Below are 1,108,938 nucleotides of genomic sequence, written 5' to 3' on the forward strand. Positions count from 1 at the left end.
CATGCACCCACAACCCTGGGCGGGCTGCCTCAAGGGACTCAGTGCGGCAGTACCTCGTGTTTACACGCCCACTGTGTGCTGCAAAAAGAGCCAGATGCAGCGCCTGACTTCAAGGGTGTCCAGACAGGCTCTGCCGTGGGTAGGGGGCTTTGGTGTCCCTGCGGGGCAGGGGCAGCTGCGAGAGCTGCTTGAAGGGGCGCAGGGTTGGGGTAGGTCCAGTCTGAACCACGTTGAATAAAGGCTATCTGGGCACGGAGACTGTGGGGCCCCGTCGGGCCGGGGGCGCTCACTACACCTGGGCCAGGCCGCCCGAGGCCTTCGGCCTCCAGTGACCCGGAACGGGATGTAGGCCCCGCCCCAGCCTGAGAACCAGGTGCGCTGACCCGCCTGGCCAGCAGGTGGCAGCATTCGCCCAGCGCTGTGGGCAGGGCAGCCCCAGGCCAGGCCCTGGCGACTGGACACGCCCAAACACCACAGACGCGTGGGCGCAGACCAGCTTACTGCACACACGCGCGTGCATTCACCCACAGCCTCACACGCGCCGACGTGGGGCACGCGGACCCACACAAACACCCGCCCCGCCCCACCCCGGGGCACACGGCGGCATGGAGGCTGGAAGGGCGTTGGGAGTTAGGAACCCGGCCCTGGCGGGGTCCCAGGCATGCGTCCAAGGGCCCCTCTTGAGCTCTGGGAGTGACCCCACACGGACATTCCGCAGCCGGGGAAACACCGGCCCACAGCTCCGACGTCCTCGGCACGGGCCCGCGGGCCACTCACCCTATGACTGCAGGCCCCGCGGAGGCCGGCCTGAGGCAGCGGGGCTGGGCAGCGGTGGCACCTTTAGCAACAAGGTCCCGTAAATGGCTGTATTGTTCAACGTACTCCTCCTAGGTCCCAAACCCGACCCCTACAAGCCCTTGGCCCACCAGCTGGGAGGCAGGGTAGGCGAGAAGATGGTGCCTTGGACCAGGTGAGGAGGGGAAGGTGGAGGGCACGGGCCGGGTGACCACCTGCACTCGGTGGGGGATGGCCGGCGGCCTCCAGCGTGAGGCCACGCCCGTCAGCCCCCTTCTCTGCCTGTGCAGTGGGTGGGCAGCCCACAGCCCGTTTCCCGGGAAGCCTGCCCCAGGCCTGGGGTCTGCTGTGGGGCCTGTCGTCCCCTTGGGGCTGTCTGTTCTTCCAGCTCTGGGCCTGGGCACCCAAGCCGCAGCCCCCTTCACATGTGCAATGCCTTCCTCACTAGCCATCTGGGCTGCAGCTGGGGGCCACCCGCCTCCTCCTCGGAGGCCTCGGGCAGAGAGAGGGGGCAGGATGGGCCTTCCCAAGGCCCAGAGGTGGCCGGGCCTGAGCAAACTTCTCTGCCTGCACTGCCAAGACACCCAGGCCAGTTTCTAGGGCCAAGGGAGGAGAGAGGGTGCCACCCGCCAGCGAGTGAGCCCTGGGGGGCAGCAGACCTCAGGCTCACCACCATGCCCCTGGCCCGGGTTCTCCCACCCTCGGCAGCTCCCTCCTGGGGGGACCCTCTGCCCCGCCAACCACCAACCACCTGGCTGCCTCTCTCCCCACTTTGGGTCTTTGCTCTCTGTGGCCTCCCTAACCACTGTTGGAGATGCAGCCCCCGCTGTGCCCCACTCTGCCCTGCTGTATTTATAACCTAATGTCCCCCACAGCCCACTCCTTAATGGTGGTGGTGGTTGGGGCATCCTAGGCTGGTAGTGACCACTGTGTATGCACTGTGTGTGCGGCTGGACCTCGGTGCCTGGAGTGGGGGCTCAATGCCTGTTTGTGGGTGGGAAGCAGGGAGGCGAGGTGGGGGGGGAGGCAGGAGGCACACGGGGAAGTGCGTGTTTCCTATCTAGTGATATAACCCCCGTGACCCTGCTCAGAGATTGGGAAATGTCCAGATAACAGATCCTGTCCACGCCCAGCACTGCCTTGCCCATGGGGTAAATGGGCCATGCTGGGGCAGCCACATGGAAGGGCAGCTCTCGCTGATACCCAGGGACCATCCCAGAGGACCCCAGGTGTGCCAGTACGCTAGTTAGAGATGCTGGTTTCACAGAGGACCCCTGGGACCACAGAGGGAGGGGCTGGTCTGCATGGTCCCAGGCCCCCTCTCTCTGCTGTCTCAGCCGTCTGAGGGATGGGTGGCAGAGGTCAGACGTGGTCACCAGCTGTGAACAAGACTGCCTCCAAAGCCACAGCTGCCACCAGCCGCTGTGGGGGCGCAGAGGCAGCAGCCCACCCACCTGTCCTGCCCACCCCCCAACCCGCAGCTGGGTGCTCCTCCCCTGCCCCTCCCACAGGCAGCCTCCAATTCCTGACTTAATTTATTCTGATATCCTCGCTGACATTTGACCCCCCGCACGGAGTTCTGTGGTGCTGAAGCTCATTATCCTCCCATTGAAAGAGGAAGTTAATTAAACTCTTCACAGAACCAGTGTTGATGAACGTCAGGACTACCCCGCTGGGCTGCCCTGGGGCTCCAGCGGGGAGGGAGCAGCGTGGCCCCTGCAGGGGCCACTGGGTGATCCTGGGCCCCTTCCCTCCAGCACAAGCACTAAGGGCCATTCTGGACAGAGTATGTGGATTCCCTAGGGAGAATCTGGCTCTGCCACTTACCTGCCATGTTGGCAAGTGACTTCACTTCTCTGAGCCTCCGTGTACTTACCTGGCAAATGGGGATTCTAGCAGTGCCTTCTTCAGAGAGCCATTAACGTGCAGTGTGTTCACTGATGTTCCTGCTCAGCACCAGGCCGGGCTCCGAGAAGCCCCCTACTTAGGTGGCTGCTCCTGTGAGGTGAAGGAGCCCTGGGCCCTGCAAGCGGGAGCAAGGAAGACAGGCCCACCCTCATCTGGGAACAATCAAGGGCTTCCCTGAGGACGGAGTGGGCCAGGAAGCTGAGGGGTCGGGGGGAGGGTGCAGCCGGCACCAGGAGCAGCTGGTGCAAAGGCCCTGTGGACACAGGACCCCCGGACACACATACAAGAAGATTCAGAAGAGAAGGAAGTCGTCACAAATGCCTTCAGCCTGCATCAGGGGCAGCTGACTTGACCACAGAGGTAAATGGGCCAAAGTGCGGCAGCCACATGAAGGGACGGGTCTTGCTAACACCCAAGGACGGTCTCCAAGAGGGACCCGGGTATGCTGGGACATGAGAGGGTGTGGCTCATTAGAGATGCTGGTTTCACAGAGGACCCCTGGGGCCAGGAGGAGAGGGGCTTGTCCGCAGGGTCCCAGCAGGGTGGGGATGGCAGTAGTCAGGACGAGGGGTGACAGAAGCTAGGAGCAGGGTGGGGGTGGTGGCAGTGTCTCGGGGGCATCACAGAGCTATAAGGAGGTGAAGTCGTGGACTCTGGGAGGGCAGGGAAGCAGAAAGATGGCTCAGAGTGCAGCCTGGTGTTCAGAGGCCCCTTATCTGGCCTGGCCTCTGGACATGTGCCCCATACTTGGCCTACCCTTCACACCTGCTCTTCACTCTGCCAGAATGCCCTCTCCATCGCTCCTTCCTGAGCGTTCTCTTCATCCTTCAAGGTCTGGACTCAGCTTCTAGAACATTCTGTGACTCCCTTGGTCATAGCCCCACAACCAGTGCAGGGCTTGGCTCATGGCAGGTGCTGCAGTTGGCCCCCTCCACCACCTACAACTGCCTGGCCCTGGGGCAGCCCTCTTGGGGTGGGGCAGCATGGAGTGTGCCCACAGGCTGCCAGCCCACAGGCCAGAGGTCGTGAGCCCAGAACATGGAGCCACCTCCCAGCTCTCCCTCTTCTGAGCTGTAGGGCCACTCGGAACCACAATGTTGCCACCACCACAAAAGCCCTCTGGGTGCTTGAGAGTGCATTTTGTGGCCTGCTCTGCCACTTTCTGCTGGGTGACTGACAGTCATGACCATCGGAGGGGGTCGGGGTGCACAATGACCTGAGGAGAGAATGGGAAATGGCCTAAAGAAAATGCTGATGATGCCAGCGATGAGACTGACAGTGCCCCTAGAGTGGGCGCCTGGGACAGCGCCTTCCTCAGAGCCCTTCCTGGGATGGCCAACCTTAGCACCACCCACCCCAGGAGGCCTCCAGGGAGCCCCAGAGCCCCAGGGGGCAGCTGCCAACAGCTCAGCTCCTGTGAGCAAGAAACAAGCAGGCCATGGTTGGGACAGCCCACCTCTGCACAAGGTCCTTCCCAGCTCCACATCAGGCATTGACAATGTGAGCTGAATGCAGCTGTTTTCTCCACCAATGACTTTTGAATATGAATCCTGGCACTCATGGGCATCCAGGGGCAGGTGGAGATTGGGGGTCACAGTGGGAAGCTTGTGAGGGATGGTGGTGGCTGGGTGCAGCCATCCCATAACTCTGTGCCTCCTCTCCTAGCTGATCAGGGACCTCTGCAAAGCCCCACCCGGATGCCACCTCCTCCAGGCAGCCTTCCATGACTTCCCAGGCAGAAGCAGTCACTCCTGTACCTGCTCCTTCTGACAGCATGCTTTGTTCCTCTTGCCCCAAGAGGCCGCCTCCGCAGGTGTAGTACATGTGCAGGAGAGGTCCTATGGCCATCAGCCCTGGTCATGAGCAAGCAACAGTTTCCTCAACTGTGTGGTGGGGATCATGCCCCCCACAGGGCAGGTCAAGGAGGCAAAGCACAGAAGGAAAAGTGTTTCAGAAACAGCTCCAGCCTGGCTCAGTGTTACCATGGCGTTTCGTGGGCATGTGACCTGTGCGGGGCTTGGGGCTCTGTACTGGGGAAGGCCCCACACCTGGTGGGATGTCCCGCCTTGGCTGTCCAGGAATTCATTTTTGAACAAGGGGCCCCATGTTTCCATTTTGCACTAAGTCCTAGAACATGGTGAGCTGGTCCTAGTCGGCAGTCTGCTTCTGGCCCGCCTCTGCCCCCCGAGTCACTGGGTCACTTGGAGGTGTCCCTCCTCCCACAAGGAACCTCAGTTTTTTCATCTGTACAGGACAAAGAATTGACCGAAGTGACTCCTATCTTCTCACTCTGCATCTAGGCAGACGTCACTAATCACTCATGACTCTATTTCTCCTGCTAACCCTCCGAATCCTCCTCAACACAGATTTCCAACCTGGGTGCCACTTGCTGAGCACGAAGTCTCCATCCCAATTTAGGTGTTGGCCCATGGTCACCTCCGCTAGGAACCCCCCACCCCCACCCAGGTCCTCATCCTGTAAAAAGGACCCTCCTTTGGGAATGGCAGCAAGGCCCGACAGGAAGCCCAGACACCTGGGGCACCTTGTCCAGCTGACAGACATTGTGCTAGCCCTGGGCTGAGAGAACCAGCCAGCTACGGGCCCCCACTCTCCCCAGAGAGGGGGTACAGCACCAGGCAGCTGTAGGAAGGCTGCACCTACTGGCCCTGGGCAGGGAGCAAGAAGAGCTGGAGAGCCACGACCCTGGGCAGGTCTTCTGGCCTCCCAGCCTTGGTGTTTCTCTCTGTCCTGTGGCGGTCCCAGGGTGGACCTGTCTCCTGCCCTGCCAGCCATTCACCTGCTTAGACGGCAGCAGTGGGGCAGGGGGCAGTGCCCAGGCTCTGGAGGTAACCCTTCTCCTCTCCCATGGGGCGGGAGCCCAGGCAATGGACGACTGTCTTCTGGGCAGAGTGCACAGCTCTGAGCCTCCGCACGTGATAGCTGTGATGGGCGCCGTCAGGTGGGTGGGTGGCGGGCCATCTGTACAGGCATACGGAATCGTCTCTGCAAAGGTCTCCCTGTTAGCTCCCGAGCCCTACTAACTCCCTATTTCTTGTGAAAATGGGGGGCTTTGGGGGTAGGGACCAAACCCAGGCCAAGAATAGTAAAATGAAGGCATACAATTCAGCCCGGGGCAACAACCCCTAAGTGCTGTGCGACCTTGAGCATCACTGCAAGTGGGGCGCCCCGGGAGCCCACGAACATATCACAAAGGACAGGAGAGCAGGCTTCCATTTCCAGAGCTGAAACAGAGTTCTGACCCTGGAGACTGGCTTCCTTGTGACCGCTCCAGGTGGGGGGGCCCGCCGAGGGCCCCTCTCCCGGGGTCTCCAGCAGGGGCGCAATGGGGAGGCACGGTGGGTGCATTAGAGCCCCGAGGGGTAACGCCCAGGGGGCTGCTGCAGGGAAACAGGGACAGGCCGCCGGCTTCCGCGCCCGCCTCGATTTACAGTCAGATCCAAGCCCACGGGTGGAGGGCCCGAGGCCCCCCGCTCTCTATTTGGGAGTCACAGCCACCGGAAGCGGCTGACCCCGGTGGTGCTGCAGTCTCAGGCGGAAGCCCCCTTCCGGCCGGAGCCGGCTCCACACCCCTATTCTGGCCCAAGACAATACGGGGAGTCAAGGCCTCGCGCTTCCTGACCCGTCGCTCACTGGCCCCTTCCCTCCGGCGCAGCGGGACGCAGAGCCCCGGCTCTTGGGCGGGACCCAGGCCTCGGGGGCGGAGCCCTGAGGCAGGGAAGGGGAGGAGCCAGGGAGCCGGGGCGGGGCCGGAGCCTCCGTGCCAGAGGCCGAACCAGGTCAGGTCGGGCTTGGGGGCGGAGCTTGCGCCGAGGGGCGAGTCCAGAAAGGCTGGGAGCGCGGCCGGATGCGGTGCTTCGGGGCGGCGGGGCGGGACAGGTCGCCGAGTCCAGCCGGACCTGGGGACAAAGCTGCAGGGCCGGAGCACGCGCCTGTCCAGGAGGCCAGAGGTCCGGCCTGGGCCGGGAGCAGGGCCATCCGGGGCGGGGCCGCGGGGCCGGGGCGGGGCCAGGGAGTCTGGGGACTGGCGTCTCCCTGGGGCGGGGCCGGGGCGGGGCGGCGGGCGGGCCCGGAGGCGCGGCGCCGGAGACGCACAGGCCCCGCCCCCCGCGCCGCCCGCCGCCCGCCGCCCGCCGCCCGCTGCCCGCTGCCCGCCTTGAGCGCCCGGCGGAGACCGCGGGGTCCGCAGCGCTCTGCCCGCGGGTTCCATTGAGAAAAGCCGAACGGCGGCGGCGGTGGCGGCGGCGGCGACTGCGCGGAGCAGAAGAGCCGGCAGCAGCCCGCCGCCCGCCGCCCCCGGCGGTCCGCGCGCCCGAGCGCAGGGCCTTGCCTCCGGCCTCCGCAGCGGCTCCCAGCCGGGCGCTGCGCGCCGGGGGCAGGCCAGGGCGGCCGCGGAGCTCGGGGGCCGGGGACATGAGCCGCTCCGCGGCTCCTCCGCGTCCCCGCCGCCCGCCGCCGCCCGCCAGGGGCTAGAGGCGGCCGCCGGGAGGGCGCGCGGCGCCGGAGACATGTCCAGGAGGAAACAGAGCAACCCCCGGCAGATCAAGCGTGAGTCAAACTTTGCCCGCGGCCGACCCCCGGTCCCCGCGCGTCCGCGACCTTCACCCGCGCTGCGCCCCCCGCGGCGTGCCAAGCGCGCCCTAATCTAATCTTCCCTGGCGGCCGCCCCGCGGCTCCGCTTGGCACCGGGGTCCTCCCGGAGGGGCGTCCTCCGGGAGGCCTGGAAGAGTGGCTGGGGGCGCGGCCCCCTCGGGCCAGCCCCTCTCCCGCACCCCCGAGATGGTGCGGCGATTAGGCGGCCCCGATCTGGGCTCAGATAAAGTTTAAAATATTCCATTCTGCAAGTCCCATCCTGATAAGATCGGTCTGTCGGGACGGGCTGAAATTGTGATCTTATCTTGCGCGGTTGACTCTCCCAGGCCTCGTATCTCGAGGGAGAAAGGGAGAGACCGGGGAGGGAGAGGGGCGCCGGGCGCCGCGTGCAAATGCGCGGCCAAGTGGCGGGACCGGCCCGCGCCCCCCACCGCTCCTGCGGGCCGGAGAGCCGCGTGGCTTGGGGGGAGGGGTCGGCCACTCAGACCCCCGAGCCCTGTTGGGGGGGGGGGTCTCGAACTCGAGTCTTTCCTGCCCGGGGACAGCTTCCCGGAAGTCCGACCGTCCTCATATCGCGGCCGAGGCCGCACTGGCATCAGATGGTGGGCTCGGATGCCCGCCGGCAACCCCCTCCCATCCGAGGCGCTTCCCCAAGTCAGGGAGGGGGTTCCCGGGGACTCGGCCAGGCCCGCCTCTGCTCGCGTCCGAGTTTCTTGCCCGTCTGTCCCACGGGCCATTCCCGGGGGCCGGGGGTCTATACTGCTTATGCTCCGGCTGTAAGAGCGCCCGCACTCTCGGGGCCACTCGGCTGCCGGGGACGCGAGGGAGCCACGCGCGGGAGGCGCCGCTCCCCACCCCACGCCAGTAATAACTTGGCGCCTAGGCGGCCAGGGCGCAGGGCTTCCCCGGGGTCGCAGCTCGCAGGCCGGAGGGGCCGCCCAGGAGGCGGCACGGGGGCCCTGGCCCGCTGCGCAGCCCCAGGCTCCCGGGCACCGCCACCACTGTCCACGTGAGCACCGCCCCCAGGACCCTGTGTGAGCGCGCCTGGGGCAGGGTCCCTCCTGGAAGTCCCAGAGAGGGGAACCGCGAGCATGAATCCGGGTTCCCGTAACCCGACTCCCTCGGTGTGCAAGCGGGACCTGTTTTCCGAAAGTCGCCTTCTGTCAAGTCAACTCAAGTATTAAAACCACCCACAGGTCCCGATCTGCGCCTGGTCTCCGGTTTCTTTTCCGCCTCCTCCCCTGGGCGCCTCTGCTCGCCGTGTTCTCGTGTGTGCGTGTGTGTGTGTGTGTGTGTTTCGGTGTGATGAGAAATGCCGACAGCGCGAGCAGGGACATCGCAGGTGGGAGCTGATCGCCGGCGCCGATAAGGCCCGGAGCGGGGCGAGCCCTCGGGTCGGGCTGGGTCGGCCGAGCGGGGCGCGCTGGGAACAGGGACCGAAGCGCAGGCGGGCGCCCGCCCGGGCCGGGGGGCCGGGGAGAGAGTGGGGCCTGGGAGGCGGGACTGGGCGCCTCCTCCCGCTGGCAGATCTTGGTTTGTTAAGATGCGAGCGCTGATTGTCACCTAGCGGCGGCGCCCGCCCGTCCGCCCTCTGCCCGCGGCTGTGCGTGCGGCCCCGCAGTTGTGCGCCCGCCTAGCCGATCTCACCTGCGACCAGGCCGCGGGGTGCGGGGCAGGAGGCCGAGCGCTTGGGGCCGCCGCCGCCCCCTGCACCCCTCCCAGGCTGGGGCGCAGCTGCCCGCGCCTCTGTGCGCCTTTTGTTCCGCGCGAAGATAGATGTGCCGCGCTGATAAGGCGCGCAACCGATGGCGGCGGCGATAGGCGCTTCCATTTATTAACTTCAAACGTGGGAGCGGGGGAGGGCGAAGAGCGAGCGCGGCCTTGGCCGGCCAGATGGCTAACACGATAGGCCGGGCGGCGCTGGCGGGAAGCGCGGGCCGGAGCCCAGCTCGGGACCCTCGCGCCCCCGGCCCGCCTAGCTTTCCTCCCGCCCCGGTCGATGCGAGCTCGGATAAGCGCCGGGCGGGTCGTCCGGATGGCGATCGCCAAGAGCGATAAGAGGCCTTATCTTTGGCCACCAGGCCCGGCCGGGTTCGAGGCAACAGCAGCGCGGGGGCTACGCGGCCGGGGGGGAGCTGGGGCCTGGGACCCGATAGGGGGCGGGGGCCGGCGTCCGCGCCGGGCGGTCTGGGCGAGTTTTCATCCCAAACACACTCAATTGCCGGGAAGTTGGTCCTCCCCCTGCGGGTGGTACAGTCCGTCAGAAAGCGCAAACTGACTCAGCCGGCCCCGAGCCGGTGGGGAGCAGGACAGCGCGCCCCTGATCCTGTGAGATGGTGTGAGATAGCCAGAGGTGGGGTTTGTCACCTCCACAAGGGGATGGGGTGCTCCCCCCTCGAATCAGGCTTGGGTTGGTGTCCTTCCTGGCAAGTGTTAGGTATAACCTGCTTGGAGTTTTCTTGAGAAAAAAAAAAATTGAGGCTTCCATTGCCAGCCTGTTTTGGGAGGACCTGGTGTGCTGATGTCTTTTTGAGCAGGTCCCCCAAAATCAGGAGGGAAGGTCTGAGCAGACCTAGGTCGATCCACTCTGCCAGCCTTCACTGGACTCTTGCCGTAGGCAAGCGCGGGGTCCCAGCCACTTCCCTGGGGAGACCCGAGGCAGGACTGAGCGCTGGGGGCGGGGCTCCCAAGGAGCAGGGCAGATGCGCGGGCCGGGTGTCAGGCGCTCCCGGAGGAGGAGCCTCCGGGGACAGTGGGCTGTTGGGGGGCAAGGGGAAGGCTGGGGTGCCTGTGGTGCTCGAGAAAGGACCCCTGTGTACGCAGGGGGCTCCAGAGGCCTTGTGTAGGGGGAGGGCCCTGGGGAACCATGGACCCCAGCCAGCAGGTGGAAGTCTGGGGCTCGCCCTGCCCATGCCCTGCCCGTGCCCAGCCCAGCCCAGCAGCCACTCTGTCACAGATGAGGGTGGTGTTCACATGTTCTCAGAGTTTGATTAAACAAATTATTGGTGGCCACAGGATGACTAATTCACTCCAAGCTTCGATGTCACCGTTCTTCAGCCCAGCGCCCACCTGTGGGGTTGGCGGTGTCTTCTGGCGAGGGCCAGTTCCAGGAGAGCCTGGGTTAGGCCCGGAAGGGAAAGGAGATGGTCTCTGCGAGTGTTTGTGAACGGAAGAGGTATTCTCTGAACAACTTTGCACACTCACCTTCTGAGCGTGGGAGGCACCGCCAGCCTGCCTGGCTCCTTGCAGTGCCCACCACCCCACTGTGATGGCAGAGAAGCCAGGAAAAAGGGGCCTTTGGCAATCAGCCACCGTGGCCAGGTTACTTCGCCTTCCACAGCCTCAGTTTCCCGCCTCTGAAACAGGCATGAGAATGTCTGCCATCCAGGGGCCACAGGCACGGAAGTCTTGCCCGCTCTCCACGGCCTCGGCCCCTCCTCTGAGCCCTGGGCGGGTGGGACTGAGCTGCAGGGAGCTAAGGCCTCTCGGAGGCCTAGAGAGCGGGAGGGGCGCACTGCTGGTCCTCAGCCCCTGAACCTGGACCTGTCCCGGGCTCCCATGGGCCTCGAGGTTGGGGTTCCACCCTGGCTGCAGATGGCTCCTGGCTCCCCCTAGTTCCTGGGCCTCAGAGAAGACAGCTCTGCCCCCCTTGGTGGTAATAACCACATTAACAGCAGTTAATATGGAGTCATTCTGCCAGGCCTTGTTTCGCCTAATCGGCCTCTACATCTGGGGAAACTGAAGCAGAAGGGCTGTTCCTCACCCAGGAAGGTGGCAGAGCCAGAGCCGGAAGGCAGGCGGCCTGGCGCCATGCTCAGCCCATCGCGGTGCGGGCCTCACGCGGCTCCCTTGCAGCCGCCCCTCTGCCTGGGCTTTCTCACGCCTCAGTCTCCACACCTGGGAAATGGGCCCTGGGAGCAGCGGCCCCGGGGGTCCTTCCCCAGCCCTGCTGTTGCCAAGTGTCCCGTGGCCTCCGTCCTGGACACCACTGCGCAGGGGCAAGGGCAGTCCCCGGGGAGACCTCACCCGCCCTTCCCGGGCCTGAGCCCCGGCCAGAGCCCCAGCCTCATCCCGCCTGCCCAGCCAGCCCCTCCCCAGGGTCACTGGGAGCCCAGCACGGCACCAGCCCCGCCAGGGATTTAAATGGGTCAGTTAAGGAAGAAAGGAGGAGGGAATGCGATGCCATTAATTGTACCCCTTATCTCCTGTTTCTATGCCAACCAGACGTTCCTAGGGCTTGACGGACTTGTGAATAATACTCCCGGCTGGCCTATCTTCCATCGACAGGCCTCCTCCTGGAGGCAGCTGTTGCCCGCCGATTGGTATCACCAGGCCCAGCCTTGGCCTGGGCCCCTGCCCACCCAGCCACCATACCCTGGATCTTCCTGGGGCTGCCCCAGGGCGCCTGTCCCCATTTCACAGAGGGGGAGACTGAGGCCACAGCTGGGCCTTCCACCGCTCTCGATCAGATAAATGACCTAATGGATACACAGCATGAAATGGACATGGACTCAGATCATGGCTTTGCCACTTACTGGCCATGGGACTATGGGCAAGGCCTGCCCCGTGAGAGCCTCCATTTTCCCATCTGCACGGTGGGCGTAATGATGTTACCAGCCTCTGAGCACAGCTGTGAGAATGGAAGGGAAGCATGTCGTCTGGGCCAGCTGCCACCGTCTGTCCTCCTCAGCATCTTACTGGGCAATCAGTCAGGTCAGATCTGCGGTTTCCAGCTTATCTGGGATGGAGAAATCCTGTCTCCCAAACTCTCTCTCAGAGAGTGAAGCACATACAGGGTCTCACCTGGGAAGCACCCCCCTACCCCACCCCACCCCCTCTGTAGCCCACAGAGCTCACTCTGCCAGCCACTGGTCATGGCTAGCCCTCTTCCTGGCCGGCCTTCCCTCCTGCCCATTCCAGCTCCAGCTTGCCAGGCTGTGCCACCCATGGCATGCTGCCTGCCCTCTCTCTGGGCTGGGGTTTCCTCGTCAGAAGGGAGCAGAGGAGAAGGGGCTGGGAGGGAGGTGTGGACGATGTTCCTTTGTACCCCCCCCAACCCTGAGCTCTGCCTGGGTGTGACCCCAGACTGAGTGGCTGTGGGTCAGGCAGCTGAGTAAGAGGCCCCAAGGTCTCCTGCATCCCTGTGCCCATCTCACTGATGAGGGGCAGGAGGCCTGGAGAGGAAGGGACTTGCCAAAGGTCCCCAGCCAGCAGCTAGCAGGACCAGGAGAGCAGTAGGCCTGTCTCAGCCCAGGGGAGTGGTCCGGGAGGCATGGGGTGTCCGAGGGAAGGCAGACCTCAGGGCCCTGATGGGGCCCAGGCAGCATCGCCTGGTGCCTCCTGCCCATGCCCCAGTTTTCAGATGAGGATGGACATGGATGCCATAAGAAGCAGGGACTTGAGTCCTACCCCAGGGCAAGGAGGAAACGGGGGGCTAGGCTGGGTCTGAGAGGGGCATGGTTTCACTCCCCCACCACCTCAGCAACGTGGACCTGGCGCAGAGACCCCATAGTGAGGCTGATGGACTCAACTCTCTCCCTGTGGCTTCCCGGCTGTGTGGCCCTGGCAGTGTCCCCCTGACCCCCAGTCCTTGCTTTCTTCTGTCGCTGGGTCTGCCGGCGCCCACCCCAGGGGCACTGTGCCTGGGCAGGGCGGGCGCAGCCAATGCAGCAGGACAGCAGGTTTGGAGCGCACCCAGGGGCCTGGCTTGGGGTGGGGACCTGGGCTTTTCGTTGCTGGGTGACATGTTGCTCCCACCCACCCCACTGTCCATGGTGCCGCTGGGTGGGCTGAGGACAGAGACCCCAGGGTTCCATCCCTTCCCTGTCCCCCAGACCAGGGAGCAGTGGCTGTGCACTGCAGGCCTGGGCTGACCTCAGAGGGCGCTGGGCTGCCAGCCAGCCCTTGTCTTCGGCATGGCAGGCCGCTGCTCGGGGGCTGTCACCTGGCAGGAGTCCTGGCCTTGTCGCCACCCTCTGGGCAAGTGACTTCTCTCAGGCCTCTCCCTCCTGGGGTCGTTATGTGGGAAGCAACTGTAAAGTGAGGTCCCAGGGCCGTGACCTCAGTGGACGCAACAGCCCTGTGAGCTGCTGGCTGCATTGCTGATACTTGGCCAGAAACCCCAAGGGGTGGGCATTTCACTCAGAGCCCTGTCTCCCCATTTCCTCCCCTTCTGGTGTTGGTTTTTGAAGGAGGGAATAGTGGGTAGGGATGCCCAGGCTGTACCACACCCTGGCTGGCCCTACTCCTGAGCCCTGTAGGTCCTTTTCCTGCCCAAGGATCTTACCTGCTGCTCTGATCATCCCTATTAGTGAATGACCCACTTTACTGGTGAAAAAACTGAGGCACTGGGCACCTGTGACATGCCTGAGGCCAGACGATGCAGGAGCTGGATCTGTGGACCCCAGAGGTGGGCAGAAGTTCCCCTGTGTAGTGCCCACTTGGCCCCCCAGGACTGCCCCCCTCCTGCTCCCTCCCCCACAGCCCCATGTTTGGGAGAAGGCAGTGGCCCTGCCGGGGCAGGAATGTGGTGCTGACCTTGGGCCAGAGCTGGGTGAGGCAGATAAGCGGGCCCCCCTCCCACCTCCTGTCCCCCTTCCTGGGCTGCCCAGCTGTGCCCTCTCAGAGCCCTGGCTTCCCCGCCTGTGAAAGAGGTGACAAGGTACTGGTGAGCCAAGGCATGGCCGGTGCCCTGGTCCTGGCGCTCCTGGCCCCTTCAGTCCAGTTAGCCAGTGTCTGAGAGCTCCTCCTACCAATTCTGCAGATGCCCGCTGAGGTTGAGGTTCTCAAACCATTTTGTACACAAAGCATTGGACGATCAGAGAGGGTAGGTGGCCACACCAACATCACACAGCACATGAGTGACACGGAAATGAGATAAAGGGAGTGCTGTGCAGGCCCTGCTCCAACTCCCAGGCACCCCCTACTCCCCACAGAACTGGGAGGCATGCTGCTTCCTGGGAAGGAAGGGAGGGCTTCAGTGGGGGGCTCTGAGCGTGGGTGACTCCAGGAGCTTCTGTGTGGGCAGCCACAGGGGAGGACAGGCTAGAATCCTGGGGGCAAGGCTCCCAAACTCTGTGGGTGCGCAGAAGTTACCTTGCCTTCCTGGGCCTAGTCCCCACCTCTGCAAGATGGGGGCGTCATGGGGACAGCAGGCTGGGCTCTGAGGGAGCCCCGGCCTCGTGGGGGTCATCAAGACTTGCTGAGCCTCAGTTTCCCCCCCAAAGTGGGCCAGTGGTGCCAGCCCTGCAGGGGTGGAGGTGCAGCCTGAGCTAGAGCCGGCATGCCATGCCACCTGTGGTTCAGTGGGGGCCCCTCCCACCTCCGCTGTCTCCCCACCTGCTGCCTGTCAGTTCTCCTTGGCATCTGACCCCGAGCTGTCTGCTTTTCCACTCAGCCCTGGGCACTTGTACGTGGCCAGCCCCCTGCCTCAACTTCTCTCTTCTCCACCAAGCCTCCACCCTGCATGGCCCACGCAGGGAGCTCCAGGGCCAGGGGTCCTGGCTTCCTGCGGTGAGGAGACAGGGGAGAGCCACCAAAGGGTCCCCTCGTGGGGACAGGGAGGGCCTGGGGGGGCCTGGAGTCCCCCCTCGGTGGCTCTTGGGGTGGCTCTGCCAGCAGGTGCGAGACCCTCTAAACAGGAGGGGAAAGTGCCGGCTCAGAGTGTGGGCGGCCTCAGGGCCCTGCGTGGCCTCCTCCATCCAGCCGGGTTCTCCGAGGCTCCAGGCTCCTGCCGTCCACCCCGAGCTCGCTGGTCACTGGTCACCCAGCAAGCTTAGCTGAGCATTAACTAAGTCCCTGCCGAGTGCCCTGACTTCCTGACCTGCGCTCACATCCCCCAGCAACCTTTGAGGGGGGCTCAGTGATTAACCCAGTGAATGGAGGAGAAACTGAGGCTTAGAGGGATTCTAGGTCAGCCCCAGGACTGCGCCTCAAGCACCCCCACCCTGGGTGAGGGAGGGGAGGGTGGCCCAGGGGCGGCTTCCAGGGCTAGAGCTCTCGGCTCTCTGCTAGGCCTGGTGACACCAGCGTTTGAGTCCGGGAGACCAAGGCCTTGCTATGGCTCCGGCCAGGCTGTGCTGCCATGCTGTCCTGGCAAGCTGTGTGACCTCGGGTGAGTCCTTTCCCCTTTGTGGGCTGAGGTGGCTGCTGCTCGGCTGTCCAGCTGCAGGAGAGGGACGAGCCTCTGCAGACTGGCACATGCCCAGGGCAGTTCCTGGAGCCCTGGGGGCTGGACGGTGCGGAGGGGAGGTCAGGCAGCATCTCAGATGAAGCCCTCAGGTGCCCATCTTGAGTGGGAGCCCTTGATCCTCAGGGTTGGCACAAGTGGATTTGGGGTCCCCTTCCAACCATGGTGTTCTGGGAGTGGACCTGTCCGCTGGGGTGTCCCGTGCGGGGGCCCCGAGACAAGAGCCCTTCACCGTTTCAAGGGAGCACGAGCTCACCCCCCGCTCCCCAGGCTGCTGAGGGGCTGTGGGCAGGGCCTCAGGCCGGGACCTGCTGGGACCCAGCGTGCCAGGGTGTCCTCACCCTGCTGCTTTTGTTACTGATGTTTCTTGCTTCTGGGAACTGGGGTTTGGAGAAGGCTCCGGCAGGGGTCCCACAGTAGGAGGCAGGGTGCTCCCAGCCAGCCCCACCTGCCGTGCCCCCCACCTCTGGCCCTCTTTCCACTTCATGGGCTTGGAACAGCTCGGGAGGCCTGGGCCCACCCCAGCTCCAGGGGCCCTGAGGGTGCCTCCTGCCTCAGTTTCCCTTCCTGGGCAATATGCCCACAGCCACTCCACCAAAACCAAATCTTTCCCCAGAGAGCAGAGGGACGCCCCGACGCACACACACTGCCATGGCCTTTATGGTCGGCGGCACCCAGGCCTTGGAAGCCCCGGCCAGGCTGGCCATCTCCCTGTCCTTCCCAGCTTTGCCGGCCAGAGTCCAGTCTGCCCCGAACTGTCTCCCGTCCGGGCCTCTGGCGGGCGCAGGTTTCAGCTCCTGTGATAACTCGGAAAGTTGAACTGGCCCCATTACTGCGCCGAGATGGTTGGTGAGATAGGGCCTTGATAATGGGGGAGATACGGCGTCTCCGTGGCCAATGGCCCGGCCTCTCCGCCCATTAACATTCCCCACCAGCATCAGCTCCCGCCGCCTATCTCCTCTATTTCCACTCCTCCCGCAGATAAGAATGGAAATTCTGACTTCATAGCTCACTGATTAAAGTGTCTGGATTTCTTGATAATACACAGATAAATTATGTTTTTGAAAAAGAAGGTAGGGAGGAGGGTGAGGAGGGTGGGGGCTCTGGAGGGGAGCCCTTGGCCGTCTCTCCAGCCTCTCCTGGCCCCGGGCCGGCCATGAACCTCCACACATCTGGCCTGTACAAAGACAGTGTCCGGGGGCCAGGCTGGGGAGGGGAAGGAACAGGCTCCTGAGCAGAGCCGCAGCAGAGGGACCACACTGGGATGGGCAGTGCCCGCTCCGAAGGGGGAAGCCCTCTGGCAGGGAATTCGAGCCGGGGGTCTGGACCTGGCCACCTGCACAATGACTCTTGGGGCGCATCTTTGTGCCTCGGTTTTCTCATCTGTCGGATGGGCCTGGGCTTGTCAAGAGGTTGCAGTGCCCCGAGGGCGGATGTTTTGCCTCGCTGGGTCCCTGCTGTCTCCTGGGCACGGAGAAGAGTATCTGGCTGTACCGTAGGTGCCCAAGAAACCCTGGGGCCAAGCAGAGCCAGTCGTGGGGAAGCGGCTCCCATCCAGCCCCCCACCCTGTCACCAGCCACTCTGCTGCCGCGTGTGGGACTGAGGTGCCATCTCCATGTCTGTCTGCATAAAGCCGCCTTCTTCAGCTGATCCGAGATGCGGTGCTGATGGTGTGATCGTCGCCGATTAGGGCTGGCGTGTGGCTAATCCTCCTGCTGAGGGACGGGTGCGGCAGCCCTGGGAGGGCCAGGTGCCCACAGAGGGACACCTTCCCCGGCAGTGCCGAGGGGAAACCGAGGCCTCGTGGTGCCCCTCCCCCGGGGCAGTGGCCAGGCTGAGCTGCCTCCCCCGCTGCAGAAAGCCTTCCAGAGGGGCTGCCCGGCACTCCCAGCAGGCGCAGAGCAGCTGGCCATTTCTTCCCGCTTTCTGCATTTATTTTTCAAGTGACTCTTAAGAAATGAGACTATCTGTGACCCTTGAGGCAGGAGGCCTGAGTGGGCAGTTAGCAACATTTCTGGGTGGCTCTAGGACCCCCCAGTTATAATAATCCTAATGGCGGCTGTTGTCGGGTAATACCTCCCTTTACTGAGCACTTTCTGTGTGCCAGACCTGGGCCTGGCCTCTGTTGTCCTGAAGAGTCCTCCCCACAGCCCTGGGAGGGGCACCTGTGACCTCATTTCTCCCCGTTGGAGGATCCAGTGCTCAGAGAGGTTGAGTAACTCACCGAAGGTCACACAGCACAGAAGGGAACAGTACAGACTCTGGCTTAGATGGCTGGTCAAAGTCTGGGTCTCCATCCTAGCTGGAGGTTCTGGGGGGTGTTTGCAGCCAAGGGCCTCCCATCTCCCCTAAGGGGCCTGCCCCCTCAGTTTGGGGAGGAAAGGCCCAGGCACAGAAAGGGTTTCTGCTGGGGGCCACAGAGTCCTGTCCAAGGGCAGTCAGTGGAGTGCCTCTACTCCTGCTTATCTTTGGGGGTCAGTTCATCTGACCCCAGAAAATAGGCTCATTTGGTGATAAGTTGGTTTCTTTCTGTCTACTGGGTTTTGTTTTGTTTCACTATTCTAAAGGAAGTCAGCTATTTCCAGTAAAATGGGTGCATATGTGGGGGAGGAGGACAAGAGTAGGACCGGGTAAGCAGGGTTCAAATTCTGGCCCGTGGGGGGTGGCCTGAGCAAGTGACTTCATGTCCCTGAACCTCAGACTCCTCGCCTGGCCACGGGGCATCGTCACGGCCCTGGCCTCGCCAGCCTTTGAGGAATGAGACTGGAGGGAATCGGGTGGGGAGGGCTTCTGGGCCAAGTGCTGCAAGACCCATGTGCTCACGGGGGTGTGTGTGGGGTGCGGGTTGTAAGGCTGGGGCTGCGCCCTGAAGCCCTCATTCCTGCAGCACCCCCTCCACGAACCCCCCCCTCCAAGCTTTCTCCCCGGACTGTTGCTGACAAACAGCTCCAGTTTGCAGAGGCCAGGGCCCATCCTGTCAGAGATGCGAGCGGCTCCAGCACCTTGTCCTCCGGCGTTGGCAGTCTGCTCCTCGGACGACCCTCTGTTTCCACCAGCGCCATTGGGAATGCGGAGGGAGTGGGGGGTCCAGCTGCCCCTGTTGTGGTGGCTGACAGGCACATCCCAGGTCTGAGCCTTGGTTTCCACATCTGTGAAATGGGGCTGAAGAAACTGAGGCCCGCCCTATGGGACCCTGGAGTCGGTGGCTGGCTCTGCTGTCGCCCCTGAGGTCTCCTTGCCTGGTCCCCACCCAGCTGTGCCCCCCCAGGGCTCACAGGCCCTCTCCTGGGAGGAGCTCAGCCCCCAGCCTCTCAGCATCTCTCTGGGCCTCCCTGCCCTCACCCATACAGCAGGGGGCTGCCCCCCTTGAGGTCCTTTTGGCGAGCTGATGGGAGGGCGTCTGCTCCGCAAGGGCAGGTGCGCTGCTGGGGCCCTGCTCCTGGTGGTGACCAACCTCGGACTGGCCCCCCAGCTGCGGGAGTTCCAGGCAGGGCACTGGCTGTGCCGGACTCAGCAGGAGGGAGCCTGAGAGAGGGAGCCCCACCCCTCGGTGTGTCCCCCCAACAAGAAAGAAAGAAAAGGGAGCTGATAGAAAGGCCGACGGGCCTGTGTGGCGGAGGCGCCCTATCGCCTTATCTATCTGCCTGCTCTCTCGGAGCGGTGCTGCTGTTTCCCCTGATCTCACCCACCGAAATGCCAGGAACAAAGGCCCTCGCACACTCACACACACGCCCGCAGCCCCGCAGCCCCGCAGCCCCGCAGCCCAGCAGCCCAGCCCCAAGAAAACGGCGCCCCAGACCGAAGGACGAAAGCCTGGGTTGGGTTCTTAAAATCGTGGTCACCGTCGTCTTCACTTTGCAACGGAAGCCAAAACACAGCCCTCCCTGCGAGAGGCAGCCGAAGAAGTTGCCCCCTCCGGGCCCTCCCTGGAGGGAGGCACCCCGCCTTGGGGCCAGGTCCCAGCAGGGCCGGGCATCCTATCCTGACTGTGTGACCTTGGGTCGGCGTCTTTCCCCCTCTGGGTCAGTAGCTGGGGAAGGGGTGGGGTTTGAGGATCTAACGGGGCTCAGAGGAAAAGGAAGCGCCTGCAGTACAGCCAAAGGCCCCCCCCCTGGCGGCGCCGCAGGCTTGGGGCTCGGTCAGGTCAGCCGGAGCCCAGTACCCCCAGAAGCTGCCCCCGCAGAGCCTGGTCCCCGCCCAGCCCGGCCCCCGAGCAACTTCCCCCCAGGCCCCGCCCCCGCGGCCGGGAACCGGGGCCTAACCTGTGTGCCGGCAGCCAATGGAAACGGAGCATGCAAACGAGCGGGGGTGAGGCTCGGGGATTGGCCGCGCCGCGTGGGGGCGGAGCCTCCTCAGAGGCGCGGGCCCCTCGGGGGAAGCCCTTGCTGTGGGGGCGGCGGCCCCACCAGACCTCGCCCCGGGGGAAGGCGCCCCCGTTCTGGCAGGGCCCGCCCTCGGGGGCTCGGAGGCGCGCACAGGCGGGCCTCTGGATGGCCTCCTGCTGACCCTTAGCACCCAGACCCCCGCAGCCTGCGCCGGGGGGCCGGGACTCGGGCGTTCCTGAGGTCGGCGCCGCCAACTCTGACTCCCAGATGGGAACACCGAGTTCAAAAGCGGGGCGGGGACGACACCAGGCCAGCCAGCTGGCCCTCCTCCCCTGTGTCTGGGGCACCTCCGGACCCTCTGCGTTGCTGTCCCCTGCTCTGCCCTCCCCCGGCTGATGTTTATCCAGAACCTCCTGCCTTCAGGCTGGGACAGGCCCGGGACACCGTCGTGCTCGTCTGCGGAACAAGCTGCCCGGTGGCTGGAGTGGAGGGTCTGGCCTGCCCGCCTCCCGGGGTGGCTTCTGTGCATTCTGGCAACCCTCGTCCGCCCCCAGGGACAGCAGGCTCCCTGGGGTCCCACTCTCACCTGTGGCTATGGTGCATTCCAGAAACTTGGGGTCTTCTGGGTTTACCATTTTCAGAAATTTACGTGCCAGAAGACCGTGTCTGTAGGAAGCACTCAATACTTTGGGACATGCTCATTGTGGTCGAAATCACTTTGCACCCCACCAGATGTCTTGTCAGCAAGGTGGAGCCCAGAGCCCCCCAGTGCCCCCCCACACCTGCAGGCGTAAGCCACGGGCATGGGCGTTTTTAAAAAGTGCAAAGTGGGAACTCAAGGAGGGGTCAGGAGGGAGGGGGTCCTGGCCGAGATGTAAGGGGAGGAAACAATGAGGGGCGGTCAGACTAGAACCAGACTGCCGCCACGTGACCCAAGCTATCCCCCTGCCTCTCTGGGCCTCTGTCCCCACCTCTGTGGGAAGGGGTGATGGTGCCTCCCTGGGAGGCGGTGGTCAGGCCAGAGGAACACGGCGCACAAGAGGGAGAGTCCCTGGGCAGCCCCACCGGGGAGGGGTCTCCTAACACCTCCCGTCACCTCTCTGCAAGGGACCCCCATTCTGACAGCTGTGTCTCCCCCAAATGTGCAGGGCATACAGTAGGTGCTCCATAAATATTCCCTCAGTTGATTTGTAAATCTGCTCCCTGCCCCGGTCCCTGTCCTAGGAGAGCAAAGCAAAAACCCGAGGGAAAAGGAAACTGCAAGAGAAGGTCAGCAAGGGGGCTGCTGTGGGCAGAGCCCCGGGCTTGGCAGCTGTGGCAGCACCGCACACAGCCGCAGGGCTGAGGGTCGTGCTTCGGGGCTGGCTGCCTGGGAATGGGGACGGCAGGCCCCCCTCTGCATGTCCTTACGTGCTTGCGTCTCCATTTTCATCTTGTACTGAGCTCCTCCTGTGAGCAGGGCCTGGTCCGGGACCCCATGACCTCACCAGGGCTTTGCCCCAGCCTCACAGAGCCCCAGGCTGGCAGGAGGATAGAGAAGGAACACAAGAAACAAATCGCTAGTAATGGGGGACCTCAGTGCCACAGTGGGGAGTATGGAGGCCCCTGTAGCTGGAGGACTGGGGTTGGGGAAGGTGGGGTGGCCACCCCGAAGCAGAGACTTTATGAAGAGACAGATGGTGGTGTGTAAGGAGCTCCGGCAGAGGCCACAGCAGAGACGAAAGCCCTGAGCAGGGAATGCACTGTGGCGAGAAGGAGACCTGCACAGGCCGGGCCCAGCTTCTGCAGGTCGCCCCCTTCCTGTGCACCTCCACAGCCTCCCCGCGCCACCGGCGGTCATGATACAGGGTGGGCCAGCCCAGGGGTGGGACAGGGACAAGGGACAGCGTGCCCCCTTTACCCCGTACCAGACTTTTCCTCTCCGCCTACTCTGCCCTGGCTGATGGGCTTCCTGCTGGCCCAGGCTCACCTTGCGTCCTGTCTCAGGCCAGTGGCCAGAGGCTTTGGCTCACAACCCTAATGCCCAGGCCCTGAGATGACCGTCTTTGCGTGGCTTTCATTCGCCCAGAGGGGTCAAGACCTCGGGTTCTGGAGCTACACAGCCTGGGTGCAGATCACAGCACTGCCATTTACCGGGTCTGCTTGGGCTGGTCACTGAAACCCAGAGCCTTGGTCCTCCTCCGTAAGACGGGGACAGGGCCTCTGAGGGTTGTGGAGGCTGCACGCACCCAGTCGGGGGCTCCCTGAGTAGGGGAGGGCTGCTGCCTGCGGGGAGTGGAGCAGGACACCAGCAGGCTTGGTCCCTCCATGGTAGACCAGCCGGGTCAATCCCAATCAGCAGCAGAAGTGTGCCCAGGACCACTCACAGGGCAAGCAGGCTTGTGTAGCCTCCCTCTTGGACTGACCACACCCCCAAGTCAGCCACCAGACAGGGCCAAACCCCAGCGCGAGGTGGCCTCCGTCTCCTCGTCCAGCAAAGGGCCGAAGTAGCCAGAGGGTGGGGAAGGCCACGTCACTGTGCAGGGCTGTGCACGTGGGTGGCAGGGGGTGTCTCTGAGCCGCTGAGGACAGGAACAGCATGCGTGGACGACGGCGCATAGCACTGGGTGGCAGACTTCTTTGTGGGAAAATAACTACAACATAAAATTCACCATCTTCATCATTTGAAGTGTACAAGTCAGTGGTGTCAAGCCCATTCACAAGGTCAGGCAGCCAACTCCATCTGTCTCCGGGGCATTTCCATCATCCCCACAAGTCGCTCCCCAGCCGGGCACCTGTTCTGCTCTGTCTGCAAACTTGAGTCTGGGGTCTCAACTCCAGTTGACAGGCTCAGGGTGGGCAGGCAAGTGGCAGTATTGGAGCCCAAGTGTTGCCCTGCACCAGCATCCCTAACACTGTGGCTCTGGGACCAGTGAGCATGAGGGGTGCACGGGGCCAGCAAGTCCAGGCTCAGGCCCTGCACAGCCACCGCCTCTGTGGGACTAGGAAGCCCCTCCCACCCTCTAGGGGCTTCAGTTTCCCCATCTGCAGTGGGAACAGACTAGATTTGCTTCTTGGGACCTGGCCACACCCAACAGGAAAGGCCAACCCAGAGGACCCAGTGCTCCCTGCACGGCTTCCATGGGGCGCTGAGAAATGGCCCAGGGCAGTGGCCACGAGGCTGACGCTGGAGGCTCCTGGGGCCCGTGTGCCCCTGCCCCTGAGCTGCAGAGGGACAGTGTTGTCTGGAAGAGGGGGTGGTAACTGCCCACCCCAGGCCAGGGCTCCCTGCTGTGAGTGGAATCCTGAAGCCAGGACCCGGCAGGGCCCCGGATGGGCTCCGGAGTTCCCGCCTCCCCTGGGGCGCAGCCCTTCTGTAAAGGGGGTTGACAAGGGACCTCTCAGTGGCTGCTCTGCGGGACCCAGTGCAGTGGCGCCCCTGGGCCTGTCTGTGGACGTGCTGGGCCTCTCTTCCCCGCCCCCCACCTATCAGATGGCAGGCCCTGTCACACCGGAGCCCCATCCCCTAACGGGAAACAATCTGCCTCCATCCATCTGACGTGCAGGCTGTGCGGCGACGGCTCCATTAGCCGCAGCCCCCACTCCCATCTATCAGCCCTTATCAGCTCATCTGCCCAGAGATTCCCTCCCCAGCCTGTGGCACCCCGTTTTCTCGACACCATTCCCCCTTCTCCTCCCAGGCTGCCTTCCTGCTCACCACTCCATGCTGAGGCCGCAGCCGCCCCTGCCACGTGCCTTGGCCTCAGCCACCACCCTCACTCTGCTGTGGCCTTGACCCTTCCACCTCCCCACCGGTCACACGCCGTGGTCTTTGCCACACAGCTCCAAGCGTGATCTTGACAACCCCACGGTCCGCGAGTAGCCCCAGCCGCTCCGCTGCCCCCAGGCCCCCCTCCCCGGGGAGTATTAGTAATCGGTTCTCCGGAGTGAAACAATCTCGTGTAATCTATCAGCAGATATCGGGCCCATCGGAGGCCGGGAGTGGCCGGGCCCAGAGATGGCGCCAAGCTCTAGCGTTGATAAAGTTTCCGAGCTCAGCGATGATGAATGTTGAGTAAGTGCAGGCCAGGCCGATAGGATGTGGACTTGGCAGGCCCACAGCTCCGGCTGAAACCAATCTCTCCCCTATCAGCTGGGCTGGGCTTTCTCAGGCCCCGCTCCTTCTGGCCGCCTCCTCTCTCTCTGCCCAGCCCCTCCCGGGCCCCTGCCCCTGGGGACCAGGGTAGGGGACCAGCCCCTGGCCCAAGAGAGGGGGCAGGCTCAGGGCAGGGGTGGATCCTGAGCAAGGCCAAGGAGGTGGCACTGAGCCGGGCTGCCTGGCGGTAGTGGCCAGCCACAGCCACCGCATGCGGGGACCCTCCCTGTGGTCCAGCGCCCACGTTCTTCTCAGCTCAGCTAACCATGGAACCAATAATAAAACCCTGGCTCGGCCGCTCAGGGCTCCGGTCCCTCTGCATCCCCGCCCCCACTGCCCTCAGCTGCCGCAAGGCCCCCAGCCACCAGACTGTCCCGTTTCCGGGATGTTGCCCTGGCCGTTCCTCCAGCCCAGAGTGTTCTTCCCAGTTCGGGTCACAGCTTTGATATCACCTCCTCCTGGAAGCCCTCACTGGCCACCCACAGGCCTGTCCTCTCCCTTCCTGGTGTCTGAGATATGTCTGGTCCTGTGTGCTCACAGCTGCCCCGGCACCCGGCAGGCACTCAGGAACCTGAAGGAGGAAACCAGGGTGCTGCTGGGAGTGACTGATGTCTGGGGGTGCCTTGGCCTCCTGCAAAGCCCTTTCCCGCGCCCCCCCCACAGCAGCTCTATGAGGCCAGTGGCCAGTACCCATCAGCCAGGTGCGTAACCAAGGTGCAGGAAGGTCTCCGAGGCTCAGAGCCATGTGCCCCAGAACCTGGCTTGGCCCCTGGATGGCTGAGCACAAGGCCTGAGGCTGTGATGGGGCCAGGCAGGGGCTGTTGTGGCCTCTCCCTGCCTCGATTTTCTCATCTGTATGAGGGCATGTGGGGGCTGTATGTACCCAGTAAGGGGCTCCCTGAGTTGGGTTCACAGGGAGAGTTGGGTGTGAGGCAGACAGGAAATCATCACGCAGCTGATGAGGGTTTTGGCAAAGCTCCATAAACTCTGCAGGGCTGTGCACACATGTCTTGAGATTCCGAGCCTGAGGGGGCCACAGCTCCCGGGCCTGGGCCCTGCAGCGAGTAGCCAGCAGAGCCCGGGCCCTGGCCTCAGGGACAGACTGCAGTCACACGGCAGCCGGGGAGTGGACAGCGAAGGAGGGCTCCTCCAAGCCTCAGTCTGTGACAGAGCCAAGAAGGGAACTCAGGCCTGGGGAGGGGAGAGACTAGGCCGCAGACCTGGGCCCGGGCTCCCCCACCTGAGCAGGCCCCCCACCTCTACAAGCAGGGACAGCGGGCGGGTGAGGACGGGGGTGGTTGCAGGAAACATCAGGCACCAGGCAGGGGTCAGAAAGGGGAGCAAGTGGGCCGCCTGTCTTCTGCCCCAGCCGAGGCCTCGGATGGGTTTCTTCCCCATTCCGTGATGCACAGCTGGGGGAACGCTGAGTGGGAGAGTCGTCCCTGGGGTCAGGGTGCAGTGGGGCCCGCGTGGAGGCTACCCTCAGTGTCCTCTCGTTGTTACTGCCCAGCACCAGGCTGAGAGAGGCCCCAAGGCCCCTAAAGATAACCTGTGTGGTGGGTGCCCCCTGGGCTGGCGGCAGGGCCAGGGCGGTTAAGCCCCCCGAGCTCCTCCCGTCGGTGATGGGGCTGGCCACAGGAGGAAGTGGTGGTGGCTGGGGAGAGGGATATGGGTGCGGGACCCCCCCGGGCGTCAGTGCCCTATCTCCCCGCATCTTGTCCCCCCGCCGGGAGCCCCCACACTTGCCCTGGCCCCAGAGACCCCAGGCAGGGCCACCTGGCTTACCTCCCGCTGGCTGCGGGAGGTCTTACACCCCAAATCCCAGGGCTCAGCCCTCGGTCACTACCCACAACAGGCAGGCTCAGGCCCAGGACACCCCTCTGAACCAGACTCCCACAACCCTGCAGCCCTCGCCCCAGCCCCTCTCCTGTGGGGATCCAGGGGGCCGCACTCTACCAGCTCTGAGCCAGGTGGAGAGAGCTGGGGTTGTGGAGGCATCGGCGCATAGGGGTGCAGGGTTTCTGGGTGAATATCACTGGCACATCCCGGCGGGGAGACTGGCACGAACAGTCACTCATCGGGCAGCTGTGTCATTCGAATCCACGCTGACGGCCCGAGGGAGGGAACCAGAGAGAGCTGACTGACTGGGTGGCCAGGCAGGGAGAGACGGTCGCAAGGAGAGGGGCTGAGGCCCCAGGGGTGGTCAGGTGGCCAGCAGGGCTCCCGTTTCTGGCCTGGGAGCACTCTTACAGCGGCCCCCCAGGCATAACGGGGACAAGTCGTCCATGCGAGGGCTGGCCAGCCCTCACCTCCTGCCCCCCCCCCGTCTGTGGGGGACGCCTCATTTGTCTTTGGCCCCAGGTCTCCCATCCACACCTTTGCGGGGAGCTCTGGGCACTGCCAGCCTGGCTGCCAGACCTTGTGGGAGGGAGGGTCAGAGAATGAGTGGAGGGAAGGGGCCCAGGAGAGGGAGGGGGGTGCATTCAAGAGGGGAGCCGAAGGGAGGCCTGGGCTTGGGGCCGCGTGGGAGGCACCGGGTCGGCTGGGGTGCGGACAGGAAAGGTGGTCCCTATAGAGGTCAAGACGCCAACCGACTCCTGTGAAGCCTTTGGAGAAGAGCAAGCGAGGGCTGGGCTGCGGGATGCGTCCGTGCGTGAGTCTGGGCCAGGACCCTGGGTTCTGTTTGGGTTGTGCATGACCGCCCCACCCCCTGTCAATGAACGCCCTTTTAGAAGCTGAATGTATGTGAATTATATCTCAATATCAGTTTGTTGAAAGCCAAGTTAGGTCATAGCAGGTCTTGTTGAGTGCAGGGCTTTTCCCAGAGAGTGTGGGGCCCCTGCTTGGTGCTCCTCTGAGCCCTGGGACTCGCTTCTTGGCGCCCAGAGGAGTTGGGGCAGCCAGCCACCCTCCTCCAGCAGGGCTGCCTTGACCTCCCCAGGCCTGGCCTGAGGGCGCACGACTGGGTGCAGCTCAGGGCCCCGCAGCAGAGGTAGGCAGGTCGGCAGCCCTGTACACAGCCGTGACGGGAGCCGAATGCCTGGGACAGAGGGCCCAGGACTTGTGGTCAGCCTCTCCAGAGGAGTAGGGCACACTCCAGGCCGTCTGGCTGACCCGTGGTGGAGAAGGGGCGGGTCGGACCCCTCTGCCACAGGACCCCCCGGGGAGGGCAGCCCGCACAGAGGTCCTGTTGCTCACTGTCCCCTCTGCGGGGCCGGCTGCTGCTCTAAGGAGCCCAGATGATCTCGCCAGCATCCTCTCTATGGCCGCCCTAGTGTCAGCAGGACTGACCTGGGCTGGGGAGAGCCGCCAGCTGCCTGTGGGCCACAGCCCGGTACTGCAGGGCCCCACGCAGCCCAAGTGGAGGCCCCAGAGACCCTGCTGGGCTGTGCTGGGACCCTCCCTATCTCCATGGCCACTGGCCCAGGCCTTTACCACGGGGACCCCCGCTGGGGGCCGCAGGGGCAGTGAATTCCTTGGGGCTGGCTCCCAGGCGGGACGCTGTCTTCCTCCCAGCAGGCATGAGCCCACCCGCTTCCTTCCAGACCTGGAAGGCTTCACAGGGTGAGCAGGTGTTCTGGCAGGGGGACAGCGCGGGGCTGGGAGGGGGTGGGGAGAGCGGCAGGATTCAGGCTGTCATCGGGGGTGAGGGTGGAGGGGGCAGAGAGGAGCTGGGTGCCCAGAAAGAACTCCCTGGGTGGGCCTGGGGCCCTGGATGGCCACTGCCTGAAGAGAGTGGGGCCTCAGGCTATGTTCACAGGGAGAATTGGGTGTGAGGCAGACAGAAAATCTGGGCTCCACGTGGCACCCTCATGGGCAGCAGGCAGGGCGGTCAGCATCTGGGCCTGGCCACGGGGGCACCTGGAGGCCCTCCCCAAGCTCCAGCCCCTCCCGTGGAGGCATGTACCTCTGCAGAGGGCCCACCCCTGTGGGGCTGCACACTCCCGGGAGCTCTCTTCCTGTTCCTCTATTCTAAGAAGTTCTTAGTTAAATAACTTTCCCCTCGGGCCCAGAGCCTGCCCCGTGCTGCCCTCCTCCCTGCGTGCCCCTTTGCTATCAGGTGCCCTGCTGTGCATGCCCCTGTCACAGGTGGCACACGCCCTACTCCCCAGCCCTGGGACATCTGGGCTGCTGTGCACCAGCCCTGGGTTCTGGGGCGAGGACAGACCCCATACGCTGGGCTCCCTCCTGTCCCCCCAGGCTTGCCCCCCTCCCTCTCAGCCCCGCCCTCCTGCTTCTCTCTGTCCATGTTGCCCTGGGGATCAGCTCAGCGGCCTACTGGAGCTGTGCACATACACAAAGGACAAGCCACTCAGTCCCAGGGGCTTGGGCAGTGCTGGGGGCTGAGCTGGCAGGCCGGTGCTGGGCACAGCTGGGGCCGCAGTCCTCTCGTCCGTCGAACACTAGCTGGATCAGAAACCCTCCGGGAGGGGCTCAGCAGCAGCCAGTCCCATTGCCAGGGCCCAGCAGAGGGGGTGCTCCTCCAGTCATACTGCCCACCATCAAGAGCTCTGTCCACCTGGGGACCTGGGCCCCCTGGCTGGCCGCAGTCCCCAAGTCCATCTGGGCCCCGGCACCCAGGCTCCCACCGCGAGTCCCCCTGGGAGAGCAGGGCTGTCCCACGGCCTCTGTCCCCACTGGGGCCCAAGCTGCCCTACTGCCCGGCTGTGGGAAAGTCTGAATCTGTTGCTATTTTCTCTCTGTTATCAGGGCCTTATCTGGCCACTGTGTGCCACCCAGAGGCCAGGGTCTCTCTCCTGGCAGCACTGTGCCCCCCACCGCCCACCCACTGCCCAGAGCCAGCTGGACAGGAAGCCAGGCCTTCTGTCAGCCTGAGCCTCAGGGGCCCAGAGTGTCTGTCCTTTCTGCCTGCACTGCCCCAGGCCCGGCCCCTCCCCTACAGCCTGTCTGTCCCACCCCAGAGGGGCAGGTATAGCACCTCTTTAGGGAGCTGGAGCAGCCCATGTGTGTGTCCAGCACCCACCGACCTTGCTAAGGTGGCTGAACCCTGACCCTGGACCGTGACATGAGGCTGCTGTCCCCCTCTGCTTTGGGTGAGAGCAGGCTCAGGGAGGCCTGGCCTGCACAAGGCCACCAGCCTTAGTGTCCTGCTGTTCCTCCTGCCTGGAATGCTTTTCCCTGGCCCCAGTTGCAGGCAACCTCCTTCTGTGCCCTTCCAGTCTCCATGCCCCGTCGCCTCCTCCAAGAAGCCTTCCCTGACTGGCACCTCCTCCTCTCCTTCACGGCAACGGCCGCATCTCACTTTTCTTTCCGTATCTTCCACGCTGTGGTGCAGGGCCTGGCACTCGGTGCGCTCAGGAAAGGCTGAGAGCTAATGCATGAGTGGATCAGATTGAGAGCCTCCAGGGAGACCCCCGGGCCTGCGTCCGAACCCAGCGCCAACACAGGAGGATAGCCTGGGCGGGCATTTGACCCGCTTTTCTCCTCTGCAAACTGATGTAGGAAGGACCTTCCCAGGGAGGCATGAACAACCCATGGACCGAGCAGGCAGCGGGGGGCCTCAGGCTAGACCACCCAGTCACCCGGTCAGCACGTGTGCCACCAGCAGAGGCTTCACCTGGGCACCTGACTTCATCCAGAGCTCGCTCCAGGGCACCCAGACTTGCCCCAGGGGCCGCAGCCGGCAGGGCTGTGTCCCCTCCTCCGTGACCAGCTCCAGCCTTCTTTGAAGCCATCATCTAGAAGGACCCCCAGCTGCCTCACCGGCAAAGCTGGTGGGGGGTATAAATCGACCCTGCACAGGGTCAGGGAAGGGAGTTAGCATCATCCCGCCGCGCGGAGCCTGTCTCTGTGATTCGGGTTTAAAGCATGAAAAAAGGAGTTGATGAAATTCCACTATCAGCACCAAGCCAATATGCAAAATATCTCACCCCCAATCAAATAGCTATTATGTTTTCATTTCCATTTCAGCGTCCAGCTTAATGAGCAGGAGCCGGACTGGCACACAAGGTGTCTGCTCGCGGTGATAACTGAGGGGCTCTGGGCAGCGGGGGCCGCGCCCAGCACAGCCTCAGCCGTCAGCACCTGCAGTAGACCCGCGCTGGACCTTGGGCCCTGGCTTCTCCGCCCTGCTGGGCAGTGAGGCTGCGTCTCTGCCACTGTCTCTCCAGGCAGGGTGAGGGGCGGGCTGGGGGAGGTTCCGGCCCTGGCCACCTCCGCCGCTGAGGGCCAGGGGCCGAGCTGTTCACTTTGCGGGGCCTCGGTTTACTCATCTGCAGAGTGGGTGTGAGTGACCTAGGCTTACCTCTTTGGGGTGTTGAGAGGCTCAGAGGAGACTTGCCCGTTATGACTGGCACTGGGTCCCGGCCTCCCCCTGCACCCCACCCTGCCATCCTCCGCTGTTCCCCCCGCCCACTCCTCCATGCACCCTGTTCCCCCCTCCACACACACTTTCCCCAGCACCCCTACACCTCTGGGCTATGGGGTGGGGGTAAAGGGTAAACATTTGTGAAATACTGTTTTTTACGGCAGGGCTTAAGAGTAGCATGCACAGTCCCCATTTCCCATTCCCTGCTGGGCCGAGAGTGGCAGTAATGGCTCATGTTAGTAATAATGGCAGTAATGCCGATGACAGTCTGGTGCACACCTCCTGCGTCCGAGGCCCTAGGTTCAGCTCTATTCAGGTGAACAACATGCTTCGTCCTGCAAGGGTAGCAGTTGTGGTTTCTGAGCACAGGGAGGTAGAGTGACTTGCCTGAGGTCACAGAGCAAGTATACCACCTGCCTGGCCACAAGTTGGCCTGGCATAGCTGTTGGGGTCTCAGGGCAGAGAGGGTCCCACAGGGGTCACGCTGGGGTCTTTCCCAGCACAAGGCACCTGGGGAAACAACAGGCGTCTCGCTGATGCCCCAACCAGTGGAGAGAACTTCCTTCCAGAGCTCAGGCAGGAGGGAGGTGGCACGCTTCTGGGGTGCCAACGCAGGCATGGGGTGGGATTCACCGTGACATGTCCCGTTTTGGACTTGGAGCAATTCGCTACTTGGCATTTGTTTCCCGCATTATCAGAGCAGCTTTAATTGTGCTGGAACTGAATTAGCGGCATTAGAATAAATTGCCGCAGCCAGGCAGCCGCTTTCTTCATGCTCATCTTCATGCCTTTGTTCTCCCATAAATGGATCCGCCACCAGCTCAGGGCCTCCCTGGGTGGCTGAGGCCCCCCTGGGGGACACCCTGAGTCAGGGCTGCCGTCCTTGGGCCGGGTAGGTGTGGGGAGGGCTGTGCCAGCTCTGTGCCAGAGCATCGCCAGCTCCGGTGCATCGGCTCCTGAAGCGGGTGGCTTTGAACCCGTTTTCCAGAGGGGGCAACTGGGCCTGAAGTTCCACGGCCGTTCAGCAGGAGGGACCGTGGCTCCCGGGCATCCCCTTCCAGCTCTGAGTGAGCTGCAGAAGGCACACAGTCTTCCAGAAAGGGGCCGGCCAATAGTCTGACCCCACAGGCCTCTGTGCTGTCACTGAGGCCAGGAGGGCTGCCAGCCTGCTAGCCAAGAGGACTGGCAGTGCCCACTCGGGGCAGCCCCAACCTCTGCTTTCCTGCACTGGGCGTGCCAAGGAAGGTCACTGCAGGTCAGGCCTCCCACCTGTCCCGGAGCCCAGCCTGCCCGTGAAGGCGCACTGGTGGGAACCTGCAAGGCTCTGCCCAGGGCCGCTCCTGTGTCGTCTGAGCCCACCACAGGGTGGTGAGCGCTGCCCACCAGCTCCGAGGTGCCCTGGGGAGCATGGGACTCGCAGATCTGGAGCTAGAATCTGCCCTCTGCCTGGGACCTTCTGTGGCTCCCCAGTGCCCCAGGATCAGGATCCCTCCCTCCTTGGCCTCCACGGCTGGCCTTATCCGCCCTCAGCCTCCATGCAGAGCCCTGACCCCGTCTGCACACAGTCCCCTGAGATCTGCCCACAGCATCTGCCGTGTGGCTGTCCCATTTGCCCGCCTCCCTCTGCACTCCCTTGGCCACTGTTTTGGTGCGGGGTTCCCCACTTGTTCTCTGACGGCCTCCCCCAGCCCCAGCCTGGAAGTCGCCACAGAGTCCAGAGGTCCCAGGTGCCTCTGCGTCTAGAACAGCATGAGGTCAGCTAGAACCTGGAACTCAGAGGTCAGCAGAAGGCAGGCAGGCCATCTGCCCCACCAGGGACGACTTAGTTGCCTCCTTAGCCGGCCGGCGTCCCTTCCACCGACGAGGCCGGCTGAACTGCAAGCCAACGGGATCAGGGTGCCCGCCCGCTCCATGTGAGTCGCTGGACCTTGGAGGTCAGCCTGGAAGCCAGGTCGCGGTGTTCGTTCTGATAGCCTCGCAGGCCTCCCTGGGCCCTGCCATGAGCCGGCGGTGGTGGCCCTGCTGGACATGTCCCTAGCTGGGCAGGCATTTGGGCACCAGAAGCCCCTCCTCAGACCCACCTGTCTCCCTCCATCATCCACCTGCTCATCTTTCACCCCTGCAAAGTCCAGCAAAAGGACCTGGGCGGAGCACCAAGGCAGAGGGCACTAGGGATTTGGTGAGAAGCCCCTGAAATGGCAGGTGGTCCCTCTCTTTTTCTGGGGAGAAGGCACTGGGGTTTCATCAGGGTCCCAGACGGGTCATGACGTAGCACAGGTCAGGAGCCACTGGCCTCCTTGGGGGATTCCCAGGTGAGGCTCCATCTGCTGTGGCTTGGAGTGAGGAGAGATTGGGGGGGTGACACTGAGCAGGGACCCTGGGCGGGTGTCCCAGGCGGCGGCCCCGGCCTGCAGGGGCCCTGAGATGGGGTGGAGAGCAGACAGCCAAGAGCTGCAGGGGGCTGGGCTGGAGCCCCTTCAGGGCCCCACCCTCAGCATCTCCCACCCCTGCAGTGCCCTCTAAGACCCACTGGCCCCCGTGTCCCCAGGGACGAGGTGCTCAGCCATCCCGCACAGCTCAGCCTGCCTCTGTTCCCGTGCCAGCCCCCACGCCCCCTTCTGCTCGCCGGGCACCTCTGACATGTGAGTTTGCACGAGTTGCCATGGCCTCCAGACTTCTCTTCTTGCTCACTTTCCTCAACAGCAAGTGGGCCTGGCTACTGCGGGCTCGGCGGCCTGGGCCCAGAAGGCCCTGCCCCGCTCCTGAGTGAGACAACAGGTCATCTGCCTGATGGTCACAGGTGGGGGCAGGACAGGTGTCTGCAGAGGAGCAGCTTTGTCAAGCAACTGGGGCAGGAAGCCCCAGCACCTCTCTCCCGGCCTAGGGCCCAGGCTGAGATGGGGCCAGAGGGGCGGGTGTGGGAACAGTCAGGAGAGGCGCCTGTTCGAATGGCTGTCTGTCCACTATGCTGGCACCGTCCATCTGACTTTGGGGAGAAGGCTGCTCCCCTGACCTGCACCTGGGTCCACCCTGGAGTGTCCAGGTTCACCGCTCTTCTGGGGGGGCCTGGCATCAGCCACCTGTACTCTCAGTTTGCCTTCTCACCTATAAGGTGGGCTCTGTGGGGCACCGCCTGCCAGAGCATCCAAGGAAGGGTGGGGGCTGGAATCGGGGGCCCAGCCAGGCCCGTGGGACCCCAGCCCCGGAGCCCCGGCTGTAGATAGCTATGTGCTCACTTGTGCCCGTCAGTCATCCATTTGCTTAGCCAGATTTTCTGAGCACTTCCTATGTGCCAGGCATGGAGCCCACCCTCAACAAGCCCCCAAACCTGGGAACCTGAGTGTGGTGGGCTTTTCAGAGAAGGGATCCTGGGCAGCGAGGACAGCTGGGCAGAGGCCCAGGGGAGGTGCACCCTCATGTGCCGGGGCTGTGGGTGCACATCTGGGCTCTGTGAACCCTGGAAGTGCATGTCTGGGACAGGGACGGGGACAGGGACAGGGACAGGGACGGGGATGGGGACAGGGCGAGGGTTGGGGGCGGGCTGCAGCGGTCATGTGACTCCTGGGGGCCTGTGAGGCAGCAGAGCCCGTGGCTGCCCCCATGGCTTGGGCTGGCGGGGAGGGCACGCTGTACCCTGGAGAGATGGAGGGAGGGCCTGGGCCCCTCGTCTGGTGAGTGCAGGTTGGGATGGGGCAGCAGAGATTGCAGGCAGGTAAAGTGGGGTGGGATGTGGGGTATTGTTGAAAGGATTGGGGTTGTACAGGATGGGGTTTGCACATCAAGTCTTGGGGGACCCTGAAGGAGCCCCCACGCTAACAACTGCCTCTCATGCCTCTGACCCTATGGGGTGGCCAAGCCTGTGCCCCTCTGTACTGGGAGGGGCTCAGTAGGCAGGGTGCTGTCACCCCACAGCACCTCAGATTCTCCTCCGGCTGTGCCCACAGGTTCGCTTGGAGAGATGGAGGCTGGAGAAGAGGCCCAGGCTGTGGATGCCCACCTTCCAGAGCAGAAGGCTGCAGCGCCGGAACCCGAGGGCCCTGGGGACCCTGAGCCTCTGAGCCCGGGTGAGCCAGCGGCAGGCACGCCTCAGGCGGGGCGCCTGCACCCTGAGCCGCCCTCGTCCCTTCTGAGGACTCAGTCCCCACACCTGTGAGACGGGCATTGAGCTCCAGGGGCCTGTGGGCCTGACCTCCACCAGGGAGTGGAGGGTGGCCTGCATACACACCCTCAGCGCGAGGGCCTCGGCGGTCCAGCTCCCGGTGGTGCGGACGGGGGGACCAAGGCCCCAGCAAGGATGGTCTAGCCAGGGCTGGACAGGGAGTCATGTGGGCCACTAGGTGATGTCAGGAAAGCCTCAGTTTACCTGCTGTGGAAGGGGGACAGAGAGGTCTTGCCTGGCTGTGCCTACTGAGCACACTCGGGGCTTGGTTCACAGCAGGTCCTCCTGTTGAGGCGTTTTACCCCGGTTTACAGACAAGGGGGTGAGAATAAAGGGGTCGAGTGACCTGCTCAGGCCACACAGCCTGTCAGCCTTGCGGGATCTGCCCAGGTCTGGACCCGGGCTGATTTCCCACCCCAGACACCTAGAACCTCTCCCTGGCTCCCCTGGCAGCAGTTTCCCCGGCTTAGGGGTGGGGGTCAGTGAGGGTACATCTCTCAAGCTGAGAAGAGGACTTAGCGATACCCAATCCCGGGGGCGAGTTAACCAGCCCCAGGAGGCCTCTGGCCAGGTCCCTGGCAGGGCAGCCTCTCAGACCAGCATGCCCCCAGAGAGCCCAGGAGGGGCCTCACTAAGCTGCTGGTGCTGGGGGAGGCCAGCACCCTCACCCCTGCTCCCCAGAAGAGGATGCTGGGAAGGGCCGGGCTCCGCTCCCCTCTCCCCAACCCGGTGCACTGGCCTCCCCACTGGGCTCAGAAAGCCCACCGCGTGCAGAGGCCAGGTCCCCCAGGCCATAGCCCGGCAGGAAGCTGGAGCACAAACCAGCCATTTGGAGTGTGGTGACTGGGAGTGAGGAGAGATTGGGGGGCGTAACACTGAGCAGGGATACTGGGCAGGTGTCCCAGGCAGCGGCCCCAGCCTGCAGGGGTCCTGGGATGGGGTGGAGAGCAGACAGCCAAGAGCTGCAGGGGGCTGGGTTGGAGCCCCTTCAGGGCCCCACCCTCAGCATCTCCCACCCCTGCAGTGCCCTCTAAGACCCACTGGCCCCCATGTCCCCTCCCAGTGGCACCCCACTGGGTCGGCAGGGCCCTCGGGACTGGGGCCGGGGCTCCATCACCCCCGCTCAGCAGCGTTCGCCCACACCCTCCCTGGGGCCCATGCTCCTGCTCTCTCTGAGCCTCGGTTTCCCACCTGCAACTGGGTGCCAGCCCCTCCCGGTGGGCTGGGGAATGCTGAGGGGCCCCCTTATCACTGCTGCCATCGCCATCATGATCAGGTGCTGCACACTAATGGGGCCACCATCTGCCAAAGGGCAAGTGGCTGTTACTGGTGGACTTCGAGCTGGGAGGCTTCCTGGGGAGCCAGGCCCCTTATCTGATCTGGGAGCCAGGGCTGCATGGGAGTGGGGGCAGGGCCCAGGAAGGAGCTGGAAAAAACAGCCAGGGCTGCACCTGGCACAGGCCAGGGTGATAACGCAGCGATGGGCACGATAGACAGCAGGAGCAATATCTGCCTCTCAGGCGGGCCCAGCGCGGCTCCACGCCGTGGCTGGAGCTCAAATGCCAGCCACGTTGATTTATAGCCAAAAATAATAGGACTTTTATACTGTGTGATTGATTTATTTGATGTTAATCACAGTGCTTATCTTGGGTATTAATAATCTGCCGGGTGTGTGACGTCACCAAGGGGGGGCTTTTATGGAAGCCCATCGATTGGGGGCCTCGGTGGTTATCAGGCACAGCAAGGAAGGCAAATATGCCCTTTGGGCTGGAATTGGGTGCAGGGCCTGGTGGAGGGGGCCCTGCTGCCGGCAGAGGAGACTGGGGAGCCCAAGCCCACGCGGTGCCTGCTGGCCTGGGTGTGCCCAGTGGGCCCTCCTGCGCTCTGATTATTAACTGCGGCTGGAATAGCAATTACTATTGCTGCAATTAATGGGAGATGAGGAGTGTTAAAGGCCAAGGGGAAAATTGAGAAGTCTGCCCCCCGCCCGCCAGTTCCGAGCAAGCCTGGGGCACGTGCTCACCCCCCTGGGCCTCAGTGTCCCTCCCAGCCGCAGGGTGGAGTGGGCAGGTGACTCAGTGCCCAGTGGCGTGGCAGGCCTGAGAGTGTTTTCCTCTCTGCAGATGCTACTCCCCCGCCGCCCCCACCGTCCACGTCCCCACGAGGCCCTGAGGGGACACCGGGGCAGGAGTCGGCAAGGAGGCCGGAGGAGGAGGCCAGCAGCTCCTGGAGTGGGCCAGGTAAGAACATCCACGGGCAGGTCTGGGACAGCCACCTCGACGGCTCGGGTGGGAGGGCCCAGGCCTGCCGGCCAGGGAGGTGGGTGGCAACATGCTGGGCCCAGGCCTGTGCCTGTCCCAAAGTGCGGCCAGCCTGTGGGTCCGGCAGTGTAGTGGGAGGGGACACCGAGGCACGCTGATGCTCAGAGCTGGATTCAGGCCCCTGGTGGCAGAGGGAAGTGTTCTCAGGACACCCAGGAGGAGGAACAGGTTGGGGGGGGGCGGTGCAGGGAAGGGCACCCCAGGAGATGGGAACAGCCAGGGCAAAGGCAGGCTGGTGGGTGCGCCTGGACAGCCTTCCTGGCCGGGCTGGGGTCCAGAGCTGGGCAGTGGAGGCCCACCCCGTGTGGGAAAGGACCCAACCCCAGCTCTGGGGCGGCTGTAGCCACGTGCGAGTAGGCACCCAGCTGCTGGGTGCTGGACCTCGAGGGGTGTCCTTGGGGCCGGTTTGTGCGGCCCATCTGGCCCCCATGTGCAGCGGGAGCTCTGGCCCAGAGGCCCTGCCAGATGCGTTCTCCCGTGGCCCTCGTGGCCTGTCCCACCCCTCCGTGAATATAGGAAAGGGTGGGCGTGCCGGTTGTTCCTGATGAACGCCCAGCTCAGCCCAGAGAATGTGGGGAGAGCGTGGGAGGGCTTCCAGGGCTGCCTCTCTGGGCACAGCTTGTCACTGGGGGCCACTGCATGGGAGCTGGGCAGCAAATGGGGGGGTGGTCCATGCTGAGCGGAGGGGCAGACGGAGGCTGCGTGCTTGGGCCAGGCGTGTGGGCGCAGCATCATGAGCACCTGATGGGCACCAGACATAACACTGTGAGCGGGCAGCCCTTCGGGAGCACGCATGCAGGCATGATAATGCCAGTCAGGCTCGTGACCAGCGGAGAGAAAACACGTGGTGAAGGCCTCGCCCTGCTGGGAGGTCAGGGAAGGCTTGCTGGGGCAGATGGGTGCCACAGTCCTCCTCTGGGGGTTCCCCAGAGGCCAAGATTAGAAAGGTGCTAGAGATGGTCTCCTGCCAGGTTCAATTTGGGTGGCATCCCAAGGTGTCAAGGGAAGTGCTGTGATTGATTAGTAATGTCTGCACGGGTGCCTTGCTGTCCTGGTTCCCACAATAGGTGGTAGATCAAGGCCTTGGGAGGAGGGGTGGCCTGCTGGTCACGATCGAGATGGTGCCCCCACACCTGGGGAAACCAAGCCTACTACCAGCCCTGACCACCTGGGTGGGCTGTGGAGCATCCTGGGTAAAGCAGTGCTGGGGTTCCCTTGGCTGCCCCCACCCCACCTCGGGGACCCAATAACAGATGGGGGAGGCCCGTGCCCTGGAAATGTGCCAACAGCATGCCCCCTCCCCCTCCCCACCAAGGAGCCCCTGGCGAGAGACAGGCCGCAGGGCCAGGTGCCCACGAGGCCCTCCCAGCCTAGGCAGACACAGCTGAGCTGCACGCCCACCTGCTCGGTGCCGGGGCCTGTCCACACCCACGGGACAGTGCCGTCGGGCCGGGCAGGGGCCCCGTGGTCAGAAGCTCTGCCTCCCTCAGCTTCCCCAGCTCTAGAATGGGGTGACAGTGAGGAACCCCAGACACCATGGGGTCAGCACTGCCCTTGGCACCACATCCCCCCCATTCCAGGCTTTATCAGAGGAAACTTATTTCTGCAGTGGGAGGCAGGCAAGGGGCACACATGTGCCTGGGGGACCCTGCTTAGCCCTTGCGCAGGCAGGGCGTGGGGCGGCAGCCGCCCAGCGGGGTGACTATGAGGAAGAGAGGACCAGCAGACCTCACACCAGCCCCTCAAGGTGAGCGCAGGGGTGCACCCCACTCTCCAGAGGAGATGTGGGCACCAGTCTGGGAAGTGGCAGAGCTGAGGTGTGGACCTGGCCCCCGTTCAGTCACCCTCCCAGCTGGTCCCATCCAGCCTGCAGCATGAGTTCTGTCACCCCCACTTTCCACATGGAGAAGCAGGGGCCCCAAGAGCTTGAAGCCTGACCCAGGGTGCCCGTGGGGGCTGTGGTTTGGGGCTGGGGTGCACCCGGGAGCTTCCTGCACTATTTGCATCCTTGGGGGCCAGGGAGCTTCCCTATCAGCTCCCACAGATAGGAATTTCTGTGCAGTGGGCAGCGATGGGCTGATAAGTGGCCGCTGGCCAACCGCCGCGGTGGCTGCCCCCTATCAGACCCCGAGCAGGCCACACTTATCAACAACCAGGGAAGCCAGAGAGGCCCAATGGGTTCTTATCTCACAGGGGCCTCCTGGGCCAGTGACGGGGCGGCAGGCTTTGCCGGGGCCTGGCTGGGTCAGTGTTCCCAAGGGCAGTGCCCGGCCCATGACCAGCCAGGGGGACAGTGGTATGCAGCCAGGGCCTTTTCCTGCAAGTCCTGGCCCCCCGTCTCTTCTCCATCCCTCTGAGCTTCACTGCCTGACCCATGTGAGCATCTCTCTCCCCCTGTCTCTCCGTCTGTCTCTCTCTCTCCCTGTCTCTCCTTGTCTCTCTCTCTCTGTCTCTCTGAGTCTGTCTCTAATCTCTGCTTTGCAGTACTCCCCCATCTCCTCTGTGTCTGTCTGGCCCCCTGGTCTGTGAGGCCAGCCTGGGGAGCACCCCCTCTTCCTCTCTGGGGTGAGGAGACTTGGATCCCAGTGCATCCCGTGCTGGGTGGCTTTGGGGGAGAGACTGGGCCAAGCACTGTTTCCCAACTGCCTGCATGGGGTGGGACCCCATCACCGCCCAGAGCCCGGGGCTCGGCTGTGCCTGATGCAGCCCACTCATGGGCCCCACCTTGCTTTTGTGGCCACCCTCTGCTGGCCAGGACCAGGGCACACAGGTCTCCAGGGGACCCCATCCTCCAGGTCAGGCCCATCACCCAGAGGAGGCACTCAGGCTGCAGGGGCCCAGGGCAGGCGGTGCCAGCCTGGCAGAGCAGCCAGGCCTAGGTGCCCCCTTCCACAGCGGCACAGTGGCTGCACGAGGCTTCCCTGCCGCCAGTGGTCGAGGCACCCATGTGGCACCAGGCAGAAGGCTGTCCCCACATCCTGTCAACCCAAGCAGGGCGCTGGATGCGTAAAGGCTTTGAAACACTAGAGTATGGACCATGGGGCACGCAAGTGCCCGTTTTATCCTGCTTCCCTCCTGCCTCTGCCAACACCTGGTGACCCCAGAGCCCCAAAAACAGGCCGAGGAGGTACTCAGGAATATTTATTTTTGTTTTCAAAACTTTCGAGCTTTGTCAGCTGCTGATCAAGTGGGACGCCGTGAGCTGCCTCAAAAGACCACACACCAGCCCTGGAGCCGTACGCCCGGGCTCTGCCGCGCTTTGCCAGGTGGCCGTGGCTGGTGGCTTGACCCTGGGCCTCACCTTCCTCATCGGTGCCGCAGGGCTGCAGAGAGCCATGAGGGGGAGCCACCCAGGCAGCCTGGCTTCTTCTGACGTTGGGCATGTAGGTTCTGTGGGCAAAGCCAGGCCAGGCAGGAAGGCACTGCACCCCACAGCTCGTCCTGAAACAGGGGGACGCCTTCACGCCCTCTCATCTCAGTCCCCACTGCCCAGAGGTCCCCGCTGTGCCTGGAGCAGGGTCCCCTGATGGTCAGGGTCTGGGCGCCCAGCTGGGTTTGAGAAGCCCCAGGGATTCCACCTCCATCCTCTGAGCAGCAGCCAGACAGCAGCTGCCCCCTCGGGTGCGCTGGGGCAGAGCGCTCACGGGGCGGGTGCTGGGGAAAGGACCCCCCCAGCGGGTGTGGAGGGGACACGGGCACCCAGGGAGCCCAGAAGGCACTGGAGGAGGGTGCTGGAGGGAGCAGTGACCCCCGAGAGGGCCCTGCGGGGCCAGGCAGAAGCCGAGAGGGGTTGGGAGAGGAGGACCCTGTGGGGGTACAGCGCTCCAAAGGCCCAGAGGCTGCCGGAGTGCCGGGAGCTGGGTTCTGCCCCCTCGGGGGCAGGGATGGGTAGGGTCCTGGCAGAGGGGGTCCCCTGGGCTGCCTGGGGAAAGTGGAGAAGGGCAGAGCAGCAGACCCCTCCCCTCTGGTCTGCGGGGGGGGGGCGGGGGGGTACGGGCCCTGGGGAAAAGGCACTATGCCAGGGGGTGGGCTCGGGGCTGTAGGGGCCCCGCCCCACCCTCGGCTTGCCTTGACTGCCAGAACTAATTTCAAGGTTGGGGGGGTGGCAGGAAGCCGGGAGGGCTCAGTATCCTTATCTTTGAAATGACCTTGTTTGCTGGAGGGGCTGGCTGTTTAAAATTCTGATATGTAAATGTCCAAGAGCTCTAATCTGTAATCCCCAAAGCAGTGTGGGAGGGCACTGCCTGGGGCTGTCCGGGCACTCGCTGCAGCCCGAAGCTCACCCCTGAGCCCCCCTGCCCACTTCCCTTCCCCACTTAACAACCAGAGGAAGCAGGCCTCAAAGACAGGCTAGCTACACTAGGACTGAGCCCAGGGTCCTGTCCAGGCCTGTCACCCACGCCGGCCCATCTGTGCCTCTGTCGGGTGGCAATCAGTGTGACCTCAGCCTACCAGGCCGGGTCATGAGAAAACAGATGCAGGAGGGTCTGCAGTGAGTGGGGTGGGAGCCTCCTCTGCAGCCAGGCCTGGTGTCAGGTCCCCTCGCCAGGGAGCCTGCCACGGCCTTCTCCTGCCTGAGCAGCCCCCTGGCCAGCAGAGCAAGAGCGTCTGGCAAAGGGGTGCCTGCCCACCCCCTTGTGCCCAGCACAGGTCAGGCATGGACAAGTGAGTCTCTCCATCCAGTCTCCCGTCTGCCGCTGGGAGGCGTGGGGCCACGTGCCATCTGCCGCCGTGCGGAGGGCTTCCCACCCACCACAGGTGCCACGCTCAGCCAGGGGCAAGGAGGAAAAGGCCCCCAAAGGCTCCCCACCAGCTCTGGGGATGTCAAGTGGCCGTGAGGGCAGCCTGGGCCCAAGAAAGAAAGGGGTGCCTAGGGGCGCATTTGTTGTTCAGGGCTAGGGAGCAGGGTCGCCTTCACCCGTAAGTGTCGTGCGACCTGGAATTCTTTCCTGGTGACCATTGCTTACAAAATGAAGTCCAATTGGCCAAACATCTGGTGTCACATCTTCTGTCCCCAGCTCCATCCTGGGCCTTGGAGGCAGATGGGGAGGCCAGCTGTGTCCCCGTAGCACTGTGTGTGGGTCAGAGGGGGACAGCTGGGTAGCCAGGGCCAGGTCAGCACTGTCAGGAGGGCCCCTAGCCTCCCCCTCCCCCAAGCTGAGGCCTAAGGACAAATCGGAATGGTGAGGGTGTTCAGGCAAGGAGCTGGCATGTGCAAAGGTCCTGAGGTTTGGATGGCATGGGCATGGCTAGAGCATTAGCAGCCAGAGTGTGGCTGGGGAGATGCCATGGGGCACAGACAGGGCAGGGTTGCTCCCAGTATCATGGATAATGGGGAGATGCCTCTGATTTCTTGGCTGTCAGATGGAGGACAGAAGGGTTTAAGTGGGGTGTTCGGTCATCTGCTGTGTGGAGAATGAGTCGAGAGAGCCCCCCTGGAGAGCACGAGGAAGGTGGCTGCTGTGAGGGGCCAGAAGGCACAGTCTACCATTCCTGCTTGGGGACTGGGGTCCCCGGGGGCCTGCTGGAGGCTGGGGACCCTCATCCCTGGAATGTGAGCAAGGACGTCAGGCCAGCTCTGGGCCACGTTCGCTGCCTGGAGTCTCTGTGCAGGCCTCAAGGCTTGTCACTGGGCAGCGGCGGCCGAGGCAGGGCAGCCTGTCCCGGTGGACAGCCTGGGAGATGGGCCGATACAGCCCGGCCGCGTCCCCTCCACCAGCTCGGCATGCGTGGGTGGGAAAAATCATCTCAGCTATTTTGTGTTATCGCCGGGCCTGGCACTGCAGCCCAAGAGGCCTATTTGTCTTAGATTAACGGAATGGGGAGGGGCAGGGGAGGGGGTAATGGTGGATGGCAGGGGTCGGCCCGGGGTCGGCTCCAGAGATCAGACCCAGCCGCCAGGTCAGGAGCAACCTTTTCTGTCCCAGCTGTCCCCAGAGGAACACGTTCCCTGGGACCCCCCAGCAGGCCCTACTCCCGCCCTGACCCCACCTCACAGAGGAGCAGACCAAGACCCAGGGAATGGAAGGAAGCCCCACGGAGGGCCGTGGCCCCACAGTCCCCATGCTTCCTTCCCAGGTTTGCCGAGTGCCTGCTGCGGGCCAGGTACATGGCAAGGGCTGGCAGAAACGAGGGACAGTTCCGCCCTCTTGGATGTATGTCATGGGGGTAACATGGCCATAGAGACAAAGAAGTGTGGGGTCTGCAGCCCAGGAGTGGACAAGAGAAGGAGGTGGTTTATTCACTCAACAAACACTCATATATTAAGCACCTGCTTGGTGCCGGCAGAGTCCAGGCAGCCAGAGTCAGAATGTCACGTGTCACGTGTCTAAAATAAAATAAAGATAAGGGAGTGATTCTAAATAGGGCAACCGAGCAGCACCCACATTTGAGTAAAGCCTGGAATAGTGAGGGGAACTGGCTACTACCTGGTGGTGGCACACTGGGCAGAGGGCACAGCAAAGCCTTGAGGCTGGAGTGCGCCTGCTGGTCTGGGCTGGGAGCAGAGCAAGAGGCGAGGGACTGTTGGGCCGGTGGAGGGTTGGGGAGGGTGGCATCCTGTTGGTGGTTTTCTTGGAAACGGACTTCAGCTTGGCACAGTCTTTGGCCACACAGCCGAGGGTGACTGGCTGACAAATGACACCTCGGCTGCCGCCACCCCCAGACCCTGAGGTCTTCCCAGGACACCCAGGCCAGGGTAGGGGCCTGGACCCCTGGCCTGCATCTACCAGGCTCAGGACTGCCCACCTCTCTGAGCAAGGCCCTGCAGGCAGAGCCCCAGAACGGAATGAGATGGGGCTGTGAGCCATGGATGGCCTGGCCCATACGGATGCCACCTGCAGTGTCCAGTGGCACCAGGCCGCACAGCACACGTCCCAGAAAGGCCCTGCACAGAGGCCCTCAACAGTAAGACTTCCCATCCTCTCTAACTCATGGGGAAACTGACACGGGGCAGGCCTGGTTGCTGAGGCCTTCGCCCTGGAGGTGCCAACCTCCAACACCCACATTGGCCCTGGCCACGTAGAAGCTGCCCCTTGGAAGCCTCCACAGGTAGGGGCCCCTATCCCTACTGCAGAAAGGGGCAGGGGCAGCTCTTCAGCAAGATCCACAGGAGCACATCCCCATTCCTTACTTGCCCTTTCATCCGTCGAGCACCCACTGTGCACCAGCCCCTACTGTGCACCAGCCCCTACTGTGCACCAGCCCCTGAGGTACAATGTGAGCCACACTGACCAGCCGCCAGCCCTGGGAGGGGTGCCACAGTAAAGGCACAGTCACTACACAGGGAGAGCAGCCTGAGAGGCCGGGGCGTGCAGCGGGGCTGGGTGAGGGCGCCCACGTCGGGGACTTACACAGAGGTCAGCGGGCAGGGGAGCAGGCCCTGGACACCCTGGGTCAGCAGCCCCACAGGGCACGGCTGGCACAGAGACCCAGCGGAGGACCCGAGGAGCAGGCAGGGAGAGGAGGGCTGGGTGGGGATGTGAGGGCTGGTGGCAGTGACTGTAGGGGTCCCCGCGCGGTCTCGGGAGGCCTGTGAATAGGCTGGAACTTGGAGGCAGACGCTGTGCTCCTGTCTCAGACGCTTGAGCCCAGGCCCAGAGCCCTGCGTCTGCTGCAGCGCCACCACGGGGCAGCTGGGGGGCACTGAGCCACCGCCTGCCTTCCAGGGAGTGGCCCCTTGCCCGCCCTCTCCTGACCCAGCCACGTGGCTCTCGCGAGCTCAGTGGGGGTGGTCACCGCACTGGCGGAGGACCAGCAGGCAGCTGGGGCCCAGGTCCTCGGCTTCGGCTGTCGGCAGCAAGGGGGGCCCAGGCCTGGCCGGCTGCCCCTGCTGCCCGCTGACCTCACCCGCCTTCCGGGAGTGGCTATCTGTGGCCAGGGCAGCCTGTCTTGGCCGACGACGCTAATCAGGCCCAACTTCCTCCTCCGCCCTCCCTCCCAGCTTCCTGACCCCCGGCCCGGGCTGTGTGTTTATGCGCCCGCCTTCACCCTGCCACCACCACCCACACATCAGCGGGGTGCAGGGCCCCCTGCCTCCTGAGCCCAAACCCAGGCTCCCTGCAGCCTGGCTGTGTGGCCTGGGGTGTTTGTCTCCTCCCCCGCAGGACGCCACAGGCACAGCCAGCACAGGGAAGGACGGTGCCGTCCATAGCCCTCTCCCTGTCCTGTTGCTCCTGGCCAATGGGGCTCCCACGACTGGCACCAGGGCAGACGGGGCTTGGGCTGCTCCAGGATGGGGACAGGACATGCAGGCTGCCCGTAGGTGTCAGGAGGGCTTGGCACGGTCCCAGGCAGAGCAGGGCAGCAGGAGGGCAGTGTGTGCAGGTGGTGGCCCTCTCCAGGCATCCCGGGCATGGTGTGGGGCACATCAGGGACACCGTCAGCCATCCTTGCCCTGCGCCAACCGCACAGAGGCAGCATTGCCCTTGTGCGGGGCACTGCATGTTACGGGGACCCCCCTAAGCCCAGGGAGCAGCTCCGTAATCACAACCACTTGACAGATGAGGAGACAGGCTCGGTGGGCTGCCGCGCTCAGACCCCGGGCCCCCACCCCACCATATTAACTCCTTGCTCTCTGGGAGCCCCGCCCCCTGCCACACGTGCTGGGCTCCTTATTTATTTATTTATTATTGCTCTATCTTCTTGCCGCGTTTTTTCCATTAAGGTGGCGTGGATGCAACCGATAAGATCGGTCCCCAGAGATGGGACAAAGGGGCTGCCATCGGCTCGAGGGCTGGTCATATCCTGCCCGAGAGGGCCGAGCGGGCCTGACATGAGGTGCGATGCTATCGCTGGGCCTCATTGTGCCTTGTGACGGGGAGGGGGCCCTTCCTGCTTTGGCCCCCTCCCTGGCCAGCCCAGGACAGACAGCCCCCTCCAGACGGACTTGTCTGTGTCCATCCTTCCTCAGCCTCCACCCACCATGGGCACTGAGCGCCTCGGGCAGGTGGGCTGATGCAGCCATCCCGGTCTCCACGGGGCCCGGCCCAGCGAGCCCACCTGCACCAGCCACTCGGGCTGGCGCCACCCCTGCCCTGATCGGTGCTGCCTGCTCCTGGCTTGACTCAGCAGTTCAGTTTTGAGGAATTTACCACAGAAAAACAATCAGCGTGGACAGGGCTGGGGTGGCAGGGATGGTCACGGAGGCCGTGTTGAAGACAGTAAGCTGTTTATTATTTTCTTTTTGCTGGCCTGCAAAATTTCTGCAAATGATTCTAAGAGAAGCAATTCCACCTGGCTGTCCCCACTGCTCTGCCCCAGTGTACATCTCCTCGTGAGCACGTGGGTGGGTCTGACACACCAACACCAAAGCCCGGTACCAGCAGATCCAGGGTAACGTCGGGACAGCCCCATAACCCCCTGCCACCTTCCCCAGTCCCTGAGCCTTTCCTGATTCTGCCAAAATGGACCTGGCCCCACTCCAGGGCCCAGGGCTGCCACAGCTCCACCCCTGAGGCCCAGGGCCCTTCCTGGGTCCCAGAGGCACATGCTGTCACCTCGTCAGATGAGACGGGGGGGTTGTGGAGGTGGGAGCAGGCACCGGGCTGCCGAGGCACAGACCGGCCATGGGCACCGACTGAACACGGGGCAGACTTCGAGATCTGGGGCCCAGCAGGGGCCCTGAGGGTTCCCGAGCAGGGTGCCGCAGGACGGAGCTGTGTCTGGGTGGGGAGCAGCCTGCGCCCACTTCAGGCCAGAGGCAGGGCTCTCTCTCTGTCCTCCAAGCCTCCTTGCCCCTCTTCCCCAGGTCCCTGCCTGTCACTGTTCCTCCCTGCCGCCCCCTCGAGGGGCATGAAGGACAGAGCACTGGACGGGGGTCAGGGCCTGGGTTCGCACTCAGTCAGCCACCCCACGGTGTGGCCAGGTCTTCTCTGACCTTTGGTCTCCTCGCCTCTGAAGGGGGAGATAACCACCTCCTGTGGCATGGGGCAATTTGAGAAATGAGCGGATCAGCCGTGAAAGCAGGTGTCTGCTGGACCCACACAGCCCAGTGAGCACGCACAGCTATTGTAGGAGGGCAGCTTTAGCAATTCCCAGGGCTCGCCTCCTACTGGGTTGTGCCCCGGGAACCCCGGTGCAGGGGCCCGGGTGCCCTGGTTAGAGCCGTACCCGCCCTAGGCCTCAGCCTCCCCTCCCACATCTCGACGCCTCCTCTGTGGGAGGGTCGGACCAGAGCTGCTCAGTGCCCATAAAGGCGGAACGATTCTAGGCTTAGAGAGGGTCTGAGCACCAGCAGGTACTCGGGGACTGTCACTTTTTCTGGAAGGATCTTTGCCTGCCCTAGGCAGGTGGTGGCGGTAATGTGATATTCTTTGGTGGGCACCTTGCAGGCTGGCGTAGGAGGGACTCACCTGCGGCTGGGGACCTGCACCCTTGCGACCATCAGGCCTCTGCCCAGACCCTTGCCCGCCCTCACACCTGCCATTCTTGCCCATGGACAGGAGAGATGGTCCTGAGAGGGCCAGGGAGCATCGCAGACCCCTCGGCCACAGCCCGGCCCGGCACAGGGAGCAGTGTGGGCTGGCCGGTCCCAGCCGAGGGGCGGCGCATTGAGGCTGGGTGGGAAGGAAGGGCTGTCGGTGGTGTTAGCACCTGGAAAACGGGGGGCAGGGGCCAGGCTCTCAGGCCGATAAAAGCCAGATAAGCTGTTTGCAGAGGAGGCATTTTCTTTACCTTATCACACATCCTGCTTCCAGCCTGCCTGCCAGAACAAGGCAGGGCTGGGGAGGGCCCGGGACCCCCACCCCTATTCTCAGGCCTCAGGGTCTCCCAAGTCCAAAATACCAGGGCCCAGGAGCTGATGGGGTCTCTCCCCACTTCACAGGTGGGAAGACCGAGGCCCAGAAATCCAGGGCGTTTAGCTTTTTGAGAAGACTGGAGAGACCACGAGCCCTCGGGCTTCACGGTGCCCTGGAAGCAGTGGCTCTCAGGCTCCGTGGGCAGAGGAGGCGCCACCCGGGGTGAGGAGCAGGGGAGGGCCTGTCGGAGATCTCCGCACAGGGCCGGGCCGAGCTGTGGGCCCCGCACACAGGCCTCACCACCCACTCTGTGGCTCCGCCTGCCAGTTCAGCTGCTGACAGCTGTGCCTGGAGCGGGCCGTGTCTGGGTGGCACACAGAGCTGCAGCAGCCCCACCAAGACCTCCTGAGACCTGTCTGAGCCGCCCACAGGGTCTCAGTGGGGCACTGATAGGTCCGAGCCTGGCCCAGGCGGCAGCCAAAGCCTCGCTCCATGCCGGCCCCGCAGACCCCACCTCCTTTAGGACCACCCCCCACCGGAACAGGCCCCTGGGCCATCCTGTGGGTCCGGGTGGGGGAGCCGGGCCCCACCCTGTGCTGCAAGCTGTTCCCAGGCAGTCCCAGCTCCGCCATTAGTCGGGGCCAGGGTTCAACCCGATAAAGATGGGCTGTTGTCAGACGATCAATAATCCCCAGCCACAGGGAGAGAAGTTCCCAGGAGCCAGCTGGCAGTGGGGGGGTGCGCCGGGGCTGGGGGCTTCAGCCACAGGCCCCTACCTGCCCGCTCCTCTGGGCTGGCCTGTGGACCATCCACGGTGCACCCAGGCCCAGGGGGCAGCCCGCTGTCACCCTCCCTGCCACCCCCAGTGGGGAGACTGGGGCTCCGTGGGGAGGCTCTAGGCCTTTGTGCGTCTCCCAGGGGTCGGGAGAGGGCGCCTCCTGCCAGGAGGCAGTCACAGAAGCAGACGAGGACACGGGCCTAGTGCCCCTCCCAGGCCCACAGGACCGGCTGCCCCGTCTCCCAGGACTGTGGCCTGTGAGCTGGGCTGGGCTGCCACCGTCCTCAGACAGGTGCTCTCTGGGAACTGTGGGCGGGCGGGGCCTGCAGGACACAGCCGTCGCTGGCCCTGGCCCGAGGGGCTGACATTCTAGCGGAGACTGGGTTAATGAAACACCTCCACCCAAGGTGGGCGCCCAGGCACAGCCGACGTGGGGTGGGGCCGACAGCCCCAGTGGTCGCACGGGGGACTCAGGCACAGTGAGGTCCCAGACAACACGTCCAGGGCACTGTGGCAGCGCTATGCCTGCGCCTCTGGCCGCATGGAGCCGGTCAAGGTGCTGCCCTGCCAGACCCCTCTGCCACCATCTACACCCCCTCATGGTGCGGCCGCTGAGCAGAGCTGGGTGGGAGAGGGGAGCTGGAGCCCCACGCCCTGCCGGGTGGGCGGGCACAAGGCACTGCGCCCACATCTGCTGGACAGAGGCCCGTGGGCTCCAGGCAGACATGGCCCACCTTCCAGGAGAGCTGCAGAGGAGCCGGGCTCTGAGCTCCGGGACCTCTCCAAACCAGCCAGCAGTGCATGGCCCAGAGGAAACTCCTCAGGAAGGAAGGTTCTGGGCTTGAAGCTCTTGGGAAACAACCTCAAATGAGGAGGAAGCCCCCTGAGGGAGGATGCAGGTTCTGCAGCCCCACCTGGGGGGATGGGCACTCTGAGGAGGGGTGCCAGCAGCGTCTGGGCCCCCACAACCAGGCCTGAAGCCAGTGGGGGCCACTCTGGGCAGTGGGCAGAGAAGCTGGACACTCCCCCAGGCGGTGGAGGGCCTGCTGAGGCCTCTTGCGGGGGGCCAGGGGGTCCCTAGGAGTTTCCTCTTCTCTGACTTCCCCATCGGTGACCTGGGCACTGCTCTGGGTCCGTCACATCTCTGGCACTGGGCACTTAATAACATAAAACAACAGAACAACTGGACAGAGGCTAGGCCCTGTGGCCGGACCCCAGAATGGGCGTCTTCTCGGGAGAGGCAGTCGCCATCCTGGGGGCAGCAGCTGGCCCTGGGCGTATATGGGCAGTGGCCCTGCAGGAACCAAAGCCTGGCTCTGCCACGGTGTCCGGCTTCCCCCGCGAGGCCAGAGATGCCAGACTATGTGGAATCTGACTGCGAAGGGCAGTAGCTGGTCCAGTTTCCACACGCATCCTCACCTTCAAGTTCCCCTGCTCCTTTGCCACCTCTCCCAGATTCTGGCCCTCCTGCAGGGGCCTGGGCTCTCTGAGGGGCTCCGTGGGATGCCCAGGCCAGAGGCAGGGTGGAAACCTCACCCCAGGCTCCCGAGAGCCACTAGTCCGCTGAGCCCTCTGTCAGCTTTGCTCCTTAGCAGGGGTGTGTGCGTGGCTCCCTCACTCTTGCCTCACCCAGTGGGAGCTGTACCCCCTTCCTGTGCCACCCGCCCGGCTGTCACATTATTCCTTCCGTCTCGGCCACGCCAACTGCTGCGGGGACTGTTTCCTTCCCCAGTCAGCTCAGTGGCTCCCACTTTGAAATGGGGACAGGACTGCACTTAGGGCCTGGAGAGTCCAACTGCCGGACACACCAGGCTAGCTGTGAGGACATGCTGCCTAGGCCGGGGTCATGCGTCTGAGGCCAGAAGGACGTGGGCTTTACCCTCCCCTGCCACTTGCTGACCACGTAACCTCAGACAATCTCCTCACCTCTCTGAGCTTTGCTCTCCTCGGCTGGCAGAGAGTAGGGGACACAGATCCCACATTCACTCCCAAAGCTTTTTTAGCTGCATTCTCTCAGCACTTTGTCCCTACCGTCCACAGTTGGGACCCTGAGGCCTAAGATGAGGCAGGACCTATCCTAAGGTGCCACGGCCACTGGCAACATCCAGGGCTGGAATCAAGCCCTGCCCCTTTTTGTTCCCTGAGGTGGCGTTCAGGTATGGCTTGATCCAGAGGACTTGCTGGCTGGCTGGAGCCCCAGGGCTCTGGGTTTCCTGTTCCTGGGACCACAGGTCACACAGGCATGTCTGCTTTCTCTGTGCTTTGGATCAGCTCGAAGGATGGCACCAAACCTGCCAGCAGCCAGCTGGGAGGCTGGGGGAAACCAGCCCAATGGGAGAAGCTGCACACAGCTTCCACAGCAGTGCAGACCTGGGGAGAGGCAGCGCCTGGACCTCACTGGTTCCCCCAGGCAAAGCCCCACAGCCTAATTCACGCTCCTGTGCAAAGGTCTTCCTCCTCAGCCCATCCCCAGTCTGGGCCTTGTTGCCCAGACTGTACATGGGGAGCAAACACGGGCCGAGTGGGTGGGGGATGGTCCCAGAAACTGACGGGAACTTGCCCCCCATCCCCCCAGCCACTTCTCCCCAGGCCCAGATCTCCCCACTCCAGCCAGTTCAGGAGGGTCACATACGAGCAGGGCCATGACAGCCACAGAGCAAACCCTCCCCTCCAAGCCCAGAGGCTCCATGACCGCAGGGCAGAAGGGATGGTGACCAACCATAGGCCTTGGGTGTCCAGACAGGCTCCCCAGCCCCCACCCTGGTTGGGCTCTGAACACCCACCTCAAAATACCTGCCCAGGAGATGGCCTTCCATGCCTGCCCATGGTCCCTGCCTGGCGTATCCATGTGACCAGGGCAGCTCCCAAACCCCTAATGTGCCAGGGCCTGGGATGCCCGCCGTCGACTCAGAGGTGAGGTCTGGGGGTCACGTGGTGCCTCCCTGAGCTGCCCTGAAGCCCTGTCACCGCCGAGGAAAGGCCCTGGTGTCATCTGCTTTAGGGGTGCGGAACCCGAGGGGCTGGAAGCCTGGCCAAGGCAGTAGAAGGCCTGCTGCTCAGCGCCAACCCCCACGGCCCCCATGGGCCGTCCTTGAGGGCTCCTGCTGGGTGCCAGGTCCTGCTCTTCACATGCCACAGTCTGTGTTACTTCATCTCGCAATGAGCTGTGAGGCAGGGGCTCCGACCCATATCTCACCCAAGAGGAAACCGAGTTCTGGGAGTTTCCGGCTGGCAGGCGGTGGTGGCAGGATTCTTGGGGCCAGGAGGGGCTATACATCAGCCCCTTAGCAGTTGGGGTAATAGGAGTCAGCCCCCACCACCTCACCTCAAGGCAGCTCAGTCCCAGAAGGGCAGGACCGGGGGCAGTTGCTGAAGCTGAGAAAGGACATTCGGACCCTGGAGGGCAGTGGTCACGTGGAGCACGAGGAGGAGCCACCTAGCCTCCCTGTCCTTTGAGGCCTCGGCTACCACCCAGCTCACAGCTTTCCCGGGCAGGAGGGTGCAGTTGGAGGCCAGACCTGAGAGCCGGTGCTCTTGGGCAAGTCCACCCTCAGCGAGATCAGCAGAGCCCTGATGTTCCAGGCAGGGGGGTGCGGAGGCGCGAGGGGGTCCGAGGGTGCGAGGGCTTGCCACTGTAGGAGGCACCAGGCAGGGGGACAGAGGGGCCACCTGCCCTGCTGGCTGCCACCGGCCCTGATCTGCTGTGTCACCTCGAGAGAGTCCCTAGCCCTCTCTGGGCCTGGTTCCCACCTTGGTGAGGCACGTTTTGGAAGTGCACGGTCTCGGCCACCCAGCCTCCTACCCTGCCCCACTCCGGGCCCTTGCCCGTGGAGACTTCTAGAACCCTGCCAGGGCAGGGCCTGCCCACCCCTGGGGTTTTCCTTCTCTCCCACCTTTTCTCCCCCTTTTCTGTGACTTTTATCAAAGGCAAACAGCATGATCCCGGAGATAGGGCCGCTCTGACAAGCCGAGGCCAGCTGGTCCACGGGAGCCACGGGGCGGGGCCGGGCGGAGCGATGGGCCGATTAGATAGGAGGGTGCTGGCAGCGACCCCAGGGTGGGCGCCCACATGCTGACCCCGGGGCCCACCATCAGGGCGGGGCTCGTGGGGCGCCTGGACTTTGTGCTCTGGAGGCCACCGGCCATGAGCGCAAACAGAGCCTGCCCCTGGGAGGAGGAGCCCGCCCCCAGCTCAGTGCCGCTCCTGCCAACCGCAGCGCTGGCCATCGCTCAGGGAAGGAGCCCGGGGCCCTGGGGGCTCTGGTGAGCCGGCCGGATGGCTGCAGCCTGGATCTTCCGTCAGAAAGGGGCTGGGCTGGGCTGGGCTGAGGGACGGCAGCCCCTGCTGTGTGACCTTGAGCAAGTTGCTCAGCTCTCTGAGCCGCTGCTGTGGGATAGGGAGGGAGAACTGGAACCTCCTCACTGGAGGCCACCGGGGGCTGCAAGGTGTGGGGCAGAGCTGGGGCAGCTCTCCCCAGGACGCCAGGGGCAGGAGGGCAGTGGCCCCGCTGACTGACACGCTGCCTTTACCCTCCCTGCTGCCAGCCCAGCAGGTAAACTGAGGCGCAGCCTGTTGATTCCAAGCCACCTGCTCCACCGGGCTCCCCAGCATGGGTCCTGAGCCTGGCCTGGGGTGGCAACACAGCCCTGCCTCCTTCCTGTCCCCTCAGGACGCCATTTGAGGGTTTTGAGACCTAAATAGACATTTAAACCATATAAATATGCAAAGGCTGAATTTTCTCATCTGGTTCCTCGCAGGTGCTTGGGGTGCGAAATTGAATCCTGGCTCAGTATGTTTGTTCTGGAAATAACATGTGCGGGGTGGGGGGTCAGGGGGGGTTGCTCGAATGAATTGGTCTTTGTCCTGACGCTGGCCTTTGGTGATGGTCTGACCGCCTGGGGGTCTACCCAGGCAGCACAGGGCCTGCCCCTCCCCAGAGGAGATGGGGCGCAGATGGGGAGACCAAGGACAGAGCAGGAGGTCAGCCGGGGCTCAGAAGGGCCGGGAGGGGCCCGCCACCCACCCACCCAGCAACATGCCCCTCCCCTCCTCTCTGCAGCCAGCCCCCTGCCTTAGGAGGCCCCAGCTAGAGCTCGGCTGGGGCTCTGGTCCACACCCGCCTCCATCTCTGTACACTGGGAGAGCTCACTTCAGCGTGGCAGGGAGGAATCCCTGCACACTGTGGTAGGCACTTGGCTAAGGCTTAATAAGTGGGGCCAGGAACTTTGTTAGCATCGTGAGTCCTTGGAGCAGATGGCATTGCCCCCCCCAACAGAGGGGACAGAGGCCAAGGCCGACAGGGCCAGGAGGACCTGGCTGGAGCTGACATCTCTCTGTGCCCATCGCCTAAGCTGCTCTGGACACACCAGTTGCAGGAGGCTGCCACAGAGGACACCTCCGTCTGGAAGCCTACTGTGACTGGCCCACCATCATTACTGCCACTGCCCATGTTTTCCTGGGACCCCCAAAGGCAGAGTCTGTGCCCCCCACCCCAGGTGCCCGCACGGGGTCTGTGACCCAGTGAGCACTGAGCCAGAAGCCCAGAGACCTAGGCTCCCATCCCACCTGCAGCCCAAGCTCAGGTTGTGGCTTGGGGCACAGGTTTCCTGCCGGTGTGCTTGGGAGCTGAGTGTCCTCTGGCTTAATAGAGGCTGTTTAAAAATAGCTCTGTCTTCCTGCCTGTCACTCTCCCTGCCAGCTCCACCCCCAGCCTGGCATCTCTTATCCTTTAGCCCCATGCCCTCCTTCATTTATGCCTTCATTTGTTCTCAGCCTTGAACTGAGCCCTCGTGAAGTATCCAGTCTGCCAGGAGTAGGTGGCCCACCTACTCCCACTTTGCTGATGTGATTTCATTCCTGATTGGGAGAGGGTCTCTGCTAGGTTCAAACTGGGCTTTGTTAATACTGCTGACCCTGTTTCAGCTATGCAAGGGGTTGGGCAGGAACTGTTTGTTAGAAATTGGTTATCTGAGCAGATGGATGTTGAACGTCACCAGGGCCACAATGGACAGTTGCACACGTTGTGCACTGCAAAGAGGCGCTGGGTGAGCCAGGGCTGAGGTCCAGCCGTATTCCCTTCACTGAGCCAGGCACCTGCCATGGCCTTGCATTCACCCATAGGGTGTGCCTTTTCCAATGCACAGCCCCTCAGAAACGGTGCCCCACCCCCAGCCAGGGAGGCTGGTTGTCCTGGTGACCATTGCCTGGCCCCCAGCCAGGTCCCTGGACTCCCCCAGTTTCCCAGGTATTGCCCAGCCCCCAGTAAGCCCTGAGCAGTGGGCTCTGCCCCAGGACATGCGGAACGGCTGCCTTTATCAGGAGCCGGCCCTGTCTCTGGCAGTGCGTGATACCCAGAAAACGGCGTGGCTGCCCTGGGAAACACCAGCCATGCTGTTATCTGGGAGGCTCGGCCTGCTAGCCCAGGGGCTCCGATTAGGCAGTGCAGCCGTTTGCCTGCAGGTGCACGCGTGGGCTGGGTTGGGGGCCCACTGGCCCTGCCCCTCCTCTGGCTCCCCAGGTGACACGGGCCTGCTGCCCCCTCCCCCAGCTCCACTGCGCCCCCAAGTCTGGGTGGGACGCAGCCCACACGTGGGAAGACCTCTGAGTTCCAAGTTCCTCCTGTGGAAAGGCAGACACTGACCTCAGACAGAGGGCATCGTCTCTTAATGGGGAGCCTCGAGCCCAACAAGGCCAGAAACAGGCTCCTTCATGAATGTTCTGGACACTGACGGGAAAATAGGTGAAAACAGAGAGTCCAGACCACTGTCACTGCTTATCTGCGGCCCCAGCAGGAGAGCTGAAGCCCAGAGAGGGGCCCGGGCATCCCTTGCACAGGCCTGAGTGCATGCCAGCCCATGCGGCTTGGGCGTGTCTGCTCGTCCAGCGGGTGTGGGCCATGCGTCAGGACTCTGGACGCCTCCCCCTGGAGCCCGCCCTGAGTGGGAGCAGACAGGGCAGCACACACGCTCAGCCCGCAGTGGGCTTCCCGCCAGCCTCGGGGGCAGAGCCCAGGCCCACCAGGTAGCTGGACAGACAGATGCACAAACGAGCACCCAGTGAGCTTGCCTGCAGGCAGCCTCTTCCTCCCTCACCCATGCCCACCCCGAGGTCCAGCCCCACGGGGAATCAGAAACCCAGGCACACCCAGGACTCGAGGGGCTAGGAGCCCAGGCTGCCATCTAGTGCCATGCAGCCTGGGCTCAGGTCCTGGAGCCCCAGTCCCCACTGCTTGGCCTCGGCTCCCTCAGCTGTACAGGAGGCATAAGGAGATGGCCAGTGCCATAGGGCCCTTTGAGCAGGAATGGGTGACTTTATGCTGGCTGGGCCAACTTCTGTCCCTGGTGATGGGCCCTATTGGGCCAGGGAAGCAGGCAGCCCATGCACAGGGCCCTGGGCAGGACCCGGGCGTCCTGGGTGGGCTGGCGGGGGCTATGGCCCTCGTGGGCGGGCCCCTACCCTGCTCCCCGTGGGGCTGATAAAGGGGCGCCGGCTGCCTTGGCCTCGTCCTGGTCCCCTGCCATCTTATCTGCCCTGGGGAAGACAAGGACCCAGTTAGAACATTTTAGCTGAGCCTCCTGGTGTATTTACACGTTATCTGTGCCATTAGGCCGGCAGTTATCTGATAATCAGGCCCATTAAGGCCACAGCCTGCCTGATTGGGGCTCCAGGAAGTGGGGCTGCCACAGCAGCCCTGCTCAGGAACGGCCAGGACATGTGAGGCCGGTATGGGCCCAAGCAGCCTAGGTGGCACCCACGGCACAAGGTGGCCCAACCTTCCTGGGCAGAGGCCATGTGGCCTAGAGAGGGACCGCCCTCTGAGGGCATGGCCACCACCGGCCCTTTGTCCAGCGAGGACACCGAGGCTTGGGGGTGTTGCGGGGGCGGTCACTTCCAGGCATGTGTCTCTCAGGGCGGCCCTGACAGATCTGCACAACCTTGATGCCTTAAAACATCAGAAATCTGCTCTTGGTTGTGGAGCCAGAAGTCCCAAATCCAGGTGGGGTGGGGCCGCGCTGCTCCTCAGCCTCCAGGGAGGGTCCCCCAGCCTCTCCCAGTTCTGGGGGCCCAGGTGCAGCTTCCCAGCTTTACCCTGCAGTGTCTGTTCCCATCTTCCATCTTCCCCACGTCTTTTTGTCTGTGTGTCTCAGAAGGGTATTTGTCATTGGATTTAAGGCTCACTGGATAATCCAAAATGGTCTTATCTCGAGATCTCAACGTAATTACTTCTATAAAGACACTTTTCCAAAGAAGGACAATTTGTAGGTTCTGGGTGGATGCACCTTTTGGGGGCCACCACTCAACCCACGACAGAAGGTCATGTGGATTGTGCAGTGAGATCAGCCTGAACTCGGAGCCCCGCTGCAGGCCCCGGCCACCCCAGGTCCCGACCCCGTGGGGGTGACTGTCCCAGGGGCTCACAGCAGAGGCCCGTCTGTGCCTGTGGGAGTCCAGCAGCAGATGCCGCTCCCTGCCCTGCCCCAAGGGCCACGCCAGGCCACAGCGGCAGAGCTGGGAGGGCCCCCAGCCACGGCAGGTAGCCGCAGTCCTCGAGCACCCTGCACCCTCAGCTAGAGGCTCCACAAGAGCCAAGGCCCACAGAGCGAGCAGAGGTCCCTCGGGGTGGGCGGGGGTAGCAGCCGGCCTGTCCCTGCCAGAGGTCACCTGGCTCCATCTGTGCACCCGGGCATGGACAGGCCTGCCACTGCCACCAGGGCTGCCGGAGGCACATGGCCCTGGCATGTTAGTGTGTTCCCCCAGCCTCTCCCCCACCTGCTCAAATCCAGCTGCCGGCTCCCCTCATATGAACTGTGTGGCCCCCTGGCCCCTGGGGCAGCCCCTTCTCTGCCCTACAGCCCTGGGGGCTCCTGGGGCATGGGGGCTGCGCAGGTGGGTGGCCCCACACAGGGACGGGCCGGGTGACCCCCACCGCCGGACCTCATGCTTCCGATGTCTCTCCTTGCAGACGAGTTGGAGCTGCAGCTGCAGGACGGGCAGAGGCGTGTGCGGGCTCGACGCAGCCTCGCCGAGGGTCTGTCCTGGGGCCCATTCCGCGGGAGCATCCGGAGCGGAGCCTCGTCCCCCGGGCAGGTGGAAATGGTAAGGAGCCTCGACCCCTGCCAGCTCGCCTGCCAGCTGCAGCCAGGGCACCGTGTGGCCCAGGGCACAGACCCCTTCAGCCCCCAAGCCAGGCCTGAGGTGTTGGGGGAGGGCAGGGAAGAGTTACCTACCTGGGAATGCCAGGAAGGCTTCCTGGAAGAGGTGATGAGGGGACTGTGGGTCCTCAGGTGACACAGGGAGCTTCCTGGTGGGGGTGTCCTTTAAGCAAGCCCATAATGGATGAGTAGAAGTTGGAGAGGTGGCAGAGAAGGGCATTCCAGGGGAGCGGGCAACAAAGAGTCGATCGGTGGGGCTGGACTGGCACCCCCAGTGGCAGGTGAGGTGGTGTTCTGGGCACTTGGGTGTGGCTGCAGCAGACGGTGAGAGGTTGTTTCACTGCTGTCCCTGTGGGTCCTGATGACAGGGAGAGGGTGCCGTCAGGGCCCTCCCGCACTTGCTCATCGCCCTCTGTAACTAAGGAGCCCCACCTGGGACATGTTGCCCAAAGGCAGCATCCTCCCACTGGACGTGAGCACCACGGCCCTCCTCCGTCTCAGGGCTACTGCTGAGCTGCCTTCTGTTTATGGCACGTCAGCCTGGCACCCTCCTGCAGGCTCCTTTAAAAATACATTCCAGTTAAGAAAGAACATCGTTCTATAGGAAACAATAAGCATGGGTAGTGGACTGGGCAGCATGTGGTGTGATGGGGACCAGGAGGGCCTGTGCATGACCCGTGTTCAGAAAATGCCTCCTCGGAGACCAGGCAGCACAAGAGATTGGTCCCCTCAAGCCCAGGCTTAGGCTCCCCAAATGTGCTGGGGCAATCATGGTCTTTTCTGACTCCTGAGGTGGCATTCAGGGGTAGCTTGATCCAGGGTACACGCTGGCTGGCGGGTGCCCTGTGGTGCTGGATCTCCTGGCCCCGAGGCCCCAGGCATGGGCCTGACAGGCCTCTGTGTAGTCAGCAGCAGAGCCAGGCCTGTAGGGATGAGGCTTCCGCTGCACAGAGGCCAAATGCTACCGTGACAACGCTAACCAGCCTGGAGGGCAGAGCCTCCATTTCTCAGATGTGGAAACCAGGGCCCAGCACCTTGGCCTGCAGCAGCATCCGTGGGGCTGCTCAGGAGCCACAGGCAGAATCCCCAGCTTCGGGCCCTCAGACCAGCGCTCACATCCCACCCCCACTCCCGTGTGCAGTAAAACCGGCGCTGTGGGTCATGCCGAGGCAGGTTCCCTGGGCTCGCATCTGCACCTCACAAGGCTGGGAGGCCTCCCAGGGTCTATGGGCTGCCCGCACCACGTATCCCAGCTGAGCAGCCAGGCTCGGAGGGGTGGGCGCTTACACAGGCAGGGGGCTGGCCAGGATCACAGGAGCCCACCTTTGTGGCTGGGCTGTCCCCACAGGGTAGGGTGTGGATCTGGGGTCTGCCTCGTGGCCATTTTGCTGTGTGCCCCCAGGCAGGCTCCTGGAGTCCCTGAGCCTGTTTCTGCAGCCTTTGGACACTTTAGGGGAAACCCTGAGAGCGCTTGAGGCCTGAGCCTTGTAGACCCCACAGAGGAGAGGGTGCTCATCTGAGATGGGGAAGCCGGGGCCTCCCGCCTGCTGCTGATCGAGGCCACAGGGGGTGGCCCAGCAGGCATGATGGCCAGCAGCCCTGAGGGGGGATGAGCCTCCTGTCCTGTGGCCCCGGGCAGGGGGTGGCTCCAGGGTGGGTCTGGCTCCACTGCGGGATGGAGGTGGTGGGGTTGCAGCCGTTTCTGGAGGTGTGCAGGCAGCAGTGACCCTTCAGAGGGCGGGCTGCTGGGTGGGGGCAGCTGGGGGCTGGAAGGGGGGCCAGGTGGGCGAGGAGCTCCGTGACACTGGCCTCTAGACTGACTGGACAACAGCCACGGCTGAGGGCTGGGGTCCTCGGTGTTCTGAGCAGGTCCTGCACCTCCTCTGCTGCCCCTTCGGGGGACAGTCAGCCCCTGGCAAGATGGACAGGCGTGTGCATCTTGTCCACTCATGCACACACACTGCTGAACTGTCCTCACACATGGCCCCACCCTCTGGGGGTACTTGTCCCCATTTTACAGATGAGGAAGCCGATGCTCCAAGAACTTGAGGGACTTGGCCATCAGCAGGGTCAGATAGCAGAGGGAGAGTCGGACGGTCTCTGCCAGCCCCCGGAGCCCCTGCAGACTCCCTAGGTACAGGCTGGGGACTGGACACTGTGCCAGCCCCAGGGTCCCGGCCCATCCCGCCTGGCCCGCCCGCCCTCCCCCCACCCGCCTGCAGACTTCTCTCCAGGATTTTGTCCTCCTTGGGCCTGGGGCGCAGGTCAGCCTGGGGAGACTTGGCGTGCGGTCAGAAAGCCTCTCCAGGCAGAGATAATGTCCGAGGCGCGCCAGAGAGGCCAGGGCCTTGGAGGGAGGAAGGAGCCTCGCCTGCTCTTCCCTGCAGTTTGATCTCCTGCAGAATTAGATCCCTGATTAACCCTTATCTCCCCAGCAGGCGCCGAGTGTCCAGACACACCGTAAAAGATGATTGATTTCTTAAAGATACGTGCGCCTTTCCGATACTTCATTTATTGTCTAAATATTTTTACTAACATTTCAGCGGGCCCCTTGTCGAGCTCAGCTGATGGGTCCCAGTTCTCTCCCCCAGCACCTCCTGCCCCAGTGCGTCCTATCAGCCACGAGGCAGTTTGTCTCTGCTGTTTAGAGGGAGGCGGAGAGGGCGCCATGGGGTATGGTGACCCTTCCCACTGGCTGGGGGGTGCTTGCAGGCAGGAATCAGGTGGTTTCACCCACAGTCCCCACACACGGGACCCTGGGGGCGGGAGCCCCAGGAAGGAAGGACAGCACAGAGCCTGGCCAGGGTTCCACAGTCAGTGCCAGCAGCACCAGTCTGCTTTGTGACCTCCAGCAGGTCCCCCTCTGATCCAGCTTGCCGTCAAATACAGAAGAAATGCTCAGGATGGGTGGGTGGGTGATGATGGGTGTGTGGGATGGAGGGGTGGGTGGGTGGATGGACAGCAGGTGGTGGACGGAGAAGCCACACTGGCAGAGGAGGCCACGCAGACCCGGGTCTGGTCCCGTGCGCACAGTCGCTTCTCGCGCCCTCGGCCCCTTGTTCACCTCTGTGAGACTCAGTGTCTCTCCTGTGAAACAGGTTCTTCACAGGGTCTGGGAGAGACGAAAGGAACAAAGGCAGAAATGCCGTTGCCTCCGGTGAGGGGCACAGACCGAGCTGTGAGGACGACCTGGGGGCCCCGGGCAGAGCCCACCCCGGGCCTGCCACAGTCCAAGCCCTGACCTCCTGTGAACCTGCCCCACAGTGACCTGGGGGAGCCCAGGCAGCTCCCCAACCTTCTGCAGGGCCGCCTAGCTCCCTGGGCCGCCCCACGTGCACCCCAGAACAGGGCCCCCACCGTCCGTCGGTGCTGACCCATGAGATGCATGGCAAGGTTTGGGAACAGCCTCAGATAAAGTTGTCACAACGGATGCGGTGGAGATAGGGTTTCTGATGGTTATCAGCGGGCACAGAATCCAGACACCGGCCTCTTTGTTGGGGGAAACAAGGAGCGTTCTCAGATGCACCCGGAGAATTTAAAGTGGCCCCCGTTATCCCAGCCCTGGGTGGGGCTGGCCTGGAGCCAGGAGGGAGAGACAAACCACCCTGGGGGGCTGCAGGCAGGGCAGAGGGAGGGGCTTCTTGCCGACCCCAGACATGGCCTGTCCAGAGCCAGCTGGACTCAGATGGGGCACCAAGCCTGGCGCTGCCCCTGAAGGGAGGCGGCACACGCATCCATGGTAGTTTTGGCAGAAGGGCCTGGTGGGGGAGCTATAAACAGCAACTTCCAGGCTTGCCTGTTGCCCACGGGCTGAGCAGGGCCAGGAAGGGGGCCCCTGCGCCTTCACCTGAGAAAAGGGCTTCAGTTCCAGGGCTACTCAGAGTTGGGGAGAAAGAAAAAAAGCAGGGAAAAAAAGTAAATCACCAGGCAGCCTGGCGCTGTGTCAGCCCCTCCACAGGGGAAGCAGAGAGTCTGCTACTGACCAACATCCTCAGCTTCCGGGGGGGCAGAGAGGTGGGCTGTGGGCTGTCTCCTGCAGGGTGAGGTGCTGGCTCGGGGCTCACCTGTGGGCACTGCCCCCAGTCTCAGAGGCAGCTGGGCAGGTTGGCACTCCCCCCGGAAGCCAGAGGGTGGGGAGGCCCTCACACCCTCGGGACCATGTGCAGGCATGTGTGGCCCTGCAGACTGACAGGGGGTCTAGAGACGTTGGCCTCCCGGTCTCCAGCCCCGCTGTGGAAGGGGGGGCACTCGTCCCACAGTGCCCCTTCCTCCCACCAGCTCTCACAGACGGCAGTGCCCCCAGCCCGCGTAGGGCAGCCACCATGAGGGCACCCGGTCACCAGCGGGGGGGGGGACATGGCGCCACCGCCTGCGCCCGGACCGTGTGCAGAGTGGGGGGTTCTGCAGCGTCAGCAGAGCCGCGCGAGTGTTTTTATCATGCGCGAACATGCCGCTCCCAAGAGTGATAAGAATTAAACCGACCAGGCGGCTGTCAGTCTGTTTGAGGGTTTAGAAATACTGGGATGAATAATTAGATTTCATATCGTTACTGCCGCGCTCATCAGAGGATCAGGCAGATTAATTTTTTCACCTTCCTCCTCACATTAATATTCATTAGGGACTCGGGGAGGCCCCGGCCTCCCCCTGGCTGCAAGCTGCTGGCCCAGGTCACCTGTGTCTGGGACACAGCAGTCACCAGCCACCTGCCACCGAGCCACCCCACCAGTGCCTCTTTGCCCCCCAACCTGTCTCCAGCCGCAGCCTGGATAGAAACCTCTGAGCCAGCAGGGACCCCGTCAGAATCGCTGGGCATCTGTTACAAGCAGGGTCCTTGGCAGAGATGCTGCCGCAGGGTGACACAGGTCAGCTATTGGCTTGGTGCCCCAGCAACACCAGCCTCCCGAGCCCAGGAACAGGGCCCCTGCCTGCTGTGTCAGGCTGGCCAAGGGGAGGGGAAAAGCTAGGTGGGGGGTCTTCTTCCTGGTCCCTGGGTGGGGGGAACTGAGTTGCAGGGAGATGGGTGTGACCTGCCCTGCATGCAGGTAGCAGGATGAACACCTAGGTCCTGGCCGCACCTCCAAAAGGGCATCACCCACTTGCAGAGACGCCCAGGAGCAGGGGAGGCAGGCATGGTGCAAGGATGGCATATCCTACCTCAGGGCTGGGCTCTCCTGGCCCACAGGCCACGCGGCTGCTCTGTTGGCCAGGGTGCCCCGACCTTGCTGGGTCCCGGAGTCTGTCCCAGGATGGGGATGAGAGGGCAGAGGCGGTCAGAGTCGGGGAGGCCCAGCTCTATGTGGGTCCTGGGCAGCAAGCAAAACCCTGAAAAGTGCTGTGGGCTCAGGCCTGGTTGGGGGTGCCTGGAACCCATCAGAGGATGCCCCACATGCCATCGTCTGCCTGGCTGTCCCACCCTGGTCCACTGCCACTTATGTCCCAGGGGTCCACAAAGCCACCGCCATCCAGGTGGCAGCATTTCCAGCAAGTGACACTGGCTCTTCAGCTAATAGTCCAGCTGTACAAATTTCTGAGCAAAAGGCATTAAGTTGAGCAAAACAGAAAAGTGCCCATGTGGCATGTGCACTGTGCCTTTCCAGGCAGAAAAACCAGCCCGGAGCTGGGGTGCAGCCGTCACCCCAGACCCAGGGCACAGCAGGGCCGCGGTTCTAACACCACCCTGCAGCCCACACAGGTCTGGGTGTCTGGCCAGGGATCCCGGGGCACTGAGGGGGTCTGCAGGTGGCCCTGCCCCGCCCGGCCCCAGGCTGCCAGCCCCTCTGCGGGCTGAGCCCAGAGGACTCCTTCTTCCTGGGTGCGCCAGGGGCAGCTCCAGATGGTGCTGGGGACAGAGCACAGCTGGGTGGGGTGGTGCTGGTGCGAGCCGCCCCTCCCACCCCCATGCCTTGGCGTCCTCCCCTACGAGATGGGTGGCAGCAAGCAAGCTGAACAGGGCCTGACCCCACATGCCCACAGGGGCTCAGCTGCTGGGCCCCGCAGCAGGGGAGGAGCCCCACCACAGGGGAGGACGTGGAGGTCCCTTCTGGGGAGACACCACCCCCTCCCAGCCCATCTCGGCCTCCACCACAGCTCGGTTTGGAGGCCTCTGGGGGCCTGTGCGGGAGAAGCCTGCACCAGCCCAGCCCTTTGCTCCCGGTGGACCGTGCCGGAGAGCCCGGAGGGGAAGGGGAGGCAAAAATGAACTGGGTGCAAATCCCCACTCCGCTGCCAGCTGTGTGACCTTGAGCAAATTGCTTGACCCCTCTGGGCATCTTGTTTCCAAGGGAACCCCTTGTCCGACCATGGAAGGTGGGGACTCCCTGCTGCATCTGGCCACCCTCTGGGCAGGCCCTCAGGCACCCCTGCATGTGCCCCCTGGGGATCCCCGGTGCTCTTCCCTGTCTGAAGGCACCACCGTGTCCTTGCTGACCCCATTCCCTTCCTACCCACCGAGCCAGGCCCTGGCCCTGCTGCTGGAGGACGAGGCCTGCTGGCTGAGGACGCTGCCCCAGGCCCTGACGGAGGCTGAAGCCAGCGCGGAGATCTACAGGAAGGGTTGGTGTCATGGAGCTTCCAGGAGGCGGGGGTCGCTGGCTGTTCCTGGGCTGCCCTTCAAGGGAAAACAGTGGGCTGGGCCGAGGGGCCAGGGAACCCGGCAGCCACACCCCTGCACCCTCATTAAAGCCCAGCTGGGGCCCAACAGTCAGCTGGGGGATGAGGCAGCCGGTCTCAGCCGGCGTGGCTTCTCTTCCTGGGCCCAGGCAAGGACTGCTCCCTGGTGCCACCAGGGATGGCAGAGGGACCCAGGGCCCTGCACCAGCAGGCTCGCTGCAAGAAGAATCAGGAGGGCCAGCTTCCTAGCTGTGGGGCCTGGGCCACGTCCCCTCACCTTCTGGGGCCCTGTTTCTTTGCGAGGCCTGGGGAAGAGCTTGGCCAGGCCCCGGTGCTCACTCAAAGCAGCCCCTGCCTCCTCTATCTCCCCGTACATCCTAGAAGGGGCCCTGCAGGGAGGCCCTGGGAGGGCCAGAGAGCAGGAAAGAGGTCCTCACCCCATTATAGACAAGGAGGCTCCGGTCCAAGGGGTGGATGTGGTGACAGCCACGCGGCAACTTCTACAGCCAAGTGAGGGCCACCCACCACAGCATAGCTACCCAGGAGAGAGGGCTGTGCCCCCTGGTGACAGGAAATCCACCCCATTCCCCTGCAAGGGGCTCTATTTTGCTAGAACATTCTGGGGGTACCTTCCTCACATCCCCTCCTGAGCACATATGGCTCAACGCCCCTGATGGAGGCGGAGCCTGACAGTGGCTCTCATTTCAGGAGAGTCAAAGGTCACTGGGGGCCTCGGGATCCCAGGGTGGGTGCAGAGGGTACCCTGAGCTCAGCATCTAGGGACCTGGGCTTTCCGTCCTGCCCTGCCGTCCACTGCGTGACCGGGGTCAGCACAGCACCTGTGTGCCTCAGGTTCCCCCTCCGTGGGGCAGCCCCTCCTTCCCACCAAGGGATGCTCCAGGGACACTGAGCACAGCCAGAGGAACCAGCGTGCCTGGTGTGGCAGTGAGCGGCCAGCCGTGGATCTGCACACCCAGCAAGGGCAGGGGCTGGCTGGCGCTGCCCGGCCCCCCTTCCCGCTGGCCTGGGCAGCAGGGCTGCAGCCAGCTGAGTCTGCGCAGGCAGGCGAGGGGCCTTGGGGCACTGACATTAGCGTGGCAGCCTCGGCATGGGGCCTTGAGGTGGTCCAGGGCCTCCTGTTGGCCAAGGCTGCCCCCTGCAGGCCACCGCAGGAACAGCCGCACCCCGCGGAGTTGCGGGGGGCTTGGATGGCGCTGGCCACGGTTCCCCAGGCACCCTGAGCGCGTCCCACGCGCCACCCTCTCTGGGAAATGGGCAGCAGTGTGGGCTGCCCTTGAGGCCCTCCTGCTTGGGCACAGGGCAGGGAGGTCCGGGAACCACCCAGTTGCCCCATGGAGGCAGGATGGCTGCCAAGGAAGCCGGAAGTCACAGCTGTGACCCAGGGCTGGCCACTCCCTGCCCTTGGCCCCATCCCCCACTGCCGGCTTCAAAACCTTTATCCGGGTGGGGCGGCCCTGAGGGGTCAGAGGGATGAGGTGGTGGTCTTCCCAGGGTGGCAGTGGTGAGCCGGGCTGCCGGCCCTGCCGTCACGGGTGCCTCACCCTGCAGATGAAGCCCTCTGGTGCAGGCTCACCAAGCCGGTGCCCGCAGGCGGACTGCTGAGCACACTCCTCGTGGCTGAGCCCCACGATGCCCCCCGCCACCCCGCAAAGGAGTCCTCGGAGTCCACGCACCCAGCCCCCACCCACAGCGACATCCAGCTCCTGCCCCAGCAGGCCGGCATGGCGTCCATCCTGGCCACCGCGGTCATCAACAGTGAGTGCCCGGCCACCCAGCCTGGGGCAGCGCCAGTGCAGCCCCACGGGACTGCACGGGGGGCCCAGAGCTCAAGGCCCATAAAGGCCTGTTACCACTGGCATCCAAGCAGAGGAGAGGTGCACCGTGGGGCTCAAAAGTGGGGTTGTAGGAGGGGGACGAGGGGCAGAGGGTTGCCAGCTGCAGCCAGTACATGAGCAAGGGCAGTTGGGCCTGTGAATGCCAACGGGAAGCCTGGAGGGGGCCACCGGGGACAGGGTGGCCATGTGCCCCTGGCTCGAGCACACATGGGGGAGGCCCAGGAGGCAGGCACAGCCTGACCCCGTGCCCTCCCGGGGACAGCAGGGTGGGCGGAGCACATTTCTCAGCCTCGCATTTCCAACAGGCGCCCCGCAGGGAATGTTGAGTGGCAGCCTGGCCCCTGCCCACCAGACACCAGTGCCACCCCCACCTCCCGGCTGTGACTGCCTAAACATCTCTAGACAGGCCGGGCATCCCCCGGGGGCAAAGGCATCACCCTGGTGAGACACCTGGAGTAGAAAGGTTTTCTGCCACCCACTTCCCACCTCAGCGCTCAGCCTCAGGACCCCTCTGAGCCAGCAACAGGGTTCGCCTGCCCCGCAGATACGCTGCTGACACCACACTGAGCCAGTCGGTCAGTCCGGGCACCGAGGTCGCCAAAGTGGGGCCCACCACTCAGAGGCACAGGTGACCTTCTGGCCGGGTGGCCGCAGCCTTGGGCATGGGTACACCCCACCAAGGACGTGGTGACATGGTCAGATGGTGGCAGGGCCTTCGTCAACGGGGGTGCTCAGGAAAGCCACTCACACAGGACGACATGCTCTCCAGGAAGCACCGATGGCTGCGGGGCGAGGCAGCAGGAAGCCCGCAGGGGGCAGATCTCCCCCAGTGGTGCCAGGAAGGGCCTGGGTGTGGTCCCATTGTTTTAAAATCACCCTGGCTGCTAGGTGGTAACAGTAAGGTTGCAAAACTGGCAGAAAAGTGAGCTTTCAGAACAAGTTCAATGTGATGACGGCTTGACAGAGGTGGAGACAGAGGTGGGGCTTCGGCATGTCGTCTGGGTGGACATCCACCCCAGGCAGGCGGGAAGAGCCCGCCACGAGCATGCTGGCCCCAAGATGCCTGTCAGACACTAAAGTGGGACCTCAGAGGCTGGGGGCACGTGTTGGGGCCACACAGGCCCCCAGGGAGAGACGGGACCTGCAGATGCTCCAGTCAGGGGGCAGGAAGAGCCCAGGGCAGTGGGATCCACTGTGTCCTGGCTGTGGCTGGTCTGAGGGCAGAGGAATGCCCACTGAACTGGGCGGCGTGGAGGTCACCGTGACCCTGACCACAGTGGTTGTGCTGAGCGAGCCGGGAGTGAGAAGCAAGCCCCTCAGGCGTGCGGTGCTGGGACCCAGCTGAGGCTGGTGCACTTCTGCAGGGGTGGAAATGACCCGGGGAGAGAGACTCTGGTGACAGTGGGAGGCAGGGGACAAACCACAGATATGAGGTCCACCCCTGGTGCCCACGGGGAGGGGCTGGGCCACTGCCCTGCAGAACGCCAGTGCTGCCAGGGGGAAGAGGGCAGCAGTGAACTAATGGGGTCCTGCCCACATATGGAGGTGTCAGGGGAGAAAGGAGCCTGGGAAAGCCCTTCAGAGACCCAGGGCAGGGAGGTGCATCTGCAGGGAGCCAGAGACTCGCCCTGGGGAGTGGCGCCTGGGCTATGGTCGAGTCCTGGGGACCCAGCCTGCCAGGGCCGCCTCCCACCTCCTGTCTGGGCTGCTCCAGCAGAGGCTGCAGGCACACCCACGTGCTGGGAGGCTTTCCTTCCCTTCATCCTAGGCTTCCACCTCAGTGCCTCGCCCCAAGCTGCCCTGTCCCCAGGGCACTGCCACGGTTGGTGGATGTCTTGTTCACACATCCAGGGCCTGCGGCCTGGGTGCACTGGAAGGGCCTTAAGAACTGGAGCGCATCAGCCATACCGGCTTACTTCTTGAGACTTCTCCACCCTGGGCCTCGGTGTTTCCCAACTATGAGATGGGGGCAATGGTAATACCGGGCATTTATGCAGGTCACCTGGGCTGCACCCACCCAGGACTTGGCCTTTGGTCAGCTCAGAATGGCAGGACCATGACCATCCTCACTAAGATTCAGGGCTGTGGCCGGGGCTCCAGTGGCCATCCAGTGCTGACCGTGCAGACAGAAAAGCAGACCCACCAGTATGCCCGGCGGGTGCCGATTCCAGCTCAGGTCTCGGCTGACAGACAACAGAGCTGCCCTGAGGCCCCTGAGGAAGGGAACTTGGGAAACATATGTAAACACAGAAAGGGATTTGAGCCAGGAAAGCTGCAGGTGCAATGGCATGGAGTGTGGCCACCTCACCAGACAGGTGCCTCAGCTCCTTGGGAGGCAAAGGTGGCAACCTGGAGGCTCCTGGGGTGGAGAAGAACCAGAGACCCGGGACCAGCCTCAGAGGAGCCGCCGGGTGGAACATGTCCCACCTGCAGTCATGGAAACCAGGGGGCACTCTGGTCCCTGAATGAGACGCCCAAAGCCCAGCTCAGGAGTCCAGGCCCCCCAGTTCCACCTAAAGCTCCAGGAACAGAGCAAGCCCTCCCCCGTCCCGAGCCAAGGGGCAGCTGGCCGCAGAGCAGCAGCAGAGACGAACAGACCGTTCCTTGACATTTTGCTATAAAGACACAGAGAACTGGCGAAGCACCCATTACACAGACCCTCGTCAGCTGGCAGGACCACTACTGCAATCCAAACTCCTATAAACTGGAAAGGTAGAGGCAGTCCGTGTGGGGTAAATTTGGTCAGCTCAGCAAACCCCACCATGCAGTCAGGGAAGCACCCGGGTAGGGGGCCCAGGAGAAACAGGGCAGCTCTACCTCCGAGCTCCTGCCCCGCCCGCCCAAGGCTGCGCACAGCCATGCTTACCCCGGGCACTCGGCACATAGTCCCATGCCATGCCTCACCCCTACTTAGTCACACACACAGCCACATCACAGACACCCGCTGTGCCCCTGCAGACGGTCACTAGTGTGTCCACACTCCGGGGGACACCCCTGAGGCCCCAGCATCTTGCAGGGCTCCCTGTTGGGAGGCAGCATGGGGGCTGCCCTGTGGGGTTGCTAGGGCTCCACCCGTGTGGTCCCGTGCATCCTAGAGACCCAGGAGTTTAAAGGGCCAAATGAAAGGGGGGTAGTGACAGGGCAAAGGCCCCAGCCTCCTCACTCCTCAAGGTGGAGGCCAGCAGGGCAGCCAGGGCACAAGCTCATGTTTCCAAGGGGCCCGGGGCTTGCCTGGGCTGCAGGACGCCCCCCTCTAATGCTGGGATGCCCCACTCAGGCTGCGCCCGCCTCTCGACCCACAGAAGACGTCTTCCCCTGCAAGGACTGCGGGATCTGGTACCGGAGTGAGCGGAACCTGCAAGCCCACCTCCTCTACTACTGTGCCAGCCGGCAGAGTGCCGGCTCTCCTGCCGCAGTGGCTGCCGACGAGAAGCCCAAAGAAACCTACCCCAACGAGCGCGTCTGCCCCTTCCCCCAGTGCCGCAAAAGCTGTCCCAGCGCCAGCTCCCTGGAGATCCACATGCGCAGCCACAGCGGTGAGGCCCCAGGACCCCCACCACCCTCTGTAATAGCGTGTGTCCCCACTGGCGCACCCAGCCCCGGGTTGCACACGGTGCCCCAGTGTGCCTACATGGTCAGCCTGCCACATCGCACGGGCTCCCAGAGCACGTGGCCCACCTTAGCCATCTGGACGGCCAGCTGGGCTCCCAGAGCAGGCCCCTCACTCAGCCCTGTGTCCCAGGAGAACGCCCCTTCATGTGTCTGATCTGCCTGTCGGCTTTCACCACCAAGGCCAACTGTGAGCGGCACCTCAAGGTCCACACGGACACTCTGAGTGGTAGGTGGGGGCAGGGAAGTGGGCGGCACAAGGGGTGGGTCTGCAGGGCTATCCCACAGCCCTGATACCACAGCTGGCCCGCAGGTGTCTGCCACAGCTGTGGCTTCATCTCCACCACGAGGGACATTCTCTACAGCCACCTGGTGACCCGCCACATGGTCTGCCAGCCAGGCTCCAAGGCTGACATCTACTCACCAGGGACCGGGCACCCAGCTGCCAAGCTGCCCCCAGGTGAGCCCCTGAGGACTGGGAAGCGAGGGGGCTGGACCACCAGGCAGCAGGGCTGAATTCCACCCTGGCTCTCTACCTCCTCTGCCCAGCCCAGCTCCCCGTTCACATCCCCTCTTACCCCAGGTCTGGCCCAGGCAGGTCCTGCTCCAGCCCCTAAGTGTGGCCCCTGGGGTCTCCCTGCAGACAGTCTGGCCAGCTTCCAGCAGCACACCGCCCTGCCCGGCGCCCTGGCCTCCGCTGACACGGCCCTGGCACCCAACCCATCGCCAGGACTGGACAAGAAGGCCCAGGCAGAGGCCACCAACGGAGAGACCAGAACGGCCGCCCAGAACGGCGGCGGCAGCGAGCCGCCCGCGGCCCCCAGGAGCATCAAGGCAGAGCCTGCGGATGAGCCCGAGCTCGGGCCCGTAGCCCGGTCGCGGACGCCGTCGCCGCGCAGCCCTGGCCCTGCCCGGGTGAAGACGGAGCCGTCCAGCCCCTCTCCAGGGAGCCCTGGAACGGGCGAGCAGGGCGCTCTCTTCCTGCCGCAGCTCCCCGCCGCGCCCCCTGCCTCGGAGATCCTGGCCAAGATGTGCGAGCTGGTGCACGGCCGGCTGCACACGAGCGCGGGGGAGCCGGCCGGCCTCTTCGCGGGCGCCCCCAAGGGTGCCACGTGCTTCGAGTGCGACATCACCTTCAATAACGTCAACAACTTCTACGTGCACAAGCGCCTCTACTGCTCCGGCCGCCGGCCGCCCGACGACGCGCCCCCCGCGCGCAGGCCCAAGGCGCCCCCCGCCCCACCGCGCGCGCCCCCCGCGCCGCCGCCCAAAGAGGCCGACGCGAGCTCGTCGCCGGGGCCCGGGGCGAGCGAGGACGAGGCGGGGCGCGGGGCGGGGGGCGCGACCACGCCGGAGGCCGAGCCGGGCGGCCGGGGCAGCGAGGACAGCCCGAGCCCGAGCAGCGGGGCGGACGAGGATGAGGACCCCCGCCGGACGCTGTGCGAGGCCTGCAACATCCGCTTCAGCCGCCACGAGACCTACACGGTGCACAAGCGCTACTACTGCGCCTCGCGCCACGACCCGCCGCCGCGCCGGCCCGCGCCCGCCGGAACCCCCGGGACGCCCGCGTCCGCCGCGCCACCCGTCCGCACGCGCAGGCGCCGCAAGCTCCACGAGCTGCCCGCGGCCGGGTCCGCCCCGCCCCTGGCGCCAGGCCCCGCCCCGGCCGCGGCTGGGCCCGCCCCCGTGCCCCTCGCGTCAGCGTCTCCGCGGCCCGGAAGCGGAAGCGGCCCCGACGCCGCCGACGGCCCCATCGACTTGAGTAAAAAGCCGCGGCGCCAGGCGCCCGGCCCCGCGCCCCTGCCGGCCCTGGCCGACTACCACGAGTGCACGGCCTGCCGCGTGAGCTTCCACAGCCTCGAGGCCTACCTGGCGCACAAGAAGTTCTCGTGCCCCGCCGCGCCGCGCCACCTGCGCCCCGCCCCCGAGGACGCTCCCGCCGTCGCGTGCCCCTACTGCCCCCCGAACGGCCTGGTCCGCGGCGACCTGGTCGAGCACTTCCGCCTCGCGCACGGCCTGCTGCTGGGAAAGCCTCCGCCGGATGCCCGGACGCCCTCGCCTGCCGCCCCCCGCGACGGCCTCAATGGCCAGGAGCCGCCCTCCGGCGCAGACCACGGCAGCCCATCGCCCGAGGCCGCGCCGCCGCCCCCTTCCCACTCGGACAAGGGCGCGCTGGCCACGGCGCCCCAAGGCAACCACAGGCACTGCCGCCTGTGCAACATCAAGTTCAGCAGCCTGTCCACCTTCATCGCCCACAAGAAGTATTACTGTTCCTCGCACGCGGCCGAGCACGTGAAGTGAGCGCCGCCACACTACAGACCGACCGGCTGCTTCACACCCCGCCGCTCCCGGCAGAGACCGGCTGCTGGGAACCGCACCAAGCACCGGCGCGCAGGGGCGGCGCCCGCTTGGACCCTCGGCACTTAATAAAGAAGTTCAGTTTGATGAGCACAGTAGTGGAGCAGCCTCGTTTTCTGAGCAGAGGGCCCCCGCTAGTTGGGGGCGCACGGGGCGGGAACTTGGGCACTCCGCACACCCAGCACCCAGAGACGCACCTTCACCGTACGCACAGGCCACCGCAGTCCCTAGTGACCAGGCCACCTGCCAGACTCACCGTTAGTGGCCACAGGTCAGTCTGATGCACAGCATAAACTGGTAACCACTCCCTGCCAGCTGCTCTGGACCCACTTGGGCACGGGGAGCAGGCACTGCCCTTCCTGACCCACTGCTTCCTCCAGGATCTTACCAGAACCTCTTTTTTGGCCCCCATGGGAAGGGCTTAATCCTACAGCCTTCCCACCCTGCTCAGTCCTGGAGGCTGGCTGCCACCTGCCTGGTCGCAGACCATTGAGGATTCCAGGCATGGGAGAATCCTGGGGAGGATGAAGCCCAGCCCTGTGCTTGCCAAGATGGGTATGGGGAGGAGAGAGAATGGGCAGCTGATGGCATCAGGGAAGGTAGACAGTGGCAGGACACCACAGCCCACAGCAATCCCTGGGACCAGAGAAGCCAGATCCTGACCTGGGGATAGCACAGCTGCAGTAAGTTTGAGGGACGGGGTTACCCCAAACCCAGCCTGCCTTGCTGGCACTGTGGGGGCTGCATTTGCCCCAGCCAGACCAGGACGATGCTTGGCCAACCCCAGCAAGAGGAGTCCAGCTGTGGTCTTGCCTCTTGGCAGATGGGTGGCTGCAGCACCCTTCTGCTGGTGCTCCTGCTAAAACATGCACCCATCAGTCCTTTTCCAACTTTGCTTGAAGTAGCAGATGTTCTTTCCAAACACAACCTTACCTATCAGGCTATGGTGGATAAAAGTGAACTCTGATCTTTGACCTTTCTCTGCTTCAAAATAACAGGTGTTTTCTGCCACCCGTCCAGAATCACTGACCCCACTCAAGGCAAGTTTCCATCCCACACAGCCCTCTTGGGGTGGCAGGCTAAGGAGCAGCAGCCGGGCAGAAACAGTGCAGCCATGGCCCACCCGTCGTTGCCCATCCAATGCCTGCCCCATCCTGCTTGCCCTGAGCTGGCCCTGTGTACCAGGGCTTGACCAGGCAGGGCCACTGGATGGTCAGGAATTCCACTGCTGGGGGGCAGCCCCAGCATCAGGTGAGGGCTCCAGGGGAGGCTACCTCATACCCACCCCTGATCCTGAAGAGCATCTTGGCCTCTGCCTCCTGGGTTGGGTAACAAACGCACACTCTGCCCCTCCTTTGCCTTGTTCTGCATGAATTTGAATGGGGAGGTAGAGTCCCAGCCTCTGAGACCACTGAATGAAGGCACACGTTATTCTGATGGCCACACATGCTGGTCATAAAAAGTTACACCTAGCACAGAGTGAATTTTAATGTATATAAATAAACTTAAAAAGAAATTTCTAAGAAAGGTGCTGGGAAGCATCAGGTTCCTGGCTTCTAATCAGTAATAGATGCTCAAAGGGGAAAAGCACAACAGAGACTCAGCAGATGGGCAGGCAGCGAGCACCCGTCGGGCCTTGAAAGCCACACCCACCCCCTCACAAATGGCTGTGGGAACAGGGGCTGCACGGAGCCTGTAAATGTGGGGTGGGGGTGTGCTCTGCTCCCATCGCCTCTTCTGAGAGCGCAGCTCAGGAAGCAGAGCTGACCTGTGACTACCGCTCCCCACCTGAACCACTGCCCCCTGCCAAGCCCGGGGGTCCCCCCGGGGCTTGGCTTGGAGCTTCCTGGGCAGCTATGCCTCACTCAGGCCTGCAGCAGAGCCTGGGGAGGGGACTGGGGGCGCTCCCGGGGGGGTTGCGTGCCCTACCCCTCCCATCAGAGAGGGCTCTCCCCCTGCAAACCCGGGTTTCCCACACCCTGCAGACGCCCTCAGGGGCTCTGCCTACTTCTCAGGCCACCCACTACCCTGAGAACCTGCTGCCTGCCTGCCCGGCTGTCCCAGCCACAGCTCTAAGGCAGCTCCCCCTCTCCAGGAAACCATGCTCCCAGATCTCCACGCAGCCGCACCTCCTGTCCCTGTGTCTTCTCCCCACACCAACGCAGACAGCACCATCAACCCTTTGCCCCTCAAGCAGCGACAGGGCTGCCGTCCTCTTCGCACACCTCACTGTCAAGCAACTCATGATTTCGATGACCCCGCCTCGCTGCCTGCCAGCCACCACCTGGCCCCAGGTCTGCGGCTTTGGACTGGCTCTGAACTGCCACCTGCAAACCCATCACTGAGACTGATCGGCTCTGCCACTCGGAGGGGCTGCCGCTCCTCCCAGACCTGGCCACGCCCGGTCCAGTGGACTGGCCACTGCTCTCCAGAGCCGCCGCTGGGGGTGGTTGAGAGCCACATGGCCTCACGTCTGCTTCAGGCCTTCAGGGCTTCCCACCGCCCAGAAGCGGCCCCCGGGCGCTGGTCACCCACCATGCCCTGCAGCACCCAGCTCAGCCTGCCCGGGGAGGGGCTGCCCCTCCTGTCTTGCGGCCCTCCGCTCAGGGACCTTCCTTAACTCTCCACCTCGTCGCCTGGTCATCTCCCCGGTGACGTGCTCACAGGATCTCCCGGCTCCATCTTCCTGTCCCTTTGTCCCTCTCCCACCAGCCTCGCCCCCAGCGACCACTGCCTCCCAGGTGCTTGGGCCACCCACGGCCTGGCGCTGGGGAGGGGCACCAGGGAGTGAGAGGGCCAGCAGCCAAATAGCGAGGCCCTCCCCAACTCAGGCCCCACTGCTGACTGGCCCTGCCCAAAGCCAGCCCTGCCCGTCCACCCCAGGGCTCCTGCTTGCACCCCGCTGTCCCACTGGTCTGTGCCCTTTGCCAGCCGTCCCTCCTCGCTGTGCATCTCCCTGGAGCCAGCTCTGACCAGGTGACGCTGTCGCAGCGTCTCAGCACCCAGAGCACACGGTCCACCTTCAAGGCCACTGTCCACCCCCATCTCCTCCTAACCGGCGGAGCACCCAGGGTCCTGGGCACAGCCCACGCGCGGGTCATTGCCATCCGCGGCCCCGGACAGCCTGGCTCCAGAAATCGCTGCAGGTGGACATTTCTGACACCAGGGGACAGCAGCGACTCATTTATGTGGACGCCTGCCGGGCCGGTGACAGGAGCCTGCCACCTCACCGGGCCGCCCGAGGAGGCAGGAGTGGGACGGGGCTTCAAGGGAGGCTGGGCCAGGCAGGTAGGGACGGAGCGGGGACGTCCCAACCCGGAGGTGGACGTGGGAGAACGCGGAGGGCGCACAGGCTCGCAGGATGGAATCAAGTCCGTCCCACCGAAAGGGGAGGAGCTGCAGCGGTGACGCCCAGTGTGGGCGGGGCGCCGGAGGACGGGGCCTGCGTGGGACACAGCCGCCCTCCGTCTGCGACCCGGGTGCCCCCAGACCCGGCCTGGCCTTGCTGCAGGCCCGCCCCTCACCCGGGCCTCTCTCTCCGCCTGGCAGCTCCCCCACCCGGGCGAGGGCAGCAGAGGTTCTCCGGGCTGCGGCCCCTTTCCCCGAGAGCCCCTCGCCCGCGGAGGGATCATGGAGGAGGCCGTGGAAAATGCACGTTCCAGGGCCTCCCAGACTGAAGAGGGCCGGAGCCAGGGGCTCTGCATTTCGTCAGCCCCCAGCAGATTTTCCTCTGGCGAGTTCGAGAACGACCTGCGGGGCAGGTGCCCCGACCCAGCTGGGGCTTCCTTATGAGCCTGACAGGGGCAGGCGGCGCCCTGCCAAGGGGACTTTGTCAGCCTGGCAGGGACCGGCGGGGAGGGGCCCGGGCCCAGATCTCAGCCCGGGGAGCTGGCGTGGGATGGCGAGACCGTCGCTTCCCCCTCGCGGAGCACATGGTGGGCCAGCCCCGCGTTCCCGATGTGCGGCACCACCCTGCCGCTCCCCAGCCTGCGGAGGGGCCCTCGGAAGCCCAGGCTCTCGCTAGCCCGGGGGGCACGGTGAGCGGCACAGCCCGCGGCCCCCCGCACACGCGCCTGCGCCGAGCGCTGCCGCGGCGTCCCGCCCCCAGGTGCGAAGCCGGCAGAAAGAGCGAGTCTTCCGGAGCCTGCAGCGTCGCTCGCCCTCCCCCTCCGTGCTTCCCCGCGGGGCGGGTCCCCCAACACGTGTTGGACTTCGGCTGTTTCCCCGGCTGACTCTGCCCCAGCTGCCTGTTGTTAGGAGAACTGCCCGGGCTTTCCACCAGGCCCTTGGTTAGTTAACGGCTGGGCCTCGCCGGGGGCAACCCCGGCCCAGTGGGCTACGGGGGAAGGTGCCGAGGGCGCTTGGAAGGAGGGGCGGGGGCTCCCCTTCCTGACAGCTGCGTGCCGCGGGTGCACCGGGACTCCGAGGCCCGACCGTGACCGGGCTTCTCCCCCGGAGGGCATAGCTCCTTGCAAAGGCAAGGCTGGCTGGGTCCATGGTGCCCCTGCCACTGCGCGCCATGGCGCGGTCACCCCGACAGCAGCCCCGTCCGGAGCCCGCAGATCGCCAGCTCCCTGCCCTTAGCCGGGCGGGAAACGGGGCGCGGCGGGCGGGGCAAGAAAGAGCAGGGCCGTTTGCAGCCGGCGGGCATCCAGACCGAACCGCGTCTGCGTCTCTTCGCCGCCGCTCCCCCCACTCTCTGTGGGACCTCCAGGTGTCTTCTGAGTCCGAAGAGCTCAGGGCACGGACCGCAGCGCACGCGCACGCGCACGCGCCCCACCTGCCTGCCGGGGCCCCCGCAGAGGGCTGAACGCTGAACACGGAGGCCCCGCAGGCCCCCTACAGCTGTGTGGATGCTGGTGATCGCAGCGGGCCCAGCGTGGGGGACACCGGCGCCGCGCTAGTCCCGCCTGAGCCAGAGGCAGCCGGAGGCCCTACAGAACCGCGTCTGGACGCCCCAGGGGAGGCTCCGGGAGTCGGCACAGAATCTTAGCCACAGCGCCCAGAGGAAGGGCCCGGCCCGCGAAGGTGCGCGCGCAATGGGGGACTCACGCACAGGTAGCCAGTGTAGGAACAGACGCCAGGCCCTGGGCGGTGCGCTGGGAAACAGACCAAAGCTGGCCCGTCCTGATCCCCAGGACCTGTGAGTGTGTGTCCTCACACGGCAGGGGCGATCAAGGTCGCTAAACCGAAGCGCCTTGATCTGGGGAGCCATTCCAGAGGGCCGAACGTGGGCAGAGGGCTGGCCAGGGCCGCAGAGTAGCCGGCCTCCCGACACGGGGTCGCCTGGGACAAACCCGGCCGTGCTTCCCACCAGCCATGGGCCGGTGCCGCCTCGGAGCACCCGGGGCAGTCCTCTCCCCAAGGATCCCTGCGTGAGCGACTCGCTGGAAGCCACATGTCTGTGATCCCCCTGCGGGCAGGCCTTCGTCCTAGGGCCCCTCGGGGGAGCCGTGAGAGCTCACTCGCCTTCCAAGTGTGGGAAACCCGAAGTAAATGGGGTCGTGATGCTCACATCGGCTGTTCTCAGCCTCTGCTCCAGGGGACCCGAGGGAGCCCCCAAACCCTTTCAGAAGGTCTGCAAGACCCCATTTTGATCCATATTTGCCTGAATGGCACAAAAGCTGAGGCGGGTGTAGTAGGCACCCTTCTCACAGGTCAAGACAATAGCCCCAGCCCATGCCGATCCTCCCCACCCCAATCTCACAGTAAAACGCACACATGAAATAACTAATTTTATTAAATCTCAACCAGTGAGCACAGTTTTCTTAATATTCCGCATGATGGCCTGGAAAATACCCGACTGTTGCCTGAGGAAGAGCCCCAGCTGAGATGCGATGTTTACAAGGAGCACCTTTAATCAGAAGGATGGATGACAAGACCAGGGTCACTCGGACTTGGATGTTAGACAGACGTCTCCAAAAAAAACAATGGTTAGCCTGTCCCTTTGAGAAAAACAAGGGATGGTATTTGTTGCCAGTGTTAAGATAGATGCATTCGAGTGAAAATTGGAACTTTGGGAAGCTTATATCTCTTCACTTGACAGCTCCTCAATATTTAGACTTCTCTGATGAGATCAGTGGAGATACTAATGAATTTGAATTAAATTAAAATTGTCACTCTTTGGAAGCTCTGTGTGACTCAGTGAGCTAACATCTTCTGAATGGCAGATGCAGGACCTCACAGTCATGCGTGGGTAAAAGTCACTCACCCAGAGAAAACAGATGCTGACATTCAGGCACATAAGAGAACAACAGCTGATGACTCTTCAGAAAATGACAGAGTCCAGAAGACAGCGAAATGGCATCACTGCCAGCCCAGAATTCTATCCTTCCAGCAAGGCAGCAAATGAGTCGTTTTAGGATAAACAAAATCAGAACATGAATTTGTCACCAAGTTAGAAGTTCTCCAGGATGAGGGCAAGTGATGTCAGTGGGAACCTGCGTCTGCAGGACGGAAGGAAGCCCACAGAAACAGAAAACCAGTCTCCTTCTCCTTAAGTTTTCTAGAAGTCAGATGCCAAACTAAAACATGACTGCGATGTGTTAGGATTTATTATGTACATAGAGGTGAAACGGTGCATTTCATTGTGTTTAAAAACCCCAACTTAAAAAGCAAACAAGCCCACAGCAGACACTGCCATGAACACAGGAGGCTGCAACCATGTGGGACCTGAAGCTCCCCACAGAGGGTCTGGGTCCTGCAAGGGCCCCCTACACAATGGCCAGGCCATTTGTCTTTGCCTTCTTGTCTCCCACGGATGCTGACCACACACTTTCTGTCCTGAGAGCTTCAGAGAAGCCCACACCTGCAGAGCCATCGTCACCCACCCCTTTCCTGTTCCACAGACAAGAGATGCGCTCAGGTAGGCAACCACATTACCTCGCCAGGAGGAAAAGAAATGTCCTTCCTACCCAGAGGCCCACTGGTGAGATTGTGCCGAGCCACAGCTCTCTGGGAAGGGGCTTTGGTGGTAGTGGACCAACCGCCAAAGGATTGCTGTGTTAAACATTCAGCAGATTGTCCCACGAAAGAGAAAAACAGACCATGTTCAAATTATTGCCCGAGTCGCTGAGTCGCCAGAGCCTTGGGACATTGGCGTGTATTTGAGGAAAGTGGGGGACACCTGTGCGCATGAGAACATAGAGGGTGGAGGGGCAGGTGGAGAGGGGCACCGCTGGGCACAACAGCATGCCTGGGCACTCCGCCCGCGGGGACAGGGCTGGCTGCAGGGCATTCAGGCAGAGGGCCTCAAGGACTGAAGCCACAGGGGCTGGGGGGCCGGAGGAGAGGCAGTCTTGCTCCATATCCTGCCGGGCCCAGGGACAGGCGTCTGCAGGCGCCATCGCCCCTCTGGGCATGCTGGAGGGTGTGGAGCCAGGCCTCAAGACTCCCCGGAAGCAGCCCTCCGCCTCTCCCCACCTCCAGACCCTCTCCACTCAGGGCCCTTCCCCCGGGACACAGGCTGGGGCCTTACGATGGGAATCCCTTCTCTCCCAGTCCTAGGGCCAGAAGTCAGAAATCCAGGGGGACAGGGCCGGGCCCCCTGAGGGCTCTGGGGGAGGGTTTGTTCCAGGCCTCTTCCCAGCACTGCTAGTGGCAGCTGCTCCTCGGACCCCTGGTGCATGGACACGTCACACTGCAGGCTCTGCACGCTCGCTGCTGCTCCCTCTCTGTGTCTCTTACAAGGACCCTCACTGGACTTGGGGCCCACCCTGACCGGGGATGACCTCATCTCAAGACCCTTCTCTTAATCCCATCTGCAAAGTCCCTTATCCCAAATAAGGGCACATCTGAGGCTCCGGGTGGGTGTGAACTGGGGGGGTCCCCGTGCAACCTGACCTTCCCCGAAGGAGAAGGGTCTTCCTGTTTCCGCAGGAGCTTCTGGCTGGTGGCACTGCTGCCCTGACCCCACGGCACGGCCCAGCCATGAGCAGTCCGCTCCCTGGGAGACCCTGCTGCCGACAGCCTACACCCAGACCCGCTCCACCGCACAGCCAGGAAGCAGGGTGCTGATGGACCGGGGCTCAAGGACAGAGCCGCAGGCAGCGACAGGAGCATGCCTGTTCCCCCCGGCCCGACCCTGAGCCCCACCTGCTCCGCCCTGCACCCTGTCACTGTCCCTCTGCCTGGGGTGTCCTTCTGGGATCTCCCCACCTAAACCTGCTTGTTTCTCAGGACACAAGCGCCAGTCCCTGTCTGCTCTGCCTGAACAGGCTGGAGCACTGGCTCCTTCCTTTGAAATGACCTCACTTGGGGACTGAGGTGGGGTGAACTCTTTCTCCCAAAAAGTCACACCATGTCCTGAACCCCAGCACCTGTGGACATGGCCTTATGGGGAAATAGGGTCTTTGCAGATGTGATCGGGTTAAGGTGAGATCAGACTGGATTAGGTAGGCCCTGGTCCAGTCGCCAGAATCCTTAGAAGAGGAAGGACACAGACACAGGGAACTCCACGTGACGGCCAAGGCCACGGCAGCGGGACGTGGCCACAAGCCAAGGGACACCAAGGGCTACCAGCAGCCGCAGAAGCCAGAAGAGGCAAGAAGGACCCTCCCCTGGAGCCCCCAAGGGAGAGTGACCCTGCCCACACCCTGATCCAGAGCTCTAGAAACTCTGTGGTCCTTTCTCACCATTGGGACCTAACTTAATACGATGGACGGTCATTATTTATGTGCAGGTTTTACTTCTGTACCGGACAGAAGCCTCCTTGAAGTCAAAACCTGCATTAATCATTGTCACACCCAAGCTTGGTGCCTCATAGTGGCTGGAGGATGGTGGGTGAGGCTCACCAGGAGACAGCCAGCTGTGCCCCAGGCCTGGAGCATGCCAGTGCTGTCTCCACTCTCCCTGGCTTGGTGGTGGGGCCGGGTAGGCAGTAGATTGGGAAAATGATAGGGCATTATTGCCAAGGTGAAAACACCAGCGTTTCTAGACGCACCTGCCACTCGGTCACTGTGGGTCAAGCTCTCCGACTGTTGCTGGTCATCTTATCACCGACATTAAATGTTTACGGCCCCATCTGGGAAAGGAGCAGGTGTCCAACTGGGTAGCCAGGGGGCCTCTGGTTAGGCCAGAGCATTGTGCCTGTGCCGCTCCTGGGGCCACTGTGACAAATGGCCACTGCTGACACCTGAGGCCGACCTGCCCCTCCACTCAGACCCCACTGGTTTGCCGCCTGCTCCCTCCATTCAAGGCTGGGCAGCTGGGAGCCCCCGCATTCTCCAGCTCCGTGCAAGCCCTTAAAGCCCGGCGCCCCTGCCTCAGATGCTCCCTTGACAACTTGAGGTATTTCCTCCTGGTCACCTCGGGTCTCCCTGAACTTCCCCCCACAGCCCCTCTCCTCCGCTGTGCCTCGCACCGCCCACCCCGTCTCTGCCTCTGAGCCAAGCCCGCCCTCCCCACCTCTGGCTCCCTACCTGCCCCCCCAAACTCCAGAGGCCTCCTTACCTGCTTGCAGGAAGCCGGGGAGACTTGGGACCAGGGGCAGCTGCCCGGCCCATGGGGCTGCCTCTGCTCAGCCTCCCTGCCCTCCAGGTTGGGCAGGGGTAGGGGGTAGGGAGCTCCGGGGCAAGAGTCCCCATGAGCCTGTAGAGGACCTTGGGCACCTACAGAAGAGTGACGGAGAAGGTGACTGAGTCCAACAGCTAGGTGGGCAGGGGGAGGCTGCAGGCTGCCTTGTAGCTGCACACTGAGGTCCACCAGGAAGAGCCAGAGCAGGCAGCAGACGGACGTGGCCCCCCAGAAGCCCACAATGTCCACTTTTGGACCGAGGTGGGGCTGCTGACATCTCTGCCAGAGTCCCCAGTGGCTGAGTGCGTCCTGAGCAGGGAGGACAGGGGGACCAGTGGGAAGCTCAAGGCTCTTGTCCCCTGAGGCCCACTGGGCTCACCATGTCTGCTAGCAGGGGACACCAAGCCCTCAAAGACCTTTGACCTGTGCAAGTCCCGCTGTGGCCCCCAGAGGGAAGGGCTGGAAGAGAAGAGGTTCTGAGGGCACTGCCCACACACTTCACACACAGCACATGCCTGTGCACATGTGCACCCAGGCATGTGCACACACATGTAAGCCACCACCTCCCACACACACACCAATACACAGGAACACAAACACATAAGCACACATACACACAAAGCCACTCACGGACCGAGCTCCACATCGGCATGCACAAACACAGCAGGCCCCAGTACACACTTCTTCATGGACACACACTTGAACTCACCCCACACACACCCTGTGCCCCAAACACACCCATTTGTACGTAATTGCACAGCACAACAGAAGCTCGCTCACACCCACAACACAGGTGTCTGTACTACAAATACAGACCCACGCAGTCCACTCTCACATGCCTGTGTGCACGAGTGCACAGAACACACACTGCCCAGCTGTGCTCACGGACACCTGCACGCAGACCCACACGGGCCCCAGCCTGTCACTCTCCTGAAAATGAGCCTCCCTTTCTGTTCAGCTGAGGGGACAATTGCCCCAGGATCCCAGCATGGCCGCTGTGTGCTGGAGGCCAGCAGCCCCTCCAGATGCACCAAGCCCAGCAGCCATGTTCACCCTGCGCCGCCTCATGGGCTCTGCCCACCTTCACCTCCCCCTCCTCCTCCTGCATACCAGCCTTTCTCCACAGTGACCCCTCCTGTCATTCTCTTCTGCATTTTTATCTTGAAAGGTAATATACACAGAGAAAGGCACACAACATAAATTATGATTGAATGAATAAAGTGACCATGTGGGTGACCATCACCCCTGCCCTCCCTGGGTGAAGGTCCGCCACTTCTGCAGCTTGTATCCCCCTTTATCGCACCTGTGTGCGAGCTTCCTGTAACCAGAACCACACCTAATTGTCTGTGCTGGCACCTCGGCTCAGCCACCACGTTGGGAGACAGCCCGCTGTGTGACTGCAGCTCTCCCCCTCCCACTGCTGTGCGACACCCACCAGGGAACCAGGCTGCCAGGTGTGCCCGTGCGGTGGACTGTGGATGGACTTCTGGATTGTTTCCATTTTCGGCAAATCACAAACAACCCTGCTATGGACATCTGTACCCGAGTTTCAGCTGAGTGGCATTTTCATTGGCTTGGTCCCCAAAATGTGACCTCCAGGATGGGGCTGAGCTCAGGACCACAGAGGTGAGTGCAGAGAGGAGATGGCTGATGGGGAGAAAAGGGTGGCAGAGGACACTGCACACCTGGCAGGCTGCGGCCCCTTGTGCCCCCAGACGTGGTACCCCAGCTCCCCACCAGGGCTGCCTGGAACGGCTGCCCTCACACGGAAGGCTCTACTGGGCCTGGAGGATTGAGGACTTCCCCATCTCTCACCATTGGCTGCTGCTAACCTGGCCCACTCCCAGCTCCACTCGCCTGGATGGCTCTGCCGGGGAATGCAGCTCCTGGAACAGCTCCCGGGCTGCTGTCCTCCCTCGCTGGTGCTGAAACCACCCGCTGCCTGATCCCGCAGCCTTCCAGGAGAAGCTACAGGCACCAGTGTCCTTGGGACAACAGAATCAAACAGTGTGGAATGGTGCCACAAAGCCATCTACACCAAGGCCTTCGTCTCGTGGAAGCAAAGACGGAGGTCCAGAGAGGGAAAGCAGGGTGCCCAAAGTTGCACAGCTAACAATAATAAACAAAATCAGCAGTGAGTGACCCATAGGACTTAGAGGCCACTGTCTACACCCAGGCGCTGGGCCGAGTGTCGTGCATTGACGGAGTCCTCAGTCCATCCGAACGGCACGTGTTACTGTAGCCCTGCCATGGACAAGAAGCAGAGCTGGGCTAGAACCTCCCCCTGCCCTTGCCCCGGGGCAGGGGGCGGGGAGGAGGGCTCTTTCCCTCTAGGACAGGGAACGGCCCCCAGAGCAGCAATCGCCTGCATTGCCGCCCAGCCCCACGCACACAGGGCTTTTCCTCGCCTTGGGTCCTGTGCCAGGAGCTCTTCGTGGACAGAACACAGCCCCACCCTCTCACTGATTCAGGGTGGGGGCCCCTTGCCAAGGCCCACAGCCATCTGGAATAAGTGGGTTCCCAAAACAGAAAAAAACTGAAAAGAAACGTGTGCTCCATTAATTTCTTAGTGAGGCCGAAGGAGCTTCTGGGTAAGGATGATAGAATGTGTATGTGCATGTCCGTGCGCCCACCTGTGTCCTCTCCACGGGGCTGTGAGCAAGTGTGGGAGATAGATGGCATTTGAACACCCAGGAGCCTGAGGCCACCCATGCCTTCCAGCTGCCATCCTTGCAATGAATGACCTGACCATGCGCGGGGCTGACAGGCCCCAGAAGCCAGAGCGCACAACCAGCCCCGCCGGTTCAGGACTGCGGAGCCCAGCACCCAGGGTACCGGGAACACCGGCGTTGGCGCACCCCCTTCTGGCATCGTTAGAGAGCAGCAGAGGCTAACGGGCGGCCGCCCCCTTGGCCAAGTAAGACTCTGGTCCCCCCCAGCGCCACCCGCATCACACCCCCGCCGCTATGCCGCCCCCTCCCACTCCGTCAATAAGATTAGCCTTCCTAAAATGATGCTTCCAGACAGAACCCCTTGTATTGACCCCTGCCCCTGTGTCTAAAGACAATGAAAGCTGGACACACATGTACATACATATTGAGGCATTTGGAGGGCAGCCAATACTGGCAGGACATGTGGACTACGACCTCTGAGCAAAGGGAACCGACAAGGTGACCTCATGTCCACCCTACCGGCTTCCCCCACTAGTGTGGGGGGACGGAAGGCAGCAAACGGCCTTGCTGAGCTGAGGAGACGGGGGCCCTCAAACCAGCTGGGGCTTGAGAGGAACCCCTGGAGTCCTGAGTGCAAACCCCCTCGGGTTGTGGCCAGCCTCTAAGCTGCCCCAGCCAGGGAAAACCACAGAGCCAGTCAAAAGAGCGCATAGGAGGGCAGGAGCTGAGCGACTAGCCACAGCACGGCCCAAGGAGAAACAGGTGTGGCTCAAGCTCATGGTGATGGAGGCCAGGCAGCCAGGGCAGGGGCTTTCCTCTGAGAGCACAGATGGACAGATGGTCGTCTGCCCGGGAGTACGGGCCACACTCTGAGAATAAGACCAGCCCTTGTGAAGCCTAGATGCAAGGTTTAACCGGACCCAGCGTGCCTGTAAGAATAAAGCTTTACCCTCTTTGGCAGTAAAGAATGCCAACCCAGTATTCCCACAATAATGTGCCCACAATGTCCAGCATCAAATAAGAAAGTACAAGGCATGCTATGAAAAGGAACCAAATCACTGAAAACCACGAAGAAAAACAACAGACCTACAGGTGACCCAGATGTGGGAGTTCTCAGATAGGGGCTTTAAAATCACCAACATGCCACTTTCTCCACATTCCTGCCCCGCTCAGGGGCCTCCCATAGCTCCCCCTGGCTCGTTCCTCTTTGGAAGCAACTTTGCACAGTGGAAAGAAAACAGCTCCACCCATGTATAGATGTTGTATATGATGTACCCTTGGGGTTACTATATCACAACTTTCAACAATTACAACATTGTAAATATTGTGCAACATTACAATGGCCTATAAACATTCGGGCCATTTCTGGATTTTTTTCCCTTTGTTCTCTCAGTTATTACTAAAGATCTTCTACCAATATCCTCATTCATGTCTCCTGGTACCCGTGGGCAGGGAGTCCCGGGTCCAGAGGTTCTCACACCCCGCGGAGCGTCAGAATCTCCTGGGGCCCGTTAAACTGCAGGCTGGCAGCCCGGCCACCCGTTTCTGATGCAGCAGTTCTGTCTGGGGTGGGACTGGAGAATGTGCACTTCCAAGAAACCGCAGGCGCTGCTGCAGACCCAGGGACCCCCTGAGAAGGCTGGTCACAGGGTGCTGCTCTAGTGAGGCAACATCATTTCCCAAAGTGGCTGTAGCAGCGACGCTCACCACCCTCATTCAATCCAGACGCTGTGCTCCAGGATTACAGCCATGCAGATCGCCATAGCCCAGGGGTGGCAGCTCCCCTACGCGGGAAGTCCTGGTAATGCAGCCTGGTGGCTTCAGCTGCTCCCGTGGCCCCTGCTGGATGGGACCGTGCCCGTCAGCAGACTGAATGCAGGGGCGGGGGGTGGGGTGGGGAACGTGCCAGTTAGCATCGGACTGGCTGCTAGTGACGTGACCCTTACGACCAGGGCTGGATAAAACAGACGCTTCCATCTCTCTTACACAACAGTCACAGCCAGAGAAACATAATCTGGGACCACCCTTCACGATGTCGCAAAACACCGGGGTTTTGTGGTCTTGTTACCTGGGTGAAATCCCAGCTCCATCTCCCCACTTGTAAAACGGAGATCATGCCAGGGGCTGCCTTCCAGGGACGCCACGAGAGCTCTGGGCTTCGGGAGCCTACAAACACGGTGTCTGCCATCTCGCTGCCCCTTCCTTCCCTCCTGAGATAGGACAGCAGGTGTGAGTAGCCCCACTTTTTGCAGCAGGAGGAGTGAGGCTCAGAGGGACGTGTCTGCATCCTCACACAGTCTCTGGCTCAAAGCACAGTGGCTAAGCCCGTGGTGTTTAGATTCGGGCACGTGGCTTCTAAAGATTCTGATCCCGCCTCAGCCATTTTCTCAGTCTTCCTAAATTCCCCCACGCCCCATACGCACACACTGCAGATGTTGCCAACCCAATGGACTAGCAACTCGGAGTCCCGGGTGATCCCTGCAGGTGCTCGCGGCCCAGATGCAAGACAGACAGGACTCTGGTTGGAGGCCCACCACGGGCAGGCCTGGGGAGGGATTAAAAGTTAGCCGGGTGAAAGGGAAATGGGAATAGTGTTCTGGGAGCAAGGACTGGCAGGCCGGGCTGGCGGGGCCGGGTCCTAAAGAGCGGCTGCGTCCTGCTCACGGCGTTGCGCTTGGTCTGGGAGTGACGCGAGCTGCTGCCGGAGGGGCCTCAGGCCCGGGCAGGGAGGCTGGGACTGACCCGGAATTACAGAGAAGGGGCTGTGGGAGTAGGGGGGAGGATGGGGAGTGAGGGGCAGGGACAGAGCAGGGAGCTGGGCCGGGGCTGGAGCGGTGGCATTAATCCTGGCAGGCGGCGCAGGGGTGCAGAGAAAAGGGAGGACAATTCGAGGTTCATTTAGGAGGTAGAATCTGGACGGAAGTCCTGCCCCCTCCCGCTCTGCCTGCCTCTCAGCCTGCCTCCTCCTCGTCCTCCCACCCTGCATCTGTCCCTCCTCCTGTCCTGCCTTTGCTTCTTTTCCTTTTTAAAGAAATAACTATTTTTTTGAGGTATAATTCATATGCCCTGAAATTCACCCCTTTAAAGGGCCCAATTTAGTGGTTTGTAGTATATTCACAGTTGCACACCCATCCCTGCTACCTAATCCCAGGCATTGTCCTCCCCCCAAAGAAACGGTATGATCAGCAGTCACCCCACTGGTCCCTCCCCGGCCCCTGGTAACCGATGATCTGCTCTCTGGGGATTTGCCTGTTCTGGGTGTTTCATGTTAATGGAACCTATTAGTCTACTTGGTCGGTCACAACCAAACACCACAGACCTGGGGGTGTTTAAACGGCGGCCCCTGATTTCTCACAGCTCTGGAGGCTTGGAGTCCAAGATCAGGGTGCCGGGGGTCAGGTTCTGGTGAGAGCCCTTTCCGGTTGTGACCAGAAGACGCCACCTTTTTGTGTCCTCACCAGGTGGAGATGGGGTATCTCTCTGAGGTCTCTTCTTATAAAGACTTCATTCCATTATAAGACTGAATAGTATCCTTTGTTTATTCATCATCAGCTGATGGGGTGTGTACCTAGGTGCTGCGTTGCCAGGCCGTGTGGTAACTCCCTGTGAATGCTCTCATTTCCTCCCTGGTGCGTTCATTCAGACAACATGGCCAAACATCTATGAGGTCATTCAGCTTTGCTGTGTGCCAGACACTTCTGCTCGTGGGCTGAGAGGTGGGGGGCTGCTCCAAGGAGAGCTCTTCTTCGAGCTTCGGGCAGGTTTTCTTGGAGGAAGACTGTGTGGGAAAGGCCTGCTCACTCAGCATCCCCCAAAGCTTTAGCCAGCCGCTCAACCAGACGTGATATGCAAGGTCCAATGCAAAATGAAATTGTGGGCCCCTAGTTTAAATATGATTACGAACTTTAAGGCGGGTACAGCAGGGCATTCAGCTAAGCTCAGGACCCTTCCAGGTGGGCCCCTCTCCCGCGGAGAGAGCACAGCGCCTCTTCTCCACCCTGGCCTTAGGTAAGCTGGAGACCTGGGGACGCCCTTCTGATCGTGGAAAGGCTGCATTTTGTTAAGTTAATTGCATGTAGTAAAATGCACTGCTGTTTATTCCCACCTGTGGTTAAAATGGTAACATTTCCAGAATATCTCGCCTGGCTTTGGTGCATTTGCATATCTTCAGGGGTGGAGAGAAGTTATCTCCATGTCAGTGGGTAATTACCTGGGCAACTGGGGGCGTGTCTGAACCTGAGAGGTTAAAGGGAGGGGCTTGCTTGGTTGCTTCCTCCGGGAGCAGGGGAGAGAGACGGCGCTGGATTGCAGTTTGCAAACAACGGGTTTTAAACTTTTTTTCTCCCTTTGACTGATTTTGGTTTTTAGAGGTATTTTTGCCCTGGGATTTCCTCTCCCCGGACTTAAACCACCTAAATAGTTAAAAAGTCTAATCTTTGATATTTCAACTCAATATCTCAAAACGATTAATTATTGTAAGGAGCTGATTACGTTTAAGAAAGCGAGAATAGTTTAAAATTTTTAAGCTTCGAAATTTAAACTAAGTATCTCCAAAATGGTTAATTTTGTGTTGAGCTGATTATATATGATAGTGCGGGAGCCCTCTAGTCCTACCTAGGAAATAGTTAAAACTTTATAATTTGACATTTAAACCCAGTATCTCAAAAATGTCTAATTTTGTGTTGGGTGCTTTCGTTCAGTGAGGTGGGAGCTGGGAGCTCTTCCGTCCCTCGGAGGCGTTACCACTAAATTCCTGCTGGGATATCAAACCAGTCAGGGCACAACCCCTGCCTCCCCGCCCGGGACGCGAACGCGCCAAAGAGCGTCACGTGACCGCGCGTCGCGGGAAGCCCTTTGCGCAGCCGTCGTCAGGCGGCAGGCCGCGCACGGGCTCAAAGCCCAAACTGGAGGCGGGGCCTCCGGCGGCGCCTGCGCCTAGGCAGGTTCTGGCGGGCGCGCGCCGCGGGGGCGGGGTCACACGGAGGCGGCCACGCGGAGGCCGGAAGGAAGCGGATAGAGGGCGGAGCGAGCGAGGGAAGCCCGCCGGCCTGCGGGACGACGGTCGCGGCCTGATGACGTCGCACAATGGCCGGCCCCCGCGGGTAGTGGAGCCCGTTTGTTCCGCCCGCGTCGCGCCTCAAGCCGGAGGCTGTGAAGAGCGGAAGGGCCGACGGACGTCTTCCCCGCGCTGCCCCAACCCCAGCGGAGCCGTGGCCCCCTCCCCGCTCTCGCGCTGAGGTAAGCGGTGGCGGCGGCGGGGAGGCCGGGCCGGCTGGGGAGGCCAAGTCGGCCGGGCGGGGAGCGTGGCGGCGGCGCGGGGCCGAGGCCCGGGAGCCTCGCCGCCGCCGCCTCCGGGGAGCGCTCCAGGCTGAGCTCCCGGCCGAAGCGTGGCTCTCGGGGTCCGGGAAGGGGTTGCTGGTGCTGGCGGATCCCGCGTTCCGTCCCGAGTTCTCGTCCGCAGAAACAGAGCCGGCTCGGGGGCCGGGAGCCCTCTCGGAGCCCGAGATCCGCGGCTGCTTCTGCGTCCCGCGGCGGAGTTGACTCTCGTGAAGCTGTCACTTCTCTTCCGGGACATTCGCGTGGCACATGTTTGTCGCCCACAAAGCGGTGGTAGCAGGTTTACCCTCCGGAGGAGGCCAGCCCGGGCTGGGGATGAGCTTTTCGGGAACTTTGAGCTCTCTGGAGGCTCCTGGAACTTGCTCCCTCGGCTTCACAGTGCGCACAGGTTGGACGTGTTGTATTGGCTGTGACCCAGGACGGGCGCCACTCTTAGAAATAAACTTCCTTTCCGCTTTCGTTAGGAGCGTAAGGATGGCGGGTCCGTCGTGTGAATTAACTGCGGCTGTGATGCTGGGAGAACCTAAAGACTTAAGACTTCCAGTCTTGCTCTTGCTAAAACTTAAGTTTTGCTGAATAGTTTATGACAGCTGAGTTTGCTGGGCAGGGCAAAGTCGTTGATCATTTTAAATGAACTCTGTTCAGCAAACTCATTTGCAAGAGTAGGTCAGTCGTCAGATCCATTTGGGGAAAATGGAAGGAGAGGGTGGTTGATGTCTGAAGTACCGTTTGGGAGCATAGCAATGACTCTTATCATTTCTCCTTTGACACTACCCTCCTTGGTATTGCCCGTGGAGCGGTCCTTTCCCAGAGCAGGCGTTGGGATTCTCAAGGTGAGCCTGGACCCAGGCTGATGTCCACTTCCAAGCCCTCGGGGGGAGACTTTGCCTGATAGTTTTACAAACACACTGTGGAGCCCAGCCAGCTCTGGAAGCCAGTCAGATGTATCCCAAAGTCTAGAACTCCTCACTGGTTATAGGTGGGAAGTGCGCAAACATTGTTAAGAAAGTTTTGTGGAATCGTTCCAGAGAGCAAACAGGTAAGCTGTGGCCTTGCTCATGTTTAAAGAGGTTTTTCACTTGTACACAGGTACAAATCATCCAAGGTGAGTGTTTCTTCCCTGAGGAGTTCTGGGTGTTCAAACTTTGTTAGTTTGGGGTTGGTATCTGTCACTAGCTTCTGCAGTCTCTTTTCAGATGTTGTGAATCCATGAAGTTATGGATCAGAATTTTAACTGGATGCACTGTAACTTAGGTATTCAGATAGGGACTGCTCTATTAAAGCCGTTATCCCCAGAAAGGTTATGCTTGTATTTCACTGGTGCTCCTTTGGCAAAACCTCTTAAATTTCTGTTTTGGTAGTAAGTATATAAGCCAGATGGGAAAGTCTCATTCAACAGTCACACCCCATGTTTGATCAAAATCGCCGTAACCTTCCTTGGTTACTCATCTCACATACCCGACCAGGCTCTGAATGGCTTCCTGAAGCTCCTCAAAGTGACACACTGAGAGGAGAAGCATTTATTGCCAAGAGAGCATTCTGCAGGTTCTAAAGGTCACTCACCAGGAGGCTCCCGAAAAGTGCTGTGCTTTGGCAGTGTGCTGGGACCGGTGTGCTGCCTCCCAGAGTGAGTGCGGGGAAGTCCCGGCACAGCCTTCCAGAGATTTGGCACTTACTCAGACTTCTGTCTGGGGCAGCAGGTAGTTTATCAAGTTACAGGATTTTGTCACTCATTCATTCATTTACTCTACGAGCATTTATCAAGTATCATCGGTGAGAAGCAGGATGTAGTGGAGACAGAGTGATGGACGTGTTATTCCATCCCCTGGGCAAACTCGCCATCTTGTGGAACAAAGAGTTAATTCCAAACTTAGCAGGAATCCTTGATCACTGGGTGATTGTGTGAGAACAAATTATTATAAACTGTGAGCCTGGGAGTTGGTGACCAGAGGAACCTCCATCTGATTATCTACACTTAATAGGTGCATGTTTTCCAAGCACCTGACATAGAACATGCACTCAGATATTTGCCAAATTGAATTAATCTCAAAACAGGACACGGCCACCCAGAGAGACAGTTACATGCCCAGAGGAGGGGGCATCTCTGACTGAACACCAGCATCTCTGACTGCCAGTGACACTCATTCTCTTCTGTGCAGCAAGGTGTGACTCAGGTTGCTTCTAATCAACATTCTTTGACTTGTTTTCCTCTGCAATGTATTTGCCTGTGTGCAGCCTCAGATTGTAGAATCCCAAGAGGTTCCATAGGGAAAGGAGCAGTGACTCCTAGGGAAATTGTCCGGGCTTCCTAAGGGTGGCTGTATTTCCCAGTGTGCCTAGGACAGGCCCTCTTCTTCCCTGTTGTAGTTGTTAATGCTCCCTTTCATCTCAAATGGGTCCCAGTTTAGACAGTACATTCCGTGGTAGCTCTGCTATGAAGTACCAGCTGTTTGCTGAGCTCAGGCACACAGAGGTGAGTCTGAGCCCTTCTACTCAGGCACCTCATGGGGGCACAAGGGTCTCCCAACTGTTGCAGACAGTAGTTGCAGGACAGAATGAGACATGTGAATATGTAATAGAATAATGTACAATACCCTTGGGGCATGAGTTCTTAGTCTGGGGACCACGGGTGCACCTCAGGAGCTTTTGAACCCCACGTGAATCGCATAGGCCCAGTTTTCTCTGTGAGAGGAGCCATCCCCTTCGTCAGATCCTCAGGGCCGGCTGAGTTTCCGCCAGGGCTGACTGCCTGACAACAAGCCCTGGGCTGCCCTGCCTTCTGTGGCATCAAGTGTGCTGAGGACCTTTTGTCCTGCCTCCTCTGGTCAGCCCTGAAAACTGCCTTTGAGAGTGAGGAAGTTACCTTTGTGTCCTTGGAATGTAGAAGTTTTTCGTAATTCAAACTGGAGAGCATACGGGTGCAGTAAGTACTTCTTAAAAGTTATTTTCCAGGCCACAGTACTGGTACCAGCCTCACAATTTTAACAAGTCGGCCTTTCCTGTGGTTATCAGTATAAAGATGTACACCTTCGGGAGTTTCTCTTACTGGATTCATGTTTAGTGTAAGTGACAAACTAACATTGACAAGTTTGAAATCATAAAATAATTGACAGGTGTAACAAGTTGGATCTTCGTGTGTCACTTTTTTAAAACAAATAGTCTGTACAAACGATATATTAACTTTTCCATTTATGTGAAAAAAGTGTTTTCAGTTCTGCAGGACTAAGATAGGAGTATAGGCAGATCACAAAACTTCAGAAAGGAAAAATAGCAAAATATACTGGTTAATAGAGGTCTCCAATTTATGCATGGCCTGTGTTGCATGAAAAAGTTTATAAAATCCGTTTGGAACTTGGGTACCATTTTCCTCTGGAAACAATGGCAAAAAATGGGGGTTGGTTCCTAGGTATGTAGCAGAAACTTGTTCCACACGTAGTACAGGGCCCTGTGACTGAGCACATACTCCGGAGGCGGCTGTGTGTTGCAGTCCCGGGATGTCCATGAGGTGGCCTTGTGCCTGGTGTCCTGTGATGGGGGGGCATCACTCGTCAAAAGGCTGGTGTGAGGAAGCCGCCCATGCTGCTGCAGAGTGGCTGTCCTGCCACGGGCACTGGTGGCTGTTGGTTTTATTGCCGAAATTGTCTTAATAGCATAGTCTTGCACTAAGTAGATTCTCAGGTGTTTGTTGAATGAAACAGAATTAAGTACTCCTGAGCACACCAAGAGACCCGAACCGAGCCTAACGGGAGGGATGGGAGCGTGGCTTTTGGATGCTGAAGACCGCTTTTACCCATCTTCATGTGAATGTGCTTCAAGTGTGTGCAGCCTGTGCCAGGCACATCGTTGGGCTTATCTCATCCACTTGTGCAACAGCCTTGTAAAGTAGATACTGATGTCCCATATTTCAGATGAAGAAATTGGGGTCTGGCAATTCACATAATTTTCCCAAGATCCTAAAGCTGGGCAGCAGGAGAGCTGGAGTTCAAGTTCTGCCTCAGAGGCCCACACTGTTTGCACTACCCCATGTGTCCCATAAAGACGCAGCGCACCAGCAGGTCAGCTTCCCCCTTTACCGGCCCACTTGTACCAGTTCAGTATTTGAAATTAGGTACTCTTTCCATTTCTTCCTCTAGGTTTTAATTTCAAATTTGCCAAAATGTAAAAGCAATTTGGTTGGATCTAGTAACAGTGAAACCAAAGTATAAACCAGTTTGTGCTTGGGCTCTAGAAGAGGGCTGGTCTCAGGTTATGAGAGTTTGTGGCTATGAACAAGATAGCATGTTGCAAGGAGAGTAAGTGGCAGGCTTGGGGTATTTTCTGCAGAGTATCAGTTGTGTGATTTTTGAAGGAGTTTGAAGAGACGTTTGATTTTGGGTAACATTGATTGATTTAGTAGATAACCTTGTTTCCAGGATTGATATAGGTGGGGATCAGAACTTCTCAGTTTTCACATGGGGATGTATGCGGCTCAGTCCCAGTTCCTCAGGGGCTACCGGAACTCCTTTAGGCAGCTGGAGAGACGCAGGCCCCTGCTGTTAAGAAGACTTCTTATGTACAGTGTAGTAGGAAGTATACAAAGATAAGCATCAGATGTCATGCACAAAGGAAGATAATAAGTTTTAATATTGCAGGTGAGGGTGCTGGGGGCTGACTGCATGCTGGGAGTGCCCTGCGCCTGCCTGGAGCAGTCGAGAGCATAAGGGGCCTTAGAGGCCGCCCTGCGCGTGACAGCTTTCACCTTGCTTCTTGCCATGGGCTGTAGGACTAATTCAAGAATTCTTTCCAGTAGTCCTACCTCTTGATAGCATAGAGCAGACTGCAAAGTGAATCATTTTCAGAACTGTGGCTTTGAATGGATTGATCGGTTTGTAAATTACTATCATTGCTAAACATCTGGTTTACTTATCCCATGAGGAATTTTAAGTGAGTTGCCTCAATGTGTGTTAACTATAATTTCCATTAATAGCAAAAAGACATTTCTAACTGTAGACTTAGATACCAACCCTTGGAATATGCATCTTTAAACTACACATTCTCTTTTTGAAAGTAGAAGTTAAAAGACATATTTTTAATCTTTAGTTATGTAAGTACATGAAATGCTCATATATTTAAAGTATGCAAATAAATGTGTGTGTGTGTCACCAGATCTTGCCAAGGCACTGAACAGCATGACTATGACATACATTATCTTAAATAAAAACTTTTGTAGAATCTACTGAATATTGAACTCCTCACTATTCCTGTTATTTCAGACTAACTTGGAAGTGACTTGCTGATGTCAACTTGGTAATGGTAAATGTTTGCTAAAAGACTGTTTGGTGTTGGTTTCTTGTGCACACACTCTAACCCCACTTTCCACATTTAATACAAACAGGTGTGTGCTGTCGTTGTGCACTGAGATGGGAAAATCAGAAAATATACAACTTTATAACTAAATCTCCATTAATAAAAATAGAAATGAAATCTAAAATGATAGTCAGTCTTTTTACATAAGAAACCATTTGAATGTGTAAAACGTTACGCAGGGCTCCGTTCCACGACAGAGCGTATCGGGGCTTGAACCCCACCTCTGGGCGGCCGTGGTGGCTCCCATATGCAGGTCCGTGCTGAGGCCTGATGAAGGCCTGCATTTTTAAAGATCATCTTGAGTGATTCTGACAAGGCCGACATAGCCACACTTGATGGGCTTTCGGGAGAGGGGACAAGCCACCACCTGGGTGCCCCTACAGGTGGGCCCAGGCCCTTGAGGGCAACCCCAGAGAAATGGTCAGACATGTGCCTTATGACACTGCTGTCTCATTCCATAATGCACATTTTCTTGAATTTCAAAAGTAATTTATTCTGAAGGGTCCAAAGCTGTCTCTTGTATGTACATCTTACTGCCGACTTTGTGTTGACTGGGTGACTTGTGAGGAGGGGCGTGCTGAGTGTCTGCCTGCTAGGCTGCTACACGTGTGAGCGGGCCCAGCCCAGCCCTGCAGCAGCATCGTGTGTGGTGTCGGCCTGCCGTCCTCCCTGGTGGGACAGCCAGCAGCAGGGGCCTGCGGAGTCGGGTCTGGGATTTGGAGGAGCCGCGTGGGGCCAGGAAAGCCAGTTTGCCAAATGCTGTGAGTCTGTGCTCTCTCTTTTGCAGAACTGTGGGTACTGATGGATGTGGCCGAGAGCCCTGAACGGGACCCTCGCTCTCCAGAGGACGAAGAGGAGGAGCAGCAGGGGCTCTCGGACGATGACATCCTGAGGGAAAGTGGGTCTGATCAGGATTCAGATGGAGCTGGGGGGAGGGCTTCTGACTTGGAAGATGAGGAAAATGCTGCCCCAGGACTGAGCCAGGAGGAGGAGGAGAGCCGCTCCGACGAGGAGGCCCAGGAGCAGCGTGGGGGCCCTGCCGGACCCGCACCCGGGGAGGAGGGGGTCTGCCGGGAGGAGGACCGCGCATGCGAGCTGCGGGACGAGGCCTCGTCGGTCACCAGGGAGCTGGACGAGCATGAGCTCGACTACGACGAGGAGGTCCCCGAGGAGCCGGGCTCTGCCGCGCAGGAGGAGGAGGCCGAGAAGGCAGGGGCCGAGGAGGAGGAGGAGAAGGGAGAGGGGGCGCCTGGCGGGGAGGGCAGGGCCGGCGTCCGCAGTGTGGAGGACAAGGAGCCCCCGGAGGCTTGCAAGGAGAAGAGAAGGGAGGATGACGACGGCGAGATCGACGACGGGGAGATCGACGTGAGTACGCGGGCCCCTCTGCTGCGCCCGCCCTGTCACTCCAGTGGGGGGGCCCGGGGCGGGGGCGGGCGGGGGACCGAGGGCTGTGCTGGGCGCCGTCACCATGGCGATTAGGAAGTGCTGGAAATCAAGGAGGAGAAACACCTGGATTCAAAATGCTGCTGCCTGCTGGTGGGAAGCCACGGGCGGGCGTGCACTCATCTATCTGCCTGGCACTGTGGGTTGGATTGCATTAGAATGCCTGGCCCGATTTTTTTAAACAAGTAAAAAGTTGATTTCTCCCTTTGTCTTCACTGTCTTTAGATAATACTTGAGTTAGCATTCAGCTAGAACTGTGGGTCTCAGTTCTTGTTGGGTTTTTGAGATGAAAACTGGAGAGGCTTCCTTCCAGCTTGCCTCTTGGGGCACTTTTATCTCGGCCCCATGGCCCATCTTCAGGTAAGGGTCTCAGCGGGGCCAGGCATCTCTGGCAGTGTCCCTGAAAATGTCCTCAGGACTGGATAAAATGAGGTGGCTGGTCAACACCTTGTCGCCCTGGGCTGTGATGTACTTAGATCGCCTGGTGGTCAGGCTGAGGAGGCAGTGCTGGAAATGCATCAGCTGGCATATGGGCAGCTTGGGTTTTATGACGGGAAACCCTGAGAAGAACTTTAATCATGATCTTTGGCAAGTTGACTTTGGGGGAAAGAGCCTGAAGTCCTACTTAGAATGCTTTTTGCTCAGTGATGCTGAGAGGCGTTGGGACAGGGACCCAGCAGAGCGAAGCAGTCTAGGCTTCCCACGCCCCCAGGGAGGAGGCTGCTTGTCTGGGGGCCCTGCGGTGACAGGCACGCGGAGGGTGTCCCAGCACTGCTTTGGGTTAACTGCAGGCTCGCGGGAAGTAGGACGTGTCCCTGGGTATACACTTAGTCCATTTGAATTGTGCTGACCATGGTCGTCCCTGGCAAATTTATGAATTAAAACTGGTTCATAAGAACACAACAGTGTGGGGTATGTATGTGCATGTGTGTGGTTACAAGCTTAGAGTTGTAAATGTTTTATCTTCTCACATCTTAAAGTGTAGGAGGTGGTCTCCTGACTTAATAAACTTTGCTTAATATGACCTTATTTAAAAGGATGTTGTCAGGACATTATCACACATAAGTCCTTAGGTTTGGCCAACTATGCTTCCCTTTCACTTTGGAAAAACTCACCTCTGCCCCAGGGTTGGCAAAGGGAAAAGAGGTGCCATGAGACTCAAGTTAATCAATTTGAATGAAATTTAGGCAGAAGATGAAGTCATTGCTTTCGAATTGCCCATGAGTTTGGTTTTCCAGTGTTCCAGAGAAATGCTAGGTCCAAGTCCTGCCACCAGGGAATACCAGGGGCTCCTGACCAGCAGGGTCCTGCAACCCGGGGGTTCTGGGCAGTCTGTTTCCTGCTGAAGGAGGGCCAGTTGCAAACTCTCTTGCGTCAGTAAGTCTTGGGAGAAATCCATCTACTCTCCAGCCTTTCCATGATCCTAGGGGGCCTTCTGTCTCCCTACAGGCCCTAGAGGGCCTGGGCCTCATCACACCAGGGGGCTTTCCCACTTGGATTGGTGGGTTGAACTGATGTGGCCCTGGGAAGCACGCGTTGTCTGGAGATCTGCTGGTTCCCTTGGAAACAGCATGTGAAGTAAAAGCCCGGCACACTTTCCTGCCGCTCCATCTCCCGGCTGCCTGCTTGGTTCGGCCTGTCTTGCCCTCTCCTGGGGGCCACAGCCCAGTTGGAACCAGCGAGCTGCTGAGGAGACCGGAGCTTCGGCTGTGGAGTGGGGGCCGCACCCCCGACGGAGCCCCCGATCGAGTCATCCCTGCAGGCCTGTGCTCTGGGACACAGCTGGGGCGGCCCTGCAGGGTGCCAGCAGAGCAGGACGCAGCCCATCCCTGCCCCTGGGCCAAGCAGACCTCCGCTTGGAGGGCAGGCTCTGTGAATGGTGACGTGGACCCTTCCGGGGGTGCACTGGTCCTCTGAGTGTCTCTGGCCTGTTTGTGCTGCTGGAGAGCCGTCCTGCCGCAGGCCAGGGGTTCTGGGCGGTCCTCTGTACCCTGACTGTCGGCTTCAGTGCCGTCTCCTTTGCACGGGCTCCGCCTCTGCCACTGCCTCTGTCATACCTGGCTTCCTACCTTTGTTGTACTTCCGTCTCAGTCTGGTCAGTAGCATGTCTCCCTGTTGCCTCCCCCTACACCACCCATCAGGGACACAAGTTCCAAAGTCCAGGCCCTACTTGGCTGGCTCCCCTGTCTCCACAGGACCTGATCTGTTTGGGGCAGCCAGAAACTGCCTTCTGAGCACACAGATGACCACCCCCACCCCCAGCCTTGCTTTGGGGCACATTGAAGTTGAGTGGCACTGAGATGTGGGGTGGCAGTGGGCACTGCAGAGCCATTTGCATAGAGGAGGCAACGCAAGCACTGGGTGTGGGTGGCCAGTGCCAGGCCCAGGCACCTCAGGAGTGCCTGCTTTGGGCACACGTCAGCTGGTAGGTGAGCAGCTGCTGCCAGCTCGCTCCTCCCTTGTGGGTCCTGTCTGTGCCCCGCCGCACCCCTGCTGCGTGCCCACACACTCTCCCGTAGCCTTCCTCCCCTGGGGGCCCTGTTGGTGCTCCTCCTCCGGATCCCCTTTCTGGTCCCCGTTGCCGGGGGGTGGGAGCCAGCGGTGTGCAGCGGGGTTTGTGAGCGGACTGCTTCCAGCAGGCCTTAGGCCCAGCGCCCCCAGTAAGCCCCAAGCCCTGTGCGGGAGCCTCTGGTCCTAGTGGGAAGTCACTTCCCAGAGAGCTTTTCCTCGTGGCTTCCAAGCCTGGCTCTGGTATCGGGTGAGCCGCCTGGATGTTTCCATGAAGAAGAGCTGTGCATTCCACGAGGCCCTGCGCTGTTCAGTGCCCAGCGCGGCCTCCCAGCTGCGAGGGCCCCTCCTGCCCACCCCTGCTTGTCTCTTTCCCCCCGTGTCCTGGCTCCGAGTTGCTGGGGACAGCTGGGTGGGAGAGTCTGAAAGCTGTTGATATTTATCCTCCTTTTCACTCAAGAGTGCTTACCTCCCGCTCTTCTTCCCCTTCAGATTTTGGGTCACTGGGACACACAAGCTGGTTTGAGGAGAGTCACCCCCTTCCTCCCCAGCTATGCTCTCTTGATAGTGTCCTTAATAGTGACATCAATTTGTACAATTATTTTGTCTGAACCACATGATTTGTGACTTAGGCCTTGAATTACCTTTATGTTTGGTGTGCTTCCAAGAAGTCCTGCAGATACAAATGCCCTTCTGGAGGTGCCATGTCCCTGCTGTGTGTGGGATGGGTTTGCGCACGGGCTGGGCCACTGGTGGGGTGCAGGCTGAGGGCTTCTGGCAGCCTCTCACCAGCACAGTTCCTTCCTGTGGGGCCTGACGAGCCCTAGGTGGGTGTCCTGGGTCTCTCATTTGCCCCCTTGTGTCTGATCTGTCTGTCCTCTGCTTTGCTCGTGTCGTCTGGGTAACAGAACCTGGGCCACGGAGATGCTGTCCCTTTGGAAAAGGGTAGGCCTGCTATGCTCCCCTCCTCCTTCCATCACGGACTCTCTGCTAAGGTGGCCTTAGACGGGACAGCAGTCCATCCTGAGTGGACCACCGCACAACTCCTGGGTCGGGAGGGGTTGTGCTCAGCCACCCACAGGCGGGAACACTGGGAAACCTCTTCTTTCAGTGCTATTTCACATCTTCTCCTGTTCACATCCACCTGTTCCTTTTGTCTGGATACAGAGCACCTCCTACAAGCGTCTTCCTCTGCTGCCCTCGGGGCTGGTTCTCCTTCTCTGCAGGGCCCTGCTCCTTTTCAGGTGGCGCAGCTGCCGTGTCCACCAGCCTCTGCGTCACTCAGATGCTGAATGGCACTGGCCCCTCACTGAGGCCTAGGAGGCAGCTGCCTGCGCCACGTTTGCAGCGAGAGCCTTGCAGGATTGACCGCCAGCAGGACCGCCTCTGACATTCCCCACCCAGTTAGTCGGCACAGCGTAGGCGAGTGGGCACAGGCTGTCCCTTCCTCAGGCCAGAGAGTCCAGGGCCTCTGAGGATAGGGGACTTCTTCACTCATGGCAGAGCAGACCTGGCCTGAGCTGACGCAAAGCTGGTGGTGGTCCTGTGCCTGCCCCTGCGTGGGGCTGGTCATGTGCCTCCTCCCAGGAGGACCACTGTGCTCTCAGACCCCATGCCATCACTTCTCCAAAACTGGAGCGTTGCTGGTGCCCAGAGATGATCACAGTTCCCACGTTGCCTCCAAGGTGTTTGTGTTGACGTGGTGCCACTTCTGAATGCTCACTGCTCGTATCTTATGCGAGGTCCTGTGTGTGGTGGCAGGTGCTCTGAGCGCAGCATCTGCAGCAGCCTCGCAGTAACCTGTCCTGCTAGAGGAGACCAGGGCGCAGAGAGGAAGCAGTGTGCACGGACATGCTGCCAGGAAGTGAGCCCGGGCCTTCCCCCATCACGTGTACTTCACAAAGGCAGGGACATGGAGGGTGCCCTTTGTGTACTTGACTGAGGAGGCACTGATAGAGGCATGCCGACGGGCCGTGATTTTTCCTTAGATCAAGGGTGCAGGGCCTTGCACACTCCCCTGACTCAGGCGCTTGTGCCATCCTAGAGCCTGGGGCGTGCTGGTAGGCAGCTTGCTGGTACTGTCCTATTTGTCGATTGACCAGTTGGCTTCTGGCTGGCCCAGGGCCTCTCCTTGTCCTCTGCTTGCGCTCCAGGCCATGGAGGCCATGTGGACAGACAGCCTGGCAGAATCCTTCATGTCGCGCTGGGCGTGACGGCCCTCCGGCAGCTGAGTGCTGTGGCTGTGGTGGAGGGCCCATTCTCGAGTGGGGTGTGCATGAAACTGTGAGCTTTGGGAGCTCATTTTTTTTCTCATCCATAACTTTAAAAGCCACAGTGTTAAATGGTGAGTTGAAAATTCAGGATAACACATTGCTGATTCGCTGATTGCTTTTGCTTGTCTTCTAAAGGAGAGACCGTTAACCCAGCAGAGCAGTGTGTGTGGTGCCATCTTGACATAGCAAGTGTGGGGCACATGGCAGCGGTCAGTGTGCAGGCACTGCCTTCTGTCCTGTGGCTGACCTACGATTTCACATGTGGCACCACTGGGTCCTCACCTGGTCACAGTCCCTGTTAAGAGCTGCATTGTACTCCCATGTATAGGGCTGCCTCCCGATTTCGGGATGGGCAGGCAATTCTCCTTTACATTTGGGTAATATTGAAAGTGACACCTTTGTAGAAACACACCTCTTTTATTTATTTATTTATTTATGTGTGTGTGTATGTATGTATGTATCATTAATCTACAATTACATGAAGAACATTATGTTTACTAGGCTCCCCCCTTCACCAAGTCCCCCCCACACACCCCATTACAGTCACTGTCCATCAGTGTAGTAAGATGTTGTAGAATCACTACGAGTCTTCTCTGTGTTGCACAGCCCTCCCCCTGCCCCCCCCCCACATTATACATGCTAATCGTAATGTCCCCTTTCTCTTTCCCTGCCCTTATCCCTCCCACCCATCCTCCCCAGTCCCTTCCCTTTGGTAACTTAGTTCATTCTTGGGTTCTGTGATTCTGCTGCTGTTTTGTTCCTTCAGTTTTTCTTTGTTCTTATATTCCACGTATGAGTGAAACCATTTGGTACTTGTCTCTCTCCACCTGGTTTATTTCACTGAGCATAATACCCTCTAGCTCCATCCACGTTGTTGCAAATGGCAGGATTTGTTTTCTTCTTATGGTTAAATAATATTCCATTGTGTATATGTACCACCTCTTCTTTATCCATTCATCTACTGATGGACACTTAGGTTGCTTCCATTTCTTGGCTATTGTAAACAGTGCAGCAATAAACATAGGGGTGCATCTGTCTTTTTCAAACAGGGCTGCTGCATTCTTAGGGTAAATTCCTAGAAGTGGGATTCCTGGGTCAAATGGTATTTCTATTTTGAGCATTTTGAGGAACCTCCATACTGCTTTCCACAATGGCTGAACTAACTTACATTCCCACCAGCAGTGTAGGAGGTTCCCCTTTCTCCACAACCTCACCCACATGAGAAACACACCTCTTTAAACCTGATCTGGTGCCCTTACCGTGAACCCTGACTTCTGAGCCCATCATTCAGCTCTCACGCATGAGTTTCCAAGCGAAACGGGGAGATTTCAGTGAGTTCTAACCTTTCGAAAGAGTTTCGTTTTTCTAATGAGAACAAAGAATGTGCCCTCAGCTCCGGTTTGGGCCCCCGTAAAGCACCACACAAAGGTGCATTCAGCATGGTGATCCCCGTGCGAGTGGCGGTGAAGGAAGGCACAGGCTGTGGGCCTTTAGAGACTAAGCACGCTTTCTCTAAACCAGGTACTCTGGTGGCTCTGAGAGGAATATAAACTATATATTTTCAAGGCAGAAATTGTACAAATACTTAAGCTTTAAAAATAAGTCATCCTAAGTCCACAGTTTAGCTTCAGCGTTTCTTCATGTGACGAATCTTACTGACCATCTCCTGGGAGCCTTACTCTGCCTGAACCAGGGGCACATGCAAGCAGACGGCCCTGCCCAAGGAGCCCCTGCTGAGTTGGGGTGACCATGCAGGAAGGGGCTCTGGGGCTCCATTATGAAGGCAAACGGGGAGACTTAAGGAAGGGACTCCATCGGAGACCTGGTAATGAGATGAGTGACCAGCGAGGGTAGAAGGGGTCAGCCTGGGATCTGAACAGGCCACTGTGCACCGTGGGAAGGCACAGGGGCGGGGCCAGTCAAGAAGTGGTTCCCCTCACCAGGTGGGACCAGGCAGTAGTTTGGCCAGCGGTGGTTCTGCAGGAGGTGGGGAGCTAGGGGTCCGGGTGCGTCCCAGACCTTTGCCCTGTGTGAGCCCTTGGGTGGATTGTCATGGGGCACTCCGGAACAGTCTGGGACCGAGGACAGTGAGTTCCATCCCGGATGTGCTGACAGAGATGTCAGCAGGGCAGCTGGATATGTGTTTGGGCTGGGGGTGATCCCAGGCAGAGGACTGATGGGTGGGGGCTGGAGCCTGTGCCTGTCAGGGGTGGCTGAGGTCCTGGGGTGGGGTGGCCAGGGAGGGCACAGAGCCGTGGTCCAGGTAGGGCTGCTTTTTGGGGTCCCTGGGGCGAGAATCACCTGGGCTTTGGTTCCAAAGCTTGACAGTCAAGGTCAGGAATCTGTGCCAAGAATGAGAAGGAAGGGCCCAGATCTGAGCTGAGATGTGGGTCCACCCCCTGACCTCAGTCACCTGACTTTCCTCCTCCTCACCCGCCAGACTTTTAAGTAAGGGAAAGTTTGAGTTTAAGGACATAAAATACCTGTTCTATAAATATTGTTTAAACGTACAAAATACTTAAAACCTGAAGTGTTTCCGTGTCCTGCCCAAAGTTGCTGGTGGAGAAAGAGAATGAAGGGCTGCTCTGTGTGAGTGCTGTGCGCTCAGAGCTTTCCTGCCTGTGTCCTTCCTTGCGGTGCCTCGTCTAGTGAGCTGCGAGGCGCCTCCGTCACGTTCCCTGAGGGGTCTGAGTTTGCAAATACCCTGTCTAGTTGGATGAAAGCTGTGCCCATTGGCACATGCCCCTCCCATCTCTTCCTTCTTAAGATGACTCCCCCTTCACGTCACGTTGTCCTCTGTTTCAGGATGACGATCTGGAAGAGGGCGAAGTAAAGGACCCCAGTGACAGGAAGGTGAGGCCTCGTCCCACCTGCCGATTCTTCATGAAAGGTAATTGTCTGAGAGAGGGGCTCTGCGTGGCCTCGGCCTCACCTGGGGCTGTGCTGGCTCTACGGCCACCTCGTCGAGGGCTGGCGCCTGTGCCAGGCTGCCCTTGGGACCAGAATGACAGGTGGCAGTGGTATTGGTGCTGAACAGCAGATCCTGTGATTGTGCTGTCGTCGCGTTAGTGACCAGCCCAGAGGGGATGTCTGGTCATTTTCACACCCGCTTAGAGCAGACCTGTGACTCTGATGTAGATGGCAGCCATCATCCTCCCGAGAGGCCCTCTTCCAAGGCCAAATGCCCCAGGTGCCTCTGTAAGGAAAGTCAACGCTTCTCTGCTTGACATGTCAGAAACACCTCCCTCGTTTGGAGTGGATTCCCAGTTGCAGCAGGGAGGCCTGTGAAAGCAGCAGGCCCCTCCCTCTTGAGAAGTAGCTGGAGCAGGCCGGCGCGAAGGGCTTGTCGGACAGTCTGGGCTGGGGTCAGGAGGCTTGGAGGTGGACGCGAGGCCCCGGCTGTGGGGCTCCTGGGCACAGCAGTAGTTCGTGGTACCCTTGCCGTGCTTAGTGAGTCCCTCAGACAGGCAGGAGGACGCTCTGTCCTTGGCCCCCTCTGGCGCCGAGCAGCCGCCGCTGGCCCAGCCCGTGCACTGAAGCTCACAAGAGCTCCCTGTGCTTCTTTCCCAGGCATTGTGACACTGCTACCCGCTCCCCTTGCACCAGTGCCAAACCCCGTGCCACTCAGAGGCCAGGTTAAAGGTACAAAGTGCACAGCACTCACTCTAGTACCTCAGAGGCACCCACTCCAGAGGCCAGACTTCTTTGTTTTGGATCCAGAAGGCTGCTGTGAAGCTGGAGGGCGTGGGGCGGGGTGGGGGGCGGGGCAGAGCCTGGCCAGGAGCCTCAGCGCCCAGGGCCCTCTGAGCTAGGAGGGCACGGTGCAGTGGAGCCCCGCCCCTAGTCCCAAGGTGACCCCGCGAGGAGGGGGCAGCGGAGCTGAGGGGCCGGCTCGCCAGCGCCCAGGCCAGCGCCTGCCCACACTGTTCACCTGCTTGTTGTCCCCGCCAAGTGTCAGTTCACACGCGCATGTGATGGACTCCGCTGTGCCTGCAGGAGGGCCGCCAGCACCGTCCTTGGACGTGACCAGCGTGGCTGCTCTAAAAGGCAGAGAGGTGTGCGACACACTTTAGAAAGTCTTCCAGGGCTTTGGTATTTGAACTGTGAATGTTTCAGAAAATGTAAATATAAACAACAGACCTTTTTTCCATGATGTGGGAATAAATGATGTCAGTCCATCTTTGGACTTGCTAGATTAAAGTGATGGGGGCAGATATGTACCCATATACATAGATGTATCTGTTCATCACGGTGGGGTTCAGAAGCTTGGTGGGCGGGTCAGGACCAGCCAGAAGTTCCCATGTGGAGGCCACAGTGTCCGGGGTTTGCACCACGGAGGCTGGGGTCCGGGTGCTCGGGGTCCACTGCTGCGGTAGTCCCGGAGTTTCACTGCAGACGCACTCAAGTGAAGTGGTTGCTGGAGCTGCACCACAGGGGGCGCCTGCTGGACAGGGACAGGGCACCGTCTCTGGGGATGTCTCCCTGGTGGCAGGAGGCAGGTACCTCCAGAACCTGCGTGCTCAGTGGGTTTGAGGGAGTGAGGCTGGGGGGTGAGGCTCCCAGCAGAAGAGAAACCTGAAGCCAGGGGCAAACGGCCTTCCTTTCATCTTGGGCATGATCAGTAACTTGTTTTAGGAGTATTTTTTAAAGGTGCATAATTCCTTTCCCCTGTACTCTGTTCACAGATTTACCATCTTGCTTACTCCACAGAGTAATATGCAGTATAGTACAAAGGGAAACGGTTGATCCTTCTGTAGTTCTAGAACACATATTGTGGCTTTTTGTCAGTTGTGAAACAGTTTATGGATGTTAGTTAAGAAATGAAAATTTACGTCCATACAAAAATGTGCACGTGAACGCTCATATAGTGGCATTATGTACAATAGCCAACAAGGGAATACAACCCGATGTCCATCAGCTCATGATGGAAAAACCAGGGTGGTCTGGCCACATGATACAATATTATTCTGCCACAAAAAGGAGGAAATACTGATACCGCAACATGGATGAACCTCAAGGATGTCACTTCAAGTGCAGAGAGCCGACACTGAAGGCCTCCGACTGGACAGGCCCGCCTCAGCCGCGCAGAGCAGGCAGAGCCACGGTCGGGGTCGGTCATCAGGGGACGGGAGTTGGGGTCACGGCTGAGAAGTACAGTCTCCTTCTGGCGTGCGGGGATGTCTGGGATTAGACAGTAGTCCTTATATAGATTTGCCAATATGCTAACACCCTCTGAATCATACTCTTTTAATGTTTTTTTTTTTTTGAGAGGGCATATCTTACATTTATTGATCAAATGGTTGTTAACAATAAAATTCTGTATAGGGGACTCAATGCACAATCATTAATCAACCCCAAGCCTAATTCTCAACAGTCTCCAATCTTCTGAAGTATAACGAATAAGTTCTTACATGGCGAACAGTGCAAGGGCAGTCATCACAGAAACTTTCGGTTTTGTTCATGCATTATGAACTATAAACAGTTCAAATATGAATACTCATTTGATTTTTATATGTGATTTATATGTGGATCCCAGATTTCTCCCTTTATTATTATTATTATTATTTTTAATAAAATGCTGAAGTGGTAGGTAGATGTAAGATAAAGGTAGAAAACTTAGTTTAGTGTTGTAAGAGAGCAAATGTAGATGATCAGGTGTGTGCCTGTAGACTATGTGTTAATCCAAGCAAGACAAGGGCAATAAAACATCCACGGATGCAGAAGATTTCTCTCAAAATGGGGGGGGTGACATTCTAAGCCTCACCTCTGTTGATCCCCAATTTCTCACCTGATGGCCCCCCTGCAACTGTGCCTGTCTTAGGTTGTTCCTCCCTTGAGGAATCTTACCCGTCTCTGGCTAACCAGTCATCTTCCGGGGCCATACAGGGAGATGTAAAGTTGGTAAGTGAGAGAGAAGCCATATTGTTTGAAAAGGTTAGCTTTTTACTTCTTTGCAGATTTATGCCCTGTGGCTTCTATGCCCAGCATTTGTCTTGAGGTATCTTTACCACTTGGAGGAATTATGATACTCGGTAAATTCGATATGAGGCACGAATTCTATTTAAGGGTTGTAATTAGGAAGGAAGAAGAAAAGCTATAGAGGTAGCAGACGGAAGAAAACATGGGAAGATTGATTATTTCTTTGACATATCTTCTTGTAGAGTAATTTAAGCATGTATAGGTTTTAAACTACTAATTAAATTGCGCACACACATTAACATAATAGGAATACAGTTACATAACCAAAGCAGATCTATAATTACCAGCCATCTCCAGTGAGGCCAAGAAAACCAGTTAGGCACCCTAGACATTTGTGAAAATTTGTCTATGATATGATGGATATTGTCCAACTGTACTTGAATAGTCTGAGAGAAATCAGACAAATTAAAACAGCCCATTCCTGGGAACTGTTCACATCCCATGTTCTTTTAACAGTAGACAGTCTGTAGTTGTAAGATTTTGGAGCGCTACAACTTGTACTTCTCCTAATTCTTGGTTGAGTTCCAACAGTGTAGATACAGTCAAATTTGTTGTTTTACTGTATGCGCAGGCCAGCTTAGATATATCCTTCTTCATTCCCATGGCAAGTCCAGGAGCTGGTGGGATGAATGCAGCTACGACTGCAGCATTGCCTGGATCTTTGTTGAGGTTTTTTGATGATCATCTTCTGGCATGAGTCTTCCAGAGAGTGCTGATGTTGGAAGTTCTTCTTCATATCATATCTTAGTTCATTTTCTGGGTAGCCAAATTAGGCTTTGATCCTCTGTATAAACACAAACAGACCCTTTGCCTACACTTTGATATGCCCATTATACCCTTGTGTAGAACTCATTGGAGGTTACCACACAGGAACTGCTTTTTTTTTTTTTTTTAAGAGAAAGGAATATTATCAGAAAAGTGTACCTCCATAGCCGATCATCTGACACCCTTTAAGTGATCAAAATTAAGGATATTTAAAACATGCATTAATCGTTGATTTACAGTTAGTTTTATCCTATCATGGAATAATCCCCCTTTTCTTTTTTTTTCTTTTTTTTTTTTTATCTTTAATCTACACTTACATGAAGAATATTATGTTTACTAGGCTCTCCCCTATACCAGGTCTCCCCTATAAACCCCTTTACAGTCACTGTCCATCAGCATAGCAAAAGTGTTGTAGAATCACTACTTGCCTCCTCTGTGTTGTACAGCCCTCCCTTTTCTCCCACCCCCCCATGCATGCTGATCTTAATACCCCCCTACTTCTCCCCCCCTTATCCCTCCCTACCCACCCATCCTCCCCAGTCCCTTTCCCTTTGGTACCCGTTAGTCCATTCTTGGGTTCTGTGATTCTGCTGCTGTTTCGTTCCTTCAGTTTTTCCTTTGTTCTTATACTCCACAGCTGAACGAAATCATTTGGTATTTCTCTTTCTCCGCTTGGCTTATTTCACTGAGCATAATACCCTCCAGCTCCATCCATGTTGCTGCAAATGGTAGGATTTGCCCTCTTCTTATGGCTGAGTAGTATTCCATTGTGTATATGTACCACATCTTCTTTATCCATTCATCTACCAATGGACATTTAGGTTGTTTCCAATTCTTGGCTATTGTAAATAGTGCTGCAATAAACATAGGGGTGCATTGGTCTTTCTCAAACTTGATTGCTGCGTTCTTAGGGTAAATTCCTAGGAGTGCAATTCCTGGGTCAAATGGTAAGTCTGTTTTGAGCATTTTGATGTACTTCCATACTGCTTTCCACAATGGTTGAACTAACTTACATTCCCACCAGCAGTGTAGGAGGGTTCCCCTTTCTCCACAGCCTCGCCAACATTTGTTGTTGTTTGTCTTTTGGATGGCAGCCATCCTTACTGGTGTGAGGTGATACCTCATTGTAGTTTTAATTTGCATTTCTCTGATAATTAGCGATGTGGAGCATCTTTTCATGTGTCTGTTGGCCATCTGTATTTCTTTTTTTGGAGAACTGTTCAGTTCCTCTGCCCATTTTTTGATTGGATTATTTGATTTTTGTTTGTTGAGGCATGTGAGCTCTTTATATATTTTGGATGTCAAGCCTTTATCGGATCTGTCATTTACAAATATATTCTCCCATACTGTAGGGTTCCTTTTTGTTCTATTGATGGTGTCTTTTGCTGTACAGAAGCTTTTCAGCTTAATATAGTCCCACTTGTTCATTTTTGCTGTTGTTTTCCTTGCCCAGGGAGATATGTTCAAGAAGAGGTCAATCATGTTTATGTGTAAGAGGTTTTTGCCTATGTTTTTTTCCACGAGTTTAATGGTTTCATGGCTTACATTCAGGTCTTTGATCCATTTTGAGTTTACTTTTGTATATGGGGTTAGACAATGGTCCAGTTTCATTCTCCTACATGTAGCTGTCCAGTTTTGCCAGCACCATCTGTTGAAGAGACTGTCATTTCACCATTGTATGTCCATGGCTCCTTTATCAAATATTAATTGACCATATATGTTTGGGTTAATGTCTGGAGTCTCTAGTCTGTTCCACTGGTCTGTGGCTCTGTTCTTGTGCCAGTACCAAATTGTCTTGATTACTATGGCTTTATAGTAGAGCTTGAAATTGGGGAGTGAGATCCCCCCTACTTTATTCTTTTTTCTCAGGATTGCTTTGGCTATTCAGGGTCTTTGGTGTTTCCATATGAATTTTTGAATTATTTGTTCCAGTTCATTGAAGAATGTTGCTGGTAATTTGATAGGGATTGCATCAAATCTGTATATTGCTTTGGGCAGGATGGCCATTTTGATGATATTAATTCTTCCTAGCCATGAGCATGGGATGAGTTTCCATTTGTTAGTGTCCCCTTTAATTTCTCTTAAGAGTGACTTGTAGTTTTCAGAGTATAGGTCATTCACTTCTTTGGTTAGATTTATTCCTAGGTATTTTATTCTTTTTGATGCAATTGTGAATGGAATTGTTTTCCTGGTTTCTCTTTCTATTGGTTCATCATTAGTGTATAGGAAAGCTACAGATTTCTGTGTGTTAACTTTGTATCCTGCAACTTTGCTGTATTCCGATACCAGTTCTAGTAGTTTTGGGGTGGAGCCTTTAGGGTTTTTTATGTACAATATCATGTCATCTGCAAATAGTGACAGTTTAACTTCTTCTTTACCAATCTGGATTCCTTGTATTTCTTTGTTTTGTCTGATTGCCGTGGCTAGGACCTCCAGTACTATGTTAAATAACAGTGGAGAGAGTGGGCATCCCTGTCTAGTTCCCGATCTCAGAGGAAAAGCTTTCAGCTTCTCGCTGTTCAGTATAATGTTGGCTGTGGGTTTATGATATATGGCCTTTATTATGTTGAGATACTTGCCCTCTATTCCCATTTTGCTGAGAGTTTTTATCATGAATGCATGTTGAATTTTGTCAAATGCTTTTTCAGTATCTATTGAGATGATCATGTGGTTTTTGTCTTTCTTTTTGTTGATGTGGTGGATGATGTTGATGGATTTTCGAATGTTGTACCATCCTTGTATCCCTGGGATGAATCCCACTTGGTCATTGTGTATGATCCTTTTGATATACTTTTGTATTAGGTTTGCTAATATTTTATTAAGTATTTTTGCATCTACATTCATCAGGGATATTGATCTGTAATTTTCTTTTTTGGCGGGGTCTTTGCCTGGTTTTGGTATTAGGGTGGTGTTGGCTTCATAGAATGAGTTTGGGAGTATTCCCTCCTCTTCTATTTTTTGGAAAACTTTAAGGAGAATGGGTATTATGTCTTCTCTGTGTGTCTGATAAAATTCTGAGGTAAATCCGTCCGGCCCAGGTGTTTTGTTCTTGGGTAGTTTTTTGATTACCGTTTCAATTTCTTTGCTCGTAATTGGTTTGTTTAACTTTTGTGTTTCTTCCTTGGTCAGTCTTGGAAGGTTGTATTTTTCTAGGAAGTTGTCCATTTCTTCTAGGTTTTCCAGCTTGTTGGCATATAGGTTTTCATAGTAGTCTTTAATAATTCTTTGTATTTCTGTGGAGTCTGTCGTGATTTTTCCATTCTCATTTGTGATTCTGTTGATTTGTGTTGATTCTCTTTTTCTCTTAATAAGTTTGGCTAGAGTCTTATCTATTTGGTTTATTTTCTCAAAGAACCGGCTCTTGGTTTCATTGATTTTTGCTATTGTTTTATTATTCTCAATTTTGTTTATTTCTTCTCTGATCTTTATTTTGTCCCTCCTTCTGCTGACTTTAGGCCTCATTTGTTCTTCTTTTTCCAATTTCAATAATTGTGATGTTAGATTATTCATTTGGGATTGTTCTCGCTTCTTCAAGTGTGCCTGGATCGCTATATATGTTCCTCTTAAGACTGCTTTCGCTGCGTCCCACAGAAGTTGGGGCTTTGTGTTATTGTTGTCATTTGTTTCTGTATATTCCTTGATCTCTATTTTAATTTGTTCGTTGATCCATTGATTATTTAGGAGCGTGTTGTTAAGCCTCCATGTGTTTGTGAGCCTTTTTGTTTGTAGAATTTATTTCTAGTTTTGTACCTTTGTGGTCTGAAAAGTTGGTTGGTAGAATTTCAATATTTTGGATTTTGCTGAGGCTCTTTTTGTGGGCTAGTATGTGGTCTATTCTGGAGAATGTTCCATGTGCACTTGAGAAGAATGTATATCCTGTTGCTTTTGGATGTAGAGTTCTATAGATGTCTATTAGGTCCATCTGCTCTACTGTGTTGTTCAGTGCTTCTGTGTCCTTACTCATTTTCTGCCCGGTGGATCTATCCTTTGGGGTGAGTGGTAAGTTGAAGTCTCCTAGAATGAATGCATTGCAGTCTATTTCCCCCTTTAGTTCTGTTAGTATTTGTTTCACATATGCTGGTGCTCCTGTGTTGGGTGCATATATATTTAGAATGGTTATATCCTCTTGTTGGACTGAGCCCTTTATTATTATGTAGTGTCCTTCTTTATCTCTTGTTACTTTCTTTGTTTTAAAGTCTATTTTGTCTGATATTAGTACTGCGACCCCTGCTTTCTTCTCGCTGTTGTTTGCCTGAAATATGTTTTTCCATCCCTTGACTTTTAGTCTGTACATGTCTTTGGGTTTGAGGTGAGTTTCTTGTAAGCAGCATATAGATGGGTCTTGCTTTTTTATCCATTCTATTACTCTGTGTCTTTTGATTGGTGCATTCAGTCCATTTACATTTAGGGTGACTATTGAAAGATATGTACTTATTGCCATTGCAGGCTTTAAATTCGTGGTTACCAAAGGTTCAAGGTTAGTCTCTTTAGTATCTTACTGCCTGACTTAGCTTGCTTATTGAGCTGTTATATACACTGTGTGGAGATTCTTTTCTTCTCTCCCTTCTTATTCCTCTTCCTCCATTCTTCATATGTTGGGTGTTTGGTTCTGTGCTCTTTCTAGGAGTGCTCCCATCTAGAGCAGTCCCTGTAAGATGTCCTGTAGAGGTGGTTTGTGGGAAGCAAATTCCCTCAGCTTTTGCTTGTCTGGGAATTGTTTAATCCCGCCATCATATTTGAATGATAGTCGTGCTGGATACAGTATCCTTGGTTCAAGGCCCTTCTGTTTCATTGCATTAAATATATCATGCCATTCTCTTCTGGCCTGTAGGGTTTCTGTTGAGAAGTCTGATGTTAGCCTGATGGGTTTTCCTTTATAGGTGAGCTTTTTCTCTCTAGCTGCCTTTAAAACTCTTTCCTTGTCCTTGATCTTTGCCATTTTAATGATTATGTGTCTTGGTGTTGTCCTCCTTGGGTCCTTTCTGTTGGGAGTTCTGTGTATTTCCGTGGTCTGTTCGATTATTTCCTCCCCCAGTTTGGGGATGTTTTCAGCAATTATTTCATCAAAGACACTTTCTATCCCTTTCTCTCTCTTCTTCTTCTTCTGGTACCCCTATGATACGGATATTGTTCCTTTTGGATTGGTCACACAGTTCTCTTAATATTGTTTCATTCCTGGAGATCCTTTTATCTCTCTCTGCATCAGCTTCTATGCGTTCCTGTTCTCTGGTTTCTATTCCATCAATGGCCTCTTGCATTCTATCCATTCTGCTTATAAACCCTTCCAGAGTTTGTTTCATTTCTGCGATCTCCTTTCTGGCATCTGTGATCTCCTTCCGGACTTCATCCCATTTCTCTTGCGTATTTCTCTGCATCTCTGTCAGCATGTTTATGATTCTTATTTTGAATTCTTTGTCAGGAAGACTGGTTAGGTCTGTCTCCTTCTCTGGTGTTGTCTCTGTTATCTTTGTTGGCCTGTAGCTTTGCCTTTTCATGGTGATAGGAATAGTCTGCAGAACTGGGACGAGTGACGGCTGGAAGGACTTCCTTTCTTGTTGGTTTGTGGCCCTCCTCTCCTGGGAGAACAGCGGCCTCTAGTGGCTTGTGCTGGGCAGCTGCGCGCAGACAGGGCTTCTGCTTCCTGCCCGGCTGCTATGGAGTTAATCTCCGCTGTTGCTGTGGGCGTGGCCTGGCTCGGGCAGCTGCTCCAAAATGGTGGAGTCGCGTTGGAGCAGGAGCTGCTGGGAGGCTATTTATCTCCGTAAGGGGCCTCCCTGCTCCCTGCAGCCCAGGGGTTAGGGTGCCCAGAGATCCCGGATTCCCTACCTCTGCATTAAGTGACCCGCCCTGCCCCTTTAAGACTTCCAAAAAGCACCCGCCAAAACAAAACAACGCCCACAAAATAAATAAATAAATAAATAAATGAATGAATGAATAAAAAAAAAATGGCCGCTCATTTTTCTTTATTCTCCGGTGCCAGCCTCAGGCACGTGCTCACCGGTCTTGCTGCCCTGTTTCCCTAGTATTGGGGTCCCTGTCCCTTTAAGACTTCCAAAAAGCACTCACATCAACAAAACAACAAAAAAGGCCACTCGCTTTTCTGGTGTCCTCCGGCGCCCGGCCTCCGGTGCCCGCTCACTGTTCTTGCTGCCCTGTTTCCCTAGCATCCAGGGCCCCCTGGGCACGCACTGTGTCTGCGCTCTGGCCCGGATGGCGGGGGCTGGGTGCTCGGCAGTCCTGGGCTCCGTCTCCTTCCCGCTCTGCCTGCTCTTCTCCCGCCGGGAGCTGGGGGGAGGGGCGCTCGGCTCCCGCGGGGCAGGGGCTTGTATCTTACCCCCTTTCCGAGGCGCTGGGTTCTCTCAGGTGCGGATGTGGTCTGGATATTGTCCTGTGTCCTCTGGTCTTTATTCTAGGAAGGGTTGTCTTTGTTATATTTTCATAGATATATGTTGTTTTGGGAGGAGATTTCCGCTGCTCTACTCACGCCGCCATCTTGGCTCCGCCCCCTTAATGTTTTTTTAATAGGGTATTTTTTTATGTGTGAATTATATCTTAATGTAAAAATTCTTTCTTAGAAAGTTTGTTAGCTGTATTTCTATTACAACTTGGTTCTTCAAATTCATTTAATTGCCCAAAAGGATGCACAGATTTGTGACCATTGACAACAAAATGTACTTAGAAATACAAGGACAATTGAAACATTTTAAAGTACCAGTACTTTGTGGTCTGTTTTTACTTCCCATGTACTTACCTTGAATCATCAAGACACGAGGTTCTATCCAAAAGGCATCAATAGTGTTCTCTTTAAACGGTGGCCTCCTTTGGGCAGCTGACCTGGCCAGTTGTGGGCAGCACCTGGCCCAGTCTGAGGGCCAGGCCTCCTTGTCTCTGCTCCTTCCTGCTCGCCTGCTGTCTCTTTCTGGCAGAGAAAACACAGCATAAAGTCTACCATCTTAAGCATTTTTAAGCGTACGATTCAGTGAGTGGCACTGAGTATGTTTGTATTACAGGCATCTCCACCATCCATCTCTAGAACGCTTTCCCTGGTATAAAACTGAAGCTCTGTCCCCATTGAGCACTCCCGTCCCCCTCCCTCAGCCCGTGGTGCTCACCATTACTTTGTGAATTTGACAGCTCTAGGGACCTCATATAAATGGAGTCATACAGTACTTTTTTTGCCATTTAGCACAGTGTTCTCAAGGTTCATCCATGTTGTAGCGTGTTCCTTCCTTTTGAGGCTAACATCCCCTTGTATATTCACCACATTTTATTTGTCTGTTTGTTAAACAGTGGACACTTGGGGTGCTCTCACTGTTGATCTGTTGTAAATAGCACTGCTGTGAACATAGGTGTGCAAATATCTCTTCAAGACCCTGCTTTCAGATCTTCCAGGTGGATACGTGGGGGGTTGCTGGATCACATGGTAGTTCTGTTTTTAATGTGTTGAGAAACCGCTGTACTGTTCTTCACAGCTCCTGTGCCATTCCACATGCACAAGGGTCCCAAGGTCTCCTCGTCAGCACTTGTTATTTTCTGATCTTTTGATAGTAAGTATCCTGAGGGGTGTGAGGTGACAGCTTGTGGCTCTGATCTGCATTTTCCTGAGGACTAGTGCTGTGAAGCACCTTTTCAGGTGTCTTTCGGCCTTTTGCATGTCTTCTCTGGAGAAATCTCTGTTGCCATTTTTAAATTCCTGCGTTCTCTTGTCGTTAAAGCAGTAGGTCTCAATATGTGGTCTTTGGACCCCTCGGAATCCTTGAGACTCTTTTAGGGGACCCCGAAAGCCAAAACTGTCCTTGTAATAATGCTATGGCTGCAGTCGCATAGCGGCCAGGCATCAGCGGCTACGTGCTCGTTGGGAGGTAATGCTGGCTTTGCCAAATGCTGTCTGTGATGGAGCAGGGAGAACTATGATTAAACTTTACACCCGAGTAAAAGTCTTTTTTTAAAAAACTTTATTGAGGTTTATCTTAACTGCCATGAATTCCCCTTTTTAAGTGTACAGTTCAGTAACTTCTACTTGATTCACCAAGTCATGCAGCATCACCCCAGTCCAGCTTCAGACCGCTCCCCAGTAGGCTCCCAGACACGTCGCCTTGCTGCCCAGCGTGGGGGGGTCGGAAGTGTGTGTGGAGCCGCCCTGGTGCGCGTGGGGCTGCGAGGGGTGCTGCGAGCCAGGGGCAGCTGCTCTCCCATGAGCACCGCATGCACCCGCAGGAAGGGCCGTGCAGAGTCAGGTGGGCCTGCCACTTGAAGGAGAACTGTCTGCTGCTAATGATAAAAGTCAAGCTTTCAAATGAAAATTAGAATTTTGGAGAGCCTGGATCTCCATGAGCTTGATGGCTTTGCAGTGTTTCATGACTTTTCCAGATGGCTGTTGTGAGGTGTCACAGAATTGTCCTGGGTAAAAGGTGCGCTCATGGTTCAAGGCAGGTGTCAGGCCAGCGGACTGAGTCGGCAGCTCAGCAATAGGGCTGCAGGTCCCCCACTGTGGCTTTTAAGGAGCCTTCACTGGTTGAGCTCTGTGTTGGAGAGTGTTGGAGAGTCTGAAAAGGCAGTCCAGCAAGCCCTCTCCTGTCCAGCCGCATCTTTGTGGGAAGCTAGGTGTTCCTCACCTCCTTCAACCCAGATAGTCTGTCACAGCAGATGGAATTCAGAAGCAGACGTGGGAACCCAGCTGAATTCGATTCCAGTGTGAGCATTAAAGAGATTTGCAAAAGGGGAAATAGTGCCACTCACATCACTAAGTAATTATAAAGTGCAGTTACTTTTCATAAAACATCTGTTAACATTTTTTTTTTTTTAATAATTATTTTTTATTGAAGGGTAGTTGACACACAGTATTACATTACATGAGTTTCAAGTGTACAACACAGTGGTAGAACATTTATATACATAATTCTAGGTTCCAGCTATCACCCTACCAGGCTGTTACAATGTCTTGACTATATTCCTTATGCTATACATTACATCCCGGTTACTAATTTATTTTACCATTGGAAGTCTGTCCTTTTTTTTTTTTTTTTTTTTTTTTTTTTTTTGTGAGGGCATCTCTCATATTTATTGATCAAATGGTTGTTAACAACAATAAAATTCTGTATAGGGGAGTCAATGCTCAATGCACAAGCATTAATCCACGCCAAGCCTAATTTTCATCAGTCTCCAATCTTCTGAGGCATAACAAACAAGTTTTTACATGTAGAACAAATTCTTACATAATGAATAAGTTACATAGTGAACAGTACAAGGGCAGTCATCACAGAAACTTTCGGTTTTGCTCATGCATTATGAACTCTAAACAGTCAGTTCAAATATGAATACTCATTTGGTTTTTATACTTGATTTATATGTGGATACCACATTTCTCTCTTTATTATTATTATTTTTAATAAAATGCTGAAGTGGTAGGTAGATACAAGATAAAGGTAGAAAACATAGTTTAGTGTTGTAAGAGAGCACATGTAGATGATCAGGTGTGTGCCTGTAGACTATGTGTTAATCCAAGCTAGACCAGGGCAATAAAACATCCACGGATGCAGAAGATTTCTCTCAGAACGGGGGGGTGAGGTTCTAAGCCTCACCTCTGTTGATCCCCAATTTCTCACCTGATGGCCCCCCTGCGACTGTGCCTGTCTTAGGTTGTTCCTCCCTTGAGGAATCTTACCCGTCTCTGGCTAACCAGTCATCTTCCGGGGCCATACAGGGAAATGTGAAGTTGGTAAGTGAGAGAGAAGCCTTATTGTTTGAAAAAGTTAGCTTTTTACTTCTTTGCATATTTATGCCCTGTGGCTTCTATGCCCAGCATTTGTCTTGAGGTATCTTTACCACTTGGAAGAATTATGATACTCGGTAAATTTGATATGAGGCACGAATTCTATTTAAGGGTTGTAATTAGGAAGGAAGAAGAAAAGCTATAGAAGTAGCAGGCGGAAGAAAACATGGGAAGATTGATTATTTCTTTGACATATCTTCTTGTAGAGTAACTTCAGCATGTATAGGTTTTAAGCTACTACTTAAATTGCACACACACATTAACATAATAGGAGTATAGTTACATAACCAAAGCATATCTGTAATTACCAGCCATCTCCAGTGAAACCAAGAAAACCAGTTAGGCACCTTAGGCATTTGTGAAAACTTATCTATGATATGGTGGATATTGTCCAACTGAACTTGAACAGTCTGAGAGAAATCAGACAAATTAAAACAACCCATTCCTGGGGACTGTTTACATGCCATATGTTCTTTTAACAGTAAATAGTTTGTAGTTGTAAGACTTTGGAGTGCTACAATTTGCACTTCTCCTAATTCTTGGTTGAGTTCCAACAGTATAGATCCAGTCCAATTTTGTTGTTTTACTGTATGCACAGGCCAGCTTAGATGTCTCCTTCCTCATTCCCATGGCAAGTCCAGGAACTGGTGGGATGAGTGCATCTACAGCTGTAGCAGTGCGTGGATCTTTGTTGGGGTTTTTTGATGATCATCTTCTGGCATGAGTCTTCCAGAGAGTGCAGATGTTGGAAGTTCTTTTTCATATCGTATCTTAGTTCATTTTCGGGGTAGCCCAATTAGGCTTTGATCCTCTGTATAAACACAAACAGACCCTTTGCCTACACTTTTATATGCCCTTTATACCCTTGTGTAGAACTCGTTGGAGGTTACCACACTGGAACTGCCTTTTTTTTTTTTTTTTTTGCTATCACTAATCTACACTTACATGATGAATATTATGTTTACTAGGCTCTCCCCTATACCAGGTCTCCCCTATAAACCCCTTTACAGTTACTGTCCATCAGCATAGCAAAATGTTGTAGAATCACTACTTGCCTTCTCTGTGTTGTATAGCCCTCCCTTTTCTCCTACCCCCCCATGCATGTTAATCTTAATATCCCCCTACTTCTCCCCCCCTTATCCCTCCCTACCCACCCATCCTCCCCAGTCCCTTTCCCTTTGGTACCTGTTAGTCCATTCTTGAGTTCTGTGATTCTGCTGCTGTTTTGTTCCTTCAGTTTTTCCTTTGTTCTTATATTCCACAGATAAGTGAAATCATTTGGTATTTGTCTTTCTCCGCTTGGCTTGTTTCACTGAGCATAATACCCTCCAGCTCCATCCATGTTGTTGTTAACATATTTTTAACCTAAATTCCATGTTATAGTGTGTGTTTAAGTCTTCTCAATTTTGGTTTCTATAGTAAATACCATAGGTCCAGCCTGTACAAAGCTCTGTGAGGTCCTGAGCCCAAAAAGTCAGAGAACCCCTGGTTTCAAGTCCACATTATTTAAAAGCAGCCCAGAAATTGTTTTATTCCTTTAACCACCATAGTGAGTATACTCCTTAAAGAAGTTGAGGCCCCGCGATGCCAGCCCATGGGACCGCGGCTGGCTGGCTGCCCCGCAGCTCTGTGCGTGGGGCTGCAGAGCGTCCGTGAGGCTGTGCTCCGTCATGGGGGCACTGCGGCTCCTGGGCATGCCTGCAGGGTGGACGTGTGCCCATCTCGGCTCTGTCCTTAATACTTAATTACTAGCTTTTTTTACATTCTGCCTTCTTTTCATGGAGTATTTTTTAAAACCACAAAGCACCTTAAACTTTGTTTTGACAATCCCTGTGTTTACCTATCCTGATCTACTCAAACAAAATAGGAAATGGGACCATGGAATGTATTGTTTGAAGTTCTAGTCTTTTAAGTCTTTGTTTAAAATTCTAGTGTGAAGCAAGTACTTTGTATGGAAAATGGACACTAAAATTTTCAGCTGCCCCAGTAGGACATGTGCAGCATGGCGGCCATGCGGCCTGTACCTGGTGTCACCTACAGTCTGCTGATGAGCAGCTGCGCCAACAGCACGCGAGTCAGAGCTCGGTAGTGTTTCTGGGCCTCCCACACCGCCCCACGCACCCTCAGGCACGGCACTTTCCTCTTCTCTGACCATGGGACAGAGGCCCCCCAGACTGGCCCAGGGTGTTGTGGCCAGCGGTGCTGGGCTTGGGGGCTTCCACTTCCTGTGTCACCCGTGTGTGTTCCCCTCCATGTCTGCCAAGGAATCTGTGTAGGTTCCCCATGTGTCCTGGAAGAATGGAGGTTGGCTCCTGCTGAGCGTTGAGGCTCCTTGTGTAGATAGATGTGTTGTTCAGTGACAAGCAGCCAGGCTCCACTCTGGAGCCTGCAGAACAGAATGGGCGGGATCGGCTGCTGACTGCTCAGCCCCCAGCGAGTTGGGAGTGGCCCCTGGTGGAGGCCCTGGGGGTGTTCATCGCCAAGTACGCTACTTTATATATGTTACCTTTTCTAGTTTTATTATGAAATATTTCACAGATAGAAAATAAGGTTTACACTTGCATGAAGAAAAATAAAAGAGTAAAGCAATGACTGCCATGCCCGCCATCAGTTAGGGCCTAACACATCATCCAGACATGTGAAGCCGTGTGTGCTGGTGAGGAAATGTGCCCCGTCCTGCCCTGACACACCTGTTCCTACCCTTCCTCTTCCCTCTGGCTCTGCCCACGTCCTTGTTCAGACTCCTGACGTAATGGCGAGCTGTTTTTTCGTCCAGTCAAAACCACACTCCACATGAATTTTGTGGTTGTGAAGTTTCATTTGGGGGCATACAATTTTAAAACCAAAAGACCTATTTTTGCTTCCATTTTCTGGAGAACTTTTTTTCAAAATGAATTGTTTTCTTAAATTATGAAAGTAACATGCTACCAGAGAAGACAATAAAAGATGAAAGACCTCTTTCCACAGTCCCAACAGCTTGGGGCGTATCCTTCCAGGCTTTTTTTCTGTACAGATACAAATCCACTTTTAAAAAGGCAAATGGGATTGACACTATTCCTTTTCTGCCCTCTTTGCCTACATTTGCTGGACATATGTCCTTGCCAGGTGTATATAGATCACCTGTACTTCTTTCTGGAATCTTCTTTTCTTTGGTGGTCAAGGGTCAAGACATGCTTAGCAAAGATCTCAGCCCACCCAGGAGCAGGGGCCCCTAGGGACCACTTCTGTCACCCACCAGGGTCCTGGAGGGGCACATACCCCTACTCCTGCCTCTTGCTTGTCCTACGGTCTCCCCACCTGCCCCTTGCTCCCTCACCTGCCAGTGTAAGGAGAGGTCTTTTTTGTCAGTGGGCTCATGGGTAATGGTTTTGTTGTGAATATTTTCAGGTAACAACAACAACAAAAAAACGAAATAGTAAATATGCACGTACCTACCACCCAGATACATATTTTATTTAGGCTTGAAAAATCACAGAAAAGCTGTGGTTTACATTGTCAACTTTTCTGACTTGCAAATTTCTACTATGAGAGCTTTTGGTACTTTTTCAATTACATAAGTCATGTGGGATATGGTAAGAGTTTCATAGGAGTCACAGGATGTCGTTCAGTGTTCTGGAATTCTTTATTTAGATGTATGGCTGCATAGTCTTTGTTCTCTAAACGTCTCTGAGGCTCTGTGGTTTTGAACCCCTTATAATATAATCCTAACCTCTGGTATGGGATCTCTCAAACACATTTAGGAATTTTAAAAGTTAATTTGTCATTTTTGCATTCCTAGAGAAATAATTTTAAGCACACTTCATACTTAATTTAGATCAATGCATTATTTATTTGGTTTTAACACAAGTTTAAATATACATAATGTTTAAAAGGTAAAACTTAGCTTTTTCCTAAACAGCAAATGATTATTTCTCTTTATATTACATAAGGAAAAACACGTCTTGTTGACAGAAACATTCAAAAACTGTATCATGTTTAGAAGTGAGTATATATCAAAAGTGGTTTCAAATTTAACTGTAAGTTAACCCATTGAAAATGCCCTTTGAACTACTTAGATACTGTATGTCGTATTTACTTCTGAACCTATGTACGTATTACCTCTTAAAAAAGGTTTTTTTTAAGTGATCCGCTCCCTAATGAAATTAAAAACTTGGACTTCTTGCCTCCTATACTGAAAAATTGGTAGTTTCCTTAAATAATCTTGATGTTCTCTTGCTGAGTAATAGGAAAAGATGGCTTTTTAATTGGTTTTTTTTTTTATAAGGTATAAACACCCAATTTGTTATAGTTGTCTGAGTATTTTCTCTTTGACACATTTTTTGAGTACAGAAATAAGCTGCGGTAGAATTCGTGCCTCATATCGAAAATTACCGAGTATCATAATTCTTCCAAGTGGTAAAGATACCTCAAGACAAATGCTGGGCATAGAAGCCACAGGGCATAAATCTGCAAAGAAGTAAAAAGCTAACCTTTTCAAACAATATGGCTTCTCTCTCACTTACCAACTTTACATTTCCCTGTATGGCCCCGGAAGATGGCTGGTTAGCCAGAGACGGGTCAGATTCCTCAAGGGAGGAACAACCTAAGACAGGCACAGTCGCAGGGGGGCCATCAGGTGAGAAATTGGGGATCAACAGAGGTGAGGCTTAGAACCTCACCCCCCCTGTTTTGAGAGAAATCTTCTGCATCCGTGGATGTTTTGTTTCCCTTGTCTAGCTTGGATTAATACTTAGTTTATAGGCACAGACCTGATCATCTACATTTGCCCTCTTACAGCACTAAACTATGTTTTCTACCTTTATCTTGCATCTACCTACCGCTTCAGCATTTTACTTAAAAAATAATAATAATAATAATAAGGGAGAAATGTGGGATTCACATATAAATCAAGTATAAAAATCAAACGAATAATCATATCTGACTTGATTGTTTATAGTTCATGATGCGTGATCAAAACCGAAAGTTTCTGTGATATGACTGCCCTTGCACTGTTCACCATGTAAGAACTTGTTCACCATGCTTCAGAAGATTGGAGATTGTTGAGAATTAGGCTTGGGATTGATTAATGATTGTGCATTGAGTCCCCTATACAGAATTTTATTGTTGTGAACAACCATTTGATCAATAAATATGAGAGATGCCCTCTCAAAAAAAAAAAAAAAGAAATAAGTTGCGGTGACTTGGCAGGCTTGGGATAGGAGACATTCCGACTCACAGGGCTGGCGGAGCGCCTTGGACAACCGGCAGACTTCTGACGTGCATGCTGCCCAGGGATTTGTGTCTCAGTACGAGTGAGGTTTTGAGTCTGAAAAGCAATTGTGTCCAGTAGCTGTGAGCTTCCCAGGCTGCAATGCCCCCTGAGCAGGGAAACCCCAGAGCAGACGCCTCTGGGCGTCTGGAAAGTGCTCAGACTTTTCTGTGTCTATGAGGAAAGGAACGATTCGCATAGTGACTCGGGAACAGGGGCCCTGTCTCCCCTAAAACTCGGCCCCAGCCACGTACAGAGCCCTTAGGAAGTGCTGCTCACAGGAAGCCTCCTGGCCGAGGGTCTGCTCAAGACCTGTGAGGCCACCTGCCTTGAAACTTGAGTGTATGCAGAGCAGGGCTTCAGGTGTGAGCGGTGAGCCCGTACACTTGCACAGCTGACCTGGCCTTGTGGGCGGAGAGTGCAGTGGGGACCTGGGGGCCTTCTCAGGCGCTTGCTCATGCATGTGGTGGGTGGCGAGGTAGCTGGGTGCCCTCGGCACACTGTCTGGCCTGCCACCAGCCCTCAGGGCAGCTGCTCCTGGTTCTGACCCTGGGCTGCCGCACAGGCAAAGCCTCAGGAAGCTGACCACATGCTCTGCCTTACAGACCCATTCTGACCTGACTTCTGTCTCCATAGGGAACTGCACCTGGGGAATGAATTGCAGGTTTATACACCCTGGCGTCAACGACAAGGGCAACTACTCCCTCATCGCCAAAGCCGAGCCCTTCCCGCCTAATGGTGCCCCACCTCCAGGGCCTCACCCACTGATGCCTGCCAGCCCTTGGGTGCGTGGATGCCTCTTCTCTTTCATTGCTAGCCACTCAGCCCCTAAACTGCTGTGAATCTCCATTAACACGCCTTGTGTAAAAGGTGTTTCTGTGGCATCACAGAGGTGCCTTCCAGATGCTTCCGCTGTCTCTGCACAGAGGTGATCCTAGCCTCAGGCCAGGCAGCATGTCTGTGGACAGAGTGAGGCTTGGAGGAAAGAGCAGGCCAAGTGTGGCCAACTCCTGTTTCACTGGCGTCCACTCCTCTGTCTGCTCGTGGATATTAAAGTCTTGCCTCCTCAGCTTGTCTCCTCTTGTCTCTAACAGGGCGGGCCGGTAGTGGATGAGCTTCTGCCTCCGCCCCCTCCGGAGCCCCCCACCGAGAGTGCCTGGGAACGAGGACTCCGGCACGCCAAGGAGGTAACAGCGTCCCGCAGAAACCAGGGAGGTGCCAGCAGTGGTCCTCACACAAAACTAGGGCTTTTTGATCCAGAGGCGGTGACCAAAAACTCAGAAAAGCCTCTGACGTGAGGCGTGTGTTTGTGATACCTTTGAGGAGCTACGGAACAGTGTCTGTCTCTCTGAGGCATGCTCGGTCATGACACAGCGCAGGAGGCTCATAGGTCACACCAGGATAGGGTTCCCCGAATTTCTCCTGGTGGCTAGTGTTGACTTCTTTCCTCTTACAATGGCAGGTTTTAAAAAAAGCAACCATTCGAAAAGAACAGGAGCCTGATTTTGAAGAGAAAAGGTTTACGGTGACCATTGGTGAAGATGAACGGGAATTTGACAAAGAAAATGAAGTTTTCCGAGATTGGAATTATCGAATCACAAGGGATGTCAGAGACACAACGTAAGGAATGGTTCTGCCCCTTTCTTCCCCTTTGAGAGAGAGTTAAGTTGTGCCCAGCTGTGGGGCGTGCCCTCTGGAGAGCATCAGGGAGACTTCCCAGGTGGGTGGGGGCTGATGCCCAGCCGCTCTCCCTGGACCGGGCTGACACCCCCGAGACCGTGTCAGACTTCCTGCACTTGACTTTCCCTAGTTTCTGCTTCTGTGGAGGGAAGGTTTTAGCTCAGTGCCAGGGCCATGACTGAGAGGGGCTTCCTGTGAGCTCTGGGAGTTTGTGCAGCTGTTCCTGAAACCCCAGGAGCCCCATAAGTCTCGGCCTCCCCACCTCCCCAAGTGACCAGGAACCGTCCAGGATCATGGTGGGCATGGCCCCTTCTGTGGTCAGTGCTGTGTGCACTGTTTCTTCTCCCAGACACATCGCTTGTCTTTTAACACTGATCACAGAGGAAGTGCCTGTGGTTGAAAGACATGTCAGTTCTTCAGAAGCTGCGACATGAAGTGCGGCCCTCCCCTCGCTCCCTTTCCTGGGAAGGGTCTGCCCTCGCCTTGCCCATGGGGAGGACACGGGCCTGAGCGGCCAGGGCAGGGTGGGCTCCGGCCGTGGGCCAGCACGCAGTGCAGTCAGGGTCCAGGCCAGCTTCAGCACCCTCTTAGGCTGGAGCAACACTTGGTGTGTTTACATTTGCTACTGGGAAGTGACAATTGCTAGTTTCTGGCTGAAATGACAGTAAAAGGTACAGAGAAAGGAACACATATGAAGCTTGTGTTTCAGGGTTCAGTCGGGTTGACCTGGACCCACCAGGCTGTCTCAGGCCTCTCATCCCGTGTCACCACTGTGCTTCCTGCTTGCGGAAAGGAGAGGAGGTTTCTAGTCAGAATGTGAAGGGATAGATTTAAAGACATAATTAAAACTGACATTTTCTAATGCTGGCATGTGGAAACAGGGTTAGATCACAGACAGGAGTGAGAGTCAGGCTGCTTCTGCTGGTCACCGTGGCACCCAGCCCCACGCACGCCTCGAGGCCTCAGGGCGGAGCTGCTGCCTGCCCAGCATGCTGCAGAGCACCGAGGTCCTGCTCCGACTGGGGTGACCGAGCCTGGGAGGAAAAGTTTCCGAGCCTTGGCTCCCAGGATAGCGGCTTCCCATCCTGGCTGGAGCGGGGGCCTTGAACATGCGCCTGATGGGGAGCAGCCTGCAGACCTCGTTCTGCAGCGTGCTCGTCGGCCTCGCCGAATGAACCCCAGGCCCTGCCCCACCCCAGGTTGGCTGCCAGGCTGATGCTGGCATCTTCTCAGCCATGTGGGGGGGATGCTGGCATCTTCTCAGCTGGGCAGGGGGTATGCTATGGGACTAGCCTTACAGCCAGGTTTCTGCTTGTGTTTCATTCGCTTTTTCAACATGTGCTGTGAGTCAGAAGTCACTGGGAGCTTTTGTGGCATTCATATGCCAGGCCCCTCCCAGACCTGGTAAGTCCAGACCTCTGGGAACCAGGAGAGCCTCAGCTATTTCTCTTGTCCCTGGGGGTCCACTCAGCAGAGGAGACCACCTGGCTGTGTTAACGAGAGCATTTCACAGGACGAGCTGTGTAGGTGACTGTAGAAGCAGGACAAGAGGTAGCAACTGCAGGAGGCACTGCTGCCCAGGGCCAGGGAAACCCCGGACACCAAGCAGGGGACACTGCCCGCTCTACAGGCCTGGGGAGGGGAGGGAAGTGTCACTGCAGAGCGAGTGCCCCTTCTACCCTGGCCCCTGTGGCCTCCCTGGAGCAGCTGGCAGAGCAGGGTGCACTCTGCAGAGAGAGCGGGAGGGTGGCTGGGCTGTTTCACCCCTCCACCCATGTGTCCCCTTGTGTGCTGGGCCTCCTCCGTTCCCATGGCATCTAAGGGGGCATCTCATCTGCCCACCATGTTTCGCCTTGTCTTGCATGGCTCTATTTCCCGGTGAACTTGGGGATCAGCTTCTGTAGCTGTTGGCAAAAAAACTCATTGGTGTGTTTGTTGGGACTGACCTAATTGTAAGCGAGTCGGGAGAGCTGACTGCCTGGCAATGTCCACTCACCCCATCCATAGGTGAGAAATGTCGTGTCATTTATTCAGGCATGCTTTTATGTCTTTCAAGAATTTAATTTCCCCAAATAGGTTCTGCACATTTCTGGCTAACTGTATTTTTGTTCCCAAGTAGTTTGCTTTCTTGCCATCATAAATGAGATTTGCTCTGCTGTCTCCTAACTGGTCATGTGGTACACCAACGTGCTGGTTTCTGTACGTTTCTCTTTCTCCACCACCCCGAGAGTGCTTCTGACTGGATGGCCTTTAGGGAGCCTGGTTTTCAGGCATCTACCCTTCAGTTTGCCAGTTGAGATCACGTGGATCTGTTTGCCACTCCGCCTCTCCCAGACTCCTCCGGCCTGATCACATGGCCAGCACATGGCGGGTCCTTGTGGAGGCCCAGCAAACCTCCCCGCCTCCTCCTGGGCTCACAGAAATGCCTCCTCCTTTCCCACTTACAGGCTGCTGGCTCTGGTTCTAAAGTGTATGTGTGTATTTCCTACATTAAGAAAGTATCATTGCCTGATTGCTTGTGGATTTTCATCAGGAACGGGTATTGAATTTTTGTCATGGACATTTTCATTAATGTATGTAGTATATTAATGAATTTCCTAATGAACCCTTGCTTTCCCTGAATAAATCCCACAAGTCATGGTGTATTATGTTCTCGGTTTGTCGATTCTGTTCACTAACATTTTAATATTTGTGCGTGAATGATCCTAATTATTCCTCACCTTTTTCAGACTGGAACCTTATGCGGATCCTTACTATGACTATGAAATAGACCGGTTCTGGCGCGGGGGGCAGTATGAGAATTTCAGAGTGCAGTACACAGAAACAGAACCCTACCACAATTACCGGGTGAGTCACGGCTCTGGTGTTCACATCTGAAGTGCATTGATCAGTTTGTTAAAATTGTCGTGTTTTTATTTACAGGACTTTTTATGGGCTTAACTGTGTCAGCACAGGGATTAATTTCAATCCCAAATTGACTGGAGAACTGATTCAGATTAAACTAGTGATGATTGAAACAGAGACTTTTTTGGGTTTATCTGTGTTCTTGCTTTGGTTTTGCCTGTCGAGTCACTGACACAAGTCTGCCGGGGACCGTGATCCCCCCCTTGGAGCTCATTCTTCTTTCATGCCCCTTAGTAATTGCATTTATAATTGTCCTGCCATTGCCGTCCTGTCCAATAAACCAAGTGAGTACGTTCCTTTAGGCCTCTGCCAGCCACGCCTTGTTGGTCTCGTGGCAGACTGTTCTAGATCAGCATTTCTCTGAGGGTTCCGTGTTCATGAATACATGAGCTTGAGCCTTCGAGGGCCTCGTCGCAGTGCTTCCAGAGTGCTGTGAACAAGCCGCGGCCAGGAGGGGCCAGGCAGAGGCAGGCAGCCGTTTGCGCTCTGACTTGTAGGACAGTGGGAAGTTCAGGACCAGGAGGAGGTGCCTGGTGAGCTTGTGGAGAGGGCCCTGGCTGCCCGCCCGCCCCCCTGCCCCCGGAGCGCACATTCCTGGCTGGGGCGCGACTGCAGGGCCGCGGTGCCTCGGCGGGGCTGGCGGGGCAGGGCAGGGAGCCTGAAGGCAGGAGGGACCTGCCGCCCGCGGGTCGGTGTGAAGTGACCGCGCTGCCTCCGCGGCCCGTGCCGGGTGCCGGGTGCCGGGTGCCGGGTGCACGCCCCGCGCCGCAGCGCGGGCACAGCCGTAGGGCAGGCACGGGAGCTGCAGCTCCGGCGGCCCCGCCCAGCAGCGGCGCGGGCGCTGCGGGGAGCCGCGCGTGGGGGGCGCTGCGCCTGCCGTGCCCCGGCCGCCCCGGCACCCGCGCACCCGCCTGCCGTGCCTGGGGTCGCTCACCGGGCACACCGCCTCTGGGGATACCCGCTGTGTTTCAAGGGAGAGACTTGGGCCCGCCCGCCCCGCGTGCGCTCGCTGTTTGCCGGGCCTCTCACCGCCGCGCTTGGCTTTCCGACAGGAAAGGGAGCGAGAGCGCGAGCGGGAGAACCGGCAGCGGGAGCGCGAGCGGGAGCGGGAGCGGGACCGAGAGCGGGAGCGCCGGCAGCGGGAGCGCGAGCGGGAGCGGGAGCGCGAGCGGGACAAGGAGCGGCAGCGGCGGAAGGAGGAGTGGGAGCGGGAGCGGGCCAAGCGCGACGAGAAGGAGCGGCAGCACCGCGACCGCGACCGGGACAAGGAGCGCGAGAAGGAGAAGGAGAAGCCGAGGCCGCGCTCCCCGCAGCCGCCCAGGTAGGAGGGGGGGCCTCGGGGCTGCGGGCTGTGCGCGCCCTGGGTGCGCCGTGCAGGTGCGCGGGGGGGGGGGCGGCTCCGGGGCTCCCCGCAGCCCTTGTGGACGTCTGTGTGGCGGAGGGGCGCCGGGTCAGCGCGGGTGGCCCTGGTAAGCAGACCCAGAATCGGGCGGAGTCGGTGTTCTCCTCCAGCTGTGTAACCGTGCAGCGCGCCCCAAGAGCGCAACTTTAACGGCATGTAGGACGTGCACAGTTGTGCTGCAGTCGCAAGTTCAAACCACTTTTGTCCCCATCGCCAGCCATTCCCCCTTTCCCGGAATGCCCCCGGCCTTACTGACAGTCACTGACCCACCGCCTGTGATGGGCTTATTTACTCTGCGCATTTTGTATGTGGAATCATACGCTGTGTGGTCCTCCGTAAGTGGCTGCTGTCACTCATCACGGTGCTCCCCGGGATTCTCAGCATGACGCCGTGCCAGCGCCTCATCCCGCTGTGTGGCCTCATAATACTCCACCGCATGATGTACAGCATTTTGCTTATCTCCTTGTCCACTGGTGGACATTGAGGTTGTTTCTACCTTTTGGCTGTCATGAGTGTGAGCATTGCTCTGTATTTTTGCATGGGCATAGTTTTCATTTCTCTTGTGCATACATTTAGGAGTGGAATTGCTGGATCATGTGGTAAACATATTTAATCTTTTGAGGAACTGCTGGATTTTTCCAAACTAGCTGCACCATTTTACAGTCCCACCAGAAATGTGTAAAGATTCCAGGCTCTTCCCCTTCCTTTACCAGTACCTGTTCTCTGTCCTTTTGATGATGGCCATCCTAGTGGCTGTGAGATGGCATCTCGTGGTGGCTTGGACCGTTGCCCTCTGATAGTTAGTGACACATTTTCATTTGCTTACTGGTCGTCCGTGTGTCTTCTTGGAGCAGTGTCTGTTCAGGTGCCCCTTGTTGAATTCGGTTGTCTTTGTTATTGAGTCCTAGGAGTTCTTTGTGCATTCTTGGTACAAGTTCCTTATCAGATACCTAATTTGCAAATACATTTTCCCATTCTGCAAGTTGTCATTTCACTTTCTTGAGCTGTCCATTTTCTTTTTCCTTCATCTTTTTCTTTAAAAGAAAGACTCTTTTCCCCCCCCAGCTTTGCAGGGGTACAGTTGACATGTAACATTGTATAAAGTGTAAGGCGTACGATGTGATGGTCTGATCCACATACATAGCAGGATGAGCACCACATTAAGATTGGTGAACACCAGCATACCCTCACATAATTACCTTTTTTCTGTGTGTGGCGGTAAGATTTAAGATCTATTCTCTTAGCAACTTTCAGCTACACGGTATGAGTAACTCTAGTTACCATGCTGTACATTGGATCTAAAAACTTAACTCATTTTATAATTGGAAGTTTGTACCTTTGACCAACACCTCCCCTTTATCTCTCCAGAAGCACATGGCAACTGCCATCCTGCTGTGTGTCTATGAATTTGGCTTTTTTAGATTCCACACATAAGTGAGGGTCAAGAGTCCTTCTCTGCCTGACTTACTGCACTTGGCATGATGCCCTCCATGTCCGTCCATATCCTCCCAAAAGGCAGGATGTCCTTTTTACGGCTAAATAGTATTTATGGCTAAGCCTACACTACATCTTCTTTACCTGTTCACTCATCAGTGCACACCTGAGGCTGTTTCCAAGCTGGGGCTGCCGGGAGCAGTTCCGTAGTGAACGTGGTGGGAGCAGGGAGAGCTCTGAGTAGTGGCTTCGCCTCCTTTGGATACAACGCCCACGAGTTGGACTGCTGACCATGTGGAAGTTGTATTTTAAATTTCTTAAGGAGCTTCCATGCCATTTTCCATAGTGGCTGCATCACTGATGTTCCCGCCACCATGCACCAGAGTTCTCTTTCGTGCACGTCCATGCCAGCACAGGTTACTTCTCATCTTTTTGAGAGCAGCCACTCTGAGAGGTGGGAGGTGATTCTGCACTGTGGTTCTCACTGGCGTTTCCCTGAAACTTAGTGGTGGTGAGTGACTTTCATGTTCCTGTTGGCTGTTTGTATGTCTTCTTCAGGAAAATGTCTAGTGAGGTCCTCTGCCCATTTTTTAATTGGATTGTTTGGGTTTTTGCTGTGGAGTTAAGTGAGTTCTTCCTGTGTTTTGTATATTAACCCCTATTAGATAGATGGTTTGCAGGTAACTTCTCCCTTTCAGGAGGCTGCCTTTTCATTTCCCTTTTCTTGTGCTGCGCAGAAGCATTCTGGTTGGACGTCCCACTGTTTATTTTTGCTTTTGTTGTCTTTGCTTTTGGTGTCAGATCCAAAAAACTTGTTGCCAGAAAAATGACCAACGTCACGGAACTTTTTCCCACTGTTTTCATGTAGGAGTTGTGTGGTTTCAGGTCTTACATTTAAGTCTTTAATCCATTTTGAGTTAACTTTTGGGTATAGAGGACTATTTTGTGTAAGATGGGGTCCGGTCTCCTGTTGCATGGCCTGTATTCCGAGCACCATTTATTGAACGGACTGTCCTGTCCCCATTGTGTGTTCTTACCTCCTTTGTTGTAATTTGCCATATGTGTGTGGATTTATTTTCTGGGCACTCAATTCTGTTCTATTAATCTGTGTGTTTATGCCAGGATGATACTGTTTCAGTTACAATAGCTTTGCAATAGAGCTTGAAATCAGAAAATGTGATTCCTCCAGCTTTGTTCTTTCTCAAGATCGTTTTGGCTATTTGGCGTCTTGATTTAGTTCCATACATACTTTAGGATTGTTTTTTCATTTCTTTGAAAAATGCCCTTGGAACTTTGATAGGGATGGCACTGAGTCCACAGGTGGTTTGGGGTAAAATGGACATTTTAATAATACTAATTCTTCCAATCCACAAACATGGAATACCTTTCCATTTATTTGTATCATGTTCAGTTTCATCAGTGTCTTGTAATTTTCAGTGTACATATCTTTCACCTCCTTTGTTAAATTTCTAGTTATTTATTATTTTTAATGTACCTGTAAATGGATATTTGTAAATGAGACTGTCTTTTCTTTTTCAAATCATTCATTGTTCAAAAATGCAGCTGCTTTTTGTATGTTGATTTTGTGTCCCTTAACTTTACTGAATTCCTTTATTTCTAACAGTTTTTTGGTGTATGAAACCAGGCTCTCATCTCTACCTCCTGTCCTCTTGAGTAGACAGCTCCTTTCCTGGGTGCAGGTGTGTTTCTGAAAGTGAATATCGGGACTGTGGTCATCCGTGCTATTTGTGACTGTGGCAGGACACTTAGTTTATGATACTTGCCCATTGTGACTACACTCTTCATCCTCTAGACTGCAACGAATTGACTTCCACAAATTTGCTGTTATTTCCTTCATTCTTTGCTAACATAGGGTGAAGTGATGTTCTTAAAGAACATTCAGGGTAAATCACTTACTTTAGATACACTGAGATCATCCGTTTTTTTAAAACTGCTTTGATGGGTCTTCTTGTGTTCCAGCAATCACTCTCATGTTATCTTGAAATTTGAAAGGAAATTTCCATCCATTTGAATGGAAAAGCCTGATTTTGGTCTTTCTGTTGTTGATCCCTTTGAAGCCCCTTTTGGTGCAGGCCCCTTCCCCTGAGATGCGCAGCAGGCCAGGATGGACTAAGTCCTGGGGCTGCACTGGGGGCCCTACTGGAAGGATAAGGCCCCATACCCTCCTGCTCCCCCTGCAAGGCTCTTTACTCATCCCCTACCTCTGCTTGCCTGTTGCCCTTTCAAAATGTGCCCCTGGAGGGCACCATGGTCTCACTGCCATCTCAACCCGGCAGAGAGCTGGTGCTCACAAGCACTCGAGGGCTGTCACGAGGGAGTGCTGCATTTTTACCCTGTGTGAGTGTTGAGGGCTTGATAGAATTGCAGGCTGAGTTCTGCAAACAGAACAGACTTAGCCCACTTTCCAGATCCATTAAACAGCTCTGAGTTCATGCACCTCCAGACCCCTGGTCTTGGGAGCAGATAAGGATGGGCAGGTGGCACCTAAGATGTCACTCAGCCATGGCACTCTGGCTTCTTGAGCTGCATCAGCAAGTCCACTTCTGTGGTTTTGTGGTTTACGAGCATAAGCCCTGGCCACGAGCCCCCTTCTCAGTCCTGCAAACATGTCCTGCTCGTTCCCAAGAAGCCAGGCAACTCTCACATCAAGTGTCTGCTTTCTAGCTCAGGGACACCCTTCCACACACGTGTGCTTTCAGAGAGTTACTGAAGGGCAGCTGCGCCGGCAGCTGTGCTTCCTGCCTGTGGGGCAGGTGCCCGTCCCATGTGCATTGTATTTTCTGAGCTGCCCACTCTCCCCAGAGGAAGACATGTATGGATCCAGAAAGAGTGTTTTGAAGGCAGCAGTAGTGACGGGCTTGGCCCCAAGCAGCAGAGCCCCGAGGAGAACGGGCTCCAGACCCTCCGTTTACACAGCAGAGATGCTCAGTGAGGAGAGGGGACAGGGAGAGCCCAGCTGGGCCAGCAGGCGAGGCCCAGACCCTGGACCAGAGGAATTCTTAAAGTCAGATACAGCGTTTCTCGCCAGACTAGGCAGGTCTGCTCTGCCGCCCGTGTCAGGCTGGTCTGTTCCCCTTCGGCCCGTGTCCCCTCCTTTTCTTCCCACAGTCTCCCTTGTGCTCCTGGGCACCCCTGCCCCCAGCACCTGCTGCCACCAGCAGAGCTGGGCACCCCCTGTCCCTTGGGCTAGACCAGTCTGTCTCGTGGTCCGAGAGTATCTTGAACCCTGTCTTTGATCAGCCCAGCTAGAACCCCGCCAGCCCCAGTCCCGGCCTGCAGGGCAAGGGTTCCCCCAGAGCAGAATATCCAGCACGGCCCTGTTTCCTTTCCCTTGGATCAGCCAGAGCCGGCGCGGCCTTCTTCGGAAGGTGGCTGGATTTCCCGCAGTAATACTTCTGCACGACCTCCCTTGGATGGAGGAGCTTGTTTATTTAGCCTTTGACTCATTGGGAAGATTGTTCTCACATCAAGTGGAAGCTGACGTGATCGGCCGGGAAGGGGCCAGTCGGGAAGCTTTCCTTCAGCCCCTGGGAGGGACTCTGTGCAGCGGGCCCGGCCGGCCTGCGGGGTGGGGGTGGCCCTTCTGTTTCGCTGCTACTGCAAGAGCTCCTTCAACCCCAGCACCTCGTTCCCCGGAAGGGCGGCACAGGCACCGAGGCCAGTAGCGGGTGAGCCGGGTGCCCTGGGAGAGCCTCCTCTGGGTTTCTCACGGGCCTCTCTCGACACCTCGTAGGTTAGACGTGGTGTCACTGCGAGCGATTTTTGTCACTCTGCGTCCTGCTTGTCCTCTTGTAACTGCATCTTTTGAGACCTTTTACGCACTCCCGTCTCTGGTATTTTTACGTTTGAGCAGAGGCTTGAACCCACTCCGGAGAGTACAGTCGGGGTGGTCCCTGTGGGGACACCTGCCCCCCGTCTGCACTGCCAGCCGCTGGGTGGCCCTCCCACAGGCCTGCAGTGGTAATCAGGATGCGCTGTGGCGCACGCAAGCCTCACTTCTAGGTACAGGTGGAATTGGCCCTTCTTGGAGGACTGCCCAGACCACTGTCATCTCTAAAGCTGTTGAGCCACAGCTCCAGGGTTGCAGAGGCATGTCGTCCCCTCCTAGGAGACCTGCCCGTCCTCCTGCGGTGGCAGGGGCCTGGAGCCTGGCTTTCCCCTGAGGGAGCGCCCATCACCCCCAACTGCCAGAGCCTCGTATGTGCCTGTCGGGGTGGCTGTGTGACTGCTGTCGCTGCCCTCTGATTTGCCTGTCTCCTTTGGAGCTGCCCCAGGGTCCATGTGGGTTTGGGGAGGCAGACTCAGAGGCTTTGTGACACCCTCATGAGGCAGAGAACCACTGCTGTAGACTCACTTTGAGGCAGGCCGCTGGCTAGGGAGGTGGCCTGCGGGCCGCTCGGCCGCCCTGCGTCCTGCCCGCCCAGGCCTGTCCTTGGGGCTGAGGCTGCGGGCCTCCTGCCTCACTAAGAAGGGCGACGGTCTGTGGGACTTGGCTGTCTTTTTGGCAAAAATACCTGTCGGGTGACCCTGTGCTCTGATGGCTTCCTCCTCCTGTCCCCTTGAGCGCAGCCGCCTCTCGGCGCTGCCCAGGCAGGTGCCACTCTGCTCACTTTCCTCTGCCTCGCCTCCAGGCAGTGGCAAGTCACCTCCCGTTGGTGCTGATGTGCACATCTCGTGGCGGGCCGCATGGGCGGCACTGTGACTGTCCCGTGTCTGCTCGCTTACGCCTGGACCCTGTGTGGTGTGGCACACCTTCGCTGACCCTGAGGGCACCAGACAACCACACACAGATGTGCCTGCTCGGCGTGGGTGGCAGGTGTCCCTGGCCCCCCCTCCCACACACACCCCAGCTGTCATCACACGGCATAGGGCTCCCTGAGGAGCCAGGAGTGCAGAGATTCCCAGAGTCGGGTCCCCAGCACTCAGGCTCAGCCTTAAAGCAGCAGCTGGTCTTTCCGTTAGCTCAGAAGACACTCCCCTGAGAATCTACTGAACATCACGTTACTCTCCGAGCGCCCCCTCCGGGCCGGCCGTCCTCAGCAGGCGCTGAGAAAGTCATCCCGCCCAGGCATCGAGAGGGGGGTGTTCCGTGTCCTGTTCTCGGCTTAGGGACTGTGTACCGTGGAGTTGTCCAGAAGGTGGCCGGCTGAGAAAGCAGGAAGACAGCTAGATAGAGAGCGCCCACTCCTGTGCTCAGCTCTGTGTCGATGGCTGGTCTCCTGGTTCCTGTCTGTAGGAATGAGATAAATGCAGCTGGATCCAGGGAGAGTCCTGAGTTAGGCAGAAGCCTGGCTGAGCCTGTTCGGACGTTGCTGTGCAGTGGCAGCTGTGCGTTCATAGCAGGGTCAGGGTGGGGAGCAGAGGACTGGCAGGAGGGGCCCCCACACGGGGCTCGTGCTCTTGGAAATGTGAGGAAATGGGTTTGGGTGACAAGCCCTCACCGCTGAAGCAGAAAGTCACAGTGACACTTGCCCACCACTTGAACCAGTGCAGGTGTCCTTCTGCTCACCTGGAGGTGGAGGTGTCAGTGGGGACGGAAGCGTTGTCTCTGGTGGCAGTTAATGTCTCCCTCAGGCTTCCCTTGCTTGTGATTCGGTTCAGTGTGTTTTCAAAAACCTGAAGATGAAGGTGACGGGCTTCCTGGAAGAGCAGCCATCCATGGTGCAGAGGGATCAGTCACCAGGCCCCTGGGAAGCTCTGCTCCTGCAGACACCATCAGCCAGGACCCTGGGAGTTTGCTCTGTGCTCCCTGTTGAGCAGCTCGTTTGGCATGCGCTGCTAGCCTTCTGCTAGGCCCCATGTGGGCGCCAAGTTGAGAAACATCAACAGGAGATAGAAGTTGCATCCCAGTCCTGTGTATGGAGGTCCTAAGAAAGGGCCAGCCGTTGTGGGGGAGGTGGAGTAGGGGATAGAGCCAGCTGGGTGGGTCCGAAAACTAGTGACAGTCCTGGACAGGCACGTGCAGGGCCTCCACACAAGGTGGGCGCTGCAGAGGGATGGGTTGAGTCTGGGCTCAGGCCTCAGCAGGCTGGCACCACCCAGGCATGGTGGGAATGGGAGCCACCCACCACTGGTGGCACTTGCGCAGGGAGGGACATGGCTGCCGTGCGCACTTGAGAGCTGCCTGGAGGTGCCTGTGGGCTGGGTGGGAGGGGCTGCTCAGGTCCAGGAAAGGGGCGGGGTAGCCGCCCTGTCCGGGCCACGGGCCTGAGCTCAAGAGTCTTGGGCAGTTTCTGTGCAGTTTTAGGGGACATGAGCCTGCCCCGCCAAGCCTCCCTGACTGAACTAGGAGAGAGCCACTGTGGCATGGGCACTGCGCTCCTCCAGCCTGGGGTCTGAGCAGGGTTAGTCAAGAGAAACCTGTGTGCTGTGAGTTCCCTTTCCTGTGTCTTAATTAGATTGGTCAACCCAGCGACTAGAAAAGAGCCTTCATTGTTTCTCCCTTTTCTGTCTCTGACCCCAAACTGGCAGCTGCTCAGGTTGGAGTTTCCAGACACCCTTGCATCACTGGCACTTCGCACCTCTGGCCTTTGATGTCAGCGTGGGCAAGTTGTGAGTTGGCTTAGGGCCCCTTTGTTGTGTTATGCTCTGACGTCTGCGTGTGACAGTCACGGTACAGCCAGCCTTTGCCCCATGGAGCCTCTCCTGTGGCCTTGAACAGAGGACGGGGCCTGGAGCCCAAGGCTGTGTTGTAGCTGCCCTGGGCAAGGCACTTCCTGGGCTTCTGTACAGAGGGCTCCTGCCGCCTCCGGGCTGTCTGCCCTGGGCCCTCCCGCACAGCCATCTCCACCCCGACCGCCAGGTGGTTGGTGCTGCCAGCAGGCAGAGGGCTTGGAGACATGCTGTCCCTGCGTAGGTGCGGTCATCCATCTGTTTAGCTGTCTACCTAGGTTCCGGGGTCTGTCAGGCTCTCACCGCAAGAAGGCCCCAGCGTGGCCCCACCCCGGAGCCCAAGAGCAAACTGGTGTGGCCGCCTTGGGACCTAGGTCATAGGCCCTGTGGGCAGGGGTTCTGGTCACCAGGATTTTTACTCTAGTTGCTGTTCCCTCACCAGCTGGGTTGTGCTTAGCTTCCTGATTCATGCAGTGCAATGCCTCCCGCAGCCCCTGACGGTGTCAAGCGTAGAGACCGTGGAGGCCCGGGCGGAGGACTCAGCGGGAGTGGCTGTGCACCTCAGTCAGTGGGCAGGGACTCCTTTCTCCTTCAAGGTCCCTCAAGAGATGAGAACACGTCACCAGAGCCAGTTATTAGTGAGACTCCTGAGAGTGTGTGCTAGGCAGCAGTGCTAAAATATTTCCTTTGAAAAAATAGAAATTTTTTTGAACATTTGGGGTGTTCTCTGTAATAATATAAAACATGATGATTTAGGTAAGTTTGGGAAACTTTCTGACAGATAGAGAAAAGTAAGGAAGAAAAGATGGCCTAGACGTGACATCTGGACAGCCTGGCCACGCCGCCCCAGGCGCCCCCCGCCGCCTCCGTGCGGGGACGCCCCTGACCTTGCTCTCCCCTGGCCTGCGCCCGTCGGTGTGTATGAGCCCTTCTCCCCAGCAGAACTCTGACGAGCGCCTCTGAGCAGTCGGCCATTCTTCCCAAACACCTGCCGTTGAATCACTGATTTAGGTTCTGCCTCCAGGTCTGAAGCCCTTCCTTCTGGTTTGGGTCCCCAAATGTGGGGGACAGGGCTCATTAACACCTGGGCATATCTGGTGACACATTTCACAGTGATCCCTAAACTTTATTCTTGTGCCACCTGTGTGATTTTCTATATCCAGGTACCACCTACACTATTTATTTGTATTTTCTTAATCTTTCCACTTTTTAAACTTCAGTACATTTTAAAAAGAAATTCTATGCTATTATCATAAGGCAAACACCAGATCATTTATCCTGGTGAGTTGCTGTAGAAATAAAGCCAAGAATAAAAACTGTTTCTGTCCTAAATAAAGGCAGGACCCCATTTTGCCCTGTAGGGAGCATGGACTGGCTGACCAGGACCCCTTGTCTCCCGGGCCTGGGCTGGGCCTCCGGAGGGCAGGTGGCTCCAGGTCGGCTCCGGTGGTGACGGCGGTGCTCAGGTCCACCCATGGCCTAGACCAGAGGCTGGGAGGCCTTACGGGCACTGCCAGGCCTGGGGTATTGTTAAAGGGGCCCGACTCGTCTTAAAACCTGTCGCTTACGTCCAGAGTGAGAGTCTTCCTGGAGGACATGCTGACTCTGAAAGCAGTGGAGGCCTCCGGTGGCCGCCGTCTGCAGCCTCCGGTGGCTTCATGTCCATGCTCTGTTGGCGAGCGGGGACAGCATTTCCTCCTTGCCCGTCACCACAGCAGGAACTTTCTGCCCTGTCATGGCTCCATCATGAGTCAGATCTCAAGTTCTGTTTCTCTCTCCCTGTGCTGGAAGGACTGCTGGTTGACAGAGCAGGGCCATTCTGATGACCGGTGAGAACCTGGTGACCGCTGCTCCCTTTTCCTGTCACGTTGTAGAATGAGAATAGCGCAGGAAGTGGAAAGATGAAAGCAGCTCTCAGGTGGCTCGAGACGGGTCAGAACCACCCGACGGGTCTCCCTTCACTCCTGGATCGCTTTTCCAGGAACATGCTGCTAACCTTACGTGGCAGGAGTTCTCAGGGCTCAGGGCCAAAATAATAAGGATGTTATGCCTCTACATAGCGTGCCCTTAGGGCAGTTTTAAACATTGGGTGTCGCTCCTGGTGTAGGACTCTTAGCAACTGGCAGGCTTGAAACTTGCTAGTTGGCGGGTTGATTGGCCAGACAGTCTTGAAAACACCAACAGGCACTGTTTTTTAATGCTGTGAGGTGACACACCTAGACGCTGGTCCCAGCGAGCCAGGCATGAGCCATGCTGAGGTGCTCCGGATGGAGAGTCCACAGTACCTGAAACTCTGCCCCAGAAAGGCAGGGCCTTTTAGGAAGAAAACTGTCTCCCTTTGCTGCCACCCACGAGAGGAAACACGAGTAAACGCAAGGGCCGTGAGTCAGCTCAGTGACACTCTGCTGCCAAGTCCAGTGGGCTCGGGGGCAGGGTCTGACAGTGTGGCTAAGGTCTTCTGTGGCTAAACGCAGGCAGGACGTACCAACAAATCTTCGAAAATCAAGAGTATTGGGAATTTTAACTATGTGGATCTCTCTGCAGGTATGATCCTAGAATGAGAGTAGACAGACTAATAGAGCAAGTACCGTCAGTACAGAAAACCTGGCCTACCAGTGCTGTGGGAATAGTCATCAGAGAACAGATGCAGGTCCTCCCCCACCCCAGATACTCCACCCCACGCCAGATACTCCACTCCCCACACCAGATACTCCACCCCCCACGCCAGACACTCCACCCCCCACGCCAGATACTCCACCCCACGCCGACACTCCACCCCCCCCACGCCAGATACTCCACCCCACGCCAGATACTCCACCCCCCACACCAGATACTCCACCCCACGCCAGATACTCCACCCCCCACCCCAGATACTCCACCCCACCCCAGATACTCCACCCCCCACGCCAGATACTCCACCCCCCACGCCAGATACTCCACCCCACGCCAGACACTCCACCCCCCACGCCAGATACTCCACCCCCCACGCCAGATACTCCACCCCCCACGCCAGATACTCCACCCCACGCCAGACACTCCACCCCCCACGCCAGACACTCCACCCCACGCCAGACACTCCACCCCACGCCAGATACTCCACCCCACGCCAGATACTCCACCCCACGCCAGATACTCCACCCCCCACGCCAGACACTCCACCCCACGCCAGACACTCCACCCCACGCCAGATACTCCACCCCACGCCAGATACTCCACCCCCTACGCCAGATACTCCACCCCATGCCAGACACTCCACCCCATGCCAGATACTCCACCCCACGCCAGACACTCCACCCCACGCCAGATACTCCACCCCACGCCAGATACTCCACCCCACGCCAGACACTCCACCCCACGCCAGATACTCCACCCCCTACGCCAGACACTCCACCCCACGCCAGACACTCCACCCCACGCCAGATACTCCACCCCCTACGCCAGATACTCCACCCCACGCCAGACACTCCACCCCACGCCAGATACTCCACCCCCCACGCCAGACACTCCACCCCACGCCAGATACTCCACCCCACGCCAGATACTCCACCCCCTACGCCAGATACTCCACCCCATGCCAGACACTCCACCCCATGCCAGGTACTCCACCCCACGCCAGACACTCCACCCCACGCCAGGTACTCCACCCCACGCCAGACACTCCACCCCATGCCAGGTACTCCACCCCACGCCAGACACTCCACCCCACGCCAGATACTCCACCCCCCACGCCAGACACTCCACCCCACGCCAGATACTCCACCCCACGCCAGATACTCCACCCCCTACGCCAGATACTCCACCCCATGCCAGACACTCCACCCCACGCCAGGTACTCCACCCCACGCCAGACACTCCACCCCACGCCAGATACTCCACCCCACGCCAGACACTCCACCCCCCACGCCAGATACTCCACCCCATGCCAGATACTCCACCCCCCACGCCAGGTACTCCACCCCCCACACCAGATACTCTACCCCCCACCCCAGATACTCCACCCCACGCCAGGTACTCTACTCCCCACGCCAGATACTACACCCCACGCCAGATACTACACCCCCACCCCAGATACTCCACCCCCCACGCCAGATACTACACCCCACGCCAGATACTACACCCCCCACGCCAGATACTCCACCCCACGCCGGATACTCCACCCCATGCTGTTTACTCCACTGCACGCCAGATACTCCAACGCACACCATTTACTCCCACACGTTATACCTCATATACATATTCTGTATCTAATCTCATGCTCTATGTCACACCGTGTTTTATGTACCAGATAGATTTGATTATTGAAAACACTATGCTGTATATATATGTCAAACACCATCAAGCACAACTAGAAGCAAATAGCCTGTGGAAAATAAAATACCAGTAAAGGGCCGTATCCTTCACATGTGACGAGCTTACTGGACAGCTGGCCAAGAGCAAGACGACAACCGAAATGCACGGGTCTAGGGCACAAGGGTGGGGCCTGCCAGCCATGGGAAGTGCCGCCGGACGCACACGGGCCCTGTTTCTCCTGTGGTCGTGGGGCTTGGGGTTGCTTTTGTCTGGCTGGTACTTGTGGGGGTCACAGGCAGGAGCCCAGAAGTGTTGACAGGGAGCTAAAGTGGCATCCTCCCCCTGCTGGGAGAGCGTAAGTAGGTGTCATTCACGGGAAAGGCACTCTAGACTTTCCCAAGAGCCTGCAGAATGTTCGTCTCCTCTGGCCCACTGATTCTACTTCTTAGGGACTTACCCTTAAAACACAAGATGTCCGTGAAGATTTATTATAAAGGGTCACTTTAAAGTTAGAAACAGCAAACAGTAAAGAAATGTTCAGATTTTGTAACATCTGGCAGTGATTTATCACACAGTTCAGAAAGACTGTCTCCACAAGTGGACGATGCTGGAAGGAGAGAGCCCCACCGCCAGCCACACAGCCACCAGGCAGGTCCCAGTTGTATTGAAAGTGAGTGTGAGCGCACATGTGAGTGTTCACTGTGGAAATAAAAGTTGAAGGGGAATGCAGAGGTGCTGAACGTTGGCTGTCCCTGGAAAGCAAAATAGCAGGATTTTTATTTCCTTGATTTCACTTTATATATTTTCTAAAAATTTTAGCAATCATGTAATTCTTTAATTAAAAAATGGCTGTCAAAGGGCAAGCAGTTACTCCCATATGAAACTGCTGTGCAGTGAATAGCCAAGATAGGAAGAAACCTAAGTGTCCATCAGTAGATGAATAAAGAAGATGTGGTACATATACACAATGGAATACTATTCAGCCATAAGAAACAGATCCTACCATTTGCAACAACATGGATGGAGATAGAGGGTATTATGCTCAGTGAAATAAGCCAGGCGGAGAAAGACAAGTACCAAATGATTTCCCTCATCTGTGGAGCATAAGAACAAAGCAAAACTGAAGGAACAAAACAGCAGCACAATCACAGAACCCAAGAAGGCACCAGCGGTTACCAAAGAGGAGGGGTGAGGGAGGGCGGGTGGGAGGCAGGTAGAAGGGGATTGAGGGGTGTCATGATTAGTACACATGGTTGGGGGGGTCATGGGGAAGACAGTGTAGCACAGAGAAGGCAAATAGTGACTCTGGCGTCTTACTACACTGATGGACAGTGACTGCAGTGGGGTATGGGGGGAACTCGATAATATGGGTGAATGTAGTAACCAAATTGTTTTTTATGTGAAACCTTCATAAGAGTGTATATCAATAATAAAAGAAAAAAAAGAAACTGCTGTGCCTTGTACAGGGCCTGCACTTTGGCTTAAGTGCGAGTGTTTTGTCTGTGTTTCCTTGTGGTGCAGGGCACCCTGTCTTGGTGTTGAGCCTTCTCCCAAGTTCTGCTGAGCCCTCGCTGCCGCTTTCTGTCCACCCAGAGCTCTTGTGCAGGGGTGAGGGGCTCACCCGTTCAGGGCCTGGTCGCCCCGCCGCCTGCCTCCCTCCTGGGAGGACTCTGCAGGGCAGGACCTTCTCACGGTCAGGCCCTGCTCTGTTTCTCGTCTGCCTGCCTGTACCCACCACTCAAGTAGCCACTCTGGAACTGGGGAGAAATTTCTGGCCGGGCCTGGCCGGCTCTCCGCACTAGCCCACAGCCCTCGGTCTTGGCACTCGGTGATTGGCTCTTCTGTAGGAGCACCTGTACCTCTCGTCTGGGCTCCTGTCTCCTCTCTGGGCATTTGAGCACGACGTTCTCTGGGTGGACCAGACTAGTCTCTTTAAACCTAAGTCAGAGAATGAGGGAATGATGTTTAATTGCTAGCATTTGAAACAAAAAGTACCTTATCCCCCTTTAATTTTGTAAGTATTTCTTGCACACCTGTTATGTGCCAACTCTAGAGAGAACGTGTTGGACAGGGCCGACCCCATCCCCGCCCTTCACAGAGCTTGTGTGGTGGGGAAGATGGGACCTCAAGGAGGGACGTACACCCGACAAGTGGTGAGGTCCCGAGGAGACGGGTGGGTGCCCCTGGAAAACTTGGGTGTGCGCAGAGGCCGTTCCTGGGGAGCTTGGCCCTCGGGCTTTTGGGGGAGTGGGACGCCTGCCCCCTCTCACGAGGGCCCCTGGCTTCAGGCCTCCTCGGGTAAGTGCGATGTCATAAGCTCCCCTCACTTTCTGCCACTGCGCTGCAGTACTGTCCCGTGGAAGGTGGCCCAAGACTCGCTAACACTGCTGTGATTTCAGCCGTCAAGCTGAGCCACCAAAGAAGGATGCCACCTCTGCAGGGCCCCAGGTGAAGCGGGCAGATGAGTGGAAGGACCCGTGGCGCAGGTCCAAGTCTCCCAAGAAGAAACTTGGGGTATCTGTCTCCCCAAGCCGGGCACGAAGGCGTCGGAAAACATCAGCCTCATCAGCCTCCGCCTCCAACTCCTCCAGGTGAGGAGGCGGCGGGCTCACGGATGCTGTGGAAGCGCTGCGTGGCCGCTGCCTGAGGGTCAGGGCTGAGCGGGCGTGGGTTGAGCAGAGGGTGCTGGGGTGCCAAGGGCAGACATGACTGACTCTCAGAGCCCTGGTGAGGCTTCCCATGCCCACAGGTAGACAGTTCAAGTCAGCCAGGCTGCACACACCCCAGAGCAGAACACAGAGCTGGCCAGGGAGCCAGGGGGAGAGCTCTCTGGAGCCTGGGGGACAGCTCAGGCCCTGCCCTCCCATGAGTCCTTCTGCTCCTGCGAGTGTGGTGCTGGGAGAACAAGCAAGCATGGTGGTGTGGGCAGTGTGAGCTGGTCTCCCCACTGGGAAAGGGGGGGCCAGGCACAGCCTGGGGTGTGGCAGGGACTGTGCGTGTCAGTGGGTCCAGGTGTTTGCCACACGCACAGATGGACCCAGCCCCGTCCACTGGGCACACCTAGCGTCCAGGGCCTGGATTCCCACTGGAGGGGGACTGCACTGTGGCGAGCCCACAGAGGTGTGGGGGCGTGAGCGTGCGTGTCTGGGGGACTGTGTGGGTGTAGCCGTGCCGTCCGCCCGAGGACAGCAGGCTCCGTGCAGCGGGGGAGACCTGGCCTCTCTCCCACACTCCGGCTTCGGGCGCCGCAGGTCATCATCGCGGTCCTCGTCCTATTCTGGCTCCGGTTCGTCCCGGTCCCGGTCCCGGTCCTCGTCCTACAGCTCCTACTCCAGCCGGTCTTCCAGACACAGCTCCTTCTCGGGAAGCCGGTCCAGGTACGTCCCCAGGGGCAGCTGCAGGGAGCTGGGCGTGGTGTCTGAGTTGCCCGACACAGAGCAGAGGCTGGGGGCCTGGAGCGCACACCAGTGCCGGCCTGTTCTGGGTGTGCTACGGTCAGAATTGAGGTGACTCGGGGGTCAGTGAGCTCTGGCCGCTCCCCGAGGAGCAGCAGCGTCCACTGCGGGCCACTGGCCCTGTCTGGAGTGTTCAGATATGGACATTTCTGTCTTCACAGAAAGTTCTACTGGACTGTTCCCAAAAGATCAGAGCACCATGTATACTGCCCACTGAATGTAGGCAAATCTGGGATTTCAGGGAGCTCTTAGCTGTCGCCGGCTGATGGGCGAGCAGGACAGCGTTCCGTCTCCTCGCCCCACTAGCCTTTCCAGCCAGCGCCACCGCCTGTGCCCCTGCCCCCTGTGCCCTGTGCACACGGGGCCGGCACCAGCTGTACGGCGGCCCGCTCCCTCTTTCCCTTCACCCCACTCGGCTAGTCCGAGAGCACAGGGAGGCCTGGGCGTGGAAGGTGGCCTGCGTGGGGCTTTCTTCAGGAACCCAGGGCTCCCTGCACAGCCTCCCCGCCCCCCAGTCACTCCAGTCCCCCTCCCTGAAGTCACAGACGGGGCGCTGCTTCCCCAGAGGCCTCATGGCATTGAACAGAACCACACGGGGGGCATGCAGGTGCCCAGAGACGTACCTGACGCACACATGCGTGCACACGCACACGCTTCTTTGGGAGCAGATGACCGGATGCCCTTGGAGCAGGACTGATCAACCCACCCTGGGGTCCGCGGTGCCCCCTGCCGCCCTGCCTGTAGTCTTACTCTAGGACTGCTGTGGAGAGGGTCAGAATGGCGGGGAAGAGCCCACTGAAGCCACTGAATCTGACCATCAAGTGGACATTGTTAACTGGACAGACCATGAAGCATAGGGCCTGTTTTCCAAGGATGTTAACTCTTTAAGAGCAACAGTTAAGAAAAAGAAGTGGAACTTTTTTCTAGGGGTGTCTAGGTGTCAGCTGTGAACTTGGGACCAGGAGTTTAAGCAGTATCAAGGGGTACAGAGAAGGTGCTGGGTTGGGGGCAGTCAGGGAGTGCTGCCTGTAGGAGGTGAGGTGGAAGACAGACACTGATGAGAGCATCAGTGACAAGAGAAACCATGTGTGTGATTTCATCTGAGAAACAAGGGTGGTGAGCTGTGGGAGGGAGCCGGAAGCCGAGCTGGGAGCGTCGGGGACTGCGGAATCACAGTGTAGCCGGGGAGTTGCCCACCACCTTTTCTCTGTGCGTAGTTGTTGACACAGGAGATGTTGGGAAGAAGTCCAAGCATTGGAGTCCGTCAGGCAGGCCGGGGCAGCTTTTTGGAGGCCCGAGAGCACATTGGTGGGCAAAAGAGCCGGGGTCCAGCTTCGCAGGCTCTGCAGGCCCCTCACAAGGAGTGAGGCATGGCGGGTGGGCTCGGGCAGGCAGGAGGAATGGGCAGGAACCCGGCTGCCCTTTCCCGGGAGGCCCCAAGGAGGGCACTCGGCTTCCTTGTCACCCAGCTCTGAAGCCCCTGGGGACCCAGCCCTGTGCCCCAGAACCAGCCTCCTTCATGAACTTCCCGACTGCGGAAGTTTCTTGGACCTCACGACAGGCAGCCACAGCGAGTGAGGCCAGGGGCAGGGACGGGTGCTTCTCCTGGTCGGCCGGGAGGGGTGTGGTCCCAGAACCACAGTGCGTATGTCACAGAAGCCTGATCTTAGGCCAGCGCTGGTGTTGCTCAGCTGAGCATGTCTACAGGCTTGCCTCCTGGGGCTGGCGGGGCTCTGGCTCTCCTGCTGGCACCTAGGGGGCCCCACACTTTCCTTCAGCTGGGCCTGCCCCGGCCGGGCCAGCCTCCACCTCACAGCCTGGCACCTCTGCCTGCCGGCCTGTGCCGCCCACCGCAGTGGCCCCCCACCTTCCAGCCCCACTCAGGGGCCCCACTCAGCCCAGAGTAACATCTTTCCAGCCCCTGCTCATCCCTGTGTCCTGCCAGGCTGGGCTGTGTGTCCTTGGGGCGTCGTAGGGGCGTGGAGAGCAGAGCACACCCTTCCCGTGTGCCCCGCGACTCCCTGCCTCCCGAGGCCCCGCAGCCTGCTCACAGCCACGCTCCGTCTGCACTTCCCTCTCCCCTCTAGTGTGCGTTGTAGGAGTGACCAAGAACTATCTGGAACCCGTTCTAAATCTGAGGCAGATCAGTAGAAACTTGCGACGGCTTTCTCTCTGTCCCAGCGGGCCCGGGCATGGACCAGGGCACTGTGGCATCCCCTCCGCCTGCCTCTTCACTTGCAGGTCCCGGTCCTTTTCCTCTTCCCCATCGCCATCTCCAACGCCATCCCCACACAGACCTTCTGTCAGAACCAAGGGGGAACCGGCCCCGCCTCCTGGGAAAGCAGGGTAAGTACCCAGATAGCCTGTCGCGGCAGTGGGTGCTAGAGCCCTGGAGGGTGAGCAGAGGCGTGGCAGCCACAGGGCGCAGGCCCAGCCTCACGTTTCCCGGTATGTGGGCCTCGCGGCAACATGGCCCCCGCCGCAACGCTGCCCACTCGGACCACGGTGCGGCCGTGCACTCACCAATTGGGAGCGGGCGCTCACAGCAAGGGCGCAGGCGTGGCTCCCAGGGTGCCGCGCCCGGGGTCAGGTCTGTGGCGGCAGCAGCCCTGCCAGGCTGAGTCTTACGCCTTTGCCGCTCCTGGACCCTTCTCAGTGGGTGTGGCTGACGGGACACGTGGGAGGTATCTGGAGCTCTGCACACATCTGACAGGCAGCGTCGTGATGCGGCCTGGACCACGTGCCCCAGATGAAGGGGCTCCCCTCCCGCAGCTGTGCTGAGGTGGTTAGATGGGGCCTAATGGCTCGGGGCGAGGCCCCTCACCCTCACCCCTGGGTGCTGGTCCATGCTGCTGGCGCCGGCCCTGCTCTCTGGCTCGTTCCCACGTGCTGCCCAAGTCACAGGAAGGAGCCTGGCCCCTCCTGCGTGACCGGCTTTGAAAAGCTTTCCGTGAAAAGTCTTTCGTCCTGACCACAGTCTGCTAACAGGCCTCAGAAGCAGGGAACCCTGAGCAGCTCACTTTTCAAAAACGGATGGTATGGAGGCACAGTTTATGTCTGAGGCGCCCCATCCCTCTAAATTCACTATTTGATGGGTTTAACAGACGTGTGAGAACACTGCAGTCCTGTCCAGGCTGCCCTGACGCGCTTCCACCCTCGCCAGCACAGGCGGACCCGCCCCTGATGCTGTGCTGGGGACTTGCTCTCGTGTCAGCCTTGATGACAGGATTTCTGATGAGGTGGTGCTCTGTCCACCTGAGCCGTGACTGGTCAGTGTGACCGAAATAGTCGGCAGGGCACTTTTCCTACGCAAAGTGTAAAGAAAAGCTTTTGGGGCCAAGTGGCTCCCACGTGCAAGCGTGCCCAGCACCCTCGGCCCAGGCGGCCCAGGAATGGTGTCTGACAAGGCAGGTGGGGGCCGTGCTCCTGAGGAAGCAGGGCGCCAGCTCCGCAGTCACTCTGGGCATCCTCCCCGGGTCGTCCTCCTCTCTGCCCTGTGCTCCTCCCTCCTGCCTCGATGGAGCAGCAGGAGGGCGGGTGTGGCAGCTTCAGAGGCTTTGGGAGAGCTCGGCGCCCTGTGGGGTCGGCAGGAAACAGCGCGGCCAGGAGGGGCGGGGTGCCGGCCTCGCCTCTGGTGATGAGAACCCCGCAGGTTTCACTTGCCACCAGGTCTGACCCTGCCTCCGTCTCGATCAGAGAGAAGCCCGTGAAGAAGCCGGCCGCCCCTCCGGTCCCAGCTCAGGCCCCCAAAGCCACCGCTCCAGCCCCGGAGCCCGCCAAGCCTGGGGACCCGCGGGAGGCCAGGAGGAGGGAGCGGCAGGCCAGGTCGCCCCCCAGGAGGTAAGCGCACCCGCGGGGCCTGGGGCGCTGCCTGCCTCTGGGAGGGTTGGAGGGGGGCCAGCCAGGGCAGCTGCGCCCCGTCCCCGGAGGCTGTTCCCAGGGCAGAGCTGCGCCGCTGCGCGGGGAGGCCGCACAATGGAGCGGGCATCAGGCCGTCGCCAAGCCCAGGGCCTTGCTTGTGTTGCAGGCAGACCCTGAGCGGCAGTGGGAGTGGCAGCAGCTACAGCGGCTCCAGTTCACGATCCAGGTACTTGGCTCCCCTCGCTCCCCCGTCAGGGCCCAGGGGGAGCCCTGCAGGCAGCCCCCCCACAGGAGCACCTGCCTGTCTGAGTGGCCGATGGGAGCAGCGTGGGCTGGCCTCAGCTTGGGGAGGAGCGTCTGTCGTCAGCAGCTCTTGGGTCGGGCAGTTGTGCGTCCCTCCCCAGCAAACGGCAGGACTCTTATTAGTGCAGGAGGGGCCTCCCCGCGGGGACATGAGTGTCCCCCCACTGTGCGGCACCTTTAAATGACCCAGCATCTCCTGAAATCTCAGGTTCCTCAAGGATGGGGACTGGGGAGAGAGGACAGAGACCAGCTGCCAGCCATGGCCTGTCTCACGTGGGTGCACATGTGCTTGTGTGTCCAGGTCCCTGAGTGTGAGCAGCGTCTCCTCGGTGTCCAGCGCCACGTCCAGTAGTAGTTCCGTGCACAGCGTGGACTCGGACGACATGTACGCAGACCTGGCCAGCCCCGTGTCCTCAGCCAGCTCGCGGTCCCCCACCCCAGCCCAGCCCAAGAAGGAGAAAGGTACAGGGGCTCCTGTGTCCTGGGCGCTGTGGCCTCAGAGCAGACTGTGTGTGCAGCCAGGTCGGCACCCACAGGCAGGTGGTCAGGCGTGCACGGAACGTCCCTGGTCTCTCTCCCTGCATGCTGCTTGGCCAGTCACGTGTTCCTTCTCCAGGCGGCCACGGGAGCTTGCTGTGCTGGGCAGTGGCTGTGACTGAGCACTTCTCGTTGGCAGGAAAATCTAAAAAAGAGGATGGTGTGAAAGAAGACAAGCGGAAAAGGGGGTCGTCCACGCAGCCACCCAAACCCGTGAAGTCTTCTGCGGGCGGCAGACCCTCCCAGCAGCCCACACCCCCCCAGCAGGCGACCCCCGGGCAGCCCCAGCAGGGTGCATTCATTGCCCATAAGGAGATCAAGTTGACGCTGCTGAACAAGGTGAGACTGGCCTTTGCACGGAGGCCCAGTGCCTCAGTTCACTGGGATAGAGCGCCAGTGAGGCCCAGCAGGTGGCCTCGTTCTTTGAGAGTGGTGGCTGGAGGTCACCCCAGTCATCCTCCTGCCCGAGGACCTCATGGGAAGTGGAGGGGTGCACGGGCATGGGGTGGGGGGGCCACATAACCCTCACAGGAGGTTGGAGCAACCTGGGCTGCCAGCCCTCTGTGGCCCCTGTCAGCACGCATCCTCAGCCCTTTCCGTGTCCCCGCAGAGCAGCGCTGGTGCACAGCACACTCGCTCTGTGAGCTGGCATCTCCAAGGCCCTATGCAGGGTGGGAGGCCGAGCCCGCTGCAGTCACAGCCCGGCTGGGGCCCCCATAGGGAATGTGACCTTTCACCGGCACCGCAGAGCCCGAAGGCCCTGAAACCTGGGCCTGCTCCGCCCCCCTGCCAAGAGGACTTGGGGCCCAGAGGGGGCTGTCAGTGCTCTGCTTCTGGGTGCATATGCCGCCCTCACGGTGCCCTCTGCTGTCTCAGGCAGCTGACAAAGGCAGCAGGAAGCGATACGAGCCCTCAGACAAGGACAGGCAAAGCCCTCCAGCCAAGCGCGCTAACTTATCCCCAGACCGAGGTGAGTCCCCTGGGGAGGTCGGCCTTTGCAGGCACTTGACGGGCAGAAGGACTGGGACCCCCTATACTTTTGAAAAAATACTGGGAAGCCTGAGGAACTTCTGATTGTGTGGGTCTCTCTGGCAGTATTTACAGCATTCTAAGTCAAAACCAAGAACAGTTTCTTAATATTTATTTTAACATAACACAGTGATAAACCCCTATATTTTAACACAAGCAACTTTTTTTTTTAATAAAAAAACTAAACTTCCCAAAACACAAGTTAGCAGGAGTGACACTGGCTCATTTTTTTTGTGGAAAGTTCTTTAATATTTGACAAACAGTGGCTGGGTTCTCAGCTCTTGTGCTAGCACAGCACAGCCTCTGGGGGGCTCCACCTGAGGCCCGTGAGCACGTGAGGGTGCAGAGGCAGGCGGCATCTCCTGTCCCTGGGAACTGTCCGACTGCAGGGCCTCCAGCTGGGAGCCACTGGCCCGGGCCCGGACGGACTGTCGTCCTGGGTGCGATGACAAAGCAAAGCCTGAGTTTGGCCAAGTGCCCTCTCCTCCCTGAAAGGGAGGGCAGAGGGGCCTGACCGAGCCTCCAGGGCGGGTGGGTGTGCAGGTCCCAGGGCCACCTCCACAGCACCGCCTCCTGGGCTAGAGCCGGCTGGCAGCAGCGTCCACGCGGGCCTGCCTTCATCCCGGAGCCCGTGTGTCTCTGCCGCCCGCCCCGGAGCAGCGCGGCCAGAAGCCTTGTTTGCGTTCGCTCGTTGTTCACGCCGCCCTGTCTCTTTGTGCCTATCTGGAGACCTGTGTGATGCACCCCTTAGGTCAGCTAGGAAGAGCCCATTGCGGCCTCAGCTTGGTGGTTTGGGGGAGGCTCCCTTTGCGGTGCCGTCAGAGCGCCCCTCCTTCGTACAGCTCTGCCCTTGGCCTCTTCCTGTGGAAACGAGGACGCTGCACTGAGCGGCCTTGACCCTCTGGAGCGGGGTTGCCTACGTCCAGTGAGGGTGCCCCACCCCTGTCTTTGTCCGTGCACGCTGGCACCACATGGAACCCGGTCTTACCTTGTCCTGCATTGCCCAGGTTCCCGGGACCGGAAGTCCAGTGGGAGACCCGGCTCCCCAAAGCCTGAGCGGCAGAGAGGCCAGAATCCCAAGGCACCCGTGGCCCCGCCAGACAGGTGAGTGCCCCACCTGCGCCCTGGGCATACCTCGTGGGCTCCTTTGCCCTGCGGAGTGCTGGCCGGAGCAGGTGGAGGCGAGCGGGACCAGCTGTGGGGCCAGGAGTCAGGTCACGTGGCCTCGGCTCTTCCCCACCTCCTGTGCTGGGCATAGGAAGTGGGGTACAGACTTCCTTTGCCCAGGAAGTGGTCTCGGGGTCCAGGGCCAGACAGTCCTCCCAGCGCAGCCCTGGTCCTCACAAGCTGGGACTGGGCCCGCGGGGTCCCATGCCCTCAGGGCGACCCCTGAGTCAGCAGTGCATGGTCTTACCCGGCGCAGAGCGAGGGTGCACGAGGGCCAGAAGCCAGAGGCCCCCCAGCAGGGTGCCCTCGAGCCTCTGACGGCCTCCCCACCCCCGCAGGAAGCGCCAGGTGTCACCTCAGCCCAAGAGCTCCAGCAAGGTCACCAGTGTGCCCGGCCAGGCCCCAGACACCGGGGCCAAGGCCGGGAGAGCCAGCACGCTGTCGCGGCGGGAGGAGCTCCTGAAGCAGCTCAAGGCCGTGGAGGACGCCATCGCTCGCAAGCGGGCCAAGATCCCCGGGAAAGTGTAGCAGGGCCCGTGGCTCGCTCCCGACCCGAGTTAGAGACTCACGTGTTTTTATAAATAGCGTAAGCGCAGCCATTTTGGATTTTGCAGTTAATGTCTTATTTTGGCTGTGAATCTTTTTAAAAATTAAAAAAGAAAAAAAAGTTTCTCAGCTGGAAAAGAAGCCACAATGTAATGAAGATGACGCTGAATCCCAGCCTTCTCCCGGCCAAACGGCACCAGCCCTGCCCAGAGCGGACGTCCCGCGAGGCAGGCAGACGGGCTGGCTGGCGGCCGCAAGCGAGGACACAGCACTGTTTCGTGTAAATTATAAGTCTCGACACCCAGGCCAGCCTGCCCGTACTTTGCCCCTCTGCTGGTCAGCACAGTCCCAGGGGACGTCCTTGCCGTGCGCTCTCACTGCGACGGGGACACCATGCTTCTGAGCAGGCCCCCCATTCCTGCCCATCCCCAGGATCAAAATATATATATATATATATTCTTGACTAAAGTCTGATTGGGAAATACTTCCTGTCTTTTATTTTAAGCATCAAATTGTTCTAGTTGATTTAAAAAAAGGAAAAAAGTGCAGAAAAGACCAAAAAAAAAGGTCAAGGGTATTGGGCATCTGTCTGGTGTGGAGGGTCTTTTTTGAGGGTCTCCCAAAATAAAGTATTTTGATAAGCAGCTCTCGCCTGGTGGTGATGCCTGTGTGGCCTGGGCCCCCTCCCCTCCGCCTGCCCTCTTCAAGCGCTGGGCCACCTCAGACACCTGTGGGACCTGCCTGGCATTTCAGGCCCCTGGCTGATGGAGGCCGAGGACACGGTGTCCCAGGGGGAGGCGCCTCTGAGCCTCCGTTTCCCAGGAGTAGGTCTGGGCCAGAGAGATGAGGGGGACGCTCTTCTGACCAGACCGACACCAGCACCCAGCCCCTAAGCCCCTTCTCCACAGGCACCTGTGTGCCGCCCCCGGCCTGCCCGGGGGGCCACCTCTCCCCTGGAGTGTCTGCAGCTGTGAGAGCGGCTGCCCTTCCCGCCAGCCCTGCCGTCCAGTCCAGGGAGCCCGCAGGGCCAGGGGCACTGCGGGGAGGCCCAGGTGCTCGCTTGCTCGGGGCCCCTCCTCGTGGGGTTGAAGTTGGTGCCAGGGGCTCAGAGTGCCCACGCTCTTCCCACCACACCCACACTGGGGTCACTACAGCAGGTGCCCCGGTTCCGGAGCAGGGCCCTGCGGCGGCTGGTCGGGAGGCAGCAGCCTGGGGCCTCACCTGGTTGTGGGACCTGCCGAGCCGCATCCAGCTTCCAGGGGGCGTTCCAGGCTCGGTCCCCAGGCGACGTGGCCTCAACAGGCCGACCAGGACAGCAAGTTTCGCTGCCCAGCTGCTGAGCTGCCAGGCCTCCTGCATGGCCAGTGCTCGTTTCATGCCCACGTCCCTCCCGCAGCACAGGACGTGCTCCATCTGTCCGGCAAGCTGCCGAGGTTTCACTGGTTTGCCACTGGGTCGGAGGCAGGTGCGCAGGGAGCCCCCACCCTCTGAGTGGGTGGCCTTTGAGGACATGGGGCCAGAATCCAGGACGCCAGGCAGTGCCTGACCCTCAAGCCTGGACCCGCAGAGAGCCCACCACAAAGCTCTGCACTGAGGCCCCTTGCCCCTGGACCAGACTTTTTCCTTCCCAAGAGGGAGACCTGACCCTGGCCCCTGGGCTGGAGCCTCAGCCCTGCATCCTCCCAGGCTAAGCCAGGTTGGCGCCAGTGGCTGTCGTTCACCATCTGGGGCAGGGCTCACCTGGGCTGGGCTAGGGCAGGCGCCCATCTGGGGAGGGGTGTGGGCCACATCCTGAGCCAGCTCCCCCCACCCCAGGTGTTGGGGAAAGAACATTCCGGGCCAGACATCTGAGAAAGGAATGCCCCCGCTGCGCGTCGGTTCCTCCAGGTGCGTGAGGGCCGCGGTCCTGACAGATGGGCAGCCTGCGGTAGTGGGACACGGGGGTCGGTGCTCAAGTTCCCTCTCCGCCACCTGACTGCCCCTTGAATGTCCAGTCCACCGCCAAGCCCCCTGCCTGTCAGCTGCCAGAGGCACCCCTGCCCCGGGGCCTTTGCACAGGCTGCCTTTCGTTCCTGGAACTCTCCCCAGCCAGCTCCTCCCACTTCTCACCGCTCAGCAAGGCCTGCCCGTCCCCCCAGGCCCTCCACCATCTGCCCGCCGGGGATTGAAGCCACATGCCCTAAGCTGCCAGCACCCAGCAGAGCAGCGAAGCAGAAAACCCAGTCTTGACCCTTCTGACTTTTCTTACCTTCATAAAATGGTGTTTATTGGCCCTTCACGAGGGAAGGGGCCAGGACTTGATTTCCATCTCCCAGCCCCAAAGTCAGGTCCCTGGCTGAGGCTGAGCCCAGCGGGCATCCAGCCGCCCGCCCGCTCACGGAGCTGCGCTCCCGGCCTCGCAGCTCCCCACACCGCGGCCCTGAGCCCCACGCCTGGGGGCCGCCCTCCCGTCGCCAGGCAAAGCCTCTCTCCAGCTCCACACGTGCCCAAGTCTGCAGCCACCCGGGCCTCCTCTCCTTCTTGAGTGGACATGACGTCGGCAGCGTAGTTCGGGGAGACAGCCAGGCCCCAGGCGAGTCAAGGAACCACAGACACCAGTGGCTTGAGGCCGGTCCGTGTGGCCAGCTAGGAAAGCAGCCGAGTGACGGCAAACCAGCGGGGTCCCCGGGGAGGAGCAAAGCTGGCCCACCGCCCCCGAGTCCATCGCATGCTCGTTCATATGTTAAAGACCACAGTCCTCAGCTCCAGGCCAGGTCCAGGCCCGCCGTATGGGGGCGGACAGAGCACACGGCCCCCTTTCCCCGAAATCCGCCTCCCTATTCTGAGAAAGCCCCATCTATCCCGATGAACATGCTACCCGCCCTTAAACTCCAGCCGTAAGACCACCCCGCCCGAGCCTCACCCCGCTGCTCACCCTCCGGCTTGTCCAGACCGCCCCACTGGGTGGGCGCCTTCCCTTTAATAACCCCGTGCTTGCACCTGCTCCGCCCGCCCTGCCTCTTTCTCCATTGGCGTCAAGAACGGCACGTGGCTGTCTCCAGGTGGAGGGCCCGCCCTGGCGCACAGGTGAGACCTCCCTGCCACAGGCCACCTGAAACACGTAAGTTTTATGTTTTTATTTGTAATTTCCCTAATCAAGTTAACATGGCATATCTCTGAGGCCATGAATGAATGTGCGTCACTCTAATGTACCAGCTCAGTTCGGTGAAAACTGAGTTTCTGTGGGTTTTTCACTGCCAGGAGTCAGGCCCCGGGCCCTTGGTCGTTCACAGCATCCAGCAGCCACCGCTGACCACCAGGACCCTCTCCTGCGCAGCTCTGTGGTCACTTCACCCCCGGCTTAGGCCCTCCTGCACCAGCCCTGTATATCCGATTCCCTCAAGGCCTGGGCTTCCCCCCTGCCCCTGCCCAACACTGGGCCCCAAGACCACCCCACCCTCGCGCTCGACCAGCCACCCAGCTCCCCCAGTGACAGTTCCCACCAGCCCCTGCCAGCCTGTAAGCCCCCAAAAGCGACGGTCGACCATGCCCGGCGGGAGGGGCTCCAGACTGGGCTAAAGGTAGCATGGGGCCTGGCTTAGGCCCTGGGAGAGCGGGCAGGCACCCCTGCCCTGGGCAGCCGGCCCTCAGAGGCCATCCTTTACCAAGGGGCCATTCCTGACAGTGCAGTGCTGCGAGCACAGGAGCCCTGGCAGCGCCGGACTGACCAAGGCGGGGCTGCTGGGCTCCACGGGGGGGAAGGCCACGCCCCCTGGGGGCAGGACTGTCACAAACACACCCGCCGCAGGTGAGGGGACTCGGGCCTGCTGCTGGCCCTCCCTCCACCGCGGGGCACAGCCTGGAGCCCGGAGCAAACCCCTCCACAGGCGGTCTTCTGTCCGGCCACAGCGGCATAGGCTCCAGGCCACAGGCCGGACCGTGAGGGACGCCCTGGGAGGCCCACCCGGGGCCGCTGTGCTGCGCCTCCGTGTCCGCCTCCCCGCCCGGGGCCGCTGCCTCCTCTCTCCCCTGCCGGGGTCGGCCAGCCTGCGTCTGCGCTGCGTCCTGTGGTTCTCTGGGCCTGTCTCCCCGTCCATCCCCTTCTCCCCACCTCCCAGGCGACCTCCTGCACCCCCACCCCCTCCTGCACCCCCACCCCGTCCTGTACCCCAACCCCCTCCTGCACCTCATCACCTCCTGCTCCCCCACCCCCTCCTGTACCCCCACCCCCTCCTGCACCCCAACCCCCTCCTGCACCCCATCCCCTCCTGCACCCCCACCCCCTCCTGCACCTCATCACCTCCTGCTCCCCCACCCCCTCCTGTACCCCCACCCCCTCCTGCACCCCAACCCCCTCCTGCACCCCATCCCCTCCTGAGCCCCCACCCCCTCCTGCGACCCAACCCCCTCCTGCACCCCGACCCCCTCCTGCACCCCATCCCCTCCTGCACCCCATCCCCTCCTGCACCCCCACCCCCTCCTGCACCCCATCCCCTCCTGCACCCCATCCCCTCCTGCACCCCATCCCGTCCTGCGCCCCATCCCCTCCTGCGCCCCCACCCCCTCCTGCACCTACATCCCCTCCTGCACCCCATCCCCTCCTGCACCCCAACCCCGTCCTGCACCCCAACCACCTCCTGCACCCCATCCCCTCCTGCACCCCATCCCGTCCTGCACCCCCACCCCCTCCTGCACCCCATCCCCTCCTGCACCCCAACCACCTCCTGCACCCCATCCCCTCCTGCACCTCCATCCCCTCCTGCACCCCATCCCCTCCTGCACCCCATCCCCTCCTGCACCTCCATCCCCTCCTGCACCCCATCCCGTCCTGCACCCCAACCCCCTCCTGCACCCCATCCCCTCCTGCACCCCATCCCGTCCTGCACCCCGACCCCCTCCTGCACCCCATCCCCTCCTGCACCCCATCCCCTCAGGAGGGAACTTCGTGCCATGGCCATCTTGGTCGGCAGGTGGGGCTTGATGGGCGGGGCCTTCAGGGACACCGTCTCCGGGACGCCCTCCGGCCTTTGACTGGGGGGCACCTTTCCAGACTTGCCCGGCCCACCCCCTGGAAGGTGCCCAGGCTCCACACCCAGCCCTCCAGCCTCCTGGCGGGGATTCCCGACCCACGGCCCTCACTGCCAGCCCCCGGGGCAGTTCCTCTGACCCGGGACTCAGCACGGTGGCAGCTGGGGATTGGAAAGGGACCCGGAGAAGGCGACAGCTCAGCGCAGGGCCGCGCTTGACCCGAGCCAGCCCCCTTCCGGGGCGCCCGCCAGCCCCAGCGCAGGCGTCTGGTCATCTGGTGGCCCCTAGGGTGGGCGCCAACCCCCAGCCTCGAGGCCGCGGCCGCACACCGGTCTCCCTCCCTCGCTCCAGGCTGCTTCCTGGCCCGCGATTAACCTGCCTGTGACTGGCTGGGGGGAGACATGGTCATAACGCCTGTACCCACGGGGCGGCCACGGGCACTCTGCCCTCCATCCCGTGACACCCACGGGGCTCCAGGTGCCAGGTGCAGTGCCGCACTGGGGACAGGCAGGTGCCCCACAGGCCTGCTTGCCCTGCTGGGCCTCACACGGCACTTGGAGGCAAGGCAGGAGGGACAGGGATGCTACTGTGACCCCGGGAGGCCCTGCGGGGAGGCAGGTCCCACTCAGCCTGAGGAGGGGCTCCCTGGAGCGCGACGGGAGCTGACCCCGGGCAAGCACCCAAGCACCCAGCGCCGTCGTGGGCTCGGCTGAAGTCCTTGCCCCAGGACCTGGGAATGATGTGCCCGTATCCAGGAAAAGGGTCTTTGCAGATGTGATAAGGCAAAAATCTTGAGATGAGGGTGAGGCACACACAGGGAGAGGCCATGTGAGGACAGAGGCAGAGAGGGACAGGTGTGCCTGCAAGCCAAGGACACCAAGGGTCACCGGCGGCCACGAGAAGCTGGAGAGGGGCAGGAAAGATCCTCCTCCCTCAGAGACCCTAGAGGGAAACCAACCCTGCCGGCACTTTGTTCTTGGACTTCTGGCTTCCAGGACTCTGAGAGAATAGACTTCTGTTGTTTGAGGCCCCCGGCTTGCGGCACTTCGCTATGGCAGCCCTGGCTGACTGACACAGGGGGTGAGCTCCCCATTGCAGGAGGTATGCAAGCAGAGTGTGGACGGCCATGGCCAGGGGCGTTGCAGGGAGGGGCTCCCTGGGGACCGATGCATCTGTCCTCCACCTGTTGGGAAAAAGCAGAGAAAGCCGTCAGGACACAGCGCCTGCTGCCCAGGCATCGCCCCCAGGGCAGGGCCTCGGTCCAGCGCCACCTGTTCCTGGGAGGGTAGCATAGCCTCACTCAGGGGCAGACACTGGTGCCCAGACAGGACAAGCCCTTGTGAGAGTTGTAGCGGCACAGGGGCCCCCTTCTGTTAAGGCCCCTCAGACGTCCCTCAGACGTCTCGCCCAGAGAGCCCGAGCCCCCCAGTCACACCCTGGAGTGTGGGAATGAGGCTGAGTAATGAAAGAAAACAGGGTTCCGCACACCGGTACGACAAACTGAACAGACAGCAGACAGGGGCCCCTTAGCTCTCCCTCGAGGCTGTAGATGACCTCCTGACTCGTGTATCCTTGACATATTTTGCAGGAATTTAGACCCCTACCACACAGGCCACCTGCTGACCACAGGCACGCAGACCCCAGACCGGGTGGAGCCAGAAGACTGATGATTAAAATTCCTGAAATGACCCCCTGTCACCTCCCCACTGACCATCAGAAGTAGGGCACGAGTGACCACACACCTCCACAAATTTCCTGCAATTTTACATTTAAAAGCCCTGCGCGTAACCCGACGGCGTGTTCAGGGTATGTTGGGGGCCGTGAGCATCGCGCACCGCTCTCCTTGCCTGGCACCCTGCAGGAGACGCCCTCTTTCTTTCACTGCGTCCCCACGGCCATGGGGCTTTGCTGTGCGGCAGGTGAGGGAGCCCAGGCCTGTCTGGTGGGGGTCGGCTGCCTCCTGGGGCTCCGCTCTCAACCTGTCTTCCGGTCTATCAAGCGAGCAGTTTCGAACTTAGAGAACAGGGTGCATTCTGGCACCTGCAGGTGGGAAGGAAAGTGCGGGAAGCAGGCTGGCACTCTCCCCCAGCCCACAGGCCCTCCTCAGGTGGGCGCCGCTGGTTCCAGAAGCCCCGGGAAGGCAAGGCCCTCGGCCTTGAAGGGCATCCCAGGGCCCCAGAGGACGGTGTCCAAATCCCAGGCCTTCAAATCTTTGCAAGACTTGGCTTGGCACTTTCCCCTTTTCAAGATAACCTCCAGCTGGCAGCATGGAGCCAGGCGCAGGGGGCTCCCGGGGCCTCCTTACACACAGCTTCTTAGGGTGCATCACACGTAACAGTCTCCAGGGTGTTCTCTCCCCCTCCACTGGCAACGTTTTAGCTTGAACTTCTGTTCAGCGAAGCCCCAGGAACGTGACCTGAAGACGCTCGCCGGCTCTGGCTGGCCCCCAGCACCCCCGTCTCCCCTGGAATCTGTCCCAGGGGAGGCAGGCACTGGTGTCCCCCTGGTCTTGATCGTCTTATAGACAAAAGATAATAAAGAGTGGAATCACCCTCACGTCTACTGGCAGGAGAGGCAGGGGGAAGGGGGAGCAGCCCCCAGGGTTACCCTACAGCAGGCGAAAGAGCCCCCCCGCCTCAGCGGCCCTGCCCCACAACCCAGATCAGGAGGCCCAAACCGCGAGCACACCCAAGGTGAATGGGAGAGGCCGGTTGCAGGGGGGCGTGGCGGCTCCCTGTGCAGGTGGAGCCTGGGGTAGGGGCCCTCGGGTGGGGGAGGGATGGAGGGCATGGCCGCCCGGGCTGGGGAGAGAGCGGACCCACGGGGAGGGAGGTGGAAACGCGGCCAGGCGCACCCCCAGCAGGGACACTCGGAGATTCCCCGGGTGTGGCCCCAGGTACAAGGGGCTCTGCGGACCGGCTTCCAGCCACCTCCAGGTCTCCGGGCGGGCCAGCCGCTCCGCTGCCGCCGCAACGGTGAGCCGCGCCCTATCCCGCGCCCTCGCCCGGCCTTGAGGGGTCAGCGGCTCACTTCCCCTGGCCTGAGGGTGCTGGGATGGGGTCCAGGTAGTCCCCCCATCTGGAGACCAGGGGCTCTGGGCAGCTTGGGCTGAGGTGCCGGCCCCGCTGGGGGAAGGCTTTCCCCAGTGGTAGAGGGAAGGCTGTGCCCTGTCTTCCCTCAGGGAACAGAGCAGGCTGGGGTGGCAGTGGTGTACCCCCTTGACTGAGCATCCCTGGCCACACATCACCTCCTCCCCCAGCTCGTTTGTGGCCTCCTGCTTCTGCTCCGCCTGCCTGCCGGCCGGAGCACACAGCCTCCCGGCTACGCCAGAGAGCCCGCGATGCCACTCGCCTGGGGAGCTGCCGCTGGGCCGGCCCCCACAAACCTGCTGTCTCACGTTGCCAAGTGCGGACAGGCTCTGCCAGTAGCCCCGGTGTCCACCCTGGAGGTAAATGGCAACAAGTGGCAGGAGTGGCCCCTGCCTGGCATCCAGTGCATGGCGCCTCCCCGGAATAAGCTGCTCCGAGCTGGCATCCACCAGCGGTCCCTCTCACCCTGGAGATACCGGTGAGGCCTGTGGGTCCCTGTCCCTGGTCTGCAGTGAGGTGCCGGCTCCCTCCCCTCCCTGGGTGCTGGATTCCTGCAGAGCCCCGAGCCCCAGTGTCCTCGCCTGTCACTGGAAGCGGCTTTCTGGCCCCCAGCCAGCCACACTGGCCCGAGAGGGCAGGGCTCCGTCAGGGGAGCCCCTGACCACTGCCTGCACTGAGACCTCATCCGGACCTTGTCTACTGGGGTCCCCTGGGAAAACTGGGGCCTCCCCGAGCCCCTGCATGGGCTGGGCCAGGCCCCATGCCCCTGCTTCTGCACTCTTGGCGGGCGCGGGGGAAGACAGGTGCTGGCTGGGGAAGGTGGGCAAGCATCATGTACTGGGCACTGGTGGCAGGCCAAGCCCTGTGCTCTGCAGCCTCCCTCCCTTGGCCCCCACAGCCACGGGGCAGTGTGGGGAAGGAGGTGCATGGCTCCGTGCACACCCTGCAGGAGCCTTGCCCTATCCGTCCCTGCAGGGTGGACACAGACGAGAACCGCTACCCCCAGAAGCTGGCCTTTGTGCAGTGCCTCTGCATGGGCTGCATCGACGCCAACACGGGCCACGAGACCATCTGGCTCAACTCTGTGCCAGTGACCCAGAACCTGCTCGTGCTGCGCCGCAAGCCCTGCACCGACGCCCCAGGGACGCCTGCGCCTGAAGCCTTCTCCTACCGCTCCGAGTTCATCGACGTGCCTGTCGGCTGCACCTGTGTCATGCCCAGGTCGGCCAGGTGACCTCCCCGCCTGGACATCAGGGGCCCTCTCTGGGTCACTGGTCACTTACGTGCCCCTGGGGTGACCTTGGCTCTGCCGCCGCGGGGTCCCTGGCCTTGAGTTTGGGGTGACAGCGGCAGAGCCCAGGTGCCAGGAGGGCTGGGTCCTCCATAGCCAGGGGGGTGCCCCTGTGCATCAGTGCCCATCTCCAGACTCAGCTGACCCTTTAACAAAAGCAGACAGTTGGGCGAGAAGGAACCTCTTCTCTCTTCTGGAACTTAAAAAGCAACGACAGAAAAGTCGTTCTGATGGCCTCCTCCCCTCGGTGGCCCCCCGGGCTCCCCTCAGACCCTCACTGGCCTCAGGCTGGTCCAGACCACCCCAAGCTCCCTCTGCCTAGCCCCCTGGGAGTGAAAGTACCCCTGTATGTATAAGACTATTATTTAAGTGTGATATGTGTTACTGAATTGATTGGCACCCCCCAGAACAAGTGTCGGGTGGCACAGGGGGCTGGCCCCGATTCTGGTGGGTCTTTCCAGGAAGGTCTATGCATGAACCCCAAGTGCACCCAGGGTGGGGGAGCCTTAGCACAGGGCGCCTGCTGGGCTTTCACCTGACACCTGCTGGCCGTGGTTCCGGGGACTGCGGGGTGGCCCAGCCCCCAGCCCCTCAGAACCCACAAGCAGACAGCTACTCCTGCTGGGCCTGGGGGTGGCCAGGCCTTTGTCGCGAGAGCGGGCAGCTGGGCACGTGTCTGCCCCACGGATGGAAGGAGTCTCTGAAGGTAAATTCCCAGGTTGGGGCTTGGGGAGCCCCCAGCTCAGGGCACGTGCCTTTGCAGTCTGGCTGAGCACCATCACCTTCCCCGGCAGAGGCCAGGCCGATCCCAAGGCCAGTCCTGCACCCAGGGTCCCCTCCGGCTTCGGCCTGCTGCTGACCTGCCAGGCCAGGGCAGTGGAGAGGGGCAAGCCCAGCCCAGGCCCCAGCAGCCACCAGCTCGCACTCACTGCCGAGCGCCCTGGGCGGAGCACGGCTCAGGCAGGCTGGTCCCGGGGGCAGCCCCTGTGTGCCTGGAGAGGTGCCCTGGGGCAGTCCCGGCTCAGCTAGAAGCCCTTTGGAGCCTGTTTCCCAGACCCTCCCTGCCTGACCAGCCATTTCCACCCACAGATTAATGCCCACTGTGTGCAAGTGCCTGGGAAGAAGTGAGGGGTGATCTGTCTTGACCCTGAAAGGACTCTGCTCAGCATGTGCCTGTGGCGTTCTGCCGTGTACCTGGCACTGTGAGCAGGGCAGTGACCAACCTATATTCCTCGTGCCCCCGGGGTGCCTGAGCCTCGCAGGGCTGGAAGACCTTCGTGTGTTGGTGCTAAAGGAATTAAGGACAGTGACACAGGATGGGGAGGGGCTGCAATTCCAAACAGAGGGCCAGGGAGACCAGGGGGAGGAGCTAAGATCTGGGTGGCCAACCAGGCAGAGGGTACAGTTGGTGCAAAGTCCCTGAGGAGGCAGAGGTCAGGCGAGGTCAGTGTGGCTGGAGCAAGTGGGCAGGATGTGACAGTGGGCCAGGGGTGTAGGCAGTCTGTCCTGGGCAGCGGGAGCCTCATGGGCTCTGAGCCAGGCCCCCAGTGGGCAGCCCGGTGCTGGGGGTCCCACGGGCAGCAGGGCAGAGTGGGGAGGCTCGGTGGGGCCCAGTGGCTGACTCTGGAGTCACGAAGACGGAGCCAGGCTGGGTGGGGGTGCGCGGGAGTCAAGCGGGTGGCCCCCAGCACAGTGCTGGACTCAGGCGCTGGTGGGGTGACCGCCGATGCCCCGGCTCAGAGAGGAGGATTTGCCAAGGGCAGGGGGACAGGCAGGAGGCACAGACTGAAGGGGCTTGTGGCTTCAGGAGAGTGGGTGCCCAGGGTGGGCCCATCAGGGAGGAAGGGGCTTCCCAGGCAGGGTGTGAGCTGAAGGCAAAGCTTTGGGGGGTCACAGAGGCTCCCAGCAGGGCAGTGACAGGCAGCACCCGAGGTCCTCCCCAGGCCCTGCCATTGGGGCTGCCCTGCGCGTATTGGGGCGTGGGGTGGACCGGGCGGAGGGCAGGCTGGAAGCCACCCGCCACCGGCCCGGCTGCGCAGAGGCAGCTGGGGGCCATCGCGGGCGCAGGGGCCCGGCGCCGCCGGCTGGTTCCCAGAGCACAGACAGACGCACACACTTGGAATTCCAGCTGCCGTGTTTCAGGGAAGGGAAGGGCGCCCCTGGGAACCAGAGACGCGGCTGCTGAGGGTGGGCGCGGGCTGGGCGGCTGCGCATGGGCTCCCTCGGGTCTGGGTGCCCAGGAAGAGCCACGCACAGCTTCTGCGGGTCCACTTGGGGGCGCGGTCACAGGGCACCTCCAGGCGCGGTCACACGACCTCGTCGGTCACGGGGATGGGGTTTTCCTGGGGGCCGCCAGGGACCCCCGCCGCTGCCCCCTCCTCCTCCTCGCTGGGCTTCTTGCGGGCCTCGGCGGGGGGCCGGGGTGGGGGGTTGGTGGGCGGCTGCTGGATGGCGCCCCCCGCCGGCGGCCTCTCCTTCGGCTTGGACTCAATCGGGGTCCACTGCTCCCCGCGGACAGCCGCCTGTGGGACACGGAGGGGCTGGACGTGGGGTCTTCCTGGGACCAGCCCTGCCCCCACCGCCCCCTCCCTCCAGCCCCACCCCCCACCCCCAGACGCCTTGGTCCCCCACCCTGTGCCCCCATCCACTCAGTCCCCACCCCCTGCAGCTGTCCCCCAAACCCCCGCACTCCCACCAGGGAACAGGGTGGGACCCGAAATCTGAACCCATTAAGATGTGAAGGGGCTGTTCAGAGAGACTAAGTGACTGGCCTGAGGCCACACAGCCAGGAGCTGCTCTGTGGTCCCACCACCGCGGGAGACGCCCCGAAGGGGAGGGCGCGCAGCACCCCAGGGTTTCTGAAAGCATCGGAGGCCACTTCCAGGTGCGCATTCCAAGACCAGGGCCCCCCCAGGACTGTGGGCCAGGACCAGGGCAGGGAGGCCGGGGCTGCGGCTTGGGGCTCCCTCATGCCAAGGGCCGTGGGCCGGGCGGCTGGCAGGGGCGGCCTTCTGCCCTGGTGAGCGGCAGCCCCCCCAGGCCTCCCAGGCATCGGTGGGATGGAGAGACTTCAGTCTTGGCTTAAAATGCACATTCCTGGGCCCCACACCACCGTGGCAGGCCCACTGGACCTCAGAAGGTACACATAAAATTCTGTATTCCATATTTGATACATAAAAGAGTGACTTCTTATAATTTGTGAAGCATAAGAATAAAATGGGCATCTGAGATCCCACCTCCTAACTTAAAAACTAGAACATTCTATCCTGAAAAGTCCAACTATCATGTTGATCGAAGAGAATGAAGGAAAGCACGGCATGCGGGCAGAGAAAAAGATTTTTTTAAAAGCACAAACCACAATGTAAATAAACGGAAAAACTGCTGTTCAGTGAAGGGCTTCCTGGACTACAGTAGAGCCCTGACAGGGGGGCAGAGGGCACCCACAGCGTCTAACACTTACAGGGGACCCGTGGTCACCACACACACGAGACTCCTGCACGTTAACAAGAAAGACAAAGGCCCCACCAGGAAAATGGGCCGATAGCATCAGCGACGGGAGGAGGCGGCGGCGGCCAAAGCCTGGGGAGGCACCACGGGCACATTTGGCAGGGACGCCAGCCAGCCTTTCAGGGGGAAAGTGGCCAGACCTGCAGACTGCGTGGGCCACGTGGGGGGTGGGGGGATCCTGGGCGCGGGGTGAGGTGTCCTGGTGAACGGGGCAGGGGCTGACCCCTGACCCAGGAAGGCTACTCAGCCAAGGAGCTCTCTCAAGTCCTCAGGGCCCGGCCACGTGACATGGGCGCTGACGGTATGTGGGGCCCCCGGGGTGGTGGTGCGGAGGCCGGCGGTGTGGGAGACAGTCCCAGGCCAGAGCGACACGCAACAGGAGGGGATTCTCCCAGGGAGGGCCTGGAGCCACACAGGCCACTGGCACTGACAGCTCGTTGGCCACGCGGCAGCACACACGCAAGACGCATTCCTGAGGCCACATGCACGCGGGAAGACAGGCGTCCACGCCAAGGAAAACGCAAGCAAGCGCCTGGAGCTGGGGGCCCCAGCGGCCACCCAGGGCCCTGCCCTGACAGTTATCTGGGCTCCCCAGGACGTGCTCCTGGCCGCTCCTCAAGCTGGAGCCGGACGGCCAGATGAGGAGAGCCTGAGGAAGGGGTTCTCCCCCCACCACCTTGGGCCACGCCACCTCTCTGAGCTCCCACTTCTCCATCTGTAAAGTGGGACCCACCAGCCACCTTGAGGGGCTGCGGTGCAGATCCAAAGACACATGTAGGGAAACAGCTGGTGCACGTTAGATGCTCAATAAGTGGTCGCTACGGCTGTCCCTGTCTCCACTACGACAGGAGCAAGGACACGGGCTCCTGGCCTCGGCATGGGGGCAGAGGTGTCAGCACCCTGGGGGCCACTCACCAGCAGATAGATGCCGCTCGCGATGGCCAAGCAGGCTGTCCCCAGGATGGTGGCAAGCAGGAAGCCAGCAGGAACCGACAGCCTGGGAGGGGTGAGGACGGGAGACTCAGAGGGCAGCCTGCGCCCAGGCCCGGGCCACAGGCCGCAGGTCTCAGGGCAGAACAGTGCGCCGTCCCCAGGACCTGTCAGCAGGGATGCCCGGCCTTGCCAAGACACCCTGAGCTGTTATCTGCCTGGATTTGTACCTTAACAACTCCTGGCCCCGGCCCCCCCGCGGCAGCCACCAGACAGCACATGGCAGTGGGCGGAGCTGCCCAGACCAGCCCCTGGGCATTCCTGACTTAAGCTACTAAGTTTTGGGGTGAATCTTTGTGGATAAGATGATGGAAACTGGTTTAGGGAACCTTGGGCACAGCCCAGGACCTAGGTTTTTGTTTAGAAGAGCAGCTGGACCAGGAGGAACCTGACTTGACCCACACTCTCCTGTCCTGGAAGCCAGGCCAGGGGGAAGGTTTACCCCAGGACTGCCCTCCTCCCTCGAGAGGGCGGGGTGGGGCAGGGACTCACCCGAGGTGCAGGAAGGCCCGGATGTAGTAATTCCTGGAGAGGGGCCCGAACATCTTCACCACTTTCGTCATGAACTTCTGTCCACTGGGCAGGGGGTGGGGGGAGACAGACTGCGTCCTACCAGCGCCTCCCTACTGCCTGCCCCCCCCCGGGGACCACAGGGCCAGCAGCTGGGCAGGCACCGGCCCCAGTGTGCAGGGGACGGACAGGCTGGTCCGGAGCCGGGCTCCTCAGGGCTGCTGGCCAGGTGTCCCTCCGGGTTGCGCCCAGCCCTAGGGACAGACCCCGGGCGGGGCGGGGACTCACCATCTCTCCATGGTGGAGCCCCTCTTCCGCTTCCCCCGGGGGTACTCCAGCAGGGTCACAAACAGGCCTGCCGCGCTGAGCCTGTGGTTAAGGAGCAGCCCCGCCGGCGCAGGGGCCACAGGGGGCCCCCTTGCTGATGAGAACACCGAGGCGCAGGGGGGAGTCCGCCCTCCCCACTCACCTCCGCCCCCAGCGCCTCGGCTTCCAGGGGGCCTGGTGGGCCTGCCCCGGGGAAGGAGAGCAGCGCCGAGCACCCGGAGGTGCTGCACCCCAGGGGCCCACCCTGCTCTGGGGTCCACACCGGGAGGATACATGGAGTACGCGCCGAAGTACCACTGCGTGAACTGGCCGGCGGTGGCCACAATGCCCCCCGTGATGAGAACTGTGGGCAGAGGAGAAGCAGGTCAGCGGGGGGGCCCCAACTCCAGCAGGTGGGCCTCCCGGCCGCCCACGCGTTTGCCGGGAACGGGACCCAGGCGGGGTCAGACTCCTAGCAAGTGACTAGTGAGCCGGCGAGGGGCGGCTCTGGTGGCAGGAGGGGCTGACGGGGCGGCGGGCACCGGCGGAGCAGGGCTGTGTCCCAGGACCTGCTGGCAGGTCCCCCGGCCTCGGAGCCCCGGGCACGCACTCCCAAGCTCTGTGGCCCCTGCTGTCTTGCCCCTCGCCCCTCCTCTGGTTAGCGTTTGCCAGCTGCTCCACCCCCGTCACCTCCTGTCTGTGTGGCCATGCTTCCTGCTAGCCTGCTGTCAGCAGCATTTATCTGGATTTTTTCTGCCCAATAATTTTTTTTGGCAATTTTTAAAATTGTGGTAAAATACACATAACAAAAACTTCAATGTTGGCCATTTTAAAGTGTACAGTTGGGTGGCATTAAGGACATTCACACAGTTGTGCAGCCGTGCCCACCAGCAGCCCCAGAACCACATGTAGTGAAGTGTGTGTGTCAGCTGATGCCTTCTTACCTGTGTGTACCCCCATGCGACCCCACCCAGAGCCACAGTCCTGTCACCCCAGGAGGTCCTCTGGTGTCCCTGCACAGCTGGTACCTGGAACCCCACACCTGGCTCCTTTTGCTCAGCAGAAGGCTGTCAAGGTCATTCCCATGGTGTGCAAGGGTCACCGGCGCATTCTTTCTCTGGGTTTTCTATCGTAGGAGTTGGCCAGTTAATTTATCCATTTATGGGACATTTCAGTTGCCTCCAGTTTGGGACTGTATTATGAATAATCTGATATCGCTGACTTTTTTATGTTTTAACCAATCTGATAGTGAGTTTGACATAGTTTGAGTGTGATTACAGATAATGTGAACTTATTTCATTCTTATTCTATGTTTTCCCTTTAACAAGCTCCGTCGCTTCTCCTATCCCCCGCTGACTCGGTCACACTCTAAGACTCCTCTTCCTAAACCACAGGTGGGCTTCAGAATGCTTAATGTCAATCTCACCCTAAATTAACCATTACTATTATTTACAGTCAATACTTATTCACCAGCGTCTCCCTTCCTGTGTCCCAGCCCTTCCTCCTGGACCCCGTCTCCCCCCTGCTGAAGCACACCCTTCCGTAACCCTCTCACGAGGTCTGTCAGCAGCGACCGTGTACCTGAAGACGCCCTCATTCTTGGAGGACAGTTTATCTGGACATTGAACTCACGTTGTTCTCTCAGCACCTAAGGTATTCCATTGTCTTCTGGCATCTATTATCAGTGATGGTAAGGCTGCAGTAAGTCTGACACTAACCCATTTTTTTCTTTGGGTAAATGCTGATTTTCTTTAATGGTCTGCAATTTCATTACAATGTGTCCCAGAAGGGATTTGTTTTTTTAATTCTGTAAAGGACTTTCTTTTCTCCTTCAATCTGAGATCTCTTCTTCCTAGAAAATGCTCCCCCATTATCCCTTTTCTATTACCTTCATGCCAAGAGCCTTGTTTCTGGAATCCCCATTATACATGTGTTGGGTCTTCTATTTAACAATTCCCACCTCTTTGTCACTGTGAGCTGAATTCTGTGAGGTCTCCTAAGACCCACCTTTATTTCACTGAATTTATCTTCATCTCTATATAGTGTTCAATTAGTCCATTAACATTTAATAACTTTGTATCCTGATTTCCAAACACTCTCTTTGCATTGCCCTGTTCTGCTGTATGATTTCCTATTCCTATTCCCGTATTTCCTTGAACAAGTTCATACTCATGTGCTTAAACATGTGCCATACTCTCAAGTCTTTTCCAAACAGCACCGGGTTCTGGTTCTAAGGCTGCCTGTTCCCCTCTCCGGTCCGCGCTCAGAGCAGTCTGCTTCCTCAAATGGCGGGTGCGTCTGTGAGCAGGCCTGGCAGGCTCTGTCTTCCTGTGGCCCTAGTTGAGGAAATGCCCTTACAGACAGTTTCACTTCTGCCTCTGCTGGGACAGAGCAGGGCAGCTTTGGCCTGCAGCCCACACCCAGCACAGCCCTCAGCCGCCAGGTTTTGTCTAGTTTGTGACTTTGTTGTCTGGCTCTAGCAGCGAGGCTCCTTAAGGGCGGTTTCGGGTCCATTTCTTACACAGGGAGCCCTTCCTGGTTCCCATTTCAGCCCATTCCCCACAGAGCCCCCCCCCCAGTCCAAAGCCTGAGGCCCTGCTGACCGTGCCTCCCCAGCTGCCCTCTCTCAGCCCGTGCCACCTGAGGCCACGCGGTGCCTTCTTCCCAGTGACCTGCTCTTGGTGCTAAGCTCAGCTACACATTAACTTCTCCGATTTGCTTGTCAACACTCAGTGAGCTGGGAGAGGGAAGGGTGGCAGGCTCCTGCACAGTCAGCACGCTGCCCTCTCGTCTTAGGGGTGTGATTCTCCACTCTGCACTTCAGTTTTGCTGCCCGCCATCAGCAAGAGGGGGCAAGATGGCAGTGGCTCACCAGGGAGGCCTGAGGGCTATTCTGTCACCCAAGAAACACCGACAGAGGACCTAATGTGCGCAGGGCCAAGCCAGACAGGCTTCTGCTCTCGGGGGCCTCCAGGCTGCCAAGGGCACAGAAACGAACGTCAGACAGTGAAGGAGAGCAGGGCACCGGGGCAGAAAACACCCTGGCTGCTCTGGGTTGGGTGCCCTGGGAATGCCTGCAAGCGACTCCAGGGAAGGAGCCTCGGGTGCTGCAGATGGAAGAATCCTCTTCTGCAAAGGCCCTGGGGTCGCCCAGGAGATCAGGACAGGAAGGAAGCCTGTGAGCTGGGGAAGGGAGGGGCCGGGAGGAGCAGGGGCTCTGCCCGTCAGGAGCTGGCTTTGCTCCTCACAGGCCAACGCCCCTGGAGAGCGTTCAGCAGGTGACACGTCTGAGGGGCTTTTCTAGGAAGCCTGTGGGCTGCCGCAGCTAGCAGCCCAGCCTGGCCGGGGCAGTCTCAGGTGGCTACAGCTTAGAGTCCCAAGAAAAGTCAGCAAAATTGCAGTTCAGGGCGGAGAGGGCCACAGGGTAGCCTTGTGTGGTGGTGGGGACGCGGCCGGAGCGTGTTTCTCTGAGCCACGGTGTCCACACTGTGGTGAGGTGATGGAGGGAAAGCCCGACCCGGGGACACAGGCACTAGAACCCAGACTTCCTGCCGGCTCAGGGTCCTCCGCTGCCCTCTGCTCCCTGGGCCGGCTGCGGGGCTGTGGGGGAGGCTGGCTGTCTTAAGGCCTCATGACCCAAGGCAGGCAGGACAGCTGGGGACAAGGGAGGGTGACCCTTTAACTGACCCGCAGGGCCTCAGCCATTCTGGACACCCAAAGTGGGGTGACCTGCCTGGTCACAGAACAGACCACAGGCCTGCGCCCCAAAGCTGCTCACCCCAAACTGACCTCCGTGCAGGCCCTTCTCTGCTCCCAGACCCGAGCGGGCTCCTCCCACACCCAGGTGGGTGCCAGGGCAATGGTGGTGGGCTGGGACCTCTCCTGTCACCACAGTCCCTACATTCTCCCCCCGCTGCCCCTGGGTGCAGGTCCTTCCTGGGAGTGGCTGGTCCCCAGGAGGCAGGTAGAGGTTTCCTCTTGCCTTGGACCCTGGCCTGGGCCCGCCTGGCCTGAGAAGCCCCTGCTCCCACGTGCGGACCTTGCTGCTCCCAAACGGAAGCTCCTGAGCACAGGGCGGCAGGTGACTGGGGGTGCCCCTGCTCCCCAGGGGTGGTCTCTGGGTGCTGAGCTGGTAGGGGTCACTTTGACAGCTTCCAGCCACCTTGACACCCCAGATGCCCACCTGCACAGATTTGGGGCTGGACCAGAGGATGCGCAGTTGCCCCAGAGGGAGCCCTGCCCGGGGGGCAGGAGGAGACCACCCCTGTCCCCCAGGTTCCCCTGAGAGCATCCCCACTCCAGGGCGGGAAGCACCAGCCACGGAAGCAGGCAGTCTAGTGGGTTTTCAGCAGGTTTTCCCAACCCGGGCAGGTGGTGCCTCCCCGGAAGCCACTGGGGGCGAAGTGCCTCTTCCCTGGGCTGCAACTTCCTCTCTTGGGGTGGAGATCTGGGGCCTGGGGCCTGAAGAGGGGGCCGGGACAGGTGGGTGCCACGGGGGTCTGCAGGGGCAGCGGGCTCTCAGACCACTTCTGCGCAGTCCGGAGTGTCTGCCTTCCGGGCCTGCCCAGCCCCAGCCCCAGCCCAGGCCGCTCTGCTCCGGCCTGGCAGCCGCAGGTCCTCGCTGCGGTCTCCACCCCCCACCCCAGGCTTCCGCTCCCACTTTCCGGGCCACAGCCTGGGGTCCCCGGGCCCCCACCTTCCAGCCCAAACACGAGGTCGCCGACTCCCCACTTCTTGGCTGGCAGCCTGGGGTTCTCTGGGCCCCCACCAACCAGCCCAAAACTTAGGCCGCCGCCCCCCCACTCCCACGGCCGCAGCCTGGGGTCCCCGGGCCCCCCCCCGACGCGCGCACTCACTCAGGCCTGACGCCAGCGCCTGCTCGTTGGCCCACATGGCCCACTCGATCTGCCCCATCGCGGCGGCGGCGAGGGACGCGGTCGTCGGGGCTCCCGCAGTGCGCCCGCGGCCCGCCCGCCCCGCCCCGCCCCGGGCACCGCCCCCGCCCCGCCCCGCCCCGCCCCGGCCGCAGGGGCCAGGCCTGCCCGGCGGTGGGAAGCCAGGCCGGGGGCTGGATCTCAGCCCGGGCTCTGCACTGCGGGAGCCCCGGCCGCTCCGGACGAGGCCCTGCCCGACCCCCAGGCTTCCTCCCGGCGGGACCCGCGAGCGGCAGGCCTCCCTCCGCAGCCCAGCGGCTGCCTTGCGCCCGCTTCCTCCTCGCTGCACCGTCCCGAGGCCCCGCCGGGGAGGCCACCACTTCCGGGCTTGCTCCATCCGTGCCAGATGCCGCCCCTGCCCGCCAGCCATGCTCACTCTGCGTTCCCCAGGCATCCCCTGGGCCATTTGGGACGGGGTGGTCACGGGCAGGCTGGGCCCCGGGGCGACCACTCCGTGAAGTGGACGCAGCCGCCCCCAGGACACGGAGCTCCTCTTCGGAGCTTCCAGACCGGGGGATCCCAGGCGTCTGGAGAGCCTTCTCCCAAGAGATGTGAGAGGCCGGGTTCCTGGACGGCTTTAGAGGGGTGGGACCGTCACTTGCGCACACGACGGACCCCCCAACCAGGGGGCAGACCCCTCTCCGGAGGTCGGTGGCTGAGCCAGCACAGGGAGGCGGGTCAGCCATCCAGTGCAGGCACTGCTCTGCTCAGGGGGCTGCCTTACAGGCAGGGCGTGGTTGTGCAGAGCTTTGGGGAAAACCCAGAAGTGGCACCGCCTGCCCTCGGCCGGCTTCCTCCTCTGCCCACCCGCCTTCTCTCCTGGAAGCCTGCCCCAGGCAAGTGAGGACACAGGGAGGGGAGCTCTTTAGAGCCAAGGAGCCTCTGAGTTGGGGCTAACCAGCCCCAGGTCAGTACTGTTGTGTGCACATCTGGGTCCCACTTTGTCACGGACGCTGGGAGTTTAACGCAGACCCCAACCACGTCCCACACCTGTCAGAGCCTCGGGGCAGCTTTGTGGGCAGCAACTGGAGGGCAAGCCACGGGGACAGGCGCAAGCAGGCACACACACACCACCGTGCCCTCCCCGGCCCCTGCCCTCACAGCAGGACCCGGAACACTGGTGTCAGAACCAAGAGGAAGCCAGCCAGGCCAGGGCTCAGCAAGGCGGCCTTTATTTCCAGGGCCAGCCCAGGGCTCCTCCCGCTGGGACGCTCCGCCAGTCGCTGCATGAAGCAGCCTGCCGGCCAGCCGGCCCAAAGTCTGGCAGAGGAGTGAAGGTGGCCATCACCCCCACTTTCTGGAGGGTTCCTAAGGCCTACAGGGACCACGTCCTGCACCTCCAAGGGGGGACACCAGCCCCATCATCTACAGTGGCCGAGCTATTTCGGGGTGGCAGGAATGGCCCAGGGCTTGAGGGCAGGGAGCCCTGCCTGGGGCCTTGGCGGCAGTCCCACGCCCACCGGCTCAACCCCAGGTCCCTGCTCCGATTCTGGCCCCTTCCCAGCTCTCATCTCGGCAAAGCGCTGGGTGCAGGTCGGGGACGCACACGGTGAGGGGCTGGCTCCTGACCACTTGGGCTGTGCCAAAGTTTACCCCAACGCCCCAGCCTGGCACAGCACGTGCCGGGCAGCCGCCCACAAGGCCAGCAAGCCCGGCCCAGCCTCCGCCACACCAAGCTCCCCAGTCCCAGCAAAGCAGTCCTCATCCCAGCAGCAGCGGGCTCCTATCAGGGGCGGTCAAGCAGCTGGCTTCGGCAAGCCGTCGGGGCCCAGGAGGTGAGCCTGAGGGTCATCCACAATTTGAGGCCCGGGCCCCACCTGGGGGCAGATAAATCACTGCAGGTCAGGGAGACAGACAGGGATGGGGGCGCCCCCCTTCCCAGTTAGTGCAGGCCAGAGGCTGACAGCTGGGGGCGCCACCCTGCTGTCCCACCACGAGCGTCCAGACTGGTGGGCCGCAAGTCTGGGCTGGGAAATAGAGCCTGTGGCCTGGGTCACGACCACTGACCAAGGGTCCTGACCTGCCCTGGCGGGGGGCCCTGGGGTGCCCAGCACCTCTCTGTCCTCAGGGCTCCACCTCCCAGCCCTGCCCCACCCGGCAGCCTGCAGGGCACCCTTGACTGTCCACACAGAAAGCAGGTAGACGGATGGAACAAAGTGGCTCCAGGTGCCCTCAGAGCCGAAAAGTGGGCCTCCCGCCTGAGACAGTGGGGGGGGGGGGCCCTCGCTGGCAGACACCCTGGGCCCGCCAGGCCCAGGTGCGGGGCCTCACCTGAGTGGCAATGATGTATTTGATGCTGCCCGGGGTGGGGTCCATGCCCAGTAAGGCTTTAAGCTCGTCTGACAGCGGAGCGGGCCTCAGGGGCAGCCCCTTCAGAAACCTGGCAAAGGAAGGCAGAGACGTAGCGAGGCAGGTGAGTGTCCGGCGGGGGACGGCGGGGCCCTGGCACAGCGCTGGCTGCACCAACGCCCCTGGGCTGCATGCTGCAAGGTGGGTGAAATGGCAGCTTTTACCACATGCAGAGCCAGGCGGGACACAGCCAAGCCCGGCTGTGTCGCCAGGAGGGCAGGACTTCAGAAAACCCCCAGGAGGTGCCGAGCTCCCCCCTGGCCCGCGGCTACTGCTCTGCCCCAGGGGCTTCAGCACCGCAGAAACCTGCCAAGCTCGCCAGGAGCAGGGTGTTGGGGAAGAGCTCAGACCTTCCCAGGGGGCACTGCGGCCGCCACCTGGTCAGGGCATGTGGTCTGCCCCTTGCGGGGAGGAAGTCAGTGTTCTTTCTGGCCCCCCAACCACCAGTACTGCCCCAGTTATGGCCATAGGGGAAATCACCCACATATTCCAGCACCCTCTGCGAATGGGGGGCTGACAGGACCACCAGAAGGGAGAAATGTGAGCCTCTGAGGTCCCAGCAAGGCCGCAGGCACTGTCCACATAGGGGCTGCCACACTGTGCAGGCACACGTGACCCCGGGGCTGGGACGAGATGAAGCCCCTGCAGCCACAGTGGAGGGGCGCTTGGGGACACACTGCGTGCATCCTGCGGGCACCGCCACCTGCTGCGGGACCCCACCGAGCACTGCAGTCTGGTGCGCCCCGCCCTCCACATCTCCCACCCGGGATCTCCACTCACTCGTCTCCGTTGGACTCGGGGGGGAAGCAGTGCCTCACGGCGGCCACGAACTCAGCCACGGTATCGTCCAGGGTGAAGATCACGGCGTTGGGGCCGGCATCAAACGTGTACGCCACCTGGAACCCACACGGCCAGCATGGAACACTTACACAGCGGCCCCACTCGGCCCAGACGAACCACCTGGGGGAGCGATGGCATCTGTGCCTGCCAACTCAGGGCCAGGCGAGGGGTCTCCGCACCAGGACTCTGCCTGGGGGGGTCACACCACCAGAGAATTGGCCAAGAAACAGAATGAAACAAGAGCCAGACATAGCCACGCACGCCCTGCAGGCGTGGGGTAAGGCAGGTCCTTAGAGGCCGCCTCAGGGCCGGCTGCGATTTACGTGGCTCTGCGTAGGAGCGCCCGCACGTTCTGGAGCTGGCGGGGATGGCGCACCTCCCGGCCCCGCCTTGCCTTGGTGTGCCCGTGATGGGCGTTGAAGCGGTGCACCAGCTGCATGATGCGCCTGGAGGTGTCGTTGAGGTAACAGATGGGCGGGAAGGTGTCCAGGCAGGTGGCGTGAAGCTGGTTGCTGTCCTTCATGGTCAGCTGGCCAAAGCCCTGGAAGTCCCGCTCCTTGACACAGCGGGTCATCTCCGCCATGTGCACCGGCACCACAGCCTCGGCCCGGAACTGCAAGAACAGCCCCTCTGATGAGGCCTTCAGTAGGGTGCCCAGGGCACAGGCAAGGGGCAGAGCCCAGCCCAGCCCCCAGGCAGCAGCCCCACCCGGGCCTCAGCGTCCTGGGCACGGGCTGCCAGGCAGAGCCCCTGAGCTCAGGCTGGAAGGGCGTGGCCAGAGCCCGGTGTGCCATTATGTGCAGGAAAGGCCCTGGGGAGCGCCCACCCCAAACCGGCCTCACCTTGAGCAGGGCGCTGGTCTCCATGCTGGTCCTCATGCCAGCAGTGCTGCCAGTCGGCTTCCTCTCAGCACTCACCTGCCCGGGGACAGACAGCCTGGAGGGAGCAGCCCTGAGGCCCCAAACACCTACTCCATCCCACCCCCACTCACAAGGCCGCTGTTCCTGGGAGGCTGCTCGGGGCCGCTCAAGGCCCAGGCTGGGTGCAGCCTGGCCCCAGCGGCCGAGGCCGGGGAAGCCGTCCCTGCCCTGCTCCCGCTCACCACAAGGACGAGGACTCGGAGCTCAGGCCAGTGTGACTCGGGGGCCACCTGCCGTGCGACACTGTCCTTCCCGTCGGCCCGCTGCCCCATCTGCCATTCCACGAAGCCTCCGTGCAGGCTCCGGCAGGCGCTGCCCGAGCCCCGGCGAGCCACTTCCGAGAGGTCGCTCTCCACCCCGTACACTCGGGCCAGGGCATAAACTGTGGGCACAGGAGAGGGCCGCTGGGGGGCTCAGGCAGTGGGGAGGGGCGGCGCCAGCCCGGCTACACCCAGCACCGCCCAGGAGCATGCCCCCAGGAAACAGGAGGCTCCCGGGATGAGGTCAGCCCCGCTCCTCTGGTCAGCATCCACCTGCCAGGTGACCACCCCTGAGCTTGCACTCGAGATGCAGAGACCCCCCCAGAGCCTGCAGGGCTGCTGTGGGGCCAGGCCTGGTAAGGGTCTGATGGTGGCACGCAGAGCCGGGAGTCCAGGAGCCAAGCCCTCTACCCCAACAGTGGGGCCCCCCAAGCCTGGCTCGCCAACCCTGGTCACTGAGGTGGCTCGGCACAGACACGTGAACTGAGCTAGGCCAGGGAGCATCACCCCTGGTGTGCCTGAGCCCCCACCCGCCACTGTGGGGCCAGCGGCCCAGAGGAGCCCAGAGCTGGGGTTCAGAGGGAGAAGACGGGTTCCCGGGCCTGCCAGAGCAGAGTTGCTGCACCCCGGGATTCTAGTAGGTAAGCCAAGAAAATTGCTGTCTGTTAGGCTGAGCCACTCTGAGCTGGGTTTCTGTCACAGGAAACCTGGAGGGTCCTACACACTCAGTCCCCAGGAGAGCCTAGCACCCGGGTGTGTGGGATGAGCCCCGGGTGGGGTCTCCTTGAAGGCTGCCAGGGTGAGGTGTGCCGCTGTGGCGCCCGGCCCAGTCCCCCTGAGGGCACCCACCGAGGCAGGCATAGCCAGCTGCAGAGGAGGCCAGGCCCGCAGCCGTGGGGAAGTTGTTCACTGACGCGACGTGGACCTTGCCGCTGAGGCGGAGGGGCGGCTGGTCCTCGCTGCCGGGGCTCCTCTGCTCGCGGGCCAGGCGGCGGACTGTGGCAAAGGGGACAGCCTTGGAGCAGAGCCGGCCCTCCTGCCCCCAGCAGCTTGCCTCTGTGAGGGCAGGAGCCCCAGACCCCAGGGCCCCACTGGCTCCTGCTAACAGGCGTTCCCCCGTCCCCCAGGGCTCAGCAGGGTGGGGAGGGGAGTCCGAGGCACCTTCCAGGGCGAGGCCCGGGCTGGACCCAGCGGATCCCACTCACTTTCCTGCAGGCAGGCCTGGAGGCGCGGCTGTCCAACGTCCTCTTCCCGGCCATTCAGCCAAATGCGGTCCTCGGTGAAGTCCCTGCTGAGGGCAGCCGTTGTGGTGGTTTTCAACTGGGAAAGAAAATGCAGGCCCCTCAGGGGCAGATCCAGCCTTTCTGCTGGGGAGGCCTTTCCAACCACAGTCCTTTGTGGTAGGGACTCAGGGACCAGGAGGTGGCCACCAGGCCTGGGGCTGAGTGGCCACCACTGCAGAGCACGGCCCATGCTCCCATCTCCCCCCGCAGAGCCATCGGACCGGTGCTCCAGAGACCAGGGGCACAGGCGTGTGCAGACGTGTGTGAGGCCCTGGGGCTGTGCGTGCATGTGCGATCAGCGTGCCCACAGCATGCCACATGCCACAGTTCATTGTCTGGCATTTACTGCTACCAAATGTTAAGCAAAAGTTTAACAGACCTCTAGTAAACATCTGCTTTGGCATTTATGTCCAGCCCACACTGACCTGGTCCTGGTGCAAGGTGACGCTCAGAGACGAGTTGATGGGCAGGATCAGCTCCTCATCTCGCTTCCCCCCTGGAAGAGGACCGCAGGCCAGGCCAGGCCAGGATCAGGGCCCAGCACGTCACTGCCGCCGTCCCTGGCCAGTGCTTCCCGTTCACCCCCACTCCAATCCCACAGCTCCCCTCCTGCCTGGATCCCACTCTCTCACTGTACAACACAGGTTCTCTCTGCCGCCTCCCCGCCCCCACTGCCTTCAGGAAGCCCTCCTGGATTGCTCCCCCCATCACTGAGCTCTGCAACCCAGAGCAGAGCTGGAGGCCTGTCCCTTTCCCTGCTTCATGGCTTCTGTTTTATCTTCTCTCACTCACTCAGCAAGTCACCCTGCAGTGCCTACCATCCTCGTGCCTCCTCCCGAACAGGAGGCCCAGTTACTGAAAACTCCAATCTCCCTGCTGGCCCTCCCGGGAGACGCTCGGACCCGCCCCACTTCTGCAGGACCTTCATTCCCGCACAACTCGCAACAAAGCAAAGCTTGAAAGCCTGACGTCTCAAAACGCTGTTAACCGCGCACGAGACGCTGTGTGCCGGGGCCTTTCAAAGGACGTCTGGCTGCGCTGCCTGGAATGTCCACTCCGGGGAGCAGGGCTCAGCACTCGGGGAGGGAAGCGCAGGCGCCCGCGACCGCCCGGGTGAACCTCCAGAAATTACAGCGACTGCGAAGTCCGCAAGTGCAGGCCTCCAAACGACAAGGCGCTAGAAAGGGGGGGCAGCCCGGGTGCCCCGGGGGCGTGACCCTGGGAGCCGAGTCGCCCCCGGGGAAGGGCGTCCTGTACCGTGTCCAGCAAGCGTCCGCCTGGGACGGACGTGCCGGACGCCCACGTCCCCCGCCGGGCCCCGCACTCACAGTACTTGATGACCGCGATGTTGACCGGCGCGGTGCAGGTGACCGCCACGAGCGGCTGCTCGGACGCCATAGCCGAAGAGCGACGCACCCCACCGCCGCGTGGCCCGCGCGGCCCCAGCTGTTCGCGCGTCGTCCAATCAGCGGCGGGACCGGCCCACGTTCCACCTCTCAGCCAATGAGCGGGATCGGACGACGAACTGCCGACTCCGAGCGGGCGGAACGCGCACGCTCAGAGCTCTGTCCTGCTGCCGGGTCCGCGCAGGCGCGCAGCGGCGGCCTCTCCGGAGGCTGCGGGGTGCGCGCTGTGGACCCGAAGTTCTGTCCCGGGCAGAGAGAGGAGGCGGGGCCGTCGGCCCGGGCGGGGCTGAGCAGGCCCGGAGCTCAGTCGGCCCCCGCAACTCCGGACGGAAGACTCGGGGCGACAGCGCAGGGGAGCCGCCGAGGTCCCGGGGCCCGCCGCGGCCGCACTGCTCGTCCCGGCATCGCGGGCGCCGCCGCCTGGGAGTCGCTGCGCCCCCAAGTGGGGGGCCTTCCCGCGCCCCGAAGACCGGGGCCCGCCCCTTGCCCGACCCCTGGGTGGGGGTCTGCTGAGGGGTAAACTGCTTAGCGGTGGGTGCTGGCAGACCTCTCTCCCCGTTTGCAAGCTCCGTATGCGCAAGGATTCTTCACGGTCGAAGTGGATTGTCAGTCACACCGCTGACTTTGTTACTGCGGTAAAATCGGCGAAGGTGGTCTGTGCCCCTGCAACCACCCACCGCGGTTCTCTGGCATTGCCTACATTTCCTCTGTGCAACCGCAACTGCCCTCCACCTCCTGGGCTTCATTCTAAACTGTCCCCATTAAACTGACTCCCAATCCCCCTCCCTATGAAAATTTATTTAAAGGTCAGACTTCGATCAAGATACCAATATGCAACAGGCAGTGTCCCACCTGGGCGGACCACCGGCTCTGTCTGGAAGTATTGATGTTCATTATCTTTCCATCAACGTTATGTGTAGTACCAGCAAATAGCTTTCTTCCCACCTTTTTCTTGGCTCTTTCTGTTCCCGTCAAAAAAAAGGGCTCCTGGTTTTGTTACTGCACCAGGTGTACCGTATCTGTCCAATTTGTCCCCTGTTGGTGGACTAGGGGGCTGTTGCCAATATTTTTATAAGCTGGTTTTCCACACATTTTGTGCAAGTGTGAGTATTTCTGTAGGAGAAATTCCTGGGATTGGAATCACTGGGCTGAGGGCAATACGTCAGATAAGTTGAGTAGCTGTTGGCACGTTGGACTGTATGGAAGCTGAATCAATTGATGACTTGTTTATTAGATTTATTTAAGACCAATAGTAAACCCATTGTACTAACATATTTTTTTGAAAAATAACCCTTTTCTGAAACAAAGGTGTGGGACAGTGGCTTTGCTCTGCGGGCACCCCCTGAAGTGCCTGACATGATGGAGCAGCCAGGCAGGGCTGTACTGGAGGGGGGTGCGGGGGGAGCAGCCCCGCCGTACGCAGATGTGCTGAAGTGTTTCCACGGCTCTCCTATGGTGTAGCGAATCTCCTTATCAGAAAAGTCTCCAAGCATGGGAAGCTGCAAAGCTTTTACTGAAACATGGAAGTTTCCCACGTTGTCATTTCCTCTTGAAAGGGTAAATGTCCTCACTGGCAATACATGCGATCCGTTCTTGAAGTGGCAGGCTCACCTGGCTCTTCATTTTGAGGACTGCCTGCGTCACGGTGGCGTGGCCTCTGAGCATGCACTCCCAGGGAAGGGCAGCTGGCTCAGCCCAGAGCACACCTTGCACACGCCCCGTTGATCCGCTGGCCTCAGAGCGGTTCCCTGCCCCTCCCGTTAATCACTGGGGACATTAGAGGGACCAGAACTCGGCTGAGATTCAGTACAACTCAGGACGCTCTTAAGCCACACTTGCCTTTCCATGAGTGTGTAGTAGGGAGATGCCAGGACTCCTGCCCATCAATGCGTGTGCCCCCAGGCAAGAAGACCCCCTGGGCAGGGGTCTGCAGACCACCTGAGCAAACACTGGCACGGGGGAGGGGGTGCATGTTCTATGGGAGGAGGGAGGACCACCAGCAAGGGCACTTGTCTGGGGGTTGAGTTCGTTCCCCTCGGCCCTTGTCCTGCTGCGGCAAAGAACTGAAGGGCAGAGAGACAGCGGGGAAGCCGAGCAGAAGTTTTATGTGAATCCACTCAAAGGGAGAAATGGGCCAGAGTTACGCAGACAAAGGCAGGTTTCTTTGAATAAAGCAAAGAGGAAGGAAAAATAGAAGGAGGAAAGAGAAGCTCATGGAACTCCCACGTGGCATAGGGCACATCCCCTGCCAGCTCCTGAAGCCAGGCTCACCTGGCGCCCAGTGTCCGCTTGGATCTCCACAGCATGGGAACTAAGTCCCTACCGTCCCAGGATTTGGGGAGCCCAGAGCACTGGGTGGAGAGAGCTATGTTCTGAGAACTTTCTAAAGTCAAACAAAAGAGATTTTCAGGCAGGTTACTAAGAAGCGTGGTCACGGAGCTGCGGTCCCGTCTGGGTCCCCCAGGCAATGGGGACTCGCCAGCCTGAATCAGAGCGCTCAGCGGCCCCTCCCTCCTTGGTCTGGGGGACAAAATGGAACAGCAAAGGGACAAGGACACCCTGGAAGAGCCCAGAGACAACATGTAATGACTTGAGCAGCAAGAAGTCTTAAAATTACACGTTCCAAGAAAGAGGGGTGCAGGCAACCCGAGAGGGGAGGTGCACCCAGGAGCTGGGATTCTGTCAAGGAGTTTCAAGAACGGGATAAAGATAAAGGGTCGGGGCGCAGGCTCGGCAGGCGGTCTCATGACGTTCATCTCTGCTGACAGGCTGTCGTTGTCTATAGCCAGTCCTCTAGGTAATTCTGTAAATGAACTTTTGGTTTGTGTCTAAGATAGTGGCCATCCCCAAGTACTGGGAACACATCGGTTCAGACGGCTTGCTCTGCCTTAGGGTAAGTCATCGGCTGGTAGCCAAAGACTACGTTAGGAATCTAACCCCAACTCTCTGCTTTTATCCTCAAGATAAGTCCTTCTTGTTCCCACTATGCTATTCACATCTCAGCATTTTTAGGAAAATGAATCACGATGCTTGTCCCGCGTCTCTGCCCCACCTCACCTGCATCAGCTGGAGCAGGTCTCAAGGTCAGCCCCGACTCAGAGCATGTGGAATGAACTCACGCTGCAAAGGGCGTGGGGCCTCTCTGGCTCTCTGGCTTCATCTATGTCCCTCGGTTCTTGGTGGGCCCTGCCCTCTTCCCATCTGCTCTGTTTTGCTGCCTTACAGAACTGGAGCCACGGGAAGGTGGGCCACTCCTGTCCACGTGTGTGGGAAGGGGGTGGCGGCCAGCAGGCCCCGGGCTGTCCTCCATCCTAGCCTCTTTTCACGCAGAGGTGGGAGCACGGATTTCACCTAACGGCCCCTGTGTGCCCAGTAGCTGCCTTCCTGCAGCCTCTCATCTCTGAAGAAGAGATGTCACCATGTGCTGTGCTGCATTTCCACAAGGACCCGTTACAGGGAGCAGAGGAGGGTTGCTGAGGCAGGTGTGGGGAGAGCTGCTGAAAGGCTAGGCGGGGGCAGCGTCCAGCTTTCCCGGGTGACACAAAGACGGCCCACCCACCGGGCAGGATGGCCTGGTCTGAATCCCTGCCCCTGTCCCCCGCCCGCCTTCCACACCATCTGTGTCCTTCAGCTCTGCCAGCCCTCTGCCGGGAGCTGAGGACGCTGTGGACAGGGGCCAGCCCAGCTCTCAGGCTGCTGGGGGTGGAGGGTGGGGAGCAGCCGGGAGGAGAGGCCACCGGAGCCAGAACTGGTGGTTGAGAAATGAGCACTCAGAGAAGAAGGCTGAGGCTTTCTCTGAAGTCAGCGATTGTATTTTATCTTAGGTACCCTCACTGTCTTTTTCTACTCTTATGTTTACTCGGCACACTTCTGAATTCTGGGAGGGTTTAGAATGATTCCTTTTCACAGAAAGAGAAACCAAGGCTTTATGATGAAAGTGACCACAGCAGAACGAAGCTGGGTCAGAACCCCTCACGTCTGGCTCTGGCGAGGACCCCACGTTTGCAGACTTCCCTGGCTGGGGGGTGCCACCTGCACCCCCATTAGCGCCAGCAGCTCCAGCTCCACTGCATCCTGGCAGCCAGGGTGCTCTCCCCAGAATGTACAGCCATCCACAAGGTGATGGAGGCCTGGAAACTTCTGTTACATCAAAGTCTGCCAGGCACTATGCTTAGCCCCAGAGTCGATGCCAGGAGTGGGTTCTCCAAATATAGACAGTAACAAGCGGGCTATTTTCAAACTTCGCAGAACCCCCCAGAATATTCTGAGCCAAAATGATATTTATAGAAGCCACTGGGCTTCTGGAAAGGAAGGAATAACTTCAGTGCATCAGCTGCTTTTGGGAGAGAGTGGGGGCGGGACGAGGACCAGGCACTGACGGGTCCCTCCCACCTGTCTCGGGGCCTGAGCTCACGGAGAGCGGCCTCCTGCGTGCCCCGGTGCCATCCCGCCTGTGGCTGTCCCACCAGCTGGGGACACAGGCCATGCTGCGGGGTCACCGCCCCACCTCAGAGGCTCCTGTGGTTTTCTCCCACCCATAGTCCCTCCCTCCCTGCTCCCACCCCAGACGGAGGTTCCAACGATGTCCCCTGGACTTGTGTGATCTTCTTAGAGAAAAAGGTGGAAATGGGATGAGTAGAATTTGGGTAGGGAAGGCCTGTAGGTGGAGACCCAAGCTCACCGTGGGGTGTTGGGACAGGGCTCTGAAACCCTATTGTAAATGCACGACCCAAACGGATCATCAGACCAAGCAAATGAGAGGCGGGAGGCAGCAATCCCTGAGCGGCCAGCTGGGCCCCGTGAGGCAGGGCCCCGCAGCGGGACACGGGCTGGCTGGGGGCCGACTGCAGCCCACTCCCTCCGAGTGGACTGTGTCCCTCATTCATTCCATGTCAGGTCCCTGGCAGGTGCCTGGGCCTTTTTTCACCCCCTCTGCCAATACCCCCTCTGCTGCCAGATATAAATATGAGAGCATTTTCCAAGGGCTGGCATGGAGGGCAGGCATAAGGCTTTATTTTGGGCTTGCGAAATTCCCTTCCTTCATGCCCAGCAGGTGTGTCGCCTCATTTAGATATTGGGGCCTAGAAATAGCACATAATTTACAATATAGCTTCCTTCAGGCATCTGGGTACTATTTTAAAAAGCCCTCCGATGGGACAGATGGTGGCCAGAGCCTTTGTGCTTGCCAGTGGGGGGGGGCACCCCAGCCTCAGGTGCCCAGCCCCCTGGGCAGGGGTGCCACGCTTCAGGAGGCAGTGTGGGAAGGAGGGTCCCATTAGGGCAGAGGCCTGCTCGCTCCCCTTGCAGGGCGGAGTGGGATAGGGCAGGGGGCGGGGGAAGGTGGACACAAGCCACTCAAAGGTCCACGTGCTGGGGAGGAAGCCCGCGACCAGGAAGGAGGCGCTCCTGGTGTGTGGACGGCCCCCTCCACCCTTGATGGACGGAGGGGAGAGGGTGCAACTTTACTCCATAAGCTCTAGCACAGGAACCCTCTGGGCATCTTTTGAAAAACCATGTGTTGTCATTAGCTGTTGGGGGTGACTGCTGTCCCCTCAATTCACATGCTGAGGTCTTGAGCCCCAAGTCCCTCAGAATGTGGCCTTATTTGGCAACAGGGTCTTTACAGATGCTGTCCAGCTAAGAGGAGGTCATTAGGGTAGGTCCTCACCCAGCACGGCTGGCTTCCCTGGAAAAAGGGGAACAGTGGCCACGCAGACGGGTGCACAGGGAGAAGCCAGGTGGACACGGAGGCACAGGGGGGCTGGCGCTTCTAACACTCAGGAGCAGACAGGGTGGCAGGGTGGCAGGAGCTGGGGGAGGCCCCGGGCAGCCCCGGGCAGAACTGGCACCTGGGCCTCGGGCCTCAGGCCTCCAGAGCTGTTGGCCGCGCAGTGGGGGCTTTGTTAGGGCAGCCACCGCACAGACCCATGGACTAGGGGGCCCATTCCCAGCCGCGGCTCAGCCCATCTTGTCCCTTGAGGGGAGGCAGTGCCGCGGGCCTGGGACAGTCCCCACCGATGCTCCTACTGTCCTCTCACGTGGGGAGGAGGCGAGGGCTGAGCGGGGGCCCCTGCCCCTTGCCGCGTGGCTCCAGCCAGGGCCGGGCCAAAGCGCCTGACCCCGTACCGCGGCTGGGGCCGGCGTGGGGCTGCCGGCGGCCTCCCTGCAGAGCAGTGGAGTGGCCCCCCCAGTGTCAAGGACTCAGCCGGTCTCCTTCGGACTCGGGCCTCCGTCCTCGTTCCTGAGTGACACCCTCCAGGGTCCAGCCAGAGGCAGCCGAGACGCGGCCCAGCCAGGTGTGAGACACCCCGTGGCCTGGAGGCAGGAAGAGGCCGGCCAACCCGGGGAGGAGCTGCCACCACACCTGCGAAGCTGGGTGGGGTCTGATGAGCCATTTTGGGAAGGGGTGGGTGCCTCAGCCAGGGTCAGATTCTGGGCCCCGGGAGGGGAGTGCTGTGGGGCCCCTGCACGCGCGCCCCCCACCGCCCGCTTCCTCCGGCCTTGGCCTCCTCCCTTCCCTCTGCCGCCTCCCGGCCAGCAGGAGCTCACGCCCTGCTGCTAGTACTGCTCCCATTTCTGGTCTCTGCTCCCCTGGGTGCAGCGGCCCCCACCCCGTCTCCCGCCGGCCCTGCTCCTCGTTCCTGACGCGCCGCAGCTTGGTGCCCTGACCCCGGTCGGCCCTGCTCTGAGGGCACAAGGGCCCAGATTATCCAGGGCCCCTGCTGCCCCCTCAGCATCGTGGGGGACGGGTCCGGGTGCAGGGACCCTTTATCGGCCCACCAGCCCCACCCCTGTGCGCCCGAGTCCCAGCTGCTGGGTTCCCGAGGCCGCTCACCTCAGGGACAGCCCGGTGAGGAGGGGAGGGGGGTGTGCTCGGACTCAGTCTACGTGGCCACACCCCGAACTGCAGGTGGGCACGGGAGTGTGGAGGTGGCTCTGCCTTGGGGGCAGACTGCTCAGATGCGTTTGCACAACTCAGGTCTGCCCGAGGGACCCGAGGGCAGCCTTGGCTTCACAGCAGGACCTGTCTGCGCGGGCAGTGTCCCCACAGTCCTCGGAATGGCGCTTCCCATTTTAGTGGAAGTCTTCCCTGGGGGAGCAGTCCTCTCCCCTAAGTGGGCCCAGCACTGGGGCCACCTCGTGAGCAGAACCAGCAGTGGGGACCGGTTGAAGTGGTTCAGTCTGTCTTTGAGGGGCATGCCAGCCCAGGGTCCCCCCAACCCTCCTCATTATAAGGGGAGGGGGTCCGGGAGATGTGGGCAGTGACGGAGGTGCGGTTCCAGGGCTGGGGAGGGTCGCCGGGTGTGGAAGGGGCAGCCTTGCCTGGGAGGAGCAGGGGCACCACCAGCCCCCCGCAGGCAGGCAGGGGCCACTGATTTCTGGAGGGCGGAGGGAGGGAGAGAGCCCAAAGCTGAGAACTCCAGTCCTCCAAGTGTCTGCCAGGCCCCCGCCGCAGGGCTAATTCAGAGCCACAGGCCGCTGCATGTGAGATCACGACTGGCCCCCAGTCACCCCCCAGTCACCCCTCAGGACGTGGGTGCGCCCGGTCAGGACGGGCAGACCTGGGTGCTGTCACACTGCCTCCTGGCTCCGCTTGCCCTCTGGTGGCCGCTCCCATATTTGGGGGCCGCTCCCATATTTGGGGGTCAGCACTTCCCACACTTGACCCAGACAGGAATGGCAGGCCATGGGCTTCTCTGGGTCTGAAGAGCAGCAGGCGGCAGCAAGCTGGCGGGGGGCTAGGCCTGCCTCCCCAGGACACCAGGCAGCACCGGGCCACCAGGCGGGGTGCCAGCTGGTGCCTGGGGGAGGTCCTGTCCTCCGACCCGCACCAGCCCCGCTCAGGGGCCGGGGCAGCAGCCGGACTCTTCGTGCCTCAGCAGGAGGGACACGCGGGAGAAAGTCTTGGCGCAGCAGCTGCACTGGTATTTCCTGGTGCCAGAGTGCGTCTGCAGGTGCGCCCGGAGGTTGGAGCGGTCCGCGAAGGCCCTGCCGCACTGAGAGCAGGCATAGGGCTTCTCTCCTGGGGGAGAGGGCGGCCGAGTGAGCCAGCATCTGGGGTGGCCACGGAAAGCATCCCCAGGCTTGTGCCCCTGTTCATAAATGACCAGCCATGATCCCTGCCTCCAAATGCCCACTCAGAGTGCCCCCAGTGAGTCTACTGCATTCTATCGCCCTCCTGGGAGGCAAGTGACGGGGCCTTAGCACCTGCCACAGGAGGAAACACTAGGGCCCAGAGGCCATGCTCACACCCAAGGTTGGAGCCGCTCAGGGACGGGGCGGAGAGTCACACCCAGGCAGGGCTGCAGTATCTAAAGCCCTTCCTAAGAGGACAGCTGTGGCACAGGTCTTTGCTGGATCTACCTCCGTTGCTAGATGTTTCTCTCTTTGAGGCCCTTGGCTGGGGGGGCGTGAGCAGCTCTGGGAGCCTTCTGGCAGCTGTACCCACCCCCTGAAGGCCAGGGGCAGACACCAGCTGGGCTCCTGCAGGGTCCACCTCAAAGGCAGGCTGAAGCAGTGTGCCTAGTTCCAGCCTGCGCCCTGTGAGTCCTGCGAGAAGCAAGCCTGCAGCCCCCACTGTGGACACCCTAGCACGCTCCCCAGCAGGTCGGCCTCTGTGGGACCTCCTGCCCTCGTGGCTCCCCAGCCAAGAGCAGCGAGCCCCCGACAGTGTGATGGGCGCTCGGGGACATCGCAGGGATTTCCAGCCTGGTGAAAGGCCCCTGCAAACCCCTCTCCCCGACCTCCACCCTAGAGTGACTCAGAAGATTCTAGTCACGGAGCTGTGACTTGGGGATGAGGGAGGCTCCAATTACAGAAAGCGTGTGTTGCAACTGCGGCCCGCCACCCGGACCAGAGCCTGACTGCTGGAGCTCTGTCCTGGTGCCACTCTGTCTCTCCGCACTCCCTCCCTGCACGTCTGTCTCTGTGCTCTCTTTCATGGTGGGTTTGACAAAACACCAGACTCAAGGTGAAGGCCTGAGGGGGGTCCCATCCAGCCCCTGGCCACCCCTGGGCACAGCGGGCCGCTTCTGCTCTTTTTGGGCAGCAGCAATGACTCGACTGCACGGAGAGGCTGAAGTTCTAGTGAGCGGCCACACCTGTGTCCCTTCCATACCTGCTCCTCTCCATACCCTGGGGCCTGCTGGGTGTCTCTGCCCCTCAGACAGGCCGTGACCCTGGGGACCTCACCCCCAGGCCAGGCCTTTCTAGCTCCTCCCCCTCCTCCTGCTCCGGAATTCTGAAAGGCCATGAAAGGCCATGGAGTGTGAGAGGTCAAACCCCACTGAGGCCCCATGCATCCTGCACTTGGCCAGGTGTTAGGGGTTGAATTTTGCCCACCAAAATGATAGGTCCATGCCCTAAGCCTGTGAACCTGACCGTGTCTGGAAAATAGGAACTTTGTGGACAACATGTGGATAAGATGGGGTCAGACCTGCATCCAACATGACAGAGGCCCTCATAACCAGAGGGGAATTTGGGTCCAGACACACATGGTGCACAGGCCGTGTGAGGAGGAGGACAGAGACGGAGGGATGTGGCCATGAGCCAGGTGCCCTCCGGGCCCCCAGGAGCTGGGAGAGGAGGAGGACCCGCCCCTGGAGCCTCCGGAGGGAACAGGGCCCCCCGCGCCTAGATCGCAGACTCCCGGCTCCAGGACCGGGAGAGAACATGTCTGATGGGTTGAGCCCCCTGGTTTATGCGGACTTGGGGGGCAGCCTCAGGACGCTGGGGAGCAGAGCTGGGGGTGAGGGTCCCTCTGGCCTGTGACGTCGCCCCCTCCCCTCTCCTAGCCCGGGCCCCGCCCGCGCCGCGCGGACCATACCTGTGTGGGTGCGGATGTGGCCCCGCAGCAGCCAGGGTCTGGAGAAGGCCTTGCCGCAGATGGTGCAGAGGCAGGGCAGCGTGTGCGTGCGGATGTGCATCTTGAGGGCACCCAGGCTGGCGCACTCCTTGTCACAGAACTTGCAGGTGAAGCAGAGCTGGCAGGGCAGCTGCCGGTGCCTGGCCAGCCTGGCCAGCGAGTGATGGGCCTTGTGGCAGTGGAGGCACCGGGGGCACCCCGGGGCGCTGGGAGCCGGCTCGGCCCCGAGCAAGCTGTCTGGAGTCTGGTCCGCGTCTGGGGATGGAATCGGGGGCCACCGTGTGGGCAGAACCAGCAGCGGGGGCAGGCCGAGGTGTTTCAGTCTGTCTGTGAGGGGCACACTGGGGGCTAGGCCAGCCCTGAGGTCTGCCAGGCCGACTTCCAGGGGGCCCGGCCCAGCGAGGCCCCAAGCCTCCTCATCATGAGGCGGGGGCCGGGAAATGTGGGTGATGACAGAGGTGCGGTTCCAGGGCCAGGGAGGGTCGCCAGGTGTGGAAGGGGCATCTCTGTCTGGGAGGAGGAGGGGCACCACCAGCCCCCAGCAGGCAGAACAGGCGCCATTGATTTCTAGAGGGAGGGAGAGAGCACAATCATGAGGACTCCAGTTCTCTGTGTTCTCGGAAACGTGCACCCTGGTCTAAGCCAAGCCTGTCTTCTAGGCCATCGGCAGGTGGGGGGGCAGGGGGAGGGCCGCACAGTGGGGGCGCAGGTGAGGGAAGCGGCCCTACCCGCAGCCTGGGGAGCGTGGGTCTGGAGGGAGAATCTTACTCCATCTTTACAAATCAAGACACCTCACAGGATCCCAAACAGCCCTCATGGGGCCAAGAAAGGCTCCCTCCCTTCCCCGGGCATGGTGGCCCTCTCCCTAACCCCATGCCATCTCAGTACCAGCTGAGAGTAGCGTCTGCCAGGCCCCCTCCGCAGGGCTAATTCAGAACACTGGCCACAGGCCGCTGCATGTGAAATCACTGACTGGCCTCCAGTTGGCCCCCAGTCACCCCTCAGGACGTGGGTGCTCCCGGTCAGGTTGGGCAGGCCTGGGTGGTGTCACACTGCCTCCTGGCTCAGCTTGCCCTCAGGGGGTCATTCATGTTTGTGGGCCAGCATGTCCCAGTCTCATGCTTGACCTAGACAAGAGCCCAGGCAGGAGCCCCCAAAGTAAGCAGGTTAGCAGGTTAGAATTGAATTCTTCATTTCCCTGAAGTGCAAACCTCTAAACAGCCCTCAACCCTTTTCTTGTTATATATGTGTTGAAATAAATCTCTGGCCCTGTTTCTATCTCTGTGCCAAGCCTTTGGGTAGAGAATGAAAGACATTATTTCTTTCTTTGGAAGAAAATATTTGCAAATCAGAAATCTGATAAATGAGGTTTCTCCAAAGAAGACATACAAATGGCCAATAAGCACATGAAGAGATGCTCAACATAATTAGCCATCAGGGAAATGCAAATTGGGGCCACAGTGAGATGCCACGTCACACCCACTAGGAAGACTAAAATTAGAAATAGACAGTTACAAGTGTTGGTGTGGCTCTAGAACAATGGGGGTGTTGAAGGAAGGTTCCCACCCCCCTCTCTCCTGACCAGTCACAAAATCAGCACGTAGGTCTCTCTCCTTCCAGAAATGGGGGCAGAGCACTGACAGGTTAAGAGACGAAGCCCAAAGAAGTTCTGGGGAGACAGTGGCAGCCCGAGAGCCTAGGGACTCCGCCACCCACGGGAGCTTCACTAGGGGCCTTTCCACTGGCACAAAGCCTAAGGCTCGGCCACCACTTTGGCCCCAGGCATGGCCATGGGGCCAAACTCTGTCTGGGTCCCCAGGGTGGCCCCAGAGGGAGGGCAGGGCAGAGAAGCAACGGAGCTGGAGCCACCGATGATGCGCTCCTACTAGTGCCCTCGACACTGCCTCCTAGACTCTAGGTGTGCTTGGCTTTTTATTCATTCTGCAGCTCGGATTCCTGGGAGAAGAGACCCTTAAATTCCTCTGTCTTCAGGGATTCCCTAGGGCCTAAAAGGGTGCTTATTTAAAAGGAGAGAGTGAGGGACCCCAGACCCAGGGCTTCAGGTCCGTCCTGGGGTAACACCCTTGCCGAAGGAGGCCCACCATCTGGTCCTCAGAAAGCTGGAGCTGCAGCCGGGCTGAGGAGGGACAGAGGTGGGTGGGGAGGAGCGGGGAGAGGGGCGCCGAGAGCGGGACAGGGCTGCCAGGCTGCTCCCGGACAGGCTGCCCCTGGGTCTCCCAGGGCCGCCGGGATTTGCACAGTCAAGTGGTGCAGGAGGGTGGGCTGGACGACTGGGCTCTGAACCACGGTTTTGAACACAACCCGTGTAAATTCAATTTTTCATCATCTATATATGAAACAAAAATCTGCTTTACAGTGAGCACTGTGCTCCGATGGCCTCTGTTCAATTTTGATTTATAAAGTTGCTGGTGGTGACTCATTAAATTGATTTCAAAAGCGCAGCTGAGGGGCCTGCCCGGAGGAGGCGCCCCCTGCTGACAGCGGGCCTGGGAGTCCGTCGGGGGGCTTCCTCCCCACTCTGGTTTGAGATGGATCGCTAAAGGGCTCTGAGGCCTCTCCAGTGCCCACCCTCCCGAGTCCACCAGCTGCCCCCCAAGAGGTCTTCGCCCCAAGGAGCTGCTGGGCTGGGGGCACGGCTCTGACCACTCCAGAGAGGCCTTTGTCCTGGGGCCTTCCCGTGCCCCGTGCCCGCAGTGGGGGCGCGGGCGGGAGGAGAGGAGACCCACGGAGGGGTGAGGAGGCCCGGGGGGCCCGGAGGACAGCGGGACAGGCCCGGCCTTGGCGCCTAGGAGCCTGTGTCACCCCTCCAGCCGCCCGGCTCCCGCCCCAGCCGGGGTCGTCTGCGGCTCCCTTCCTCAGCAGCCCCGTGCCACCCTCGCTCTCACCCACCGCCGCCCTCGGGACCCCTCCCTGAACCCTGCGCCAGTTAGTCGGCCACGGGTTCCCTTAGCTGGGATGGGCGCCCCGCTCCACAGCAGGGGAGCCCCAGAGTGACTGAGGGCCTAGAAACTTCTCTAAGTGGGGAGAGACTCCCACCCACTCTGCGCCACGCAGGGCCGAGGTACCCGAGGTGGACAAGACGCCCGCGGGCCCCCTTCCTACCGCAGCCCCGGATGTGCTGCCGAGCTGGCTCCTCCCCTCCCACCTGGGTCAGGGGCCTCGCCCGCTCACCCGGGGAGCTGCGTCCTGGGGGGCCGTGGCGCCCCGCACCCCTACCTCTCTGCGTCTCCAGCTGCCCGTAGTCGGGGACCCTGTGGCTGGGGTGCGTTTTCACCAGGAACGAGCGCGGCATGCTCCCCTGGCGGCCGCGGGTCCCCCCGTGCGTCCCGGCGCCCGCGGGCAGCGCGGCCGGCAGGTGCCAGGGGGGCGGGTCGTTAGCATACCGCCCCGCCGGGGCCAATGAGCGCGCGGCGCGTGCGGGGCGGAGGCCGCGGGGCGGGGCCGGGCCACGCCCAGGACAGGTGCGCGGCCGGGGAGGGGGCGCTGCTGCGGGTGCTCCCCGCCCGACTGCGCTGGCTCGCGCCCGGGCCACCCGGACCCCTGGGGACTGGCGCGCCCGCTCGCGGGGGACTAGAGGGCGCAGGTCAGGGCTGGCGCGGCGCCGAGCCGGGCTCCGGTCCGCAGGGCGGGGGGCGCGCGCGCAGCGCCCCCCAACCCCGGACAGCCCTCGCTCCCGCCGCGCCCCGCCCTCCGCCCGCACAGGCCCGCAGCGGTGGGGGCGGTAGGACGCGGGGTCGAGGTGGGCACGCCCTGGGCCCCGGCCGCCCGGAAGTTCATCGGTTGGGAGAAAGGACACAGCCTGGAACACTGGAAGTTCGAGGAGTTGAGACACGAGGTGATGGCGAGTTTGATCAAGGAGGGGGCATGCGCGCTGGGCGACCAGCTCGGCGTGACCTGGGCTGACGCGTCCCTCCTTTGGTGTCTTTTGAAGTCCTTAGTGTCACAAAGAGTTGGGCTTGTCATGTCTGAGTGTCTGGTCCTTTCTATGAGTTCAGGGGTCAGACGGGGCAGTCTGACAGAGCGCAGGGCATTTCCAGGGCTGCGCAGTGCCTCGTGACAGCCTGGTACTGTTTACCAGCTGTGGGTCGGGGGGCAAAGCGGAGGGTCTGTAGAAGCGCCCTTGGAGACAGTGGGGTTGGTGGGGTGGGCGAGGTCACGTCCCGCAGCGTCTGCTGCCCTCCCGCTTTGCGGAGGAAACAGGCTGAGAAGCGAGGAAGCCTTGGGACTGGGGGCCGGGCCACGCTTCCGTCCTGACACCAGGCGTGTGGCCCCCTGTGTGTTGCTGGGGAAGGAGGGCGGAAGGACAGATGGTACTCAGATGGGTGCGCGCCAGAGGAGGCGCAGGTCTCCCCAGGCCACAGCCTGCTACCGCACTGCCACGCGCGAGATTCGGGAGGACACGTGGCAGCCTTCCGCTGTTCCCCTGCTCGGAGGCCTCGCGCTTTCTGTTTATACCCCCTGCCTTCTCCTCCCACACCAGATGTAGACAGTGCACATGCTGGGCCCTCCTCTGCACCCGTGCTGCCCTCCTCACCCAGGCACCCATTGTGTGGCTGCCAGCCATGACGACCTCCCTCATCCCCAGGAGACAAAGAGGGGCGCACTGTTTAGGGAAGCTGGAGCACTCCTGTGCACGACCCGCTGGTCTCATCCCGGAACCCCCGGTGACCCCAAGTCCTTAGGGCAGCTCTGGGGTGGGGCAGTGCATTCCTCTCCTAGAGCTGCCCTAACAAATGCCCCGGAGGGGAATCTGTCGTCCCTACTGGCTTCTCAGAACTGCCCTCCTGTGGGGGTGTGAGTCACTGGCAGACTGGGTGTGACTCACGAGGTAGTGTCCGGGCCGGACCCAGAAGGACCCACAGAGGAGAACAGCACCTGTTGTCCCCACCTGCTCTGCTCTGTGTCCGTCTGTCCTCGTATGGCCACTCAGCCTGGTGGTTCAGCCTCACGCCCCAACCCCTTGCGGGGACCTGCATCCTGTCCATCTCCTGGAATGGGCCTCTCTCGGCCAGAGTGGGACAGGCTGGCCTCCAAGGTCCCGGCTCTCCTGCGGAAACCAGGTGTCTCCCCTTGACACCTGGGACCGTGGGGACGGCAGCCTGCTGAGGAGCGGGACCCAGGACAGGTGACCCCTTCCTTGCACAGGGGTGCTGGCCGCAGTGGTGATCACCCTGTGTCAGCATGTGGAGTCCATCCAGGGGGTGGGTGTGGCTGGGACATCCTGATCTGGGGTGAACCCATGGCCGTCCAAGGTCATGGACTGTGGAAACCGGGACCCAACGTCAGGTCAGGCTGGTGACAGAGTCTGCTTGGTCGCGCCCAGTGAAGGGGCCCTCGTTTCCGGTAGCGAATGGCTGCTGATTCTGTTTCAGGGCCTGTCAGAGCTGATATGGCCCCTGACTGGGGCTCAACAGATACAGCCTGCGTGATGTGGGGGTGCTGGGGGGCTATCGTCTCTTCCCACATGGCTCATGACAGAGTCCCAGACATCTGGGGGCACCAGAGCGAGTGGTCTTGGTGCTGAGGAGGGGGCTGGAGGCTGGGCCCAGCAGGGGTGCACTGTGTACACGTGTGTTAGTATGTGTGCACACTTGCATCCCGACCTGTGTGCACAGAGTGCCTGTGTGTGCATGTGTCCGGGCGCAGGCACTGTCCCTGTGCGACATGGAGGTCAGGCGTCAGTGGGAGAACAGCCCCCAGGAGAGGGGCTGCTGGGTGGGCAGCTCTGTGCCCACACACTGGGGCTGGCTCCTCGTCCCTAGCAGGTTGTCAGAGAGACCGGAAGGCCATTCGGAGCCCAGTTCTCTAACAGCAAAGGGCTGGATATCCAGGCGCTGGTCTGCCTCTGTCTCCCGCCTCCCTGGGCTCAAGGTGTCTGAACCCCTGCAGCAGCTTCTGTCACAGGAGCCCAGATGTGCCCAGGACCCCAGGACAAGCTCCCTGGGCTGCGAGCACCGCTGACCTGCAGCCAGGCTGAGGGGAGGCGTCTCAGAAGCTGGGCCTGCAGAACCTGGGGCCTCTTCAAGCGTATCCTGAAGGGGCCGGCAGGGAATCTGACCGGCCCGGGTCCCTTGACTGCTGGCCCGGCGAGCTGGCGAACACGTTCAGCGGGACCCCTCTGTAGGAGCCTAGCCGGCTCGGCCCCTGGCTTGGGTCCGGGCCGTGGGCCAGCCTCCCAGGGCTCCTCAGCATCTCTGGGGCCCCATGGCGGCTCTGGCACCCTGCAGAGACCCACACCTGCGAGCAACCCGCCGCACCCGCCCTGGGGCGGTATGCTTTTCCGGGTGGCGCTGCCGACCGTGAGCTGACAGGCCAAGTTAGGGGATGAACTGTGTCCCCCAAAGGATGTTGCAGTCCTAACCCAGGTACCTCTGGCTGTGACTTAGTGGAAAGACAGTCAAGTAGTCAGGATGAGGTCCCCAGTGTGAGCTTCCATCCAGTGGCTGTGTCCTCATAAAAGGAGAGATTTGGACACAGACACGCACAGGGGCAGATGATGTGCAGACACCTAATGACAGGCAGAGCCCTGCGCGAAGCCGAAGGGTCAGGGTGGGTGCTCCCTCTGCCCGCAGGAGGGTCCAGCCCTGCCAGCACCTGGTCTCGGGCTCTGGCCTCCAGAACCCTGGGAGAGTAGATTCCTGCTGTCCCAGTGCGCGGGGCTCGCCCTGGGGGAGGACCCCGTGAAGTGCGGCAGCTGTGGTTCACGGAGAACAGACCCCGGCCCCTCTGACCCAGTGCCAGGCCTGAGGGCAACACCACTTGCAACTGTTGGCACTTCCCTGCAGCTTGCACCCGCCCCAGAGGTTGGCTGTAGACCCCAAGGAAGGCACGGGCCCACAGAACGGTCCACTGGCGCCTGCCTCTTCTGCTGTGGCAGGCTGGCTGCCCCACGGCACCTCTTGCGGCCACCATGTCCTCTTCACGGGCCCAAGGCCAGCGGCCCTCCAAGCCTGAGCTGCCCGGGGATACAAGCCCACCTGCAGACTGTGAGCAGAGAAGGCCACAGAGACCCCATACCAGCCCTTGCTTGTAACGTTCCTACAATGAAACCCAGCCATCAAGGCTGCTAGATATGCTCTGAAACATTTTATTAAATTTTTTTTAAAGACAGCAATAATTTCATGCCATGAACCGAACAAGGGTACCACCAAGTGTTTTCTGGCCTGGCTGCCACTGCACAGGCTGCTGGCTGTCCTCAGCGGGGGCCCTGCCTGGGGCGGGGCTGTGGCCAGGCCCCCAGGCGGGAGGACGCCCGGCCTGCAGGGGAGGCCGTGGAGCAGACCCAGCCGCTGCCACACCCAAGTGCTGGCGCTTCCCCTGGGTCGTCATCACTGCACACCAGCCACGGGGCCCTGAAGACAGTGAGAGGGCTGGGGGCGCGGCCACGGTTGCCCTTCTCCTTCCCTACCCTGTGCACAGCTGCTCATTTTTGGTTGTTTTTTTAAAAAATATAATTTTGTAAATGTCCCATAAAAATACTATTGTTCCTAGTCAAACACATATTGCGATATGAAGAGTAATTGCCTTGTCTTCGCGCTATAAAACATGAAGAGGTTTCTCACGTTGGATAACGTAGAAAAAGCCAGAGCCTCGGGCTGCCAACAAAGGCCGGTGCCTGTGCATGAGGGGCGAGTGCTGCGCCGCCGGGCCAGCCGGCCACTGGCAGGCCTTCCCCCGCGCGTCCCTGGCCAGCAGCTCAGCCCGAAGGGGTCCCTCTCGGCACGGAGAGGACATCATGGCTTTGAGACAGACGGCCGACGCCCCTCAGTCCCCAGAGGCTGGCCCCAAAGCACCGACGAAGCATGGGTGGCAGCCCAAGGGTGAGAGACCCAGCCTCCCGGTCCTGGGTGGCATCAGGGTGCATCTCCTCCAGCAACGAGGGGGCTCCACCTGGCCTGCAAGGTGCTTCCGGTGTGGGCGCTGGACTACAGAGAGCCAGTGTGGCTGTCCCTCCAGGCGGGAGGGCTCCGTCCCGGAGGCTGGGCCATGCTGTCAGTTTTCGGAGAGAGACAGGGCCAGGGCGGCCTGGAAGGCAGCCTCCTCGTCGATGCTGTAGTCCTGGAAGACAGGAAATGGAGGTGGGCCAGGCCCAGGCAAGCCTCACTGCGCTGCTGGCCGCTCAGGGCCACCTGCCCAGTCACCCTGAACAGACCAGTGCTACCATCTCCAGTGTCCCCGCTCCTTTCAGCAAGATCCAGGTCAGGACCCAGGCCCTGCATGGTCATGGGGCCTGGGGCCACACAGCACCTGCTCTGTGGGATGTCACATGGGCCCGCAGCTGGCTTCTCCCAGGTCCTGTCTCCCCACAGGCTCCGGGGCCTTCCAAGCAGACCCCTGGCAGACCCCTTCGCCAGTGACCATGCCGAGAAGGTCTCTGAGAGGGGCGGGCATCGAGCAATAGCTGCAAGCGGCAGGGTTCTGAGGCCGGCAGAGGAGCCGGACATCTCCACGGCGCCCACCAGCTAGGACTGGGAGGCAGGGCAGAGTCTGACCGCCTGGGGCTGGGGGCCGCCGCAGGCCGGAGCAGGGGCCTGAGGGCGAGGCAAGTCCTTCTAGCTGGACAGGACGCAGGGAGCCTGTCCCCACTGCAGGCACTCGGGTCCCCTCCATTCCGATGCTACCATGGCCTGGGCCACTCCCAGAGGCACCCCTGCCCAGCAGTGAGGCCCCCAGGGACGGGGCGCCGAGGCTCCCAGGGCACCCACCACGAAGGTGTCGTAGGAGAACTTGTGGCGGTGGAGCAGGTGCTGCAGGAAGTTGGTGCTCTTGTAGCCGGGGTCGCCCCAGGGCATGGCCGAGCAGACGGGGCACACCTGGAACGAGGCGCAGGTGAGGGGCGTGCGGCGGGGCCCCAGGCCCCGGGAGCCACCAGAACTCGGCAGCCGCACGTGGGGCAGGCTCACCACACGGTTGGGGTCGCTGCGATGGCTGTCCACACAATGCCTCACCAGCTCCTGCTGGTCCAGGTTGCGGGCGCCGCAGTAGGGGCAGGTGAAGGTGGACCTGTTGGGGACGGCGCTGGGGCGGCGTGGGTGGGTGAGTGGCAGCCCCCAGGCATGGCCCACCCTCTTGCAGCCTGGAGGGGCCCCAGCCAGGATCGCGGGCAGCAAGGAGGCCCAGCTGGACGTCCAGGTCAGCACGGGCCCTCTCGCGGACCTCTCACCCCACCACAACCGCTCTGGAGCGCAGCTCGCTGCCTCATCACCTCCCATCCCTGCCCCTGAGGTGGCTGGGCCTGGAAGGAGGCATCTGTCCAGCCCAGGCCTTTTGTGAGGCTGTTCTATCTTGCCAGGAGGGGATGCCGGCTTTTCTGGGGTCCCCTGCATGGGCAGGGGGACATGGCAGCCCCTCCCACCTCCTCAGGTGCAGCGCTGTCCCCACCTTACAACACAGGCCCACGCTGCCCTTTGAGGGACAGGGTGACCTACCTGGGGATGGGCTGGGCCGTGGGCACCACAGGGACGAACTTGGGGCAGCTGGCCATCTGCTCCTGGACCTTCACACAGGAGGAGACGTGCACCCTCATCTTGGCCAGTGTTACCTGGGGGAGAGGCAGGGCTGGTGTCAGGCAGGGTGGTCCCTGCTCCTGATGTTCAGGCTGGCACACTGAGTGGGGTGGGAAGCTGCCCAGGGGCTGGCATCCCTGATGGAGAAGAGCTGCGGGGACAAGTCACAGACTGTGGGCCCAAAGCTGGCCACTGTCATGCTTGGCAGGGGAGCTCACAGCCTCGCAGGGGACAGGCCCCTGGCCAGAACACACCCTAGCTGGAGAGGAGGAGGGGCAGCCCATGCGGAATAGGAGAGGCTTTGTTTGGAGGAAAACAACCCTCAGAGCAGGAGCCACAAAGTTTTAATAAAACACTCCCTGCCCAGAGGTGCACAACCAGACCAAGCACAACCCAACCTTCTCTGGCTGCCCTGAACCACACGCTCTGGCCAAGGGGGGACCTGGCTCAGAACAGCACAGGGAGGGGACCCTAGTGTGCCTCGAGTGAACGATGTGGGCGAAGAGGTGTGTCAACCCTCCTGGGCAGCAGATGCCACAAATCCTGCTGTGTTGCTAAGAGGCCAGCGAACATTTCCAGATGGGAAACCAGTTCACAGAAATGCAGAGGCAGCGGAGGGCGGTAAGAGGCAGCTGCCCCCAAGGGCACGGGGCATCGGCCCTGGCAGCTCCGACCATGTGTCTGGGGCTGTGGGCTGCAACCCTCCTGACCCCAGCCCGGCTCCCAGCTCTGCCCAGGCTGGCGGGCCCTGAGCGAGGCCCACACCTGGGCCCAAGGGCATGGGCAGAACCAGAAAGGCCGTGGCAAAGGGCAGGCCGCCTCATTCGTGAAGCTTCAGGAGGGTCCTGGTCCGCTCCCTGGGGGAGAAAGCCTGCCTCGGAGTGAGGGGCTTGTGAGCTTGAAGCCGGCCCAGCAGCCCCCAGTGTGGGGCTCAGGGCGATCCATGACCCCCAGACCTTCGACCTTTAGGACCAAGCAGCGGGGGCTGCTCTCTTCTGTGAGAGGTTGGTAGGACTCGTTACCACAACAGACGGCCGAGTCTGAAAACGTAAACTCACAATCAGTTTCTGGGGGCTCCCCGCCATGCGGGAGCAGTGGGAGGAGGGTGGGTTCTGGGCCAGGTGGAGAAGGCTGGCTGGGGTCGGGGATGCTCCCCATGCTGCCCGCGGCCCCACCGCCCGGCTCCAGGCCGGCCTCGCTGTCGCCATCGTCGCCTGCAGTGGGAGGGCCACTCGAGTGTCCAGGCCGTGCCGTGGGGGTTTCAGCTCGGCCCTCGTCCCACATCAACCCCAATGCACACAAGCAAACCAGAGCCCTGGCCGGGCAGAGGCGTGGGGGACACAGGGCAGGGCCAGCAGGAAGGAGCGGGGCAGTGGGGAGGCTCCTCAGCGAGAGGGGGCGGCTGGTGGCCGCCCTGTTGGAGCGCTCCCGAAGCCCTCCTGGCCCCAGGAGGCCGCGGTGTGGTACCTTTTTGTTGCAGCCCCGGCATGGGGCCTTGTAGGACGAGAGCTGCTTCTCCACATGGGTGGCCCTGTCCACCTTCTTGGGGTCGAAGGGCAGGCGACACAGTGGGCACAGGGGCGATGGCACCTGCAGGCAGGGCTGGAGGCACTCTCCGCAGAACCTGTGGGCAGGCGCAGGTGAGGGCCCACATGCCCCACCCTCGCCCGGCACACACGCTCCCGGAGGTGGTGGCTTCTATGCCCAGGCCCACGGCTGGATGGCGCCATCTGGCTGAAAGATGACCCAGGCCCCTCCAGGCCACAGGCCTCTGACCTTGGCCCTGTCCTGGACACAGGTGCAGAGCTGCAGCCATGTAGCCCAGGTCCTGGCAGGTGGCCACACGGGGCGGCCCAGGGCTCAGCCTGCCCATCTCACCATGTGGTGAGGACACCTCAGGGGCTCAAGGGACCCTGGAGACCCTCTACCCACTAAGCTCTGAGGAGTAAAATCACTAACAATGGTTGGGGAGGGAGCCGTAGGGGCCGAGGGCCCGGGACTCACTGGTCCGGGCAGGGCCAGAGCCGCCAGGTGTCCCCAGCGTTGGGACAGCATGCCCCGCTGGCCCGGCCTGAGCACAGGCGCTTGCAGCCCTTGGCGTGTTCCCGGGCACCTGTGGCTCCTCACAGCCCTGACTCTTGGCCCTGTCCCCGGAGGTGCTGCGTCACGGGGGCAGCTGGTGGGTACCGTGCTCGGGCCCCTCTGCCGCTTTTTACAAGCACCTCCTCCATGTGGCTGAAGGGTGAGCATCAGTCAGGCAGGAGGAAAGCTGGTCAGCGGGAACACAGGTTTGAAAACTCCCAGCATGAAAGAAGGGCAGAAGGGCCTGAGTGTGGCCCACCTCTCCCAGCCTTGACGCTGGACTGGGAATCACAGCCCCCACAGCCCAGAGTGGGTGCTCAGCCCCCAGACGGGGGCCGGGTCCACGCGCACAGGGAAGGTGGCACCTGCGCAGACTGCATGAAATCTGCAAGGAATCGGTGTGCGCAACTGTCAAGCAGCTGGGCCACGGGTGGGGACAGGAGCTGTGTGGGACACAGGGGACACCCAGCTAAGCTAAGTGGTCAGCGTTCTCTCTGCCAGCAGCGTTCCACCTCCTCCTTAGGAAAAGGCGGCCAAGGAGGTCCGAGTGCCTCCTGCTGCCCAATCCTCGGCCCTCCGCCTCGGGCTGATTCCTGGTGCAGCCACCACGCGGCTCACCAGCACAGGTACACAGGAGGAGGCCAAGGGAACCCTGAGGCCCGTCAGAAAGTTCCCAACAACCTTTTCCTGCCAAGCAGAGGGGCTGGCCCCTTGTCACTTACCTCACCTGGAGAGGGCTCACCTGGCACCCCTGGCAGGCATGCAAAGGAGACACCCACGCACCCACTCACTGGCGCTCTGGCAGGTACTGGCCCTCTCAGCAGCAGGACCTGACCAGCCTAATGGATGGTGGGTGGCGCTCTTAATTCACTGACTGGATGGTTCCAGCAAGGAGGCCACGAGAAAACACACGCACACACGAGTGCTCACAGCAGCACCTGCCCCAGAGTCGAGAAGTGAAGACAACCCAGTGTCCACAGACATACAAAACCTGACCCATTCCCAAGATGGGTGCCACTCAACCTTAAGGGGGGGACGGGCTGATGGACGCCACCACATGGACGACGCTTGGAAATGTTTGTTCAAAGAAGACAATCACAAAGGACCACAGAGGGTCCAGTGGTGTGAGACTCCTTGTATGTGAAATGGCCGGTACAGACTGCCCGATTGGTGGCTGTGGGGGCCGGGGCTGTGGGCTTCACTGCTGTGGGGTCAGGATTTCTTTCTGAGGCGATGGGAACGATCCAAAGCTGACTGGTGGTTGTGGATCGACCACAGAGCCGCACACTTCAGATGAGGGAGCCACGTCCCCATAACGCTGCAACACCAGGAGAGGCCACAGGAGCACGCGGGACATGCGGCCACACCACGGGCAGAAGGCAGGGCCCGGGCCGCAGGAGGAACAAGTGTCGGCAAAAGATGCACAGACGGCGGGAGTGAAGGGTGCCTCCGGCGGGAGGAGGCAGGGCTGCTCGGACCCCGGCTGACCCCCGGGCTTGGCCACCCTGGTTTTTGGGTCACCGTCCTGGAGGTCTGCCATGGCCTGCGTTCCCACATCATCACTGGCACGCTGAGACTGCAGCAGACAGCAGACCCGCCTCCCACTGGGGATCCTGCTGCGTCTACCTGAGCGGCTGGTGCCCAGAAGCCGCTCGAGGCAGCTGAGGGCTCTGCGCCCCATGTCAGGCGTGGGACAGCTGGAATGGCCAGGCAGCTGCCTCACAGACCCCATGCTCCAGGGGCACCACCGATGTCTCACGCCTGCCCTGGCCTCCCGCACACACAGGTGCACCAGGAGAGGCCGGTGTTTCAGAGACCCCGGAGGGCAGGCTGGCTGGGCCCCCGGGCCCCCGCAGCTGTCCTGAGTGGTGAGGTCTGACTTCCAGAGGCCCCCCGGCTGAGCTCTCGGCTGCTCACACTCTTGCCCACCTGACTGGGCTCACCCACACAGACCCAGAGGAACCTTCCTGCACCTGACCCAGGCCTGTGCTCTCGGGCAGCATAAAGGGAGTGATGGAAACCCCTGGGGCCCCTAGGACCCTGCACAAAGAAGCCAACTCATTGTCCTGGGTGTCCCCAGGGCCTGGCGGTCACTGCTGCAACAGTGCTAGGTGGCAGGCTACAGATGGTGTGGGTGCAGGTAGGAGGCAGGCCAGAGCCCAGCTGCAGGAGCTCAAAGCCTGGTGTTGCTGCAACACTCGGAAGCTTTACTCAGCATCTCTGGTCCCTTTTCTCTGTACCTGCCTCACAGGGCTGTGCAAGAAGTGCTCAGAAAACATCTGCTGTTACCACACCCCACGGTTCCTCTTCAACACAAGCATCTTAATTTTCCTGTGACCTCTGTTCATTAAAAAACTGCATGGGGGGACGCTGAGCTGGAGGAACAAACAGCACTGGCTAGAGGGACACAGGCAGTTGGGGCTGAACCCCACCGCAAGTGCACACAGGCCTTCAGGGTAGGGCCCATCAGAGGATTATAAACAGCCAAGCAGCTTCTGGTTCAAATGTGGCTCGCTGCCCAGGACGTCCCCCAAGTGTGACAGATAACCAGCTCCCTCTGGGGCCCCTAGGGAGTTGCCAGGAGCTCTCTCACAAGCTCTACTGAAGAAACTCCTGCCCCTGAGCTCCTGCTCAACAGCCCTCCCCATGACCCTCCCCTCTCTGCTGGGCACTGGGGCAGGGGTACCTGTCCCATACAAGGCTGCTTTCACCACCTGAAAACCCGTTCTGCGGAAGGAAGCCACTTTCAGCTAGGTAGCTGAGGAGGAGAAATAACCAGACCACCAAGACAACTGTTTCTAAGGAAAGGCACGAGTCTTTAGATCTTCTGCACCTATTTGCACATGTGCATTCACAACACAGGAAACAGGGAAAGTAGAGGCAGAATGGCCAAGAAAAGAAGTCAACAGACAGAAAAAATTTTTAAGGCAGAGGCTGTGGAAAAGGCTCCTGCAGGACCAGCCTGAGAAACAGGTCATTTCCTGCCAAGAAAAGTCTGGGGGGAGGGGATCAAAGGAGGCATTGCTTTCACAACAATTCTGTATTCTGAAGACCACATTTAAGAAGCCTTATTTGAAACAAAAGAGAGAAAATGCAGATTTGTGCAGATGCGGAGACTGGAAACCCGGCAGCCCAGGGCTGGGTGAGTGCTGGTGCCATGGGGACACCACCTGAAGCCAAGAGCGGCTTTCTGAAGGGGCCCAGGACAAGCCTTCAGCTCTCTCAATGATGGACTGGAAGGTGCAGAGAACACACTAAAACACCCGCCAGGATGTGCTCACAAGAAAGAAGTTCTGCTCAGAGGCGGCCTCTGTCAAAACGTTCAGAAGCAGCGTGACAAAGTGAGGTATGGTGCCCTTCAAGACAAGTTAATGTTCTGCTGTAGGAAGATGCCTGTGCCACCAGCACCAGGGGAAGGAAGTGACGTTTCCTGCATCCTGACCCATCCCTGCCATCTCCCTGCGTGACAAGCAGGCACACACACACCCAGCAATGCCAGTTCCCTCTTTGTATCAAGAACCTCCTAAGTCAGCTGTCTTTGCAAAATGTTCTAGGGCCTCCTACCAGCCTGAGCACTTCAGCTCAGCCCCTTGGAGTGAAAGCCCCACCTTCTCAGCAGCTCTGCTTGCCTGGCAGCCAAGCCCTCCTGCTCCCTACTAGCTTCACTCAATAACTGCATTGTTCTCCCCACCTACTAGTTTCACTCAAGAACTGTATGGTTCAGCCACTTGGGAGAGTGGCAGAGTAGTCACCGACCTCGGCTCCCTCCCAGCCAGACGTGCAGCTCTCAGCTGGGAGGAGAGCCGCATCCTCCGGTTTCTGTTCCTGAAACACCCTGCAGGAGCCTGCTCTGGGTTCTGGGGCAGCTGGAGACCCTCGCAAGGTCACCTGAGGGTCAGACTGCCTGGCTGTTCAGTGATTGATGAGATCCAAGTCCTCAGTCAAAACAAAACAAACTCCTAAAACAAGCCCCTCTCCTAACTTTAAGGAAGCCCTCTGCACTCAAGACAAGCAGACACCAAGTCTGAAAAAGAGTTGACAGCAAAAGCCACAAGGCATTTATTTACATCTGCCCACCCTAGCCTCCACGGGACCCAATCCAAGGCGACTGGCTCAGTGGTCGCGCCTGCTGCCCTTGGGGTACCCGGGAAGGGCCGCTGAGGCCATGAGCAGACCCCGGGGGCCCGAGACCGGGCAGGGCTGCAGATGGCCCCGTGTGCCGACGGGGTGGTCGGGTCGGGCGCCAGGGCTTGGTGGGCAGGGGGCTGAACTGAGGCGGATGGACGCGACCAGAGAGCAGGTACGGCGCTTCCCAGAGAGCCCTGCGCCCCCGGTGCCCCTCGCCCCGAGTCCTCTGCGCGGACTCCGGGCCGGGTGCGGAGCCCTCCCCGCGGCGGCGTCCCGGCCCCGCGGCCTCCCGGAGGCCGGCGCACTCACGTGTGGCCGCAGCTGCCGATGGCCACAGGCCGATGGTACACTTCCAGGCAGATGGGGCAGCTGTACTGAGCCTCCAGGCCGCTGTCGCCGCCCGCGGGCCCGCCAGGCGGCTGCCGCTGCTGCGCAGAGGCCACCAGGCTGCGGAACATTGCCATCCCGGGGCCAGGGCCGCCGCCGCCGCCGCCGCCCCTGTCCCGGCACGGCCCGCGCGTCACGGCCCCAACGGCGCCGCTCTGATGTCATCAGAGCGCACCCCGCCCCCGGCCTACACTTCGCGGTCTCGACGGCGCCGCACTGACGTCTTAAGGCGCGTCCCCGCACGCGCGTCACGGCTGCGACGGTGCCGCGCTGACGTTGTCAGAGCGCGCCCGGTCGCCGCTGCCCTCCCTTCCAGCCCGGTTCGGCGCCGCCATGTGCCAGGTGGGCGAGGACTACGGGGCCCCCGCGCCCGAAGGGCCGCCGCCTCCGCGGCCTGGGTAAGAGCTGGAAGGCCGCACCCGCCTCTCTCCTTCATCGGTCCCGGGCGCCTCGTTGGACCTGGGGGCCTGGCGTCCCTGGCGGAGGCTGGAGCTCTCTCCGCAGCACCCGGGGCGTGCCTGTCAAGCCGGTGGGGGACACCTGAGGAGGGGCTCCGTGTGCTCTCCGGCACCTCTGATTCTTGCGGCTAGTGGGGCCCGCTTCCCCGCCGACCCGCTGGTGCTTCCTGGAGGAGGACACCGGCCTCCCTGCCGCTTCCACCCACCAGCTCCCCTTCTCCCCTCCAGGTCCACACAGAGCAAGTTGTCTCTCTTCTCCCACCGGAGCCTGAGAGACTGAAAGATGGCTTTTATGTGCCTCACCCCCCCGGCCCCGAGCTAGCTTTAACGGACTAAAATCCCCCCAGGGCCCTTTTTGTTTTCTTTCAAGTTGTTACTTTGGATAAGACACAAGCCCTGTTTGTGTTTGAAAGCACCCCATGTGATCTCCCTGTAGGCCAGCTTGGGGTGAGAAACAGAACATGGCTCCCAAAGCCTGCTGGCAGGAAGGGGTGTGATCTGTGTCCTTGTTCTCTCTTCTGCCCATGTCTTCAAAGCTGTGAGCTAAAATGTGTGAAGTGCAAGGAAGGCCTCCCTGTGGTGGTGATCCGAGCCGGAGATGCTTTCTGCAGGTGAGGCCTGCGGGCGGGTAGGAGACCCTGGCAGACATGGTCTCACTCAGCACCAGTATCTGCCTGCTTTCTGTGGCTTTATTTCTTGCTTTCAAAAGCATCAGTTAAACTGCTCCTGCCTCTAACATCACTCCCGGTGACTGGTGTGTGTCGGGGGGGTCTAGTATCAGTTTCCTGTGTGGGTACCGCTCTCTCAGCATCCAGTTGTGGATAGGGTGGCAGGAAGGTTCTGATGGGGAGAGCTGGCAGTGGCACGTTGGTGAGGGCTAGTTGGGTAAGCATTTCAGAGCAGCTGGAAACATGTAGGAGCGTGTTGGAGCATCCTGGGTATTGGGCAGGTGCTTTGGGTTGCCTGTTTACTTGTGAGGGATAGTGGAATGGAAGGGGTTTGGACAGGAGCAGAGGCTTATTCCCAGAAGGCCAGGTACGAGCATGTTCCGCTTTATCTGATGCTCTTGTGGCCCTGGCACATTGCCCTTGAATCATACCTCTTCCAGCATCTGTTCACAAGAGGGTAGGGCTTGTCTTCTGTTATTCCTGTTAGTTCCTAATGATGTTGCATGCCTTATATAGCAAACAGACTAAAAAAGTTGGAGGGACTGTATTCCCCAAACTTTGATGTCCCCGATTATCTTTTGGGAGCCGGGTAGAATGAGGTGTACCACCTGGAAGGAGTTTAGGCAAGGAAGCCATTGCTTTAATGACTTAAAAGCATCTGAAAATGATGATTGCTCCAGTCTGTTCAGAGAACTTGCTGGTAAGGAAAAGAGAGGCTGCAGTGGCTCTAGGCAAGGCTGTCAGGCCTCTTACTGGACCCAGCTCCCCCTTCTGTGTTTGCTTGGTCCCAAGGAAAGGTGGGAAGCCGACTTTCCAGGCTGTAGATCTCAGTCAAGGTTTTGAGCAAGTTGCCTTGATTGTGAGCATCAGCATGTGTGGGAAACCCTGGCCTGGCCTGATTTAGGGAGTGAGTGTGATTTCAGGAGCCTAGTGGTGCAGGCAGGGTGTGGAGTGTGGCAGGCACAGGGTTCTCTTCCCAGGCCTTGAGTGGAGGAAGTCGAACCTCTGTGTCTACTTGCCCAGCTTCCCCACGACACGACCTTCATGATGTCCCTTCTCACGGCTGGGCATCTGGGGTCTATGGAGCCCTAACATTTGCTATAAAAACTTGTCTGCAAAGGACTTGTGGGGTGTTCGGTTTGGTCCCTCATAAGTGGTGCCTGTTCAGTGTTGGAGACCTTGCCGGGGACACTGGTATGTCTTGGCAGGAAGGACAGACTTAGGGGCATGGCCCCAAGTGTAGGGTAGCCCTTAGGGCAGTGTTGCTCCCTCCGACCTGGTGCATGGCTCCACCCCGACCGCCTGCTGGGGTCGCCAGGGCAACTTTCATGCAGGGACTTGGCCCTCAACCTGACATCCTAATGCATTTGGCCTGGGTGATTCTGATGTGCCAAAGCCGAGAGCCTCTGACCTGCTGAGTCCAAATGTCAGCTGGAAGGTTTATCAAGAATGCAGATTCCTAGGACTCCCAGCAGTCCTGAATCTGGGTTTAAAGAAGAGCCCGGGACTCTGCTTGTAGGACCCTTCCAGGCATTTCTGGTCCAGGTGAGATCAGCTCAGTGGGGAGAGGCCTGTGTGGAGCTCCACGGTGCTGCCCGCCCCCCGGCAGCCTGCTCAGGGCTTCCCCTTCCACCCCCTGGGGCGGTGGTTCTCTCCATCGGGATCTTAAAGGGGTCCCCAGCTCTGCTGAGGGCAGTGTCAGGGGGCGTTGCCCTGCACGTGCCTGTGTCCATCCATCCCACCAGCCAAGCCTTTCTGAGCACCTGCCATACAGGTATGCCTGGGCTCCAGACCCCTCAGGTAATGACCTGGTGTTTATGGGAGGACGCGGGCCTCCCTGTGTGGTGTGAGGCCCATCCTAGGGCAGCCACTGGTGGTGAGAAGCCCTCGACCCGGCTCCCCTGCTGGTCTCTGGGCAGAGCCTCAGTGTCACACGCTGCTTTCAAAGATAGAAGTTGCTGAGAGGAAATTGTAGCTGAGCAGAACGGGGCCTCTGGAGCAGCTGCTGGTCTGTGTTGCAGGGACTGTTTCAAGGCGTTTTATGTCCACAAGTTCAGAGCTGTGCTTGGGAAGAACCGGCTGATCTTCCCAGGAGAGAAGGTAGACTGGGGGTGTCTCCTCAGCGGGGTTGCGGCTGAGCAGTGTCCTCCGCCTGGTTCTCAGCCCCTCTGCCGTCTGCATCATACTCTGGGCTCAGGGGGCAGGCTGGTGTCTGGAGTGCCCGCAGATGGGGCGTGGGCTCGTGCTGGAGACGCAGAGCCTCCAGCCGTGCTCCTCCTCCCGCAGGTGCTCCTGGCATGGTCCGGGGGGCCGTCGTCCAGCTCCATGGTCTGGCAGGTCCTCGAGGTGCGTCTCTACACCATCCTGTACCTGGCCCAGCTCCAGGGTCGGGGGGCCGGCACTGCGGGGGCCGGCACTGCGGGGCTCTTGTTTTGGGGGTGGAGAGAGAAGCCTGCCCCAGCTGGGCTGCCCAGAGGGCTCTGGGATGTGTTTGCAAGAGCCCAGCCGTGTCCCAGTTTAGCACTCTGCATTTGCTCAACTGCATAGAAACACGGTCCCTGGGAGAGGGGCATCAGCATGGCAGGGCGCCACGTGAGGTGTCCCTGAGGCCACCAGCCTCTTGTCCTGGGAGTTTGGTGCCCTGGGGGACCCAGGAGGTGCCCACCCTGGCTGGAGCTGGAAGTTTAAGGGGTGATGCTGGTGGGGGTGCCAAGTGAGATGAAGGGATCAGGGGTGTGCTGGCGGAGAGGCAGCCCCTGCCCTGCGGGGAGGGGACTGTGGGGGAGACAGCATGAGGGGCCGGCTCCCGTCTGGTCGGCAGGCGTGGTGCGGAGCATGGGAGGCAGTCAGGGCTTCTTGCCATGGCACTGGGGCTCCTGGGAGGCCTGGGCCTGGCGGTGGGACACACAGGCCCTCTGTGGGACACAGATTGGCGGGGCGGAGGCTGCGGCCCTGGGGACACTCTGCACCAGGAATTCTGGGGGGCAGCCCCAGGGCAGTGCTTCTGCGGTGGGTTTCTGTTCTCACTTTAGGGGCCCCTACCCCCAGCCAGGTGGCATGAGGTAAGTGCCCGCCCCCCCGGCCATTCGTCCAGCACCTAGTGCTCTTCCCTCTACAAAGAGCAGCGCCTCGCCTTTACCGTGTTCCATCCCACGCTGCGTGGTCAGGGTGTCTGGGCAGGGGGCATGGTGAGCTGATATGGGCCCAGTGGCTTTTCTCTGGACACTGCTAGGAAGTAGGGACAGATGTGTGAGGGGTTGAAGGTGTCCCAGGCAAGGCCTCTCTGTGGCACCAGGTCTGAATGGCTGTGCACTGTGGTGGGGTCGTGCTTCCCAGAGGGTGTCCACCTGGGTGGAGAGTGGCCTCTGCTGGGCAAGCGTCCTGGGCTTCTGGCTGTGGGACTTAGACCCCATCTCCTCCTGCTCCAGGGTCTGAGTCAAGATTCTGCCAAAAGACTGCGTTTTGTGCCAGGGGTTGTCTACGTCGATGGTATGTGCACTCCTTTCCCAGTGGGGCCCCAGCCACTTGCTCAGAGTGGGTGCCACTGGAACAGCCGGTGCTGTACCCTCACTGAAGCCCCGGTGTGAGACAAGCACCCACGTCTGGCAGCCAGCGTCTCCCATTGGACTGCCTCAGACCTTCATCAGAGGGCCAGGAAGGTAGTCTGCCTGGTGTGCCCCACTGGTCAAGGGCACCGAGTGAGAAGGGCACGTAACTGCCCTGCCCCCACCCCCTCGGGATGGGCTCCCAGGGGCCAGTCACCCCGCCCCTGCCACGATGGAGAGCCTACCGCCCACTCTGAATATGCTCCCCCTAGGCGAGTGGGTCAGCGTCCTGCAGTTGTACAGAAACCGCTGTCCCGCAGAGCTCAGCCTCCCGGGATCTCAGGGCGCGCTAAGCCACGGCTCCCTTCTGCCTGCGTGTTGTAGAGGGAGCGGCCTGTGGCCAGAGCCGGGAGGACCGAGCCAAAACGCTGGCCGAGGTGGAGCTGGTCCTGCAGACCGCCGGCCTTCCGCGGCACGTCGTCGCTTTAGAAGAGGTTGGTGGGCCTGTCCTTGCTAAGGTCCCCTGGAGATGACCACTGGGGTGTCCCCCTGGCAGGGCCAGCAGAGGGCCTCACGCTCCCTCCCTGGGCCCGCCCCCCTGCCCCCTCACAGGTGTTCAGCCTGCCCCCGTCCGTGCTGCGTGGCCTTGCTCAGGAGCCCTCGGGGACGCAGGGGGCCTACAAAACGGCTGTGGACAGCTTCCTCCAGCAGCAGCTCACGCCGGGGGCTGAGGGGCCCAGGGGAGGCCCCAGCGCAGCCCCAGGGGAGGAGCAGCTGAGCCGGCCCCGAACCCAGGACCCCCCGAGCCCCGCTGTGCCACCCGCAGCTGCCCAGACTGAGGCTCTGTCCAGGCTGTTCGGTTCAGTGAAGACCCTGACGGCCAAGGAGGAGCTTCTGCAGACCCTGCGGTGAGCCCCCACCCCACTCCGGGGTCCTTGCCTGCTGAGCCCAGGCCCCTGAGACTCCTGCCCCGCTCTGCAGGACCCACTTGATCCTGCACGTGGCCCGGACCCATGGCTACTCCAAGGTGATGACAGGAGACAGCTGTACCCGTCTGGCCATCAAGCTCATGACCAGCCTGGCGCTGGGGAGAGGGGCCTTCCTGGCCTGGGACACGGTATGTGCACAGCCACCTAGGCCGTCCTGCCCTCACTCTCTGGCCCCTTCACTTGAAGGAGCATCTTGAGTCAGGTCCAGGGGCTTCTGTGTGGCGGGGGGAGCATGTGACCCCCGGGGAGGGGTGCAGGGTGCTGTGAGCCGGTCAGACGGTATGGTGAGGGACACGGCCCATTCCCAGGGCTTCTCGGATGAACGGCATGGGGACGTGGTGGTGGTGCGGCCCATGCGTGACCACACGCTGAAGGAGGTTGCCTTCTACAACCGCCTGTTTGGGGTCCCCTCTGTCTTCACACCAGCTGTTGACACGAAGGTAAGTGGCGGGGGTGGGCAGGGGCCTCCCTGCTGCAGGGCTCAGAGGTCCACCCCGGCTCTCTGGCCTTAGCGCTCCCTGCCTGGTGCCACGGCAGTGTCCCCACGCATGCCCTTGAGGGGGCGCACAGGGAGAGCAGGTAGCTGGCCCCAGTGCCTGTCTCTGGGAAGGCCGCGGACCCAATCGGGAGGCAGTGTCGGAGACTTGAGGGCAGCGTGACTGGTCACGGATGCTATTTTATATTTTTTTCACGACTGAATTTTTAACAGCAGGCCGTGTGGAAGCAGGAGCCTTGGCCTGCTCTGTCCCTAATGCAGTAGGCTCTTGGGGGCTGATGGTGGGCTGTTCTTCTGCACTGGAGCCCCTCCTGCAGCCCCCCATCTAACTAACCCCTCAGGCCCCTGAAAAGGCCAGCATCCACCGGCTGACGGAGGCCTTCATGCTCCGGCTGCAGGCTCAGTTCCCCTCCACAGTTAGCACCGTGTACAGGTGTGTGTGCCCACGGGGTGGTTGCCCAAACATGGGGGTGGCGGGCTCAGCAGAGTGGAGAGGAGCTGCTGGCACCCTTGGACCCTGTATCTCACACCCCAGGACGAGTGAGAAGCTGGTCAAGGCGCCCAGGGACGGCCATGCTGCTGGCCCCCCAGGCCCCCGCTGCCTCCTCTGTATATGTGCGCTGGACATCGACACTGCCGGTCCGTGCCACGGCCTTTCTGGGTGCACAGGGGTGGGGCTCAGCAGCTCAAGGTACCCTCAGCCCATCTCTGCTTGCAGACAGTGCCACCGCTTTCGGGGCCCAGACCCTGAATCTCTCCCAGACACAGCCCCCCGCCCGACCGGCTGAGGCCAGGGTGCCCACAGGGCCCTGCTCTTCTGCAGGGATGGATGGGGCCCAGGGCTGCTGCCAAGTGGCCAGGCCACATGGGAGGTGAGTCCTTATCCCAACCTATCCCGTCCTATGGGCGGCGCCTCACAGCTCCAGGGGCGGCAGGCAGCCTGTGGCCAAGCCCTGGGGCCCCACGCTGAGCGGCCAAGACCAGGCACACAGGTCCAGCTCTGCTCCTGCAGGGGGGACCCCCGATCCCAGGTTGTCCAGCACCTCTGCTATGGCTGCCGCGTGACCGTGAGGGACTTGGTGAGTGGGTGCCTCCCCCGGTCTTGGGGACACAGGAAAGCCCTCCTGCTCCCGGGGGACGGGCGGGCCCTGGCTCAGCTCTGGGCTGCACTGCACCCTGCCCACACTGGCTCTGTGTTGCAGCCCTCCCTGGACCCCCTGCCACCCTACATCCTGGCTGAGGCGCAGCTCCGGAGCCAGAGGTACAGGCTGACCCTCTACTGCGGAGCCCCGGGAGGGGCCTTCCTGGCGGGAGCACCCGGGGGCTGCTTCCCACTGAGTGCGTCCCCCAGGGCCCTGCCGCAGACCCAGGAGGCTCTGGTCCAGGAGGTGGTGACGCGCATGCCGGTGAGAGCTGAGCCTGCGGCAAGTGCCCTGGACGAGAGCCGACCGCCAGGTCCCCCGTCGTGTGGAGCAGGAAGCCGTGGGTGGGCAGAGGGCACGTGACGGTCCATTAGCATAAATAAAAACATTTTAATTAGAAAAGTCTACAGTACATGTAGGGGAAGGGAGGGCGGGCCCCTGGCCCAGTGTGGCCGGCTGTAGGCTACGCCGGGCCCAGCAGGGATGCTGAAAGGGACAGCAGTGCGGCCCGGGGCCCTTCCAGCAGCAGCATCAGGGCCCGGTGGGCCAGGCGGGGGCCGTGTCGCCGCAGGCGGCCTCGGACCGGAGCGTGGCCCCCCGCAGCCCGCGGGCGCCGCCGCCTACTCCCTCTCACGGGTCCACTTGATCATGGTCTCTGGCGAGCGGTACAGGAAGATGAGCTTGGCGTACAGCTCCTCCTCCAGCTCCAGCTCCTGCGTCTCCCGCACCAGGAAGATGTCCTGGCAGAGCTTGAGGACGCGGTCCACACACGGCAGCTCCTCGAACATGATCGAGTGCGAGATCTCGCTGAAGAAGCCCCGCACGAACTTGCCGATGACCAGCACGATGGACACGTAGAGCCCCATGATCCTGCGGGCGGGGCGGGGTGAGTCCCGGGGCTGCCGCAGAGGCCGGCCCGCCCGGCCACCCACGCGCGCAGCACTCACCCGTAGCCGGCCAGGAAGCCGAGGCTGGGCGGGCTGACCTTGTCGCTGAAGATGACCATGGGCAGCAGATTGCAGTCCGCCCGGCAGTCCTGCAGCTCTATGACCCACCACTCAAGGAAGCCGGCGGCCCCCGCGCCCACTCGCTCCCTCCGCAGCTGGATGCGCACGCCGAGGTAGTCATCCTCCTCGTCTGGGTCAGAGCCGCAGGGGTCAGGGCCCGCGCGCTCCCCGCGGGGGCTAGGGCCCGGCACCCTTCCACCCCCGAGTGCCCCCCACTCACTGGGCTGCAGCTGCTTCACAGGGTTGGCTTCGGGCCCGTTGGGAGCGCGGATGTACTTGGGGAAGAGGTGGGGGATGACCCTGTGGGGGGTCAGCAGGTCAGGAGCAGCCCCGGCCCCTTGCGCTCCCTCTGGCCCGGCCCTGCCCGGCCCTGCCACTCACACTGACTGGTCCGAGGTGCCCTGGAGCAGGCTGGCCAGCTGCCTCCGCTCAGTACTGTTGGGGGTCAGGTCCAGGGTGTGCTTCTCATTGGTGTACTCCATGGTGCCGCCCTTGGCCAGGTCTCTGCAGGCCGGGGTGCAGTGTGACCTACTGTGGCCTGTGCCACGCCCTCCGACCCCCTACCCAAGCCCAGGACGCACCTCTGGAAGTTCCAGGTGAAGCGCAGGGTGATAGCGGCGGTACCGTTGTCCAGCTCCCGCTTCATCTGGGCCCGGCTTGGCGGGCTGATGCGCCACAGCGCCCCGGAGCTGCCCTCGATCTGTGCCGTGACGATGTCCTCAGGGCTGTACTGGCTGATGAACTGCATGGCCAGCTGGGTACGAGGTGGCACCTCAGTGGGATGTGGCCAAGCTACCCCTCCCCACCAGGCAGCTGCAGTATGGGGGCCACTCACCGGGTGGGGGTCAAACTGCCTGGATAGCTCCTCGTAGGCCTGGTGCGTGAAGGGGATGATGGACGGCTGCTGGGCGCTCATGGTGAACAGGGGCTGGGGGCAGGGAGAGGGAGCCATGGTGTAGCAGCGCCTGAGCCCCTGGCTGGCAGCACCCACGGGCTGTGAGGAGGAGGGGCTGGGGGCTGCCTGGCCCCCCGGGCAGCCCACTCCCAGCGTCACTGCCTCCCCTGACTGGAACAGACAGGTGGCCCCCACCTCGTAGCCACCCAGCTTCAGGGTGACGGTGACGTCGATGGGCTGGTTGACAACGCCGACCACGGAGCGCACCAGGGACATGAAGAGCAGCGGGAACCAGATGATGGCCACGAGGAACAGGATGATGAGGCCGCCCATGCCGTACTTGACGATCTTCTTCTTCTTCTGCCCCTTGGGCTGCGGGTATTTCTGGGGGTGCAACACTGGTCACTGGTCAGCTCTGCGCAGGCCTCTGTGCCCATACCCGCTCCGTGCAGGCCGGCGCTGTCCTCTACACCTCGCCCCACTCCTCCTCATGTGGCCGGTCCTGGGCTCACCCAGCGGCCCGGTAAATTCAAACCTCCAAACTGATAGCAGAGCTATGGCAGTCAGGACAGTGTGGGCAAGGAGAACAGAGACCGGAGGGGCAGAAGGCGGGAGCCCAGGAAGGGACCCTCCTGTTGAGACGGGTGCTGCCAAGACCAGCCTCTCAGTGAACGGGGCGGGGAGAGCTGGCTGGCCGCATACAGAGAATGGAGTTGGACCCCTCCTCACACCGTGCACAAAAAATTACATGTAAGACCTACATCAGACTCTTGGGGGCAAATCTTTATTACCTTGGATTTTCCAAGAGTCTCCGATTTGACAAACACCAAAAATGAGCAATGAAAGAAAAAATGTCAAATTGGACATTACTGAAAAAACAGCCTTTGTGTCTCAGAGGACCCATCAGCCGAGTCAGAGAAGCCGCTCTGCACATCGGGTGGCTGGTGAGGGCCTAGCGTCTGGAGCACACGAAGAGCTCGTACGGCCTGACAGTGAACAGACGGCCCGCGGGAGCGACGGGCAGAGGCCCTGAGCACACTTCTCTCCAGAGAAGACGCAAACGGCCAGAACGTGCAGCTAAAGGAGGTCAGCGACCTCGGCCGTCAGGGAAACCCACACGGGACCACAGTGAGATGCCGCCTCACCCGCCAGGACAGCTGCGACCCGCGTAGCAGAGCAGGAAGCTCCGGTGAGACCAGAGAAATGGGATGCAAGACGGGGCGGCCGCCGTGGCAGGTGAGGCCCACCACCTGACCGGGCCACCCCACGCCCACCTGTGTACCCAGGAGAGCTTGGGACTGTCCACAGCAGCACGTGTTATGATGAACAAGGAGAGACCCAAACGTCCTTCAGCGTTTGGAGCAGCTAGATGAACAAAGGGCACACCGCAGGGTAGAGCTGGGGCACTGCCAAGTGAGGAGCCGCCCGAGGCCACGCCGACTCCCCTACAGGGATGTCCAGCAGACGGTGGCAGGCAGGGGCAGGGGTGGGTGGGCTGGCGTGCCTGCTGGCTGCACGGCCCTTGCATACACTGGAAACCCCCAGATGGTCTGCTTCAGGGGAGCCTTGTGCTATGTGAATTCTCTCAACAAAGCCACTGAACAACAAGCACCTGGCTTACTGTAGTGCCCCCCACCCTGCCAGCCCGAGAGAGGCTGGGTCTCTGCTGGGCCTTCTCAGGCCTGCTCTGCCAACTGCCTGCCCTGACAGGGCCAAGTTCACTGTACCCTCTGACGAGCCCCTCTGGCCCTTGGTGGCATTCTGGCCTCAGGCTGACGTGGGCTGAGCCCTGGGGTAGGACCCCCCTGCACCATTGGGCTCTCGCGGCAGTCTGTCTGCCCCAGGAGGCAGTGACCCGTGTACCGCCCTGCCCTGGGCCCAGCACCTTTTCTGTCTCTCGGCTGCACTTGATGATGAAGATGTTGGCATAGATGTCCTCCACACACATCCAGTTGGACAGGGACAGTGTGGTGTCCGTCCACACCCAGTCCATCACAGCCCTCAGCTCCACCAGGAACGGCACCAGCCGGAACCTGCCAGGGCCAGGCGCCCGTCAGGAGGGCCTGCAGAAGGGCAGCCTCAGGCCTTCCACCCCTAGCCAGCCCCACTCACCCCTGGAAGAGGAAGAGATTGAGGTGGTTGTACTTCTTGGTGAGGAAGTTGCCGAGGATGCGGGTGGGGTAGCCACAGCGGATCTGGTAGGCGGACAGGGCAAAGTAGATGCACTTGACGAAGTACCACAGCTGGGCCACTGCGTTCTGGCTGAACATCCTGGGTGGGGCAGGAAGGCAGGTCAGGGCTCCTGCCCGAGGCCCCCGCCCCAGCCCTGGCTCGGCCAGGCGCCCACCTCTCAGTGACGGCGGGCAGGACGAAGAACATCCAGAGGTGGATGGCCAGCACCAGGACCACCTGGAAGGCCAGCTTGCCCAGAACAGTCTTGCGCAGGTAGAGGGCGCGGTCGACCACCATGGTGCTGAACTGGATCAGCAGCATGACCAGGAAGGCCTCGGGCACCTGGTCGTCTGACAGGGAGGACGTGATGTCCGTGGCCGCCGAGTGCTTCTGTGGTCAGGAGAACACAGGTCAGGGTGGCCTGTGGCCGCCGGGTGTCGGCTCACTGGGGACCCCGCACTCCTGCTCACCCCAAAGGCCCAGAAGCCGAAGATGATGATGATGAAGTCGACAACGTCGGCCAGGAACATGAGGGCATAGACGTCCGTGGCTGCCCGGTACTTGGTGTGCAGAATGTCGTGGAAGAAGTGTCGCAGAGGCTGGTAGACGCCGCGGGCCCTGGGGGGGCGGTGGGCAGTGTGGTGCTGGCCTCGGCGCCGCCCCTGCTGCCCCCCAGCCCAGGCCAGGCCACTCACAGCGTCAGGCAGCAGCTCTGCAGCCGGGCCCCGAGTGCCCTCACTCCCGCCCGGGGGCGACCCCACCTCCGGCTCCCGGTGGCTGCTGCCTCCACGGCCGCCCTGTCCTTGGGATCTGGGGGGGAAGCAGCCACTGCTGAAGGAAGCCGTGGGAGCTGGGCCCCACCCCGACTGCCAAGCACCCCGAGAGACCCCCCACGGGGCCGGCATCGCCCCATTCTGCAGACGGGCAGGCCGAGCAGGGACCTCCCCAGGGCCACCGGCCGTGGGCCAGCTCGAGCCGTGTCTTCTGGACACGGCGTCAGGCACACGGCCGAGGGTGTGGCGGACGAGGCCTCGTACCGAAGGCTGCCGGCTCTCTGGGGTCACTGCTCTCCTTCCGCCTCCTCCGGAGACTCAAACGCGTGAGCCCCGTGTCATGGGACCGCCCGTCCCTGGCTTCCGCCCGGATGTCCCCCTTGATGGGGGTCCCCGCCACCTCTGGCTCCTGGGGCCCCAGTGGGGCCGGCTCCTCTTGAACGCCCCTGTCCTGCTCCTTGGAGAGTGGGTCCTCCTCGTGGTTCCAGAGGCCGTAGCACTGTGGCGGCAGGGAGGGCAGGCTGAGGCTGTGGGGCTGTCCCAGGGGTGCCCGGAGACCCTGCAAGACGGCCAGGCCCACCCTGCGGCCGCGGTGTCCCGCCCCGCCTCCTGGAGCAAGATGGCCTGGGCCGGGCGTGCCGGGGGGCCTGCCCGCTGGCGGCCCCGGCACGCGGCTCACCAGCAGCTGGGAGCGGTGGAAGAAGAGGGCCATGAGCTGCACCAGGTCGTACTTGATGTAGCTGTCGCTCTTCTCCAAGCCCAGGATGCGGGGCGGGAAGTAGGGCTTGTTCTCGTAGCGCCGCAGCACCGTGTGGCTGTTCCAGGGGAAGAAGCCGAACTGGAACAGGTACTTGGTGACCACCGTGACCTGCGGGGAAGGGAGCTCAGCGCGGCCAGGCCAGCCCCCAGCCCCCTCCAGCCGCCACCCACCTCGGTGAAGACGATGGCTGTCATCCAGAAGCGCCTGCTGGGCCGCGGGATGGACAGCATGGCCCACAGGAAGACCAGCACGGGCAGCACCAGGGAGACGGCCGAGGCGGTGACCATGTGGTTGAGGACGATGACGAAGTAGCAGAGCAGCTCCGAGTGGGCGGCCACGCACTGGTACCCCGCCAGCAGCAGCTGCAGTGCCCGGCCCTGCTCGGCCTCGAACTGCTCGGCCTCCTCCAGCTCGGGGATGCACAGGCACCTGCGGGGCGCCATGCTCAGGGGCTGGCTGGGCCCCCAAGGCCCAGCCTGCCGGCACCGGGAGGCAGGCTCCGCGGCCAGCGCCCACTGCCCTCCCTTTGCTGCGCACCTGTGGAGGAGCAGCTCGCTGGCTGTGCGTGTCCGGGGGGCGGCAGCGACCCGAAGTTCCCCAGAGCCGTGTGCGGAAGCCCCGGGCTCAGGGCCCGTCTCCTCGCTGCCGCTGTGGGCGCCATGACCCACGCTTGGGGGGCTGCCAGTGGTGCTCAGTGGCTCCTCAGCCCCCAGCCCGCTGTGGGAGGGGAGGCTGGTCAGAGGCGGCCTGCGCGGTGGACTGGCCCCAAGCAGAGCGGTGCGGGTGCCCTGGCTCTGGGCCCGAGGGCAGGCTGGCTCAGCCGGGTGCTGGCTCAGCCACCGAGCCCCTGCCGGGCACCCACCTTGACGCTGGGCTGGGCGTATCGTGGGCCTCTGAGGAGTCTGGCAGTGCAGCCTCGGCCTCGCTGGCGTACAGCTGGTCTAGCACACTGCGGTGCGCTTCTCTGCCCTGTGGGGCACCGGGCTCAGCAGGTCCGCAGGGTCGGGTCTGAGGGGCTGGCAGGGGCTGGCCGTGCACAGGTTTGGAGGCAGGCAGGGCTGGGGTGTGAGGGGTGGGGCTGTGGGCACGTCGCTCACCTGGAGCAGCTCCTGCGTGAACAGGTACCGCTCGGCACGCAGCACGTCGCTGATGGCTCGGTGGTGTCGCGTGAAGGTGCGCAGCCAGCGTGTGAGCCCGTCCACCAGCGCCTGCCCCAGAACCCACAGAAACTGCACGGTGCTCAGCACACGCTGCATCATGCGGCTGTGACCTGCGAGGGGGGCAGGCAAAGGGCGCTGGAGGGGTGCCCATGAGAGACCCCAGCCTGAGCCCGAGCCCGGGGTCCCACACACCTGCCATGTCTTTTGAGTCCTCTGGTGGCTCTGCCAACTGGCCCTGGCCTCCTGGGCACAGAGGTGCTGGTCAGCGCTTGGCAGCCCTACTCCGCCCCCCAACCCACACGGGCAGGACTCACCTGCCGGCAACTGCCCCGCCTGCTCCTCCTGCTGTTGCCTCAGCACCGTCTGAGCGTTGGTCACCCACGCCTGGTATGCCATCTGCAGGGCGTCACCTGGATCAGCTCCCTGCCTCCCAGGGATCAGAGCCCACCTGGCCCCCCTCGGAGCTCCCAAGGAGGTGCAGGGTCTGGCATCTGCTGGCCCAACTGGGGACCTTCAGCTCCCTGAGAAGGGGCAGGAAATGGGCCCCCAGGGCCCCATGGGGCGGGGAGGGCAGGGCATTCCTGCAGCCCACCACACACAGCCGGTGATCCAGAGATGGGCAGGAGGCTGCTGGCCCCAGGGAGCAGACAGCACCCAGAGAGCATGCCACACCCCTCCCAAAGGCCAGCCCCCCGCCGGCCACCACAGACCTGGGTGGTCAGAGTCAGGACTTCAGGAGCTAATGGACAGAGGGGTGTGTAGTCGCCCATGGCTGGCACTTCCCGTGCCTGTTTTCCCATCTGACTATGGACTGGAGGTCTGAATGGGCTGGGCAGGCTTCCCAGAGGACGCAGGCACTGGGCTCCCAGGACCTAGGGCACGCTGGCCCCATCCAGGCCCAGGAGGTCTGTGGACATGGGCAGGCAGGGAACCTCACCTGGAAGGCGCTCTGTGCAGATGGCCTGGGGTCCTCGGGTGGTGCCTCGTCCTCCTCCTCACTGTCAGACTCGAACAGGAAGTAGTCCCCGGAGTGGATGACTGTAGGCAGGGTGGGGCTCAGAGCCAGCCTCTCCAGCTTGGCGCTGGGCTCCCACCCCTACCCACATGGCTTCAGTTTGGGCAGTGGACCCGCTGTGCTGCCCAGCTGAGGTTCCCTCGGCACCCTGTGACCCCACAAGCCAAGGGCAGCATGCCACCCTCCGCCCAGGGACAGCCACAGTGGGGGAAGCAAGAAGCCCCATGCAGGCTGGGGCACAGGGACGCACGCACAGGACACAGACCAGAGCTTTGGGATGTAGCCAGTCACCAGGAGCCACACAGTGGGGTCGGGGCCAGGATGGGGGGGACCAGACCAGGGGTGGGGGTTCAGACCTCTGGGTCTGAGAAGACCCAGGGAGACACAGAGCCCATTGTCGGGAACCAGGAAGAACAAGACCCAGCACCTTACTACCCCGTGGCTTGGCGTGAGGCCTGAGGGCCCTGTGGTAGGGCCCACGGGGTGCTGGGAGGGGGCAATGTGCACAGGCTGGAAGTCAGTGAACGGCGAGCTCCTGCCACCGCAAGGGCAGACAGCAGTTGAGAGGGCAAGCCTGGCAGGCCTGGCTGGGGCAGTACCTGTGGCATGGTCCAGCCAGGGCCGCCACCACTGTCTCCGTGGCAGGGAGGAGCCCCCTGGACTGCCAGGGCCTGTGGAGGGGCAGGGAGGGTGTGAGGACAACCACAAGTGCAGACAGACACGGATCCCCCACAGCAATGGGGGGATTGCCTCTAGGTGCCCTGGTGTGGAGGGCAGCCCAAAAGTGCAGAGAGATGGTCACGGGCTGGCCGCATGGCCTGCAGGACAGGGTGGCCACATAGCACAGGCCAGGCAGGCCAGAAGCCCTGTGGGACGTGACGTGGCAGAGGCAGCAGGCTGCAGCTGAGCAGACGTTCCTGGGCTCTGCGCTCACCTGGCTCCCGGCCGGGCCCCGGGGGGTCCTGGGGTCGGCTGCGGTTCACCCTGTGCTTCTCCTGCTTTGTGCGGATGCGTTCCATCCTGTGGGGCAGGTGGCGGCTCTGAGCGCCAGGCTGGGAGCAGGCCGGGGGTGGGGCAGACCCCGCCCCAGAGCACCTACTGTCTCTTTAGCTGGGCCAGAGACTTCTCCTCTTCCTTGCGGTGGAGGTCAATGCTTTTGAGGCTGGCGGCACTGTAGAGGTCAAAGCCCCTGTAGGGAGAGGCAGTGAGGCCCTGGGGGCACCCCACTACCAGGCTGGGCCTGGCCTCCCCAGTCCTCAACGCTCACACCGAGGGCCTGATTCTGAACTCAACGCCCTCTTGGCCGTGTGCTACAGTGAGGCCACAGACACTGCCTGCCGCCTCCAGATTCCCAGGTGTGATAACAGGCGAGTGAAGAGGTGTCAGTGGACAGCGGCCTGTAGGCATGGCCCTGCAGAGGCCAGTATGGAGGTGCGTGGGGCAGGGGAAGGCCCTCCAGCGGGCGTGCACCTACAGGCCGGCGTGGGGCGGCGAACACCAGCCGGCGGCAGAGCCAAGCACCCAGGCTCCCATGTCACAGATTGGCGATGCCCGCCCTGCATGGGCGCAGGGGCCCTCGGCAGGCGCTGACCTGGAGGCCTGCAGGGCGGTGGCCTGGAGCTCCGCCCTGACGTACAGGAAGTAGTGGCTGAGGAAGACACGGCGCTGTAGCAGCAGGAACAGGAAGCAGACGCTGTCCCAGAGGACGCCGGCCTCTTCCACGGGCAATAGGCAGTCCTTGTCCCTGCTCAGCATCTCCCTGGCTGTGGGACGGGAGCGGCGCGGGTCCGGGTGAGGTCCCCGAGTGCCCCCCGCGGCATGCCCACAGCCCCCACGCCTGCACTCACGGTTATAATAGCCTTTGACGGTGCAGACGAGGCTGAAGAGCTGGATGACCCAGCAGAAGCTGCTCTGCATTTGCTCCACGAAGACACAGGACAGGAGCTGGGGGCAGGGGAAGGTCAGCCGGGCCCACTGGGTCAGGGGTCAGGGTCGGGGCCGGGCAGGCTCACCGAGAGCATGTTCTTGGAGATGATGACAGTGACGTTGTAGAGGATGAGACAGTCCCACAGCACAAGGCGGGCGTGCGTGTCCTTCTGCAGCAGGGTGGTGCCGAAAAGCAGCAGGTAGAAGCAGGCGAGCAGGTAGCCCAGCCCGAAGATGCTGATGCGCGTGGCCCCGGTGATGAACACCAGCACCAGCACTGCCCAGAAGAGGTAGCGGAAGACGGCCACCTTCAGCATGTCGAGGTAGGACCTGCAGGTGGGGCGTCACTGTGGGGCCCCAGTCATCCCGCCTCCCCCCGGCCGCCTGGGAGCAGGGGGACCCCTGGAAGGCCCTGTCTTCTGCAAGGTTGGTGTCCGTCCCCATCCTGGCCACAGGGCCACCACTGGCAGCGCCCATCCTCAGCCCAGTCCTAGGCGGAGCCTAGCACATGTCAGCCCCGCTGACCAGCTGCCTACACAGCCCCAGCGAGCAGGATGCCACGGGACCCACCTGCAGTGCATGAAGTTGGGCACAGGGTTGGGCTCCCCCTGTGGCAGCTCCAGGCAGTCGGTGTTCGTGCCAGCCATGTGCTGCCACTCCTCAGTGTGTTCAGCCGAAAACACCAGCCACTGCTGGGAGGCACAGAGCAGCAGGAGGAAGTCGCCTGTGGGCACATGGAGACTACAGCTACAGGCACCCCAGAATGCCGGCCAGCAGAGGCCAGGGGCTTGGTGGGGCGCCGGGCCTGTCCTGTGGCTCTGCCCTCCCACCCCAGACCAGGTGGCAGCTTTGGTGTGTGCATGAGGGAGGTGGGCAGACGCGCCTGCCTGTGTGAGCACTGGTGCGTCTGCCTACGGGCGTGGGTGTGCACTGGGAGCTGGGGATCACAGCCGTTTGCACATGCCCTGTGTGTCTAGGGGCTCTCCACACGCCACACGCACATCAGATGAGGCCGACACACGCCTGCCTGCTCCCCATGTGGACATCAGTCTGCACACCTGCGTCTCTGTCCACCCACGTGCATCCCAGTGTCCACACAGGTGCCCACCTGTGTCCACCCTGCGTGCAGACGGTCTGCATGGCTAGGTACGCATGCGTGAGGTGGGCCCGTCTATCTCCTGGGGATGTGCCTGCAGGACCAGGCACACTCCTGGAACAAATTGCTCCCAGCCCCCCACTCGCTGGGAACCACAAGATTGGCCTGGACAACGCGCCTGTCCCTGTGCAGAGCCTCCAGGGAAGCTGGCACGCAGTATGTGCAGACCAGGGCCCTGCCAGCAGGTACTCACTGATGAGGTTGGTGGAGTTGGGGACCCTGAAGAAGTCTGGCAGGTACAGCCACTTGATGAGCGTGGAATTCATGGGGATGGCCTGGCTCCAGCGCCACGGGTAGTCTGCAGGTAGAGGGCATGTATTGGCCCCAGATGTCCCGTCCCTCCCTGTCTGCCGCCCTGTGGCCTGCAGGGGCCCAGTGTCCACGGGATCTTATGCCCAGTCACCCACATTCACGCAGCCTCAAAACACACCCAGTCGCACCAGAGCCCCAAGAGGCCACCAGCCCAGAGGTTCCGGCACTCTCTGATCTGTATGCTTTTCAGACATAAAGTTCCCCGTGCCCCGTGCCCCAGGAGGAGGAACCGAGAGACAGCCTAGAGTAACTGGCAGGCTGGGGCCGGCAGGCCTCCCCAGGTGCTGAGCCCTGGCACGGACAGACCACAGTACAACGGTGTCACATACCCATCAGAATGGCTGAAATAAAAAGGTGATGGCACCAAATGCTGGTGAGGATGCAGAGAAATGGAACACATAATATCGCTGGCAGATGAATGGACAGCGCAGGACGCAACTCCAGGGTAGGCGGGTAACACGGCCATGTGCCTCTACAGGCCACAGAGGCCCTGCACAGCGGCGCCTTTGGTGCCCCCCACACCCAGCCTGCAGCTGTGCCCTCCTCACCAATGCACAGGGCCGGGGGGATGCCCAGACACAGCAGGTACTGGTACAGAAGGAAGAGCACCAGGAAGAGGCAGTAGTTGGGCCAGAGGCGGGCGATGGCCCTGCGGCGGCGGCGGGTGAGGAGGGCCACCAGCCAGCAGCCGTGCAGGATGACCATGAAGTTCATACGCTGCCCAATCACATTCACGGCCATCAGGAAGCAGATCTGGGGATGGAGACGAGCACGGGGACCAGAGTGAGCAGGACGGGACCCGCCTGGCCACGGGCTGGCTCTGAGGTGCCCAGAGGCGCCCCCCAGGCAGTGGGGCGTTGGGCACAGCACAGGGCTGCAGCGCAGGCTCTCAACAGCCCACACGCCTTTCCTGGAGGGATGGGGAGGCTGGAAGGTCGCTGCCCTGCGGGGTAACCAAGCCTGGGGGTGCCTGTCCCGGACCCCCACCCCCACCCTACAGGCCCCTCTCCAAGTGAGGCCGGCTGAGTGCACAGGACCCAGCACCCCCAAGGGCCTGCGCAGCGCCAATGCTCAGCGCATGCCCAGAGGGTGCTAAGGGGCCCCAGGGCCAGCCTGCCCAGGGAAGGGGCAATGGCCTCACCTCCAGCCCAAATTTGTAGAAGAAGAAGTTGATGAAGTACTGGAGGCACCCGAGCAGGTCCCGGTCCAGCTGCTGGCGCGTGCCACTCGCGCAGACAGCCTGGGCGGGCAGGGGGGCCATCTGGTGCAGCCGGCGCTGGTGCTCCTGGCGCCGGTACACGATGGCCTCAAATACCAGCAGCAGCAGGATCTGCAGGTGGTTCTGGGGTCGGGGGGGGGGGGGGGGGAGGCAGTCAGGCTCCGCCGCCTGCCCGCCCACCTGCCGCTCCCGGGCGCCTCACTCACCTGGATGTAGCCCAGGTTGGGGAAGCCCTTCCTCACCCCAAACCAGTTGGCGGGGTCAATGGGCCCTCGGTACAGCAGAGACTGGTTGATCTCTGTCCTCTGCAGGTTGGTGCTGTTGGGGAAGGGCTGAGGGCAGGGTTGGAGTGAGCATCTGCTCCGCCAGGACCTGGGCAGTGACCCCAGGGACCGCTGGCCTGCCCTGCCCCACCTCTGCCATGGCTCCCGGGCAGGTGTGGGCCAGGCTAGCTGCAAGGGGGAGGCCTCCTGGGGAAGGGGCCGGGGTGTGGGGCTGGGGAAGGGAGGAAGGAGAGAGCTGTGCGCAGAAGCCGCCCTGGACGTGGCCCCTTCGCTCCGACACCCTCAGCACCACCTCACACAGCACCCTGTGCTGCACACAGAGGGCCCAGCCGAGTCAGGACCCCTCCGAACCCGGACGCCTCCCCACGGGAGCAGGTCCTCTGCAGGCCAGGCTGAAGGACGCTCCAGGAAGTCCTCGGCCCCCGAGACAGGCCCTCTGTCTCCATCCCTGGGTGTGGGGCTTGGGCGCGCAGGGCACCCTACCTTCGTGCAGTTGCTGGAGTACTCGTGGGGGCTCACAACCTTGAGCTGGTAGAGCATCTTGCACACGATGACGATGCAGGTCCACACGGTGGACAGGCAGGAGGCCATGGGCCGAAAGCGGGGGTAGGGCAGGGCGAAGGCCCACAGCGCCAGGAGCAGCAGGTTCATCACCGACACCTGCGGGCAGGCGGTGCTGGTGGGGCAGGCGCGGCCCTGCCCTGCCCCGTGGGCCCACCGTCTGCACCCGCAGGGCCCTAGTGGCTGCTGCAGACATGGGCAGTGGGTCTGTGGGTGCTCACCTCTCTCAGCGCCACCCAGACAGTGTACAGGGCCACCAGCTTGAAGATATGCAGCTCCAGCAGGCGCCCCACCAGGGTCTGCACGCGGCCAAGGATGTCGGAGAAGGCGGCAGCCAGGTCCAGCAGTCGCTCGGCCACCAGGCCCCAGTTGTTGGCTGCAACTATTGGGAGGGGGTGTGAGGAAGGGACAGCCCTCCCGAGCTCACCGGGTCTCTGGAGACACCCCACCCCTTCCCCCAACTTACTCTCCAGGACCTGAGTGGCCTGGCTGGGGCCAGCCGAGCTCAGCTCCTCCACCCTGGGGTCCTCCTCCTCTTCCTGCCGCAGCAGTGGGGTCCCGCTCACCACGTCCTGCCTAGGACAGGGCCCCGCAGTGCCACTCACACCCGCACTCCCGGGCGGGCCCTGCAGGCCCCCTGCTCCTGCCCTCCCAGTCCCCAGGCTGACAGAAGCCTGTTTGCAGCCCCTAGCTCGGGAGCACGGGACCTGGCTGGCACTCCGCCCCTACAGCCCCCCCTGCCTGAGGCCCTTCTGCGTTTGAAGGTGGCAGCCAAGGCTGCGTCCTCCCGTCCGAGTGCCCACAGCCCCTTAAACCCCCAGACAAGGTTCCTGTGCGGTTCTGGGGGCTGGAAGGGGGTCGGGGACATGCTCTGCGGGCCCCCAGGAGCCAGCACCCAGCAGGCAGCCGGCAGAGCAGAGGGTGCACCTGGGAGCCCGGCGCGGGGGGCGGGCGCGGGGGCTGCGCCCCAGGTCCGTGAGCCGCATGAAGGGCTGGTGGAAGTAGTGGAGCTGCAGGATGCAGGCGAGCAGGAAGAAGCCGGGGACGAAGATGCTGGAGAAGAGCTCGGACACGCTGAACTGCTCCAGGCCCAGGTCCCCCAGCCTACGAGGGCGGGGGGTCAGCGCCGCGCCCCACACACGTGGGCGCCCCCGACACCGCCCGCCCGCCCGCCCGCCACTCACTGCTCGTCAGTGAGGCCCGTCAGGTTGCGCCAGTACACGGGGAAGTCCTGAAACTGGAAGGTGTAGACGGCGACGAGCACCAGCATGGTGTAGGCCACCACCAGCCACCAGAAGGCCTTGAGCAGCTTCCGCCAGAGGCTGTAGTAGACCTGCCGGAGGGGCGCCGTGAGGTCCAGCCCTGCGGCCGGGGTCCCGCCCCCCGTCGCCCCCAGGCACCTGGAAGAGGGTGAGGCAGAGCAGGAAGAGGAGCATGTAGACGATCTTGTAGACGACGAGGCGGCCGGCAAAGCTGACCACGATGAACATGCCGGCGCACACGTAGATCCAGTACTTGGCGTGCAGGCCGGCGACCAGCCTCCCCAGGCTCTGCAGCAGCGTCTGCGTCCGCGTGGGCTCTGTGGGCCGAGCCAGGGGCTGGGCTCACGGCTCAGGGCCGGGCGGAGGGGGCGGTCCCCACCTGCCCAGCCTGCTCACCCGTGCCTGCCACGGTGACCTCCGTCAGCGCAGCGGGGGCCCCCGCCTTCCGCAGCAGCTTCTCCTTCACAAACTGGCGCAGCAGGAGCCAGAAGGTCAGGGTGTACAGCAGCTGGCGGGGGACGGCTGCCTGAGGGCCAGTGGCTGGGCAGCCCCCCTCCCCTCGAGCACACTGTACACACCGAGACGTGGACCATACAGGTGTGCACATTTGCACATATGCACAGGCTTCCACACGGGCCCACGTGTGTGAACACAGCTTCACGTGTTGGCACACACACATATGCACATGGCTCACATGGTGAGATATAACCCACTGGCTCCCAAACGTGGCGGGCAGTGGGACAGACATCAGGTGCGACCCTGGCACATGCCGGCTCATGCAGGGACACAGTGACATACAAGCCCCACTCAGGCCCAGGGGCAACTTGCAAGGCCACCCTGTCAGGGACTTGGCTGTGCCCTGATGATGGGATCACCGCCCATGCCCTCCTGGGTTGTGTGCTCAGCATCGGCTCTGTGCTGCCAGCAGGGACCTGGTGACAGCCAGGGAAGGCCCTGGCCTCCCTGCCCTCCCACTCGCCTGGCACGCTGAGTGATGAGCAGAATGGCATTGTCAGAGACCCCCATGCAGAAATCCAGGGCGCCAGGTGAGCTCACAGGCGCCCTGCAGTTGGGAGGGGTGCTCACCATGGCCCCGAGGTCCAGGCAGGGGTAGCGGGTGTGCTCCAGCCCCAGCTGGCGCAGGCTGACAGGGCCCAGGGTGGTGGGCAGCTCAGAGCTCAGGTCCATGGCCCACACGTAGTGCAGGCCGCAGAGCGCCAGCCCATACAGCAAGATGAAGGGCGAGCAGAGCATGGCCAGCTGGTGGCGGCTGCGCACGGTCCAGATGAGGCAGGCCCAGAGCAGCAGCACGAAGGTGAGCCAGCTGTGGTAGGTGATGCTCCACACCTGGATGGCCGGGCTGGTGGGCAGGCTGCCGGCACCCGGCACCCCCAGCCCTGCTCCCCCAGCCCCTGCAGCACCACCTCTGGTGACGAGACTCCAGGCCCTGTGAACTCAGACCACCCGCCTCCCAGGACGTGGCGAGGGGCCGCCCAGGCCGCGGCTCCTTACCATCATGGCGATGAGGGCACACACGTAGCTCTGGTCCATGATGAGGTGGCCCAAGCCATGTAGCGGGGACCGCTCTTTAGGCACAGCTGGCCTGGAGCGCACTAGGGGGCAGGGCGGAGGTCACCCAGGGAGCTGGGTCTCCAGCTGGGGGAGCCCCGACACCAACAGGCCAGAGCCCTGCACCCGCACCTGACTTTGCCATAAAATTCAGAAGGGTGTTGGCGTGGCCGCCCAGTGGGAAGGAAGGAACACACTCAGCAGATGGCTGTGGTGGGCTCTGGGGGCAGAAAGTGCCAGCAAAGGGCACAGCTCCCACCTGATAGAGCTCTACACACGAACCACCTCAGGGCGCCAGCTCCCGAGGCTGGCCTGGCATCTCCTGCTTCGTGCAGAGTGGGAACCAAGGTTTAGGAGAGAAAAATAAAGCTCCCAGAAAAAATGTCCCCATGGGGGTGTGGCCAGCACATAGCTGCCAGGTCAGCATCTGCCAGGATGCCAGTCAGCCACCCTAGGCCACAGGGTCAGCCCACGGTGGGACACTCAAGTCCTCTACGGACCGGGAGGCGGGTGGGAAGGGGCTGGGAGACCCAAAGCGCGCCCAGCATATCTGCTCCGCAGCAGGGCCCCTCGCAGCCTCAGCCGGAGGTGGACATGTTGATGGGTCGCCCTGCGGCCACCAGGGGGCAGCACTAGCGTGTCCATGCATGGTGTCCCCCCCGCAGCCTGGGTGCGCGTACTCACGGGCGCCCAGTGGGACAGGGCTGTGGCCAGTCAGGTCGTGCACAATGCAGTTGTCAGCCTCAGAGTCAGGCTTGGCGGGCATGGGCAGCATGTACTGCAAGGGCAGGCCAAGACCCGTGAGCCGAGCAGGTGGCAGGTGTGGGCAGGTGGGCTCCAGTCCCACAGCTCAGCCTGCACCCTCACCTGGACAGCCCCCTCCTCGCTGGCGGCTGCAGCCCTGGCCTCGCCCTGGGGCCACTGGTCCAGCTCGGTCAGCTCCACCTCTTGTTCCTCACTGCCCCCGGCGGCCTCCTGTGGAGACTGGAGACCAGAGCCCAGAGCTCAACTCCCCACCCGATGTTTCAGGGACTGGGGTTGGGGGTGGGCGCAAGGACAGCGGGGCGGCCCTGAGTGCCCACCTGGTCCAAGGTCTGCGCCTCGGGCAGCTTCAGGAGTGAGACCACGGCGTAGTAGAGCAGCAGGAGGATGCCAGGGCTCACGTACACGGGCCAGTCGTGGCTGGTGTTGAGGACCAGCACCGAGGCACTGGAGCAGTTGGTGGGGGCCAGTAAGTCCTTAAGACCAAACACCCTGCCCGGGAAGGCACGTCACTGACCACTGGCCAAGGAGATAGGGCCAGGCAGGCAGGGCAAGGGAAGAGGCATGGCCTGTGTGGACAAGCCCTCACCTGGCCCAGATGCCAGCAGGTGGGAGCACAACCTGGGCGAAAGGTGTCTGGTAGCAGTAGAGGCAGACGAGATGGCCGGCGCCAAAGCAGCCCACGGTGACACAGAGCGCGCTGAAGCCCAGGGGGCTGATGGGAAAGTGGCAGGCCCACCAGGTGCAGATGGCCAGGAAGAGCAGGAAGTAGGCGCTGGAGAAGGCCGAGGGGTGGGCAATGCCTGCAGGACCAGGCGGAGGCGGGCAGGGTTGGTGGGCAGCTCCGGCAGGCTGCCGCGACCCGTCCTGGTGGGACAGCTGGGGCAGGGTTCCCGCTCCCTGCCCGCTGGGTACCTGCCAGAGCAAGCAGCACCACGGCCAGGGTCCGCCCAGCGGCCACCAGCAGCCAGTGGGCTGTGATCCGGAACCGGGCCGCCAGCCGCGACCTCCGGTTGGAGGCCAGCGCAGGGGCTTCCTGAAGCCCTGCTGGGGGGCTGGGGTCTGCTTCCCTGTCATTGTCCTCCTGCCAAGGTCAGCGGAGGGACAGGTCAGTGCGTGGCCCTTAGGATCCCCGGGCTGCTGGCCCAAGTGTGGCCAGTGCCACCCAGCACGCCCAGGGGCCCACCGCCCCTTCCTGCCCCCTCACTCAAGTTCACAGCCTGCAGGCCTTCCTGGGGGCGGCCCGCTCCTGCCCCAGTGCTGGCACACGTGCTGATGGACGTGCCTGGACCTCAGGTCATGCTGGGGTCCCCTAAGGGCCTCCTCCCTATTTCCCCATGTAGACCAGGGTCTCCAAGCACAGGGCAGGTGGGCTCCCGCGTGCATCTCAAAGCCCCTGGCCCTGAGGTCTGGCTCCCAAGCAGGCCCGAGGGGGGGTTCTCGGGGAGGAGAAAGGAGGGCAGATGCACGCAGCACGTACACCGCACTCCACAGTTTATACCTGCCACTCCTGGTCCCACCAGCTGAAGCAGTGCTTTCCTTCTAAGTAGAGAAATGGGCCCAGAGGGGACCTCAAGTCCCACGCTCAGTAGTGATGCCCGCTGCCCCCTCTCCCATGACTGGGACGGCACTCGGCATCTGGGCTGAGGGCGCAGGCTCTGGAGCCAGGCAGCCTTGCATGGCACTGGGTGTCACCTAACTCCTGACCCTCTGTCAAATGGGGTGGGGACGAGACAGGGGAAATGTGCCAGACGTGGATCCTGCCCTCACAGAGCCCAGGGGGCCCCAGGGGAGCTGCTGAGCCACACCTGAAGAGGGCAGACCGGGGGACATGGGTGCAGACATCCAGGGCCCAGGACATCAGAGCAGGGGGCCCCGGCTCCAAGGCCGGAATGCACGGCTGGGATCCCCCGTTACAGCTTGGACTCATGGGGCGGGGAGACGGCCGCGGGACAGTGCGGCAGCCGGGCCTGCCACTCCTGGCCCGGCCCCCTGCCCACAGCTGGCCCTGGCCCTGGGAAAGCTTCTGGGAACTGGGAAAATCAGTGTTTCCAGGAGTGGGGAGAAGAGGCAGCTGCTGCCTGGGGAGGCAGGTGCTCAGGCCGCCTCTGGCGCCCCGCCTGGCCAAGCCTCGCTCCAACCCTGACTCAGCAGGTCCCACGGGCCGTGCAGGGAGCTCAGCCGAAGTTTCCACTCATCTCCTTGCCTCCCACCCACAGCTCACCTGACCCCCTCAGAGCGTGCGTGTGATGCGCCACGGACTGTGTGCGGCTGTGTGTGTGGTCCAACTAGGCGGGGTTGTGCCAGGGTGCAACTAGGCTGCTCCTACCTCTGGGCACGTGGGACCACCTGGCTCTGAGGCCTACCTACAGGGTTCCTGCCAGCCGACCCGGGTTAGGAGGTTAGGGAACACTTGGATGAAGATGACCCGCCCCACAGGCCTGGCAGACCAGAGGGCAGCCCTGTGCTGGAGGGTGGTGCACAGTGCGGGGTGGGGAGCTGATCCCTCCTGCCCAGCCCAGGTTTCAGGAAGGAGTCCAGCCCCTTCCTGGCAGAGCTGTTCCAGGAAGCCCTGGTTCTGCTAATGAGGAAACCAGAGGCAGCCCGGCCCTTGTGCCCACTGGTGCCCACATGCCCCTGCAAGTCTCCCAGAGTTAGCAGGACTGCCAGGGAGGGGTGCCCAAGGGCAGGCAGCGCAGCAGTCCAGCCCTGGGCCCGACGGCAGGCTAGGTCAGCTGCAGGCAACCCTCCCCAGCCGCCGCCCTCACCAGGTCCTGGGTGCGCTGGCCCCACCGGGATGCCCGTGCGAGGCGCCTGCAGAGGCCGAGGCACACGGAGGACACCACCAGGACGCCCAGGTCGGGGGCCACCAGCTGGATGGTGGTTGGGATGTCGTTAAGGTTGAGCCTGTGAAGGGCAGAGCCCAGTGGTTGGCATGGAGCGGGAAACTGGGAGCCCCGGCCTCAGGCTGGGAAATCCCCAAAGTGGGGGGCTCTTACCTTGTGACCCCTATGTGTCGGGAGAGGGTCTCCCAGGGGCTGCCTGCAGAAAAAACGGGAAGCAGGTCAGGCAGAGGGCACACAGCATGCACCACTCTCCCTGTCCCCAGGCGGCCCTCGGGGACCCCAGGTCACAGAAGCCCTGGTCTCCCGGGTGCCTGTCGTTGCTCAGGGCGCTCCCACAGCACTGCCTTTACCAGCAGGGCACGGGGCCAGCCAGGGAAAGCCGGGCAGACCAGAGGCCCAGCAGCTCTGCCTGGCAGAATGGGGATTCAGAGCCCCATGGGCAGCATGTGGCCGCAGGGGAGCTGAAGTGGCCAGTACTCCGAGCCGGGCTCTCAGGACCATCAGAGGAGGCCGGCTGCTCCTTGGGGGCACAGCGGGCCCAGAGTGGGGAGGCCTGGTCTCAGAGCCCCGGGACTGGCGCCATCAAGGCACCAACTCTTCTCCAGGCTTCTGTTTCTAAACAGAGGGGCACAACCCTCATGGAATGGAAACAGGAAGCCAGGTGGGCACCCTACCCACCCATATGGCTGAATGCAGAGCCTGGTGGGAGCCATGCCAGGCAGAACCCGGAGGCAGGGATCCTGGCTGGGCTCCCCAGGTGAAGATGGGGCACTGACGCCAGTCCTTTCTGGAGTTGGGGGTGCTAATGCCAGCTGTAGATGCCATCCAGCCCCCTTGGGCACTGGAGGAAGATGCTGATGGGGGCCCTGGGGAGACCGGGGGTGGGATTCCAGATTCTGGGGTCAGCACTGCATGGTCCCTGGCCCGGCCCCGCGGCTAGCCATTACTAGGTCACATGACCTTGGCCATCGGGCTGGACATAACTCGCGGGTAGGCACTTGGGACGGCCCATATTAGGCAAAGCCAGGGTCAGGCAGGGCAGCTGAGGCCCCCCAGGGCTGCAGTGGCTCCCTTCCCCAGGCCACTAGCCACCCCCAGACGTGCTGCCCCACACGCCCCCTCCCAGGCCACGGCGACTCACAGCTAGGCCCCAGAAGCCGGTCCAGGCGGGGCACGGTGCGCAGGCATATCTGAAAGGTGAGGTGGGCTGCCAGGAAGACGAGGCTGAAGCCCAGCAGTGCTCGGAGAAGGCGGCCAGGGTGACCTGCGGCGGGGCAGGCAGGGGGAGGCCAGCACACAGCTTGATCATATGCATTCTGGGGGCCCAAACCCTGTCAGAGCCCCATCTCATGGGGGAGAAGCCAGGGTGGGGACCAGGCCCAGGAGCCCCCAGACAGCAGGGGCAGCTCCAGGCAAGCGCCCTCGGTGCCCGCTCCTGGTGGGACATGGCAGCCTAAGTGGGGCAGCCCTCTGCTCCCCGGGAAGCAGGCCTCTGGCTGCCGGGCGGGGGCTGGGCATTCCCGGAGGACTCGGGGAGCCCCGGGTGGCCTCCGCTCCAGGGTGGGAGCCAGGCCCAGGCAGGCCTCTCGGTTCCGATTCCTGTGCTCTGAGCTTGCAGTCCAGGCTGCAGGCCGCAGGCCGTGTGGGCAGCTTCCTTCCGCAGCCCCACCCCGCAGGCTGGGGGTCCCCGAAGACCCGGACAGCAGCACAGGCCGTGCTGACTTCCCAGCGCTGAGGGCCGGAGGGGTGGTGGGGTGCGGGCCGCGCCTCACTGGCCTGGACGCAGGAAACTCAGGGCCCGTCTGTTCACTGCCTCCCGGCACCATCGCCTCTGAGAACGGACTCCCAGTCGGGGAGTGGGCCTGCAGGTGGGCTGGAGTGCCCTGCGCCTGCCCAGTGTGCAGGGCCCCGTGTTCCACACACCCGCGGTCTCGCCTGGCTCCCCCGAGGGAATCCGGGCTCAGAGAAGGTGGGGGATCCCAGGGAGGGGCCTCCCACTCGCCTGCCTCTAGACCCCTCCCAGCACCCCCTCCATTACAGCCTCTGACCTGCGGGAGGCAGGGGGCACCGGGCGGGGCCTTCCTGGAAGGGGCTTGGAAAATGAATGCGAACAGCCTGCCTCAGGCCCTGGCTGGGCCCCCTCGCCCCACCCCGGAGTCCCAGGCCAAGATGAGGGGTAGGCCAGGGCCTCCTCCCAGGGGTGGGGACCCAGGCTGCCCATGGACCAGAACCTTCTGTGGCCGCCCGCCCTGCCTGCCAGGAGCCTGCGGAGGCCACAGCTGCGACCCCCTTCTGCCTGGCTCCCCTGCACGGCGCTCTCCTGCAGACCCCTGCAGACTGGGCGGGCGGGCGGCCTGCGCACCCCCAGGGCCTCACCCCACTCCCAAGCCAGACACTGAAGCCACAGGACCAGGCCTGATGGGCTCCGAAACATGCATGGCCCCCCCAGGTCAGGAGGGAAGCTCCCTGTTACCTGGCCTGCACCTGACACGCAGCTGGCAGGATGTCACCTGTCACCACTCCCCACGGTCTCCCTGTCCCCTCCCCAGTCCTCAGCTAGCACAGCATCCTGGGCCACAAGCCACTACCAGCCATGTGGCCGGGTCCGGGAGGGCCCGAGACCACTGGGACAGGAAAGCTGTGCGGGCTTCTGACCTGAGGGGGCAGGCGGGCGAGGCAGGGCTCTGGCGCTCTTCTCCAGGGGCTGCCGCAGACCCCATCTGCCCACCAGCACCTCCAAACATCCATCTCTAAGGGACACCCCCACCGCTCCCAAGCTCCTGGCACCTCCTCGGGGCCTGGTGGCATCTCAAAGCCCCACTGCTGAGCCCGTGCTCCCCGTCCTCTCCTCCTGCTGGTCTGACCCCTCCAGGAGAGGCTGCCAGCACTCAACCACATGACTAATCAAAGCTTGGGTGCCCACCGCCTGCCCACCTGCGCTTGGGCAGGAGCAGATCAGGCAGCCAGGGACTCCTGCATCTGCCAGAGAGAGAAAGGCTGTGGTGGGGTTGGAACCAGGTCCCTGTGGACTCGGGGGTTCAAGTGCTGGGCAAGAGGGCGCCCTCTGCAGGAAGGGGAGGGGCTGTCCAGGGCAGAGTAGGACCGCCTGCTGCCGCTGCTGAAGGCACTGGCCCCTCCTCAGGACCTGCGCCACTCGGCAACACAAGGCTGGCACAGCGCAGGGAGCACAGACGGGGGCCAGGCTCGGCCCTGTGGGCAGGACCCCACCTCTGTCCAAGGCGGGGAGGGTGGCACGGAACTGACCCGGCCCACCCGGAGGGGCAGGGGCTCCTTCTCAGGGGAGGGGCTCTCCAGAGAGAGGGGAAGCAGGGCTGGGGGGCTGTGGACTCCAGGAGCAGAGGAAGTGGGGGGGCCCTCGGGGTCGGGAGGGACGAAGAGCGCCCGAGTGGAGCAGGAGCCCTGGGCCTCGGCCCCACAGCCACCCCAGATGGCCACTCGGCCTGCAGACACCCCCGGGCATCTCCAGTGCTCCGCAGTGGCCCTGACCGCCCTGGTGGCCCTCCTCCCTGCCAGAGTTCACGGACCACCAGCCCTCCGCTCCCTGGGCCTTCCCGGTGCTCCTTCAACACCCACCCACCCACTGAACTGCTGTCCACAAAGGCCCGGCCCTTGTGCTTGATGAGCTGTTTACAGATGGTGCCCCTCCTTCCAGGTGCCAGGCAAGGGATGACTGGCATGTGGGGGCCCACACAGAAGGGTCCGGATGGGCAGGGCAGGAAGGCGATGGGCAGAGGCTGAGCCATGATCCCTGGGAGGCCTGCCCTGCTGGGCCTGGGTTGGGGGGCAGGCCTGAGTCCACAGCGAGCTGGGGGTACTCACAGGGCCCCTCATCCTGTCACCCAGCAAACGTGAGGGACCCTCACAGTGTGGTGCTCTGAAGGGCAACCCAGCCAGGGCCCTGCCCGCCAGGCCCTCAGCCCTCCACCCAGCACCTGAGTTAAAGCAGCCATGACATCCAGGGGCAGGGGGAGCCTCAGGTCAGTTCTGTGCCAAGGCAGGGGTGGGTGGGTCCCTAAATGCTAAGCGGGTTGCTGGAGCTGACCCCCCAGGGCCATCCCATACTGCCTGCCCTGCCCTGCCCTTTGCAGGGCACACGGCCTGCACCCACGTACCAGGGCCTGCAGCGGCTGGCCCCCAGCCCCAGGCCAAAGGACAAAGCAGCCGGAGATTTCCAGAGAAAACACGCCTCTGATTCCTCTGTGTGCAGGGAGCTCCGTGCCCAACCAAAACCCACGTGCGGATGGGCTGGGGTCAGCACCCATGGGGAGCCCAGTGCCTGAACAACACCCACGCGGGGATGGGCTAGGGGTCAGCGCCCACAGGGGCCCCAGGCAGCGTCAGACCTTCCGCCAGATGCAGGGGCCAAGGGCAGGTGTCTGCACAGCTCACAGGCCCAAGACAGGCGCTTGGGCACAGGCCTCCTACTTCCCCCTCTCCCACCCGGAAAATCCAGGCAGCCTCTCTGCCCCTAAAGGGCCTCTGAGGGTGGACAGATGGATGGACAGAGGTCATGTGGGGAAGCCTCCCAGTGCCTCCCCTGCTTCTTAATCCTCCCCCACTCAGGCTGACGCCCTGGCCCAGCTGGGAGGCTGCCTATTAGAGAAAGTGCTTCCAATTGCGTGCTGGGCATGAAATACCGAGGGCCTGGGAACGGACAGCACTGGCTCCAGGGAGGCGAGAGGAAGACAGTGCGGCAGGCCTGGGCCTGGGCCTGGCCGCTGGGAATGGGGCGGACAGCTGGGGCAGAGGTCTGGGATCCCCAGTGGCTCCCAGCACTGTGCATACGCTGGGCCTCTCCCCAGAAGCCTCAACCCTCTGAAACCTAAGGGCCCCTCCCACCCGAGGGCATACCGCAGCCTGTGGGGTGGGCTCCTGAGCACATGCCCGCCCTAAAGAGCTGGGACGAGGATACACACTGACCAACTCAGACAGCAGGCGGCAGGGGCCCCAGGTGAAGGGCCCTCTGAGGACGGCCGGGCCCTGTCTGTGCCCTGTGCCCTCTGGCTACAGGCCTGCATCTCCTATACCCTGCTTGGGGAGCGGGGGCAGCAGGTGTTGCATCTCCCCTGTCCCCTCGTCCATGGGATCCCGCAACGGGCGATGGCCTCTGCTCCAGCCCCTCCTGATGGGCCCATGCCTTGGACTTCACAGTCCAGCCCCCCTGTGGGCAGAGCCCTCTGATGGGCGTCCCTGCGTCCATCTGTCTGGGGGGCACTGAGACAGTGCCCACTCCAGGGCTCAGAACCCAGGATGGACACCATGTGCCCAGCTGCCCGAACTAGGGGGGTATGGAGCTGGGCTCTGGGAGGGTGGGGAGAGCTGAGCCCTAAGGGCGGAGAGAGGCCTTGCCAGGCAGGGCGGCTGCCAGACTGGCGCTGGGGGTGGGGGCGGAGCCTGCAGGAGGCGCAGGGACAGGTCCCGGGGGGGATCCTCTGGCAACCCCAGCACCCTCTGCGTGCCCCCCACACGACGTGGTCAGAAAACAGATTCTGAAGCGAACCAAGGGCTTGTGACGAGAAATGAAACTTGGGGCCCCTTGTCCTTTACCCACGGCCACCGAACCACAGGGAGAGGCCACCACCGCCCGGGGCTCTGCGGGGCCCACGTGGACGCGAGCTCTGGGCCCGACCGCCCCCCTTACCTCGGAGGCCGTGGCGGGAGGGGCCTGGCAGCCAGGGCAGGAGCAGGAGGGCCAGCAGGTAGACCAGCGAGAGGGCACTGACGCGGAGCAGGCAGGCTGCAGGGAGGGAGGGTGTCAGCACGGCCAGGCGGCGCATCACCCGTCACCCGGGCGCGGTCGCGCCGTGCCCTACAGCCCCTCCTACACGTGCCTGCGGCTCCGGCACGTCTGCGCGTCTGGGGCACACGCCACCTGCCGTGTCCACACCAAGGCTGTGGCTGATTTTCCTACTTGTTTTCTCGTTTTCAGTATTTTCTATCTTAAATTAACACACAGCACGATTGGCTTTTGGGGCCCAGCCCTCTGAGCCCTAAGTCCTGTCGAGCCAGGGCGCCACCGGCCCGGCCCAGCTCCCCTCCCGCCTTTGAGAGTCGCCAGGGGCCAGGAGCTCGCTCCTGCCTCCTCTCTCACCGACTCAACACGCCTTCCCGCATGGTGGGTACTTTCCTAGGACCTGTGCAGATGGAAGCTCCCTGGGCAGAGGACAGCGGTGGGGAAGAGGGGGCCTGGCTTGCCCCCCGGAACAGAGGGCTGTCGGAGAACAACGGGGGAGGTGCCGTGCGTCCTGATGCAGGGAGCCAGGGGCTCCCTGAGCCTTCCTGGGGGGCCCTACACAGTCCCAAGGGGCCAGCGGCTCATGCGCACCACCAGGAGGCCCCAGAGCCAGACCCTCCACCCACTGTACCCCTCGGTCCCAGCCACCAGCAAGTGGGCCCAGGAAGACCCAGTCCTGCCCGCCCGGGCCCAGGAGGACCGCAGACGCTGTGGCACCAGACCCACCACAAGTTCATCCACTCTGCAACAACCCCCGTAGCCCGGAGTGTGTCCTGAGCAGAAGGAAGGGCCCCACTCCTCTCCTTCCCACCACCAGGCACAAGACAAAGGCCCGCGCAGTCTCCTGAGCAGCTGCCCTCTGCTCCTCAGGCCCCACTGTGAGCTTGGCAGTGGCTTGGACCTCCACCTGGCAGTGTCTGGACAGCCAGGGCTGAAACGCGCTGACCGGCACTCAGTTGCGGATGTGGTCACATGGGCCTCCAGTGGGGGGCGACGGCCAGGTGGGGCGTGCTAAAAATAAACCAGCCAGGTCATCTCCCCGTGAACGGAGCCCGGGAGAGCAAGCGCCCTCTGGGAGAAGCCTTCCAAGCCCGGAGGGCGCCTGTCTTCCCCACAGCCTCCGGCTGCCGGGCACGGGCTGGTGGCGATGGCACCTTTCTCCCTCAGGTGGCCCCTTGCGATTCAGATGGGCCTTCACTGGACTCCCGAGAAGGGACAAGGGCACTCGGCCCCTGCGGCCCCCGCCAGCATCTGACCCACAGCCAGGCCCACAGCCCCTTCAGGGCCAGGGGGCTGCCCATACCTCCACCTGCCCCGCGTCCTAGCCGAGCCGCACCCCGTCCCCCTGGTGTCCTCTGGGGGAAGCACAGCCCGGCTCATCGAAGCCCCTCCGTGTCCACCTTCACCAAGCCTGGGACCCGACCAGGAGCTCGGGCAATGCAAGGACGAGACAGGGTGGCGGACAACTCACCCTCTGGGCCTCGGGTCTCACCCTGCACCATGGGGTGACGGTCCTTGCCGGCAGCGCGGTCAGGAAGGTCACACTGACCCACAGGTGTGAGATGCCTGGGCAGGGCCGGGACCCGGGGCTCAGTGACCCCTGCCGAGCCCCAGGCCCTTCTGCCGGCCCAGCAGCGAGGAAACGCTGGGCTGACGCGGGCCTGGGTGGAAGGGCCCGGGCGCTGTCCCATGGACACCGCGGCACTGCACTCCCCTGCAAATCGTCCCTGAAGCTAAGATGTCGCCTTTTCTGGCCACAGTGGTCAGCGTAACTCGAAAGCTAAACTTTTTCAACAATTACGTATTTTCATTTTAAAAAAATCAATCTGATGTGGCCCAAGAGGCAGGAGGGAAATGTATTTACAGAAAAGGCCCCAAAAGCTCTTTGTTTCCCAGAGCTGTGCGTTCTGGCCACTGCCTTCTGCCTCTCTCAGCCAGCCCCAGTTCGTCCCCAGAAGGTGCCACCCTCCCCTTTTGTACCAGCCTGGAGCGCGCTTTCCCAGCCAGGCGATACCCAGCCACCCAGTCACCCAGCCAGCACACCTGTCCATCTGCCCGTCCTTCCACCCACCCACCCACCTATCCTTTCTCTGAGGACCTCTTCTGCAGGTCCCCACCCAGAGGCACTCGAGTTCTGGCCCGTCAGGGACACCTAGCTTGGGAGCATGTGTGCCCCGGAGACCATGTTCAAACGCCCGTGACAGGCTTCAAATGTGGTGCGGGAGCAGGGAAGCCCCAGGAGGCAGGGCGGGCTGGGGCTGCACCTGCCTCTCAGCTTCTGGTTTCTGAAGCCCCTCACTCATTTCAGAGGCTCTTTGTTTTGGTAAAATGCACAGAACACAAAAGTCGTCATCGGAACCATTTTTAAGGGTACAGCTCAGTGCGTTCTCCATATCCTGCAGCCACCACCACACACACACCTCCTCCCCGTGTGCCCGGCCAGCCTCCAGGTCTGCTGAAGGAGCCAGGCCAGGAGACCAGGGCACAGAGCTGGCCGTGTGGCAGGAGGCACCGTCTAGGCTCCGGGGACAGAGTGGAGCTGGAGAGAAAGCTGCGTGTACCTAGGAAGTGGGCGTCCTGCCGACACACATGAGGACGCTCCAGCAATCCCAGGGGCCCTGGGGTGTCTCAGGGTACACCCGGCCCGCCAGAGCACACCAGCTCGCCCAGAGACAGGCTGTGAGGTGGGCCGGCCTCTGTGGGCCTCCTGACCCTGCCAGAGAGCGGACACAGCGCAGGCAGGTGGCACCTGGACAGTCTTGGAGGCTGGCCCAGGAGACGTGAACAGGGAGAGCTGGGCCCGTGGGCTCCCAGCCCCAGTGGGTGGAGAAGGAGTAGGGGCTTAATTAGGCCCCCAGCCCATCATGCCTCTCCCTTAACCAGGGGCTGGGATGGGGCGAGGGGCCAGCCAGCAGAGCGAGCAACCCCAGGCCAGCGTGGGAGCCGAGGGGGACCGGCCTCAGCAGTGGCCCCTGGGCTGCCCTCACACCCCTGCTGTCCCAGTGAGGCAGAGCTTCTCAGAGGGAAGGGCTTTCCTGGCCACTCAGCCTGGCCCCACGCCCAGGGCCTTCAGAGCGCCCCATCTGTCCACTGTCCCTGGAGCCACTGAGGGTGCTGGTCTCGGTGCCCCGGGCAGGGCCTCACTGGACCACATGCCAGGGAGGCCCCGGGCATCAGAGCAGGCTGACTGGAGGAGGTGACTCTGCTTCCGGCCTTGAAGGCCAGAGGAGGTTGCGGGCAGCTCCAGGCTCCAGCAGAGAAGGAAGACGCTCAGCTGGAGAGGAGGTGGGGACCCAAGGTGTCCTAAGAACTGCTGGGCCTGCCCTGTGCAGAGAGCCCCGACCCCCCACTTTGAGCTGCCTGGGCTGGTGACCTCATGGAGGAAATGCTTTTTCCTGCCAGGAACAATGGGAAGAGAAAGCGGGCAGGAAAGGGCTCCCGACCGCCAGCACCTCCAGCACATACTTAACCCTTCACAGACGCTACCCACCACAAGCCTGCCGGTGCCCCCTCCCGCAGATGAGCGAATGGGGCCTGAAGAGGCAGAGGCTGCCCTCGTCTCAGCGGGGCCAGGTCAGGAAGGGGGGCAGGTGGGGTCAGTGGAGAAAGCCACGAATATCCAGGGCTGCACACCATGCTGTGGGGCACCCCACGCACGCAGTGGCCTTGACCACAGGGGGACGGGCCTGCCGGGGACCCAGGGCACTGCTCAGCATGCGTCCACCTTCCCACCCCATCCCTCCTGCAGGAGAGCCGAGCCTCGGTTTCCCCACCTGTAAAGAGGGGTGAACCAAGCCCCACACAGCACAAGGGGCTGAGGAGTCCTCACAGCAACGCAGAGGCAGGTGTTTTCAGTGCCATCTGCAGGACGACCCTAGGCCCTTGCTGCAGGAGGTCAGGGGGCAGGAAGGCGGCACAGGCCTGGGGCGGCGCAGGCAGGGCCCTCCCGGGACGGGGACTGATGGGCAAGTCTCCCATGTGAGGCCGAATCAGCTTCAGGGGCCGGGAGGACAGTGGCCCAGGACAGGGCGAGGCCTGGACGGGGGTGGACGTGCCATGGCACCACTGTCACCATCCTCAGCTCTACTTGGCAGATGAGACGCTGAATCCCAGCGACCGGTGCTTCCCCAGAAATGGCAAAGGTCCAGGCGGCCCAGTGCAGATGGCGGAGGGTGAGGGCCACCCCCAGGACAGCCTGCAGGGGACAGTGGGGCAGGGAGGGCTGGCCGGACGTGCAAGCATGAGGGGCAGCAGGGCGGGAGGCATAGCCAGCAGGGCTGACGTGGGACCTCGGGGTCAGGGCAGAGCTGCCACCGGGCTGGGGGTGGTCAGGACCTCGGCATACAGAGGAGATGGAGTGGGGGGCAGCCAGCATCACTCGGCCACCTCCTCCTCCTCCTGTGGGGCGAAGGCACAGGGCCTGGGCCACGGGTGACTGTCTGGGGGGGCGGCACAGAGCCGCACGAGGGACCGGGACCCTCGGCTGCCCAGCACTGCTGCGGGCCTCGGTCTCCCCACCGTGGAACGGAGGCCACAGCTCTGCAGGAGATGGCCCTCTGCACCTCAGTTTCCTCAGCGGGTAAGCAGGAGTGGTGCTGACAGCCCCCCAGGGCCCGGCGCATAGTAGGAGGGCTACCACGGGCCGGTCCCTAAGACACTCTGAACACCACAGGCAGACAGCCATCCATGCACATGATGATTCCTCTTAAGACTAAAATTAAAACAGAAACAGGATGTGTGTATGTAAATGTAGGAAAAGGCCCAGAAGGTCTACACCAAGATTTCGCCACACTGACTTGTGCACGGGGCCTGGGGCCTGAGTGTGAGGCCTCCCTGCTTAGCAGTGAGCTCCCCAAAAGGACGAAGATGGGGGAATGCAGATCACAGAAGGGCTGGAGGCTGAGAGGACAGGAGCCACCTGCGTCCCCAGGGCCCCCTGGCCCAGCAGGCACATCTCAGGCCTTCTGCACCAGGGGGAGAAGCTCCTCGGAGGCCAGCCGGGGCCCGGGGGCGGGAGGCTGAGAGGCCCCCGATGACAGCTGCCAGCATGGGGGTCCTGACCCAAGGCCTGGCCACCCTCCCCAGCCGCTGTCTCCCGGGAACGCTCACCCTGCCTTATTTGGCTGGGAGGAGAAAGCCATAAACACTTCCCTGTCGGCTTCTGCCAGGGGTGGGGGCACGAGAAGGGGAGAAAGAAGGACCGGACGTGGCAGAGGGAGCAGCCGGGCACGGGCTGTCCCCTGCCCTCTGGAGCCTGGAGCCACCCTGGCAGTGGGGCCTTACACCCCCCAGTGCTCGGGCCAACAGAGGGCTTCGACCCATCCCAGAGCGGCCCCCACGCTTGGGGGCAGAGACTGTGGACGGGGTCAGCACTGGCGGCATGGCCTGGTGTCTGAGCCCCCGGCACGTGGGGACCCTGGGAGAGCTTGCGGGGGGCAGGAGGCAAAGCCAAGGGGATCTGGCCTGCCAGGCTCCCTCACCCACCACGCTGCAGCCCAGAACGGCCAGCAGGCCCTCAGCGGCCCTCCACTGCTCATCACTCCATGAAACGTGCTCGGCACACCCACCGAGACCCCACCACACCTTCAGCCAGAAGCCACCTTGTTGTGGGGCCTGTGCCTCAGTCCCTTCCCAGCTCTGGCATCTGAGGGGCTTTGCTCCACAACACACGGGACAGGCACTGGGGAGGACCGCGCACAACAGTCCCTGCCCCGCCTCGCGGACAGAGCGCGCTGGCACAGGCCGCGGGTGCAGAGAAAATCGGTTTCTGGAGCATGTCACGGTTTCTGGAGCTCCAAGAACCTCCCACGGTGGAAAAGGGGGTTGCCTCCCCTGAAGTCAGTGGAGGACAGAGGTCAAAGAGCCACATGTGGGCATGTGGGGAGGCCTGGGCACGTGGCTGCCTACTTGGAGCCCAGCCACAAGCCGGGTACCGTGGAGGGTTCAGCTGGTACCGTGTCCAGGACCCTCAGCTGGACAGCTCACCTGCCCCACTGGGGGGAGGGTGCCAACAGCCAGGCCCTCCCCACACCACCAGCTCTGTGAAGCTATGGGGAGTGCTCAGGACTGGGGGCGCCTCACGGCCACTGTGGGCTGGGCACTGAGGGGCGAGGCACCCCAGGGGCCTCCCTCAGCGCCCCCCTCACCACACAGGCTTGGATAGCGCCAGGTGGCTCAGAGCCTGACCGGCCTCCCAGCCACACTCAGCCATCAGCAAAGGTGCTCGGCACTGCTGGGAGCCCCCTTTCCCTGCTGGGGACCATTCCTCTCACATCAGAGCTCCAGTACCGGGACTGGGACCCGCTGGGCTCCCCTGGAGAACAGCAGTGGTCAGGGGGCCCGCTGTTTGGAAAGTGGGGGTTTGTAAGGAGTCATGTGCCCTGTTTCCCTGAAGGGCAGCACCAGGCCACCTGCCTCAGTGGGAAACACTCTTCACTCAGAGGCAGCCAGATTCCAGGGCGCGGGTGGGGCCACATTCCACAGGAGGGACCTCCCTGCACAGGGAGCCTCATGCCCTGCCGCTCCCCCCAGGTCAGGCCTTATCTGCACAGCCATCTCTGTGGACTGCTGCCTGCAGGTCAACAGGCGGGAAGGCCGGGTGCCCAGTACTGGAGCCTTTTATGGACACAGCCCACACGGCGCCCCCACACACCACCACCCAGATGTGGTCTGCACCTGCCCCAGGCTGCAGCCTAGGGTCTGGCTGAGGAAGGGGCCACGGCTCGGGGAGGCACAAGTGGGTGACACAGAGCACGCCACAGGGCCCCGAAGGCCAGTGGCCCACACAGGAAGCCAGCCGTCCTGCCACACGTGGGAATGGGGGAGACTGGTGCCCTCCAAGCCTCCCAGTGGGTCAGCCCTGTCCAGGGTCAGCTCTCACTGGATCTTCAGGCCACTGTGCTCCTGGACCCCTGCCACTAAGACCCCCTAGGGGCAGGCAGGACCCCCTGCAGCCTCCAGGAAAGGGGCTCCCAGCTGAGTTGCCCCCAGACTGTGAAGGACAGGCCCTGTGCAGTGACTGGCCATACGGGGTCCTCACTGCACCCCATGAGCACCAATAAGAGGCTGCTGTTGTGCATGGTACAGATGGGGAAAATGAGTCACAAAGGGCCCGGCCAGACCCCCTGTATGGACATCATGGCCTCCCACAGCCGTCCAGCGCTCCTGGGGACCCAACCCAGGCTGGTTCCGATCACACCAGCTCCTCACAGCCGCTCCCCCCTGCTCCTCCTGACCCATCCCCCAGCCGGCATGCCCCACCACCTGCGGCACAGCCCACACTTGGCCTGCCAGGGCACGGGATTGACGCTCGGCTCCAGGCAAGCAGCCCCCAGACAGGACTCAGGTCAGCAGGTGTCCGGCCGTCCCCCGGGCGGGCCCACAGGGGTAGTGCTGGGCAGCGAGGCGAGAGCTCGGAGAGCGGGCCAGTGGCCCTGCCTCCGGGAGCCTGAGAGGCTCCCCTGAGATGGGCACATGAGGGGCTGGGGGGTCCGCTGGGGGGGTTCTCCTGAGCATCAGGGGCGAGTGGGGGGAGGGGGCAGGGTTGCCGCTCCAGGACCCAGACTTCATTTAAAACCGAGGAGCGGGCGCCCTCGGCCGGAGCTGCTCCGCGTTCCGAGGGAGGAGGCCCTCCCTGCCGGCTGTGACCCTGAGGGCCCGTGGTCTCTGGGCCATGTGAGGAGAGAGAAAGGGCTTGGTGTTGGGCTCTGGGTAAACAAGAGGCTCTGTGGCCTTGGAGCCACTGCCACCCCCGGCCCCCGGCCCCAATTCCAGGCTCACTGCCGCGATAGGCTCCCCAGAGGCAGCCTGGCAGTGGCACCTGAAACGGTGGCTGTGGAACAGGGACCCTCCTGAGCTGGGCCACAGCCTGTCCACCCAGGTCGCCACAAGCCTCTCCCGCGCGCAGAACTCACCCAGTCCTGACCTCCAGATCGGGGGCCTTTCCTGCCCTCAGCAGCCCTACCTGCAGCTGCCCAGGCGCCGGGGCAGGGGTGGCCCTTCAATCCCCCAGCCAAGGACAAAGGACGGCCGGTCGCTGGGATTCGAGCCCCGGCAGCCAGCGCAGTGAGTCAGGACGTGGGCCACCTTGGCTGCAGGGCCCTGTTCACACCCTCATGGACCAGACCCTCATGTCAGGTGCGGTCGCAGACCCGGTGAAGCGCAGAGGATCAAGGAGCCAGAGGTCTGCCCTTGGGGTGCACTGTCTCCTGGGGGCACAAAGCCCTCCCAGGAGCCAGCCAGCGGTGCAGCTTAGATGAGTCCCCAGGGAGGCCATCTCCTTGCAGGGAGCATGGGGCTGGAAGTCCCAGAGAGGAAAGGCTAGTGCAAAGGCCCTGGGGTAGCCACGCACAGGGCACTCGCAGGAGACCCGGGAGGGGCAGCCAGCCCCCCAGCAGCACAGCATAACGAGACACACACAGTCTGGACCTTGGTCACGGGAGCCTGGAACCCCCCAGGGTCCCTGCCAAGCAGCAGGCGGCAGTGTTTCCCGTCAAGTTCTTACCATACACATTTCAACGTGGCCCATACTGCAGAGCTGCGGTCCCCAAAGTGGGGCTGCCCGGCCACACCTGGGAATTTGGTGGCAATGCAGACTCTCAGGCCCGCCCAGACGGGTGGGGCAGGCCCCACAGCCTCTGCTGTGGCACACCCTCCAGGAACCCACACTCCAGAAGATCACCTCGAGAGCCGGCAGGAAACAGGCGTGCCGTTTTCCCAGCTCAGACGGAGCAGCAACACGATTACTCACCAGCATGCACTCGTCATGGCCTGTCTTCCCACGTGCGGCGTCCAACCTGACGGCATAGCTGGGACCCCCTTGAGGGGCAAGGACCTCCCTTTCTCATTAAATGCAGGGTGGCCACCGTGTCCGCTGGCCCCCAGGCTGCTGCCTCCCTGCAATCCCACCCTCACCCGAGCACAGAGATGGCACCCACGTCAGGACTGGCCCTCAGCACCCCGGGCTTCTGAAGAGCTTCTGGACTGCTCAGGCCTTTCAGGGGCCACCCCTGGGGCCAGGGCCACCTTTCCAAATGTAGGGGTCCACCCCGGACATGGTGCGCATGTCTCCCCAGCTCTGGGCCCAGGACACAGTGTTGGGGTGCTGACTCAAGGCCCCCGCCCTATGACTCAGCCAGCCAAGCTCCCAAACCTTTCAGCCTGTCCAGTCTGGTCACAGGAGAGCAGGGCCCCTTCCCCAGGACCTCAGGAGGAATGCCACCTGACCACCTCCTGCTGGCAGGTGCGGGCGGGCCCTGACTTCCCCTCAGCTGGGGGAGCTGAGTGGACAGCATAGGAAGGCCAAGTAGGAGGGAGGGTGGCCCTCACTGTGTTCATTTCAGTCTCTGCGCCACCTGCCCCCGGTGCCTCGGTTTCCCCTTCAGTGAAACGGGACGACGGGGCCCTTGTCCCACGAGCATCCTGCTCCCCGGGGATGCCAGCCCCCGCACGGTGCCCGCCCTGAAGGCGTGCCACGAATGTGTGACTGCGCAAGCACGGCTAGGGGAGGGCCGGCGACAGGTCCTCAGGGCGCTGTCCTTGGAGAGCCTGGTTTGTGTCTCCTTCCGGGCGAGGCTGCTGAGTTCTGGGTCAGGCCTGCAGATCAGCACACCCCGTTCCCCCGAAGCAGGCAGGCTGGGGGCCTTACGACGGGCCGGCTGGCTGCGGTGGCTCATTTTATCTGTGGATACTGCTGGATGGGATTAGCATTCGAGTCAGGGAATGAGTAGAGCGCACGACCCTCCGTAACGTGGGTGGGCCACAGCCAATCAGACGGAGGCCCCGGGGAAGCAGGGATTCTCCAGCCTGCTGCCCTGCGGAATTTGGACTCAAGATTGCAACATCATCTCCTGCCCGAATTTCCGGCCTGCTGGGCCTCCCTACAAATTTCAGACTTGCCAGCCCCACAGCTGGGTGAGCCTATTCCTTGAACCAAATATTCTCCCTCCCTCACAGGTCTGGGTGCCCATATAAATACGTGTGTCCATATACACCTTACAGAAGGCACATCTGTCCATCTACACTCCACAGCTGTGTCTCTGGAGAGCCCTGACTGACCCGCCCAGTTTCCAGGTTCTGCACCAGCCTGCCTGCTTCTGAGGTCCGGGCCCAGGCGGCTGCTCTGGACAGCTGTGTGGCTGCAGGGCTGGGGCAGGCAGGGTGCTGGGGGCCCCACACATTTTCTGGAAATTCAACAAGCTTGTGAAGTGACCAGGGGAAAAATCAACACCAGCAGCTCATAACAACCAGCCTGGCCCCACCCCCGGAAACCAGCCCCTGGAACACAAACCCAGCAGCCGCTCTGGGCATCCACACGCAGGGGGTGACCGCACAGCCCTGGCCACGTGGCCACGGCCTCGCCAGGCTTGACCCCTGGCTCCAACCGGCCCAGAGTAGGCAGTATTTTCTCCTCTGCACGGAAGGTTGCTGCCCGGCTCATGTGACACTCACCACCCTTCATTTTCAAAAGGTGTTTAGATGCAGAAAAGCACAGAAAGCGATAATAGTTCGTTCCCTCGGGGTATCGTCTCTCCAGCCAGGGTGTATTTCAGTGTCTTAAACTTCACTGGCTGAGCTGAACTGCCCTCTGCTTATCTCCCCACAATTCCTCTCCCCTCCTCTAGAAAAAAACACTCAAGAATTTCGGGACATCCTTCCAGGAAAGAGTCACTTCTGCGTTCTGGAATTCCATCCTGGGCACTCCGGGGCTTCCAGGCTGCTGGCTCTGGACTGCCTGGAGCCGGAGGAACCGAAGTGACTTCCAAGCACACGGGCCTTCCGAGGCCAGACCCTGTGCCCACCTCGGAGCACCACAGGCCCAGGAGCCCACGAGCCCATCTTGGCCACTCCCAGTTCCCAAGAGACCAGAACACGGAGGGCCCGGCTGCCTCACCGAGGTGGACCTGCCGGAGGCACAAGCCTGGAGGCCCGGGAAGAGGGTGGAAGGGGGCAGGCCATGACCCTCAGCAGACGCAGGCCTGGGGCTTTCGCCCTCCGTGGACACTGAGGCATGAAGCCTGAGCCCACCGCCAAGTGGCTGAGCAGGGAGGGGTCAGTGTTGCTGGAAATCCCTGCTCCCCACCCACCATCTCTCTCAGGTGCCCGCTGAGGGCAGAGCCACCAGCCCTCAGCCACGGCTCCAGGGCCTGCACTTGGACAGCAAGCCACGGTGAAGGCGGGGGTCCCACTGCTGTCTGCCCACAGAGGAGGGGAGGTCCCTGCAGGTCATAAGCCAAAGCCTCTGGTCAGTGAGTGGCAGAGCTGGCCTTAATCGCGGGCAGCAGCCCCTCAGGACTCTGAGCAGGGAGGGGGGCCCAGGGCACTGCAGCTCAGCCCCCGGCTCCTCTCTGCACTCGGGTCCCCCGCAGGACAAGGCCCACACTCCCTCACACGTCCCAACCTTCCCATGCATGCCTAAGGCTCTGTGGCTGCTGGACCCCTTCCTAAAGCGTCCCCATGCCCCGCCCAGCTCTCCCCACCCAAAGTCAATGGGCCCCCAGCCCAGGCTTGCACAGTGGACCTCGAGCCGCCGCAGTTCTGCAGAGGCACAGCCCATAGCCCAGGGTCTGCCCAGCCTGGCGGACTCCCAGAGGGCGCCGCGCAGCCCCTCCCCCATGCTGTGCTCTTGGACCCCCGCGGGAGGAGTCCCCACCGCTAGGGTGCCGGCTCTGGCAGGGAACCAGCTCCCCAGAGGGGCACAGACGCGACCGAGCAGCCACTTAAGAGCAGAGAGCCTTCCCTGCACCCTGGGGGAGGCGGTGGCCGGGGACAGGGCAGTCCTGGCTAAAGCTATACATTCAGTTCCTGGAAAAAGAGGCATAAGAGCGGGGACAACATTACAGGCTCGCCACCACATCCTGTTTTTATGGAAAACTAATCTAATTCCTAACAGCGAAGCGAGCAGCACACGTCCGCAGGGGTCCCGAGAGGCCGAGGAAGGGGTCCCCACAAGGCAAGGCCTCCCTGGCCCTAAGCGGCAGAGCCTGCGCCCTGCCAGCGCCACGCCCGGCGCAGAGCCGCCCCCCGGCCCCGGCCCTCGACCCCCCCGTCTCCGGGGACCCCTCCAGGCGATGAGAGCGGCCAGCCTCATCCGCCCACCACCATGTGAGCTGGACCCTGCTCCCGGAAGGCCATGCCAACTTGCTGGAGGGCACCTGTCACCCACGATGAGCGACTCAGAAAGCGCCAGGGATGCCAGCAGCTTTGAGGATCCACTGCTGGCTCCTGGCCCTGCGGCCACAGGGCTCGGCTTTGGAACCAGACTGCCTGGGCCTGAGGCCCGGCTCCACTTCTACAGGCTGTGTGGCCCCTCTGAGCCTCAGCTTCCTCACCTGTAAAATGGGGACACCAACCCCAAGCGCCACAGAGGCTGCCGAGCAGGACGCCCCAGGGGAGCTGCCGGCGGCTCAGCACAGGCCCTGACCGCGTGGTCTGGGTACCAGCACTGCCCCCTTTATTAACCCCAGCACTTGCTCACGCCCACCCAGGGTGGCACTCCTGCACTTCTGAGAGCCAAAGGCTCCTCTGGGAGACATTGGCCAGGGTGTCTCTCCCAAGAGGACAGTTCCTCGAGGCCAGGGACACGCCCCCACAGACACCCTCACGCTGGGGTCCCTCCCCACCCCTCTGCCGGCCAGAGGCACGCATCCCTGAAGTCGGGGCCTGGCCGGACCCTGCGGGAGCCCGACTGCAGGCTCCAGGCAACCCAATGCATTCCCGCGGGAGCATGCCCAGGCCTCCGTGCAGAGGCCAGCCTGATGTGGCTGGCGACACGGCCCCATGGCTGACTTCTGGTTTGTCCTCCCCAGCTGGGCACTGGGCACTTGCTTATTCTCAAGCTGATTCTGTGACTCCTGCCCAGGCCCTGTTGGGATCCTAGGGGCTCGGTGGCCATGTGCCGGGCGCTCCGGGCCCCTCTGTGTCGATCCTTCCGGCAGCTGACTTCCAGCCCCGTGCTGAGAGCAGGCAGCTGCCCCGGGAGGCTGAGCCCTCTACCCTGGGGCTTCCTGGCCAAGGCTGGTGACAGGGCAGGGGGTGGCAAGGGGTCCATATGCCCCTCCTCGGGGAGGCACCGGAAAACATTCCCCCCATTGCTGACACGCTGAGCCAGGACAGACGGGGTGGGCGCCCACCACACCAGGGCTCCATGCCGTGCGCAGGGGCACGTGGCCACTGGGGCCACTCCCTTCCTCCGGGACCCTGCCAGCAGCCCACCAAGTTGGCCAGATGGTGCCTCCGCTGCTGTCCCGGCCTGAGACCCGGCTGAACAGGGTTGAAGCACCGTCCTCAGTCCCCAGCCCCACCAGGCCCGGCCTCTGCACCTGGTTCCTCACCAGGAGGCCCCTTCAGGCCTGGGGGCTTTGGTGACGAGATCCTTAATTAAAGTGCCCAGCGGTGGTGGGCACCGCACCCTGACAGCTTCAGGATGACGGGCAGCCCTGTGCCCCAAGAGGCGGTGTTTAAGAGGCCAGTCGTCACACCTAAAACTAGATCACGGGAAGGGCGGCCCCATCCCCACCTGCACGCAGGGCAACCCCTTGAGGTGCTTCCACCCACGTCACCTGGCGGGTCACCCCAAGGGCCACACGGCCAAGCAGGGCAGGCCCCACTCTCACAGCACAGATGGTCCCCAGGGGAAGGGGAGCCAGTGCTGGACGCCCAGCTCCAGCGGTCCTGCCCCCGGCAGCCCCGCTCCAGGAGGTGGAGAGTTCCAGGCTCAGAGAGGCTGAGCAATTTGCTCCAAGGCGCCCAGCAGCACAGCCAGGACTGTCTGGAAGGGGGAAGCAAGCAGCAGACCCCCGCTGAGGACAGCTGGGTGGGGAGACCAGCCCCAGCTCACCAGCAGCCACGGACAGGTGGAGCCGAGCCCCAGGGCCTGTGCTCACACACGAGGCCTCACCCACGGGTCTGGCGGCCTGTACGGGGCAGCACGGCGCTCCAGATGCTTGTTCCAGGGACCCCACACCATCGCTGACCCTTGAGAGCTCCTACCCACATCCCTCAGTCACCTGGTACAAAGGCCTGAAGCTCCTCCGGCCAGACGCGCCTGCCCTGCCCTTTGGCAGCACTGCCCTCCCCCACAGGGCCCATCTCATCCCCAAAGCCTCGGCCTGCAGGCCTCCTGAGGACGCCCATGAGGTGTCAGCCCCTCGGAGGCCTGCTGTGTCTCCCGGGCTCTGGAATGTACCACAGCCCGCTCAGCCCAGGGCCTTCCGGAGGGAGCCCCCTCTGGGGGCAGCAGTGACTCCTCTAACTGCCTCGTGCCCTTGGGGTCGGGGGCCTCCTCCCTGCTGGGTCCTCAGATCCACAGCAGGCTTCCAGGGCAGCATCCCCCGCCCTGGCCCTGGTGAGGAACTTGGCTTCCAGCCCTTCACCCCTTCCTCTTGCCAGGAAACTGAGAGGAGGTGGGGCAGGAGCCCCCCAGTTTAAGAAGGCACCGTGGGACGGGAGGCTTGCCCACCCAGTTTGGGGACTGGGGGGAGATGGGGTGGCGGGGAGGGGCCTGACACGCCGTGAGCAGGGCAGGGACTCTCCATGCGGGGCCGAGAGCCAGGCCTCACTCTGGAAGAATGGAGGAAAGTCACCCCCACCCCCCGAAGCTGGAGCGTCTCCACCTGCAACGCCAGGGGTCGAAGGCCACTCCGGAGGTTCCCCCAGAGTCTGGCAGGGCTGGGCCTGATGGACGGCCAGATGCTGGCGGGTGGGTGCCACCTTCTGCTGGGCCTGGCCGCTGTGCGCCCAGCATCCCTCTGGCGTCCATGGGCAAAGGACAGAGGGACACTGGACCCCAAGCGCACCACTCACCCCCCAGGGCCTCGACCCCGCATGGAGCTACCTCCAGGCCAGACGACGCTCCGACGTTCTGCTTCTGTGCTGGCCTGTCTCACTCATGATGTCACGTTATCCGTGCATTTGCCAGAATGAGGAAACTGGGGCAGGAATGGTCCCTGACAAGGACGCAGAGCAAACGAGCACAGGTACCGGCTCCCAGGGCAGTAAGGCTGCCCCATGGGGGCCCCCACAGGTGCCACCCTGGGCCAGCACAGGGCCTCTGTCCCTGATCACCCACGTCCCCACAAGTCCCTTGGTACCACCAGCCCCCACTTCTGACCTTCGGAGATTAGGGCCCTTTGTGGCCACGTCTCCCAGGCTAGGAAGGTCTGTGCTCTCTGATAAGGGCTGGGATGCGCTCCTGCAGCGGGATAGGACGGTCACCAGGCAGGGCTCAGAGCCGGCAGGGTGGGCGTGCCCTCCAAGACCCTGAGCATCAGGGAACCCAGCCTCCAGCAGTAGCATGGGACACTGCACGGCCTCTGCCAACGCCCGCTTCCCTGGCCACATAAGCAGCAGCAAGGAAGGGAAGGAGCAGGCAGGGAAGACGGACCCACTCCCCCACCTGGCCCGCGGAGGCAAGCGGCATCTCCCCGCAGGGCATGAGGAAACAGGCCCAGCTGGGCACGAGGATGGAGAGGGAGCAGGCAGTTAGCACAGCTGAGTGAGGTGCCATCTGGACAGAACAAGGCCTAGGGCCTAGGCGGTGCTCATTGGGGTGCTCATTGGGGGGCACATGTGGCGAGAGCGAGGTCCACACAGGGCTCCCCAGAGGCCCAACACAGAGGGCCAGGCTGTGCCCACGTCAGCAAGCGTGGGCTTGGCGGTCCAGCTCCAGGGAGTTTGCCTGGGGCGAGGGGCAGGTGGCACACGAGGTGCTCATGTGTCCTTGGGAGCAACAGGGGACAGGACGTCGGGATACCCAGACCATCACTTGCCACAGCTGAATGGCACCCAGTTCACCAGCAGGCAGCCCAGCGGAGGCCACACAGCAGTCCCAGCCGTGCTGGCACTAAGGACAGGAGCAGGCAGGCGGCAGTCCTGGGGGGGACCAGAGAGGGGCAGGGGGCAATCAGGAGACCCCTCTCAGGAAGCACTGAGGCTGCCACGCGCCAGGCTGCCACGCTGCCAGGCCACGGCTGCTGCACCACGCAGTGCCCTCAGCTGACGCCAGTGGGAGAACAATCAGAACCAGTGAGCAGCTGGGACAGAGCTGGCATCTGGGGTCCACGAGGAATCTCCACCAGCCACAAGTCAAGACAACCCAACTTTTAGAAGTGAGTGGAGACCTTTGAGACACATCACAGGAGACGTCAGAGGTCACCAGCAGTGGCAGCAGTGCTGCGGATCACAGTGCAGAAGACACGTGTCAGGCCAGAACCGGCCGAACCTGGCCTTGCGCCCAGCCCTGCCCGCCAGCCAGCCCTGCCCCCTGGACCCTCAGTCACGCCCCCTGGACCCGCAGCGACGCGCGTGCGTAGGCGTGAATGCAACTGAAGTGTGTCCGCAGAGACGTGAGTAACTAGCAGCCTCGCAGAACCACCAACAGAACAGACGGACCAAGTGGCAGGGGCACACGGATGCCCCAGAACCGGTACTGGAGGGCCGGCGCTGAGCGGGGCGGGGAGCCGCTGAGCGGGGACCGAGATCTCCCTGCCAGCCTGCCGGGTGCCCGTCCCCACACGGTGGGCTCGCTCAGTCGGGAGACCTGCCCCTCCCTGAGGGCGCAAGAGGCCCCACAGGAGGGGAGACATACGCGCAGCACAAAACCCGGCGCCCGCAAGCCCCCGCGGGTGCCCCCGTCCTGATGGCCAGGGCCGTCCCAGGCCACCCACAGGCGGGAGAGAAAGGGCTGGGCAGACAGCTGAGTCAGGGCAGCCGCCGCGGGCTTCCTCCCCCTTTTAAAACCTCCCTTTAACGTTCTGTAAGGATCTGTTGGTTTAAGTGGCACTTTAACAGTAAACAGGAATCCAGTAAAGGGAGGGAGTGAATGAGAGGCGGCTCTCCCTCAGAGGGTCACCTGCCCGGACCCGGCTCCCCCCTTCGGTGGCCCCTGCAGGCCCCAAGACTCTGTTTCCATAGCACTTTTGTTCTGTCTTCCCACAGAGGATCCCCGGGAAGGCTGCCTGAAGGCAGGGGCCTCAGGAGAGCAAGGAGGGGCAGGCCTAACACACCTGGGCCCTGCGGGCCACAGCCTCGCCAGCCACAGCCCCTGCGAGGGGCAGCTCTTCCCCACCGCCCCTGCCTGCCCCCCGACAGGCCACTTGGGCCCATTGCAGCCACCCATTTGCTGGCAAAGAAAACCGCAGGAGGCGACTGAAGAGGCCAGGCCCTCTTTAGCCTGTGCTGGGATGGAGAAGTGGCCCGGCTATATATACTCATGGAGAAAAACAGCAGGCAGATTGCAGCCTGGAAAACAGCCGGCCGTTAGAGGAAACCTAGCAATTAAGTTTTTAAAACACACCAGAAAACTGACCCACCCACTCAGCAAGGCCCCCAGAGGCCTGCAGGGATGTGGGTGGCCTGAGGGTGCCCTAGGGTCACTGGGGGCTGGTCTAGGCACAGAGCACTGCCCCTCAAGCTCCGGACAGCTCTCCTAGCGCCCGCCAAGTACAGGCCGCAGCCTTGCTGCTCATTTGCAGAACGGGGGCTCCTGATCCCCTCCTGCCCCCAGAGGCACTGCTCATGGGCAGTGCTGTCTGCAGTCCAAAGACTTGGAGTGACGAGACCCCCCGAGTGGGCACATGGGGACCGAGGACGCCGGCCAGAAGGCACGGAGGGGCTGTGGCGGCACACCCGGCAGATACCTCTGCTTCGGCCAGAGCAGCGGCTACCTGTCCCACCCTCTCCCACAAACTAGGCCTCCTCGTGAGCACAGGGGACCTGCAGGCTTCAGGGCTTCAGAGGAAACATAATCTTAACTGACTGAACTCCTAAGTCTTATCAAACGCATTCATTTTACTTGTGTAATTAAAGCAAAATAAAAATTCAAAGCAGGTCGGCGGCATCAAGCCTCAGGTCCTTCTAGCTCCGCCACTCCCCCGCCCCACCAGGCCACCAGCAAGGGACTGAAGTCTAGAAGGAAATGCAGCACTCCCCCCAGGACCCCCATCCACCAGGGCCCCCACCCAGCCCCTTTGAGGGGCAGAGGACCCCACCCTGGGGGCTGCGGCTCTATGGCTGCCTTCTTTGCCCCCTCCCCAGCCTGGCCACCAATGTCTCTCCCTCCGGCAGACCGGGCCCCACCTGGCACTCGCCCACCTGCCCAGCCCTGCCCAGCTTCGCCTTGTGTGTGGCATCAGTTGGGGACCCCTTTCTGTATGGCACTGTTTGTGGCACTGTTTCTTTCCCATCTGTGCTCAGTAGCACAGTGCTGCGATGAATAAACACAGCAAAGGTCTTACAGAACCCAAACCCTGGGGGCTGGGGGGACTCAGTCGTCTCTTTACAGCTGTGAAAGCCTCAGCCTGGTTATGAAGGCAGAAGGATGGGCCCCAGCCACCCCACCCCTGGCCCTGGACCAGAACCTAGACTCCTGGCTCCTGCACAGAGCAGTCCCGCGAGGCCTGGACCAGAGACTGCTCGAATGAGTTTGGGAGAAGGGAAAAGTTCCCACGGGAGCATACAGGAGCCGGGCTGCGCACGCGTGGTGTGTGGTGGGCGGGTGGTGGGGGCCAGGCTGCTGGCACCCTTGGCCCTGGGCTCCTCCTCTCCCGGTTCCTGGGGACTGCCTGCGGCTGGCTGGGCAGCCCTGTGTGCACAGGGCCCCAGTGTCAGGCGGCCCCTTCCACACGGCTCCCTGGAGGTCCGACCCGGCCGGCCACTGGCTGCCAGCGCCTAGGCCAGCCGGTTGGCACATCTGGGCAGGCACTCTAGGGCTGCCCGCCCACCAGGATTCCGCGTGGGAGGGCTGCCCCACCCCACCCTCATCTGGAGCTGTAGAAACCAAGAGATCAGAGACCTGGGAGCGGCCTGCAAGCTTTTATTGCCTCATTTACAGGTGAAGAAACTGAGACCAGAGAGAGAGAGGTGAGGGCGCAGCACATTCAGAGCAGGGCAGCGGCAGCCGTCCACAGACCCTCCTGAAAGGTTGGCCAGGCCCCAGCTCATCCTCCCGCAGCTAACGTCCTGCCAGACGTACAGGCTCACCTGCCCTGGGAGGGAGGGCGGGGAGCTCACCCTCAGCTTCACCCCGGCACAGCTGTGACGACTCACCCCAGCCGGCAGGTTCCTCACCCAGGAAACAGGCTAACCTTGGAGCAGTTCAGAGGTCAAGAGTGGCCCAGAGCTAAGGCTTGGGGCAGGTAGTCCTGCCGGCCCCTCACCTCTCCAGGACAGCCCCAGGCCGAGGGGCAGGGCTGAGGGCCACCCTGTTTCCCGGAGGAACTCCGGGACAGCTGCTGGAGGGTCTGGTGCCCGGCCGGCCAGTGCTGCCCAGTGACCTGCTGCTGTGAGGCTTCAGGTCTTTACCACAAGGAAGTGAAAGACTGCTTTGGGGGTGGGAAGGAAAAATCTACATAAAATAGAATCCACGTGAAAATGTCTATATACTTCCAAAACAGGTAACAAAGAAAAGGCCAACCAACATTTGGCTGAGTTCTAAGGAACAGGGGCCTTCTCCAGAGTGGACAGGAGAGGCTTCCTGGGGCAGGAGGCTCACACTGGCGGCACCCGGAGCTGATGGCCCATCAAGCGGAGGAAAGGCCACTCTTCTTCCTCTCCATCTCTGAGCACTGAAAGCAAATTTAGTGCCCTGTCAGAAGGGGAGGCACCGCCCAGGAAGCAGCCCTGGGGCCAGGACCCGGGGGCACTGCTCCCACCCCAGCCAGGAACTTCCTCTGCGGGGCGCCCTGGCTGCCAGTGGGATGAGCGCCTTGGGGCGAACACAGGCAACCCGTCCTCAGTCCCTGGGCAGACCCAGTCCCCCTCACACACACACACCACCCCAGGGGCCTGTCACCAGGGCACCTAGGACCTGCTGACTCATTCAGCCTTACTAGGGCTGGCAGGGAGCAGGCACCCCTTCCCCAAGGCCCCGGAGGAGAGCGGGACCATCAGCTCCACAGCCACTGGGCTCTGGGAGCCCTTCTTGCTGGGAACACAGCACAGCGTGGCCCCGAGGGGTTACTTTGCGAAGGCTGGGCTCTCAGACCCGCACTGCCACCAGCCTGCCATCCCTGAGCCCTGTCCTCTGGCGGCCTCCCTGCCAGTGCGCCAAGGCAATGGTGGTGAGAAGAGGAAACAGCCCCTCTCAAAAGGGCAGCACTCCCCAGTGACCATCAGTCTGGCGCAGGTGGCGCCCCCGGGTGCAGTGGGCATCCTCCTGGCAGGAGGCAGGCTGCCGTCCTGTGTCAGTGACGTGGTTACCAGTCCGCCCACCTGCCTTCTGGGAATGTTTGTTTCTGGCTGCCCCTGTTTGGTCAAGAGGCACAAGGCATGGCCTGTTCCTCAGGAATTACAAAACACGCTGCCCTGACATCTCTCTAGAACTTCCAGCTCTGGGACCTGACTCCCAGAGCTGCAGGGATGACAGGTGAGCCACGTGAGGCCTTTCCCCGGGTGGGCTGGGGGTGCAGTCAGGCTTTTAGGGTAGTAATCCTGCATGGGAAGTGGCGAGAGGCACCTCGGGGTGACTCAGACTCTCACGGCAGCCACTGCCTGAGCCAGCTCAGGGTGCACATCTGCCTAATGTCTGCTGAAGGCCTTACCTAGCACCCACCCCTTGCTTCCAAAACACTGCAGAACTAACCATCTCAGCCAAGGCTTATCCGAGTGAGGGGGTGCCCAGAAAGCAGAGCAAAAACCTTCCACCTCCTGTTGGGCAGCTGGGCCTTGCCATCAGCAGGGTGTCTAGCATCCCTCATCCCTTGGAAGCAGCCCATGCCCAGGCCTGGAGAGCCGGGGCAGGAGTCTCAGGTGTCACCAGGCAGGGCTCTCACCCATGCTACCCTCCCTCCCCCAAAGCATAAGAAAAGCTGAACGCCAAGCCCCACACCCAGGCGAAGAATCAGTGTGGGCATAGGCCCGGACATCAGGTTTTTAAAAATTAATAGACTATTTTGGGAGCAGTTTTAAGTTTACAGAAACACTGAGAAACGTGTAGAGTGAATTAGTCATCAGTATGCGAAATGCTCTCCAGGTGATTCCAACTGGGCCCAGCTGGAACCCCTGGCCGGCACCACCCCCCACCTCCAGAGAACGAGGCCCCCTGACCACTCGGGTGGGGGGCAGCCAAGAGCCAGACAGCCCTGGACGGGACCCTTGACTTAATTAACTCTTGGTGTCAACCTAACCCTCGTACTGAACCTGCCCTGCCACTTATTTTGGTACAACCCACCAGCTAGGAGTGGTTTTTACATTTTTTAATGGTTGGAAAGCATATCAGAAGAGTGTGATGTGAGAATATTTACACCTGGCCCATTACAGGAAAGGCTTGCCGACCCTGCACGAGGTGCACCAGTGGGAGGAGGCGCCCTCCAGGAAGGAGCCCTAATTTTCTTCCCATCTGCAAAGGCCAGGCTGAGGCGCGGTGCACAGTGACAGAGGTGAGCCTGTGCCTTTGAGAGCTTACCCGCCCCCTCCCTGGCTGCTAAGTTTGACCTCCAGCTGGGTCTGTCCAATGCGTTTGCACGTTGGGCTTTCTTGAGGCAGGAGGAGGCAGACAGGCCACCACAGCGCACAGCCCAGATGGCCCTGTGCCCCGGGCAGATTCCGCATGCTTCTGTCCACACAGGGCTGACTCAGACCCTCCCCTCCAGCCTCAATGGTTTTCATTGATTCCTGTCCTGAACATTTTCCGGTATCCCCACCTTTCTCTGTTATAAATCAAAACACAGTCTGTCTGGGGGCTGCAGTACAGCCTGCTGACCACCCCCCCCTCCAATTCCTGGGCCACTGGGAGCCTGCTCCCACCCACAACAGAAGTTGGCAGAGGCCTACCTGGAGCGATTTAGCAGGCTTTCAGAATAAACCCACACAAACACACAGCCCGACAGACTTCCACCCTAGTCTCACAATGCGAACCGCTCCTTGTTTCCGTGAGTTAATGTGATCAGACTGCTTTTCCAGCTCACACCCAGCAGAGACAGTCCCCGTGGAGGGCGCCAAGGGCCAGGCAAAGGGCGTTATGAGCCCTGGGCACTATGCCCCGGGCACAGGGAGGCTGGGAGGGGTGCAGGTGGGAGGTCTTTGCGCCCTGAGAACCACTACGACCTGACTTCCGGAAAGGGCACCGACAAACGGGCAGGAAGGGGACCCTGCACCCTGGAGCCTCCTGAGGCGTTCCCTCCCCTGGCCCCGGGCACAGCCGGCCAGGCCCCTCCCGGAGCCCTAGAGACCAGAGGGGTGAGCCAGGACGGGGCAAGGGCGGGGAGCAACCCCAACGCTTTTTTCCAGGTTAAGCCTGCCCCAGTCCGGCTGCGCGCGGGGAACGGGGAGGGGAAGGGTGGGGAGCCGGGCCCAGGCCACCACCGTTAGTTCTGCTCCGGAGGTTCCAGATCAAACTTATCCAGGCAGGAAGCCCGCCTTCTCCCAGATTGGTCAGGAAGTCATGATGCAATTTGCGCTTTTCGTTGTTTTTTTTTTTTTTTTTTTAACATGACAGAGAAAAAGAGATCCGCGTCCCCTCCCCACCGCTCCAGCCCTTCCCCGAGGGCAAGCAATCCGGTCCCGGTGACCCGACCCCGCGCGCCCCGCGGAGGCACCAGCGGCGTTCGCCGGCCCGCACCCGAGGGTGCCAGGGTGCCAGCTCCCCTCCCCGCCGCACCCTCCCGACCCGGCGCTCGGACGGGGGCCCCGGCCGCCCGGCGCTCTCATGCCTCTGGAATGCGGGTGCCGAGGGCCGCGCGTCCCGGGAAACTCCGCGCCGCCCGCGCACGGCCCGCCTCTCCGGGAAGTGGGGAGCGGGGACGCAGCCCCCGGCCCGGCCCCGAGCCCGCCCCCACTCACCAGCCAGGAGCGCGAAGGGCAGCAGCAGCCAGTAGAGGACGGCGCCGAGCACGTGCGGCTCCATGCCCGGGGGGCCCGCGGTGCCGGCCGGAGGTCGCTCTGCCGCCGCGGCGCTACGGGGCGGCGCGGGGCACCCGGAGCGGGCGCGCCATGGCGCACTGGGCGGGTCGCCGCACGTGCCGCGCGCCGCGGCCAGCACCCCGGTGGGCCGGCAGGGCCCCGAGCGCCCCCGTGCTCCCCTCCTCCTCCTCGGTCCGGGTCTCGCCGCGCGCCGCCGGTGTCGACGGTCGGGGCCCGCGCCCGCTCCGGTGGTAGCCTTCCCCGCGGCGCGGCGCAGCTCTCGGCGGCTCGCGGAGGCCAAGCAGGGCCGGACGGCTGTTCCGCGCCTCCCTCCCTCCTGCTCGGCCCGCGGGCATTTATAAGCTCGGCCCCCGCCCTCCGCAGCGTGCCCGCCCCCGCGCTTCCCCGACGGCCCGCGCGCCAGGACACCCCCTCCGCGGCTGCACGCGGCCCGCGCGCCCCGCCGGCCCTCCGGGTCGGGGCCAGCAAACCGGCGGACTGGAGACCCCTGTCCAGGGCACGCCCCCGGGAGACCCCCCACCCCCGCCCCAGGCTTTGGCGCCGCTGCTCGGGGTACGCACGGGGGCGAGCAGGCGGCGCTTTTCCCGGCGGCCCCAGACAGAGCGTGTGGTGAAGGCTCCCCAACGCCTGGCTTCCCGGGCAGCGCCCCACGCGCCACTGCGCCCCGCGTGGCCCCGGCGACTTTCGGTTTGCTCCAGGAGACATGAGGGCGCAGCGCCCTCTGGGGACCGTAGGGAGGCCGAAGTCGCCGCCCGGGGACCCGCGGAAGCCAGGGCTGGCCGGGCTTGGGGGCCACTTCAAGTCACGCCTGCCACCACCATCAGCTTTGCCCCGATCATTTTTGCCATAGGACAGCGGTGATAACAGCCAGACCGCCCACCCAGGCCTGTTCCCTTGGGTGGGCAGGCCAGAGTCTGAGTCCAGGGTGTACTGGGCACTTTACCCAGGCCACCTTTTTGGCCTTTGCTACCCTTGAGGTGGGCTGAGGAAGGGGTAGGCCCCACAGTGTAAGAGGCAGAGCCCACTTGGGTGTGGCTGGGCCCCTGGCCCGGGTCTGGGCCTCAGCTGCATAAGGGACTCCGCTCCACGCAGGCTGACTGATGCCAGGGGGAACACAGGCCCAGATCTTCAAAGTGTTCTAAAGCCAGCAACGCCAGCTTCTGTGAAGCCTGGTGGTTAAATGCCGCCTGCTTTTCTGCCTGCTCCTTCCTGGCTGGAGTCATGTCTGACCCTGGACTTTTTCTAGACCCTTTTGAGACTTGTAGCCTCAGCTTTCCTCCACAAGGCCAGAGCCCAAAGGAGCCTGGAGACACGGGGTCCAGCTTACTGGGAGTCCCCAGAACCCCTGAAAATGCTGCCTGTTCCCAGCCCCTGGCAGAGACAGCTGGGGCCACCCTCAAGGTAAGGCCCAAAACTGGCTGCCTGGGGCTGTCCCCTGGCAGGGGCATGGCCAGGCCCTCTGAGCAACATCATCAACAGAGAGGACCCCAAGGACAGCCACGCTGGCTCCCCTGGCTTTGAGGTATCCCTGGGGAGGCACCCCTCCCCTCTTCACCTGGGAAGGGCTATGAGATACGAAGTGGTGAATGTGAAAGCAGGCTGGGAAGTTACGTGCACAGCGGGGCTTCCACCTGCTTTGAAAGGATGGTCCCCATGGCCACTAGCCCCAGCTCCGGCCACCAGACTCCCCCCACCTGCCTGAGGATTCTCTCAGGGTGGAATCCTGCCTAGACACACCACCTTCTAGTGAGGTGCCCCAGTGTCAGAAAACAGGCTCCTCCAAATGGGAAGAGCCCAGGCAGGCACCCCAGTCTCTGTGTGAAGCCCTACACACCACTGCCCTTCTCTGGGCTCTGCCCTCTAGGGTAAAATAAGAGGACTGAGGTCAATAACCTCTGAGCTCTGCACTCCAACATTAGAGGGCTCTAAGGGACACTCTGCTCTAAGCCAGCAGTTATCACATCCCACACAGGTAGGAAGAGCAGCGTGAGCCCCCATCCTCTGGAGCTTCAAGTGGGGCGTAAGACAACCTCGTCTGCATAGAAGGTTTAAATGCAAACAGAAGTTGAAAAACCACTCCTTCTGAGGCTTAGGATGCAAGACTTTGACCCTTTCCCAGAAGCATGGTGTGAGGGGGAGAGGCAGGAGGACATGGGGTGTGGCACCCGTGAGTGGGCAGGTCCAAAGCCCCCAGACCTGACGCCCTGCTGATTGGCAGTGCTTCCCACCCTCCCATCTGGCCCTGAAAGAGTCACTCCGAAGAGAACTTGTCCTGCAGGTGCGCCTGCAAAGGAACAAAGGTACAAAGGTATGTGTCCAAGAATTGTAACAAAGACTGGAAGAAACCTAACTGTCTGCCACCAAGACAGGTTAAGTACAATGTATCCGGCAGCAGAGTAGAAACTCTCTGTATCAACATGGAACAATCTCTAAGATACAATATTGCAGCTGGGAAAAGCCCCCTGTATCCCCAGGCCTTGCAGCTACTGCATCTCTGGGAGGGCAGGCAAGACAGGGCCAGGCAGAGCACAGGGGGTGGAGGGAAACTTACAGCAGGGGAAACACTTTTCTGTTGTTTTGTTTGCTATCTACATGTATCACCCACAAAATAAAGTTACCATGAGCACAACAGGGACATTCTCAGAAAAAGTTTCTTAACTGCCTACTTGCTAGCAGGAGACCCTGCCTGTCCTGCAGCCCCAGCCAGTCAGTGACCCATTCCTCAGCTGGAGATGAGAATACAGGGCCCCAGAGGTTGGGGGGGCGGCGAACCATTTGCCAAAGGACAAGCCAGGCTTCAAGGACTATTTTCCTGATTCCAAGTCCAAAGCCATTTCTGTCCCATCAACCCACAGCTCGGGTCCTACTATGCTCTTTGTTGTTGATTAAAATAATTCAGTCTTGAAAGAGCAAGAGTGGATGGGTCTCCTAGCAGGAGAGGAAGGGCCAGGGAAGGGTGTCGTCAGAGGAGCCCCATCACTGTTCCCTTTCCCCGAGGATAATAGGACTGTTACTTGTATATACTTAAAAATTCATTGTTAGAAGAAACAACTCAAGTGTCCACTAACCAATGAATGGATAAACAAAATGTGGTCTATGCACACAACGGAAAATTATCTGACTATAAAAAGGAATGAACACACACCTCACGGATGAGCCCTGAAAGCATTCTGCTGAGTGGAAGGAGCCAGGCACAGATCACAACACTGTGCAGCCCGCTAACGGAAAACACGTAGAGATTCATTAGAAACAGAAAGGTGATTCAGGGGTTCCTGGGCTGAGGGGACGAGGCAGTGGGGAGACAGAGCTTCTATTTGGGATTATGAGAAAGGTCAAGCGATGGTGCAGTGGTTGCACAGCCATGAATGTACTACTGCCACTGAATTGTGCACATAAAATAGTTACAATGATACATTTTGTTAAGGATTTTCATCACTAACAGGGAGCCTAGGAGCTACCCCTGCTGCCCGCGCACCACCTCTTCCTGCTGCCCAGGAGCCTCCTGGGGCAGCTGAGTTCTGTTTCTTCCGAATATTGTTCTCCTGCCTCCTGGCCAGACACCTGACGGCCTGCGGGGAGCCACTCCTTATTTCTCTGAGTACATTCCCGCTGAGCTTCCCCTGCCCCGTTCCTGGAAACAGAGACCCAGAAAGGACCTGCTCCTGCCTGCAAACCCTAGGGCTCTTCTAAGGGGCCCCAGCCCCCAGGCACAGAGCTGGCCTTGAGTAGACATCCCCCCGAGTCCACCTGCTGGCCTCATGGGCCAGCTGACTTGGAAGGTAAGAAATTGGAACTCACTAAGCAGAAATGTGCCTATGGGTGTCTGCGGCCAGGAGCCCTGTACAAATTGCTACCAGGAATCAGGTGGGTGCTGAAACCCACAGGTGTGAGGAAGCTCCGGGTGAAGGAGGCCCAACAAGTAACTGGCGTTTTCCACATGGATCCAACTTTCAGAAGCTTGCCAACCATCTCCCTACCCTGATCTTGGGAGTAAAAACAAACCAGGATCATGGGGGGGATCAGGCCAAAATCGAGCAGGGGCAGACAGCCTAGCCCTGAGACACTGCCCAGAGCTGCAGCGATGAACCTAACCAAGGTCCAGTGTCCCTGTGGCTGATAGGTGAGTGGGGCAAGTAAGGGTGGGGGGCTTCAGAGAGGTGACAACCAAGACTGACCCATCCCAGCATCTGGTGCCTCCCCAGCTCTGCCTGAGGCACAGAATGGCTGTGCCTGGCAGCAGTGGGGACAGGAGGGGGTGGCACAGAGCGGCAGAGACCAGGGGCATGAGTGGAGAAAGTAGCCTGAAGTGTGGCCCCACTGTGAGATAGGATCACTTCCACCCTCTGACAGTGTTTGGCGGGGGGACTTTGGGGAACATTCTGGCACCAAAACCTGCCTAATAGGCAAGTGAAAGAACAGAGGCAGGTTAATGCTGGTGCAGACAGGAGAGGCCCCCTGACTGGGAGAGTGGAACCTACTTCCCACCTGGCCGTCCTCAGGGTGGATTGGGCTCTGCTAACCCCCTGGGGCCAGGGCCAGCATTCAGCCAGAAGCCAACCCATCCATCCATGGGGATCTGGGGCCTGGGGTCAATAGCACACCAGTGCTTTTAAAGAAACACCTGTAACACTAAAAGTGTGTAGCACGTGAAGAAACAGCTCTGGCAAGGAAGTGTCTGGCTCAAGGACAGTGGACAGCCTACCCATCCACCCTCTGTGGATCCCAGGGAGGCCCCCGCGGCGGCAAAGACTCTCGGGCCTCTCCATGAAGACTGACTCCATCAAGGAGCCCACTCCGCTGTGGCAGGCCCAGCTCTTTCTCCACTGCTGAGGCCAGCTGGGAAGTTCTGAGCTCTCCTGGCCCCCAGCAACACCACGAAGGAAGCCACGAAACCAGGCCCAGAATGTCCTGGGCAGCTCCTCCGCAGCAGGCGGGGCTGGTGCCACGCCCACCTGCCATGCTTCTCCATTGCCAGGGCACCTGCCCAAGCACACGGGCCGGCTGGGAGCCCCCAAATGCTTGGACCTCTGTCACAGCTCACTGGGAACTCGATCGCCTACCTGGCGACTCCTCCTCCTTGTCCATGTTCTCCTGGGATATGCTCAGCGGTCCCTCCTCTGCCAGCTCTTCCTGACCACCCTGTGGTTACCATGCTCTGCTCTGGCTGCCCTGAGCCCCTGGGCTGTACCCACCTGTGGCCATGAACCTGGGGGCCCTTTTGGGCTCCACCTCAGGTGACTCTGTACCCCCAGGGCTGGCACAGCACCTGCACACAGAGGGGGCACCAGCCCTCTGGAGTGGTGGGAGATCAGGCCTTTATCAGATGCCATTGCAGAAGGCAGACCACGACCATGGCCGCTGAGCAACCAGCTAAGTCACAGGTCCCTAACCCTGATGTACCCCCTCTGTGCCTGCCCTTTTGCCCCTGCCTTCTGCCCAGAGTTCTGTGACCCCCTGCCTCTGATGGTGCCTACAGGTGCACAGTGCAGAAGGGGAGGGTAGCTAGCACCTTTGACCCTTCAGAGATGGTGGCTAAATGCTTCTTTCCCCCTGAGACGGTCCAGAGATGGGATCTACTCTGCTTCTGGGGGGACAGTTGAGTGCAACTGAGCAATCAGCTCTGTGGGGCCTCACCTCCACGGGCTCCCTACCTGCCTGCCCCTCCCCTGGCCTCCCACCGTGCACCCAGCTGAGCCATGTGCCTGGCCAGTGCCTGTGGGCGGTCCAGGTGAGGAGAGCCCCGAAGGTCCCACCAGGGGAGAGCCCCTCCAGGCGTCCCCAGCCCCACCCCCTGAGGGCAGCCCTTCGCACAGAAGTACCGAGTGTGAGATTGCTGCCTTTCCTGGGAACCCTCTCTGGTCCATTTGAGCCTCCCAGACTAATCTGGTGTCCCTGCACGAGCTGGTCCTTAACTATGTGAGTCACGGGGAGTCACGAGTTCTCTGCACTGGAGTGACAGCTGTCTGCAAGCACAACCCCAGCACCGTGGGTCCACGGAGCGTGGCCTGGGAAGTGCCCTGGTCCTGTCACCCAGTAGGCAGGGTGCTGTGGGAGGCAATGACGTGGGGGAGAGCTGTGTAGTCTGGAAAAAGTCGCCTCCTCGGCCCTTTCCCAAAGGCCCGCACCCGGCACACGGTGCCCCCGACTCGAAGGGGGAGTCAGCCCCGTGGCACAGTGCCCAGCCGCCAGCACACAGAGAGCCCTTCCGGGGACTCTGCGTGGGCCTGGGGGTGTGAAGGGTTCCGTCTGCCGGCGGCCCTCTTCCCTCCAGGCTCTAGGAAGTTCGACCCCCTTCCTGGTCTGGTGACCTTTTCCCATCTGAGCGGAGAGGTTAGGGCGCAACTCCTGGGTCTGGGCCCTCCTGCCCCACAGTCGGTGCGCCGGGCTCCACCCCCTGCGCCGAAGACCAATCAGCTTGGGCGCTTCCAGGAGACCCCCCCCCCTCCCCAGGGCTCCCTGAGGCCAGATGACCCGTACGCCCTCCGGGTGGGCGCACCACCCGCACTGCCCGGGCTCCGGGCACCCCAGCCCGGACCGCTTGCCACGGGCTGCTCTTCGCCAGCTCCGCGTGTTCAGGTCCCCGCGGAAATGTCACGTGGCCTCTCTCGGCTGGGAAGGGCTCTGGAGGGAGGCCTACTTCACCGCGCTGTTCATGAACCTGTTCGAGGCCTGTCACCCACCGGGCACTCGCCACGGCCCCCGGGGCTCCCGGCAGCGGGCGCCCCGCGCAGCAGAAGCGGACGGTGGTGTCGCTGCAGTCTGGGCACCGGCCTTCCCCTCGCAGGCTCTGCGCTGCTGACGGCGGGACGCCTCACCTGGGCGGGAGCAGCTGGTGGCGGGGCCTTCGGAGCCCTGGCAGAGTGAGGGACACTGACATCCCCTCCAGCGCAGCCCGCGGGCCACCCTCCCCACGGGTCTGGCGGGCCTGCCTTCCCTGAGCAGGCTCCCCGCGTGGGCGCCACCTGCGCGTCCCGCTCTGGGTTGGCCACGCCCTTCCGGGCCTCCGCCTTCCCGAGCCGCCAGGGGCCGCCGTGGGCCAACCGCCCGGGTCCGGACAAGGGGCGCGGGGCCTGCTCCCAGCCCACGCTGGCGGACCCTGGGGCGGCGGCACACAGGTGACCCCAGCGACCCCCAGGGCCCTGGGGAGCAGCATCGGAGCCCTGGGACCCTCCCCCGCCAGCTCGGCCGCAAGCGCCGGCTCCTCGCGGAGCGCCGCCCCTGAGCTCCTTCGGCTCGCGGCGCCAAGCCCTCCGCGCCACGTGGGTACCCCGCCCCGCCCCCTCGCGGGCCCCGCCCCCGCCCTGATTGACGGCGCCAGGCCGCGCGGCGGGCTACTCCGGTCCGCGTTCGCTCACGGGTCGGGCTGGGCCTCGGTCCGCGGGCGCCCCCTGCGCTACCGGGCGCGCGTCTCCCCCTGCGCCCGCGGATGGGGCGGGGCCTAGGAGTTGGGGCGGTGCTGTGCCCGCCCTCACTTTGCATTTAAAACGCTCTACGCAGCCCTCGGAAAACAGCTTCTTCCCAACAACTTGGGCGCATGAACCACTTTTCCAACTGTAAGTTTAGTGAAACATAAATAAAGATCAAGTACTGTATTTCCGTGAAAATTTATGATGCTCTAAACTGAGGGGCGCCGTAAATGTGAAATCCGAAAGTGTGATTAGTGCTGGCGATTCGTACTTAGGGATGATCATGTCTGCGGTGGGTGGTGGTGAGAAAAAGAATGAAATATCTCAATAAAATTCATATTGATTGCTTGTTGACATGTTAATATTTTAGATGTAATGGGTAAATAAAAATATTTTGTGAATCACCGTCACTGACTCCTTACTTTGTAAATGTAGCTACTGGAAATTTTTAAATGACGCTCGTGGCCGCCACTGCATTCCTGCAGGACAGCGCTGCCCGGGCCGCCCGCAGGTGGGTCCCGTCGCAGCGCGCCCTCCGACCCCGACGGCCGGTGCCTTTCAACGTCACGTGGGCATCTGCGGCTCACCTCGCTCTCGCAGCGGCCGTGCCCAGAGCAGGTTCTGCTGAGGTCTCCCTGCTGTGGGTGAGGAGGCCAAGGCTCGGGGGCAGAGACTTCCGGGCCGCTCGGCTGTGAGCAGCAGCTTCTCCACCCCCCAGCCAACTTTGTCCCATCTGGTAATGGATTCCAAGGTTGTCTGTTGGACGGTGAGCCAAGCGCAGATCGATCCTGGCTGAGAACCAGATGCTTCCATTGAAGGTGAAAGCTGCCTTCAGACTTGGCCATGACTGTATTACAGGCCAAGACCCTGAAAAGCTCCCCTGTGGCTGCAGGTGACAGGCTCTCTGCAGGGCCCGGGGGGATCTCCGAAAGCCTGGATCCCACCATTAGTCCCTGGCTCCTGACTGCTCTCTTGGGGAAGAGCAGCCGACTGAGAGGCGGAGGTGGGGGTGCAGACCTCGCTCCTGGCGCCCCAGCTCTGTGTCTTGTGAATCTCAGCTTCACCCCAAAATGGGTTACTGCTTGTGGGTTCACTCTGAGGGTGAGACAAGGCTTTCCAAGCATGTGGAACAGGCCTGCGCACCGCACCCCTCAGCAGAGGCCAGCTGTTATTGTTCTGTGAAATCGCTTTGAAAACTGTGAGCTGCCTCCCACCCCTATGTGGTGGCTGGTATGTGCAAATGGCACCAGGGCAGAGGAGAGGAGGAGAAGCCATACCTGCCGTGCACGTGTGTTGGGGCGGCAGACGGTCAGGAGCAGGACCCAGGGGGCAGGATGGGCTCCAGAGAAGTCGGGAAGGTCAGACATGGCTGTGGACCAAACTCAGAACCTACCACAACTCTCATAATTTTTGGTGTGGTTTGTATAATGAAGGTGTTGGTGGTGATGGCAAGCCCCATCTATTTTCACTGGCTGTGGTCCTGGCATTGTGCTAGGCCCTTCACCCACGTTTAAGTGTCATAAGCTCCATATGAGCAAAGTAATATCATTATCATGCCTTGTTAGATATGAGAAGACTGGGGCTCAGAGAGGTATAGCCAGCTGCGCAGAGTCACACAGTCACACAAACATGGACAGTTAGACTGCAGGCTGGCCTTTACCAATACTCCTCCTCATTATTACAAGTCTGAGGTCGCAACCCCAGACCTGCTCCATGGGCCATACACATCTAAAAATTACTGAGGACCTCTTAAGTGTTTTTTGTTGATGTGGGTCATCAATATTTACCATTTTAGAAATTGAACACTAAGGCTTTGGAAAACGTTTATGTATTAAATCATTAAAAGTAGCAATAATAAACCTATAACATTTTAAAAATGAAAACAAATTGTATTTTTCAGGACAAAAAAATGTAGAGAAGAGGCATTCTTTTACTTTTTGCCAATCTCTTTGACATCTGGCTTAATAGGGGACAGCTGGGTTCTCACAGCCCCTCCACATCCAGGCTTCTGGAATGAGTTGTTTTGGTCAAAGCATACGAGGACAATCTGGCCTCACATAGGATGTAGCTGGAAAGGAGAGGAGTGTGCCAAAAGCCCCCAGAGAACTGAGGACATTCTTCTTTGCTAAGTTTATGAAAATAGTTTTGACCTCAGGGGCTCGCTTTGGGAACTGCTCAGTTGTGCATACACGCTTCTGTGTTAGGCACACACGCTGTGCAGCAGGCATGTGTGTAGTGGCCCCCAGGCCCTCAGCCTGATGCCAGGGTCACTCGGAGGCAGTTTCCATCCACGTGGACAGCTTCCTGGTCCTGTGCCTACAGGAGAAGCAGTGGCTGGGTAAGCCCCTGGGAACATCGCTTGCCCAGCACGGAGGACACACCAGCTCCCTCCGTCCCACGAGAGACAATGCTGGGCATTTAACAGCGCCTCTCCAAGGTCCCTGGAGAAACGAGGCCCTGGTATGTGGCAGTCACGTACCCTCATCTTGGCGGTTAGTTGCTGTCTTGCCAATGGGTTTCAGGCCCGGGCAAGTTCACTATGGATTCAATGTGACCAAAGAAAATGACAGTAAAACATTCCTGGGATGAAAGGGTTATACCCAACTGTATTTCCACAGTGGCAGGTCAATCACTAAAATCCCATTTACTCAGAGCAAGTCTGCATGCAGCAAGTCGGTCTCTGCCCCTGCACAGCTGTCCTCTGTGCTTCCGTTCTCGGCGCTGCCACCACTCCAGCCTCTGCTCTGCTCTCCTGCAGCCTTGCAGCCGTGCCACCATGTCTCCCAGAGCACTGGGCATAGCTCTTTTATATAGAGTCAGTGGCAACATATTGCCCGCACGTGTGCAGTGAGCTAGCCGACCAGGGCCATGTGAGAATCCACTCTCATTTTATCCACAGTTGCATGGAGGTCACCTGCTCGTGAACACACGTTTCATGGACCCCTTCCTTGTCTCACTTCCTCACCACCTACTTCTTGGGCCCATCTCCCAAATAAATGATTTGCCTCTATATTCTTGTGTCCACCTTCTGGGACACTCAAGCAAAGACTGTGCACCATTCTTCTGGGTATATGGCACAATACTGAAACCTCAGCAATGCTCTCTAAAACTACAGATTCTCTAACTGGGGGCTGGGCCCAGCCCAGTGAATGCAGGGACATGGTGAGGAGCAGCTGTCCAGTGGGGAGAAGACCTTGGCTGGGACTGGGGCCCAGCGGTAGGTGAGGGAGGGCCTCAGATTCCCCAGGCCTTAGGGCACAGCTGCTGTGTGCTGGCAGAGACAAGGGTGGGGCTGAGGATTCTGCAGGCAAGGCACACCAACGGCTGGACAGTCCCTCTGGGCCGACCTCTGGGCCACAGCTTAGGTGACCCCACAGGCACTGAATGCCCACCATGTGCCAGACCCAGAACAGGTCCTGCTGTAGAGATGAAGCCCACAGGCCCTTCAAGGAGCTGGTGTGCGGGTAGATGTGGTGCTCTGGCCCAGGATGGGACTGTATGGGTAGGGGGTGGGCTCTGGCTCAGCCCAGAGGGGCAGTTCGCCAGGTGAGGCCGGGGTTTTAGTCTCAGCCATACCACCCACAGGCACATGGCTCAGCCTCAACTTCTTCATGTGTTTAATGGGCATACCTATACCACCTATGTCCTAGGTGGCTGTGTGGCTCAGATGTGTCAATATATGGCAGGTTCTCAGGACTGTACCTGGCACACGGTAAGTGAGCAGGCTTGCACCATCCGTATTCAGAGCATGTGTTCCCTTTCCTGGTGCAGCTCTGTCACTGAGGCTTACTCCCAAAACCGTGACTTGCAAGTGAACAGTCACAGACCATTAATCAACACTCTTGAGCTTATTTTTCAGAAAAGCCCCTGGCAGTCCTCCCCAGACACCCACTAGGTCCAGGCCAAACCGGTCGAGTCACCTGGACCCTGCACAGGGCAGATGTATTTGCCTGGTTAGGATGTTCCTGAAGCCCCGGAACAAAAATTCCCCAGGCGACAGAACTGACAATGGCATGTCAGGGGCTTGGAGTTGAGGATCTGAGGCGAAGAGTGCCACTCGTTCTTCTCGGACATAAAATAAAAGAAGGCAACTGGCAATCAACCACAGAAAACGTGTTCCAAATCAGCATGCAACAGATGATGTGGAAGTCACCTGGGGGTGGAGAGACTTGAGGAGGCACTTCCCAGACCCCACCATGTCTGCTTCACCACAGCCGCCATATTAATCCTGCCCCAAAGGCCTTGAAAGACTCTCTTGCTGATGAAGGGGAGCTGATGAGGGGGAGACAGATCCGAGCTACCCTCCTAGCCTCTCTTCTCCTTGCTTTGCTGCCTGGCAATAAAGCTCCTTCCTTTTGCAAAAGTTAGGGTCCTGAGTTTGGTGTACAGTGTACATCAGGCCATGGACCCTTGCTTGGTTACAGTATATCTCACCTCTGGACAGCTTGTCTTGCAACGTGACCTTGACCTTGCTTCATCACAGGTGGCCCTAAATCCCTCCCCAGAGCCTGGTCTGATCTCTGCACCCTCTTCAGCTCATAGCAGGGGTGGAAGTGGCACTGCAGGATGTTCAGGGCTCAGTGTAAAGGGTGGCATGCCTGCATGCTCTTCCATGGGGACGTGAGCTGCCTGAGGGCGCCATGCTGGACAGACCATGTCAGGAGACCAGAGAGGCCCACGCAGTCCCGCCATTCCAGCCCTGTCACTGTGGGACCGCAGCCTCGTGAGACCCTGGGCCAGATCTGTCCTGCTGCACCTCTACCAAATTTCTGACCCATGTGAGGTAATAGATATTATTGCTGTTTTAAGCTGCTAAGGTTTGGGGTGATTTGTCACACCAGTAGAGAACCAGTACACCTTGTCTGGGGCCACAGATATTCAGCAAACATTTGGGTGCCTTCTATGTGCCAGAAGTGAGTTTAATCAAGGTACAACCCTGATTACTCATTCACTGATATATTTTCTACTACATGTCAGGCACTATGGAATAAAAACCACCCTCCTTTCTGTGATCTATAAGATCCTACGTGGCTGGGCCTGCCTGCCTGCCTTCCCGCCTCCCTCACTCTGCTGCTGCCGCAAAGTCCATCTTTCTGCTTCTGTTTCTGCCTCAGGGCCTCTCCACAAGCAGTTCGCTCTGCTCTGGATTCTTCCCTCGGAGCGTCCCAGGGCCACCCCTTCTTGACATTCAGGTCTCGGCTCACATCATCCCCTCCAAGATGCCTCCCCAACCCCGCAGTTCTAAAATGGCTCTCTATGGCTGGGTTTTGTATTCTTTATCTGAAATTTTATGTATGTATTATTTCTGTCTCTCTCCACTAGAATGTGAGCCTCGAGGTCAGGGGTCTCATCTGTCTTGTTCTCAACCTGGTGCACAGGGGGGGGTGGCTCTAGGGAGCTGGGGTCCCAGTGGGCACGCAGTGAATACCGGTTGATCAAATGAACGCAGGTACAGTCCTGGGTCTCCAGGTTTCTCCAGGATAAACATCCGTGGACAAGGGTTCTAGCCCCTTTGCCATCTGGTGTCTCCCCTCTAGGTACTTTAGCATCTCTATGCCCTTAGCATTCCATACCACAACACTGCGGGTGGAACCTGCGCAGAACAGAGCAGAGAAGGGCTTTTACCTAACTGTACCTCTATTAATGCAGCCTCATATGGATCGATCTGTGTGCCCAGGCTTCAATCAAGGCTCCCAGGGTTGGAAGAAACAGAAACCCATTCAGGGGCACTTTCAGCTAAAGACCCAAACGCCTGCATGGGAAGGCCTAGAGGCTGCTTTGTGAAAGCTTAAAGCCTGGGCCATCATGAGGGCTTCCGTTAAAAACCATTTGGGTTAGATGCTGTGTCTGGCTGTCTGTCCCTGGAGCCATTTGGGGCTTGCTGGGGCCTGCCTCTGCCATCAGGCTTGTGGCCTGCAGCTGGCCAAAGTGATGGAAGCACTGTGCAGGACTCCTCCCAGGAGTGCCCTTGAGGTGGACGTGCCTGGCGGTGTGGGCCAGCCACGCAGCTGTGTCAGGGCCAGGTGGTCTCCTGGATTTCTCAGGAGCCCGGGGCCTGCCTCTGGCCCCCTCACCCAGCTCTGAGCCCAGTACATCACTGTGGTTCCAGGCTGGGTGGGCAAGTGGCAGGACAAATGAAACGCTGGTGGAGCCTGCTTAGTGTTTAGGAGGCCCTGGGGAGGCCCAGCTGCATCCTGCCTGTCAAGTTTTCTACAGGGGCAGGGCTGGGCCAGACATCTGGCCAAGAGCCAGATATTGAACTGTCACTTGTGGTATGAGCCCGCTGACTCACCTCTTCGAGACCAGGTGTTTATTTTCTGAATGTGAAACAGAATGGGAAAGCACCACGTTGCTTGGAGAAACACCACTTCCTGATGAGCGGCTCTGAGCTGAAAGCTTTACACGATGCCCTCGTCCCTGCCACTCTTCAGCGGCTGTGCCCGTAACTTACGCTCCCATTACAGCTCTGGAGCCGTGCATGCTTGTCCCTCCTCGATGCAATGCAGGCTTGGATTTGCATTGTCCACTTTGACACAGGTCAGTTCCAGCTCCTACCCCCAACCACTGTTCTGATTAATAAATGCGTTTTACCTGGTGGCCCGGAGCACACAACCCCAAACTCTAAGAGAGCTGCAGTGCCACTGATGCTTGGCCGGCTAATAACTCGCCCCCAACAGTTTACAAAATTTGGGTCTAATTGCTCACTTCCTTTACCGCCTCTGGGGAAACTCAGTCCTTCACCACCCACCCCACATCAACCCTCAACCTTGACGGACTCACCCGAGTGACATTTGTGCCGAACTTCTTACTGGTACGATTCATGCCCTTTACTGCACAGAACTCAGAAGCGGCATTAAAGTCCCCTCTCAGCCCTCTCGCAAACACACCCTCACGGATTTCTTTTTTTTCCAGGCCTGTAGACGCACTTTAGGGCCAGACTCGACTGCATTTTTTTTTTGTGGCAGGAATTCCACCTGCATTGAGCCTTGCTTGTCGGGTATCAGGTTCTCAAATTTCCCAGGTAACCTAAGCTTTAGGCTTTAAGAACTAACACTTACCGATTCAGACGTTTTGAAAACAACAACTCCTTTTTAAAAAAGTAACAGATTGAGATATAATTGCCCTATCACAAAGAAGCCGTTACTGAACTGTACTGGTTTCGACATATTCATCTAATTCCAGCCCAGACGGTGCCATCCGCCGCGCGCTGCTCGCTAGACGCGGGCCCTGTCTCCGTCGGTGCCGGGGGGCGCGGGGGGCGCGGGGGATCAGTCCCCAGGCCCCGCCCCCTGGCGCAGCGCCCGCGCAGCAGGAGGCCCAAGGGTCGGTTGCTGTTAGTTTAAATCTAAGCTGGAAGCAGCGCAGCACCTGTGTGCTTGCCGGGACCGCACCAGCCTGGCGCCCGCGCGGAGCAGCACAGAGCGGCCCGCGCCACCTCCACTCGGCCCGCGGACGCCCCCGGCAACCGGCCGGAAGGGCTGTCCTACGGCGCATGCGCGCGTGCACGGCTCTCCCGCCCGACGCCAGCGCGCCTGCGTCCGGGTGCGTCCATTTCCCGACCCCCCGCGCTCCGCGCCGGTGGTTCAGCCCATGGGGGGCGGGGCCAGGCGCGGCGGGAAAATCGCTGGGAAGCGCGGCTGCGCTTCCGGCTCGTTGAGTCTTGTTCTGCGTCCTAGTCGCGGTCCCCGGCCCGCCATGGCGCAGCCCCGCCTCACCGACTTCTTCGCGCGCCGCCGCCCCGGGCCCCGCGCCGCGCCCCCTAGGGCCAAGCCGGCCTGGCGCACCCCGAGCCCCGCCAAGCCCGCGGCCGGCGTCCCGGCTCCCAGCCCTGCCCGCAGCCGCAAGCGCGCCCGCCCGCCCGCCGAGCCCGCGCGCGACGAGCCCGCGCCGCCCGCGCGCAGGAGGCTGCGGCTGCTGGCCGACCCGGCGAGGGCGCGGCGCGGGGAACCTGAAGCCGGGGAAGGGCGCCGGTCGGGGTCCGAAGAGACATGCCCAGGAGGGCGCCTAAGACCGAGGGTAAACTGAGGCCCAGGGGGAACTGCCCCGTGGCCTGGGCGCGGAGACCAGGTCGGAATGCCGGCGGGGTAGGAGTGGAGACCAGTGCCGGGGACTTGCTGTGGGGCCTGGGTAACTGTCGTGAGGAAGGGCTGGTGGGGATGCCAGGCGCCCCGACCTCTCAGCAGGGGCACCCAGGAGCCTGGCCCGCAGTGCAGAGCAGTCCTTTCCCCCCAGCTGCTGCAGGGCAGGGTCTTACCACTGCTTCACCTCTGGGTCCTTCCCGCCAGGTCTCCAGCCCCGGTTCCCCGGCTGCTCCTGCCTCCCCGGAGCAGGCGGCCCTCGCAGCAGGCCAGCCGTCTCTCCGGGCAGCCCAGGAGGACAAGGTGAGGCAGGGCCCAGGGCAGGGGAGCGGGAGCAGCTTGGGGCGAGTGACCAGCTGACAGCACCCTGTGCTCACAGATCACCTGTTCTGAGCTCAAGTCGTGTCTGCAACGGGCACGGGAGCTGGGGGCACGAGTCCAGGAGCTGAGGACAGCTCAGAAGGATGCTGGGAAACCCAGTACGCCGGCAGCCAAGGGGCGCCCAGCGGGGCCATGGTGAGGTCTCAGGAAAGGGTGCGCTGGTGGGGGGCCTGGCAGGGGGTGGGGGCTGCCCCTTGCAGGGAGCCAGCGTGGTCGGCAGGGTGCTCCGCTCCCTGGCTCCTTGCCCTTGGTCCCGCCTAAGAGGGCAGCACCTCCTGTTTGGGGGGGCCCTTCTGGATTTCAGATGTCACAGCCAGCACTTACTGGGTATTTGCCCTCTATTGCCATGTCTGCCCTCCCTGGGTCCCATGGTCACGTGCCTCTTGGAGATAAGGAAACTAGGGCAGGGGGTGCCAGGGTAACCAGGCACAACATGGCAGAGCCTGGGTTTGAGGCCAGGCATTTCTGTTTCCATCCCTGAGAGTGCTTGTGTGGGGGAGACGGGGCCATGCAGGGACTTTGTAAACTGGGGTGAGGTGTTTTGGGGCAGTTTTGCAAGCCCCGGCTTGGGTCTCTCACCACCTTGCCTCTGTTGGGTGCTGGAGGGGGTGTGGGTCTGGTGCCTCTCTCAAGGTCTGGCTCCCCCTGGCAGTGAAAAGGTGCCCGCATACCAGCGCTTCCACGCCCTGGCCCAGCCTGGGCCCCCTGGCCTCGTGTTGCCCTACAAGTACCAGGTGCTGGCCGAGATGTTCCGCAGCATGGACACCATCGTGGGCATGCTCTACAACCGCTCTGAGACCGTGACCTTCGCCAAGGTCAAGCAGGGTGTCCAGGACATGATGCGCAAGTGAGTGGGCCCTTGGGGGGTGCGGGGGCTGGCCCTGCCTGCTCCCGCTGACCCTGGCACTCTCCTCAGGCGCTTTGAGGAGCGCAACGTGGGCCAGATCAGAACCGTGTATCCTACTTCTTATCGCTTCCGCCAGGAGCGCAACGTTCCCACCTTCAAGGATGGTGTCAAGCGGTCCAATTACCAGCTCACCATTGAGCCGCTGCTGGACCATGGTGAGTGTGCTGTGGCCGAGTGCATGCATCTCCGAGCCTGATTTCGCCACCTGGATGCTGTGCGGGTGAGGTGCTGGGCACAGGGCCTCGTGGGGCTGGGTGAGCCCCGCCCCCGGCTCAGGCCTGGACTCTCCCTGCAGAGGCTAGTGGCACGGTCCCCCAGCTCACGGCCTCCCGCCTCCTGCAGCGGCGGCAGGTCTTCAGCCAGAATCTGGTGGATCGTGTCCGGGAGCACCACAGGGTGAGTGGGTGCCCCCAAATGATCCGCTCGGCCTGATGGGAGGTGTCTGCTCGGACAGGCCCTGCCCGGTGCCATGCTCTGTCCCCTCGTTCAGTGCTCCAGCTGCCCCTGCCGTCACTGTCACAGCCCTGTCTTCCCAGCAGGGAACGGGCCCCTCTCAGAGGCCAGATCTAGTGTTCTCTTAACCGCTGGCTCTCCGTGGCTGTCTCATCAGGGTGGCCCTGGCCCTGGCTCCCGGCTGAGGGTGGGTCTGACTGGAGCTGAGGAGCAGGGAGCTCAGGGCTGTGGCCTCAGGCCCTGGGAGGCTGGAGAAGAGGTCAGTGGGTGCTGTGGGTGCTCCACACTGTGCCTTCAGCCCAGCTGAGCACCTGGGGCTCAGAGAGGTGAAGTGACTTGCTGAGGCCACCCAGCTGGGATGGGAACCTGGATGGGCCTGCCCTGTCCCCCCACTGATGTACCTGGGGTCACCTGGTGCCCCCTCTTGTCGCTCAGGCCTTCCTGGCTTCCCTGAACCCCCCCATGGTGGTGCCTGAGGACCGGCTGACACGCTGGCACCCCCGTTTCAATGTGGATGAAGTGCCTGACATTGAGCCGGCTGAGCTGCCCCAACCACCCACCGCGGAGAAGCTGGCCACTGCCCAGGAGGTGCTGGCCCGTGCCCGCAGCCTGCTGTCACCCCGGGTGAGGCTGGGTAGGGATACCTGTCCTCTGTGGGCCCTGGGCTGGGGAGACCCACCCTCTCCATGGTGGAACACTGCCTACTGGCAGGCTCTGCCCTGGGGCACATGCAGGGGCCCAGATACCCTGGCTGGGCCTGGGCTCGACACACAGGGACTCTGCTGGGGCCATGCAGCCTGGGTATGAGGGCCCTCCCCTGTGCTGGAGCAGGGGAGGTATCTTCTGACCCCTCCCCTCCGACCCGGCCCAGATGGAGAAAGCCCTGAGTGACCTGGTCCTACGCACGGCAGAGCCCAGCAGCCCTGGGTCCCCGGGCCCGGCACTGCCAGCCACCCCACCGGCCACTCCACCCACTGCCCTGAAGGGGGTGTCCCAGGACCTGCTGGAGCGGGTGAGTGTTGGGAGTTCTGGCAGGGGGCCGAGGATTAGCAGCCCACCGACTGCAACCTGTGCACACTGCAGATCCGGGCCAAGGAGGTGCAGAAGCAGCTGGCACAGATGACACGGTGCCCAAAGCAGGAGCAGCGGCTGCAGCGGCTTGAGCGGCTTCCCACGCTGGCCCGTGTGCTGCGCAGCATCTTTGTGTCTGAGCGTAAGCCAGCACTCACCATGGAGGTGGCCTGTGCCAGGATGGCGGGCAGCTACCACGCAGCCATGAGCCCTGGTGCGTGGGGGCCGGGCTGGGCGCTAGGTTGAGGGTGGGCACCAGGAATTCGCTCCCTTCGTGTGCGAGTGCCTGTGTGCTCTGGGCACGCACCACCCTCAAGGTCACCCCGAGCCTCCGCCTGGCCCCATGGCTCACGTGGCATGTCCCCTGTGAGGCCTCTGGTTCCTCAGAGCTGCAGCGGGCCTCCCACTGCGGGGCCCTCGGGGGGGCTGGGTCGAGTGGGAGGGTTCTGTCTCCACGAGGCTGTCGCTGACCAGGCTTCAGTCCTTCCATCTTCTGTTCTCTCCTTTGCTTCTCTGCAGGGACGGGCCCAGCCCAGGCCTGGCTCACGGCTGATCTCAGGGTGGGGTGGGAGGGCTACCCCTTTGGGTGTGCACAGGCCAGGTGGCGCCAGAATTCAAGTCTCATGTGTTCCCTCTCCACAGCGGAGATGGAAAGTCACGTGCGGCTCCTCTCCGAGTTGCTGCCCGACTGGCTCAGCCTCCACCAAATCCGTACCAGCACCTACATCAAGCTGGACAAGGCTGCCGACCTGGTGGGAGTCAGTGCGCGGCTGGCCCGCCTCATCCGGGCCGAAGAGGTGCTGTAAGCCTCGCAGATGTGTGCCTCTCATTCCTGACCCTGATGCACTCTGCTCTCCCTCCTGACTCTCCATGGGGCTCAGAGGCTGGACCAGGCTGTGGCTGCAGGGCCTGAGGGTCTCAGGCCAGTGTGGATGGCAGGCCCACCCTCAAAGTGTGCATCATTAAACTGATTCCTGTTGTTGACCGTCTTTGCTGCCATTGGGGGAAGTGGGGTGGGGGAGGGTGGCTTGGCTGCTGGTGCAGGTGTACAGGTTGGGGTAGTGTTGGCAAGATGACACCCCTGCAAACAGGGATCCTGCAATGGGGAGAGGACCCTGGGGTGGTCTGGGCAGCCCAGTGTCAGCACAGGGCCCTGTAGGAGGGAGGATCCAATAGAATTGAAAAAAGGATGGTGACCATTGGGTCTGAAGATGGGTCTCCAGCTTGGCCTGCAGCCAAGGGGTGTGGGTGCCTCGAGAAGCTGGAAAGTGCAAAGAAATGAGTTCTGGAGTCTCCAGAAGCCAGCCCTGCCCACACCCTGACTTCAGTACTGCTGATCTCTAGAGCTGACACTTGCCTTAGACCATCAAATCTGGGGCAGCGCCTGCCTGCTGCCCTGAAGATGGCTGCCAGGGGAACCGCATGCTCTGAAGGGATGCATGCAGCCAGCCAGGTGGGGTCCCCACACCCTCCCCTGGGCACCCGGATGAAGAAAAGCCACTCTAGCAAAGAGGTTTTATTCACTGTAAACGGACCTGTGGTGCTTGAGCTCGGCTCTGTCCCAGACCATCAGCTCTAAGCTTTGGCGTTCCCTGAGCCCACAGGAAGGGCTCCAGGCAGCTGGCAGGGCGCTGCAGTCACTCAACCACAGAAATGACACAGCCCAGGTGGGCAGTCAGTGCCTCTGGTGGCCAGGGGAGGTCTCTGCAGCTGCAGAGGCTGGAACTCACAGTGGGCATGGGGCTGGTCACTCGTACTGCAGGAGGGAGAAGAAGGGCACTGCCCCCAGCCGCTCCCTGCCCTTCAGGGAGGTCAGCTCCACCAGGCTCACACACTCCAGCACCTCAGCCTGCAGCTGGCCCAGCAGCTCACAGGCTGCCCGCATGGTTCCTGGAGGGAGGCATGGCGTGAGGCTCCCACACAGCCTGGCTGCCCCAGGGGTCTGGAAGGAAGGAGCTGGCATGGCAACAGGGCCCCCATCTGGCCACACATGGCCTTGCCACTGGTACGCTGCAGAGTGTTAAGACCCTGATTGACCTCTCACACAGGGAGCCACTTCCCCCTGGCCCTCCCGGCCCCCTGGTGCTCGGCCCTCTTCACTCCAGGGACACCCTCACCGCCAGTAGCCAGCAGATCGTCCACGACAACAACTTTCTGCCCTGGCTCCAGGGCATCTCTCTGGATTTCCAGCTCGGCCTGCAGATGGGAAGCAGGCACATGGTCCACAGTGGACAGAGGCTGGGAGCTGATGGGCCATTGGCCCTGGTTCCAACCAACCCTGCTATTTCTTGGCTCTGTGAGCCTGGTCCAGCACCTCAGCCTCTCTGAGCAACCTTGTCCACTCCATCTGACTCCACAACTCTCCCTTTGGGAATGGGGGGTCCACAGTGGCAGCCTCCAGCCCACTCACCTTCCCATATTCCAGGGAGTATGAAGCACACACGGTGGGGCCAGGCAGCTTCCCTCGCTTTCGAATGAGCACACAGCCCAAGCCGAGCTCCTGGGCCAGGGAGGGGCCGAACAAGAAGCCTCTCGAGTCTAGGCCTGTTGGCAAGAGCTGCTGTGTTAAGGGGCAGCTGTGTGGTGTGGTGGCACGGGGTCCTTTTGCCGGAGCACCCACTGTGCATGGCTGCTGGGCGCTGGGGAGCAGCAGTTGGGCTGGGGCTGGGGCGGGGAGCAGGCACACCCTGCAACTTGGCCAAGGAACTCCGTGGCCCCAGGGAGGTCACCTGACCTCTCGCCACAGCTCAGCTGCTCACCAGTAACTGGGCTGTAGTGACTATGGAACAATCTCACAGGGAACTGTGACATTCCCAGGAAGTGCCTGCGGCAAGCGCTTCTAGTCCGGAAGGAGAGGCCCTGACAGGCACCAGCCATCTCCTGTGGTGGTCCGAGCTGTGGCCAGGAAGCTCAGAGCCCCCGTCCAGGAGGGTGGTGAGGGAGGGCTTCTGGAAGGAGGAATCCTCCACAGCACACCGCCAAGTGAAGGGGGCACCGTCAGGGACGGGAGGGTCAGGGGTGGGGCTCTACTGCGAGGTTCCCCCTGCTTTCCAGATCTCAGCCTTCCCGAAGCATCACACCCCAGCACTGGATAAAGGGCGCAACGCAACAGGAAGTCAATACACGCTTGCAAAAGGAAAACAAGAAAGCGCACTTGGCCCGGTGGATTTTGGTCAGACACTCCCCAGATAACTTCAGCCACGTGGCCCCCCCACCCACCCGGCTGCAAAGTGGGGGCCAGAGGGCCACAGGTCTATCGTTACGGCCCACGCGAGGGTCACCACCCAAGCACCTGGCGCCAGTGTCGGCGGGCACCCTGAAGGACCCCGCCAGACAGAGGCTCAGGGGAAAGGGGCCCTCAAGAGGTTGGCACAGGGCCAGTGACCCACGGCGACTGTCCAGGCCCTGGAGACCTCAGGGCAGCGCAGCCCGAGACGCGGGAGGGCTGCCCCTGCCGGCCACTTGCCCGCGATGTAGTCGATCTTGCCGCCGTGGGTCTTTTTCAGGTGATTCGCCAGGAGGCTGATGGAGGCGCGGAAGGAATCAGGGTCCTTCAGGAGGGGCGAGATGTCCCTGGCACGCAAGCACAGGCCTGGTGACCCCGGGGTAGCCTCGGAGCTCGGCTCAGGGCTCCGCTTGCGGCCGCGCGGCGCCCGGGCAGCCCGACAGCCCCGTCCACGGGCGGCCCTCCGCGCGCCCACCCCACAGGGAACAATGACCTCAGGGCACATCTCCCCTGCGCCCGCACCTGAATAGCACGCCCGGGACGGGGAAGTCAGGGAAGCTGCGGATGCGCCGCGCCACCAGCTGCAGGTCAGGGTCCGCCATGGTTGCGACTGCGGGTGTCCGCGACCGGCGGGGCGGGCTCGGGGGCTCCGCGCCTGCGCGGGTGGGCGGTGCTTCTGGAGGGGCGGAGTCGAGTGCGGGGGCGGAGCTTTTGGACCGTCGACGCGCCCCGTGGGGCGCGGAAACAGGCGCGGGGCGGAGCCGGGCTTAGCAGGAAGTACTGCGTATCTTAAGATTCTCGGATGACATCGATTTTGAGAAGCGCGCTCATTTCTTTCTCCTGAAGAGAGGCGACCACGCCCGACACCGTCGCGCCAGGCCGCCGTGCGAGTCGAGTGATGGAGCACGGCGTCTGGGACAGCTGTCGGGGGAACCTCGCGGGGTTCTGACTCGCGGAGAGCGCCCACAGGCCCTCTAGGCAGTCGTGGCCGGGACCCCGGCCGCAAGCGTGCGTGCGCTGGCTCTGCCGCGCCTTGGGCGCACCCACTGGCTGCGCGCACCCGCTTCCTCCCGGCGGGTCTTGGCGGAGCACCTGCTGCGCGGGCCTGGGGGCAGACACGTGGGTGCACGCAAGGACCCGGGGACGTACACGCAGTACACACGGGGCGCGCATACGCGAGGCACAAACAGGCGGCACAGGCGCGGGCGCCTCCTGGCTTTCCCTCCAGGAGCGCGTCGCGTTAATTAGGACCGGGGCTAGGTGGCTTAGGAGCAGGAGCGCCCTGCGGAGGCCTGGGCAGGAGGGCCAGAGCCGGGGGGCAATTCCCGGAGGACCAGTGGGCCTGGGAGGGACCGGCAAGGGGAGGGGCCCAGCCATTGTGGACGTCAGGGCACATGGATCCTGGTGCCTGGCTCCCTTGGGCCTGCGATGGGAGGAGGTCCAAGGAGGCAGGCCTGGCCAGGGGCCCACCCTGAGGGCAGAGCCCCCAGCCACAGGTGGAGCCAGTGAATCCCACTCCAGCCCCCTAACAGAACCCAGTGGGGACAGTTTCCCCAAAATGTAATCTCTTTTCAAAAGCAAGAGCTAAAATGCCTGTTACACTTTATTCTTAAACTGTTCTCTTTCTAATGTCTGAGTCTTGCAGCAGTACAGCCTTGGCCGGACAGCCACTGCAGAGCGTGGACAGCCTGCTCGGTGGGAGGCAGTGCCACAGCTCACGGGGGGCTCGTCCTCAGGCTTGGCAACCCTGGGCGGGGGGGCAGGGGAGGCAGATGGACAGGGCAGCTGCAGGGCACAGACTCGCCTCGCAGTGTGCAGGGGTCAGGAGTCCCGGTCCCCAAGGAAGGTGGAACACCAACGGGAGGCCCTGGCTGCCGAGGATCCCGCAGTTCTCTGCCTCGTCCCGCTTCCTATTCACGACCCGGCTGTGGGACAGTGTAGGTGCTGGGGAGCCCCTCACAGGGCCAAGGGGCTCAGCCCTGGATTGGCGTGGCTGCCCTTGACAGCAGAGCTGAAGGACTCGAGGGCAGCCACGCCAAGGCCCGGGTGGAGGTGCGGCCCCGGCCAAGGCCTGCAGGGGTGGCCGGGGAGCTGAGATCCGTGAGGTAGTAGCGGCCTCAGGGCCGATATGGGGCTGTGGGCTGGAGGTGCGGGGTGGGGTGGGCCATGTCCTTCCGGCGGGTGGGGCAGAGGGCAGTTGGGCTCTTCCAGTGTGGAGGCCCTGAGGCCGGCACCCTCCCACCCCTACAAGGCCAGTGGGAGGTCCAGGCTGGCCCAGCCGAGCGGGTGCTAGTGTGGCCAGGAGCACTTCTCAGGGACAGACTCGGGGGGTGTCAGGCACTTCCCTAGCCTCTCACAGCCAGGGGGCGCCCAGTTCTGGAAAAAAAAAAATGTGGAGAATGCGCAGTCACTCTAAGTGCCTCCGGACCCCGCAGTTTCCAGACTGCTGCTTGCCTGGGCCCAGGACGCGTCCCATCTGATGCCTGTGGTGTGGAGGCCACCTGTGTTTCCATCTTGGCCCAGGGGGCAGGTGGATGTCCTGGGGGTGCCGTCTCCTCGGGGTAAGAGGCCAGGGCCCCAGAGTGTGGGTAGCCACGGGGCGGGGCCTAATGCCTGAGCCCCAGCACTGAAGGAACCCGACTGCACGCTGCCTGCAGCCCCGGGACTGGCCCCCTAGAGACGGGGCGTGGTGATAGAAATCCGCACAGGATTCCCCACGAAAGTGCCCATTCGGTTTCTGGGCAGCTTCGTGTTTCAGCGCAGCACTTCTTGGCACAGCGTGGACATGGATGTGGACTTTGCTGTGCAGACCTGCTTTCTGTGCCCGTGTTTTTCCTGGCAGCAGAAGAGGGAGCCTCCCCAGTGTCCCTGTGTCCTCCCACTGCCCAGGGGGTGTCCCTGGGCCGGTCAGAGACCCAGAATCACCCAGCGGCGCGCTCCCAGGAGCGACCTCAGAGTCTTCGTGTCACTGAACTGGAGCACGGAGGGTGTGAGAGCCTCGGGTGAGGTGCCCTCCTGCTCTGGACAGCAGCGTGCGGACCCCGTGGTCATGAGGGTCCTGGCTGCCCCAGTCGGAGGGGCTGGCCACCTGGGCAGGGCAGGGCTTGGATAAGGAAGCTGTTCCCAACCTTGGAGGCAGAGCAGAGAAAGCCTCGGGCATGTGCAGAATGTAATTCTGGGCCCAGCTTGTGGGTCTGGTGGGGCCTGGGGGCGCTGACATCCACGCTTCTTAAGGCTCCTCAGGTGTCTGATGTGACAGCCAGAGGACACCAGTGTCCACTTTACCCCTGCTGGCCTGGAAGTGGAGGGGCCGCAGCTGGGGGTACCTGGAAGTGGGGTCCATGGCTGGGAGGGGGCCTGAAGAGGGCTGGGGTTGGGGGGCCTGGAGGTTGGAGCCTGGAGGTGGTAGCTGGGACTATGGGGGGTGACCTGGAAGTGGGAACCAGGGCTGGGAAGAGGCCTGGCAGTGGGGGGCCTCAGCTGGGAGGGCACCTGGCAGTGGGGGGTGTTGTTAAGTCTGAGGCCCACACTGCTTGGCCGTCTTCATCCCGTGGGGCTCGAGGGGCTCCCTGCTTCCTCGGTCCCAGGGCCCCGCGGGAGGAGTGGCGAGGCCACCCCACCCTGGCCCTGTCTTTGGCTCAGTGCCCTTCGCCCCTGCCAGGCCAGCTGCCCTCTACTGCTCTGCTATCCTTACAGCTCCTGGGGAGGCCAGGTGAGGGCTTTGTGGGGAGAGGGCCTAAGGGCTTAGCCGCCCCACCTTCATTCTGCAGGTCTTGGGGCACCACCAGAGCTTCCCATTGGGACAGGAGACTCATCCATGCTTGTACAGCAGCAGGTCACACAGACATACTTGTGCCCTGGGTCCAAACAGGTCTGTCCCTGTGGGCTGGCCGCACACCCTGGCTGGCTGCCCAATGTGCCCACCCCCACCTCCATGGGTTGGGCTTGTCCTGCACCTGCAGAGGGGTCAAACAGCCCCCTGCCACACCTGTTAGGTCTGACACGGAGCAGCAGGTGGGTAGCAGGCCTGCAGCCCCTGGAAGCAGGCTTTCTGTGGCCACCTGCACGTGGAGGATGGGTTTTCGGCTGCAACCTCAGCTGGCTCCACAGCACTCACGTGAGACCCCCACAGGGATGGTAGTGGACACAGCAGGTACTCACCATGACTGCCCGGTTGCACACATTGAGCTGGGGCTGTCCAGGGACCATGGCCTCCTGGTGCTGCCGTACAACAGGGGTGACCCTGCGAAGGGCATCCAGGTACTCGGAGCTGGCAAAGCTAGAAGGGAGAGCGCCAGGTCAGCTGGGGAGGGGCTGGGGACCAGGGTGTCCCTCCCTGACGTGCCACCATCCAGCAGCCTCTGGCCCCCACCCTGCCTGCCCATGAGCATGGCCCTGCCAGCGGCAGGAGTGCACCTCAGGGACCCTCTGGACAAACGGGGTCCAGGCAGGGTCACATGACAGGACGCGGCCATGCCCTTTGGTCTCACTGTCCGGGGTCCTGGCCGACCACCGGAACCACTGCGGGCCCGGCTGCAGCATCCCCAGCGCTCCGGGGCTTCACAGGCTTCCTCCTGCCCTCCACGTTCACCCCCCTCCGGCCCAGGCTGGGCTCCCTCCAGGGCGGCTGTGGGGTCTCTGCGTCAGCTGCTGGCTGGCCTCGCTCCACACACCCCGCGGGCTTCTCCAAGCGGGGTCTCAGGCATGTCCCGTGTCTCTCCAGGTTCTGTGGCCAAACGTACCAGGAAAGATGGTTTACATGCCATGGTGTGTGCGCGGTGGGCAGCTCCAGAGGCCTGCACTCAGCCCCCAAGCCCTTCGGGCTGAGCGGCGGTGCAGGGTGTTCTTGCCCAGAGCTGTGTCTCCCAGTGACCCTGGGCACAAGGGGCTGCAGGCTTCTGGGGATGCAGGGGGGAGAGTGGGAGCAGGAGGAGGCCTGCTCCCCACCGCCGCTGCGCACCCCAAATGGTGATGACGTGGCGCTAGCAAAGGCTGCTGTGGTATGTTCTGCACGTCTTTACCACAGCCCTTGGGTGACGAGGTGGGCCAAGGTGGAGGAGCCCAGCCAGCCTGGCAGAGGCAGGGGTCACACTGAGCCTCCATGGCCACCGGCTGGTTGATTCGCCCTTCTTGGGAGCATCTGTGTCTGAGAGGCCGCATCCCTGTGTCTGCCATCAGAGGCGGGGCTCCGGAGGCTCAGCTGACATCTCTCTGTGACCCACCTTGCGGGAGCCTGTGACCCGGTGTCATGTTTGCTCCAGCCACAGACGTGTCCGCGAGATAGCGGCTGAGGGCTCCAGGGCTTCCAGGGCTGGACTGGCTGGAAAGTCGGGCCCAGTGAACAGGTGATGGGAAGCAAGATGGAGGAAATCCTCGCAGATGTGAAAACACACCAGGCTGCGGCCAAGTGCACAGAGCGGAACTGTGCCCTTAACTGACGCTCGGAGCCCCTGGGTGGTCCTGGGGCAGTCAGGCTGCTGGGGCCTGGTGGGCACACGAGCTACAGGCAACTCCTCTGGGTAACTGCACGCTGCAATCTGCTGAGGCCCTGCTGGGTCTTGGCCCCAAAGTGACTTCTGGGGGCAGGTGGGGGGCTCAGCTTCAATCCGCTGGCCCCTAGTCAAGTGGCCGTGAGCTCTGGCCTCCTATGGCTTGCAGTGGCGGAGGAGCCCCACTCCGTGTGAGTGTCCTGGGGTAAGGGGCTTCAGTGACAGGATGCATCCTTGTCCTGGAGGCCAGGGTCTGAGGTGTGGCAGGCTCCAGGGTCCGGTCCTGCGGCCTCTCCCAGCTCCTGGGGGCCCCGGGTGTCCTCGGCTGTGGCTGCGTCCCTCCACCTCTGCCCTCCCAGGCCTCTCTCTGGTCTGTGCCCCTCCCAAGGACACTCACTAGACTTGGGGCCCCCTCTGGTCCAGGATGATTTCATTGCGGCCCTCACCTTAATTAGCTCTGCAAAGTCCCTATTTCCAGTAGACTATGTCTGAGGTTCTGGTGGGCACAGATCTGGGGGACACTGTTCTGTGCACAGCCCCTTCTGTTTCTTTCCCACCTCCTGGGCCTGAGCTGCAAGGAGCTCCAGTGAAAGGGCCATGTGGCTAGGGGAGCGCCCCCAGTGCCCCTGTGTGGGGCAGAGGCCCCACCTGGGAGCCTCACCGGGAGCTCAGGCTTGGCCAGTGGGCAGGTGCTGCCACCAAGGGTGAAGGAGCCCCAGGGTGGATGCCCTGGGCTGGAGTCACTGCCTTCTACATCCTCCCTGCTGCCCACTGTAGGGGGGCAGCCTGCAGGTTCTTGCCCACTCTGTGCCCAGACCCTCACCTTCCACCTTGGCCATCCCTGAAGGCAGCTCAGGGCAGGGGGCCACGTCGCTGGGCCACACAGACAGCTGGGAGTGGGGCGACAAATGGGGCACCCAGAGGGGAGAGCAGGCTGGACGGCGTCCCGGGCTGATGTGGAGGGCCCCGAGGACTGGCAGGCGGGGCGGGGTGTCTGGGCCCCTCCAGGTGTCTCCTGTCAGACAAGCGCATGGCTGTGTGCCCGCGCCCCTGCTCACCTGAGGGGGTACCTCTCCCCGGGGTCTCGTCCCAGGTGGAAGATCAGGGGCAGCTCCGTGTGCTCTTCCTGCGTGTGGGTGGTGACGCCCGAGATGTTCTGCCCGGGGCAGAAATCGACGCCCTGCAACAGGAAGTTGAGGGGGCCTTGAGCTGGTGCACAGGCGTGTGTCCACAGCGACGGCACCCCCCAGGAGCTCCGCGTGTGTCAAGGGTCCAGCGGGACCGTGCGCAGCTGTCCTGTAGGCTCAACCTTCCTGCCCTCCTGGACCGGGAGCTGCTGAGCAATCATGCCTGTGCGCCCTACTTTTTTCCTGGGGGGGTGAATCTCTAAAATATGTCAGTCCACCTCCTATCCTGACAGCCCGAGTTGTAGAGCAAAGTCTTCGCCCTGCCCTGCTCTGTAGCAGATGAAGGGACGGTGCCCAGCGTCCATTCAGACGCGTTTGCTTCGCCAGGTGAGGGGGGCCTGAAGGCCAAGAGAAAACTCAGAGTGTGGGGACAGACCCACAGGTGACTAGGCACCGAGGGTGCAGGCAGGGACCTCGAGACGAGGCTCAGCCGGCCTCCCTGAAGGGCGGAGCGCAGCCTGCGGCCGAGGCAGCCCTGCCCTCAGCTCCTTTCCCTTTCCTCTGAAGTGCATCTGAAACGGGCTTCCTGTGTCCTGGTCTGAGCTTTGTCCAGGTCCTGGGGTGGCCTTCAGGCCCCAAGGCACCCTGGCCGGAGGCTTTCTCTCCAACCCTGGCTGCCGTGGGAAGCTCTCCCCAAGGCCCGGCAGCTGCCTCCCCTCCCGAGGCTCCGGTGTCCCCGGGACCCCAGACAGCTCAGTGCCAGCCGGCAGCCAACACAGGGCACTGCCTACAGGGTCTGAAGAGGTGGTTGTGACCCGTGCACATCAGCCTAAAACTGGGGGCTCAGGGCAGCGCCGTGCTGCTCCCGCTCAGTCGGGGGCAGCTTCCAGAGATGGCAGTGGTTTGACGGGAAACCTGAGACACTCCCTGTCTGTCTGCAGCGGGCGGCCGGCCGGCGGAGCAGTGATCCCCCCGCTTGTAAGCAAAGCAGGGTGCCGAGGAGCAAGAAGCCCCCTCATCTGCACTGGGCTACAGACCCCCAAGGCAGTGGCTGGAAGAGTGTGCGCTGGGACACGAGAGGTGGAGGGCGGCCGGTGGAGGGTCCCAGGTGGGTTCCAAAGTGGGTGACCTTTTGACCTCTGGGAGCAGAACTGCTGGAGAACATTGTGGATTTAACAGTGGGAGAAACAACCACGTTTATCATAGAAACGATCAGCAGTTAGTGTAGAAGTATTCAGTCTAGACAGAAAACACACATTTTATGACGTGGATGTCAACCAGATAAGCTACTTAATCAGGACCTTGCTGAGGAGTGTGGTTTCCTCGTGGGGAGGTCTTGCCCCGGCCCTCCGGCAGGCCGTGCTGCTGAGCCGGGGGCCGGGGGGCACGCAGGTGGGGCAGCTGAACCTCTCAGCCGTCTGGGGTGGGCAGGAGGGAGGCAGCACGCACTCTGAAGAGCCCCGTGGGACTCGGTCCAGGAGCGCAGGTCACGGGCCTGTGGGCACGGTGGCACAGGTGCTCGCGCCATCCCCCGCTGCTCAGCAGCTGGGTGGGCCCAAGAGTCCTCCACGACCCGGGACACGGGTGGGGCCCGGGGGCTGTGAGGTGCTCCTGGACTAGCGCACAGCCAGGAAGCCCCCCAAGTCCACGCAGGGAACCTGGAACCTGGGACCACAGAGCCACGTGCTCAGCTAAGCCGCACCCTGAGGCCTCCGTAACCCGGGAGCTGCCCGGGACTGTGTGTGGGGCCCCAGGGGGCAGCCGGCGGTCTCCGAACAAAGCTGCCCCTGATGTGTTGACTGCCTGGAAGAGGGGGAGGAGGTGGGTCCAAGTCCCCACCATCCCCCCATGCTTGGGGAGCTGTCCATGGCCACGGGTGCTGCCACCACCTGTGAGGTCCTTCCTGGCTTCACGCACCCCTGAAGCTACTGACCCCTGGAGGAGAAGGGCTGCTCTGTTGGCATTAGAAGGAAACCACGGGGCACCGCAATGCAGTGGCCCTGCACCCCTGTGCTGGGCTCGGGCAGCCGCCCTCCCAGGGAGGGACTCCCAGGACGGCCGTGTGTTCATCTCCAAGAGGTCTGAGCCGCAGACGCCAGCCGACCAGGCCCTCTGAGCGTCCCTCAGAGGACGGAAGCAGCGAGAAAGTGGGCGCCGTGCGGGCGAGGGCCCAGTGGCAACAGAGCCAGCCCCGCCCAGCCGCAAAGAGGTGCTCTGATGCTTCTGACTGCCCCGGACACGTGGTGCGGGCAGGACAGGCCGAGCCAGCAGCCGCTCCTCGGCAGGGCCTTCTGCGTTTTCTGGTGCCCTTTCCAGGGGAGGCTCCCTGCCCTCTGGTTCCAGCCGGCGGAAGCTGGGCTTGTCTCCCTCGGTCTGGGCTGGATCCCGCCCCAAGAGCCCAAGGGACAGCTTCCAGAATGCCGGGCACCCCCTGGACTCGGGAACAGCCACGAGGCCCTGGGGGTGGAGTGAGATGCGAGGCCACACTGGTGGCCAGAGGGTCCCCACGCTGCCAGCCGTGGCCCCTTTCCGAGGGCTGAGAGAGTTCTAGGCACTGCCATTGCCTCTCAGCCTCTGGGCACCTAAAGGGGCGAACCTGGCGCGGCCCTGTCTGTCGGGGGCAGGGGATAGCCCCTGGAGGTGGTGGGTGGCCCCAGGGCTGATGGCAAGTGGGGCCAGGTTGAGGCTGCTGTCCCAGTGAGTCTGGGGGCCCATGGGGCACCCAGGAAGTAGGGGAGGCTCACTCCAGAGCTCAGACAGCAAGACAGAAGCCAAGGCTCCCTCTGTCCAGCCAGGCCCGCCCCTGGCCAGTCTTGCTTCTGCCCACAGCTGGGTACGTTCACCAGGCACTGGGCCACGTGGGAGGCAGTGCAGCGTCCTCAGCTCTGCCCATGTGCCTGGGCCGTGACCCCACGTCTACACAGGGCACTCAGGTCTGGGTGTCGGAACAGGTGCACCCCACCTGCCTGCCACCACCCAGCCTGGCACCAGACCTGTGACCCAAGGGTCCACAGGCTGCCTCCCAATTGGTACAGAATGTTCTAGTACTTAGATTTTTCATTAACTTAAATTTGCTTTTCTTCTCAACTGAGGCACATTACCAGCCATTTCTTGTGTCTAAAGACCCAGGGGCTTGGGGGGGAGGTTGCCCTGAGCTCCCTGTAAGGGGTGGAGGCCGGGAGACCAGAGGGCAGGAGGAGGGAAGCGGGAGCTGCCGGACGGACAGGGAAGGCTGTGCACAGGTGCCCGTGCCCGGAGGGCAACAGGAGCAGACCCTGTGCTGAGCGCTGGTGGCCAGCACGGCTGGCGTGGGCGGTTCACCCTCACGGCGGGCTGTGTGGCACAGACACTAAGAGCCCCACTGAGTGGGGCCGCCAAGTCTAGTCATGCCTGGGGGCAGAGGCAGGAGGGGCCAGAGCGCTGGGGGAGGTGCCCAGGTCCGCCTGGGGCCCTGAGGTGTCTGACCTGGGTGTGGGGCAGAGCCTGCCCTGAGGCCTCCTTCACCAGGTTCAGTTCTGGGTGGCCTGAGAGCGGATGGGGTGTCCCTGGAGGGGGTGTCAGGCCCTAAGGGGCTATCCTTGTGGCTATACCATGCCGCCCCCTGGCTCCTCATGGTCAGTAAGCACAAGGAGCAGAGAGGTGAGCCCAAGGCCACCACCCTCCGCAAAGTCCTCTGGCGGCTGCCTGATGCGTCCCCCCAGGGACGGAGCCCTGAGCCCTCACCTGTCTGAATTCCTCCCAGGAGTTGGTCCAGGTCCAGAAGTGGGCCTTGTACTGGCCAAGGGTGACTGCCATCAGTGTGTTGCCTCGGTAATAGAATATGGGCCTGTCGGGGAGGCAGGGAAAGGTCAGCGACACCACGGGCACCACTACAGTTTAAATCCCACAGGAAGGACCGTGCTGAGATCACACTGGCACAAAGGTGACAAGGTGCCCAGGCTGCCCCTTTGGCCCCAGCAGACGCCAGCAGAGAAGCCACTGCCTCCAGCTCCTTCCCAATGGGCCCCTGCAGCAGGTTTTAGAGGGGAAACACCCACGAGTTAAGAACACAGCACATCTGGCCCCTGCCTGGAGCCGAGGCCACATGCACGCAGCTCAGGGCAGCAGGCCCTCCCCCGCCACGCCACTCAGCCTCGGGAGCTTATGCCCCTCTTAGGGCGGCCTGGGAGGCGCATCTGGTTGGAGAAAATGATCTTTGGCCTCCAGCTGGAGGGAACTGGCCGGGGCACACGGCAGAGAAGACAGGTCGGCGGGCGCCAGGGATCGGGAAGGCTGGTGACCTGGCGGGGGGTTGCGCTCTCCCCTCACCCACGGCCTGAGGCAGAGGCTGCAGACACTGCGGGAACGAGGCCCCCAACCCCACGGTGGGCTCGGGTGTGCTGGACGTCCTGTGCTCCAGGCACGTCCCGAGGACCGGGGCTCACACACCAGCATTCCGGGGCCTCGCCTCCCTCTGCCTCGAGCCAGCTGGGCAGGGCCGAGTGCCCAGCAAGACCCACCTGTCCATCAGCTGGCCCCGCAGCATGGCTGGGAGGAGGTCGAGGCCGTCAATCACCCTGTCGCTGGGTGGCTTCAGGCCTGCGAGGGACAGGCTGGTGGTGAAGAGGTCCATCAAGCTGCCCAGCTGGTGGCTCACCTGGCAGGGACACAGCAGGGACCCACTCAGGCCTCCCTGCCCTGACCAGACAGCGGCCGGGGGCCAGGCCCCCAGTGAGTGCCCTTCTGCCCGGCCCGGTCTGCAGAGGCAGTGCACTGGCACACATGCAGTCAGTCCCTCGCAGCACGCACACGCAGACCCGAGACAGTCCTCGCCGCTGTACACGTGTGTGCACACATGCCCCGGTCCCAGCGCCTTCCCAAGGGGACCTGCCCTTTCAGTCTCACCCGGCAGGGTCTGGGGCACATGCTGCATCGGAGGGGAGAAGCCGGAGAACTTCGGTGGGCCTGGCACCTGCTGCCAGCCAGGACCCTGAGCCACGGCAGCCCAACTAAGCACGCACTGCCCCCACCCCAGGGGCCTCTCTTTGACCCTGGTCCCACAGGACCGGCCTCCTCATAGGGGACACTCTGGGTGGACGCCCAGCACACATGCCATCTGAGTCCAGTGTTGGGGTGTAAAGGCCAGCCTTTGATTAAAAAATTCTGTGAAGCCTTTGCGAAAGAGGAGCACAACCAGGGGCTCCCTCATGCCAGGGGCCACCCCCTCCTCATTTTTTTATTTAGGGGGAAAAAGGGAAGAATGGAAAGAAATCCAGATACTTTAACCACCTGGAAAAAATTAATAAGGAGAGCGGCTGAGGTGGTGGGGTGCAGGGGGCTGGTGTCCGATGTGCCGCGCCGACACAGGGCAGCCAAGATGCACACCTTGATGCGAGCGGTGCCTTCAAGGTGCGCTCCGCCTGTGGGGGGCTGTGGTGCGAAGCCCCTGAAGCCATTACCAGCACTTTGAAGGCCCAGCTCAAAGGCTGCAATGAGTGAGGTCGGCCTGCACGTGGGAAGGGGGGTGAACACCCGAAAGCAGGTAGACAGATGTGAGGGTTTAAATGAAATCCTCGTGGTTCTACAGGGTGCAGCCCTACAGCCTGTAGGATTCGGTCTCGGCGTGTGCCATGTGCTGTGGGCCGTGGATGACGGCAGACCCTGCACTGTGTTCTTCCTCCTCCAGGAAGCAGGGCCCAGAGGGGCCCGGGAGCCTGGCCGGCGAGGGACGGGGGACACCCACAAAGGCTGGAGCGTTTCCCTGTAAGGCGGGGTGGGGCGGGGTCCTCCCAGGGCGGGTCTGCACCCAGCTCGGCCACCCGCAGGTGACTGCGTTCGTTGGGCCTGTTTGCTAACCTGTGGGATGCGGATGACGAAGAAGACAGGCAGAGAGCCCCCTGCCCTACCGCATCCCACCCCATGCCATCCATGCCCAATCCCGGACCCTGCGACTGTCCTCTTACATGGCAAAGGGAGTCAGGGCTGTGCAGGGATCAAGGTTGCCAGTCAGCTAATCTGAAAACGGGGCTGATCCTGGAACCCCACGAGGGCCAGGAGGGCCAGTGAAGAGTGACGGGTGACACTCATCCAGCTGCTGCCGGCCTGCACGATGGAGGAGGGGCCCCCCGGAAGCCGCAAAGGACGAGGCACCGATCCTCCCTGGGGCCTCCGGGGGAGCCGGCCCTGCGACCCCAGACGCAAGGCCTCTGAGCTGGTGCTGACTCCTGATGCCCAGAGGGAGCAGGCACCTGCTGTCAGCCGCAGTGGGCTGGCTGCTTTGCGTGGCCAACAGGGACTCAGGCCCTTGTCACGGTGCCACGTGAGGGCTGGGCCACACCAGTGCTGAGAACAGTGCTGTCCGGAGATGCTCACTAGGAGGGGGGCGGGTGGAGGAAGGACGGCGCTCTGTACGCTTATCAACACCCTGTGTTTATGAGGGTCTGCAGCACGGCGCCCGGCCAGAGAAGACCCTGAGAGAGGGGCCCTGAAGAGCAGGCAAGGGTGGCCAGTGGGGACAGCAGACCCGGCCAGTGGGGACAGCAGACCCAACCAGGGGCCAGGCCACCCAGCCCCGCCGTCCGCGCCTGTGCACTGCAGACAGAAGCACTATGGGTGGGCAGCCGCTGTCTCAGAGTGTCCACAGAACAGTGGCCTGGGGACATGCAACTTGGAAATTCAGGTTCTATGGCCAAACAAACTTTTAAAAACTTGGCTTGCCAGATGTTCATGATACCCATTAGCATGCTACAGGCTCTGACAAGTCCTGCAGAGAAGAAACCTCTTTGACTCAGTTTAACTCAAGACTGCCACAAAACCTCCTTCCCTGTAAGGAGGTGGGACAGGATCCCTCCAGGGAGGGTCTCCCCACATCCCTTCAGCAGCTGCCTTCCCAGGAGGAGCTGGTTTGGAGGAGGAGGAGAGGGTTGGGTTTGACCCAGCATCTCCTGGGCAAGGCAGAGTGACTGCAGAGAGCGGGCCAGGGGGAGGCCGAGTGTTCACACCCCAGGGTGACCGCAGGCACACGGCCGAGCCTGGACTCACCTGGCCTGCAGGGATGTGCCCAGGCCACCACGCGATCGCAGGCTCCCTCATCCCACCTTCAAATGTGGTCTGCTTCCCGCACAGGAAGGGGCCGTTGCTGCCACCTGCGGAGGACAGTGGCTGCCCATCAGGCTGGCTGTCCCGAGTCCCCAGGGCTGCACATGCCGCCGGACGCCCACCCTCGGGATGCATCTGTCTGCCCGGGACCTTCAGAGGTGGCCCTGCTGAAACTCTGAGGCATGGAGACCATCACGGAGACAAAGGATCAGCCACAGAGTTCAGGCCTCAAGTTCAAGGTCTGAACATCCCGACCCGGCTCTGACCCCGGTGCTCGGGTCCTCACACTGTGCCCCTAATGCAGACCCTTCCTCAGAAACAGCGAGCATGGCCCTGTGACCAGGAGCCTCAGAACCTCTTCAGGCAGAGCCCTGACACCCTTCCCAACTGACAGTTTTCTGGGACTCACCATTGCTTCACAGGCACCCCACTTCTTAAAACAGTTTGTGAGGCCTGTGTAGGTCTGGGGCTCAGTTATCTAGTTAGTCCCATGGGGGACCCATCAGGGACAGGGTGTGGGCCACTCCAGACAAGCCCTGTGAGCAGGTGCCCCTGAACCACTCCTATGGGGAGCGCCAGTGGGCAGAGGGCAGCCCCACCAACTGCGGAGCCCAGCGTGGTCCCCAGGAGCACAGTGGTGCCCTGCTGGGCCAGGCAAGCTGTGCGGCTCTCACCCTCAGGCCCTGAACAATAAGCAGAAGAGAACGGTGACGTCCCAGCAACCCCCGCGCAGGCCCTGAGCCCCACCTACACGTGGCAGGGCGGGCAGCTCTCGGTGAAGGACGGGGAGGCCCGCAGGCTGAGCATGCCCCTGCCAGCTGCACGCAGAGCGCTCAGGACGGTCTCCACCTCGGCAGGATCATGGGGCTCAGCGGCGTCAGGCCCCTGGATTTTCATCTCATGCTTATTTACATCTTACAATCACACGCACAGACGTTCTCGTGCATATGAACTGTTCTGTAACTTGGCAATAAAGATGGGCTGACGTCCACACCCAGGCCCCGGGAGGCTGGTGGTGTCGGGGAGGGTTGATCATCAGGGGAGCCTCTCCGGGATGCCCCACTGGGTGGGACAGCAGCCATGCTGACATCCAGCTGGACCCTGGGCTTTTGCTGGGAGGGAGCCAGGGGCCCCCACCCCATCTCTGGACTGCTGGCTGAATGGGGAGGCTGCGTGAGGACAATGCCCCCATGGAGAGTGAGGCCAGGCCGGGGGTGGCACCACACAGCACTCTCGGGGGTGGGCCCTGAACCCCTGTGCCCATGGCAGGATGCTTTCTGCCTTATGCCAGCTGTGCTGTCCCTGCCACCTAAGACCCTGAGGCTCCACTGCCCCGGGCTCCTGGCTGCGGCTCCTCCTCACACAAGCCGCAGCCTTCCTTCCAGAGCCGTCTGGGTGACCAGGGCCTGGAGGCGCCAGCATTTCTGGGGAGAGCAGGATGGAGAGGTGTGCCACCCCAGGCTGGGAGCCCCCATTGGACAGCGGACACCAGAGGACCACCTGATGCACAGAGAGGCCGAGGCCCGGCCCAGCGCTGTCGGGGCATGCAGCCCCTCGCTGCACCAAGGCCCTGGGGCCGCATGCTAGCTGTGGGTCAGGGGGCTCAGTCCTTCCTCTCCTGGACACCAGCCCCATGAGGCCTGGGAGAGAGCTTCTGAGGGGTGAGGTGGGCTTGAGCCGGGGTCTGGCTGCCAGCAGGGCTGGGGAGTATGTCTTATGCATCTTAGCTCTTGAGGGAGATGCTCATAACCCCCCCATGAAGAGAGGCTCCCTAACAGATATGCAACCAGATGCCACTGCACTGTAGCTAAGTTTAGAATAAAAAAACACCAACGAGAAGGCTGACAGGGTCTCTGGGAAGAGAGTGGGCGTTCCCCCACTAGACAGGGACCCCAGGAGGACAGCGGGTGTCCCCCCACTGGATGGGGACCCTCAGGAGGACAGTGGGTGTCCCCCCACTGGACGGGGACCCCCAGGAGGACAGCAGGTGTCCCCCCAGTGGACAGGAACCCCCAGTGGACAGGGACTGCCAGGAGGACAGCGGGCATCTTCACCCCCTTCTCACTGCCCCAGGGGCAGCTGAAGGACCAGGTACATCTCAGTGATCCAGGCCCTGAGTGGGGCCTGGCTTGTGGACATGAGGCCCGGGGAGGAATGGCTGGAACACCTGCCTTGTTTGGGAGCAGAGATGAGGGCAGCGCCATTATCAGAAGTGAAGAAGACAAACGTGCTCTCCGTGATCCTCAGGTCCTGGAGAAGGCTCAGGACTTTCCCAACGCTGTCGTCGATCTCCCGGACAGCGTCCCCATACCTGCGGGGAGGGCGGGGCTCTGGTGGCCGGTCAGAGAGCAGTGACCCCGTGACGTCAGGGACAGCAGCACAGCTGGCTGAGTTCACAGAAGGGGGGGAGGAGCCCCGAGTCCCAGAGTCGGTCCAGGAGGGGACCCGCTGCCCCCTTCCGCTAACCCCCGGCTGGCGACAGCTCCAGGACGAGGGGGCACTTCAGCCCTTTCCTGTCATCGCTCATTGGAGACGTGAGGGTGCTGAGTGCCCCGTCCTTGGGGGTGATCGAGTACAGCCAAGCGCCCCAGGTTGGGGGACTGTGTCTCTCTGGCCAAGGACTTACCGCCCTCGCTGGCTGGTGTCCAAGAAGGGCTTAGAAGCATAGATGGGTGCATGTGTGGCATCAATGGCCCAGTAGAGAAAGAAAGGGCGCTGAGCTGCCCGCTGCCTCTTAATGAAGTCCAGGGCCTCCTGGAGAGAAGGACACCCCGTGGTCCTCGGCCTGTAGGCGACCTCCCCGCCAGGGCTGCCCAGCCCAGCCTTCTGCTACCTGTAGGTAGATCTGGGTGAGGTTGGCTTCTCCTGTCTTCTGATTAATTGGAAATTCTTCATAAAATCTGAAAATAATAGATTCAGAACAGAAATCAGACTTCATGCCAGGAAACCCCCTTCCTCCCCGACCCACAGGCAGTGCTGGGCCTCGTTTAAAACAAAGACGGAGACATTCAGCTGATGGACAAGTCTGACTGGACGCTCGCGCTGCCACCATGTGGGGGCCGGTTACCCGACAGGGTGTCTGGGAGGACGGGGAGAGGGGAGGAGAGGGGCGTGTGGCGCATCAGGGCTGCGTGCGCGCTGCTGGGAGACGCAGGCTCCGAGAACAGCCGCACCCGGCTGGCATGTGCTAGGAGAGTTCAAGTGGGTGTGCACCACCCCTCGGCAACGCTTTACCTGAAGGGTAATGGTGCGGCCAGGTTTTGGTCCATAATGCCTAATAAAGCTTCCACCAAACACATAAAGAGACACAGAAGTCAGAAAAAAAGGTGAAGACGAATTAAGCTGAACAAAGTGTGTGGAGGACCAGGTCGCCTCAGGGCAGCCCACCGCAGGCCCCGGCCAGGCCAGCTCCAGCAGGCTCAGAGGGGGTGCGCTAGCTGCAGTTTCCTGGCCGCGTCCAGCACCGCTGACGTGCCGACTTGGTGCAGGAAGTGGTCTCTGGACCTGGAGCCCAGGACCTGCCCGCGGGCTGCAGGAGCCCGACCCCCAGCAACTGTGAGAGTGCCTTGCTCTGGGGAGAACCTGGCTGTCCTCCCATTTCTGAAAAGGTTGGAAAGCTCCGCAGAAGCAGTTTGCAGCAGCCCCAGGCCACGAGTCCTGTAAGGCCCTGGGCAGAAGAGCAGGACAGTGGGGCGGGAAAGGAAGGGACCGGTTACCTGCCGACCATCTCCCAGTCCCTGTACACAGGGATGTTGGGCCTGTCCCTGTTGTCATAAGGTCCAAAGTGACAGTTGGGGGATCCGAACCACTCGTCAAATCCGTGCTTCAAGGGGTGGAACTGAGGCCTGTGGCCCAGATGCCTGGGAACAAAACCCAGGGTGCTTCAGGGACCCCTGCTCAGGGACCCCCGCAAGTTCTGAGCAGTGCCAACCCAGCACCTTCTCAGTTAATTCAGGGAAGCAACTGCCCTGCAGCACAGAGGGCATCTGGGCACAGTGAGTGTCTGTGCAGAGAGGTGGGCATGGAGCAGGGTGAGGGTGTCAGGAATGGAGGTGGGCACGGGGGCAGGGTGTCTGGGCACAGTGACGTGTCAGGGCATGAGGAGGGTATGGGCAGGGCAAGGGTGTCCGGGCATGGATGAGGGCACAGAGGTGGAGTGAGGGTGTCCGGGTCAGGTGAGGGCACAGAGCAGTGCTGAGGCATCCCACCGGGAGCACTGGGAAAGGCTTGGGAAGCCAAGGCCTGGTGGGGTCTCACGCCCAGGAAGGTGTGAACCGCAGCCGCAGCCCGTCTCTGCTCCGGTGCTGTCCCCGCGCCTGTGCCTTAGTTCTCAGGTGGCTCCGTGGGCCCAGCCTCTCTCTGGGTTTGTGAGGAAGGAACCACCCCAGCCAGATCACTAGTATCTCGGGTCAAGGCAGCGAAGAGCCCCCTCGCCAGGTTAAGGGTGAATCACTCCCTGAAGATGGCCTGGGCGGGGGCTGGCTGAGCCGGCCACCACGGACTGCCCAGACTGGACAGCCAGGGCCTGCTTGTGCCGCCCACCGACCCAGGCCTGGCCCTCGGTAGGGGCGGCTGTGCCCCCTGCAAACTGCCAAGCTGCTCAGAGACCCGTGCTCCCTGTGGAGCGGAGCGGCTGTCTGGAAGCCCTCACCCACGGTGGGCGTCGATGGAGTTGTGCAGAGCTTCCTCCTGGACCCTGCCCTGTGCTCCCGCCCCCACGCCCCCGGCTCGGGGTGCCTAATGCTGGGTCCTCCGACCGACAGGAGGCGTGGACATGCATCCTCCAAACCGGAGGGGCCAGTGGTCCTCGAGCACAGCCCCTCCCGCCCCTGAAAACGTGGCTCGGAGAGGTGGTGTCCGTGAGGCTCACTCTGGTCGCCGCTGCCCGGGAGGGAGGCAGCCGCACCCAGGATGTGGGCCAGGTTCCTGGGTTCACATTTTCAGAAAGCCTCTCACAGAGACATGGGCTTGAAGCACGGCCCTGGGGGGCACAGCAGGCAGGCCCACCCCAACCATTCAGAGGCCTTGCCGTGGGTCACGCAGACCCCAGGCCACTGTGAACTCGGATGTACCACTTGGTCACTGGGCCAGGGGGACACAGCAGGGAGCAGTCAGGGGGTGGGTAGTGGCGACCAGAGTGGAGCCGGACCTTGGCCCCCGCTGACGGCTCTCCAGTGCTCTGCCTCTGACGGTGCCCAGGGCCCTCCTCAGCCCCTGCAGCCCCCCTGCCAGGGGCACGGGCCTCGGCTCTGCAGCGGCTTCTTCCTCTGGAGAAACCTCGTCACCGGCTTGTGCTGCTTCCTCTCTGCCGCTTCAATGCCCTGCCGCCCCCCTGCCTGCTCAAGCACTAGCCGGGAGGCAGGCACGCGGCTGTGAGCCTCTATCTGCTCGTGTGGCTTTTGTGTAACGGAAACACCGGGCTGCATCCTGTTCACGTTATGCCACCAATTCAGAGTGCCCGTCCCCAAATAGCAGTGGGGCCACCCTCTCCCCAGGTGAGCTGGGATGCCCTGGGAAGCCAGGCAGGCCGAGCAGCCCCTTACGGAGCCCAGGCCATCTGCCCCAGGTCAGGCTGAGGCGCTGGGGCTGGGTGTCAGGACACGAGGACAGGCCCTGCCATGGTCACCAGCACCCCCAAGGCCCTGAAAGGAACCCCTGACACCAGGCTCTCCACCCTGCCACCAGCAAGGAGAGGCCAGGTCCTCTGCCTCGGGCCCCGGCTGCCTGGACCCCAGCCGCCCCCCCGCACTGGTCTGCTCTGCGAGGCCTCGCTCACCTGCTCCTCCAGGCCCTGCCCCCCGTTCTCCGGCTCCTGCGTGCACCTCTCTCCCGATGGTTGTCAGGGGCCTTGGGAGCTCGTGGCAGTGTGCTCCGTTCCTGCTCTGGCTGCCCATATCAGTGACCATGAATGGGAGGCTGCCAGACCCTGGGCGGAGCTGCCAGGTGGGCACAGAGTGTGGTCATCGCCGGCGCAGCCTTGAACCGGCTCTGGAGGCCTTGTGGCTGGCTCCGCCTCCACCCAGACTCCCTGGCACTGCACCACCAGGTCCGCTTTACAGCCGCCCCCTGCCCTGAGCTTGTGTGCTTGATAGGACGGCTCCTAAGGGTCTCTGGAGTGAGACAGCGCTTGCCAGGGGGCCTCCAGGTCACCTGGATTTTCGGACCACTACTCCCTGGTTCCCACACCCCCCACTTCTGTGACTGTCCATGTGTGTGGAGCAGTCATCCCCAAGGGGCACAGAGGAGGTGCCTCTCCGTGGGAAAGCAGTACCAGGGAGCACGGAGGGGTTAAGGGGGGAGGGGCCCCAGGGCTGTGAAGGGAGATGGCAAGGGCTCTAAAATCAGGGAAGGCTGCCTGTAGGAAGTAGGCTTTCCGGTCTCCACAGCTCCAACACTTGGGAAAGGAAAGAGGGTATCTGACCTTCACACCAACCCTCCAGGGCTATACACAGGGCTATCCCCCAGGGGACAAGATAGAAACATAGGCAGGAGTAGGGGTAACACACTTATAACAGCCAACACCGAAGGGCCTGCACGGGTTTTAAAGAGCCACTGTAGACATCCCACCAGCCTGGGGCTGACTCTGTCTCCCTCCCACGAGGTTCCCATCTGGGAGCGCTGTCATGACCCCCGGGGCACAGGGCCCCAGCGCTGAGGGGCAGGACTCACCACTTGCCCACGATCTTGGTGGCATAGCCGGCCCCCTTCAGCAGCTCGGGCAGGAGGTGCTCCGTGTCTGGGATGCCGCCTACGATCTCCTGCGGCGTGTAGGCTGGAGGGGCAACAATGTGTGTGAGCTGCAAGCACGCGGAGCAGGCCGGGCTGCGCAGGGTGACGAGGGGGACACCCTGCCAAGGAGCTGGCACTTCGCAGGCCTTCTGGGGTCCTCCAGGGACCTTGTCAGAGTCAGCCAGTACACGTGGGGATGGGCAAACCCTGCCCCCAGAGGGGCTGGACCTCCAAGGCCAAGCCTTGGCCTGCAGCCCCCTCTGCTGGCCCACCAAGGTCTCTGGAACATGCCACCTGGACCGCAGGGTCTCCGCTCTAGCCGGGCTTCCCTAGTGCTGGCTGCACGGCCTTCCTCAAGGGCTGCCTGAAACCCCGTGTGTGCACCCTCTGCCCCCACCCCAGGCACCTGGTTCCTCACGTCTCCCCCTGGGCAATGGGCAGCAGCCCCTTGTGGGGGAGTGTACCCTGCTCGCCAGGCTGTGCCAGGCACAGCGGGCACAGGAGGTGCCGGGAGAAGCCATGAGCGGTGCCGGTGGCCTCGGCAGGCTCATCAGCTCATCCTGAATCCCCAAGACCACGCACAACCTCACCGTCCTAGTTGCCAAAAGGCGCGGTTTTCAATGAGAACACCGCAATACAGCTCAGGGACATGCCGTGACCCTCAGAAAGCCTTGGGCCTGGGTGAGGACGGGCACCCCAGAGGAGCAGGCCCGCCCGTGAGGGCGACCGAGGCGCACCGTTTCTGGCGTGCTGGTTGGTGGTGTAGAAGCCACTGCGGATGGGCAGGCGTCCCGTGAGCAGTGCCGCCCTTGCTACAAGGAGACAAAAGAGACAGGATGAGGGGGTCTGGCACCAGGCCTGCCAGTTCTGCAGCCTCCCGAGCCCCCACCGGCTGGCACTCAGTGGCGGGTGGGTCACCGGGGCTGCGGGGTCCACAGGCCACCCAGTGTGACTTCCCTTCCCCCAGATCGGCCATCGTGCGTCATCTCTCCAGCAGGGGTGGCCTCTGGGTGGTGGGGACGCTGCCTCCCTACCCGCGTGGCCCCACACTATGGCTGAGATCACTCCCCACACCCCAGCACTTCTCCTGAACCAGCCATGGCTGCTCAGCTCTGGGGACCCAGAGCGGCAGCCGCCACAGCAGTTCTACCTCAAAACACCTATAGGCCCCAAGCCCTGGGCCACCTGGACAGTAGGAGCCCAACGCCCCAAAGCCCAGGGGTCTGCCCACCAGCCCTGCCCCGTGAGCTACTGCCCCCAAGGGGCCCCTGCCTTACTCACAGGGTGAGCACAGGGGATTGGCTGCGTAGAAGTTAGGGAAAAGCATCCCTTCCTTAGCCATCTGGTCCAAATTTGGGGTCTCTCTGGAAGGTTCTCCATATATCCCCAGGTCACCCCACCCCATCTGCAGGAGAGAGAACATGGGGAAGTGTGATGAGCTTCCTTCCACCTGGGAGCCACCCACCTTGCCCGAGTCAGGCTGGGTGATCCTGGGTCTGCTCGCTGGCCTCCTACCAGCCTCTGGCTCACAAAGCGCATGCTCACGGGGCCTGGTGCCCAGACACACACATGCTGGCTTGACACGAGGAAGCATGCCCTCGAGGCCTGTTGTGCAAACTTAGATCTAAAAGCAAGTGGTAAAGGTCCCCACAAAGCTAAAGGAAGCATGGCTGTAGGACCCAGTAGTTCCTGGCCAGAGGTGTACCCACAAGAGCTGCACGTGCACAATGCGAGCGTCCACAGGGCACGATTCACGAAGGCCCAAAGGATTCGTGCCACGTATCCGTCACCTGATCAGTGGACAGATGGGATGTGGTTTTACCTGCGGTACTGGGTTGACTATGGGCCCCCCAAATTAATGTCCACTCAGAACCAGTGAACTAACCTTGTTTGGAAATGCAGATGTAAGTAGCCAGGGTGGGGACATCCTGGACTAGGGCGGCCCTAAATCCAATGATGGGTATCCTTGTGAGGGGAGGGAGACAGATGGAGAGGGACCACGTGACCACGGCAAAGGTGGGGGTGCATCCCAGGAGCGCCTGGGGCCCCAGGAGCTGCAGGAGAGGCGGGAAGGATGCCTCTCAGAGCGCCAGGGGGGGCCAGGCCTGCCGACACCGTGATTTCAGATTCTGGCCTCCAGAGCCACAGGAGAAGATTTCTGTTAGTGGGGAGTCATTATGCCCCGGGAAAAACACACGCACGGGGGACCCTCCTCAGCCCCAGGGAGGAGCAGAGCCCCGACGCGCCACAGCGCGGGTGAGCCTGGACAGCGCGGCACTGAGTGGGAGAAGCCAGGAAGGCCACAAGCTGTGAGGTTCCCCTGATGTGAAGGGTCCGGAAGAGACAAGCCCTCAGACACAGAAAGCAGGAACTGCCGGGGGCTGGGGCTGGGGAGTGGCTGACAGAAGGAATCTGGGTGAGCTGCCTGTAATGTGAACTCTGTTTCAGTAGAGCAGCAGCGGGGGTAAGCGCGGGGTACACCGCGGGCCAGGAGCTACCGGGTCCTGCGGCCACGCTTCCTTTAGCTTTGTGGGGACTCCTACCACCTCACTTTAAGCAGGGCCCCAGTGCTTCCCTGTCTCCCTGCGGCCCTAAAAGCTCTTCTGACTCACAGCCAACAAGAAGCCCCAGGCCTGGGCAGAAGGACAAGAGTTTGAACAGAGGGGAACGTGCCTGCCAAGCCTGGGTGCAGCCAGCGTCCGGGAAATCCGGACACCCTGGGCTGGCGGGGGAAGCTCTGAGGTCAGGCCCTGCTGATCTCATGGAGACCCAGAAGCTGTGGGTCCCATGTGAGTGGCTGTACGTGTACATTTGCCTGGGATGGTCCCAGGTAGTCTGCCATCTGTCATTATGTCCCCTTTTCTGCACAGAGGCCATACCCTCCTGTGAGGGTGACCAGGAAGGCGGTGGGCCTCCCCCAGAGACAGGCCCCCACACTTCTCCCTCGTTCCCGTCTGCCGTTCCAGGTGGCCAGGGCCCACTGCCTGCGTGGTCTGCTCCCAAAGGCCCTTCTGGCTGAGGGTCCCAGTTGGGCTCTTTTAGCTTTGGATTCTTTTGGAACCACTGAAATGGCTTTTCGACCATGGACAGCAGGCAGGGCACGGAGCGCAGCCCGGGGACAGCGGGCTGACAGGAGCAGAGGAAGGCAGCAGACGGGCCAAAGGACACCATGGCTCAGCGATGCCTTAGCAGGAAGGATGCATGTCCGGGGACAGGCCTGCAGGCTGCGCGGGGGCTGGGCTGTGACATCTGGCCTAGCACCTGCGGGTAACTCCTGCCTGACTCCTGCCCCGGTCCCGGCCCATCCCAGGGGGTGTCGGCGGGAGCACCCTCTGCCTGCACACGAAAACCCTAGCCTCCAGGAGGGATGCAGTTCAGCACAAATCCCAACGCCTGCATAAAAGTGTAGGCCAGGGAGCCCCTTCTGTCGGGGAGCAGAGGGATCCTCCCCAAACCCCAGGCCCCAGAGGCCAGCTGAGGGCCAGCCTGCTCCCAAGTGAGCCTTTCTGAGGCCAGGAGTCACTGGCCTGGCTTGACTTTTTCTTCCCAACACTCTTCTATTATTGCTTATGTGTTTGTGTCCTTAGCTACAGAAATAGGGACATTGTCATCCCCCTCGACTCATTAGGTTAAAGGAAATCGCCATCTACAGGACCCTGTGCGGGGTGTCATGTACAGTCTTACGAATTGTTCCGTCTCCTGGTGGCTGCCCACGTGGCAGGGAGAAGGGGCCGCGGAGGGGACTCACTTCTGCTTCCTGCCACAGGACTCCCGAGGAATGTAAATGTCACTTGGTGTTGAAAGGAATCTTTACAGGGGTGCAGGCTGTGCCTGCCTAGGTTGGCATGCATCAGCGGTGCCACAGGTTCAGGCCGGGCCATGGTTGATAGCCCGCCTGTGGTCACCCAGGAACTGGCCTCTTCGCACCTCACTTTAAGCTCTGGGCAGTCAGGGTCGCCCACCTTAGTTCCATTTTACTAATAGGGCCTGGAATGCAGGCAGTGCTTGGGCCTCAGGACCAGAAGTGGTCTTGGGCCCAGCAGGGCTGGGCTACCCTGAGAGGGAGCTTCTGTCCCTAGGCCTGCCCCCACCCACTTGGCCCATCAGCCTTGGGGAACAGAGATGAGTCAGCTCTGCTGAAGAAATGCTTCTCAACTTCTTCTAAACTGGGCCAGCCCATCTGCTAGGGCCTGTCTGCTCCTGGGTAGCCTGGAGGTCTACACACCCTGTCACACCTGCCCTACTCCCTGAACTGACCCTTCCAGGGGTGGGTCCGAGGCCCTAGCTGGATAGGCCAGGAGCTCCCTCCCCAGTAAGGCTGGCTCAGGGGTATGACCCAAGCCATCAGGGCAGCGTGCCCTCCCACTGCGCTCGCCGACCACACAGGGGGTGAGGCTGGGTGAGGACACAGCGCTGCAGAGAAGGGCCTCTGCCCTCTGCATCCTGATGGCCTGTAGCCACTGAGGCCCTGGTCTGTCCAGTCAGGAGAGCCAGGATTCCAGTTTTTGCTTAAGTCACCATGAGTAGTTTACTGTCATTTGCCACCAAAAAGTTCCCTAAGCGGGACAAAGGTCTTCCAGATTTATCTGAGTTTTAGCTGCCACAGAACCCCAAAGCCAGGAGAAGGAGCCTGTTCAGGAGAGCCAAGCCCCGGCCGTTGCTGCTGCCTCACTGGAGGGCTCCCATGTCAGCCCCTCTGAATAAAAACACCCCCAGCAGTGGTCACAATGGACCACTCAGGACAACCCGGGCCTAAAATGATGCTTGCAATAGACACACAGGGGGCCACCTGTGAAGGTTTGCATTTTCCAGTACCCCACTAAAAAAGCAAAAAGAAGCGGGAGAATGAGGTTATCGTATTTTAGTTAATGTGATATATCCAAAATATCACCACTTCTACAAACCCTCCGTATAAAACATGACCAATGACCTGCCCGGAGGGCACGTTAACTGCAGAGAAGGGCAGGGCAGGGCCCGGCCATCCAAGAGAGGCCACTGGCACAGCCTGCCCAGGCACTGCAGCTCTGCCAGGAGAGGAGACTGAAGCAGGAGCGAGCCCGTCCAAGGTCCGTGTGATGCCCTCACCCAGCTGTCACTCTGCGCCCACCACGTGGGGCCCCCCAGGGCCTGCAGAACCTGCTCGGGAGCAGCCATTGTGAGCACCAGGTCAGAAGACTAAGAGGCGGGGTGTATGTCCACGTAGGGGAGCGCTTGCCAGGCTCATCTGAACATTGTTCATTTTTTGTAATACAGGATCAATATCTTAATAATAAAAAATTATTAGGTGAAATATTTTACATTCCTTTCTCAAACTAGGTCTTTGAAATCCATGTGTGATTTACACCCACAGCACCTCTCAGCTCCGACTAGCCAGGCCCGCTCGGCAGCCATGCCAGCCTTGTGGCCGTGATGCAAAGGCGCCTGTGAGAGTCTCTGCCAGCCTTTTGGGGAACTCTGAATTATTTTTACTCACACCACTTCCGACGCCAAATGTGGAGAGGGTGCGTCGCACACCACCCTCTTCAACCTCTGGGCATCAGCTGGGGCTCCAGCAGTGCGGTTCTGAAACCACCTCCCCGGAGCCAGCATCAGACCCCACAGGTCAAGGGCTCGGTCCCGCAAGGCCTGCCCTGCAGACGTCAGCCGCGGGTCCCGGGGGCCGCTGTGCTTCCGACTGACCTGCTGTAAATCAAGGGTCCCCATGAACCCCTCTCCTCTGGCTCAATACATTTGCTGCAGTGGCACATGGAACACAGGAAAGCAGTTTGCTTATGTGAAAGTGAATACAGGGAAGCCTCCCTTCACTACGAAACATTTGTGATACAGAATCATTACAGAAGAGGGAGCCGTATCCCTCCACCTGGGCTCCAGCCCCCTCCCTCCCTGGAGGTCAGCTGTGCTGAAAGCCCCCGCCCTTTAACCGTCCCTTGGCCTTTCTGGGACCCTGTCCTGAAGCTGTCCAGGGCCCCAGCCACAGCTCCAAAGACCCTGCTACCGCTCCGGAGACCGAGAGTTTTAGGAGCCATCCGCCAGGGCAGGTCCCGGGACCCGGCTGGTACTGAGCGCCTGCTGCTTGTCCTCTGCCTGCCTCAGTGCACCGGGCATCTGTGAGGACAGCTGCACTGGGAAGGCCCAGAGGCCTTTGGCACCACACAGCTCACGGGAGACTGAGCCCGTGTTTGTCTGCCCTCTCACTTCGCCCTGGCGCCTCACACTAACTCATTTCAGAATCTCCACTTCACTCCTGCAAACCTATGGATAGAACGCGCTCCTGGCTTCCGCGGGGAAGGGGCACAGGGGTTAAAGCCACAGGGGGACGAGTGGGCTCAGCTCCCAGCCGGGAATCGCGAGGGGCTGGCGCACCAGTGGGGCCTTGGGCGTGGGGCTGCGCACACCCGTGAGGTGAAGCCCTTCCTGGTTCTTCTGGGACCCACAAAGATCTGACCTCTGGCCAGAATTCTCGGCGGGGCAGAGCAGCATGACCTCGCAGCCCGGGCCAGTCCCGCGGCAGGGCAGGCCCCACAGGCCGAAGGCAGAGGGAGGGGAGTTTCAGGGCAGGCAGGCCCTGGGTCTTGGTGGGTTCTGCACACCCTCCTCGCCTCTGATGCGAGGACAGCAGGGGCGCAGGGGCGCTGGGGTCTAGGCTGCCCCTCCGGTCTTCCAGAGCATGAGGGGTCTTCTGGCGCAAAAAACTACCTACCTCATTCGGCTTCATACACGCGGAGATGGGGGGCACTCGGCACCCCCAGAGCCAACCCCACGGCCCACTGGGCCCACACGACCTCCCCCATGCCCCCTTCCGCTGCCCCCATGGCCTCCCCCACGCCCACCCTGCCCGCTGCTGCCCTCGCGGCCCGCCACGGCCTCCCCGCATGGGGCCCCCGGGGCCTCCCGCCACGGCCGCCCAGAGCGCAGCCCTCCGCGGAGCCCGGCCCGCGCCCGCACTCACGTCGTCCATGAGCAGGAGCAGGATGTTTGGCGGCTGCGGGGCGCCAGTTGTCCCCAGCGCCGCGGCGCTCAGCACCAGCAGCAGCCGCCACCTCGTCACCGCGGCAACCGAAGCCATGGCAACAGCGCCCGGGGCCGCCGAGCCCGCACTAGCCCCGGGACTCGGGCTGCGGCGCGTTGGGCCCTTCCGGCCGGACAGGGGGCGGGGCCTCGCCGACCCCGTGACTGGCGGCGAGGTCGCGTGACGCGAGGCCGGGCCTCCCAAGATGGCGGTGTGCGTGGCGGTGATCGCCAAGGAGGTGCGTACGGGCGGTGGCCCCGACCCGCTCCGGAGCCCGGCCGCCCCGCCCGCTCCCCGCCCCTCCTTCCGCCCCGCCGGCCTCCGGAAAGACGCGCCCCAGGGCCTCCCCGAGCCGAGGGGGCCCGCTTCTGCCGCGGCCGAGGGCCAGCCCCGGGCGCCCCCGGCCGGGACCCCCGGAGCCCCGCCTGCGCCGCGCCCGGCCGTCCTCGGGCCCCGTGGGGTCCTGCTCCCCAGTCCGGCCGCCCTCCTGTCTCCATCCCGCGCCCTCCCGCCCAGCCGACGGCCTCCTCTCCGCACAGCATCCGCGGTGCTGCTTTAGGAACAGAGCGTGGCCGGTCCCTGCCCAGAATCTCTCCGGCGGCTCCCCATTGCCTTAGGATGGGGCCCTTCTGAACGACCTGGTCGCCGCGCCCCTCTCCGCCCGCGCCACCGACACCTCCACTCCAGCCCCGACGGGCTCTGCTCTGTCACCGCAGGGCCTCTGCGCCCGGAGCTCTTCGCCCCTCTCCCCCACTCTCCTTTCCTTCCCTCGCTACCGTAGATTTCATTTCATCTGGGAAGTTGTTTCTGAATCCCAAGACTGAGCTGTGTGGCCACCCCCATGCTTCTAACCTACAAAGCCTTGCTGGCCCTTCCGTGCCTTCTGCAAGACCAGGCTTGCGAGGGGGTCCTCCGGGGAAGCCCTACAAGTGCAGGCCTCTTAGCACAAGCTGTGTGTGACACGTTATTTATGGTCTGGTTTGCCCAGTGCCTCCACCAGATGTCAGTCCCATTAGGGGTGGGATAGCGTTGAGTCGGTTGGGTCTGTGCAGCGCCAGTGTGGGACAGAAGCAGTGAGTCGTGGCCCGTGGAGTCTCGGGAAGGTGCTGTGAACTCTGAGTTCAGGATGGTCAGAAATGGCTGTGCAGAGATGAAGGGAGGTTTCAGCTGAGCCTTGAGGGCTTCAGAGAGAGGCCAGTGTCTCTGCCAAGGCAAAGAGCTCACAGGAGGTGGCAGACTGGGAAACAGCCAGTATTACGGGGCAAGAGGGGAGCCAGTGCCAGGGCTGGGCATGACACAGCAGGTGAGTGACCTATCCAGGTGGCAGGGTTAGCTGTCAGGCTGCACTGAAACCCATTTTCTGAACTGTCTCCTCTCTTGCAGATAACAGATAAACCTCCTTTTGTTAGGTTGGGTCCACGTGGTAGTGGCCATAGCAGTTTGGATGGTTAAGCACTGGGTGGTGAGCATGAGCATGAGTTCCCACGGCTAATTGGTGCCAGCCCACTGCCCACCCAGGTGCTCTGGGCCTCGTTTGCTAGTCAGCACACTGGGTGGGTTCTGGCCACGTCAGTCGTTGTCACCCTTTCTTGCAGAATTACCCTCTCTACATCCGCAGCGTCCCCACAGAGAACGAGCTCAAGTTCCACTACATGGTGCACACGTCCCTGGATGTGGTGGACGAGAAGATCTCTGCCATGGGGAAGGCCCTGGTGGACCAGAGGGAGCTCTACCTGGGGCTGCTGTACCCCACGGAGGACTACAAGGTGTATCCTTCCTGCCCGCGGGGCTGTCAGCAGGCAGGGTTTCCCTCTGGGGGTTCCACCTGCAGTGACGAGGTGCACTGTAGGACCCGAGCCCCCGAAAGGCATCTTGTCACGTCACTTGAAGAGAAGGGAGGGTGAGGGCTTCCAGCCTTCAGGGACTTCTGGCAGCTTGACACTAATTAAGACCACACCCCCCTTTCCCTGTAATTGGGAGGATGACGTGCCAAAAGCCAAACTCACACTACCTGGAGAACTGTGTGGTTTGTGCCCCCGAGGCTTCCCTTCTGTGCTTTCCTGGGGGGCCGCCCCCTCTGAGCAAGGCAGGGTCCTTTCACTCACTTTATCACCAGCCCTGGCCACACAAGTCACTGTAAGTTTGACTTGTCCCTTGGGACAAATGGCTTGAAACCCGTGATGTTCACCGATGTTCCATAAGCAGGGACGTAGCTCGCCTGCAGTGACGCTGACCTGGGAGGCCCTGTTCCACAAGTTGGAGTGCCCCTCAGCAGTTTGGATGCCCCCCGGCGGGATTCACCTTATCTGTGAAAGTCCTGATTTTGCAGTTAACACTCCTGGGCTAGAATTTGGTTCAGAAAGAGGTGAGACACCCAGAGGCTGGCAGGTCAGCTCTGGAGTTTGCATCAGGCTAGGGCTCAGCCTCCTGCCCTTACTCTTCAGGCAGACACCAGAGGCTGCCCCAGGGGTGTCCCGTCACACCGGAGGGTTCGTGGCCCTCCCGCCATTGCAGGGCGGCCCAGCCCAAGGCACTTCTGTGGTGTGGGGTTGTCAGTTTCTCCAGAGCAGCTTTGGAGCCTGGGGAGGTGCAGAGAGGGCCCGGCTCACCCTCCCCATGGTGGCTCTGGGTGTTGTGCTGTCACACGGTCCTGCTGTAGAGGCGTGTTCCCTAACAAGCTGTGCAGGTACGGCTATGTGACTAACTCCAAAGTGAAGTTTGTCATGGTGGTGGACTCGTCCAACACAGCGCTTCGTGACAACGAGATTCGCAGTGTGAGGATGGGTCTCCTGGTTGCCTGGCACTGTCTGGGTTCTGCTTTGTTCTGAAACGCCGGGAAGCCAGACGCCTGGCAGTAGCTGCACATGTGGGTGAATCCCAAACGCGGTTGGTTTTGGTTTCAGATGTTCCGGAAGCTGCACAGCTCCTACACAGATGTGATGTGCAACCCCTTCTACAACCCGGGGGACCGCATCCAGTCCAGGTGGGCTGACGCTCTCGGGTGCTGCCTTTGCTGTGAGCCCACCTTGCTGGGGGCAGTGGCTCTGAGCCTGAGGAGGAAGGCCTTCAAAGCGATGGGCCCTGGTCAAGGCAGCAGGACTGTCTGTCTAAACTCTTACAGACTGTATGAAACAGAAGGGGTGTTGGGGACCAGGGCACCCATTTGGCTTCCCAGGTGCGCCCACAGGTCCTGGGGCAGCCTCGTGGCCCAGAGTGAGGGTCCAGGCAGATGCAGGAGCTTCTGGGTGAAGCTGTTGGCTGCTGCCCGATTCTGTCTGATGCTGAATTTGGACTGTTAGGAAATGGGGCTGCAGGAACCTTCCAGACAGCCTTCAGATAAGCTCAGACTTAGTGTAGGGGTATCCCAAGGTGCTTCCTAAAGTGCTCAGGTGCACAGAATCTAAAGCTGCCCCTGGGGCTTCCCTCCATCCCTAGACGTGGTTCCCAAGGGGCTCCTTGTAGCTGGCAGGTGAGAGGACACCGCAGTGACCCAAGCTGGTGGCACCTTCCCTCAACTGTGACACTGCATCTCGGGTTATCCTGGGTCCCAGCAGGGAGGAGCAGCCACTGCTAATGCAGAGCCCGGCACCTCCTGGGCAGCTCCTCCCCTACCCTGGGGCTGAAGGCCCTACAGGGGAGGAGGAGGCAGGAGACTTGTATTTTCACTGCTGGCTGTGGCCGGACGCACATCTTGGCCTCAGTCGAGTGTGCCTACCCGAGCCTGGAGAAGGATGGGCCGAGTCTCTCGGGAGATGGGCGGTGCCGCAGGACCTGTCTGCGAGCCCGGCGAGGGGTGCAGGCCTGGGTCTGCTGCTCTGAGCCAGTCTCTCTCTCTGCAGGGCCTTCGAGAGCATGGTGACGTCCATGATGATACAGGTCTGTTGAGTGAAGACTGCTGCCCGTTGCTGGAAGAGAAGTGTTCTGTGCATAACCGTGTCATTAGATGTGTATTTATTAGCCTGTGCCCCTCCCTGAGCGTCGTGGACGAGCTGCTCAGAGGCAGGGCTGTGTGCACAGCTGAGCCGACTAAAGGTCTTTCTCGTAAGATCAGGTTTGGCTTTTGCCTTCTGTCAGCAGAGGGTTTAAACAAGGGAGTTTAACACGAGGCTTTTCAGGGAGGGGACACAGGGCAGGGAGCCACCGGCCCCCTCGGCATGAAGGGCGGGGTGAGCAGGGTGGTGGGAGCCTGTGAAGCTTGGAGCCCTGAAGAGGCTGTGGCCGTGGGGTGGCAGAGGGTGGCACAGAGGGACATGGCTGGCCCCTGCAGTGGCTCCCCGGGTGGGTGGTCTGTAAGGCGGCCGCCTGTGCCGAGGGGCCATGTGGGATGGTCCACCCACCTTCCCCGAGTGTGCGAGCACCTTCCTCTTTTTGCTTTGCTTCTGGCCCAGCGTGTGGCGGGGCCGCCCCGGGAGCCAGAAGCCTCATGTAAATGCAGGGTCTGCTCATGCTGCTTTCTGAGAACCAGCTCAGCCTGCAGGCACTCCTCCAGCTAGTGGGCCAGCCGAGGGCTCGGAGGTGAGCCCCCTTCCCTGCTGCCCACAGGCATCTGGCACGCTGCGGCCGGGGTTACGTCTGAAGAGGATCTGATGTAATGGGATTTCTGCATTCACCTTCCCCAGAAGCCTGCCCAGCCAAATCCAGATGACAGTTATCACTAGTTGACCATGACTGAGGTGACAGCCCTTCCAGGATCCAGTGGCCCAGGTGCCGTCACCCTTTGCCATTTAACATTGTGGCTATAAAGTGGGAGAGGCCACACACAGCTGGGTCTGAGCCCCACCCCGTAGTCTGCCCCAAGTTTTCAGGGTGGCTGACTTTCCTGTGGTGGCAGCCCCACGAGAGCCGAGAGCCCCTCCCTGCCCTCCTAGTCACTAGGGAGAGGGCCTCTGGCCCGGAGTAGGGTGGCTCAGGCGCCCTTGGAGAGCAGGAAACGCTCTTAGCATGGTTGGCCAGCCGGGTGTTGCGACTGGGAGGTGGACTCCCTTCCCTGCTCATGAACAAAGGAGTGATAATCTTAAGTTTCAGAAGTAAAGAAAAAAAATGAGCTGATACAGTGTGTTAAAAACACAAGTCCCAGGTCCCCCACCCTACGTCCCAGCACAGGGGTAACTGGAAGCCCCAGAGGGGCTGAGGAGCCCCCAAAGCAGATGGGGGCCTGCTGCCAGTCGGCCATAGGCTAGCCTCACATCTTGGGTTGTGTTGTAGTGATTAAGCTCTCCTGCCCGCTTAGTGGCTGTGTAGGGGCTGCAAGTTGCTGACCCAACATCCATTCTCCTTTGCTTCCTTACTAATAGAATCCTGGTGTTACTAGGGACAGGTAACCAGACAAAAGATGCTTCTATCCTCCACTGCACACGAGGGTAGTGGGGGATTTCATGTAAGTGGATATGGCATGTAAGTGGATAGCACTGGGAGGGTACTTGCAGGGAAGATCCTTGAAGAGGGGATTTCGCTGGCAGGTGGAGTACTTGTCCTTCATATTTTATCTTCTTCCTGCCTAGAACGTAGATGTGATGGCTGGAGTTCAGGCAGCCATCTTGAGGACGTGGGAACAAGATTCATGCCCTAAGGTTGGGGGTGCAGAAAGCTAGAGGGAGCCTGGGTCTTTGCTGGTATGCTAGCCATGGGCTGTTTATGTTGAGCTTTTTTTTTTTAATGTGGAGAAAATAAACCCCCTATCTTGTTAAAGTTATTGCTATTTGGATTTTTCTGTAGGTACAACCTGAATAACCCATACGTGCTTGTTACGTGAGGGAGTTTTCACACATTGTTAGGAAGCATCCCCATTTTAAGCCAGCAGCCCTGTCAGGTAGTTGGCTCACATTTTTTGCATTCTTAATCACCAGGCTGGCCTCAGGGCTACCTGCCTGCCTATCCCCTGTGTCCCCAGGGCTGAGTCCCATGGGGGCAGCTCCCAGTCAGCTGCTGGCTGTGAAACTAAAGGTGGTTTCTCCGTCTTCTGTGGCATCCCTCTGCCCCAGACCCGATGGGGGAAGGGGGCCTCCGTGACAGCTTTCCCTGGCTCTGATCGGTGGCTCACCGCTTGGAGCCTTGGCTTCACCCTCCCTCTACCTCGGCCTGCTCAGTCCTGAAATGCAGGGAAAGGGAGGGCTGCTGGGTCCACCCTCACGGTGGCCACAGGGCAGGGATCAGGAGAACTCTTCCCAGAAGGCACCTGTGGGCCGGCAGGAGATGCCTGCAGGTCCTTACGAAGGAGGCGGCGCACAGGAGGAGCGCAGGGGGTGAGGCAGGACCGAAGCAAAGCCCACGGGGGAGGGGACCCACCCAGGTTTTGAGCAGCAGGGCTGGTGTTACCTGTGCAGTGAACTCAGCTCGGAACCATGCTGGGGCGCGTGCCCCTAGCAACCCTTGCCGCCCACGGCCCGGGCCATGCACAAGACTCCAGGGCCAGCAGGTTCTGCCCTGAGCTGCTGGGTGGTCTCGGCCAGGTCCCCTGAGCGCAGCCCATCCTCCCACCCTCTCCAGGATGGGGTGGGAGGGTGTTAAAACAACAGAAATTTACTCTCACAGTTCTGGAGGCTGGAGTCCGAAAGGAAGGAGTTGGCAGGACTGGTTCCTTCTGGAGGCTCTGAGGGAGGGACCTTTCCAGGCCTCTCTCCAGCTTCCGAGGCTGCCAGCCAGCTGTGGGTCCGCAGCCTGCAGACACCCCTTTCCAGCCTCTGCCTCTGTCTCCGCACTGTCTTCTCTGGGCGTGTGTGTTGATTCAGGGCCCGCCCAGATAATCTGGAACTGTCTCATCCTGAGGTCTGTAATTTGCATCTGCAAAGACCCTTCTTACAAATAAGGTCACATTCACAGGGTCTGGGGTCAGGATGTGGAGTATTTTGAGGTGCTGTCTGTTAACCCACTACAAGGGCTGCGTTGACCCCAGATCACGGGGAGAGTGAAGCTGGCCTGGGAGGAGGATGTCAAAGATGACTGCGGGCAGGGAGCAGAGAGGCAGCCCCTCCCGCAAGAAGGCTGTCTTCACTGGTGCTGCACAAGGGACTTGGGCCCAGGGCAGCCCCGAGCATGGCTGCAGGGGCTGACTCAGCACAGGTGGCGAGAGTTGCTGTGGGGGAGCCCGGGGACTGGGCACTCAGCCCCTGAATGCCAGAACCAAGGTATTTGTGCTGCGCCCCCCGCGTCCTCCCCGCCTCTTGGCACCTGCAGGGAGAGAGCCACGTACCTGCTGCAGAGGGGACGCAGCAAGGAAAGGCCCCCTCTGCCTCAGGTTATGACGTGGGCCAGGCCCATACAGGTGCCGAGGTGCCCCCTCCTGCAGCGCCTCACAGGCGAGCTCTCGGGGCGCACTCGGGTGGGAGTGTGGGCCCCCGAGGCCACCACGCCTGCCGGGCTGCAGCCTCCCTGGACACCCCTGCACATCCCCGCACGGCCGCCGGCCATGAGCAGAGATGGGCTGGGGCCTGGTCTCCGACCCACAGCCGTGTTGCGACCCCTGAGCAAGGTGGGACTGGCCGAGTCCAAGAAGCAGATAAAGGGGAAGTCGTGTTTAAAAAAATACTCAAGTTTAATAATTTATGTTACCATTAAGACACGTCTATTTTTCTTTAAAAGTTTTTGGTAGGACAGCCCTGAGAAGGCCAAGCCCGAGCTGACCCTGAAGAGCCGGGTGTGGTCCAGGGTTCTTTGGAGCCCCCAGGGGCAGCGCCATGCCCAGCCCTCTGGCTTGTGCTTCGTGGCTCCCGCCGTGGCGTCTGGGCCACCGCGAGGCTCCGGCAGCTCCTTGCCACATAAGCGGCCCGCGTGGAGCACCGGGGTTTGCTCCTGACCCAGCCCCAAAGTCGGCCCGCCCTCCAGTACGGTGAGCGCCACGGAGAGACCTCCACGTGCCCTGGACGGAGGGAGAAGGGAGGTGAGCCCCCAGGCTCCCCCCACTCACCGGGTCCACCCCCGCGTCCTGAAGTGGGTCCCACCGTGGAGGCTGCGGCCAGGGAAGGGTCCTGCCCTGGTGCCTGGGTGTCCCCGGAGGCCCCCACGGTCTGTGGAGCTGATCCCCGGTAAGTTGGTCCGTTTGGGCAGCACCTGGGACCAAAGGCCGAGTCTAGCCCAGAAGACCCCTGTTCTCACACCCTTCTCCCCCGCAGCCTCTGTCCAGACCCCGGGGCAGAGCCCAGGGCTAAGAACTGCCTCCATGAAGCTCTCCTGGGTTCTGCAGGCTCGCAAGCCGCACCCATCCAGTCGGTGGAGCTGGTTGGGGCCTCTGGCACCCCCGACCCTAACTTGTTCCCGCCCTCCTCGAGACTCCCGCGTAGGCCTAAGCTGGCTGGACCCAGCTACGGTCACATGACCCATCCTATCACACCAACATCTCTGCCTGCAGGAAAAACACCTTCCCTGGCTGGGGGCTGGAACCTGTCCAGTGCTGACACACTGGGTCCCCACCCAGCACCTCTGCACGTGCCTGGAGACATGGGTCCTGGAAGAGGGTCAGGCGGGGGCACCAGTGTCCTTGGGCAAGTGTCCGGGCCCTTCCACAGCAGTGTCCCCCGGCCCCTTGGGGATTGGGTTCAGAAGCTCAGAACAGATCCCAGACACCCCAGGGTCCCGAGGTGCACAGTGATGCCTGGGGGACACTTGCCTTGATGACCCGGCCTCGGAAAATGCTGCTGTCCAGCCCCACAGCGGCCTGGGCGGAGCTCTGCGCGGCGAACTCTACGTAGGCATAGCTGGGGGTGGGGGTGCAGGTGAGGGCAAGGGCTGCCTGGCCACCTGTGCCCAGCAGTGCCCCTGCCCCAGGCCTTGCACTGACCCCTTGGGGCGTCCGGAGAACTTGTCGCACAGGATGGTGACCCGGTGGACCTCACCACAGTGGCTGAAGTAGGCCTCCAGCTCCTCGGCCGTGCCCCCGTAGTCCACCTGGCACAGGCAGGGCCCTGTGGCTCCTGCTGAGGCCCCACCCTCCCGGGACCCCGCAGCCCCTTTTCTTCTGGAAAGGTCCAGGTCCTGCCTCGCCCCTGCTGAGCTGGACTGGAGCCCGAGATGAGGGCCCCCGTGTGCCAGGCGACCCCCAGTCTTCATTAGGCCTGTGCAGCTGCAGCTTTAGCAGTGAGACTCGCTGCCGGAGACTGGCCCTGTGGGGGGTCTCCCGTGGGAATCCCGAATCCTGTCTCCCGTGGGGAGGTCTGCCTGATGGCACATGCCCACGTTCCCTCCAGGGAGCAGCGCCCCGGCCCCGCCCTCCTCCTCCCCGCGGCCCGCGTGGCTCTGAGTTTGCCTTGCCGTTAGGTGTCCGGTATTCCTGACCCAGGGCTGCAGGCAGGGTGCCCACTGAAAGGCCCTTTGCACTCCCCCGACTCACATTGCCCACGTAGACGGATCTGTGGTCGGCCTCCACCTTCTCCGTGGGGGTCCCGGGGCAGAGGCAGCCTGCAGAGAGAAAGCTGGGCTGGGGGCTCACAGGGCAGTAGCTCCTGCAACTGCTGAGGGCAGGCCCCTCCTTGCTCCCGGCAGGGTGAGGGGGTCACACCCGGGGTCGTTGGACTCACTGTGTGCCTGCCCTGTGTCAGGTGGCGCGTGTCGAGACTACTGGGCTCTGCCCGTGTTCCCTGCAGCAGCCAGTGGCCCCCCCCGAACCGCAGGGGACAGGGCCCACCCACAGGGAAGGGTCGGTCTGGCCCGCTGGCTCCTACCTGTCTCGGGGCTGAGCAGCTGCCTGGTCAGCGCGGCCTCGGCCCTGGTGCCCTCCTCTGCCCCCGCCCGGCCCTGGGCCTGCTCCATGGCCCACAGCTTCAGCCTGGTGGCCTGCAGCTCCTGCCAGCACATGCCCACATGCCCCGCTGAACCCAGAGGCAGCGCAGCATCCAGGGTCCTCCAGGGGGGCGCAGAGGGCAGTCCCAGCCCCTCAGGGACACACGCTGGAAGGCCGCATGGACGGGGGTCCCAGGCCAGCCCCCAGTGGGGCTCCACGGGCCGTTACCTGGTCAGGAGCCGGGCCGGGGGCCAGGCCCTCCCTCTCCAAGAGAGACAGCGGGAAGCCCGCATCCTCCTCCTCCTCCTCGCCCCCCGGCCCCTCCTCCCTCGTGTCCCCGCCCCCTGGCCCTAGAGGGCTCTTCTCGGCGGTGCTCCAGGCCCCCCAGCCCTGGGCCTCAGGGTCCCAGGAAGCCTTCTGCAGCCAAGCCTCACTGGGGGGTGGGAAGAGAGCGCGGCTGGGGAAAGGCCACATGTCGGCGGAACGCAGCGCAGGCCTCCTGCCCTCGCCTCCACGCCCGCACCGACCTCGCCCTCCCGGGTTTTAAGCCCTCCCCGAGGCCAGCTGCTCCCACTCGAGTGCTTAGAAGGCCCCCTGGCTGGGCTCAGGCTGCCAGCCCCGGCTTCTGGGCCCTGAGGGGTCAGGGGCTGCCAGACCTCTGCCCCCCTCTCCTCCCCCCTCACCTGGACAGGCGCCTCGTGGTGGGCAGTGGGCAGTGATGCTGACGCAGAGCCCCGGAGGGCCTCCCTGCGTGAGTTCAGCCACACTGGCCACGAAGCCTGAGCCCGGTGTGACGGCCCAGGAAGCTCCTGGGGTGTCCGGGCCACACACCTCGCTCAGCAGGACACCTCCGGTGGTTGGCCACGTAAGGAGGACACAGGTGTGAGCAAATCACCTGAGCGTGCAGAAGTGGGAAGGATGGCACGTGGGCCCAGAGCCGGCGTCCTGGAGGAGGTGGTATTTGAGCGGGTCCTGGGGGACCCAGGATGGCCTGGGTGGAGGGAACAGCTGAGCCAAGGCCTGGAAGGGCGAGAGCTGGGCGTGTGCCCCAGAGGTGGGTCCCGGGCCAGAGGGGGCCGCCTCTGTTCCTCCCTGACCCCTAAGTCTCCACGGCCCGCCCATCCCCCACCCATCCTGAGCCAGCTTTCAGGTGGGAGCCGCTTAAATGAAGCCGGAAACGCCCTGGCCTCGCAGCACATGTTGATTCTGTGCAGATGGGCGGCTGGAAGGCAGCTTGCCAAGTGCCTGGCTTCTGCGTGGGGTCCCTGCCCCTCGCTCTCGGCCTGGAGGGGCCTGCGGACCTGTGCCCGGTGAGCCAGGCTCAGTCTCGGTGGCGCCCCTGCCTGCCGCGCCGTTTCCTTTCTCCTGCTGCGGGCATGGGGACCCCCTGGGCTTGTTGGCCTACGCAGCCCACAGCCCACCCTCCAGGCCACAGCTGGCAGGTCCAGGCTGGGAAGTTGGAATTGGAGGAGTTTCAGACTGTGGTAAAGCAGGACTGTGAACACGGGGGCCGGGGCAGCCTGTCCAGCTGCCTGGGGGGTGCTTGTGGCACCTTCTTGCTGGGCTGACAGCCCCTTTCCCAGCTCCACCTGGATCTGCTCTGACCTTCAGAGGCTGAACTGAAGGCAGCCTAGTCCCTTCTGGCCCCCGAGCAAGGGCTGCCCCTGGGCAGCCTCTCTCAGCCTGGAGGAAGGGAGACCTGCCCCAGGTCGGGCTTGGCCCAGTCCTCACGGCCGCCCAGCTCCCCAGCTCCCCAGATGCAGGCCCCCTGCCCCGGACGTGCCCTCTCCCCTGTCTCCACACGGCCACCCACTCTTACCCGTGTGTGACTCCAGGGGGCGCTCTTGCCATCGGGCCGCTGCTTCCAAGAAGCCCCGTTGCTCCTTCCTCTTCTGGGCACCGCGCCGGGCCTCGGACGGGATGGAGTGCCTCGAGGGCAGTGCCCGGCCGGGTGAGGATGAAGTGCAGCTGTGGCCTTTCCCCGACACACGGTGGTCAGGTCCCTGCTTCCTGTGTGGATGGGGTGCGCGGAGGGCCTCTGGCCTGGGCCCTTCCCTCCGCCTCCATGTGGCAGGCGGGACGCCACAGTGCTGTGCCCAAGCCAGGAGCCAGCTGGATCGGGCCTGGCCCCGCCAGCCCGCCTCTGAGCTCTGCAATGGGAAAACGAGGTCACCCTGCTCCGGGCTGAGACTGCTGACACGCCAGCCCTGGGGCTCCCTCCAGCCGCCTGGCGTGGGGACAGGCCTGCCTCCACACTGGCCTTTCCGGTGACGCTTTTCAGAATACGCCGTGTTCCAAGCCTGCGACTGAGTATTAATAACGCTGCGTCCTCCCAGGGTGGCCAGTAAACCAGGAGCACCAGTCCTGGGCATGGGTTCTGGACAGGAGCCTCCTGGGCTGCAGCTGTGCAGCCTGGCAGTTTGGGGTCAAGGGTCCCCTTCAGGGTCTTGGGGGTGTGTGTCAGCCCTAACCTAGGCAGTGGGGCTCAGGGTTTCAAAGCCATGGGGTCACCTGGGGTCCAAGGTGGTCCAGATCACCTTGTGGCAAGAACAGAGGAGGTTGTGGGTGGACGAGCCAGGGGTCATCAGCACACGGCCCCTCCACACCCCAGCCGCGGGCCCTGCGTGTACACCCCACTGGCACGGCATCTCCTGTGTGGCACCGAGGGATCCTCCAGTGTGATTCTGGTGAATAAACCCAAGGAGAGGCGCGGCCTGTGACCGCAAACGGGCCACTGCTTCCAAGAAGCCCCCATTAGTACACGACACACAGAGAGCTGGTGGGACCTGAATCGTGACGCTGCCCTGCACCAGGTCACACAGTGCATCGGGGGCACAGGGAGGGCAACATGCTGCAGACCCCACGCAGCGCCCTGGGGACACCTGCTGCAGGAAAGCGACCCACACTTGGTCCAACCCCTTCCGGGGAATTAAAGTGGGAATGGAGGTCAGCCCAGTCCCCCACAGGACATGCCAGGCTGGGCCCTGGGCCCAGCCCCCTGGTCCACCAGGGCGCAGTGGGTGAGCGGGCTGGCGGGGTCCCTCGTCCAGCGGGGAGCTGGGGCGCCTGAGGCCTTCATGCTCATATTTAAGCCAGGCTCCAGGTCGCACCCCAGTGCTGCGTTACTGCTATAGGGGTCTTGGGGTGGCACTCCAGGGCCAGCTAAATTGAAACAGGAGGAACAGCTTGCACAATAGAGCTTTCTGGAAGTGCAGGGGCCCCGGCAGGCTGCCATCACAGACCCCCAGCCCCCCTGGCGCTTGTCCAGGTGTCCTAGGAGCAGAGGCCCTGAGTCAGGGTGCTCGTGTCCCCCCAGCTTTCATGCCCATCTGCCTCCTACAGGCAGGGCAGCAACCCAGCGCCTTGCTCCCAGCCCCGTTCTGGAAAATGCCCGTGTGGCGGGTGGGAGGGCCATGAGGGTTAGGGAGGGCTGGGTGGGGGGCCCAAGCTGGGCTGCCAGGGTCCCAGAGACCACTACCAGCTGAACACAGCCTGTTCCAGCCACCTGGGACCCTAGGATGGAAGGCGGGAGTGGGACAGAACAAACCACCGGCAGCCAGGGAGAAGGAGGCCCTGGAGCACTGGCGTGGGGGCTGGGGGCTGGGTTCATTCTTCTTCCCCTCCTTTCCTGGGGACACCTCCTCTGGGCAGTGACTGCTGGAGGTGAGAAGGGAGGGAGGCCCCGCCCCACAACGTTGGGGTCTTGCCAGGGAATGTGCTCACCCTGACTGGTGGCCCTGGTCACAGGGCCCCTGAGCAGGTGTGGGCTGCCTCCCAACACACACTCCTGGCCCCTGGCCACCACCCCTGCCAGGCGGGCGCGGGACGGCCAGAGCTGTTGCTAGGGCACTAGTCCAGTCTGCCCAAAATGCCTGCTGCTGAGCCTTATGTGTCCCTGCAGCAGGCTGGGACCAGCGGCTGGGGCACCAGGAGGGGCAGCCGTGCCCACAGGCAGGTTCCTGTAGGCCTGTTGGGGTCATGGGAGGATTCAAAGCACCTTGAACCTTTGGGTCACTGAGGGAGTCGGTGACATTACCGTGGGCTCAGTGCCTGGAGAGGTGGATGGCGTGGACAGGCCGGGGCATGGCCGTGTGGGTAGACAGGAGAATGGACGGGCAGTACCTGTGTGGTGTGTACAGTGCCGGATGGTGGAGAGAGGTGGATGGGTGGAAGGGTAATGGGGCAGGACGGGATCGAATGGTACCTGGGACGCAGTGACGGAGGGACAGACGGACGGAGGGTGGGTGGGTGGGTGGTGAATGGATTGCCAGATGACTAAGTGGTCAGATGGATGAATTGATAAGAGAATCGAGAAATAATTTTAGATGGGTTAGTGAGCTGGGTAGAATAATGGCCGGACATGCTGGCTAGAGTGAGCCGGGACCGGCAAGGTGGGAGGATGACAGACAGGGCTTTGGTATCATTTTGAAGATACGTTTGGGAAAAAAAGAGGAAAGAGCTGGGGCCAGTCCCGATCTCTCTCCACCCTGTCATGAGCATAAAAGCCAGACCAACACCTCTACGCCCACCACTGAACTTCTCAGCCTTGACGAGTGACCCCCATGCCAAGTCCAAAGGGCAGCCCTTTCCTGGGAAGCCTGCTGCTCATGTCCTACGGCCCTCACCCTCCTGGACCCACTGAGGCTTTCTCTGGCTTCTCTCTCTGCCCCTGGTAACACCCAAGGCTTCCCCTTGGTCCTGGTGAGCCATGGAGACGGGGGCCCTCTATTCAAGTGGGGTCTGGGGTGTGCCAGCCTGTGGCATGTGGAATGGGGGGCACTGGTCCTTGTTAATAGACCCTTCCCCCGGACACCACCGAGGGGTGGTGACATGTCCTAAGAGAAAGGACAGCCTGGGTCCAGGGCAGGATGGAAAACGGGCAAGAGGAGGGGTCACACGCAGGGGACTTTCCACATGGGGTGAGGGGGCCCGGTGCCAGCATCCATATTGCCACCCCCGTCTCCCCATCAGCCCCGATTTGGACCCGTGGGCTGGGGGCTCCAGCTGCCCCCCGGCCCACCCATTACAGCTTTGGCCCAGGTCGGGAGAGTGAAAGCTGCCGCCCAGTTTGATTTTGGGGGAGGGAGGCTCTTCAAGCAGCTGCAACTCACAGGGCTTTTGGGTCACCTGCGTTTCCAACCGTGGTGGTGGCTGGGGGCGGGGGCCCTGGCAGGCTGCGCCTCTGGGCAGTGGTCTGTAAGCTCAGGAGGCTGCAGGGCAGGAGCACCCCTTGTCCACCACGTGGACGGGCAGGCACACGCTGCGGGTTCCTGCCGGCAGGTCAGCTCCTAGGAGAGCAGGCCCGCCTCCACGCCTCCTCCCCCAAGCCACCAGGCCATTTGGCTCTGATGTGGGGTCTTTGGCTTGAGCACAGTGACCAACAGGGATGCCAGTGCCCAGGGCCAGCAGGGGCCCAGTGCCTTCCCCGGGCCTCCCTGGGTGGAAGGAACTGCTGGGCTCCAGCTGACCCAAGCCGCACCTGCCAGGAACTCCCCCCATCCAACCCCACTCCATCCTCCGCTCTCACGGCCCCCGCCCCACCCTGCTGCCATCCCCTGATCTTGGGGGTGCGCTGGGCCAGTGGGGGCTCCACCCATTGGCCTGTGCCTGTCCTTCATGCTGGGGCTCTGCAGCCCCTGTGAGTAGCCACTGCTTGTACGTGGTACACAGCGTGGGACCACAGGGGAAGGTGGCCTTTGGTGACTGCTGGAGGCACCTCTTCCCGACAGCTGGGGTGGGAGGGGCCGCCCCACCTCAGACCCTCACCCGGAAGCTGGTCTGGCCGGGACACAGCCATGGGCCAACATGCTGCTGTCCCTGGTGGGCCTGGTGGGTAAACAGAGGCCAGCAGAGCAAAGCGCAGGGTCTCCGGGTGAGGTGGGGGCTCTTCTGAGACCTTCCTGGGATGATGGCCCCTCCCCAGCCTTGGCAGGGGCCGATTCAGCAGGGGCACGCGACCTCACTGCCCAGACCCTAGCACGCCCGGGCAGAGGCCCCGCAGGGCCTGGGTCAGAGCACACCCTCATGGGAGCGGGTCCAAGAGCGCCCACCCTGGAGAGGCAACGGCCGCCAGGGCGGCAGTGCCCAGAGATGGCTGGAGGCCCCTCTGCCCCAGCGAGAGCCCACTCCCCAAGCTGGTTCTTGCTCTTCCAAACCCCCCAAAAGCAAACCTCTGGGAGGCTGGCAGACCCGTGGCCTGGGGCAGTGCGGGGTGGCTGGACCCTGGGGACTGTTAACGGAGGGCGGGCTCCGGCCGCCAGGCGCGGTGTGGGACAGCACCTGTCTGTGGCAAACGGACACAGGCCTTCAACAGAGAATGAATGCTCACAACTCTGATAAAACAACAGCAAACATGTCTGGGGCTCCCCGTAGAGCCACAGTTCAGAATCCTTTGAAAATCTACTTCCCAAACTTTACATACTTCTGCAGTTTTTCTTAAATTTTTTTTTATTTGGCGAACATCTCTTCTTTATTATCATCATGAACATCATTATTTGGACCTCTGCAAGGACTATATACATTCACATTAACGTTTACTACTGACTTCCCGCCTCTCGGCAGAGCCCCCGGGAGCCCATTTCAGTGGCTGGCCGCTCCCATATTGCACTGCAGGCCTGGGGACTTCTTGACAAGAAACGCCAGGTCGGGAACCATGAACGCTGTCGGCTCTCCCGCCGAGCACAGCGACACGGCCCTGATTTTTTATTCCTCCTTGAGATCGCTAGAGGAGTGGGGTGGGGGCGTGGGGGGGTCCAAGAGAACCCCCTGAGGAGCGGCTGACTGGAAACACGGGGTATGTACAGCTGACCAGGTCTCAAAGTGCGGCCAGGGTGGCCCGCTCTTGTGTGTGGTTTTCTCCTTTTTCTGCAAAAGTGTGAAGAAAGGACGCTGGGGTGGGCGGGTGAGCGGGCAGGTGAGCCGCGGGCGCAGAGGTAGAGGAGGGGCTCGGAGAGGAGAAGTTAGCGACGGGCGCAGCTGTGTCTTCTCATGTTTGCAAAGCAGTCAGAAATCAACCCAGAAGATTGTCGCAGTTTGTTGCGTTCAGATTGTGCTCAGGAGGGACATGTCAGCACTTTTTCACAAGTGGGAAAGAGGAAGTGTGGTGAAGATCCACAGAGGGCGTGAGCACACACGGGGGTCTCCCTGTTCCCGAGGAGGCGTGGCTGTCTGGAGGCGGGGAAACAAAGGCCAAAGGCTGCTTCTGGTTTGCAAACTCCAAAACACCAGGAAGTGAACCAAAGCGAGAGAGAAGACAGACATCTGGGCAAACCCGAGCAGACAGGGGAGAAGAAATAACTTTGGCAGTGAGAAAACATTTTGGATTTTGACATCTGGGGTCTGCTTTTTGGATTTCCTTTGGACCAGAGGTATGTCCGGCATCCTTGGCTGGCTAGCTGGCAAGGTAGTTTACAGGTAGGTGTCCTTTGCTTTTTCTTAAATAAACTTTTTTTTGGATTTTTACTTAAAGCCAAAGAGTTTGACATTACAGGACAAATAATCTGAAACCAAAATGCTTCTTGAGTTGGAAATTGAAATCTTTCTTACCATCTTCACCGAATCAGCCACACGACCCTTGGGGTGGTTTCAGTGACACGGTGGCTCAGATCTCTGGCTATAAAATAACGGTTTTCTTTTTCCCTTTTTAATTGGGAAGGGAAAAAAACCCAGTTTTCTTTGTCCATGTCCGAGTCCTTCTTTTGCCACAAAAGCTCCCAAAATTCTTCACTGAAAATATAAGCCATTGAACAACTAGATAATTTTTCCCATTTTTTTCCAAAAGAAAGTGTGTAAAAGTCATAGAAAAACGAGAGAGAGAGAGAGAGATGCGCAGCAGTGGATGGAACGGCCACCTCCGCGCGCTCTGCTGTCTAAAGCTCGGTGGGAGGTCCTGAGGATGCTCCCGGAGGTCGGAGGTCGGAGGTCACCCCGTGAGGCCGGCAGCTGGCTGAGGAAGGTGCATTGAATGCCGTTTTTGCTGGTTCTGGGTTCTTTTGGAGACAAGCAGTAGTAGTGGCTCCATCAGTCGGTCCCGGGGTGGGCGTGGCATCCGTGGGCCAGGTTTTGGGGTCTGGAAGGGTCAGTGGGGTGCAGCGTCCAGAGGGCCAGGGGGGCCCGGGGAGCCAGGCCGGGAAGGCCCTGCGTTGCTGTCCTCGCCGGGGCTGGTGGCACCCCCGGGCAGGCAGGGGCCCAGGCTGCTGGTGGCGTCGGGCGGTCCGGGCACTGGGTCGGCTGCCAGGGCTGTGGGGCCCTGCAGGCCCTGGCCGCACACGTGGTGGTGCCTCTCCCAGTCCTTGTGCTGGCAGAAGGAGCCACAGTAGCGTGCCGCATTGCAGCCACTGCACGTCTCGCTTGCCTTTCGCCCGCAGTTCCAGCAGCTCTGGGTGGGGGGAGACAGTCAGGGCTGGGCCAGCTGGCCACCCCAAATCCCCGAGTAGCCAGCCCGGCCACGGGACGGGGATGCACACACTCCAAACCAACCCGCTCGCACCTAGCACACAGGGCCATCACGCAGGCACTACAGCTCGTGCGTGGGTGACCTCAGTGGACACAGCCACCCGTTGTTGGGGGACAGGCTCTCACTATTGCGTCTCACAGCTGCAGCCACCCCAGAGAGGTTCACCGGTGCCTATAGGACCACAGGGTCCCCTCCCTTCCCGGAAGTGCCCCTGGCCTCACTAGGGCTCCAGTACCACAATGTGGCAGCCCCTGTGGGGTGCAGACTGCCGGGCTCTGATGTGAGGTGCACAGCCAGGCCTGCCCTGGGCACGTCCTTCACCTACCACTGGACCTCTGCTCCCTTTCCATGGAATGGGCGGTCACCTCGGCTGCCTACATGAGCAGCAGGTGGACAGGGATATGGGCGGAAGGCAGGAAGGCCGGAGGCGGCAGCTGGGCTCTCGGACAGGGAAGCCCTGCCCCACCCAGGAGAACCTTCGTGGCCTTCAAAGCCTCTTAGACCCCAGCACCTCCTGCTGTCCCCCTGCTGGGCCCCTGGCCTCCATGTGGTCCTCACTGCCAGGCACCTAGCCCCTCTCCCGGCCTTGGTGGGGATGGCACTGCACCCCCAGGTTCCTGAATGGCTCGCTGACCTCCCCCAGGACTCCTGCCCAGCATCCTCCCTCCCTCCCTACACAAGTCCATGGCCTGAGATGCCACATGCCGCGTGTGGACCCTCCCCACTAGGAGGCCTGCTCCGTGTATCTGCCCTAACCCGTTTCTTCGGGGCAGAGTCTGCTGGGAGCTGGTGCAGAGCCCACGAGCTGACCAGGAAGCCGGCTTTTCCTCCTGCCCTCAGGCTGGCTCTTCCCCAGGGACGGTCCTGGGGCCCCCAAGAAGGGTCTTTCCCTCTCTCTGACTTCATTGCTGCCCAAGTCCTTCACGGACAAGGAAGAAAAGGGGTCCCCAGGGCGCTTGTGCACCAGCCTGCTGGTCCCAGCCTGGCCTCCTGGGTGCCCCTCCTGTGTGGATGCCAATGCCAGGAGCGGAGGAGGTGCCCTGGGGCCACTGTGTCCCCCGTGTCAGGCCAGGGAACACAGCTGTGGCGCCTGCCAGCCTAGGTTTGAGTGACAGCCCTGCCCCTTCCTAGGTCACAACCCAGAGAGCAAGCCACACGCCCTCTGGGACCTCAGTTCCCTCACCCACACAAGGGGTGCCCACATGACCCGCCTCACCAGGCCCTGTTGGGTCAAGAGGCCCAAGGGCTCCTGGGCCGCTCCAGGGCATGAGGCTGGGAGGCGGGGCCAGGGGGTGGGGTGGGCAGGCGGCCCTACCTCGCTGGAGTCCTCCTGCTGGTTGATGACCGTCAGGGCGTCCTCCGAGGCCTGCCGCCTGGCCTCGGCCAGGGCCCGCTCCATCCTGGCACGCTCTGTGCTGATGAGTTCGTGGGCCTTTCTCTCCGCGTCCGATACGGCCTTCTGCAGCTCTGACATGGCCTGCCGCTTCACCTCGTTCACGGCCTCCTCTGCCGAGGACAATGGATGCACTGTCACGTGGGCCAGGCGGCCGGGTCTCCAGGGACCCCTGCCCACAAACTTGGGCCAGAGGCTTGCTCACAATCAGCGTGTGCATCCCGGGAATGGTGTGCAAGGGAAACCCCCAAAGCTCGTGCTCTCCAAAGTGTTCTCGAAGTCTAGTGTGCCCTGGCATTCCCCTAGAGGGCAGGGGCTAGCACAGCCCCAGGTTCTGGTTCGGCAGGCCTGGGGTGGGCCTGGGAGTCTGCATTCTTAACAGGTTCTAAGTGGGGCTGACCCTGCCAGTTGAGGCACCCACTTTGAGAGCTCAGCTGTGCTGTGGTGCCTATAGGCACAGGGTGCCTTCCTGGTGATCCAACTGGAGGCAGTGACAGGGAGCCTGTCCCGTCCAGGGCTCTGCATTGTCCCCCCCAAAGCCCTCTGTTCTCTGTCCCCCACAAAATACCTTTGTCCTGCTTACATCTGAAGACAAAGCACCCTGCCCAAGTGTTTGCTGCTCTGAGCTGAGCTGTCCGGCAGAGGGCAAGACGTCTGCTCAGATCACCCCGTGTCCTCTGAGGTGGGGACCTACCCCATCCCCTCTGACCGTCTGGGCCTGCCTCGGTGTAGCGATGCTGTTCCCGTAGCATGGTGAGGGACTTGGGGTGGGTGTAGTGGAGCTCCCCCCATGTAAGGGACTGAGGCAGCCTGGATCCAGACAGTTTGCATGGTGGGTGTGTGCTGGTCACACCAGGAGTGACCTGCCCTGTGTCACTGCCCAAGCTCTGTGTGGCTGGCATCAAGGGTTCCATGAGGCCTCCCCACAGGCCACATGGAGGCGAAAGGGACAGGCCACGGGAGACGAGGATCCTGACCCGGGTCCAGGTCTGCGTGTCTGCACATGATTCGTGCTGGGCCCAGGACCCGCTCTGTCTGCTGAGAAGCATGCCTATTGGCTGGCAGATGAACTACCCTGAACCGTGAATGCACTTCAACCCCTCAGTGAGCCCCTTGTGGCAGGGTCGGTACAGCCCTGTGAGTTTTGCACCCAGCTGGCCCAGCTGAGCCCCTTTGTGGACAGAGGAGAGAGGGGTCTGGGTCCCTGTCCCTGCCAGCCCCTGCCCCCCAGGGCCCACCCCACTCACCAGCCTTCCTCCAGATCTCCTCGGGCATGTAGCCGGAGAGGGTCCTGGGCATGAACTCCCGGTGGACCTCTGAAACACAGGGACCCAGCTTCATGCACAGGGCAGGACGTGTGTCCAGGCTGAGGTACCCACGGGTGGAAGCCCTGGGTCATTGTTGGGGTGCAGGCAGGGCCACGGCGGGAAGGGGTGCTTTGGGTGGGCCGCATTCAGCCTGGAGTGGGCCTGGCCATGGCCATCATCCGGGCAGAGGAGGAGAGAGCAGAGACCCTCAAGGGCCTCCCAGCTCAGGGCCCTGGCCTGCTGGGACCATGACTCCCCGCGTCCAGCAGGTCGGTGGTGTCTGTGCGGAGCAAGAAGCCACCCTGCTCGGAACGACACTGCTCTGGGCCGCATCTTACAGCGGCACCGGGGTGCAGCCCTCTCAGAGTGTCAGCCTTGTCCCCGGTGCCCTGCAGTGCCCCCCACCCCAGGCCGCCATCTGCCCACCTAGCTGAGCCCCCTCTGCCCCAGTGGAGCTGTTGAGGGGCCGGGCGGGGGCTGGCGCGGGGCCCTTCTTGTCCTCAGCATCGCTGTAGCGCCGGACCCAGCGGTTGAGCTCCTGGCGGTCAGCCTCCTGGCACCGGCGGAGCACAGTGAGCGACCGCCGCGTCTTCTCTGCCACGTCCATGATGCAGTTGAGGAGCTGCAGACGAGTGGGGTGTGGGCGTGGGGCTGCGTGCCTGGCGGCCCGATGGCCGGAGACCTCTGCCTGCACTCCTAGCCTTGGCCACCCCACCGCCCACGGGCACCGCCCGGGAACTCCGGGCAGAGGTGTGGAGACCCAGCTCCACTGCCCAGAAGGACTGAGCGAATGGGGTGTGGCCACGGCTCTGCCCTCGGAATCCCTGGGCACCAGGGACTGCGGGCAGCTTGCTTAAGTGGGGGGCTTGGGGCCACCCTCTCGCCCCTCTGTGGTGTGGTCGCCCCGCAGTGAAGACGACCACCCCCATGAGGAGGCGGGGCCGGGGTTGCCCTGCACTCGGCGTTGATGTGGCCCCGCCTCCCGCCAGGTGACCCTGCTCCAGAGACACAGAGGTGGGCAGGCTGAGACAGGTGCGCGCAGAGCCCCAGGAGCCCGCCCCGCCCCGCCCCCCGCCCCACAGGTGGACCGGGTGGGCCTGGACACTCACGTTGTTGAGGTGCTTCCACTCCTCTGCCCACTCGCGCTCCGTGAGCCTGTGGTCGATGACCTCCTCCTGCCGGGACCCGGGCACCACTGCGGGGGCACGAGAGGAGCTCAGGCCCCACCCCCTGCTCCCAGGCCCAGTCAGCTGGGCTGTGCCCACCTGGGGAGGGCGAGAGGGTGTGGAAGGGGACCCTGAGCACCCACGGTCTGCCCACGGGAGGTCAGGGATAGGCCTGGCCTCTGCTCAGTGCTTGGGAGGAGAGGCCCTTGTTCCCACACCTCAGAGATGGCCACCCTGCCCGCCTCCCTGCCTCCAAGTACAGCGGCCCTCACTCTGCCCCCTGCTGCCAAGGGAGGCTGCCTTAGAGCCCACTCTTACCACTGCCCAAAAGCCCTGAGGGGCTCCTCCTGGCTGGGCAGCCCCGGCCCATGCTCACTACTTTCTCTCCGCCAGCTAGACTCCTGCGCATCCCTCAAAGCCCAGGTCACAGGTCCCTTCCCCCTCAGCAGCCCTGCGTCCTCAGAATGCCTTAAGCCCCATGGATCTTTGGTTGTTTAGTAAATGCAGGGTGCTTCCTGGTTTATTTCCAGCCCCCCAACAGGGCGTGCCAATCCCCAGAGCAGGCCTGTTCACCTCTGCGTCCCCTGGGCAGGGCCCCAGCGGGGCGCCAGGAGGCGTTTCGGCTTATCTGCTGGGTCTTGAGTGAGACGGTCCAAGTGTGGTCAGGGAAACCCGAAGCCCTTATGCCCATTCCTTATAGGACCCCAGGCCCCTCATCTGGCTGCTCCGTGCCTCAGTTTCCCTACCCGCAGCCCTCCCAGGGGTGTGGCGCCCAGCGGGCATGCTGGAGGGCAGGGCCCCGGGAACCAGGGCCCCCGGGAAACAAGGGCTCTGTGCTAAGGCCGTCCTCTGGTCGACCTCTGAGGGAGGCGCTCTGGTCACTCCCATCTGGCACAGGAGGAGACAGAGGCTGGTGGAGGGATGTGTCTGCCCAAGGTCACCCAAGGTCGGCCTGGGCGGGAGCTGTGCCCTCAGCCACTACCTGGTATGATTCCAAGACTGAAATAATGGGGTGCCTCCCGTAATCGCCAACAGAACGCCCGGGACCGGGGACCTCACCGTGTGAAGCGACTGCCCTCACGAGGCTCTTCTGAATGTCACAAGACCTCGCCCCGCACTCTGTAGGTGCCCCAGGCTGTGCTGGGTGGCCAGGCGCTGCGCTCAGCGCTTCCTGGGCTGGGTGTCCACTGAGCCCTTCCCAGCCCCTGAGGCCCTCCCAGCCCGAATCACAAACGCCTCCTGGAACTGCAGAAGGGCAAGAGGTGTGGCCACAGCCCGTCAGCCCTGCAGCCCGCGGTCAGGTCCACACCAAGGCCCCAACCAAAATAGTGGCTGAGATCTGCCCGACAGCTGGCATTTATTTTTGCGTTAGCAGAAGCGGGTGGGAATTAGCACCTGCCTGACCCGGCCGTAGGGAGCCAGACGCTGTCACCTGCTGCCTGGGCTCGGGCCCTGGAGCTCCTGCAGGGTGGGGGCGGGGAGATGGCTCTGCCTCTGGCCCCCGTTGGTGGCCTGGGCCTCTGTCTCGGGTGTCTGTTTCCAGGGCTGCTTCCGCCAGTACACTGGGGGCCCCGGGATGGGGGCTGGTCCTATTCATCTGCTGGTCCCCAGCACAGAGGGGGTCAGGCAGACATGGCTGGAGGACTGGGCTATGCTTCCTGGGCGCCCCTCCCCTGTGATGTGGGCGTGCTAACACATGACACGCGTGTGTCATAAATCTCAGAATGTGCTGCCTTCTAGAACCGAGTCAAACACATAATGAAAGCAATAGCTGAGAGCCCCACCTGGGCCTGTCACCACGGCCATCAGTAACAGCCGGGCCCCCGGCACCCCTTCCCCTTCTGGGCCTCGGTCCGACCTCACACCACCCTGCGGGGTGGCATGCTTGTCAGACCCAGCTGACGGGGGAGACCGAGGCCTGCCAGCCACGGGACCCACCCACGGTGCGCCCAGGCCTCCCACACCTCCTTCCTGCACCGTGGACAGGGATTCGTGTCTGTGTGCCTCTGGGAGCAGGAGGGGGGTGTGTGGTCAGTGGAAGTTAATGGGAGTCCATGGGTCTTGGGGGGCATTTGCTTTCCCTTGGGGCACCAGGGCCTGGTGGTACCCACCGTGCAGGGCAGAGGGTCACCCAAACTGTGTACCCTCCTGGCCGAGGCTGGGGAGGGAGCCAGATGGCTGCCCTCAGGAGCCTGGGTGGGCTCTGCTCCGGGCCTGGCTCACCTGCTCACCCGGTTTCTCTGTGTGGCCCCTGGATGGACAGGGCCAGTGGCGTTGGGCGCCAACCCCGTGATCACCTGCACACCACAGGCACACGCACCGCGCCCGTGCGTTCCTCACCGAGCTGCCGACGGTGGTCCCGCGGCTCCTGCGGGTCAGCCTGGTGGCAGGGGTCCCGGAGGTGGTGGGCCGCAGCCATGTCCTCGAGGCGGTAGTGCGGCGGTGTGGGGGGGTGCACCCCGTTGCTGGGGCTGTAGCGCGGGGCAGGGCTCAGGGCACACGGCCTCTTGCTGAGGTGGTCGGGGTGCAGCGGGTCCCGGTCTGACCCATTCTCTTTGGTCCTGGTCCAGACAGCAGGTGGGGACCAGTTGTCACTTGATCATGAGCCGGGACAGGAGTCCAGACAGAGGAGAGTGGGGCAGGCGAGGGGACAGAGAGGCGTGGGGAGAGCAGGGGCAGATGGGGAGGCTGAGGCAGCCGCGGGGCCCCAGTGCCCACTCTCCCCTCCTCTGGTGCTCATGCCAATCCTGCCCACACCCATGATGTGTGGGCTCCTGGGGCCCAGCCATCATGAAAGGTGGAGCCTCTGTGGAGGGCGGGGGACAGACACCCTCTCCCAGCAGCAGGAGAGACGGGCCCTGGACCCGGGGCTCCTGGACACCAGGACCGCATCTGGCCTGCAGACAGCTCCTGCCAGACAGATGCCCCCCTGCCTCTTCCCACGTCCTCCCAGGGGGGCGTCTGAGGCCTCGGAAGCGCAGCCTCTCGGCGGCTGGGCCTGTGCAGTGGCCTCGTGCGCAGAGCTGCACTTTACAGACCGCTGGCTGGGGCCATGAAAGGCAACCATGTCGCCCTGCATTCCCTCGGCCCTGAACCAGGGTGCCTGCTGCACTCTGGTGCCAGAGGCAGCTCTCAAGAGCCAGGAGGCAGGGAGCCAGCTCCCCCACCGCCCCCTCCTGGCCCCGGGAAGCCCCCCTGGTACCTGTCAGGGGCCCTCCTCCTCTTGCCATGCTCACTGGCCTCCAGCAGGAGCTCCGAGGAGTCGATGGGGGAGGAGGCGTTGGCATCCAGCAGGAGCTGCTCATGCTGGGCAAGGTACTGGGCGGGGGTCTGCTTGGCCAGGCGGGCGCAGTGCAGGAGCTCCCTCTGCAGCAAGGGCAGGTTGGCCTGCAGGGGCGAAGTGGGGGAGCCTGGACTCGCTGCTCACAGGGGTCAGGGCGTGAGGCCGGGGGCCAGCCTCGCTGTTTGACTTTAGGCAAGTTGCACGACCTCTCTGGACCTGGAGTTCCTCCACTACAGCCTGGGAATGTGGACAGGACTGTGCTTCCAGGGTACACAGATTCGGGATGCGGTGAGACCCCGAGCCCAGGCCCAGGCCCCCCAGGCTGGGATTTCCCACCTCACCAAACTCCCTCCCATAGTGGCATCTGGAGAAGGCGAGGGGAAGTGGGCAGTAAATGGGGGTGCCTGGGAATGGCCCCGGCTGGCCCCTGCCCACCCTCCAGCGGCTTGGAGATCAGACCACATGCATTAGCAGGCCAGCACCCCTCTGTAGTCATGTGTCACCTGCCGCGGTCCTTATGCCCATCTGTGGATGGATCTGGTGACCTGGCTGCACGATGGGGGGTGAGGGGCTGGCACGTTGGGGTGGGGCACAGGACTGCCTGGGAATACGTGTGCTGACCACTGCACTGCCCCCTCCCCCCCTGCTTCTGGGGCTCTGGCCAGCGCCGCTGGGCTGCACATGGGCCCCTGGTGCGCCTTCCAGTCTCCCTAGAACCCTGGGGAGGGGGCAAGCAGGATGGGGGCCCAGCAGCAGGCCGCCCAAGAGAGCCAGTTCTCGGTATCTGTAAATACATCCATCTCCCAGCCACGGCAGCCCCCCCTCCACTGGCCTCTGCCTCCCCGGCCCGCAGTAGCACATCCACCCAGCCCCGATCAGGCAGCGCTGGCTGCCAGGCCTGTTTTTCTGTTTGGATAGCTGAGCGGGGGCCAGTCCGCCATCTGGGGAGCACGTCAGGAGCGTGAGCTGGGGAAGGAGGTCCTGGGAGTCCTGGAGACACCGGGCATCCGCCTTGGCCCTCGCTGGCCCCTCCTCTCCCACGGCCCCTCTTGGCTAGCCTGCAGGGTGGGGGCGGCCCAGCACGGCTGGCTGCTGTGAGGCCTGTGGAAACATCTGGGTTCCCAGCTGCGGCCAGCTGGGGGCAGGGGCTTCGGGGTGGAGGGCCAGCCGGGCGAGGCAGCGTTTCCTGGCTTCTGGGAAGTCCTGCCATGCACAGCATTGGGCTCAAGAGACGGAGCTGGGACCCCAGGCAGAAGAAATGGGTGGAGGCCGGGGAGCCGTGCCTGGGCAGCAGACCCTGTTCTGTCCCCCGGAGCCCAGGGAGGCCTTGCCCCTGGGAAGCTGGACAGACAGGGCTGGTCACAAAAGCCCTGTGGACCCGAACTCCAGGGTTTGAGCACAGGTGGCTTCAGGAAGGCCCAGACCCTTCACAGACAGGAACCCAGACCAGAGGGAACGGTGTTTGCAGAACCACAACTGCAGTGTCGAGTGAGGTGACATCTCCCATCTGGCGAGGGTTTAGAGGGCAGAGCACTGCTTTGCCCAGTACCCCGTCTGGCGCCCATGCAGCCTGGTGATGGTGGGCCTGCAGTCGGCCCACCCTGGCTCTGCCGTGTGACCACGGGCCAGTCACGTAGCCTCTCTGGCTTCTGCCTCACCGGCAGCCGGGCTGTGCATGGTCCCGCCGCCCTGTCCCTCCCGCTCGCCGTGAGGTGGCTCATTACACCCCTCAGCAGTGCGGGAAGAGGCCGGATGCTCAGGTCAGAGCAGGTGGGCCGCGGTCCCTATGCCTTCTATAGAACACGGCTCTGAGGGTCACCTTCAGGGACCCCCCCGTGGTGGGCCCGGAGGGCTGTGACCCCTCAGGAAGGTGCTACCCCACCCCCCGAGGCTAGCCCACAGCACAGACAGGAAACCGATAGCAGGGGGTGCTCCCCAGGCAGGACCGTGGGGTGAGGCCCTGCCAGCATCCTGTCAACAGGGCCTGGATACAGAGCTGGCTGTGCCCTGGCAGTTTAGTCAGGGAGGGGAGTGGACCGTGTCCTTGACAGTCCCTTTGGCCCAGGGCCCTGGGGAGGGTCCTGGACCCGGGGGGTGGCTGGCAGGCCCCTCACCCCAGCTGGCCCCGATCACCATGACAGTAATCTTGGAGTGAAACCCTAGCAGCCTCGTGAGGGTCGCTGTGGATGGGGAGAAACCGAGGCAGAGAGGAACCGAAGCAGGCAGCCCCGAGCGGTGGGGGCAGCAGGCGAGGGCAGGAAGGCAGAAGGTTTGTCCCGCCCCTGCTCCTCGGATCAACAGGCCACTGACACGGGGCGTCTGCTGTAAATATTTGATCTGACAGAATAAGCAGGGGCGCTGTGTCCCAAAGACGGGGAGCGTGTGGAGTCCCAGTAAGAGCAGGAGAGGCTCCCTTATGAAGGGCCAATGGCTGCCAGGTGGGCCTGCCTGGTCGGTGGGTGCTGCAGCCTCCCTCTGGGCCAGCTCGGGAGTGTGAGCACGCTGGGTGTGGGCCCGGGCAGGGGGGAGGCGGAGGGTGCGGGTGTGGGGTTCTCCTGGCTTGCAGGGAACTAGGTGCAGCTGGGCGCCCCCTGAAGCCCACGGGTTTGGGGTCTGGGTGGTCCAGGCTGTGCCCTGGCTCTCTGTCTCCACCAGCAGGGACTGTAGGCCTCGGTTTCCCCACCAGTTAAGGAGGGGTTGGGGGTAGGTCCTGTGCTGCCCCCTCGCAGGGCTGCTGGAGGTCAGCAGGGGCGGCTGCCAAAGAGCTTTGCAAAGCACACCTCACCTGCGGGACATTTTAAATCCCTGATGATGGTACCCAGCATGAATCAAGCACGTGCTCAATTGTTCACATGTGCTGCTTCATGCAATCTTCTAGCAGCCTGCGGATGATGTCCACTGTATGGCTGCAGAAACGGAGGCTCTCTGGGCCGCGAGGGCAGGGCCAAGGCTCAGACCTGGAGCAACTGGTCTGTCCTCAATATCCTTGGTGAGGCGGCCCCCATGGGAACCCAGCTGTGCTGGCGAGACCCCAGCAGCCCAGGGGAAGGACAGCCCCGCGAGGGAGGGCCACATGGTCAGACACATCTGGGAAGTGATTCATCTCGCCTCCTCTGGAGGGTGTGTGGTCCTCCTTGGGGGTGAGGGCCCCCAAGAAGTGCTGCAGCGGAGATGCGAGCCCCACAGTCTAGACCTGCGCTTGCCCCACATTGTGCGCACACGCAACGCCAGCACCTGGTTTAGTGCAGACCCGGATTCAGTGGGTCTGATGGGCCCTGCAAGGCTGCACTGCCGCTGGCCCCATACCAGCCATTCCCGTCTTTGTCTCTGTGTCTGAGCACACGGCCTTCCTCTTCTGGTGCCATCATCCCTCCGTCCGTCCGCTGTCCCCTCCCCTCACTCTGCTCCACTACACAGCCCCTGCTGCTCCTAAAGCATGGCAGGCACACCCCTGCCCCAGGGCCTTTGCACACGCTTCCCCTGGTGCCTGGATAGCTCTGTCCCCACCATCCGCCCAGTTGCTCCCTTGCCCTCCTCAGCCCTCCTCAGAACCTCCCTGTTCAGCGCACCTCCACAGAATCCACAGCCACGGCCCTCCCCCTGGCAGGGTGCCAGCCAGGAGGGGCTGCTGGGCCCCTGGCTGCATCCCCGGCTGCGCACAGTCACTGGCACATTGTGGGTGCTCAGAAGCAGCTGTCAAGTGGGTGCATTAGGCCAATAGTAACAGGACTGATTTGGGGAGCTTAGCAGACTAGGTTTGGTGGCTGATTAATCCAGCCTGGCAACTAGTTTGAAGTCTTAACTAGTAGGAACTGGCCGTGACAGATCGACACTGGTCCCCCAGGAGACAGGGGAGCCCCAGAGTCCTGGGTGGGCCAAGAGCAATCCCCAATCAGAGCTGGCAGGGAATGGACTTGGGGCTCCTTGGGGCCCAGCTGCACAGGGAGACGGGTCTGTGCTCACCTTCAGGAAGGGGATGACGAATGGCCGCAAAGGGAAGTTGGTGGCCTCCTGCAGCTTGGAATGAAACTCCTCGATGGTCAGCGTGGAGTTCTGCGGAAGACATGCACCTCACATCAGTATGCTCTGCCCACCCAGCCCGGGGAGGGCAGGCGGCCTGCGGGCTGGGCAGGTGCCGTGATGCCCTCCGTGGCCTGCACCCCGACTCACCACAAGCCCCAGCACCAGCGTGCGCACGCGCTCCCCGATCTCCGGGGAGATGTCGCTGCCAAACTGCTGCAGGGTGGTGAGGAAGCGCTTGAGCTTGCTTAGCTGCCGCGCCCCACAGGCTGGGGGCAGGAGCTGAGTGGACAGTGAGGCTGTGGATGAGGTGGCCGGGCCATTGCTGAAGCCGTTGGGTGTGCAGGGGGCGCCGTGGACGGCCGTCGGAGAGTGGCTGCTGCCATTCATCACTATGGGAGACAGGCGGGCGGGGACATGTGAGGGCTGTGGGGCCCAGCCCACACTGGGGCCACCGCAATGCCCTGGCGCGCTGCACACCCTCCGCGGTGTGCATTCTGGGCTCCAGGTCTGTGAAGGCGGGGGAGGGCTGGGGTGCTGCCCTAGCTCAGCACCCCGTCGGTCTTGCTCTGGCTGTGCAGTCAAACCCTTCATGCTCAGCAGGATACCAGCAGCCATGCTGCCTGGTAAGCCGGCGCCCTGCCAGGCTGCTTGGTGTCCACTGTGAAGAGGAAGGGGGGCTTCCCTGCCATTCGGGTCAGCTGGCCCACATCGCCTCTCCCCGGGAGAGATGGCTAGTCCCCTCAAAAGGCTCGTGATGCCCCTTCCACTGGGACGGCTCGGAGCAGGGCCCCGCTGTCTACCCAGGGGCCCAATGCCTGGCTGGCGGGGCTCGGCATAGGGCAGAGGGCCCCGGGCCCCTGGGACAAGTGGGGCTGGGTTCTGGCAGGGCAGCACTTGGCCAGTTGCCATCTGGGACTGTCACGCACACAGATGTGTGTGCACATGGGCCCCTGTCCCCAAGGCCCTGCCCCTGGGGTCAGTGTCCGAGGGCCACTGTGAAAGGGTCCTGGGCAGGACCTTGCCCTCAGCCTTGGGTTAAGGAGGGGAAGGCCAAGCCTGCACCTTGGGGGCCAGGGGAGGCCCCATGCCCTGCCCCTTATGCCCAAGTCCGTGGCCTCAGACACCTGTACCTCAACCGCCAGGTTCTGCAAAGAGGTCATAGGTCATGGGCTCCCAGGGTCCTTGGTTATGGGGCAAAGGGCTCTAAACATGGGAGGGGGTACTGGCGCCTCAGGAGTCTTGAGGTGCATCCGGTAAACCAGTGGCCATTCAGCATTCCCCTCGGCCGGCTCCCCAGGCCCAGCGTCATGCACTCCACCCCGGCCGGCTCCCTCCTCCTGCACGTGTGTGCGCGTCCCACACACTGATCAGAACCCTGTTCCCTCACACAAGCCTTCCACACCCTGTCTTCCCTCCCCCCTCGGCATCTTGCACACACAGACACACGTGTATGTGCATCCAGATGTGTCCCACATATGGCATACACACATGGGCACACAGCACACTCACGTATGCAAGCAAGTATGTACACACCCATGTGCGCATGCAGTCCCACACAGCACACCGTATGCAGGCCCACACGTGTAGTGCACGCTTACATGCGCACATATGCACATGCTCACCTATCACTCAGCTGTGGTCCTTGGGGCGCCCCACTCCTCCCACCTTGCCCAGTAATGGGAAGAGGTCTATGGGCACAGTCTGTGCTCTTACACTGCCTGGGAGTGTGGGTGGGGTCTGGGGGTGGGGGCAGCTCAGAGCTGCTGCTCCCTCGGACCAAGCTCCTCTGCGGCTCCAGCCGCCTCCTTAGACCTGGGCTGAGGCCTGGCGGCCTGTGTGTGCAGAGATGGGGCAGCAGGAACCCCTTCTTTTGGGATGGGGAGGCTGCCAGGCTTGGCTCTGGGAAGCTGTTCCTCCTGAGCAGCCACAAACATTTGCTGTTTACTCTGCCTGCCTGGGATGGTGGGGTGTTGCTTTGCCCTCCAGCCCATCGTGCCCTGGCCCAGGGAGCACGTGGGGTGGGGCCCGCACGCCAGCCCCTCTGCCCTGGACCTCAGCTCCCCCCAGCTGTGGCTGTCCTGGGTTCAGGCCCCCTGCATACCCCCCCCACAGGCCCAGGGGACAGCCTGCCTGCCTCCAGCCCCGGGACTACACCGTCTCCCATGGGCTCTGGAACTGGCCCACCCCTCTGCACAGAGCCCTTTAAGTAAATGCCCTCTGTTAACCCTGAGCCTGCCCCCTGGCTGCCTCTGCCTTTCCCAGACACTTGGATGACCGGTCAGCCAGCTAGGGCCCCTGCAAATGCTTCTCCCCCACTCGCTGGCCAGGGAGGCCCCTGAGCAGCAGGTGAGAGGCCCCCCACCTGCCGGCTGACCCCGGCACCGAGTAGGCCCTTGGGACAGACATACATAGCCCTGCCTGTGCAGGTATTGGACAAGCTGCCCTTTTGGGGAGTGGGCACCCTACTGGAGGCCCCCACAGCCTGACCCTCCCTGACAGGCTGTGTGCGCCTGCTTGTTTCTTCATCTGCAAATGGCCCTGGGCCTGAACCAGAGGTAGGGCCTTGCAGGCACCTGGCTGCCTCGCTCTATGCTCATCCGCCTTATAGGGCCCAGGTCATCTCCCACCACCAACAGAGCTGCAAACACTCGACCCGCTTCTGTTTCCTGTTGGGCAACGGCTTGTTGGTGCCTGGCCCCCAGGCAGCGGGCATTTGGAAACCACTGACTAGTGGCCACAGTTGGCATCGGTGCTGGCTGGCCCCCTCCTGGGGAGCGCTGGCTGCAGAAGGGAGCCCAGTGCTCTGCCGCCCACTGGCCCTGCCCCAGGGATCGCCCCTCCCCAGGGGCCCAGTGTGAGCTGAAACCTGTTAGCCTCCCCTCTGGTGTGAACCATCTCAGGAGCACCTTTGGGGCCAGAGGTGACACGCTGGCTGGGCACCAGGCCCGCAGGAGCAGTGCACCTCGTTTGGGGGCCTCCCCCTGCTCTGGGATGGGGAGTGGATGCGGCACAGGCCACAGAGGACCCCCGGTGGGGCAGGAGACCCCGCTGCCACTCTGTTTTCTCACCAGCGAGCCCCTGTGGTGGGCGTGACACACACACGCTGGGCAACACTGATGACAGCCCCTGGCAGTCACCCCTGCCAGCCCGGAGATGGCCCACTGCTACGGGGACTTCACCATGCGGGGCGCTCACACCCCATGGCAAAGCGGGGCTCTCACCTGGGACCCGAACCTTCCAGAGGCTTCTGAGGCGTGTGCCGCCTGTGCCGCCGGGGCCCCCACCAGCCAGCCGCCGGCCCTCCTGGCCCGGCCTCCCTGCAGCTCCCTTACCAGCGTGCCCCGGCGCCTTGGTCCTCCCGCGGCCTGCTTGCCCACGCTGGCCAGTGCTCCCTCCCTTGGGCTGCCGGGCAGTCTCAGCAACTTGCTAAAGAGATGCCGAAAATAGCCCCCGGCCACAAGTGCCTTCATTCCCACAACAGGTGTGTTACTAAGTTAGACCACACACGTGTCCTGAGCCGAAGTTTGGGGGCACACACTAGCACCCCTGTGGCTCCCCCACCCCTGGGGCCTGTGCGGGGGTTGGCCTAGGACGAGGCATGGACAAGCAGCCCTCCTGCTAGCCCCTCTCCTTGCTGCAGGGCGCTGCTGCTGTTGCATCAGGGTGACACACAGCCCTGAAGGCCCCACCGGGGTGCCCCGGGCACCAGAGTGAATCCAGGGCTCATGGGTAACAGCAAAGAGGGCGACGACATCAGGGGGCAGGAGTGACACAATTGCTGCATCGCCCTCCTTCTCAAGCCCTGGAGCCACACACAGGCCGCACCTGGGCCATGCAGCCCAACTGCCTGGGGCGGGGGCCTGCCCCGGCATGCCAGGCCCAGCTGACATGCTGGCTGACAAATGCCCGAACGTCGCCCACGGGAGTGTGCTGCTGTGGCCGTCAGCTGCAGCTGGGCACTCGGGCGGACGTGTCCGCTGGTGACCGGTGTCTGTGAGCACCCAGTGTGTGCCAGGCCTCAGTCACGCAACCAGCGGCATCTTGTAGCACCTCGTGATCGCCCTCGCCATCGGGTGCCATGATGACTTCCATCTTACAGGCGGGGAAACTGAGCCCAGGAGCTGAGAAGCTGGGACTCGACCTCATGATGGCCGAGCTATCGACTTGCCATTGACCAACTATCTTTTCTCAACCAGGGTCCCCCTTGGGTGCCCTGTTTTGCGGTCGGGAGCAGGAGGCTCAGAGAGGCTGTCTAGCTGCCCAGCATCATGTGGTGCGTGGGCAGCAGGGCTGAGGCGTGAACTCGGGCTGTGACTCGGGGACTCCGACTGCCCCCTCTCCTGAAGTGCACCTGGGACCCCTTTCCCGTGTCTGGGAGAAGGCAGCACACACATGCCCAGCATGGTGCGCGGGCAGTGGGCACCTGGCAGGGCCTCCTGGGAGGCCCGTGGTTTTTTTTATTTTACTTACAGAGACAGACCATAGACCACTTTAAGCAGCCGTGAAAGCGGCCGTGGGGCAGAGACATCGCTGGCCCATCCTCTCCATCTGTAAGCAAAATAAGAAAAACACGCTGTCAGGAAAGAGGCTGCAGGCGGGCGCTCCGCCTGCCTCCTGACAGCAGTCTGGGGACAGGACCCTGTCACCGCCTCGGTGTTCCTCTCTTTGGCCTGTCTCCTCCCCTGGAAATGAAGGGGTTGGACTGGGAATCTTGCAGGGCCATCTCCTGTGGGAACTTCTTGGGGTCTACAAGAATTTTGGTGCCCCCATCGGCATGGTGGGCACTGGAAGGCGCCTGGGGTCCCCCCTTGGCACTGTCTTCCCAAGCGGACCCAGCTTGCTCTCCACGGACGGACAAGCTAGTGGTGGTTCCAGAACAAAGCCCAGGACCAAGCTGCTGCGAAGGGAGGACACAGCCAGGGAGAGACCTGACTGGTGCGAGCTGGGGTGAGCTGGCGAAGCCGCTGGAGGCAGGGCACATGGCTGCAGCAGAGAGCAGGCCCTGTCCCAGGGGTGACCCGGGGCAGGGTGGGGTGCTGGCCCTCGGTGGGCGCCCCCAGCTGCGGAGTAGCCCCTCCAGACACAACCCAGCTGCAGCTCTGAAACAAGCCTGTGCTAAGGAGCCACCGGGCGAGGGGCAGCAAGGACACACAGCCCAAGGGCTGCGGCCCAGGTCAGCCTCCGGCCGGCCCAGTTCCTACACTGGGGCCGGGCAAGCTGGGGTGGTTCTTGGCAGGAATCCATAGCTGAGTGCGGGGCTGCAGCCAGGTGCACAGACACGGTGAGCCCCCAGGGGTCAGGGAACTCCACAGGTCGGGGAACGAACCTGAGGCCACCCTGGAGGCAGCCAGAGACCCAGACAATGCCCCCCAGGAGGCTGATGGCACTGCACCGTCGGCTTCAGAGAGAAGGGCCGCTTGTCTTTTATAACCGACAAGCTCTAAATGAAGCTTGGACTCCAGAAATGTGAGCTGAGGCAGGGGGTGGGGGGCAGGAAGGGTCTGGAGATCCCTTAGCCACACGTAGGCCCACCACCCCTACATCTGTTCCCAGCATTTTGAGAGCCAGCGGGGTACCCCCAGCCCAGGCCAGCTGGTCCCCAGAGCTATGCTTTCTGGACCTGGGCCCCTGGAGCATGAAGAAAAGCAGGCTGAGGGAGGGGGGCACACAGGGTCGGGGAGCGAGCTCAGGGCCCTCGGCTGCCTGCCCAACGGCCTGCCGGCTTCTCCACGAGGGACAGAGTGACGTCACGGCGGGGGTGGGTTTTGGGCCAGCCGTGGCCTGTTCCTTGGGAGCAGCTGCCCCATCATGAATAACAGCACCCCCCCGACCCCTGGCTAAGTTGTATGGGCCGGAGTCAAAGACACCCCGAGCCTTGCTCTCTGCCTACAAGGCCGGAGGGGTGGCAGCTGTTCAGGGGACGGGACTCTGCCTGCGGCTCAGCCGGGAAGTGAGGACTGACCCTTCAGGAAAGGAGGCTGACCTGGCCGGCAGTCACCACGTGAGAACGGCAGCCTCGGCCCCTTCTGGTGCGGCTCGTAGGAGGAGGGGCTGGACCCTTCTGCGCCAAGCACAGGTGCAGGGCAGGGTGTTTGGCTATTAAGTTCCTACTGTGCGCAGGGATGTGCCTAGTTTCAGGCATCTGCACTGGGAGCAGGTGGTGGTACTCCATTTATCAAACAGACTCTTGGAGGGGCCAGGAGGCTGGCTTAGAGCCAATATCCTGCACACAAGGGGCCAAGCCTGCCCTGAACTTGGGCGGCCTGACCCCACAGCCAATACCTTCTCCAGCTGGAGGCTAGGTTATGCCCAGGCCCCAGGGAAGCCGGCTGCCCACCTCAGCTGGAAGGACCAGCACGCTTCATGTCCAGGGATAAAGGGAGCCGGGCCGGGCCTGGCAGTCCGCCCTGGGCTCTGGGGAGGGACCCGAGGAAGCCGCTCTCACTTCTCAGCGCAGTGGGACCAGGGGCCACAAGGCTGAGGAGTTTGAGGCTCCTCTCTCAGACGGGAGCTTCGCTCGGGTTTCAGAGCCTGGGGCGGAGTCCCAAGTGTGGAGCTTTCTGGCCCCTGGACAAGGTGGGGGACCTTGGATTCTCACCATTATCCATCAGAAACATGAGATGCACCGTGAAAACTCCTGGTCCTGGGGGTCAGGAAACCCTGTCCCACACCAGCCCAAGCCTAGACGCCACCTTCCCATCCGCCCAGGACCCCAAAGTCACCGACTCAAAGGAATGGGGCCCTGGTGGTGACTGGACTGTGGCAGCCCACCCAGAGCTTCCCAGGGATGCCGGGACCTGCCAGAGGCCCAGCCTGCCCACCCCGTTGCCGGCGGCCGAGGCCCCTGCTGACCCCAGTTCCTGGCCAGCCCTCACACGCCGCTGAGGCCTGGCTGCGGGGCTGCTGGTGTCTGAGCTCCTCCAAGGCCAGAGCCGCCTCCTCCTGTGGGCCTTCCAGGGGGACGCAGGCCCGGGGGGCTTCCCTGCACTCAAGTGGCCTGCTGTGGGTCCCTCTCTGAGCAACAGGTGCAACGCTGACTGATGGAGTGCTCACGATACGCCCGTCCTTCGGTAAGAACTTCTAACCCACTCATCCTCACGGTAGCACCACTGGGGAGACCATGGCCGGCCCCTCTTTATGGGTGAGGAAGACCCGGTCCAGAGAGGTTAAGCAGCTTGCCCAAGGCCACACAGCTACAAAGCAGAGGAGCTAGGATTTGAACCTCAAAGCCTGGACTCTGAGCTGTGATGGGATGCGCCCTCTCAAGGGCCTCACAGTGGGCGTTCAGGGGTTCAAGGTGGAGGGACCACAGCAATGATTCAGCCCCAAACAGCTGGAGGGGCTCCCCACTCAGCCCTGCTTTGACACGGCTGCTCCCCATTTACCAAACCCTGGCTATGGGGTTACTCACGTGTATGGGGTGTGAAGGAGGGGTGTCGCGTGGCCTCCTGGGCTGGGGCGGGCGGTGGGGGTGGCATGCTGGGGGGCGTGGCCCGGAGCTGCGTCTTCACCTCGGCCGGGGAGTCGGGCATCGCTGCAGCCCTGCCCTTTCTGTCTGTTGCTGGAGACGGCCGGCCGAGTCCATGCAGGGGGGAGAAAGACAGAGTGAAGCAGGCTGAGGGGTGGAGAGCGCTGGCAGCTGCCTCGGCCTCACCCGCCCCGCCAGGACCCCCACCAGCAGCTGGCTTTGGGCCTATGCTGCCGGGCCCCATCCCGAGGCCCAGTCCATCCAGAGAAGCTCCAGGTGTGCTCACAGGCGGCTGGCATCCCAGCCACCTGAGACCCGGGGGCGGAGCTGGCTCAGCTCATTGCAGGTGGGTGCGGGGTGTAGCTGCACGATCCCTGGGCTGGCCGGCACAGGGCTCGTGTCCTCCCTGTGGGGGAGGCCTAGGGGGCTCCGGTTTTCTTTCTTGCAGACCAGGGAGCCAGGTGGCGCCCCCCTCCCAGGCAGCATGCTGTTCACACACCCTGCCCTATCAGCATCCCGTGGAGGACATGCTCAGACAAAGGTGCCGGCCTCCCCACCCCAACTTCTGATGCAGGGAGTCTGGGTGAGCCTGAGAATCTGCACTCCTAGCAGGTTCCCGGGGGGGCTGCCGTAGGTGGTTGAGACGCCGCTAGAGAAACCATGTTCCGAGGGCCCCATCAGCTCTCAGTTGCTAAGACGTCTGCCTAGGGGTCTTCCCTGGTGGGGGGTGGGAACCTCTGTTTTAACGATCTCCTGGCGTGGATGAGTCCCAGGACCAGCCATTAAGGAACACTGGTTTCAGGCTGTTCTAGGTCTGGCCACTCCAAGTGTGGTCCCAGACCGGCGGGTCCCCTGGACACTGTGCCAGCATCCCGTGGTCTGGTGCCCTGCTCTGGGTCCAGTGTACGGAGAAGGGTGGAGATGGCCGCAAAGGATCAAGGCCTGGGAGGGCCCTGAGCCCATGGCCACAGGGAAAAGGCTTCCGGGCCATCTGACCACCCACACGAAGCCTGAGCCAGCAGCTGCCGGGTATCCCTCATGGGTGGAGAGGGGTGAGCCCCTGGGCCTCCCCCTCCGCCTTAGCTCAGGGTCAGCCAGTGCCCGGGCAGGCCGCAAAGACCCGGGAGTGGCAGCTGGGGTGCTGGGAGGCCCAGCTGCTCAGGGCCATCGATGTGGGTGTCTTCTACCTGTTACAAACAGCAGGCCCACACTGCCCCCTGCTCTGTGGTGTCCTGCTAGGACACCAGCAGCCTCACCCAGCGCCAGGGGACCGTGGGCTGGGGCCCCAGACAGGGCCCCGCACCTGCTAGCTGCCACTGCATGGCCACACTTCTTGTCCCCTCTGCTCCCTCATCCTCCCTTCCCAGGGGCCCCCATGGCCCGGGCGGCTGTGGAGACACACATGTGCATCTGGGGTGCCCAGCCTCCGGATGGTGATGAGGAATTCTGGTGATGGTATTTACCATAGTACTGAGCAGCCCCCCACAGGTGGGGCTGACAGCCCTCTGCCCCCCAGGGCCTCACGGAGTGATGTGAGAAGCTCCCTCCTCAGCAGGATGGGGACAGGGAAGCAACGGGACGAGCAGCCTGCCGGGTTAGGCAGCACCTGCTCCGGTCGGGCGCCCTGCCCCCGCGGCCTGCCTGTCAGGAAGCTGATGGCCGGGCACACGTGCACTGCAGCTGTGGGTGCCCATCAACGCTGCGCCTGCTGCAGGGCCCGTGGCCAGTCCCCGCTGACAACCAAAGAAGGAAAACGTGGCTGGCACGGCGGCCCCAGGCCACCCTGGGGGTGCAGACCTGTCCCGGCAGGGCTGCCCGGGGGGCAGCCGCGGAGGGCATTTCAGGTTGGCCTGGGACACCGGGGACACAGGGTCTGTGCCTTTCCAGTTCCTTCTCTGCTGGGGCTTCCTTGCAGCTTCACAAACAGCCCAGAAGAGCGACGGACAGGAGCCCAGCTGGAGCCGCATGGGGAGCTCGTGGGCGGCCTTGCTGTGCACCCCACATGCCGTACTCATTCAGAGAGAGCTGTGCCCCGGAGAGGAGGGCCTAGGAGATGGAGGGTGACCCAGATGCTGGCCGGCATGTCTCCACAGCCCCTGGGAGCTGCTTGTGGACACAATCATCCACGATGCCCGCTGGCCACATGAGCACCGGGCAACGCCCACTGGGGCCCAGCCCCCTCCCCTCCTCTGGCAGAAGGGGACGACGGGGAGGCCCGAGCTGTCCAGTCACTGACACCCACAAACACTGCGGAAGCCCTGGGGAGCGCAGGCCGGCGTGGCAGTTGGCCCTGGGCACACAGCATGAGGGGCGCCTGTGGGTCTGCCGGGTTCCAGAGCCCCTGGTCATCGTCAGCACACTCTTCTCCTTCCAGAAGCACCGAGGTGGACCCGGCTGCAGCGGGAGCTTCCCCACGGCTCTTGCAGGCCCCACTGCCCACCCTGAGCTGGGGGTCACGGGGTCTCTGCCCAGGACCCCAGGGGCGCAGTGCAGGGCCTCACGAGTCCCCCTTGAACGTCCTCTGTATTGGCTCTGTGGCCTCTCGGCTGTGTGACCTCGGGCAGGTCACTTCACCTCTGAGCTTCTCTGCTCTGTGAGGGGGCGCTGGCTAGCACCTCCCTAGTCCACTCTCGTGAGCACCCAGAGACATCTGCCTACCGCGGAGCCGCCTGTGTGCTGGCCTCTCGGGGAGGCCACCCCAGACAGCAGAGGGGCGGGGGCCCCCAGACGGGAGCAGAAGCGGAGTGCGGATGGCAAGGAACAGCGTGCGTGGTCGAGGAACCGAGGCGAGAGCGTGCAGTGCTCCAGCTGAGCGGGACGGGTGCAGAGGAACCAGGAAGGAGCGCCAGGCCGGGCCGCTGGTGTGGGTGCTGGGGGGGGGCAGCAGGGTACCACTTGGGGCTCCTGCCTCGAGCCCCCACTGCACGCGGGGCCCCACCAGCTCTTACCCGACCCGTTCTGGGGCCCCCGCCCCACCACATCCACCTGCTTTTGCCCCTCCTCCCGCACGCACAGCGGCCTTCTTCCCTTTTGGGGGCTCAGCTCTGCCCTCCTTCCTCTGGAGAGGAGCCCCAGACTTGAGCTCTGCCACCCTGCTCAGCCCCCCCAGGATGTCACCCCACTCTGGGATGGCCTTGCTTTCTGGCCCAGTGGCCTGTAGACCTGGTTGCTGGATTCCAGAGGTGGGGCTGTGCCTTCACAGGGTGTGAGTGTGGACGTGGGGTGGAGGCTGCCACCGAGCAGCCCTCCAGGGGGAGGAGGCTGAGAGCCTTTCTCCGGGGTCCCTCCACTTAGGAGGGGGTGCGGGCTGCTGAGAGGCTAGGGACCCAGCCACTGCTTGTCCCAGATGTGGCCTCCTTGGGGCTGGCCCGGCGCAGACGGCAGGGCTGTCAACCACAGCCCAGGGTCCTGCCCCTGTGGCACAGTCCCTGCCTCCGGAACGGCCACACCCTTCCCTCCTCCAGTTAAGCCATCCAGGGTGGTGGCTATTAAATATCATTATAATTATTATTCTGTGTCCCTCCCCGCACCCCAAGCTGTGTGGAAGCCCTGAGGGCCGCAGCCTGAGGGCAAACAGCCACCCAGCTGCCAGACAGGGGCAGTCTTGTTCTCCGGCAGCTGGTGCCCTGGCCTGCCCCCTTCCAAGGCCCTGTGCAGAGCCAGGGGCCACTCCCAGGGTGCCCAAGAGGTGGCTTGAGCTTCAGACTCTGGCAGCTGGGGGGGGTCTTCCAGGGGGACCCTGTGCCCATAAGCCAGCACGGGCAGGAGCTGCCCAGGGCTCGGGGTGGAAGGTCCTCCTGGACAAGGCCCCCTTCAGGGCTCCGATCTGCACCTCTGAGGTGGGGCCCAGGCAGCTGGACGTACATCTTTGAACTTTTAATTTTTTTTTCTTACAAGATTACATGTGCTAACAGCAGCCCCTGCATAGGGCTTACCCTCCCCCCCACGTGTGTTCGCTTGCCCCCACCTCAGGAAAGGCAAAGCAACCCTGAGGACTGACTTTTATTGGGAATTCCGCAGGCAACCCACCACCAGCCCATTTGCTCGGGGTCCCAGCGTGTGGGAAGCAGGGAGCCTGAGGGTGGCGGCCGAGTGGACCAGCCCGGGCTTGGACCCCTTGCTGCCCGGGAACCCACACAGGCCCACGGAACACAGGAGGGTGGCTGCCTGGGGACTGAGGTTGGGGTGGGCTCTCCCCTGTCAGTGGGTGATGTCCGGGGGCAGGTGGGCATGAGAACCATCCTCTCAGCGTCCAGGAGGAAGAAACGAGAGCCAGCCACCAACATCCCAGCCCCTCCCCAGCCCATCAGCAGCAAGGGGCGGAGCCAGGGTCCATGGCAGCCTCAGGACCCCGGCCCCGTGGGTACCCAGGTCCTTCCCAGGCAGCCCGCCGGGCCCGGCTTCATGAGCACAGAGACTGGCCTTGGTGAGACGAGGCTCCATCTTCACCGAGCGGCCTAAAGTGCAGGATCTGAAGGGACGTGCAGCCCTGTCCCTGGCTGCCAAGGCCCCTGCCAGCTCTCCTGAAGCCCTGCATGGGGCGGTGGCCACAGCAGTGGCCCTGTGCTGTGGCAGGTGGGGAACAGCTCAGGGGGTGCCAGTATCTCCCCAGCTCCTGGCTCAGAGGAGGCAGGGGTTGCAGTGCCAGGGAACACGGAAAGGGCATCTTATACAAAGGGCCCAGCCGGCGGCTCGTGAACCGTCCCACAGCCATCAGGGAGCAGCCGGTGCTCATCTTTACCTCACAGATGGGGAAACCCAGGCACAACGGCTCTGCGGCCTGCCAGGCCCACAAAGCCTGGGGATGGAAGGTGCCTGCCCCCGTCACTGCTCTTCTAACTGCCCTCCATCCCCGCTGCCCACCCAGGGCAGGGGGCCTGCTGGCAGCGAGTGACTGGGTCTCCATGTCTGATTGCATGTGTGGGAGCTGATCTGTGATGTCCTGGTGAGCAAGTGGAGGCATCGGGTCCTCCCAGTCCCTGGGGACAGGGGCTTTGTCCTCAGGCCGGCCGCCCCACCTCCCACCACTCGAGAACATTCCCAGACCCTGGCGGCTGTGCTCCCCAGGGCTCCCTGGGGCCCGTGGGGGACCCTGTGTCTTTCCCAGACAGCATGACCAGTTCCCAGCTCAATGCCGCTAATCTGTCAGCAGAGCAAGCAGCTTTCCAAGGCCAGGCGGAGCTGGTGGGAAAGGACATGGAATGTGCCGGAAAAAGCCACCCCATTTATCACTGTCCACGTCTGCCTGTGGTTCCCAGCCCACCCTGCCTGGCTGAGAACTGGCCACAGCCCAGCCCTCCCACCCTGGGGCTCCAGAACCCTCCGTGCAAGGAGGGGCCGCAGCAGCTCAGCCTTTCCGGCGATCCCCTCCGCAAACCCGCACTGCTGCCGGAAACAGCAGCCACCGCTTTGATCTTTTGTGGTCTGACTTCTGCTGGTACCTCATTCGACCCTCACAGGAGCTGTGGGAAGTAGGAAGGTGGGCAGGTGATGACAGGTAACCCGCCTCAGGCCCTTTGCGCAGGCACTGATGGGCACCCACAGGCACCAGAGCCATGGTGTAAGGTCCTCGCTGCACATCAGGCCTTGGTGGAGCCGGGGAAAGGGATGAGCCTGTGCCCACTGCCCCCCAAGAGGCTGAGGAGGGGCAGAGCTGGGAGCTGGACTCTCATCTCTGAATCTCCAGCTTCTCTCTGTGGCTGGGCAGCGGGCTGATAACATCCAACTCCTGCCAGGGTAACCACATGCTTGGCTTTCTTGGGTACCAGAGGGGTAAGCTGGCCCCTCTAAGACATATTTTAAGACTGGTATGAGACTGCTCCCCTGTCCCTCAGTCAGCACCCTGCAAGTGCCCACAGGTCCTTTGAGACCGGCTGGCTCTCCACCCTCCCTTCCCACGTGGCCCCCCTCCTGTCCCTCACTGCTGCTGCCTCAGGGCCTTTGCACTGCTGTTCTCTCTGCCAGAAATCCCTTCCTGAGACCTGCATGGTTGGCTCACATCCTCCATGTCTTTGCCCAATCGCGATCTTCCTTCTCGGTGAAACCGAGTGCCCACATAGCACCAGGCACACAGAGGGTGTTCGGTGACCACCTGTGAATCACGAGGAGGAGGACCCAGTCTGGGGACAGCAGGTTGCCACGGCCTCCCCAGCCCCACAGGCATCCTCTTAGCAGATGTGAGTCCTGAAGCCCTGCCTCGACATCTGCCCATGTAGCCCGCCACATTCGGTGGTGCCTCCGGGGGCTGGGTGCCCTCTGGGAGGCCTGGGGCCAGGCAGGGCTGGCTGGTATCAGGTGTCCCAGCTCAGTGCTCTCACCTGTCAGCAAGAGCCCGGGGCACCTCCCTGGGCACTCAGTCCTGCTCAGGTGGGACTCCCCGGGGAGGGAGGGGCAGCCCTGCTGAGGGGCATAGGTGGATCTGCTCCTTGTCAGGCCCAGCCTGGGCTGCCAGGGTTCCTTCCACCTTCCACCCCAGCCCCACTTCACAGACAGGGACGCCGAGGTCCAGAGTCACACAGCCAGAGAGGCGCCTCCCTGGAAGTCCAGGCCCTGGTCCCTATCTCCCTCCCCAGTTGGGGCTCCATGCAACCCTGTGCAGGCTGCCTGTGTTCTCCAAGCCCCCTTCCAGGCAGCTCCTCTGTGGGCAAAGTCCTAGTCAAGGTGGGTGTCACGGCCCCGTGGGAAAGGGGAAATGGAGCAGAAGGGAGTGGGTGGCGCTGATCAGGAACCACAGCCCTGCAAGGCTGCTCGGACCCTCCCAGGTGGCTGAGGCCCAGTCCGTATCTACCTCGCTCCTCACCGCCATCTCCCTCCCTTTCACAGATCTATTGCCACAGCTTACAACCCCATCAGCTCCAAAGCCACCTTCTGATTACCAATGACCCGTGACCCCCTACAAGTGTGCTGCCAAACCCTCAGAGGGAGGGCAGCGCTGCAGGGGCAGCAGAGACCCAGCACACAGTGAGGCCTCATGCGCTCCAGCTCCGCTCACAGGCAGGGTCTGCTAGGAGACGTAAGGTCTTCAGACGTGGCCACCGCATGTGGTCCCAGGTGCCAACACAGTGAAGCCGGCACGGAACGGAGCACCAGGCTGGGGACGGCCACAGGGGCCACCGTCTCCGAGCAGTGAGCAGGTCTGTGCAGTCCTCCAGGGCATGCGGCGCCTGGGGTCCATTTGTATCCACATGAATGGACGTCTGGGCTGGCTCAGGGTCCCAGGCAGGTTTCCTGGCCTCATAACCACCAGGCAGGACCTCGAGAGCATGAGAGGCCCAGGAAGGCCCAGAGAAGTGCCAGCAGGGCCCCCGTTGCCGGGTGGACCAGGAGCATCCTTTGCGGAGTCACATCCTTAGGGGCCATGGACCCCTGTGTGCCGGCCGCCATGCGGGGCCTGGCCGGGATGCCACGGCCACAGGGCAGCTCACAGAGGGCCCGGAGGGGGTGCGAGCTGGGCGCGGGGGCCTCTCGTGCGGGCACTCGAGCCTCCAGGCCTCTGTGTGGGCAGCTCCCGTCCCACGTGTGCCTTCCCGAGGGCCCGTCTGTGGGTGGGGAGGCTTTTCCCCGGGCCTGGAGTCCCCAGGAAGTGGGGCCATCTCCCCAGACCAGGGCAGACTTCTCAGGGCTGGGCAGGGCATGGCTCTCCTGGAGCTTCCCAGTGGTTGTCAGGGATCAACAGGGAAAACTGGGCGCGAGCCCCTAGGAGGCGGCCACGTCTCAGAAGGCCGGTGACAGTGACAGCCCGGGCTCTGGGCTGGGGCAGGGGCGAGGGGGCCGGGGCTGCCAGGATGCTGGGTGACGCCCGCACCCCATGGGCGGCCTGGACACGAGGCTGACCACCCTTCACCAAGGCCGGCGCCGGAGGAACGGCTTTTCTTTGATCCCCAATCTTTGCAAAACGAGAGTCTTTGGGGCCCTGATGAGTCCCCGGCGCTGGAACCGCGGCGCTTCCCACATCTGGTTTCTATTACGGCCGCCCCCGCCCGGTGAGTAACTAATAGTATAAAATACGGGGATTGCTGTTTCCCTCCATCGCCCCTGGGGGGCCTCCGCCCCGCGGGTGCTCGAGCCGCGTCCCGGCGGCTGCCCCCCTGGCCCTTAGCTCCGCCTGCCACGCTGTGCAGAGCAGGGACCCTGCGACCCCCCGGTCCTGGGCGTGATGACGGCCCAGGTCTCGGGTCGCCATGGCTCGGCCTCTGGGCGGGGAGTCGGGCAGCCTGGGTCCCCACCGGGCTCTGTGAACAAGGGGACGGCTCCCCCACCCGCCTCGGCCTTGGGTGGCCCGCTGGTGAGACGGGGCCCATAACCACCACCTCCCCGGGTAAACATGGAGCTCTGCTCCGGCCAGAATGCCAGGGGGTCTCCGCCCCCGGCCTCAGCAAATGTCCTGGGAAATGGTGCTGGAAAAAGACGGCCACCCCCACGCAGCCCAGCGCCACAGAGGTGAGGCGCGCTGAGCCGAGGAAGCAGGGGCACAGCGGAGACCTACTTCCGGGTATCCCAGGGGGGGGGGGGGCTGCCCTTGGCTCACGTGCGCAGCTTCGACCTTGAACCACTCCCTTTCGCCCAGAGCTGTTTATGTGACCGGCTCTGAAACTGTGCTGCCCTTCCACCCGTTTGGCAAAGCTGGGAGGTGGTGGAGCCCTGAGTGACAGATGGGGAGACCGAGGCACGGAGCAGCGCTGCTGCAGGTCCAGGTCACACAGCCACCACGCAGCAAGTCCCACGTGGGCCCAGCTCTAAGGCTGACGTCCCCAGCTGGCTGCGGGCAGTGAGCCCCTCACTATGGATGTGCTCAGAGCCCATCCAGAGGGGTGCCAGTGTCCTCTGTCCACCCAGGCAAACGTGCTGGAGCACAGCAAAGCCCCTTTGCAACCCCAGGAGGGACAGCGCAGTGGCCAGTGTGCCCCACTGCCGTGAGCAGCAACTCATGGTACCCCGTCGCTGGTGGGGGGGCTGTCTGCCTGGGTGGAAAGGACTCTCCCACACCCAGATGCTGCAGAACTGGACCAGACGCAGTCTCACCAGCTCCCCTCCAGCCCTGGGCCCACCCACCCACCACTTCTGAACTGTGTGGTCCCCAGGCTGAGACCCCTGGCCTGGTCTGCCTCCTCCCTGTGCCTGGGGATGGAGAAGCAGGGCCCCCGTTTCCCTGGATAAATGAAGCCGGGCTCATGGAGAAACTGAGATGATGGGGCAAAACCGTCCAGTTTTCATTCCAGGGCCGGATGGGCACCAGTGGACCAAGCTTCCCGTGCTCTGTCCACCCCAGTCCCTCCTGCCGGCGCCCCATCCTGCTGCAGGGCCTCTGCACCTGCTGGGATGCTTCCCCAGACCTCTGCGGGGCGGTCTCCTCGTCACCGAGGTTTGGGCTCAGTTGCCCTTCCTCCTCGGAGCCTCCCTGAAGGCCAAGTCAGGGCTGTCCCCAGCCCCTGCCCATCCTGCTACGTCACCCAACCTGACCCCCCTGGGGAGCATATCGGTCCCTGAGAGCACGTGTGGGCCTCGTGTTCAGTCTCCCCAGGGATCGGGGTCTTGCTTTCAGGGCACTGCTCATCCCCAGGCAGAGCCCCAAGCAGTGCCTGGCACTTAGTAGGTGCTCCACGAAGGTTTGCTGACTGACTGACGGGCAAGAGCAGGCACCCCACCCGCCCGGCCTGTCCACGTCTGGGGGCTCGGCTGGCTGTGGTGGAAGAGCGCCTGGGCAGGCCTTGGGCTGAGTCCTGTCCCCGAGCCAGTGGCTCCAGAGGCAGCTGCCCCGCACGTACCTCGGGGAGGACGCTCCTGCGTGGGTGTCTGCGGACTGAGCTGCGGTTTTGAGCCCATCCTGCAGCAACAAAGCTTGCTTACCGCCACCTGTGAGGTGGACATGTTGTAAAATGGCCTCAGTTCTCCACCCTCCCTGACTCGCACCCCTTGCATTGATTCTGCAGCTCTTCCCACCCAGAGGTGGAGCTGACTGCCGGCCCCTGGGTTCAGGCTCACCTGGGACTTGCTCTGGCTAATAGGATGGCGTGGAAGTGATGTCGGCTCCACTGTCCCAGCTGAGGCTGCAGTCGTGTGAGGTGCCCAGCACAGGCCACAGCTGACCACAGGCCCAAGGACAAGCCCAGCCAGGACTGTAAGTACTGTCTGCCTGAACTGCCAGTCTAAAGAACTGTGAGCCAATAATGGTGGTTTTAAACCACTAAATTTTGGGAATGGTTTGTTACACAGCAATAGCTGACTGATACATGCTGGCGTTTAAAACCACAATATATTGGAGCTGGAAGGGACCTTAGAGGCCAACCAGTCAGATCTCACAGATGGCAAATTGAAGTTGAATCCGGCCTCCTGCCTCTCTGATCCCCATTACTCCTGTGGGGGTGTCTCAGCTTGGACAGACAAGGCCACCTTGGGGGATGTATTCTAAGGAAATAACCAGGGGTGCATTCAAACCGTTACCTGAGACCTTCACCACAGCACTGCTCATGACAACGAGAGGGGACAAACAGGATGACCCCAACAGAGGGCTGCTTAAATGAATTCTCTGGTCAGCGCAGTGCGGTGGACCCTTGAGGTCACACTGTCGTTAATGTTTACTTTGGAAACTGTTCTGTCTACTAGCCTGAACCATCCTGTACCCAGTGGCACAGCGGTGCCCCTCCTAGGTGTAGAACCAACACAAGTCAAACACATGGATCAGCAGCCAGCGGCAGAGTGGCCATGGGAGATCTGTGTGCAGAAGACTACACACCAAGGAAAAGGGATGCCACAACCCCTTGCATCAACACGGGGAATCTCACCAACACACACCTCAGTGAGTGGACTTGCATACAAGCCTGTCTGCATGAAGCTCAGAACCTGGTCTGTGGTGTCGGGGTCAGGATGGCGGGTCCCCTGGCGGAGTGACCAGGGGGCAGGGGCGGATCAGGCGATGCTGTCTGTTATCCAGCACAAGGCGTAAGTTCGAGCTGTATGCTTTGCCACGCATGGTTTACCTCAAATACCCTCTTACTGGTAAAAATGATGCCGTGAAGACTATCTAATAATATGGAAAAGGGACCTATGAGTGAAAATCCAAAGAGGCGAGGCAAGCATGCACTCTAAACACGGAAAAACGGTGATAAACGCAGCGTGACTGTGGTTCCTGCATAGGAAGCAGGTCAGAGCCTCGTGTTATTGCTGCACTTTCAGGAAGAGTCACAGGGTCTGCTCGGGCCACGGAACCCAGAGGTCCGGCCAACCGCAGATGCCCGTCACAAGCAGGTGTAGGGGAAAGCGAGGGGTGGGCAAGACTTCCTCTCAGCCCCGGGGCCGGGCCGTCCAGGGCAGCCTGGTGTGGAGCAAAGAGTTAAAAGGCGTGGGAGGGTGCAGAGCTCAAAGCGGCCAGAATGAAAACCTTCCACGCTCTCCAAGGGGCCGCAGACACGATCCAGATGTTGGGGCTGCTCACCCTGCGGCCGGCGCACAAAGGAAGCGCATTCCTCGCCCAGCTGCTGGGCTGAGCCGCAAGAGTGGTTCCCTGGGAGCTGTGGGGGAGGCGCCCCACCATCTGGCCGCCCGCTGTGGGGAGAGGCGTGGGAGAAACGGGTGCCCTACCGCCAGCGCTGGGCCTGGCACTCTGGGAGGGCCCTTGCCGTCGCTCTCGCTGGGGGAAATGCCGCACCAGCCGGCGTGCAAATGGGCTGTGATCATGAGTATGGTGTGTGGCCCCCATGCGGGTGAAAATCTGTGCCACTGAGCCCTCCCCGGACTGAACTGTTGATGGCCTACTGTTGACTGGAAGCCTGACCCATCCTATAAACAGTCGATGAACACACATTTTGTATGTTACACATATTATATATGGTATTCTTACAAAAAAAGTGACCCAGAGAAATTAAAATGTTTTTTCAAATTGTTGCAAATCTCCAAAAAATGTTTCTGATATATTTATTGAGAAAAATCTGTGTGGAAAAAGACCCACAGTTCAAATCCATGTTGTTCAAGAGTCAACTGGATTTCGAGAGATGAGTGAGTGGGTGGGTGGTGGGCACTGTGACCTACGCCTCATGGACAGGACCCCTCCCTGGGGGTCCACACTCACGGGCAGTGGGGGTGGTGGACACAGGCCACCACACAATGTCCTGCAGCAGCAGGAAAAGCCCAGCTGGGGCTCAGGCGGGCCCCGGTGCAGTTCCAGGCCTTGTCACTCTGGTCGGCCGCCTGTCTGCTCTGGACCTGCGCTTCCTTGCACACACACACCTGGCTAGGACGTGATGGGGTGGGGACCTGGGACGGTGCCTCAACTGGCAGGGGAAACGTCAGCTCAGGCCTCCTGGAGTGAGGAGATGCCACCTTCCGAACAGGATAGTCCAATAGAGAATGCCCCCCACTGCAAGGGACTGTGACAGCCCTGGGCAGGACGGCAGGTGCAGAGCGTGTGAGGGGCACGTGTGCACGCAGAACCCCCTGGCCCACTGGCGGGGGTGCTCTGGGCACAGCCTCTCCATAGGAATCAGACGTTGCCCCAGGGAGGGGCTGACCTCCGTCTCCCCAGCCTTCCCCTCTTCAGACCCCATCCTTGATTTACTTTGAAACTGCCTGTCCACCAGCACTCTGCCCCCACCGGAGACAGTAATGATGCAAAACAGATAGTTCGACTGTCAGGTAAGTTGATAAACAGATTAACATTACTGTCCATTGCGTATTTCAAAAAGGGTTGAAATCCAAGGGACTCATGGGGCCGTGGATGTAAGTCAGCCCAGGCCTGCCCTCTGGGGTGATGGAGAGCTCGGGGTCCCGATGAAGTGGGGCGTCCTGCAGACAGCTGCCAGCACAGCCCGCGCTGGGGGTCAGGGGCAGAGATGCTTCTAGGAGGTGATGCTGCAGCAGTGGGCCCAGGGCGGCAGGACACCCACACCCAGGAGGGGCGAGGGCACAGCGAGGCCAAGCACGGCAGTTGGGACACGGCCATGAGCCCGGGGTACTGGGATCCCCTGAGCACCAAGGCGCGCGTGGGTGGGGGGGCTGGTGGGAGGGCCAGCCGGTCTGCGGAGGGACTGGAAAGCCAGCCAGGTGGCGAGGATTCTCCTCTGCCGGCAATGAGGCGCCACGCGAGGCTTAGCGATCCCCAAAGTGTTTTCATTGTTTAAAAAACGTGAAGTTGGCTGCATATCACCCCGAACCCTCCAGAGGAATGCTGCCAAAATGTAAAGTAATAGTGCTGCTCATACGAATGTTATATGGTAGGTAGGGCCGGGCGGTGCATGTGCACACATGTCCAATTGAGAGCGCTTCTCCGAGTGCCAGATGATTCTCCCGCCAACACCCCTGTCGTGAAATGGCCACTCTCGTCCATGTACTTGTGCGGGCCCAGACCGCCTGGGACGTGGACCCGTGAGGCGCCAGCCGGACAGCGGTGGGGCCTGAGCCTCGGGCCCTCCCCGGTGGAACCGGGTGGGGATGGGTGAGCCAGCTCTCAACACGCAGCGCTGGGACGGGACTCCAGAGCTGACGGCCCGCAGAGGTGGGGGCCCAAGGAGGCGGCTCTCAGCTGGCTCTGCCCCCGGGTCTGTCCACCCCTCACCTCCCCGCTTGCCTCAGGGGGGCCTGTGAGCCACCGCCCGCTGCAGGCAACACTGTGGGTCGGGCCCAGGGGCCCAGGCAGGCGCTCTCACCCCTGCCCAGCACGCACGCACACCCACTCCCCTTGCAGCCACTCAGGGCCTGGACACTGCAGGCACCCGCCGGGGCCTCTCTGCCCGCACCCCTAAGGACGAAGCCAGGCCATGAGAAGACCCCCCACCGTGGAGGCAGCAGCCTCGGGGCCCAGACATGGCCTGGCCCTCCTGCCTCTGCCATCTTGGCCGGGCTGCTGGAGGAGCTCCCCCTTCCCTCTGACAGCTCGGCGACGGCAGGAGGCAGCCCTGGGTGGAGAGAAGGGGGAGCTTCACCCACATCAGCTCACACATGGTTACAGGCCTGGCAGCCTGGCCCTGGGCACAGAGACGGGGGACAAGGAAGGCCCCCCGCATCCCTCTGACCCTCCACCCGAAGTGGCCTCTGTTGACAGTACCGGGTTCTTCCAGATCTTTCTGCGTGAACACAGTCCTGCATGCTCACCCCTACGATGAGGTAGGCACGGGCACCTACAAGGCGGACGGTTCCGAAGCCGGAGTTTCCCCACCTGCCACCATGCACATCCTTCCCAACAGCGACCTGGGGGGCCTGTGCTCGGCTCCCTGACTTGCACACCGGGGCCACCGCCCCTTCCCTCAAGAGCGCACAGGAGGCCCGAGGCGGGGACAGGCTCACACACAGCTTGCTGCCCGCAGGCATCCAGTAAGTGCTAACGTAGTGCCACTCTATAAACAGGCAGCTCCTCGAACACCTGCTCCCTCAGAAGTGCTCCTTTGAGGTCTCCATGCAGCCAGGTTCATCCGTCCCCCCACGACCCAGAGGCGAGGGGTCCGCTGTTCTCGCGGGACACGTGCACCCTCCTCTGACTGGCACTGAGAGTTTCTGTGACGATGGAGCTTCCCGTCACCTGCAGTTCTGGTTTGTGTTAATCAGCGTGGCGCACAGTGACCACGCTGCAGGCAGGCACAGCTGCGCCAAGCAACTCTGAACCCCAGGGCACAGGCGGAGAAAGGGGACCCTCCTCAGAGGTCCTGTGCCTGCCCGCAGAGATCGAGGTCCCCTGCCCATCCCAGCCCTGCCTCGCTTCCCCAGTCTGGAGGCCAGAGTCCCTGGCGGGGCCTCGGGGGGACACAGGCTCCCCAGAGCCAGCTTGGAGGGTGTCACTGCCACTGGGAGCGGGTGTCCCACAACTTGGGACCACCTCCTTTCTCCAAATTTAAGGAAAGCAGCTTCCTCTGGAAGAAAACCTTTTAAACAGATGTTTCCTCTTGGCACGAACGCCCTGCGCCTCCCCCGGCCTCCCCCGGGCCGCCACTGGCTCTCACTCGAGGCGCAGGAGACACAGGGCCTTCCGATTCCTCTTAGGCGGGAGGGGGGGGGGGGGATATTTTTTAAAATGTGTTTTACAAGCCTGCCTTTGCCATTGTTTATGTAAACAGGTAAATCGTTTCCTGCCTCAATTAAAAACATCTGCCACATAAATGAATACCAATTAACTCATCCTGTTTTTAATTACTCTGTTAATTACACGCAGGCAGCAGAAAGGATGGCTGGGGGTAGGGGAGACAGCACCGTCCCTCCCCCCCCCACCCCCCTTTGGCAAGGATCCGGAATGTGTGTGGCTCCCGGTGGGTGGTGGCAGGGGATTCCCCGGTCCAGGCTGATGAGTGGGCACCTCCTCCCAGGGCCTCCCTGGGCAGGGGTCCAGCCAGAGCTCCTGACTCACACCAGGGTGTGGGTCCCCCCGCCACGCGTGCTCTCTGCCCTCACAACCTCTTGTCCCTCTGTCCTCCAGCCCCGCGACTCAGCCTGTAGGGCTGTTGTCAGTGGAGACGAAGGAGGGGTGCGCCAAGGGCACACCGCTCCGTGTCTGGGCCACATTTTGCTGGGGAGGGCGGTGGTCAGAGGGATGGAGGCCTGCCTCCGGGGGATCAGCGTCCCTCCCACCGAGCGCCGCCTTGTCACAGGAGCCTGGAGGGGTGCCAGTCACACAGCCTGCCCACCTCACTGTCCCCAGCCCAGGGTATGTTCGCTGAGTGAACCAGGAACCCTCATCCATGAACCCAGCCAAGGACATATTATCTGCATTTGCAGGGGTGGCTCCGCAGGCCTCATGCCCAAGGCCACGTGGTTCACACCCACCAGAGGAGGGTCCTGCTCCAGGGGTCCCACCCCAGGGCTGGTGTTGAGCAGCACTGTGTGTATCATCAGGCCACGCTCACAGGACAACGTGGTTCCCAGGGTGCTGGGTAAGGGTGAGCCCTCGAGCCTGCGGGACTCCAGGCCTGCACCACACGTTGGGCAGTGGGGGCTGCCCCTCCACGCCCCAGGCATCTCTGGGTCCCTGTTCCACCCAGGAGCTCCCCATCTCCCTGTGGATATGGACGCTGGGGTGCCGTGCAGCCAGAGAGGCCAGTAGGCTTCCCCTCGCACCAAGTCCAGCCAAGTGGTGGCATCGGAGCCACACTAGGGGGACACTGCAGGCTTAAGGGCAGCATCGACCAGCCACGTCTGCCCCAGAACCAGAGTGGGCAGTGGAGAAAGGCACCCCCATGGGCCATGGCAACCCTTGCTTCTAGGACGTCTGCCTGTGGGTGCCTGCTCAGGGGGCCTTCGCTGGGGTGGGTCAGCAATACACAGATGGACAGGCCAGGGTCTGCCCCGTGCAAGCCCCAGGGCCAGACCCCTTCCAAGGCTGGGTCTCAGCGGGCATCCCTCAGACACCGCTGGGACCCCTACCTGCAGTCCTGCCCCAGACTTGGAAAGAGGGAAGCAGCCAGTGGCCAATAAAATGCTAACTCCCTTAACCTTCTGCCAGCCCTGTGAGGTTGTTCCTCTATTTAACAATTAAGTGGAAACGTAGAACATATTTTACAGTGGGACAAGCCAGGGGCATGGCCAGGAAGGGTGGAGCTGGGTTCTGATCTGATGGGACACAGCCTGGGCTTACGGCTGGGGGACCCAGGAGAGCCTCCTCATGTGCCCCAGGCAGGCAGCCAGCTGGTCGCAGGACAGGCACAGCCTCAGGCTTGAATTCGGGCACCCACTGCACTTCCCTGCACTTCGGGGTGCAGGCTGCAAGCAGGACCCTTTGCTTGGCCTGGCTGAGCGAACCCCAGAAATGGAGGGGTGCTCACCTCTGCTTTGCAGCGTGGGCCTGGGGATTCTGGGCACTCTGCAGGTCTCTCTGCCCACTGCTGCCCATCTGCCTCCCCTTCTAGGCAGGCTGCCAGGCTGGTGATCTCCTGAGCTTTGATCAGAGCCCACCCTGCATGCCGTTCGGGGGCCTTGCACCCTAGACCTTGTCCTGCGTGGGGAGGTTTCTCTGTGAGGTGTCTCCTTCCACCACACACCAGCTGTCGTGAGGGTGTGGGCCATTTCTCTGGAGCCTTCTAGCCAACGTGAGCAATAGAATGCATCTGGCAGCAGTGAAGCCATTAAGGTCAGGAACCCTTGGCCCTCAGCACATTGAGCCCCTGGCCCACGGGAGCAGGAAAGCGTCCTGACAAGGGGCACTGCCTGCCAGGCAAAGTCCCATGTGTGCCCAGGAGGCTCTCTGGGGGCAGCCAGGAAGCAGCATCAGTCCCAGGGCCTGTCCTGGAGTCTGAGAGACCCTGTGGGCACCAGCGCAGGCCTGGCTGGTCCAGATGCCTACCTGTGGGGAGGTGCCCAGGGACCCGCTGGTGGGGACCTCAAATAGGAGACGGCACCGGGGTGAGCCTGGGGCCTGCTGGGCCTGAGCACTGAGGGCGAGGGGTGGGCAAGGGCGAGCATGGCCAGTGCAGGGGCCCACGGCGGCCCGAGAGGCCAGGTCCGCATGCAGAGTGCTGTGCCACTTGGGCTTAAACCCCATGCCCTGCAAAGACAGCCTCCTGCAGGAGGGGATGGGTGACCAGTGCTGGATGAATGAATTCGGGGCTCTGACCTTGCCTGAAACCCCACTAAACGTTTCTCCTCAAAGTCCTGGAATCACACACTCCACACCCGCCATGGCTGATGTGCACAGTGGGATGGGTTGGGCATAACCAAGGGTGATACCGGGAAGCTGGCAGCCACCCAGGGGGGGGTGCCCGCTGTGGTCAAGCCCAGGCTCCAGAGAGTCCACGCTGTGCCTGCCTGAGGGGGAATCGCCCTGCCCCGTCGCGGGGCACAGAGGCCAGGAGCCGTGGCTCACGCGGCGGGCCTCCCACCCCGACCCCGGAGCCGTGGCCGTGGCCCCTGCAGGCAGGGTTCTGCGTGCAGCTCGGCCCAGCCACCTCTCTAGCCTTGGGAAGGCGCCAGGTAGGCAGACGGGCCTGTCACCGGTGCAGCCGTGGCGGCAGCTGCTGTGGGGGAGGCGCGCGGGGAATCGGGCTCTACCGCCTGCCTCCTGCGGGAACCTTCTGGTTGTTTTGACTCATCCCTCCAAAGGGCCCCCAGGGGTATCAAAGGGCCCTGCTGAGTCACAGCCCCCAGGGGTCTTCTGCGGGGGTGCCTCCCTCCTGCTCCAGGGGCCTCCTGGCTCCCCCGGGCAGCCTGTTGGAGGAGGCAATCTCTCCATTCGACACAGGGGACACCAGGGCCCAGGGAGGGTAGGGACGTGCGGACGCCACCCTGCTGGCCCCAGGGTTCCCCTCTGAGCCCCCCATGCCCTTTCTCCCGTGTGCCCCTAGGCCGAGAGTCCTGAGGCTGGCTGTGGGGATGTGCTGGCAGCCACCCAGGCCGGGGTGCACGTGGGTCACATCCCACCCTCCCTGTCCTGGGTGTTGATTTTTAAAGGCAGATACTGAGCGCAGGGGGCAGGAGCCTCCCCAAAGGCCTGCGCATGTGCCCTTCCCACTGGGAGGCCTGCCCCGAGGCAGGGACGGGGTCCCAGGCATGCAAAGTGGCCACGGTGAGAACCTCGGCCAGCATTTTGGGACCAGTTCCCCTTCTGTAAAGTGGGACAGGCTCCTGCTAAGGTGGGCTGGGGAGCTAACTCAGCCCCGACGCAGCAGGCCGGAGCGAGGGGTTCTGAAGGGACCAGCAGCGTCAGGAGAAGCGGGGGGCGAATGTCTGCTGCCTTCCGGACTCTTCTGGTCCCCAAAAGGCCGACGGGTCTGTCTTCCAATATCCAGCACAACAAACCTCTCCCTCCGCTGCCAAATCCTTCAGAAGGCCCTGCGGGCGCCCCTCGGCTCCGACTTCTGACCTCACTGCACAGGGCAGGTTCAGGGCACAAGCAACCGTCCCCTCACTCTCTCCCACCTGGCGGTGGTCCCCGGGCCAGCCTTGGTCCGGCACGTCACACCCACGGTGGCCATCTCTGTTAGCCAGAGAGAAGTCAGGAAGGGCGCCGGCCAGTGCCGACCTGCCAGCTGTCGGGCTGCGGGTGGACCAGTGCCCCGCCCCCTGCCGTCCCTTCCTGCCCCGTGGGTGCCTGCCCAGAGGGCTTCTCAGAGGCGGTGGGCCAAGGGTGCCTCCAGGGGGGCCTGCCTGCCAGGGCGCAGCTCTGCGTGGGCATCTTCCTCAGGGACAGCTGGCCACCACTGTGGGCCAGGAGGGCGGGAGCCGGTAGATGGGACCTATCGGCCGCCTAGGCCTGCAGGAGCTTCAGAGCAAAGCCCACTGAGTCTCTGTCCACCACCCTGGCCAGCACAGCCCTCAGGACCCACAGTACAGCCTCCTCCAGGACGCACCTCCATCCACGGGCCCCTGCTGGTCCTCACATGTGCTGGGCACACTCCTGTCCCTGGGCCTGTATGCTGGCTGTTCCCCGAGCTGAAAGGCTGTGCCCCACAGCCACTGATTCCCGCCTCTCAGGCCTTGCTCGGGGTCCTCATCAGAGAAGCCTGACCCTACAGTGACCCACTGTCCAGTTGGGGGCCTCCCCACGGCCCTCGGTGGACAAAGTACCCCTTGTCTCCCTCCAAGCAGAGCAGAAGCCCCACATGGGTGGGTGGTCTGCCTGCTTGTCTCTGGACCAGAGCCCGGCACACAGCGGCGCTCAGATCTGTCACAGGAGTGAGAAACCCCACCTAGCCAGCTACACGGCAGCTGACCACGCATCTCCGCTAAACAGCGCCCAGCTTCGGGCTGCATGTCACAGCCACTGTGCATGGACCTCACAGGGAGCGGAGACCCTCCACCCGTAGTCGGCCCCTGGGCTTTGTCCAGGGGCAGTAGCTGGAAACCGGGGTCACACTTGGAGGGGCGCCACGTGGGTGGATGTGGGGGGAGGTGCTCAGTGCCTCCTGGAGCCAGAATCCACAGCCCAGGCCTCCTGGCAGCCAGGCCTCGGGGTCCCTGTGGCTGGGGTCTGCCCCACCCCCCAGGATGTCAGAGCATGGACTGGACTTCGGCTGCGCAGTGACAGCCGCATCTTCCAGTTTGGAGAGACAGTCACCTCACACTCCTGGCCAGGGTCTGGGTGTTCAAGTTCTACCCTGTGTCCAGATGGGGGGGCATCCGTCCATTCCTCTCCAGGGCCCTTCCCACCCGGCCCCCAGCCTGCTGGCAGGCTGGGAAGGAAAATGCCTAACCTGTTGCTGCTCCCAGGGTTGGGAGGTCTCATCAGGAAGATGGGAAGCAAAGGGGACCTACAGGGATCCCTACACCCAAGTGCTCTTCCCCAGGCCAGGGTCTGTGGGATCCCGGGGCTGACCCCTGCTGCACCCCCAGAGCCTGCCCTGACTTCCCACTCAGTTCCAGGCTTTTCTGCGTGTTTCCCAGCAGGAGGTGGGCTCCAGCCCCCCTCGCCACCCCCCATTGCCCTTGTGCAGGAGGAGCCCGTCGCCAGTGGCCAGGAGAAGGGGCCACGTGAGGTACTCTGTTGACAGCTGCCTGGGCTCCGGCCCTGCCAGCCCATCTGCCCACCCAGTGGGCTGGCCCAGACCCCCAAGGCCACCAGCCGAGGGAGGCCCAGCCTCCTGAGCTCCTGGCCCAAGAATCCGAGGGTGTGGGGCACGGCTGTCCTGGACTACCGAACTGGGGTGGCCTGTGCACACTGGAGCTTCTGCAAGACTGAGCACCTGCTCTAACCATGGCTGGAGCACCTGGGGGCCAGGGTGCACCCTTGCCAGCCTCTGGGACACATGCTGCTGTGGGCCAGGACAGGCCAGAGCCAGGCCCGAGGGGTGCTCGCGAATGAGGTGCCCACGGTGACCCCCACACCGCCTCCCTCTACGTCCCCCATGCAGGCAAGACTCCAGACCCCACGCCAGGGCTGGAAAGCAGACGCAGGCGAGAGATGACTGTGCGGAATCAAACATGGGGACAGCTTGCAGGCAGACGAGCTGCTGCTGTTCAAACAACCCTCTGCAGACACCCGGCGAGGGCGTCCCCCGCCAGCTGGCGGCCTGGGCATCTGCCTGCCGCCACTGCCTGCGAGACACGCTCCTGTTCCCCGGCGCCTTCTGTGTGGCAGGCATTTCTCTGGGCTCTGGGGAATCAGCAGAGCAAACAGAGAGAAGTCCGACCCTCCCAGAACCGACCTGGAGGGGGACACATGATGCTGTGTGTGTGGGGGTCTGCTGTGGAGAACCCGTGGGGGCAGGCGGGGGGCTCTCGCTGAAGAGACTTCTGTGAGAGACCCTATGGAGGGGAGGTGGAGCCACGCAGGTGTGGGGGGGAGCTGCCGGCAGGGGGAGCCACCGTGCAAAGGCCCTGAGGTGGGTGCCAGCCTGGCGCATTTGGGAAGCAGCAGGAGGGTGGATGGAGCGAGCAGTTCGGGCAGTGGGGTAGCGTGGTGGCTTAAGCCACACAACTATCTGGCTCTGCCCCCAGAGGGCCCTGACGGGCTTTTAAGGGGTCCCCTCTGGCTGCCATGTGGGGTCTCCAAGCCGCCTCCTCGTGAGGGGCAGGGATGGAAGTGGGGGATCAGGTGCAGACTCTTCCTCCCGCCACGAGGTTAGGCGTAGGTACTGGGAGACTCAGTGACTGCGGAGCCAGCCTGCAGGCCGACGAGCCGCTGCCTATCAGATGACCCTCTCTGGGCCCCCGGTGAGGGCTTCCCCCAGCTGCCGAGGGCCTGGGCACCTGCACTCCTCCGCACAGGCACGCGGGCTCACCTGTGAAATGGGGTGGCTGGGCTGGCCTCGCGGCTTGTGGAGGGCTCGTGACACAGTGCAAGGATGCCTGGGCCGCCGGGGCAGGAGGCTCATCTTAACCTTACATCCCTAGAAACCCAGCGGCCAGCAAGTCAGGCCTGGAGTGACCAGCTCCTCTCCCAGGAATGGAGACACACCCACAGAGGTTCACATGAAGGCCCACGGCAGGCTGTCCACAACAGCCAAGAGGTGGGAGTGGTCTGGACGTCCACCGACCAGTGACGGATGCTCAGAGCGTGGATATCCACACAATGAAAAGGTGTCCGGTCACGAAAAGGAGTGTGACCCATGCCACCCCACGGCCGAGCCCGGACAGCACAATGCTCAGCACGGGAGGCCGGCCACCAAAGGCCACACAGCGCACGACTCTGTGTATGTGAACCGTCCAGAATAGGCGAAGACATGGATTCGTGGCTGCCGGACCAGGCACAGGGCTGCAGAATGCCTGCTGATGGGCCTGGGGTCTGTTTTGGGGGATGAAAATGCTCAGGAACTCGGGGCCGTCCGCACAGCTCTGTGGTTGCGCACTCTAACAGGGCTTAAATGGCAGGCTGGGTCCTCAAAAAATTCGGCAGTCTGCCTTAAGAAGGGGGCCCATCAGACTCACCCGGCCGTGGGGACAGGATGCCAAGTGAGATGCTGGATAGAAAAGAGCAGATTCTATGTGATTTCACTTCCACGAGGCCTCGGGAGGAGTCGGGCTCGTGGGGACGGAAAGCGGAGCCGTGGCCTCCGGGGGCAGCGCGGTGCCGGTGCCTGATTAGGACAGAGTGTCAGTCTGGGAAGGTGACAGCCCTGGAGGTGGTGGCGGTGGTGCACAGCCACGTGAGTGCTCTGTGCCTCTGTGCCGCAGGCCTGCACACGGGGGAGATGGCAGAGTTCACACTGCCCGCATTTTGCTACAATTAAAACAACCCAGAGGGGTAGAGAGGCCGACTGCATCTCTAATAGCACAAGACTGGGGAGCCGGGCTCAGCCCAAGGGGCACAGCCGTGCGGCGGGGCTGGGTGCACCTTGCTCCATGGTGGGGCCCGTGTAGGACGGTCACGGCCTCTCCCTCCAGTCTCTGCTCCTGTCCACCCAGGGGACCCACCACTACAAGTGGGCAGGTAACCACAACCCCAGCTCCCCTGGGAACCAAGAGGGTGAGGCCAGGCTGTGGCAGGCGGGTGGCATTGGGCCTGACTGCCCTGTTCTGCAGTGCGGCCCCATATACGTAGGCATTGTCCTTAGGGGCCAGGAGGGGCCCTAACAGAAGGTCTGCCCTGATGACCTCGTAAGACAGGAAGTCTAACCGGGCGGAAAGCCTTTGTGATGTGAGGGTCACCAGACGGGGAAGGGGTCCAGGGGTACCCTAGCCCCAGCCACAACCTGTGTAAGAATGACAGGGACTTGGAATCAGAATCAGATAAAAGCCTTCTGACATGTGACATTAGTGTAGATCAAGTCTGGGACCTCCCAGCTGCCCCTGACCTATCCTCTGACCCTGAGGTTCCCAGGGCCATTACAAACTCCAACCTTGACTTGAAGGGGAGTCGTGTCTACCCCGACCAGACTGGGTCGGGTGCATGTGCTGAGCCTCAACTTACCCTCGTGGTATGTAACTGGCATGGGTGCTGACATTCCAAAACAGGGGTGTCCATGGGCAGAGCAGACGCTGAAGCTCCCAGAAGCTGCACGACATGCCAAGAGAAGGGCGAGCGCATGCAGAGGCCCAGATTCCCCTGCTGTGCACGATCCCCTGAGACTGACTGGGACACGGGGTAGCCCTGGATACCTCCTGGGGTGGCCTGCCCCTACCCCGCCCTCCTCAGTGTCTCATGTGTGCACATTGCCTCCTCAAGGCCCTCTGTCCCCCGGGGACCATCTTCTCAAAATGCAAACTTGACCAGCCCCACCGGCCCTGGCCCAGCTCAGGGAGCTTCCCTGGGCTCTGCAACTCCAGGCGCCAAGGCCAGTCTCCTCCTTGGCCGCTGTACCCTCCAGCCCTCCCGTCTGTGCTGCTGGTCACCTCTGCGGAGGCCACCAGGACCCCACACCTCACAGGGCTGCAGGCCTGCCCCCCGGTACCATCCAGGCGGGCCTTGTTTGCATCACCTGGGAATGTGCATCTGCCCTGCTCTGTCCAACGAGGTGGCCAGAATCCAGACACAGCCAGTATAAAACACATGCCAGACTTTGAAGTCTTTAAAAAAATAAAAGATCTCAGAAATTAAATAGCTGCATGCCGAAATCATCTTGGACGTACGTATTGGGTTAAATAAAATTGTGTTACTAAAATGGGTCCATGTGGCCTCGTCTGTTTTGCTTGGGGGCTTCCACAGCCCTGGGCGTGCCAGGCCGGGGAGCCAGCATTTCTTGAGAGAAGCTACCATTCAGAACATCTTCCAAAGGACAGGGCCTGGGGGGTCCCAGAGGTCCCCAAGGTAAGCCACACCCACAACAGCTTCTCATCACACAGAATAAGAGAAGGAAACTTCTGTGAGGCCCCCAAATGATCTGAAGAGATGCAGGCACCCAGTGAGGCGGTGTGGGTGCATCCTGACTCCCTGTTGCCAGTCGCGCCCTCTTAGTCACCTGGCAGAGAGCGGGGCTGGGTGGGGGGCACGACGCAGGTGGTTGGCAGCCATGTGGAGGGGTCTCAGCCCAGAGCCCCAACCCTGAGCTGTCACAGAGGGCGACCTCCCCGTGTAAAGGCGGGAAGCGTGTGTGTCCAAGATGGCTGTCCCATCTGTGTGGCAAGGAGTGTGCAGACCCAAGGGGTCACGCAGGCCGGGCAGTTGCACCCCTGAGGTGGGGAGGGACACCTGTGCCATTTACTGCCCTGCCCAGGTGTTAGGATGACACACTAAGACAGCAGAGGGGCTGTTCTGCCGGGTCCACGGCTGTACACACCTCTCCCCTCTGCCCTGGATGAGCCCAGACGCCGGCCCCTGCCCGGTGCCCCGTTCTGACTTCCCAGGTGCTGGGGACGGTGGGAGGAAAGGGTCCCTGTGTTTCCTGTGCTCTCATGTCCAGCTGGGCGGGGTGCGGCTATAGGGGCTGGTGCCCGGCTGAGGGAAGGGGTGGGAGCCATGGAATCCCAAGACCTGGTGACAAGTTGACATTGGCTGTTTGGGGACCCTGCTGGGCAGAAACAGAGGCTCTGGAGTCAGATGACTGGCTTCCGGAGCTGGAATCCCACCTATGCCACCAGGTGGCTATGGGGGGTGGTCCCTGCCTCAGATTCCCCCCATGAGATGTTAGAACAGAGAATGTGTTCCCAGGCCACACAGTGCACACAGCCCCAGCACTTGGCTCCGAGTGGCCGTGTCCCCACGCGTGGCTCATTAGGAGTGGGGGACGCAGGCCCAAGGAGAGTACACCCCCTGCCTGGGGCTGGCTGGGAAGGGGAGAAACCAGGGCTCGGTGCAGACCTACCTGACGCCACACCTACGACCCCTAGGATGGCACTGGGTGTCTCTCCAGAGAGGACATGACAGCCGTGTCCTTGAGCCAGCAACCAGCAGGGCCATACATGCCAGACACACGTGGCCCTTTAAGGCCTCATTACAACCTGAAGAGGGCAGAGCCTGTGTGACTACATTTGGCATTTGAAATGGGTGACGCAGAGAGGGCGTGAACTTGCTGAAGGTCACACACTGACTAGCAGGGAAAGCGGGACTCCTGTGAGGCCGTGGGGCTCAGGGGCCAGGGCGCTGTCCCCCCCCCATGTCCCCCTCCCACAGCAAACAAGCATGGGCTCCCTGAGCTGGGCGGGGTCCTGCAAGCCCCCAGCCTCTATGCAGCTCCCCTTCGTGCCTGTAAGAGGAGCTCACCGGAGGGCTTTCCTTCCCTAGCCTGGCTTCACCCTGGCTTTCCTGGGCGACCCTGGGTCAGGACCACTGAGCGAGGACTTCCCTGTGAATCTCACACGCTGACCAGGGCCACCGGGCACACAAGGTGCCCTCTGTACGGGCCCCGCCCTGCACCCACTGTGAACTGTTCTCGCCCAAGTAAACAACAGACTGCGCCTCAGTGCCCGGACATCCTCCCCAGACCTCCTCCTGCCACGGCTTCAGGGCAAGCCTGGGGGACTCTGACCACTCGACTCTGGGAGGCTGGAAGTGTGTGTGGAGGGTGAGCAGGACTCACACAGATGGCAGGGAGCGTGTGGCCGAGCTGCAGAGAGGGACTGCTGGCTCCTCGGCCTGGAGAGACCTCTTCCTTATTACAGCCAGACACATGTCCACTTTCCCTCCCAGGGGCAGCTGGCTCACCGTGAGGTCCCAGGAATTACAAAAAGCAGAAGTCTTAACTTCTGTTTTATTGCTGCAGGAAGCACCTGCTCGCACGGTCTGAGGTCCGGCTCACGGGCGTGCCCCATGCCCTGGGTCAGGCTGCACACTCAGAGGTGGGAACCAGGAACCAATTATTTACCGCTTTTACATCACAAGTCCCTGCCGAGCACCAGGTCTCTGCCTGGTTCTTCCCACTGACGCTACATGTAGGGCGGTTGCCACCCTGGGAATTTGCTTCCCTAGGACACAGTCCGTGCTTGTATTCCTGCCCTTGGCTGAGGGAGTCCCTTCCCAGAGCCTGGGGGCTCCCCTGCGGCCTCCGCACTCCACGCTGCCTTATCCAGGCCTTTGTAGAGGGGGCCCCAGCCTTGAGGAACCTCGGGAGTACGTTCAGGCCTGCTCGTCTTGCCCAGGAGTCTGGGGGCCTGACCCCAGGAAAGGCTCTGGAGGTGTGGTTCACTGTCTCACACAGTCCTTGGGGAACAGCCGCGAGGATAATCTGGCCAGCAACTGGTTTCCTGGAATACACAGCATGGTGTCCACCCAGCCTGGCCGGGACCCAGGACCCATCTCCAGAGGCTGTGACAGTCCAGAAAAGGAGCCTCAGGCAGCACCCTGGACCACCCCAGTGAACCCTGGACCTCAAGGGCTGTACCCCAGATGGACACCCACTGATCATGTTCCCTGCCTGCTCCTGACCCTCCATCGGACACAGCGACTGCAGGTGGAGGGGAGCATCAGAATCTGCCGCATCTCTGCGTAAGCCAGTGTGGATGCAGTGAAGGTTCCTGTGGCCAGGATTCTCACCTGGCCCTGGTCAGCTGGCTCACTACACAGTTGCAGGCAATGCATCGTTATTGACTCTATATAAAGAGCTCTACCCAGTGCTCTGGGCAACATGGTGGCACAGCTGCAAGGCTGCAGGAGAGCAGAGCAGAGGCTGGCGTGGTGGCAGCGCCTAGGACAGAGGCCCAGAGGACAGCTGTGTGGGCAGAGGGGCCCAGAGGCAGAGACCGGCTTGCTGCATGCAGACTCGCTCTGTGTGAACAGGATTCTAGTGATCGACCTGCCACCGTGGAAATAAAGTTGAGTACAGCCCTTTCACCCCAAGAACGTTCCACTGTCATTTCTTTGGTGACACTGAATCCATAGTGAACTTGCCTGGGGCTGGAACCCATTGGCAAGACAGCCAGGTGCCTGCAGGTCCCACTCTGTCCTCCCTGCCCCCAGCTCCAGGACAGCAGGTGGCACTGCCCACCTGCCTCTGGGGAGCCTCTTAGGGCCTAGCATCCCCATCTGGAAAATGGGACAGTGAGGGTACCCACCTGCAGGTCATGGTGAGGTCAGAGAGGAAGCTCACCTGGGTGCAACCTTTTGCTACCTGCACTGTGACCCCCCACCACCCAGCATGATGCAGGGGCTCGGCCAGTACCTGCAGTGAGCAAGCGCTGGCCACAAACACCTCCTGGGGTCAGCTGTGTCCAGTCAGCACAATCATGTTGAGCCCACACTTGAATTTGCAAGTCAGAGTTCAGGACAGCCCTCCCCCGGGTGGGAGACACTGGCTGCCATGTCTGTGGGGAACCCCACTATAGCAGCCAGTGTCTGGTGGCCTTTAGAGGGTGTTGCAATGACCCTTCCTGGCTCCCAGCCCTTCCAGGGTGGTGGGAGGGGGCACGGGGATGGCCAGAGCCCAAAGAACTGGGAACAGCTGGGATGGGGCTGGTCTTGGGCCTCCATGACCCAGGCAGTAGAGGTGTTCTCCCTGATGGCCCCCAACCCCAGGTAGAGCGGCCCCGATGTCAGTGACAGGTGTGCCCCACATGCCAGAGGCTCTGTCCAGGTGAGGGTTCCAACATCTGGGGCATTAACCCCTTGTCAGCACTGAGTGGTCAGCCACCAGCCCCCCAGGTGTGAGAGGAATGACATGCCAGCCAGGGCAAGGGGCAGTCAGTGCACAGGCCAGATTGTCTGTTAGAGGTGCCACGTGGGGAAGAAGGGGTGTGCAGTGGGACCCGGGCTCCCCTCGTGAGTGTGCTAGGCTTGCACCTCTCTGGGCATTTGAAATGGGGGGACCCCTGCCGCCCTGGCCAGTCACGCAGGCTGAGTGTGAGCCCTGAGCGCACTGGGTGAACCCTAACTGAACATCAAGGCCCTGACCTCAGGCTGATGTTAGTGGAGACAGATGCCCTCGCAGAAAGGGCAGAGCCCTGGGCAGTGTGAGCAAAGGGGGGCAGCCTGCCCCATGGGAACGCCACCTGCTAGCGCCTACTCTATGTCAGCTCTCCACCATACCCTGGGGAGGCGGGTCGCAGAGCCTCTTGTATGTTTCCGATTCTGAACACACACGTGTGCGTGCATGCGCACACACACTGAGGAGGAAATTCAGATCAATTGAATTCAACCACCATCCCGTGCACCCTGGCACCGTGGGAGGCTGAGGATGAATCAGACACCCCCAAATTCAACCCACTTAATGGTGCAGTTGGGGAGGGTGGCCGGCCCAGAGCACCAGGGCTCCAGAAGGTGGCAGGGACACAGTGGCCAAGGCCCCACTGTCCCCTGCAGCCCTGGGAGCAGCAGCTACAGCAAGCGGCCCTCTGTGGGGCAGCCTCGCTGGCTTGGATCCCGTGATTGGTGACCCAGCCTGCCGGCATCTCCAGATCCTTGCGTGGGAAGGAAAATTAATTTCTTCCAGTCATGGAGAAATGAAAATACAGGGAGCCTGAACAGAGAGATTTCCTGGAGGTGGCAACTCAATTATGCGGATAACCCAGTGATAGAGGAAGAGCAAGTGTGTGGACAGAAAGGGCTGCCGGGTGGCCTGAGGCAGCCGCAGGGGGTCCTGGAGGAAGACCTCCAGCCGAAATCCAGCTGGCCCACCCTGGCTGGGCTGGCGAGCACACAGGCACCACACATGTGACCGTCCTCCGCGCCCCGCCCCACCTCACCCCCAGTCACACACAGATCAAAGCTCCTCCCGAGAAAGTCAGATTCAGCCACAGAATTGGCCTGAAAGAGCTCCACCCCTGCCCTGCGCCTCGGGAGTGGGTCGCCTGTTGGGTCCTGCTCCGGCTCAGCTCCATCCATCGCCCTCCTCCCCTTGGCTGTGGGTGGCCCGGCCGCACAGCCCAGCAGCGACAGCGTGGCCCTTTAGGCGAGGGCTTGTCGGCTGCGCAGAACAGAACCCTCTGCCTCCTTACGCCCCATCCAGAGGACAGAAGGGTGGGGGGGGTGGTTTGCCAATGATATAGGGTGACCCCAGCTCTCTAAGGATACACCCAGGAACCGTGGACAGGGCTTTCCTGCCCCTACCCCATTCGGAAAAAGGATGCCAAGGGCCACCTTGCGTCTGGAGCAGGGGCCCAGCCCACCCCTCCCCTTGGGGTCCCAACCTTAAGAAGTTTCTCAGACCTTGCAACTTGCAAGAGGAACCCTAGGACGCAGAATAGCTGCCTTCCCTTTGTCCCCAGCCAACCCTTGTCCTCTGAGGGTGGCTGCCCTGGGAACCTCCTGTTTCTGGGTCCAGGAGAGGAAACACACGCCCAGTCAGACATAATGGATCGGCATCCTGGCCACGGGGTCACAGATGGGGCCCGACAGCTATTTATTTAGACCATCCCACACAGAAGTAAAACGTCTTCTCTGTTCTCAAAGGAAATATTTTTCTCCCTGGCCTCTGGAACAGGCCTTAACTCAGCCTCAGCCTGAATGGTGGGGAATACCATTTTTTGTGGGGGAGGCAGGGGTCCCTGCAGTTACAGGGATCTGCCCACCCTCTGAGGCTGCAGAGCCCGGTAACAGGCAGTTCCCGGGGGCTGGAAGGAGGGGCAGCCGGGGGCTGTGTGTTCAGAGCCCAGCGGCTCAGTGAGTGCGTCTTCCCACCAGCCCGCTGCCTTCTGCTCCGTGTAAGCCCGTCTAGGGCTGAATTTCCAGCCATCTGTCCCTCCCGGTCGGCTCACACCTCCCTCCCTGCCGTTCCCAACAGGCAGATGGACGGCTCCCAAAGGGTGTGAACGAAACCGCTGCCCCGGGGCTGCGCCCAAGGCCCCACGGGTTGTCGGGACCCCAGGAAGGGCCGTTTAAGCCTGTCTTCCCACCCGTCGGGCCCCCAGGGGTCTCTGGGCAGACTTCATCAGAGATCACTCACCCCTGACTGCCACTTGCTGGGTGGCAGGGGCCGGGACTAAGTGGGGTTCTGGAGGGAGCGCGGCCCTCCTCCCCAGCCAGGCCCCCTGGCACCTCCATCTCTCGGAGGGTCGCCCTCTGTGCCCCCCCTCCCCCAGTCCCCTGTCAGCTGGGCCGGGCCTTTGTCAGGAAGCCCGGGCACCCAGGGGGACCCCCGGGGATCCCCATCTTCCGCAGGCAGTTTCCACCGTAAGTGTGACCACACCCCCGGGGCAGGTCAAGCTCCCGGCGGTGTGGGGGGGCCTTCAGCCCAAGTGGGTGGGCGCTGAGTGGGCTGGCCCCACCCCGCCGGGTTCCAACTTTCCGAAGTGGGGAGAGGGTGCCCTGGGCAGCCCGAGCGCTCAGCGCGGCTGCAAGGAGACCCCGGGACAGGAGCGGCGCGGCGCGCGGGACGGACGGGCACTTACCGTCCGGCGGTCGGGCGGACGCGAGGCGATCGCCGCCCGGCTCCCGAAGCGGCCGGTCCTTTCAACGCGGTCCCCGCCTCCGCGACTCGGGGCGGTCCCGAGCTGCCTTCTCGCGCCGACTCAGGCGCGCGGCGGGGCCGGGGCGCGCGGGGCGGCCGCCTGGGCCATGCCCGGGCTCGGCCCCGGCCGCTCGCTCCGCCCGCCGGGAACAAAGCGCGCACGCCGCCCCGGGCGGTCTCCGGCCTCCGCGGCCGCGCCTTTGGCTCGCGGGCGCCGGGCTCCGGCTGCCGCGCGCTCGCCCGAGCGTCTCACGGGGCCCCGCGGCCCCCGCCCCGCGCGCCCCGCCCCCGCCTCCTGCCCCCCGCCGCCGCCGCCGCCGCGCCACCTGCCTCCCGCGCGGCGCCCGTCGCGCTCGGCTCCGCCCCGGGGCGCCCGCCGCGGGAGAGGCGCCCGGGCTCGGTGCGGGGCCAGCGCGGGAGAGGGGCTCTGCCCGCCCCCGCCGTTCCGCCGCCGGGGCGGCCGAGGAGCCCGGGCGCGCCCCGAGAACTCGGCCAGGGGTGCCGAGCCCCTAGAGCCCAGCCGGGGCGGGGGCTGAGCGGCGGGCGCGCGCGGGGCTGTGGGGCGAGGCTCCGGGTGCGGTGGGAGGGGAGCCCGGGGCGCCGGGGTGCCATGGGCAGCGCCGTGGGGCGGGCGCGCGGGGTGCCGGGGGGGAGCGCCCGGCGCGACGGGGAGAGGGGTGCGCACTGCTCTGTGGGGTGGGGGCGCGGGGTGTCTCAGGAGTGGCAGTGAGGGGGCCGTGCGAGGCTCACTCCGCGCCCGCGCCCCCCCGCCGGCTCCCCAGGCCGCGCCCTGGGCGGGCGGGTGGAGGCCTGCAGCCGAGCGCGCCGCGCCGCGCCGCACACCCACCTCGGAGCAGTGGCGGCCGCCAGCCTCGCGGTTTTTAAGAGTCGCGGCGGTGGCTTCCCGGCGGGAGGCGAGCAGCGGGCACCCCTCCTCCGGCCGCCCCGCCCGCGGGGTGGACCCGGAAAGGCCCCGGGCCGCCGCCGCGATCTGCCGGCAGGGGGCGCCCTCGCCCGGCCGCGCGCCGGGTCACCCGGGTCCTGGTCGCGAGTGAACCGAGCAAAAGTGCAGGGGGCGCAGGCTCCCCGCGCTGGGCGCTCCGGCCTGGGGCGTTTGCATGCGCTGTGCGTTCGTTTGCTTGTCATTTCACTGAATGTCACTGCAGAAACGCACCAGCAGCTGCCCTGGCCTCCGCACCCCGAGCTCCCCTCCTCTCACCCGCCTGCAGCCCTGGCCCGACCTCCCTACTCCTGCCCACCTGGCCTCGTTCCTTAAAGTGCTTTGTGGCATATTGGAGGCATTTGACCGGTTAATACATTTTGATAAAATCGGTCTTTTTCCTTCCTTCCTCTCCCAACCCAGGGTGCACTTCATTTCCTAGAGACAAGCTGGGGCCCGGGGTCATGGTCTGAGGTCTTAGGAGACAGAGGGGCCAGAACTTAAGAACAGCAGGACCCTGATTTGCATTTCTTCAGCATAAATCTGCTTGTGACACCAAGGTCCCCAATTATCCCCAAGTATAAAAATATAGCAATGTGCCAAAAAAAATCCCTCTCCTTCCCAGTTTGCTCCACAGGGCCTGTTATCCCCCAACCTCAACCTCTCCTTGACTGAGCTCTGCCTATCTGAGCTGAGCAGGACAGAGGAGGCTGCCGGACACACAGAATGCAGGGCCTGGGAGGTGAGAGGGCCGCCCTCGCCCCATCACCCCCTACCTACCCCCAGGGGCACTGGGCAGGGGTCTCATCAGCTTGGTCACCAACTAGCTGCATGGCCTGCCGGCTCCTTGACCTCCTGGGCCTCTGTCCTTGTAGAAATAAGAGAGGGTGTTGTAAATGATTAAATTGTAATGCAATGTCTGGCATCCACATTCCCCTGGCATTTAGGATGTCTTAAATATGGACTCAGTTCCGTCCTCACCAAAAGCAGAGGACCCAGAGCCCATTTCACAGAAGAATGTGGATCTAAAAGTATCCAGCGCTTTGCTTACAGCCACTTCTTGGTACTGCCCGCCTTACTCACTTCATGGACTCTGAGGTAGCATTGGTGTTAAGATGCACCGTTATGTTATGTGCCACTAGGCAAGGAGAACATGCTCCCCATTATCATCCTCAAATGCCTATAGATTTCAGAGATGGTAACATGCAAAGGAGTGGGCCAGGTGGGGCAATTCAGACAGCCTGAAGCCAGCGTCGGGGGGCTCTCAGCTGGTCGGAAGGTAACTGCTGCCCCAGACAACCACTGCACTCACACACAGCATTAGCGGAAGCTGGGCCCAACCTGGGGTCCTCTGCAACTCGACCCCCTACAAACAGCACGTCCCTCTTGGAACGGGGCTGATACAGGCATGGTGCCGAAAGCCACTGGAGAAACGACAGATCCCAGAACACCGCGGACAGAACTGCGGCGACGAGAGATGTGCTGCGGGCTGTGTCAGCCCCAGGGGCTCTTCCTGCCTGAGGAGCTGGTAGGCAAGGGGGAGACCAGTGGAGGCGAGGCTTGCGTGCAGTGACCGGGTCAGACCCACGGGCTGGCGCAGCTGGGCCACATCAGACAGAGTCATGGCAGTAGCTCTCCATTTGAGGAAGGTTTGTTAAGAGCAGGTGCTGAGCATTTTCCCGCTCAGTAATCACCCGGCGGCCAGGCAGGTGCCACTGGAGCCCTGTTTGCAGTGGAGGCACACAGCGTGCCTGGGGCCGCACCCCCAGGGTGCAGGTACTGACCCCTCACCGCCCAGTCTCCCTGGTTTCTCCTGTTGGAAATGGCTTAGCCACACCTCCTGGGCACTGCGAGGTGACATTTAAGGAAAAATGTTCCATCCCTGCCCAAAAGATGTGTGTGGCCTGCTGGCATGGCAAAGTTCACCTACAGAGATCAGATCTGAAGGCAAGTTCCCCTGAAGGCAGATGGAAGTGCAGAGCAGGGGAGATTTGGGATGCGCAGTGCAGCCCCCACCTTGCCAGTGTCCACAGACGCAACAGACCAACTCAGTGAAAGGGGCCACTGCCCGGCCCTCATAGCGTGGCAGCTGCCCCCACTGCGGGCAGCTCTGTCCAGCATCTAGCCCCTCAATGCACAGCATGGAGCGGGAGCATCAGGGCTGGGGCCGGCATGGGGTCCTCACGGCTGGATACTCTGGGGGGCCCAGCCCTACCATCCTTTGGAAGACAGCCCATGTTGTCGACCTGTCAGGCTGCAATTCCCTTCAGTAGGCGTGTGCTGGCTCTCCCTCTGACAAGAAGCCCTAAACGGTATGTCCACGTGTGACTTCTCTCAACCCTGCGGCCCCCATCTCAGGGTTCTGGCAAAGACTCAACTTATAAATATTTGCCAGCGTCATCCCTGAACCAGGTTATCTCTGCAGCAATAACCCTGATGCCAACAGGAGCTGCCACACAGGGCCCTTGCAGAACCCTGGGAGGTGGTTCCTGCCCCCAGGGCCCAGGGAGCTCGGATGCTTGAATGTCACAGGCTGGTCTTTGGCAGAGCTGGGTCTCACCAGGCCTGGGAGTCCAGGCCATCAGCCTCTGCAGACCTACTGGTTTTTAAAAAAATTCTGAGTGACGAAGGGCTACCTCAAACATGTCTCTTGTATCTAACAGGCAAACAGAAGTTTTAAATAGCTGCCAAGGGTATAAAACCTGACATACTGTAAATATGGATATTTTAAAATAAAAGGCTACCTGATGGACTAGATGCCTTAGCAATATGATGGCCACAATTATCCATTTAAAATACATGAGTAAATGCTTCTCTAACATCTGAACATTAACAGCTCCCTCTGAAACAGAGAGACTCCAGATAAAAACTTTGAAAGCATGATCCATGAAAGAAAAATGTGGTCAGCTGGACATCATTAACATTTACAACTTCTGCCTTGTAAAAGACATTATTAAGAGATGGAGAAGACAAGTCACAGGCTGGGAGAAGATTCACAGAAGACCATCTTCTGAAAGACTGCTACCCAGCATATACAAAGAGCTCTTAAATTTCAATAATAAGGAAACAAACAACCTGCCTAAAAAAATGAGCAAAAGACCTGAGCAGCCACCTCACCGAAGAAGACACACAGATGGAAAAGAAGCAGGTGGGAAGGTGCTCCACATCACACGTCACAGGGGAATGCAGATTAAAGCCGGGCTGCCACTGCACGCCCACCACGACGGCTGAACGCTGGGATGCTGATGACAGCCAGGGTGCGGGGCCGCAGGAGCTTGGACCGCGTGGTGGTGGTGATACAACTCGGCACAGCCACTCTGGGACAGTTTGGCAGTTTTTGCAAAACTTAACGCTCATACAATATGGTCCAACATTCATGCTCCTTGGTAACTTTACCCAAAGGTGTTGAAGATTTATGTTCACACAAACACCTGCACACAGATGTTTATTCATAATCGCCCAAACTTGTGAACAACAGAAATGTCCTTCAACAGATGAGGAAATAAGCGGTGGCCCACACCAAGAATAGGATATTATTCAGTGATGAAAAAAGAAAATAGCTGCTAAGTCGTGAAAAGGCCTGGAGCTGTGAGGGTCCGACTCTGGGACTCTGGGGAAGGCCAGCTCTGGGACAGTGGGAAATGGGGGGCTGCCAGGACTGGGGTGGGGGCAGGAACAGGTGGAGCCCAGAGGATGCTCAGGGCAGGGCGAGGACTCCGTGTGACCCCGGCGTGGTGGCTGCACGTTCCGTACACTCCCCATGGAGAGCCCAGCGCCAAGAGGGAAGTGGAGTGTAAACTGCGGGCTTTAGTTAATAATTGTCAAATATTGGCTCTAATTGTAACAAATGTATCACACCAGTGAAAGATGTTAATAATAGGGAAACCTTTTCTATAAACCTAAAACTACTCTAAAAAATTTGACTCTATTAATTAAAAAACAACAGACCAAAGAAAAAAAGGACACATGGATAACATTTTAAACATCTAATGTAAGAAATAAAAAGGGCATTTGGAAAAACATCCATGAACAGCCTCTCATGTAACACCTGCATTTTCACACAGCGTTTTCTGAATGTGTATTTCCCAGCAGTTTAGTATATTGTCAGTTTGAAAGTCTCTTGACTCCCCTATCACACAGAACTACGTAAATAAATTGGAATGTCAAGATTTAAACGTTTTCTTGTGTTAAAATTTGTCTTCTGGGTTGACATTATAATTATGACTAGACTGCAGCTCATACAAACAATATGATCTTATGTACATCTGGAGAATTATTAACATAAAAGTAAATTTTATTGGAAATTCCCCTCCTAAAAAGAGGGCTGGGTGTATTTTTTTTTTAACAGTTTGTGTATTTGTGCATGACTGTCGCTTGCTGAGGAAAGACAGGGCTAGAAGGTAATTCCATTCCCACTGTCGGTTTTAAGGTGAAGGCCCAACAGCCGCCATCCTGGAGGCAGGTCAGGATGGAAGGCCTTCGGCCGCTGGGCCTCCTTCCCACAGCGAAGCACCCGAGCCCTACGGTGACCCCCACGACGGACAGCGGACGAGGCCGCCTCCCTCCTTCCGTTTTGTGGTGGACGAAGGCAAAGCCGTCAGAATGGGGGAAGACGGTCTGTGGCCAGCGCGGAGGCGGCAGCCGGGCCTGGGCAGGGGCCCGCTGGCCTTTCTTGGGGAGCGGGGGAGGGGTGGCCACGCGAGGGAGTCTGGGGAAAGGGGGCCAGGGTCCCGTCTTGGCCATCAGCTGCAGCTGCTGCGGGCACCTGACCTGTGTCGAGCATGGAGGACAAGAAACCTAAATCAAGTGGGGTCCAGGCTCCGGCCCGGAAGCTTCCTGTCCCCAGAGCATCTCCGGACTCTCTCCCTGGCCTCTTGCCCGAGGCTGGCCTGGCCTGGATGCAGGGCTGGCCCCCTGGCAGAGGCTCACCGGGAAGGCCCACCTGGCATGAAGGCCTCAGCCTGAGGCTGGTGGGGAGTGGCTGCACCAGGAAGGGTGGGGAAGGCGCCTGCGATGAGGCGGAAGAGCCTCCCTTTGTGCACAAAGGCCACCCTGTCCACCACAGAGGTCCTGCCCCCTTTCACATGCCTTTTGGGGTCTCCATGGGGAACCCTGCCTTCTGGGGCCTCTGGCCCAGTGCCCTGCCCAGCACTGTCCCCCTTTCCTCCTCAGGGGCACAAACCCTGCAGGGGTTACTCTGCCTCCAGAACCCTACCCGCCTCGGACCCTACAGGTCAGAGAGCCGCTCAGCCCTTGTGGGTCTGGCTCTGACATGGGCATGTGACCCAACTCCGGCCCCCGAGTTGTGAGGGGAGAGGCTTTGGAGATGCTCCATTGGAGTGGTACCACTCTGAGGGTGACACTGACGTGGGAGGGGGGACAGGAGGGGAGGCCGGGGTCCCCGTGGGCTCTGTCTGGCTGCTGAGTCAACCCACCCTGGAACTCACCCTACTTTGGGACTCGCTATTTTGATAATAAATTTTCTATTGTTCAAGCCGGTTTTAGTGGCGGGTCCTGTTTCTCACAACCAGACTGTGTGCCTCTGTCCCCAGGGCGCCTTCATCTCAGCCATCTGAGGGCTCTTGTGGCTCATTCATCACCCCCAAGTTTAGCAGATGTGGGGTTCTCCGGAGCGACCGGTGACAGGGACTCCTGGCTGGACTGGGGCTAGGACGGCAGGAGCCGGGGGTAAACTTTAAGAGGGCACCAAAGACTCAGTATTTGAGGCAAACCACATTTTAACTCTACTTAAAAACATTAGAATCATTAGAAGACAACATAGGCAAAAATCTCCTAAATATAAACACGAGCAACATTTTTCCTCAACACATCCCTCAGGCAAGGGAAACAAAAGCAAAAATGAACAAGTGGGACTATATCAAGCTGAAAAGCTTCTGTACAGCAAAGGACACCATCAGTAGAACAAAAAGGTACCCTACAGTATGGGAGAATTTATTCGTAAAGGACACATCCATCCGATAAGGGTTAAACATCCAAAATATATAAAGAGCTCATGCACCTCAACAAATAAAAAGCAAATAATCCAATTAAAAAATGGGCAGAGGATCTGAGCAGACAGTTCTCCAAAGAAGAAATTCAGATGGCCAACAGGCACGTGAAAAGATGCTCCACATTGCTAATTATCAGGGAAATGCAAATTAAAACCACAATGAGATATCACCTCACACCAGTTAGGATGGCCAGCATCCAAAAGACAAGGAAAAGCAAATGTTGGCGAGGATGTGGCGAAAGGGGAACCCTCCTACACTGCTGGTGGGAATGTAAACTAGTTCAACCATTGTGGAAAGCAGTATGAAGGTTCCTCAAAAAGCTCAAAACAGACTTACCATTTGACCCAGGAATTCCACTCCTAGGAATTTACCCAAAGAAAACAAGATCCCAGAATCAAAAAGACATGTGCACCCCTGTTTATCTCAGCACTATTTACAATAGCCAAGAAATGGAAGCAACGTAAGTGTCCATCAGCAGATGAATGGATAAAGAAGAGGTGGTACATATACACAATGGAGTATTATTCAGCCATAAGAAAACAAATCCTACCATTTGCAACAACATGGATGGAGCTGGAGGGTATTATGCTCAGTGAAATAAACCAGGCGGAGAAAGACAAATACCAAATGATTTCACTCATATGTGGAGTAGAAGAACAAAGCAAAACTGAAGGAACAAAACAGCAGCAGAATCACAGACTCCAGGAAGGGACTAGCGGTTACCAAAGGGGAGGGGTGGGGAGGGAGGGAGAAGGGGATACGATTAGCACACATAATGTAGGGGGGTCATGGGGAAGGGAGTACAGCACAGAGAAGACAGGTAATGACTATAAATCTTACTACGCTGACGGACAGTGACTGCAATGGGGGGAGTGAGGACTTGATAATATGGGTGAATATTGAAACCACAATGTTCATGTGAAAGCTTCAGAAGATTGTATATCTATGATGCCTTAATAAAAAAAATACTAGAATCAATGACAAAGATCCATGTTGAGCAGCATATTAAAACCTCAAGCAGAGACTGGCTGGCCATGGCTGGTTTCCCTCTTTGGCTCGGCTCCTGCATGGAGACCCGCGCTGCCGCAGTTCCTTCCCCTGGGCTGGGATGAGAGGGGCCGGCAGGCCCAGGACCCTGTGTCACATGGTCACCTGCCTGCCCTTTCCTTCAGGCCATCTGGGTGCTCTAAGGACCGGGGCCCCAAACAGTCACAGCCATGCACAGGCAGGCTACCCCTCCGTGCTCACGTCAGCCCTGCCGTGGGCAGGCCGACGTCCTACCTGGATTCAGAGAATGGGACGCAGGCTCTGGGAGGTGAGCAAGGGGCGGGGCCCTGTGTTGCTTGGTTCCCCCAGAGGTGGAGGAGGAGGAGGCCAGCAGGCGGCCGGAGGTGCTGGGGGAGGGAGGGCAGGGGAGGAGAGGGAGGCCGGAGCGGGGCACCAGCACAGGCCGCCTCTGCCCAGGGCCACAGGAGCTTCCTGCCCTGGTGGCGCAGGGATACCCAAGAGAGAGCCCCAGAACCATCCCACCTGAGAGGCGGGGGCACTGAGGCATCAGGAGCAGCTGCCGTGCCTCCTAGGACCTCACTTCCCTCCGGCATCCTCCCATGCGGCGGCCACGGGGGCCACAGGTGGGGTGGCTGGTGGTCGGCAGCCGGAGGGTGTGTGCGAAAGTGGGGGCAGGGGGTGTGGCTGGTGCAGCAGCAGCTGGCACTAGCCGCCCAGAACAGCCCCGCCAGACCTGGTTCCCGATCCCTGTGGGGCTCCCTGTGCCTGACTCAGCGCACCCCAGAATCCTGGAGTCCTGGGAGGTGACTCTGGGATTCCTGATCCTTTGATTCCAGGACATGTGCTTTTACCTGCTTAGAGGCTTTAGCTAGGAACGCCAAACGAAGAATCAGGATGGAGATCACGCAGAGAACTGCGACGTCAAGTCTCTGGGCAAAGCCATTAATTACGGCGTGTGCAACACCACGCAGCTAAAATCCCAGTTGCAGGCTGCCCCGAATGCAGGCTCTGGCCAGGCAGCCTCAGAGCGGGAGCTCTCCTGTGCAGGGCAGCCCCCTGCCAGCTGCCTCCGGTGCAGGGTCAAACCCAGCAGCAGATCAGGAACCACACTTCTACAGACGAAACCGAGGCCCAGGGACTCCAGAGCTCGCGGGGAGGGTGTGGCGCTGGGGACGGCACGCAGCTCTGCCACAGCCCCTCCTGCCTCCCCACTCACTTCCGTCCTGTTATCTGGTGAGTCGCACCCCGCCGTCCCCTAGCACCAGGGGTGATGGTCACAGGAAAGGAGGCCTCGGAGGGCAGCCAGCCCATCTCCATTCCAGCCTGCAGGGAAGATCTGCGACTGAGCAGCGCCCGGAGGAGGCAGCGCTCAGAGGGCCCAGGCACCACCGGGGAGGCGCCAAAGGCCCAGCGCAGCCTCAGCTGGCCAGGCACCTTGTGCAGGCTGCGGCTCTCGCCTGCAGGGACTGGGCATCTGCCCTCAGCGGTCGGCGGCCTGCCCCCATACCCCTGAAGGTTTCTAGATGAGGTTACAGAAGCAAGGTTTCCACAGACCTCCCACTGCCCCACCAAGGCCCCAAACCGCAGGCTGTGGGACACTGGCCCCTGCTGCTAATCAGAGCACCAGGCTCAGATGCTGTTTCTCACCCACAAAAAAGGCCGCATTTGAAATGAACATGCCCAGTGTGGGTGCTGGTGAACTGGCTGCGCTGCAGCCTGTCCTGCAGGGCATTTTGGCAATTGTCACCAAGGGCCGCACATCAATCCTGCACTCAGATTTATCTCTCAGAGGATGTTTATTGTATAAACAGCACCATGTATCTGACAGTAGCAGTGCAGACATCCAACCACAAGCTGCAGGCAAGCCAGCCCCACTGCTGCGCTCAGGCTCTGCTTTTAAATAAAGAGTGAAGGGCAACTCAGCTCAGGCAGAGGCCTAGGAAAGGGTCAGAAGGGGTGCCTGGCTGCCAGAGGGCTCCCAGACGGTGTTACTGGCTGCAGGTGGCCCCTGCTTCTCTAGTTTTCCGGGTGTTCTGGGTGCAGCCTGTGTGTCTGCAGCGAGAGGCGGCCCCCTGCGAAGTGGCCTCTCCCCTTTCCTTCCCCCTCCAAACCTCCGGGCCTCGGTTTTCCCTGTGAAATGGGAATGGTGACGGGCTCACACACCGTGGCGGGCCCGAACAGGAGTCCGGCCCTCTGTCACCTTTGTTCAATCTCAGATGGGAAACCGGCCGCAGAGGAAACGTCCTGCAGAGGGCAGGTCAGCGGGGGATGCAGGTAGCACACAAAACCCTGGAGGAGCACATGCTGTCCAGGAGATGTGTCAGGATAATTCACCATCCCATTCCCATTTTGGGGAAAAAAAAATTATTTTTCCTTGCTTGTTGTGGAAAAATAAATTCTATCTGTGTTAAGGAATAAAATGTGGACACAAAACAGTAAGAAGGCTGAGAGGGAAGCGCAGGGCATCTGCGTGGCATGTGTGTGCGATGGCACAGACCTAGACTCCAGGGGAAGAAGACGGGCAGACACGGCTGTGTGCGCATGAACAAGTGGGAAGGGAAGGTGGGACTTCCTGCGAAGGGGGCTTCCTCTGTGGACAGAGGAGAAACAGCGACAGAAATGCTACAAAGACAAACATAAACAGAAAAAACCCAGGGCGTGAACAGGCACATCCCCCAAGAAATACCAGACAATGAACACCTTTCACTTTAAAATTTTTCCTCCAAAACTTCCTGAGAGGCAGTGATTGGAGCCCAGGGCACATTGCCTGGGCCTGGTGAGGATCAAACAGTGCTAGCCCGGCCGCCCGGAGGGCCCACACCAGCAGCCCTCCTGCCCTCGCCCCTGCCTGCTGCCACGGCCTTGGAGAGGCGGGCGCTGGCCCTTGCCCCGCTGCCCTCACAGCGTGTTCCCCTGTGGTCTGCGTGCCAGTGTTCCTCTTCTCCCCCCAGGCAGGACAGCAAGCATTCTCAGCAAGTGTTTGCTGAGTGACTATGTGATCTCATCACAACTCTCTGCTCTATCATTATCTTCACTTTGTGTTATCTTCACCTTCTTCTCTTTTATCTGCATGTTTGGATTTTTCTCTGAGTGTCTTCTATGTCCCTTTTTTAAATAAGAAAGAAGAGCAGTTGCCTTATAAGCGCACTTGCAGAATCTGGGTGGCTGCCTCCCCACAGGCCTGTGACTGCTCGTCCCCTGCTTAGCTCACAGCCCAGGGAGGGGCTCAGAAGGCAGGTCGTGGCCAGCAGCCTGGGGGTGCCCAAAGCAGCCTCCACACACTCTCCGTCCTCCTGTGCTCCCCCCGCGGGCTTTCTGTGACCTGTAACACAGCATCCTCACACGTACCCTCTCCCTGGCCCCTGTGGGTAGGCGGGCTCGTACCTCCCCTGGCCCCGGCAGCCCCTCTGTGCTACTGAGAGCTTGGCTGGGAGCTGAGCGCCGGGAGCACCGTGGTCCGAGGCGGGGGAGGACACTCGTCAGTGCCGAGCCCCAGGCCAAGCCCAGGATGGATGATGCCCAAATCCTTATGCACCTCCCACCCCACAGGGCTGTTGGTTATCACGAGCCGGGCAGGACGCCCCCAGGCCTGCTCCCAGGCACCAGAGAGCTTCCTGCAAGACAGATCTGCTCCCGTCTCCTGCCTGAGATAAAGGCCCCTTCAGTGCACAGACCTCAGCCCCGCCTGGAGCATCTATTAGTGGCGCCGTCTGCTCTCCCCAAGTGTGGGGGTCCCTCTCCTGAACCCCCAGGACAGCCCACTCACAGCTGCTCATGTATCTGTGGGCTCTCCGAGGAGGTGGGGGGCCCCTTGGGGCCTTCACTTCCTGCCCCCATTGTGTCCTGGGGTGCAGAGTATGCAGATCGTCCCCCAGGGCTCTCTCTGGATGCTGTGAATGAGCACAATGGGGCGAGGGGGCCACCATGCCCCCCGCACAGACCTCCTCCTTCCCTGCTTGTTCCCTGAATGTTCCCCCGACTCCCCAGTCCAGGGCAACAACACGGGGTGGTGCTGTGTGGAGGGGTGGGGGTGCCGGGGCCAAGATCACCCTCCTCTGGGCTCCCTGGACCCCCCTCTGTCCCTCAGTCTAGCTGCAGAGTGTCAGGGGCAACCTCAAGGGCAGGGCTCCAGGGAGGGAGGCATGGCTGCCCCACAGCGCCCTGGCCCCGGGGGAGGGAAGGCGCAGGGGCTCAGCCTGCCTTGCAGCATGCCAGGCCACACCACTGACTCCACAGGCGGGGAGGCTGAGCCTCAGGGAGGGGGCACTGCATGCAGGCCAGGGTGCTCGGTCCCCCACCGGATCCCAGACCTCATTCTGTGAGGGGGTCGCTGCAGGGGTCTGAAGGGGACTGTGATCCTCAGCAGCCTTTCCTGGGGATCCCCTCCCCCTCTCCTGGCCCTGCCTGGGCACCCGCAAGACAGAAGGTGGCAGAAAGCCCAGAAGCAAGCACTTGGGTCCCCCAGAGTGAGCCCCACCCACCTCGTCCTGCTTGTGATGCCGCAGAAGTGCTGCTGTGTGTGGAGCCCATTCCCCAGGGTGAGACCCCCTTCTCTCCACCGTGTGCCCCATCCAGCCCGTGCCAGTGCAGGGTACATGCCAGTGCAGGGGAGGCGATGAGTGCGTGGGAAGGACTCGTGTGCCCAGCACCCTCCCAGATGAACAGCTCAGCTCGACTGTTGGAAGAGCTCTGGAAACAGCCTGGGCTTCTCCCCTTCACCCCCAGACTGGGTCAGACGGCCCTGGCAGGGGGTCGGCCCAGGCTCGGGGCGGCTGGGGGCTCCTCTGGGGGGCAAGGGCCAGCATTGTGGGCTCTGTGCTCAGGCTGCACGTGTCGGCTGCATGCAAAGCGCCTTCCATGGCCATGCAGCGCCTGGGAACTGTAATTTCTGCCTATTGAAGTCATAATTTACTCCTGGGAAAATAAACATTTTGGTTTGTTTTGCTGTGACTCCATCCCATGAATCTCAACAGCATGAAGGGTCTGGTTTCCCTCCTGGCCCCACCCTCGTGTCGGCCGGCCTTCGGTCCGCCCTTTGCAGCACCTCGAGGGAACTGTCACCTCTCTGAACCCCAGCCTCCTGAGTCACCTCGGGGAGACGTGTTGTTTGGGGCCACCCAGATGTCATGGTGCCTTTTTCTTCTGGAAGCAGACCTGCCCTCTGGCCAAACAGGGCCACTCGGAGGCACCATGGTTCTGGCCTCCCCAGGGCTGGCCATTAGCACCAGAACCTTCCTGGGGTGGGTGCTGAGCATGGATTGGCCATGTTGCTAGTTGAGAAGCCTGAGGCTGCCGGCGGTGCCTGCCTGCCCTGGGCTGCTGTGGGTTTGCAGAATTCAGCCCGCAGGGGACGGGAGATCCGCAGAACGGGAAACGGGGAGGAAGCCGGACCCCTCTCTTCCCTCTGACTCCAGGAAAGCTCGGTTTTGTCTGAGCCAAACAGTCCATCGTGTGTGTCACGCACCTCGGACGCACCCGGGTGTGGTCACAGTCCACTTACTGGTGCCACTGACCATGCTGGGGCCCACTGACCATGGGCTCCACCACCTCGACGACCCCCTAGCCAAGGTTCACCTTGTGGTCCTGCCCACATTCACAGCTGACTGTCCCTGACCCACGCCGGGCACTACAAGGCACTGTCCCCGGGGATCTGGAGAGGTGCTCTGGGGTGCCAGCCAGTGGCCTGGAGAGTCCCAGGGGGCAGCTGCCCGGGCACCTGGGTCTCCCAGGCCAGGTCCCAGCCCCCAGGGCCAAGCAGAACCTCGGGACAGAGAGGCAGGAGTCCCGGGCCAGGGCCTCATCTCTTACGTGTGCAGTGAAGGACAGTGGCTGAGTGAGGGATGGGCTTTATGACAGGTTTTGTCATGGGAAAACCCGCAGCAACATGGGGGCGTCAAACGGCGGTCACCTCCTGACCTCGGTGAGGACAGCAGGGGGCCTCCACCCAACCTCCCGGCACCGGCACCGTGGACCGCTTTTCTCTGGTGCATCTCAGGGGCCGGGACCTCCGTCCTCCGGAGCACAGTCAGGCCCCGGCAGCCCATCCTATCACCATCTCGGGTGGGGACGGGGTCCCCGAGCCCGAGCAGGACCCTGGTTCACGCTGTCCCATCCATCCCACAAGCTCAATTTCTGCCTCATTCCCAGCACTCCGAATGCGGAACACAGAGCCACAGCCAGCCACTCCCCCCAAGTCAGTGGCAGCCTGGAGTCCCAGGGGTGACCCTGAGTATTTGTCATGCTCTTTGAAGAAGGAGCAAAGCCAACCCTTGGATTTGAGCCCCCACGGCTGTGCCCAAGGGCAGCTGTGGGTCAGACCTGAGGACAAACCTCTGGAAGGAGCTGGGAACCTTCCTGTTCACCAAGTGCTCCGGAAGGTTCTGAAGCTCACAACCCAGCCTGCATCCCAAGGCCTGCTCCCCATACGCCTCGCCCACAGGTGACACCATGGCCTGTCATGGCTGTGTGCCCCGCCATGTCCCCTGCAATGCCCAGTGTGGGACTGGGTCAGGGTGCGGACCCCAGTGCTGTGCCTGGAGCACAAACAGGGTCAGAGTCCTATGCACACCTCATTACCTCCACACCCCAGGAGGGCAATGGCCGCGGTGGCAGCCAGAGTCGGCACATCACCTCCCCCTGTGGGCGCTGCCCACTGAACTCTCATGCCAGTCCCGTGCGGCTGCTCCCACTGTCCCTGGTGCATAGCTTGCAGGCCAAGGACCAGAGAGGGTGGCAACTCACCAAGACACACCGTGTGGACGGCTCACACCCAGGCCTGACCCTCCCAGCTGAGCAAAGTCACTCAGAAAGGGCCCATCCTCACAGTGGAGGGCCACTCAGCCCGAGTGAGCTGGGCCCTGGCTCCCACTAGAGCCGGACGGCCTCGGGAATGTGCCAAGCGGAGGGTCCTGCCTGCATGCCACGTGCACACCACACAGATCTGTGGAGGCAGCAGGCAGTTGGCAGGTGCAGGGGCAGGAGGGGAGGGAGTGCCTGCTAAGGGGGACGGGGCTCCTGTGGTGGAGGTGAGAATGTCCGGCACCAGGACGATGGTCGCACAGCTCTGCAGGCGTGCGGAAACCCACTGACTCAGCCACGTTAGCCCGGGAACCTCGTGCTGTGTGAGTTCCCTCAAAGCTGTTCCAAAAATCAAAGCAGACCCAGAACAGAAGCTTCTGAGCCACCGCACCCTCCCCTTGCTGAGGGGCAGCAGCGCGTGGGTGAGGCTTGGGGAGGATGGGTCGGGCGCCTGCGTCCCAAGACGCTGCCACAGAGCCTGTGTCCAGAGGAAAGGACCCTGGGGGCAGGCCTGCGGGGAAGAGGGCCTAAAATAGCTCCAAGAACCCGAAACTCTGGGGAGAAGTGGAGGGCGGTGCGGTCACCTCGAATGGGGAACTCCTCGTGGGGAAAAGCAGAAGTTTGATTCGGGGGTTAGGCCGGAGTGGGCAGGGCAGGGCGGCGGCGGAGGAGAGGGTCCTCCTGAGGAAAGTCAGCTCCCGATGTCCCGGGGCACCATGCACTCTGGGGGAAGCCTGCCGGCTGCAGAGCTAGGGAAGGTCCCATTTCTCAGATCGGGAGACTGAGGCCTGGGGCCACCCCACCTCGGAGGAGATGCGAATTCGCTCCCTGGGCCCACTGCAGACGGACGGCGGGGCACCCACCCAGAGTGCCCCCTGAACCCCACCCCCACCAGGCCCCACCGGGTCTCCTCGACCAGGGCAGCGGGGAGCCCACACGGCACCAGGCACCCAGGGCTGGCACCCAGGGTGAACAGGCCAAGACCCCACCCTCAGGGTGCCAATGGTCCAGCATTGCCAAGAAATGAGGGGGCCCTGCAGCATGCCCACCGACGAAGGGACTTATGTACCTGCAGCCACACTGGGTGCTCCTCTGACGGATGCAAACCGCAGCTGGCACAAAGCACTGAGCCCGTGGATGGGCTCTGACTCCGAGGTGCCTTCTTGAGGAGCGAGCTTACAGTTGCCCTAGCAGATGGTGTGTTTGTGGGGAGGGGTGCAGCCTGGAAGGAGTGGGGGTGCTCAGGCCCCAGAGGGGGCTCAAGGGCAGGGTGGCAAACAGGTTGGTCGCAGGGCAGCAGCACCTGGCCAGTGCAGGGCCTGCAGGTATCGAGGGAGGCAGGAGGTGGCACAGGGTGTGCTGCCCCTGTCAAACTCAGGCACAGGAGAGAATGATCTAGAATAAGGCAACACAACGCTGTGACTGTCAGAGAGGCCGTGGAGGGAGACCAGACGGAGGAGAGAGAAGGTGGGGAGAAGGGCCCAAGGGAGGCTCCTGGTTCTCCTTTTTCCTCCTGGCTGCTTAGAACAGTGTGCTCTGTACCTTCTCTCTTCCTGCTGGGAAAGCAGACATGATGGCTGGAGGTGGTGCAGCCACTTTGCAGTTAGGAAGCCACAAGAAAGAAGATAGTGGGATAGAAAGAAACTGTGACCCGGATGGCATTGCTGTATCAGGCTGAACCACTTGCTTCTGGGCTTTTGTTGTGTGGACAAAACCAGACAGACCCTATTTACATTGCTAGTAGGTTTTCTACTATTTGCAGCTAAACGCAATCAATCCTATTTTATGTAATGGGTTCAAATCTTTCACGAATAGGGTTGCCAGATCGAGGAGATACGAATGCAGGATGCCCAGTTGAGTTTGAATTTCAGATAAACAATGAATAATTGTTAGTGTAGGTGTATCCCAGCACTGAGCCCGCGGATGGGCTCTGACTCCGGGGCGCCTCCTTAGGTGTATCTAATAAAATATTGTCTGTCTGAAATCTGACTTCAACTGCAAACCTGTTCATGGACGCAGTAGCGGAATCCAGAGAGGTCACACAAGCTGTCAGGGTCTTCATGTAAGTGGCAGGAGCAGCCTGTCTTTTTTGCTCTGGGATATCTAGCACTTTCTTAAGTCTGCCATAACGGACGTGCACAGGACACTCAGAAAAGGCGTGTGACTCAGCCCAGGTCAGAGACACCAAGGGCGGTCCAGAGGCAACGGGCGTGCACAGAACGAGGGCAAGCTGTAGAAGGTTCCACAGCGGCAGGACCTGCCTGGTGCTTTACTCTCATTTGACAAACGTATCAGCCGTCATGGACTCAGGGGACGGCCGTTCCCCACGGATAGGGCGTACCTGCTGGCTGGGACTTGAAAGGCACATGTCTCCTCGGCACATTGTCGGCCCTGCCCTGGGAGATGGCATCTGCAGGGTGCGGGACCTCCTACGTGCTCAGGAGGAAGGTGCTGTGATTGATCAGCCTGCCAGTCAGTGGGCCAGTCGCCCAGAGGATGCAAAGCAGAGGTACATCCAGGTCCTTGGGAGCCGTGGCCAGAGGGCACGCTGGCCAAGCCCTGAGCAGCGCCTTCACACCCTCTGGTCCTACGGGTGCTCTGCACCTGGTGGGGGACACCGAGGTGCCCAATGCCCCAGCCACTGCCCGCAGATACAGACATGCTGAACCTGGGCTGCTGGAAATGGAAGAGCCGCGGCCTGGTGCGGATGCCCACTGTGGCCGGCAGAGGAGATAAAGATGCCTGGGCACTGGCAGATAAGCTGGCAGGCCGGCTCCTCCCACAGCAAATCTGGAGAGAAAGCCAGGGGAAACGGGCACAGGCCCAGGCAGGAGGGAGATAAAGTCGCCCAGTCCAGGGACAGGGATGGGGCTCAGTCTCCCTGGGTTTCTCTCCACGTCAGAAGGACCCACGTGGGAGGGTCGGCAGGGCCCTGAGGCCTGGACCAAGTGCTCATCGTTTGCAATACTTTTAAAAGAAAGTTAAGGTTATTTTTATTGTGGTAAAATACACAAACCTTAAATTACCGTTTTAACCATTTAAGAATGAACAGCTCAGCGGCACTAAGTACAGTCAGAGTGCTGTGTGCCCACCACCTCCATCTCCTCTCAGGGCTTTTTCATCCCCCTTCCCCAGGGCAACCCCAGATGCATTAACAGGCATCCCTGCACCCGTCCTCAGCCCCCCGGCCACCACCGGCCTGCTTCTGTTGCCTCTGCTGTGGGCCTGCCTGCTCTGGGCTGCATGTGACAGTCGCCTTGCCCCACGAGGCCTCCGTGCCTGGCTCCTTTGGCCCCATGAGACATGTGCAGGCTCCTCCAAGCCTCTCCCGATGCCTTCTTGGCTCGCCTTGAGCACCTGGCCGTCGGGCACTGCTGCAGCAGTGAGGTGGCCAGGCCCACCATGGAGCCCTGAGGACCACCTCCAGCCTCCCAGCGGCACCTGGGTCCAGGCTGGGGGCCCTTGTCTCTCTGAGGCCCCGGATCCTCGCAGGGAGGGGGCTCTGAGGGTGCACAGTGGCTCCTGCGCAGCGGGGCCTCAGTAACAAGAGGGTGGTGGCCCTGCGCCCAGCCTGTGCGATGGGCAGGGTGGCACCCAGTCTGTGGCCTCAAGGGCCACAGACGCCCAAGACTTTCCAGGTGCCTGGGCAACAGAGCTAAGGTGGTCCCAGGCCCTCAGCTGCCAGACAGCCAGCCCCTGGTCCACCGGCCCCCGCCTCACCTCGCCTCTGCCCTCCCTTCCCTGCGCAGCCCCTGCAGCCTGGCCGGCTGATGCGCCATCCCTCGGGATGTGAAGGCCCAGCAGGACTCTGTCCTCTCTGCCTCCCTCTAGGAATCAACAGTCCCCAGTGCGGGAAAAGGCAGCAGGCGACCTCAGCCCCACGGTGTCCGACCGGCTGCCGCAGGGCAGTGGCCCCTTGACTGGCATTGGTCCCAGACTCGGTAGATTGAGTGTCGACAAGAGGTTGACATGTGGCAAACTTTGTGTTTGACAGAAAACACTGTGCCTTACTAAGCCTCCTCAAGCAGCCTGGGTGACAGCCTTTCTTCACGGGGCCCAGCGCCACCCACGTCCTCCTCTGGTGTCCTTGCCGTCCTGCTGGCCCCCTCACCAACGAGGGGGCCCACCTTGGACACGCGCCCGAGGGCCCATACGTTCACACTGCTTTTAATTTTTTGAAAGGTATGCTTACAACTTCCCTTTCTGCCTCCCTGCTTTCCTCTCTGTCTCTCCACCCACCCACCACCCATCCGTCCATACATCCACCCACCCACATATATGTCCATCCATCCACCCAGCATTTATACCAGAATTGGATTCCAAAGGGAGACAGCTGCCCATTTAACAACATGCTTATCTGAATGAAAAGCTGACGCATGCCAGTCTGGGTAGAATGGTTTCCAGGGACCAGCCTGGCCGGTTTGGTTTTGTGGCAACATGTCCGCTAATCAAGTGCCCTAACTCTGCAGCTTCCGGGACTTCATGAACACAGGTGTTGCGAGCTGGCTGCTGTGCCCTCAACAAGGGTCCCGCCTCCTGCCGCTGGTTCAGGACGGTCAACACGTGAGGCCTCCCAGGCCTGAGTCCTGCCTCTCACGTCGCCCCGTTTCAGACTGAGTGGGCTGGGCGCCTTCAGGGGGTGCCCCCCGTGCTGCTCACCACCGTGTGTCTTACACACATCTGCCAGGCCCGCCCTCCTCCCGACCCTGGGCCAGGCTGTAGGTGCAGCTAGCCGTCATCTCCGTCAACTTCTCTAGCGGCCGCGGGCCACCCATACCCACCAAAAAAGAAGTGGTCCATGGGTCGGGCATGACTGAACCAGATGAAGCTGTTCTGTAAGAACTCTCACTCTATGGGGAACTTGGTTTTTCGAAAAAGTTTTAGGGACTTACAGGCAAAAATAAATAAAGCCCGTGGAACCACAGCTTCGAGAACAGGCCCAGCGTCGCGTGTGACAGATCCTTACCCTGCCAGGGGGCCTCTTTGCTGTCTGTGCGGTGGGTAAAGCAGGGATGACGGGAAAGCGGCCCCTGAAGAGCTCAGCCATAGAAACACTGCGATGACCACGGCCACCGTTTGTAATCATGACACCCCACCCCAGGACGCAGGTCTGAGCCCCATCCACCCTGCCGCTGGGTGCCCCTCGCCTGGCTGCTCTGATGCCGGAGGCAGCCGGGCACTCCTGTCCCAGACACAGCCCTGCGCCTGGCTCCCCACCAGGCAGACATTTTGAGCCCCAGCTTGTTGCTGCGTCACATTCTCTCACCTCGCCAAGGGTTTGGGGGTGTCCTCTCAATAGCTCGGGATCCTGACCCTCAAGGTGGCCCCCTCCTTGAGGTGGGTGGGCACGGAATCTCCGAGGGCCACATCCCCCTTCGAGCCTCATGGAGGGGCCGAGGCATCCCTCTCCCACCCAGGACCCCATTTCTTGCATCCTGGAGTGGAATGGGGTTCCCTCATGTTCTGAAGGTCGCAGTGCTCAGTGGCCCCAGTGACCCCAGGACTTTCCACCACCCCACTGTGACATCAAAGATCTCCCCAAGGTCACCGAGTCTTCCTTAGTGGAGCATGACCCCATTCTGTGAGGGCCCGTACAGAGCCACATGGGCACAGAGCCACACAGCCATCCTGCTCTCTGCATGGGCTGCCCCCACAGCCTCACCTGGCTGACCACGGAGCCCACATTCAGAGAGGACTGAGCTAGCTCGGCCGGGGCCCCACTTGCTCAGGGGCAGGACCAGCCCCAGGGTCCAGGTGCTCGGCACCCCTCCTGGCCACTGCCCCACCTCACCTCTCCTGGGGGTGCCAGTTCCCAGAAGCCATGGCGCATACAGCCTCCAGAAACACCCACAACATCACTGGGTGCCTGGCTACATGGAGGCCTTTCTCACGGGGGCAGGAGGGTGTCTCCCCAGAGCTCCCTCCTCCAGCCCAGCTGGGCCCGGCCCAGGGGTACGGGCCTGCAGGGACGACACAGTCCAGGAAAGACACACACAGATAAAAATAGTCCCTTGGGTGGTTTGGGCAGGAGGTTGTAAGTGCTGACGTGTCACTGGCCCCTCCTCACAGGTGAGGAGCCAGGATGGGGCGGGGACCCCACGGGCGGGGACCCCACCCCACAGCTTGGCCCAGGCCCCACTAGAACGGCTGAGCTGGGTCCTGCCCGAAGCGAGGGTGACCTCCCAGCACTGAACCTATGATGAGAATTCATTTTCACCAAGAAGGGGAGGGGGCGCGGGCTCTGAGAAGATGGTGCAGCGTGCCCTCTCTGTCCTCCGTGACGGGGAGTCTCTGCCATGTGCAGATGGTTTCTAATTTAAAGATCAGCACAGAGACAAGGGGATAAGACCAGCAGGAACCCACCAGCGGCACAGCTGCCCGTGGTGGGCTAGGCCCGCCCCTCTGTCTCCTGGACTTGTGGACCCGGAGCAGCCCAGCTGCTGGGAGCTGGACATGAGTCACGTGTGCTGTTTCATATTCTGTCGGCAAAGGAGTAAAGAAGAAACAGGCAAAATTGGCTTAATGCTCCGTTATGTCCCGTCTACCTGAAAGGCCACATCTCCAGGTGTGCGGGGTAAGCATTATTGAGGCCCTTTGTGTCCTGTGTTTTGCACAAAGACTCTGAAACTGCACCAGGTGCTCAGGCCGGACCCACAGCCCCAGTGGCGGCAGAGCTGTGAACTGCCCCCGTTTGTCCACCCCGGCGGCCAGGGGCCACCCCGGCCCACTTCCCGGGCTGTGAAATGAGGCTGGAGGGGCACAGCTGGGGGGACGGCTCAAAGGGGTGGGGCTGTAGGGCTGCGTCCAGCTGTCTGGTCCCCGTGGGAAGGGAGGAAGCACCTGGCACTTTCGGTTTCTGACAGGAAGCGGCCCGCTCCCATCTCCCGGCCCAGCTGCACCCTCTGCCCCGAGGCTCCGCCCAGGTGGGCCCCCCAGCTGGCCCCTCACCCTGCAGACAAGGAAAACCCCGGCGGAGCCCGTGCTGTCCTGGCCTCAGAGCACGTGGGGGGCTCTGACTTGCAGTCTCTGTCACCTTCCTGTCACCTGCTTTTAGGATTCAAGGTCCCAGCCCTGGTCTAGAAAAGGCTGTGGTGGTGGGCAGGCAGAAACAGGCTTGACATCTGTCTGTCTGTCTATTCTTCATCCCAGGGCTGGGAGAACGTCAGAAGGACGCCCTGCACTGAGGGACCCCAGGGAACAAGTGGGCAGAAAGCAGGAACAGGGTCGCCTGAGCACCGAGGTGGGGGCCCATGGTGCCCTAGGCCAAGGCACCAGCCTGGCAGTGGGGTGCAGCCAGCCATGGGGTTGGCAGCAAATTGCGGCCTCTCTGAGCTCTAGTCTAAGCTCTGGGTCTGAGTGTTGGGGTCCCGAGCCCTGGCTGGTGGGCGCCCTGCACAGAGCAGGTCTTCTTTCCTATAGGAGAGCCCAGCAGAAGGGGCCTCCGAGGCCCCGGCCCAGAACGGGGCAGGCTCTCGGTCTCTGAGGACGCCGAGCTTCCAGCAGAGCTGTGGGGCTGCGGGCTGGCCCTGGCCGTCCAGGGACCCCAGGCTCCGCAGCCTGGAGTGCGAGCAGGCGGGGTGGAGCAGCGAGCACGGCTCCGTCCCGCCGGCCGTCCTTCCTCCCACCCGCGCCCCTCCTAGGCCTGTGAAGTCGGGGCTTCCCACCACATTCAGAATGCACCCCGGTTTTGGGGGGAGGGGGAAGCCTGGGGGGCCCAGGGTGGGGTGCGTTCCCCGGTTCCTTCTGCATAGGCTCTGCAGGCGCCTGAGGATGGCGGGAGGGTGAGCCGGGGTGGGTCCGGAAGGCGGGCTAGGCCGCTGGCCAGCGCCTCCCTCTCCAGTGCCCGACCTGGCGGAGGGCTGGCGATCGTCCCCCCATCACAGACGAGGAGACAGGCCTGCAGGGTCGTGGGGCAACTCTGGGGCCAGCTCCCAGCCTGGCCATGGGCTCATCCACCCACTGCCCTCTCGACAGCACACTGAGAATCAGGGGGTGTAGGCCACACAAGCCAGACCCCAGGCCCAGCCCGGAGGCCCCGGGCTCAGGCTGCTCCCTGCGCTGCCCAAGGGCATTTGCAAAGCTCTGCAGGCCCAGCGGAGGCTCTCAGCTGTGACGGCCAGGCCTGGCTCCCTCCTCTGCCCAGGCCGAGGCACCGTGGACTCTGGCCATGCCATCAGGGCGACGGCCTGCAACTGCCGGCTGTGGGGGCTGTGATGGGCTGAACACCCCCCACCGTGTGCTCCCTGCACCTCTGTCCACGGGTCCCTTCAGGACTGCGAGCCCCTTGGGGGCAGGTGGCCCGACGCTGCCGCCTCTCTGGGACCCCTTTCTCATCCCTCCGAGAGTGAGAGCTGCACCCAGAGGCCACGCCCTCCGTGGCCCGCGGCTGCACAGCATGGGCACGATTCAAAGGCCGGTAGGGGAAGACCCAGAGCAGGTTGGGGAGTTTCTCCGAGGACCCCGGGCCGAGGAGCCGCTCTGCCAGCATCGGCCGGGACAGCAATCCAGGTGTCAGCTGCGGGAGTGCCAGGCACCTGCTGTGGCCTCCCCGGTACGGAGCCAGCAGCCCACACTACACTTAGGGGGTCCACCTGAAGGTGCGGACTTTCATCACAGAGTGGTGTGTACAGAAGGGGTCCCTTCCTAAGGTCCCACCTCGTGGGGAGGGCACTCAGCAGACAGGGAGGCCCCCAACCCTGTCAGCAATGTGCTGTGTGACTTAGGACAGTTTCTTGACCTCTCTGGTTTGTGTCCTCCTCTGTACAACCAGGCTGATGACACCTTAAAGGGTGGCCAGGAGGAAGCTCCTCGGGCCAAGGAGTCTGGAATGGGGTCGCCCGTTGGGCTCCAGCAAGAACCAACCCTGGTGACCTGCTCCTGTGTCTCCCGCCCAGGGCTTGCCCCCCAGCCCCCACTGGCACTGTGTCCCAAGGGAGACCTGCACTGCCAGCTTGGGGCTGATGGTGGACACGACCGGGGGTTGGGTGGGGCTCAGTAGACTCCCCATACGCTGGGCAGCCGTGGCTGAGCCTACCCTCTCTGCAGACAGGCCCTTAGGCTGACCTCTGACCCAGACCACCTGCTGGCGGCCTTGGGAAGGGTCTCATCCAGGTCACTGGGCAGCAGACCCCAGAACTGGTGCTAGGCTGGTGAGACCCCAGACCTGCCTGACTGCTTCCTCTCCAGGAGCTCGGATGCCCAGTGCCCCCAGCAGCCCACCACAGGGCCCGTCCCAAGCGTGGCTCCCCGCAGGTCAGAGTGCGAGCACCGCTCCTCAGGCCCAAGGGCTGGCGCCCAGTTCCAGCTCTGCCCTGGCCCTGCTCGCTGTGTGACTCCAGACAAGTCACTTCCTGTCTCTGGGCCTCAGCGGCTTGTCTGATGGTGGCTGTGACAACAGGTCTAGAGCCTGGAGATGATGCCGACGCGCCCCACGGACCCAGCGGCCTCAGCAGGCACCTGCTGCGTGTGGGGCGGCCCAGGCTCACCTGGACCCGGATGCATCTGCTCACACCGAGTGCTGAGTACCCCAGAGAGCGGGGACTGCCCTGGGCGCTGAGGCGCCACAGTGAGCAGAGAGCAGAGCCAGCACCCTGCCTGCCGGGGAGATGGATGATGAATAAATATGGAAACTTGGGAACCCCCTGGTTTGTTGGCTGAAATAATAAATGCAAAGAGAAGAATGCAGCTGGAGAGAGGATTGGCTTTGGGGAGCCAGGTGGTGAGGGGAGGCCTGGCTGAGGGGCCACCCCAGCAGAGGCTGGGTGAGGGCTGGGCGGACGCCTGGGGAGCAGCTGCACACAGGCCCTGGGGCTGGAGCAGTCGGGTGGGCAGGGGCGTGGGGAGGCGAGGCAGGGGTGAGGCCGGGCAGAGGGAAGGCCTGGAGGGGGCACACACAGGGCGGCCTGCTCTGACCCCTTTTCCTCTGCGCACGCTTGCGAGTGGCATGATGACAAAGGCCAGAAACTTCTGTCCACCCGGGATGCCTCCCGGTTGGGGTCCCCTCTGAAGCCCACCTCCACCTGGGCTGCTGTCCCTCTCTGACGGTCACAGCCCCTCCTGAGCACCCGCCCCGCCCCAGGGGTGGTCCGCATGGTGGTGGTGCTTGAATGCCAAAAATGTCATCAGTGCGGCTGCGCTCTAGCCCCAGGTTCTGTGGCAATGGACACCAATGACCCAGTCCGTGGACACGCTGGCAGGCCTGGAGTTCCCCGGCGGGGGTGCTGGGAAACGCCCCTCTTCCCTCCTTCCCTGGAGCTGCCCGGACAGAGGGCCCCTGAGGCCCAACCCCAGCAGGCTCTCCAGGAAGGAGCCCTCGGCAGAGGGCCCTGGCTCGGCCGTACTGCCGGGGCGGCTGCTGTCATGGAAGTGAAAGTGTGTGAGAAAGCCCCGAGAGCAGGGCCCAGGCAGGTTGACACGGTGCCTTTCTTCTCAGTCCAAACGCCTTGAGAAGTGAAAGTCTGTCTCCCCCAGCTTCCCCCACAGGACCACTTCCTCCAGGAAGCTGGCCTAGATTGCACTCTTCCCACCCTGTGACTCTGTCTTTCTAGGCCCAGATTCCAGGTCTGATAGGCCGGGAGGACACGGCTGGTGGGTTTCCTCTGGCCGGACAGCCCTGTGGGGCTTGCCCTGCAGGTGTGGGGGATGGTGGTGGCACGGGCAAGGACCGGGCAAATCCCAGGGAAAGAACCCTCCAGTTCACGGCACGGAGGGGCCCCTGCTCTCTCGAGGGCCTGGGGGAGAATGGGGCTGGGGCTCTGCACTTGGAGCCACATCTCTGCTCCTCGGCCCTGCGCCCAGGAGGCTGCTGGGGGGTGGGGAGGAAGGTGTTTGTCCTGTGGCCCCCTCTCCGAGGGTCCCCTCGCCTGAAGGCCCCCTGTCCCCACTCCCACTCCGGGCCCCTCTCTCTGCAACTTCTCCTCTGCCCCCTTTACCCCGCGGCCCTTATCGGTCCCCCGACTTCGGTGCTGGCCCTGTGGCCATTGAACCTTTGTGCGTGGCTCACTCCCACCCTGGTGCTGCCAGTTTCCTGCCAGGATCAGCTGGTCTGGCAGGAGCTCTGGGGCCAGCCTCCCACCCTGAATGGCCCTGCATCCATCCTGGAGCGCCAGCAGGGCCAGGTTCAAGCGCATCTCCGCTCTCGCCTGATGTGTGCCCCTCAGAACCTCGGCATCGTCTGTGACGGCAGTCATGGCTGCACGTGGACCCTGCACCTCGACTCTGACACAGGGGCCCCGGCACTGTGGTCAACAAGACAGGGACAGGAGGTGCGGGACGAGGTCTGTGTTGGGTCTGAGCAGGGACATCAGGGACAGGAGGGCCACCCGGGCAGGCGACGGTACAGATGACGTAAGCGACCAAGCTGCTGACGGATGGATGCTCACAGCCATGTCACAGGAGGGACGGTCCCTCTGCCCTCATCGCAGAGGGCTGTGGACTCTGATGTCCACTCATGCAAGCTCTGGCCGCAGACGCCCTGTGCGAATCCACAGCACCCACAGCCGGCGGTCTCCCAACAGGCCCACGGGCAGCAGCTGACTGAGAACGGGGTGGTGGGGGGACACCACGGGAGCCTCCGACAGCCCCACTCCCTGGGGCCCCCACCTCCCTTGCAGCCGGAGGCCATGTGCCCAGGCCCTGCCCATGGCTGACAGGGGGGCGTGCGGGCTCTGGGCACCTCCCTCAGCCCTGCTGCCTGAAACACAGAAGGGATGGCTGGGGAGGCCATGTGAAGACACAGACAGAGATGGGGGGATGTGGCCACAGCCGCAGATGCCCCGAGCCCCCAGGAGCTGGAGGAGGCAGGAAGGACCCCCAGCTGGAGCCTCTGGAGGGAGTATAGCCCTGCCCAGAAGGATCTCAGACCTCCGAACTCCAGAACTGGAAGGAAACAGATTTCTGTTGTTTTAAGTCACCCGGTTTCTAATTTGTTACAGTGGCCCAGGAAATTAATACAGCGTGGAAGGGCATTCCAGGCGGAATCCTTCTGGAGAAGAGCCTGTGGTCAGAGGCAGCTGGGGCAGGAGAGGGACGGCGGGGCCTGGTGGGGAGCAGCCTGCGCCACCGGGTGGCTGTGGTGGCCTCTGAACCCTGCCCCTAGACCAGGTGACCAGGGGCCGGGCTGTGCTGGGCTCCAGGCTTCCTGGAAGGATGTGCCTCCCTGGGGTCCTGCCCAATGGCCCCTGATGTCCTAGCGGGCTTGGCTGTACTCCTCGGGAACGGGACACTCACTGGCCATCTTTGGCTGAAGTCCACTACCTGGACACCGCGCTGTCCCTCTCGGGCCCGACTCGGGTTTTCCCCGGGGTGCTCCCATTGTGATGCCCCTGAGCCTCCTCTGCTCCAGCCAATCTACAACAGACTCCAGTGCCTCCGTCCCCGGCACCCTCTGGTGGGCTGGTCCCCACCCCTCACTCCTGTGGGGACACGGCACCCTGACCTCCTTCTCTGCATCTGGGAACAAGTTCCCTAGGACCCGCACAGCTCCTAGTACACAGTAGGCGCCTAATAAATCCGCGTGCAGCAAGCATGCCTCTAAAGGGGCCGCCTCCACGCGGCACAGGCGGATGCCCGCCCTTCCCTGAGCAGCTCCGCACAGGGGACCCGTCTGCCCTGGTCCTCTGCCTCAGTGCGGCTGGGGAGGTCCCCAGACCCCCCAGGGGGGCGGCAGGGCCTGCCCTGTGCTCTGCTGTGGATCTGAGGGCCAGAGGGGCCCAGCCTCCGCCTTCCCCGCCTCTCCCAAGCCAGGAAGGCGGCCACAGCCGCATGGGCTACGTTTGTTCTCAAACAGAAAGGATCTCATGCTTCGGCTTTAACTGTATATCCTACTGTTCTTTTTGTAGTTTAGAGCCAAAGGTTTTCAAGGACTCTAGGGAAGCCCAGGGCCCGAGGATGGTGGAGCCGTGCTGCCCACAGGCCTGTCCTGGCCCCCAGGGCTCCCTCCAGCCCCGTCTCTCTGCTGCCCCCCTGGTGGTGCCTTGCGGCCTTGCAGGGCCCAGCACTGGCTCCCTGGGGGCTTTGAGGGGCAGGATGCCTCCTGGTGCAGCTGTGGTTGTCCTGCGGGACAGGTGACTTAGAGGACACAGGACATGAGCACATAAAAGCTACTGGGTCCCAGGGCCAGGATCCCTGTGCTCAGGTAAGCGCGCAGCCAACCTGCCAGCCAAATGCCACTGCTTCCTGCTCCTGGTGACCCTCTAGGCGCCCAGTGACCGTGACTGACAATGTGCGTCAGCGGCCCTCTCAGACCATGTGCTCCAGGTGCCCACAGCCCAACCAGGTCCACGGGTGACGCCGGGCACAGCGGGTTCCTCGCCACCTCCTAGCCCCAGACTCCCTCTACACCCCCACCTGAGCCGCCCAGACAGGAGAGCAGCTGGCCGCTCGCACACACACCCGACCTGCTCCCCTGTGCCCTCCCGGTCTTTGAGAAGCTGCCCCTGTACTCCATTAGGGAGCAGACAGGGCGTGACAAACAAGGACACTGAGGCTCGGGGAGGACGGCCGGCCAAGCACCCAGTGGTGGGCATCCCAGGGAAGGAAGGGCGGCTGTGCGGTGCCCACCTGGAATGGGACGGGTCAGGCCTCCAGCTGAGCACCAGCAGCCTGGCTGCCCCCTGCAGGTATCCTGGCCGCCTGCGCTGGGGACAAGTCAAGGGCACTGTCCCTGTGCCAAGCAGCCTCTGCACACCTGGCTCTCTAGGTCTGGGTGTGCCTGATGGAGAGGGGCAGGCCACTCCTGGGCCGGGCGCTGGGCATGAGCCTCAGGGGCCCACCTGGACCCTGGACGTGACCACAGCAGTAAGACTTGGGGCTGGGAGCTCCAGAAGGTTCTGAAGGTTCCTCGGAGCATGGCCCCATGGCTGTGGCCAGGGAGGGCGAAGCCTGCCTGCAGTCCTGGGTCAGTGCCCTGCAAGGCCTCCAAAGGCTTTGCCCCTGGGACCTGGGGAGTCAGAGGGAGCTTCAGCCCCTGGGGAGGGCAAAGGCCCAGTGCCCTTGTCCACCCCTTCCCTCCGACATCAGCTCCGAAGGGCGGGAGCCCCAGCAGGGATTGCGCATGCGGGGGGCCGGGGCTGAGTCCTGGGCCATCGCTCACCCCCAGGGCCCTGGGCCAGGCCATCTCCTCTCTGGCCTCAGTTCCCTCACCCAAACTCCAAGTCTTGGGGTCCTCCCAGGAGGAGGGCTCTGTGTGGCCATCCGCCTGCATCCCACCTTCCCTCCGAGGAGGACGAGCCCACCCCACAGATGTGCCCGAGCAGCCCCCACCTCCAGCACCTGCCTCTGGGTGGGGCCCACACGCCTGCCTGGCACCTGCCAGGTCTTCCCGGGCCACCTGTCCCAGCTGAGAGGACTGTGCTCTGGGGGGTGGCCGTGTTGATGTTTGCGGTGAGTCAACGCAGCGGCCAGTGCTGTCGACAGAGCTGGGCGGACAGCAGCTTGGAGATGCCGCGCTCTGGCCACCTGCTCCACAGCCCCCGCCCCCGTCTCCCACCCCCTTACCTGGGCTGCCCTTCTTGGGACCCTGGGACGCAGAGCAGCTGGTGGATGCAAAGAGCCCGCTCCCCAGCGCAGGAGACGCCCGGGACATGGAGCTGGAGTGTAGGCAGGAGACAGAATCCTGGCTCTGGGTTCGAGGCAGGCAGCCCTCCAGGGGCCGGAGTGGGGCCAGGGCCCAAGCACCGCCTTGAGTGCCGTTCCCGACCTCGTGGGGCTTCGAGGGAAAGACAAGGGGCCTAGGCCAGCCTGGGCTCCTGGGAGCCGGGGGCCTCTGTGCCCCAGACAGCTGTGGGCCCTCCGGCAGCCGCTGCCCGGCCTGGGGAAGGGGCGGGAGGCCACAGGGACTCATGTGATGCGGGGCGGGCTTGGGGAGGCGCCGGTGGGGGAGGTCTCCTTGCAGCCTGCAGGAGAAGCACCAGCTGTGTCACCCTGATAGTGCGGCTGGAGGCCAGGGAAGCAGGCTCGCAGCTGTGCCCACGGCTTCCTCCACAGGAACCATCTGGGCCCGGCCCTGCCCGGCCTTCCCTGCGGCCATTCCGGTCTGACTTTCCAACAACTTCCTCTTACCCCACACCCAGACCGCCTGGGTCGTGTTTCTCCAACCCGGGTGAGGGGCGGGGGACAGTGTCCATCTTCGCCGAGCACCCCATCCTGCGTGCCCCAGCCGCCTGCCCCACCCCCAGGCCTGACCTTGCCTTCAACCGGACTTTCCCCAGAGGCCCCTTGCAGGGCCAACCATCCGTGACCGGTGTGCCCTTGACCTTGGGGTGAGTCCTGGTCTGGTGCTGGCCTGCTCCTCCACTCAGGGCTCCCCCAGCTGCCTGGGGTTCCTGGTCCCCACAAGTCCTGGAGGGAAAGGAAACCCCTTCTCTGTGACTGGCCCCCTGTGTGGGGGATCTGGATGACTCTTACCCCACTTCCTGATGGATGCCTTGGGGAATGGTGGCTGATCTGGGCCCAAGGATGGAATTTGCTGGGGACAGGGCTGCTCCCCAAGCCTGAGGGGTTCCAGAAGCCACATCAGAGCCCTGTGTGAACACTCAGACCCTAGGGGCGTCCCAGAGCCTCCTGCCTACTGGCCCCTGGCAGAGAGGGCACCAGGCGCTAAGAAGCCCACTTACTAAAGGTGGCCACAGCTGTGGGAGAGCAGGTGGCCTCTCAAAGGGCACCGTGCCCTCGGCTGGCCCAGCAGTCAGCTCCCTGGAGACCCACCCACAGCTGCAGGCTCAGCAGCACAGGCCAGAGGCATGAGGCCCTCAGACCAGGGCTGGTGCACAGGCTTCTGCACGATTTTGATGGGATTGAATTTTTACAGAACGTCTGCACTTGCTGAATGATTCAGTGAGGCGGTATGTGGAAAGCAAGCCTCCTGGTGTCTCTCACCACGGGCCAGTCTCAGCGCAGAGTTTGGGTGTCCTAGAGTCTGTGCAGGGCCGAGGCCATGCTTGCTCCTGGAAGGGGCTGCCACGTGCACGTCCTCCTCACACGGTGGGCTGCGCGTGCTGCCGGGTTCAGTGGGGAGGAAGAGCCCCTGAGCCAGGGGCCAGTCCCCAGGAGTCCCCACACTGCACAGGCCCCAGCGCCCAGACTGCATCCCGGAGAGGGGGCCCTCCGCACTGAAAGGCTGAGCACGGCCTGCCCGCCGTGGCCTGCCTGCCATGGCACACCCGCCGTGGCACTCAGTGGTATTGGTACTGTTGTTGTCGTGTTGTTTTCCAGGCGCAGGCTGCAGGGTGTCCTGGAGCCGGGAAGTGAGAGGGTCTTAGGACGCACAGGATGGCTCCCCACGTGGGGCAGCCACACCCCTAGCGCCAGGCAGATGTTCAGCAGCCTGCACCTGCGGGGAGCACCCCCAACAGATGACATGCTTCCACTTTCACGCCCGGCCTGGCTTTCTAATCAGTGGGGCTGACAGACTTGGTGGAAGGAGAAGAAAGTTGCCCAGGAGTAGGGAGTGGGGGCTGCCCCGACCCCTTGGTGGCTGTATTGGGGGGTGCTGGCCCCCTCTGCCTGGCCGGGCAGTTGGTGCCTGTGGGGAAGCAGTCGTTGGCTGTGGCTTTTGCGCTGGGTGGCTGGAGATAAGGAGCGAGAAGGAAGCGGCTACAGCACGGCAGGGGTGGGGGCGCATGGGGGGGCCAGGCGCTGCTCCCCCCAGAGACCACTGCCATCTGCGTGGGGCGCCTTCCCTCCCTCCCAGCCTCCTTCTACAAATGCCCATGGGGCCCCTGTGGGGGTTACACGGGCCTCAGGACAGCTCCATTCCTGTTCGCAGACACAGGGAAGGCAGACATTCAGTTAATGTGGCCCGTGGGGCACTAAGAGGAGGTGATTTGAGAGCTGTGTCTGAGGGATCAACTTGGAGCTGCCCCTAGGAAGTAGGGGTACAGCATCCAGATGGAGGAGCCCTGGGCGGCCTTACCTCCAGGCGTCCAGCATTCTGCAGGACGGCCAGTGCTGGGGGGAGGCTAGTGGGGGAGGCGACACTGGGTGGACGTGAGCAGGGGTGCCTGCTGGGCTGGTTTCCTTATTTCTGCTCCCTCTCCTAGGACGTAGGTACTCCTGTGACTACTGGGTGGGTAGGCGGGTAGATGTGTAGGTGGACGGGGCAGTGAGTGGATGGGTACATGGGGCGGGTGGCTGAATCATAATTCTATGCAACTCTTACAACAGCCCTCCTTTACAGAGGAGGGACAAAGGCCCGCAGGGGTGACCCCCCGGTCACAAAGCCCCCAAAAAGGATATAAGCACAAGAACGCCCTAGAGAAGGCTGGACAGGGAGATGTGGGCAGCCCCACATGAGCCAAGCCAGGTCAGCCTCCTCTAAGCCAGTGCCTAGCAGGGGTCAGCTTCTGCTTTTAGGTCTTGAATGAGGTGTGGCAACAGGTATGGGGCAGGAACAAACCATGAACCTGTTCATGGCAGAATGCGTGAGGCTGACCCAGGTCTGGATGCCTGCCTGGATCCCCTGCCCACGGTGCCGCTGGGCAAACCTGGAGCCACGGGGGAGGTGCCACGTGTGCTGGCCCCACGCTCGCTGCAGGGCTTTAGGGATTCCCGGCTGCGACCAGCTAAGGGGCACTTCCCAGGGGCAAAAAGGGCAGGCCTGCCTCGTGCGGTCCAGAAGCCGGAGCCTGTACCAGGAACAGCCCAGAAGCAGATTCAGCATCGGCTCGCCTTAACCCTTCAGGCACTGTGGGCCCCCCCGGTGTCTGGTGAAACCCATGGGTTTCTTCCCAAAATAATGTTTCTAACACCACAAATACATTCATAGAATTACAAAGCAAACCCATTATATTCAAATATAGTTGCGAAAATGTTAAAGAATTTCTGATGTAGTCATACATGTGCTTCTCTATACAGCCGTGATTTTGGAGCAGTGACGAGTGTGGACGTGGTGTCAGCTCCAGCGTGACTGGGGGTGCAAGGCTGCCCGTGATGAGGTCCCCGATGCTCACCCACTAACGTTTCCAGAGCCGACAACACGTCTCTGCCAAAGCTGCAGGCCGGGTAACACCCCTGTGCTCACAGTTAAAGGAAATCGCAAGTTTTGGAGACAGGTTAGTGATGCCAGGTGTGATTTTTTTCCTCTCCACATCCATGGACCCCCCAGAGCTCTGAGTAAAGAGCCACCGTTCCAGCTCATCTTGAAGACACCTCCCCACCCTCCCGGTCACCACCTTGGCCAAGGCCCTTGGGCCTTGTGAACCTGCCACACGAGGGTCTCGGGGTCAGGACCCCCAGGGCCAGGCCCCATGTTAGCTGTTTTTGCTGGAGAATAAATGGACCACAGTGACCACCCACGGGATGCAGTGAAGATTCAGCGAAACAGTCCATGTACAGACGCGGTTTTGTCAGAGTCAGCTCTGGTCCCTGTGCGACCCCTGGGCCAGGGAGGGCCCACCTAGGGGAGGCCTTGAGGGCCCCACCTGCCGTCTGGTCTTGCGCCCTCTGTGCTGCCACTGATAAGCTCTTCCTACCCTGAACCCCAGTCAATTTCTCTGGTAATTCTGCATGTCGAGCCCACATTCCCTGCGCAGGACAGCCCTAGAAGTAAGGGGCCCCCTCCTGTCCTGGCAGCTCCTGCCATCTCCTGCCATGAGGTCTGCGCAGCGTCCTTCCCGCTCCCAGCCACCAGGCTCTCAGTCCTCCCCAAAGACCCAGCAGAAAAATCTGCCCAAACCACACTCTGGCCACCCCGCTCCTCCTCTTCAACCTTCAGTAGCTGCCCATAGCCCCAAGATAAAGGTCAGACTTCAAAGGTGGTCCAGGAGACCCCCGCGCTCTGCCCTCTGCACTCAGAGACTTCTCTCTCATTCATTCGGAAGAGCTTCTCTGCCCACAGTACTCTCATCACTTCCAGGCCTTCCCACAGAACAGCTCCTCTCCTGGTAAACTCCTACACATCCCTCAGCGCCCTCGGGAAGTGCCCCTCCTGTGTTCCCACAGCTCCTGGATGTGCCACCCTGGCACTGACAGCTGTGGGCCGGCATCCCTGGACTGGAGGAAGGCAGCTGCAGGAGGGGACCCTCCCTCCTTGGTGATGACTGTGTGCCTGGCATAGCACTGGGCTCCATCCGAGTCTGATGGATAGCTGAGGGAGTGTGCGGGCCTGTGTCTGGGTGCCTGCCTCCTTGCCCCGCCTTGTAACTTCTCTGGCATGAATTTCACCTACTGCCGCTCTCAAGACTCCACTCCAGGGCTCTGTTCTGCACACAGCTCTGAGGCAGGCAGAGGGAATGCCCAGCTCTCCTCCAACCGCCCCGGCCCCCGGCTGGCTGGCTGGCTCAGGGAGAGCAGGACACCGGGCCTGGATCCTGTGCTGGCTGCGTCTGAAGACCATGGTGGGTTAAGGGGGCCAATCCAGGCCTAGCTGCTCAGGACAGGTCTCAGGACTCCCCGCGAGGCTGGGGAACGTGGCTCGGTGGCCTGTGTAGAAGGGCGTGGGCTTCCCAGGGCTGGCAGTCTGTGCAGGGCAGGGAGAACACCTGCGTGTGAACAAGCCTGTCTCCGGCTCTGAACAAGCTGGGGCTTCGGGGATGAGCTCCGGACAGGGCGGAGGGAGGGAGGGCGGGAGGAAGGAATGCCGGCAGGGGTAGCAGTCAGAGCAAAGCAGAACTGAGCCGGAAGGTGCTCAGCGCCTGGTGAGGACCCGCCGACGCCCTGGCACGGAGGGGCAGACGGAGACCCTCACCTCTGCAGACGCGGCACTTCCGGGGACAGGCCAGCGCCCCTCCCGGCTGGGCGGTGTCCGCTGGGGCCGGGGTTGCTGCAGACCCTGCTCCCTTGAGCAGCCATGCTGCGCCAGGGGAAGCCCCCTCCCTGGGGCCACTTTCCCCGTGAGGAGCCCCAGGTGGCTGGGCCCCTGTCCTGGGGCCTGGTTTCTCTCTGACTCTCTGGGTTGAGGTTCCCCGCGTCCCCCTGGGGCCGAGCCTCCCTGCCTGCAGGGGAGCCGGCATCTGGCCACCCATTCCCTTGGTCGGCTTGAATTGCACCTCCTTACAGGCCCCAGGCCGTGAGCTCAGCAGGCCTGGCACAGGGTGTCATCCAGGAAGAGTAGGCCCTCCTCCGGGCATGGATGCCCTCTGACCTGTCTGCCTTGGGGTTGGCAGCAGCCTGAGAGGGGAGGAAACTGGTGCTGGAGCGCCAAACAACCTTCCAGAATGTTCCAGAACATTCTCACCACATGGCTCCGAGCCTGGGAACCAGGCGCATGTCACGGAAGTGGATCAACGTGAGGAAAACAACCTGGGAAGCCATACATGATGGGTGGGGCCAGGCAGTGTCAGATACACATCCACCGAGCTTGGGGACACCCCGCGTCACGGAGGTGAGGTGGGGTGGGGGGCCATGGAAGACCCAGCCGGGCCTGGCCAGAGGGAAGGAGGCTATTCCAGGTGCCCAGGGGTCCCAGGAGAATCCTGGAGGCAGGACGGAGGCCTCACTCCCGAGGGCCTCCCGTGGCCGACGTTAGCCCTGCTGACGAGGCCGCGCGGCGTCCAGCCCAGGTGTGTGCGCATCGCCACCTCGCCATTCCCCAGGAATGAGCGCACGCTGCACGGGAACAGAAACCGGCCTGTGTCGCATGGCAGAATCTGTGTGTGTCTGATTTTCTTTGCTTTTTAAACATTTAAGTTCATATTAACATTTTTTTTAAATACACACACAAGTTTAGAGACTAAAACACCAGCGCCAAACACTCAGCCACATCAAAGCTTTCAGGCACCAGATCAAAGCAATGCCCCCCTCAACCCTGCACTGCTTCAGGCCCCATTCTAGACACCACTGGACACAGCAGGGGGCGGGAGACGGGCGAGGCCCCGGCGCAGAAGCAGGGCCCTAGGGGCCAGCGGGTGTCTGTTCCCCTGTGTCTGGAGGGGAGGCCCACGGAGGTCAAGGGGCCGAGTCTGCAGCCCCACATCCCCTCCGTCTAAGGGAGCTGTGGTCACAGGGCCACCCTCAGGCCACGTGGGGAGGTCGTAGCAGAGCCAGGCCCTGCACTTCCAGACCCCAAACGCCCTCCCTCCCTGGGCCCCCTCTCTAATCCCAACTCTTTGCCCCACTGTCCCTCCTCCAAGGGCCCAAACCGCTCAGGTCCGCCTCATCCTGGCGCAGTGTGAGCGCTTGGTGGGCGGCGCTGCCCCCGCGTCCTCCCCGGCTGGAGCCCTGAGTGCCAGGGCCCCAGCGTGCGTCTCACAGGTGGGCGGACGGGGGCCCAGACGCGGGGCTGGCCATGGCCCTCCCTCCGCCAACCAGCACCGATGGGCTCCCCTACAGGTTAGCCCACATTTTCTGGAATTTTCTATACTTGAAGTCAGTCAGCGTCTTAGTCTTCTTTCACTCAACTTAACTCTTCTGTGATTCATCCACGTTGGTCTGAGTTCCAGTCCTCACCGCTTTTATCACCAAGCGGTCTCCCTGGGGGGCCGGCCGCCACACAGTCTGTTTTCATTGAGCTCTTGATCGAATCTGGGCTGTTTCCAGGCCGGGCTGTCGCAGACGAAGCTGCTATGATCGCCGCGTTCATGTCTGGAGTGGATGTGGCCTTTCCTTTCTCAGGGGCAAATGGGGGGGCGCTGTTCAGCTTTTCAAGCAGCCACACACTTTTCCCAGCGCCTGTACAACACGACAGCCCCCGGACAGGGTATTTTCAGGGGCCACCGCTGGCCACCTACCCTGCACCGAGGCCCTGCCTCCTAAGGCACGGGCCCCAGTTCGCCTCCAGAGCCTTCTTCCACTTGGCCCCAGGGCCGCGAGGGAAGCAGCCCCAACCCCTGCCCCAGGGGCTCCTGATGTGGGGCCAGCCAAGTGTCCCTCTTTCACCGATTGGTTTGGACTGAAACTTCCACGAGGCTTAGCTGGTGAGACTTACTAGGGCAGCCCTGGCTGACAGGTCGCCCCACGGAAGGAGGCGCCTGATCGTGGGGTCCCTTACCTCTGTGTCCTGGCTACTTCCCAGAGGCTCTGCCTCCCTCACCAGCCCTGCTTCTCCTTGGCTCGACCTCGTCGCCTTTCCTGTCCACGCAGGCTGTCGGAGCCGAGGTCTGCAGAGCGCTCAGGCCACCACCAAACCGGGACGCACCCCCAGAGGCAGGCGGTCATTCCTGCGGGGTCAGGACGCGCCCTGGGCTGTGCCTGGTCTTGCGAGGTCAGCCTGGACTCTGCCAGCATCGTGATTCTCTCTGCCCACCTGGGGTGTGGGGTCTTCCCTGAGGCTGTGGCCTTCTTGCTGTGAATGGAGTTCTGAGTATCTGGCCAAGACCCCTCCCCACTTTGCACCCTCAGAGACCCCAGGTGCCTGGGCATGGGGGGTGGGGCACCAGATCTCCTCGGGAGGAAACTGGAAGTTGCTGGGGAGAAGGAGGGAAGGGAAGGAGGCAGGGCCGGCCCCCCAAGGCAGCCCTAGTGGGGGCCCAGTGCTCCCTCCCTCCCTCCCCCCTCCTGCCCCCTCCCCACAGCGTCACAGAGCATGCTGGCTTTGCGGTGGGGTTCTGCCCTGATCAGCCTTCCAGCCGGCCCCTTCCCTGTGCCAGGGACCCTCTCCAGCCCCCACCTTGGTTTCTCTGAGCTCTCCTGCTGCCTCTCCTGCTCAGCTTCTCTGGGAAGCCTCCTGTCTCTGGTCCCCAGGAAGGTGGGGTGCTAGGCCCTGGGGAAGGGGCCTTGGGAACCCGGGGGCCCTAGGGCACCCAGAAACCCCAGGAAGGCTGTGGGCGACTCAACAGACCCTAAGTCCTGGGGCCTCTAGAGGCCCGGCTGGGTGCGCCGGGGAGCAGCGGCACTGGGGTTCTTTCTAAGCAGGGGTCTGGACCTCATCGGCCACCATGGCCCTCACTTGCTCCATTCCAGTTCCACCGGTGCTTTTGTGGCCCAGTGGGGGCCAGGCACAGGGCCGCTGGGCCTTTGCACACACTGTTTCCCTGGAGGGCTCACTCCCCTGCCTCTTTCGAGCCTTCGCCCTCCCCAACACCTTGTTTAAGAGGCAGGCTTCCTCCCACCCTCACCCCGCCCCTCCCGGGCTTTGTTTTTCTCAAACAGCAGGTGTCACTTTCTGATGCGATAAATAGTTTTCTTATTAATTTTGTTTATTGCCTGTCCCTCCACTAGAAGGTCAGCTCCGTGGGGCTGGGGTTTTGGTTTTTCTTAAAACAGACTTTATTTTTTGGAGCAGTTTTAGGTTCACAGCAAAACTGAAAGGAAGGTGCAGAGATTCCCATATAACATGCTGCCCCCCCACCACCACAGCCACCCCGCCGGATCCTCAGCCCCACCAGACTGTGCGTTTGCCACAGCTGATGAACCTATAGTGACTTCTGGTTCGTCCTGGTGGCAGGCTCTCTGTGGGTTTGGACGAGTGTACGGGGATGCACTGCCACCATGCCAGGGTCACACGGAGACCTCGCCCTGCCCTGTGCATCCTCTGGGCTCCACCTGTTCCTGCACCCCCAGCCCCGGCAGCCCCCCACTTCCCACTGTCCCAGGGCTGCCTTCTCCAGGGCCCCTGAGTCAGACCCTCACAGCCTGGGGCCCCCCAGTGGCGGCTTCCACTGAGGGATGGGCGTTCACGGGGCCTCCAGGCCTTTCCATGGCTCGGTAGTTACTGCTTTTGTGCAGGTGACACCCCACTGTCTGGAGGGCTGGGGGGTATGTACCCCTCCTCCTGCTGGAGGGCAACTTGGCACTTCCAGTTTTTGGTAATTAAGAAAAAGCTGCTGTAGGCTCCGTGCACCCACATCCCTGGTGCCTGTGGGTACAAACCTCTTCCTATAGCCACACCGCTCAGAGTGGATCAGGGCTCCCTAAGAGCCTCATTTTACCTGAATCACCTGTTTAAAGGCTCTTTCTCCAAATAGAGTCACATTTTGCTGGGAGTTAGGTGTGATGTCTAGCATATGTATTTTGGGGACATGAGTGAGCCCAGAGCATTCTTTACTTGAGCCTGTGGGTGGAATGCAGTCTGCTGATGCCCCCCCTTTGGGACTTCGGGACTCCAGGGCTCCGTGAGATGTCGCTGTAGCCACCCCGAGACTGACGACAGGGAATCTAGCTTCCCCACGTTACACAAGGGAGGCCAGAGGTCAGGGACCTGCGTGGCCTTCCCCAGTGCACACCGGGTACACACATTTCCTTGGGGCCTACCCCGAGCTGGGGGCTGCTTTCTGTGCTGGGGAACCGGGGCGAGCAAGGCCGAGTCCCAGCCTCATGGGCCTGAGATTCCTGGGATAGGAAGACAGTGAAACGAATACCCCTAACATTCACCTACGTGGTGAGGCATGTACAGTGGGTAAGCGCTTGAGAGTGACTTATGGTGTGACTTCAGGTCAGAGGGGCCCCTCTGGGGGCAGGTGTGGAACATCCGTGGATGACCCGTAAGGTGCAAAGGCCCCAGGGCAGGTTGCCGTCCTGTGCCTGGGGCTTCTGAGCAGGGCATCCCGAGACTGTGCCCAGCAACCCTGGCTGCTAAGACCCTCCCTAACCAGGTGGTGAGGACAGATGCCCAGGCTAGCTTGGGGCAAAAATACGGCACAGCGGACAGACTCGATGTAAATATTTTCAGCCACAAGAGTGGCTGGGAGATGAGGTCCCGTTCTGCATGGAAACCGGGAAGCTGGGCCATATGGCTCCGCGTGAGGCTGCCCCCCTTCCTTGCTGTGACAGGGAAGGAGGCGTGCTCAGGACAGACGGTGTCTCCACCTGTTGGGGGTGAGCGACTCCTGGGCCCCTGAGGGTGTCTGGAATCTGACAGATGGGGCCGGGGTCCTGGCCCTGCCTCTAGCTGGCCCCCCAAGTCACCTCCCAAACCTCACTTTCCCCACCTGCCGAGTGGGCATGGCCAAGCCCGCTGCTTGGCTGTAAGGAGAGGGCAGTGTGAGGGCCTGGGGCCAGCAGCATGCAGGTGCTCCCACCTAGGCCAGGTGAAGAGACGGGCTGGGCTGTGGCCCCGCAGGCAGACCAGGTGGCCTGTCCCAGGACAGTTTCTCAGGGGAGCAAGGGTTTGGGCACATCCCCTGGATGGACCTCAGGGTTCCTGCCTCCCTGCGGGGGAGATGCCTGGGGCCACTCAGAACCCCTCACTGGCTCCCCATTTCCATCAACGCAAAGCTAAGCTGGAGCTCAGCCACCCCCATGCTCATCTCCATGCTGTGACTCCAAGCAGTTTTTATTTATATTTATAAAATCCCCTTCCCATAGGATGTCCACCTGTGTCCCTTCCCCTACAGCGGCTCTAGGATCCTCCCCTGAAGTCGTAGGGTCTTGGGTGATTTGAGCTGGCAAAGCCTTCAGAGATGGCCCAGTGCCAGGGCTCCAGACGGGCGTGTACTGGAGGGGCTCAGCTGGGAGACCGCAGGACCCTCTCTGATTTCCAAGGGGGAGCGGAGGCTTGGTGGGGGGTTAAGCGTCTTGGCCACAGTCACCAGGCAGCGAGTGGCAGAGGCATCCTGGTCTACTCCCTCTCCTGTTGGCAGCGACCCAGTTCACGTCCAGGGTTGGTAGGCACACAGCTGTGCTTGTGCTCGGTGCTTCCAGTGGCGAGTGACAGAGGATTCAGTTAACAGTGGCTTAACAAACGCAGAAATGTTATTATCTGGCAACCTGGAGGAAGGTGGTGCAGTCAGTCAGTGATGTGATGAGGACCCCGGCTCTTCTCAACACTGTGCTCTGTCGTCCCTGCGTGTGGGCTTCTTGTCATCTGGCTTTGAGCCTCGTGATGTCAAGGTGGCTGCTGGAGCTCCAGCAAACATGACTTCTGATCACTGCATTCAAAGAAGGAAGAAAAGGAGCCAGAAACCTCTAGGCACTTCTCCCCTTCCAGCTTTTTAGCTAAACTGGGTCACACGGCTGTGCCTAGCTGCAAGGGAGGCTGGGAACATCCCATGTGGTCCTCGCCTTTTGGAGGGGATGAGCTCACTGTGTGCACCTGGGAAGGAAGGGACAGAGGTGAAGGGAGAGGAGGCTGAGGTGGCAGGACCTGGAAGGAAGGGTGGAGCTTCTCTGAGGCTGGGCGGGGAGGGATGGACGGAGGCTCAGCTCCCTGAATGGTGGGAGACTGCGGTGCGTTCAGGCGGTGACTTCAGTTCCCCAGCCTGGGGCTGCAGACTGGGCCCTTCACAGTGGGTGCTGGGCGTGGACAGCACATCTTGGAGTCTGACAATGTGGCGCGGGGCCTGTCCTGGCCAGGGGCTCAGCGCAGCTCTGCTGGGACTCAGACAAATGAAGTGTGGGCTGTTGTTTCTTATATCCAGGGGCTCTGTGCCTGCACATCTGTGATTCAACCACCCCGGGCCTCGGTTTCCCCATCATCAGCCGGGAAGGTCAGGATTTTGGCAGAGGAAGCCAGTTGTTCCGTACAGAGCCCTGAGTTCAGAAAGGGCCCTGGCCTGGGACTGCTGCTGACCAGCGGGTGGGCCTTGGCCGCGGGACGTCTTCCTGCCCCGGGCTCCTCGAGGCACCAGGGTCTGCATCATGTCCCTGTTCCCGCCTCCAACAATCGCGGGGGGTCGCTGTCTGCAGGATCCCGGTCGGAGCTCTCGAGTGTGAGCTGCATCCGGCAGCGTTATCTCGGTTCCTGGGAACTTCCCCCGGCCGGCGAGAAGGTGGCCTGAGATACGAGGCGTGGGGCGGGTGGTTTTTCCTGCCTGTGACATGATTAAGTAACAAAAGCAGTTGCTGGTGGGAAAATCGGCTGCCATCTGGCCCTGCCCAGGCCCTGCTCTGCCGCTGTCCCCGTTCATCTCCCCCGGCCCAGGTCTGCTGGCCGACCTGTCATCACTCCCAGGATGGACCGGGCAGTTACAGCATCCAGGCTGCGAGAAGCTTCCACCAAAATCCACAGCCAAACCCAAGGTGCCAAGTGAGGCTCCGCCCCGGGGCACCCTGGGCATCTCCAGCCCCGGGCGAGGGACAGCCCCCTCCAGCCGCCACAGCAGGGCCTCTTGGCTGTCACACCTGCGCTCCGTATGGGTTCACGTCAGCCCCCAAGTCTAACCAAATCCAAAAATATTAAACCGGCCCATCTGTCGGCCAACTGATGAGCACAGATGTGCTCTGGATTTCAGAGGCGACTGGCAGCCAGTCAAGGCTGTTAGAAGTGGCACCTGCTGCCGTCCCCCCTTCCGCCGCCCCTCCCCCGGCCCCAGGAGCCTGCAGCCCAAGCGCCTCCTCCAGGGGGGGCTGGGTCCCCTTCACCCACCCATCCGGCTGGGGGGTGCGGACCCTGGCCCCCGCTGGAAGCCCAGCCTCAGGGTCTGAGCGGGGAGGGGGCCGAGGGCTGTGCTGCGAATGGAGGTGACAGCAGCCCAGGGCCTGGCACTCAGGGCATTTCTCCCGCAGCCCCCTCTCCGGGAACACCCCCCAGGGGCCGTGTGGTCCGCCCCCACCTCCTTCAGGTCTTTGCTGAGATGAGGTCGGGACAGAACAAATACGACTTTTTATCTTCCTCTGGGATTCACATTAAGGCCTGTCTGTCTCGTGTAAGGAACACCTCTGGTCTTATGTCAAGAGGGGAAGAGAAAGGCAGGGCCTGTCTCTCTCCCCCCGTCCCCCTTTCTCTGCCTTCTGCCCCTCCCAGCGGGACGATGGCAGAAGAGGGCCTGTGTCATTGGGGTTTTGAGGATGGGGCTGTAGCAGGAGGCAGGGGTGGGTGCAGAGGAGGGGCTGGCATCTGGACGTGGCCAGAGGAAGAAAGAGGACTGCCTGGTACTCCAGAAGCCGAGGCCCTGCCTGCCCCGCCGGCCTGGTGACCTCCCCTGGCCCCGCACAGCGGCATCCCTGTGTTCACTGCCTGTGCGGGTCCGAGGGCAGCGAGCGGTGGCCCCAGGCCCGGGGTCTGGACGACTGAGTGGGGACCAGGGCTGCTCAGGGAGCGAGGGCCACGGTGGCTGAGTCTAGGGTCAGCCCTTCCTGGGTGGGTGAGGACACCTGTGCCCAGGCAGGGCCTGGTCCACTCGCCCACCCTCGGGTTTCCATGGGGCAGGGTGGGAGTGCGGGGGATTCCGGGGCAGGCACAGGGTGGGTGGGGGCCGCTTCCTCTGAGGCACCTCCTTCTCCCCACCTCTGGGGTGGCAGAGCTGCAATTGAGACCAGAGCCACCTCTGGGGTCTGTGGGACCCAGCCCAGCGCCCCCGAGCTGAGGGGCTGCACCAGGGCCCCAGATGTGTCCTCCAGCAGCGGTCAGCGCTCCCGCAGACCCCACAGAGGGGCTTGGAGCGAGGCTCCCACCCCGGGGACCCGGGACCCCCGTCGCTGACCCTCAGAAGCTGTGATTTCCTCCTCTGTCAGATGGGGTCCAGGGAGCAAGGATCCTGGTGTTGCCATTGAGAACTGCCCAGACCCGCAGTTTCAGAGCCTTCCGGAGCACCATCTCTAGTGAGAAATACGTTCTGTGTGCACCCAGTGTTTACCAGTGGTTGTACCGCGTGTGTTCCCCACATACACGTGTCTATACGCGCACGTAAAGTCTGTGTGTGCCGCGAGTGTTGCAGGTGTCCTCGCCCTCGTGGGAGTGGTGACGCTTCCACTCCTCGGGGCTGCATTTCTGTAACCTTCTTGCTGTGAAGCAAACACCCCCTACAGAGCCGCGGCCACAGCCGCTAGGGTACCTGGCTGGTCACCCTCCCCTGTCACCCTCCTCCAGGCCACCCTCCTCGCCCACCACCCTTCTCCCAGCCCCGGGCCCACGCCTAGAGGGGTGTCCTGTCTCCTGCCTGATCTTGGGAAGGGGTCCCGCCTGGCCAGTGTTACTGAATTTTCTCTCCATTACCAAAGCTGCCCCCATGCAACTTAGGACCCTTCCAAGGCCTTCTGGGGTGGGGAAGGAGCTTCAGCCTGGGACAGGTGAGGATCCGAGAGGGTGTCGGCCAGCTTCTCCCTGTCCTGCCGTGGGCTGTCCTGGAGGTCGCCGCGCTGCTTGGGTGGAGCGTGAGGTGGACCAGCTGTTGCGTGCTTGGCCCCGGCCTTTCTGTCTGGCCCTCGCGGCCCGTGGTCTGACTGTGAGGTCGGGAGGCAGGCCTGCCTCCTCACCTTCCGAGTCCCTCTCGAGTTCTGGAGGGGCTTCTTTAGACCCCTGCCCTTTCGTAGGAGGGGGCTGACCTCTGTGATTTTGTGTCTGTCTCTGCCTGTTTCTCTCCCCCTCTGCCCGTCCCAGCTGTAGTAAAGTATCCCCTGGGTGTGTCATCCCCTCTCCCTGGAGGCCACCACTCCTCTGCTGGCTTCCTCCTGGGACCAGGGACTCTACGAGAACCTCCCCTCCAAAGCCCACTGGGCGTCTGCACACTTGCAGGGCCTGTAGGCAACTGTGGGACTGCCAGGCCTCTTTATAGACAAGGAGACTGAGGGGACAGCGAGGGCACCTGCCCGAGGCCCCCACCGGCCAGCCACGGAGTGGGCTCAGAGCCAGCCCTCCCCGGGCTCCAGGGCAGCCCTGAGCTGTCACAGCAGCCATTTCCCACGGACGGGTGAGGGCGCCCACCCTGGAGACCACAGGGTGGTCTTCCTTGAACTGTGGAGTCCACCTGCTTCTTATGGGAAATCTGCCCCTGTGGAGGGAGACGTTCAGAGCTGTGGTCAGCCCAGGGCCTCCAGCTGACCCCACTTGGGGCCCCCACCCCTGCCTGGTGGGCTTCCCAGACCCCCATTCCTGAGGTGGGTGGCAGCTGTCTCTCTCCGTTATAGTTGGGCACAGGAGCAACGTGAGGCACATGGCGATGCCCCAGAGACACGTGTGGGGCTCTGGCAACCATGATCAAGGTTAAGGGATCTGATGGGAAAGGTGGACCACATGCCAGAGCAGTGGGACGGTGTTGGCAGAGACGCCGACTTTGAGGAGGAAGCAATGGGAACGTCGGGAATCAGTATGATACCACATGGGCAGCACCTTCAACCTGCCTGCTGGCAGACCCACCGGGCCCAGGAGGATCAGTGAACTTCGCCAACAGAAAATTCCTAAACTGAGACAAGAGAAAAAAAAAAACAAAAAACACCCAGAACATCCACGAACCATGAGACGATACCAGAGGTGCAACGTGTACATAACTGCAATACCAGAAGGAAAGCAAGAGATTATGATAACGGCCAAGAACCTTCCCAAATTAGTATCAGAGCCCAGCAGCCTGAACACCCACCAGGATAAAATCCACAGCACAACAAAACCCACAGCTTAGGCCCATTAATCCCAAACTGCGGAAAACCAGAGGAAAAGAGAAAAGCTTGCCAGAAGCCAGAGGTGAGACTGTGCCCATGAAGCAGATGAGAACCGGGGTGCAATTTCCGTGGGTGTCTTGTCAGGAGCTGTGCACGCAGGAAGGGGAGAGACAGGTGGGCAGTATTTCAAGTGGGGGATTGAAAACAGGAACTAAAACCTCGAAGTCAGTGAAACTATCCTTCCAGGTGAAATAAAAACAAGAACTTCTTCAAACATAATCCGAGAGAACTCATCGCCTGCAGACTTGCCTGGCAAAAAGTGCTACGAGAAGTCCTCAAGCAGAAAGAAAATTACGTACGTCAGAAACTTGGGTCTGCAGAGAGAGAGGGAGAGAAGCAGAGATGAAATAAGGGAGAAGCTGTTACTTCACTGGCCCTCGGCTGGCCTGAGAGAGCTGGGGGTCATTGTTCCAGTGGTGCTGGCCGGGAGGCCCAGCTCCTGGTGAGTGACATGGGCGACAGCAATGTCACAGGGTGAGAGGGAGGGAGTCAGAGGTCATGCAGGGCCTCTGGGCCTTGCGGGGTGAGGCTGTGGCCAGGGTGGCTGGTGGACTGGTCAGGCTGGACAAGGGAAGCTGACCGGGGCCTGGGCCCGGTGGTGCTGGCCGGGGCGAGGGGCTGACCCTGGAGCAGGTTAAGGTACAGCTGACAGATGGGATATGGGGGGCAGGTTAGGATGATGCTGGGGTGCGGGGACCCATGGGGAGGAGCAGGGGGCAGAGGGCCCACAGACAACTGGGCACCCCAGGAGGGAGGGAGGCAGCTGGGCCTGGCAGTGCCCTTTTGCTGAGCTCCCCTGGCGGCAGGGTCCCCCTGCCAAGGCTCCCTACAACACCAAAGCCTTGCTTGCATCCCAGCTGTGAAGACTTGGCTTTCAACATAAGTGCCACCTGGGAGAGGACACGGGTGAGGAGCGGTGACCCCCAGCCAGCATCCTGGCACACAGCTGGCTGGCCTGGCAGCTCGCTTGGCTGGTAGCCAGCTGAGCAAGCCAGGTTCTTGCATAGCCTGGTGCATCCCTAGCAGAGGAAGGGGCTGGTAACATGGTGCGCTAGCCCCCAGGTGCGGCCCTGGCGCCCCCTGTAGCGTCCCCACCACTGCCAGGTTGCCTGGCCCCAGGCCGGCCTTCTGACCGCCACACACCTTTGGCAGGTCCTGTCACCTGACTGCTTCCCGCCATTACTCCTCTGGGTAGTACCCAGGCCGGCCGGGTGAGGATCTGGGGGCTGATATATGCCCAGTGCCTGGTGCGGGAAGTGCTGTGATGATCAGTGCCCCCAGCCCACTGGCGCCTCTGTGCTCTTGACTTTGCTCAGGGGACCCTCCCTCTGCTGGAACAGCCTGTGTCCCCTCCACACCTGTCTCCCAGCTGCACTCTTTGGGGCCTTCCCTGGAACAGGGTTACACCTCACCCCTGCCTGGGACTCCAAGGGCCCCCCACCTCTCTGGGGACGTTGGGGTGGTACATCCCGCTTGTCTGTGACAGGTGTAGCATTTCAGCCAGTGCGAGGTGGGAGCTGACGCTTGCCACAGCTGAGCAGCAGTTCCAAGAGTCGGCAAGAATCTCCACCTCTCACCCCTTCATTTGAGAACAGAATGTCACCTGTGGGGCTGATTCTGTGTATGACAGTGGCCACAGTCAATCTGTCACCACATCACGTAACGCACGCAAGAAGTAAATGCGTGTACTTGAAAGCCACAAAAATTGGGGCGGGGGGATGTCGTTTGTTACCGCAGCAAAGCTGGCTAATACACCATGCGGTGTGGGCTTCCTCCATGTCACACTGGCTCTTGTCAGAATCACTTCATTGAGGTGTAATTTACACAGTAAAATGCACATGTTTAAGTACATAGACTGATGAGTGCGAACATGCAAACTATGCGTTCATTTCTCCAGCTGAGACATAGAACATTCCCGTCACTCAATGCTGCCTTAAAATCACTTCTCCCCACCTTGCAATTCACCACCAATCTGATTTCTACTGTTGTGAGATCACTGCTGCCATTTCTTGAACTTCACATAATCAGAACCATGCATGCACTTTTTGTCTGGCTTCCTTGGTGCATCCTAATGTTTTCAAGATGCATTTGTGTGGGGTCACTACCTCACTGTCTCTATTGCTAAGCAGTATCTTGGTATTTGAACACACCGCCTTGTGATTATCCACTGAGCTGCTGGTCCACTTCAGGTTGTTTCCAGTTTTTCATTATTATGAAAGAATATTTGTGCATAAGACATTCTATGGATACACATTATAATTTCTTACAGAGAGAACCTTGTGAGTAGAATTGCTAGTTATATAGCAAGTATATTTGCTTTTATAAGAAATTTTCAAATTGTGTTATCAAGTAGTTGTTCTAATTTCATATTCCCACCAGCAGGTGGGAGTTCCAGTCGCTCTACATCCTTGCTAACATCTGATATTGTCAGGTTTTTTGTTTTATTTTTTATTTTAGTCTCTCTAGTAAGTATGCAGCCTATGGGGTTTTAACTGGCATGTCTCTGATGACTAACAATGTGGAGCATCTTTTCGTGTGTTTTTTGGCCATTTATGGATGTGTCTAAGTGTTTGGGGCACCTTCTATTGGGTTGTTTATATTTTTATTAATGAGCTGTAAGTGTTCTTTATAAATGATCAGTACAAGTTGTCTGTCTGTGTAGGTGCCGTGTCTTTCTCTGTGGCTTGCCTTTTCACTTCGATCTTGACAAGCAGAAGGTGGTTTTAGATACGATGAAGTCGTTTTTACTCTTTTTGACTCCACAGCAAATGCTCTTTGTGTCCTAACAGGAATCTTTGCTGGTAGGCTTTTCTCCTATGTTTGCTTCCAGAAGTCACATGCCCACAGCTTTTACACATTGTTCTGTGACCCACTTTGCCCAAGCACCCTCCCTGCGTGTGAGGCTCAGGCGGGGACCGTGTTTTCCCGTGTGGACGCCCCCTCGTCTTGGCCGCTGGTGTTGGGGAGGCACTGGCTTCCTTCACGAGCTCCCTGGTGCCCCCCACCCGTGAGCCCGGGTCTTCCTCGTCACATCCAGCAGGGGCCCCAGGTGCACACGGCCAGTGTGCTGAGAAGGCCACTCAGCAGACAGAGTCCGGGCTGTGTTGCCCACGGGATGAGCATCCTGGGGCTGCCGTGACCGAGGGCCGCAAACTGGGTGGCCTAAGACACCAGGAATGTCCTGGCTCACAGCTCTGGAGGAGAAGGTGTTGGGTGGTCCGGGTGTGCAGCCATGGGGACCTCCCTGGGCTGGGAGCTGGAGCGACTGTGCTGACCTGAAGGGGGTTTGCGGGTGGGCTTGGCGAGGCCTTAGGACAGTAGGTACTGCTGGGGCAGGAGGACGGGTGCGGTCCCATCAGCCTTGTCTCCCGGGAAGCCTGGGGAGGAAGCAAAGGTGGGAAGGTCTGGAAGTGTGGCCTGGTTCCCAGGACTGAGGGGCAGGGAGCGGGGAGTGCCAAGGGTGTTGGCCAGAGAGACCGCTGGGCTCAGACGGCCTGCAGAGGGGAGGGGAGGGCCAGGCAGAGGGGTGCTGCGGACAGGCCTGGCCCCACCTTGCCGCTGCCACCCAGAGCCACTGGCCAGCCCTCCTCTGGCCCCCCGAGGCTTCCCCGCCCTCCTCCTTGGAGGGTCTGCTGCACCTGTTCCTCCTGCCACCCAGCCCCATGGGTGTGGGACCCACGTGTGGGGGGAGCCTGGGAGGGCCAGCTCCCCCCGCCTCACCTGCGGCCACTCATGGGGATCCCCATCCCTGCATGGAGCCTCCTCGCCAGCCCCAGGGGGTGAACCTGGGGGAGCCCCCTCAGCCACCCTTCTTCTCCCCTTGCCGTGTCCACTGCCCCAGCCAGACGGGCCGCTCCCATCATCACCGTGCCCAGGGACACCATCGTCCTGGGCTCAGGCATCTCCCCCACCCCACTGGGGGTCTCCCTCCAGTCCTGACCTGGGGGGTCTCTCTTGCTCTGACCTGGGTCAGTACTGCATATCCTGCCCACCACCCTAGATACAGTCGGCCGAGGCCCCTGGAGAGTGGCCGGAATGTGTCACCCCTGGCCAGGGGCACCCATGGGTCTCAGCGCTGGAGGGCCTGCCAGGTGGACGGCCTGATGCCAGGTGGCCTCCTCGGGCGGCTGGCAGAACAAGGCCTAACAGGCTCCAGGCCATCCCCAGGGGTGATGCATCATTTTGTCTTGACCTTTTTCTCCGTAGTGACAGAAACCACACCCATCCTCCCCAGTGCCAAGCCTCCCTGTTCTTCCACGTGCATTGCGGAAAGTAACAATCCCAAACGCCCTCCCCACAGTTCTCTGATTTCTGTGTTTTAGAACTGTGGCCACCCACCCCCAGACCTTGCCGCATGGCCCCCGGCTGCCCACTGTTTATAAAGACCCTGGCAGAGATGCCTCATGCCCACAGCCAGCAAACACGGGCCCCCCGAAGTCCTCAGGCCGCTGGGTGTGACCACTGTGTTGGGGTGGGCCAGGCTTGCTCCTGGAGCAAATTACCCCCAAAATTTAATTCCCACTCATGCAAATGTAAGTGGAGTGCTCCGCTCCCATCCGCAGCAACTCCTAAGATCAGAAGCTGCCCTGGGGTCTCTCCTGGGGGTTGCTGGAGCTGGGATGGTGCTGCCCTGCCAACTGCAAGGGGATGGCAAGTGTGGGTGCACCGTGGGGGGAGGGGGCGCAGGGCAGGTTGCACGCAGGGGTGGGGCGCAGCACAGCCCTGCCACCTCTGGGTGTCCTGAGCTGAGACCTGAGAAGCCTTTCATGCTGGGGTGCCTACCCCCCTGCACCCCTCATGCTCGGCCTGATTCCACACTTTCACTAGCACCTTGGCATAGCAGGTGCCAGGCTCAGAGCTGGGGGCTTGGAGTGGATGAGGCCCAGCTGCCCCTGCGCCAGAGGGGCTGTCAGCCAGGTGGGGGTGTTGTGAGTGTCCTGAGGAGCTAACAAATTAGCACAGGCTTAAGGCAACAGGAAACTTCTCTCCCAGAAGCCCAGGTCCAGGTGGGGCAGGGCAGGGCTCCCAGAGGCTCAGGCGAGGGTCCTTCCTGCCTCTCCCAGCCACTGGGTGCTGGTCACAGCTGCCTTCTCTTCTCACACCTCCCCCTCCCCATATGTCTGAATCTTTCTTTTCTCTCCTAAAGACTTCAGTCATTGGATTTAGGGCCTACCCTAATGCAGCATGACCCCGGGATTCTTCAGTTAATCAGACTGCAAAGGGCTTTTCCCAAGCAAGATCACATGTATGGGCTCTGGGGGGTCAGGGTGTGGATGTGTCTTTTTGGGAGACTGTTCAGCCTGCTCTGGGGGCATTGATGACACTGGCCCAGGGACGGGGTTTGGCCCTGCCCCCTGCGGTGGGCCCTTCCAGGGGGCTGCTTCGTGCCCCTTGTGTCATTGTCCTTCCAGGGGTGCGATCCCGTCTGACAGAGGAGGAAGGGAGACGCGAGGCCTGGCGAGTGGCCCGGAGCTCTGCCATTCCTCTCTGTGCCGTGAGTCGCCTGCTGAGCGAGGTGCCGTGACTGATAACCTCTCAGAACCTCAGCCTCCTCATCTGGGGAAGGGAGACAATCCCGTCCTCCCCAGATCAGTGGCGATGCTGGAGGGCCAGAGGCTCGAACCTGGCCTGCTCCTCACCTGCGGCAGGCCGGATGGAGCACACCTGGCCTGACTCCCACGTGCTCCCTCTGGGGGGTAAGGATCCTTGTGACGAATCCCCCATCAGGGCTGGGAATTCAAGAGGGGTGAGGATGGGCAGAGCCCAGACGGGATCTGGAGACTGGGGGGGACACCCAGGGCAGGGAGGGAGCAGGCAGGTGGGCTCAGGTGGGAGGAGGGGCAAACGGAGGGTCTGCAGGTTGGAGAGAAGAGGCAGAAACTGGGGCCAGGAGGCCATCCTCCCGGCCGGGCCAAGGGGCAGGGGCGGCACAGAGATGTAAGCAACCGACAGCCTTGCCTGCTGCAAGGAAAATATTCCCTGAAAGACATTAAAAGGAAGTAAATAAAGGAGATACAAATGGAAATATCAAGGCAGCAGCTTCTCTTCCCATCACGGAGCAGGCAGCGGGGAGGGGCGCGGGCCCTGGAGGGCGCAGCTGCAGCACCGGGCGCCTGATAAGGGCCGGGCCGCCTGCGCCCGCGAGATAAGGCCGCCCGCCTGTCCTCAATCCCGCCGGCCAACCAACTGGCGCTCCAGATAGAATAAATATAGAGCGCTGCCACTGTGACCGGGCCCTTATTAATCCGCTTGCAGGCATTTAAACCCCGAGGAAAAGGCCGCCTCTGAGGCAGCGTCAAGAGCCTGACTCCTCATCCCTTCCTTCCCGGCGCCCAGTCTTGGCCATTGTGTCCGTGGCTCTGGTTTCACTTGCGAGTGAGGTTTTCAGATGCAGGTGGGGGGGTCAGGAGGGGAGGTGATGGGCGGCCTGACACCTGAGGGAGGGAGGGCACCCCGCAGAGGCCGCACCTGCTCCGAGAACGGAGGCCAGTGGCAGCCCTGGCAGAGGCAGGGGCTGCAGGGATTCCAGAGGAAAGGCCCCAGGGCATGCAGACCGTGGGCAGGCCCGAGGCAGCCTCGCCCTCCTGTCCTCCCGACCGACCGCCAGCCGGGCAGGGACAAAGGCTGCCCACAGCCCCCTGACCGATCCACAGCCCGGGAAGGACAATAAGGCCTGTTGCACCGGCAGAGGGCGGTGCCTGCGGAGAGGCAGAGGCCCGGGCCCTTCTGCCCAGACCCCCTGGCGGGTCCCCCTCCCTTAGCTGGAAGCCCAAGTTCCGTAGAGGCCCCCGGGCCTCCTCTCCCGTTAGTCTTTCACGCGAGGCTCGCTCTGCTCAGAGCCCTCGCACATGCTGCACCGCCTCCCAGGAGCCCTTCCTCCACCCAGCTCTTCCCACCTCCTTCAAGTCTTTGCTCAGATGCCCCCTTATCAGAGAGGAGGGGTGGTGGGTGGTGGGAAGGTTGGGGAGGTGATGTGGATGTGGGGGGGATTAGACAAGTGACAAGGGACAAGTGTAAGGAAAGGACCTCCAGGCAGAGGGACCGGCTCGTGCAAAGGCCCCATGCAGAGTCTGACATAGTTGGGGTGGCTGCAGGAGGGACGAGAGAGCAGCAGCCGACACAGGAGGGCAGGCGGGTCCTGGGGTGTGGGGGGTGGTTCCCAAGAGCAACAGAGGGCATGTCCAGCTCCTCCGGGCACACTGAACTCCAACCTACTGCCTGTACCCTGGCACTCAGCTCATGCTCAGCTGTCTTGGTTCAGGCTCCAGCAGCCAGGCAAAGAGATGGGACTGGCAGGTGGCTGCCCCGCCATCCTACACTGTAAGGGCAGGGAAGACATATGGCAGGGCACCATCACTCCCCACATCACTACGCCCTGGCTGAGTCCCGATCCCAGTGACACCCTGGGTGACGAGGCAGCCCTCCTAACTGGTCCCTACTGACTGGTGCAGCACTGGGCCGCCCAAGGGCTGTGTGAGGTGTGGGCAGACACAGGCTGCTGCCAGACTCTCTTGCAGTGCCTGCCCCCGCTGCCCTAGAGGCAGAAGGGACCAGGCCTTGTTCCCCTGGGCTGCCGAGCAAGCACATCAGTGGAAACGCACAGAACACCAGGAGGAGACACTGCAGGAAGCTCGGGGGCACAAGAACAGCCAAAGCCCTGAGCCTCCTAATTCTCAGGCTGCACGCCAGGGGCATACAGCCTCCCGCAGCCTTTGGGGGCATCAGACCTGGCTCATCAGGGCCGCTGCCCCTGGCTGGCGGTGGCCAGTGTCCCTCAGGGTCATCCCCGAGACTGCTCCTCATCTCTGGACCACCAGGGTCGTCGACTTCCCTTTGAGGCGGGTCTGCTTCTGCACCTGGCTTCGTTCATAAGCAAATGCCAAGCCACCCAGACCCAGAGCTGGAGTCAGCAGGAAAACCCTGTGCAAATATCAAAATAGTCATGAATGAGGACTGTAGATGCACGAGCATTAAAACAAGAAGGTCTCCTGTGAGGGCGGTACTGTGGGTACAGGGGCCTTGGCTGACCCACCTACCTCTCCCAGCTCCTGACCACAGGCTCTGAGGGCTCACGCAGGCCCTGCTGTGGGCTGGTTCTGGGCAGCTGGGATAGTCCATGGTGGTCCTGGGACACAGCTGCCCCCCACAAGAGTGTGGCTCCGATGGACAGGTGGCCCCAGTGTGACTGAGTGTAAAGGATGGGTGACAGGTGGACTGTGCATCCTGTCTTCCTCTAAGCCTTGTGAGGGGGACCTGAAATGGGGTTCTGGGTGGCCAGGCTCGGCACCTGCATCCTCCTCTGTCCTGCTGTGGGGCCCTGGGTGAGTCACTTCCTGCTCCAAATCTGTGTTCTTGTCTGTGGAGTGGGTGCAACAGGGCTCACCTCGTGTGCCAGTATGGGGATCAGATAAGCTGGCATGTGGGGTGCACATGGCTGCCCCAGCTGCTGCTCTTTGGGTCACAGCCCCACTGCACTGAGCAAGCTCATCCAGGGAACGGACAGGTAGCGACTGGGGTCCTGGGCTGGGATGATGAGGGGTGTGGGGTAGAGGCCCACAAGGTGGTGAAATGTGGGGGGCTGGGGGAGGGGGCAGAAGTTCCTCTAGAGGGGCTCCTCTGTCCATGGTGCTGAACTTTTGTCTCGCGGGAAATGCTGCTCCCCCACCCCTGGGGCCCCGGCACCCCATCCAACCTCTCCCAGACAGTCTGAGTCAGGTGAGGGCATCAGGAAAGATGTGGGCAGAGGAGAGAGAGCACCAGACGTGGGGGGACACCTCCGTGATACATCACCAGGGGGACAGACTCCCATTCTGGCATCAGATCTCAGCTGTCATGGTTTCTAAGGAGGATATTGTTCACACGCTTATTTTCCAAGGTTCTTCCCACATGCTCCCCTTGTGGGTCCCTGAGCAGGTCTGTGCAAGAATCCACCAGAGCTCAGCCAGAGGCAGACCTGCTGTGCACACGTGTGTGTATGTACATATGTGCACGTGTGTTGGGATACATTGGTATGTATGTATAAATATATATGGGCTCGTTGCAGTGAGGTGACCACATGCAGTTTGGCATCCGGTTGAACAGCTTCTGAAGGGCTATTGTCTGGTGCTAGAAGGGAAGGAGCTGTAAAGTGGGGGGTGAGTTGCACCCCAAGCATGAGCCTGAGCCCCAGGAGAACAGCCCCAGGGTGGCTCATGGTTGTGCCTGTCACCTGAACTGGGGAACCCTGCAGAGGCTGGATGCGCCCCCACCCTCCTCCCACTCAGGATCGAGGTGAAGGAGTGGGGGGGGTGCCACACAGTGGCAGACCAGCCTGAATGCTGCAGGCTGGCTCACTCATTATTCGCCACCAGCATTTCCTGGGCCTACTATGTGCCAGGGAGATGCCAAGCTGACATGCTGAGGAAGACAACAAAGCCGTCAGTTACACTTCCCTGTCCCGGCCAGACGGCGCCTTCAGGATTCAGGAGCCACTGCAGGACAGCGCACTCAAAGTGCCTGCCCCAAAGGCTGTCAAGGGAGGTTCTGAGGCTGTTTGAGGCCCTCTAAGAGGGGAGCTGGGATCGTCAGTCAGTGCATGTTGCTGCCGCAGCCCAGCACTGCAAGCACAAGGCAGGGATGCCCAGGGTGGATAATTTATGGGGAAACTGAGGTTCAGAAAGTTGAACGTGCTTGTCCGAAGTTCTGGAACAAGTGATCTTCAGGGCTGAGACCAGAAATTGCACTCCTCTCTCCTAATTTGGGTTCTTTCAAGGATGGCACAGCAGAGTCCAGACTGAGCTCGGTGCAGGGAGGAACGGACACGTGGGCTTTGTGTCCTTTGCTGATTCCATGACCCTTACAGGAGCCCAGCCTGCCTGCAAGGTGCAGACAAACAGCAGGATGCCTGCAGTGGCCCTGCTGCTCCCCAGGGCCAACCATTTCCCTGAGACTGAGCTGCTCGAATAGACCCGCAATTGCCACCCCTCACCCCCACCCCTAGGCTTCACTCCTTAGAGTGGTTCAGCCATTCCCAGAAATACTTCATGGCAGGGACCCCCAAAGAAGGTGCTGGAAGGAATGTATTCAGAGGCTGTCCTTGGGGAATGGGCTCAGCCCAGCGGGAATCCAGCACGTGTCCTGGCACCCTGAGTAGGACACGAGACTAAGGTTTTCCTGCAGCAGCGAGAGGTGAGCATTTGCAGGACTGTGGTTTCAGCTCATCTGCTTTGTGTCTTAGAGGCACATGTGGCTGGAACTGATCTGTCCAAGGTTGCCTGCCAGCATTTCATGGTAGAAAGTTTGCCAGTTTGGGAAGCCTCTACTTTGTTCCCACAAACCAGCAGTAACCACGTACCCCCCCCACCCATCCACAACCCAATCACCCATCCACCCCTCCCCCACTCACCCACATTTACTCTGTGCCATGTGCCCAGGCACTTTGCCAACTTTTTGGAAGTACAATGAACAGCACCTCCTGTCTGCCCTCAAGCTCGAGCTTCCAATCTCGGGTGGGGTTCCAGGCAGGGGTGCACCCACCCTGGGTTGAGGTGCTGGGGCAGGAGCAGCATGGCTTCAGTGCCAGGTAGCCGAGCAGCTTGAGCCCCACCCTGGTGGGTGACGCTGGAGGAAGACAATGAATCAGGCCTTTGTCAGTGTGTGAGTTCTGGGGGTGCCAGGGGGAAGATGGAGAGGCAGGTGAGACTGGCACAGCTCTGGCATGAAAAGTCAAGTGTGGTGGTGAACCAGTAACACCTGCCGTGTAACAAAATGGCCCAAATCTCAAGGCTGCAAACAATAGTGATTTATGGTTTCCTGTGACTCTCTGGGTTGCCTGTGGCTGCTTCCGCCAGAGGGTCTCTAACTGGATGGGCCAAGACTGCTCGGTCACGCACCTGGCAGGTGGTGCTGGCTGTCCGTGGGGCACCCCAGGTCCCTGCTTCCATGGTGTGCTCAGGGTGGTGGTCCAAGAGGGCGAAGTGGAAGCCCCACAGCCTCTTAGGGCCCAGGCCCCAAACACACGTCACTTCCGCCACATCCTACTGACTGAAGCAGAGGCCTACACCTCTGCACAGAAGTTTCATCAACTCCTACACAGCCCGTCTCATCGAGGACAGCCACCCAGGGCTGGGGTGGGGTCTGCTAAGTGTTCAAATGTGTTTACTGAAGGCCCGGTTGCAGGAGCTTCATGAAGAGAAGGGAGAGGCGGGCACCTGAGGAGGTGCGGAGGGGGAGCAGGGAAGGTTGGGGGCTGCAAGGGCACCATGTGCTGAAGCAGAGAATGCAGGTGGTTTCGGGGGGCTGGATCTGATCTGAGGGTGACGGGGAGGTAGGAAGGTGGGACAGCTGGGAGGGGACAGTTAGGAGTTGGCCTGTTGGGCAGTGCTGGGTGCCCAACCTGGAGTGGAGAAGGGAGAAGAGCTGTGGAGGGTGGGTGGGACAGGGGGCTACCCCAGCTCTGGCCACCCACCCCTCTCCCCACTTTTACTGCCCTGGCCTACAGGCCCTTCCCAGGTTCTGAGGGGCCTCGGGGAGACCAGGACCCCATGGCAGTCCATGTCACCTCTTCATCCCCACCTGGGCCAAGCCTCCGACCAGAGAAAAAAGATCTTCAGATCAAGAAACCTCTGCAGAGAGCTTTAAAAAATGCAATTAAATGGAAAATAATTAAATCCAATTAAAAGTGAACCACAGAGGGAGTTCTGGGGACACCCAGCTCTGTTTTCCTAGTGGACGTTCATGCTGCGTCCACCCTACTCACCAGACCTCCTACTCCCCAGACCTCCCCCCCCCCTCGCCTGCCTCCCATTCCCTTTGGGAGGCCTGGTGAGTTCTGCGCCCTCCAGTCAATCCCAGGGCTGCCTCCAGGCCCTCTGGGTTTGTGACCTCCACACTGGGGTTCACATCAGAGCCACTGGGGGCCTGTTAAATGCAGATTTGCTGGCCCCACTCCAGAAGCCACAGAAGATTCGGAGGCTGGTGGCCCCATTCAGTGCCCTCCCTTTAGAGGATTAACTGATGGTGCAGACACCAGACATGGCTGAAGGCTCGACCAGACCTGGCCCCAGGCCGCACAAGGAACCTTGGCACTGGGCTGGCCTGCTCCAGAGAGAGGGACCTCAAGGTGGCCAGTGCTGAGGGGCTGGGGTGAGGGATCAGATACTGCCTTTTGACCTCAGTCTCCCCGGGAGAACCTACTCAGGAGGACACAGGTGAAGTCCCGCCCCTTGGGGGAGGGCGTGTTGCCTTGTTAGCTGGGAGCACCCCTGGTTGCTGAGGTTATTTGCAAGTTCAAGTTCGAATCAAAGGGCGTGCAGCTTCAGGGACAGGCAGGTTAGATGAGCTCTTTCAAGCTCCATCGATCCGGCTGCATCCCACAGATTCCTACTTGGGGCAGCGGAGAGCTAACATGGAATCCCAGCCCCTTGGCAGCTAGTTTTCGGGATGCAGGTGAAGCCCCACCAGCTGGCTGGCTTCACAGATGTTGGACAGGTCCTGCTGACAAACAAAATCAAAAGACACGACCATCCCCAGCGCAGGGTTTCAGGGGCCAGGCCCTTGGACCCCGTCCCACCATCCAGACCTCGGCCCAGCCCCCAAACGGTGAGGTGTAGACGACGCGGTCCTCCCGTGTGCCGGAGGACAAGGGCCCGGCGCTTCTGCTCCTTTCCTTGGAGAGGCCTAGGCTGGGAGGGCAGCTGCGCCCTCTGGAGCCGGACCTTCTAAATGGCCACCCGGGCCGGAGCCGGGGACCGGTCGCGGCCCCCGCGCAGGCGGGCTCGGGAGGGGCTGGACGGCCCACAGGAGCAACGGGAGGCCCCGGGCAGCCCGAGGGGACGTCACGCCTGGCAGGAGGGGCAGGTGGGAGACCCCGTGCAGACTCGTCTCCCGGGAAGCTTCCGAGGCTCTGGACCTCCGAGGACGGAGGGGTGGCTGGGGGCGGAGGACCCGAGCAGCCAGCTGCACGCCGGCGGCGGGCTGAGCGAGACCCGCGACCGCAGCCACCCAGGAGCGCGTTACAGAGGGCTTGTACTGCTCAGACGCCGCAGGGGCTCATTGGGCCCAGCAGGTGTCAATCACCCCGTGGGGGCGGTGTTTACACCGGCCGGAAGTGGGGCCGGCGGCCCCGGGCTGACAAGTAGAGCCCGCCTCCCCAGGTGTGGCTGCAGGTCAGGCGCCCGCAGGAGCCCGGTGGGCGCCCGGGGGGACCCCCCCTCCCGGGTCTGGGCCGCACGGGGTGGGGGCCGCCTCCTTCCCCCCAGGCCGGCAGTAGAGAGGAGCTGGGGGTCCAGGGCTGCTGTCTTCAGTCACCTGACCAGGATACCTGAGGCCCGCAGGGCATTTGGCGAGGAGGCCTCCGGGGGGCCGTGGCCCGAGCCCACTGCCTCCAGGAGGACCTCGGGGGTGGCACTGGAGAGCCGAGACGGGGGACAGGGAGTAGGGGTCAGGTTGAGCTGGCGGGGCCCCCAGGCCCGCGACCGGGGCACCCGTTGCGGGGCGTGGGGACGCGCGAGCGGCGGCTGGGCGCGCACCCCGGGCCTCCCTCCCCCCGGGGCGCCTGCGGCCTTTGTCGGCACCGAGTAGGGGCGCGGTGCGGCGTGGCTGACCTCCGCCGGCCTGAACGTGTGAGCGGCCTCGGTGCTTCGTTTGGGCGAGGACGCGCCGTGGGAGTGCGGGTGCGGGCCGCTCAGAAAGCGCTGGTCCGCCGCGCTCGCCCCCCGGAGGGGCGCTGGGTGCGAGCTGCGGCCCCGCCGGCTTCCGGCCGCCCTTCCGTGAGGCTCCCTCCGCGCACTCGGCCGCCGTCGGCTCGGAGGAGCCTGGGACCCAGTGCCTGGCCCATTTCTGGGAAACATTTTTCTGGCTCTTCTGGGAGAGCCACACAGACCACCTTCCTCTTGGTGGTTCCTGTGTGGCGCCCGCCCTCACTGAGCCGTCGTGCCAAGAGTCCATGTGGAAACTGTGAGGGTCTCTGGCTGATAAGTTAGCTGCCCTGGGTTCGAAGACGCTGGCAGAAAACATGGACTCCTGGGCCAGAGCGAAGGCTCTGCACTCACGGGCGTGGTCCAGGTAGATGCTATGCAGGGCGTTTGAGCAATGGTGAGCTTAGGGGACCCGAATCTTTAATGATGGGGTGCAGCAAATTTGCCTGGGCTCTGTCCCAGAAAATGAACAACTGCTTTGCAGAGGCATTCCCGCTGTGGAGGCCACGCTCCACAGGCATCCCTGAGAAGATAGGCAGTGACCCTGCTGGTAAGATGTGCAGAGTGTGACAGATGCAGGCATGTGGCAGAGCAGAGATGTGCGAAGAAGCGGGGTCTCTGATGACATCTTGGAGCCGCCGAATCAGCCCGTGCGGGATCCCGCCCATTTCGGGACTTCTGTTTGGGGAGGTAACATTTCCTTACTGTTTGAGCACTGGAGGCTCCGGCTGGCTTTACCGAGTCTCACCTGCTGCTGATGGGTGATCTGGGGCAGGGGATTACAGTCCTGCTCACCTCGCTAATGTGTGGTGAGAAGCAAGCAAACTTTAGTTGGCAAAGTCGTTTGGAGTGTATGGGAAGAAAGGCACCTATCTCCATTCTTCCTCTCCCTCCTTGGCCAGAGGCTGGGGCCTGAGTTCATTTCCTGGGTGCTTTGTGACAACAGAGATAAGTGCAAGTTTTGGCAGGAGGGCCCCTACCTCAGCCCTCCTTGTCAGCGAGGCCTGGGACCAGCCAAGGTTTGGCGCTGGGTTGGGACAGGCAGAGAGGGCAGGGGCATAGACTGAATGCTTCCCCCGTGCACGTGCAGGAGCCTGAGCCCCAGGTGGCGGTGTGAGGAGGGGGCCTTTGGGAGGTGAGCAGCTCATTCGCTGTGAAGGGATTCCTGCCCTAATGAAAGTCCCAGAGCTCCCTGGCCCTTCCCGCATGTGGGAGAGACACGGTCTGGGCCCCACCTGCACTTTGCTGTCAGATTTCCAGCCTCCCAGCTGTGAGGAGCCAGCCTGGGTTTTCTGTCACAGCAGCCCCAGCGGACTGACGGGACAGGCGAGAAATGAACGCTGGGTGCTATGTTCACCATCACTGGGGCAACGCTGGTGGCTCTGCAGGGTGGGGTGAGCAGCCTGGACCCCTGCTGCCCGGGTACCAGAGTTCCGGCTGCCCCCTCCTCACCAGCACCTGGCTTGTGGGTCTCTTCAGTTGTAGCCCTCCTGGGGGCTGAGCAGTGTCACCTCAGCGACGCTTGAGCGACTTCTTACCGGTTTACTGGCCATCTTTTGTGAAGGGTCTGTCCCAGTTGACTGCCTGTTTTTCTCCCTGATTCCTAGGAGTTCTTTGTATATTCGGGGGTGACATTCCTACTGCCCGGCTTGGGGTAGGCGATGTGATCTGGCAGCTTTCCACCCCCCCACCCCACCCCAGGCCCAGGTCTCTTCCAGGACCTGCCCCTTCCCACGTGCGGCCTCACCCTGACCACTGCCCCCACCCTGGCCACACTCACCCAGCCCAGCAGCTCCACTGGGTAACCAGGGCCCTCAAATAAAGGTCCTTGCAGTTCCCTGGGTGCGCACGGTGCTCACAACACCCGAGGGACTCAGAAGGCCTGCCTGAAGCCCTTTAGCTTTGTTTGGCCGAGGGCTTTGCTCACTCAGCTGACCACAGCATTAGGAATATCTGAGTGTCCCGGAAGTCATGGGGCATGTCCTGCGAGATGGACGGGAAACGCCGACCCAGAGACTGGGCGTGCGGATGCAGGGTCTCCTACACACACACACACACCACGCCACACAACACCACACACACATAAACACACACACACCATGCCACGCCACACACACCACGCCACACGACACCACACACACATAAACACGTACACCATGCCACACGACACCACACACACATACACACACACACCATGCCACACGACACCACACACACATAAACATACACACACACACCATGCCACACGACACCACACACACATAAACACATACACACACCATACCACACCACACACACACACCACAGACACACCACACACACACACACCACGCCACACGACACCATACACACATAAACATACACACCACACCACACTCACACACATACACACACACACACCACAGACACACACCACACCACACGACACCACACACACATAAACACATACACCATGCCACATGACACCACACACACATAAACATACACACCACACCACACTCACACACACACACCACAGACACATACCACACACACACACCACGCCACACAACACCACACACACATAAACACATACACACCACACCACACACACATACCACGCCACACGACACCACACACACATAAACACATACACATACCACGCCACACGACACCACACACACATAAACATACCACACTCACACACACACACACCACAGACACACACCATGCCACACAACACCACACACACATAAACACACACACCACGCCACACGACACCACACACACATAAACACATCCACACACCACACCACGCCACACACACACACCACAGACACACCACACACCACGCCACACGACACCACACACACATAAACATACACACCACACCACACTCACACACATACACACACACACACCACAGACACACACCACACCACACGACACCACACACACATAAACACATACACCATGCCACACGACACCACACACACATAAACACACACACCACGCCACACGACACCACACACATAAACACATCCACACCACACCATGCCACACACACACACCACAGACACACCACACACACACACACCATGCCACACGACACCACACACACATAAACATACACACCACACCACACTCACACACATACACACCACGCCACACACACCACACCACATGCACACCGCACCACACCACACACATAGGTACACATACCACACCATGCACACAGATACACACACACAGAAACATGCCACGCACACTACGCCCTGCATTCCTTGGGAGCTGTCATCAGCCTGGGGAGCAAGTCCTCAACACTGGCCTTGGTGATTGTCCCCTGCAAAGTCTTCCTCTGCCCCGGAGGTGTCTGTTCTCGGGAGTGGGGGGCTCTGCATTAGTGGGGGTAGGGCTGCCAGCCTGGCCTGGCCCACCAGCATCCTTGGAACTGACTGGGAACCCACTCCGGCAGGCTGGCTTCTGGTGCCCCAAACTCAGACCCTGGGCCCGGGGCTCCAGGCCTCCCTGGGACTCCACGGCGTACCCCCTCTCCCCGAGCCCTCCCTGCTCCCCTGCTCAGGGGCTCTTCCATGCATCACATCCCCCATGTTCAGCGACAGCTGGCTGAGCTTAATTAAGCCCCACAGTGCCAGGTTCCACCTGGTGAGGAATTGACAACAATAACAAAACAGCAAACACCCGAGGAGAGTGGGACAAGGCAGCAGGGCGGGGCCTCCTGGGGCCACCCTCAGGCCCTGGCTGTCATGGACAGTCAGGGACAGCAGGACTGGTCCTTGCCATCCCTCCCATTGGGCGGAGGGCCTTGGAATGAAGGGCCTCTGTGTTCCTCACTTTGACTGGCAGGCCAGGTGGCCCCTCTCCACAGGTAAGTTGGCCAGTCTCTGGAAGTCTTCTGAGGGTGCAGGGTCCCTGTGGGTGTCCCGGGCACAGGCATGTTCACACCTCCCTGTCCATCAGAATGAGCACGTGATTGTGCCCTCATGCCACGTGTTTGGAGGAGCTGGTGGAAATTCCCTTGACCTTAATAGAGGGACGAGGGCAGAAGCAGTGCCAGTGTGGGAGCTGGAGAAACCACAGAGTGAGTTGTGTCCCCTGGACAGGCTCACGATCCAGGGCACCACGGGTACTTATGCTATCAGAGCCTGCACCCGGGAGAGGCGGCCCCAGGATGGCCCGGGCCCAGCCCTGTGGGACTGGTGCTCCACTCACATACCAGGCACACCCGTCAAAAACTCTGGGTGGAGAAAGTTAGCTGGGGGCGGGGAGGGGAGTGTGGACCCCCTGGAAGGCACTTTCCAGGACACGCAGCACTGGGCAGGCTGGCTGCTGCATGGTGAGGTCCTCCTGTGTGCACAGATTGGTCCCTTTAAAATGTTATTTATAACTTGTACCCCATCTCCTTCCAGAAGGGGTTTGGGAAGAGCAGGAAAACAATAGAACCATGGAAACAGGGTCAGCAGGGCAATTGCAGATTATCTACTTCAAGTCAGCCTCAAGTTCGTTCTGAACTTCATGGCACTTATGGCAAAAGGGAAAGCAAGAGGGGTTTGTCAGCTGTAGATATGTGTTTGCATGTTCAGAATTTTCAGGAAACTGTGGAAGAGGAGAGAGCTTTCAGGGAGAGCCATGCGAGGGCTGGAATGGGTCCCGGCTCTCTGACCTCCAGAAAATCACTGACCTGCCTGCAGCAGGAATAATAATGTCTACCTGCTTCCTGGGGCCAGGGGGTGGGCAGGCCCGAGAGACGATGGGCATGAAACACAGTGCAGACTGTCGAGTTTTGTGGCACTGCTGACAGGATGGCTAGTGCATTACACTGTTTCTGGAGAGCAAGGATGCGGTCATGTCACCTGTTCCAGGCAGTCTGCGCTGATGTCCTGACATTCCTACCAGTGATGGCCCCTCACTCTCCAAGCATGTGGGCTTGGAGGGCAAACCACGTGGTCACCATGTATGTGTAGCACATGTGCATGTGTGTTTCTGCTTCATGACTAGGCGATTAGTGAAGTGGAGTCACTAATCTCCAGGGAACATGCTACATAAGAGTTAATAAGAAACAGTCCAGAGCAGGAGGGATGCCTGCAAGGTGTCACTTTGGGATGTAGGTTGATTCCGCAGCTCATGGGCCTTTGTCCCTTGTGTGAATCCTGGGGTGAGAAGGAAGAGAAGATGCTGGAAGCAAGCTCTGCCAGCTCCAAGGACCCACCCCCTCCAAGCCACAGGCACCAGGACAGCTCTGCCCCTTCTGCGGGGCTTTGGCAAGAGTCAGACTCTCTCTGAGCCTCTTGTGTTTCCATCCATGAAGGAAGGTTACTGTTGGGGTCAGAAAGGATCGGGTAACTGGCCAGCATGGTGCCTATGGCAGGCGTGGGAGGAAGCGTGGACGGCATGGCGGGAGCATGGACTCCTACCTTCACCACCGCTGTGCACGTCAGCTCTTTGCTTCGCACCCTCCAGCAGCACCCCATGACCCACTCTCCAAACAGCCTCTGCTTTTGTCTGTGTGGGGAGGGTTTTGATTATGAATTCATTTTGTTATCAGATATATGTCTTTGCAGAATCTCTATTTCTTCTTGTGTCAGTTTTGGTCATTTCCAAGAGTTTGTCCATTTCCTCTAGTTGTCAAATGTATTGGCATAAAGGTTGTTCATAATACTCTTATTTACGTTTTAATGTCGATAGGATCTGTGATGATGTCCTATCTTTCATTCCTCATACTAGCAATTTGTGTGCTCTTTCTTTCTGGAGTAATCTAGCTAGGAGTTAATTCTATTAATTTTTTCAGGTGACTAACTTTTGGGGTTTTAATTTTTTTCCCTCTATTGTTTGATCAATTTCTATTTCATTGGTTTCTACTTTTTATTATATCCTTTTACTTTTTTGAAGCTTAATTTGCTCTACTTTTTCTAGATTTTCAAGATGGGTGCTTAGGACCATTTATTTTTAAAACTTTAATCTTGTCTTCATACACGCAGTTGAAGCTATAATTTTCACAGTGAGCACTGCTTTGCCTGTAGCCCTCAAATTCTGATATATCACGTATTCATTATTGTTTAGTTCAAAATATTTTCTAATTTTCTTTGTCATTTGTTTTACTCATGGGTTTAGAAGTTTATTGTTTAATTTCCAAACATTTGAGGAAATTTTACAGATATCTTAATGAGTTGATTTCCAGCTTTACTACAGTTGGAGAATATATTTCATGTTTTAATTCTCTCATACTTATTGAGACATGTTTTATAGTGAATATGCATGTGTATTTGAAAAAATGTGTATATTCTGCCCTTGTTGGGTGGAGTGCCCTATGAATGTCGGTTAGGTCATGTTGATTGATGGTGTTAAGTCTTTACATAGTTGCTGATTTCCCATATTCAATCAGTTACCAATAGGGAGTGTTAAAACCTCCAGCTGTGATTGTGGATCTGTCTATGTCTCCCTTAGGATCTCTTAGTTTTTGCTTCACTTATTTTTTTTTATTTTGGTATCATTAATCTACAATTACATGAGGAACATTATGTTTACTAGACTCCCCCCATCACCAAGTCACCCCCTGCTTCACTTATTTTGAAGTTCTTACTGAGTGTGAACTCATTTATGATTGTTATTCCTTCAGTTGATAAACTGAAAATACTTGTGTTTCGCTTCATTTTTGAAGGACTTTTTTTTTTTGAAGGGAATGGAATTTTAGGTTCAGTTTTGTTGTAACATTTTAAAGATGTCATTCTATTTCATTCTGGTTTGCACTGTTTCTGATGAGAAGTCCACCGTATTTCTTACCTGGTTCCCATGTATGTGATGTGTGTTTTTCTCTGGCTGCTTTTAAGCTGTTCTGTCTTTGGTTTTATTATGTTCTTAGTTTTTTTTTTTTCTTGCTGCTTGAATTTTATTGATTTATGGTTGATATGTTTCATCAAATTTTGGAAGTTTTCATTTATTATTTCTTCATATATTTTTTCTGCCTCACTCTCTGTACTATCCTTTTGGGACTTAAATTATATAAATGTTAGACTGCTTGATACTGTCCCACAGGTCACTTTGTTGCTTTTTTAGAAAGGCTTTTTTTCTTTTTCTGTGCTTAAATTTGGATTGTTTTTCTGGACCCATCTTCAAGTCTATGAATCATTTCTTCTGTAGTTCGATCTTTTGTTAGACTCGTCCAGTGGACTTTTCATTTCAGATTCTGTATTTTTCAGTTCTACATTTTCCATTAGATTTACTCCCTATAGTTAACATTCTTTTAAGAGTCTCCCTTTCTTTGTGCCTGTCTTTCTTTTTCAATATTTCTCTTGTAATTCCAATGATTGTGTAATTTCTGGGACTATTCTAGTGACTGATTTTTCTTATTTCTTGTTAAAACTTTCCTGCTTATTTGCATATCTAGTAATTATATATTGTATGCTGGACATTGTGAATCCTATATTGTTCAGGGCCTCTATGACTTGTGTTCTTTAGGGCGTCAAGTTTTGTTCTGGCACAGAGCTTACTAGCAGCTTGGCTTGATCTATCCAGGCTTGATACAGGGCTTTGTTAGGTTGGAATCTCAAGCAATCCTTAATTTTTAGAATAATTCTACCTCTGAGACATGCTGTTCTGGGTGTTTGATGTGGTCTCTGCTCTGGTTTGGGAGGAGCTTCCAGGCAGAACGCTGGCATGAGTGTGGAGCTGTGTGTTGTGCAGTGCCAGTGGTTGCTCAAAAGTTGTTTATAGCAGGAGGGTGTGTCTGATGACCATTGTTTTTATCTGCCCAGAAGCAGAGCCCCACTCTCTTCTTTTGCTCAGTACTGCCTTCCATCTGTAATGCCTTTCCTGAGGACACTGCCAGTCCCCTTAGAGTCCTTCTCCTTCTTCTTGACCCCGTTCAAATGCTATGTCATCAGTAACTTTCTCCCTGATCCCTTTGGGGCCGAGCCATCCCCACGCTGAGCCTTATCACATTCTCACAGGCATCTGAGTGGGCTGTTCATGTGTCCTCCTCTGAGCAGTGAGCACCACAAGGTCAGCGTCTCTGCAGTGAGCTCTGTAAAAACCCTTCGTGGTGTCTGGCACATTGCAACTTCAATAAATGTGGGTTCATCAAATCACTGCTAAAGCAGAGGGGACTGCTCTCCATCCCCTGCTGGCCTCTGCAGGCTAGAGTGGACCCTGAAGAGAGGTGGGATCCCTCAGTACAAGAGATCAGTCCTTTTATTATTTGTGTGAGGAAGTGGACTCAGGGGAGGGTGACAATGTATTTCAATTACGTCATCCATTTATTCATTATTTAACAAGAAAATCCTTGAGGGCCTGGAGGGGACACAGCCAGCCTGGTGCAGGCATGGCAGCCTTCTGGGAAAGAGGGCCAGAGCGCAGTTGTGATGTAGTCAAGGAAGGGGAGAGAGGAGCATGTGGAAGGACTGGGGGAGGTCCTGAGTCGGTGGCATCTGGTGTGCACATGAGGGCTCGCCACAGATTTGGGGCAAAACCTTGTGTGCCCCAGTAAGGAGTGTGGATGTGATCTGGCGGCAGTGAGGAGCCATGGGGCACTTCGGACCAGGCAGCGTGGTCAGCTGTGTGTTTCACTCCAGCCGCTGTGGCTGCAGGCGTGAGGGTCCAGGGGGCTGGAGGTGCAGAGAGAGGAGCCATGGGGACAGAGAGGACAGCGTGGGCCCAAGGGGACCAGGGGGAAGGTTCACCCACGGGGTGCCGGCATGCTGTCCCGAGGCTGAGATCCAGGTGTGAGGGCACAGAGGGAAGCAGGGGTGTTGTGGAGCACCTGTGTGGTGCAATGGGGACACCTCACACATGGGTGGTGTCTCGGCCAATTTACACAGACAGCTGACCAAGTGGAACCGGATCCCAGCCCCTCGACTCCTTCAAGTCCACCAGGTGCCCTGCCCCACCAGCCTCTGTTCAGATGTGTGCTTCCACATGGCAGGGCTGAGCCCAGACTCCACACACATGCTCACACATGTGCCGTGTGCGTGTGCACGTGTGCATGCACACATATACGTGCACACACACTTGCTCTGAATTCAGGGGGAAGGGAATGGTTGGGGAACTGCCCCAGCCTCCATGAGTCTTGGCAGAGGGCTGGCAGTGCCCATGCTCTTGAGCAGGTGCCAAAAGCAGGGCTGGCTGTGGGGGGAAAGGGTGTGGGTACCCAAATACACACGCCAGCCCAGGACAGCAGTGCGGAGGCCAGGTGTGCCCTGCCTGGGTGTGGGCGGCCCTCTTAGGAAAGTTGGCGAGAACAGGTGGGTCCCCACAATGTCTGGCTCTGCTCACAGGGAGCTGAAAGCCACTTTGTTTGGACTACAGGCCTCTCGGAGTTTGGGAGAAGGGCCGTGGGCTTGTCAGTAAGGGTGTGGGCAGAGCCCAGGGCCCCTGGCACATCCCCGACCCCAGGGTGGCTGCACTCTGCGTGCTGGGTGCACCTGAGAACTTGCGCCCTCCGGCCCCTGGCCTGCCCCACTTCCCCACGCCGTCCCTCCTCTTCTGTCCTTCCCTCTTTACCTCTTCCTCAGACCCACCCTCTCCTCCTGCAGCAACAAAAACCTGCACCCCCGCCCACAGCGCTCAGAGATGCTGAAGCCCAGACCTGCCCGTTAGCCTGCTGCCTCCCTCCTCCCCATCTTCTTTCTCCCCTTTATTCCTCCTCCGTCTCTGTCTCTCTGTCCCTCCCCATCCCCCCCTCTCCCTCCCAAAAGGCAGGAGAAATGGAAGTCGGGATCTTCTCTTGGTGATAATTATTGAAAAGTTCAGTGCAGAGACAGACAGCGATGCTGCGAGGGGGGAGAATATTAAAATGCATGTGCACAGCTTGGCTTTGCAGCAGATGTTGGCATAATTAGAGAGGAAAAAATTATGAAATTAATTTGTGGTTCAATGTAAATTTCACCAATAGGGGAAAGCTGGGCTCCAGTCACCCCGTGTGCACGGATAGGCACGCACACACACACACGCACACACACCCCAGCTGCCAGGGAAGTGGTAATTGTCAGACCCTATCCAGGGGGAGAGACTGGCATGAAAAACAGGGAGGATGGGGCCAAGGGTGGGATTCATCCTCTTAAAGGCACAGCCACTCGGGTGGGCAGGACAATGCCCCTCCCCTGAGGAGGTGCAAACTTGGTGAGGACTATCTGGTAGGTCAGGGTTCAAGCTCACAGCAGCCCTCAGCTTAGGATAGGTGCACACAGAGCTGGGCGACCCTGCATACCCACTGTGTGGAGCCATCCTCCGAGGGCAGGGGAGTGGGTGTCAGAGCCACGCAGGATTGCTGGGCAGCGTGCTGTTGCTCAGTTTGGCCAGCAGTGTGGTGCACCGGAGGGTGGGCACCCAGCCAGGGTTGTTGGGGCAGCCCTGAGCCACGGGAGCGCCTGAGCAGGGCAGGCTGTGAGCAGCCATTGTGTGGCCCCTTCTGTGCCACAGGGTACTCGCAGGCCCCTGCCTGTGCTCCTGCCTCTGGGAGCTGCATCTGCTTGTCCTGAGATTCGTTGTTGACAACACAGCTCTGCCTTGACCCTCCCGGGAAGCTGGCCTCTCAGGACACAAGCACTGGAGTCAGTGGGGCCGCTCCCCCGTGGGGTGTCTGAGCCCTGGCTAGTTACAGGGTGGCAGCTTCCTCACAGTGCAGGGCAGGGGTTGAACACAGCCCCAGGTGGGGGCAGAGGAGACCGTTGGGTCGCAGAGGGGCTCCATGATCTGTCCAGTCCGTTCGGTTCATCGAGGCTGGAGCCAGTGCTTCATCGCTCATCCGTGGGACAGACCTGCTGGCTCCGCCCAAGATCAGGGCCCAGGCTAGTTTCCGGCGCTCTCCACGGTGCTGAAAGATCCCAAGCGGGGCCCGGGGGGTGTGGGCGGCAGGCAGCTTCCTCACTGCCTCTTAACCCCGCCTGGCCAGCGGAAGGCTGGTGCCCCCTCCACATTCTCTGATCTTTGTTTCCAAGGGGTGAGGAGAAAAGATGCAGGCACTGGGGACAGACAGACAGTCCCCGGCTGTGAGCCCCAGGCAGCTGGCTTCACCCCTCTGAGCCCATCCTGCTGCCCAGGGGGACGATGCTGCTTCCCACTCAGAAGCCACAAGGAGGACGGACGACAGTCAGCCGGGTGGAGGGGCCGAGTCTGCCACTTGTGCCAGCAGCTAGGGGCCTCCCGCCAGGCTGCCCCCGTGCCTTCCTTTCGACCCCTCTAAACTCGCATCCTTATCTGTGACATAAATGAGCAGCAGAAGGAAGCGAGGTTGACGCTTGGAGAGAAGCGTGTGGTGTGACTGTTCCTCCCAGGGTGCTCCTGCGGGCAGGTGTGCCCACCCTGAAGGCATGCCGGGCAGGACTGTGTGGGGAGGTGGAGTAGCCGGGCAGGTCTCAGGTCTCCTTCACCCGTGTGCATGTCTTTGTAGCATGTGAACACACATGTCCCTGGGGTTACTCCCGCAGCCCCCACCCACTGCACTCCCCAGCTCATTAAGGCTCTCCCATTATTCTGACATTTGTGCGCGTCACGTACCAGCAAGAAGTAATTTACTTAGAAGAAATTAAAAGTTCATTTTAATTGAGCGTACACTGCAGTATGCAAATGAGCACATTATGCACGCCATGTGGAGACAAAGCTGTAATCAGTGCTTAACCCTCCCAGCACCGGCTGCTCCCTGCTGCCCAGCTCTCTGGCAGAGTCCAGGCCTGTCTGGCCCTGGGCAGGACGGGGGCTCTGGGAGGGGTGTGACCTCCCCTGCCCGCACACACTTTCCCAGCTTCAGCCACCGTGCAAGTGCTGCAGCTTGGGGAGAGACCAACGCGGGCTCCAGCCAAGGCCCACAGCAGAGGTCAGCAGACCCTGGGCCCTCTGGGGGCCAGCCTCACCCTGCAAGGTGGACCCGAGCCTGGGCACAAAGGAGCACAGCGGTGGAGTCCCTGAGCCTGACTCCCCTCCTGCTGCAGGACGTCCAGGTGGTTCCCAGATCTGTGCCTGGGGCTGGTGTCCACTACAGACCAGAGGGAGGTGGGCACCCCCCACACTGAGTGCTTTCCCACAGCCCAGGGCCTGGGCCGGTGAAGCCAGGGTGGCCTACAGGGCCCTATGCCCTTCCACGGGCCCCACACTGGGTGCACCCACCCAGCCCCTGCCTTTTAGGGTTGTGGCCCCAGTGGTCCAGAAGGGGCTTGTTTGAGTGATGGAGAAATGCCTAAAAATGGGGCTAGCACCTGTCTGCAGCCTGCTTCAGTGCCCACGGGGCTGTGACCTGGTCAGAACACTGGGACCTCCCCTAATACCCAGGGACACGGCAGAACCCCGAGGGATGCACCTCTCCGGCCCAGAAGAGCAGTGGAGGCCCCGGAGGCCAGAGGTGGGGCTGAGCTCCAGGCACGTGACGTGCTCGGCAGCCTGCACCGCCTCCTTTCCTCATCTGGCGGTGGGGAGGCACTGGCCACCCCCGTGGTGCCCGGCGTCTCACGCAGTCCCACCCCGACTGGCATTCGCGCCGTCCTCTGTCCTCTCTCTCGGCCTCTCACTCCCTGTCTCCTCTGGTCTGACTGTGCAGATAGCAGGTCAACACCTGTTCAGCTTAGCCCAGCCCACCCCAGAACAGGGGGACAGAGCAGACCCCCAACCCCGTCCCCCGGAGGAGCCTGGCCCCATGCGGTGTGGCTCCCACCAAAGCTGCAGTTGGCCCCTGGGTTGTTCTTCATGTTGGATCTTCCCTACCTGTCAGGCCTGGGGTTTTTAATGACAGTGAAGTGAAGCTGGTTCGCAGATGTGCGCTGACAGCCAGCTGCAGGAGGCAGACATGTGACCTCCAGACCCAGCCCACGAGGGTCCTCGATCCAAACAAAGGAGACGACCAGGCACACTTGGGTGAGGGAGGGGACGGCAGGGGGCTGAGCAGGCTGTTCCTGCTCTCCCAGAGCGCCCACCCTGCTGCTGGGCAGGGTCCCTCAGGGCCATGGGCAGCCTGGCCTCAGCCCCCTGCTGTCCACGCCTCCCACAGTGTCAGCCTGTCACCTCCACTGTCATCTCCCAGGTTCCCTGGGTCAACAAGGCTGTGGCTCCCAAGAGAGGTTCCAGGGCACCGAGCTGTCAGCCCCTGGGTGGTGATGACCCTGGGAGCCCCAGTAGTCTGGCCCCGGGGCCCTGGACCGTGGGGGTGGGGGTGGATTCACTGGGCCTGCACAGACCCAGGAATCTGTGCCCTCTGTGCAGCCCTGAGAAGCCCACAGGCCTGGGGCTCAGGCCCCTGCACCAGCCCCACATGGCAGGGGCACCTGCTCCCTGCCCAGACTTCCTCCCTGGGCTTCCTCACCGTCCTGTGCTGGGGGTGGGGGAGGAGGGCTGGTGATGCGGGCCTGGGGTGTCTTTCCTTCACTCCCGCCCAGAGGCAGCAGTGATTTCAGTGAGAGAGCGCTTCCTCCTGGCCCTGGGGGCGGGGAGGGCGTCTGGTCTGTCTGTCTGACTGCCCAGGTCTGGGCTGTGCGCTTCAGCAAGTCACCAGCCCCACGGTGCCTCGGTTTCTGCTTCACCACAGGCATGTCTTGGTTTTCGTGGTGGCAGTGCCCCCTCCCCCAGCAGAGGGTCCGCAGTGAGGGAGCAGCCCAGGGCATGGCCAGGTTGTGGGGACCAGGGGGCTCTGACACCCCGACCCTGGCTCTGTGGTGGGTGGTCCAGGGCCGCCCCTGCCTGCCAGCCCTCCTCCTGTCCTCTCAGCCGCTCTGGTTCTGTATGTCAGTGTGTCCCTGACCCTGCTGCACCATCCCGCCCTGGGGCCCAGCTGGCCACCGGCCCGCGGGTGCCTGCGCGCTCTTGCCGAGTGGCTCTCTCCCATCCCCTGTCCCCCACCTGCCCACATCCGTGTGCGCAAGCCCCTGTGCCCGGAGGTTCTCCCCAGCCTGCTGTGGCCGTTGCCCCCCAGTTCTTGTCACCATCACCTCCCTGGTAGTGCACAGGGGTCGTGCTCGCTGGCACCCACTTGACTGAGCATGTGCTGTTTTCCCCGGCGTCTCACCCAGGCCTCGGCAGGCCCCCGTGGCCCCAAGGCCCGTGTTCTTGGTCAGCGTGCCGCTGAGCGGGCTGGGGGGCAGCATGCTGGGTGGGGGGCCAGCCTGCCAGGTCGCGGGCCGGGAAGCACTCTGCTCGCCGGCTGCCGGCACTTCTGGTAGCTTAAAGGGAGCTTGGCTGGGGCGGGACACACACGGCCTGGGCCTGGGCCTCTTCTACGCCGGCAGCCATGTGGCTCCTCAGTGACCCGCACATGGGGTAGATTAGCCCTGAGGTGGCAAGCGGCTGGCTGCCAGGGGCTCCCCAGAATTTTCGAAGGTTGTGGGCAAGGGCGCTGTGATTAACTAGTGATGTCTGCCCTGGCTCGGGTGGGCCAGGCCTCTTGTGATGTAGAGAAACTAAGACTCCACGAGGGGAGTTGGCGGCCCACCTGGACTCCCCTGTGGACGCTAAGCTCAGGCCACAGGGTCGGACCTCTGCCCAGGCCTCCACGTCTTATGACTCCAGAGAAGATGAAATCTGGTGAGACTAGCTGCAGCTTAGTGGGTGGCTGTCTGCACACTTTACAAAGCACCCTGCTTCATCCCACGTGCCCCCGTCAGGCGCCGTGACAGTGAGCCACTCGTATCTGAGTGCACCATGGCGGGACCTGGGGGGATAGCATGCGGTGTGTGCCACCATGCCTGCGTGGGGAGGACCAGGCCTTCGGCTACACACACCGCCCACTCTCATGTCAGGGAAGCCGCAGTGGCCTGCTGGCCCTGACATGCTGCGCCCTGGCCAGTGCCGCTGTCTGTCTCAGCGGGAGCCCTGGCCACAGTGGCAGTGTGGCCTGAGGACACGACTGTACCAGCTGAGCACCTCATTCAACAGCCCTCGGAGTTACTATCATCCACCTCGCCAACTAGATGGCGGCTCAGAGTAATGTAGTTGAGTCCAGGGCCCTGAGTCGGTCAGAATAAGACCCCAGCTCCCCCAGCACCTCCTGTGTGCCCTCGGCCCCCTAAACCCTTCCGCTCACCAGCTCCATCACTTGGAGAGATGCCCTCCTCTGCCTCTGAAAATCCTCTTCCCACAGGGCCCAGGCAAATGCCACCTCCTCCAGGAAGCCTGACTTGAACCCTCCGGCAGAAGCTTGTCTTTCTCTCTGGAATCAGACAGCTCTCTGCAGTGCCTCTCCTTCTGCCAGCCCACCCCTCTGTTCAGGCTTCTTGCCCTGCGGGGGGGCAGCCACATGCTGCCACCGCCCCCTGCTTGCTAAGGCTGGACTTAGAGGCTCTGGAGTAAATGAATAAATAGGTGGAGACAGTGGGGTGTCTGAGAGAACCTGGGAACCTCCAACTCCTAAAAACTGTAATGCAGGTCAGGTGAGGATGGGAGCTGGGGGTCATTAGCAGACCCCCAGCAATACCAGCCCCTGTGCGTCTGGCCCCTGAGGTGCCCCATGTGGGCCCTGAAAGAAGGGGGCAGCTGGCTGAGCCGGGCTTGTACAGAGGCCCTTGGAGGCCTGGGTGAGCCAGGGGCCTGGAGGGCTGTCTATACCCCATGCTCGTCCTCCCATCAGCTCCAGGCAGCAAGCAGGAAAGAGTTAAGTGTCTGAGAGACTATGAGAAGAAAGTGGTGAACAGTTCTCCTCTCCTCAGCTAAATTAATATGCAAATTCCTGAGCCCCTCCGCTCCCTTCCCCTGCCTGGAAATTATGGAGGTAGAATGCTCAGGCTAATTATGCATTCCGAGGGTGCTGAACCAGAGCCATATGCACACCCCCGCCCCCTGCATCAGCAGCAGCCCTGGATGCCCGGCAAGCATGGCCGGGCAGGGACCACAGCCACCCAAGCCCCAGGCTGAGGGGGGATGGAGAAACCCTGTGCACGCCCCTCTTCCCCACCAGCTGCCCCGCAAATGAGAGCCCCCAGGACCCCAAGCTCAGACTGGGCTGGGGTGTGTGGCGTGGCCACCCTATGCAGGGTCTAGGACAGTAGGCTCCAGGCTGTGCTGGACAAGCCTTGTAGCTATGCCAGGGGCCTCCATGGGGGGCAGGCAGGGTGGCTGGTGCTGGGACCATGACCTCCAGCCCCTCTCAGCTGTTCACTAACTGTTCAATCTATTGTGGTTTGGATTAAATTTCATCCCAGAAAGGTGTTTCTCTACAAATGTGTGTCTTAACGGCAGGATAGGGCAGGGATCCAGGCTGCCTGGCACGCAGGATGGGTGTGTCTGTGGGAAGCAGCCAGGCTGGGGGCCGAAGGTGGCCCAGACCCCACTGTCTACTTGGCAAAGAGCCTTGTTCCTCCAGCCTGTCAGCAGCACCCCCTGCCCTGCTTTGTCCCATGGGACCCCTCCCCCTGCCACCCCGTAGGCCCCTTACCCACTGCCCGGACACTCCTGAGAGGCCTCCTGACCCTGTGGTCATGCTTGCCGGCGAGGGGTTTGGTCTCCCAGAGCCTGAGAGGCCTTCCCCAAGAGGTGTGCCAGACTCACTCGCCCAGCACCTGGCACACGCCCAGCACCTGGCCCTCCACCCTCCCCGGCGGCTCACTGGGGAAAGGTTGATATGCCCAGAGAAGGAGGCTCCCGGGTGAGGGGCTTTAGCAACTGCGGAGACCGTCATGCCTCCAGAAGCCAGGAGGACACTGGAAGCAGAGAGACAGGTTGCGCAGCCTGGCAGCTCTCGGCTGGGCCTGGGGTTGGCACTCCTGCCAGGCAGGAGGCCCCAGGCCCTGGAAGCAGCTGCAGATGGGGCTGTGAATGCGGGAGTGGGTCCCAGGCTTGGGTCACTCAACTGCTCTGTGCTGCCTCAGTTTCCCCGTGTGTACCGTCGGACTGTTGAGCTATATGTTCTCCAAAGATCCATCCTTGTGTGACGTTCTGAGTCCAGGACCCGTTGCTGGGCATGCTCATGTGCCCGCCCGTCACCACACAGGCACTCACTGGAGGCCTCCCAGAAGGCTCCCGAGGGCAGGCGTGCAGTTGAGCCACCTCCTCCCCATGGGCAACGGGGAAGCACAGGGGCCCACCAGCGGCGACCAGGACAGGTGGATAACCTTAAATATTCACCGGCTGCAGTAGGGGCCAGCATCACCCATGAAGACGTGGTGTGTGATCTGACCACAGCTTCCCCAGCCCCTAAGGCAGGTTCCCGCCAGCTGGACAGGCCCTGGAGCCCACTGGGGATCCCCCTGCCTGGCTGGGACCCGCCCTTCGTGTGGGCAGAGTGGAGCCCAGGGGGTTCTGACCCTGGGCAGGGTCTCCAAGACCAGGCCCTGAGCACAGGGGGGCATGTGCTGCCCAGGAAAGCCAGGACTCAGGCCCCCCTGGTCCTCTGTGAGGGCAGCTCAGGGAGAAGAGGTGGCAGAGGGGTTGTTTAAGTCCAGGCCAGCCGACCTTGGCTGGATGGAGAATGATTGCCACCAGCTGGCATCTTCTGGGGCAGACTGGGACCGAGTCAAGCACCAGCCTTCTGTGAGCTTGAATGTGACTAGGACTGTCACCCCACTTTACAGGTGAGAAAGGGGGGCTCAGAGAGGACACAGGTCAGCCAGCGAGCTGGGGCTCGGGACTCTAGCCATCCTGGCTGACCCCGTGCTGTGCTCAGCATCGCCACTGTCCCCGGCTTGCAGATGGCCGTGGGGTCCCACCCCGTGCCCCCCACCTCTGCTCCTGACTGAGTGGAGTTGGCCTGGGCACACATCCTGCCCTCCCTTCCTCTTTGCCCAGCTCCTACCCTCTTATCCAGTGACGCAGCTGCGAGGACAGACAGCCCCCCACGGACCTGCAAGCCAGCAGGATGCTGTACCGCCTTGGCACATGAGTCCAGTGCGGGAGCGCGGGATGGTGACAGGTGACAGAAGGTCACAGCCTGAGTGGAGGTGCAGAGGTCCTGGCGGAGGGAAGGCCAGGCTGGGCGGGAGGGCGGAGGCAGGTGGCCTCAGAGCTGCTGGGGATGCGTGGGACCATTGGTGAGTGTCTGCCCAGGGCTCCGCCAGACACTGTGGGCCCACCAGCCATCCCCAGGAGCTTGGGCTGGAACCCTAGCCATCAGGAGTGCTGCAGAAGGGGTCGGGGGCCATGGGGCTGGGTGCAGGGCCCACCCCATTCCAGGCCAGGATGCATGCACATGAAGCCCCTAGCCCACGAGTGAGCAGTTTGCACAGTGGGTGGGGGTAGGAGAGGTGACCCGCTGAAGCCCCACAGCCAGCTGGCCTGTGCCTCCTACCTTCCTGTCCTTGCTCCCCTCTGCATGGTGAGAAGTGGGGTGCAGCTACCATGATCCTGTTGGGGGGCACCTGGGCTGACCCTTCAGAGGCTGCAGACAGTTGTTGGGGTTCTCCATACACCTCACAAGGGCCAGGGGGATGCACAGTGCATGGGGGTCACATGGGTCTGGCCCTGGGCCACACTACGAAACCTTATCCTTGTGTATGGAACCAAGCACATAGTAGGTTTTCAACTGATACTGAACGTATGGACGGCAGGGAGAGTTCTGTCTGCATGTCAGCCACTGCACAGTAGGATGGACTCAGAGGCTGTGGGCCCGGTCTTGGTGTGGGTTAGGGGCCATCGGATGCCAGAGCAAATCGTTGAAGGAAGCTGTCCACCGATTCCATGCTGGGGCTGCAGAGAGGGACAGTAGGTCCCCAGGGACCAGCTGGTGCCTGAAGGAGGTGGCTGAGGTTTGGAGTGGGGCCAGGGAGGGGGCCAAAGGCACCTGCTCATTCCTAGGACCCTTCTGGGAGACTGGGTACCTGGCCCACCTTCCCCAGGGGAGAGCTGAAGATGCCTTTCTGTAAGAGGCAGGAAGACTCCATGAATATTTCATTAGGGAAGCAATGCGGCCGGCCGTGGAGGAACATCTGGCAGGGATCCCCAGGGAGCTGGGAGCCCACACAGGAAGCAGGAGGAGGGGCTGGGAGCACAGGGGCAGGGGTGGGGGCGCCAGCCTCTACCTCTAAGGGCAGCTCTGGGGCCAGCCCGGGCCCCCAGTGCCCCAGCTGGGGCCGCCCGCCCCATGTCAGTGGACAGACACCTGCCAGTGTGGGGACGGACAGTCTGTGTCAGCTTCGTCTCCCCCACTGCCCACCCTGCTCCACTCAGGCCCGTGGCCAGGTCAGGGCTGCTCAGGCAGCTGGGGGCCTGAGAGGGGGTCTAGACCTCTGTTCAGAATCTCCAGATGAGGCCACAGGGCCGGGGGCAGGACTAGGGCCAGGGCCAGCCTGGGAGGCAGAGGTTGCCCACCTGAAGGGGGAGGGGCTGGGGTTGCCAGGGGCGCTGTCCCTTCATCCCCAGGGCACAGTGGGCAGCCATAGCCACCCACAGCCCCCTGGGTGCTGAGCTCCCCTGCTGGGTGCTAAGACCAGTGCTCACCTGGGCCAGGCCAGCACCTGTCCTGCTGGTGGGGTGGTTGGAGCCTGCGATGGAGTGTCCCAGGTGCTGGGGACAGGGTGGCCCCTCCCAGCCTTAAGGACTTGGGGGAACTGGTGCTGGTGCTGGGCGTGCCCCAGCAGACTAGAAGCTCCACAGGCTGCTCCGGTCCCCACCAGTCTGCATGCCAAGGGGCGCCCACCTCCAGCCGGCCAAACAGGTTTCCTGACTTGGCAGAGCTAGGACCAGCCACTGCTTAGGGCACAGGCACCCTGGGGTCTCTGCCCGTGCCCAGCCTGGCCGTGAGCCTCAGGCCCCCTCAAGTGGCATCTCCTTTCTGGGTCTACACTGCCTGTTCTAAGCACCTCATGGGCAGCATCCAGCCTAGAGCCCCCACAGTGGCTGCAGTGTCCCATCTGCTCCTGTGCCCCCAGCCCGAGGTGTGCATCCTGTACTCCTCTGTCCAATGCGCTTGGAGATGGGAAGAGGCAGGCGCGATGGCCCCTCACTCAGGCCTTGCCCAGGGAGGGGTGGCCAGGCACCTGCCCGCTGCACTTGTGCCCTCCTGCCACTGCCCCCGGTGGGTAAGAAGCCTGGGTAGCTTGCCCCTCTGCCCACAGAGCTTTATCCTTGGAGGCCCCGGCACAGCCCCTCCCCTCTGGCAGCTGGCCCCAGTGCCCTCAGCTGCCGGGTCCCTGGCACCGCCACCAGAGTTCCCTCTGACGGGTATTCTTGGCAGCAGTCCCACTGGTCTGCACCCAGGCTCTGCGGGGCCAAGCCAGGCGGTGGGGCTCCAGGCAAGTGAGTGGGAGAGAAGCAGAGGCTCCTCTTGAGATCTCCCCCGAGGGGTCCTGCAAGTCATCCTCCCAGCCCCTGCCTGCGTCCCTGGGGGCCATGAAAAGAGACAGGCAGATATGCAGGGACGGTTTGGAGACATCTCCCAAGATGGGGTAGAGGGCCCACCCTGAGAGCCAGCAGTGTCAGGGGAGGTGGCACGCCCGTGGGCCCCAGAGGGTGGCTCTGAGCACCGGAGCCAGGGGCAGTGCCATGCTGCGTCCCTGGGCATGGCCGCTGCCCCCTCGAGCCCCAGTGTCCTTGCCCAGCCTGGCCCACCCTGCTCCAGGCCTCTGTGCAGGGACATCCCATGCCTCCCAGAGGACACGCCCTCAGACCTGGGCACGCAAGCCTGAGGATGGCTGACCGTCTCTCATGCCTAGGCCAGTGCTCAGGGAACCAGGGGTGGCAGAGCCAACCACACTGGCCTGGACCCTCGAGGGCCCAGAGCTCCCAAGGCGCATCCCCAAAAGCTGCGAGGCCACACCGCCAGCTCCCAGTTTGAGCCCCGGCCGCCTGCCCACGAGCCCACGCATCTGTTACCTGTGCGGCACCAGCCGCCTGCTCCCAGCTGGGTCCTCCGTGGCTCCTCGGCCCAGTGGCGGCAGCCTTCCTGGGACAGGCTGCCAGCGATTCGCTGTGGGCTTTGTTTGTGAGTTTGGCCTGTGTGCCCGCTGGCACTAGGAGGCGCCCAGCCCCGCCGCTTGTCCATGGCAAGCATCCATCTCCCCTCCGCCGATGGCTCCTCACCTCTCCCTCCTCCCGACCCCCACGGTGCCAGCTCAGAGGGAACCGGCACGGGCAGAGCCTGGCCAGCTTCCTGCAGCTGAGGGCGGCACGCTTCTTTTTGTATTTTAAATGCACACACATAGTCTCGCACACGCACGTGCACACACAAGCCCCCCCCACCGCCAGCAACATGCATCCCTTCTGTCAGGAGCGGCCCCAGCCAAGTTCGCCCAGAAGCGGGCAGCGGCAGAGAGCCGGGCTGCGCCGAGCGGCGAGAAGCCCTGCCCGTGGCTCGTGCCTTCCCCTCTCCAACGCCTGCCTCTTACGTGTACCACCAGGAAGGGAAGGGACGCACACACGTCACACTTCGGAGCCTCCTGATTGGTTTCCCCTTGTCACCAGCCTGCCCCTGGCCACTCTGGCCCCTGCCCAGCCCCCAGCATCCCATGCCAACTGCCTGGCCGTGCTTCTGTGGTGGCCACAGCCGCTCCTGCATCCCTTCCCTGAGGGACACTAATTCATGGAATGCGGGGGGCCTGGCAGCCAACCAGACTGACGTGCACCTGACCTCCCAAAGCCTATAGTCTAGCAGGGCCGTGACCTCACACACCGCTGCAAGGAAATGACTAGTGTGCGAGGCAGGTGTGGGGATGGCGAGTGTGCCCAGGGGGTGAGCAGCCTCCCGGTGGACATGAGAGGCAAGGCCAGCCTGGGGCCAGGAGCAGGGATGGGGCAGCGGGTCTCATCCCTGCCTTGCTAGTGGGCCCATTTGGTTGGCACACTGCCCACAGAGCCTGGGCCAGGTGGCCCACTCTGACCCAGGAAGTGGGGGCCAACAGGTGTCAGGTGAGGTGTGGGGTGCCACATGGCCCCCACCCCTCACCACTCCCTGCTCTGAGCACAAAGGTGGAGCCGGGGTTGAGGGCAAGAATGAGAGATGGACCCTGGAAGGGGCCGTTCCCCATCTCCGCTCAGTGAGTCCCAGGCACCTTCCCCGTGGACACAGTGGGTGGGGAGGGGTCAGCGGCATGGGTGGGGGGACGGCGCCGCAGCCCAGGATCCACAGGGGGGTCCTCTGGGCTGGGCACGGCTGGCCTGGCCAGCTGCTGGGGTCTATTCAGAAACCCCCAGCTGGCTCTGGGTCAAAGGTCACCCCAAACCAGCTCGCCTGAAGCCAGTTGTCCTCGCCGGTGCCCTGTGGGCATGGACCACTGGGGCCCAGCCTCCCATGAGCCTTCTACACCTCACAGGCCTCCTTAGCATCCTGCGCCTCACTTTTTTCTCTCACTGGTTTTCCTAAGGACGTGGCAGCCTTGGTTAGCTTCAGAACCCTTGAAGTGCCCCAAATGGACAAGGAGGTCACCACAGGGTGCCCCCACTCACAGGGGCCACAGGGAAGGCTCTGAGACAGACCAACGCTGACCTTCAGCCCCATGTCAGGGCCGCCCAGAGCCCGGCCTCCCGAGCAGGTGGCCACCGGCTGGCCACCCTTGGCACCTGCCGGCTCTGCGCGGGGCACAGGGCACCCACCGCCGGCACTCCACGGCCCTAGGGTGCATCCCTTGCACCCTCCAGGCCACTCCCGGTTGCACTGGCATCTAGGTCCCAGGGGAACTCTAGGGGCAGCCCCTGGCCCGTAGGACACTGCGTCTTCCTCCCCCGAGTGTGTCGCCAAGCCCAGGCTGGAGGTTCAGGAAGGAATGGCCCCCGGGCACCACCCCCCTGCTGCCTCCCAGACAGGACGGGAGGGCTCAGCTGCCAGCTTCCCGCTGCTTCCAGAATGTTCCCGGCTCTAGCTGAGGAACCAGCCATTCCCTCCTCCCTCGCCCGTGCTCCGCTCACTCCAGCACCCCCTCAGGGGGTCTTCCCTGAGCTTCTTTTTTAAAATTATGGTAAAATACACATGACTTAGGGGTCACCACTGTGACTCTTTGCAAGGCCAGCCCCGTGGACCCAGACACCCACGGCCCTGGGCAGCCGCCGTCTGGTCCCGGCCACCCGCTCCCTGTCTGCGCCCTGCCTGCCCCAAGGCTCCCGTCTCCGGGACCCCCGCGCAGGTCCCGGCCTCCTGGCAGGGGTTTCCCGGCCTCCTCCGCACTGTGCCTGCCACAGAGCTTCTGACCCCTTTAGGCCACTCTGGCTCCTTTTTAAGTGGCCCTTTATCTTCCTCCCAGGCACATGGGGGTCGCCTGCCACAAGGGTGGAGGGCTTCGTGTCTCTGGGACTAGGGCCTGGATGAAAACCACTGCAGGCGGTGGCCAGCCTGGGGACCAGAACCACTTTGAGTGAGAATGGAAACATTTCAGTGATGCACAGGACATGAGTGTGGTTTTGGGGACAGGAGCAGCACACTTCCCACACCTGAACGCAAAGCCCTGGGACTCCCTGTCTTTGTGGGGAGGTAGCCATGCTCCAGTCCCAGCCCCATGGACAAGCCCCACCCTGACGTCACCACACTTGGCCAACCCCCAGCTCCCGGGGCCGCCACCTGTCACCCTGATGGATGGGTCATGTCAGCCTCCCCAGCTGGGCCAGCACCCCACTGCCTGCAGGCCTCCGGCATTGTCCATCCCCGGGGCCTACTGGCGGGGCTGTGCAGTCACCAGAGGGGTCCAGCGTGAGCCTTCAAAAGCCTGCAGGTGGGCACTGAGTGCCTCGGGCCCCAGGCCCTCCCCACGCAGGGAGAGATCCTGCTTCCCTCAGCCCCAGAATCCTGGCCAGGCTTCCCGGTGCCGTTGCCATGGCAGAGGGGCTTGTTTTGGTGGTGCAGTCTCAGGAGGGGCACCCGGGACACCCTGTTTCCTACTGCTCCCCCAAGGGCTCACGGCTCCGTGGGCTGCCTGGCCCTGGGGCTGCGCCTTGGACAGAACCAGAAGGCTGGATGTGGGCTGGGACATGCTGACCAGCAGCCTCTGTCAAGCTCTAGCTTCCCTGCAGCATGGCCTTCCACCACGGCATCTTCTAGAATCTTCTGAGCTACTAGAACCTACACCACCTGGGTGAGGCCTCAGGGGAGCTCTGGATGTAAAGGTGGAAGTAGTCTCCAGTCTGGGTGAAAACCATCGTTTCTGCACATGACCGTGTGTGCTTGCAGGCACGTCATGCGAGCAGGCGAGTGCCCAAGCGGGAGGTGGTGTGTGCTTCTGTGGTAAGTGAGTGGGGGTCCCTCGTCTTCCTTTCTCGGCCCTCCCAGCCGTTTCCACCCTGGGGCAGCCCAGCCAGCTCTGCAGGTACTGGTGAGTCCTGCGTCCCCCTGGGCCTGTCCGGCTCTGCTGGGTGTGAGCAGAGACACGCCGGCAACATGCTGCCCCGCTTGTCCCACCTCTCCCACCCCAGACAGGACGGGAGGGCTCAGGCGTTCAAGCTGGCTCTTCTGGCTTCACGACCTCATGTTCTTCTGTTCTGATTTGCCCTGGAGGATTCGAGGAAATGGAAGCTCAGAGGCCGCACGGCCTTTGCTCTCCTTTCCCGTGCCCAGCATCTGCCCTGGGGCCTTTGCACCTGCTGTTCATCCTCCTGGAAGACTTTTCCCCCAGAAGTCCTCGCCTGCTCTTTCCTCCAGGTCTTGGCTGAAATGCCAACTTTGCAGTGACGCCTGTGCAGGGGAGCCATCTACCAACTGCACACACAACCCACCCTGCACTTCTCCCCACTTTATTTTCGTCTGTGGGGCAGCTAACGTGCTCTGTTTTGCTGACGCACCTTCTTTGCTGCCAGCTCCTCCGTTTGCAGGTGGGGAAACAGGCTTAGCAAGGGTGGGCCTTCAGCTCAGTGAGCGGCAGACACCAGCTGCAACTGGGGTGTCTGATCCCCACATGTCCACCCCGACTCTGCCTCACTGGGTGGCTGGGTGTGCACCCCCCCATGGATTTTCCAGGTGTGTGTACACGCGTTCACTGGTGGTGTGAGCTGTATCACGGTAGTTGGTAAGCCCTCCAAGATGCTGCTTGGCAGCATTCACTGGTGTCCGTGGTGTGAACCCTCAACCATAGCAGATCTCAAGTCACCACCATGACCTCAGGGTGGGGAGCGGCTGAGCACAGGCAGCTCTGAAGCCAGTCGGCGCTGGCTCGGGACTGCGGGCTGTGCATACTTGCCTGCACACGTGTGCACCTAGTGGGTGTGGTCGTTACCCTGTGCATGGCGGTGGGAGTCACCTCTTCTCCAACTTTGGTGTGAGTCTGAGAGCCTTACTTCATGCTCGTCAGGAAAGTTTTGTGGCTTACACATGCTGATTCTATAATTACATCTATGCTGAGGGTTTATGAAGAAAGCCTTTGTTTTTTGTTAAGAAAAGATGCAACACCGGAGTATCAGGGGTAAAGATGCATCATGTCTGCAACTTATTCTCAATGTTCAGAAGAAAGAGAGAATGATAAAGAAATATAGTAAAACATTAATCACTGAGGAGACCAGATGGCAGATGGACATTCTTTATACAATTCCTCCAAACTTTCTGTAAGTCGGAAATTATTTCAAAATAAAGTTACAAAATAATGAACAAACATACCCTCCCCCACCCCCAAAAAGTAATGAAAAATGATGTCATGCAATGGGGTTTTCTCTGGTCTACTGAAGTAATGATTATATAAATAGATTTCTTGACCCAGTGCTGGGCTTCTGAATGGATCGTGCTTGGTCCAAGCGCGGTGCTTCTTACTACACTGCAGGGCACTTTTTATGGTATTTATTTCTAATCTGTTGCTTTTATATCCATAGTGAGAGCAATCTGTGATATCCTTTCACGTTTATCTTTCTTTTTGGTTTTGATATCAGGGTTAAGCTATTTTCATAAAATAAGTTGGGAATCGATTTTCTTGAATATTTGGAGAAACTTGCCTATAAACCTCTGAGCCACATGCCCTCCTTGGAGTAACTTCTTTAATTATGGCTCTTGGTTTGTTTGGATTTTCTGCTTCTTTAGGTCAATTTTGATAATGTATTTCTAGAAAATTATGCATTTCGATAATATTTAAAATATATTAGTATAGAATTATGTGTATTCTTGGAGATTCTTAAGGTTTCTGATTTGGTAGTTATGTCACCTTTCTTATTCTTCACTTTGTGTCCCACTTTCTGATTTTCTGAATTAGATTAAGTAGAATGTAAACTGTTTTATTGTTTGTTTAATCAAGGAACGTCTGTCAGCTGTATCTGTCAGTATGACTTTCTGTCTCCTAGTGGGTTTCTTTCCACTTTATTTATTTATTTCTTCTACTTTCTTTGGGTTTCTTTTCTCTTGTCTGAACTTCCATATAGATGCCTTTCACCCCACGTTTAACAGGGCCTTTCAGTCCAGCCTGAACTGCATCCTGTAAGTATAAAAATCTAGGCATTTCATTGTTATTTTCCACATATTTTGAAATTATACTTTTGGTTTTCTTTTTGTTAAAATAGCCAGTTAGGTAATGTTTTAAATTCTGGTTGGGAATTGTAACAGATCTTTAGTTATTAATTTTTAATGTTAACGTATTGTGGTCTCTGAATTCTACAGCTAACATCTGGGTGCCAAACCGCCCTGGTTTTCCCAGGACCAAGAGGCTGCTCAGGTGCAGCCCTTCCGTGCTGGGCAAGCCCAAAGGAGCCAGACGCCCTCCCCACCGGGCTTCCTTTGTCCCCTGAAAGGTGACTCGTTTTAGTACTTGCTTCAAGGGAACTTGAAAAGAATGTGTTTCCTGAGTGCAGGGTACAGAGTTTAAATTTAGACCCACTTAATTACCTTAATTAATAATATTTCTCAGTTCCTCTATATCTATTTTTTGTGCTAATTTGATTAGTCAAAAATTGAGAGAAACGTGTTTAAAAAGTATATCACCACTGCTATTTATCCATCAATTCTTTCATATTTTTTCAAACAGATTTCACCTCACATATTTCAGCACTGTTATTTTTCACATAAAAGTTTATTCTCATTAATTGATAAACCTTCAGAAAGACTGACAAACCTAAAACAACAGACAACTGATGCCACCATTGTCAGGAGCGAGCAGGAACACAGCCCTGCAGACCCCACAGCCACTGAGAAGATAATCAAGGAATATGATGAAGCCCTTTGCACTCATACATTCGACCACTTGGAAAAAACAGACCAGTCCTTGAAGTACACACATCACCCAAACTCAGCCGAGACGAAACAGACAATCTGAATAACCTCAAGCCCTATTACCATTCAAGAAATTGAATTCATAACCTAAAAGCTCTCAAAAAATAAATTTGCAAGTCCAGATGCTTTCACTAGAGGATTCTATCAAGCATTTACAGAAGAATCAGCACCAATCCTTCTCAGATTCTTCCAGAAAATAAAAGAGGGAACACCCTCTAGCCTACCAGGTGAGAATTACCTGGTTACCAAAACCAAATACAGGAGAAAAAAAGAAAACTACATACCAATATCTCTCATTAACTTAGATGTAAAAACCCTCAACAAAATGTTAGCAAATCAAATCCAGCAGTGTATAGAAATATGTAAGTGTCATGACCAAGAAGGGTTTATTCCACTTACACAAGCCAGTTCAAGATTCAGAAATCAGCAGACTAAAGGAAAAAATCATGTGATTTTTATCGGTAGATACAGAAAAAACATTTGACAATAGCAAACACTCATCAGTGATAATTAGGAATAAAGGGGGAACTACCTTAATGTGATAAAGAACACCTTCAAAAACCCTACAGCTAACATCATACTAAATGGTGAAAGGCTGAATCTTTCCCTTTATGATCAAGGACAAGGAAAGGATGTCCACTCTTACCAATTTTATTCAACATAGTATTGGAAGTTCTAGCCAGTGCAGTAAGTCAAGAAAAAGCAAGAAAGGGAATATAGAATAGAAAGGCAGAATTAAAACTGCTCCTTTTTTCAAACCATGTGATTACCTATGTGAAATCCCAAGGATTCTGCAAAATGCAATCAGAATTAATAAGTGAGTTCAGCAAGGTTGCAGGACATGTGATAAACACACGAAACTCAATTATATATATATATATAATTTTTCATTTATATAATTTATATATATATATATATATACATACATACACACACACACACACATATAAGCAAACATGTGGGAACTGAAATATAAAATCCCATGCTATTTATAATCACTCCAAAAAATGAAATACTAAGGTATAAATTTAACAAAACTTGTATAAGCTCTGTATATTGAATATTCCAAAATGCTGATGACAAAGGTCTGAATAAACAGAGAGGTATACCATGCTCATGGACTGGAAGAGTTGACATAGTAAAGATGCAACTCCCCCCACACTGGTCTACAGATTTAGCATAATTCCTATCAAAACCCCAGCAAGGTGTTTTGTAGACACAGACAAGCTTATTCTAAAATTCATACAGAAAAAAGATTGAAGAAGATTAAAATCAACCCTGAAGAAAAGAAGAAAGTGTGAGAATCATTCTACCTGATACTAAAGTCTAAAATGCAGCTACAGAATCAAGGCAGAGTGGGGTAGGTAGAGGCACAGATCAGATTGTTGCAAAAGACTGGTGAACCCAGAAATAGACCCACACAAACATTCCTAACTGATTTTGACATAAAATCAATTCAATGGGAAAAGGGAAGCTTTTTCAACAAGTGGTGCTGGAGAAACTGGGCATCCATTGGCAAAAATAAAATGAACCTTGACCTAAGCCTCATACCTATACAAAAATCAACTCAAAACGTATCCAGAATAGGCAGATCCATTGAGACAGAAAACAGGTTTGTGGCTTCCAGGGGCTGGGGGAGGGGGATGAGGAGTGATTGATGATGGGTATGGGGTTTATATTTGGGAAAATGTACTGAGCTTGGTGGTGGAGGTGGTTGTGGAACATTGTGAGTGCACTTAGTGCCACTGAACTGTGCACTTTCAAATGGTTAGCTTTCTGTGTAGTTTACCAGAATAAAAAAAAATTTAGCTTAAGATGGTCCACAGACTTAAATGTAAAATGTAAAACTATAAAACTTTAAGAAGAAAACGAGAAAATCTCTCAGGGCTGTGTGAGAGTTGTTCTGGAATTGACAGCAAAAACACGAAGCATAAATGGAAAAAAAACTGACAAATCAAACCTCATCAAAATTAAAAGCTTTTCCTCTGTGGAATATACCTCGTTAAGAGGATGGAAACATAAGCTACACACTGGACAGACTATTTCAAATCACACATCTGACAAAGGACTAGTATGCAGAATATATAAAGAACACTCTAAACTTAACACTATAAAGACAGTCCAACTAGAAAATGGGGAAAGGACATGAAAGGCACATTACCAATGGGGAGAAGGCCAATAAGTACATGAAAAGGTGTTCTCCATCATTAGCCTTAGGGAACAAAAATTTAAACTGCAGTAACACAAAACACAACACCGTACATATATCAGAATGGCTAAGACGAAAGAGGGCAACCACACCAAATGTTGGTGGGAATGTGGAGAACTTTGGTCTCTCAGACATTGCTGCTGGGATGTAAGACAGGTGGCCCCTCAGGAGGAGTTTGGCAGTCTCATAAAACAGAGCATGTGACTTCCATGTGACCCAGCCATCTCCTCTTGGAGAAATGAAGACTTGTGTTTACACTAAAACCTGTACAGGAATGTTCATAGCAGCTTTATTTGCAATAGCCCCAAACTGGGAGCACCCAGATGTCCTCCCACAGGTGAATGGTTACGCCAGCGTGGCCCATCCACACCAGGGAACACAACTCGGCGATAAGGGAGATACACTGACGAACAAACACAACTTGGGTGGACTGCAAGGGGATCACACCGAGTGAAAACCGGCCAGTCCCAGAAGGTTGTGTATCTTTCTTGAAGTGACAAGATCATAGAAATGGGGAACAGACTAGCAGTTGCCAGGGGTCAAAGAGAAGGGGGGTGAGGGAGGGAGGCTCTTTTATATACATATTTATATGTTGTAAAGGGTGGATCCTTTCAGGATGGAAATATCCCGTTTTGACCTCATCAGTGACAATACCCTAGATAGGACATTGCACTACAGTTTTGCAACATCGTACCATTGCCAGAAACTGGCTAAAGACCACACATTCTCTGTATTATTCTTACAACTGTATGTGAACCTACAATTATCTCAAAATAAAAAGTTTAATTTAAAACTTTTTACCCATGTTGACTCCGGCTCCCCCGTCCCCTCCCCAGGCCACCCTTCCTTACTGGCAGTTTGGAAAGGACTCAGTGGGTTAATGTTATCTGCTGTAGTGTACTAAATGTTCTTTTAAAGTTATTTATGGCATTTGTATCCTGTGTTTTAACTGCATCATAATGATTATTTAGATTTGCTTCTATGGTGAAAGTTTTGCTCTCAGGAAGTCCTCAATACCACCTCCTGGTTCTTAAGGGCTCCCGGGTTCACCTGTGTGTGACCTTGAGGCCCACGTGTGGCACAGTTTCCAAGGCTCTGCAGAACTGAGACTGCCTTCCCGCTGCCATCACACAGACGAGCATCTTGGTTTTATGTAAAATCTTGGGTCAGAATCATTTTCTCCCAAAACTCTGAATATAGTGCCCTATTATTTTCAGAATTTATCATTCTAAGTGATGCATTTAATGTAATATTTAACTGTTTTCTGCTTGGATGTTCATAGAATTACTTTAGTCTCAGCATTTCTTTTCCCCTGACAGTCATCTGAGGTTCTGGCTGCTCCACCATCGTCTCCGGGTGTGAGACGTGCTGCGTTGTCCCTGCAGGGGAGGCCGCCTCCCCTGCACCGTGATGCCTGGCTGCCCGCCTGCCCTGGGCTCTGCGGGAGTGTCAGCCGCCCCTCCGGCCTGCCTGCCTGCCACCCCGTGCACTGTCTGCCTGCCCCTCGCCATTCTCGTGCCATCTGGCTCGGCTTCCTCAGACTTTATCTCCGGGCTGCCAGCACACTATATTACGGCTTCATTGAGACATGATCGACTTATGATGCGTGGCACGCTTTTAAGATGCACAGTGTAAGTTCCGATGCACAGCTTCAGTCACGGAACCGTCCCCCCAGCCACGACGCCAGACACGCCCATCTCCCACCTGTGTCTGGTGCCCCTGCACGAGGCACCCTCCCGCCCGGGGTGGGCACGGGGCCTGGGCATCCTTGGCTAATGGGCAGGTGGGGCAGGGGGCCCCCAGAGGAGGGGTGGTCAGGGAGTGCTGTGCGCAGAGGTGGACATGCACAGAAGTGCCCCCACATTGCTGGGCCACAGCAACAGGGCAGCCTGCATGGGTGTGGCCAGAGCTGGTCTGTATCCAGGGCAGGAGGGAGCTCGGTGGGGGCTGGCGGGGGCATCTGGGGGGCTTCCAGGTACGAGAGCCCTGAGAGAGTTTACGGGGACACGTGCGCCGAGGCCCTGGAGAAGCTCCGGGTGCTGGGTTGCTGATGTTCTCATGGAAATGAGGCCCAAAAGGCCAGGAGGGTGGCCCGCAGCCGTGCGGCTGGAGGCCAGGGTCCTTGTGCTCCGGGCTGTCCTTGCTCCGCAGTGCAGGGCCTCGGGACCCTCACCCCCACCCTCTCTTTGTGGGAGGAGACTGCTGGCTCTTGAGCCCTTGGGTGCTGGGGCACCCACAGAGGCCCCGAGGAGGACAGAGCGGGACGAGGCTGAGGACAGGGGGGCACGGGAGCAGGGCCGCGGCCCCCAGGGGTGGCCCAGCCAGGCCAGGTCAGAGGGAAGGGGAAGGCAGGCAGCTCGGGGAGTTTCCCAGCTGTGTGGCCAGCCCCGTTAGGCACCCAGTGGGGCCCCGGAAATGTGGGCTGGCCTTCCGCAGAGCCGAGCTCGCGACCCACCTGGCCCACCTACCGGGACCACAGAACAGCAAGACGGCTGGATGCAGGCTGGGGCCCCGAGTCACCCAGGGGCGCACACGGCCTGCCGGGAAGGGAGGTCACCCAGAAGCCCCACGGACCCAGGGTGCCCTGCCGGTTCAGCTGGGGGCCTGGGGTGGGGAGAGGCACAGGGGCTCAGTGGGGACTCCAGCCGTCCTGTCCGCTCCCAGCCCCCTCCAAGCCCCTGCAGCTCCGCATCTCGCTGCTGTGCAGTCGGAGCTACATTCCTGGCTCCATCCAGGCCCCATGCTTCAAGTTCATGCATGGGCCTCCGCTGTCCTCTCTGCTTCCTGCAGGGGTGGCGGGCGGCAGCCAGTGGCTGGTGTGGGAGGGCACAGCCCCTCAACCACCAAGGAGTACTGCTGGTCCCACCTGGCCCCCAACTGGGCCCTGGGCAGCTGACGGTCGGAGTCCAGGACCTGCCACCCACTGGCTGCCTGTGTTCCTCTCTGAACCTTTGTCTCCTCATCTGCTGGCTGGGAATTCAAGTCCCTAAGACAGATTGTCCATCTGAGAAGCTCCCTGTGCTAGTTCCTGTTCCTTCCAACCCTGAACAAATGTCAGTTCACGGTTATGGGAAGCTTCCCCCTTTTTTCCCCTAAGAGTGAACTCCCTTTCCAGAAGGTGTGGGGAGAGGGGGGTGGTGATCGGAACAGAAATGTTTATCAAGCAAGTATGGTCTCTGGGCCCCTTCCGTCTGGCCCTCCCAGCTGCACAAGCCTGGAGCATGATCACCATATGTCACGACTATCATTCCTGAGACTCCCACTCAAAGTGCCTCCCCTTTGCTGCTAGGGCCCAGAGCTCAGCCCTACCCCCAGCAGGGCAGGGGTCCCAAGGCCCGGATGGATGTTCAGCAGCGGGAGGACCTGACCATTAGAGGTACAGCCTGGCGCCCAGGGGTGCCACCCCCCACCCCGAGGCAGCCCCTGCTCCCCCTCCATGGCTGTCCTGAGCCGGAAGCTCGCCTAGTGACCCCAAGAGGGTGAGCATTGTCCTGGTCCCCCAGCAGATCTGTGGCCACACCTGCCTAGGACCAGGCCCTGTACCCCACAGAAGGCCTCTCCCTCTGTCCCATGCAGCCCTCCTGGCGCCCAGACCCCTGGGGCCGTAGGAATTTGCAGGAATTACCCTGAAGAGGCCCGGGCCATGTCCTTTGAGGTCAACTCAGGTCTTCCTGCCACTGCTTCTAGAAGTTTCCATGAACTTGAAGGCATGTTTGGATGAGCCCCTTTGGTAATCACATACTCTGCCTAGCGGCCGGAGGGGGGTGTCCCAGATTCAAGGCCTGGTTTGGAGTCCCCAGCCAGCCCATCCCCTGCATGTACCCACCACTGCTGCCAGCTGGCCCTCCACCCTGAGGAGGGACCATCTGCTCCAGTCCTGTGACAGCAGAGGGACAGTCCCAGCCAGCCCTACATGCTGGCAGTGGGCCCGTGTGGTGCCCAGGCTCCCAGGCTGCCCGGCCCAGCTGCACCTGAGCGGATGTGTGCAGTGTGTGGGCCAGGGGCGTTCTGCCCACAGCGCCCCACCCCCCGACTGGGAAGTGAAATTGCTGGGCGTGCAGGCCTGGGCGGTGGGGTCCGCCAGGTGGGGTTTCTGAGAGCGGTGTGGGGGCGGGTCTTCTGCCCAGGCACCGGGACTCCAGTGTCCTCAGCAGGGGACCCACGGGGTGGACCCAGGGTGAGGGACCCCACCTGCCAGAGGCTGACGTGTCCTGACCGCAGGCTCACCCGCCTCCGGGAAGAGGCTATTCTGCATCTGGTGAGCAGCTGTGCCCGCATGTGGCTTCTGTGTCCCAGGTCCACAAGCACACCTGGCCCCCAGGCCCTGTTCTCAGCCCCCACAGCAGTGCCCTCATCCACCCACAGAGGGCTATGCTGACACTCAGCCAGGACCATGGCACCTGGGGGCCACGGGACATGAGGAAACCAGCCCTTGTGGAGGATGAAGCGTCTGGGAACACTGGCCTCAGGGCTCCAGCCAGCACAGACCCTGCTGGGCTTTGCACCCAGGCCTCGCTGCTGCCTGGCCCCCGGCCCCCAGGGAGCTGGGACCAGCCCTCTCCGGGCTGAGCTGGGGGGGCTGACGGGTGGCCCCTTGCAGGCATTCTCAGGCTGGATCTCCCAGTAAGCTGGGGTTCCGAGGGCCCCTCAGAGGCTGCAGTGGGGGCAGCCGCACAAAAGCCCCAGGAACTCCACCCGTCCAGCTCACTGTCAACAGCGTTTACAATACTGGAATTGTGGGCATCGGAGGCCTGCGCTGTGGCTGCCCCAGGCCCAGCTAACGGGCTCCCTCCCAGGGTTGGGCCCTCGGCCTCTCCTCATGGGTCTGACCAATAACTGGATGACGCCCACATGCGTCCCTCCCAGGAGTGTCCGCAGGTAGCGGGCCCTGCCAGCCGCTCACCCCCATCAGCCGGCCTGCTCCGCTTTCCCGGACTCAGCCCCTCCCTTGGGCTGGGGAAGGTCACATGGTGATTCTGTGGGGCCACTTAGCCTGTGCTGACCCGGTGTTCGAGCACAGCGAGTTGCCCTCATCACCCGTGTCACTCCCGGCCCCATGGTACCCGCAGACTGAGGGCCCGGTCCGTACTGCCCTGGGCCGCCCCTGCCCTGCAGCCTGCGTCCCCACCTCCCTGAAGGACGGGCTTCTGGGCCGAGAGTCAGCCTGCGCCTGCCGTGAGGGCCTGGGCAGGCTGGTGCCTGTGCCCCCCAAGTCCAGGCATCCCGGAGGCAGTGGCTCCTATCTGGGAAGACAGGATGATCTGGTCCTACCTCCCGCACCCCGGAGGGGCCAGCGAGGTGGCAGGAAGGGCACAAGGAACACTGGCTGGCGCTAAGCGCCTCCGGAACAGCCCAGGGCCAGGGGCCAAGGTGCTCGGCTGTCGTTCAGATTGAATCCAGATGCTCTGCCACGTGTGTGAATGTGCTCTGGGAGTGTTTACATGAAAACCGCAAGGATCAGAGAGGTGTTCTGGGCACTGGCTTCATGCTGAGCTGGGGGTGCGGAGCTGGCGAAGAAGCCCCAGGCTCCTTGCTGATGGCTGGTGGCCCAGGTGGGGCAGCCCCTCCACCCTGGCCTCTGCCCTCTGCGTTGGGCCACTAGGACAGCCCACACCTGCGGGGGCGCCAGGAGCCGGGCAGCTGCTGGGACTGGGCCCAGGGCCACCTTGCTTCTCAGAAGCAGTCCAGGTGGGGAGGCTGGCTGGAGCCTGGCCAACATCCTCCGAGGGCTCCATGCCAGGCCCAGAAACGGGGCATTGAGCCCAAAGTGACCTGAATTCAGAAATCACTCAGACAGAGAATGGCAGAGGCTACAGGGAGTGACGGCTGAGTCCAGGCCCAGCAGGAGTGGCTGGATGGAGGCCGTGCAGCTCCGCCACCCTGCGTTCGCAGGCCCTTTGCAGTTGTGGCCGGACTGGCCGAGGGGACAGGCAGGGCCTTCCTACACCACCACTGTGCTCAGTTTACTGCCTGCCCCAGGCGCATGCTGGCCCAGGGGTATGGAGGGGAATCCGAGCCTCGGGGCCCCCAGGCACCTCACAGCAGACAGGGCCTCAGCCCAGGGCCCTTGCAGAAGACAGTGCGTGTGCGGCCCTGCCACCTGTACCCATGGTGCTGAGTGGTGAGAGGCCCATGGGACGCACTGGAGATGGGGGCTGCGGAGAGGCATGGCAGAGGAAGGAAATGGTCCGAGGAGGAGGAGGAGGAAGGACTTGGAAACAGGTCCAATTTGCAAGCGCCACACAGCCACTGAAGGAGCCACATCCCAGCTGGCACTGCTGGGGAGGCCGGGCCACTTCCCGCTGCACACAGGCTGGAAGTTGCTGGCTGGGAGACGCGGCTTTGGCACTCAGAGGCTCCCTGTCCTGGCTCCTTCGCAGGCAGGGCCTGGAGCCCTGCAGTGCCCAGCTCTGCCCCCTGCACTGGGGCGGGTGGTCCGCTTTGTTCCGCCTCCTGACTCAGCGCTGACTCTTCCAGAAACAGCCCCCCAGACACGCCCAGAAGTACTGTTTTCCCAGCTGAGCAGCGAGGTCACCGAGCACAGTCAGGTTGACACAAAATTAACCGCCGGAGCAGAAGCGGATGACGTGCACTTCCCATCTTGTCAGGGAATATTTTACCAGGATCGTTGCTCAGGGCTGAGATTTAAAACAGTCACTGTTGCTCCTTATCAAGGGCAGTCTCATGGAAGCTGTTTCCTCTCCTGCACACGTGAGCCGTGAACGACCGTGTGGGACTGCAGCCTGGGGCCGTGGCTGTGGTCCTCTTGCGGAAAAGGCGATGGCACCTTAATGTTATGCAGCTGGTGTTGGCCTTGCAAACCCCTGGAAATGGCTTTGAGGCCCCCAGGGGGCAGACGGTGAGGGGCAGGGAACACAGGACGAAGTTCAAGCTTACTGCCCAGTGCCTTCTCTAGGGAACAGGAAGGCAGGAAGGGAATTTCCCCACCCCCTAGCTCCACCTCTGACCTCTGGCCTGTTTGCCAGGGCTCCCCAGCTGCACAGCAGGGTCCCCCTGCCTTAGCCAGGCCTCCAAGCCTGCTTTGTCCAGCCTCACGTTTCCATACTCACTGGCTCTGAATCTCAAACCTCAGTCTCAAACCCCAGCTGCCTGGCGAAGCCCTGTAAGCGTGGTGACCTGGTTATCCTTCCCTTCTTCTCCCTAATCAGTGCTCAGTGAGGAAGACTGACTAGTTGGCTGGTTGTTTATATGACTGCCCCTCCTCCCACTGCCCCCTTCAGCTGTAAATAAAAGAAAGTCCAAACTCGGAGTGGCCAAAGCCGCTCAGTTCGCCTAAGCAGAATCCAGAGGCAGGACAGGACCCAGTACACTGAGTGCAGTGGCTCTGCCTGCCCGTTCTCCTTGTGGCTCACTTGCAGGCCAGAGCTCCTCGCAGTCACGTGATGGCTGCAGGGATTCCGGTCATCACACGAACACGTGACATCCACCAGGGAGGAAGAGCCCTGTACACCGAGAACCTTTGCAGGCTTGGCCTTCCATCTGGAGATGACTCACAGAGAAAGTGGGAATGGGAGAAAAATCAGGGTTCAGAGGAAAGAGGGAAGGTGGGGCAGTGAGCGTTTGTCAAATGGGCATCGCCAGGAACTGGCAGAGTCATACCCTGGGCTTTGTGTCAGCTGTTATCGATGACAGTTCCCTCCAACGCCAGTCACCTTCTTTAATATTTGGTCTCGCTAATACTTGGGGGTGTCCAGATGAGAGTTGGGGAGCTTTCATTCACTCATCCTTCTCTTCTGAATGCCACGGGAACCAGGAGTGGCCTTGCCACGAGGGCCATGCCTTGAGTTCCCTGCAGCTGCCCGTGGCTGGCAGAGCCGGGGGCTCCCCACCTCCCACAGTGTAGATTCTGGACTCCCTGATCTCAGCGCCCCATCTGGCCCCCGGCCTTCACAGTCTCATCCCCCATGCACCTCTCCAAGCCCCGAGGGCGGCTGAGCGTGGCAGGCCCCTTCCTCCCCATGTCCAAACCCTCTGACCCTTTAAGGACCCGTCCTCAAAACGCCTTCCTTGACCCGCCTGACGGCGCTGAGGACCTCCTGATCCCTTGCAGATGTTTTGTGAGAACTTTTTGTGCAGCATTTGCTATATTCCAGGCACAGTGCTAAGGGCTGTACATGGAACATTTTATTTACTTTTAGAACATCCAGTGGAGGTAGGCATTCTGATCCTCAGGGATTAACTTGCCCGATGTCACACGCCAGAACTGAGAGAAGCTGTGTGTTCGTTCTGTATTGCTATGTTCAAATTACCCCAAAACTCAGTGGCTTAGAATACAAGTATCATTGTCTCACAGTGTCTGTGGGTCAGGAGTTTGGGTGCATCTCAGCTGGGACGGTCTGGTTCAGGGTGCCATGTGAGCTTGCCCTGGGGTGTCAGCGGGGGCTGTGGTCTCTGCTGATGGCTCAGCCGAGGCTGGAAGGTCTGCTTCCAAGGTGACTCCCACACAGCTGTGGGCAGGAGGCCAAAGTTCCTGCCCATTTAGACCCTCCACAGGGCCAAGTGTCCTCACAGTGTGGCAGCTAGTGTCCCCACAACAAGCCATCCATCATGCCAAGGTTAAAGCTAATGGCTTTTATGGCTTCAACCCAAAGCCAGTTCCTCAAAACTTCATAACACAGCTGAGCCCTATTTGGTTGGGATGGAACTGCAGGTGGGCATGGACATCAGGAGGATACACTCCGGAGGCTGAGGGCCGCAGGAAGGATGAGACCCCAGTCTCGCCTGACCCGGAGGTGGGATCTGTGACCTGGACCGCGGGACTCCAGAGGTGCTTCTGTGCCTTTGAATCCCTTCCCAGCATGGTGGCCGACTTCTGGGTTGGCCAGGAGAGCCCGCAGCAGGGAGATGATGTGCTGGCAGCTCGCAGGGGTCCCTTTGTGAGGGCGCTGCTGCCAGGTGGGCATTTTGCTTTAATCACGTGAAAAGGTGCAATCCATTTGCACCCCACAGTTTGGGCTCATTAAGCTGCTGGTGTGAATGAAATGGGGGAGGATGCTGCCACTGGAAGGGCTCCCTCTGGGGAAAAGCTGGGGGCACGGAGCTGCTGGGGCCTCGGGGTGGGGCTGGGCTAGGGCTGGACTGGGTCTCAGGCTGAGGAGGCTCAGCTGCTTCCTGGAGGGGTAGACGGGACATCACACAGTGGCCAAAGCTGCTGCCCCCTGCCTTATGGAGAAGGCATCCCCATGCCTCCCACACGCGCCAGCTCTGGGCTCTCTGCCAAGGAGCTGGAGACAAAGATGCCGGTCATGAGGGCAGGGAGGGTCTGCAGGCCCCACCTGCACTGGCTCTTGGGTGCCGTCCACAGGGGTGAGCTGGGAGCTGAGATGCACGCTTCCTTTACCCAGTCCATGGGAAGGCGCACGGGACACCAGGGATGCCCCTTTACCCTGGAGCGGCAGGAGCAGACAGCGCTCTGAGGCCCTCCCCAGGGCACCCGCCTCCCGGGGCTGGGTCCAAGCGTGGCTCAGGTTTGCAGCAGGCTGTGGCAGGCGCTCCCCCAAGGGGGCTCCCCTCCTCCCCAGGACACCGGCCTCCTGGCCCCAGGCCTCCGAGGTACAAGGTGGCTTTCGACACTTCCCCATGAGGGGACAGTCCCCCACAAATCAAAGGTGGGGAGGTGTGTGCAGTCCTGAGGCTGAGCTGGGGGCCAGTCACTGGAGTTCATGCCTTTATGGGTCCCTGACATTCTGTCCATATACACGGTGGGAAACCCTAGTGTACACCTCATTTTGTGCTCTAACCTTTGTTTTACGATTTTGGAAATTACTCGGTGCTCTTTTTACTCTGGTGTAGACTGCCATAAGCAAGGCCCATGTTCCTCTGTAGCTTCGCCACTGTCCTTTCCGTGGCTATGCGGGCTGTCATGACTGCTGCCTCCCGATCTGCCTGATTCACTGAGCCTGTGGCAGGACCGCGGCTGCTTCCTGGTTCGTGGCTATAAGGAACGGCATGGCCACGAACATCTGCGAGGGCACCACTGTGGCTTTGTTCCATTCTTTCTGGAAGGAGCTGGCCATGCGTCACATGGAGAGGAGCTCAGTTTTAAGGGGAGGGGCACGTGTCTGATGTTCACGCAACCTCACAGCCACAGGCCGCGGGAGGCACGTAATGGGGCAGCACACAGAGCTCTGGGTTGGAATCCCAGGTCTGCCGCTTGGTAGGCATGTGAGTGTGGCCATGTGATGTCGTGTGTCTTCATGGTGAAGGGGGACAGTGCAGGTCCTGGCCAGCATCACTGCCCTCCTGCCCACCGACCACCTCCTCAGAGGGGCCCTGGACCTCCCTGTCCAAAAGCCTCCCCCATCACCTTGCCCGGCTGGATTTTCCTTCAGAGTGTGGGCGGGGCTTAGCAACAGGCACCCATCTCACAGCGGAGGCTGATGGGAGGCTGATGGGAGCCCACGACTTGGCCTGCAGGTGGCGTCTTCTGTGTGTCCCATTGTGTGCCCGTCGCGAGATAATCCTTGGAGATCTTCTCGGAGCATTTAGGGGACCGGCCATGGGGACGGTGCTGGGCAGGAGCTGCCTAGAGGCTAAGAGCCACGTTTACGTGGATCCCCGTGAAGCGTTTCTCTGTCCCCTCTCCTTACGGTCTGTCTGTCACAGTTACGGAGTCACGTGTCCACACAGTCTAAGGGCCCGCGCTCCCCTCCCTGAACACCAGGGGCACAACTTCTGACAGACTGTCGTGATGTTTGCCCCCAGGAGCCCAGGCAGCCTCCCCAGTCATCCTTGCTGCCATTTGCTCCTTTGAGGGACACTCAGGAGTCGCTCCCTCCCACCACACCCCGTCCCAAGGGTCTGCCGTGACTGGCCGACCTCCACGCCAGTGCTTGTGCCTCAGTGTTTGCATGGCTGATGTTTACACGACTGTGATTCTGTAAAGGCTCCTGGGGCCGCCTCCTGGGACAATGCGGTAACCATGCCCTCGCTTCCTGTCCTCCCTGCCTCTACTCATCACCTTCTTTTTCTTGCTCTGTTTTCTATGCATGTACTCTTCTTCCAGGCCCAAACTCCCCCTCCATAGGGTAAACACCCCAGAGATTCCATCCATGTCGTCTTCCTGAGTTTGACTGTCCCATCTGCCAGGTGGGGAGCTCCAGGAGTCGTAGGAGCAGGACCGGCGGGGAAGCTGGGATCTGAGTCAGGTTGTCACTGGGCTGCACTGGCTGCTGCGCTGGGAACAGACGGAGGCTGGGAAGTGTGAGCAGGGAGACCAGGAGGAGCCTCTTCGGTAACCCCAGAGTGAAACAAGGGTTTCCCAGGGCCCCCAGTGGTGTTGTGGTGGAGATGGTGGGAGGCGGCTGGTTTCTGAAGGGCTCTGAAGAAGCCAGCACGACCAGGCGGGGCAGGCAAGCAAGGGAACACGCGTGGCAGAGCACCAGGAATGACGCGTAGAGGGGGCGGCCTCGGGACAACTGTTGAGGGCCGGCTTTCAGTCATCCGGGCCGCCGTACAGATGTATCCCCGCGGACGGGCGCAGCGTTTAAACAGCAGACATCCATTTCTCGGTGTTCTGGAGGCTGCAGGTCCAAGATCGGGGGGCCGGCGGCCTCGGTGCGCGGTGAGGCTGCGTCCTCACAGACGGCCGATTGGTCAGTGTCCTCCCAGGGCAGGAGGGACAGGGCGCTGCCTGGGGTCTAAGGGCAGGGACACCATCCTTGGGGCTCTGCCCTCATGACCCAGGCACCTGCCAGGGCCTGCCTCCTCGGACCCCCTAATGCCACCGCACTGGGGGTTAGGCTTCAGCGCAGGAAGGAGGGGCGCGGGCCACAAACATGAGCTGGGGAGACGCCACGGCGGTCGGCCTCCCCTCGGCGCCGACCCTGGGCGCCAGCGCTCGCTCCCCTCTGCGCCCCGCGCACCTGCGGCCGCGCCCGGAACCCGCTGGCCGCCGCTCCGCACCCGCCGGGGGTCGTGCTTGGGCGACGGACGCGGGGTGCGCGCGCAGCCGCGGGTGCGGTTCCGGTTCCGGCCCGAGGAGGACGAGCGGGGTCCGCGGCCGCTGAGGTAGAGCCCGCCGCCCCCAAGCCCCGGCCTGCGGGCCCCGAGCCCCGCCGCCCCGCGGGCAGGGCCCCTCCTCCCGGCCCCGCCTTTCTTAGCGACCGGCCGTTCGTCCCGCAGCTTCGCGGCCGCAGGGGCCCCTGGGTCACGCGGAGGGACCGCGTCGCGGCCGGGGCACCGCCTCCGTGGCCCGGGGAGTGGTGGGCAGTTAGTCGGGCCCACGTCCAGCCGTCGTTGGAGGGGAGCTTGATCTGCCATGTCTAAAATAAATTGATTTCCGCTTCTCTTTGGGCCTGGAGGAGGCACCCCTGAGGCGCCTGCACCCCGGCCTGCCTGTCTGGTGGCTGCGTGCGCCGTGTTCGGGGCGCAGGGTGCAGATTCGGAGCGGGCCTGGCTCCTCTCGGCCAGCAGATCCCTAACGGTGACGGTCTGTGCGGGCCGGGTGTTTGCAGGCCCTGCGAGCACCCCTCTTGCGGGAGATGGGAGACTTTAAAGAGGAGGTTGATAGTGAGCTGGGCTTTGAAGGATGACTAGGAGTTTGCCAGAAAGGGAAAGGAAGAGAACCTGGAGGTGGGAGCAGGACTCTCCCATCTGGGCAGTTTTGATAACCAGCCAGGAGGGGAGATGTTTGTGGGGGGGGCAGGGGCCCGGATGGCAGTCGGGCAGCAGTGCTGTGCCCAGGAGCGTAGACGTTAGCAGTGGGCTTCAGGGGGCCCTGGGAGGTTTCTGATGTGAAACGTGACTGTCTAGTGAGCTCTCTTTGGTCCCAGCTTTGACCATCATAAGAGGTTTCCTCTTATGCACGTCCCAGAACCTCTCAAGGCTACTTTGGTGGGTTAAAGGGGGCCAGGATCGTAAGCTTTATCCTGCCAGATGGCATTTTTGAAATAGTATGTGACTTCCTGATATGGATGTCGGCTGAAGTGTTTGTTTTTCCCTTCGGTTTGTTTATTTGAATGTAGTGATCACCAATGCAATGTGAATGCCTGTTACTTAAAAATGTAACTTTAAAACAACCCCAAACTGCAGGCATCATGTTGAAATGAATGTCCCCCGCCACAGGGGAGTTGCAGCCACCTCTCCCACCCCATACCCATCAGGGCAGCAGACAACAGGAAATGCTGGGGTCCACTTTAAATTCAGGGTCTGGGGAGTGGTGTGGATCGAACAGGTGCTGTTTTATTCATTTTGAAACCAGCCACCTTCATTTGAATGCAAGTATCATTCTTATGAAGTAATTTCTGTCCCGCGGCTCCGTGGAGCTGAGAACGGTGCGGCCATGTGCGTGCCCTCTGTGTGCGCCAGGTCATGCTCACACAAGCTCTGTGCGGCGGGGCGTGTTGCCCCGTCTACTGCTGGAGAAATGATGGCTTAGACAGGTGAACAGAAGCCAGGAAGAAAGGAGCTGATTTCCAGTCTGGGTCTATATTGACTCTGACACCTGGCCTTAACCCAGAGAAGTCATCTTACTGGTGTTGGGGTAGTGGTGAGAGCGGTGGTCTTACCGAGAGTCTGGACCGTTAGAACAGAGTGGTCTCTGCCGCCCAGAGGAATGTAAGAGCAGTGCGCCCTTCCCTGGGAGAAGGCTGTCCTGGCTCACCAGGATGCAGGTGTCTGCTTTTGGCTGGGATGTGTCACACTGCTGCACGGTAGGCTCGACGCTGAGGGCAGGATCATGAAGTTGTCCTTGGAGAAGGGCACCCGGCTGGACTGCACATTATCTGCTGCAGTGTCACTCCAGGCTGTGCTGGTGGGGGTGACGGGTGCCCATGGCACCTGGAGGTGCGGCTCTCCTGATGCATCTGTTCCCTCTGAACCTGGAGGTGCTGAGGATGGTGACACGGTCTTCTGCCGTGAACAGATTTCTTTTTGCTTGTCCATGGCAGGGCCCTGATCCCTGCAACCGTGGAGATTTTATCTCTGTATTGAAGGAATTTATGATGGTTTCAGAGTCACATGTCTGAGTGACTTAAAAGATGTTTTGAAGGGGTGGCCCCAGACCCCCACGTTTGGTGGGAAAATAAGTTAGTACAACCTCTCTGAAGGCATCTCTGAGTATTCACCCAAATTAACGGTAATTTCTGTTGTGAGGCTCCGTAATGAGCACTGTAAGGACCACTTTTCGGCATCTGCTCTGCAAATACCCCCATGTGAGCACAGTGCGCACACCCTGAACCTCCCGCACGTGCACTTGGCGGGCTCCTCGCCTGAGCTCCAGCCACACTGCCTCTCCCGGGAGGGCCTGCCTGTGCGAGGCGGAACTGTGTCTGTCTGGCCCCCGCCAGTCCCCATGCAGGGCCTCATGGTCCTGCCACCTCCTGGACGCTCAGGGACTCGGTGGAAGGAGATGCCATGGGGCGCCCAGGGGTGCACCGCTGCAGCGCGCTGCTGAGTCGTGGGCCCGGGACTAGTGCAGCGAGCGCTTGAGCGCTGTTACTGTAACTACCTTTTCACTGTCTGCATGAGTGAAACTGGTTCAGACCCTTTATGAACCAGTAGCTTTCATTAAAAGAATACTGTTGGATCTTACTTATATTTCCTTCTTTCATTCAGAGAAATTAAAGAGCTGTAGACAGTTAGAAACACCCTGCAGATCCACCATTGAGAACAAGTATTTTTTAAAATATTTTTGTCTCTTTTTTTGTATAGAATAAAATGCTGAAGTTGAAGCATCTCCATTTTTAAAAAATGACATTTATTAGACTTTTAAATCTGATTACAAAAGTCACACATGCTCATGGGAGAAAATTGAGAATCACTAGGAAGACTATGAAGTCTTCAGCTCCGTAACCTGTGCACATGCGATACTTACGTTCAGGTCGTAGCCGCAGCCACCCTTCTCTCGGCCAACTGCGGGAAGCCTCCCCCTGTCCGGGCAGGCCCCTCCATGACTGGGCCGCGGCCCCGACAGCCCTGTGTGTGGCCCCGATGGCCCTAGCCTGTTCAGCATTAGAGGTGACACTGTGCTGAGCGGCCTGCGTGTGCACCCTTTTGTACCTCTCTGCATATTTCCTTAGTACACATTTTAAAACATTAGTATACATTAAAAAAGGGCTTGCATTTCCTGTTTTCTCGTCTCACTTTGAAGTGGCTGGAGCATCCTTTGGATGGCTCAGTCTGTGCCCTGGGCCTCGCCTGGACTGGCAGCATCGCCTGCGCCCTCGATGGCCCTGCAGTGGCCTCTCGGCCCTGCCATGAACGCCACCCTGGGAGCAGTGCAGGACAGCGCAGGGCATGTGGGGCCAACCAGGCCTGGGTTTGGAGCTCCGCTTCTCTGGTTACTTGGTGCTTTCGGGCAAGTCACGTGACCTCAGTTTCCCTTTGGAGTTGTGTCCATCCGTGGCCCCTGCGTATGGAGTCAGAAGTCAGCTAGCCCACCCTCCTGCCACTAATGGAGGCCCTGGGCAAGGGAGGGAATGTGGGGTTGGCCCCACCTTCAGGTCCTCAGACCGAGATTCCAGCGTCTTGCCAGCTGCCCCCACCCTTGGAATGGTGCAGAGCCCAGGGAGCCAGCAGGGTGCTCACACCTCCCTGTGAGAGGCGGGAGGTGCCTGTTTCCCAAGACACAGGAGGGGAGGCCCCGCGTGGGGTGGCCTGCAGGGAGGCATTGAGAGAGTCCGTTCTGCACGTGTCTGTGCCGCAGGTGCAGCCCTGATGCCTCTCTGACGCCTCCTGGGGGTTGGGGTGCGTTTGTGTGAGTAGCACCTGGCTGCCTGGGCGCTCTGCTCCTCAGCACCCCAGAAAATGCTGTCACTTCATCTAGCACCCTGGAACATCACTGAAGCCTCTGGCAGCAGGAATCTCCCTCAGGCCCTAACCAAGAAATACCGGTGGTAGGTTTTCTGTTTGCATATTTTCTGTTTTCACTTCCCTCATGCCTGTAAAGCAAATAGAGAAGAATTTGCTAGAAGTGAAGACAGCAAGCATGTTAGAGCCACCCCTCCGCCCTGGTCTGCATCCCATTGGCTTTCTTTCTTTCTGAAACTGGTGCATCTCACGTGCCCATCACATTTCTTGTTTTCTCTGGTCTAGCCCAGCTGTTCTCTTACAGTTTGTCAGCTTGCTTTATCACACCAGAATCTGGGGGTGTAAAACCAGCCATGAATCTACCTCTGAGCCTTGAGCCATGTGTAAGGCCAGACACGGAGAGGCCTTGACGCCCTGGCCTTCAAGAGGCTGCCTCTGAAACCTGGGAGTGGCATGGGTCATGTGCACTTGAGAGCCACCCATTTGGTAGAGGCCATGGAGCAGCCCAGCTGGAGGTGCTGGCCTTCCTCCTCCTTGTCTGGGAGGCTGGAGCCCCTCCCCTGCTGGCCAGGCTGGAAGACCTTCTATTAGGAGGCCCGGGCAGCGGGAGAAGCCAGCTGACCAGAGGGACACCAATACCAGCACACTAAGGGCCTCTCACTTAGTAACTGGGTTCTGGCAATTCTTTTTTTTTTTAATTTTTTTATTGAAGGGTAGTTGACACACAGTATTACATTACATTAGTTTCAGGTGTACAACACAGTGATTCAACATTTATATACATGATAATTCTAGGTACCAGCTATCACCATACCAAGTTGCTACCATATTTTGACTATATTCCTTATGCTATACATTACATCCCGGTTACTTATTTATTTTACAATTGGAAGTGTGTACTTTTTGTTGTTGTTGTTGTGAGGGCATCTCTCCTATTTATTGATCAAATGGTTGTTAACAACAATAAAATTCTGTATAGGGGAGTCAATGCTCAATGCATAATCATTAATCCACCCCAAGCCTAATTTTCGTCAGTCTCCAATCTTCTGAGTCATAACAAACAAGTTCTTACATGGAGAACAAATTCTTACATAATGAATAAGTTACGTGGTGAACAGTACAAGGGCAGTCATCACAGAAACTTTTGGTTTTGTTCATGCATTATGAACTATAAACAGTCAGTTCAAATATGAATACTCATTTGATTTTTATACTTGATTTATATGTGGATACCACATTTCTCCCTTTATTATTACTATTTTTAATAAAATGATGAAGTGGTAGGTAGATACAAGATAAAGGTAAAAAACAGAGTTTAGTGTTGTAAGAGAGCAAATGTAGATGATCAGGTGTGTGCCTGTCGACTATGTGTTAATCCAAGCTAGACAAGGGCAATAAAACATCCACGTATGCAGAAGATTTCTCTCAGAACGGGGGGGTGAGGTTCTAAGCCTCACCTCTGTTGATCCCCAATTTCTCACCTGATGACCCCCCTGCGACTGTGCCTGTCTTAGGTTGTTCCTCCCTTGAGGAATCTTACCTGTCTCTGGCTAACCAGTCATCTTCCGGGGCCATACAGGGAAATGTTAAGTTGGTAAGAGAGAGAAGCTTTATTGTTTGAAAAGGTTAGCTTTTTACTTCTTTGCATATTTATGCCCTGTAGCTTCTATGCCCAGCATTTGTCTTGAGGTATCTTTACCACTTGGAAGAATTATGATACTTGGTAAGTTTGATATGAGGCACGAATTCTATTTAAGTGTTGTAATTAGGAAGGAAGAAGAAAAGCTATAGAAGTAGCAGGCGGAAGAAAACATGGGAAGATTGATTATTTCTTTGACATATCTTCTTGTAGAGTAGCTTCAGCATGTATAGGTTTTAAACTACTGATTAAATTGCGCACACACATTAACATAATAGGAGTATAGTTACCTAACCAAAGCATACCTGTAATTACCAGCCATCTCCAGTGAAACCAAGAAAACCAGTTAGGCACCTTAGGCATTTGTGAAAACTTATCTATGATATGGTGGATATTGTCCAACTGAACTTGAACAGTCTGAGAGAAATCAGACAAATTAAAACAACCCCTTCCTGGGGACTGTTCACATGCCATATGTTCTTTTAACAGTAAATAGTCTGTAGTTGTAAGATTTTGGAGCACTACAATTTGCACTTCTCCTAATTCTTGGTTGAGTTCCAACAGTATAGATCCAGTCAAATTTGTTGTTTTACTGTATGCACAGGCCAGCTTAGATATCTCCTTCCTCATTCCCATGGCAAGTCCAGGAACTGGTGGGATGAGTGCATCTACACCTGTGGCAGTGCGTGGATCTTTGTTGGGGTTTTTTTTTGCTGATGATCTTCTGGCATGAGTCTTCCCGAGAGTGCTGATGTTGGAAGTTCTTTTTCATATCGTATCTTAGTTCATTTTCGGGGTAGCCCAATTAGGCTTTGATCCTCTGTATAAACACAAACAGACCCTTTGCCTACACTTTTATATGCCCTTTATACCCTTGTGTAGAACTCATTGGAGGTTACCACACAGGAACTGCCTTTTTTTTTTTGTCTTTTTTTTTTTTGGTATCACTAATCTACACTTACATGACGAATATTATGTTTACTGGGCTCTCCCCTATACCAGGTCCCCCCATCAACCCCTTTACAGTCACTGTCCATCAGCATAGCAAAATGTTGTAGAATCACTACTTGCCTTCTCTGTGTTGTACAGCCCTCCCCTTTCTCCCACCCCCTCATGCATGCTAATCTTTTTTTTTTTTTTGAAATGAGTAGAGTCAATTTTAATGTAAACAAAAAATAATTTTGACATATAATCAATTCAATTATGTAAAATCAATTATGTAAAAAAATTTGTACATAATTTCTTGCACTAAATCTGCCATGTTAAATGTATATATATATATATTTTTTGTGAGGGCATCTCTCATATTTATTGATCAAATAGTTGTTAACAACAATAAATTTCTGTATAGGGGGGTCAATACTCAATGCACAATCATTAATCCACCCCAAGCCTAATTTTCGTCAGTCTCCAATCTTCTGAGGCATAACAAACAAGTTCTTACATGGAGTACAAATTCTTACATAGTGAATAAGTTACATGGTGAACAGTGCAAGGGCAGTCATCACAGAAGCTTTCGGTTTTGTTCATCCATTATGAACTATAAACAGTTCAAATATGAATATTCATTTGATTTTTAAACTTGATTTATATGTGGATACCACATTTCTCTATTATTATTATTTTTAATAAAATGCTGAAGTGGTAGGTAGATACGAGATAAAGGTAGAAAACAGAGTTTAGTGTTGTAAGAGAGCAAATGTAGATGATCAGGTGTGTGCCTGTAGACTATGTGTTAATCCGAGCTAGACGAGGGCAATAAACATCCATGTATGCAGAAGATTTCTCTCAGAACAGGGGGGGTGAGGTTCTAAGCCTCACCTCTGTTGATCCCCAATTTCTCACCTGATGGCCCCCCTGCGACTGTGCCTGTCTTAGGTTGTTCCTCCCTTGAGGAATCTTACCCGTCTCTGGCTAACCAGTCATCTTCCGGGGCCATACAGGGAAATGTTAAGTTGGTAAGTGAGAGAGAAGCCTTATTGTTTGAAAAGGTTAGCTTTTTACTTCTTTGCATATTTATGCCCTGTAGCTTCTATGCCCAGCATTTGTCTTGAGGTGTCTTTACCACTTGGAAGAATTATGATACTCGGTAAATTCGACATGTGGCACGAGTTCTATTTAAAGGTTGTGATTAGGTAGGAAGAAGAAAAGCTATAGAAGTAGCAGGCAGAAGAAAACCTGGGAAGATTATTTCTTTGACATATCTTCTTGTAGAGTAACTTCAGCATGGATAGGTTTTAAACTACTAATTAAATTGTGCACACACATTAACATAATAGGAATATAGTTACCTAACCAAAGCATACCTGTAATTACCAGCCATCTCCAGTGAAACCAAGAAAACCAGTTAGCCACCTTAGGCATTTGTGAAAACTTATCTATGATATGGTGGATATTGTCCAACTGAACTTAAACAGTCTGAGAGAATTCAGATAAATTAGAACAACCCATTCCTGGGGACTGTTCACATCCCATATGTTCTTTTAACAGTAAATAGTCTGTGGTTGTAAGATTTTGGAGTGCTACAATTTGCACTTCTCCTAATTCTTGGTTGAGTTCCAACAGTATAGATCCAGTCAAATTTGTTGTTTTACTGTATGCACAGGCCAGCTTAGATATCTCCTTCCTCATTCCCATGGCAAGTCCAGGAACTGGTGGGATGAGTGCATCTACACCTGTGGCAGTGCGTGGATCTTTGTTGGGGTTTTTTTTTGCTGATGATCTTCTGGCATGAGTCTTCCCGAGAGTGCTGATGTTGGAAGTTCTTTTTCATATCGTATCTTAGTTCATTTTCGGGGTAGCCCAATTAGGCTTTGATCCTCTGTATAAACACAAACAGACCCTTTGCCTACACTTTTATATGCCCTTTATACCCTTGTGTAGAACTCATTGGAGGTCACCACACAGGCACTGCTTTTTTTTTTTTTTAATCATTAATCTACACTTACATGATGAATATTATGTTTACTAGGCTCTCCCCTATACCAGGTCCCCCCTATAAACCCCTTTACAGTCACTGTCCATCAGCATAGCAAACTGTTGTAGAATCACTACTTGTCTTCTCTGTGTTGTACAGCCCTCCCCTTTCTCCCACCCCCCTATGGATGCTAATCTTAATACCCCTCTTTTTCTGCCCCCCCTTATCCCTCCCTACCCACCCATCCTCCCCAGTCCCTTTCCCTTTGGTACCTGTTAGTCCATTCTTGAGTTCTGTGATTCTGCTGCTGTTTTGTTCCTTCAGTTTTTCCTTTGTTCTTATATTCCACAGATAAGTGAAATCATTTGGTATTTCTCTTTCTCCGCTTGGCTTGTTTCACTGAGCATAATACCCTCCAGCTCCATCCATGTTGCTGCAAATGGTAGGATTTGCCCTTTTCTTATGGCTGAGTAGTATTCCATTGTGTATATGTACCACATCTTCTTTATCCATTCATCTATCGATGGACATTTAGGTTGCTTCCAATTCTTGGCTATTGTAAATAGTGCTGCGATAAACATAGGGGTGCACTGACCTTTCTCATACTTGATTGCTGCGTTCTTAGGGTAAATTCCTAGGAGTGCAATTCCTGGGTCAAATGGTAAGTCTGTTTTGAGCATTTTGAGGAACCTCCATGCTGCTTTCCACAATGGTTGAACTAACTTACATTCCCACCAGCAGTGTAGGAGGGTTCCCCTTTCTCCACAGCCTCGCCAACATTTGTTGTTGTTTGTCTTTTGGGTGGCAGCCATCCTTACTGGTGTGAGGTGATACCTCATTGTAGTTTTAATTTGCATTTCTCTGATAATTAGCGATGTGGAGCATCTTTTCATGTGCCTGTTGGCCATCTGTATTTCTTTTTTGGAGAAGGGTCTGTTCAGCTCCTCTGACCATTTTTTAATTGGGTTATTTGTTTTTTGTTTGTTGAGGCGTGTGAGCTCTTTATATATTCTGGACGTCAAGCCTTTATCGGATGTGTCATTTTCAAATGTATTCTCCCATACTGTAGGGGTTCCTTTTTGTTCTATTGATGGTGTCTTTTGCTGTACAGAAGCTTTTCAGCTTAATATAGTCCCACTTGTTCATTTTTGCTGTTGTTTTCCTTGCCTGGGGAGATATGTTCAAGAAGAGGTGACTCATGTTTATGTCTAAGAGGTTTTTGCCTATGTTTTCTTCCAAGAGTTTAATGGTTTCATGGCTTACATTCAGGTCTTTGATCCATTTTGAGTTTACTTTTGTATATGGGGTTAGACAATGGTCCAGTTTCATTCTCCTACATGTAGCTGTCCAGTTTTGCCAGCACCATCTGTTGAAGAGACTGTCATTTCCCCATTGTATGTCCATGGCTCCTTTATCAAATATTAATTGACCACATATGTCTGGGTTAATGTCTGGATTCTCTAGTCTGTTCCATTGGTCTGTGGCTCTGCTCTTGTGCCAGTACCAAATTGTCTTGATTACTATGGCTTTATAGTAGAGCTTGAAGTTGGGGAGTGAGATCCCCCCTACTTTATTCTTCTTTCTCAGGATTGCTTTGGCTATTCGGGGTCTTTGGTGTTTCCATATGAATTTTTGAATTATTTGTTCCAGTTCATTGAAGAATGTTGCTGGTAGTTTCATAGGGATTGCATCAAATCTGTATATTGCTTTGGGCAGGATGGCCATTTTGACGATATTAATTCTTCCTAGCCACGAGCATGGGATGAGTTTCCATCTGTTAGTGTCCCCTTTAATTTCTCTTAAGAGTGACTTGTAGTTTTCAGAGTATAAGTCTTTCACTTCTTTGGTTAGGTTTATTCCTAGGTATTTTATTTTTTTTGATGCAATTGTGAATGGATTTGTTTTCCTGATTTCTCTTTCTGTTGGTTCATTGTTAGTATATAGGAAAGCCACAGATTTCTGTGTGTTGATTTTGTATCCTGCAACTTTGCTGTATTCCGATATCAGTTCTAGTAGTTTTGGGGTGGAGTCTTTAGGGTTTTTTATGTACAGTATCATGTCATCTGCAAATAGTGACAGTTTAACTTCTTTACCAATCTGGATTCCTTGTATTTTTTTGTTTTGTCTGATTGCCGTGGCTAGGACCTCCAGTACTATGTTAAATAACAGTGGGGAGAGTGGGCATCCCTGTCTAGTTCCCGATCTCAGAGGAAATGCTTTCAGCTTCTCGCTGTTCAGTATAATGTTGGCTGTGGGTTTATGATATATGGCCTTTATTATGTTGAGGTACTTGCCCTCTATTCCCATTTTGCTGAGAGTTTTTATCATGAATGGATGTTGAACTTTGTCAAATGCTTTTTCAGCATCTATGGAGATGATCATGTGGTTTTTGTCATTCTTTTTGTTGATGTGGTGGATGATGTTGATGGACTTTCGAATGTTGTGCCATCCTTGCATCCCTGGGATGAATCCCACTTGGTCATGGTGTATGATCCTTTTGATGTATTTTTGAATTCGGTTTGCTAATATTTTGTTGAGTATTTTTGGATCTACGTTTATCAGGGATATTGGTCTGTAGTTTTCTTTTTTGGTGGGGTCTTTGCCTGGTTTTGGTATTAGGGTGATGTTAGCTTCATAGAATGAGTTTGGGAGTATCCCCTCCTCCTCTATTTTTTGGAAAACTTTAAGGAGAATGGGTATTATGTCTTCCCTGTATGTCTGATAAAATTCCGAGGTAAATCCATCTGGCCCGGGGGTTTTGTTCTTTGGTAGTTTTTTGATTACCGCTTCAATTTCGTTGCTGGTAATTGGTCTGTTTAAATTTTCTGTATCTTCCTGGGTCAATCTTGGAAGGTTGTATTTTTCTAGGAAGTTGTCCGTTTCTCCTAGGTTTCCCAGCTTGTTAGCATATAGGTTTTCATAGTAGTCTCTAATAATTCTTTGTATTTCTGTGGGGTCCGTCGTGATTTTTCCTTTCTCATTTCTGATACTGTTGATTTGTGTTGACTCCCTTTTCCTCTTAATAAGTCTGGCTAGAGGCTTATCTATTTTGTTTATTTTCTCGAAGAACCAGCTCTTGGTTTCATTGATTTTTGCTATTGTTTTATTCTTCTCAATTTTATTTATTTCTTCTCTGATCTTTATTGTGTCCCTCCTTCTGCTGACCTTAGGCCTCATTTGTTCTTCTTTTTCCAACTTCGATAATTGTGACATTAGACCATTCATTTGGGATTGTTCTTCCTTTTTAAAATATGCTTGGATTGCTATATACTTTCCTCTTAAGACTGCTTTTGCTGTGTCCCACAGAAGTTGGGGCTTAGTGTTGTTGTTGTCATTTGTTTCCATATATTGCTGGATCTCCATTTTGATTTGGTCATTGATCCATTGATTATTTAGGAGCATGTTGTTAAGCCTCCATGTGTTTGTGAGCCTCTTTGCTTTCTTTGTACAGTTTATTTCTAGTTTTATGCCTTTGTGGTCTGAAAAGTTGGTTGGTAGGATTTCAATCTTTTGGAATTTTCTGAGGCTCTTTTTGTGGCCTAGTATGTGGTCTATTCTGGAGAATGTTCCATGTGCACTTGAGAAGAATGTGTATCCTGTTGCTTTTGGATGTAGAGTTCTGTAGATGTCTATTAGGTCCATCTGCTCTACTGTGTTGTTCAGTGCTTCCGTGTCCTTACTTATTTTCTGCCCGGTGGATCTATCCTTTGGGGTGAGTGGTGTGTTGAAGTCCCCTAGAATGAATGCATTGCAGTCTATTTCCCCCTTTAGTTCTGTTAGTATTTGTTTCACATATGCTGGTGCTCCTGTGTTGGGTGCATATATATTTAGAATGGTTATATCCTCTTGTTGAACTGAGCCCTTTATCATTATGTAGTGTCCTTCTTTATCTCTTGTTACTTTCTTTGTTTTGAAGTCTATTTTGTCTGATATTAGTACTGCAACCCCTGCTTTCTTCTCGCTGTTGTTTGCCTGAAATATGTTTTTCCATCCCTTGACTTTTAGTCTGTACATGTCTTTGGGTTTGAGGTGAGTTACTTGTAAGCAGCATATAGATGGGTCTTGCTTTTTTATCCATTCTATTACTCTGTGTCTTTTGATTGGTGCATTCAGCCCATTAACATTTAGGGTGACTATTGAAAGATATGTACTTATTGCCATTGCAGGCTTTAAATTCGTGGTTACCAAAGGTTCAAGGTTAGCCTCTTTAGTATCTTACTGCCTAACTTAGCTCGCTTATTGAGCTGTCAAGCTTTCCTTTCTTGCTTGACCGTTTTGGTCATTAGTTTATGTTTTGTTTTTGGAGAGAGGGAGCAAGCTCCCAGAAGTCCCCTGTTCGGGACGTGAGCCATGTGTGTCCAGCTCCAGGGGTGCCCAGGCCCTGCCCGCTGCAGAGGGATGTCCTCACTCCTCTCGGCTGGGATCTTTCCAGGCTCAGACTTTGAAAAACAATTATTCAGAATTTATGTTAAGTGTATTGAATTCTTTGTGCTTCTCCTCAGTTTGACCTACTTTGGTTTATCTTTCAGAATCTTGTATGCTTTTGAAATCCTTAATCTGTGACTAAGTGAAAAGCTGGAATGTTGGGCACAAAGACCCCAAAGGAGGTGTATTGGGAGAGTTGGTGTTTCCAGTCTGGGGTGCCACCTAAGGATGACCGTTAGGCGCATCTCATCTGGTGCAGCGTTTTAATTGGACCTCCCTTCAGTGACTTAGGATGGGGTTTGGTGGGGGTGACGTGCTGCCCCCTCTTTTCCAGCCCCACCCCAGGTGGATCAAGTCGGATATCGTCTGCAATGCTGCCCCACGTGGCGCTGTCCTTCCGGTGCCGGGTCTGCGCCGTGGCCTCCTGCCGGCCTGCTCCCTGGAGACACAGATGGAGTGGCTTCCTGCACACGGGCCCAGAAGCCCTCTCTGACAGGAGCGCCCCGGTGTTCACCCGTGCCTTGGCCTTTGGGGCCAGAACCGCCCTCGTCGACCAGCACGGCCACCACACATACGCAGACCTTTACTCCCACAGCGTCCGCCTGTCCCGGGAGATCTGCAGGCTCCGCGAGTGCACAGGCGGGGACCTGCGGGGGGAGAGGGTCTCCTTCATGTGCTCCAATGACGTGTCCTACGTGGTGGCCCAGTGGGCCTCATGGATGAGTGGTGGCATCGCTGTCCCTCTGTACGGGAAGCTCCCGCAGGCCCAGCTGGAGTATTTCATCCGGGACTCCCAGAGCTCCGTGGTCCTGGCCGGCCAGGAGTACGTGGAGATCCTGAGCCCAGTGGTCGGGAAGCTGGGGATCCCACTCCTGCCTCTCCCGCCCACAGTCTACAGCAGGGCAGCAGAGGAGCGCAGGGACGGGGAGGTGCCGGAGCGGGACTGGAGAGACCGGGGCGCCATGATTGTCTACACCAGCGGGACCACGGGGCAGCCCAAGGGCGTGCTGAGCACCCATCCCAACATCCAGGCCATGGTGAGTGCTGCTGCGGGCTGCCGCCACCTCTGGGCAGGGTCCTGAGGCTAGAAGCACCTTCTGAGGGCAGCCTGTCCATTCACTTTTCTGTAGGGCTGTTCACAGCAGCTGCCATCCCACCAACCCTACCTGAACTTCGGGGCAATAAAGGGTCACAGTGGCGTGTGACTGCCAGGGCCACTAGCCCACGTGGGATGACTCCGAGGAAGGCCGGGGGCTCAGCACTCAGGTGTAGAGGGAATCATGGGCCTGCTGGTGGGCCCCCTTAACAAATGATGCCAACAGGGCAGCTTAATCAGCACTTCATTCCCACATGTGGCATGTGGAGGGCAGCAGGGGCCACCATGTGCAGCTCAGAGACGCCGGCCATGACGCACACACTCAGGATGTGTGGCCAGCAGACTTCAGGCTAGCTTGGGAAGCCAGGAAGCAAGAACCCACATGCCCACATGCTGGGCATTTCTGGAGTGCGTGGGACGCTGTGCTCAGCAGCGATTGGGAGACTCGATCAGCACGACAGTAAAAGCCGAAGAACTGCCTGGAAACCCAGCTCTGGGCTCTGCTGTGGCCCCAGCAGGGAGGGCGGTGCTGAGGTCAGCTGGGAGGCTGGCTGGACGGAATCAGGCCTGAGCTCTGGAAGGCCCCGAGTCCCAGGGCCTGTTGGAGCTGAAACCACAGCCCTGACTGCCTGGGGCAGAGACACCCAGAGTGTGTGCAGAGGACACCCCAATCGGAGCCCTTTCTGTCTGGCTTTGCTCTCCGACACGGGCGAGCAGCCGAACCCACAGGTCCCGGGTCACCCTGTTGCCGCCTCCTGCAGATGCCGTCAGAGGCAGGTAGCAGAGCGCCTCCTCCTCCCTCCTCAGCACACTGTCCCCCATCTGAGGCTGTTGTCCTGCAGGTGAAGGGGCTGGTCCACAAGTGGGCGTGGACCAAAGACGATGTGATCCTGCACGTCCTCCCGCTGCACCACATCCACGGCGTGGTCAACAAGCTGCTCTGTCCGCTCTGGGTGGGAGCCACCTGTGTGATGCTGCCCGAGTTCAGCGCGCAGCAGGTGAGTGGGGGACAGGCGAGCTGGGACAGGCGGGGCCCGAGGACCCTCCTGGGTGTGGCTTTGCCAGCAGTGGAGGCTGTTGCCAGTGTGACAGGTGACCCCAGCTAGGCGGCTTAAGCATGAAGGGCTGTGCTCTCAGCTCTGGGAGGTGGAACCCCACCGAGTCTGACGGCCGGAGTCGAGGTGTCAGCAGGGGTGGCCCTGCCTGGGGGCTCCAGCTGCTGGAGGCGCACACCCCATGCTGTGGGGCTGCATTGCTTCAGGCTCCGCCTCTGTGCTCTCATGGCCACCCTCTCTTCTGGGTCAAGTCCCCCTCTGCCTCCCTCTCGTGAGGACCTGTGATCACAGCGGGCCCCCTGGGGACCCAGGGGGAGCCTCCATCTCAAGAGCTGTAACTGCCTCTGCAAAATGCCTTCTGCTGCACCAGGTGACGCTTCCGTGAGGACTGGGACTGGGTGTCTTGGGGCTGTCAGGTAGCAGAGCACAGCAGCCTTCAGTCCTGGACTGGGTGGCCCAGCCGGGAGCTCTGAACTGTCTCCTGGGGTTCCTCGTGCCGGCATGTTGTCCCTTCCCCACGCCACTGTCAGGCTGGCAGGGGTGGGGACGCTGTGCTCAGCCTAGCCGCTGGCGCCCACCCGGCATTCCTGCCGCTTGTCTCTCTTGCCCCTGGGAAAGTACCTGGTTCTCTGCCAGCAGCTCAGAGCTCATATTTTAGTCAAGCGTGAATTTCCTCACAAAGGGGTCCCTGAAGGCCTGGGAACCCGGTCTGCAGGATTCATCATTGTCCAAGGCCCCTGTTTGGCAGGTGTCGAGAGCCTCAGGCAGCATCCTCTCCTCAGGCCTGGAGCCTTCACCGCTCGGGGTGGGACCTGCAGAGAGTGGGGCTCTGAGGACACGCAGACCCCACCGCCAGTCAGCCACTCAGAGCTGCAGCCCAGGCCACCTTCCGCCTCTCTGAGGAAGAGGAGCAGAGACCCCTGGCCCTGGCCCTGAGCCTAGGAACATATGGGGGAGCCCAGCCCCAGAGGCGGAGGATTAAAGAGAAGGGGCCCTCCCCCTCCCTTCCTCTGGAGAGACCCCCTGTTTGCTGACAAGTGACATTGGGCTTTAGAGAAAGACATAGTGGTGGGTGAAAACAGGGCATTGACCTGGCCCGAGAGCCCTGGCACAGTCCCGACCGGCCAGCAGGCGAGGCTCCTGGCCTTCTGCCAGCACTCCCCACAGCCCCTGACTCTTTGTGTTTTGTTCCTAAGCTGCAGACCCCTTAGCGATTCCAGACGGACAGTCAGGAGCTGGAAGACACCTTTCAGGGCAGCAGCCTGAGGACCTGCCTCCCCCTCGACATACGGCTCAGCAGGGGCGGTCAGGCTTGCCAGGCGCTCCGTGTCTGTGGGTCTCAGCACAGCTCTTCCCAACCCTGGATCTGTGCTGACGTTGAGGAGAGGGCTGTGGGGGGAGGGCAGAGCACCTGAGGCTCGGCTGCTCAGGGAGAACTGACCCCTCCACTAAGGGCAAGCTGGGCACCTAGCGCTCTTTGCCAGGGAGCTTGCGCAGTGTGAGCCGCAGCAAGTGCCACGGGGTCTCTGAAGGATGCAGCCCCTCCCCCTACAGTTCTCCACGCACCTGAGGGGCCCAAGGGCCCTTGGCACCACGGAATGCACGCAGGAAGCTGTGTTCTTCTGTCGTCACTTCGAGCCGCTCTGCTGCTCCTCCAGCCCAGCCCGCCCTGCAAGGTTTCCTCAGGAGCTGGGGCTGGGCGGCTGTGGGTCCCCATCACCCCGCACTCTGCATGCTGGGTGTTCACAGGCAACAGGAGCTATGTCTTCAGATTCCCTATAAACAAGGAGAGGGACCCCGTAACTCAGAGCCCCGGAAAGCCTGGGCCAGGACCCACTCCTCACAGCCATCTGGATGTGGAGAGAGTCTGTTTCCCAGTTACTGATTCCAGAGGGACACCAGTGCCCTTTGTAGGTGTGGCAGGGGTGTGGTGCAGGGCCGGCTCGGCAGAGGAAGGCTGAGCCGGGACCTCCCGGTGAACCCAGGCCTTGTCCCCCAGGAGAGCTCTGGCCCCTCCTTGGCCTCGCCCCCCTCTGGCTTCCTAGAGCGTCTCCCAGGATGGCGGGGGATTCAGGGTCCAGCATTAGTGAGTGAGTGGGTGCGTGGTCCCCACTCAGTTTCAGGGGATGAGCATGGCTCCAGGGCCTCTGGCTTTCCATCTGGCCTTGGGCCGCGGGGCGTGCTGACAACAGAGGTCAAAACCCTCTTCAGACCTCTCCGTTCACTCAAATACCCTTGTGACCACCGAGGTTGTGTCACAGGTGAATGGGGGAAAGTCTCTTAAAACCACTTCGGGGTGGTTATTTATCTAGTGAAATGTCACTGTACAGCTCCTCTGAGGCATCACCCCAGATAGATGGCAGTGTGACGGCTGTCCACCTGCCGATCTGTCAGTAGATTGCTTTAAAGTGAGTGAGACGCTGCTCTGCAAAGCCCTGGGTTCGTGCAGGTCGGTCAGACCCAGGGTGGCACCTCCTGTGCTCACAGTTCTGCCTGTGATTGCCAGAGGTGGCGTGTAGCCAGCATGGGCCACGGGGGATTGCTTGGAACATGGGCACAGACCCTCATCCCCGGGGTGGGAAGCCCCACCTGCCGTCCTTGGCGCTCCACCCTTTGAAGACATCTTGCTGGCTTTAAAGCTTGAAAGAATGAACTTTGCTGAATACGTTGTTTGTTGTGGCTTAGATAATCTGAAAATAAGAGTGGATTTTGGACCTGTGTGCAGTCAATAGGGTTAAACCGGCAGGGGTCTCAGACCTGCCCCCAGGGTGTGGGCTCTGTGTGAATTACCCGGCCCCCGAGTGCTCCCCTGTGTCCCCACTGTGGCTACCACCACGTGCATAGCAGTGTCCACTGAGCAGCGAGGGCCCTTGCCTGCTTATGACAGTGGGGTGCTGGAGGTGAGGGCGCAGGGCCGCTCCCTGAGAGGGTCCCGCCGCAGACCTCTGTTGGTGTGCGGCCCGCGCGGGAGTTCTCAGAGCTATGGCAGAACCAAGTCCTGGAACATGACGGTCCGTGAACTCACGAGTTTATATTACGCTGATGACTAGTCAGCCCGCTCTCAGCATTGTTAAACACAGGTACGCCTGCTTTTTGAAAGTTTGTATTACACCATTTTGCTTTTACAAAAGACCCACACGAGTACCTGATATCACTAACTGGAAGAAATATAGAGAGGATTTTGCTTTTACGAAAAAAGGTGAAGAGTGAAAACAACGCTGCGCTGGTTTTGCAGTGAGTTTGGTGGCGAAGCAGCAGGAGGCCCATGGACCCCTCCCCCGGCCTCCGTGCTTCCTGGGACCTTGTGCCCCATTAGCAGGATGTGTCCTGGGGCATCAGAAAAGCCTCAGAGAACTTACTTTTGGTGTCTGGGAATGCTCAAAAAACTTTTCCATGTGAACTAACAATATTGCTGCTTCGCTTTACGCCCTCTCAGCTTATGAAAGGCTTCATAGGCACGCGCTACTTCCAGACCGCGGGGGAGCTGTGTCAGGGTTTTGTCTAAGCTTATATTTAGGAAATCCATGTAAAGCAGTGACCAGGCTTCCGAGGGGTGGCCCGAAACCTGCAATGGCGCCTCAATGGTCTCAGGTCATCCCGCCGAACAGAATGTGTGCTGACGGTAGGGTGACTGTCTGTCTACATCCTGCAGGGCTGACTGACGAGGGGACAGTGGTCTGGGGGCAGGCAGGAAGACGGATGGGCCAGGCACCTGGTGTCACCCCGAAGAACAAGGTATCACTGTTGGTGAGGCTGCCCAGAGCCTGGGTCGGTTCCTTGTCGCAGGTGGCCACTCGTGGAGGAGGCGGCGTCCAGCAGCAGGCTCCAGGTCAGGAGGACTGCAGGGCTGGGCCTCGCTCCTCTCCACCTGCTGGGGTCCCACCCAAGGGGGGCCAGGCCCGCTGAGCACAGTGAGCTGGGCCAGTGGGAGGTGCTCCAGGCCCTGGTCCTCTGGGCCACGGCACCGTGTGCCACGAAGACCATTCTCTGGGGGCCGCGTTCCCACTCAACACCCACCAGTGCATCCTGCTGAGGCACACCCCACCCAGGATACCGTTTCCCTGGGTTAAGCAGACGACTCCCCTCTGGGACCTGAGAAGTCGGCATCTTGTCAAAGTGTCTGTGGGCCGTTTCCAGGCTTGGTGCTGGTACAGGCAGAGTTCAGGCCTTGCAGCTCTGAGCGCAGCCTGGGGGTCAGTGGGACAGAGGTGCTCACATGCCTTAGGAGTCGGCGTGCAGCTGTGTCCTATCTCTGGCCTTTCAGTATGAAGTGTCCTGCCTTGCAGGACCGGTGCACCTAGATGCGCAGAACAGGAGCCATTCGTGAGTGTCATTTAGGACCCCCAACAAGAGGGACCCACTTTGCAGACTGGGCTGCTGCAGCCCTCACCGGGCTCTGCAGTCTTGCAGCGGGTCTCGGTCCTGGCTGCAGGCAGAGCCACGGTGGGGAGACGGGGAGGAAAAGAGGTGCCGGCCCCCACTCTGCTGCACCCCCCATGGGCAGACCCCAGCTCCTCCAGGGCCCCTTGTTTGTAGCCTGGCAGGAGCAGTTGTCTTAGAGCTGTGACAGCTCTTGTCTGCTGCCCCTGAAGTGTTTTCACTGTAACACGTGTGTGCTGAACGACAGGAGGGACGGCTCCTGCTTTAGGGGTCATGCTTCGGGACAGCAGCTGCCCCCTTTGCTGCTTCACGTGAATTCTAAGGACGGCGAGGCCTTCCCAGCTGCGGGCGGCTCCTAGGAGGCAGCACCTGGCTGCACGGCCTCTGTGCTAGTGTCCGTTGCCAGTGCTGATGAGCATAGGACTGGTCAGCACGCTTCACTGGCTGGCCACGTGCTCTGTCCATGCGTCAGCCTCACGTGGGAGGCCTGGCAGGGACCACAGGTCCCCAAAGAAAACGGGCGGCTGACACGGCCCCTCCTCCTCCTCACCTGCCCTGCAGGTGTGAGGGACGCACCCACATGGCGCCTCACGTGGGATGCTGTGCCCTTTGAGTCTGGGGCATTTTGTGCTTTGCCGTTCAAGTGCTCATGGCGACAGGCCAGCCCTTGTGAGCAGAGTGGGGACTGGGCTAGGGTGGGGGTGACGGCAGTGCTCAACAGCAAGGTGCTGGCAAGGTCTGCACGCAGGCCAGCCACACCAGATGCAGGATGGCCACCAAGCTGTAAATGCCACCATGGCCAAGGAGACAGGGCGCCAAGCTGTTCCTCATCAGCCGGGTCAGGGTGTCAGTGCTCCCAGGGGAAGACCAGGTGATGCACGGTGTGTCTGCCTGGCTGCAGTCCTCCCAGAACCCACGCCTTCCTGGTGGCGGGTGGTGGGTGGCAGCAACAGCCTGGCACACCTGTGCTGCTTTAAGTCAGCAGAAAGTGGGATGCCACCCAGAATTCACAGCAAATCCACATTGCAGCTTGGAAGGGACCTGAGGGATTCACTCAAATTAATATTGGGCACGAGAGCACAGACACACCAAAGCTGTCAAGGCCATGGCGCACCTGGCGGGGGAGGGTGGCAGTCAGAGGGCTCGGTCCCCGTGGGTTCCTGCAGCTGCAGCCTGGATTTCCGGCACATTGTCACTTGCTGGGCTCACTACTTTGTGCCTAGTGATTCCGAGCCGCTAGGTCTCATCGCCTCTCCGCGCAGCCGTGGGAGGAAGTGTAGGAAAGTCCACCCTCCCCGTGCCTCCTCATTTCTGCGCACACTTCCTTCCTGTCTGTGCGGCAGGAGGGCAGTGGGAGTGGTGATATACAGGAGCCTCCCCAGTCCTTCCAAATGTTGATACTTAAACATGAATTGTTAACATTTTTCTTGCTAAAAAATAATAGTTCACTTGTCTATAAGGAATTACAGAAAATCAGAGTTTTAAGGGCCTTGGCGAGAGAACCCAGTCTGACCCCTCTTTTCATCATAGTAAAATCTTAAATTATGGAAAGTTTCAGACATCCACAAGAGACAGGAGGGCCCTGCGCCTTGGCCCGGCCTCAGCAGTCACTAACTCAGAGCCATTCTTTTTCTGTAGAAACATCTCCTATCTTGGGATTGTTTTCAGACATCATATGGTTTCAGCGTCTCTAAAAGATAGGGACGTGTTTTCTTAGTCAGTAGCAGCTCTGCCAGCACAGTGGGGTGCCGGGCGAGAACCCCTTATCTCGCCTCGTGATGCCCCAACACTGGCATCACCGACGCCCTTCACGCTTCCAGTTGGGTGGAGTCAGCCCCAAATGACGGCCCTACCTTGTGCCTGATGGACGTGCTGCTCGTGTCACTGCCCATGCAGGCGTCCCTCGGCCTTTTCCTTGCGTTTTGTTTGTTTGCTTAGAAATTCGGCCGTGTGTGCCGTAGGCTCTCCCACAGTCTGCTTTGTGGCCGCACCCCTGTGGCATCACTCGACACGTTACCCTATCCCCTGCATTTCCCCGAAGCTGGGTAGCTGGATCTAGAGGTGTGATAGGATTCAGGGTTTTCGTTTTGCCTTGTTTTCGTGGGAGGAGCTTCAGAGGTAGGTTTGTGTCCGTCCAGCCCCCATCTCGTGCTGTGATGTCAGTGCTCAAGCTGCAGAATCACTGGGGTTCATCAAGTGGGCGGTGCTCTCATAGCTTCTTTTAATTGAGGTATAATTGACATGTGAAATTGTGTGTGCATTAAGTACCTGGTGCATTTGTATCTGTGTGCACATCTGTGTGACAGTCACCACCAGATGAAGGCAGAGAACATTTTTTACACTCTGAATGTTCTCTTGTGCATCTAGTCGGTCCCCCAGCCCCCACCCAGAGGTGACACTAGTGTGGCCTCTGTCCCCATAGGTTAGTTTTACATGTTCTGCATATAAATAGACTTGGCAGTATGTACTCTTTTGTGCTTTTTAGGTCGTACTATTTTAAGATTCATTCTTGCGTTGCCCTGGTGGTAGTCTGTTCCGTTTGTGTGGCTGTGCTGTGCTCCACTGTGTGAAAGGCCACGGCTTGTCCATTCTGCTATTGGAGGACACCGGATGGTTTCCCACTTGGGGACATCATGGATAAAGCTGCTCTAAACATTCTCGTAAAGATATTCCTCGGAACATTTCTCTTGGATCGGTACCGACAGGGCTGGGTACTCATGGGGCTGGACTTATATTTAGTTCTGGGTGAAACTGCCTGAGTTCCCCAAAGCAGTTGCATGATCTATGCTCCCGCCAGCGACGTACCCAAGTTGTGGTCACTCTGGGTCCTATGTACATGTAGTGTCGTCAGCCCCGTGCATTTTAGCCACTTTTGGTGAGTGTGTGTGTGTGTTCCTCTCCTTTGTTGAGGTGTAGGATGTGTCAAGTGAAGCACACAGATCTTAGTTCAGTGTGTCTGCATGAATATACCCTGTAGTGTGTGTGCAGGTCAGAATATAAGATGTCCCTTCACACCAGAAGCTCTCTCAGCTCCTCCAGTTAGCATCCCAGGAGCCATCTGCCCCTTCTGATTTTTGTGCCTTACGTGCCTGCCTATTCCTGAACCTCCCAGGTGGTGTGGTCATAGTGTCGGTGCCTTCTCACGCCTCAGTTCTCTCACTGACGATGGTGTCAAGGTCGTCCCTGCTGTGTGTGTCAGTGGCCACTCCTTGTATCACCAAGCATCACACAGGTCATCCAGTCCCCTGCTGATGAACATTTGGGTTCATTCCAGTTTTGGCTTTATGAATAATGCTGCCCAGAACATTCTCATATATGTCTTTTTGCAGGTATGTGCTTGCATTTTGGGGAATAAGGGGTGTGAATACCCAGGGGTAGAACTCCTGGATCATAGAATCATGTGTGTTAGACTTTATAAGAAACATTTCCAAGTGGCTGTCCATTCTGCGCCCCTGTCGACAGCGTAGGCGAGCTTCAGTGCTCCACACCCTTCCCCACCCTTGGTTGTGTCAGGGTTTTTAGGTTCCAGCCATCGTAATGGGTGTGTAATGCTCCCTTGTTTTGTTATACAATTTGCATGTCTCTGTTGAAGAATGACATTGAGCCTGTCCTTGTGCTTCTTGGTCATTCAAAGGTCTTTTTATCATTGACCTGTGGATGTTCTTTACATATTTTGGACAGAAGGCCTTTGTCAGAAAGACAAGTATGAATCTTTTCCCCCAGGCTCTGGTTTCATAAACCAGTTACTTTTTTAGTAGTGTTTTGATGAAGATAATTTTTAATTTTGATAAATCTAATTTGGAAATAGTAATAGTGGGCATCCTTGGCTTATTCACACTCTTGGGGAAAGCATTAATATTTCACTGTTAAGTGTGTTGTTAGCTGTAGGTTTTTGTAGATACTTTATATCAGCTTGAGGACATTCCTATCTTAGGAATGCTGAGAGTTTTTATTATACAGTGGGTTGAATATTATCAACTGATTTTTCTTTATCTATTGAGATGATCATGTAGAATTCACCAATTGTAAATGATTCAGTGATTTTTTTTTTTTTTTAGTAAATTTGTAGAGTTGTTCAACCATTATCTCAGTCTCCATGCCCAGCCCCTGGTGACCACAGTTCACTTTCTGTCTCCATAGACTTCTTTTCTGGACTTGGTGCATAAATGGAATCATATGATACCCAGTCTCTGTGTCCAGCCTCTTTCACCCTGCAGAGCATCTCTGAGTTATCCCCTCGTGTGGCTGTATCACGTGTCGTTCACCCATTTGCTGTTGGATGGGCGTTTGCATTGTTCCCAGTCTTTGTTAAGAATAACACCGTCGTGAACATTTGCATGTGGACCCTTGTGTGGATGTGTCTCCATTCACCTTACATAGATATATAAGGGAAGAATGGCTAGATTGTACGGTAAGTTTATGTTTAATGTTTTAAGAACCTGCCAAACTGTTTTCCAAAGTGGTTGTATTGTTCACATTCTTGCCATCCGGGTATGAGGGTCACAGTTCATTCGCATCCTTGTCGACACTCATTTATCAGCTTTTGAATCATCGTTGTCGTCATTCTAGAGACACAAAGCGGCGCCTCGTTGTGGCCTCTGTCTGCTGTTCCATGACGACTGATGATGTCAAGCGTTTTTCATGTCACGTTTGCATCCACATGTATTTTTTGGTGAACTGTCTATTCAGATCTTTTCCCATTTTTGAATTGGGTTATTTGTTTTCTTATTATGGAGTTGTAAGAGTTTTTCTTGTATTCTGGGTACAAGTCTTTTATCAGATATATGGTTTGCAAGTATTTTCTCCCAGTCTGACTTGTCTTTTCATTTTCATAATGGTATCTTTTGAAACACACATTTTTAATTTTGAAGAAATCTGTTTTATCAACTTTTTAATTTCATAGATCATGCTTTTGGTATCACATATAAGCAGTCTTTGCCTGACCAAAGGTCATGAAGATTTTCTCCTATGCTTTTTCCTGTACGTTCTATAGTTTTAGCTCATATATTCAGGCCTCTGGTCCACTTCAGGTCACCTCTTGTGTGTGGTGAAGGAAGGATCTGAACTTCATCGTTTTGCATGTGGGTTTGCATTCCAGCTGTTCAGTGCTGTCAGTTGAAAAGATCATTCTTTCTGCCAGTGAGGTGACCTGGCTCCTTTGTCAAAGATCGATTGGCCATGGACACAGTGGTTTGTTTCTGGATTGTCCTCCGCTCCCATGACCTGTGTGTCTGGTCTTATGCTATGATCCATGCTGTGTTGATCACTATTGTGTCAGGCTAAGTTTTGGAGTTGGGAGATGTGAGTCCTCCACCTTTATTCTTCCTTTTCACACTTGTTTTGGCTCTTCTGGGTCCTTTGCCTTTCCTTGGAAATTTTAGGGCCAGCTTGTTGATTTCTGCCAAACAGAGCTTTCTGGCGTTTTGGGGAGGAAGGCACTGAAGGTGTAGTTCAGCTTAGGGAGAATCGGCATCTTAACAATATTAAGTCTTCTGCTCCAGGAACACGGGCGTCTCAGCGCTCCCTCGGCTTCCTCTTCTGCCACCACAGTCACCACCCGTTACATCGCTTTCTGTCGTCCACGCCACGTGCGCCCTGTCCTCTCCTTCCTGTTCTTCAGATCGTCTCCATCGACGTGCATCTGACTTCTTGTGTCTTTTCTTCTGCTGCAGCTAGTCTGCTAAGTCTGTCCAATTAATTTCAGATAGTATATTTACAGTTTTATAACGGTTATTTTTTACAATTCCACTTCTCTGATGAAATCCTTGATTTTCCCTCATTTTGTTCATTTTTTCTTCTAAATTTCTTACCCTATTTATCAGAATCACTTTAAATCCCTTGTCTGGTAATCCCAACATCTGGATCTTTAAGGTCTGCTTCTGTTGATTTTTTTTTTTGTAATCACGGGTCCCATTTTTCTGTTTCCTTACATGCTTTATAATTTGAAGGGGAGACCAGTCATTGTCTTTAAAATAGTGATGTCATTTCTCCTGAGCGAGGCGTGTCTTCCTCTGCAGCAGTCGAGGCGAGGAGCCCATTACTCCCGTCCAGCTGGGAGTGGGACCGCAGTGCCTGTTCCCATTCACCCTGGGCTCCAAATGCAGCAGGGCATGTTCTGCTCAGGGTTCAGGGTGTCGAGTGCCCGGGCCACGGGCTCCCCATTCTCCATCCTGACAGTGGGCTCACCTGGCGGCACTGCAGTGAAGAACGAGTGTGACTCGCCAGCTTTTCTTGAAGATTAGGGTAACACAAAAGCATTTTAACTGGTGAGACACTTGGAGCATCCTTATATTAAAAAACAAGAAACATCTGTTTATGGGGTAAAATACAAAACTCCCCTGATTTTTCTGGTAAAACAAAGTGTCATCCATCCCATCTGTTGCTCACCCATGGGAGCCTGGCACTGTGCTGACTCTCAGGCGCAGGGGGGCACGTCTGTCCTGACAGCAGATCCCAGGCTGGAGCCTTCCTCCTCCTCACAGGTCACCCCTGCGGCCGGACGTGGCTGTCTCCCGGCCCAGGGAGTGGCCCCTTGCGATGGGAGCTGCTGACGGGCCCTTTAACACCCAGGAAGAGGACAGGCCTCTGCCCAGAGCACCGCTCCTGCAGCAGAGGTGTTTGCAGGCCTCTGTGAGCTCCCTGGCCTTTTGGCTGTATGCTTCCTTTCTTCTTTTCAGGTTTGGGAAAAGTTCTTAAGTCCTGAAACCCCACGGATTAATGTATTTATGGCCGTGCCCACAATATACAGCAAGTTGTTGGATTACTATAACAAACACTTCACCCAGCCTCACGTCCGGGATTTTATACGTGCAGTTTGTGAAGAAAAAATTAGGTAAATGAAAACAGTCCACCTTCCCATCCAGAAAGTTTTAAAGATCAGCAAATGTAACTTATTTTTAATAAATCCATTCTACTAAGTTTCAGGAAGCAGTGTTTTAGGAATATGCCTGTCTGTGCTCTTTATCATATCCTCCCTGTATCCGTCTGTGTTCTACTCCTCTGTGTCTGTGTGCGTGTCTGTATTCTGTACCTGTCCATACTCTGGGTGTCTGTCCTTCTACAGTGGTGTCAGGATGAGGGTGAGGACAGCAAGCTGACCTTGCCCCTGTCCTTCCTGGCCCCACACCTACCCAGCTCTGGCCTCCCCTGCCTGCCGTGTCCCGCTGTGCCACTTCCCTCCTCCGTGCTCCAGCTCTCAGAGCCCTCCCTGTCGCTGGCACCATGGCTCTTGCCATGCTCCCCACAAATCCCCATTCAGACGCCCCCCTCAGAGGCACGGAGTCTTGGGGTGAAGCCTGCTCTGCCCTCTCCTTGAACTGTAGGCCCTGACCAGCTTCTGTCCTGCTTTTTGCCGGAGGGGACTCAGAGGGCTCAGCCCCGAGTGAGCAGCATAGCACCTGCTCGCCTGCTGGTGGCTGTTGGAGATGCTGCAGGCCGCATCTGTGACAGAACACCTGTAACACCACTGTGCGCAGGCGACTGGGCACGTGTGAGTTCAGCGGCCTTCATGCAGTCTGCATGCAGGCACCCACGGCCTCCTGGCCACCCCGCATGTCTGATTCCTGGCCCTTAGTACAGCCCAGGAAGGTCACCTTTGTCTCCCAGAGAGAATTCTGGATTGTCCAAGACACACATTTGGCCTCATTGTAGTTCTGCTCCCACCATCCTTGGCTCCGTCTGATGTGGCCTGCAGCCTGCCATCCCCCTGCCCACACTTCATGAGGCATTGCAGAGTGGGGCACCTGGTGCCGGAGGTTTCCAGTGCAGGCACCAGTACCAGAGGGGGAGCACATTCTACCCAAGTCCACAGACCACGAGCAGAGAGGGAGTCAGGGAGATTTCTGGGCGACAGAGGCCCTCAGACCTCACCATCCCGGCTCGTAGTGGGGAGAGTCCTTGTGGGTCGCGGGCCCTGGCGAGGACGTGCAGGATGTGTTGCTGCTCTGGAGCCAGGAACAGCAGCGTCTTCTCTCCACACACGGTGCTTTAGTGACACGGTGACGCCACAGCAGCCAGGTGCTCTCGGGTTCCTGTCACGAGCCCACCGGCACAAGGCCGGGGAAGCTCTGCATCCCTGCTGTGGCAGGTGTGACCGGGGGCCAGCTCCTGCCGTCTGCCCCTCTGTGCCTCACATCTGATGGCGTTTTATCAGTGAACTCAGTTCTGTTGCTGCACTCTTACTATTATTGCTGTTACGTAGGGTTGTCTGTGGGCAACACGGTGATTATCTGCAGATGGTCGCCAAAGACCCTGAAATCATTTCTTTTTCCTCAATTACCCATCCTTTTGAAGAAGATTGACATTTCAAAATACACCCCATAAATGATTTTCAAAGAAAAAAGTTCAGTTTTAGCCCAACTGTAGTTTTTATCGTGGATTTTAGTGATGTTGACTGAAAAACAGTTTACGTTGTCTGTCTCTGTGCTGGGAGGTGCCATCATCTCTGAGAAGCTGAGGTCGCCTCTGGTGTGCCCGCTAGGTTGATGGTTTCAGGATCGGCCGCCCTGCCCCTGCCTGTGCTGGAGGCCTGGAGGAACGTCACAGGCCACACCCTGCTGGAGAGGTACGGGATGACAGAGATCGGCATGGCCCTGTCCAACCCCCTGACCACGGCTCGCTTGCCAGGTATGAGCTGTGTCCCCTCCCTCTGCTCGGGGCCTCTTGGGGCCAGTGAGTGGACGTTGCTGCCTTGCTGGGCCAGGAGAACCTTCCTGGGGTGCTGGGCAGGCAGCTGTGGTCCGTCCCCTCTGGGCACTCACTTTTCTACCCAGTGGCCAGCCATGGACAGGACAGAGAGGTGTTCTTTAGGCCATGTCCTTCCTGGCAGCCTGAAAAGGGGACGCGTGAAAAGAATGGCACCACCAGGACCCGCGTGCTCAGCAGAGCCGGCAGGGTCCTGTCACTCCCAGTACCTTTGGGGCCCTGCCTCTGTCTGTGCCACGCTGGCTACGGCAAGAGCCTCCTAGAGCCACGCAGGGCTGGGGACAGCAGGCGGAGTAGGGTGAGGGGGCCTAGCGCCTGCGTGCAGTGACCTGCACCACCTGGCCGCCTGCTGTTCTCGATGGGTTCCTTCCACTGGTTCTCCCACCCAGCCCTCTCCGAGGCGTTCCCCTGTGACATCGGTCCTTGGCGGGAAGTGTGCAAGCTGGGCCTGGGCCGGAGAGGGGGTGTTCTGTTCCATCCCCCTTTCCAGTTCTCATGACAGGCTCCTCCAGTTTGTCTGAAACACTAGAGAAAGTGCAGCAGCTCTGCAGCTGTGACAGCGCCCGTACATCCATTCTTCCTGCTCACACAGTGAGGGCCATCCTCATGTTCAGTTCTAGCGTTTCAAAACCTGGTTGTGGAACCACTGTCACTTTCAAGGTAGAGAGTTTAATTGCCTTCTGGAACCTTCCCCTCTCCCGAGGTCAGCACTGCCACCTCCCCAGGGCCAGGCGAGCACATACCTAATTTCTCTTCCTGTGGTTGTGCATTTTCTGGAACGTCACACACGAGTCCTATGGTATGTGGTCTTTCGGACGACGTAGTGGAACTTGTCTGAGACTAATCTGTGTTGCTTCCGCTCATTGCTGTCGTGTGGACAGGCCCCTGCATGTAACCCTGCTCACTGGCTGCAGGAGACTGGGTTATTTCTTGTGGGCAGTTACCAATACAGCTGTTGTAGACGTTTGTGGGGATACATGTCTCACTTCTTGTGGGTGAACACGTGGGCAGGGTGTGGCTAGGGCAGATGCTTAGCTTCCGGGAAGCTGCAGACTGTCTGCGGAACAGCCCCTGACCTGGGGTCTTACCCCACTGACAGATGAGGAGACAGGGCATTGAGAAGTCACTCCCCTGAGCCAGGCAGCTGGCGAGCAGTGGTGCAGACATTCACTCCATTAGACCTGAGACACCCACTTTGCCAGAAGCACAGCAGACAGCATAATATGGAGGAAAGAGAAGAGGGAAAGGTGGGCAGGGAACCTTGTGGGCCTCACTCACAAGAGCAAACATCAGGCTGAGAAGCCAAGCCCTGGAGCCAGGATGGGGAGCCGGCAGAGGCTGTGTGGGGACCGTCCACAGGCAGAGGCCCCTGCTGGGACTCACGCTCGGATGGCGGAGGCAGAGCCCAGGGGAGCCAGGAGAGCAGCCAGTCTGGACAAAGGCACCCTAGAGGATGTCCAGACTCCCTCTCAGGATGGCGGAACCCCAGGACTCTGACCCCCGAGGCTCACTGGGCAGGACATCGGAGAGCACAAACTCTTGATTATTAATTAAGCTGCAGCTCTTAGTTGGCCTCAGAGACCACAGAGAAGATCAGACCCCAGGGCACAGCCTCTCTCCTGCACACAGTCAGATACCCCTGGAATCTGAGAGCCCTCTGGTTCTTTGTGTCAGAAAAAAGTAAAGTAGCCTCGGCACGAACTTCAGAGAGCAACAGGAGAGTCCCTGCGACCTCCGCACGTTGTTTCTGGGGAAATCAGGCTGAGGTTTCTTGGCTCTGGGGCTCGTCCTGGTGGAGGCTCTGGGCTCATGCTGGACCAGCCCGTGTCCCCTCCCTCCCCACGCTGGGCCCCACGCCTGTCCTGGCCAGGCGTCCTCTTTGCCAGCCCTCCTGTCCTGCTCATGGCCCCTGAGGGCTGCTCCTACCGGCATCAGAAGACCCCAGGATACATTTAAAGGTTCTCAAAACCTGATGGGCACGGAGGGCAAGGTCACCCTCAGAGGAGGGACTCACTGCGTGAAGGAGGGACGTTTGCCTTGTGCTAAGCTTTGGGTGGGATCCTCTGATCCTTCATTCCCTGCATCCTGGTTACTGGTGAAGGGCGATGAATAATTCATGACCAGCCCTGCTGGGCCTAATCACCCGCTAATTGGAGGTTGAGATCAGAGGCGCTAATGGGCCCTGCAGCGACTGCATGGAGCTTTGACAGGAGCTCCAGGACCTTATCAGCCTGTTTCCATTCTCTGGGGACCAGCTGCAGTGGCCTCACTGCCCAGACGCTGGACAGAGCCACAGGCCGATCAAACTCACCTCGGAAGAGCTGACAGCTGTTCTGAAGGCAGTGCAAGAGCCACATGCACTTCTGACCATAGCCAGCACTGCTTCCCAGGTGGACACTAGGAGGGCACTGTCCCCGTGCTAGGATGGTGCTGTCCACGTGGGCAGGAGGGCGCTGTCCACAGGGGCAGGAGGGCGCTGTCCACGTGGGCAGGAGCAGCTGCTGCCCCTCTGACCCTGCTCTGCTCTGCCAGCTTGAGGGTGGCGGGTGGGAGCTGCAGGGCTCTGTGGCTGGCCCACCCCTGGCCGTAGTGTCCTCTGTGTGCAGAAGAAGCTTTAACATGTCTCAGGCCTGTAACACCCCGTCACTGTTTCTTCCTGGAGACATTCTCCTGTGGCGTCTGGGACACTGTAATTAATTACCTCAAGTGCTTTCATTACAGGTCTTTGTAAGGCTGTAACTTTTACCCTTGATGGAAGAAAGGGCTAAACAGACAGACAGGAGCACGAGGAGCCAGACGGTCTCTCCCTTTTTAAAAACTACGAAGGAGAAATCAGTGGGTTGTAGGGGGAGGCTGAGGCTGGTGGCGGGAGGCTGGCCTTCCAGACTCCCTGTTGCGGGAGGAGGGGGGAGGACGGGACAGGTGCCCTTTCCTGGCACAGAGCTCCTAAGACCCCGTAGCTTCCTCAGAGGTGAGAGGGGAAGATGTCTTCGGCCTCCAACCCCCCGGCCTCGGTAAGGAGAGAGGCCGGAGGCCGGGCAGAGCACCAGAGGCCGTGACCCGGTCAGTCAGGCCCACACAAGGTGTCCCACGGAAGCCTCACCAGTGCCGCTGAGCAGGGGGAGGTGTGGGAGGTGCTCCTGGAGAGCGGGGCTCCCGGGCCCCCGCCTCGCCCCGGACGCCTCTTCCCTCTGCCGCTCCTCAAGGGCGTCTTGCTAATAAACTGGAAACCTGGTGCCTGAACTGGTTTCCTGGGTTCGTGAGCCACAGTAGCAAATTAATTGAATCCCAGGAGAGAGGGTCATGGGAGCCTCTGATTTGCAGCCACGCGGGACGGAAGTCATGGTGCCTGAAGAGGGAGGGGCGGTCTTCTGGGAATGGGCTCTCAACCTTGTCCACACGCCCCCTAAGAGCTGCTGCCCAGGTCAGGAGCCCTTGTCCCGGCGCCTCCCTGTGGTCCCGGGGCCTGGGGGGGCCTCTCTTCCCTCCCGGGGCGAGCACAGGGCCCACGCTTCTGGGGCCGTGGGGCTCTCTGAGCGGACCTGGGGCCTGAGCAACTGTCACGCAGCCCGAGACAGGCGGAGAAGAGCGGCCGTGAGTCAGGTGCCCGGCCCCCTTCAGATTCTGGAGTCAGGTGCAGCGCCTCCTGCCTGGTGGCTTCCGGTCAGTTCCTAGAACTTATCCGTGGCTGGTACTTGAAGTCCTAGCTGACCAGTGTCAGAGGGAATGAATCCACTCACAGTGCTAACCATTTCCCAGCATCAGGTAACCACCCTGCGCAGCACTGCCTTGCCCGTCCAAGCAGCAGGAAGCTGCCCGGTGACACAGGCACGATGTCAGCTCTGCGGGCCTGGGCGCCATGTGGGTGGTGGGCGGGTCAGCGTGGCCTGGGGGAAGCGCCGTCCTGCACGGTGTCAGCCACCCACACCCAGCCTTTCTCTTCCACGCTTCACCTGCCCACCTCCCCTGAAACCTTTGTTCTGTCACACACACGCGCCTTGTCAGTGTGACCACACGCCGGAGTCTCTTAAGGGTTAAACCCAGGGCAGCCTGCTGAAGTCTGACCATATATACGAGCAGCTGGGGGCACCCTGAAGGCTTTGGCCCTGGCCCAGGTGGGCATCCCAGCAGCGGCCCCGGCCTGTCCTGATCAGACACTGAGGTCCAGGGAGGAGCAGTACGGACAACTGGGGTTGAACCTGTCCCAGGAGAGAGGCCTGCACAGAAAGGGGAGCCGTGTCCAGGAAGGACAGGGCCCTGGAGGTTGGGGAGCTGTGGCCAGTGTGTAGGATGGCCTTGGTCCTGGCGCCCAGGCGTGTGCCAGGCGGGGCAGCAGCATGGCTGGCCAGGTCAGGGCTGTGGTCAGGCCTGGCTCTGCACTTGACCGGTTCCCATCTCTGGGCCTCGTGTCTCGTCTGCACGCCAGGCTGAGACCCCCGCCTCCAGGCTGGCTGGAGTGTCGAGGGTCCTGGCGCCATGCAGCACCAGGAAGCCTCTGGAGCCGGCACATCTGTAGGGAAGGTGGTTTAGTGGTTGCTGGGAGACCGGGGGTATAGGGCATGAATGCTGATGGGCACAGATCTCCTTCCAGGATGGAAATTTCTCTAACTAGGTAGTGGTGGTGGCTGCACAACATTGTGAATGTATGAAATGCCATGGAATTGAATTGTAATGATTAATTGATGTGGATTTCAATTTAACTTTTAAAATCTTGGGAAGAAAAAAGAAGGAAGGGCTGGGAAGGTGCTGGTCCCTCTGCTTCCCACTGGGACAGACACAGATTCTTGACCAGAGTCGAGGTCATGTCTCCAGGGCGTGGAACAGCAGAGAGCTCACTGGCTACAGGCCTGAACCTCACCCCTGAGAACCTCAGGCTCAGGGAGTACGAGGGGGACAGGGTGGTGCCTTTCTAGCAGATCCCACAACCCTGAGCGGAGTGTGCAGCTCCCGAGCCGGCTTCCCAGGACGTTACCCCATGTCAGCCCCTCATCGGCTGTGGCAGCGAGGGCTGTGGCTGGTTGGGGGCACAGCCAGGCCACCCCCACTCCCTGCCTAGTAAGTGACAAGAATGCTGGTGGTAGTCTCCCCAGCCGTGGGAGTCCACACCCACCACCTGCCTTCCCGCATCAGCCCCTCTAGGGCTTTTCTGCCCGGGGTACCCCACTGCCCTCACTTCTCTGCCAGGTGCTGCTGTAAAAGTGGCCGTGGTCCCTGTGGCCCTCTGCATGCTGGGACGCCTCCCGAGATGCCTGAAGGTGTTGGCAGCACTGGAAGCCGGCCTTCGTGCTCTCAGGAGCCCAAGCACCCCCAGTGTGCACCACGTGGGGCTCAAGTCTTGGCCCTCGGGTCTCCCCCATGCATGATGTCCTGGTGGGATGCGAACACCACAGGGTGTAGTCCTCTTCTTTGGAGTCCCTCTGCCCCTGTCTGCTTTCCTCTCCTGTTTCTTTTTCCTTGCAGGGTCTGTAGGGACGCCACTGCCAGGCATCGAGGTGCGCATTGTCTCAGAAAACCTGAAGAAGGAGGGCTGCCCCTACATCCTCCACGCAGAAGGGAATGAGAAGGAGACCAAGGTGGGCCCCCTTTTCATGGCTGACAGCACGTGGTGTCGCATAGCTGTGACCACCCAGCAGACCAGTCATAGGGGCTGGAGGGTTTCTCTGCTCGGAGGTGAAGCCCCACACTTGGGGAGCACCCCTCCTGCATGATGGGTGCTGGCTGGCATTTCCTGAGGGCACCACTTGTGGTTCCAGGCACTGCTGGTTCTGTGGGCAGCGGGGAGCCAAGGCCTGGCTGTACCAGACCCGGCCCCGGCACCCTGCCCACTGGGCACACCTGGAGACAGGGCACAACCACCTTCCTAAGGATGGCCAGGTTAAAGCAGAGGGTGCGAGCAGCATCAGTTAAAAGGCTGTGCTGCAGGACCCTGGCGCCCAAGAGCAGACCCTGACCCTGAAGGCAGTGCGGCTGGTCCCCCAGCCCCTGGAGGCCCCTGGCGGGTTCACCCTGTAAGTGGAGGTGGCCCATGTCTGCCGAGTCACTGGTAGCTCACTCTTAGCTTCTGTGTTATTCCAAAACTGACAAAAAAGAAGAAGAAAACATTTTAGGACCTACTGATCTGCTTATCACAGAGAACAGAAGTTGGAGAAGAGTCTAGGGGTTGGCGGGAACCAGCTGTGATGTAAAGGACGTGGTTCCCCCCAGCTGGCGTCCGTCCGCGCCGCCGTGCGGTTGGTTCTGCCCAGGGAGGCTGTAGAGGCAGGAGCGGCTAGTCCTCATCTCAGCCGTTCTCTTCCCGCCGAGCTCGGTCGCCAGCCCTCCCCCGGCTCTGCCCCACGCCTGGGCGGGGAGGGGCCGCGGACTGGCTTCCACAGGCCAGGGGGGCTGAGGAGGTGCTGCTGGATGTCTTAGCAAAGGGGGGCGGTGGGGTGCCTGGGCGGTTTTCAGCATGACTTCATGAAAGTGTCCGAATGGCATCAAGAATAGTGTCTTGCCCCCAACTTGCCTGAAATAGAAAACCAGCGGCCGCTGCGAGCACCTTGGCAGAGGCGGCGGCAGCTGCCCGCGGGCCGCCCGGCCCTGTGCATGTCGGTCTGTGTGCTTATATCCCACAGGTCGCTTAGGCTCTGTGCATTTTTCTTCGGTCATTTTTCTGTCTATTCCCCAGACTTGACTATTTTTATTGTCTTATCTTCAAGTTCTTCCTACTCACATCTATCTAATGAACTTTTTCATTGCATTTATTGTACTTTTCAGCCCTAGAATATCTTTTTAGGTTTTCTCTTTTCATTAATACATCCATTTTGCTCATACGTGTGTTCTTGACTTTTTCACATGTTTCTTTAATTCTTTGAGCATCTTTAAGACAGTCGTCCAGGATATCTGCCATTCTTTTTCAGAGACAGTTTCTGCTGACTTACTCTTTTCCTTTGAATGAGCCATTCTTCCCTGTTTCTTTGTATGCCTTGTGATTTTTTGTCGAACAGTGGGCATCCGAATGTGACAGTGTAGTAATAGTGGGAATCAGACCCTCCCCTTCTCCAGCATTTGCTGTTCTGTGTATTTGTTTGTTTTGCTGCCTGGTGTCGGCTGTCTCAGTGCTGGCAGGCGGCCCAAGGTACAGGCTTAAGGTTGTCTTATGTCTTCTCTGTGCCTTTCCTTAGGCTTGTGCTGTCACTGTCTGGTTTTCCATGAATGTGCAGTTGTTTTTGATTGTCCTAATCTTAACGTCCGGCTCCCAAAAGTGGAAAAGCAAAAAATGACAGTGGGGAGGGAGGGCAGTAGTCCTACCCCTGAAAGTCAACAGTGGGGGAGGTACAGCAGTGCCCACCTGTCTTTCTGAACCTCTATGGTTAGAAACAGAAACCAGAGCATAGATCCCTGGTATCTGGGGGACAGGGTCCTTTTGGCCCAGCCTGGCTCCCACAAGCTGTGTGCGAGCTGCTCAGGGATCACATGCATGGCTGCCTGCCATGGGGCTGGGGTGGGGATGTGTAACTGCCTCTGTGCAGAGAACTGAACAGTCTGCCATCCAAGCCTGCCCCTAGGAGCCGCAAACCTCTAGCAGATCCCTGAGCTCCGTGACGGTGCCGTCAGGCATTCTGGCCATGCAGCTGTTACCTCGGGGTGGGGGAGACGGATTCCTGTGCTCCTACATCTTTCCCTTGGGGGGCTCATTTCCCTACTGTTGAGTTCTTTGTCGGATATCTGATCTGCAAATATTCCCTCCCAGTCTGTGGCTTGCCTTTTCATTCTCTTGTATTTCATAGAGCAGAAGTCTTAATTTTGATGAAGTCTGTTGTTCTTCTCTTATGGATCACACTTTTGGTATTCTCTCTCAGAATTCTTTGCCTAACTCCAGTTCCCAAAGATTTACTCCTAGGTTTTCTTCTGAAAGTTTTATAGTTCTACAGTTTATATTTATATCTTTATGATGCATTTTGAGGTAATTTTTGCATACTATGTGAGGTTTAAGTGAAGATTCTTTTGTGTGTGTGTGTGTGTGTGTGTGTGTGTGTGTGTCCACTTGTTCAAAACTACTCTTTGCTGGAAAGACTACCCTTTGTTCATTGTATCACCTTTACAACTTTGTCAAAAATCAAGTGCACATATCTGAGCAGGTCTTCATGTAGGTCACATGTCCTCCCCCATTGATCTCTGTACCTGTTCCTCTGCCAGATGCCACTGTACTGATGACTGTGGCTTCATAATCAGTCCCAAAATTATGTCATTCCACAAACTTCACTCTTCTGGTTCAAAGTTATTTAGCTACCCTGTTTCTTTTGTACCCATGGCAATTTTATAAATAGTTTGTCTTTATGAAATCAATTTAATGCAAAAAATCACATTAACTCTATAGATCCATTTGGGGGGAATCAGCATATTTTCTATGATGAGTTTTCTGCTCTGTGTATACAGCTCGTCTCTCCTTGTATCAGGTTCGCTGTGTGTGTGTGTGTGTGTGTGTGTGTGTGTGTTTCAGCACACTGACCCTATACATTTCTGTTGGATTTATACCTAAGTATTCCTTCTTTTTCTTTTCTCCTTCTATTCCTCCTCCTCCATTTCCTCTTATTTTTCAACTGTTTTAAGTGTAGAATTTTTTGTTTATGATTGCTCATTGCTAGTATACAGAAATACAATTGACTTTAGTGTGTTGGCTTCATATTCTTTAGTAACCTTGATAAATCCACTTACTAGTTTTAGGGTTTTTTCGTTGCAGATTCCTTATAATTTTATACATATACAATCATGTTTTCTGCCAATAGGAACAGTTTTCTTTCTTTCTAATCTGTATGATTTTCATTTCTATTTTTTGCCTTATTGCCCCAAGTAGGATTTCCAGTATGAGATCAAATAGTGACTTGTGGTTATGCTTGTCTTGTTTCTGATCTTATGGGAAAAGTGGTTTGACCTTTTACTCTTAAGCATTAGCTGTAGGCTCATTTGTAGATGCCATTCTATTTATTTCTCTGTTGTTCAGATCAGGCACTTTCTGTCGATCTCCAAGTTCCCAGATTCTTCTTCTGTGGTCTCCATTCTGCTACTGAGCCCATCTAGTGAATTCTTCTTACTCATTTTTCAATTCTAAAATTTCTATTTCTGCTTTGTATCTTTTCTCTCCTGAGACTTTCTGTTTTTTCATTTATTTCCAAGAGTGTCTGCCTCCACTGGTTCAAGCACTTTATGTGCTTTAACGTCTTTGCTGGGCCCTCCCCAGGTCTGTGCCGTCTGCTGTTGTCCTGCACTGGGGTCTTTTCTGCAGGAGCTGACATTTTCCTGGCTCTTTGTGTGCTGAGTAATTTTGTGTCCTAGACATTTTTAATGTCATGAGACTCCAGACCTTGTTTACTTCGTGGGGAATTTGACGTCTTTGTTCTGCTGTTAGCAGGTGGCTTAAGTCTGCAAGTTCTGACTTTTCTCTGGGGTTAGATTCCCTGTCAGTTCATTTTCAAAGCCTTTGTCTTGCTTTGCATACCTGCCCTGCAGGTGTGCCATCCTGTGGCTAGTCTCACCTTGGCAGTGGAGCAGATAAAGGGTAGCAGTGGAAAAATCAGTGAAATTCAAATAAAGCCTGTTGTTTAGTTGAAAAAGCACATACAAGCCTCCTCAGAAGTCTGGCGGCAGCAGACTGGCTGGGCCCAGACCGCGCAGCCCAGCCGCCTTTCGGGTGTCCCCCTCCCTCCCGGGGCCGGGCCAACAGCTCAGCAGCAGGACTCGGGGAGCAGGCCGCCACCGCCCTTCGCCCTGCGTCCGTCCCAGGGAAGCTCAGACTTCCAGTCCTCGATCAGGTGGTTTTATAGCCCATTTCAAAGGGTCTCTGATTTTTAAAAAGCGGGGATGATTCTTCCTCCAATAAAGTTGATTCCAAATGGGAGTTGATGAGCTAAGTAAGACTAGGGTGTCACTTGATGTCTTGGTTCAGGCACGTCTGCAGATTCAGAATAACGCAGCCAGCGTGAAGCCGGCAGCAGCTTCCCCGAGGCCCCTGGCACCCACTGGGTGCCAGATCGTGAGCTCACCTCAGGGCACCACGGAAGCCCCTACTCAGCGTCTTGTAAAGTCCAGCCTCCCCGCAGCTCCTCGCTGTGCTCACGGCAGAGAAGCACTGAAATCCCTCCTTCCTGGGACCGGGTGCACCTTGTGGCCCCCCTGGGCGCCCAGGGTTGCGTGGAGCCCTCCTGTCTTTGTCAGCTGCTGTCACCTTCCTTTTCACCGAGCAGAGTGACCAGCCCAGAGGGCCCTACAGCAGCCACAGAGCTCCTCTGGTGGCCACGGAGGCTGTGGGCAGCTGCCCGCTTCTTGTGTTCCGGGCTTTGTCCAAAACACTCCCTGAAGACAGTTTCATGGGGACACCAGGAGCACAGCTTCAGAAGTGGACAGACGCTCAGGTCCAGCTGGGCCTTGGGCTCTGAGGCCTGGGCCAGTCTCTCAGACCTTTGGATTGGAGGACAGAGTTGTTTTAAGATGAACAAAGTGGCATTCAGCTCCCTGCCCAGGGCTGCCGTGATTGAGTTCCAGTCCTGAAAGCTGCATTTTTCAGTCATTTCCCACAAAGTGTCTAATTTCAGAAGAGCGTGTGGACAGGCAGGCGGAGACCCCGCCCTGCGAGGTGTGTGCTCTGACGTGTGTGTGTCTCCTGTGCCGCAGGTGACCCCGGGGTTCAAGGAGAAGGAAGGGGAGCTCTTGGTCAGGGGGCCCTCCGTGTTCCGGGAATACTGGGGCAGACCTGAGGAGACGAAGAAGGCCTTCACCTCAGACGGCTGGTTCAAGACAGGTAGGAGGGAGGGGCCGGAGGGGGTGTGGCTCAGCCACCGTGGGCGTCACTGTGTGGGGCACCCCCATAATCTTCCGTGGAGGGCAGACGGTGGGCAGCATAGGGGCACTTTCTGTGTCTCCCATCTCTGCAGTTGCACCCAGCACCCTGCTCCCCCCAGACCCTAGAACACAGCTTCTGAGACCAGGGCCATGAGGGGGGCCGCCAGGCCCTGGGGTGAGGCTTCCACCCACCCCTCTGCCCTCAGGGGTCAGGACTCAGCCGCCTCCCACCACCACTGGACTCCAGTCAGAGGCCCTACTCACTCCCGGCCACCCACCTGCTTTCAGATCTTCCCCTCCCCCACTCAAGACCAAAGTCCTTTTGATAGAATAGAATATGGGTTTATATATGTATAGAATGTGTTTGTATGGCTGTTGGTGGTACGGCTCCCAGAGTCACCCCGGGCTGAGCCTGGGTCCCAGGTGTGGGCAGGTGGAGCCCACCCCTGCTGGAATGGAGGTGGGGCTCTCACCTGCTCTGAGGGCCTCTCCCCTTTCATCCCCCAGTTCCCCAGCGCCCCCACTCCTGCCCCCAGCCGTCCTGGCCCCGGCGTCCTGCCAGCATGGCCAGTACTGGGAACGTGCAGGTTCACAGCCGCACTGATTGGTTTATGTGCTCATTGACAACAGGTCCCGATGCCCAGTGGCTGGGTTTTGGGGTGGGCTCTCCTTCTTTCCTGCCTGTCTATATGCATAAAACCCTTGTGCTGAGCACACGTTTCGTAGTAATCTTACAGCAATATTTCCCAAAGAGAAAGCCTGTCTTCATCTGTTGTCATGTGTGGCCCCATAGTCAGAAACGCTCTCTGCTCCGCTGCCTGTGGGGAGCACAGCTCGGGAGAAGGCAGCAGCCTGCAGAGGGATGGGTGCTCTGGGGTGCCGTGGGGCACTGCCGCGTGCATCTGAGACGGGGAGAGGGCATGTTGGGGGACGGCGACCCCACGGCTTGTGCTGCTTGCAGCTGACGCCCACACACGTGCCACCTCACCAGGCTCAGGCCAGCGTGAGCTGTGGGGCGGGTCTCGTGTCCCCTCTCCCACCTGCTGCCACCGTGGGTCTGAGGTCTCCAAGTGACAGAGCAGAGGGCTGCGTGGAGATGCCCCAGCAGTCTCGGGGTGCTGTGTGGGCCATCCAGGGGAGACTTGAGGGTGAAGGGGCAGCTGGAGGGTCCTCCTGGGGGGATCGGGTGGCCCCTCTCTGCCCCTCTGGCAGGGGGCACCTCAGGTCTGCCTTGCTGGCCCCGGCCAGTCCTGCACCTAGGCTGTTCTCCCACAGCCGTCTGTGGCCCACTGCCCTCAGGCCCTGGGAAGTGTGTTTCCCAGAAGGCTGTGGTTGGAAGTGTCTTGTCCCTATGGTCCCTCCATGCTGGGCAGAGAGAACAGGTGTGTGCAGGGCTCTGAACGGTGTGCATGGTGGACATCTGTCAGCCCCAGAGTAGAGGCCGGTGCCTTGGGAGGCCTGGCAGGGGCATCTGGGGCGGGTCAGCAGAGGGTTTGCAGGTTGGTTACCTCCTCCGGGCCCTCAGCTAACACACCGGCCTTTGTCAACGCTGCATTAATACCAGGCAGTCTGGCAGCAGCAGGCCCCTCACATGCCTCCCAGCGCAGGGTCGAAGAAAGGCTGCTCCTGGGCTAAGCTTGCCTCTGGGACGCGCCCCCTGTAGCCCTCGGAATCGCCCCGAGTGGAGGCCTGACTTGACACTGTGGCCATCTCCTTTATTTTTAAATTCAGTAAAAAGATGCAGGTTTTTTTCTTTAGCAGCACGGGGAGCCGAAGCCCCATGGATGCTGCCAGCAGGCTCACTGAGAAGGGGCGGCGGCCACACGGCTCGCAGGGCAGTCTCAGCACGGTCTAGTCCCTCTCCTGATGAGCACTGCAGCTGAAAGGAATAGCATGCGTTAATTATTTGGGAGATGACTTTAGGAGAAAATGATTTTGAAATTCAGTTTAATTTCATTGTAATGCGCGGCAAATAGGAAGGGAGTATGTGTGTTTAATTGGCTCTCCGGGGTAAGGCCGGGCCTCGTGCCTTTGTCATGGTCATTAGCGCTACAGACTACATAATGAGCACCACCGCTCACAGCTGCTGCTCCTCAGGGACGTAGGATTAAATAGAAATCAGGGTAAACTGAACTTAACCCTTCCCTGGCCAGCGCCTCCTGCCACCCAGACTCTGGTGGTACCAAGAGCCGCTGCCACTGGGCTCCACGTGTGAGGAAGGAGACTGGCAAGTCTAGGACCCGCACATGCTCAGGCTTTATGTTGACCCTGCTGTTAGAGCTGAGGGCATGGGACAGAGAAGGGGACCCGGGAGGGAGATGCGGACACAGAGAAGAAGAGGAAACGGGGGGACGAGGACAGGAACTGGGGCAAGGACACACTGCCACCCCTCCTGTCCCCCTGACACTTCCCTGAGCGATTCTGTCCTTTTGCAGAGACTGATAGCTGAACATGGGAAACAAAAGAGCATCTCTGACTTTAAACATACTCTGTCCCATGCCATGTACTGTCACAGAGTGGACTGCATGTGGCTGATTGAGGAGGAGACGTCTGGATGGCTGGGTGACCGTGGGGAGGCCCCAGGCCTCATGGGGTCAGGCAGGAGCCCTCCCCTTTCTCCTGCACAGTGGGCACAGCACAGACATTGAAAGCTGTTCATTTAAGAAAACGGCAAAGAGAAAGCCTTGCCGCGCGTTGGGACCGCACAGAGAGCTGTTTCCTGGGGGCCGGGCCGCCCCAAGTGCGCGGCCTGAGCAGGGCCATGGAGGTGTGGATACGCCGTCGTCTGTGTGACATGACAGCTGACTGTGACCACTGGGAACCACTCATGAGCCTGGCAGCTCTGCTAGGGACACGGCACAGGGGACACGCGGGTCACTGGAGAGGTGCCGTTCCTGTAGGAATATGGGACGTGTCTCCCTTCCTAGTGACCGAGGTAAACGTGGAAACTCCAGGCAGCAGATGGGCAGGGCTCTGTAAAAGGCTGACCCTCAGTACCGTGAGGCAGGGACCCCCACCATGGGTGGGACTGGGCATGGAGTTTTTTTTTAAGAATCTATTCAAAGAAAATAATCAGGTGGTGAAAGGTGGATGCCAGAGATGTCTGCCGAAGCACTGTTGATACGAGACACGGGGACCCCGCGGCTGTGGCAGGTCTCGCGATGTCCAAGCAGTGGGCACGGCGAGGCCTGTGGAAGCGGTGCTTGAGGAACAGCGACGTGAGGAGAGCCCCTGCCAGCGTCGCCTGTGCGCGTCTGGTGTGTGCATGCCAAGCACAGGGCGCTGTCTGCTGCTATCTGCACAGTTTTCGTTCCTTCCTCATTTTCTCTTGTCAGTGAGCTCTGTCTCTGTCATAAACACAGAGAAGTACAAACTTATAAATCTTACACTGAAGTGAGCCTCCGTGAAGTCGGCCTCAGACAGGCGCTCGGCCTCTGCTCAGCTCCTGCCCAGGTGGCGTGCCCACGGCTGCTCTGAGCTCTGATGGTCTCCGCTGTAGGACTGTTGTCATTCTGCCCAAGTCACAGCTAGGAGTCAGGCAGACGGCTGCCAGCAGGGACCCCAGGGCTCCCATGTCAGTGGCATGATAGCACGCCCAGCTGAAGGTCACCCCGTCTCCAGAGTGGGCCGGGAGCGACCACTGCTGGGGGCCGTCCTTAGGAGGACGTGTCTGCCCAGTGCCCCATGAACTGGGCCCCGGCAGTGGGGGGCTCCTCACCTGCTCCCTGTCAAATGGGGGTTCTGCCTGCCTTCCCTACTCCCAGCGTCTGCCACCCGGGGCACAGCCCTGAGATGTGCCAGGATCCAGGCACGGCCTCTGGAAGCTTTGGGATGTGGTAGGCAAGAGCAGAGCCGCCAGTCCTGGCCCCATGCAAGCCTCAAGTGGAGACTCCCTTGTTGACCGCACCTGCCGCCGGCCAGCCTGGAGTGGCCGCCTCTTTCTTCTGTCTCTCCCTGCCTTCCGTGTACATGTGCTAGTTTCAGATCACACCTGGGCATCTCCCAAGATGCTCACAGATCGACAACCATCTCACGTCTGAGCCACGTACCCGAGCCCAGGGCAAGCAGTCAGGCCGCGCCAGACAAGGGGTCCCTGCAGGGACGTGGCTGTTCAGCCGGCAGCTGTCCTGTGCTTCCCCGGCTGCAGGAGGCTGAGCTCCACGTGCCCTGGATGTGCACACAGATGTCCCCGGCTGTGGCTTGGTCCCCTTGCTGGTGGCACTTTTCATGTGTGGAAGGTTGGGTTGGGTCATGGCCCTGGGTCCCTGAGTGTTGGCCTTATTTTTTATCTTGCTTAAAAACCCTTTACAGTGGTCAGGAAGATTCTCCTGCATCTCCACGCTCTGCTAGCACCAAGTCAGGTCTCCGATTCACCCAGAGCTGGCTTCTGTGTGGGGTGGCACTGTGGCGTCACAGTGTGCCCTCTGTCCCCCCGAGCTCCTGCCCTAGCAGGCTGGCTCCTGGGGCCTGTTTATCCATCCTGGTGGCTCCCAGGCCTGCGGGTGTGTTTTTTATCAGTCACACCTGCATGATGTAAAGACTCCATTGGCTTCCCCTGTTTGGGAAGATAGCCAGCTGCTCGGACCTGTCAGCTATTCCTTTGAGTTTGACTTTGTACCCTAAACTCTGGGATGGCCTTCTCCAGGCCCCCAGCTGGGCCGAACTGTGCCCCGGAGCCCTCTCCTGTCAAGGCTGGTGGCAGGGTCTGTGCTGTGAGGCCGTAACGTGCCACCAGAGCCGAGCCGTTGGGAGCCGTGGCTCCTTCGGAACTGTTCCCAAGTCGGGAGGACACTCCCATCCCAGCGGCACCTCCTCTGGGAGACCCCAGGGCCCCATGTCCCCTGGCTAAGCTGGTTGCCCCACATCAGCCCAGCTCCCACCTGGGCCACCCGTCATCCACAGCCCCGTCCGCGATCCTGGCCCTTATCTGGGGCTCCCGTTCCCGGGAACCTCCTGCGCCTGCACGTGTGGGATGTGCGCTCTTGGAGAGCATGCAGCGTTTGTTCTGTGCGGGACAGAGTTCCATGGAGACCGCCTCTCTGGGCTCTGGCCCCGCTGCAGCCGGGCTGTTCCTGGTGCCTCACGACCTTTCCCCTCTTTGGAGGCCAGAGAACCTTCCCTCTGTCCAGAGTCCTCAAGTCCGACTGGCCGTGCACCTCGGGTGCCGTGACTCAGGGACTGGTCTGGCTGGTCTTCTCCCTGCCCCACGCCCGGCCGGCCCCGGGGCGGAGAGCAGGAAGGGTGGTGGGGAGGCCACGCTCGCGGTCCACCCCTCCGAGCGCCTGAGGGGCCAGGCGCCACCTGCTCCTCACTGCCGCTCCTGGACTGCCTGCGGCACCCTGTGTCCTCACAGCGGTGTTCTTGGCCTGCCAGGTGCCCGGCCTCTCATTCCTCTGGCTTCCGGCTTCTGTCTCCCTTATCGTCATCTCCTTCCTAGGACTCCCTTACTAGCGGTCACCACTGCGTCGGCTTTGGGAGGGAGGCGCCCTTGCCCCGCCTCTGCCTGGTGGTTCTCAGGAGCAGTGGACTCTCCTGGTGGTTGTAATGTCTTGTCTTCCTTCTGGTACCTTCCCCAGCCTTCTCCCTGCAGGAGTGGGTCCCAGACAGCAGCTGCAGGGAGGGAGGAGTCAGGGCAGGTGGGTCCGTCTTCCTGGAGCCCAGCGTGGGTGGCGGCCGTCCCCAAGCGCCTGGGAGAGGCGGCTGGGGTCCCATGCTTGCTCCTCCCCCTGTAGGTGGGGTCAGGACTGAGCAGACGCGGGAAGAGCCTCTGGGCAAAGCTGCTGGTGGGTGGGGGTGCCACCAGCAGTGGTGACAGGCGCCTGCCATCTCCTCCAGGACCAGGACCTGAGTCTCAGAAGCGCTGGGGCCGCTGCAGAGCCGGGGTCTCAGCCAGCTCGTTTCTGTCCGCGTCTGCCCAGCCAGGTTGGGGTGCTGGGGACGCTCTGGATACACAGGGGTCAGGGCTAGTGCCATTCCCCAGGGCCCCCCACCCTGGAGCCCTCTGAGGGCCACGGTGGGCAGGACCGGGTCTGCTGCCCACACTGGCCACGCATCTGTTGAAGGCAGAGACACGAAACAGCACGGGATTTGAGAGCGGCATGTAAGCCCTGCTGGAAACCCTCGCCCCTGAGCTCCGGGTCGCAGGAGCTTATTGATGGTGGTTCCGTGACAACGAGCCCCTTTGATGTGGGTGCCAAAGCCAGGGGTGTGAGACTGAGTCCAGCATCAGTGTGTTTTGGTAAATATGTTGTAAAAAGCAAATGTCCTTAGCTTGCTGCTGTGTGGGTTGCTGACCTTCCCCTTGGGCAGCCTCTGCTGCTCTCTCAAGACTTGGCTTAGGCCTTTGGCTTCCGTGTCCTGGGCTCTTACGACAGGGCTGGATGCCCAAAGAAGGTGTGGGGCTCCTCTGGCCAGGATCCTCCCTGAACTTAAACCACCTGATGACGTAACTGGCCTGTTGCTGGGCTGACGCTTCCACACCTTTAGGCAATGAGCTATTATTGTGCCATATAGAGAGCTCGGCCCAGGGCTCTGGGCAGAGGCAGAGACGCTGGTGCTCGACCTGCCGCCAGAGGACAAGCCGGGTAATAAACCCTTTCACCCCAAGAACATTTTGCTGTCATTTTTTTTGGTCAAATTGAATCCATAGCAAACTTGCCCAGGGCTGAAACCCACTGGCAAGACAATTGGCGTAGTCGGCAGGGTTCACTGTTGACCAAGGAAAAAGACAGGCTGCCCTTCTGGGAGGGGTGCTCCAGCGGGCTGCCCCGGTGAATGGGGAGGCAGTGGATCGTCCCCCAGTGGGTATGTGGTCTGAGGGGCTTGCCTCCTAGAGGGCTGGGCCCCACCCCAGGGCTGGAGGCAAGGGGAGGTGACCCCTGGGGCAGTAGGGGTGGCCCTTGGCATAGTAAGCAGAGCCTTTGAGAAGCAGAGTGCCCGGGAGGCAGCGGGGACGGTGGGTTGGCTGCTTCTCACAGTATTAAAAAAGTCTGCAGAAGACAAGGACATGCTCCTGAAAGAGACACAAGAAATGGCGGCACGAGAGCTGCGAACTGCTGTGGATGCCCTGAAGGATGAAATGGCGCTGATGCGAGAGGAGGCAGCACGAGGGCGCCGGCAGCCAGGTGTGCGCTTGACTCTGCACAGCGTGGGAACGGAGCCCTACCTCCCCAGGATTTGGGGGAGCCGCAGAGCCCTGGATGGAGAGAGCTGTGTTCTGAGAACTTATACTTTCCTACTGGTCTGAAATAAAACAGGGAGAGAGAAAAGGATTGTGTTGAGACTAGAAAGCTGAATGAAGTAGCAAAATGTCAGAGACATTGACCACCAGGTGGAGGTCGGCCAGTTCTTGTCTTCATCATGGAGAAGAGTTCAGAGACAAGTGCAACTGGCTTATGCAACAAGAAGGTTCATTTGATATAAAACAGTGACACTCAGACAGGAGTGCAGTGACCTCAGAGAAGAGGCGCATTTAAGGGTTTAGGGTGTGGGGTTTCACAGGGCCTTGAGGTAGGGGTCGGCATAAGGCAGGATGTATAGAGGTGATTCATAATTCCTTTGAAGTTTTGTCTTAAGAATAGATTATTCAGGTGACTGTTGACCCGGCTCTCAGCATTCTTTTTCCACACAGGTTCCTTTACACTGGACGTCTGTCTCTGGTCCTGGTCACAGTTACTTAGTTGATTCAGGGGCTGGAAGAGTAAGAACAGCATATAGATTAAGCCAGAGAACAAGCCGAGCCCTTTTTTGCAGGCTAAGTGGATTTTACAAAGGCATGAGCCTTGCCCCATTTCCCTGCCCTGCCTCACAGTGGCCACACGGAGAGCCGCGGTGAGGCTCCTGAGGTCCGCCAGGGCCCCCTGGGTGTGCACGCGCCACAGACAAGCGGGCCTCCGCATCCGAGATCCTCCCTGATGGGCAGGGGACCGGGCCGACCACCAGTTGGCCAGCGTCATGGGGAGGCGAGTCTTTGGGGCCTGCTGCCACAGGGATCCAGGCAGGGCCCCTACCTGAGAAGGGCTGCGCCCCCTGACACAGCCCGGGGCCAGACTGACACGGGGCTGACCCCACGTCCCTCTCCATCAGCCACACACAGCCTTCAGGGCTGGCCCTCGGCAGGACGGAGCGGGAGGCCCCTGTGCAGCTCAGGTCTCATCCTGACCCCGCTGCTCCGTGCACATGTGCACCCCAGGGCAGGGAAGCTGTGGTGGGCGTCTGGAATAAGGAGCAGGGCTGGGTCCCTGGGTCCTGCCCAGCACCCCAGGAGAGGCTGGGAGCTGACACCTGAGGCCAAGTAGAGCCTGACGGCAGAGTTAGCCTGATAGGCCATTTCCTGCCTTTGTCTGACACTTGTTTCTCAGTGGTGACACAGATCTTCCTTTAAAAAATAATTGCTTAGACGTGGTGCATGTGGGGTCACGGGGAAGACAGTGCAGCACAGAGAGGACAAGTAGTGACTCTGGTCTTACTACACTGATGGACAGTGACTGCAATGGGACTTGGTGGGGACTCGATAATATGGGTGAATGTAGTAACCACATTGTTTTTCCTGTGAAACCTTCATAAGAGTGTATATCAATGGTACCTTAATAAAAATAAAAATCATTGCTTAGTCATGACGCAGAGCAGGTGCTGGGGTGACGGTGGGCGTGAGCCCAACAGGGAGGCTGCAAACTTCTCCGTAAACCAAAGCTTTTATCTTGAAACGTGCACAGATTCACAGGAAGCTTCAAGTAACGTGCGTGCAGGGCAACCCTCACACCTCCACCCGTTTCGCTGGCTGCCTGCATCCCAGCTCCACACACACTTGCACATGGCGCATGTACAGACCCGGCTCTCTGCCCTTGTCACATGTGTGGGTCTGTGTAACCACAAAGATGAGATGTTTTTGTCACCTCAAGGCTCCTGTGCACTGCCACGTGGTGGCCTCACACCTGTTCCCCTCCGCCCACTGCCCTGATCCCTGGCCACCTCTGCTCCCTGTGGTTCAGGGAATGTCACAGACGTGGAGTCACATAAATGCGACCACGGGGTGTGGGCCTTGTCCCCTCAATGTCATTTCCTAGAGGGCCACGTGCCTACGACCAGCCGCTGCTCAGGAGAAGCATGGCAGAGATTGGCCACAGTGCAGCACCAGCCACCCAGTTCTGGGCACCACCACCCAAAACCAGGCCCCAGTCGTCCTGACCAGGTGGGACCCACGTGTCATTAGAGGCTGAGCTGCACATTAGCTACAGGCTACCAGCCAGCCTCCAGCGTGAGGTGGGTGAGGCCGGCAGCAGTGGGCACCCCTCCGGTGGGCCTGGCTGCCTCAGCCTCTCAGGGCCTGAAGTGTCATGCGTGGGCAGATGGCAGCCCCAGAGAGCTGAGCCACACACAGGGTCGGGAGGCGCACGGGAAAGGTCGTGGAGGTGCAGGAAGCCCGAGGACGTCATTAGCTCTGTGCAGAAGGTTCTGGCACTTGGCTGCACGTGAAGGCATGAGGCCTCACAGTGTCCAGGCCGTCGGCTGCGGGCAGCCAGCAGGCGCTGTCCCTGGGCGGCGTGTGTCCGGGAGGCACTGCCCACAGTGGGCCTCTCCCTGCTGGGGGAGCCAGGCTGCTGTCCGGCCCTCGCGCTTTCACCCCTCAGGCTCTCCCAGCCTGGGGCTCCGAGGCCGTGTGAACCCTGCCCCCTGCCTCAGAGCATGGCGGTGGTTCCATCCCACACTTTTTTCTTCTCAAATTTATTTTAAAATGTTAGTGTCTGCTCTGGGGTCCTGGGACATCTGGACTTGCCTTGTCCCTTGACTCCTCTCGATGCTGCCTGACGTGGGCAGGGTGCCTTCGGGCTCACAGGGTTCCTCCGCTGCACACGCGGCTCTGTCCCCGGGTCACTCAGTAGCCACGCCATGTACATGATGGCGCTCGCACGCACCTGCCGGTGGGCTTGTGTACACAGCAGCCCCCCGCGGGTCTGCCGCTGTGCTCCACGTCCCACGCACCCTGTAGGCTGAGGCCCCCTCGGTCTGAAACGGGCTCCGAGACGAAGGCGTGCTCTGGGTGGGAGGCACGGGACTCTGGGGAGCTCCCTGCCAGCCTCCCTCTGCCGGGACCGAGCATCTCGGCAGGCATCCCAGGAAATGGAGCACAAGGCCTTGGAAGGGGTGTTCGGGGTCCCCGCCTCCCAGGGCGCCCTGCGCTGCGGCTTCCACCGCACCCGGTGCGGTCCTGCCCCGCCCAGCCGCCCTCCGGCTGCCCCCAGCTCTCTGCCCACTGCCCCCACTGCGCCTCAGCCCCACCTGTGCTGCCCCTTCACAGGTGTTCCGTGCACCAGGGGCCCCTTCCTCCAGGCCGCGCTGCACGAGGCCAGTGTGAACTGCTCTGTGTCCGTCTGGCCGGCAGATGCTGCCAGCTGCCATCAGCCTGGGGCTGCAGCCCAGCCCTGCACCTGGCGCTCGGGTGTCCCGGCAGTGCGTAGCCACTTAGCGGCTGGCCACGGGGACCTGCTCCTTCGGTTCCCAGCCAGCCTGAGATCCAGGTGGGCAGGGCCGGCGGCCCAGCTCCCTCCATCCCCGCCTCCACCCTCACGTGGCCTGCCCACTGTCACACCTTCCTCTGCCTCCCTTGGAAGGACACATGTGGCCGCCTCGTCTGCAGCGCCTTCACGCGGCGGTGGTCCGAGTCAGCCCGGGGCTCTCCGGCCCCACCGGGTCGCGGTACCCGGCTCTCACCGCTCCTCTTCGTCTGGCTGGGAGTGGCCAGTGAAGTGGACAGGCTGCGGCAGGGAAGGTCCTGGAGATGCCAAAGCAGGGACGTCTGGCCAGAATGGCCGTGGGGGCAGCAGCTGGAGGCCAAGCCAGCGTCGTCAGGTCAGGGGCCCAGCCAGAGGCCTGTGGGGGGTCAGTGTGGGCAGAGCCCCAGGGGCTCTCACCCCAGCTTACACTGCAGTGCTGAGCCGCTGAGGGGTGCAGGTGCCATCAGACAGAGGCCCCACCCTCGTGGCCTGGGAATGGGCAGGGGGGCAGGACCAGGGGTGGGAGGCAGAGCCCAGGGTGGGGCAGTGATGCCTCCCTCCACTGGGTCTCCGGGTGCAGGGAAGCCTGTGGGGGTGGGCACAGGAAGCCACCTGAGGGACCTGAGCCCCAGCCTGGCCCCACCCTGGCAGCAGGAGCCCATGAAGCATCTCCAGGCTCTTTCCTGGCAGCCATTCAGGACTTCCAGGGGGCGTGGCTGGAGGTTGGGAAGCCCGCACAGGCCGTGTGGCCGCCCAGTGGGGACGGGAGGGGCTTCGGTTGGCCTCACGGGCCTTGGGAAAGGCGGCACGCGGCCTCCCCGGCAGCCTCTCCCGCTCCTCACCTGCCTGCTGCCTGCCAAGCCAGGCTGTCCCAGGGGCGTGACACACCTTCCCAGAGCCTCTCGTTGCTTCTGCCTCCTGAGGGTGCAGGGGAGCTTGCCACACGCAGCCCGTGCCCACAGGGCCAGGCCTTCGTGCAAAACCATGAACAGACCGCAGCCGTTTGAGCACACCCGTCATCTCGTTTAACCAAAGAGCGGCCTGCACGGCAGGTGGAGAGGAGCTGCGAGGTGTGGGTGCGCCTCCCCAGGCGGAGGGCGTGATGTGTGAGGAAAGGTCGGTGCTTTATTCCAGCTGGTAACTGCCTGCCTTGCGCATGGGGGAGCAGCCCGGCGAGCCCCAGCACTGCTTCTGGGCAGGGTGGGGGCGTCCCCGCGTGCGCACTCAGGCCCACCTCACCCGCGCCCCGGACGCCCCAGGCTGGAGCCCAGACCCTGTGGCACCCTCTGTCCTGTACCCTCCTCATGCCAGGTGGTGCCTGGATGACCCTCCCGGTGCCCAGGACCCCCTGAGAAAGGTGTGGGTGGTCTCAGCTGGGGCGGCCCGCCTGGGCTGGTGTCCAGGAGGAGCAAGGTGGGAAGGCACAGTGGTCAGTGGGAAAGAGAAGGGAGTCCCCCCCCCCGTCAGAGACCTTGTGTGACTCCACGTGCTGCCCACCAGGGCCCTCTGTGGCCAGGCCTCGCTGGACACCGGAGGCCAGTTCGGTGTGTGTGCTCCTTTGCATGGGCCGAAACAGCAAAAGGGATGCCTGCCTAGGTGGTGGTGGCACCAGCCTCCCACCAGCACACCTCCAAGCCCTAGTTTTTGCAGTGGCCCCCCATCTGTCCACTGGGGTGCTGCTGGCCACATAAGGACACAGCCAGAGGGGCTCTTCCAGCGTCAGTCCCACGGGCTGAGCGCACAGCCATTGAACTTTGTGCTTGCTGCCTTGTCCCCAAAAGCCCCCTCCACCGCCGCCGCCGGACCAGAAGCACCCAGCATGGGGGCGCTGCACTCACCCAAAGCACGCCAGGCCGCGGGTGCTGGACTCACAGAGCCCTGTCCCCAGGTGACACAGCTGTGTTCAAGGACGGCAGTTACTGGATCCGGGGCCGCACGTCAGTGGACATCATCAAGAGTGGCGGCTACAAGGTCAGCGCCCTGGAGGTGGAGCGGCTGCTGCTGGCCCACCCCAGCATCGCAGGTGAGGGCCGGGCACGGTGCCCTGAGCCTCTCGGGCAGACCGGGCCCCTGGGACGTGTCTCCCTCTGACAGATTGTAGGCAGCACGGACACCAGGTGACCCAGCATCAGGGCACCACACAGCTGGGCCTTGCCCGCCCCGCCCGCACCCCAGTCAGTCCCTGCATGCCGCGGGCCGCAGCACCGCCCCTGTGCTCAGGAGTGGCAGCGTGCTGGGGGTGGCGGTCCCGGCACTGTGCCTGCCAGAGCTCCTGACGGGAGCGCAGAGGCCCTGTGAGTGCTGTGGGCTGCAGGTGCTGGTCCAAGAAGCGGGGCCACCCTGATCTGCTGCTCTCGGGCACAGGCTTTGAAGACCTAGGATCAGGACAGGCGGCTCCCCTGGAGCCAGGCCTGGCTGTTTGCCAGGATGCTCCGTGGCCTGTCTGGGGGAGCCTGCAGGCCTGGAGGTGGAGCCTTCTGGGCTTTTTACCACCACCACCCCTGCCACCTTACCAGCGACTCTCCCCTGGGCAGGGGTGGGGGGCCCGGCCCACTCCCTGGTCCCCTCCAGACACCATTTCTAGGACCGTGTGCTCCCGGGCCACTGAGCCAGGCTTCTCCCAGGACCTGCTGCAGGAACCCTGTGTCCCAGGCATGGCCCACGCATTCTACTACTAATCAACATGCAGTGGTCATTGTGCATTTTCAAGATGCCACACCTTGTTCTTCTGTCCACAGATGTGGCTGTGGTCGGTGTTCCAGACGTGACATGGGGCCAGCGGGTCACTGCGGTCGTGGCCCTTCCAGAGGGACACTCACTGTCCCACCAGGAGCTCAAAGCATGGGCACGGTAAGGGCTGGGCAGGGGTAGTGGGGTCAGAGGAGGATGGCTAGAGGTCTGGGTCTTGCCGTCGTGATCTCGGGGGCTGGGTGCCCAGGCCATCAGCAGCATGGTGCTAACACGAGGCCGACCCCCACTGGGAAGCTCTGGTGGCAGAGGGGCAGAGATGGCCCAGTCCTTACCCATCACTCAAGGCCGTGGACACTGAGAGGCAGATGGGGCCACCCTGCCTGCCAGAGGACACTGGCAGAAGCACGTGCTCCGGGGCGGGGTCCCCTGTCGTGAGCAGCTTGATCCTCTCCCAGGTCTGGAAAGACTTGTTGGCCAGGGCACCGGGCTAGACAATCTGCAGAGCTCCTTCCTGCCTGCTCCTGGAAGGCCACACACACCTGCCATTGGCTGTGCCCGGCCCATGGGTGCTGGTTGCAGGGAGCTTGCACGTGCCCTTGGGGTGCTCACTGCCTGGGGCCGAGGCCAGGGGTCTCCCTGCATCTCCCTGCCTTGGCTGAACCCTAAGCCTCCCATGACCCACAGGCCCCTCCCCGTGCCCACAGCACCTGTTGGTCCATCCCAGGGCCAAGCCTGAGTCCCCATCCTTGTCAAAGGCCAGACAGGACAGGAGGAGGCATGGTGGATGCTGGTCCAGCACCCCGGCGCGCTCAGAAGGGAGGCCGTTAGTAACAGCTCCAAAGTCTTCATCTCAAACCCAGGAATGTTCTCCCCCCACCCCCACCCTGACTCGCCTCCTCCAAGAGCTGGAGATATTTTTGGCCCGTCTAACATGATTTCACAAACAGTAGGAGCCCTTGTTACACGGGGCAGCACAGCTGGGTGATTACCCTGGATTTTCGAATCGCAGTCGGAGCTTAACAAAGGCAAGGCGGCTTCCGTTTGCTGGCTGCTGCTTTGATTAAACAGTCACTATGTCAAAAAGAAGAAAATGCAAATCCTGTGCAAGAGCTTGTGCTGAGCTGTCTGCCGGGGAGTGTTCGGGCCACCTCCCCATCCCCTCTTAGCTGCTGGCCGTACTCAGGTGTGGGGCCCATCGCCAGGCACTCCTCCTGCCCCACGTCGCGTGTCTGTCCCTCCCAAGTCCAGGTCAGGCTCTGGCCCAGGACCTGGCAGGGGCTGCGCTGTCCGGTTTGGCCTGTGCCCCTGAGGTGGGTGCACTGTGTCCAGGCTTGGGGGCCCTGGTGCCAGGCTTCTTGGAGGGCAGGGTTTGGTGGCCTCCATGGGGCCTGCCCCAGATCGAGGCCAGCGTCCGGCCTTTGTGTCCTCCCCTCCGGCGGCCACTGGGTGGTGACACGGGGCCACCCACCCCGTGGAGGGGCCAGGGGCCTTCTCTTCCAGGCCAGGGCCTACCCTGGGGCAGGGAGAGGGGCCTCGCCTGCCCTTCTTCCTGTGTCTTGTTCACTGCCATTTGGGGTCTTTCTTAAAGGTCTTAAATGTCTTCCTTTTGCTCCCATTTTTTTCCTCTCCCAGGATGTTTGCTCACATCCTCTGCTCCCCTCCTCTGTGCTGTGCTCCCAGTGGGGGTCTGGGGGAAGCACAGTCCCAGCCGAGGGTAGCGTGGCTTTGGAGCTGGGTAATGTCACCACATCCTCAGGGTCTGGGTCATGGACGACCCACACCACCCTTCCATGCCCCAAAATGCCAAGTTGAAATGGCCCACGTGGGCCTTACGCAGCGGGGAAAGCTGAGGAATGAGCCGCAGTGTCGGCCCCTGGTCGCTCTGGGTGCCTGACGGTCGTTGGCTGAGCGCCCCGTCCAGCCTCCCCCCGCCAGCCCTCCTCTGAGGGAGGAGGTAATAGGAGCCGAGTGCCGGAAGTAAGGCCTCCACCATCCGTGAGGATTTTTCCATGGGAAGCTTGCTTTTAACAAACAGCTCGACTTTGCTGGATTCCCGTCCGACACCCTGCTCTGCCGTGGAGCTGCTCCAGGCGTCACGGGGCGGCTGCTCAGCTGGGCCCCTTTGGAGAACCAGGTGGCTCCTGAGGCCCTTACTTCTGCAGGACCTGCAGGCAGAACCCCCTTCCCAAAAGGACCGCCTGTCAGAAATGGCAGCGCCCCGGCCCCGGCCCGCATCCGTCACAGCCTTTCAGATGGGTTTTCACCTTTCCGGCTCTTGCTCCCTGGCCGGGGTTACCAAGCTGGGGTCTGTGACAGGCCACTCTGACGTGCCCGCCGCCCCGCCCACCTGCCGCTGCTCCGCGCTGGCCACGTCTGTTAGAACCCCACACTGCACTCGATCTTCTCGGTCACTTGTCTGAGTCCAGTAGGAAAATGGCGTGTATCCCCCACCTGTGCCTCCCTCGGCCTGGCCCTGGCTCTGGATTCGCCTCATGTCCCGGGCGCAGGCCTCCTGGAGACGAACTCCGGAAACGTCTTTAATTCTGCCTGCATTTCAGAAGGGCACCTCCTCTGGATATGAGACTCTAGACTGACGGGTTTTTCCTTATGGAAAAACAGGGCTCCACTGCCTTCTCATGCACTGGGGGAGCGGCCCAGACTGTGCCCCCAGACTCACTCTGCCCTCCTCTCTGGGCCCTGGCCCAGCTTGGTGCTGGCACAGCCAGGGGGACATGTGAAGAGCCGCCGCCGATGATCACGCCGCCCAGATGCCGTGGAGATGCCGCGTTGGCAGCCGGGCCGGGACCTCAGGCAGCCTCGTCTAGCAGCAGGCGGGGTGTTGGGCCCTTGGGGGCTCATCCTGCCACAGTGTCAGGGCCACGGGGCCAGTCCTGAGGGCCAGTTCCAGCAAAGTCCAGGCCGGCCCCCAGTGAGCAGCTGGCCATTTCCAGCAGCTGCAGGGACCACAGGCAGTGGTGTCCTCCCCATCGCAAGCCAGAAGCCTGCACCAAGTCCCTGTGTGGGAGCAGCGCTGTGCCCTTTGACCTGCGGCAGGCTGCGTGTGGCTCAGCCGCCCAGAGGTACCACTGCGTTCAGCGTGGCATTGCTGGCAGCCACTGCCTGAGGGCAGATTAGGTGTGTGTTCATTCGTGAGCCCTGCTGCTGAGGCCGAGACTTGGGGTTTCTCTGCCACCCCCCCTTGCCAGCTCTGTGCTACGGCACAGTCTCAACGGCCGAGGCCTCAGACGGGAGGCTGCGCACACTTCGGAGCCCTGGACAGATGCCGGGCGCCTGTGTCCTGTTCCTGCCTGCCTGTGTCACTCTGCCTAGCCTGATGCTTGTCGGCAGCCCAGGAGGCCGGGAGCTGGTGTGTGCCGGGCAGGCGTGCTGCAGTCGTCTGGCCTTCCCCACCACCACACGCGGCCTTCTGCGTCCTGCCGCTTCCTTGCTAAGGGACACGGCCCTTAAGGCAGCGGTCCTGTGCTTGGAGGTGGCCTCGGGGAGCCAGTGCCTGCAGCCTGGGGTGTGGTCCCCGGAGTGGAAGCGGGTGGCAGTGGAGGCCACTGTGGCCCTCACAGAATGCACTGCTGACTCAGCACCCCTTGGGAGTGTGGGGTGCGGGGCGGCTCCTGGACCCGCAGACAAGAGCCTGGGTCAGGGCTCCCCTGCAGGAGGAGCGCTCCCCACTGTGGAGTGGGGCCAGCTCTGGCCGAGGCCCAGGGCCCAGCCCCGAGTGGGTACAGCCGGGCTCCCTGCGCTGAGGCGTGCCCGTCCCTGCTGCTCACGCTGTACCTGTCCCCGCAGAGGCGTCATGGCCCCGTACGCTGTGCCTTCGGAGCTGCTGCTGGTGGAGACGATCCCGCGGAACCAGATGGGGAAGGTCAACAAGAAGGAACTCATCAGGCAGTTCTACCCGTGCAACCAGGGCGCCCCAGGGCTGGGCGCCCAGGAGCCAGCATCGCCTTCCCACTAGAAGGAATAGAGGTGGGCACGATGGGAATGGGGTGAGAGCAAGGCCTGTGCAGCCTGGGTTCGTCTCTGAATCACAGGCAACCCCGTGTCCCCTCTGCCCTGTCCTCACAGTCACAGCACACCCACGCCAAGTCTCCCCTGCTCACCTCCCCCTCCTGAAGACCACCGCCCTCTCTCTTCTGGGGCGCAGATCAGGGGCCATTCCTCAGGGAGCCATCGAGGTGGGTGGCCAGACCCCAAGGTCATGCCAGCCGAGCACCTCTTGGGGCCTGTGACCTCCTTTGTGAAGACGCCCAAGGGCAGGAGAAGGGCTCAGTGGAAGTCACATGCTAGAAGGTAGCTCCCGGCGGGCGAGCGAATGTAAATGGGCCAGGTACCCACATGCACTCATGTCTGTGGGTGTGCGTGCAGGCTTCTGGGCATCCCCTGCCTGCATGGGGATATGCAGCAGCAGGCCCAGCCTGTTTGCTGTCCCTCCTCATGGCAGCCTTGCCCCACCCCAGCCCTCTCCCCAGCACCATTCTGCCACTCTCATCAGCTTGCCACGCACGCCGCCCTTGACAGCCTGCTCGTACACACAGCCATGCAATTACTCTGTAATGGCTACAGGCCATTAAGTCATCAATTTGCTCATCCCAGCCTGCCAACCCTTCCGCATCACGCAGTAAAGCTATTAAAACAACAGCATCCTTAATGTGTTGGGGACATGCCCGTCAGCACCTGCCTCGACGGGGAAGAGCCGAGTCTTAGAAGACACACCACCCCAGCCAGTTGGCTGTACAAACACACGTGCACATATGTGGACATGGACGTGCATGTACAGTGCACACCCCAGATGTATGGACACAGGGACATGGGCACATATATAACTAACTGCACATACTATGCACATGTAAGTGTCCACAGACAATGCAGATCTGGGCTCTGAAGACTCCTGTCAGTGTCAGCTGCCTCTAGGCTCCCCGGTCAGTGATGGTTGGAGCAGGACCGGAGTGCTCAGGGCTGGCAGCAGCTGGCACAAGGCTTGAGCAGGGCACCCCGTGCTCCCTAACCAGTAGGTCAGGCCTGCGGGGCACCCCCAGCCTGCACGGGAGCCTGCATGTGGGCCCCCAGCCCCTCCCATCCCCAGAACAGCGATGTGTACACGGGTTAAGAGCCCATTCAGGGCTCGCGTCAGCCTTAGGGCAGAGTAACAGGTGGTAACACTGCCCTCCCGGCTCCAGCTTCCCAAGAACTACACTGTACATCCCAAGTTTCACCCTGTCCCTCTGGGGAGCCACCCGCAGTCGGGACTGCGTGGGTGGCCACATCTGGACATGGGAGTGAGTGTGCTGTGTGCCTTCTGGGCTGGCAGATACATCAGAGCTTCCTGTTCAGCTTATCCTGGATTCGCAGTGTGAAGTCCACCCCCCCACCCACCGCTGTTCCTGTGTGTCACCTTCGTGGGCAAAGCTGCCCTCCATGTATGTCACCCCTTTGGCACCTGAGCAAGAGCTCATCCACAAAATACTCCCGGTTGTGGAATTGCGGGATTGTAGGCACCGGTCTCCAAGTTTCTAGATACGGCCCCATTCTTCCCGAAGAGGCCGCGCCTGTGGCCTCCAGCAGGGGAGACACCTGCCAGCACAGTGGGCAGAATCCTCACCGCTGTTTCCATGACTACCAGCTCCCTGGGGGTATTCTGCATATTTACTGGACATTGGGGTCTGCTGCTCTGTGAACTCCCTGTTCATGCTCTTTGCCCGTTTTCTGGACTCTTGGTGATTTTCCCTGATTCCACTTCGGTTGTGTGGTTTGCCTCTTACTTCATTTAATACCTGTTGATGTGTAGGATTTTAATATTTTATTCAGAGACATTAATCTTTTTTATGGCTTGAAGTTTTCATGTCTAAAAACTCCTTTGCTACTTGAAGCTCTTAAATACATTTCCCACTTGTTCTAAAAAATACAAAGCTTTGCTTTTCTCATTTAAACCTTAATTTGCTGGAAATTTATTTTCTCTTGTGGTGCGAAAAGCCCTAATTTTCCTTTATGGAATAGTTTGTGTTCCCAGCATGGTTCTCGGACTCGGGTCTCTCCCGGCCGCACTGCACAGCCTCCCTCCACGCCCAAGCGTCAGGTGTGCTCCGCGCTGCCCCTTCCTTCCCAGCCCATTCACCTCTTTTCCAGGCTCTGCCGCTGATTTCCTGTCTGATGTCTGTCAGGGTGAGGCACCCACCCGCATGTCCTTGCGAGCAGTCTAGGCTGATCTTGGCCCCTTGTTCTTACATCTGGATTTTAAGAGCAGCTTCAAGTTCCTCTTCAAAAGCCTCATTGGGGTTTTTGTAGAGGTGATTCAACTTGTAGATTAATTAATCTGGTGAGATTTGACATCTTTACAAAACTGCTCTCTCCGGCCCATGAACGGTGACCCCGCTCCGCATTTCTTCGGGCTTCGTGTTTTGCAGTTTTCTCTACAATAACCGTGCACGTCTTTGGAAACGTTCAGCTCCAGGTACTTTACAGTTTTTGTTGGAAACTGAATGGAGCTTTTTATTTCATTTTTTAGTTGATCGTTGAGATGATGTGTGTGTCGGGGCTGGGTGGCCGGGTGTGGCCGGGTCCCCTGGGTCTCCTGTGGGCCGTCAGCGCCGGCCCCATGCGTCTCCTCCTGCCCTGCTCAGCCTTCTGCTTCCCGTCTCCTCTTCCTCTTGGTGCTTTGCTGAAATCTCCAGGCAGACGACAACCAGGGGGAAGGTGGTGGCCACCTGTCCTCTCTCAGGCTGCGGGGCTGCTCCAGAGCCGCTGCCCAGATCCCCAGGTGAGCACAGGCGAACAGGCCAGCTTCCGACCAGCTCGTGTTACTGCCTCCAGTTGTTAAGATGTTCTGTGAATGAGTGCTAAATTGTACTGAAGTTTTTATTTTCTTTTAAATTGACCATCCTTTCCATCCTGAATCCGTTACTATGGAGTACTGACGATTTTCTGATGTCACCACACACTCATGACCCAGCATGAACCCTGCATGGTCAGTGTGGCCGGGAAGGGGGTGCTGAATCATTCTCCATTTAATGTGATTACTGATCCAGCACATGGGTTTTACCTACAATTCCAAAACCCGGAAAGCTGTGAAAACCAAAGCTGTTTGTCTTGTGTTAAGTTTTTAATGTTTGTGGTAAACTCATTCGGCAGAGGCTATGGACTAAGTATCTATGTCCCCCCCCAAAATGCCGTGTTGAGATTTACCCCCGATGTGACAGTGCTGGGAGGCGATCGGGTCGTGAGCAGAGCCCCGTGAGCAGGGCTCCTGCCCTCATCAGAGCTGCCGCGGCTCCCTCGCCCCTTCTCCAATGTGAGAGCACAAAGCGACGCTGCCTGTAAGCCAGGAGCCCTCACCACACGCCCAACGCGCTGGGGCCTGTGTGTCCGGCCCCCCGCCGCCCCAGAGCTGTGAGCAGCCAGTGTTGTTGTTTATAAGCCCCATGGTGTTTTGCCAAGGCAGCCTGGACAGACTAAGACAGCAGACAGACGGACATGAGCCTGTGGAGGACTTCTGGACCACGCTTCATGTGAGGGTCCCAGGTGCCACCCAGATCCCGAGGCCGTAACACATTGCATGGCAAACGTGCCTTCAAACAGCTGAAAAATTCTGGATTCCAGTCTGCCTCTCGCCCAGGGCCCTGGGTGTGGGGCCCAGGCCAGCATTTCATTTAGGATTCTGAAGGCTGGTGTCACCATCCCCCGAGGCCGTCAGGGCTTGCGGGGTGGAGGTGCCTCCGACCTCCGATCCCGTCTCTTTAATGGTTCCTGCTTTACTCGAGACTCACTCCTTGGTGGTGCCCCGGCTCCTGTGGCTCCGTGAAACCGCGCGTTTCACCGGGGCTGTGGATTTCTTGGCGTGTAGCTGCTCCCAGCCCTACCATGTGACTTCCCGTCTCAGCGCTGGGCTCACATCTGTCTGTTGGAGCACCTGCTGAACTGCTGGCTCATCCCCGCTGTGCCCGCCTTTCCCTGTCCCGCCCTCCCAGGTTCACGCTGGTGCCCTTTCTCTGGCGCCTTCCATGGAACCCCCCTCACCGGCTGCCCCCAAGTCCTCGGGGCCACCTGAGCGTCACTGGGGCCTTGCCACGCGGCCCCCCACTGCCCCTCGGTCGGTCTCACTGTGCCTTGGCCTCTTGCCCAGTAGTGATCTGGGGGCACATTTCCCTTTCCCATCCTCCTGCCGCCACCCACCCAGTCACCAAGACGCCACCCTGCAACTTCAGTTCTTTGAGATCTAAGGCTCTTCGGGTGCCCTGGGCAGCCCCGTCTCAGAGTCGGGGTGGGGTTGGGGGTGATGGGAAAGGATCTGTGAGTAAACTGGCCACTGAGGTATCTCAGTGCCCCTGGGCCCCAGAGCTCGGCCTGCCTGGCCTCGGAACCCGCGTCACTGGCAGCAGCGCCAGCCGCCTTCCCGGCGCAGGTTGGCGCCCTGTGCTCAGGCTCACAGCTGTTCCGTGTGTCTGATGGGCTGTTGTTGAGCATCTCTACCCCGTTCATGTTTGTCCCTCGGGCTTCATTTTGCCCGGGATTAATACTGAGGTTAATCCTGCACCCCCAGATCCTGGGGGTCCCAGCGTCCGTCTCTGTGAGCATGCCACGCGGGCTGAGCTCATGGCCACGCAGTGCACGGACCCGGCAGCCAGGGCGAACCTGCCCCATCCCAGCTGGGCATGCTTCCTTAGAGGTTTTCGGTTCGGTTGTAGACACAAGAAGTAATAAATAGGCTTTGTTTTTATGGCTGGTCATTAATGGACATTTGATCGACTTCTCGCCACAACCAATTTCATGCTGTAAAACGGTCTGTGCTAGTTTTCCTAAGGCTCCCTATGCATGACCTTTGTACAGCCAAGGCCGTATTTCCTCCTCACACTTGAATGACCAGCTCTCTGGAGACAGGACGTGCGCTCGGCCCGGGGCCCCTTGGCCCGGTCTCCAGCCTGCCCCGTTCTGTCCCCTGGACTCGCTCCTCCAGCGCTGTGAAGGCTGCCTTTCCCCTCGACACGACGGCGAGTCCACACGAGTGCAAACGGCCAGCGCCAGCCTCACTCAGATGAGCCTCCGGGAGTCCTGCATCCTCCCTGTTCCCTGAATGTCCCACGTGCTTCCCTCTTTAGACAGAAACCCCCACTGGTTCGCCTGGCCTCTGAACGCGGCCGGACCTCCCCTGGGCTCACACTGCACTTGGGGCCTAAACTCAGCCCCTCCTGCCTGCGCTGGGACGGGTGTGTGCCGGCCCCCAGCGCCCGAGGGAGCAGGCGGCAGCGGGGCCAGTGAGAGTGGCTGGAACATGCTGACTCTCCCCAGAGGCAGGGAGCCTGTTAGCCTGGCTCTGCTCAGCACGGCCTGGGCCTCCTGGCGCGCGGACACCACCACCCTGGCCCAGCGGCCAAGTCCGACAGGCGCTGCAGCCTGGCCTGCAATCCCGCACGTGGTGGGGAGGCTTCTGTGCTGCCCACCAGGTTCTGCACCAACCTGGGCGTGGGTCTGTCCTGGCCTCTCTGTCCCAGGCCCATCTGTATGGACGGGAAGGGCCATCCGGAAGGGCTGCGGCCCCCGTATCTTTCCCCGGGGCCCTGTCACTTGAACAGAAAACACAGCAGGCCCCGCAGAGACCCTGCCCATGGGCAGGGCCCGTCTGGGGGTGCTGAGTGAACACCTCTCCTGCCCACAGTTACTGCAGAATGGGGGGCGAGATTAGCTGCAGCACCAACATCGTCAAACTAAACTGCTGATCGCAGCAACTGATCTCATCAGAATGGTCACCGATGGGATTTATAGGCTGTCTGGGATTCTTCACTCCCAGATTTGTCACCAGCCCTCTTGATGCTGATTGAAAGTTAATGGTGCCGGCAGTCAGTGGCATGGCTGGACCTCTGGGGCCTTCGCTGCCTGCTGACACTGGGCCCACCCCATGCTGCAACCCGCCCCACACGGCCCCCCTAGGCGGCCTCATCTGCCTGGAGCCTGTCCTGCCGGCTTCTCCCAGACACACCCTGCCAGCCTGGGCAGGCCCACAAGGGCCCTATGGTGGCGAGTGCCATGACGACGCAGGGGACAGATTCCCTGGGGCCACTCCATGGGGTCTCACCCCCAAATCAGAGCTGAGGGCTCCAGGTCCAGGCAGCTTTGGAAGCCATGCCCTGCTGACCCGTCCTGGGCCACAGCCCCTCCACACTCTGCTCCATCTGCTGAAGCCAGGCCAGCTGGGGGCAAAGACCCAGGTGATGGGCGACCAGCCTGGTATGCATGCCCCGAGGGGGTCTCACACCACCTTTGTTCCCCCTGCAATCTCCCCAAAAGTCTCAGGCCTGTGCCTCCCCTTCCAGCTTTCCACACCTCCCTACCCAGCTCAGAGGGGAGCTGCCCACACTGTGTTCTGGGTCTTCAGCACCCTGAGACCCTGAATGAGGAAGACGAGGGACCTGCACCCTGCCCTGGGGTCTCAGGGTGAGTGGGCGCCCAGCCCTAGCCCCAGCCTGTCTTGGTGAAAGTGCTCACGGGAATGGGCTGTCAGTACTTGGAGGTCTCGTGGCCTCTGTTCTCTGGCTCGCACTCCACCCAGCACCTCTGAGCCAGCAGGGGAGGGCAGGAGTCTCCGGGGTGCTTGTGGGCAGCAGTCTGTGCCGACCCTGTGGCCAGCAGGGCCCCCATCCCTCCTGGGAGAGTAGGAGGGCCGAGCAGAAGGAGCCTCCATAGGCAAGTCCCCTGCCGTGGGAGGGGTGGGAGACTCCGTTTTTGAAGGAGCTTGGGGCAGGTGGCAGCAGGTGTGTCCAGGTTGGGGTCAGGAGGGCCCTGCCCAGCTGGGCCCTGAGCCCAGGCCTGGGACCGCCAGGCCAGCAGGTGGGGGGACCAGTCCCTGGCCATCACCTCTGCAGGGCTTCCCTGGAGCCACACTGCCCCCTGCTGGTGCCAGTGGGCGTGGCGGGAACCACTGGGACCCCAGGCCTTCCCCGGTGCCTGGGCCAAGTCCAGCTGGGGCTGAACGTCACCTCTAGGACACGGAAAACCGTGTCCAGTGGACCTGGGGCCACTGCCTGGCTTGATTCTGCATTCCCACGTCAGAGCTGCTGGACAGGCAGCCGCTGGGCAGCATGAGACCCCAGCAGCTGGGAGCTTGGAGCTCAGGGACAGCCCTGGAGGGAGGCCTGGGCAGAGCTGCAGCCAAGGCCCCCAGCCCAGCTCCCTGAAGACCAGCACCAGCCATCCTGCCAGGTGCGCAGGGCTCTGGGCCAGTGGGTGCGCCAGGGCCCCACAGTCTCTTCTATCTACCGTCTGTCCGTCTGTTCATCCATATTGAGCACCCAAGACTTTAAAGTGCAGTTTTAGAATGACTGTTCTGGTGTGGCTGGGGTGGACACTGGGCTCTGGAACATCGAGAGAAGGCCCCCGACCCGGGCGGGAGCGGCCTGCACAGAGGGCGGGCTCAGCCTGGGCCCAGGCCGTGACGTTTGCTCCCCAGACCAGGTGCTGAGCCTAGCGGCAGCCAGTCACTCCTCAACATGCCACGCTCCAGGCCCCCGCCTCATCCCCTCTGACCCTGGGGACACTTTAAGGACGGAGGAAGGACTACTTCCCCGCCCAGGCCAAGGGGCGCTCTGTCCCACCCCTTCCTCACCCACAGAGACCTGTACCCATCTGCCCTGATGTTTGCCCAGCTCCATGGGGGGCTCCTAATGCTGTGTCACCACTTCAGGATTGCTTTGGCCCCCGAGATGTGTGCAGCCCCACAAGGGCTTAGCATGAAGCCACAGAGCCTGGCAGGAGCCTGGTACCCAGGAACTAGAGGGGAGGGCCGGAGGGAGGGTCTGCCTGCACCTGGCCTCTCTCCCAACCTGCAGACCAGGCTTGAATAGGGAGAGAGCCCTGCAGTGGTCACTGGGCCCCTGGCCAGGCCCCACCTATATTGGCCATGTTCCCTTGGCCTCAAGCCTCCAGGTCCCAGCTTGTAAAGTGGGGGCCACAGGGGTGAGGTCAGTGTCTGGGCCCCCAGGAGCACTTTACTGTTGTTGCCACTGGCCCCTCCACTGGATGACCTCAGGTGCCCAGTTCACGTCCATGAGGAACATGACCTCCATTGCCTGGTGTATGCTTCCTCTCCTTCCTGGCCAGCCCTGGAGCGCCTGGACATTCTTTCACTCCCTTCTGCGTCCACCCTCTGTCCAGGCCCCCATCTTCTGCAGCAGCCTGACCCTTGGGAGTGTGGCCCTCATTGCAGCCTGACGCCTGGTTGTCCCCTTGCCACGTAACCCTGACTCCCACTCAAAACAGGGACCTTTGTGCCACAGGAGCTCTGGGAGCTGGGTAGTGCAGACATATGACTGACCCGGTGTACAGAGCAAAGCGGGTGCTCAGTGAATACCAGCTGGGGTCGCCAAGTTACTCAGCCTGTGTGTTCTTGCTGTACCGACGCCAGAACACGCTACTGCACACATAGTGGCTCAAACAACGTGAGTTTATTATCTTACTGTTTCCCTGGGCCAGCATCTGAGCAGGCTGGCCCAGTCCCCTGTCCTTGGTCAGTCAAGGCCACTCCCTATAAGCTGGGCAGGCTCCTTCTTTGACTCAGAAGAGGCTCTGCTCCACATTCATCCAGTCGGTGTCAGAATCCAGGTCCTCACAGCGGTAGGACCAAGTGCCCTTTTCCGCTGTCAGCCAGGGCCCCCCTTCGCTCCCAGAGGCCTCCTGCCTGTGCCCCCACACCCGTGTCGGCCCCTCACATGCCGGAACCTCTCTGATTTCCCCCTCTTGCCACAGTTCTCTGCCTCCAGCTCATCTCTGCTCTGCAAGGCTCCTGTGAACACATCACCCCTCCCAAACAACCAGGATCACCTCCCCACCACAAGGTCCCTTTGCAGTGGAAAGTGACATTTTTACAGGTTCTGCCATCAGGGTGAGGACATCTTTGGCCACCTGTCCAGTGCCTGCTCAGCCACGTGTCCTTGCCTGCACTGGAGAGAGGCCCCTGCTTCATAGGCACGGGGACTAAATGCCTGGCCCCTAGTTAGAGTTTATGTATACTCATGTGCAAGTTTATATAAGCCTGCATACTTTTATACACAGTAGTTCCTACTTCACTGTATAATTACACAATTCTAAAGTTATAATAGCTTCACTTCTTGCTGAAAGCCCAATGTGCCCTCTCTTCATGAGGAAGTTGAAAACCTCTGAACACAGAAGATGAACCTCCAGTTCATCCTGGGTCGGACACCCCATGTCCTCTAGCTTGGTCCCTGGCTGCCCGGGACCCCCTACCTGGGCCACCGGACAGTCAGCTGCCCTCTGGGCCCTCCCAGGTTCTGCACATCCCCAGCCTGCTCCCCTTTTCCCGGTTCAGAGGTGCACCCCTTGGGCAAGTGGGCAGGCACCCCCCGCACCCCACTGTGTGGGCCATGGGCCACACTCAGTCCCTAGTGGTGGGTGGGGTCCCATGCCCGGGACAGAGGAGCAACTGCCAGGGGAGCTGGCATGGGACTGGCCCTGACCTTTACCAGGACTCTGGTGGACACAGTGGATCTGAGAACCCCGGCTCTGCTCTGAGCTCCCAGGACTCCCCAAGTCTCAGCCTGGTGAACCAGATTGCTAGCCTCAGGTCACAGACCATGGGTCACACAGATTGAAGAGGGGACACAGCTCCCCCCTGGGAAAGATGGGAGTGAACCAGTGCCTCAGGTCTGCCACTTGGCTCTGAGCCCACCAGCCCGGAGCCCCCAGCCCCCAGGCTCGCACGCACCCTGCCCGTGCCCAGGCCCGCATCTGTATCACCCACCAGCACGAGGGCAGTGTGAACCATCGTTGCCTGGGGAAGGAGGTGGGGCCATAGGGGCCAAGGGCTGGCCGCAGAGTTGGGGACAGGGAGGGGCACTGGAGGTGGGGGTCAGAGCTGCAGGCTTAGGGTACACAGATGGCCGGACACCCCAAGTCCTCTAGGAAATGGGAGGGGCCGGTCCCTCATCAGGAAGGAGAGCCCCCTGGAGCTCTGCGGCCTGGGAGGGACTGGCCCGGGACAGGACCTGCGGGCTCATGGACCCTGAGCCCCTCCCTTGGACACAGGAGGATACTGAGGCCGGTGGAGAGGACACCTGCTCAGGGCCCACAGCGGGGGCGGGAGGCCACAGTGAGGGGCGAGGGCCACATCCCTTCCCCAGTGGTCCCTCCTGCACTTGGGGCTCAGCCATGATGGGACCCAGCTTACCCTCCCGTTGAAGACTCCCACAACCCAGAGGGCCTTGGGGGAGACAGAGCCAACTAAGGAAGGATGGAAAGCTGGGGCATCTGGGGGGGCTGTACCCCACCCCACTGAGGTCCTGAGGCTCACCGGGGGACACGGGCAGCCTTTCTCAGCCACCCGCCCCCTTCCACCTCCCGCCCTCTAGTAGCACCAGGAGAAGGAACCCGAAGCGCTCCGAGGGCCTCTCCGCCTGTGTTTGGGGACCCTAACCTCAGAGGCAGGACGCCGGCCCCCAGGGGCTTGGAGCTGGAGGTGGGAGGGGCAGCGAGTACCAGGGACACAGCCGTTGCTGGGCCCCCTCCCCCCCCGCAGCCTGCCGCCTTCCAGACAGGCCAAGGGCACAGATGGCCACCCCGCAGCGGACAGGAGAGCAGAGGCCAGGTGCCTACTGTGCGGCAGCGATGCTCGGCCCACTCCCACTCAGAGGAAAGCCCCGGTCCACGGTCTTCGCTCTCCTCGCCGCTGCTCCCGCCTCTCCGCAGGCGGGGCCACACTCAGGTGCGCACCCTGGGAGACGCACGTGCACCCTGGGAGAGAGGGTCCTCCCAGGAGGCCCGAGGAAGAAGCCAGGGCTACTGCCTGGGGCGGCGAGGACCAGCCCCGGGCCACCACTGCTGGGTCTGTGCCCGGCCTTCTGTGCTAGCTGGGCATCAGCAGGGACAAGCCAGCCCAGAGGAGCTGCACCCCGGCGCGGGAGGCGGGAGACAGACGGGTGACCGAGGGCGGCAGGTGGGGCATCTGCTAGGACGGTGAGCAGCGGCCATGAGACGCCTGGACGGCTGGACGACACACCGGCAGACAGGGAACAGCCACGGGAGGGAGGGAAGGGACAGCCTCGGGCCCCTAGCCCGGCGCCCACCGCCGCCGCCTCCTCCGGGGGGCTCCTCGCTCCACTCGCGACCCTGGGAACCTGGCCACCCAGAACCAGCCGACCCCGCGCGCCGCCCCGGCCCACGCAGCTCCCAGCAGGCCTGCACGTGCGCTTTCTGCTCCGCCCCGCGCGCGGCCGGACCTCAGCGCCTCCCAAACTCAGCGCCCCCCCTCCCAGCAAACCTCCCACGGCTTCACTGCCCCGCCCTCCGCACGTGACCTGTCACTCCGGCCCCGCCCCGCCCCGCCCCCGTGCAGTCGCTCGGCCCCGGTCCCGGCCGGACCCTGACTGTCCCCACTTGCGCTGTCGCTCAGCGCCGGCCCCGCCTCGGCCCCCTGCACTTGTGCTGTCGCTCAGTCCTTGGGTCCAAGCAGAAGTGCGCTCAGCCCCATGGACGCTGCGCTGCTCCTCGTGCTCGGGCTGCTGGCCCAGGTAAGGGGTGGGCGCCGCGGGGTCCCTGCCCCTGCCCTGCCCGGACGGCGTCTAGAGTGGGGCGCCCCAGAACCCCGGCCACCCGTGGGAGGCCGTGAGCTGAGAACCCGGGCTGGGAGCCGGTGGGCAGCTCTGTCCAGGGTGCCCTGTGCCCTGGAGGTTCCAGAGGCGAGTGTGGCCACCTCCGCCTGGACTGGACGGGGAGGCAAGCTGGGACGCTGCCAGGAGACCCCCCAGCAAGTCGGCCCCTCTGAGGCGCGCCCCTCCGAGCTGCCGGGGCAGGGAGAGGGCGGGTGCAGGAGCACCCCAGCTGGAGGAGCCAGGAGGCCAGATTTCCACAGGGACGATGCCCGCTGAGTTGGCAGACCACCCTCCGTAGGCCTGGGTGGAGTGTGAGCCCCAGGTGCAGGGCCAGCAGGGGAGCCCCCGAGACAGCCCTGTGCCCAGCACTCACTGCCACCCCCCACTCCCTGCCGGTCCCCCAGTCCCCTGGTCTCCCCGAGCAGGGGCAGGAACGGAGGAAGGAAGCCAGTGCTCCCCACCTGGGCACCCCTTGGGTGGGGTCATGTCTCTCTGTGCACTAAGCCTCTGGGCAGACGCCAGGTTGGGCCTGGTAGAGCCTGCGGCCTCAGTGGCCCCTGGACGGGGCTGAGCCAGGGTCACAGGCCAGGGGGCAGTGATCAGAAATCGTGCGTGAGCTCAGTGTGTGCTCAGGGGTCAGCGTTGCTCTTCCAGTTTCAGGAGGGGCAGGCAGACCTGGACACTGGTGAGGAGGGATGGGTTCCCCAGCACCCACCTCAGGGGCTTCCTGAGTTGCACAGATTTCCCGGCTCTGGCTGGTCAGCTCAGGTTTCAGCCCTGGCAGCTGACCGGGTGCCTGCCAGGCGGACCCTTGGACAGCTGGTTTCTCGGGGCACCAGCCATTTCTACCCACTGCCCCCCCCAACCAGAGACCATGGTCCCACTGCTTGAGACTTAGCTGCCGGCAACCTGAGCCTCCCCGCCCCTCTGCTGGGGACCACCCTGTGCAGCCCCCCTGCACCCTGTGACCCCCTGGCCAGCCCCCCGCCGGCATCCCACCGTGCATGGGGCAGGCACACCTCCTGGAGCCCTGCTCCTTCGGGTCTGGGGGTCTTTCCCCAGGTCCCCAGAGACTGTACTGCAGGGGAGGGTGGTAGGTCACGGAGAGTCCTCTCCCCCCACCCCCGCCAGGGCTGTGGCAGAAGGCACTCCCCCCAGACAGCTGGAGGCTACAGGCATCGGGTGGGGGTGGGGGCCTGGCTGCTCGAATTCCCGCACTCGGCCTGGCTCCAATTAGCTCCGGTGTGAGACGGCTTCTCCCGGACCCACTGGGATGTGTCTGGGTCAGGACCCTGCCCGCCATCCCCCACCCGCTCAGCTTTCAGACCTGGGTTCTCTGCGTCCTGTGGCTGCCTGCCCCTAGACACCTTTTCCTCCACCTCCGGGAGTCCCCAGCAGGGCGGGACTGGGGGGCCCCAGGCAGGGGCCAGGAGTTGCGACTGCACAAGTCCATTGCCCACTTGGTGGACTTAGACGAAGCACACGCCCCTGCCCGTGTCCCTGAAATCTCAGCGGGGGGGCTTTTGTCACCTTCCTCTCCTATGCCTGTGTGCCCCCAGTAGCTGGGACTACCTCGGGACCCCACCAGAGGGCAGGGGGATGGGAGCACGGGTGACTCCAGGCAGCCCCACTCCCTGCTGGGAGGGGCCCCAGCCTGTGTCCAGCTCTGTCCAGCCACGTGGTCTCCGGAAGGAAAGCAGGCCTCAGCCGTGCCCCTGGGGGCTTTACAAAGTGCCCCTGGGGCAGTGTGGGGAAGGGCCCAAACAGAGCAGGATCCACAGCGGACTGGCACCTTGTCCAGTACCGGTGGGGTCATGAGCCCCGAGTCAGTGTGATGGGCAGCGGAGGGAAGCCAGCTGTGGGCCACTGTCCTCGCCAAGGTGGGGGCAGCACAATGCTTGGGCGTCAGGGTGTCCCAGCAGCAGGGGCAGGGAGGAGAACACAGCTGCCTCTGGGCACCCGCCCCTTTGCTGCGCCACCCTCACCACCCTGAAGGCCGCAGCAGCTGGAGGGGGGCGTCCGGGAGACACGGGCTGCTGTGGGCCAGACCGACAGCTGGGTCCATTCCTGGCATGCCTGATGCCTGCCAGGCCATCCAGGAATGGGGTGGCCTGGATTCCAGCCTTGGGGGAAGGGGTCAGGCCCTGGAAGCTTGTGGAGAGTCCAGGCCAGGGTTTTTGCACCCTGGGGGGCAGCTTGGCCTCCCAGCAGTCCAGACAAGCCCCACCCACATCCCACCAGCCTACAGGCCTCACACTTGGGTCCCAGAATCTGAGAAACCCCAGGCCAGAAGCAGTCTTGGGGGGATAACACCCCACACACACACACACACACGTAAGGCCAGCCCCCCAGAGCACCTTCTGCATGCCTGCTGCTGCCCGTCTGCACCAGGAGGGGTCAGAAAAGGCTCACTACCCCTTCTTCAAACAAGACCCACAACTGTGGGTGGAATTCTGGGGCCCCAGTCCTCAAACATCCAGCCCAGCCCGGCTCCTGACTGACAGCCCAAACCCAGGTGGCTGCCTGAGGCCTGCAGGGCCAGGTGACGCGGGGTCCCCGCCCTTTCCCCCAGGCCCCCCTGGTGGCCAGCACCCCTGCCTGGGCTGCTGAGCGTCCAGCTTTCTTCCTGGGCTCTTGAGAGATGAGACCTCGCCCTGTAATCCCTCCTCTGAACTCTTTGTGGGCTGGTGGAGACCAGAGAGCTCTGCAGAGGGCGCAGCCGCCTTCCCACGGCTTCCGAGCAGAGGATGCTGGTGGGGGGGCATCTGCTGGCTGCCCGCTGCCCGCTCCATCTGCCTGGCCCTCGCGGAGGGCCCTGGGGCCTCCCACCCCAAGGTCTGGAGTAGGCCGGGGCCGGGTCAGGGCCGTTTGACCCTAAAGCTCCACGTTTCGGCCTGGTACCTGCCCGGTTTCCCAAACACTGCCAAGAATCGCGTGGGGGCCTGAGATAAGAAGTGTGGTCCCAGGACCGCCTGGGCAGTCTGATTCAGTAGGTTTGGGATGAATTCATGGATTTCCTACTTTTAGCAAGCCCTTGGTGACCCTTACGATTGGCCAGGTTCTGTAAGTCCTGGCCTGTGCTGAAGTCCTCTGCCTGGGCCCATGCGCTGGGTGGGACCCCTGCCCCCCGAGGTCTGACCAGGGAGGGGCATGGCATTACTGATGGGACGGGAGCTTCTCTGAGGCCAGGATTCCCACCTCTGCAAGGGGGTTTGTCACACACTGGACACCCGGCCTGGCTTGTAGTGGGTGCCCTGTATGTCGTGGGGACCTTGATTGTCAGCAGCCCTCGGGGTTGGGTGCATGGGACAGCTCAGCCTGGGGGCAGTGAGGGTGGGTGGCCTGGGAGCACTGCCCCTTAAGGGTGCCTCCCTGGACGCCTTTCTCTGCCCCCGTACCTGGCGTCTGGTGAGCTGGTTCGTCTGGCCCTGGATGTCCTGGGATCCGCTGGTGGCTCCCAGCCAGCTGTGTCCTCTGGGAAGGGACAGAAGGGCCAGCTGAGAAGGGCCCACCCCGGCCACCGCAGCCTCTGGTCTGGGCTCAGGCCCCTGCCAAGGCTCTGTGGCTTCTGCTGACCTCGTGAACTTGGGCTGGGGACACACTGGGACCCTGGACCCCCAGGCTCTGCCCGACTGGTGGGCGTGCTGGAGTGTCAGCCAAGGCCACTGGCAGAGAAGGGGACCGCCAGAGGCTCTGTGGTGGGCTGGGGGGCACAGGCTCAGGTGTGGCATCCGCTAGACAGGGCAGAGTGTGACCCCAGTGTCCCTCCAAGCCTGAGGTCAAGGGGCACCTGCAGACCGCCCTGCCCACGCCCCCCTGAGTCAGGGTGGGGCGCCTGTGAGCCGTCACCGTGTGCTCCCCCAGTGTGGGGCTCAGGCACTGGTTCCCCTGGCTCTCCTGGGCACCCCTGTCCGCTCTGCTGCTCCCTGGCTGTGTGGCTTGAGCAAATGGCTCAGCCTATCTGAGCCCCAGTCTGGGGAGATGTGAGATGAGGCAGCCCTCACCTGTTTCTAGAGGCTGTGAGGGCTAAGAGGGGGCCGGGCAGGGGGACATGGGGAGGACAGGAGAGCAGAGGAGGGCCAGAAGGCTGCCCCTGAGGTCAGGAAACACGCTGCCGCCACCAGTGGTGTACCAGGCTGGCAGGCGTCCCCATGCTGGGGCACCACACTGACTCGGAAGCTGCGTGTGCCCCAGTCGCTCCTTCTGGCGAGAAGCCCCAGCTGCCCAAGCAGGCCCGGGCGCCAGCGCTGCCATCTGCTGGTCTGGGGGGAGCCTGGAGGCCTGGCGAGCCGACTGGTTCCTGGGATTCGGGAGGGCAGGAAGGGCTGCAGCTTGGACATTCCCGCCCTTCTGTCCTCAGAGCCTGTGGGGACTGCTGGGGGCCGGCCCTGCGCAGAGTGGGGATGGAGGGGGGTCAGCGAAGGGGCAGAAAGCTGCCTCCCGGCTGAGCTAGCATCTCCCTCTGGCCTCCCACAGAGCACCCTGCTGCCCCCCAAGGCCAAAGCCCACCCTGTCCCCTGCCCACCCACCCATGGACGGCAGGGCCAAAGGGAGACAGAGCTTTGCAGAGGTCAGCAGGACCCGGCGGATGGGGGCACCAAGGGGCAACCAGGGAGTGTGCCCCCCAAGGGCCCTGGGAGCCCACCCACCCAGAGGAGCCCCAGGGCTCAGAGACCCTGGCCAGGGCAAACAGCTCCCAGGACCATCCCCAGAGCAGAGGGCTGGTGTCTGGGAAGGGGCCTGGGTGGGCGTGTCCCCACTGCATGCCCCCAGCCTGCCGGCCCTGGCAGAGGGCAGCTGCAAGTGGACTGGGGGCACGACGGGCATGGGAGGGCACATCGCTCACATTCTCCTGCAGCCACACCCTGCTGGGTCGAGTAGGTGACCCAGTCCCTTCCCCAAACCCCCACCCCGCCACACCGGGGCTCTTACAGCCCGTATCCCAGATCAGCAGGCTCTGGGCTCCACCCCAGTCCTGACCCGGGAGCATGAGGAGCCCCCAGAAACTCCATGTCCAGCCACCATTGCATCTGAGCCCACACTCCGTCCAAGCAGCACCCGGCTGAGGGGCCAGGTGCAGAGACCACCTGCTGAAACCAGGGCTGTTCCTGGAAACCCCAGACGTGTTCGTGGGGCTGAGGGCTGCTGCCAGGTCTGCTCTTGGCTTGCCACGTGGGACCCTTCTCTGGGCCTCAGCGTCCCCACCTGAGTGGTGGGGTCAGGCTAGCTGTGGTCACGAGGGGCCATGCCAACACTGCCGTGGCAGGTGCCCTTTCTCTGCCACGCTCCATACTGGCCCAGAGCTCAGCTGGGTGGTGACAGCCTGGCCCCCGTGCGGGTGCCCCCCTACCCCTAGGCTCCTCCCTCTGCAGCCCCACAGGCTCTGGGTGCTGCGACTTTGTGGGGCAGAGTCACTGCACGCAGGCTACATGGGTCCCCAGGTATGTGGAGAGGGAGGGAGGCGTGTGCCTGAGGTTCCCAGGCTCCAGGGACTGAAGTGTTGCTGTGAGAACACCTGGCTCCCCAGCTCCCAGAGAGGAACGGCAGGGGCTGGGCGGGGAGGGTGCCGCGGGGACCCTCGCCATCCATGCCTGGCCGGGACGCATGTGAGTCGGGGCTCCATGCCCTCCTGGCCGGCAGAGGAAGCCTGCTGCGTGCCACAGGGCCAGTGGGGCAGACCCTCTCTGGGCCTCTTCCCACAAAAGCACTGGCCTGGTCGACCTTGACCAGCCCTCAAGAATTCAAGCTCTGATGTGGGCCTGGGATGGCAAGGTCACCCCCTGTCCCCAGCCGGCCAGCCTGAGCCCCTCAAGCCCCCACCTCTGACAGATCCGGCCGTGGGGAGGGGAGGGTCCCTCCTCTCTTGTCTGGCCACCTCCACCCCCTCACCCACACCCACGAGGATCCCCAGGAAGGGCTTCCAGGCCCAGCCAGTCAACAAACGTTCACCAGGGCCGGGGTGGCTCTGGTCCCTGGGCTTGGGGGGCTTCAGGCTTGGGAGCGTGGTGAAGTGCCCCGTGCCCTCCAGGCCTCCCCCTGTTCGCTGACCTGTGGCCTCCACCAGGAAGGCACCCAGCCTGGGTTTCGTCTGGGCCACAGCTGTTCGTTTCTGTTGCAGAGCCTGGGCCTGTTGTCAGGGGTCCCTGGGCTGAAGGAGCCCGGCATCCTGTACCCCTGGCGCCGGGGGCATGAGCAGGGCCGCGTGCGGAGGGCCTGGGTCATCCCCCCCATCAGCGTGTCCGAGAACCACAAGCGCCTCCCCTACCCTCTGGTGCAGGTGAGGGGCTGCGGGGCCACGGGGGGGCCCTGGGCGGAGCGGGGTCTGGGTTGTCCGCAGTGGGTCCCTGGAAGTGTGCACTTCAGGGTGGCAACACCCATGGGGCCACGGCTGAGCCACCCCACCCCGGCTGGGGGAGGGGTGGGGCTGTGGAGAGGGGGGCCCCTGCCCTGGGAGCGCCTCCCCCAGCCGGCCTCCTGCCTGGCAGATCAAGTCGGACAAGCAGCAGATGGGCAGCGTCATCTACAGTATCCAGGGACCCGGCGTGGACGAGGAGCCCCTGGGCATCTTCTCCATCGACAAGTTCACGGGGAAGGTGTCCCTGAACGCCGTGCTGGACCGGGAGAAGACCGACCGCTTCAGGGTGGGTCCCCCTTGGGGAGGGCTGGGGGGCCGCTTCTCCAGCAGGACCCCGGCGCTCTCACAGTGAGGGAGGGGGCGGGTTTGGGAGCACGACAGGTGTTTTGTGTTACATTCCCATTTAACAGAGGGCGTGAGCACGCAGGGCCCGTGGAGGAGGGAGGGGCTCGGTCCTGCGGGGAAGACGGGGCAGCCTGCAGCAGGCTGGTGCTTTTGTGCGGCCGCCTTCCCGGGAAAGGCCGGGGCTCTCAAGGCCCACGGATTCCCGGGCCAGCTCCGCCCAGCTGGGATGGGGTACTGTGCCGGGCTCGTAGTGTAGTGACACGTGCCCGGGGACCCTCCATTCTCAGGGGCGGATTGAGGGGGGTGTGAGGTCGCCAGGTGGGCAGAGGCTGAAGAAGAGGGTCCTGAGCACCCCCCGAGTGATGGGCCCTCCCCAGAACGTCCCTCTGAACTTGCCCCAGGGAGGGAGGCTGACGCCTCTGCCTGTCTCTGCCCCATCTTCCTTCAGATTTAAGAATGAGCTCTTGTTTCCCTCTCACAGGAAGTCATTTGAGAGCTTGTTTTTACCTGGAAATTACATCACGCATCCTCCAAAAGGATTGGAGGCAGTTAACTTAAAATTTCGTGCGTCTGGAGTCATTAGAAACCTTTGGGAGGAGCCGGAACCATCAGAGGGAGGGAGAGAGCAGGGCCTCCAGACAGAGCTTCACCTCAGCGCCCAAAGGCAGCCGTGGGCCACTGGCAGCCTCGGGGAGGGGCCTAGGGGGGGCCCCACCTGCTAGGAGAGGGGCTTGCAGCGACGAGGGACATTGGCGCACGGGCCCCACCCTTGCGCTGGTTGTCACCTGCTTAAGTCGGTGTCTCCAGCAGGACCCAAATCTGCCCCTGCTGGCCCTTCTCATGGGCCTGGTGGCAGCCGCTGGCATTTGAGGGCCCCAGAGCCAGCCCTTGCTCTCTGTCTGACTAGCTGAGGGCCTTCGCCCTGGACCTGGGAGGGTCCACCCTGGAGGAGCCCACGGACCTGGAGATCGTGGTCGTGGATCAGAACGACAACCGGCCGGTCTTCCTGCAGGAGGTGTTCACCGGCCTGGTGCCGGAGGGCTCTGCCCCAGGTGAGTCGCGGGGAGCGCCAGCCGGGGCCCTGGGTGGGTCAGACGTCTGCGGTCTCCCTTCTGCAAGAATTTCGGAAAAGGTGAGTGAAAAGCTTCCAGGCAGGAGGAATGTCCGCTGCTAAGTCACTTCCTGCCTCAGGAAGGACGGCGGACCCGGGACCCTCTGAAGCGCAGCCCTGGGGCCGCGGGGGCCCAGCTCGGGGGTGGCCGCTCCGTGGAGGTGAGACTCACGTGACATGAAGGCGACTTAAGCACTGAGTGGCTTTTAGCACGTTGACAGCGCCGTGCAGCCCCCACCGTTGTCTGCTTCCAGAACATTCCCTTCCCCCCAAAAGGAGACTGTCTCCTTGCTTCTCAGCTCCACGTTCTGCTCGCAAACAAAACCCAACCCTCCGTCCGTCGTGGGTCCCAGCGAGATGGACTCACCTGCCCGTCCTGTTCCAGGGCGGTGCGGGCCTCTCCTTGTCGCCCCTCCTGGCCCCGGGGCTCCGGGTGTGACACCCCCCCCCCTCCCGAGCTGTGCGCTCCAGGCGTTCGGGAGCGCGGATCCTGGCCGGGGTCTCCCCTGACCCTGCTCGTGTGCACTGTATTTCACCCCAGGTTTTGTTTTTCAAGACTTAAAAATTACAGTATTTTTCTCCTTTTAACTTTCTGCTGTGACATAATTTTAGACTGACACAGAAGAGTTGCGGAGAACGCGTGTGCACGCACAGGGAGGCGGTGTTCTGTCACGGTCACTTTAAGCTTTTCCCTCTTTCTCCTCCCCCCTTCCTGGACCACTCGCTGCGGACCCGAGGCCTGCTAATAACGGAGCCTCGGTATAATCATCAACATCATGAAGATGTCTCACCTGCAGGCTGAATTCCATTGCAGTCAGCCCAACAGTGCCTTTATAGCAGAAGAAATCCCTGCCCCTTTCACAGGTCCGGTCTGTCTCCTGGATTCCCCATCTGCCCATGTGCGCTGCCCACCTTTTCCATTAGGACTTTCCACGCACTGACCCCAGTTCTTTCAGAATTCTGTTGGATAAAAGCCCTGGTGTTTGCTCAGATGCAGATCTTGTTCTGTGGATTGTTGGACCACTGAAGGTGGATTTTAACCCCCTCTTGCTGTTCTGGTATGAAAGGAGAGATGGAGGGAAACAGCGCCTGGGAACAGGGGTGGGTGGCCGTGCATCAGCCAGGTGGCGGATGGCAGGTGGGGACAGCCTCATCTGTGGCTGGGCCGGCCCGGTCTCTGTTGCTGCTCAGCTTTCTGGGGCTCCTCTCGGTGTTTCTGCTGCACATCAGGCTTCAGGAGGCCCTGCCTGCCAAGCACAGAGAGGGCTCTGCACACGCCTGCCCCCCTCCCAGGGTGACTGCAATTGCACCGGACCAGGCGAGCTCCTGGCAGGGAGAGGGGCCTCGGCTGCAGGTGGTCTCTACGTCCCTGAGCCCCTGGGGCAGGGCTTTTTCAGGGTTCCTGCCTGCCTCCCAAAGGCTTCTTCCTGTGGCTCAGGGCAGGGCAGCACGCAGGCGGGCTGTCCCCTCCCCAGCAGTGCCCCCGCCTCATGGTGTGCCCATGGGCTTCCCCGATTCTGCTGCTCACCCCCGACCTAGGCAGGCCCTGCAGGCCCGAGCCACAGGGGCCTTCCAGGCCACCTCCTGCCCAGCCTCTCTCACGAGCACTCGGGCCAGTGGAGAGGAGCTGCCGACAGGCACCGACCTCCTTGTGTTGAAGCCGCTCTGAGCTGCCCTGCTTGCCCATGCCCAGTCCCACCTCCTCCCTGTGGGGGGCAGGTCACATCCTGAATGCCAGCTTACCAGGTTGCCTGTGCCTCCGCCAGTCTGGCAAGTACAGAATAAGCATGGTTTTGTGGATCAGCCCTTGCTCTCGTCATTAGGGTGTGACTGACACTCCGCCTTGGAAGCAGCAGGGCCGCCTCACTCTCCCCGCATCCAGAACAGCAACTCAGCCATTAGGTCTTCATGACAGACATGGTTTCTCAGATTGCTCTTACGTGGTAAGATACATATCCCATAAAAGTCACTGTCCTGCCCATCTCCAAGTGTGCAGGTCAGCCTTGTAAACCATTCATGATGTGTAGCCATCGCACCGTCCACCCCCGGCTCCTGCCATCGGCCCCAACTGAACGTCTGTCCCTGTCAGACACTCCCCACCCCTCCCCCAGGCCTGGCACCCATGACTCTCCTTTCTAACTATGTTTCTGGCGACTCTAGGGACCTCGTGTAACTAGAATCACACAGGATGTGTCCTGTGCCTGGCTGTCCACTCAGCATCCTGTCCATGCCATGGCAGGTGTCAGGACCTCTTCCCGTGTCCGGCGGGGCGACACTCCAGTGTCTGGATGGACCACGTTTTATTTATCCATCGTCTGTCAGTGGACACTTGGGCTGCTTCCACATTTTAGCTGTTGTGACTAGTGCTGCTGTAAACATGGGTGTGCAAATCTCTTCCAGACCCTTTCAGATCTGTAGGGTGGACACCCGAGGGTGGGGTTGCTTGGTCCCGTGATAGGCTCTGTGTCTGATTTCTTGAATAATTGCCACATGGTTCTCCACAGCAGCCACACTGCTTCTGTTCACACGGGCTCCAGCCTCTCCACGTCCTTGTCAGCGCTCCGGACAGGAGGTGTCTGACTGGTGTGAGGTGGTGTCCTGTAGCTTTGATCTGCATGGCCGCAGGTATCTTCTCCCGTTCTGTGGGGGCCTCTCCACTCTGCAGATGTTGTCTTTTGATGGAGGACACTTAAGAATTTTCACGAAGTCCCATCTATTTTTCCTCTTCCTGCCTGTTCCTCTGGTGTCGTATCTAAGAAGTCATCGTGAGATCTGGTGGTGCAAAACTTTTGCCTTGTGTTTTCTTCTAAGAGTTCTAGGGTTTCAGATCTTATGTTTAGGTCTTTGATCCGTTTTGAGTTAATTTCGGTATGTGGTTTTTGGTTAAGAGGCCAGCTTCCTTCTTTTGCATGTAGATACTCGGTTTTCTGAGCACCATTTGTTGGAGAGACTGCCCTCTCCCTGCTGAATGGGGCTGGCACCCTGTGGGAAATCATGGGACCACAGATGTGAGGGCCCTGTAGTCGGTCCCGCTGGTCTGCACGTCTGTGTGATGGCCGAAACACACAGTTTTGATTACTGTACCTTCGGAGTAAGTTTTGAAATCAGGAAGTGTGAGCCCTCCAGCTTTGTTCTTTTTCAAGATTGTTTTGACTATTCAGAGTCCCTTGAGATTTTTATATGAATTTTAAAATGGTTTTTCTATTTATGCAAAAAAAAGTCCTTGGGTTTTTTGATGGGGATTGTGTTGAATCTGTAGATCACTTTGGGTGGGGCTGACATCTAACACTAGGCCTTCCGGTCCGTGAACGTGGGACGTGTGTCCATGAACATGGGACGTGTGTCCATGCATTTACGTCTCTGAGGTCAAGCCCTTCCTTGTAGTTCAGTTGCACAAGCCTGTCGCTTCCTTAGTCACGACACTGACGTTCTAAAGCATCTAAGCAGTTATTTTGAAGATTTGCCTCCAAATGCGGGTTTGTGTGATTGGGTTCAGCTTTGCCTCATGTCAGGAAGCACGTGGCTTATTCTAGAAGCATGGGCTTTGACCCTCTGGTTAAGGGGTGTCTGCCTGGCTTCTCCACTTGGTTCTTCCTGAACCAGTTATTAGGCTGATGGTGAGGGCTTTCTGACCCACCAATCCAAGTTTACCAGCGGGCTTCCTCGTCCATGTGGGACTTTCCCTTGCTCTGGTGTGTGTGTGTGTGTGTGTGTATTTTGTTCGCCTGTATTAGTCTGCACTAATGAGTCACATCATTCAATGGTTTATAATTCTTTACAACCATTATTTTGATGCTCCGATAGTCCCAGATCTGGCAGAGAGGAGGCTCGTCAAACTGGCACCTTTCTGCCTTTTTTAGCAAGCAACTGGGAAATTTGCTTACGTATATACAAGCGTGTGTATATGAGTGTGCACACACGTTTATATGCATATGTTGTGTATACATGTGTGTTTGTATATTGTGTGTCATACACGTGTGTCATTCACACATGTACTTATATGACTCTGTCTTCGTTGCACATCACAAGTCCTTGCTGGCACCCTCACTGCCGATTCCACTCCGTGGGGTCCCTTCCGGCTGCCTCTGTGATGGTGGGAAGCCTGGCTCCCTCACCCCCGCGTCTGCTCCCCTGCTCCGTCCTAGGAAGCACGGAAGGTGCTTTGGGAATTGCTCCCTGGTGTGGTGGGAAGGATGCCCTCTGAAAGCATCCTTCTGCTTTACCCTGGGGTCTAGTGTGGCCAGAAGCCCCTGGTTAGCAGACCCAGCACAAGCCTGCACCCTTCTGGGGCTGGGCCGGTGGCAGACTTCATTACCACTGACCGGACAGCAGCGTGACCCTCAGGCTGACCGCTCAGTGCCGAGGGGGTGGCTGGGAGGAGCCTGTCACCAGGAGGCCCAGCTGCCTATATCCACCTCAGTGGTTCAGCCTGCAGTGCCGTAGAGCTGGGGGGTCCAGCCTCAGTCTCACTTGGTGGAAACAGTGTGGACAGACTCTGGGGGTCCCCAGGGTCCCTGTTTAAGCCCCTATCCCCTGAGATTGGGAGTGCTTGTCCAGCCTGGCTGCTTCTCTCTGCAGGGGTGCTGAGGACAGCGTGCAGGTCACCCTCTGTCTCCCCCGGCTTTTCCAGCTGGCTGGCCTGGCCTGACCCAGGGCTTTCTGCCCCTGCTGGGCTGTCCCAGTGTCTGGTGGGAGACACAGGCATTGGCTCCTGCTCAGATTGCATATCAGGCACTCCTGCACCCCCACCTGCAGCACAAGGTGCAAGGCTTGACACTCAAGCTTGCACGGGCCAAACGGAGTGCCCTGGGAGCAGGTCAGCCTGTCCCAGAGCTCTGGTTCAGCACCTGTGGGTGTCGCCCCAACACATCCCCATCCTTCTCAGGCACCTATGTGACCAGGGCTGAGGCCACGGACGCTGATGAGCCAGAAACGGACAACTCGGCCCTGCGGTACTCCATCCTAGAGCAAGGCCACCCCCAGCTCTTCAGCATCGATGAGCACACGGGGGAGATTCGCACTGTTCAAGTGGGCCTGGACCGCGAGGTGAGGGCAGGGACCAGGACACCAGTGTCACATCACGTCCTGGCCACCTTGCTGGCATGCTCAGCCCCACAAGGTTCTCGTTTCAAGCTGGGCCCTGGGCCCTGGCCTTGCCCACCGCACGCAGTACCCCCAGCAATTGGAGGGAGTCCCCAGTTGCTGCAGACACTCCCGGTGGCTCTGGGGCAGGGCCCAGACTCAGCTTGGGATGCGCGTGCCTCGAGTCCGGGTGTGGCGCTAGGTCAAAAAGATGGCGTGAGCAGCCCTCAGCCCGTGCGAGGCCTGGCAGGCCGGCAGTGTGTTTGCTGCCGACCCCAGAGCGTCTGGACTCCGCCACCCAGGGCAGGGCCACCCAGGCAGCCCCCACCTCTTGGGCTCTGTGACGGCCACTCGTGCTGGAGTGACTGCTGCCCTCTGTCCGTCCGTGCACACTCTTCCTCCGCTGGGACCCCTGCTGCCCCTCACTGCTGGGCTTCTGTGCAGCCTCCGCCCCACCCCAGGAAGCCCTCCTTGGCTTCCCTGTGGCCACCCCATAGCTCTGTCCAGCCCCTCGGTCTCCCCTCTGGGGTGGAGCGCAGCTGCCAGGCAGGGACCTAGCTCCTCGGTGTCCCTTGGAACCCAGCACACAATGGATGCCCATACAAGCCAATCCATTTGGCTGCTGACCTCTTGCAGAGTCTTGGGTTAACAGCTGTGCTGTCGGACCCCCAGAGGCCGTGCAGGACTTAGCTCTGGGCTTGGGCAGGCAAGGTGCTTGGAGCCACCTCCCACGTGAGGGCTGAGGCTGTGGTGTCCGCTCCTTGTCCCGACCCAGGGCACTAAGGTGGACCCCCAGGCCTCCTGACCCAACCCCTGTCACTGTGCCCCAGGTGGTCGCCGTGTACAATCTGACCCTGCAGGTGGCAGACATGTCTGGAGATGGCCTCACAGCCACCGCTTCAGCCATCATCACCCTTGAGGATGTCAATGACAACGCCCCCGGTTTCACCAGGGACGAGGTGCCACCACTGCCCCCACCCCACTGGCCCTTGCTCAGGGCTGCCCTGCCCTCCTCGGACTCCTGGTGGGACAGAGGGCTTCTCAGGGGTAGGAGGCAGGTGCTCTAGAGGATCAGCGCAGAGACCCAAGTTGGAGGCCAGCAGAGGCAGGGGTTTGCAAGCACACAGGTGCAGTGGGGCAGCGGGGGTGGACCCCACCCAGTAGCAGCCCTGGGACTGCTCTGCAGCCAGGGGTGGCCCCTGCTGTGGGGAGAGAGCAGGGGGGTGTCCCCAGAGGGACCATCTCCCCATCCCCAACAACCCTGTGGGTAACCAGGGCTGGGGCCCTGCAGTTCTTCATGGAGGCCACAGAGACGGTCAGCGGAGTGGACGTGGGGCGGCTCGAGGTGGAGGACAGGGACCTGCCTGGCTCCCCGAACTGGGCGGCCAGGTTCACCATCCTGGAGGGTGACCCCGAAGGGCAGTTTGCTGTCCGCACAGACCCCAAGACCAACGAGGGCGTGCTGTCCCTGGTGAAGGTGAGCCTGGCACAAGGGCTGCCCCAGCTGGGGTCCACTGTCAGGGCCGAGCTGGGGGGGTGCATCTCCTCACGTGCCAGGGCCCCCCTGGGGTGTCCTCGGGGGGAGGGCAGTGGGGGTGGTGCTGAGCGGCCCTGGAGTGTTGGGACCTCAGGTGCAGCCCACAGGGTCAGAAGGCAGGAGACACCCCCAGAAGCAGAGGTGTGATCTGCAGCATTGTGCCACCTCACGGATACAGTTACTGTGAGGTGACATCGGAATCGGCAGGAGGCATGTGCGTGCACGCGCACGCGCGCACCCCGAGGGGCTTAGCTGCAGACATCTGCAGAGGCCGCTGGGGCCTGGCGGGGCGGGGCTGGAACCTGGGGGGTGGCTGGGCTGCAGGCCAGCTGGTTCCTCCTTCCTCAAGGAGACCTCGGTTTTGCTCTTTCAACTATGGATGAGGCCCACCCAGATTATCCAGAATAATCTTTATTTATTCTACAAACTGTAGAGGCTAATTTAACCTCAAATACCTTCTCAGCAACATCAGGTGCAGTGGGCTCGCATGACCAGGGTCACAGCCTGGCCAAGCGACACGTAAATCTGACCATGTGACTCCCAACAAGTTCATTTTGAGAGACGAGTGTGTGTCACGTTTACTTCATCCTTGGGGCCTTTTTGTCCTGCATAGCTTTTGTTTTTCCAAAGTTAAAAAGGAGAAGGGAAAGCAGAGGCCCTGAGAGCAGAGCCGGGGGTGCAGCACCACGTGAGAGATCTCCTCCTGCTCAGCGTGAGCTGGGCTGGAGCCCCGAGTAGGCCGCCAGCTCTGCTTCCCCCCACAGCCCCTGGACTACGAGAGCGTTGAGCAGTACCACCTCAGAGTGGCTGTGCAGAACGAGGCCCCCCTGCAGGTGGCTGCCCCCAGGGCCGAGCGGGGCCAGGCCAGGGTCGTCGTGCAGGTGCGGGACACCAACGAGGCGCCTGTATTCCGAGAGAACCCGCTTCGGACCAGCCTGGCTGAGGGGGCTGCCCCAGGAACTCCCGTGGCCACCTTCTCTGCCAGAGACCCTGACACACAGCAGCTGCAGAGGCTCAGGTGGGGTCCTCTGGCAGGTCTGAGGGTGAGGCAGGAGCTAATGGCCCCATTTGCCCATTTCCCGGCCAGGGCTAGGAGCAAAGCTGAGGGCCCCCGACCCCTGTGCCCTGAGGGTTCCCGTTAGGGGCCTGGTCAGAGGATGGTGGGGGCTCATCTGTCTGCATCTCTGTGGGTCAGGGAGTCTCACAGCCCATGTGTGTGGTGTGCACTGGCATGCACTGACCTGGCACAGTCTGTTCCGGCTGGCCTCTGTCTGGCCCTGACCATTCTGGGGTGCCTGGTTCCCGTGGGGCTGGCATTAATATCTTGGATTTCACTCCCAGCTCTGGCCTTGCAAACCCGTGTCTGCCTCCATGGTCCCCATGGTTGAGTCCTGGCAGTGGCACTCAGTCACCACAGGCCCTGGGCAGGTCACCAGGCCTCCCTGGGCCCGATTCCTCACCTGTCAGCTGTGACAGAAAATACCATGGGAAAGCTAGCCTCGAAGGCGTGTGCATGTGGGGGGGACATGTGCATGTGTGTACATGCATGTGCATGTATGTAGATTATGTGTGTGCATGTATTGAGTGTGTAGGTGTCTGTGTGACCACACCTCTGAGGTCCCACATAGGCTCAGAGTCACCCTGTCCCCTCCTCGGCCAACAGCTACTCTAAAGACTATGACCCGGAGGACTGGCTGCTGGTGGACAGGGCCACGGGCGGGGTCCGGACCCAGCGAGTGCTGAGCCCCGCATCACCCTTCCTCAAGGACGGCTGGTACCGGGCCATCATCCTGGCTCAAGATGACGGTGAGCGGCACCTGAGCCTGGGCTCCCAGCCTCCCATCCCTGCCGGGGGCCCTGCCTTCCAGGGAACAGACCTGCAGGGCACGAGGGCAGCTGCCGCAGGGCAAGGAGCCTACCAGGCCTCTTCTGCCTGCAGCCTCCCCTGCCCGCACGGCCACCGGGACCCTGTCCATAGAGATCCTCGAGGTCAATGACCACGCCCCCGAGCTGTCCCCACCACACGGCAGCATGTGCAGTGAGCCAGACCACAGCTCTGGCCTCCTCGTCGGTGCCACGGATGAGGACCTGCCCCCCCACGGGGCGCCCTTCCACTTCCAGCTGAGCCCCAGCGTCCCAGAGCTGGCCCGGAACTGGAGTCTCCGCCAGATTAACGGTGCGCTCCCCCCACCACCCTGGGGTTCCCATCGCAGTGCGGCCGCAGGCTCGGTGAGGACGAGTCACCCTGACCAGTGGGCGGCTGGGGAACAGGCCCCGGACATCAGCACCTCCTCTGTCCACGGCTCGGCGCACAGAGGGGCAGGGGAGGCGGGGCGCGGCGTGGGGAGGCCCCTGCTGACCGCAGGCGCCTTCTACAGTGAGCCACGCGCGCCTGCGGCCGCGGCACCAGGTCCAGGAGGGTCTGCACCGCCTCAGCCTGCTGCTCCGAGACTCCGGCCAGCCTCCGCAGCAGCGCGAGCAGGCCCTGAACGTGACCGTGTGCCGCTGCGGCCAGGATGGCGCCTGCCTGCCCGGGGCCGCTGCGCTGCGGGCGGGGGGCGCAGGTGTCAGCCTGGGTGCCCTGGTCATCATGCTGGCCAGCGCCATCCTGCTGCTCCGTGAGTGCCCGCGCCGGGACCCCGACACCCCACCTCCTCGTAGCCCGCCCCCAGCGGCCCGCCCCGACCTCTGCCCTCCTCCGCCAGTGCTCGTCCTGCCCGTGGCCCTCCGCGCACGGTTCCAGCAGCAGTCGGGGGACAAGGGGCTTCTGCGCAGGCTGCAGGACGATCTCCGGGACAACATCCTCAACTACGACGAGCAGGGGGGCGGAGAGGAGGACCAGGTGAGCAGGGGTGGGCGGGGCTGTGGCGGCGGGGAGGTCCCTCCCGGGCGCTCTCCCCAGCCGTGCGCCGTCCCGAAGGTGCTGGGACGCCGCTGAGTCCCCACCGTGGCCCGCAGGATGCCTACGACATCAGCCAGCTGCGCCACCCCACGGAGCTGACGGCCCTGCGCGCCCCCCCAGGTCGGCCGCCGCTGCGCCGAGACGCTCCATTCGGCCGGGTGCGCCCCCCGCCGCCGCGCGTGCTGCCCACCAGCGCCGCTGACATCGCGGACTTCATAGCCGACGTAGGTGACCTGCACGTGGGGCCTGGGGCGCACGCGCCCCCCCCAGCGCCCCGCCCTCGTCCCTGCGCGCATGCGTGTGCGCATCTGCCGCCGCGCCTCCCGCGAGGAGCACGCGCTCCGGCCGAGCTCCCGGGCAGCGCCTGAGCGCGGAATGAGGCGGGGGCCGGGGGCGCAGGCACGGAAGTCCTGGGGAAGAGGGGCTCGCTACGCCCCGCACCAGATCGCGGGGGGCCCGGCCGAGCGGGCCGGCCGGAGCCTGTCCCGGAGCGCCGTCCCCGAGGCGGTGTCCCCGCGGGTGGGAGCGCGCAGGGGTCCTTCCGGACGCAGCGCCGACCTGGCGCAGTTAACACAGAAGATGCCAGGACACGGGAAGCCTAGTCGGGTGGGGACACGGTGGGTGTCGCGCGCCCATGCGATGCTGCGCCCAGCGCGCACACGCGCCCTGGCTCGGAGAAGGCGCGCCGGGCAGGCGCTGGGAGGCGCACACCTCCCGTCAGGGCGCCGTGTGGATGGACAGCAGGGTGTTCGTGGATGCGACAGAACCGTTTGTAAAACCTTCAAAGGGCAGAACCAGCTGGCCTCTGGATGGGGCGCTGAGAAGGTGGGCAGGACGGGGCCGCTGGGAGGGAGCGGCTGGCGCGGATCCCCCCACCCCAAGGAAGGGGCGCTGCCCAGAGGGAACCTCCTCTCTGGATCTGCGACTGGTGCCCCCACCCTCTTGCCGGCAGGGCTGTTCCTCTCCCAGACCTCCTCTGCCCGTTCCGGGCCACCCCTGCCCGGTGCCAGGGCCTGGACAGCCCTTGCTCGGCGCCGGGGCCTGCGTGCGTGGGTCCTGAGCTCCCTGGGCCTCTCTGCAGGGCCTGGAGGCTGCGGACAGCGACCCCAGTGTCCCGCCCTACGACACGGCTCTCATCTACGACTACGAGGGGGAGGGCTCCGCGACGGGGACGCTGAGCTCCATCCTGTCCAGCCTGGGTGACGAGGACCAGGACTACAGCTGCCTCTGGGACTGGGGCCCCCGCTTCGCCCGGCTGGCTGACTTGTACGGGCCCCCGTGAGGACAGGGGGAGAGAGAGAGTGGCCACCGGCTAGGGAAGGGGGCTTTCTGACGGGGACATGCACCCACCCTGCTGAAGGCATGACCGCCTGGACCCAGAGGGCAGCAGCCTGAGTACAGGGGCCTGACCGGACCCACTGACACCAGGCGGTATGTCTGGGAGGCCCCTGGGCAGCCGGCTTCTCCCAGGTGAGGACAGAGCCCAGGGTGACAGAGCCTGGGACGGAGCAGCCAGGCAGTGCCCTCCCAGCCGCCCACTCAGCCTCTGCCTCCCAGCACCAGGGCCTCCTGTCAGCATGGAAGAAAGCAGGGCTCGAATTAAAACCGTGCTCCTCTCTCCAGTACGGGTGCCCAGTGGCCTGCAGGGCCTCACTCCACCCCCAGCCCCTCTGCCAGGGCTGCTCCTGGCATCAGGGTCTCCAGCCTAGATGGGGGAGGTGGGCACCGGGAGCCCCTGCCAGCCATGGGGTGCAGTCGGAGGGAAGCGCCAGGGAGGATGCCAAGTCTTAGAGGGGTCCATCCTCCATATGTGATGGGGTGCCCAGGGCTCTCCTTTCACGTGGTGCTCTCCGGTCCTCCAGGGACACCTCTGCAGGCTCTGACACGTGGCTGTTTACGGGAGGTGTGCCTATCCAGCTCTGATCCCCTGGCTTTTGGTGGCAGATGGGGGAGGGGGCAGCAGAAGGCCCCACCAGAGTAGGAGCAGCAAAAGTGGTTGGTGTCTTGTGATCTTGGCACCCCGTGGCCAGGCTCTCGGGCAGCAGCAGGCACACAGCAGGGCAGGGATGGCAAAGGAGGCAGAGAGGATGTTGTGCAGGCAGAAGCCACGCAGACCCTGTGATGTGCACTGGTGATGGGACAGCCCCAGCTTGAGCCCCAGCCATGACCCCCCAGAACATTAACAGGGACACCCGGTGGCACCCACTGCTCCTGGGCCAGCTGCACCCTGGGTGTGGGGCTCCAAGGAAACAAAACTGAGGAAATTTGGTAGAAAAAGCTGCTCCTCACTGCCCTGAACAAACTTGCTCTTTTCATTAGAAAATTGGAACACCGTTTTCCCCCCATAATCCCATCCCTCGGGGGTGGTCTCTCTGCACCCCCACCCATTGCCTCCCAACCCCTTCTCCATGCCTGGGCTGTTGTCCATACCCTGTGTGACAGCATCCCCAGACACCCAGGAAGACATCATCTGAACTCTGGCAGTGATGAAATGGACCCTTCCCCCCAACCCCTAGGGAGCTGGGGGGCTCCGTCCCTCCATGCAGCTGGGCAGCCCGAAGCTCCCCTCATCATTGAGGGGAAGACACGTCCTGGGAGGCCAGGAGCCCAGGATTAGGAGGGACAGCGTGGTCCCGCCCAGCAGGCCTGGGGACGAGGAGAGGGTTCCATGCTGGCTGCCCCAGGGCCCGCCCTCTCCTCCCCTGCATCTCAGGGTCCCACTGGGCCTGGCTGCCCCTGCCTCTGCCCCTGCACCTGCACTGTGCGTGGCCTCAGGTGCTCTGGCTGCCCCCATCCAAACCAGATGCTCACGTGTGGCCTCCACACACAGGATCCTTCTGGCCACTGAAGTCTTTGGGTCTGTTTCTCTGGGTGCACAGTGGGCAGAGTGGAGAAGTAAAAACAGCAGCCTCACCCCCAGCAGCCAGCACAGTGCCTCTCTAGCAGCCCCAGGACGGGGGCTGATCCCAGGACCCCTGCATCGAGCAGGCCCTCAGCCTGCAGGCCCTGCACCCATCCTGGGCCCAGCAAGGAGCAGCAGGGACGCCAGGCCTATGACCAGAGCGCCCAGGAGCGGGACTGGGGGTGCCCCCAGCCATCCCCCATCAGGAGCAGGAATGTGGCGGCTGCCACCTCCAGTCCAGTCACCAGGAAGTAGGGCCAGCAGAAGACGGGTCACGTGGGACCAGGCTGCCGAGGAAGCTGGCTCTGACGCCCCTGGGAATGCCTGGGAGGGAGGGGAAGCTACGGGCCCAGCCAGAGCTGGGGACTCCGGTAACCAAACCCAAACCCTGGGGGGAGGGCGCAGACCCCTCTTAGCCCCCCTGTGCCCTCCTCTCATCACAATTGAAGCCCAGGATGAGGGCACTTATCCAGGGGAGATGGGTGTGCCGGGGCTGGGGGCTGCTCGCAGACAGCACATCCGGCTTTGTGGCCATAAACGATGCCACCTCTCCCCTCCTCCAGCGCCCAGGCCCCCCCTTCTCCTTGGCTGGGGCATTGCCAGAGCTGGGGAGTGCAGCTCCTCCGAGCGGTCCTCGGGGGCCCCACCCCCAGCTTCTGCAGAGCACCACAGGATCTTTCTGGCTCTGGCCAGCTGCCCCTGTGCCATAGCCAGCAGGGCACTCAGGGAGCAGGGCTGGGAACCTGCAGGGGTGGGTGAGGATGCCTGAGGGTCCTCCTTGCAGCGTTGGCAGGGGCCAACACCCCCTCCCTGGACCCAGGGGCACAACACCATGAGGCTTTCTGTGTCCCTGCCCCACACCCATGGGCCTGGTGCCACATGGAGGTGCACAGGGAATAGCACAGGTGGCCTCCACGGTGGCCACAATGGTCTCCCACCACACCTACCCCAGAAGGGCAGCCGGAGTCCCCTTGCCAAAGTGCTCGACCCTGCAGAAGGCGCCAGTCCTATGGCAGCAGGGCCAGGCCAGACAGCAGAGTGCCCGCCACCGAGGAAAGGAGGCCCCACAGAGACTGCCAGGCGGTGTGGGGGTCATGCAGCTCCGGGTCTGAGCACACAGATGACCTGAGGCCCAGGGCTCCTGGGAGGGCTTCCCTATCCAGGGCTGTGGGGACCAGTCACCAGCCTGCCCAGGAGCTGGACCTCTGAGGCCAGCACATGCAGATGGATGCTGGCTGCTCCAACATCTGGGCTTGCCCACAGACTGCAGAGCTCAGAGCAGACAGTATGCCCCCTGCCTTCTGAGAAGTACCCTCAGCTCGAGTGCCAGCCTCCCATGCCCCCTCCAGCAGGGTTGGAAGCCTAGCCTGAGTGGGCACCCCCAGAGCACAAGGACGTGGGAGGGCAAGGGAGACCCCCACCAAGGCCCCCCTGCCACCCTGTGAAGCAGGTGCAGAACCAGCAGGGTGGGTATGCTGGCAGCCAGGGCCCTGATATCCCCCAGGCCTGTGGCCAGCACCAGGGAGGCCACGAATCCAGCTTGGCAATCAAGCCTCATGGATGCAGGCCAGGACCCTGAGGGCTGGAGGAGAGGGCAGCGGAGGCAGGAGGGATGGGCAGCGCCCCACCGGTCACAGCTCATGCCCAGGGGGACACAGCCCAGCAGCCAGCAGGAGTGGTTCGCCTGTTCCAGGGGAACCTTCCGGCCATCTTCACGTATGAGGTTCCACTGCAGGGACACCAGTCACCTGTCGGCCCACCAGGAGCCCCTCCCTCTTGCTGGAGTTCCCAAAATATCAGGCTGCAAGGGGAACCTAGAAGTTCTCTCCAATTCCTCCCTGGAGAGAAGGGGAGACTGAGGCACAGAGAGGGTGAGGGATTCGATCAAGGTCACACAGTGTGGTCACCTCACTCTGGTGGTCTTCTCATGGCATTGGAACAATTCCTGGTCTGAGTCCTGGGGGCAATGACCTGGCGTCCTAGGGACACCCACAAGGAGCCCAGGTCTGGATTCTGTTTTTCAGTGGGTGAGGGCTCACCCACTTCTCTCCTGCCATCACTCTGCCACCAGAGCTGGCCCTTGGCTGCCCTGAGTTCCCACCTGCTGTGGGAAGTGTCCCCGCGCCCCACCCTCACCTGTCCCTTGCCTGCCCATCTCTAGAGCAGCTCCCAGTCAGGCTGGAGGGCTGCGCTCACTCGCTTTTCCCAGCCGAGGGCCCCCACCTCCCCTTAGGGTTCCTGTGCCTTCTCAGCAAGCTTACGTACCATTTTGGGTCACACGACATCAAGAGTTTTTATTTTAAATTCTGGCCCTGAAAGCGGATGGCGCTGTGTGAGGTGGAGCAGGACAGACGGGTGGGAAGAAGCCCAGCCAGCTGCAGGGCCCTAGGCAGGCCTGGCAAGGGCGTGCCAACCCTGTCCCAGTTTCCCAGCTGAATGCCCTTGATTCAAAGCTCCCTGTCTTGGAAACCTGTCTCAAAGCCTACACGGCCCAGAGCCGCAAGCTGCTCAAAATGCCCGTGGCCCTGGCGTGAACTCCACGCCCCGCTGAACACCTGGCGTCCACCTGCTCCAACCTCCTTCCCCGAGGCGGCCCGCCCACCGTGCGCCTTAGAGTCTGCCTTCACGCCTGGCAGTCCGCCTACTTGGGCTTCTGCTGCCCCATCAGGACAAGGCAGGAGGGCGCTGACCCCCAGATGAGAGCCCCAGTACACCAAGGGCAGATGAGCAAGGGGAGATGGAGGGGGGACGGGAGAGGGGCACGCGCACCTGGGTGACTGGGCTGCGCAGCAGCCACCGCGGGGTCTGGCCGGCAAGTGGGGCGCGCACGGTTCGGGGAGTACCGGATCCGAGCCCATCCGCCCCAGGACCAGGAGCAACGAGGTGGCGGTCAGCAGGCGCCGGGTCCGCCAAAGCCGCCCGACGCGCGCAGCGCCCCACGCCTCTGCTATCAACCGCGGCATAGGCGCGGGAGCGGATCTGAGGGGCGGAGCCACGGCGGGCGGGACTTCCGGGGGCGTGGCCTGCGATGTGCCTGCCGGACGGGGCCATAGAGGGCGGGGGCGCAGGGGGCGGGCCCACGCAGGACAGGGCAGGTGAGGGCTCAGTCCTCGGGGCCCGTGATCGGCGTGGCTTGGTTAACGGGGGTGTGGCCATACGGGCTATCCTCGTGGGGGTGTGGCCAGGCGGAGAAACCTCGCGCGGAGGCGTGGCCAGAGAGGCGTCCTTGTGCGGGGGCGTGGCCATACGGAGTACTCTAGTGCCGCGGCGTAGCCAGGGGCGGTCTCGCGTGGGGGCGTGACCAGAGGGGCGCCCCCGGGGGCGTGGCCAGGCGGGTGTCCTCGCATGGGGGCGTGGCCCGGCGGGGTATTCTCGCGCGGGGGCGTGGCCAGGAAGCGTCCTCTTGGCCCCGGGAGGCCTCGGCCCGGGTGGTGATCACCGCGGACTCCGGCGGGCAGGCGGTGTCTCAGGCGGACCCCGGCGTGGGGTGAGAGGCCTGGGGGCGCTGCGGGATGCGGGCAGCAGGGCGCCTGGGGCTGTGGCGCGGGCGGGGGCACGGGGAGCGGCGCGGTGGGACTGCATTCCTTTCATGACAGATACTCCCTACAGCTGAGCCTTGAACAGGGGTGGCTTGAACTGTGCAGGTCCAGTTATAGGTGAAGGTTTGTCGATAAATATGTTGGAAAATTTTTCGGAGATTTGCAATAATTTGAAAAAACATTTTTTTTCTCTAAGAATAGGTAACGTATGCAAAATGTGTGTTAATGGACTTTATGCTACTGGTAAGGCTCTGGTCAGATGTAGGCTGTTCATAGTTAAGTTTTTGGGGAGTTAAAAATTATATTCACATCTTCACCAGAGGTCAGCCTCCCTAACCTCCGCATTTTTCAAGGGTCACTGTGGATGGAGATGTCGTGTCCTGTTGACCCATGCATTATCTGTTGGTGGGCATTCGGGCTGTTCCCACTGCTTGGCTGTTGTGACCCGAGCTGCATGAACATATGTGTGCAAGTATATGTTGAGTTCCTATCTTCAGGTTTTCAGGGTGTATATACCGAGGAGTGGAATTGCTGGTTCTTTTTGAGGAACCGCCCACCAGTTTTCATAGTGGCTGCCTATTTCACATCCCACCAGCAGTGTATAAGGTTCCAGTTTGTTCACCTCCTTGCCAACGTTTGTTATCGTTTCATTAGAAAAAAAAAAATCCTAAACAGAACTCTCAGATGTGAAGCATCTTGCATGGTTTTGATTTGCGTTTACCCTGGGGTTAGTGATGCCGAGTATCTTCTGGGCTGGGTGGCCACGTATGTCTTTAGAGAAATAAAGGTTCAAATCCTTTGCCCATTTTTTACTTGGGTTGCATGCATTTTTGTTATTTGTAACTGCTCTTTACATACTCTGGATACCAGGCCTTCTCAGATTGGTGATTTGCAGATACTGCCTCTCATTCTGTGGGTCTTCTCTTCACCCTCTTGGTAGCGCCCTGGGACACACAGAAGTTTAATGGTGAGGGGGGGGTCAATGAATTTTTTCCTTTATGCTTGTACTTTTGCTGTTAGATGCAAGAAACCATTACTAAATCCAAGTTCACGACTTACAGGTGTTTCCTCCTAATGTTTTATATAGTTTGAGCTCTTAGATTCAGGGCTTTGACCCAAAATGAGTTGATTTTTGTATGTGGTGTGCAGTAAGGCCTCAGCCTCACTGTTTTGCCTGGATGCCCAGATTTCCCAGCACCATTTGTTGAAAGACCTCTTCCCTTCCCCCACTGAATCATGTTGGCATGTCGGCAATACCGACTGCATGGCTAATGTCTGGACACTCAGTTGTGTTCCTTTGCCCTCACGACAATACCACCCTGCCTTGATAACTACAGCTTTGTAGTGCATTTTGAAATTGGGAAGTGTGATAGGGATTGCATTAATCCGTAGAACACTCTGGGAAATGTTGCCATCCAAGCAGGAGTGAGGCTCGCAGTCCTTGGCACACAATCTATTCTTCTGTTTATTTAGGTTTTTTGTTGTTGTTTTTTTTTCAGAAACATTTTGTAGTTTGGGGTATACAAGTCTTGTACGTCCTTGATTGAGTTTATTCCTAAGTATCTTAATCTTTTTGGTGCTATTGTTAAGTGGAATTCTTTTATAAATTTCCTTTTCAGACTGTTCATTGCTGATGTACAGAAATACAAGTGATTTTTTAAAAGACTAATGTATCCTACAACTTTGCTGAACTTTTATTAGATCTAATGTTGTGTGTAAGTGGATTCTTTAGGATTTTCTACATGTAAGATCACGTCATTTGCCAACAGAGATTGCTTTACTTCTTCCTAACTGGGTGCCATGTTTTTCTTTCCCTGCCGACTTGCTCTTGCTAGGAATTTTGGTACGTACGGATGACAGTGGTGGAAATGGCTGTCCTTGCCCTGTTCTTGAACTTAGAAGGAGCACTTGCAGTATTTCACCACTGGTTATGATATAAGCTCTGCATTTTCCCAAACACCCTTTATTACATCAATGTATGTTCCTTCTATTCTTATTTTCTAATTGTTATCATGAAACGATGTTGAATTTTGTCAGATGCCTTTTCTGCACTGAGACGACTGTGTGTGTTCCTTTACTTCTGTTAATGTGGCATCTCACCTTGACTGATTTTTGTATGTTGAACGACCCTGTATTCCTGGGGTAAATTCCACGTGGTCATGGTGCATAATCATTTTAATATGCTGCTGGATCCAGTTTGCTAGTATTTTCTCAAGGATATTTTTATTTATTTTCATAAGATACTCTTCTGTCGTTACTGGGCTTTTTTCTTTCGATGTCTTCAACTTTGTTATTAGGGTTATGCTGGCCCAGTGGGTGAACTGGGAGGTAGTCCCTGTTCTATTTGGAAGAGTCTGGGACGAACTGGCATTTCATGTTCAGAGTTCACCTGTGAAGCCATCTGGTCCTGGGATTCCGTTTTGTTAGCCAAAAAATAAAGCATCAGGTATTTTACCAGCACAACGAGAACAGCAGAGAATTGCAAGTTGGGACCAGCAGCAGGGCCAGAACCACAGCTAAGACTGGAGGACAGCGGAGGAGGGGACGAGGGCTGTCCGAGCAGAAAGCCGCCCTGAAGGAGCCCGGAGCCCCGCGCGGCGGGGCGCCAGTGGCGGGGCTGTGAGGGCCTCTCATTGGCTGGGCTGTTGCCGGGGCGGTGGAAACGCCTCCCTCTGCTGGGTGGGAAAGTGCGCCCCCTGCAGGCCGGCAGGCGCCTCGTCACGAGGCTTCCCGTGATCAGTTTTCATACTTTCTTGGATGTTCTGATCACTGACTCAGTCTCTTTACTTGCTATGGATCTAGTGGGTTTTCTATTTCTTCTTGGGTGGTTTTGGTAGTTGACATATTTGTCCGTTTCATCTAGGTTTTCTAATGTGCTGGCATTCGTCTGTAGTATTCTCCTGTCATCCTTTTTTATTTCTGTAAAATACATGCTAACCTTCCCTTGTTCACGTCTGATTTTAGTAATTTGAAAATTCTTTTTTTCCCCCTTAGTCTACATAAATAATTGTCCATTTATTGATCTTTTCAAAAAACCAGATTGCCTTGTCGATTCTGTTGTGTTTCTATTCTGAATTTCATTTATCTCCATTCTAATCCTTACTATTTTCTCACATCTACTGGCTTTGGGCTTAGTTTGCTCTTACTTTTCTTGTTCCTTAAGGTGTAAAGTTACTGATTTGATTTGTTTTGTTTTTTTAGTATAGCAGGCATTTGCAGCTGTAAGTTTCCCTGGGACCACTGCATTTGCTACATTGTGTACATTTTTTCATTTTCTATAGTCTCCAAATATTTTTAACATTTCCCTTGTGATTCCTTCTTTGACTCACTGGCTATGTAAGAGTATGTTCTTCAATTTCCACATATTTGGACTTTTCCACTTTGCTTTCTGTTACTAGCTTTTAACATGGGCAGGAGTGGGAGATGGCAGCTGCTCCAGACAAAAGGCTGGAATTCACCTGAACTCGCCAGCCTCGACACCAGCTGGGATCAGTTAGATCCCGGGGTTCTGAAATCCCGAGGGCAGCTGTTCCGGCGGAGGGCGGGGCGGATGCCCGGAGCTTCCTGCTCTGTCTTCTGCTATCTTCCCCGCACACTTTTTGTTTGTTTGTTTATTAAGGTATCATTGATACACACTCTTATGAAGGTTTCACATGAAAAACAATGTGGTTACTACATTCACCCATATTATCGAGTCCCTCCCACGCCCCATTGCAGTCACTGTCCATCAGTGTAGTAAGACCGGAGTCACTACTTGTCCTCTCTGTGCTGCACTGTCTTCCCCGTGACCCCCCACACCATGTGCACCAATCATGACACCCCTCAATCCCCTTCTCCCTCCCTCCCCACCTGCCCTCCCCCCTCCTCCCCTTTGAGAACCGCTGGTCCCTTGGAGGCTGTGAGTCTGCTGCTGTTTTGTTCCCTGGGTTTTGCTTCGTCGTTATACTCCACAAATGATTCCCCACGCTGTTCTACCAAAATTTAGCATCTTATGTCTTCATTCCTGGTTGTTATGATTTAAAAAGGTTAGATAGAGCCCAGAGCTCTGAAAAGGCTGAGAGAGGCAGTTCTGTCCGTCTGGTCACTGTTTTCAGCGGAGCGAGGGGATTTTGGAATTCCTGCCTCACCATTTCTGCTGATGTCACTCCTGTGTATCTGTTTAAGGAACTGTTTTCCAATCGTGCCGTGTTGCTCTTCCACCCTGAGTGCTCCAGAATGACAGCTCCTCCGTGTGCCCGGCACACCTGGCGGGTGCAGCGATGCGGGCTTTTCCTACGTATAACGATAACGTGACCCACAGCAGTAATAGTAGTCTGACTCCAACTCGATTCCAGTGTGTCTAAGCATGTGGGAGGGGGTCTTCCCACCGTAACACCAAGCAATTCTGCAACACCAGCAGGGTGTCCGAGAACCCAACTCAATTCTGACGCTATCTGTCCAGAGCCAGGACCAGATTCCCCAGGTTAAGGGCTCCATCCTACAACCCTGCCCTCTACCCCCGACTCCAGATGCTGGTACCCCCAACTCCAGATGCTGGTCGCAAGCCCCCAGCAGTTACCTGCGCTTCTGGCCTACTGGCTACAGACTGGAGGTTCCCACGACCTCCCCCTTAGGTTTAATTAATTTGCTAGAGTGGCTCACAGAGCTCAGGAAAACACATTTACCAGTTTAATAAAGGAGACAAGTTAACAGCAAGATGAAGAGAGAGACTGTAGGGGAAGTTCCCAAATAAAGGGGCTTCTATCCTCCTGAAGCTTGGGGCCTGGCTCGGCAGGCATCAAGCAAGGCATTCCTGTTCCCCGAGTGTAACTGAGAAGCAGGGTTCAAGAAAGCGAGCAGCTCCTCTCAGAGGGTTTGGTGAGGGCTTCACTGCAGAGTCATGATTGACTAAGTTATTGGCCACTGGCTGATTCTGCCTCCAGCCGGTGCCCTCGGGCGGGGTCCAAAAGTCTCTCATTAACCAGACGAGACACCCATTTCACCTTTAAGACTGCAGTGTTTTCAGGAGCTGTGGATGAAGACCAAATATATACCTAAGAGGTATACATGTGGTCTTACAAATGACCAAATACCTGTTTCTTCTGACTCATTGTATCACATATGGTTGGGTTATAGACTAGGAATTTCAGCCGTTCTGTTAAGTGTGAGGTAGTAGCCCCTCCTCCTCAGTTTGCATGTTTGATTGCACTGCTGGTATACAGGACAGTGGATTGATCTTATTTATATCCAGTAACTTTTTTAAGAATGCGTGGCCTTTCACACAGGCAATCATATAAACCCTTTCTCTTCTTCCCTAAAAATCTGGGTGCCTTTCATTTATTTTGCTGCCTTGTCGTAGGGCTAGATTGAGCCACATTACAGTGAATAAAAGTGAGCGGGTGTGTCCTTGTCCCGTCCCCGGACTCAGGGACAAAGCCTGTCTCACCATTAAGTGGGGTCCCAGCCGTTGGTTTTCCACAGATGCCTTTTCTGGGGCGAGGAAATGCCTTTTCAACCCAAGTTTGCTGAGAGTTTATTTTTTTAAGTCCGAAGTGGATGCTGGATTTTGTGAAAGCTTTTCTCTGACTATGTATAGATAGGCACTTTTATACTGCTGTTAATACGGTGAATTACATGGACTCTCGTATTCCTGGAATAAAGCCTTCTTTGTACTGGTGTGTCATCCTTTTAACATGTCGCTACGTTTGATTCACTAAAATATATGCATAGAATTTTTCTCTTTATATTCGTCCCAGACAATCGGTCTGTGGCTTTTCTCTCTTTGTCTTTGCGTCTTTTTGGTGTTAGGACGATGCTGGTTTTGTGGAATGAGCTGGAAAATATTCTTCCCTTTTCAATAGTTTTGGAAGATTTTACATAGAGTTTTTATTCTGTCTTCCTTAAATGTTTGGTGGAATCACAAGTGAAGCCATCAGGAGCTGGAGGGTTTGTTTGTTTTTTTAATGGAAATATTTAATGCTAGATATTCAGTGTCTTTAATAGAACTACTCAGGTTGCGTATTTACTTGGGAATGAACTTCCCCAATCTGCGTCTCTCACGACGTTTGCACATTCCATTTAAGTCGTTCAATCTATTGTTACAAAAATTCATAATATGCGTTCACTATCTTTTAATATCTGGAGAACCTTTAAGAGCGGAGTCACCCCTCTCATACCTGGTATTGGTGACTTGTGTATTTACCCTTATTTTCCTGGACAGCCCGGCTAGAGATTTCTCAAATCTGTTGATCTTACCAAAGGACCAGATTTTGCATTTCTTCTTTGATCCATGGGTTTTTAAGAAGTGTATCATGTAGTTCCCAAATACTTGAAGATTTTGAAAGCATCTTTCTATTATTGCCTTGTAATTTAATTCCATTACAGATGAGAATATGTTTTGTATGACTTGAATCCTTTTAATTTGTTGAGAATTATTGTATGACCAAAGTATGGTATATCTGGGTAAATGTCCCCTGTACTTGAGAATAATGTGTATCCTGCTTTTGTTGTGAATATTAAGTTACCGGGTGCGTTTGGTGGTGGTGGTCAGATTTACTACGCCCTTGCCGACTTTCTGTCTACTTACTCTGTTATTGAGAGATGTATTCAAATCTTTGACTGAAATTATGGATTTGTCTATCTTTCCTTGCAATTTTATCAGTTTTTGCTTCATGCATTTTGGAAATTGGCATTGGCCGCATAGACATTGACGACTGACTGTTAAGTGCTCTAGATCGATGGACCGCTTTGTTATTAAGAAATGGCCTTCTTATCCCCTGTACTGTTCTTTCCTAAAGTCTATCTTGTCTGATATTAAAATAGCCACTGTAGCCTGCCTATTTCATTTCATGGATTGAACAGATAAGAAATGTGAAGTAATTTGGGTTCCTAAAAGGAAATTTTGAATTTTTAAACTCCTTTGATTTTGCAAAATAGATCTGCAAACTCCACAACCACAGTCTCTAGCTTTCTTTTGAGAAGTTGTAATGTGGTACAGCTTTTTAAAATGTGTCTGTGTTGTTATATTTAAAATGTACTTTTTGTAGGCAGCAGGGAGCTGGGTCTTTGTTTTCAGTCCAGTCTGACACTCTCTGCTTTAGGCCGATGTTCAGAACAGTCCTGGGCATGTGGCTTTGGGAGGGGTTTGTCTTCTACTTGTCCTGTCTTGTTTTTTTTCTCCCTCTATTTCTACCTTTGGGTTAAATTTTTTATGATTTCATTTTATTTCCATTGTCATACTAGCTAAAACTTTTTGCTTTGTTCCTCTGTTCTTTGCCTGAGGGTTTCTGACACATGGTGGTTAAGTACATCGCTGGCCCCTCCCTGCTGTGCTGCTGGCGTCCAGTTTGACACGGGCTGTAACCCACACACAGCGTTGCTATTATTTTTTAAACAGGCAATTATGCTTAAAGAAATACACACAATAAATCTTCCCCATTTAACCACGTGGGTAACAGTTGTAAAGATCTTCATCCCTTCACCCAGGTACGGAATTCTGCCTGAAATCGTTTCCCTTCCGTCTGCCGGGCTTGTAATATTTCTTGTAGTCTGGGTTTGCTTCAGATTATTTTTACTTTTCTGTTACATAAATGTCTTTATATCACATGTTTTTCTTCTTTTCTTCTTACTGCATTAAAGGCGGGAGTCCCATCCCCACAGCGCTTTCCACCCTGTAAAAACCCAGCTGTAGGTTTTAAACATTTATCTCCCCCTTCTTCCTCGTCCTGAATCTCTGGAAACCACTGTGAGGTTTTCCGTCTCTGTGACTCAGACGACCCTGAGCACCTCACAGAAGGGGGATCCGCAGCGCCTGTGGTTCTGTGGCCGGCGTACTTCACTCAGCCCCGTGTCCTCGGGTCCAGCAGTGTCGTGGCATATGCCGGTTTTCCTTCCTGTTGGAGGCTCGGTGACATTCTGCTGTCTGTACGCACCCCGTTTTCCTTATCCGTTCATCTGCTGGACGGCCAGGTTTGTCCCATGCGTAGCTGTTGTGAATGATGACGTGACAGGCACAGGTGCACGGACACCTCCCGGAGGCCCTGCTTTTGGTTCTTCTCCGTATGTGTGCAGAAGGGGAATTGCTGGATCCCATGCTGTTTCCCTGTTCTTCACGGCAGCTGCACCGTTTTGCACTCCCACCAGCAACAGTGCACGGGGGTTCCAGGGTGTCCACGTCTTTGCCAGCACCAGCTGCTTTCTGTTATTTTGATAGTAGCCATCCTATCAGGTGTGAGGTGGTATCTTGTAGCTTTGATCTGCATGGCCCTGGTGGTCAGTGATGTGCAACATCTTTTTAATGTGCTTCTTGGCCATTTGTGTATCTTCTTTGAAGAAATGTCTATTCGAGTCCTTTGCCCATTTTTGAATTGGGTTTCTTTTTGCTTAGTTTTAGGAGTTCTCTGTATGCCCTGGACATTAATCCCTAACAAGATTTATGGCCGCAGGTATCTTCTCCCGTTCTGTGGGGGCCTCTCCACTCTGCAGATGTTGTCTTTTGATGGAGGACACTTAAGAATTTTCACAAAGTCCCATCTATTTTTCCTCTTCCTGCCTGTTCCTCTGGTGTCGTATCTAAGAAGTCATCGTGAGATCTGGTGGTGCAAAACTTTTGCCTTGTGTTTTCTTCTAAGAGTTCTAGGGTTTCAGATCTTATGTTTAGGTCTTTGATCCATTTTGAGTTAATTTCGGTATGTGGTTTTTGGTTAAGAGGCCAGCTTCATTCTTTTGCATGTAGATACTCGGTTTTCTGAGCACCATTTGTTGGAGAGACTGCCCTCTCCCTGCTGAATGGGGCTGGCACCCTGTGGGAAATCATGGGACCACAGATGTGAGGGCCCTGTAGTCGGTCCCGCTGGTCTGCACGTCTGTGTGATGGCCGAAACACACAGTTTTGATTACTGTACCTTCGGAGTAAGTTTTGAAATCAGGAAGTGTGAGCCCTCCAGCTTTGTTCTTTTTCAAGATTGTTTTGACTATTCTGAGTCCCTTGAGATTTTTATATGAATTTTAAAATGGTTTTTCTATTTATGCAAAAAAAAGTCCTTGGGTTTTTTGATAGGGATTGTGTTGAATCTGTAGATCACTTTGGGTGGGGCTGACATCTAACACTAGGCCTTCCGGTCCGTGAACGTGGGACGTGTGTCCATGCATTTGCATATCCTTTAACTTCTTTCCATGGTATTTTGTAGTTTTAATTATGTCTTTCTTCTCCTTGGTTAATTCCTAAGTACTTTATTCTTTGTGATGCTATTTTATTTATTTTTTATTAAGGTATCATTGATATACACTCTCATGAAGGTTTTACGTGAAAAACATTGTGGTTACTACATTAACAAGTCCCCCCCATTTGCAGTCACTGTCCATCGGTGTAGTAAGATGCCACAGAGTCCCTATTTGTCTTCTCTGAGCTACCCTGTCTTCCCTGTGACCCCACACACACCATGTGCACCAATCATGATACCCCTCAATCCCCTTCTCCCTCCCCCCTACCTGCCCTTCCCCACCCCTCCCCCCTTTGGGAACCACTAGTTCATTCTTGGAGGCTGTGAGTCTGCTGCTGTTTTGTTCCTTCAGTTTTGCTTCATCCTAATGCTCCACAAATGAGGGAAATCATTTGGCACTTGTCTTTCTCTGCCTGGCTTATTTCACTGAGCATAATGTCCTCCAGCTCCATCCATGTTGTTGCAAATGGTAGGATTTCTTTCTAGAATGGCTGAATAGTATTCCACTCTGTATATGTACCACATTGTGATGCTATTTTAAATGGAATTGTTTTGTCATTTCCCTTCCACATTTTTCATTTCTTTTTCTTTAGCTTTCAGTAGTTTGCTTGTTTTTTGGGGTGTGGCATTCTTTGGGTTTATGATTTTCAGGATTTGCTCTGCTTCTTGAATCTATAGGTTTCTCTCTTTTGCCTAACTTGGAACATTTTTCAGCCTTTCATTTCCTCAGGCTTTCTCAGCACCATTCTCTTTCTCTTTGTCCTGGGACTCCAGTGACATGAATAGAACTTTGTTCATGTCTCCCCGGGACCTGAGGATCTGTTTAGCTTTTTAAATCTTTTTCCACTTTGTACCTCGGATGGATCATGTCTGCTGCTCTCTCTGCAAGCTCAGTGGATCCTCCCAGTCTGCTGTCAAGTCTGTTTGGTGAGCGTTTCAGTTTGCTCACTCTATTTTTAGTTCTAAAGTTTCTACTTGGGTTTTCTTTTATCTTCTATTTCTTTTATGACATGTTCTGTTTGACAGTAGTTTAAACAATGTTAGTGATTGATTCTCAGGAACATTTGCATAATAGCTACTTAACATATTTGCCAGTTAACCCCACTAGCAGTGCCACCTCGGCATGGCATCTGTTGACAGTCTTTTCTTGTGTGACTTGAAATTCTTATGATTTTCATATGCTGTAGTTTAAAAAAAAATTTTTAATTGTATCCTGGACTTAGGAGATCCTGGGTCTTGTTTAAAAACTATAAAAATTGTTGCTTTCGTTTTATCAGGCAGTTCACCTGGGTAGAGTCAGGCTGGGGGTCCCAACCTGCCCGCGGGCTATCATTCCAGTGTCGTCCGGCTTCTGGAGACTTTGCGGTGCTCTTCTGCCCTGTCCCAGGGGCGCAGCGCCCAGTGGCCATCTGTGGTCTGGGTGGGATGGGCCAACTGTCTGTCCTGGGGTCTGTATGTGCTGATTAGCAATTAGGAACAGATCTCAGCATGTCTGCCTGGGGCTGAACCCTGGGCTTAAGCCCCCCGTAGAGCCCACTTCCCTGAGTCCCCCTCTCCCCGGGGCCTCCTGGTTCTCTTTCCCCGCCCTTCCGCCCCCCCGTTTTGATCCTCTGGGCAGAAAGCGGGGCCTCCAGCCAGCCCGCCAAGCCATGAGCTGTGTCCGGGCCACACCCGGGCCCGTGGACCGGAGGCAGGGAGGGGGAGGCAGCCCGAGTCAGCCTGAGCGTCTGGGTCTCGCAGCCGCCCTGGGAAAACTCTCTCTCCTCAGTCCCCCTGCTGCTGCCGAGCTGCCCGGACCTGGGACCCTGGGACGGGAGAGGCTGCGGGAAGAGAAGCTGCTGCCTCCACACTCACTTGCAACACAGTGAGTTCCCTTTTCACACCTCCAGCCAGACACAGAGGTTTTCTGCCAGTATGTGCCGCAGTACATACTTGGTTTCTGGCTGCGCCAGCGCCAACCAATTCAGGCTGGGTGACGCTGGAAGAAGACGGTGACCCGGCTCCGGCTCACGGTCCTTCGGAGCGTGGTGCCTCCCTGTTCCACGAGCTGTTGTCTGTCTCAGTCCTCAGCCGGCTCAGCCCTGCGTTCTGCCCAGACTTCAGGGTTGCATTGAGCAGGAGATGGTAAATGTGTGGAACCTGAACAGCCTCACTTCGTGGGTGACTTACACCTCGAGCTGCAGTTTGGGGGCCCTGCTACAGCCCCTCCCTGTTGTGCTGGGTGTTGACACACCCCTGAAGACACCCTCTGCCCAGATCCTGCCCTGGCTGCCTTTGTTCAGGGGGTTTCAGTAGCTCTGTTGAGAAAGTCTCTCGCCGTCTCCATTGGCACCCACCCCACACACTTCCTTTGCTAATTAGGTGGTGTGTTAGGTCAACTCTTTTTCTGCCAAATTATCTCAGAAGTGTTTTCTCATTTCCCTTGTAATTTTCTCTGTGCTTATTTAAGTGCACTATTTAATTTCCATATATTTTCGCATTTCTTGAATTCCATTCCATGGTGGTTGAAGAACACCGTGTTATCTCGGTCCTTGTAAATTTACTGAGGCTGGAATTACAGCCTATCATATGGCCTTTCCTCTAAAATATTCCATGTCCTCTTGAGAATATATTCTTTGCCGTTGTGGGCGGAGTGTCCGCAGACGCCCTGCTGGTCTAGAGTGCTGTTCAGATCCCGTTTCCTCATTGACCTCCTGTCTGCTGTTCTACCCATCGTGAAAGGCAAGAGCAATGACGTCTCCAGCTGCTGTTGTTGGCAGTGCAGTTCTCTTTGATCTGCCAGTTTTTGCAGAGTCTCTTACAGGCAGCATTGAGTCGAATCATAATCACAACCCCTTCTGCCAGTCTCTGCCTTTTAACAGGAGAGTCTGTCCCATGCACATTTAAGGTACTGATTGGACTTCTTACTTTGTGCTGTTTCTGTCTTTTTTTCCCTCAGTTACTCCATTACTGCCTTCTTTTGTATTAGATGTATTTTTTCTGGTATTCCATTTAAATATCCTTGTTTCTTTTACTGTATTTTTGAGCTATTAAAAAGATTGGTGTGAGGATTACAGTTGACAGGTTACAACCACCTGGCTGGATGACTAGTAAGAGCCGGGGTGACACATAAAATGGTTAATAACCATCTTTCAAGTACACTTATCATGGTGAGCTTTCTGGAACGTGTTTAATTGTTCAATCACTGTTGTACACCTGAAGCCAATATAATATTGCATATCAACCATATTTCAATTGAAAAATTAACCCTCTTTCCTCCCCTTTCACTCTTGCAGGGCTTCCCTGACACTCGGCTGTGCGCTGCAGGTCCCTGAAACTGCTCGCTTCGCTCCACCCTTTGTGTCCTGTCACTCTGACCCTATCATCTGAATTAACCTGCAAGTTTGCCGATTCTTCTGGTCATTCGAATTTAGTTGTGCTTTTCAACTACAGAATTTCCGTTCTTTTAAAAACAATTTCTTTCTTTACTGGTATTCTCTATTTGGTGAGACAGTGTCTCTCTTTCATATTCTTTAGACATAATTTCACTTAGTTCTTTGAGCAAAATTGATCAAAGCTGACTTTTAGGTGTTACCTAGTACATTTAACATCGGGGGCCTCTGAGGCTGTATATGTCCCTTTTTCTTTTTTCCTGTGTATGGGTCATGTTTTCTGTTTGGCGTATCTCCTAACTTTCTGTTTAACAGTAGACATTTTAGATAATACGCCATGGTGACCCAGGAAGTCAGATTCCCGTTCCCCAGATCTCTTTCTGCTGCTGTTGATGGCTTTCCTGGACTAATTCTGTGAGGTCTGAGTTTCCTGTGGTGTGTGGGCAGTAAAGGCCTTTGCTGCTCATCTGATGACTGGACAGAGATTTCCTTAAAAGCCTTGTCCAAGAAGTCTCAGACTCTGCCCAACGGTTCTTTGATATTCTGGCAGATTCAGCTCTGTTAGCCTTCACCTCCTGCTTCCAGAGGCCTAGAGGGTGTTCTGTTATCTCCTGAGCAGCACATAGACTTTCTGTGTCTCCTGGAATATGTCGGGGATTTAGGAGCACCCATGGGCATCTTACTTCCAGATCTTCTATTTTGTGGCCAGGCTTGTTTGCCCCTCCTGGCATCACCCTGTCAGGCAGCTGTGATGTTAACAGTTGACACTGGCTGTTTTGACAAGCCCTTTGGGAACAGGGACTTTCCAGGGAGCGACAGGTCAGATGGCACAGCGCCCAGAGGTGGGGGGCATCTGAGGAGCTCCACACCCAGCCCGACATCTCTGGCGGCTACAAGGCTTCTGGTTTTCAAGGCTAACATGGAACTGGAGAGAGGACTGGAAATATGGAAACTTAAATGACAAAGCTCACCGCTAAGATTCAGCTGTTTTCTTGATAAGCGTTCTTGGATTGTAAGAAGGCTTGGTTAACTTTAAGAGCTCTGAGAAAGTTCATGGGTCCCCCACCCCCATCCCACCCCCGTTCTCACTGCGCCTGTGGGACGTTCAGAGGTGCTCACTCTGCGATTCTCGAAGTGCTGCCTCACTTCCTGTCGGACGAATTAACCTACTTTACATTCCCCACTTCTCAGAGGTTCTGATGTGCTATATAACCACCTTCTCTTTACCAGGATGACTTTTAATTTGTCATTTTCCCCATCTCTCATTTTTGGGGGATTTTGGCTGGAAAGTAATGGCTCTGACTTGGCATCCTGTGCTATATTTTCAAAAGCATGTCCATAAATATCATTCTGGCTTCCTGAGGAAATGGAGAAATGTCTTCCATTTCTTTTTTGTAAAAAGCATTTTTAAAACAGTGAAATATAACAAAAGATGCCAGAAACATACGCTCTGCCCATTGATGATCACAAAGCAAACACTGGCGGGGTCAGCTCCATGCAGCTCCACGCGGGACTGAGGACTCGGGCATTTTCCCTCTTCCTGAACTTCAGGTAAGTGGACTCACACAGTACAGACTGTGTACGTACCTGGCTTTTTAATCTTCGTTGTTCAGTGGGGACGACTCTGCCCCTCAGGAAGGTCTGGCCAGGCTTGGAGGTGTTGATTGTCACAGCCCAGAGCCCCCGCATCAGGGCAAGGACAGTGCTCCGTCCTGTCATGCATGGGACAACTGGCGCCAAGGTCTAGAGGCCCTGCTGTATGTAAGGCTTATTTTAAGCGGCATTCACTGCTAGTCTTTGGCTGTTACACATAAGTCGGGCACACCTGGTCTGTTACGTGTTCTGTGCCCATCAGTGGGGCTTGTGGGGTTCAAAGCCCAGCTGTGGTGACAGGCGGCCCAGTCCTGCGCTCCTGTGCTGGGTGGGGGATTTCCTCCCAACTGGATTTGGCTTTTCCAACAAATGAGAACCTGAGGAATTCCTTCCACCGTCCTGTGTAGCCAAGTCCCCCAACATAAGAGGGAGGAGCCTCTGGGAGCAGAGCCTCCTGCCCCTCTTGTCTGCCGGGGAGGTGGGTGTGGGCGGTGCCAGGGAGCACACACCCAGGGGCCTGTGTGCTGCCGTGGCTCACACGGAGTCCCCTCATCCGGCCCGGGCCACCAGCGCGCAGCCCCAGACCCCCTGCAACTGGGATGTGCCCAAGGCTGCCTTCCCTGCAGGAGGAGGGAGGCTCATGGCTCTTCCTGGACATGCCTCAGCTCCCCCAGGTCGCAGTCTGCACTTAGCTTCTCTTTTTCTGGAAAAGCCCCTGCTTTCTTTCATCTTCTCATCCGGGATACCCTGCCAGGACTCTGCATCCAAGCAGGTTCACTGGCCCAGGTGCACCTGGGGACTGGGGGTTCATCTGGTTTGTTTTGATGCTAATAAGATATCGAGAGCCTCCGAAGGCCAAAGGGTCAGGTAGTGTCTGCAGCGGCCTTGTGTTACGAGGGTGTCAGCACCCACTGTGTCAGAGGCAGGACCCCCCAGCCTTCCCAGGGGCTGCCTGATACACCTGCAGCTACAGGCTCTGGCGGCCAGGAGTCTGCAGACCAGGCACAGCTCTGAACTTGACCCCTCAAGCCTAGACCCTGGATTGGGAGCAAAACCGGACAGAGCCTTTGTTCTTAGAATTTCCTGCCCTGCTGCATCATCTCTACCCCAGAGCAGAGGGCGCCCATCACTGGTTGCTGTGGCAGAGGTTTATGATGGGGCAGTGCCCAGTATGTACAGACGGGCTCAGCGGCGCTGCTGTGGGGCTGCCATCTGCAAACACCACAGAGGCCAAGGGGTCCTGTGTCCTGAGGCTGCTGGCGCTGAGCCCGCGTGAGGACAGTGGCAGGTGAATATACACTGGAGGGAGAAGCAGGGCCTGAAAGCACTGTGGCGACAGTTCTGGGGTCTGTCAGGAAAACTCAGGCCCAGAATGCACCCTGGAGCTTCGCTGTGCCCTCTCTGGTCCCCCACCCACACCAGGGGGAGGATGGTCACAGGATACCTCCAGCAGGGACACACTTCAGGCAGGCTGCTGTGTGTGGTTGGGGCACCAGGAGCTGTGCCTGGGGACACTGGGGGTGTGCACTGGGTTCTTATTCTGTCCCCACCCAGTGCAGTGTGCTCTCCCAGGATGTGGGCAAGGCAAAGGTGTGCCCCACTTCCTGCTGCCTGGGCCTGTCGCCTCCATGCCTGCAGGCCCCTCCAGTACCCTGGGTGTGGGCGAGCCGGCTGTCTGGGTGGGACGGGGAGGAGAGCCACTCCAGGGGCCCGACGTGCCGTCCACAGCACCACACGCCACCAGGTGGGCTCGCCCCCTGCCCGCTCGGGGTGCAAGCTGGCCCCTGCCAGGACGCCCTGGGCTCAAGCCTCCAGGTCTTGTCCTCTGAACTGTTGTTCAGCTATTGGGTTCTTGAAGCGGGGACCCCACGCCAGCTGCAGTCCGTTAGCAGTGCAGGTTGGCACAGGGTCACCTACAAACAGGCAGAGCTGGGGAGCGAGAGTTGGCCAGGCCCCAGGGCATCCCTGTGGGCCTCTGGCACCAGGGCCTGGCCCTCTCTTTGTGCCCACCCTTGGCCACCTTCGCAGAGAAACCTCAGCTGTCTGCTTGGGCCGGGATGTGGGGACTTGGCTCCTTCCTGCCATGGGCTGAGCAGTGGACGATGGCCCCTTGATCCCTAGTGAGGGCAGGAAAGGACAGAATACGATTTGTTTCAAAATTAAAAGCTACTAATTTAGGAGGACGGAAAGCTGCAGATGGGAGTTTTTCAGTGGCCCTGCCCTGCTGCCCACACGCCAGCCCTGCCCGGGAGGGGCTGTCATGTACAAAGAGCATTTAGTTAATTTATTTATTTCTTTACACATAACTGAAGTGATGTTACAGTACATAAGTTATTTACAACTGTGCAGTAATGTGTTGCAAAATAAATTATCTAGAAGGCAGCAAAAGTACATTGTGAATGTGTATAAAACTGTACAGCTCACGGTACACTTTTTATATGATTATTGGCTCTGTAGTGTTTCAAGTTATGTTCTCAGAAAGAGAAACAAAATGCCCAAGAATAAAGGAAAAAAATATACAAACCACGTGGATTTGACTCCATTAAAAACACAATCAGCTTGTGTTCCTCAGTGGCAGGGGGGTGGCGCAGCCAGGCCCTCGCCCAGCACAGCGTCCCAGACCCAGTCTGAGGCCATCAGTGGCCCTGTGGCTACAGGGCGGTGGACTCTCTGCCCTCCACCTGGAGGTCACTGTTTGTGGGTGGACACCTTGGTTTTATTTTTAGTTGATCAGAATGGAACAAGAACTTTTAAAAACACACTCTGTTCTGCAGCTCCTAAAATGCGCGTGCAGCTAGCTGGCTGGAGACCAATCCTGAAGCCATCACGTCCACGTCCCTGTGGTCTTCTTGTCCTCCTGCAGTGGCTGCCATCAAGGAGCTGTGCTCCAGGGGGCAAAGCACGGGCTTCTCCCTGGCTGTCCCCACCCGGGGGACAAGGTCTCCCTCTGACACCCAGACTCGGCAGCAGTGCTGGGCAGGTGCACGTGGCTCTCGCCTGTGTCCCAAGTGGCGTCCTGCTGTGCATCAGGCTGGCAGAAGCACGAAGTCGTCGTTGACGTCAACCATGGGCACATAGAAGGAGGGCACCTCATTCACACACAGGGACTTGTGCCCGGCAGGGTCCAGCTCCTGGACCTTCAGCTGCCACTCCATCCTCTGCACGGCATTGAGGGCTGCAGCCTCATGCTGCTGCCGCATCAGGAGACACGTCTGTGTGGAAAACAATGGGTGAGGGGGGGCGGCGCAAGACCCCGGCCCACCCCCAGCCGCCCCGTGAGGGGATGGCCCGGCTGAGCCCTGGCTGCGGCCCCTCGCACGGCCCCCAGCACCGTACCGCAGCTGCCTGACCCGGCTCCTCACACCTGGCCGTGTCCCCTTCGGGTGTCCACACTGCCCCTGCTCTGTGCCCCACCCCCATGGTTTCACACAGCATCTGATTAGGATATCAACTGCTTCCTTTTCAGTTTTTTACTTACAGTGGATCTAATTTATAGCTGGTGACACTGGTTTCATCTCTATTTACACAGAAATTATGCCTTTAAAAGTGCACTTTTTAAAAAGGGTCATCTAGGGCCTGGTGTTAAGATGGTTGCTCTTCAGGGGGCATGATTTACAGGCCCTAAGGGACAGGAACGGCTATAGTTAGTATACTGCACACGCATCTCATATTAAGTAGGTAGAAAGTTGATGCCTGACCAGATCCCTGAAAGGGGAGGCAGGCAGCTGTGGGTCCGGCTCAGTCTGGAGATAAAGCGTGGCCAGGAGGTAGACCACACTCAGGGCTAATGGCATTTGACAACATCATGGTGGCTGTGGGAAGACCGTCTTTCTCAGACATGTGCAGGTGTTCAGGGTGGAATCACAAGGTCTGACTGGCTTTAAAATGACTCCATTTAAAACAAGTGTGTTCGCGGGAGGACTAATGGCCTTCCATCCTCAGTCCTTGGAAATGGCCACAGTGCAGCAGCCATGCCTCCCCGTCTCAGCACGTGCTGGACCCTCAGGATGGGCTCAAGCCCTCGACGCACTGAAGTGCTCGGGTGCACTACGTGGAGGGGCACGCCCTGCCACCCTCCACCTCCGGGTGCCAGACTTCATCACTGAACTTTAACTGACAGGCTTCCGTCCGACTGACTCTTCCAATGAACACGTTTGTCCCCATCTCTGAATTTTAAATGCCTGAGGTGACCTTGTTAGGCTGTACGGCCGAAACACCGTGAACACTGGTCGGTAACAGGCCCAGGGCCACAGTGTGGGGAGGCCCAACAGGAGCCTGTTTATCTTTGATTCTGAAACAAGTGGCCACGGTGCCCTTCTGTGCAGAGTGCCTGTGTCGTCTCCGGGGCGCGGCCTCTATACGCTGCACTGATTTCTTGTTCTGTCCACCCTTTATCTCGTTGTCTTGTATGTTCTCTGCACATGAAGAAGCTCCTAATTCTTCCTTTCATAGGGACGTCTCCACTGCAGTTCCCCGCAGGCTCGGAGGGCGGGTGGGTGGGAAGCCACGATGGTGCCTCTGCACACCGGCACCTGTGTCACGGCCGGACTGGGATGCCACGTGGGCTCATGCTCTCTGCGCGCACTGCCAGGGCACCCTGGTCCCGGGTCATCGAGGTCAGGGCCCCGGGTAGGGTTGGGGGCTCTGGGCCCCTCCACAGCTCACAGCCCTCAGGAGTGGCACGTATAGCCACAGGCCCTGCAGCTTCAGGAGGCACTGACCTCCGGGCATCAAATGTAACTGGCGCGTCCCCATCAGCACGCATTCTGGTTGGTGACAAGGGCTTGCTGCTTACTTGCTATTCTAGCTCCCACCCCTCCTGTGGCCTGCTGCCCCAGTCAGCACATTGGAGCAGAGGTGATGGGCGCGAGCTGTGGCCTTTGAGGAGGGCTCAAGGTGGGGTCCCACAGAGGCCTGACCACCAGCTGGTGCCAGGAGCCGCTCCCCACACACCTGGACAGGAGGGAGGGCACTCTGAGGGCAGGGAGACCTCAGCTCCTCAAAGGATCAGCTGGACTGAGTGTCAACCTACCACCTTTAAACTCAGGGCCCAGGAGCGGCCCTCAGGCCCAGGCTCCCGTGGTGTGGGTGCGCTCACCTTCATGCGGTCATACTTGTCGTCCACATCCTGCAGCCAGGAGATGAACTGGCGGGCGTTGAAGCGGTCACGCACCGACTTGTTCTCATCGCCCTGGGGGAACACCGAATGTGGGCGTTTGACAGGGCAGGGAGGCTCGGAGAAGGCAGGCCGCACAGTGCTCAAGTCCCCAAGTGCTGCAGTTGTGTTTGGGATAGACAGCCCGCCCCTCCCCAAGTAGCTTTGATGACGCTCCTGGGAGGCTGCGTGCAGTACTGTCTGTAATGGAGCCACCCGGGGTTGACGTGGGGCCCCAACAAGGGCTTCCCACATGTGCACTATGATCCGAGGGCAGGAATGGGGTACCCTCTGGCCTCTACCATGTCCTCAGGATTCACATGAAGGCACATGGTAAAGCCAGCGATGGCATTTGCTTCAGTTTCTTCTGTTTACGAAAACAAAGCAAACTTTGTCTTTGAGAAAGCCGCAGTCTGAGGCCTGCGGTAGCAGAGGGCCAGCCTCCTGGCCCTGGCCCTGCCCCTATGCACAGCAGGGGGCTGTGGCTGACAAGCAGGGTGCCACAGGAGGGAGGCAGAGAAACTGAAGCAGGAGGCCAGTGCTGTCTGGGCTTGCTGGGCCTCTGGGAGTCAGGGTGGCCGCCGTGCCAAGCAGAACACAGGACACAGCCCACATGATCACCCGAAGGCCGAGCCCAGGCCCCACCCAGAGATACATGAGGGTAGGAGGCTGCAGCCTGAGGCCTAGTCGCTCCTTGGCATCCAGAAGTCGCTCAGAAATCCCAGGATCGGCACATTTTCTTGATTTTTTAGATGCAAAGGGCAAAACTTTCAAAACTCAACCCCTGAAGTAATTGTTTTAGTCTCCAAATATTTTGTCAAGAAATGTTCTTGTTTTAGAAAAACACCTGTTATGCACAGTGTGTTAAGTGGGCAGAGTCTTGACTATTTATTCTCACAGACTGTACGTTAAGTGAATGGAAAATGTCACCCCACTAATAAAGAAGAGGTTTTAACTAAAAACCACTAACCCACTGTACATCACCACGTGGCCAGCTGGGAATGCTGCTCAGAACTCCAGGGGTCACTGGTAGGGCAGTGAGCCCAGAGCATCAGCTCATTCCAGACCCTGAGGGCATCTGCTGTAAGGGCTGGGGCACAGGGCAGGCCCAGGATGACACACACCGTCACATGGTTGCTGGGAAAGACGGTCAACTGTGGAGTAAAACCTAGCACATCTGGCCTCTCAGACTGGAGGCTCAATGGCCCACTGTGTGCATGTTCTGCCCCAGACATGGGCACGGGCAGGTCATGGGAACTTGCAAATGCCCGAGGCTGGGGGTGGCCAGCAGATGGGACCACTCAGAGACAGGGCACTGGGCTCCAGTAGGAGCAGTCCTGCTGCCTCCACCCCCAACCCAGAGAAGGCAGGCAAGGACCGGGCTGCTCTGGAGAGCAGTCCCGGCAAACTGTGTGTAACCGCGCGCAGGCTCTGGGCCCCGAAGCCCTGCCTGCCCCGGACCGGCAGGCCCCTCCTAACCTAGGGGCCCGCAAGCCTGCCCTGACCCCTGCGGCTTGCTCACGACACGGGGCCGGGGTTTGTGGGATACAGCGTTTCCCATCCGCGGCCTGCGTGCGCAGCTGGAGCCGAACAAGCCCTTCCTGGCAAACGGGCGAGGCGCCCGGTGGGCGGCCACCAACCTGGCTCTCCAGAGGCATGTTGTAGACCTCCGAGTCCAGCAGCATGGTGCAGGCACTGAACGGCACGGCCTGGTTCGCGATGGTCCTCGCCGCCCTGCAGTGCACGCGCAGGATCTCCTGTTCGCAGGAGACGATCAGCTTTTCCTGCAGGGGGAGCTGGGTGAGCGGAGGCGGACCCGGGCCAGCAGCGCGGCCCGGCTCCGCCCCCGCCCCGCCCCCCGCCCCGCCCCGCCCCCGGCTCCGCCCCGCCCCGCCCCCGCCCCGCCCGGCTCCCTCACCCGCTCGATCGAGTGCTGCAGGCGCAGCTTCCCCCGCACGGCCTCCTGCTGCTTGAACAGCTCCTTCAGGGGCTCCGCCAGGGAGGGCGGGGGGGCGATCTGCAGTCAGAGGGGAGAGAGGGTCAGAGGCGCCGGGAACACTGCCCCACAGCCCCGGAGGCGCCTCCGGTCCCGCGGAAACGGCCGTGCCAGGTAATTGCGCGGGGACCGCCGGATGCCCGCAGGCAGCAAAGGTCGAGCGAAACACGCCACCGCCCGGAGCCCGGCGACGGGGGAAAGACGTCGGTGGGTCCAGAGACGGCGGGAAAGGAAGAGCAAGTCGGAGGGGCGTCCGCACTGCCACCTCCAGGCACGAAACGCACGTGCTGGGCTGTCTCATGAGACGCGCGTGGGGGGCGGAACTGGGCTGTTTATCGGCAGCTCATTTCACGTTCCCCTAAATAAAATCATTCACCCAACTGGGTTGCAGGCGCCAAACGGAACACGACTTGACAACCGAGCCAGCTGTTTCCAGGCAGTTGGCGAGGCGGCAGCTCGGCTGAGTCACTCTGGAAAAGCGCCACCTGCCAAGGGCAGTCCTGACCCAGCGCTGGGACGCGGACTCCAGGTGTGAATGGCCAGCACCGGCCTCCCTTGGGGAGGAGGTACCGAGCGAGGGTCCCCAGCCGCAGGCACATGACCCAGGACCTGGACTCTGAACACTGTCCCCCCAGAAGGGATGCTGGTGGGCCCAGAAAAGGGTGGTCACAGGAGGGGCTGGCTGGGGGGTGGGGGGTGGGGGGCCAGCTCGCAGCGGCGAGACCCCAGCAACTCACACCAAGTAAAAACGGTCATCAATGGCAGGTCGAAACCTGCGGGCTGAGGTGCCTCCAGGAGTAGACTTGGGGGGGAAGGGAAAATGGAAAGTGAGCCCAAGGCTGGCACCCCAGGAGTGACCTGGGGCTAAAGTCGGGGGAAGCAGGGCGTGCCTGGAGGAAGGGCAGGGCAGGAGCGGTGCACAGGAAGGCCAGAGCGTGGGAACACCACCAGGGACACCTGGGCCTCCATCTCAGCTGTGGGTTCTTGCCAGATGCAGACATGAGACCAAACCCGGGGGCAGGGATGCACCACAGCCCAGGAGACCCGGGGACAATGGTCGGGGACGCCCTGCGAGGGGCACACACGCAGTGCTCCCTCACCTTTCCTGCCTGCCTAAAATTAGCTCCGAACACCAAGCTTGAAACTTCTAGCCATGCTCTCCAGGGGAGCCCTGCTTGTCCCCTCTGCCTGGACAGCCCAGCCACTGGGTGCACCTCCCCAGGATGTCCAGGTGGGCTGCATGTAGGTAGCGCCAGGGGGAGGGGGGCCACCAGTCAGAGCAGCAGGTATTCAGAGTCCTCTGGCAACAAGGGTTTTTAAAGTACCACCATTCCAACTCCTTTCACTTAATCGCAAGACAAAGTGCCAGGACGAGACCCACAAGGCCCGGGTCATCAGGCTGCTTGGGCCCCATGCCCCTCCTGGTGAGACTAGGGGCTCCCCACAGAGCTCCTTTCTAGAATAATGGGTCCCAGAACAGAAGAGATGCTCCCACAGGGAGCCCTGGGGGTAGGAGTACACTGGCTTCCCGTGGTGGCCATGGCATTCTGTTTTGGTAACTAAAGTTTAAGCAAGCAAACATCTCAGTGAGCAGAAATGTTAGGCCAAACAAGAGGATGTCTTTGACTCCCTCCCCAGAAGGGCTGCACAGCACGGGAAGGGAGGGGTTTGGGGGGGCGACCCAGGAAGCCACGCCCCATTTCCCCTGCTCTCTGGGACTGACTCCAGAGTGGCTCCTCACCCAGGAGGCTGGGGTCAGTCCCTGTGAGCTTCGGCCTGGTAGAGAGCCAGCAGACAGCACCTTTCGGAACACCCAGGGCTGACAGCAGTGCACACGCCGCCTCCACGGGGGGCCGTCCTGAGGATGGGAAGCCCCCTCCAACATTGGCTGGGTTGGCAGCATGCTGGCCCTTCCCCAGGCCCTGGCGGTCGGCTCATCCTGCCCAGCATTCACACACCAGCTGTGACCAGGCCGTTTTGGGCCTAAGGGACACAACAGACAATGTCCTGGCTTTTCCTCAGGGGGTGGGACGGTCACTTCTAGGGTGTGAACAAACCTGAGCCAGGGTCCTTTAGGCCCAAGGAGGCCAGGTGGACTGGGCCTGCTGGGGCAGCCTGGGCTGCTGAGAAGAGGCCACCTGGCCCCTGTGTCTGGCCCAACTGAGAGAGAACACCCTTGCCCACTGTGCTAAGGACAGACCCTAGGGGCAAGGAGGAAGAGGAACCCACCTCAGGCAGAGGCCACGGGGGATGTATTACCCCCAGATGGGAGCAGGACAGGGAGGGGTTGGGATGCGTCACAACAGACACAGGGTCACTGGGTCCTTGGGGAGTGAGACACCAAGGGAAGGGGTGGATGGGGGAGGCCCGAAAGCCCAAGGAAGAGCGCTTTTCGAGGAGGTGGATGATGCCAGGGTTGCTTAGGGCTCCCATGTGCTGAGAGCCAAGGCCTGGCCTTGGGGCAGCAACCGGGCCACTGGGCACCAGGACAGAGGTGTGCAGAGGTTCAGGGTCGAGGTGCAGGACTGGCGTCAGGCCTCAGGCTGCTGAGGGGTGGGGGCAGGGACTGAGCTGGCAGGTGTGCCGGGGGATGGTGAGGAGGGCAGCCCCAGGTCAGCAGGGCACACAGTGACTGGGGGAGGTACCAGACAGGCTGCCCTGGATGAAGGACAGGATGGCATGGGCCTGTGGGCACATGCCTCGGGCTCCAGTCTGCAAAGCAGCACTCACCACGGGAATGTGCAGCTTGCTGAGCGGCTTGCCGTCCAGGAGGTAGGAGCCCGTGTAGGTGACGTACTCGGCATAGCACTGGGGGGCCTGTGGGCTGATATAGCACAGGATCTTCCGCTTCTCCTCGATCTTCTTCCTGATCTGCAAGTACTCAAAGTACGGGTTGGAGCGGTCGCTGTGGTAGGGCTCAATGGCATCCAGCTTGATGGCATCCACGATGGCGGCCAGTGTCTGCTGGATCACCTCCCGCGTCTGCCTCGTGGACGTGCTGGGGGGCGGTGGCTGCTGGCTGGAGCGCTGGAGGCGGCGCTTCCGTGGATGCTGGGCTTGTGGGTCCTCCTCCTCGGAGCCGCGGCCCTTGGCCCTGGAGGCTGGGGTGGGCACAGGCTCCCTCTCGGAGGGGGATGCACTCTGCCTGTGCTGGTTGGCCAGCATCTGGGCCCGGGTCCTGGTCATGCGCTGCGGGACCTCCTCCACTCTGGGGGCCTTTGGGGCTTCGGCTGGGGGCTTGGGTTCCGGTTCTGCTGCTTCAGGCTGCACACTGCCTGGAGGCACCTCAAGCCCAGCACTGTCATTGGGGCCGGCCCCGTCTGCCACACAGGCCTGTGCCAAGCCATCCATGGCGGGGTCTGGGGCGCTGAGGGGTGTGGCCAGGGGGTCCTGGCCCTGGGCCTCATCTACACTCCCTGACAGGCACTGCTCCAAAACAGGTGTGGGCCCCACACCAAAGTCCGTGTCCTCAGGGGCCCTCCCCTCTGTCGCGACCCTGGCCTCCCCTGTGGCTTCCAGCACCACGTCTGGTTGCAGTTCCTCTGAGGTCTCAGGCTCTGCGGGGAGCTGGGTGGCCACCTGGTCAGGGGGCACTGCCAGTGGCTCCTCAGCAGCTGATGCCACGACCTCCCCACTGTCGAGGACTGGGGGGGCCCCTGTGGGGGCATTTCCTACAGGGACAAGGGGACTCTCTTCTACAGGCTCTGCTTGGATGTCAGAAACCTCTTTCGTTTGAAGAGGAAGCTCTGGCAGTGAAAAAGGTCCCAGGTCCAAGTCGTCCTCTGAGGTGGTAAAGGCGTCTGGCCAGGGCCCAGGCTCCACTGGGCCCAGGGCCGACAGGTTGGGACCGTTTTCCAGGAAGCTGTTTTCCAGGGGCCCCAGAGCCTCTGCCTGCGTGATGGTCATACATGCAGGCTCGGGTGGTGGGTCAGGGGGCGTGTCCGGGAGGGGCTTGCAGTCACTGAAGAAGGCCTCCAGCCTGGAGGAGGGAGTGAAGGGGCCTGGCTCTTCCGAAGTGGGGATGGTGGCTGGGGCTGCTTCCACCGCGGTAGCATCTTTGATGTCCTCGAGTCCCGGCTCGGCCACCGACAGAGGATATGAGACAGGGGAGACTGCGAAAGGGGGTTCCGTGGCACCAAAAGGCCCTGGGGCTGCAGGGTGGAGGGACTCAGCAGGGCAGAAATGTTTCGGGGACTCTGGGAATCTCTGTGGAGACTTAAGCAGAAGCTCTGGCCCCACTGGCCAGTTGACAGGGTTCTCGGGGGCACTCCCGATGAGGCCGGCACAGAGGCCCTGCTCCGAGGTGGTGGCATGTGCCCACCCGACAGGCTCCTCGGTGATGACTGTGCTGAAAGGGCCCTCCTCCAGGGGCTCCAGGTAGCTGGGCTCAGGGGGGATGATGGCCGCAGTGGCCTGCTGGTCCTCTGTGGCATCCAGTGGAAGGCCCAAGTCGGGGGGCAGGGCTCCCTCCATGGATGGGGCCGACGGCTCCTCCCTGTGAGGAGGGGACTTTGCTTGTAACCCAGAGAAGGCGCCCTCTGGGGAGGGGGTGATGGTGACCACAGCCGGTGGGCAGTGAAGAGCATCTGCTCTGGGGGAAGGGACACCATAGTCTGGCGAGTAATACCCTGGAGACAAGCAGGCCAACTTCTCGGCAGGACCTGGGGGCCCAGGGGCCTTGTCCTCCAAGTGCTGCCCTGGTGAGTCGTAACTGGACGTGGCGGGCATGCTCTGCTGTCGGAAGAGCTTGTCCCCAATGCTGAATTCTTCTTCGGGGGTCCTCCTGATGTCAACAGAGATGGAACGGTAAAGGCTCGTGCACGGCGGCCTTGTGGGTGTCTGACCGGGGGTTTCCGAAATCCCGCCTGCTGCCATGGAGAACCTGTCGAAAAAGGAAGGGGAGCAGGCGCTGGTGGGCGTGCTGGAGGCAGGCTGGGGGTCCGGGCAGTCAAACACAAGGTCAGTGTAGTCGTCGGCGCTGCAGGATGGGGTCCTGGGTGTGTGCATGGCCTCCTCGTAGCTGGGGCAGGACACCACGGACGCGGGGGTGGGAACCCCGGTGGGCCGGCTCTGGTCAGGCCTTGGGGAAGCAGGCAAGGCCTCTTTCATGTGAGGGCCGGCCACCCAGTCCCTGGCATCCACGGCAGGTCCCGGCTGGGGCTTGCTCTCAGCGGCTGGCAGCGGGTCCTTGGGCTTCCTGTCTTTCGGGGCAGGGTCCAGCCCCAGCGTCTTCCTCGGGGGGCCATCCCCCCGCTTGCGTGCATCCTCAGCCAGCCTTGCCCGCTCCTTGAGCCGAGGGTCTCCAGACCTGTGCCGCATCTTCTCCATCTGCTTCATCCTCTCCTTGTGCCGTTTGTGCCTTTCCTCAATCTCCAGGTCCTTCTGGGAGAGCATCCTCTCGAAGCTGGTCATCATGAGGTCGCCATCACCGAGGAGCTTCTCCCGGGGCCGGCCATCTCTCCTGCCCGGGTCTCTGGAGGGCAGCGGCCTGTCCGTGCCATTGCTCGCCTTCGTCACGTCGCCCTTTTCTCTCTCTGGGTTTTCCCTGAACTTCTCCTTCGGTCTGGCCTCGTTGGGTCTCAGGCTTTCATCCCTGCACTTGTCTTTGGAAGGGCCTGGAGGGGTGTCCTTGTCCCTGTGCCTCGGGAGCCCGTCCCCGGGCCTGTCCCTGGGCTTCTCCTTCTCGTCCCGCCACCGCTCCCGGTGCCGCTCCCTCCTCCTCTTCTCCTTCGGGGCGCTGACGGCGCCGGACCCGTAAGGCTTCAGCTCCTTTTCTGCCTTCTTGGAAGGCTCTCTGTCAGAGTCGTTCTTCTCTCTCCTCTCAGCAGAGAACAACTCACCGGCTCTATCCGGCTCGTCTTCCACGTCGGCTCTCGTGTTGTAGGGGGCACCGCCGGCATCGGCCTCCGGGAGGCCCTTCTCGCACTGGCCGGAGCCCCTCCTGCCGCCCGCGTCCCTGGGCTCCTCCGCCCGCTCCTTCTTCTCCTTCTTGCCCCTCTCCCGGTCGTGGCTCTTCTTGGAGGAGGACGACGAGTGCCGGTGCCTCTCCTTGTCCCTGGGCCTCTCCTCCAGGGCGTCGGTAAGGGACGCCTCCAGGAGGGCGCTCAGGCCGGGCTCCGGCCCTCGGTCCACGAAGCTGTCCGACGACGCCTCGCTGCCCCTGTCGTCGGCGTCCTCCCGGAACCCGTGCAGGGCCTCCGCCTCCAGCTTCTCCAGCAGGCTCCTCTCCCCCTCGCTGCTCCGCGGCGCCCTCTTGTCTCGGCAGTGCTCCCGGTCCGGCCGCTCCCTGTGCCGGCTCCTGGCCTTGTCCTCGGCCGAGGGCTTCCTCTCCGCTCTCTCGGGAGGCCTCTGCCTGCCCCTCTTCTCCTGGGGGGCGTCGGCCAGGGCGCGCTCCCTCCTGTCCTTGTGCCTCTCGGCCGGCTCTTTGTCCTTCTTGTCTCTGTGCTTCTCGAGGGCCTTTTCCCTCTTGTCCCTCCCCGCCTCCGTGGCCCCCTTCTCCTTCCTCTTCTCCCTGAGCTCCCGGTCCCTCTGCTTGTCCGCGTGCTGCCGCTCGGCCGAGTGCTTCCGGGCTCTGTCGGGGGGCGGCAGCTCCCGCCCGTCATCCCGCTCTGTCTGCCCGTCGCCGGGCTCCGCGGCCTTGAGCCCGCTGGCTGGGTAATCGATCTTCTCGTCCTCGCTTTCATCTGTGAATATGTCTGCGATGTACCAGCTTTTCTCTTTCCCCTTTTTCTCGTCTTTTCTCTCTGAGAAGTCCTCTGGGGTAATCCCAGCGAAACTCTTCTCCCTCTTTTCTTTGACTTGGTCAAGAGATGCTTTCCTCTCTCTGTCTTTATGCTTTTCCTTAGCATCTCTTTTCTCCTTAAAACACTTGTCCAGCTCCTTGTCCTTTGGGCATTTCTCAAGGGTAGACTTCTCGCCCCGGTCCTTGTCGCCGGCCTTGTCCCGCGCCCTCTCTGACTTCGGCCTCTCCCTCTTCTCCTTGTCCCTGGTGGCATGGTGCCGCTCCCAAGGCTCCAGGCCCTTCCCACAGTCGCAGTCCGGCCTGTCCCTGAGGCCGCCCTCGCCACCCTGCTCTCTGGGGTCCTCCCGGTGCATGTCCTCGGGCCTGACCCTGCCATCCCTGCGCTCCCGCCCGCCCTCAGCAGACTCCCGCCGCTTTTTGTCCTTCTCTGGGGGACAGCTGGGGACTCCCTTGTGCTTCTCGGCTGCGTCTCTCCTCTTCTCAGAGGTCCTGTCCAGGCCATCCCTGTCCCTCTTCCTGAGGGGGGCATCTCGGTCGCCCCGCTTCTCCCGGGGTTTGCCTTCCCGCTTCTTCTCCTTGTCCTCTTTCACCGTTTCCAAGATCAGCCTGGCCACAGACTCATTTTTAAGGTCCCTGTAGTCGGTCACAGGCGAGTCCCAGCTGTCCTCCCCCTTGAAATCAAAGGAGGAATCTGACAGATCAGAAAACCACCTGTCTTGCTGATCATCAGAAAGGCTAAATTTGGTATCTTCATTCTCCAAAAACTGATTTTTGTTACAATACTCGTCAAACGTAGGGTCTTCCTGGTAAACTTTTTCTCGTTTGAGTTTATCTTCTTTGAAGGTCTTCTCCTTCTCTTTTGGAATTTTGTCCTCTTTGAAATCATTCTTTTTCTCTAGCTTTGAGGTCCTGTCTCTAGACTTCCTCTTTCTTTCCTCTTTGTGGAGCCTCAGTTTCTCCTCTCTCGGGGACTTCTCCTTTGCCGGCTTCTCCCTCTCGGCCCTGTTTGCGCGGTCCTTGTCTTCTCGGAGCGGCCGGCTCCCACCCCTGCTCGTTTCCTTGCCTCTTTTTGGGGGCCTTTCATCTCTGGGGGCCTTCAGCACCTCGTCCTTGAAGAGCCACTCTTTCTCCTCTGGCCGCGCCCTGCCGAGCCGCTCCTCCCGCCTCGCATGCTCTCGGTCGTGCCTCGAGGCTTTTACTTTGCTGTCAGCGCAGACGTCGCTGTCTAGCAGGATCGCCTTGTCCGGCCTCTGCTTGCAGTCCTCGTACTCGTAAGTGAAGCTCTTCAGCTTGAGCTCCTGGCCAGCAGCACAGGCGCCCTTCTCCTTGGTCCTGTGTCTGTGCTTTGTTTTGTGTTTCTTGACCACTTTCCCCTCCTTGTCCAGCTTGGGGACAGCGCCATCCACACTGCAGGGAAAGGGGGTCCTCTTGTCAGGCAGCCCGCTCTGCAGGCCGCCCCGCCTCCGAGGCTCCCGCTTCCGCCTCACTGGCTTCAGTGACTCCACGCTGGAGCCCTCGGAGGAGCCATCAGACTCACTTGTCAGTCTCGTCCTCGTGGAGTCTGATAAAGAGCTGGCCTCTGACCAGGCGGGAGAGGAAACGGCCTTCCAATTGTCTGTCCGCCAGTGCTTGGTGTGCTGGTCTGTGTGGCTGGGGTTATGCTTCTGGGTGGTGCAGCTCCCCAGCGATGAACTGGAGGAGGCCGACAGGGAGCTGAACAGCGCGGGGTCCCTCAGCACCAGCGGGGACTCCTTCAGGCGGCCGGGGCTGCCCACTGAGTCGCCGTCATCCCCACCGCTCTCCGAGGACTGGCTCTCTGACTCAGAAGAACAGAACTTGTCGCTCCTTTTCCCAAAACGTACTTCTTTGCCTTTCGGCTCTTTCTTCCGCTTCTTTTTCACTTTATTCTTTTCCTTCTGCTGCTTTGAGCTGGGAGGCTCCCTCATTTTGTTACCGGGCAATGCCGAGTGGGCCGAGAGCCTCAGTTTCTCCCCTGTCCCCACCGGAACACCGACATCCTCGTCTGACGTGTCTGACAAGATGCGATGAGTCGCTTTCTTTGGTGCAATTGTGTTATTTTTAGTGTAACTTTTCACTTCCATTTTGGGTATAGAAATGAAGCTATTTGACTTTGTCTCTTTCCTGTAATCCTTTTTCAGTAAGTGTTTGTCGTCCACTGGAGGGACTCTGTCCTGCTCGTCATCCTCGTCGAACTCATACTCGTCCTTGACAGGGGCCGCAGTTTTCTGAGGCTCAGGATTCTTAGCCTTGTGCTTGAGGCCTTTTTCAAACTCCGAGTCCGTGTTATTGCCATCAACTGAGCTGGAAGGTGCGAATGACGGGGCGTCTTCCTCCTCGGAGCTCTCTGCTGGGAACAGGGAAAAACACATCAGTAGCACGTTTAAGTCCACAGGCACACCCAGGCCAGCCATCCGCAGAGGCGACTGGACAGAGGCCTCCCCAAACACTCGGTCACCCCGGGACAGTAGGGGGTGCCTCCGGAGCAGCACTTCATGCTATTTAGTGAAATGTGGGGGCAGACACAGGCAGAAGTAAACCAGAGAGGCTTGTGTAGCAGAGGGCTGGCATCTCAAGAGTAAGCTTGCCGGTTTGGGCACTGAAATTCAGGGAGCGGATCCCCGCAGTCCAGCAGGTCCTGATGCGGCCAGGACACCCTGGGTGCAGATCCGCAGATGGAAGCGGTTTGCTTCGGACACCGTGGCGGGACAAGGGACCCGGGCTGCCCTGCACCTCCAGCTGGCCCCGCCCCCTGCCCCGCGGAGCCCCGCCCACTGACCCGTGGAGCTCTCCTCGCTGGACGTGTAGGTGCCCTTGCCCAGCAGCAGGTTCACCATGGTTGGGGAGCTGGCCACCTTCAGCGGCGTCTCGCCCTTCCTGTTGCTCTGCTGGGGGTTCCCTCCGTACCGCAGCAGCAGCTTCACCACCTGCAGAGCAGCAACGGCTCAGAGCCCCCGCACCAGCGACCGGCTCCCGCCTGGGGAGTGCTCGTGGCCCGGGGGGCGGGGGGCAGAGGCGCGCCTCCCTGGAGCAGGGCACCCACCCGGGCCTCCATCTGCCATGTGCCGCCCCTCCCGCCCGCGACGAGCTCTCCACGCGGCAGGGTCAGTGGTGGGAGTTTAGGGGGCAAGCATTTTATTTGGTGTGGGGGAGATTACAGAATAGAGGAAACGAAGACCGAGCTTCTGTAAGAAGGTTTATTTTATTTTAGAAAACAGACCCTTCTTCCTCGCCTTGCTGAGCAGGGGCAAAATGGGCAGGTGAATAACAACGGTGCTCAAGGGGTCATGCCCACGGCTCTGTTCACCTGTCTACCATCGGCAGCCCCACCCTTCATGTCCCCAGGAAGGCTGAGTCCCTGAGCTTGCAGACCTGGTTCGACTGTGGTCCAGTGTGAGATGAGAGCATGCAGAGACCCTCAGTGAGGGAACCCACCTAAGTTCCCACCCCTCCCACTCTCACTTGTTCAGTCTCACTTAACCGGGGCAGCATCCCAGCTGTGGGCTCCCCCAGGTTAGAAGGCCAAGGGCAGTCTCACTGACCCAGCTGGCGAGCTGTGATGGCTCCCTCCTTTCGATGCACATGGAGCTCCTCGCAGTGGTGAGACCCTGGTCCCAGCTAAGGGCCATCCCAGCTGCTGGTAGCTACAGGCCCTTCCCTAAAGGCCAGCAATGCTAGTCAAATCCCCCCCCCACATAGCCCACCACCTGTCACTGCTGGTCATTCTGACCAGCCAGGATCCTTGAAGGCTACTGGGCCCACTGGATAATCAGGATTACCCCTCAGTTCACAGCCAGTTTCAAGTAACCCATTCCCCCAGGCATTTGTAGCAAATCCCACACATTTCATAAACCTTGCAGTGCATTTCTCTAAAATGGCCTTTGAGAAACGAACAAAAAACCATAATGCCATTATTTTACCTAAGAAGTCAGCTCTGATCCCTAACATCAGATACATAGTCAGGGTTCAGAGCTCTCCATTCGGAGCCCCCCAGTGTCTCTCTCCCCTGAAGTGACTTGTCATTTTCTAATTGTGCTTGTCACACACTCGAGCTGCTGGTTCCCTGGCATCTGCCGTAAGCAGCCACGCAGGCTTCCACAAATGAGTGCCATGAATTCAGACAGCTGAGCGTCACTGTCCTCACCACACTCAGCCACCCTGTCTTTGGTCAGGGGCCTCTTCAAGGTGACTCTGGTAATGACCCAGCAAGACCCTTGTCACCTCTGCGTGTTGCCTGCTCCCTGGCAGCCATGTGCACCTCTAGCCTCAGGCTGAGGGCCAAGGGTGTGCACTGCTCCTCGATGGTCCCTTCGGTCCACTGCAATGGCTGTGCCTCTCGGCGCTGCATCCATCAGGGCCTCCAGGCCTAACAGAACCACAGCAGAGGGGAAAAGGCCTGGCAGCCGGGGGTGCCCTTCCCATGGGTGCGATCGCTGCCCTACTGAAATCCAACCACACCTGCACGGCAGGAGCAGGGCCGTCACGCATGTAGACGGTGCTGGATGTCAGGACTGCGGGAGGCTGTGCAAGTGCTGACCTGGGATGAGAGTACCAGGCCAGTCAGAAGGGTCAGCTCTAGTGGGAGCAAAGACTCGCTGCTCAGTTACCCAGCAAACATGGAGAGCAGTCAGCACAGAGGACAAGCCACCACAGCCAGAACCACTGGGGGCCTGTGGGGGGCGCCCACCTTGTAGTGCCCGTTGTTGGCGGCATCATGCAGGGGCGTGTCATCATCCAGGCCCTTGGTGTTGACTTCTGCACCCGCAGCCAACAGCTGCTTCGCCACATCATAGTAGCCCCGGTTACAGGCCTCGTGAAGCGCAGTCCAGCCTGGAAACAGACACTTGGGACATCTGTTACTTAATCCTCGGGAAAGTGGCTCCTGCCTGGAGGCGGCGCCCCATAGGAGCACTGATGATGGGGCCAGCATCTAGGGAAGCCCTGGGTGCTCTTTACTGGGGTCCTCTGCCTCATTTCCTTGCTGAGATCTAGCTCGTGAACCCCTCAGACCGACAGCTGGCAAGGATGGCCTGGAGCCCAAACTGGCCAGGGTGGGGATGGCTGAGCACAATATGGTGAGGGTGGCCTGAGCGGCCTGGCCAGTGGCACTCAGGGAGGGCCCTGCTGCAGATGCAGACAAGCAGCCCAGAAGGCTCTGGTGGCGCCTGGCAGAGCCCATTGCCGCAGCCACAGATTGGGAAATGCAGCCTCTGTGAGGCATGTGGCTGAGGCCCCATGGGGAGGCTTCCCCCCGGGGCCGCACAGGCCAGTGTGCAAACAAGACCTGCCCCAAGGACACACGCTCCAGTGCTTGGGAAAATCTTCATTTAGGAATATGTTTTTTTTTAAAAGGTGCTAAAAGTAGGTTTGGTTCAGACAGTTGTCAACAGGGCAGTGGGCAAGATCTAGAAGGATCTTCTGGAAGGCTGCTCTGCTCATCTGCTCACTCCCCTGTGGAGTCTGCAGATGACAGGTCTGGGCATAAAGGAGGTTTTTCATGCAAAAAATCAACACTGAGCTGCAGCCATGAGCTGCGGAGTAAACAAAGGGCCTCGGCCTGCCTCATACCAGGGGAGGCGCACGGTTTGTCTTTAGAGTTCTGGGGTGACGTTTCCTCCCAGGGACACCGCCAGGGCTGACAGGCACACAAGCACCCTCTGCTGGGCGGTGTGGTTTCTTCCAAACCATGCCAGAGGCCTGCAGGGAGCGGGCAAGCAGGAGCCCTCCAGCACAGAGCTGGGACGTAACAGAGAGTGGTATCAAAGAATCACTCAATGCTCGTTAAAATAATGAAATAGAAAATGACTTTATTCTGAATTACTTCCCAAGAAACACTAACTCCTCCTTCTCAGAAATAGCAAATTGTACAGGTGGAAGAGGGGGCTCTGCCACACGCACCTGGGGACTGGCTCTTGCTCCAGCCATGCTGACCCCACGTGTGGCTGTGGGCCACCACTACAGGACCCTGTGCTCAGCCAGAGGCTCTGCACACCTGGGGAGGCCAGCGCCAAGTCCTCCCTGCACATGCCACCCACGAAGGCCCAGTGCTGCACTGGCCTCCTGGCCCCCTCCTGGGCACTGTGGGCGCTCACCTGCAAAATCCTTGACGTTGACATCAGCCCCCTCGCTGATAAGCTCCTTGATGCGGCGCGCATCCCCCCGGATGGCAGCACGGTGAAGGCGGGTCTCGCCACGCTCGTTCCTCTTGTTTACTTTATCTTTGGTTTTTGAGGCAGAGTTAGGTGTCCCCTTCTGACACACGGTCGACTGGGAGGGGTGCTTTGGTGTCGTGTCTACTGCAAGCAGAGCCCAGGACAAGGGAGGGTTAAGGAGGGAGCCAGTGGGTGGGGCGTGGAGAACACCAGGACTCAGGCAGTCCTCACCGGGTGAAGGGGACACGACTCCCACCCCAGGGACCACTGCAACCAGGCTCACCTGGGCTGTTTGCAGACTCCTCGGCTGTCATCTGCATGAGGAGAGCCACCTGCTGGCGCTCGGAGAGGGGGTAGCCAGCCCGGATCCCAGACAGCCCCATGCCGAAGAGGAGCCCGGCTTTCCGGGTGACAGGCTCCTTCTTGATCCTCTTCCTCTCGGGACCCTGTTTCTCTGTGAGGTGGGAGAGGAGAGGGGAGGTTTCATGCCACGGTCCTTGGAACCAGCGCCTTCCAGGCACCACAGAGCCCCACCTCCCACACAGCGGCCGGGGCGCCACTGGCCCCACTCGGGCTGCCATCACCACCTCTTCCTGCGTGCCTGACGCTCAGCCCAGCACCTTGTCACACCAGCGAGCTGCTAGGCCTTGGCCCCACCAACTGCTCGCTGTGCTGCAGGGGCCTCCCCAGCCTGCCCCCCGCGCGAGGCGGTGGGACAGCCAGTCTCTGACGTCCTGGCGCACAGGACAGGCCTCCGTCTATTAATGCGTGTCTGTCATCCACTTCCTCCTTCCCACCCCGCCTCCAGACAGTACAGGTATAAATGGCAAACACAGTTTGGAAATACATAAAGAGGTCAGGGCCGACTGGTCAGTACTGTACCTTTCTTCTTGCTTCTAGGAGCCTCCATTTCATGCCATGGGGCTTCGAGGAGCGACCCAGCCTTGCAGTACCACGACATGGACTGAGCTGGAGGCATCTAAAGGCATCAACACAGAGCACTAACGAGACGCGGTGGGACGACGCGGCCGCCTCGCGACAAGCAAATCCTCCATGTATCTGACCCGGTACAAACCCTGCCAACCTCCAGTGGAAACAGACCACACAGCTTCTTTTAAAAGAGGCAGGGAGTGAGGGAGAGAAGACAGCGCTGGACTTCAGGAACCAGGAGCCACCGCTCTCTCCCTTCCTCACCCACCCTCCTGCTGGCGGGAAATCTGGGTCTGTCAAGGGCCCTGGAGCCCTCCCGACCCTGCCTGCACTTCCGGGTAGAGCCCTTGTGCGGGCAAGATGGTTTTAGGGTGTTCGAGGTCATGGGGTGCAAACTGCAGGCAGGAAAGGAGGGTCACACGGGCTCAGGTCTCTGGAACTGTCCCGGGAGGGGTTTCCCTGCTTTCCACTGAGTGCATCTGAGACCCTCCTCACAGGTCATGGCTAGGGTTCGGCCCTAGAAGGGGGGTGACGTCCATAAAACACATCACTCATCTGCCTCGTCTGCTCCACATCCAGAACCATCACCAACCACTCCTAGAACCACCACTTCAAACCCCACCAGGGTGTCATTTTCCATTTTCTTAAGACTTTTCTATGAATTGCTATGTCCTCAAAAAGTACTCAAACTGCCTTTTAAAAATCTAATGCTGACTTTCGGAGAATGCTGACTCATGCGTTTGGCAACAGCTCCCCAGGCAGCCAACACTACCACCAATCAGTGTTTGACCCACAAGGTACAGGCCAAGAAAAGAAGTAAATTTCAGAAGAATGCTCCTTGTCAATGACCACAGGCATCTGGGTCATCGGCCCTGTCCCCCGTTCTGCCTACAACCCGGCCAAGGCTGTGACTCAGAGCCCATGGCGCGTCCCTGTGGCAAAGGCCTTTGTGGAGGCCTCTGCCAGGATGACAAGCTGGCGACAGTGGCTCCAAGAAATCCCAAGAAACCAAGCCACATTTCAGAAGTGCCGTGGGGTTACAGCGTCGGATCAGGGTGTTCGGCCTACAGGGACCCACGGAGCTGAGCACTCCGCTCACCCATCTCTGCATGTGCCCCTCGCTCTGCCTGCTTACCGTGTACCCGCGTGGCCACACTGTGTGCTTACACATTCCCGTGATGAAGACGGCAAGGGTCTCCACAACTGATGTATAAAATATGACAGAAACAACACTGGTGGGACCGCCAGCTGCTTCCTCAGCTGCGCTCCACAGGCACACACCAGCTGACCACCCCCCTGCAAAAAGGGTAGGCATTTAACCTTCATATACATCTGGGATGTCCTCAGCACAGGGCCCTGGGTGCCCCTTGCTGTCCCCTCTCTCAAAGTGACAGGAGGGAGACGTGAGCATGCCCCCCACTCTGCTCTCTGGGGAGGCACTGCCTGGTCTCAACCAGAGCCTGTGGCCTCTTGTCCTCTGGGCTCCCACCACTGTCCCCCTTCACCTGGGGCGGTGGGACATGAAGCCCAGGAGAAGAGGGTGGAAGCAGCCTCTGGGAAGCATGTGGCCTTGATAATTCCTGGGGGTGGGTGGCTCTTGCTTATTACATTGAATTGATGCAGAGGTCAAAGGGAGAGGTCAGACCAGGGGCAGACGGTGGGCTGGGGCAGACCAGGGAGGGGCAGGGTCTGCAGGGTACTGTCAGGACAGACGTTATGACTCTAAGATGCCAGAGTCAGGGAGTCACCCTGCGCGCCCCTGAGAACCAGCCAGGGCTTTCGGCCCAGAAGGTTTTCTACAGCAGCGCCAAATTCATCCTCTACTGCAGAACAGGGCTCAATGGCACCAGGCCTGCAGCCTCAGGAGGGGACAGAGGAGAGCCAGCAGTGTGGGGGGTGGCAGGGCCCACTCCCCCCAGGGCCATACCCCTGGGCCACCCTCCTCTGCTGTTGTGAGCTTTAGCGAAGCAGAGGTGCGCCTTCTCTCCCCCGTGGCCAGGAGGCTGTCAGTGCGCCCCAGGACACTCAGGAGAGGTGCAGATACACCTGCCTCCTCCCAGAGAGTTCACGCTCACAGAGCCTTGCCCTGTCCTACAGGGAGAGAGCAGACACCTCCCATGGATCTCCCTGGACTTAAACAGGACATTTCAGGTGTCCTATCACAGGAATACACCCAAAATGTCATCAATCTCCTTTGATGCCAATTTCCTGACAACAGAGTTTTCGGCAGGGACCTACAGCTACCAGCTGCTGGAGGGCCGGAGTCCCTGCACCTCAGGGTCGAGGCAGAGAGAGCGCTCCCCTCTGGCCCAGCCACCTCTCAGCAACATCCTGCCTGCCAGATGCCTCCCGGCCCAGCCCACCAGCTGTATCTTGCCAGTAGAGGCCAGCCCCCAGGTCAACCCCTGCCAACCCCTGCCACTTCCTACCCACACCCAGGCGACAGATGCCACTGGCCGGTGCAAAGGGGCAGGGTGGGAGGAGGCTGCCACCCGGAATAATGGGCAAGCTCCCTGGCCTGATAGCTTTTTACTCCTCGTGTCCAAATGGAAACAAAGTAGAACGTGCAGGAATTCTAAATAGCATTTTGTCAAGCTGCAGAGTGAGAACTGGCAAGTGCCTGTGACCACAGTGCAGGTGGTGGGTGTGGCTCCAACAAGCCTGCTGTGAACTCTGCCCAGGATGGGGGTGGGACCCAATCAGCTGGGATGGCTTTTAAGAGCCCCAAGGGCTCTGCAGGTTATGGGGTGGGGTGGGCACGGTGCCGGCAGAAGCAGGCATGGCAGGTGCTGGGAAGCCTGGTGGGAACAGCTGGGCTGCCACCCCACAGCAGAGCAAGGCTGAGGCCCTTGCAGATCCCTCCCAACTGCTCCTCAGGGGCTGCTCACTGTCTCTCACTCCTGCTGGGCTCCTGAGGCCAGGGGTGGAGGGTGGTTTCACGTGGGCCTGGACAGTCCCCACACCATCTTTTTCAGGAAAACCCAGCAACATGGCAGCACTTCCTTCTCTGTCCTCTGCGAGGCTGGTCCTGCCTTCACTGCCCCTTGGTGTGTGACACCCAGCTGCAAACAGAGCCTTACCCCCAGGCCTCAGAACAATGGGGCGGCCCCGCGGCAGCCCCCCAACTGCACACACACCTCTGCAATCTCCTGCGTCTTTTCCTGTGCCTACTAGACAAGTCCTTAGTGATGACTTCCAACTCACTAGGTTCTATTTCTTACCTAATAACCTATAAAATCTGTCCACTGAACTTTTAATTTCACTGATCATTTGTTTCCACAGGTTCAACAAAATCTACATGATCTTTCTTGACAGTATTTGTTCCTCGCTTATGTATTTGATTTTCTCTTTTATTATATCCTCCTGATCTCATTTCTTTTATCTGTGTCTAACCATCCCAGTTCAAGAAGGCCTGGAGGTAGCTTCTTCCCTGTGGTCAGTAGTTCTGACCAAGAACTTGCATTCTGAACTCTGGGGCCCAGAAGGCCACCCAAGGCCTGCTTCTCCAGACAGGACTGGCTTTGGTCCGGAGCTGGAGGGAGGGGCGAGGTATTTCCGGCGGCACAAGCTAGAGCCCACACAACGGGGGGCTGCGGGCTGGCTTCAGTCCCCGGGGAGACTCTCAAAAGCCCCGCCTGCGTGCCAGACAGCGGAGACGACGCCTCGGCTGGGGTGGCATCTTCACAGCAGCACGCCACGGGCATGGCCCTCCTAGGGCCAACAGCTGCGTTCCCAGCAGGCCAGCAGCCAGGGCGAGAGGCGACCCTTGGCCCCAGAAGCTCATGGCCACGCTCCCCACTCACTGATTTCTGGGCCATTTTAGCAGAGGGCTTTCTCAGGACCCACAGTCTGCCATATTGCCAAAAAAGAGAAATCTAGAACTCTGGCATCCCACCACAAAACCCTAGATGCCAACACAGCCCCAATTCTACTCCACAGCTGAGCGCTGAGTGGTGCTTCCGTGAAGCTGCAGCTCGTGGCACCTTCAGGCGGAGCGCGGGCGACTCTGATGTCCTGACGGCCAGTCCCACCGGGCCCCGGGAACGCACCTTCCACACCACACACAGGGCCCGGCCTTGAGGGTCAGAGTCATGAAACCCAGAGCAGAGGCTGGAGCTGACACACGGGGAGACAGAGAAGCCAGTTCACGGCCAGAGCACTCAACAGGAGCTGTCCCGTCTTTACTGCAGGATCGCCCACCCTTCAACGGTAGCGGGTGGGTGCCAACACCATGTGGCCCCACTCATGCTGCACAGTGGGCACTGCCTAATGTTCAGGGGCAGCTGTGACAGGCTTTTCCCTCCAACCCCCGATTTGTGCCTACTCTTCTCTTTCCTACCTTTTCTGAAAAATTATCACCACTGACGGTGGATAAAATTGCATTATTTCCAGCATCTCTTGCCCAGCCTTAGTATATTTCCGTATCAATAGGTGTTTTCAAGGGGTGGAGAGAAGCAGTGCATCTCCATATCAATAGGTAATTACAAGGGGGAGCAGGGCATATCTGGACCTGAGAGGTTGGGTGGGGCTGCCTCCCCTCCTCTGCCCCCCAGTCGGGTGGTGAGAGACACGGGTGAGCAGAAGTGGGCACCTGCTGGTAGGCAATAAACAGGTTTCTCCCACTTCATTTCTCTCTCTGATTTCGGTTCAGTTCAAAGGTATTCTGCCACAGGATTTTCCCCTGGAGTCGCACTGACCATGAACAAAGAGGGGCCCTGCGACTTCCAGCAAGTCCCTGACTCTTGGTCTGCGTCGCCTCCCTCGGGAAGGAGAGGCTGGGTCCACCTGGCATCTCACTGCCCTGGCAGAACTTCCACAGCCAGGCCTTTCCACCTCCAGATGGGGGTGATGATGGCCTGCGCTGTCCCCATTCCAGAGGTGCCTGGGACCCCAACGCAGACTACTGTGGCTATAAAACAGGAGGCCAGAATACAAGAAGTGACATCTGCATGAACTGGCCTGAGCACACCAGCCTGAACACTGCCACTGCCCAGCAGTGTTTTTTAAAAAGCATGTTAGGAGCTTGAAGAATAAAATGGACAGACCACAACCCAGAGCCGCACCAACGTGGGGACATGTCACCAGCCCTGCGAACCCGGGAGCCTGCCTGGGCCACCCTGGGAGCAATGGCGTGGGCCTGGTGGTGGGGGAAGAGCCCGTCCTGAGCCCTGATCTGGAGCAGTCACTGTGAGTCACACCACTTCACAGGCCAGAAGTCTCCCGGTTCAGAGCTCCACAGGAGGAAACTGTGGCTGGCACACAGAGGTTAAGAAACATGCCCGAAGTCACACAGTGCCCACTGGGATGCAGCTGGATGGGTGCTCTCCTATCTCAAGACCCCACGTGGGGACCCACCCCGTGCACCTCTCGTTGTGCCGGTCTGGCTGTGTCCTGTCGCTGTGACCAGTGTGGGCACTGGGACCGCCGCACCCATGCTACGTCGACAGCATGGCCTGGCTGCCAGCCAGAGTACACCTGGGAGGAGCCCTGAGGGGCTGTGGTACCTGCGCATTCACACCTTTTCTGCAACTGGGGAAATAGAGAATTTGAAATAGAAAGAGCCTTCCTTTGCTAATGCCAACTTCCCTTTGTCCAAGAAGAAACTGCTCAACTTTTGACAAGAAAAATGAGAAATAGTGTGGCCGGTGGTCAGTCACGTGGGATTCTTCAGGAGCTGGGAAGCCTTCACTTGGACGTGCTTCTTCATGAGCGGCCCCACACAGCTCTTCAGATGAAGCAACCCTCCCCCAGCTCTGTGGCCAGCGGGAGGGCAGCTGCTGGGCCCCTCGCCTTCCAGCCTCCTGCTCACAGACCCCTCCTCCTGCCTCTTCACTGCATGACGGGATTCACCTCTGCTCAGTCATTCACTCTTCTCCACAAGATGCACAGGAAGGGGGTCCCAACGCGTGGCCTTCCTCAGCCCTAGCCCGGCCTTGCCCTCCCTTCTCCCTGCTGTGAGGCAGGGGGTGAGCAGGCGCTCATGGCAAGCTCGAGCGTCTCCTGCACCAGCCCTTCCAGCCTGGGGGCCCTGCCAGGATGCACCTGGCCCTGTCCTGAGAGCTCAAAGTCAGTTGTGGGTGACACACGCCTGCTCTCTGCCCACCGCAGGCCGGTACTCTGTGAGGGAGAGAGCAAGCAGGATGGTGCCACCTCCGAGGCTCACAGGACACAGCGCCCGGAGCTCCGAGAAGCCCTGCCTGTCCACCCACGCGGGACCCAGTCCTCCCGACTCTGTGGGGCCAGGGGCGCACGCTGCAGCAGGCAGCTGCCCCACCCCCTTAGCGCTTCCAGAGCAGGCGGCTCACATTTCACACCGCTGAGAAAGGGCCCTAGATGCCGCACACAAGTCCTACTTGCAAGGTGAAAACAAACTAAGGAGACTTGGTTTTCCTCACACTAAAGAAAGTTCAGGTGCTGAGAAAAGGCAGCTGCCACCTCTCCACGCTTCTGACAGCACAACTCCCTGAGGTGGGGGTCTGGTGGCTCCAGCTAGGATGGGGCAAAGCTGACGGTGCAGCATGGGGCGGGACACGAACGGAGCAGGAAGTTAAGGCTGGACGCCTGAGCTGCGGAGAGCAGATCATCATGATCCACCGTGAGCAATGTTCACCCACACGTTTCCTAAGTTGTGGGCACATGTAAGTAGAAGACAGACTGGGGTATGAAGCGGGCCCAGCCCAGCACAGTCTCATCACGAGCACTCTTTTGAGTTGCCGAACAGCCAGCCACCCAGGCATGTATGTCTCTGGCCCCTCCTGCGCACAGCCCTGGAGGCCAGGTCTATGGCGGCTGTGACAGTACCACCTCGGGGCGGCCTGGCTCTGGGCAGTTGCATGCGCTGTGTTTCCATGCGTACCACAGCCTCTGCTGTCCTTGGCAGGCCGCCCCCAGCCCTGACTAAGCACAGAGGGAGGCCGCCTCCTGGGGGCTGGTCACGTGGGGCCGTCCCCCAGAGGCTCCAGGACACGGGACAACGTGCTTTGCAGCTCGGTGGCCTCTGGGGGTTGGCTCATCAGTCACCCCTAACTCGCAGGGGTTTTGGGGAGGGTTGACAGCTGAGGAAGCTCACTATATGCTGCTCAGAACCCCAGCTTCTGGAGCCTTCTGCCATATCCTGGCAGTGGGTGCTACGCTGCAACTTCCCAGCAGAGGGCGCAGGAGGGACACAGCAGGAGCAGAGGTCGGACGGTGTGCGCCCGCCACGCCACACCACGCCCGGCCCCTTGGGTCGGTGGCTTTGGAGGACCCTCCCTATCAGCAACTCATCAGAGCTAATTCTGAAATGAACCTCCCCAGATCTCCAGCATGGCTTCTCCCTCCCCCGACTTAGCAGCAGGCACAGCCCTGGGGGAGGACGCACCAGAGACATGGTTAGCATGGCCTTCGGGCTGGCTCAGGTATCTGCTTACCAGGCAGGGCCGGAAGCCAGGTAAGCAGGGAACGAGTAACCAGGGCCTGCAGGTCAGCCAGGGGCCCCAGGCAGCCTGCCCCCCACTGCTGTGCGTGGTGCACAGACTTGCTGTTTGAATGGCCCACATACTGGGAACCATCTTAACTGGAAAATCTATGTTTGTTACATCTATAAAGCAGATATACAATAAATTACATGTTAAAATTGGGCCCCAAAAGGACAGTAATAGGATGGCAAGTATTGTATTTCATATGGACTCAGATTTTTCTAGCACAGCCCTTGCCTGGAAAGTTCTCTTCACCATGTTATTATTCCGTTTTCCTATCTCATTACCCCTTGCCCTCATCTGGACCCACAACTCACAGAGAAAATGTGAGTATTCCCTGCGGGGCTCCTAGACACCCCAGAGGACCCACCTGACCACCTCTTGTTCAGAGGCCAGCCATCGACAGCTGGACCTGTAAGGCCGCCAGCAGGGCAAGGACAGCCCGGCACGGGAGCTCTGCTCCAGCAGAGGAAGCCGGCAGCCTCCTCGGCTCCATCAAGGCCTGGAACTCACAGGCACATCCCAAGGGCCTGACACCACCTCCAGACACCCCCGCATCCAGACAGCTAACAAACAGCAATGCCACACCCCCTCTACCACCAAAATTGGCACCTGCACCAACAACGAGAGATTTCCAGGGCTGGCCAGACTTCCTGAGTCACAGAATGCCCAGGCGCCCCTTGGTTCTAGGAGACCTGCCTCCATGCACACCCACCTGCCTTCCACCACTCTCCCATGGAGCATCACCTCTGTCCCCTCACCCACTCCCCCCTTCCTGTCCCCAACATGCAGTGATAGGAGCCAGGCATTTATTTGGCCGGGCCTTCAACAAGGACCCCACAAGTCCTGTGCTGCCTTGCTCGTATCCTAGCCAGCAAAACCAAGCCCACCTCCCTGGCCCTTAATTAACCAAGGTGTCTGCTCAGCTACTGAACCCCATGCCCAGAAGCCCCCGCGCCCTGTGACAGAAGCTGTGACACAGGCTCCCATGGGAACATGTGCCTGGGAGCACCCTGTGGCTCTCACTCCAGGCTGCCCCCTGGCCACCTCTCCCAACTGCTTCACATATTTACCTTATTTCCATACCTGCCCCTCTGCTGCCACCTGCCACAAGGCGCCATGTGCATGAAACCCACACCCGTGCCCCATTGTCTGGTGGCTGCATGAGGGGACCTGGGCCTGCCTCGTGGCTCTGTGGGTTTGCCCAGGCTCCATGGCCCCCCATGTGTTCCATGTACTCCTTCCCACCCCTTGCCTGTGACTGGCCTATGAGTCTGCAAAGCAGTCAGACAACCAGCAGGTAGGGAGGCCCCTGGGCACCAGTGTCATGAGGAAGAGAGGGTGCAGGCTGGCAGGAGAGGCCGGGTTCCTGCCTTGACCCAGTGCTGGTCCCCATGAGCAGCTGAAGATGGAACCAAATGGAAAGTGCACGCCAAGTATTATTCACCCCACATGCTCACTCGGAGGCACACAGACACACATGCGCCCATGCACACCCTCCTGCCCTGCAATCCTGGGCCCCACCCACACGCAGAGGAGGACTGTGTGGCTCCTGCTGTCAGTGTCCCCTCTAGCTCTCAGTTCAAACAACTGGGTTTAACGTATGTGTTTTATAGCCCTGAGGGGAAGCATGTTTACCCCCCACGTAAACTCCCAGAGGACTGTGGAGGGCATGGAGCCTCTTGGGAGAGGAGCCCATAGTCATGCCCACAGGGGGACACAAGCTGGGAGGTTCCCTGGGTGTGCAGGGCCCAGGGCCATTCCCAGTGTGCACCCCTGGGAGAATACTCTGCATGTGAATCCTTCCTATCAACTCCGAGTCACCCAGAACCCTGGGAAAAGAGGAGCACTGGAGCCTCACTCTGGACCTCCCCCTTCCCCAGTCTGCAGCAGGACTCCCTGAATGGATCTGGTGTAAAGCCAGGAGATGCAGAGAGGCTGGGGGCACCTGTCCTGAATGTACAGTCCAGGCCGGGTCCAGTGTCAGGAGACCCCCAAGGGACAAGTGTCAAAGACATTCCATGGAGAGTTTGGCAGCTGTGATGTGGCACATGTGACACGGGAGCGACCCAGAGGTGGGGGGGCAGAGCTGGCCAGACACGTACCTGTGTCCGAGTCCTTCTGCTCTCCATTGGCCCCCACAGTGAAGGGCAGCTTCCGCTTGGTGGCCCGCTCCCTCACCTCCTTCGCTCCATCACTGCGGTCCAGCTTTGGGGTCTTGGTCAGAGAAACTTTGTCTTTATCCTAGAAAAGAAGGTGACGTTTTCAGACATCACTGCCAAATTAAATTCTCAAAATCCTCACGTCTACTATGATTTCATTTCATTTTCAGGGAAAGCAAATCTCTTATTTGGGCAATTGGCAGTCCTCCGCACCCACCAGGCTCAAGAGTGCACAGGTGGTCGGTCTCCTCCAGCTCCCACCAGCCCCACTTCTCATCCTGAGCCGAGAGACTCTCATGAAATCGCAATGAACACAGAGCAGACAGACAGAAGGTGCCTCCAACCCTGCTGTCAGGGTGGGATTGAATGAGGAGAACAAGAGCTATCTTTAAATGGGAGTCTGTTTTCCACCGTAAGCCCACCTGCCTGGGTCTCCCACCACCCTGGGGCTCAGCCGCTGAGATGCTGGCTCCCCCTTCCAGAGCTCGGCCGCCTCCTTGCCCATCAGACGTCCCGGCCCTGGTGCTGCTCACCTCTGCCTCACTGTGGCACCTCAGGACACAGCCTGTGCCTGCAACCCTGTGCAGCTGGAGGGCGGGCAGGGTGCTCTGCCATCATCCCCACCCTGGCTTGAGCCTCAGGGTCGGTGTCTCTTGCAGGATGAGGACCAGACGCCCGAATTCCAGCCCACCTGGGCAGCTGGCCAAACCCACTGAATGCAGTACCTCACCTGCCCAGTGTCGATGGGAAACGGTGCTCTCCTCCTGGTGAGCAGAGGGCACAGCTGGCCAGCACACTGTCCACACAATGCTCCCCATGCCATGGAAACCTGGGGCAGGGGGCCCACACAGACAATCCCAAAATGCAGGTGGGAGGGCATGATGGTGAGCCGAGCCCTGTGTGGAGGCAGGAGCCTGGCCCTTGGTGGCTCAGCAGCTGGGTCTTAGACGCCGTCACACACACATCCCCGCTTGATGGCACTGTCCTGGGTGGGGGCCGCTCAGCGCAGTTTCCCATACTCTAGCCTACACGTTGGCTCGTGGCCCCAGTGCACAGACTGGGAGGCAGAGACATCACAGTTCCTGGCCTCCACTGCCGAGGCCCATGCAGGGGCGGGCCTGAGGTTCCAGGGAGCACACACACATGCTTGTTGTACACCTGGGGCGGTGCCTAAGGTGGGCTACAATTAGCTCCCTTCCTTATCAGCAAGCTTCCTTTCCGGACTTTTCCACAGGAAAGCTGTTGGCAAACGCGTGCGGTCACAGCCACAGCCCCATGCCTTCCTCAAAGCACCTGGGACCGTCCTTAGCTTGACCAGTCAGCATGGCACCTACAAACCTTGGCAGTTAAGGAGACACACCCGCAAAGGGCCAGGGAGACCTCTGCTAGCACCAGGGGCATCAGGAGGGCAAGGGAGCCACCGGCAGGGCCCGCCTGCAGGTGTGGGTGTGCGTCTCAATGCACAGGCCCTGGGGCACCAGAACACAGCACAGCCCACGACCCCCAGCTCCAGAACACAGCCCGTCCACAAAGACCCCAACACATGCCTTCTCGCCCAGCAACTCCTGGCCACTCTACTGATACATAAAAAGACATACAAACAGTAACAATAAGAAAGTCGATGGCAAACATCACTGTCCTTCACATTAGGCAATGAAGGAAAATCACTAATCATCTAGTACCTGCAGAAAAGGCCTGTGATGAAACACCACCCTGATACCGGCACAGTCTATCAGCACACTGCAGGGGGCAAAGGGCACCCAGGGCCCACAGCTGATACCAGGCTCAAGTGCAGGAAGCAGGGGCTTCCCGAGGGGCACCGAGGAACAGACAGCCACAACCTCATCTCCTGGAGAGACACGCACCTGCAAAGGCGAGTGCCCCTACGGCGAGCTAACATTTCGAAGAATGTTCTGCATTAGAAAAACCAAATTAAAGCCACAAGAGGACATCAATAAGTGCCAGCAGTGTCCGGTGCTGACAAGACTTAACAGCAGCAGAATGGGGCGCACTGAGCGTGTGGCTAACAGCGGACACCATGAGCCCCCAACACAGTTGGTGAATCACAAACTCAACACTGATGTTCACAGCAATTTTGTTCATTATGGTAAATAAATGAACTGAAGAATTCTAGTGTAGTCATGACCGACACCCTGCAACAGCAAAAAGATACATTGCATGTGACACTGCACGAGCTGCACCTGTCAACACCCCAGACGATGGCTGCTGTGCTCAGACATCACAGGGACGAAAAATAAGTCTGCTCTGGAATCACACTTGGCTCAATCCCTTTTATACTTTTTCTTTCCTGAGGGATACAATGAACTATTATCTTAAGAGGATATAGAATCCAAAGCCATATACACAACTAAACTACTCCAATTCAGGGGGGACGACAGACACTGCTGGATATGAAACTGACTTCTACATTCTACAGAGAATTAGGAGGTGATATTACAGTATCAAGACTTCAAGTATACATGAATAAGTGCACGAAAAGATGCTCAATTCTAAAATTCATATGGAACCATCAGAGACCCCAAATAGCCAAAGCGATCCTGAGAAGGAAGAATAAAGTGGGGGGGATCTCGCTCCCCAACTTCAAGCTCTACTACAAAGCCACAGTAATCAAGACAATTTGGTACTGGCACATGAACAGAGCCACAGACCAGTGGAACAGAATAGAGACTCCAGACATTAACCCAAACCATATATGGTCAATTAATATACGATAAAGGAGCCATGGACATACAATGGGGAAATGACAGCCTCTTCAACAGCTGGTGTTGGCAAAACTGGACAGCTACATGCAAGAGAATGAAACTGGATCATTGTCTAACCCCATACACAAAAGTAAATTTGAAATGGATCAAAGACCTGAATGTAAGTCATGAAACCATATAATTCTTAGAAAAAAACATAGGCAAAAATCTCTTGGACATAAACATGAGTGACTTCTTCATGAACATATCTCCCCGGGCAAGGTAAACAAAAGCAAAAATGAACAAGTGGGACTATATCAAGCTGAAAAGCTTCTGTACAGCAAAGGACACCATCAATAGAACAAAAAGGCATCCTACAGTATGGGAGAATATATTCATAAATGACATATCTGATAAAGGGTTGACATCCAAAATATATAAAGAGCTCACGCACGTCAACAAACTAAAAGCAAATAATCCAATTAAAAAATGGGCAGAGGAGCTGCACAGACAGTTCTCCAAAGACGAAATTCAGATGGCCAACAGACACATGAAAAGATGCTCCACATTGCTAGTCATCAGAGAAATGCAAATTAAAACCACAATGAGATATCACCTCACACCAGTAAGGATCTCCACCATCCAAAAGACAAACAACAACAAATGTTGGCGAGGTTGTGGAGAAAGGGGAACCCTCTTACACTGCTGGTGGGAATGTAAACTTGTTCAACCATTGTGGAAAGCAGTATGGAGGTACATCAAAATGCTCAAAACAGACATACCATTTGACCCAGGAATTCCACTTCTAGGAATTTACGCTAAGAATGCAGCATTCCAGTTTGAAAAAGAGAGATGCACCCCTATGTTTATTGCAGCACTATTTACAATAGCCAAGAAATGGAAGCAACCTAAATGTCCATCAGTAGATGAATGGATAAAGGAGATGTGGTACATATACACAGTGGAATATTATTCAGCCATAAGAAGAAAACAAATCCTACCATTTGCAACAAATTGGATGGAGCTAGAGGGTATTATGCTCAGTGAAATAAGCCAGGTGGACAAGTACTAAATGACTTCACTCATATGTGGAGTATAAGAACAAAGAAAAAACTGAAGGAACAAAACAGCAGCAGACTCACAGAACCCAAGAATGGACTAACAGTTACCAAAGGGAAAGGGACTGGGTAGGATGGGTGGGAAGGGAAGAATCAGGGGGTGAGGGGAAGGGGAGAAAGGGGGCATTATGATTAGCATGTATAATGGGGGGGGGCACGGGGAGGGCTGTGCAACACACAGAAGACAAGTAGTGATTCTACAGCATCTTACTACGCTGATGGACAGTGACTGTAATGGGGTGTGTGTGTGTGGTGGTGGGGGTGCTTGGTGATGGGGGAAGTCTAGTAAACATAATGTTCCTCATGTAATTGTAGATTAATGATACCAAAATAAAAAAATAAAAGGATGCTCAAGCCACCTGCACAGAAAGATCACAAAACACTGCTGAGAGAAAATAAAATAAACCCGACTTAGGGGCAGAGGGGTACTCAAGCTTGTGGGCCAGAAAACTCACAATTGTTAATATGGGGATTCTCCCCAGCCAATCTTTACATTCAAAGCAATCCAATCACAATCCCAGCAGGCTTTTTATGGAAATCAACCAGCTTATTTCAAAATGTATATGGAAATGCAGAAAGTCAAAAATAGCAACGGCAATCCAGAAGAACCACTAAGCCTGGCAAATCAAACCACTGCATACCAAGGCCACAGAATCACAATGTCACGACAGGTGGTCCTGGATGAAGCCCAAAGGTTCAGAAGGGAGAGAAGGTGGCCCCACCTGACGGGTGACAGAGGCTCTGTTTCAACACAGCAGGGGAGGGTGCTCTTCAGTACATGACAACGACTATGTGGACATCCACAGGGGAGGAACAGCCGTCACCCCCACTGCATACCACCTCACAAACATTAGTTCCAGACCAATCACAGGTGGAGAGCTCCTAGAAGACAGCACAGGAAACCGCCCAGCACAGCCAGGCCCAGCAAGAGAGCTGCATGTCCCCAGGGATTGGGGGCTGCGGACCTGAGAGCGAGCCCACCGTCCCCAGGACTCTCAGCTTTGGAGTGTGGGACCAGCGCCTCCCTCTCACATACTGCCACTGTGCAAGAGAACCCGAGGCACGGGTGTTCGCGTCATCGCTCCGACACAGCCCCAAGTGATCGTGGAGGAACATATACCTAAGTTGTTAACATTCACACGACGCAAGACCGACAGGAAGAAGCCTGTAAACCCGACGAAATGCTGAGCTGATCCCCTCACAGAGTCCATTAGTGAACACCCACCCCAGAGACAAGCAAAGGTAGAGGCTGCCGAGGTCAGGAGGGGCACCTATGATAATACTCTATGTTTGGACCCAGAGGGTAATTACCCCAGGTTTTAAAAATGAAACAAAATACAATGTGCATTTATAATTAAACAAAAAAGTTCAAAGGAAGTCTTTAAGTCCTAGCTCCTTACCTTACCAGCTATGCAGGGAAAAGCAGTCACCACCGTGTACCTGAGTGCGCTGGGGGCTGCACCATCACCGCACGGTGGCGGGGCCCGGCGCCCAGTCAGACGGGACTCTTGGCAAACCTGGGCTGTACGTGCCGAGCAGCAGGGCAGGGGCAGAACAATTCACTCAACCTGGCTGAACCTTCCTCACTGTAAACAGGGATTATCACAGAAACCAGCTGTACATGTTACAACTTTCCTGAGCCCAAAAACACCAGAAACATGAAACGCAGCCTGTTCCAGCCTCCTCTGTGTCAGACCCTGACATGCCATGAAAACCACCAGGGTGGTCATGGCTAAGGCACCTGGACATGCAGGCAGTGACCCTCCAGCCGGTGCCACCTCACATGTCCTCACAAGCTTGAGGAGGGGGCCTCCCCCATCACATACAAAGAAGAGAAGGCCAGTATTTAGCTCCCACCAGCCAGGCTTTCCACACGGAGGACAAAGAGAGCTGTAATAACCGCTTGGAAGACGGTCCCCTCAACCATCCACCCTGGGACGGCAACTACTCTCATCGAAAAAGACAAGGGCAAAAGGGTCCAATAGGAACAATTCTATCAGCCCCTAAAAAGCAGCCTGAATAGATTAGTCCAACTCTGTCTGGGAAGATTATCCTTCTCAGCCAAGCTACCTCAGCATCTTTACTGAAAGGCAGCTGGTCACGTGTGGGTGGGGCTTCCTCTGGGCTCCGCACGCGCTACTTCCCCACTGCCCCGCTGCCCCGCTGCCCCGCTGCCCCACTGCCCCGCTGCCGGGCCAGCCCGCCCTGTGCAGCGCCGCGCGGCCCTGTCCCGAGGCCCTGTGAGGGTGCACAGAGCATCCTCCAGCTCATTCCTTTCCGAGCGGTTCTGGTTACTCCAGGCCCTTTGGATTTCTTCATCGACTTTGGAATCGGCTTACCAATGTCTACCAAAGAGCCCACAGGGCTTTGGCTGGTGGCTCACTGGACCCACAGGTGGGCCTGAGGAGGATGCCGTGCACACCAAGCACTGCTGGCGCTGGCGGGACACGGCCGGGCTCTGCCTCCAGGTCCCGTGCTCCCTTCACCACATTCATCCCCAAGTAAACCATGTTTCTGACGCTGCTCTAAGTGTATTTAAAAAGTTAACACCCAATTGTCTACAAGTACTTAAGATACATTCTGCATCCTGGCTCTGACGCTCACCGCTCCAGGTTCCTGGAGCTTCCCCACAGATGGCCGTGCGGTCTGCCGGTGGAGCTGGCCTCTCCCCTTGCTTTCTAACCTGTGGGTCTCTCTGATTTCTGTGCCTTCACTTAAAGAATCCGACCTGAGCATGAGCTGCTCCACACCGACACATGCCCAGTGCGCCCAGAGGGACAGATGGTTCTGGAAGCTGGGGGCAGTGTGTCAGTGAACTGGAGGGGTCAGGGGTGGGGTCAGCAGTCACTGCTCAGTGTGCTTCAGTGGCTGGTGAGGCCTTTGTGGGGAAGAGAGAGCAGAAGCCTATAAGGGATGTGAGCCCACCCCTTCTACCCCAAAGCTGGTACATCGAGTCTCCTCTGTTCTGCTTCTCTACCTCCTCTCTGCCCTCACAGAACAGACAGAAATCCTAATGGCCACACTTATCCTCCGGATCACGAACACCATCGGAGTCTATCTGGGATGGCGATAACCTGATGCTCTCTCGCCATCACCAGAAAACCTGACGAGTCCTGAAAGGAGCCCACCGTCTCTGGGCCTGGGACCCACGGGAACTGGACCCATGGCCATCCCGTGTGCCCATTATGAGGCATAACCTCTGCCTGTCCTCCAGCGGCACGTTTGGATTTGTGGAGCCACGTGCTCCGAGAACCTGGGGCCATGTGGACTCCGCTTAGCAGCAGGCCTCACCCACAATGTGCCCATGAAACAGGATGAAGCAGCCACAAGCCCAGGCCACATCAACCACACCCCCAGCTTCCAAACCGGAACCATTTTGAAGTTGCTCCTCTGGGATGAAGGGACCAGGGCACTGCGATGCGCCTCTGGAGGTAGCCCACCTCTTGTGGACAGGTGTGCCTGCCAGCCTGCAAGGACACCATGAGCCTGTGGCTCCTACAGACCATCCCTGGGGGTCCCCTCGAAGGACCGTGTGAGGGGACGCTGGACGTCACAGCTTCTGGTACACACAGCATGCAGGCATTCCTCAGACCAGACCAAGCCCCATGTCCCTGAGAAGTTGAAAAACAGGGGCCACTGCACCACCTCAGAATCTACCTTCCTGAGGTCTAAGCAATGCTGAGAAGGCACAATCCCGAAAAGCCCCCAGTGCTGGTGCTGCTGTCCCAAGGACATGCTCTGAGGACCACTTGTCCGGTTCAGGAGAAGGCAAACTTGGCCAGCACTGAACTCGGAGGGGCTGAGCTGCTCTGCAGTCACCTCTGGGCACAGTGTGGTGGGAGCAAGGGGCCCCGGCCAGGGTGAGCCCGAGAGAAGGCTGGTGTGGGAGGCCAGCTGGGCACCAGGGTGTCACTTCCTGCTGGTGGCCTCAGACACCACGGAAGCCCTCGGCTTCTCTACACAAAACAGCCTCCATGAAGGGGCTTACTGGTTCCTTCTCAGGCCCCGTCCAGCTCGGATGTTCTGAGACTAGGGTGTCTGCTGTGGTAAGGAGCATTTTCCAGGGAGGTGTCCAGAGGGGAGACCCTGAGGAAGAGCCACTGTGTCCAGCACGGCAGCCCACATTCCCCAGTGTGCCTGAGCAGGCAGGCGTCAGGAAGCTGCCAAACAAGTGCGGCACGCAGCCGAGGCCCTTGCACACGTGCCACTTGCACCACAATTCTTATGGGGAAACCTAAATATGCTGCTTTTGGTAACACAGATCTGTAGCTGGGGAAAACAGAGTTTGGGAGAAAATGGAGTGACTCAACACCAGTGCTGTCCCCCAGGGACCTGAGGCCCACGGCAGGGCCCTTCCGGGTCACACCAGCCCCACACACACCTCCCAAGCGCCCTGTTCCAGCTGCTGTCTACACTGAAGAGCGCCAGCAGCACTGATTGCCCGGCCCCGTGCCGTGTAGCCTCCCCAGGGCTGAGAGTTCTGCTCCAGGAAGAAAAGGTCTGGCTTCACCATGGTAGTTTTGAACAAGTACAAAGCTACCTAGCAGAGCGAATACCCAAAGCCAAACCCACATGTGCGGCAGACACACATGCTGCCTAGACGAACCACACTAGAGCCGGCTAGGTCCGCAAGCAAAGGATAACAACCTGAACCAGCTCAGAACAGGCATCATGCTTCAAGGCCTGTCCACTGCCCCTGGAGTGGGCCCCCACGAGGTCCCCAGGGCGACACACACCCCCAAGGCGGGGACGGAGCTCTGCACAGGAAGTCCTTCTGGGGCAGGCCCAGAAGCCCCTGCTGCCCCTTCAGTCCTGAGCAGCCATCCTGGGGGCAGAGAAAGCAGCTGGGGCAGGCCGCATGGGCCCCTCCCTCAGCCCCCACCCACAGCTCCGCAGTCCTGTGCAGGGAAAAGCCGCCACAGCCTGGGAACCAGGAGACCAGGGCCGCCACGGTGGTTTGACCTCTCTGGTGTGCAGCTGCCCGTTAACACTCTGGGCTCTGAGCCACCAGAGCAGGAGCACCAAGCTCACCCAGCACCCGACCCCTGGGCACAGAGCACACGCCCACCCCAGCGGCACCTGTCCTTCCACAGGCCCTGCGGGTGCACCCACCTCTCCAGTGTGTGCTCAAACTAATCTCAGTTGCAGCCTGCCCACAGCTGCCTGAGCTGCAGGGAGCAGCAGTCAGAGGGCTGGTGCTGCGGTCTGGACCCGTGACCCTGACAGCAGGGCCTGGGCCGAGAGTCACACCGCTCACAGGGTGGAGGCCTGTCACACAGGCTCCAGGAAGACGGGGAAGGAGCAAAGGAGCATCAGGACCAAGGATGGGGATGCTGGGCAGCGCCACGGTGCGGGGAGCCAGCACCAATGCACACCTCACCTGGAACCGTGTGAGGATCCGCCTCCTGCTGCGGAGACAAGGCGACCAAGTGTCAGGGCAGACAGCCAGTCACTCCCAGCCACACACAACACACGCTGCAGATGCTCGCTTGCCTGACTCCAAGTCCACAATCACTGTGCAACCCCACAGAGGGCTGGGGAGAGCACCCCACAAGCAGGACAGGATGAGCACCCGGAGCCCAGGGTCAACAGCACATGAATGAGATGCAATGATTTAGATTCTGTTGTGTTTTCCTACTCTCACTGAAAACAAGCCAGACTGGAAGTAAAATCACCCGCCAGCAGTTTCTAGTCAGGATGACACAAATGTGGTCCCATCAGTCTCACTGAGAGCAGGATAGGAATCCTGCAGTCCTGGGAGTCAGAAACAGGGGCCATCACAGTTGTATCAAGTATGAGTTCTGTACCTAATGTATTAGTAGTGTTTAACTTTGGTCCCCAAGACACATCCTTAGGAGAAAAGAAAGCAAATCCTTTTTAGCAAGACCTCTGCTTTCCACACCCCTAGGGCACAGCCAGTCACTGATGGCCGGAGGGAAGTGCAGGGAGGGACGTGGCTGCAGCGCAGTGGGGACAGCCAGAGCGGGCAGGGGCTGGGAGGGCAGCTGAGCGTTACCTTCTTCCCCGTCTGTCTCTCCACCATGTCGTTGCTGGGAGGAGACTCTTCTTGCTGTGGTGCCTTAGAACACCCAGCCTTGGGCATCGTTCTTTCCCCTCACCTGATCTTCATCTACGCCGCCATCGCCTCGTCATCAACCGTCTGCTCCAAAAGAGGACACACAGATTAACACCGAACTGAGAAAGCCAGGGAATCTCAAACTGCAACAGCCCTGCACGCCAGCAGCTGTCTGACGGGAGCCTTGCTCCCCACCAGGAACTCCCAGAAAGGACCTCCTAGGTGGTCACCCCATGACGAAGAACACAGGGTGTGGGGCAGCATTTCAGGACTGCAGAGAGGAGGCACTCAAGAGGCAAAGCAGGCCAGGTCCCTGGCCCCACCCTGTGGGATCTAGCACCCCCCGTGCTCTACAGGGTCCCTCTCCCACCCCTCCCGGCAGGTGTGGTCATGCCCAAGGTGCAGCACCCTGAGGCCCAGCAGATCGTGCACTTGCGCTCTCAGCCACAGCCTCAACAGCCATCTGCCATCTGGGAAAGCAGCTCCCTCCCCACACAGCCACCAGAACCAAGGGTAGGATAGGAATTCCTCTGCTTTTCAGAAAGTGAGAAGCACACCAATTCCCTAACTTCTCTGGCCCAAATGACGTGTTCAGAAGGCAGCCATGTGACACTTCTGACAGATTCCCAAGAGGGTATCCAGGCAGCCTGTGCCCTCCAAGCCAGACCCTGCACATGGGCCCCTCCACTTCCCAGGAAATCCCAGCACATACACTGGCCTAACTTTTTGTTCTGTATTGTATGGTGTTTTGAGGTCCTGAGAAGTTTGCTGTCTGGGGAGAAACTGCCCCTCCCAGAACTGCCCAGACGGCTCCTGGGCTCAGCTTCCACTCACGGAACCACCAGCTACCCCGTTATTAACTCACACACAAGCACATATTTCCCCAAATGTCAATTACGCCAGCCACCAGGCAACTAGAGAGGCCACCCTACTGCCCACAGCCCTGGGTCTGGACCGGCCCAGGCCCAGCTGTTCACCAGTCCTGCCTTCCATGCAGGAAGTCCAGAGCAGGCACTGGCCCAGGCTTGCCTCCCACTCCTGCCCTCCTGCCTCCTGCCCCTGGGGGTGTCCTCCATGTGAGCAGGGTCAACTTCCTTGTTTCTGCCCATGGCCACAGCAGCCTGGCCAGACCATGTCTAGCATGGACATTCCTAGGACACTCAGCCCCTCTTCACCTTGCAGGCCTGCTGGACCTCCACCATCTGTCACCCCATCTTCCTCAACGCCACTGCCTTTCTCCACACACGTTACTTGATGCATGGGGTTGGAGAACATTTCACAGACAAACCACATGACTCGTCTGGTCCTCTCCCTGAGGAGCGAGCCGGTGTGCTCTGCCATTCCAGACGGGTGCACCTCGTAACTAACTCACCTGGAGCTGGACGACCTCTGTTATGTACGAGGGTGGCTTCTGAGGACACTGAAAGCATTCTGTAAGCGGGAGTTCATGCCCGGTGTACCCACACCTCCTGGAGATCCTGCCTTTTTTCCATGTGAACTGATACGATTTCACACAGCACCCTCCTGGTACATACCTGACCTGAGAACACATCTAAATCTGTTCTGGGGAGGGGGTGAGGCTGCCCAATTTTACTCAATTCGGCACCTCCCTGCCAGCACAAAATACAGGTGTGAACAGGGCATCTCCAGCAGCAGAGGCCACAAACTTATTTTGTCTCTACTGGACTATGAATTCTGCATTCTCCAGTTTTCACTACAAAACTGGAACGCCTCAGCTGGAGGAACGGTGTCTCAGAGCTGGACCTGGGTTGTTCAACCCGAGTTGGGAATTCACCTGCAATGTTTCAGGAGAAATTTAAAAATTATCTGAAGTTGAAGTTTTAATCCTGCCTGCCTGCTCTCACGATGGAAAAATCGATGAGAACAGTCACAGATGTTCAGCCCTCCTGCTCCTGGATGTGAGTACACTCCATCCATGGAGACCATGCAGGGAACACGGGCTGCCACAGTGCACAACCCACGATTCCTGGACCCAAACTGTGCATCTAGACCGGGAGGGCACACGGACAGCTACTTCATTCTTTGCACTGATTCTCCTGGTTGTCCCCAAGCTGGCCCTGCCAAGTGGCCTCTGTTCAAAGTCGAGTTATGAGCCTAAGCTGAAAGGCTGGCTGCCCTTTCCTTCCCATCCTCCCTGGTGGAGGCAGCTCAATGGCTACTACAGAACAGCATGAACAGAACAGCTCATCTTTCCAGAACAACTGTCCCAGTTCCCAAAGCCTGATCCTCCTCAGAACAGCCTCAGGAGCCAGGTGGCAGAGGAAGGGGTGATGCTCATCTGAGGCCTGGCCGTGCAGGACCTCCGAGGAGCCCCAAGAGGCTGGGCCAAGCTTGGAGGTGGATGCCCAGCTGTACTGGGAAAGGGCTCTGCTCACATAGCCCAGGACCAGTGACAGACGGTATCTGAAAGGGCAAGTCGCATGCACAAGTGGCACCTGCAAGCCTTGCACAGTGGCCTCAAAGGTGAACTGTTTCGGAAAGCACTTTGGAAAGCATGGAGTATACACCAATGCTGGTTGTCACGGCTGTCATCGTACTAGAATTGAAACCTCGGTGTGTGAATCTTTGGGTCCAACTCTTCAGGCCCAGGCTCTACACGTGCCCCTTCTTCCATAGGCACTGTCTCCCCATACAGGAGACACTTGTCAGTATTGCCATTGACGTGAACAATATGCCTGTGTGAGAGCAGCCCAACCTCGCCTGGATGGATCACGGGGTGTCACGTGCTGGCAGGTGACCCTGCATGCCGTGTCCTGTGCTCACTCCTGAAAAGGCCACTGTCCTGAGACGCCGCCCCCTGCCAGGGACACAGGAGTGTCACCACAACTGCCCTGTTTTCTTTTCCCCAAGATATGTTTCTTGAGTCCCACTTCACAATGGCGGCAGAGACCTCCTAGGCCACCTCACTCTCAGGGCCCCCGTGTAGGTAGGTGGGGTGCTTAGTTGCTGCAAGCACCTCAATTTCCAGAATGAGTCAGGGACACGAGGATGATCAGGATGGCTACCGGCTCCTGGGGCCTGGCACCTGCCAGCACTGGGCCCACTTCCAAAGAGCAGCCCCCTAAGTGGGGGTTCACGGCACTTTCAGCACCTAAGGCACAGAGCTCAGATTTGCTGGTGACACGTTCCCATCGAGGTTCCAGAAGAGGAGCTGGTAGCCTCACAGGACCCGTCAGGGGGCTGCACGGCCGACGGACCTGGGGCACTCTAGTTGCTATTTTCTCAACGAACAACCAGGTGGGCCCAAAGGCCAAGATGCACAGCCTCCTCCATCTGGTCCCTCGGGCTCCACACCACCCTGCACCCCTACATACATCAACCTCCCCTAAACCGCAGGAAGGCCACCTAGCAAAGTGAAGGATATGGGCAAGTGGGGTGCCCGTGGCTGCCATCAGCACCCATGATTTTGGGGGGGAGGGCAGACCCCACATGTCAGCAGGCAAGGGGCTGCTGTCGTGTGGTTCCTTTGTGAGTGCTGGGGCTGCCCAGATACCCCAGGCCTCCCTGCTCAATGCTGGGAAGGCCAGGCTCACTGACAGCCGGCACAGTGCAGACAGACTTCCCTTCTAGAAAGTTCTGTGGATTCCTCAACCTGGGCTCTGGGGCTTTCTCACAGATGTGCTCCATGGCTGACCCCAGCCCAACAGGTGAGCACTGGTCATCACCCACAAGGCCCATCTTCTCCCAAGAGGTAGCCAACCCTGGACCTGACGGCCTCATGCCCAGCATCAGAGGCCCCCAGCAGCAGGAAGCCATGGCAGAGGATGCACATGGCCACCTGCAGTGGTGCACATCTTCCCTGCAGACACCAGCAAGTTCTCTGGAAAGCACACGACGCCCAAGCTGGGGCTCTGGGAGGCGGCTGGCTGACTGGCAGCCACGTCCCAGAGCCCAAATGAAATGCCACTTAACTTGGAGGGGACCATGAGCTGTCTGCCGCCAGTCCCAAGGCTGCACTGGGCACCTGCCTGCCCTGGGCCCTGCTCTGTGGGCTTGAGCTCAAGACCACCTGCTCCAAGGTACTGGCAGAAGAGCCATGACAAGCCTGAGCGCAAGGGTGACGAGGTGTGCCAGGGCCTCGTGCCAGCAAGGGTCGCTGCCAGCCCCAGCCCCAGCCCCACAGAACCCGTGCAGGGCCTCTGTCTAAGCAGACCATCCCGAACAATGCCCTGTCCCCCGTTCCTGGGCAGGACACAGTGTGCCTGAAAGGGGACCCCCACGACAGCCTGATGTGGGGCAGCAGGTACCCTGAAAGCACCTGGGCTCTTCAGCCTGACCCTGCCTTTTCAGGGGCCTCATTAACAGCAAGACACTGTGGGGAACTGGAGGCATTCTTACTGGCCTCTTGTGGGTCAGAGCTGGGGTTCTGGGTAGAAAAAGCCAAGCTCATGAGAGTTCCCGCAGGTGCTGTGGCCCCATGTCCAGGGGACAGGGAGGGCCCGATCCAGTTGCAGCATTTCTGGAGGACAGGGCACACTGGAGCTGGACACAGGGTCAGCAGCCCCCAAGGCGCCTGGGCTGCGGAGCTGCAACTAAAACGCAGGCAGGCAGCCTGCAAGGAAGACTGGTGTGGAGATGTGGCCAGGAGGGCAGCTCAGAGCAGACACAGGCCACAGAAGATAAAGAATCAGAAGCAATCTTAGTTTGGGGAGAAAATCTGAGAGAGAACAAAAGATTCAGGCATTAAAAAAATGAGAAAAAAGATAAGTTGTGGATGATCAATCCCAAAAGCCCAGTCATACCAGGCAGACGTTACCAAAGAAATAATGAAGAATAGCCTGAGACTGACTCTTCATGTGTGAACAGTCCTCTGAAGGCAAACAGCAGGCTGGCCTCCAGAGCCGCCCACCAAGGGCAAGACAGCAGCAGAGCCCACGTCCTCTGGACCCAGGCGCACTCTGAATGCCAGCCGGCAGTGGCCCTGGGAAAACCGCCTCCAGACTCAAAAAACCAACAGCCTGCTGTCAACTGGAGTAGGGGCACAATAAAGACCCTTTCAAGCGTGCAGGAAAGTGAGGTTAACCACCCCTGCACCCTTCCTGAGGGGCTGGCACATTACAGCCCTAGGGCAAAGCCTGCCCTGACTGCCTGTAAGAAATGAGAGCTAAGAATGGCTATTATATTTTAAATCCTTGAGGTAAAAAGAAAATCAAGTCCAGTATCTTGTAACAAAATTGCACAGAATTAGAATTTCTGTGTCCGTATGTAAGGTATTACCAGACTGGGACCACACTGAGCCTGCCGTCCTGGCCAAGACCCCCTTTCCTGTGAGGGTGGGCAGCAGAGAACCCAGGCCCGACACACTTCCCACCCGGCCCCTCCTTGTGCAGGGGATGCCTGGAGCCCTTTCAGGGGCCTGTGGGGCCCCCGCTGTTTCCTAATAGGCGCCATGTGCCTTTCCCATGGGGGCTGCCATAGGCGCAGGTGGGCGATGGGCCACACCCAGAAGGCAGAGAGGTCCTCGCCACCCCAGTCCCCACTGTTACTCAAATACACTGGAACAAGCCAGTGTCACCTACAACTGTCCTTGATACAACAGCAGAAACTTTCAGTTATTAAATTGCAAACCCTGGCCTGGTGCTTCAGATACTCTGACAAGATGAGTCTGCACGAGGTGCGGCTAGAGAAGAGTTTCAGCACATGCGTGAGCTGCAGGTGAACGGCTGGGCTCTCCTGAGTACAAGCCCTACTCCAGACTTATTAAGAACTGGGGGTCAGGAAGCTGTTTTCTCAAGAATAAACAGAACGAGAATATCACTTCAAGGGAAATTAACAGTATTTGTGGCCAATAGTAAAATTAAAGCTTCTGAGTGAAATCTGAATTCTGGAAGACTTGCGTCCACCTCCATTACCTGGCAGCACCCCAATGTTTAAAGGTGTTCTGTATGAGATGGATGGTGATACAGAGTGTAATAATATTTTAAATAATGTGTAATAAAATGTGCCAGCCTTTGGAAGATCTGCATAACCCAGAGACCCAACACTTCACAAATGACTGGTACGGGAAATCACAGAACCACACCCAGGAAATGACCCTCCCATGCCGGGAGCACATCAGTAGGATGCAACCTGTCAGTGGGGTTCTCAGAGTGTGAGCCACAGCTCCTGGCAAAGAGGCGCCCACGCTCACAGAACGCCCACACAGCGACTCCCTTTTCCAGTTACGTGTCTGCAGGAGGCTTTTCGTATAGTTTAAACAAAGCAGCAGAGCGCCGCTCACGGAGCACAGAGACAGAGAGCAGGACCCAGCTGCCTTTTATGAAAGCTGACATTAAAGAGATCTGCAGACATATAGGACAATGCCACTCTTGTCACTAAATTCTTAATTTTTTTTTGTAAAATAGGTACTTCTCAGTCAAAATTTATGTATATGTAATAGTTTATTATTTTTAAATGAATATTTAAAATTTTTCTCAGTTATACTTTTTAAGATAGTATTTTAATGCAGTAACTCCAAAGCTATAACCCACATAACAAAAACTTGGGGTGAGGGATTGGATTAAAGATGGCAGCGTGAGAGGAGAGACAGAGGCTTCCTCCTAAAGCTGGATACAATTAGAAAATATAGTTGGCGCGACTAATCCCGAGAGAGCAACAGGAAAGAGGACGGCGTCCGACTGCACACACCTGGGGAAGAGAGCAGACCTCCCCGAACGGGGTGACGTACCAGAGCTGTGGCCTAGTGGGACCCGAGCCCCTCCCCCACCCCAGCTCCCCGGCAGGAGGAAGAGAAACGGAGCAGGGAGGGGGTGGAGGCCTGGGACTGCTGAGTACCTGGCTCCGGAGATCTGCGCTGGCAGCACAGACCTGCATTTCATGGTGCTTTCATCATACTCTTCTGATTATGGGGTTGGAAAGTTAATACAGGCAAGAGTTCCTGGGGAGACTGGGATTCTGGCCGCTTGTGGAAAGCAGGGATCCATATCCAGCTGCTCTGGGACAAAAGCTTATACCTGTGTGCCTGGCCACTGGCTCAGGCAGTGGAGACAGGCACAGCAGCCGGGAGGCGGGGAACAGCTCTTTCCTGCCCCCAGTACCGCTCCCCTGTGACCCCGACATTGCTTCAGGGGCTGAGCAGCTCCAGAATAGAGCTTCTGGGCACTAGAGGGCGCCATATACAAACATGAAACGCCAAAGGAACCTGGTCCAGAGTAAAATTAATGTAACTCCGAAAAAGATTTAAATGACATGGACCTTATGACTCTTCCTGAAAGGGAGTTCAAAATAAAAATCATCAACATGCTAATGGAGGTACGGAAAGACATCCAGGAACTCAGGAATGAATTCAGGTCGGAGATCCAATCATTGAAGAGCACGATGGTGGGTATTAAAAGCAGGTTGGATATGGTGGGGGGGACAATAAATGAAATAGAAACTAGAGAAGAGGAATACAAAGAAGCCGAGGCACAGAGAGAAAAAAGGATCTCTAAGAATGAAAGAATATTGAGAGAACTGTGTGACCAATCCAAACAGAACAATATTCGCATTATAGGGACACCAGAAGAAGAAGGGAAAGAGAAAGGGATAGAAAGTGTCTTTGAGGAGGTAGTTGCTGAAAACTTCCACAGACTGGGGAAGGAGATAGTCTCTCAGGCCATGGAGATCCACAGATCTCCCAACACAAGGGACCCAAGGAAGACAACACCAAGACATATAGTAATAAAATTGGTAAAGATCAAGGATAAGGACAGACTATTAAAAGCAGCCAGAGAAAGAAATAAGATCACATACAAAGGAAAGCCCATCAGGCTAACATCAGACTTCTCAGCAGAAACCTTACAGGCCAGAAGGGAGTGGCATGATGTATTTAATACCATGAAGCACAAGGGCCTGGAACCAAGATTACTTTATCTGGCAAGATTATCATTTAAATTTGAAGGAGGGAATAAACAATTTCCAGATAAGCAAAAGCTGAGAGAATTTACCTCCCACAAACCATCTCTACAGTCTATTTTGGAGGGACTGCTATAGATGGAAGTGTTCCTAAGGTTTAATAGCTGTCACCAGAGGAAATAAAATCACAGTAAAGAAAGTAGAACAGCTGATTACTAAGCAAATGCAAAATTAAATTAACTATCCCCAAAGTCAATCAAGGGATACACAGAAGAATACAGAATATGATACCTAATATATAAAGAATGGAGGAGGAAGAAAAAGGAGGAGAAAAAGAAAAGAACCCTTAGATTGTGTTTGTAATAGCATATTAAGTGAGTTAAGTTAGACTCTCAGATAGTAAGGAAGTTAACCTTGAACCTTTGGTAACCACGAATCTAAAGTCTGCAATGGCAATAAGTACATACCTATCGATAATCACCCTAAATGTAAATAGACTGAATGCACCAATCAAAAGACATAGAGTCACCGAATGGATAAAAAAACAAGACCCATCTATATGCTGCCTGCAAGAGACTCACTTTAAACCCAAAGACATACACAGACAAAAAGTGAAGGGATGGAAAAAGATATTTCATGCAACTAACAGAGAGAAAAAAGCAGGAGTTGCAATACTTGTATCAGACAAAATAGACTTCAAAACACAGAAAGTAACAAGAGACAAAGAAGGACATTATATACTGATAAAGGGGTCAATCCAACAAGAAGATATAACCATTATAAATATCTATGCTCTCAACACAGGAGCACCCTCATATAGGAAACAAATACTAACAGAATTAAAAGGGGAAATAGAATGCAATGCATTCATTCTAGGAGACTTAAACACTCCACTCACTCTGAAGGACAGATCAACCAGACAGAAGATAAGTAAGGAGACAGAGGCACTGAACAACACATTTGAACAGATGGACCTAACAGACATCTACAGAACTCTACACCCAAAAGCAACAGAATACACACTCTTCTCAAGTGCACATGGAACATTTTCAAGAATAGATCATATACTAGGCCACAAAAAGAGCTTCAGTAAATTCAAAAATATTGAAATTGTACCAACCAGTTTCTCAGATCACAAAGCTATGAAACTAGAAATAAATTACTCAAAGAAAATGAAAAATCTCACAAACACATGGAGGCTTCACAACATGCTCCTAAATAACCAATGGATCAGCGACCAAATAAAAACAGAGATCAAGCAATATATGGAGACAAATGACAACAATAATTCTACACTGCAAAAATCTGTGGGACGCAGCCAAGGCTGTGCTAAGAGGAAAGTATACTGCAATACAGGCCTACCTCAAGAAAGAAGAACAATCCCATATAAGCAGTCTAAACTCACAATTAATGAAACTAGAAAAAGAACAACAAATGAGGCCCAAAGTCAGTAGAAGGAGGGACATAATAAAGATTAGAGCAGAAATAAACAAAACTGAGAAGAATAAAACAATAGAAAGAATCAATGAAAGCAAGAGCTGCTTCTTTGAGAAAATAAACAAAATAGATAACCCCCCAGCCAGACTTATCAAGAAAAAAAGAGAGTCTACACACATATACAGGATCAGAAATAAGAAAGGAAAAAATCACTACGGACACCACAGAAATACCAATAATTATTAGAGAATACTATGAAAAATTAAATGCTAACAAACTGGATAACCTAGAAGAAATGGACAACTTTCTAGAAAAATACAACCTTCCAAGGCTGACCAAGGAAGAAACAGAAAATCTGAGCAGACCAATTACCAGCAACAAAATTGAACTGGTAATTAAAAACCTACCTAAGAACAAAATTCCTGGGCCAGATAGCTTCACTGCTGAATTTTATCAAACATTTAGTGAAGACCTAATACCCATTCTCCTTCAAGTTTTCCAAAAAAATAGAAGAGGAGGGAATACTTCCAAACTCATTCTACGAGGCCAGCATCACTCTAATACCAAAACCAGGCAAAGACACCACAAAAAAAGAAAATTACAGACCAATATCCCTGATGAACACAGATGCAAAAATACTCGACAAAATATTAGCAAACCAAATTCAAAAATACATCAAAAAGATCGTCCATCATGATCAAGTTGGATTTATGCCAGGGATGCAAGGATGGTACAACATTTGAAAATCCATCATCATCATCCACCACATCAACAAAAAGGACAAAAACCACATAATCATCTCCATAGATGCTGAAAAAGCATTTGACAAAATTCAACATCCACTCATGATAAAAACTCTCAACAAAATGGGTAAAGAGGTCAAGTACCTCAACAGAATAAAGGCCATATATGACAAACCCACAGCCAACATTATACTTAACAGCGAGAAGCTGAAAGCTTTTCCTTTAAGATCAGGAACAAGACAAGGATGCCCACTCTCCCCACTTCTATTCAACATAGTACTGGAGGTCCTAGCCATAGCAATCAGACAACACAAAGAAATAAAAGACATCCAAACTGGCAAGGAAGAAGTTAAACTGTCCCTGTTTGCAGATGACATGATATTGTACATAAAAAACCCTAAGGAATCCACTCCAAAACTACTAGATCTAATATTTGAATTCAGCAATGTTGCAAGATACAAAATTAATACACAGAAATCTGTGGCATTCCTATACACTAACAATGAACTAGCAGAGAGAGAAATCAGGAAAACAATTTCACTCACAATTGCATCAAAAAGAATAAAATACCTAGGAATAAACCTAACCAAGGAAGTGAAAGACCTATACTCTGAAAATGACAAGACACTCATGAGAGAAATTAAAGAAGATACCAATAAATGGAAACACATCCCATGCTCATGGATAGGAAGAATTAATATTGTCAAAATGGCCATCCTGCCTAAAGTGATCTATAGATTCGATGCAATTCCTATCAAAATACCAACAGCAGCATTCTTCAAAAAACTAGAGAAAATTGTCCTAAAATTCATATGGAACCACAAAAGACCTTGAATAGCCAAAGCATTCCTGAGAAGGAAGAATAAAGCAGGGGGAATTACGCTTCCCAACTTCAAGCTCTACTACAAAGCCACAGTAATCAGGAGAGTTTGGTACTGGCACAAGAACAGACCCATAGACCAATGGAACAGGCTAGAGAGCCCTGATATAAAGCCAACCATATATGGTCAATTAATATATGATAAAGGAGCCATGGGCATACAATGGGGAAATGACAGCCTCTTAAACAGCTGGTGTTGGCAAAACTGGACAGCTACATGCAAGAGAATGAAACTGGACTATTGTTTAACCCCATACACAAAAGTAAAGTCGAAATGGATTAAAGACTTGAATGTAAGTCATGAAACCATAAAACTCTTAGAAGACAACATAGGCAAACATCTCCTGAATATAAGCATGAGCAACTTCTTCCTGAACCCATCTCCTCAAGAAAGGGAAACAAAAGCAAAAATGAACTCATGGGACTACATCAAGCTAAAAAGTTTTTGTACGACAAAGGACATCATCAACAAAACAAAAAGGCATCCTACAGTATGGGAGAAAAAATTTGTAAATGACATATCTGACAAGGGGTTAACATCCAAAATATATAAAGAACTTACACACTTCAACACCCAAAAAGCAAATAACCCTATTAACGAATGGGCAGAGGATATGAAGAGACGGTTCTCCAAAGAAGAAATTCAGATGGCCAACAGATACATGAAAAGATGCTCCATATCACTAATCATCAGGGAAATGCAAATTAAAACCACAATGAGATATCACCTCACACCAGTAAGGATGGCCAGCATCGAAAAGACTAAGAACAACAAATGTTGGCGGGGATGCGGAGAAAGGGGAACCCTCCTACACTGCTGGTGGGAATGTAAGCTAGTTCAACCACTGTGGAAAGCAATATGGAGGTTCCTCAAAAAACTAAAAATAGAAATACCATTTGACCCCGGAATCCCACTGCTTGGAATATACCCAAAGAATGCAACTTCTCAGATTCAAAAAGACATATGCACCCCTATGTTCACAGCAGCACTTTTTACAACAGCCAAGATATGGAAGCAACCTAAGTGTCCATCTGTAGATGAATGGATAAAGAAGATGTGATACATACATGCAATGGAATACTACTCAGTCATAAGAAAAAAACAAATCCTACCATTTGCAACAACATGGATGGAGCTGGAGGACATTATGCTCATTGAAATAAACCAGGCAGAGAAAGACAAATGCCAAATGATTTCCCTCATTTGTGGAGTATAACAATGAAGCAAAACTGAAGGAGCAAAATGGCAGCAGACTCAGAGACCCCAAGAATGAACTAGTGGTTACCAAAGGGGAGGGGTGTGGGAGGGTGGGTGGGGAGGGAGGGAGAAGGGGACTGAGGGGTATTATGTTTAGTACACATGGTGTGGGGGATCACGGGGAGAACACTGTATCACAGAGAAGGGACATAGAAGGGATCTCTGGCAACTTGCTGCACTGATGGACAGTGACTGCATTGGGGTATGGGTGGGGACTTGATGATACGGGTAAATGTAGTAACCACATTGTTTTTTCATGTGAAACCTTCATAAGAGTGTATATCAATCATACCTTAATAAAAAATTGAAAAAAAAAAAAACTCGGGGTGAGGGGAAGGGGTGTCCTCACTATTCCTCAAGCACCGTATGGGAACCCAGCCCAGGTCTGAGCACCCCCACAGGAGAAACACGTACAGAGGGCCCTGGAGATGGCTGGTGACCAGGAAGCAAGGCAAGCCCGCAGTGACACGAGGCTGCAGAAGGACCACTGCACAGGAGCAGGCGGGCTTAAGGGAAGGAAAAGGAGGTCTTAAAAGAAAAATAACTCATGCTAATAGATGTAAAGCTGAATGGAAGTTACTTGAAATTACATAAATACACATTAGTAAGAGAAAATTACAGTAAGTTGCAAGCTGAAGCAAGTGTCAGAACAGCACAATGCTGAGACGGTGCTGACCGATGGAGCGCAGCCAGGAGAGACCCGCACCCTTCGGGGAACACCGCCTAGTGGCGGGGCTGAAGGGCGGCTCTGTCTATCAGCAAGGATGGACAGCCTGATGTCCATGCAGGGAAACATGACGATGCCCACCTCACACAGAAGTCAATTCCAGACAGATCACAGATCTGAACATAGAAGGCATGGCCACTGAGCCGCCAGACAGCAGCACAGGAGAGCAACTTCACAGTTTCACCACAGAGAAAGCTCTTTTAACCAGAGACACTAACCATAAAGGAAAAGTCTGGAGATTCTGACACTTCAAAAGTAGCCAGTTTAATTCATTAAAAGTCATCTTCCCACAAAGGAGGAGACAGTATTTCCTACACATATAACTGACGAAAAGCTCGTATCCAGAATACAAAGAGCACCTACAAATCAGTAAGAAAAAGACGAGACTTCCAATATAGAAATGGACGAGACTTTGCCCCTTACAACTGAGGAACCCCAAAAGGCCAGTAAACGATGTAAAAGTTACCAAATTCATTAGCAATTGGGGAAATGCAAACAAAAATCAAAATACAGTATCAATTATCAGGGAAGCTGTGGAGCAAAGGAAACAACTGATAGCTCCTGATGGGAGTTTGAAGTGATGATGCTGCCAGTCTGGCATCATCTGCTCAAACTGAACACAGAAATGTCCCCTACAATCCAGCAACTTCATCCAGAAGTGCAAGCACAAACACACCAGGACACACGGCAAGAGTGTGCTCCACAGCAACGTGCACAAGGCCCACTGGCAATAATACAGCACCACACCAGCATGGACAGTACACTGTGGTAGCACATGCCCATGAACAGGTCTCACAAACAATGAGAAATACACGATGGATTTACATAAACTTCTGAAAACACAAACCAGCTCTTAGATATGCATGCTGAGATGGCACAACTATTAAAAAGTAAGGAAGTGGTTGTCGTGGATAGCTGGAGAAGGGTGGAGGTGGGGGGGTTTGTACATGAAGGTTACATGTGCGTTCTTTGTGACAACTGAATTGTACATTTTTACTTTGTGGACTTTGGGTGTTATGTCACATTTTACAATTCTCTACGCGGTTCAGACAACAACCCGACCATTGCCTCTGCAGCACTGGTGGGAGCCCAGGACTCCATGAGACACTTGTTTACAAGAGATGCCTTCCAAGGAAGGGCAGAGACGCTGTGGGGTGGGGCAGGCCCTTCTGGGGGTATGCCTGCCGCATCCAGGTGAGTCAGCCCCCACCATACACCATCGGCACTCCATGCCCCTCCCTGGGTGGTCTGACTGTATGGCCAGGCAGACCAAAGGAGAGAAGACAAAGGGTTTAGTACAAGTCTAACATTTTAGATATAAAGGAACATCTATCCACTAGAAATCCACAGCAAATTCAAATGCCAAAACAAAACAGACCACATGATGTAGCTTCACCATGAGATACAGTGTTCATTATTTTTAATTCTGCCCCACAGTGTATGAGCATGTTCCAGACAATTCTAACAAAGCTAATGTGCATGTTACCTCCCTCTTTGGCCTCTCTGGGTATGCTGAGCACACAGCAGGACACCGGGGACCCCAGTGTCCTGTCTTGCAGTCCCACAGTCCACAGTGACATGCCCGCCACACCACCTCCTCCGTGACACCACCCACCGTATGTGCTCCCACCCCAGCCTCTCGGCAGTCAGGACACACGTCTGTGTGATGCAGCCAAGTGGGCTGCAGAAAGGCCACTGGACATGCGGCCTCAACAAGCACAGGGCACACTAGTGCCCTGCCCTTGCCAAAATCACTTCAAGACAGATGGTTAGCATCAGCTGGCCCTTCTCCATCACCCGTCCACGTGCACCTCTGCTTGTTTGGCCACTGTACCCCCAGAGACTGTCTGCCCAGCACTCACTGGCAAAGTGCTGCCCCATGTGAGGTACGGTGGGGCCACGTGCGGACACCCCCATCGTTTTCGTACTTACACACTGACGTGAGGAGCTCAGAGCAAGGCAGCAGAGCAAGCTTGTCACATCAGAAGCATCCCATAACTGGAGCCACCAAGGCAGGCCTTGAATCGCCAGGGCCAAAGTAACGGCTTATTTCTCCCATCTCCGTGGCCTGCCAGCACAAGCCTGGACCTGTGCTCAGCCTGTGTCAGATCCCAGCCTCAAGGAGTGCCTGCTCCCCAAGCTCACTGCCTCAGGCAGGATGTACCAAACGCCGCCATCAGAGAGCCTCCTGGGCACCAGTGTGACCATGTCACCACACCATGTCCACCATGGGACACCAAAGCCTAACTGGCTGCCAGGACACAATGCAAGCAATGCCCCCCAGATGCCTCCTCCACTGGGCTGGGGTGGGCACCTCTGCAGCCCCCAAAAATACCACACCTCCCATCTGCAGCCCTGCACACCCATTGGCCCAGACCAAGCCACTCGCCCTGTCTTTGTGCTCTGAGTGCCTGGCCCTACACAATCTTCCTGCAGGGCCACACAGTGATGCCCCAGGATGAACCCCAGATGAGACAGCCACTGTACACGGGGCTGTTACAAATGCCGACCTGTCTGTGCTGGAAAACTATACTTAAATACTCCGTGGTTTTCTAAGGCAGAAGGCCTTTTGCAGAAGGTGGCTCTAATTAGTAACAACTAAATCACCCAGAAATAAACCCATAACAAAGCCACCTCCTCCCCCTCAAAGTCACTGCCAACCGGCCTATGTGCCAGGGGTCTCATCAGATTCAGGAACATGGGAGCTGGGAAAGGATAGTGTCCCCTGGCTACCAGACAACACACCCACTCCAAGCCTCCGCCAAGACAGGTTTCACAAGCAACAGGACCAAGGACCCCAGTCCAAAGACTTGCCTGGAAGGACAGCCAGCAAGGAGGTTTCAGTCCTTGTTCCCATGGTTAAAGAGGATGAAACTGAGTGAGTCTGCATTTGTGGAAACAGGAGGTGCACATTCCAAGTGGGGGCCCTTCCTGTGTCACCAGAATGGGGCTTAGCATGGACCTGACTGAACATTTAGGACACAGAGGTTGACCAGCTGGGTGGCCACAAAAGCTGCTCACAGAGGAGGCCAAGGCCCTGCTGCCCCCCAGCTACAGACAGCATGAGTGCACGTGAAGTCCCACAGTGCAAAATGAGTCCTGTGCTTCCTCCAGAACATCGTGGGCAGATCTCCTGCTCTGCCGGCCTTCCCAGGGGCGCTGGCATCAACTCCCCGGGCCAAGAAGTGCACTGACCACAGCCTGACACACAGCAAGTTCACCTTCCGGAACCAAACAAAAGCTTCTGCTAGAGAGACAGCAAAGTGCCTGGAGAAACTCGGTTGTTTTTTCCTTATTAACAGGGCCTTAACTCAGAGAATACACTTAAAATACATTTACCCAAATACTCTACTTCATGGAAGGGAGCAAAGCTGTTCCATGCATGGCAGCCATAAACTGCAGCTGCCCAAGTGTCCATCACCAGACGAAGGGGACGAAGGGAGAGCAAGCCGCATGGTGATCGCAGCCCGGGTGACGGCTCAATGCTAGACCACTGCTGAATCCAGGGCCCCCCAGACGGGCCCCTGAGAGAACGTGCAGAGGAAAGGGCCCCGCAGACAGGCACCCGCCTTCTGTACGGTGTGATTCTGTTCAGGGTATGGAAATGGCCTGTGTCTTGGAGGCGGTGGGAGTTACATGGGTGTGCACACTTACACTCACACCATACACCTAGACCCTGTCTTATTCATGTCTAAATTACATATAAATTTAAAAAGGAAAAAAAGATAAACATTTTCCTCAAGAAAGCATCAGAAGTGTATTGAATGGTAGCTCCCATCCCAAAAATACATCCATGTAGAAACTGTGAAATCAACTTATATGGGAAAAGCACCTGTGCATATGCCACTAAACAAGGATCTCAAGATGAGGTCATCCCGGATAGTCGGGGCAGACCCTGAACTCAGTGACAAGTGTCCTTTTGAAAGGAGGGGTCGTGTGAGGACAGAGAGCAGCCTGGAGCCACACACCTAGAGCTCGAGCTGGGGACGTGGGGGCTCTGCCCCACGACCCATGGAGGGGGCATGGCCTTGACAGCACCTCCATCTCAGACCTCCGGCTCCAGGACTGGGGGCACACGTCCTGTGCCCCAAGCTACCCGGTCTGCAGTGGGTATTACAACAGCCTAGGAACCAACACATGATGCGAGATACAGAAATGCATGGACTGTCTTGTGACTGACCACTTGCTCCCTGAAGCCAAGATAAATGGCTTTCCCCAGGTCCTTAGGCCTTGGTGATACTGCTGATGCATGCAACTCGCATTGCAGGCCAGCAGAGGCTGTCCCTCCTGCTCACTGTGGCCCCTGAGATGACGTGGCATGAGCTTCTGGGATGTCTCCACCCAGTGGAAGGGCCTCAGCCCTGGGTTGCTGACTGCTTGTCTTCACTGTGTAAGCAGACTCTGAACATGGCCATTCCATGCCCAGAATGCTCACCAGAGAAACTGGGACTTGTTTACAATAAACTCAAAAATGTCTCTGTTGAGCCCAAAGTAAGAGGTTTGGCAGGCACTTGCTGTAGGAGGAGCAAGAAAGAGGACTCACTGGAGGAGGAGGTGCTGGGAGGGACCCAGCCTGGGCCCTGTGATAGCTCAGACCACCCCCAGCCCAGGCTCTCCTCCCTCCAGGAGGTGTGAACCCAGGAGCTAGGGACCATCTCCACACCTGTACATGGTCATACAAGTGGCCACATCACACCCTCCGTAGTGCTTCCTGGGCTGCAAAGCGGGAAACATTTGCCACCTGTCCCTTCGAGGAAAAGATGACAACCCCAGCACTAGACAAAGGCTAGTGAGGTCAGCAGTCACGGACGGAGCTAGTTTCCCACAACAGTGCTAAGGTCTACTGACACGGAGAGGTAGAGATTGCTGGGGGGAAAACACAGGTTACAAAATAGTATGATCTCATTTTTGTTAAAAATATGTAACATGTGATATGTGATATAAAATATTACTACTTATCCAAGAAACAAGAGTCTGGAGGCTATTAGCACAGATGACCCAAGCAGTGGGAGTGCATTTTTTAGAAATTCTTATTTGTATTTTACAATTTCCGCCATGCATATACACTGTTTCTGTAATCTGATTATGGAAGTTCAAAGTGTATTAGCAATGCCTTATTTGTGCAACATTTTATGTGTTACTAATCATTCTACCCACATGATCTGGACTAAAAACCCTGTTGATGTGAAAAATTGGAAATCCACACAGTGTACAAGAAATGCTCAAGGCTGGCCTGCACAGTGCTCAGGAAGACTGGAGCACACCCCAATCTAGAAACTTCCTTCATGCCACCTGTCAGAGCCCCTTTCAGTTCATAATCATAATAAAAGGTGAAGTTATACTTCTAAGGTAAAAACCACATACTGGTAAGAGAAGGGCCCTGGGCATGTGAATCCCCCCTGGGTACAGCCAAAGGAGCAGGACGCAGAGTGAGCTTTCAGGCACACCCCGCCAATCTAAAGAACAAAATACTCAACTCTGAAACTTAAAAACTGTGAACTGTTCAGCTGCACCAAGATCTGATTCTAAAGCCCTGGAATCCACATGCTGCACCACAGTCCAATGTGTAGCATGTCCAGTGTAAAACCCCTGGGAATTTGGAGTAACCCCCCCTAAATTTGTTTAAAATGGGTTATTATATTATTTCTGCATAAATATTTCCTATCCTTGTCACTTGGCAACAAAGTAACAATGCTAATATTTTCATTGCAGTGTTTCAAGCATAGAGATGCATGAGAAATAACAAACAAAAGAAAGCACTCACGGAGCCACCATTCACTCACTTTGCCATCTGCCTTGGCATTTTTTTTAATACAAAAAAAACCCCACAGTTGAAGCCTCTTGTGTGACCTCATTTTGCTCTCGTTCCTCCTCCCCCCCCAGATACTTTGGAATTTGATGCCAGTCACTCCCGGGTGACTTTGTAGTTTAGGATTCATGACACTTTTACAGGAAACACTGCACAAATCCTCTGCACCTTTTCCCTCCAGATAATGCTTTATTAGCTCTACTTTTGTTACATGCCTTTCTACTGTATTTATTGTAATTGCAGAATTGGTACTCACTGTTTGAAAAACACCCTCTCTCTTGTTGAAGGCATTTGTTTTGCTCAACTCTTTGGTCCAACAAACACAGCCACAATGAACACCTGTCTATACACACTTCTTTACATGTATATCATCTAAGTGCTTCCTTTAAGGTTTCCCACCAGAAATAGAACTGCAAGAAATTATCTGTAAATGCTTTTAAAAAGCCGATGAAACTTCACACTATATAGTCATTCACAAATGTACCCCTTTTTACTTCTGATTAAAGCATGTCTTACATTCTAAAATTATCAAGAGTTCTTGGTTAGGAAAGAGGAAAACGTATTTGGCATGGAACAGACTCTTTTTAGGAACGATATTAAGTTATACAAAAAGAGTCAATAATCAAGACATTTCATGTATACAGAAACTGTAAACTCAAGTGATAATATGAGGCTTGCCCTGACAAAACATCTGAGACAAAGTTTAGTGATAGTGGGATGGAAGGACAGGGGCCCGAGGCCTGAAGCTCCAGAAATCGCACAGCACAAGAGTGGACACATGCATTTGCCTCAGGAGGGGGTCTGCCCGTTTCACCCAATCCTTAGGGAGTCCGCGACCTAAAAAGGATTTAGATGGCTGTTTTTCCTTCCTCAAAATGCACAGCAATGTGGCAAGTGAATAAATAATGGCACCTGAGTGGAGCTTTAGAAAACACTTTACTTTCCAAATCCAACAGCCAAATAGACTAACAATTTACCAATATACCCACAGGAACATAATTATAATATAAATGACTTCAGAGTTCTTTAACCCAGAAAAAAATAAATAAGCCAATTCCTCATAACCCAATTCCTATGAGTAATGTTTATATGCAGTATTGTAAATAAAAAACAAAACAAAACAGTATTACCACTGGACTGGGAATTTCTAAAGCCCAAGCCCACAGTTCTGTTTCAAAGGGAATAAGCAGGGGAGACCCAGTGAGATCAGACGGCCTGAAGCAGCCATGAGATGGGAAATGGAGATGGATGTGCAGACATTGACCTTCTGCTTCTCTACATTAAACGCATCATAAGGTTTCTCTTAAGTTCTCAGGAAAAGTACTCGGGCAGTCAAGCTGAAGGTAACAGAAAACATACACTGCAACGGGCCATCTGCAGATTTGTCCAGTGCACCAAGGATGCCCTCTTGTGAACAGACCCCACCAAGCTGTACCCACCTCTCAGAAGGGCTGTGTGGGTGTGAGACAGGCTCGTCACCTTAGCAACAGCTCTAAACATATGTGCAGTGACACCAGCTGAGTTCTGAAAGCTGTAAATAGAGGATAATGGCATAAAAATTCCAGATTAAAGCAAGGACCACCCACCCCTTCCCCTCTCTACCTCTCCCCCACCTTAAAATCCCAATAGCGACACGTGAGAGAATTCCATGCATGCAGTGCTGTTAATCCCCAAACACAACAACTCTGTATAACTATGTATCCACAAAGCAAAATGAGGCCCTTGGATTAATTTTCTTTGTGCAAACTCATGCGTGGCCACAAAATGGCCATGAGAAAGCAGAGTCTGTGGCACCAAACAATGAGCCTGACCCAGCAGCAGCCCCGCAAGGACTTCAGGGCCTTGGCTGACCCGGAGTCTGCTCCCCGTCCTCCTCCCACATGGCCCAAGGTTCCTGTGACTGGCTCAGCACCTGGCTTCAAGCCCAAGGTGGTAATGCCAGGTCTGCAGATAAAATCACAATGGAATGGGAGAAAGGCGTGGGCACTGGACAGAAGAGGAGGCAGCGTGATCTACTGACTCACAGCACACGTCCATCCCATTACCTTCGCTCTTCTTCCAGAAGTGATGCAGGGAAAAGAACATGCTTTCTCCTCATTTCCCTTCTACAATGTTTTTAAAGCATTTTACAAAAAACTAGGCAAATAAATTTTCAAGCATGAGCTGACATTTTTAGGATAAAAAACAAGTGATATTTCATGTTGCAAAAATCTATTTTTGGGCCCTACAGATATATACTTCTCGGTATAGTCATCATTAAAATTAAGTATTAAATATTCCAAGGAAACACACAACTGCATGTTAAAACTGAGATATTAAAAATGTTCTGAGAAACTGCTTTTACAGAATAATCAAACTTTTCTTTATTCAGTGTCTTCCTGATGACCTACCTCCAAACGGCAAAGGGGTGGAAAAAAGGAAGAAAGAGGCAAAGGGGAGGAGGCATCACGTGTCCAAGAAAGACAGTGAACTCTGCACTCAGGGTGCAATACCAGTAGAAATGACGCACTCACGCCTAGTCACAAACTGAAGTGTGTTTTGTTTAAGTGACAGCTAAGTTCCTCAACATATACAGATCAATATTTATAAATTCCACACTTTGCGTTAAAGATCCAACCATTTATATTCCATCTGCGTTTGTCTTTTATGTGTACGTCCTAAAGTCAGCTGAGCACGCAGCATCCCCACGCTTGTGGGCTGGGGGCTGCAAGCCCAGCACCTCACCTCAGACAGACACACCGCTACAGTGAGCCTGTCCACGGGGGGAGCACAGCACCTCTGCGTGGATAGTCAGCTCTGCCCGAAGCAAAGCATTTTATAAGCCAGGCACGGCACTTTCACAGAGCAAGATTAACAGGTATATCCCAGAGACTCACAGCTGATGTTTTTCAGGAAGCACTTCCAGCTCCGCAAGGACACTAGAGCGCGGGGAGCGGGGAGCCCGGCCACTCCCAGCTGGCCTTCCCTGTTTTCTGTCCAGTGTACTCTGTGCTTGCTCCAAACACAAGTGGAGTCGAGGGGGGTGACAGCACCTTGGAAACCATTATTATGGGCTATTTCAGGGCTGGGAATCTATCTGCAAGTCAGTCCCTTGAAGCCCTTGGGCATGGCAATGGACATGAAGATAGCAACAGGTAAGTCCATGGCCCACTGGCTGGAACTGTGCACGAAGTGATATACAAGATGTGCTCGGTCTCCTAGTCTATTAACTGAGAAGGTACCTGTCCTCCTGGGTCCTACTGTGCGCACTGGCCACAGTGGTGAATTGACAGTCCCCCTCCAGTCAGTGTGGGGTTAACAATCCGTTTCAAATTACATTTGCAAGGTGCCTACTTTCACGTGTTATTTTATTTAGAGCCTATGACCAGACTCAGTTGGAGAGATGGTATTATTTCCACTTTACAAATGAAGCAGGAGCTGAGATCAGCAAAGAGGCACCTGCAGGGGGGCAAGCCAGCCAGGGCCTCCCACCTCCTGCAGCCGTAGCCAGGGTCAGCTAGCTCCAATATAACCAACAGAGACCTTATCCTCTTGGGGACAAAATGATTCCACCTTCCAAAATGGCCAACGAATAAAGGAGTCCCACCGTTCCCATTTAAAAGCTGCCTCAGAGCCTTGAGGATGACGCCTCTGTACCTCTTCAAGGTCCCAGGGTTCATGTCTGAGACAGCTCGGAGCACAGGAGCAACGGGGTGCTCACCTGGGAAACCTGGGTGCGTGGGGTGGGGCTTCACAACGGTCAGGGTTAAATATGAGCAAGGAAAAGTGAGTCTGGTAGCAGCATCACTCAGCAATAACAAATGAAAAAAAGGACAACAAATACAGAGGTGGGAAACTTTGAACAAGTTAAAATTTTTGCCTTTATCCTTTGAGTAAACACCAAATTACATTTTCTCTGGTTTCATTATGAGGCTTCTCACTGGTAATGCCAGTAAAAAAGAAGGGAAAAATGTATAAACAAACATAACATAATCGAGAAGAGAAGACAAGGAGAAGAAAGGCAGGTGCTCCCGGCAGCCCCAAGGTTGCTATGGACACCTCCCTACAACTCCACACCGGGAAACTGCTTCAAAGTTACCCGGAAGGTAGAGCCTGGGGGCACCCACCAGGGAAGGCTGGCTTGTCACACATCACTCTAATTTCCAAGGTGACCATGAAAATAAAGTGCTTAACTGCCAAATTTGTACAGAAAAAAAAATTTTTTAAGGTAAAAAAGGAGAGAAAAAAAGAATGGTCAGAACAAACAGAAAGCCCAAAACAATATGAGGACTAAATATCCATGAAGTACAAAGGGCTAAGCAATCCACCGAGAAGGGTCCACCCCACCAGCTCAGAATGAGCCATGTAGACCTAACAGCCACCATGTCTGCAACACTGCAGAGTGAAGGAGAGAAGACATGCCCGCCAAACAGTGGGCAGTACTGGGGAACCAAGGCAGGCGCAGTCCATGAGCTCAAGTTCATCACTGCCACACGGCAAAAGGTTCCTCTCATGAGAGAAGACGCTTCCAAACAGTTACGTACCTAATAAGATGGCCTCAGAGTGGAAGGCAAAACTGACAGAACAGGGGAAGAGAAAATAGCCACTATCACAGGGCTGGACTTTAAAATACCTTTCAGCACCTCAGGAGACAGCCCCCACCGAAACCCGGAGCACGAAGGCTTGAACACAGCAGCACCCTGACCTGGGAACACAGACAGCACAGCCCCCTGATGCTGACACAAGGCCCACCCTCGGCAAGGACACAAGAACTGAACACACACAGGCCTGCAGAGCAAGTCTACAAAACCTGAAAGGACCCATTTCTTACCCACACTGTGGGGTAGGGGGAAACATCCAGAACCTGAGAATGAAGAAATAAATTTCTGAGTACAAGGGTCAGAGAGGAAATTGAGTGGCGATTAAAAATCTTCAAAATTGAGAATGACAAAATGTTACACAGTAAATTGGGAAAAATTGGGAAATCCAAGTAAAGTGGTTTTTAAAGAGAAAAGTATTTATTTCAAGAAGGCATCCTAATAAAGAGGTTTTTAAAATCAGAATAAACTCAGAAGCACAGAAGGAAAACATGATGAAGGTAAGAAAACAAAACAAAAAAAAGCATATTATAATAGAGGCTAAATAGAGCCAAAGGCAGATTCTTGTATTAAATGATCCATAAAACAGATATGGTGTACGATAAATGATATAGAACAAGCTAAATGATGCAAAAGGAAAGCCAAGAAGACAAAAACCACAGAGGGGGACTCTGGTCGGTAGCAAGACAAAAGGGCCAAACCCCAGCGTGAGAGCCCCTGGGTCCCACAGCATCGGAAGAGGTAAAATTTTATACAATTAGTAAGTGCATATTGTATTTTTGTATCAGCCAGGGTTCAATCAGACACACAGATACATATATTAAGAGGTTTGTTTTAAGGGATTGGCTTATGGAGATGGTGAGGACGGGCCAGGCAAGTCTGAAACAGGCAGGCAGCTCCGGACAGGTCCCACAGCTCCTCCTGCCCCACGGCCTTTCAGCAGAAGGGATCAGGCAGCCCATGTTACCTAGGATCATCTGCAACGATCACAGGCTGTAAGCACACGGACAAACTCCTTCACAGCAACACCTGGATAGTGTTTGAGTTACTGGGCACTCCAGCCTCACCCAGTCAATCCATCAACCCAAACCATCTCACAGGTACGTATACGTAAGCATGGAACATCGATCTGACCATCTCACACGTGTGGTACGTGCATGTACACACACACACGCGCACAAAAAAAAAAGATCTCTTTTTCTAGGCAGTGAAAATGTGTTGCAATGCTTTTTTTTCCTTATAACTGTTCCCTAATTTTTCAAATTCAGGGTATTGCTTCAACAACAAAGGTCATTTTTTTAAAAAGAACAAAAGAGGTGACCACAAGCCCACCTTGTAACATTAACAGAGGGCTGAGCGCACGCTCTTCATCACTGCAGGGGTCTCCATGTCCTTTCTCAGACTGAGGAAGTTCCCTTCTGTTTACAGTTTGCAGAGAGTATTTTTATCATGAACGAAACGAAATTTCTTCAAAAATTTTTTGGCATCTTTTGAGATGATTTCATGGTTTTTCCTTTCTATTACATCAATACGGTATATTACACTGACTAAACCAAATTTTAATTATCTGAAATAGTTACTTGCTCATGGTATATTATTACCTTTTTATATTGCTAAATTTAACTTGCTACCAAGTGAGGTTTTTACAGCTGTGTTTACCTGGGTGGTGTCAGTCTATGTGGTTCGCCTTTCTCTGATTAAGGCATCTGTGGCATCAAGGTAACCCTGCCTGAGGGAATATGGCGGGATGTGGTCCCTTCCTGTGCACAGCTGTGCATAACTCACGTTACTTACTCTTTGATGGATGGTAGAAATCGCCAGGGAGGCCATCTGGGACTGAAGATTTCTTTGTGTCAAGAATTTTAATTAAAAATTCCATTTCTTTAAGAGATACAGGGCTATCTAGGTGATCTATTTTTTCTCATATGAGTTTTGGTAGTTTGTCTTTTAAGGAATTTGTCCATTTCAACTAAGCTTTCAAATTTATTGGCACAAAGTTGTTAATAAAATTCCCTTATTCTTTTAACAGCATCACATCATAGTGATGGTCCATCTCTTATGCCTGGTATTGGAAATTTATGTCTTCTTTTTCTCCTTATCTGTTTGGTCTAAAGGCCACAGGCCTATCAGTTTTATTTATCTTTTCAAAGAATCAACTTTTGGCTTCACTGATTTATCTCTACTGCTTTCTAAAAAAATTATCATCTTGATAGATAAAGAGAGCATAGGACATTTCTACTCCCATTTACTCTAAAAACTCTGAGCAAACTAAGAAGAAAAGTTTGTCAATCTAATAAAGGGAATCTACTAAAACCCAACAGGCAACATATTTAATTGTGAAAGACTGAAAAATATCCCCTAAGATTGTGAACAAGGTAAGAATGCCCATTCTCAATACTTCTATTCAATACTGCACTGCGTCCTAGACAGTGCCGTAAAACAAGAAAAAGAAATGGAAGGTATACAGAATGGATCTTTTTTCACGTAAACATCAAGAAAATGTGTGCACACAGCTTCGCTAGGATGATCTGTGACCGCCTCAGGGGCTGGGGCCACAGACTTGAAGCCTAGCTGGGCAGGAGGCTAACTTTTACTGCAAACCCTTCATAATACTCACCAAATGACTAATTCTCATAAATACACATATGCAGTATCCTGCAAATAGGATCATATCAAACTTCCTAAATGAACACTTGGTATCTCTTTAACATGTCTGTAAGTTGAAGTGTGGACACCCCTGAGCTCCCCCTGTGCCTCTGCCATCACAAACCATGCTGCCATGGTCATTCTTGACACATGTCCATGTGCATGTGTGTCCGGGTTTCTCTGTAATATGATTTAGTGTTTGACCCATGACATGAAATGTCCAGAAAAGGCAAATCCAGAGAGACAGAAAACAGATCAGTGGTTTGCTTACGGCTGAGGAAGAGGATGGGAAGGAAGACCATAGGGCATGGGTGACTTCCTGGGGATGAAAATGTCCTAAATGGACTATGGTGGGGCAGGGCGGGGCCGGTTGGTGGGCATACTGAGCAGGGGAGCCACGTGGCGTGCAGATTCTACCTCAGTAAAGCCATTGCCTTCTTTAAAAAGTATGGGACAGGACTCCTTAGGGGTGGGCAGACAGGGTTATGTGTGTCCAAGGGACTGGGCTTCAGGAGGGCTGCATGCCCGCAAAGGCCATGCGGTGGCTGGTGTCCAAGCAAAGCCAGCCCACCAAGCCAGTGGCACAGCTCCCGCTGAGTGGTGAGGAGACTTGTGCCACAAGGCTTCCTCCTACCCCAGCCCACCCAGACAACACATTAATGGTCTAGTTACTCCACTCCTCAACACAGGAGTGTCAGCTGGCCCTCTCCCACCCAATGACCCAGTCTGGCATTGAGACCCCCACACACGCAGCCTCCCCCTGCCCCTGGGAGCATGTACAGCTCAGCCGCCCAGGTCCATCTGAGCCAAAAAATGAGGCTAAAGAAGCCTCCAACATGGCCTCCAGACCCCAGGCCACTCACACTCACTGGCACATTGAAGCAAAGGAGACAACTGCAACATTATTTTTAAAGTTACATGTTTAGGAACAGATATGGAATAGTTAGACCTTAAATATTTAAATATCAATGTTACAGCGTAAATTACTTTATGCTAACATTGATGGACGACAAATGATAACTAACAACAGGAAAAAGCAGGCAGGGAGTGTTCACCTGTCTCTACAGAGTGTCTCAAAGGGAGAAACAGAAATGCCAGCCGGAGGATTCACCACAAATGGACACCAGGCCCATGCAACGGGACAAACCTGGCCACACATTTATGACTAGACATGCAACCAACATACCACCACAGCCATTAGCACTGACACCAAAAACAAGCCCCAGCCTGTGCAGCCGAGCACGTGCTACCCGGTCAGCTGGCAAGATGAAGAGCTGGGGCTGCAATGACTGACAGGCACCCTGCCCAGTGGGCACACTGCCTCTGGCACCTGCCCCTTCCCACTTCAGGGTCTACCACAATGTCATTTCACTGCTTTTAAATAATACACTGCATCGGTGGTTGGAAAATACACTTGACTCTTTCAAATCTTCTGAGGCATCTTCACAAACAAACATTATGTGTGATAAACAAATTATGCATTAAGAAAAAAAAAGTTCTTAATGTACCACACTATCTCACCCTAGAATTTGAAAAGCCTCTTTTCCTCCTCTGAATTTTAAAAAAGGAAATTCCAGGAAATGACTTCATGAATATTAGACAAGTCTCCAAATATAAAGTGCTCAGCACAATCGATACCTCAGCAACTGGAATCTCACTGAGCAGGCCCCTTTGTACAGCCAGCTGGCCCCCAGGCAGAAGCACCAGGACCCCTCACAAGGCTGGGCAAAAAGCGAGGTGCGGCTGGGCAGCCCTCTGCTCCTCTGGGGTGGCCACTGAGAGGCCTCGGTCACTGACATGTGACCATCTGCGGGTGCCTTACCGTCCAAGTGTGCTGACAACCACGGGGCAAGCTCCATTCTCCCATTTCCGTCAGGAAAGAGAAGTCCCAAAGGTGGGAGGCAGACCCTCAAAGCCCCAAGGGGGGGCCACAGAGTGACGCGCTAAAGACCCCTCAGAATACAAGAAGAAAATACCAGACCAACACTGTTTTCATCTGAAAACATCAGAAAAAAATCTAAACGTTGCCAACTCTTCCCAGGCAGACGGATACTTGCCACGTACAAAGCCTCCTGGGATCCGCAGGCCAGCACTGGGTCTCAAGTTTACTGCCAGCCAAAATGGGCCTTGCAGGTGAATCTCAGGCAGAAAACAGGTGGCAGTAGCTCCTAACAGGAGCGAACACGCACGAGCAGACATGGTGACAGTGACACAGGAGGCACAGCCAGCACTGCCAAGCCCAGATAAACCTTCCATCAGACAGAATGTTCTGCCTACAAGACCCAATCAAGGTTGACGAAGAACTCCATACCAAGTGTCAAAATTATCCCCTATGGTGAACTTAATCTCCGTATAAGGTGTATGCTCTAGACTGAAAATCGCCTCTCCCAGCTCTGACAGTGAGCATCACAATCCACTCAGGAGCAGACATGCCCGCCTGCTGCCTCCCAGCCTGGACGCTGACCTCCCCACAGCTGCCCAGCACGCCCATCACAGGCAGCATCAGCAGGGTAGACACAAGGCATTTTTAACAGAGATGCCTTTGTTTTGACGCAGACACACATCGAGGGGGTGGTTTCTTTAACGACTGGGTGGCCATCTACTTACAGTGAGGACCGTGCTCCATGCCACAAACGCAAAGCCCTCTCCTGGGTCAGTAAATAGCCGCAGAGAGGAAACAAACTCTGCTCTTCCCATCGCTACTAGAGAGACCAGGCCTCAGAAATGTTGACTTTCCCAAGATCATAAAGACATGAAACCTAGAGAAAAAGCAAGGGCCTGCACCCTTAATCCCTGCCTAGATCTGCCAGACCCAGAGCAGAGAAGAATGGGCACGCAAAGAAAGGACAAGTCAGCTGTTCCTGGCCGTGAACCACCCTGAAGTCCAACCCCATCCACTGGAGTGACACACAGTGTGGCGTGTGCGGTGAGCTTTAAGAATTCAGGGCCCCCATCGCATCACCAGGGCAGACGGCAAACCCACGAGAGTGTTCTGCACGCCTCCCCAGGAACTGCTGCTTTTCACTGACACAGCACAGTATTTTTTTTTATTCTCAGATTTCTGATCCATAGATTGCAAACAATGAAGAGCCTATTGTGGGTTTAACAAATTATTTATTACTGACGCTCAACAAGTCCAAAGGAGACATCTTTTGTCAAGGGAGTAAAGTGGAAAGTTCCAGAGACGAACACAGTCCTTTCATGACAGGCTTCTCAGCTGTCAGTGATCTTCCTTAAAGAGGAAACAGTCTCGGGAAGCTGAAGGCGCAGCCAGGATGCAGCAAGGAGGGCTCCCAATGGGCCTGGGGCTGGAATGCCAGCTCGGCAAGCAAGGTGCCCTGCAATTCTGGGGACCGCCAAAGGGTCATGCACGTGACACATGGCCACGAAAGCCAGAGCCGCCTCCCAGGCCCTGCAGCCATCATCTCCACAGGCCCAGAAGTCCCGCGCCAGTGGGGGGTCAGCTCCGCAGTAGGTGGGGGAGGGAGCTGCTCCATCAGCTCCCACTGCTAACAGTTCAACATCCAGGTTTGACATATTTTACTCTAAAAATTTACCACAAAATAACCAAAGAGCAGCGGTGGGGACAAGCGTGAGTGTGCAGGAGGGGCAATGGGAACAGCCAGAGGGGGGCAGGCATGGAAGGCTAGGCTCTGACAGGCCTGCGTGTGCACTTCCAAAGGGGGCAGGGGTGCCAAGAAGGATCGCACTCAAAAGTTTGCCCAGGATCCGCCTTTCACCCCAAGACCTGCTGTGCGGGAAGAGAGACTGACCTGACCTTGGGGACAAGATGGCTGCTGAGTGAAAGTAGCCCATCACAAAAGGACAAATACTGTGTGACTGCACTTCTGGGAGGTACTGGAGTCATCAGACTCAGTGACAGGAAGTAGGTGACAAGGGGCTACTTGCACACACTGGCCATCACAGCCCATCCCCCTGCCAGGCCTCCTCTTGACAGGTCAGCGCAGGAGCCGACAACCAGGCCAAGGCCTCCTGCACCCATGCCCAGCCCTCTGGCTACAGGTCCTCACCAAGGCGACCTCACCAAGGTGACCTTCCCTGCAGGAAGCTGGGAAGGGGGTGTGCCTGTCACCGAGCAAACAAACCTACCAGCTCTGCAGTGTGGGCGCTCTGGCAGCCCCCTCTGCACTGTCTTGGGGAGTGCCCGAGGTTGCCTTTCAGTGGCAGAGCTCCTCCTGCCTGTGATGGTCATGTTGGGCATGCTGTGGGGAGGTCAGCTTCTGGGCTGGGAGGGGCCCTGGGGCATGTGCTGCACCATCCCTGCCTCCCCCAGCAGGGCAGCCTCTGCTGGTCCCCCAGAAGCCCCCAGGAGAGATGGGAGCACTGGCTGCTCCCTTCAGAGACACCTGCCCTTTCTTTTCTTTTTGTAAAGGACACTGCAAGTGAAGGTAATGTGTCCTTCAAAGTAACAAATCAGGTGCAATCCCACGTTCGATTTCTGGAGCCTGTCTTTACAACTGGTCCTGTGAATATACCCTTTTCCTTCAATGAGATGACTTTTTTCTCACCACCACAGGCCTCCCCGGAGCGCCTTCAGGCTGCCCCCAGGCCACTGTGTGCCCTCCTGAGCATGCCAGGAGCTCCCGCACCCACAGCTCCGGGCCCCCAGAAGACTGATTCTCTTTCACAATGGAAAGCTGAGGCCCCAGATGTAACTTTTGACCCAATGTCACAGGTCAAAAGTGTGACCAACATCCATGACTGAACACCCCACGTGTAGAGCAGACACTGGACATGGCCTGGATGGAGGCCTCGGAGCAGCTGGGTAGGAGTGACCCCTTGTCAGTCACATGGCGACTGCTCATCCCCATCTACACAGGAGCTTCTGGGTCTGTAAGCAGCCAACTCAGCAGCGGTGGGAGGAGCAAAGCAGGCACTGCCTCTGTTGCTGGCACCCAATCCACCCGATGGGCGGGGCCTCACACACAGGACGCCCTCTGCAGGGCCCCCCCTCCCCCCCCTCCCCCCGCTTCATGGTCATAGAGGCCTTACTCAAAGGCTCTGTACAAACTAAAATTGGTGTTCAGAAAAATCAAGAGCACAACAAACCAACACGCATGCTCCTTCTTTACGTTCTGCTGCCTGATCAGCGGGGTACCTGTACATATGTTCTCTGGGCCCCACTCTTTTAAGGAAGGGTCAGCAGGTTCCAGAAGGTCCCTTGGGAGGCCGCCCCCTGCCTCCAAGTGTGGTTCCCGAGCACTGCTCACTTGCAGCCTGCACACCTGGAGGGCAGTTGCCTCCAAGGTGATGCTCTAAAACCGAAGAAGGTGAAAAGAAAGGGCAGCCCGAGCCATTGGAGGGCCACCCGGTCTGACACAGAAACGTTTACATTGGGGTCCAACCACTCTGACCCTGGGTCCGCCAGCAGCCAGCATCAATGAAGATTCGAAAGCGCCAGACCTGGCTGCTCTGGCCTGAGAGGGAGCCAGCAGCAAATGCCCAACAGCCACATGACAGTCCTGGACGCTGTCTCCTCCTGCTAGTAAGCTCTTTATGTCACATTTAAAGCCTTAGTTTTAGTGTTAGAGTTTTGCTTTTTAGCCTAAGATGCTAGAACATTATTCATAGCCATTTAACTTCTAGTTAAGAAAGGACGCCAAGTTCAATAAAGGTACAGATACCATCAACTGTGCTTTGTTGCATCTCACCAACTACTTTCCTAAAATATAGCTGATCCTTGAATGCGCAGAGGCTGAGGGATTCCTGCCCTCCCCCCTGCCGTCACACAATCAGAAATTTCCGTGTGACTTTTGCCTCCCCCAGAATACAATTATGAATAGCATGCTCCCAGCACCAGAGCACATCCTTGGGAAAAGGCTGCACTCTAAGCCCTGGCTCTGCACTGACCTTGACCAAGTCCTCCCAGAAATAGCAGATTAGTACACATTTTGTGTTGTATGTATTCTTACAACAAAGCAAGCTAGAGGAAAGAATCGTGAGCAGGAGAAAATACATTTAGGGCACCGTACTGTATTTACTGGAAAAATCCTCCTATGAGCAGACCCACGTGGTTCAAACCCACATTCAACGGATCAGACACAACACACAAGGAGCTGTGCCCATGCCCGATGCGCGTGACCTTCACAGGCGCGTGAGGCCATTGCTCCTCCCTGTGGGGGCGGCCTCTGAGTGACTGCCAGCTGAAAGGAGGCAGCTCAGCAGTGATAGTGACCAGGTCCTCCACTGGAGAGCGTTCCTTCTACGCTGGCACCGCGGTGACTGAGAAGGCTCTCCTCTGCTTCAAATGTCAGCATTCCAGAGTCCTCACACGCCACTGTGGGTGTCCTCATCCCCAGGGCTGCTCCGGAAAACTCCTGAAGATACAAGCTCAAAAACAAGATCTTGGAAGCGCTCCCACCCTCCACGCACAGTCGGTGCCTCCACAAAACAAATGCAAGAGGCAGATGGCTCAGGAATCCTTTTTTACTTTTCGTGGAGACCAAAGAAGAGTCCCACGGAAGCCACTTTCCATACGACTCAACTAGCACAGATACGGAAGCAGACCTTCCCAACGAGCGAGGCAGACATGCTGAGACCCCGCGAAGGCCCCTCGCTCATGTGTGGCAGCAGCCGTGGGCCCCTTGAGCTGCCCTGCCTCCTCTGGCTGACCCCACACTCAGCCTGGGCTGCCAGCCAGAACCATTACTAGTGGCACCAAAGCTTCTCACGTCAGCTTCTCCTACACCCGCAGAGGCGGCTGTCCACCTCCCTGCCCTCCCCGTGGAACCTGCAGCCGGAATTTAACTTGTAAGAGGTGCCTTCATCCATCCTCATAGCCAGTGGTATGACATGTTTACATCTCAGTCTACACTCCCATCCCTTGGGATGCACAAAGACTGGATAGTGTTTACCACAGTCTTGTATAAAAGCTACAAAACCAAAACCCTAAAAACAGAAAGTGTCACAGATACCAAAATCAGCCCACAAGCACATCTGAGATGCCTGGTATTTTGGTTTTGTGTGAAGAAATTATGAAGGACTACACATTTTGAGTCTTAAAATATTTAAAAGAGTACAGAACTACAGGCCCCTTTTTGTTTCCAGCATTAGTGGTCAATGCTTTCAAGAATTAACGTCCCCTCTGACCACAACGAGCGACACAGCCAGGAGAGGTGGCTCTGCGGACAGCAACCCCAGGACAAAAGTCACTGTAGGCGGCCTGGAGAATCTGTCCCCAACGTCCAGCTGCTTACTGACCCTACAGGGGCTCCCTTTTCCTGCATGTGTGTGTGTGTCCTGGGGCACAGAGAGAAGAAAAGATTTAGATCTACCACAAACTCCTATCAGTGCCCACAGAAAGGATCCCAGTAGTAAAATATCTTTCTCAGGGATAGTAATGAAACCTCTCAGCTTAGGGTGAGCTTTGCCAACCCCCCCCCCCCCACCATTCCAGGTGCCTCCTCAGGAACCGCCTCCTATCTGCGCATCATTTGCAACCCAGCCATGCAGTGTGGGCCCTGAGTTACATCTCCTTACAGCCCCTGGCCAGCTCACAGCCCAGCAGAGGGTCACCCCCAGCCTGAGCCCTCTGCCTTAACTGCTACATACTTGCCCCCCTCCCTGTGAAGGCCCCTTTCTTTCCCCACCCTCAGCTACTGCCTCCAAGGTCTAAAACCCTGCTCCAGACAGGTGGAGAGCCCTGCTACCCTAAATCACCTCCACGGCCCTCTCCAAAGGAAGCCCCGCAGAATCGATGCCAGAAGGAACTACCAGAGAACGAGCTGATGACACCTGCCAAGTGTCCCCAGACCCCAGGGCACGAGTGGTTCATCGAGGCCTAGGGGCCCCATCTTCCTAAGTCAACTCTGAAACTGAGTTTTGACTCATCTTGTTTATGCTCCACAATTACATCTTTTTTTGTTGTTATCATTAATCTACAATTACATGAAGAACATTATGTTTACTAGGCTCTCCCCTACCCCAAGTCCCCCCCACAAACCCCATTACAGTCACTGTCCATCAGCATAGTAAGATGTTGTAGAATCACTACTTGTCTTCTCTGTGTTGCACAGCCCTCCCCTTTCCCCCACCCCCACATTATACATTCTAATCATAAGCACCCCCCTTTCTTCTTCCCCGCCCTTATCCCTCCCTACCCTCCCATTCTCCCCAGTCTCTTTCCCTTTGGTAACTGTTAGTCTATTTTTGGGTTCTGTGATTCTGCTGCTGTTTTGTTCCTTCAGTTTTTCTTTTGTTCTTATACTCCACAGATGAGTGATATCATTTGGTATTTGTCTTTCTCCACTTGGCTTATTTCACTGAGCATAATACCCTCTAGCTCCATTCATGTTGTTGCAAATGGTAGGATCTGTTTTCTTCTTATGGCTGAATAATATTCCATTGTGTATATGTACCACCCCTTCTTTATCCATTCAATTACTGATGGACACTTAGGTTGCTTCCATTTCTTGGCTATTGTAAATAGTGCTGCGATAAACATAGGGGTGCATCTGTCTTTTTCAAACTGGAGTGCTGCATTCCTAGCGTAAATTCCTAGAAGTGGAATTCCTGGGTCAAATGGTAAGTCTATTTTGAGCATTTTGAGGAACCTCCATACTGCTTTCCACAATGGTTGAACTAATTTACATTCCCACCAGCAGTGTAGGAGGGTTCCCCTTTCTCCACAACCTCGCCAACATGTGTTGTTGTTTGTCTTTTGGATGGTAGCCATCCTTACTGGTGTGAGGTGATATCTCATTGTGGTTTTAATTTGCATTTCTCTGATGACTAGCAATGTGGAGCATCTTTTCATGTGTCTGTTGGCCATCTGAATTTCATCTTTGGAGAACTGTCTGTGCAGCTCCTCTGCCCATTTTTTAATTGGATTATTTGCTTTTAGTTTGTTGACGTGCGTGAGCTCTTTATATATTTTGGATGTCAAGCCTTTATCAGATCTGTCATTTACGAATATATTCTCCCATACTGTAGGGTACCTTTTTGTTCTATTGATGGTGTCCTTTGCTGTACAGAAGCTTTTCAGCTTGATGTAGTCCCACTTGTTCATTTTTGCTGTTGTTTCCCTTGCCCGGGGAGATATGTTTGTGAAGAAGTCACTAATGTTTATGTCCAAGAGATTTTTGCCTGTTTTTTTCTAAGAATTTTATGGTTTCATGACTTACATTCAGGTCTTTGATCCATTTTGAATTTACTTTTGTGTATGGGGTTAGACAGTGATCCAGTTTCATTCTCTTACATGTAGCTGTCCAGTTTTGCCAGCACACAATTACATCTGAACAAGCACTGCCTTCCTTGGTCACAGTGAATCCAGAACATTGATACAGAATTAGCCGGGAGCACCACACTAGTGGGGTGCAGTGTCTGCCCGTCTATCTGGGATAAACCCGAAGCGTGCAGGTGAAGTGTATGCCACTGAAGGCTGAATGAGACCTATTAAATACTCAGTAAATGTGACCCAGATCCAAGTTAAGGAAAACATCTACTGATATTTATTAAAAACTAATTCCAAGCTAAAGAATTTTGGTCAGAAATATGCAGACTGTCATTGCAATTTTTTCGTTCACTCTATAATCTGAAGTTCTCTAAATTCAGCATGTTATTTTGACAATGATACAAATTTACTATTTATGCCTAAAAACTAGGCAAGAATTAAGATCTAGTCTTACAAAATTTTCAAATCTCTAAAGGAAATACCTTAGGCAGTTTACAATTCTGTGTTCAGAATTCGAGGTAATGAATCCAAACTTTCTTCTCCTTCTACTGAATTCAAATTCAATCTCTGTACCAGCCTCACTCACCACTTACACACCAAATACATTCCACATTCTTCTCCCACAAGCCCTGTGTAGGCTGAGGGGCCGCAATATGCCCAACCCTTCCCGTGAGGAGGGGACCTCGGTCCCACCACCTGGGTTCCAGAGGCCCTTGTGGAGCATGCGGCATCTTACCTTTGCCTCACAAATGATCCCAGACATGACTAGCAGAAAAACCGCACAGGCAACATGAGAATTATGAGAAATAATAAATCATCGTTGCTTTATGACATGAAGTTTTGGAGTCGTTTCCTTGTGCAGCAATGAAATGTAGAGGGTGTTATGAGATGCACAGCACTGCCTTTATATCTGTTTTTCTTCCCAGGTGCCCTCCTTAAAATGGCACTGAGAGTGGTACTCAGACCCTAAGGCACCCTTGGGTTCCTGTAAGGCTGCAAACAGCAGTTAAAGTGACACAGTCCTGGTCCTGGCTTCTTTGAGTGAAAGCCACTATCAACACTACCCACCACCTCTACTTTCCCCAGTTATCTGGTTACATTCAAAATTCCTGGCACACACGAAACCCACACTACAGGTTAACCAAATGCTGAATAACCGTGAAATCCTTTAGTTTGGAAAAAGTGAGTAACAGTTTGTTAATCATCAAATTTGAGTACCAAAATCACATTCCAAGATTTTTTCCAAACTTTTTGTAGAATGTTGTGAAACCTCTTTTAATAAGTAACAAGTCTGGAAGCCTAAACAATAATAACCAAGATTTAATAAAATGGCCTCAAAAGTGACAAGACTTTCCTTCCCACCACTTCATTACACTGTTTACACCTTTTCTCAAAGGTTGTTAATTCTTCCAAAAGCCTCACCAAGGATGACAATTTTGTTGGCTGGCTGGAGAAGTCCCAGAGTAGACAACTGGTTTTACTGGTTTTTGGAGAAAAGATGTGTGAATGGGACCTCAGAAACCCCAGACACCATCTGATAATACACTCTTGTGACCCCAGGGCACTTTATCATCATGTATTCTTAACCGTTGAAACTGAATGCTTAATTACATAGATAGACAGACAAATGACAAAGATATGTATATGTATTTATTTAGTTGCACAAATATGTTTACATAGTTTTTTCTCCATTATCACATCACTTGCTTAATATTTCCAACATAATTCAGGAGGCTCATGAAAGGCCCACAGAGAATGTCAGAGCACATTAAGCTGAATTATTTAAGGTGAAAAAGCAAAACACAAAACACACAAGACCCCTTCCATTCAGAAAAGCAGGGAGTGTGGCTCCAGGTATGAGGCTGGGCACCCCTCAAGGTTGGGTGAGCCTCCTGGGGTGGGGCCTCGCTGGGTGCTCTGGTTAGCACAGGGTGTCATGGCCTGGCTGGAGGCACCTGGCAATACCAAAGTGGCCACAGGGCTTTCTGGAACTTGCTTTCAAAAAAGATGGAGCTTGTATGTTTCACACTTGCTGTAAAAGTAGAGTAGTCGTGCTCTCTGGAGAAAGGACTGTGCAGGCTGCTCACAACTCCTCTGTCTAGGTATCCAACAGGACACAAGGATGGGGCTCGACAAAAACCAGTTCTCAGCAGAAACCAGTTTTTCTGACAAAATGGCTTCAACGTGCCTGCAGCCAGCACTCCTGTTAGAGTTCTCCCTAACCCAAACTCCCTCCCTGCACATGCCACGCGGGTGCTGAGATATGCTCTAGTCAGAGTGTCATCAGTGGCCCTTCCAAGCACACTAAGCCCTCATCCCAGCAGGCTGACCCTTAGGAAGAGCCAGAGAGCAAACCCTTCCACCTTTGCAGACTTTGCTGTTTTGAACAACTTTAAAAACATGAAAACCTGAGCAGTCTGGTCATACAGACACAGGCCAGTCCCAGCACCTGGCCTGAGGCCAAAGCAGCATGGGCCTCAGCTTCTGGCTGCGGCTCACTCTGCCTCACTTGACCATCTCCACCTGGAGACTTACGGAACACCCACTGCTCCCTGGCCTCCTTCAGTGCAGAGAAGCAGGCCCATCTGTGTGCAGAGACAGTGAAATCTCACATGCCTGGCATCTAACACCTAACCCAACTACAATGTCCAGGAGCAGGGGCTTGGTGTTCTCTTGGGTGGAGTAGCGTTCACTGGGAACGACTCCAGCTCCCTGCTGGTGGCAGGGCAGCACCACCGCCCCTCCTCTGCAGAGCAAGCCTGCAGCTGCCTGTGTCCATTTCCATGGGGCCAAACCGGACACTAGCTGGTAAAGTAACCCAAGGAAACCAGACGCGGCTTCAGCTTTCAAACAATCCCCAAGAACATGCAGCTGGCCGCAACAACCTGTGGTACCCTCTCGGGGCTCCCTGCAGCTCACTTCTCTGTCTTGGACCCTCCTCGTGGGTGCCTTCCTGACCTGAGGAGTTCCCTGTTTCTAGGAGCCCACAGATGGCAACAGCTGCAGTGTGCTCCCAGCACTAGGCTAAGTTCCACAGCAACCCTCCTTATGTCTGCTGACCACACGTGTCTGTGCTGGGTCCCGTCCCAAACCACCACATGCCTGAATGCAGAGGCCCTGTCCTGCACTGTCGGGAAGGCACCACCTCTGCAGGCCCCAAGATGAGGGCTTGGGAAAGGGTTTCAGGCTGAGAAGTGCCTCTGAGATGCACAGGGTACACTACTGTCCACTCCATACTGGGAGTAAAGCCAGTTATATTTGAGGGAAATGACATGAAAACACTAACTGGAAGCTAGCGAGCCCTTTTAAATTCCCTCCTTTTTGTCTTGCTTATCCAAAGAGACCACATTTACCTGGATGCTAGCTTTGTCCACAATGCCTGCACTGTTCAGGGGCTTAAACAGTTAAGTCCTAAATCAAAGCTTCCAACACACTTGGTCCAAACACATCTTTTCCAGGCTTTTCTATGCAGCACTTTCTCCTGCTCCAAAGGGAAGCACAGGACAGGAAGGGACCACAGATAGTAAAATGGCCCTCCTGTTTCCGAGGTGAGCAGACGTTTAGCAATGGGATTTTGACCCAGATGCAGAAACCATACTGGAGAGGAGCACCCCCTTGTCACCCCCCTTGTCCCACAGGCCCTGAGCTGCCCTCAGCATAGATGCAGTCACCAAGGAGTTTGACACTGGCAACCTGTGCTAGAAAAGGCACCTGGCACGAGGCCCAGGCCATCACCCAGCACCACAGACTATGTCCAGAGGAGCAATCAGAGAGAACCAGCAGTGGAGCAATTCCCCTCGTGGGGCACAACATCCGCACAGAACTGTATGTGAGCACCTGCAGCCACCCCCGTCACCAGGGTGGACAGAGCAGATGTCTGCCAGCCGACGGGCAGGTGAGCAAACTGGGGTCTATCCACACAATGAAAACACAACACAGCCAGAAAAGGCGGGCTAACACAACAAGGACCAGCCTTGAAAACATGACGCTCGGCAGAGATGCCAAACACAAGGGCTCCAGGGTGTGCGATTCCACCTACACAAAATGCCCCGAACAGGCAAATCCAGAGATAGGAAGCTGGCTGGCTGACACAGGTCACAAAGAGCGACGGCCAACCCTTGCAGTGGAGCTGTTTCCATGTGCTCACCGAGGGACTCAGTAGAGGAAGCTACTCAGGTGGTGAACTACACCGAAGCCGACACACAGCTGAGAGCAGACCAGGGTGGTCTGAGCAAAACCGACTGGTCAGCACCGACACCCCGGTTGTGGTAGCGACCTCAGTTCTGCAACCTATTTCCATTAGAAAATTCTAGGCAGTGCACAAGCTCTGTACTGCATCTTACCACTATGTGTGAATCTACAGCAATCTCATGAAAACCGGCAAACAGAAACAAACTAGGTGGAGCTGCCCATCTCAACACCACCCCCTGTACCCCACAGCCGAGCGCTGGAGCGGGGAGATACAGGGCCCTGCCCTGGCATGCCTCAGGCACAGCCTGTGCTGGTGTGACCAGAGCCAAACATTTTCTGGATTCATGTCCAGGAATGGCAGGGAAAGACAGGAGCCGTGCCAGCAGGTGCAGCAAGGGGCCCAGGGGCTGACGCACTACCGTCTGTGCATTCCCCTCCTCCCCCGGGATTCCTGCCTTGACCAGGGCGGGCATGGCTCTCTCTCTTCCTAGGACTTGGCTCGCTCATGCCGAGAGGACTCCCCCTTTGTGGGAGGCCAGCCTGTGTCTTCACAGCAGCTCTGAGGATGTGCCACCTGGGCATTGGGTCCATGCGGAGAAGCATCCAGAAGGGCCTAATGCCACAGTGCAGCCCACCAGCCTGGAAAGCAACATGGAGTCCAGGCACACCCTGGCCACACCTCTCCAGGGCTACCCTCAGCCTGGCAAGGATTCTGCAAGCAGTGACCCCCTGAGGCCCCCCACCCGGCCAAGCCAGGCTGATGGCAAGATGCTCCTGTGATCTGACACCCTAGAGCCCTAGAGCCCGTTCCCCCAATGAGCACAGAGAAGGCCAGGAGGCAGCACAGCTACTTCATGAGGAAAAGGGGTCACCCAGCACGTGTGGCTGTGGGGCTCAGCCAACTTCCTTCCACTGCAGGACCCACACACATAACGTCCAACCAAGGAGACCATCACCTCAAGTACGGTCCCCGTGATCTCAGTTCAGGACAACGCCACGCACGGCAGCAGTTCCCCAGACCCTGCAAACTCCTGCACAACCCTGGGCTGGCTCCCGTGGACCCCACAGCCCTGCACAAAAACAGGAGCCAGGTGAAAGCCCTCTGATGACTGCCCTGTGGCCCTTGGACGCAGATCAGCTCCACGCTTCGTGTCCCCTATTCGAGAAAAATGACACTGTCAGCCAGCCCTATCTCATGACAAATGGGACCACCTGGGAATTAAAAACTGCCATGGGAAAGACACGGCAGGCATGCCCTTGTGCTTTTGCAGCGCACCAGCAGAGAGCCAGGAAGAAGGCAGGCCTGCTCTCTCCACCAACAACCCTCCCTCCCTCACTCGAGAAGGCACATGTCACAGAGGGCAGGGTGAGTGTGACACCCAACCGAGCCACTCCCAGAGCCAGCCGATGCTGCCAGTGCTGACCCCAGAGCCTGGTGGGCTGTAACGCAGCCCACCCCTCCGGCAGATGTGGGAGGCAGCACTCAGCGAGGCACCCGGGTTCTCTGGAGGGCAGTGCATGTGACCATGCTGGCTACACCTACAGAGCTTCCCTCTGGTGGCAGGGGGGCAGGGCCCACACCCCAGAAGGAGCTCTGCAGGATGACCAGGCCACCATCACACGGCCCTGGGGGACCATGCCTGCACCCAGGCGGCCCAGTGCTCCCACGGAAACCAGACAAGCAGGTTGACTGCAGGGGTGCTGCCTGGAGGAGGAAGTGCAATCCCACATCCTGCAGACCCGTCCGTCTGGTACACAATGCCAAAAGCAGGTTCACTTTAAAGAAATCCTACCAAAGCTCTGCAGGCGGAACCAGAGGAAGGATGGATTTAAGAATGCAAAGGCAAGGGGAGGGTCTGCCCTGGACCCAGGGGTCCCTCCCACTATGAGCTTAGGGACCACAGAGACCACCGAAGATGGTACCTGACTCTCATATAAATAAAAGACATTAAAAACTCAGTTATGGAAAATTACCACTAGAGTTTATACCTTTAGGAGGAAAAAAACAAGTAAGCACAAAGCAAGATGCTGTAACATTCAAAAGTCAGAGAAAACATACTCCGTCCGGTATGGAGAAAAGCCCCAAGGGGGGCCTGCACCCCGCCCTGAGGAGCCTCCTGCAGCAAGGTGGCCAGGGCAAGACAGTCAGGGACAGACTCAGAAGTGCCAGCCGCTCAAACCCACTGCTGTTAAAAGAACAAAGGCCTTAAGCTCTTAAATATGTGCAGATTTCCTTTAAAATACTAAAATTTTTAAATTAAGAAAAAGACAAGCAAGCAGGGAAAGGAAACAGATGCAACAAGATAGGCAAACAGTTGGACGTGTTTAGCGGTGTGCTATCGCTCACACCTGGTGACTGGAAATATTCCCAACGGGACGTTAAATAAAAATTCTGACTTCACACACAGTCAGAAAACCGCCGTGCCTCACAGGCACACTGAACGCCATTTCCTGACAGCTCCCTGTCCAGCCTCCCAGTCAGCCGTGGCCGTTCACTGCCCCATAGAAGTTTTCCTGAGTGACATGGAGAAAGAGGCCCGTGGTCCATGCTTTCAGCACAGGACAGTGAGTCTTCAGGTCATCATTCCTGCCTCCCTCGCTGTCAACAGCACCCACCATTTCAGACCACAACAGACAGCTGCTGGGCACTGGGCAGTGAGCCCGGTGAGACAGTCAGTCATGGGAAAGGCCTTCAATGACCATCCAGTCTAACCAGGAGAGTTAAGCTACTTTCCCAAGATCCTCGAGTAAATGAATGAATTTGAACAAAAATGCCTTATGTCCAAAATCATACGACAGTAAATAGGATAGCCATGCGGTAAAAGGCAGTAACCCACCAGACCAACAGTGGACTCCGGGCTGGTGGCACTCACAGTGCTGGTCCCTAAGACCTGTCACACACCAGGCACGCCTGTACCTCCCAACAGCACCATGACCACAGCCAGGGCCACGCTCCTCCTCCCAGCACTGTGCCCCCCACCTGCCTCCCAGGTCGCAGCCCCAGGGGCTCCAGGGCAAAGGTGCAGTGAGCAAGGACAGCTCCCTGCCAGCCTTTCTTTCATGACCAGAGGGAGGACAACCCACACATACAGGAAAATCAACTCCAAAAGTCCACGTACTGAATTCTGGAGAGCAGGACAGGCAGCAAGCTCCAAGCAAGCCAGGCTGCCAGCTGTGGCCCAGGGCCAGTGGCCCAGGGCACAGAGCAGAACTCCTGAGCCACCGGAAAACCAAGTTCTAGAAGATGCACATCTACAGATAGGATGCTAAATGCAGCCTCAGCACTGACAGAACCAACTACTCCAGAAAGAAAACAAATGGCACATGATTAATACCAACATCCAACGTTCACATTCCCACAAGATGCCTCATACAACGCAGCCACAACAGCGCACAGTGCTCACCAACACGTAACCAACACCCTCGGGCACGCTCTGAGGACAGCCCCTGCTGGAGCACACACGCCCCTCAACCCTGCACCAGACTGGCACACACTCCACACAATTCCTGTGCTCAGAGCCATTGATGCCACGTGTTCGAGAAAGCTGAGCCCCTGAGACACGGAGGTGGGTGACAAGGCCAGAAGGCCTGGGTCCCGGCCCCAGGGGCCACCTAGAGCAGCTGGCCTCTGGAGGAGAGCACGAGGACTCTCAGGAAGCTGCACAGAACACGGCTTTCCCAGCCCTGGAAGAAGGTTCTGCCCCAAACCAAACGACCACTGCCCAGAGAAAAGGAGGTCAAACCTGCTCCTCTACTGTCCGGGCTGATGCTCTGGCACATCTCTGTCCCTGCACTCCGCATGAGTGCCTATGGATCTGTGACAGGACTGGGGGGAGACACTATCCGACCAACCCTTCACCTTTCGGCCCAGGCCCCCCTTCTCTGTTCTGTGGCAGAAAGGCTGGACGAGTACACGGGGTGCCCAAGCACCAGATATGGAGGCAAAGGGGTCCAGAGCGAGCTCTGCAGCTGCGATGACCACACACACCAAAGGTGACCAGTCTTGCTTCCTAGCCATACTACACAAACATTTGCAATGCTTTCTCACCTAAACAGAATGGCTTTGGAGCCATGCCCAAAGCCCCCACTGACTCTTCTCAACTCCCCTCCCCTCACCCACCAGAAGAGTGCACGCTCTCTGCCTGCAGGGCCTCTCCTCTGTCCAGGCTCAAGACCCTAGCTCAGTTCAAGTCCTTCTCCGACTCACTCTGCAAACTGCTCTCCTCTGAGCTCCTAGTAACCATGGGAACTACAAGATCACTGAGGTGCTTGGGCTGCTGGTGTTTTAGGTTTCATTTCATGAACTGACCTGTGAACTGCAAGAACCTGAGGCCCTAGAAATACTGAACACAGCCTTACTACCCAGCAAGTACTCAAGAAGAGAAAACCTTACTGAAGGGTGAGAAGACAGTTCCTGGTAACAAGCTGGATGGGTGCATGGCTGTGGGTCACCCACCATTCTACAGCCACAATGAGGGGAACATGTAGGTACAAGTGAATGACAGGAGACAGTATTGCAAAAAAGGCAAAAGTTTTAAGTAATTCTTTATACTGGTTATTTTCTTTACCTTCTCCCCTTCCCGTGACACCCTTCAAAGCAACCCGTTATGCCTAATGACTCTTTTCTAAAACATTAATATCAGACTTTGCAAAAGGACAGACAGTACTTCAACAGGAATCAACCAGACGTGCTCACTGACCCTAGGAACTCTCCTCACTGTACCCCAGAGAGTAGAAGTCGGCGAGCTACATGAGGTCTGACTGGGACACAGTCATGCTCACCAGCTCGCCTCCCATCTGTGGTTACTTTTGTAGTACACCAACAGAGGTGAAGAGCTGCACTGGAGGATCTGGCCGGCAGAGCCTGAGTTAGCTACTCCTAAGTGGCCCTCAGGGCGCTGTGGCCCAGGAAGCCCATCTGTGATGCACCGACTTCCCTCCTGAGAGCCTAGACTGGTGGCGTGGTGGGAAACACTCCTCCAGAGAGCACTGAGGGCAGCCCTGCACCAGCTGTGGCAGGTCAGGTACAGAAAACGGTAGTGACAACACCCGGGTTCAGGACCACGTGACCAGCACATGTACATGCAAATACACACAATGACCTCATGAACATGGAAGTCTCATCTGGATTAGGGGATGGATGTTTACTCCCAATTCTTGATACTAATTTCCAATCATGACACTGAAGCTTGACCACAACCTCCACAGAAGATAACAAATATGTACAGCTTAAAAAGATATTAAACTAAATTTATGTGTTATTAGGCTACAGATGAAGCTGGTGAAGATCAGAGAAACACAATTTCAAAGCATGGTGAACCAGCATATCTGCTCAGGCTTTTCTTCAAGAACACTTGTAGAGGCAAGACCTTGAGTGTCAAGAGGCTAAGAAAAACACATCTAAACATACCCATCAGCTGGAGTCATAAGCCTAATATGCAAGATAACTCTGCGTCTCGTTGTGGCTAGAAGACCCCAAGAGACTAACCAGCCACGGCTCCCTTTTCACACATGCCTTTCAGGCTCAGTCTGCAGGGGCAGAGCCCTCGCCAGGTGCACACCCACTCAGGAGCCCCACCGGGCACAGTAGCAGCCACACCACACCCACATGGGCCATGACCCAGGAGCACCTCCACTGTGGCTAGGAGCCGTCTCTGTACCCAGCAAGATCAGGGAAAGCAAAGCAGAGGAGAGGAGATGCAGTCGGGAAGGCTGAGAGGTGCTTGGGCACTGGTTCCTTCCTCTTGTGTGGCGGGGCAAGCGGGAGTAGGTTTTGTAAATCTGTAAGTCCTTTTGGGACCAGATTGTTGTAGAGGTCACAGGTGACACTCAGGAGTATCATACCATGTATCTCACAGCTGTGGCAAAGCCCAGGCCTGGAGCCCCACGTGTGGGCAGGAGCACCGGATAAACTCTGGGAACGACCAGCCACAAAAAGGAGACTCGGTACAAGGGGTCGTCCGTGCCCACCAACGGTCTTAGAAAGCTGGCCCTGAAATGTGTGAAGCTGGGGGATGGCCCCCATGCTGGCAACACTGGCTGGGAAGCAGCTCGAGGTGCCGCCTGCAGGCAGAACAGTGCAGGAGAAGGCACACAAGCCACACTCAGGCATTTTATCTTGTTTCCAGAAATCTAAGAATTTCTGGCCTTGACCTTCTACCAGTTTCTAAATAGAATGAAAAGTTTTATAAGGTAACTTAAAAAAAAAAAAAGCTCAAATCAAGAGTAAACAGGGAGCAGCGTTCTCAATACGCCCTGAGAATGGAACGTGGGCATCAGGAGGCCCCCAGACTGGAAGTGCAACGAGCCTGGAGAGACCAACTTGTGGGGCATCCGGACACCACCTCCCGCAGCTCCTCTGGTCCAGCACCAGGTCGCCCTGAAGTGTGAATGTGCCGCTTTGCGAGCAGAAGTGTGGATCCGGCTCGTGTAAGGCAGGTGCATGCTCACTATAGAAGAAGAGTCAGGGTTGAGGGTGCAGAGTAAATGGGGACGTCCACTCCATTCATGTTTTAATTGTTTCAATTATTCCCTAAGAAATACAATTTCAATCTAAATTTTTGAAAATACACAAAAACAAAATATTTAGAAAGAAATAACCTGCTGCAGAAACTTACCATTTCAGTTTCTAATCCTCATTTCTCAAAAACAAACACCCTCCTCTTTATTCGCCAAACACTCTATTTTCTGCATCACCAAACTGCTCGAGCTTCAGTTCAGGTAAATGGTTACAAAAACTCCCTATCTACAAGAATTCACTGTGAAAAGACATATCAAATGAGGGTGCGCGTCCTCCTAGGCTTTCCTCCTAGGCTGGTTGAGCACCGTGCGCCCTCAACCCTCCAGCACTTGTCATGCAGCCCCCGGGGTCCCTGAAGCCACCCCTTTATGCCCTCAAGTCCCACACTGAGGCCACTACACAACCCACAGTAGGCACCCGGGCAGTGATGAGTCCATGTGTCTAATCTAAGGCCAAACGAGTCTTTGTTGACAGAAACCAACAGGACACAGATTAACTTGCAGAAAATGGAGAGAAAACCGCAGTAGTAAGAGCCTGAGCAGAGCAGCCCTCTTAAGCCACCTCCAGGGAGGAGGAGAGCTCACAAGCAAGTCTCTCCTGAGTAGCCATCACCAGGACTGGTGTTCAGCGACGAGAACCCTCAGCAGTGGCTGCCAGCATGTGCTCGGGGGAAAGCTGGCTGCACAAGCGCCCTGGGTGTGGTTCCAACAGGTCCCCGAGCCCAAAGCTCTGAGAAGATGGTAAATAATGGGTCCAAAGAGCCAGCATAGGGGGGCTACAGGGAGGAGCCCACCAGAAGGAAAACGCAAAGGAATACCCACACCCTCACACCTGTCCGTCCCGGCTTGCTGTCTGACAGAGCAGCAGCTTTTACGTTAAAGCTCTGACCTTACACGGTCAGCAAAAGCCAAATTATGGCAGGCATTCTTGTTTATGAAACAAGCTTTATGATTTTCTAGTTGTGCAAACAAGAGGCTTATGTGGGATGACGTGAAAAGAGATGGCACAGCTACTGCACAGAGGCTAACGGGATGGAGACAGTCCCGGGAAGTCCGCAGGTCCAGGCAGACATCCCACCATCCAAGTAAGTGGAAGCATGCAGAGGCCCTGGCAGGCTACCCAAGGGGCCTCTGCACTGGGCAGCGTGGGATGTGGGGCACTCAGCCGGCTCCAAGTCAGAGGGGCCCGCCCTCCACCGTGCCTTTGCGCTGGTGGCTGATGCCCTGTGAACAAGAAGCAGGGCCTCAGGACCCTTCAGGAAGAAATCTCCTCAAGCAGAGGGAACGCTTCACCTGAACCCAGACCACTGCCCCTGCCCCAGACTGTAGCCAGCTGCTCCACAGGCAGCCCTCCCAGCTGTGGCTCCAGGTGTGCGGTTCTCCGCCCAGCCAAACCCAGACAGAACTCCCATCCACAGGCACATCAGAAGACACGGTTCACGGAACGGGACCTGCAGAATTCTCATATCAAGGAATTAATGCCCTTCAGCTACTCAAGGATACCGTCAGTGTATGCGTGTCTACCAAACGGGCTCACTTTATCCAGTGTTCGGTGAACATCAGCAGCTGCACAAACAGATGTGGCAGGGTAACGGGAGGCCATCTGAGTCCTCATAGGGCATAAACTGACAGCTGGCCATGGGTCATTCCCTTGGGGACCACAGCCATTTAAACTCTCTGGGCCACGGCCCCCCAGTGGTGCTCAGACCATGCCTTGTCTATTTCTTCCCAGGGCACTTGAGTTTCTCCGAATAAATGCATTTAGGTGAAGGCCCAGGGCAGGCAGAGGGAAGCAGGGAGTGGCCAGCCCAGTGCAGGTGTTGGGAAAGGTACACTCTCCGAGTGAGGGTGGACCTGTTGTGACCCATCTCCTCCTTCCCCTGGATCCCTGAAAGCCATTAAAAACATTTACAGCCAGTGACCAATACAGGGGACATCTCAAGGAAAGTTGGAAGACTGAAACACAGTTCATCATCCAAACCTGCTGTGCATGGTCCCATGCTGATTTACAGAACTGTAAGGACCCCTAACCCTCACCTGTTTTCCCCCATCACTCAGCTGAACAGCAGAAAAGCATGAATTAAATAATTTGCCCCAGGGAGCCCAGGATGCGTGCCTCCTGTAGAGCAGCCACACCCTACCTAGTGGGAAACAACCTGCAGAATCAGCACGTGGCAACAGCCTTGGAAATGTTCTGGCCTCAGGATCCCTCTGGGAGCCCCGGGGGACAGTGGGCAGCTCCCAGTCGGAGGAACACAGGGCAGTGTGGGCCCTCTCCCCCCTCGAACCAGCCCCCGGCCCCTCTGGCCTTGCTGGCCCTCTCCTCAGGCCTCAGTAAAGGGGAGTGAGGTTGAGCAGCCTCCAGCCCCCTGGCAATTGGTGCCTGGTTGTGGGGGGGGGGGGGGGAGGGCCAAAACAAGGCTGTGCTACTGATTAAGGTGACAGGGGTGGGGACCACGGCACCTGGGAGACAAACAGGGAGGAACCACAGAGGACATGCTTACTTCCTGGATGAAAGTCTCAAGGTCACAGAAACCCACCAGCAATGGGGTGCAAGGCCCCAGGCTGGCTAAAAGCCCCCACCAAGCCACGACTTCTGGCTGCACTAAGGGACGCCAACCGCCCCACACGAGTGCTCCTTGAGCCGCCTGTCCCTCCAATGTACACCTCCAGACTCGCAGAGCAGCACTTAGGGGCTGACTTCTGACTGACTCCAAACCTTAGTGTCCCACTGGCCACTTGATGTGTGTCTGCAGTGACAGGGCGATGAAGTCACTCTGGAACAAAGCTGTGCCAGGAATGACTGGAGCCAAGGGGCCACAGCAAGCTCAGGTGGACAACCAGACAGACGAAAGCCAAGAACCTGAGCCAAATTATGAGGGCACCAGTGGGCCACACACAGATCCAAGGGCCCTGGAAAGCTGTCTCCACCCCATCCTACCTCACCCCGCCTTCCAGTCCCCAGTAGAGAGCATCCATGCTGAAATGGGGTGACCCTATTTCACACCCACTAAAGCCCTGCAGGAATTTCCGGTGCTTTGCATCTGCCAACCTCAGCTCCCACTGAAAGAGGCACTCCATAAAAGCATCTGGCAAGATAAAGATACAAAAACATCCCCTCTCTATCCGCACTTCCCTGTCCCCACTGTGATCGCCCTAGGCTAACCCACCAAAAAAAAAAAAAAAAATCCCCTCTCTGCCCCGCATCCTGAACTCCCCTCAGTAAAGCAATATTCTCTGAAGCCTCCCTGAGGAGCTCAGGCTGGTCCCAGACTCCACACTCATACTATGGGACATCGAGTGCTTGGGGAAGGCATGGACACCAGTGCCGGACGCATCCACAAACCCAGATCTGAGCTTGCCTGCAAGGTTCAGGGAGTCACCGAGCACAGCCTTCCACAGTTTGGGGTTGTCTGCTCATACAGGAACAGAGAAACCCAAACACATCTCAGGAAGAGGGTTAAGCTTGTCTGGGAACCTATTCCCCCTTTGATGCAAGCAGCCACTTGCTCTGAAGCTGTTCTGAGACAGTAAGATTAAGTAAGGTGTGACTCAAACAGTCACTTAGGTACCAAAATAGAGCTGAGATCCAGAATACAACACTTGCCCCCCACACAGTAATACGGAAAAACAGTGACAGAACCCAACTCCAGAGATCAGGGGTAGAACCATGAGGGTGCCTTTGAACAGACTGAATGTTGGGCCTGGTGTACGTGGGGATGATGAGGTGGATAAGGAAGGACACAGACATTCGCTATGAAAGGGACGGCGTAGGCCTTGAAGTTCTCCTCAGAGGCAGCAGCGTGCGCTACGTGAGGCGTCAGCTTTGACCACCGTGCAGTGCGCACACGGGCCAGGACCCCAGCCACGTACTCGGCACCCGCACAATGCTTATGTCGAGTAGATCTCGTAAGTCTGGGGGAAAATAAAACGTAATTTTAAAAACTAGAAAGGGCCAGGAAATGAGTTTTTCCTTCCTTTTCCCTTCATCAGAGGGCCTTTGGTCTTATAACTTTTTACACAGCAACCTACATTTACCATCTCTGGAAACCCAGCCTGACGGACAGCCCAGGGGCAGTGAGGGCCGTGGAGGGCTGGTTCTAGCCACAGGGGAGCACCTGCGTGATACTGTGCGTGTGTGAGAACACAGGAGGAGGGGGCTTTATGTGGCAGAGTCTGTAAGAAAGAAGAGAGTCCAGACATCAGAGGCCACATGTTAGTTAAAGGGCCCAGGAGACCCTCCTCCACCAGCCACACAGGGGTCTTCTGCATTCACACGATGGACACTGGGAAACACGAGTCACCCCAAGCTCCAGATGCTTCTCATTCATTTCAAAGGCAGCTACTTCCGGGCTCCCGAAACTTCCACGCAACTCCTATGAAGGGTTAAATTTTAGTATTTTAGCTAATCTTATTGAAGGAGAGAGTAGTCCCAGGCTCTCTCAATTGACTTTAAAATAAGGAACACAATCTCAACAAAGTCATGAAAGCAACAATGACTGGTTTTGTCACATTTGACTTGAAAGAAACAAAGGGCTGTCAGGGTTTTTCCTATTCCTCAGATTTTATTTTCTTCAATAAACCCTTACTAATTAAAAAATATAATTCTGGCTTCAAATGAACAATTTATCTACTTCTAATGTGGGTCAAAAAACAAGAAAATCCACAATGCAAGGTCTGTTACTATAATGACTGAAGACAAATGTGAATTAACATAGAAAAGCATTTTGTTGAAGTCTGATGAGGATGACAATGCACACAACCTTTTTAAGTGGCATGACAGTCCCAGGAGGGGCCCTTCTTGCTGCCCTTACTCACAGGCCACCTGGCCCTCCAGACCTGGGATGCACACAGTCAGTCCAATGTGCCCCAGGCCTCGCTCCCAGCAAGGGGCCCTCTGTTCTCGTGTGGTGCTGCTCAGGCAGTGTGAGGACTTCCAGTCTCCCCTGGAAGGATCGTCCCGACAGGCAGGGGTGTCAGAGCTGCCCACACTGGCTGCAGGGCCTTTTTTATCCTGAGAGGTACCCGCTTCCAAGGAGGCCTCCAGGACACGAATCACACACTAGTGCAGGTCTGACTGAGTTACCTTCCAGAGGAGGGAGAAAGCAGGTACTTTCATGTCACTGGTATTTTTTACTTAAGAAAATAACAGCCTTGACAGTGTAAATTACACTAAGCCAAAACAAAAGCCACCGAGTCATTTTCTTATGATACAATGACTTCTTCTAAACAACAGCTCCATAAAACAAAAGCTAAAGACTCAATTCCACCACTGGCTGACTTGCAGGCATCAGCATGGCGGGCCCAGAGCACGTGCCCCAGGCACCAGCAAGACAGCTCAGGACCACTCCCTGTGCCCCAGAGGTCCAGGAGCAGAGAGGGCTCAGTCAGGTGCGAAGGCAGCATGTGTGGCAAGGGGGAGGGGGTGGTCCCATCCCAGGCCCCCAGCACCCCCTGAGCAGCTGCAGCCACCTGTGGTCATAAGCCAAAGGCCCTCCACTGTGTCCAGAAGGCCCTGCAAAGGCCAGCAGTCAGCATTCCAGACAGGTGGGAACAGAGGAGGCATGTGCACAGGACGTGTGGGAATAAGTGTGGCCACACAGAGCCCAGGGCAGTGGTGAAATCAGACAACAAGGCCCAACTAAGAAATACTACTCAGTAAGAAGGACACGGTAAGACTTCTGCTGGATAAAGCACATGGGGTGTACACATGGTGGGGGTGGGGTGGCAATGTGCACACGGTACGGGGAGATATACACATGGTGGGAAGGAGACAGAGGTGGAGGAGAGATGTACACGTGGGGTTGGAGAGATATATTCACAGGGGGAGGAAAGATACTCAGCTGCCCAGCAAAGGAGCTGCCTCCTGCCTCAGGAAGAAGAGGCCCTTGAGGGTCATGCTATGTGCTTGTGAATGTGAGAGATTTCTATGACGACGGCACTCACTTGGTCTACTGTGAACATCCACCAGGGGAGGGATATCCACGGGGGTTGGGGGGGACCATTCACAAGTAGGGGCGGGGGGGCACTGACTATACTCATCTCTGAGGTTCTTTAAAAACTTGAAAAACATTTTGTGCGTTGGAATATTTCAGTCTTACAGAAAAGCTGTGAGTTCCTGGACACCCTTCTTAGTTTAGCATCCCTCGTGGGACCATCACACGTGATCACAGTGGAGTTCCCGAGGCCCACCAACAGCATGCTGTCAGCCACCCGCAGTCCCTACTCCAGAGAGACCACATGCTGCACCTCAGGTCACACCCCCTTGCTCCCCTGATCAGGTCACTTTCAGTGATACAAAAACGAAAGAACACTTTTAAAACTACATGAAATAGAGCAGAGCACAGCAGAAGCTTTACATTCAGGTCTGTCAAACATGCACAATTTACAGAAAACCCACAAGATGATTAAAAGGGCAGAATGCTATGTTTGTGTGTCAATGGGGAATATTTAGATAGGGGAAGACACGATTTACATCAGGGGTCTGCAGAGGTCCCCTGGGTCTTCAGGGAGCAGGGAACAACTCCCAGGCAGGGAGGAGACCCAGCAGAGATGACAGGCAATGCTGGGCCCGCCCAGCAAGATGCCAGCACAAGCACTGGTGGGAGTCACCGACACCTCACCCAGAGGCTGGACAGGGAGAACTCACACAGTAGCCCAAGACTCTGCAAGGTCCTCACCAATCTTAAAGCAAGGCGCAAAGGAGCAAACTGTTTCCAAGAACTAACCAGAGCCAAGAACAAAGCGGAGGATGGTTTACGAAAACAAAAAACCAGGCAGCACCGAGCATGGCAGAACTCAGTGGCGGGCACCCAGGTATTCCCAGGCAAGAGCAACGTGAGCAGAAGCTAACCAGTACGGTACAGACTGTACACACCCCCAATGTGAATGAGCAGCCAATGGACAAAGCGACCGTGGGACAGGCCCTGCCACGAGCAGACACTACCGTCTTGGAAGCACAGAGCCAGGCGGGGCCTAGAGGGGACCAAGGTCAGGCCCCAGGGAGGCACGGCGACTACATGCACCCCTGACAGGCTGTGAGGAGAAGGCATTTCGCCTCTGTAGTCATCTCCAGAACCAAAACCCCCGGTTAAGGAGAAAACAGCAAGCAAGCCCAGAGGAAGGACACCCTACAACGTACCTGGCTGGTGCTCCTCAAAACAAGACCACAGAAGACAAGCGCAGACTGCAAGGCCACTGCAGGCAGAGGGCAGTGAGAGGGGGCCAACACAGGGAAAGAGGTATGCAACAGGCCTGGGACAGGGCAGCAACACCACGCTCACAGGGAGGGCATCAGACAGACCACATGGGTCAGAGGCAAGGCGACCGACGCTGGTTTTCTGCTTTGACAACTGCACCTCATTAACTCAAGATGTGAGCAGTTATGAAAAGCTGGATGAGATGTACAGGGATCCTCTATCTTGACAACTTCTCTGTAAGCCTAAAATTTTCCCCAAATCGTTAAGTATTTTGGAAAAAATAATCACCAGGCATGTAATAAGAAAACACAAGACACAATGAGAATGATCAATCAATTCAAACCAACCCAGAGTTGACAGAGGCAACAAGGTGAAGCAGGCACAGAACTCAGTGGCCAGTACACGGAGCCCCCCATATCCAAACCTCACCAGACAGGGTCTGACGAGCCTCCAGGGGCAAGAAGCACACCGCGGCAGTGCGGGCAGGGCCAGCAGCAGAGCCGACCTCCTGGACAGGTGAGCGCAAGAGGAGGGAAGTGCAGTGCGCCAGGATGGGGGCCGGCCACGGGCCACTGGACAGGGGGTGAGGGTCAGACAGGGTGTTTGAAGAAATGAAGCACAGAAGTTTCCAAGTTTTGACTGTAACTATAAATGCAGAGACCCAAGGAGCTCCAGCACATGCAGAGCACCGCACCGAGTCACAGCACGGGAAGAAGTTCACTCACTCGCCCTGACGCCGTCGGCACAGGGCCCCTGGAGACCCTGCTGCTCAGGCCTTCACAACAGAAGTGTGGGGGTGCTGCCCTCCCAGCTCCACAGGGAAGGGGGCCACAGTGCGGGCCTCTGGCTAGTCCTCTCACAGGCCTCAACAATCGCCGGCAGACATACACCCATGGGCAACTGCTGAGTGTGGTTTCTCCCAAGGGTGCAGGAGCCCAGGAGGGGCTACAGGAGCTCCAACCCAGCCTTGGCAGGACCCCAGGAAAGACGCTCTGAGCAGAAACGTGGAGAGCAGCAATCACTAGGGGAGGATGCCAAAGAGACAGCCTACAGGGCAGGGGCACTGAATATGAGCCTCAGACACCAGGAACACCAATTCTCTACAGGCATCAGTGTGCACACACACCTGACTACAGCTTCTCCCACCAAAATGCCCTAATTAGGGTTCCTCCAGCTGAATCACCCCAGGCCTGATTGCAAACTGCTGTCTAACTCCCACCTGTCTTCCTCCAGGGGACTCAAGCCCACGACCACCTCTGAGTGTCAGACTAGTCACTGGGCTGCAACAAAGCCCAAATTCTCAGGCTGCCTCACCCAACCCACAAATTAACCACTCTGTTAGAAACCCATCTACCAACTGCAGAAGGGTGTGTGTGACTGCTCTGTAAGTCACTACTCGGCCCCCTGCCAATCCAAAAACACAGGGGTAGAGGGCATGGGGAGAGGTGAGCTACACAGTAAACTTCTCAAAACAGAAGTGGTTTTCATGTTAAGTAAGTTTTAATTATAACACTTAAATTTATATTGTGATATTACCATGCCAACATACACTAGGACTGTAGGCTTCTTTAATCACATCTAAATTGGCATGTTTCAGCTTAATTCTCAATTCCAATCTGACTGACTTATAACATTGTTTGCTATTCTGCCACAGGGTAAATTTAACATAAAATAGGTATTGTGGCCTCAATCAAGTGGGTACAGTCACCTGAGTACCATGAAAAACTACCGTGAAGTCATCCGTTTCCAAAGGCAGCATCTGGTCAGCCTGGAGGTGACGTGTTTTGAACTCTGGTTCCCGCTGAATAAATGTTCAACAGAGGCTGCCAGCCGTCAAGGAGCCGGGAAGACATGGAAGCCAGTGGCACGAGGGAATGGTCAAGGCCCAGCAGACCGCCCATCAGTTCTCCTCCCACAGAGGAAAACACTGCCGTCAGCTCAAGGCCCTAGCTGGTCCTTTGGCCCTCTGAAAATACCCAGGACCCAGGCAGCAGCTGCTGTTCTGTTCCTGTGCTAACACCGCAGAAGAGGACAAGGGCCCCAGGGCTTATTTTTTCTGATAAACAAACCATCCATTAACAAAAGGTCACCAAAGCCAAAGCCTTATAAGACAAGCATTATTTGATTTCCAAAGAAGTGTTTCTCCTTTACCTTTCTTCTTTACTCGTCCTATTCCTTCCCAGGCAGAGAGCCTCCTGCAGCCATAGGAGTGTCACCCCAGGCCCAAGGCAGGGGCTCTCAGTTTGGAGGGGCCAGTGGGCTGGACATGAGAGGAAGCATGGAGGCATCAGTGGCAGGAAAGAGAACAGGTGGGCGTGTGTGTACATCTCTGAGCAGAGCCTTCCATTTGGGGTCACAGCAGAGCAGAGACCTGGAGGCTCCCACTGCCCGAAGTCGACATGCTCCGGCTGCGCTGCCTCCACACCTGGTCTTCTTGGAGTTGCCGGGCCCGGGGTTCAGGACCACTTGCTGGCGCTGACGCTCCACTGTGCACACACCACACAGATGATGCTCTCGCCACCTCTGGCAGCTGCTGGGACAGTCACAGCTGGGAACTTGACCACTGTTCTGCTCTGCTTCCCTTTCAAACTTGCTGCCTGGCCAGCAGCACTCGGTGCCTCTCACACTTCAGGGGGGATGTCCATGTGGAGCAGGCAGATGTAGTCGGGCTGAATGCTGCCCTCTCATAGTCAGAAGAGAGCTCTCTTCAAATCCACTAACACCCTTTTTTTTTGGACACTAAGAATATCCCAGATGCACTCTTCCAACAGGCAATACAAATAACAATCATTAACAGCTATTCTTGGGTGGAGGAGAGACTAGAGTTCTTGGCAGGCCCACCATGAAGGTGCCGCCCCAACTCTGGCTCAGGGAAACCCAGATGCTCAGGCCCACCAGCACTCCACCTGCCCCCTCTGGCTCCCTCCCCTGCTGACTTCTTCCTGCCATCACGACCAAGGGCTGCCTTCCTGGAGCAGACGCTTCCAAGCTGGGCAGCACCCCGCCCCTGTACTGCTCCAGCCATGACGGTGCAGAAGGAGAAGATGGTCCCCAGGGGTTGCTCCAGCCGTGAAGTTCAGCTCAGCTTCCACAAAACTCACAGAGCACCTGGTCTAAGCCAGATTCAAGCAAAAAGGGTAGTAGTCCCTTTACTTTAGCCAGCTTCAATGTGATGGTGGGAAGTGAAGGCTGGCACCACGAGAGCCCCAGTGGCTAAGAGCAGAAAGTCAGCAGTGATGGGAATAGCCCTCCTTGTCCTTCCCAGGGATCCCCCTGCCCACCTTCTGGTGCAGCTGGGGTCACAGAGCCCAGAGGCAAAGAATCAAGCCCCCACCAGAACCCCAGCACCTGAGCAGCCCTGCTGGGTGTGGGCCCAGAACTCCCTGTGCTACGACCCACCTGCTCTTGGACCCTGTGCCCTGGACATGTGGCCTATCCCAGCAATTCGAACACCCTGGTGTAAGAGGATCTAAGCCCAACCAGCTGGCCAGTGCTGCACTGGGGGCAACAGAGCCTCTGGGCAGTGTGTGAACACAGCTGCCAACTTTTAAATTAACCAAAAACATGTATTTAATGCAATCTAATTTTAATGACATCAAATACTCCTTACTTTATAAGCAGTTCAAGGGAACCTAGCTGAGAAATATTCCCCAGAACACTGAAATTACATTAAAAGTTTGTAATACTAAAAAAATCAGTAAGTTGTATCAGCATAATTAGCTACACACATTTCTTTGATAATGAAGCTAAGTGAGCTTTGTTATTTTTAAACCCTCTGTAACAGAACCTGTTTGTTAAAAAGGCAGATGAATAACGTCAGACTAGCAGATCCAGCCCAGCCCAGGGCCACATGCGTGGCACGAGCACTACGCCCGCCCGATGGCCAGCTCGAGCAGGGGCTGCAGGACAGGGAGACCACTCCTGTCACACAGGGGGCTGCCTGGGGAGAGCTGCTCTGTTTCCACACCAGATGGTGAAGCGTTTTTGCAAGAGGACACCAAGGACAGGACCCCCTCCCTCGCTCCCTACCCCCTCAAACCTTGCTGCTCAGGAGGGGACCCCCTGCCACCAGCACAGGAATCGCAGGCAGAGCACAACTCGGTTCTGCTGCACAAGCTGTCCAGGCCTCTGGGGAGCAGAGCCGCACGTCGCCGCTCTACAGTGAGCGCAGCCGCCAGAGTGCGCTTGCTCAGCACCGCGTTCAGGACACCGAGAAGCTGCACGCATCGCTCCCTGCAGCTCCAGCTCAACATTTCAGCAAGCCAGAAAGTGATCCATTTCTACCTCGGATGGGAGTATTCAATCAGACCTATGAACCATTAAATCTAAACCTCTGGTTCTTAAAAAAAACATAGCCCTTAGTAATACTATAGCCACTTTCAGAAACCATTTTATTTTTGGAAACTAATTTCAGAATTCCTGTGTCATTCATAGGCTGCTGGGGGGGGTCAGTGCTGGGAAGCAGTTCTCCTCACCCTGGCCTCATTTACTGACTCTCCAATCTACACACCCATCTAAAGCTGCTGAAACGTGTGAAGCAAGAGCATTTCGATCTCATCTTTATTCTCAAAGGCCTTGGCCCTTCCACTTCACCAAGGAAGATGTGAACAAAGTGAGAATCACACCAGCTGTCAGCTGAAACTAGAGTTATATGCTAGAGGAAGGTAAAAAAAAAACCACCAAATCTAATTATTTTAAAGCTTGTATTTTCATGGCGCTCTATTTCCATAAACAGTGTGCCACTTAACTTCTACAAAAATCTTTGAGTTTGATGCCACCGTGATCATTTCACAGGGAAGGTAAACGCACAAGCCCAGGGCCACACTGGTCGTCACCCCCGTGGCTACACACCCTGAAACAGCCATGCCTAGAACATCTCAGTGCAGGACCAGCCCAGAATCCACCCAAACTGAGGCCCTAAATGATGCCCAGACAGAGAGCAAAGCCTAAACACTCCAGGAGCATTAACAAGCCCACCTCTGTCTCAAAGCTCATCCAAATGGTTGGTGTTCCACCTTAGGTGGCTAAAATGAAAATGAGAAATAAGGAATGATATGAGTAACAGTGAAAAGTTATTAGAGGGCCTGAAAACTATCCTTTTTTAAAAATGTTTGCCTTTTGATGCCAGGAAAGGTTAAACAAGCAAAACTCAGCAAGCTGCTCCCAGTGCTGCCGCCCCCGCCCCAACCCGTGAGGAGGCTGCCCTGCTGGGCAGACCGAGCAGCACGTCACGTGAACAAGAACACTCATCTTTATTCAATCCAAACACTGCAGGTTTTTTAAAGGGTTGTTATAATCAATATTAGCTGAATATTTATGGTTCACGAAAGTGATAATAGCATTAGACACCTTGGGTTATTACTGTATTACATCCAGCAAAGAACGAATCCCTCACATCAGAAGCCTAAACAGTAAAACATCTGTGTTCTCAATCCACCAAACCCACTGTGCCCACCCAGTGGTTGTCAGGAAAGAGCTGCAGATGACATCTTCTCTTTTAATCAGGGGGATGGAATTTTAATCACCAAATACGAAGAACCTAATTTAGGCAGCATCTTGTCTTCCCTTGTTATAAAATTCAGGCCGGTATTACAGTTCACAAAGCACCGCTGAGCTCAGCCTCTGGGGGTGAGCGGCCCTTCCTCTGGCCCTGCCTTGTCCTTCTCTCCTGGACCCCATCTCTCACTGGCTGCCCCGCTGCCCCGGATACCAGGCTGAGTCCACATGCTCATCCTGGGAAACTGCCCTGTTGGGGAGGGGCTCTCTCAGGCTGCTGAAAAGCCCACCCCATGCCACCTGATCAACACCCCTGCTGGCAGGAGCTGGCTTCTTTCTACCTGCTAGCCACCCTGCAGATTAAGAGAAGACAGTTCTAGGCCCACTGTCAGAGACACCTAGGATTTCTTTCCATCAAATCTTCTCATTTCCAAGGACATACTTCAACCCCATCAAAGATTCAAAGGGCCCAATTCAGCAAAGGCTCAGGTAAGGATGAGTCCTCTTAGATGAAGAACATTCATGCTTGCTAGGAACAACACAAACTAGATACTACACTTCTGGGTCACTAGCTTCACAACACTGAGGTTTGGTGTGAGAAAATGAAATGAGCCAAGAGTTTTCTTTCCAACTGCTATCGATCCACACACCAGAGGAGACGAACTGCCTGCCGGGACCACGCACCTGCCACAGTGGGGCTTTGTTCTGGGGCAGGTGAGGCTCAGGCAGACCTGAGACCAGCTGTTTCTCCCACAGCTGCTAGTCAATTCCCAGGAGGAAGCAAGGAATCAGGGCAGCCTGGCCCTAACCACACGCTGGTCTCAGACCTCTAGGAACACCACAAGTAGCTACCAAGCTGCCAAGACCCAGGGGTACCAGAGCAGAGCACAGCCAGGACCCCGCTGCTTCTCCCAGAGGAGCTGGGCAGTCCCGGCCGGAGGAGCCACTCGGTCAGGCAGTGTCAGTGCAGCATGCAGAGCACTGCTCCGACACGGCTCACAAGCACAGGCCCAGGCGGCTCCAGACTCTTGGGCACGGAGGAGAGAAGATAAAGGCAGCTGAGAGGAAGCACACTGTGTCCCAGTCCAGGCTCCCAGGGGCAAATGCTCCGCAGGACTCCTCACTGGGCACCATGGACCACACAGCTCACGCACCCCACGGAAACATCCCCCACTGAGTGAGAGCCAGGATAAAATTCAAAATGGCCAAAACTCCACAAGCCCAAGAAGGCCTACTTGGAAGTGAGGTGTCATTTGATTTTTACAAACCAAAGAGAATAAATTGATGCAAGGAAATGCAGTAAAACACTTACCGATTCCATACTGAACGCTGGTGCTGCTGAGGACTAGAGATTAATCCGACAGAGGCGTGTCCCAGAGCGGGCTACGTATATTCTGCAAGGAGAATAAAAGTAGCTTGTGTAAATAATTTCACTTCAATCCCTTTTAGAACTTCAGTCTCTCTCCTCCCTGTGGACCAGCCACTTAATATTTTTTCATTTAACTCCAGACTAGCGCAAAATTCCTAAGTCATTTGGCTGTTGGGGTTTTAAAGAGAGAGCAGAGCCCAGGAGAGGGGCCTGCTCCTGATGGCATGTTCAGGGCGCCATCCCAGTGACTGCTCCTTGGAAGCAGGGCACCCAGTGGGCCTGTCTTCCTCACCAGACACAGGGCTTCTGGCCTGGAGCCCTGGGGGAACATTCACAGACTCCTCTTTACAAGGACGTTGAGAGAAACCTTACTGTTATTAGACCTTTGTCAAAGTTAACCGTTCTGCATCCTCTGTGGAGTTCCTGTCACACTCAGAATACTCTCCACTCTCCCCCTGGCTCACGAAGCCCGACAGCCTGCCCCTCAGCCTCCCCCCACCAACTCCACAGGTCTCCCCTGGGCACCGTCCATGCTCCCTTCTCCACCTTCAGCCTGTGCTCAGTGGGACCTCCCTGGCCATCCATGTCGCCCCATTCCGCTCACTGTCTCCCTCAGTCTATTCAAGGATCCATTCGCAAAGACAAAAGGATCATAATTCACACCACACACACTTCACACGTCTTCAGTTCAGAAATGTGACCCCTGCACACCACTACGGGTCTGAGCTCCTTCCTCAGGAGAAACAGGGACACCAGGGCAAGCCCACAAGGGTCTGCTCACTTTGCAAATGCGATCAGGAGACACGGAGGCAGCCAGATACAGAGGGGGCTTCTCGGACAGGGCAGATCGCGGCGCCGGAACGCACGGGAACCTCCTCTGCGCCGATCATCAAGCTAGAGCAACACACATCACCACACCCCTATCTCCAGAACCACTGACCGTGAACTGAAAAAAGGTCTGAGAGGAATATACTGAATACATTTGTGTCTTTCAAAAGCACATGAAATTTAATAATCTGATTTACTTTGTATACAATAAAAGGTCAATGAAAAGCAAATAATCTTAAAATATAAAATTCTAAATAACTGTTACTCTTGTGTGGGAAGGGAGTGGATACCAATGGGGAAGCGCGCCCAGAAGTTCCAACAGTACCGGCAAAGCCAGGCTGGCTGGAGCACAGGGTATGGGGGGCTGTGCTCCCCAAGGTATGGCCCTATCTATACCACAACAACCTCTGCAGCTCAGACATGCCCCAGCTAGTCTTCCAAAGCCCAGCAGTGCTGGAGTCCGCACGCCCCTCGCCCCCTCTGCTCCCCAGACAGGGACTTGACAAGAGGACGAGGTCAGGGTCAGGCCTTGCAGAAGCCAGGCTGATCCCTGGTCTCAGAATCCTCCATCTGGTCACACTTCCATTTTATGATTAATTGAAAGAATTTATTTCTATCATTAACAACTAGGAATTTAAAGTACAGAGACAACTAAAAACATATTTTCATTCACCAAATCAACACCAAAATGTAGCAATCTGAACAATTTGAAGGCAACCTAAAGTCTAATATCAAAATGAACAAATGGCACAACATATACTCTTGCAAAATCATTGAGTCAGCTTTATTTAGAAGCCCCTCAGGCCTCCTATGGCCAAAAGTCACATCAAATATAGCTGCAGCCCTGCTTTGTGAACACAGTACCACCACGAGTGAGCAGAGCCCTCACACTGCAGACACGGAGAAAGCCAGCAGAACAAACCATTACACTCCAAACAACAGGGTCTGGAGAGCCTCAAAAATAAACTATTAATGGAAAAAAATATATGGTTCCACAATCCATCTAAACATCAGGCTCCCTTCTACCCCAAACACGTCGGAAGTGCCAAGTCAATGAGGCAGACGCAGACAGGAGCAGGGAACTCTCGGGGAGCAGGGCAGTGCAAGGCAGGAGTCCCGGCTTCCACACCTGGCATCCAGATCTAAGCGGCTCTCTGACTGGTGTGTGCAGGTGCAGGTGCTGCAAAGATGGAGTGAAATTCCTCTGTCCTTATACTCCTGTACAGGGTTTTCCAAAGCTGACATTAAAATGACATTAACCTTAAGGACTATTAAGAACAAATGTTGAAAAGCAGCTTCCAAAAACCACACAACCTGGTGCTGCTGAAAAGCAGTAAGTATGTCATTAAGCTCTTCCTGTAAAGCCAGTCACGGAACAATGCAGACCAAACAGTGAACGTGCACTGGGTGTCCAGCACACCGTAACACCTACCGTTTCACCCCTAGGGGAGCCTGAAGCCCCTTCGCTCCGCGTGGTGCTGGAGTGCTCTGTCCTGGGCACCCAGAGGGCGATGACAGGCCCTGCCCTCCACCTACTAGATGCCAGCAATACCCCCCAAACAAGTGCACAGACACTGCCATGGTCCTCTGAAGGGCAGCAGCATCTGGGCCGGGAACCAGTGCTCTGATCCAACTGCTGTTTTTCAAATAAAGAAATGGGGCCCAAGTTAGGTATAGTGAGATAAAAGTTTTCAGTTGTCTGAGGGGTCATGCAGAAAATTAAAAGTAGGAAACAGAACCCAAGTCTTCTAAGTCTTTGTCTAAAGGTCATTTTGTTCCAAGGGAAAATAATAATCGACTCAATTATTTCTGGAAGACAATACAAATTAAATGTCTCTGACATTTATACTTTTTAACAGAACAACCCCATTTCTGGGGAATACACATTGAAGAAACATTCTAGATATGAAGACAGCTTCATGTAGCATACATGCGCACATCAAAACCATCACAACTATAATTAGGCTACACTTTCAAACAGAAATGCACAAGATGACATGCGACCAGCTTACAGTACAGTGGTTCAAAGAACAGGTCCCAAGCCCAGAAACAGCTCGCTGGCGTAAGCCAGAGGCACAGAGCGCTGAGGCACAAGGAGCCCAGCTCGGGGGGGGGGGTGTGCTATCAGGGGGGACCCCTGTGCCGCCGGGTGCACGGCTTCACCCAGAATCCGCCTAAAGCAACAGCGAGGCCTGCCCACCAACAGGACCACAATGTGAACAAAGCGCTAATCACTAATTGCTGATGGTGCGTGGTACATGCAATCTGTAAGAGAAATGACGAACTTTTGAGAAAAGCTAGGAAATTATCTTTCACATTAACGGTGGTTATCTCAGAACGGTGGAGCAATGCAAGGTTTTAAAGTTATCTCTCTACTCTCCTATCTCACCAATTCCCTTAATGAGCTGGGAGCTATGTCAAGTACAGAGAAGACGCTTTTTAAGAAATTACCAAGAAGTACTGTAAGATTCATGTCAGCCCCACCTCCTCACACTGGCATTCCTCGGCCACATGACAGAGCGTGGCTTTTACTACAGAGTCACAACCATGCCAGCACCCCAGAGAGCTGCTGTTATTATTCAGGAGGGGAAGTCCCAAATTACCAGTGTTTCCATCAGTCATCCTTTTCTCCTTTAATGGAACCACAAGTTTTGGAAGATTTTACTTATACAACTACATTTAATATTTAATTCACTTCTATTTTTATTAACCAAAGACCTGTAATTGCTAATCACAGTTTCTGATCAACATAAGATGATCAACTTTTTAAAACCTGTCTTGACATAATTCCAATCAATATCAAAGAAATCACGGTATCCTTAGTTGACCCACACAGCACTGTTTCAGATTAATAACTGTCACTCTGGGTTTTGAGGTCCTGGACACAGCCTGCACTTCCCTCATCTCCTTCCCTCCCTTTACCACCTCTCCAGATGTCCTAAATGCCCAGCAGTCCAAATGAGCAAAAGCCTGGTCTTACTACACAGGCCTAAGACCACAGGTCTTAAAACCTTGTCAGCCACAGAACCTCTTTTTCAATCACAATCTTATGCAGAACCACAATTCTCATTAGCAGAAATCAGGCTGAGCGGGGGTGTTCACTCGCCACACGTGGGGGCCCAGTCTGGGCAGGACACCACACAGAGACCGAGGGCTGACCAGCTCGCGCGCTCAGGGGTCTACCTGGCTCACACCAGAGAGCTGCAAGGCCGCGTTGACTTCTGTCTTCTCCCCGACTTTCCACAGAAATGCAGCCATGTGCTTTTCTCGTGAAGGCTGAGCAGAGCAGCACAGACCAGTGGGTCTCACAGACCAGTGCAGAGCTGTGCTTTCCTGGTCAGTAAACCGCTTTTCAGGAAGTTCAAACATGTACAGAGAAGGCAAGGGACATGTTAAGGCTGGCACACAAGCAAGTTGAGTAGGATAGCAGTGCCAGCACGCACTGTGAAGTGCCCAGCCTTCAGGGCACTAGGCAGAGCTATGCAGGACGCCGTCCCGCAGGTCAGAACTGGCCACTTTGTGGTCTCAAGACTGTTCAGGGCATATTGACTTATAATTGCCAAAAACTGGATCAGCCCAGATGTCCTTCAAAGGCTGAGTGGTTAAACAAACCCTGGTCCATGCACAGCATGGAACAGTGTTCAGCAACTAAAGGAAGGAGCCAGAGACAGCAACTTGTGTGGGCCTCCAGGGAATCACGCAGAGCAAAGCCCTCCCCAGGAAGCTCCTTTTACACAGTTCCATTATGTGACGTTCTCAGATGACAGAATTTTAGAAACAGAGGTTAGATGAATGGCTGCGAGCATCAGGGGCAAGAGCGAGGGATGAGGCAGAAGTGAGAGTGGATGTGACTGCAGAGGTCACCGGGAGAGACCCTGTGGTGACATGGGGGACGTACAGGAACCCAGACTCGGGCCCCCACTGCACAGCCCAGGGGAGGGAGGAGGCCCCAGCATTGTATCCACGTCAATATTGTGCTTGAAGTATTTTACTACAGCTTAGCAAAAAGTTACGATTGGGAGAAACTGGGCAAAGAATTCAAGGGATCCCTTGGTATTATTTCTTAAACTGCATTTGAATTTACAATGACCTACATTTTAAAAAGGGACAAGGAGGAGCCTATATTGGCAGTTTCATTTAATCACAACAATCTCATAAGGTAGGTATTATTATCATCTCCACTTTATAGATGAGAAATCAGAGGTCCTGAGAGGGCACGAAGCTCTGTGGAGGTCCCACGGTCAGTGGAGGGGCTGGACGGGCCATAGCCACTCTCTCAACCTCTGTGCCTGTGCGCTTCTCTGTCTTTTTCTCTCTAAGCTGGAAATGCAAAAACAGGAGTGCGAGCATGCCTGGTGCTCTCACTGTAGCTTTAAAAATCTCTTTAGAATGTAACCTTCGACCACAGACCTGGCCTCATCCGTTTTAAAGCTCCCCATGGCAGAAAGATTTGACAGACTGAGTTCATCTTGCAATTAGTTAAGTCAAACACAGCCCGTTGTGCCCACAGACCCACAACTTCTGTGGGAGTGGCACCTCCTGTCATCTCTGGTGAGGGCTGTTCTCCTAACCTGGACCACCTTCCAGGGACACCATCTTTCCTGGGGACGGAGGGGCAGTTGTTTGGTTTGGTTTTGTTCTAGGATTGGTTCTATTTGTTACTGATCTGACTTAGAGGGAGAGAGAAACCTCAAGGAATAAAGGCAACCGAACTTCAGAAATGAGGTGCACATGGGAAGAAGCTGGAAGGGAAATGTGTGCTCCCCAAACAACTCTACAATGCAAATGTTTCTTTTTTGATACAGGACAAAACAGCAAAGTACAGAAAATTAATATTTCAAGACAACTCTATTTATTCTCCTAACAGAAGGCAGTGCAAAGGGAGCAGATGCCAAAAGAGAACTCAGAGGGCGTTTCTCACGCAACCGTCCTCCGCTTGACCTGAGCGACCTGCCCACTAGGGAGGCAGGAGAAGCCCAAGGCTCCAGTCCAGCAAACAGTCTCACACTCAAGCTACCAAATCCAGGGAATGACAGAAAATGGAGTTTTTTTAAATAAATAAAAGAGGGAAACTCTGTAGATCAGAAACTGGAAAATGCCTGAAAATGAGGAGGATGAAAGCACAAAGTCAAACCAGAGCAGGTGCCTGGGGCAGACTGTGAGAACAGCCCCGGGACAGGAGGGCAAGGCCGGGCCAAACTGTGCAGGAGGAGCCGTCCTCTCTTGCGGCAGCAGCCCAGCCAGGCCTACCCGACGCTAACGCTCCACCAGGAAAGGAGGCCCCTTACTCTCAGCTCACAGGCTCCCTGACCCCCTCCTACTCCCCTCGATGTAACAAGCTGCAATCAGCAACCGTATGTAGACACCACACACACACTTGAAATCCTGATAAACAAAGATAAAGCAACTTCTCTGAGGGTCTAAGTCAGGAAACATACTGCGAGTATCTCCAGCTCTTAGCAAACCCATAAAATCCCCATCAGCATCACACTTTAAGAACAAAACTCAGAAGAAATATGGCTGCGCTGTTATCTGCCCATCTTTGGTGTGCACTGCTGACCTCACCATTTATGACGGGGCTATGGGCACTGGGAACACACAAGATAATAGAAATCAGTGCTGGGACTGTCCGCGTCACTGCTGTGAAACTCCTACAGAACGCAGTATATTAACGTGCAACCTCTCACAACAATGATCTGCCTGACTGCTACCCAGTAAGTCCCCAAGGACAGGCCACAGGACGCTGTCACACAGGAACCCATTACCAGACACCTCCATGAGAATGCTGTTTTCATTCTGCACAAGCACCCTACATGCCCTCCCCCAGGAAGCCCACACAAGCGAGGCAAACAAGACTTGAAGAGACAGATCTGTACAGAAGCCATGTGCCAGCCACCTCAGGGGCACAGACAGGAAGTCAAACCTGCCATCAGTGGGACCAACCAGCCCCAAAACTAAACCGGCCTGTCCAGCTAGGAAGCTCACTTTGAAAAAGGAACGTAAACCCTAATGAATCTATAAAATGCTGGTAGAGCTAATAAATGTCTGCAGCACAGGGAAGGTGCAGGATAATAGATCAACATACAAAAAGCAGGTATATTTCTACACATTAGCAATTTAAAAAATCAGATGAGAAAATTAAGGAAAAAATGCCATTGACAACAGCATCAAAAAGAGTAAAATATTTAGGAATAAATGTAACCAAAGAGTTGCACACCAAAAACTACATAACATTGCTGAAATTAAAGGAGACCTAAATAAGTAAGTGGAAAAATCCTGTGTTCTTGAAGACTTAATATTTTTAAGGTGGCAATATTCCCCAGAGATCTACAGATTCAAAGTGATCCCAAATGCTCTTTTTTTTCCCAAAACTGTACAAGTGATCCTAACATCCAGAAGGAATTGTCATAAACGCTTTTCTTTGAAATCTTAGACACTGCAGAGCTATAAAAGTTTTCCTGAAGCTTTTTGACTATAGCCAAGTTGAAATGTCTAGTACTGGCATGTTGCCAGTTTTTTAAAATTCCCAAGTGAATTTTTTTAAGCATTAGAGGAAAACCCTCAGATTATCAATCTATAAAACAAGCTTATTAGATGTGATGATCCCCCTTAAACCCCTTCAGTACTAAAAGTTTTAAGATTCTTCAATATCCAACATAACAGTGTTTCCTTTAAAAACATCACTTTCCCTAAACGTGTACTGCTTTTTTCATTTAGAATAGAATCCACAACAACAATTTGCAGTTTAACATCTAAGATGTAACCAGTATGCTATAAATGGGGATGTGTGTGCGTAAGGAAATGGGGAGGCAGGTGTGCATGACTGTAGACATCACCGGACTGAAGTGCAACTGAAGCAGGCAATTCTCAACTCTGCCATTCTAATGAGCCCGTGTAGGGCAGCTGCATCTTCCGTGTGGCAAGATGGAGTCTAAGCGCTGTCTGCTGAATGAATGGCTTACTAACAGGTGTTCTGCAGGCCCGGCCGGGGCCCTGCTGGCTGCATCCACCATCGTGAGGCATTTCTCTTGTTTCACTAACACATCCTGACGCCCGGCCACTGGAATGAAAACCAATCACACTGCTTCCTGAAGACAAACAAAAGTGAGTTTGTACTTTACGTGGCATCTTCTCCAACTGATACCAGGAAGTTATAATGTCCAAGCTCCCCACACATCACCATTGCTGCTCTCTTGCATCACCCATGTGGCCCTGCAGCTGTCGGCAGGAAGAGGTCACCCACCAGGAAGTCAACCTAAACTCCATCCAAGCCCTTCAGCAAGACCTTCATTTGCACAACAAAGTCCTCCCGACAGGCAGTTTACATCCAGTGATATGCTCTCATTACCTTGGAACAGAATCCTCTAATCCCCCAGAAGCACCCCTCGAAGTCTACCTCTTTATTAAGAACTGTTTACAAAACTTCAAGCAGCGAAGGTGAGGCTCAGAAAACAACCTAGCCCAGGTGAGGGTGACTTGTTCTCTCCTGCACTGACTGGCTGTCTGCGCGAGCTGACACGTCCAAGTGCTGAAGCACCGCAGCACACAGACTAATAGCCCTACGCTGACGGCCTGCCTCACTGAACCCTCACAACAACTCCAAGGATAATGGGTGTCTTCTGCTTTTCTGATGAGAAGCAGGTTCTGAGAGGCTGGATGGTTTGCCTCGGAGTCAGTGCCGCCCCCATGCACTCACACTCAGGGAGGGCACAGCCCTCATCAACCCGAGACGCTGACATGGGGCTGGCACTTGCGATGAGGTGATTCCTACCTCAAAAATCCAGGGCAGGCTTCAGTTCATCCTGCAGCTAAGCCAGGAGCATAGATGACACTCACCTGACCAGCCCCCCAGCAATTCTGTCCCACTGTTACCCCTCTTGCCCGGCTTCTCTCATATTGCTGCAGTTCCTCCTAACTGCATCTCCACACCGTTTCACTAACTAGATCGTCCTCCGCCACCTGCTCCTGAAATATGTTTTCCTTCATGCTCTCCCTGGGCAGCCTTATCTGCCTCTGTGGCTTTAATAACCATGTTGTTAAATCCCAATTCAAGTTCTCTTAACTCAGAGCTCCCCACTGAACTCACAAAGTCCAACCATACCAGAGACACGTATACAGGCAATACACAGACACAATATGGGGCCCAAGCCGGCTGTGGCCGTGCCCCAGCCCTGGTTCAGGTGCCATTGTCTAGCCACCCTCCAGGCCAGAAACCGGGTGTCCCCTTCTCTCTCCAGCCAAAAGCCACCAGACAAGTTCTGTCGATTCCAGCTTCTGAATCGCGCCCCCTCCCTGCACTGCCTGATCCCTGACCCAGCACAGCTCCACTACTGCTTCACCTACAGCAGCGTGATGACCTAGTTACCTCCACCTGCAAACACACGCCGACCAACTCCTTCCCCACGGCACTGAGAAGAAGCGAACTTGGCACATCACATTTGCCTCACTCCTGCCGACAGGAGTCACTGGGCTAACAAAGAATGTACCTGTATTTTTCAAACTTCAAACCTACAACGAGAAAGGTTTTTCATCATGATGCAGGACACACACACAAACATGTAACTGAAAAGGGAGGCCCCCTCTTCCCGTCCACCCCCTGAGCAGGCTCCTATTCATCCTTCAACACCACACACAGGTCCTGACTTTTTCCTTATACTAACCATATTTTTCAAATTGAGAGTAGACAAGTCTTGCTGTATTTTTATATTACGTCACCAGCACACTCAGGAAGCCTCTCCCAAGCAGCCCTCCCAACTCAGGCAGTATTACAGTGCTGAGCTTGTATCCAGCCCCGAAAGGATCCCATAGTGTCAGAGCCAAGCACTGTGCCCTGGCCACGTGGCCTACACACAAACATAAGACACAGTGTAGCGGAAACCGTCAACTTCAGAAAGGCCAGAACACAGAGCTGGCTGCTCTCAGCAGGCATGCAGACGAGGCTGCTCCAGAGAAGCGTGCCCCACAAGCCCTCCTCTGCCCTTGGCCCGAGCACTGTGCCATTTTAATACATGAGGCTTACATCATTCTTGACAGAGATGGAAATGAACCTCAAATAACATAGTTTGTAGACCAAATTAATTAGAAATCAAGAATACAGAATGTAAGCAGCACCCCCTCCAGAGTATTCCCCCTACAAGCCCCAGCTAAGTGAACCGTGCCTGATGGCCCCTGACCCCAGGTAATTCAAGAGTTCTGACCTAGCGTGCTGGTTCCTCAGAGCACCCTGATCCAGCCTTCTCTACAAATCAGTGCATTTCTATGAATAAAGTGCCCCTTTGCCCCTTCCCAGAGCTCTCTCTCCTGAGGTGTAACACAGAGGCACCTCAGTTGTGCCAACTTACAGAGTACTTTTCTCCTCCCCTTATTACCACCGGCAAAGCTTTCAAAACATGTCATTACCAAATGGAAGTGAGATACTGCTCACTTGTCCCAATTCAAGCAAGATTAAGCTCATACATTAAAAGATCTCCCTTAAGGAACAATGAGGGAGAGACAGGGAGAGCAATGCTCTTCAGTCAGCAAGGACAAGGACAGTCAGACTTGGGAAACAGCTGCGCAGCATGTAAGATTAGTAATGCTCATTGGTTCCTTTCCTTAACCACAGTATCTGGGGGTAGAGACACAGCCAGGACAATGGCATCCAAAAGCAGAGTCTCTGGCTCCCCCCACCACGCTGCACACTGCCCAGCAGGAACTTAAATCCCTACCACTGCAGCCAGTCCCACCAGCTAGATAAAAACAAGGCGCCCACACTGCAAACAGGTACCAAGAAAATGTTGGGGCTACACAGAAGATATGCCCTGTACCTCACCCTGACTTTCTCCTACACATGCACATCCCCTAAACAGATGCTTCAGATTCTGCATGCCCGGGGTAAGGATTGTAAAACCGTCATTTTTTCAAATGTGTCCCCAGCAAATTTGGTAATCACTGATCTGGTCCCACTCTCCCACCCAAACCCCACTACACAACTTTGGAAACAATCAGTAGAAATGTTCCTTAAACCTGAACATTCTTACTACCCTTCCCGCTGAAGTCTGGCAGGCCTGGTTCGAAAAGGAAGTCATTTAGGCCAGGAGTACAGGGCTGTGGGGAGAAGGCACGCCCCTCCGGCCTGCAGCAGGTGGCCTGGGCTCACAGGTGCCCCCTGCCCTGTTTGCTAAGGAGACGGGGAAAGGACGCGGCGCTGGCCCCGACTCTGCTCTTGTCCAGCTCCCAGGAAAAGGAAAGCCAGTCTGCCGCCCCAACGCACTACACGCCCCGCGACAAATGTGTCTGCTGAAGAACAAGATCAAACCCTTATCATTAAGGGGGGAATGTGGATGGACAAAAATCAGACTCATACAGTCAAGCACATACATGAAGTCTGAGGACTCCAGTTGTGGATAAAGTGAAGGTTCCTGTGGCCAGGATTCTCCACTGGCCCTGGTCGGCTAACTCACTACACACGTGTGGGCAATGCATCATTACTGACTCTATATAAAGAGCCCTGCCCAGTGCTCTGGGCAACACGGTGGCACGGCTGCAAGGCTGCAGGAGAGCAGAGCAGAGGCTGGAGTGGGGGCAGCTCCAAGGACAGGGGCCCAGAGGATGGCTGTGCAGGACGGCTGTGCAGAAAGGCCCAGAGAACAGCTGTGTGGGCAGAGAGGCCCACAGAGAGAGACTGGATTGCTGTCTCCCTCGCTCTGAGAGGACGGGATTCTAGTGATTGACCTGCCACCGTGGAAATGAAGTTGGGTATAAACCCTTTCACCCCAAGAATGTTATACTGTCATTCCTCAGATCACACTGAATCCACAGTGAATTTGCCTGGGACTGAAACCCATTGGCAAGACACCAGTCAAGATGGCCTTTCGATGTCAGTGATCTAACTTTCGATGAGTTGTTTACTGCTAAGGTCCTGGGCGTCTGGGGAACATCCTCACCCTGGCAGTTGCACAAATGCACAAGAGCAGCAGCGCTGACCTGAAGCACCTCATGCTAGGGCTGCAGGGTGAAGGTGCACGTTCACCGGCAGGGTGCACATCAGTGTGGTGACTCACCTTCCAGGTAGAGTCTCCTGAGAGCCCAATGTCCACGTGCAGCCCTCAGCCACCATCTCTTCAAATCAGATGTGCTTTCAGCTGCCAGGCCACAGAGAGTCTGATGCCTTTCTCATTTCAGTTTCTGTACTTAACTCAGTTTGCTGCTATGTTCTTCCTCTCTGTCACCTCAAACTTCCAGGACAACTGTGCTCCAGGAACAGTGCCCAACTGTTAAAACGATGTGCTCCTTATCCAACCTTAGTCAATGGGTTTTCCTGCCACACAGGGAAACACCTGCACATCAACACACATCCTCACATGAATCTGGCAGGAGACCCCCACACAAAGGGGCAGAGATCCCCCACTTCGAAAAGTGGAGTAAAATGTGCTTCTAGTAAAACACAAAAATCCAAGTTTCTTGCCTAGCAGATAGCCCTCCTGAACAACAGATGCTCTGCTCCACTAGAGAAGACACAGTTTTCTAATAGCAAGTGTCGCACAGGAGCCTTGAGCAAAGGCTGCCTTGGGTGCATCACACAGAGTGGGACAGTCCTTCCAGAGTGGGACAGTCCTTCCAGAGCGCGACCATACGCTGAGAGGGAGGAGAGCCAATCAGAACAAGACGCATGAGCAGCAGGGCAGCCAAACCCTCCCTTCCGGATTTGCCTACCATCAGAGTATTCCTTTAAGCTGACTTCCTTCAGGATTAAAATAAAAAAGCCTTTTCAAGATTAACAACTAAGTGCAGGATACTTGGAAACCAAGGAACTCTGACACATACTTGTTCTAATAAAATTATGATTACCTTAATTGGCCCACTCAGTTGAGACATCCTGAGATAAGGGTAAAATGATGAAAAGGAAATGTCATGTTCTGCCCTCAGAGGACTGACCGGTTTGCTCACTCTAACCGAATAAAATTCCAGATTACATTTATCAACCATACCTTAAAAGAGATGGGGAGGGGATGGAAAGTGGTGAAGTTCAAAGCAGTTTCCTCTGAAGATAAGATGGTCCCGGTTGATAAATTTCAGCACAACTTGTCCCCGATCTCCTAAAAGGTGACACGCAAGAAAGGAACTCACATCTAACACAACCTGTATACTACCGTTTTCAAAAAGAGTGAAATAAGCCATATTAGATTCTTTAAGGAAAGGCCGCCAATTAACAGCCCAAGGCAGGTCTTTTTGTCTCTGAACTAAGAAAATAATGTCCACTTATAAATTGCAGTGGGGAAGATGGGACACAACTCTCAGAAAAGCCAGAAAGAAATCTCCACTCACAACCCACCAGCACAGAGTGTTGTGTGCCTGGTTGGCTACTGTGGCCAGATGCTGGCACATGCAGGGCCACAGGCCCACACTCCCATTTTCCCCCTCCATGTGCACCTCCTCTCCCCTCCCTCAACCCCCCCCCGCCAGCCTCTCACTCCCCAATCTGCCACCATCACCTCAGAGCAAACAGCCCCAGTCTTCTATCCCAAGCGTGGTCCCTCCCCCGGGATCCCATGTGCAGCACCCTGTGGTGCACATGCCAGCCAGCTCTTCAGGTTCCTGTGCACAGGCCAGGCCTCCCTGACTGCCCGTTTCTGTTCTCAAGGCTGACTGTCCTGGCTGCACATCCATACCTCCCATGTCAGCTTCACTTCTGTGGCTCCTACTGCTAAGGCCACTGTGAGTCCCAGCTGGTGTCCCCTCCTTCAATGCACCCCTCCAACGCACCTCATGTTCTGGCCAGTTTCACTCTACTGAAGACCAGCATGAGGCAGTGAAATGCAAGCTAACACCAGGGGCTGTGGGGTCTGATGGCCACAATCAGAATTCAGGCCCTGCCATTGTACTGGCAGTGACCTTGGGGACACTCTAATAGCCACATCATTCTTTAATTTCCTCATCTTTGAAAGAGAAGTTCCTGGGTACAAAATAAAAAATTACTATATAGCCTGCAATCACAGATACTAGCAAGAATCAGTTGGAACACACAATTGAAGACAAGCGTTGGTGTCCAAAGATAGGCTGACCAAGAGGACACACCAGAGACAAAACAGGCCAGGGGACCTGATGCACAACAGCAGCAATGCAGGCCAGAAGCAGAGAACAGCCATGAAGAGGGTGGGGTCTGGACCCCGCGGACAGCTACGAACAGCTGGCGCCTCATCCCACCCCACACAAAAGGCTTAAATGTAAACAGCAAAAGTGCAGAATTTTCAGAAGGCACAGGAAGCTATCTTTACATTCTTGGGATAGGGAAAAATGTCTCAAATCAGACATAATGGGTTGGGATCCAACATTCTGGAAGGCCTAGAGAACCTGGCACAGTCCCTTCTAAACAAAATAATTCAATTATCTAGTCACCAAATACAACTGCTATTTCCGTTCACCTCAAAGGTAAGTATCACAGCAGAATAGATCCTGATGCATGACATATGTTCAGAATTCAAGCACAATCATAACAAAATTCTCAACTTTCCATCATTGAAGGTTCAATGCCTCCTCTGTTGTTTTGATAACCAGGGAAGTTTTTTGAAAGATGCACAGAATTTAGGTATAAATAACTCTATATATGAGTCATGGGCACAAAAATGCATGACCTCTGAATACATACTAAAAATTTTAAGTCAGCAACACTAAGTTAATGGTTTTACTTCTAAGGGATTAAAATCAAATACACCCTTTTAGCGCTAAAAACTACACCAAAGGAAAAAATGCTAAGTGACGAAGTTCTCCATGTAAAACAGTGTTTGAAAGATGTGGGTGACAGAATACACATCTAAAACACAATGCAATATTCAAAATGAAATTGAACATATGAGAGGCCCACTCAGGGCTCTGAACATGAACACGTAACCAACACACAGAAGAGCTTATTCTATCCCGCACCTGCACAGATCACACAGAACACCTACTGTGTTCTAGACAAATCTCTGTAACCTTAGAACCTTATAAAACATTCTTACTGTCAGTGACCACATATGGGTCTGGCTGTAAGCAGAATACTAACATCTAGCAGAATTCAGTTACGGCCCAGACCAGGTGGCTGGCCTCAGGAGGAAGGGCTCGCCTGGACTGCACAGGCCTTCTGAACACACTGCCACACCAGAGCACACTCTGGGGGCTGAGCCCCAGCCCACCACTTGAACTCTGCAGTCTGTGACTTCACTCTCAGGAGGACCCCGATGACGAGTAAGAGAGGCAGAGGGAGCCACTGCACATCGGGGCCAAGGGCCAAGGCGGAAGCACCACTTCCAGCCCTTGTTTTTGTCCTACATCATTCTCCCAGCTGCTCTTTGCTCTCTGGTCTTCAAGGGGACAAAGGAATGATGCCACCAAAGTCCTCCTCGCAGAGTCCAGGGCGCTATTATTAAACAATGAACATCTTACAAATGTATTTGTATGAAATGGCAACTTCTGGGGGGAGGGGTAAATGACAACAGAACCCCCAGGTGACATCGAGCACAAACTAAGGGCCCAGAGCAGCCGGGCCCCCACCAGGCAGTATCACCTCAGGACTGAGGGTGCCTCCCGGCACCAACCCAGAGCAGACCAGGGACACGTGTCAGCTACAGGCCCGCCTGTGGCCGTGCTGCGATGTGGGTACAAGTTCTGGCACAGAAATGTGGGCTGCAAAAGGGAAAGGGAATCTAGATCACAGTTTTTAAAAATAACAGTTCCATACACTGTGCCATGCTAACTCTGTGGGGTAAGTCCTGAAATATTTAAATGGCTTTTCATTCCACAGAGACTAGAGAAATTCTCAAACGGGCTCTATTACAGACTCCTTTTTAAGATCTAACAAAGCAATGTAACAACATGTTCTACCACCCAGGACAAATGCAGTCATAAAAGAATTATCTCAAAGATGTGCAAGCCTGCTTCCAGAAAGTTAAGCCTCTCCTACAGAGCTAAACGGGCTGCATGCAGTGACCTGCTGACCCGCTGTTGCTCACTGCAGCCCTCGCGGAAAGCTGCCTTCCTCTTCTCCCTGCCAAGAGATTTCTGGAGTCACCCAGGACTCAGCCCACGGAGCATCTGTTGGCAGATTTCAGAACAACCTACTCTAAACAACTCCAAATTAAAAGTCTAGAAGTTGAAAACCCTCACGTTGTAAGCAAAATCAAGATCAGCTGTGACTGAGATCCTAGAAATACATTTCTTTTTAAAAGTATGAAGCACGAGTTCACAGACATGAAACCTCCTAGGCGTATACAACCAGCACGACGCACACAGGGTGCCCAAGTCTTAAGGACAGAAGCCAGGACGGCACACGGAGGAGCGGGAGCATGTGCGGGAGGTGCGGCCCCAGACGGTGGTGCCTCGGGAAGCACACTCTTCTCACTAAGTACTTGATCTCAATGTTCTACTCTATCTTCTAATTTTCCACATAACCAAAAACTATGTGTTTGGAAGTGAAACATTTGTACCTACCTGGATATGCTGTCGACCCCTAAGCCTCTTCTTACCCATAGCCTGTTGCCAAAAACTGATTCTGACTAAAGAAAAAAGCTGCTCTCAAGGAACAGTTTATACAAACAAACTGATACATCTCCATCTCTCTCCTCTAGGTTTTAGGCCAAAGCAAATCAACTTTTTACCTAGCTGGACTGTCATTTGGGAATGGTTTTACACAGCCTGGGCCCATTTCCCAAAGCAGCATGTAAGTGGCTCAAGGAGGAGGCATCAGTCCTACATAGGGCAGACCCAGGGGGGTGGTCAAGGCTCTTGCCACCGCCCACCAGGGATGCTGATGGCTTCCAGACGGCCGCCTTGCCTTCCGCAGCCAGCTGACTCCCAGCAGCACAGGTCTGTGCTCCGCTCCAGCCCCCGGCTCAGCCCCACACTTTCCAGGCCAGCCTCGGGCCACTACCACCACTTCTTCCACTGGCTCTCTGCCACTGTCACCAAGCACCTCGCCACAATAACCAGTCTCTCTACCTCTTTCATTAGAAAGACAAATGTGAATTTTTCCTCTAGCCAGGAAATTTGCCAAATGTGAAGCACTTGAAATCAGACTCGTTCTCGGTCAGCAAGAACAAGCAGCACCTGAGCTCCAGGCGTAGGTGAGGAGGGAGGACCGCACAGCCCTGCAGCCCAGCGCCAGCACCAGCGCCACGCACAGGCCACCGGCCACGCACTGGCCTGCTGGCACGTGGGGAATGCTTTAAGCAATACCCTCCCCACCCAGAGGCTCCCAGACTTGTTACACCCTTTCAACCAGGTTTTGCGGTTGGGAGAAGTAAGTGTATTAGGGACAGTGTGTTGAGGAGTGAGGAACACCCTTTTCCCCATCCAGATACACAGATGGGATGAATTAAGTGGGGGAAAAAGCAACAGCCTATTACCAGGACAGATTAAGAGGCAAGTGTGCACGTGGTGAGGGGTGGACAGAGCGCCAAAGTGGACGGAGAGTGAAAGCGCTTTGAGAGCAGAGGCCTGTCTCTGAAAGACAGTGTGAACAAGAGGAGCCAGAGACGCTGCGGGGGAGGGTGCGCGCAGACAGAGCACCCTGCCGGGTGGGACAAGACAAGAAAGGTGAGGGTCAGGCCCTTGGTGCTGTGAGAACGCTGTCAGACTGGGTCAGAAACAGACGCAGCCTAAGCCTGAAATCAGTAACATACTTAGATGTTTTACCAAGTTAAGTCATTTTTATACTCCTAAATAAAGTAGTAACAAGACTCAAAACAGATAAATATTGCTGTGTGGTTTTTAAAATTTGAAGAATAACACACCATACTGAAAGCCTCCACATCAAAAAGCAACGAGCAAAACAATTTATCAAAAGAAAGACTTCAAGCCCAGAGTATGCTATAGTTTAATTTCCCCTTGAACTGTGGATTTCCCTCTGAATTGTAACTTTGAACAAATGGAAAACTGTAAATGACTACTCACCGAAAAGAATTTTTTGTGCCTGAAAGACAGTTGATGGGAAGAGCAACTGAGCATGAAAACACTTCCTTTGGTGGGCCTACTTTTGGGGAGAGGGCACAGGGTGGGGCCAGGTGCCAGCATCACAGCTTCACCAACTCTGAGGCCGGGACTTTTTCCCAGGACCCCTGCCCAGCCCTAGACTGCGCCTAAAATCCAATTAGCACCAAACCAGCAGACAAGTCATCCCACTTTATCCACTGCATGTTCTCCAAAAAGAAGTAAAAATCAAATGAGGCCAGTGGCTAGGAAAATACTGTGCACCACTCAGGGTTTATTAGACACAATGCTATTTTTAAAATTCTAACAAATAATAATCAACTATGGAGCACCAACCTAGAGGCCTCACACTGTGCTGGTCTCTTTGGGAAGTCCTCCGGGGCAGGACTGCAGGGGCCCTAAGGGGGCCTGAGGAAGGAAAGCCCACCAGAGGACAGAGCCCGTGGGGCTGGCAGAGGCACACAGCATCCAGCGAGCACGGCCGACCTGGGAAGCCCAGAGGCCTGCTCCTGCTGGCCTGTGAGGGGCAGAACCAGGCGTGAGGGGCTCAGCACAAACTCAGTCAACTCCCGTTATCTCTCCACAGCAGGCCCCACTCGGTGGAAGGGACTGCTAACGGCTGGTTCCTTCCCAGAAAGCAAAGTAAGGCCTTACCTGTGTAGCTTGTTTGTCAAAGGAAACCGGGCTCCTCGGATTGTGGCATCAGCAGATACAGTAGCAGGCAGGGCAGAGCCGCCTGCGTCCTGCAGCAAACACACACGCCAGCCCTGTGCGAGGTTCCAGGCAGGCCTTTGCCGGTATGACCTCACTGAGCCCTCAAGGTGCCTCCATGCAAGACATTCCACCCCCGACGCCCACCTGGCTCAACAGATGACAAGGAGACAGGGCTGCTTGCCCTGCACCCCAGCCTCCAAGCTCAGGCAGACCTACAGAAGCATCTGCCACACACATCCAAACCACTGTTCCCTTGCACACAAGGTGCAAACTGAGGTCAACCACCTCCCAGAACAAGCCTCCTGGACCCGGACACATGGACATGCAATGACCCACGCAGACAGAGGTAGGAAAAATGCACTACACAGCCACCACAGACCCTGCTCCTGCCACCTGGCAACACTGAAAGGCCACCAGCAGGGGAGGGCCCCACAGGGACCCAGAGCACTGGGAAGCCCTCCCACTCATCGTCAAGTCCAGGCAGCCACTCTGGGTTTCAGGGAAACTAAGAGATCATCTCCGTGGAGCCCAAGATGCTGCCCCTGTGAGCGATGTCCTACCTTTGACAGCACTACCACCCTCAAGCCCTAACCCAAGACCCTGCCTGGAACCAGGGCCTGAGCCCCTCACTGGGTCATCACCTCCTCCAAACTGACCGGCTGTTGCAACTGCTGCTAGAAACACGAGGAACGGTCCTGAATGGCAGCACTCCTGGCCTCCCACCTGAGCTTTTTGGTATCTGGACGGCCTATTTACTAAAGTCAGGAAATAGGTGCATTTTTTTTTAATAGATTTTTTTCAGATTTTTTTAAAGACTAGTCCAGCATGCATTCTGTGACAAGTGAACAGCAAAAACAATACAGAGTTTTGTTTTTTCAGAAGGATACACTTAAAGCCACAGAACAGTGCCTTTAAATTTTATAGTAATCTTACAGGATATGAGAGATCCACCACCAGCTCCTAGACAGGCAAGTTTTCAAATAATGGGTATTTGGAGACAGAGATGAGGGGAGCAGACAGAGGCCTGGGCATCCCAGGGAATACTGGCTGGGGGCCGGGGGGTGCTCTCTGGGCAGCACTGTGGTCCTTGCCTTGTCTGGGGATTGGAGGGTGGCGGACAGTTCTTGGTGAGGCTACACACTGGGGCCCCTGGTACAGCATATGATTTATTTAGAGGCTTAACCAAGCTCTGAACAGACTCCTGAAACTTGGGCCAAAACGATGAGTGTTAATAATAAAAAAAGGCTTCTAATGTGAAAAGAGGTAAAGCCTCCCCCAAGTTCCCATGGCATTCCCATCTAAAAGGATGTTTAAGACAGTCATTTCTGGCTGCCAGGACACTAAGGCTTTGAGGTGAAATCCTGAAATCCTCCTGATGTTCTGACAGCAGCCCCTGAACATGGTGCTGGTAAAGCTGCTCCCACCACCCCAACCCCTGCCCACCAAGGGCCCTCCCTCCTACACACATTCCTACTGGAACCTCCTCCTCTCCTGTGCCCATGACTCCCGGTCCCTCTGGCCAGCTGCCACTCCTGCACCCACCCGCAAACACCTTCTCCCTCAGCAGCCCCCAATGACTGCCGGCCAAGGTGCACTCCCCGGACCCCGCTCTGCACCCCAAGGACAGGCTGGCAGCTCCTCCATCCTGGGCTCCTCCATCCTAGGTAAAGCTGCAGTGGAGCAAAGCTTGGCAAGGACCCAACAGAAGGCCTGGCCCACAGTCCATACCCCACTGGCGAAGATGCTGCACAAGTCGTCATCCTCCTCCCCCAGCTCAGCCCGCACTGTCCCCATGGGAAGATGCCACGCTATCTGTGCTCAGCTCCAGTGACCTCCCCACCTCCAACCCCCCCTGCAGCCCACTGCCATCACTGGGGTTCCAACCACCACATGCACTGCACTGCACAAAAACGGCATCCCTTGGGGGCCCTCACCTGCAAATGTCCATGGTCTTCCCTAGAGATTCTCCCTGCATGTCAGTAAGCCAGCAATTCTGAACGCACACGGGGGCCTGAGAAACTGCTGCAGAGACCTCACTGCGAGCTGCAGACTGTGGCATCCGCACAGCAGAGCACCCAACCTCGAGCAGTCTCATGTCAGCCTCCCAGCTCCTCTCCGCACCTCTGCTCCCTCTGGATCCTCCGCAGTTCCCCAGGGCAGCTCTCCACTGCCCCAGGTACTGCCTCTTCTCCTGTCTCCTGAACAAGTGGCACACAGCCCTCAGCTTGCAGAACTGCTCTTCCCAGACCACTGGGAGTCCTCCTACCTGAGACACATCCTCCCAACAAATCCCTTCCCTTCCCGTCTCCGTGCAAGCCTCACCAACCACTGCTGGCAAGTTTTACTTTCTGTATCTTGTACCACAAAACAAGTTTTGTATTTTCACACATAAAATATCCTCATACGTACCCATCAACACATACTACAACAATGCTCTGCAGTGACTCTGTCCACACTGATCCTTGGCACCCCGCTCTCTCTCCAGCATCCGCGATACTGGCCCCTCATCATCTTCACGTCGGTCAGCCCTCAGGGTTCCTCTGCATGCTTGGCCTCTGCCATCCTGTGCATCTGGTCAATTCCTACCTCATCCTGCAGAACCCAGGCCAGGAGTCCTTTCCTGGGGATGCCTGAGGACTGCCTCTGGGCTGAGGAGGTGGCTCCTTCCTGGGGCTTACCACCCAGCCCTATGCTCACTCCATCGCCTTCCAAAACATCGCAAGCCACACTCCATCCATCTCAAGATTCCAACAGGGGGGCAGTGCCCACCCCAGGACAGCCCACGTCATGGGTGCGTTTGCTGCCCTCACCTGTCCTGAGGAAGTGGCAGTCATCTCTTGTCCTGGGGGCACCCCTCAGGTGTAAGGCAGCACAGAGCTTCCTCTGTTAATGGGCATCACCCTCCTTTAGGCTCCAAAAGCACTGAGATGTTGCTTTACAAGAAATAAAAAACTGCCTTCATTAGGCCAGCACCGTCCGACTGCCTCGCTGACAGGAACCAGGGGCTACACGCTGCCGCTGGCTGCCTTTCTGCACACACAAGAGCTCTCCACTCTGAGGCTGAATCTCAACGTGATCTTTCAGAAGACATTCTAACACTGATCACACCTCAGACTACCAGTACCGACAACACACGTACCTCAACTGGTACCGGTCCAGACAGCAATGACAAGGTTCACCCACATACAAAGAATGACAACTAGTTTCTGGTGCCACCCGTCTATGACACATCCCATTCCAGACATGGAGGACATCCTATGTCTTAGCATCCACGGTGGGACCACAGCGATGGGCATGAGGGCTGTTCTCACTCTCACCTCCACACTCAGCATCCTAGCTCAGGACTCAGCACATAGTAGGCACTCAATAGTATGTACTGAAAAAAATAAAGAAAACCAGAATCTCAAGAGGTGAAGAGTCCCCCCAAGGGGCCAGGGCTCTCCTGTCCTCAACACGATGCCCAGTGAGAGGCAGCCTACACCTTGGGCAGGACACACCTCTCCAGCAGAACCGAAGCATGCTGGGAGAGCACTTCCACACAGCCTCGGTGACACACCCTGGGCTTCCCTTCTTTCCCGTACATTAAAAAAAGCTGGTAAGACCCCCTCTGAGGCTACCCCTGCCCCAGCCAGCCAGTGTTTGACAAGCCCAGTCACCAAAACCTGTATCCTAAGCTTTGGCAATAACCACATACCCATCACCTGTACCACTTTTTATCTAGTACTTTCTTAAATAGAGTAAAGGCCCTTTATTTGTCAGAGTGGAAACCAAAGTTCAGTACCTGATGATGGAAAATAAGAGCCTCTCCCCACACATAAACACAACCCTGAAATGCCCTACCCCCCGGAAGCAACCCTGTGAGCCACCCCAGTTCTTCCCATTTCCTTCTAGTGAAGGGACTGGGCCCACCCCACAGCCCCCACCAGGCAGAGCTCATAGCCCTCAGAACAGCAGAGTGGAAGGGTGGCCCTCCAGCTCATGCCCTGTACCTTATGACAGGGACAGGCCTCAGTGTCGCCACACACATGCACAGGTGCAACCGATGCCCACTCACCCACAGGCTCGGCCAGCGCAGCCTTATGTCCTGCTGCAGCCATGCCTCCCCTCCCAATCCTCCTGACAGGGGACGGCCGGACACACAGCTGGCGCGGCACCCTGCTGAGGGAGTCAGGCTGGCTTGGAGCATATCCCCTGATGAGGACTGCCTGCTGAAGGAACCCAATGTCACATTTACCCTGGCAGGTGCAGACACAGGAACTCACTAAGCCAAACAGGCTGCATCTTCACTTAGGAGCAGATACAGTTGACCCTTAAACAACTCAAGGATTAGGGCACCGACTTCCCCCCACAGTCGGAAATCCCTACTTTGGACTCCTGATTTTTGATTCTCCAAAACTTACCTACTAATAAATAGCTTACTGTTGATCTGAAGCCTTACCAATAACATCAAAACTCGATCAACACACATTTTGTATGTTATACGTATTATACATACTGTATTCTTACGACAGTGCAAGCTAGAGAAAATAATTTTTTTTCAAATTGTTGCAAATCCCCAAAAAGCTGTCCAACACATTTCCTGAAGAAAATCCATGTGTACGTGGACCTGCACAGTTCAAACCCGTGTTGTCCAAGGGTCAGCTCTATATGCGTATTTCCACAGAACATAAAAAGGACATCTCAAGTTCTCAATCACAAGACCAATACACACAGTCCAACAATAAACCAAATACTTTCTTTAAAATTTGAATGAAACGGACAAGTCAAATTAGTACTAATGCCAGTGTTCTAGGAAAAACTCTCCATGAGCTGTCAGAATTCAAACTACAGGTTCCAAATCCTGCCATGCATTTGAAGTCTTGACCTAAGTAAAACTCCGGCAGCATCTAAATGTAAATCTTCATTATCTTTAAAAAGAAAAAAAATTTAACCTTACTGTCACATTACTAAAATTCTCAAACCAAAAATTTTAATTAAAAAAAAATTAAACATATGTACAAAGATTCCTTCCAAACAATAGTCAAGCATGTCTTATCCAAAGTGAGCATTTCAATGTATAGTGTTGGGGGGGCACGGGAAGGGCTGTGCAACACAGAGAAGACAAGTAGTGATTCTACAGCATCTTACTATGTTGAAGGACAGTGACTGTGAATGGGGATGTGGGGGGGGACTTGGTGAAGGGGGGAGCCTAGTGAGCATAATGTCCTTCATGTAATTGTAGATTAATGATACCAAAAAATAAAAAATAAAAATACACATTATATATCTCAAAAAAAAAAAAGTGAGCATTTCAATGCATAAATTTAGTGCACCTAACACTGAGAAGCAGTGCGGGCTAGGCAGTGCTGCCTCTTGGGCCTGACAGGCACACAGCGCACCGCATGGCCCAGGGTGCAGGCTACCAGCCAAGGGCACTGGTGGCTCACACAGCCCCCACCCCACCCCTCCCCCTCCCACCCCACTTGCTCTGTGAACACAGTGCAACTGCACTCCCAGGACCCAATGTGCCATCTGCTCGTGCCCCACTTGCCCCGTCACTGTTTCCGTTAGTTCTCATTAGCAGCTGTCCAGTCATAAGCTAGCTCGTTTCCTTCTCTGCTACTTCAAATCAGCAAACAAAAGAGAAAACCCAAGAACAGAAATAGTGACAGAGAGAAGGCAGCTATAATGGAGCCAGTATAAACAAGGATCTTTTAAAGTATTTAAAAACAGTTATATACACACACACGTACTATACTGTCCACACATACACCTTGCATTCTTCCATTCTTGAAAAAGCCATGTGTACCTTCTAAGGCACTGCATGTCTCCACGCAAGATCAGTCACAAACTGAAATAGAGGGAGCAGATGACACATTCAATATCGCACAGACAGGTGTGAGCAGCGCTGAGGAGTACGGAGCTCTAGCCCCCAGTTACGGCACCTTCCACCATGCTGCACTCTCAGCTGTGGCTCCTGCCGCAGGGGCATGTCTTCATTGCATGACTTGTAAGGGGCCTTCTTTTCCCCTGAATTTCTCATAGAGGCCTCCTTATTTCAGTGTAAGCATCTGACTTCAGCATTTGTAAACACATAAGTATTTGTTCAATGTACCAAACTTCCTTCCTAGTACAGAGAAAGTAAATGGCTAATAACAAGGTGGGACAATTCTGAATTTATCCCCAATTTCTTCATTACCTCCACACCTAAATCTCATACCCTGTGATTACCCCAGATCCCTCATGATTACCAAGACAGCCCATCTTATTTCTGTTACCAACCTGTCCTGAAAATTCCAGAAGCCAAGTTCTACCTACCTAAAAGGTAGGCCATAAAACTATTTTCAGTTATTTAAAATTCAAATACCTAAGAAATTCACTCGAAAACCATACTGTTACATATCATCCCTTGTCATATTTATGTTTTTTTATAAAAAGAGCAAAACCAGGAGCAGATCTCAGTATTTGCAAAACCCATTCTTTAGCTCCATGAATCACTTTGTTTTCTTACATTATTTGTTCTACATAATTTGACTCTAAGTCACTGATTAACAGTAAGACACTGCCATCTTACTGTGCTGACAAATCACAAACCATCCTACCATCCTAATTCATGCTCTGTCTTCCAAGGAAAACTGGCAGGGGTTCTGAGAAATCAAGATGCGGTTAATGCCAAAGGCCTTAAAGGTGAAGGCATCTCAAAAAACTCTTACTTTGAGGGCAGTAGTATCAGCGAAGGGGCCCAAAATAACCACTTATATGTTTTCACAGAAATTCAGGTATAGATAAAAACTGATCAAACTCATCACTTAATCTTACTGGAGCTCCTTCTCTCAGACAAGAAGTCATCAGAAGAAAAAAGTTAAAATATTTTAACTACCCCAGAATACAATTAAATTCTGCCCCCAAAAGAAGTCCCAGAAAATTCCTAAGCATGTCTCAATTCTACAGCACCATCAACGGCCCTAAGACCTTCCCAACATTACATTAAATAGAAATAAACCACAGTAAGTAGGAAAGTAACTTACGGTTCTAGTCACCAAAGTGGAAGCTGGCGTATACAAGGTCCTCACTACTACCAGTCCTGAATGCCCTCTTGAGAGTCCATGGGCCAGAAACGCAATGTCCTGGAGTGACAGAGGGTCAGTGAACCCCAGAGGCTCAGGTTTGACCCCAGTCACCACCTCACGTCACCGTGGCCTTCCATCTACAACTTCCTCATAAACAGGTCTAACTCGGGCAGGCAGCAAACACAAAGAGCCCCCACAACCTGGGAAATGTTAAGTGCTGCCGTTTTCCATGGTGGATGTGTTCCTGGAGCCAGTGGGCTGGGGTGGGAGAATCACAGGCCAGGGAGGCTCCTCCAGTGCCCAGCCCTGGTCCACAGCGTTGCCTGTAAGCAGGGGTCATGACCCCAGTCACAAGCCCTCCATTTTCCCCAGGATATGCCAGGCCAGCCCCAGAGGAATCCAGCACTGGGGGCTCCGGGCCAGAGGGTGGCGATGGGGAGCACATCTGTGTGGCGAGAGGAAGTGACGCAGAGCAGAGGTGGCATGCACCAGCAGAGAACGCAGGTGCGCGCTACAGCCCCAGACATAACAATCACCTGGTCTTAGTGATCTCCTGGGATACTTATTCTTTCCTCAGACCCCAACTGAACGCCCAGCAATTCAAGGTGCTGTGGAAGACGGGACAAAGTAACACGAGGGAAGAACAGAAAACGGTGTGTCTTAGCACACAAAGGTCCGTGAGCTCAGACTGGGAAAGGCAGAGCACACTAAACTACATACATTGCTCCCATTAGCACATCAAAACTTACCTTTCAGCACATGTATACACCTATTTTCATCCACCCACAACAGGCACAGAGGTCCCATAAGGCAGAAACAGCAAGCCCACCACGTCTGTCTCAGAAGGTGGACACGTGTGGGTGGCCACTTTCTGCTGCTGTAAACACCTCACTGGTGCTCAGAACATTGCAGTTTTCTAACTGGAGAAGGGAAATTTTCCATTTTGTAAAAAAGTAAACAAGTACACTTAAGACTCAGAGGCACACTGCAAGAAAAAGACTGGGTGTAGCTGGTCACAGCTGAGTATAGCAGTTGTGCCCTAATGGGAGGTGGGGCACAGGACCACACCCACACCTAGTGATCTGGAAGTGGTCAGTTCTTCCAGTTAAGACTTCCCCGGTCAACATTTAAAGTCAAGAAGTCTTAAGCCCCAAACCCACTCACTGTTGTATTCATTGCTGACGGGAGCTTGCTAAGGCCCTACAGAGCTCCAATCTTCTCTCAGGTTATCACTCTCAAACTGTCTTTCTAAAACTACTGCACATGTACTCTTACATCCCTAACTTATCTGAATTGTCAAGACAACCTAAATTCTAGCTTTCGCTTCCCAGATAGCTTCACATTTTATATGATATCCCGCAGAAATTAAGTACCCCTTACACCTCAATCAAAATGCCTGATGAAAATGTTAAGTACAGCAGGCTACTCCTGGCTCCTGGGCTCAACCCCTTCCCCGTCACCACGGCTTCCCAAAGACGGGCACTCTTAACAGATGTACAGCCCACAAAGTCCAAGACATTTTCCATCTGGCCCTCTACAGCAAAGTCTGCCAGCCCCTGGCCTACCCCAGAATCCTAAGTGTAACCCCACAAAGAGCAAGTGTGACTTCACATGCTGGATGAGTAGACGAAGTGCTGTGGCTGCTAATGGCGCTTAAGGATTTGTATTTAAAAGTTAATTTTATCTGTAAAGGCAAATCTATAGACAGAGAGGAAACTATGGTTGCCTGGGGCTGGGGTGGAGACAGGAATAAACCGTAACAGGTGACAGGGACCTAATGGGGGATAAACATGTTCTGAAACTGGATTATAGTGCTGGCTTCACAACTCTGTAAACGTTACTACAAATCATTAAATCATACACAAAATGAGCCCATCTGTGCTATAAAAATTATACATCAATAAATTTTAAAAATGTTTTAAAAAGTTAACTATCCGTATAATTGTGTTTTTACCATCTAAGGTCCAAAGCTTAGGATTTGCAATAAATCCCTAAATATTCTTCTCACAAGTGTGTCCAAAACTTTACAGCATTACCATTGGATAGCAAATAGCTCCTTGAGGCTGGAGGGGCAGCACCCACCATGGCATCAGCCGCTGGCAGCACCTGTGAGGGATGGGGTGGGGCCGGCACAGAACCTGCCCCCCACTTCCTGAGGGCCCCCATGACACCCAAATGCTCCACCTCCACTCCAAGGGTAAATACTAGGATGTCCACATTGCAGACCTGGTCTAACCAAGTAATACCTTTCTCTTAGTAACCACAGAGGGACGTAAAATCATAGTTGAAGACGTAGCCATTTACCCTTTTTGAATCAAGAACACCTCGACAATTCTTTTTAAATAAGGGGTGCTGTGCCCTCACTACTCTTCCTTCCTTTCTAGGCGGTCTTCCTGAAAGAGGCTGCACCACCTTTTTTGTGGAAGCAGCATTCTCACATGTGGGAGAGACTATATCTTGAGCACATTTTAAATGTTCTCTACTATGTTAGTGATTACAGAATACTCCTTTGTCATCAAATTGTTTCAGATTGCTGACATCAATGTTTCAAATCCAGGAAACAATGTTTCAATGTTCAAGGTAAATAAATACTCCACTTCACCAAACTGCTCCCAATTCAACACTGAGGTAAGTATCCTTCAGGGAGCAGAGTGCCTTAGCAGGGTTTCCTCAAATACCCTAAGGGAGACTTATAGCTAAATTCACGTCTTAGTTAGCACAATAAAAGGTGTCTCCCTAGTACAGAAAGGCACTATTACAAGCCAAACCGCCTTTTCTAGGGATGGGCTGCCTACCTCTGCACAGGTATGGCCTAGGACAGGGTCACTGGCCAGCTCACTAGCACTGGCACTGGGATACTTCAAAAGGTACAGCTAACAGAGGAGGCAAGAGAGATGTCACCCAAATAAAAACACCCAGTGTTCTATCATGGACAAGAGAGGAATGGGCAAGCAGGGAGGAGGACTCACCCACTGCGTCGTGCACTGGAGGTACAGCTGCTGCTAAGGCAGGTGTGTGCCCGACCACATGGCATTTACCTGTCAGGAAAACAAAGCTGACAAGGCAGAATTAGCACCACAAACTGGTGGCCAGAGCGAGCAGAGCCAGAGTGAAGGAGGTGCACTCACTCTGGAGCCAGCCTGCTCAGTGTCTGACTGGTGCTGCAACTCAGGCCGTGTGGCCCAGGGCACATGGTCCAGCCTCTCGGTGCCTCAGCTCATTCACAGCCACAACAGGGAGCACAGTGCCTATGCCTCAGGGGTCACCAAGACCAGATGAGTCGATCTTGTAAAGCACATGGAGCAGCCCCTGGCATGTCTCCTGAATAATGACTGAGAGACACTCTCGCTGAACTCGTGGAAGGTGCCTGGTGAAGGGCCTGGAGCAGAGCCCACAGCAGATGTGGACAGACTCGGTCACGAGTACTAGGGGTATGAAGGGCTGCTCTCCATCACTGAAAGTAGAAAGCACCGCCCTCCAGGGGCCAAAAGCATGACTTCTGCGGGCCCGCCCATCTGCAGACGAGGAAGGGAGCAGGTAAGGAGGCAGGGGAGGCCCACATTTAGTCTCACATGAAGGCTCCAGTCTAGAGGTGTAAGAGCCTTGACTCGTGAGTTTCAAATCTCATACCGTGACCCAATGGGTAAGTGAACCCTAAGAAAAAGCAAGTTCTTCAACCATACTTTAACCCAGACAAGGGACTAATTCTTTAATAAGCACTCATCTTACATGCCAACTTTCTTCTTCACAGATTTACATTCTGAACATCTTAGACTTGGCCTCTACAGAAAAGACTCTAGGAGACTCCAGCACAGTGAGACCGAGCCAGCTTCCTTCAGGCTGGTTCCACACGAGGCGCAGAGGCACAGCTCACGGCCTCACCCCGGTGTATCTCCCCAGCAAGAAAAAGTCATGGAAGTACCGACACAGGCCACATGGATGAATCTCAAAACACTACGCATGTGAACACTCAGGTCACCAAAAATGGCAGGACAGGGAACTCAAAACTCCATTCCCTCAAAGAAAAAAACAACAAGTAACCTGGTAAAATGGTCAGGATCACCTGTTTCACTACTGCCCGCCTGTGTGCCTCACTCAGAGCTTACCCTGGGGGGCACTTCATGGGGCAGCCACTCATTTCTGCTTACCTGTCCACCCACAACAGCCCCAAGGGCCACAGCCTACATTTCTCACACAGGCTGTGGGTACCAGAGAAGGCTCCGTGCACTCTTTCTAGGAACTGTGCTTATTATGTTTCTGCCCTGTGAAGTAGGAGTGTAAAACTCGTGTAGAATTTGGGGATTCCTCAAAAAGTTAGACACATGTTGTATGACCCAGCAATTTCACCTCGAGGCATAGCTTGTGTACACACACTCCCAGCAGCACTATTCACGGTGTCAAAAGATGAAAGTAACCCAGTGTCCACCAAGAGATGAATGGGCAAACACAGTGTGCACATCCACACAACAGGCAGTTTCCAGACATAAAAAGGAATGAAGTTCCAACACATGCTATGATAATCGTGAGGCCTGAAAACATTCTAAGTAAAAGCCAGATTCAAAAGACCAAACCTGTATGATCCCATTCCTAAGAAATGCCCAGAATGAGCAAAACCACAGAGAACCAAAGTAGGTCAGTGGTTGTGAGGGGCTTTGAGGGAGGAAGGGGAGCAGAAGTGACTGTTTAAGGGACCAGGCCTCCCTCTGTGAACAAAGAGATGTCCTGGACTAGCCAGTGTCGAAGGCTGCCCAACACTGGGAATGCACTGAAGGCGACGACTGTACACTCACTTCTGTTATGAATTTTACCTCAATTAAAAAAAAAACTCTGCAGGAGGGATGTGAGACCCAAGAGCACAATTCCAGGCGACTCCATTTATGTGAAACTCCAGAGCAGGCAAAACTAGTCTGTGGCCAAAAGGCAACTGGTGGCTTGGGGTAGGCGGGAGCTGGGGGTTGTTAGAAAGGAACTTTCTCGGCCGACAGCAATGTTCTGTATCCAACTCTGTTGCTGCTTCCAGGCCATACAACTGCCAGAGCCTGAGCACAGGGGTTGGGATGGGCACCGTGTGGCCTCACAGGGGCCTGCATACAGCTCGGCAGTCCTGGCAGAGCACCGTCAGGAAACACAAATGTGGCACTACAAGGACGAGAAGTGACCCGTGGTGACGATCCCACTGAGGCAAAGGCTGGAGGCTCCAGCTGCTCCCACAGAAAGACCCTGGCAGAACCTGGGAGACCCCCACCAGGGACAGGAGCCTCCATGGGACAGGACCACCAGCTGCCACGGCACCAATCAAGGCAGGTGTAAATCTAGGAGTGCGTTCACCACCGCCACACAAGCGCGGCTCACAGACGCCAGTGTCACCTGAGACTGTTCTGGACCAGCCAGTAAGAATTAGCCATGTTAAATCTCACATAGGTACATACTGTTTTAATGCTCTGTCTGACAGAACTGAAGAGGGCATAAAGCGCACCAACTGCAGATCAGAGCACAACTATCCCCAGGAACAAAGCAGCTGCACAGCTGTGTGAGGCGCAATCTGTTCTGGAAAACTCAATTTTACCTGAAAACATGACTGGCAAACTGGAGTGATTCAAGTAAACAACTGTCCATATTTGCTGTCAATTATAAAATCTGAGCCTTCGGGCAAAAAATTATAAAATTTGGAATATTTCAATCCCAGCTTCCACTTTGACCAGGATGGTGTAAAGGGGACTGGACTAACTACCCTCTTAAACCTGAACACAAAGTAGGAAACAATGGTTTTCAAGACACTGGCCATCAAACAGTGAAGAAAGTGATCACTGAGAGATGAAAGGTAGGTGATGTGACTCTACAACTGCCCAGCTTACTGCCTGCGGGGAGCTTCCGGGGAAAAGACAAGCAGCCCAATGATCTCTCTGACTTGAGAGCTTGAGGCTGAGATTCCAAGCAAGCAAAAGCAGTATGCATGGAGAGCACAGAGGAGAGAGAGAGCTGTACAGGAAGAAAACTCCAAAGATCTGTAAAATCAGCCCCAGACTACATGCTCTGCTCCCATCTAACAGAGCTTGAATGGAAGAGCTGAAAGAATCAAATTGTACACCTAAGAACAAAGCCCAGGAGTGTGTGTGACAACACACACACCCAGCAACAGACAAGGTAAGATGTCCAAGCAACAGGGTCTGGCGTAAAATCGAAAATTACACAACATGCAAAGAAGTGAGCTTCGGTAAGGAAACGTGAGCTGCAATACAGATAAAAATCAATCAGCCAGCCAAAGTGACACAGATGACACAATTAATACAGAAGGATGCGAAAGCACCTACATATTCAAAGAGCCAAAGACTGTAAGCACGCTACGCGGACACATGGAAGGTCTAAAAAGAACCCAAATCAAACTTCTTGAGATTAAAGTTACTATGTATGAGGTAAAAAATCCTTGAGACAACAGTGTGTGACATATTTGACATTACAGAAGAGAGAGCTATGAGTTTAGGGACATGTAAACAGGAATTATCCAAAATTAGACACAGAGAAAAAAGACAAAGAATAAACAGGGTATCACTGTGCTGTGTGACCATTATAAGAAACCTCTTATAAATGTAACCTCCAAAAGGGACAAGAGAGGGACAAAAGTTATTTGAAGAAAATAATGACCAAAACTTCCCAAATCTGATGAGAACTACAATCCAAAACGCTCAACAAATCCCAAGCACAAGAAAAAGAAATAAAAGTTACAGGCACCCCTCAGAGGTATTTGTGGTTTCAGTTCCAGACCACCACCACAAGGCAAAAATCCCAGCAAGTGAATCAAATGACTGTTTTGGTTCCCAGAGCATATTTGAAGCTCACACTATACTGTAGTCTATTAAGCATGCAATATATTGTATCAAAAAAAACATACATCTTGATTGAAAAATGCTTTATTACTAAAAAATGTCAACCATCATCTAAGCTTTTAGAGAACCATAATCACTGGTCGCAGATCATCACAACAAATAGAATGATAATGAAAAAACTTGAAATATCACCAGAATTACCAAAATGTGACAGAGACACAAAGTGATCAAATGCTGTTGGAAAAATGGCGCCACTAGACATCCTCAGCACGAGGTCGCCACAAACCTTGTTTGTTAAAATAAAAAAAAAAAATCTGCAAAGTACAATAAAGTGAAGAATAAAACAAAGTGCACATGTACACTGAGCTCCATTGTAAGTCAAACAGCTTAAACATCTTAAAAGCATTCAGAGGAAAAAGACACACTGTGTACAGAGGTATCCCAGGAAACAATGCAAGTCAGAACCCAGGGGGGTCAACATGACTAAACTACTCAAAGAAAAAATGGTCAGCCGACAGTCTTTACCTAGCAAAATAATCTTTCAAAATCAAAGGCAAAGTAAACACACTCTGAGACAAGACAAAAGTAAAAGAATTCATGGCCAGCAGTGTAATGAAAGATGTACTAATGTAAGTCCTTCAGAAAAGAGGAAAAGCATAGGCTGAAATCTAGATCTATGCCAAGGAGTGATGAGCACTAAAAACACAAACAATGCAAGTTTAACCCTAGAATTTATAGAACTGCTAACTATACTATATGATTTAGACTACCTAAATTCTTCAGGTATACGTAAAAACAACTTTTTAACTTGTTTAAATCTATTAAAAATAAAATCTACCATTTAAAAGTAAAAATGGTAATAATGTAGTATGCATTTTATAACATGTAGAAGATGTACCAAACAATAAGATGAAGACCTAGAAAAGAGAAATGTAAGCATACCTAAAGGTCTTAAACTACATATGCAAGATATAGTATCATTTGAAGAAGGCCAAGATAAGTTAAAGATAAATCCCATAAACCCTAGAGCAATCTCTAGAAGACATACAAGCGGGGCACACTATGCTGCAGAAGCTCACCGTCTTTACCCATACTGAAAAGAGAGTACTTCCCTCAGACACTAGGCCACAGATCATGTGTATGCTTTATCCCCACTGAGTCCTTTTGTGGCCTAACCAGAGAAAGCTTTAACAACTTATCTCAGGGAAAATGTTTTCCAAATTCTGACCTCAACTAATTTTCAGAAGAAAGCTGTTTAAAATCTGGGAGCCCTGTAATAACTCTGTTGATATAAATTCAGGGGGCATCAAAACTGCATTTTGAAAAACTGTTTTAAGCCATGAAGTACTACTTAATGAGATGTCACAGGCTGGACACTGAGTCACATTAGGAGAAACGGTTCAGAGAGACATTGTGGTGTATTTCTCAAAGACTGGCAGTGAGAAACTTTATAAAAGATTGCCTATGAACCGTATCAACTACTTTGATTTTTACTTTTCATTTGATTACCCTGAAAAAAAGAATCTGATTTTTAAATTATAAAAACATAACTTCAAGAGAAACATTAATATTTATAATACTAGCAATTCAAAAACTTCTCTTTAATTTTTGGTACAGCTTCTTCTTTAACAACAACAAAAGAACTTCTTAATTAAAAATGTTTTTAATATAATTAAGAATCTAAAGTTTATCCACCCAGATGCTATTAATCTTTGTGTGATTAAAAACACTTTCACAACCATGTGAATCTCCTGTCATGGGCTACTTATAGCCAGTTTAAAGTCAAGTCACCCATAAAGACATATACAGACCAATGGAATAGAATAAAGAGACCCCAGAAATAAATGTGCACATATGGCCAAATGATTTGCAACAAGAGTAACAAGCCCATTCAGTGGGGGAAAGGACACTCTTTTAAACAAATGGTGCTGGGAAAGGTGGATGAATATCCAACATGCAAAAGAATGAAGTTGGATTCTTAACTAACACCATATACAAAAGTTAACTTAGAAAGGATCAAAGACCAACCATAAGAGCTAAAACTCTTAGAAGAAAACAGGAGAAAAGCGTTATGACACTGCATCTCACAATGCTTTCCTGGATTATGACACCAAAAACACAGGGAGCAAGAAAAATAAAAGGTAAACTGGATGTCACCAAAATTAGTGACTTTTGCACATCAGAGGACACTATCAACAGGATGAAAAGACAACTCAAGAGAATGGAAGAAAACATTTATGAATCCTTTACCTGAGAAGGTACTGATACCCAGAATATATAAAGAGCAATGTAACTGAACAAAAAACCCAAATAACATGATTTTAAAAACGGGCAAAGGACTTGAACAGACATTTCTCCAAAGATACACAAATGGCCCAATAAGCTCATGAAAAGATGCTTGACATCAGTAATCACTGGGATTTGTAAATCAGAGCAATGAGACACCACTTCACACACATTAGGTCAGCTATTACCAATCAATCAAATCAATTAATCAATCAGTAACAAGTTGGCAACAACAGACACATGAAAAGATGCTCCACATCACTAATCATCAAGGAAATGAAAATCAAAACCACAATGAGATATCCCCTCACACCAGTTAGAATGGCCAACATCCAAAAGCCAAGAAATAGCAAGTGTTGGCAAGGATGTGGAGAAAAGGGAACCCTCCTACACTGTTTGGTGGGAATGTAAATTGGGGCAGCCACTGTGGAAAGCAGTATGGAGGTTCCTCAAAACACTAAAAATAGAAATAGCATACAACCCATTAATTTCACTTCTAGGAATTTCCCAAAAACAAAACCCCTGACTCAAAAAGATATATGCACCCCTATGTTTATTGCTGCATATTTACAATAGCCAAGATATGGAAGCAACCTAAGTGTCTGTCCATCAACAGATGACTGGATAAAGAAGATGTGGCACATATACACAATGGAATACTATACAGCCATAAAAAACAAAATCCTGCCATTTGCAACAACATGGATGGACCCAGGGGGTATTATGCTAAGTGAAATAAGCCAGGCGGAGAAAGGTAAATACCACATGATGTCACTTATTTGTGGAATATAAAAACAAAACAAAATGAACTAAACAGCAGACTCATAACACTAAAAAGTGACTGATGGTTACCATGGTGGGTAGATTGGGGAAGGGCTGAGCAGGAGGGTGGAGGGAGTAAGGGCGATAAAGGGACACAAAAATTCTCAATCATAATGTAAGCTGCACAGGGATAGTAGTACAGCATGGAGATTACAGTCAATGACTCTGTAACATCCTATGTTGACAGACAGTAACTGCACTAGAGGGGGTGAGTATTTAATAATATGCTGAGCAACTGTGCTGTATACTTGAAACCAGTATGACTGTATATTAACCATACTTCAATTTTTTAAAAAGTAGTAATAACAATGCCTGACACATAAAAATAACAAGAGGCGAGGATGTAGAGAAATTGGAGCCTTATGCATTGGGGTAGGAAATGTAAAACAGTGTTCTCTGTGGAAAACAGGATGGCAGTTCCTCAAAAGATTAAACAAAGAATTTTACCATCTGATCAAGCAATTCTACTCCTTTGTATATACAAAAAAGTAAAAGAAGGTAACTGAACAAGTATTTGTACACTTAAAAAGTGTACAGCATTACTCACACTACTCAAAAGGTGGAAGCAACCTAAGTGTCCATAGGATAATGTGTCCAACTAATGAACAAACAAAACATGGCCCACACACACATGGAACATTATTCAACCTTAAAAAAAGGAGGAAAATCCTGACACATGCACATGGGTGAACCTGAAAGACATTAGGCTACAGGAGCTACGGCAGACACAAAAGGACAAATGCGGCGTGATCCCACTTGCACGAGGTCCTAGAGCAGTCAGAGTCGCACGAACAGAAAGCGGAGTGGTGCGTGTTGGGGGCTGGGGAAGAGGCAGGAATGCGGAGCTAAGAGCTTCACCGGGACAGTTTTGGTCACGGAAAAGGGAAAGGTTATGGAGATGACGGTGATGGTTACACAATAATGTGACTAGAGTGCGAGAGAACTGTACACTTAAAAATGGCTAAAATAGTGTATTTTATGTTAAGTCCACAATAAAAACTCAAGTTGGCAATAACCCAGTTTTAATGCACTTTTACTAAACAGAAAAATCCATAGAACAATTAACTGTACCATATTATTTCAGTTGCCTAAATTCTCTAAACTTTCTTCTAATCTAGGAAAATAAGGATAAATGGCTCCTCAAACACTAATTATTATGGTCATTCCCATTAAAATATTAAATTCCTCTAAAAACTAGTCATTTTACTAACCTTTAGCTCAGCTTCTGGAATATTTACAAGACTAATGTATCCTTCTCGCTCTCTCCTCCCTCAGCATATTAACTAATGGTATGCTTCCATTTCTCATAAGCTTCATTTTACAAGTAGCCTTATAAGCACCAAGTTCAATCATCATAAATACTTCATTTCAGTGTTACTGCACAGCAAAGTGTTTAGTTCACATTTAATTCAAATTCCTTTGGCTAGCACACATGCACTGCTATTATTATTAATGCTCCCACAGCTCTCAACTTAAGGAAAAAATCCATTTCTTCTGTACAAGTCAAATACACATTGTGTAGAATAAATTCAGTTAAGTTGCAGGATACAAAATCAACATACAGAAATATGTTGCATTTCTATGTACAAATAGTGAACTAGAAGAGAAATTAAGAAAATAATCCCACTTACAATGGCATCGAAAAGAATAAACTACCTAGGAATAAACCCAACCAAGGGGGTGAAAGTCCTGTACTCTGAAAAGTATAAGACACTAATGAAAGAAATGCAATACAAATAAACAGAAAGATATTCCATGCTCATGATTTGGTAGATCACTGTAAAAAATGGTTAAACCACCCAAAGCAATACATAGATTCAATGTAATCCCTCAAAATACCAAAGGCATTCTTCACAGAAGTAGAGCAAATAATCCTACGATTCATATAGAACAACCAAAAATCCCAAATAGTCAAAGCAATCTTGAGAAAGAACAAAGATGGGGCATCACGCTCCCTGGTTTCAAACTGTACTACAAAGCTACAGTGATCCAAACAGTATGGTACTGGCACAAAATCAGACCCACAGATCAACGGAGCAGAACAGAGAGCCCAGATACAAACCCACACATATATGGTCAATTAACATGTGCCAGAGGCAAGAACATACAATGAGGAAAAGACAGTCTCTTCAATAAACGGTGCTGGGAAAACTGGACAGCTACATGCAAAAGAATGAAACTGGACCGGTCTTACACTGTGATGGTGTCTTTTCCTTCTTTTCCTATGTAACAATGGTGTTACACAGCAATAACAGTAGCGTAATTCCTTTCGGAATCCCAGACTCAATTTCAATGGGGAAGGGGTCTTCCCACCGTAACATCAAGCAATTCTGCAACACTGGCAGGGTGTCCGAGAACCCAACTCAATTCTGATGCTATCTGTCCAGAGCCAGGACCAGATTCCCCAGGTTAAGGGCTCCATCCTACAACCCTGCCCTCTACCCCCGACTCCAGATGCTGGTACCCCCAACTCCAGATGCTGGTCGCAAGCCCCCAGCAGTTACCTGCGCTTCTGGCCTACTGGCTACAGACTGGAGGTTCCCACGACCTCCCCCTTAGGTTTAATTAATTTGCTAGAGTGGCTCACAGAGCTCAGGAAAACACATTTACCAGTTTAATAAAGGAGACAAGTTAACAGCAAGATGAAGAGAGAGACTGTAGGGGAAGTTCCCAAATAAAGGGGCTTCTATCCTCCTGAAGCTTGGGGCCTGGCTCGGCAGGCATCAAGCAAGGCATTCCTGTTCCCCGAGTGTAACTGAGAAGCAGGGTTCAAGAAAGCGAGCAGCTCCTCTCAGAGGGTTTGGTGAGGGCTTCACTGCAGAGTCATGATTGACTAAGTTATTGGCCACTGGCTGATTCTGCCTCCAGCCCGTGCCCTCGGGCGGGGTCCAAAAGTCTCTCATTAACCAGACGAGACACCCATTTCACCTTTAAGACTGCAGTGTTTTCAGGAGCTGTGGATGAAGACCAAATATATACCTAGGTTACAAATGACCGAATATGTATTTCTTATGACTCATTATATCACATATACCTTACACAAAAATAAGCTTAAAATGAATTAAAGACCTAAATAAAAGACCTGAAATTATAAAACTCCTAGAAGAAAACACAGGCAGTAAACTTTTGAACATCAGCATTAGTAATTTTTTTCTGGATATGTTCCCTCAGATAAGGAACCCAAAAGCAAAAATAAACAAGTGGGACTACATCAAACTAACAAACTTCCTCATTCCTCACAACTCAACACCAAAAACAAATAATCCAATTAAAAAATGGGCAGAGGTTAGAGAGTATTATGCTCAGTGCAATAAGTCAGGCAGAGCAAGACAAGTACCAAACAATTTCCCTCATTTGTGGAGTGTAACAATGAAGCAAGACTGAAGGAACAAAACAGCAGTAGACTCACAGCCTCCAAGGGACCAGCAGTTCCCAAAGGGGAGGGGTGGGGGAGGGCAGGTGGGGAGGGAGGGAGAAGGGGACTGAGGGGTATCATGTATCATGATTGGTGCACATGGTGTGTACAGGGTCACAGGGAAGACAGGGTAGCTCAGAGTAGACAAATAGGACTCTGTGGCATCTTACTACACTGATGGACAGTGACTGCAATGGGGTATGGGGGGGACTCGGTAAGGGTGAATGTAATAACCACATTGTTTTTCTTATGAAACCTTCATAAGAGTGTATATCAATGATACCTTAATAAAAAAAGGATAGCAAAGGAATATGATAACAACTCTGTGCCCACAAATCTGAAAACCCAGATCAAATGGACCAATTCCTTGAAAGACACAATCTGCCAAAATTCACATAAGACGTAAATGCTCTGAATATGACTATAGCTATTAAAGACTATATGAATCAATAATTCATAACCTTCTTAAACACAAAGCACCAGGCCCAGATAGGTTGACCAGTCAATTCTAACAAACACTTAAGGAAGAAATTATACCAACTTTGTACAGAGCATAAAAGCAGAACTACTTTCTAAATCATCCTATGAGGTCAACATTACCCTAATACCAAAACCACACAAAGACATTATAAGAAAAGAAAACTATAAGCCAGTATCTTCCTTAAACATTGATGCAAAAATCCTTAACAAAATATTAGCAAACCAAATCCAAAAGAAACATAAAAAGAATTATACACCATGATCAAATGGGATTTATCAAAGTTACGCAAGACTGGTTCAACACTCAAAAATCAATTAATGTAATCCATTACATCCACAAAATAAAAAAGAAAAATTGCACAATCATATCAATAGATACAGAAAATGCATTTGACAAAATTCAATACATTTTCCTGATAAAAACTCTCACTAAACTAGAAATAGAAGGGAACCTTCTCAACTTGAGAAAGACTATCCACAAAAAACCCTATGGCTAACATCGTACTTACTGGTGAGAAACTTGAAGGATTCCCACTAAGATCAGGTACAAGGCAAGGATTCCCCTCTCACCACTTCTTTTCAGCTTTGTACTGGAAGTCCTTACTGACTCAGTGAGGCAAGAAAAAGAAGTAAAAGGTATACATATTGGGACAAAAAGATGGAGAGCTGTGAGTGACATGACTGTCTATATAGAAAATCCAAAGAATCAACAGAAGAACTCGTGGAATTAAGAAGAGATTATAGCAAGTAGGCAAGGTTAAATGCAAGATTAATCCAAAAGTTTATTGCTTTCCTATATACCTACAATGAACAAGTGAAGTATTAAATTGAAAACAGAATACCATTTATAGTAGCACCCTAAAAGTTAAATATTAGGTATATAGGAAGACTCAATATTGTCAAGATGTCAGTTCTCCCCAATTTGATCTATAGAATCAATACCATTCCCATCAAAATCCCAGCAAATTATTTTATGGATGTCGACAAACTGATTCTAAAGTTTATATCGAGAGGCAAAAAAACCCAGAATAGCTCATACAATATTGAAAGAGAAGAACAAAGTTGGAGGACTGATACTACCCGACTCGAAGACTTATATAAAGCTGCAGTAATCAAGACAGCATGGTATTGGTAAAAAATTAGACAAACAGATCAATGGAACAGAATATATAATCTTCTATTTAAAAAAAAATGGACCCAAGGAAGACAACACCAAGACACATAGAAATTAAAATGGGAAAGATCAAGGATAAGGACAGACTGTTAAAAGCAGCCAGAGACAGAAATAAGTTCACATACAAAGGAAAGCCCATCAGGCTAACATCAGACTTCTCAGCAGAAACCTTACAGGCCAGAAGGGAGTGGCATGATGTATTTAATGCCATGAAGCAGAAGGGCCTGGAACCATTACTTTATCCGGCAAGATTATCATTTAAATTTGAAGGAGGGATTAAACAATTTCCAGATAAGCAAAAGCTGAGAGAGTTTACCTCCCACAAACCGTCTCTGCCGTCTATTTTGGAGGGACTGCTATAGATGGAAGTGTTCCTAGGGTTGGACAGCTGTCACCAGAGGCAGTAAAACCACGGTAGGGAGGGTGGAGCAGCTGTTTGCAAGGCAAATGCAAAATTAAATTGACTATCCCCAAAGTCAATCAAGGGATAGACAAAAAGTACAGAATTTGATACCTAATATATAAAGAATGAAGGAGGAAGAAAAAGGAGGAGAAATAGAAAAGAACCTTTAGATTGTGTTTGTAACAGCATACTAAGTGAGTTAAGTTAGACTCTTAGATAGCAATGAAAGTAACCTGGAACCTTTGGTAACCACGAATCTAAAGCCTGAAATGGCAATAACTACATACCTATCGATAATCACCCTAAATATAAATGGACTGAATGCACCAATCAAAAGACATAGAGTCACTGAGTGGATAAAAAAACAAAACCCGTGTTGTACACTTGAAACTAATGTAATGTAATACTGTGCATCAACTACCCTTCAATAAAAAATAATTATTTAAAAAAAAAAAAAAAAAAACAAGACCCATCTACGTGCTGCTTACAAGACACTCACCTCAAACCCAAAGACATGCACAGATTAAAAGTCAAGGAATGGAAAAAGATATTTCATGCAAACAATAGGGAGAAAAAAGCAGGGGTTGCAATACTAGTATCAGACAAAATAGACTTTAAAACAAAGAAAGTAACAAGACATAAAGAAGGACATTACATAATGATAAAGGGGTCAGTCAGTCCAACAAGAGGATATAACCATTATAAATATATATGCACCCAACACAGGAGCACCAGCATATGTGAAACAAATACTAACAGAACTAAAGGAGGAAATAGAATGCAATGCATTCATTTTAGGAGACTTCAACACACCATTCACTCCAAAGGACAGATCCACCAGACAGAAAATAATTAAGGACACAGAGGCACTGAACAACACACTAGAACAGATGGACCTAATAGACATCTACAGAACTCTACACCCAAAAGCAACAGGATACACATTCTTCTCAAGTGCACATGGAACATTCTCCACAACAGACCACATACTAGGCCACAAAAAGAGCCTCAGTAAATTCAAAAAGATCGAAATCCTACCAACCAACTTTTCAGACCACAAAGGTATAAAACTAGAAATAAATTGTACCAAGAAAGCAAAAAGGCTCACAAACACATGGAGGCTTAACAACATGCTCCTAAATAGTCAATGTATCAATCAAATTAAAATGGAAATCCAGCAATATGTGGAAATAAATGACAACAACAACACAAAGCCCCAACTTCTGTGGGATGCAGCAAAAGCAGTCTTAAGAGGAAAGTATATAGCAATCCAGGCATATTTAAAGAAGGAAGAACAATCCCAAATGAATAGTCTAACATCACAATTATCGAAACTGGAAAAAGAAGAACAAATGAGGCCTAAAGTCAGCAGAAGGAGGGACATAATAAAGATCAGAGAAGAAATAAACAAAATAGAGAAGAATAAAACAATAGAAAAAAATCAATGAAACCAAGAGCTGCTTCTTTGAGAAAATAAACAAAATAGATCAGCCTCTAGCCAGACTTATTAAGAGAAAAAGAGAATCAACACACATCAACAGAATCAGAAACGAGAAAGGAATCATCACGACGGACCCAACAGAAATACAAAGAATTATTAGAGACTACTATGAAAACCTATATGCTAAGAAGCTGGAAAACCTAAAAGAAATGGACAACTTCCTAGAAAAATACAACCTTCCAAGACTGACCAAGGAAGAAACACAAAATCTAAACAAACCAATTACCAGCAAAAAAATTGAAGCAATAATCAAAAAACTACCCAAGAAAAAAAATCCCAGGTCAGATGGATTTACCTCAGAATTTTATCAGACATACAGAGAAGATATGATACCCATTCTCCTTAAAGTTTTCCAAAAAATAGAAGAGGAGGGAATACTCCCAAACTCATTCTATGAAGCCAGCATCACCCTAATACCAAAACCAGGCAAAGACCCCACCAAAAAAGAAAACTACAGACCAATATCCCTGATGAACGTAGATGTAAAAATATTCAACAAAATATTAGCAAACCAAATTCAAAAACACATCAAAAGGATCATACACCATGACCAAGTGGGATTCATCCCAGGGATGCAAGGATGGTACAACATCCGAAAATCCATCAACATCATCCACCACATAAACAAAAATAAAGACAAAAACCACACGATCATCTCCATAGATGCTGAAAAAGCATTCGACAAAATTCAACATCCATTCATGATAAAAACTCTCAACAAAATGGGTATAGAGGACAGGTACCTCAACATAATAAAGGCCATATATGATAAACCCACAGCCAACATAATACTGAACAGTGAAAAGCTGAAGACTTTTCCTCTGAGATCAGGAACAAGACAGGGATGCCCACTCTCCCCACTGTTATGCAACATAGTACTGGAGGTAATTAGACAAAACAAAGAAATACAAGGAATCCAAATTGGTAAAGAAGTTAAACTGTCACTATCTGCAGATGACATGATATTGTACATAAAAAACCCTAAAGACTCCACTCCAAAACTACTAGAACTGAGATCGGAATACAGCAAAGTTGCAGGATACAAAATTAACACACAGAAATATGTGGTTTTCCTATACACTAACAATGAACTACTAGAAAGAGAAATCAGGAAAACAATTCCATTCACAATTGCATCAAAACGAATAAAATACTTAGGAATAAACCTTACCAAGGAAGTGAAAGACCTATACCTTGAAAATTATAAGACACTCTTAAGAGAAATTAAAGCAGACACTAACAAATGGAAACTCATCCCATGCTCTTGGATAGGAAGAATTAATATCGACAAAATGGCCATCCTGCCCAAAGCAATATACAGATTTGATGCAATCCCTATCAAATTACCAACAACATTCTCCAACGAGCTAGAACGAATAGTTCAAAAATTCATATGGAAACACCAAAGACCCTGAATAGACAAAGCAATCCTGAGAAGAAAGAATAAAGTGGGGGGGATCTCGCTCCCCAACTTCAAGCTCTACTACAAAGCCACAGTAATCAAGACAGTTTGGTACTGGCACAAGAACAGAGCCACCGAACAGTGTAACAGAACAGAGACCCCAGATATTAACCCAAACATATATGGTCAATCAATATATGATAAAGGAGCCATGGACATACAATGGGGAAATGACAGTCTCTTCAACAGATGGTGCTGGCAAAACTGGACAGCTACATGTAAGAGAATGAAACTGGATCACTGTCTAACCCCATACACAAAAGTAAATTCAAAATGGATCAAAAACCTAAATGTAAGTCATGAAACCATAAAACTCTTAGAAAAAAACATAGGCAAAAATCTCTTGGACATAAACATTAGCAACTTCTTCATGAACATATCTCCCCGGGCAAGGGAAACAAAAGCAAAAATGAACAAGTGGGACTATATCAAGCTGAAAAGCTTCTGTACAGCAAAGGACACCATCAATAAAACAAAAAGGTACCCTACAGTATGGGAGAACATATTCATAAATGACAGATCTGATAAAGGGTTGATATCTAAAATATATAAAGAGCTCACGCACCTCAACAAAAAGTGAACAATCCAATTAAAAAATGGGCAAAGGAACTGAACAGACAGTTCTCCAAAGAAGAAATTTAGATGGTCAACAGACACATGAAAGGATGTTCCACATCGCTAGTCATCAGAGAAATGCAAATTAAAACCACAATGAGATATCACTGCTGGTGGGAATGTAAATTAGTTCAACCATTGTGGAAAGCAGTATGGAGGTTCCTCAAAAAGCTCAAAATAGAAATACCATTTGACCCAGGAATTCCACTTCTGGGAATTTACCCTAAGAATGCAGCACTCCAGTTTGAAAAAGACAGATGCACCCCTATGTGTATCGCAGCATTATTTACAATAGCCAAGAAATAGAAGCAACCTAAGTGTCCATCAATAGATGAATGGATAAAGATGTGGTACATATACACAATGGAATATTATTCAGCCATAAGAAAACAAATCCTACCATTTGCAACAACATAGATGGAGCTAGAGGGTATTATGCTCAGTGAAATAAGCCAAGTGGAGAAAGACAAGTACCAAATAATTTCACTCACATGTGGAGTATAAGAACAAAGAAAAACTGAAGGAACAAAACAGCAGCAGAATCGCAGAACCCAAGAATGGACTAACAGTTACCAAAGGGAAAGGGACTGGGCAGGAGAGGTGGGAAGGGAGGGATAAGGGCAGGGAAAAAGAAAGGGGGCCTTACGATTAGCATGTATAATATGGGGGGGGGCATAGGGAGGGATGTGCAACACAGAGAAGACAAGTAGTGAGTCTACAGCATCTTACTACACTGATGGACAGTGACTGTAATGGGGTTTGTGGGGAGGGACTTGGTGAAGGGGGAGTCTAGTAACTATAATGTTCTTCATGTAATTGTAGATTAATGATAATAAAATGAATTTTTTAAGATAATAATAAATGATAAATAAATAAATAATGAGCAGAGGACCTGAACAGACAGTTTACCAAAGAAGACATACACATGATCACCAGACACATGAAAAGATGCCCAACATCACTAACCACCAGGGAAACGCAAACCAAAACCACACACCAGGCACTTCCCGTCAGTCAGACGGGCTAATGTCAACCACGCAAGAAATAACAAGTGTTGGCAAGGATGTGGAGAAGGAGGGACCTCATGCACTGCTGGTGGGACTGCACATTGGTACAGCCATTGTGGAAAGCAGTATGGAGGTTTCTCAAAAAACTAAAAATAGAAATACCATACAATCCAGTAATTCCACTTCTGGGAATTTACTTGAAGAAAACAAAGTCACTAATTCCGACAGATATATGCACCCTTATGTTTACTGTATGCAGCATTATCACACTAGCCAAAACATGCTACTATACTTAAGCAGCATCGGAAGTGTCCTTTGATAGATGAATGCATAAACAAAATGAGTCACATACACATGTGATGGAGTATTAGCCATAAGGAGGAATGAAATCTTGCCATTTGCACCATCATGGATGGAACTAGAGGTTATCATGTTAAGTGAAATAAGACAGAGAAAAACAAGTACCATATGATTTCACTTACATGTGGAATCTAAAAATAAGACAAATGAATAAACAAAACAAAAACAGACTCATAAACACAGAGAACACACTGTTGGTTGTCATACGATGGAGGGAGAATGGGTGAAATTGGTGAAGGGAAGAAAAATCAGTTGAAAATGTTTGATATCTTGATCTAGGTGATAGTCACATGAGTATTTACACATGTCGAAATTCAATGAGTTGTACACTATGATTTACGCTTTTTATTGTGTTTACCTCAATAAAAAAACACATCATGAAAAGTGTTTCCTGTTTAGAGTGCAAAATATGTTTACAGAAGGATCAATACAACTCAATTACAGTGGTGGAATCCATCCCTTGCATCTAAAACTTAAGGTTACAAACATCTTGGAAATAATAAATCCTTAACATCACTGGAAATGAGTGCTAGCCAGCAGCTGCCCAGATCAGACAAAACAAACAACCGCCTCTAGAGAAGCCACAGATGACGCCATGTAAAAGCAAAGGGCAGGGCTGGGCATGCAGAGTCACAAGAAAGCTTCAAGGACCAAAGTGAGCGCCTTCAAGCAGTTCCAATTTCATTCACCTAGTCTGACGGGGCAGCAAACAGGCCAGAAGCCAATTCTGTCACACTGTCATGCTTAGTAACAGTCCACAATCTAAAAATGGTTTTACATTTGTATCTGAGATACAAGTGACAAGTAAAAATAACGTGAAATTCAATTATCAGTGTCAATAAATAAAGTTTTCCTGGCACCCAGGCAGGCTCATTTGTTTACATATGTATGGCCTGTGGTTCCTTTCCTGCAGCAAGAGCAGAGCTGATAGCCCACAAAATCTAAAATATTTATTATATTTACTATGTGGTCCCTCACAAAACAACTTTTCAAAGATAAATTTAAAAAGCCAAGTTTGCATACTGAAAGAGCTACTAAATACCAAGCACATACTGAAAGAGCTACTAAATACCAAGCAGCATGAAAAGTCTAATCCAAACCCTAACAAATAGTGGGAAAATTTCAGACTCCCAGATACTCAAAAATTCCTCTAAGTTTCCATAAAATCCTAAAAGACTACTTACAAAGGATCATGAACCAGATTGGCCTCGGACTTCTCTCATCTCAACAAAAGAGGCTACATGACATAGAACAGGGGAGGGGGGCAAACTTCCGGCATGCAGGGCAAGAGTACTGTGTTCCTTTGCTCGCCCCTCTTGCCACCCGCACATCAGTGACAAGCTTGCAGAGAAAGCGGCTGTTCCAGCAGGTGGGTGATCCCAGCCCCTCCACTACTCCACCAGGAGAGGAAGGACATTCCTCTGCGGGGGATCCAGCAGCAACCGTATGACTCTTACTCACTTCTACAGAATGAAGACTCTACTGAGCTCCAGTCACCAATCACCCCTTCAAAAATGTCAGGATTCTGAGGACAACAGGCACCAGGAAAAGGTTATATTATTGACATAAACCCAACAGTATGCCTAGAAAAAGATGCTGGCAGAGCCTGCTCCACAAGCCATGAGTAGCCATAGCATGTCGATACAGGACAACACCTTCGCAAGCCCTTCTGTTAACTACCCAACTTTCTGACGACCTGATTCTCTGAAGACATGACTCTCACATTTATCTAAATCTGAAAGCCTGACTCGTTTAGCTCCCTGCTAAGCTGCAACATGGTCTTCAGAAAAACAGAAATCATGCTGCCGACCACACAGGATCATCAGGGGGATGTAGAGCACCTGGATGCTACCTGACACACAAACAATTAGGAACTTGGAACATTTTAGCATTACTGTCGGTGAAAAACTAATCAAATTTTGGAAGAAAATCATACAGACATCAAAGGGGAAAAAAAGTTAACTGCTCCCTCAGGAGAGCCAGTGAGTCCCTCAACTACACTCTGATGCTAATAACTCAGCACCAAAACACTGCCACGGGACTGAGGGCACTGGTGCCACAAACAGCACAGGGCATGGAGCACCGTCAGTCCCCAGAGCCTGGGAGTGTGTGGCCCATCATGCCCGTACACACGTGCATACACAGGTGTGTGCACGTGAGCACACACAGATGCAATGAACCGAGATGTCCTAGGACTGTACTGTGTTTATAAAGATCAGTTGCAACAACCGAGTTATGTGCCACCCAAGTTCTTTAGCACTTTATGACTCTATATAACCAGGAAAATTGCAGGAAGGATCTGCTAATTTAGTGCCAACCCAAAAAGAAAAAACAAAGCAGAAAATTAAACGTGTTAAAATAATACACCAAAAATGAGGGTATCTGGGTGTAAGCTCCTTGGATGGCTAAGCCCCACAGTAGACCAGAAACAAGGCAACCCACTCCTACAATGGGGCTCTGCAGCGCCTCCCACTGGAGATGGAGGTAGATGGAGTGGCAGAATCTCTGTGCGCCCCTCATATCCGGGCTGGCCTTAAGATTTGCCCTGACTAGAGGCTGTCGGGAGGCAGGCCCGGAAGGAGTGCCCCGCGGGCGCAGAGGATGCCGGGAGGCTGGGCCTTAGGCCGCAGGTGGGAAGGAGCCGCCTGAGGCCGCGGAGGCTGAGGCTGGCCCGGGACAGCACGCCTGCACCCGGTGGGCGTCGGGACCAGGGTGTCCTCCCGCCCAGGAGTTGAGGAAGATGAATTCGGTCGGGGTCTCCCGGAATACTTTCAAAAGAAAAGGTTACAATCAAAAATGAAATTACTGGGAGTTTTATCCCCCGTCAAAAGTTCCACTGTCGAGAGAGGGGCGGAAGATGGGGGCGTGAGTAGAGCAGTGGAAATCTCCTCCCAAAACAACATATATCTATGAAAATATAACAAAGACAACCCTTCCTAGAATGAAGACCAGAGGACACAGGACAATATCCAGACCACATCCGCACCTGAGAGAACCCAGCGCCTCGCGAAGGGGGTAAGATACAAGCCCCGGCCCCGCGGGAGCCGAGCGCCCCTCCCCGCCAGCTCCCGGAGGGAGAAGAGCAGGCAGAGCGGGAGGGAGACGGAGCCCAGGACTGCCGAACACCCAGCCCCCGCCATCCGGGCCAGAGTGCAGGGCCCTGGATACTAGGGAAACAGGGCAGCAAGAACGGTGAGCGGGCACTGGAGACTGGGCGCCAGAGGACATAAGAAAAGCGCGCGACCATTTTTTTTTTCTTTTTTGCTGTTTGGTTTTGGCAAGCGCTTTTTGGAAGTCTTAAAGGGATAGGGACCCCAATACTAGGGAAACAGGGCAGAAAGACCGGTGAGCAGAGGCCTGAGGCTGGCACCGTAGAATAAAGAAAAACGAGCGACCACCTTTTTTTTTTTTTTTTTAATTAAAAACTTTTTTTAAATTAAAAAATTTTTTTTTCTTTTTTTTTTTCTGGTGGTCATTGTTTTGTTTTGGCGGGTGCTTTTTGGAAGTCTTAAAGGGGCAGGGCGGGTCACTTAATCCACAGGTAGGGAATCCGGGATCTCTGGGCACCCTAACCCCTGGGCTGCAGGGAGCAGGGAGGCCCCTTACGGAGATAAATAGCCTCCCAGCCGCTCCTGCTCCAACGCGACTCCACCATTTTGGAGTAGCTGCCCGAGCCAGGCCACGCCCACAGCAACAGCGGAGATTAACTCCATAGCAGCCGGGCAGGAAGCAGAAGCCCTGTCTGCGTGCAGATGCCCAGCACAAGCCACTAGAGGTCGCTGTTCTCCCAGGAGAGGAGGGCCACAAACCAACAAGAAGGGAAGTCCTTCCAGCCATCACTCGTCCCAGTTCTGCAGACTATTCCTATCACCATGAAAAGGCAAAGCTACAGGCAGACAAAGATCACAGAGACAACACCAGAGAAGGAGACAGACCTAACCAGTCTTCCTGACAAAGAATTCAAAATAAGAATCATAAACATGCTGACAGAGATGCAGAGAAATACGCAAGAGAAATGGGATGAAGTCCGGAAGGAGATCACAGATGCCAGAAAGGAGATCGCAGAAATGAAACAAACTCTGGAAGGGTTTATAAGCAGAATGAATAGAATGCAAGAGGCCATTGATGGAATTGAAATCAGAGAACAGGAACGCATAGAAGCTAACATAGAGAGAGACAAAAGGATCTCCAGGAATGAAACAATATTAAGAGAACTGTGTGACCAATCCAAAAGGAACAATATCCGTATTACAGGGGTCCCAGAAGAAGAAGAGAGAGGAAAAGAGATGGAAAGTATCTTAGAAGAAATAATTGCTGAAAACTTCCCCACACTGGGGGAGGAAGTAATCGAACAGACCACGGAAATACACAGAACCCCCAACAGAAAGGATCCAGGAAGGGCAACACCAAGACACATAATAATTAAAATGGCAAAGATCAAGGACAAGGAAAGAGTGTTAAAGGCAGCTAGAGAGAAAAAGGTCACCTATAAAGGGAAACCCATCAGGCTAACGTCAGATTTCTCAACAGAAACCCTACAGGCCAGAAGAGAATGGCATGATATATTTAATACAATGAAACAGAAGGGACTTGAACCAAGGATACTGTATCCAGCACGACTATCATTCAAATATGACGGTGGGATTAAACAATTCCCAGACAAACAAAAGCTGAGGGAATTTGCTTTCCACAAACCACCTCTACAGAACATCTTACAGGGACTGCTCTAGATGGGAGCACTCCTAGAAAGAGCACAGCACAAAACACCCAACATATGAAGAATCGAGGAGGAGGAACAAGAAGGGAGAGAAGAAAAGAATCTCCAGACAGTGTATATAACAGCTCAATAAGCGAGCTAAGTTAGGCAGTAAGATACTAAAGAGGCTAACCTTGAACCTTTGGTAACCACGAATTTAAAGCCTGCAATGGCAATAAGTACATATCTTTCAATAGTCACCCTAAATGTTAATGGGTTGAATGCACCAATCAAAAGACACAGAGTAACAGAATGGATAAAAAAGCAAGACCCATCTATATGCTGCTTACAAGAAACTCACCTCAAACCCAAAGACATGTACAGACTAAAAGTCAAGGGATGGGAAAACATATTTCAAGCAAACAACAGTGAGAAGAAAGCAGGGGTTGCAGTACTAATATCAGACAAAATAGACTTCAAAACAAAGAAAGTAACAAGAGATAAAGAAGGACACTACATAATGATAAAGGGCTCAGTCAAACAAGAGGATATAACCATTCTAAATATATATGCACCCAACACAGGAGCACCAGCATATGTGAAACAAATACTAACAGAACTAAAGGGGGATATAGACTGCAATGCATTCATTCTAGGAGACTTCAACACACCACTCACCCCAAAGGATAGATCCACTGGACAGAAAATAAGTAAGGACACGGAAGCACTGAACAACACAGTAGAGCAGATGGACCTAATAGACATGTATAGAACTCTACATCCAAAAGCAGCGGGATATACATTCTTCTCAAGTGCACATGGAACATTCTCCAGAATAGACCACATACTAGGCCACAAAAGGAGCCTCAGAAAATTCCAAAAGATTGAAATCCTACCAACGAACTTTTCAGACCACAAAGGCATAAAACTAGAAATAAACTGTACAAAGAAAGCAAAGAGGCTCACAAACACATGGAGGCTTAACAACACGCTCCTAAATAATCAATGGATCAATGACCAAATCAAAATGGAGATCCAGCAATATATGGAAACAAATGACAACAACAACACTAAGCCCCAACTTCTATGGGACACACCAAAAGCAGTCGTAAGAGGAAAGTATATAGCAATCCAAGCATATTTAAAAAAGGAAGAGCAATCCCAAATGAATGGTCTAATGTCACAATTATCGAAATTGGAAAAAGAAGAACAGATGAGGCCTAAGGTCAGCAGAAGGAGGGACATAATAAAGATCAGAGAAGAAATAAATAAAATTGAGAAGAATAAAACAATAGCAAAAATCAATGAAACCAAGAGCTGGTTCTTCGAGAAAATAAACAAAATAGATAAGCCTCTAGCCAGACTTAATAAGAAGAAAAGAGAGTCAACACAAATCAACAGTATCAGAAACGAGAAAGGAAAAATCACAACGGACGCCACGGAAATGCAAAGAATTATTGGAGAATACTATGAAAACCTATATGCTAACAAGCTGGGAAACCTAGGAGAAATGGACAACTTCCTAGAAAAATATAACCTTCCAAGATTGACCCAGGAAGAAACAGAAAACCTAAACAGACCAATTACCAGCAAAGAAATTGAAGCAGTAATCAAAAAACTACCAAAGAACAAAACCCCCGGGCCAGATGGATTTACCTCTGAATTTTATCAGACATACAGAGAAGATATGATACCCATTCTCCTTAAAGTTTTCCAAAAAATAGAAGAGGAGGGAATACTCCCAAACTCATTCTATGAAGCCAGCATCACCCTAATACCAAAACCAGGCAAAGACCCCACCAAAAAAGAAAACTACAGACCAATATCCCTGATGAACGTAGATGCAAAAATATTCAACAAAATATTAGCAAACCGAATTCAAAAATACATCAAAAGGATCATACACCATGACCAAGTGGGATTCATCCCAGGGATGCAAGGATGGTACAACATTCGAAAGTCCATCAACATCATCCACCACATCAACAAAAAGAAAGACAAAAACCACATGATCATCTCCATAGATGCTGAAAAAGCATTTGACAAAGTTCAACATCCATTCATGTTAAAAACTCTCAGCAAAATGGGAATAGAGGGCAAGTACCTCAACATAATAAAGGCCATCTATGATAAACCCACAGCCAACATTATATTGAACAGCGAGAAGCTGAAAGCATTTCCTCTGAGATCGGGAACTAGACAGGGATGCCCACTCTCTCCGCTGTTATTTAACATAGTACTGGAGGTCCTAGCCACGGCAATCAGACAAAATAAAGAAATACAAGGAATCCAGATTGGTAAAGAAGAAGTTAAACTGTCACTATTTGCAGATGACATGATACTGTACATAAAAAACCCTAAAGACTCCACCCCAAAACTACTAGAACTGATATCGGAATACAGCAAAGTTGCAGGATACAAAATCAACACACAGAAATCTGTGGCTTTCCTATATACTAACAATGAACCAACAGAAAGAGAAATCAGGAAAACAACTCCATTCACAATTGCATCAAAAAAAATAAAATACCTAGGAATAAACCTAACCAAAGAAGTGAAAGACTTATACTCTGAAAACTACAAGTCACTCTTAAGAGAAATTAAAGGGGACACTAACAGATGGAAACTCATCCCATGCTCGTGGCTAGGAAGAATTAATATTGTCAAAATGGCCATCCTGCCCAAAGCAATATACAGATTTGATGCAATCCCTATGAAACTACCAGCAACATTCTTCAATGAACTGGAACAAATAATTCAAAAATTCATATGGAAACACCAAAGACCCCGAATAGCCAAAGCAATCCTGAGAAAGAAGAATAAAGTAGGGGGGATCTCACTCCCCAACTTCAAGCTCTACTATAAAGCCATAGTAATCAAGACAATTTGGTACTGGCACAAGAGCAGAGCCACAGACCAATGGAACAGACTAGACAATCCAGACATTAACTCAGACATATATGGCCAATTAATATTTGATAAAGGAGCCATGGACATACAATGGCGAAATGACAGTCTCTTCAACAGATGGTGCTGGCAAAACTGGACAGCTACATGTAGGAGAATGAAACTGGACCATCGTCTAACCCCATATACAAAAGTAAACTCAAAATGGATCAAAGACCTGAATGTAAGCCATGAAACCATTAAACTCTTGGAAGAAAACATAGGCACAAACCTCTTAGACATAAACATGAGTGACCTCTTCTTGAACATATCTCCCCGGGCAAGGAAAACAACAGCAAAAATGAGTAAGTGGGACTATATTAAGCTGAAAAGCTTCTGTACAGCAAAAGACACCATCAATAGAACAAGAAGGATCCCTACAGTATGGGAGAATATATTTGAAAATGACACATCCGATAAAGGCTTGACGTCCAGAATATATAAGGAGCTCTCACACCTCAACAAACAAAAAACAAATAACCCAATTAAAAAATGGGCAGAGGAACTGAACAGACAGTTCTCCAAAAAAGAAATACAGATGGCCAACAGACATATGAAAAGATGCTCCACATCGCTAATTATCAGAGAAATGCAAATTAAAACTACAATGAGGTATCACCTCACACCAGTAAGGATGGCTGCCATCCAAAAGACAAACAACAACAAATGTTGGCGAGGCTGTGGAGAAAGGGGAACCCTCCTACACTGCTGGTGGGAATGTAAGTTAGTTCAACCATTGTGGAAAGCAGTATGGAGGTACATCAAAATGCTCAAAACAGACTTACCATTTGACCCAGGAATTCCACTCCTAGGAATTTACCCTAAGAACGCAGCAATCAAGTTTGAGAAAGACAGATGCACCCCTATGTTTATTGCAGCACTATTTACAATAGCCAAGAATTGGAAGCAACCTAAATGTCCATCAATAGATGAATGGATAAAGAAGATGTGGTACATATACACAATGGAATACTACTCAGCTATAAGAAAAGGGCAAATCCAATCATTTGCAGCAACATGGATGGAGCTGGAGGGTATTATGCTCAGTGAAACAAGCCAAGCGGAGAAAGAGAAATACCAAATGATTTCACTTATCTGTGGAATATAAGAACAAAGGAAAAACTGAAGGAACAAAGCAGCAGCAGAATCACAGAACTCAAGAATGGACTAACAGGTACCAAAGGGAAAGGGACTGGGGAGGATGGGTGGGTAGGGAGGGATAAGGGGGGGAGAAGTAGGAGGGTATTAAGATTAACATGCATGGGGTGGTAGGAGAAAAGGGAGGGCTGTACAACACAGAGAAGGCAAGTAGTGATTCTACAACATTTTGCTATGCTGATGGACAGTGACTGTAAAGGGGTTTATAGGGGAGACCTGGTATAGGGGAGAGCCTAGTAAACATAATATTCGTCATGTAAGTGTAGATTAGTGATACCAAAAACAAAGCAAAAAAAAAAAAAAAAGGGCAGTTCCTGTGTGGTAACCTCCAACGAGTTCTACACAAGGGTATAAAGGGCATATAAAAGTGTAGGCAAAGGGTCTGTTTGTGTTTATACAGAGGATCAAAGCCTAATTGGGCTACCCCGAAAATGAACTAAGATACGATATGAAAAAGAACTTCCAACATCTGCACTCTCTGGAAGACTCATGCCAGAAGATGATCATCAAAAAACCCAACAAAGATCCACGCACTGCTACAGCTGTAGATGCACTCATCCCACCAGTTCCTGGACTTGCCATGGGAATGAGGAAGGAGATATCTAAGCTGGCCTGTGCATACAGTAAAACAACAAATTTGACTGGATCTATACTGTTGGAACTCAACCAAGAATTTGGAGAAGTGCAAATTGTAGCGCTCCAAACTCTTACAACTACAGACTATTTACTGTTAAAAGAACATATGGCATGTGAAGAGTCCCCAGGAATGGGTTGTTTTAATTTGTCTGATTTCTCTCAGACTGTTCAAGTTCAGTTGGACAATATCCACCATATCAGATAAGTTTTCACAAATGCCTAAGGTGCCTTAATGGTTTTCTTGGTTTCACTCGAGATGGCTGGTAATTACAGATATGCTTTGGTTATGTAACTATACTCCTATTATGTTAATGTGTGTGTGCAATTTAAGTAGTAGCTTAAAACCTATACATGCTGAAGTTACTCTACAAGAAGATATGTCAAAGAAATAATCAATCTTCCCATGTTTTCTTCCGCCTGCTACTTCTATAGCTTTTCTTCTTCCTTCCTAATTACAACCCTTAAATAGAATTCGTGCCTCGTATCAAATTTACCGAGTATCATAACTCCTCCAAGTGGTAAAGATACCTCAAGACAAATGCTGGGCATAGAAGCCACAGGGCATAAATATGCAAAGAAGTAAAAAGCTAACCTTTTCAAACAATAAGGCTTCCCTCTCACTTACCAAATTCACATTTCCCTGTATGGCCCCGGAAGATGACTGGTTAGCCAGAGACGGGTAAGATTCCTCAAGGGAGGAACAACCTAAGACAGGCACAGTCGCAGGGGGGCCATCAGGTGAGAAATTGGGGATCAACAGAGGTGAGGCTTAGAACCTCACCCCCCCGTTCTGAGAGAAATCTTCTGCATACGTGGATGTTTTATTGCCCTGGTCTAGCTTGGATTAACACATAGTCTACAGGCACACACCTGATCATCTACATTTGCTCTCTTACAACACTAAACTATGTTTTCTACCTTTATCTTGTATCTACCTACCACTTCAGCATTTTATTAAAAATAATAATAATAAAGAGAGAAATGTGGTACCCACATATAAATCAAGTATAAAAATCAAATGAATATTCATATTTGCACTGACTGTGTATAGTTCATAATGCATGAACAAAACCGAAAGCTTCTGTGATGACAGCCCTTGCACTGTTCACCATGTAACTTATTCACTATGTAATAATTTGTACTCCATGTAAGAATTTGTTCGTTATGCATCAGAAGATTGGAGACTGACGAAAATTAGGCTTGGGGTGGATTAATGATTGTGCATTGAGTATTGACCCCCCTATACAGAAATTTATTGTGGTTAACAACTATTTGATCAATAAATATGAGAGATGCCCTCACTATATATATATATATATATATATATATATATATATATATATATATATATATATATAAACACACTTCCAATTGTAAAATAAATAAGTAACCGGGATGTAATGTATAGCATAAGGAATATAGTCAAAATATTGTAACAACTTGGTATGGTGATACCTGGTACCTAGAATTATCATGTATATAAATGTTGAGTCGCTGTGTTGTACACCTGAAACTAATGTAATGCAATGCTGTTGTCAACTACCCTTCAATAAAAAAAAAAAAATCAAATGAGTATTCATATTTGAACTGACTGTTTATAGTTCATAATGCATGAGCAAAACCGAAAGTTTCTGTGATGACTGCCCTTGTACTGTTCACTATGTAACTTATTCATTATGTAAGAATTTGTTCTCCATGTAAGAACTTGTTTGTTATGCCTCAGAAGATTGGAGACTGACGAAAATTAGGCTTGGGGTGGATTAATGATTGTGCATTGAGCATTGACTCCCCTATACAGAATTTTATTGTTGTTAAGAACCATTTGATCAATAAATATGAGAGATGCCCTCACAAAAAAAAAAAAAAAAAAAAAAAAAGGACAGACTTCCAATGGTAAAATAAATAAGTAACCGGGATGTAATGTATAGCATAAGGAATATAGTCAATATATTGTAACAGCTTGGTAGGGTGATAGCTGGAACCTAGAATTATGTATATAAATGTTTTACCACTGTGTTGTACACTTGAAACTAATGTAATGTAATACTGTTCGTCAACTACCCTTCAATAAAAAATAATTATTTAAAAAAAAAAAAAAAGGAAAAAAAAAAGTTCCACTGTCAGTTTAGATCTTGTTAATCTATACATGGTAAATCAGATATCTTGCCATAAGAAAACACCTGAAGCTGTGAGAAAAACCAACCCATGTGAATATGAGCAGAGACATAAAAATGCCCCTAGGAAAGCATGATTCAGAACTTCCAGTGTAGCCACATTGTGTACCATCTAACCTCTGCATTGATGATACAGAAAATAATATACATCATCAAAGACTAGGCAGCAAGAAAGAACTTGGCCCAGTTCAGTTGTCACAAGTCATGGGATCACACAGAATGTTCGAACCTCAGTTCAACAGAATAGAAAACTGCAGTTTCACTCCATCATCTTTTTCAGCAGAATTATCTTCTAATAGACATAATACAGAACAAAATTTCATTCCCAGTATAGCACCTAGTCCTCAGAAAGCTGCGTATGAAGAAAAGCAGAATGAGCAGCTCAGTAATGTTAATTATTCTAATTCCTTGGTTTCCAAATTAAATGAAAATCAGGATACTCTCAGTCCATCATATAAAACAGCACAATTTGGAATGTTGTTTGAAAGATTTAACAGTCCAGGAAATAGGAATTTCCCAACTGGAAGACCTGCAGTAGTGATGGAAGAGAGAAGACAGTCAGACTTCATTAGTGAAAAACGATCAGTACAACATATGTGGGGAGAAAATAGAAAAAAGGCTTTACATTTTCTTGAAGATGTGAACCAGCCAACCCCCAGGCTTCTGTCAGAGAATTGTGACTCTTTTATTAGTGCAAATGTGATCAGTTTATTAAACATAGTTCAGCAGAGAATAAAGAATACCTTCGACAAGTGTGGTTATGACAGTATGGGAGATACTTGTGCAATCACTAGTTCTGATAAAAGCAGTTCCACTGATGGATGCATTGAAAGTATTTTTACAGATCCAGGATTGAATTTTACTAATTCTACTTTTAATACAAGTTATCCAGAAGAGTGCAATCCAAACAAGAGCCATCAGGAGTACAGCAGTAATGAAAGAAGTGCCCTTAATACATCTTCTGAGGGTTGTTACCCAGCCAGTTCTCAAAAAAAGGGAAAATTTGAAAGTGATCAAGAGAAGACACCACAGGAAAAAATTTGGCAATATCCAGTGAACCATATGGGTGATACTCCTTTGGAAGGATTGCATTCCAAGCAATCATTGGATTTTCGACCTGGTGAGATTCTGATTGAAGGAGGAGGAGCTTGTTCTTTAAAAGGCAGGCCAACATCTTCTAAGAAAATATGTCAGTGAAACTATAAGTGGATTTTATTCTTTTTAAAAAACTAACACTAAACTGGAAATCACTTAAATTTTAAGTGTTTAATTATTGCTAGCAAATATGTTTCATAGATATCTTAGAATATACTAGTAATGCAACTGACCCTTTACAATTACCTTTATGTTTTAAAAAATGCTTTTGTCTTTGTAAAATGATGAGTATATATAATGTATACGTATAGTTTAGCAAGTAATAATAAAACAGATACCCTAGTACTCAAAAAAAAAAAAAAAAAAGATTTGCCCTGACTGGTAGAATGACCCAGAAGTGAAACTCTGGTTTCTGGGGGTCACAAGGCTTCTGCACTCGCTTTCCCACCATTCATGGTAACACGGAGGCCACTAATGCCCCCTCATGAAGCCGGGCTGCGTGCTGATGAGGAAAGGCACACGGCCCCATCACCCACCAACCAGCCAGCAATCAAGATAGCTGGACAACATACAGAACCACATGGTTTTAATCTTGGAACATAGATGGGTCCAATATTTCAAAAACAATGACTGTAATTCACAGTACTTACAAACTAAAAAAAAGGAAAGCCATATGACAGATTCAGTAATCACAGAAAGGCTTGGGTAAAATCCAGTGCCCATTCCTTATAAAAACTCAACAAACCTGGGATAAAAGGGAACTTCCTCAACCTGATGAACTGCATCTATGAACACCCTACAGCCAACATGACAGTTGATGGCAGAAAGCGAACACTTTCCCCTATGGGCAGCAATATGCCTCAGACAGACATGTACTCAGCACTTCTTTTAAACATTGTGCTGGAAGATCTGGAGAGAGAATCATATCACAAGGAGGGAAACACAGGCACGCCTCACTTTGCTGCGCTTCACAGACGTGTTTTTACAAACAGAAGGCCAGTGGCAGCCCCGTGCCGAGCAAGCCTATTGGTGCCATTTTTCCAACAGGATTTGCTCACTTCATGCCTCTGTGTCACATTCTGGTAATTCTTGCAATATTTCAAATGTCTTCATTATTATAATATTTGTTATGGTGATCTGTGTGATTAGCAGTCTCTGACGAACTACTGATAAATTGTTTTGGGGTGCCATGAGCTATGCCCACATGTAACGGTGACCTTAAGTGCTGTGCGTGTTTTGACTGTTCCACTGACCAAATGTTCCCTCATCTCTCTTTCTCCTGAGGCCTCCCAATCCCAATACTGACATTAGGCCAATTAATAACCTTACAACAGCCTCCACCACATGTTCAAGTGAAAGAAGAGTCCATCGATGTGGCAAACTTCACTGCCCTATTTTAGGAAATGGCCACGGCCACCCCAGCCTTCAGCAACCACCCCCCGATCAGCTGCCATTCACAGCAGGACAAGACCCCCCCCCAGTGAAAAGAGCATGAATCGCTGAAGACCCAGAGGCATTTGTAGCAAACAGTGTTTCTAACTGAGGCGGGCACACTGCGCATTCAGGCACAAGGCTACCGTGCACTCACCAGACGACAGTCTGTCTGTGCTCTGGCAGCCAAAGTGACCATCCGACCTGCTCGGCTCCCACTCACTTCACTGCAGCGGTCGGGACCTGGCCCACAGGACCTCCAAGGCCTGCCGGCTGAAGGCATCCAGACGTGACAGGAAGTAAAACCAACCTCAACTGTAGACAAGATCAGCCTCTGTGTAAATCCAACTGAACCTATTGAAAAGCCACTAGAACTAATAAGTGAGTTTGGCTTGGCTCACTTACTCACTTATCTATAAGTGAGTAGGACATAAGATAAATTTTAAACATTTGCCATCTATATTAATACAAAAATAATAAAAAATACATGAGTGTGAACATGTCAAAATTCACAGAGCTGGACACTAAGACTTGTTCATTTACAGTACACACCTCAATAAAAAAACAAAATTAAATTACTGAAAAAATTTTTAAGTGTCATTTACAACAGCATCAAAATATGAAACAGGGATAGATCTGACAAGAGGTGCAAGATTCCAACACCGAAAACAGGAGCAGGACAGGGAAAGTGAGGCACAGCCGCCAGCAGAAGTTGTGGTCCCAGGCCAGGAAACGGGGCACTGCTGCCCCCATCCCAGCCCTGTGCAGGTGATACCAACCCAAATCCCAGCACACTTTCTCTGCCCCTGGGCATCCTGATTCTAACTATGGTTAGCTGGAAATGGGAAAAACCTACAATGACCAAAGGAACTTTGAAAAGGGGGGAAAAGCTTGAAGGACCAACACCACCTGACTTCTGGCTTCTTACATAGCTACAGTCTCCAGGACAGTGAGCTACTGCCAAGCACAGCCAGGTGGCGAGTGTCCAGAAGCAGACCCACTCACATACAGGCAACTGATTTCTGACAAAGACACCAAGGTTCCATTCACATAAAATCCTAGAAAATGCAAAGTACTGTGCAACAACAGAAAGCAGACTGGGGGCAAAGTGGGGCAGTTGGAGGGGGAGGCGGTACAAGGGGTCCTAGAACTTGGGAAGGTGAAAGGCCAGCATGGTGACTGTGGTGTATACACATGCCGCAATCAGACTGTCCACTTCACTGAGTGCCATTGTTTTATGCAAACAATACCTGACCAGGAAAAATAAGAAAAATCATAAGTTAAGGCCTATGTCCTAGTGTCTGCCGACTGTTCACAAAAGGGCACTGAGAGTCAGCAACAACCCCACTTCTTCTAAGAAAACAGAAGAGATATTAATTTACCCGTGGTCATGACCTATCACCCTGAGGTGGGGCATGACATGGGGCACATGCAAAATGGAAAAGCATTCATCAATGAAGGCCAAGGTCACTCGCATGTGAGCTGAGGACAGGCAGCCATGGGCATCCTGGGTGCAGACCCAACCTACATGGGCAAACTGGTTATCTGACAGACTCAGAGGGTAAAAAGAGAATCTAAGCCTCCAGGAAATCAGGGATAAACAGAACAATCCCTCCCTTTCAACATCCTCAAATTCAAAGCCCTACTGAACCCCAAACTAGACACTATTTGGAAATCCAACAACTTCCACAGCATATCCTTTACACAGCTGAACACAAAACTTACAAGACTCCCTGACTTCAAGCTCTATCTACTACAAAGACACATAATCAAGACAATTTGGTACTGGCACAAGAACAGACGCACAGACCAATGGAACAAACTAGAGAGCCCAGATGTAAACCCAAGCATATATGGTCAATTAATATAAGATAAAGGAGCCATGGATATACAATGGTGAAATGACAGCCTCTTCAACAGCTGGTGTTGGCAAAACTGGACAGCTACATGCAAGAGAATGAAACTGGATCATTGTCTAACCCCACTGTCTCAACACCCAAAATGCAAATAACCCTATTAAAAAATGAGCACAAAAGTAAACTCAAAATGGATCAAAGACCTGAATGTAAGTCATGAAACCATAAAACTCTTAGAAGAAAACATAGGTAAAAATCTCTTGAATATAAACATGAGCAACTTTTTCCTGAACGCATCTCCTCGGGCAAGGGAAACAACATCAAAAATGAACAAATGGGACTACATCAAGCTAAAAAGCTTCTGTACAGCAAAGGACACTATCATCAGAACAAAAAGGCATCCTACAGTATGGGAGAATATATTTGTAAATGACATATCCAACAAGGAGTTAACATCCAAAATATGTAAAGAACTCACTAGTCTCAACACCCAAAATGCAAATAACCCTATTAAAAAATGGGCAGAGGATATGAACAGACAATTCTCCAGAGAAGAAATTCAGATGGCCAACAGGCACATGAAAAGATGCTCCACATCACTAATTTTCAGGGAAATGCAAATTAAAAGCACAATGAGATACCACCTCATGCCAGTTAGGATGGCCAAGATAGAAAAGAATAGGAACAACAAATGCTGGCAAGGATGCGGAGAAGAGGGGAACCCTCCTACACTGCTGGTGGGAATGTAAACTAGTTTAACCATTGTGGAAAGCAGTATGGAGGTTCCTCAAAAAACTAAAAACAGATATAACATTTGACCCAGGAATTCCACTCCTAGGAATTTACCCTAAGAATGCAGTTTCCCAGTTTCAAAAAGACATATGCACCCCTATGTTTATGGCAGCACTATTTACAATAGCCAAGAAATGGAGGCAAACTAAGTGTCCATCAGTAGATGAATGGATAAAGAAGATGTGGTACATAAACACAATGGAGTATTATTCAGCCATAAGAAGAAAACAAATCTTACCGTTTGCAACAACATGGATGGAACTGGAGGGTATTATGCTCAGTGAAATAAGCCAGGTGGAGAAAAACAAGTGCCAAATGATTTCACTTATCTGTGGAGCCTAAGAACAAAGCAAAAACTGAAGGAACAAAACAGCAGCAGACTCACAGAACCCAAGAATGGACTAACAGTCGCCAAAGGGAAAGGGGACTGTGGGGGTAGAGGGAGGGAGAAGGAGAATAAGGGGCATTACAATTAGCACACATAAGGTAGCGGGGAGGGCAGTATAGCATAGAGAAGACAAGTAGTGACTCTATAGCATCTTACTACACTGATGGACAGTGACTGTAATGGTGTATGTGGTAGGGACTTGATAATAGGGGGAATCTAGTAACCACAATGTTGCTCATGTAACTGTATATTAATGACACCAAAAAAAAAAAAAACTTAGAGGACGCCCCCTGAGCCCCACACCGTGGTCCCCTACCCCTCAGACACACAAACCCGGAACAGGTGACGGACACCAGGCAAGCTGCTCTCTGCAGCCTCACCGAAACAGGACTCACCACACAGCCTGACAGTCCTGCAGGGCCCACTCTCCAAAAGCAGCAGGTCACCAATGAGGTCACTACGGAAATACTCAAGGTAGATTCAGTATCCAAATCAGGCCCTCAAGTCATCTGCAACACCGACCACAGCACAGAAAAGAGGGAAAAGGAACTCACCTCACCAGGAGTCTGACCACTTCCCCCTAACAACAGGGCCCAGCGCACCAAGCACTCAGCAGCTGCCAGCAGCCACCAGGGCAACCGCCCCACCCAGCACTGCAAGGCTTATCTGGTTTTGTAAAAACTATATTCACTCTCACCTGAGCAGTAAACTTGGGATATGAGCACTGTTTCCCACTTGGCAGGCATAAACCATCACTCACACTGAGGACAGATCTCTCTGTAAGACGAGGCCCGAGGGCCCACCCAAGGCCGCCCTCCATTGTCTGGGGTGACTCACAAAGGCACTCCCAGTCCAACCAGAGCAGTCCTGGTGGGGGCACAAAGGCCCAAGGGCACCTTGCAGGGTCCTAAGTCCAAAAGCAGGCTCATCACCTTTTCTCTGAGGAGGATGTTGCTATAGAAGCGACTGTCAGAGCTGCCATGCAAGCACCCCCAGGGCACAGTAGGGGCAGCTAAGGTAGAAAAGCAAGCCAGGAGCACAGGAGACAGGCAAGGACGTGCATGGGCCTCTCCATGTTCCGGCTCTGTGCGCCACCTATACTTTTATTTTTGCATGAAAATGGGGAGAGGGTACCAATATTGCTAAGTTGAAAACAATATTTAAGAGATCCGAACAATCACGAAAGGAAGAAATCATCTCAGATTCACACAATAAACCTGCAATGCTAATAAGCAAACTTACTGACACTTGAAGAAAAAGAGAAGAAAGTGAGTCAAGACTGCCAGAGAGATGGATGCAGTAACTGGACGACCAGGAGCCACAGACACCACTGGACCCTGTCCGCTCTGTGCTGAAGGCTGTGCTGTGCGGCACACACTGTTCTCAGGTATACACCAGGAGGGTGCACGTCCTGACTGCAGGCAGATATTAGTTTCATATACTAGGAAGACTGCTATGTACAGGATGATTAAGTAAAGGCTTAAAGAACAATAAACTACTACCAGGGAGGGGAGCAGGAGGTACTGGGAGACAGAGGACAAAATTCAAGCCACCTGGGGGCAGAGGTCACAGAGAACAGAGGAGCCTAGCAGTGAGATGGAGGCAGCTTCCGGGGCTGAGGTCTACGGGTGAGAGGGCAAGGCTGGGGGCAAGGGGAAAAGGAAGTCCAGGCAGGAAGCATCCCAGAGAGGTCCTGGAGGATGGCAGTCTCCTCAAAGGGAAGGACGAGCAGAACCAGACCCCCACTTTTAAAATCTCTTTGGCAACTGTATGTGAGTGTTAGGGCCCAGTCAGAGGCCGCTGCAGTAATAAAGGGAAAGAAGACCCAGCCCAGAGTGACAGTGGGACAGACCTAAGTGGACAGGCTGAAAGAGGATGAAGAGGCAGAATGAACCGTGGCCTCGGAGATTGCCCCCCACGCCCAGGCTGCAGGAGCAGGAGTCTGCGAGGCAACAGCTACCTGACAAAACCCTTCCTCCCAGGAAGAACCAATAAGATCACTGCCTGGAGAGGCAGGTTGGCTCACCTGGCACAGAGCCCAGCTTTCCACAAGCCCTGCCCAGCCGGCTCACTGACCACACCCTCCTCTCATCCATCCATACCACAAACCCAAGAGGCAGGCAGGGCACCTGAGAACAGGAGTCATGGGAGAAACACCATGAGGGAGCAGGGAGCACCAGAAAGAAGCCACCCGAGACTGGCACCTTGGACTCCACTGGCACCTGGATGGCAGAGACTGACCGACCCTCAGACATTCCCAGTGACCCCCACCTCCAAGGGTCCCTGCCTTCAGGCACCCTCCCCACCAGGATCTAAGACGTGCTCCTAACCAAAAGAAAACAATGGGGGTGGGATGGGGAAGCTGGGGCACTGGCACTCCCATGACCACGTCATATTACATGAGAATGACAGCCTGTCTCAGCAGCCTGGAGCCCAAGCTCTCACTGCTCCCAGGGAAGGAGCCGCAGGAGGCCTCCAGAAGCCAAGGGCAGTCTCCAGGTGAGCGCCAGCACCAAACAAAGACTTCACACCAGGAGGAGATGAATTCTGCCAACAACCTGAGGAAGTGGAGGTTTCCCACTCCACCCACACCTGGACTGTAACTGAGCCCAGACCCCTGGCCCACAGACACTGGGAGGTAATAAACGTGTGCTACCCAAAGCTGCCACATCTGTGGGCACATCACACAGCAGCACACACAGCTCCCACCTGCAGTCTGCCACGCCACCTCCTGAGGGACAGTGACTGCGGCATGCCGCATACCAGCAGCCCAGCACCCAGATGTAGCATGCTGCACAGGCAGACCAAGCTCTGTGTAAGCGGCTTGTAGTGCCCAGCAGTTATTGTGCCACAGAACTTGTACAGGCTCAGAATGCTGCTTTTCAGGTTGAAGTCCGCCACCACCTCTAGCCAGAACAATGCAGAATACACTACCATTCACTGATTCATAGTTCACAAAAAATCTAGTTTAAAATCCAACTTAAATCTTCAAACTCCACGGTGCTGGGAGTCCTGCAGGGAAGAGACCAGGGGTGTCCCTGCCCTTTCTTCCCGCCACACTGGAGTCGTGAGGTGAGGACCTTAGATAAGGAGTACAAGGGGGGGCTTTCATCACTTAGGACAGACTGTGACACTCCTTGTTCCAGCAGTGGTCTTATAGATGCTTCTGCCGGCCCTCTGGGAAAGGGTCTGACAGAACAGGCAAAGGCTAGAGGTGGTCAGCACCGGGGCTGCAGACACACACCCAGGTAGGAAGGAAAACCTTGACCCCTCAGCCAAGAACAAAAGCCCTGCACTTCAGGTGGAGGGCGAGGAGACCACACAGTTCTAACTACCCGGACCCTGCGGCTCTTGTGACCAGACAGGATGAGGAAAGGACACGATCCAGGGACCCCTGGCCAAGAGCCGTGCTTTGGCTGCTGAGAGCTGTGGCACCTGAAGAGCTCCATGAGAAAGACCAGGTAACCGAGTACTTGATCAGAACCCTGCCAGGCTGGACCATTTCCACAGGAACCAGAAAGAAAGCAAAGCACCCAGTTTTATGTGAAAATTATTCTCCCTTACAATGAAATACTGCAGTCAGAAAAGGCATTCTGATAAAGAATTAGGTCGATGACATCAGTAACATTAATACTGATTACTTATCATCTGTGCAAACAATTTTTCCTTAAATTCTTAAATAATTTTGTATCATTCACACCAGAATTCTGGAAGCTATTTTATGAGCACCAAATACTACCATCAATAAAGTACATTGGGTCCTCCATTCTTAAATTAGGGAGCAGTGACAAAAGATGTCACAAGAGCAAGTCTACACCAAGTGCCAAAATCACAATCAAATCAAATATCTGCCCTAATATCACAAGAGCAAGAACTGCTCCAGGAATCTGGGGAGAGATAAGGAACAAAAAACAGCTGGTCAAAACAATAATGAAGACAGGAATATGCAAATTATGAGAACAAAACAACTCCAGCCAATGCCTTCTCACCTCAAAATACAAAAGGCTTATCAATACATTCTCAAAACAGAGCCTCAAATTCAAAAGACCTGGTCTTCACCATCCTGACAGCTAAGACTTGTCTCAAACCTTATAAACCCAACACAATCAGGATAGTCATGCTGCCCTGAAGGGTGGTAACAGAATTCTTAATAGGAAGAATGACAATGTTTCACATTATTCTCTCTTTTTAGGTTGTTTATAAAATCAATAACATGATTTGCTTTATAATAAAATTACTATTTACATGTCAGCATGAGAAGAAATACAGCTAGACCCTGGCTAGACCTGGAGAGGTGCCTGGACACTGACAGCCCAGGCCTGCCTCTGACCAGCCCAGGCATGTGGGCAGGTCCTGACTCAAGCGGGCGCGGCTCTCAAACAACAACTACAGACGCTGAGGCTCCGCAGCAGGGACTGGTCTGCCCAAAAGGACTTCCCCCAGATCCCACACCTCACCAGGTGGATGGTTCTTCCAGAGAGAGGCTCTGGCAACTCCTTCCTGCCAGAGCAACCAGGACGACTGCCAGGGGGTGCACAGGCAGGAGGAGAGACCAGGGCCACCAGCCCCTCCCCACCCAGTCCTCTCCCCTGACTTAGTATTCCCAGACCCACTTGTGCTTCAAGAAACTCCTTCGCGCTCAGAGAAGACAGTCCAACAGATGCCTTCCCCTTTCTCCTGACCCACAGAGGGCCTCCAGCCCAGAAAGGTCCACTGGCTTTGCAAGTGGCTGGGCCGCACAGCACTCACTACTGGGCCTGCTCTTTGTCATCCTGAAGGGCTTTCACCTCAGAAAACATGCATAATTACAAATTAAAATCTTGACAAACTTAAGTAACCAGTAATTTTTTCAGGGTTATCTAGACAGAAATAGAGAAATCCCTCTAAAATAAAAATACCCACCAAACACTGGTCCCTCAGTGTGTGAAACCTTTCATTTACTTAGAAAGACTGACCAGTTTGACACCTCTCAAAGGTCAGGATTGTACTGCCTTTAACCCAAGGCTACTTCAAAACATGCAGAACACAAATCGGACACAAATGGTCTTTAAAAGTAAATCAAAAGCCCCCATCCATCTTTGGTGCGAGCCAGCAAAATTTCACCTTAAAGCAATGTGGCAAAATTGAAAATGTAAACACCCCCAAGTTGTTGACCTAGCAACTCTAGGAGCTTAACCAGTGGGTCATGCTTACACATGTGCACAAGGACCTACTCTGCTACAGAAAAGGCCCTGGAAAATAGGGGCACCACCAGGAAAAGTCAAGAGGGTCGTGCAATGTCCACAGTACTAGGGAAAACCATGAGGCAGCTCCAAGAGTGAGTGCAAGGGAGCACGGGAGTACCCGTGCCACCGCCTGACATCACTCACACACAGGCACATGCAGGGATGAGCCACAAAGGCATGTGTGTGGGGGCCAGCTGCCTCAAGCACAGCGCTGGAAGGCCGGGACCGGGAGCAGACTTCCCACGCCAGCCACACCAGGAAAACCACTGTCACAACGGAAAAGGCATGAAGATAAAAGCAAAGCACCCTCAGCTGTGTGCAGATAACAGCCTGCAAAGCGCTCATCACCAGTGATGTCCACCCACCACAGCACCGCGTGCTTTTCTCACTAAAGCAGGAAACCTCTCTGCTCTCTGCTGTTTGACCTGAAAATTCTAGCCAACCTCTGTCAAACATTAAGCTTTTTACTGTTCAAGTCACCTGTATATGCCCTACCGCAGAAGTGGGCCAGACCTAAATGCTCGGACTACACACCCCATAAGAGTCCTGAGCTCTGAGCTGGGAAGCACAATCCTAGTGCCTCCACAATCACCACGAAGCAGAGAGTAAGCACATGGCCTCCCTCCTCCCAAACCACATCCTCTCTTCACCTCCCATGAACCTGGCTCTCTCAGAGGCATCAGAAGAGCTGGGGTACAGACCAGACATGGTTCTGACTTCCGAGTCCCTTTGGGCAGACCTAGCCCACTGCATCAGAGAACATAAGCATGCACAGACTAGCTTACATACATGCAGACTAGCACACAGTACCCACTGGCAATGTGTACTAATGGATTTCTTGAAGCTTAAAGCTACTCAAGAATGAAAGGGGGAAAAAATGGGTGGAAGCTATTCCATGAGCATCTACTAATGAAAACAAACAGCTGAAGAAACAAAGTGAGAAAAAAGTTCTCATCTATCATTACAGGGAAGGAGATTAGCAAGTCAAGTCTACATGTCTGAAACCATGCACTAGGGAGTGTATAAGCATCGAGTAAAAAGCATTTTTCCACTAATTTCGTATTAACATGAGCACGTAGAAGGGGTGGGACAGCACAGTGCAGAAGGCACTGGTCAGCCCCGAGGTCCACAGCCTGTCTCCTCTCCACCTACTGAGCCTGAAGCAAGAAATAACCCCCATGCAGCACACAGTCACTGCCACACCTAAGCAAACACTCACAAACATTGCCTCACGTCGCTTCATATTTAAGTGTTCAAATGTCCCAGAACATTTTTTAAAAGCCATTTTGTTCCCTCCCTCCAAACCACGATCCAAGCAAGATTTCATCGTTGCATACTGCCATTAACACAGACTCAGGTTAAACATCAGGGAAGAATACTTCAGAGACGATGCTGTGAATCAGTCTTAGTTTGATCACCTGGCAAAGTGGGGACCACCAGGTCTTCCCACTATAAAGACACACATGTCCCTCTGCAACCAAGAAGTAATCTGTGAGGTGATCCTTTTCACTGTGTGAATACTCTGAACCAAAAACTCTACCCACGAAGGCAAAAATGTCTAATCAACTCTAATCAGGCCTTTCGGTCTAACTTTCAGTTTACAGGAAACACAAGACAGAGAAACAAGTTAAAGAACAACCAGGAAAAGCCGGCCATCTCAGCAAGGAACGTGAAGACAGAACAAAGGAGGGAGGGCGCTTGACATTACAAAACACTGGAGACCACGGAGAGGTAGGCCCAGGCACACTCCGCGCAGTCAGAGTCTGTGAAGGGCCTGGTGGATGCCAGTACGGGGCAGGATTTTCTGGGTGTGACGCTATGCTGAGGGCACAGGAGACCATCGTTCTACGGCATGTCTGCAATGGTGCAGTGTCATGAGGATTATCTCTCACTTCCAAATTGTCAGGCAACGCATACACATGTGGAAAGAGAGCCAACATAGCAAAACAGGAACAAGGTGGGATCCAGAAGGTAGCACATGATCACTGCATGCTTCCTCCCACTTCTCCATGCTTCTGAAATTTTTCATGTTAAAAAGCTGGGGGAAATAAGAACACATCAATTTTTTTGCCGAAGTTTATTGGACTAACAGGTGCTTACAAAATCAGTTATTTAAAGTCCTCCTTAAACTATGTATCAGACGACACACTGTCTATTCTGTGAAGTGTGAAGGAGGCCATGTGACTGAGGCACTGGCCTCCCTGTGAGCCCCTCTCGGCGAAGTCTCTATACTCGGTTTCATTAAATCACAGCGTTCTACTTGCATTCTGAACAAGTATTTTACTTTGCTAAATACTATTTCCACTAAAAAGAGTATGGAAGTGTGGAAATAAGCTTATGAAATAAAAAAAATTAAAAGAAATTGGCTCAACTGAAGCTTTTGTGGACCTGCAGCTTCTTTTAAGTATGCCCACACAATAGTAATAAACAAATACAGTAAAACAGTAACTTAAATCTAAATAATGCATATAGGATGTTCATTTCACCATTCTGCCTACTGCTCTGTACTTTCTTTTATTTTGTAATAAAAAGTCAAAAACAAATGCTCCTTAAAAAAAAAAAGTTACTGATGCAGCTGCCATAGAAACAGTGCTTGTCTATTTCACTTAGCATAATGCCTTTAATGTCTATCCCTATTGTCACAAACGATGAAGATCGCCTCATTTTTTATGACTGAATAATAGTCCCTCCTCTCTCTCTCTCCCCCCTACACACACGCACACACACACACACACACACACACACACACACACACACACACACCTTCCTTCCTTATCCATTCACCCACTGATGGACATGTAGGGTTGCTTCCACATCTTAGCTGCTATAAATAATGCTGCTGTGAACATGGGGGTGCAGATCATCTTTTCAAGTTAGTGTTTTCACTTCCTTTGGATATATTCCCAGAAATGGAATTGCTTGATCATATGGTAGTTCTATTTTTAAGTTTCTGAGGAAGCTCCATACTGTTTTCCATGGTGGCTGCACCAGTTTACACCCCCAATAGTGCCCGGTATGCTAGCATTTGTTATTTGTCATTTGAGGACGGTTATTCCAACAAGAATGAAGAAGTGTCTCATTTGCGTCTCCCTAAAGACTAGTAACGTTGAGCGTCATTTCAGGCACCAGTCTGCTTTTGTATACCTTCTCTGAAGAAATGTCTATTCAGATAATTTTTTTATTTTAACTGGGTTGTGTTTTTGGTGTTGAATTGTAGTTCTTTTATTTTGGTTATCAGCCCCTTGTCAAATACATGACTTGCAAATATTTTTTTCCCATTTCATAGGTTGTTTTTTTTCACTTTGTTGATGGCTTTCTTAGCAGTGCATGAATTTCTTTCTTAAGGAAAGCACCATGAAGCCAGGAGAGTACATGTGATAATTTAACAATAGAACATTAATATATATTAACACCTGGAATGAACTTGACTTTTACATTTTACATTCCAAAGAGTAATTTTTCTAACTTAATCAGACAGTGACATCTGAGAAAGGTGTCCATGCTGGGATGAAACCACTGTCTCACCCGCACCATACTCTATGGCCCAGCCTACCCGGGGCACACGGGACCCTGGCATGCACCCCCATGAGGGGAGCGGGGCAGCCACTGGCTGAAGGTGCAGTGAGCATCACCACAAGAACCTCACAGATGCCAGCGTCATCAGACAGGATCAGCTAGTAGTAAGGAAGGTCTACTTCTCTCAATTATACACTAGGTTTCCAGGTCAAATTGTGAATTTCTTTAATTCAGAGAAAAATCTTGTGAACTGAGCCCCAACTATTGAGATTGTCTATCAGCACTACATCGTAATAAGATGACAGAAGTAATTGTTTTCAACAGTATAAGCTACAGTTCAGGAAATTTGACCACAGATGACAAATATCTGCAGGGGAAGCTTTAAAAAGGACTCTGAGATGTTGGTGAGGACACAGGTTCCTAGCTTCAACTGTCAAGCTACTGCTTGTCAACTGAGGTGTGGGCTGGAATGAACACCTGCCAGGATCTGCCCAGAGTAGGCACATGGCAACGTAATTCTATTTGCTACAAACCTCAGCCTCTCCCTTTACATGCCCACAGCCAACTTGCAGCCTCCCCTAAGAGGTCTAAAGCTGTCATTTTTAAAATGAGGTAAAGCTCAGAACCAATGCAGCAGGTAGCCGATATCTGGTATCCCTGTATCTATTATTTAATGCTCTGCCACAGTGTAAAATCTCACACCGCTTTGGCCCACAAGCAACTCAACAGGAAAAGCAGATCTGAAGACAAGAGGGAAGTACAGACGGTATCTCCTCACCTTAAACCCAAAAGCCCAGGACCCAGCCTTCAGCCCCAGGTGCAAAAACTTCCAACCCCAATGGCCTCAATTAGCCAGCCGACTTTACTCTGTGTAACCCAATCCACTGAAAGCATCCGTGGACTAACAAACCACACAGCCTCACGCAGGGTACAGAGGTCAAACAGAAGCACAGGTGCACAGGACCACAAAGGTGCCTTCCAAGAGGCCACTGTCCCACCCTGCATCCCGCTGACAGGCAGTCATCAAGCAAAAGGGAGAACCAGGGTCAGACTGCAATGCCTGGAGCCTCTGAATGCAGGGCCAGGACTGGCGCTGTGACAGCTGAAACAGCCGCCCATCAGGCAAACAGCAATCGTCCACCAGTGAAAAGGTAAAATGCTCTCATGTACGGAGAGGTTGGTAACAGGGATTTAGGACTGTGGAGTGTTTAGGAAAACAAACACAGTAAGTCAGAGCACCACACCGGCACTCCTGAGCCCTGAGGCGACTCCCTTCAAGGGCACTGGTGCTGGTGCTGGGCACCTGCAAGGGTCAGGCTAACCAGAACACTTGCTTTAAGCACTTACTTTACAGCATTCCTGCAGTTTGGCTGCATGCCACTTAAGGCCTGAGAGAAACAATACAGACAAGAGACAGTCACCCAAGGGACACTCCCTAAGCCAGACGCTGTGTGTTCCTCTGCTCGCCGACAAGCAGGCCAAAGGCAGAGTTCTCACAGACAGCACAGGGAGAGGCTTTGACCAGCAGGACAAAGGCACATTCTACCAACTTGGAGCCAATCGCCAGCACTCTCACACTTAGGTAACATGACTGGCACAGGTCCAACCTATTACATGTTCCTCGCAGAATATTATGTATCTCCTGCCAAGTATTCATCCTCTCTCAGGCCAGAGCCCTTTTTTAAAATCCTGACTTTTAAGTTTCATCTTTCAATCAAATACTGATCAGGTATCTATTGATATGCACAGAACGATGGGAGATACAAAAAAACCCAATCCAAGATAAGCCTCACAGTGTATTTGGGCAAATTAACAGGATCGCCATTCTTCCTTCCAGGCTCCCTCTACCAGCTGGTCCTACCTCTCCAGCCCCCAAAATCTCCAGCCCCTCCTATTATGGACCGTAGCCTGCAGTTCATCTTACCTTGGAAAAAAACACTTGACAGCAAAAACCAGACTGTCTTGGACATGAGAGACGCTCCAATCAGACCACTGCTGAGCTGAACTGCCACCAGCCTTGGCCCCCAAGGGGCTCTGCCTGAAAGCCTCCCCCAGACAGCATTTCCTCTCTTGCTGTGCGGCCCATTCCTCCTTCTGCGATGCAAGCACCAGTGGGCCAGGGCGTGTGCATCTGTCACAGGTCTGCAGAGCCAACGTGAGTGTGACATGCACCAGACAGCCTCCCCTTCCTGTCCTCCTATAAAACTGCTCACCACTTTTTTTGTCTGCTTACCCTCACGTTTTCAAGCATTTTTATATAAAACACCACCCAGTCTTCACAACTTGCCCGGGCAGCGCACTGTGAGAGCCCCCACCCCATTTTGAGATTTTCCAGATCCTCTGAGGAACACTGCAGCCCACACCACTCTTCCCACAGGGAGACATCCTCGCTGACAGGCCTCCATGAGGCTCTACTGTCAGCACTGCAATCCTCAGCTACTTTTCTGGGATGGGCATTTCTGTCATTTATTCAAATTCATGTATTGTTCCTAGAACAAATTTTAACCTATCATCCATTTCTAACTGTTTTACATTTTTCCCTGGAAAATGGTGTTCCTATTTTCTCTTAACACCGTTTCTAGAGAGACACCTTGTTTAATTAAGTCTGGTATTTATCCCAAAACAGGGGAGGCGGGGCAGGGTGCACAGTGACCTTGCATTCACCCCGCATGAGCAGTGGCCAACCTGCACCAGCAGCTCTCTGCCAAACGACTGGAGTGTCCCAGCGCAGGCCGGGCACTGCACCACCTGGCATTCCCCAGACACTCTGACTTCCATCCCTCCCCACCACCCTCAACTTCTGACCCGTCTCCTGCCTCAGGCATCGTAAGGCCTCCTCAGCAGGCCAGTCCAGGCTTCATCATTCCAAGTCACACACAGCTGGACTCCAGTATGGTCTCCTCACCTCCATCCACCACCTCTTTCACTCATGAGCTCCATGTTCAAACAGGTCTGGGTGACATGGCCACTTTGCGTTCTGCCCTCTCAGCCTGTGGCCAGAGCCTTCCCACAGTCTATCGTGGCCACCGTATCCTACCAGCCTTCTGCACACTGACATCCACCATTGCTAAACAGCACTTCCTCCATTACATCTCCCAGACTGCTGAGCCAGAAATGCTTTCTCTCTGAACTCCCACCTGTTTTCAGAGTAACCTGGGTCCTTCTCCCTCCTTGATCTCAGAGCAGGGCCATATCCCAGTCATCTATTTTCTACAATACAGCCTCATACAGTGAGTAACCAAAAAACATCTGACTACATCAGAAAAAGCTGAGACTGTGTAGTCTTAGAAGCCCATTCCATGAAACAGTAACTCACCCAACTGTAGAAGAGACAGAACTGTTCCCCAGCATAGAGCGGCCCACACCGGGAAAGGAGACACACAGGAAGTCAGTCGTGCAGTGCTGTCCAACTGCGCCCGATGCCCTTCACAAAGATAGGAAAACAACACAAAGAAGGACGGAAGGCTGAGGAACTGTTAATGACGGCGGAATCTAAGGAGCCATGATAAGTAAGTGCAACATGGGGTCCTGGAACGGTAAAAGACCTTAGTGGAAAACCAGGTGAAATGCAAACCAAGTCTGGGGTTTAACAGCAACACACCAACATTAATTTCTTAGCTCTGACAACCTTTCCACTGTTACCTAAGATGTTTAAGTCAGGGAGCCTGGATAAAGAAAACTGTCTTACAGAATTCTCCTACTACTTTTGCAACTTTGTGTATCTAAACTTATTCCAAACTAAAAGTTTATTTAAAACAAGATCTTGTCCAGAGCCTGTATTTCCACCACACTCACTCCTCTCCCATCTATGCCAGACTACACAGCTGACCAACAGCACCAAGTCCTTCCAAGAGCTGAGACAGTTCTGGTGAACCGAGGTAAAGCCCCAGAGCGGGTCACACTGTGACCTGATCCAACCTCATCTGTTACAACAGCATCCACATAATCCTAGTGTGGTGGGAAGAACAATGCCCCTAATGAGGTCCACATCCTAATCCCTGGAACCTGAGGATATTTTAGATTACACGACAAAGTGTAATTAAGGTTGCATATGGGGTTAAGGTTACCAATCAGCAGGTGAGGAGACTAGCCTCGACTATCCAGTCGGCCCACTGGAATCATCACAGGGTCCTTAAAAGTGGAAGAGAAAGGCAGAAGAGATATAGTCAAAGATGGCGTGACTTTAGAAGAAGGCTAGAGAGATGCACCACTGCAGGCTTTAAAGATGGGGCAGGGGGCCTTGGACAAGGAACATGAACAGCCTCTAGAAGAGGACGAGGTAATGGAGTCTCCCAAGAGCATTCAGAAGACACCAGCCCTGCTGACTCAACTGTAGCCCACTGGGTGAGACCCAGAGGAGCCCATGTCAGGCTTCCAACTCACAGAACTTTAAAACAATAATCTGTATTGTTTCAAGCCACTAAATTTCTGGCAATTTGGTACAGCAGCAATAGAGGACACTGAAATGTAAAAACAAGCATTTCTCCCAACTCTGAGAGCCTGCTTCCCTCCACCCTTCGCAGCCTTCTGTGTCACCACTTATAACATCCCCCATTCAACCTTTGTCCCTTGAGCCAACATATCTGGAGGCTTAGAAGAAAACTATCAAGGAAAAGGGGAGGCTAGAGATTCATTCTAGGACAGATTTTTCTCCCCAACTTTCTAAACATTTACTGTGCCATTAGTCTTTACTTAAATATCCTTTCTTTAAAAATTTAAGTTACTGCTTCAACAGTCTTCTTTAAAAAGTCAGTCATCTGATGAGAACCCAAGTTTAGCAGAATCAGATCTAATCACTTCACCAAAGGAAAATAAAGTTTGCATGTAAGTCTTATTAAAGTTACATCTGTTGAAAATTACTTAAACTATGAGTATAAAGCACATATCACTTTTCTAAGTTTCATACTAAAAGATAAAGGAAACAATTCAAAGATTACCTTTCTCAAGTGTAAGGGGGAAAAACTATAAGAAAACATTTTGAGTTTTAGCATACTTCATACATTAGCACTTGACTAAAAAACTTCAAATTTCATATGGACTATTCTTAAGTAATGAAAACACCTATGTAGGTAATCTAAATACATTAGAAGCAAATAATACACCTCTAGAAAAGAAAAAATTCACCAAGTCTAAAATTCCCTGAAACCAGAATCTCCCACAGGGCTGTGGAACCCTGACCTCATACTGCAAGTTCCTAACAGTGTTAGGCCCCCAAAGCTGGTTTTCTCCTTTGTAATCATCCAAAAAGACAACATTTTTAAAAAGTCTTCAGGACATCCTTTAATTAGCCAAGCATTTAAGTAATTAAAAAAAGTTACTCCTTTCAAGAGTGTTGCTTTGGAGTTTTTTTTGTTGTTTTTTTATTTTTACTTCCTGTTTTACAGGATGTAAAACCACACTGAGAAACACAGTACATACAGCAAGACTTAATTTCTTAAGAGTAATGAGGTCCTCACTGCTTTTTTCACCCTATTTTAGATACGTTTACACAGTACAGCCATAATGATCTCAAGCCTCCATAATCATCCAGAATTAAAGTCTTGTTTATTTTGCTAGATATGAATGCAGTACAAAAAACTAATCAGAACTTTAACCAAAACCTTATGAACCAAGCACCTTATTCAATCTTCTCATTACTTAGAAATATTCAGTATTCCAGGAAGTCAGCACTCTGGTTCTAAAAATGCCATTAGGAGGAAGGGGGAACACTACTAATGAGCTGAAAAAAAAATTATTTGCTACATTGTTGATAAAAACCTCCTATCATAAAGTTATTGACCATTTACAAGTTAAATTTAATTCCAGCCATTCTTAAAAGTCACATTTTTTTTTTAGGTAAATACTTTAAGGGGAGATTTTATTTAACCTTGACCAAAAATTTTGATCCAGATGATCAAAAATGTTTCACATTGAGAAAAGGTCACATTTTTATATACGGCCCTGGTGCACACTGGTTTCTTCACAATGGGGAAGGGCGCCTACAGACTTCCAGGATCTGCACAGAAGCCAACAGGGAGCGGGAAAGCTGGGTCTTTGCCCTGAGCCGGCCGGCAGCGCAGCCAGCACCCCCAACAGGCACCCCACCTCCACAGCCGCTATGCTTGGGGATGGGGGGCATCGAAGCAGCCTGGGCCCCCCTGCCCTGCATTTTCAGTCCTTTCAGCCCTTGAAAAACCTTAGCTGTGGTTAACAAGACAGACTTATTTTATTTGCACACCAAAACTACTTAACTCTTTAAAGTCACACGACTAGCTTCCTGTCAGATTCCTAAATTGTGGAATGGCATTTTTAAGTGTTTTCACCCACAACCAAACCCCTCAATCCTTACCTAGAGTCAAAACCACACAAATCCAACTCACTGTTACCCAAAAAAATCACATCTCTACCACTCAAATTACACCCATAATAATCTTTTCAGAAGCAACGTTTTTGCTAATTACATAACAGGTTTATTTTCTTTTTTAATTTAGAAAACATTGACTTCAGTGGAGAAAAATAACACAACTCCATTTTGGTGTCTTTCTCTCTAAAGAGATTATTCTTTTATTCTTTTCTTCATTAAAATGCTAAGCTGGGGTGGGGGAATGTTAAGGGTGAGGTCACTTCCATTCCAGAGAATTTGCATGTGAACCAAGGCTTTGGCTTCAGTGCCCTGGGAATCCACCAGGACATGAAGCCATTATTTATGTGACATTTGGCCAGAAGGTCCTTTAAGTTCTAGATGAAATACCTAAGGACCATGTACAGTGTTAGCAAACTACGCTGTTTGCTGTACTCAAAAGCAGTTCTACTAAAACTCTTTCACAGAAAGCATTTTTTTCTTCCCACAAAGACAACCTTCCCTTTAATTTCCCTTTATCTCCTGTGCACCAATTTTAAAAGCCATGTCCCACACTATGATGTAAACTGTAAAGGCAAACTTGCAATGGAAACAAATGGGGAAATACCTGAAATGTTCACAGCATAATTCCTAGTCACCCAAATAAATTAAAGTTCATGATTTAAAGCTTCCCCTTTCAAAATTACTCAAATACTTCTCTATACAGGCTTTATAAACAATTCAACAAATTATTTCTTGAATCAATCTACAACTACTGTCATGCCTTACACTGGCCCTGAGTGACCAAAGAAACCATCCGATCATGATTAAGTTTAAGCCCTTCTACTGTGGGACCATAGGAGAAGTAACCAAACGACACGTTTGATCAATGGCGTGAATGTGGCTGTAACAAGGCAGAGTGGCACCTCCCTTGAGAGTGATGATTCAGAAGCCTAAGAGGAAGCAATATTTAACTAAGACCCAAAAGCAAGTTATCTTGGAAGTTTTTTGAGGTAGTGAGGGGAGACCTGCAATGGAGGTGATGAGGACTTAGCAGGACCCTGGCCCGGAGGACCAGTCTGTGTCCTGGCCAAGAGAGGGTAAGGCACAGGGCTGTCAAGGAGATGCCAAGACCAAGGTAACTGAAGCAGGAGGCGCTAAGGGGGAGCGACAGCCTGAGGAGAGGGCTCATACAACCCACACTAGGCCATCAATGATCATTTCGATCATTAGCATAACATTTGCAGTTCTAGCACATATAAAACAGTATTTGGTCCAAAGGTGAATTTACAGAAAATTTTAAATATGAAAAGGGAAGGAGTTAAGAAAAGCACATAAGAATAAAAACAGACATGTAAGTAAGTACACAGCTCAGTCTGACTCCAGCTTAAAAGATACCATGAATGAGATCCATCAAACAAAAAAAGAGCACTTAGGAATAGAAACATCTATATCAGAAGTAAAAAGTAGTTGTTAAAGTAGATCATTTCCTAAGCCTAAAAAGGCTTTCTGTGCTGGTTATCTCTAACTGCCTGAGCTCCAGGAGCTGAGGATTGATACCCTCTTTCACTGAGTTTTAAGATAAAACTGGAAAAGTCCAACTGCACAGAAATTCCATTTGAAATTCAAATTAAGAGAACACATACTGAAAACATTTCAAGACAGCAATTTCAGTTACTTGAGTTCAATTTTTTAGTAAAGTTTTATAAAGGGGCCAAGCTCAATCCCCATAGAACACTAACAGCAATAAACTGACATAGCAAGTGGTCAGACAAGTAATGAATCATCATTTTCACCTATTAACCAACAATATCTTGCTATTAAAAGTAGTTCATTATACTTACCAGTTGAGGGAATGAAGGGACTTAATACAGTGTAATCGACAGATCAAAACACTCTGGCAACAAATAGAGATGATGCTCAGAACCAGCATTTACTTACACTCTCTAATTATTTTATTTAATTGATGATGGGCTCATTGCCCATATACAAAATAACTCTCTTATATTTGGTGAAACATAATCTCACGTGTCAAATAGACTTAAAAACCCAAGGCACACAAAGCTTCTTGAAAAATATTCTCAAATCCAAGTAACACACTTTAATTCTATCTGTAGAAAGTTCTACTTGTCACTGTACCAACACTGTAATTACAGCTCACATGACAGCTACTAGTCATAAGTAGCCCATCTGGCTTAGAGAGATGAAAGGCTCTCTGGTGCAGCGTGATGAACATGGCCGATCCATAGAGAGGCTAGAGAAAGACGTCTGACCATGGCATTGCAAGGAAGCTGACAAGGTTAGAACTCCAAGGAGGAATTCAAGACAATGTGACACCTTTAAAAACAAACTTCTGGTAAATTTTGTTATGTGTATTTTGCCACACACAAAAAAAAATTTCTTTTGAAAGACAAAAATTCCAGAAAGTTTCAAATTCAGCAATATCTTCGGGGAGCTTAACTAACTCAAGAGGCATGCACAAAGAACACAGAAAACTGTCATAGCAACTTGGCCTTTGTTTCCCCATCCCATTCCATTCAGGAGGCCATCCTATCAAAGCAGACCCTGCTCTTAGGCGTGAAACTACAGAAAGAACAGAACAACCGCTGAATGGAGGGTGGGGGAGGGAACGCCAAAGACAGGGATCCCACTCAAGGATCACAACCAAAGTTGAGCAAGATGTTTTTCCTTTTTCCTTTAACTACACTTCCAAAATAATATCACAGTACTTGTGCAATCATTTTCAAAAGACACAAACACAACTCTAGGTCTTCCAAGACAGCAACATTTAGTAGGAGAAATCAAGGTCCCAAAAGCATCAATAAACAGTTTCAGGGTTTGTCACTTAGTGCTACCCAGGTTATACCACTGACTGGGTTTGCACGAACCAAAAACAGAGGCTGCTTCAACGGCACTTTTTCCACAAGGAGTATCATCTTACACGGCTTTGGGGAATGAGCCTCATCCCCCCAAAAGGACCAAGATATCTTAAGTTTACAATTCAACAACGGTGCACACTTTCACTTCTCAGTTGACAAGGAATGTTAAGGATACTGCTCAAATCACTTCAGAAAACTCGCCATAAAACAAAGCCTGTCATGTTTTCTCCCTATCCAGACATTTGCAAAACCACCCTGTTAGTGCAAAAGGATATAAAACTTCGCTTGACCTGTACAAAGCATGAAACCTAAGCATGCTGCTTCTTGACTGTTAGAAGGAAAATGGCTTTTAAAGCATAGTTCCTCGTAGGCCAACTTAATCTTCAAAGCCTCCTCCCAAACTCCCTGGAAGTCCGGACACAAGACTAGCTTTCCGAAAGCACCACAGAAGCAGAAAACCTTGATGGGACATCAAGAAAGGAGCAGTCGTCAAATTAAGACTCCCCCCAAAACGGCAGAGATACAAGATCTAACAGCACAATCCCTCTTTGAGAGGGGACTGAATCCCTGTGGTAGCACCAACCACACACACACACACACACACACACACTCTCTCTCTCTCTCTCTCACTTTCTCACTCACACTCACACACACACACACTCACAGCTACCGCCCTGCCAGGGGATGATGAAATGAGGAACGGAAATTAACATTTCAGGCAACGTCTCACATTGTTCCTTGAGGCCAAGGGCTGCAGCGGCCGCCGACACCGCCGCCGCTCCCCCGCCCCCCAGTCCCGCCTCCCCTCCCCCCGAGGCGACACCCCCGCGCCGTGCCCCGCAGTCCTGCCCCGCCGCAAGCCTACGCGCCTCCCGTACCCCGGCGCCCCCACTCCCCTCCAGGGCCCCGGCTCGCCCGCCCCCTCCAGCTCGGAGCCCGAGAGCCGCCTGCTCCCATTTCAAAACAGCGATAATAATAGGGACGCCGGGAATAACAACTACAACCGACACCGTGAAGGGCCCCCTCCCGCGGGTCAGAGGTCGGCGCCCCGCTCCCCGCGCCCGGAATCCACCTCGGCCCCTCCCGGCTGCCCAGACCCCTTCCCCGGGCCCACCTCGGCCCGAGAGCTGCCCGGGCGCCCCAAGCCCACTGCGGGCCGCTCACGGCGGCCGGGTCCTCAGGCCCACCCAGAGCCCACCGTTCGCCTCCCAGGCCCACCCCGGAGCCCCAAGGCCCTTCACGGCTGCCCGGGCCCCCAGGCCCACCTTCGGCCCCTCACAGCGGCCCCGGGCCCCTCGGGCTCATCCGGAGCCCCCGTCGGCCCCCAGGCCCACCCAGAGCCCGCCGTCAGCCCTTCAGCTACCTGACTCCCCGGAGGACCCGCGGGCCCCAGGCCCGCCGTCGGCCCCTCCCGAGAACCCGGGCCACCGGAGCCCGTCGCACTGCTCCGCCCGGTGGGAGGCCTGCAGGCCGCGAGGCCGCCCCCACGCCCCGGCGCCAGCCGACTCCCTCCCGTCACGGCGGCTCTCACCGGCTCCGACTGCGCGGCTCCGCGGGCTCAGCGGCGGCGCGCGGGCGAGGCCATGCAGCCCCGGCCCGTCTCCCGGCCGCGGCCCGAGCGGGAAGGCGGCGGCGGCGGCTCCGAGCGCCCGCGAGGCTGGGAGGCCGGCGGGAGCGAGCCCGCCCTCGGGCGCGGCCGGGCGCGGGCGGCGCCGCGGGGCGCGGGCGCTCACTGAGGGGGCGTCGAGCCGCGCTCTCTGCGGCGGCGCCTCCCCGCCTGGGGCCCTCGCTCCATCGCGCTCCAGCACGGGAGGCCTCTGGCTCCGGGACCCGGCGGCGGCTGCGGCGGGCGCCGGCCGCATGAGACGACGCCGCCCATTGGCTCGCCGTATCCGCCTCCGCCATTGGCCCGCCGCGGCCGGGCACAGGACTGCGCACGTCACGGCGTCGGGGAGGAAGTGCGCCTACTGGGGTGAAGGGGCACCAGCGAGATTGACAGCTTTTGTGACAGACCTGAGGCGGGACCAGAAAGACGTCCCGGAACGGATTGGTCAAGGTCTTGCGTCGGACCGCTCGGGTCGCTGGTGCAGCGAACGGATGGATTGGCTGCCTGCGTCACAAAGTGGGTGGGTCTTTCGTTCTTTGACGTGACGATTGGTTTTTTCGAGTGCCGGAACGCGGTTTTGTGTCGAAGGACTTTGGGGACGGTGTCCGGGTCCCGGGACGCCGGGGCTCCGTTTTGAGAGACGCAGCTTGTGGCCCAGCGGTGGCTGTGCGGTCCCGGAAACTTGAAGCGCGAAGATTGGCTCGGTAGGGACTCGGTTTGCTGCCGGAGTCCGGCCCGGGAGCACGCGGCCCGGCGTGGCGTGGTGACCCGGGCGTCATTTCCCCCTTAAACTTACCTCGGGTTTGGGGGGGCAAAACGGGCACTTCCAATAGCACCTGCTCCCTGGGGCCATCGGGAAGGGCAGACGAAGGGTCTGTGAACCCCCTAGGACGGTGCTTGTCATGTAGGAAACTGGTGAGGCTCTAACCAATCTTTCTATTCTCTGGGCAGCCAGACTTGGCCCTTCCTGCTCAACCACTGAGCCCTGGATGAGGGGGACACCTGACATTAACAGCCAGTCATGGGCTGAAGAGCATGCATGAAATGACCCACGAGTTTCCGTATTTGCCTCACTGTAAGAATCATCTGGTAAAACGAATAAAAACTGAGACTCCAGACTCCACACTCACCTATTATGTCAATATAGATGGGAGGGAACTTAGAATCAGCATGTTTTATTTTGGCCTCTGACAATGCTCATCCTTCGGAAAATTAAAAGAACACTAACCTTAGCCAATCAAATACTCTTCCTAGGGAATTTAAAGTAGGAAACATGAATAAGGAGGCAATTTGCCTTGGAAACAATCTGAAAAACATAACTAAGGGAAAAGCAAAGTGAAGTTCTATAGAAGTAAAAACTAGACTATAGAGAAGAGAAATGCAGAGTAAAGGGAATTAAACCGTTTGATTCATTAATTTTAAAATATTCATTGCTATGGGCAAGCACTATACCAACACTGGGAATCCAACAGGAACAGGGCAGGTGTAGGCTCTACCAGTGTGTGATTTAACACCAGGCAGGGAAAACACATGTTCATCAGGTAGCCATAGAAGTACCTAATTACAAGCTGTGATCTGTGCTTTGAAAGAGAAGCACAGAGAGTTTTGAAAGAATAAAGTGAAAATCAGATCTAGTCCAGGGTGTGGCTTGCACAAGGTTTTCCTAAGGTATTGATACGAGCTGTTGACAGAAGGTTGAGGAAGAGCTGAGGAAGATGCAGTGAGGAGCAAATTCCAGGTCTGTCGTCCAGTAAGATAGCCCCTAGCCACATCTGAGTGCCAAGCCTTGGAAACGTGGCAAATTCAAATTGACATGCACTGTGAACATAAAACTATACACATAATTTTGAAGACTTAGTACAAAGAAGAAGAGAACGTAAAGTATCTTACAAGTAAGTTATTTGCACTTATTACATGTAGAAATAATAGTATTTGCACAATTATATAAAATACATTGTTGAAATTTCTTTTCCCTATTTTTTTTTGTTTTTAATCTAGTTTAGGAAATTTCAAATGACACCCTGGCTACACCTGGTTTCTGTTGGATGGGGCTACTCACTCTTTCATTCAACACATATTTAAGGCTTTTAAGTGCCCATTACGTGCCCAGCACCATTCTAAGGCCTATTTAAATATGGGGTGAGGGGGGCAGGGGAGGGGTGCTGTTTTTTCTAAGTTAATTGGGGAAAGACAGATGGCAGTTCAGATTCACAGAGTGAGGAAGTGAGGCTTACGCACCCAGGGGAGAGCACCCCAGGTAGGGACAAGGAAGAGCCCCACAACCACAGAGCAGAAGTGGGGCAGATTATTTGAGGTGGGCGGCTGGGCGAGGATTCCAGCTTGGGAGCTGGGATTTCACCCTGAGGGTAAAGGTGAGCCACCGGAGGGCTGAATGGAGGTGGACCATGATCTGATCTGTCGAAAGGACTGCTCTGGCACAGAGAAGGTGGTGTGAAGCCGCAGCGAGGCAGTCGGATCTGGGATGTATGTTGAAGATACAGTTGGCAGGATTTTGTAGGCTATAAGAGAACAAGAAGGGCCCAGGACAAGGTCAGTGTTGGCTGGAAGGAACCCAGGGGGAGGTACAGGTTTGTGCCAAAAAACAGGAAGTTCAGTTTTGTGCAGTTAAGCCTGAGATGCTTGGGCTTCTGTGTAGGTGACAGGTGGTTCCAAGGCACTAGGGAGATGGTGACAGTGACAGCGAAGAGGCAGGCCTGCCCCAGGCAGGCCTCACAGGCACAGGAATGATTCTTAGCCTGCCATGAAGGGCTCACCAGAAGGCCTGGCAGCAGGGTCCTGTTTAAAACACTCCAAACAGTGTGAAGGGCAAGGCCATGATGAGGGGCCAGTGGGAAGCTGTCACACAGCTTCAGAGAAAAGAGAAACAGCAAGAGTGGAAGGGAAATAGGCAAGGTGAAGGTAGCAGAGTGGGGGAGTGGGGTCAGATGGCAGAGAGCACCTCTGGGCCAAGGGAACTGCAGAATGCTGCCAGCATTGCTACACCTGTCAGTTTTCCCATAGAAGCTGAAAGTTAAACTTTTATGGGACATTTCAATAAAAGCAATTAATTTGTCAAACATTGGGGCCAAAAAAAGCATATCAGATCTCCAAATTCTGATCTTGACCCCTGAAGTGTCAGTCGCCTGGGACGCCTCTCTTCCTTAATGCAGTTGCCACGCCCACCCAGATTCTGACTTGGGTGAGACCCAGCACACCCCCACAGCACCAGGGAGCCTGGCCAGCCAGTGCCTCCCCTACTGCCCAGTGACCTGGTCATCACAGCTCATCCCCACCTAAAGGCCTTGTTTCATCCTGCAAACAGTTACCCTGGGCCTTCTGTTTGCCAGGCACAAGCTGTGGATTTCGCTGTGAACCAAGCCAAGTTCCTGCCAAAGGTGCTTATATCCTAGTATGTCTGCGTGCCCTGGAACCAAAAGAAGCCAGTTGTTGGCTAAATTTAAGCCACTTGTGTCTCCAGAAAAGGTCGGTGCCCAGGCAATGCCGGATGCCCTCCCAGAGAAGTGAGGTGTCCTGCTCAGTTTTGCCTCATGAAGGTGCTGGAGGTGGCCCTCCATGTGCCATCCCCATCCTACACTTGGCCTGGACCCAGAGAACCAGAGAGCTTGCTGAGCTTCCTGTGTGCAGGGGGCTCTTCTCCATTTGCAGAATGGTCAGAGGTCAGTGCTACAGGGAGGCAGACCAACCATCTTGCTTCCTCTCTACTTCCTCTTCTATGCAAGTGGCAGAAGTGGTAAGTGCAGGCCCCTGTCTGGCATGTTCCCTTGTCTCTCTTCCCCTGTGGCCTTGGGGTGAGAGCTGATGTGGGGTTTGGGCCTAGCCCTCCCAGCCTCAGCCCTGCGGTCAACCCCAGCTCACCCACATTCTTCGCATTAGAATCTGGAACCCAAGCTTGTTTCACAACTAAGTATTATATGTTTTTTTTCCAGTTACCAAAGCTCTGTGGTTTATCACCTTCCCAAAACTCAAGGGAAGGAGGAACTGTAGAATGAAGCAAGAAATAGAGGACCACGAAAACCAGCCCCCAATTTTTTAAACTTTGGATCCAGTACTTTTCCTGGAGCCCTATCAGTTTTTATGTCATTTTGAAGTCTAAATATGTGATATGTTCTTTTCTTTAACCAACTCATCACTAATCAAACTAGAAAGATTGAGATCCAACTTATTTTAAAAAGTAAAAATAAGTCTTCCTAAGTTTTCTTAAGACATTTTTCCTAGTAAGGCTGTCATAATACTGTATAATGTGTTTTATGTTATGAATTTCAGCCTGCGGAAAGCAGGCGGCTTACTCAGCCAGGAGACAAAACCTGTTCCCATTCAACAGATGTTTCAGGGCCTACTGTATACCGGACGGTGTTAGAGCAGAGATGAAATACAGAAGTCCCCGAGATACTTTCAATGTCCAGACTGTCTCTTGACTATGTAACTGGTGTACAATAGGCCAGCTTGGTGGGTGGTACATTCAGTAAGGGACGTGGACACCCATCTGCAGCCCCTCTCCTTGGATTTACCACCACAGAGGCTTTGCTTTCTGACATCTCTGGAAACTAGCTCTTGAGAATACAGCTGTTGAGCTCTGCTGGAACCCTTTACTGGGACAACAGCCTTTTGGCTGGTGCCAGTTCTGAGAGTAACTATAATGCTTATTTTCCTGGATGGCCAATATTGAATTCAGTGAAGATTTAAAAACAAATTCCCATGGGTGGGAACGGAGGGAGAAGGAGGGAGAAGAAGAAAGGGGCCCTTACAATTAGCATGTATAATGTAGGGGCGGGGGCATGGGGAGGGCTGTACAACACAGAGAAGACAAGTAGTGATTTTACAGCATCTCACTACGCTGATGGACAGTGACTAATGGGGTATGTTGGGGGGACTTGGTGAAGGGGGGAGTCTAGTAAACATAATGTTCCTCATGTAATTGTAGATTAATGATACCAAATTTAAAAAATAAAAACAGATAATTAGCCAAAAGAAACATTACTGAAAAAACATAAAGCAAAACAAAACAAATTCCCCACATTGTCCCTGGGCACTTCAAGATGTCTTAGCTGGAACAGGGCTCAAGTGATAATCTTGAATCTAATATGACAAGTTCCCTTTTTAAATTTATAAATGTCACAGATATCTTTGATTTTTTTAAAAAGAATTCTAATTACATTAGAATTATTATGATTGACTTAGATCACCAATTCACAAGGTATGGTCTGGGAACCCCTGGGGATTCCTAAGACCATCTGTAGAGGTCAGCAAGGTCAAACTCCCATCCTAATAATACTTAGAGGTCTTTTGTCTGTTTCATTCACTCTTCTTATGATCGTATATGTTTTTCAAGAGGCTGTGTGATGTAGGGTGATGTTAGTGTTCTCATAGCTGAAGAAACTTTTTTGTTTTAAACAGAAGTTTCACTGTTAACATGGTAAATATCAGTAAACAGAACCCACATAAACAAAAGCCCTTCGGGCTCCTGGGTAGCATTTATGAGCCTAATGAGGTCCTGAGACTACAAGGCTTGTGAACTTCTGGCTCAGGCTTCCTGCAGCTCCTTCCACTTGGTTGTGCAGCTGACGTGGAAGCATCGCCCCAAAAAATATAAATACATTTTTTAAACTATACATAGCCTGCATTTAATGCTTTGATAATAAGATTATGACCACAGAATATGAATTCAATCTTTTGTAGGCAAAGCCCCATGGACCACTCTTCCCAAAATGACATAGCCATTAAAAGCATACAATCTACAACCAAACTGCCTGGGCTCAGACCCCAACTCTGCCCCATCCTAACTGTGATGTTGGGCAAGGCAGTCACCACTCGGGCTCAGTTTCAACATCTGCAGTGGGCTAATGTGAGCACCTGGAAGGATTCTGAGGAAGGTTAATGCATCCAGCATAGTTAGAACAGTGCCTGCAACACAGTAGACAAACGTGCTGACTCTGTAAAACTAAGGTGAAACCTACAGTAGTGCTATGAATGTCACTTTCAGTTTATTTCAGCGGTTGTCCTGCCTCACTTCAATCATTGAACACCAGTGGCAGCGAGCCCTGGGTCTGAAGTGTTGTGGGGGACAGCATGGGTAAGCATGGGTGTCAGGGTGGACAGTGCTCCAGCAGTTTGGGGACATGGCTGCAGGCTGCAGTGAGGGTGGGTGTTCTCAGGAAGGCAATACAGAAGTCTGGAAGGTGGAGTTGTGTGTCCCTAGACTGAGAGGTGGGCACATGGCCACTCGATGAGGGAGGAGAGGTGGTTCAGGTTAGCAGGCACACAAGGAGTTGAGGGACAGCAAAGGAGCATGCCAAGGGAGAGTGTGGCCAGGTTTTAGGGCTTGTGCACTGGCAAGTGGCCCTGGACTGTCCTGCTTGTCACTTACACACCTGCTGGTGGTGAGAAGAAGAGCCCTTTAGTGATGGGTTTGCATGGTAGATGCCCGCTGGCCCAGGCTGTAGGCACCTTGACTCACTCAGCCCTTTCCCCGGGCAGGCAGCTTGAGAGCCACTCCCCACTTCCTGCTCCACCAGGCCCTGGCCCAGAGATGGGGCTTTATGCGTGCACAGACCTTTTACAGCACAATCATACACACTGAGGACAACATAGGTGTTCAGTATTATGGGAACCAATACTGACTTTGTTACTGAAGCACAGCTTTATTTTGCAACTTTAAAAAAGCACTCAGGAAATAAAAGGATGGATTTCATATGAGTTAAGTATAGAAACGCCATGGGGCTGCCCCTGTGTACCAGTGTTGAATACTGTAAATTATCTTGCAGGGACCCCTGCTGTCCATTGAGGCTGGCTCCCTCGGACCCTGGAACAACCTTTCCTTCTTGACCTTGACCTCCTAGGCCAGTGCTGCAGTTCTACCGTTCTGCCAGTAGACATGGATTGTAAACGCAGTCTACAGGATTTGTCTTGTTTATTCTGTTTATGAGACCCTAACCTCATATACGATTGCCTTAGGCCCCAAGTACAAATAAACTGTCAAGCAAAGTAAACATAAAGCAGCAGGATGGACATGGCCAAGGCCAAACTGTATGCTTTGATCTGAGGTGTGTGTGAAGCCAGAGCGGCCTCCTGCCTCCAAAGAATCTCCAACTCAGCCTGGTCAGCGATCATGACTCCTCCAGCAGGGCTGGCTGTGGATTCCAGAAACACAGGATCCTCTCAGCTAACTGCTGAGAGCATGGCAACCTGCGGTGGTCTATGAGGGGAGCATGCTTGAACAGGCCACGGTTCAAATTCTATGTAGAAATGGTTGTCTCTTCCCTGGTCAAGTCAGCCTGCAGATTACAGGGAGGAGGAGGCCATGCCTGAGCCTGGTGGCCCTACTTCCAGCCGGCCTGTCACGCAGGAAGGCTTCTCTGGGTGCTCAGCCCTTGTCTCAGGTGGGCTGGTCTGGTCTGGTCACGTGCTGCTGGCACCGTGTTCCACCGGCCTCACCACTACGTGGAGCTGCAGGTCAAGGCACCAGGCACCAGGCGAAGCATAAAGCCCTCCGGAATTTCCTAGGACTTTTGGAACAGCTCTTCGCATCCTCCTTGCCTTCATCCAAGCCAGTATTTCCCTCTGGCCTTGTTGCAACTCCTCCTGCTGTCCCCTGGACCACCTCTGGCCCCACTAGAATCTATTCTCCACAAAGGAGCCAAAATGATGCTTTTAAAACAGACCAATCAGTCCTTGGCTCTAAATCCTCCACACCCAATCCTTGAGCACAAAGGCAGGGTTCTGTGGTGGTGGTGGAACCCAGCACCCACTGTCCCCCTCACTGCTACTCTAAGGTCCCCTTCCAAAAAACCAAATTTTATGTGATGTATATTACCACAATTTTTAAAAAGCTGCCTTTTCTGGGAAGCCTGCCCTAACCACCCATCTCTATGGCTGCTTACAACTCCTCACCTACCGTGTGCTTTGTTGACTTGCTTCACTTCTTGTTTCTCTCCTGTCCCTGGAATGAAAGCCCATTGAGGACAGGCATCATCTCGCTCACTGCTTGTCCCCAGCACCCAGAGCACGGCTGCACAGTAAGTCTTTTAAAGGCAATTCTGTTTTATCCCACAAGAATCTCCTTGTCTCTCCACTCCATCATCATCTGCAGCTGCCTTGGGCTGGGGGCCTCTCCCCGTTCCCCTGGAGGTTCCCCCACCCCCTTGGCTGCACTCTGGGACGAGTAACAACCTGCTGTCTTTGCTCCTTCCCTCCCCTCTGCATCTCTTTCTTTTGTCCTGTTTTTGTCCTTTCTGGTTTTGTTATGGACTACAAAACATCTGGGAATGGGCTAGCAACCTCTGAGAATGGGCTGGACAAAGGCGAGGCTGGCAGAAAGGCAGGGATGTCTGGGAACATCTGCTTGTCACCTTATCTTTTCTGTTACACTGTGGCTGTTGGAATTCAAGCTGGTTAATGGCAACCTCTACAGCGGTAGGGCCCCTACTGATTTGCTGAAAAGCCATAATGGTCACAGGCCTCCAGGATGCAGGACCAGCCAGCCTTAGTGGAAAGGCACACAGGCTAGGGCTGTCCTACTTGAGGGGAACAGCATGCATCTGTCTGGCCTGGTAAAATGGAACCGCTCTGCCGACAATTGCTGGCTGTGCATTGCTGATGGAGATGCAGCCAATCTGATCACTGGTCACATCCCAGAGGCCAGCAAGTAGAGGACCCTGTTGGCTCCATAGCGCATCCCACCAAGAGCTCTCTGGGAACCTGCACTCACATAGGCGAGACCTTTCTGCCACAGATATCTTATTCCCACAGCAGATAACTCTGGGGACCTGAGAGAGAGCAAACTGAAACTTTCAGGAATAAGCTACACACTCGACATCCAGACATGGACCCACTTTTCTGGTATCTGAATGCAGATGGCACTCTGAGCCCACCCTGGGGTGTCAGGAACCCAGGTCTCTGGCCAGTGTGACTCCCCAGTGCAATGGACCTGGACAAGCAAACCGCAGCTTGGATGGATGAAAACCCAGTATAAACTTGTAGCATAAGAAAGGGGTTGGCTTATGACAAGGAAGTGCAGAAGGGGCCCCACATGTAGGGGCTGGATCTAGAAATGCAAACCAGGTGCCCTGGGTCCCACTTGTAGCCTTTAGCCCCCCAGTCTCTCAGGGGCCTTGCCTCTCCAACAACTGGCTTTCTCCATGGGGTGAACAAGGTCCTAGCAGCACACGCAATTCTCCCTCCTACTCTGTGACCCTAAAGGCAAGGTTCCTTCTCCATCTGCAAACAAGTCCTAAAAAAGGGCCTGCTGGGTTGACCTTCCTGTCCCAAACCAGTCAATGCTGCAGTAATGTGACACTGAGGGCTGCAGTCACGTGGGCAGGGGTCAGGAACCTGGCTGTCCCTGGGACCTGCACCCTTGGGCTGCCCCTGCCGCATGGTCCCACTTGTGTGAGTAGCCCCAGGGAGCCCAGTGGTGAGGAGCTGAGACTCCTGCCAACAGCCAGGTAAGGGTGTCACCCTGGAAGCTCTTCCTAGAGTGCCAGGCAGCTTCACATGGCTGCACCCTTGTGAGTGACCCTGAGCTAGAACCAATCATGTCACCGCTCCTGGGCTCCTGGCCCCTAGAAACAGTGAGATTATAACATTAGCTGTTTTAATTTGCCAAGTTTTAGGGTAATTTATTACATAGCAATGGATAGCTGAAACAACAGAACAAGGGGGTAAGTTAATGACTTTGGCATGTGTTGCCCAGAGCTGTAGGCGTTAGCATGTGGGGGGGTCTACAGACCCTGCCCTTTATATCCATCCAAAATCCCACACCCAACAGTCACAAGAAACATTGAGGAATACATAGCTATTTGGTTGTGCAATTCCTGTACAAGATTTTTGCTAGTAGAAATAAGACTCTTCATCTTTTCAAAAACAAAATCTGTCATCACAAAATCTTATTTGACACGTGGTGAGTAAAATCCGGTTAATGAAGGATATGAGAAGAAATTGTTTTTTCAGAGAGACTTTTAGTTCAAAAATTAAATTTACCAAAATTCAAAGAGATGAACGAGTTTATTCAAATATTCCACAAGAGAGTATACTTTATAGAAGACACCCTAGCATTAGCCAACATGTAGTTGAAGACAGGTCGTTCAAAGCTGTGTGACTTAGCCTCCGCATGATAAACTCACCTGTATGGTTGTGGGAGTGGCAGTTACACTGTGCGGTAGTCCAAGGGCTTCAGAGGGCAGGGTAAGTGTGGAAGCAACTGTTTTTTTTAGAAAAAAAGGTTTAGAAGTTTACCTGCTGCCAAACTGCCTAATTTGGGAAGAAGCAAATAATCATTTGCTCTGGTATTAAAGAAGACTAGCTCTTAAAACAAAAATGGCCCAAAAGATCATGTCTGTCTCCAGATGCTTACATATCACTCCTATTTTACAAACAAGGCAACTGACCCAGCTCCCCTTCCAGGCTGCTTTGGTCAAAGAATGAAGGCACCTAGTGTCAAGGTGGCAGTGCAGAGACCTACGTCATGCCCTGATACCAGGAGTCCACTGCTGGGTGCCTCTCAGACAGTAAGGAAAGCCACGTGGAAATGTCCTGAAGAAAGTGTTCAGAGAGCTGAGGAAGTACAAGTGAGTAAACAAGTTGGGAAGGCCAGACAGCAGAGAAGGCAGGACTGAAGCATTGAGAGGGAAGTGGATTGAAGCTGAATTCTGGTGGTGGTGAGCGCCTCTGGGGACTGAGGGCCAAGGAAGGTCTGGTGAGCAAGCTTCTCTTCTAGGGTCCAGGTCAGGCCACCTGAATCCTTCAACTAAATCCCTATTGCTTAGGTGAGTGCATCGGTAGGCCTGAAGCAGGGTGGGGATCACCTCTCCAGAGGCTGGGACTCAGCCGGCCTTCACAGCATAGCAGTTAAATAAGTGCATCCACACAATCTGTTTTCCCAGAACCTCATTTGCTAAGACATCATAGAAATAACTCCTGGATATGAATGGCTTCCTGGTTCACAAACTGCTTTCACAATTAAATTGCGTTTTATCTGTACAATTCCGTGAGAAAGCCAACTTTGGCCTCACTTTGCAGATACTTATTATTATCCCAATTTTACTGATGAGAAAACTGAGGCTTGGAAAAGGTAATGACTTGCTCAAGGCTATGAGCTGAGGACAGCAGCCAGCATTCTTTCCCTGGAGGCTGGCCCCTTGCGTCCCTCGGCACTGCTTCCAACTGCCAGGCAGAGATCAGACCACTGTAACAATTTCATTTCCTGTCCAAACACATTCAAATGTATTAGAGGCTCTGAGTCACAAGTCCTGTGGACCGAGTGATGAGGGGAACGGGTGAGGGTGGGGGGCCGTCACTTCCGGTCAGAGCCCTTCGCACAAGCTTCCATAAGGTGCAAGAACCTCTCTGGGAACTTTGGTCAGTCACGGGACTGGCTGGAAGGCGGAGAGTGGGTGGGGCCACCACAGAAGAAAACAGTTCGGTAGGAGCCCAGAGCACAGCCTGACTGTGCAGAAATAAAAAGTTCAGAGGTGTGAATCGGCAGCTGCCCCGGGCTCGGGGGGCGGGGCGCTGCTCTCTCCACACACCAGCCACAAATAGGAACCTCGCGAAGGCAGGGCAGCCACGGGTTAAGGACCAGTAATCAGTGTCGGCAGAGCGTTCCAGTTTCAGAGGTGAGGGAGGGGAAGCATATACCGGTTGCCTGTGTCAGCTTTGTGAAACAGAAGGCCTACCAGCCATGTGCAGACCCAGGAGCCAGTCGGACCAGCTCTGAAGGGGGGCCCACACTTCTCAGTGACCCTGGACAGGTTACTTTTTCTTTAAGCGTTTCCTCATCTGGAAAATGGGCATTAGAAGAATTTACTTCCCATAGTCATGAATATCAAGAGTGTCTGATGCGCAGCCAGGCGCTATTTAGCACTCTGAGACTGGTCGTTAGGAATTTGGGGACACAGAAAAGCGAAGAGTATCCTTCCTCCGCACTACATCTACCTGGGCTTTGCTTTTTCTGCGGACAAAGCCTTCCAGCCCTGGCAGAGAGCATGCGGGCTAGGCCCCCATGCCCTGGACTGCAGGGACGGCACAGGCTGGAGAGGATGCCGCGGCCCCAGTCCTGACCGGGGCGGGGGTGCTGGGACTGACTTCCAGAGGTGACTCAGCTCCTAAGGCAGAAAGTGAAGCGGGGAGATGGTCATGTAACCGAAACCACACATCTGTGGGCCAATGATCCAGGCGCCTGCCTGGCCGGGGGTGCTTGGCTGCCTTCCCCTTAACCTAGGCCTTAGAACTTCGTGTCACGTCCCTGCGCAGGGGCCCATGGGCACCGGCGCTGGCCGACCACGGCCCCGCCTCGGGGGGCTCTGCGGCCCAGGGCCCGGATCCTCCCGGGGTCAGGGCTGGAGGCCTAGCGGGATCGGGGGCCTGGGACCGGGTGGTGGCCGCCGCGATGCCGGCTCCCTCAAGCAGGTTTCCCTCGGGCTACCGAGCTCGGCCCTGTTGCCCTGGGACCTGTGTGGCCTCAGCGCGCAGCCGGCGCAGGGTACCGACACCATCCCTCCGCGCCAACTTTACTCGCGGCGCTCCGCTCGGGCGGCACCTCAGGAAATGAACCGCTTGGGAGCGCGGACCCAGCTGGAGGTGCCCGCCAAGAAGCGAGCGTGGGGCACCGAGCCTAGGATGCCCCGACCGCGCAGGCGCACCGAGGAGGCCCTTACCGCGCATGTACTCCTCTTAGGCAAACATGGCGGCCGTGTTGCTTCTGCTGCGCGCCCTCCGCCAGGGTCCGGGCCCGGGTCCGGGTCCCGGGCGGCTGCGGGGTCCCTGTTCGGGCTGGAGCCCAGGCCTCTACGCCGGAGCCGAGAGGAGGAGGCCGTACTTCGCCCACAGGCCTCCGACGGGACTCGTCGGGGCTGGAGGCCAAGCCCTGCAGGTAACCCCCGACCCCGGCCGGCCAGCGGGGTGCGGGAGCCGCGCCTTCCCGCCCAGGCCTCACCTGGCTTTTCCGGCCCTTGTTTCGCGTAGTGGCGTTTTCTGCCCGTCCGTCTCTCTTGCACCCAGAGAGGGTTCCCCAGCATCCTTCCCAAACCTGAGGGCCACTAAAGATGTGTTACGCTTTTGTTTTTTTTTAGTTCTTTAGTAAGAAGGAAAATCTTAATTTACTATCGTTAGCCTGGTCCTATGCTTATTCTATGAAAATAAGAGGTGAAGTAGTTAGTTCACAAATACTTTTAAAATCTAAGCAGAGTATTTCACCAATGGCTCTAATAGTAATAAACAGATTTAAACAAACAATGGGGATGACTTTGAAGAATAACAGTTTTTTACGTGTGCTGTATCTAACATGGCGATGCTGCTCGTTTGCTGGGCCCAGTCCATACTCTGTGGTCCTCCCTTATATGACTTCTGGTCATAGCTGAGCCAAGAGGAGTAGTAGTAGCTAAATGGGACATTCACTGTATAGATTAGGAATTATCATTCTGTTGCTAATGGAAAATTACACGTAATGTACTCCTTACCAACTGTAAATCCGGGGAGAAGAAATCCCGGGGCAAAATACCTAGCTGAAACCGAAATCAGTCAAAGGGAGAAATAAAGCTTAAAACTTGCTTATTGCTTACAAAGAGCCGTCCGGCATGTGTCTCTCCCTGTCTCTGTCCCTCTCTCCTGCTGTGGTAGCAGCAGCGAGCAAATCCTACCCCCAACCTCTCAGGTTCATGTAGGCCCTTGGTCACCCAGGTAGTTACCCATTGATAAGGAGATAGAGTACTTCTTTCCACCCCTTGGAAATGCCTGTTGATACGGAGATGCACTAAAGCCAGTCCAGATATTCTGGAAATACTGCAAGTTTGCCCACACCAACAAGTACTGAGCAAGGTGTAATCTTTTCTCCATAGCAGCAGCAGAGTGGGGATGGTCTATGGGAAAAAAATAAAAATAAAACATAAATAAAACAGACATGAAGAAATTGACATAGAGATAGAAAAAATTAAATTGAACCATTGGCCTTAAGAACATGAAACATTCAAGTGGGAAAATGAACATTGGGAATACAGACCAGTAGCTTGCTATGGTTGCCTGGAAATGTTCTATGAGGAGTTGTCTGGAGATGCCAGGAGCAAAGGGTCTGGGCAGTCGCTGTGGCCTTTGGGAGCCTATCTGCTCCTTGTATCCCTTCAGGACAGTTGTGAGCCTGCAGGCACAGAATGGCAGCCAGTACCTCTTTATTTCAGCATTTCTTTGACTTGCTCACTTGTATCACTTTTGATGTTTCAATGTTATCTTTTTTTTTTCCTTTTGATGTTATGTTAAAACTTTGAAATAATGTTCAGGCTATTCCTTTATGTTTTAGGGCAATGTAAGCATTACATGTGTCCATTTGGGCTTTTAGGGAAGATATTGCAGCAGGAAATCAGTGCACATTGCTGTAGTTCGGTGTGGTTGCACCTCCGTATCGTTTTGTTTTTCAGAGTTTGCAGTTGCGACTGTTAAGCCCTACCTTGGAAGGGATCACTGGATTATTGTTGAAACAGCATCTTGCTCGGAGTCCAGTCAGACTCTGGAAACGTCTAGGTGTGTATCTGTTGACAAGTAACAGAGCCCTGTGGCGTTTGTGAATTAATCAGAATAATGCTGTGGTTTGACATTGCCAGAAAAGGAATCGCTGAGAGAATCTTTGGCTTATATTTATTGTAAGCCCTTAGATGCTCTGAAATGGAGTTTTACAAGGAGGGAGGTGGTGTAAGGTGTGAGCAGGCTCCTTGTTGCTTATTTTCTGTTGTCTTTTTTTTTTTTTTTTAATATTTTTTATTGAAGGGTAGTTGACGCACAGTATTACATTACATTAGTTTCAAGTGTACAACACAGTGGTAGAACATTTATATACATAATTCTAGGTTCCAGCTATCACCCTACCAAGCTGTTACAATATCTTGACTATATTCCTTATGCTATACATTACATCCCGGTTACTTATTTATTTTACCATTGGAATTCTGTCCTTTTTTTTTTTTTTTTTTTTTTTTGTGAGGGCATCTCTCATATTTATTGATCAAATGGTTGTTAATGACAATAAAATTCTGTATAGGGGAGTCAATGCTCAATGCACAATCATTAATCCACCCCAAGCCTAATTTTCGTCAGTCTCCAATCTTCTGAGGCATAACAAACAAGTTCTTACATGTAGAACAAATTCTTACATAATGAATAAGTTACATAGTGAACAGTACAAGGGCAGTCATCACAGAAACTTTCGGTTTTGCTCATGCATTATAAACTCTAAACAGTCAGTTCAAATATGAATACTCATTTGGTTTTTATACTTGATTTATATGTGGATACCACATTTCTCTCTTTATTATTATTATTTTTAATAAAATGCTGAAGTGGTAGGTAGATACAAGATAAAGGTAGAAAACATAGTTTAGTGTTGTAAGAGAGCAAATGTAGATGATCAGGTGTGTGCCTGTAGACTATGTGTTAATCCAAGCTAGACCAGGGCAATAAAACATCCACGTATGCAGAAGATTTCTCTCAGAACGGGGGGGTGAGGTTCTAAGCCTCACCTCTGTTGATCCCCAATTTCTCACCTGATGGCCCCCCTGCGACTGTGCCTGTCTTAGGTTGTTCCTCCCTTGAGGAATCTTACCCGTCTCTGGCTAACCAGTCATCTTCCGGGGCCATACAGGGAAATGTGAAGTTGGTAAGTGAGAGGAAAGCCTTATTGTTTGAAAAGGTTAGCTTTTTACTTCTTTGCATATTTATGCCCTGTGGCTTCTATGCCCAGCATTTGTCTTGAGGTATCTTTACCACTTGAAAGAATTATGATACTCGGTAAATTTGATATGAGGCACGAATTCTATTCAAGGGTTGTAATTAGGGAGGAAGAAGAAAAGCTATAGAAGTAGCAGGCGGAAGAAAACATGGGAAGATTGATTATTTCTTTGACATATCTTCTTGTAGAGTAACTTCAGCATGTATAGGTTTTAAGCTACTACTTAAATTGCGCACACACATTAACATAATAGGAGTATAGTTACATAACCAAAGCATATCTGTAATTACCAGCCATCTCCAGTGAAACCAAGAAAACCAGTTAGGCACCTTAGGCATTTGTGAAAACTTATCTATGATATGGTGGATATTGTCTAACTGAACTTGAACAGTCTGAGAGAAATCAGACAAATTAAAACAACCCATTCCTGGGGACTCTTCACATGCCATATGTTCTTTTAACAGTAAATAGTCTGTAGTTGTAAGACTTTGGAGCGCTACAATTTGCACTTCTCCAAATTCTTGGTTGAGTTCCAACAGTATAGATCCAGTCAAATTTGTTGTTTTACTGTATGCACAGGCCAGCTTAGATGTCTCCTTCCTCATTCCCATGGCAAGTCCAGGAACGGGTGGGATGAGTGCATCTACAGCTGTAGCAGTGCATGGATCTTTGTTGGGGTGTTTTGATGAGCATCTTCTGGCATGAGTCTTCCAGAGAGTGCAGATGTTGGAAGTTCTTTTTCATATCGTATCTTAGTTCATTTTCGGGGTAGCCCAATTAGGCTTTGATCCTTTGTATAAACACAAACAGACCCTTTGCCTACACTTTTATATGCCCTTTATACCCTTGTGTAGAACTCGTTGGAGGTTACCACACAGGAACTGCCCTTTTTTTTTTTTTGCTTTGTTTTTGGTTTCACTAATCTACACTTACATGACGAATATTATGTTTACTAGGCTCTCCCCTATACCAGGTCTCCCCTATAAACCCCTTTACAGTCACTGTCCATCAGCATAGCAAAATGTTGTAGAATCACTACTTGCCTTCTCTGTGTTGTACAGCCCTCCCTTTTCTCCTACCCCCCCCATGCATGTTAATCTTAATACTCCCCTACTTCTCCCCCCCTTATCCCTCCCTACCCACCCATCCTCCCCAGTCCCTTTCCCTTTGGTACCTGTTAGTCCATTGTTGAGTTCTGTGATTCTGGTGCTGTTTTGTTCCTTCAGTTTTTCCTTTGTTCTTATATTCCACAGATAAGTGAAATCATTTGGTATTTCTCTTTCTCCGCTTGGCTTGTTTCACTGAGCATAATACCCTCCAGCTCCATCCATGTTGCTGCGAATGATTGGATTTGCCCTTTTCTTATGGCTGAGTAGTATTCCATTGTGTATATGTACCACATCTTCTTTATCCATTCATCTATTGATGGACATTTAGGTTGCTTCCAATTCTTGGCTATTGTAAATAGTGCTGCAATAAACATAGGGGTGCATCTGTCTTTCTCAAACTTGATTGCTGCGTTCTTAGGGTAAATTCCTAGGAGTGGAATTCCTGAGTCAAACGGTAAGTCTGTTTTGAGCATTTTGATGTACCTCCATACTGCTTTCCACAATGGTTGAACTAACTTACATTCCCACCAGCAGTGTAGGAGGGTTCCCCTTTCTCCACAGCCTCGCCAACATTTGTTGTTGTTTGTCTTTTGGATGGCAGCTATCCTTACTGGTGTGAGGTGATACCTCATTGTACTTTTAATTTGCATTTCTCTGATAATTAGCGATGTGGAGCATCTTTTCATGTGCCTGTTGGCCATCTGTATTTCTTTTTTGGAGAACTGTCTGTTCAGTTCCTCTGCCCATTTTTTAATTGGGTTATTTGTTTTTTGTTTGTTGAGGCGTGTGAGCTCCTTATATATTCTGGACGTTAAGCCTTTATCGGATGTGTCATTTTCAAATATATTCTCCCATACTGTAGGGATCCTTCTTGTTCTATTGATGGTGTCTTTTGCTGTACAGAAGCTTTTCAGCTTAATATAGTCCCACTTACTCATTTTTGCTGTTGTTTTCCTTGCCCGGGGAGATATGTTCAAGAAGAGGTCACTCATGTTTATGTCTAAGAGGTTTTTGCCTATGTTTTCTTCCAAGAGTTTAATGGTTTCATGGCTTACATTCAGGTCTTTGATCCATTTTGAGTTTACTTTTGTATATGGGGTTAGACAATGGTCCAGTTTCATTCTCCTACATGTAGCTGTCCAGTTTTGCCAGCACCACCTGTTGAAGAGACTGTCATTTCGCCATTGTATGTCCATGGCTCCTTTATCAAATATTAATTGACCATATATGTCTGGGTTAATGTCTGGATTCTCTAGTCTGTTCCATTGGTCTGTGGCTCTGCTCTTGTGCCAGTACCAAATTGTCTTGATTACTATGGCTTTATAGTAGAGCTTGAAGTTGGGGAGTGAGATCCCCCCTACTTTATTCTTCTTTCTCAGGATTGCTTTGGCTATTCGGGGTCTTTGGTGTTTCCATATGAATTTTTGAATTATTTGTTCCAGTTCATTGAAGAATGTTGCTGGTAGTTTCATAGGGATTGCATCAAATCTGTATATTGCTTTGGGCAGGATGGCCATTTTGTCGATATTAATTCTTCCTAGCCACGAGAATGGTATGAGTTTCCATCTGTTAGTGTCCCCTTTAATTTCTCTTAAGAGTGACTTGTAGTTTTCAGAGTATAAGTCTTTCACTTCTTTGGTTAGGTTTATTCCTAGGTATTTTATTTTTTTTGATGCAATTGTGAATGGAGTTGTTTTCCTGATTTCTCTTTCTGTTGGTTCATTGTTAGTATATAGGAAAGCCACAGATTTCTGTGTGTTGATTTTGTATCCTGCAACTTTGCTGTATTCCGATATCAGTTCTAGTAGTTTTGGGGTGGAGTCTTTAGGGTTTTTTATGTACAGTATCATGTCATCTGCAAATAGTGACAGTTTAACTTCTTCTTTACCAATCTGGATTCCTTGTATTTCTTTATTTTGTCTGATTGCCGTGGCTAGGACCTCCAGTACTATGTTAAATAACAGTGGAGAGAGTGGGCATCCCTGTCTAGTTCCCGATCTCAGAGGAAATGCTTTCAGCTTCTCACTGTTCAATATAATGTTGGCTGTGGGTTTATCATAGATGGCCTTTATTATGTTGAGGTACTTGCCCTCTATTCCCATTTTGCTGAGAGTTTTTAACATGAATGGATGTTGAACTTTGTCAAATGCTTTTTCAGCATCTATGGAGATGATCATGTGGTTTTTGTCTTTCTTTTTGTTGATGTGGTGGATGATGTTGATGGACTTTCGAATGTTGTACCATCCTTGCATCCCTGGGATGAATCCCACTTGGTCATGGTGTACGATCCTTTTGATGTATTTTTGAATTCGGTTTGCTAATATTTTGTTGAGTATTTTTGCATCTACGTTCATCAGGGATATTGGTCTGTAGTTTTCTTTTTTGGTGGGGTCTTTGCCTGGTTTTGGTATTAGGGTGATGTTAGCTTCATAGAATGAGTTTGGGAGTATCCCCTCCTCCTCTATTTTTTGGAAAACTTTAAGGAGAATAGGTATTATGTCTTCCCTGTATGTCTGATAAAATTCCGAGGTAAATCCATCTGGCCCGGGGGTTTTGTTCTTTGGTAGTTTTTGGATTACCGCTTCAATTTCGTTGCTGGTAATTGGTCTGTTTAGATTTTCTGTTTCTTCCTGGGTCAATCTTGGAAGGTTATATTTTTCTAGGAAGTTGTCCATTTCTCCTAGGTTTCCCAGCTTGTTAGCATATAGGTTTTCATAGTATTCTCCAATAATTCTTTGCATTTCCGTGGGGTCCGTCGTGATTTTTCCTTTCTCATTTCTGATACTGTTGATTTGTGTTGACTCTCTTTTCTTCTTAATAAGTCTGGCTAGAGGCTTATCGATTTTGTTTATTTTCTCGAAGAACCAGCTCTTGGTTTCATTGATTTTTGCTATTGTTTTATTCTTCTCAATTTTATTTATTTCTTCTCTGATCTTTATTATGTCCCTCCTTCTGCTGACCTTAGGCCTCATCTGTTCTTCTTTTTCCAATTTCGATAATTGTGACATTAGACCATTCATTTGGGATTGCTCTTCCTTTTTTAAATATGCTTGGATTGCTATATACTTTCCTCTTACGACTGCTTTTGGTGTGTCCCATAGAAGTTGGGGCTTAGTGTTGTTGTTGTCATTTGTTTCCATATATTGCTGGATCTCCATTTTGATTTGGTCATTGATCCATTGATTATTTAGGAGCGTGTTGTTAAGCCTCCATGTGTTTGTGAGCCTCTTTGCTTTCTTTGTACAGTTTATTTCTAGTTTTATGCCTTTGTGGTCTGAAAAGTTGATTGGTAGGATTTCAATCTTTTGGAATTTTCTGAGGCTCTTTTTGTGGCCTAGTATGTGGTCTATTCTGGAGAATGTTCCATGTGCACTTGAGAAGAATGTATATCCCGCTGCTTTTAGATGTAGAGTTCTATAGATGTCTATTAGGTCCATCTGCTCTACTGTGTTGTTCAGTGCTTCCGTGTCCTTACTTATTTTCTGCCCAGTGGATCTATCCTTTGGGGTGAGTGGTGTGTTGAAGTCTCCTAGAATGAATGCATTGCAGTCTATATCCCCCTTTAGTTCTGTTAGTATTTGTTTCACATATGCTGGTGCTCCTGTGTTGGGTGCATATATATTTAGAATGGTTATATCCTCTTGTTTGACTGAGCCCTTTATCATTATGTAGTGTCCTTCTTTATCTCTTGTTACTTTCTTTGTTTTGAAGTCTATTTTGTCTGATATTAGTACTGCAACCCCTGCTTTCTTCTCACTGTTGTTTGCTTGAAATATGTTTTTCCATCCCTTGACTTTTAGTCTGTACATGTCTTTGGGTTTGAGGTGAGTTTCTTGTAAGCAGCATATAGATGGGTCTTGCTTTTTTATCCATTCTGTTACTCTGTGTCTTTTGATTGGTGCATTCAGCCCATTAACATTTAGGGTGACTATTGAAAGATATGTACTTATTGCCATTGCAGGCTTTAAATTCGTGGTTACCAAAGGTTCGAAGTTAGCCTCTTTAGTATCTTACTGCCTAACTTAGCTCGCTTATTGAGCTGTTATATACACTGTCTGGAGATTCTTTTCTTCTCTCCCTTCTTGTTCCTCCTCCTCGATTCTTCATATGTTGGGTGTTTTGTGCTGTGCTCTTTCTAGGAGTGCTCCCATCTAGAGCAGTCCCTGTAAGATGTTCTGTAGAGGTGGTTTGTGGAAAGCAAATTCCCTCAGCTTTTGTTTGTCTGGGAATTGTTTAATCCCACCGTCATATTTGAATGATAGTCGTGCTGGATACAGTATCCTTGGTTCAAGGCCCTTCTGTTTAATTGTATTAAATATATCATGCCATTCTCTTCTGGCCTGTAGGGTTTCTGTTGAGAAATCTGACGTTAGCCTGATGGGTTTCCCTTTATAGGTGACCTTTTTCTCTCTAGCTGCCTTTAACACTCTTTCCTTGTCCTTGATCTTTGCCATTTTAGTTATTATGTGTCTTGGTGTTGCCCTTCTTGGATCCTTTCTGTTAGGGGTTCTGTGTATTTCCGTGGTCTGTTCGATTACTTCCTCCCCCAGTGTGGGGAAGTTTTCAGCAATTATTTCTTCTAAGATACTTTCCATCTCTTTTCCTCTCTCTTCTTCTTCTGGGACCCCTGTAATACGGATATTGTTCCTTTTGGATTGGTCACACAGTTCTCTTAATATTGTTTCATTCCTGGAGATCCTTTTGTCTCTCTCTATGTCAGCTTCTATGCGTTCCTGTTCTCTGATTTCAATTCCATCAATGGCCTCTTGCATTCTATCCATTCTGCTTATAAACCCTTCCAGAGTTTGTTTCATTTCTGCGATCTCCTTTCTGGCATCTGTGATCTCCTTCCGGACTTCATCCCATTTCTCTTGCGTATTTCTCTGCATATCTGTCAGCATGTTTATGATTCTTATTTTGAATTCTTTTTCAGGGAGACTGGTTAGGTCTGTCTCCTTCTCTGGTGTTGTCTCTGTGATCTTTGTCTGCCTGTAGCTTTGCCTTTTTATGGTGATAGGAATAGTCTGCAGAACTGGGACGAGTGGCGGCTGGAAGGACTTCCTTTCTTGTTGGTTTGTGGCCCTCCTCTCCTGGGAGAACAGCGACCTCTAGTGGCTTGTGCTGCGCAGCTGCGCGCAGACAGGGTTTCTGCTTCCTGCCCGGCTGCTATGGAGTTAATCTCCGCTGTTGCTGTGGGCGTGGCCTGGCTCGGGCAGCTGCTCCAAAATGGTGGAGTCGCGTTGGAGCAGGAGCTGCTGGGAGGCTATTTATCTCCGTAAGGGGCCTCCCTGCTCCCTGCAGCCCAGGGGTTAGGGTGCCCAGAGATCCCGGATTCCCTACCTCTGGATTAAGTGACCCGCCCTGCCCCTTTAAGACTTCTAAAAAGCACCCGCCAAAACAAAACAACGCCCACCAAAAAAAAAAAAGAAAAAAAAATTTTTTTTAATTAAAAAAAAAAAAAAAGTTTTTAATTAAAAAAAAAAAAAAAAGGTGGTTGTTCGTTTTTCTTTATTCTCCGGTGCCAGCCTCAGGCCTCTGCTCACCGGTCTTTCTGCCCTGTTTCCCTAGTATTGGGGTCCCTATCCCTTTAAGACTTCCAAAAAGCACTCGCCAAAACAAAACAGCAAAAAAGCAAAAAAAAATGGTCGCGCGCTTTTCTTATGTCCTCCGGTGCCAGGCCTCCGGTGCCCGCTCACTGTTCTTGCTGCCCTGTTTTCCCAGTATCGAGCGCCCTGCACTCTGGCCCGGATGGCGGGGGCTGGGTGCTCGGCAGTCCTGGGCTCCGTCTCCCTCCCGCTCTGCCTGCTCTTCTCCCGCCGGGAGCTGGGGGGAGGGGCGCTCGGCTCCCGCGGGGCCGGGGCTTGTATCTTACCCCCTTCGCGAGGCGCTGGGTTCTCTCAGGTGCGGATGTGGTCTGGATATTGTCCTGTGTCCTCTGGTCTTTATTCTAGGAAGGGTTGTCTTTGTTATATTTTCATAATATATGTGGTTTTGGGAGGAGATTTCCGCTGCTCTACTCACGCCGCCATCTTCCGCCCCAGTGTTGTCTTTTTTAATGCTGGTACATAGCAATAAGGGCTTTTTTTGTTGTTGTTATCATTAATCTACAATTACATGAAGAACATTATGTTTACTAGGCTCCTTCAGTAATAAGGGCTTTTAAGGGCTGCTTGCAAAGGCTTTTCATGTTCTCTAGCCAGTCCAAGAATGTTTAGAAAGGATCTACAAAGTGCTTCTGTTTGTTTTACTTCCAGAAGGGAACTAGAAGCAGCCTACTAATCATGTTTTTTTAAGATAGAGCTGCACCGTTTCATGAGACACATTTTGCTGTCTCTTAATCTTAGATCAGAGGACCTTAAGGATTGAAACATGTAATTTACTCCCCCTTTTTTTCCTGTTAGAACAGAGAAAAGGTAAAATCTTCCAGCTCCTAATATACATTAACCAGTCTGTTAACCTGCTCACAGAGAGTTGACTTTGTGGCAGCTTGCACGGCTGCCATCTGAGGTTTTCTTACTTGAATCTACTTATCATCTGGGCCCACACTTTACCCTCCAAGCAGCCTGTCCTGTGGCCGTCAAGCTACTTTCATTTGTGATTCTGTTAACATCTGTGAAGAAAGGTACAGGCTTGGTCATGTGATCGTGAGGCTGTCCCCATTTTAAACACTGAATGTGTGCGGCCCTTGGACAGGATAGAGCCTTCTGTGTAGGGCGGGCTCTGGGTTCCTGTTGTGCCTTTTTTCACATTCATTTAAGGGCCTGGATGCTGAAGGGATTGCTCTCCAGCAGATTCGTGATACTTTCTCAAATATACATTCCTAACTAATTATTTCCTCACATTGGCTAGTTTAAATTGGAAAAATACTTAGTAAGTTGAAGTAGTTTATTATTCTGTAATTAGCAGATACTATATGAAGAACAGTTATCTCAAGCTTCTAACTCTCACGTAGGTTTCAGATGGTCTGTGTTGTGGTTGGGTGGCTGGACGTGCTCTCTCCAGAGTGGGTCCTGCAGGCAGATTCTGATGGTTAAACACCTTACCTCTTCCTTGTAGGTGGGACTTACTACTTTAACACTTCAAGGATGAAGCAGAAGACTAAGGGCAGTGATAAACCCAAGGGGAGGACCACTGAAGATGACGAAGGTACATGTCTCTGATGTTCCTAAGTACTGGCAACCTTGGTACGGATGCTCCCGTCTAAGCAACAGGAAGCCTGTCTTAAAAGTAGGGTGAGCCAGGGAGGGGTGTGTCCCTTGCCCTTTGCACACCTGTTTGCAATCTCTAATGTGGAGCTGGATGTAGGTTGGTCCTAGAAGCTTTTATACTTTGAAATTATTTTGTGTAAGCTAGCAGGTGGGACCTCAGTGAGTGGGTTGTAGGTGGCCTCAGACAGCTTGTGATGGTATCTGTCTTGAAACATGTTGCTGAGCAGTTGCCCCATTGCAGATGCTCTGGGTGTTGAGGCTGTGGGGCCTGGCAGCCCTGACACCTCTGCTTGCCCTGCTCTCAGAGGAGAGGAGGCGTAGGGAACGGGAGGACCAGATGTACCGTGAGCGGCTGCGCACCCTGTTTGTCATCGCTGTGGTCATGAGCCTGCTCAACGCACTCAGCACCGGCGGGGGCAGCATTTCCTGGACTGACTTCGTCAACGAGATGCTGGCCAAGGGCGAGGTGCAGCGGGTCCAGGTGGTGCCTGAGAGTGACGTGGTGGAGGTCTACCTGCACCCTGGCGCCGTGGTGTTCGGGCGGCCTGTGAGTGAGTGTGGCTGGCCCCGCACATGTCTTACTTAAAGGGGTCCCGGGAAGCCACCAGGGGTGGCCTGGGAGGAGGAACTCCCAGGGAGGCAGGCTTTTATACAGGCCCACGTACAGAGAGGGCCTGTGGACTGGGCAGGGCCTTGGCTGTGGCTCCCTGGCACCGGGCCTGAGGCCAGGGTGGTCTCGCTCGGTGGGTCTGGGCATGTATGTGGCTGGAGTGGGCTGGGGGCAGCAGCAGGGCCACTTGGGCAGATGCAGGTGAGTTGAGGTGACCAGGGATGTCCAGCGGCAGGAACTGACAGCCCTCTGGTGGCTAGGAGATAGGAGTCCAGTGCGGACCCTGCTCACCTCACCACCTCAGGCACCCCCAGCAGAGAGCCAGCATGGGCAGAGCTGGAGAGCAGGGCTTGCAGTTGATGGAGAGGACTCTGCTGAGGGCTGAGGGGGTGGGACTGCGCTGGCAGGGGGTGGGCGCCGGAGGCAGGCCCTCAGGCACATCGGCCCTAGGAGGTGGGTGTCTGGAGGCTGTGCATAGGCTACAGAACCTCATGGGAAGGACTCACTCACCCTCTGCGGTCCTTCCTGTCTCCCGGATCACCTCTTCATCCCCCAAAGAAGGGTCGGGTTGTCTTGAGGACATTTCTAAGCACTTCCTCCACTAGGGTCTTCCTGTTGCTTCTATGCTGGCTGCTTTGGTCATGTTTCAGGCCACGGCCCCATCTGGGCTTATGAGTCACATTTAGTTGTTGTGTGTCTGTAGCCTCCTTTCCATTTTTTGTTAAAAGTTTGGACAGTGGGAAAACTAGATGGGTAGAATCGTGCCTCTTCCTTCAGACTGAGCGGCCCCAGGCCTCCTGCTGTCCACTGGGTCTGCTCACCTGGAGAACAGGTTCACTCCAAGCGGAGTGCCCCCGCCTGGCAGCATGCCACCCTGTGCCGGAGTACGTCCTGTGCACACCCTGTCCCTGTCCTGGTCTCCGGAGGGTCGTGTGTTTAGCGGAGCGCTCACCCTGCTCCGACTGTGGGCGCAGCCCGCCCGGGTCTCCCTTTCAGACCCGATGTCGTGCATAGTGTTGGCAGCTGGTGTCGGTTGACAAGAGCCTATAATTTAGCTGGAGTGATAGGATCGACACAGTCTGTTAGACAGACAGCAAAAGTTAAATTTAAACCTCAGCACACAGCGGAGGTGAGGGGAGGTGACAGGTGCCGCATGACTCTGGGATGAGTGACCTGGTCCTCGTCGCAGAAGCAGCGATGGTGTTCACGCAGGTGGTCAAGGACACGTGGGAGCTGAACTGGCTCCCAGAGTCACCCTTTTTGCTCTTCGGTCTTGATGCCGAAAGAGCCATTTCTGTGTTTTGCCCTTTTTTGCCAATTGGTGACTCTATTTACACGGCCAGGCGTCTGAGTGATGGAGGCCTATGGTGAAGTCCACGGCAAACTTTTGGGCTCTGGTGGGTTAATCCAGAAACTGAGGCCCCTGGGTGTTGGCATTCAGCACACATCACAGCCAATATGAGGTGCCTGGTGGGTCCCCTTGTGCCGCCCCTCATCTGGCCTTGTTACCCCACAGTGTGGAGCCTGGCTGGCTTCTCATTCCCCAAGGAATGTTTTGGCACTCCTAAGAGCCAGGACATTGCTCAATCTAGATTCCAAGAGTGGGTTTAGAACAGTCCCCACTGATGCTCCTGCCCTTGTGGGTTACTCAGAGGTTTGCTCTCAAGAGATTTTAGACCAGCCATGAGGAATCTTATGACCAGGTCAGCTCACTGAGAAGTGATTTGGGGACCCGGCATGGAGTCTCGGTCTGCTGCTGAAGCCTGCGTGCCTGGGGAGGTATTGCTCCAGGAAGCCGCCTGCTCCCTTGGTCTCTTCTCTATCCAGGAAGGTTTACTGAGAGAATAAAACAAACAAACCTTTGTTGAGCTTGGATCTGGCCACTGGCTAAGCATAGCACTGGATTTGTTGCCTCAGCACCCCCTGTGGTCCCAGTCCAGTCCTGTGGCCCATCGTCGTGTCCCTGTTCTGCACCCGTGGCCAGAGTCCTAGGCAGGGCTTAAATGCAGATGCCACCCTCCGTTTCCTCAAAGCATTCCTGTTAGTGGAAACAGACAAGACATTGACGTTTTGGAGTAATTGTGTTTGAGAAAACTGAAACTTTTTAGATGTGAAGTGGTTTCTGAATGGCAGGTGAGAGCCCCTGCCTCCAGGACCCTGAAGCTGTGTGTGCAGTGTGCTTGAGGATGGCTCTGGGGTCTGGGTCGGTGGCCTGTCCTGTTTGTCACTCTCACTGCCCCTCTGCTTTCAGCGGCTGGCCTTGATGTACCGGATGCAGGTGGCCAACATCGATAAGTTTGAAGAGAAGCTTCGAGCAGCTGAAGATGAGCTGAACATTGAAAGCAAGGACAGGATCCCGGTTTCCTATAAGCGTACAGGGTTCTTTGGAAAGTATGTTGGTTCGGGCTGGCTGCTGAGCTGCTTTGTAGTGTGGGAAGCAAGCCGCAGCTACCTGAATACTCTTATGTGGGGGTGTAAGGTGCCTGGGGAGTCTGGAGGTCTGAGCCTGTCGGGGGTCGTCACTCTCCCTGGCTGCCTCTGGCATTTCTTCGCTCAGCTCATGGTGGAATTGCTGTCTTCCGCAAAGAGGAACGCAGAACAGAAACAGGCAGGGACGTCCAGTAGAGACTGTGGTTCCCTGTAGCTGAGAGAAGTGGAGACACGTAGGCCGCAGGACCTGTGGGCTCCTTAGTGGGAGTCCAGCATCACTGCTGTGGCTCTCTGAGCTGTGCACGGGACCCACCGTGGCTGCAGCCCGTGTGCAGAGGTGTGTCATTGGCTTGCTGACATGCCTAGGTTCTGCTAATGCCTTCGCCCCCCAACCCCAGGAAGCGAGGGGTCTCTAAGTCTGCAGCCCTCTGGACTCTGGGTGCTCGGGGCTCAGGCTGGGGGTGACAGTCCCCAGGTGCAGGGCTGCTGCCGCAGGGCTTCCTTGTCCTGAGGCTTTTGCCTCACTGACCAAAATTGGAAGCAGAGTGTATGAAACTTGAGACTCGCTCCCGTTGGGTATTAATTACCGGGAGGCTCTGGGTGGCCAAGCCTGTGTGTGGTGTCAGCCGTTCTGGCGTCCGCCATGGCCAGGTGCTCTGTCTCCAGTGCTCTGCGCCTTCTGACAGTTTGGGAGAACTCAATAAAGAGGGTGGTAGGTGAGGACTAGACAAGGAAACCCATTTGCAGGATTGTCTGTGCCCTGACTTTGAGGCCTGTCTGTTGGTTGCCGCAGTGCAGCCAGGCCTGTAACCGCCTGTCTTTCTTATGCCAGTGCGCTCTATGCCTTGGGGATGACGGCAGTGGGCCTGGCCATCCTGTGGTATGTCTTCCGTCTGGCTGGAATGACAGGACGGGAAGGCGGATTCAGCGCTTTCGTAAGTCACACACATTACATCCTGCTGAACTTGTGGTCTGGGAGCGGCCTGCCCACCCTGGCTGGCCGGGCGCTCTCCCCACCCCCATGCACGAGTGTGCCCTGAGACCGAACCTTGCAGTGGCCATCCCGGAGCCATAACTTAGCAGCTGGTCTTTCCATGGCTGACGGGAGCCTATAACTGAGGCCTCTCCCTCCAACTGGTGGCTGCACTCAGGGAGTTTTAGGGCACTTTGCTCTGAGGTTTTTAACACCTGCTGGGCATGACTTTGTTTGGTTTCCCCTACTAGCTAACACTGAGAAATTTTTAAAAGTTGTCTTTACGAGAACAACCTAAACACAGTCTGGAAATACTCTCCTGCTGTGGCATTTGCTACAGTGTTCACACTCTCTCCCACCCAGGACTCAGTGGCAGAGTCCTTTGTCAGCAGAGGGCCAGAGCCCCATAGAAGCAATAGGTGCACAGGGCAGCTCCTGGTCCCTCCTGGGAGCTGTGACAATCAGGGATGAGTGTCTGCAGCTAAAGGCTCACGGTCTCATTCAGTGGCAGTATGTCATCTCCTTGGGGGTTGTACTGAATCACATGCACCTGGTCTGCTAATTCTTGCCTACCTTCAGCTGTTCATTTTTATTGTTGCTGTATGTAAGTAGTGATGAATTCCATGCACATGCATCTTCCGAGCATCTATAGCTCAAGTTTACTCCCCTCACTAAAAGCTTTGTCTGTCTTGCTTGATGTCCAAAAGTTTACCAGTTAACATTTCTACCAAGACTCAGAGAATTGAGTGTTGTACATTACTTTTATGATCAGTAAAGGAAATTACACAGTAATGTGAAAAATCACATGGGCAAATAAGATAGTCTGAGCAGAAGATACTGTTAACTTACCTGCTTTGTATAGGTTTGTGTTATAAGGCAAATTGCTAGACGCTAGACAGCTTACTGTAAATAAGGTACAATAAACATTTCTCCATGCATGTCTGGAAGGTAAGCTTGACTGAATCTGTCTGAATGGACACCATTCCGTTCAGGTGTGGGCTGGCATTTCTGGCTGTGGGAGGAGGGCCGGCAAGGGCTGGGGGGGACACAGCCGTGGCAGCTCCGAGGTGCACACAGAGCTAGCATGGAGGAGCTCATCTTCCCTCCCTGCTAGGGGCCCTTTGTCCTTCTGCCCAGAATCAACTCAAAATGGCTCGTTTCACGATTGTGGATGGCAAGATGGGGAAAGGAGTCAGCTTCAAAGATGTAGCAGGAATGCATGAAGCCAAACTGGAAGTGGTGGAGTTCGTGGATTACCTGAAGGTGCGTGCACATGCTGAGCAGGAGGCTGCTGCGGACACTGTCCCAGGGAGGGTTGCCCTGCTCGGCCATGTGCAGAGGGCATGCGTAGGTGTTGCCAGGAGGCCCACACCCCTCACTGGCGCATGGGAGCCGTTGGGAGCACCGAGGCTCCCAGTGCTCTCTGCTCTTCCCAGAACCTCACGGACTGCAGCCCCTTGGTGATGGTACATGAGCCGAGCTTCTTGCCAGTCCTTGAAATTTATCTCTGAAGCACCTGTGATCAGGGTCACACATCTGCTTTTCTAGAGCCCGGAGCGCTTCCTTCAGCTGGGCGCCAAAGTTCCGAAGGGTGCGCTGTTGCTTGGCCCCCCTGGCTGTGGGAAGACGCTGCTCGCCAAGGCTGTGGCGACTGAGGCTCAGGTGCCCTTCCTGGCGATGGCGGGCTCGGAGTTTGTGGAGGTCATCGGAGGTAGGCCTTGCTGGGGCTGGGGGTGGGCCACTAGCCTCTGTGCGGGCAGCCGAGCTGGTGAGGAGGGGGGATAGAACGTTACAGGAAGCATGTTCAGGCAGGGTTGGGTGACGGTCTTTGAAGCCACTTCCACTTGGTGGCCTGGGGGTTTCAGGAGGATGAGACTGCCAGGGTGGCCACCCTGGCTCCCGCCTCAGTGAGCAGCTGGGACTCTTCTGCCACCTGTCTGCTTCCTGGTCCCCTGTTTCCTTCAGGCCTCGGCGCAGCCCGCGTGCGGAGCCTTTTCAAGGAAGCCCGGGCCCGGGCCCCCTGCATTGTGTACATTGATGAGATTGACGCTGTGGGCAAGAAGCGCTCTGCCAGCGTGTCCGGCTTCTCCAACACGGAGGAGGAGCAGACTCTCAACCAGCTTCTGGTGGAGATGGATGGTGAGTGCCCACCGCCAGTGTCCTCTGGGGTGGGAAGTTCTAGGTGGACCGTGCTGCTCATGTTTACGGTTGCAGAGTGTATGTGGTACACACAGGTGTCTTTTCTCATGTTGCTGGTCTGCTGTTTCTCCAGCACAGCACCTGCCACAGGTGAGGATATGGTCATCAGAGAGCTGTCCTAGCAGGTCCCAGCTAGAAATAAGGCCCGCTCGAGAGGTACCACCTGTCCTCTCTCTGCACTTAGGAAACACAGCTTTTCGTTTTAAAGCTGAGGAATGGTAAACGAGGAGGGAGAACTAGGAATATGAGTGGCAGGTTGGGTTACCAGTGGTGTCAGGTCTGGGCCGTGCCCAGCTGGTCGTGTGTGACATCTGCTGCCACTGGCGGGCGGGGCAGAGCCTGGAGTGGCTGCACGAGGGAGGCACTATCAGCTGCTCTTGAAATGACCTCCAGACCTGCTTCCACACTGTTTCTTCTCATTAATGGACATGATCCACAAAGGTGATGTCGAAGTGTTTTTCCTTCTGGCTACTTTTGTAAGCTCCCCCTCTTTTGGTGTAGCTATTGTGTGTGTGTTCTCACTGTGGTAAAACACACAACGTGAAGTTTTTTGAGAGGGCATCTCTCACATCTATTGATCATATGGTTGTTAACAACAACAGAATTCTGTATAGGGGACCTGATGCACAATCACCAATCAACCCCATGCCCAACTCTCAACAGTCTCCAATCCTCTGAACCATTGTAGCTGTTTTTAAGTGTGCAGTTCAGTGGTGTGAAGTACATTCCATTGTTGTGCAGCATCCACACACCTTTACTGTCATCCCAGATAGACAGTCATCCTTCTGTAATGGCTCATCTCACTCGGCATCATGCCCTCCGGGTCCACCCGAGCTGTCAGGATAACCGCCCTCCTCGAGGCTGAGTGCTGGTCCGTGGTGTGGATGGACCTGCCCTGTGTGTCGTCCACCTGCCACGGGCATGGGTGGCTGTCATGAATTGTGGTGCTGGAACGTGGGCATGCAGATAGCTTTCGAGTCCAGCTGTGTGGGGTCCAGTTTTAACTGATGTGGTTCCTAGATCTTCTCGTGTCGCCCGTGAGGGAGACACATTTCTCACGGAGCCTTTAGTTCTGAGAGAACCATTGAGTCGTGTATTGTTTTCCCTGTAAAGTGTCCTCACTGTTTGGGATGGAGTGTCTGTTGCCAGCGTTTGGATGGCAGACTTGGACTGTGACCAAGGCCAAAACCATGTGTAGCTTCTCATTTTGAAATAATTTCAGACTCACATAAGCAGTCAGAGAGCGCCCTCTGACTCCCCCAAGCTTTCCGCAGGCTGGCACAGACATGATGATGTGGGTGCCCCCAAGGGTGGCCTCTCGCCCCTTGCCTGTGCCTCTTTGGCTGCAGGATGAGTGTGGCCTCACATGTCCCATTTCCTCATCCCACCACTGCGTTTCCTCCAGCTGTGCCTGTTTTTGGGTCTCTGTGATGCGACACCTTCACAGGCCGTCCCTGTTAAACGGGGTCTCCACATTGAGGCCATGTCACATCTGCACGATTGGGCCGCTCTTGTGCTCGTGGTGGGAATGGCGCTGCATGCAGTATTGTAGCACCTGGCCCCTGGTGCCAGCATCTGGACTGAGGTGGCCACATGGCATGGTGAGGCCTTTTCTTGTGCCCTGTTGTGCAGGCCAGATGGACTGATGCGTGTGGGAGCATGTTGTAAGTTCTGAAAGCCCTTGGGGTTTAAGATGAAAGAGGCCTTCTGACAGCTGAGGAGGGTGCTGCTGGCGGGCCACTAGAAAGGCAGTTGCATCCGGAGCTGTCCCGCCACCCTCTCCCGCTGCCATTTAGCATTGTCTGCACAGGGATTGTTTATGGCATAAGTGGCAAGGGCTGAAGAGCCTCCATCCCTTGAAGAGCAAGTCTTTCCGGGAAGGATGTTTCCAGAGAGCTCAGGGTCTTTGGATGTGTGAACTGAGTTGGGTTCAGACTCTGAAGGTAGCTGTTGAGAAAGACACCCTCAGACAGGGCCCTTCAAGAGCACCTTCCAGGCTGGGTCCCAGGGAGCCCTTGTCCCACACTGCTTTTCTGGGGGCATGTGTGCTAGACCCGGCTCTGACTGCTCCCCCCACCGCATGCCCCAGTTGTGATCAGCTAGACCTGCTGTTTTGTAGTTTGAGATGTTATCCTCTGGGGTCCTGAGCTTCTAAGAAGTCATATCACATCGTATCTCTTTTGAATGGCTTTACGTGGTGTTTCTCCTGCATGTGGCTTTGTGATTGCTTTTGTGGGTGGTTTTGGAGTCCGGGAGAAGTACAGAAGCCCTCCAGCGTTCTAGCCACAGGGTCTCGTGACCCTTGAGGGTCGGGTGGGTGGCAGCTGCCATGGGCCAGGCCTGGAGAGGTCAATCCTTCAGCTGTGACAGACCACGCGGGGGCCAGCACCCAGCAGTTCAGTCTCTGCTCTCCAAAGTGCCAGGTTTTAATGATAACTTCTGGTTGACTTTTTTTAAAAGAACGAATAATATTTGTGGTACAGGCAGGTTTTGGAGGTCCTACAGAGTGGGTCGGATGGGCACTTTGGCAGCCAGAGCACAGTCTGTTGTCTATTGAGTGTGTGGTAGCCTTGTGCCTGAATGCGCAGTGTGCCCGCCTCAGTTAGAAACACTGTTTGCTACAAATGCCTCTGGGCCTTCAGCGAGTCATGCTCTTTTCACTGGGGGGGTCTTGTCCTGCTGTGAATGGCAGCTGATGTGGGGGGTGGTTGCTGAAGGGTGGGGTGGCCGTGGCCTTTTCCTAAAATAGGACAGTGAAGTTTGCCACATCAATGCCTTCTTCCTGTAATGAACAACTTTTCTAGCCTGCAATGCTATTTGGTAGCATTTCGCCCACAGCAGGTCTTCCAGCACTGAGGTCAGTCCTCTCAAACCTGCCGCCAGTAGACATGCCAGATGCAGGGTTGCTGCCAACCTTCCATTTGTAAAACTGCAGTGCCTGCGAATTGCAGTGAAAGGGAGTTTGCCTACGTACGAGGACAAGGGAGGACTTTTTGAAGGTTGTCAGATGACTAGTGGACTGAGTGGACTCGATGTGTCCTCAAGTCCCAATGTCTGGCAGGTGGAGCAACGTTCACACTTGGCCTTCAGCTCCTGTAGGTGCCCATCTACTTGTTCGGCCTCCGCTCGTGGACTGTGGAGGGACGTTGTGGGGTGCATGCCAGTCCCCTTGTCCCTGAGCCCTGTTTTATAGTGGCAAAGTGCATAGTCTGGCCTCTGATTTTGAGATTGGTGTGTGGTGAAGTGCCATTCCAGGCGGTGGGGGATTCCCAGGTAAGGCCCCACGAGGCTCTCACAGAGCCCTCAGCACTGCCTGCATATGTGGCTTCTTGCACTGGAGGACAGACACGACCCGTTTGGGCATCTCGCCCATCAGGAAGTGTTGGCCAGATGGCAGCTTGCTCTGAGCCAAACCCCTCTGCTGGTGTGAGAGAGCTGCTTCCGCCCCAGGACTTGATCGTGCCTGGGAACCCCTGACATGCAAGGCCAGCAGCTAATGAGCCCTTTTGTAGCAGACACAGCCGAGCATTCTCAGCCTCTTGGTATGTCTGGGAGCCTCTGTTTTCTTGGGGGAGCAGTCTGCTCATTGACGTGCAGAGTACGGAGCAGATGCCGTGCTGGTCGTGGGAAAAGCTCACCAGGGAAAAGAAAAATCCTGGTTCATGGGTCAGGCAGAGGTGGCCAAACATGGGACTGCCCCTGCGCCCCAGGGTGTGGGCCCCACCTGGCTGAGTTGTCTGTGGACAGTTGCCACTTGACAGTTTGCTCTGCAGAAAGGCTTTGCTCCATGTGCTGTGCAGCGGGTGTTGTGTCTCAGCTGCACCGGGAGTATGAGGGCTGTGGACTCTTGATTCTGCACAGTCTTTAGGACCTGCTGCCATTCATGGGGCCTTTTTCCTGTTGACCTGTGCCCCACTATAAGCTGTAAGGCTGTGGTTGGGTTCATTTTTGCCCGCATATGGCCAATGGCCTTAGTACCATCTGTTGAAAACACTGTCCTTTTTCCACTGAACTGCTTTGGTGTTTTGTCAGAGCTTAGCTGGGTGTGTTTAAGTCTGTTTCTGGCTCTCAAGGTGTTGGTTTATGAGTCTGTCCCTCCACCATATTACAGCCTTGTCCCCAAGCTGCACATTGGGCCTGAAAGGAGGGTCATGTGCCCCCCCCCAACTTAGCTCTTCCTGCCCAGCATTGCTGAGGCTGTTCTTTGCCCCCACATAATTTTTAGGATAAGCTTGTCCGTAACAACCTTAAAAATGGAAGTTATTTTATCAGCATAAACGGGTTTAGCAGACAGCAGAGAATTGCCACTGGGGACATAGGCCAGTTCCACAAAGGAAAGGAACCTGCCTTTATGGAGGAGGAGGAGGAGGAAGATCAGAGGGGCTGCTTGCGGGAAGCCTATTGGAGGAAAGCCGGGGTCTAGGGACGACCGCAGGGGTGCCATGCGGACCTTTCCCCCTCAGCGGGTTGCTGTTCCCCCGCCCCAGTCATCCAGGTGGAGGGGGGTGGCTCCCCTTCTGGCCTCCCACTCCGTTTTGAGGAGACCTCCCTCTGCTAATTTTAACAATACCTGCCAAAAAGCCTTGCTGTGATTTCGGGAGACGCACACCCGGTAGGATAGGGGATCCAGAATCGTGGCAGTACCCCATGCTGGTGAGGACGTGAGCCTGGATTCCCATCTTGCGAGCCTGGGCTGGGCATGGATTGAGTGCAAGTAGCCGCGACAGCACAGCTCAGGGAGATGGGAGCTGATGCAGCACTGGTGGGGTGTGAACAGTGCAGCTGCCCCGGGAACTGCCGGCAGCTTCTGAAGGGCTAAACGTACGAGCAGCAGGTACCACCATCGGGTGCTCATCCCAGAGCAGGGGCACTCGGCCCCGTGCACCAGTGCCCGTGTGTCTGTAATGGCTGAACGCTGGGAACAGCCCAGCTGTCCTTCAGTGGAGCTCCATGTGCTGTCGTGGGGGCCCCTGTCGCGGTGCTCAGCGCCGCACAGGGGAATCGTGCGGACAGAGCCAAGCTCAGCAGGCCTCAAGTATGATTGAGTTTACGTGAGGTTGGAGGACAGGTGAGTGTTTGACTGCAGTTAGAAAGGTGGGGATGGGGAGTGCTTGAGGGATGTCGTTGGTGGGGAGTTTGTCTTGAGTGAGGGGGAGGTTACCGAATCTGCATATGATAAAATTACAGAGAAACGAGCAGAGAAATGAGTCCATTTGAGATTGGGACATCCATAGGGCATGTGGCTGTCTGGCCTTGGGCTTCTTGTGATGCAAGCCGGCCAAGAGGACCTCTCTGTTCTGCCTCTGCAGGCTGCTGCCTATCTATAACTGTCAAAATACAAAGTTTCTAAAATGTAATGGCCCAGCCCCAGAAGGCCCGTGTCCTGTAGTCCTGTGACCCTCACAGGCATGGAGCGAGGGGCAGCCCCTGGGCGGCAGAGGTTGGTTGTGAGGGTGGACCTCGCTCACACTGCATTCACCCTGGTCTTGTTGCGGTTTTCTTCACCCATTGTTCCCACTGTTTTCAGCATTTTTTCACTGTTTATATAACTTGAGAATTCTGTGTTCACAGCCTCGGCTGTCGAAGGAAAGAAAGCCTTTCAGAAGTCTGCCGCGTGCCCTGGAAGTGCCACCACTGGGCCTCGGCCCCTTTTGTCCCGGGGGGCCTGGGAGTAAAGCTGTGTCTGTCCAGGGCCTCTGCCTCCAGCCAGCCCCTTGTTCTCATGGCAGAGCTTCACCTTCCTAAAACTGACATATCTGCTGGGTGCCTGAGTTTCTCTTAAAAGTCAGGGTTGTCCTAAGACTTCGCCTCTGTGTCACTAGAGGGGATGTCCTGCTGTACCCCGTCTTGACACGAGTGAGACTGACTCCTTGTGGAGTTCTGACATTCACATCCCAGGGTGCAGAACCCCAGCCAGTGATGTCTCAGCTCTGAGAGCTGATCTTTGACGTTCCACAATGATTTCCTCAGGCCTGGAAGCGGGCTGTGCTGTCCTGCTGGCTGCTGCTCCGTAATGGGATCTGGCCCGGTGTGCTCTCCCCATCTCCTGGCTGCCATCACGGGACCTGGGGTGGAGTGATGACATCCTGCCAACAGTTGTCAGGACTTAATTCTGCAATATTTCTTCTAAATCTCACTTTTTAAAAAAATTTTCACTGTTAAAAAGATTTTGTAGGTGGTTTAAAATTTTATTTGTGAATTTATTAGGGACTTTTTAAAAGTTAGCTATAGATCATGACATCTTTATTTTTGAACTGTGTAATAGAACTTTCCAACGTCCACAAAGGCAGAGAGAGACATGCATTAGCCTGTGTCCCAGGCTACCTTGGGTCCCAGCCATTCACACCTTCTCCAATCCACCCAGTGGGTTATTTTAAAGCAAACCCAAAGCTCTGAATCCTACATTCTCTGAATGCTACACCCCCTGAAAGTATTTCTTTACCTTCAGAAAATACTTAAGCACTTTAAAACACTGATTAAAAATAAATTCTTTGTAGCACCTAATACCCAGTCTTCTGCAGCTCTTTATTCAAATTAGCATCCAGACAACACCCACACACAGATCTGGGCGATCAGTGACGGTTTCTGGACTTGCTTTTAAACTGTGTGTGAGAAACCTGGGGCCTAAAACCTAGGCAGGCCTTCAGACCAAGCGTTAGAGATATCATGTCCCCTGAGCCCCCGGAGGTCTCTGTAGCCCAAGAAAGTTCGGTGAAGGCGTGATTCGCCCTCCCAGCTCCCCAGCTCCTCCTGTCAGTCTCGTTTTGGAGAAACATGGTTCCCTCTGGATGCTGCCTGGACTCAGGGAGGCCTTGGGCCGCAGGGCGCAGCTTTCTGTCAGCGGTTCGGCCTCTGGAGGCCTGGGGAGATAAAATGGGTGAATTATTGCTGTCCTGTCATGATTTGGGTGGAAAATGCTCAGGGCAGTTAAGGTGTTGGGTCAGCATTCCTTCCCAGGGACCCCAACGGGAATCTTGCCCATCTTGTACTGGAAAGGGAAGGCCTTCATAATGGGGACCCCAACCCTCACGGCCGACGTCTGTCCCTCCAGGAATGGGCACTACCGACCATGTCATTGTCCTGGCGTCCACCAACCGGGCTGACATTTTGGACGGCGCTCTGCTGAGGCCAGGCCGGCTGGACCGACACGTCTTCATTGACCTGCCCACACTACAGGTCAGTGTGGCCTGGGGTAGCCCTTTGGGACCCAGAGGCAGCTGTGTGCTCCTCTGGACTTGCCGCTTTTGCAGGAATCGTCTTTGTTGATCTGCACTGTCTTCTCTTTATCCTTGAGCTCTGGGTTGAGCAGACCCGTCTAGGTCGAGCTCTGTAGCAAGTCCATTAAGAGTCTCAGGATTTTCACCCTGACCCCACAAGCCCTCGGGTGCCACATGGTGTCAGAACTGTGCCATGTGGCTGCCCTGAAAGCGGGTGGAAGAGGGTGGGAGCCCTGGTGACCTCTTGGCCCTGCCAGCCTCCTTGTCTCAGGCCTCCGGATGGATGCTACCTCCTGGCAGTCAGGCCTTCACGGTGGCCCCTGCGTGCCGTGATGAGGATCATGTGTGGTGCGGCCCCAGCGTGACAGGGGAAAGGGCTGAGAGAGTGAAGGGAAAGCTGCCTAGCTGGCTAACAGTCCTGTAGGTACCGGCACAGGGGCATGGGGTAGTTGTGGGTTAGGCTCTGTGGTCAGTGTTCTCAGAGGCACTGAGCCTCCTCGGGGTCAGTGCGTGCAGGGCACACACTCTGTCGAGCTCTCTACAAGGTGTGCTGCATGTGTGAGCTGCACTGTGTTGACAATTCTGTCCCCTTCCCTTCCTTTTTGAACTGCCGCTTGCACCTCTGGCCTGGTTTCACGAGCCATGGGTCGTGCTGAAGGAGGGACTGATGGGACCACCCAGTCCCTGGCCCACACTTGCTCTTCCTCCTGTCTGGCAGGAGAGGCGGGAGATTTTCGAGCAGCACCTGAAGAGCCTGAAGCTGACTCAGGCCAGCAGCTTTTACTCCCAGCGCCTGGCGGAGCTGACCCCGGGCTTCAGTGGTACGCAGGCTGCTCAAGGGTCCCGGAGGTGGAGGGCAGCTGGCCTTCCTGCTAGTGTGTGTGGCAGTCAGCATGCTTGGGTGGGAGAGGTGGGCAGAACAGGAGGGAGAGGACCCCACAGCACTGCTGGTCCTCTGTGAAGGGGGCACCCCACGGGCTGTGTGCAGGCAGCCATGCTGCATCCCATGCTGCTTTGCAGCCCTGCCACTGCATGACCCACCACCCCCTCTGGCTAGTTTTAATTCATTCAGTAGAGCCAGGTTACATACCAAAATAGTTTTCTACATGGCTCTCATTTTAAAGAGTAGTGTCAACAAAATCCCTTTTATTATGATAAAATTTCTTCCCTTGGACTCTTTAACGTCCTGAATGAATTCAGGGATATTGGGTGCCTGGAATTCCTTCCCATCATTGTGTACATGAACTGTTGAGTGAAATAAACTGGGAGCTAGCAGATTGCTGATGTGTTCTAAAGCTCAGCGGGGAGGCAGGCGGGCATCAGGGAGGGCGGGAGCAGGTGGGTCTTGGTGTCTGTTAGTGGCAGGAAATGGCCCCCGTCCAGAATACTATTCCCCGCTAAGGATCCCTGTGCCTGAGCACCCGCCTTCCTGTCCCTGGAGAATCCCTGAGGGAGCAGAATCTCCTGCCGTGTGCTCACAGGGGCTGACATTGCCAACATCTGTAACGAGGCTGCGCTGCACGCTGCCCGGGAAGGGCACTCGTCCATCCACACGTTTAACTTCGAGTATGCCGTGGAGCGTGTCATTGCCGGTAGGAGGGGGTGTTCTTGGCAGGGCTGGGTCCCCATAATTACCTTGACAGAAGGTGGGATGTTGGGAGCCAGGCCAGTTCTTGATGCTGCCTGGTGGAGGTGATTAGCATGCTGTTCTTGGACAAGAGGGGAAATTCGCAAAGTATTTCTATGTTTTTAAGTCAGATCTCTACAGTGTGACTTTCCGTGACTTTAAAATACTGTAAACTTGCCTAAGGCACACTGAACAGCTAGAAATACAAAAGGCTTACAGACCCCACAATGAGTGGTGTTTGGCTCGTCAGCCATCGTGTGCTGCAGGTCATGCTGGGCACTGTCCGTATCGGGGGACCAGCAGGGGTGACTGCCCTGACCTGTGCTCAGCATGCTTCTGCTTGGAATGGGGGCAGGAGAGGCCCTCTGAAGTGAGTGGCTTGACCATCGCTGCTCAAGGTGGGGTTCGTGGCTTCTGTGAGGAGAGCAGGACTGAAACTGGAAGCATCTAGAAGCTTCCATAATCCCAGGTGGCAACATTGAAACATCACCCGTGAGTCTCATCCTTGAACAGAGTTCAGGCCGAAGTATCAGTGTATCAGTCCATGACATTGAAGATTTCCCAGAGATACTGAGACGTGTGGGCCCCATGTCTAGAGGCGGACACTCTGCTGTCAGTAGTCTTGGCAGGATGCATGTTCCTGGCACCTCAGTTTGAGTTAAATCCAGGACAGAGGCTGCCACCAGGCTGCAGCTTGGGAACACAGTGGAGTTGGTGTGCGAGGGACTAAAGTTGCCGTTCCTTGCTGCAAACTCGAATTTTGATAAGCCATTTATTTCTACAGGGAAGTTGGTAAGCTTATACTGTCAAAGCAGGGAAGGTAGAAGACAGTGCTGGCAGAAGCCAGACGCATTCTCCAGGCCCTACTCCATTGTACCTCCCAACTAGAGCACATCTGGGTCCAGCAAAGCCTGTCCTGCCCTCTCATGTTCAGATGCTCCCATAATTGGCTCTGGTTGAAATGATTCATTGGCCACAGCCAGTGCACCTTGGTAACCTTACGTTAAGTGGGGGGGTGGGATCCTGGCAGCATGCTCTACTGAACGCCCTTAAGCCTGAGCTTATTCTACAAAGTGGAAACTTAGAAATGGAAAATCTGGGGTGGGGAATGAAACCTCAGCACAGTTTGAGCAGGGTGTGTAATGCAGAGCCAGTCGGGTGGCAGAGCCGCCTGCTCAGAGATGGGAGAGAACCGTGGGGTGCTCGGAGCTGCAGTCACTTCTGCTCGTCTGAGGCAACGCCCGCAGGTACCTAGGACTCAGAGCAGCTCCCTGCTAGTCCCGCCCACCCGCAGCCCTGGAGGGCACGCTGGAGGGGCTGCCGTGCTCCTAAAGCCTTTGCAAGCTGTTAGGTTTACACCAGCATTTGTAGAAGAAACAGATGGCCCCACCAACTTCTCTCTGGCCTAATGAGCTTCCCTTCAAATGGAGGAACACAGGAAGGAGGAGTTCTGGGCGGCTGGGGAGGCAAACGTCCGGTGACAACCTTGCTTTGACAACACAGGCTGAGGCGAAGCCACACAAGGCCGAGGGCATCTGTGCCTGGACTCAGGTTCTGGGCGTTCTTTCAGGGGCTGCCAGGAAGAGCAGGGTCCTCTCAAGGGAAGAGCAGAAGGTGGTGGCATTTCACGAGTCAGGCCATGCTTTGGTCGGCTGGCTGCTGGAGCACACGGAGGCTGTGATGAAGGTGTGTGCTGGCGGCGCGAGCCGGGGGGGCCCGGGGTCTTGGCAGGCGTGAGCGAGTGGTCCCTGTGCAAGCCTGACTGAAGAAGCTCAGTGAGGACAGGGTGCAGCCTGGGGCCCTGGGAGCAGGTGGGAGGTTCCCTTGTTCTGGGCACAGTCGGTGGGGTGGGGGGGTCTTTCATCTCAACCAGTGGGCTCCATTTATGGGCATGACCAACAGAAAGCCACGTGATGACTTGGGGACTCACTGCCCTATCCACATACTCAGTCTTGAGATCAAGAATTGCCAGGTTTATTGTCAGCGTTTAAATGTGTTAATTCAGTGGCTCCAAAGCTTAAAAAGAAGTAAATTGAATACACACTTTTAAAGACGTTACTTTGTAGACGTTGTGAGCTCGATGAAAATTTGTTAGTGTCAAACAGTAATATCAAACACTCCCCCAAAATGTGTGGATTTGTGATCAGGAGATCCTCGCGTGATCATTTAGGGCAAATGTAAATATTTGGGATGTGGGTGTCCAGCCTGTAAAGTTGAGGGTGGATTTGACTCTGCTGCCCCACTCCCCCACCCCAAGGCAGACTCACCACACTGGGGGGAGACACACTGCAGTTCGAAAAATGGTCCGACTGCAGTTGCCTGCCTGATAGGGAAGTGTTTACGGCCCTTAATTCCCTTTTGGAGGTGTTAGCTGTGACGAAGTAGACTCGTGTCCGGTCACGCTTGATGTCTGCTGACAAGGCAGCTTCCGTTGTGTGGCTCGAGGTGGGAGTCTAGTCTGGGACAGAGACGGCAGATGCCGTGGCCGGTGAGGGGGTCCGGGCCGCCCCCTGCAAGGCTGGCAGATTGTCACTGTGGGTGTGACAGTTACAGAACACTGAAAAATTTAGTTATCAATATATATTATTTTAGTGTAACATCTCAAAAAGAAAATTTAGAAAAATCCATGATGAAGTAGAATCGTAATTTAAAATTTCCTTTTCTGAAAGTTTTCACTGCATTTGATGGCTAAAAGGTAAATTAGTCATAGTGAGAACCCCGCCCCTTCCAAGGCTGGGCGCTCCAAGAGGAAGGCGAAAGTCTCCAACACGGATTCGGCCTTTACGATTGTAATACTTCAGTGTTGGATGTCAGCTCTACAGACGCTCGGGTGCCGTCCAGGGCCACCCAGCCGCTGTGACCCGCGGGCACAGCACTGCTGCCCTGAGTCTCTCGTGGCTCGTGGGGCAGGTCCTGTTCTGTGCAAGCAGAGCCACTGCACATGCCTGCTGTCTGGTAAAGGCAAGTGCCATGCCCTGGCAGAGCTGATCCTTGGCCTCGTGGCTGGCTTCTCCCACAAGGCCCTGTGTTGTCCTGTACTTCATATGTACATAGTTGTGCAGGGGGGACACTCAGCAGTGTGGGAGCCATTGTCCTTTAATGATAGGGTCTCCTTTGTTGTGAAAGTGGATTAACTGCTTGAAAACCCTGCAGTTAAATGCTGCCTACTTCACCTTCGAAGCCCCAGCCAGCCTGTTAATTCCTGCCCACCGAATTCCTCAGGTCTCCATCACGCCACGGACAAATGCCGCGCTGGGCTTCGCTCAGATGCTGCCACGAGACCAACACCTCTTCACCAGGGAGCAGCTGTTCGAGCGGATGTGCATGGCCCTGGGTGGCCGTGCGTCTGAGAGCATCTCCTTCAACAGAGTCACCTCTGGTGAGGAGTGGCCATGTTTGGTCTGGAGTCCCCCCAGCGCTCTGACAGCCACAGCCCCTCCTGCAGCTGGTCGGCGGTGGAATCTGAACTGTAGGGTGGAATGTGAACATACGGTTGCATTCATCGCGTGAATCATTAGGGAGATAGGGAGCTCAGTCACACAGTGTGAATGCGTATACCTGGTTAATTTTTGGGAACGACAACAGGAAACCGAATACATTTCCAGCAATCTCAGTTCTCAAGCTTCTGTTTCCCGGGGTGTCCAGAGAAGGAGCAGAGTGTCCCTGCTTGTGCCCAGTGACACTAGACATGTTGATAGGCGTGCCCCATGCTGGTGAGGGGTCCCAGATACACGTCCCGAGTCATTTTTAAACAAGAGCATGTTCAAGAGTTTTGAGGCTCTCTTAAGGAGCAGCACGAGGCCCCAGCTGTCCCCTGGGTACTCTGCATCTGCTGTAGGCCCCAGGCTGTGCTGTGGCATCAGTAGGGTGCTCCGACCCGCACCGCCAGGACAGAAGCCTCTTTTCTTGACCCCACACTCCAGGGGCGCAGGATGACCTGAAGAAGGTCACACGCATTGCCTACTCCATGGTGAGGCAGTTTGGGATGGCGCCGCGCATCGGGCCCATCTCCTTTCCCGAGGCCCAGGAGGGCCTCACGGGCTTCGGACGGCGCCCCTTCAGCCAGGGCCTCCAGCAGATGATGGATCACGTGAGTCTGCCCTGCCCATCCTATGCTACAGTGGTAGGAGGCAGGTCCCTGTGCCACAGCTCTGTATCAGAGAGGGCCAGCCACTGCGCTGAGCCGAGAGCTCAATCGTGTGGCCCCCGAATTGGGGTGTTCCTCCTGGCGTCTGCTGCCGCTCAGACCTGCTGAGTGTTGGTCCCTGGATGAGGACCCGTGTGCTTCTGAAGAAACTGGGGAAGGCCCAGCTGTGACCAGGCTAAACTCGGTGCCTGGTAGAACCAGCACCCAGAGACGCGCTGTACCGTCCATATGAGACTTGGCCTGTTTTGAGGCAGCCCTGGTTTGGGTCTGGTTAGTGAGTGAGGCATCATCGCAGGGTCCCTGGCCCCTAGCAGCTGGCAGGGATCAGTGTAGTGGGTGGTGGCTGGCATCTTGAACTGGGGTGTCCCCACAGATGCCCAGGGAACTGTGCTGGCTCTAAGCCCCACGGGCTGCGTTCCTGGCACTGTGGTTCTCTTTCTGGGGCCAGGACCAGGCATAGCTGATGCTGTGCATACAGGCCAGCAGGCCTTGCTCGTTACTGAGCTGCTCTTTCACTCGCAGGAGGCGAAGCTGCTGGTGGCAAAGGCCTACAGGCACACCGAGCAGGTGCTACAGGCCAACCTGGACAAGCTGCAGGCGGTGAGAGCCCCTTCCTGACCTCCGGGTCTGCTATGCCCTCACTGCACTGTGTTGACACAGCCTGTTGCACCCTCGTGGAGAATTCCAAATGTACATAGAACTAAACAAAACAACATAACCAAAATGTGTCCCCAGCTCCACTGAAATCTTACCGTTGTCCACACTTTTTAAGCTTTTTATTATGACTGCATCAAGCTGATTCCTCTAGAGCAGACAGGGGTGTAGTAAGCCTTCCTGTGCCCACTACCCAGCCTTGGGCTTGCCAGTGTTACTGTTTTGTTTAATCTTTGCCCACCTCTTAAACTTTTCCTGGAATTTAAGCAGTTATGAAGTTTAGCATGGTCTAGATTATAGAAGAGCTGCAGGACAGTACAGGGTTAACACCCTCCATCAGTGGCATGCTCACAGTGCACCAAGCCAGTGTTGGTGCATTTGTACTAACGGTTGGCTCTCGGCTTCCTCGGCGCCACCTCCTGTCTCCTTTCTACCCAGGGTCCCACACACATGTAGGCTGACGTCCCCTCATCTGGGTGGGGCTGCTGCTCCTTCGGCTGACAGCTGTGGCCATTTGGGGAGTCTGGGCTGGTGTGTAGAACGTCTCCCTGTTGGGGTCTGGCTGGTGTTCTCACAGTGAGCCTGGGCTGTTGGTATGGGGAAGGTGACCCTCAAAGTGGAATTGACTGTGTTCCTAGCAGAGGTGGGCAGCTCTCTGTGGACGGGCCATTGTCCCCACTTTGTTTCCTGAAAGTGAGGCAGCGGCTCCTCCAGGCCAGGCTTCATGGGCGTTGGTGTCACAGGCCAGCACAGCCTCACCAGGAGCTGTGTGCAGTGAGAACCTCAGGCCCACCCAGACCAGACGAACCAAGACCTGCTGTTAGCAGCATCCCTGTCTCCACTGCACAGCCAGACCTGGGCTCCTGTGGTGGCCGAGGATGACCTACCTCCGGTCTGCATGATGTGCTCGCAGCCAGTGGCCGCGGAGTGTAGGGCTGTCAGAGCAGCGAGCGAAGGAAGCTTCTTGTGGGCAGGTCTGAGCCAGCAGAGACGGGCTGCTGGCGAGGGCGCTCACAGGCTCCAGCGGGCATGTTTCCCATGGCCGCAACGGGACGCAGAGGCTGCCTTCCCATTTGCAAGGTCCCGGTCCCCACTCACCCCCAGCCCTCCCTCCCGGGGCCATCAGGGCGGGGGTCCACATCTCAGTCTCCCAGTCCCCACACGCAGACACACACACTTTGGTAAAGGAAGGTGAAGATGCCCAAAGTGAGCGGAGATTCATGAGGGAAGTGGGGAAATGCCTGAGGCTGGCAGGTGGGATCAGCTCCCGGGTTAAGACAGGAGGGATTCTCTGAAGCCACCTGCCTGTGTAGGAAATCCTGCTCACAGACGCCCCTTCTTCTGGGCACTCTGTGCTCAAAGGCTGGCCTGTGTCTTCATCCGGGGCTCACAGTGCCTGCTTGTTCTTCCAGTTGGCAAATGCCCTGCTGGAAAAGGAAGTGATAAACTACGAGGACATCGAGGCCCTCATCGGCCCGCCCCCTCACGGGCCCAAGAAGATGATTGCGCCTCAACGGTGGAGCAGCGCCCAGTCGGAGCAGGATGCGGTGGAGGAGGCGCCTCAGCAGACCCCCCTCTGAGAGACAAGGTGCCCTGGCCCAAATAGCTGGACCCCCTTGATGGGCCTGGCTGTGCCACAAGCTCCTCTCGGCCTAGACTTTGATCTCCCCTTGGCCCAGTTTCTGCTGGAGGGCTGTGGTTGCCATGCCCGTTTCCCTCCGTGATCACTAAATGTCTTGGCAGAGGTGAATCCAGTGCCCGGTGGCAGGGCAGCTCTCAGCTCAGGCCCAGGCCACGGTCCTCGGTTGCAGTTGGGCCCAGGGGCAATGCAGCTGTCTGTGCACCTGTTCTTGCCCGGAGCTTGTGTATGCAGGCTCTTCCCCGCACTCATGATGGGTTGGAATGCAGTGGGATAGCAATGAGTGGGCCCCTCAGTCAGTCTCTCGCTTGTCTTGTGCTGGGCGCTGACCTCAAGCTCATTAATGGGTTACAGTTGGGGGTGCTCACTGGGCTTGAGGATTCTAACACCTCTATCTGCTGCCTGTGGGCGGGTTCATGAGGAGACTTCTTGCTACTCTCATTGTGCTGTGTGGGGGAAGTGTGGAACCTTCTAGTAAGTTCTGTGGGTGGAGAGTCCCATCTCTGCACCATGGGGCCAGCTGTAGCCCAGATGACCCATTGGGTTTGCAGTTCATAGTGTCAACCATGCCATGACCAAGTGAAGAGTCCCTTTGTGGGACTGGGGGACACAGCTAGGATACCCTGTCTCTGCAATTCAGGCTGCATGCACTGGGCTCCCCTAATCCCAGGGGGGTGTAGCATGCACTCAGGTGTTCCTGCTGCCTGGTTGCCTGGGGCCAGGGGTTATGGGACCTCCTGCAGAATGGGTGGCCCTGTCATTGTCCCTCCCACTCCATGCCCTGAGGGCAGGCAGCTCTGCTGGTGCTGGGTTTGTGAGAAGACTGCCTTTGTTCCAGTTCTCTAAATTCATTTCCAGAGGTGGGCACAGAGTGAGGAAGGTCCCAGCTGGTATCTGCACAAGGGCCACAATTGCTGTAACACCTGATGGTGGATAAACACCCCTTTGTACTGTACCCATTAAAATGCCAGCTCTCTATCCTGTGGAATTCTGTTTGCAGAGTGCCAAGATGCTGAGCCAGGAATAGGGTGCACATGGCAGGAAGAGGGGCCACTTGCTCCCCCAGCCCTTGGCTGCCTGGCCAGGGACAGTCGCTGCCCTCACATTTGTAGAATCAACGTGTCTGTGGACTTTGGCTGGCTGCTTGGTCATAGGCGACATCAGACACATGGTACCAAAGCTTGTACCTCCTCTGTGTCCTCTGGGGACTGACAGTGCTCCTCACACCTCTTGTGGGGGTTCTTGGGTGGAGAGGCTTCAGCAGCAGCATGTGGTCCCCTGGAGCAGCGTGGGACTGCATCAGGCACCCTGTGTGCTCCATGCTGGGCCTGCGACCTCGGCCCTCTGCCAGGCAGAGTGGGTACAGCATGGCCTGAGTGTAGCTACCAGAGCATGTGTCTGTGTTAGGTACGTGAGGTCTTGTAACAGATGCATTCTTTAGGTAAATGTACATTTAACACAATCAGAGCCCCAGAAGACAGAGAATAGTGAAAGAAAATTAACTCCTAGTTCTTAGATCATCTTTATTCCACTTTGATGTATTCTCATAAGTCAACATTTATGATTGGTTTTATGCTTAAAAGTTTTTATTGTATAACTGACAATGTATCAGTTTCAGGTGTGATTCCATAGTCTTACATATTGCGAAATGATCACAATAAATCTAGGTAGGAGCTGTCACCAATTACAGAATTTTCTTGTGATCGAGAACTTTTAAGAATTAAGCACCTTTCAAAGAAAACATGATCATAACATACTTCCAGCTGCCTTTCACTGACATTATTTCTCATACTCCAGGAATCTGATTAGCCTCTATCCCGAGTTATGTGTAGGCCACCATTTTGGAAAGTTGAGAGGCCAGATTGTCATGAGGTCTGTGATGAAGCAGTGTGACCTCCTATCCTTGCAGTATAGCTACTGCGTTTCCTAATTCAACTGTCAGGCCACGTCTATGTGATATGAGCATGCTAATGTTTTCAGAGTGCTATAGCAACATGACATTTATCCCCAAAACGCTATAAAATCATGTACTGCAATGGTATTAATTTAAAAATTGTGTCTCTGAAAGGGTAGCAGAGGCTACTGTTGACTGTCTTGGGTTGGCTTTCCTCAAAGCCAGTCATGATCAGATGCGGAATGAGCAGGCACTGACTTGAGTAATGGGCTCAGACTTGGGAGGAAATACTGGCAGGCCGTGCAGGGCAGGACATGCTCCCAAACCTGCAGGACACTGCCCCGGAGTCCCCGTCGCAATCAGCCGAACGCCGCTTCCAGGGGCATTAGCGGGCCTGGGACAAGAGCCCTTCAGCTGTGGAGCTCTGTGCCAAGGGGTGGGGACTGTCCCTACAGCTAGAGATTTGTAAAACCCTGAGCCAGCCAAGTATTTCACCAGGGCTCCTAACAGTTCTTGAGTCTTCCCCAGTGAGAGATGTGTACGTTTCCAGCAGAATCGGTCAGAATTTTTTGTCTTGGCGTACTACTCACACTTCCAAGGAAGTGAGTGTGGTGCATTCAGGTATGGAAAACCATATTCTTTGTCGGGCTCGGTGTGTGCAGCAGACCCAGGTCTCTAAGTCGCTTTTCTTGGTCCTCGCTCCGTTTTGAGCAGCAGCTCCGACTTAAGGCCTTGAACCCCCACTTGGGACCCAGGGCAGCCGCTTAACCAGGAGCAGGTGGGGCCCCGGGTCGGGGCGGATGGGGCTGCATGAATCTGCGGGTCTGTATAAAAGTGGAAGGTGTTCCAGCTTAGAGCGAGGTACCACGGCCCTCACGGGTCATTGAAAAGGGTCAGAAAATCATGGAGGTATAAGCTAACATTCTATCACGGAGCAAGGTAATTATTTACCCACCAGACGTCCGCAGTGTTGCTCTGCTGCAGTTAAACTGCCCAGGATGGAGTGGGTTCAAGCCCCATTTCACTGGACAAAGTGATTTGTGAGGCAGGCGATAGGCCCTCAAGGTCTTTGTGAGGACTGAACGAGGTCCTTCGCTTTCCCCTCCTGGGCCGCCCTCGCCACACCGGCTCCTCTGTCACCTGAAGCGGACCTGTGTTACTGACCACCAGCGTCTCTGACTTACTGTGTGTTGCCGAACGGTGCTGTGTCTTGGGACCTCCCAGCAGCTGCTCCCATTTCACCGAACGGGAAAATTAAAATAACAAAAGCTTTAACTCCATAGCCACTGTAGTGACTTGCGGCTCACTGACCTCCCAAGATTAGTCTGTGTTTGTGAAAATGGCGGACCCAAGAGACTTTGAACATTAACCTCACAGACCACTTCCAAGTTCACGGATAGGTGCTCCCGTTTGCAGCCATGCGTTTGCGGACACCGGTAAAGCAGGGCTAGTACTGCCCTCGGTTCATGAGCGCGCACCCAGGAAACGGCGGAGCCTAGGTTTGAACTCCCGCTGTAGGCTCGGTGCATTTGTCAGCAGACAGCGCCTCGACCATGCCCACGCCCTCTGCCCATCATACAAGCCTGTAGCCCTGACCATAACCTGTAATTCCTCGGTGGGTCCCAACCTGTTTTCAACACCCAAGGACGTCTCAACAGGGCAGAAAACTACCAGCAAACCCGTTTACTCAGTGCAGGTCACAGACTTACAAATTCCTTTTTTATATATCATGAAAGTCTTAAAATGTCGATTACGTGTTCCTTGAAGGAAACTTGGTGACTGGGGCGGGTGTGGGAACTAAGGAGGGTTACTGGGATGTACGGGCTCACAGCGGTGGGAGTGGCGACCTCCCACGCTGGCGGAGAAGGGCGCGCAGACTCGGGTCCTGGACGTGCCGGGGGCCGGAGCACTCCGGACGCCCGCAGTCGGAGCCGCGGGCCTGGGTCCCACAACTCACGGCCGCTGTCCGCCCTCCGACAGCCGCGTTCGGCCTGGATGCCCCGCCTGCAAACACTCGGTGAGTTAACGGTCTCCAGAAGGATGCACGGAGGGGACGAAGACTGGGACTTGGAGGGCGAGGCTTAGGCGTGAAAACACGTACCAGCCAGAGAGCAGCCGAGCAAAAACCGCCGTCTCTCCTCGGCGCCACGTCCGGCCGGGGCCGCAAGGGCGGTGGGGGACAGCGCTGCACGTGACTTCCGCGCTCTCCGGCCCTAATTGGCCAGAACTCTCCGGCGCTTCCGATTCGCCGAGCCCACGCCATCCCAGGGTGCTTTGCAGCCCCACTTCCTTTCCGCTTGCCGTTCTCCCTCGGAGAAGGTGAGTGTGTTCTAGGCCGGCGCTGCCGGGCTTCATCCGCAGCCATCGGCGTAGGACTGCTGTCGCCGCGGCCCCGGAGGCACCTCGGACCCCAGCCGTAGACGGCGTCGGGCCGTGGCCCGGGCTCTCGGGCCGGAGGCCGCCGCTTCGACCGAATCCAGGGCCCTCACCCACCTCCCGTTCCCCACGTCCCCAGACTCGTAGGCAGTAGCCATGGCGCCCAGCCGCAATGGCATGATCCTGAAGCCGCACTTCCACAAGGACTGGCAGCGGCGCGTGGCCACGTGGTTCAACCAGCCCGCGCGGAAGATCCGCAGGTGAGCGGCCGCCGCGGGGACCGGGGGCGGCGGGGAGCGGGGGCGCCGCGGGGTGACCGCCGCTCCGCGCTGTCCGCAGACGCAAGGCCCGGCAAGCCAAGGCCCGCCGCCTCGCCCCGCGCCCCGCGTCGGGACCCGTGCGGCCCATCGTGAGGTGCCCCACCGTGCGCTACCACACCAGAGTGCGCGCCGGCAGGGGCTTCAGCTTGGAGGAGCTGAGGGTGAGTCGGCCGAACCCCCAGGCCCGGCCCGCCGCGCGCGCTCGGTCCGGTGATGACGGTCTCCGGAATCGCTGCACTGCCCTGATGAAAGCACGTGTGAACCCTTTTCCATCTGACGGCCGAGCGCCTGCGTCGGGGCGGGGAGAGCGGGGGGCCCCGGGGGCTCCATCTGTGTGTCCGGGCAGGTGGCGGGCATCCACAAGAAGGTGGCGAGGACCATCGGGATCTCCGTGGATCCGAGGCGGCGGAACAAGTCCACCGAGTCCCTGCAGGCCAACGTCCAGCGGCTGAAGGAGTACCGCTCCAAGCTCATCCTCTTCCCCAGGAAGCCCTCGGCCCCCAGGAAGGGAGACAGCTCTGTGAGTGGCCGGCGGGGCGGGGCGGCCCCCGGGGCTGCGCCGCGCGTGGGGTCGGGGCTTGGCCGAGGCGTTGACGTCTGTCCCGGGGCCCAGCTGGGGAGAAGGAAACACATTTGCCCACAACCTTTTTTTTATCTCCCAAAACGTGGCTCCCCTGTGGGTAGTTGTGACCTGGAGGATTCAGAGTTGTCAGGTGCCCACGAGGTTTTGTTTGAAAGCTAGTTTCTCGTGTTTTTCTTTGGACGCTTCATATACGACAAATATTTCTAGTAAGACCAGAATGAGGTTGGTGGCATCCCTCTGTTCAGGCGTGTGTGCCCACGAGGGCACCGTCTGCGTGGTGGCGGGCCTGCGGCGGGGCTGTCAGTCAGCATCTCAGGGCCCTTCGGGAGGTAAGCTGAGCCCACGTGACCATTCCGTTTGATTGACAAACAGGCTGAAGAACTCAAGTTGGCCACCCAGCTGACAGGACCAGTCATGCCCATACGGAACGTAAGTGGCTGTGCGAGGACTTGAGCACTGATGGGTGGGATTGAGGTGGAGGGAGTGAAGGGCGGCAGCTCAAGATTGCTAAGGGGCCGAGAAGGAGCCTCAGCCCCGGAAGAAGGTCCAGACAAGATTTCGAGGGAGGGCCTTGTCCTCCCCTTGGGAAACTTTGGGGGCCCTCATTTGGGGCTTTCTGCTTCTTGCTCTCAGAAAGCTTAGGCCACAGGCCACTCTCTGGTTATATTTGGTGATCTTATAACCTGCCCAGCATCGATCAGGCCCTTGAGGTTACTTTGGGAGTGGAACGTGGGCCCACATTACATCCCACAGTATTGCTGTCCGTCTACCCAAGCACGGCGTCCCCCCTCCTGCCTGCCCTTCACATGTCTGGGGTGGTTGCTTCTCTGCCTCTGCTCGGAGTTTGGGGTTGTTTCTAAGTCCCAGGGTGGGTTATTAAGCCCTCTTGGTGGCCTCCGTGTAGCCGTCTGGCAGTGGGCCGGCAGGTGCGGTGTTAGCTGACCTCCCACCAGGACCTCTGGTTCTGCTGGCCTTTGATGCCGGCTTCACTGTGGGCGAGGTTCGAGCCCTGTGTTCTTGCAGGTGTACAAGAAGGAGAAAGCCAGGGTCATCACAGAAGAGGAGAAGAACTTCAAGGCCTTCGCCAGCCTTCGCATGGCCCGTGCCAACGCCCGGCTCTTTGGCATCCGGGCAAAAAGGGCTAAGGAAGCTGCAGAGCAGGATGTCGAAAAGAAAAAATAAAGGGCTGCTGAGAGCTTGTGATAAATCTGCAGCGTCTGTGTGACCATTGTCCAGGGCATGGGGTGGGTCTGGCAGGGGTGAGGGCGTTTTTTGGGTTGCATTTTGCTGTCTGTACTTCAGGGTCACTTGGATCAGCTGTCGGCTGAGCAGCTTCCGGGCCTTGCCCATTGAGGTCACAGCCCAGTTTTTAAGCAGAGGAGTTTTAGTGTGTTAGTCTCTGGGGACCTGGACCTGGGGCCGCAGCCTTGCTTTGAATTGTGCTCAGGCCCTTCCTGGGCCTGTGCACTTCTGCCCTGCCTGGTGGCGGACCCTTCACCCAGCTTTGTAGCGCAGAAAACTGGCCTCTGGCTTTTCCCTAAAGTGTCCTCATACTACTCTGCTTAGTGGCCGGGACACCGCTGCCCACCCTGAAGAAGCCTGGTGTCCCTGGTAGCAGCAGGGCCACAGCAGGACTTGGCAGTGTTTTGAACTTAATGTCTTACTGTCTGGGTCATTGGGGAGTTGCCAGGGATGTGGAATCCCACGCCTGGACCCACTCCCACTGGGGCTGGTCTGGAGCCTGTTCCAAAAGGTCATGCAGTAGGTGATGAGGGGCCTGCTGCTGCTGTTTCTGGCTTTGAGGTTTTATAAGGCTGGTTTCCGTGCTTGACATATACGTGGTGCTGGTGGGTTCAAAGGTCAGCTGAACTGGAGAGGTGGGAATCTGAGCCTAGGCTGTGTCCTGACAATGCCTCTAGACAGCCCAGTGGACATGGTCCACTGGGTGCTTAGGGACCTGAGTGGGTGGCCTGCCCAAGGGCAGGCCCCTACCTCTGCTGGCGCCCTGGCTACTGTCTAGGAGCACAGGGGGTGTGGGGCGGGAGTGCTGGGTTCTAGCCACGGGGCTGAGGGGAGGAGACCTGCCTCTCCTCAGGCGTGGTTCTACCTTCAGTGCTCTGCCACTGGCTGCACCCCACCCAAATGGAGGGCCTTCTATTGTCTGGAGTGAGCCCTTGAGAAAGGCCTTAGGTAGGGGGACCCAGGCATGGGGACTGCATGCACCCTGGTGCACCACTGGCTTCCCAGTGCCGATGGCAGCAGTGCTCTGTCACTGGGTAAGCTGCCTCGGGTCCTTTTCCCCTTTATGTTTGGAGGTTCTGAGCTCAGTGCCAGAGGGCGTGGCGAGCTTGACGGGGCCCCGCCCCCGAGCGGAGCGGAACCAGCCTGTACATTGGCCTGGTTCTGCTTACCTGGAGCTCGGGAACCAGACAGGAAACATCCAAAGGCTTCGAAGGTGCTGGGACCCTGCTTGTTCTCCCAGATCTGCTTGGTCCACTGACCTGCCCCTGACCCAAAGGAGCAAGAAGCAGCTGTCCCTTGCAGTTCGGGGGTGTTTGTGGGTTTCTGTGTCACCCGGCACCGGCCCAGCTCCCCGTTCCAGGTCCTTTTCAGGGCCGCTGAGCCGGCGGAAGCGCCAAGCCCTCGTCCAGCATCCTGAGGCTGAGGAAGGCTCCCCGCGAGGTGGAGCCTGAGCCCTAAATGCACGCCAAGTAGTGACCAGGAACTTGTATCGCCCAAGGCAAGACAGAGCGAGCGTGGTAGGCAGGGGTGCAGGCGGGTTCTGGGGCCACGCCCCCTCAGGGCTGCTTCCCGTGTCTGCCAGCTCCAGGGCAGGGGGGTCTTTGTCTACTGGCTCTCCCCTGGCACTGGGGTGGCTGATCCTAGCGGGGCCCCAGGAGCCCCCTTGAGCGTGGGCAGAAGGGTGACTAGGAGAGGCCGCTCGTGCGCGTGCCTGGCAGGGTCCGCAGGGCAGCAGTAGAAGGGACCTCCGCGCTGTCCCGGCGAGGAACCCGGTCCTGCCCCAGCCTGGGCCTCTGATGACCTGGGCACTGAGCAGGGGCCCCGCTATGCTGTACGCTTGTAGGCACACAGCTTAGGCAACAAAAGTGCAGCGCCCCACCAGCGCGTGGGGGCCTTATTTAGCATCGCCTCCAGGCAGACGTTCGCCTTCTCAGATGGTTCTTTGTGCGCGGCAGGCGCAGCTCCTGGAGAGGTTCCCAAAGTGGGTGCCCGGGAGCCGGCAATGCGCGCGGTGGCCACCAGGGGGCGTCCGGGCACTGCCGATCTGCAGGAGGGTCCGTGCCTCCCTCTGCCTCCCAAGATGCGCGTTGGTCTGGCAGGAATTGCAAATAAGTTTTCTCAATTTATTACTTTTTTTTTTGCCTTTTTTTTTTTCAACCACACATTAGGAATTTTGTTTAATCTTCCCAGGCTGTGTCTTTGCTCTCTTGATTATTTTTAAATGATCACAGTGCGTCTGACTTTGTGTCTCTGTGAATTCTATGCGTGGGACCGTCACCTGTCCAGGAAGGGTTTTATTTTGAATCTGTATCCTGTAGTTGTCTTGTAAAAATATAAAATTGTGATATTTTTAAAAGGAAGAATTAAAACTTAACACTAATTTCCAGTTGCTTTGGGTTGTTGTAGTTTAGAGGGAAACTACAGCCCTTGTAGGTAGCCTGGCTTTTTTCCAATTTCTCAGCTCAGTTCAAGCCAGAGTAGGAGGCGGCCCGACACGAAGGGGTGGACAATTCTCTTCTCTTCTTGTGTCTCACGCATTAGTTTTTTATTTGTGGGTGCTTGCACTTGATCGTTTTTATTTTATGATTTTGAATGTTAGGATATTTTTTTCTTTTTTAAGTTATAGAAGAAAACTCTGCTCTTCATTTTTAAAAAAAAGCCCGTAAGAGAAAAGCATGCAAACACGAGACAAAGGCCTCCCTTCTCCCGCTCTGCCCTCCGAGACCCTGGAGTGGTTTCTGCATCTGTCCAGAGCGGGTCTCACATTCCAGCGAACACTCCCGGGCGTTCTCTTTTTATGGCCGCACGTGGCTCACACCGTGTGCTCTGCGCTGGGTCGTGTCAGACCAGCCAGGTCTCCCGGTCCCCTCTGGGCCTGTGGAGGGCCCCTCTCAGGGTGGAGGCATCAGAACGCCCTCGGCAGCAGAACGCTGTGGATGTCCTTCGCATTTCTTTACTTGCTCATTGATCTGAGCCTCCCCACATATTCGCTGGCTGCCTGCCTTTTTCTGTAGCTCACCTGTTTCATCCTTGGTCTATTTTCTATTGTGATGTTCATCATTTTCTTGAATTGTAGCAGCTCTTTGCCTATTAAGGAAATTTACCTTTTGTCCTACTGTGACACATTGTTTTCCAGGCTGCTCTCTTCCTTTCCAGTGTTGCTTATATCTTGGGTGTGTGGGTTGGAGAGGGGATGGGATATTCTCTCTTAGGGGACAGTGTAGTATAGCAGAAGGACCACAAGCTTGGTCTCTAGTGGATATTGGTCATTCTTTTGGCTTTCCAGCATCAGAGCCGTACAGGGGCCTCTCCGTGAATATTGTGAGGGGCAGAACCCTCCTCTCGTCGGAGCCGACAGGCCCTGTTCCCCCACAGCAGGCATGGCCACGTCACCAGCCTCCACACCTGCCTTGGCCTTGGTCCCATCCTGGTGATGCAACCTTGCTGTCCTCTCTGTGGACTTTGGGGGGGTTCTCTCTCCCCAATTCCAGGAACTCCCCAGTGTCCTTGTCCTTTCTGCCCCCTCGCAGAGTCACTTCCAGTTGCTTAGAACAAGACCTGACATGCCAAGAGTGCTGGCCCAGCTCTGGCTCTGGGCCTGCCTGGCACTGGCCATCCAGCACCTTCACTGCACAGGCACTGAGTACAGCCACATGTCAGGCACCACGGGGGCATCAGGCCACGAAGAGTAGGCAGAGGCTGATGACGAGACTGGCATGGGCAGACAGGTGGTCAGGGGGCCAGAGATGGTAGGAAGTGACATGGAGGGAATTAAGGGCAAACAGATGAAGAGAGAATAGGCATTCATTTATGCAAGTATTTATGGAGCACCTACTGTGTCCCAGGCTGTAGGGATACATTGAATAAAAGGAAACAAATCTTATACATCCACCCTGTTGTCACAGAGCTTTCCTTCTGGGAACCCTCTAGACACTGGCCATGTCCCTGTCCCCTCACTGTTGTGGTCTGGGTGCACGGCCCCCTCACGTGTTGCTGGGAAAGGAAGTTGGTAATGACAAGGAGCCAGCACAGACCCTCCGTAAATGACCCCAAGCTGCTGCTCCACGTGGCCAGGGGGGCTCCATGTGGTGGGGGTCTGGACAGACACCTAGGGGTCCTGGCTGCAGACACTGGAATGTCGCCAGAGGTCATGTGGGGCAGTGCATGGACCTGTCTCCCTGTCTCTAGCTGCGGGGCCTCAGCTGGGCCTGTTGCTGCTCTTCTGACAAATGCCCAGTAAGCTTGGTATTTCCTGGAGAGGAGGAGGTGTGATGAGGGGCCCTCCAGCCCCTCCCGGAGGCTCTTACAGAGTTATCATCCCCGCCCACAGGGAGCCAGCCCCCAGGACACCACTCCTGCCTGCCTCCCTGGCCCACACCGCCGTCACCCGCCAGCTCCCGTGACAGAAACACCACAGACTGGGCAGTTTGTGAGCAACATTGACTGCTCAGGGTCCTGGAAGCTGGAAGTTCAAGATCAAGGAGCTGGCAGACTTGGCCTCTGGTGACGGCTGCCTCCTGGGTCATAGACAGCATCACCTCACGGTGTCCCATGTGGCGGGAGGGGTGAGGGAGCTCTGGGGTCTCTAAGGACACTGGTCCCATCATGAGGCTTCACCCACGTGATGTAAGCACGTCCCAAAGGCTCACCTCCTAACACCGTCACCTTGCGCGTTGCGGCTCAACATAAGAGTTTGGGGGAGACACAAACATTCCAGCTATGGCATGGAAGAAGGCCACACAATGTTGAAAATTAAAAAAGGAAAAAACAGGTTAGAAACCAGAAACACACACAGGGACCTTGCTCAGCAAACACTGCTGTGTGCCAGGCACAGTCCTAGGACCAGGGACTCGGCTGTGAGAAGGCATGGGACCGTCCCCGTGCTGGCGGCCTGAGGACACACGTACAGAGGGTTGGGGGCAACTTTTGGAAATTAATACAGATTTGCATGAAAAAAAGTTTGAGGATGAACATCAAAACATTAACAGTATTTATATCTGGATGCTAAAACTTCTAATTCTACTTGCTTAGCCATATTTTGTAGTTTTTCAACAAGAAGCACATGTTATTACCTCCTCTTTAACAATAATAGCAAAGTTTAGGGAAGGGGATCTCATTTCCTGCCCTGGCTGCAAGGGCTCCCACGTGCCCTTGTCCTGAGGGCCTGTGTGCACTGGCCAGTGGGGAGGGCAGGTGGCCCCCACCACCTAGTGCCTCTCCCAGCCCTTTGTGAGGCCACACATCTCAGACCAGGGCAGCAGAGGATCGGGTGTTTTCCTCTGCCGATTCTTTCTATTAGCGTGTGCAGAGCCGCGGTGATGCCTCTCCTCTAAGTCAGCCTCCAAGAGAGGCCCCAGGTCGCCTTGCGGAGGAAGCCACACCATGGGAGGAAAGAGAACCCAGTGGGTCTGTTAATGTCTCTGGACCTCATCTCTGGAAATTGCACACTCTGAATCCCCTCTCCACTTCCCCTCCTTGGTGAGAATGGCATATCACTTTGGCACTGTGCATGGCATGACGAAGGGCAGGACTGGCCTGAGCAGCCCAGCACAAGCTGCTGAACTCGTCGGGGTGGCTCGACGTCACTGCAGTCAGCGCGGAGAGTGCATGGCCGGGAGGAAGAGGTCAAGCTTCCAAGTAGGACTCAGGGGGAGTCAGACCTCAGGGGAAAGCTCTCAAGGCCTGGCATGCGAAGGAGCCCCGGGAGGGCCTGAGCCTTGCCAGGAGCCCCAGGCAGGACAGCTGGGGGCTCTGTGTCCAACAGAGCCCAGACCCTTGCCTGGATATAGCGTTCTTATTTCCAGGGAAGCTCAGAGAGGCCGAGGGGCTTCGCCCAGGGTTCAGGTGGGCCAGGGTCCTAGAGGAGCTGGCTCTGGGGAGGCCTGGACCCTTACCTGAGAGCCACAACCGCCAGCCCACGCACATGGCTGGTGGGCTGAGGACTCGGGCTGCCTCCAGCGCAGGGGAGCTGGGCTGGGCAAGACGCAGGATCTGGGGGGCCAGGAGCAGCTCCAGACGGTCTTACAGAGAGAATTTTCTGGAGGTGCCTGGGCCATCTTCCCAGAGTGGGTGACAGAGACTGGTCAGGCAGAGGGAGGAGCACCCATGTGGCCCCGAGCCCTCTGGTTCTCAGCTGGCTCTCTCCTCTTCAGCCAGGCGCCAAGGACACTAGCCCAGACGCCAGAGAACAGCCCGCTCAGCCTGGACCACCCCATCACTGGGAACACCATCTGCCCCTGGGCCTCCTTGGCTGAGTCCCAAAGCCCAACTAGGCCGGGGAGCAAACTTGACCTGTCACTGGAGTCCCGGAGGCCAAAGCTGAGCCCTGAGCAGCCTGAAAGCACAGAACCTGGCATGCCCGGGACTTGGTCCCTGCTCCCCTGGCCCTCTGGCCCCCCAGCTAAACCCTCTTGTCCTCCTGCCATGGATTTTGGCCAGGCCTGTGCCCTACTCTTTTAAGCAGAAATTGGCAAAGAGAATGGGCTGGAGGTAGTTTCTGCTCCATCGACACCTCTCCCACACTGCTTCTGCTGCTGGGACAAGGTGGTCCAGGGGTGGGGCTGAAGCTCAGGGCAGCGTCAGGCCCTTTCCAAGGGTCTCAGGCCTGTTCCCACCCAGCTGTGGGACCCATCCAGAAAGGGGTTCCCAGGCCCAACCTGGTCAGACTCTGACCCCCTAGCCCGAGACCCCAAGGACAGCCAGGGGCTAACTGCTCTCGGATGACAAGTTTCTCTCCAGCAAGGTTCCTGGCACACAGCAGGTGCCCCCTAAAAGCTTGTTGATTGAGGTGGTTGGCCACCAAAAGTGCCCAGAGATCTGTGGAGGGGCCCCGGGACTTGGTGCACACATCAGCGCTGATCCACGGACACATGTACAGATACATATACGGACACACATGTGTCTGGATACCCACATAAACTTGAGACCACAAAAGGGACCTGCTCTCAGCCGCCCTTGCGGGGTCTGCATGGCCATCAGGGGAGCTGAGGTTAGGGGCCATGGGTGTGGACACAGACTTCAAGTTGCAGTGCTATGACCTTGAGCAGGTCCCTGAGCTCAGCCCCCTGGGGGGTGTTGAGAGCCGGCATGCAGGGAGTGCTTGTTTCCACAGCCAGCGACCCCCTATTCCTGGTAGGAGAGCCCAGAAGGGAAGCCTGGGGACCCGGCCCTCCCTCCAGGTGCTGCAGAGCTTTCCCTTCTGCCCAGCCCTGACTCGCTCCTCCCGACTGGGATGCTCAGGGGCTGAGACCTCGGCAGCCTGGGTGGGTGGGTGGGGACACTGCCCTGTGTCTGGGCTCAGCTCACTTCACTGTGGCAGGGGCAAGGCAAGAGTCCCTGAGCCTCAGCGCTGTCATATACTCTTTGCTGGCCAGCAAAGGGGGGATTCTCCCAGTAAGTCACTGGTCCTCAGCAGCTGAGGGGCAGTCGCCGCTGACCCCATTCACAGACCAGGGCCTGCCACCTGAGCGCTGCCTCCTGGGGACGGGGGCCGCTGGCAGTGTGGTGTTCCTGTGCCACCTCACTGGCCTGAAGGGGGAGGCAGCCCCGAGGGGCCTGGGAGGTGGGGGGCATGCCCGGCCTCGGGGCAAGACCTGTGGGGAGGGTGTGGCTCCGGCGCAGGGACTGTAGAATCACTAGGGCCGGTGGGCGAACCCAGGCGGCTGGCATCTCCAGTCTTGCTGCAGCACCCCTGCCACCCTCTAGGCAGCCTGGGGGTCCAGGGCAGGGCTGTGGGAAGGGCCTCACTACTCAGCCGGTTCCCTCCTGCACCCCAGGTGAGGGGGGCCTGGTGACCCTCTCTTGGAGTCTGACCTGGGGCCCTGGGCACTGCTCCGGACAAGCTCCTTAAAGTGCCTACTTGTCCAGCCCAGCCATGGGCAGTCCTGATGGGGTCAAGTGCCTGCAGCCCAGATGCCCCCCTGCCTTTTTAAAGTGTGGCGACTATTTAATACCATCCTTGACTCATTCTCATCAAGCTGAGCGGCTGAGGCCGCGGACGGTGAAGCTGTCCACCCCGGCCTTCGGCGGCTCCTGCCTCGGGCCCTGGAGAGTGACGCAGAGAACCTACTGGTGTCTGCCAAAGCGGGCATGCATTTGAGCTCTTAGAGAGAACCCCAAGTAGAAGAAATGCCACTCTTTTCTCTAGGTCTTTTTGAGAAACTGGACCAGAATTACAAAGAATTCAAGGCTCCTACTGAGCAACAGTGTTTTCTGTGTTACTGTCCACAGAACTCCCAGCCCCACCTGCGTGCTGACCTGGGGCACCACCGTCTGGAGCTCAGAGTTTTCCTGTGCAACCCCAGTCACCCTGCTTTTTGCCACCTTTCTTGGCAAGAGCATTTGGGGGTCCTTCCCCTTTCTGTGCCTTTCTGCATCCCTGACTCTGAGCAGCTACCCCTCCTTCCCCCTTCAAAGTGCCAGTCACTCCTGCACAGATCAGCGTGAGGCTCAGTTCACACTGGATTCTTCCCTCTGTGGTCACAGTCACTGCTGATTAAAATCTGTCCACACTCTAGTGTCTGGCTGAGTCTGTCTCTGAATGTGCTTGGCCGGCATACTGTGGCTGGACATCTGCCCCTGCTTACTGGGGATTCAATCCAGCTGTTTCCATTTTAAGTGTGCCTGGAGGCAGGAAACACAGCCAACACACATCTCATTTTTCTTGAATTGACCCTCCTGCAGAGACTGAGCAAGGGAATGTCAGCCTGCATGCTGTGTGGGGGCCTCAGGGCCCATGACCATCCCTCCACGACCAGCCAGCAGCCCTCCAGGCCCCTCTGCCCCCGCGGCTGTGCTCAGGCCCTGATCACAGTCCTCACCTCCAAAGGGAGAGGCCAGCAGGCGTCCATCACCTGGGTCCTGAGGGGGCAGAATCAAGGAAGATAAAGGGTCAAATCTGACAGCACCTCCTGGGAACAAAAGGCAGAGAAACAAATGGACTATTCCTGGAGGAAAAGGGGCCATGGAGCCCACCCCACCTCGTGGCCCCACAGCGGTCCTTCCTGGGGTGCCGCGGGCAGCCGGCCCTTTGCTCTTGGGGAGAGGGCACCCCCCCTTGGTCTGCACCTCACCACGACCCTGTGTGCCCTCGTGTCTGCGCCTGCTCCAGGGTGCAGCTGAGGGGGCCCCAAGTGCCTCCAGCTCCTCCACCAGCTCACAATGGAGGCCTGTGCTGCAGCCCCCGGCCAGGGTGGACGCCCCTCCTGGGACCCTCAGCCTCCTTGTTTGCCCCCCACAGCACTGACACCCACTGTCCCCGCCCATCCGGTGCCTCTCTCCTCCACCCCAACAGTGGGCACAACTTTGCCATGAAGGGACAGAAATTTGGCTGCCACACCTGTGCCCCTGCTAGGCGGAGACCACACAGGCAGCCACACAGCAGCCTCGAGTGCCTGGGCTCCCCCTGCCAAGCATGCTCTCCCTGCATGGCTCTGGAGCTGGGCCCACACAGGCCACGCGGAGTGTCCACGGCTTCACCGTGCCACCCGGGGGAGCTGTCCCCTCCCCTCTGTGCCTCCTGGTTGTGCTGCAGCCCCCAGGAGAAGCATGTCTGAGGAGGAGGGTGGTGAGGAAGCCCTAATTGTATCTTCCAAACCTGCTGGGGGCTTCTTCTGGCATGTGGCCCCTAGTTCTAGCCATGCCAGGGGGAGGCCCTCTGTCCCTCTGCCATGAGGCATGGCCATGTCTGCATGGCTGCCACGTGCTCCCCTCATCCTGGAGTGACCATAGAACAGAGCCCTCTTGGGCACCCACAGCCTGAACAAGGCCACAGCCCTGAGTGGGGCTGTTTGCCGTCTGAGCGCTCCGTGCCCCTGCGCTCCCTGGGTCTGTCACGCCCTCACCAGGGGGGTGGCCTCAGGTGGGCCGTCTGGCATCTGTGAGCCCATCTGTAACTCGGGACACTAATTAAACCCATAGCTGTGGAGTGGCGGCCCCCAAATGGTATGTCCCTTGGAGTCTGTGAATATGACCTCATTTGGAAAAACGCAGATGTAAGCAAGCTAAGGATGTGGGGATACGGCAGTCTGGCACCAGGACCGGCTGTGGGCCTGGGGGGCTGAGGGCGGTGGGGGGGCTCTCAGGGTGTCAGGCGCCGATCGCGCCAGGCCGTGGCCGCGGAGACCTCCGCTCCACTGACCCGCAGGGCAGCCCCGCAGCGGAGCCCATGTCCAAGCTCACACTGCCTCACACAGCCCTTCCCTCCAGAGGCCCAGACGGGCACCTGGGTCTGGTCCTTGTCCACCAAACTTGCACAGAGCAGTCTGACCCTCCAGACCCCGACCCCAGCCCCTCAGCACTTCCCAGGAAGCATCCACCTGTGACTCCAACCTCGCCAGCAGCCCGAATTTTCACTCATTCACATGGCACATAATCAGAAACTCCCCTTGGGCAGCCCCATGTGGCCCCCACCATGACCACGGCTGCCACAGCGCGCTTGACCCATCCCAGACACCACATGCGGACTCGCGCAGAATGGCAAGCTCTCATGTCTGGCTTCCTTCTGCCCACACACCTTGTATGATGTTTGTCCACATTAATACGTGTGGTGGCAGCTCTGTCTTGTTCTGGGTCCTGCTCCACATGTGGAGAGACCACGGCTGGCCACTTGCTCGCTAGTGGATGGACATCAGGGCTGGTCCTGCGGCTGCTGCAAGGGCTGGACTGAGCTGCAGCTTGCCTACCGCCAGCGATGGACTGTTTGTGCCCCACGTTCAGATGTGGAGGCACTAACCCCAATGTGAGGGTGGCGGGAGGGACGGCCTCTGTGCCAGTCGGGGACAAGGTCATCGGGGCAATCGGGCTAACTTCTGGAGCTGCTATAGCGTGCACATGGCCTCTGGCCCAGTAATTACATGTGGAGTTTACCCTCTGGGTGCGTTAGCCCGGGTGCAGGGCGACGAGTATTCTCTCGTGGCATCAGTGGCACCATCCAGTGGGGACGTGGCTAATGTACCACCACCTCCATATGATGGAATCCGGCACGGCTGCTGAAAATGCAGAAACTGGCTTCACCACGGTGGTGTGCATGCCAGATGGGTGTGCGCATGTGCCCAGGGGACCTTGACTGGGGCTGGGAGTAGAAACAGCCCCATGCAGTTAATGTTCCTGGGGGAAAGTCACCCCAGGCTTAGCACCCTTTTAATTGTGCTCATAGACCTGTGGGCCAGGAGCGGGGGACAAGGCCCAGGGGACAAGGAGTCCCTGCTCCACGTGATCTGGGCCTTGATGGGGGTGTCAGGCAGAGTGCTCACATGCGCCCCACCGCCTCCCAGGGTGGCGGCTCAGAGCACCACAGGCAAGCGTGTCAGCGGACCATGCAGATGCTCTCTTAGCTAAGCTGTCTCACAGCTCCGGCGGCTGTAACAGACACCGTAGACTGGGCAGCTTGACAGAAATTTACTTCTTATGGTTGGAGGCTGGAAGTCCAAGATCAGCGGCCGGCAGGCTCAGGGGCCGGCAAGGCTTGCCTTCCATGAGTGGCCGCCTGCTCGCTGTGTGCTCACGTGGCCGAGGGAGACCATCTCTCTTGTCTCTTCTTGGGACCGCACTGATCTCACCGTGAGGGCTCCATGCTCATGACCTGATTGCCCAGAGGGGTAGGAACTTCAGGGAGACAGAACTGACCAGTCCCCAGCACGGACCAGCCTGGTAATCACACAGGGTCCCTTCTACCACATCCTATTGTCTACAAGCAAGTCACAAACAGGTGGAGGGCCATGAACCCCACCTCTCAAGGGAAGGATGTGTGGCTCCTGTGGGGTCTGAGATGTGGCTGCAGCCCTCGGGGAAGACGCCCCCTGCCTGGCACCCACAGGCCCAGTGCCAGGCACTAGCCAGGCGCAGGTGTCAGACTGTGAGCCCGGGAAGCTCCAAAGCGAGGTAAGGATCCGGGAGTTGTGAACAGGAGGATCATGGGGTTCCAGAGCCTATTTCCTGGCTTGGGCAGGAGCTCCGGCACAGTGAGTCATTGAACTACGTGTATGCTTTTTATAACAGCTTTCTTGAGCTGCAATTTATATACTACAGAATCACCCCTTTAGCATGCACAATTCAGTGGTTCTTAGTAGAGTCAGAGTCATGCAATCATCACCGTATTTAACTTTGAATGTTTTCATCATCCTAAACAGAAACCCTGGACCCCTTACAGTCACTCCGCACCCCCATCCTGGCCCTTGGTACCCGGCAATCTGCTTTCTGCCTCCATGGATTTACCTGTTCTGGACATTTATTTATTCCTTTTTTTTTGCTTATGACTCCCAACTTCTTTTTTTTTTAATTAAGGCATCATTGATATACAATCTTCTGAAGCTTTCACATGAACATTGTGGTTTCAATATTCACCCATATTATCAAATCCTCACTCCCCCCATTGCAGTCACTGTCTGTCAGCGTAGTAAGATTTATAGTCATTACCTGTCTTCTCTGTGCTGTACTCCCTTCCCCATGACCCCCCTACATTATGTGTGTTATGAAATCATAACTCCCCTCAATCCCCTTCTCCCCTTGCCACCCCTCCCCTTTGGTAAGCACCAGTCCCTTCTTGGAGTCTGTGATTCTGCTGCTGTTTTGTTCCTTCAGTTTTGCTTCGTTGTTTTACTCCACAAATGAGGGAAATGATTTGATACTTGTCTTTCTCTGCCTGGCTTATTTCACTGAGCATAATACCCTCTAGCTCCATCCACGTTGTTGCAAATGGTAAGATTTATTTTCTTATGGCTGAATAGTATTCCACTATGTATATGTACCACGTCTTCTTTATCCATTCATCTACTGATGGACACTTAGGTTGCTTCCATATCTTGGCTGTTGTAAATAGTGCTGAGATAAACATAGGGGTGCATCTGTCTTTTTGAATCTGGGATCTTGTCTTCTTTAGGTAAATTCCTAGAAGTGGAATTCCTGGGTCAAATGGTATCTCTGTTTTTAGTCTTTTGAGGAACCTCCATATTGCCTTCCACAACGGTTAAACAAACTTACATTTCTACTAATGGTGTAGGAGGGTTACCCTTTCTCTGCATCCTCGCCAGCATTTGTTGTACCTTGGCTTTTGGATGCTGGCCATCCCAACTGGTGTGATGTGGTATCTCACTGTGGTTTGAATTTGCATTTCCCTATAATTAGCGATGTGGAGAATCTTTTCATGTGCCTGTTGGCCATCTGAATTTCTTCCTTGGAGAATTGTCTCTTCATATCCTCCACTCATTTTTTAATCGGGTTATTTGCTTTTTGGGTGTTGAGGCGTGTGAGCTCTTTATATATTTTGAATGTTAACCCCTTATCGGATATGTTGTTTACAAATATATTCTCCCATACTGTGGAATGACTTTTTGTTCTACTGGTGGTGTCCTTTGCTGTACAGAAGCTTTTTAGTTTGGTGTAGTCCCACTTGTTCATTTTTGCTATTGTTTCCCTTGCCCGGGGAGATATGTTCATGAAGAAGTAGCTCATGTTTATATATATTTTTTGCCTATGTTTTCTTCCAAGAATTTTATGGTTTCATGACTTACATTCAGGTTTTTGTTCCATTTCAAGTTTACTTTTGTGTATGGAGGTAGATAGTAATCTAGTTTTATTCTCTTACATGTAGCTGTTCAGTTTGGCCAACACCAGTTGTTGAAGAGGCTGTCATTTCCCTGTTGTATATCCATGGCTCCTTTATCGTATATTAATTGACCATATATGCTTGGGTTTATACCTGGGCTCTCTATTCTGTTCCATTAATCTATGGGTCTGTTCTTGTGCCAGTACCAAATTGTCTTGATTACTGTGTCTTTGTAGTAGAGCTTGAAATCATGGAGTGTAATCCCCCTGCTTTATTCTTCCTTCTCAGGATTGCTTTGGCTATTCAGGATCTTTTGTGATTCCATATGAATTTTAGAACTATTTGTTCTCATTTGTTGAAGAATGCTATTGGTATTTTGATAGGCATTGCATTGAATCTGTAGACTGCTTTAGGCAGGATGGCCATTTTAACAATATTAATTCTTCCTATCCATGAGCACGGGATAGATTTACATTTTTTGGTGTCTTCTTTAGTTTCTCCCATGAGTGTCTTGTAGTTTTTAAAGTATAGGTTTCATCTCCTTAGGTTTATTCCTAGGTAGTTTTTTTTTTGATGCAATTGTAAATGGAGGGGTTTTCCTTGTTCTGGACATTTTACATAAATGGAATCACACAATATGAGGCCTTTTGTGCCTTGCTTCTCCCACCAAGCATCATGACTTCAAGGGCCTTCCATCTGGTCGTGCTGTAGTCCTTCTCACGGCTGAGTAACTCTGCCGTGTGGCTGGACCCTGTTTTGTCCCTCACCTGTTGATGGATGTTTGCATCGTCTCTTCTTTTTGGCAGTTGTGAATAACACTGCTGGAGCATGGTTGTGGGAGTTTCTGTGTGTGTATGTAAGTAAGCCTCTGATCACTCTGTCGTGTGTCTGTTGCACTCTCACAATCACACTGTGTAGTAACCAAAGACTCACATGTGCAGCACCTGCTATTGCAAAGCTGGGCACCAGCGCCCCACGAGGATGAAGTGTCCACTGCAAGCTGGGTGCTCAGGAAGCTGGGAGACCCACAGGAGAGGTTTCCATCCTGGGGAGGGTGCTGGGGCAGGTGGCTGGTGGGGTTCTCGCTATGGGGCCCTGACAGGGGAGCTCACCCACATGGGGATTGCCTGCTGGGGACAGGCCTGGATCATCAGCCATGGTGAGTGGGCTGGGGGCCAGGGGCCCGGGGTCGAGGGGCGCCAACGCCCTGGGAGGGGCTGTTTGGAGGGGAGATAGCTGGAGCATCATGCCTGCCTGTGGGGTCCCAGGCTCAGCAGGGTGCAGCTGGGAGTCCGTCCTGTTGGTCACAGATGGGAAACAGGCTCGAGGGGCAGCCTGACCCACTGGGCTCCCCTGCATCCCATCTTTGAATCAACAACTTCCGTGTTGTCCTTCGGATGAAGTCCAGACCCACTGAGGCTGGCAAGCCCATGCCAGCCCCTCCAGTTTGCCGTCTTTGCCTAAAATGTTCCTCCATTGTTACCAGTGCTTCAGGATTCAGCCAACTTGCCCCTTCCTCTAGGAAGCCTTCCTGTTCTGGAATGCTGCCTGGCCATGCACCCCGTGTCTGCCCAGCTCAGGGCTGGCTCCACTGGGAGGAAAGGATTCGTCCGAGGAGCGGCCCACCCGTCCAGGTCCATCTCTGTCAGGACGAGGGCTGCTGTGACCCCTGGGTGCTCAGAATGTTCTGCGCTTCTGGACGCACCAGATCTTCTTGGACAGTAACTCATGCAATCGGGTCAAAACGTGCCCAGGGTGCTGGTATCTGAGGCAGTGGAGAGGTATTCTGGGGCATAAAGGGTGTGGGTCAAGGGACAAGCCGCTCCCAGCCCCTCTGGGCTCTGAGCCCCTGTCTCCCTCTCCGCAGCCTGCCTTCCTGTCTCACATCCAACAAATGATGTTTTAAAGGTCAATTGTTTTACAAGGAGCCAGGTTGTTCTTCCCTGTCCAGTCACCTCTTTTTTGTGGATGTCATGGTCACAGGCACTGGGAGGGGACAACCTTTAGCTCCTTGTGTACTAAAGGGAGGGGACTTCAAGGGGTCACAGAACATTCTAGGGAGAAAATGTCAAGCATGGTGGGAGGTGGGGTCTGTAGCTCAGGGGACCTGAACACGGGCAGGTGGCAGTGAGCCAGCCCGGCTGGGACGCGGGGACACTTTTGTATCCCTGGGAACAGAGTTGTCCCTGACCTGTATCCAGCCCTAAGGGCAGAAGGTGGCATCTAGTGCCCCTGGTGTGCAAATGCCCCTAAACATGGCCTTGTGTGGCACACTCACTGATGAATCCTAGGTTGGGTTAGGGCCTGAGAAACGGGGTGTCGGGGAGGCAGAGAGTTCTCTCTGTCAGGTAGGAGTATCGGGGTGCATCAGACTGCAGTCCCACCAGGAAAGGGGGCAGAGACAGTTCTGAGAAGCCAAGAGGGTGGCCTCAGGCAGTGGGACCTGGACTCTCGGGTACAGAGCAGGTGGGGGGCCCCTTCTCCCCTCATGCTGTCCTGGGTGGTTCAAAACCTTAGAAGCTGTAACAGTGGCCCCTGCACAGCTCTGAAGCCCTGAACCCTTCCGCCTGGGCTCAAACCCCAGCCGAGCCAGTGGCCTGGCCTTGTGCAGCTGTGCCCTGGTCCCTAGAGCTGGGAAGTGGGGGTAACAGCATCTGAGCGGCCCTTGCGGGCCCTCATTCACAGGGTGCTGCCCCCCAGCCACTCCCACGGAAGCCTGTGGGGCACCAGAGGGCAGTTGGGGCTGGATTGCAGGGAGGAACCACAGGGCCACTGCCAGGCCACCTGGGCTTAGGCCCCGGGGTGCGGGTCTAAGGAAAGGGCAGCCTTGGGGGACCCCTTAGCCGACCCAGTCCCTGAGTGCCCACCAGCCTCAGGCCAGGCTTTTCACAGACAGAACCCTGAGCCCCAACAGCAGTTGAGAGTCCTGGACCACGTGGATGCCCCAGTGGGCGACTCACTGCCTGTCTGGGCAGGGCTTCTGAGGTCTTGACAGTGGGGGTGTCCATGGCACTGCACGGGGGTGTGGGGTTGAGGTGGAGGAAAGCTCCCAGGACAGCGGGCCTCCAATGGGAGGTGCCTCTGCTGAGGGAGCAGCTGGTGATGGCAGTAGAGACAACATGGTATTCAACCTGCCCACCGGGTGTGAGGGGCACCACAGCCAGGGCCTCCCGCACCACTGGGCCCTCGGCCTGGGTGCCTCTTCACCCAGGAGGGCAACCCTGCAGCCCAGACGGACATGGTGCGCTCTCCCTAAACTTACCCTCAGGTGTCTTGTGCGTGCAAATGCACCAAGTTGAACAACCGAACTGGAGCTACCTGGAGTTCCTCGTGGGAATTCAGCTCAGTAGCTGACAGTATGGCCACAGGCGGACCCCCGGGAGAGGCCCCAAGCCAACCGGAGACCACCTCGGGGTGGCAGGAGCCACGGGCTGTACCCTGGCAGGCGTGGGAAGGGTGTGGGGTGTGTCCAGCACTCCTCTGCCCTCGGGAACTCCAGTGGCACACACGGCGGGCTGGTGTGTTCGGGAGCCTGAGGGCCCATCGGGGAACGTGACAAGCAAAACCCTAGTGAGGGGCGCCCAGGCGTGCTGAGCCGAGCGGCGGCCTGGCCGTTGCTGAAAGGTGTGCCTTTGGGGGAAGAAGCAGCTGGGAGAACAGCACCTGCCCGGCTGGCAGTCTCTCCGCAGACAAGCTGGAGGGTTAGCCCGAGGCCTGCCCCGGGAGGCCCCTGCTCCTCCTGACCGTGAGCTGCGCCAGGTCTGCCTGAGCCCGGCGGGCCTTCTCAGGCCCCAGTGGCCCCCCTGGGGCCGGTGGTGGAGTCTGTCCCCTGGGCCCAGGAGCTGGCTCCGTGAGGGGGAATGTGCCACTGTGTTCGGGGGACCCAGGGTCCCTCAGCCCGAGAAAGGGGAAGCCAGCAGCCGGGGAGGTCGAGTCCTCGGGCCCTGGCCTCCCTCCAAAAGCCTCACCGAGGGGACCGGACACTGGGGGGCTGTGCGCCCCACCCACTGGAGGATCGCTTCGTGGGGTCGCCCTGATGGACTTCACCCATCTGGACAGTCCTGCTCCCTCAACCCAACCTGAGATGTTTTCTCTTTGGGGACTTAGGAAGACAAACACGTCCCCCAGGGCCACGAATGTGAAAGCAAGGGGGAGGCGCCTCGTGCCCCCTGTCTGTATCCCCCTGCCTTGTGTCCCCTGTCCAATCTCCTGCTGGGAGGCCGACCCCAGCGTGGGGCGCGAAGCAGCCAGCAGTGTAGGGCGAGCTCCCCCACACCCTTGCCATGGGGGTGCTCAGGGCTGGGATGGGGGCCCCGAGGGTGCTGAGAATCCGCAGTGTGCAGAGGGGGAAGGCCTACTTGAATGCTGGGGGACCTCTTTCTGTTTTAATTAGTTTGATTTTCTGATTAATGAAATACTAACAATTTCAAATGGTACAAAAAGTAATAGCTTGAAAGTAGAAATTTATAGCACAATCCCTCAAAATACCGAAGGCATTCTTCACAGAAAAGCAACTAATCCTAAGATTTATGTGGAACCACCAAAGATCCCAAATAGTCAAAGCAATCTTGAGAAAGAACAAAGCTGGGGCATCACGCTCCCTGGTTTCAAACTGTACTACAAAGCTACAGTGATCCAAACAGTATGGTACTGGCACAAAATCAGACCCACAGATCAACGGGGCAGAACAGAGAGCCCAGATACAAACCCACACATATATGGTCAATTAACATGTGCCAGAGGCAAGAACATACAATGGGGAAAAGACAGTCTCTTCAATAAATGGTGCTGGGAAAACTGGACAGCTACATGCAAAAGAATGAAACTGGACCCATCTTACACCTTACAGAAAAATAAGTTCAAAATGGATTAAAGACCTAAATATAAGACCTGGAACTATAAAACTCCTAGAAGAAAACACAGGCAGTAAACTTTTGAACATCAGCCTTAGTAATTTTTTTCTGGATATGTTCCCTCAGATAAGGAACCCAAAAGCAAAAATAAACAAGTGGGACTACATCAAACTAACAAACTTCCTCATTCCTCACAACTCAGCACCAAAAACAAATAATCCAATTAAAAAATGGGCAGAGGACCTGAACATTTTTCCAAAGAAGACATACACATGGTCACTGGACACATGAGAAGATGCCCAACATCACTAATCATCAGGGAAACGCAAACCAAAACCGCACCCCAGGCACCTCCCACCAGTCAGACGGGCTAATGTCAACAAGGCAAGAAATAACAAGTGTTGGCAAGGATGTGGAGAAGGAGGGGCCTCGTGCACTGCTGGTGGGACTGCACATGGGTGGAGCCACTGTGGAAAGCAGTATGGAGGTTTCTCAAAAAACTGAAAATAGAAATACCATACAATCCAGTAATTCCACTTCTGGGCATCTACCTGAAGAAAAAAAGTTGTTACTTCTGAAAGATACATGCACCCCCATCTTTATAGAGGCATTATTTACAATAGCCAGGATATGGAAGCAACCGAAGTGTCCGTCAGTAGGTGAATGTATAAACATGTGGTATATATACACAGTGGAATATTACTGAGTCATAAATAAAAAGGAAATCTTGCCATTTGCGACATGGACAGACCTAGAAGGCATTGTGCTGAGTAAAATAAGCCAGATGGAAAAAGACAAATACCATAAGGTTCCAGTTATATGTGGAATCTGAAAAACGAAACAAACAAAACAGAAATAGACTCATAGACACAAAGAATGGAAGGTTGGTTACCCTGGGTGGGGTGATGGGTGAAAAGGTGAAGGGGATAAAGAGGTATCAACTTTAGATTATAAAACAGTGTAGTCACAGGAATGGAAGTACAGCCTGGGGATGGTACAACACTGATATCTTTGTATGCTGGCAGATGGTGGCCACACTCGCCATGGCGACCATTTAGTAACATGTATAACTGATGAGTCACTAAGTTAACTGGACAAAAAAACCCAGTAGAAACCTCTCTCCCCCACCCCTGGTCCTTCTCCCAAAGGCCACTAGCCCCAGCCACCTGCCGGTCCCTAAGGGAGGGTCCTGCTGGGGGATGCCTTCCTGGGAGCTGCCGGGTGTGGGCAGGCCCAGGGGGGAGTGGTGCCCACCCATCTTTGTGCCCCCACAGCGGCGCTGCCCTGAATGTGGGACAGGGGTTGCCCTCCAGCGAAGGGCTGGCTGCCTCTCCTAGCCCTGGTCTAGGATGTCCACAGGACACACAGTCCCCCCTTTGCCCTCCTTGGGAGCAGGGACACGGCGCAGGAGGCCCCAGGCCTGCCTCTCCTCTATGTGGGGCACACAGAGTTCCTACTTCTGCCAAAGCCCCTGCTCACCCCAGGTCCTCTGTGAGCTCTGAGGTGGGAAAGCCCCTGCCGAGCCCCAGCACGGGTATTTGAACCCCTCACGAACTAGGGGCTGCCCCTGCTCAAAATCCAGTGACTGTGGCTCAGGCTGGAGTGCAGGGTCCCACAGCGGGACTGCGCCCCACTCTGCGCTCCCCCCGGCCTCAGAACTTTGAAACCAGTTGGTGGAGGCCTGCCCCCGACCAGGCCGGGACCCCAGGCAGAACTTCCCCTGATTTCGAAAGCTCCTGTAGCTGTGCCAGAGGACATTCCGATCTGATATGGCTTTTGCTGCTCATGTAGCTGGGAATGTGGGGGGGCCACACCCCCTGCCCATTACACATGTGGAGACCAGGGGTCCCAGCCTCTGAGCCAGGCTAGGGCCGACCCACTCCTAGATGGGGAGCGAGCACACCCCACCCCTGGACCCAGGTCACTGTGCACCCCAGGGAAGCAGGGTGTTGGACGGAGACTGAGAGAAACCATGTGTGGGGGAACCCTGGGTCCTCAGGTGACAGGCTGACAGCTGCCTGAGGCTGTGGGCTCGGTGGGAGGGGCGCAGACGCCCCCACGAGCCCCACGCTGATTTCCTCCTCATCTCGTCACTCCACCCTCCCACCAATGCCAACACCCTGCCCGAGGTAGCCCCCATGCACTGTCCGGGGGACCCCCGACTGCCTGTTGCCCAGCACAGGCCCCACCTAGGCCCAGCTGTGGGACCACAAGTGCGCGCAGGCCCCACAACGTGGCCTGTGGTCTGCAGAGCGACAGCCAGCTGCCATGTGTGAGGCATTAACACTCCCTCAGCGCATCGCTAAGGGCCCTGGGGGAGTGTTTTTAAGAGGTGGCTTTTTTTGTGAGAGGGAAGCTGGTTGGAGAGTTCAGGGGAGGGATGGAAAGTGAGAGAAACGGAGACAACCCTGCAGGCCTCCAGACGAGGCGGGACTGGCCTCCTGCTCAGGGCGTCTTGGGCTCCCCGACTCCTCTCACCGCTGGAAAGCCCCCTAATGGGGAGCGCCCACTAGTGCACCCATAGGTGGGCACCACTGTATGCCCAGTGAGGCCACCGAGCTTGACCTGGGGCAGACAGACAAGTTCATCAGTACTAGGCAGGTGAGCACACGGTGGGCCTGGCTGGCTGGGTTCAGGGCTTCTCAGGTGGTGGGTGGAGGGCAAGATGAAAAGAGGGCATCAGCGCCGTGCAGAGGGGGCAGAGGGTCTCCTCTGGGGTGGAGAGGGTGGGGACGGGGCCTCAGCAGAGTCTCTGGGGGTCCCTGGGGGATGACTCCTGATGTCGTGTGCGGGCAGGCCACGGGGCCCAGAGCGGTGGCCCAGCTGGCAGGGCCGTGCAGTCATCCAGGGGAGAGTGGGGGGCCCGGGTGGACAGAGGTGTTGCCCATGAGGACCCTGGGGAGCAAGCCTTCTGGAGGGCAGAGGGCAGGGTGGTGGCCTCACGCTGGGTGTAACAGTGGAGGGTCCTGAGGCCTCAGGGGCCTGGGAGGACAGCTGCGGGCACCTGTGGGCCCTGCGCCTTCCTGAGACGCAGTGCCATGCCTGGCTCCCTCCTCCCCCACCCTCCCAGTGACCCCCCTGCCTGCTGGCTATTGGGGGGGTCTCAGGGGCTGAGGGCAGAGCTACGGGCACCGAGGTGGGCCCTGAGGACCAGGTGGGCACAATGACACAGGAACAAGGTCCCCACCCTGTGCTGAGTGTGCCTGTGATGGGGTGTGTACGCTTGTGCTTTGTGTACATGGGCAGACACACTTGGATGGGTGTGCATGTAGTCATGTCTATGTGCTTATGTTTGTGTATCTCTAGGCACACATCTGGGTGTCTGAGTGTATGGCCCTCATATGTGAAAAGCACTCATGTGTGCTTCTGAGCATGTACGCTTGTCTGCACAGGCAGGTGTGGGATGTGTGCAAGTATTCTCTTTTGTGAGGTTTGTGTGCATGTATGTGTAAGTGTGTGGGCCATGGGTAGGTGTGCCTACATGTGTCTACTTGTGCAGATGGGGCAACATCTAGACATGCATGTGGATGGAGTCCGCCATGGTGGTGCGGATGGGGAATGGGCGCACTTGCGTGCATATGAGCTGTGTGTGCGTCTGTGTGACCATGCACACGTATGTGGGGTATGTCAGCCTGTCTTTCCTGTGTGCATGTGGGGGGTGTTTCTGCATATGCTCCTGTGGCCCAGGTAGACGTGTGGTTAACTGTGTGCATATCTCACACACCATAGCATGTGTGTTTGTGAAGGACGCTGGGTGTTGCCTTTTGGAGCTCCATGCTGCTGTGGACAGTCTCCAGGCTAGGTCTCCAGTGCCCCTCACCTGCTGTTGGCCCAGCCTACATGAGCTTGAGTGCAGCTGAAGTCCTGGTGGGAGGGGCCTCTTTGCACCCGAGGTCACAATGCAGTTTTGGTAGAATAAACCTTGGTGAACTGTAGCTGAAAATTTATTCCCTGGGGCTTCCATGATGGGACCTGAGGATTCCAGGCCTGCTGGTGACCCTCTGGCCTGCGTGTCATCAGATTTTTAAGAAGGTTCTGTCATCCAGCTGGGCCTTAGCTGTTCCCTGGACAGGGAGAGCAATTTGCTTTGACTCTTCACAGCTGCCTCTCTGCAGCTCTGGTAGAGATTTAACAGCACTGTTTAGTTTTTGTGTATTTTCACTGTGCTCCATTTGTTTATGGCAAATGATGCTAATTTTCTAACTAATACTATTCTCCTTATTTAAATAAAAAGGATACAATTTAAGGCAAACTATTAAGTGGCTCCTCTGAGAGCAGAGCTTGAGGCAAGGGTTGAGTGCAGAGAGCATCTTTGGGAAGTGACTACAGGGCTGGGAATAAAGAAAGTCTGAGAAGGGCATCATTGAGTGATCGGAGGACATCCTCCCAGGGACCAGCTGGGAAAAGCGTTTGTCCATCGGCTTACATCCTCTTGGTGGAGGACCCCCCCACAAACCTGTGGGAGGCTCCCGGCATCTGTGTGAGACCGAGATGTGAGTCAGCCACAAGAAGTTTCTTTACTGAAAGGAAACAACTGTGAGGCGCAGAGAAGGCAATGGTCCCGGAAGGAGCTCCCGGAGGCGGCAGGGGAGCTGCCTCACACTCCCTGAGGCCAGGGCCACCCGCCCCATACCTCAGTTCTCTGTTGCTGCAGAGTCAGCAGCAGGCTCACAGTGATCGTCAGTTACCACTCGTGTTTCCTTTGGGCTGGGAAACCCTCACCAGGGTCCGGTGGGGCCAGCTGGTCTTTGGCCCACAGCATGAGCACCTCCACTGGGAGGCCCAGAGATGGGGCTGGGCTCCCCTGCGGGCCGTGTCGGGCTGTCTGCTAGGGCAGAGCCAGGCTGCAGCCGAGAGCAGCTCCGACCACTTCCCAGAGGGGCGCTCGGGGAGGCCGAGTCAGGAAGGAGCATGGCAGCCCCATGCCCGCTGCCCGCTAGGAGGCACTCCCCAGGCTACTGAACCCTCCCTGAAAGGGGAGCCTGTGGGATGCAGCCATCTGGGAAATGCCCTCTGCCATAGCCAGGAGTCAGAGCCCAAGGCAGTCTGGTTCCAAAGTGTGCCACGGGGCTGCGCCATGCACCAGCAGCCAGAGCAAGTGGAGGAGAGCTCCCAGCAGGGCTACAGCTGCCGCACGACAAGGTGAGAAGGTCGGACGGGCACGGGCACTTCCCACCCTGCCCATCAGGTGAGGAATCCAGGACACCCCCAACGCAGGGGCAGCTCCCACCAGCAGTTCCTGGGAATGAGGTGTCACACAGGAAGAGTGGCCGTGAAACAGAGAACGAGCCCCACTGGGAATATTTAGGGAGTAGAAACCAGACGGGCTCAGCTCAAACACTGCAGGCGAGATGCTGGGAGTCAGAAAGATGGACGAAATGGGGCTTTGTGGGAGCTGGAGGCAGAGTTCACGGCCACTGCCCACTCAGGAACGCATGAGCCTGGGGGCCACAGCCAGATGAAGGACAGCAGGGTCCCTGGGAAATATTTCTTATGGGTTCAGAGTTGCTATTAAAAGTGCTCATGTTGAGGTCGGGCACTGAGCCCCCACCCCTTGCTCCCTTGGCCTGCTGCTTGACCATTAAACGTGAGCTGGTGGAGGCCACCCGCTGCTCCAAGGAAGCCTGAGGACGCAGCAGAGGATGGGAAAAGTGAGTCCGGAGGGAAGAGAATATCGTCCGGTAAACAGGACAGCAAATCCTCTAACTGGTATCAGACAATACCAGTTCTATGCCAAGACAGGGTGCCGGGGGCAATCACTACGGAAAACATGAGAAACCACTCCTGGGAGATTAAATATATAATTCCTGACGGAAAACATCAAATAAACATACTGGAAGTAAAAATTTAGGAAACCTAGCACACAGAATAAACACATAGAAAACCTAAAGAGAAAGACCTGGGAGACAAAAAGGATGAAGCCAGGCGGGTCCGGCATCTGATTAAGAGCAGGCGCCGGGAAGAGCGGACAGAGCAGGCGGGCGGGGGCCCGGAACACAGCCCTGGACCGAAGGCAGGGAGACACTTCTGCCCGCGAACCTGAACGCTGAGCCCCCTGAGCGGAACGCAGAGCCTCAGACTGAGGCCCGTCGCAGAGAGACGGCAGCCCTGAGCACAGGGGCGGCTCCGAGGGGTCACGCGGGAATCCTCAGGGAAGTGCTTTATGACCCTCAAGTGCGTGTCCGGGGCAGTGGGGTCGGTTATGAGGGCAGAACGGAGACATGAGTGGACACTCAGGGACTCAGAGTTTATTTCCCTCACACCCGCTGCGGGGAGGGAGCCGAGGTCCAGCTCTGAGGAAATGGAACACACAGCAGACGGAGGACACCGGAGAGGAGGCTGTAGGGTCTGAGCCGCGTGAGGCACGAGGCTCAGGCTTGGAAGGCTGTGGAAAATGTGACCACAGTCCCGGCGGAAGGGACTTGCAGTGGGCAGGTTCCAGGGCTGCTGACGGCGGCCGGGTGCACGGGTCTGGACGAAGCACTCCCCGTGGGGCTGCCCGACACCTTCAGTTTCCAGAGATGCTGAGGCTGAGGCCCGGCAGCCTCTCACACGCAGGCTGGCCCCAAGCCCACTCAGCCCTACCGCCTCACCACCCCACAGAGAATGGGACTGGTTGGGGGGTCTCCACACAGGGCTGCTTCTGGCGTGGACCGTAGGCTGCTTGCTGTCCGGGCCTGGGAACTCGACTGTGCGGACAAGGGTGCGCCAGGCCCCCATGTGGCGTGCCGCCTGGTCTTGGCTCTCTCCTCGAGGACCCTCAAGTAGCACCTGAGGAAGCGGGCCCCCAGCCGGCCCTGGGAACACCGTCCTCTGTCAGCTTGCCGGCCCCCCTGCACCCAAGTTAGGGAAAATGTGAGTGTCGGGGTGAGACCAGTGCCTGGAGGACCGTGTGGAGCTGGGCTCCTTTTCCAAAGAGAAGTCAGGATACACGCCCTATCTTTACTTGAACATTTTTATTTTGTTTGTCATGGACTTTTTTTTTTTTGCAGATTTTTGCTTAAGATAGTGCGTTAAAAATTATCTCAGTGAGGTTTTGGTGAACCCCCCACCTTGAAATTAGCACCTGAGGGAGGGCACCCCACCCAGCCCTGCGCTGCCTGAAGGTCAAGGGTAGGACTGTGAGCCCACAGGAGAGCTCAGGGGAGCAGAAGACCCGTCAGGGGACCAAGGCCAGCGGGCGGTTCCAACGGGGGGGCTGTGGGGGGACCATGGGGCATGATGGAGACCCTCAGGAAGCCGGGAAGGGTATATCTGCCACCCTGCACTCCGGGCTGAGGGCTCTTCTTTTGGGCTTGCAAACTAATTCTTTACAAATTATTACGAAGTATTACAAAGGAATGGGCAGAGGATTTAAAATATTTTGAACAACTAAAGCAAATGAATTCTGAATTTGGAAATGGAGAGGTCAAATCAAGTGTCAGGTGGGTTTCAAAAGACAAATGTGTGGACTTGTCTTGGGAGGACAAGGGGCCACAGTGGGAGGCACGCACTTAAAACAGGGCATCAGGCCAGCGTGCTGGAGGCTGCCGAGGGCGTCCAGGGGCATTCCCGCGGGCTAGCATGCTGCCTGCCCGGGAAACGTCAAGGAAGTACTGCAGACAAGTGAGAAGTGCATCAGAATAAACTTCTCAAGACAGGAAAAATAAAGAGAAACAATCTAGGAAAACAGGCAGTGACGTCATTGAATGAATGCTGGGCTCTGTGTGTCGAAAGGGAAGCACAGATTCGCGACAACCCTTAGAAATACGAGGGGAAATGCCAGCAAAGCAGAGATACACAGAAGGACACTAGCTGTGAAGCCGGGGACTTGGAGTGACCTGAGACAAGCCCAGAGCAGGGCCCCGTGGTACCGTCACCCTGCCCTAAACGATCAGACAAAGATGCTCCGGTGAGCTTAAGAAATAAATCACAATTACATGCTCTGTCAAGAAAACACAACACTGAAACAAAAAGGATAGAAACAAGTTGAAAATAAACAGAATAGCATGGGCTGGGCGGATGCTGTAAGCAGAGCAGGGCACTACCAGGAGCAGTCCTGGAGGAACTGGCCCTCCTGGAAACGCGTGTCCTCCATCTGCGGTTGTGCAACTGGCGAGGCAGGCCAAGGGTGCGTGGAGGGCAGTGCAGGAGGGCAGGGTGCACAGTGGCACATGTCTCCCCGGTGTAGACCCCTGCCTCCAGCCAGGTGGGCGGCCTGGTGTGGACGTGCCATGTCCAGGCCGGCCTGGGACCAATCCCAGTCCACCAGGGGGCCTCTTGTGCACAGATGAGGTCTTACCCAATGGCCTGGCATCAAGGACACCCCTGCAGGGTTGGGGACTCCTGGCCAAGGGACATGGGGCTGGGAGAAAAGTCCTCGGTGGGGTCTGGGTGCAGAGGCCCGGGCCCCAGGACTCAGCTAATAGTGGCAGGCCAGGGGCTGGGACTTAGGCTGGAGGAAGGGACTGGGCTAGTCCCTGATGGGGGTGAGGGTGCAGGGAGGACACCTACCTGTGAACGGGGTTCCACGGGCAGTTTTGCAGCTGGTCTGACGCTCTCCAGGGGCAGAGGTGTCAGAGGGCCCACCTGTCCCAGCAAGACCATTCAGCTGCCCCTCCAGGACCTGCCCAGCTCGCCCACCCCTCTTCCTGCCTCCTTCCCAGCGGGCCTGGCCCAGGTCTGGTCCTGTCTGGCTGCTCGCTGGAGCCCTGGAAGCTGACCCAGCCCTGGGATCAGAATCCACTGGTCCTGGTACCTGGTCAGTTCTTGGAAACTCTCAGGAGACTTGTGTTCAGCAAAGCTGGCAAAGAGCCCAGCTCTAAGGAAGCATGGCACTCAGGCTCCTGCCCCAAACCCCAAAGTCCAACCTGCTCCATCAGAAGCCTGCAGGGTGTGTGTCACTGTGATGCGAAGGGGCTGCAGGCCAGGAACCAGGGCTGCAGGTGGGTGAAAGGAAAGGAGTGACACACAGCAGCAATTCACTGGAGAATTCCACTTTATTAGGGAAAGGTGCTGGGTTATATAGGAAGGGGCATGGAGTGATTGTGGTGTTACTTCTGTGTGGCTGGTGGCTATTGGCTAGGTGCTGGGATTAGGGGGGCGAGGGGTGATTGGGCTTCAGGTGGGGCCGGCGGGAACCAAGGACCCGGAAGAGAAGCAGGAGGTTTGCCATCTTATGGGTGGGGGCCCTTCATTCCCCCCTTTCTCCTCTATGGGGTTGTGGACGTTGCTTTCTCTCTGACTGCTTCCTGCTGAACAGGGGCGGAGAAGGGAGTGAGGGCTTGAGGACTGGGAGGAAAGGGTTGATAGGACTCCCCACAGTAAGGACGAGTAGATGTGGATTTCCTTAGGTTGGAAATCAATGAAGGTTCCCTGTAACCATAGGTCGAGGACTTGTTGATTCCAATGGTGCCAAGAGGATACGGGTGCCAGAAGCCAGGCGTCTGCAGCCATTGTTTCCAGGAACAGTTTCCAGCGGAGAGAGGGGTCCACCTCAGCGTGTGGTGGGGAGGTCACATGAGGGTGAGGGATCTTCTGTGGCTAAAAGCTGGTAGTTCCTGAGTAAAAGCTGGTTGAAAGTTTGATTAGAGATTTTACCAACTTGAGATTTGATAAACTTTACAAGGCAAGAAGAGACAGGCGAGGAGAATGATTATTATAGGGCCTGCAATGGGCCACAGCCGGGTGAGGAAGGGGTTTGTTAGTATTGAAGAGAATGGGTTGGAGGAGTGACACTGTGGGTACCGGGAGTTACCCATGTAGTGAATGGCGCAAGACCAGTAGGGACATCCCCGTAGGTGTCTGGCCATCGCCTGCAATAGGCTTGTTTTTGGTCATAGAGGAAGCAGAGGGAGGGAGAATAAAGGCAGCTGCTAGTGAGCACTTCGGTGGAGGGAGGAAAGTGGAGGTGTAAAGGCTCGGAGCAGCCTTTCAGAGGGCAGTCTGATGTGGCAGTGAGGGCAGTACCTTTTGTTTGATGCTGTGTGTAAGTCTGTCTGACTTTGAATCGCCATACAAAGGAGGCTGGGGTGGGGGGGAAGACAATAGGAATGAGGAAAAAAAGCAAGAGAACGAGGGGGCAGTAAAGGAGGAAAAAGTCATGATTCGGGTATGGATGGCAAAGGGGGTGAACAGGATTTTGGAGGAAAGAGGACAGTAAGGTCAGGAGTCTGGAGGGAGGGAGAGTCTGTAAACTTTTGTAGGTTAAGAGATCCTTTAGGTGATGTGGGGACAGAATGGTAAGGGGCTTCCATAAGGGCTCGACAGAGCTTAATGAAGGAGTGTCGGGGTGAGGAGGATAATGGTTCTTCAGGGGGGCCCTTGCTGAGGTCGTATAGGGGTCTTGCCAACAGGGAGAAGTTAGGGATCCACGCTCTAAAATACCCAGCCAGGCCTAGAAAGGAAAGGATTTGTCTTGGTTTTGGGAATGGGCAGGTCAGAGAGGAGCCGTTTTCTGTAAAAAATCTTGGGAGGAGGGGTCCAGAGGGATAGAAAAAAATGCGTCCTTGAGATCTAGGACTGAGAAGTGGGAGGCCGAGGCAGGGATCTGCAATAAAAGGGTGTATGGATTTGGGACTAAGGGATGGATAGGGACGACGGCCATGTTGATGAGGCGAAGATCTTGGACTAGGCGGAAAGATCCGTTGGTTTTTTTAACAGCTAATATGGGGGTATTAAACGGGGAGTGAGTGGGTCTGAGGTAATTTTTGTTTAAAAGATCTTGAATGATGGGTTGGAGGCCTATGAGGGCTGAAGTGGTTAGGGGGTATTGGGCCTGACAGATATACTGAGAGGGGTCACGTAATTTGATAGAGGCAGGAGGACATAGAGCCACGGAGGGGCTTGTAATGTCCCAAACTTTGGGATTTGCAGGGTGTATGAGGGCGGAACTGGAGCTTCATTGGGTAGAGGGGGGTCGTCGGCTATGAGGGCCATCAGAAAGGGGGTACTGGGGGCTGTGGGAGTGGATATAGTTATGGAAACATGGAGGAGAGAAAGGATGTCTCATCCTAGTAAAGGGATGGGACACTGGGGCATAACCAGGAAGGAGTGGGAGAAAGGTATGGGATTGTCCTGGATTGTGCATAAAAGGGGGGGGGTTTTAATGGGAAAATCTGTTTACCTCCTACCCCGACTATAGGAGTAATGGCAGGCGTGGTAGGGCCCCGGTATTCTCGCAAGACTGAGAAGGTGGCTCCTGTATCTAGGAGGAAGGAGATGGGGCGACCGTCTACTATTAAAGTAACCCTGGGCTCCTGTTTGGTGATGGAAATGGTCGGGCGAGAAGCCCCCGGGCCCCGTCAATCTTCTGCCAGCCCCACTACGGAGGGCTTAGGATGGGGGTTGTTCGTCCAGCCTCCCCTTTGGGTGGCTGGGCAATCAGAACCCCAGTGGCCCTTTTTGTGGCATCTGGGGCATGGGGTGGTAGGAGATCTGGGGGAGGGGCACGCCCTTGACCAATGTCCCTCTTGTCCACACTTGAAACAAGCTCCTGGGGGGGGCTTGTTTGTAGAGGGGCGCCCAGGTTGTGGTTTTATTAGCTGGGCCAACATTTGGGAATTGGCCTGATCAGCCTTTTGTTTACGGCGTTCTTTCTCCTCCTCCCGGTTATGGAAGACTTTAAAGGCCCCTGTTAGGATCTCAGTCTGTGGGTAGCGGGGCCCTGTTCTAACTTTTTGAGTTTAGCTTTAATGTCGGGGTAGCTTTGAGCCAGGAAGTATGTCATAAGGACATGTCTCCCGTCAGGCGTTTCTGGGTCCAGGCTGGTAACTTTAATGGGGCTTGAGGGAGTCTGTCTAAGAACTCGGAGGGTGTCTCCTCACTCCTTTGAATTATGTCTTGGAGCTTTTGAAAATTGACTATTTACGAGCTGCCTTTTCAGACCCGCTATTAAGCAGCAGGTGAAGGTATCTCGAGAGCGGAGACCCAGGGCGGTGGGGGACTGGAGGGTTCTGGCTCAGTCTGTGGGGGAGAAACAGGTGATGGGGGCAAAGACGGAGGAGGCTCCTGGGACTTAGAGGGGGGCTGAAGGGCTCAGGCTTGATCTGCAGGGGGGTGAGGTGGGGGAGGACATGGTGGGGGAGGAAGGGGGAGGGGCTGTTGTAGGAGAGGAGGGGGAGGGGAGTGGGCGGGGGGCCTCTGCGGGGGAGACGGCTTGCAGGCCGGGAGAACCTGGGGGGCGGGGGGAGGAGGTGGAAAGCTTCGGTGTAGGGAATCTCCTTCCATTTTTTCAGGCACTGGCAGTAGTTAAAGAGATCGCGAGTGATGTCAGGATCAAGAGCTCCCCCTGCGGGCCGTTGGTTGTTATTGTCTAGGGGGCATGTCGGCCAATCTTGGGAGCAGTATTTACGGAGAAGTTTTGGTTTTATATCAGGCGTCAGGGAGAGGGGGGCTAGATGCTTGAGCAGGCATTCAAGAGGTGAGCTTCCAGGGAGGGACGAGGGGGCTCCCGTGGCCAAAGGACAGAGAAGGAGACAAACAGGGGAAGACGAACGGAGACCCTCGGACTGGGAGCAGACGGCAAGGAGACAAAGGGCGTCCCCGATGGTCCCTGGGGGTCTGCGGAAACTCGTATACGAGTCGGTTTCTTAGGAAGTGTGGGTCGTCACCCCGACTCCTCTAAGAAGGCAGAGTGCCGGGGTCACGAGGAACCTGGTACTAGGAGTTTTCGGCGGAAGGAACAAAAGGAGGAAGAGGGGGGAAGGGAGCGTTCTCATCCGCAAAGGAGTCGCCTCGTGTATGGCTGTTGGAGGGGGACCTGGGGGTCCGCTGCAGCCGTGAAGGCCTGAGACGGGGAGAGCTCCCCCCTCGTCCCCGAGTGTCAGGGCCTTGCTGGACGATCACGGTCAATGGCGCTGCGATAGCTCGGGGAAGAGCGGCCCGCTCCGGGGGAAAACTTACGCAAAGGCCAGAGAGGAGTGGTGAGTGTGAGGAGCCGGCGCCGGAAAAGAGGACGAGGGCAAGCTGCTGCTGGTGTTGGGGGGAGACAGGGCCCAGTTGGGGTGTCCCGTCTCCCGGGTTTCGGCACCAATGAAAGGAAAGGAGCGACACACAGCAGCAATTCACCGGAGAATTCCGCTTTATTAGGGAAGGTGCTGGGTTATATAGGAAGGGGCATGGGGTGATTGTGGTGTTACTTCTACGGGGCTGGTGGCTATTGGCTGGGTGCTGGGATTAGGGGGGCGAGGGGTGATTGGGCTTCAGGTGGCGCCGGCGGGAACCAAGGACCCGGAAGAGAAGCAGGAGGTTCGCCATCTTATGGGGGGGGGCCCTTCAGTGGGGCACCCCCTTGGGGTTGCACTCCATCTTCTCTGGTGAGCGCTGCAAAACCTTCTACAGGCAGAAGAGGTACGTTGCGGGAGCGTGCTGCTGGGGGCTTTACTTCTGCTGGCAGATCTCAGACAGGCCCCAGATCCTGGGGCAGTGAAGGCAGGGGAGCTACCGGCACTGGCCACCCACCCACCCTGGGCCACCCCTCTGAGCCTGTCACCCTTTCATCTGGCCTCTGGGCCCTCTCTGGGGTCAGCAGCCTCTTACTATGCCTCTGCTCAGCCCGACAGCAACACCCAGACCGCGGGTCTAGCACCTTCTGTACCCACCCTCCCTGGGAATGCTGGTTACTGATTGAACACCGGGAGCCTTAAATGGGACACTCCTGGCAGTGATCACCTGGACCAAAGGCTTCTACTCTCTCTCCTGCCACACAGAGCCGCGCCCCCCGGCTCACGCTTCCTCGTGCACACAGCCGGCCAGGCCAGCAGACACGCAGAAGCAGGGCCCTGGGCCTGTCATGTGGCGCAGCTGGTGGCTCTGGCCCCTAGTGGCCGTCTGCACTTCAGACCAGTTCCAGGATGAGGCTGCGAGAATCATGAGGGGCACACCTGTCATTGATGGGTAAGTGGCCCCTGGGCAGGGCTGGGGCGGGCTGGGCGGGGGAGCTTGGCGCAAGGCTGGGCTCCTTTGACCTGAGACTGGCACTGGCCCATCTCTGCTGGACTAGTTCCCTCGTGGGATCTGTTAGGGCCCCCAAAGGCTTCAGCTGCCAAGGGCCTGTGGGGAGCAGGACAGGAAGGAAGCAGGTGGCAAGGTGGGCCCTTGGCAGCTCCCAGGACGCCCCTCGGCCTGGCCCCATCTGCCTCTCAGGTCCCAGGCTGGGTCCTGGGCGTGGGACGTTGGGGCCTGGCCAGGGTCATGTCTCTTACTAACTCGGTGGCCAAAGGGAGCCTCCTTCCTCCCCTAGAGCTGCAGGTGAGGGGGGCATCTGCACAGGCCCCCAGGAGGCCCCTCTCCCGGCCCTTCTGACCTGCTCCCTGAGGCCCTTCCTCACACCCCTCCCTGCCGCATGTCCATTTCAGGGTGGCCCCTCGGGTGTGAGGTCCCCAGGTCACCTGTGTGCTATATGCACGGCTTGACCTCACCGTGGTGCCCAGTGGCATTGCACCTCAATGCCCTGACAAGTCTGCACCTACAGCTCCCACAGCCCCCTGGTGACCGGACCCTGGTGACACCTGGTCTCCTCTGATGTCCCAGACAGCCTGGGCGGCCCGGCCCCTCCAGTTCATCCTCACCCCTCCTCCACCCGTGCTGGGTCTCCCGTCCTGCGAGCCTCTCACCGCCCCTCTCCCACCAGTCAGGCCTGGTCTCAGCCGCAGCCAAGACGGACCCCTGGGATTCCTGTCCTCCCAGCCCAGAACCCTCCACCCACCAGGGCTCCCTCTGAGCTCAGGGTCCGAGCCTGAGTCCTCCCAGTGGCCCCCAGGGACCACCAGCCTTGCTGCCCCATCCTCCTCGGTGCCCCCAGAAGGCCTCGCGCTGTCCCTACTCTGCCCCATGTCCACTCGGCTGCCTCAGCTCCTCCAGGGCTTTGCTCAGGGCCCCTTAGCAGCCAGGCCTTCCCTGACTCCTGGGAAAACACCACAGGCACGCGGCCCAGCCCTCCCCCTCCGCCTCCCCCTTTCTTTCCTGCCCCAGCCTCAGGCACACCAGCTCAGAACAGATGCTTGGTTCCCCGCCTGCCAGCCCAGAGTGGCACCTGGCCCACTCAGGCGCTCAGCATTAGGGGGCACCCATGTGTGTCTGGCACATGGTAAGTGCTCAATAAATGCTACAATCATTACTAATTGGCAGATGCCTCTAGGCTTTATTGGACAAAACTTCTGTGAGAAAAGCAGAGAAAATGGGCTGTCCTGTTACACAGAAACATCAGGGACCGAGGCAGCCCTACAGGAGGAGGAGGAAGGGGCTGTCAGCACTCTGTGGGCATCCCTCCCTCCCCTCCTGCCCGGCCTGTGGCCCCGGCTTCCCTCTCTGCTCTGAGCAGCGCCTACTTCCAAGGGTCCCCATGGGGCTGGGGCTCCTACACACACTCAGTGGGGAGCAAGGCTTGGTGAGGCCCCCCGAGGCGGCTACCCAAGGGCAGGCAGAAGATGCCAGTGGTTGAACCAGTGGAACTGTTCCTGCACTCCAGGAGACTGGGCACAGAGAGGCGGGGCCGAGTTCAAGTGCCGGGGCTGCCCAGGGGCTCACGTGAGGGCGAGGAGGCTCAGGGGTCTCAGGGAGCTGGGAGCTGGGCATCTGAGGGTGTCCAAGGGTCTCGAAAGCTACAGCCAGGCTGACAGAACCCAAACCAGTAAGAATGGGCAGTTGGTATTAGTCACGCTTGCTGCTAAGAGAGGGGGTCCTGGCACCATGCCCACAGGGCCGGGGACTCGGTTGTGGACACCATGCCCAGGATCACCTCATGGCTTAAAGTAGCTGCACCAGCTCCAGATGTCGAGCCTGGAGGCCAGCCTGTGGGGATGAGAAAGGAACGAGGGAAGCGCAGCGGGGGAGCAGCAGCTGCCGGTCAGGGGCAGAATAGCCTTACGGCCACACCCGGCCACCTGGGGGCCGGAAGCATCATCACTCTAAACGGCCAAGAGCCATGCTAAGAAGTTGGCGGGGGTGGTGGTGGTGGTGGGGTGGTTCCGTTATCAAGGAAAAGGAGATTGGCTGAGGGGCGACCAGCAGTCTTTCTGCAACAACTGGCTGTCACTCAGCACATTCCAGAGCTCAGAATCCTTACCTCCCCGCTTCTGGGTAGGAAGGCGGGGTCCTCGAGCCACTGCTGAGGACCTGCCCAGGCCACACTGATAGGGAGGGTGGGTCTGGGAGGCTCCAGAGCACGGTGTTGACCTTAGGGTGGAAGCAACCTCTACCCCCACTTGGGACTCCAGTGAAGGGCGGAGAGCAGTGCCCCGCCCTCCAGGTGGGGCCAGACTCCCTAGACAAGCCGGGGCTTCCTCCCAGCCAAGGAGTAAAGTCCCTCAGGGCCCTGCCCAGCCACCCAGAGGGCACTCAGAGGCAGGGTAATGCGGCTGTGCGAGCTGGCCCACCCCTGTGCCCTGCTCTGCCAGGGAGGGCACAGGAGTCTCAGGAAGCACAGCTGGAGCGGGAGCTCCTCCCCACACGGCCAGCTAGCTTTGGAGAAGCTGAGCCCGGGGCAGGGACCTGGGCCCAGGGCCCCCAAATAATGGTAATATTAGTCTCAGCTTTGTTCTCCTAGGGCGCACGAGATGTGCCCAGGGTACAGATGGAGAAACCGAGGCAAGAGCCAGGCTTTGACATGGGATCTGCTTGGGGGTGAGGTCCCAGTGCTGGTCCTGTGGGGAGCGCTCTCGAAAGCTAGGGCAGCCCCTGCGGCCCTGTGGCTGCACCCCAGCTATAGAGCAGTAACCCTGAGATGGGGTCATGGTGAGGGAGAAGGCGGTGGGCCCTCAGGGCACCAGGATGAAGCCCCCTCCAGGCTTCCTCACAGTTCCGTCACCAGTTTAGGGGGCCAGCCACGGCACCCCTACATGTCCCCATGGTGCACTGGCTGGTTAAAGCGCATACTCCCCCTGGCCGGTCTGGGCTGGACCTGTTTCTCATCCTCCCAGGCACCATGCACTTCCACATCTGGAAATTAGGGGGGCGGGCTCCCCAGCAGTCTGTCCCTGGGTCAACCTCTGGCCTCCCTCTGAGCTCTGTTCAGGCAGCCCTGCCCCCACGGCGTGTTGCCCGCTTCCCCTCCTTCTCCCTCCCTGCTCCTCCCCGCCTGCCCGCCCAAGTGCTCACCCCACTGGTTCCTGGGGAAACCTCAGAGGGCCAGGATCCTTTGACACACACGCAAGGACATGCTCGGAGATGGTGGGGGCTGCCCCAGGGGTGGAGGCAGTAGAGGGCTGGGGGCCCCCCAAATACTGCACTGCTCCCCCAGGAGGACAGGGTGGGGAGCAAGTTGCCAGCTATGCCCCCCACTTCCCACCCATCCCTGCAGGGAAAGGGCTTCCTCTTTGGCCTGTGAAGCTGTCAGGGGTGCAGCAAGCTGGGCCCCACCCCCAGCCACCCTTAGGTCCCCAGCCTTGCTCAGAGGAGCCCTTTCAGCTTCTGGGTCTACTCCTGGGACAGCTGTGAGGCAAAGCAAGTGCCCACCTCCCCTCTTCCGCCGTGAAGACCCTTACAGGGGAGACCTATCCACCTTGGGCTCTTAGTTGTTACCTGGCCTGTTCCCTGGGGTGGGACACAGTTGAGAAGCTCCCCCAGGCTCAGGTGTGCCCAGGTAAGGGGCAGTCTGCCCCCTCTGTAGTCCTGAGCCTGTGAGAAGCGGAGGACAGCGTGCCAGGGAGGGGGCCGGGAGGCCCCAGGCCCACAGGTCCACCCTGAGAAGCCTCCATCCCTTCCTGGCCCTCTAGGCACAACGACCTGCCCTGGCAGCTGCTGACCATGTTCAACAACCAGCTTTGGGACGAGAGGGCCAACCTGACGAGCCTGTCCCGCACACACACCAACATCCCCAAGCTGAGGGCGGGCTTCGTGGGGGGCCAGGTACGCCCAGCCCAGCCCCACACTCAGCTGTACTGGGGCCATCTACTTCCTCCCTGCCTGCAGTCCCGGCGGAAGTGCAGCCGCCTGGTGGTGGTGCCTCCTGGGACCCTTGTGCCTCCAACAGCCACCCAGGCCACAGGGAGGCCTTCCAAGAGGAGGAAGCCAGATGCCCAGATGCATGTGGGGGGTGGGGCCTGGGGCCTCAGTTCTGACCCCTCCCTCGCGGCCCCCAGTTCTGGTCGGCCTACACACCCTGTGACACCCAGAACAAGGACGCTGTGAAGAGGACCCTGGAGCAGATCGACGTCATCCACCGCATGTGTCAGATGTACCCCGAGACCTTCGTGTGCGTCACCAGCAGCACAGGTGGGTCTGCGCACTGCCCCTGGCCTTGTCCCCGGCCTTGTCCCCGATGCCCAGGTGCCCACTGCTCTGCTGGGCTCTCCCCGCAGGCATCCGACAGGCCTTCCGGGAGGGGAGAGTGGCCAGTCTGGTGGGAGTGGAGGGCGGCCATTCCATAGACAGCAGCCTGGGTGTGCTGCGGGCACTCTACCACCTGGGCATGCGGTACCTGACCCTCACCCACAGCTGCAACACGCCCTGGTAAGTGGGAGGGTCACAGGATGGAGACCAGGCTAGCGTGCCCAGCTCTGGCACCTTCCTTTCCTCCCTGAAGCCCTGGACGTGGGTGGGCCAGCACGGCCACTCTGCCCCTTGAGCACCTGCCCTCTGCTCTCCCAGGGCTGACAACTGGCTGGTAGACACGGGAGACGACGAGGCCCAGAGCCAAGGCCTGTCACTCTTTGGGCAGGTGAGTGGAGGTGGGGTGGCAAGGACCACGGCCCCCCCTCAAAGGGCAAGTAAGTGACCCAGAACATGCCTCTTGTCTCTTGGAACCCATTTCCTCACCCATAGAGCCATGAGGGGTCGTCCCAGGGTGGGTGAGTATTCAACCGGAAGGCACCAGTCACTAGGGCACCGGCCTTCCTGCCATTGAACGGGGACCCTTACCCAAAGGCCCTCCCATACCTGGACCTCGCAGGAATTGCCAACCCATGCATGCCAGTCGTGACCCTCTGGGACTGGAGGCTCTGGCTCTCTGGGTCCCCTGAGCCCCATCTCCCCTCAGAGTGTGGTGAAGGAGATGAATCGGCTGGGCGTCATCATCGATTTGGCCCACGTGTCCGTGGCCACCATGAAGGCCACTCTGCAGCTGTCCAATGCCCCCGTCATCTTCAGTCACTCCTCGGCCCACAGGCTGTGCGGCCATGCGCGCAACGTGCCTGACGACGTGCTCCAGATGGTGGTGAGGGGCTATGGGCAAGGGTCACCCCACCCCGGTCCTCAGGGTGCCCTGCTGTGCCCCAAGTCCTCAGCTCTGCCCTGTTTCCCGGGTAGAACGAGACGGGCAGCTTGGTGATGGTGAACTTCTACAATGATTATGTTTCCTGCAAAAAGGAAGCCACCCTGTCCCAAGTAGCAGGTAGGCGGGCACGGATGGCCACAGCAGTCAAGCGGGGGAGGGCTTCTGGCAGGGCCCACACCTACTGTTCCCCGCAGACCACCTGGACCACATCAAGAAGGTGGCAGGAGTGGGAGCTGTAGGCTTTGGTGGAGACTTTGATGGTGTTTCAAGGTAAAGGGCAAGACCCATATCCTGCGGATGGACTGGAGGGTCACAACTCCCCCAGGAAGGTGTCATGAGGGCTGGAGAAGGGACCTGTGTCCTGAGGAGGTGCACGGCCTAGTACATCTCGCTCTGAAGGCCACTCACTGGGCCCCAGGGACTCAGGATGGGTTGGGCAAGTCCGTGGGATATGGGGAGGCAGCTCTCAGGCCCCCAGCTCCTGGGATGCAGGCCCGGTTCTCTGCCCTGGTTTCAGGCTCCCACTGGGGCTTGAGGATGTGTCCAAGTACCCAGACCTGGTCGCTGAGCTGCTCAGGAGGCGGTGGACGGAGGCAGAGGTCAGGGGCGCCCTGGCTGACAACTTACTGAGGGTCTTTGAGGCCGTGGAGCAGGTGAGGAGGGGCCCCTACGCTCACCCACTGCTCCCTGGCCCACAGCGAGCAGCAGCCTGACCTTGTCTGTCCCCAGGTGAGTGATCGCACCCAAACCCCTGGGGAGGACCTCATCCCACTGGACAAGCTGGAGGCTTCCTGCAGGACTGCGTACGGTTACTCAGAGGCCTCCGGCCTCCACCGCCAACCAGGGGCCCTGCTGGCCTCTCTCGCCCCCCTGCTCTTCAGTCTGCATCTGCTATGACTCCCTGGGGGCCAGAACCCCTCGGGCTCCTGCAGCTTGGAAGACCGACCCTCAGAGCGGCAGCGATCCCAGGAATGCACCACCTGTGTGCAAGGCCTGGGCTCCCCTCGGCCGGGGTGCCGTGGGCCCTCAATAAAGGCATTCGCCCCTTAAGCCCGAGAGTACACCGTCAGACCCCAGCCCTGGAGGGGGCTCCGGGGCATCCCAGTACAAATGTGAAAACACCTGGCTGGGTGTCCAGACACAGGCGTACCCAAGCCCCAGAAGGGCTCGAGGTCTGAACAAAGGCTTTGCACGGCCACCGAGTGTACACACAGTCCAGTCTCCCGCTGCCACCCACCCATGTGCACTTGTGTACACACACACACACACACACACACACACACACACACACACACACAGGCTGGTTTAGAGCAGGGTCTTCTCACACACTGAGAACATGGACCTTGCACAGGGGCAGAGCTTTGTCAGAGGGGCGGGGACTCAGCACCTCCCTCGGGTGTGTCTTGGGATGAATGATCTAGTGGGTGACAGACCCGGAGTGGGACCCCAACAACCGACTGTCCTTTCCAGGCCAGTCCCAGGCACACCCACTCCAGACAGGTGCCGTCTCTGCTGGAGGTGGGCTCAGCCTGACGCTGGCAGAACTCTGCTCAGGTGGCCCCCACAGTGCCTGCCCAGCTCCCCCAGGCCTCGCTGCCAGTGAGGGGCCTCTGCTTGAGCCAGAGACAGTCTGTGGCCATTCCCAGGCAGACCTAAAGTGACCAGAAGGGACATCTGTGTGCTGACCACTCAGGACTGATTTAATGTTAAATTAAGGGTTTCTGCCGAGCTGGCCAAACCCTGGCCAAGGCTGGTTTTCCCGGTGGAGATGGTGGGAAGGGCCCCTGTGGGCGGCCACGCCCTCACAGCTGGAAAGTATTTCCTCACAAGTAAGGTTCAGCACTTTTCCTGAAATCAACTTAACCGCGTAAAAGCACACGAGCCACAGCCTCAAGTGTGTCCCATGGATGTACCTGGTTCTGCAGGTTCTGCTGTCCCAGATCAAGCCCTCCTGCTAGTCCCCAACTGGCTCCACTGCACCCTCAGAAAGGCCTGTCCTGAGGAACAGCTGAGGGGGGTCTGGGGATCCTGGTGACCAGCTACACAGGCAGACACGAACACGGAGCCGTCCAGGGTGTGGGCCGACTCCCCAGGCGGCATCTGGGTGCTCAGCGACCTAAGGGAGCCGCCCCTCGCCCCTGGCAGGGCCACATCGGCATTCTGACCAGGGCGCACCCCAGGATCTAAACGCAGGCATGCCGGGGTGTAGGGGGGTAGGAGGAGACACCTGGAGGCTTGGGACCGGTCACCAGCAGGTGGGCAGGCCTAGGCCAAGGGGCAGGGACACACTCTGGCTGACACTGCAGGCTTGGTCCCGTTTCACACCCCAAACCAAATCAAGACCAGACAGGAGGGTGCAACTGAGAATGAGCACAGACAAGCGACCCTGACAGGACAGACACGCTGAGCGGGTGCCCTCTGCTTGGTCTGGGGCCCCTCACAGGCCGGGTCAGCAGTGCTGAAATCATTCGTGTACCAAACAAGCAGAGGTGAGTGTGGGAGCTGGGCAGCTGGGTCTTCACTTCCAAAATTACAAATGGTGGGGGAGGCCAGACTAAACATGGCGTGAAGCTGTGGTTCCCCATCTACAGAGGGGGCACACATGCTTTCCTGTGTACAGAGGGGTATGCACATATGCACAGGTGGCTTGTGTACACAGAGGGGCATGCTCACATGGTCCCCCATGTAGGGAATAAACTAGTATAGCTGCATGTTGACATAAACAATGGAATAAATAAGTAGAGAGATGGACTGTTCCTTAGAACAAAACTGCAAACAAAATGATGTGAACATCATCACCAGGAAGGTCCACTGTGGACATGAAGGTCAGAACAAAGCATGACAATGTTTGCAGTCTTCGAATTTCAACAGAAGGAAAATATAACTTTATGGGGGAGCACAGCTGCCACCACCTGTCCCAGGTGAGCCATCAAACAGCAAACCAGGCACCCAGTGCGGTGCACTGAGGACACAAAGCCACGACCGTGGGACTCCTGTCACCAGCTGTGACCTCAATGCCATCCTGTGAAAATGTCACACCAGCGTTAAGTGGAGGGCCGTCTGCAGAATGGCCGGCACACCCCAAGACCAGCCAGGTCGTGGAGACAGAGATGCGTAGAGCCCAGATTGGGGGGATGGGGTCATGACAAACAAGCAGGTTGGGGTGGGGGAGAGGAATCTCCTGATTTAGCCGGTTTTGTGTGGTTAACTAGGCAGCCGATACACAGAAGTAACCAGAATGTGAACTTTGCAACTTTTATGTAAGTTTAAAATTATTTCAAAGGTAAAAACTTCAAAAGAAAATTAAAAACCATGGGTTCTGATTCTGTCTGTGCAGGCAGGGTCCAAGGCTCTCCCTCCTTCCCTGTCCCCCCAAACTCTGCGTGGGGCTACAGAGCCACAGAAAGGGTCCCCTCCTGTGGATCCCCACTCCACCCAAGGCCTCTGAAGCAAAGCCCAAGGAAGTTCTCAGGGCTGAGTCTGCTGACTTACAACAGCATTCTGGGGAAGGGCAAACACGCCCACTGCCTTGAGGAGCTGTGGCCTCTGCTTGCAGCCTGGGGTCCCGGTGGAGTTCTGCTCCCACCGAAGACCAGGACACCGAGGACTTTCTCTGAACCCCCAGTATGTAGGCACTGAGGCCAGGCCTAGGAGTAAGGGAAGGCCACATTACCAAAGAAAAGCCACAGGCGCTTTGATGCAGCCCCCGGGCCTCACACCACAGCCCAGAGCACAGCGTGTAGCAGACAACACCCGGGGCGCCCACATCCAGGGGAGCCAGACACTGCAGGGAGGCAAAGGCATATCATCCATGGGCGCCATCAGGGTGAGGGTGGCCTGGGTGGTCGGAGGCCTCTGGCAGGGGCTGTGGGGTGTCGGCTGTGCGAACAGCCAGGTTCTGGTCAGCACCTTCTCACCAGGTCACACCAAGAGGGAGCGCAAACCCCACTCCCCATCTGCTGTCTGCTCCTTTTATTTTGGCAAAAAATGAAAAATCCTGGAAGCATCAAGAAAATCAAGTAAACCTCAGGCATTGAAAAAAAAACAGAGACTGCAGCCTGTCCCGAGCCCATCCTGGGCTGCCAGCCAGCCGTCAGGAAGAGCTCGCGGCTGGCCTGCTGTGGCTGCGGCGGGCTTCGGCACTGCTGGCCCATGGAGGGCGGCTCCTCAGAGCTCCTGTCAGCCACTTCGGCTTGCAAGGGCAAGCGGGGTGAGCCCCCAGGAGAGGCCAATGTGGGGAGGCAGCCTGTTATTTACAGACAGGAGAGGGCAACTCAGAGAAAGTGCCCCACCAGGAGCCTGAGACCACCTGCCCAAGTGGGGAGGCAAGGCGCAGACCCTGGGTCTCCACGGGCGACTGCAGCACACCCCGTGGGGCCCCCAGCCCCCCAGAGGCAGCAGTAGAGCAAGGACACAGACCCCCAGGGCACACCTGGGCCTGCCTGCAGCTCACACGGGAGCCCCCGTGGCTGAGCCAGCTGGTAGCCACGCTGGGACAGCACAGAGTCCACACAGCATCCAGTGGCTGGTCCCCATCGATTCTTGGAGGTGGTGACACAGAGAGGCTGCAGACCCCCAGCTAGTTGGCCAAGAGTCACAGAAATTACCCATAGAAGTCAGAAGTCTGTGCAAACTCACCCACCAGGACACAGACCCACTGCCTACACTAAGAGAAGAGGAACGATTCCCAGGCCTGGCAGGTGCGGGGTGCTGAGGGCAGCGAGGGCCGCCAGCTGCCACTGCAGGGTCAGCAGAAAGGCAAGACGCAGTGGGGACAGACAGTGCCTTCCCGCCCAGCCCGGCCCACACACCGGGGCCGGAGGCAGCATGTGGCAGCAGCATTCCACTAGTTCCTCAAGGCAGCCAACCTGTAAACCAACAGACCTTCTGTGAGGGTGAGGGCAGGGGTGTCCACACCTCTCTGCTCACCCACCCAGGGCCACAGCCCTTCCCTCTCATTCCAGCTTTTCAAGGCTGTCCTGAGACAACAGGAGCAAAGCTCCGGCCTCCGCTCCTCCTCTGATGCCCCAGAAGAGCCAAGCCGGCAGGATGTGTGCAGCGGCACTGACAGAACCCGAGAAGCTGGAGCGCTGTGGGGTGGGGGCTTCGCTCCTCGGGCCCAGAGCCCCTGGGCCGAGGCCTCGCCTCTCCAGCAGCCTCTGGCCCAGAACGCCCTCCTTCCCTCGAGCCCAGCACCAGCGCCCAGGTCCGGTGAACGCACCTCCGGGACAGCTGGTCCTCCTGGCTGCGTGCAGAGCTCTCCCCAAGGGCGGAGGCGCCCTCGGGCAGCTGGCTGAGCTGGTCCAGCACCTCCAGGCCGTTCTCCTCGGCGATCTGCACGATGAGGCTGTCCACCTGCTCCTGCGGCGTGGTCAGTGTGGTGGCCGAGCTCATGGAGTCCTCCATCACCTGGGGGTCGTGCTCTCAGCGGTGAGGCCCAGGCCCCAGGAGCCCCCCGCCGCAGCCTCAGAGGGCCCTGCCCTGCTCGCTGCTTCCTCCACGTCTCCTGCTCGATCCCCCCACGGGCCGCTTCTCGGTCTTCCCAGACTGCACCCCCTCAGTCCTCTGGGCACCCAGCCCAGGCTGCCCTCCTGCCTGCTAGACTTTCTGTGCTGCTCCCGACTCCCCACAAGGAGCAGGTGCCCCGGAGGTGGCCCCACAGGGGCCCAGAACAGAGGGCACTTGGTGGCACCAGGGAGGGAACCCAGCGAGGCCAGCCACAAAGCCACCCTGCAGATGCGCCTGACGTGGGCAGCGTACCGACGTGTGCACGTCCAGGCTCTGCACCTGCTGCTCGAACCTGTCCATCACTGCGGAGACCTTCTGCAAGTCCATAGCGCTCAGCGCCCGGTCCAGAGCTTTGGTCACCTGTGCCATGTTCTTGGTCACCTGGCCCAGGAGAGAGTGAGGCAGCATAGGTGAGAAGTGCTCCCACCAGGGACGGGCTCTTGGGGCCCAAAGAAATGCCCTCACCTGAACACCAGGCATGAGGCCCAGGCCATGGGCACTGAGGAGTATGCGGACACGTGCTTCCCCTGTGGCACTGCCCTTCCTGTGTGGAGGAAACCCCCACTATGGAACAGGAGGGGTCCCACACACTACCTGTTCCAGCCACCCCCACAACTCTCCCAGCAGAAGCTGGTCCCCGAGGCACTCACCCCCTTCATGGTCACAGCCGTCTGCACCTTAGAGGCGACAGCGTCCACACGGGATGCCATGCGGAGCCAGCCGACACCTTCATTCTTTTTTCGGATGGCATTCTCAGCGTAAACACGGGCACACTCCACGTTTTTCTGCTGAAGGGCCTGAAATTCGGGGGGAAAGGCCAGCCGTCTATACAGACTCTGCCTGCTCTGCACAGGGGCCTGGTCCCAGCCTCTGCCGGGAGTTGTCTGCTGCATGGAGGCAGCCCTCCTTGCAAGACCTTCTGTGGGTATTCTCATCAGAAATAGCTGTGAGCGTCCCAGAAATGCAGATGTCCAGGCCCAAGCCTGCTTAGGAGTGAGGGTGTCCAGGCAGGGCCACCAGACCAGCCTGTGGAGGGTGAGGCAGGGAGGCCAAGCCCAGGAGCACAGCCGCCTCCCCAGCGCCCTCAGCCTGCAGGCCCCCTGGCATCACTCCATAGAACTGCCCACGACCACACGGGGCAGGCGGAGGATTCAGATGGCAGACTCGCTGTCTAGTTTCCTTTCTGCCCTGGGAGCCCCAGTCCGGGTGAGGGTCACCAAAATCCAACCCCCCTGGCTTCCCCATCTATAAGGTCCACACCAAGAGCAGCTGGCCCTCCCTTCCACCCCTGGGGAGAGGCCCATGTGGTCCTTCACCACACCCAGGGGCTCCCGGCAAGCTGACAATGACAGAGTTGAACAAAGGCACGGTCAATGAGCAAGAACGGCCAAGGTCCCGTCTCCGCTCGGACACCCTCGGGTGGGGAGGCGGGGGCCACTGCAGGCCTTGGGCAGGCTGCCAGGCGAGCACCGAGGGTGAGAGCCACAGAAAGGACCGCACAACAGAACGGACGGAGGGTGGGGCCAGGAGCCGGCAGCGGCACAGGCCTGCAGCCTCACCTTCTTCACCTTGGCCTGCTCCGCCTTGGAGTCCTTCTCTGCCTTCTTGGCCAGCTTCTCCAGCTGCTTTGCTGTGAACTGAGCAGAAAAGGGATGCCCAGGTCGGACACACAGGCCTGCCTTTGGCCCGCTCCTGTCCTTGCCTGCCCCTGCACCACGCTGCGCAGAGAAGGCACTCAGCTGCCGACCGAGCACCCTCACGACCCATCTGCTGTGTGAGCAGAGGCCTCACAGGGGCTCTGAGGGCTTTCCAAGTCTCTGTCCCCTCCTAGAGCAGCGAATTAAAACCCTCCCAAAGAGGACAGTCAAACAAGCAACTCACCTCTGCTTACAACGGTGCTCAACTTAGGGGATGCTCCCAGCAGACCTGTTCCACACCCCCCGAGTGCTAACAATGGATGCCAGATGGAGAAGCAGCTCCCCGGGTTCTCCTCACCCAACTCATGTTCTGCTACTGAGTAGTGCACGGTTTCCTGACACCTAACTGCCAGCACCAAAAGGAAACCACGTCTTGTCCTCACAAGCCTCTGGCCACCAGTCTGGAACCAGGACAACAGGCTGGCCACATGAGGTGCATGCGTGCAGGCCTCAGCCCTGGACCACTGTCACAAACACCGCCCCCTTGCAGGCGGCATCCCCCTGGCCACTTCTGTCCCAGCCACATCTTAGGCTGGGTCCACCTAGGCGAGGCAGCCTGATGTTAAGTTGGAATGCACCTCAACCTATGCATTTGTTACAAGGGTGAACATCACTGTGCCCTAAGCGTGGCCTTCTCTGCTGGAGAACCTCTTCTCCACCGCCATGATTCACCTATGCAGTCCTGGCCTAAAACCTGACATCCTATCACACTCAGCCCAGGCCCCAGCCCCTTGCCCAGGGTCCCTGCAACCTGCAGCCCTTGCCCCCAACCCTGGATGGAACGTACCTGCTCCTCTGTTGCACATGTCAGCAGCTGGGGCCTATGGGGAAGCCACCTGGCCCTCAGCCTGTGTGCACAAGCCCGCTCTATCTTAAACTCCTCTTCCCGACTGCCTTTTGCCCCTTGGTGCTGACAAGCGGGCAAACCTCCCTTGGTGTCTCACTTTCCTGAGGGTCTGACCTCTGTGAATGTCAGCACCTCCCTGACTGCCAGTTACAGGGCACAAGGAACCCTCTGCAAGGCCACCCCCCAATTCCTGAGCACCAAATTCGTTCTTCAGGTGCTTTTAAATCAATGTTCACTGTACCTGCCCTTTGACCATTATTTCTTCCTTCACAGTCATTAAGCCTGTGCTGTCCAGTACAGTAGCCACTGGCCACATGTGGCTCTTTAAATGTAAATCACCTTCAAGTAAGTGAAGTTCAGTGCCCCATTCCAGGTGCTTGGCGTGGGTGGTGTCAGGCAGCACAGATCTAAACACTCTTTGCTGCAGAGGGCAGGTGGGTACCCCGATCCCTCCCCTTGTGGCTCTGCAGAACTAGGCCCACCTGCCACAGGGCACTGCAGGAGCACCTCCTCCTCCTGCACATTGAGCCCTGCCCCATTCACTCAGGTGCTTGGTGATGCTCTGCCCTCTTCCCCACAGCATCCACCCTCACCTCATCCCCTGCCTGCCTGCACCCCTGCATGGGCTCTTCCTGGGTCTTTACTGCCTCCTGGAGGGCACCACCCCAGCCAGAGTCAGAGCAGTCCCCAACAGCTCCCCGAACAGGCCTCACTTGGCCAGGAAACTGGCAGGAAAAAAATGCTCGGATGACCCAAGTGAGCGGCAGCTGCCCAGGGGCCCGTGGTTTCTATTCATCCTTACTCTGGCCCTTGCACAGTCCCCTCAGCCTGCAACACCCACCCACCCAGGAGGGCCTGCTGGCCTGGGTTTCTGTCATAGAGAAAACTACTGTTTGTCTGTCTACCTCACACTTCTACACTCCTCAAGGGGGAAATCCAGATTTTCCTGACCTGGGGATCTGGCCCCGAGCACCTAACGCAGCATCTTCCAGAATGAGTGCTTGCTGAATCAAGTGCCTGAGGCCACACGTGTCCCCCCGGCCCTTCCTCTCCTCAAGAGAGCCACTGTGCTAAGCTGCAGCCAGGAGCCTGTGCATGCCCTTCTGCCCGGTCCTTCAGAACTAACCATGGCTGATTATCTAGGAGGGCATTTAAGGGAAATGTGGCAGAAGCTTGCCCTGGATTGATCAGGAAGTGTAAACACAACCCAGACAGGAGGGCCGCTCAGCTGCCCCGAACAAGTTTCTTTAATGTGATCTGCAAGAATTGAAACAAGAGTTTTAAATGTCTAGTGGAGCATCAAGGGATGCACCTAATGTCAAGTTGTGTTTCTTAAAATTAACACACTCGCTGTTTAATGAACAGTCCAAGTGATCTGCTTCCACTCAGTCCACAAGAATATGTTACCAAGCCAACTCAATAATTTCCTTTGGTCATGAGTGTATCTGAGCACTGTGCAGAGAGCCCTAATTTATAATCTGTCCCTGTGTGTGGGACTCATGCCATTTATGCCCAGGAGGGGGTTGGGGTGAGTGGTCATTTGGTACATACCTTCAACTGGAACAGGGTATCTGCAAAGAGAGGAGAGGGTTTAAGGATTTAAGATATGTGACAAGCAGGACTTCTAACAAGTAAGTGGGGGTCGCCGAGACCCTCCCAGACATGAAGAGCTGGGGCAGAGTGCAGGCACAGATGGTGCCGACTGGGGCTTTCAGGGAGGACTGCCTCATGTTGGGCCAGTGCACCAGCTTTGCTCCATTAGCTAGAGGGCTCTGGCAAACACAGGACCTCCCTGAATCTCTGATGCCTCACAGACAGCACCAGAATGGCACCAACAGACCTCAAGGATTAGTGTGCAGGCGAATGAGGTCATGGATGCACCTGGTGGCCCACGGTGCAAACTCAGGAAGGTTGTTTGTGATTAACGCAACTTTACAAAGGGCCCTTGGGATTCTTCCCCAACTGAATAAAGCTCACTACCTGATGGTCTTTTTCAAAATATGCTTTCTCCCCAAAATGGAGTGGATAGAGACAGCAGGGTAATGACTCCTATACCATCCAAGAGCTGACCCATAGACACGGACTCCCCTTATAGCAGCTGCCACTTCTGAGCCATGGAATCACTGCTGTCCCCACCAAAGACCAAAGTGACTTGTGTTCATTATTGGCTAACTCTCTTCATATTTGAACTTGCTATTCACTCATCAAAATTCAAGAACCAGGTAGATTTGGGGTCATCTTAAAACCACCTCAACTTACTCAATTTATGGATATGAAGAATGAGTCTTGGAAGGGTTTAAAACCACACTTGTCCAGGATGCAGAATATCTACTCCTGGAACCGTAATGGATGGGGGCGCTGTTGCTCATGAATGCAGATGAAGGCTTCCCACTGGCAGCCCCTGTGGTCCCCTAAGCTCTGTGTACACCCGCTGGTGTAGGCCCTGGTCAAGGCCAGAGCTGCCTCTGACTCTGGGAGACAGGGCTACACGGACGCAGGCAGCAGGCAGTGTGCTTGCCGGGGGGAAAGAGGCTGGCCTGGGTGAGGCACAGCTCTCCGCTGACTGTATGACCCGAGTCACCCCTGTCCCTGCGCAGCCCTCCTCACCTACGCTTGAGTGGTAGGTGTGGAAATGCAAATAGTTCGATAAGCAAAACCTGAGCCTGGAGAAAAGTGGTCCGGGCAAAAAATCCCCTCAGAGCTGAGTGCACTGCGAAAATCAACGTGTGTGGCGGCGGCTGTGAGCCAGACCTCCACCTGTCTCATCTGCAGAAGTGCCCATCTCAAAGACTGTCCTGCGGCGGGGCTGGCACAGGTGCTTTTTGCCCCGGCCCCTCCAGTTTCTCTCAGTGGTGTTTGGGGGCAGTGGTGCCACCGCCTCCTGCTCAGGTCCCCTTTGACCTGACATCCCAGAGCCCCCGAGGCCTATGTCCCGGTACTGGGGCTGCCGAGACGGGGGCGGGCAGACGCTGAGGGGGGCCGGGGGTCAGGGTCTGGGTTCGAGGCCCGGGAGTCTGGGTTCGGGACCCGTGTCCCAGGTCGAGGCCCAATAATGGAGGCCTCGGGGTCCGGATTCGGAGACAACGTCTGGGATTGAGGCCCCCAGGTGCTGGGGACTGGGGTCTGGGGTCGAGGGTGCGGTGTAAGAGTCTGGGGTGGAGGATCGAAGTGTGGGGTTGAAGCCGGGGATCCGGGTCCCGGGTCCCGGGTGGAGGCCTGGGGCACCCGCGTCAGAGGCGGCCCGGACTGCCCGCCCCCCAGAGGGCGGCGACCCCTTACCGTCCATGGCCTGTCGCGCAGCCGCAGCGCAGGCAGAGGCGGAGGCCGTGATGTCCGGACGGCGACAATCGCGCGGATCCCCTCGGTGGCGCGGGAACTTCCGGGGCTACCCCTACTTCCGGCGGCCGGCCGCTCTCGCGAGAGGATGCGGCAGTCGCGCGGGCGGGGCGTCGCGCGCGAGGCGGGCCCAGTGAGTCTCCCAGGTTACCGCGGCGGCGGGCGCCGGGCGCTGGGTTCGCCTGCGGGACTTCGCAAAAGCAAACACGAGCCTGAGAAAGGCCAAGGGCCGCCGGCCCGCCGTCTCTCAGGTCCCGTGGCCGCGGCTCGCGCGGGGCGGGGTCCGGGGCTGGGCGCCCACGCCGCCCCTGCGCCTCGCTGATGACCGTCCCCGGGGGCCGTTCGTCCACGGCAACACCCATGTTTAGGGAAATGAAGGGACCCGGGTCTTGGACTCTCGTTTCACTCTGGACCAAAGCAGGCAGCTGAGGAACGGGACACACTGGCCCAGATTCAGTGATGCAGGCCTGATTATCCGTATATTTCAGGTGAGAAGCAGAAGAAGGGGCGCCCCTACTCAGTCCCGAAGACTGACGGAAGGTCCACGGACAGGCACTCCCGAGGGAAGCCTCCGGGCGCCGGGCCTGTGGAGAGCTTCCAGCGGAGGAAAGGGCCGCCGAGTGGCAGTGGCCCTCTTCATCCGAAGTGGACGCTAGCACGCGCCCAGGAGGGCCCCGAGCCCGCGGGTGCAGGTGCGGTAGGCCGGGAATGGGGCAGGCAGGCCAGAGGCGCGGTGCCGGGGAGCTCATACAAGGCGCTTGCCCCGGGGTGGAAGGGGTGGTGTCCCAGTGAATGCCCAGAATCCCAGGTAGAAAACAAGCTCAGTGCCGGTGTAGGTGGGCTTCCAGGTGGCTGATGCCCGGCAGACAGTCGAGAGGCGTAGCAGCGCGCGGGTGGAGAGCGGGGTGCCTTTGGGCCACCACTGTTGTCCTTCAACACTCGACTGGACAGGACCCTGGACCCTGGAAGGCTGCTCCAGTCTGTAATGTAGTCATGTGTGAGAAGGGGTGTGGGCACTCCCTGCCTGGGCACAAGGATCAAGAAGGCAGATTTGGCAAATTTAGTGTGTGTGTGTGTGTGTGTGTGTGTGTGTGTGTGTGTGTGTGTGTGTGTGTGTGTGTGTGTGTGTGTGTGTGTGTGTGTGTGTGTTGGGGTGGAGGGTGGGGATATGTGTGGCACAAGGTTTGGCAAATTTAGTGTGTGTGTGTGTGTGTGTGTGTGTGTTGGGGTGGAGGGTGGGGATATGTGTGTGTGTGTTGGGGTGGGGGGTGGGGATAAGGCCACACAGAAGCAGTCAGAATATGAAGTCTTTCATCAGTTTTATTATGTGGTGTGTGGAAAAAGAACTGTTAAATAGTTAAAGCAAGGGAGGTGTGATGGGGTTCGTGCTGTGCAAAAGTCTGTCTCCATAACAAGCTGCTAGGGCCAGTGAGGGGACCTGTCACACGCCCGCTGTTGTAACTCGGCAGGAACTAATGGAACTAATGAGGTAGTGGCAGTAGGAATCAGAAAGGACCTGGGATGTAGAACCTGCTGTCTGTGAGATGTGGGAGGAAATCAGAGAGTGATCGCTGGGCCGGGGCCAGGGGAAAGCCAGTCAAGTGGGGAAGGGCCTGTGGGAAGTTTGTGGGGTGGCTATACAGATCCACAGTCGTAAAAACTCATCTAGCTAAACATTTAAGAACTGCATTTTATTCTGTGTGAATTATGCCCTAAAAAACATGGAATATACACAAGACCTGTCTCTTACAGCTGCGCCCGAAATTTAAGTATAAATGGATATGATTAGTGGAGATGGTGTCTGAGATTTGCTGCAAAGTGCAGGAACATAGATGTGGCTGATGTTTCTGAAGATGGCTATGATTCCTCCCATCCCATGTGTTCTGTGGTGTGACTTTGATGGTCCTCCTACTCTGGAGGTGGGGTTAGGTGGGGTTCTGTGTCCCCTCTCAAGTCTCTGCAAACTTGACATCCTCTTGGAACCAATAGAATGTGGTGACTGACTTGTGAGGCTGGGCAGTGAAAGTGGGTGCATCCCGCCTGGCTCACTGGTGTTTGGAAGCCTGAGCCGTCATGCTGTGAGCAAAGCTCAGCCACGTAGGGAGGCCACAGGAGGTGCTACAGTCAGAAGTCCTGGTCTTCAAGCTTCTCCAGCCCAGGTACCAGACTTGTGAGTGAACAAGCCTTCAGGTGATTCTAGCCCTGGCCTGTGAATCCTCCCAGCTGAGACCCACGTCTTGCAGCAGCCAGCCTCGACTGCCAGCTCTGAGCGGCCATCCTACATGCCCGGCTCAGTGGAGCCTGCATATGGCTGCTGCTCCAGACATCATCTGACTGCCACCACCTGGGAGACCCAATGGAACCTGTCCTGGATTCCTGACTCATAAACTTGAGACAATAAAATGGTTGTTTTAGTTGCTAAGGTTTGGGGTAAGTTACACAGCAGTAGGAACCAGAATAAGGGTAAATGCTGGGGCAGAGAGATAAAGTTTATAATTGTGGCAGCTATGTAATGGTATATATACTGTTCTTGCTACCTCTGTGTGTGCTTGAAATTCTGCACTACAAAATCCACAAATATACACACATTATAGAGATTAACAAGCCACAAATTTGCAATCAACCAATCCCAAAATGCTAGTAATTCTATTGAAGAAAATGACTGATGTTTCTACAAATAAATGACATGAAAAGAAGGTGGGTGTGTCAGCTGGCTGCTATAAGGAAGCACCACAGACCCAGGCATTCCTCCTAATTCTGGAGGCCGGGGAGTCCCACAGGGTAGTTCCTGCGAGGTCCCTTCCTGTACTGCCATCTCACTGTAGTGTCCTCACATGGCCAGAGAATGAAGGCTGTGGTCTCCTCCTCTTACAAACTAACCCCATTGTGGGGGCCCCACCTTCATGACCTCATCTAACCCTAATTACTTTCCAAAGGCCCTACCTCCACATGCTATCACAATGGGGATTTAGGCCTTCAACACAGGAATTTTGGGGAACAAAGTATGGACATTCAGTCCATAGCAGAGAGGACTATCATACAGAGACATGAGAGATGTATGAATGGAATAACAGTGTATGGACCCGGGTGAGGTCATTGATGAGATAACCAAACCAGGTATTAGATGATGGATAATAAAAAGATCAGTGGTAATTTTCTTAGAGGTGACAATGCTACTGTGGTTATGCTAAAAACCTTTATCTGATAGAGATATCCTATGCATTATTTATGAGTAAACTTTATGTCTGGAATTCGCTTGAAAATACTCAGGAAAAAAGGCATAGACAAAACAAGGTGACAAAATAATTGGAGCTGAGTGATGCATATATACTATTGTTTTTATGTGTATCTGAATATTTCCATAATTTTTTTTGAAAGTAAAGTGTGCTTAATTGCAGTAAATTTTTGGAAGAGAATAAAAACTTAAGGAACATCTTTTATCAACTATTAAAAATATACTGAGTGACCTGGGTGTGAGTGGGATCTCAAACTCCATTATGTGATTCCAATAAATAAAAAAAAAAAAAATATATATATATATATATATATACTGAGTGAAAGAAACCAGTTTCAAAATATGATTCCATTTATACAACATTCTCCAAATGACAAACTGATAGAGACGGAGAACAGACTAGTGGTTGCTGGGGTTAGAGATGGTGGGTGGGGGTACAGGGAAAGGAGTGGGACTATAAAAGTATAGCACAGATCTCTGTGGTGATGGGACAGTCCTGTGTCTTGATCTTGGTGGTGATCACATGTGGCAAAATGGCATAGAACACACACTGTACTGAAGCCCATGTTTTGGAGTTGCTACTATATTGTGGTTCTGGTCACTATTGAGGGAGACTGGGTGCGGGTTATGTAGGGCGGGCCTCTGGGTACCACTTTTGCAACTTTCTGTGAATGTACAATTTCAAAAATTAAAGTTTAAAAATGTGTCAAAAATTATTAAAAATGTAGTTCCAGTATGAGAACACTGGTCAGTTCTAGTATGCATGTGTGTGCATGTGTGTACATTTATATACACATTTAGTGTGTGATAAAACTGGCTCCAAAAGTAAGTGGAAAAGGATTATACAATAAATTATGCTAGGATAATTGCTTAATGTTTTAAGGGAAAACAAGTTGGGTTGTAATCTCTTCTATATGCAGACTAATTCCAAGTGGGTAAGAGTGAATATAGAAAGTTACTTCAAAAATAATATGTTGATTTTAATCTGATTCCTTAGTGGAAACCTTTCTAGGCCTCAAAGCAAAGACATTATAAAGAAATTTTGAAAGATCTGACTACATTAAAATGTAAAACATTTCCCCAAGTCATCAATAAAAAAATATAAAACAATTGGTAAGCTCAAAAAAAATAGGAGGCCAAATAGCATTATGATAGATCAAAAACTTGCACACATTATTGGTGGAGTACTGATCTATTTTTTTAATTAAGGTATCATCGATGCACAATCCTATGAAGGTTTCACATGAGCAACACTGTGGTTAGTACATTCACCCATATTATCAGTCTCCCTCCCCCCCGCACCCCGTTGTAGTCACTGTCCATCAGCGTAGTAAGATACTATAGAGTCACTACTTGTCTTTGTGCTGTACTGCCTTCCCTGAGACCCCCTTACATTACGTGTGCTAAAGTACTGATCTTAAAGATGGTTTGGTAATGTGGGAGGTTGGCTTCTAAGAGAGCCCCCACAATCTGAATAAGGCTATAGAACGCCCTTCCCTTGGGTGTGAATAGGATGGACGTCACTCCTGTGATTAGGTTACCGAACTGTTGGTTTTCACTTATCAAAATAGAGTATCTTGGGTGAGCCTGACCTAACCTGAGGTTTTAAAAAAGGTGTAAGTGACAGGCTGCTATGCAGAAGCTACCATGTCAATTCTCAGTTTAAAAAGCAGCTACCGTGCTGTGAGCAGAGCTGTGTAGCCCCCACCAATTGTGAGAAGGCAGGGGCTTCAGTTCTTAACCCACAAAAAAGTAAATTCTACATTCAACCTGAGTGAGTTTGGAAGGTCCCAGGTCCAGAGGAGGACATAGCTGGGCTGACAGTGGGATTTTAACCTGGACTCCTGAGCCATGGAAACAGATGATTAATGCATGTGCTGTTTTAACTGATAACTTTGTAGTAATTTGTTACGCAGTAATTGAAAACTAGTACAGGTAGTAAGTATCAAGAATCCTAAAAGGATTCACGTTCCTAAATGAAAAAACTTCAAAAACTTGTGAACTATACAAAAAGTCTTGTTTTGGACTACAGAGCCTCAGTGATGTAAAGATGTTAATTCTCCCCTATGACCCCAGTCAAAACACCACAGGTCTTTTTAGGAACAGGACCAAATTATTCTCAGGTTTACCTAGGAGAATAAAAATTAAGAGTAGCAGAAGACATCTGGAAAAGCAGAGGCAGGAGAGGGATTGAGTTCTTTGATGAAAGTGTGTTACACAGAGCAATGATGGACACACGGTGTCTCACTCTCACGTGGGAATTCACAGTAAAGGAATCACGTTAAAGACGTGGAGGAAAGGTGGACCACTAACTCGTGCTGCTGAGACAAGTGACGAGACAACTGAGAAAACTATTTTTACCTCAATATTTACTCAAAAAATTCTATATGAATCAAAAAGTTCAACATAGAAAGCTATAAAAGTACTAAATGAAAATGGGTAAAGGTTTTTTAAGTTTGGTGTAGGGAGTACCTCTTTCCAGTCTGACAGACTCAAAAAGCCATTAAGGAAAAGACTGAGGACCATATGCTGCAGAAGCTAAGAAGTCAAGGGAACTATTTGCAGTATGAATCATTAAGGGAAAATTTCCAAAACATACAAAAGCTCTTACAAAACATCAAAGTAGAAGACAAGGAAATAATATGACCTATTCACAGGAAAATAGCACTGGACTATGAAGAAGCAAAAAGACACTGCCTCTCAGCACTAGGGGCAAAGCTTCAGGGAAGTTGATGGGGGCCAATGGGGTGGTTACATGGGAAAAGATGGAGGCAACTGGGGAGAATTGGAAGGGTGTGGAGAGATGATCTGATTATAGCTTCGTAGTGGAAATATAAATTGATAAAATATGGAAAACAATTTGACAATATCAACATTTTCCTTGTGGTACAATATCTGATAAGCCCTCACAAGTGTGTAAGTATATAAATGCAAGAATGTTTATTGCAGCACTGTTTGAAAAAGAAAAATTGGAAATAACGTATATTCATCAAAGGGAGCTGGTTATGTAAATGATGGGCCCTGAGAAGAGGAATACAGGGTGCCATGGAAGAGGAGGGGCCACATGTGTGCACAGACACGGGGCTTAGCTGAACCACACAGTCAGCTGCAAGACAGCCTTCCGGTGTGATCCTGAGCATTAGGCTGCATGCATGCACGTGAGATGTCTGCAAGAGTCATTCCATGTGCAATTTGTAACCAACATGTATTATGTTCTAATGACTCAATACCTTTTAAGTAGTCTTAATACATAAAAATAAATGTGAAGAAAATGACCCCCTCCCAATTTAAATTAAATAATAAATATGATGAAATGCAGTTTTTGGCTTAATGCTCAAAATAAAAAAGCAATGATATTCTCAATTCCCAGTGCAGGCCATGGGTCATTTAACAGTGGTTAAAACAACTGGGGCTCTGGATGCAGGACTGAAGGTTGAGGGGGAGCTCTGGGTTTCAGAGCCTGGGCCCTAGCATCACCAGCCTTGAGCAGGCGACCACCTCTTTGTGCTTCAGTTCCCTCACCTGTAGAATGTAGGTCATATGGGACCTACTGCAGAAGCTGTGGCGGCCATTATTCACTGTTGTCATTTCAGGACTCAGAAAAATGTTGTCCTGCCATATAGCTTGGTTCATGAGGTACTAAATGGGGAACAGCATGGTGCAGAGCAATAGGACCAGTGTTACTGCATTTCTATAAAAAAATGTGATATGAGTAGCCTATGTACACATAACATGCACAGAGAGAAAGACCTCTCTGTGGTGCTTTAATAGAGGCCTGAAAGGATGTGCATCAACTTGAACCCCCAGGAGTAGTGAAGGTGCTTCTGCTTTTCTATTTTGTAACATTTCACAAACTCAGCATTTCACAAACCCTGTGCATTCCTGTAACCTTAGCAAGTCTAAGAAAACGTGGCCAATATCAGAAATGTCTATTTCTACAGCATTCTGATCGACAAAGCTCTGTACAGAAAGCTTTTACAGATTTAGAATCCTTTGTATTGCGCATCCGAACCTTCACCTCCCGAGCAGACCTGCCTCTGTTGTCTCCTTCCTGCACCTGTCACCTGAGCTGTCAGGCTCTCCACAGTGGATGGTGGAAATGTCTGTTTGCTTCCTTGAAGGAGGGCATCTTGTATTCCCCACCCTCATCTCATGGTTGAGCTGACAATCAATTTAAGCTTCAGAATGTTTATGTATGGTTTTGACTGCTTTCTCCCTTACCCGTTTCTTTTCCTGAACCACAAATCTAATTTCTTTGTGTTGGCCCTAACACAGACATCGTCTGCTTTATGGAAGAGCTTTTCCATAGACTTATCAAATGCCTGGCTGTGTTCTTCCTTCTAGAGAAACCTGATGAAAAGGTAGTTAAGCAAGAAGAGAGTCACCATTCCACAAATCATCATCACCAGAGCCTCAAATGAGACTCTCATTAGCTATGGTTCTATCGGAAGTGAACAGCAGAAAACCATTCAGGAGCAGGCCGAGTGGGGCCTCTACTACTGACATAGGAACCCCAGTACAGTAGACGCCTATGATTTACAGACCAAAGAATAAACAAGTGCCCCTGAGCAGCCACTGTCACGCCCTGTGCTCTGAGTCTCCGATGACGGCAGAGGGCAGTCCTACCCTGTGGGAAGCTGCAGATGCCCCTTCAGTAAATGAGGGTCCCCCAGTGTTTTCATCTTCCCCAGAGCTGCTGGCAGCTTGGCAGCAGGCAAGAGTGACTGGCTTGAGAGAGTGAACCCTGTTGTAATAAATGAATAAATTGGTGTGCAGAGTAACAGATGGCAGGCCGCACCTGTTTCTGACTTGGGGGGCAGCTGAAATCTTCCCATTCACTTGTTAAGTGTTGGGTAAGTACTCTGCGGTTACAGTGAATGAAATGTACCCCACACTTGAAGAGAAGTTTGGGCTCTGAGGACTAAACTTTAAGGTATCATGTCCCAGAACAGGGAAGTGCACAGTCACCCTGGAGGGCCCATGGGCTCCTGGCTTGACTGTGATCTGATCCAGGATATTAAAGGAACCAGAATAAGAATGTGGAACGACGGACAGCCATGGCACTTAGAGCTCTGCAAGTGGCCTTGTCAGAGCGGCCCCAGGATGAGGGTCATTGGGCTGACAACGTCCACTCTTTCCACGGTGGATGAAGCCTCCTACAGCTACCCCACCCTCATCAGCACTCCGTGAGTCAGGCTCATTCTCCTCCAGTGTGGCTGGAGAGAGTGCCCCGGCCTGCTTCTCACATTGAATCTGCTGATGGTAGGTGCTAGCTTCATTAGTTTCTGGAATGATCAGCAGGCCTCATATGTGGTCTCCATGTCTCTGTCTATCTATGAAGATCATAGTCTTTTAGTATTAAATAGTAGATTTGACTTCCAGTCAGTTTCAGATAAATATTAGTAACCAGAAAAAGAATAAATCTCATATGGACATTGTTTATTGACACACTATTAACACCATTATTTGTTCTTATTCAATGCATTTACATATGCATTCTGACACTGAAAAATCAGGCCCATGGGAATGCCAATTTGACCCCATACGGGTCAGCAGGGCTGCCGTTCTCCACAAAATTTCTGTATTTTGGATTAACCTTCCATTTCTATTATTTGACCTAGAAATTGCCCTCTTCCTACCCCTGCCCTGAGCATCTCAATCTAAAAACTGCACTTACATGGCACTAGTTCTCATCTCATTATTAGCTATAAGCGTAGCTCATGAGTGAATTTTAAAAAGGACTAGAATGAACTGAATATGATCTTTTAAAGCAATTTCTACTCCTGAAACAAGAACCGATTGCACATTCTCAAGCGTCCTCGACTTACACGGATGCTGCGCACGCGCCCCCAGCACACCCTGCACGGGCGGCCTTCCCGGCGCCTGCCCACCCCGCCCGCCTGCCCACGGACACGTCAGGCCGCGGTCCCGGGTGAGCCCCTCGGGTTCGGCATCCGCCGCGCGTCCGGCCGGCCCGCGGGCACCTCGCAGCCCCGGCGCCCCGCGGGGGGCCGGCTGGGGTCTCCCGCGGGCCTCCCGGGGACGCGCCGGAAGTGCGCCCCGCGCCTGCGCGCGAGGGAGGCGGGTCCGCGACCGGCATGGCGGAGCCCGAGCGGGACCCGGAGCAGATCCGTCTGAAGTGCGTCCGCAAGGAAGGCTTCTTCGCGGTGCCTCCGGAGCACAGGGTGCGGCGCGGGGCCGCTCGCCGGCGGCGGGGTGGGGGCGGAACGACCTGGGGCCCTGAGGGGCGCGACAGTCGGCGGCGGCGCCCCGGGCCCCGTGCCGGGACCGGCGTGCGGGTCCGCGGCGGGTCGCGGCGGCTGTCAATCGCCGGCCTCCTTGGGAAGAGCCACTTCCGGGCTCCAACGCAGGCGTTTCTTAGTTCTGCGCCCGGGACGGGCTTTGCAGGTTGACCCAGGATTGCCTGAAGTCGGGGGACAGTTTACCCGCGGGCAGCGTCGGAGGCGTGATCTCCAACTAGGCTTTGGATGCATCTGGCTGTGCCCGCCGGTGACCTGGCACCGCGTTTGCGCCCTCCTCTGTGCGGGGCTTCTGCCTGTGTTGCTGTCATTTAGTTTTCTCAGCGACCTTTTGCTGCGGTGCCACTTCTGCCCTCTTTGTAGAGATGAGGAAGGTGAAACTCAGGGGCACTGCAGCACTCTCGCGGCACGTTTGAACCCTGGCTGCTGGGTGGACTCTAGGTACTTGCCGGTGCTCTTGACAGGTCAAGTCAGGTATCCAGTAAGGATCATTACCAGACTGGCGCCAGGAGCACCTTGAGTCAACCACCGGCCGTCCCAGCTTTCTCAGGCCGCAAGGGCCCACTGCCTTCCAAGCTCCGTGCAGTGAGAGGTGGGAACTGTGCTTCCAAAGGCAGCTCCCGCACACTCAGACAGGGACAATGCAGAGGGCACAAAGTAGGGTTTCAAGACCTGAAAGTATCAGGGGAGTTCAGAGAAAGAATTGTTTTCAGCTGGGGACCAGGAAGAACTTTGTAAAAGGGGTGGCAATTCTGCTGGGCCAGGAAGTGTGACGAGGGTTTGCATACACAGAGATGAGGAGGCCTGGCGTGCCAGCCTCAGCACCAGGAGTGAAGTCACAGATGAGAAGTGCAGGCTGTGGAGAGTGCAGCCTGGAGAGGGCAAACGAGAAGGAGACTTGGGTGGGAAAGGAGGCCGAGTCCAGGCCAGACTTGGTTTCCCAGGTGTTAGGAAGGAAAGAGATGGAGGGCAGGGTTTTGTCAGAGAATAGAGCCAGGGAGGCCAAAGCAGGGCTGTTAGAATCTGAACCTTGCTGTCCCTGCTGCTTAGACCCAAAGAGGTGTGCCCGTTCAGTCCACCTCCAAGTGCACCCTACTATGAGGGTGTGCAGGCCCTCTGCCGTGACAGACTCAGAAACACTGGGTCAAGAGCAGACTTTCTTCCCTAGCATTGCAGAGGCAGCCATCTTCCACAAGGTGGGCCAGGTCCTCGGGTTGTCTGTCTGGTTCCGCCTGTATGTCATCCACGTCCCAGCCTGCCTCATTGGGTAAAGAGGCGTGGACCGCAGCCAGCTTCCTTTGATCAGGAAGTCGAACTCGCCCCTTCTCACATCCCATTTGCTAGAATCTAGTCACATGGTCATACCTAGCTGCAAGGGAGGCTAAGAAAATGGCCAGCAGCTGGGGGGCTGCCTGTGTCATAACTCAAAAAGAAGGTAGTGCAGTGTGTAGACATTGGGGTCAGTTAGTCTGCCACAGAAGTATTTACACTGTGTTTGGTAGATGATTCATAAGGGTCTGCACGCTTTTCCCATGTCCAGGGCATAATTCAGGCCAGGGCTGTTCAGTCGACTTTGTGTGATGATGTACATGTTCTTTTCTGAATCGTCCAGTGTGTCACCATGAGCCACATGGGGCTGTAGAGCACTTCACACACAGCTAGTGCACCTGAAGAAATGAACTTTAAATTTTAACCCTGTATGGTTGGTGGTTACTGCTTAGCATACATCTGGACCACAGGATTGCAAGGGTGTGGTTAAGCCATCTTTGATACACATTCAAAGCATCTGGCCACTGTTACCATCTCCCTTTTCTCATCTGAAAGGCCCAAATGTGTGGTTACCTCTGTTTGGTGAGCAAGACATGAGTGGCTCCTTGGTACAAATTGTGAAACTTCCATCATTAGTGGTTCCCTCAGTTACCAAATCCCCTCACTGCCAGCACCTCTCTCTTTCAGCTGGGACGGTGCCGGAGTGTGAAGGAGTTTGAGAAGCTGAACCGCATCGGGGAAGGCACCTACGGCATTGTCTGTGAGTGGCCCAGTGTGTGGGGCACAGGGGACTGTCCCAGCAGGAGCTGTTAGGGCTGGAAGGAGGTTAACACCCCTTGCTCTTCAACCAGGGCAAAAACTAGTACAGGTGAGCTTTAATCCCTGGTATGACTAACGAACCTCATACAATGTCTGAATAAATGTAAGCATTGGATTGCTGAGGTGTAACCACGGATTGGGACACCTGTTAGAGCTGTGGCGTGTGGGACTTTGAAAAGCCGCCAGAGCTGCAACTTGTAGCAGCTGCAACATTGGTGTGCATAATACTGCTAAGTGTTTAAAAGCTGCACAGATTAGCATGTGCTTTGGGGAGCCATCTTTGCCCAAAATAGAGTTTCTTTTTCTAGGTAAAGTAGCTTATTTTTGTTAGGACACAGTAATGGCAGAACACGAAGCAGGGATCTGCATACTGACTGTAAGGTGAAAACCTCATAGGGATATAGTTACAACTAGGCACCTGCCCAGCTCAAATGAGAGGACTCCCCCAGAGCATCTGTCTTGGGGGCTGGAGGTGTTGCTTGCACGGGTGTCGGGCATCCAGTGATCAAAAAAGAAGAGAAAGGGAACCTTCAGTGTTCAGGAAGAGGTCCCCATGTGGCACGAGGACATGTGATGGGGGATCGGGTTGGATTCCATCGTGGAGGAGTTTCCATTCCAGATCGTGCCCGTGACACCTTGACCGATGAAATTGTGGCCCTGAAGAAAGTGCGGATGGACAAGGAGAAGGATGGTGAGCGGGGAGGGGCGCTGGACCACTGTGACTCAAAGTGGGCTGGTTCAGAAGGGGGTGAGCTGCCCGCGGCTCTGTCAGAGTGACTGGCCAGTACCTGCGTGATGGTAAAGGGACTGATTTCTGAGGGGGTTTCTGGCCTGGCCCTGCCTGTCCCACCTTTGTCCAGCTTAGCATCCTCACCCCCACCCTCCAGGCCTCAGCTCTCCTGAGCATTTCTCCCAGTTGTCTAGTGATCATCACCACCCCCCACAGGGCCTCCCCACTGAAGACCAGGCCATCAACCCCTGTGTGCGCCATGCACCCCCAGGCTGCCTGTGAGGGCAGGACTTTGCCACGCTCACTGTGAACCTGTCACAACAGTGGTGGGTGTGGATAGCTGGGCCCTTCCCCAAGGAAGGAGCCTTGCACTCCATAAATGAAGGTTAAGGGTGCTTGTTGGCATGCCCTTGATCCTCCCTGAGGTGGTGGGCAGAGCTCCAACAGTGGTGGGTGCGGGGGTCACTGGGGGCTGATACGGTCTGAGGTGGGGGGCTGGCTGTGGGGGTCCCTCATGCTAAGGTCATGACCGGTTGTAGGGGTCCCCATCAGCAGCCTTCGAGAGATCACACTGCTCCTTCGCCTTCGCCATCCAAATATTGTGGAGCTAAAGGAGGTGGTCGTGGGGACCCACCTGGAGAGGTTAGTGGTTTGCTGGCCCTCTGTTGTGGGCCCTCCTGAGACCACCCTGCACTGTCCCTCCCTGTGTTCCCATAAGATCGTGGTCACCTTCCTGCTGTCTCAGGAGGTTTGCTTGGCTCACCCAGAAGGAGGGAGAAGGTGGCGTGTTCATGAAAGCGCAGCCCGTGTCAGCTCCCAGAGCCCTTTTTCCTTCCAGCATCTTCCTGGTGATGGGTTACTGTGAGCAAGACCTGGCCAGCCTCCTAGAGAACATGCCAACGCCCTTCTCTGAAGCCCAGGTGTGAGGCTAGGGGCCCTGGGTGGGGGCCTTCATGGGTCCTTCATGCCTGGCACATTTGTCCCATACGGCTCTCCCTGACGTGTCCCCACTCTGCGTGCAGGTCAAGTGCATTGTGTTGCAGGTGCTAAGGGGCCTCCAGTACCTGCACCAGAACTTCATCATCCACAGGTAGGGTCTTGTGCTGGTGAGGGGGGCCTGGGTGGGGCAGGGCCTCAAGGGGTGTTTATGTTTAGAGGGCTAGTTTCTGACCCGGGGAAGGGTAGCTACCATTCCTGGCCCCTGGCTTCTAATGCCAGTGTGTCATTATCCAGGACAGGAGCTGACAGCCTCCACCGTTCTGACTGCTTGTGGGGGAGGGTCCAGGACCAAATAATACCTGCCCTCCCCTCTGGAGTGCTGGTGATGTGGGTGTAGTCAAGGCTCTGAGAAGTCCTGCATGGAGAGATCCTTCCTGGAGTCTTGCTTCATGCCAGGAAGGACCAAGGCTGGAGGTGTGGGAGCCTTCCAAGCCCAGAGTGGCTTCCTGTGTCCTGGGGCAGCTGGTGGGGCCCCAGATGGGCAGTGGGGGCAGGACTGACGCTCTCAGGAGCTTGAGGCCTGGTTGCGCCACTTCCTTGGGTCACCGAGAGCTCTGGTATTCCTAGCAGCCAGGGGGCCTTACACTGTCTGCCCTCCCCAGTTATGAAAAGTCAAACAGGAGGAGCTGTGTGGGGAAGCGTCCTGGGCGCCACTGCGGTGGTGCGGACCTCCCTGCTCGGAGGGCCACTGACGATATCTTTCCATCACAGGGACCTGAAGGTCTCCAACTTGCTCATGACAGATAAGGGCTGTGTGAAGACAGGTGGGCGCTGCACTGGCCGGGGCCAGGGGGAGGGGGCTTTGCACGAGTGCCACCTCGAGGGGGGCAGGTCGATCCTCACGGACATCCTGAAGGCTAAGAATGGGCTCCTCTGTCTCCGAGGCCCCAGACGGCAGCTTGTTAGCCTTCACTGGGTCACACACTTTCCCCCTTCTCTCTGCCCGTCACAGCGGATTTCGGCCTGGCTCGGGCCTATGGCGTCCCGGTGAAGCCGATGACCCCTAAGGTGGTCACTCTTTGGTGAGTTCCTGGGAGTCAGGCGCCTGGTGGAGAGAAGCTGGGGTCATGCCGAAGCCGCCAGATGGTCTGCAGGGCCTTTAGTCTGGTGGGGGTGGGTGCTGTGAATGCTCACAGAGGCCGGGTCTGACTGCAGCTCAGCATGGAGCCAGGGCGTCACAGGGGGCATGTCCAGCGCGGCTGGTAGTCTGGAAGAGCCTGTCTTGCCCAGAGGGGTCACCCTGCCCCGAGGCAGCCAGACCCCAGCCTGGCTCCCAGCCATCTCAGGGAGGGGAGGTTGCCTCATCGACGAACGATGGGCAGTTTCTGTAGTTAGCTTTCACTTAATGTTTTAAGAAGCAGTAGGAAGGCAGTTAAGGGGAGGGCAGTGACATCAGACACCCTCTGCCCCGTGTCATCCAGCCTGTCGGTGAAGTGGGCTGGCAGGGGATCAGGATGCTGTGGCACACAGGAGCCGTCTGGGCCAGCAACAGCAGCCTTTACTGTGAGGGTGACAGTGAGGTGTGGGTGACGTCGATGGTGACGGCAAGGGGTTAGGTCCAAGGGCCAGGGCGAGGGTCGTTAGGTTTTCGGTAAGGTGTACGGGGAGGATAGGGTTATGGTCAGAGTCAGGGTCCGGGTTTAATGTCAGGGTGAGGGTGAGATTGAAGTTTAGTTGACAAAGCTTTAGAGGGTGGGGTCTGAGCCGGGGCTAGCAGTCCTGTTGTCCGGGCCGTCCAGGGCTCAGGGAGGCTGGTGGGTGGGCTGGATCAGAGCCACTGTGCCCTGTGGAGGAGTTGCCAGCTTGAGGTGGGGTGCTTCTGTGTGCAGGTACCGAGCCCCCGAGCTGCTGCTGGGAACCACCAAGCAGACCACCAGCATCGACATGTGGTGAGAGGTGGTGGCCACCCCCAGGCCTCCGAGGGCTCGGGGAGCTCACGGGGTTGCTGGCAGGGACAGGAGCGGCACAGGGGTCTTTTCACAGCCTCCCAGCTCCAGGGAGGTGGGTGGAAGCCTGGAATCCTGAGAGGAAGTGGGGGAAGGAGCCTCAGTAGTCACAGGCCTGCCCTTGTCACCCGGAGAAGTGGGCCTGGCTGGGGCGGGGGTCAGCAGTCACATGTCCCTTGTGACCTCCTCCCAAGCTCTGGCCCCAGCATGAGGGAGACGTGTGGGGCAGCACCTGCCCTCCCGTGGTCGTGTGGGAGTGGTGCCTAGCAGAGGTGGGTGCGAGGCCCTTCTCCCCCGTGTAGGGCCATGGGCTGCATCCTGGCCGAGCTGCTGGCACACAAGCCCCTTCTGCCTGGTACCTCCGAGATCCATCAGGTGGACCTGATAGTGCAGCTGCTGGGGACACCCAGCGAGAGCATTTGGCCGGTGAGTGCCCGCCGCTGCCCTCGCCTGCCTCCCTGCAGGCGGCCCGGCCTCTGCAGCCCCTGCTTCCCACAGGGCTTCTCCCAGCTGCCTCTGGTCGGCCAGTACAGCCTGAGGAGGCAGCCCTACAACAACCTCAAGCACAAGTTCCCGTGGCTCTCGGAGGCCGGCCTGCGCTTGCTCAATCTCCTCTTCATGTATGACCCAAAGAAAAGGTGCCTGTCCCCTGGGCCTCTGGAAGAGGGCTCTTCAGAAACAGGTGCCTCCGAGAGACCCCCTCCCAGACACGTGTGGCTAGCCAGCGCCCAGTGTGGGTGTGGGTGTCCCTGCCCGCACAGGTCATGGCGCCCGTGCTGAGGTTCCCATTGTCTCTGGGCCCCGGACTCCTACTGCCACCCACCTTCCTGGTCGTCAGGAAGTCTGGCCTGAGGCTGCTGAGCTGGGCAGGGTGTTAATGGGCATGAGCCTCAGCAAGACCTGGGGTCATGTTAACGGCCAGGCGTCCTCTCCAGGGCGACAGCCAGGGACTGCTTGGAGAGCTCCTACTTCAAAGAAAAGCCTCTGCGTGAGTCCCCCAGGTCCTCTCAGGCTCAGCTCTTTGGGGTGCTCGGCCGGTTGCCCTTTTTGTCTGGGTTGGGGGTGTTGGGGTACAACCTCATGGAGCTGTGGGGGGGCGGCCTGCAGTACAAACTCATCCAGTGGGCTGTGGACCTGGGCAGGCAGGGGCTGTGTGCCAAGGCCTGTGTGGGTGCTTCCTGGCCACACAAGCTGTATGCAGGGTCCGAGGAGGGGAACAGAGAGGTGTAGGGGTGGCCCCAGGGCCTATGACAAATGCAGAGTGGAGTACACTCCCCCCACCCTGGGACACCCTCCCGTCCCCTGGGGGGCTCTTCCCCACCCAGCACTGAGCAGGCCCCTCTCTGCAGCCTGCGAACCAGAGCTCATGCCCACCTTCCCCCATCACCGCAACAAGAGGGCCACCCCATCCACGGCCACAGGCATCGAGGGCCAGAGCAAGCGCTGCAGACCCTGAGAGGCCAGCAGGTCAGCTGCGGGCGGGGAGGCCCTTGGTGGAGACTGGCCAGCTGCTCCAGCTGACTGCACCGCCTCCCGCCGCCCCAGGAGCAGGGTGTGGACAGGGTGGTGGGGCAGGGGTGGTGCACCTGGAGAGCCAGGACACAGAGGCTGTTCCTGCCCTGGCCGTGGCGGCACCGTCTGGCGACTACCTGGTTCCTGCTCCTTGCCGTGCCCTTGGCTGCTAGATGCACAAGACCTTCATTTCCCAGAAGCAAACATCTGCTGGGACCATCTCAGTGGGTGTCGCTGGCTCGGGATGAGGAGACCTGCATGGCTCCTTGTGGCTCCTCCTGGTCACCAGGCTCTGCCTGGGGCAGCGAGGGGCTGAGGTGACCTTGGGAGGCCTGGCAGAACCCTAAGTGGGAAGGAGGGATCAGGTGTGGAGCACAGCCCGTCTGGTGGGCTGGGGTCTGGGCCATGACCGGTAGAGGCCCCAAGAGCAAGGGTCCTGGGATTGGGGCTGAGTCCCACCCCCACCCCACAGAGGCCCAGGGGGAAGGCGTATGGCTGGTGCTATCAGGAGCACAGAGATAAAAGCTTTCCTAACAGACACTGGTGGGTTCAGTGGTGTTTAATGTTCTTTGAGGTTCTGATTCATGGGACATGACAGGAGGGCTGGGGATGAGGGGAGATGAGACAGATGGACGGGCAGAGCACCCAGTGAGGGTCCAGCACAGAAGACAGGCACCTGCCCTCCAGTTCTGTGGGCTGAGGGTTCCTGGGACACCCCCCTGAAGGGACTCTACCCGCCTGCCTGCCTTGGCCTTCAGTCTGCCTCAGGGTGGCTGCTTCAGAGCCTGGTGGTGTCTTTATCCCTGGGCCCAGGATGGGTGAGTGCAAAGCCTGTGAGACTCCCACACTGCCTTTCAGAGCCAGTGTAGCAGGGCAGCTTCTGAGGTGCTGGTTACTTAGAAGTTGCCACACGCCACTTGCAAGGGGAGTGACACTCCTGACCTGTCCAGGTCCTGACAGTCACCCACCTCCTGCTGCCTGTCCAGAGAGCTCTTGGGGCTCTTCACTCTGGTTTGAGATCAGGTCATTTCTTCTCCCCACTTTCCTGCCCAGCTATGACGGGGGCACATGGAGCCCATCTCAGGCCAGCACTCAGCTCATTCAACACTGGCCTCTGGCAGTCACAGGAAGGGGCCAGGCCAGCCATGTGCCTGGCAGTGCCCCAGACTGGTCCCAGCAGGGCTCGTGCTCACAGTGTCACCTGCAGCCTGAGGACACCTCTGTAGAGAGAACCCCCTGGACACCTGCAGCGACCAGGTCAGGAGCTGCAGGCCAACCACTGGGCCCTTAGGGAGGGTGAAGGCCCTTCGTGGGTACAGGCTTGGTGCTGTGACCAGGACACACGGGCCAGACTCCTACACCCTGGTGTGCGTCTGGGGACTGGAGTTCAGCTGGCCCAAGGCAGGAGCTTCCTGTGGAAGGCAGGACCCCACCTCCCACTTTGTGCCCCCCACCCCCACCCCAGCTGTGCCCAGGACTCCTGGAGGGGCAGGAGAGGCAGGTAAGCCAGTGGCTCAGGCTTAAGGAGGGACATGGCCCAGAGAAGCACCACAGAAACTGTCTCTGGAAAGCCCTCAACCTGGCACCTGGCTGGGCCTAAGGCTGGGCACTGGGTCCATCATAGAGCAGGGTGTCCACCTGGGCACGCTGAAGCCACAGGCGCTGCTGAGTGTCACCAAGCAGTGCGCGCAGTGTGTGACCCAGGCGGCAGGCAGGCAGGGCGGTACAGTGGGCAGCATGCAGCTGGCAACACGTGTCACAGCAGAGGGTGGGCAGGGTCCCAGGGGCCAGACAGCTGTGCACCTGGTAGCCAGGGTGCTCGAGGATGGGTGCATGGGTACACTGGGGGCTGGCCTTCCCAGGGGCTCTGGGAGCAGCCAGGTCCACAGGCTGACGGGGCAGCTCTCTGCGCAGAGAGAGGAAGGAGAACGCCTCGGGCTCCGGCTCCAGCTCCTCCAAGGCCCCGTAGGGCGGGCTGCTGGCCCTTGGGGGCACCTCTGCCTCCGTAGGCCGTTCCCAGGCTCCACCCCCGGCACTCCAAAGTTTGGCGCTCTGCTCCCAGAGTGAAGGCCTGTAGGCCAGCTCTGAGGAGGGTGAGTCCGGGCCTGGCGAGGGCCCACCATACAGGCTGGCCTCCTCTGAGCCCTCATCCTCCTGCAGGTCTCGGTAGAGGTCCACCTGGGGGTGGTACATAGCCGGGGAGCCCCGGGGGGGCAGGGGTGGTGGCTCTTCTTCTCGGGCTAGCCGCTGCTGCAGCCAGGCCACACAGGAGGCCACGTCTGCACTGGCCCGCCGCGCCTGCAGCAGCTCCTCGGCCGGTAGCACGCTGGTGCCCAGCTGTGCCAGTACCTCGCTCAGGATCTCACACTCCAGCCGCAGGGCAAAGCAGCCCAAAGCCACTTGCACCAGCTGGCAGGCAGGAGGCGGAGCAGCCACCATGAGGCGGTGGTTGTCCCTGAGCACGTAGCCCATCTTCTGGAAGTTCTGGACGAGGAGGTCCTCAGAGAGTGCGGCCTTCAGCACGTGGACGTAGGCCCCCGAGAAGGTCTGCAGGGAGGGGGAGGGGCCTGACTGGCAGCTGCCACCCGCCCACAGGCCTGGTCCCGGCTGCGCGCTACCCTTGCCTCGGCCGATTCCAGGGGCCACCACTGTTGCTCCGGACGGTGACGGGCAGCTCTCACCTCCGTCCAGAGGAGCACCCCCACTCTGAAATCTGCTGGGGCAGCCTGGGTTCACCAATCAGGTGAAATAAAGAGCCCCTGAGTGGAGAAACCTCACTGCCTTGGGGTCTCCTCTCCTCCTCTCATCCCTGGGGATTCGCTACTCCACTCCATCTCCAGTGTACCTGCTGCGCGGTCACGCGAATGCCAGCGCAGGGACTCGTCTGTGCCTCTGAACAGGCAGCCTCCTGAACACACTGCCCTGAACCTGCTCTTCCTGCCCCTGTCCTGACAGCGCTCCCTATGAGAGCAGAGGCCACTTGTTTTCCCCAGCCGTGTACCATTCCACCATGTGGATGCAACACCCTATTTCTTAGAGGCTCTCGTGCAGCTGGGCTGAGAACCCTGGGATAACAGCTGAGATGGTGCTTCCTAGACTGCAGTTACATGAGAAACTGATAGTGCGTCTTTCCCAAATCTAAACTTCTGTACGTCTGGGACCTATGAGCATTCCTCTACTCAACAGTTTATGACAATGCTTCCCTCAGACTGAGTACTATTGTACGCAAGCACTGTACTCAGGGCTTTGCATTCATCCCCCTCAACAGAACTTGACCTGGACTGTTGTGTCAATTTCAGAGGAGGAAATGGGTTCAGAGAGATTAGGTAACTTGCCCAAAGCTGCACAACCAGGAGGCAGAACCAGACCCCATCCAGACCTGCCGAACACCGAAGCCCATGGGTGCCTCAAGTGTAGGCCTGTTTATTCTGCTCTTGGCCCCACCCCAGGGCTGGCTCTGCTGGTGTCTCCTGCCCTCCTGTCTGAATGGATGTGTGAAAGGCCTAGAACCTCAGACCAGCAGGTGTCCTCCTAGAGCAGTGGGCTCCAGAGCTCACCCCTTAAAGGAGGCTGTCACTGCCATGGCAACCAGTGGAGGCGGACTCACCCATGTGCCCAGTGACATCAGCACGTTCCTAATATTACAAATTAGCTCAGAGCCTCGGCTGCCTGCCTCTCCTGTCGACCTGAAGCTCATCTAGAGGGGCCAAACTAGCCTTGGACACAGTCTGTACCTGGGCTAAGGGTGAGCTTAGCCCCCCAGGTCAGGCAAAGGCCCCTGCAGCCCCTGCCTACTTCACAGGGGATACACCCACCTGACATCATCTCCTATAAATGGGATCAGCCCCCATCCTGAAGGGATTAGAGCGACCATGGAACCCCAATTCCCTTCTATGCCCCCGTCTTAGGATTTCTAGGGCAACGGGGGTCTGTCTCAAGGCCACTTTGGGGAGAGTGGTGATGCAAGCTTTAGGGGGTAGAATTCCCCCAGGAGGTAGGTACCCAGGACCAGTGTGGCCTCCACCCCATGTTCGCAGCTCTGAGAACATCAGCGAACTGCCCCAACACGTCCAGGACCCCATGGGCGCCCTGGTCCCCGAGAGACTCCCAGGCTCTAAGGATACCTGGAACTCCTCGGTAATGGTAGCAGCCTTCCCATAGGTACCCAGCCCCCACCAGCCTGGGGAGGGGAGCCCCCTCAGGCCCCCGGCGCCCTACCTTGATGGTGGTGAACTCCTTCCTCCACGGCAGCAGGTACAGGTGCACGGCGGCCAGTTCCAGCAGCTCGAAGGCGCGGGCCAGGCCGCGCAGCGCGGGGGCCAGGTCGGCGCGGCCCCATAGGCCGTCGGTGAGCAGCGCCAGCGCGTCGTCCTGCAGCGCCCCGTGCAGGTCGAAGTCTTCCACCAGGATCTGCCAGAGCACCGCGCGCAACGACGGGTCCCCGCACACACCCGCGCGGCCACGCCGCAGTTCACGCTCCAGGCACAGACGGTAGTCCTCGGACAGCGAGCTGCTGCCCATCCTGGCGGGCTGGGCAAGGCAGGGGGTCAGGAACCAGGCCCCTCCCCGCCCGCTGAGCGCCCCCCCGATATCTACAGCGCCCCTCTTCCTGGGGACCTGCGCCGCGAGTGAGCCCCCCTCCCGATCACAGACCACTTCGCCCTCCAGATCGTGCTACAGACCCGGCGGGCTAGCGCACTACCTGCCCGTCCCCAGCAGTCCCCGAACGGCAGCCGAGCCTCGGGCCCAGCAGCGCGCTTCCGGCGAAGCGGGCTCCGCCCAGGGGCCGCGACGCGGGGGCGGGGCTTCCAGCGAGCACGCCCCTCCGCTGCTCCCGCCGGCCTGTCAGCAGCGCGACCTGCGTGGGCGGAGCTGGGCCGCGGCTCCGCTGGGGTCCGCAGCGACGGACCCCGCCCGCTGAGCATTTGAGCGACCCTGGGCCGCCTCCGGGCCGAGGACAGCGGGCGCCCGACCGCCGTGTGACCCGAGCCGCCGGGGAGCACGCGGTGCCCCTCGTGCGCCCGCGTGGCGAGCAGGCGGGCGCGGGGACCAGCGCCCTCTGGGTGGGAGGGCGACGTCCGGTCTAGCATTTTGAGAAAGCACAGCCGTTTCGACATTTTTCATTTCAGATTTCTGGCCCGCAGAATTTTGAGAGTAAACTTCTGCGGTGCGAAGCCATGCACCACTCAATTTGTGGTGTTTCCTGGGCTGCCGCTGTTCTGCCAGCCAGGCCGGACTGAGGACCGAGCTGGCACGCGCCCACTGCGAATCTCCAGATGACGCCGATCCCCTGGACATGGGTCACCCCCACCTGGGAGCTGACCTCGCTGGTGCAGGGGGAGCGAACAAGCTGTCCCCACTGAACCCTGCCCAAGTGGAAGACTCGGCAAAGTGACCGACTGCTGCCTGCCCAAGCCAGGGGGTTGGGAGCCGTCTGGAAGGCAGCAGTGGGGGGCTGGGGCAGTGTGCGATCACCACACCCCTCTTCTCCCGGGGGATGGACACTGTATTGTGGCTCATGTCTCATATGCCACCACACTCGGCTTTGTCCAAATTTCTAGTTTCCACCAGTTCAATACAAAGGAAGTTCTACCTTGTTTTAATTTGCATTTCTTGGTGTTTTATGAACACCTCTTGTGCTCATTAGTTTTTTAAACCTCTGTAGACACCCTGTTCATAGCTTTTCCTATTCTCCTAATTGGGGCTCCCACATGGTTGGTTTACAGCATTTCCAATGTAAAGAATCGCCTACTTGTCCCTGTCTTATGTAAGAGCCATGGGTTTGGGAGGCTAAAGGACTGGCCCGAAGTCACACAGCAAGGGGCAGCCTGAGCACAGGCTTGTCTGGCCCCAACACCTTGAGCAGGTGCTGAAGAGACAGACTTCAGCAGTGGTCATGGTCCCTGGGGCAAAGCCAGCCTGTGCTCCCACTACTAGGCTTAGCTCAAGACACACCTTCCTCCTCCACCTGCTTGTGAAGGGGGGCTTTGAAACCCACTGCCAGGGACGTCACTCCCCACTCCCAAGGCCCATGGCTGGCTGTGATTCACGTCCAGGCCTGGGAGACTCAGAGCTCCAAGCTCACAAGAGGGCACGCAGAGTGCCAGGTGGGCTGAGGACAGAGCACGGGTGAGGAGCCGTGGGCAGGGCGGGTGGGCCAGGGCCAGCTTGTCCGTTCTTGGGGTACCAGCGGGCAGGGAAGCCCATCCCACAAAGGCTCCTGACAGAGGATGGCTGCCCCAGGGGCTCTGGGTCTGCCCCAGCTCACTGGGCCGTGTCTGACCTTGGGTTCATGGCCCCAGGTACCCATGGGCCTCTGAGCCAGCCTGCTGGGCCCAAAGCCAGTGCTGCTGCCATTAGGTGCGGCCTGGAGAAGGAACTTCACCTCCCTGTGCCTGTTCTCTCATTGGGTGCTTGTGAGGCTTGGGAACACTGAACATCCAGTTGGCACAGAACATCCAATAGATGCCAACATTGCTGGTTCCCAGGGATCCAGCATCTGGTGCAGTTGGGCCCAAGTCACCTGCCTCCTTGGTGCCAGGCTGCCAGGGGCTCTCCTTCCCTGGCAGATACTTCCCATGGCTGGGGCTGACTGCCTGCTTTCTCCTCTCCAGTGTTCAGTCAAGGTGCCCAGGTATGTTCCACACCTGGACAATAAAGGCGATTCCTGACTCTAGGCTCAGGTCCTGCCCAACCTGTAGGCCCCCCGAAGCGTGACCTGTTCTAGACGGTGCAGCCAGATGGGCATCCCACTCCTATGCAGAGGGCCTTGGCTTGGTGGTGGGTCTCAGTGGTCTCTGGGATAGTCTGGTCTTGCTGATCAGCAGAGGGTGGCTGTGCTGTGTGGCCCTGCCTGGCAAGTCCAGTGGGGAACAAGGGAGCCACAGAGAGCGAGACATCAGTGACCTTTTTATTTTTGGCCAGGTCAGTGGCTGCCCAAGGGCATGTGATAATCAAAATGGGCAGTGGGCTGCAGGGAGGAGCTGACCCTCAAGCTTGCACTATCCAGAAGGGGACATGTGGGGGTGGGAATTGGCCAGGGTCCCAGGATGTCCGATGCCCACAGGCAAAAGCATCTAGATACCAGTGGGTGCCCAGGGGGATACCTGGGCCTCGGCGGGAGAGTAGAGTGGCGAATGCCCAATAAATAAACAGCAAACCACCTAGGACCCAGGTCTGGCGGGGACAGGCTCTCTTTCTGACTCTGACAAGAAACTGGCTCAGGTGGCTCTGACAGTCACCGGGCACAGGAAGGGAGAAAAACAGACCTACCCTCAGCCAGGCCTGTGGCCCCTTTGCCCTTGGGTCAGTGGGCCTGAAAGACATCAGTGGGCTGGGCAGTAGGAGTGTGCAAGCCTAAGGGGACCCACAGCTCCAGTTTCCCTGCATGGAGCCTCTCAGAGGCTGGGAATGAGGGAGAAGGGCCTGGTTTCTGGGAGCTGACTCAGCCCCACCCTGTAAGGATCAGAGGAGCCTCCTTGAGCCCCCAGAAGCAGCTGTTAGGACAGGGTTGGGGAGAGAGCGGCATAGTCCCACCACAGCTGGCCACACTGGGGGCACGCCTGGATAGTCCCTGGTGGGTGCCAACCTCCTCTGCTACCTGCCCAGGGCTCCTGGGGGCAGCAGCTCCACGTAGCGCAGGGCACTCTGCAGCGATGTAAGGCAGTAACCCTCCTCTCCCATCAGGTACCTGCGTGGAGGCATGTGGAGGCGGCACCTGTCACCTGGAGGGGATATGAGGCCCCGGCACTCTGGAAGGGGCCGGGGCACATGAACCCCCAACCTGGGAGCACATGCCTAGTCCCCCATGCTGACCCGGCCCTGGGCCAGATGCTCCTACCCATCGTGGATGAACTCCTCCAGGGCTGCACACTCTGACACCAGCTGGGGTAGACCACTTCTCAGCACCACAAAGGACAGGATGGGCAGGAGGTCGTCAGCACCACTGCTGAGCAGAGGTACCGGCAGTTGGTGGGCTCTGGGCACCAGTGGGGCTGCTCGATCCCCAAATCACCCCATTCCCCAGCCCAGGCCCTGGAGTGGTCTTAGGCTGGCTGGACGCTCTGCGCCCCTTCTGCCTGCCTGTGTCAGGAGCTGGGGTGGACCTGGGTCAGCAGAACAGGAGACCAGCCAGGAGCACAGCACAGGGCTGGACCCAGGAAGACCCCGTGGAGGAGGGACAGGAGACACAGGGGTAGCTGTGACCTCACAAGCTTGCTCCATGAGCTTGTCCAAGCCCGGCGGACAGGACAATAGAGGGGACTGCCCATGTCCTGGGCAGCCTGCTTATTCCTGGGACTGGGTGTCACCCAGCTTAGCACATCAGGCACCCCAGACCCTCTGCAAGAGGCATCTAAGTGAGCTGAGAGGGCAGCGAGTGAAGCCCCTCGGGACACTGAGATGCCTAGCTGGTCTCTGGGAAGAGCATGGGGTCAAAGATTGTGGCTTAAGTGTGACTACCGGGGAGGCTTCATAATCATGAGTTCTTGCTCATGGTCCCTTCCACTTTTCTGGATACTGTACACTTGCAGGGGCACAGACGGCTCCCTCCTTTGGAGGGAGCCCAAAGAAGGGAGCTTATGAGGGGCTGCAGCCAGACTCAGACACACTTCCACTTCTGGAACTCTTCTACCTGCAACTACTTACTTAGGAACCAAATGGTAAACTGGTGAAGGGACCAGTGGGAGCCAGTCTGGGTCTCCTAGCCCAACTCTGCGGCTTAGGCCCAGCACCCTGGCCCTAGGTGGGTGGGTGGGGCACCTGTCCTCTCCTTGGGTGGAGCTCCTCCCTGTGGATCTCATGCACAGCTCTGACTTCTACCTGCCCACCACCTGCAGGCCCCTGGGTATAGGTGGGTGCCACAGCCTGTCCACCAGGCTGCAATGACAAGTGCCTTGAGGATGACCCTGGTCCCTGGGGCAGGGTGGCAAGAGGCAGAGCCCTTGCAGGTGCTGAGGGGACGCCAGCCACAGTGGGCACCAGGGCTAGGGCAAGGGTTCCTTGGCCACCAAAAAGCCCTGGCCAGAGGATGGGGGATGTGTTGCCCACAGGGGCTAAAGCCCAGGATCCTTGGTGGAAATGGGCTGGGTTCTGGTGGTGAGCTCTGTGAATCTTGTGGAAGAACCAGGCTGCTGGGGCCTACATGGGCCAGACACCAGACAGATACCTGCAGTCCTGTGCCCTGAGCAGGCTGCACAGTTCTCTCCCCCCAGGCCTCTGAGGGCAGCCCCTCCCTCACCCAGCACCCACTGCACGCTGTGACACCCACCCTCTGTCCTCCCAGGACTCACATGGCGGTGACACCAGGCTGGGGCCCAGCCTCGGACGTGGGCTCCCGGGCCCGGCAGTAGTCCTCGGCACAGGCACAGGTGACCCGCAGGGCCCGAACTGCGGCACAGAAGCGAGGCACTGTTTAAGGGGAGCTCAAGGGCACCCTGGCACTGTCCCCTCCCAGGTCTTGTGCAGAGCTGGACACCCATTCCCAGGGGTACAGCCTTCACAACACTTTGTCTAATGGGACAGGACCCCATTTGACAGGAGGGGTGGCACCTCAAGCAAGAGGGTACAGAAGACCGCCCTCTGATGGGCCCCTGTCTTCACCGACCATGTTCCTTCTCCAAAACCGCTGCCTCACCGATGCACTCCAGCTTCTTCTGGGGGCAGGTCTCCAGAACCAGCAGCCCTAGCTCTTGGGCTGCCGCACAGTAGGGGAAGCTGCCCACTCCCCTGGCCTCGGGGCCGTCCTGGGGGAGGAGCTTGGTAGGGATGCCGATGGCTGCTGGGGGTGCGTTCCTGTACAGCTCCATGCTCCTGCTCAGGGCGGCCTCCCGGAGGCGGTGCACGCTCCTGGGGTGGACAGAAGCCAGGCTCAGCTGCCCAGGGGAGCTGGAAACACCTGAGGGTGGCCTCAGAGCAAAGCCCCAGAGATCAAGAAGGGGACTGGGGACACTCCAGTGAGTGGGAAAGGTGCAGTGGGGGCCTGAGCTGGGGCCATACCTGTAGAGGGCCAGCAACAGGGGCCACAGAGGGGAGAAGAAGGGCTCCTCAATGCAGGCCAAGCAGCGGTCCTTGGAGGAGGCCGTGTTCAGGCCTTCAAAAGCCAGGAGGGTCAGCGAGAGCAGCCTGTCTGCCAGAAGCAGAGCCAGAACAGCGCTGCTGGGGGGACGGCTCGGCCCTCTGGCACTGGCTGACAGCCCTCGGAAGTCACCCTCAACCAGCCTGGGACATCAAGATGCGCCGCTCACCTGCCACCTCCTCTCCCACCCTCCCAGAGCTAGCCTCAGTGTGGGAAGAACCAGGTGGTGTTCTGGATTGGTGGGGAGGGGGGTCTGACTGGCCTTTCCTCCACTCCCCCAAACTCCAATGTTCATGTGGCCTGAGATCAGAGTGAGGTGTTTGGGCCCCCATCCCTAAGGGCTCACAAGGTCACACCCAGATCCCCTGAGGAACCAGGGAACAGGCCTGGAAAGAAAGCGAAGGACCCAAACTGCAGGAACCCAGAACTTTAAAAGCACTGAAAGATAAGAAGTCTGAGACCCAGGGCACTGGGGGACCCGCTAGGAGAGGAGAACCTGCCAGAGCAAGCGAAGGGGTAGCTCAGGGGGTCTGTTGGAGAGCATGGACTCCAAAGAGAGTCTGTGTCCCTGCTTCGGGATAACCCTGAAAGCTCTCCTCCTTGGAAGGGACTTGAAGCCATCTGCTGCCATGGGCCCCAACCTGTAGGGAACCCACATGCTGTTCTCAGAACAGAAAGGGCTGAGGGGTTGAGCCCACCGTCCCCAGCAGGCTGCATGTGCCCGACATCCTTGGTTCAGAATGACGTGAGTCTGACTCAGTGGGACAGCCAGGAAAACCTGGTGGCCAGAAGCTCTGGGGGGCAGACCCTTCTCCAAACCAAAGATGGGAATTCACCGGCTTCATCTCCAAAGACAGCGGGGTTAAGGAACCAATCCTGCCATCAGTGCCAGCTGCTATCTGAGCAGGGTGATGCCTGTGGGGTAAGCAGGGTGAATGGCCCCAGGGGAGGGGGGACACAGAGGGCTCTACAAATGGGGCTGGCCTGGCAGCCGTTCAGAGAAAAGCCCTCCTCCCTAGTATTCTGCTGGCCGTGGGCTTTAGCCTCAGAAGCTGTCCCCACCCACCCGCCCGTCCTGCGGGCGCTGGCCTCACCAACGGCATTGTGGATGTCTTTCACAGTGCTCGTCAGCTGGTCCAGCGACTGCTCCTTCACTTCTGGGAACTGGGGCTCAGGCCGCCCCCCTAGGTTCCGGCCCGACCTCTCAGAAGTAGCCAAGAACTGTTCCAGGTCCTCAAAGGAGCTGTCCTTGCCCAGGGAGTGGGACGTGGTGTGTGCTAGAGGTGAGGGAGGGCCCAGAGGGCTGCTGTCCACTCCTCCGTCAGGAGGTCTGGGCTGGGATGGGGGCACGCCAGCTGCAAGGCCATCCAGGGGCTGCGGGGCCAGGCTGGGCTCTGGCGTGGAGAGCACGCAGTAGAGGCTCTGTGAAGGCCGGAGCCGCCGGCTCCCAGGACCCAGCAGCTCGTTGGCGCCCCTGCTCACAATGGGGTACAGTGCCCGGTACACTGCACACTGGAGCTTCTTCAGGAGCTGCGAGATGGGGTGGTCGGGGACGCTGAGGGCAGAGGAACGCCGTGTGGGGGGCCAGTGTGCACTGGGCCAGCCCCCCGCCGACAACCCTGCTGTGTGGCAGCCAGGCCCTCTGAGGAGGTCAGCCCTGAACAAGGGTTCCAAGGGCCTGGGGTAGCCGGTCCCTCAGAGGCCTCACGGGCCCACCGCTGCTCCGGCCACCGCCAGCTTTCCTCGGGGACCCTTCTCTTGACTGTTTTTCAGCTACAGTACCTGAGCAGGTGGGAGACCAGGCTGGTCACCAGGGACAGGTCCCCAGGGCTCTTCTTGAGCTTGGCCTTCCAGTGCTTTGGCCAGTCCTGGAGGATGGGAGGTCTTGGGAAGAGCATGGCAAAACCGGGACAGAAGGCCACTGGGTCTACTGAGGCTGCCCCCGGGAGATGGGCACCTCACCATCCATGGCCCTGGGGTGGCAGGGAAACCTCCATGCAGGCCTGAGGTCCACCCCCCACCTGGTGACTCACGTGGTCTTGCTCGTACTCAAGAATGGCGGCATACAGGGCCCGCTGTTCCTGCTCCTCTGGGGTCAGGGCCACCTGACTGCAGAACCTCCTGGGGAGGAAGGACAGGGCTGGGGGCCTCAGGGCTGGGTGGGCGGGCCACCCCTTAGGCCCCCACTGCCCGCGCCGCCCCTAGGTGAGGGGGTGGGGGAGATACACCTGTTGGCGGCCTCCTGGAGCCGCAGCCGGCGCTCCCCCATCTTCCTCTGCAGCTGGGGTGGAAGAGTCAAGGCCAGGTCTGGCGGGGCAGCACTCACATGCCCTGAGCCCCAGCTGTCCCGGCGCCCTGCTGGACACAGGGTCTCGCTCTTGCGGGGCTCAGCCATCCAGGAGGTACAGTCTGACTGGGTGGGCTGGAGAAGACTGCGGCCACAGAGGACAGGAACCCACTCAGGGAGGAAGGCAGGTCCTGGCCCACTTGCAAAGGCCCCCAAAGGAGGGGGCTGAGCAGGAACCATCCCCTGAGGACACGTCTCTCTGAAGCTGGGAGAATTTTGTTCCTAGGCTCTGGCCGTGGCCCCCTTACTCCCTACCCTGCCCTCTTCACCCGCAGCTCAGGATCATCCCGAATTCACCCCGCGGGACACTGAGGATGGGCCAGAAGGATACGGTCTGCTCCCGGGCCTTGGCGATCACCAGGTTCTCCATCATCTGCCGCTGCAGAGACAGGCTCTAGGAAGGCAGGCGGGGAGTAAGGCCCACTGCCTCTCCCCCACCAGCCCCAAACGTCCCTGGGGCCACTCACCAAGGATGTCTTCTGTGTGGCCTGGCTGGGGTCCAGACGGGCCATCCGGGCCTCGTAGGCGGCCTTCAGCTTCTGATTCTGCAGGGAGGCCTCCTCCAGGGGTGTCAGCTCCCTAGAAATGGTGACAAGCTGCTGTCCAGGCTCCAGGAAGCCCAAGAATGCTCTGGCGGTCCGAGGACCCTCCCTGACCTTGCCCTAAGGTCAGAAGGCAAGGAGGCGGGGATGGGAGCGGGCAGGAAAGGTACAAGACGGGGGAGGTCTGGGTTGGACTAGAGACACCTCTCCTGCTGAAATGTGGGCCCGCTACTGCCAGGACTTAGGATTTTTCAAGAGAAGCTCATGTTGGACCTCTACACAAATCAGTTACAGGTGTTTGGCAACGATGGCATCTCTTTGAAGGCACCATGTGGGCCAAACAGCTAGATTAGTCTGCCACCCTAGTGAGGGATCAGAGCCACCTGACTGCAGCCAGCCTCTCTCCAGACACTGCTCAGAGACGGTCACCAACAGCCACTCCACCACCAAAGCTTTCAGTCCCGTGTCCTCGGGCTTTTGTGGTGTGAGAGGGTGAGCCGTGGGAATGCAAGACTGAGGAAGGAAGGTTTCTCCGGGAGGGAAGTCTTGTGCCTGGCCTCATGCACAGGAGGGCCCCTGAGGCCTGGCCACACGCAGGCCAGAGCAGCCAGCCTTCCTCATTTATCCTACTTGGGATTTGTGCCCCTGTGTCTTGGGGTCCCTCACCAGTTATACAACGTGTCTGCCATCTTTACTTCAGATAATGCCTCTCTCATTTCTTTCTCCTTTTTTTCTGGAACTCTGATAACCTTATGTTAGACTTCCCATTTCTCTTTCAAATTCTCAATTTTTTCTTTCTGTGAGTCATTCTGGTTAGCCTTTGACCTTTTATCCAGCTCACTGATTTTCTTTTCAGCTTTGTCTATTCTGCTGTTATAAACTTATCCACTTATTTTTGTGTGTATGTGTTGAATTTACTGGAGGATGTAATTTGTTATTATTTCCAATTAGCTTTTAAATACAATTTTGGTATCACATTTTTCATTTTGTTTCTACTCGGTTCTTTATTTGCTGGATCAGATTTTATTTCTTGTTCCCTACAGGTTATTTTCAAGCTTGCTGTTTATTTCTCTAAATACAGAGAGCATGATCCTTTTAAAATCTGTATCACAACCTGTACCTGTTAACTCTACTTGAGAACTTTTCAGGTCTGCGCCTGCTATCATTTCTTCATAGTTTCTTGATTCTTTCTGTGCTTGGTTTTCTTTGCATGTTACTTATTTTATCCAAGTTGAAGGTGCTTTTCTCCAAAGAGGATCTGCATGTGTTTGTGCTAGGCACAAAGGTATTTCCATTCATTCTGGGGCCCCTTTTAACTGAATTCCCATTAGCTCACTTGGCCTGGCCTCCAAACCCAGGCTCGGTCCACCTTACATTTTGCCCCATCTTACTTCTTAGAGCTTTGTGACTCCGCCACCTGAAGCTTCTGGAAGATCTCAGGTGGCAGAAATGGAGAGAGCTTCCCCCCTTCATCTGAGTACACCCGGCGATGTCGGCTGGTAGGTGAGGGGACAGGAGCGGCCAAGGGCATGGCTGGCTTCAGCCGTGTTCTCCCTGCAATTCATATGCAGCCAAGGGTCAGAATGGGGGCTCCACTTTCCACAGAGGAGACACAGACTTGGTGGCAATGCTGCAGGAAGACTTCTTGCTGGAGACCCACCAAGCTTGGCAGCTGTTGACTGGGCTCTCTCCAGACACTGCTCGGCCAGCTTCAGCATCTTTGAGGTGTCTGGGGGCACAGTCTCCCCAGCTTCTGGGGGGCAAGGGACAAGAAGGCTGGTCACCATCATCTCTATCACTAGTCAGATTCTTGCTGAGATAAAAATAAGGGTGGGCCTACTCCCCCGTCATCGCTGATCGACTGCCCTGCGTTTACCTCCTGACCTGTGTGGGCACTGAATTTGGCCAGCCCAGCAGATTCTTGTCCTGTTGTTTTGGCTGGACCGCCGGAGCCCTCTCTCCACATAACCAGGCCTGTTCTCCTCCCCGAGGTGGGCCCTGCAGGCGATACAGGCCACCTCCTACTCTCTAGCTGAGCTGGGCTGCACCCTGGTACACCTGGCGCTTCTCTCCAAGGATCACCCCTCCCAGCAGACACGCACCGTAGAGCTGTCACCTGAAACTCCCCACTGGGCCCCACCAGCTATAGCTCCTGTCTCACCTCTGGCGCCCATTGCAGTCAGCCCCTCACCACACTCTACTTTAGCTGCCGGACCCCTCCCAAAGCTGCTGCTGCCCCTGCCCCACCCTGGCCCAGCCCATTCTCTGAGGGCTTCCTGGCCTCTCAGGGCCTCTCCCCCGTAGGACACTCCTTGGGGCCACCCCCATGCTTTCTCCCAGTTCTCATGCTCAGAATGTCAGGCTCTCCTCAGCTCACTGGCGCCCTAGGGCAACTGCTTCCGCACCTCCCGCCTCCCCCACTGCTGTGCTCCTGTGTCCCTGAGGGTGCTGGACACCTCAGACAGGACGTGCTCACAACGGGGCACTCCGAGCCTGCCCCCAAGTCTGCTCCTGCGTCTCTCTGCACTTTCTCCCTTGTTGTCACCCCACCACGGCAGCTCTTTGTCCCTCCAGCACCGCCCGGCACCCCCAGCCCAGCAAGTCTGGTGGGTTCCACATTAAAAGAACACCCCCAGGCCCTTCACTCCTCCCATCTCCAGGTGGTCCTTCCACGGCCGCCCGCACTTGGGGGGCCTCCTGGGGGCTCTGCTTCCAAGCTGGCCTTCTCCCTCAAAAGTTCCACGAACCTCCCTTCACGCCAGAATGACCCTGGGTGTGCACCTCCCGCCCTTCCCCTCTCCCGCCCGCCTACCCATCTCGCACGGGGCACACACTCTCATCTCAGGGCCTTCACACAGCTCACTCCTCCCCGGGCTGGGCTGGGCTCAGTGTCACGCCCCACCCTACCTCCATGCCCTTACGCACATCACACTACAGCAGTGTGGGCTTACTGAGCGCACCCCTCCCCCCTGTTCACCTTCAACTAATGACCGAGAGAGGGTAGGATACAGGACACCCCCAGGCCTGGGACGCCGCACCAAGGGCTGGGCTGTCCAGTTTGCCCAGCATGGGCGTGGCAAGGCTGAGAGCTGTACCTTTGGCGGCTTCCACTTCTTCCAGCAGGACCTGGGAGATATAATGGATGCTCCTCAGGTATTCAGTATATGCCTCCTGTGCCCAGGGAAGAGAAATGGCAGGGGTCAGGCTAATAGAGGCAGATGATTCCATCTCACCTGCCTGGTGCCTTTGTGGGAAGCAGAGGAACAGTAGTGCCTGCTTCTGAGATTCACCTGAAGCACCTGGCCTGAGGTGGTTACCTGGTAATTTCTCCAGGTCTGATCAGTGATATGCTGCCTGGGGCAGATAGTACTTCTTCAGACTTGAAGAAGAAGATGCCCAGCTGGGCACCCATCCCCCTCTCACTGTCATCCTCTCCAGCACAGGAAGGAACTGAGATTCTCATCAGTGGGCCTTGGCAGTCGCTATCATTTTTCACTTTGTGCAACAAGTTTCCTTCCTGTGCAACTCGGGGGAAGTTCATTGAGTGGCTTAAAAAAGTATATTTCCTGGGAGGTTAGTGAGGGAGCGATGTTGCAAACGTTAGAATCACTTTCTGGGTGAGGTTCTGGGAAATCCCTTTCCTGGGCACACAGGAGTCTAGAACACTAGAATATTGCCACTTTCAAGGGGTGACCACTCTGTTCATGGCTCTCTGTCAGAAAGCAGGGCATTTGGAAACACAGCATGGTTTTCAGTGTTTTGTTCTGTTGCATCCAAGTTCTCAAATTACTCACTTTTAAGTCTACACTTCAGAGATAAGTGTGCAATGGATTCCAGGAAGGATTTCTGACTTGGGGCGGGGGTCCTGCTGCCCTAGAAAACCTGCTTGGCGAAAGCAGTGTGTGAGGGACGAGGATGCCTTTCCGGGGCGTACGCAGCTTCTTCCCTTCCTTGGGCAGCCCAGTGTGGCACAGCCTGCTTTTCCACCTGGTCAACACCCTTTGGATTAACACCTGTTCTCAGTAATAAGCCACACTCCTCCCCCACCTGCATTTCTTCCCAAGCAAGCTCTGAAGGCCCCTGGAAAGCCGCAGCACGAACGAATCAGTCAACGGTTTTTGCATTCCGTCCTCTATGGGAATCTGATTAAATCTAGAGTGTGTGCCCATAAAAATACACGTACAACATGGAATTGTTTGCCAGATATATTTTAGAGGGCTGCTTCACAGACCCTCTTGAATCCCCATTACAAATAAAACCTCGGATCCAATTCCTTAATCGCTGAACACATGGGAAAACTGAGCAGGGGAGAGCTGGGAGCTGTCCAAGGTCACAAGCGGACACCCCAGTCCAAAGCCCCGGAGACGGCCGGAGGGTCCGGACGGCGCCCACCTCCGCGGCCCCGCCCTCGCCCACGCCCGCCGGGCCTGCCGCAGGCGGGGGTACGCCTGGAGCCCCCGCCTCGCCTCGCCTCACCCGGGGCTGGTTGCCGGTGTCCAGCTCGATGGCTCCGTTGGCCAGCTTCATGGCGCACTGCAGCGGCTTCACCGCGCCGTCCTCGGCCGCAGTGGCCATGGCGCCGGGCTGGGGAGGCGGCGGTGGCCGCCGAGGGGCGGGGCGGGCGCCCGGAGCCCGGAGCCCGGAACGCAGACGCTGGGGAAGCGGCGCCACCCGAGCCGCGGACCGGCGGAAGGGGCGGGGCAGAGGCGGGAGCCCTTCCGGGAGCTCCGCCCTCGCCGCGCCGGGGCTCGGCGCTCGGGGCCGAAGGGTGGCGGCGCGCCCGAGTAACGTCCTCACGCAGCCGCGGGTGTGTAAGTGCCACAGCCCGCGCCCTCCTCTAAGACTGTGACAGGCCAGCCGCGGGCCCCGCCGCGCCCCGCTGCTCGCCCTTCCGTCAGGCCGCCCCGCCCCTCGCTCCGCCTCGCCTCGGCCGAGTGCCCTGAGCGGAGCGGAGCCGAAAGGCGGAAACCAGCGAGGACGGCCCAGCCCCGCGGAGCAGAGGCTGTGGGCTCGCGAGCGGAGCCGGGCCCAGCCGGGCCGAACGAAGCCGAGCCGAGCGGGACTTAGACGGGCGAGCGCCGCGGCCGAGCGGGGCGAAGCGCCGGGCCGGGCTCCCGCTGCGGCCGCCATGAAGCGGGACCGGCTCGGCCGCTTCCTGTCTCCTGGGGCTGCGGGGCAGCGCGGGGGCTCGAGCGGCGGCGGCGGCCGCGGTCGGAGCCGCCCCACCCGCCGCGGGCCGGGCGTGGACGAGGCGGCGGCTTTCGTGGCGGCGCGGCTGGGCTGGGGCCGGGCGCGGGCCTGCGGGGACGCGGGCGAGGACGGCACCGACGAGGCAGGTGGGTCCGGCCGGCCCGCCTCGAGGGCGTAGCGGCCGGGCGGGTGGGTGGAGCCGGGGCTCCAGTGGCCGCCACGACCCCTTAGTGGCTGCCACGTTCCCACGGCGTCCTTGGGCTGCTCCGAAAGCCGACTGGGCCTGGGCATTGGGAAGGGGCGAGAGCAGCTTTTCCCTGGCATCCGGGGCAGCCTGAGCCGCGTGAGGTTTCGCACAACAGCTGACCTTTTCGTACCCACTCTACGGTCGTTAAGTGATTAGCCCTCAAGTTTTGCAGTCCACAGGCCTAGGTTTCCATCCTGGATTGCATTCTGCTCTGCGGCCTTGAGGTAATTGCTTAACCTCTCTGAGTCCCAGCTTCCTTTTAACTAAAAGAGAACTAAGTGGTGAGCGCGGCAGGCGGTACAAGCTTAATGTGCACTTTGCCTAGGCTCTTGCTTCCTGGGGAACTGGCTTCCCGCTGCTCTCCCGTAATCCTTGGGAGATAGAGAGGGTTGTGGCATCTGCCAGGAAGGCGGAGCATGGACCCCTTCACGTGTGGTTTCAGGAGGATGGTGTGAGGAGAAACGAAGTTTGCACCTCTTTATGAAGGTCCATGGCTGTGGAGGCATTTATTTAAAAAAATTTTTTTTAGATTTATCTTTTAAAAAATTGTCAAGTTATAGCTGACATTCGTTTGATATTTGTATATATTGTGGAATCATCACCAGATAAGTCTTCATTACCATGCACAATTCTTTTTTCTTAACAGAACTTTTAAGATCTACTCTCTTGGCATTTTTCAGATATACAGAACAGTCTTATTAACTGTAGACACCATTCTGTATTACATCCCCAGGATTTATAAGTCGAAGTTTGTACCTTTTGACCACTTTCATCCGTTTCACTCCCTCCTCCCCAGGGTCCACCTTTGGCAACCGTCAGTCTGTTTTCTGTTACCTAAGAGTTTGTTTTTTTCCTATTCTCTTTCTTTTTTAGATTCCACATATGAGCTCATATGGTATTTGTCTTTCTCTGACATATTTCACCTAGTGTAATGTGGTTAAGTTCCATCATGTTGAAAATGGCAGGATTTCCTTTTTTATGGTTGAATAATATACTATTTTATATACACACACTCATCTTTATCCATTCATCATCCATCGATGTACACTTAGTTTGTTTCCATATCTTGGTTATTGTAAATAATGCTGCTGTGAATATGGGAGTGTATGCATATACATTTTGAATTAGTGTTTTTGTTTCCTTTGGATGAATGCCCTGAACTGAAATTGCTGGATCATATGGTAGTTCTGTTTTTAGTTTTTTGAGGAACCTCCATAATGTTTTCCATAGTGGCTGCACCAATTCATATTCCCACGGACAGTGCACAAGGGCTCCCTTTCCTCCACATCCTCATCGACACTTGGTATCTCTTGTCTTTTTGATAACAGCCATTGTCAAGATGATACCTCATTAGGGATTTGATTTGCAGTTCCCTGATGACTTGAGTGTCAGAACACCTGTTCATGTACCTGTTGGCCATCTGTGTGTCTTTGGAAGAATGTCTGTTCAGGTCCTCTGCCCATCTAATCAGATTGTTGGTGTTTTTGCCATTGAGTTGAATGAGTTCTTTGTGTATTTTGGATTTTGACCCCTTGTCAGATACATGATTGGAAAATATTTTTTCCATCTGGAAGGTCTCCTTTTCATTTTGTCGATGGGTTTTCCTTTGCTCTGTGGAAGCATTTGGTTTGATGTGGTCTCAGTTGTTTATTTTCAATTTTGTTGCCTTTGCTTTGTGTCAAATCCAAAAAATCATTGTCAAGATCTATTTAATGGATCTTACCACTTATGTTTTCTCCCCAGGAACTCTATGCATAGTTTCAGGCCTGAAATTCAAGTCTTTAATCCTCTTTGAGTTAGTTTTTCTGTGTGGCGTAAGATAAGCGCCCAGTTTCATTCTTTTGCATGTAGCTTTCTAGTTTACCTAGCATAATTTTTAAAGAAACTGCCCTTTCCCCACTGCATATTCTTGGCTCTTTTGTCATAAATTAACTGACCATCAGGTTTTTTTTCTAGGCTCTCAATTCTGTTCCATTAATCTCTGTGTCTGTTTCTAGGCCAGTACCATACTGTTTTGTTTATTATAGCTTTGTAATATAGTTTGAAAGCAGGAACTGTAATGTCTTCAGCTTTGTTCTTTCTCAAGATTCCCTTGGCTATTTGGGATCTGCTGTAGTTCCATATAAATTTTAAGATTGTTCTATTTCTCTGAAAAATGCCACTGATCAAGATCGCATTGAATTTGTAGATGGCTTTGGGTAGTCTGGATATTTTAACAATATTCTTCCAATCCATAAGCACAGAATGTCTTTCCATGTATGTGTCTTAAATTTCTATCCTCAATGTCTTATAGTTGTCAGTGTACAGGTTTTTCATCTCCTTGGTTAAATTTATTCCTAGGCATTTTTTTCTTTTTATTTCATTGTAAATGGGAATGTTTTCTTAATTTTTATTTCTGATCATTTATTACTATATAGAAATGCAGCTGGTTTTTATATTTGATTTTGTATCTTGCAAGTCTGTTGAATGTGTCTGCCAGTTCTAACAGCCCTTTGGGGGCGTCTTTAGGGTTTCCTGTGTATGATAACTGTATCACCTTTACCTCTTTCCTTCTGATTTGGATACCTTTTATTTTTCCTCCTTGACTAATTGCTTTGGCCAGAACTCTCAAGACTGTTGAATAAACATGGTGAGAATGGGCATCCTTATTTCTGATCTGAGAAGGCAACCTCTCAGCTTTTCACTGTGGAGTATGGGGTTGGCTGTGGGTTTGTCATATGTGTCCTCTTAATATGTTGATGCACATTCCCTCCTATACCTGCTTTGATGAGGGTTCTTATTACAAATGGATGTTGAATTTTGTCAAATATTTTTTCTGCATATTGGGATGATCTTCTTGGATGATTGCTGTTTTCACATTGTTAACATGGTATATCATGTTGATTGATTTGTGGAGGTTGGACCATCCTTGCATCCCTGGAATAAATATCATTGGTTCATAGTGTGTGGTCTTTATAATGTGTTGGTTTCAGTTTGCTAATGTCTTGTTGAGGATTTTTGCATATAAGTTCATCAGGGATATTGACCTGCAGTTTTTTATGGTGTCTTTACCCAGTCTTGGTAACAGAGTGATGCTGACCTCGTTGTGGAGGCATTAAGAATTCTTTGAAAGGTTTTCTGGCCAGAAGGTTCTTCAATGGCCACATCTCCCAAAAGGCTGTACACTCATCTGGGTGTCCAGAGCTAGAACTCTACCTTTGTGTATAAGGAGCATGTCTGGGAAGCCCCACAGAGTGTTCTTTTTTCACTCCAGAAGGTGGGAGACTGACAGAGCATGGGCCTCACCTCTCCTGGGGCCACATTTCTCACCTCCTGGGAGTTTGTGTTTTGTGTGCCCTGAGCAGCCTCACCAGTTGACTTAGTGTCTCCTGCACTTGTCCAGGAACAGGCCGGGCCCTTGCCATGGGGCACTGTCGCCTATGCCATGGGAAGTTCTCCTCACGGAGTCTCCGGAGCATCTCTGGCAGGGCACCTGGGGAGAACTCAGAGAGACCACCCCCTGGGGAGCGTGTTTTCATCAGGGACTTCCAGCACCTGCTGGGGGTGGCTGTCCACCAGGACCCTGCTCTGTCTCAGTTTGTCTGCAAGAACTGCCATACCCAGTTCTACCAATGCCACAGCCTGCTCAAGTCCTTCCTCCAGAGAGTCAACATCTCTCCAGTGGGCCACCGGAAGCCTTGTGCAAAGTAGGCACTTCCCCTGCATTCATCTGGGGTGTTGAGGGGCTGGGTGTTCTGGGCGCATGGAGTGCCCGGTGCAGCAGGTGCTGGAAGCACTGTTGGGGCTGGTGTGAGGGAGGCGGACATGAAGGCGATGGGGAGGTGAGGTCCATGGTGTGCTCGGGTGTAAGGAGGCAGCCCTCACATCAGAAGGGTCAGCCTGCATGTGGGAGAGGCAGCCTGCTAGCCTGTCCTTGCTCACTGCCCAGCCCCACTCATGGCCATGCTGATTCTTTGCAGGGTTGGTGCCCAGACCCCGACAGGGGCAGAGGAGGGCGCATGTCTGGGTGAGTGTGGCCCCCGTGTATGGAGTGTGGGTGGACTTGCAGTGGACTGGGTGCTGACTAGTCATGGGGCTGGCACCTCTGTGCTTTTCCTCAGCGGACCTGATCACTTCGAGCCCGCGGGGCCTACGTGACTTGGTGGGGTGGGTGCATGGACATGCAGCCAGCTGCAGGGCCCTACCCAGCCTCCAGCGGACACTGTCCTCTGAGTACTGCGGCGTCATCCAGGCTGTGTGGGGCTGTGACCGGGGCCACGACTACACCATGGACACCAACTCCAGCTGCAGGGCCCTCCTGCTGGACAGTGCATTGGCTGTCACGTGGACGTGGGACAAGGAGACGGCCCCATGGCTTGGCCAGAATCGGGAGTCCAGCCCTAGTGGGGCTGCCCCTCAGAGCTCCCAGGGCAGAGCTACCACAGCTGTGGCTGAGAGTGAGATACTACCTGTCAGGGACACGGTCCGGCTTCCGTCAGATGGCATCCCTGTGGGGCCGGGACTGGGCCCCCCACCTCAACCAAGCCTCCCCCCAAGTGGGGCTGCAGGTAGGCACCTCTGGGCTATTAGAGCAGGATTCCTAGTCCTGAGCCAGGCAGGGCCATCAGCAGGAAGTGGCTGGCTGTTCTGTTGTGGGCGGTGGTCCCAGTGTCATGTGCGGAGGGGCTATGGGAAACGATGGGGTGCCAGCTTCAGCACCTCCTCATGGGCATGACTGCGGGGCGCAGCTGAGGACAGCCCCAGCGGTTTCTGTAGAGGCACGCTCATCTGCTGGATGGTCTTCTCAAAGTCTGTTTATAGCTGGGGACCAAGGGCAAGAATGGGCCCTTGTTGTGGGGCGTGGGGGAGGGAAGGCTGGTGCCTCTGAGCCTGTTCTAGGCCAGCTGCCGGTCACTCCCTGGGCCTTGGCCAGCATCCTTGTGACACGCCAGTGGGACCAGTGTGGACAGACTCCTCTGCTGACAGGGCTCTTGTTTAAGCTCCATTCCACAGTGCTGTTGGGGAGATGTGGCTGTCCACAGATGTCATGTTAGGACTGGCTTCCCATCTGCTCCTCTCAGCCTCCATGCGTGCACTTGTGTACATGTGGTGCCATGTGCTCCCGTGTGCAGTCATCAGTGGTGCTTCATAAAAGCACAGCTACCTGGATGGTTCAGACAGACAGAGATGCCCAAAAGCCAGGAGGGAAGAGGGATGTTGTATCAGAGGGTTCTCAGAGCTGCTTGGCTTTTTAAACTGTGCATGCAATACATTGATAAAAATGATTTTTCAAATGTCCCAAAACATCCAAAAAGTACATGTCCCGCTGTGACATGACTGGATCTGAACCTTTGGGGAGGGGCTGGGCTGCTGATGTTGACTGTTGGCTGGGTGTCCTGATGCTTGGTGCTGCTCAAGCCTGTGCTGGGCATAGGGGTGGCCTGCAGGGCATAGCTGGGCAGGGACCTTGCAGGGAATAGGGCCGGGTGGTGGGTGAAATTTTAGGCTGGAGGCCTGGCACTCCTGTAGGGGAGGCTCTGTCATCAGGCAGGTGTGCACTGCCTTGCCAGGAGCCCTGCCTTCCTTCTGCATGGGTAACAGAGGCCTGTTCTTTGTTTCTCAGGGCAGTTGGGTGAGAAGCAGGTTCCATCTTCAACCTCGGATGATCGGGTAAAAGACGAGTTCAGTGACCTTTCTGAGGGGTGAGAGAAGAGTGGGTTTAAATAGCATAAAATTTCTCCTTGGAAAACCAAACTCCAGCATCCTAGGGGCTCATTGCCCATGTCCTGGCCAGGACCCTCTCCCTCTCTCAGAATGAGAGGAGCGGCCAGGGTGCTTCCAGGCTTCTCATTCCTGGTGAGGTGGTGAGGGCTTCCTGGGGCCCAGAAAGTACCCCAGATCTCAGGCAGCTGTGAGGGGAGCACAACCAGGGTGGGGTAGAAGTTACTCTGTTCAGGTGGTTCTGTGGTCTGTCCTTCGCTGCTGCTGTTTATCTCCTCCTTCAGGCAGAGGAAGCAAGCCTCTGGCCCTTTATCGTGACACGATCATGACTTGGGGCAGCAGCTCTGGGCAGGAGGACACATTGCCCTGGAAGGGGCACTGTCAGGGACTCTTTGCTCTCAGAGTCAGCTGCGCCTCTGAGCAAAACCAGTCAGGGTGGCAGCTGCACCCCGCTGGCCTTCACACCCTTTCCACCCCATCCTGTAAGCTGAGGCTGGAATGCAGACGCACCCTCATCCAAACAAGCAGAGGGACAGCATGATGTTTGGCGCGCCTCCAGTGGGGTGGCAGTGTTGAGTGACCGAGGGACAAGAAGAACCTACATGCACAGGCTAGGATCACCCCAGGCCAGGAGTGGCCATGGGCTGCCCTCCAGACCACAGCCAGCCTTGGACCTTTCTCGTCTAGACAGGTAGCAGCCTGTGGAAGGCTAGTCTGGCTGGCTGGCCACAGAGAGAGGCTAATAGTGATTCTAATTTTAGGGTAAAGGTTACAGAGATATAGGTCTTTTTCTGGCCTTTGGGACTTTTGCAATGGCTGACAGCTGACTTGTCAGCTCAGTGGGCGTTCACAGTACCTGGGTGATGATGTTCTAGGAGCCCACTTCCTGGGAAGCCCACTTCCTGGGAGGCCTTCACACCCTGCTGTGGCCCTGCAGAGGGGCTCTTTCTGAGTTCAGGGTCCTGGTGCAAGGAGAGGGCTTACAGGGGATCATTGCCTGTTGGACTTCATTGACCCTGGCTTGCCCTTTCTGTTAGGACATGTGATTGGACATTTGGGGTGTTTAGGTTTCTTAAGACCTTTTCAGGAGAACCAAAACATGGACTATGGGGCTCCGACGGTGTTTGTAGATAGGAAGTCTCATCGGATCTGTCACCCATCCCAGGGCTTTGCTAAAGGCTCTCTTTTCTTTCCTAGAGACTTCCTGAGTGAAGACGAGAATGACCAGAAGCAGAGCACTCAGTCCTCCGACGAGTCCTTTGAGCCTTACCCGGAAAAGAAGTAAGGGGACAGTTCTGCCGCACATGCGCTGGGCTCGGAGGGGTGTCACACGGGTGACCTGGAACCTGTGGCTGCCAGGTGTGGACTGAGGGCTGGCACACATGCCCTGGTCTGTCCACACTCATCACACACTTCATGCTTCTCTTTGGCCCAGCCTCCCAAGCCCAGGGCAGTGTGGCTTCTGAGTGGGCTGGAAGGCCCTTCCCAGCTCATCGCTGGGATTTCTGTCACACTGGGAGGTGGCAGACAGCCGTGTGAGGGTGGCACGAACCCTGCAGATGTGACCCCACCTCATCCTGGGAGCTCTTTGCCTTCCGATCTGCCCATCCTGCCCAGCCTCGGCCCACGCAGCCTCTGCTTCCCTGCAGGAACCCCCACCCTGCTGTTCCTCATGCTTTTTGTGCTGAGGTCCTTGGGCCTGGGCCCTAGGCTGGCAGTTGCTCTCAGCTGTGCACCTGGCAATGATTTCTGTGGCACTTCCTTGTTGAGCCGCCTCTGTGCCCTGTCTTGGCCTCCTCCTCTGGGGGTTTCTGTTCTCCATCCAGTCAGAGTGTAGGGTCCTGGGGAGGAAGGGTTGGGATCTACTTGTGCCGCTTCCCTCCCAGCCTTGTGCCCAGGAGCACCCAGAACACCTACACTGTGTCAGTCCCCGACTTGCTGCTGCCCCTGAGCATGTCACGACAGAACGAGAACTCAAGCACACCACACCATCAGCCAGAAACATGCGGAGCAAAGATGGGGAAGCAAGCACGGGTTCCTCTGTTCCTTTAAGCTCTTGCGTGAGTCCCAGAGACCGGAAAGGAGAGCGGGAGCAGCGCCAAGGCAGGAGCCAGAGAGCAGGCGCAGGGCGCACAGGAAGCTACCTGGGGCCACGGGCACGGCAGGTGGGCCCTGCCCTCGGGGCGTCCCTGCCAGGTGGGGGAGACCAGGTCTGTTTCCAGGAAGCACGACTTGGGGTACAGCCTGGGTCTGCCACAGGAAGCCCCTGTTCCCATTTGGTGAACTCCAGGGCTGAGTCCAATTCATGGGGCAGAATTCAGTTTGCTGCCTAGCAGGCCTGGAGCCACTGCATGTGTTGAGGGACAGAGATGTCCTCAGGATGGAGAGGGTGTGCTCAGCAGTGCCCCCGCCACTGATATGGGGACAGCACCTGTACGGCTTCACTCAGTTTCCACTAGGGCCCTGGGAGTGTGTGTAAACATGTGCTGTGGAACGAGGACACGCAGATACATTTCCAGAGACCTGAAGCAAAAGCGGGTTGTTCTAGTGGAAGCCAGGCCCTGTGAGAGGCGGGGCCGGGTGGTCGTGGGTGGGCCACAGCCCTTGCCAACACAGATGCTCAGACCTCGTAGCTGCTTGTCTCAGGTGCTACGAAGTGATCACAGCTGGGAACCTAGGACTGGACCTCTGGGCAGCCCTGTCCACATGACTTTGTTCTAGTAGGCATGCCTGTCTGGGTCCTCAGTCAGGGCATCCAAGAGGAGACGTGGGGATGTCGTAGTCGGGGCACCGTGGCTCCCGCAGGTGGGAACCTTGAGCCTGAGGGATAGAGGGCAAGCACCGAATGGGCCGCAGTGAGTCAGGTGCTGCAAGCCCGGCCCTTCTGGGCCTGCAAGGGCCCCGCCCCATCTGCTCCACAAGGGCTCAGCTGTGAGACCCATGGCCTTCCCGGACCTCCTGCTCTCAAGAAACTCGCAGGTTAGTGGGAGGGAAACAGCGAGTGACTGGTCATAGTGCGGCTCTGCCAGGGTCCCCAGGCTGCGTGGAAGAGGGTGGAAGCGACATGTGGCCCGGTTGTGAGGAAAATCAGACAAGGAGAGGAGAGAAGGAGAAGCCTGTGCCGTCATCAAAAAATTGTTTCTAATATGTTCTATAAGGAAGAGGTAATTATAATTTAAAACATTTTGGTAAAATATATATATATATATAGAGAGAGAGAGAGAGAGAGAGTTCTACCATTTTTAGGTGTATGATTGAGTGGCATTAAGCACATTCATGTTGTGCAACCATACCTCTGTTTCTAAGCTTTCTATTATCCCTAACAGAAACACTACCCATTAAGTACTGACTTCCCCCTGGCCTGGCAGCCACTAATCTGAGTAGCCTTTCTGGGGACCTTGTACAACTGAAACCGGACATCTGTCCTTTTGTGACTGGCTTCTGTCATTGAGCATCATGTTCTTGAGATTCATCCTGTTGTAACATGTATCAGAACTTGATTCCTTTCTTATGGCTGAATGGTACTCCATCGTATGGTTAAGCCACAGTTCATCTGTCATTTGGGGTTGTTTTCACCTTTTGGCTACTATGAATAATGCTCTGAATGCTGTTGCATCAGTGTCTGAGCCCTGCTTTCAGTTCTTTGGGCATATGGTAGTTCTATGCTTAACCATGTCTCCCACAGCAGCTGCACCATTTTTCATTCCCACTGACAGTACACAATAAAATTTCTCTATATCCTCACCAATATTGTTACTTTCTGGTTTTCTTCTAATAGTCATCACAGTGTGAGGTGATAACACCGTCATTTTGGCTTGTGTTTCCTTAGTGGTTAATGATGTTGAACATCTTTTCATGCTTTTATCTTTGGAAACGTGTCTATTCAAGTCCTTTGCCTATTTTTGAGTTAGGTTGTTTTTTCACTGTTGCACTATATAGGGTACCATTTCTCCTGCCCAGTGGATTTTTCCATTCTCAGTACTTTCTTTTGGTGCACATTTTTTTTTTTTTGAAAATTTTTTTTAATTTATTTTTATTTTTTTTTTTTTATTGAAGGGTAGTTGACAACAGTATTACATTACATTAGTTTCAGGTGTACAACACAGTGATTCAACATTTATATACATGATAATTCTAGGTACCAGGTATCACCAAACCAAATTGTTACAATATTTTGACTATATTCCTCATGCTATACATTACATCCCGGTTACTTATTTATTTTACAATTGGAAGTGTGTTTATATATATATATATATATATATATATATATATATATATATATTTTGTGAGGGCATCTCTCATATTTATTGATCAAATAGTTGTTAACCACAATAAATTTCTGTATAGGGGGGTCAATACTCAATGCACAATCATTAATCCACCCCAAGCCTAATTTTCGTCAGTCTCCAATCTTCTGATGCATAACGAACAAATTCTTACATGGAGAACAAATTCTTACATAGTGAATAAGTTACATGGTGAACAGTGCAAGGGCAGTCATCACAGAAGCTTTCGGTTTTGTTCATGCATTATGAACTATAAACAATCAGTTCAAATATGAATATTCATTTGATTTTTAAACTTGATTTATATATGGATACCACATTTCTCTATTATTATTATTTTTAATAAAATGCTGAAGTGGTAGGTAGATACGAGATAAAGGTAGAAAACAGAGTTTAGTGTTGGAAGAGAGCAAATGTAGATGATCAGGTGTGTGCCTGTAGACTATGTGTTAATCCGAGCTAGACCAGGGCAATAAAACATCCACGTATGCAGAAGATTTCTCTCAGAACATGAGGGGGGAGGTTCTAAGCCTCACCTCTGCTGCTCCCCATTTTCTCACCAGATGGCCCCCTGCGACTGTGCCTGTCTTAGGTTGTTCCTCCCTTGAGGAATCTTACCCGTCTCTGGCTAACCAGTCATCTTCCGGGGCCATACAGGGAAATGTTAAGTTGGTAAGTGAGAGAGAAGCCTTATTGTTTGAAAAGGTTAGCTTTTTACTTCTTTGCATATTTATGCCCTGTGGCTTCTATGCCCAGCATTTGTCTTGAGGTGTCTTTACCACTTGGAAGAATTATGATACTCGGTAAATTCGACATGTGGCATGAGTTCTATTTAAAGGTTGTGATTAGGTAGGAAGAAGAAAAGCTATAGAAGTAGCAGGCAGAAGAAAACCTGGGAAGATTGATTATTTCTTTGACATATCTTCTTGTAGAGTAACTTCAGCATGGATAGGTTTTAAACTACTAATTAAATTGCACACACACATTAACATAATAGGAGTATAGTTACATAACCAAAGCATACCTGTAATTACCAGCCATCTCCAGTGAAACCAAGAAAACCAGTTAGGCACCTTAGGCATTTGTGAAAACTTATCTATGATATGATGGATATTGTCCGACTGAACTTAAACAGTCTGAGAGTATTCAGATAAACTAGAACAACCCATTCCTGGGGACTGTTCATATCCCATATGTTCTTTTAACGATAAATAGTCTGTGGTTATAAGATTTTGGAGTGCTACAATTTGCACTTCTCCTAATTCTTGGTTGAGTTCCAACAGTATAGACCCAGTCAAATTTGTTGTTTTACTGTATGCACAGGCCAGCTTAGATATCTCCTTCTTCATTCCCATGGCAAGTCCAGGAACTGGTGGGATGAGTGCATCTACACCTGTGGCAGTGCGTGGATCTTTGTTGGGGTTTTTTTTTTTGCTGATCATCTTCTGTCATGAGTCTTCCCGAGAGTGCTGATGTTGGAAGTTCTCTTTCATATCGTATCTTAGTTCATTTTCGGGGTAGCCAAATTAGGCTTTGATCCTCTGTATAAACACAAACAGACCCTTTGTCTACACTTTTATATGCCCTTTATATCATTGTGTAGAACTCATTAGAGGTCACCACATAGGAACTGCTTTTTTTTTTTTTTTTTTAATCATTAATCTACACTTACATGACGAATACTTTGTTTACTAGGCTCTCCCCTATACCAGGTCCCCCCTATATACTCCTTTACAGTCACTGTCCATCAGCGTAGCAAACTGTTGTAGAATCACTAGTTGTCTTCTCTGTGTTGTACAGCCCTCCCCTTTCTCCCACCCCGCTATGGATGCTAATCTTAATACCCCTCTTTTTCTGCCCCCCCTTGGTGCACATTTTTTATTTTGAAGTCCAGTTTACCTATTTTTACTTCTGTTGTCTGTGCTTTTGATGTCATATTTAAGAACACATTGCCAAATCAAAGGTCATTAAGATTTACCCTATGTTATATTCTGAGAGTTTTATAGTTGTAGGTTTTTAATCCAAAAATTACCCATTTGAGTTCATTTTTGTTCATGGTGTGAAGTAGGGGTCCAACTCCATTCTTCTGCATGTGGATGTCCGGTCGGCCCACACCTGTTGAAGAGACCGCCCTTTCCTCATTGACTGGCGTTGGCACCCCTATTGACAATGCACTTGTACGGTTTTATTCCTCGACTCTGTATTGGCCTCTATGTCTGTCTTTATGCCAGCACCACATTATTTTGATTATTATAGCTTTGTAGTAAATTTTGGAATCAGAAAGAGTCCTCCAGCTTTGTTGTTTTTCAGAATTGTTTGGCTATTCAGAGTCCCTTGAGACTGCATGTGAAATTGAGCATGTTTTTTCCTATTTCTAGAAAAAAACAGCTTTGGTATTTTGATAGGGATTGAATCCATAGTTTGCTTTGGGGGAAGTATTGCCATCTTAACAATGTTAAGTCTTCCGGTCCATGAACTTGGGGGTGTCTTTCCACTTATTTAGGCCATCTTTAATTTCTCACAGTGTTCTGTAGTTTTCAGTGTACAGGTCTTTCTCCTTGTTTAAGTTTACTTATTCCTAAGTGTTTTATTCTTGTTGATGCTATGCAATTGAATTTTCTTAGTTTCCTTTTTGGAGTGTTCATCATTAGTGGACAAAAATACAACTGGTTTTTGTATTGGTTTTGTACCCTGCAACTTTGATGAATTTTTGTGGATTCTTTAGGGTTTTCTACATATAAGATCATGTCATCTGTGAGTAGAGGTTATTTTCTTTCCTTTTTAATTTGTTTGCCTTTTATTATTATATTTCTTGCCAGCTGCTCTGGCTAGGACTTCCAGCATGGTGTTGAATAGCAGTAGGCATCCTTGTCTCATTCCTGATCTGCACTGTTGAACGTGTTCACTAAGGCTTGTCCTGTGTGAATAGGCCCTGGAAGTTCCCTTCTGTTCCTGACAGAGTTCCCTAAATGTCTGCATCCAAAAGGAAACAAAAGTGTGCTTGTCTCTTTAAGTCTTCCAGAGACACTACAGGGGAAGTCGCTGTGTCTGGGCTGGTCCTCAGGGCCCAGCAGCTGGTGGAGCAGGCAGCCTCTCTCCCTTGCGGCACTCTGTTTGCCAGGTCTCCCCAGACAGGTCTCCTTCCTCTGGCTTCATGGTTCTTTCAGTGATGGGAAGGACGGCCCCTGGAGCTTTTCTGTCCCACCCTTCCTGTGGGGTTTCCTGCATTTGGTGCCGGTGTGTGGGAGTAGGCACAGAGCCCCAGCCCTGAAGACCCACCCCGGCCGCCAGGATGTCTGCATCTCTGCTCTGCCCTCCGGAGAGCTGGTCTGGCTGAGGGTCTGCTTGAGGGCCAGACTGCATAAATGGAGCCCCAAACCTGTTTTTTTTAGTTAGTTTGCTTTTTTTTTTACCCCAGGGTCTCTGGTAAGAAGAGTGAAAGCAAAGAAGCCAAGAAGTCTGAAGAACCAAAAATTCGAAAGAAACCTGGGCCCAAGCCAGGCTGGAAGAACAAGCTGCGCTCCGAGAGGTGAGGGGCCGGGTTTGGGGCCACGCTGCCCAGTGGGGCAGTGGCTGCATCTGTGCTCTGCTTTGCAGGGAGGAGTTGCCCACCATCTACAAGTGCCCTCACCAGGGCTGCACGGCCGTGTACCGAGGGGCTGACGGCATGAAGGTGAGAGGCCGGGGCAGCGCCAGGCGTGTCTGCAGAGCAGGTGCAGAGTCGGGCTCTCCCGGGCCTGGGCAGGTGGAGTTGGAGCCAGCCCTGCTGGTGTGGTCCGTGGGGGAGAGGGCGTCAGCATCGGTCTCTTGGGAAAGCACCACCTCACACGACGACGGGTGGTTGGGGCTGCTCCTTGAGGTGCTGGGCAGGGCCGGGAGCAGGCAGCCCATCTGTGTGGCCAGGCCAGGCCCTCAGGGGCTCCCTGTGCCCCCTGCAGAAGCACATAAAGGAGCACCACGAGGAGGTCCGGGAGAGGCCGTGCCCCCACCCCGGCTGCAACAAGGTGTTCATGATCGACCGCTACCTGCAGCGCCACGTGAAACTCATCCACACAGGTGCCTGCCCTGCCCGCCCATGCTCACCTGCAGGCCCCGGGCCCCTTCCAGGAAGTCTAGCACCGTGTTTCAGTGTGGTGTCCCAGTGCCTTTCTGCAGGTTCAACACAGTGGGGGGTTGCTATCCTTAAGGGATGACGTTATATGCCTGATTCTGAAAGTGACCCATGTGCATCATACAAGTTGTGGAAGATAAGGGAAGCATGAAGAGGTTGGTGAGCACACGTGAACCTCCAGGGCGTTCTCTGTATACATATCAGTGTGTGCAGTTTATCTATTCACCACAGCCTGTTCCCCTCCGTCTGGACACGATCCACACAACACATAAGGAAACGTGAGCACGCACGCACTTGCTGTGCACGCTGTTGCTTCTACCCAGAAGGCAGCTCTCCTGAACTGGCAGATAGCTTGTACCTATACTTATCCCTAAACGGGAGTTTACTTTTTCCTGAACTTTGTCAAAATGATTTACTGTAGAAAGTGTTATGATTTACTTTTTCCACTCAGCTTTGTACATTTTATAGTTGGTTACCTGGTTACGCAGTGAAACCACTTTCCTGTTTTTTGTTTGAAGTGTTCTGTACATGTCTCCTGATAGAATAATTTCTTTAGGTGGGACCTGTAAACTCTCTCAGTCCAGGCACTGATGGTCACAGTCATTAGCAGTTTTTTTTTATGGACTTCTATTATAATTTTTTTTGTTTCAGGTATACAACACAATGACTTGACAATTGTATATGTATATATAATGTATATTTTTTGTGTGCCTGCGTTCTTGGCAACCGCACCCCTCCCCCAGGCATGGCGCTGGAGCTCTGCTGGCCTGGAGGAGCGGCCGGGCTACGGAGCTCGTCTGTGATTCTGTGGTTCTGCAGCCCGGGCCGTGGGCTGCTTGTGTGTTAGTTCCTCAGTTGTGAGCAAATCCTCACCAATTTTTTTCTTTAATTAAGGTACCATTGATACACAGTCTTTGGAAGCTTTCACATGAACATTGTGGTTTCACTGTTCACCCATATTATTGAGTCCTCACTCCCCCCACTGCAGTCACTGTCCATCAGGGCAGTAAGGTGCCAGAGTCATGACCGGTCTTCTCCGCGCTGTACTGCCTTCCCTGTGACCCACCTATATTGTCATTGCTAATTACAGTGCCCCTCGACCCCCTTCTCCCTCCCTCCTCACCCACCCTTTGGTAACTCTTTCCAACCTTCCCCTTTGGTAACCACTGGGCCCTTCTTGGAGTCAGTGAGTCTGCTGCTGTTTTGTTCCTTCAGTTTCATTAGCAGTTTTTAAAAAAATATCAAATGGGACTAAAAATTCGGGGTGACTTAACACCCAGTAAGGGATGCCTGAAATGATACAGGGGGAGTGGTGGTGGTGGTGGTGGTATAGCTGCTGCTTCAGCTGCACCCAGGGCTAGAATCAATGGTATAGGCTTTGACCACTCGAGTAAGAAACTTATTTCCAAAGTGGGTTCCCCCACAGCAGGCCCAATATGGGGATGATTTCTAGAATAACAGTAGCTATGATCAATAATCTATGAAATCTTATTGATTTGGCATCCTCTAAGACTTTGCTCAAATATATAGGAGATCTTCTGAAGTTTATCTTTAAGGAAACAGGCTTCAAATGTACAGTGGATGAGAAGGAAGTCCCAGGCAGGTGACATTTTCAAGGAATCTGGAGGGCTCTCCTAACAATGTTCTGTATTGGTGTTGTCTGTCTGTCTTATGTGGATACATTAGGTTTCAGGGCCCCTGCTGGGGCCTGAGTGGAAGAACACAGGCCACTGTGCCCTGGGGGAGGGTGGGTGTGCTCTGCGCCTGTGCTCACCTGTCTCTTGCCCTCAGAGGTGCGGAACTACATCTGTGATGAGTGCGGACAGACCTTCAAGCAGCGGAAACACCTTCTTGTCCACCAGATGCGCCACTCAGGAGCCAAGCCTCTGCAGTGAGTGGGGTGGGGTCGTGCCTGCTCATAGCCACACTGGCACCGATGCCCTCGCTCAGCTGTCCCTGTCCTCCCAGGTGTGAAGTCTGCGGGTTCCAGTGCCGGCAACGGGCGTCCCTCAAGTACCACATGACCAAGCACAAGGCTGAGACCGAGCTGGACTTTGCCTGCGACCAGTGCGGCCGGAGGTTCGAGAAGGCCCACAACCTCAACGTGCACATGTCCATGGTCCACCCTCTGACACAGACACTGGACAGGGCCCTGCCTCCAGAGGCGCCACCAGGGATGGCAGAGGGCCAGGCTGTGAAGCCAGAGCCCACCTGAGGGTGCCTCAGCCCCCAAACCTGCCAGGCAGCAAGTGGGGTTTAAAGGTTTTAATAGCTACTCCCATGACCTGATGGCACAGCTTTGCTTGCTCACCAAGAGCCCCCCACTGGACCCCCACCCTATGTGTCGGGAGGGCAGGAGGCGCTGCTCTGCTGGCTGGTGGCAGTGGGCTCTGCGTGCAGTTCAGGTAGGTTTGCCGGCCGCTTTGGGATCAGTGTTTTCCTACTGACACTGAGTGACTAGGAGCCAGATACAGGGTTTGAATAATTGATTCCTCTTTCCCACTAAAGCAATCGAGATTTGTAACCCACTTTTTAGTGCAACAAGAGCTCTGATGTTATGCTTGTAATAAATTATTTACAAAGGAGCTGGGCTGTGCAAGATCCAGTTAGAAGAGACAGGGCTCCTGGTAGAGGTCAGTGTCAGGTGTGGCCTGCAGCCTGCACAGGAGGGCAGCATGCACTTCTGGGTCATCATCTCCACTGGTGGCCAGGAGCTGCAAGGAAATACCCATGCTCAGTCAGCCCCACAGACCCCAAACATCACGGGCACAGAGAGAGGAAATTGGTGACCACAGCCCAACCAGCAAGTGGCCCTGGCAGCCATGGTGCTGCAGAATCTCACTGTACCTAGGGTGGTGCAACCTCTTCCTCGTGTTTAAAGTGATTTGGACTTAACACACACCCCTGTGAGCATCTGGTATTACCTTTGCCATGTCTGAGAAACTGTTTTTTGGGCACCGAGGTATTAATTGCAGCAGAAAAAGGCGAGCTTTTGCTATCAGGCCTACAGGGTCATCCTAGAGAGAAGACAGACAGAGCCACGGGTCAGCTTGCTGTATGGGTCCACAGGACATGGTGTTGACAGGCCTGACCCAGCACGTGCCTGGCCCTGGTGCTCATGGCTCCTGCTGGCTAGTGTTGAGACTGCACTTGTCTCCCCGGCCACGAAGAGGTGGACCAGCTTCAGGTACATGTTGACAGCAACACGTAGGAATGCATCTTCTCTGATGGGGGTGTCTTCATTAAAGTAGGGGAGAAGGCTGCAGGGGAAGGCAGAAATTGTCAGGTGGCTCCAAGACCTGACAGAGCTAAGTGGTGCAGGAGGAGTTGCTCATCTGAGGAAGGACAGTGAAGGCAGCCCTTCCCCTCTGGAGGGAGCCCTACAGCCCTGTCGCATGACCAGAGCAGGCATAGCTACCTGTAGAAGGCAAATGGCAGCAGCCTGATGTACTGGTCTGGGGCCAGGCGCAGGAGGACACGTCCCAGGTTGGCATCTGCAACGCCAAGAGGGGACTCAGCCCTGTGGACACATCCCACCCCAGGATCTGTGTCTTTAGGGGACATGGTGTACCGCTGGAAGGGGCCGTGTCCTCGTGCTGGAGGGCATTAGAGCCGGGGACTCAGTGGGCTCAGCAGCACCCTGGGATGCGCAGTACTCCACTGAACCCACTCCGTCTTGAGTTTACACTGCCTTTGTCCTGACCAAGATGGGGTTTATATTCTTAACAAACTAATAAAAGTGGCATTGTAGAGTGAGCCCCCAGGAGGGCTCATTTCTTAGCCATTTGAAAGTTGCTTCTGAAGAGGACTGAAAGGTCAAGACCTGAGCATAAGCCAATGGGTCACCTATGTTCATCCCTGGCACACAGCCTATGACTGCGATGGCCCCAGGCGGCATGCCTGCCATTACCTCGGGGCCTTCCTCACCGGTTTCCGTCAACTGGAAGAGCCCCAGCCAGCAGATCTTCTTCTCCTGCAAACACCCCAGGATCTCAGCACAAATGTCCAATGCCTTCTGGGAGTCGACAGCCTGTGGCCCAGGAAGGGAGAGTGGCTACACCAGAGCGTCTGCAGAACTGCTGCTGCTAGCTGGGGCTTAGAGCTGCATTCATCCCTGAGGGCAGGGACCCTCAACACAGAAAAAAACTTCTTTTTTTGCTCTGGGTTTTAAATGGCGACAGCTCAGTAGGAGGCAGAGGCCAGGGACCCTGTGCCCAAGTTTTAAAGTAAGACATAGGAAAGGCCCATGTGGCCTTGGGGTGCTCACTCCCGTGAGCAACAGGACTCCTGAGAAACTGAAAGGATCCAGGGCCCTGCCTGTGGTAGGAGGGCCGTTGTAGCTGGTGGGGTCTGACTTACATGTGGGGTCAGATGTGAGGAGAGCAGGCCCAGCAAGGAGGAGAAGAACAGGGGGAGCAGGAGCTGCAGGCAGAAACAGGCACAGCCAGGATGGCGTCTGCCACGCTGCCCACCCACACCCACAGGCCTCAGGCACAGCTTTCCTACAAGCACATCTCCTCAAAAGGAAAAATGCCCAGCTGTTTTTAAAGGCTGACTGAGAATAAGGCATGAGTGACAGGCCACTATGTATTGCCTTTACACACAGCTTAGAGAGTGGCTGCTGTGAGACTGGGCTGTTGCTGAAGTCTTGGCATGAGAGCTACTTATGGCCCAGCCGCATTCTGTCCCCACAAGTGTGTGCGTAAAACTCCTGGAGATTAACCCACAGGCTCCATCCTGACCCGCCTCTCCCAACCCCTGGAGTGTGGGCATCCCCAGGCTGGGAGAGGCCCTTTTGTGGACAGCATCCCCTTGGCACACTCAGGCCCACGGCTTTGGACCCACTAAAATCCCTTCCAACAAAAACAGCCTAAAAACAAACTTGAAGGAAGCTTCATTATGAAAACCCTCAGCTTCTCGGCTGGTCTAGTCATCAGGCAGGTGGGTCTGTCCTGAGCTGACAGATGGGGCCTCAAGTCACAGAACCAAGAGTTCAGCTAGGGGAGATGAAGGAGCCCGAGGGGCTGTTCTCCCCTTCCTCAGGCTGAACCTCAGGCTGCCCCCTGTCCCCCAACCATAGGAGACAGCTAAACTACATAAAAGCACTTCAAAAATAAAATAGACTGCACAGTTTCCACCAGTAAACTGGAGAGTCAGACTTCAAACTTAGAGTTACAAGAACTCTAAACGTCCTGTCCTTGGAAAGGCGGGTAGGGTGAACCTGAGAAACGCTGATCAGACACTGAACATAAGCAGGGCCCCTCTTGCCTCCTCTCCCTGGCAGTCCAGCTGCTGCAGCTCTCTCGAAATGCTGGTTCTCCCGGCTCGCTGAATCTCGTGGTGCAGCGCAACAGCAGAGACCCAGGCCGGGCCAGGCGCGGGGGGCAGTGTGTCGGAGAGGACACTGCAGACAGGGATGCGTGTCACCCCAGGAGCTTTGAAACCACCAAAGCTGAAAACCTCCTGAGGTTCTTGTTCCCCATCAAGACACCAGCCCTGCCCCAAGGGGAGCAATGAGGGGCTGCAGAATCAGCAGGTGCAAGGTCTGCACCTCTAATACCCCGCTCCACTCGGGGACCTGTGATGGTAGAGGCCCAGGCCTGTGTCACGGCCTTGTCCTCAGTTTGGGTCTGGTTTCCAGCTTGTTAGCACGTCTGCACCGTGGACATGAGGTACCTGCAAGGCCTGGAGAGGGCACCTGGGCCCAGCAGCCTGAGCTCGTAAAGTAGGTAGGAGACACCAAGACCTAGAGTCCATCATGCAGACCCCAGAGGTCTGCCTCTGGCCCTCCACTTACTCAGTCCCTGCTCTGGCTGCAGGGTGGCACTCAGAAGGCCCTCCAGCAGGTTAGAAACAGGGCCAAGAATCAATAATGAATATAATGTCGTGACTTAAGAAACCTCAATATGCTGACTCTGTAGAGTTCAGGCTGGTGGGCAGACTTGCTCCCCTTGTGTTCTGAGTTTTCAAGCACCCCTGACCCTGCGGGGGGGACAAACTTGAGTCACAAAGTGAGACAAGAACAGACAGGATGGGGTGACTAGCAAGTGCTCCTGAGGGCCTCCAGGGCCATGGCACGCCCAGACCCAAGGCCCGGGGACCCCTGCTCTTCTCACAGCCCTGAGGCACCATCCCCGGGCTGGGTGGGCCAATAGATAGGAAAGCAGCGACCTGCGGAAATCAGTCCTTCCCAGAACACCCTTCAGCTGTCTTGTTCAGGAACCTGTCAGCTGGGTCTCTGACCTTTCAAGTGGGTCTTGTGTAGATGACCTAGAGTGGGTGCTAAGCAACATTCATGCCTCCCCCCACGTCCTGCTGCCAACACTTGCCTCCTGGCAAACTGCCGGGCCTCCTGCAGCTGCTGCAGCCCTCGGGGCAGTGGGCTGCGGGCGCACCTTTCCCACCGCCAGCGAATCTCAGGCTCCAGGCGTGGCCACCACAGCTGTGGAAGGAGATTACCAATGAGCAGACCAGGGGTGGCTGAATTTGATGTCTCCCATCCCCATAATCAGGACTGGGAAATGCTGAGTGACAGTCTGGACAAGAGGGGTCTCCACTGCCTGACCCCCACCACTCCAGGGGTCCCCATGGCTTCAAGTGCAGCACCATCTCTGTCTCATGTGAGGCTCAAGGCAGTCCCATGAGGGGCTTTCACCCTCATCTGCTGAGGACATGGGGTCCCCTAGAGCCGAGTCTGAACACAGAACAGTATTTCCAGCGAATACCAAAGACCAGGTGACGAGCCAGGCCAGATGAGGGGCTGGGCAGGGAAAGGCTGCTCTGTGGGAATAGAGCCAGTGTCCACGGCTGCTGGCCTGACCCTAGCGGAACCGGGAGAGCTCCGTCCAAGCGAGCGGGGTCACGGAGAGGTCAGACCAGCAGGGCAAAGGTGGCGGCTGAGACCACAGATGGTGCGGACAGTGCAGGCACGAGGGCCCGGCCAGCCCCACCGAGACACAAGGAGGCACTTGGGGGCCTGTCACAGCACCCGTGTTCTGCGGTACTCTTATTCACCCCAGTTTCGCCAAGGCCTTTTCGCTTACAAGAACTAGGATGAGTTTGTCATGGGAAATGGGAAACGTGCTCCTGAGAAGCCTGAGGTGGCTGTGGGGCTTGGGCCTGTGCCCAGTCCAGGAGCACCCCAAGAAGCCAGGCCAGGCCTACCAGGGCTGAGGTCAGAATGAGGGGGCATTCGGTCTGGCACGCAGTCAGGGTTGCGTCGGCTGTCAGGCAGGGGTCTCTGCTTTGTGAACAGACGTTGAGGAGCCCCTGCAGGGGAGAACATGCCAGAAACTCAGCAGTTTGCAAATGAACCCAGACCCTGAAAGACCATGGCTCTGAGGCACCCTGGACATGAGGACCCAGCTGAGCAGTGTGAGCAGGAGCAGATGGAAGTGCAATTACCCTGAAGAAATGGAGGGTGATGTCGTGGCTCAGGGTACCTCCGTGAGAACAGATGTTTCTCTGCAAAACAGCACAGGCCAGTGAGAACAGGACCAAGGTTGGGGGGCACAGGCTGCCATAGCCAGCAGCCCACCAATCCTGGAGGCCAGCAGGGCAGATGGCCTGGGCCCACCGCCGCTCCAACCCTCCTGCTGGCTGGCTGGCTGGCCCAGGCCAGTGGCTGCCCCTACCCCCCGGCCCACTTCAGCCACTCAGCTGAGTCTGCAGGCCATTCTGAGAAGACTTTAAGGAAAACAGCCTCTGGCAAGCACTGAAGGAAAACCGCATCTCATTTCCTCTGCTTTCCAGTCCCCATGGGATGGATGGAGCCTTAGCTCAACCACTAGTTGTATTTGTGCATTTTTAAAACCCAGGAAAACTTAGGAGTTTTGAGTCACTGCCTGCGAGAGTGCACATGGGCTGCAGGACAGAACACAAGTGCCTGGCAACAAGCCACGTGTGCCATGGAGGGAGAGGGTGCTCACTACAACACGACCTGGCACTTTGGCCCCTGAAATGTCACGACTGGGTCCAGGCTGCCGAGCCTTGGGAGCCCCGAGGCAGCAGCGGTCCCCACATACAGCCATGCTTCCCGAGGCCGCCAGCACCAAGTGACCAGACGCACTCATGAACTTTGAAAAACCAGCCCTCAGTGACCAGGTCACCCCTCATCCTGTGTCCCTAGGTCACTGACATCACACCTACCAGCTCAGAGGTGACCAAGTGGAAGAACTCATCACAGCTGTGGGCAGTGGGCAGTTCGGCCTGGGGGCTGCCAAGGAGGAGAGATGGAGGCAGGCAGAGGAGAATCCTTGGGAAGAAGGCATGTGTCAGCTCCTTCCCGAGAGACCTCAGAACCTGCTCTTGGAACCTGGGCCTCTGGTCTCAGCCCTCCTTAGTCCCGCCTGTCCCAGATGAGCCCGCTGCAGATGCACTGCGTCACTCAAAACCACTCTCTAAGTTGCTGATAACCAAGGAGGAGGTGTGCGTGGCCTAACAAAGCAGCTCCTGAGAACTGGAAATCCATATCGTTTCATGCTCTACTATGAACACACTGTGATAAGCAGTTCTCCTTGTTTTGATGAGAGCTCTTTAAGGCCACAGCCTTCGACAGAGGGGCTCCTGAGTCTGAGGAGGAAGGCTTTAATCCAGTGTGCAGACCCCACTCTCCATGGGAACACCAAGGAGAAGATGCAGTTACAGGCTGAGCATCAGATACGAGTGATCAGTGGGAAAGGAAACCCAGTGCAGAGAGATTCTGGGATGGGGTGCCATTACCGTTTGTACACAAGCAGCTCCTGCTGCCTCTGAAGGCTGGTGGCCACATCCCATCCGCTTGCCCGAGCCTGGAGCCGCCTGCGGAGAGCCCTGACAAGACGGTGCCCCCGAGAGGGAGCGCAGCCCTGGGCCACGGCAGGGCCCTGCTCCAGGGCAGCAGTCATCTCCTGGAAAACAAGGCCAGACCCTCACACACTTTCTCTGGTTCCAGGTGCTTCTCTGTCCCTGGATGTGGAGGCAGAAAGCCCCTGGGGCTGCCAGTCAGCCCGAATCAGGACCCTGAGACAGGCTTGGGAGAAAGGGCTCCATAGGGACTAGGAAGGGTGAATGGGATAGTCCTTTTTACTTGGAAATCATTGAAAAACTGCAAAAACTAAATAAAAATGGCAGGCTGAACACCTTTACCCAGATTTACTATGGCTAACATCTCCCGTTTACCACCTGTCGTTTTCATACACATGCGTGGGCATAGCCTGAGGGCGAGCCACACGCAGAGCAGGCACTTGGACACCTGACCAAAAACACATGTGCACAGCCCGCTCGCACACACAGATGTAGGGAAAGAACAAGCTGAGCACCCACATCTAAGCATAACCCCATCACGTGTGACCCCAAGCCCACAACATACTCTGTCTGCCCTCCAATGTCCAGTTACGATGGACATGGGAGGACAGATGGTCAGGATCAGGGGTTGGGGACCTGGGGGTCTTTTTTTGTGGGATGTTTGTAAATAAATTTTCCCAGTGCTCCAAATCCAAACCACACCCTTGTGGCTTCTCTCTCCCCACATTAAAAGATTCAGGGACTTCACTTGCAGCAGGAATGCTGCTGGCAAGCATGAGGCCTCCACGCAGAACCCTATAAAGCAGAACCGCAAGTGCACTTCCAACGGTAGACCCCAGTGTACACAGTGGGTGGGAGGCTTGGAGGCAGGGGCCTTGGTCTGAACTATGACCCCAGAGCTCACTCTCAGGTCCGACCTTCATCGTCCTAGGAAGACCAGAGGAGCCAGAAGACACTTTCCACTGTGAAATGAGAACAGCCCTCCTGAGCTCTCCAAAGTGCCTCTGCCAGAGACAAGAGCCTCCAAATTCCACTGAGCCGGTCCTCTGACAGATGCATTCAGAGCAGTGTCCCTCTGGGTCTCAGCCACTGTGTGCATGGTGCAAGTTTTCATTCTGCTGAGCTGCCGTAGGATCCATTATGGATAGTCATAATAAATACCTTAATAGCAGATGGCTTAAATGCAGCAAACACACTGAGTTTTCCATCTTCTAACTCACCTGCAATCTGGAAAAAATATCCCGATTTCTTATGTAGCCACTGAGAACAAAATCAGAATCCTCTGAGCGGCTGTAACTCTTTGAACTGGAAAACAAACACAGCAGAACCCCCCCTAAGTATCCCCTGGCTGCTGGAGTTCCTACTCCTCCTGTCTCCAGTGCCAAGTGCTCACAAAGCTAGGAGGTCCCTGGGGTCTGTGTGACACAGTAATCAAGAACAACAAAATACCAGCAACTCAAACCCAGCAACATAGAAAGAGAACCATGTGTCATGACCAAGTGGGACTTACCCCAAGAATGCAAGGTTGGTTCAACATTCAAGAATCAATTGTAATACACATATTGATAGAATACAAAAATACCATGTGATCATCTCATTATATGCACCTTAAAGCATTAGATAAAAATATGCTTTAATGATAAAAACAACAAAATAGGAACAGAAGGGAACTTCCTCAGGCTGATAGAGGGTGTCTGTGAAAACCTACGGCTGACAGCACACTTAGTGATATGAGACTGAATGCTTTCTCTGGGATCGAGATGAGACGTCCTCATCACCACTTCCATCCAGTTCCATGTCATGCGCTAGAAGTTCCAGCCAGGATAATTCACACAGAAAAAGAAAAGGCATCCAGATTGGAAAGGAAAAAGTTAAACCGTATCTGTCATAGATGATGACCCAATCTCATATTAAAAGCCAAAAAAAAAATCCCAATAAAGAACTTTTAGAACAATGAACAAGTTCAGTGAAGTTATAGGATATGAAATCAATATTCAAAATTTGTTGTACACACTAGCAAGGAATAATCCAAAAATGGAATAAATAACTCCATTTTCAGTGGTGTTGAATAAAATATTTAAGAATAAACTTAACCAAGGAGGTGCAAGAGTTATACAGTGAAACTACAAAACTTTGTTGGAAAAAAAGGAAGACCAAAATAAATGTAAAGAGATTCCATGTTCTCGGACGAGAAGACTCACTATTGTCAAGATGGCAGTACCCCCCTACTAATTGATCTACAGATACAATGTAACCCCGAACAGAATCCAGGCTGATTTTGTATAATTTGACAAGCTAATCTTAAAATTCTGATGGAATTACACAGTGCCCAGAATAGCCAAAACAAGCTTGAAAAAGAACCAAGTTGGAAGACTCCCATTTCTCGATTTAAAACTTACTACAAATCTACAAAAATGAAAACAGTTGTTCCAGTTGTGGGGAAAGGTAACATGAGTTCCTAAGGGGCGCCAGCTGGATGATATGTTAACAGATTCTTGTGGAGAACAGAAGGGTGCTGGGAAAAATAAAGGTGTCTGTCCTGTTGTGTCTTAAGTAACCATTTGCCAGGACAGTGTTTACTAGAGGGTAAAAACAGAACTAGTTTTCTGTGACTGAAGTAATATGTCACCTAAAGTATGGAAAATGGGATCATGCAGAACCTACCAACTTATAGAGTGATTGTGAGGGTGCAGAGGCAGACACACTGCCCAGCAGGAGGGCGCCTGTAGGCTGAGAGGCCGCGGGTTGCTCTGCCTTGTACGGTAGTTGGCCCACGGCTCACGCTAGTGCCTCCTGCCCCTCGGCCTTTGGTTCAACTCTTCCCAGCTGCTGACCCTGAATACCAGGTGACAAAGGACAACAGTCGTTGCCGCTGACAAACCTACACATACAGCAGATCTGAGCGGCCTCAGACTGCTGATCAGGATGTGTTCAGGGGCACTTTGTACAGCACAGACTGGACTGAGAAATACACACTCATACTTAGACCCTCCAAAATTAAAGGGAAGGTGCCTTTTGGCATTAGCATGGCTCACCTTTGGCAGAAGTCCATGAGGGCCTCAATGAGGACTGTGCATGCAGTTTCCAGGTCTCCACCGCAACCCCCGGTGGCACAGTGCTTGGGCAGGAAGTGCTCATAGATCGCCCACTGGTGGAAGTCCCACCTGCCACAACAAAGACAGATGTCTGTGCTGAGAAAGGCTGCAAGCCAGGGGTTCCCACAGCCAGGAAGGGAGCCCGTAGCAAGGTGCAGGCCCACCACCACTGATCCAGGCCCACTTGAGGCCGCCCTGCTGGCTGGCTGCCTGCTCACTGCTGCTGAGCTAGGGAACGGAGTAGGCACCTGCGGTCCGACCAGGCTGAGCCATTCCAGGTCTGGACTAGGCTCTGCAGGTGCCCACAGGAAAGATGTCAAGGACAGACTGACTAAAGGCTACAGCAGCCAGGACACTGCAGTCGGCCAATGCAGCCGAAGCGGTGAGGGCCACCTGAGGCTCTACAGAACTCATTCAGGTGTCACTTGTGAAACTACAGAAGCTCTGAACGGCTGCAACACACAGTGACCTGAATGTAAGCTAAGAAATGGTTATTATGATCCTCACTCCAGAAAATCAATTCCTTCTTTTCCAAAGGGCAAGAGGAAGAGAAGGGGAGGGAGGGAAGAGACCTCAGGACACAGGAGTCCCCCCAGAGCGGGCTGGGCGCCGCTAAGAAGCAAGGCCCCGTGTACAGGAAAAGCAGGTGCTCTCTCCGGAATCTGACAGGAGACAAGGTGGGGAGACAGGAAGGGTGGCCAGTGCTGTCCTCTGACTCTGGTGTCCCCCAGGCTCCTGGTAGCACATCTCCCCTTTTGAGCAACCCTCCCCCACAACAGGCCTATTGCACCCCAGAGCAGCACACCCAACCTCCCAATGGCCGCTGTATCAGCCCCAGAGGGGCTCGGAGCCTCGTCACCTGCTCCTGGTGCCAGTGCTCCACGCGCCACTGGCCCGGCCCGCTGCCTCCCCAGCACACGCTCTCACTATGGGAGTTTCTGAGACCAGACCCAGCTGTCTGGTCTACTGCTTCCCCAGCACAGAAAGGCGCATCCTACTGTGTAAGTGCCTGGTCAGGGTGCTGGGGCAGGTGAGCCCCATCTGCGCGAAGGTGCCATGTGAGCAGGCTTGTCGTTCACCCAGAACATCCTCGAGGTTCTGGACAACAGCAGGAGCTCAATAAATGTTTCTTGAGAAACGATGACTGAACTGCGGAGGCTATACCACAGTTGCATGTATGGTAAACCAAACACTGGATTGAGGATATGGCAGGACACAGACATTAAGACCACGTAGAAAACCGTGTTGACACTTTAAAGGGACTTCACACACTTACCTTTCTGTATCTAAAAGAGAATCAACTTCAGGCTGAATTTCCAGCTCCAGCTGTAACCAGTCTCTGTAAGTTAACTGAGAGAAAGGGCCTCACTAGGCAGTGAGGACGGGACACATGAGCAACAGCCTGCTGATGCGTCTGCCACGTCGTGTCACTGCAGATCCGTGTGCTGCTAACATCACCACTGAGTCTTGTAAGAAAGGCCACGGCTTGCATGACATGGGGGCACCAAGCCCTGAAGAAGAACTGATACATTGCTTAATTTAATTCTGACCGTGGAGCTAACACTGTACTTCTAGGTCGAATTCTCCAGCATCTGCCCAGTTTTGGGCAGTGAGCTGTGGCACCTGTGAGCCACCTACAAACCCCTGTGCTCAAAGCCCAACAGCACCAGGACATAAAGGATGAACATGGTACAGTAACACCTCAAACAGCCACAGCAGCGCACTCTTATTCTGTGCTGCGTTGACAGAGACTCATCTCAAGACCTCGCGTGGCCTGTAAGGTCTTGCCATGAAATGTGGGCAGCACAACTCAACCTGTGTAAAGGCTGAAGCCAGGCAACATGAAGCAAAGCTTTGCCAGGGACCCACACGTGTGGTGACCCCGCAGGGAGCGAGACTGCCGCCCAGATGGCAGTGGGGCCGAAGCTTCTGCTGGGCCGCCAGGGGCAGCAAGCGCCCCTGCTCCTCACACAACCACACCTGCTCCCGTCTATGAAAAAAATGTAATAAAACAAATGAGAATTTTTTTCTCTAAAGACCAAAACAAGCAGGCAACCAACCCAAGAAACAAACAAGAAGTTTTGAGCAGGAGACAAGTACCCCAGGCACGCTGGCCGCAGCAGCTCCCAGTGACAAACTGGAGGTCAGCAGGTATGTTTAAAGCATGTTTTTACTCATCCTAAATGTTTTCTGCACAATGCTGGTACTGGGAGACACTGGGCCGAGCAGAGGGACCTCTGTCCTCTCTCAAACTGCCCGGGTGCCCACAGCAATCCTGCTACGGTTTCAAGGAAAGCCGCGTATGCTGCCCCAGCGTCAGGCTCCCTGCCTGCCTACCATACGCCCGCACACCCGAGAGTTAGGACGGGGGGAGGGACTGGGCAGGGACCGTGAACCTACATGAAGTTCTCTCTCCGTCAGTAGTTCCCAGAAAGTGCTGTGTTTCCACAGACAGAGGGCGGCTTGCTGCCAGTCTGTAGCAAGCAGGCACAGGGGCCCCCGGGGCAGGCCAGCTGTGTCCTCCTGGCAGAGGGGGTCCCGGGCTTCTGAGAACAGTCTCAGCACAATGAACTGGAACTGAAGAGAGACAGAGACATGTCTGCCATAAGAAGCAGCCCTCAAGTGGCCGGCTGTGCACAGCAGGGCAGTGTGTGCAGACCCACGGGCACCAGGACTCCTCAGGGACACTGTGGGCACTGTACTCCCAGCTGCAGATGGCGTTTCAGTGAACAGCCCTGCCCTGCCTGTAATCCTGCTGCACATCTGTCTGTCTCCTTGGGCAAAGTTCCTCCAGGCGGAATTACTGGGTCTAATCTGTCTGTGCAGGGCGGTGCCGGCCTCAACCTGCAGCCGTGAACAGGTGTCTTCACAGGCCTCTGCCAGCACTGGTATTCTCATAAAGAAAGTGTGCCAGCTGGACATGCATCATGCTGCCGGTGGTGTACAGCTTTGTATGTACTGCCTACTGGGAGGCTATGGTTTTCCCCATGTTCATCAGCGTAGCTACAGGGGGGTATGGGACACACCTGGGAACCAGAACTGGGAAGTGGGGCAAGGCCTCCTGGCCTGGGCCACTCCTCCACATCTTCATTCCTTGCTTTAAAACTTCAGCACCTGGGACTAAGCTCCTTGATGCCAGTGACTAGGGAGCACAGATGTGCTCCGGGCCCTGGAGACTCCAATGCCAACCTGACTGGGCAGCCCAGGGCAGGCGCTCTCAGACGCTTTGCAGCTGATCGTGATGTGGAGCCTACAACTGGGGAGGGGTTTAAACTCCATGAGCTGTTCCTTGAATGCTGTACAAGGAATGACACTGGCTTAAGCTCTAATTCCACCTTTCCTTGTGAAAAGGAAAGTTCCTAACAGGCATCTTTAAATTTCTTGGTTTTCTAATTAATATACCAAGCATCCACTAGATGAGGGGAAGTCTTTAGAAGAAATTTATAATTCTTCTTTACATGCAAAGATACTCCCATAGGAAGAGGCAGTGTTCAGGTAAAGTAGTTGAGGCAGCTGCCAAGAGACAGCCAGGTGGGCAGGGAGCACAGAGCTACAGGCCACGGGGAGGGGCTACAGAGAGCAGAGACCTCAGGCTATGGCCAGAAACCTGCACAAGACTGGACACTCAGAGAAGAGAAAAAAGGAGCCCAGCAGACCTACCTTTTTTATAAGGCCTGGAGATAAACAGCTGCATAAAATATCACGTGACTGCGAAAACTTACACAAAGAATAAGAGATTGCTGCTGTACAAAATCTGAAATCAGATAACAAATCGTAATGTCGCTATGTAGTCCATGCAAAATGAGGGATGAAAGGAATGTTAGTTTGAGTTTCACAAAACTGAACAGAGGGCATTCTAAGCCAGGTGGCTAGTGGTCAGTCCCTGGCCTTGGCCAGCTCCTCTGAGTGCTTGGTTGCACCCCCATGTCACACGTCTGGTCTGAGCTCTGTCCCAATGAAGGCAGAGCTTGGGGAAACACATGAACATCTGGACTCCATGAAACAAGGGCTTGCTTTCCCTGCCTACAGAGAGCTGTAGCCGGAACAGAAATAAAATCAGGGGACACGGCAGGGCAGGGGAGGGATTGCTTGTATAATTATGCAAAAAAGCTTGCATTCCTTCCTAGAAGTCTGTAGAATCCATGCTCAGTTTTAAACTCAACCTCAGGGGCAGCCTTTGCCTGCCAGTGACAGGCTGTCAAGTGTGGCACAGAAGGAAGCCGGGTGCCTACAGTGCTGACTCCCAGTGGGAATGGTCTGGTGCTGGCAAATGCCCAGGAGGGGCAGGCCTGCTCTGCCTCCTGCTGTGGACAGCATGCGCCCTGGCATCCCTATGCTGTCTCCCTGACTCGTCGCATTCTTTACAGCCGTGTCAGTTCTGTTGAGGAACTGAGACCCCAGTCCAGCCAGCAGCCCCCATGGGAGCCTCCTGACGTCTTGTCCTGACCTTCCGTCCACCTTGGTGGCTGCTGAGCTCTTCAGCCTAGTCACCCCAGGCTCCCGAGGGCTCCGCCCACTCGGCTCACAGGGCCTCACCTCCACCTGTCCACCTCTCCCAGCACCTGCCACCCCAAATGCCTCACACTCCACTGCCTCCCAGGCTCCACCCCAGGCCTGGCACGCAAGGTGCAGTGAGTGAACAGTGGGATGTACACTGGCACAAACTGGTAGGACGATGGGTCTCAGAGCCCTTTAAGGTGAGCTTACAAGCTCCTTGTGTAGGAATTTACCCCAGAGAGACAGCCACAGCATGAGGCTGCTCACCACAGGGAGGCCTGGGAATCTGATCAACCAGCTGCCGGCACCCTGAGACGGAGCTGCTCTCACACAGCCCTGAGGTGGGCTTGAAGGCACGGAAGGACCTACAGCCCATCTCTCATCTCTTAACAGGCAGTTCAGCAGTAAAGTGGAACAATCTCAGACACAAAGAATGCCTCTGGAAGGACGGACACTGAAACGTCAGAGAGTGATGGTCCCTGGAGCCCTGCTTCTGCTGATTTCACCCGATGAGCATGTGTTACTTCAGCCAAGAGACAGCAGAGAAGCCCAAGGGCAGGGGAGCAGCTCACCTGAGGCAGAAGAGCGAGGACTCCTTGGTCATGCAGGTCAGGAGGCTGTTGAGGAACTCGGGGATGGAGAGGCCCCAGGCAGGGGCACCACAGCCCAGGTGCGCCTCCGGGAGTGCAGGCCTGCACTCACCGAGGTGGACAGCCAGGGCGGCCAAGCCCAGCACATGTGAGGCGTGCAGGCTCGGGCCCTGAGGCGGGAAAAAAGTGGTTCTGCAGGAGGGGAGGAGCAGAGCCCACTTCCCAGAATGGAGGCTGGGAGTGGCAGCCATACCTGGTGGCGCAGCAGCTGGCAGAGCCTGGTGAGCATGGCGGGGAGGAGTGTGCGCCCACACATGGCCATCACAAAGCGGGTAGCCCAGGGGCCCTGCCTGCAGGGACAGAGAGAGGCCTGAAGCGATGGCCACTCCTGGCCCGCACGGCCCTCCCTCTGAATCTGGGACAAACAGTCAGGCTCAGGCGGCCTGAGGAAGAACCCAGCTGTTCCCCAGACAGTGGATCTCCAGCAGAGATGCTCAACCTCTGACACTCCCCAGCCTGACGGAAGTCTGCCCAGCCCTCCACAGACTGGGGCCCCTCAACCAGTACAGCAGGAAGCTGGAGGGCAGGGGGCAGCACCGAGCTGGACCAGGACTGAATGGCCATGGGGGGTCCCCCAGAGCACCGAGGCAGCTGCAAGCACCCAGTGAAGCTCCAGCCTGTACCTGTCTGGCGGGGCGAAGCTGGAGGCTACCACTAGGTTCTGACAGAAAGAGTTCAGCAGGAGATCGACGACCTGGGGGAGAGGGTCACTGAGGGCATGGCCGCAAGGCAGCACAGTGGCTGACGATGCAGCGTCTGCACCCAGGACACCAAGGTGGGGCTCTGCTGAGCCAAGGAGAGGCCCCAGTCTGGACCAGTTGCTACAAGACCCCATTCCCATACCCTGGGCATGTGACAGGCCAAGTGTAGCACATGATGCCATCATAGGACTTCACAGCAGATCAGGGTCAGGGCCCTTTGTCTAGAAAGGACCAAAGACTAAGTATTTAGGCTTCAAGGCCTCCAATGACTTCTGCTGCATGTTCTTTTTTTGTATTTTTTAATTTTTAAAATTTTTGCTATCATTAATCTACAACTACATGAAGAACACTATGTTTACCAGGCTCCCCCCCTCACCAAGTCCCCCACCACCACACCCCACTACAGTCACTGTCTATCAGTGTAGCAAGATGCTGCATGTTCTTTTTAAAAAGTTTAAATAAGAGTTTGGGCACAAACAGGGCGGGCCAGTGGGCCCTGGTCAGAGTCCCCTCTGCTCCTGAACGTCCTGCTTCTACATGCAGTCCACCTGTCATAAAGCTGCAGTGCAGAGGGCTCTCCCTTCAGTGCCCAGGCATGATCCAGAAACATGCGACAGCCCGTGACTTGGCGTCCTCACCCACCTTTTGTTCTGCAGCAAGGACGCCATCACCCTCACGGAGACCCAAGGCGGAGCTGAGCCTTTCAGAAATCAGTGCCATCTGAGCAGACAGAGCTGCAAACAGAGATGCCCAGTTAGAGAGCATGTGCCACAGGTGCACGGGGGAGCTGCCTGCTGCTATCCTGGGGCACGCTCCTCCAGGACCAGGGCTGCCCGGGTCACCACTGCAGCTAGCCGCTGCTTAGGCAGGAGCATCCGCCGGCCCCAGAGCTCTCATGCCCACTGCCAGGTGGGGAAAACTAGTCTCCCTAAACAGCAGGTGGCAGTGATGAGACCTGGCGGGCGTGAGCCCGAGGCATGCCCACTGCCGGCCCCTGGATCATCAGGATGTCTCTCCACCACAAACCTCCACTTTTTATCTATATTCTCCACCCAAAGTCACATGCCAACTCTCACATGTATTGTAACTCTGGCTGGAGGCGCTGCATCCCAGGCACCATCGGGCCAGCCAACAGCCAAGAGCCACAGCCTCCAGGGGCCGGAGGGCAGGCAGTGAGCAGGCGGCCACACCACTCGGAAATGGACAGTTTTAGAAACAAGACTGACCTTTCAGCAATCCTGATGAAGGCCTGGGGTTCTCCCCTAGGCCTCGATGTCCCCAAACACTAAGTCCTGCAGGAGCTCAGCTCTGAAAGGCCGTGCTCCCCACGTGGTCCTGGCCGAGGCACTGCAGCCCCATCCAGGAGCAGTGGAACCAGGTGGTTTTATCAGTATTTCCTCTGGGAGGCCTTCACGGGACTTTCTGTCCCAGTTTGAATGAAATGAACTCAAAAAAAAGTATTACAGTTACTACGTAAAATACAACTTACTAATTTTAGATTCTGCATTTTTCTTAACAAAATCTGAAAGTATTGGAAGTTTTCAATTTATGGACCATTGTGCACATGTGCTTTGAGCTGGTCATGCTCTTCCTCCACAAATAAACACCCAGGACAACAATCTCTAGAAGACGGTCACACAGAAGCAGGTGACCAGCAAGGAGTGCTGGGCCACTCAGGGTAAGACAGGACCCACACCCTAGGCCACTCAGCTTCCTTCCTCTGTCCCGTTCCACTGGGAAGCAAAACAGCATGACATTCCTCAGCACCAAGGGTGGTGACAGCTCAAGGGACCAGTCCCCCATCCCATCCTAAAGGAGGCCATGCTCCACAGCTGGGGCAGCAAGGTCAGGCTTAGCTACCCAACAATGAACTGCAGGGAATACACGCCAGCCTATTGCTATGGGGGTAGGGCCAGCCGTTGAGCTCTTTCCACCCACCCAGCCCACGGACACCCCTGCAGACAGCCCCGACCACAGCTGTCCTCACCGTCATGCTGGCTCGGGTCTGTCATCATGGCTCTGAGCTCCCCCAGGGCGGCAGTGAGCGGTCGCAGGGGCTCTTCTGCAGAGCCCAGCTCCTCCTTTGTGCCTGCAGCTGCACCTGAGAGGGGCGGGAGCCTTAACAGTGAGGCCAGACAGGGAACACCCGCAGCTGGGTGCCGACCTGCTCACTGCCACAGCTCCTGCTCTGCGTAGCAGGAAGACGAGGCCCTAGGCTCTCTGAGGAGGGAAGGGAAATCTCCCAACATGAGACGCTAACCATCATAATCAAAAAACATATTTATATCAACAAATGGACAAACAAAACACAAACAGGCTCACAGACCCAGAGAGCAGACCGGTGGCTGCCTGGGGTGGGGGTGGGGGAATGGGTGAAGCAGGTGAATGGGAAAAATCCATGGGAATGTCTGGTATCCCGGTCTTGGTCTTGTGATGGTCATGGGGGTGTGTACACGTCAAAATGCATCGAGCTGCACACCAATATTTGTGTATTTGATTTTATGTACCTCAACAGAGGAAAAAGCAAATGGACACCTTAAAAAAACTGTTTGTAAATGTTTTAAGAAAAATTAAGCCCCAATGCACACCATCTCCGCAATCGTAAAGAGCACGCGCATAATGCAGAGGCAGCAGCAAGGAGCCCTGGGAGAGCAGACATGCGCAGTGGCATCGATTCCACTTCTCAACTTTCAGTGAGTGTTAGATTGTTTTCTTTACAATAGGATGTTAACAAAAATGTAAAGAAAAAAGCTGAGAATTAGCTATAAAAGAGACAATTGCCAGTACTCAGCATACATTTAATAGATACACTAAATGCAAAAGAAAGACGGTTGTTCAAACACACCATTTTCATTACATAAAGGAAGACACAGCACATTGTTTTAAAGCCTAACAAGAAGATGCTAATTAAGGCAGCGAGACTCACACGGATCTCTCCCAAATGAAGCAAGAACCACGGACTCTAAGGCTCCCATGAATATTTAGACCAAGTATGAGAAAATATTCTAGAAGCCCCAAAGGTAGGACATGGGGCTGGGTGAGAACATGACAGACACAGCCCTGTGGCCTCTGTGGTGTCCCCAGCACCACCGTGAGCTCCCCCAACCATGTGTGAGATCTGGGACCTTTATTCTTTACCCACTCAAGTTTTCTGGGTCAGCATGGCTGCTAGAAACTCTCCAAGCCTGTGTTGATTCATTGGCCCCCAGTGAACATGCGTGTCCTCATCCTGGTGGACATGGGGGCTGAATGCTCACCATTTATGACAACCCTGAGTGGTTTCCCAGGAAACTGCTGTTACAGAGGGATACGGGGGTAAGGCTATCAGAGTGAAACAAGCCGAATCCTGTTGGGAATAGGGTGTCTATCCCCAAAGGAGCATACTGTGTTATGTCTCTCCCATCCCTGGATATCTTTTGGGGTAAATATCCTGCAGGGTCTATGTTTGCAGACCACTGCAGGTGAGGATACGTGTGGTAAAGGCAGTTAAGGGACATGCAAAGGGGTTCTGCAGACTGAAACAGACCGCAACTGAGTGGAATAGCCTCATTCGGCCCAGTCATCTGGCAGATGTCAGAGGGTCTGAACCAGCAAACACAAGCCCTGCTTCAACACAGCTCCTGCAGCTTATCAAGGTGCCTTGCTGAGAAACCAGGTCTCTGCTGATGGCGCCTTGTTAGTGGGCAGGGTGGGGCAGGCAGGACTTTGCCCGCACCCTGATGCTCTCATAGACTAGGGTCTGCACTGCTGTCCCCACACAGACCGCCCAGCACGACACGTTTCAGAACCAACATCAAGGCCTCGAGCCTGGTTGCTGAGTCTGGGCCCACCTGAATTTGAAGCTTGAATTCAGAACAGCAAACAGAAACTACACCACCACCTTAGTGGGGTGCTTAAAGCTGGCAGGTAGGTGGTACAGTGCCGTCTGCCCTCCATGCAGCACTGTAGGAAGTACCCTCCCTGTCAGCTCACCTTCTAGGCCTTCAGCCTAAGAGCCGGGGAGCTGATATCATGTGGCTCTAGTGCCGGGCAGTCCCTGAACCCACAGCTCTGGCCTGGTCCCGCACAATTCAACCAGCCTGGCACGGCACCGGCAGGTGTCACCAGAACACCTCCTGATCGGGGGAGGGGAGACACAGGCACCACAATGACTCTGCGACCCGTTAGCCTTACTTTCTGGATGCTTCTCTTCAGCGGCGGAGCAGGCTTGGTGGTAGGTGGAGTACAGAGATGGGGGGATTTTATCTGCTCTAAATCAGAAGAAAACATGAAAACCAAGTCAACAATGACTTAAATTTATTCTCAAGCTTACAATTCCAAAAACTATCATAAAATAAAAATGTGTGATATAGTAAATCTAAATAAATTATGTAACATTGTATATGCATGTTGACCCTGTTTTTAGAAAAAAAAATGTGTGGATATAAATGGCCTCTATTGTTTCATGATGTCACATACAGACATCTGCCAAAGGTGGTTTTCATTGGAAAGTGAGATCATAAATGATTTTTACTTCTCTCATTCAAGTTTTGGTAATTTACAAATTTTATATGTGAACTTATGTTCCTTTTAATGGATGATACTAGAAAAACAATGAATAACATCTTGTCCTTGGACCTGACATGTTCAAGGACAAGAGCCAGAGTCACGTTCAGAGGAGCAGGAGTGCTAGCAGCAGCCCAGAAACAGGACACATGGGCACGCGCTTCTGAACGGGCAGTCAGGCAGTGGGCACCTCCCCCAGGGGCGCTGCAAACATGATGAGGATGCGCACGGGCACAGAGGCCCACAAGGGCCCAGGTGCATCCCAGGTGAGAATCCCACTGCGGGACCTGCAGGGGACACGGCACTTCACCTGGAGTCTAGGCACCGGCACTGGGCAGCCTTTAGCTTAGGAAACTGAAACAGATGCAAATGCAGAGAAAGAGCGAATCCAAGAACATGGGGACATTCCCAGGAAGAGAAACCTCAGATATCACAACTGTTCACATTCTCAGAGAAGATGAAAACACTGCTGCTGGGAAGCGAGAACGGGGCGGCCACAAGAGGGACACCTGGTGGCACAGACGGAGAACTGCGTGAGATGACAGGCAGGCGAAATGTAGGGAGAAGGAAAAAACAGCACCGGACATGCAAAGTATGGCAGGAGGAAAAAGAAAGACAAGCCCGGAGGTCTAACAGCTGAGAAAGAAAGGGGTTCCGAGGGGACCAGGCCACGGAGGGAAGAGGACCTGCCCTGAAACAAGCCAGGAAGAAATGACCAGGGCTTGTGATTTGCTGCAAAGTTGCCCAGAAGAGCCAGTGGGTGCACGGGTGGGTGAATGGGAGCAAACAAGATTGGCTTTGCTGATTAATACTGAAGTTGGGTGACAGACACTATTTTCTCTACTTTTGTGTCTTCAACTTTTCATAACAAAAGTCTTAAAACTATCCAAGGGAATGTCTTAGTGCTGACAGACATGAATTTCCAGTTTAAAAGGCCCACATGTACCCAGCCAAGAAATGAAATTAGAACCACACCAAAATACACTGCCATAAAATTTCAGAACACAGGACCAAAGAGAGACACCACAGGCCTCCAGAGAGAAAACACAGCTCCAAAGAATCAGAAATCCTAATTTTTTAGTCTCTCAATAGCAACACTGGAAGCCAGAAGTCAGTGGAACAAACAATATTTTTAAAAATTCTATGGAAAATAATTTCCAACATAGCTCTCTTTACCCAGACAAGCTACTTATCAAATATGAGGGCTGAATTAAGGTGCAAAAAGAAAAAAAATTTACCTCCCACCCATCCTCTCCTAAGAAGCTTCAACAGAATGTGTTCCGCCAAGACAAAGGAGTAATCAAGAACCCGATGGTCCAGGATACAGAAAAAATGTCCAACAGGAAGGCTGTGCTGATGAATGCTGTATTTTATCACAACTTGTTTCTAACTAGCAATACAACTTTCAAAATACCTGAAGACAAATTGGACAGAATTACAAGGAGAAACTGACAAGCACAGAGCCACCTCCACAATAAACCAATAAACCAATAAACCAAGGTGATAGCAACTTGGGAACAAGCACAATTTAATGGACAGACTGCACCCCCAATAGAGGGCACGCAGGGAACTTCACAAATGCTGAGCTTCTACTGGAGGGATCTTAATATAAAAATAAATCCATGAAATGGGAGTCATGTACTTTGAAAATAATGTAATTAAATTAGAAATCAATAAAAGCTCAGGGGCAAACAACTACACCTTTTGGAAAAACTTCAAATTCGCTCAAAGCTAATGTCTTGCCAATGGGTTTCAGCCCCGGGCAAGTTTGCTATGGATTCCGTGTAACCAAAGAAACTGACAGCAAAACGTTCTTTGGGGTGAAAGGGTTTATTACCCGGCTTGTCCTCCGGCGGTAGGTTGAGCACTAGCATCTTTGCCTCTGCCCAGAGCCCTGGGCCGAGCTCTCTACATAGCACAATAATAGCTTATTGTCTACAGGTGTGGAAGCGTCAGCACAGCAACAGACCAGTTACATCATCAGGTGGTTTAAGTTCAGTGAGGATCCTGGCCACACGAACCCCAGCTTCCCTACACTAACTTACCAATTTTGAGGAAAACCTAGTAGTGGTAGGATACAGAAAACTGAGTGACAGGTGAGAACTATATTCTCAAGATTTTGGGAGGCAGGTGAAGCAATGCTGAGAGGTGAAGTCTTTTGAATGTGTCTACATCAAGACATAAGAAAAACCACAAAACAACAAGTTAAACAACCAGTTTAAGAAGTTATAAAAAGAACAGAGTAAACCCAAAGAAAATAATCTAAAATTTTTAATGAAACAGATTAAAAAGAAATCAGCAGCAGCAAGGATGTCATATCAAAGTGGTTATGTGATAAAACAAATATTTAACAAGTGAGCCATAAAAAAATAAGGCAAAATTAACATTAGCTGGAATAATTTTTAAAAAAGGAATGAAAAGTATAGGTGAGGTGGTGATTTTTACTTCACATCACAAAAGAATATGATGAACAATGCTAAGTCAATAAACTTGGAGATGTAAATAAAATGGACAGTTTTCTAGAAACACCTAAACAACTAAGTTAAGGATAAATAAGAACCTGACTGATCCAACAACCATTCAAGAAACTGGGTCAGCCAAAGCCTCTGCCTCCACAGAAGACACCAGAACATGCGTTTACCACCAAATTCTCTCAAACCTAAAGGGACACAGAGTCCCTTTGGCACGCAAACAATTTCAGAGGCCAGGAGGGAAGGCTGCCCAGGGCGTCTCCTCTGGTACCAAGACCTTGGTACCAAAGCACTCAGGATGAGGACATGACAACAGAGACGAGGTGTGAAAACCCTGAAAGTACGACAACCCAACTTGAGAGCTTATAAGCCTGAAGCCATCCCAAGTAGGGATATTCCAGGGGCACAGACAGTGGGAATGCGCACCAATGTATTATCATGTAGCATACAAGAGAACACCATGGTGGGCTTAAGAGCGGCAGAAAAGGCGCAAACTCATGCTAAACGTCCTTAGCAAATTCATACACGGAACTTTCTTAACATGGTGAAGAGCACATAAAAAAAATTTTAAACTAGAGCAAATATAGTTAATGGTAAAACTTTAGAAGCATTCCTATTTCAGTCAGGAACAAGACACCAGCTTACTACTCCTACAATTCCACATTACAATGAAGCCCATACAATACAACAAAAATTAAGAGATATAAAAGTTGAAAAAGAGAAACTGTTCTTGTAGACAATGTGGTCGTCTACATAGAAGTCTACTAACCAGTAAGAAGTAAGTTAGGCAGAGCCGCCGGGCTGGAGTGCCCATGACTCAGAAATAACCAAAGAAAAACAAGCGAACGTGACTCAGTGCTCACAGGGGCAGCACAGTGAGTCTGGCAGTAAACAAGAGCTTGTGAACAAGTATCACAGACACTAGTACAGGCTCGGGTGCGTAAATACACACTATGTCAAGAAACAAACCTGGCCTTGTAGTCAACTATCTTCAAATTAACCTGTAACATCAAAATAAATGCCACTCAAAATTCCGAGTTTATATGGAGATATAGCCAGAGATTTCACTGATGTACTATTAAAAGAGCATGAAGTTGGAGTTAACTTGAGCATGCAATGAATGACAGGGGGCATGTAAAGTAGTGATGGTGCTCTGGGGTCCCGTGGTATTCATCCTGCAGGTGTGGGCCCCGTACCCCTGGGGTTGCCCAGTGTGGAACTCATGGCTGCATGACAGAATTCCTCACAGCAGTTGACTAATCAGCCTGGATGGCCAAGGGGTCGGTGGAAGTGTGCATTTCGGAATGACACATGTCTGTCGATTCACATGTGCACAGACCCTGCTGTGTGGTGTAGGTGTGTAGATATGTAATCCATAGCTATAGACACATACCACCAAAGAGAAAAGCTACAGGAAAAAATCCTACATGACTTCAAGGCAGTGGGAAAGGGGAGGGCTCAGAGAGCTGGGCCTGGGAGCTTCCCACATCTGTGCTCTTTCCTCTTGAACAAAACTTAATGAGGGAGCACAGGAAAATGTTAATATGGGTGAACATGTGGGCCTGCGAGCATGTGGGCCTAGTCTCTGTGCTCCTGGGATATTTTATCCAAGATATCGATACAAATAAGGTCCCAGAAAAGGACCCAGCGTAAGAGGGGGGTGTTTGCCTTACTTCCACGGCCCTTTCTCTTCTCAGTCTGCAGGCCTCATCCCTCTAAGAGCTCCCCTGGGAAGCAGGGTTGTTTTATGGCCTCTGGGAAACCAGCCAACTTTCTGTGGAGGCCCTAAGCCTGAGCTGAGGCACTGTGCCCACTGGGACCCTTGGGGGGCCTCCATGTCCCCCTTCTCCTTCCACATTGATTATGTGTCAATCACATGACTTTGATTCCCAGACTGATCACCCTGAAGGTTCACTGAAAAATGATGCTCAGTGCTGACATTCAGAACCAAAGAAATCATTTTTTAAAACTCTTAGCCAACTAATTTTGAGCCAATACTTTATAAATTAAAAAAACCACATTTTTCTACAAAAGAACCACAATTCCTTGCCGTATGAAAGCCCTGCGAGATCAGGCATCCTTGCTTACCTCCTCAGGGACTCTATGAAGGCCACCCGGGCATCTGGGATTGCTGGGAGCTGTGAGAGGAAGTGTGGGGCTTGAGTGAGAAGCCAACAGGAACATCCCCTCTGCCAAATCAGCCCCAAGTTTAAAAGGATGCGTACGGACCACTCGCGGTGTGAGCAGGGCAGGGAGGAAGTGAGACAAGTAGTAGGGTCTTCGGAATATGCTGCAAAGAAGAAGAGCAGGTTCACAGCTAGGCGCTTGGTGGGCCTCAAATGCCCATCATGGAAACATCTACATCCGAGAGTAGCCCCATGGGGCTGTCTCATTTCCGGGAATCAAGTTATGTCACATGTGTAAGTCTTCCTTTTCACTGTTTTAGGACACTTCATGCAAAGGGTGGTCTATGAAGTGTAAAGGCTGTGTCCCAGGGAATCCGGATGAATCTCAGCCCTGGCACGGCCATGAAATGGAATCTGGGTTAATCCAGGGCCACAAGGGTCCCTTCAAGTCCACTGGGGGCATTCTCCTTGGGGCTGCTGGGGTCACTTCACATTTCTCAGAAGCAATGTCTAAGAAAGCTGTCCCACAGTGGTAGCAACCAGAATTCAAAAGATGTTTTGGCATCAACCAAATTCAGTAAGATTCTGCTCTTCAGCCCCCTGTGCTGGCTCTACCTGGCCCCAGGGAAGCATTCATGCAAATCATTGCTGCTAAGCATGGGCCCCATCTTGTTCCCCTAACAGTGTGGGTGCCATACCGCTGGGCTGCAGGACCCTTGCTGGGACATTTACACTGACTCCTGTCTGCCCACGGACACGATCACCCTGCTCCACATGGCTCTGAGATAGATGTGGGGATGGCTCCAGGCAGCAGATCCTACCTGGCTTCCATAACGGTGGCGGGAATTTTCCCTGTGTGTTCAAACACCACAATGGCCTTATCGACATCCTGGAGCGCTTGGCTATGGGGCTAGCTCCATACAGGGAGGAGAGAAGGGCAGGTTTAAGCAAAAGACACAAACAGGGCACCATCAGCCTGTCCCGCATGGCCACGGTCCTGCCTTCCAAGCACAGCAAGGGAGCCCTGGAACTCCCCGACACCAGCCAACCCAACGATGGGGTCAGTGCCGCCTCCTGGCCTCGGGAAGTCAGGTCCAGCAGCGCACAGCCTCGGGCTCTGCACACACCGCTCACTCCTTTCAGCTGCTCTAGGAGAGCAGACGGTTCCAAAGGAAGACTTTCCGATAGAAAGGAGCAGAGACTTAGTTTTTGAGTTAAAAAAAGGAAACAGAACTTATGAACAGCAATAATCTTAACCGGAAAACTGCATCAAATATTATTAAACCTTCAACACTTTTAACAGCAGCGCTAAGGACTCTCCAGTAACAAATGACTTTTAAGTAAAAGGGTCTTAAAAATATATACACACACCCTATAGCCATCTGACATTTGGTTTACATAAATATACTGAACACTTGGAAATCTCTGTAATTCCTCAAACAACACCCCCCACCCACTGCACTGACCTTTTCTATTCAAACCCATGTGAACATCTACAAAGCAAGCCTCCCTCCGCACAGAGCCTCCCCTTGCCCCTGCTCTGGACAGCGTGGAACATCACAGAATGAGCACCTTGGGGACGACCCCCTCCAGCTGCTGAACAGAAAAGGCTCCAGGGCTCAACTCAGAGTCCCAGGAAACCAGACTGGCTTTGGTAAACATACAGGGAGAGGCCCCAAGGTGCTGTTACCTCTCTGACATCCTTGGCTGAAGACAAGTCCTCATAGAGACCCATGTTTTCTATAGAAACCTGCAGAGACACAGGTGAGAGCATGAGTATCCAGCCAGGTGCTGGTCCACAGGGAAAGGTGAGGAAGTGGGTGTGGGGAGGGCGGACTTGCCTTGAGGTCAGCCAGCCGGGTCTTGGCCAGCGTGACATAGTCTGTGAGGAGGCGGCGGCACTTGCCTGGAACCAGTGGCGGGTGGAGAATGTGCACCTGCGGGCAGACAGCAGCATGGGACTACCTTGCGTGGGCACTGCCGTGGCATGTGGGCAGATGGCAAGTCTGCTTCCAAAACCTGCATTTACACTGACACAAGGCTAGAGAACCAGCCAGGAGCCATGGGCAGGAGCCAGGCAGTCCTGCTGGAGGGTGCGGAGGACATAAGGAGAGCCCACCCCTCGGCGACCAGGCCCTGGACATGACCCTTCTCACTCCTTGGAGGGGAGGTGCTCACGCCTCTGATCTGGAGGCATCCCTGTCTGCAGCACTGCCAGCCGCACCCAGTCCCTGGGGGGCGAGGGGCTGAGCATGTGGAGCGGGCTGAGAAGGCGCAGCAGTGTGGACCCGTGTGTTGGGGCTTTAGCCCATGATGGGCACACAGCTTTCTAGTCCTCCTCTTCGTGTACCACATGTATGTACTGTGTAGAACCGTGGGTACACACACTGGGTAGTTATTGAATTTAAAAAGCTATGGTAAGGCACTGTCTAATGAGGAGAGTCACACAAACGTGTTATTAGAACTGTAAACTCTGTACTAGTGTGTAAAGCCTTCCATTCTTGGCGGTAATGGCTACTGGCAGTTTGGGAGTATATCCTTCCAGATTCTTTACTTTCAGTATAAAAATACATCCGTTTTAAAAAACAACAGTGGGATGGGATGGCATTTGCTGCTGACGGCAGCCCTTCCTGCCTAGCTGGGTGCAGAGACCTCTGCTCCGCCACAACGCAGCCTGCCTCATCCCACGTCCCTGCACAGTGACCACCACTTCTGCCCTCCCTCGAGGCTGGCATTCACTACCACAAACACAGTCTCCTGGCTGTGTGCTGCCCAGGGAAGGTCAGCTGCTCACCTGCAAGTATCGGGGGGCCTCCATGGGCACGAGGTCTGACAGGAACTGGAAGAGGAAGGCCAGTGCCTTCCTGCTGCAGCCATGGCAGCCCCTTGCACCACCGAAGGAGGCCTGGAGGGAGAAGGGTGTGAGGCATGGCAGCCAGGAGCTGTGCCATCCACGCAGTGACCTGCCCTGTGGCCACGGCAGCCAGCTGTCTCCTCTGAGGGAAGAGAACCAAGCCGTTTGCTCGTGGCTGGGCCTTCACTGAAGGAATGGGCTGAGAGGCTATTTTTTTTTTCTTTTTTTTTTTTTTTGTAGATAATTATTTTTTTATTGAAGGGTAGTTGGCACCCAGTATTACATTACATTAGTTTCAGGTGTACAACATAGTGATTCAACATTTATATACATGACAATTCTAGGTACCAGCTATCACCATACCAAGCTGTCACAATATCTTGACTATATTCATTACATCCCGGTTACTTATTATTTTACCATTGGAAGTGTATACTTTTTTTTTTTTTTTTTTTTGTGAGGGCATCTCTCATATTTATTGATCAAATGGTTGTTAACGACAATAAAATTCTGTATAGGGGAGTCAATGCTCAATGCACAATGATTAATCCACCCCAAGTCTAATTTTCGTCAGTCTCCAATCTTCTGAGGCATAACAAACAAGTTCTTACATGGAGAACAAATTCTTACATAGTGAATAAGTTCTTACATGGTGAACAGTACAAGGGCAGCCATCACAGAAACCTTCGGTTTTGCTCATGCATTATGAACTATAAACAGTCAGCTCAAATATGAATACTCATTTGATTTTTATACTTGATTTATATGTGGATACCACATTTCTCTCTTTATTAGTATTATTTGTAATAAAATGCTGAAGTGGTAGGTAGATACAAGATAAAGGTAGAAAACATAGTTTAGTGTTGTAAGAGAGCAAATGTAGATGATCAGGTGTGTGCCTGTAGACTATGTGTTAATCCAAGCTAGACCAGGGCAATAAAACATCCACGTATGCAGAAGATTCTGAGAGGCTATTTTTAAAAATAATTAAAAATGTGTTTCCATAGAAAACAGTAACTATGGCATCTTTGGGACCCTCAGAGACGAGATCCGTTAGCCCTGAACGAGGCCCCGCCTGCGGCAAACACCTGCATTCCTGGGGCTGAGAGGCGAGCAGGTCACAGCAGGGAGGCAGCCAGGTGGGTGGCCTGCCGCTGCGGCAGAGCAGATGCCCCAGGGACGAGGCCGTCTGACTGGGCCAGGGGCCTGGGCAGCGCCCCCAGCAGGCCCACCGCCAGCAGAGCCTCTCTGCCCCTGGGGCAAGTCACCCTGAGACCCCTGCTCTTCCTTCCCAGTGTGCGCATGACTCTGTATGACAGTGCAGACGGAGGGCACAGAGGCCCCGGGTGAGAGGCTTGTGTCCCGCCTCCCCCTCCCACACAGGCACCTGGGTTCGCTCCTTCCTCCCCCGTCTACACGAACACTGAGCCTCAATGACACCGGGACATGGGCACAGCAGTGAACCACCAGAGGGGACCCATGGTCATTCAGAGTGTTTATAAAGTGTCTAAAGCAAAGCCCCCAGATCTGGGGTTACATCACTGAGTGTCACTCCAGGACAAAGGCAGTTGCTTTTGTCATTAGAGAAATTACATCTAAGAACCTATTGTAACAGATAAGCCATCACCACAATGCACGTTGGTCTAGTGGCATTAACGTTTTTGAAGCTAAAGATTAAAATAGATGTTCAAACATTGAACATACACATAGACACCCATCAAAATACAGCCATTCACTTAGAGTAGGTGCATTTTGTGTAAATTATACCTCAATAATGTTGAGTTAAAAAGGTAAAAGGGAAAAACAAAAACAAGAACAGCCCTCAATGCAGCACAACAGGTGTTCCTCCCGCTGAGCTACCTTGGGACCTGAGCAGATGTCAGGACACCTGCTTGTGACCCAATCTCTAGGCAGGCACGGTAGGCAGAGTGTGCAAGCAGGACTGCCAAGCACCTAACTGGGACACTGCCAGGACCATGTGTGCCCAGGGCTAGCTGAGCACAATGGGATGAGATGCTTCAGGAAACACACAGCTGAGAAATGGCCACAGCCCAGCCACACCCAGGCAGAGGCGGGGGCCTGGCCCCTTAGCACCTGCAGCTGCCCTTGTGAAATGGAGGAAGGCGAGCTCTCCGCAAAGCAACACCTCGTCCAACCAGGTGGGTGGTGGCAGGACCCGAAACCCTGACAGAGAATCAGAGCTTTTCAAATGACACATATGCACACACCTGGCCTTCACAGCAGATCTCCAGAACACGCCCCACCAGGCACAGCCCCAGCTCCCAGGGCCCCTCAGGGGCTGGGTCAGGCAGGTCTAGGGACAGCTGCACAAACATAGACTTGCTGCACACTCTGGTAGGCCTCCACGTGCCCCTGGGGCTCCCTGCAGCTGACTGGCGCAGGCGCCCCGCAGTCTCGCTCTCTCCCACCTGATTTCCTTTTCTTCTAAGAGAGGAGGGAGGCCTGACAAGGCGGCTGAGGGGCGGGACAGGGGAGGCACAGCCTGGCAGGGGATGTCCGTAGGCCGTCTCTGCCCCGTGTCATTCTTACAAGGGCCGGCCAGCCGAAGCAGCTCACCTGGAACCAGTCCGCGTAGGACAGGAATGCAGGGGGCCCCTCCAGTGCAGCCTGACGCGCAACCAGGAACGCGGTGGCCATGCTGTCCAGGCTGTAGCTCTCGAAGGCACGGGCCAGCAGCCGGGCCACCCAATCTAGGCGGGAAAAACCGACAGCTGGCAGTGAAGTAAGATGTGCACATCCTGCTGGTGCCCAGGGGCTCTGGTTCGGATCCCGACTCCAGTGTGGGGTGGCAGTCAGAGCACACCGACTCCGACCGTGCAAGGCTGTGCACATGTGACCAGAGCAGCAGCAGTGCCGTGGGAGAGGCCACAGAGGGCTCAGACACGGGAGCCTCTGGCAGGCAAGAAAGGACTTTTATTCTCACGGAGAGGGACACAGAGGTTCTGCCTATGGGCCGACAGCACACAGACCCCCAAGCACATGCTCAGACTCCCACAGCCCCTACAGGCACACCTGTCACCAGGGACTGAGCTTCCGGTGAGCAGACCACCAGGGTAGACACGCAGGCCAGCACATGTTGCCAGTTCACCGCATGTGTCTCCAGAACTTCCTGTAAACGGCCAACCAGTTCCTCTGGACTCAGGATCACAAGAAGCTGGAACAGAAGTGTCCACAGCTGACAAAGCCACCGCACACTGGGCAGCCACGCCCTTGCCTCCCACCCACTTGCCAGGGGCATGGAGCCCAATGGGTCAGTGCTCGCCAGAGGGAATTCTCGCTCTGACCAGTGGGCAGGGGCTGCACAGAAGCAGGTGGCCAGCTGTGTGTGTTGCAGTGCCAGGGCCATGGTCGCACTCACCCTGCGGTATAGGCCTGTGAGCAGAGGGTGGGTCCTCGCAAAGCTCCATTCCCACTGCATCTGAATGGCATCTGAAACTTCATTCAAGAGGAAAAACAGACAAAAATATCAAGTAAGTAATCGTCAAAAAGCTGTGGACTACGGCTTCTGTGTCGAACACATTGCTTAATCTGCATCTTCTCAATTATCCGTGAAGTTCACCTTTTCCTTCTTGGCCAACCATTTCCTATGTCATGGAATGTCCATGTCTTCAGCCCAGTCACTACTGGCAATCCTTTGTCTTATTTGCTATATTTTCCAATCCACTGAATACATTTTAGCTTTACTGCTCTTAAGCTGACACAGCCAGCAGCAGTCAGCAAGGACTCTGCTGGACGTGGCTAGAGTGGGGGTACTGCAGGTGGCCAAGCCCTCGGTTCAGGGCAGAGCGGCCTGACTGGAGTCCCACCCAAGGGTTTACGGGATAGGCCACTGGTAGGACATAGTAGCACCAAACCCTTTTAAGGAAACATTATCTCTTTAAGAAAATGCTTCTAATGCACCACAACAGAGCCTTGGAGTTCACCCTCACGACTCTTTTCCAAAACCTGTTCAGAAAAGAGCATGAGGAAGGCTCTGTTAGAGGCGTTTCTACTTGGGTGACGTCTCTCCATGCCTCTTTAACTCTGTTTTCCTCACCAGACCATGTAACTTTCAGTGGAAAGGCTTTAGTGATGAACGTCCAGGGCCCAGGCCCCCCCAGCGAGCTGACCAGGACCCACCTTTCAGCACAGGCCTGTGGGTGAGGACCTGGGTCAGCGTGTGGCTGAAGAACCTCTTGGGAGAGTCTGTCGGGACTGCTCTGCAAAGTGTGCCCTCACCTAACACGCCAAACCTGCGGACCCAGAGGCGGCGGGTCTCAGGGAGGTGCCTCTGAGAAGCATGTCACATCCAGGAATCAGCTTCTCAAAGGCTATTCCTCCAGCAAAGCGGCAAAGGCCCCCAGCCCCCAGCCCGCCTTCTGGAAGACTGAGCGCTTTTTCTGCCAGGCATAAACTTGAAATAGAGCCTGAATAAGCAGTTTCAACAAGAAAGAAAACGAGGATGCAGACACCGTTGAGGACAGAGCAGGAAGACCACAGGGAGCCCAGGAGGCCATCGCAGGGCCTGGACTCCCCACCTGGGAAGTAGGAATCATAGAGTGGAGAAAGGCCAGGCCAAGTGGAGCACAGCACCTGGTACACACAGGAAGGCAGGTGAGGAGCAGGTCACTCAGGTCAGGAGGACGAAGGGGTCAGAGTCAGGGTTGGTACCACCCTGATCCCACAAGGGAGAAAATCAAGGGCCCAGCGGTTCCAAGAACTGCCCCAGACTGCGTGTGAGGGACAGTGGTGTGGGGTGGGGCCAGGCTGTTAAGGGAATGTGTCATTTTACTGGAAGTGTGGCACTAATTAAAATGTTCAGAAAGAAACAAAGTCACCAGCCTCTGTCACCTGGCCCTCAGGACACGAGTCTGAGCAATCTCGCCAGCCTGCTATGAAAATACCTGAAATTGAGAACCCAGCAGCAAACGACCCACCGCTCAGGGAAGTGCTGAACCTATGGCACATCTGTCGACGACAAAGTGACTGTGGGGCAGGCAGCCAGCCTAACTAACAATGGGAGACTTAAAGGGCTTGGGATTCTCCTGGCTTCCCAAAAGAGGCCCCCTCCAGGCTGGCCTCACCGCACGCTGCTCTGAAATAACTGACACACCGGTGTCCAGATGACAAGTGCCTGCAGAGCCGAGAGAGAAAGCCGGTGCGGCAGAAACTTGCCTGCTGGCCTGGCTCAGTGGGAGGCAGACGGAGGTCTCTGAAAGCCACGAAGGCAGGAAAGGGCTGGTGGAGGAGTGCCCCACGACCCTCAGGAGTCTGGGCTTAGAGGCCTCATCCCCTCAGACCATGAGGCACAGGATCCCGCAGACAGGGGGCCACCTTCTGCCCTGCCTTTGGGGGGGATGGAGCCCAGGGTCTCTGGTGGTTCCCCCAGATGTTTTCAGAGGCAGGAGTCAGCTGATACCTCAGCAGTGCTTCAAATACCCAGAACTCCTGATGAGCATGCCCCCCAGGCACCCAGGGACTCACCAGCACTTGACGGCCCTGTGCGCTGGGGACCCCTCCTGCAAGCCGGCAGCCAAAGCCTCAAGGGCAACTGGAGCAGTGGGAAGACAGAACAGACATCAGCTTGGTGGAGGCCCGTCAGCACCTCAGACCCTGGTCCTGGCCCTCACAGGCCTCCCAAACCCCAGAGGGCCCAAGCCCTCCAAACTCAAGCCTTTAAAGTTAATCAAAATATGCGGACAAGAAACCATCCCTCCTTAGCCATCACACTTCCCAAGAAAGGGCGTCATTCCCAGCATGGAAGGGGAGGCCAACTCACAGAGCAGCATCTTCTGGAGCAGGGCAGCGGCCACCTGCCAAACAGAGGCAAGTCTCAAGTCACTAGGACACGCAGGATCAGCTGTCTTAACTCAAATGCAAAAATGGACGCCATGAAGGTGCCGCCTCTCTAGCTTCCTCTTTGGTACAGACATGCATTATACCCTACAGGAGGCGCCTAGCAGAAAGGCGGGCTTTCTGGAAACTTCCTGGGACAGTCTGCTCCCACGAACAGCATGCTGTGCAGTTTCAGGCACAACTGCAGCCACCTGTCCCTCTGGTCTCAAGGTACAAGCCGGGTTCTGGGCAGTGAAGGCCCTGATCCTCCAGGGCCTGGGAAATGCCTCTTTCCACCACCCACTGCATCCTGCTGGGGCAGGGTGGGGAGCCACCCCCCCCAACCAATACCGCTGATACCCCAGGAGGGGCTGCCTGGGAGGGGCTGGTTCACCAAAGGGAGGCCCATTCCATCACACTCCCTACCTGAGGCATCCGGTCAGGCTCCCCATTTCCTTTCAGATCCAAGGGTTTCTGAAATCCCCTCAAAATAAACATTTGCACAAAATCTGAAAGCCAGAAAGCCACAATGTCTACCTACACTGTGGCCATCAAACCGCCATGAATCACAGACTGCTCAGGGGCCAAGGACAGGATGGGGACCCTGCACGGGGGGGCTGCCCACCGACTGCCATCCACAGGTACTAGCCGAGCCAGCCCACCAGCCCTGCCTGAGTTGGGGCTTTCTTTCTACTTGAAAAGGAGGGTACTTATAACCCATCAAGTTTATAGTAAGGATTTTTTTCTCTTAAAACAAACAAGTAGCTTCCCAGGGCTTCCTGTGGACATCTCTCCAGCCAGTCTGCACATGGGCACAGAACAGTCAGAGAGGAGCAGGGAGAGCTGCACCCAGGGCAGGAGGGGGACTCGTGCCTTCTGGTAAGGTTAGGATCAAGAAGCCTAAACTTAAAAAGAGTTTTTATCTGATCATCAAGTTAAACTGAGGCCAGATCAAGGATCAGAGATCCTAAGTAGCTAATGTCTCCAAGAAAGTTTTAGGAACAAGGAACACCTCCTCTGCAGGAAAAAAATGCACACACTGTGTGGAACACTGCTTCTCATCTAATTTTCCATTATTTGTTCCAAATTTCATTCCTTAGGGACTGCTGGCAATAGGAGGGGTCTGCTGGCTCAGAGAGCCAGAGACCCTACAAGGGAAGGGCACCCAAAGTCCAGGGGCGAGATGAGGGAACGGCTGTTTTTAGCATGACAGCCCCGCTCACACCCCAAATCTGGACACCTAGATGAGGACCAGAGTTTAGGGTGCCCACCACAAGTTCCCCCTCTGCTTTTCCTGGAGCACCTATTACAATAATCAGAGCTGAGCCCATGACACACCAGTGACTGGGGCCCAAACTACCTTGTAAGCAGGAGGTCCTGGAACCCCACACTCTGCACCCTGCTTGCTCATGACCTGAGGGAGGACTGCCTCCTCGGGCCACCGCACCTTCCACTTCTGGGGGGCAAGCAATCCCTCTTGTGACTGCCCCCTTTGTGTGGGTACACAGAAGCTGTTCCTTCAATCAAAATGGCCACGGGGTTTCCCTTCCCCAAAGTGGGAGCCTGGGTGCTGGGGGAGCTGCCTGCCACCGTGTGGATGGCACTGCCCTATGCCCCATCAGCAGGTCACAGTTCACACTTCATTCTTAACATACCAGCTATAGGCCCCCACAACACAACAGGTGGACAGGCCAACTCACCAACATTTCTACACAATTCGAGTTAAATGCAATCCAGTGACAGGCAGGGACTGAGATGGTTTCATGCTAGATGTCCACCCCAAGGATGTAGGGAAGCATTCATTCCCCACTGACTTACACACATTTTACCCAAGACTCCACCTGTCAGGAGCTTACCAGAAAGCATGGTCCTGGCGATGTTGGCATGCTGACAGGACGTTTCTATCTGCTCACACAGAAGGCGCAGGTCCCTGAAGAGCCACGCCACCACAGCCTGCATGTTGGCCTGGCTGGGGACACAGGCACACAGCTCACCCTGACCCACCGCCGGCTCTCTCACATTTGTTCATTATGAAACGTGGTCCAGTGGGTCAAGCAGGACCACCAGAGCCTCCTGACTCCAAGAAGTCACAACAGGGCCAGTGGCACACAAGGGGCACCCGGGACAGCTGCTACTGACATCAAAAATGATGATTTTCAGATGGTTTATGTATTTGGAGCAGCTTACTATTGTCCAGGGGAAAAAAAAGTTCAGTAATAATAATCAGAGACAAAGCAGACAGACAGTGGCAGCAACAGGCCACAGGCTGCCACCAAGGGTTAGGGTTAGGTCTGCAAACTCTAATCCAGTAGCAGGGGTAGCGAGGGGCCCACCTGTCTCCCCTGTCAGACTGGCAGCATTTCCCTGGTGACTAATGGTGTGCAGCATCTTTTCATATTTGGTCATTTGTGTACCTTCTGTAAAGAAATGTCTACTGAAATCCTTTATCCACTCTTAACAGGACTGTCTTTTTACTGTTAAGGTATAAGTTACTTATTCCAGACACTAGGTTCTCATCAGACAATTTGCAATTAACTTCTCCCATTCTACGGACTGCCTCTTCATGGTCTCAATTATGTTGACACACAGAAATTTTAAAAATCTGATGAAACATGATTGACCACGTTGCATAACTTTAGGTGTCATATCCAAGAAACCATTGGCTCATTCAAGGTCATGCAAATTTACCCCTACATTTTCTTCTAAGAGTTGTATAGTTTTAGCTCTATATTTAGGTTTTTGATGCATTTTGAGTTAACCACTGTGCATGATATGAGGTAGGGGTTCAACCCCATTCTTTTGCATGTAGGTGTCCTGTTGTCCCTGCACCACTTGCTGAAAAGACAGACTACTTTTTCCCCAATAAATGATCTTGGCATCCTTGTCAAAAATCAGCTGACCATAAATGTTCAAGTTTATGTCTGGACTCCAAATCCTATTCCATTGATCTATGTCTATCCTCATGCTGGTATCACTCATGATAACAGCAGTTTTGCACCAAGTTCTGAAAACAGGACAGTGTGGGTCCTCCAACTTTGTTCTTTCTGAAGAATTTTGGTTATTCAGGGTCCCTTGCATTTCCATCTTAATATTAGGATCAGCTTGTCAATGTCTGCAAAAAGCTAGCTGTGGTTCTGGTGGAGATCATACCTAACGCACAGAACCACTTTGGGAGTGCTGCCATCTTAACAGTATTAATTAAGCTGTCCAATCCATGAACATGGAATGTCTATTTATTTAGGTCCTAATTTCTTTCACTGATGTTTTATAGTTTTCAGTGCACATTCTTCCACTTCTTTAGCTTTATCCCTCATTTATCCTTTTGGTGCACTTTTAAATGGAATTATTTTCGTAATTTCATTTTCAGATCGTCCACTGTTATATAAAAACACAACTTATTTTTGTTTATTGATCTTGTATCCTACAATCTTGCTGACCTTGTTGATTTGCTCTAACACTTTCTGGATTCCTTAGGACTTTCTATATGCAAGATAATGTCATCTTCAAAGTCTTACTTCCTCCATTCCAACCTGGTTGCCTATTTTTTCCCTTGTCTAATTCCCTGGCTAGAAACTCCCGATAACGTTGGATAGAAGCATCTAGGATCTCAGTGTTCCCGATCTGAGGAGGAAAATCTTGGTCTTTCAGGATGGTGACACCAGCCGTGGGTTTGTCATGGAGGAAGTCACATTCTGTGCCTAGTTTTAGTTATCATGAAAGGGTACTGGACTTTGTTACTGCTTTTCCTGCATTAAGATGATCACTCTTGTCCTGTATGTTAACTGCCTTTCAGATATTAAACCAACCTTGTATTCTTTTTTTTTTAATTGAAGTATCATTGATATACAATCTTATATTGGTTACACATATACAATACAGTGGTTCAACAGTTACCTGTATTATTAAATCCTCACCCCCTCTAGTGCAGTTACCAACTGTCAACACAGGAAGATGTTACAGGATCATTGGCTATATTCTCTGTGCTGTACTACCGTCCCCGTGAACAATTTACATTGTGATTGCAAATTATTGTGCCCTTTTACCCTCCTCCGCCATGGTAACCATCAGTCACTTCTCAGTGTCTATGAGTCTACTGCTCTTTTGTTCATTGTTTTGCTTTTTATATTCCACAAATAAGTGAAATCATATGGTACTTGTCTTTCTCCACCTGGTTGGTTTATTTCACTGAGCATAATACCCTCTAGCCCCATCCATGCTGTTGCAAATGGCAAGATTTTTTTTTTTTAATGGCTGAATAATATTTTATTGTGTATATGTTCCACATCTTCTTTATCCATTCCTCTATGGATGGACATTTGGGTTGCTTCTGTATCTTGGCTATTGTAAATAATGTGGTAGGAAACATAGGGGTGCATATATATTTTCAAATCAGGAATTTAAATCAACCCTGCATTTAAGGATCTCATATATTATGGTGTTTAATCCCATTGCATTGCTGGACTCAGTTTGAAAATATTTCATTGGGAATTTTTGCATCTATTTTGATAAGAAACCTTGGTCTATAGTTTTATTGTCTTGTGGTGTCTTTGTCTGGCTTTGGTATTAGGGTAAAATGGCCTCATGGAAAAAGTTGGGAAGTGTTCCCTCTTTATTTTCTGAAAGAACTTATAAGGAAATGGCACATTTTTCCTTTAAATGTTTAGAATTCTCTAGTGAAGTCATCTGGGCCTGAGATTTCCTGCAGGAAGATATTAAATTATTAACTCAATTTTCTTTCTTGTTACACATCTACTTAGACTTTTTCTTTTTAAGCCATTTGCAGTCATTTCTGGAAATGTGTCCATTTTATGTCTTCTAATTTATTGGCATAAAATTGTTCATGGTCTTTTAAGTTCCATAAGGTCAACAGTGATATCCCTTCTTTCATCTCTGATTTGGATCATTTGTGCCTTTTTTTCTTGGTTTATCAATTTTGTCAGTTTTTCAAAGAACCAATTTTTGGCTTCATCAATCTTCTCTATGGTTTGTTTTCCATTTCACTGATTTCTACTGATCCTTATGTTCTTCCGTCTGCTTTGGGTTTAGTTTGTTCTTCTCTAGTTTCTTAAGATCAAAGCTTAGATCGCTGATATGAGATTTTTTTTTCTAACACCTATAAATTTCCCTCTGAGCAGTCCTTTGGGTGCATCCCATAAATTCTGGCATATTGTTTTCACTTGTATTTGTCTCAAGGCATTTTCTAATTTCCCTTGTGATTTTTTTCTTTGACCCACTGATTACTTAAAAGTGCATTGCTTAATTTCCAGATAGTATGGGTTTCCCAATTTCCTTCTGTTGTTGATTCTAAGTTCCTTTGTGGCTGGAGGACTTTCAGGGCATGACCTCAACCCTTTTAAATTTACCCCAACTTGTTTTATAGCCTGAACTCTATGCTGTCCTGGAGATTGCTCCGCACTTAAGAACGTGTACTCGGCTACTGCTGGGCTGCACTCTCTAGGTGCCAGTCAGGCCAGGCTGGCTGCGGTGCCGTCCTCACCGCTCATCTGGCAGGCTGCCTTTCCAGCCTGCAAAGTGCACTGCTGAAGGCTCCATCACTTGGAGACATCTGTCTCCCCCTTTAATTCTGTCACTTTTTGCTTTATATATTTTTTTGGTATTGACACTAGATGCATATATTAGGCAATGTTTTTCACATATGTTCCTTAATCTTTTCTTTTCTAACTTCTGGGATTTGTATCCTATTTTGGCCTTCCACATGTCAAGATTACAAAAACAGTCTTATGTAATTTCTTCTAGTACTTTTTAAATCTCCATTTTTTCCTTTCTTTGATTTGTGTGGCATTTTTTTTGGTGTAAGGTAAAGATCCAACTTTTTAAATCCAGATGTGACCCATGTATTTCAATATGGCATTTTCAGTTGTTTTTGAATTGCTCAAACTAGACACCCCCTGGTTTCCCAACCAGAAATTATACATAAGCCTTCAGCCTGTGTTCAGCCAGGGGAGGAACACTGCCTGGCGACCTAGAGCAAGGGTGGTGATCAGTGTAGGGGTCCCAATGCCCCATCGGTTCTACCTGGGCCCCGCCACTCCACCCTCTCCTTAGAGGTGCTATCCATTCCTGAGTCTTAGGAAGAAAGGGAAGAAACTGGATTGGTTCTCTTCTTTCCACAGTCGGCTAAGGACAAGTCTATCTCATTTGCCGAGTCAGTGACCACTGGTCTATCTGCCTCCAAAACCTTGTTTTTGTTTTCTCCTCTCCTATACTCATCCATCCTTATGGGGTTATGCCTTTTTATAAAATCCCATTCTGACTCTTGGTGGGATTTCAGGGGAGAAGAAAAGTAGTTCCACACATTCTATCAACCTTAATTACCTTTTAAGGATTCAAAAGTATTGTACCACATGATTTAATTTATCTTATACAAAGAAAATATCACCAAGTCTGTGCATGATAATGACATCAGTTATAACAAATATTCTCCTTAAATAATAAAGTAATGGTTTCCTTAGGTGATTTTTTAGCTTTGCTATACAAATAAATCAAGCTAGACTAGTATTACATGATTCATTTTTGTAATCTAAAGCAACATGAAACCTCATTGGTACCTTTCCAGCAGCTCTTGGAGGCTCACAATGTTTTGTAGATGAAGATGCCACACAGCTTCAAGCAACAGAGAATTCTGAAGAAAATGACAGTGCTATGAGTCCTTCATGCACAGATATTCCTATAAAATGCTCAGCCTGTATTCTTAACCACCATGTTCTATCAAAAATTAAAGTGGAGTAATAGCCATTGCAGCATGTATTATTCACTATAGTTTTAAAGCCCATCAAGCCTCAGATACACCGTCACCACCTCACCTCTTCCTCCTCCCCACCCATGCCACTGTTCACACACTGAGATTTGCACCCTGCCCGGAGTCTAGCTGAACCCACTTCGAGGCCTTTCTCCACCGTGGCTGACACAAGATCCTAAAGTAGAAACATGACACATCAACCTCTTCTCTTCTTTAGAACCCCCAGTGGCTCTTCCCAGCTTTCAAGACAAACTTCAGACCCTCTGACATGGCCCAGGCTTGTTGTGACCCTCCCTTCCAGAGCTGACATCCAATACCCTCCTCAGATGCCCTGCCCGTCTGCTCCCTCTCCTACTGCCTGTGCCCTCAGCCCACTCACTTCGGCTGATTCATGCTCTTCCTTCAATGCCACGCAACCACCAGCAACTCTGTAAAGCCTTTCCTAACCATCTAGTCAGACACAAGCATTCACTCTTCTCTATTTATCTGTGAACACCTGGCATGCACTTAGTGGCCCCTTCCCCAACCTCCGTGGTTACTCCCGAGTGTAGGGGACCATACCCATGCCTGACAAACCCACTGAGTTCTGAGACACATGCTGGGTAAGAGGGGGAAGCCAGGGTACCATCCCTTGGCTGTCCCCCCCTTTTCCTGTGTTCTCACTGACCTCATTTAATGACCCAGCAGTCACTGTGAGTTCTTTCACCTATTCAAAAGTCTGTAAGCCTGCTGAGTTCAAAATGCTTCAAAAATAAAGTAAAAATAAAAAAACTAAGAATAATTTTAAATTATGTTTTTCTAGTTCCCTCAACTGCCCTGGAAAATTGTTTATGACTCACCTAAGAAGGCAGAACACTAAGTTTCTGTGGTACATTCTAATAAGTATCACAAATGACGGGGGGATGTTTGACAGACATGGCTAGCAAGGTGCTCCCTCCGACTGTCTGTAACCAAGGAGATGCTTGATGGAATTCCTAAAAACACCTCGGGATTCTGCCAGCTCCACTCACATCAATTACTGTGATCAAATAATCCTGCAGAGAGGCAGGAAATGCTTTTTCTAGTCTTTTAAGGCCCCTGGAGCCAGTGTTGTGGGGTCAGACTTACCTGCACTTTCCACAGTTCTTGACAAAGGAAGCCACGGGAGAGCAGACTCTGTGCTAATAAATACTGTGCAATCGTTAACAAGGGAGACAGCTTTCCCTGAAAAGAGATGTTAAACTTTTTTAAAAAGCAGGTGAATATCTGAAATATTAAAGAAATATCCCATTTTCCCAAACAGCTAGAGGCAACAAGTAGCAGGGGTCCCTGATCTGTGGGCGCCTCACCCTCTGCTCCGCAGTCAGCAGCACCCGGGGGGAAGGCTCACCATCCACCTCACAGACCTGCACCAAGCTCGCGGCTACTGTCTGGCTGGACAGGACAGCCACTGGAACCCCCAGTCGAGAGGCCTGATCCCGCAGTGCAGAGCCTGGAGACAAACGATCGTGGAAGGCACTACAAAATCTGACAGAAGACTGGTCATTTAAGTGCCTCCAAAATTGTAGCACCTCAGAAAGCTGCCTTTGGAGAGGGAAGATAGGTCCCAAAGGAAAAACATGAGGCACGAAATTAAGAGTGTTTCAGAACTGAAACAGCTCACAAGATAAGCAGGGGCAGTGTCCGGAGCCCAGCTGGACACACATGTTTGTGTGTTTTGTGTGACACAGAGAAAACCTGGCAGATATAGTCTAAGAATTTCACCAACTCTTCCCAGAGGAGCACAATAATTGAGAACTATAGCGAGATCCAAGGGAACTCCTGTTTTCCTGATCACTTCAGCATCACAGACAGATGGCTCCCTTTGACTTTACATTGAGGTTTAAGTAGAAACTGGGTCAGGTTTCCCAGTGCTGTGACACGCACAGGGGGGACCACACAGGCCACAGGTGTGCTTGTCCTGGGGCTCCAGGTGGAACCTGGATGCTGCCAAGTGGCAGCCATCAGCCCCCTGGGCAACCAGCTTTTAGTCTGCACTCAGTGAGGGGAAACGCCAGCAGACTGGGAACAGATAATGCTCACAAGCAAACTGTTTTCTAACATGACTTCCAAAGCTTAGTATCTTTTTAAATAGGAAGCTATAGCATGTGCCTATTACATTTAAAGCTCTGGAAGCACACACCAGTATGTAAGTGAAAACACTTAACAGTTGTTACTAAGATTCCACAACACAATTAGAATTTATCAATTACTGTGATCAAATAATTCATGGCAGAGAGACAGAAAGTACTTTTTCTAGCCTTTTATTTCCAAATTGTTTCCATGGGAAAGTTTATTTGTTTTTATTTACAAGGCTGTTATCTTTTTTACATAAGCATGAATAAGTATGGTAGCCACTATATGCAGCAGGAAAACCACTAAAAAATTCACAAATTAACGGTGTGTTTATATTTCTGCAGTCAAGATTAAGAGCTTCTTACGTAAACTCTTACACATTCATCCAAATCGCCACACAAGAAAGTGTGTGTCAGAGCTTGGTTCCCTGGAACGAACAGTGCTGCATAATTTGTGAAAATTAGTATCATTTGCCAATGACTATAGCAATCCGTTGTCAAGGTAAGCCTATTGAGATAATTTTATAAGAGACTTAAAACAAGTCGTTAGTTAACATTTTTGAAATTAGTCACTGTGTAATAAAAATGCAAGTAACCAGAAAATAACTTATTTCTTGTTATTTCCTGTTTTGCATATTCTCCAATTGTTGGTGGGGGGCGGGTTACACCTCCACGCACGTGTTTCCTGCTGGCCCTCCCCACCCCGCACAGGCTGCTTTCACTGCTTCCATGGATGAGGGCACCTTACTGTCCCATGTTTTCCAAAGAGACACTTTGGTTCTGTTTCTCAGAATTGCACTGAGGCCCACGCTGAGCCAGACACGGTGTTAAACAGCAGCCTCATAACTTACCCGAACTCAGTCACCAACACATGACTAGGCCATGGCGACCTGTCTAAGTCGAAGCCGTTCCCCGGGGGAAATTCAACTGCTTATCCTAAGCAAATGGAGGTCACTTTGCATAAAGCTCTTCTGCAACTCAGTAAAGAAAACGAAGCCCCAGCTTACCTAGGAGCGAGCTAGTAAGGAGGGCACAGGCCTCAGGGCTGTCCTGACCGCTCGGCTGGCTGAGACAGAGCTCTTGACGTGGGGTGCCTTCCACCTAGAACACCGAGCACAAAGAACCACAACTGTGTGGGCACAATGTCTGCCTACTGCGCTCTTCTCAAATATTTTGAGGCAAAACATCTTAAAAAGTGGAAGTTATTAAAGCCTTTTGAGAGTTACTGAATTCATGTTTGAACTTCTTTTACTTGTAAAAGGGTGCCTTTCCCAATTTTTCCCTCACTTAGTCAGCAATTAACAGGTGCTCTGCCAGACGCCCCTGACGCTTCCCACGTCTGTTCCTGAAGATCATGTCTTGGGGGGCTCAAACAACCTAAACCTGCCTACAAAGGCCAAAGTCCGCTCCCCTCTTACCTCCAGCATAAGGTCATCCAGGCTCAGATGGCGCATGAGGAGGCGCACGGCGGACTCCCGCAGCTGCTGCTCCCCGCCCGCATCCAATTTTTGTCTCTTGACCCTTCCCGCTGAGGGGGAAACCAGGTTCCATTTTAACACTCTAGAACACCTGGAAGGGACACTAACTACCGGGACCCCCAGAAGATGCACCCGGGGACGCGTTGTGTCGTGGGATTCCTGCCAGAAACGCAAACCTCAATCTAATCGTGAGAAAACACTGGACATATTCTACAAAAGGAGGGCTGGTGCTCCACTCGTGCACGTCGGGAAAGATGAGAGACACGGCGGGACCTGAGGAACGCCGGGGCAGGCGGGGCCCCGGGACACCAGGCTGGCCTGCGCTGCGCCGGAGCTGTGGGCAGCGGGGCCAACACGGCGCCCAGAGGCAACTCCTTTCTGTGAGGCTGTCCGCGCGCGCTGCCCCGAAGCCCCACTTCGGAGAAGCGACCGGCCCGCGCTCCCAGAGCCCACCTACCCAGCAGCTCAGCCCAGCTCGGCCTGCGGCCCCGCGGCCCCGGACCGCAGGCGGTGGCCGGAGCCCCCGGACCTGACATGCCGACAACGGAGTTCCTCGGGATACTAGCGACACCCAGCCCGCGCCGCCAGCCCATTGGCTGTTGCCTGAGCCTCCTGCCCTTTTTCTGCGGAGAGAGCTGCCTTTGCACTGGTTGTAGCCTGCACCGCCCACCAGCGCCCGCCAATTGGCTGAGGCTGGGGCTTCCCGCCCACTTCCTACGGACCGAGCTGCCCTCCTATTGCGTGCGGTCCGCACCACCCGTCCATCCACTGCCCGCCCATTTGCTATGGACAGAACCGCCCTTCCACTGGCTGCGACCCGCGCTGCTCTCCCAATGGTCGCAGCCTGGCGAGAGCGGCCATTGGCTGTGGCACGCACTGCTCTCCATTGGCGGCAAACCTCTCTACCCTCTCATTAGCTGAGACCAAGAGTGCCCACCTTCCTTTGGCCTGCCAGGCTCCCTATTGGCTGATAGCGGAGCCATCCTGCAAATGGCTGACGGCTTGTACGCATGTCCATTGGGTACAGCCCTCGCCAACCTCCAATTTCCTTCATCCCTCGCTGGCCTCCCATTGGCTGTGGCCCACTGTGCCCTTCCATTGGCTGATGCCCCTCTGCCTTTCAGGGACTAAGGATATCTCTGCCTCTCATTGGCTGCAGCCCTTGCACCCACCCACTGCTTCGGTGGGCAGAACACGCCCCTTGACTGGCGGCTACTCGGCCACACCCAGCTAGGGCGGAGGCCTCGCGCCACGGCCATCTTGGTGGTGGCCAGGAAAGGGGACCCCGACCCGGAAGACAGTGGGGATGCAGCGCGTATGGCCTCCTTCCGGCGTGGCTCCCGCTGGTCACTACCAAGAGCTGATCCTGAAGAAGCTGCCTGACAACCACGAGTCCGGGGAGGTCGTGCGCGGCCGAGTGGCCGCGGCCCTGAGATCGTGGAGGGGATGCACGTTGGCTTTCCCCGACCCGGTGGGGCCGCCGTTTCTTTCTGTCTGCTGCGAACTGGGCGAGCGGGGCTCCCTGTAGAGCGCGCCGCGCAGACGGACACCTCAGGGCCCAGGCCCGGGGCCGCAGCAGCCGCCCCAGCACCCTCCCCTGCTGTCTGCCTTCCCGGAAGCCCGGGGACGGCGACTTCACTCTCGCGCTCCCTCTACCTTTGCGCCTGCGCCCTGACGGCGCCCGTGTAGCCCCACGTGACCTGCACGCCTCCTGTGCCAGACGTGAGTGTGGCAGATTTTCCTGGGCCTGCCCTGTGTCTCCTTTTCTGACCATCTCATAAGAGGCTAGGAAACAGGTTTCTTGTTAAGGTTTGGGCAGCTGAAGCCCAGAAGGGTGGAGCCCTCCAAGCTCGGTGTGTGCACTGCCGGGGCAGGGCGGTGAACGACTCCCCCCAAGGGAAAAAATTGTACAGGGCAGTGGAACAAGACACAAGTCTCCCTGCCTCCTGCATGGAGAGATTTGTCAGATATGTTTAGACCATTGGTCAACACGTGTTGGGTGAAAAATGCGGGGAAGGTGTCCCGGGTCGTCTGGCTCTTCAGAAGAAGGGTGAATTGGAAAAACATTTTGCATCCTGTAAGCCTCCTTCACTGCTCACACAGCGCACTTCCTTCTTACTCTTCTGGTCGCCAAATGCCGGGGGTCGGGGTCAGTCACCCCGCACCAAGCGAGTCTCCGAGAACACCCCGTGTTTCCTCTAACCCAACTCAATTCTGACGCACCTACCTGGAGATGGCGTCAGACCCCACAGGCTAAGGGCTCAGCCCCTACTTGAGTTGCCAATTCCAAGCAGTGGAGCCCTGGTTTACCCACAGCTTCAGTCCAATTTAGCAAATGATTTCGGTGTCCTTTGGTTAATTTAATTGGGTTAATTTGCTAGAGTAGCTCATGGAACTGTTAGGGGGCATTGTGTATTTTCCTCCGTTCTTGTCCCCACCGCAATAAAGATTTGAAAGGCAGAGACACAGTAATGAAACAGTAAAAGTTTTAAAGTCACCAAAAGAAAAAGTGCAGCAGGCGATCTCAGGGAGAGGCACCTTGAAAAGTTTAAGTTTTAACGAAAGAGAGAAAGTCTATACATTTAGTGCAGACAACCTCAGAGAGAGAAGCGCACTGAAAGGTTTGGGGTCTGGGGTTTTATAGCCTGTTGAGGATTTTCAGGAAAGTGACAGAGGGCCAGGTGTGGACCTACCAAATGGTCTCAGAATGTTAATCTTTGATAAGACATTGTTTCCTTTTTTTTTTTTTAACTCAACCCAAGAAATATACTGCCTTGATTCTTTTCCAGGATATCAGCTTCTGTCTGGAAGCATATCAAGACTGTCTGCCTTGCCTCCAGTGTGGGCTGAGCCACTGTCTGTTTAATTGAAATGCAATCTTAGCTTTAAGATAGAATTCTCCCTGAATAAGCTGGACCTTTGAGCAGGTGCTAAAATAAATCTTAAAATGGTATGTTCTAATTGACACAGTGAAAACATAGGCTGTGCTGAGATACTTTTCCTTACCTGGGGAGTATTCAGACTTTTAGGCCAAGTTGCTCTTGGCTTTTTTGAGCTTTAACTCATTAACTCTGGGTCTTTTTTAGTGGACTTTCCTGGCCTTTTCTTTCCATCCAGCTCATATCTATTTTCCTGCCTAACAGAACTCAGGAAAACTTGTTTACTGGCTTATTAAAGTACATGATAAAAGACACAGATGAAAAGCCAGGTGAAGAGATGCACAGGGTGAGCAAGGTCTGGAGTGTCCTGGGCTCAGGACCTTTTGTGCCCCTGGAGTTGGGGTGTCACCCAGTGTGCAAATGTTCACCACCCAGAAGCTCCTTGAACCCCATACTTTTGGAATTTTAAGAAGGCTTCTTCACATAGGCATTAGCTCCATGTCCAGCCCCTGTGCCCTCTCTGGAGGTGGGGTACAACTGAAAGTTCCAAGATGTTAATCGTGGCTTGGTCTTCCTGGTGACCAGCCCCTACCCAGGAGCCACCCAGAGTCACCTCACTAGAAAAAAAGATGCTCCCATTGCTCTCATCACTTAGGAAAGCACAAGGGTTCGTGATCCCTGTGCCAGCAGTTGGGGGCAGGTACACACATTTTAAGGGGCTAGAAGAGCTGAGTCACCACCCAGCTCAGGCTCAGCCTCCAGGTTTGTATCCATCAGCAGGAAGACCTTCGCAATGCAGGGTGTACTCCAGCACCAACTCTGTGTTACCTTCCAGGCTGCTGGCCGCTCTTCAGGTTTGTCTATGCAGCTATCCTGCTAACTGCTGCAGGGCCTGACCCAGCTTTGGGGCAATGAACTTGGGCGAAGCACTGCCCAGGCTCTGTGGTGGGGCATGACCCATATGGTGTCGCCCTCTCTGAGGACTGCAAAATTGGCCACGAGCCCTCGCTCTGTCAAGAGGTGGAGTCTTTTTCGCCATCCCTTCAGTTTGGGCTGATGAGACAAGGTATGTGGTACGAACAGAAGCTTGGAGAGAGTGCTTCAGAGCTTGGAATTCTGGCCCACAAGAATACACCTCAGCCAGCCTGCCTAAGGACCAGGCCAGGGGAAAACAGTGGGTGCCCAGTGACCAGTCGAGCTCTGGCCAGCAGCCTGCCTACCTGGGAATGAGGCCATCACAGGCCTTCCAAACACCGATTACTTTAAGCCACTGAATCTTGGGGTGGTGTATTACAGAGTGACAAACAGTGGTACATTCCTGTACACACATTCATTATAGGATCCCAGGCCATTAATGCGATTCCAAGTGACAGGCAGGAAAGGAGGCATTCTCCACTACTGTGCAGCAGAGACAGGACCCCAGAGCCCAAGCTCTTAGACATCACATGCTGTGGGGCCAGAGGGCGCAGGGTGCGAGATCCCTGCATGGAGGGCGTGGAGGAGCCTCCTGGGTTTTGACTCCAGGTAATTTCTCCTCCTCGCCCTCTGCCCTCCCAAGAGCATGACACGGAGAAACAAACCTGAGAAAGAGGACCCAAACCAGACGGGCCTCCCTCCCTTCTGCTCAACACCTGGATTTCTCACTTTTTCCTGACATTTCTGTCCAGTTATAGGGCCGTTGCCCTTATGGCAATCCCTATATGGAAATGGCCAGGAACAGAGGAAATATTGAGAGGATTAATTATTCTTTGATGTTGCTCAAGGTATCAGAAGATACTGGAGATGACAGACCGGAGCCTGTGCCCAGACCCAGGCGGAAACAGCATGAGAGCACATCAGAGCAGGCGCATAGGGGATGCCCTCCCATGCAGCACCAGCCTCGAGAGCACTGCAGGGGGCTGCCTCAGCAATGGCCGCCTGCTGCTGGCACACTCCCCTTTGCCTCGAGGTGAAGCCCCCTTTGCACTGTCTGCTTGCCTGTGGGCCATGCTGACTGCTCGGGGCCCAGTGATGCTCTTCTTTTTTTTTTTTTTTTTTTTATTGAAGGGTAGTTGACAACAGTATTACATTACATTAGTTTCAGGTGTACAACACAGTGATTCAACATTTATATACATGATAATTCTAGGTACCAGCTATCACCATACCAAGTTGTTACAATATTTTGACTACATTCCTTATGCTATACATTACATCCCGGTTACTTATTTATTTTACAATTGGAAGTGTGTTTATATATATACATATATATATATATATATATATATATATATATATATATATATTTTGTGTGTGTGTGTGTGAGGGCATCTCTCATATTTATTGATCAAATAGTTGTTAACCACAATAAATTTCTGTATAGGGGGGTCAATACTCAATGCACAATCATTAATCCACCCCAAGCCTAATTTTCGTCAGTCTCCAATCTTCTGATGCATAACGAACAAATTCTTACATGGAGAACAAATTCTTACATAGTGAATAAGTTACATGGTGAACAGTGCAAGGGCAGTCATCACAGAAACTTTCGGTTTTGTTCATGCATTATGAACTATACACAGTCAGTTCAAATATGAATATTCATTTGATTTTTAAACTTGATTTATATGTGGATACCACATTTCTCTATTATTATTATTTTTAATAAAATGCTGAAGTGGTAGGTAGATACGAGATAAAGGTAGAAAACAGAGTTTAGTGTTGTAAGAGAGCAAATGTAGATGATCAGGTGTGTGCCTGTAGACTATGTGTTAATCCGAGCTAGACGAGGGCAATAAACATCCATGTATGCAGAAGATTTCTCTCAGAACATGAGGGGGGAGGTTCTAAGCCTCACCTCTGCTGCTCCCCATTTTCTCACCAGATGGCCCCCTGCGACTGTGCCTGTCTTAGGTTATTCCTCCCTTGAGGAATCTTACCCGTCTCTGGCTAACCAGTCATCTTCCGGGGCCATACAGGGAAATGTGAAGTTGGTAAGTGAGAGAGAAGCCTTATTGTTTGAAAAGGTTAGCTTTTTACTTCTTTGCATATTTATGCCCTGTGGCTTCTATGCCCAGCATTTGTCTTGAGGTATCTTTACCACTTGGAAGAATTATGATACTCGGTAAATTCGACATGTGGCATGAGTTCTATTTAAAGGTTGTGATTAGGTAGGAAGAAGAAAAGCTATAGAAGTAGCAGGCAGAAGAAAACCTGGGAAGATTGATTATTTCTTTGACATATCTTCTTGTAGAGTAACTTCAGCATATATAGGTTTTAAGCTACTACTTAAATTGCGCACACACATTAACATAATAGGAGTATAGTTACATAACCAAAGCATACCTGTAATTACCAGCCATCTCCAGTGAAACCAAGAAAATCAGTTAGGCACCTTAGGCATTTGTGAAAACTTATCTATGATATGGTGGATATTGTCCGACTGAACTTAAACAGTCTGAGAGTATTCAGATAAACTAGAACAACCCATTCCTGGGGACTGTTCATATCCCATATGTTCTTTTAACGATAAATAGTCTGTGGTTGTAAGATTTTGGAGTGCTACAACTTGCACTTCTCCTAATTCTTGGTTGAGTTCCAACAGTATAGATCCAGTCCAATTTTTTGTTTTACTGTATGCACAGGCCAGCTTAGATATCTCCTTCATCATTCCCATGGCAAGTCCAGGAACTGGTGGGATGAGTGCACCAGTGATGCTCTTCTTAACCGACACGTGGGTTCATAGGCTAGGAATACCAAGTCAGAACCCACGAGGGTGTCTCAGCATTTGCACTCCACCGGCCGTGTGTGACTGTGGATTCTAATGGCAGAGGCTGCAGGGACCATCCCAGCTCGAAAAGGCAACTGCTTATTCTCAAGGTGGACCCTCACGAGAGCCCAGGCCTCTTCAAAGTTGCTCCCACCACCGCCCTGGCCGCACCTCCGACAGAGACTGGACCTCCAACAGCTCCTCTCTTAGCCACTTGTGGGTAATATGAGATGGGGGGAGCTCATTACACTTTGGGGAGCACCGTCTCCACTCTGCCTTAAGTTACTCTGAGAAAAGCTTTTCTCTTTTAATTTGCCCAAAGTTAAGGAGCACTAGATTACTAGTGATGGGGTAACATAAAACTGCTGCCCAACAGACAGATGCTCATCGGTGAAGAAAGGGGGCTGAGAGCTCAAGAAGGCTTGAAATGGCCAAGCGGCTGCCTTGTTCTGCATAAAGCAAAATCAAGTGGGAGGTGAAGCCAGGAGAGCAAGCTAGTCCTCCTATCTGAGCAGCTTTTAAAGGGACCTCAGTCAGCCCACCTCGCTCTAAAGGAGGACTGTTGCTGGTAGCCAAGGGACCACTTCCCACTTCAAAAAAGCAGAATTTAGCTAGAAAGACCCAAAACAGGAAAGGGAGCTGATTCAGCAGAAGAAAACATTCAACCTGTTCGGAACACGCGTCTGCATTGGCCCTGCTGAGAATGGAGGACACACGTGTCTCAGGTGACAGAAGCATCCTGCTGGGGAAGCAGGTCCAGCTGTGAGACTGACCTGCTGCAGCAGCCCAGAAGGTGGACCCTCCACCCCTCAACATAAATGCAAACCACCAGAACTCCAATTGCCACACTGGTGGCTTTTGTCTCACCGCATGTCTCATCTCAGACAAAGCATAGAAAGGAGATTCATTTTGAACATGGAGTTCCCCCAGTTACAAAAGTAGTAACGTGTGCTTACTGACAAGTGAAAGAGCCAATTTGCCCAAGATCATATCCAGAGATAATCGCTGCCATTGGTATTTCACTGTAAACTTTCAGGGTATTCCTTTGCAAACACTTTGTAAACTGCTTTATAATCTGTGTTTTTTGTCCACAGTAATTCATGGATATCTCTGGCAATGGAGTGATCACATTCCCTTAAATTATTTTTAATTACTTCATGCTGCTGTATGACAAGTACCTAGGTGAGGTTACCAAGCCGTAACGTGGGCATATAAACCATGCCCTTTTCAGGAACACACACCTTTAAGATGTGCAATCACCTTTGAGGACTGCAGACTTGTCTTTATTGCCTTAGGAAAATTCCAAGTAGTGAAATTGCTGGTTCAAGACCACACATACACTAACATTTGCTTTCTGTTTTTTGGCCATACAGGATCTTTACCTAGTGGAAATTCAGGTGTGCAATTTGAGAAGAGCTGTGAACAAACCCAGACTCTTGTTTTCATTGCTGAGGCCTCAGTCATGGGGTTGCAGACTCTCTCACGAAGTCCTGGGACTCCAGGATGCAGAATATTAAAAATATGTGTATTTCAGGGACTCGAGTTCAAGGTTTGTTAGAAGTGATCATTTTTATGGTTTCATCCAGGAAATACCTTAGAATTGGCTTTTCAATCTTTCTTACTTTGATATGTGTTGGTGAGGAACAGTCATGATGCTCTGGTTTGGTGGCACAGCCTTGACTCACACTGAGGTGCCAGCAGTTTGGGTGGTTACCCCAGAAAGATGCCTCCGTGTCCTCACCTGGAGTTTGTGGATGTGACTCTATTCAGAAACAGGTCTTTGCAGATGTGATTAAGAAGGACCTTGAGGTGAGGCCTAAATCCAATGACAAGTGTCTCCATAAGAGACAGAAGAGGAGAGACACAGAGAAGGCAGTGTGAGGATGAAGGCAGATCGGAATGATATGGCAATGGGGCATCCAAGGGATGCCTGGAGTCCCAGAGGCTGGAAGAGCCAGAAGGACCCTCCCCCGCAGCTTCTGGAGGAGGCACAGACCTGCTGACACCTTGATTTCAGACTTCTGTCTCCAGAAGTGTAAGAAAATGAATTTCTGTTGTTTTAAGCCACCAAGTTTGTGTGTTTTAGCAGCTCTAGCAAACAGTGTCCTCAAGTATTTTCTCTACTTCTGATCCCCTTTCCTTGTCCTGTGCCACACAGGACAGCCCTGTCTACTATCCCCTGCCCCATCATCTCCTGGTGTTTGCTTGTGTCACACTGACTTAGGTCTGGGACCTCAGTGTTCCCTCTGTTGCTGCATCTCCCCCTCCTCTCTCGTTCTGTCCAGGCCCAGCTGCATTTAGCCTCTATATCTTCTCAATGACCAGCCTGGAAATCTTGCAGCAGTGTCCCCGGGCCCTTCCCTTGGAGCTGTCCTGGGATGCTTTTCAGGGATCAAGCACAGCCTGCCTCTATCTGGCATCCCTTGGGATTCATGGCCTTTATCATTATCCCAAAATAGACCTACAGCACAAAACCCTGGCCTGTCAAGTTTCAACTTCTCCTCCTGGAGCTCTGAGCCCTGCCTGGAGCACGACAAAGAGGGCATTCAGGGCCTTCGGTCATGGCAGCAGGAGCCTGGTTGCTCACTGCCCTCAGTGTGGATGGATCCCTTGGGAGAACCCGACCTGTTTTTCAGTCTGAAGTGGAATTAGTAAAGTGTGGGCTGAGAGAACCCCTGCATCCCGCTCAGGACAGGTAAAGTGGTTCTACCTGCATCCAGGGGGGGTCCATGGGCCTTTGCTCTCAAACTGGCTTTCGTCATAAACCCAGTTGCCCATGTGCCTTACTTGCCCTGATCTTTGTCTCAGAACGTCCTCATGATGCCACCTGGGACCCTGGAGTCCTGCATGCCTCTCCTGGAGCCTTGTGACCATAAACCACAGCATACTTGGGATCCGGCCCAATTTATCTTTTTGGCCTCCAGGAGCCTAAAATTAGAATAATCTAGATTCTGTGTCTGCAAAGATGCTCAAACGTCTAGTTCCTAGAACTGTTTAATCTATGACCAGCTGCAGTCACGAGCCGTCCACTCCTACGACTGCATTGTCTTGGAATGGACATGATCTCTGGTTCCCTCAAAGCCTCAGACACAGCACGGGAAAGGGAGGTATCATGAGTGGGGCTCCCCATTCACCTCAGCTCCTACCCACCTTCAGACCCTGTGTCCTTGTGTGCTGTTTCCAAGAAGGGGAATTCTGGTTGGGTTTCCCACTAGTCTCTCCCAGGCAGCAGACCTCAATGTCCGGTGCTCAGCAAGTATGTGTGAACCAACAACCTAAGCTGTATGAGTAATACTTTTGGAGCATCTTTGCTTGTTTGATAATTTGATGAAGTGATTCTCAATTCCAAGCACTAGCAGATTAGTCATTACACTGATTTTCTATTCTGTCCTAAGCTCAGCAGCCTACAGAGATTTATAGCATCCCTTTTCCTGGGATTCCTTATCTGCTGGAAATCAAGGATAAAAAATGTGTTTTTAGGAATAAACTATAAGTGATCCTATCACTGTGAAAATGACCTAGATCCAAGTTGACCTTTCCAAGTTGAATTAATTGATGATCAACCTTAATTCCGACTATGCTTCTCAGTTGAGTCTTTTTTAACAGCTGGAAATAAACTTTTATTACAAAATCCAAGTGGCAAGTTCCAGTTATGGAAAGACTAACACTTGATTCTGATGTTCAGTGGGCAAATAGCTCAATGTTTTAATAATTGCGCCATTTCCAACTCAGATAAACCCCATGCTCATCTTAACCAGGTGCCATTCATTTTCTCCTCTGCAAAAAGCTAGGATGTGCAGCCCAGATGATTGTCAGTTTACTCACAAGCTCCTTATGGGAGAGCCCTCAGCCTGATTAAAATATTGACTAGATGTTTTAATCAGGAGTCTGGGCCAACCTTCGTACCGCATCTCAGGAAGGAAATGGCTATCTTGACTTAGATTTGTGGTGAATGGGTGGAACCTGTTCCTGCACAGAGAGCCCCCACCGACCAGACCAGAACTGCTGCCTGTAGCTGCCGTGGGAAGTGTAATCCGGCTTCTCTTCTGGGGGTCACAGGATTAGCTGAAAAGCCGTCCTCGAGCTGCAGTCTGCAAAGTTGGAATCCCTCTCCTTGCCACCCTTAGGCACCTAGTGGGGGGTGGGGGTGGGTAAATTGAGGGGGAAAAAAATAGGCTCCTATGGGCATCTAGAAAGCTGACTTGACGCTTCTTCCTTATTTTGGATATGGTTAGGGGACAAATCTGCAGATACCAAGAGGTGAATAATTAGAATCTAACTTCTAACATTTGTAGTAAAGCCCCAGTATTCTAAATCTCACTGGCTAATGTCTTGGAAGGTGCAGGTCTGGACCCACTGCCTCTCTGTCATTTGTGTTCCAATTGCATTTTGGTCCTGTTCTTTTGACCTGGTACAACAAGGGCTGAAGAGGCCTCTGGGCTAGCCTGAATAAGGTGCCTCTGTGCCTGGGTGCCACCCCATGCCCAAGGGAGGGAACTGCCCTGGGATAAGGCACAGACACGTCACCCAAAGGGGAGTGTAGCAGGACCAACGTCAACCGCCCCTGTTTATCTTCATGGAGACACTAGAGCATTTAATGCAGACCTGTGCCTCCTTCTGGAAAGGGTCATTTAGTAAGTGCTTCATATCTGGGGTTTCCCTCCCGCCTCACCCTATAGTAACCTCCTGAGGTCACCTTGCCGCCCGCTCTCCACAGAGGCCCTTGCGGGTCTCGTCTGTTCCTCCAGACTGAAGTGAAGTCTGCGTGCGTGTGTGTTGGGGGACGGGGTGCGAGCCACAGGCCTCCTGGACCCCACCCTCATTCCAGCGTCGAAAGCGCCCGAGGCCCAGCAGTCACTGCGGAGTGGCTCAGGGTGGATGCCGGGCTCATGCGAGGTCTGGGTTTGGCCGGCAGGAAGCTCCGGGGCGGGGAGAACCGCGTCTGGGAGCGCACCTCCTTCGGGAGCGCCCCTCCCCTCGGCCCTGCTCTGCTCGCCTCCGCCCGGCTCTGCGCACCCGCTCCCTTCCCTTGCCACCCGCCTCCTCGCCTCTCTGCGCCCCCTCCGCCCAGCTCTCCGCCTCCTGGGGGCTCTGCCCCTCCTCAGGGCTCGGCGCCGCCTCCTCCGGGTTCTGTGCTCTGTCCGCCCCCTTCCGCGCCCCGCCGGCCCCGCCCTCACCTGCGGCTGCTCGGCGGGGCGGGGCCGCCCCGCGATGACAAAGCAGCGGCAGCCGGGCCCGACTGCCGTGGGGACCGGCCGGGCGCGCAGGGGCGATGATGGGGCGGCCATGGCCCGGGCCGGCAGCTGCAGCGGCGACGCGGCGGCGGGGCGGCGGGCGGGGGGCGCGGGGCCCGAGCCGTGGGAGCTGTCCCTGGAGGAGGTGCTGAAGGCGTACGAGCAGCCCATAAACGAGGAGCAGGCGTGGGCCGTGTGCTTCCAGGGCTGCCGCGGGCTGTGGGACGCGCCGGGTCGGCCGCGCCTCCGGGATACGGCGGACATCCTGCTGCGCCGGGACGGCACGGTGGGCGCGCGGCGGGAGCCTGGGGCCGCGGGTGAGAAGGGCGCGGCGGCGCGGGGCTGGGGGCTGGACGGCCTGCGTCCGGGGAGGGGGCTGCGCCCCTCCCGACCTCCCTCCCCCTGACCCCCTCTGCGGGACCTGGCGCCCCCTCCTCTGCCTTCTCTCTCCGAGGGACCCGGAGGCCCTTCTCGCCCTCCGCCTTTTCGGGATTGGGAGCCCCTCCCCCCACCTCCATGCTGGGACGGGAACCTCCCCCTCTCGACCCCTTCTCCCTCTGCTGGACTTGGGCGTCCCCTGCTCCCTTCAGTCCAGCCCTCTCTGGACCTGGGAGCCGCCCCAAGTCTGGGATACACCCTTTCTTGCTGGAGCCACCCACCAACTCTGCGCGTCAGGGCTGCTTCCGAGGGATGCCTGCGGGTGGCGTGCTTTCCTCTGGGGAGAAGGGTTTTGACTTGATGGCACCTTCGGGGAGCGGGGCCGAGGGGTGGGGGGCGTTCCGCCTCTCCCATCTCCACCCCCTCCACCCGGGGCCAGTGCCTTCTGCTTTGGGGGCCTGCAGACCTCGCCCTGTAGTCTTTCCACTCCGAGATTCGTGGTGGGGAACCCCTGTCACACTGGTAACCGCCTCTTTAGGCTCTTTCTCCTGAGTGTGAGGGTGGGAGGTGGCGGCGGCTGTGCTGACCTTGGAATCTCTGCTGAGTTGCCACCAATTTCCTGGGTTTACCAGGGAGACAGCAGACAGAAGGTGTAAAATTTGGGGGACAGCCTGCTTGGTTTTCTGCTCTTGATCATCAACAAGAAGCAACAATCAAGCCCTTGAGGAGTATTTAAAGTGATTTTTAGCTTCTAAATTAAAAAAAAAAAAAGTTATTCTCTTCCCTGGAGAACTGGAGTGCTGGTGTGGAGCATATGATGATATTAATCCAACAGCTGATACCCTGGGGGAAGCGCAAAGGCTGGCTGGGTGCCGGACTCTCCAGCCCTGGGAGCGGTTGGGTTGCAGACAAAACGATAGCTACTTTGGTTGGGGGGGAATGTGCTGAACCCCGTCCCGTAGCCATCGCTGCTTCTCCACCAGGGCCTGGTCACTGCCCCTGCTCCCACCTCCCTCAGCACCTCTGCCATGTGAAGTTTTTGAATTGCTGTATTTTGCATAAAAAGCGCCAATATATTTGACAGGTGAAAATAAGAGTTGATGCTTAAATGGTATTTTCCCTTTTATACTGAAGTAAGCTGAGGCTCTGTGTACCCAAAGTCACACAGGAAGTAGCAGGGTTTGGACTGTGTGGTCTTCATGGGTTGAATGCTGAGCCTGCATAGTCACAAAGAGCTTTTCTCCTGAAGGTGTATTTTCCTCCTGGAAAGACCTTCCCTGCACCCCTCCCCACCCTTGGAGGTACACAATATAACCCAGGGTGTGGCTCCTGGCACCAAAAAGCAGGACACAGCTATAGAGGCCTGCCTGACCTGGCCCTCTGATTTTAAAGATGGGGAAACTGAGGCATGAAGTGGTAAGGTGTTTGTAACCAGTCACAGTAGCTGGTTAGAACTGAAGGCCTCCCACATCTCTCTTTGGGGGTGTCAAGCTGTGTTTCTTATTGGTACTCTAAAATGTGCAAGGAGGCAGTGACCATCTGGTTCTGCCCACCTTTTCAGCCCCCAGGGATGTATCCACTCCTTCCTGGTCACTGTAGACGCAGCAGGAAGCCTCCACTCTCTGATGACTTTTATGGGTACGTCCCAGCCCATGATACCAAGGATCCCAATTCAGTTTTCCATTCGATACTCTCTTCAGTTCCCACCCATAAACATGTCTTGTAAAGGTCGATGAGTTTATGACTTGCTGCCTTTTTAAAGATTAAGAAAAATAGATTACCCTGAACTTTCTTTTCTGTTCCAGAGCTTTCGTAATCAGCTGAAACTTTAGATCAAATGCCTCCCAAAGGTGGCTAACTCAAAGCTTCTCTGGGACTTGAATGATTGGTGAATTCACTGCAACATGCGTGTTTATTTCTTGCTGTAAATAGCTATTAGGAAAATGTTCACATGGGCCCTCAGAACCAGCCTCCCTTACAAAGTTCTGGTAAATCTAGGCATTAAGTAAAGGTTTAAAATAATTTAAAAGAAATTAACAACAAAAACTGACCCATATGTGGGGGAATGAATAATATTATATTAGCACAATCAGCGACACTTCTCCACGCTTCCAGCTACAACAGGAGGAATAATCTTTAGTCTGGAGACTTCTTCATAACTACTTGGGAAACACCCCTCTCTGTGTTTTTAGAAATGGGAAAAAGGAAAATGTATTAACATGTGAAGTTATTTTTAAGAGGCCATTATTAAAACCTCCTGATGGGGAAAGGGTTGGGCTTTTTGTTGTTGTTGTTGTTGTTGTTGTTATCAGTAATCTACAATTACATGAAGAACATTATGTTTACTAGGCTCCCCCCTTCACCAAGTTGGGCTTTTTTTTTAACTGAGACAAGATAGTAGCAGGCTTTACCATGCAAGCCGTTGCCTGTGTAGTGAAGCTACGCTAATTTCCTAAGTGCAGGTCAGCCAGTGGTCAGGTGTTCCTGGAATGTTCTGTGTAGTGTCTGCCTGATGCCCTCCAGAGTGGTGCACTCCAGGAGAATGGCCGCACCCCAAAGCGGTGCTTGGCTGGCAGCTCACTGGAGAGACCTCCTGCCTTCTGGGCCTACATCTGCTGGTCATGCATACTTTTCTCTGGACACTGGGCTCTTTACCAAGAAAGCCCCCTGGGCAGGCACAGCGCTGGATGCCGTGTAGATAGGGGCGTGCAGTCCTCACAGACATCTCCCATCACCTCCCACTTCCATTCTGCTTGTGCTGATTTACACACTGACCTACTTTTCTGAGGGTTTTTTTGGTCAGTTTTGATATTAAAACTTTTCACAGGCCCCACTTTAGAGGCTTGGGGGACTCACATGACCTGTCCACCAGGTCACCTGTTCCTTCAGCCATCTCCTGTTCCTTTATCTTCTGCCTGTGGTTCTGAGGTCAGCCGCCCCTGTGCACAGGCACTGTCTCCAGGGTAGAGCTCCTGCAGGTAGCACCCCATTGTAGCTCACAGCTGCAGAGATGCAAGGCCTCATTTTATAGCTCTGAGTTCCAGACATCAGAAATGCTTCCTAGTCTGTCCTGCTTGGACTGTGATGTCTTGGTGTCATGAGCTCCATGGGACCTGGAATTCTCTTTCCACCCCTTTCTCCCCAGCCCAGTAGCTGGAGAAACAGAGCAGTGCTGAGGAGCAGCCCCTGGCATCTGACGGGTGTCTCATTCTTCCTGCAAACTGGGGTTGCAGCAGCATTTGCCTAGGATGGGGTGAGGACAAATGAGAGAGCCAGGAAGCAAATGCACGCACAAACACGTGCACACAGACACAGATACACATGCACACACACAGACACGTGCACACAGATATGCACACAGACACGCACAGCCATGCACACACACACACACAGGTTATCTGTGTGCAACTATTATTGCATATGTCAATGGGGCCATCTGTTTCCTCAGCAGACACTCATTCAAGTATCTCCTGGCTAGTGTGTCCTCTCCAGGGAGCTGAAGTGGGACCCATGGCCACTAAGGATGTCACTGGTGTTCTGGTAGGCCTTGCTAGCAGGTCCCCTCCTAAGTGAGAAATAACTTAGCTTGCCTTTTTTTAAGTGGCTGTCCACACAGATGAGCATGCAGTCAGCGTGAGAGCATCTTCTGGTGGACTGTGCCTCCATGCAGGGAAGTGAGAGCTGGTTGTAAGATGAACTCCTTCTGTGGGAGAGCATTTCCTCCTCCTGGCTCTGGGAGAGTCTCTGCTCCAGTCAAGGTCCTTCCCGTGTGGCTTTTGTCTCTGGCTTCTCAGTTCCCCGCGGAAGCTGCTGATGTTACTGTCCTCACTGTCCGTGGGGGACCCCCGTGCTCGCCTGCTGCAGCCTGTGAGGGTCACCCAGTCAAGATATGGTATGGAGATGAAGCCTGGCCTCCCAGGGACTGGTGGGCACTTTGCTTTATGATCCAGGTTGACCGCAGCCCACACCTTCAGGGTACTTGTGGGAAAGGTGCACACAACGTTGGGCCCGCTGTCTTCCATCTGATGAGAGAGGCACTGTAATGACCCTCATTGTACAGATGGGAAACCAGGTCCACAAAGGTAAAGCAGCCATCCAATTGCCCAGGGTGCCTGCTACCCACCCCGAGTGTGGCTTTGGGAAGTTCCTTAGCATCTGGTTGCCTCACTGTCATACTCTGTGCAATGCGAGCGTGATGGCACCCACCTTGAAGGCTGGGTTGATGGCTGTGAAGCCTTGGGATGTGCTTGGCATGAGGAAGCACTGGCTTGCCAGGGTAGCAGCTAAGGTGTCCTAGTCCTGTCCATATGGACACCCTGCCCAGACCCAACTTAGAAGCCCCTGCAGGTTCGTGCAGAGCCTTGACCAGAAGCTGTAGGTGGCCGCCCCTCGGGACAGGAGGAGACTTGCAAAGTGCACCAGGCAAGGGTCTCAGAACCTGCTCACCATGTACATTCCTTGATAATGTAAATCGTCCTCCATCCCAGACAACACCTGAGCTCTCCTTCAGAAGATGGGAGCGAGGGCTGTGGGAGGGGCTGGTGACTGAGCTAGGTGTGTTTGTAGACGGCATTCCTGGTTGAGTCTCACCTCTGAACAAGGATCACCTCCCAGGAAGGCTGTCCTTCAACAAGCTGTGTTGTTATCCAGACACCTGTGAAGAGGCCCATGCTGCTGGCTGTAATAGATGCCCTGGCCATTTGCAAGGTCTGCCCTGTGCTTATAGGAGGGGGTTTGACTCTTGAGGAGGGGCTCACGGGGACACGGTCCCAGTGCCTTAGCCACATTCAGGGCCCTGGTCCTCCACACCCCCCAGGTGTTCACAAAGAAGGGCTTCTCTGTCTCCTGGGATGGAATCAACCATGTCCTTTGAACTCAGCACGAGGGATGAGCCATGGGGCTGGTGGTGTTTGAGTGGCTCCTGTAGAGGGAGTCCTGTGGTGTTGGCTGGTCAGTCCTGGGACTTGGCCGTTTAAGCAAATATGTGAGTATGGGCTACAGGAAGACTGATCCTGTTAGACTTAGATGGAGTTTGGCCTCCCGGTAAGGCCCCAGTCAGGAAGCAAGGCTGCCTGGAAATGGCTCCTCCATGATCAGGCAGGTCGGGAGGGCTGCCTGCATGGCCTTCAGCTCCACCTGGGACCCCTGGGCCACCAGTGTCAAGCTCATGTGTGTCCGTTCAAGAGCATTTGCCCTGTAGCCTGTCCCTAAGGATTGGAGAGGGAAAGATGGCAGAAGGGCTTAAAAGCAGGGTGTAAGAGTTTCCTTTGGCTGCGATAACAAATCACCCGAACTTACTCTTTTATAGTTGAAGAAGTAAAAAATCCAGGATACTGTCTTGGCCTTAAGGTCAGCTGATTAGCAACCTCACCTGCCACCCCAAGTCCTCCCTGCAATGTAATGTGCCCACAAGTCCTGGGGTTAGAAAGTGGACAGGTTGGGGAAAGGTCACATGGGTGCAATGGACACTCACATTTGAGTCTGCTGGTGGGTGTTTAAACACAGATCCACAGATGGCTGGGTCCAACCCTGGAGTGTCTGATCCTGCCCAGGTCTGGGGTGGGCCTGAGAAGCTGCATTTCTGACAGGTTCCCAGTGATACTGGGCTACTGCGTAAGTGGACTCCCTGGGCCGCACCCTGAACAAGGTCCTCCAGCCCTTTCTGGAATACCTCCAGCAGTGACCAGCGGCCATGGTCTCTGTGTTGGCTTCAGAGCCGGGCTTGCTGGGGGCTGAATCTCAGCCAGATACTTCAGGCAAGTCCCTCACTCTCTCTGGGCCGCACTGTGGGGCTGCAACCCAGACTAAGTGAGATTTGTGACTGAATGAGCTGCCATCAGCCAAGTGGGGGGGGGCCTGCGTTAGAATGCGGTGCACCTCTTCCAGGGCTGCGGTGACCATTGGAAGGCGGTCTCTGGGGCTGTTCCCAAGACGTGCTGGCTGGAGTTGGGTATGGAAGTCCTGCGGGAGCAGAGAAGCAACCCTCCTAACCTTGCCAGAACTTTGTGACAGTGGAGCCAATTATCTGAGCGTTTATTGCTTGGGGTGTACGCAGGCCTCTGGCCAACACCTGCCCCCTTGACTTGGGTCTCCTCAGGGGCTCTGCAGCAGGGGAGGGAGCCATGCCCTGTGGGTGTGTGTGAGCTCAGGAGAAGCAGGCTGACCTCTGCCACAGGCTTCCTGGAGGTGGGCGTCTGCGGAAGTGAGGCGGAGGAGGGAGGGAACCACCCACCCGATGCCTTTCATCCAAAGAACTCTGTGTTTGCGAACAAACACGAAACCTCCTTTCAAGAAGGCTTTCCCTGCTGGCTTCGGTTTGCCTCCAGCTTGTTTCTAGAGACCAATGCTGTCATGGGGTGTTAGTTAAAGTTTTGAAATTTGTTACTTGACAATGAAACAGGCATTTGCAAATGGCTTACTAGGTCCCTATGTGCCTTCACTTCACCTTTACAGTAGCCTGTGTGGCGGTGCCGCCCTTGTTTAATGAGGGCCATTCTGAGAATGTCAGTCAGTGTGAGCCCCCTGGGTCTGTGACTCCAGAGGTTTGTTCGCCTCAGATCACACACACACACTCCACACAGACTGATTTCTCAGCGCCGTGGCACAGCACGTGCTCCCCATTTGGAAAGTGTGCTGGAGTCTCCTGCCAGCCTCTGCACGTGGTCACACGGCTCAGTGTAGCCCCTTCTGAGCCCAGGATTCTGCCTCCTGCTGTTCACTTAAAGGAGCTCTGGCCATCTCATCACAAAAGACACCTCCTTCTCGGTGGCTGTCCAGTGCCCCCTTCTGTGGATGACTCCATATGTCTTCAGTGGACATATATTTGTTTCCAGTATCTCCCAGTTAGGAAGGAAGTGCTGGTGAGCCTCCTGGTGGGCCTCATGCCATGTGGGCCTGTCTTCTAAGCAGACCTGCTAACGCAAGGCCCTCAGGTGCGATTTCGACGTGAGATGTCGCAGACTGCCTTCCTGGTGGCCATTTCCCACCAGCATGGAGGGCGCCTCAGGCTGCCCTCCCTGCTGTGGGGCCTCACGGGTGCTCCGGGAACCCTAAGCCTGAGATGCCGGAAGGCAGGAGCCTCCTGGGCTGGAGACAGGTCTGCCTGTGGAGTTGCCAGTATTTAGGGGCTGGAGGGTCCAGCCTGGGAGCCTGGTGCAGCCCAAGCTGTGGTGGGTGGGCCTCCCCAGAGACGGGCACGCTCTCCTTCTTCTGGAGGGGGGACCATGGGCTCCTCCACAGCCATTCCCGTCCTGACCACAAGCCTAACGAATCACAGGCAGGTGCCCCCAGGCTAAGCTTGGCGGAGGCCCTGGAGACCCCCACCACCTCTGTGGAAATGCCGCTCCCACTCCTTGTGGCCGCAGTGCCCTGGGATGAGTCTGCATCTGTGCCTCACTTGTTCTTTCAGGTGACACTGCGAGTCAGGTGGGCAGTCGAGGAAACAGGTGAGAGAGGCAGGGGGCCGGTGGGACTTGGCCTGAAAGGTGCCGTTCACTCCCACTCCCGAGGCAGACGGGGGCTGATGCCGCTGGGAAGCCCTCCACTACCTGCCATCCTGGCAGGTGGGGTACTTGCCTTGAAGCTGTACCCCACAGGCTTCTCTCCCCCACATAAAATCTTTTATCTTTCACTATGACGACACAGGACCATTTCAAAGAAAACCTCCCAGCTTCTTGATTTCTCCTCATTTGTTATTTTATACCAAATAAACCGGAGCAGCCTTGGTGAGGGTGCACCGCCCTGCTGGGTGAGAAGCGGGGCCATAGGACGCCTCGGAAACTGGGCATCCTGGATGTGGCTCCACTCAGCATGGCGCTGATGGACCTCGTGAGAACCCTCAGTCTTAGCTGCCTTCATCTGCCTCTGCGTCTCTGCTCTCCCACAAAGATAATTTTTAAAATAAGCAAAAGGTGGTCTGCAGAATGCTAGTGACCACGTTGGTCACAAAGTTACAGTAGTTTCATATGGTCATACCCGGCTCTTGGGTGGACTGGCCAGGAGGGCCCACTTTGGGGTCTGGCAGTGCTTGGTGGGGGCCCCAGCGATGCCATTGATTAACTGTGTGGTCTCACTCTGCCTGAGCCTCGGCCTCCTCATCTGTAAAGAGAGAGTCATGACACCGACATCCATGAGGAGGCCGTGCATGCTGAAGCCACAATAATTCATTCGCTAGTTTTATAGCAAAGAAATTCCACAGCCTCCTTCTGCCCAAACGTCATGGAGGGCAGCCTGCTCTCGGAAACCCCAAGTCCTCGCCACTTAAAATACAATCCCATTCATAAGCACCTGTTTTGTTGACATATGGATTCTTAAGGGAGGGACTCGGCCATCACTGTTACTGCAGTCAGAAAGCTCCCTGGTGCTGCTCGGCCGTAGCGTGCGCAGGGCGCCAGTCTCTTCCAAAGAGCACCTTTGTGCTCGGTTTGGTTTCTTCGTCCTTCCATGGCCTCCATCCATCCACAGCTACACACTTACTGGACGTCCACGGGATACTGCTTGCTGCTCACTTTTATATGAATTCCACTAATGCTGGGAGTGGATGGCTTTCCATTATTTTAATGGATCAGCCCAGCACAGACTCGTTTTATCTTTGGCAATCTTCCTGGCTTTTGATGGCATTTTAAAAATATTTGCAGTTAGCAGTCTCACTTAGCAGAATTTAGTGGTTTGTTTTTTTTATACCCCATCTCATTCCAGAAAGAATTTAAAGCAGCTGAAGTTCACATCCTGACACAGTTCTACTTACTTAATTCAAGGAAAGTTGTAGAAGTGGGTGGGTTTTCTGTCTCACCCAGCCTGGCATCTTGGAAGGCCAGGGAAATAGCTTAGGGCTCAGCAGGAGCACAGATTCTGGGGTCCCCCTGCCTGGCCTCACCCAGCACCACCACTTACTCACCATGACACTTTGGGGCAAACAAGCTCACCCTCTGGGCCTCTGTTTTCTCATCTGTGAAACGGGTTCCAGAACCACTTACCTCCCGGGTTGTCTAGGTTACATAACAGGTAACCCAGTACCAGGTCAAGTGGTAAACAGCAAACTACAGAGGCTAATTGAGTACCTGGGCTTCAACCCGGGACTCTGATGCTTGCTGGAGATGTTGATGGTCTAGGGAAAGCCCCCAGACCCAGAAGCAGTGGCTGGAGGCTGGCTTGCCCACTGGGGGTCCCCAGAGCAACTTTCCTCTTAGTTGGGCTTTCTCCTCTGACCCCTCTGATGGGGGCCTCAGGGCCTCAGACAGTGAGGTCTTTCTGCAGAAGGGCTTATCTGAGCTGCCCCCTTCACCAAACACACTTCCCTGGGTACAGACTCGATGGCCCTGATGGCTGATCCCTTCCGAGTGATCGCCTCGGTGTGACTTCTGTGTGGGGCAGGGCCTGTGCACTGGGCGTCCAGCCCAGAGCCAGGGCTTCAGGTGTGCATCTGAGCGACTGCTAGCGCAGCCGTTGCAAGCTTCCTGGCATTCTGGTGGAGACTCCAGGCAATGCTCTGGGGGAGGGGAAGGGCAGGTGGGTGGGTGCACTCCTCGGGGCCCCAGGTGCTGAGGTATGTCCTGATGGCCTCTTCTCTCCTCTCGTAGAGCCCACAACGATGGTGGTGTCGCCGGCGAGCTGGGAAGCCCAGGTACTGTTGAAATGATTTTTAAATTTATTGGATACATATTAAAACTTAGGTGTATCATATAATATAAATTAGAAAAAATATAAAGCTGTACAATTGTTTCCCTGAGGCAGGGGGTTGACGAAGAGATTACTCTCAGAGGGCCAGCTGGCAATGAGAGAGCCCACCAGGTGGCGTGGACCCCAGGGGCCTTGATGGGCCTACAGGGGTGGGAGAAGTGACGATGTCCCTTCCCTCCCTCCCTCTCCCTGTCACCCCCAACCTCCTGGGATGCCTCCCACTGGATAGAGGGAGGGAGTGAAGATGATGTGGTCTGAGGGGCCAGCCCCCGGGCATGGGGTGTCAGGCAGGAAGTGAGTCTCGGGGTCACTCAGAAAACCAGCCCAATGACCCCCATCCCACCCAGAACTCGAACCTCATCTGTGGGATTTCTTCCTGTGTCTCCCTGTCCATCCACCTGCCCCCAGGTAATTTGTTCTGAATTTAATATTTATCATTCCACTGCCTTTCAAAATAATTTTATGCAAACATGTATTTATATATTAAACAGTGTTATACCAAGGTGGGTGGGCACAGGCCAGAAGAGGCTATACTGTCTGTCGTAGGGAACTTAAAAGCGATACTAAAACCATTCCAAAGGTTTCCTATCTTTTATTACCACACGCTGGCAATTCTTAATAATGTCAGTGACAAGACACCCACCCCATGTTTAAGGACACACTGCTTAGGATTGCCATGAGCCCTGTGGAAACAATATTGTGATTATATATAGTTTCCTGGAATTTGGGGAAAAACCCAGTGTGTTTTCAAGAGTCATCTTCATTGCTTTGTGTCTGTTGTCCCCTCCACTGCTGCATAATATTCTGGATAATTTGTTTATCCGAAGCGCAGGACTGTCCCCCTGCCTCTCAGGCAGTGATGCTGGGTGGCCCTGCTGTCCAGAGTCCCTTCCTCCTGCTGCAGAGGAGACCCACTGGTGCCAGTTTCAAGAATCCTTACAAAGGGCTTTTTTGTATCGGGGTCCAGCCAGGGTCGTCCTGCCCAACGGCCCGTACATGAACCTGGTGATAGCCCTGCCCCTGGAAACGCACCTGTCTCGCTCACCCGGTGCTCTCTGCTGGCCCCTGGCGGAGCTGGCCTGCTCTTTCAGAGCCTCCGCCCTGGGGCCCCTTGGCTGCCTAGGGCGCCCCCTTTGGTCTGCATTTGGGGCGACAGAGCTGGTGATTCTGAGACTCTGGCCCGCTGCCCAGATTTTTCCTTATGGGAAGGTCCCCAGGGGCACAGAGAGGCTCTTGAGGGAGCAGCTGTCAGATGGGCCCCTGTTGCCATTAACCCTTTCACTGCTGGTGCTCCGGCCAGTGACCAGAGGGGAGGCACAGGTGGGCTGCCTAGAGCTGGGGGCTTTACTCCCTGGCCCTCTGTCTGCCCTGCCTCATGCCGTGGACTGGTGTCCAAGGGAGAGACCGGGTCAGGGCCATTACAGGTCAACAGGGGCTGTGGGAAGACCCAGGAAGGGTGTGAAGTTCACCTCCACCACCATCCCTTCCTGGCACCAACCTCTGGGCCAAGAAGGAATTGATGGGAATTGGTAAGAACTGTGGCTTGTCAGCCCAGTAGTCCTGAGGGGCCTTAGGGTGCTTTCTGGGGATCCCACTGCCCCAGGGGACTCCACCCAGCTCAGGCCAGGGCCCTGCAGTCACCTTTCAGGTGTGACCAGCTTGGCCTTGGCCTTGTGCCCTCTGACTCATGGTTTTAGGGTGTGCCTGGGGTTGGATCTGTGACCCTTGCCTGCCCAAAGGGGAGATAAGACATTCTCCTAGATGGGTGGGGCTTTTGTTGGCTTTAGGCTGGAACTTTGTCACCATCGCAGCCTGTTCTTCCCACAAGACCTGTGAGCCCAGGCTGACACCCCTAGGTCCCCTGGCTCAGGGTGCTTTTTAAAGTGTTGCAGGACAGACAAGGCCTGTTCTTGCCTCCGTCCTCTGCCTAGTGCTGGCTCTCACCACCTGCCATCCTTCAGGCTGGCTGCCTTGGACTCCAGGTGGTAGGAATGTCCCTGAGGTCTGGTGAGGGTGTGGCTCCATCTGCCATGAAGTGGCCTCCTACCCTGGCATACAGCTTAGAGCACAGGCCACAGGCAGACCTGAGTCCCACATTCAAGTTCACATTCAGCTTGGCTAGCTGCTAGCTGCAGGCCAGTGTCCTGACCTTCTGTCCTCGGTCCTCCCCTGATGAAATAAGAGGGTATCTCACAAGTTGTTGACTGCATAAGTGCCTGATGTCAGGAGAGCTTCGGTCATTTTGGTGTGTGCATCTTCTGTATCTGCGTCCTAAAGGGAAGATATGAAAGCCTTTCAAGGCCCAGAAACCAGGTGCACACAAACTGGAAGTGCTGTCATTGTGCTCAGCGTCATCCCAGCCATCATCAGGGAGCATGCCAGGTGGCCCTTCTGTCCAGACAGACCTGCCCATCTCAGCCACGGGCCCTGAGCAGGTGGTGTCAGGGTGCAGCTGCGTGTGAACAGGTGGAGGGGTGGCAGCATCTCCCAGGCATCAACAGAGTGATTCTTCAGGTGCCAGTGGTAGTCCATGCAAACAGGGCTCCCTGCCAGGGAAATGGAAATGCTGAGTCAAGGGTCTCTCTACTGCAAGACTGTTGGCGTTCTAAGTGGCTAATGCGCTTAAAAAAACACCCGATTGTAGAGAGTTTCAAGCATATACAAAGCAAACATAATAGTGTATGGCCAGGCGGACCCCAAGTTACTATTTCCTGGGTGGCCCCTCCCCCATTCCTCAACTCAGGTTTGATTCTTTTTGAGGTTTCATTTTCCAAGTTAAATTTACGTACATTGAAATTTACATGCAGTTTAAAATATTTCAGTGAGGGGATGTCAGTTTTTATGAGTTCAAGTGTAAGAACGTTGTTATGTACAGCAAAAATTCCAGCAATGTAACTGAACAAACCTGATGTTCACCTTTGATTTAAAATATACTGTTAAGGTATATCAACTATATTTGAATAAAAAATAAAAAATTAAATAAAACATACCATTATATTACATCAAAAGGTAATATTTAATTAGGTTGTCTGTCTTTTTTAGTCAAAATTTCTGGGTATACTTCACACTGACTTCTGATAAATGTGTACACTGTGTAACCGATGCCATGATCAAGAACACAGACCTCGTCCTTTATCCCAAAAGTTCCCGCACCCCTTTGAGTCCCTCTCCCACCCTGGCTTGGAATTACTGGCCTGCTCTTGGTGGTGGTAACTTGGCGTTGCCTGGCCTCGGGTTCACATAGACGAACGGGGCAGCATGGAGACTGGTGTGGCCTGTCTCGCGCGCCCGTGCAGGTGAGGCGGTTGTGCGCGGGCCGATCCTCTGCCCGGCTGACGGGTAATTTCGCTGTAAGGACGGCCCGCATTGGCTGGCCACCCGCCTGGCGGAGGCATTCGAGCGTCCCAGTCCGGTGCGCATGTACATCTTTCTCCTGGTTAAACACCCAGGGTGGGGGCGGGGGGCTGCAGTCGTGTGGTAAATGCATGTTTGGCCCTAAGAACTTGCCCAACTTCCCTGTAGTGGCTGCGCGGTTGGGGGGGCGTCCTGTGCCGGTGGTCTGTCTCTGGGTGCACAGCTGGCTGTTCCCAACACCCTGTCGGAAGCTGTGGTCAGGCCCAGCCCACGCCTCTCTCCCGGGCCCCTGCTTTGTGGGCGCCCGGCCCCCAGTGACACTCCGGGCCCCTGTCCCGCAGATGGTGCAGTCGCTGGGCTTTGCCATCTACCGCGCGCTGGACTGGGGTCTGGACGCCAGCGAGGAGCGGGAGCTCAGCCCACAGCTGGAGCGGCTCATCGACCTTATGGCCAACAGCGACTGGGACGACGGCGGCTGCGGGGCGGCCGACGAGGGCTACGGGGGCCCCGAGGAGGAGGAGGAGGCCGAGGGCGGCCCTCGCGCCGTGCGCACGTTCGCCCAGGCCATGCGGCTGTGCGCGGCGCGCCTGAGCGACCCCCGAGGGGCGCACACCCACTATCAGGCTGTGTGCCGCGCGCTCGTCGCGGAGACGCTGGAGCTGCGCGCCTTCCTGGCCAGGGTGCGGGAGGCCAAGGAGGTGAGTGGGGGGAGGGTCTGCCGAGGACGCAGAGGGGTGGGGCAGGGCGCGCGCCTAGAGGGGGCGTGCGCAGTGCCAGGGGGTGAGAGGGCGGGAGGGGCTTCAGGAGCGCGGAGAGGCCGCAGAGGTGCCTTCCTGAGTGGGGTTTGGGGAGGTGGGCAAGGCACGGCTGCCTGTCCCGTTAGCGCAGATCCAACAGGGGAGGAAATGCTCTGTGCTGCTCGGGCTGTAGCCTGACTCTGACCCCTTACTGGGTGTGCACCGGACTGATGCTCGGGCCTTAAGTGTCCGGCTCTCAAGCCCCTCGGCCCATGACGTCACTCCTGTTGCCTCTTAGTTGTTCTCTCCCTGATCTCCATGTTCACATCTGCCAAGGGGGCTGTACCTCCCGCCTCCCCTTGCTAGGGCTGGTTCCTTCCCAAGACGGCGTGAAAGAAGCCCCTGCCTGCAGCCCAGCACCGGTGCCGTGGCGCTGTGTGCGTGGAGCTGTGGGATGGCTGGCAGCTCAGAGACAGGATGCGAGCCCACGTCGTTGCCCCCCAGTGGTGGTCCAACGTTGCTGTCCACACTCTGCGTTGTCACCTGCCTTACAGATGAGCAGATGGAGGCTCAGAGAGGCCGTGTCCCTGGCCCCCAGTCCCAGCGCTAGAACAGGGCAGAGCTAGCGTCTCCCCCAGGGCTGCCCTGTCTCTCTGCCATCTCAGAGTTAGCTGACAGTCTTCCCTTAAACCCTCCCAGCCCCACCCTTGGAAGGAACTGAAGTGTTTCCTTGAAACAAGTGTCTTGGCTCACAAGGACCCCTTCTTTCCATCAGCATTTCACAGATAAGAAAACAGAGGCCTTGGAGAGGTCAGGAGGGATTTGCTCCAATGTTTCTTGTTTAAGCAGCGGGAGTTATTTTTGGACTTAACTGATGCTGGTCCCTGATTCTACCCTGGCCGGCTTCCCTGACCCTCTGGGCCTGAGTAGGCTTCAGGGTCGTTCTGGGGACGTGGGGTCGGGCTGGGCTAGTGCGGGACAAGCCGGAGCCAGCCTTCTGCCCACCTCCCCACTTCTCCCTAGCGCCCTGGGGATGCCACCTGACGCTCTGTGCAGCGGGTGGACTTGACGCTTTGTCTTTCTTGCTCTAAAGGGTCTATTCTGCTTACCAAGCAGTTGCTTACTAATCTATTCAATTCCTGGACCAGACAATGAAGCTTTTTTTAGCAGGAGCAAATAGCTCTAGACCTCAAGTAATTGTCCCAAGAGAAGTTCAGGAAATTGGTAGTGGGAGGGAGCTGGAGGAGGGTCTGTTGGTGGGGCACAGCTGGGCTGGCATTTTGGGCAGAAGCAGCCTGTTCATAGACAGGTATAAATTCTCCAGGAAGGAAGGGAGACCCACCCTTCATGCCCTTTGTCCACAGGAACTTCCAGGTCACACACAGGGCTGTTTTTAGAATCACACACCTTGTGCCACTTGGAGATTTGGTACCATTTTCTAGAGTACCCCAACAGTTTGGCAATTGCTAGGCTATAAAGCCAGGATACTGCCTCTGTCTTAGTTGGAGGAGGGGACTGTGTGCTAAAGGGGAGGTGCTTCTCCCAGGTAGGGGAGATGGTGGGAATGGAGGCCCCAGCTGCTGCCAAGATCCAGGGCAATGAAGGCAGCATACCTAGCATCTGCTTCTCAAATTCAGCATAGAATAGCTACCTAGTAATCCCTGCTGTCCTTGATGGGCCCTCACCGTAAAGGCAGTGATTCCCCACATCACAAACTACATACCTATGACTATTTCCCAGGACTTGCTGAGTAACTCACCCACCCATCCACCCATCCATTTATTCATTCAACCATCATTTAAGACCTAGCCAGTGCCCCACTGTGCTAGGAGCCAGGAACACTCAAGTGAGTAAAAACAGACATAAACCGTGGTTGCAGCCTTATGGAGCTTAGTCCTTACAACCACCAAAGTGGATTAAGTGCAAGACTCCAGATGGGATCCTGTGTGGAGAAGTGGATGTGGGTGTTCTAAGAGGGTGGTGTGCATGTGGCCCAAGCAAAGAGGCTACGAAAGGTGACCCTGTGAGCTAAAATCTCAAAGAAATCTGGGAGCTCTTCATAGGTGAGGGTGACAGGGCTCCATGGCTCTGTCTGCCTCGGTGGAGGACATGGGGCCTCACTGGCATGTGTGGATCAGGCGAGAAAGAGATGCAGTTCTTTTGCAAACCAGAAGTTCTAGGTGGGTTCTGTGGTCTCGCCCTGCCCTTGCCCAAGAGAAGCTGTCAGCCAGTGGAATACCAGGTGTTCCCTATGGTTCTAAGGCTGATGGCTTGGTTCCCCAGATATCTTTCTGAGCCCAAGGCCTTAGCTGAAATGCTCACTTGTCCTTTTAGCTGGTGGAATGGTAGCCTATGTGGTAAGGAAATGTCCCCAGATGGGCAGACCAGCAGGGGGCCCACACCCTGCCACCCTCACCTTCCCCTGGGCTAACAGATGTTGCAGAAGCTTCGGGAAGATGAGCCACAGGCAGAGAAGTCCCTGGCGGAGCTTGACAACCTGGGACACACTGACTGGGTAAGACACGGCTGTTCTCCTGACCCAGGAAACAGACAGGGCATTCTGGGTCTGTGCCTGGAGGGTCCATGGGAGGCTGGCCCAGGGCTCAGGGCCATTTTCATCTTCTGGGGCTCAGGCCCGACTCTGGGTCCAGCTCATGCGGGAGCTGCGCCACGGAGTGAAGCTCAAGAAAGTGCAGGAACAGGAGTTCAACCCGCTGCCCACCGAGTTCCAACTCACCCCCTTCGAGATGCTGATGCAGGACATCCGAGCCAGGAACTACAAGCTGCGCAAGGTCATGGTGAGTCAGGAGGGGTGCCCACTGTGTGAACGGGGCAGGCAGAGGGCTGGGGGGGGGTGTCTAGAGGACGACTGGAGCTGAGGCCGGCTTACCCACGTCAACCCTGACGAGCCCTTGCCGGTGCCTTAAGTGTATGAGTCAATATCCCCATGGCCACCCTATGGGGCAGGTGCCACTGACCCCTGTTTCCACATGAAAAGCCTGAGATGCAAGGTGCTAGTGGTGGTGACGCCGTGGAGGCGCAGCCACGCTTGTACCTGCCCCACGGCCCCGGAGAGGAAGGCTGGTGTAATCCCTGGGCACTGCTCGGCCCGAGTGAGCCCTCCGTGGCCCCAGCCCCAGAGGAGTCTCAGGCTCTCAGCCTTGCTGCCCCCTGCACCCCCCCGACAGGTGGACGGAGACATCCCTCCCAGGGTGAAGAAGGATGCCCACGAGCTCATCCTGGACTTCATCCGCTCTCGGCCTCCGCTGAAACAGGTAGCGGGGCCACTCCCTGCTCTCGGCTGCCTCCCCAGGGGCTGCCAGGGGTCCACACCGAGGGAGGCAGCTGGAAGCTTGGCTCTGGGAGGGGGGGCCCCGCCCGGGAGCACACAGGGCTCCCTAGGTCGGCCCCTGCCGTGCCGGCTCCTATGGGCCTGAGGGCTCCGCCTCAGCTCCAGAGCGTCCCTGTCACTGCCCACTGCCCCAAAGCCACCGCACTCCTTGTAGGTCTCGGAGAGAAGGCTCCGCCCTTTGCCCCAGAAGCAGAGGACCCTGCACGAGAGGATCCTGGAGGAGATCAAGCAGGAGCGGAGGCTGCGCCCAGTGGGGGGCGAGCGCTGCGCCCCCCGGAGTGAGCGTGGTGAGTGGGAGCCCTCTGCCCCCCTCCCCTTCCCCCTCCCCTCCTTTGTTGTCCTACCCTGCACCACCCCCTGCCTCCCCCAGGGTTTGGCTCTCTGCCCTGCATCCTCGATGCGTGCTCCGGAGACATCAAGTCCGCTTCCTGCATCAACCTGTCCAGCCTGGATGCTGGGAGCAATGCCCAGCACCCACGGCCCCGGGTCCTGCTCAAGGCGCCCACCTTGGCAGAGATGGAGGAGATGAACACATCTGAGGTCAGAGCCTGCAGATCACTGCAGAGGCCACGGAGCGGGAGTGGGGGGCAGGGAAGCGAGCAGGGGCCGAGCGAGCCAGGGCGTCCTGTGCTCAGGGCCGTCTCAGCGCCCGTCTTTGAAGCTGCTGGCCTGCTGTGGGGCTGGGGCTGCCCTGGGAACAAACGTGGTGGGGCTGGGGGTCCCTTCCCCGTCTTTGCGGCTCAGAAGGATGACTGGGACAGTGGCTTGGGCCACCATTCCCACAGCACATCAAGGACTGAAATGGGCTCCCTGATCTTGGGCCCAGGAAGCTGAGCAGCCCCTAGTCGGAGTGAGAAGCCAGTGCAGCGCCTTCCCCATCTGCTCTTAGGGTCTTCTGAGCCTGGGGAGCCCAGGGACAGTGGCCTCGGTGGCTCTGCCTGACCCCAGCCTGTCCTCTACAGGACTCCCTGGAGGCTACTGGGAAGGCTTTGGTGTTTGATGCACTTGCCTTCTGCCCCGGGGACAGGCGGGCTGGGCGGCGAGGAGGGTGGATGGCCCATGGCCCCGTGGGCCCAGCAGCAGCGCTTGTCCCTGGTCCCAGGCACACCTCGGTCAGTCCAGGCGGGAGGCACAGGTGGGCAGGGCCAGGTCTGCTGTGTCCGCAGGAGGAAGAGTCGCCGTGTGGGGAGGTGACGCTGAGGCGGGACCACTCCCTGTCGGAGCACGACCTGGTCCAGCTGCGGAGCGAGGTGGCTGCTGGCCTGCAGCCAGCCACTCAGCCCCCAGGAGGGCTGGGGCCGCCGCGGCCCCGCGCGGGCAGTGCGTGCGCCTGGAGGCCGAGCACCCAGGAGCAGGGCAAGTGCCGCGACACTCCCCCCTTGCCCCTATGCTGGGCACCCTGCTCCCTGGCCTGGGTGCCTTCGTCTTTCCGAGCAGGCAGCACCTGGGGACATCCTGTTGCCTCCGGCAGGCAACCCCTACTTTTTTTTAACTTTAAAATGTTTTTTATTAAACCAGTAACCCACATTTATTGTAAAACATTGTTCAAAAACTAAAAAATTCCCATGACCTTTTTTACAGTAATAGAGACTACTGTAGCATGTTGGTAGAGAGAAAGCGAGCTGTATAGGTGGGTGGAGAGGATGATTGAAGGGTGGTGATGGACAGACAGACCCTTCTAGTCTTTCTGTCAGTGGAAACGTGACCACAGTGAACCAGCGGGCTGCCCTGGACCCTGACTTGTCACCTGGGATTTCTCATGGACCCCTCTATCCCCTTTGGTCACCATGAAGGACAGAACGGCCCTACAGGCCCTGCGGGGTCAGTCCTCCTGTAGTAAGGGCTGTGTTCCACGAAGTGCCAACAGCACTTGGGGTGCCCACGCCACCTAGTGCTTCCCACCAGACACCTCTGCCCTCAAGGCCACTTCAAGAAGGTCGCACTCCTTAATTCTGATTTACTTTCTGGTGTGAAGAGGTCTGAACCTCACTGGACTGCCTCTGTTCGTGAGGCTCAGACCTCTGCTGGAGGTGTGTCTGCCCCTTACTCCCACCCTCTGCCCTCCAGGCCTCCAGCATGAGGTGCAGGCTGGTGCTGCCTCTGGTTTGAGGGGCCAGCACCACCGGCTGCCATGGCCACGTCATGGGACTTCCAGTGGTGGCTCATTTGTGGCACCTCCAGGGGTCCCTCAGGCCTGCTGCACTACATGAGCTCTGGTGTGGGTGACACACTCTACTTAACCTTTTCCTTGCTGGCTCCCCCACTGCCTGCTACCACCGGACAGGCCATCTCCACCGTCCCCAGACACAGCCCTCCCACAGCAGAATCTGTGCTGCTGTTCTGACGGGCTCCCGTGCTCTTCCTCCAGGTCCCTACCCTGTGAGCATCCAAGCTCAGCCTGACCCCAGTTCCCTGCAACGCAGCAACCTGGGCTCAGCAGAGGACAGGCCGGACACCCACCACCTGTGGCTGGTGGGTGATGTTGGAATTGTGGTCCCAGGTGGCAGGGGTGGGGTCTCTGGCAGGCCTGTCACCCTCCCCAGGACAGGGCCAGCAGCAGGGGGTGTGGCTGGGTCTGCTGATGAAACGGTGAGGGACACAGGTCTTTGCTGCTGACTTGTGGGCACTGCAGCCCCAGGCCAGATAGGGACCTTGCCAAGGGGACAGGGGACATCTTAAGTTCTTAGTCTCATCTCTGTGGGAGTTAGGACAGATGAGAAACCTTGACACCCTGTGACTTGAAGGCAGTGTGGTGTGACCAGAGAGCATTTTATGGGTTGAAACTCAACTCTGTCCTGCCACTGTGAGGTTCCCCTCTGCACCTTGGTCCTGTCAGCCGTGAATTCTGTGATTTGATTGTGAAGAGCTAACACTTGCTGACGTCTTGAGTCCCTCTGCCTTGGACTTGAGCCTTGGTGTTCAATAGTCTCAAGTGGGATAGGTGGGGAAGTGCCTCTCGAGCACAGAGTGCCTTCTGGTCGGTCAGTGGTGTGATCTCCGTCAGTCTCTCTGAGTTTTATCAAGAGGCTCAAAGGAGAATAGATTAAAATGCTCTGAAAAGTACAAGTATGACATAAATGTAAGGTGCTGTTACTACTCCCCTGGGTCCTATAGTAGTTATGTGGCACTCCACAGCCTAGCAGCTTAAAATGACAGACATGTGTTAACACACAACTTCTAAGGGCCAGAAGCCCAGAAGTGGATCTGGCTGCATCTGGCTCACCTTGGTGTGCCAGCAGGGGCTGCCGTCATGTGTGAAGGTTCAGTCGGGGCTATATCCAAGGTGGCTCCCCACACGGCTGCGGTCAGGAGGCCTCATTGTCTCCCGCATGGACCTTCCACAAGGCTGTGTTAAGTGTCCTCACGTTGTGGTGGCTGGTGTCCCCCACAGCACATGGCCTGAGAGCTAGGCAGAAGCCACCCAGAAGTGCCACATTGTCATTTCCACCTTAATCTGTTCATTATTATGAGTCACTAAGTCCATTCGCAGGAGGGGAGTTAAGGCCCACTTCTTGAAGGCAGGGATGTCAAGGAGTGGTGGATACTTTTTAAAATGGCACGTCCCACAGTGCTTTCTCAGCCCAGACCTTGAGTGTTTTGTAGAGGGTCTGGGTACCAGACTCAGGGACCCCACCTCCACCTGAGCAAGTACCCACAGCCAGTCTGAGGAGCCGCCTGCTGGTTTCTTTGCTCCTGACATGTGCTCTCCTGGCAAGTGCTATTAGGATAACATCCATAGGGTTAGAGGGCTTGTCTTAACATAAACAGCACCATCAAGCCATTGGATACAAAACTCAGCAGCCAGAGGACCTGATGCTTCAGGCCAGGTGTACCACGTGTTCAGCAACCCTATACATGATAATTCCGAAAATACGAAACAGATCTTGCTCCCATCTTTGTGGCAGGCACGCTGACACCTCATCTCAGTCACTAACTTTAACTCGAGGTGCTGGGCATTAAGCTAAGGGCTTCCACATCATCTCGGTGGGGCTGAAACAATCCACTTTACAGAAGAGTAGACGAGGTGTTGAGAGGCTGGGGTCTATGCTTTGCCCCGGAGGTAAAACAGGATGCACTTGCCATGACAGCCCCTGGGGAGGCGACTGTCCTGAGTAGGACTCATGCTGCCTACAGACGGGCCGACCCAGAGCTCTGCTGGAGTGAGATGCCAAGGGAGAGCACTTCATGAAGGATTCCAGGGGGAGAAGAGTGGGTCTGAGGCCGTTTGGTTCTGACTGGCTGTGGTGTGTGAAGGTGGGAGGCAGAGGTTTCAGGCCTGGGGAGTGCTTGAACAAAGGTGGGGGTGGGCTGAAGGGGATATGTCGAGGGACCAGAGGCAGGCCAGATGGGTGGTGGGCAGCATCAAGTCACAAGAGACCCAGCCCAGCAGCAGGACCCCGTCAGAGAGGGCACAGGGCGCATGTGTGGCCCCCAAGCACTGATTAGCGGAAGAACAGGGCACTAGGACGCTACTGAGCTCCAGTCAGACGGAGGCCAGAGGATGTCAGGGTCCCCAGGGAAGGTGGACTTAGGGAGACTCCCAGAAGGCTCGTTCCCGAGGACCTGAGTGAGCACCGGCTCTCCATCTCTTGTGCCCAGGAGTTCAGTCACCCTGTGGAGAGCCTTGCTCTGACTGTGGAGGAGGTGATTGGCGTGCGCCGTGTGCTGGTGAAGGCCGAGATGGAGAAGTTCCTGCAGAACAAGGAGCTCTTCAGCAGCCTAAAGAAGGGGAAGGTAAGCTAGCTGGACTCTGGGTGGCAACCTCACCAGGCAGGGGCCCTGGGCGAGGGGCAGGTGAGGACAGGACCGGGCCCAGTGAGCCTGGGGCAAAACCAGTCTCTACCCAGGCTGATTCTTACAGATCTGTTGCTGCTGTCGAGCCAAGTTCCCACTGTTCTCCTGGCCGCCCTCCTGTCTCTTCTGTAAGAGGTGAGCCTTCTGTGAGCACCATGCCTGTGAACTAACGTGGGGAGGCGGAGGTAGGAGCCACTGTCCAATAGAATTCCTATAAAGGGCGATGTTCACTGTGCACCACAACTAATGCAACCATGGAACAGACTTTAAATTTAATTAACTTTTAATCTAAACAGCTAAGAGGCCCCACTTTCAGTCAAGGTGGAGTAACAGGTACCAGAACAGGTACCTTCCACCTGAAGCAGTCAGTCAATAAACAAAACAAATGATGGGTTTTCAAGACATTGGATGTCAGGCAACAAATGGGTAACAGGCAGGATGAGCCCAATGATTGCCTCGATTGTGTGGAGTCCTAGGTCACAAGCTGGAGCCTGCGTGGCTCCGAGTGGAGGAGGCAAAGCCGAGAGCACAGGGAGACCAAGGCAGCTAGAGCTGTGTGCAGACTTCCTCATGGCAGCTGGCAGCAGAGCCCCAGGGACCCACATACGGTGCCCTTGAGTATTCAGCAGAGCACGGGTCAGCACGTAACCTGCAAGGAAGTTACTGAAGGCTGGGAAATAATCCTCCTGAAGCAGGGATTGTCTAAATCTGGCGTGATGCCCGTTTTGTAAAGCTTCATTGGACCACAGCTACACCCATCCATTTATTCATTATTCATTTAGCCGCACCTAAAATGTTTACTATCTTACTCTTTACAGAAAAAGTGTACTGACCCTGTCCTAAAGGTTTAAAGAAACAATACCAGGAATAGCGTCTGTTCCTATGGTTGAAATGCTATAATTCATGGGCCACTGAGTGGGATGCACAGGAAGGTCTTGGCTCACTAGTAAGGATTAAGGGACCCTAGGCTGAGCATTACTTCAGAACTAATAAACACAAAAGCAAGACCTGAAGGGAACCAAGCACTCCCCAGAGTCTTAACTGCTTCCCACAACAAAGCTGAAGAATAGAAATAAGAGTATCAAGCACTCAGATAAAACATCTGGCATCCAAACAAAGATTACCAGATAAGCAGGAAAGTAACCCATGATGAGAAAAAGCAATCAAATCAATATCACTCAGAACTGACAGATGGGAGAATTAACAGATAAAGGACACTGAAGTTTTGAACTGCATTTCTTATGTTCAAAAAGTTAGAGACACCAAAGACATAAGGAAGACAAATCAAACTGTAGACATGAAAACTAGAATGTTTGGGATGAAAATTACACTGGGTGAGACTGGTGGCAGATTAAACATTCAAAAAAATATGCAAAATAAAAGATTAGTGAACTCAAAGAATACCAATAGAAAACTATCCAAAATGAAAACATTGAGAGGAAACATAATTTTAAAAATGAAAAAGCCATCTGTGGGCTGTGGGGTAGTGTTGAGAAGCCAATTACAGGTCTAATTAAAGTCCCCAAAGGAAAAGTGGGGGACAGAAAAAGTATTTGAAGAAAAGAAGGCTAAAAAAGTTTTTCAAATTTTATGAAAAATATATAAACTCATAATAAACTCAATGAACTCCAAGCACAAGAAACATGAATAAAACCACCTAGGCACATATTAATCAGACTGATTGAAACCAATAATAAAGAGAAATATTTTAAATTAGTCAGCAAGTAGACATGTTATAGACAGAAGAAAGACAAAGATTACTACAGATTTCTCTTTGAAACGGTGCAAGTGAGATGACAGTGAAACAACATCTTTAAAGGACTGAGAGAATAAAAAAGTCAATCTAGAGTTCTATATTCAAAAATGTTTCAAAAATGAAGGCAAAAGTAAAGACATTTCCAGGAATTCAAAAACCCAAGAAATCCTCACCAGCAGACCCACACGAGAACAAATGTAAAACAAGTCCTTCATACAGAAGGAAAATGACCAGATGGAAATCTGAATCTATACAAAGCAATGAAGAGCACTAGAAATAGCAACTACTAAGATAAATATGTAAGATTATTTTCTTATAACTCTTTAAAAGGTAAACTAAAAACAAAGAAATACAACCAATCCAAATTGGTAAAGAAGAAGTTAAACTGTCACTATTTGCAGATGACATGATACTGTACATAAAAAACCCTAAAGACTCCACTCTAAAACTACTAGAACTGATATCGGAATACAGCAAAGTTACAGGATACAAAATTAACACACAGAAATCTGTGGCTTTCCTATACACTAACAATGAACTAATAGAAAGAGAAATCAGGAAAACAACTCCATTCACAATTGCATCAAAAAGAATAAAATACCTAGGAATAAACCTAACCAAGGAAGTGAAAGACCTATACCCTCAAAACTACAAGTCACTCTTAAGAGAAATTAAAGAGGACACTAACAAATGGAAACTCATGCCATGCTCCTGGCTAGGAAGAATTAATATTGTCAAAATGGCCATCCTGCCCAAAGCAATCTACAGATTTAATGCAATCCCTATCAAATTACCAACAACATTCTTCAACGAACTGGAACAAATAGTTCAAAAATTCATATGGAAACACCAAAGACCCCGAAAAGCCAAAGCAATCCTGAGAAAAAAGAATAAAGTGGGGGGGATCTTGCTCCCCAACTTCAAGCTCTACTACAAAGCCACAGTAATCAAGACAATTTGGTACTGGCACGAGAACAGACCCACAGACCAGTGGAACAGAATAGAGACTCCAGACATTAACCCAAACATATATGGTCAATTAATATACGATAAAGGAGCCATGGACATACAATGGGGAAATGACAGTCTCTTCAACAGATGGTGCTGGTAAAACTGGACAGCTACATGTAAGAGAATGAAACTGGATCACTGCCTAACCCCATACACAAAAGTAAATTCGAAATGGATCAAAGACCTGAATGTAAGCCATGAAACCATAAAACTCCTAGAAAAAAACATAGGCAAAGATCTCTTGGACATAAACATGAGCGACTTCTTCATGAACATATCTCCCCGGGCAAGGGGAACAAAAGCAAAAATGAACAAGTGGGACTATATCAAGCTGAAAAGCTTCTGTACAGCAAAGGACACCATGAACAGAACAAAAAGGCATCCTACAGTATGGGAGAATATATTCATAAATGACAGATCTGATAAAGGGTTGACATCCAAAATATATAAAGAGCTCATGCACCTCAACAAACAAAAAGCAAATAATCCAATTAAAAAATGGGCAGAGGAACTGAACAGACAGTTCTCCAAAGAAGAAATTCAGATGGCCAACAGACACATGAAAAGATGCTCCACATCGCTAGTCATCAGAGAAATGCAAATTAAAACCACAATGAGGTATCACCTCACACCAGTAAGGATCGCTACCATCCAAAACACAAACAACAACAAATGTTGGCCAGGTTGTGGAGAAAGGGGAACCCTCCTACACTGCTGGTGGGAATATAAATTAGTTCAACCATTGTGGAAAGCAGTATGGAGGTTCCTCAAAAAGCTCAAAATAGACATACCATTTGACCCAGGAATTCCACTTCTAGGAATTTACCCTAAGAATGCAGTAGCCCGGTTTGAAAAAGACAGATGCACCCCTATGTTTATTGCAGCACTATTTACCATAGCCAGGATATGGAAGCGACCTAAATGTCCATCAGTAGATGAATGGATAAAGAAGATGTGGTACGTATACACAATGTGATATTACTCAGCCATAAGAAAAAAACAGATCCTACCATTTGCAACAACATGGATGGAACTGGAGGGTATAATGCTGAGTGAAATAAGCCAGGCGGAGAAAGACAAGCACCAAACGATTTCACTTATATGTGGAGTATAAGAACAAAGGAAAACTGAAGGAACAAAACAGCAGCAGAATCACAGAACCCAAGAATGGGACCAAAGGGAAAGGGACTGGGGAGGATGAGTGGGAAGGGAGGGATAAGGGCGGGGAAAAAGAAAGGGGGCATTATGATTAGCATGTATAATGTGGAGGGGGTACAGGGCGGGTCTACAACACAGAGAAGACAAGTAGTGATTTTACAGCATCTTACTATGCTGATGGACAGTGACTGTGAAGGAGTATGTTGGGGGGACTTGGTGAAGGGGAAGCCTAGTAAACATAATGTCCTTCATGTAATTGTAGATTAATGATACCAAAAGAAAAAAAAGAGAAAAAAAGAAAAACTGAAGGAACAGAACAGCAGCAGAATCACAGAACCCAAGAATGGACTAACAGTTACCAAAGGGAAAGGGACTGAGGAGGATGGGTGGGAAGGGAGGGATAAGGGTGAGAAAAAAAGGGGGTATTACGATTAGCATGTATAATTAGCATGTAGAGGCGGGCATGGGGAGGGCTGTGCAACATAGGGAAGATAAGTAGTGATTCTACGCTGATGCATAGTGACTGTATGGGGTGTGGGGGGGGTACTTGGTGAAAGGGGGAGCCTAGTAAACATAATGTTCTTCATGTAATTGTAGATTAATGATAACAACAACAACAAAAAGGTAAACTAATATCCAGCACCCAACAAGGTAAAATTCAGTGTCTAGTATACAATAAAAAATTTCCAGGCGTGCAAAAATATTAATGTACTGTGGGATTTATAACATATGTAATAGTAAAAAGTATTGTTAACAGCATTAAGACTAAGGCGGGGTGAATGGGAAGTATGCGACTCTAAGGTGCTTATACCCCACTGAGGTGGTAGACTGGGGTTCAGTCAGACACACAATATATGCCTGAAAGCAGCCGCCAAAATATCAGAGGAACAGCTTATAAGTCAACAAAGAAAATAAGATGGAATCATAAACAAACAGTCCTTTAACAGAAGAGGCAGAAACAGGAAAAGGGAACAAAGAACAAACAGGACAAAAAGAAAGCAAACAGCAAGATGGTGGACTTAAAGCCACTCGTCAGTAGTTACCTGTGAATGTTCCAAAGAGCCAAGATCAACGCAGCTTCCCAGACTTACTAAAGAAAGCCAGATCATCTGCTGCCGACAAGACGTATCAGTAAATGACACAAACTGGTTAGAAGGAGGGTGGAGAAAGGCTTAGAATGCCAACAAGAGTCTAAAGCTAGAGTTGATATATTAATCTCATATAAAATATCACTAGAGATAAAGCAGCTTATTTCATAATGATAAAGGGAGGAAACGCCAAACACTTTATACAAACAGCACAGAGATTCAAAATTCATGGAATAAAAATGTAATAGAACTGCAAAGAAAAATAGATCTACAATTATAATTAAGAGATTTCGATACCCTTCTCTCAATAACTGATAAAACTTGTAGGCAGAAAAAAAACTAAGGATACAGAAGATTTGAACACTATCAACCAACTTGACCTAGTTGACATTTATGGACCACCACCCAACAGCAGAACACTTTTCTCAAGTGTACACAGAACATTTACCAAAATAGCCCATATTTTGCATCAGAAAACAAGTCTCAAAAGTGTAAAAGGATTCAAGTCATACAAAGTATATTCCTTGACCATGATTAAATAAAATTAAATTTACCCTGAGGTTTGTTGGCATACAAGTATGGGATATCTATGCAGAACATGGCCCTTTTATTTTTTTTAATTTTAAGACCTAATTGGCTTCATTGGGTCATCCCATCTAGCAATTACAGCCATGGGCCTTTGGTTTAAAAAATGAATTTGCACGATTCATACTAATGTGCAGAAGAGCCCCCCTCATGTATCTTTATAGAGTAGTATGCACAACACGCCATTTCATTTATTGTTATTTTAAATGTGTACTTTTGTTAATATATGCCTGGGTAGATCTGGAGAACAGAAACTCTCTTGCCGGCAGGGATCATCTCTGAGGATGGGCTTTTATTACAGGAGAGGATTCCTCTCTAAATTACAATTCTAATATTTGAATTTTTACAAAAAGGTATTCCTGAAACCAAATATGGGGAATAAAAAAGGGTTAATCATTGCCTAAAACTGAGCATCTTGACCAAGGGCCCTCTGGCTCAGATGTTGCTTCTGTGGTGAGAAGAATCCATGCAAACATGGAGGATACGGGAAACTCCAGACCGGATATCTGAAAAAAAGAGCTATGAGGGGCAGAAGTATTTTGGGTATAGAGTTAAGTAAAAAAGCAGAGTAAGATTTGGGAGTAAAGTGGAAGTGAAACACAGACGTGTGCAGGGGTCAAGCAGAAGGCAAAGACTGTGACTGGCACGTGTGCTGGGTGGGACGCAGAGGCCAGGAGCAGTGGTTTCTCTGTGGCGTCTTCACAGCTGATTATCTCCCCTTTTCCCTTCCAGAGCTGTCTGTGCTTCCTGCAGCATGAAGGTGAGAATCACTTGGGGTCGGAGGGCAAGTGGTGACCTCTAGGCTTGCCCCTGCTGGACTATCTCTGGGGGACGCATCTGTGCACATCTTCCTTTTTGTTATAGATGAAGATGCCTTCTAAGAAGTTTGCACACATCCCTGTCTACACACTGGGCTTTGAGAGTCTTCAGAGGGTGTCAACTGCCAAAACCACATCGGCACAGAAAAAAGACACCTTCCAGTGCGTTTCTTTGCCCTTTGCCAAAGTCCCTGTGGTGGTTGGGCATTGTCACTAACTAGTGAGCTGGGGTGGGTGGGTGGGTTTGGTGGGATACCCCAAGGAAATGGGAATCCGAGGCAGTTGTTCTGAAACAGATGCCTGAGGCCTCTGGCAGCCGAGTAGTGTGATGTGAAGTGAACTGGCTGGTCAAAGCCCAGGAATCAAGTTCCTCTCCAGGAAGAGCTTTTGCCTGGGCTAGGACTATGTGGACATGGAGAAGTGGGCAGGGGGCTTCCCTGACAGCCCTCTCTGCCCCAGATCCCTGCAGGGGCCCCAGTGGCAGAGTGTGGAGGAGGCATTCCCACACATCTACACCCATGGCTGTGTCCTGAAGGATGTCTGCAGCGACTGCACTAGCTTTGTGGCGGATGTGGTGTGCTCCAGCCGCAAGAGTGTGGACGCCTTTAACACACCTCGACGTGCCCGCCAGACCCAGTCCCTGTACCTCCCTCATACCTGGACTCTCGACTTCAAGTGAAGGTCCTTGACTACTCTGGGCCACCTGGGCAGTGGCTTTTCAAGGTGGCCAGGCCTCCAGGGAGGAGCCAGGCCAGTTCTGAAGCAGGCCGAGAAACTGCCCATCTTGGGGTGCAACTGCCAGCCGGCCCTCTTGTGCATGTACATATATACATATACAGACACATTTATATAATATATACACACAGCCTATATATTTATATACCTGCTTCCTGGCCCCAGAGTTCATTTGGGGTCAGGCTAACTCCAGGACCCTCCCTGGGGGAGGCTGTTTCCTCTGGGGATCCCCTGGGTGGGACAAGGGATGGAATGGGAATGTTTTTTCACTCAGATGGGATGTAGGGCAGGTTGGAGGTAGGGCACAGGATTCGAGAGACACTCCCACTCCCGCCACCCATGTTTGTTCTCTTCTCCATCCCAAGGATGAGACCATGGCAGCTTCCCCTCCCTGGGTGGATGTCCAGGCTGGAATGGGCACCTTGGCCCAGGTGGACGGGAGCATCCAGCTTGCCCCTGCACTCAGCAGAGACGTGGGCTGCAGCAACACCTGGGAGCCTCTGAGTGGGTAGAGACCCTCCTGGTGCGTCCACCAGGCATCCCTTCCAATTGGAGGGTCTGAGGCTAAGCATGCTCCTGGCCCTCTGCCCAGCATCCATGCCCTAGCTGTCTGCCACATGGATGGTACTTCTGTCCTCCTCACTCAAGAGGTCCAGGAATGGTGCTGCTCTGAGAGCCGTGGCAATGCCGGGTCCCAGCACTGGGAGCACCTCTGAGATCTGTACCACGGCCACCCTTGGCCTAATAAAGGTGATCTCAGTCTTCTGTCTGGAGTGTGGACTGAGAACTATCCAGACACAGCAGGGCGTGTGTCCTCCAGGGGCAGAAGCTGGGCTCTGAGGGGCCTGCCACCTGCCCTCCAGTGCACAGGCAGGATGTCCACAATGAGGTGAGGGCACTCAGGCCTGCTCTGGTCTACGATGCCCAACATCACCATCTGACCATCCTGGTTCTACGGTCAGCAGGTCTGTGTGTGGAGCAGCGGCTCAGCCTGCAGCCTGTGTCCTGCCAGCTTGGACGCTCTGGCTTCATCCCAGATCCCTGGGTCCTTTTCTCTGGGGAGAGACTCCCCAGGGCTCAAAGGCTGGGGCACCTCCACTGTGCTCTCCAGGAGAGGCCAGAAGAGCATCTATGTGCTCTGTATGCATACATGCACCTGGGAGGTGGCTTCTGTTGTCATCTCACCTTGCAGACGAGGAAAATGAGTGCCAGCGAGGTGAAGCAATTTGGCCAAAGATACACAGCTTGCCTGGGATCTCAACCCAGGTCTACTGGATGCCAGGCTCTAATGCCCACCACAGGGACATGGGCCTAGAAGAGGCCCCAAGGTACAGGACTTGCAACAGATAGCAGAGGATATTTTCCTCAGCTGGGGTCCAGGGCATTCAATCATACAAAATTAGAGCAGCCAGTAAAAACAGCCAGCTCCTTGCACTTGCTCTGAGCTCTTCACGGGCAGGGACATTGCTATTACTTAAAATGAGAAATCAGATGCAGACAGTGCAAGGAACCGCCATGCTCATGTGGCCACAGTGAGAGCATAACATCTGTGCCATATCCCCATGGGCAGATGCTCCCGGGAAGAAACACTGCCGTCATTGTTCTAAGCCTACAAGAAAGGGCTGGCAACACTAGAAAGCCCAAACTCCCAACGTGTGGAGACCTGGTTCTAATCCATACAGGAACACTTGGAAATAAAGACCCATATGCAGAGAATAAAAACCCATCCTCAGGCAGCTGGGCTGGGCTGAGGGGCCTGCACAGAGCTTGCAGGTGAAGTCTGGCAGGAACACCCTTAGCTCTGCTGGGCTCCTGATGACACGGGTACAGAAAGCTGTGCAGTTCAGCCTGGTAGTCGAGCCCTGCCTTCACCTCACCTAATTTACATCTTGACCAACAGAGGTCATTTACTCTAGAACCATTTACAACCAAACTTTCCTTGCTGGGAACCAGGCCTCTGATGGTACAGGAGACTCATGTTCTGAGTTATCTGTTCAGTGCAGGCAGGCACCACTCAAGTTGAGCCTGATGTTGCCTCCCCACAGCATCACACAGCTGCTGCCTTGTAGGGGTCAGAGCAGAAAGCAGCTTCGGGTTCAGAATCCCACATTTCCATCCAGAGACAAGGCAAAAAGTCTGCACAAACTGGTCACACCCCTGGCCGAGGTGACACAAAAGCTGATTAACTAGCCTGGACTTGGACACTCAGAATGTGTCCTGGAGGTTCTGCCTTTGCTGGGCATGACCCTTTAGTCGCTGAGCTCCAGGGGAGCAGATGGAGCAGGTGGGGCATGCGGGGGCTTGAGGCAGCAACTGTGTGCCAGCCCATGGGAGGTATTTCAAGATCCTAGTGCCTGGTATGGGCTGACTGACCAGGTGCCCGCGCTCTTTGGCGAAAACCCCAACCTAAGCAACGGGTCCTCAGACTTAGGGTGGAGATCAGGGGAGAGGGATCCAGGGGCCACGACCCACCTCATCCCTGCCTCTTCTTCTCGGTCCCTGCCAGCGGTCTTCCTAATTTGAACCCTGGAACCACAAACCCGAATGCAATCCGGATTCTACACGGGCCAGTTACTTACTCTTGAGTCCGTTCCTTTACCTGCAAAAGGGAGGACGCCTACCTCCCAGGACGAGGTACACGCCTGGGCGGGCTCCACAGCGAGAGCCGCGTCCACGCTCCAGACCGGACTCTCCCTTCTAACTTTGGGGTCCCCCCAGATCACCTGGCTCCCGCATCGGAACTCTACAGTGCAGTTCTCGATCCTGCTGCCTGCGCATTTTAACTCCTTGAAAAGCTTTAAAAAATATCAATGCCAGATCCCACTTCGAATCTCTAGGGGATGGCCTTGGTCTTTATTGCAAAGGTCTCCTCCGCAGGAGGTCTGACGCACCGTAGGAGAAATGGCCTCCGTCCGGGACCACGGATTCCCGGGAATCACCGGGCAGATAAACGACAGCACAAATCCCCGAAGACGGGGTTCAGGCCGTCCACGGGGCTGTCCAGAAGCCGCAGCGTGGGGAGCTCCTCCCATCCAAGGAGCCGCGCAGAAGGGCAGAGAAGGCGCCACCGCCCAGTTGCAGCCCGCCCGCGTCCGGAAAACCGGCCGCCCGGAGGTGCCCCACTCGCGCGAGAATTCCCCCGGACGTGCCCGCACCTTCTCTGACGCTACGATGACGGAGAGGAAGTTCCGGGGGGCCGTGCGCAGACGCGGCACGCCAGCTCCGCGCCAGCGCGCCGTCAGTGCGCAGGCGCGCTAGCCCCTCTCCTTTCCGCTCTTCCTCCTCCGTCTTCGGACGTCAGTGGCCGTTGGGTCGTATGTCGCGCCGGGCCCTCCGGAGGCTGAGGGGGGAACAGCGCGGCCAGGAGCCCCTCGGGCCTGGTGCCCTGCAGTTTGTTCTCCGTGATGACGAAGACGCGGAAGAGGAAGGCCCAAAGCGTGGGCCAGCCGGCCGGCGCCCTGGAGGCGCAGGCAAGGAGGGCGTCCGAGTCAACAACCGGTTCGAGCTGGTGAGGAGTGGGGCTGTCCGGGGTGGGGGCGGCGGGTGGGGGCGTGGTCGTGACGTCACGGGCGGGGGCGCTGCGGGGCCCGGGCCGCAGCGGGAGGGGCGGGGCTGCCCGGGGTGGGTGGGGCCTCACGGCCCAGGCCTGGGGACCTTGGCTAGATCTCGGGGTTGGGCGGCTCTGCGCCAAGCTTTTGCAGGGTCTTTACTGGCGCTCTCCTTTTCAATTCCCGAGCCAGGCCTTGGTGTCTCTCACCGCTCGCTGTCGGCACAGCAGGTGTCTGGCGCAGGGAAAACCAGTAGGTGTGGTGGGAAGGCATGAACGCCGAGGCCTCCGTGGCGCCGGCCCCCGTCTGTAATGCTGCACGTGCGTGCCTCGTCTTGCTGTGCTCCTCCGCCGCTCTGTACTGGCAGGTGTTGTTTGCTCACCTTGTGTCCCCTTCACTGTGTGTTCCGCGCACCGTAGGGACTCGGTGGCCGTTTGCCGAATGGTAGGTCTGGATTCTATGGGTACACCAGCGACCCTTTTCAAGTTATCCCTTGATTTTTGCAATTGCTCCTGCTTTACGTAAGGTTGGCAAGTTAAGGGGCCCATCATCAGATAGTAGGGCGTGTGACAGCCGCCTGGCAGGTTGGTTTGGTCACTGACCTTCCCTCTTAAGGTAGACCAGCCCCACCCTGTAGTGTCTGGTGGAGATGGGACTGCAGCGCCTTCTTCACTTTGTCCATCCTCTCCATCCACCTCTTCTGATTCTTAAATTGAAAGTAACCCCTCTCCCCTGCCCCGTTTCTTACCCCTTTCTTTTTAACTTTGTATGTGGAAAGTTTCAGGCATACTCAGAACGAGAGGGAGCACCCCGAGCAGCTGCCGTGTGCCGGGCGTCTGGCTCCCACGGCTCCTATGGCCGTGGGCAGTGGCCAATTGTGTCTCCCCCGTGCTTCATCCGTAAATTTCCCACTCACTTTCTTGACCTCTCTCAAGTCTTCTTTCCACCCACCTGTTGATGGGCTGAAACCACAGTGTCCTGAGGTTGGTCACTCTCATGGACATCTTATCAGGTATTTTCTCCTTTCCAGACCCTCCAGATTTAGCCTTTTACAACAATAGCAGTTTTTTTTGGAGGACAGCTATACATTTTGGGAATGCTGCTGTGTCATGATGCTTTCTGACTTAAAACTTGTGCTTGTAACCATGCTATGGCATGTGTCTCTGAAGCAGAGTTGATGCCTGCTGAAGGAGGATAAATGGACAGAAGACAGGGTGTTTAGGAGGAATTTAAAAATGGCAGGTGCTTAGGTGTGTGAATAGAGAAAAAAGATATTAATGTGGACCTCCTTGTGATGTTGGTCATGTTAGGACTTTGCTGGTTGTGTATCTGTTCCACTTCTGATAGCATATTGACATTGCCAGCTCCTGATCTTGGGTTTCAAACGTCCAGCTCAGACATCTCAACTGCCTCCTTCAGCCTTCCCTGTCTCTGCTGAGACATTGTTCCTATTGCCAAGGCCAGCAGCCCTAACCTCTACACACCATAAGCAAATGTTGCAAAGTCCTGTGGTGGCTCCAAGCTCAGCACCTGGGGTATGACCAGCACCTCTGACCTGTGTTGTCACCGTCCTTAACCCATCCCTCTTCTGCTCCTGTTCCTTTGCAGCCTGTTGCCCTCCTTCCTTCATAGCCCCCAGGGCCCAGGCTCACCCACCTCACCTTCTTACAATCTTGCTGCTCCGCTCTAGCTACAATGATCTCCCTGGGCCATCCCCCTCTGCCTGGAACGCCTCACATTCAGGTATCCCATGTTGCCTCAGCCTTCCCCACTACACGCAGTGCAAATTACATTTACCCCCGCACACCCATCCCATCTTCCAATCTTTCTTTTTTTTCGGTTATCACAGAACATCCCGTACAAATTACTTTTGTGTTCTATTTTGTTTTGCTTAAATCTCTACTCCCTGCTGAAGTATAAACTTGATAAGAACAGAGACTTTGCTGTTCCCTAATGTTTTCCCCACCACCATCCAGAGCAGTGTCTGGCACCCAGTAGGTATGCACAAAAGTTACTGCATGAGTCAGCATTTTCTCTAAGACCCGCAGTTACTGTCTGTGGTCAGAGCATATACTTTGGAGTCAGAAGGACTTAGGTTTGAATGCTGTCTCTACCCCTTCTCCACTGAGGACTTGGACAAGATGCCTAGCATAAGCTTTGGTTTGCCTATTTATTGGGGATGATCTTATCTCATGGGGTTGTCTGAGGAGGAAATGAACTAACATGCAGCCTTTAGCCCATGCTGGGCACATGGTCAGCACTCAACAAATGCAGATATTAGTTGGTGTTGAAAACTTAGTGAAGGGTGCAATAGAACTTAAGTAGAAACATGACCCTAAGTGGTTTACTTAGAGACATTTCTTGGGGCCAGTGGAGCTCTTCTAGGGAGAGGGATACAAAGCAGAAAGACACCCTCCTTTGTCACTTCATGGCTGTGTTTCCATTACTGGCTCTTGGGTGAGTTTCTTTGGCCTTAGATTAGAAATCATCTTTCCTACTTCATTTAGAGTGGTTTTTAAAGATCAACGTCATTGAAGTGTAATTTATGTATAATAAATGCACCCGTTGTAAGTGTATGGTTTGAGTTTCGCAATGTAACATACTGTACAAGCATTAAAAATTATGTTAGAATAGAACTTTCTAGTATTTTGGGGATCAAGGGCTACTTTGACAATCTGATAAAAAACACATAAACTCACTTTTTAAAACTACCAGAATGTATTCTACAGCACTGAAAAATTTTTCCACTGAGTAAGAGCAATCTTTTGCAAAGATTTATATGTTTCTCTGTTTTCATATATGATAGTGACCACTCCCCAGAAATAATGGAAATAAGTCTAAATTATGCAATTAAATGAAAAACAGACTTTATCCAAAGTAAATTTCAGTGACCAGGTTGCTGCTCTTTGAGTGGAATAATGACTTGCCGGTGTGTTATCTTTGAAGGTTTTAAGGTCTTTGTTACTCAGTTGATTTTGATCCTTTGTTTTAAAGGCAGCAAAACCCAGACCCCTGGATTCATGTTCACAAAAGCACTTAATAAAAGATGGCATTACATCTCACGTAGCTGTTTTTACTGGTCGAGGGCAGATTTGGTCAGGGATTACCATAATTTTCTAAAATTCTTGAGGTTAAAATAATGTCATGTCATTTCTTTGTCCTCAAGTCTGTGATTGTCTTTAGCAAAGTTGGCATTTGTTATTGCTACTCTGGGCAGAGAAAGAATTGTGAATCCATATTCCAGTTGTGAGATTATTTGAGCAATGAAAAATAATGTCAGCAGTCTTTCTAGGTGTCTGCCAGTCACCTACAGATGGACGGGGCTTTGTCTGTAGACTGCAGACCCACCTCCTCCAGTAATGCAGTCTTCATGGCTTCCCTCTTTCAGTGGGAAAAGCAACTCTCTTTTCCCAGCAACATTTTTAGTAAGAGGCCTGTATGGGCCCTTAACTGAAAGGCTTGCTTATATAGGTCCAAAAACAATCTCTAAATAGACCAACCAATAAATGAGTAAAAAGTAAGATTTGTGCTTCCAGCCATGCCAGAATAACGTACTAGAGTATCTTTCTTGCCATGAATGACTATAAAACCGAGCAAAATATAAAGGCTAACTGTTTTACAGTAATTGACAACGAGCATTGCAGGTTTGGGATCCCACAGAGAAGAGAAACAATCCACGTGAGCCTGTTGATAAAGCTTCCTGCTTGGAGGCACTTTCAGCTAGTGGCTCAGTGGGGAGATGTCAAGAGAACACTGAGCCCAGGAGACAGATTAGATTTTAAGTCTGCTGGGGAGGCTGGAGTTTATGGGGCAGGGTATTGGAACGAAGGAGTTCCAGATGTTTGCTTTGAGTCCTTGGCTCAGTGCAAAGCTGTGCTGGGGAAAGGAAATGATGGGGGAAGGACAGCTCCCAGAGAGCTAGGAGACTGGCTGCCACTGGAGCTCACAGAGTGTGGGAAACCTTCATCTCTGACCAGCCCAAGTGGAAGGGCTACCCTGAAAAGCCCAGGTGTCAGCAGAGGCTCCAGAAAGGCCCCTCCTCAGGAGTGGGGCTAAAGTAACCCTACCATAAAGAATGCTCTAGACCTGTCTTATGAAAGCTTAAAAATAAGGTTTGAAGGGATCGTGCTGACATTTAAGTAAACTGCCTGCCTGAACAAATGTCAACGTTCTATTAAGGAAAAAGACAAAATCAGTCGTTCAACAGTGTTGCACTGTGATGTCTGGTACACACTAAGAAATTACCAGACATGCAAAGAGGCAGGAAAATGTGACACACAACCCAGAGAAAAATCAGGAGAAACAAACCCAGAAATTACAGATGGTAAAATTAGACACAAACCTAAGATAGCATATGAGTACATTCAAGGATTTAAAGAAAGTCCTGAACATAATGAGGGAAAATATAGGGAATCTCAGTAGAGAAATGGAAATTATAAAAATCAAATTCTAGAACTTGAAAATAAAAATATCCCAAATGAATAATATCCTTGAGGGTCTTAATATCAGATTTGACACTAGAGAAGAAAAGATTAGTGATCTTGAAGTTAGGGCAAAGAAACTATCCAGAAAAGGGAAAAAAATGGTACGAAAAGGAGTATCAATCAGTACCCTGTAGGACAATATCAAGCAGTCTATTATACCTGTAATCAGGGTAGTAGAACAAGAGGGAAACTGAGCAGAAAAAATAACTGATAAAGCAGTAAATTTGGCATAAAGTGAAACCCCACAGATCCAAGAAGTTCAGCAAACTCCAGGCAATCACATAAAGAAAACCATAACGTGGTAAATCTTAATCAAATTGCTGAAAACCAGGGGCGAAGAAAAATCAAAGTAGCTGGAGAGAAGGGACAAGCTATCTACGGAGCAGCAGTGACAAATGGTCCCTGACTCCTCTGCAGGCACAGAGTGGGCCCGAGGGCAGTAGGGCGACATCTTTAAGGGCCGAAAGAAAAAATGTAACCTGGCATTGTATATCCAGTGAAATAGCTTTCAAACATGAACGTGAAATCAAAAAGGTATTTTCATATAGATGAAAGCCGAGAAAGTCATTGTCAGAAAGCCTACACTAAGAGAAGCCTTAAAGGAGATTTTTTTCATTGTGAAGAGAAATAACGCCAGATTGAAATGCAGATGTATGTGAATGAGCGGTGCTGGAAATGGTAAATATTAGAATAAATATACAACATTTCCCAATTTTTAAATATCTTCAAAAGATAATTGGATGTTTAAAGCAAAAATAATAGTGTATTGTTGGGCTTATAACATCTACCAGTGGAATAGGTGACAGCCTAGTAATAAGGAAGAAGACAAAATGAAAAAGTGCTGCCGTAGGCTCTTGGGTTTCCTGGAAAGTGATGAGGAAGCTTGTAAACTAGAGCAGTCACTGAGAGTATGCAGCTCTCGGGGTGTGGTGCCAGTCTAAACACAGGCAAATAGACAGCAAGAGAGTCGAGAACTCAGAAGGGCCTTCATGCTCCTACACTTAGTTGCTTTGTTTCAATGGCAGTTCAGTGAGGAGGCAAAATCTGTGTAACAAACAACACCGGAGTAACTAGCTGTATGGAAAAAAATGAACTTCAACCCATACCCCCCAGTAATGTATTCAAGATGGACCATAGATATACATACTAAAGCTATAATGCTTTTAGAAGGAAACATCCAAGAACATCTTTGTTGCTGTGGGATAAGCTGGGATCTCTTAGGCTAGGTCCAGGAAGTACTGACTGAACAGAAGGGGTTGAGAACGTGGACTTAACAAAGAGTTATTGCTTTTTTGCTTATCAGATGTTAAGGAAATGAATAGGCAAGGTACAGAGAAAGAGCTCACAAGACATGTATGTCAAGGGACTTGTACTCAGAGCATGTGAGCAGCTCTTACCCATCAGTATTAAGTCAGCTGAGTTTTAAAATGTGCAGAAGATTTGAATGCGCAGGAAGAATAGCCAGTACACACCTGAGAAGGTGCTCAACATCGTGAGTAAAGATAGTAAATTAAAGTTGCAATAGAATACCACTCTACACCCACTAGAATGGTCAAAATTAGAAAGACTGGCAATGCCAAATGCTGAGGCCGGACAGAGCTCTCTGGGGGGGAGTGTAGGGTTGCACAGCTACTTTAGAACGTATCTTGGTAAGATTGTAGGTTCCTTACCTATACAATTGCCGAAACTCATTTTTCAGTACATCCATTGTAAAATATGTAAATTGTATCCCAGGTAAAAATCAGATTCCTCTCCCCCTCCCCCGCAAAAATGAAACTTATCCAGTATTCACTGAAGTATTCACCAAGGCTTCTCCTGTAGAATACCAGAGAATGTGTGTGTAGTGGACAAGAACCCCTTGAAATTGTTACCCACGTGAGGCCTTGAAACTCATGGAAGTGATAGATGGTGGGCAGAACCTGTTAGCGAGGTGTATGCCGTCCATAAAACTTTTCCACTAAAGAGAGCTGAGTGTGTGCCGCCAAAGTGCCCACCTTTGGGCAGAGTTCTGTGCTCTTGTTTCAGTTGAAGTTTAGCTTGCCATACAGCTTGTTATGAATTTGAATTTCTTCAAGTGCCTCAAGTTTCTGAAAGGGGCTCAAAAAATGAGATTTTTTTTTTTTTCAGGAAGTGAGTGTGACTTAAATGAGCTCCAGCTTCACTGAGACAATTTAAAAAATAAAACTGGCCCAGTGGGACAGTCCGTGAAAGTCAGTAAGTGCAGTGTGATCCCAGTTTTATTTTTAAAATTGTCTCAGGGTTGGGGTGGGTAGAGTAGATGTTATTTTTGTTTTTGAGCTTTCTGTTTTCCCAGCTGCCCTGAATTGAATATGCAATGTTTGTTCATACTGGGCATTGTTGCACCCCATTGGGTTGTGACTGCCATGCTGGCCTCTTTTGTTTATTCTTTCCCGCTGAGGGCCAGAACTTTTCCCGTTACTTGTACTCACCTCTGCACCTCTCCCATGTCCCGTCTCTCCTCCAGGGAGTGTGTGTTTACTGTGTGAGTGAGTATGCGTGAGCTTGTTAGTGTGTGTTTAGTGTATAAGCGAGTATGCATGAGCTCGTGAGTGTCTGTTTAGTGTGTGATGAGTATGCATGAGCTCGTGAGTGTGTGTGTTGTGTGTGAGTCTTCTTGGACTTGGTCCCCTCAACATTGTGTTCCTGAAGATTCCCACGTGTTGGGAGTGTAGCTCTTTGTTTCACCACTATGTGAGGCCCCTTATGTGGGGTATTATTTCTGTTACAAAGGCTGTAGACAGCTCTGTCCTTGGGCCCCTTCCCACCCAGTTTCCTGTCCCTTTGCTCTGCTTGGTGAGCCAAGCTGGAGTCCATGTAGGAGCTCATGCACCACCGAGTGTACGTACTCAGTGATGTCGGCCCCATGCTGTGGTCCGTAAAGGAGATGCTCACTGTTGGGGGATTCTTCATGTAGGCTCCAAAGAGAGACATCCCAGACAGCCTCCCAGTGCGCCAGTGTTCTCTGGGGCTCACTGAAGAGCACACAGACATGGGGATCCTCCCCTCACGACCTCATGAGTGACCTTGGACGTGCCCGCCCACCACCTCCTGTTCTGATGCGCGTCTCAGCATCACTGTTTGTGACTAGGATACACATGCAATTTCTTTGTTCTCTGCCTTGTTTTTCCAGATAAATATCGAGGATCTTGAAGAGGGACCCATGGTGAATGGGGAGAGGTCCGATTGTCTGCTCGCAGATGTGGTGGTGACAGGGAACAAGAGGAGGTCCCAGTGTGGAAGTGCAGAGACCAGGAAGGATGCAGAAGTGGCTGTCAAGGCAGCACCCCCACAGCAGGTGTGGGGGCTGCATGGGGATGGCCCAGCGGGGCTTGCCCCCCGACCCCACTGTTATGTTCTGAGTTCCATTTTGTTAATTACACAGTTGCCCCAAAACTTCCTTGGGAGCTCTGATAAGATCTGCATACAATCCTCAAGATGAGTGGTGGCTGTCGAGGGAGCTGTGTGCAGAGTCCCTCACAAGTTTCCCTCGCACCAGACTGCTCCCACACATAGGGAGCCTGCTCCTGCGCAAAGGAGGACAGGGGTTTCCTTGTGATGGGTGGACACACCTGGAAGAAACACACTGGGGCATGGCTGCTGTCCCCACACCAGGAGTTGCTTGTTTATCTACAAGTGCCTCTTGCGAGCCTGCTGGGTTCTGGGGGCAGATCTTTGCCCACCAGGGGTCTGTGCTCCAGATGTGGGCTGACAAGTGTAGCTGGGGCTCCTAACCAAGTGTGGCATGTAGGGCTTCCCTGGGAACTTTCACATTGTGGCAAGAGGGCACCGGGTGATGGCATGAGGTGCTGAGGCAGAAGAACCACGGGTGTGGGGGCTCTGGGGATCTGAGTGCGGCGGGGAAGTGGTTGACGGCTGAGGCAGAGGCAAAGGGCAGGTGGTAGATGGCCCTGGGTCAGGTTGAGAAGGTGTGAGCGAGACAGGTGAGACTAGAGCCCAGTAGCAGGGGGTGGGGGGCAGCGCTGGAAGAAGGTGAGCTCAGCGGACACTCAGCACGGGGTGCCGGGCCTGCATTCCCGTTTCCATGCCTCGTGTTCCTTGCTGCTTTAGTTCTCAGGATTTTAAGATTTTGTTGTTTTTCCATTGATTAAAATAAGCTCTCTTTATTAGTTTAATGCAAGTTGCAAATTCCGAAAGAAGAAAAAGAAACAAAAAAACAAGAAAAACTCTGCTGGAGAAACTTCGGTATGTGTATCTGGCTGATTTCATCTGTTCTTTTCTGGCTGTTTCTTGAGGTGATGTTGAAAGTAGTTCATTTTTACTTGGTAGTTGGATTCTTTCCATTGGGAGCTTAACAGATCGAGGGGTCTGGGAGCATGAGAGGGGGGCTTACAGCAGACGTCGTCTCAGTGTGCGCTCGCTCCGTTCCTTGAGAGCCAGGACCCCTTCTGCTCGTTGTTCCCAGCGACCGTCCGAATTCAGGCTCTTCAGTAGCAGAGGCCCTCCGGGTCTGCTGCCCTGGGTCCTGAACCTTTCCAAGCGTTGACAGACTAATCTGATGACAAGGGGCAAACGGCCCCTGCGTGCAGTCTGTCAGCAGGAAGTAGATTTCCTCTCTTGCCCCGGTTCTCCTCTGGCTCCGTTTGTCCTGAAAAGAGCTTGTGACTTTGTCGCTGCTCAGTGGGATCGACAGTCCCAGCACCTATACGATGAGAACTGTGGGCTTGGGACTTAATTATCCGAGGGTCTCTCTAGTGGTTCTCTCTGTTCTGAGCTTTCTCTTATGAAGCATATCTCCTTTTGTCTAAACCCATGTGCAGTGCACAGTGTTTGAAAATTATTCTGTATTTGAATGAGAGAACAGTGCAATACTGTTCATTGTAAAAATAAATCATTTTGTTATTAGTGGTTATGACATTTAAAATAAAGTCATTGTGGTGACTAACATGTTGTTTGGGGCTTTTAGGAAAATGGGCTGGAGGATATTGATCGAATCTTGGAGAGGATTGAGGACGGCAGTGGGTTAAGCCGGCCAGGCCCGCCTCCCCTGAGCTCCAAGAAGCACGTTCTGTATGTGGAGCACAGGTGTGGCCTTCATCCCTGACTGTGGCAAGGAAGGGTGCCACGGGAAGGGGGAAGAATTGCCATCTTTACTTAAAAGCGATAAGTTTATTGTCATACATTTAGGTGCAAGGAGAGAGGAAAAGGAAAAATGGTCCCTGTCCCCAGGGCTCTTGCATGCAGCCTTCTGAATCTGGGAACTTCCTTCCTTGAACTGTGTTAAAGAATGATGCCATCCTGCCCTGCATATCCGCCTCCTGTCCCTGGGCACTAAATGAGACCCTGTCCCTACTTCCAAGACTCTTGCCAGCACAGGGAGAGCCGTCTGTTCCCTATGTCAGTGAAGATGGCTCGGCTGATCGCCAGGGCTCTCATGTCTGAAGAGTTGTTCTCCCTGCTGTGTTTTTACATGACTTTCTAACGTTCCCAGAGTTGTCATAAAATAACTCACTTTTCTTTGTATTATTTTCACTTTCCTAGACACCTGAATCCAGATACAGAACTGAAAAGGTACTTTGGTGCTCGAGCTGTCCTTGGGGAGCAAAGGTAAGACCAGCACCCACCGTCTTCTCAGTTGGAGACCTGGGAGCATTCTCAATGCCGGTTAAAGACTTGGGGGGGGATGCTTAAAACATTAGGATTCCGGCCCTGGAGGACCTATCTGTGGCTGTCAGCTACCTTCTCTAGCACATGTGTTGCTATTTTTCAAAGTTTGGGAGGTACTTACATTTTTAGTTTCTAGCCCTGAAATCTCAGCGGGTTCAGTTTTGCTTATCATTCAGCGGCAAAACTGACAGGAGATTTAGGTTCTGTGGTAAGTTTGGTCTTTGTTGGCTTTACAAACCCTAAGTTGGTGCCTGCAGTGGACACAGTGAGAAATGCTCTGAGCATGAGGGTCTGTTTGCAGGCTGTCTGTAGCAGGTGTGGACTCCCCGCCAGAGCCCAGTCCTGGCTGTGGCTGCAGAGGCTTTGTGTGTTCAAGTACATATTTTTCCTGATAACAGAACTAAATGCTTCTTACAAAAAATCAAAGCGATTCAGAATTGTCTTTGATAGCCTCCCCCGTTGAAGATGGTATACTGTCCCTCCTAGAACCTCTGCCACACACACCTTGTCTCCTGGGACTGTAGAGCTCTGCTGGCCCCACGTGCCCTGGTGTACCAGGCAGGTGCTGGGTAGGGAGCTGCCTGCGGGCCCTGCCTCTGTGCACGTGTTCCTGGTGGCGTGGCCCAGGGAAGACATTCCCTGGTGGAGTTGGGTGTGTCGCTCCACTGCCACCGAGCTCACCAGCAGCTGAGTGCCACCTCCCTTCATGCACAGCAGGTGTAAGAAGTTTTCAAATCTGCCATAATGTGGAGAAAAAAATCATTTGGACATTTTGACTTTTATTTCCTTGATCATGAATAAGGTTCAAGATTTTTTTCATGTCATTTGCTACCAACTTTCCATGTATTTCTAAAGGCTTTTGCTTTTATTTTTGGCACTAAGTTCAGGAGACAGGGTTTCTGACTATCTTCTTTTCAGGATGTCAATGAGAGACTCTCGCTTCACAGTGCTCCCTGCCCCCGCCCCCTCCCGTCACCTAGATTCCTCCTCTCCCCACTCTGGCTCCAGCCCGCATCTGCTTGGTGTCTGCCATTCCCTCCATTTTCGCCTGGTCTTAATTCTGTGCCAGGTGCACTTGCTGATAGTAATCAGTGAGTAATGATGTGCATTGTGTTTATAGTGTTGCTTTTCTTCCTATTGCACTTACTTCTTTAAGAACGTAGGTCCTACCAAAGGGCCTTGTTAGAAGCTGTGGCTCCGTCCTTGCCTCCCATGTCATTCTCCCACTCCTCAAAGAAGGAATGGGGGGTGTTTCTGACTGTCTGCTGTCATCTTGGGGTCTCTGATGGTGTGCGCTGCTCTTTCTGGGTCATGACGTGGGGCCTCCCAGTGGCCGTCCAGGCTGCCTCCTGCTGGTCTGCTCTGTGTGGACAGTTCATCCTGGGCTTCCACAGACAGTGCAGTTAATTCTCCTTTTCGTCAGTGACCCAGAGGCATCCATGTCCTTGTTTCCCTTGGACTGTGACCATGCTTTTGTCATTCAGCAATTCATCCTCCGTTCTTACTTTCTTCTCTATTCTGTTCGTAACAGCCCAGAGTCTTACTCAAATTTTTTTTTTCTTAATGCAGTAGTTCAGATTACCTACAAAGGATAGACAATAATGTGCACAGGTCCAAGAGCCTTTACTCCACCTTAAGAAACAAAGTGTTGCTCACAGACAGAATCCCCTCCAAGTTCCCACGGCCTAGGGGTGGGTCTGGTTCCTGCAGCAGAGACCCAGGTAATGGAGCTGGAAGTACTTGGCCTTGGGGGAGGGCTGTCCACCTCGTGGTCTGTGGGGCCTGGCTGCCCTCCCTGTGGCCCACTTCCCTCTGTCCGTCTTGTTTCCAGAAACATGTTGGTGTCAGTGCTTACTTCCTTTGCCAGGTCTCTTCCTTGTTACCATTCTTGCCTTGTCAAAACCTATTGTTGAATTGGTGGGGTGTCAGGAGAGGGGAGGAGCTGAGCGCCTGGCTCCAGATAGGTCTGCTCCTGTTCTCGGCACAGCCAGCACTGGGCTGCCAGTTTGGTCCACACGAGCAGCTTGTCTGTGTCTTTGGGACGCCTACAGGCTTGCTGTCACTCTTCTCATCGTTATTTTAGGGTCTCTGCTTCGGTTTCCTTTTCACCTTTCTTGCCATTTTGTGAATTTCCTGTTTGTCTCTCTCTCTCTGGTGGTTTGGGCCACAGTTTCCAGTTCCATCTGGCAGGGGTCTTATTCTGCTGTTAATACAGTTTGCATTCTGTCCTTGTCACAGCACCGCTCGCCTCTGCCTTCCCTGCCCTGCATGTTACTTCCATGGTACCTGCACAGGCCGGTCCACAAGGTAAAGCTGTGCCCACGTCCTGTTCCTCGCAGGCCACGGCAGAGACAGCGCGTGTATCCCAAGTGTACATGGCTGACGACCCCTAAGAGCACCTGGCCCCGGTACACCAAACCAGGTGAGGGGCTCAGGGAGTGTGTGCGGTGGCCAGATGAGGTGGCCGGGGCGGGGGGACCTATATGAGTCCTTCTCGCTCTCCTGGGGCATTGCATTTATACTCCTGGGGGAGAAGCATCTTCGTAGGAAAGGAGAGGGCAGGGTGTATGGTGGTGCAGGGGCCACACTGGGCACCCTGATGTGGCGTCAGGTGTGCTCAGAGCTCCAAGAGGAGTTCACATGCACTCCCCCAGGTCTGTCCATGCGGCTGCTGGAATCCAAGAAAGGTGCGTCATCCTTCGCGTTTGAGCACAGTGAGGAGTACCAGCAGACCCAGCACAAGTTCCTGACTGCCGTGGAGTCCATGGAGCCCAATAACATCGTGGTGCGTGTTGCCCGGCACAAATCCAGGCTTCTGTGCACCGGGCTGCCTGCCAGGTCCTGCTGGCAGTCATCTGGCCAAAGGCAGCTTGTCCCCAAGGCCCCTCTGACCCCCAGTGTGCACTTGCATCACGGGCCTTGGGCCAGGCACCATGTTGTCTCCACTGAGGCATGCAGGGTTGTTGGCCATGAGCCCCACCCTCTGCAGTGAGCGGTCCTGCTGAGTGCCAGCAGGGGACGTGCTCCCTGGGGGCCTGCTCCTCCTGGTGTTGCTTGTCAGCTCTCCTCCTTGCCTCGTAGGTCCTGCTGCAGACAAGTCCCTACCACGTGGACTCACTCCTGCAGCTCAGCGACGCTTGCCGGTTCCAGGAGGATCAGGAGATGGCCCGAGACCTTGTGGGTGAGAGCCCAAATGGCCACCTGCCCTGCTGCCTCCACAGAGCCACTCACACCTGAACATGAGAGTCTGAGGCTGACAGTATAGATGCCGCTTCATAAGGTGATCGAGGATGCGGATGGCTTTGCCAGGATATGTTTTAAGTAGCAGCTTTACTGAGATGAAATCACATACCTAAGATGTACCATTTAAAACATACAACATTGGTTTTTAGCTTACACCATAATTGAACAGCCCGTCAGCATTGGTTCTAGATCATTTCCACTCCTGATCGACAGGACCCCACCCATCAGCTGTCACCCCGACCCCTGCTACCCTCTCCCCCCGCCCCGTGTGTCTTGTGGGTTCCAGTCCACTTGCTGAGGACATTTCCTTAAATGGAATCAAATAACACGTCTCTCCTGGCTTCTCTGATCCGCCGTGACACCATCGCCGTGTGCTGTGTGCCCCAGAGCGAGCACTGTACAGCTTGGAGTGTGCCTGCCATCCTCTGTTCAGCCTCACCAGCGGGACCTGCCGGCTCGACTACCGCAGGCCCGAGAACAGGTGAGCCGGCTGCCCGTTGTATGACCTGGCTCAGCTCTCTTGCTGGCAAGTCTGAGTTCTCACAGGGATGCAAGTACCCATGGGTGCAGTGGGGCAGGTGCCCACGGGGGTCCCACCGGGGATCGGGCTGGCTGGTGCCCAACTGCCCTTGCTGGAGGTGAGCCTGATGAGCCACAACACTGCGACAAGGCCCTTCATTGGGTCCTCACGTGCATGGGCAGCAGCCTGTACCCCGAGACTGGGGTACTCTAGACCTAGCAGGCATGTGTGCAGTTTCTTAAACCATGGATCCTGTTCCCTCCTTGAGTGGCTGAACACGTGACACTGTTCTGCAGATTCATCCCCTGCCCTGGCCCCGCTCTGGCATCACCCTCCCCAGCTCAGGCCTGGGCAGCTGCAGAGGCCTCCCTGCTGACCTCACCCACTGGCCTTACTCCTTCGGCCTGGTCTTCGGGTCCTGGTGGGGCGGGCACACCCTGTCCCCCACTCAGAGTCTCCAGCCAGCCTTAGATGTCTTCCCCACCCTGATGGCTGTCATGGGTCCCAGGGCACACGACTCCCCTGCACAAGCAGCCTGCACTGTGTGCTCAGTCTGAATTTTCTCTGCAGGTTTAGTGTGATAGTTTTGCCTAGGTTCTTAACTTAGTTCCTTGGATGGTTATAAAACACCAGTATTCCCAACATGAATGGGTGGGGTGGGCTCTAGGGGAAACTAACAGCCCGCCAGGGTGACCCATGTCACGACGCTCCGTGTATCCAGCTACAGTGCTGCTGGCGGCTGTTAAATTTTGAGGATCAAGGTTGTAACTACAATAGGAGATTTTAACTCTTCCCTTAAATGACAAATAGTACACAAAAAACAAGTTAAAGGTTTCAGCTAACAACTAAGCTTAATATTCTGTACATGGGAACACATGTAACTGAACCAGCAGAGCACCACCTTCTGTGCAGACCCAGGAGCATCCTCAGTGGCAAGGCTACGTGGAAAATGCCAAGGAAGCCCGGGACACGGTTGGACCCGGAGCCGGATGGGCCCCAGGTAGTGAGCTTTTCCGCCTGTGTCACTGTCACTCACAAGGAACCGTCTTGGATTTAGGAGCTTCTACCTGGCCCTCTACAAGCAGATGAGCTTTCTGGAGAAGCGAGGCTGCCCGCGCACGGCACTGGAGTACTGCAAGCTTATTTTGAGGTGAGTCCCCAGCTCTGTCACATGTCCACCTCATGGCCACAGGCCTGTTGACGTCCACTGGCCCACTGGGGTTTTGTCTCCCTCTGCCCCCCCGCCCCCTGTGCCGCCTTGGGAAGCCTTGAGCCAGATGAGGACCCCCTGTGCATGCTGCTGCTTGTGGACCACCTGGCCTTGCGAGCACGATGCTACGAGTACTTAATCCGCCTCTTCCAGGAATGGGAGGTAAGTGTGTGCGTAGCTGCCCGGACACATCTCCTCGCCTTTGCTAGTGCAGATTCTGTGTGCTCCAGGGTGGATCTGTGACCCCAGAAGGGCCCAGGTCAGACTCCAAGTGTCTGCCTGTCTGTCTTCTTGCCACTGCTGATGCACTCACACAAGCAAACGTGCAGAGACAGTCACGGGTCAGGGAGAGCCGAGCACATAGAGGACACATGCTGGGTCATGCTCACGTGTTTAGTGGGGATGGAGGCCTAGAGCTCCTATCGTGGCCCGGCCCTGGAGGCCCTGCCCACCCGCTCCAGTGCCCCCCAGGTCTGAGCCGACACAGCTCCCTCGGTATAGCCTGCAAGGTGGCTGTGTGCTGAGGTGACGGCGTGTTAGATGCACTGGGTTAAATATGATGTGCTGACATTGACTTCACCTGTTTTTTTTTTTTTTTTTTATGTCCCAAAGATAGTAAAGGAGGTTTATTTCAATTCAGCGATCATTTATAGAGTGGATTCTGTACTAGATCTTGGGGAACCAAAGATAAGACAAGGACCCTGACCTCAGTAATATTGGCAGGTAACAGGACTATCCAACCAGAAGTGTAAATGTGACTTCACCAGTTTTTAACGTGGCTGTTAGAAAATTGGAACAGATAAATACGTGTGCTTACAGTGTATTCCTGTTGGATGGTGCCATCTCGGGGGACACATCTGTCCCCTGGGTCATCTCTGGGAGTGAGATGGTAGAGAAGGAGATGGCAGCCTTTTTTCTTTATCTCTACATTTGAACTTTTCCACCACATGTGTGCATGTATAATCAGGAATCGTTTTGAATTCTGTACGATTTGGTGTAGTTGGCGAAGGAGTCCCAACCCCAAGATCTAGTTCACAGAAGTTTCTGGGACTCAAACACAGCTACAGGGAGCCCCCAGGATGGGCCCACAGAGGAATATTTGTGAGAGCTCATGAGGTTCAAAGCCCTAAGACCACAGTGCCACTCACAGCAGGGTGTTGTGTGCGTCTGTTCCATGCGTGTAGAGCAGGGAGGAAGACAGCATCTGGCAATTAGCAGACTTGACTGGTGGTGGGAGTAAGGCCACACTCGCCTGTTGATGCTTCACGGCCATTCCCGCTGAGATGGTGCAGACGTTCCTTCAGAGCTCAGCTCATGGGACGGGGGCTTTGGTCTGCAGCCCCCAGCCCCTTTCACTGCTGTGACTCGCTCACCCACTTTGCCCATTCCCCACACTGGGGGCCCTTTTACTTGTCTTTTCTACCTGGAGACCCACCTGCACCCACCCCTGCCCCTGTGATTTAAGTTAATCTCTTTTCAAAGCGAAAAGTACCTGTGCCGTCTCTGGCTCACTGTGCGGTGTCAGAGCCCCCTGGATGTTGCATCTCTGGTCTTTGCCACCTCAAAGCCCAACCTTCTTTACCCCTTGTAGCCTCATCGGAACCTCTCCCAGCTCCCGAATTTCGCCTTCTCTGTCCCATTGGCATACTTTCTGCTGAGCCAGCATGCGGACCTCCCCGAGCAGCTCAGTCCTGAGAGAGAAAAAGCCTCCCTCCTGATCCAGCAGGCCCTCACCATGTTCCCTGGAGGTGGGTACAGGCCCCATGCTGACAGGAAGGCGCATCCTCGCGTTCTAAACAGGGTCCTCAGACATGCCATAGCTCCCGTTTGGAAGCTGAAAATGAATCAGAACTGACTTTGTTGTCACAGTGGCTTGGGGTTTTAGGATAAGTCTTTTGATAATGACAATTTGTTGGAGAAAAAATTACATCCAAAGAAGACATGGCATTTTCTAGGGAGAGGGAAGCCAGAAGAGCCTGCTGGACGTCAGGGAACAAGGGCTGGAGGGGCCGAGTCCTAGAGCGAGGCTTTATGTTCCTGTCTTCAAATCCCATTTCTCATTGGTGTGGAGAACTTAGCGACAAGATGGTCCTAGGGCCTTGTGGAGAGCCTCCCCGCTCTCCTGTGGGCCCTGAAGTGGCAAGCAGGTCCTTCAGGCTCATCATCTGGGTGATGAGAGCTTCCAACGTTGTGAAAGGGGTCTGTGACCTGAGAAAGGAGCTCCCAGTGGGTCTGCTGTGTGCCAGACGCAGCAGGAGGCGGCAGTCAGGATCCACGCCTGGGGGCCCACGAATCAGGGTGGGGAGACAGGTGGTGGAATGCGCTGAAGGGAAGTGGGTGTGTGGTGCTGGAAGAGAGCAAGGGGTGTCCAGGCGGAGGGCAGAGGCCCGAGGAAGTGGCCAGAGTAGGGCAGAGGGTCCCCATGACCACCCCCAAGCCCTGCTTGCATGTCAGCCCAGCTCCGTCTGTGCACACATGGCTGCCCGGCTGTGTCTTTGGAGCACTGACCCTTCCCTGTGAGGGTACATGGAGCTGTGAGGCCCCCATGGGCACTAGTAGTGGGGGGGGGGAGGTGCTGGCCTGTGGTGCTATCACACAGCTCCTGTTGGGAGAGCCAGAGTCAGTGCAACCTCATCAGCTCCAGGGTTCTGCCAACATCCCTGGCTGTGCGCAGAGAGCTCCATCCCTTGATGTGAGAGACTGTCCCTGGGGTGTTCAGGGCAGGGGCCTCACACTGTAGCAGAGCTGCCCCCGCTGCATCCAAACGGAGCAGCTGCAGCTCTGGACAGTCCAGGGAGGCTGGGCTCTCCTGCCAGACTCGACTACATGGGGAAGCACTGCAGAGTGGACTGTGCCAGGCTCTGCCCTAGGGGAGGGGCAATTGGGGTCTGCACCCCACTACCCTGAGGGTAGGATATGTGGGCTTCAGGATTAGAACATACAGCTCATGGGCTTGGGGGTCATCGGTGAGCCCCCTGAGATGCAGATGGGGCGCCAGGGAGGCATCAGGATGACCCCCTCCCAAGATGGAAAGGCCTTGGGGGCTGGTGTGGGGGACCCAGCCTTGCCCTGGGAATGCAGCCTCCTCTGGGTGCTGGCCTCTCGGGACTGTGGGTGTGACCAGGGCTTCCTGCCCGCCTGCCCGCTGGGCCTCTGCTCGCCCCGCAGCTCTCATGCCCTTGCTGGAGTACTGCAGCGTGCGGCCCGACCCTGCCGTCGCCAGCCACCACTTCTTTGGGCCAGACGCGGAGATCAGGTAGAGGCTGGAGAGGCCCCAAGGGGCACCGGGGCGTTTCCACCAGGACGTAAGCTGTGGTCACCATACGTCCCTGCCGCTGAGGCGTGGTGGCAGGACCGTTTCACTGCAGGAGGGCTGGGTCCCCTGTCCACGTGGGGCATCAGGCTCAGTAAGACAGCTGGCCGACACATGAGCAGCCTGCTGCCTTGAACACAAAGCTTCCTGCTGGGCAGAGGCCCGATCGGGCATCTTGGTTGAGTCTGTTGTCACTGCAGCCCTCACAGGGGTCCAAACCCCAGTACTTGCATGTGCTACCTTTTCCAAGATAGCTCAAAAATGAAGAGAAACACATGATTGAGGGGGCCATCCCCCTGAGACCCTGTTAGTAAATCAGGGTGGGCCCTTCGGTGTCTGTGCAGGTGCATGTGCTCTTTCTCATGTTTACAAAGGACGGATATTTCTGCCAAGACCTTTGTGCCCCGACCCCTGGGCAACCACACAGCCCAGTCTGCACCCACCTCTGGGCAGCCTGTTCGGCACATCCTAGATACTCTCACAGGGTCCAGTGGGCATGCAGAGGCCTGGGCCGGGGTCTGCTTACAGGCCCCGCTCTTCCACAGCCAGCCCCCTGCCCTGAGCCAGCTGGTGAGCTTGTACCTCGGGAGGTCGCACTTTCTCTGGAAGGAGCCTGCCACCATGAGCTGGCTGGAAGAGAATGTCCGCGAGGTTCTGCAGGCGGTGGACGCTGGAGACCCCGCCGTGGCTGCATGTGAGAGCAGGTGAGCCTGGGGCCCGCCCCATCACATGGACAAGGCCCGTCTGTTGTGATTGCAATCACAGGTGTGGGCACAGGGCCAGGGCGGCTCCGTCCCCACAGCTGTCCCTTCTCCCGGGGCCTAGGCGGAAGGTGCTCTACCAGCACGCACCCAGAAACATCCACCGCCACGTGGTGCTCTCCGAGATCAAGGAAGCCGTTGCTGCCCTCCCCCCGGTAAGGGAGAAGGGCTGAGAACTGGAGCTCTGTGTGAGCCAGTCACATGCATGGGCTGCCCCGGGGGTCTGGGTCACATGCAGAGGCTCCTCCCCTCCCAGCCGGTTCAGATGCATGAGCCCTACCATGGCTGGCTGGCTGTGACCTATGGGGCTCAGAGCAGTGACCCAGCAGCCTGGCCTGGCAGGGAGGCCCTGATGCTGTGAAGGGCGTGGCGTGAGTGTTGATGGTGGGGTTCTGTGACACCCACCACACACGGTGTCACGATGGCTCCCGAGCACAGCAGAGTGAGTGTCCTGGTGGAAGGGCCATGTGTTCCCCTCCCTCCACATTTGTTAGTACATAGCTGAGGACTCTTTCTGTCAGACTCTGACCAACTGTCAGCAGAAAGGTCTGGTCCAGGGTGGACTCAGCCAAGGCTGCTGGAGGGGTCAGAGCCTGTCGCAGCTCCGCTCTGTGTCCCTTCCCGAAGGACGTGACCACGCAGTCTGTGATGGGGTTTGACCCTCTGCCTCCTTTGGACACCATCTACTCCTACGTCAGACCAGAGAGGTACCTCTTCCCTCTCATTTTGCTCCTTTGCTTACAGGCCTTGAGCCAGGGACTCGGGTCTCACTGCCTCCTCCAGACAGGCTGTGGAGAAGAGCCGGGCTGGAGTGGCAGACCTGCTTTTGCCATCTGTGTTTGTCTAACATAGGAGCATTTTTCTGCTAGGCTCTGTCAGGTGCGGAGGTAGCTGGGAAGCAAAGTAAGATACCATGTGTGCTCATGGGGGGTGCAGCGCAGTGGGGAAGACAGATTAACCATACACTCTAGAAACAGAATCAAAGCTGCAGTGAGAAACTGCCGGGAAGGAGTGTGGCTGGGCCTGAGAGGAGGTGATGGTCACACTGACGCGGGAAGAACATCTCTCAGTCCAGCCGAGGGGGTGGCAAGGCTGCTCATGTTCCCGTGGGGAGTGTTGGCATGTGCAGGGCCCGGAGCGTGCGGTACAGAACTGAAGGAACCCACCTGCTGGGCCAAGAGGGCTGCGGGGGCTGCAGAGCCTTTTTGGGGCTGCCAGTGATGGCGGACAGCTCTCAGAATTGTGCCACTGAAAGGCTTCTTCTGTTCTGGCTTTTGGAGCTGAGTAATTACCCAGGACCTATCATAATCAAGGTTGTAGATCTGAAAGATGCAGGTAGGCTTTCGCATTAAGGGAGCAGGTTTTTTCTAGATCTCGGGTAGGACACGTAATGTAAAGTAAAGCCCTTTTATTTTTTAAACGATTATATTATAAAACTTGGCTTGTGTGTTCATAGTAAGATAGTTCACAAATTCTCCAGTAGATTAAAACGTCTAAATCTTAGTGCCATTGGGTTCCGCCTGGCACTGAGGAACAGCTGTGCTGGTTTGACGCCTGAGCATGGTCCACACCCCGCAGACCTTGGGTTCCCTCCTCCCAGAATCCCTTGAATGTCTGGTGAAGCTGGGCTGCAGAGCTGCACCTCACCAGGGGCCTCCCTCTAGCGCCCTGGAATCCTCCTCTGTAGGGCCAGTGTGTGTGCCCAGCTCTGGGTGCTGACGTGGGCTGGAACCACAGCTCCTGTAGGCAGAGCACCCATGAAGTGGCTCATGTCCGACCTGGCCGTGGAGGGCCCTGCTCTTCCACTCGCTCATGGGGCCTGGTTCTGAAGGGCCAGCGCCCACCCCCCTCGCCAGCTCTTGCTTTCCTGTCCCTCCCAGGCAGGGATGGGGTGCAGACACATGGGTTCAGCTTCATCTTCTGACCTGTCCTGACTCCTCTTCCAGGCTGAGTGCTGTCAGCCACGGGAACACTATCGCCCTCTTCTTTCGATCCCTACTGCCCAGCTACACCACGGAGGTATGTAGAGCCGCTCCCACACCCTGCCGGTGGCTTCAGGCAGGGCCCTGATGTTGCTTAGGGAGCTGGGCGTGCCCGACTGAGACCATTGCTGCCAGCTCAGCCAGAACGCCCCCAAGTCAGCAGGCTACTCCACCCTCTGATGGCCTGGTTGTATCCGACGCAAGTGTTGCTTTTAGGAACTTGCTGTCCTTCCTCAACATGGTCCTGGGAAGGGCAGGGTGAGGTGCTGGGTCCAGGTCCCGGGACGGCTCTGCTCAGATGAGTCTCGTTGCTGTAGGGGGAGAGGACGGAGGATGGAGGGCCTGGGGCCCTGAACCACAACCAAGGCTTGAATAGGCTGATGCTCGCCCTTCGAGACATGATGGCCAACTTCCACTTCCACGACCTGGAGGCGCCACGCGAGGACACCCCTGAGGGAGACGGGGAGTGGGACTGAGGAGGGCCCACTCAGTCCTGTTCCCGATTGCTGTTCTGGTCAGGATTGGCCAGCCCCTCGGGTAGAAATGCTGATGTCGTCCACCTGCCACCCACCTCTGTTCCTCTATAAACACGAAGGGTTACTTGTGCGCCCACTTCTTTCCCTGGGTGGGGGTCAGTGCCCGGGGTAGGTTCCTTATTTCCCACAAGAGCGTGAGCCAGTCATGCCAGGTCAAGCCCAGCCCTGTGCCAGTATTTGGGGCATGGAGGTAGGGGAGGGGTCCCACAGGTTTGCAGAGGAACATGCCAGCTGAACTCCCAGGCATGTGGTTCCAGTTGGACCTGGAGCTGGCTGGCCTGGGGCAGGAGGGGCTGATGCCAGGGCCCTTGGGCCTCGCAGAGGCAGAATCTAACTGGACAAAATGGTTTTATTGGGAAACTTGGCAGCACTGAGCTGGGGTACGCCTGGGAAGAGGGTTTCAGAAAGGACGTCATCCTGGCAACTCTGGGGAACATGGCAGAGATGAGGATGCACAGGGCATGAGGGGAGGGCTTCTCACCTGGGGTGAGTCTGGGCACACTTGACAACTCAGAGCCACACAGGGCTGCCCATGACTCAGAATCCTGTTTGGCTCTTGGAAGGGTCCAGGACACAGAGTTTGTGAGCCAGCCCTGACTTCCACCCCCGAGAGGCAGCAGATGAGCAGTTAGGAGGAGGCGCTGCCCATGTCCTCCAGAGTGGGATCTGGGCTCCTGTCCTGGTCAGTGTGGTGGGAGTCGTGGGCTCATCACCTCCCGTCAATGTCTGCCCAAGACCTGGCCTGTTGCCCTGCCTCTCAGGAAGCCCCAGATATGTCCTGGTCATCGACAAGTCAGCTGTCAGAGAGACTTATGAGGTCACCCTCTCAGCAGTTCCCAACTGGTGGCTCTCTGTTTTGGGGTCAACAGAAGCCTCTGTGCTTTGAATATCCATGGTGAGGACAGGCCTAGCAGACACCATGATGGCTGTCAGTATTCTCACCCACTCCTCATTCCTCTGTGCCATGACTGGATCCAGTGGGAGGGATCCACATCCATCTGCAGGGATTATGGTTGAGGTAATCTGAGCCCTGGGTCCACATATCCCCCACGAGGGTGGCCTGTGGTGGACTTCAGCCTGTATAACAGGAGTTTGCTGGGGTTCTTCTGGGAAGGCGTTTGTTCTTGAAAAATGACAGGCCTCTTACAGACTTAAATAAATCCAAGTGGGGATGTGATGTTTGGAGCTGCAGCAGCCACCTTGAAACTAGCAGTTCATGGACCACAAAATGAAGAGCCAGTGTCATCCTAGGGGGTGCAAAACGAGAAAGGTGGGGTCCAGGCAGAGATGGAATTGCTCACCTCCCAGTCACCAGTTCTCGGCTGTGCTGCCCGGGTTTATGTTCATGCTGGTGGCATATTTCTAATGCAGATGGGAAGACAGCCAGGCCCCACGCCTACACACCAGATCAAAGGCTCAGCTTGCCACTCAGTGTCCAGGCAAGGATGAAACGGCTCCTCCTAGGCCATGTGCTGATGGGCAGTATTGCTAAAGGGTAATGCCCTTTGCCAACCAAATCACCCCATCTTGGGGTCTTGAGGGTGGGCACACAAGCCGCTCCCTCAAGTTGAAACTTAGACTTCAAGCGAAGACACTGATCCAGCTGTGGAACGGGCCCCGAGATCCCACCGTGACACGACCCAGGAGTAGCACACGGTAACACCTACAGGCTGATACTCAGGACCTTCGTGAAGGAGGCAGGGCCGGGGCCAGCCTGGGTCCTGGGGTCCAGCAGTGACCCCACCTCCCTGATGTGGCTGGATGTAGGCAGCCCCCCAGACTGCAGTGAGAGATGTTTTATGCCCCGTGTAGCTCATTCTATCCCTGAATGCATGTGGACCTACTGTGTGCCTGGCGCTGTGGACACCAGGGAATTGGTGGTAGGTTCCCGTTCTCACTGCCTCTTCACATTGGGGTCAGGCACGTCTCCGGGTGATGCATGCCGAGGGGATGGCCACCCCTGCCACCTGCCTGCTAGCCGTTCCTCAGTTCCCTCAGGTCACTAGAGGCAGAGTCGATAAAATTGTCCTAAGCATTGAGATTTCATCTAGACGTCACCCCGTGACCATAACCAAAGACAGAGTTGGCTTTTCCCAGCTCAGCTGTACCTGCTCTCTCCCTCCCACAAAGTCCCCACAGGCACAGCTGAGGAGAACAAGCTGGGGAATCGGGAGGCCTTGCTCGGAAGAGGGTTGCTAGTTCTCACACCTTTGAGGTCCCAGACTGGGGTGGGGAGGCTGAGGTACGTGTGTCCATCTCGGAGGCCTCGTTTGTGGAGTCAGCAATACACCCTGGGACCGTGATGACATTGGAGCAGGAGGCAAGGCACTGCCCACCCAGTGGGCTCTCCGTGCCTCCAGAGGTGGGAGAGGCCTGGATGGTGGTTCCTGGGGACAGACAGGCTGCAGGGGGAGGCCCAGGAATTGTGGGGCAGGGACAGAGATGTCTTCCGGGTGGCAGTGCCAGCACAGCCTGGGATCGGGGTGGGGGCCCTTTGCTCCTGGGGCTTGCTACCAGGAGGAGAGAGTGGGAGGGGGTGTGCGGTCCTGGGCCTGGTTCTCGCGGAGCTTCGCAAGCGCTGTGTCTCATCCTCCACACAAGGACTCGGGGGTTCTGCACCGTCAGGAACTGGTAGACAGTCCACCAGTTTGGAAGGTGGTTTGACCAAATCTGCCAAAGGGAAAGCTGTGCTTCTGACCACTCAGGCCCGCACTTAGGCTCTGCCCAGTGGAAACAGGAGTGGCATCCACCAAGATGGGGGGGGAACTCCAGCAGACTAATAGGAAGATGGGAGCTGCCCGACGTGGTCTATTCATTAGCAGCCGCTATGCACAGCTATGAGGGCGTCTCTGCTGGGCAGAGGAAGGTACAAACTCAGTCTCTGCATGGGAGGTTCCAGAACCAGCAAAATTAAGCATTGCTTAGGGTGTGGCTCCCCCAGGGCAAGAGGCCGCCCAAGGTGCCCTGGTCCTTCAAGTTTTGTTGATCGATTGGTCTGGGTCAGTCTGACCTTTGATCTACTTTCCAGGCTGTGTTCAGCTAGCAACATCCATCAACCTGCGTATCTGTAATCTGTACTTTTGTGTATGATGCACTCAATAAAAAGCACGAAAGGGTGGAAAGAGCTTTGTAAGGTGTGCGATGCAGGTGTCAGGAGAGGTGCATATTCCTAAGTGGACACTGTGATCATGTGTGTGGGTGTGCGGGCACTGCCCGTCAGAGGCCATCTGGCTCTTCGTGGGTTAGAGAACAGACTCCCAACAGGAATATCACAGATAACACACACTTTCAAGAGCTCCCTTTAAGGTCTGCCTTCAGAAGAGGGTTTGTGGTCCACACACTCTGTCTTCTGTGAGAAAGTGCTGGGAGTGCCCCAGTGAAGTGAGCACAGTGCCCGTAGGGCTATTCCTGACCGCCACACAGCTCGCACGGGACACCACGTGGCTGGAGACAGAGGTCCGCCCTTGAAGTGCCTCCTGGCTCGGGGCCTGTGGTGTCCTTCCTGTCGGGAAGCCGCAAGGCTGCCTTCAGGTAGCTCTAACGTGGGGTGGGAAGTTACAGGTTGGGGTGGGGGGGATGGCCAAAAGCCAATGGCTATTCTTGAGGCAGAGATGCATCAGGCAGGTGCAGGGTTGAGGATGGCTTCAAGGAGCTTGGCAGTGTCTGAGAGGGGCCTGGAGGAAGGCTAGAGGCCTTGGGACCGGTCCAGAGCAGACCCCATGCACGCAGACTCCTGGAGCAGAGGCCAGGCTGGCTCCAGCTGGCTAAGCAGGTGAGGCTGGCCAGACTGCAGTGGCTTTGAGCCAGAAGGTGAGACGTGCAGCTGTCCCCAGGAACCCGGGGGCCCTCAGAGCCAGGTCAGCCCTGGGTGCCATCTGCACCACCTGGCGATGGGCTGGGGAGCATTTTCGGGTGCACACACATTCTGCGGCCGCCCTCAGGAGGAGGGGCCCAGTGGAGGACTTTAAAGATTCCAAGAAAGGCTCCATTCTCTCCTGGGACCTTAGCCCACCCCTGGCCTGAGGAGACAGGAGGCCCAGCTGACCAGGAAGTAGCGAGAGGCATAGGAACGTCGGGACCTGAGCAAACACACCAAGGAAGAGGCGGGGAGTTCTGGGGACCTGGAGGCATCGGGGCTGGCGCTGCGGAGTCTGGGGCCCTGGCTGGGAAGCCGCCAGACTCCCGAGCAGAGCGGCCTCTCTGGCTGGGCTGTGCCAGGGCCGATGTTTGTCCACCTAGGGAGAGGGTAAGTGTGAGGTCCTAGGGGCCATGGGAGACTTGCAGCGGCACCATGAGCTGAGCGGAACACCCAGAAAGGACCCTTTCCTGCTCCCTGGTGGGACCATGCCCGTGCAGGGGCCCCAGAGGAGGCTGCTAGGTGACCCCAACTCCACCTCCCCTGCCACCCCCCACCTCGGGCTGCCTGCCAACCAGACTGGGCCTCAGTGTCTGGAGGCTTCTGTCCCCGATGGGCTTTTCCTCAGCCTGGGGCTGGTGAGCCTGGTGGAGAATGTGCTGGTGGTGGCCGTCATTGCCAAGAACTGCAACCTGCACTCACCCATGTACTACTTCATCGGCTGCCTGGCTGTGTCTGACCTGCTGGTGAGTGGGAGCCACGTACTGGAGGCTGCTGTCATGCTGCTGCTGGAGGCGGGCGCTCTGGCCACCAGGGCCGCCGTGGTGCAGCAGCTGGAGGACATAATCGATGGGCTCATCTGTGGCTCCATGGTGTCCAGCCTGTGCTTCCTGGGTGTCATCGCCGTGGACCGCTATCTCTCCATCTTCTATGCACTGCGATACCACAGCATTGTGACTCTGCCCCGGGCGTGGCGAGCCATCTTGGCCATCTGGGTGGCCAGTGCCGTCTCCAGCATGCTTTTTACTGCCTATGGCCGCCACAAGGCCACCCTGCTTTGTCTGGTCAGCTTCTTTGTGGCCATGCTGGTGCTCCTGGTCATGCTCTATGCCCACATGCTCACCCGTGCGTGCCAGCATGCCCGGGGCAATGCCCAGCTCCACAAGAGGCAGCGTCCCATTAACCAGGGCTTTAGCCTCAAGGGGGCCGCCACCCTCACCATCCTGCTGGGCATTTTCTTCCTCTGCTGGGGCCCCTTCTTCCTGTACCTCCTGCTCATCGTCCTGTGCCCTCAGCACCCCACTTGCAGCTGCATCTTCAAGAACTTCAATCTCTTCCTCACCCTCATCATATGCAACTCCATCGTCAACCCCCTCATCTATGCTTTCTGCAGCCAAGAGCTGCGAAAGACACTCCAAGATGTGCTGCTGTGCTCTTGGTGAGGGGAGGGGGCCTGCAGGCCCAAAGCCAGGCTGCTGGGCAGAGGGAAGTGGTGACATCATGTGGCCCAATTCCTGTGTGCCAGATAGGACAGGCTGACAGCATCTGAAGGTGTGGACACACAGGCCCTCTAGGACCAGAGAGGAATAAGGAATCTCCAGGAGGAGGTGTGGGGAATACAGGAGGCTGAGGAGATGGTGGGTCACGGCTGACATGCTGCCCACTCCAGCTCCATGGACCCACCCTCATCCTCCTTTGCTGCCAGCTCCGGGGTTTGTGCCTCTGCCCACTGGGATGTGAAGTCTGTGTTGGCAGCAAGAGTCCTCAGGAGTGCTGTTCCCAGGGAGGGCCTCTGGAGAAAGGACTGACCAGCAAGACCTGGCCTTGCAGGGCTGCTCAGAAGGAAATAATCTGCATCGAGCAGGACCATGACTGCAGGAGTCACAGTGGGAGGGTGGAGCTGATACCTCCTAAGGCTCTGTGGGAGGGAGAGCTGGGCACTCAGCCCATCTGTGTGCACCCAGCAGATGGTGCCAGCCAATGCCTGTTCGCAAGGCAGAGGCTGTGGGTCTGAATCAGCAGCCAGTGCCCAGGGTCTCAGGGCCAGGAAGTGGTCTGGTAATAAATGCTCAATACAGCCTCATTGTCATCTGCCTTGGCTTCTTCCAGAAGCTGCTTGAAGCTTGAGAGCAGAGGAAGGGGGAAAGGGTGGAGTGTGAGGGATGAGCAGGGAGATGTAAGTCCCTGAAACCATGGTTGGCCTGCCTAGGTGAGGAAACCACAGCCCCAGAGGATCCCCAGTGCCCGAGGCTTTGCCCAAGGGGAAAAGCATGGAGACCCAAAGCACACCTACTCTGATCCTGCATCTTTGCTCTCTCTCCATGGTGCAAACTCTAGCCCAGAGCAGCAAGAGTTAGGAGCAGCAGCTGCCCCTGATCAGGTCACCTCCGTGATGACGAGACTGGCATATTGTCCAGCCTGCCCTCAGCTGCAGCAGAAGCTGGACCACCATGACCCACTTTTGGTCCTGCAGCCCCTCCTCCATGTCTGCTCTGAGGTGCCCCAGGGGCCCACGGTGCAGGGGGTGCTGGGGGCTGCTTTCTCTAGCACTGCCCTCCTGGAAGCGGGGTCAGTGCTCAGCCAGCTCCGGGAGGTGTTTGAGGCAAGGCCTCCCACAATGGGGTGAGGCTGCCCAGGGACTTCAGGGAGTGTCCAAGTCCCGGAGAGTGAGCATCTGGGGTGCACCATGTGGCCTGGTTTGGGAGCCCTTGGGTCCTCCCTTTGCTGCAATCCTGGGCTTCTTCCTGAGGAGCCCACCTGGTATCCCCCACAGACACTGAGCATAGTCAAGCCCCTTCCTGGCAGTCTCAGTGGAGGCAACAGTGATGGTACCAGCTAGCTCACAGGCAGGCTAGTAATGCCTGCAGCCATTGCAGCCCCCTGACCAGCCACCCCAGCTCTGTCCCTGCCAGTCCCCACCCACGCTGGCAGCTCTAGCCCTGACTGCCAGCCATGGAGCTGGGAGCTGGTTCCCAGCAGGGCCAGCCTTTGCTGGGAGACAAGACAGTGAGTCAGCCTTGAACCTGGCACCAAAGCCCTCTGGGGATGGAAGGGGAGCTAGCCTGGCCCAGTGCCAGCCTGCAGGGAGGCAGGGCAGATGGGTGATGGGTCCTGGCCGACAGGATGCTGCAAAGTTTCTTTTTTTGCCCAGAGAGGCACAGCTGAGTCCTGGGAAAAGCAAAATGCTCAGCAAGGGCCCCCCTGACCAGGGACAGGGAGGGGCTCCAGGTGGCCAGAAGCCAACCACAGAAAGCCACATCATGGACATATTGTGGGGGAGGGGTGTCTCCTGAGAACAAAAGATCCATTTCTAGACTAGTCAAACTGGGGAGCTTCAGGAAGGGAAAGAGAGGGGCACATACAAGGCACAACAGCACACCCCTGGGGACACAGCCTGGACAAAGGCACCCGTGGCCTGCTCGATCTGCTGCTTGTAAGACGTCCACGCACTGTGGCTGAGGTCCTTCCTGAAGGGTTTGTTACTGAATCATCAGAAGGACCTTGTTATGAGATGACTCCTTTGTCATGTCTGACCCCAGGAGAACATTAAGCCAGTGGTATATGTAGGTGTAATGCAAGGTTTGTGCTCCGTGTCCACTTCACACCCTCCTTTCTCCTCTGAAACGAGGACTCTGTCTCAGTTTGCCCCTGATGCACATACTCCCCACATAGCCACCCCCTTCCATGTTTCGTTGGCCTCACTTGAACCAAGGGTCCAGGGGTACAGGTGACATCAGGGAGTGAGTCAGACGGAAGCCACCACCCGCCATCCCCTGCCCTATAGATCCCTCGCTTGACTTGGGTCCTTATGACCACTCCTGACACCAGTATTCCTGAGCAGCAGCTACAACTTGGTGGCGTGACTCGTGGCGCCGAAAGCATCCCCACATCCACTGGCAGGGTCCATCTGGAATCTCATGGCAGCCCCCCGGGTAGGCGGCGCAGGTGGCACCCCCACTGCAGAGGACAGTGACGCTCCAGTGCCTTTGGAACCCGCCACCGCCCTCCCTCCCTCACTCACAGCCGCTCTACTCAGACGTTTCTGAGCCTGCCCTGCTTCCTTCTCCAGCGTTCAGCAGCTCCTGCAGCCTTTTCCTGCGCCCCCACCCCTAAGGATCCAGCGGAGCTCGGAGTCCCTTGTCTGTCCCTTCATGCCAAAGACGGGGCGTGGGAGGCGTCCATCTCGGCCTTTCGGGGTGGGCATATGGGATGGGTCCCAAAACAGGTTTGCAAAGAAAGACCTTCTGTGCAAAGCTACGGGGCGGGGCCCGAGGCCAAGGGGGCTCCCATTGTCCCCCCCGGAACCAGCCCCTCCTTCTGCGGCGCGGGGCCCGGGGCCGAGGCTGCAGGCCGGTGCCGCATTGGCGGCGGCGCCCCGATTGGCCACGCGGAGACGCCGCCCGGGCGCGGCGGGCGGGGCTCGACCTATAAGTGCGGGCGGCGGGGCGGCCGACTCTCCGCAGCCAGCCCGCCGTCCGCGCGCGTCCCGCAGCCGCCGCCCCACGCCCGAGCATGAGGGAGATCGTGCACATCCAGGCCGGCCAGTGCGGCAACCAGATCGGGGCCAAGGTGAGGCCGCGCGCCCCCGGGGGAGGGAAGCGGAGAGCCGCACCCGGAGCCACGCTCGCTCTTCAAGCCGAGAACAAAGGGGTCCCCCCGGGTCCCCGCCCTGCCCGCGCCGCGCCGCCGCCTTCTGCCCCTGTTCGGTAGCCTCGGGCGGGGTGCGCAGCGCGGCGATGCAGCTGGGGCCCTGTTGGCCGTGGCCTTCGTCGTTGGGGTCGCAGCTCAGCCTTGATCGAGATGGGGGCGGTGGGCATTTTGGGTGGGGCACCGCCCTCAAAGCCGTCGTGATTCCCCGGGGACAGGATGCCCCCCCAGCGGCCACAGCCGCCCCCAGGCCCCCAGGCTCGCTCTGACAACCTTTGGTTTCCTGGCCCCACCCTGTGCCTTTGTTGGGGGAGGGGTTGGGCCCGGACACGGGATGACCTTGGTCCAGGACTGGACTGTCCCTCAGCTTGGCCCCGCCTGGGCAGCCACCCCCGTGGTTGGACGTCGTCCACACAAGGTCTGCCGATTCTGGGGTTGGACTGGGAACAAAGCCGGACTCGGGTGGAGACCCGCATCACCGCATCCCCATTGTTAGCCCACCTCACAGATGTTGGGACTGAATGCAGTTCCCACGCGTACCCAGGAGACAGGGGTCATGTCCCCAAGTCTGGGAGGTTGTCCTTTCCTAAGGTCACACGCTGCCTCCGGCTCTCCGTCCCTCAGATGTCCAGCGCGGGGCTTGGGCTGGGTGGGTGGGTCCTGCTGGCCCGGGGGTCCGCTCGGAACAACGTGGGAAGGGGTGGCTTTGTCAGGACCAAGGCCAGTGACCCAGGGAGGGGACGGGTGCGAGCTTTTTTCCTGTCGGAGTCGGTGGGAGGAGACAGGTCCTGGAGGGGAAGGGGCCGAGGAAAGGCGGCCTCTAGAGGATGTTGCCATGGAAACCAGGCAAGAACAAAAACCTAATTACCACAGGGCTGGGGCGGCCACGTGGCTGAATTGTAAATTGCAGCTTGGGCTCTGGGGTGGAGGTGCCTGGGATGCGGGGCGGGGGCGGGGGCGAGCGGGGATGGCAGCGGGAAACTCCCTGATCCCAGCAGACGCTGTGCCTGCCCGAGGAAAGGGGTAGGGGAGGGGCAGGCCTGGGGGTCGACGGCTTCAAATCAAATCCGGGCTCCTGGGGCAGTCACCGACAGCTGCCCTGGCCCGGTGGGAGGGGCCAAGGGCTCATTAACGTGGTCTCGGGGGCCCGGGCAGCCCTGAGCATCTGCTGCTAGGAGGGTCGCGGGTCACTGCAGGGAGGGAGGACGGCCCCGAGTCCGCCTGTGCCCGCGGGAATGGTGATCCAGTGATGCCCGCTCCTATGTCGGGCGAAGGATGGTCCGCACCCAGGCCGCGGCTCAGTGAGGGGCGGGCAAGGCAGAGGCGGAGGCCTGAGTGCGGAACAGTGCCCTCAGCAGACATTGCTCTCCTGCCTCTCAGGTCTGTGGCCCTCGGGTTTGCGCATTACTTTTTTTTTCCTTTTGGGTTGATTTTCTTAAGTTATGTTTGTTTTTAAAAATTATTATCTGATCGTTTCTAACAATTCAAACGAGAGAGGTGTATTTTGGGTGGAAGGAATGTTTCTTCCCTTTTCCATCGGTGGCCTCTACGGTGACCCAAGGGTGGACGCCGTTGAGCAGCTTCCTTACAGCACGCTGCCCCAGAAAGTCTCCAGAGGGCAAACCCGAAGAAAGCAAAGCCCCTGGGCCAGGCACGGGTGGGGATTTTGCCTGCCCCGCCTGTGCTGGCCTCTGCCCTACCCATGCACCTTGACCATCTCAGTGTCCCACTCCCATGCTGTTGTGGGCTCCCTGGTGAGGGAAGAGCAGACTTTTCCTGTCCATTACCAGCAACAGATGACTGGGATGGGCAGAGAGGCTGCTTTCCCTTTTGGGGTCCTTGCCTGGCTCAGTGGTATAGGTAGTGGGCTTTAGGGCGGGGCCTGGTTGTGAGGGATGTAGGGAGGGTTGGGCGATCCGGGGCTGGGGAGAGAACACGCCTCTGCTCAGAGGTGGCACGATGGCATTGACGACTCGTGACAATGACCACTACGTGTTAGGCACTGTTCTGCCGGGTGCATGCATTCTGCACATCACCTCCCAGGGATGAGGCGGGAGCAGGCATCGCCCTTCCCCCAAAGAGGAGAACGAGGTTCGGGGATGTTGAGGCACCTGTCCCGGAGGGACAGGGAGGGAGTTTGAGTCTAGGGTTGCATTGGTACGTCAGGATGGGCGAGGGACTCCCGAATCCCCACAACGGGGGAATGCGTCCGAGGACCCCCCCTTCCATTCCCCGCCCCTAGTCGGGCAGGGCCCCCCTGGAGCCTTTGTCTGTGCCCCCCGCCTCCCGGCCGCTGGGCGGGGCCTCGGAGGGGCGGGGCCTTGGCCCTGACTGCCGATGGGAGGAGGGATTCCTGGTTTCCTCGAATCCGCCCCCTCTCCCAGCCCCTCCTGGGTCTGGGTGGTGCTGGCTGTGGGCCGGTGGGAAAAGGCATGGGGTCCTGCCAGGGCGCAGCGCCCCTGATTCTTCCAGCCCTCCATCCGGAGGGCCACTTCCCCGCTCCGGAGCGCGGCACGGAAAGGGGTCAGCACCCTGGACAGCGCCGAGGGCGTAGGACCGGGACCATCCCTGCAAACGCCGCCGTGGGGTCTGAAATCGGAGACCTGGTGTGGGCCCACGGCCATCTGGCAGGTGTCTCATCTGTAGTGATAATCACAATTACTTAATTGGCGAAATTGCACTTTATCGCTTATTAAATGTTACATAATATATTTCACTAATAAGCTGTTCGTTAATTTTACATTACAATTTTTATTAGTTTTTAATTACAAAGGCATTAATATATTCTTCTTAAAAATTGAAACGTTGCAGATAAGGCTAAAGTTTCCCGTTAACCACTTCACCCCTCCTTCAAGTGGGACAAGCTTGTTTTCCATTTTTCCAGTCTGTTACCTGTGCATGAGCACCTATGCATCATTGTAGAAAAATATAGCATCTGTTGTGAGGTTTCCTTTTTTACTCTACATATCATTGTGCAATGTGCCTTTTCAAGCTTCAAGGACGTGTCTTGGAGAGCTGCTTATATCAATAATGATCTTTTACTGCATCACAGTATTCCAAAGGATAGTGATTTTTAAAAATTACCTTTTGTTTTTATTTGTTACCCATGCATGTGGCTTCACAAACTTAAATAGCACCTAAGGCTTCTTAACTCACTGAAGCAGACATTTGTTGAATGCTTTTAAGTGTCAGGCCTTTCACTAACCACTTGGTGTGGGTACCATTAACGTGTCCACTTTGCAGATGAGAAAACTGAAGTCCTGAGTGGTGAAGTCACCAGAACATACTGGCTGGTGCTGGGATCTGCCCTCACCCTGGTCCATTGTTCCCCCAGGAGACGATACTTTCTATAGATGTGTTGATGGCACCACTGCTGAGTCACTCTCCTGGCCTCACACTTACTGTCCCAAGCTCATCCCTCCTCTACAGGGGCTGTGGATGTCCCTGAAGCCAAGGGCTTTGGGTGTCCCAGGGCTGCGGGGAGCAAGGCCCCTAGTTCAAGCGCTCAGGCAGCCTCAGGGCTAAGGAGGGCGAGGAGAGCCGAGGAGTGGTAGGAAGCTCTGTTCAGGCCCTGAACGCCTCAGTGACATTTCTGTGTGTTTATTTTTTCTTATTCTAAATCAATACACACTTAATGCAAAAAGGAAACTTGGCAATGACAAAAATGCACAAGGGAGGGAAGAAGTCCACCCAGCTGCCACCCTCACTGAGAGATGGTCCCTAATAGTCTTTCTGGGTGAGCTGCCAAGACTCTTCTGTGCAGTTTATAATAGTGACACTGTTCATACTTACCAGTTGAATTTATTTTTTAATCTTTTTTTTTGAGAAGTTAACGTGTGCGTGACAAAGAATTCTACAAGAATCAAGGGAAAAGAAATTTCTCCCCCAGCCTGGGACCATATTCCCAGTCAGAGCTGCCTGGAGCAGCTTCTGTGTGCCTCAGAGATGGCCGTACACAGAACGGCACGTGCAAGCTGGTTTCTAGCTGCTTCACCGAGCAGTCTTTTCTCCAGTACATGGTTCACACGCAGAGGCCTCCTCCTCGAGGTCTCCATACCCGTTCATCTTCTGAAGTCACCACGACCCTGAGTAGCAAAGAAGGTGCTGGGAAGTCAGTCGTAGCATGTGACCAGTGACCTTGCCTCTGTGGGCTGACTGCTCCCTGCCAGCCTGGGAATGCCCTGGGGGATTGGGGGGCAGAGTTCGGTGCAGCCTGCACCCAAGGGTTGTGTCTTCATTGCATACATATGTGCTAATAATCCCACAGCACTCAGCATCCATCTTGCCTGTTGACAGGCTTCACATGATTAACTTGCTTTATTCCCACAAAGACCTGTTTTCATCATCAGGCACACTGAACAGATGTGGTCCCCACGGCACAGAGAGTCTTCGGGGCCTGGCCAAGTTTACACATTTGGGAAGGGGAAGACCAGTTCCTAAGTCTCAGCCCTGCTCTGGGCTCTCCTGCCCTCCACAGTGGGACCAGAGTTTGAGAAGCACTGTGGGTCCTGCCCAAGTGGGAGCAGGGCAGGAAGGCACAGGCAGTGTGGAGAGCAAGTCCTGGGCGCTGAGCCTGTGCTGGCTCTGAGGACAGGCTGGGCAACCCCAGGCAAGTCTTTTCCCACTTGGGCCCCTGTTGTTCTTGTTGGCTGAGGCAGACCCTGACACTGAGGAGCACGCATATCCTGGATTCTATCTGTCAGTTACTGTGGGCAGCTCTTTACCACCTCTGTGCCTCAGTTTCCTCATCTGAAAAAAGGGAATAATGGAAACTACCCTAAGAGGGAATTTATTACAAACCCCTCATGGAGAAGTGGCTTGTCCAAGGCCCCTGATCAGCAAGTGCAGAATTGGGTCTGTGTCTGTTGAGCCCTGAACCAGCCTGGGATCCTGGTCACTTTGGATGTGCATGTTTATTGCAACAATTTTCTGACAGATGACAGAGTGTGGGGCTCTTTTCTGAAGTCACTCAGAGGAGCTAATGCCGGCTTTGGGTCCAAGCCCCTAATTTTACACCTAGGGCTACAAGGCCATGGGAGGGAAAGGGCATTTGGGCACTTCATCAGGTCTGACCACTTCATCTTCAGTAAGGTTCCACTGTCCCACACTCTGGTGACAGACCCCATCACAAGCAGATCAATAGAAAAAAGCAAAGTCACCCCTCACCATGGTCTTTCCCTCCTTTCCCCTCAGTTCTGGGAGGTTATCAGCGATGAGCACGGTATAGACCCCAGTGGCAACTATGTGGGAGACTCAGACCTGCAGTTGGAGCGTATCAGTGTCTACTACAACGAGGCATCTTGTGAGTCCCCAGCCCCCATCATTGACCTGGAGGGAGGGGAGGGAGGGCACTTTGACTGCTGGATCCCAGCATCTCTACCCAACTATTGGTTGGCTGGCAGTTATAGACCAAAGACTCACAGAATAAAGACAAGGAATCCCAGTGACTGCCATCAAACATGTTTAATGGCCAGGAGACAACCAGGCCCTGCCCTAGAGCCCACTACCTGTACCCGTACGCACAGCCCAGGGGAATGGACAGGGCTTGGCAGAGTCCTGAAGGCCCCCTCAGAGGCCCACAGGAGGGACCCAAGCAGGGATCAACTGTAAGGGGGCTCCAGCAGGAGCTGTTGAGCAACTGGTGTAAAATGATGCCCATTTTGAACTGGTGAAATGCTAGCCGGCCCAAGTAGGCGCGGGTTCTGGTCCTGTTTGTCCATGGTGCTGAGTGTGATCCCCATTTCAATGTAGTTCTAGCCTCTTTGATCCGAGTCTGAGTTCTTAATAGCTAGAGCAGAAGGCTGGCAGGCCAGGACAGGGTTTAGAGAGGAGGAGTCTCTGAGCCTCTGTCACCTACATAACCCAGCCCTGTCCCCTCAGCTCACAAGTATGTACCTCGGGCCATCCTGGTGGACCTGGAGCCTGGAACCATGGACAGCGTCCGGTCAGGGGCCTTTGGGCACCTCTTCAGGCCCGACAACTTCATCTTCGGTAAGGCCCCACTGTCCCACACCCTGACGGCAGATCCCATCACAGGCAGATCCAGAACAGCAGAAACAAGAGCAAGGTTGCCCCTCGCCATGGTCTTGCAGAGCAGAGCTGATCTCCCCAGCGGGCAGTTGGCAAGAGACCCACAGGGTTCTGTGCAGTAAATAGAAACCACACGTGTATTTCAGTAAGAGTGACGTATAAAAGAATTAAGATAACAGGATTGTCAGCTGGTGGGACAGAAGTTGGGGTCTTTGGAGGACTGGATCTGAGGGGAGCATAGCCGCCCTGACAGCAGGACTGCAGGGCTTGGCTCAGCAAGAGGAAGAGGGCTGCATCTGGCTTCTGCCTTCCAGAGTTCAGTACCCTGGCCGTGTGCATCGATCCACACCCAGACCCTGAGCTGCAAGGGATTCTAGAGGCTGCAGTTCATGCTTCCAGCAGGGCTGGCCAGAGGGTGGAGGTGGGCTGGAGGGGATGGACTCACCCAGGATGGCCTCGAGGCAGAGGCAACTCCAGGTTCTCAGTGCCTGTCCAGAGCACTTAACACTGGGCACCAGACAGGTGGGTCTCCAACGCAGCATAGCTGATGTGGAGAGCCTGGAGTGAGAAGCTGGGGGCACCGTTACTTCATAGATGGGAGCAGGCACTGGAGGTCTGACTGTCTATCCGCCCTGTCTGCAGGTCAGAGTGGGGCTGGCAACAACTGGGCCAAGGGCCACTATACGGAGGGCGCCGAGCTGGTGGACTCGGTCCTGGACGTGGTGCGCAAGGAGTGTGAGAATTGCGACTGCCTGCAGGGCTTCCAGCTGACCCACTCGCTGGGTGGGGGCACCGGGTCAGGGATGGGCACGCTGCTCATCAGCAAGGTGCGCGAGGAGTACCCCGACCGCATCATGAACACCTTCAGCGTGGTGCCCTCGCCCAAGGTGTCCGACACGGTAGTGGAGCCCTACAACGCCACCCTGTCCATCCACCAGCTGGTGGAGAACACCGATGAGACCTACTGCATTGACAACGAGGCGCTCTACGACATCTGCTTCCGCACCCTCAAGCTGGCCACGCCCACCTATGGGGACCTCAACCACCTGGTGTCGGCCACCATGAGCGGCGTCACCACTTCCCTCCGCTTCCCCGGCCAGCTCAACGCCGACCTGCGCAAGCTGGCCGTGAACATGGTGCCCTTCCCCCGCCTGCACTTCTTCATGCCTGGCTTTGCCCCACTCACCGCCCGGGGCAGCCAGCAGTACCGCGCCCTGACGGTGCCCGAGCTCACTCAGCAGATGTTCGATGCCAAGAACATGATGGCCGCCTGCGACCCCCGCCATGGCCGCTACCTGACTGTGGCCACCGTCTTCCGTGGGCGCATGTCCATGAAGGAGGTGGACGAGCAGATGCTGGCCATCCAGAGCAAGAACAGCAGCTACTTCGTGGAGTGGATCCCCAACAACGTGAAGGTGGCTGTGTGCGACATCCCGCCCCGTGGGCTCAAGATGTCCTCCACCTTCATCGGCAACAGCACGGCCATCCAGGAGCTGTTCAAGCGCATCTCGGAGCAGTTCACGGCCATGTTCCGGCGCAAGGCCTTCCTGCACTGGTACACGGGCGAGGGCATGGACGAGATGGAGTTCACCGAGGCCGAGAGCAACATGAACGACCTGGTGTCCGAGTACCAGCAGTACCAGGACGCCACGGCTGAGGAGGAGGGCGAGATGTATGAAGACGACGAGGAGGAGTCCGAGGCCCAGGGCCCCAAGTGAGGCAGGTGGAGGGGTGGGGCCGGCTCACAGCCCAGCCGCGTAGCCACCGGCACCGCCCCCAGCCGCACCGCCCAGAGCCCCCAGTCTGTCCCTCGGCATCCCCGCCCCGCTCTGTCTTCCTGCGATAGTCTTTGCCTTCCTCGTGTTACTCGTTTGTCTCTATTGATAGCTCCAGGCCTGATGTCTTAGGTTTGTTTTGTTTTTTTACTGGTTTGTGTTTATATTTTGAGGGGAATACTTAATAAATTTATTGCTGTCAGATACCCTGCCTGGTGCTGGATATTTCTTTTTATTCTAAAGTTTGGGTCCAGAGGAACGAGGAGGGGCGGATGGGGAGGGCCAGGTGGGGGCAGGGAAAAGGGTCGTTACTCCCAGGCTGGTGGCTGAAACAGGGCTGTGCCTGGACCTGCAGGTGTCCTGGAAGTGGGGCCAGAGCAGGAATGGGCCAAGCCTGGTTGAAGCCTCATCCAGAACCCCAGGCAATGCTCTCCTGTGACTTGGGAACAATCCCTAGACTCCTATAGGGTGACCACAGTCCAGAGCTTTCCTCTGGCTTATCTGTGTGCTGTACATTAGAGGCAGGCAACCCAAGACCCACACTGGAGGTAGGAATGGGGGCCTTGACTGGTCCCCATGACAATGTGGCATGTTGGGGGGTTGAGCCCTGAGCCCTCCCTCACTGGCGGGTCGGGAACAGTGTGTAGGCCCCATGTGCCCCCTGGCTGTCATTTCCTGTGGCTGCAGGGCCCCTGGAAGGAGCGGACGTGCCTAGAATGAAGCAGAGACCCAGGAAGGCCTCACCTGCCATCCTACCATGAGCCTACACGGAGCATGGCTGGGCCCAGACACCTCTCCAGTCTGCCTTCCCTCACCCCACCCCCTGGGGCCAGGGGGGTCTTTGCCAAGCCTAACTACTTGTGGGACATGAAAGTCACTTCCGCACGTCATGCGGGCGTTAGTGCAGCTGAAGTGGGCTGGGGGGACTCTGGCCCTGAGGCACTCCCACCTTTGGTGTGGTCTGAGCAAGTGGAAAGCAAATGCCAGTAACTGGTGCCTGCTTTGCACCAGGCTGGCTGTGTTCACCACCACGAGCCCTGTGCTACCCCACCTCACCCACAGGGCGGCTGAGTCATGGCATGCATGACTGAGGAGGCCACGTGGTGCGTGGGCCCCAGCAGCTGGGTCCTCACCATCCGCATCCCTGGGGGATTCAGGGGCTGCTGGCCTCCACACAGCGGGGTGGAGTAGAGGGCTGCCCACAGTTCTGGTGCTCAAAGGGTTCCATAGCCAGAAAGAGTTGAGAGTCTTTGCAGTGTTGAAAAAGTCCGCCTGGCTCCTGACACCCACAGATGTCATGTTAAGTCCTCTGTGTTCCCTGGCCCTCTGATGAAACCCCGGTGATGCTGTGAGGTACCATCATCACTGTCCACATCTTATAGGCAAAGAAAAAGAGGCTTGGAGAAGTGAGGACATGTGCCAGCTGGCAAGAGGCAGAGCTGGGGTCTGGCCCAAGGCTGTGTACCTCTCTCTCCACTTTGCCTAAAGTGGTCCAAAAACAAACTCCCCTTCTGAGCTCCTGCGTCCACAAGAACTTCATCTTTGCTCACGTCATTCAGATGAACCTGACCCCTTGGCCACCCTGTCTTTGTGCAGTTGTCTTCAAGGCCGATACCTCCGTTCCTTGTCCATCCAGACCTGCAGTGCACCTCCAGCAGTAAGTGAGAGGTGCAGACTGTGGTGGTGGGGACGTGGGCAGGTGCGGGGGCAGGAGCTGGCACACCCACCCCAGCACATCCCTGCCACTCCTCTCCTGGGGGTGGGGTCTCCTTACCCAGCCCCTCTTCAGCTGGTTCGCCCCCATGGGTCTTTGGTTGCCCTTTCCTATGAGGAGCAATTCAGTTCTCTCCTGTTTCCCTTGATTGTATCTGCTCTTCACCCTACACTGTAGACATTGTGGAGCCAGCCCTGTGCCCTACATGAATTCCTGACCCACAACATCCTTGGCATGATGAAATGTCTGCTGCTTCATGCCACCTGGTTGTTATGCAGTAACAGAAAACAGGAACATACATGGCAACTATCTAGAGTAGCACATGGCCCATAATAAGGACCATATGTGCTAGCTCTCACATGCATCTGTTATTATGAGTGAGGGGAGTCTCTGTGGGGATGCATGGCCATGAGAGAGCGGGAGAAGCCGCTCAGCAGATGCTCAGTCCCACAGAACCTCCTAGGAGGGCTCTGGTCGGCCTGGGCACTGTCCAGTGTGGATGGTCCTACTGGACGGCATTTTGGGCCAGCCACCTCTTTGGATGTTTTTCCCTTAGCCCACCTGTCTATTTCAGCCAGTGTGAAGGGCTGGGGGCAACCGGGCCTGGGCATATTCTCAGCCCTGAAGTGGAGAAGTCTTAATCCTTCCTGTGCCCTCCGCCTAGCATGCAGAGGGCACTCAGGGTCTAGGGGATGATCTTACACCTAGGAGTAGGGTGCCAGAGCAAATGCAGGATTCTCAGTTAATTTGGAATTTCAGATAAACAAGAAATAATATTCCACTTTGGGGCATGTTAATATTCAGCACTTATTCCTTAGTTACTAAATCCAGTAACCCTAGGCTGGAGTCCTTAGCAGCTCTGAAGCTGGGCCTGTCCTGGGGAACAGGAGGACTTGAACTCTTTATTCCACCCACTTGTCTGTTCCTCACAATGCTGTGAAGTAGATGCTCAGAGACGAAGGGGCCAAGGCATACAACCACCATAGGATGCCCACTGGAAGCACTTGTGCACAAATGCTTACAGTAGTTTTGTTTGTGGTAGCAAAGGCTGAGAACAGTCCAGATGTTCAAACCAGGTGAACAGATAAAACCGACTGTGGTCCACCCACATGGGGAACCCTACTGAGCAATAAGAATGAACTATTCACACTTGCTGCAGTGGGGACCAACCTCAAAGTAACTATGCTGAGTGGAAGGTGCCAGACCAAACAAGAGAGCGGACCACAAGATTCCGTGTCTTAAAGTTCTAGAAAACACAAGATAGTGACAGGAAGCAGATCAGTGCTTGCCTGGGGGTAGAGGTGCGGACAGAGAGTGGGGACCGTGTGGGGGCTGGAGGAATGTCTGAGGACAGTGGCTAGGTTACTATCTTAATTACGGCCACTCTTCCTCAGCTGTGTGCAAATGTCAGATTGTACACTTACATGTCCCTTATACTTCAGTAAAGCTGTGAAGAAAAAAGAACTCCCCAATGACTCCTATCTCACCACAAACCAAAGGCAATGTGTTTACAAATGGCCCACAGCCTCCCTATTCTCCAGACCTCTCCTCTCGCTTCACTTCTACCAGGCTTCCCCCTTCAGCAAACTCCAGCCACACTGACCCACCCTCTGCTCCTCAGGACCTTTGCAGCTTCCCTTCTGGGTGCTGTTCCCAGCTTATCCGTAGTTCTTGCCTTCTTACCTTTTAGGTCTTGGCTGAGTACAGTGTCGTCTTCCCCTGACTTTGTCCACTACCTTCTTAGTGTGCATCACATCTCTTATTAAGTTGCATCTTTGCTTATTCTCTTTACGGCTTCTTGAGTGTTGGGATCTTGCCTGACTTCTCACTGCTGAGTGTCAGTGGCTCCGTGCAGCAGACACTGATTCGGCCCAACACCTGGGGCTAACCACGTTTGTGGAGTGGGCCCCATCCAGGCGGACTGTCTTCCTCTCAGGGCCATACTCCCTTGGGGCCTCACCATGTGTCCAGGCAGTTATTGGCTATAAAGCCATGAAGAAGGCAAACAAAACCCTGGCTTGCAGCCATAGCTGGGGGTGTCGGGTAGTGGAGACAAGTCAAGACAGCGGATGGCAGACTGGTGGCAGGACTTAGACAAAGCAGGGCATTGAGCAGCTGGGAAGCGTTACTGTAGCTGCTCCAGACACAGGCGTCCCCATGCTCCCCGCCCTATCCTCACCGTGCCTCAGTTTCCTCCTCTGTAAATGGGGTCCCTCCCTCACCAGCTGTGAGCACCATGCTGGTGGTGCCGGTGGAAACTAGCACAGGAAGCTTGCACGGTGCCCCCACTTCCTTTTTTTCTCCTCAGCCACTGGGGTTTAAAAAAATTAAATACCATCAGTTTCTTTTTGAGTGTTGTGGTTTCAAATTAAATCACGACTTTTGTGATCATCAAAACTCTAGGAAATGGATCCCCCACCCCATGCCGGACACACAGTCTTGAGCAGGCGGCCGGACGTGTCGCCCATTTCCCAGAGGGGGATGTGGAGGCGGGGCCTGGGGGACCTGCTCCGGAGGCCGGCATGTCATGAGCCTCCGGGCCACAGGCGGCAGCAGCGGCCCGGGGCCGGATACAGTGTAGCCAGGGCGCCGGGCAGGTTGCGATGTAGCGAGGGCTGCAGCAGTCAGGTGAGCAGCAGAGGGGCAGCAAGGGCGGGCAGGTGAGCGGCGGGGGGCTGGGGTAGAGAGCATGGGGGCGCTCCGCCCTCAGGGACTCACTCGGCCCGCCGTGTCCTGGAACTCAGGGAGCTCCTGTCTGGACACGGACACCAAGGGCGCAGGGGTTGAGGGACCCGCCCAAGGCCCTGGCCTGCGCCCCAGCAGGGTTCAGACCTGCCGGATGGGGACTCCCACCTCCGGTCCTCATTGGGGGCTCAGGGGGCATTGATGACCTCAGCTGTTCCAATCCCGCCCTCGCAGGGCTTAGCACCCCAGAGGAGGATGCCCCCCCGACTGGTGACACTGTCACCGCTTCCTGCCACCAACATGCCCTGTCTGTGGGATCTGTGAGGCCCATGGGGACCCTTGTAGCCCTGTCACCCTCAGAGGATGCTGAGCTGCTCTGAGCCGCAGTTTCTTCATGTATGAAGTTGGGCGACAGGTAGAAGAGACTTGCCCTTCTGCAGAGCTGGTTGGTGAGGGCCTCCAGAGTGTATACCTGTTGTGGGTGAAGGTGGGGAAGGCACCCAGTTTTGGGGTGGCTCCTGTCTGAAGAGGGCGGTGGCCACCCGGACAGACTTCAACGGCAAGCAGTTCTTAAAGGGACAGTAACCCTGCCCCCACTCCTGGCAACTAACTGGCAGGCTTCCTTCCAGATACGAGCAGATGGGAAGCACCTGCTCTGCTGCCCCTTCCAGGGGGAATTCCAGGGGCCTCTGGTGGTGGTGGGGTTGACCCCTTGGTGGCCACATGCAGGACATGGGAGGCTAATTCTGTGCATCGTGATGCATCTGAGCTGCTGCCCAGCATCCCTCAGTGTCCCTAGTCCCTGGGCTTCATTCTGAGGTTTCCTTTAACTGCTAAGTTGTGGAGTCCTCTTCCCTATGAGACGGGTGGTCTCTGCAGGAGGGTGGTGGGTGGAATAGTGGGTTTCCTTTATTCTTCTCAGGCTGCACCTTCCTGCCTGTTCCTCTCGGAGGCCAAGCCCAAATTCTGCATGTAGATCTCTCTGTGGGGCAGACCTGGTGTGCAGAGGGGGTGGCTGCCCCTCCGCTCAGTCAGCCAGGGCATGCTGCATGTGTTAGGACCCCACTGGCCTGCCCTTGGAAACCCTGAGGGAAGTGTGATTCTCCAACCTGGCAGGAGAAAAACTGAGGCTGAGAGAAGTCAAGTGACTCCACACATTCATTCACCAATGGCCTCTGTTCAGGCCTGGGACTGGCACTGCCTGTAAGGAGATGAACAGAAGATGCTCTTTCCAGGCGAGCTTGCACAGGAAGGCTGCTGGGAAGAGAAGTGTCCGTACCCTTGAATTCCTTTGGACACACTTTAAAACACTGGGAGGTCTCCAGAGAGAGGCCCCTGGGGGTGGCTCCCCACCCTCCATGCCCTTGGGGTCGGGCTGCTCATCCCATGAGGACAGTAACAGTGTGCTTCACAGCAGCCGTGGGCTTCAGGGATTGGTGGACCGGAAATTGCTAAGAGGAAACATCAGGGATTGTGGTGGGATTCTGGCTAAACCAGACCAGCAGGGTGCTTACTGAGGCCAGGGTGATCAGATGTCACCTGTGGGAAGGTGGGGGACGGGGAGCCTGTCAGTTAGGGGATCAGATATATGGATGGGGGATGATTGCTAAGATGACTTAGCAGGGTTCTTACTAAAACTGGATTTTACCAGGAAGGGCACAGATGGGCCTAGAAGTTCTGGGAGCCTGACTATAGTCTGGTTGAGCCAATAATGTTTGTCACCACTCAAAAAAAGGGAGCAGTGAGTCTTGGACAGCTGGCTCTCTCCTGGACTCTGGGTACTTCCCAGGATACTGGCATGTTCCTGCCATCGGGGCAGGCACTGGGCATCAGGGCCTGACAACCCTGTGTGGACTGACAAAACTGTTAGGTAATAAGAGAGAGGGGGCTTGAGCCCATGGCCCCTGTGCCCTCCCCTGTTTTGACCCGGGAGCAGCTGGTCAGTGAGTGTTGGGTTCTGCCAGACAGAACTGTCAGCTCACATCCTGGAGGCCAGCAGGCAGGCCAGGTCCTACAGGCGATGGGGGAGGCCCTGCCCAGGTCTCTCTTCCCAGGAGGGGCCCACAGATAGGATAATCATAGGATTGCCTTTTATAATTATGAATTATTTCAGACTGTAAACAGGTACAGAGAAAGCAAAACCAACACAGCACTTACTGCAAACCTTTAAAAACAGCCTCTCCCCTTTATGGATTTGTTCACCCTGGTGGCAGGGAGGGGCTGAGGAAGCAGCCCAGGCAGTTAAGTGGGGGCCTAGGCTCCCCAACCAGGGCCTCTTCTTCCCTATCAGGAGCCATCAGCCCTGTGAGTGCTGCAGTTTGCAGAACTCTGGGTCAGGGAAAACATTTCCTGACCTTTCCTGGGATCCCGAAGTGTGGGGCCACACCCTGCTCAGGCCACACAGAGCATCAGTGGGGACCCAGGCTAGTAGGTGCCAGCGTGGCCTGCATGGTGACTAAATAGCATTCATGGTGCCGGCTAGCAGCAAAGCTCCATGCTTCACTGGGAAGGTAGATCTGTTGAAGGCCACACTGCAGGCAGCAGAGCCACAGAGCATCCAGCACTGCCCCCCTGAGCTCAGGGACTATGGTTTGGGGGTGCTGCGGTGGGAGAGGGGTGCTTTGAGTTGGCCAGGAGTGAGACGCTAAGGGTCTCGTGGGGGCTTCCTTCTCAGTGGACAGTGACCAGGGGGCTGGACTAGGGCTGCTTGAGGCACCTGAGGCTCAGGACCAAGTGCTGGGAGGCAGAGGCATAGGTTCCAGACTATCTGGCTGGGCGCCCTCGGGCATGTCCAGGCCCTCTCCCACCCCTCTTGTCCCATCTACATGGTGGGAGTGGCTTGGATGGCATTGCTGTTGCTGAGGGGCACATTGCTATTACACCTCTAGTGTGGGCCTGGGTGTGGGGCTGAGCTGGTTTGGGGAGGGCTGTGCACGGGGTGACTCCACCTGACCCTCCCCCACCCACTGGGCAGTGCAGGAGGACAGGCACCTGCTCTGAAACCCAGGGCCTTAGAAAGGGACCAGAAAGCAGCAAGGCCAGGGGCTGGGTGCTCAATGGCCTGCCCCACAGGTGTGCTGCCATGGAGGATGGTGAGAAGCTGGCCCGGTTCCGGCAGGCGCACCTCAACCCCTTCAACAAGCAGCTTGGCCTGAGGCAGCATGAGCAGGGGCCCGGTGACGAGGCCCCAGACGTCGCTTCTGAAGGTGGGTGCTAGAGGTAGACCTGGGTGGCCGCCCTGAGCCCTCACGCAGGCCCTCCTTTCCTGCTTCCTCCCGTGGAGGGTGCTGGCTGCTTCCATGTCCTCTGGAGCACAAGTCACTCCCCATCTGCTCAGGCTCCTTTCGCTGTTCCCCACTAGCAGGAACTCTCTTGAGCACAAGGATTTCTGGCCAGCTCATCACTGCTGGGCCCCAGGGCCCAGCACACAGTGGGTGCTCACCCAGAGAACCCTCAGGGGGTGATCCCAGAGCTTAGATCTCACGTGTGAGCAGCGGGGGTGCCCTGTACAAGGGCCAGGGGGGATGTGAGCTCCAGGAACTGCATATAGAGCCGGTGGGGTGCTCGGGCCGGGACCCACACAAGAGCATCGGGTCAACGGCCGCTCTCCAACGGCCTTTCTTGAGTCCATAGCACATTCAAAGGTGTGGGCCTTAGGAGTGGACATGCTCCTCTGATACTGTTTGGCACTGGGGCATCTTTCTGCCTCATCATTGGGAATGGCTCTCTCCTGTCTGCACAAAGATGTGGCCTCCTGTGGGCTTCCCCATCCATGAGGACCCTTCCTGCCCTGGCCACCCCAGCCTCCTGGGGGAAAGGCAGGTTGATTTTTCTCTCTGCTGCCACCCACACCTGCACCCCACTCCAGAGGCCCAGTTTGAGATGCTGTCCGGGGAGCCAGAGTTCCACTGCTCTGAACGTGTGATGGATCTTGGCCTGTCTGAGGACCACTTCTCCCGCCCCGTGGTAAGGTTTGGGGTCTGTGGTGGGGACAGAGACTGGGGGAGCCCCATGGTGTGAGGAACCATCCATTTCCTCCTCGTCCCAGCCTCAGAAGTGGGGCCATGTCTGCTTCAAATGGGGCTCCTGGGCCTTGAGCCTGACTTTTCCATGGCAACGGCCTGTTTGAGGGCCTGGGGTTGGGGCCCTGTGGCTGCTATTCCCATGTAGGGTCTCTCCTCCCCCACACTCCAGGTTTCTGTGAAGCTAATGTGAGGGTTGATCCAATGTGGGGTCTCAGGGATCTTGTAGACATGCCACAGAGTGAGGGTGGGGGTGGTAGGGAGAGAAGCCCCCACCTTCCTCCCACTGCCCACTCTGCTCGGCAGGGTCATTCTTGTTGCTTCTATAATTTGTTCCGTGGAATCCTTGTTTGTTTTTGTTTTGAATGAGGGGCTCTAATGATAAAAAAACAAAGTCTGAAAATCTTTTAGTTTTATGCTGTCCCCAACTTTTGAGGGAAACATTATACTAATACTCAAATGTAACTTAAATTAAAAAAAACCCACCCAGAAGCTCCCAGTTCCAATCTAATATTCATTTTGTATGTGGCCTTTAAGCTTTTCCGGTACAGATATGAGTTTAATTCATGTGTTTTGTATCTTTATTGTAACATTTTTGAGCCTCTCCTACAGGCCACACTGAGCTCCAGTTGGAGGGGTGTCAGCTGGAGGCAGAGGATGGCTCTGAGGGCAGCTGTACCCCTTTCCTGGGGCAAGCCCGGCCCCTTGCTCAGACCTGAGCCGTCTTCTTTCCCCCGTGGCAGCAGTGTTCTGAGTCAGCTGGGCCCTGGGTTGCTCTGAGGTGCTGGCGCTTCTCTGGGCTCTGCTGTTAACCAGAGGCCACTTCCGCCCTTTCATGACAGAGGCTCATTGCCTCAGCCTTCATCTAAGGGGAAGCTCTGTAAGAATAGGCAGAATTGCATAGCCAGAAAAGCAGTTGGATTTCTAAAAGAAGGAAGCAGTGTTTTGAAAAAGATCCTGAATCAGGTCTTCAAAGGCCTGTGGGTGGACAGGCCCAGCTGGGGGAAAGGGCCCGTGGGGTGGTGTCAGTGTGCGCCACACCTCTTCCAGCCTTGGTGAGTCCTCTGCCCCCCTCTGGGCTTGTTTCCTCATCTGGGCAAGCGAGGAGGGGAGGGGTCTGCTCTAGGCCTGACTGGCACAGGGACTGCGTGTGGTGGCATCAGACTGTCCTCATGTCCCCCGCACCCGGGCAGGGTCTGTTCCTGGCCTCGGACATCCAGCAGCTGCGGCAGGCGATTGAGGAGTGCCGGCAGGTGATCCTGGAGCTGCCCGAGCACTCAGAGACGCAGAGGGACGCTGTGGCCAGGCTCATCCACCTCCGGCTGAAGCTCCAGGAGCTGAAGGTGGGTGTTGGCCCCCGACCACACAGGCAGCCAGAGCTGAGCTAGAACGTGGAGGTCGGGGGGCCCTCTCCCATGGGCTGGGTCTCCTCCCAGGGCTGAGGGGCTGAGGCGGAAGGCTACCCAGAAAGGCAGAAGCAGAGGTGGGCCCATCCCACGAGCAGGCTGTTTCTCCGCTAGTCTGGTCGTGATTGGGCAGTCCTGGGTCACATGTTCACCACTGGCATGTTCATTAGGGTAGTGGTAGCAAAGGCAGCTTGGATACAGCGACTTGAAGGAGTTAATGCTCAGCATGTAGAAATCTGGGCGGTTCAGGGCCCACATGGCAGGCATGGTGAGAGACCCCAGGTGCTCCTGTTTTGTTGCCCTGGCAGTCTCTGGGGGAGTCCCAGATGGCCCCACACCCACTCAGACTCTGCACGCAGCCAGCAGAAAGCAGGCGGGAGAAGCAGAGACGGACAAGTCACTGCACTCATGTGCTCTTGGCCCCAACATAGTCCCAGGGAAGCACCTGCGGCAAGGAGCGTGGGAGAGGCATCTGTGATCTGGGCGGTCGAGGCCTGACCGATCCGTGGCGCGCTCTGTTGCTGGAGGGGAAAGGGCATGGCATGGGGGAAGCTCACTCTCCTGCAAGGAGGGCCTGAAAGAGAGAAGCTGGGGGACCAATGTGACAGGAAGAAGTTTGCCCAGCGCAGCTGTGGCAGCCCCCACCCACTTCTCTCCAGGACCCCAGTGAGGATGAGCCCAACCTCCGCGTCCTCCTGGAGCACCGCTTCTACAAGGAAAAGAGCAAGAGTGTGAAGCAAACCTGTGACAGGTGTAACACCATCATCTGGGGGCTCATTCAGACCTGGTATACCTGCACAGGTGGGCTAAGACCCAGACATGCTCCTTCTGGGTGGGCAGTCCGACACCCTGCGGCTCTGCTCCGTATATGGGTTGTGCTCAGGCTCTGTAGTGTGCTCCATGTTTACTGGGCCCTGTGGCACGCTGGGGCACAGCAGGGATGAAAGACCCTAACTCCTGTTCTCACAGGCTCACACCCGCATTTGGCTTTGCAGTGTGATAGCCACTAGCCTCACCTGGGTATCCAAATTCAGGGTTAAGTTAATTAAATCAATAACCGTTTGGTTCCTCATTTGTCCTGTGTCTCCATTCCAAACACTCAGTAGCTATGTGAGGCCTGTGGCATCCTGGCAGTGCAGAGAGAACATTTCCCCCACTGCAGGGAGTCCCACCAGATGGCGCCGTTCTGGACGAGCAGTCAGATAAAATGATGTGGTGCATTAGTAGGGACAGTGAAGAAGAGTAAGTGGGGTGCAAGAAGGGTGTGACTCTAGGGTGAAATAAAAAGACATCATATGACATTCAAGCAAAAACTTGAATGTCAGGAAGAAATCCAGGAGTCTGTCTGGGAGGGACATTCCCATGGGGCTCCGTGCAAAGGACTGTGTTGGTTTGTGTCCGAAGTCTTCAATAAGGAGAAGAGAGCAGCGTGGCTGGGGCACTGTGCCTGCGAGGAGTGGTGGCAGTCAGGCTCAGAGGTGGCTGGGGCCTTTCCTGTAAGTGTGCTGTGGCCCCAGGTGGGTCGGGACATACTTAGGTTTTAACAGGAGCCCTCTGGCTGCGGAGCTGCGCATGGGCCGAAGGCGGAGGATGGCGGCTCTGTGACCAGGTGGGGTGGTTGAAGGTGAGATGAGGGTGGTCGCGATGTTGTCTCAGCAGGTAGGAAGATGGGGCCCTGAAATCTGAGGGGGTGGCTTGGTGAGGCAGAGCCTGAGCTCCATCAGCCAGTGTGGGTTTGATGCGCATCAGGCATCTAGTGGGAATGGCAGGTGGGCCTCTGGACAGGTGCATCTGGAGTGGCCTGGTCCTTTGCCACATGCCTTCAGGGACCTTTGAAGTTCCGGGACCTGCAGTGGTGCCAGCAGAAGCTCTTGGGTAGATCTAGGAGCCCGAATAGAGCCCTGCTGTGAGTCCCAGAGCTGAAGGTCAGCCTAAGCGGCCTCCTAAGAGGCAGCTATCGCTTTGCCCACCCAGGGTGCTATTACCGCTGTCACAGCAAGTGCTTGAACCTCATCTCCAAGCCCTGTGTGCGTTCCAAAGTCAGCCACCAAGCCGAGTACGAGCTGAACATCTGCCCTGAGACAGGACTGGACAGCCAGGACTACCGCTGCGCAGAGTGCCGGGTGCCCATCTCCCTGCGTGAGTGCCCTTGGAAGAACGAGGGTAGCCGGCCAGCAGCTGTGTGAGAAATGGGATAAATCAGGGAGCTGGGACAGCATGGTTCCATGGATGGGGCCCTGCTCTTCCCTTGGAAGGACCAGGGGCTGCTTCTGGCACTTTCTTAGCCCCAACTCAAGAAGCTGAGGTTCCAGCCTGCAGGGCTGGGCCAGCACGTGCCCTGGGTGGGGCCCTGTGATCACAGAAGCCCACCTTGACAGGAGAGGCCCACAGCGTGTCCTAGAAATGTACTGATGTTACTCCATGGGTCCCCTCGGCAGTCCCTTGGTGGGCCCTGTTGTCCTATTTATTGGTGAGAAAATGGAGGGCTGCAAGGCGCCTTGACGCGGCTGAGGTCTCCTGGCTGAGAAGTGGATGGTCAGGTCTGGAGGGTGGAACACCCGGGCCCAGCGGGCTTGGGGCACAGCAGCAGCAGGGCATGTGGGAGGTGAGCTGTGGTGGGTGGTCTGGACCCCGAAGGCGGCCCCGTCTTTGTCAGGACCCACTCTCCACAGGGGGTGTGCCCAGCGAGGCCCGGCAGTGCGACTACACTGGCCAGTATTACTGCAGCCTCTGCCACTGGAACGACCTGGCAGTCATCCCTGCCCGTGTGGTGCACAACTGGGACTTTGAGCCTCGCAAGGTGAGGGAGGGCAGGCAGGGGGCCTGGTCCCCTGGGTGGAGGGTGGCGGCATGGTGGGCGCTGGATGTGGGGAGTGGAAGCCCGTGTGCAGGCCTCGTGGGGGCTTGACTCCTGGGGAGTAAGTCTGGAGACATGGCCCCCTCGCGTCCCCAGGTGTCCCGCTGCAGCATGCGCTACCTGGCGCTGATGGTGTCCCGGCCGGTGCTCAGGCTCCGGGAGATCAATCCCCTGCTGTTTAACTACGTGGAGGAGCTGGTGGAGATCCGGGTGAGGCTGGGGTGGGTCAGGGCAGATCCTGCTCTTCCCCGGGTCCTGGGGGAGAGACGGCACATCCTTAGGGCGGGTGTCCTTCTGCTGTCCTTTGGATTTAAGATTCTGGAGCAGCTGCTTCAAGTTACAATATGATGATGGGCCTGGAGACAGCTTGAAATTTTCTAGTAAACACATTAAAAAGGTAAAAAGACATAGGTGAACTTAATTTTAATAAAGTATTTTATTTAACCCAATATATCCAAAAGATTATTTCAACATAATCAATGTACTTTATTAAGATACATTACATCCTTTCTCCTTTCTGCACTGTGCCTCTGAAATCTGGTGTGCTCTTCATTTCCAGCCATCTCAGTGCGGCCTAGCCACATGTGCTAAGTAGCTACATGTGGCTGGTGGCCGCTCTGCAAGGTCAGCAGGAGGGTGGGGCAGGTGAGAAGTTCTCAGGTGAGGTGATGAGGAGGGACTGGGCTCCATTTGAAGGGAGCCTGAAGCTTGTTGAGTTGAGGGGAGCTGGAGTTTGGCTGGAAGTAGGGATGTGTGTTCACACGGCTCCATGCTGGCCCTGTGGCTGCTGGTGTGTGCATATGGGGCCAGGGCAGAGCCACTGGGGGTGAATGGACCTTGGAGTCCTGCTTGGCCTGGAAGCTGTGGTTTGAACTTGAGCTTGGCTGCAGCACTCAGATCTGGGACTATCTGGGGGATGTGAAGGCGCCTCCTGCCCCTGCTGACCCAGAGCGCAAGGTGAGGTGACTCCTACAAAGCCAGTGCAGGGCCAGCTGCCTCAGCCATGCGGACATGCCACAGCATATCGATGGCTGAGAATGCCCACCTGTCGCTCTTGCCCACAGAAGCTGCGCCAGGACATCCTGCTCATGAAGCCATACTTCATCACTTGCAAGGAGGCCATGGAAGCCCGTCTGCTCCTGCAGGTCAGACTGCTGGCCCAGGGTGGGGGCGGGAGTCTGGGGGTGGGTGCATGGGAAACAGAGTCAGGGCATGCGGGCATGTCATGCTCAGGTCTGCAGATGATTTAATAGCTTGTGTGTGGTCCCCATAGCAGCAGTCTCACACTCTGCTCCAGAGAACACTACATCTATGATAAGCAAACACATCCTGCCCACAAAAGTGCTCCCTGTTGACATCAGTGAGAGAAACACAGAGAAGCAGGCATCACCCCTCAGCCTTTCCATGAATCGCCATGCAGGGATCCAGGCACAGGCCTGCCCAGGCACGGTTGGCTACAGAACACACCTGCCATGGACAGACACGTGCTATACCCTGGAGAGCAGGGGGCAAGACAGGCAGCAATCCTTGCCCTCACTCTAGAGAGCCCTTCCGGTGGGGAGACGGGAACGATCAGAAGCAGGGTGTTGGCGGAAAGGTCAGGCTGGAGAGGGGCCCTACTGGTGCCTGGGGTCACAGCTGCTGTCACCTGCAGCTCCAGGACCGGCAGCACTTTGTGGAGAACGATGAGATGTACTCCATCCAGGACCTGTTGGATGCGCACACGGGCCGGCTTGGCTGCTCCCTAGCAGACACGCACACGCTCTTCGCCAAGCACATCAAGCTGGACTGTGAGGTAGGTCCCCACTATAGACCAGGGGGCATCTCTCTCTGCTCCTAGTCCCGAGGGCAGAAGGGGGTGGTGAGTAGCTTGGCCAATGTGTCCCTGGCCTCAGGTGCCCTTGGGATCAGGTGCTTACCTGTCCCTACCCCATGGTTACCCCCAGCGGTGCCAGGCTAAGGGTTTCGTGTGTGAGCTCTGCAGAGAGGGCGACGTGCTGTTCCCTTTTGACAGCCACACTTCCGTGTGCTCCGACTGCTCTGCCGTTTTCCACAGGTGAGTGGCCACCACCCTGCCCCCAGGCCATTGGAGAGGGAGAGAGGGGGATGTCTGGGGCTTGGTCTCTGCTGCCTGTCCACCAAAACCCTTTGCCCTGACTCTGGGATATGTGGCCACACCCTGACGTGGGGCTGCCCCCAGGTTGGTGTAGGGAGGTTCCCAAATTCTCGGCTTCCTGGCACTGTCAGGGTCTCAGGGATTTTTTCAAACATCCCTACATACCAAAAGAAATACCTAACATTTTTGTTCATTAAGTGTTTAGGTACAAACAACTTCAGCATTTATGACCTAGAGACCTAGTGGATGTTTGGAAAAGTGATACACATAAATTGAAAGAAAAGTAATGTGATTCTTTGATAAGTACGGTTACAATGATGTGTGTGCCTCCTGGACCTGCCCGACTTCTCTCCCCCTGGACTCAAGGGGACACCCCCATTTCCATCCACACTGATTTTTGCCTGGCACTTACTGCCTGTCACAGCGGCTGCTGATGTCACAGCTTTGCGGGGCTGGTATCACTGTCCCAGAAAGGACTGTAGCAAAAAGAGACATTGAAAGTGTAAGCTCCCTTGAGCTGGCAGTTATCCTGATGTCCGACAGGTGTCGACTATTGCTGTGTTCCCTTCAAAAGTTTAAACTGGCCCACGGGACCCTGTGCACCTCCAGTGCTCCAGGTGGAGGCTCTGCAAGTGGTGACAGGAGGAGGTGGGGAAGTGGAGTCACCAAGGCCTCCAAGCAGAATTGTCCCTGTCAGATGGTGATGAGGTGACAGGTGTAGACCCTTAGGAGGGTCCCACACAGAGGCACTGGATCACAGGCCCAATACATAAGTATAGACCCTGCTTCTGCTCTTTGGGAGAGACTATGCCTCGGTTTCCCTGTTTGTAAGGGGGTCACTGGGGTCTGGTAGGATCACATGCAGAGAGCCCTGTCCAGTCCCGGGGCTGACCCCTTCCCCCATTCCCAGGGACTGCTATTATGACAACTCCACCACGTGCCCCAGGTGTGCCCGGCTCACCTTACGGAAGCAGTCACTCTTCCAGGAGCCCAGTCCAGACATGGATGCCTAGAGCAACAGATGCCTTCCTGGGCCTGTCTGGTGCCCACTCTGCTGGTCATCACCAAAGCCAAGGTGTCTGGTGTTCCGGAGACCCCTAGGCCGCAGTCCCTAGATCTCTCCCACTGCTGGGCCTCAGCGGCAGAAGCACCACGCGGACCCTCATCCCCCGGGCATTTGCTGGGATTTGGGGCAGCCTGGGCTGGCTGTTCCCTGGGTGTGCTGCAGTGAAGTCTGGGATGTGCCCCTCACCACACACTGCAGGGCTTCAGGCAGGGGAGTGGGGAAGGGCTTTTTGCGCCCCTTGTGGGAGAGCCCCCATGTCCTTGGGGCCAAGGCTGCTAGACCTTGGCCGCCCCTGAAACCCTGGATGGCTCTGGGGGAATGGCAACAAGCCAGCTGCACGCACCCAGTCTCAGCCTGAGTTTTATCTGCAGCGGATGGTTTGGGTTCTTTCTGGAGGCTCCCATCCCCTCAGCCCCTTGTCTCACTGGGGACCCCTGATTGTCCCTGGCTGGGGTTATTCAGGATTGTTTCCTGAGAGCCCTGCCCCTGCCCCCTGAGGTTCCTTCTCTCAGGGTCCTCCTCCAGCAGGGCCAGTCCAGGGGTTATTTGATCTTTCTATACAACGTGGAAGGAAGGGGGCCGTGGAGCTTTCTCCAGGTTGGAACTGCCACTGCCTCTGCCTTGGCCCAGCCCAACTTACCCTGGTGCTCTGGTGTTTTTAGCCTGCCATCAAGGGCAGACTGTGGGAAGAGGACATTTCAGGGCCTGCCCTGGGCAGTGCGTGACTGTCGCTGTCGACGCAGTGTGGTTGACACACACAGGTGGTGGGCGAGGTGCAGGGAATCGCCGCATGGATGCTTGTCACCTCAGACTAGGAGGCCCAAGGAGACGTGTCAGGAGGAGAAAGGTCAGCTTAGCTTGCAGGCTGATGTGAGGGGTGGCCTCACACAGCATCACTTCCCCCTTGTCTCTCTGCCTCTTTAGGAAAGCCCCACACATCACGTTAGGAACTCCTCTTGCTGTTCTGACCTGCCTTGGGGCGTGATGTGGGAGAAGTGAGCACTGGTGAGGTCGGCTCAGCAACAGTCCCCACCCTGCTTCCCCTTCTCTAGGGTTGGAGTTGGGGTTAAAGGCTAAATGCCCTTCTCCTACACCCCCACATTTCTCACTACTTCATCACAATTCTATATAAGGATATTGGCCTTTCCTGAATTTACCACGTAATCGACATCAGTGTCCAGCTGCAATCACTGTGTCCATAGATGATGTCAGTATGCTGGCATTTGTTGGACAAAGAGTTGGCTTTCTTTTAAAAAAGTTCTCCCCATTACCTCCTTTCCCAACACCTCCCACCACTAACCACTTCTGAATGACAAAATCTTTCAGCAGAAGCATGTGTGGGTCTTTCTGAGTCTACAACATGGTATTAATAACCAAATAACCAGTTTGCAAGACTAACACCTCACAGAAGAGCAGGGAAGGACACCCAGCTGTACTGATGCTGCAGCCACTGTCCCATTGTGTTCCTGACTCTGGTGTGTGTGTGAACTGGGGACAGGGCAGGTTTGCTGACACGCAAGCCACCTGCAGACCAAGGGAAAGCTCACACCCTTCCCTATTCTATGGGGTCAAATGTAGCTTGGTTTGCAGAGAAGAGTTCTTGATGGGTGAGAAGCACTTAAGTGGGTGTCAGACCTAGGCCTGAGTGGGCTGATCCTCCTGGCCACCATTTCTATAAGGCGGCTGAGGGCAGTCTGTGGGCCCAGTGCTAGGCATGTTTGAACACAGGCTCCATTGCAAATAAATGAAGCTACTCTGGATATTAGGTGGAAGATACAGTCCATTTTCCCCCCTTTCCTGTTATAAAATAGTGGTTTAATGTTTTTATTTTGATAAATTTAGATTTACAGAAATGTTGCAAACATTCTCATTCACTCATCTGGAGTCCATAAATGTTAATATCTTGCCCCATTTGCTGTATTCTTTCACCATACACATTTTATTTTCCTGGATCATTTGACAGTAAGTTGCAGAGATAATGTCCCTTTGGTCCTACGCATGTTGATTTCTTCCAGAGAAGGACAATACCGTATATGGCCACAGTACAGTTATCAACATCAGGAAATCATTGACATGATACCATAAAACCTGCAACAAACCTTAATCTGATTTTGCCATCGAGTTGCCACATCTTTTTTTTATATATACGTTCTTAAAATTAATGTATAATTGAATATACACTCTTATGAAGGTTTTACAAGGAAAACAAGTGTTTACTACATTTACCCATATTATCAAGTCCCCCCCACGCCCCATTGCAGTCACTGTCCATCAGTGTAGTAAGATGCCACAGAGTCATTACTTGTCTTCTCTGTGCTACACTGTCTTGTTACCATGTCTTTTTAGCCTTTTTTATTTTTGAAGGGTGCATGACATCTATATTTTTGAAAAACACAGGCTATTTATTTTTAAGGATGTCCTTCGACGTGGGTTGTTCTGATTGAATTCAGGCTTTGTACTTCTGGTGGGAATTCCACAGAAGTGATGCTGTGTCCTGTGCATCACATGTCCTGTTTCTGGAGATGTTGCTATGACCCATCTGTCCCATGTTCTTTCGTCACTTGTTTACTTTCCAGCATAGCAATGTGTTCCAGGTTTGTCTTGCACCTTCCATGTCCCAGCCCTGAAACCTGCCATTTCTCCAAGGAGCCCTAGTACCTTCCAGTGGGGAATGGTATTTAGTAAAAAAAGATATGGTTGTTGGACGCACTCATTGCTACTGGGCTGTCACTACTTTTTGGTCCTTTAAACAGAGTTGGAAATAGCACCACCTACATCTTCTGTATTTCACTATCATAAACATTAAAAACTGAGTTCACAGTCATACTTCCAATTTCAAAACACTAAATGATTTCTTTCTTTCCCCTTTTTATATTTGTAATTCCCTTCCTTGACAGGGAGAAACCTGACTCCACTATCCGTAATATATTTGCTCAATCCTAGAATACACAGAAAGTACTTTTGGCATAGCTAACCTACACTTCTGTAAAAAAGAAGCCTACTAACTAGAGTTTAATTTTTGCTTAAGAGTCCTTTTTTGTTGAGGGCATATAGTCAAAATGTGGTATTCAAAATTTACTTTGGGTGTTTCTCCTGTTCATTGTATGTAAATCTTGTGAAATATGGTTCCAGGCATATATTCCATTTTGTTTTAATTCTTAGTCCTTGTTTATTTTAAAATAATATATTAACATGGTTCTCAAAGTCAGAACTTTACAAAACGTATATTTAGTTGAGTGTCCTACTCCTCCTCCACTCCCGCCCCTCATGGTAACTAGTCTCTTTAGGCTCTGGTTTCTCCTTCTTGTGTCTCTTTTTGCACAAATGGGTAAGATATGTGTATATTTTATCTCTCCTTTCTTTTACAAAATGTAGCACACTATAGTTTTGCATAGTTTTTTTCCAATTGACAGCATACCTGGAAACCACTCCACATCAGTTCTTCCTCACTCTTTTATCATTATCATTTATATCTGTATTATATTTCACTGTGCGAAATTGCCATTTCATGTTTGATCACTCTTCTACATGTAAATATTTAGGCTGTCTCTTAGCTTTTGCAGTTACAAACAAGGAGGCAATGAATAATCTGTGCACACATATCTTCTTTAGTCAGAGGTATATCTTCAGGGTACAACCCTAAAAGTGGGATCACGAAATCAATTAGCAGTTAGTGTAATGCTCCTCCATAACTGCTGTACCAATTTGCTTTCCCACTAGCAGTGTATGAGGTGCCTGTTACCCATAGCCTCACCAACAGAATGTGTGGTCATACTTACTTTTGCCAATCTGATTAGTGAGAAATGGTATTTGCAATGATGTGCTTAACTCCTTTTCAGTTCCTAGACCTGATTCCAATGTGTGTGTGTGTGGTGGGTGTGGGGGCCTTCCCCCCCACACCCACCATACACAACACTAAGCAATTCTTGAACACCAGCAGGGTGTCCGAGAATGCAACTCAATTCTGATGCTATCTGCCTGGAGACAGTACCAGATTCCCCAGGTTAAGAGTTCCATTCTACAAGATTGCCCTTCACCCTCACCGCCAGACACTGGTTGCAAGCATCGGGCAGTTACCTGTGTTTCTGACCTACTGGCTACAGATTGGGGGCTCCAATGACCTCCCTCTTAGTTTCGATTAATTTTCTAGAGTGACTCACAGAACTCAGAACACTTACGTTTACCAGTTTAATAAAGGATACTGAAAAGGATACAACTTAACAGTCAGATGAAGAGATGCAAAGGCAAGGTCCCAAATAAAGGAGCTTCTATCCTCGTGGGACTTGGATCCTGGCTCTGTGGCATGTGGAGGCGTTCTGGTTCCCAAGCATGGAAGCTCTTTCCTACAGAGAAGCAGGATCCCAGAGGGCGAGAAGCTCTTCTGGGGAGTTTTTGTGAGGGCTTTGCTGCATAGTCATGATTGACTATATTGGCCATTGCTTGATTCAACCTCCAGCCCTCACCCTTGGGTGGGGAGTGGGGTGGTGGTGTCCAAAAGTGTCCATTAAAATGACAAGACACCCATTTCACCTTTAAGACTGCAGTGTTTTCAGGAGCTGCGGATGAAGACCAAAAATACCTGGGAAATATATATTTGGTCATATGAATGACCAAATATGTATGTATGACTCATTAGATCGCAGTATCTGTGCTTTAATGTGCATTTCTTTAGAGTGAGGTTGAACTTATCCTGTGTTCCAAAATCTAAAATCTAATTTATGAATTAAATCTTTTGCCCACTTTTCTATTGGATTTCATATATTTTTCTGTGGAATCTGTAATAAGAGTTCTTCACATCAGGGACACTAGCCCATTATCTGTAAGATACGTTGCAAATATTTTTTCTAGTCTGTCAATTGCCTTTGACCTTGTGGGCAGTTTTTTACCCATGGAAAGTTTTGTTTTGTTTACATTTTTATATGATCAAGTTGATTTTTTTTACTTCACCTAGACTTTGCATTATAAAGAATCCCTACAACCAGGTCAAAGAGGCAGTCACCTATGTGTTTTCGTAGTATTTGAATGTTTTCAATTTTCATATTTAGATCTCCGATCAGTTTATTCTTGTGTATGCTGTGAGGTATGGATCTAATTTTCTCTCCAAATAGCTAACCAGTTGTCCTGCACCAACATTTTTTTTCTGTACTATTATTACACAGGTCTGACTACTACACTGCTAAGTACTGAGCTTTATAGTGTTTTAATGTCTAGAAGGGCTAGACATTTTAAGAAATGTTTTCCTGTGTATTCTTGCATGCAATCTTTTAAAAGCACATGTATTCAAATAAAACTTGAATGAAAAAATTTGATACTCTTAAATGTCAAAATGAAAATACCTGAAAAAGGGCTCCCAGGGACTTTGAACATCCGGCAGTGGAGAGCCTTGGCGGGGCTTCATCGGTTGAGGCCATCTTGGTGCTTCTCACTTTTCTTCCACTTTGGATTACACACGTTGAAAAATGACCTACAACAGGTGCTTTGAGTGCCTCTTTTTCTCATTGTACAATTCCCTGTAGCAGTTTATAGCATCACTGATTGCTCTTGAAACTTTCAGTTTCCACTCATTGTTACAGATACTACTGGTAAGGACCTGCAAGCCAGCCTCAAAATGTGTGAAGGCTGCTGACAGTTCTCCTGTGGTTAGCTGATGAAGAGCAGCTGGAGCATTTTCACTTTCCCCCTCTCCTGCTGGCTCCTGTTCCAGATGCACCAGCTCCTCATTTGAGAGATCTTCCTCATGAGACTGCAGCAACTGGTCCACATCAGCTTCTACAACCTCTTCCAAAGCCACATTCTTGGCAAGGGTCACAATGTTTTGTTGAAGCTGTATGATGTTATGTTTGGGAAACACTCTGGAACTAAACACACTCAGGCCAAATCTTCAACACATTATTCATTGTTGCTGGTCTGAGCTGCTCCCAAGCTACTGCAATGTTATCTACAGCAACCATGATGTAGTTTCTCCAAAACTCCCTAATAATAGCTGTATCCTCTCCATTTATTGCTTCTAGGATGTGCTCAAAACTCCTTTACAGGTAAAGGGCTTTGAAGGTAGAGACTATGCCCTGACCCATGGGCTGGATCAAGTCAGCTGTACTGTCATGAAGATATTCCACTGTTACACTATCAGACAGATCATTCAAATTTATAGGGTGGCATGGTGCACTGTCTAGGATGAGCAATGCTTTGTTGGTGAGATTATTTTGGGCACAGTATTTTTCAATGGAGGGTAAAAAAAATATGTGAACCATTCATGAAAGATGCTTTTGGTTGCCTAGGCCTTTTTGATTGAGCACCAAATCACAGGCAAATTGGGCTTGGAGTACTGCTTCAGAGCTTTGAAGTTTTCTGAGTGGTACACCAATAAAGGCTTCAACTTAAAGTCCCCAGCTGCATTGCCACCAAGAAGCAGCATCAAGCGATCTTTGGATGATTTAAACCCTGGCTCAGTTTTTTCTTCCACAGAAATAAACGTTCCTTCAGGCATTCTCTTCCCATAAAGTCCTGTCTCATCTACACCAAAAACTTGCTGGGAGCTGTACTCACCTTCGATGATGCTTTTCAGTACTTCAGGATATGTATCCTTGTTGCCAGGAGCCATGCTGTTCATCTTGATGTGGGGCAAACAATGGCACTCCTTGAAAATCACAAACCACTCTTTACTTGCCCTGAATTTTTCTGTTTGAGAGCTTTCACCTTGTTCACGCTGTAAGGCATCAGACTCTTATCCTTCTGAATAATGGTTACACTCAGGGGCACGTTTCGCTGGCTCTGATCTTCAAGCCACACACGCAACAATCGTTCTATGGTCTCCATGACTGCACTCCGATGGCGAGTCAACCGAGAGGCTCTCAAAGGAGTAGCTATTTGTGAACTCGTTTTTTTCTTTATCATCTCGTATCGTGGTCACTGTGGAGACAGTGAGGCCTAAAGCTTTCGCGATCTGGCCGAGCTTTTCACCCACTTCAAATCGTCTTAATACTTCCAATTTTATGTCGGGGGTAATTATTTTCCATTCCATTTTGGCACTCGAGGGCCTTTTCCCAGGCATCTTTGCCGCCAGAACGTAATAAAATCGGGCGGCCTCAGATGCAAGAAAGCCTGTGGCTACTCTATGCTCCCTCGCAGAACTTGGGAAAGGAACACCGGTGCTGCGAGGCACGCAGCGGACATCCCCGAAACGAGAGGAGTCACCGCAGAGCTGCCCAGCAACACTGCCTGGAACCAGACTGGCGCCTTCACGACTACAGGGAGGGCAGCGTTCAAATTCCCGGACCGCACATCCGCAGGAACATCCTCCAGACTGGCATGTGTTTCTGCGACCCAGAGAACAAACAAGCATCCGTGAAGGGAAGAAACGGGTTACACACATACCGAGCCAGGTTTGCAAGGGACGGATGGCTGAGACAGTTCAGGCCCGGATTCCGAAAAAAACGGCTGGCGGGGCGGAGCTGCCTCGCTTCCTTGCGCCGCTTCTTTGAAGGACCCCGGAAATGCGTGTCCTTGGAGAGGCCGGACTTAAAATTTAAGTCTAAAGGCGCTGGGTATCCTCTTTGCACCTAGACTGAGCCTGTGGCCGGGGTTTCTGCACTCAGCTGTCAGGGTAAGACAAGGCAGCGCAAGTGTTCAGGTCCCTTGTGAGTCAGGCGATAAGGTAGACACCTAAAGAAAGGTACCCAAGCCTGAACGGGAGCGTGGCGCCGCTTTGACGTGTTCGCCGCTGCTGTGGCGCACGGCTGTGGGGGGTGTTCTGCACGGGGTCAGGGGCGGGGAATGTTGTACCACTGGTAGCTGGGGCCGGCAGCTGGGCTGCTCGCCGTGCTGTGGCGGTGGGGCGGCAGTCCAGGAGGCGGCAGGACGACCAGAACAGGCGTGACGGTTCTTGGAGCCGCCCGGCAGGTGAGCGGGGAGGCGCTGGCTGCCGGTTTCCGGCGGCGGGGGCGGGGGGAATCTTCGCTCCACGCCGTCGTGACGGCATCCGGGTGCGCCGGCCGGCCCGGGAGGGGAGGCGGAGTAGGTCTGGGGACCAGGGAGCGGGGCATGGGGAGCCACGTCCCCGTCTGGGCGGCAGATGAGGCCGCAGCCCCGGGCCGAGCCTGTTGCCTTCTGTCCTCCGAGACCCGGCTGTTCTCCCCGTGGCCCCTGTCACACTTTTCTTCGAAAATTGCCGCCGCCTCGCAGTGCCCTGCCCACTGTTTGAGAGCAGGCCTCCACGCCACACCCCACCCCCGTCTCTGTATACCCCTCTCCAACGACCCCCACGTTGGGCAATTTGGGTGCAGGTCCCTCTCGACTGCTAGCCCGTTTCCTCCTGGGCTCAGAGGTGATAGTTGTATTCAGTTTACAGAGTTGCTCTGAACCAGATATGATAATGGACTTTAAAGAGTTTTGTGAACTTTTGTTTTTTTATTGAACAGCATTCACTGAGTCCATCTCTGCCAATCTCGTAATAACTAACAGTGCTTGAGGGCTTCTATACTAAGAGCTTTACAAGGATTATCTCATTTAAATCCTAAGCCCGCCCTGCCTGCCCATAGGCGCTGCTACTAGATAAAACTCTTTTTTATGTTAAGAGAAAATGTAATACCAAAGCTGCTCAGAGGCTGTTCTCACCTTGCAATTTACGTCCATCTGCTCCAGGGCCTTCATTTAAAAACCTCCTGTGGTGCTCTGTCTTCCTTTGGGTTGGATACTGTGAAATGTTATTCCATGTTATAAGATGGCTTTATTTCTGTATTGATAACATCTCAAGGGGAAGTGATCACATTGACTTTTTTCTCTTAATGCACTAATGTAGAGTTTCTGGATTTCTTTCTAAGAAAGAAGGTAGCTTGGTTTTGAGAGAAACAAGGATTCCATGGGTTTATTTTTTTGTTTTCTCTTCAGGAATGAAATTTACCTTCTCATCTCCATTCAATTCATGTCAGTTTTTAGTTATTTCTAGCAGTATCTGAAATCACAGCCTTTCACCAGTGGTATCAGCATTGCAGAGGGCTGTTCTGGTTGTTAACAGGTGGTGGAAGTCAGTAATTGACCAGTACAGCACAGGTGTTAGGAGCTCTGCACTTCTGGACACGTTGGTAAAATGAGGATGTTGGACCTTTGAGTTCCCTCCCAGACTGAGTCATTCATCTACTGAGAATCTACTGACCAAGGGATAGCATAGTGAACAGGGCAGGCAAGGGCTCTGCCTGTGGGCTGGTCTCCTTTGAAGGCCTGGTGATTTGTAGGCTGAGGTCATGCAAAGGCTGGAGAAGCAGTCACAGTCTGCTTTGTAGTTTAAAGATGAACCCTAGCAGTCAGCACTTACCTAGGGAAGCTTATGTTCTGGAGGCTGTCATGCAGTATTTTTTTAATTCAGTGAGCTTTCTACCACTGTCTTTGCCGCTCGAGAAGAGCCAGACGGTGAACAAGTATACGGCATGTTAGGTGTTTATATAAGATCTGAAGGAAGAAGCAGAGCAAGGAGAGTAGAAAATGAAGGGAATGGAGGAGGATAAATGCCATATTATTTTACATGGGCTGGTTGACTTCTGTGGGAAGTGAGGGAATGAGCCGGGAGCATAATAGCAGCTTGAATAGCAAGTGCCTGGTGGGGTTGCACCTTTGTGAATCTGAGGCACAGACCAAGTCACCTGATTTTGTGATCTGACTGGAAAGAAAGGACAGTGGCACTTTGCTTGGTGAAAGGAGGCTCACATCTTGGCTTTGTTTTTACAAACACCCATGTGAAGCTCATCCAAACCAGATGCCAAGAACAGAAGGTGAACCGTGTCTCCACAAGCGCCATCTGATGTAATGTAGTCCCCTATGCAAATCAGGAAAGGACAAAGTCATGAATTAAAGGAATTGGATGATTCATTAAGTTTTGGAGGCCTCAAGGGTTTATTTAGTATCTCTAGGGCTGTAGGCTACCTGATACCTCTATTGAGCCACTATCACTGCTCTGTGGAGTAGTGCTGGAGAAATCCTGGGAGGTTTGGGTCCTAGAATATCTCATACACTCCCAGCTCCAGTTGTCTTCAGGCACTCATTCACCTTTCTGAACTACTTCTCCACCTCTGCAGGGTGGATGGTGACACTTACTTTCTCGAGATGGGCAGTGGGGATCAGAGAAGGTGGCAAAGAAGCACCCAGGAACAACCATCTTGCCTGGGCCCTCCTTTGGCTCACAGTCTGCTCATGTGCAGGGTTCAGCTCTACCAATGCTGTGGTGCTGGCTGGGACCAGCTGTCCAGATACCCTGGACTCCGCCTGGGCATGGCCTGGCCCATGGACCCTGCCCAGGTGCAGCCTCACCGATCTGACCACCAGGTTTCCTGTGGTGAGCCTGCACCTTGAGTGCTCAGGTTTGGGCCTTCCTGCCCTGAGGTTAATAGTTTGGTTAGGTCCTTAGCTCTGTATTTAGAGATTTTGACAGAGATCCTGCAGCAATTAATGTCATGTGTTGGAAAAGTGACACATGAAAACCCATGGTTACTACCAGTTCCTATCTCCCAGCGACCTTCCTTTGGTGATAACAGACGTGGTGGGGCCTGTGGGGATGTCACTGCAATCCATACAGGTGGGACTGATGTGACAGGTTTATATTCTCCAGCCTTACGTTCTGTGTAGTCTTATAAAAATGTAAAAGATAGTGTGACGTATTCAGCGTGCCTTTGCTGGGACTTCAGCCTGCACCTCCCCAGCCCTTTCCAATTGTGAGAGGATGTCCGCTGCTGCCCAGCACAGCCCTGGGCTGATCTGACGTTGCTCAGAGGCAGCGCTGGGAAGGCATTTAGTAATTCCCGAGCTGCCTGCATGTTCCAGCATGTTCCTGCCCTGTACTTGTAGGTGACTGGGTGTGAAGCACAGACAGGGCAGGGAGAGCACTTGGAACCCCAGGCTGTCCTTGGGGTTTTCATGGAGCAGCTGCAGGTGACCCACATCCTACCTTCTGTGTCTCTGATGTCGGGCTCTACATTACCGAGGTCCACTTGCATCCACTGAAGTTGGATGAGGGCCTCATTCAGGACTGACAGGAAGCTTGCGGCGTTCACCCCAGGCTTCACAGGGGAGGGTGGGGTGGGCCAGCCTACGCTTGTCTGCAGAGGCGTGTGTGTTTGGGGGGTGGTTTCTAGTTGTGTCGCTTGGTCCTGGAAAATGCCCACCTATGTTTTCAAAACTGTAGAACACCATCAAGGCCTCAGAAATGGTTAGCTGCAAGGGTCACTTGCAGCCATTTGAATTTTAGTTGTAATTCTGTTAGACTTGGACAGTTTTTACTGCAGCGACCGAGCTAGCATCTGGGGCAGCCCCCCTGAAGTGGAGACATGCTGCGTTTTATAGTTTAGGGCTGGAGCTCTCAGCCTGGGGCTTCTGCTTGTCTCTCTTCTTTGTGGTTAAACCCCAAGATCCTGTTCTAGGAAACTTTCTTCCCTACCAATCTTGTTTGAACAGGACGGGTTTAGGGCTTTTTCAGGTAGACTTCCACCCAGCTTACCCTCTCAGCAGCCGTTTGCAAGCCTCATGGTTACTGTGGCGAGCCATGGGCCGCCTCTGCCACTCTTGGAACATCCTCGCGGAGCCTCATCTCCTCCAGCCTGTGCAGCTGCCATCTCCCTGGTGTCCTGCCCAGGGCTGGACAGGGGGCTGGGGTCAGGTCATACAGAAGACTGTGTTGTCAGCTGCAGGGCACTGAATGGGGTGTTCCCACTTGACCTGGTACGGGAAGGACCCAACCTGCCTCCTGCTGTTTGTTCTCTCCCTTGGTGACTTCGTGTGTCCATGCACACACCAAAGTTAAGAAATTGGAATAGACCACCTCACTTTGTCTTTCCCTGATCAGCAACAGGAGAGACTGTGCCGCAGCAGGATGGCCCAGAGCTCAGCCCCAGGGGGTCCTAGGAGGCTGCATCATCAAGCTGCCCTCCTCTCTGAGGCTAATCGTGGGTCCTGCAGACAGCCTTTGTGAGTGTCAGGATAGCAAGGCCAGAAAATGGTGCTTCTGTCCTTGCACACAGAAGAGGAATTCCTGGAGTAAAAAAACTGTAGACACATTTTCAAAAGCCACAAACTTACTCTGCTGACTGTGGAACTTTGGTGGTTCTTTTATGTTGAGCTCATATGCTTCAGGCCTCTGGGTGGGGATCCAGGCATTTCCAACCTGGCGTTCCTTAGAAACCCAACACCTAAAAATCTTTTTCACGTGTTTTGCTTATTATTTCCTCTATGATGTATTAATAAAAATGAAAGGGAAAAAAGGATATTAAACCTTGCCTAATGATTCAAAAAAAAATTTTAAAGCATGCAAACAAATATGTAAGTACAGGTCATTCACATGAAAAATAAATTGACAGAAACTGTGTCTCAGCTAGTATAGACATTGGGCTTCTTAGACAAAGACTTGCAGTGACCTCTCTTAGCTGTATATGTTCCTCGAGCCTGCGGAAACCAGAGAACTATTTGTCTCAACAGGTAGAGAATATTGGTAAAGAAATGGAAATTATGAGAAGTAACCAAATAAATCCTGGAGTGGAGGAGTTCTATAATTGCGACGAAGAGTTCATTGCACAGGTTCCACAGCAGATTTGAGCAGGAAGAAGAAAAACCAGCAGACTTGGAGAGAGAGGTCATCCAGTCAGAGGAGCATGAAGAAATAATGACAAAGAAAAATGAACAGAGCCTAGAGACTTGTGGGACACCATCCAGTAGATGCAGTGTGGGAGTCCCAGAGGGAGAGGGGAGAGGAAAATGGAGAAATAATTGTTTAAAACTTCCCAAATTGGACAAAAGATATGAATCTACACATGCAAGTTCACTGAACTTGAAGTAGGGATAAACTGTTAAGATCCACAGTAAGACATACTACAACCCAACTTTGAAAGCCGAAGACAGAGACTCCTGAAACCAGCAAGGGAGAGGGGTCGCATAGCGTGCAAGGGGGCTTCAGTAAGATTGGCAGCTGGTTGCCCATTAGGAGAGGGTGGTGTATTCAAGGTGCCGAAGGGAAAAACTGTCGGCCAAGAATTCTGTATCTGGCAAGTCTGTCCTTCATTTGAAGAATGAAGGGGAAATTAAGACATCTCCAGATTTTAAGAAAGTTGAGAGAGTTCATTATATTTAGACCTGCCTGACAAGAAATGCTAAAGGGAGCCCTTCAGGCTGAAATGAAGGGACACCAGCCAGTACCCTGAAGTTGCTTGAAAACATACAGGTTATTGGTAAAAGGGGGTGCTTAGGTTAATAAAAAAGGCCAGTATTACTGTATTTTTGGTTTGTAACTCCTCTTTATTACCACGTGATTTAAAAGGCAAGTATGTAATAATGACCAGTCTATATTAATGGGCAAACAATGTGAAAAGGTGTAATCTGTGACAATATAAAGATGAAAGGAAGAAGGTGTATAGGAGCAGAGTGTTTGTATCGTAATTGAAGCCAGTAATGGAAGAGCTGGTCCTAAAATTCACAAGGGACCTCAAGGGGCCTGAGTAGCCAGTCTTATAAAAGAGGAATGGAGTTGAGTGTAAGTGTTCAAAACTTACTACAAAGGTCCAGTGAACAAAATAATGCTACTGGCACAAGGTTAGACACAGACGCATAGAACAAAATCTAGAGTCCGGATGAAAGGCTGTACATCTCTGGTTAGCTGATGTTTGTTGAGGGTGTGAAGAAAATTCAGTGGGAAAAGTAGAGTCTCTTCAACAAATGGTTTTTGGACAACTGGAGATCGACATGCAAAAGAAGGAAATTGGGTCCTTACACCATATATAAAAGTTTAACTAAAAATGGATAAAAGACCTAAAGTTAAGAGCTAAAACTATAAAGCTCTTACAAGAAAATATGGGAGAAAATCTTCATGACCTAGGATTTGGCTGTGGTTTCCTAAATATGAGCAACGAATGAAAAATTGGACTTGCTAAAGTATTTTGTTGATCAAAGGACATTATTGATAAAGTGAAAAGTCAGTTTGCAGAATGGGAAAAGTATTTGGAAATCATGAGTCTGATAAGGGTCTAGGATCCAGAATATATAAAGAAACCAGTTTAAAATGGGGAAAGGATTTGAATAGACATTTTTTCCAAGGAAGATGCACAAATGGTCAAGAAGCACATGAAAATATGCTAAGTAGGAAAATGCAAATCAAAACCACAGTGAGATCCCACATCACATATACAGGATAGCCATAGAAGACAGACAGAGTAGTTTGCAAGGATGCAGAGAAATGGGAATCTTTATATGTTCCTGGTGGGAATGTAATGGTGCAGCTGGGAAATCATTTTGGTGGTTTTTCAAAAAGTAAAATACAGCTTATCATATGACCCAACAATTCCACTCCTACATATCTACCCAAGAGAATGGAGAACATGTCACACAGACTTATACATGAATGTTCACAGCAGCATCATTCATAATAAATAGCCAAGGGGATGATGGATCAGCGCATGGATGGATGAATAAAAGGTACATACATACTGAACTGTAGAGAAGTCCTGAGACGCTACAATGTGGATGAATCTGTGTGCCAAATGAAAGAGCCAGGACACAAAAGATCCCATTTTTATGAAATGCCAGGACAGACAGATCCATGGAGGCACAGTGGTTGGCTAGAGGTGGGTATATCAATTAACCATAACAGATATAGCATGTTTATAGGTGATGGAAAACATCTAAAGTGAGATTAGGGCAATACTTGCACAAATTGGTTCATTTAAAAAGTCTTTGAAATGTACACCTAAAATGGGTGAATTTTGTGTTAAACAAATGATACCTCAATAAGTAATTTAACAAAGAAGCATGCCTGAAAACAATAGCGACTGGTCCAGTGGTTCTGTTGCCTGTAGTTCTTCATCCAGGTGTAGCTCTGGTCTCTGCTGGAGGCTTTCCTGTAAGACTGCCCCAGGGCACGAATGCCCTCTGTTCTCTTTTCCTGGGTCAGGGGCTGATATGTGTCGTGTTTGCCACAAAGCAGCCCTGATCGCCACCCGCCTCCTGTGTCCCTTTGTTGAGGAGAAGTGCTTTGAGCAGGCCATTGAGAGAGTCCTCGGAGGTGAGCAGGCAGCCCTGGGCGGGGGCAAGCTCACACTTCACAGGTGTCCTGTAGTGTACTTTATAGCCCACAGCAACTGTGGACAGTTTTCCAAACCAAAATTTGGGACTTGGGATCTGCCAGTACCTTCTGTGCCTCTTCTGGAGTTACATTTAGAATCTCAGCAGGTATGGGACCTCTGGGGCACTTGATGAGACCCAGGTTTGGATGCTGACTGCAGATGAGGGAGGGCTTCCTGGGAGCTTCCTTGAGAATGCTGCAGGACCACCCCAGGGCCCCTGCTGGGGCAGCACCCTGGATGCTAGTGCATGTGTGTGTCCTCGTGGGGTCAGCTGCCTGGCCTCCCATCTGCAGCTCAGCTCAGAGCTGTAGCCAGCAGCAGGTAAGGGTCACCCAAGTGCCTTCCTGGGGACAGTTCACGGAGGTGTCCTTCATGGCCTGGCTGTGTCATGTAGCTTTGCTCAGGGATGGAGTGCACAGAAGGGAAGCCCATGGCCGTCACCACAGCTTGAGGATGTCCTGGCGCCTCTAGTAAGCTGCCCAATGGGAGTGGGGCTCAGCACAAATATGTGCCTTTTGTCTCTCCATGCTTCTGGCCTCACTGGTCAGGCCATAGAAAGTAGCTAAATCCGTGGGCTGAATGTGGGTTTCCTGAAGCAGTCTGCTGCTGAGGGTTGTTATGCCATTGTCAGAGGTGGGCAGCCGGGCAGAGGGTAGCTCAGTGTCTGGCATGGAGGGTCAGGCAATGCATTGGGCCTGAGGAGAGTGTGTGGAGCAGACAAGCCTTCGGTCTGTCCTGAATGAGCAAAATGGAGAGTGGGCGCATGGCACCCACCTCCCAGCTCCCTGTTCCTCCTTAGTCTCTTGCCCTGGAATTTGATTTGTCAGCTGTAGAAGGAAATGCAGGTCCTGCAGCCCAGTGAGACCACAGTGTCTGGACGTGTGGTGGTGGATCATTCCTGGAGCTCGCGGACCCCTGCTGAAGGTCAGTCTCTTGCCCCCTTGTGTGTTTGTAGTGAGACTTTTGGGGCCACCTCCCATCCCAGCTCATCCTTGGCCTCTTGGGTCTGGGTGCCCACCTCACCCAGGTGGCTGTTTGCAGCCTCATGGTACATACAGTTAGTTGGTGGCCCTTTTACTTCTGAAAGAATGTAATGGTCAAAAGAATTTGTCGAAAGATTCCTGGGAGGGTGGGAGGGCAAGGGAGAGTGTAGATTCTGGATGGGGTCTGGATGCTGGACACCTGACACCTTAGAAGTGTGATGTCAAACCCGCCTCACTCCTAAGCATTGCAGGCTTCCTGTAGGACTTGCCTGGGACAGACGGGGTGGAGGTGGTTTCTGTTAATCTTCAGGGCTACACTCAGGGGATGGGGCCCAGGGGTCCCCTCTCCTATGCGAGGTTGCTCTGGGATGGCGGTGATGAGGGTGCCTGCCTATGCCTTGCAGGTGTCTGCTGTCCCTCAGGACAGAGGCTGCAGCTTTGCCCTGTGCTTGTCCCCGTGCACACGGGAGCAGCTCTGTGGCTGCATGTGTACCATGCTGGGGGGGCAGGGTGGCCAAGCAGCTGTTCTTTGGGTGGATTATGGTGGCCCAGGATGACTTGAGGAAGGTCACCTAAAGTGCCTATGCCCTGGTGAAGTTTGGTGTTCCCGCTGGGGGACTCTGGCCAAGTGCGGCTAGCCTCACCCTTAGCTCCTTGCTCTCTTCGAGATTGTGCAGTTTGGGGTGAGCGAGAAGCTGGGCCAGGTGTCCTTCGACTTCCCTCCGCACCTCGTCAGCTTCGCCCATGCGCAGATCCTCGCCCTGACAGCGGTGCTGGGAGCAGGTGGACAAGGTGATTAGGGCAGGATCCCAGTTGGCAAGTGTCAGCCCTCATGGGGTGCCTTTGGTGGTGCCTGCTGTCTGGGGAGTGGCTGAGAGAAGCTGTGATTTCTAGGTGGGCAGACTCCTGCTGGAGAAAGAGGTGCTGAAGAAGGCTGACATAGTGGAGCTGCTAGGCCCACTGCTCTTTGTGGGGAAGGCTGGCTGTGAGGAGTTGATGGAAGGCACCGGCTGCCTGGAGAAGGACATGTCCCTTTCTGAGGTTCCGAGGGCCTGGAACCAGGGGTGGGAGATGGGGCACACTAGAGTCTGGCACATTGACTATGGCCTTGAAAGCAGCTGCCAGGAGCCTGCAGAAACGAATTAAAGCTCATGCTGACTGCAAGTAGGTGTTTTACCCTTAAGGGCATCTGTATTCTCTCTGAATGTGCCCCACTGTGCAGGAAGCCTGGACGCTGTTCCCAGGGTTGGTGTCGGAGTCAGAGGGGAGGACAGCCACTGGAGCTCAGCCTCTGCCCTAGGAGCCCTGAGTAGGGCCCTCATGGGCCTCCAGTGAGGTGGGTGGTGGGCAGGTCAGGGCAAGGCCTTGTTACCAATGTTTGTGCCAGTCGCCTTCCTGGCCCCGAGCAGAGGTGGTTTTGGCTCAGTTCAGAAAATGGTGGGGTGGCAGATTTAAAAAAAAAGGAAAATATAAGCCAGTTATCAAGGGAAAGTATTAGGTCTTCAAAAGAGCTATTTGGGTGGTGGAAGGCCTGTCAGTCATTATGGATGAAACTCAAGATTTCTCACAGGTGTGTGGTTCTGGTGGGGGCGGGGAGGGGAGCTGAGGGAGTCTCTAATGTGGGCCCCAGGCGAGGAGGAAGCCCAGTTTCCTCAGCAGGACGCAGCCCATGTCTTGGTCCAGGGGCCTTACCACCAGGGTGTGTCTGGGTCCAATCTGTCAGAACCACAGAGAGGGAGGGTCTGGGTGAGCCGGGAGGCTTGGCCCCCACAGCCCAGGGTGGCTCTGGGCTGCATGTGGAGAGGCCTGTGGCTGCCAATTGATTGGCCCCCTTCCTGGTGCTGGGCAGCTGCCACAGGCGGAAGGCCAGCTCTGGGTTGTGCGCTCTCAATTTCTGATGCCTTAGAATTGTTTAGTTGGTCCTGGAGCATAACCTAGTGGAGTGCCCCAGCGTGCAGCCTGCCTCTCTGGGACGACAGAGTCACAGCAGGGATGGGGCGTCTGCCACTGCCTTCAGGTGGTGGGAGAATGTCTGGATTGCCCAGGGCAGCCCGAGACCCTGGGGACACCGCTGTGCTCACCCCAACTGCTCCTCGGGGGGTCCTCAGGTGCTTGCCCAGGAGCAGGGATGGCCCACTTGCTGCCGCACATGCCCCCTGCTCTGCCTGGCCGAGACCAGACACTGGGATTTGGTCTAAAATTTCCCAAATCCTTTGTTGGCTTCAAAAATACAATTTCCAGCCTGCAGCAAGCACTTTAAACTTTCACCATTTGTAAAACTTGTATTGTTGAGTTTTAAATCTCCAGGGCTCACTCTGTAATGTAGCCTCTACCAAGCTTAGCCTCCATTAGCTGAGCTGCTTGGGTCCTGCCTCTGATGGAGGTGGGGGTGCTCCCCTTGACCCAGGAATGCCCCTTCACAGCCAGAGCCTGGGGGCTGTCCCTTTTTTGGCTGGTTGCAGTTCCTCCTGGGGTCCAGGGCACATCCCTGGCCCCACCTGAGGATTCCCTGTTCCCACAGGTCTTAGCTCCTTCACGCTTCTCACTCTGGGCCATCGTGTTACCTGGGTGCACGCTTTGTGGGCTTTGAGTTGTTCCTGGGTCGAGAATCTTCCCTCCTGAGAGAGCCCACTGGGAGGAACTGCCTGCCACGGTGCCCAGGGCCTGTCCCTGGGCCCCTGTTAATGGGTGATGAAAATGGCTGGGGTTCTGGCTCTGTCCTTGCCCTGCTCACCGACGGGTCCTGCCTCCTTGTGAATAGTCCTGCTGTTGTGGGCCTGGAGCTCCCGGGAGCCTGCTCTGGGTCAGGGCTCCTGTGTGGGCAGATGCTCACCTCCTTAATGCTAGGAATCAGGGCACTCGTCCCTGGAATGTGACCCAGATAAGCAGCCAAGTGCTGCACAGTGGTGCACCCGGTGGTTTCAGCTGAAGGATGTGCAGAGCTTGGCTCCCACAGCTGCCAGCTCCCCATCCTCGGCACTCACTCTGGGTCCTGATGCCAGCTCAAAGAAGAGACAAGGGGGCCTTCAGATGGGGTGACACTTTAATCTCACTTTCTGAAAATGGGCTCTGCAGAAGCTGCAGCAGGAAGGATGGAAATTGGGCAGGGAAGACCCTCCCCCCGCACCGCGGTGAGGTCGGGGCAAGCAGCTGCCCATATGGTTATAGGCCTGGTTTAAGGAGATTCTTGACTGCGTTGCTCTTCCCGTGTGGAGGGAGTAGGCAGTGTCCCCCAGGCCCTGTTGTGGGAGGCAGACTCCTACATTTCTGAGGCCCTTTTTCCTGGGATTGACTTGCCTTTAGCTGGGCACATTGGCCTGTGTGTGTCCAGGGCTTCCACAGAAGAGCCCGTGTTCCTTCCCCAGAAATCTTTCAGTGGGGAACAGGTTGGCCTGTGGACAAAAAGCAAGCTTACACATTTATTTTAAATTCTTTCTCAGACTTGCTATCAGACCAGAAATCTATTCTGTTCCTTAGCACATAAAAAGCAGCATTGGGAGCAGCTGAACCTAGTCCTTAACTTGGGGTCTGGGGGTTGCTCCAGGCCAGGCCAGGATTCTAGCCAGGGACACAGACCCCATGAGCTGTGGGGAGGTGTTACAGGTGAGGGATGGGAAGAGGACAAACCCTGGCTGCCCCTCCCCATGGCTAGCAGTCAGGCAGTCGTGCCATATTTGGTATTCTGAGCTGAGGGGGGTGGGCCCAGCTGTCATACAGGGACCAGGACAACCAGGGTCTTAGGGCCTGGGGAGTGAGTGGGTCCTGGTGCCGCCTGATGCCTGGGTGGCAGGAAGGGAACAGGATTAAAATTAAGGTGGTGGTTTGCAGGACTCCTCCACCCACATACTTGGCCGGACAGCAGAGCATCCATGGTGGTACTTGGAATGGCTGTACATGAGACCGCCCCAGAGGGTTTGCAGAGCAGCTCTCACCAACTTAGATCCCCTTCCCCGTCCCCAACCTGGGAATCTTGTGACAGAGCACCAGTCCAGCAGACAGAAGTTCCCAACAAGCCCAGGCCACTCCTGTCTCACCCCTGGTTGTTGCCTATGACCCAGGGACCAGGACGGAGCTGGACATAAGGCCACTGGGTGTGCTTGTGCTGGGGCCATGTGGGGCGGGTGGAGTGTCTGCGGGGCCAGGGCTGTTCGTGTTTGCTCTGCCTTGACCCTGGGCGGACTGGCTGGCTTAGTCCTCCTTGGGCCTCTCCACCGTGAGAAGCGTGTCCACAGTCGCTGAATGCCGCTCAGGATCACCAAGAGGTTGCTTCTCGCGGTTCTGCTCAGGCCTGGTTCGTGTCCAGGACGGGGAGCGTAGACAACTTGCCCGGGGCAGTAGGTGTGGGCCTGGTGGGAACATGGGTGGGGTGAGCGTGGCTTGGGGTCCAGGGTCACTCCTGTAGTTACTGGACTGGGCTCTTGTGTGCCTCCAGCACAGGGTCTGGTTGCACATCGGGTGCCCTGGGTGCTGAGAAGCATAGATGCCAGGCCACCAGCAATGCAGATGTGTGGGTCTGGGTGTAGCCGGGGCAGGGGCTTTCCTGATATCCCGAGGAGGTCCTCGTGCAGCAGAGGCCTTGCTCTGGGTGTGAGCCTGGCCCCAAGCGGCCAGCTGCCCCGCTCCCCCCGCCCTCCCAGGGCTCAGGCTCTGTGCCTCCCACTGGCTGCCTTGTTGCTTCAGAGGCCTTCAGGTGGGTCCTGGGCCAAACCAAATCAGGGCTAGGCGGAGGGGAGGGGCTGGGGCTGGGAATGCCACCTCCTCTTGCTCTTGGTCTGATTGTGATTTAAGTTCACATTTAGTAACTTCTGCGTTCCATGGAGCTGTGGCTTTGGTCTTTTATTGGTGTTTGCAAAGTAAAATTGAGGAGGGGTAGCTGTAACAGGAGAAAGGCTCCTTAAAGTGGGGCAAATAGATGCGTAACATGCAGAAATGTTAAATAGTGCTATGGTGAGAAATACTTATATAAACACATTTGAGAAAAAATTATTTTAAAATATAGGGGTTTGCAGGGAGCACTGTTTGCTGGTTTCAGGCCCAGGGTATCCCACAACCACCTGCCGTGCCCCCAACGCAAGCCCCACCTCCTGGGGACTCGCTGGTCAGATTCTCATCGTCTGAGTCGGCAAAGACCTCGGCTAGCTCCTGGTCAGACATGTCCGTCAGCTCGGTGAGGTCCAGGAGGTCAAAGTGCACCTCCAGGGAGGAGACGCTGCTCAGTGGCTCTGGTGGGAGGGGAGGGCAGTCATCCATGCAGCTTCCCCACCGAGGGCTCCTTGAGGCTCAATAAGAGCCTGAATCCTGGGTAAAGCCCAGTGCATTCAGGATACGATGGGTCAGACTAAGACCCAAGTCTGCTTTCCACACACAAAAAACTGGAGGCCCCCGTTTTATAGGTGTTATAATGAGGTCCACCGGGCCATCACTGTAAGAGCTCAGGACCCGCCCACACCTGGGGGAAAGTTTGGAAAGGACATGGACCCCTCCCCCATTTCCCAGGGGGCTCATGGGTCATCATGGAGCATGCAGGGCTGATCAGCCATACTCACGCCTCCTCTCCGTGACCTGCAGGAGCCCCGGCGCAGCTACAGGGATGCCCACCTCCTCCTCGGCCACAGGTGAGGGGCAGCAGTCCCCTGTCCCATGGGCTGTGGTGCCCAGGACAGCCTGTGGCACCTCAACCTTGTTAACTATTTCTGCAACAGAGTGAGAAGGGCATTAATTGGGAGGGGATCTAGGAGATCCCACATGCCCGCCCCCAGGATTTAGGCATGGAGGGCTTGTGAATGTGGCTCATGGAGCCCTCCTTTGAGGCCTTGGGCAGTGACCAGCAGTGCCTGTGATGGCCTTGGTCCAGGATCCCAGATGAGGGGCAGGGGGTACTTTTCTGAGGAGGCTGGTCCTCTCCATGGGGCACTGGCTGCCTCCTGTGCACAAGGAGATGGAAGGACACTGTCACATGTCTCTGCTTTTTGTCCAACTGAGGGACCAATGGCCACTCTGGCATTTCCTTCCCTTTGGTCCTTTTACTCCAGAACAGCCCCTGTTCTCACCAGTCTGTCCTCTGTGGACTGCTTTTAAAAACCTATGTTATGTTTAACACACTGAATAGCCAAAGCAATCCTGAGAAGAATAAAGTGGGGGGGATTAGGCTCCCTGAATTCAAGCTCTACTATAAAGCCTCAGTAATCAAGACAATTTAGTACTGGCACAAGAACAGACCCACAGACCAATGGAACAGACTAGAGAGTTCAGATATAAACCCAAACATATATGATCAATTAATATGATAAAGGAGCTATGGATATACAATGGGGAAATGACAGCCTCTTCAACAACTGGTGTTGCCAAAATGGAAAGCTACATGCAAAAGAAACTGGATTATTGTCTAACCCCTACACAGAAGTAAACTCAAAATGGATCAAAGACCTGAATGTAAGTCATGAAACAATAAGACTCTTAGAGGAAAACATAGGCAAAAATCTCTTGAATATAAACATGAGCAACTTTTTCCTGAATGCATCTCCTTGGGCAAGGGAAACAAAATAAAAAATGAACAAATGGGACTACATCATGCTAAAAAGCTTTTGTACAGCAAAGGACATCATCAGCAGAAGAAAAAGGCATCCTACAGTATGCAAGAATATATTTGTAAATGACATATCCGACAAGGGGTTAACATCCAAAATATATAAAGAACTCACATGTCTCAACACCCAAAAAGCAAATAACCCTATTAAAAAGTAGGCAGAGGATATGAACAGACACTTCTCCAAAGAAGAAATTCAGATGGCCAAGAGGCACATTAAAAGATGCTCCACATCACTAATTATCAGGAAAATGCAAATTAAAACCACAATGAGATATGGTGCACCTCACACCAGTTAGGATGGCCAGTTAGAAAAGACTAGGAACAACAAATGCTGGCAAGGATGCAGAGAAAGGGGAACCCTCCTAACACTGCTGGTGGGAATGTAAACTAGTTCAGCCATTGTGGAAAGCAGTATGGAGGTTCCTCAAAAAACTAAAAATAGAAATACCATTTGATCCGGGAATTCCACTCCTAGGAATTTACCCTAAGAATGCAGGATCCCAGTTTCAGAAAGACATATGCACCCCCATGTTTATCACAGCAGTATTTAAAATAGCCAAGAAATGGAAGCAACCTAAGTGTCCATCAATAGATGAATGGATAAAGAAGATGTACATATACACAGTGGAATATTATTCATCCATAAGAAGAGAAATCCTACCATTTGCAACAAAACATGGATGGAGCTAGAGGGTATTATGCTCAGTGAAATAAGCCAGGCGGAGAAAGACAAGCACCAAACGATTTCACTCATATGTGGAGTATAAGAACAAAGAAAAACTGAAGGAACAAAACAGCAGCAGAATCACAGAACCCAAGAATGGACTAACAGTTGGCAAAGGGAAAGGGACTGGGGAGGGTGGGTGTGAAGGGAGGGAGAAGGGGAATGAGGGGCATTACAATTAGCACACATAATGTAGTGGGGGGGCACGGGGAGGGCAGTATAGCACAGAGAAGACAAGTAGTGACTCTACAGCATCTTAGTACGCTGGTGGACAGTGACTGTAATGGGGTATGTGGTGGGGACTTGATAATGGGGGGAATCTAGTAGTAACCACAATATTGTTCATGTGATTGTGTAATCAAAACAAAAAACTTTATGTTTGACATCAAAATAGTATGTTCTTATGGTAAGAGGGCTATAGAGTTGGGAAGTGGCAGGCACCCCTCGCCACCGATCTACCTGATGACTGGAGAATGTTCCTTCATTTCTATGCAATTTATTTTCAGAGTTACCATTGCTCATTTTATATATTTCACAGTTTTTTGTCAGGTGATAGCTGGAGGCCCATTGAATATCAGCATGGTGGAGATTGCTGCTCAGAGATGGGACCACTGCCAGTTCTGTGCTCAGCTTACATCCTTCCACCTCCTACCAGCTCCTCAGCGTGTCCCAGAACCCACCAGCATCTCTCCCTCTGCAGTTACGTGACCCTTTCACTCCCCCCATGCAGCCGTAGAGTCCCTGAGGAGGGACATCTTGGCTCACCCACAGCCCCTCCCCACAGCCCTCCAGCTGAACAGGTGCCAGTTGGACCTGAGTGAACACATGCCCTCCCGTGCCTGCTGGCAGGGCTCCACCGCCTCAGGCCCCCATCTGGCACACACGTGCTGAGCAGGCTGTGGGACGGGGTCGTGGGAGCAGCTGCCTCGAGTGTTGTGCCAACGGGGCCCGGTTGGGGCCCCGCTGCTGACAGCTGCCTGCCCCCCCCCCCAAGCAGTGTAGCCAGCAGCTTGTCTTGCCCAGTGGGACATGTGGGTCTGGAGGGTCCCCAGCTGAGTGGGATGATGGTGACATTGAGCTGCAGCTGCAGAGCTTTCTGAGCCTCCCCGTGTGGGCACCAGCCCCCCTGGGAAGTGTGCTGTCATCATGGTGCTTGGGGCCAGCCTGTCTGGACCGAGGCTCAGGGGATCCGGTTTCTGCCTCTCAACCACATTTGGAAGTGGCTTCTGAGCTTCCGTGCAGGGAAGGGTTGATTACACCTACAGTGTCCTGGCCTGCCTAGGACAAGGATGCTTCCCACCTAGAGGGGCACCAGAGGTGTGATGCAGACGTGCTCTGAGCTGGGGTGAGCAGGGACCTCTGCCTCCAACCTCAGATCAGCTGCTGAGGGGCAGGGGTCAAGGATCAAGGAAACCCTTGGGGAGCCCTTACTCTGCAGCACACAAGGGGAGGGTGGCACAGCAGTTCTGGTTGTGTGTGACCCTGAGTGTGTGTGACAGGAGTGTGCGGTGGCCACAGTTCTGAGATGCTTCCACACATGTGACCTTTGGTGGTGGGTGACTGTCTGGGCTGGGAGCTCAGCAGGGGCTGCCATCTGTCTGGAGCCTCCACATTGGGGAGGTGGCTCTGGGTTGGTTAATAACTGTATTGACAATGGCTGCCAGTCCCAGCATTCTCCACCCGCCTGCAATGAAGGGGGAGCTGCGTTTTGCATGTTAGAGGTAAAGCCCTGAGTGGCTCAGCCTGTCCCCAGCACTCTCAGGTGCCACCTGTGAGCCTCACATTCCCAGGTCGTGGCATGGGGATGGGAGCAGCCGAGGAAGGGGGGGCCCCCTGATCCTGTGCCCACACTCAGGTGGAAGACCTGAATGTGGGACAGAGTGGGGTCTCTGGTCACACCCCTGTCACTGGAGAGGCCCTCATCTAGACAAATGGCACACATTCACGTATTCATTCAGTCAACAAAGATTTCCTGTCTGCCAAGTCTGCGATAATTCCTGCCCTCTCAGTTGTGTACACTGATGGGGAGCAGTGGGGGCCGTTCTGTTGGGAGGGTCTGGTGTGTGGGAGAGAGACAGCACCAACAAGGTCCTGAGGTGGGGCTTGACTGCATCTGGGGAGCTGCTGGGGTGTGGGTGAGGGTGGGACACGCACTGGTCAAAGGCAGGACTTGGGCTGCTGCTCTAGTGAGCTGGGAAAAGGCGCTGAGAAGTTTTGAGCTGAGGAGCACAGCATCTCCCCACGTTTTTATGGGACAGCCCAGGTAGGAAGAACAAACTCTGTGGGTGCTGAAATGGTGGGGGAAGGACCTCACACTTCTCCTCCATCATTATATATCCTGGAGTCCAGGGGCCTTGGATGGTCCCTGTCGTGCTGACTGTAAGAAGCACATGTTATCCAATTTCAACATTCGTGATACAGAGAAAGTCCCCCCGTCAGGTGAACACGGTGCACCTGGACTACTGAAGTCACCATGTGCCTGTTTATTTTATTCTTTCCCCTTTCCCTTGGCAGTAGTATGGTCTGTAGTCTATAAAGGCTGGTGTCTTGGCCTGTGTCAAAGCTCTGGGGGGAAGAAAAAGCAGAAGATACAACTTTTGCCATCAAGGACACTTTTGTCTGGAAGAATGTGATGGAAATAGAAGATTAAGAATCAAAATGTCAAAACAGATGCCAGGGACATGAGGTTCTGAGTGCCTGGGAAGGGACAAGATTGATCTTAGCATAGAAGGTGGTGTAGCCACTGCAGAAAAAGAGTCCAGTGGCTCCTCAGCACACAGCCTAGCAATCCCACGCCTACATTATGCCCAAGAGAAATGAAAGCAGAGGACACACAAACACTTGGATGTCCATCAACAGATGATGGATAAACAAAATGTGGTCTTTGCGTGCACTGGCATATATTACTCAGCCACAGAAATTGGCATGTGACACTTCAACATGGATGGACATGGAAAACGTGAGTGCAAGAAGCCAGTCACAGAAGGCCACATTTTAATTCCATCTTCATGGAATGACCGGAGGTGGCAAATCTACAGAGTGTAAAAGTAGATTAGAAAACCCAGAGAAAGTAGATCAGCTGGTGACAGAGGCTGGGGTGTGGAGTGGGGAGTGACTGCTAATGGGTACAGGGTTTCCTTTGGAGGTGATGAAAGTATTCTAAAACTAGATGGTGGTGATGGCTGCACAGCTTTGTGAATACAGGAAAAATAGAATGTGTACTTACAAAGGGTTAATTTTATGGTATGCCAGTTGTATCTCAATTTTTATAGAAATCCTCAGTGGGAACAAACAGGTTGATTAGAGTTGAGGTGCCCAGGCCAGGATGACTTAGGACATTCACTGACATCTGTGTGCCCCTGGCTCAGGGAGAGGCTGGGTTGAGAAGCAAGAGCTTTGGGGCCCAAGCTTGGTTCTAGTGTCCCACAAATGTCTATTGAACAAATTAACCCAAGAACCTACCCTTAGTTACTAAATGGTCGTGCAGGAATCACCCAGGTCTGCCTCGTGCCCTCTCAACAAGCTCTGGGAGGAGGAAGGAACACTCTCCACAGGCGAGATCTGCTGCTCTTTGTGGGTGTGACAGAGCGATCACACAGCGGACGTGAGCTGGGGGAGCTGGGCCTTGCCAAGCTGCAGGCTCAGTGAGCTGTGTCAGGGCAGAGGTAAGTGGGTGTTTGATACCCCAGGAAGGTCAGGGTGTGGGACAGCAATGCCTGGCAGGGGCCCTACCAAGGGACTGAGGCCCCCAGTCTCCTGCCACAGCTACTGCTGCCCTCATGGAAACAGTGCCTGTGGGGGGACTGCATTTGTGGTGCCACAGTTCTGTCTCCCAGGGCCAACTGCTCATAGGAGTGGCTAAGAGAGGGTTTTCTTGTGAATATGCTGCTGACCTATTTTCCAGCACATCGGTACTGAGAGCTTGGCCCAAATCTCAAGTCCTTGCTCTGCGCCCAGGGCTTTACCCTGAGCAGCTAAGAGGTGCTCTGTACCCAATGAATGCATGAGCAAATTAAGGAAGAATGAATATCATTAAAAAAAATGGCTGTGTGGAAGGAGAAATGGTCACAGAGGTGGGGTTCACCCACATCCCATCTCCCCAGTGCCTTGTTCCTGGATTCAAACTTTGGAAGATGCTGGGTGGGCCCTGTTTGGGCACGGCCTCCTGACCACAGCACCATGGCCTCTCTATCCCTGTGGCCATGGAGCAGACTTGGAAGTGGGGTGGGTCAAAACCTTGGTTTTTCAAAAGCACCAGTTAGGGTCCCTCTTACCCCCACCCACCCCCAGCTTCTTAACCCCAAGTTTGCATGCTTCGACATTAAGAAATCATTGTTCATTTAGGTGCAAAAATGGCATTTTAATTATGCTCTATAAAAACCTTATCTTTCAGAGATAATTTGAGCTAATATGTCTAATTTGCTACAAATACCAGTGCAGGGATGGTGGTGGTCTGGCTGAGCAGGCTGGGAGGTGGCCCACAGGCTTTACCATACTGTTATACTTTTCTGTGTGCTCCACACTCACCAAAATAAAAATTTCAAAAGTTAGTGACCTAAAATAATGACAGTCACACCCACACATGACCTCAAGAGATGCCACGGGGTGATCAGCCTACTGTGTGGGCAGGAAATGGCTACAGGGTAAGAAGAATGGGAATCCTGGGTATGGCCCCGTCTGCTGCTTTTGTGTCCCCAACCCGACCCGCCTGCCTACACAGAGTATACAGAGCAGGTAGCTGGTAAATGCAGGTCTACCTGGAATGAATGAGTAGGTGACATTAAGAAAAATGAGTTGTCAAGGCCCTCTTCCGAGTTCCTTCCTCCACCACCTCGCTCAGGCTCCCACAGTCGTGCAGGAAGTGTAGCCGTCTCCATGGACAGAAGTGGATACTAAGAGGGCCCAGATGCTTTGTCCATGTCTCCCAACTCTGCGCTCCCTGGCCCTTGCTTTCTAGTCTTTCCACCTTCACATTCCTGAAATCTGCCACTGGGAAGCCCCAGGGTCCTGGGACTGCCAATAGTGTAAAAAAGCTGGTCACTCCCACAAATGACAAAGAAAACTCACACCCACTAGCTCCTGGTGTGTGTGGTGGTGCTGGCAGGGAGGGTGGCAAGGGCCTCCAGACCGCTGTGTGGAATGTACCTAACTCAGACTGCGAAGCAGTGGGTGGACCCACTGCTAATGGCCCTGTCCCAGGGCCAGCCTTTAGGTCTCCAGGGAAGGCCAATAGTGTGACTGGGAGACCCCAGCCAGTTCCTGTGTAGTCAGGGGTTACTAGTGCCCTGTGATGCGACCTTCAGGAAACCCAGGATGCAACTGGCGCTTGGACAGGCAGGTGGAGGAACAGTTTCTAGGCGGGTGGCACCTGCAAATACCCCCTGGAAAGGCTCAGGGTGTTGGGTGGGGGTCCCAGGGCTTTCTTCCCATTACCAGCTGCCACCCTGTCTGGGACAAGAATCCAAAGGCGAAGAGCTACCGGAGGATCTTAACCGTAAGCGTCCCGAGGCGGGGGTGGGGGGTGGGGGTCACTCCGTGCACACCTGCCCTCCCACATGTGTGCGTCCCTGGGCCTCGCCCAGACTGTCAACCCCTGCAGGCGCGGGTCTCCCCGCATGCTGCTCCCGCTACCCCCACCCCAGGCTCTAGCTCAGCCCCGAGCCTTGCAGGATCTCGGTTGCGGCCCTCCCTGCCGTAGACCCAGGTTGTGGGTCTGGGGCAAACAAAGCGGAACGTGGCCAGGAGGGCCTCGCCGACCCGGACCCCAAATCCAGGCCCCTACATGGCCCATCGCCGGATCACCGACTGCGCTGGGAAAGGTCCAGGACGAAACTCTGGGCCACCCGCCTAGGAGCGCTCCAGGCACTTTTGCGGACCGGGAGCGCACAGGACAAGGGGGCGGGGACGCGGTCCCAGCGACCCCCTGCCCAGCGCGGTGCCGTTCCTGGGAAGTGTACCCGGCCGGGTCCTCCGCCCGGTGGGTCGAAGCGGGCACTCGGAGCTGCCAGTGTGTCCCGCGGGCCCTGGGCGCAGCCGACGAGTGGGTCGGGGTAAGGGGCTGCGGCCCGCTGCGGGGAGGGCGCCGGGGAGGCTCCTGGGGCGGGGCCGCACTCACCTCCCGGGTCGGCACCCTCCGGAGGCTCCATGCGGCCAGCAGGGTCTGGGAGGCGCGCGCGCGGTGTCGTCGTCACACGGCCCGGGTGCCCCTGCAGCTGCAGCGGCGGTTCGGCCCTGGCTCCCGGCGCAGCGCACCGTGGCAGCGGCCGGGAGGCGCCCGCGGCGGCGGGGAGGAGCCCGCGGGGCGGGGCGGGCAGCTGCTCCGGGGCCTGGGTTCCCTTCGGCATCCTCCCCAGCCCCGCAGCACAGGTGCGGCCGCGCCCCGCCCCGCCGCGCGCGCCCCCTTTCGGACCCGTACCAGTGGACAGCTCGTGTGGCCTCGCCGCCCGCCGCCCGTTCCCTGCACGGCCCCGCTGCAGCTCCCAACCCCGGCGGGTGCCCACGACCCCTCCGCGCACTGTCCCGCCGCCGTCCTCTCCCCAGGTATTTATGCGGAGCCGGGCTTCTTGGAGTACGCGGGGCGGGCAAAGTGCAGGTAAAGGCGGTGCCAACACCCTAGGGGTCGTGTCGAATTGCAGATTGTGAAAAGGGCTAGGAAGAAACACAGGAGGGGGGTGGGAGCGGGGCATGGGTAGGATGGGAGGTAAGGGGTTTGGGGTGGGCACGGAGGGCACCAAGGGGGTGAAAGACACGCCCTGCGTGTGCTGAGAGCCACAAAAGGTTCAACCAAGTAGTACGTCCAAACGCTGAATGCGGCTCCGTGACAAGCCCCTTGTGCATAGTATCTCATTAATCCTCCCAGGGATCCTAAGGAGCCGGTACTCTGGTTTTCCAGGTGAAGAAGCTGAACGACAGAGAGGCGGGTAACTTGACCAATGCTGCACAGCCAGGCACTGGAAGCCAGAAGCCTGAACCCAAGGCCACAGTCTCTACTTTCACAAAAACAAAGCAAACCAATGAAAAGCAGCAGGGAGAAAGAGTTTGTTACCAGCCAGGAGTGAAAAAGGCCCATAGAGAAAGGCAGAGGGTATGAACTTAGTGTTTTTTCAAAGGCAGATGGTTCATATAGCTTCAGCCCACCAAGGCCCTCACTGCTGAGCCCGGCTCCAGTCACACAGAACTCATGCCTTTGAGACTCTCGCTAAGTGAGATAGGCTAACATTTCCTGTTTTTCTGTAGTTTTCAAAACAAATGAAAACAGAACTGCTGTTTACAGCTGTTAATGGTGACTTCATGACCCTCTAGGACAAGCCCCTGCAGTAGTTGTGCCACACCAAGAGGAGGGGAGTTTGGCCTCTCAGAGACAAAGCTGAACTACAGGTCGAGTGGTGGGGACATAAGCAAGTCCATGACTGCCCTGGGAAGTTGTGACAGGGGGTGGGCACTGGCTCAGAGTCAGCTGGGGTGAAAGACTGTTTTTTCTCAAAATGGTCAGAGTGGTGTTTGATTCTGCATGCCTTCCAGAGCCTTCCATCTCCCATCAATACATTCCCCATCTGTACTTCTTGTGCTTGAACCTAGACAAAGTTTGTGACTGCTCCAGTCAATAGAAGTGATGCCATGTGACTTCCAAGGCTGGGTCATAAAGAGGGTTCACCTCTCAGAAGGCTCCCCTGGAACCCAGCCACCCTGTGTGAGGAAGTCCAGGCCACTCAAGAGGCCATGGGTGTGTTAGGCCAGACTTACAGTCTCACCAATAGCCATACCTGAGACTAACTTTGAGCTACCCCCAGGGAGTATGTGGAGTCCTGGCCTCATTGCAAAACAGGTATTGTCACTTTATAAAGCCACTATATTTTGGAAACCTATTAGGCAGCCATAGTAACCATAACAGTAATTGTTGTTTAATACTTATGCCCATTTGAGAGGTAAATAAATAGATACAGAGGGGGTCCTGTCAAGGGCATCCCATCTGGTAAGCAGCAGGTGATCTGAATCCAGAGGTCAGTGTTTATTTTTAATTTTTTATAAGAATATTTGTAAACAAAAGTGGAGAGAATAGCACAATTAAACTGCACTATACCCATCACTCAGATTTAGGGATTGCCAACTCCTGGCTGATCTTGCTTTCTCTCTACTTTCGGTTGCCTCCTCCTGCTGCTGAATTGTTTTGAAGCAAATCCTATATACATTATATTGTTTCATTTGTCAGTACTTTGCTACTTATCTTTTTAAAATTATTATAAATAAATAAATAAGTATTATTTTGATATCATTAATGTACAATTACTTGAACAACATATGGTTACTAGACTCCCCCTATTATCAAGTCCCCCACACACACCATTTCAGTCACCGTCCATCAGTGTAATAAGATGCTCTAGAATCATTACTTGTCTTCTCTGTATTTACTGCTTTTCTTGTGTCTCCCGCCCCCCCCCCATTACATTATGTGTGCTAATCCTAATGCCCCTTTTCCCTGCTTATCCCTCCCTTCCCACCCATCCTCCCCAGTCCCTTTCCCTTTGGTAACTGTTAGTCCATTCTTGGGTTCTGTGTTTCTGCTGCTGTTTTGTTCCTTCAGTTTTTGCTTTGTTCTTATACTCCACAGATGAGTGAAATCATTTGATACTTGTCTTTCTCCGCCTGGCTTATTTCACTGAGCATAATACCCTCCAGCTCCATCCATGTCATTGCAAATGGTAGGATTTGTTTTCTTCTTGGGCTGAATAATATTTCATTGTGTATATGTACCACATGTTCTTTGTACATTCATCTACTGATGGACGCTTAGGTTGCTTCCATTTCTTGGCTATTTTAAATAGTGCTGTGATATACATAGAGGTGCATATGTCTTTTTCAAACTAGGGTGCTGCATTCTTAGGGTAAATTCCTAGGAGTGGAATTCCCGGGTCAAGTGGTATTTCTATTTTTAGTTTTTTGAGGAACCTCCATACTGCTTTCCACAATGGTTGAACTAGTTCACATTCCCACCAGCTGTGTTAGGAGGGTTCCCCTTTCCCTGCATCCTTGCCAGCATTTGTTTTTCCTTGTCTTTTGAATGTTGGTCATCCTTACTGGTGTGAGGTGATATCTCACTGTGGTTTTAATTTGCATTTCTATGATGATTAGTGATGTGGAGCATCTTTTAATGTGCCTGTTGGCCATCTGAATTTCTTCTTTGGAGAATTGTCTGTTCAGCTCCTCTGCCCATTTTTTGCTACTTATCTTTAAAAAAGTCTAGTCTTCTTAAGTACTATGTTATCTTAACATCCAGGCCTCCAGTGAGTTGATGCAGTTTACCTGGGGGAAGAAGTAAGTGGAAATTAGGAAGAGCCACACAGACAATATGGTTGGTGAGAGTTATGTATTAACCATTGCCCTGTGATTCTGCAAAAAACTCAGATGCCATTTATCTGGGTTTCAGAGCTGCACAGCTTGATGCCGAATAAAAAGTATTTTAGGCCACACTTGTGAAGAAAAGTCTTTTTTTCTAAATATCTGAACTCAAATCCAAAATGAAAAGCACAGGCTGCTGTGGGCCTTGTAGGGAGCCCAGGGAGTCAGCAGCCAGGGCTCCCTGTACTGTTCTTTTCTGCAGTCCACACTGAGAAACCAAGTGCTGCTATTGTTCTGTGACAAATGAATACCCTGTGTCATCCTGAATTAACCTCCTATATTTGTCCATTTTACTGAAAGGAATTATTGTTAATGTGTGTATTTAATTTGGGACTCCCAATCAGACTTATAAAGCAAAACGTTAATCAGCATGAGGTACTTAGCATATTGGGTCTGTAAAATAAGTGTTAGATAGTGATAATTACCCTGCTGAGTTACTCAGCTGCATTCGCTTGCATGCTGACTGCTACCCCAGGAGGCCCTGACACAGGGGAAGGATTCCCCTATCAGACAAGTAGTGCCTGGCACAGAGGCACAAGCTCTTGCGAGCCCAGCACAGTGACATGATCAGGCCTCACAAAGGCCTCAGGGTCTGCTATAAATAAATCATGGCTCTGTGCAGGCGGCATCATGCTGTTCTTCCAGCTAGCTGCTCCACTCCAACAACAATCAGGGCTTGGGTGGGCAAACAGGAAGCCCCTTGAGCTCATCACTGCGGCTCTCAGATCCTTGCCTTTGTGTGAATGCCTCAAGCCTGAGCAACCTAGCTAATGAGGCATCTTCCTCTCTGAGCCCCTCTTCATTACTCAGTCTGTCCTCAGTTCAACTCTCCAGGGGGGAGAAGATTCTGGAATCGAATACATCCCAAAACAGATGGGAAAATATGCTGCAAAATCAGGTCAGAAGATGGTAAAGTTAAGAGTGTAGGGAAAAAGAAAAAAAAAAAAGGACAACAAACTATGTGTAAAGACGTGCACTTGCTTATGACAAGCTCTTAGCCTTATGGGTAATCGGAAATTGGCTTTGTAAATGGTTTGCTGGCAGTTTCCAGAGCAAGAGTTTAGGAAAGGAACCTGGTAACTCTTGTTTCTGCGGTGCTTGTATGGAAACCTTAGGAGAGGTTTCCCGTTTTTCCTCACCATGAGGATGAGGCCGCAGGGGAGGCCTTTTCAGGCAGAGATGTTTATTTTTGTGAAGGGTACACTTGCTGATTTCGAAAGTTTGGAGCTAGCCAAAACGTCGTTTTCCCTCCTATCTTTTTCTTCTAACGGTTTGTGGAAACCCCAGCTACCTTGCATCCTCACCTGGGCAGCAGTTGGGGTGTGGCCCAGGGGCAGAATCTGAGCCCTGATTTGACTCTAATTTGGGTAACGTCCGGAGCCACGCGTGGCAGACGTGCCCTCCCTTCCTCCTTCCCTGAAGGCATCTACACGGCACACCTTCCGCTACTGTTGTAGGCGCTGCAGGTAAGAAGAGGACCATGGGGACCCCGATCGCCTCATGGTGTTGAGTTGTAGCCGGTGAGACCAGAAATGCACATCATACATCCCGCACGCATTGTTATTACTGCTTTTGAATATTATTATTATAGTTATTGAAACGTATTTAGGAGGGTCGGGGTAAGCGCGCCGAAGCTTAAGGTTAGGTCGATCCAGGACTCCACCCAGGAAGCGTTGCTAGGGACTCGCTTCCGCTGTTTCCTGAGCCTGCGTGTCTTGCGGTGTCTCGCGAGGATCCTCGGGATTTCGCGAGGGACCGCCCAGCGGTTGCCGGGAGACAGCGCAGCCTCGGCTGGGCCTGCACTATCCGCTGGTGGGGGCGGAACCCGACGGATGGAGCCATGGTGAGAGGTGCTGGGGTGCGCCAGGGTCCGCGCAGAGACCCCTGGACGGGGAGGCCTGGGTCCCCGGGGCCTATGCGCACTGAGGCCCCTGGACGGGCGGCCTGAGCTCCGGGGTCATCGGGTATCCTGCGCTCAGAGACCTCTGAACAGGGTGGCCTGGAGTTCTGGGTTCTTGGAAGTGAGGACTTGGTGTTGTGGGGGAGTCCTGATGGGGAGAGCCGCACCTGGAGCTGAGAGGTCTGGGCTCTCCAGGATCCTGTGCTCACAGGGGTGGTCATAGAAGAAACCCCAAGGCCTGGTGTACAAGCTGTACGGAAGAGAACCTGGGTCAAGGGATTTCCTACCTGGAATGGAAGGCTTGGTCGGTCAGATTCTTGGACCTAGGGTCTTACTTTACAGGGGCCTGGGGCACACAGGGTCCCTGTGCAGGACAGTTGGGTGCACGGGATACTTTAGGACCCCCAGTCTCTGGGATGGAGAACCAGGGTGGCTAGAGGCCCTCTACACCACAAGGGGTCCTCCACAGGGTCTCGGGGGACAGGAACTATTGTTTCCTTGGAGAGAAGAGCGATGTGGGAACTCCACTGCCTCACCAGTTCATCCCTATCTCCCTCCTGTAACAGGGCCTTCAGCTACACACCTCCCCCACCCCCAATGTAGGAGCTGTTAGTAATCTAGTTTCAAGGGAGGTGCAGCAGGGTTAGTGGGGGTGCCTCGATGTGGGGGAACTGTGCCAAGACTCTGCAGTTGGCTGTGAATGACCCAGAGGTGAAGGAGTGAAACTCTGGGATCTCCTGATGGGGTGAACTTCTTGGAGCAAGGGAACTGGACTACACAGTATGTGTTTTATTTTTTTTAAACAATTTTTTATTAAGGTATTATTGATATACACTCTTATGAAGGTTTCACATGAAAAATAATGTGGTTACTACATTCACGCATGTTATCGAGTGCCCCCCCGCACCCCATTGCAGTCACTGTCCATCAGTGTAGTAAGATGCCACAGAGGCACTACTTGTCTTCTCTGTGCTACACTGTCTTCCCCGTGATACCCACTGCAACGTGTGTACTAATCATAATATCTCTCAATCCCTTTCCCCCCTCCCTCCCTCTTCCCCTTTGGTAACCGCCAGTCCCTTCTTGGTGTCTGTGAGTCTGCTGCTGTTTTGTTCCTTTGGTTTTGCTTTGTTGTTATACTCCACAAATGAGGGAAATCATTAGGTACTTGTCTTTCTCTGCCTGGCTTATTTCACTGAGCATATTACCCTCTAGCTCCATTCATGTTGTTGCAAATGGTGGGATTTGTTTTCTTCTCATGGCTGAATAATATTCCATTGTGTATATGTATCATGTCTTCTTTATCCATTCATTTACTGATGGACACTTAGGTTGCTTCCATTTCTTGGCTGTTTTAAATAGTGCTGCGATAAACATAGGGGTGCATCTGTCTTTCTGAAACTGGGATCCTGCATTCTTAGGGGAAATTCCTAGAAGTGGAATTCCCGGGTCAAATGGTATTTCTATTTTTAGTTTTTTGAGGATCCTCCATATTGCTTTCCACTATGGTTGAACTAGTTTACATTCCCACCAGCAGTGTTAGGAGGGTTCCCCTTTCTCCGCATCCTCACCAGCATTTGTTGTTCTTAGTCTTTTCAATGCTGGCAATCCTAACTGGTGTGAGGTGCACCATATCTCATTGTGGTTTTAATTTGCATTTCCCTGATAATTAGCGATGTGGAGCATCTTTTCATGTGCCTGTTGGCCATCTGAATTTCTTCTTTAGAGAAGTGTCTGTTCATATCCTCCACCCATTTTTGAATCAGGTTATTTGGTTTTTGGTTGTTGAAGACTGTGAGTTCTTTATATATTTTGGATGTTAACCACTTGTCGGATATGTCACTTACAAATATATTCTCTCATACTGTATGATGCCTTTTTGTTCTGCTGATGGTGTTCTTTGTTGTACAGAACGTTTTTAGCTTGATGTAGACCCATTTGTTCATTTTTTATTTTGTTTCCCTTGCCCAGGGAGATACGTTCAGGAAGAAGTTGCTCATCTTTATATTCAAGAGATTTTTGCCTATGTTTTCTTCTAAGTGTTTTATTGTTTCATGACTTACATTTCAGGTCTTTGATCCATTCTGAATGTACTTTGATGTATGGGGTTAGACAATAGTCCAGTTTCATTCTTTTGCATGTAGCTGTCCAGTTTTGCCAACACCAGTTGTTGAAGAGGCTGCCATTTCCCCATTGTATGTCCATGGCTCCTTTATTGTATATTAATTGACCATATATGCCTGGGTTTATATCTGGACTCTCTGGACTGTTCCTTTGGTCTGTGGGTCTGGTCTTGCGCCAGTACCAAATTGTCTTGATTACTTTGGCTTTGTAGTAGAGATTGAAGTTGGGGAGCATAATCCCCCCTGCTTTATTCTTCCTTCTCAGGATTGCTTGGCTATTCAGGGTCTTTTGTGGTTGCATATGAATTTTAGAACAACTTGCTCTAATTCATTGAAGAATGCTGTTGGTATTTTGATAGGGATTGCATTGAATCTGTAGATTGCTTTAGGCAGGATGGCCATTTTGACAGTATTAATTCTTCCTATCTGTGAGCACGGGATGTATTTCCATTTCCATTTATTGGTATCTTCTTTAATTTCTCTCATGAGTGTCTTGTAGTTTTCAGGGCATAGGTCTTTCACTTCCTTCATTAGATTTATTCCTAGGTATTGTATTCTTTTTGATGCAGCTGTGAATGGAATTGTTTTCCTGATTTCTCTCTCTGCTAGTTCATAGTTAGTGTATAGGAATGCTACAGATTCCTGTGTATTAATTTTGTATCCTGCAAGTTTGCTGAATTCAGATATTGGGTCTAGTAGTTTTGGAGTTGAGTCTTTAGGGTTTTTTATGTACAATATCATGTCATCTGTAAACAGTGACAGTTTAACTTCTTCTTTACCAATCTGGATGCCTTTTATTTCTTTGTTTTGTCTGATTGCCATGGCTAGGACCTCCAATACCATGTTGAATAAAAGTGGGGAGAGTGGGCATCCTTGTCCTGCTCCCAATCTTAAAGGAAAAGCTTTCAGCTTCTCGCTGTTAAGTGTGATGTTGGCTGTGGGTTTGTCATATATGGCCTTTATTATGTAGAGGTACTTGCCCTCTATACCCATTTGTTGAGAGTTTTTATCATGAATGGATGTTGAATTTTGTCGAATGCTTTTTCAGCATCTATGGAGATGATCATGTGATTTTTGTCATTCTTTTTGTTTATGTGGTGGATGTTGTTGATGGATTTTCAAATGTTGTACCGTCCTTGCATCTCTGAGATGAATCCCACTTGATCATGGTGTATGATCCTCTTGATGTATTTTTGAATTCAGTCTGCTAATGTTTTGTGGAGTATTTTTGCATCTATGTTCATCAGGGATATTGGTCTGTAATTTTCTCTTTTGGTGGTGTCTTTGCCTGGTTTTGGTATTAGAATGATGCTGGCTTCATAGAATGAGTTTTGAAGTATTCCCTCCTCTTCTACTTTTTGGAAAGCTGTAAGGAGGATGGTTATTAGGTCCTTACTAAATATTTGATAAAATTCAGCAGTGAAGCCATCTGGTCCAGGAATTTTGTTCTTAGGTAGTTTTTTGATTACCTATTCAATTTCATTGCTGGTAATTGGTCTGTTCAGATTCTCTGTTTCTTTCTGAGTCAGCCTTGGAAGGTTGTATTTTTCTAGAAAGTTGTCCATTTCTTCTATGTTATCCAGTTTGTTAGCATATAGATTTTCATATTATTCTCTAATAATTCTTTGTATTTCTGTGATGTCTGTCATTATTTTTCCATTCTCATTTCTTATTCTTTATGTGTGTAGGTTCTCTTTTTTTCTTAATAAGTCTGGCTAGGGGTTCATCTATTTTGTTTATTTTCTCAAAGAACCAGCTCTTGGTTTCATTGATTTTTTCTATTGTTTTGTTCTTCTCAATTTTATTTATTTCTTCTTTGATCTTTATGTCTTTCCTTCTACTGACTTTGGGCTTCATTTGTTCTTCTTTGTCCAGTTTCAATAATTTTAATTTAGATTATTTATTTGTGATTGTTCTTCCTTCTTTAAATAGGCCTGGATTGCTTTATATTTATATATATATCACTTTATATTTACCTCTTTTAACTACCTTTGCTGTGTTCCACAGATGTTGGGGCTTTGTGCTGTTGTTTTCATTTGTCTCCATATATTGCTTGATTTCTGTTTAATTTGGTCATTGATCCATTGGTTATTTAGGAGCATGTTGTTAAGCCTCCATGTGTTTGTGAGCCTTTTTGTTTTCTTCATACAATTTATTTCTAGTTTTATACACTTGTGATCTGAGAGGTTGGTTGGTACAATTTTAATCTTTTTGAATTTACTGAGGCTCTTTTTGTGGCCTAGTATGTGGTCTATTCTGGAGAATGTTCCATGTGCACTTGAAAAGAATGTGTGTCCTGTTTCTTTTGGGTGGAGAGTTCTGTAGATGTCTGTTAGGTCCATCTGTTCTAATGTGTTGTTCACTGCCTCTGTCTCCTTACTTATTTTCTGTCTGGTTGATCTGCCCTTTGGAATGAGTGGATTGTTACAATCTCCTAGAATGAATGCATTATGTTCTATTTCCCCTTTTAATTCTGTTAGTATTTGTTTCACATATGTAGGTGCTCCTGTGTTGGTGCATAGCTATTTATAATGGTTATATCCTCCTGTTGGATTAACCCCTTTATCATTATGTAATGTCCTTCTTTGTCTCTTGTGACTTTCTTTGTTTTGAAGTCTATTTTGTCTGATACAAGTACTGCAACACCTGCTTTTTTCTCCCTATTAGTTGCATGAAATATCTTTTTCCATCCCTTCACTTTTAGTCTGTGTATGTGTTTGGGTTTGAAGAGAGTCTCCTGTAGGCAACATATAGTTGGGTCTTTTTTTTTATCCATTCAGTGACTCTATGTCTTTTGATTGGTGCATTCAGGCCATTTACATTTAGGGTGATTATCGGTAGGTATGTACTTATTGCCATTGCAGGCTCTAGATTCATGGTTACCAAAGGTTCAAGGGTAACTTCTTTACTATCTAGGAGCCTAACTTAACTTACTTAGTATGCTATTACAAACACAATCTAAAGGTTCTTTTTTCCCCTTCCGTTCTTTATTTATTAGGTATCATATTCTGTACTCTTTGTCTATCCATTTTTGTCTCACCTCTGGTGACAGCTGTTTAACCTTAGGAATACCTGCATCTATAGCATTCCTTCCATAATATACTGTAGAGATGGTTGTGGGAGCTAAATTCTCTCATTTTTTGCTAATCTGGAAATTGTTTAATCCCTCCTTCAAATCTAAATGATAATCTTTCTGGATAAATTATTCTGGGTTCCAGGCCCTTCTGCTTCATGGCATTAAATACATCATGCCGCTCCCTTCTGGCCTGTAAGGTTTTTGCTGAGAAGTCTGATGATAGCCTGATGGGCTTTCCTTTGTATGTGAACTTATTTCTCTCTCTGGCTGCTTTTAATAGTCTGTCCTTATCCTTGATCTTTGCCATTTTAATTATTATGTGTCTTGGTGTTGTCATTCTTGGGTCCCTTGTGTTGGGAGATCTGTGCATGTCCATGGCCTGAGAGACTGTGTCCTTCCCCAGATTGGGGAGGTTTTCAGCAATTACTTCCTCAAAGACACTTTCTATCCGTTTTTCTCTCTCTTCTTCTTCTGGTAGCCCTATGATACAAATATTGTTCCGTTTGGATTGGTCACACGGTGTCTCAGTATTCTTTCATTCTTAGAGATCCTTTTTTCTCTCTGTGGCTCAGCTTCTTTGTATTCCTCTTCCCTATTTCTTTTCTTTTTTTTTTTTTTGAGAGGGCATCTCTCATATTTATCGACCAAATGGTTGTTAACAACAATAAAATTCTGTATAGGGGACTCAATGCACAATCATTAATCAACCCCAAGCCTAATTCTCAACAGTCTCCAATCTTCTGAGGCATAATGAACAAGTTTTTACATGGTGAACAAGTTCTTACATAGTGAATAAGTTCTTACGTGGTGAACAGTGCAAGGGCAGTCATCACAGAAACTTTAGGTTTTGATCATGCATCATGAACTATAAACAATCAGGTCAATTATGATTATTTGTTTGATTTTTATACTTGATTTATATGTGAATCCCACATTTCTCCCTTATTATTATTATTATTATTTTTAATAAAATGCTGAAGTGGTAGGTAGATGCAAGATAAAGGTAGAAAACATAGTTTAGTGCTGTAAGAGGGCAAATGTAGACGATCAGGTGTGTGCCTGTAGACTAAGTATTAATCCAAGCTAGACAAGGGCAACAAAACATCCACGGATGCAGAAGATTTCTCTCAAAACAGGGGTGGTGAGGTTCTAAGCCTCACCTCTGTTGATCCCCGATTTCTCACCTGATGGCCCCCCTGCTACTGTACCTGGCTTAGGTTGTTCCTCCCTTGAGGAATCTTACCCGTCTCTGGCTAACCAGTCATCTTCCGGGGCCATACAGGGAAATGTAAAGTTGGTAAGTGAGAGAGAAGCCTTATTGTTTGAAATGGTTAGCTTTTTACTTCTTTGCATATTTATGCCCTGTGGCTTCTATGCCCAGCATTTGTCTTGAGGTATCTTTACCACTTGGAAGAATAATGATACTCGGTAATTTCGATATGAGGCACGAATTCTACTTAGGGGTTGTAATTAGGAAGGAAGAAGAGAAGCTGTAGAAGTAGCAGACGGAAGAAAACATGGGGAGATTGATTATTTCTTTGACATATCTTCTTGTAGAGTAACATAAGCATGTATAGGTTTTAAACTACTAATTAAATTGCGCACACACATTTACATAATAGGAATAGAGTTACATAACCAAAGCAGACCTACAATTACCAGCCATCTCCAGTGAAACCAAGAAAACCAGTTTGGCACCCTAGGCATTTGTGAAAACTTATCAATGATATGATGGATATTGTCTAACTGAATTTGAATATTTTGAGAAAAATCAGACAAATTACAACAACCCATTCCTGGGGACTGTTCACATCCCATATGTTCTTTTAACAGTAGATAGTCTGTAGTCGCAAGTTCTTGCAGCGCTGCAACTTGCACTTGTCCTAATTCTTGGTTGATCCTCTTCCCTATTTTCTATTTCATTTATTGTCTCCTCCACCGCATCTAATCTGCTTTTAATACCCTCCATTGTGTTCTTCAATGATTGGATCTCTGTCCTAAAATCGTTCCTGGGTTCTTGAATATTTTTCTGTACCTCCATAAGCGTGTTAATGATTTTTATTTTGAAACCTCTTTCAGGAAGATTCATGAGTTGATTTCATTTGAGTCTTTCTCAGGTGTATTCATAATATTACTCTGGACCAGGTCTTTTGACATTTCATAATTTGGCTGTGGTGCCCTCTAGTACCCAGAAGTTCTACTCTCTGGAGCTGCTCAGCCCCTGGAGTAATGTCGGTGTTAGTAGGGGAGTGGTGTTGGTGCTTGGGGGGAGGAAAGAGCTGTTCCCTGCTTCCTGGTTGCTACGCCTGTCACCACTGCCAGACCATTGGGCCAAACACAGATGTAAGCCTCTATGCTTTGTATTTGTAGCTGCTGTAGGCGGGGCTTCACTCTGGCTGGCCTGACACCAGGGCAAGGGTTGCCAGTTTGTGTGCCTGAGCCAGGTGCAGGCTAGCTGGGAGGAAGACACAGCAGGCGGTGTATTATGGTGGCGGCGGGGGGGAGGGGCTTGGAACTATGTAGCCAGCCAGGGGGATGGAGTGCCTGAAGATTGTTTAAGCTCCCAACTTGCTGGGCAGAGTGCACCCTGACAATTTTGTCTACCTGTCCTTTCTCCTGAGCCATAAGCTCTGTGCAATCCTTGCCCCTTTATCAGCCCTCTCGTTTTTAGGAAGTCTCTCAGGCTGCCCACCCTGCTCAGTTGGATATGAATCCCTGTTTTCCACAAGCAGCTGGAATCTCTGTCTTTCCAGGTATTCTGCCTGTCTTAACTTTCCAACCATACTAAATCATCAAAGCACCATGCTATGTAGGTTCATGCCCCCAGAGCAGGTCTCCAGGGCTAGATATTCAGCAGTCCCAGATCTTCACTTCCTCCCCGCTCTGTTTCTTCTCCTCCTGCTGGTGAGCTGGGGTGGGGGAAGGGCCTGGGCCCCACTGGGTCATGGCTTTGATATGTTTCCCTGTTCCGTGAGTTGTGCTCTTTTCTCCAGGTGTATGCAGTCTGGCGCAGCCTTCTTTCCTGTTGCTCTTTCAGGATTAGTTGTATTAATTATATTTTCATATTATATGTGGTTTTGGAAGGAGGCTTCTGTCTCACCTCTCATGCCACCATCTTTGATCTTACACAGTATGTTTCTTAGGAGTGAAGATTTCAGGGTATGGGTCTTTTGAAAAGCAACTGGAAAAAGACCACCAAAATGCTTCTAGTTGTGACTCTTTTCTTTTTGCTTATGTTTTTCATGTAAAAATTTTTTTGTAATCATAAAAATGTTACAGAAAAATGTAGACACACCCACATAAGAATGTTACAGAGACATGTGGATGCACTCACACAAAAGCATGGTCACAGAAAGTTGGGAGCAGTGGTGGCAGGAAGACAAGGCCTGAGAAAGTCAAGATCTTTGTGAGTGGCCTTGGGAGGTGAGTGAGGGGTGGGGGTATAAGGTTCTCTTGTGTGAAAGTTGTTAAAAGCAAGCATGACACCATGAGCAGTTTCATGGTGAACCATTTACAGAAGAATGCCCTTGGTGAATGCCATCTGCTGTAGCCTCTAGACCAGGGTTCTCAGAGGGAGTTTTATATCTGGAGAAAGGAAGCCTCATGTTGCTGCCTTTGAGTACCGTTTCTCTCCACACTCAGCAGTTTCTTGCAGGTTTCTTTATGGTGATTCCCAAGCATTATAACCAGCATGGTAACATTTGACTGTGTGGTATTGGGGCTCTTCCTTTTTCGAGGCCAAGTAAATTCTGCATCTACACCAAGGAGGGCTCTGCCACATACCAAGGAATGGATTTGGAAGAGTTCCCCCTTCCTTTTTGAGGAAGAAAATGTTATCTTATGAAAAGGAAGAGTTCTCCTTCTTGCTTCTCCAAAGGTGCTGGTGGAGAATGTCCATGACATTAAGGGTGGGAAGCCTCAGGGCAGAATGATGTGCTCTGGGGTGGGGGTTGGGGCATGAGAAAGCGAGCAGTAGAGGCTCTGGAACAGGTACACTTCTCTCAGGTGATCCTCGGGGGCGAATCAGAGCCAGCCAGCATGTGAAGCCGTTGGACAGGACCCCCTCCTAACCTAATCATCTCTTTAACCAAAGGCGCCCAAAAAGAAAGGGAAGAAAGGGAAAGCCAAAGGTACCCCGATTGTTGACGAGCTCGCTCCGGAGGACATGAGCAGAGAGCAGGTGAGCAGGGTGCACCCTGTGCCTTGGCCCGATCCTGGGTCGGACGAGCTGGGTGGGTGCTGTCCTGCGCCATCTCCCTGGCGGTTGCCGGTGAGCCTCCTTCAGACCCACTGCGGCGCTCACGGCCGTGCTCCGCCTTGTGTTCTTCCCCTCGGTCTGGCTCCTGCAGTGCTGCCCAGGCCAGGGTTTGCTTCCCCCTTTTCCTTAATTTCATCAGATCCAAAGCTCTCAAGTGCAACACTTATTTTCATAAAAAAGCAGAACCTCCACAATGATGAACTTTTTATAGGGTGCTAGGAATTTGGAAGGAAATGTTTTCTGATATAAAAGCTATTTTTGCTTTTCTGTATTCTGTTTCAATCTCATTCTTTTATGCACCTGGTGTACAGAGTTGCTATCACAGTACATGCATATATAGCATTCTTATTTGCTTTATTTACCATTAAACATTAGGAATTATTTAAGCCACTTGTCCATGTTGATGAAGTTAAGGGCTAGAGAACATAATTATATACTTAAAATTTCAATTAAAAGTGTCCTGAAAACTACAACATGAGGTCAACATGAGTTGTGTGGCACCTCCACTGGCCGTGTGAGCACCTGGCCTGGACCTGAGGGCTTGGTGTCCTCCCATGTGTTGGTGGTAATAACGCCTACTTTCTTTCAGTAGTTTAAGATAAAACACAAATACAAAGGAGACTGAGAGTCATATGAGCTGAAGTTGGAGAGCTTGGCAGAAGTCCTGGAATGATGGTAGAGCGCCTTCATTTTATACACAGGGAAACCACTGGCAATTTAAGCGTAGGGTGCCGGGTTCAGTGTTTTGAAGAGGTCAGTGGGATGGCCGTGTGGGAAATGGGCTGCACACCACATTGTCCCAATAGCCGAGCTCTTTGTTTGAACAGACAGCTCTTGCATTCATTTGAGAAATTTCTTCAGTATAAATTCTCAGGAATGGTTAAAAGAACTTAATCATTTTTTGATTCTTGGTCAAATTCAAGACATTTCTGCTGAATGTGTTCTGTCCCTGCAGCCTTCCTAGCATTGTATTTTAACTTCTTTGAGCTCTTAGGTTTAGTGAGAGCAGCCCCTCCTTCTTCGTCCCTTGCCTTTCTCCATTCACGTGCCCTTTGCAATGGGTGGGCCCCACTCTGCCCGGTCAGGTGGAGGAGCACGTCAGCCGCATCCGGGAGGAGCTGGACCGGGAGCGGCAGGAGCGCAACTACTTCCAGTTGGAGCGGGACAAAATCCACACCTTCTGGGAGATCACGCGGAGGCAGCTGGAGGAGAAGAAGGCCGCACTGCGGAACAAAGACCGGGAGATGGAGGAGGCCGAGGAGAGGCACCAGGTTGAGATCAAGGTGAGTCAATCCCTTCTGGAGTCACCAGATGAGCAGAGGGCCCAGACGAGAGGTCGTTTTCTCTTGTTGCTTTGAGGATCACAGCCCTTTGTGTCCTGTACCTTGGGAACCTGAAGGATTTTTTAATAAAAGAGCAGGTGCTGCAGGTGAGCATGTGTGTGCTGGTGTGTGCATGTGCAGGTGAGCAGGCACTGTCTCCTGCCTACAGGTCTACAAGCAGAAGGTGAAGCACCTGCTGTATGAGCATCAGAACAACCTGACGGAGATGAAGGCCGAGGGCACGGTAGCCATGAAGCTGGCGCAGAAGGAGCACCGCACTCAGGAGGGTGTGCTGCGCAAAGACATGCGGGCACTCAAGGTGGAGCTCAAGGAGCAGGAGCTGGCCAGTGAGGTGGTGGTGAAGAACCTGCGGCTGGTAGGTGCCAGGGTGTTGAGTGCCCAGCAGCAGTTGCTGGGGACAGAGAGCTCCAGAGTACTTGACATAACTGGAACTTCGTATTTTTGTTGAAAGACTACCGTGTTTTGGCAACTAACTGAAATTTTTTTTAAAAACACTCAGCCAGACAAACCCCATTTGGGGGCCCAGAGCAGAATTCTGTCCTAGACTTGAGCAACAAATGTACTTCCCAAAAGGAAAATCCAGCTCAGGGTCCCTCGCCACATGCTGCTGACACCTGACACCCAGCCACTTTCCCAGGGAGCACATCAGGTATGTTTAGAAACACATCCATCAGAGTGTCCAGCACATGAGCCCCTAGGTGGCCATGGCAGTTAGCCATGAGCACCTGGTTGGCTTTTGAGACATTTTGGTCCTGAGGGCCAGGAGTGTTCCAGGAGGTTGAAATTCATATGCTAGGTGCCTGGAGATTCCAGGACCTGCTCTGATCTCTGGGGACATACAGGGAGTAAAACTGGCAAAATGACTACCCATCGTGGCTGACGGTCCAGAAAGGAGACACAAACATGAGACGGAAGACAAAACAGGAGTTTCTGACACTGGATGCCAGTACATCTGTGGGCACAGCTGCTGTAGGAAGAGCTAAGGTGAAGGCCGACTGGGCCTTCTACATTTCTCTATAGGGAGTTTTGGGGGTGCCTCACTGAGGAGATGGTGTTTGAGCACAGGCTGGAAGGAGGTCGGGGCTAAGCCAGGCCGGAAGAGACCAGGCCCGGAGTATGGGGGTGAGCCAGCAAGAAGGCCGGAGGGGCAGGGAGGCTGGGGAGACAGACCAGGGCTTTTTGAACCCAAAGGGCACAATGGAGACAGGCCTTTGACCCTGGCTGAGTCAGAAAGCCTTGGGATTTGGGTAGAGGGAGGGTATGTATGAATTTGGTTTGCAAAGGTTCTTCCTGGTTGTGGAAGACTGTCAGTACACTTGCTCCATGCCTGGAGGCAGCGGCCTCAGCTGAATCAGGAAAAGAATCAGCAACATCGCAGACTCTGCAGCAAAGCCTGAGAGTGAACTGTTGGACCCTCAGGAGATGTTTGGTCTTTCCTGACAGAAGCACAGAATGGGCTGGTTTCCAATGAATTTTGTGATAAGAGGCTGTCTGCTCACTGGAGGCCTGGATATGGAGTAGTTACTTGGTCAGAGCTCCCCTTTGTATAAAAATACTGTTATAAAAAATAATTTAAATTTTTCTTCAACATTTTTATATGTAATAAGTATTGAAATAATTTGTAATGCTGCTCCAGGCCACAGATGAAGCAGGTTAGCAGGCACCTAGAGAGAGTTTGCAGCCCTGTGTAGATGTGGCCACTGACCTCCAGCCTGTGGGTGGGTTCCCAAGCAATGCCTGCTACAGTCTCTAAGGACTTTAGCCAAGGGGAGTGAGTTATGAATGTGGAAGTTACCAAAACCGTGTTGTCTGGAGGTTGGCCCATGAGGTCAGGGATGAGGGGAGCCCAGTGCCCCCAAGAAGCAGCAAGGTTTACCAAGCTGGATTCTCCACACCAGTGAGGAGCAGGGGCAGCTTCTCTGTCATGTAGTGATCATCTGCTCCCGCCTCTGCAGAAACACACAGAAGAGACCACCAAGATGCGGAATGACTTTGAGAGGCAAGTGCGAGGTCAGTTTCCCACATGCACTTTGTAAGACAGCCGTCAAGAGTTTTAGTCACCTCCTGGGCAAATAATTGGGTCGAAGCAGCCCATATGTGCAGAGAGGGAGGACGTGTTTCCAAGGATGATGGGGCACTCAGGATCTCAAACAACTTGTTTCTATGCGAGTTGGGGAGGCTGTGATTACCACCCACTTCCCCTTTCCTGGCACAAATCAGCAGTTAGAAGTAGGAGGCAGTTATTCAGTCTTGTGGGCAGCATGCTTAGAACAGTCTCTTTAGTGGCTTCTGGCCTGAAGAGACTCCCATTTCTGAAATCTGTCTTCTTTACTAATAAAGCCCCATACTCTGACTGGCCATTGGGATCAGCTGACACTCTGCTTGGGGAGCCCTAGTGCAGAGATTGATTAGCAATGCCTGCCACAGGCAAAATAAGTCAGACAGTAGTGTGTGCTGAATTTGTCATCTGTGAGCATCTGCAGAAAAAGTTCCACCTAAGCCCATTCTGTGCTTTGGCAGAGCTTGTTGGCACAGCTTTCATCCTGGTGGGTGTTCTTGGGCCCTGTTTACAGGTTCCATCTATTCTTGTAGCCACAGGCCCACCTGTTCTTCCTCTGCTAAGCTGCTATGTATGCTGCTGCCTTTCAGAAATTGAGGCCAAGTATGATAAGAAGATGAAGATGCTTAGGGATGAGCTGGACCTACGGAGAAAGACTGAGATCCATGAGGTAGAGGAGAGGAAGAACGGCCAGATCAACATGCTGATGCAGCGCCACGAGGAGGCCTTCACAGACATCAAGAACTACTACAACGACATCACCCTCAACAATCTGGCCCTCATCAACTCCCTCAAGGTGCTTCACAGGGGCTGGCCGGGCTGGGCTGAACCCCCTCAGATCCAGCACCTCTGCTGATAGACATACCTGACAATGTCCCTCCACTGTCCTCTACTGAAATTCACAGTGAGAGAATGTAACCTTCCTACACCTGTAGCTGAAAACAACCAAGATGTAGCCCTAACTGTAGCGTGGAAGGGGACCTAATAAAACAGCGTGCATTTTGATAGGTGAAGGCTTGTATGCAACTGCATTCAGAACCAGAGCATGGCCCACAAAGGTGGGTGTCACTGTCTTGTTTCCATGATGGAGAATGCCCACCCCTCGGGAGACCCTGAGCAAAGCACACTCTCTGCTTGAAAGCTGCATTCCTAGAAAGTTCAGCATCAGCTAAAACCATGCAGACATACTCTGATTATACAACAAGATCCTTGGTGCACCTGCAGCTGCAGGAATGTTCTTTTGCACAGGAGAGCTTGGGGCCCCCCGCTCAGAAGGCCTGCTGAGCCTTCCTGCACCTGGGTTTGTACAACAGGAGCAGATGGAGGACATGCGCAAGAAGGAGGACCACCTTGAGAAGCAGATGACAGAGGTGTCCATGCAGAACAAGCGCCTGGCAGACCCTCTCCAGGAGGCTCGGGATGAGATGAGCGAGATGCAGAAGAAGCTCAGGAACTATGAGAGGGACAAGCAGATTCTGGCCGTGAGTTTCCTCCTGAATTCATCTCCCTCCTCGGCACCTTACTCTGGGCTTGGACAAGGAGGAGCATCAGCAAAATGTCTCCTGAGGCCCAGAGCAGGGCGTGGCCCTTAGGGCAGGAGGTGGGGCTGAGTCTCACCTT

At 56.1% G+C, this 1,108,938-nt stretch overlaps 37 protein-coding genes, 2 long non-coding RNA genes and 2 other non-coding genes across 121 annotated transcripts in view; 24 read left to right on the forward strand and 17 right to left on the reverse strand.

The window, feature by feature from the left end:
- Positions 1 to 6,856: 6,856 nt before the first annotated feature.
- Positions 6,857 to 71,964, forward strand: ZFPM1 (zinc finger protein, FOG family member 1). Of its 3 annotated transcripts, XM_036924220.2 has the most exons (10): positions 6,857 to 7,269; positions 34,236 to 34,355; positions 36,574 to 36,690; positions 57,252 to 57,385; positions 63,897 to 63,993; positions 65,620 to 65,826; positions 69,209 to 69,442; positions 69,649 to 69,744; positions 69,829 to 69,975; positions 70,159 to 71,964. In XM_036924220.2, the coding sequence occupies exons 1-10, from the start codon at positions 7,230 to 7,232 to the stop codon at positions 71,814 to 71,816; spliced, it is 2,850 nt and encodes a 949-aa protein (XP_036780115.2). In that variant the 5' UTR covers positions 6,857 to 7,229; the 3' UTR covers positions 71,817 to 71,964. The 3 variants fall into 3 exon arrangements, with proteins under 3 accessions (XP_036780115.2, XP_057348955.1, XP_036780117.2); XM_057492972.1 differs by lacking the exon at positions 36,574 to 36,690 and having other exon boundaries at positions 6,858 to 7,269; XM_036924222.2 differs by lacking the exons at positions 34,236 to 34,355; positions 36,574 to 36,690 and having other exon boundaries at positions 6,858 to 7,269.
- A 17,130-nt stretch (positions 71,965 to 89,094) lies between these two features.
- ZC3H18 (zinc finger CCCH-type containing 18) lies at positions 89,095 to 152,614 on the forward strand. 3 transcript variants are annotated; one of them, XM_057492973.1, is made up of 18 exons: positions 89,095 to 89,296; positions 95,529 to 96,091; positions 103,771 to 103,855; positions 123,366 to 123,514; positions 123,824 to 123,916; positions 124,192 to 124,349; positions 127,139 to 127,256; positions 128,366 to 128,634; positions 143,472 to 143,663; positions 144,324 to 144,449; positions 146,769 to 146,873; positions 148,197 to 148,367; positions 148,555 to 148,614; positions 148,993 to 149,153; positions 149,368 to 149,567; positions 150,105 to 150,198; positions 151,265 to 151,361; positions 151,763 to 152,614. In XM_057492973.1, the coding sequence occupies exons 2-18, from the start codon at positions 95,543 to 95,545 to the stop codon at positions 151,950 to 151,952; spliced, it is 2,817 nt and encodes a 938-aa protein (XP_057348956.1). In that variant the 5' UTR covers positions 89,095 to 89,296; positions 95,529 to 95,542; the 3' UTR covers positions 151,953 to 152,614. The 3 variants fall into 3 exon arrangements, with proteins under 3 accessions (XP_057348956.1, XP_036780119.2, XP_036780120.2); XM_036924224.2 differs by having other exon boundaries at positions 89,096 to 89,296; positions 95,529 to 96,106; XM_036924225.2 differs by having other exon boundaries at positions 89,097 to 89,296; positions 95,529 to 96,106; positions 148,224 to 148,367.
- Positions 152,615 to 159,765: 7,151 nt separating this feature from the next.
- IL17C (interleukin 17C) lies at positions 159,766 to 161,500 on the forward strand. Its single transcript, XM_057492900.1, is given in 4 exon segments — positions 159,766 to 159,952; positions 160,308 to 160,346; positions 160,349 to 160,544; positions 161,042 to 161,500. Coding segments are annotated over 4 exon segments (681 nt in total). The 3' UTR covers positions 161,301 to 161,500.
- A 1,973-nt stretch (positions 161,501 to 163,473) lies between these two features.
- Positions 163,474 to 171,674, reverse strand: LOC118931611 (cytochrome b-245 light chain). 2 transcript variants are annotated; one of them, XM_036924228.2, is made up of 6 exons: positions 171,527 to 171,674; positions 166,965 to 167,034; positions 166,653 to 166,727; positions 166,347 to 166,430; positions 165,780 to 165,861; positions 163,474 to 163,897 (listed from the first exon to the last, which is right to left on the reverse strand). In XM_036924228.2, exons 1-6 carry the CDS (start codon positions 171,582 to 171,584, stop codon positions 163,664 to 163,666), a joined length of 603 nt encoding a protein of 200 aa, XP_036780123.2. In that variant the 5' UTR covers positions 171,585 to 171,674; the 3' UTR covers positions 163,474 to 163,663. The 2 variants fall into 2 exon arrangements, with proteins under 2 accessions (XP_036780123.2, XP_036780124.2); XM_036924229.2 differs by having other exon boundaries at positions 163,474 to 163,879; positions 171,527 to 171,673.
- Positions 171,675 to 172,760: 1,086 nt separating this feature from the next.
- MVD (mevalonate diphosphate decarboxylase) lies at positions 172,761 to 178,739 on the reverse strand. Of its 2 annotated transcripts, none has more exons than XM_036924226.2 (10): positions 178,585 to 178,739; positions 177,682 to 177,752; positions 177,179 to 177,293; positions 176,823 to 176,969; positions 175,896 to 176,095; positions 175,636 to 175,710; positions 175,188 to 175,406; positions 174,734 to 174,849; positions 173,876 to 173,984; positions 172,761 to 173,421 (listed from the first exon to the last, which is right to left on the reverse strand). In XM_036924226.2, the coding sequence occupies exons 1-10, from the start codon at positions 178,652 to 178,654 to the stop codon at positions 173,341 to 173,343; spliced, it is 1,203 nt and encodes a 400-aa protein (XP_036780121.2). In that variant the 5' UTR covers positions 178,655 to 178,739; the 3' UTR covers positions 172,761 to 173,340. The 2 variants fall into 2 exon arrangements, with proteins under 2 accessions (XP_036780121.2, XP_036780122.2); XM_036924227.2 differs by having other exon boundaries at positions 172,761 to 173,439.
- Positions 178,740 to 179,883: 1,144 nt separating this feature from the next.
- SNAI3 (snail family transcriptional repressor 3) lies at positions 179,884 to 191,911 on the reverse strand. Its single transcript, XM_036924231.2, has 3 exons — positions 191,765 to 191,911; positions 188,489 to 189,094; positions 179,884 to 186,685 (listed from the first exon to the last, which is right to left on the reverse strand). Exons 1-3 carry the CDS (start codon positions 191,838 to 191,840, stop codon positions 186,504 to 186,506), a joined length of 864 nt encoding a protein of 287 aa, XP_036780126.1. The 5' UTR covers positions 191,841 to 191,911; the 3' UTR covers positions 179,884 to 186,503.
- Positions 191,912 to 195,619: 3,708 nt separating this feature from the next.
- Positions 195,620 to 204,825, reverse strand: RNF166 (ring finger protein 166). Its single transcript, XM_036924238.2, has 6 exons — positions 204,574 to 204,825; positions 199,522 to 199,678; positions 197,977 to 198,089; positions 197,452 to 197,566; positions 197,254 to 197,361; positions 195,620 to 196,606 (listed from the first exon to the last, which is right to left on the reverse strand). Exons 1-6 carry the CDS (start codon positions 204,726 to 204,728, stop codon positions 196,541 to 196,543), a joined length of 714 nt encoding a protein of 237 aa, XP_036780133.1. The 5' UTR covers positions 204,729 to 204,825; the 3' UTR covers positions 195,620 to 196,540.
- A 74-nt stretch (positions 204,826 to 204,899) lies between these two features.
- CTU2 (cytosolic thiouridylase subunit 2) lies at positions 204,900 to 212,326 on the forward strand. Of its 8 annotated transcripts, XM_057493167.1 has the most exons (15): positions 205,655 to 205,720; positions 207,174 to 207,322; positions 207,799 to 207,877; positions 208,064 to 208,123; positions 209,114 to 209,266; positions 209,707 to 209,816; positions 209,935 to 210,230; positions 210,304 to 210,439; positions 210,620 to 210,751; positions 211,149 to 211,240; positions 211,343 to 211,446; positions 211,526 to 211,679; positions 211,820 to 211,886; positions 212,010 to 212,068; positions 212,159 to 212,326. In XM_057493167.1, the coding sequence occupies exons 2-15, from the start codon at positions 207,227 to 207,229 to the stop codon at positions 212,310 to 212,312; spliced, it is 1,692 nt and encodes a 563-aa protein (XP_057349150.1). In that variant the 5' UTR covers positions 205,655 to 205,720; positions 207,174 to 207,226; the 3' UTR covers positions 212,313 to 212,326. The 8 variants fall into 8 exon arrangements, with proteins under 8 accessions (XP_057349149.1, XP_036780127.2, XP_057349153.1 ...); XM_057493166.1 differs by lacking the exon at positions 207,174 to 207,322 and adding an exon at positions 204,900 to 205,049 and having other exon boundaries at positions 205,646 to 205,720; positions 212,010 to 212,326; XM_036924232.2 differs by lacking the exon at positions 207,174 to 207,322 and adding an exon at positions 204,900 to 205,049 and having other exon boundaries at positions 205,646 to 205,720; positions 209,206 to 209,266; positions 212,010 to 212,326.
- On the reverse strand, positions 212,320 to 261,151 carry PIEZO1 (piezo type mechanosensitive ion channel component 1). 4 transcript variants are annotated; one of them, XM_036924239.2, is made up of 51 exons: positions 260,801 to 261,151; positions 237,291 to 237,386; positions 232,770 to 232,892; positions 231,782 to 231,824; positions 231,551 to 231,689; positions 229,698 to 229,866; positions 229,372 to 229,585; positions 229,103 to 229,274; positions 228,888 to 229,004; positions 228,705 to 228,798; positions 227,964 to 228,064; positions 227,538 to 227,798; positions 226,848 to 226,959; positions 226,590 to 226,768; positions 226,374 to 226,522; positions 226,117 to 226,293; positions 225,656 to 225,765; positions 225,411 to 225,571; positions 225,112 to 225,288; positions 224,551 to 224,676; positions 224,267 to 224,467; positions 223,674 to 223,878; positions 223,007 to 223,111; positions 222,228 to 222,381; positions 221,744 to 221,987; positions 221,579 to 221,675; positions 221,323 to 221,494; positions 220,831 to 220,920; positions 220,666 to 220,751; positions 220,331 to 220,402; positions 219,654 to 219,754; positions 219,031 to 219,112; positions 218,909 to 218,959; positions 218,654 to 218,826; positions 218,419 to 218,525; positions 218,094 to 218,273; positions 217,727 to 217,985; positions 217,476 to 217,664; positions 217,061 to 217,295; positions 216,719 to 216,833; positions 216,494 to 216,641; positions 216,199 to 216,413; positions 215,964 to 216,122; positions 215,737 to 215,884; positions 214,047 to 214,235; positions 213,792 to 213,884; positions 213,538 to 213,710; positions 213,338 to 213,460; positions 213,177 to 213,256; positions 212,897 to 213,086; positions 212,320 to 212,819 (listed from the first exon to the last, which is right to left on the reverse strand). In XM_036924239.2, the coding sequence occupies exons 1-51, from the start codon at positions 260,943 to 260,945 to the stop codon at positions 212,570 to 212,572; spliced, it is 7,551 nt and encodes a 2,516-aa protein (XP_036780134.2). In that variant the 5' UTR covers positions 260,946 to 261,151; the 3' UTR covers positions 212,320 to 212,569. The 4 variants fall into 4 exon arrangements, with proteins under 4 accessions (XP_036780134.2, XP_036780137.2, XP_036780136.2 ...); XM_036924242.2 differs by lacking the exon at positions 260,801 to 261,151 and adding an exon at positions 260,160 to 260,790; XM_036924241.2 differs by lacking the exon at positions 220,331 to 220,402 and having other exon boundaries at positions 260,801 to 260,960.
- Positions 261,152 to 275,227: 14,076 nt separating this feature from the next.
- On the forward strand, positions 275,228 to 279,518 carry CDT1 (chromatin licensing and DNA replication factor 1). The gene is made up of 10 exons (XM_036924244.2): positions 275,228 to 275,662; positions 275,932 to 276,027; positions 276,104 to 276,240; positions 276,758 to 276,952; positions 277,022 to 277,167; positions 277,308 to 277,408; positions 277,901 to 278,089; positions 278,337 to 278,477; positions 278,549 to 278,750; positions 279,179 to 279,518. Exons 1-10 carry the CDS (start codon positions 275,237 to 275,239, stop codon positions 279,340 to 279,342), a joined length of 1,797 nt encoding a protein of 598 aa, XP_036780139.2. The 5' UTR covers positions 275,228 to 275,236; the 3' UTR covers positions 279,343 to 279,518.
- Positions 279,519 to 280,037: 519 nt separating this feature from the next.
- APRT (adenine phosphoribosyltransferase) lies at positions 280,038 to 282,439 on the reverse strand. The gene is made up of 5 exons (XM_036924247.2): positions 282,285 to 282,439; positions 282,003 to 282,109; positions 280,947 to 281,080; positions 280,654 to 280,732; positions 280,038 to 280,426 (listed from the first exon to the last, which is right to left on the reverse strand). Exons 1-5 carry the CDS (start codon positions 282,362 to 282,364, stop codon positions 280,284 to 280,286), a joined length of 543 nt encoding a protein of 180 aa, XP_036780142.2. The 5' UTR covers positions 282,365 to 282,439; the 3' UTR covers positions 280,038 to 280,283.
- Positions 282,440 to 283,342: 903 nt separating this feature from the next.
- On the reverse strand, positions 283,343 to 309,339 carry GALNS (galactosamine (N-acetyl)-6-sulfatase). 3 transcript variants are annotated; one of them, XM_036924248.2, is made up of 15 exons: positions 309,134 to 309,260; positions 304,070 to 304,128; positions 303,466 to 303,589; positions 302,922 to 302,996; positions 302,125 to 302,227; positions 299,172 to 299,315; positions 298,289 to 298,355; positions 298,082 to 298,209; positions 297,627 to 297,766; positions 295,399 to 295,502; positions 292,878 to 293,014; positions 292,102 to 292,204; positions 288,310 to 288,431; positions 285,924 to 286,041; positions 283,343 to 284,138 (listed from the first exon to the last, which is right to left on the reverse strand). In XM_036924248.2, exons 2-15 carry the CDS (start codon positions 304,109 to 304,111, stop codon positions 284,052 to 284,054), a joined length of 1,494 nt encoding a protein of 497 aa, XP_036780143.2. In that variant the 5' UTR covers positions 304,112 to 304,128; positions 309,134 to 309,260; the 3' UTR covers positions 283,343 to 284,051. The 3 variants fall into 3 exon arrangements, with proteins under 3 accessions (XP_036780143.2, XP_036780147.2, XP_036780148.2); XM_036924252.2 differs by lacking the exon at positions 304,070 to 304,128 and having other exon boundaries at positions 309,134 to 309,339; XM_036924253.2 differs by lacking the exons at positions 303,466 to 303,589; positions 304,070 to 304,128 and having other exon boundaries at positions 309,134 to 309,256.
- TRAPPC2L (trafficking protein particle complex subunit 2L) lies at positions 309,340 to 314,853 on the forward strand. 5 transcript variants are annotated; one of them, XR_005032452.2, is made up of 6 exons: positions 309,340 to 309,431; positions 310,789 to 310,961; positions 311,509 to 311,558; positions 312,097 to 312,176; positions 313,033 to 313,897; positions 314,488 to 314,853. XR_005032452.2 is itself a non-coding variant. In XM_036924254.2 (5 exons), exons 1-5 carry the CDS (start codon positions 309,399 to 309,401, stop codon positions 313,291 to 313,293), a joined length of 597 nt encoding a protein of 198 aa, XP_036780149.2. In that variant the 5' UTR covers positions 309,340 to 309,398; the 3' UTR covers positions 313,294 to 314,853. The 5 variants fall into 5 exon arrangements, 4 of the variants coding, with proteins under 4 accessions (XP_036780149.2, XP_036780151.1, XP_036780150.1 ...); XM_036924254.2 differs by having other exon boundaries at positions 313,033 to 314,853; XM_036924256.2 differs by lacking the exon at positions 311,509 to 311,558 and adding an exon at positions 311,880 to 311,967 and having other exon boundaries at positions 313,033 to 314,853.
- A 1,858-nt stretch (positions 314,854 to 316,711) lies between these two features.
- Positions 316,712 to 319,557, reverse strand: PABPN1L (PABPN1 like, cytoplasmic). Its single transcript, XM_057492902.1, has 7 exons — positions 319,064 to 319,557; positions 318,847 to 318,993; positions 318,516 to 318,583; positions 317,967 to 318,073; positions 317,796 to 317,883; positions 317,131 to 317,239; positions 316,712 to 317,048 (listed from the first exon to the last, which is right to left on the reverse strand). The coding sequence occupies exons 1-7, from the start codon at positions 319,377 to 319,379 to the stop codon at positions 316,765 to 316,767; spliced, it is 1,119 nt and encodes a 372-aa protein (XP_057348885.1). The 5' UTR covers positions 319,380 to 319,557; the 3' UTR covers positions 316,712 to 316,764.
- Positions 319,558 to 320,125: 568 nt separating this feature from the next.
- LOC130680939 (uncharacterized) lies at positions 320,126 to 320,743 on the reverse strand. The gene is made up of 3 exons (XR_008993986.1): positions 320,725 to 320,743; positions 320,511 to 320,588; positions 320,126 to 320,206 (listed from the first exon to the last, which is right to left on the reverse strand). It is a non-coding gene; the product is annotated as an uncharacterized LOC130680939 (long non-coding RNA).
- Positions 320,744 to 325,334: 4,591 nt separating this feature from the next.
- On the reverse strand, positions 325,335 to 406,169 carry CBFA2T3 (CBFA2/RUNX1 partner transcriptional co-repressor 3). 5 transcript variants are annotated; one of them, XM_036924260.2, is made up of 12 exons: positions 405,853 to 406,169; positions 345,944 to 346,093; positions 343,003 to 343,080; positions 338,680 to 338,921; positions 338,473 to 338,562; positions 334,429 to 334,613; positions 333,567 to 333,787; positions 331,170 to 331,255; positions 330,487 to 330,682; positions 330,001 to 330,069; positions 328,676 to 328,866; positions 325,335 to 327,282 (listed from the first exon to the last, which is right to left on the reverse strand). In XM_036924260.2, the coding sequence occupies exons 1-12, from the start codon at positions 405,938 to 405,940 to the stop codon at positions 326,983 to 326,985; spliced, it is 1,896 nt and encodes a 631-aa protein (XP_036780155.2). In that variant the 5' UTR covers positions 405,941 to 406,169; the 3' UTR covers positions 325,335 to 326,982. The 5 variants fall into 5 exon arrangements, with proteins under 5 accessions (XP_036780155.2, XP_036780158.2, XP_036780159.2 ...); XM_036924263.2 differs by lacking the exon at positions 405,853 to 406,169 and adding an exon at positions 377,447 to 377,585; XM_036924264.2 differs by lacking the exon at positions 405,853 to 406,169 and adding an exon at positions 376,541 to 376,744.
- Positions 406,170 to 476,373: 70,204 nt separating this feature from the next.
- ACSF3 (acyl-CoA synthetase family member 3) lies at positions 476,374 to 535,277 on the forward strand. 6 transcript variants are annotated; one of them, XR_008993985.1, is made up of 12 exons: positions 476,374 to 476,458; positions 489,515 to 490,217; positions 491,119 to 491,274; positions 502,389 to 502,543; positions 504,191 to 504,336; positions 509,875 to 509,987; positions 515,065 to 515,191; positions 527,614 to 527,748; positions 528,464 to 528,575; positions 532,221 to 532,400; positions 532,500 to 534,882; positions 535,103 to 535,277. XR_008993985.1 is itself a non-coding variant. In XM_036924268.2 (11 exons), exons 2-10 carry the CDS (start codon positions 489,552 to 489,554, stop codon positions 532,387 to 532,389), a joined length of 1,779 nt encoding a protein of 592 aa, XP_036780163.2. In that variant the 5' UTR covers positions 476,374 to 476,458; positions 489,515 to 489,551; the 3' UTR covers positions 532,390 to 532,400; positions 534,937 to 535,277. The 6 variants fall into 6 exon arrangements, 5 of the variants coding, with proteins under 5 accessions (XP_036780163.2, XP_057348746.1, XP_057348747.1 ...); XM_036924268.2 differs by lacking the exon at positions 532,500 to 534,882 and having other exon boundaries at positions 534,937 to 535,277; XM_057492763.1 differs by lacking the exon at positions 535,103 to 535,277 and having other exon boundaries at positions 532,500 to 534,920.
- On the forward strand, positions 524,016 to 526,379 carry LOC130680938 (uncharacterized). Its single transcript, XM_057492766.1, has 2 exons — positions 524,016 to 525,749; positions 525,843 to 526,379. The coding sequence occupies exons 1-2, from the start codon at positions 525,352 to 525,354 to the stop codon at positions 526,171 to 526,173; spliced, it is 729 nt and encodes a 242-aa protein (XP_057348749.1). The 5' UTR covers positions 524,016 to 525,351; the 3' UTR covers positions 526,174 to 526,379.
- An 8,529-nt stretch (positions 535,278 to 543,806) lies between the features above and the next one.
- On the forward strand, positions 543,807 to 562,975 carry CDH15 (cadherin 15). Of its 2 annotated transcripts, XM_036924272.2 has the most exons (14): positions 543,807 to 543,940; positions 550,140 to 550,298; positions 550,507 to 550,662; positions 551,629 to 551,773; positions 556,718 to 556,878; positions 557,745 to 557,873; positions 558,206 to 558,391; positions 559,216 to 559,469; positions 560,115 to 560,257; positions 560,391 to 560,627; positions 560,830 to 561,069; positions 561,157 to 561,293; positions 561,410 to 561,577; positions 562,435 to 562,975. In XM_036924272.2, exons 1-14 carry the CDS (start codon positions 543,899 to 543,901, stop codon positions 562,633 to 562,635), a joined length of 2,358 nt encoding a protein of 785 aa, XP_036780167.2. In that variant the 5' UTR covers positions 543,807 to 543,898; the 3' UTR covers positions 562,636 to 562,975. The 2 variants fall into 2 exon arrangements, with proteins under 2 accessions (XP_036780167.2, XP_036780169.2); XM_036924274.2 differs by lacking the exon at positions 550,140 to 550,298 and having other exon boundaries at positions 543,855 to 543,940.
- A 137-nt stretch (positions 562,976 to 563,112) lies between these two features.
- On the reverse strand, positions 563,113 to 567,501 carry SLC22A31 (solute carrier family 22 member 31). Its single transcript, XM_057492903.1, is given in 8 exon segments — positions 563,113 to 563,531; positions 564,366 to 564,579; positions 564,727 to 564,962; positions 564,965 to 564,976; positions 565,244 to 565,314; positions 565,316 to 565,346; positions 565,540 to 565,999; positions 567,025 to 567,501. Coding segments are annotated over 8 exon segments (1,770 nt in total). The 3' UTR covers positions 563,113 to 563,262.
- A 16,731-nt stretch (positions 567,502 to 584,232) lies between these two features.
- ANKRD11 (ankyrin repeat domain containing 11) lies at positions 584,233 to 765,052 on the reverse strand. Of its 8 annotated transcripts, none has more exons than XM_036924280.2 (14): positions 764,891 to 765,051; positions 682,308 to 682,389; positions 622,407 to 622,550; positions 612,514 to 612,652; positions 602,904 to 603,000; positions 602,305 to 602,475; positions 601,962 to 602,165; positions 600,557 to 600,699; positions 598,649 to 598,796; positions 591,840 to 598,219; positions 589,032 to 589,130; positions 588,754 to 588,897; positions 587,057 to 587,149; positions 584,233 to 585,170 (listed from the first exon to the last, which is right to left on the reverse strand). In XM_036924280.2, the coding sequence occupies exons 4-14, from the start codon at positions 612,538 to 612,540 to the stop codon at positions 584,985 to 584,987; spliced, it is 7,692 nt and encodes a 2,563-aa protein (XP_036780175.2). In that variant the 5' UTR covers positions 612,541 to 612,652; positions 622,407 to 622,550; positions 682,308 to 682,389; positions 764,891 to 765,051; the 3' UTR covers positions 584,233 to 584,984. The 8 variants fall into 8 exon arrangements, with proteins under 8 accessions (XP_036780175.2, XP_036780177.2, XP_036780173.2 ...); XM_036924282.2 differs by having other exon boundaries at positions 591,840 to 598,216; positions 764,891 to 765,050; XM_036924278.2 differs by lacking the exon at positions 602,904 to 603,000 and having other exon boundaries at positions 601,962 to 602,162; positions 764,891 to 765,052.
- Positions 739,306 to 741,096, forward strand: LOC130681029 (uncharacterized protein C12orf40-like). Its single transcript, XM_057493056.1, has one exon. It carries the CDS (start codon positions 740,063 to 740,065, stop codon positions 741,053 to 741,055), a length of 993 nt encoding a protein of 330 aa, XP_057349039.1. The 5' UTR covers positions 739,306 to 740,062; the 3' UTR covers positions 741,056 to 741,096.
- A 445-nt stretch (positions 765,053 to 765,497) lies between the features above and the next one.
- LOC130681031 (uncharacterized) lies at positions 765,498 to 766,083 on the forward strand. The gene is made up of 2 exons (XR_008994073.1): positions 765,498 to 765,669; positions 765,917 to 766,083. It is a non-coding gene; the product is annotated as an uncharacterized LOC130681031 (long non-coding RNA).
- An 11,573-nt stretch (positions 766,084 to 777,656) lies between these two features.
- Positions 777,657 to 811,483, forward strand: SPG7 (SPG7 matrix AAA peptidase subunit, paraplegin). 3 transcript variants are annotated; one of them, XM_036924285.2, is made up of 17 exons: positions 777,657 to 777,851; positions 779,389 to 779,491; positions 788,858 to 788,947; positions 789,315 to 789,556; positions 791,871 to 792,010; positions 792,882 to 792,984; positions 794,160 to 794,285; positions 794,571 to 794,733; positions 794,988 to 795,161; positions 802,273 to 802,397; positions 803,157 to 803,259; positions 803,920 to 804,030; positions 805,636 to 805,751; positions 807,288 to 807,444; positions 807,989 to 808,155; positions 808,735 to 808,812; positions 810,279 to 811,483. In XM_036924285.2, the coding sequence occupies exons 1-17, from the start codon at positions 777,663 to 777,665 to the stop codon at positions 810,444 to 810,446; spliced, it is 2,355 nt and encodes a 784-aa protein (XP_036780180.2). In that variant the 5' UTR covers positions 777,657 to 777,662; the 3' UTR covers positions 810,447 to 811,483. The 3 variants fall into 3 exon arrangements, with proteins under 3 accessions (XP_036780180.2, XP_036780181.2, XP_057349034.1); XM_036924286.2 differs by lacking the exon at positions 807,989 to 808,155; XM_057493051.1 differs by lacking the exons at positions 803,157 to 803,259; positions 803,920 to 804,030; positions 805,636 to 805,751.
- Positions 811,484 to 814,692: 3,209 nt separating this feature from the next.
- On the forward strand, positions 814,693 to 816,885 carry RPL13 (ribosomal protein L13). Its single transcript, XM_036924287.2, has 5 exons — positions 814,693 to 815,035; positions 815,115 to 815,256; positions 815,442 to 815,615; positions 816,051 to 816,107; positions 816,702 to 816,885. Exons 1-5 carry the CDS (start codon positions 814,932 to 814,934, stop codon positions 816,858 to 816,860), a joined length of 636 nt encoding a protein of 211 aa, XP_036780182.1. The 5' UTR covers positions 814,693 to 814,931; the 3' UTR covers positions 816,861 to 816,885.
- LOC118931655 (small nucleolar RNA MBII-202) lies at positions 815,307 to 815,390 on the forward strand. The gene has a single exon (XR_005032467.1). It is a non-coding gene; the product is annotated as a small nucleolar RNA MBII-202 (small nucleolar RNA).
- Positions 816,886 to 837,685: 20,800 nt separating the features above from the next.
- DPEP1 (dipeptidase 1) lies at positions 837,686 to 855,558 on the forward strand. The gene is made up of 11 exons (XM_036924288.2): positions 837,686 to 837,917; positions 849,005 to 849,191; positions 853,010 to 853,142; positions 853,376 to 853,508; positions 853,595 to 853,745; positions 853,884 to 853,953; positions 854,272 to 854,448; positions 854,541 to 854,625; positions 854,703 to 854,778; positions 855,026 to 855,161; positions 855,238 to 855,558. Exons 2-11 carry the CDS (start codon positions 849,088 to 849,090, stop codon positions 855,403 to 855,405), a joined length of 1,233 nt encoding a protein of 410 aa, XP_036780183.2. The 5' UTR covers positions 837,686 to 837,917; positions 849,005 to 849,087; the 3' UTR covers positions 855,406 to 855,558.
- On the forward strand, positions 843,139 to 848,992 carry LOC130681030 (uncharacterized). The gene is made up of 3 exons (XM_057493057.1): positions 843,139 to 843,207; positions 843,962 to 844,240; positions 848,575 to 848,992. The coding sequence occupies exons 1-3, from the start codon at positions 843,200 to 843,202 to the stop codon at positions 848,939 to 848,941; spliced, it is 654 nt and encodes a 217-aa protein (XP_057349040.1). The 5' UTR covers positions 843,139 to 843,199; the 3' UTR covers positions 848,942 to 848,992.
- A 2,191-nt stretch (positions 855,559 to 857,749) lies between the features above and the next one.
- Positions 857,750 to 866,138, reverse strand: CHMP1A (charged multivesicular body protein 1A). Of its 2 annotated transcripts, XM_036924298.2 has the most exons (8): positions 865,840 to 866,138; positions 864,112 to 864,131; positions 861,576 to 861,653; positions 860,667 to 860,813; positions 860,269 to 860,397; positions 859,730 to 859,917; positions 859,320 to 859,376; positions 857,750 to 858,505 (listed from the first exon to the last, which is right to left on the reverse strand). In XM_036924298.2, exons 1-7 carry the CDS (start codon positions 865,844 to 865,846, stop codon positions 859,355 to 859,357), a joined length of 591 nt encoding a protein of 196 aa, XP_036780193.1. In that variant the 5' UTR covers positions 865,847 to 866,138; the 3' UTR covers positions 857,750 to 858,505; positions 859,320 to 859,354. The 2 variants fall into 2 exon arrangements, with proteins under 2 accessions (XP_036780193.1, XP_036780192.1); XM_036924297.2 differs by having other exon boundaries at positions 857,750 to 859,376; positions 865,840 to 866,133.
- Positions 865,845 to 874,458, forward strand: SPATA33 (spermatogenesis associated 33). The gene is given in 3 exon segments (XM_057492904.1): positions 865,845 to 866,029; positions 866,356 to 866,728; positions 873,476 to 874,458. Coding segments are annotated over 3 exon segments (768 nt in total). The 3' UTR covers positions 873,686 to 874,458.
- A 700-nt stretch (positions 874,459 to 875,158) lies between these two features.
- CDK10 (cyclin dependent kinase 10) lies at positions 875,159 to 883,206 on the forward strand. 4 transcript variants are annotated; one of them, XM_057493055.1, is made up of 13 exons: positions 875,159 to 875,270; positions 877,348 to 877,420; positions 878,099 to 878,170; positions 878,749 to 878,851; positions 879,048 to 879,129; positions 879,232 to 879,299; positions 879,920 to 879,972; positions 880,161 to 880,230; positions 881,038 to 881,097; positions 881,457 to 881,580; positions 881,653 to 881,836; positions 882,090 to 882,142; positions 882,504 to 883,206. In XM_057493055.1, the coding sequence occupies exons 3-13, from the start codon at positions 878,152 to 878,154 to the stop codon at positions 882,837 to 882,839; spliced, it is 1,152 nt and encodes a 383-aa protein (XP_057349038.1). In that variant the 5' UTR covers positions 875,159 to 875,270; positions 877,348 to 877,420; positions 878,099 to 878,151; the 3' UTR covers positions 882,840 to 883,206. The 4 variants fall into 4 exon arrangements, with proteins under 4 accessions (XP_057349038.1, XP_057349036.1, XP_057349037.1 ...); XM_057493053.1 differs by having other exon boundaries at positions 875,160 to 875,316; XM_057493054.1 differs by having other exon boundaries at positions 875,160 to 875,316; positions 881,665 to 881,836.
- A 126-nt stretch (positions 883,207 to 883,332) lies between these two features.
- SPATA2L (spermatogenesis associated 2 like) lies at positions 883,333 to 887,447 on the reverse strand. 2 transcript variants are annotated; one of them, XM_036924293.2, is made up of 3 exons: positions 887,369 to 887,447; positions 886,885 to 887,196; positions 883,333 to 885,213 (listed from the first exon to the last, which is right to left on the reverse strand). In XM_036924293.2, the coding sequence occupies exons 2-3, from the start codon at positions 887,185 to 887,187 to the stop codon at positions 884,263 to 884,265; spliced, it is 1,254 nt and encodes a 417-aa protein (XP_036780188.2). In that variant the 5' UTR covers positions 887,188 to 887,196; positions 887,369 to 887,447; the 3' UTR covers positions 883,333 to 884,262. The 2 variants fall into 2 exon arrangements, with proteins under 2 accessions (XP_036780188.2, XP_036780191.2); XM_036924296.2 differs by lacking the exon at positions 887,369 to 887,447 and adding an exon at positions 885,512 to 885,627 and having other exon boundaries at positions 886,885 to 887,153.
- A 2,110-nt stretch (positions 887,448 to 889,557) lies between these two features.
- On the reverse strand, positions 889,558 to 900,760 carry VPS9D1 (VPS9 domain containing 1). 9 transcript variants are annotated; one of them, XM_057493046.1, is made up of 16 exons: positions 900,107 to 900,760; positions 898,726 to 898,801; positions 897,291 to 897,380; positions 897,022 to 897,184; positions 895,556 to 895,667; positions 895,420 to 895,482; positions 894,970 to 895,022; positions 894,775 to 894,862; positions 894,524 to 894,609; positions 893,836 to 894,296; positions 893,238 to 893,382; positions 892,663 to 892,788; positions 892,301 to 892,512; positions 891,957 to 892,053; positions 890,507 to 890,614; positions 889,558 to 890,356 (listed from the first exon to the last, which is right to left on the reverse strand). In XM_057493046.1, exons 1-16 carry the CDS (start codon positions 900,758 to 900,760, stop codon positions 890,263 to 890,265), a joined length of 2,628 nt encoding a protein of 875 aa, XP_057349029.1. In that variant the 3' UTR covers positions 889,558 to 890,262. The 9 variants fall into 9 exon arrangements, with proteins under 9 accessions (XP_057349029.1, XP_057349030.1, XP_057349028.1 ...); XM_057493047.1 differs by having other exon boundaries at positions 890,507 to 890,563; positions 897,291 to 897,383; XM_057493045.1 differs by having other exon boundaries at positions 890,507 to 890,611; positions 897,291 to 897,383.
- On the forward strand, positions 900,416 to 917,752 carry ZNF276 (zinc finger protein 276). Of its 5 annotated transcripts, none has more exons than XM_036924315.2 (11): positions 900,416 to 900,437; positions 904,450 to 904,753; positions 905,027 to 905,073; positions 905,168 to 905,614; positions 906,670 to 906,748; positions 907,965 to 908,048; positions 914,475 to 914,585; positions 914,654 to 914,729; positions 914,995 to 915,112; positions 916,959 to 917,058; positions 917,136 to 917,752. In XM_036924315.2, the coding sequence occupies exons 2-11, from the start codon at positions 904,470 to 904,472 to the stop codon at positions 917,380 to 917,382; spliced, it is 1,593 nt and encodes a 530-aa protein (XP_036780210.1). In that variant the 5' UTR covers positions 900,416 to 900,437; positions 904,450 to 904,469; the 3' UTR covers positions 917,383 to 917,752. The 5 variants fall into 5 exon arrangements, with proteins under 5 accessions (XP_036780210.1, XP_057349035.1, XP_036780207.2 ...); XM_057493052.1 differs by having other exon boundaries at positions 900,418 to 900,441; XM_036924312.2 differs by lacking the exon at positions 900,416 to 900,437 and adding an exon at positions 900,759 to 900,966.
- FANCA (FA complementation group A) lies at positions 917,679 to 961,664 on the reverse strand. 4 transcript variants are annotated; one of them, XM_036924299.2, is made up of 43 exons: positions 961,514 to 961,657; positions 960,997 to 961,106; positions 960,586 to 960,679; positions 958,814 to 958,956; positions 958,593 to 958,688; positions 957,295 to 957,368; positions 952,582 to 952,694; positions 951,152 to 951,234; positions 950,670 to 950,703; positions 950,375 to 950,441; positions 949,031 to 949,143; positions 948,270 to 948,346; positions 947,924 to 948,065; positions 947,468 to 947,601; positions 944,831 to 944,941; positions 943,878 to 943,973; positions 943,727 to 943,786; positions 942,858 to 942,946; positions 942,140 to 942,200; positions 941,999 to 942,048; positions 937,068 to 937,144; positions 934,882 to 934,995; positions 933,537 to 933,628; positions 932,817 to 932,887; positions 932,387 to 932,483; positions 932,116 to 932,303; positions 930,707 to 930,800; positions 929,447 to 929,623; positions 928,323 to 928,396; positions 926,987 to 927,115; positions 925,172 to 925,256; positions 923,889 to 924,055; positions 923,316 to 923,421; positions 922,572 to 922,631; positions 922,332 to 922,436; positions 921,497 to 921,609; positions 920,436 to 920,571; positions 919,527 to 919,589; positions 919,095 to 919,197; positions 918,586 to 918,661; positions 918,271 to 918,427; positions 918,092 to 918,184; positions 917,679 to 917,881 (listed from the first exon to the last, which is right to left on the reverse strand). In XM_036924299.2, the coding sequence occupies exons 1-43, from the start codon at positions 961,647 to 961,649 to the stop codon at positions 917,774 to 917,776; spliced, it is 4,368 nt and encodes a 1,455-aa protein (XP_036780194.2). In that variant the 5' UTR covers positions 961,650 to 961,657; the 3' UTR covers positions 917,679 to 917,773. The 4 variants fall into 4 exon arrangements, 2 of the variants coding, with proteins under 2 accessions (XP_036780194.2, XP_057349026.1); XR_008994070.1 differs by lacking the exons at positions 917,679 to 917,881; positions 918,586 to 918,661 and having other exon boundaries at positions 961,514 to 961,660; XR_005032461.2 differs by lacking the exons at positions 917,679 to 917,881; positions 918,092 to 918,184; positions 918,271 to 918,427; ... (16 more) ...; positions 932,817 to 932,887; positions 933,537 to 933,628 and having other exon boundaries at positions 934,935 to 934,995; positions 942,136 to 942,200; positions 961,514 to 961,664.
- An 11,177-nt stretch (positions 961,665 to 972,841) lies between these two features.
- SPIRE2 (spire type actin nucleation factor 2) lies at positions 972,842 to 1,003,123 on the forward strand. 4 transcript variants are annotated; one of them, XM_057493088.1, is made up of 16 exons: positions 972,842 to 973,234; positions 982,874 to 982,917; positions 986,669 to 987,025; positions 989,499 to 989,579; positions 989,698 to 989,862; positions 990,253 to 990,339; positions 990,571 to 990,703; positions 990,787 to 990,956; positions 991,583 to 991,772; positions 992,785 to 992,888; positions 995,016 to 995,150; positions 995,278 to 995,345; positions 1,001,541 to 1,001,568; positions 1,001,673 to 1,001,788; positions 1,002,086 to 1,002,307; positions 1,002,727 to 1,003,123. In XM_057493088.1, exons 1-15 carry the CDS (start codon positions 972,895 to 972,897, stop codon positions 1,002,303 to 1,002,305), a joined length of 2,238 nt encoding a protein of 745 aa, XP_057349071.1. In that variant the 5' UTR covers positions 972,842 to 972,894; the 3' UTR covers positions 1,002,306 to 1,002,307; positions 1,002,727 to 1,003,123. The 4 variants fall into 4 exon arrangements, 3 of the variants coding, with proteins under 3 accessions (XP_057349071.1, XP_036780211.2, XP_036780213.2); XR_008994099.1 differs by having other exon boundaries at positions 972,843 to 973,234; positions 1,002,086 to 1,002,445; XM_036924316.2 differs by having other exon boundaries at positions 972,843 to 973,234; positions 1,002,086 to 1,003,123.
- Positions 1,003,124 to 1,005,576: 2,453 nt separating this feature from the next.
- TCF25 (transcription factor 25) lies at positions 1,005,577 to 1,027,668 on the forward strand. 3 transcript variants are annotated; one of them, XM_036924320.2, is made up of 18 exons: positions 1,005,581 to 1,005,869; positions 1,013,545 to 1,013,709; positions 1,014,543 to 1,014,617; positions 1,015,339 to 1,015,457; positions 1,015,914 to 1,015,979; positions 1,018,379 to 1,018,461; positions 1,018,694 to 1,018,824; positions 1,019,121 to 1,019,220; positions 1,019,670 to 1,019,763; positions 1,020,860 to 1,020,952; positions 1,021,069 to 1,021,174; positions 1,022,604 to 1,022,760; positions 1,024,181 to 1,024,268; positions 1,024,871 to 1,025,029; positions 1,025,151 to 1,025,241; positions 1,025,714 to 1,025,793; positions 1,027,033 to 1,027,105; positions 1,027,386 to 1,027,668. In XM_036924320.2, the coding sequence occupies exons 1-18, from the start codon at positions 1,005,678 to 1,005,680 to the stop codon at positions 1,027,542 to 1,027,544; spliced, it is 2,031 nt and encodes a 676-aa protein (XP_036780215.2). In that variant the 5' UTR covers positions 1,005,581 to 1,005,677; the 3' UTR covers positions 1,027,545 to 1,027,668. The 3 variants fall into 3 exon arrangements, with proteins under 3 accessions (XP_057349072.1, XP_036780217.2, XP_036780215.2); XM_057493089.1 differs by lacking the exons at positions 1,025,714 to 1,025,793; positions 1,027,386 to 1,027,668 and adding an exon at positions 1,025,831 to 1,025,965 and having other exon boundaries at positions 1,005,577 to 1,005,869; XM_036924322.2 differs by lacking the exon at positions 1,025,714 to 1,025,793 and having other exon boundaries at positions 1,005,579 to 1,005,869.
- Positions 1,027,669 to 1,031,933: 4,265 nt separating this feature from the next.
- Positions 1,031,934 to 1,044,118, forward strand: LOC118931645 (tubulin beta-3 chain). Its single transcript, XM_036924323.2, is given in 6 exon segments — positions 1,031,934 to 1,032,898; positions 1,035,908 to 1,035,961; positions 1,035,963 to 1,036,029; positions 1,041,301 to 1,041,409; positions 1,041,988 to 1,042,098; positions 1,042,780 to 1,044,118. Coding segments are annotated over 6 exon segments (2,367 nt in total). The 5' UTR covers positions 1,031,934 to 1,031,948; the 3' UTR covers positions 1,043,856 to 1,044,118.
- A 4,041-nt stretch (positions 1,044,119 to 1,048,159) lies between these two features.
- On the forward strand, positions 1,048,160 to 1,064,122 carry DEF8 (differentially expressed in FDCP 8 homolog). Of its 3 annotated transcripts, XM_036924332.2 has the most exons (12): positions 1,048,160 to 1,048,254; positions 1,051,384 to 1,051,517; positions 1,052,180 to 1,052,277; positions 1,053,527 to 1,053,676; positions 1,054,399 to 1,054,540; positions 1,055,714 to 1,055,878; positions 1,056,412 to 1,056,539; positions 1,056,693 to 1,056,806; positions 1,057,661 to 1,057,741; positions 1,058,251 to 1,058,391; positions 1,058,543 to 1,058,652; positions 1,059,623 to 1,064,122. In XM_036924332.2, the coding sequence occupies exons 2-12, from the start codon at positions 1,051,394 to 1,051,396 to the stop codon at positions 1,059,723 to 1,059,725; spliced, it is 1,356 nt and encodes a 451-aa protein (XP_036780227.2). In that variant the 5' UTR covers positions 1,048,160 to 1,048,254; positions 1,051,384 to 1,051,393; the 3' UTR covers positions 1,059,726 to 1,064,122. The 3 variants fall into 3 exon arrangements, with proteins under 3 accessions (XP_036780227.2, XP_057349120.1, XP_057349121.1); XM_057493137.1 differs by lacking the exons at positions 1,058,251 to 1,058,391; positions 1,058,543 to 1,058,652; positions 1,059,623 to 1,064,122 and adding an exon at positions 1,057,870 to 1,058,045; XM_057493138.1 differs by lacking the exons at positions 1,058,251 to 1,058,391; positions 1,058,543 to 1,058,652; positions 1,059,623 to 1,064,122 and adding an exon at positions 1,057,870 to 1,058,045 and having other exon boundaries at positions 1,048,220 to 1,048,286.
- CENPBD1 (Putative CENPB DNA-binding domain-containing protein 1) lies at positions 1,063,953 to 1,067,200 on the reverse strand. The gene is made up of 2 exons (XR_008994119.1): positions 1,065,115 to 1,067,200; positions 1,063,953 to 1,064,334 (listed from the first exon to the last, which is right to left on the reverse strand). It is a non-coding gene; the product is annotated as a Putative CENPB DNA-binding domain-containing protein 1 (transcript).
- Positions 1,067,201 to 1,067,517: 317 nt separating this feature from the next.
- Positions 1,067,518 to 1,108,938, forward strand: part of GAS8 (growth arrest specific 8) — a 48,230-nt gene continuing 6,809 nt past the window's right edge. For 2 of the 13 annotated variants that reach the window (XM_057493128.1, XM_057493129.1), the window contains exons 1-8: positions 1,089,280 to 1,089,703; positions 1,090,056 to 1,090,247; positions 1,103,752 to 1,103,838; positions 1,105,002 to 1,105,199; positions 1,105,408 to 1,105,614; positions 1,107,215 to 1,107,269; positions 1,107,909 to 1,108,114; positions 1,108,632 to 1,108,799. In XM_057493128.1, the coding sequence (XP_057349111.1) occupies positions 1,089,308 to 1,089,703; positions 1,090,056 to 1,090,247; positions 1,103,752 to 1,103,838; positions 1,105,002 to 1,105,199; positions 1,105,408 to 1,105,614; positions 1,107,215 to 1,107,269; positions 1,107,909 to 1,108,114; positions 1,108,632 to 1,108,799 (1,509 nt within the window). In that variant the 5' untranslated portion in view covers positions 1,089,280 to 1,089,307. Of the gene's footprint in view, positions 1,067,678 to 1,074,695; positions 1,074,807 to 1,075,666; positions 1,075,792 to 1,076,518; positions 1,076,643 to 1,089,279; positions 1,089,704 to 1,090,055; positions 1,090,248 to 1,091,648; positions 1,091,863 to 1,093,846; positions 1,094,026 to 1,094,347; positions 1,094,403 to 1,095,063; positions 1,095,240 to 1,103,751; positions 1,103,839 to 1,105,001; positions 1,105,200 to 1,105,407; positions 1,105,615 to 1,105,661; positions 1,105,909 to 1,107,214; positions 1,107,270 to 1,107,908; positions 1,108,115 to 1,108,631; positions 1,108,800 to 1,108,938 lie in introns of those variants that run through there. The other 11 variants (XM_036924330.2, XM_036924329.2, XM_036924328.2 and 8 more) reach the window with 11 other exon arrangements.

Source organism: Manis pentadactyla, chromosome 15, assembly GCF_030020395.1.
Source record: "Manis pentadactyla isolate mManPen7 chromosome 15, mManPen7.hap1, whole genome shotgun sequence".
Classification (NCBI taxonomy): domain Eukaryota; kingdom Metazoa; phylum Chordata; class Mammalia; order Pholidota; family Manidae; genus Manis; species Manis pentadactyla.

What these genes read in the sequence shown, in the direction of transcription:
- CTU2 (XM_057493165.1), top strand. Translation starts at nt 207,227, where the DNA reads ATGCAGATTCCTAGGACTCCCAGCAGTCCTGAATCTGGGTTTAAAGAA. An exon ending in TGATCTTCCCAGGAGAGAAG is followed by an intron (nt 207,878 to 208,063) that starts GTAGACTGGGGG and finishes CTCCTCCCGCAG; the next exon opens with GTGCTCCTGGCATGGTCCGG. An exon ending in GAGCTTCTGCAGACCCTGCG is followed by an intron (nt 210,231 to 210,303) that starts GTGAGCCCCCAC and finishes CCCGCTCTGCAG; the next exon opens with GACCCACTTGATCCTGCACG.
- LOC130680938 (XM_057492766.1), top strand. Translation starts at nt 525,352, where the DNA reads ATGGAGCACAAGGCCTTGGAAGGGGTGTTCGGGGTCCCCGCCTCCCAG. An exon ending in CCAGCCAGCCTGAGATCCAG is followed by an intron (nt 525,750 to 525,842) that starts GTGGGCAGGGCC and finishes CTCCCTTGGAAG; the next exon opens with GACACATGTGGCCGCCTCGT.
- RNF166 (XM_036924238.2), bottom strand. Translation starts at nt 204,728, where the DNA reads ATGGCAATGTTCCGCAGCCTGGTGGCCTCTGCGCAGCAGCGGCAGCCG. An exon ending in GCAGCGACCCCAACCGTGTG is followed by an intron (nt 197,362 to 197,451) that starts GTGAGCCTGCCC and finishes GCCTCGTTCCAG; the next exon opens with GTGTGCCCCGTCTGCTCGGC. An exon ending in TCTCCTACGACACCTTCGTG is followed by an intron (nt 196,607 to 197,253) that starts GTGGGTGCCCTG and finishes CCTGTCTTCCAG; the next exon opens with GACTACAGCATCGACGAGGA.
- LOC130681030 (XM_057493057.1), top strand. An exon ending in GCCAGGAACCAGGGCTGCAG is followed by an intron (nt 844,241 to 848,574) that starts GTGGGTGAAAGG and finishes GGGGCCCTTCAG; the next exon opens with TGGGGCACCCCCTTGGGGTT.
- DPEP1 (XM_036924288.2), top strand. Translation starts at nt 849,088, where the DNA reads ATGTGGCGCAGCTGGTGGCTCTGGCCCCTAGTGGCCGTCTGCACTTCA. An exon ending in GTGCGTCACCAGCAGCACAG is followed by an intron (nt 853,509 to 853,594) that starts GTGGGTCTGCGC and finishes CTCTCCCCGCAG; the next exon opens with GCATCCGACAGGCCTTCCGG. An exon ending in TCTTTGAGGCCGTGGAGCAG is followed by an intron (nt 855,162 to 855,237) that starts GTGAGGAGGGGC and finishes GTCTGTCCCCAG; the next exon opens with GTGAGTGATCGCACCCAAAC.
- GALNS (XM_036924252.2), bottom strand. Translation starts at nt 309,250, where the DNA reads ATGGCTTCGGTTGCCGCGGTGACGAGGTGGCGGCTGCTGCTGGTGCTG. An exon ending in TGCTCCTGCTCATGGACGAC is followed by an intron (nt 303,590 to 309,133) that starts GTGAGTGCGGGC and finishes TCTCTCCTGCAG; the next exon opens with ATGGGGTGGGGTGACCTGGG. An exon ending in CCTGGGAGGAATTCAGACAG is followed by an intron (nt 288,432 to 292,101) that starts GTGAGGGCTCAG and finishes TTCCTGTTGCAG; the next exon opens with GGCGTCGATTTCTGCCCCGG.
- ACSF3 (XM_036924265.2), top strand. Translation starts at nt 480,197, where the DNA reads ATGCTGTCACTTCATCTAGCACCCTGGAACATCACTGAAGCCTCTGGC. An exon ending in CCGAGTTCAGCGCGCAGCAG is followed by an intron (nt 491,275 to 502,388) that starts GTGAGTGGGGGA and finishes TCTTCTTTTCAG; the next exon opens with GTTTGGGAAAAGTTCTTAAG. An exon ending in GGCCCACCCCAGCATCGCAG is followed by an intron (nt 527,749 to 528,463) that starts GTGAGGGCCGGG and finishes TTCTGTCCACAG; the next exon opens with ATGTGGCTGTGGTCGGTGTT.
- ZFPM1 (XM_036924220.2), top strand. Translation starts at nt 7,230, where the DNA reads ATGTCCAGGAGGAAACAGAGCAACCCCCGGCAGATCAAGC. An exon ending in CCCCCGGGCAGGTGGAAATG is followed by an intron (nt 57,386 to 63,896) that starts GTAAGGAGCCTC and finishes CCACCGAGCCAG; the next exon opens with GCCCTGGCCCTGCTGCTGGA. An exon ending in CGCGGAGATCTACAGGAAGG is followed by an intron (nt 63,994 to 65,619) that starts GTTGGTGTCATG and finishes CTCACCCTGCAG; the next exon opens with ATGAAGCCCTCTGGTGCAGG.
- CHMP1A (XM_036924298.2), bottom strand. An exon ending in ATACCCTGTTCCAGTTGAAG is followed by an intron (nt 861,654 to 864,111) that starts GTATGTACCAAA and finishes TTTTCTGCTCAG; the next exon opens with TTCACAGCAAAGCAGCTGGA. An exon ending in GAGGACCAGCTGTCCCGGAG is followed by an intron (nt 859,377 to 859,729) that starts GTGCGTTCACCG and finishes GTTGGTTTACAG; the next exon opens with GTTGGCTGCCTTGAGGAACT.
- PIEZO1 (XM_036924239.2), bottom strand. Translation starts at nt 260,945, where the DNA reads ATGTCTCCTGGAGCAAACCGAAAGTCGCCGGGGCCACGCGGGGCGCAG. An exon ending in AGGCGCAGACCTTGGACCAG is followed by an intron (nt 229,005 to 229,102) that starts GTGGGCACTCAG and finishes TCTGGTCTCCAG; the next exon opens with TCTCCACAGGAGGCCGCCGG. An exon ending in TCGGCTTCTGGGCCTTTGGG is followed by an intron (nt 216,414 to 216,493) that starts GTGAGCAGGAGT and finishes TCCTGACCACAG; the next exon opens with AAGCACTCGGCGGCCACGGA.
- SPATA2L (XM_036924293.2), bottom strand. Translation starts at nt 887,187, where the DNA reads ATGGGCAGCAGCTCGCTGTCCGAGGACTACCGTCTGTGCCTGGAGCGT. An exon ending in AGGAGTTCACCACCATCAAG is followed by an intron (nt 885,214 to 886,884) that starts GTAGGGCGCCGG and finishes CCCTCCCTGCAG; the next exon opens with ACCTTCTCGGGGGCCTACGT.
- SNAI3 (XM_036924231.2), bottom strand. Translation starts at nt 191,840, where the DNA reads ATGCCGCGCTCGTTCCTGGTGAAAACGCACCCCAGCCACAGGGTCCCC. An exon ending in GCAGCTGGAGACGCAGAGAG is followed by an intron (nt 189,095 to 191,764) that starts GTAGGGGTGCGG and finishes CCCTCCCTCTAG; the next exon opens with AAATCAATGGCGCCTGTTCT. An exon ending in CCACATCCGCACCCACACAG is followed by an intron (nt 186,686 to 188,488) that starts GTATGGTCCGCG and finishes CCTCTCCCCCAG; the next exon opens with GAGAGAAGCCCTATGCCTGC.
- MVD (XM_036924226.2), bottom strand. Translation starts at nt 178,654, where the DNA reads ATGGCGTCCGAGCAGCCGCTCGTGGCGGTCACCTGCACCGCGCCGGTC. An exon ending in CCAGGCCTGCCTGCAGGAAA is followed by an intron (nt 176,970 to 177,178) that starts GTGAGTGGGATC and finishes CCTTTGCCACAG; the next exon opens with TCCGCCGCCTGGCCCGCGAG. An exon ending in CCCGAGTCCAACGGAGACGA is followed by an intron (nt 173,985 to 174,733) that starts GTGAGTGGAGAT and finishes TTCCTTTGCCAG; the next exon opens with GTTTCTGAAGGGGCTGCCCC.
- CBFA2T3 (XM_036924260.2), bottom strand. Translation starts at nt 405,940, where the DNA reads ATGTCCCGGGCGTCTCCTGCGCTGGGGAGCGGGCTCTTTGCATCCACC. An exon ending in CTCCTTCACACCCCATACAC is followed by an intron (nt 343,081 to 345,943) that starts GTGAGTAACCCC and finishes TTTTGCTTACAG; the next exon opens with ATGGAGAGGATGGGCCAGCG. An exon ending in AGCAGGAGGACTCCAGCGAG is followed by an intron (nt 327,283 to 328,675) that starts GTAGGGCCGCCT and finishes CCCCCCACCCAG; the next exon opens with AGCTGCTGGAACTGCGGGCG.
- DEF8 (XM_036924332.2), top strand. Translation starts at nt 1,051,394, where the DNA reads ATGGAGGATGGTGAGAAGCTGGCCCGGTTCCGGCAGGCGCACCTCAAC. An exon ending in ACCACTTCTCCCGCCCCGTG is followed by an intron (nt 1,052,278 to 1,053,526) that starts GTAAGGTTTGGG and finishes GCACCCGGGCAG; the next exon opens with GGTCTGTTCCTGGCCTCGGA. An exon ending in CCGGGTGCCCATCTCCCTGC is followed by an intron (nt 1,055,879 to 1,056,411) that starts GTGAGTGCCCTT and finishes CACTCTCCACAG; the next exon opens with GGGGTGTGCCCAGCGAGGCC.
- CDK10 (XM_057493053.1), top strand. Translation starts at nt 875,230, where the DNA reads ATGGCGGAGCCCGAGCGGGACCCGGAGCAGATCCGTCTGAAGTGCGTC. An exon ending in CCTAAGGTGGTCACTCTTTG is followed by an intron (nt 880,231 to 881,037) that starts GTGAGTTCCTGG and finishes TTCTGTGTGCAG; the next exon opens with GTACCGAGCCCCCGAGCTGC. An exon ending in AGAGGGCTCTTCAGAAACAG is followed by an intron (nt 881,837 to 882,089) that starts GTGCCTCCGAGA and finishes CGTCCTCTCCAG; the next exon opens with GGCGACAGCCAGGGACTGCT.
- ZC3H18 (XM_036924224.2), top strand. Translation starts at nt 95,543, where the DNA reads ATGGATGTGGCCGAGAGCCCTGAACGGGACCCTCGCTCTCCAGAGGAC. An exon ending in CCAGCCCAAGAAGGAGAAAG is followed by an intron (nt 149,154 to 149,367) that starts GTACAGGGGCTC and finishes TCTCGTTGGCAG; the next exon opens with GAAAATCTAAAAAAGAGGAT. An exon ending in TAACTTATCCCCAGACCGAG is followed by an intron (nt 150,199 to 151,264) that starts GTGAGTCCCCTG and finishes TGCATTGCCCAG; the next exon opens with GTTCCCGGGACCGGAAGTCC.
- FANCA (XM_036924299.2), bottom strand. Translation starts at nt 961,649, where the DNA reads ATGGGCTGGCGGCGCGGGCTGGGTGTCGCTAGTATCCCGAGGAACTCC. An exon ending in GAGCTGGGCTGAGCTGCTGG is followed by an intron (nt 961,107 to 961,513) that starts GTAGGTGGGCTC and finishes TTTCCCCCTCAG; the next exon opens with CGGGAAGGGTCAAGAGACAA. An exon ending in CTCCAAGAGCTGCTGGAAAG is followed by an intron (nt 952,695 to 957,294) that starts GTACCAATGAGG and finishes CTGTGTCCCCAG; the next exon opens with CCAGGCCAACATGCAGGCTG.
- TCF25 (XM_036924320.2), top strand. Translation starts at nt 1,005,678, where the DNA reads ATGTCGCGCCGGGCCCTCCGGAGGCTGAGGGGGGAACAGCGCGGCCAG. An exon ending in TACTGCAAGCTTATTTTGAG is followed by an intron (nt 1,020,953 to 1,021,068) that starts GTGAGTCCCCAG and finishes CGCCTTGGGAAG; the next exon opens with CCTTGAGCCAGATGAGGACC. An exon ending in CCGTTGCTGCCCTCCCCCCG is followed by an intron (nt 1,025,242 to 1,025,713) that starts GTAAGGGAGAAG and finishes CCCTTCCCGAAG; the next exon opens with GACGTGACCACGCAGTCTGT.
- ZNF276 (XM_036924312.2), top strand. Translation starts at nt 900,759, where the DNA reads ATGAAGCGGGACCGGCTCGGCCGCTTCCTGTCTCCTGGGGCTGCGGGG. An exon ending in AGAGGAGGGCGCATGTCTGG is followed by an intron (nt 905,074 to 905,167) that starts GTGAGTGTGGCC and finishes GCTTTTCCTCAG; the next exon opens with CGGACCTGATCACTTCGAGC. An exon ending in AACAAGCTGCGCTCCGAGAG is followed by an intron (nt 914,586 to 914,653) that starts GTGAGGGGCCGG and finishes TCTGCTTTGCAG; the next exon opens with GGAGGAGTTGCCCACCATCT.
- CDT1 (XM_036924244.2), top strand. Translation starts at nt 275,237, where the DNA reads ATGGGGGGCGGGGCCAGGCGCGGCGGGAAAATCGCTGGGAAGCGCGGC. An exon ending in TGAGCCGCTGCTGGACCATG is followed by an intron (nt 277,168 to 277,307) that starts GTGAGTGTGCTG and finishes CTCTCCCTGCAG; the next exon opens with AGGCTAGTGGCACGGTCCCC. An exon ending in GTGTCCGGGAGCACCACAGG is followed by an intron (nt 277,409 to 277,900) that starts GTGAGTGGGTGC and finishes CTTGTCGCTCAG; the next exon opens with GCCTTCCTGGCTTCCCTGAA.
- ANKRD11 (XM_036924275.2), bottom strand. Translation starts at nt 622,493, where the DNA reads ATGCCCAAGGCTGGGTGTTCTAAGGCACCACAGCAAGAAGAGTCTCCT. An exon ending in GGAGTCTGCAAACAGCCCAG is followed by an intron (nt 602,166 to 602,304) that starts GTGAGCCTGGTT and finishes CTCTGCTTGCAG; the next exon opens with TAGACACGACACCAAAGCAC. An exon ending in ACAAGTATGACCGCATGAAG is followed by an intron (nt 585,171 to 587,056) that starts GTGAGCGCACCC and finishes TTTTCCACACAG; the next exon opens with ACGTGTCTCCTGATGCGGCA.
- TRAPPC2L (XM_036924254.2), top strand. Translation starts at nt 309,399, where the DNA reads ATGGCGGTGTGCGTGGCGGTGATCGCCAAGGAG. An exon ending in TGGCGGTGATCGCCAAGGAG is followed by an intron (nt 309,432 to 310,788) that starts GTGCGTACGGGC and finishes CCTTTCTTGCAG; the next exon opens with AATTACCCTCTCTACATCCG. An exon ending in CCCACGGAGGACTACAAGGT is followed by an intron (nt 310,962 to 311,508) that starts GTATCCTTCCTG and finishes TATCTGTGAAAG; the next exon opens with TCCTGATTTTGCAGTTAACA.
- SPIRE2 (XM_057493088.1), top strand. Translation starts at nt 972,895, where the DNA reads ATGACAAAGCAGCGGCAGCCGGGCCCGACTGCCGTGGGGACCGGCCGG. An exon ending in GGGTGCGGGAGGCCAAGGAG is followed by an intron (nt 987,026 to 989,498) that starts GTGAGTGGGGGG and finishes CTGGGCTAACAG; the next exon opens with ATGTTGCAGAAGCTTCGGGA. An exon ending in ACCTGGGACACACTGACTGG is followed by an intron (nt 989,580 to 989,697) that starts GTAAGACACGGC and finishes TCTGGGGCTCAG; the next exon opens with GCCCGACTCTGGGTCCAGCT.
- LOC130681029 (XM_057493056.1), top strand. Translation starts at nt 740,063, where the DNA reads ATGGGATCACACAGAATGTTCGAACCTCAGTTCAACAGAATAGAAAAC.
- APRT (XM_036924247.2), bottom strand. Translation starts at nt 282,364, where the DNA reads ATGGCGGACCCTGACCTGCAGCTGGTGGCGCGGCGCATCCGCAGCTTC. An exon ending in GTCCCGGGCGTGCTATTCAG is followed by an intron (nt 282,110 to 282,284) that starts GTGCGGGCGCAG and finishes CTTGCGTGCCAG; the next exon opens with GGACATCTCGCCCCTCCTGA. An exon ending in ACTCCCTGGAATATGGGAAG is followed by an intron (nt 280,733 to 280,946) that starts GTGAGTGGGCTG and finishes TCCCATCTGCAG; the next exon opens with GCCGAGCTGGAAATCCAGAG.
- VPS9D1 (XM_057493044.1), bottom strand. Translation starts at nt 900,760, where the DNA reads ATGGCGGCCGCAGCGGGAGCCCGGCCCGGCGCTTCGCCCCGCTCGGCC. An exon ending in CCAAGGCCCGGGAGCAGACC is followed by an intron (nt 895,023 to 895,419) that starts GTATCCTTCTGG and finishes CTTCCACCCCAG; the next exon opens with CTGCAGAGGAAGATGGGGGA. An exon ending in CTGGTCTCCCACCTGCTCAG is followed by an intron (nt 894,297 to 894,523) that starts GTACTGTAGCTG and finishes CTCTGCCCTCAG; the next exon opens with CGTCCCCGACCACCCCATCT.
- RPL13 (XM_036924287.2), top strand. Translation starts at nt 814,932, where the DNA reads ATGGCGCCCAGCCGCAATGGCATGATCCTGAAGCCGCACTTCCACAAG. An exon ending in CCCGCGCGGAAGATCCGCAG is followed by an intron (nt 815,036 to 815,114) that starts GTGAGCGGCCGC and finishes CGCTGTCCGCAG; the next exon opens with ACGCAAGGCCCGGCAAGCCA. An exon ending in CAGTCATGCCCATACGGAAC is followed by an intron (nt 816,108 to 816,701) that starts GTAAGTGGCTGT and finishes GTGTTCTTGCAG; the next exon opens with GTGTACAAGAAGGAGAAAGC.
- LOC118931611 (XM_036924228.2), bottom strand. Translation starts at nt 171,584, where the DNA reads ATGGGGCAGATCGAGTGGGCCATGTGGGCCAACGAGCAGGCGCTGGCG. An exon ending in GGCGCTGGCGTCAGGCCTGA is followed by an intron (nt 167,035 to 171,526) that starts GTGAGTGCGCGC and finishes CTCTGCCCACAG; the next exon opens with TTCTCATCACGGGGGGCATT. An exon ending in CGAGCGGCATCTATCTGCTG is followed by an intron (nt 163,898 to 165,779) that starts GTGAGTGGCCCC and finishes CCCCACGTCCAG; the next exon opens with CCCCTCCGTGTCCCACAGGC.
- PABPN1L (XM_057492902.1), bottom strand. Translation starts at nt 319,379, where the DNA reads ATGTGGCCTTTCCCCAGCCGCGCTCTCTTCCCACCCCCCAGTGAGGCT. An exon ending in GATCCGTCTACGTGGGCAAT is followed by an intron (nt 318,074 to 318,515) that starts GTGAGTCGGGGG and finishes TGCCTGTGCCAG; the next exon opens with GTGGACTACGGGGGCACGGC. An exon ending in TTCTCCGGACGCCCCAAGGG is followed by an intron (nt 317,884 to 317,966) that starts GTCAGTGCAAGG and finishes CCCCACCCCCAG; the next exon opens with CTATGCCTACGTAGAGTTCG.
- SPG7 (XM_036924285.2), top strand. Translation starts at nt 777,663, where the DNA reads ATGGCGGCCGTGTTGCTTCTGCTGCGCGCCCTCCGCCAGGGTCCGGGC. An exon ending in TTGACCTGCCCACACTACAG is followed by an intron (nt 802,398 to 803,156) that starts GTCAGTGTGGCC and finishes CCTGTCTGGCAG; the next exon opens with GAGAGGCGGGAGATTTTCGA. An exon ending in ACCTGGACAAGCTGCAGGCG is followed by an intron (nt 808,813 to 810,278) that starts GTGAGAGCCCCT and finishes TTGTTCTTCCAG; the next exon opens with TTGGCAAATGCCCTGCTGGA.
- CDH15 (XM_036924272.2), top strand. Translation starts at nt 543,899, where the DNA reads ATGGACGCTGCGCTGCTCCTCGTGCTCGGGCTGCTGGCCCAG. An exon ending in CCGGTTTCACCAGGGACGAG is followed by an intron (nt 557,874 to 558,205) that starts GTGCCACCACTG and finishes GGGGCCCTGCAG; the next exon opens with TTCTTCATGGAGGCCACAGA. An exon ending in CATCCTGGCTCAAGATGACG is followed by an intron (nt 560,258 to 560,390) that starts GTGAGCGGCACC and finishes TTCTGCCTGCAG; the next exon opens with CCTCCCCTGCCCGCACGGCC.